This window comes from Gopherus flavomarginatus, chromosome 3, assembly GCF_025201925.1.
Source record: "Gopherus flavomarginatus isolate rGopFla2 chromosome 3, rGopFla2.mat.asm, whole genome shotgun sequence".
NCBI lineage: Eukaryota > Metazoa > Chordata > Testudines > Testudinidae > Gopherus > Gopherus flavomarginatus.
The window spans coordinates 200,060,767-201,009,424 of NC_066619.1; the positions used below are offsets into that span (position 1 = coordinate 200,060,767).

At 40.6% G+C, this 948,658-nt stretch overlaps 4 protein-coding genes and 1 non-coding gene across 12 annotated transcripts; 4 read left to right on the forward strand and 1 right to left on the reverse strand.

The window, feature by feature from the left end:
* Window positions 1–153,299: 153,299 nt before the first annotated feature.
* On the forward strand, window positions 153,300–295,922 carry DCLK2 (doublecortin like kinase 2). 4 transcript variants are annotated; one of them, XM_050946361.1, is made up of 18 exons: window positions 153,669–153,739; window positions 170,189–170,318; window positions 173,571–173,905; window positions 219,046–219,148; window positions 222,123–222,227; window positions 223,755–223,805; window positions 227,538–227,632; window positions 243,175–243,247; window positions 245,847–245,955; window positions 260,272–260,329; window positions 272,237–272,356; window positions 275,150–275,296; window positions 283,656–283,789; window positions 284,730–284,807; window positions 286,576–286,672; window positions 289,766–289,846; window positions 292,108–292,224; window positions 295,225–295,922. In XM_050946361.1, the coding sequence occupies exons 2-18, from the start codon at window positions 170,258–170,260 to the stop codon at window positions 295,444–295,446; spliced, it is 1,986 nt and encodes a 661-aa protein (XP_050802318.1). In that variant the 5' UTR covers window positions 153,669–153,739; window positions 170,189–170,257; the 3' UTR covers window positions 295,447–295,922. The 4 variants fall into 4 exon arrangements, with proteins under 4 accessions (XP_050802315.1, XP_050802316.1, XP_050802317.1 ...); XM_050946358.1 differs by lacking the exon at window positions 170,189–170,318 and having other exon boundaries at window positions 153,300–153,739; XM_050946359.1 differs by lacking the exons at window positions 170,189–170,318; window positions 223,755–223,805 and having other exon boundaries at window positions 153,301–153,739.
* A 10,056-nt stretch (window positions 295,923–305,978) lies between these two features.
* Window positions 305,979–896,732, reverse strand: LRBA (LPS responsive beige-like anchor protein). 5 transcript variants are annotated; one of them, XM_050946211.1, is made up of 57 exons: window positions 896,279–896,732; window positions 825,357–825,588; window positions 825,095–825,195; window positions 822,712–822,807; window positions 819,393–819,514; window positions 819,111–819,237; window positions 816,323–816,442; window positions 815,133–815,279; window positions 813,557–813,754; window positions 812,456–812,589; window positions 809,639–809,747; window positions 809,359–809,511; window positions 806,408–806,576; window positions 803,826–803,905; window positions 801,340–801,402; window positions 798,766–798,863; window positions 793,728–793,820; window positions 791,983–792,091; window positions 791,344–791,425; window positions 789,180–789,303; window positions 788,677–788,869; window positions 774,782–775,804; window positions 774,048–774,137; window positions 773,611–773,786; window positions 771,451–771,604; window positions 770,879–771,059; window positions 768,581–768,708; window positions 766,712–766,819; window positions 765,088–765,259; window positions 763,887–764,334; window positions 748,925–749,058; window positions 738,858–738,936; window positions 738,361–738,494; window positions 734,675–734,736; window positions 711,215–711,279; window positions 689,764–689,872; window positions 650,403–650,569; window positions 582,262–582,386; window positions 573,642–573,788; window positions 570,874–571,010; window positions 506,474–506,591; window positions 493,609–493,711; window positions 491,007–491,122; window positions 486,460–486,572; window positions 466,764–466,904; window positions 465,401–465,520; window positions 442,011–442,163; window positions 386,500–386,667; window positions 356,485–356,574; window positions 352,735–352,927; window positions 349,909–349,971; window positions 346,644–346,799; window positions 340,340–340,507; window positions 324,351–324,452; window positions 322,511–322,707; window positions 315,004–315,155; window positions 305,979–307,491 (listed from the first exon to the last, which is right to left on the reverse strand). In XM_050946211.1, exons 1-57 carry the CDS (start codon window positions 896,498–896,500, stop codon window positions 307,401–307,403), a joined length of 8,655 nt encoding a protein of 2,884 aa, XP_050802168.1. In that variant the 5' UTR covers window positions 896,501–896,732; the 3' UTR covers window positions 305,979–307,400. The 5 variants fall into 5 exon arrangements, with proteins under 5 accessions (XP_050802168.1, XP_050802165.1, XP_050802166.1 ...); XM_050946208.1 differs by lacking the exon at window positions 774,048–774,137 and having other exon boundaries at window positions 738,367–738,494; XM_050946209.1 differs by lacking the exon at window positions 774,048–774,137 and having other exon boundaries at window positions 352,735–352,912.
* Window positions 564,348–567,784, forward strand: MAB21L2 (mab-21 like 2). The gene has a single exon (XM_050946592.1). The coding sequence runs from the start codon at window positions 566,210–566,212 to the stop codon at window positions 567,287–567,289; it is 1,080 nt and encodes a 359-aa protein (XP_050802549.1). The 5' UTR covers window positions 564,348–566,209; the 3' UTR covers window positions 567,290–567,784.
* A 37,366-nt stretch (window positions 896,733–934,098) lies between the features above and the next one.
* On the forward strand, window positions 934,099–940,080 carry RPS3A (ribosomal protein S3A). The gene is made up of 6 exons (XM_050946655.1): window positions 934,099–934,216; window positions 934,980–935,083; window positions 937,018–937,205; window positions 938,409–938,617; window positions 939,257–939,366; window positions 939,913–940,080. Exons 1-6 carry the CDS (start codon window positions 934,155–934,157, stop codon window positions 940,032–940,034), a joined length of 795 nt encoding a protein of 264 aa, XP_050802612.1. The 5' UTR covers window positions 934,099–934,154; the 3' UTR covers window positions 940,035–940,080.
* On the forward strand, window positions 939,512–939,583 carry LOC127048556 (small nucleolar RNA SNORD73). The gene has a single exon (XR_007773731.1). It is a non-coding gene; the product is annotated as a small nucleolar RNA SNORD73 (small nucleolar RNA).
* Window positions 940,081–948,658: the final 8,578 nt, after the last annotated feature.

The window sequence follows — 948,658 nt, forward strand, 5'->3', positions numbered from 1 at the left end:
TTATAAAGTTTTGACCAAAAGTGTCCCCACTAGACCTTAAACAAATTCACCCGTATTTTGGGTATGTTGATTGGCTGCCAAGGAATGCCAGAAGTATCTGAAAATCATAGAGTATTCATATTTAGGAAGCAAGAGAAATTATAGCAAAGTTTTCCCCAGGATCTTCCAACTTAGGATACTCATCCATGGTGTGCTGCAGAGCATAAATACCATAATCAAAGCCAAAATCTTTGTGTACCTAAGAGGATTCTTTTTCAACCAGGCCTCTATTTGTCCTCTAATTGTGCACATACAGTTTGGTGGATACACCTATTTCACAAGCTCTTACGCATGTCCTTTGAATAACCAAATAATTGCACATGTGCAAGTGTCAGCATTTGCACATATTTTTATTAATAAAAAGCATTGAAGGGTTCAGATACAAGCACTTGCAGGTGTAGTGTATATACACGCATACACAGTTAGAAGATATTCACACATTTTCATCTGCAAAATCCTAGCACAAGAATGAATGTGACCTCAAGATAATCTAGAAGCCTGAAATTTTGGGTCAATGAAGCTCAAAGTGAAATAACCCACTTGGTAACAACCATTTTCTCTTTTACATTTAACTTCATTTTGGTGTTCTCTTTTCATTTGTCATGCTGCCTCAAAATTATTATTCTGAACCTCTTTTCTATCTAAATTTAAGTGAGACTGTGACAAGGCTACCTTCTCCATCCTTTTGACCACCACAAACAAGCTAGATGCTTTCCAGGTTTTATAGCAGATTTAATGACTGTACAGGCTTTCCAGAGCTTCATTCTGTTACATACTGGGTCCCCTTTGCCAGTTCATCAGAACAGCCTTGAGCAGCAACATTCAAATGGACATAAACTTCTCCCTTAGCCTACTCTCTGAGGAGGGAGAGGAAAAATTATCCTCATTCTAAGATCATGTATCCCCTGGCCCCTGCCATCCACATCCTTGCACCTCATTATGTCTTCTAACTGTTCCCAGCTGATGGGTTGGATTGATTGCTCTCATTAGCTAATTATGCCATTCAGCACCCGTCTCCCAGTTAAGTCCCCACTAGTGGGGAATAGCTAGTACATTAGTGACCAGAATACTGGGTCAGCTCTAGGATTCTAGCATTCAATCAATGGGACTGAAAAAATGAAGCTGTGAAAAGCCTATACAGTCATTAAAATCTATCTTGGACATTTTAAAGAGGAGATTGAGCTGTATGCTGTGAACTCAATAAAAACGTTTCCTTATAGGTCTTGTTTCTGGGTGTCAATATAACGTTTTGCTATATAGGTTCTGATCCTGGACCACTGAAGTGAATTAGAGTTTTGCCATTGATTTCAATGGGAGATGAATCAGGACCTTAAAAGTTATAAACAAACAGTGAAACACAATCCCCTCTTAAAAGAAGTCTGTAGAATATAACTTTGAAAAGAGAGTTTATCCTACATGTGCAGTGAGATCTTACTTAGTCTTAGATATAAACTACCAGTATGTCCTTGTGAAGTACTGATGACTCCATAAATGTAACACTGTCTATAGGCAAACAAAGCCTTGTTTCCCCTCTAGATTTGTTACAATTTAATTAATTCAAAAGCATTGATAGACCCATTAGTTTCTAAAATTTAAGTAATTTATAGTGAACATATGTTTTAAAAAAGTTATACCCTATCAGAAGACAAGGTCACTTTCATATATAACATTGAGAGGGGATGGGGAATAAATAGCAAAATGGAGTAGTAGATATTCATTGTCTTTCAGCCACTTATAATGAAGTTTTACCTGACAGATGCACAGTTTTTACTTTTCTTACGCTTCATAGCGCTATTCACTGATTCAATCCTGGTCAATAGATCACTTACGCTAATTGTTTCTATTAAAAACAAAAAAGAAAAACACTTAAAAGTATGCAGCTGTATATCTGTATATACACATTTAACAAACTAAATGGGACACCTGATGCTTTCCTACAACAAAAAGTTTGTGAAACTATTAATACTTGCACGCAGTGCCAACACAAGCATTTTCTCATTTGTTGCTCTACAATTAATTTTCACTCAACACTAAACAAGTGGACCACACACAATGCATAGCTCTGTTTTATATTTGTGAGCACAAAGAAAACCAGACCACTTTTAACTGTATAAATTGCTTCAGAAAAGGATCTTGCTAGTAATGTAGTTATGCAGTGCAACATTTCAAAGGTACAACAGGTAGCAAAAATATTTGGCAGATTTCAGCAAGGTGGCAAAGACTACTATTCCCTCCGCTTCTTTACCCTCACTCACCCAAAAATAAAGAATTATGGAAGAGAAATATCTATCTTTGTGTCTATTCCCCAAAATTAACATAGACTCACAGACTTTAAGGCCAGAAGGGATCATCTAGTCTGACCTCCTGCACATCACAGGCCACAGAACCTCACCCACCCAGTCCTGCAATAGACCCATAACCTCTGGCTGAATTACTGAAGTCCTCAAATCATGATTTAAAGATTCAAGTTACAGAGAATCCACCATTAACTCTAGTTTTGGCCAGCAAGTGATACATGCCCCATATGCTGCAGAGGAAAGCAAAAAGCCCTCATAGTCTCTGTCAATCTGACCTGGGGAAAAACTTCTCCCCAACCCCAAATATGGTGATCAGTTAGATCCTGAGCATGTTGGTAAGACCCACTACCCGGACATCTGGGAAAGAATTCTCAGTAGTAACTGAGAATCTTCCATATCTAATGTCATTTCTCTAGCCATTGAGGATAGTTGCTACTAACAGTCTCAGATAGGTCACATGCCATTGCAAGCAATCTAATCATACCATCCTCATCATAAACTGTATGCTTTTAGTTATACACTACATTCATTTGGAAACACATGATTTTTATTTATTTGAATACCCATGTAAACATATTATAAAACATTATAGACTAAGGCAAAAAGGTTAAGACTTGGTAGTCTGGTTTTCATCTTCTCTGCTCTCATTGATGCTAATTCAGCACCTCTGGAAATCATCTGATTTGAGTGCCTAGAGAGAGAGAGACAGACAGACAGACGCACACAAGTTTTGAAAGATAAATAAAACATAGAAACAAAGTTCAAAATAGATTCTATAATTAAAAATATATATATATAATGGAATCTTAAAAGTGCAAGAGTTCTAACCCACTAGTAGAAAAATACAGGAAGATTTAGCAAACTCATATTAATCTTATGAGCTATGCTTTTCTGATCTCAGTGGATGCAACCTGATCAGCATTTCAGATGAAGGCCCAAAACATTCTGACAGTTCGCCCAGGGAAAATCAGTCCCCAAATCCAAATATGGCAAAAAAAAAATTAGACAAAAACCCCATAATTTTGGGAATATAAGCAAGACTCATGATAGTTGTGCGATAAGGGGAAAATCTTTTGCCCAATACATAGTTTGGATCAAGCTATGGAGTAGCCTCCATAGTCCCTGCTCACAGCCAGCCTTCTATTCCCCCTCACCCACACGAGCACAAAGGCAAAGAAAAGCCATGGGATGCTTGTAGCTACAGATATCCTGGGCTGTTGCTGCCTATGAATGCCTTCTCTGAACTAACTTGTAGATATCCCTTGTACAGTTTATCTTGCCCTCACATGTCCATCAGAACCCCTACAAGAGGGACCCTGGCACCCTCAGAGAGGATGGCCAACTACTGATCTTCCTTTCTGTGGAAGTATGAGTTATATTAGCTCCTTATGCCTCCTTATAACAACCTAGTCTGGCCTGATTCGTTCTGAGGATAGTCAGGCCAGTGGAGGATGAGGTGTAGAGTGGCTACACATCAGCAGATACGTGATCTGGATCCCTAGAACTGCTTCAAGAGTCAGGAGTCTCATAAGCGAGCTCCCTCTCCTCTGACTTCCTTTCTGCATATCCAGCACTAGAGCTGCAGTAACTCCCGAATAGTTGCAGGGGGCAGAGGAGAGACTATTAATGATGGAAGAAAATTGTCTCTTATGTGGTTTAGAGCAGTGTTTCTCAAACTGGGGTCACTGCTTGTGTAGGGAAAGCCCCTGGCAGGTCTGGCTGGTTTGTTTACCTGCCCCGTCCGCAGGTCCGGCCAATTGCGGCTTCCACTGGCCTCGGTTCGCTGCTCCAGGCCAATGGGAGCTGCTGGAAGCGGCATGGGCCAAGGGACTTACTGACCGCTGCTTCCAGCAGCCCCCATTAGCCTGCATGGGCGAACCACTGCCAGTGGAAGCCGCAATCAGCCAGACCTGCAGACGGGACAGGTAAACAAACTGGCCCAGCCCGCCAGGGGCTTTCCCTACAGTTTGAGAAACACTGGTTTAGAGGATCTTGAGGAACTGGCTGCTGAGATTCAGAGCAACTACTGAGTGTTATTTTCTCCCATTAGATCTCCCCTCCACACTCTGGAGTGTGACCAGATCGGATTTGTCCTTATTTGTACCATGAAGGAGGCCTAAGCCAGACTTTTGCATTTAATCTATTTTACTATAAGGTATCTTTGTGGTTATGTAATTCCGATTTCTGTTTCTTTACCTAATTTATAGGCCAGCACAAATTAAGGCAATCCTTGGCTATAGGCACCACCTCCATGGTGCCCTCAGGCAGAGCCACCATGCCATGATCCTTGCCCTTCCACGGGGGTGACAACATGTTTCTGTTAAGATGAATAAGGTAGTTCATACTTCTTGGAACTATTGTTTGTTGTTTGCAGACTGAGACAGGAATCAGCTATACTCAGGTGTAATTTTCAAGCTTTTCTTTACATCTGTGAGAGCTAGAAACATTTATTTTTAAATGAAGCTAAAACTATCATCACATCATGACTCCTGGAAATGGGGCCTAGGCATGGGACCATCACGCCTGTGCCTTAATCCACCCCTTTTTATAGGTTTAATATGCCTTATGAATTTTTAATCCATGTTTCACTTTACATTTTTATAAATTAAAGAGTATCAGGCATTTCAGAGACCACACCTTTACTTGGTTTAAAAAAGGTATATAATCAATTTAACAAGATACAACAGTATTTTCAGTTTTGCTGTGATCAGCAAGTTTCCATACTCCACAGGGAGAGCCTTATGCTCACTGCATTGATAGCTTAAAGATCTTTAGCCTTCTCTTCTCCAAAAATCTGTACACTCAGTACCTAGGACAGGAAGACAGCAAGGGCTTTGGAGTGAACAGCTGTGCATTTTGGTTTCTTCAATTTTGCATTCAATAGATTCAAGTATTTTGCAAACTATCTTAAACAGCCTGACCACAAATCCTTCCCCTCCCAGTTGTTCAATTTTCAGTCTCTCAGTTCTTATGTTATCATTTCACCACCTCCCCAGTCACTAAAGAGCTTTCCAGAGTAGGAAGATTTGAATTCCTAATGTAAAAAACAAGCAGCAAAAGCCTCTTTGGCTTAAACTTTTCAAGTCTTTTTTGTACATAGTAAAGAACCAAAAAAGGCTTCACAGGTTACCTTGAACCTTACACAGGGAGAGGCACTACTGTTCCAGATCCTAGTTAGGCATATTCTTCAAAGAAGATGTTTTATTAGTAATGCCATTCCTCTTTGCCTGAAATACTTTGCAGTGTCTCTCCCTCATTCTGACACTTTCATTCATACTTCACCATTTTATTGGCACATTGAGCTTTGAAAGAGAGCACAGTTATTTACTATGTTCACATCCACCAAATTTTGAACACACTATATAAAGATGTTCGGTGACACTGATTGAGTAGGTTCAGGCATAGCTGATTATCCTGCTAATATTCTGGGACTGATTGAACATATTTGTCCTTTGATTAGACTACCAAAACAAGGAGTCCTGCCTGATAGCAATAGTTTGGAAAGGCACTGACAACCTGCACACCAGATTGTTGATTCAGATGTCAGCTATTCTGAAGTTCATGCATAAAAGACTACACCAATCCATAAAAATTTCTACTGGTCTATATTTGTTTTTCCCTTTCCATCAAGCAAGCATGATAGCCCAATGCCACCTTAAAATTCCTAAAACAACTGTAGACCAGAAGGTTGGGTTGTTGCTGCTGCACCAACAGCAGGCTCTCTCAGGCTCCTCCATCCAGGTTGCTTCTCTCTGATCCCACTGGGACCTTCTTCTGAGCTTTCTTTCCCCTTCTGGCTGTTGCCTCTTGGCTAGGGGTTATATTCCAGCTTTCCTTTCCCAGCCTTTTTACATTTCCACAAATGGGAAGTTCTTTAGGGGTTTCCCACCCACCCACCAGCTGCTGGTGGTGATTGCAGTCTCTTCCTTTCCATGTATTCCTGGCCCCAGCCAGCCTGCCCATTTTTATTTTTCTCCCCTGCCCCACCAGACTGCAATCTTTTATCATTTCTGTTGCTGTGAATAAATTGGAGAGAGAGCAGATATTTCCTTAAGTGTGATACCCAGATACAGCACTCCAACTGAGACCTCAACAGTAGATAGGACAATTGTCTCCTGTGTTTTACATACAACACTTCTGTTTGTGCATCCCAGAATTTTAGCCTTTTTCACAAATGCATCACATTGACTCACTCAATTTGTGATCCACTATACCCTCCCCACTCCCAAACCTTTTCTGCAGTACTACTGCCTAACCAGTTATTCTGCATTTTGTAGTTCTGCATTTCACTTTTTTCCCTAGGTGTAGTACTTTGTACTTGTCCTTATTGACTTTTATTTTGAATTCATACCAGTTCTCTAATTTGTCAAGGCTATTTAAAATTCTAATCTTGTCCTCCAAAGTGCTTGCGACTCCTCCCAGATTGGTGTCATCCACAAATTTTATTAGCGTACTCTCCACCCATTATCCAGGTCATTAATGAAAGTATTGAATTTTACTGGACCCAGGACTGACTCTTATAGCCCCCCACTAGATACGCCTCCAAGTTTGAAAGCAAACCATTGGTAACTATTCTCTGCATATAGTCTTTCAACCAGTTGTGTCCTCACCTTACAGTAATTTCATCTAGATCACATTTCCCTCATTTGCTTAAGAGTATGTCATGTGCGACTGTGTCAAAAGCTTTACTAAAGATCAAGATATATCATGTCTACCCTATCCACTAGGCCTGTAACCCTGACAAAAGAGGAAATTGTGTTAGTTTGGTGTGACTTGTTCCTGACAAATCCAAGTTAGCTATTCCTTATAACCCTATTATTCTCTAGATTCTTACAAGTTGATTGATTAATAATTTGTTCCAGTATCTTTCCAGTAATCAAAGTTAGTCCGACTGGTCTATAACTGCTCACATCCTCTTTGTTCCCCTTTTTAAAGGTAGGTATTATGTTCGCTCTTCTCCAGTCCTCTGGGTCCTCACCCACTCTCTCAACTCAATCTACACCAGTGGTACTCAAACTTTTCCAGTTGCACCCCACTCTGACTATTAACGGAATCTGTCTGCATCTCCTCCCCATTAATGCACAGCCAAGCTTTCCTCAGCGGTGGAGCTTAGGCTGAAGGTGGAGCAGGGAGCAGAACTGGGGATGGGGGCAGAGCAGGGACAGGGCTGGAGTGGGGGCTCTAAGTGTAATGCTCAATCCCTGCCCCCGATTAGGGGCTGGTCCGAGCTCCACCGCATGCTCCCCCAAATGTTCTCCATGATCCCCTTAGGGGGCACAGCCCACCACTTGGGAACCACTGATATGCACACTGTAGTTAGACCAAACTTTATCCCTCCCTTCCTAGGTTATGAGTGTACTGGTAACATAAGGACAACAGCAAAAATGTAAACTTCAGTCTAAACTTTTTTCTTAATTTTGGTTGTTCCTAGAGTTTCCCTGGAGAGACCTCTCTGTCCTAGACCCTAGTTCCATTTGTCCAGTGAGACAGTCCCATTTTCATTATATCCAGGATGGAGTTAATGAGGCAGACATGCCCGAATAAGCCAGCAGGAATCAGTCAGTCAGCTTCTCTTTTCAGGATTCCAACTTGTGCTAATGCAATGAGTCATGTAAGAATTCTGCTCCCCTGTTACAAAGAATAATATGTAGTGAGTGAGTGAATATATTTGTTTCAGTGTACTGAACCTATTCATATTAATTGTGGTTTGAGTTTTTGGATGCTTATATAGATATTTATGCAGGAGCCGTCTGATTCAGAGTATTTGAAATAAGGTTCCATCTGGCAAATCAAGGTGAATTCTTTCATGGCTGAGAAACAAGTAAATTTCCTCTCAGTAAATAACTGTGTTTGTAAAAATGGCCCTTTGTAGCCTCAGAATTTCCAGTTAGACCTTTTCTACAGACTACACTATCAAAATTCATAGGAGATCATCATTGCATCTCTCTTAGATCTTTCTCTGGCATTATGGGACTTTGGCCACCTGTTCAGAGAAAAAAATAAAAGTTCAATAGGGTAAAAAATTATTGGAAGTTGGATTTGGTTTATACCATATAACCTGTGGTGGTTTTGTTCCTTTTATGTCTGAACAAATGCTTGACCCAAATCACAAGAGCAAAGCCTCATGGCATTTTCCCAAAATTCTATCAACACGAAATAGCACTGACCTCACTTCCCCAGTAAAGGGGAAAAAATTAAGCTTCCAGATTCCTTCTCTGAGAGATAAAAAGTCCTCCCCATAATGGGGTTTGTTATATCTCAAGTGGCACTAGTAGCAGTTGTAATTTACCAGGCAAGGATGTGCACAGTGGTTAGGTTTGGCACTATTTCTGTGGATGCTCATCATTATAGTGTATGTATCTTTTTGAAGTAGTGGCTTTTTGCACTGCAACAGAACTTCACATACAACACTATAACATTCAAATACCCCATCTAAGAATCTGCCAAGCTCCAGGATAGATGATAAAGTGATAGGCAGAGGATATGATTTCTCTTCTGAGATGCCAGGTTGGAGGTCTTTGGAAGGAAGAAAAGTGGTTTCTGAGATTACAGTGAGAACAGCAGGGGATGAAATATGATGAGCTCAGGCCAAGGCTATGCAGGCAACATCAGTTCCATCTAGCTTTACTTCTTGATTACATGAGGGAGCAGAGAAGTCAGCATGAAGGCACACATGAGGTTCTGTTTAGGGCTGGTCAAAAACATTCCACAGAAATTTTTTTTGGTGGAAAATTTGGTTTTTGACAAGACAAATTTCCTGAAGGTGTCTCCTTTCTGTGGAAAATCTCAACTTTTCATCAAAAAAACAAAAACCCAAAACCAAAAGTTTGTCATCTAAAACTGAAGGCACATTTGAAACAAACAACATTTCTCACTTTTTGGTAACCCTTACTATTCGTCAGGGGCAGCTCCATGTATTTTGCCGCCCCAAGCACAGCAGTCAGGTGGCTTTCGGCAGCATGCCTACGGGACGTCCGCTGGTAACGCGGATTCGGTGGCATGCCTGTGGGAGATCCACCGGTCCCGCACCTTCAGCGTACTCTCCACTGAATTGCTGCCAAAACCGCGGGGCCAGCGGACCTCTCGCAGCATGGCAGGCTGCCCCGTGCGGCTTGCAGCCCCAGGCACGTGCTTGCTGCGCTGGTGCCTGGAGCCACCCGTGCTATTCATAAACCCAGTTGTGAAACACTTGCTCACACTGAGTCGTACACTGACTCCATGAGCATTCCCCTTGCAATTAATAAGCCAGATCTGCCATGAGACCTCCATAGAGTTATGCCCATTTATGACCGCTGAGAATCAGGCCACTATGAGAGAGGAAGGCAGAATTAAGCCCAAAGTAAGGAGTTATTTTCCACCTTTTTAAAAATTATATATAAATGAATGTGACTCTGGGGGAAAATTGGACAGAGGAGCCTGCCAAAGACCCCAGCCAGCAGGAACAGAAAGTGAGGGCGTAAAATGGGGCCCATACAAGGCCCCTTCCACTCCCAGCACCCTTTGGACCCAGAATTGTGCAAGGTAGACACCACACACACACTCTGGGGGCACAATGATCCAGGAGGGATCCCTCACCACATGGACTTGGTGGAAAATTAGATATAGCCAGAGATGCCAGGCAGAAGGAACAGAAGCAGCCAAAGCAGGGACCTCTTTACTGTCAAACAATCCAGTCAAAGCTATAGAAAGTTCTGATTTTCTCTGCCCTGGGTTGACTGGCTGTTTTCTCCATCCCTTCCCCACACTTTCCCTCGCAGTCTCTTTACTTCAGTTATACTGAACACCTAACCCTCACCTGTCCTGTCACTTCCCTTTTCTTTCCAACTGATCCCGTTCTAAACCAACCCCCCCAAACACACATTAAAAATATTGTGGAACATACATGTTTGCTGACATCACATTGTTCATTCATGCCTCTTCTCCCACCCTGTCTGATCTGTGGATTTAGACAATTTTTCTCATTTCCTAGTACTTCTCTGTGGCAGTATCCATCTGTCTTTTATCTTCTACTTAGATAATAAACTCATTGGGGGAAGGGACTGTCTCTGTCTTTTGTTTCTACAGTGCCTAGCACAATCAGGTCCTGGTCTGTGACTGGGGCCTTAGGCACTACGGTCATACAAATAACAATAAATTAAAAACATCTTTCTCACCTTCTTCTTTCAGGATACATTGTGGAGATGGTTGGACTAATAGCTTAGATTTCTCAGGATATGTTTTGAAGCACTTGGATGTGAAACTATTTACAGAGCTTAGTCTTTCAGGTGGCTGTTTTAATCCTTCTTCTAAAAAAGGGATTCTGAGAAAATTCTTTTTAAGATATGTTGTCTGAATAGGAATACAGTTATAAGTAGTGGTATTTTTTTCTAAAATAGGAGGGGCACTAGCAGAAGTCCTTGTTGGTTCCCATGAGGAAGACGGTACAGGTCTATCATATTCCTGTTGACAAAATAAATACATTATTAAACTGTCCACAACTAAAATCTGTCAACTGTTGTTTCTGCTGAGCTGAACCTAACTTCAGACCATGCTTCTACTATATTTTAAAAAATAAGAATCTGGGGTTAGTGAGCGATAATTGCATAGCTATGAATGTAACACAGTTATTTCAGAAGTTCCAGAAACCCTCGAGGATGTTATTCTTTTTATAAGATGAAACTTTTGGCATTTCCCAACTTTTGAGTACCTGACTACACAATGTTAATGCCCATTTAAGATAAGCAAATTTCATGCAATAAACTGTTTGTTTTTTAAAAATAAGAGGTGGGGGAATCACAGATGAGCAAGGTCTTCATGGCTTCAAAACTCTGCTGGCTCACAAAAACTTGCAAATAGGTTGTGCAAATCCCATAAAATTAAACTATTTGGCCAGATATCACCAGATCCTTGCCAGTCTTGACCAAGGTCTCAGTCAGAGCTTAGAATTTCATATTTAATAGCCAGATACTTACTACCAGTAAACTATTCTACACTTGCCTATTTTATGCTAATACTTTCCCTGTTAAGCCAAGTCATTTCCATTTACCATCATTAGACTCATTCAGTTCCCTCAGGACATACTAATAATATAGCTTTCTCAATATGCTAGCATATTATTTTATAAAAATATTTTAAAGGTATATGTTATTACTATGTACTATTTTATAGCATCCATGAGTCCGTTAGGTGGCTCACAACTAGCTGAGGAGAGACAGGTCCATTACCCAAAGAACTGGAAGAACCAATTCTTGCAATTGGATCTGTACTAGTATAGCTTGTGATGCCCATGCAGATCCAAGTACAGGGGCCATAAATTAAGAAAAGTTACAGACAAACTCCTCACTAAGTAATAAAATATTATTAAAAAATGATTTGACCCCATATTTAATTCACATTTTATTGAACCTTGACCCTATGCTAAGCATCCATCATTTGGCTGTATCCTTAAGACACCTTTACACATTGGGCCAAGTTTATCCCCTAGGTTGCTCAACTCAATATTAGCTTTGCACAGCTGTCAATTGCACTGTTTCTCAAACTGGGGTCGCCGCTTGTGTAGAGAAAGCCCCTGGTGGCCGGGCCGGTTTGTTTACCTGCCCTGTCTGCAGGTCCAGCCGATCGCAGCTCCCACTGGCTGCAGTTCACCACTGCAGGCCAATGGGGGCTGCGGGAAGCGGCAACCAGTATGTCCCTCAGCCCGTGCTGCCTCCCACAGCTCCCATTGGCCTGGAGCAATGAACCATGGCCAGTGGGAGCCGTGATCGGCTGGACCTGCAGACAGAGCAGGTAAACAAACTGGCCCGGCACGCCAGGGGCTTTCCCTACGCAAGCGGCGACCCCAGTTTGAGAAACACTGGTCTATTGGCTGCTCTACAACTCAGAACAGCTGCAGAACAAAGCACTCCAGTCACTTCCACAACCCACTCATTCCTGCACTCCTATCCTGGCACACTACCACCTCAACAACAGTGTAGGGCTACACCAGCTCTAAACTACTCCAGCACTGGGGCCATTCCCCAAGCGTTTATTACAGACCATTAGCCCTGCAAGAGCAGAGCAGTGTAAAGGGACTGCAGAGGTAACCAGAATCTAGCCCATGGAATAAATACAGCTTCATGGAACTGCAGCAGCCTTTAAGGAGGAAGGCAGCAGCCAACCAGCACAGATGAAAGGGAACAACAATAATGGGAAGAAACACTGGGAAGAAATGTACATGTCTCTCATGTTCTCTTTAGTGTTCACACAACTACCAAAGCACCAGAGTTTGATTCTGTTCTGAAAATAATCTACCTAGCAAACATTATGGTATTCACCATATCTATCTTGAGGAAGAAAACTTACGCCAAGCCTGACTAGAGTTGAACCCATGGCTAATAACATCAAACTCATCTTTAGACAATAATCCATCCCTGTTAGCAAAGCTCTCTAACGCCAGTGTTACTATCTCACTCTCATTTTCTTTAAAATCAAATTCTCTCTGCAAAAACACTCATATCAAACAATGCTTGACTCCAATGCCCTCTCTACTATGTCCTGAGAATCCCCCAGTGGGCTTTGTATAGGCCAGTAGACCTACAGATAGGAGTGTTTGTAATGCTCCCACAGTGCTTTATGCTCCTCCAAGCTGCAGGAAGCAGATGATGAGCTGTAGCTCTTCAAATAACTGAACAAAAACTCTGGATTAATATACACAGGATTCCCCTCCACCTCCATTCTCCAGCCTGGAAAGGTAGATAAATATTAATATTTATCAAAACTTAGGGGACAGATCATAATCTGGTATAAACTAACAAAGCTGCAAGACAGTCAATGGAGCTACAACAACTGACACCAACTGAGGGTCTGTCATAAACAGATAGCTAAGGGTTAATGCCTCTTTTACCTGTAAAGGGTTAAGAAGTTCACCTAGCCTAGGTGACACCTGACCAGAGGAACCAATGGGGGAACAAGATGTTTCAAAAGGAAGGAGGGAAGTTTCCTTTGTTTAGTCAGTTTTCAGTTTCAGCCGGAGTGAAAAAGATCAAGGAACCAGCCTCTTATCAGAGTAGTAAGTTTTAGAAAGGAATAAATAGGTTTGTGTTTATTTTCTTTTGTACTTGTCTTGGTGCAAATTAAGGGAATTAACAAATTTGGGTATTCTTGTGTGTATTAAGATTTTTGTCCAGGAGAACATCCTGTGTTTTCAAGTTATTGTCTGTGAGATTAGCTGATATGCTGTCTCCCAGAGTTTTTTTTCCTTTCTTTTACCTTTCTTTTCTTTAATTAAAAGCCATCTTTTTAAGAACCTGATTGATTTTTCCTTGTTTTAAGATCAGGGGGATTGGATCTGGACTCACCAGGAATTGGTGGGGGAAAGAAGGTGGGATGGTTAAATTCTCCTTGTTTTAAGATCCAGGGGGATTGGATCTGGACTCACCAGGAATTGGTGGGGGAAAGAAGGTGGGATGGTTATATTCTCCTTGTTTTAAGATCCAGGGGGATTGGATCTGGACTCACCAGAAATTGGTGGGGGAAAGAAGGTGGGATGGTTAAATTCTCCTTGTTTTAAGATCCAGGGGGATTGGATCTGGACTCACCAGGAATTGGTGGGGGAAAGAAGGTGGGATGGTTAAATTCTCCTTGTTTTAAGATCCAGGGGGATTGGATCTGGACTCACCAGAAATTGGTGGGGGAAAGAAGGTGGGATGGTTAAATTCTCCTTGTGTTAAGACCCAAGGGATTGGATCTGGACTCACCAGGAATTGGTGAAGGAGTCTCTCAAGGGTACCCAGGGAGGGAGGTTTTGAGGGGAAAGTAGTCACTTTCCTTTATCCTTCTCTTGTTCCTAACATATTTAAATAGCCTCTTTTTACTGTCTTTTTATGTCTTTTGCTAATTGTAACTAATTTTGTGCTTTAGCTATTTTGATTTTGTCACTACATGCTCGTGCTATTCTTTTGTATTTGTCTTTAGCAAATCTGTCCATGTTTCCATTTTTTGTAAGATTCCTTTTTAATATTCAGGTCATTAAAGAGTGCCTACTGCAGCCATAATGGCTTTTACTATTCTTTCTAGCTTTCCTTTGCACTGCGATAGTTTGCTTTGTGCCTTTAGTATTCTCTCTTGAGAAACTGCCAGTTCTCCTAAACAAATTTCGCCTTTGATTTTCTTCCCATGAGTCTCTTCCGACTAGTTCTCTGAGTTTGTTAAAGTTTGCTTTTTAAAGTCCATTTTCTTTCTTCTCTTGTTATCACTCCTTTTTTCCCCTTAGAAGCATAAAATCTATCATTTCATTATCACTTTCTTCCAAGTTGTCTTCCACCTTCACAGTCACAACCAATGACCCTGTTAGTCAGAATCAAGACCAAACTGGCTGCCCCCTGGTTACTTCCTTATCTTCTGAAACAAGAAGTTATCCTCAACACATTCTAAGAACTTACTGCATATTTTGCCATACTACTTTTCCAACAGATATCTCAGTAAACTCCTCCGTCACTACCAGATCTCACTAAAAAGTAAATAGTTGAAGTAATATGAATGGATGAGATCACTCAGGGAGAGGGTTTAAAGAGGGATGGGAAAAAAAAGAAGGGGGCTTAATGTGCTCGGGGAAACCAAAGGGAGTGGAAGAGAGCCCACTGAAAGAGGTGCTGAAGGCATAATCAGAAAAATAGCTAGAGAATCAGGAGAGTGTCAGAAAGGAGGTCTGATTTCAGATGTCTATAGCAGCAAGAAGGACAGGGATTAAAAAACAGAGGCTCTAAGATTTGGCAAGGTGAGAGCAGTTTCTGTGGAGTGCAGAGGATGGCAGCCCACCAGAGATTATACAGGATGGAGTTGTAGGAGAAGAACTGAAGGCAACATTTACAAATCTTACATTCCATGAGTTTAGAGGTAAAAAGATATGGAGCAGCAGAAAGTAGATGAGGACTTAGCACGTATGTCTACAAAGCTCGCAGAAGCAAGCTCACATTCCAAACCAGCAGGGCTCACATTAGTGCTCTTAAAAACAGCTGCATAGACACTTTGAAATTGCAGCTCAGGCTGCAGCTCAGGCTCTGAAGCCTAGGCTTCAGAGCTAGCATGCAAACTTTACTCCACTAAGTCTGTTGATCCAGGCTGGGAGGCTCACTTCCCCAGTATGTCTACATAGCCCACAACCATCTGAACGTGCTACAGGATAAAGTAATGTAAAGATAATTACAGGGGCCACAACATCACAGTTGTTTGTTCTGGTCTGAGTATCCTTTTCACAGCCTATTCACAGGGAAACCGGCTCTTAACTAAGTTTCAGTCATTTATCTTGATTAAGAATTCTCTCTAAATACCTGTCTCTATGCTCCATAAATACCTGAATGATATATTACACTTCTCTGCATGTTTATTTTATATCTTTATTCATGTAACAGTTTTGTAATTATATATATAAAAAAGGAATCACCACCTAATCAGGTACTACATGGTAAGAATGAACATATTGTAATGAAAGAACCATTCGTTTCTCTTTTTTCCCTTTGACTAAACAATTGGAATTATTTTTTTTAAATGAGCTCTACAGAGGCCATTATAATTCAGTAGAACTGATGTGTTTTAAACATTTTCTGGGAGAAAGCACTCTGGGCCAAATCCAACCTTGACAGGAGTACAACTCCAGCTGACTTCAGTGGAAACAGAGTTAGGCCAACGATAAGCACTTTTGAAGATCCCAGCCTTAAGAGTCAGCAAAATTCAGCTAAGTAACACATACCCCAAATCCCACTTCCAGAAAGACTGGGTGAATCTCCCTAAACACTATAACTGTTCTCAGGTCTTGCAAGTATTAAGATACAGGGAGCACAAAGATACCTTCAAATACCTGTTGTGATGGTCATGGGGCTGCTCTGAAATACTTTATGAATAATATATGCGAGTAGGTTTATTGGGATGTTTACTCTATGAATACGTTGGTTTAGTTTAATAACAGGCTGTAAGGAAAACAAAAAGAATAACTCAACATAAACCACCTCCCAGTAAACACTGCAGAGTTATTAAGAAACAAAGGCCTGAGCTATTAACTGTGAAGATTCTATTTCTGTGTGCCATCCAACTTACATAATGTATTTTGCCACCAAGGGGCCAATTCTGGGAGTCAGCAGAGTAAAAGATCCATAAACAGTTTAAAAGACTCTCTATCCAGAGGAAAGGCATTTACTACTGAGGACCTGTTAAGATTAAATACATTGATTTAAGAAGGCTGTCTGGTCACTATATTCAACACTTATCCCACACCCCTGAAGAGAAGAAATGGACGTGCTGAGCCCAATTGGACTTGCTGGGTAAGCATAGTTGTTAGACTGGGTACTGTAAGCCAGGGCCTGGTTTATGAGTGGGAAAACTGTATGATTCCACCCCAGTAGAGATAAAGCCACATCGCCTGACACCTGAGCTGATGGCTTCAGAGAGAACAGAGAGGGGACAGTGGAGTAGCTAGTCCTGCAACAGCAACACCTGTTCCCATCCTCCAGCATCAAGTCTCTGGCTTCCCACTGAGGACAGCAGGACTCAGCAACTCCCACCCCTCAACCCTACCAGCTCAGGCTGATGTGGTATTTTTAAATTTGAAAAGCACTTTGGAGCTTAAACCTGAGTACACGGTGGAATTGCAGAATACAACTTCCTTACCTTCCCCATCAGATTAGTTGATTTTGTGGAAATGGAAGGTTGGATTTTGAGCACTGACTGTAAGCTCCAGAGGTTATTTTCTGAAGAGGAGAAATTTGGTTAAGATAACCATGCTAACATAATATACTTACACTTCTGTAAAGTATTTGACTCATTACCACATAACAATTTGATTTTTAAAAATGTAGCATGTAATAAATTTATTAAAAAGCCAGCTAACTGAGACACCTCAAACTAATGATAAAATTGGGAAGTACCATCCAACAGAGTTGTTTCTAATAGGGTCATGTAAGGCTGCATTGTGGCCCAATACTATTCAAAGTTTGTCAGTGATATGGAAGAAAGTAAAGAATTATTGTTGGTAAAGTTTGCAGATAGCAAAAAAATTAGTGTAGTGGCAAATAATGAGGACATGTTGGTTCTACAGAGCAATGTGTAAGGTAGCTTCATTTGAACAAAATGAGTTTTAATACAGCTAAATGCAAGGTCAAATCTAGAAACAAAAAGTAGGTCACACAAGATGGACTATTCTTTAAAGTGATTCTGAAAATAACTGAGGAATCACAGTGGATAAACTGTAAATGAGCTCCTAGTGTGAAGCTGTGGCTAAGAGGACTAATGCAGTCCTTGCACATACAAGCTGGGGAATATAGAAGTATGATACGTTGTATTACCTCCATATGGAACACCAGTGAGACCATTATTGGAACACTATAAAGGATGCTAAAGAACTAAAGAGAGGGTTCAGAAGAGCAAACAGAATGATTCAAGGTCTGAGAAAATAGTATCTTATTGTAAGGTAGTTTTCAAAGAATGTCAATCTATTTGATTTATTCAAGAGAAGGTTAAAGTTGACTTAATCACAGTCTATAAGTACCTACATGGGGAGAAAATTTCAAATAGCAATGGTTTTTTAGTGTAGCAGAGAGAGGTATACTGAAATCCAATGGGTAGAAGCTGAAGTTATACTAATTCAAAATAGAAATAATGCTCAATTTATTTATTTTAACAGTGAGGGCAGTTATCATTGGAGCAACTTACTTAGGGAAGTGGCAAAGTCTTTAAGATTGGATGTCGTTCTAAAAATGTATGTTCTATCTAATCCAAACATTTGGAGCTTGATTCAAAAATGACATGAAATTCTCTAGCCTATGTTTTTGCAGGTCAGATATTCATAATAATCCCAGCTGACCATAAATGCTATGAAACTATGAAGCAACACATCTGTTGAGATGAGAGGTATTACTGGGCATTACAAGAGGGCAAGAGTAAGCTGCAGCAGATAATAAAACCAAATGCTAGAAGAGATCAAATGCCAACATAAGGGAGAAAACTGTCTGAATTAATCCTATTCTGGCAGAGAGGAGTGTGTTGCTCAGGTCTGTTGGGGAGGTAGCAGGCTATTGGGTCTCCTGAAAAAGACAACTAGTAGAGAGGAGATGGGAAAGGGAGGCTCACAGGGTGAATGAAGAGAGGCTCAGATTCAGAAAAACATTCCCATATCTGCATGTTTCTACAAACTGCATTTATGTACGATACAGGGATATGGCAGCTCATAGTGCTGTACACACATTAAGTAATAATCTAGAATTAATTCCCATCTGATAGGGTTTCAACATCATCTCCATTTCTGAAGGCTATGAAGCATGAATATTTTTTAAGTTTTAAAAGATAAAAAAGTCTGCTACTTATTAGTGTGAGAGAGAACCAAAAGATTTTTTTTTTCATTTACTAAGTGCCATTGCAATATATGGAACAGTATGCAAGGATATTTTGCGTCCTAGGCGAAACTTCCACCTTGTGCCACCCTCCCACTCCTCTCCTCCCCGAGCATCGCTTATTATAAACTTTCAAAAATGAATATTGCATAAAGTGGCATTGTTCATTAGAATTAATACAGAGAGGGCGAATTTGGCCCATGAAACAATAACTCTATTAAGATGTGGCCTGTGAAAAAGTTTGAGAAACCTTGACTTAAATTTCTTTGGTGACATGATGTAATATTCAGTATTGCCAGCCTCAAACATTCAGAGCTCATGATTTGAGCCCCCACAAAATCATTTGATATCTGATCTATCAGTCCTTTTCCTCAAAGGAAACCTGCAAAATACTTTTCAAAAGCCTGGGAGCTTGAAAGGGTCACCTAGAGGATTCAGGGAGCCTGGGGTCTTCGGTGGCAGGGGGCCTCCGCCGCTGAATTGCTGCCAAAGACCTGGCACTTTGGCGGCGGGTTCCGTGGCAGAAGGACCCCCCCGCCGCAGGTCTTCAGGGCACTTCAGCGGCGGGTCCTGGAACGGAAGGACCCCCCGCCACCAAAAACCTGGAGCAGAAGCAGCTCTGGGGGCCCCCGGAGCAAGTGAAGGACCCTGCTCCAGGGCCCCCAAAAAACTCTCATGGGGGCCCCTGCGGGGCCCAGGACCTGGAGCAAATTGCCCCACTTGTCCCCCCCTCTGGGCAGCCCTGAGCTTGAATTCAAAACGCTGCTAGATCTTCATAAAGATACTGGATTTATGGTTAATTACAGCAACTTGCAACCCATTAATCTCCCCTTTTGTCCTGGGATTACAAGGGAGTTAATGGGCTATTTTACCTTAAATCAGGCCTGCACAACTCGTAAAGCAGCGAGGGCCACATTACTCCAAAGAAAACAGCTGGGGGCCGAAACCCCTCAGCCCCGCGGAAACACCCCCGCCCCCAGGATCTCCCGGCCCATGGAAACATCCCACCCCAGCATGGTCCAGCCCTGCAGAAACAAACCCTTCTTCCCCAGCACAGCCCCACCAAAACAGCTGTGGGCCAAAAAGGAAGGTTGGGGGTGGGGAGGTGATACTTGATTTTAAATCAGTCAGGGGCTCCCAGCTGAAGAGGTGGCTGAGAGCTGTCAGAGGCAAATTAAAGGGCCAGGGGCTCCGGCAGCTGGGGGAAACCGGAGCTTTGCAGGGCCGGGCAGGGATTTAAAGGGTCCAGAGCTCCTGCTGCTGAGGGGAGCCCGAGCCCTTTAAATCCCAGCCCCAGCTCATCCGCTGGAGCCGCCGCCGGGATTCAAAGGGCTCTGGGCTGCCTGCAGCCGCTGGGGAGCCCTGAGTCCTTTAAATCTCAGCCACGGCTGGGAATCTCTGCGGGCAGTCCAGAGCCCTTTGAATCCCAGCTGTGGCTGAGATTTAAAGAGCTCTGAGCTCCCCGCCCCTGCAGACAGCTCAGAGCCTTTTGAATCCCTGCCGTGGCTGGGATTTAAAGGGCTCTGGGCTCCCTGCCGCAGCCGGCAGCCCAGGGCCTTTTGAATCTCCGTCACGAGCCGCACTGTGAGCCTCCGCGGGCCACATGTTGTGCAGGCCTGCCTTAAATGGTCCCTTTGAATATGTGCTCACTACTTGTTCTAAACTATCTGTTAGATCTAGTGTTTAGCTGTGACATTGTTAGTACTTTTTCAGATCTGAAGAACTCTGTGTAGCTCAAAAACTTGCCCCTCTCACTAACAGAACTTGGTCCAATAAAAGATATCACCTCATCCACTTTGTCTCTTTTAAATAATGTGACAGTACAAGGGATTGTGAAAAAATCATATGTCCCTGTAGCTAAACCCCATCACCCTGGTCTTTTTCAAATGTTCATAGCAGTAAGTTCAATAACAGATTTGCAGACCTTTGATATCTCTACTTAAAAATGACCTGACAACTTTCCAACAACTGATGAAAAGTGCTTTTTTGAAATGTTCTTTATAAAATAGGCCCCTCCCATTTGATTTCTTATTGTAAAGTTTGTCTTTAAGTTTAAACTAATATTTACAGAAACTTCTGTTTCTATTTGACATTGACTCCGCTTATGCATAATGTGTTTCTTACTTTACTGATCACTTCCTTTTCTGGGAAGCGTGAAACCAACTGTTTTGGCATGATTTTCCTAGTTTTGTGGCTGTGTTTTATAATCAGTTGAATTACTTTTTAAAATGTTAGCTACATTAATTTCTTTGTATGCTGTGGCTTTCTGAACAGTTTAAAGAGCAGGATACATCATTGCAACTGGAATTGTTTTCTTGATTTAAACACTGCAAATAAAAAAAGTTGGGGCATATTTTTGAAAGGTTAATGCAAATATCAAGTATTTAATCTTGTAACTTTTTAAATAGGTTGTTTTCTCATAGAAATCCCAGATTAATCCATACAGGGAAATACAACTAGAAAGTCCAGGGTTTTTTTTTTAACAGTGGGGGGAAGGAGACCCCGAGGGGCTGCAACTTACAACTCCCAGGTTCAGGTCGGCGCTGCCAAGGTTTCCTGCCAAGCCAGTCAGATGGTGATGGTCAGGAACATTTCCCGGAAACCCCCACTCTGCCAGGTGGCCACGGTCCACAGTAGCATCCCTCCTAGTCCTGCGCCGCCTCCCGCTGACGCTCCCAAGGCAGGAGCCAACACCAGGCTCCGGCGATCTGCAGGGGACAGAGGCGGCAGGCACCATCCGAGCGCGCAGCTGCCTCCTCCCTGGGCTCCAACTTTCCCGGCTCCCTAAGCAACTTCGCGCCCCACTCCGCCAACCCCCCAGCTCCGGCTGCTGCTGTGCTGGGGAAGTGCCTGGCCGGGGGCACACGGGCTGGAGAGCGGCAGGAGTTGGGAAAGTTGGAGCCTCTGTCCCCCGCAGATCGCCAGAGCCCTCCAGTAGGGGCAATGGCAGCAGCTCACATGCCAGGGAGCTGCAGAACGCGAGTGCGGTGAGGGGAGGAACTGGGGGGTGCGCCTGGCTGGGCTGCAGCCCGGCGCCCCCCTGGGGCGGCTCCTACAGGGGATGGATGTGAGTGGAAGCCCTGTGCGACCCCCCCCCCCCCGCTCCCGCGCGCCATGCTCAGACTCTGCGGCTCCCAGGAGCAGGCTCGGGGTCCTGTGCTCACATGCCCGGGAGCTGCAGAGCCTGAGCACGGCGAGGGAGGAGCCGAGGGGGCACTTGGGGGCTGTCGCCTACATGCATCTGCTGCAACCTGCAGGAGCGGCGGCGGGGGAAGCTGGGCTGCAGCCTGAGCAGGAGAAGCAGGGGAGTGCAGTTGCTTCCTGCTAGTGGCACCACTGCCTTTGCAGGGCTGCTGCCCACCCTGTGCTGCGCCAGCTTCTCCATGGCTGCAGTTTGCCGCTTTTTAGCGCCCCCAACGACTTAGTGCCCTAGGCCCCCGCCTATTTTGTTTGTGGTTGCACCAGCCCTGACAATATGAAGTATTAAGTTGTAATAAAAGATTATGCAGATTTGGAAAACACATTTTTCTCTAAGCAATGTTCTGTCAATAGTGTAACAGTGCATTAATGGAAATTACTTCGTATAAGTTTTATTGTAACAGTTCAAGACACTTGTTCCGCTGAATCCAGTAGCGGATTCTCAATTTTTGAACAGAATAATGTGTATGGAGAAGAAATCCTCAGCCTTGTAAAAGGAGATGTCTTTCACGTTTTCATCAAGGTGGTTACAGTGATGGATGGCTCAATGGTAGCCAGACTGAAGGGAGTCGAAGAAGAAATTGGAGGAGAAACTGTCAGGACACTTAAACTGTGCAAGCACTTCCTTATGAGTATGAACTACTATTTGTTTTTTCAAATACAATATTTGATTACTTTTTTCCTGAAACTTAAGCTTCCCAAGCATAAATGTTTTTTTCCTTAAAAAGTCATCTCAGAATTATAGCCCAAGTGAAAACATGAAAGAAATATGGAGTATTAAAAAGGGTTAGAGAGTTCACTTTTAACTCACCACACTATGTAAGGCTAGCCAAAACCAATACTGCATTATCTCAAGGTAAATTTTGCAGAGCCTTTATTTCTCCTTTCTCAAAGATGTCCAGAAATATAATTTATTCCTTTATCTAAACAAAAAAAGTAATCCTGTTTCCTTAAGACATCAATGTTTCACCTCTTTCATGATGATTTATAAGGTTGCAGGTTTCTTTTTATTCTATCAGAGGCTTCTGTATTCTCATTGCAGCTGACCTCTGAATGCACCATAGGAAGTAGAAAAGTTTGATACATCACTGCAGGGCTATTTCTTCTGATTGAAACAACGACTAGTGGAGCAGCAGGATACTCAGCAAGAAGCCTCTTAATTCTAATCATTGAAAAGATTTCTTCCTCATCAAAATGACACTGGAGCTCCTAATCCAATTCTTGAAAATGACTATGTTCAAGTAGCTACAGTCAGTCAGGGGAGCATTTTCATACTACACAAAATAGAGTCATTTTTCAGAGACAGTGTATGAAAACTATTTCTGTAATTCAACCAGACTTTCTCTGAACTGTTGTTTCTACCAGGAATGACCTCTGGGTAACTGCTTCCTATTGTGCCATTAACTTTTACTAAAAAGCAAGAAATAACCTTGCAGTGTTGACATCAAGAATATTACTTCAGAGTATGTTCAGAAGTCAGCTATTGTGAGGATCAACAACATTCCATGATGGAGGTAGAAGCAGATCTTTGAGCGGAGGAGTGAGTCCTTCCCTCTGAATAACAGTTCACATAAGACAGCTTTCATTTGGAAAAGTCATTTTACTTAATAAAGATATACAGTAGTTACAGTAAAATATATAAAAACGTCTGGGATGTAAATGGTGTATTTTCCTCTGCCACTTTTGGCTGATAACTTTCACCCCACTATAGCATCTTATGTTGCATAATATAAAGTGGTGTGGTCTGAGCACAGGACTACAAACCATTAACTTCTAGATTTCTCACTTCAGCTCTGACACAGCTTCCCCTTGCCTTTGGCAAATTGCTAAACCTCCCAGCCTTAGTTTTCTCATCTGTAAAATTGTTAAGAATAATAATCCACTATACAGAAGTGTTGGCAAAATTAGTTAGTATCTATAAAGCACTCTGTAGATGCTACAATGATAATGGTACTATAACTTCATTTTCCCCTTTATTAACTTGTTATATTTAAATATACAGGTGTGACACTATTGTTTATGTATGTGCACACTTACATTTTGTTTCAGTAGTGTCCATTAAATTCCGTAGTGGATAGCTCAATAACTATTAATGTGTTGCTGTCTTCTTTTCTGTGCAGTTCCAGTCCAAGGCAAACATTTGTTTCCCTAAATAAAAATATTTAAAGAGAATGTTGTGTCTTGTAAGTGAACGTACAAAATTGACCCATAAATGTGAAGTGAGCAGCCTGATGACTCTCTGGACTGTGTCATTGTCTCACGACTTTACTAAAAGACATGCTCGTGCGCGCACACACACTTCAGTTTGCAATATTCCATGAAGTGTGCTGTTAGTCTGCTACATTTACATGTGTTATTTTCTTCACAAATATAAGCTTTGTAGTTGAAAGACAAATTTCTTAACTGTTAATTCATGTTCTTGGAAGAGATCCATTCTCCAAGTGCTATTTACAGTGAGAGAAGAGAATGCCCTCCGGCTGCTGTAGCAAAGAAGTAGCTGTACAGAGCTGTGAGAGAAGATGACATCTGGAAAGGCCACCCCTTGGAAATCTTCAGAACAATCAATTCCAAAACTGTATGAGCTCCAACAGCCACTTGAGAGTTAAAGGTATCAGATTAATTCATAACCACAAAAATTAAGGGTTCAGAAATACAAGAAAATACAGGGTCAACTGCAAATATTTAATCTCCTGGAGGGGAAAAAGCAGCACGAAAAATATTGCATGACCAAACACTGCCAGTGAATATTAAATATTGTCCATCTCAGATTGGACATGGTTCCTTTCCAAGAATACAAATTAACAAGAAAGATATTTCATTGGCAAAGAGAAATTATCCTCTGGTCCTCATTTATTGGTTATAGCTAGCAGTAAGCAAAGGAAAAAATATATTTTTAGCTGAGAGAGTGTCAAAAAGGTGCACCCAGATATACCTTCTGCAGGTACCCTTCTTCAGGAAGAACTGATGCTCCTCCCTACGCTAGTAGCATTTAATAGCATAGGTAGCAGCTGAAGCCATGAAATGGACTGAAGTGAAAAAATCCAGTTGCTTGGTTCCAGTTCTTCCAAGGGACTATCTATACCTATTGTCCCTGAATGCTAATTCCAGTGAGACACAAGTGTGCACCTCCCATACGAAACACAATAGAGCCAAGCAAAAACTCCAGATACTGTGGGATGGTAAAGTCCTTAGCACTATGAGCATCCAGCATACCATGTGAGTGGTCACATTAAACTGAACACTAACATACAAAGAGCAAATAAGAAGTTGAAAGAGTAAACTCCAGGAACTGCGTATTCCAGAAGCTGTCCGATTCAAAATGGGGATTTGACTCCCAAAGCATTCTGAGCAATCAGTCTTGTCTTGTTTTACTTAATTGCCAAGTACAGTGCCACAGTATGGACACACTTGAGCCAGGCATACAGAATTGATACTGAACTCAATCAATCCGGTAGGATTATGACGGAGTTTGAAACCAACCCCTACAGTGCCATGGGGATTATATCATCATCAATGAGATGGGATGCCTTCCCTAGAAAGGAGGGAAAGAAACTGATGCATGATCAAGACACACATTCTATGGACACAGACCACCACCCAAGAAGCAGAAGTCCAGAAAGACTCTGAGAATCCCTTACCCCAAAATACCAGAAGACTACAAAGTAACAAAACAGAGAGAAATGCCAATGAGCCTGGAGAACCTGGCTCCTTCAGGGCTCCACTCTCCAGCATTGACCTCAAATGGGAAATACTGGTTTAGTTTAATTCCAGTGAGAGCTAGGGTGGCAAATACTGGTGACAATATGACCAAGTGGCAGTTGAGCAATGACCCCAAATGTGAAGAGACTACACAAACATTTGAACATTGCCTGATGCCCTCTTTCAACCCCGAGGAACTATTTGAGGTGTTGGTTTCAGTTTGGGAGTGATAAACTAGATGATGATGACCATAGGCGTCAAAGGAAGAGCCATGCCGTCATAATCCCATGTTAGCTTTCTCTGGCTGTGTTAAAAACAGATAGCTAAGGGTTAATGTCTCTTTCACGTGGAAAGGAGTAACCTGAAACACCTGACCAGAGGACCAATCAGGAAACAAGACTTTTTCAAATCTGGGTGGAGGGAAGTTTTGGGTGTGAGTTCTTTGTCTTGTGTCTGACCCTCTCGGCTCTGAGAGTGATCTTTCTGTCTCCTGGCTTTCTAATCTTCTGTTTCCAAGTTGTAAGGACAAAAATAGTAAGACAATTAGGTTTATATTGTTTTCTTTTGTATTTACATGTGTGTAGTTGCTGGAATGTTTTAAATTGTATTTTTTTTTAATAAGGCTGTTTATTTTTTTTTAAGCAATTGACCCTGTATTTGTTACCTTAATACAGAGAGATCATTTTTATGTCCTTTTTTTATATAAAGCCTTTTTTTTAAGACTTCTTGGAGTTTTTTTTTTAGTGGGGACTCCAGGGAATTGAGTCTGCAGCTCACCAGGGAATTGGTTGGAGGAAGAAGTCAGGGGGGGAAATCTCTTTGTGTTAGATTTACTAACCTGACTTTGCATATCCTCTGGGTGAGGGGGGAAGTATTTGTGTTTCCAGGACTGGAAACAGGGAGGGTGGAGTCCCTCTGTTTAGATTCACGGAGCTTGCTTCTGTATATTTCTTCAGGAACCCAGGGAGGGAACACCCGGAGGGGGGAAGGGAAATGGTTTATTCCCCTTTGTTGTGAGACTCAAGGAATCTAAGTCTGGGGGTCCCCCAGGGAAGGTTTTGGGGAGACCACAGTGCGCCAGGCACTGTATAGATTCCTGGCTGGTGGCAGCTTTACCAGGTCCAAGCTGGTAACTAAGCTTGGAGTTTTTCATGCTAACACCCATATTTTGGACGCTAAGGTCCAGATCTGGAAAAAATGTTATAACAGGCTGTTTCTGAGGAAGGTAAGGATTTCTTTGTTGTTTGATAGAATGACCACCTTATCAAGGAGTATACCAAAAATTACCACCTGCTAATTTGTAAGTGGATAGAAGCTTTTTCAAATGCCCATTCAACTGTGCCAAGCCACAGCTATCTACAACAACCTGAGTTCAACACTATAGACTTTTCTGGGAGATCCATCATTTCTAGAGAGGTGTCAGCAATCAAAGATTACTGAATATTTGAGAAAAGGCAAGAAGTGAGAGAACAGGGAGGAAACTATAGCAAATATAATAAAGATAGATGAAAAAGAGCAATGAAGCAACAATAAGCTGCTACCAGCATTCTCAAATAAAAACAAACTATCAAAGCCACTGAACACATTGTCAGGGGTTTTGTGCAGCTACCTCTATTCTGCTACAGAGAGAACTTCTGGGACTTTCCAGATGGTGAACCTGAAATGGCACAATTCTCACAAACAGATCAACTACCTCCATTCTGCAACAAGTAGAGAGCACATCCATGTATATTCAAGGACAGACAGATGGGTCCTTAATAAAGAAATATTATGGTGAACATTTTCAAAAAATACCACTGATATTTAGGTGCCCAACATAAGACTTCCTATTCCCATTTTCCAAAATGCTGAGTACCCACGACTATCTGAAGAGAATGGGAGTTGGGCTGCTGAGCACCCCTGAGAATGAGATCTGAGATCTCAATTTGGGTATACAAACACTAAGGCACATCACACCAGTTGTGAAAAAGGCTGGCCTTTGTATGCCTAGTTCATTTTAAGCCTCTGAAATTAGCTGTTTATCTGACTAGCCTGACTGACCATCAAACTATGAATTCAGTAAATGATTTAAGAACTATGAACAATGATATGGAGATAATTCCAAAAAGCAATACATGTGTACAGCTCTCTCTGTAGTGAGATCCCAGCAGTAACGTATTTTTATGATTACTGGGTAACAGGCAACTCTACCTGCAACAAAATGAGTTTCCCCAAATAATTTTGTTAATAGGATGAGGGAGTCCACTACCCTCAGCTGCTACAGCAGATCTGGAGCCCCACAGATGCTGCAAAATCTGCATGAATCACAGGTCACCTGCAAAGGCAGTCCCTGGGCTCCTAACTCCTATGTTAGCGAAACTCCCTCTGGAGCTGCACTGACACAGCCCCACTTCTCCCTTCCAGGACATCACCATGGAAATTAAAACTTCCCCTCACAGAGACAATTACTAATGGTTCAACTACAAATAACTCTTAAGCAGATTTCAGCTGCTTACCCAGCTTCTCCTCCAGGCCTGTACCTCTCAGAGTGAGTGATCATTTACTGCATAGAGGGGTTTACTCTAAAGTCTGGAAGTAGGGGCTGAATGCTGTGGAGCCTCTACTTTTCCCCAGTGTGCAGGTTTAGCTTCCCATTTTGCTGGATCCACCACAGCTGGATACAGCCCAATGGTTTAAAATCAAACCTCTTTACAACAATGAAAATATTACCTCTTCAGAGAGCATTATACTGAAGATAACGTACAGCAGCAGAGCATATTCCTTCATCTAGTTCTGGAAATGAGAAACAGATTAAAATACTTTCTTTCCCAACTCATCTTCTTAAGATTTAATCACTGTTTCCTTTCCAATTCGCATTCATTATACTAAAAAGATTGAAACATAATAACTGTACATGATAATCTATCAGTCCATGTTGGTGGTATGACTTCAGTAAACTATTCAAAGCTTTGCTCTTGTGGTTTATGATGTCATCAGAATTCAGTGAATCATCACTTATGTAAAGCTGGAAGTTTTGAGCTGAGGAAGATGGCATGGTTGTAGCTGCTTAATCAATAGTTTGATTTCTCATAATGAGCTATACATTCATAAAACAATTAAGTTCAGTCTTCTTCTAAATTGTAATCATGTATAAATAAAGCTTAAGATCCCCTTATGCTAAATTGCTTATTGTATAATTGCTATTATACAATGTGAAGTGGCATTTAGTTCAAAACTCAGAAATATATACAGTGCAGATATATTGTTCAACATTGCTTTTAATATAAGAAAAGAAAAGACATGAACACAGTATACTGCTTAGCTATCAAATCCTAAAATATACTATGCATCTTTCATACACATAATATTTAAATGAATATTTGACCTGTTGCAATAAATTCTTTTTTTCCCACTTAATAATAGGCGATTTATCAGAACAGATACATTGTTTTTGGAAAATGATATACATCATTGTAAGCCAGATCAATTCAACATAAGATGACTTCAAGTCAACACCTACCAAATCTAATACACCTTTTGAATCAGATGTATCATTTAGTAAATCATATCTTTATTATGTATAGTACGTGTAAAGTTGATGACTCACTAGATAAATTAGATAACAAATGCATGATAATATAGCATTTATTAAAATAGATCAGTGAGTCATTTAAGCTCAGCTCCTAGAACTTGACACATCAACTTCAGAAGAATTCTTTGGAGCTAGAGAAGATTTAGGAGAATGACTGCACCGCACATGAAGTGGGAGTGGGGAGGAAGGAACACTGTCCAGGCTTGCCAGAGGAAGGGTAGCAGTGCTTTACAAGGGGTGAGGAAGACATCAGAAACTGCTACAAAAGATGGGTGGAGGTCAGCTTTGGTTATGCTGACTCATCCCCAGGAATGTAAGGGTGGAAATTTTTAAAAAGTGCCAGACTGGGCCAAAGCAAAAAAAAAATAAAATAAAAATGGAGGAGGGTGGGGTTTATGGCTCCTGTGATGAGTATGACAGGGAGCCAATCCCCCTTTCTTATAGCCCACCTTAATCCTCCTATGAGGAGGGGAAGGGGCATGGTAAGGTCCAAGCCATGGGTTAGCTGGGGGAGCTGGATGGAAAATGAAGTGGGGGAGGGTGGAAGCCCTGAGTAGTTATTTGAATGAACATGGAGTTACCTGCACTGTACACACTTATCTGCTGGATAGTCCCAGACATCTAATAATAAAGTTGCGGCCTGGTTAAATTCATACTGTGTCTCCTGCCCTCTTTTCAATATAGCCAAACAAAGGTGAAAGTCAGATAATATATACTAGAAAAGAGCAGAATGTGGCTACAATATAACACTATCACCAGAAAAAGAAATCTTATATTGCATTGTGTTTTGGGGGGATGTATAAAATAAGAGAAGTAATTACTCCTCTGGTAGCTGGAGTTAGTCCTAACTGAATGAGTATTTCAATTCCAACACAGACAGCCAAATTTCTGAAAATTAAGAGACAATTAAAAGTTTGGAGAAATAAAACCTCTGATGAAAAGGGTGAACTGAGCATATTCATTCTATGACTGAGGTGAGGCATTGTGACTATCTACATAATCTAAAGAAATAAAAAGTGAGTAAGTGTTCATCAAGAGCTCTAGATTATGTGCACAAATTAAAAACATACCAAAAAAGTTACCAGTGGGTTCAAAATCTCTCTCATCTCCAATTCCTACATAAAACACTCACCTCAAAACCCTTTTTCCCACTACACCATTCAGCCTCCCCAACTCCCACTTCAGGAAAGCCTTGAGGACAGATGCGCTTGAAGACATATAATGAAGGCTAACAAATCTAGGCTCTGTCAGACCTGAGGTGAAAAGTAGATTCATGAGCTTTGAAGTTAAAGGTAAAACAAGGCTGTAAATAGAACAGGGACCAAATACTTTCACTAGTCCAGAAGGATAAGGAACAAATATTCATGAGTATTAGATGTAGCAGGGTAAATGCACATTAAATATTTAAAAAATATTTACAATGGAACAAGTTAGACAAGGTGGACAAGGTAATGTCTTTTACTGGACCAAGTTCTGTTGCTGAGACATAAGTTATCAGGACTGGTTCAACATTATCTTTAAGTCAACTATGAATTCCCTAGAAAAGTTCAAATCTTCACTAAAAACAAAGTCAAATGATTATGCTTCCAAAAATGACAAAAGGACAAAAAGTAAATTAATAAATTACCTTTCACAAAATCTACTTATCACCAACTTCTAAACGCACTGGCTGCCCCATTCCTCTCCTTAGATGGATGACATCTGAAGAAAAGTGGTTAAATACCCACCTGTTTCAATCTCTATTGCACTGGAACGCGTCAACACAGGAGAAATAGGAGGGAAAGAGTGTCTGAAAAGTCTAAACATTTTAAAAATTAAAGAAACTAGCAGATAATGAAATGCATTAGTGTTTGTGAGTATAGCATAAAAGAACTGCATTTGAGAATAGTAAATTAAATAAAGGGATCTAGAATTTTCAAGAATGTTTGGAAGATGAGTGGAATGTTAGCCCCCTTGGACCCCCAGAAGAGGAAATAATGGTGGAATTCCACTGAAGTATTATTGGTTCCATGTTCCTTACAGATTAGCTTGACTATAATTGAGCAGGAATTGATAAAGGATATCACTCCTCAGTGAGTGCTCTATTTATTGATTTTTGTGCCATTTTTGGGACTAATTGTGCCTTTAGGCACAGCTGGTGCATAAGCTGTACCATGCTACTCTCAAAGCAGGCCAGGAGGCACTATGCCTCTGAGCCACAATTCCTCTCTCATATATGGAGATATACCTATCTCATAGAGCTGGAAGGGACCCTGAAAGGTTATCAAGTCCAGCCCCCTGCCTTCACTAGCAGAACCAAGTACTGATTTTTGCCCCAGATCCCTAAGTGGCCTCCTCAAGGATTGAACTCACAACGCTGGGTTTAACAGGCCAATGCTCAAACCACTGAGCTATCCCTCCCCCTTTTTGCACTAATGGTAGGTAGGGGAAGTATTTTACTGCAAGCCCTTAAAAGGATGTAATTTACTTCCTCCCTAACATGTGGCACTCTGACCACAAGTGGGAAGGAACAGAGAGAAGGGGGCTCTGCTTGTTCCCCACACACTTGCAGGAAAAAAAGATATCCTGAGAGCAGGAGTTGTGCTCACAACAGATCCACACCCAAGATCTTGGTAGACAAAGCAGAGAGACTGGGCTTACTCCCCCTTACTTCCTTGCTTGGCTGAGTAAGACAAAGGCACAGCCTAGGAATGAGACCAAATACTGAAGTTAGCCAGAGGTAACCTTTATGCTCAGTATTTTTTCATGCAAAGAAAAACTTATGTCAGAGGACCAGATTGTGACACCCCTTACACACAGTAGTGAGCACTCACACAACGGAGCAGTCCTACTAAGTTACTGTAGCAAGGTCATTCAAAATTTAAGGGACTCTTCTCTCCAACTTCAAATCCCTTCCTGAAACCCATTTCTTCCAGGAAGTCTCTCTCTTCCCCCACTCTCCCTTTCATCTCTACCACTAATCTCTCTGCACTGTTTTTATACAGTCAAAAGGGAAACAAATCTCTTAAAAAAAAGTGTAAGCTCTTTAGAGAAAGAAATGTCTCTTTCCTTGTACTTTGTAACCTACTCAACATCTGCAGCATTATATAATTAATACAAATAATTTACTCTGTTTACAATTTTTTGCAATCCAATATAAAAGAGGCATTTAAAAGATGGTAGCGTCACACACTGTATGCAGAATTTCTGCAAAAGAAAATCATCATGAACAAAATACCAGAGCAACGGTGTGGTTCATATAGCTCTTTCTCCATATATAGATCCACTAAGCATGTAGGCTTAAAACCAATCATAAGGAGTCTAATGTTTAAAATCCATGTGATTGTAGCCAAGGAATGTATTTCAGCATGATAGTCACAATGCAGACTGCAATCAATATGACCTTATGTGAGGAGTAGCACCCATAAAAAAATCAGGCCATTTTACTAAAGTGCCTAAATATGGCTTTAGATGCTCAAATTAAGTTTGAAAAACATGGCTGGGCATTCTTACCATAAGCCATATTATCTCAGCTCTACTATATTAAAAGTCAATGGGACAGTTCACATGACTGAATTTAAGCACAGGCTGAAGAGTTTTGTTAGATTGACGAAAAATGGCTCAGCACCCTGCAAGATAGAATCTTTGATCTGTTAGAATATAAGATTTTTTTTAAAACAGTGGAAAATAACCTCTAAGAATCATAGAATTAAGGTCAGATAGGATCATTATGATCATCTAGTGTGACCTCCTGCACAACGTAGGCCACAGAATCTCACCCACCCACTCCTGTATCAAACCTGTATCTGAGCCACTGAAGTCTTCAAATCTCTTCTTCTACTCAAAATGGCCTGACCATTTTGGCTCCAACTTACTAACAAGCAACTTCACCTTTGGGCAGATACCACACCTGGGAAATTTTATCTTTAAAAGCAAATGTTTCAAAAAGTGAAAGAACTAAAACTGGCAGTTCAAAGAGAAATATGTAGGCAGACACAGGGATGGATTTAAGTGACAGGCTGCAATTTTTATCAACCGAACATTGGGTAAGGGTGCTATATACTCATCCCCTTACACAGACCAGGCATTTAACAGGGTCCAGTGCAGAGGTTGTATAACCCATATATAACCCATTACTCAGGATGAACCCTCTTCAGCTTGCTCCCTGCTCACTCCCAAATCCTCTTACCCTCCCCTCACAAGGAAGATAGAGGGTAGCAAAAGGGGAATTCAGTATGCAACAACTTCAGGTCTCCCCTTTCTCCACAAATTCCAGCAGCAAAATCCCAGGTCTCATTTACTTCGAGCAATTAAACCTTTTAGCCTTTATCTGCACTGGCTTCTGGAGGCACCAGCAGCTAGTGCTTAATAGCTATTCCCAACCTGACCCATTCTCTCCAGGTCTCATATCAAATTATAGCCCTAGTATCTGACAAGTGCACTCCATCACCCCTAAAAAGCCCTGTATCCACATAGCATATAGATGTGACTGGGATCAGAGGTTCATTTACCCTTTTCTCCAGGCTTCCAGTAATCTGTACCCCTTTTTAAGGGCTTCATACCATTTTTCCAGTGGTTGGTAGGGAAACCCAGTTCCACCCCCTATCTTGGGCTCCAGTCCAGAGACCCTAAGACAGGCAGTCAAGGTTCACTCCATCAGATTTCTTGATATCACCTCCCTGGACTTCTTACTACCTAGCCTTTCCATGGGTTTTCTCCTCATCCACAATAGCCATCTGATTCCTTACAGATCTCTTCGTTCTCTATTAGACGAGTAACTGCTGAGTTTCACCCTATAGTCCCTTTCTGCTCTAGACTTCCCCTGTTTATACCACCTAAATTCTCACCTGCTGAGTGTCATCATTAATTAGCGCTGACTCTGGCCCACCTGTCAGGTACAACCAGGTGGGTAAATTGGCCTCTCAGACTCACATTAACCTTTTCACCAGCTGTGTGGAATAGACACCCCATCCCAAAAAGTTTTTAAGTGAACTGTACTTCTATACACTAGAAAAATATTTAAATGATTATCTTGTTTGTTTGCAGAAAATAGACATATGTAAATAAAAGATATGTCCCTTTAATATCACCATTCCTCTTTTTCCCCCTTTGAGAATTGGGAGCAAAAGGTACTGTGCTGCCCAAAAAAAGGGGTAGAAAGTAAGTAAATATTGCAAAGGGCTCTGATAGCCTCTGATAGAAAGTATTTCTAAAAGTGCAAAGTATTTTATTGTTCTTGCTGCGGAGCATCAAGGCTTTTATAGGTTTGTTTGCTTTAAAACCCAGGTTTTCATCTTTCTCTGTGTGAACATGAATGACTGGGTAGAGATTTTTGCTGTACTAGGTAAGCAGACTCTGCCACATCTTACAGTATTATAAATAGGTGATAAGGGAGAACAATAGTTATCTCAATGGTTCCAACCTCTCCCAAATCTGGTATTTAACTTTCTGGAAACTACAGCACCAAGAATACAGTGAGAAGAAGCAGAAAGATGAAAGACAGGGCTCTAGCACTCTTTTTGACTGCCAATATGTCTCCCTATGTGTCTGAATTTCTCTCTCATTTTGCAATGTCTGTGTTATCTCTTGGAATGAAGCAGCTTCTATTAGAAAAGAATACATTCATTCTCATACTGTTGGAGTCACATTAGCCTTCCATATCACAGTGTATTTTTAGCTAGTAAGATGCTGAGATGACCCAAGGGATGTTTTCTTTTGACAACTCTTAAAGCCCAGTAACAGTGTTTAAGAGGCATAGGCTTTGTACAAGGCAGTTATACTGTAATATTCACTTTAGTCAATATCTTTTCCAGAAATGTATTGTTCAACCAGTTCCAGAATATACAGTAAATTGTCATCTCCAAACTGGTGAGAATTACATGAACAGGGTATTAGAATGGAGACATTTAGGCCAAATTAACGATAGCTAGTTACCAGAATCAATGTCCTTCAGAACAAATTATTTGAATAAACGACAGTATAGGTATCAATATTGCTGATTGTGATACCTTAATCTGGATAGAAGTTATGGTTTTATATTAGAGTTCATAATCAACTTTAATTTGTATCAATAACATTGTGCTGCTGGTCTTGGGTAATCACAGTTTTTCTTTAAGCTGAAATTGTTGCATAAATAATTGTGATGAGATTGCATATGATGAAATAAAGGAAGTGGCTATTTAATAAGAATATTAATTGAGTTCATGTAAGTTTGGGAACAGGAAAAAAATTCGCCTCAGGTAACATCTAAACCTGAAGGTGTTTCAATATGTTGATCAATAAGTAGAATTTCCATGGTGAAAACAGCCACTTTGAGGGATCAGTACAAAGTCTGAATCATCCAGACTGGATTCAAAGAGATTTTATGAACTCTGGTCTGGTTTCAGTGGTTATTGTGGCAGATAGAGCAATATCCTTGGAAAATGTTAATTAAGTCCAAGAAGCTTTGGAGTCCATTATTTTAAATGCAAAGGTTATATATTATTGTGGGGCTGGTTATGCTTAGTTCTGGTAGGAGTCAATCCTTCAAACCGCACCAAGGAGTCTTCCCGTGAAGGACGTTATGAGCTGATAATCACAGGAAAATCCCTTGGTGGAGACTGAAGGACTGACTTCTACCAGAGCCCTTGTTGGTTATGATCTCTGGTAAACTCATTAACATGCATTGTTTTCTCTGTACTGCTTTCACCTGAAGAATAAACATATTTGCTTAGAAAGCACTGTGTGGTAACTTGTGACTGCTGGCAATTACAGTTGTTCATAGCCCTCTGAGAGAAAGCAAAGCACAGATGCTGGCCTATTTCATCAGTCTGGATTGCTGGTAATATCACAGTGTAGGTAGGGAACTGTGCAGCCAGAAAAAATCCTGGTCAGGAGGGAGGGGGACACAAATCTCTGCCCAAAAGAGGAGACATCTGGGAGCCAGAAGCTTTGGTGGACTTTGAGCAGGGGAAACAGGTGCAGTTGCCCTGAATGGTGAGCATCATAATTATGGCAATTACCCTAATTTGGATTTGCATATGACAGCCAAGAGGAATGCTATAAAACAAAGACCCACTGTGGCATAGGGAGAGTCATTTCCTTGAGACACATGATATCCCAATTTGAGACACACATAGTTTGCTGCTGTCAAGCCAGACCAGAGACATTTCTGGTATCTTAAAACAATACTGTACGATTTAAGTTCAGAGATGACCATCTCCCCTCCGCCCATATGTTGAGAAGAACCTAGATCCTGCAAAGATTTACCTACATGCTTAATTTTATGCATTGCAAATAAAGTGAAGCACTTGTATAAGTTTTTGCAGGATCACAGCCTGGGCAAGGATATTTCCTCCCTCTTTTTGTTTTAGGACTTCACCTTTGTGTTTCTATAATTTGTCACCAATATCTGCTTTAATTTAAGACGTCCTGAAATGCCTTCTGAATCCTATTGGTTGGGATGAAAACTGATAATGGATGCCTTGTAAAGAAACTGAACTCTGGCTTCAGGAAAGGCAAAAATCAGAAGAAAGTAACAAGGTATTGGTAATTCCCTCTTCAGTATAATGTTGGAAAAGGGCTAGTGAGTCATATGTGCTATAATATCACCTATTACCACAGCAATCTGTTGATTTTAGCATAAGTTTTGTTCTAACAATGTAACTGCAAGGTCTTCTTCACATTTAGAATAGGTGTAACTTTCTCAAAAGTGTCTGAGGCACCTAAGTTCCATTTTCAAAATTGCTTTAGGAAGCATACTTTCAAAGAGATATAGGGGTCTAAATCATTTTTGAAAATGGGATTTAGGCTTCTACATCATTCTTGGTATATTTACAGTCTGACATTTATGGAAGTGAGAATATTTTCCATATTACTATTAATGCACTGTACACTTGGCGCTTAAGTAGTTTTAATTATTTAAATTAACAAATAATCATTTTACCATGTGGATATTAAGAGTGAATAGCATACTCAGAGGTGCCCCGAATACAGATGAAAATGAAGTTCTTGTCCACTGGGTCTTACCCTTCAAAGGGACTACTTAACAATACAGATGCAAATTGCTGAGGATGACTAAAGGAAGCTGATCAGTGAATTACAAGTTTTTATGTTCTTTTTTAATAAGTCCCCCCCCCCCATAATTCATTTTATTAAATTACTACAAGTGATTCAGCAGAATGTAGTTCTATAAGGGAGATTTGTCTCTCATTTATATTTTGCTTTTTAAAATAACTCTATACTACATATAGATTAAAACATAAATAATCATGATTTAGCTGAGATGAAATATCACAACAACAGAGTCCTTAACAATTTTCTAACTGGAATAACTGCAGTACTAGCTGATGAAGTGACCTTGCCAAGTTTACAGAGTGTGCCAATAACAGAGCTAGGATTAGAAAACTGATTAAAATTTTGCTCACTAGGATAAAACACTTGAAATGAATCATCTCATTTTCCAGCATGTCCTCGGATTGCTGCAGGCACAATAAATTGCTGTCATATAATGGCAAACAAGTATAAAAAATTAGAGTTAAACATTTCATCATATAGTGTAACACCATAGCCTAAATTTAAAAATCCTCAATCTAGTTAAAATTTGATGGTCATAGATAATAAAATCTATGACAAGCTGTTTTCAGGGTGAAATTTCAGAATTATAGGCCTGATCTGAGTGTACTGAAGTCAACTGGAGTCTGAATAGACTCTGAATCAGACCTTATGTGCACATTTCTCATTAACATTAACTGTTGTTCATTGTCCCAGGTATATCCACTGAGAACATACTTGCGGCATTGTTGAATGTTCTAGTTATAACCTTGCACTCCAGTGAAGTGAATGAAATATTAATGGACAACAGCAACAAACAGTTGAGTGGAAAGCTATCAGCAAATGGGATAGTAGAATTAGTGGGAGCTATGGCCTTGAGCATCATGCTAGAAATGCAATCTTTACAGACCAGTGTTTGTCACTCTAAGACTGTGTCTTCATTGTACAGTTAACCCAGGTGATTAGCACTCAGGGCTGAGCATTCAGGTTAGCCTAAGCCAGGAGCAAGCGTCCCCACTGCAAAGCCCTAACCACATTATTGTTTTTGTACTCACCAGTGTGGGCCGGGGTGGAGGGGAGGGAGGAAGGGAGGCATATCCCATAGATCTTTGTGCTGAGACACTCTAGGATTCTTTCATAGTCAATTGTGTCAATTGCAGAAGAACTTGTCTCAACTTCAAGGGAAATTGTGAAAAGGGCACCGGAGGATTGTCAACACTCAACTGATTTAGCCTTTATCTTCATTGAAGAGTGGGTGGTTCCAGCCTGAGTTAAAGAAGACACCAGGTTCTAACCCACACCCCCAGCCAGGTAAGCCAGCAGAGGCTTAAACCTCCTCAAAGTACCCTTGAGTAAACATAACGTTACTCGAGCAAATAGTCCCACTGAAATCAATCTACTTGCCTGTGCAAGTGTTGATGGTGTTGACTGTTGAGTCCTGATCTGGTCTGGGAGGATATATGGTTTTCAATAAAATATAATCTTTTGCTAACCATACATCTAGAAATAATAATACAAGTTATGGAAGTTTTAACTGCTAGAATAACCAAAATATATGCATTACAGATAGAGTTGGCTATAGATCTTAAGTATTAAACACTGAGGATTTAGAGTGAGACCCAGTAGAAGTTGGCAGTTGCATAAGCTAATATGAATATCAGGTGCTTGATCCAAGGTTATAAATTTTAGCAATACATATCTTTTGATGATTAGCTGATGTATTGTGTGTGATAAATAGGGAAATCACAAATGAATATATCGTGACATCTTAGGGTATATTTGCTATAAGGTAACCATGAAGGCTGACACATTGAAACTATTGGGACATTAATTGACACAAATGGTTTGCATCAGTAATCAGAATCTTAACTACAGTTAGCCAGAATACCACACATATTCAAGGGCCCAAACCTTATCAAATATGGCCCCAGATGTGTGTGAGTAGTATAGGAAAAGGTGAATAAAAGATTTGGCTATCCAACCTATTGTTGGGACACTGACAGATGACATGGGACAGCTGGCTAGGCAGCCTGGCCCAATGCTGCCCTCTTGGGATGACTTCCACTTTCTTTTCCTTTCATTTTTTTCTCTAATGGTCTCTTTCAAATTGTAAGTATGCACCATGTAAGACTAAGTATGAATAATGCAGAAAACCACTTTATTGTACTTGTCTTTTTCTTATACTTATGAATATTGATTTTTCCTATGATTTCAATTATATTTGTCTATATTAACTAAAGCTTAAAGTTTGTATGTGTTTTACCAATTTCATCTTCTAAATTAACTCTAAGTAATCACCTGAAAAGGAATCTAATGTATGCATTTTGCACCCCAATAAATAATTTTATAATTGATCAGGCTGCAATAGTTTAGATCCAAACTTAAGAACAGCTTTAAAACTTTTGTGGAAAATACTGGGTCACATACTCAGATGTTTTGCCAGTGATTCACTTAACTAAAGTGGTCTGCATGTACCACTCTTTATAGTTAGTTATGTGCGATTATAATAGGTTATTATGTAGAGCTGTGTGGGAACAGGAATTTCCATCCTTCAGTAAATTTAGCATTCCAAAATAAAATAATAATAATGAATTTATTCCAAGTGACAACAGAAAGACAGAATTTTTCTGATTTTTTTCATTTCTGGCAAAATTTGTTTCAAGATTGAAATGGAATTTTTGGAAAATTTCTGGGTACCAAGTAGGTCCCCAAGCTGACTAGTCAGCTTGCTGGACAGATAGGTGGGCTGGCTGGCTCCCAGCCTATCTGCTCAGCAGGTAGCTGAGAGAGTTGGCCAACCAGCCCATTCTCCAGGTGAGTGGCCCAGGGATTCCAAGAGCCCGGCACAGATCCACTCAGCCTAGTGGACTGGTTAGCAGGAAATCAGGCAGGTGAGCATGCCTGCTTTCCATCAAAATTTCTGACATAAAAGACGTACCTATGGAACATCAACTCCATGGAGTCAGCACTTTCCAATGCAAAACTGTTCTATCGGAAAATTTTCAGCCATCTCTATTATTAAGACCATTAGAGTTAAAAAACAGAATTCCTATGTATCAGTAGAATCAAAATATTCTTTACTACATTATCTATTATTAGTTGTTATTATTTCTCTTGAACTAGCCCCCAAAGGCCTCAATGATGATTGGGGTCCGATAGTGCTAGGTGCTGCACAAACACATTTCCCCTGAACCACCTTCCCTTTTCTCCACTAACACAGTGCCCCAGTCAACCTGCACCACACCATTGCTGATGCAAACACCATTCAGTATTGCATATTAAGCAGCTTTGAAACTATTTGAATATACATATGTGTCAAAATGCCAGGAACAGCCCAGCCATGAGACCAATGTGGGAAATTTTGTACCTTGTACAGTTAATACAATAATAAAAACGAGAGAACTTTTGCTGCAGTTCTAGAGGTGTCTAGTGTGTGTAACAAGTTTTTTTGACAACAGATTAATATTGGAGCCACTTATGAAGAGAAAAAAATTGTTCAGTAACCTTCTGAAATAGGAGTTGTGTCCTCCAGAAGAAAATCTCATCATACCATCTCCACATAGGCCTGGGTTTTTTAAGGCCCAATGTCTCTTATGGACTGCTGGCCTTGAAATATATCATAAAACAGTCCATCATCACTCCAGCAAATGGCTGTGAAGAAAGAAACCAGATTAAGGTAAGTAATTGTTCTGAAAACTGAAAATCCAAATTCTGATATAAACAGTCTGGCATAATATTCTGTGTTATATGTTCATCACAATCTGTGGTCCCAAGCCTTAAATTAATAGAGAAAATAAAAAGACAACAGTTTGTTTTTATTTTTCACTTTCTGTAGAGAATGTAAATTATTAATATTAATAATCCTCAGCTAATATCTCATATAAGCACAAACTGGAGCCTACTGCACTACTACTTCTCCTGAGTAGTACTATAGCTAGTGTACTCTCTAGTAATCATTAAGACAACCACACTAGAGTTTCTTTGCTGGTTTTAAGATATCCTAACTAATCAATTCTTACAGAGAGTATTACAATTTTTAAGGAACCGTTCCCACAGATTCTCACCTTGGGAACATAGGATATAAGACTGGAAGGGACCTCCAGGATCATTAAGTCCCATTCCCTACTATTTCAGGTAACCACTTTACATAATCCATTCATAAACTTATCAACTCTATCTTAAAACTGGTTAGGTTGCTTGCCTTCATTATTCCTATTAGAAACAAGATACTCAGAAATAATGGTTCTCAGACCACTGTCTGTAATTTCTTCTTAGTAAGAGGGAATTTAATTCACTTGTCTATTACAAGCTAATTTATAATGGAAATGCACTTTATGAAAAATAAATATTCATAATACAAAATATCATGCATATTTTTAACGTAATCTGTTTTTAGGAGATTGTTAGAATCCAGGTGTATTTTAAATGTTTTTGAATGCATAACTGATGTCACCTTTTTTCAAAATGTGGCAAGCTGTATCATCATAACATGGAACCAATATAGTGGTAATTTTTTAGAATGAAACTACCAGATTATTAGCCTTTTAAAATGTGTTGTTGGTCTTGCACAGGCTTGTTTATTCAGGAAGTTTCATTTATTTATTTTGCCTTTTAAAAAAGTCATCAGCCATTGTTATCATGCAAACAAACCTAGACCATCAATTCAATCCCAAATGGTCATTCAGCTAAGTACTAATCAGGCACAATCCTACTTAGCTTTGAAAATAGACAGAAAAAACAAGCCACCATTTGTTTGAGTTTGTTATTTATTAGCTTTACCGTATTATAAGTGGCTGTCAAGCTTTTCCTGGAAGTAACTGAAAGGGAGCAGTGTTTACCCTGAACAAAATATCTACATTTATAAATTTATAAACAAATGATGAGAAACTAGTTTGTTTAAAATAAAGAGTTATTTCTCCATTCCTTTGAAATTACTGTAATTCCAAACTGGAGATTTTCCTCATCAGTAATATAATCTGTTATAAGCTACCCAGAAAAAAAACACTGCTCAAAAATATAGTCAAGTCCATGTGACCCATCTCGTCTTCCAACACCTATAAGAAAGATAAATAAGTTAATAAAGAGTGTCACATTTTGTTACATGCTAGAATCAGTAGGGAGTGCAAGATATTGTTCACTGTTCACACTAAGTAAATAGACATATCAAGCATTCAAGTCTCAATACAGGAAACCATCCCTATTCAGGATAGCACTTAACTTCAAACACATTCTTAAGTCCCAGTGAAGTCAATGGGACTTTTGCACAACCATTTTTTCAAATATTACACACTCATTCTTGTACAAAAATTCACCTCAGAGATGATACCAAACATGAGAAATTGTCGCTCACACAAGTAATTTGTTCAGAAAGCTAGGAGAGACAAGGATTTCACTTGCAATTACCACCTCATCTTATTCTATCACCAAATACTGAACTTACTTCTCTTCAAACAAACAAGTTTATGAAAGATAGAGCATTTTCTAACTGGAATCTCCCCACTTTACTCTTTTCCCTCCTGTCTCTCATAATTTGTGAACTTCCAGGACAAAAAACTGTTTGTCTCTAACAAACCCAGTTTGCTTTTGGGGGAGGTGGGGCGTGGTTGTATTGTTTTGATTCTATGGAGAAGAATTAATTCCCTTTTCTGAATAGATGTGTTTACAGAGAAGAGACTGCTGTTGGCAGAAACACTGATTTTATATGAAATAGTTTTGAGGGCTGAGTCTTTCACGAGTCACAAACATTAGAAATGAGGTGAGTTGTTTTTTGTTTTTTAAAAAAAGAGGGAAGTTGATTAGCCATTAGAAAAAACTACCAAGGGATGAGGTAGATTCTCCATCTCATCAAAACAAGACTGGATGCCATTTTGGAAGATAGTGTTATTATAGTGCTTAGATGAAACCTTACTGAAGCTGGTGGTGTAATAATGCCTCTTCATTCAGGATAAATTTAAGCTCCTTTCTGGAATAAGATAGTGATCAATAAGAGCCACCACTCAAAACACGTGCCACAAGCAAGGCCGGTAAGAAGCTAGGGTATGTGAGCTGAGGGCTTTTGCTATGTGTCTGTCTGTGAGCAGAAGCATCCAGAAAACTAGGGGGACAACAAAAGAAGCACTTAGCGTGACCCTGAAAGAAAGCAAAGATAGGGGTTTTAGGAGGCAGAATGTTGGCTGGAAATAGGCTTAGAACTGCAAGCAAAGGAACTGCCTTCTGTTGGATTCCTACTGTGTTTAGGGAAACAGGACAATGTGTTCATTCTTTTCTAAATAAAAAGGATTGCATCAAATAAATACTCGATTCCACCACCAATTTCTCCTCCTACTGGAAATAGCCCCTAAGATTCTGAAAATTGGCTAACTGCTTGGCTACAATGGGATAATAATGTGCTTTCACCAAACACAAGTTATAGGGCTCAATCTAGGGAAAATGGGTGGACTTTGATGGCCTGTGTTATACAGAAGATCAGACCAGATGATCTAATGGTCCTGTCTGACCTTTGAATCTATGAAGACATAAAAATTGCAAATCTAAGCCCTTCCTCCAAACCAGAGAGCACTGAAGGGAGCAGAACTGCAGCATGGAGGAATGCGTAAAACGAAGAGTAAAAGGCATTTTTGGAAAGAGGAAAGGCAGAAGAGTAGAATCTACAGAGATCCTCCTACTTTCCTCTCCATGCGAGGAACCAAATGAGGTCTGAAGTAGCCTCTGTAGAGTAACTACAGCCATTCTGAGATCTGGCCAAGAGATTCCTCTTCCTATTATGCAATTGCCTCATGCCATGCCCAGCTATTCAAAGCACACATGGAATTCAGGATTAGGTCTTAGTGACCTTTCTTTAAATGCATTCCTCTGGGAAGCTCATGGTAATTCAGATTTTAAATAAATTATGCCATTAATTGTGCTTTAACACCACACAAAATAACCTGCATATGAACAAAGTCAAAGTCAAAAAACTAGTGGACTATATTGAAAAGGATAGCAAAATAAGGAGGAAGTTCTTATAAGTAATGTTTTCCCTCCGGTCTTTCCATCAAAACAAAAAGATCATCTCTTCACACTAATAGTCCTCTCTCTGAGAGCATAGATGAAAAGCTGATTCTGCAATCTACACCCATTTCAGCAAACTGGTAAGCTCCGCAAGAAAGGTCACTTACATTTTCACCGTCATAGAAGACTAAGTGAATCACATCTATTTTATTTGCAAAGCTCCTGAATGTAATCCCTGGTGACGGGTCAGGCTGCTGCCTTGCTTTGGATAAATCCGGCAGTCTTTGACTTACAGTCATTCTGAAATACAGAAATGTTTTTTATCACCTACAAAAAGCCATTGAGAATGTTAGGTTGCTCATGAGGAAGACCAGCTCACACATTTTACAGTAAAAATCCTCCCCTTTTTGAACATGCTGTTATATGGAGTTGTATTAAACCCACCAACAGATTTTAGGGTCAAATGAGGAGTGCAGAGGTTGGCTTGGTGTTGTTTTATAGGGTGTTAGGTGTGTAATATCCAGACTGTGAAAATATCTGTAAGATAAGGCAATTCCTTTTTCCCCCTTCTTATTTTTATTTATTTATAGTAAGGCCTAGATGACCGCCCATTATTGTGTGGCCATTGTATTAGGTGCTGTACATACACATAGTAAGAGAGAGTCCCTGCCTCCAAATTGCTCATATTCTAAATAGATATGACAGCAAATTATAGGAGAGGAAGTGATGGGATACCGAGGCAGAGAGCAATTAAGGGACTTCTCCACTGTCACACACAAAGTCACACACCCATGGAAGAAAATTTAGAATTACACCTCTGTAAAAAAAAAAAGAAAAGAAAAGAAAAAATAGTAAAGGGCCAGGAGAAGAAGCAAGAGCTGGAACGCTGGTGGGTGGGTCAGGTGGCAAGTTGGGACCAGAGCAAGGAAGCAGGGCACGTGAGGAATCACAGACAGAACAGGAATCCAACCAAAGAAGGAAAACCTGAGGAGTAGGCTGTGAGTGGCAAGCTTTGCAACAGGATACAGATCTGTGCAGCTGTATAGCAACAACTTATACAGCAATACAAACCCTATACAGAATTAACATTCTATGTTTTAAGTGGATTTCACCTTGATAAGTGTTAAAGTAACTTTTCTCTGTCAAGATGAAGATTCCAGAAAATAAGTGGTTTGATCTATAGTCCACTTCCAAAACAGAAATGAGGCATTTTGCAGTAATCTTTCTAATTAGAAAATGGAGATGAAGATATTGAACATAAATTTGAACTTATTTTTAATTTTTCTGATGAATCAATGTTGAGTTGCTGGTTTTGTTGTTAGGGTTTTTCCAATTAGCCATTTTCATATTCAACCTTCCATAAACTAGTGTGATAATGTCACCTTAAGACCCTTCACTAGATAAGACCCTGCCAGCTTCCTCAAAAGTGATATCATGTATTCTGTTTTATTGGGGTGGGGGGAGGAAGGAAGGGAGAACATGGCTGTGAGGTGCGTCACAGACTTGCAGTCACTCTCAAAGGTATACAGGACACCAACTATTTTTAAAGTTGATTCTAAGTAAAAGAGGATCAGATTCAAACCTGACTGGACCATGTTGCCTGGCTCCAAGGCAGGTCTAAGACCTGATTTCTCCAAAGACCTTGGAGGGAGATGCTGCAAGGTGAAATAACGCTGCTCTACAGCCAACATGCTTCTGAAATAAATGTAGTCAAAATTTACTAATTTTAGGTCACTGAGAACGAAAATGATGCTTAAAATTGTTGATTGGCTCTAGTTTCAAGATATGCTATTGGGTCAGTATATACGACCCTGGACTTGGGAATGGCGGAGGATAAGTGAATTATAAAGGGAAGGGATCTCAGTTTAAACCAGAAATGACTAAAATACATCTTTGACTGGATCTATGAATAAATCTATGACTGGGTTTGGACAGTACTTGCTTTTTAGGCAAAACAATGAATGATGCAATCTGAAGCTGGTATTGCATCATACATGATATGAATTGCATCATGTTATTCCTAGAAGTCATGGATGTTCCGTGACCGTCAAAAGGATCTTGTCCTATTCTTCTTCATGGAAGGTGATCTTGTAGCCTGCAACAACATTGATGGTGTGATGGCAGCCCTCAACATCGTTCACGATCCAGATGAGTGGAGACTGTTCATTGATTCATCGAAGATGAGTCTTAAAGCTGTTTTGCTGCATAATGGCAATGTTTTGCCATCAATTCCAGTTGGTTATGCAGTCCATATGAAGGAAACCTATGACAACATGAAACAACTTTTGAGGTGCATAAACTATGACCAACATCAGTGGCAGCTTTGTGGCGATTTGAAGGTTGTTGCTCTCTTGCTTGGTCTGCAGGCTGGATACACAAAGTACTGCTGTTTTCTCTGCGAATGGGATAGTCGTGCAAGAGATTCCCACTACATCAAGAAAGATTGGCCACTCCGACAGTCATTGGAGCCTGGGAGGAAAAAGTGTTCAGCATCCACCACTTGTTGAATCAAGGAAGATTTTGTTACCACCCTTACACATCAAGCTGGGTCTGATGAAGAACTTTGTCAAGGCCATTGACAAAACACAAGCAGCTTTCAAGTACCTCCGTGGAAAATTTCCAAGGTTAAGTGAAGCTAAGATAAAGGAAGGTGTCTTTGTTGGTCCTCAGATTTGTGAACTTCTTCGAGATGATGCATTTGACCATGCACTGCGTGGCAAGGAAAAGACGGCATGGAAAGCCTTCCAGTTAGTGGCAATAAATTTTCTCGGAAACAACGACGCAGACAACTACAGGTTGTTGGTGGAAAACCTCCTCAAGGCATACAAAAGCCTTGGTTGCAACACGTCACTAAAGATACACTTTTTGCACTCTCATCTAGATTTTTTTTTCCACCGAACTGCGGAGCAGTGAGCGACGAGCATGGCGAGCGATTTCACCAGGACATTGCAACAATGGAGAAACGCTATCAGGGCAAATGGAGCCCATCAATGCTTGCAGCAGACTATTGCTGGACAGTGACAAGAGATGCTCCATTTAACAAATACAAGAGACAAGCCAAGAAGCGCCGAGCAGACACTGAATAGGACTAAACTATATACGTAATAGTTTTTTGCCTTTTGTTTCATAATAAATTTTATTTATATAACCCTTTTGCTGATTTTTAAAGTGTTACATAAACAGGACAGGTGAAATATCATCATGTAAAGCAACCATAAACACATGAAAAGACCTAGGTTTACAATTTATGATTAAAACTCTACTATCTACACAATATACTTAGATATAAAATGTAAAAACTTAAATATCTTAGAAACAGTAGCCAATCAGTTGTTTTAATTGTCATATTTGAATTCAGCACATCAAAATACATAATAAATAGCACATTTTATCTCTGAAGCAGACGACTTCTCAAAAATTGTAGACCAGTGTAAACTAAATTCACAAACTATAAGAACCAAGCGTGAGACTAAGCCTCATTTTTCAAGCCACCTGAGGAAAGACTGATATTCCAAACAGGCTACATCAGCCTTTGACCAATCTTCCTGAACCTGAACATCTGCTAGCGAGAAGTGTTTTGCCAGCAGAACATCACCATCTGACTCCTTCTCCAGAGTCTAGAAAATTGCAAGAGATGAGAGTTTGTGAAACCTCTGTAATCTTATTTTTCCTTTTTCGTCTTGTGGGGAGGTTGAGGGGGGGGGGGGTTTAAGCTGGCAGATGTCCTACTGTCATTATATTTCAGCCTTATGTCTGAGTCCTAGAACCTAAGATCTAGCAGATGAAACACATTCAGCATTTGGCTTCAAGTCATAGTATACCTGGCACTGCTGTGTATCTTAAGAGGATTGGTGCATCACAGCACTAGCAGCCTACTAGTTTACCTTTCCATCTACCAACTTGGTTTTACTGACCTGCACAAATGAACCATGATTTTCCAAGTCCGTTATTTCTACAACTGTTCTGAATTTTAGGCTGGAATTCAATGTCAAAGGGGTGAGAACTAATCAAAGAATTTACAAAAACTCGGCACAGAACTTTTCCATCCCACACCGAGAATGTACTGCAGTAATTTATGACATTTAATTTGTATTATTTTCAGTTCAGCTCCACTACATTCTGCATGTCCTTAAACCTTAAAAAGGCAATGTTTAAGAAAACGGAACCTTGGAAGGTTCCTTCATTTCAGAAGAGCACTTAAAAAAAGTATTCTCTTCATAGCATGGATACAATATTCAGAAAGAATGAAGCTTTGCCGTACTCGTGTTCTTAGCCAAATTTTAAATCTCCCAACAAAGCACCAGCTGATTGTCAGTGGTGGTAAAGGCTATTTCAATTTTGCTGTTTATATGTATCGTTTATACAGTACTCTGGGATCTTTCAGGATGAGAAGTGCAAAACTTAATGCAGACCTTGAAGCCTGAAAATTTTATAGAACACCCAAGTCAAGCACAGAAGTATGGATAACCAGGGAAGCTAGCTCACCTGCACAGAATCCCCTGGACAGTTCCTCTGCAAAGAGATCCCTGTAAGCCAAGAATCAGGGAGTACCAAGACCACTTGGAAAGGAAGCAGTTTAGTTAAGACAGTCTCACTAAACAACTTTATGTGAGACTGGGCATTTAAGTATTATAATGCAGGTCTTGGCCAATTAAAAAATAGTTATGGCCTGATCACGTCATATTTACATGGGTGCTCCTTACTCTGGTGAGTACTGCCATCAAAGTCACTTATTCCTATGAGTAAGTGACACAGGGTTCAGCCCAAAGCCTATAATTTTCAAACCTGCCAAAGGGTATTGGTCACCCAGTTCCCATGAATTTTAAAAAGTAACAGTTATTTTAATGGTAAGAAGCGTGTCTAACTCATCTAAGTATTGAAGTATTGTTAAGACTTAAACACCAAATCAAGCCAAAACAAAGTGGCATTAGTTTCAAAAGGAAGTGTAACAAGTGTTTATCTTTAGTTAAAATGTTTTTCTCCATTTCCCTCTCACTGATTTTAACAGACTCTCTTTGTGAATAGAGAACAAAAATCAATGTCTATCTATAGCTGTACTACTGGATGTGAGGTATCATTTTAAAAGCTTCACTGGGCATCAGAAGCATATAGTCATACTTCAGATGATGTCCTTATTTTACACCACAGGAATGGCTGGATGAAGAGACTATAAAGCATAAGAAGCAAAACTCAAGATCCCCATGATATCGTTTAGAAACTGTCATCGTTGCACACAAGATTTTATACTATCGTACTGGATTCCAAATTTTACAATTCAATGAAACCTAAAATACCAGAACAAAAGATACAGATACATTATGCTTCAGAGCTTATTTACTTCCATTATATTGTCCTAGGAGAGGATCAAGGATGAGTTAGCTAATGTTAATAAAGTACTTTTGAAGTAGTCTTCTGAACCAACGTGTGTTCAATAGCCACCAAAGGGGGCTGACTAATCAGAGACTGAAGTGATGCAAATGAGATGCCAAGCAAAACTATGTTTCACTGCCAAAGGTTTTCCCCAAGAGGTGAATAACATTTTCCATAAGCCTGTGGAAATTACTGAATTAGTTTGGTAATGAAATACTCATAGCTACTTTCTATGTATGATTCAACATTTCAGTTCTCTACTGAATAATATGGGTTGCATTAATTACATAAGATGGAAATTCATATTTGTTATTCAATAAAAAGACTAACAGTCTAAAATACAATATTTTAATTCACTAGAGAATATTTATCTTCATGTTTAAAACATGAAATTTGCTTATTTTAACCTACTTTTATTCTGTAAGTCTATTTATATTACAGTGTAATTTTACAGAATTTCAGCTACATATAAAAAGTATTGGGTATATTTTGTATTAAGCAATGCTAATTACAGTGACTGCTTTGTAATTAAAATTGCTTCACTGTAATTTTCATACAGTTTCATACATGGCCAAACCAACAACAAAAAATTATCTACCCACTACTATTGGATTTAGGGACAGCATTTTCTTCTTAAATGTTGTTCTTTTCCCAGAAAGAATCTTTCAGGCAACCAACTGTGTAAAAAGTCTGACTCTTCATTTAGGGATCTCTGCTTTCCCCTTTGACCTCTTCATGCCTTACTGAGAGCTGCCCAGTCAAAACTTGAATTTATACTTCACCTGAAAGCCTATAATTAGAATAAAACTTAATTTGCCTTTTTCCTGAAACCCAGGAGTATTTAATAGGTTTGAAGGGTTACCAAAGTCCAAAATAACAGAGAAAAAATGGAGGTGGGGGAGATCTTAAAATGAAACTAGAAATGGTGCTGGCTCTAGGGGCTTTAATAAGCTGTTTCATTTCAGCTTTTTTGATCACTTTCATACTAACCTGCCTGCATATCTGAGCTTCACCTCTGAGGTTGACAATTCTACTGTTCCAGTGGAATATAGTGATCATAGGAGATTATGATCATGAAGGATAAAGCAGTTCCTCTGGTAGCTTGGGCCAGTCCCATGGAGAACTTTGAATATGAAGATCAAAACCTTGAATTTGACTCGGTATTCAACAGGGCATGAGTTAAGAGACAAGAGCGTTCAGATGATGTGCTCTCAGTGGACTCTGCTGTTAAGCAGATGAGCTGGGCTGCAGTGTTATGAATTGTAGTATTTTTATTTATTTAGGTCTGAGTTTGATTGCTACGGTAGACACATAGACAAACATAATCAAGCCTGTAGATTGCAATTGTGTGGATCATGATGGAAATCCAACAAAAGGGATCATTTTGTCAATCCCAGAATGTGGCATTTGTAACAGCTATGGATATCTGGATATCCAGAAGGGGCGAGGAGTCCAGATGAACACTAAGGCTAGGTCTTAGTGATCTAGGACAAATGACTTCAGTGGAGATAGATAGTATAGATCCAGCAAGTCCTTTGAAGAATCAAGACAACATTACCTCAGTCTTGCTCCTGATTAGCTTCAGCCAGTTGTGCCTCATCCAGCGGCTGATATCAGTTCTTGAATCGCTGGAAGATTATTAATTGTTTATATTATGATTTCGCCAAAGCTCTTGTAACAAGATATACTGGCTCTTTATGGTTCAGGAGGGGAACCATCTTCAGTCAGCCTAGAGATGCAGTGACTGTGGAAAAAGTTGTGGTCTTGAGGAAACCATTTGGGAAAACTCATAATGCTAACATTTTCAGGGGCCAAGCACAGAGTTCCATGAGCACAGTGAGCTGCAACTGCCCTCTTTATGCAGTGCGGAGAGACCAAGCTGGCTCATTGTGGTTTTGGCCAGCCGTCCTCTGCAGCACCAGGACAGCATGGCAGTTTGGGAGTTGTACTATCCAAGGCACCGAGGCCTATAGTCCAGGACTCAGACATAGCCTGCCAGGAAATGGGTTTGGTTATATAAAGAGTTTCTTTCCCAGAGAAGAGACCTGGAGGGAGCCAGAGAATCTTTGCAAGAAGTTCAGGAAAAGTTATTACTTTTGAGGCGTATCCCCCTCTATTTCGTTCTTTATACAACTATGTTTACTTTGAGGTAGATCTCTCTGGGAAGGGGCTGAGCCAACACCTTCTATAGTTAAGTTATGCCTGATCCAAAATCAACTGATGGCAGTGGTATCCTTGGTGTGATGACCCCCTTTTGGGAGTGGGTAGGGCACACTTTTTTCCTGACATCTTCCTTTGGCTACAGAGGTTGTTCTAGAGTTGGTCTGAAGAGGTGCTCTGTCTTTCCAGCTACAAATATCAGGGGCATAGTTTAGCCCTCCCCCAACAGTAGTCCACATAACACAGCAAAGTAGACCAATCCTGCAAATCCAAAGCATTCTGGGCCCACCCAGCTCGCCTTGCAAGACAAACAGGCCAGTAGTCTCTGACTTAGGGCTGGATTTCTCTAACCCTAGTCAGTCTGAGGGGCCTAGCAATCCTGGGATCTAACACAGGAAAAAAATTTAATAAAGACATAAGAGCATAAGAATGGCCATATTGGATCAGATCCAAGGTCCAGCTAGCCCAGTATCCTGTCTTCGAACGGTGACCAATGCCACGTGTTTCAGAGGGAATGAACAGAACAAGTAATCGTCAAGTGATCCATCCCCTGTCACCCATTTTCAGCTTCTGGCACCCAGCATCTAGGGATACTTCAGAACATGGGTTTGCATCCCTGCCATCTTGGTTAATTGCCATTAGTGGACCTATCCTCCATGAACATATCTAGTTCTTTTTTGAACACTGTGAAGGCCAAGACATTAACAACATCTTCTGGCAACGAGATCCACAGGTTGACAGTGTGTTGTGTGAAGAACTACTTCCTTTTGTTTGTTTTAAACCTGCTGCCTATTAATTTCATTAGGTGGCCCCTAATTCTTGTGTTATGAGAAGGAGTAAACAACACTTCCTTATTTACTTTCTCCACACCAATCATGATTTTATAGACCTCTATTATATCCACCCACTTAGTTGTCTCTTTTCCAAACGGAAAAGTCCTAGTTTTATTTTTCTGTCTTCATAGGGAAGCCGTTCCATACCTCTAATAATTTTTGTTGCCCTTTTCTACACCTTTTCCAATTCCCATGCATCTTTTTTGAGATGGGGCAACCAGCTCTTCACCCAGTGGCATACCATGGATTTATATAGAGGTTCCCCTACTTATCCAGAGGATTAAGGCAGCAGAGCATCTTCAGCAGCCTTTACAGTCAGCATTCCCCCTTCTGTGGATTTAGGGAGCTCTGGCTCTTTTTTCCCCCTCAGAGTACAACCCCTCTCTTTTAAGGAGCTGCCCTCCCCTAGTACTGCAGGCTTCCCAGGGGCATTGGGCTGGGGAGGAGCTCATTAAGCCCTTCTTGGCCAGCGTAGGCACTTGTCCCATATAAGTTTTTCAGCATGCTCCATGTACTTAATCATGTGCTTCCTTTCCCCTTTCAGACAAAATTAATCTGATTAATTTAGTTCATTAGTTATTTTGTTAATCCATAATTTAGTGAGTTATTATACATGTACACAGTGCCCTGAGGGTAACAAGTTGTATTATAAAGCATGTCATTCAAGATAAAGATAATTTTTACACTGGGATACTACTGCCTGGTATAAGATCTGGGCATGCGCCACCCTGAAGTACAAATTGAGGCATCTTCATGGCTTCATATTCATTTATAAAAAATAGACAATATCAAAATAGAAATATCAACAGCAGCACTCTTCAGCTATCTTCATGAAATATGAAAGAGCTAAAGTAACTTTGAGCAATATCTCGAATATATGTGCTGAAAGCTATTCAAATATAAAATAAGCACCAACAAGTGGGCAACCTTGTCAGGTGCAATGCTAATAAATCAAATTCACCAAGGTAAGTTAGCTGCATTTTCAGTACAAGTGGATCTATCAAAGAGCTGATAATGCTATAACCACCAGAAAAATAAATGTGCTTTCTCTGACCTTGACTATAATTCACTAGCAGCTTGCCTCACTGTTTTTCTAATATTGAGCCCCTCTTCAAATGTGATCTAAAAAGAGTTTATATTCCTGTAGGTGTGAACTTTCATTTGTGTCATCAGTACTCTATTTGATTTTGGAGCGTGAGTATTAAAGTAGTGTAACCCCTTTGGGGTTTAGAGAGCATGGCCCCTTTAAATCTTTTTCCTGGGAGGAGAGGGAGGGGCAGAAAAAGGGAGGGAAACACCAGGGGGTGGCTCTGGAGCTCGGAGGGAGGGAGAGGCAGCAGCCCACAGGCCCTTGCAAAGGAAGCAGCAGAGAACCTGCCTGAAGCCTGGGAAGGACAGGGCGGCCAGTCGGGGACACCCCAGGACAGGAGCCAGGAGGAGCACTGTGCCAGGGAGGAATTGCCTGAGAAGGACAGGCCGGAGCTGGACCCAGTATCACTGCTGCCCGGAGCTGCATGGGGCTGTGAGTATTGGGGCTTGTGACTCTGCATTGGGAACAAAGAGGGAGGCAGCGAGCTAGTTAAGTGGGGAGGTGGTCTCTCTGTGTGGCTTTGGAGAGAGCGGCAGAAGAGGGCACTGGAGGGATTTGTTGGGGAAAGTTCACTGGCGCTGAAGATGACCAGAACCACCCAAGACTCACCACTGGACTGGAACTTTGCTCAGGACTCCTGAACTCTGTGTGCAGACACATTACTCGGTGTCTGCCCTTCCAGACTGTGCGACCACTGGGTCCATGGGGCCTTGGTTTGGATGCAACCCTGTTTTACTGCCCCCCCCGTATTTGCCCTTGTTGTATTTCTCCTCTCATCCCTCTGTAAATAAATATTTCCCTTTCTAATATCCATTGTACTTTTCCTGTGCGTGGGTGCGTTCACCCTGGGGGTGTGGAACAGGTGCCTCTGGGGTGGAAGGGATTTTTCCTCCTGCATTCCTGTAGGCACCTTCTCTTGGCGTCAGCTGCCTGCAGAGCAGACTCCATCTTGGCTACAAGGGCACTAAAGTTACAGTAAATTTTACAAAATAATATTTCAGGGTACCATTCTGTGAAGCTGCTTAAGAGGATTTGTGGTTTAAAAAAAAAAAAGAGAGAGAGCGAAGGAAGGGTGACGACTGATCTGACAGTCTTTTGATAGTGTTCTGCATTGTACTGGTTTCCTGCTCCCTAGTCTGACAATGGTTGTGATTCCCACTGATCCTGGAAGAGGGGGAGTGCCCTGCAAATGTATTATTCTGTACTAAATCCGAGCTATATTCATTTGGAAGAATGGTGGCCTCAACATGACCTTCCGCATCAGGGGTGGAGGGTGAAAGAGTAAGGCAGTGCATTTCCAGCCTTCTTCAGAGTTTATCAGGGTTGAAAAGAGATTTCTTTTGTTCACTAAAATAGGCATTTTTCCTTAATTACTTTTCTTGTTGGTACATCAGTACAGGACAGATAAGCAGGCAGCAGCTCTTCATAGCTACATGGCAGAAACTACTACTATCACCAACAATCTCTGGCATCCTCCATTCATCCCTCTTTTTGGGACATCCTGTTGATAACTGATACTTCTAGAGTGGACTTCAATGACACAGTGGTTTGCAACCTTTCTGAATTCATGACCAGTTGTCAAGGTATTTTTCCCCCAGTTTGAACTTTAGTGTCCAAAAGTGGGGACCTGCACGGACACTTCTAAATTTAAATTCCTAGCTTAGATCTGATAGCACTGCCACCAGCCAAAATATAGTGTTTGGCACACTTTCTGTTCCCCCAAAACCTTCCCTGGGGAACCCAAGACCCAAACCTCTTGGGTCTTAAAACCAGGAGAAATAAACCATCCCCCCTCCTTTCCCTCTTCCAGACTTTCCCTTCCCTGGGCTACCCTAGAGGCTCCACTGATCCAAACTCCTTGGATTTTAAAACAAAGAGGAATTAACCTTCCCCCTCTCCTTTCCCCCCACTAATCCCTGGTGAGTTCAGACCCAATCCCCTTCGGTCTTAAACAAGGGGAAAAAAATCAATCAGGTTCTTAAAAAAGAAAGCTTTTAATTAAAGAAAGAAAGAGTAAAAATTATCTCTGTAAAATTAGGATGGAAAATGTTTACAGGGTAGTCAGATTTATATAGCCTAGAGGGACTCCCTCCCCCCTAGCCTGATATTCCAAGTTACAGCAAACAGAGGTAAAACTCCTTCCAGCAAAATACACATTTGCAAGTTAAGAAAACAAACATAAGACTAATCCGCCTTTTCTAGCTAGTACTTACTATTTTGAACATGAGAGACTATTTCAGAAAGATTGGAGAAACCTGGGTTGCACGTCTGGTCCCTCTTAGCCCCAAGAGCGATCAATGAACAAAACAAACAGCACAAACAAAGACTTCCCTCCACCAAGATTTGAAAGAATCTTGTCCTCCCATTGGTCCTCTGGTCAGGTGTCAGCCAGGTTTACTGAGCTTCTTAACCCTTTACAGATAAGAGAGACATTAACCCTTAACCATCTGTTTATGACACCAGTAAACAACACACACAAAATCCCACCACACCAAACCACCAAATAATCATTGACCATATATATCCCATAATCCTTTAGGGATTAGCATCAGAGACAGAAACAATGGGAAGGGGATTTGGATGCTAGGTGTAAGGCTAACGTGAATGTTAGCTCTGGCTGGAATGCTTGTGCTAGGGCACTCACTCCTCCTCTCACTCCCTTGTCTCCTACTCTCCTCCCACTCGCCCCCCAGAGCACTGTCCCTAAGACTGAAATTGGCTGCTCTTCCCCCTCCCCCAGAGCTGAACACTGTGTGGGAGAGCCCTATTGGGATTAGGTTTGGTATGTGAGATGGGGAAAAGCAACATCAGCGAAAGCAGGGAGGATGATGTGCCTTCCCTGCACTCCCCTAGCTCCTGCTGGATCCTCGCATCCACACAGATTTACAGATTTGCTCCCCACTCTAATCATAGAGTGCAACCTAGTAGGAAACCCCCTTTCCAGCCCACCTCAGGAGCATGCCCCATGAGTTGAGAAACACTGCTACAACGTATGCTCACATATACAGTAGCTTTGTGAAACTGCATTCACCTAGGGTGAATTTTTTTTTAAATAACTGAGTAAGATCATTGATATATTTATCATCATCCTTTGTGCCTGAGCCAGAAATATTTATAATCTTTTAGCAAATCTGTTATACACAAATCAAATATTTTTCCAAACCTGAATAACATCAATTACAGGTTTAACTATTTGATGGCAGAAAAGTAGGCTCAGATGCATGGGCGAGGCTATTAGAGACCTATCTTCTTATTCACAAGGTTTTTTAATTAACACTCCTCAATGTCAGACCTCAGCACCTTACAAATATTAGAGAATTTATCCTATCTTCACAACACTTTTTAGGCACAAGGAGGTAGGTAGTACCTTCCTTTTACTTACTTTCTCTGCCTCAGTTCCTGTCTGTAAACTCCAAATCATAGCAGGGAACCTAGCTCTGAGTCAGAGTCCCCAAGATACCACCCCCAAATTTACTCATTAAGAAGTGCCTTCAAACCATTTCCAGAATAACTTGTTCTAAACTGGTATACAGGTAGGCAGAAAGAGATCTATCTGTCTTGGGGTTCTATACTTCTGCCCATCACTGTATTATGCTAGCAATAGCAAAGTCCCCAGTGGACTTCATGGAGATCCTGGCACTTTTCCCTTTTGGGAACAAAATCTCTGCATGGGGTAGGGATTGTGGTTTTGATTTCTTAGCAATCACTGATTTACTGTTTTAGGTTGATATGTTTTATTTATATTATATTTTATATAAACAGAAAATATTTTTATTTCTGTACCCTCACAGCACTAGTTGGGAACAAATTAGATGTGTAGCAATCCCCAAAAACAGAGGGCAAAGACCTGAAGTCAGAAAATCCTAGGAGCAAATCCACTTTCTAAACCACCTCAGTGAAAAAAAAAATCCAAACAATTTCTCAATGAAGACTTAGAGGCTAATACGGAAAAGCGGGAGCCAGGGCAGAGATGCAAATGTGGGAAAACAGAAGAGAGACGGAAGGAGCTAAAGACCAGGGAACTCAGGAAAAGATGAGGTTAGCCAGAGGGGTGGAGATGGAGGAAAATTAAGAGATATGGCTATCATAGAATCCCTGTGGGATAAAACTAAGTACGCACTTTTGGAACTGATACCTTTTCCAATTTAATCTGTTGAGTACTGCACCGACCATCAAAAATAACCTACGTATAGTAGTGAGCTACTGCTGTTACAGTTGCTTCTACAAAACTAGAGCATCTGTACAGAAGTGAACCCACACCCTTCAGCGGCCATGCTGAGAGAAACAGCATTTCTCTGGCTTCATAGAGAGAATGATCTTTCCAAAAAGGCAGCTCTTTCTGACATATCTGGAAATAAATGAAATTGCAGAACTTACTTGGAGGAGGGGCTGGGTACTAAAATGGAGCTATAAAGGAAAGCTTGACCCACTTTACTTTGATTTTATGTTGCCTAAGAATCAAAAGTCAGGGGTGAGGCGGGAAAGGAAAGCATGCAAAGATCAGTAGTTCCACATGTGAAAGCAAACATCAATCCTCTGTTATTAGGGCTCCTGGAATCTGGTGAAGGATTTGATGCTAATTTTTTCTTTCAGTCACAGTTATATCAAAACTTAAAGCTCGTTTATGATCAGTTGGTGAGTTTTCCTACCGGATGGTCATGCTCACATTGCTAGGACTTTTAACTTGAAGTTGAGCAGCCACAATAAGAAAAAAAATCTTTAAAAGAACATTACTTTAAAAAACAAACAAACAATCTTTGTAAATATATATGTATTATAAGTAAAGTACTATAGATAAAGATTCAAATAGTCTTATAGGTCAAGCACTCATTACCACAGTGTACATGTTAGATAATGTAACACTGACCTTCATACTGAACCTCGAACATCATAGTACTTCAGTTTTTGAATTACAGAAAAAAAAATTAAAAAACCCTTGTTTCAACTCAAAGCGTTAAGTACCTACAGTAAAAACAACAACGAGTCTGGTATACCTTAAAGACTAACAGATTTATTTGGGCATAAGCTTTCATGGGTAAAAAAACATTTCTTCAGATGCATTCGCTCCATGCATCTGAAGAAGTGGTTTTTACCCATGAAAGCTTATGCCCAAATAAATCTGTTAGTCTTTAAGGTGCCACCAGACTCCTCATTGTTTTTGTGGATACAGCTTAATATGACTATCCCTCTGATACTTAATACCTACAGTAAACATTGCTCCAAGTTTTCTTGCACCAAAGTACATGGGCAATGTCCTTCAAGGGCTATTTCACACAACTGCTCAATACTGACATTTTCTTTATTGAATTATGTACACATTTACTATTTTTGTATGTAATATTAATGTGTAACTAAGACATCTTCCTACAGTATGCTTCCTGATACATACGCAATGCTTAGAACAGCGTAGTGCACTTGCATTATTTATCTTTTTCAACCAACTTTCTATGCCATACCATAGCTATTATCAAATTTAACAACTGTATTACCCACAGAAAGAGAAAAATGGTCACAATTAAGGTTGTAAGAATCTTTGCATATCTACATTACCTTAATTTATTTCCAGTTTAAAATTTTGATCATATGTTTGTTTTATTAAACTACACATTTTCATTAATGACTTGGATCATGGACTGGTGAGTATACTTACAAAATTTGAAGAGGACATCAAACTGGGTGTGGTTGCAAGCACTTTGGAGGAATGGATTAGAATTCAAAACAACTTTGACAATTGGAAAATTGGTCTGAATTCAAGAAGATGAAATTCAATAAAGATAAGTGCAAAGTACTTCACTTAGGAAGGAAAAACCAAACCCGAAACTACAAAATGGGGAATAACTGGGGAGGTGGTAGTACTACAGAAAAGGATCTGCTGGGTTTATAGTGGATCCAAAATTGAATGAATCAATGTGATGCAGCTGTGAAAAAAGGCTAATAATCTGGGTGCATCAACAGGAATGCCATATTAAAGCTGAGGAAGTAACTGTCCCACTCTACTCAGCACTAGTGAGGTCTCAGCTGGAGTACTATATCCAGTGTGGATGCCACACTTTTGTTAAGATATGCACAAATTGGAGAGAGTCCAGAGGAAAGCTACAAAAAACAACACACAACGATGAAAGGTTTAGTAAACTTGACCTATGAGAAAAGGTTTAAAAAACTGAGCTTGTTTAATCTGGAGGGGGAAAAAAAGACTGAAGGGTGGGGGAACCAGATAGCAGCCTTCAAATACATTAAGGACCATTATAAGGAGAACTGTGATCAATTGTTCTCCATGTCTACTGAAGATAGGATAAGAAGTAATGAGTTAATCTGCAGCAAGAGATTTATTTCAGAATATTACGGAAAAAATTATAATTATCAGGGTAGTTAAATTCTGGAATAGGTTTCCAAGGGAGGCTGTGAAATCCACATCACTGGATAAACACCTGCCAGCAATGGTCTAGGCTTACTTGATCCTGCCACTGCACGGTGGTCTGGACTTGACAACTTTGAGGTCCCTTCCAGCCCTACATCTCTGTGATTCTAAATTCCCTCACAAATGCAAGTTATTTACTGTACCAGCCTTAATTTTAATGAAGGATTTTGTTTAGGGAAATATTTTAGTTTAAAAAAGTATAAATAAGATACATTAACAGCATATGTTAGGTTCCCTCAGAACTTACAAGGTTTGAATGGATTCCTGAAAACTTTGGAGTGTAGCATATAAAACTTTATAAACTGAGAAGTCTCACTCCAAGCTCCCACTCCTACCCCCCAACATAAAATAAATCACGGATCTCCTTTCTGCAGTGCCTCTCAGAAGTACCAGTCCAGCTGAGGTTTGGCAGCTACACAAGGTTGGAGTATGGAAGGTCATCAGCACCAGTCCCTGGTATGAAGTGCAGAATTTGCAGTAAGGGCTGGGAAGTCAGTGGCAGGTGGAAGGACTGGACATTACTGAACTCCAGAAATCTTAAAATATTTTATACATAAATCTTCATAGGCTAGAGTCTTTATTTGTACAACTTATGTGAATTACACTGTCTATGGTAAGAGAGTTCAGTGGTAACAGTTTAGGTACATGAATTGAATGGTACCTAATCCTCCCTCCCAGCTGACACAAGCATGAAATCCTGGGTCCACATTCTCTCCCCACTGCTGCAATACACGTGAAGATGGAAAACTAACCGTTGACCAACACTGATCATATAACACAGCATTGATCAGTTCCACTAAGCTTTAAAGTACTGTAATTGTCCTTGTGAATCTGAGAAGCATTGGATGGGCTGGGTCTGGGGAGAAGAGGGAGGGACTAAGGATCAGCAGCCTAGACTTGGTTTTGTCTGAGTTGAGAAGTAGTGCTTTTTATCTGAGAGGTGACTTATAAACTGTTCAGCAAATGCATTGTGCAATGTGCGTAGGAGTCAACTCACGTAGAAAGTGGTTCCTTGATCATAACAGATGGCATGTTGGCAGGGTAAGTTTTAAATGGCAGAGTGTTAATGTCGAAAGATTTCAACAGCAGCTTCCATGACAGGGAGAGAAACATAAATGAAAAATATGAAGATATTTCAATAACTTACTGGAGCATGACTTCTTGTTTAATATTTCTATCTCATCTTCCAAACTGCTAGATGGAGTTTCTTGGCTGCGGGTAAAATATTAGGTTACAACTCAGCAAGCCTGAGCCTGTCAGAAAAGAACTAATGGGGGATCTATTTTTAGGGAAATCAAGAGTGAAAACCAGGATTTTATCAGCTCAGGGAAGAAATGAGTAGGATTTTTGAATGGCATACAATAAAACGCCTTGCAGAAACCACTGAGCAACCAAAGGAAACTCGTCTTGACTTGCTGGTCTTATGAAAAGTTCTCTTGGAAGAAGGTCAGAGCACAAGCCTCTCTCTCGCTCTCTGAGCTGCAATTAAGACTTTAGTCACATACTTCTCAGTTCCTTAACTAGCCAACATGTGTGACACTATATGCCTAAAAATCATCCAGACACTCATATACAACTTTTAATCTGTAATGATTTCATATTTTATAAACTGAGGAAACTAGATAAAAAAACAAATAATAATTTTGGCACCCAGCTTCCCATCTCTCCTGTTTTGTTCTCTTTTACTCCTTTCTCTTTCCTTATATACATTTTTGTTCAAAATTTCTTCTAAGTATTTTTAAGAAGTTCCTATTGGTGTGTGTTGTTCTCTAATCATTTTCTCACATTCTTGTGGTCATCCCATCTTTTCTCTATTCTTGCAATCTTTCCTTTCACTCATCTTTCTTCTTTCCCAGCCTCAGGTTCGGACCCCAGTTTCCCCTACTTTTACATTCAGGCTCAGATTTAGGCTCCTCTTTCATTCCAAATATTCACTCCTGTGCCACCTTGTTTCTTCAGACTGCTTATTGCAGGGTGGCTGCTGCTACCACCTGGCCTTTCTTCCCCTTGCCAGGATCTGTGCAGCATAGAGCTCTCCCTGCCGCAGCTGTTGTTAGCATGGGTATAGCTGGCAGCCTTGCAGAGAACTCTGTAGCTCTGGCTGAGAGTGGAAAAGGTAAACAGTCCCTACTGCAGCAGAGGACTACACGAGGTGGTGGCATCAATACATAAGCCAACCAACAGTATTATGGAAAACCTAGGAGATCCGAATGTTTGGGGAACACTCAGAGGCAATGAGTGTTAACGGGGAAGGCTTTGTAGTGAAAATATTTTCCTCAAAAGCCAATCTTAGCAGTGTCCTCTGTGAGTGCCTGATGGGAACAGGAAGGTTAGTGTCCCTTGGTAATTTCCATACAGAATGGGAGCGTGACAGGGAGTTTTGTTAAACTTATTCCCAGTCTTGAAAGCTGGTAAAGCACAAGGACCAAACCTGAATAGCAAGCAGATATGGAATCTCTGATGTTTTTGCTTTTATGGCTCCTATTCTCCATAGGTGATAAATGGCCTCTTTAGAGCCTGTCTTCCATGAAATAAGCCACAGCACTCTTCTTAAAAAAAACAAAAAAACAAAAACAAAAAAAAAAAACCCCACAACCATCAATTGTTAAGTCCAAAGCAGAATGTGAAGACTTACAAAGAGATCTCTGAAAACTGGGTGACTGGGCAACAAAATAGCAGATGAAATTCAGAGATGATAAATGCAAAGTAATGCACATTGGAAAACATAATCCCAATTATATATACAGAATGATGGGGTCTAAATTAGCTGTTACCACCAAAGAAAGATGTTGGAGTCGTGAATAGTTCTCTGAAAATGTACAGCATCAGTCAAAAAAGGTAACAGAATATTAGGAACCATTAGAAAAGGGATAGATGATAAAACAGAAAATATGATGATGATGATGCTATATAAATTTATGGTATGCCCCCACCTGGAATAATGGAATACTGCATGCAGTTCTGGTTTCCCCACCTCAAAAAAAGATGATAGAATTAGAGAACGAAAGAACAGAGAGGGGCAAACAAACATGATTAGGATATGGAACAGCTTCCATATGAGGAGAGTTTGATAAGACTAGGACTGTTTGAGCTTGGAAAAGATGACTAAGGGAGGATATGATAAAGAATTATAAAATCATGACTGGTGCGGAGAAAGTGAAAGTGTTATTTACCCCTTCACACAACACAAGAACCATGGGTCACCCTATTAAATTAATAGGCAGCAGGTTTAAAACAAAAGCAAGTATGTCTTCACACAATGCACAGTCAACCTGTGGAACGCATTACCAGGGGATGTAATGAAGGTCAAAAGAATAATTGTGCTAAAAAAGGAATATAAACTTCATGCAGGATAGGTCCATCAGTGGCTATTAGCCAAGGTGACCAGAGATGCAATCTCATGCTCTGGGTGTCCCTAAACCTCTGACTTCTAGAAACTAAGACTGGATGACAGAGGATGGATCTGTCTATAAATTGCCCTATTCTGTTCTCTCTCTCTAAAGCATCTGGCTCCTACCACAGTCAGAAGACAGGATACTGTGCTAGATGGACCATTGGCCTGACCCAGTATGGACATTTTTGTGTTCTTATGTTCTCTGCTTGCCTGATTAGCACCCTCTAATTTAAAATGGCTACCAAAGGCATATATAGGCTTGTTGTTTTAATTTTGATGGAAGACATGGAACCAAAGAGTCAAAGAGTTAACATGACCATGTCACTGTTTATCATTAAACACTTTTAAGCAAAGTTCAGGGTTTGCTTTCCAAATACCTCAGCCTGCTTAATATCATGGCACAAACATAATTAAACATATTTTACCCTTTTATTAAAGATATAGAAAAGGAGCTAAACCAGTTAAAGCATTTGAAGTGTAAGGTATTAAATTTTAATTTAATTTAATTAAGGTTTAATTTTAACAATATCCTTTATTTCTTCTTCGAGTGATTGCTCATATCCATTCCAGTTAGGTGTGTGCGCCGCGCGTGCACATTCGTCGGAAAACTTTTACCCTAGCAACTCGGTGGGCCGGCAGGTCGCCCCCTAGAGTGGCGCCATCATGGCGCTTGATATATATCCCTGCCGGCCCACCCGCTCCTCAGTTCCTTCTTACCGCCCGTGTCGGTCGTTGGAACAGTGGAGCGCGGCTTAGCTGACCTCCACTTCCCTAGCTACTCGTAGTTCTCGTATATAGTTATACAGTTATAATTCCTTTATATATATATTTGTATAGTTATACGTTTTTTCTCTGCTAACATAGTTAGATTGATAATTGTTAGCGGGGTTCAGGAAGTAGCCCCTTCCATGAACCCAGTGCCGGAGCCCATGCACGGCTCACCGGGTTTTAAAATGGGCTCGGCCTGCCAGAAGCCGATGCCGAAGGGAGATCCACACGACTCCTGTTTGAAGTGCCTCAGGGAATCACTTGACAGCTAAGTACCCCATTTGCAAGGCTTTTAAGCCGAGAACAAAAAGGAGCGGGACTTTCACTTACCCCTCCACCTTGGGCGCCGAGCGATGATCAAGCGGCTGGCAGAAGCGCCTCCTCGGCACCGGACTCCGCCGGTACTGCCAAGGCCTTTCGGCACCGGCCGTCGCCGGCACCGAAGTCGACTCGGCACCGCTCCCTTCCTCCGAGGTTGAGAGAGCCTACAATTCCTGCTGGTGCCTGACGGCTCCCCGGCACACGCCGTGGTAGAGCCCCCTGCTCCTGCTGCTTCCGTGCCACCTGCATCGCAGCCAGAGAGCTCGCCTAAGTCGGATGGCCCGGCACCGACACCTGCAGAGGCACCGATGACATCGGCACCGTCGATTCCAGTCCCTCAGGGCCATTGAATCCGGTGCCTAACAGCTCCCCGGCACGCGCCGTGGTAGAGCTTACTGCTCCTGCTGCTTCCGTGCCGACTGCACCGCAGCCAGAGAGCTCGTCTAAGTCGGATCGCCCGGCACCGACACCTGCTGAGGCACCAACGACGTCGGCACCGTCGATCCCGGTCCCACAAGGGCCGTAGAATCCGGTGCCTGACGGCTCCCCGGCACGCGCCGTGGTTGAGCTACTGCTCCTGCTGCTTCCGTGCCATCGGCACCGCAGCCAGAGAGCTCGTCTAAGTCGGATCGCCGGGCACCAACACCTGCTGCGGCACCGACGACGTCGGCACCGTCGATCCCGGTCCCACAAGGGCCGTAGAATCCGGTGCCTGACGGCTCCCCGGCACGCGCCGTGGTTGAGCTTCTGCTCCTGCTGCTTCCGTGCCAACGGCACCGCAGCCAGAGAGCTCGTCTAGTCGGATCGCCTGGCACCAGCACCTGCTGCGGCACCGACGACGTCGGCACCATCGATCCCGGTCCCACAAGGGCCGTAGAATCCGGTGCCTGACGGCTCCCCGGCACGCGCCGTGGTTGAGCTATTGCTCCTGCTGCTTCCGTGCCAACGGCACCGCAGCCAGAGAGCTCGTCTCAGTCGGATCGCCCTGCACCGACACTTGCTGCGACACCGACGACGTCGGCACCGTCGATCCCGGTCCCATAAAGGCCGTAGAATCCGGTGCCTGACGGCTCCCCGGCACGCGCCGTGGTTGAGCTACTGCTCCTGCTGCTTCCGCGCCAACGGCGCCGCAGCCAGCTCGTCTAAGTCGGATTGCCCGGCACCGACACCTCTGAGGCACCGACAACGTCGGCACCGTCGGTTCCAGTCCCACAAGGGCCGTGGAATCCGGTGCCTGACGGCTCCCCGGCGCGCGCCGTGGTTGAGCTTATTGCTCTTGCTGCTTCCGTGCCGACGGCACCGCAGCCACACAGCTCATCTAACTCGGATCGCCCGGCACCGACGCCCACCGGTGCCGAGTTGGGCAAGGTCCGATAGAGTCAGAGACTCTGCCTGTGCCTTCTTTTAGTACCTCCATGGCCATCCGGACACGCATGCGTGTCATCCCACATGCGCAGATCTTATGCTCAGGACCACAATTCTGATATGATGGCCAGCGGGCGCCAGCCCCGAAACCGGCCAAGAGTTCGCTGCCGTCTTGGAGGACGGGGGAAAAGAAAAAGGTACCCAGAGCATCCCTCCAGGCCTCGTTCGATGCAGCAGACTCTGCAGCCAGGACTCTGGCCTTTGGTGTCGCCATGAGGTGCATCTCATGGCTCCAGGTTTTAAACCTCCGGCCGGAGCTGCAGTATGCCATTCAGGATTTACCCTTTGTGGTAAAGGCCTTTCGCGGAAAAGACAGCCCCAGGCTGCCAAGCCTAATGGACGATAGGGTCCTAATGCGCTCTCTCAGCATGCATTTGCCAGCGACCAAACGCAGGCCTTTCTGCCCCCACCCGCCATACTCTGTGCCTAGCCAGAGACAGGACTTTGGCAAACGGCGAGGCCAAGGCGGTCGCAGACGAACCTTCCAAGGTGCGCCTGAGGGCGGTGTACCAGTCACAGACCGGGATCCCAATCCCGCTTTCTCCTGGCGTGGCCCTAGTTAATTTCAGATCGCTAGATCCTGCGCACGGTGGAGCATAGATACCACCTCTAATTTATTCCAGCCCTGTCCCCGTTCAGGGACCCCTCTCACGAGCAATTCCTCGTACAAGAGGTGCAGACGCCGATGGACGAAAGGGGCAAGGGGTTTTACTCCCGTTATGCCCTAGTTCCCCACTCGAACGCAGGTCTCAGACCTTCCTAGTCCTGCACGGACTCAACCGGTTTAGGATAAGGTTGAAGTTCTGCACGGTATCCCTGGGAACCATTATTCCATCCTTGCCTCCTGGGGGCTACTATGCCGCCCTGGATATGAAGGACGCGTACTTTCGCTACGCCATCTTCCCTCCGCACAGGAGATACCTCCGCCTTCTAGCTGACTGTCAGTACTTCTGGTTTACGGCCATAGTCGCCGCCTACCTTCGCTGATGTCGGATATGCGTTTTTCCGTATCTGGACGATTCGCTTATCCGAGGAGACTCTGAGACACAAACCACTCAGCGCGTGGGCATCGTCACGGTCTTATTCACAGGTCGAGGCCTGATGATCACTATAGAGCAATCCACTCTGGTTCCCACGCAGAGGTTGGACTTCCTAGGAGCTATCTTGGTCTCCTACCTAGCCGGAGCCTGCTTATCACAACTGCGGTTTTAGGCGATGGCAACAATCATCTGAGGTCTGCAGGCTTTCCCAACGACCTCGGCTCGTACTTGTCTCAGTCTCCTGGGTCCATGGTTGCCCGCAAGTTGGTAACCAAACATGCCAAGCTCCGCCTCCGTCCTTTCCAAGTCCGACTCACCTCGGCGTACCACCCGGACAGGGAGCCAATGGTCATGGTAGTCACCGTTCCCTCGAGCATCTTAGGCTCCCTAGAGTGGTGGCTAACTCCCTCCCTGGTGTGGGCAGGGAGGCGGTTTCCTCCGCCCCAGCCCTCACTGCCCCTGACGACGGACGCATCATCTCTCTGCTCAAGTGCTCACGGTCACCTCCGAGCTTAAGGCCTTTGGTCTTCTCGGGAGCTGGCATTCCACTTCAATGCCCCAAAAATGAGAGTAGTCCGCCTGGCGTACCAGGGGTTCCAGCGGCAGCTGCGAGGCCGTTGTATCTCGGTGTTTACAGCCAACACAGCGGCCATGTGCTTCATAAGTATCCAGGGAGGGACATGGTCCCCCCCCCCACACTTTTTTGTCAGGAGGCCATCCATTTCCGGGACTTTTGCATGGCCTACTCGATGGAGCTGGTGACGTCCCTTCTCCCAGGCGTTCGGAACGTCTTGGCGCTTGGACTCAGCAGGTCTTTCCTGTCTTACGAGTGATCACTCTGCCCCATGTGAGGCGTTCTGCTGTCCAGAAGCGGAGATGTTTCCTCACATAGACCTGTTCGCTCACCGAGAGAGCAGAAAATGCCAGATGTTCTGCTCCTTCCAAGGTCTCTCCTCAGGATCGGTCTTGGGCGCATTCCTGATGCCGTGGAAAGGCCAACTCCATTATGCCTTCCCACTGTTCCCACTGGTTCATTAGGTCCTGCTCAAACTCCGCAGGGGCAGAGCGCGCATCATCATGATCACTCCAGAGTGGTCCAGGCAGCACTGATATACCACGTTGCTCGGCCTGTCAATAACAGACCCAATTACCCTGCCACCCCACCCAGACCTCATCACTCAGGGCAACAACAGGCTTCGTCACTCGGACCTGCAGCCTCTTCGCCTCGCGGTGTGGCCGCTGCGTAACTGAGCCGGGGTGACAGGAAGCCTTCCACCTGGTCAACGTACCGGGCCAGGTGGAAGCATTTCTTCTACAGCTGCAATACGCTCGATCTTGCTCCTGCTGAGGTCTCGACCCCCTCTATTTGGCCTACCTCTGGCCTTCAGCGGCAGGTCCTGGCAGTATCATCGCTGAGGATACACTCAGCAACCATCTCTACCTTCCAGCCAGGCTAAGGTGGACGTTCCGTGTTCTCATGCTCTATGGGTTCGAGATCCCTCAAGGGCTTGGAGAGCTTGCACCCTCGGGTGCGCCGCCAGCCCCAACCTGGGACCTCAACCTAGTTTTAATCAGACTTATGTCTCCCCCAGTCGAGCCGTTCACGACTGGCCCTCTGATATACCCGTCTTGGACGACAAACTTTCCTCGTAGCTGTTACATCGGCCAGACGGGTCTCCGAGCTCAGAGCTCTTACGAGGGTTCCGCCGTACACTAGGTTTCACAAAGACAAGGTGCAGTTATGACCGCACCCGGCTTTCCTCCCTAAGGTGGTTTCGGCCTTTCATGTTACCCACAGCTCAACGCAATGGGCACAACCATTGCACTCCTTGGACATCTGTGGAGTGCTCGCATTTATATTGCGCTGCCAGAACCATTTCGTAAGGTGCCCCAGCTCTGTCACGGTAGCGGGCCAAAGGGAGGGCTTGCTTGTTTTCCTCTCAGAGGATCACATCTCGGGTGATGGCAGACTTCCGAACTTGTTATGATTTGGCTCATATTTTCCCCAAGCCACATCATCGTGCAGTTTACCAGGGCTCAGGCTTCATCTGCCGCCTTGCTGGCTCGTGTTCCTACCCACGAGATCTGTCGCGCAGCTCCATTGGTCCTCGGTCCATACCTTTGCTTCGCAGTATGCCCTGGTTCAACAGTCAGGAGATGCTGTAGCCTCTGGCTCAGCAGTTTTCATTCTGCCACATTTCACTCCGACCCCACCGCCTACATAAGGCTTGGGATTCACCTAACTGGAATGGATATGAGCAATCACTCGAAGAAGAAAAGACGGTTACTTACCTTTGTAACTGTTGTTCTTCGAGATGTGTTGCTCATATCCATTCCACACCCGCCCTCCTTCCCCACTGTCGGAGTAGCCGGCAAGAAGGAACTGAGGAGCGGGTGGGCCGGCAGGGATATATATCAAGCGCCATGATGGCGCCACTCTAGGGGGCGACCTGCCGGCCCACCGAGTTGCTAGGGTAAAAGTTTTCCGACGAATGTGCACGCGCGGCGCACACACCTAACTGGAATGGATATGAGCAACACATCTCGAAGAACAACAGTTACAAAGGTAAGTAACCGTCTTTTCCTTTCTTTTTAGCTGGAGAGAGTTTTTTAAAAGTAACCCAACTCCCTATTTGCTGGTCTCTTAAGTGGTACTAAAAATGGTAAAAACTGTCATTTTGGAGGGAAAGAGAAGTTAGCTGAGATGGGCTGAAGTTGTTTTAACTTTTGTTTTTAAAGTCCAGTCCTGTTTCCTAAAAGTCAAAATGAAAAAACACCCACAAAAGGGGAAGGAAAATAACAGCAAAGAGAGAAAATGCAACTTCCATCTCTTGCATTGACTCTCACTTGCAACCTCACTGTAAGAGCAACACAGGCACAGCACATAGTCTTATCATCTTATCATTATAGTCTTGGAGGCGGGGTGAATTTGTACCAGCATTGGGCTGTTTAGAGCACTGCTTTTAGCTGTCTTTTTACACCAGTGCCATGGGCATGGATGTAGGCGGTCAGAGCAGTGGTGGTCATGTCTAGGGGTCAGAGCAGGAGTCAGGCACCAGGATCCAGAGGTCAGCAATAGACACAACATCAGGCATTAAGCTAAGGCCTGGGCTACATTGAGGGAGAGAGGGAAGGGGTCTGAACTAAGATACGCAACTTCAGCTATGCTATTCACATAGTTGAAGTTGAAGTTGAAGTATCTTAGTTCAACTTAAACCTGGCTGTCCTCACAGCAGCAAGCTGACCGTCGCAGCTCTCCCATCAACTCTGCTTACTTCTGCCAAGGTGGAGTACGGGTGTCGATTCGGGGATCAATTTATCGCATCTAGACAAGACGCGATAAATCGATCCCCGATACATCGAACACTACCCAACATACCCTAAGGGTCAGAGCCAGAGTCAGGCACCAAGCTCAGGGTCAGAGTTGGAGTCAGTATCTGGGGTGAGGCATATAAGCTATGATCTGTACAAGGCAGGAGGGAAGGAACCAGGTACAGGACAAGACAGGAAGGCAGGAATCAGGAGGCACATCGGGCTCTGGAGGCAAGCAAGGCGGCAGGGATTCACTTAGTTGCTTGGACAATTTCTTTTGCCTCCTTTGGCTTAAATAGTGAGTCAGACAGAGAAAGGCTGGATGTCTCCTCCAATTGAGAGCTTCATGGGCGGTGACTATGATGAGCTAGGGTCCAGCAGCCCATGCTCCCTGCTGGTATCAGTGAGCTGCTGGATGGTGGCTGTTATCTGAGGACTGCCTAGAGACCTGCGTTTGAGACCTGCAATCCCTCAATGCCAGTAGTCTTAGCCAGCTAAGCCACAAGGCAAAAGAAGAAGGATGGAAAAGAAAGCAAGCACCAAAGGGGAGTGGAACTTGGGGGAGGAGGGCACATGTGTGACAAAGTCTCACATCCTCATTGGTGGATGTGTGATGTTTTCTGGGTCCCTCTTATGGAAGTAGAGCAAGAACTGACAGGGAGTTGAAAGGGATTTCAATGCAAACACTCTCCTCTGTGAGCAAGAGTCAGGCTAACTATAACCCTAATAATGCGAGATTTGTAGAAGCGAGGAGTGTGTGAGGCGAGTGGGAAAGAACTGTGTGAGAAGTTGTTGCGACCTTGTGTAGATAAATATGGAATGTAGACTAGAGTCTAAATAAATGAGGAAAATAAGATATCAAGATGACCTATTGTGACAGACCCAGGCCAGTGTGGTACAGGAGTTTGGTAGAGGGCAAATATACTAGTCACTGGCCCTGAGTGACTAGAGCAGGGGCTGCACTGGAGTAATCAGGAACCTGCTAGAACCAATTAAGGCAGACAGGATGATTAGAACACCTGCAGCCAATCAAGGCAGGCTAATCAGGGCACCTGGGTTTAAAAAGGAGCTCACTCCAGTCAGGGAGGGAGGAGTCAGAGGAGAGGAAGTGCGTGTGAGGAGCTGGCAGCAAGAGGCACAAGGAGCTAAGAGTGAGAGGCTGTGCTGCTGGAGGACTATGGAGTACAAGTGTTGTTAGACACCAGGAGGAAGGTCCTGTGGTGAGGATAAAGAAGGTGTTTGGAGGAGGCCATGGGGAAGTAGCCCAGGGAGTTGTAACTGTCATGCAGCTGTTACAAGAGGCACTATAGACAGCTGCAATCCACAGGGCCCTGGGCTGGAACCTAGAGTAGAGGGCGGGCCCGGGTTCCCCCAAAACCTCCCAACTTCTGATCAGACACAGGAGGAGTTGATCCAGACTGTGGGGAAGATCCCTGAGGTGAGCAAATCTGCCAATAAGCGCAGGACCCACTAAGGTAGAGGAGGAACTTTGTCACACTATGTATAAACAAAATGCAGCTGTTGCTTATTATTGTATGTAACAAAAGGTATAAATGCTTGCCGTAATTGTTTACCTGTAGAGAGACCTGCCTAGGAGGGGGAAACCCTGTGTCCTAGTGCAGTCTCTTCCTCTATGCAATTGCTTGCAGGAATAAAGTATCTGACTTTGCTGCACCCAACCAGAGAGTGAGAACTGTGTTTTTCTCCGACACTGTCTTTGGCCCAGTCTGGTCAACAACAATGACATAATGATGTTTGGATGGACCCCAGGGTCCCAGGAGATGGTGAGGGTGGCAGCCATGCTAAAGCAGCTCACTCTTCTTGTTCTCCTATCTTTCCATTGGGCAATTTTTCCCCCTCTTTTTGAAAGCCCTAGAAGGGGAAATAGTATCAGAGGGGTAGCTGTGTTAGTCCAAATCTGTAAAAAGCAACAAAGAGTCCTGTGGCACCTTATAGACTAACAGATGTATTAGAGCATAAGCTTTCCTGGGTGAATACGCATACGTCTGATGAAGTGGGTATTCACCCACGAAAGCTTATGCTCCAATACATCTGTTAGTCTATAAGATGCCACAGGACTCTTTGTTGCTAAAATGGGAAATGAGAGTGGAATAGCCCATCCCCTCATTATTTTGTCCACAAATTAGGCCTAATTTCTGACATACCAATCTTGATCCATTGATTTCTGGTCCCATACTTCTCATGTTTACCAGGCATGATCATACCACAATCCTTGAGTTATATCTGTAGGCTTTTTTGTTTAGATTAGGACTGGCAATTAATCACGAGTTAACTGTGATTAACTCTGATGAAGTGGGCTATAGCCCACGAAAGCTTATGCTCAAATAAATTTGTTAATCTCTAAGGTGCCACAAGTACTCCTGTTCTTTTTTCAAAAAAATTAATTGCTATTAACAAAAATTAAGCAGTTTTGATCACACTGAAATAGAACACTCATTGAAATTTATTAAATATTTTGGAATATTTTTCCACATTTTCAAATATATTGAGTTCAGTTACAACACAGAATACCAAGTGTACAGTGCTCACTATTTTTTACTGGAAATATTTGCTCTGTAAAATGATAAAAGAAATAGCATTTTTCAATTCACCTCGTACAAGTACAGTAGTGCAATCTCTTTATTGTGAAAGTGTCACTTATAAGTGTAGATTTTTGTTACATAACTGCACTCAAAAACAAAACAATGTAAAACTTTAGAGCCTACAAGTCTACTCCGTCCTACTTCTTGTTCAGCCAATTGCAAAGATGAAAAAGTTTGTTTACATTTACAGGTGATGATGCTACCTGCTTATTTACGATGTCATCTGAAAGTGAGACCTGTTTTAGAGTGCAGTTATGTAATAAAAATTTTTTTTTTAAATCTACCTTTATAAGATTAACTTTCATGATAAAGTAATTGCACTACAGAACTTGTGTGAGGTGAATGGAAAAATACTAATTTCTTATAATTTTACAGTGCAAATATTTGTAACAAAAATATAGAGTAAGAAATACACACTTGGTATTCTGTGTTGTAACTGAAATCAATATATTGGAAAATGTAGAAAACATCCAAAAATATTTAAATAGTATTCTATTATTGTTTAAGAATGTGATTGATCAATCACTTGATAGCTCTGGTTTAGATTAATGCAGCCTGACTCCCTTTTGCACCTTTTCCCATCAACATGTATTGTCGTAGGTTATCGTGACATTTTATGAATTTCTATCCACTTTCCCACAATTGAGTTCACAATTAGGATAAATTTGCTAGCCCAGTTATTACAACAGGAAACACCTTTAAAATGAATAAACTAGGAGATTGAGAGTCTACATCTTCTTGACAGGGCAAAATATGCAGTCTCTTCTAGGAGCCATCATTAGTAACATTCCATAAGTTAACCTAAGCACATGCATCTGAAGCACTATCTTCCCTACCACTCTGGAAACATAACACAAAGCTACATACTCGATGGCCTACCTCGATTTCTTTCTTTGTGGGTCAATTTGTCAATTGCTGTCAAGGCCTGATGTAGTTTCTTGAACACAAATGTCTGATTAATACATCAATGTATGTATTTAAACACCACTAATGCCTGATTTATACTTAACTTTAAGTCAAAATAGCTGTGTCAGTCAGAAGTTTGAGAAATCCACATCCCTGGCTGATGTAGCTATGCTGATCTAACCCCCAGTGTAGAAGTAGCTTCCCAGTGGAAGCTTGGAAGCCTTCTGTAAATGCAACTATCATCACTCGGAAAGGTGGCATTCCTACATTGACAGAAAAACCCTTCTGGCCAGTGAAGCCGTGCCTACACTATGGGGTTATGCTGGCATAGCTACTAAAACATAGCTATATCAGTATAGTCCCCACAGTGTAGACAAACCCTAAGTAATTAGAGGACATCATGCACAGAAGCACCTAAGCATAATAAATATCACACCACATATTTCGGTGCTTAACTGTGGATTTAATAGCCTATGGTTAGGCAGATATGAACATTTGGCCTTTGTTTTCATTTCACTGCTCAGCTATTCTGTTCTGGAAATGAAAGCCCAGATTTTCAAAATGCAGTCAGCTTCTTTTCAGGCACAATCTGAACCCACAAAAATTACACATATCAAGTAGCTGAAACCAGAATATGATTTCCTTAATGTTATGCACAAAAAGCATTTCCAGCTAGATTCATGTAGCTTGACAATATAGTTTTATTTTCACTAATACTTTGTTTTTATGTCAAATATAAAAACTGTTTTATTGAAGTTAAATGGGAATTAGTTATGATGCTCTGTCTTTACTACTACAAACTGTCCTGAAAAGAAGCAAATTTGCTGAGCAGCATTTAAAGGTAGAATGGTGGTGGTCGGGAAGGTGAGCGGAGGGGGGAAGAGAGAGAAATCAGCGATGCCAAATAACTGCAGTTTACCACAAGGCTCCACAGCTTATCATGTGTTCATCTAACAACAATCCAGTTTGGCAAGGACAGTCTTGGGTTCTGAACTTCCAATCCAAAGGCTGGTGTCCCAGTCAGTGTCCTGCTCTCGTTGCCAGATATGCTTCTCACTTGCTGCCAGAGTCAGGCCCCAAAAGCCATGAGACTTATTTTTTATGTTTTTTTTTAAAGCCACCACATCTCTTGGGAGTTCTTTTTATTTACCTTCAAGTTTCTAAACATGGGTGATCACTTGAAGAATTCACAATTACCAGTCTATAAGCATGCATGTTACAGGTAGCTTACAGGTAGCTGTACTCTTTGTAGCTTCACAGGCAGGGAGTGTCCATATCTACCTCATGTAGTGAAAGCACAAACCAAACTTCTTTCCCTGTAACCACTGTCTCAGACTTTTGCATTTTGCATGAAAGAATGTTTTCCTTATTCAGTCAAAAAAGCTAACAATGTTGGAAGTCATTAAAAAAAGGGATGTATAATAAGACAGAAATATCATAGTGCCGCTATATAAATTCATGTTACACCCACATCTTGAATACTGCGTGCAATTGGAAAAGGTACAGAAAAGGGCAACAGAAATTACTAGGGGTATGGAACAGTTTCCATGCGAGGAGAGATTAATAAGATGGGGACTTTTCAGCTTGGAAAAAGAGAGATGACAAGGGGTGATATGATATAAAAGCATGACTGGTGTGGAGAAAGTAAATAAGGAAGTATCATTTACTCCTTCACATAACAAAAGAACTAGAGGTCACCAAATAAAATTAATAGGCAGCAGGTTTAAAACAAACAAAAGGAAGTATTTCTTCACACAACACACAGTCAACCTGTGGACCTCCTTTCCAGAGGATGTTGTGAAGGCCAAGACTTTAATAGGGTTTCATGGAGGTTAGGTCCATCAATGGCTATTGGCCAGGATGATGTCCTGAGCTTCTGGGAATGGATGACAGAGAATGGATCACTTGATGATTATCTGTTCTGTTCATTCCCTTGGAAGCACCTGGCATTGGCCACTGTCAGAAGACAGGATACTGGGCTAGATGGATCTTTGGTCTGACCCAGTATGGCCATTCTAAAGTTCTCATTTGAACCTGGCCTTAGAGAGGCTGAGGTGTACACCATGCTTGGGGCAGCAGGTGGAATAGGGAGGAGGGGACATTTGCCGGGCAGGACAGCTGAGGGAAGGGAAAAGGAAAATGGGTACATGTGCATGGGCCTTCCACAATGTGGGCTTGGAAACAGTCAACAGCTGGAACTTTAGCATGAGACAGAGGTCAACTGTCCAGCTAGAGTAGCCACCATTTTGGAAAAGTGTACAGGGTTTGGGAGCAAATGGGCAGCATGGGCCAGTGGAGGGAGGAAAGGAGAGAGAGAGGCTGGCAAGGACCTTGGTCTCAGAAAGGCTTCTAGCTCACAATCACCTGCAATGGCTGCAGCCGGAACAGAAGCTAGTATGGCAGAATAGCATAACAAATTAAAAAGTTACAGTAATTTAAACAAACAAACAAAAGAACACCTTACATGCCAAGGTTCCCTCTGTAGGATCAGCCTCATTCCCAATCCAGGTTGCTGCCCGGCATCAATGAGGCTCACCTTCTGCCTGGGTGGCATCAGGGAGCTAAGAAAAAAAGAGCTCCTGGCTTTCTGCGGAGATCTCTTTGCTGGCCTTCTTGTTCTCATCCCCCAAAAAGTCTTGCTTCTCATCCTCGGCAGAGATGGGGGAGAGAAGGCAGCCAGCAGGCTCCACAAGGGTTGGGTTTTCATGTCATTATCTACAATCATCTCCAGTGCCCAAAAAAACAACTGTGGACAGGTTACATGTCCCCTCCTGGGTGTTTTTCCTGTTGTCTCTCATTTAAATGTAAGTGGTCCTGAGCTGTTTGCTCTTTCTCTGGTACTGTTCAGCGTTTATGGCTGTTCACAGATAACTGTTTAGTAATGTCCACAAAAAGGTCTTTATTCCAGTTGCTGGTCACAAGAGTTTCCTGCACTTATGTTTCTCCCCAGCTGGTGATGAGATGCAGGGTCTCAGCACAGCTCCAACAGGCTGCTCAAGGCATGTTGTAGGGTTTCTGGAGCAATCACAGCAGTTGGGGGACAGTGGTATGGGGGAAGGGGAGAAGGAATGAGGAGGGAAGAGAGGACACACAAAGCCCTTTGAATGGGGGGGATGATGACAAGTACGGGGGTTGCAGGGAGTCCCTGAAATAGAGAAGGATGGCAGGATGGCACACAGGGAGCTGTAGGTGGGGAAAATGGAGCAATGTAAAGAGACCCTGCTATCAGCAATGAGCTCAGCCTACAGAAGCAACAAAACATGCAAACTTCTACTTATAAATATACTTCCTTATCATGGATTTTACAGTTGCATGTGAGACTGAGCAATTCTTTGATTGTTTCATTTCTTATTGACCTAAGTGTCTATAAGCTGGTGGTCTGTCTGACCAGCCCAGGAAGGATCGATACCCTGGCAGGGTCTGTTTCAGGCCATTGCCTCCAGGCACAATTTTTTGGGTAAATCGAAAAATTAAGCATATCATCAAAATAAAACAACATGGACTACAGTTCCCAGAGACTTCTCTTTCCCTCTCTTAGCCCTTCTGGTTCCTTGCCTTGACCCAGGGACTCCTGCAGGAGTCCACCTTCTTCCTGCATTTCTTATTCCCCATGCTGTCTACTTGAGAGCTACCTAATAGCTGGGTTCTTTCACCTACCACAGTAACACTGGTAGCAGCTTTGGTGCCAGTGTTAGTGTACTCTGGGCAGAGGCATTTTTAAGACCATATCAGGTAGCCCTGCCCACAGTGGTAAACCACCACCCATACTCATCTAAAACTACTAGTGCTTTCCCCCAGTGGAGATGCATTTTTCTCAGTATAGCATCATGTTAGTGTAAACAAAAACAATGAGGAGTCCACTGGCACCGTAAAGACTAACGGATTTATTTGGGCATAAGCTTTTGTGGGTAGAAACCCCACTTCTTCAAATGCATGGAGTGAAAATTACAAATACAGGCATCAATTAGGTGCCACCGGACTCCTCGTTGTTTTTGTGGATACAGACTAACACGGCTACCCTTTTGATACTTAGTGTAAACAATGCTTTAGTGTAACATTGTGGGCTACATATTCCTTCTTCTTCCATAATAGTTTCCAAAGCACCACAGATTGTAAATAGTTTTACTATGAAATGGGCAATTTAAAAAAATGGGCTTTTTCATGTAAAAAAAAAAATTATTCCTCAGATATTACTATTCTGCAATCAATATTTTAAAAAGCTAATTTAATAAGCAAAAAACTGCAGCCTTGAGCTAGGTAAAGTGTGCATCAATTTCTACACATACTCTCCAGGCACGTAGTCTATTACAAAAGAAGCCTTGTTTGTGACTTATAGTACATAATAAGTACTTACAATGACACAATATATTGCTCTGATAAGATTATAAACACAATATCAGAAGGAAATCCATACAAATCTAATCAAGAACACACAACAGGGTTACAAAATAAAAAGCTAAAGTATTTAGACTGAAGGTTTAAAATCATAATTAATTTTAAACTTATAACACTAGTGGTGGACCTAATTCCTGCAGGAATTTAAATTTTAAAACTTTACTACTACATTCTGATTGTAATAGAGCTTCAAGGCCAAGAGGCTTTTAGTATTGCCTTGAATTTAATACAGATGTCTAGTGGAAGCCTAGTTCAAGTTAGCAGAAATAGAATGTTTAAGAGCTTATTGAAAGCTACATAAATGAACTACTATATGGAGTTGAGTCTGCAAAAAGCCTTACAGATACTACCCCTGAAAAATACATAACAGTTGAAGCAGAGAATATAGCTCACAATCAGAACTGAATTGTTTACAGCAGAAGACATGATAATAGAATGGATTTGTCACTCATGGAGGGACCAGGGCATGGGAGGTCAATCCTAATGGTTAGAGTGCAGAGCCTGGAACCAAAGTCAGAGCCAGAGCCAGAAATAAAGCCAAGGGTCAAAGCCAGAGTTAGCACCAGGGGTATGGCATAGGATCAGGGTCGCAGAACAAGGGAGGAACTGGGAACAGAGGGGGTCTGAAGTAAGGAGAGTAGGAGATAGGCAAATAGGCAGCGTTCATAGTAGCAGCCAGCTAACAATTCACCTAGTTGCTCAGACACAGTTACCTGTGCCTCTTTCTGGTTTAAGTAGATCTTATCAGTTAACCAGTGGGGCTAGACACTTCCTCCAAGCAATAGTTTTGTGGGCAGGATCCTTTGTGAGCTAGAGCTTCATCGGCTCCCTTCTTCACTAGTTCAGGTGAGTGTTTGGGTGGCAGCAATGGCCAGAGCACTATGTGAGGCTCTATAGCCTGGTTTTAGGCCTACAATCCCTCACATCATTCTGACAGAATCAAAGCTCTCTACATCAGTGAGATCTAGCCAGATTACTGTGATCACCAACTGATGCTCATTTTACATGAAGGAACCAAAATACAACATTAAAAATGAGAGCTAGATGGCTCAGGAGATTGGGGATGGGGGCAGGCCTTTCACCTCTAGGTCATGATTATGAACCCAGCCACTGGGATCCTCTCTCACTCCCAGCAGCAGCAAGGATAGGATAGCACAGCATGGCAGGGGAAGAGAAAAAAATATCCCTTCTCTCCAAGAAGTATTGCAATTAACAGGAAAGATTTGTTTGTTAACCTCAGGTGCTAAGGTGTCAATCCTCCTGAAGAGTTGGTGATAAAATTCTCATTGAAAAGATTGGGTCCTACAATTCCATTTAAACAGGACACAAGGTTGGAAGAAATCCAATTCCCTCTTCATTCTGTATGGGAGATACAGAAACGTAGTTTAAGGCCTTGAGGCTATACAGTCGCTGACAATAAGAAATGAAAGAGTCACATGGAAATCTCAAGAGAGGAGGCCAAGATCCGAACAGTGGTTAGAAAAAGCAAGCAAAGGAGATGAGGGTAGAGAAAAGGTGGAGCATGTCCATGGAGAATTTTGATAACAAGAATTGTAATTTGAATTGGATTCAGAGATTGAAAGAGAGCCAATAAAGTTGACGATATAAACTAAATCTGGCCATAATATTTCTAAATTTAGAGAGCTGGTTTAAAGGAATACTATTGAGAGAATGTGAGTTGTTAAGACAGAACTAATTAAAGCATGAAAAAGAATTTTAGCATAATTAGACTAACAGAAAGGCCAGGTTCTAACCAGATTCCACAACCATTGGTAGTAATAGGAAGAGCTGAAGAAAGAGAGGTGAGAGGAAAAAATGTTTGAGGTCAAGTGCGATACCATGATTTCTGGCCTTGCTGAAAAGTTTGAGGTCCTTCTAGGTAAAAAGTCCTCTCTGCTCCTTGCCAATGATCCTGCTTATCACTCTTCTGAACTCTGACCTTATAATTAAATAAATTTTAAAATATTTAAATATGAATTTAATAGGAAGTTTGGGTGTGTTCTGGCAATGAGAAGAGACAAGATATAACAGAGAGATATCAGCAAAAAGAACAAGGAGTACTTGTGGCACCTTAGAGATTAACAAATTTTTTTGGGCATAAGCTTTCATGGGCTAAAACTTCATTCCGCTGCATGCATCCGATTAAATAGGTTTTAGCCCACGAAAGATTATGTCCAAATAATTTTTTTAGTCTCTAAGGTGCCACAAGTATTCCTTGTTCTTTTTGCTGATACAGACTAACATGGCTACAACTCTGAAACCTGTCACCAAGAGAGATATCACGTAATTTGGTTAAGGGGCAGTACAACTGGGTGTCACAATAGAGATGAAATCTAATTCTCCTCGTATTAATAGGTCATTCCCCTCTTCAAGTCAATGAAATGCAGCAGCAGAAGAATATAGTCTGTAACCTTTGAGACTGAAGCTGACACTTTCCAAAGATCAGAGGGGTAGCCGTGTTAGTCTGGATCTGTAAAAAGCGACAAAGAGTCCCGTGGCACCTTCTAGACTAATAGATGTATTGGAGCATAAGCTTTCGTGGGTGGATGCACGTCAGATGCACATATTCACCCACGAAAGCTTATGCTCCAATATGTCCGTCAGTCTATAAGGTGCCACGCTTTTTTGTCACTTTTTACTTTCCAAAGAGAGGTCCAAATCCAGAAGAAGAGGACTGTGTTATACCATTCAGCCACTAGGTGGCACAGTGTGACACACACTGTATCTTATTTAAGCTAACCTAAACCAGACCTGGGAAAGTATTAAAGGATTTTAAGAAAGACATCTGGTGTCTGTTTTTGGGAAGGAACCTCTGTAGTTAGTCCATATCTGATAGAGAAGCCTGACCTGCTAATAGCTATATACAAGAAATACGTGACATGGTGTCTGGAGTAAACTATGATTAGAAGATGGTGATATATACGCTTCTATTCCACAGCAAATAAAATCAGAAAAACACTTTGGGGGAAAAAGTATGCACTCTCTCAATCACTTTTTGAGGCTAAACATCTCAGCAATTTCTCTCATCAAAATGACAAATGTTGGTAGACCACAAAATGGTGAATTGCCAAACTTTTTTTGGGGAAAAAAATCACCTGCCTAATGAATTTTTGCAAAATGTCTCAGCCCAGAGTGTCTAACTGAGGTACATCACCCTGAACAGAAGAGAATTTATCATGATGGTGATGTGATGATCGAGTAAGGAGTCTCCCCTATCTTGTGTAGCCCATGTAAGAGTAGAGAACAATCGCAGTCAGTGCTCTCTGGCAAGCACACAGACCATTCCGCAAACTGCTCTCTCCCTGGGCTCATGGCTCCCCAAAGGGGGTAGGGAGAAATATAGAATAGATAGAGCTATGGAGTCCCTCCCCCCACACACACCTGCCAGCCAGATCTGTGTGAAATATGCTGTACACTTGAAGCATAGCAGCTTGTGCACACCTCTGCATATTGAAGAGCTCCAGGAAACAAACTGCTTCTCTCATTTTCTGAAAAGTTTTGTACACTTGTGAGTGCCATAAAAGAATTAATAATCAGTATCTCCCCTATTCAGACACATGCATGCATTCACACCTTCTCACCTCCATCCATCCACTCTTCATAGATACTTCTTTTATGGTACAACAGCAAATGGACAGGAGATGTATCTTTGCAGACTGTGGAAGATAGTATTGCATCTTCTTACACGTAGGTCCCATTTAGGTTTTCCTCAGAACCACAAAAACATAATTAATGTTTCAGGCCTTAAGTAATAGCTTAGAGTTTTACAGAAGTTGATACTCACCCAGGAAAGATTCCTATTCACCATGGGCAAGTAGCTTTAATAATTATTCTTAATTCAAAATAAGTTCTGAGTTTGGCATAACTGCTACATTTATGTAGGATTTAGATGATTACTTTAGAGCCTGCCTGACTTCACAATGAAGCAATGTTACACAAACTGATTTGTTCAGTGTAAGAAAAAAAAATTAGTAGGAATAAGGTTTTCTTTTATATTTAATTAATGGTTTGTCATTAACTTGCTACAGCACTACTTTATCCAAGCAAAACAGCATTCATATCAATATTTACTATCATTCTAATTTTCTACTTGTTTTCTTCATCAATGCTGCCACCTTCTGGCAGCCAGACAAGATTCTGTTCAGCTTTCTCAGTCTAATACAAGTAGGATTACATCACTCTGGATGGTCTCAAAATTGTACTATTATTACTGTCTTAGGGCTCAGTCCTACAAACCCTTGCTCACTTCTATAGGCCCATCAACTTCAGTGGGACTGCTCACATGCAGGATCAGCTCCTAACATAGAAAATAGTTAAATATCTATATGAGACCAAAGCAACTAGATCTAGTGATGGCCATCTGTTTCTCTCTCTTGGTTCTTAAATGGGCCTGCATCATCAACAGAACCTTTCAGTGCTCTTTCTTCCTTCCTTGCTATAGGGGAAATGGCCTAGCTAATTGTGTGTGAGAGAGTGGCTATATTGTGTGTCCATACATGTGTGAAGGATTTACTGAGGCAAGGCTAAACTGAAGAAAAGCGTTTTAACCTGTGGTCATTATTCTCTATTGTGAGAGTTAGTTACCTAGTCTAGATACAGCTCCTGTGAAAGTTCTGTTGCCTGAGCCTTCCTGGTTTGGCCAACTCTTTAATTGTTCCATCTATCCTGTGAGATCAAGGTTGTAGAGGGAGAATTCTCTCAGGTGGTTAGAGCCAATCCCTTGAAGAGCTTAGAATATCAGGACAGGGACCTTGAACTAGACTCTCTTTAATGGGAGCCTACCAGTTTCAGATGCTCCCATGCTTTTCAACAAAAAAGGCTTAATTCTGCATATTCACTGGCACAGTCCTCAGCACAAAACAAGCAACACTGACAATTTAATGTAGTTCCAGTAACATGGTTTGATCTGTAAAAGCAGCAGAGTCCTGTGGCACCTTATAGACTAACAGACATATTGGAGCATGAGCTTTTGTGGGTGAAAATCCACTTTGTCGAATGCATGACGGTTTGATCTGAACTTTATAAACTAGTGTGTGCAGTGTAGTCCCATTTGGGGGCAATTAAAATAATATGAAGTTCAAAAATTAAGGAATTGATCACACTGCCTATAGACCATCATTAGCAAGAGCCCAACAGATAACCACAATAGTAGTAACTTCAAGTAGTCAGATTCCTCCCATTCTGCACATCAACGGACCTTTTCAACAGAATGAAAAGAGGTGGTTTTACCAGCACATAAAGTTAACAAATGAGTTCTGATTGACCAAGTGATCCACCACAGAGACACTTGTACTGCAACTCCCCATCTTTTATGGAAAGAATACATTCCTACATGCGGAGCAGGCACAGAGTTCAGGTGTAGCACTATGTACCACAGAGCAGGAGCACAGAGCAGACCAAGGGTTTTGGAAGACTGGAGGAAATCATAGCAACTCTTGATTTTACCCAGACTATTTACATAGATATTTACATTCATCATCAATTATGCTGGCTCTGGCCATTGACCACTGTAAAATTGTGCAGGTAATGCCCAGCCAGTGTGTTATGTGGCCTAGGAGAATTTAGGAATTTTTATGGCTATTAACATACTTTAACAGACAATTCTATGCAATGGAAGAAAGGTGCTCTGATGCACCTATCAATTGCATGGTATCTTACTAACACGCAATAAATTCTATAGATCTGACAAGATGTGCCCATCCAAAGGTTGGGCCATAAAAATGGAACAAAATTGAAAGGCTGTGTTCCCAAAAGGCTCACCAGTATATTAGGAACCACATTTTCAATTACTTGTGTTCGTGGTTATAACACATGACCATGTGATAGGATCATAACCTGTTGAGCATTGCTACTGTGATTAATTTTTTTAATGATCCATTAGGGTAGTGCATTGTATTAGCTTCAGAGCACCTTGCAAAATCACAGTTGTTTAGCAATAAGGTGCAATATTATGGTTATTTGCTCATCAAGGTCAAACATGCTGAGTACACTAGGACATCTGTCATACAAATTCACAAAGCGTTTAGCAAGCCAAAAATCTCACCGATAAGTCTTTGCTACCAGATATTCCAACTGGTTTATGACACAACAAATTATCATAGTTGATTAGAGCTGAATACTTAACTGATCTGTTCTTATAGGAAACTTTAACCAAGGGCCATGATGTAACAGGTAGGGCATGTCACTTGTGCCAGCTGCCTCATTACATTGAAAACGTAGAGACTCAGAGTTTCTACAAACTACCATTGATAACTGGGGTTGCAGGATCAGGGCCTATGGTACTTTCAAATAGTATTAGTAACATTACTTTTAAGAATTGTGCCACAGATTTTTAATCAGAACTTCCCGCTGAAATTATTGGCAAATTTGTTTAAAATCCAATGGCATAATATAGCTTCTGGGTATTTAAGCTCTCCCCAAATTCCTTTACCACCTGTATTTTAAATTTATTTACAAAGGACCAGATTCTGATATTGGGAAGAGACTGTCTCATCAAATAGTCCCAATAAAATAAATGAAATATTCACAAGAATAAGGTACTGTTCCACATGAATAATGGTTACAGAATCTAACCCAAAGGCAGTACAAAAGCAAATGTATTATCTTACTGGCCCAACACTACCATAGGTAGTCCAAAAGAAACACAGGAAGCATGTGCATTACTATGTACGTCACTGTATATCAAAAAGAGCCGGATCCATCAACATCCATCAGTACCAGATCATGCCCGAAATATATTAAAATGTATAATACTGGTAGGCAAACAAAGTGTGGCAGCCCTCAATAAGGAGAGCCAATTCTCATTCTCAAAGGATTGTTTTAAATATATGTAATTTTAGGATAGGTGACAGGGACAAAATTTAAACTGATGGAGTCCTCTAAACTATTTAAAGTTTATTTGTTTGGGGGATATTTAAATTTTTAGTAGTAAAAGGAAATAGCCTTGATAATGCAATGGGTGAAACCAACTGTAAAATGCTTTCATTTGCTTTTTAAAGTATTTCTTTTAAATGTACATTAATTTGTTTTATCCTTTAAAACATTTTGGGAGCACACTGCATTTTCTTTCCTTCAAGGAACATTGTTTTTTTCAAAAGATCCCTCTGAGAAACACAAAAAATTATACCAGACAAATAGCTTTGAGAAAGATGAACAAAAATTGACAGCTAGCAAGGAAGGTAAATCCTGCTACTGGAGGAAAAGGGGCTAAGGTCTGAGCCTGTGAGCCTTATTCATACAATTTATCTTTTCGCTACTAATCACATGTGGAAAGAGGAAGGATCTGCAGAAGCAGGATTAAATGTGAAAAAAAACACATGATAAAGGGAGATTGGGAAAAGAATGAAGAATGGGAAAATGAGATTAGCAGAGATGGAAAGGAGACAGAATGAACTAGAAAATGGAGGGGCTAGTGATTAAAATAAAGGTACAAGTTTCACACTACATCCGTATCAAGTAAAATCTCAGGGCTAGATTACTGGACCCCTTACTCACGTTGGTGATCAGTTACTTCCATAAGTAAACCCATCAGAGTCTATGAGAGTGCTAGTGTAAATAAACGAAGGTTTTCATATCTGGCTCTCTAAACAGATGAGCCCTTAGAACACGAAATACACACTCACAGGATCAAAATATTGTCGTAAATTGCACCTGTTACCAAAGAAATTACTAGTGTCTTAATATTCTACTCAGAGGGCAATCATGACCACTTCAACTCATGAGAAGTTAGAGTGAACAATCTGTCCCATACATGGCATGATTCAGTGAGAGAAAGGAGCCAGAACGGGATCGGATGAGATTCTAGCACTCTTCTGGCTGTCCCATACTTGCCAGTACAGACATAATCAAAGAAGCAGGGAAAAATCTAAGAGTTTGTACTCTGTTTCCTTCTAATTCTTTCACCAAAAGGCCCACCAAATTTGGATCTGCAAACGGCCAGAGCCTCATGCACAGATGCCCTAGTCCCCCAGAGCCCCCTTAGAAGAACATTTTGGGATTTCCTTCCACTGCTGCATCCTGAAACTCATCAGAAGGATTCCACAGCATGTAAGGGGAATCAGCACTAATTAATGTTGACTTGATAAGCATGAACTTGTGTTGATTTGCCATATGGACTGAAGGGGGTAATGGAAAGAACGGAGCTGAGCTCCCCAGCTGCACCTATAGAACACAAACTTCACAGAGCAGCTTCTACAAGAAGTATGACACAGAGATATCAGTCCCTCTTCTGTGCTCCCTGGACAAGGATGTACCACTTCAGGCTCCCCTCTGTTCTTGTAATAGGGGAACATTTGTCCCTATGCTTGTAGCCCTTATGATTGTTAAGAAAATCTTTCCAATATAGAACTGATGCAGTGCAGTCTGCCTGATTCTCCAGACAGGCTCAGCAAACTATAGCCTCATTCATTTCAATGGAGTGTTGTGTTGTCCTTTATTAAGTAGCAGTAGTGCACTAGCTTGGCGCAAAACACAGAAGAAACTTGCTCTCTGCCCCAAGGAGCTTATGGAGTTAATCGAGAACACAAAACACAATTGGGAGTGGACTACATCCACCCTGATCGAATTGGCCCTGTCAGTACTGGTTCTCCACTTGTGAGGTAACTCCCTTCTCTTCATGTGTCAGTCTATAATGCCTGCATCTGTAATTTTCACTCCATGCATCTGAAGAAGTGGGTTTTTTACCCATGAAAGCTGATGCCCAAATAAATCTGTTAGTCTTTAAGGTGCTACCAGAATCCTTGTTGTTTTTATGGATACAGACTAATACAGCTACCCGCTAATACAAAATACAATGCAAGCAAAGGTGGAGACCAAAGCAAGACAATATGCGTGGCTAGGAAAGGGAGTAAGGAAATGGAATAAAAGATTTATTTTCTGGATTGAATTTTTGCAAACCACGTGCTCTGTGCCCCTTAAGGGGTTGACTTTGATTTTAGTTCACTTGTTCCTCTTTTCATAGAATCATGGAGTATTAGGGTTGCAGAGATCTCTGCCTCTCTTTCTTTTCCCACCCTCTCCCTCTCACTTTGTTGACACTTGCTGTATTTAAGTACACTCTTCCTCTCACCTCCCTGAGCTGGTTCCTCAGACACTGCTACTTGTATTTCCCAAACCTTGCACTGCCCCCAGCATTGCTGTGGCAACTGCCAGCAAAATCTCTGGGAGGAGGAAAAGCAGCATTCCAGTTACCAAGGCAACAGCCAGCCTTTGTTATACAGGGTTCTGACAAGATGCAGCTTTGCTGCTGCTTCTACTCTTGTTCTATGGTGGAGTTCACTAAACAGCAGTTGCAGCTACCATAGGCAGCAATACAATGACTATTAATGTGGTAGGTGCTTTATAAATGAGTATTCAAATCCATCTCTAACCTCCTGATTTCTGAGCAAAGTTTACAGCAGGAGACAGCAATAGGATGGTCAAAGAATTAAAAAATGAATGAAGAAATGTTTTTAAATGGTTATTGGAATAACTATATGGTTGTGTGTAATGAACAAGTGTATCTGAAATAGGGTAAAAGCAAATCCCATGCTGTGCCATAGAAGCTGATCACCACAGGGGTCATGGAAGAATAATTTCCCCCTTAGCTCCAATACAGTATTGTTCAATTGACCATGCACATGATCACTTGTACTGTGCAAAATTCCACACTTCCAGTTCATGAGGGTGGAGATGGGTATGGTTGTGTAGACCTCATTTCACTTCATGTGGGTTTTCATCCTCTTTTAGTGTACAGGCTAAGACAAAACCTCAGTAAAACCCACTGGAGTTTCTGATGCTTTGCACTAGAAACCATATAATTCAGCCCAGTTTCACTCATTTAACCCTCTGCAAAATTTTGGTGAGTATATTTTAACAACATCCAAACCCAGGAGGCTCTTACAAGTCAAATCATAGAAATTTGTTACCTTCCTCTGAAGCTTTAGCTGTTAGCTATTTTATATCAGACTGAAGCAATGTAATCTGCTATTGCAAATCAGAAATTCTTATATAAGTAAACCAATGGACAGCGTGAGCTCTCTGCTGCCATCTATTGATGAACTGGAGGAAAAGACCTTATTTGCATAAACACACTTTTGCCAAGGTGATCAATTTTGGGTTAAAATTCACTTATGTCTTGGCTGCAGGGGTAATGAAATGTTATCCTTCTTGCTAATCGATAAAGCTGAAATCACTGATAAGATGGTCGATGGGGACAGTCTTAGACCTTGTTTGGAGACAGTGTTTGTGGTGAAAGACAAGACACAGGCAGTGGTGGTAGCAGTGAGGTTCCCTGTTACCCAGGTAAATCACTACAGCTGAAATCACAGAGAAATGAGCTAAGTGGTAGAACTGCCAAACACAGCATTGTGCCTAAAAGGTTGCATGGTGAGAGAGACAGCAACTTCAAAGGCACCCTCTCCCTATCAAGTCCTGTAGCTGTGATTACTAATAGCTGGGCTAAGTAGTCATGGTGCTGTAGGACGTTAAACCAAGGACAGGGTAACAGTAGAGACAGCAGAGGAACCACTCACCCCATCCAAGTGAACTTACCTGAATGTGCCCCTGGACTCTGGGACTTTGCTGACCTCAGACAATACACACAGCAGCAGAGGGAAAGGAGGAATGGAAGAGGGAAACCCACAGTTTGGAAACCACTGCTGTAAGGGATGAGACTTGAGTTTTTGTGCAGAATACTAAACCACTATGCTCTGCAATTTATAAAACACCTTTAAAATAATCTTCTCTGTGGCTTCCCTGCTATTTACATCACCCACTGCATTCAAAATGCAGCTGCTAAAATCTTTGCCTGCTGTTCTGAACACATTACTCTTAATATCCCTCCCACATACACAGACTCTCTCTCTCCTACTTTTCCAACACATCAAGTTCAAGCTTCTTGTTGTCATGTCCAAGACCCTTGACATCTCTGCTCCCTCTTGGCTACTCAACTGATCTAGTATCTTATCACATCAGCCGCCCCTGCCCTCTGCTCAGCCAGCACTGCCAGCTTTAAATGTCCACTTGTCCCACAAACATGCCTGTGCTTTCTTCCATGCTGCCACTTATGCACAGAACCTGACCAATACCAGTCTGACCTGTAAGCCTGCCTCCCTCTCCTTCAATCCGCTCAAGACCTATCATCAACCTGATTACTACTTGTAGGTCACCTGTGTTGTCTTTGTATTGTAAGCTCTTTTGGCAAGGACTCTCTTATTATGTGTAGGAGCAGCACCTAGCAGAATGGGACTCCCAAACCTGAATTGGGGCTCCGAGTTTTCCTTCTGTGTATAATACATTTCAATGTAGATATAAACTATACTTTAAAGAAAAAAAATTGTCCATGTCCAATGTGGAAACTGTGCTTATGTTCCTGAGAAGTCTGTAGTCCCTACGTAAAACAATACAATTCCATATACTGGACAAAGTACTGAACCTTTCACTAAGAAATCTACCCCCAAAAATGGCCAACCAGGCAAAAACACAGACATACATTTAGAGAACAGTACACTGGATTCTCCCCAATCTGTCTTGCTCAAGAGATATGAAAGGTGATTACAAAACCAATTTGATTGCATTTTCTAAAGGTGGCACTTTGGACCCAAAAGAAGATATCTATGTCCCCAGGTCTGCCCATGTATTTTTTCCTGACTGCTTAAGCAATGCGAATACATTATCTCCATAGTTTAGGTGCAAAATGCACTTCAAAACTTCCATGTTTAAGGAATTATTGGATAAATTATCAAGGAATGTATGTTATATGGAAGTGTATCCACGTACACACACAATTGTTTTCATTGTCACTAGGTGCTTCAAGAACATTTCTAAAAAATACAGCAACGTTTTCGCATGCTTAAATATGCATTCAATCCCAATGAGTCACCTGATGACAGCAAAGACATCATTTAGCAACTGTTTTCTGTAATCCCACAACACTCAAGTTACCATTCAAAATTGCAAGAAATGTCCATTACCATAATGCTTGAAAAGAAGGGCCCCTAACACATTACACTGAATACAGACTCTATATAGTCTCAAGGACCATTAAGATTCTGAGGAGTCTATGGAAAAAAGATACCTGCAAACATCCTGGGGCTGCCTCTCTGGTTACAACGATACCAAAAATCAGCTGTCCTGAAAGGTTCATAGCGAGACAGTCACTTCACAAAGTAAGCTGAGTCATTACTCCCAGACCAAGAAGTTTTAGAAGCCAGCACCTCACGTGGATAATATGTTGCACAATGGAAAAGGTTGGGATTTCTCTGAATTTTTAGTCCTAGGAGCTATCTGCAAAACATCATCCCATATAAGAACCACTAAAAAATGGTTATCAGATGCTGGAATTATATCTTTTCCTGTAACGGTTTTCTGGGTTATGTGAAAACAAAGAGTTGTTTCTAAAAGTGAAAAGTTGATCTCACCGAGAAAAAGATGTTTTATTGCTCCTATAAGCCATTTTGTTTATACCATGCAAAATTGAAAATATTACAGAAGAATAGGGGAAAGCTAGTGGATTTTACCTGCTTTTTGCTTTCTCTGTTAATGAGATGTGACAAACAGTTTGCTAGAGTTCACAGCCTGAGAAGCATTTTTGACCTCATACTGACTATTCCACATTTCATGAGATGTTACTCATTTTAGTCCTCATTCTATTGTTGAAAATTATTTACATCAGAAATAAAGAATTGTGAAGCTGAAGGCACAGAGTGTTATTTACACTAAAGGAAGAAATCCCACAATGATTAAATACTTCACCTCTGAAGCATTTGGCAGTTGCTGTCTATTTGTCTGGAGTGACCTCACTATGGTGACTCATGCCTTTGTGATTTCTAGGCTAATTTTCTGTAATGTACTTTATCTGAGGCTTTCCTGAAGACTCATTCCTAGGTTTACTATTGCAGGATGAGACAGCACAACTGTCTTTTCCTGTGAAAGTGGATGACATACACTCTGAATTTATTGGATGCTTAGTGCGTACACACTAAGGTTTACAGCCTTAAAACAAAATTCGTATTAATCTGATTCTCCATCAACACATTTTTCCAATTGAACCAACCTAACGGTGACAAACCCATCAAAAGGCCATGATCAATAGATGTTTAAAGTGGCCCTCATTTTTCCAAATTAGTCAACAGAGTAACTTGATGATGGTCCTACATACTGCTCAATGGAAGGGAAGTTTTTTTACTTTACAAAACTTTCCCAGGCCCCAGTTTGCTTAGAAAAAACTAAAGATGGCTGCAAGTGAAGTATATTATTGAGAGCCTCAGTCTGTTTCCTTTCTTTGGCAGAAACAGATGGAAATTTGATTTTCTCGCAATTTGTGAGAGCTCAGAATAACTAAATTGGTGCTATGGAAGTGGAAACGTACAACAAAATGCATAAAACTAACAAACAGTCTCACTGCTGAATTGTAGAAATATGGTTTCATATTCAGGCTCACCACAAATAGCACCTTACAGTAAATCACAGGATAATTCCAATGAGCCACATTATGGGCTTAGGCTAGCCTAGCCCTAATATTAAATTTGTGGTCTTTTGCTATTCCATTGTGCAACATAACACAGGTATAGCTTTGCATGACATATCACTCTGACCTGGTTTAAAACAGAGGCAACTTCTGTTAAGTGTTTTATTCAGTACCAGCCAAGTTGTTTCACCATCTTTTTAACTCCCCAAATCCTTCCTTTCAGCTACATATCTGTAAAACATTCAAGTCCTTCCCTGCTTTTTAAATCAGTTTTCCACTATCCATTCACAGACAATTACAAACTGTGCTTCTTGCTTTTGTCACATCAATTGTTCTACTTGATTAAAAAGTGAAACTGTATCTGTACTGGGCCTTTCTTTGACAATTAATTCCACCTGCAGCACCTAGTTAGATATCACAAATCACTCCAATCAGTTTGGATGCAGTGTTGTTGTAGCAGGGTTGGCCCCAGGAAATTAGAGAGACAAGGTGAGTGATGTAATGTCATCTATTGGACCAACTTCTGTTGGTCGGCAAGAGATGCTTTTGAGCTACATAGAGCTCTTCCTCTGAGGAGCCCAAAAGCTTCTCTCTTTCACCAACAGAAGTCTGTCCAATAAACAACATTACATCACTCACCTTGTCTCTCCAATCAGTTTATACTTTAACTGAATGCAGCTCCATACATGTTTATTTAACAAATAAATAGTGTCCCACTGGGGGAGTTTAATAATAGTTATTTTAAATACTGTTAGGATTATCTGACTGAAGGGAATAAAGACAAAGGGGAAAAGTAATTGAAAAATTGAGGGATTCGTTACTTTTAGAGAGGTCATATTAGCTAACCTCAAATTGCCCTACTATAGGCCTATATTAATGAAATCTTCAATAAGACATTAAGCCAAAATGCTGTGGATACACTAGAGTTTTTCTATACAGTCTCATCTTCTATAGTAGCAAGATCTTTCTGGATCAAGGGCCCTGAAAAGGTTCTCATTCTGGCAACCAGATTATTTGGAAATAGCTATTTCCAAACAGGACAAATATCAAGCTTGAGGTAACATCTAAATTGGCTAAAGTGGGGTTTAAGTTTTTGCAATAAAATGCAAGGAATCATATGGAAAGATTAATGCCATCCTAGAGTCCCCTTATTTTAATAACCTAAATTATATCTCATATACCATTTCCTAACTACAAGATTTCTCCATATAGAAATGGAGTTGGAAGTAGAAGAAATTAAACAAGACCGAATGGAAATTTTATTGGAAGGTTTTCCTCTTGAAACACCAGTCAGTAGCTTGCATTCCTGAGGTACCACGAGTTCCAATGCAAAATAAAATCTAGTACTGCAGGTGATATTCCTGAAAAGTATAATCAGATTTGTCAATATCTAGAAGCAGGGAGTCAAATTTTATTTGAGCCCAATTCCTTATATGCAAAGTGTAAGCACATAGTACAAAAAAAAATCTGCCCTTTTGGGGCTCCTGAGGGCAAAGAGGTTTCTCAGTAGCTGGTGTGTCTGAGAATTTTTCAACTCAAAACCACTTCTCTCTCTAAAGTATTTCTTCACTTTTATTCTTCAACCAGAGAAACAAAAATGATTAAATTCAAGGATTGGGATTAGGTGTATGGGCCCTCGCGTTCACTCTCGTCCCTGTAGTTCTGCACCCTATAGCATGCATCTTCTGTGGTCCTCCTACCAACCACTCCTAGCAGGTCTGTTTTAGCTAATTTTCAGCCATTGTCTTGCAGTATAATATAACCTGTTTGGTATCTCTAGATGCACCAGTATTTTTAGTATTCAATAACAGTCACACTTTTTTCTTATAAGATGCACTGACTTTAGTACTCAGAACTTATAATGAAAATGTCAAGACTATTAACTAGCTTCCTAATCATACTTTTATGGCTCTTTTTACAAATATGTGTTGAGTTCAGTGTTGGCTCAGTTGTAGCTCTTGGTTCCTCAGCCCAATTATAAAATCTCTAGTCAGAACAATATTAAACCCAGAGAGGATGACTATACCACAACAAGAATATTAACTTTAAATAGCCATAATCAAGAAGGTAGGAATCAGACATGAGTCATGTGAAAAATGTAAAGACTTTATGTGAATTATTTAATATACTGTATATTCTTTACGTTTACTTTACAAATAAACTAAACAGGATTCTTGTCAGAGATTTTCTGCCAGAACAATTTACACAGACCATCTGTCGTATGGGAGAAGCTTCCAGAATGTTCTGCCACCTCACCTAAATTCCTGAAGCTTCTCACATGCTTTTGCCAATTTTCATCCATATTATGTCTGTTTCAAACATCAGAAACCTACAAAAAAGTGATAAGTTTAGCAGAGGTACATGATTGTATACTGAGTCTCAATAATGGGACCAAAAATAGAAGTGTCACTGGGGATTAAAGGCCAAGAGCTGAATTCTTATTGCACATTATACTTTATAGCAAGAAGGCTACTGTATCAGCTGTTGGTTTACAGCACAAACTTGCTGTCATTTAATTTTAGTACAAATAAGAGATGCAAAACAGGGAGCCGGGCAACCTGGGCTCTATTCTTGCTCTGCCACAGCATTGTTTTGTGACCTTAGTCACTTAACCTTTCAGTGTTTGTTTCTGCATGTGTAAAATGGAAATGTTACTGCATGCAGAGAGACAAAATTGACTAGCCACATGTTGGGATCGTCATATGGAAGGTGCCATAGAAGTACAAAGAAAGTGGAAGCATTATATGAGTATTAGGAACTGAACACGCAGGCACAAATAATCACTGTCCGCCATTCCACAGGCACTATAAGCCATGATTCAGGAAAGGACTGAGTATATGCTTATGTCTAACTTAGCAGAGAAACAGACTAATCACATATATGAATAAGTGAGCGGGTCCTTAAAGGCTAACTTGTATTTACTGTGTCTACGAGAAATTTCTCAGAGATAAACCTGCCCAGCCCTTTCAATATTTAAAAATAAATCTCTCAGTTCTCAAAGAGATTCAGTTCAGCTGTTTCTATGCAATCTCATTTATGTTAGCCATCTGCTAAAATACACATATCTGAATCCAAATGAGTTTTTATTCAGTTGTATCTTCAACAATTTGTGAAACACTTTTCTGATAGTCCCAAAATATGTGCCTACATTTATCAATGTCTCTGGCATGTGTTTTGGTTGAATAATGCCAGAGGTACTGATACTGACAACTGTCCAGTAAAGATTATGGAAGTGTTTAAACCACATAAGATTTAAATCAGCATCTTTCATTAGCTTTTCCTCAGCATTCACTTTCTGAACATCCCTTGCAATACAATAAATAGAATGATAGGGAAATTTTCATATACCTCTAGATTTTTTTTTGCTTTGTCTAATTCTTTTAAATACAGATTCCACATATTTAACTTTGGAGTGCATCATTCTTGTCTAAAGATTGTTTTAGCTTTAAATATTCTGACTGTGCATGCTTATGCAACTCTGCAAAAAACTCATAAAATCTCTTAAAGATCTGAGAGCTTGCAAATAAAATTTTCCTTCCAGTTCTCCTCATACATCCTTTGACTTTTTATTATGAATGATGAATTGCCTCAGCCATTTCTTTGGATTAAGTTTTGATATTAGGAGCACCACCAGCTGTCACTCTTTGCCAGACACCAGGAAACATGCCAGACTTGCTTCACCCTTCCAAACACATTGTACAGATATGCCTGGGGAATGTAATAGTTAGTAGTCCCAGTTCTGAATCCTGTGTTGATCACTTCCACACCAACTGTTTAGTTGTCCCTCACCTTAACAGTATGTGTACTGGTTGATCTGTCCCTGTCTTCAGGTTGTTATCTCTTACTAATTTCCTTACTCCTATTCCTCAGTGTATCCTCATTACCTTCCCTCCCACTCAGTACTACAATTTCATCATGGTCTTCTTACACGTTGTCATCCGTCCTGCTGCTTCCTATTTTCTCTTTCCTCCCACATTCCCTCTTCTACCTTTCCCTACTAGTATCCCACTGTCCCATCTCTACTCCCACAAATTTTACCAGTCTGTGATGCCCTCCATTGTTGCTCCAGCTTCAGCCTACAGTTATTCTCCACTCACTCTTTTTTCCTTGCTGCTGGTGACTTCTCCCCTGAACCTTCTACCTCTTCTTATTCCTCCCACCTCTTTATAGTTAAACACTGTTGCCCTTTACACTGGTTGCCAACATGTCCTGGGCTAGTACAACAGCCAGAATTGTAGGAGTGCAAGAATACCTGAGTAATGCCCTTTTGTTCCAGCACCTATGCCAGCAGTCAGGACTGGAGATAGTGTAAAAGCCACCATAATGGCTCTTCCTTCTATATAATGGAGATATTGAGGGGCCAGGTCTGTAAGGTGTATTTTGGGAGGCAGGAGCTCCCAGAATAAAATGCCATAGGACATGACATAGGAACCTAATGTTTCCTCTTAATCAATGTATCTTCTTTCTCCATTATCATCAACATGTTTCCCAACTACACTAGATTGCAACCTTCTCATCTTTGAGACCTCTGTTTCCTCCCCTGACATCCAGGCCCAAATGCTACAGTAACTTTCATTATATATCCAAAATGCACCTCTGTCTACCAAGACATTAGTTCGTGCTTTCACAATCCCTTGTCTTGATTGTTGCAAATATTTTTCCTGGATATCCCTGCTTAAATTACTCTCTTGCGCCTTCCTACACCTGCTCCAGAACATTGATTCCACTCCAAGCTCCCCCACTGCCTCAAATTAAGAAGAGCTTAGAGTTAATCAATTATCCTTCTATAAAAAGGCATTTGTATGTCAAACTGATGCATACTTCATGTCGATAAATGAAATTAGAGACAAACCTCCAAACTTTTGTGTAACTATAAACAGTGACTGCAGCACCTTCTAAACTTTATGTAACTACCATCTGTACTTCAGAACACATCAAGTCAGTCACTTAATTAAGTACAACTGAAAAACTACAGTGATTTTTTTAAATTTAGCTTTGAAATTCACCAAAAATCACTTCTGAGAATAAATGGGAGTGCATGATATATTGTAACAGGTTGAAGCCAAAACTAACAAGATCTTTGCATGTCTTAAATAGTCCATTTTCAGGGAAGTCAGGAGTCTCCCTGACTTGTTACCTAGAAGAATCACTGAACAGTCAGCACTCATAAACAGATTGTGAGATCTGCAGTTTCCTAGGCAAATTTTTGTATTGCAATCTCTGCTGATTTTTTTCCTGTTGTCAGCTGCTCACTTCTCATACCAGCTGCTCCACCCACCTGTTTTAACTTAATTTCTTCATCTGATATAAACTAGAGCAGACTGAAGCAGTGTAAACTCTCTGTGTAAGATGATGGCATAGGGTGACTCTGGTGCAGCAGAACATCGGGGAGCAGAATGTCTGGTAGTAGTACAACCAGTACAAGAACTGGGATAAATCTGAAAAGATATGATGTTATGTGGAGACTGCTTCTGCAAGGTACTGAAGACTGTCAAATCCCATTGACTTGGTTGATTAGATGCGGGTCCTCAAGGGATCTCTCAGAATCAGGTCCAATATGATAGGCACCTTCCTAAGTCCATTTTCTGGAAAGACATCTCTAGGGTAGGAATCATTTTTAGTTAAAAAAAAATTAAAAAAAAAAATCTACACTCCCCCCACCACACACACAACTTGCTCCAAAGTCTTGTGATTTGTTTTTCCTTTGCCAGAATTTTGTATTATTTATTGGTTTTCACGCAGTAATATGACCTATTTGTCTAGTAGGAAAGACAAGTCAGTGCCTCAATCTGTCAACTGTAAGTTACTATTGCCATTATAAAGCATAAAATCTTCAAAAAATGAAGAAATAAGTGCACAGTATGTTCAAAGTTATCTTTGAATGATTTATTAGTTAAGTCAGAAGAGAAAATATTCATGATTTGGTGGTGAATTTCCTCCCCTCCCTCTCCACCCCCACAAGAAAAGCAGGAAGCATGGAATGTACCACCAATTAGTTCATTACTTTTAGATTTTGCATAGATTGATTTTACATTTAATTATGTATACGTTTTGCTTAGAATTTGGTGAAGATTCTAAATCTTGTACAAAAACTGGGAGGCATTGTTTAATTGTGCATTATCAGTCTAGCAAAATCCTGCTAAACTTATTCATGCAAGTAATCCCACTGCTTTGACTGGAAGTAAATAAGCAGGATTTGGCTGTGCCTCTATTGAGTGAAGAATCCATCTAAGCGTACATCTACACAGCAGCTAGGAGATGTGATTCCCAGCTCAGGTAGACATACATATACTAGCTCATCTTGAGCCAATGGGCTAAAAACAGTGGTGTAGCCACACCAAGTGGCCACCCGAGCACAATCCAGCCTAACCCCCTAGATCCTACTCCAACCACCTGAACCACTACTTGTGCTTCAGCAGCCACACTGCTATTTTTAGTATGCTAGCTCAAGGAGAGCTAGCACATGGATCTTGCCTGGTGCTGGGCACCACGCTCTCATTTACTTCTGTAGGAGTCAACGGTGTTCAGCACCTCCCAGCTCCAACTGTAAACATGATCTCAGCTGAATATTGGCCGCGGGGGGAAGGAGGGAAGAGACAGGAGAGTTTAGTACTAGTGGTTTGCAAACTACCTAAGTTAAGCATTGGGTTCTAAAAACAGAGTCAGGAAATGTATGCAAAGGCAGGATAAATAGAGCTCATTTTAGAATAGTGGAAGCACAGAAGCAGAGGTACAGACAAGATGAGCAGGTGGTGTTTTTTTGGTGATATTAGCATACATTTAAATTAGAAGGTAAAACATACGCTGTAAGGCAGAGTAGGAGCATCTCAAGTAAAAACAAACTCATTTCCCCAATAGTTGTGATGCACACAGAGCAGCATACTTACTTTACAAGCAAAGAAAAACTATTAACACTGTATATGGGATTAAAAGACATGCTAGCTCATTTCAGGCCTTTTCCTGTTCCTATTAAAGTCAGTGATGAGATTCCCATTTACTTCAGCTGGGAGCTGGCTTGTGCTCTGTGAGCAATATGTTTAACATACATCATAAAATCAAATTATGAATTAAAAATATTACCTCTCCATAAAAATTTAATCTTATATTAAAACAAACTTTAGGCAGGACTGAGGCATTTAGACATTCTAGCCAACATTCTCCAGATTTTTGTTTTACACCCATTTTCACACAGATGGGAATGGCTGCATTAGGTGCAAGAAAGGCCCCAAAACATTGACCTCCTACAGACTTTGGTTTGGTTTTGGTTTTTTTGAGTGGAGGGTGGGAAACCTCCCACTGTCTGGGTTTTCTTTATTATTTAAACTAGACTGCAACTTTATAAACATCACCTCATGAACAAGAATTTTTTTGCAGCAGGAGGACACTGATGTTATTGTATTCCTACATTTTTGTAGCAAGAGCAATTTAATTTCAGAAAAATCTTGTTTATTTTTTTGACTTAGTGCACAGTGCTGTGTTTTAGCATTGTTACACCAGATGGCAGACATGAGCTCTATTTAAAGTAACAAACCCAGAGAGAATTTTAGTTTTTGCAAGTGAGACAAAATGTAGTCCTAAAATCACAGCACTTCATTTAAGATAACCTGAAAAGATAAATTACAAATTCCAGACAGTTTCACCATACAGCATGCACTGAGTGGTCCCAGAAGCATCCACGACTTTACCCTGTTACAACATGGTTTTATCTATAGCACTAATTTGAAATATCAGTGATTTCACCATGGCAGTGACATCACAGCTACTATATCATACCAATGGAACAGGTCTACAGGGGCCTACTAAATGTAATTTCTTAAATATAAGGCATGGTTTTGGAGAGTATTTTTTCTGTTTTATACTCAAGTCCCCAGTCCTTTCAAACACCTATGCATATGCTTAACTTTACTACCCTGAGTAAACCTGCATGTGGATACAGGTTTGCAAGATTGGAACTTAAGGTTTCTCATGCAATAACTTTGAATAAGTATGCATTTAAAAAAAAATCAAATGGCACTTGCCACATCCAAGCTCTAGTGAAATTTCATGATGATTGGTATCACCACCATAGTAGATGAACATGGAACATGCAGAGTAGAAGCTGGCCAGCCAAAAGGGAGAAAAAGGTCCTAAGACTTAAAAGAGGAATAAAATCAGTTTAAAAGTAATATGGTTTTAGTTGCTGCAATTTTGTGATTTACTTTTGGATAGGGTGACCAGATGTCCTGATAAAATCAGGACCGTCCTGATATTCAGTCGTTTGTCCCACGTCCCAATGGATGTATGGTCGGGAAGCCATTTGTCCCATATTCTGGCTTATATATTTGCTTTGGCGGCGCTCCGGACCTGCCCCCCATGTGTCCCAATATTTTGTTCATGTAATCTGGTCACCTTACTTGTGGAGGCAAGCTTTTTTTTAAAAAGTGTCTTTTTTGGCAATACAGTCCTGCACACAAGCAGGGCAGTCATGCTGGACTGGAACTCAGTGCTAGACATATTTTAGCACACCTTTTTTGGAACCACAGTATCATCTTCTGAAATTGACACCTGACTTAGATACATGAAATAATTTCATAATGATCTAACAGCAAAAGCAGATGTTTAAGACTCTCTTTGCTGTCAGCTTGGCGGGAAAAATATGGGACAAAATATAGTTTAAAGCCTATTAACAGAGAATCTCACACTGCTCCTAATGACCAACATTGAGAAGGGAAAGGGGGGGGGAATCAGATATTTACCAGAATTATTTCAAATGTGGGTGAACATGGTGCAACTATGCCCCAAGTAGCTGGCCTTTTAGGGGCATTTGGCCCAGCTTCATCTGTGGCGGGTCAGCTGCTTTCCAGCTGAGAGGTTGGGGTTAGGTGATGGTTTGAAGATCACCTGGTCCTTATAAGAGTTGACAAGTGCTCAGATGCTTGAGATAGCACCTCAAGTGAACAAATCCAATCTGTATGCAATTCACAGAGTTGTGGTTATTTTTAAAAAAAACAGTAGGTGCTAAGTGACTTGGAAAAACAAAATTGGAGCAAGCTAAAAAAAAGCTTAGGTGAACTTAACAGAACAAATGGAAACATTTTCAAAATATGCCTTCCACATGCGTCTCTTTAAAAATGTATGTATTTCAAGTGTATGTAAGTGAAACCCCGAAGACAGATGCACAGGTTTCAATATATGCATGCACATTCAACAAGAGGATGAAAAATCCCATGGGCAGATGGGGTAGAAATTGTGTATAGTGCACATCAGTTCACTAAGGGCAGATACTTCAGTGTATGTTCTTATAAAAAATTAATGTTTCACTCACATTCAGTACAGCTGACCTGCTCCCCTTGTAATGGACCTAGATAGCTATGTAACCCTTCTGCTAGGTGGAGCCAGAAGCAACCAGGGCCATGTTCTATATCTAGGGGTTCTTTTCCATTGATATAACAAGGAACTGGCTTGAGCTCCCACCCAGTAACCTGGGAAAATTACACACCACCCCTGGGCACCTCTGAGAGGCAATACTTCCTCACCCGCAAGCACAGAGTCCAAGTATAGAAAATAAACTTTTATTAAATGGAAGGAAGTAACTCAGAGTTAATTTGGGAAACCACCACAAACAGGGTTCATAAACATAAACCATGGGTAAAAGACTCACCCTCAAGTAGATCGGGCAGTGCCCTTTTCCCTTCAGCAACTCAAAAGTCCCTTTCACGTGCCCAACCCTTCTCTGCACCCTATTCACAATTGCTGTCCTTGGTCAGTGCAGACCCAGAGTTCAGAGGTGCATCTCCAGAGTTCACCTCCCACCCTGGGTTGGGGGATAAAGAGGCATCTTACCTATGCCATGCCCCTCTGCCGGCCGCCCTGATACTGTCAGTCACCTTCTGCATCTCTGCAGTAACCTCTACACATCAGTCTCTGATTTTTAGCTCTTTTGCAGGCTGGGCAGAAACACTGCCCCATCTCAAGAGATTTCAACTCTCAGGCCTTGTCTACACTACAGAGTTGCAGCGCTGTTGAGGGGGTTACAGCGCTGCAACTTAGGATGTGTACACACCTGCAGGGCATTACCAGCCCTGCAACTCCCTGTTTGCAGCGCTGGCCGTACACCCGGTCATGCCTCGGGTGTAGAGGATCCAGCGCTGGATCACCAGCGCTGGTCATCAGGTGTAGACACTCACCAGCGTTTTTGTTGACCTCCGTGGAATAAGCAGGTATCCCAGCATACCTGAGGAAGCCTCTCCAGTAATCAAGCAAACTCCACTGCCCTCCAAGCAGGTCTCCTTCCCCGCGGTGTGCTCTGGCGTTCCCCGACCCCCCTTCCAAGCAGGTCTCCTTCCCCGCGGTGTGCTCTGGCGTTCCCCGACCCCCCCTCCAAGCAGTCTCCTTCCCCGCGGTGTGCAACAGCGCTGCAGCGTGGCCACATCTAACACCACTTGCAGCGCTGGTTGCTGTAAGTGTGGCCACTCTGCAGCACTGGCCCTATACAGCTGTACAGCTGTAACAACCAGCGCTGCAAAATTGTAGATGTAGACATACCCTTAGGCAGGGCAGAAACACAGACCTCCATTGATCTGATATTGCAGTGCCTCAAGGACCAGTGCCAAGAAGAAGAAGAAACTAGTTTCAACTCTGATTGAGCAATTAAAATAACAAGAGGCCCCTAATGAAGCCTATTTAGCTTATTCTTCTAACGGTGGGGAAGAATAGGTTAAGCCTGTCCAGAGAAGACCCCAGGGGTGGGGGCCAGGCTGTACAGCCTTCTGACCAGGACTCCTATCCCCATCTCTCTTTACTTTCACAAGGCTCTGACATCTGAGCCCCTGCTTAACAACATTTTTTCAACTGAGGGTGCTGGTCCCCCCCTTATTTGGGAAAGGTTAAGTACAGTCCTGCTTTCCTGTATTCCTACAATAATTGCAACATTGGTAACCATATTTCATTACCCATGCATTCAGTACTAAGGTCATTTGTACCCAACAGCAGCCAAAGTTGATCCTTTGACACAGCTGTAATTGATGAATATGTAAACAGAACAGGAGCAAACTGTATTCACATAAACACACCCATAGTCTCTTCCCCTCCCAGCTAGCTGTCAGGGAAGCATTCATTCAGACCCTGCTTCAAAACACAAATAGCTGTGACTAATCCAGTGCCCCATGCTCTGCAGCAACAATAATGTTTAGGTTGTCCTATGAGTCCTCTTAGAGCATGAATGATATCAGGTTTAAACCTGAAACCGTACCTTGAAATGTAGATTCATTCTGATCCTCTTGAACTTTGGCAATTACCTAGTGGAAAAGCACAGGATTTTGTTTTCCCTTGGTCTAAAGTACATGTAACCTTGAACTCTTGTTGTTAGATACACTATACAGATTATCGCCTCATAAGAGGACATTGAAAGCTTGGCTGCAATCTGTCCCTTGACATCAAGTCTTGTGCAGATATGGAAGGAGGGCCAGCTACAAGGTAAAAGTGATGCTGGCCATCTATCTACAAATAATGGACAAAAGCAACGCCATGTTTGCCCCATCATATTCTGTCCCTACCTGTCCATCCACCACATACTGGGGAAGGAAGGACACTGCAATTCCTTCAAATTGTTCCATGGGGTAGAATTTGGCCCCCTTCCTCTATGTAACTGGCAGGATGATCAGTCCCCCAAACCACCAAGTCCCCTAAATTAGAATTTTAAGGGGAATCCAGTTAAAATCCTCTTGCTAGACGGGCTAAAGTGAGGTAATTTCATAGCTAGTCAAGAAAAACTAAACCATTCACTGCTAAGTTCACCTTCCTCCTAGGTACACATCTTTGTCAGCTTTTGGGGTATGAACCCCATCTGAGGGGCAGACACTCAGTTGGCTCTTTTACTTAATTATTTTTAAATAAAGCATCTTTAGCAGGTGTGCGCTGGGGATTACCTACTGAAGAGAAAGAACTCTTACCAGAAAAATATGGACGTCAGTATTGCATTTTTTGTTGTATATATAAAATGTCAGTGATTTAGCGTACACTAGATAGACAGAAACTCAATTAAACATTATAGCCAAAGATAACCCTTCTTGCTGTAGCTAAAGCTCTGGCACGAACTAAAGGATTTTTTTTTTCTTAATTTGGAGTGTGCAGGGTTCAGATTCCAGCCACAGTGAAAAACACAACACAGAGCTCTCAGGCAAAAGTAATCCTCTTTATTTCACAACAGATGACTAGCTATTTGCTTGACTAAAAATACCAGAGTTTTCCTTGGGTAATCCACTAGCCTGTCTGGTCTACTTATTTCCTCACAACTCTAGGTCACTTAGATTAAAGATAGAAGCTGTACCCTGACTGAAATTCTGTGCTCTACGATCACACTGTTAAAAAAAAAAGTGGGGCCCCTAGAATATTCCAATTCATTTATTGTGTTTATCTTTCATTTGTTAGCATGTTTAAAGTTATGCTTTTATAGCCCATACTGTAAACTTGCTTCAGATGGTATTTTTACTCTCAGTTTCCTCACTTCTGAGCAAGTGTTGACATATTTCAATGCTATCTTCCAGAATAATTAGACTTGCTCCTGGCACAAACCTGGGGGACACCACGATGGCAGAATGTGCAATGTGGGGATTGTGAGAAACTGGCCACAGCCTCCCAACATTGAATGTTCTGTAGGGAGCCAGTGCTACCCAAAGTGGGTAGTCCTTGTTGCCAAGGAGGCATAGCAAGGGCAACCAGGTAGGTGCCCTGATTCATCACATCACCTTAGCACAGAGGTGGGCAAACTACGGCCCGCAGGCCACATCTGGCCCACAGAACCCTCCTGCCTGGCCCCTGAGCTCCCGGCCCAGGAGGCTAGCCCCAGGCCCCTGCTCTGCTGTTCACCCTCAGCTCACCCTGCCGCCGGCACAATGCTCTGGGCGGCGGGGCTGCAGATCCTGGCCTGACCCAGTGGTCTGTGCTGTGCAATGGCATGGCTGTAGACCACCAGTCACCAGTGCTCCAGGAAGCGTGGTAAGGGGGCAGGGAGCAGGGAGGTTAGATAGAGGGCAGGGGAGTTCGGGGTTGTGGTCAGGCGGTGGGGGTGGATAATGCTGTCAGAGAGTGGCAAACGGGGGGGTTGAATGGGGGCAGAGGTCAGGGGGGCAGTCAGGAAGGAGGGGATGGTTGGCTGGGGCGGCACAGGGCAGTCAGGGGACAGGGAGTGGGGCGGCTGGATGGGGCAGGGGTCCCGGGGTGCCATCAGGGAACGGGGGGGTTGGTTGGGACAGGAGTCCTGGGGGTAGGCCATCAGGGGGCGAGAAGTGGAGAGGGGGGCAGATGGGGAAGGGACCTAGGCCACGCCGCACTCCCCTAACTGGCCCTCTATACAATTTCCAAAACCCAATGCAGCCCTCAGGCCAAAAAGTTTGCCTGCTCCGCCTTAGCAACTTCTCTCAGCAGGACTCCTTTGGATCTCCAACTATAGTTAAAACTGCTGCACCCCAGCAGATGGTAGTACTGCCAGCAGCCTTCCTTTGTGGTTCACCTGGCCAAGCAATTTTAGGGAAGTGTAATTTACATTGTCACGTGAGAAATTATCCAAGGTGTGGCAACACATATTTTAGTAGGGACAGTTGGATCAGATCAAACAACTTTCACTTCCCTCAGAATTCACTAAAGCTCACACAGAATTCATTTTGAGGCTTAATAAAAGAGGAAGTTGTGTTTGCTTTTGGTTTTTTAACTTTTACTTTTAGCAAGCTACCACAGGAACTCCTCCTCATGATGGATCCAGCTGGACTAGAGCAAGAAGTCTCATCAGAAGTTCCAGTTTCACAGTTTTGCAGATTGAAGTTGTTCAGAAGGTGCCCATCCACATCCAAAAAACTGTTGTAATAATCCAGATTCAAAAATTACTCAATGTTGAGGTTTTCACATCACTAGAATCAATCCTCCCATCTTCCTTTGGATGTCTCATAGCTATAGCAATGTAGCTTTGTGTCAAAACAACAAATTATATTTAATAGAGGTTGTGTGGGGGAGGGAAGGAGGGAAGACCTCTGCCATCTAACTCTGCAATTTGCACACCACACAACATAATGGACTTACACAGGCATGAAGTTATCTTTATAGAAGATCACATCAGGAATTAATTTAACCTACAAGGTTTAAAATTTTCCATTATCTCAGGAGTCTTTCTGGTGTAGGTTAATGGGGATAGTAAATATCCAGAATCTGTTCATTTTAAAAATACTTCCTTCTACATTGTTGTGACATTATCTGATTAAACTATGACCACACAACTCATTGTTGCTATCACTGTTATATAACTGCAACAAATCTTATACAAAGTGTAATGTATGGCCAGACAGGGTTAAACATCTTGCAGGATAATTGATCCAGAATCAACCATTAGAGAGATGTTAGAACAGTATGTAAATGGTAATTAAGGCCATTCCATGGTAGATAGGCTAGAACTTTGAAGTGCAAACCTGCATTGTTAAAGAATTAGAGGGGATACTAATTGTATGAGTTTACTTATATCTTGTAGATGTTAACCATGTAAACAGACAGTTCCTGTCACTATAATTAATGAATCAAAAGGACATATTAACATTTAGATGAACTGTAAACATAGTAGCATCACTGTGTTTGTCTCTGACATTTACAGCAAATTACCTGAGAATGATGGAAAATGGGCAACTGCCTTATTTTAATCTGTGTGAAATAATTACCAGTGATGATTAGTGAATGGAACTACTTCAAAAGTCTCCATAATTGCCTATTGTTCACCAAAGGACTCTGAGCTGTCACAAGGCAGCCTGAAACTGTATAAAGATGCCTTAGATCCCAATCCTTTTAATCTCAGATCTGCTTGATGCTTCATGCAGGGGAAAGCTCAAACCCAAGACAGATCTCCAGTCTTAATCTGGAATCATCCTGAATATGAACATTGAATTATAATGTTATATCAATTATATTAGACCAGTAAAAACCAGCAGGATCTTATTAAAGGGGACAAGACAAAGATGCCACATTTATTATGATAACAATTTGATTTATGACTAATAACTAATATCTTAATTCTTATACACACACACTCACATTATACCTAGTACCTATACACACACATATTCACACCCACACCCACATTCATCAGGTGTTCTGCAGCTGCTGCATAGTTACCAGTCCAGAAGATAGCTTAAGTTCTTGGCTTGATTTTGCAGCTTGGGTTTGTAGCTTGTGGCGGCTAACTGGCCAGGAAAGCCGGGCACAAGGCCGAGCAGGATCTCTGTTGGGCAGGCACCGATGTTCTTCCATGTTGGCAGCAGAATGTTACCCAGAGTCTCTCATCTCACCCTTCTTTTTTATAGGCTTTTAGTTTGGATTCAAAGTCTATAGGTCTTGCTGTGTCACGCTGCCTCTGGGTTTAGACTGATCACCCATCAACTGCAGGCGTGACTTTCAGCCTTGAACCTGGCTTTGATCTTCCTTCTGTTGTTCTATTGTCCTTTTCTTTTTAGGGTGGATGCTTCTTACTTTGTTTAGGGCTGTTGTCTAGGTCTTCAGCCGCTGGTATTTGAACTTTATCTCATCAGGACAGGCTGGGGCTGGAGGTTGATTCAGTCATTCATACATACCTCATTCACACATCTAAGCTAAAACTAATAAGATCACAGCAGGGTTTGCAAAAATGAAGGTTGGAGGAAGCTTTTACAAAATGGAGTGAGTGTTTTAAAATGGGGTTTGAATTACAATATGGAACAGAAGTTACAGTGTAGGCAAGTGTAGTGAATGGTGAACAGAAGTTACATTAATAAAGTGAACAATTAAAAACAATTTCATTTATCAGTTCTACAATAATTTATGGACTATTTCTGAAAGAACTCTTTGCAGCTACAAAGATCGTCTCTACTATGAATCTTATCTCAAGAACTGTCTATATTTTTAATAAATTTTACTTTAGTTAATAAGAATTGGCTGTAAGCGTATATTTGGGTAAGATCTGAAATATTCATTAACCTGGGAGGTAATGTGTCTGATCTTTTGGGATTGGAAGAACTGTTTTATATGACAAATAAGATTTTCAGTAATCCTCATCATATTTGACTTGGTGTCTGGGTGGAGGCCTAAGGCTGTGTTACTTTAAGGGGACTGTGGTGTTGGCTTCTGGGTAACCAGTGAGGTATTACAGAAGCTGTTTTGTGCTGGTTTGGTAAATCTAAGTATTGGAATATCCACCAGCTTTGAGGATTGTCTTCCTCATTCTTTGCAGTTCACCCTAACTGAGTGACCTCAGTTTGTTCTCCCGGGACTCCCATCACAATTGTGTGTAATTTATTCTGAGTTTTTATAGATCATTTATACCTATACACTGAAGCCAACATTACAAAACTAAGTGTTTTGAATACCACACCACAGAGAGACAGTCTCAGAAATGAGATGAGAAGTCTCATACAGGTTCAGGGGAAAGAAGAAAACAGACACCAGTATTGTTTATCTCATAGTAAATAGATATTCAGAGGGTCATCTAGCAAGATGCCTTGCCTGTGTGTTTAGGATATGTTGTCCCTTTTTCTTCTCTCATACCTGATTACAGGTGATACTCAATGAGTAGTGAGTCTGACTTCACATTAACATGGCAAGCAGAACTTGGCTTAATATTTGGAGGCAGGCAGTAAAAAAAAAAAAAAAAAAAAAAACCACACAAACCAAACACACACAGGTTTAGTATCGCACTGGCCTAAATTGCCAGAGAGCAAGTAGAATCTTACTGTTATTCATACCACTTTAAACTGCAATGTGCCATTTGCAATGCACCTTATTTTCCTAAAATATATGGGCTAAACAACTCTAAAATTGATAGAACATAAAATTGCTGAATATACAATGTTTGGGGAAATGTTTTGTTTCTTAAATGTAGACAATATTAAACTTAAAATATCAAAAGTCTGCTTCTCTTATGCTACTTCTGAAATGGACCCAGGTGACATATGTTATGGTGTGTAGCTCTAGACTTTGTCAGTCACCAAACAGCATAATTTCTGAACCCCATAATCAAGTTATAATTCTCTCTAATAAAATGGTTTAGATGAAGTATTTTCTGCCCTCAAACGTTTTTATTTTAATTTGTTGCACCTAGTGCATTAGGGCTGCTTCTTTCTGCACAACATCTCCAATAACCAACCTTTCCTCTCTGCCTCCACTGACTATACTTTTCTCAAAGCCCTGACCGCCTGTCTGCCCTAAAGTGCCTTGCCCCTCTTAAATTTGTGCAGTAGTAATCCAGCATGTATGGTAATTGTGGTAATGACAGAATGTGCACATGTGGTTGGAGGAGTAGAGGGTTTATATTGGAAGGTGACTTAGGTATTCATTTCCTGGTTGGGGGCTTTCGGGGGGAGGGTATCAAACATGCTGTGTATGTTGCAAGCTTAAAGTACATGAAAAAGATCTTTTATGTAATAATTGTCTAGAGGTGGGGGGTTTAGAAGAAGATTTGGATGAGATGTATGTAGACTTGTGGGAGGTATAAGTGTAAGTGCTGACCAAGAATATTTTATCCTTTCCAGCTGGGCACTAACCTTTTTCTGTTGTAGGATAAAGTCTAACAGAGAAGCATAGTTCTTGACAGAAAAGGTTTTACATGCTTACAGGCTTCTATCAAATCAACCTTGCATGCACCCAGCCCCAAGCAACCAATCAGGCTAATGCGCTGTCCATAAACTTTCAGTTACAATATAAACAGCTAAAAATAGAACCTAAATCCAATTTCAAAAAATTAGTGCACCAGATCCACCTCTCTACCAAGGTGTGTAGACAGACTATATTTGTTTTTTTTAATGATTTAGTCAACAATGAAAGCATAGCTTGCCAAGGAAAAGCTTCAGCCAGAGCTTAAACATTTATGAAAAGAAACCAAACCAAAATTACACCGAAAATTCAAAACCAGATCAGAAAACAGCCTGAAAACTAACCTTGCATGAAGTTTCACAGTGATCAGCCATTGAGTTTGTAGAGAAAAAACAGGAATTTAAGCCTCATTTTAAAACACAACCCTGTCACAAGCAGGCCCCTCTAACTCTTAACTCTGGTAACAGCGGCAGTGATCCTCTACTGGAAGGAAGGAGCAAGAGGGACACCATGAGTGGCAACACAGGAAGGCTGAGCAGACTACAAAGTGCCCTTACCAAGAGGCCTGTGGCAGCAATATCATATCACAGGGAACGGAACCACCACAGAACACACAGGGAGCCAAAAATACAAATAAAATAACATGACCTGTAGGCTCCCTAGAGGGTGGACTGCAAGGATAGATTCAAAGCTGTGATATTTACATTGCTTATTTCTCCTCGTTACAAAATAACTATTGCAAGACTGCATGGCTATTTTTGCAAGCTGTTAACTCTAGCTTGTGTAATGGGTGACCTAGAGGAAAGCTAAATGACCCCTCTGGTAAATTAGCAGTTCGTAAGATTAAGAGACTGAAAGAGGAGGATGTTATATTGTTGGAGAACCAGTCATGGACCAGGCCTGCACTGTGCGAGGCGCTGTATAAACAGAACAAAGAGACAGTCCCTGTCCCAAAGAGCCTACAGTCTATGCATAAGACAAGAGACAGATGGATAAGAACATAAGAATGGCCATAGTGGGTCAGACCAAAGGTCCATCCAGCCTAGTATCTGTCTGCTGACAGTGGCCAATGCCAGGTGCCCCAGAGGGAGTGAACCTAACAGGTAATGATCAAGTGATCTTTCTCCTGCCATCCATCTCCACCCTCTGACAAAACAGAGGCTAGGGACGCCATTCCTTACCCGTCCTGGCTAATAGCCATTAATGGACTTAACCTCCATAAATTTATCTAGTTCTCTTTTAAACATTGTTATAGTCCTAGCCTTTCCAACCTCTTCAGGCAAGGAGTTCTACAGGTTAACTGCACTGTGTGAAGAACAACTTCCTTTTATTTGTTTTAAACCTGCTGCCCATTAATTTCATTTGGTGGCCCCTAGTTCTTATATTAAGGAAACAAGTAAATAACTTTTCCTCATTCACTTTCTCCACACTACTCATGATTTTATATACCTCTATCATATCCCCCCTTAGTCTCCTCTTTTCCAAGCTGAAAAGTCCTAGCCTCTTTAATCTCTCTTCATATGGGACCTATTCCAAATCCCTAATCATTTTAGTTGCCCTTTTCTGAACCTTTTCTAAGGCCAGTATATCTTTCTTGAGATGAGACCATACCTGTATGCAGGATTCAGGATGTAGGTGTACCATGGATTTATATAAGGGCAATAAGATATTCTCCATCTTATTCTCTCTTTTTTAATGATTCCTAACATCCTGTTTGCTTTTTTGACTGCCACTGCACACTGAGTGGATGTCTTCAGAGAACTATCCATGATGACGCCAAGATCTCTTTCCTGATTAGTTGTAGCCAAATTAGCCTCCCATCATATTGTATGTATAGTTGGGGTTATTTTTTCCAGTGTGCATTACTTTACATTTATCCACATTAAATTTAATTTGCCATTTTGTTGCCCAATCACTTAGTTTTGAGAGATCTTTTTGAAGTTCTTCACAATCTGCTTTGGTCTTAACTATCTTGAGCAGTTTAGTATCATCTGAAAACATTACCATCTCACTGTTTACCCTTTCTCCAGATCATTTATGAATAAGTTGAATAGGATTGGTCCTAGGACTGACCCTTGGGGAACACCACTAGTTACCCCTCTCCATTCTGAAAATTTACCATTTATTCCTACCCTTTGTTCTCTGTCTTTTAATCAGTTCTCAGTCCATGAAAGGATCTTCCCTCTTATCCCATGACAACTTAATTTATGTAAGAGCCTTTGGTGAGGGACCTTGTCAAAAGCTTTCTGGAAATCTAAGTACACTATGTCCACTGGATCCCCCTTGTCCACATGTTTCTTGACTCCTTCAAAGAACTCTAATAGATTAGTAAGGCATGATTTCCCTTTACAGAAACCATGTTGACTTTTGCCCAACAATTTATGTTCTTCTATGTGTATGACAATTTTATTCTTTACTATTGTTTCAACTAATTTGCCCAGTACTGACGTTAGACTTACCAGTCTGTAATTGCTGGGATCACCTTTAGAGCCCTTTTTAAATATTGGCGTTACATTAGCTATCTTCCAGTCATGGGGTACAGAAGCTGATTTAAAGGACAGGTTACAAACCATAGTTAATAGTGCCGCAATTTCATATTTGAGTTCTTTCAGAACTCTTGGGTGAATGCCATCTGGTCCCGGTGAGTTGTTACTGTTAAGTTTATCAATTAATTCCAAAACCACCTCTAACGACACTTCAATCTGTGCCAATTCCTCAGATTTGTCACCTACAAAGGATAGCTCAGGTTTGGGAATCTCCCTAACATCCTCAGGCACGAAGACTGAAGCAAAGAATTCATTTAGTTTCTCCGCAATTACTTTATCATCTTTAAGCGCTCCTTTTGTATCTCCATCGTCCAGGGCCTCACTGGTTGTTTAGCAGGCTTCCTGCTTCTGACATACTTAAAAAACAATTTGTTATTACAGACACAGGGGAGTAACAAGGAAATAATGAGACAACATTGGCTGATAGACATGACAGACAGATAGGGGAACGGACAGGACACAAGCAGAGTGAACAATATGATAGCAGCAAACGTATTAGTTTCATGTTTTTTCTTGATGGATTTATTTTACCCCCTTCTCCCTAGTGCAGCATTCCCTGCTTTGACTCCTGCTGTTCCCACTCCTGGCTGGTGTCTGCAGTTCTCCCCTAAGGCTACATGGTGAAAAGGCTACTGCTTGTGAATAAGACTGATTGACATCACTAAAGTCCCTCTCACCTTGCACAGAACAGGTTCAGTGAATGAAATTGCCAAAGGATCACAGTTAACTGCAACATTAATAGGTGCCCAGCGACCAAAAGTACTATCTGCTGAGAAGTGGACAGAGGCCGCAAACCCATCTCACATAATTAGCTGAAGAGCCATAATACATTAGTGACTTTACATAACTACCGAACTTGGCCAAACATGAAGTGTGTGATCTAATTCTTAACTGTTTATATGTAAAGTATCAGAGGGGTAGCCATGCTAGCCTGGATCTGACACCATCAGCTCAGGATTAAACAAAGACTGAATGGCTAGCCAACTACAAAAGCAGTTTTTACTCTCTTGGTGTTCACACCTCTATTGCGAGAAGAGGGCCTCATCCTCCCTGATAGAACTAGCCTCGTTATCTCTAGACTGATTCTCGCTTGCATATTTATACCTGCCTCTGGAAATTTCCACTACTTGCATCTGACACAGTGGGTATTCATCCACAAAAGCTTATGCTCCAATACGTCTATTAGTCTACAAGGTGCCACAGGACTGTTTATATGTAGGTTTTTTTTAATAGGGAAAATTTTCAAAGCCATTGACTTTCAACAGGAATTGGGTACCTACCTCCTCTTTGTGCCTTTGAAAAGCTCCCCTGTAATCTTCATAGTTTTAAGAGGCAAGGGAAAAAAATGTACAGTTATAAAGATGCAATGAACATAAGCAAGGTAGTATTTACAAGCTCATAACAAAGACAAAGACAATCTCATAACAGTAACACCCAATACCACCTTCTCAGCTTGATTGCTAGATTTGGCTCTTTAATGCCATTGACTAACTGCTAAGACAACATTTCTGAATGTAATATTTATTACATTATACACAAACTCACAAAGTGCCATAATTTTATCAATGCCAGCAAAATATTAAACCAGTTACACCTATATTTTAGATTATATAATAGCAGTTTGGGATTTGAGCTGCTCAGATCTCATAAGGTAAACAGAGTTGGGCCTGTACAGTATTTTACAGATCTCCAAGGAAACCAGTACAACAGGAAGCAGTTGTTAATGACATTCTTCTCCAGAGTCAAGGGGCACTGTTATGTTAGAGGTGCAGTGTTTTAGATTACCACTTGTGGTTGTGCAAACCAATGGTATTATATAAAGTTCTTACCAGAGTACAAGGCAATTTTTGAAAGCCTAGAGGTGTAAGCTTCTGCATACTTGCCTAATTACAAGATGTATAATTATTTTCTGCTAAAATGTCCCATATAGTTTCAATGAGTTAACTTGTTCTTCTCTAGACAGCATGTATTGCTGCAGGAGAATATAACCCTGTACAAATGGCTGTGAGATCCACATTTTATGTTACACACACAGCAGTGACATCCATGTAGTCAATTGCATATTTCACCACCTCATCTACACCCTGCCTACTAATCCATCTCTTCTATCAGTATTTGACATTCCAAACATGAAGAGTTTAAAACAGCCACTTAAAATCTTTACACTATTTTTGAAAAGAGGGATTTCATAGCTTTTTAATGGCATAAGCCTCTCACTTCTGTCCTGGCCTGCAAGATTGTAAGATCTTGAACTTCAAGCCTGTTACTGGTCTAGGTCAGGACTGCATATTGCCAGTTCAGCACCTCAAACAAGAATGAAGGACACCTGCCAGCCAAGTGTTTGTGTATGTGGTGGTGGGTTTTTTGCGTGTGTTTGTTTTGTTTCCAGCCCTAGTTGATTACAAGATATTGATATTTAAAATTGATTTGTGCATGTGTGTACAAGAGCTATATCAGAGGGTTTGTAGATTTGTTAAAAATCAGGGTACTAAAATAGGCTAGCTTTCCATGCAGGGGGTATGACAGAGCCCATGCAAGTTTTAGAAACTCAAACACATTACTAAAATGGTTACCCTTCAATAAATAGAGCAAGAATACACAAAAACAGAAAGGATGATTGTGGATTATTCAGGCAATAGCTAGATAATTAAACTAGTTTGATTCAGACTAATCAATCAGATTGAGTCTAAATTTAGAAAGAGCTTTGATTAAACAAAGCTATCCTGAAACATAAATTGTATGGAACTTGTCCATGGTTTAAATAGAAAACTTTTCTAGTGGCTTTTTTTGGACATGCCTAGGAAACTGAACAGAGAAATATACTTTTGCTATAGAACTCTATAGCATGGTTAAAAAAAAAAACCTACAGAAAGAATCTTTTTATTAAACTGTAAATTCTTAAATTGTAATATATATTTTCTGATTCTATAAGCTTCCTGCCTAGTAAATACAAAAAGCAAACAGTGTATGCAGTTAATTTAGTCTTGTGTTTGATGGAGGAGCAAGAGAGATGGTTATAAAAGAATAGATTATATAGAAGTATGTGTCTGCTCCCTGTCACCCAAAGCATTCATTCATACAGTTGTTGGTACTTCTGAGTGGTAAAGGCCTCTTCATAATTCTGTAGTAGAGGGGACAATGTTGTTTAATCTGTAAGCTAGTAAGTTAATAATTGAACATGTAAAGGGAAAAATCCCATGTGATGGAACTTAAACAGCAAGGATGGCCGCCCTGATAATAGCTGACAGCAGCACAGAGACTACAGAGCCTCCAGCAACTGCTTGGGGTGCACTCGCTAACTCCAGCCCGGGGAAAGTTACATAACAGTTAACTGCCTCCTCCAGTCCCCAGATTGCTAAACTGAAAGAGTGAGCAGAAAAACTTTATGGAGCAGCAATGTTAATAAAATTGTAAATCTATGTTGACAGTGTCCCTTTTAATCAGAGGTTTTGTGAAATAAGACAAAATTTAAACCTGGTTATTCAGCTGGAATCTGAAGTGAAGTGATCAGTTGGTCCATTTTGCTCATTTATTTCAGTGTTTTTGATGTCCCTCCCACTGGACACTATTTAATGAATAAATTTACTCTTAAAACATATGGAAATGTATTCAGTGTCTTCAATGAATTCCCTAACCCCAAAATCCAACCCCTTCCTCACTGAGCCTGACCGCTCAGACCCAGATGCCTATCCAGTTCCAGCAAAACAGCTCTCAAACTATAAATGCCTTTCCAGAGCAACCCTCAATAGAAAGCAAAAGATCTTCTCGGAGATGCTTAGGGTTTGCTTGCATCCTACTGTCCACATCCCAGTGAGGAGTTCCAGGTGTGGTACCCATTCCCACATCTTCACCACTGGCATAAATGCCCTAGCCACCAGCAGGCCTTCCTGAGCTGTTTTTGAAGCATCTTGTATGCCTGGGGACAGCCCTTCACCCCTCCACCAGCATTGCAGTGCTTTCCCTAAAGCAAAATGCACTATTTCCATGCACTCTGCTCTACGGATAAGTGCTACATATTTTAAATTGTAATCATATTTAATAATTCTTGGCCTACCATCATACACAGGTGCTCTCCCCTAACTTGCCCTCAGTAATACGTCACCTAGTGGTAGATTTAGCAGTTAGGACAACCAGTGACACCCACAGATTGTAGTGCCATGCTCGATTTGAAAACAACTGGAGCTAGTAGCACAAATAAATTGACCTAGATCCTCCAATCACTCCTCTGGTTGTGTGTTTATGCAGCTGCAGAGAGAGTCTCTCTTTACCTGAGCATGCTACTACCATCTGCAGCTGCCAGAAGAGAGAGATGAGGGAAGGAGATGGAGAAGGAAGGAAGCCAGGAAAAGATAGAGATGAAAAGAGAAATACTATGGGCCAGATTCACTAGAGTTCAACTAGTAGAAGCTGGACCATGGGAATCTGATTAGGGTTGCCTGGTGTCTGATTTTCAAATCAGAAAGTCTGGTCAAAAAAGGGGACCTGGCAATTTCCAGTCAGTACAAAAGTCTGGTTACCTCAGGGCAGAGGAAAGCACCAGGTAATTAATCCACACCAGCCCCTACTCAGCCAGCACTGCCTCCTACCTGCACGCAGGCTCCTTGTCAGGCTGCAGTAGCTCCCCTCCAAGCCCTAGAACAGAAGGAGACTGGCAGGGGAGGAGGAGGGGTGGGGAAAGAGAGGTGGAGATGATCCAGCATGACAGGGAGGGAGAAGATCAAGCAATATGGACAGGACCTTGTGGGGGGGAAAGAGGTGGAGAGGGCGGGCCCTCAGGGGTTTCCAATTACCAGTAATTAGAAAGGTGTTAACCTCACTCTGCCTGAACGTTTGCTTTGCTTTCACATTAATGGAAGCCACCCAGAATCTCCTTTCTGCTTGGGACCTGAAGCCAGCAGGTTCCATTTCCAAAAGTGAGCATGGCACACCCACGCTGGCCAGAGGATACAATGGTTCAGTGCATCTCTCAGAAAGCTGCTGGGAGCAGAGCCCCAAATGGAATTTAAAGAAAGTTAAAACTGTTTTCCTAAGGTAGGAAATCTGTGGGAGGAAGATGACACTACCAGCCCTTTGACCTCCCCTCCAGTGCAGCTGCCCATCTACATCCACAGGAGTGAATCTATAATTGTTTGTATTACTACAGTATCCAGAAGTATCAATCAGGATCAGAGACCCATTGTGCCAGGGACTGTAGATACACATAGTAAGAAACAATCCCCACCCCACTGTGAAGAGCTTACAACCTAATTTAATTTAAACATGAGATGCAACAAGTAGATTTAAACAGACAGTGTTGGTAGAGGGAGGACAGAAAAAAAGCACATGGTTACATAGATTAGTGATGGCATAATTAACAAGTTTCAAGCCATTTAAAGTCTTGTTAGTTTAGACTCAAAAACTGAAAAACAAGAAATACGGATATCAATAATCCCTACTGGCCACCTGCCTAGCCATTAGGGTTTCCTGATTCATAGGGCTCAAAATTTGAAGTCTCCACAATTTTTCATTGAAGTTTTGACAAAATTTTATCCTGCTTTTCAACCATCTCTATTTATTAGTATTGCAGATCATACTCATGAAAAAGGAGGAGTGCCAGTAACAAGAAGCAACAAGGGATTGCTCAGGGACTTGAGAGTAAGAGAAAAAAAAATGGAGAAAGTCTTATTTAGTTGCCTTCCTATACAATCTCAGTTAATACTGCAGGGGAAAGAAGGGCAGACAAAAATGCAGAATGAATTAATGCAGCCAGAGCAGTAAAAGAAAATGAGTTGAGCCTTAACAAAGGTATCGGGGGAAAGTAGTACTGGAGACAGAACATCTTTTAGTAAAAAAAAAAAAAAGGTGTTGAAGTCAATGAGGCACATCAAATGTGTGATACACTAAACTTCTTAAAAAAAATCTGATTTCAGCAAGCAAAGTTAAAAAACTGGCAAATTAAGAAGTTGTGAAGACCTTGTAAGGAATTGTATTGACTGCAGGTAAGGAAAGGCTTGAAAAATGTGAATATAAATATCTGAGCATGACAGACAGGTTGAGTTTTTTAAAAAAGAAATAGTTATGGGTAACTGGTGAGATATCAAATACAGGAAAAGGAGCAAAGGTAATACCATTTTCCAAAGAGAGACAGATAAGAAATCCTAGCATTTATTGCACAGTAAATTTAACTTCGATTTCTAGTAAAATAATGGAATCAAACATGAAGAACTTCATATATATAGGGATAAGTGAAGCATGAACAACAAACAGCATGGTTTATAACTATCTTAATTGTCTTTTTTTAAAGGGACTATTATAGGTTTGATAGAGAAATAGGTGGTAGATATATTTGGATTTTAATAAGGCACTTGATAGTGCCTCCTGACTCATTGCAAAATTAAATCAGATTGGCTTGGATATGCGCACCGCTTTGTGGATTGAAAACCAGCGATGGAAAGCAAACAGAAAGAGTAATCATAAATTAAGCTGCCATGTATTGAGCTGGGAATGTGTCTCAGAAGATACCATGGAGTTAGAGCCAAGCTTTAACATCTGATTGATCATTGGAGTTAGAAATGGAAGAAACCCATTGTATCCATCTTCATTAATGAGCCAGAAAAGCAGCAAAACAACATGATAATTAAATTAGCAGATGAAAATAAGTTAGATGTTACCAAGATCCATAAGGACAGAAATGTAATACAAAGGACAACAAAGGGTTAAAAAATAAGCAGGAAATAAAATGAGATTCAGTGTCAACCAGAGCCAGATGTTGTCAGGGAACATCATGGACAGAGTCACTGATTTCAACTCAACATACATGTATCAGTTATGGGTGTTCCCAATCCAAATCTTCTTGTGCAGTCTTGCCCTGACACCACTCCTCCTAGCTGTCACAATGAATGCCTGGCCTTCAGTCCTACGCTGCAACTTCCTCTGTTAGTCCAAGTGCCTACCCAAGCCCAGCTCTGCCAATGCATTTTGGGAACGTGATCTACAGGTTAGAAGATCTACTGGGAGTGAGAGGATCAGGGTTCTATTCTTGACAGTCACTGATTCACTTTATGACCCTTAGACAAGTGACATGCCCTCTTTTCAACAGGAAAGCAATACTGTATACAGTTTACATGTATTGTAGGAATTTAATGTAATGATTGCATTTCTATAGCACTCACTGCAAAGCTGAGTATTGTAATCATATAGCTAGTCCAAATGTCAATTTGGAGTGACTTCAGTTGGCCCTATTTCACTAAGACTGGATATTGCTTTTGCTTTATTATTATGCCATGTCCACTCATGTGCAACATCCATGTCTCCTTATTTGGCCATTTGTTTCCAGGGAAAAGAAAGCTGAAGTCAACATGACCAGAATATGACTGTTTTCGTTTATGTAAATAAAGTCATGACATCATATTCTTGCTTCCCCTTATGTGATCTAATTGCACAGTTTCAAGAAAGCAAATTGAAACAGAAGCTTTCAAAACCTCCAAGTCACTCTTGTCTACCATAAGAGGCAAAACAAGAAAATAAAGAGGGCAATACAATAGCCAAAGAACAAAAATCCCAGAAAGGTGAATCCAGCCATTTAATACCCTGAAAGGAACATCAGGATCAATTATCCTGGAGATACAATTATATCATTAATATTGAATAGAAATTTAAACATTTCTCCTTTACCTTCCCTCCTCATCTTAAAACAGCATGAGAGAAGAGCTCACTTTATCCTAGTACTGAAATGGGCCAGTAAGAATCCTGTTCTTTTAGACACTACTTTACTAAAGGTACAGATGAGCCATATTTTATATATGGAGAATGAGGCACAGACAAGTTTGAATGATTTGCTCAGTACCACAATATCAGACAAGTGATAGAATTCTCATCCTTACTGTACTCCTGATTCTGTGTGATGTGGGTCAAGACCATTTCATCTTCCTACTTCAGCTTCACAACTTGTACAAAATGGGAACACAACCACTTATTTCACAGGTGGTGCTAGGGTTAATTAATGTCTGTATAAGGCTTTGGATACAAAGTGCTATACAAATGATAAGCATGAGTGTCCTCAATAGCAGTCATTCTGAGGGGAGTAGCCTCCAGTGTTCCTCAAATGGGAGAAGACTGATTCATTTCAATGGGACCAGAATTTTCCCCTTGGTAATTTTTTTGGTAAATGCCCAGATTTGTTACAAGATGAAGATCACATATTAAAAATCTAGGCTTCTGCAGTAAAACCAGAATTCCAAAGCATCATTTCCAGTTCTGTTTTGCCTTCTGACTGTTGTATTTTACCATTACATATTTATGGTCTTTCCTCAGAGGAAAAACTAAAGTATAAAAACAAACCATTAGATAAAAACAGAGTGGATATGACAGATACTTTAAGCCGAAGAAACAGATGACCTTGCATTAGGCAGATACCTAAAACAGCTGAGCACCTTGTTAGGCATTTGGCCTTGCTATGAGACATTCTTTAAAAGTGCTTTTAATTCATATGCAATATGATTTTAAAAAGTTGACTTTGAAGACCAACACACAGAATGGCCAACACTAGCATCCTTATTATGTCACACAACATTGCTGCAATTAAGTGGTTTCCAATCCAGTTCTTTAACTGGATGTTTTTGCACTAATTCTGTACAGCTGTTTTCCAAGTGTTCCTATGCTAGCAGATGTGGCTCTATTTTCATAATTTTCGCTTTGCCTTTTAGCAAGGACACAACTTTGTGACAATATTTTACCTCCGGGTTTTTGCTGACAGTCCTCTAGCATCAACATTCTTGCTTCAGCATGAGTTGCGTTCTTTGTAATATTTGCTACCAAATCTTAAATCCTTGAAGATATTTGCAACACAGCAATTCTTTATTTGCTTCAGTTGTCCTCACTTTCCCCAAAGTCATTTTTTTAAAAAATTCTATCCAAAGTGTCATCTTGAAGCCTCTGAGGTTCCAATGGTCTCTAAGATTCTTTGGATCTATAGTCTGACCTTCTACCTCAGAAGTGTTTGGTTTTTTTTTCCCCCTTCCAGCCATGTTTTCTATTAGATGTTAAACAAAGGGTCAAAAATAAAATCATATTTCACTGAAGCCTAACTTTGCTTCTGTGCTGAGAAAGAGCAGATCTTTGAGATCTTGCAGGTGAATTCCCCATTTGAATCTAAAAATCAATGCCAGGTTTTTTGGTATCATTTGTTCATAGATAAAATGTATACCAGTCCTGTTTTCTTGAAAAGAGGTGGTAACAAAAGGCCCACAGACAGACAACCCCCTTCTCAGGTAAGGCACCTCTGGCCTGTCCCCAGGAGCAGCTGCCTTGTACCTCCATCTCTCTCCAGGGCCCTACTCAGGTCTAATTACTTTACATACACTGGTCCTCGTTTTCTCCTTCAGCTCCTGTACTTTTCATCTGAGAAACTCCTAGTCAAGGCTGCTTACAGAGACCCACTGTAAAGACTTGTCTACAGGGAACAGTTATTTCTGATGAAAACCATGTGATCTTATCCCAAAATAAACCATTAGTAGATTAAACTAATTCAGAAAAAGGCATTTGTATTCCAGAAGAAGAGCATCCACACATGGAGTTAACCAAGAATAACTAGTCCACTTTAAATTCACACCCCACTTTAATTTCAATTTAATTCCCAGTTTATATAAACCATTCTTTTTGTACTAGTTGCTGTTCAAACACGTATGATCTCACCTGGGGCCTCTAGAGGTTTGTCTACACTGCAGAAATAACCCCTGCAATGAGTTTCAGAGTCTGGGTCAACGGAGTTGGGCTTGTGCTATGGGGCTAAAAATAGCAGTATTGACAGTCCGACTTGGTCTGGAGGGCCACTTCTGAAACCCAGCAAGAGGAATGGTCTAGGAGCCTGAGCAGGGAACATCTTCATTGTTATTTTTAGCTCAAGCTCAAGTCAACTGAGCTTTGAGACTTGCTGCCATGGGTTTGGGGGAGGTGTTCTGTTTTGTTTTTTTTGCAGTGTAAACGTACCCTAAGTCAGGGGTCTGCAACCTTTCAGAAGTAGTGTGCTGAGTCTTCATTTATTCACTCTAATTTAAGATTTTGTGTGCCAGTAATACATTTAAACCTTTTTAGAAGGTCTTTTTCTATAAGACTATAATATATAATTAAACTATTGTTGTATGTAAAGTAAATAAGGTTTCAAAATATTTAAGAAGCTTCACTTAAAATTAAATTAAAATGCAGAGCCCCCCAGACCGGTGGCCAGGACCCGGGCAGTGTGAGTGTCACTGAAAATCAGCTCGCGCGCCAGAGGTTGCCTACCCTGGCCTAAGTGTTACTCTAATACAAATAGTAATAACACAAGATGCAAAGCTATTGTAGATAATTAAAGACATCTTCAGAGTAAAAATAAGCCACTCATATCTTCAGAGTGCTGTTTTCCTGCATTGTGCACAATACATACCTAATCAATCAGGAATCAGCATTAGTAAGTGACACCGATGTTTAGCAGTGCACTCAGCAAGTACCTTCATGGCATCCTTTTGTTTGACCTGTGCCACTGAGAATGAAAAAAGACAAAGGCCAGTTTCCGTTGGTACAGGTTGGCACACAGCCCCGGCTGAGGTTTTACGGATGCTAGAACACATTGGCCAGATCTTGCTCCATGTTCCAGCTGCTTTGAACAACTCTGGTTGTAGTGCAAGGATGGAACCGAACTGCTGCACTGGCTCCTGTGCCACCCTCTACCTGGACCCTGGTACAGGGGTTGTTCCCAGGAAGTGGGAGTAGACAGGGCATCACTATGCTGCAGTAACTTATGCTGGGGACTGCCCCAGTCTCCATTTAGCCCCAGACCTGGGGAAAGTATAAAGATCACACAACTCAGTGAAGAAGGAATAATGCACCATGCAGTCACTCCACTCTAGAAGGAAGTAACATTTTATATCCTTAGAGTGGTGTTGACAAAACCCATGAAGTTAGTGTAGTGGCAAGCCAAGGTGCAACTCTACAGCATACTAGCTTGCCACACAAACTCTCCCTGTAGATTAGCCATAAGTGCTGCAGGCTTTAGGAGTCCAGGAACCCGTTTTTTTGGTGGATGGCCAGACAAATAATTGGCCATTCTATGAATGTGAGAAAAAAAGCACCAGGAACACTGCAAGTTAAAGCCATAGTTCCGTAAATGAAAGAAACAGCAAATATGGAGAAACAATGTAGAAGCTGTATGTGGAAGCTTATTAACTCTGTATGAACATGGTATATAGATAATGGTTCCAAAACTGTGGTCTGTGAACCCCTGGGGATTCATAAAATGTTACAAGGGGTTCTGGAAAAAAATTCATAATGGTGGACAGAGCCATCCCGAGGGAATGCGGACATGGGGGGCAGCACCCAGGACATGGGCGGGGCCGGTGGCAGCCAGGGACCCTGCCCATGGTGGGTGGGAGAAGTTGGGTAGCATGAGGGGCAGAGGGGGAGCCACGCTGTACCTGAGGAGCCATCCAGACTAATTTGTCCCTGGCCCTGCAGGAGGAAGAAAAAAAAAGTCTGCACACTAAACCAGCCAGAACAAAGGTCATTGCAACCAATGTAGTGGCAGTAATGTCCCTCAATTAGTCAATACTCAGTCATTCTCTGTGGAGTGCTGTTTTGCTCCAGTGAGACATGCCTGAATCTTCTCATTTACTAGTTTGTTCATTTGTTAGTGTTCTCGATGTGTTTTTATTTGAATGTTGTACACCCAAAAATGGACAAGTGGCTAAAAACTCGAAGTATAAAGACACGAGAAAACAAACATTTGACTTCAGCTAGTGTTTTGTCAAGTCCAAAGTGTGGAAAATCTAAGTTAAATGATCATGATGGTCCTGGAAAGTCACTTCAGAAACAAAAAATGTGATGATTATATAAAATATGGCTTTACATGCATTGGTGGTCAAGAGTGTCCAAAACCACAGTGTGTAATTTGTGGTTACATTCTAGCAAACAGCAGCCTCAAACCTTCTCTACTTCAGCACCGTTAGAAAGTGGGCATCCCACACAACTCGACAAGCCTGTTGATTTTTTTCAAGCAAAACTGAGCTGAGTGGAAAAGTGACATTACCAGTTTTGTATCCAAAGCAAGTAGTGATAACGAAAATGCACTTGAAGCATTGTACTGAGTAAGCTACCAAGTAGCAAAAACATGAGAAGCTCATACTGTAGTAGAGAGTTTGATTGGTCCATGTATAAAAGGCATAGTTCATTGCATGTTCGGAGAAAAAGCTGCAAAAAAGATTGACACAGTATCTTTGTCCAATAATATGTTGTTGCAAAGAATTAATGACATGTCAAGTCATGTAGAGACCACAATTGTACACAATGAAAAATAGTCCTTATTATGCTATACAGTTGGATGAATCAACTGATGTTGCTACTGTCTGTACGTTATGTGAACGAAGGTATGGTTGATTACTTGTTTTGCAGACCATTGTACAACTGGAGAAGATCTCTTCAGTCTGACTAATGCATATTTTCACAAAAAGGAAATAGATTGGTCTCATTGCCTAGGCATTTGCATTGATGGGGCCATATCAATGTCAAGGAAGTATACCAGATTCGTAGCCCAAAAAAAAAAAAAAAGGCTGCATCAAACATCTCTTGGACTCATTGCTGTATCCATAGACAAGTCCTCGCAGCAAAACGCATGCCTGAGGGACTGAAGAAAGTGCTGGACAATGCAGTGAAAATGGTGAATTTCACAAAATCATAGCCAACAAAATCTAGAATATTTCACATGCTTTGTGAAGAAATGGATAGCGTACACAACTGTCTGTTGACCCATACCAAAGTTAGATGGCTGTCACGGGGCAAAATCCTTTTGCGCTTGTTTGAGCTTATAATGGTAATCCTAGGTTTCCCCTTGTCATAAACACATAAGTAAGAGTTAATAAAACAGAAGTACTTCATATCTCTTTTGCCTGTAAAGGGTTAACAAGATCAGTGAGCCTGGCTGTCACCTGACCAGAGGACTAATCAGGGGACAGGATACTTTCAAATCTTGAGGGAGGGAAGTTTGTGTGTGTGCTGTTAGTGTTTGGTTGTTGTTCTCTCTGGGTTCTGAGAGTGACCAGACATGCAACCAGGTTTCTCTCTAATCTCTCTGATACAGTCTCTTATATGTCCAGAATAGTAAGTACTAGGTAGATAAGGCAAGTTAGGCTTATGTTTGTTTTCTTTATTTGCAAATGTGTATTTGGCTGGAAGGAGTTCAAATTGGTATTTTGCTGAAAGGATTTTAATTTGTACTTGTATACTTAGGCTGGGAGGGTATTCCCAGCGTCTATAGCTGAAAGACCGTGTAACACATTCCACCTTAAATTTGCAAAGATAATTTTTACTGCTTTTTTCTTTCTTTAATTAAAAGCTTTTCTTGTTTAAGAACCTGATTTTTTTTTTATTCTGGTGAGACCCCAGGGGACTGGGTCTGGATTCACCAGGGAATTGGTGGGGAGAAAGGAGGGAAGCGGGAGAGAGAGGTTAATTTCTCTCTGTGTTAGGATTACTTTCTCTCTCAGGGAGAGTCTGGGAGGGGGAGAGAGAAGGAGTGGAGAAGGTGAATTTTCCTCTCTGTTTTAAGATTCAAGGAGTTTGAATCACAGTAATCTTCCAGGGTAACCCAGGGAGGGGAAGCCTGGGAGAGGCAACAGTGAGGGAAAGGGTTTACTTTCCTTGTGTTAAGATCCAGAGGGTCTGGGTCTTGGGGGTCCCCAGGCAAGGTTTTGGGGGGACCAGAGTGTACCAGGCACTGGAATTCCTGGTTGGTAGCAGCGCTACAAGTACTAAGCTGGTAATTGAGCTTAGAGGAACTCATGCTGGTACCCCATCTTTTGGACGCTAAGGTTCAGAGTAGGGAATAATACCATGACACCCCTCCTCCCCCCAACCACCACCATTTCTACCTCAGCAGCTATATGGAAGATCACGTCTGGCTCCAGAGCAGGGATCGGCAACCTTTGGCACATGGCATGCCAAGGTAAGCCCCCTGGCAGGCTGGGCCAGTTTGTTTACCTGCACTGTCTGCAGGTTTGGCCGATCGCAGCTCCCACTGGCTGTGGTTCACCGCTCCAGGCAATGGGAGCTGCCGAATCGGCGGCCAGCACATCCCCTGGCCCATGCCATTTTCTGCAGCCCCCATGGGCCTGGAGCAGCAAACCGCGGCCAGCAGGAGCCAGGTTTGACGGGCCACGGGCCAAAGGTTGCCGATCCCTGCTCCAGAGCCTGGCTTATCTAGCAGACATTTTCTCGAGGATTAATTACCTAAAATGTCTCTCTTCAAGGCCTCAATATAACTTTTCAGTGTGCAACACCAAGCTGAATCCATGATAAAGAAGTTGCAGTTCTGGGAAAGGTATTTGGAAAACAATCAAATTGAGTGTTTCAGTACTCTTCATGACTTCCTGGCAGAACATAAACTTCGGTTAGATCAGTGCACTAACACCAATATAATTGCACACCTAAAAAGGACTTTGTACAATGTTCAGGGAATACTTTCCAGCTATGTCAGGCCATAATGACAGGATTTGCAAGCCCTTTGATTATACCACTTTCTCAACGCGATACTGAGCACTGAGGAAAAAGAGAAATTGATTGAGATCTACTGAAAAGGAGTTTCAGAAATCTGTCACTGACCAACTTTTGGCCGAGTTTAACAAACAAGTACCCCTTTCTGCCAGAAAAAATGACTACAGTTTTGTTATTGTTTTCGACAATATACTTATGCGGGAAAGCATTTTCCTCATATGCACATCTGAAAACCAAATACAAAAGCAGACTCAGTGCTGACCCAGACCTGAGACTTTATCTTTCTCCAGTGGTTCCACACTTCCAAGAGCTATGCAGCTCAAAGCAAGTGCATCCATCACACTGAAGCAATTTAAATTTCAAGACTCGTTATGAAAAATGGAAAGGAGGTGAATATTTTTTGCTGTTTTTAAAATGAAATAGGCTGCTAGTGTTTTTTAAATTATTATGAAGAACCAGTTTAAGCTTTGTTGTAGTCACACTTTGTTTGCCTGGACTGCCCAAGACCCAAAAGCTAGTGTAGAAGGAACTCTGTTTGAGTTGTTTTTTTTTAATATACCTTCATGCTGTTTCACATCTGATACTCCTTGATGAAACATAAGCTTAATCACAGTGATACTAGCTACAAACGTGAAATCTTGGAAGAGTGTTGCTGTTTTCATAATGTAATAAAATTAATACTGTAATGACAAATAATAATTAATAAATGGTGTGTAATAAGTATGTCATAAAAACAAATTTTATATTTCCAAGATCACTGCTCAGGTAAGGGTGACAATCCTTGGAAATATTCATTTTTAGGAGAGGTTGTCAAGATTTGACATGTTTGTGAAAGGGGTTCGCGGTTTGTTAAAGTTTGGGAACCACTGGTATAGATATACATCATGTGATTTGATAGTTAAGTTGTTAAGCAGTGCTGTAAGCTATTTTTTCTTTTTACTTTTGATACTCCATGTTTACAACGGTACTTAAACCCTCTACTGTATAATCACATCTATAATGCCAATTTTTAAACAGATTTATATCTTAATTTTCCTTCTTCTGAGTTATAGATACAACCGTGGTTTAAAAAAAATTCTCCAAACTCTGTAATCATCCACCAGGTGGCAGTGCTTGCATCATATAATAGTCTCTATAGAAATTGCTACAATTTCTCTCCCTGAACAATAGGGATGACTGTTGGAAGATGGAATTTGTTCAATATGCAAACTCCTACCATTCAGCAATTGGCTGGTTATAATTTTGCATGCTGTGCTGTAATCCAGTCTTTAGTTTTGCAGCACAGTTGACTCCAAGCTCCTCAGCTTGGAGAGGCAGATTCTAGTTTGAGTGCATTGTGAACATACTGAGCAACAGAATTTAAAAAGTTATATATTATATATAATCCTAGCTTCCTGCTCATTGAATCCTCTCCCCAGTACACAAAGCAATCTAGAGGACTCGTAAGACGATCAGTTCAGCTCCGCCAACCTCATCAACCTAATACAGAATGAGGAAGAATACTAATACTCAGCACTCAGTGTTTTTAAACCATTCAGATCTACCCACAACTGATCCCTAAAAAGTGAATAAATGTTTTGCAGACAGGGAAATCAAAGCACAGAAGAGATTCCTGAGCCTATTGTCAAACTGGCACTGCTCTGCTGCTGCTCCCTATTCCTCCAGCCCTGATCTCTTCTACCTAATTTAAAGCTGGCACCACTCTGCTCTTCTTCTATCCCCTCATGGCTCAGATAAGTCAGAGCAAGATTGTTACTCTTACACTGTGTAGTAGGTTGAGGCCCTTAAACTGGCTTCTCCCAGCTGGCCCCTTTAAATTACCTTCACCTAGTTCCTCTCAGGTTGGCAGCAAAATCCTTCTGTTTATTTGAAACATAACTTCATCACCAAGTCTTTTTCTCTCAGGCATCTCTGCTGGAGTGCAGCCTTCTAATCTTCCTCCACCATTTGGAGGTCAGGTCAATCCACCTCAATACTTTCTCTCCTGGCTCAGGAAAGGTCATAAGGTAAGCAGTCCTTCTGCTATAACTTCTCACTCAGACTGAATCTCCTGACCTCCCAGTCTGCTTGGTTTCTGTAGTGACTTGGTCCTCTAGCTAAGTAGTTACAGAGAAAGTTCACCCCTCCCATGCTTGGTAACTCCAAAACCACCCACGCAGTCTCTTCTACCCCAGTCTCAAGCTGGACCCAGCCCCACCTTCCTGCAGATCTAGCTTCTCTTCTTAGGGTACGTCTACACTACCCGCTGGATAGCAATCGATCTATCAGGGATCGATTTATTGCGTGTACTGTAGATGTGATAAATCGATCCCCGACCGCTCTCCCATCAACTGCTGAACTCCAGCTCAGCGAGAGGTGGAAGCAAAGTCGACAGGGGAGTCACAGCACACGAAGACATGAAGTAATTTTAATTCGATCTAAGATATATCAACTTCAGCTACGCTATACTCATAGCTGAAGTTGCGTATCCCACACCCCACCTATGCCAATGTAGACCAGACCTTAGTGACCCCTACATTCCCTTGAGTCTCTTCATACTTTCTATTTACATCAATTCCCAAGGCTTTTCGTATCTGTTCCCCGATTCTCCACAGGCTTGTCTTATCTCTACACCCAGATGGTCTGATTTAGCTACACCGTTTGCCTGTCATGTGACCTTGCTCATTTTCTCACCAGAGGCGGCCAGCTAAGTGCGTAACTGGTGGGATTAGACCCATCACCCTTTCAACAGTCAATCACCATGTCACTGGGAAAAGTTCACACATAAGGTGTATTTTGATTTCCCATTCCCTTTAGCCTTTCTTGCAAAATGTTCTTATGATGGATATTCTAAAAGCAAAAGACAGAAATATTAACCTAAGTGTTTAAATAGGACAGGCAGAACTCTAAAAGAATCCCAGGTCTCCAGTAAGTAGGCAGAGTACAGGCAAAAATTCTGGATTATGCATAACAAGAAAAAAGTCAGAGGTCTTGTCATGGCATAATTCCCCACTCTGAACCTTAGCGTCCAAAAGATGGGGTACCAGCATGAATTCCTCTAAGCTCAGTTACCAGCTTAGTACTTGTAGCACTGCCACCAACCAGGAATTCCAGTGCTTGATACACTCTGGTCCCCCCAAAACCTTGCCCGGGGACCCCCAAGATCCAGACCTCTGGATCTTAACACAAGGAAAGTAAACCCTTTCCCTCACCGTTGCTTCTCCCAGGCTTCCCCTCCCTGGGTTACCCTGGAAGATTGTGGGAGACCTCGGCTACCGCTTAATGCCATGGCTTATGAAACCATACACGAGGAAATTTGAAAGCAGCAAGGAGTGGCTCAACAACAAGCCGAGCAAGTGCAGAATGACTGCTGAGTGTGCATTTGGTAATTTAAAAGCCCACTGGACTTTGCCGTTGACAATATTCCTGTGCTTATAGGCACGTGCTGTACGCTCCATAATATTTGTGAAGGGAAGGGTGAAAGCTTCTCTCAGGGCTGAACCTCAGAGGCTCAGTGCTTGGAGGCTGAGTTTGAACAGCCAGAGACCAGGGCTATTAGAGGTGCACAGCACGGGGCCATAAGGACCCGAGATGCTTTGAGGCAGCAATTTGAAGCTGAACGCCACTAATATTTGTTGTTATGATCAGGATTGCAGTGCTTGTAATGCTAGGAGGTGATTGGTGCACATGATGTAAGAAAGGGCCTTAACATAATTGTACGTTACTTTGCAGTGCTCTTTTTGCTTTCATTTAATAGAATAAAGATTGCTTTCAAACAAACAATTCTTTTACTGAAAAACAACCAGAGGAGAGAGTCAAACAAAAAAATTCATCAGCATGGATGGGGATGGGGAAAATGGAAGGTCTAAAGAGGAGGAGGGGTCCTGGGATGGCTACAGATTTCTGTATGTCCAGGGATCATACCCAACCTTCTCCTTTGGAGCACGATGCAGTGGGTGCTATACTTCAGCAGGGTCAAACTGCAGATGGATAGGTGTTGAGTGCAGCGGGTATTGGAGTCCACACTGCTGGACTGTGAGGAGGGAGGAGTGGAATGCTGTGGGTAAAGAACGGAGCAGGAGCTTGATAAGAGTGTGTTCGCGGGTGGGGGTGGGGGCGCGCATGGGAAAGAGTTTTGAGACAGCCACTGCAGGGGAGGGTGGGCATGGAGTTGCTTGGTTTGAAGAGCTAATATTGCCTGGAGCATGTCTGCTTGGGGCTCCATAACTGTTAAGAGTCGCTCCGTGGCTTCTTTCTGGTGTGCCATGTTCTCCTTTTGTTCCCTCTTCTCACTGTCCTGTCACTCCTTCAATTCCTTTTTCTCAGCAGCGGAGTGCATCATAACCTCATGCATAAAGTCCTCCTTAGTTCTTCTTGGATGCTTTCTAATTCTTTGCAACCATTCTGCACCCATAAAAAAGTGGGAGGCTATGCTCCCAAGGTCATCTCTGTAAAGGTTAAATGCAACATTTTACAGAAGCAGTATTGTTTGCAACACAGACAACACTGTTTCAGTGCTTTTAAAACACAGCCAGTACTCACACACCTGGTCACCAACTGGCTGACACCAGGCAAGCACACAAGCCAGAAGATGCCCAAAATGGTGACTGGCTACAGGGGCAGTGTAAATCACTATTCCCAGACCCTGCTGTACACTGGGCATGTGACTCTTCGGCACTTGGAGAGAGCCAGCATGGGGGGGGGGCACTGATAATCATGCCTGTCCCCACACTTTCACCAGGAGGTGATCATCGGGGAAGATCTCATTGCTGAGGGTGAGCAGGGAATCAAGAGAGGGTCTTCTCCAAGCCTGCGGCTTCTGCCCTGGCCCCTATGGGGCTAGCCTGTGTGCAGCAGTGGTGCCACCCCCCCGTGACAGAAAGTGGCACAGGAAAGTTACTGTTAATGGGGCAAGAAACAAATCAGCTCTGCCAAGGAACCTGCAGGTGTGGAGATACCAGGCAATCCGCAAGAGTTTCTTGGAGATCTCTGAGGGAGATTCCCATGAAGTGGTGGAGTATATCAGCTTGTTTTGCCACTCAAACTAGGCATGAGGTGGGAGACAAGCCTGCTTTCTGCAACCCTCCTGTCCCCAAACAATTCATTTCACAATTCCCAAAATTAAATCCACTTACCAGGCGCCTTCTCTCCTGTTTGTGTTTCACCAAGATCCGACTGCTGTTACTGGCTAGGCTCCTCCGGGATAGAAAAGAGCTCCTGACTGCATGCATCTCTGGCCTCTGAGCCATCCTCTGCCTCTGGTTCCCCCTTCCCCTCTTCATCCAAGATTGTCTCCTCCTGGCTCGGTCCACTCTCGACTGGCAATGAAGCCAACAAAGTATCCACAGGGGACTCTGCAGTGGAGGTGGGGTCACCACAGAGTATCATGTCCAGCTCTTTGGTGCTGCGCCCCCAAGCTGCTCATTCTTCAGAATGGCTGTTTGCCTCTTGCATCTTGTGGCAGGCATTCCACAGCTCCTTCACTTTGACCCTGCACTGCAATGTGTCCCAGTCATGGCCCTTTTATATCATGCATCTAGAAATCTGTCCACATATATAATTCGGACAGCTAGAACACAGCTGTGACTGTACTGCCTCTTCTTCCCAAATGCCGATGAGGTCCAGCAGCTCAGCATTGCTCCAAGCTGGGGATTGCCTGGTGCGTGGAGCAGGCATGGCCACCTGGAAAGATCCGCTGAGCCAACTGCACATATCACCGAGCAAACAGGAAAGGGACTGTCAAATTTGCAAAGGAATGTTTGGGGTGGGGCTGATAGTTGGTCAGCTGAGGACAGGGCAGTAGAGTTCAAACTGATGGCCAGAGGTGAGAACAGACATTGTGGGACACCTCCTGGAGGCCAATCACAGTGCTGTAATCACCACAGAGTCTACACTGGCACTGCAGTGCTGTAGCCATGGTGCAGAAAGCTCTACGCCTCTTGTCGAGGTGCTTTTTTAGAGCACTCCATCTGCGCAGTTTCTGCGCACTAAGCGGCTTGGCAATGTGTACACCTTGGAGTTACAGTGCTCAAAGCTGCTTTACTGTGCAGAAACTTGCCAATGTAGATGGGGCCTTACAATGAAATCCACAAAACCCAACATGCTAGGCTGGCAGCTGCCTAAATAATTTAGTGGGAGATGCTAAGGAGAAGGTTGTGTCCTAAGCCTTGCCTCTCTCATAAAGATAGGCACCTAAATCTGGGCTGAAGGGAGGCAATTATCTCTGCTAGCAATCCAAGAACCCCTCCTCTTGGGGTCAGGTGGCTTAGGAGCCTCAGTTGTTTGAGAGAAAGAAAGAATTAGACACCTGGCTCCACACAAACCAGCAGCAGGAGGATGTGGTGCCACCCACCTTATAATTTGTAATCCAGTGGTTAGAGCACCTACCTGGGATGTGAGAAATCATGGCTCAGTTTCCCCCTATGCCTAAAGGGGAGCGGGGGGGGGGAGGGGGGGGGCAGAAGGATTTGAACAGGCCTTTCCCACTTCTCAGGAGCATGATCTAACCACAGAGCAATGGGATAATCTGATGTGGTGCTCCCTTAGTCTCTCCTATTGAAGCTGTTCCACCATGTGTAAGTCATTGGATGAGAGAGAATAAAATAAATATGACTGTGCCCGGGTGGGTGTCCTAGCCACCAGGTTAGTGGGAGATCCCAGCTCCAGTCCCTGTCCATCAATGACTCACACACCCAGGTGAGTAGTCTAACTACTGGACTAAAAAGGCTTATAACAAAGGCAACTACCTTCTGTCAGATTCTGAATGGGCCCCAACCCACTAAACAGCCTCTGAACACACCTACTGGATCAGGCCTACTGCACATTAGGTGGGCAAATGCCTCTCTTCTCCCAGGTCATGGATCACCAACGGCGGCTCCAGGCACCAGCACTCCAAGCGCATGCCTGGGGCAGCAAGCCATGGGGGGCGTCCTGCTGGTCCCTGAGAGGGCAGCAGTCAGGCTGCCTTCGGCGGTTTGCCTGTGGGAGGTCCACTGGCCCCACAGCTTCGGCGGCAGGTACGCCGAAGATGCAAGACCAGCGGACCTCCCACAGGCAAGCCGCTGAAGCCGCAGGACCGGGGACCTCCCACAGGCAAGCCCTCAAGGCAGCCTGCCTGCCGTGCTTGGGATGGCAAAAAAGCTAGAGCCACCCCTGTGGATCACTGAGGCTTAGACAGGATATTGGACATGAGGACTGATGCCTGAGGCGGAAACTTAGCAGCAGTGGAAACTTGTAGGCACAGAGGGAGTTTAAGGACCCACAGCATTTGGCAGGAGTTTTGTAGCTCAGAGTGGAGTTTAAAACTGAAACTGCGGCACCCTAGGTCTGGGGTTTAGGCATCTAAATACATTTGTGGATCTGGGCTTGGCAGCTTACCAACCTACATGCAGAGTCAAGATGGGGCTTTCACCTGGAAACTCTTTAGAGCAGGGACGATGGCCCAGATCCCCAAAGCATTCCTCATTAACATTTAGATCACCACAGAATTCAGACTATGATCTTTAAGACTTGTGTGTCAAATTAAGCATGCATTTATGTGTTCACAGGATCAAGGCCTAAACTGGTCACTATTTCAACTTTGAAAAAACAAATGCAAGAGTCCTGTGCTGCTGCACATTGGTGCAAAGAGGTTTCCTTAACATTTGACTAAAGTAGGGTGTGTTTATATTAGCTTTTTACCAAGAATGCAAGTGGCCATGTGATTTTGCTGACTGAGGGGCCTGTATGCTGACCCACAACTAAGGCAGCTACAGGTAATCAGTGAAAGGCAGAGGGAACTGAAAATTATTTCCTAGTAAAAGATGTGCAATCTGAAAGACCCTTGTATTCAAAAGTTTGTTGTTGGAAGTTGTCAATGAGAATGTTTGGAAGAAAAGTAGTATTAGGAAGAGAAATAGGCACAGGCTTGGAGCCAGGGAATGACACCCTCTTACTTGCACAAGTTTCAAACTAGTGAAAAGCTGTTGACTTTTGTTTCCTCTAATTTCTCAAATAATAAGAAATAAAAAAAAACCTCAGTGAATTTGCAAAAAAATCATATTTCAGCAATTTCACCCAGCTCTACTCCAGGGCATTATTATTTGCATGCCAACACACACCCAGCTTCATAATATTGGTTTCCCTTTTCTGAACGGTCCACACTCCTTCCCCCATACTTTTTTAGGATAGGAAGAGTATACGCTTACAGTGGTGAATAGAATGCAGACATCTCATGCCCATCGAGCATGGATACAAATATCAGTGTATACAGTGAGGCACTGATTATGACACTCTATTCTACTTGCCTACACACAACTGAACCCTAGGATATATACCCTATATGGCTCTCTATACACCCAAGTACCATCCCTGTCTACAATGGTAGAAAAGAAGGAAGTTAATGTGCACGTTGGGGACCCCTGCCCTAAACGCATCCAGTATCATATTTAACAACAAAATAACTTTGATAACTTTAAGTAGAGGTTGTAATGTGTTACAAATGAGTAGTGCAATACAGTTAAAGAAAGGTTTCTGAATTTTCCAATTTTCTAGTTAATTCAGTTTAAGTAAAATATGACACTGCAAATTCCTAAAAAAGAACCCTACCGTTAGCATTGCATTACTGCAGTCCATCTAACAGGCAGACAAATAAAAATCCTGTACGTGTTATGCTATATCTGCACACAAGTTAAAATAGGATACATTCTACATGCACATTAACTTCCTTCTTTTCTTAATAATAATGTGCTAGCACGCTTTGATAAATTGGATACTCTGAAATCCATGGCATATTTGTTTCACATAGATTGGAAGAAGGTAGATAAATGTTCTGTATCTAACTCACAACAGTAAATATGGAAGGTATAACTTCCAGTCCATATAGCAAGGGTGGGGTAAATTGGGTTTTCTGCCTCGTGGGAAGGGAGGATGAGAAGTGATGTCTCTGGACCATAAAAGGAAAATAAAATGTGCTGCATATATTGTAGTCTCTGCTATACTGAGGAAGAGTCAAACATCTGGTATGTATGTGGAGGGTAAGGGATGCTGGGGTCTCTGAAAAAGAATTTGATTCATTATATTCATACTTGCGGGGGGGGGGCCAATTGAGTGCCATCCTGCAAGAAACAGGGCCGGCTCCGGGCACCAGCTTATCAAGCAGGTGCTTGGGGCGGCAACTCGGAAGCGGGGTGGCACTTTTAGGTATTCTGCGGCAATTCGGCGGAGGGTCCCTCACTCCCGCTCGGAGCGAAGGACCTCCCGCTGAATTGCTGCGGATCGCGACCATGGCTTTATTTTTTTTGGCTGCTTGGGGCATTAAAACCCCTGGAGCAAGGGCTTGTTCTGTTCCCACTGAAAACCTAAATACAATTACGAGCTAAACCATACAAAGCTAAGAGTTCAAACACAGATGCCTGGTCCCTAAGTACCAAAATCATATGTAGTTACCACCTCAGGTGAGAGGAAAAACTCCATTAAAAGAGTGAAGTGTTAAAGAACTTGTATTTTCACACTACACCAAACCCAGGCACCAGGGAAACAAACTGGTAGTGCACACCAGAATCACATCCACCCCCACCTCCAGATGAGTCCATGTTTCCCAGGCTGCTCTAGTTACACAAACTCAGCCTCACGCAGGAATAAAAGCTGTGAATTTTGTCAGGGGGTATTGAGTTCTGCAAGCAAAATGCCTTAGGAAATATAGTCTGAATGTACAACAGTGCAGTCACTAGTGTGCCCAGTTTCAAGATGCAGCTCGTGGTCCCTGCACCAGACTTGATCTGCTGCCCGGAGTGGAAGGGTATAGGGCCATGGCCGTGCTCCAGCACTGTAGTTTAAAATAAATAAAGTGGCAAACTAATCTAAATTCTCTATTCCCCAAAAAGAAATGGGTAAACACCATATTCCTGAAATAAGACACAAAAACTCAGTTTACTCTTGACTACACTACTGCCATACCCACTTTATAGAATCTAGAGTTGCTAATATCACCATAACCAGGGGCTGTCCCTGTATCCTGGGATGAAATTCAGCCCTGGGCAGATGATTAGTACAAAGCCTTTCATGGAAGGCCCCAAACATGGCCTTAAGTGGGGCATAAGTCTTATGCTGACCCTTTGTACAGAATAAATGTCACCCTCAAGTTCAAAAATTAAGGTTAGAGTTATGTTGCAGCAGTGTGACTACTTATTGAGCATCCCTTCATGGCCAGGAGTCACTTTACAGACACTTTAGCCCTGTTAGTCCCCTCTTGTAGACTCCTTACGCATACCAGAGTCTCTGTTATGTCTTACAGCACCCCTTTCTGGGGCTAGTTTAATATCAAAACAGTTCATACAGACCTCAAAATCCTTAACCAAAACAATCCTCATCATAAAGTCCAAAATCATAGCTCAACAGTTCATACTTAGCTCCATTTCTTCAGTCACATCTAGGGCACTTTGTCTTCCAGTCTGTTCCACCCAAAACCAGCAATCCCCAATGCTTTTTGGATAGCATTTAGCCTCGTGATCCTACTTCTTTCTCCTCACTGTTGAACTTCTCTCAATCAAACACACACATGCTTACGTCCTGATGTCTTTTATATTTGAATTAGCTGATTCCCCTCAGATGAGGTTCATATTGTAATCAAAGGCTTAGCCCCAAGCTCTCCAGCCCAAGGGCAAACCATCCTGTTATACCTTTGCATATCTGCTAAGAGAATCCTAGCCCAGTCACACAGTGTTGCCAACCCTTACAACTTTAGTGCAAGTCTTATAGCATTTGATTATTTTGCTTAAAGCCCCAGCTATCAGAGGTGATTATGCAAGAATTTCAGTTTTCATTTAAAAAACAAAGTAAGTTTCTAACCCTCGTGCTTGTGGATAAAAGCCTTAAAACATGAACTGGGCATATCCTAATGGCTCAGAAACCAGAAGGCAAATAAGAGTAATCTAAGACTTCTTATTTTTAAAATTTCATGCTTAAGTCAATTTTATTATGAGGATCTCACTCATGATTGTTTAACACTTGAGGTTAGCAATACTGCTCTCTCACTCCCATTTGCACAGCACTGGGCTAGTCACTATCTAAGAAAATAAAGCATATAAATATATTATCTGAAAAATGTTTACTAAAGTCTCTAAGCCCCTTCACATTCTGGTATCTTACAAGTGTCAATCTAGAATGTGTTACATATTTCCCCCTGCTGTCACACACACACTCATAACAGCTAAAATAGCACCCATAAGTCAGAGTGCAGGTAGTGAGCAATGTTTCCTGTTCACCTTCTTCTTGTGGGTACTTCCAGGGCATCTGAGCCGACAGCTAAAGCTTATTCTTCCCTTCTCTTGCTCCCACGTGCCTCTCAGTACAGTCCAGTGGAGAGGAATACAGGACTGTCGCTTTCTGGGCCAGAGCAGCAACATATTTCATTCCCCAGAAGCAGCCATGGTATAAGAGGAGACAGGATTGCAAAGAAAAAAGGAGAGAAAGAAATGAGGATTAGATTGAACCAATGTCGGAAGACTGCTAAGGGAAAGAGGGTGGGGGGAGAGAAGGGTCAGGAGGCAGGGAAAGAGAAAGACAATAATAATAAATTAATTTTAAAAAGACTGGCAGAGGTAAAAAGAAAATACTGCAGGGACAAACAGGGATTGGTTTGTAGACTGCAGAGGACTGGGATTCAGAACTCCTGGGTTCCATTCCCATTTCTGCCATTGACTTGCTGTAGATCTTTGGAAAAAGATCACATCACCTCGCTGAGCTCAATTTATCTCTCTGTAAAATGTGGTTATAATATTGGCCTTTTTTAGAAGTAGGTGAAAGCACTTTAATATCCTGGCATGGAAATGCAGTATCATCCTTAGAGCTCTGTGTCTGTCACAGAGGTTACAGAAGTCACAGATTCCGTGACTTTCCATGACCTCCGTGACTTCTGCAGCAACCAGTGTGGCTGACCCCAGTGCCACCCAAGCAGCTGGTTCCAGGACCAGCTGCTCAGGTGGCCCCAGGGCCAGCCACACCCACCACTGCTGGAGCAGCTCTGCAGTCAGCCACTCAGGCAGCCTCACAGCCAGCTGCTGCTCAGGCAGTCCCAGGAAGCTGGCCCCAGGGACCGCCTGAGCAGTGGCCAGTGTGACTGGCCCTGGGGACCGCCCAAGCAGCAGTCTCTGTGATAGCTGGAGCAGCCACTGCTCTGAAGGCCCCTGGTAGGAGTCCCCAGGCTGGGGGGAGTAGCCGCTGCTCTGGAGGCCCCTGGCAGCTGATGCCGCTGGCCCTGGACTCCCCCCTTCCCAGTAGCGCCCTCCCCCCCACAAGATTTAGTCAGGGGTATTTAGAGTATAAGTCATGGACAGACCAGGGGCTGTGAATTTTTGTTTATTGCCTGTGACTTGTCATGACTTTTACTAAAAATACCTGTGACTAAATCATAGCCTTAATCATCATTAATGTATTGTTATATAGAAGGGACAGGCTAAATTAAAGAGGTTGTCCATTTCATATACTCACAGCCACAAAAAGGTCACTCAAGAAGCTTCTTAGGTCTTGATGGCTATGCTGCATTATTAACAGAGTTGCCAACTCTTGCAATTTTATTATAGATCTTGTCTTTTACAGGGGTAAAGCCAAGTTTTTTTTATTTGTGAAGGCTAGAGTTAAAAAAAAATAAACAATATCACTTTGAGTAGTTGTGTACTATGACTAAATTGATTCACTTATCATAAAGTGAGATAATTGAGCTTTTGTTCTAAACTCAATGTTTTCTTTACTAATGCAATCCCTACATTTTTAGGCAAGAATAAGCCCAGTTGTCTTTGCCTGTGATTTAGTGTTTTTTGGAAGGTCCTGGAGTCACAGGATTCAGAGAGGATCTTAGCTTTTATTTTAAAAATAAAGGACATGTCTAGTCTTCATGGTTTCAGAGTAGAGCTTAAAATCATGAGCTCTAAAGGCCCAAGAATCCAATTTTGTTTTGTTTTTTTTAACAAACAAAATTGGATTCTTGGGCCTTTAGAGTTATTTTTTAAAACAAACAAACCATACTTTTAATCTAATCTCATGATTTTGGAGGCCTGACTCATTATTTTTGAACAACTGGTGTTGACAATACCACATTAAGCAAGACTAGAGAAATGGTATTTTTTTCCCAGGAGCACACTATAGGGAGGGAACTAGTAAAACTCTCACAAGTGCAGTAAATGTAATAATTCCACCTTACAGGACATTTCATGGCAGTTAATGCCTTGCCTGGAGGGCCTGAGAGCCTGCATAGTAGCCGAGAGGCCTTAAGCTTGTCATGATATTAAGTAACTGCCAGGAAATACCTGATTCAATGGCGATTATTGCCATTGTTTTGTCCCCAGAAACCTTTATAAGCTTATTATTGAGCTTTGATCATGCTACCTAAAAGACATTGCCATGGAGGTGTCTGTTTAATAATATCTGCTATGGTAACAATCAGAAAGCAGCATTCTGCTTTAGGTGCTCTGTTTATAATTATATTAAAATTGTTGTCAAACAGTGAACAAAAGGAACATTGCTATTTACTATTGGTATGGCAAAATACTTGTACAGGCTGCTTTGGAAAAAAATTAGGTAAGATCTCTTCCCTGGGGAGTTTACAGGCATCCTCAGACAAAATCAGAAACCTGTATATGGGACAGCAGTGCAAAAGCAACAAGACATGGATGTATAATTAGTGGGATGATCAATCTTATCTTTCTGATGTATCGAATTTATATATTATGACTTGGTTTTGGTACCATGTGCCCTTTAATAGGAAGAAGTCCTCCTGTGCTTGTAAAAAAAATTACAAAAAAGTCTGTATTAAAGTATTTTACACTCAGAAAGGAAGAGTTGATGGGAATCTGAAGAAATCAACCACGTAACTAAGTTAAACTACATGTTCAAATAGTACACACTGAATGTACAGTGTACATTCAAACGTACACACTGAATGTACACAACACTACCTAATATATATGACATGTGATTTAATACAGCAGTTATAACAACTACAGACTTTACAGCATTTTCTTCAGCAGGTCAGATTGCAACTTTACCTATTCTTAACTAAAACTTTGCAAAATTTTACCTGCCAGAGTGAGTAACGTTCCTTGACAGGAGAGTAAAAACTGATTTGTTTCTTTGTCATTAATCCTTATAGAAAAAGGCAAATGAATAGACTGTCTAAACTATTAAATTTTCAAAACAATTTCCCAACATTGTTTAATAACAGTTTTGTGAGCACCAACTCTGTGGTGGTTGTACATAAATTACGTACAGAAGGATCCTGCAGACAGCCCTTTAAGAGTTCAGGGACGGCTGTGCCTCCATGCTTTATAGATGTACCTAAGTTGCAGAAATTAATAATTTAAGTCTTTTGAAAGCTGTGAATTTTTATAGTGGTTCAGCAGAGATATTTAATACAGATGATTCTCTAATTGTGATACACTGAGGTAATTCCATGTTCAGCGAGCACAAACTCATATTTCCAGCTATGCAACAAGTGTTAACTAACATGCAACATGTAGAAAATAATGCTGGCTAACTACAGGCTAATGCTTATTTATTTACTAGCATTTTTCTGCCTGTCTATATGCACATATGCTTTTTTAAAGGCAATAGAGGGGAATATATTATATACACGAATTATAGAGAAAGTGATTTTAATGGTTGGAATAAGGGTCTTGGAGAGGAGTCAGGACTCTGGATTCTATTCTCAAGACAACAACTGACTGTGTGTTACTTGGCCAAGTCACTTAACCTCTCTGTGTCTCCTTTTACACATTTGTAAAATGACGATAAGAATATCTTTGCATAGCACCTCAGGGATGTCCTGAGGATTTGATGTATTCACATTTATAAGCATGATAGATGAAAGTAAGTAATTACAAGAAACCATTCAAATTTAGGGCATTTAGAGAATCCCAATTTAGGGCATTTAGAGAATCCCAGGGGCTCTCCCGGGAACTGCAACGGGGAAAGGAGCTGAACATGGGGCCACCGGGCAGCCTCACATCCGCAGCTCCTCTGGTGTAGCTGTACCGCCCCCTGCCCTGTCCTCCAGCAGGGATGCTGTACAGGCAGAGCAGACCCTGCATGGAAGGGCTAGGGGCAGTACAGCTGTGCTGAAGGAGTTACCAGCATGGGGCTGCCCAGCAGCCCCATGTTCTGCTCCTCCCGTGTCTTTCTGGTATGCCATACTACCAGCTATAAGTATCTTGCAGGTATGGCATACCGTACCACACTGCCCTACGTGCACTGCTGGTAAAGGGCATGCAGAGCTTATTTTAAAAAAGAAAAGTAGTGGAGAATGCTCTACAATCAGAATTCTGACCATGTAAGCTTCAGAGATTTAGAGCAGGTCCTGCATGGGGGCAAATCCTATTGCCCAGAAGAACTTAGGATCAACTGTGCAAGGACCTCATCAAGTTGCCCACACCCTCCACTCCTTCTACAGATTTTAACCACCAGAGAGGGCAATCCAGCTCCACATTTATCAGTTCCCTTTGCTTGCGGTGCTTTCCTTTTACCAGACATTGCTAGATTTTCTCTCTTCAGGGCAGAGTAGAGTTCACCTACATCCTCCTACGTCTTTCTTTGACATAGAGTACATCAAAGGTAGACCATATGAAACTTGGCAGTACATCCTCTTTTACACATTTACCTACCAGCAACAGTCTCTCTTGGTAACAAATCACTGACAGTTTTATTGCTATTTCAAAATATTAGTAAAGGAACAAACAACATATGCATGAAAATATGGGGAAACCAATTAAAAAAAAAAGAACTGTTGAAACATGAAGATATAGGCACATTCTTGACCCTTACCAAAATCCCTTCAACTTCCTGATATGTCAAAATAAATGGTTGGGTTCTGAGGACCCAGACATTTCAGAAATTACCTCTGCTGCAGAGTGGATCACTGGGCAGAGAAGGGAGTCTCCCAAAGAAGTGCAGTTGGAAGTTGTCAAGGTTCCTTCCCCACTCTGAACTTTAGGGTACAGATGTGAGGACTTGCATGGACACTTCTAAGCTTAATTACTAGCTTAGATCTGGTATCACTGCCACTCCCCCCCCCCCAAGGATCCCCTTTTTCCCTGTGTAGTCTTGAGGGACTTCACCAATTCCCTGGTGAACACAGATCCAAACCCCTTGAATCTTAAAACAAGGAGAAATTAACCATCCCTCTTCCTTTTACCCCCATCAATCCCTGGTGAGTCCAGATCCAATCCCTTTGGATCTAAAAAACAAGGAAAAATCAATCAGGTATTAAGAAAAAAGGCTTTTAATAATTAAAGAAAAGAAAGGTAAAAGAAAAGCCTCTGGGAGAGATTAGCATACCAGCTACTCTCAGACAACAGATTCAAAACACAGAGGATGTTCGCCTGGGCACAAATTTAGTTACACCAAAAAAAAAAAAAATACTCAAATACCCAATTTGATTCTACCTCAATTTGCATAAGACAGGCTACAAATAAATAAACAAGCCTATTTATTCCTTTCTAAAACTTACTACTCTGATCAGAGGCTGGTTCCTTGATCTTTTTCACTCTGGCTGAAACTGAAACTCTTGAACAAAGGAAAAAAACTTCCCTTCTTCCTTTTGAAACGTCTTGTTCCCCCATTGGTTCCTCTGGTCAGAAGTTAGTTAGGCTAGGTGAACTTTTTAACCCTTTACAGGTAAAAGAGGCATTAACCCTTAACCATCTGTTTATGACAGAAGTACTTCTACACTCCTTTGGGCATCTCTGCCAGTCAGCAGTTTAATTTCCATTTGCAGAAGCTGCATCAGGGTTGTGCTGAATCAGACTGAGTGTCCTAATCACACATCCCTCCAACCAACATTGATGAGCATTTGTTTTATTTCATCTAGAGTTGGTGCAAACAGTTCACAGGCATGCCTTTTGGCTTGGATATAACAATGTTACAACAATTGCCAATGGACCACACTGTAGAAAACATTGTACCTAAAGAATCAGTGCATCATTTATTTCTATATGTAAATATTTATTACAGTGTGTAACAGGGCAGGACTCACCCCTGCAGCCCTTCCTGCTAGTCTATAGGAATTAGCTCTGATTCCAGCTCCGCAATGCCCTCTGCAGGCCAGTGTCCTACTTGCCGCTGAGCCCAAGTCCCTCCAGAAACCTGGTACCCCTTTCAGGACAGGGTGCTGTCCCCTGGCAGTACCCCCCCATATCTATCCCCCCCTCACCTCAGTGGCTACTGCCAGTCACCATCTAGCCCCTGCTCACTGGGGCAGACTGTAATCTGTAAAGGCCACTCATCATTGGCAAGGGTTTTTTTGGACCTGTTGCTTCTGCCTGCCCTTGGGCTACCCTCTGCAAGCCTAGTACCTTCTTTGGCCTTTAACAAGGCCTGCAGCCTAGGGGATTTCTAGGTTGGAGCAGCCCAGTTCCTCTGGCCTTCCCCCAGTCCTGCTCCAGTCTTGGTTTCTGCTCAGCTTCCAAGCAGCCAGACCCTTCCCTCTCTACCACTAGAGAGAGACTCTGTGTGCTCCTGGCCCACTGCCCTCTTATAAGGGCCAGCTGGGAGCTGACTGGGGCATGACCACATCTGTGGCTGGTTCCCCAATCAGCTGAGGCTTTCTTCCTTGCCACAGCCCTCTCCCCAGGCTATTTTAACCCTTTTAAGGCAGGAGCTGGTAACCACCCTGCTATACAGTGTAAGAAATTAGTAAATTTTAGTGTACTTAGCTGTAAATACCTTTCAAAATACTAACAGTTATGTATTATATTTATAAAGTAGTAAGAGGGCAAATTATCTGCTAGTATGAAAGGGTGAATTTGCATTGAAGTCAATGTAACTGCATTCATTACAAGAGCAGAGAATTTAATGCATGGTGTTTGAAATATACTAGGCAAAGTCAACAGAGTATTTTCATACACACACACACAAAATCTGGGCAATTTTGAACTGGGTCCTAAAGTGCATGGGGACTAGAGCTAGCTGAGTTTTTAAGGATAAGAGTAATGTGGGTGTGCTTCTTTGCACATATGAGAAGGTGGGTAACATTGTACCTAGATACTACCGATGACCATATTTAAAAATGCAACAGATAAATTAGAAAAATATTGCATATTCTGTAATCTGGACATCTTGGATTTGGGGAGGTAAGAGATATGTTATTGTCAAAGCTAGAGGAGAGGATTTCAGCCTATGAAGAATCAAGGCAATGACATCAGAATTTGCCTCTTCTGCAGTGTGGACCACTGGACAAATGCACCACAGAATCAGTGATATTCTGAGATACATTGATGAATTTTCATCCTTTGGACAGATGACTTAAACTCCCTCATAGATTTCCACCACAATTTCAACAACCACCACCCGTCTATTAAACTACAATTTCCTGGACACCATGATCAGCCTCAACAATGGAACTCAATAGACAACTATATACAAGAAACCCATAGATCACCAGACTACCTTCATAGATCCATTAACCACCCCACACACACTAAGAAATCTGTTATCTACCACCGGGCACTCAGATACTACAGAATATGCTCAGAGGAGAAAGTCCAGATATACACCTGAACACACTCAAAAGTACCTTCACCAAACAAGACTCCACCAGAAAAGTAGATCAGATCATGGAATGAGCCACCCAAATACCCTGAGATAACCCACCTCAGTACAGAAATAAAACCATCTTCTGACTGCATGCCCATTGTTGTCACTTATCACTCAATATTGGAACCCGTACAGGGAAAATCACCAAATAACTATAACCCATATTAATGGGGACCCCTTAAAGAAGTCTTTGCTGTATCCCCTCTTCCAGCTTTCAACCTCTCCAAGCTCAACAACAGAAGCAAGCTCCCCACAGATCAGGACACACCAACTCAAAGCAGCACCAGACCTGCCAGAAAAACAGATGCAAAACTTGAAGACATATCTCCACTGCTACAAGGATCAACAACCAGGGGCAGCTCCAGGCCCCAGCATGCCAAGGTGGTATTCTCTTCGATTCTTCCTGTTGAAGGTAGGGGTCCGGGCAGAGATAGATGCATCGTGGAGGTGAATGCCTGGCTGCGAAGATGGTGTCACCAGGAGGGCTTTGGCTTCCTCGACCACGGAATGCTATTTGAGGAAGGACTGCTAGGAACAGATGGCGTTCACCTTTTGAAGAGGGGAAAGGCCTTATTTGCGCACAGACTGGCTAACCTAGTAAGGAGGGCTTTAAACTAGGTTCGACGGGGACAGGTGAGCAAAGCCCACAGGTAAGTGGGGAACAAGACCTGGGAGATGGGTTGGAAACAGGAGGGAGCACGGGCTATAATGGCAGAGAGGAAGGAGGGTCAGAGAAAAGCTGGGAGGCAAGATCAAATCAGTATCTTAGATGCCTATATACAAATGCAAGAAGTATGGGTAATAAGCAGGAAGAACTGGAAGTGCTAATAAATAAATACAATTATGACATTATTGGCATTACTGAAACTTGATGGGATAATACACACGACTGGAATGTTGGTGTGTATGGGTATAGTTTGCTCAGGAAGGATAGACAGGCGAAAAAGGGAGGAGGTGTTGCCTTATATATTAAAAATGTACACACTTGGACTGAGGTGGAGATGGACATAGGAGATGGAAGTGTGGAGAGTCTCTGGGTTAGGCTAAAAGGGGTAAAAAACACAGGTGATGTCGTGCTGGGAGTCTACTACAGGCCACTTAATCAGGCGGAAGAGGTGGATGAGGCTTTTTTCAAACAACTAACAAAATCATCCAAAGCCCAAGATTTGGTGGTGATGGGGGACTTCAACTATCCATATATATGTTGGGAAAATAACACCGCGGGGCACAGACTATCCAATAAGTTCTTGGACTGCACTGCAGACAACTTTTTATTTCAGAAAGTTGAAAAAGCTACTGGGGGGAAGCTGTTCTAGACTTGATTTTAACAAATAGGGAGGAACTTGTTGAGAATTTGAAAGTAGAAGGAAGTTTGGGTGAAAGTGATCATGAAATCATAGATTTTGCAATTCTAAGGAAGGGTAGAAGGGAGTACAGCAGAATAGAGACAATGGATTTCAGGAAGGCGGATTTTGGTAAGCTCAGAGAGCTGATAGGCAAGGTCCCATGGGAATTAAGACTGAGGGGAAAAACAACTGAGGAAAGTTGGCAGTTTTTTCAAAGGGACGCTATTAAGGGCCCAAAAGCAAGTTATTCCGATGGTTAGGAAAGATAGAAAATGTGGCAAAAGACCACCTTGGCTTACCCTTGAGATCTTGCGTGACCTACAAAATAAAAAGGCGTCATATAAAAAATGGAAACTAGCTCAGATCACGAAGGATGAATATAGGCAAATAACACAGGAATGCAGAGGCAAGATTAGAAAAGCAAAGGCACAAAATGAACTCAAACTAGCTATGGGAATAAAGGGAAACAAGAAGACTTTTTATCAATACATTAGAAGCAAGAGGAAGACTAAGGACAGGGTAGGCCCACTGCTCAATGAGGAGGGGGAAACAGTAACGGGAGACTTGGAAATGGCAGAGATGCTTAATGACTTCTTTGTTTCAGTCTTCACTGAGAAGTCTGAAGGAATGTCTAGTATAGTGAATGCTTACGGGAAGAGGGTAGGTTTAGAAGAGAAAATAAGGAAAGAGCAAGTAAAAAATCACTTAGAAAAGTTAGATGCCTGCAAGTCACCAGGGCCTGATGAAATGCATCCTAGAATACTCAAGGAGTTAATAGAAGAGGTATCTGAACCTCTAGCTATTATCTTTGGGAAATCATGGGAGACGGGGGAGATTCCAGAAGACTGGAAGGGGGCAAATATAGTGCCCATCTATAAAAAGGGAAATAAAAACAACCCAGGAAACCACAGACCAGTTAGTTTAACTTCTGTGCCAGGGAAGATAATGGAGCAGGTAATCAAAGAAATCATCTGCAAACACTTGCAAGGTGGTAAGGTGATAGGGAATAGCCAGCATGGATTTGTAAAGAACAAATCGTGTCAAACTAATCTGATAGCGTTCTTTGATAGGATAACGAGCCTTGTGGATAAGGGAGAAGCGGTGGATGTGATATACCTAGACTTTAGTAAGGCATTTGATACAGTCTCGCATGATATTCTTATAGATAAACTAGGAAAGTACAATTTAGATGGGGCTACTATAAGGTGGGTGCATAACTGGCTGGATAACCGTACTCAGAGAGTAGTTGTTAATGGCTCCCAATCCTGCTGGAAAGGTATAACAAGTGGGGTTCCGCAGGGGTCTGTTTTGGGACCGGTTCTGTTCAATATCTTCATCAACGATTTAGATGTTGGCATAGAAAGTACGCTTATTAAGTTTGCGGACGATACCAAACTGGGAGGGATTGCAACTGCTTTGGAGGACAGGGTCAAAATTCAAAATGATCTGGACAAATTGGAGAAATGGTCTGAGGTAAACAGGATGAAGTTCAATAAAGATAAATGCAAAGTGCTCCACTTAGGAAGGAACAATCAGTTTCACACATACAGAATGGGAAGAGACTGTCTAGGAAGGAGTATGGCAGAAAGAGATCTAGGGGTCATAGTAGACCACAAGCTTAATATGAGTCAACAGTGTGATACTGTTGCAAAAAAAGCAAACGTGATTCTGGGATGCATTAACAGGTGTGTTGTAAACAAGACATGAGAAGTCATTCTTCCGCTTTACTCTGCGCTGGTTAGGCCTCAACTGGAGTATTGTGTCCAGTTCTGGGCACCGCATTTCAAGAAAGATGTGGAGAAATTGGAGAGGGTCCAGAGAAGAGCAACAAGAATGATTAAAGGTCTTGAGAACATGACCTATGAAGGAAGGCTGAAGGAATTGGGTTTGTTTAGTTTGGAAAAGAGAAGACTGAGAGGGGACATGATAGCAGTTTTCAGGTATCTAAAAGGGTGTCATCAGGAGGAGAGAGAAAACTTGTTCACCTTAGCCTCCAATGATAGAACAAGAAGCAATGGGCTTAAACTGCAGCAAGGGAGATTTAGGTTGGACATTAGGAAAAAGTTCCTAACTGTCAGGGTAGTTAAACACTGGAATAGATTGCCTAGGGAAGTTGTGGAATCTCCATCTCTGGAGATATTTAAGAGTAGGTTAGATAAATGTCTATTAGGGATGGTCTAGACAGTATTTGGTCCTGCCATGAGGGCCGGGGACTGGACTCGATGACCTCTCGAGGTCCCTTCCAGTCCTAGAGTCTATGAGTCTATGCTTGGGGTGGCATGCCGCGGGAGGTGCTCTGCCGGCCGCCGGGAGGGCGGCAGGCAGGCAGCCTTCGGCGGTATGCCTGCGGAGGGTCCACTGGTCCCGTGGCTTTGGTGGAGCCGCAGGACCAACGGACCCTCCACCGGCATGCCTGCGGGAGGTCCAACGGAGCCGCAGGACTGGCGAATGGCAGAGCGCTCCCCACGGCATGCTGCCATGCTTGGGGCAGCGAAATGTCTAGAGCCGCCCCTGTCAACACCCCCCTCCCACACACAATATTCCTTTCATTCGTAAGTACTACACGTGCCTAACACAACATGTGATGTACCTCATCCAGTGCCCTAAAAGCCCCAGTAACAACTATATGGATGAAACCAGACACTCTTGAATGAACTCACATAGGAAAATGATAAAAGACAAAAACACCATATCAACTATGGATGAAAACTTTTCACAAAGGGATCACTCTGTATCTGACCTATCAGTTCACATCCTCAAACGAAACCTATGCAACACTTTCAAAAGATGATCTTGGGAGCTTAAATTCATAACTTTGTTAGACACTAAAAATCATGGTCTGAATAGAGACACTGGATTTATGGCTTATTACAACAATCTATAATTCACTAACAACCCCCACCGTCAGCTACCTTCCTCCCTCTCATCCCCCCCCCAAACACTTCCTTTTCCTCCTGTGATTGGAGGGGTATTAACAGGCCACTGCAGCTTGAATGGTCCCTTGAAATCTGTGTTAACTACTTATGCTAAACAATGTGTACCACCTTGTATTTAGCTGTGACACTCTGCGTACATTTCCCAGACCTGAAGAAAAGTTCTCTGTAAGTTCAAAAGCTTGTCTCTCTCACCAACAGAAGCGGGTCCAATAAAAAATATTACCTCACCCACTTTGTCTCTCTAATATTCTGGGACCAACACAGCTACAACAACACAGCATATATAGAAATTTTAGGTGAGTCATACAGAAGTATTAAGTTAAAAAACAATAACTTGCAGAGAAATATACTTCCTGACATATTTCTTAAGGTAATAACAGAAGAAAAGAATATATGTTTCTCTAAGATATTAACTTAGCTATCAGTTTAGACTTTATTACACATGATAATGGAAGAGTGAAGTCACTGAGAACTAAGCACTCCTGGGTTTGCTTGAAAAATTAAAGGACTGAAAGAAATTCCCTTTAATATTTTATCTTCACTAAATTTTATTTAAACTGGACCATAATGCATCCTACACATGTTAAATAAGTAAGTTAAATATAGATAAAAGCATCCCAGTCATATCTCTAATGCCATAGAGTTCAGTCAAAGATAGCAGTATGAATAACCACCAAAATGATAAAAGATACATAAAGTGAAGGTCTTATCTCAACAAGGACATAAGAAAGATTTTCATAATATACTTCACTTTATTTATAATTGCATTAGAATGTCCGTGTATTCTTAGGAGACTCTCGTATTGTTTAAATGCAAGTATTCAATAACAAAGAACATCTGATTTTTGAAAGATCAAAGTGAATGTTTCAGTTGCGAGCCTTACCAAAAAAGTAATATTAATGGAATAGTTTTGAGTATAGTGCTGTACATACGTGAAAATGCTACTTTAACAAAGACAGCTAAGAGGTGCAAGAGAATACAGAAATAAAAGAAACAGATTAACTGGTTTTGGATGACGTTCTAACAACTTTAAAATTCAGGAAACCTTAAAGCTGCCATAAATTGATCAAAATATGCTTTAAAAGTAACAATTTGACAAATGCAACACCTGGGGCATGATTTACTAAGTACCAAGCAACATTAAAAACACCTGCTTCTCTTCAAAATGTCTAATGTAAACAAGAAATGTTTTTATTCATTTGACTGTCTCAGTATGCGCAGCAATAGGCTGTTCTCATTTGTTGAATATCCTTCTTATCCATAAAAATATGGAATAAATTCAACACTCAACTTAAATTAGAAAATACTATTTACTGATTTGTAATTAATAAGCAGAGCAGATTCCCACACATATTTAGAGACCAGGGCAGGACTGGGTTGGATTGAGGCAATCTGCAGCCCTAAACACACCTGACAAGTCCTATCATTACTATATTCCTGTAACTCCACCCCATACTTGGAATAGTGGCAATGGGGGAGACCCTCAGCTCCTAGAGCCAGTAGCAGCAGTGGAGGGGGACACTTTTCTCTCTCCAGGAGTGGCACAGGGATCCTCTCTCCCTCCCAACAGGCAGCAGCAGGGCTCCGTAGTATTTGCCTCAGAAGTTAGAGTATATCTATTTGTGTGGTGGTGGGTTGAGTCCTCTGCACTGTTCTTCTCTGTCATATCATGAGTTCTCTGGTGGAGCTTTCCTGAGAGGTGGGATTTGGGGTTCTAATACCCCATTGAGATACATGGAGGAATTAACAAATCTTAAAGCTACTGTTTCAGACTGCACACTTTTAAGAAATATGTTGCTTTTTCAAGGTTGTTTTTTGACAACCGTAAGTATTAGAAACTCTTTTTAAAATGAAATCTTAGCTTGTTATGTAGTCACATGACTCCAGGAACTGGGGCTCTAGGTACTGGTTTATAACATAAATACAGACCTGATACTAAAATTAGTAACCTAGGTAAGGAAATGTTTAAAAAATATTAATATTTTATCCCCTCCTCAATGACAATATTTATTTCAAAACAGTAAAGAAACCAAGTAACCTGAAGCTAACTGGGCTGGTGACCTAAAACACAAATGCCAAATTTTAAGCTCAATTACACTAGTAAAAATCCCCAGAATAATTCCTTTGAGGTCAATGTTGTCACAATATTGTAACTAAAAGGAGAACTCAGACATAAATATTTAAGACAAATAAGTTCTGAGCAACAATATACTTTTTATCTAGATAGCTTGATTCTGATTTCACTTATACCACAGAAATACCATTAACTTACATAGATGTGAGAGCAGAATCTGGCCTCGTGTCCTTGTGACTTGAGAGGATGTTTTACCACAAGAAGGTAATGTATTTTCAACTATGTAATTTAATTTTCCTCCCGGACATACACTAGGTGCATCAGCAAAACAAAGGAACACAGCAAGTGGGAGTGTGATGAGATCCTCAGTTCTGTCCTTGATTTTCCCTGCTTTTGCCAGGTTTGAGTGGCAGGGCTTGTCCTCACTGAAGTTAACGAGCTCTTACCTGGGAGCTGCTCTAACCTCCCTCCCATCCACACACACAACTTTAATTCCCTGTGATGGTGCTTTACACACTAGCTGGCTAACCCCTACAAAATTCACAGTCAATTTTGGTCAATTTTATGGTAATAGGATTTTTAAAATTGTAATTTTATTTCAGCTATTTAAATCTGAAATTTCAGGGCATTGTAATTGTAGGGGCACTGACCCAAAACGGAGTTGTGGTACTGCTACCCTTACTTCTGCATTGCTGCTGGCGGTGATGCTGCCTTTAGAGCTAGGCAGTTAGAGAGCAGTGGCTGCTGGCCAGCCAGCTGCTGCCAGCAGCAGCACAGAAGTAAGGATGGCATGGTATGATATTGCCACCCTTACTTCTGCACTGCTGTTGGCAGGGCACCACCTTCAGAGCTGGGCACTTGGCCAACAGCTGCTGCTCTCCACCCACCCAGCTCTGAAGGCAGCACAGAAGTAAGGTTGGCAATACTATGACCCCTTAAAATAATCTTGCAACCCACATGCAACTGCCTTTTGGGTCAGGCCCCCCTCAGTTGGAGAAACATTGTGAAATCTGTATAGTGTAAGGTAAAAACACACAAAAGACCAGAATTCATGATCCCTAAGGCGTTTTTTATGGCTGTGAATTTGGTAGGGCTCTAGGTACAAGCTACTGCCTGAGTGCAGTTTACAATGGGGTTGGTAACAGGCAGCTCTTGCTCAAAGCCAGCTGGGTTTATTAGTCCGGGAGTTGGTGTTTGTCTAGGACCCGGGAGAAGCCCTCGCCTACCTCACACGCTGCATTGCCATTAACGCGGACTGGCGGGGTTGCAGTCGCAGCTCGCTCCTCCTGTTGGAACCTCAGCGCCCGGTTATAGAAGTCGCCGGCATAGAAAGGCGTAGGGGGGAGGGAAACGAGGGGGCCGGGCTTTAGCTTTTGCACAGGGCAGTTCCGCTAACAGTCTTCCCCAGCTGCTGCTCGTACACACTGGAGCTGTGCAGGGCGGGACCGCTGACTCGGGGGCTGTCTGCTCCCGGAGGACCCTGGATTTGTGCTTCTCCTCTGCGCCTTGGTGGCGAGCGGCAGCCGCATGAGACATCCCCCTGCCTGCAATCCGCCCATGTGATCCGAGCCCCGCTGGCTCCCGGCGCGCTGTGGGGGGCAATTGGAGCTGGGCATTCCGGATTGGAAGGCGCTGGGAGCGGGCGGGAGAGAGATGCCTTCCCCACCCCCACCTCCTCCGCAGAGAATGGCATGATTGGGGACATCATGGCTAGCAGCATCCTCTTTATTGTGTGAGACTGTGTGGCCACAGCGAGGAGCTAGCAGCCCCCGCCAGCAACTCCTCAGCCTCCCGAAGTTTGTGCCCTGTGTCCTAGCTGCTGCTGCTGCGTCCGGCCGCGAGGTGCTGAGTTAGGCTTTCCTTAGGCAGGCAGCAGGGATGCGTTTGTGAGTGGGTGCATGTGTGTCTTAAAAGGGGGCAAAGATCATCACACCGCAGGTCAGTTAGTCCCAAGGGCAACGTTGGCGCTTAGGAGTGTAAATACTGAGCAGGGGAGGTACAGCTCTCTCGCCAGATCCTTCCAGGCGGGGTGGTTCGGCGTGATGCTAAATTAGGTGTGCGCTGTATCTGCACGCCCTGAGCCAGGCTTAGTGGCAGGTTTCTGGGGACTCGGCGCCGGGGGGGTCTGAGGCAAAAGCAGGGGGACTAGCTGTTGGAAGGGGGGGAGGGTGCAATAAATGGCCAACAACAGGAGCATTGAGCTGGAGCACTTTGAGGAGCGGGACAAAAGGCAGCAGCGCCCAGGGGCCCGCAGAACGGGGACCGGCTCGAGTTGCAGCAGCAGCTCCGGGCCCAAGGGGAACGGGCTTATTCCAAGCCCCGCGCACAGCGCCCACTGCAGCTTCTACCGCACGCGGACGCTGCAGGCCCTCAGCTCGGAGAAGAAAGCAAAGAAAGCCCGGTTCTACCGCAATGGGGACAGGTACTTCAAGGGCTTGGTGTTTGCCGTTTCCAGCGACCGCTTTCGCTCCTTCGATGCTCTCCTGATCGAGCTCACCAGGTCGCTGTCGGACAATGTGAACCTGCCCCAGGGGGTCCGCACCATCTACACCATTGATGGCAGCAGGAAACTCACCAGCTTGGAGGAGCTAGTGGAAGGTAAGAGAGACACTTGCAGCTGCTGAGGAGTAAAATCTAGGCTGCACAGGAGGGTTGGCTCTTGAGAGGGGCATTGCTCAGGCTGGTCTGACCTGTTATTTTACCTCGTATTCCTGTAAGGTACCTTCTCTTGTTATTCCCCCAGTATGCTGTGCCTTCCCAGTCCCACCCTATCTACACAAGACATTCACCTTATCATGTTGTGTTTTCTCTGTCTAAATACACAAGGCACCTTAGCAAGAGAGTAGTTACTTAAGGCTGAATTCTGTAACTCGGTTGGCTTCAATCCAGAGTTAATCTGGATTTACACTGGTGTGGAATTTGGCTCCCTTGCATCTGTAGAGGTTTTTTTAAAAAACAAACCAACAAAAAAAACTAATGAATCTTTGGGAGGTAGGTAAGTATTAACTTTCTTTTAGAAGCACAAAGAGGACATAGGTGCAGAGAAGCTGCCCAGAAGCACAGGCCTAGTCAGTAAAAGAGCTGCATTTTTTGTTCTGTGCCTATTCCCCTACCTACACCATTCTGCTTCCTACCTATCCCCAGCCCCCTCTCACTGGTGTTTCCCTGTGGCTTACCCAGAGGTACCCTATGGTAGTGTTTATTTGATCTGATGTGATTAACTAATTGGCTGACATTTTGTTTCAACTATAGGATTAGTAATACATTTTCAGGATGTACATTTCCAGATATTTTTATTTGTTTGAGAAGGGAAATGTTATAATTTAACTCCCATAACATTGTTTTATATTAATATTACTGTTTCACCCATGGTAATTCAGACTTCTTCAGAACAAGAGAAAGCCCTTGCATTGTAAAATACTCTGAAAACAGTCATCCTGTAGGAGCCTTGATACTTATATTTTGGCATGTAATGGACCAAACTGGAGGCTGTGAACCGGGCTTCACTTTTTCAGAAATGACTTAGACTCATAGACTCTAGGACTGGAAGGGACCTCGAGAGGTCATCGAGTCCAGTCCCCTGCCCTCATGGCAGGACCAAATACTGTCTAGACCATCCCTGATAGACATTTATCTAACCTACTCTTAAATATCTCCAGAGATGGAGATTCCACAACTTCCCTAGGCAATCTATTCCAGTGTTTAACTACCCTGACAGTTAGGAACTTTTTCCTAATATCCAACCTAAATCTCCCTTGCTGCAGTTTAAGCCCATTGCTTCTTGTTCTATCATTGGAGGCTAAGGTGAACAAGTTTTCTCCCTTCTCCTGATGACACCCTTTTAGGATCCTAATGACGTTCGGTGACACTTAGGATCTGATGGGCCAAACTATTAAAGGTGTTTTGAAGATGGAGCTTGGCATCTAGTGGAATATTGAAAAGTGCCTAATTCCTATTAAAATTTATGGGATCCAGGTGCTGAGGCACTTTTGAAAATCTCAGTAGGCAGCTGTCTGCATTCTAGGTGCTGAAATACATATATGGGCAGTTGCTCTTATTGAAGAAGACTCCTTCTCTGATTTGTAAGGCAATGGTACTTGCCTGAAGCAGGGATAGGAGAATCTTGTGGAGTTCTTGCAGACTAATCCTGGTTTTTGCAAACCTTGTCTGTAACGTAACACCCATAATCCTCCTCCAATCTCCTTTTTTTAAAAAGGGACGATTCAATTAAAAATTCGACTTAAAAGATACCTGTGCTGCATGTTTGGGTATGCAGTAGGTAGGCTGGTATAAGTGGGTGCTCTGTGTATGATGTATAGATAGTTTCCATCAACATTTTCATTAGTTGCTTGCTCTCTACTTATTTTTTCCATTTTTTTAAATTGGACTTTATTCCCCCTGTGGTCTCTTTTCCATGGTCTTGCCTAAGCAGAATTTTCAGTATCATTTGAGTCACTCTTTCCAACACCAGGAGTGAAATCCTCACCCTGTTTAAGTCAATGAGACCAGAATGTCACCTCAGATGTTTAAGTGAATATGAAATTAGACAAAAGAAGTTTGCCTATCTCTAGTCTAAAAATGGATGCCTTGTAAAAGTGATCTTTTAAGTTGGAGTGGGAAAAGCCGGAAGCCACATCCTGGCCCTTCAGACACTTTAATCTGGCCCTTGAGCTCCTGCCACGGAGCAGGGTCCAGGGCTTGCCCTCCTCTACACATGCCGTGGCTCCACACAGTTCCCAGAAGCAGCGGCATTTCCCCCCTTCCAGCTCCTACACGTAGAGGCAGCCAAGGGGCTCCACACGCTGCCCTCACCCCAAGTGCCACCTCCACAACTCACATGGACTGAGAACTGTGGCCAATGGGAGATGCAAAGGCGGCACCTGTGAATGGGGCAGTGTGCAGAGCCACCTGGCCACACTTCCATGTAGGAGCCGGAGTGGGGGATATGCTGCTGCTTCTGGGAGCTGCTTGAGATAAGTGCCTCCCAGAGCCTGTACCCCTGACCCCATCCTGCACCTCAACCACCTGCCCTAGCCCAGATCCCATTTCTACCCTTTGAGCCCCTCAGTCCCAACCCAGAGAACCCTCCTGCACCCCCAACCCTTCGTCCTCAGCTCCAGCCCCATCCCAGAGCCCACACCCTCATCTGGAGCCCTCACCCTAACCCTCTGCGCCACTCCGGAGCCCCCTCCCACACTCTGAACTCCTACCTTCTGGCCCCACCCCAGAACCCTCACTCCATCCCACACCCAAACCCTCAATTTTATGAGCATTCATGTTCCGCCATACAATTTTCATACCCAGATGTGGCTCTTGGGCCAAAAAGTTTGCCCACCCCTGTTTTAAATAATAGTTAGATAAATTTAATGCCAAAAAAAATTTGCTTATTAAAGTGGTTTCATGAAGGAGGGATTGCCTGTTTTAGGTGGCTTTTAGTACAGTTATTGTTAAAACTGATTGATTCCTATCAGGGTCATTATAAACTTTCATCCATAGTATCTTTTTGTTTTTTTTTCATGTACTGGTTAGAATCATCAGGACAAATTCTGCTTCCATACCTCTGCAGTCTTATTAATTTAGGTGGGGTTTTAAGGGTGCAGTTGAGGCCAGTATTTGTCCCTTTTTTGTTATATGCTCATTGAGTGTGCCTTTTTGTTTTATTCATCAGATGCACAGCAACAGCAATAATACCGCTATTGAAAAATCACTTTCATGGTTCTCTAAGTAAAATAAAAGGGGAAAAAAGATTCCGAATAATTTGCTCATTTATCTATGATCAACACGGCTTACAGGAATATTCAAAAAGTCCTTCAGCATCATGATTGGATTAGCATATGCTCCAATTAGCACACCAAATTTCACCAACATTAGTTTCTGTTATAAAGCTGTTTACCATGCATATAGAGAAGAGAAAACCCTGAGGCAGGAAGCATGGCGGGGCAGGGAAAAGAGTACAGAAAATGGCTCTACCATCTATAAGAGCCCATAGAAACCCTCCTTTGCAGTCAGGACTCCATCAGTTTGGTGGAGAAAGACTTGTTCTTTACTTGCCCTTCCCTTCTGACCAAGCATACTTGAATGGAAATCCACAGTGGAATTAATCCTTCTAAAAGGACATTGGCAGTAGACTTGAATTGTCTCTGCACCATTAGTAGAGTTGCATATGTTGTAAATACAGTGGAAGGCTCTTGTGTATGGTAACTGATGGCCAGGTAGCAGAGCCAATGTAGCCACCTACCTCAGTCCTTCATGTCTCTGCTGGCAGGACAAGCTGTCTGTACATCCTGGCCATTTCTGCTGCTGATACTTGGAGCCACATTAGTTCTGATTTGTTGGCTGCAGCAGCAACTGTATCAGGTGAGCCTAAAGAGAGCCCCGAGCCTCTGTGAGCAAGCCAGTAGTCACTTTGTTAAGCTTGTCTCAGCTCAGAGTCACTCTTTACAGCTCTAGATAGATCCAGTGCAGATGAGCACTTTAAGGCAAATTTGCTTTTTGTCAGTTTGGCATATAAGAACTGGCTGATCAAACTCTGTGTCATGATATTCTATATCAGCTAAATTGAGATGCTGCATGCTTTGTTGTGGGCTTGGGCACATACAGTAAGAAATTTTATTGACATTTAAAAAAAAAATCAGGCACTACTGTTCTTGTTGTTTGTTTAATGTATATAGTGTGCCTATAACTTATCTATAGCCACAAACAAATTCAACAGCACACATCACAACAATAAATGTAACCTAACAACTGCCACTTAAAAATTTCACATCCTTCAGCAAGTCTGGTTAAACATGCTTCACATCATGTTCTGAAGGGTATGCAAACTCATAGTCTGCTGAACCAGAGATGCTGAGCACATTCCACAGAGACTGGTCTGTTCCCAGCTCCAAGAGATATAAATATCTCTGGATTGTCAATTTGACAACTCAGGTGCCTGCAGAGAACATGAGGAGAGAGGAATCTCTAAGGTTCTGATTCTGCTTATGTTGGAGTTAATGGAAGCAGGGCTGTGTCCTTTAATATACAGGGCCCAAGTGTGCTTGGCAAAATCATCAATAGGGTGAGCTGTTGGGAATAGGGAGAATAAGATTTTATTTGGGATACACCCTCTTGCTAAACCCATGTTTCTCACCTCTATAGTATATATCCTTGTTTGAGAACAGCAGGATATTGTGTGTGTAATTTCTCCTCATCCTTCTGCTGATGTGACGCACACACTTACTATATGTGTCACCAACAAAATATTCTTGGTTTGGGGTAACAGGATTCCCACGAGCATTTTTATATTTCACCTTTATATAGCCATAGTGGAACAACTTTTTTTTTTCTTCCTTCCCACTCCCAATGATTAATTGATTGAGTGTGGGACATAAGATCAGTTTGCAGAAATTGCGGTATATCTGAGATGTCTAGATAGGTGTCTAGTTTTTTAATTCTTGAAATGACTTTATATTACCACTATGTTGTCTAGGCACTAGGAATGGGGTGAAAACACACTATAATTCTTCAGTGGCAGGAACTGGTGCTCATGACTCTCTCTGTTTCGTTAGCATCTCCTGTTTTACTTTTTATTTTTTACTGACCATGCAGCCTCTCATTATCACATACTTAGGTTTTTCTGGAACTAGGAAAATATTGAAGCTCCTTGGCCGTTTTAACCAGAAGATTTTTTTTTTTTTTTGGACTTCTGGAAGAACCAGGAAAAAGTGGTCTTCATCACTGATGAAACAGGCATTCTGATGTGGCAAGTGATAGGATATCTTCAGTGCTCTGCCTAGCACAAATACTCTTAATAGCATTTGCTTTCCACAGCTATAGTTAAACCTCTTGTGGTATGTCAGCACCACTGGAAACATACTCAAAGTTGTCAGGGATGCTAGGCGCATGTACAGAAGCCCTTTGGAAGGATATAGAAAGATTCTCAATAAGGCTGTCATTATCCATGGCAGGGAGCAATGTCCCAGGATATTATTTTATCTGTCCTCAGAAGATGGCTATTTCATGTTAGCAGGGAGCAGAAGAAAACAAGCATTGGTGGGAACCAATTAGTGAGTGATCCAAGTACTTACTGCTTTTGAGTATTATTGTTGCATATCACAATATCGGGTTAATCCTGTTAAAGTACTCAAGATTATAGCTGATGTATGCTTTTATCAAGTAGGTCAAGAACATCTTTCCTTGTGCCAGAACAACCAGATGCTAGCACCAGCTGGCAATCTGTATCTTCACTGCTTGCAAAAGGCACAACAATTATCTTCTTGCATTGAAGCCAAAAGCCAGGGCACCTCAGAAATCATAAAAAAGGTAAAGGGCAGGGATGATTTGGCTGGTATAACACAGGAAGGTAGATACTTTTTTTAAAAACAATGCTTCTAAAATATTTGCACATCTCAAATATATGTTAACTATATTGGTGAGCTGCAGTGTTTTCAGTTTACATAGGAAATGTTAGTGCAATAAACTGTTGTGATATGAACAAAACCACCACTGGGAATCTCCTTAGTATGAAAAAATTGTAATTTTATGGGAGTGTTTCTCAGGGTAGGTGTCTACTTCTTGTGGGTAAGCCAAATGATAGAATCAGCAAGCTTGATAACCTGTGGCCGTAATCATGCTTTTCAGAAAATTCTCATCTGTACCCCCTTACAAAGTAGAAGGTGAGAGCAGAGGCAAGCAGAGAAAGGACTAGGTGAGAATGAGTAAGTGTGGCATCCTAGCTTCTCAAAGGATCTGTATCTGAGGAGTTTAAGTAGATTGAGGACAAGAACATGATCATTTGTAAGTTGTCCAAGGACCTAAGAATCAAGAAGGAAGGAAAATGAAGTTTACTAGTGCTTTGGAAATCTGGTCTCCTTTTGGTATGAAGTAGAGAAAGGATACTCTAATGATTCTTTAAATTGGAAGGTCAGAGGGAATAGTCCTCAGTAGCACTACGAAAGAGTCAGGCAGAAAGAGTTTGAACGGGGAACTGTCTGCATCCTTATTAGAAGTAATGGATGCTGTGAGAATGAGCTGAGGCTTACAAGACAGAAACATGAAGGGCAATCAGATGCCTGCTTTGACTTATGTGCTCAAAGTAGCACACTTGTGAAAAAAAAAATGGGGACTGATGGCTCTTTCTAGTGGCTCTTTCTCTGGGGACACTCATAACTGTCACCTATTCTATTCTGTTGTGTAGTTTCTCACTGAGAAGCAGGACACTTTATCTCAGCCTCAGGAGATAATAGAAGCCCATTAACATCTAACAAACGCAAACCAAGGGCCATATCTCACCCAAGATTCTTGTTCCAAAGCTACTGTTCAGAGATTGAGTAGAATACATTTGATACCCCTCTCATATTGTCGTCTCCCAGGAGTGCACATAGGTTCTTTTAACCTAATGCTATAGTTATAATTAAGAAGCATTTTCATTCTAAGCTGACATCTTAGGTGTCTGTACATTTGCAGAAAAAACTTACCTTTTGGGATGCTTTTCATATTTGTACTCTGCTTAAAGGCAGATTATTTAAAAATTTCAGTAACTTTAGTTTAGCCACTTTTGTTACCTGAACTTAGGCCTGAATCCACAAAGGGACTTGGTGCTGCATTACTTAACTTCTAAGTGCTTGGAAAATCACTGAATCAACAACTGGGATCCACAAAGCCTGTATTAGGTGCCTAGACTCCCTGGCCTATACAGTACTTGGAGGGAGAGAGGTGTCCTAAGGGTGGGAGGCACCAAAACAAGCATAGTAGGCAGGGTAGGGCTGAAATTCATGAATCTGAGATGAGAGAGAGGGGTGGAATCCTGAGCCCCTCCCCACAGTACTAGGTGCCTAAGTCTGTCTATCTCTGATCCACAGCCAGGGAACCCTTTTCCTGTAGCATGGGAGAGGGATAGCTCAGTGGTTTGAGCATTGGCCTGCTGAATCCAGGGTTGTGAGTTCAGTCCTTGAGGGGGCCACTTAAGAATCTGAGGCAAAATCAGTACTTGGTTTGTGCTAGTGAAGGCATGGGGCTGGACTTGATGACCTTTCAGTGTCCCTTCCAGTTCTGTGAGAGAGGAGTTAGGTGCCTGCCTTGCTCTGTGCAAACTGGTTGAAGGAAGTGGCAGAGATGGTTGTTAGAACTTTTAGCTCAGTGATTAAAGCACTCACCTGGGATGTGGGAAATCTAGGTTCAATTCCTCCCTCTGCTTGACAGAGAAGATTTGAACAAGGGGTCTCCCACACTTCTCAGAAGAATGCTCTGACTACTGAGCTATGGAACATTGAGGGAGACTCAGAGTTTCTCCTCTTAAAGCTAGTTCACTTTGTAATAATAAACAGTGATTGGAGTAAGGGTCTTGGACCTCTGAAGTGGATACCGTAACCACTGAACTCTACAGAGTCATTCACTCTCTGGCCCAATGACTTTTGAAGCTATTCCACTGTGTTTAAATATTTAAATAAGAGATTGAGACCATCTCCTGCTGACATAATTACCACTGCTTGTGAGAGGTGGTTTAATTATGCCAATGGGAGAACTCTCTCCTGCTAGCATAGAGCGGCTACATGGGAGAATTTATGGTGGCACAGCTGCAGCATTACAGTTTATGCTGCTGTAAGGTCTCTAGTGTAGACATAGCCGTAGATGCCCAAGGAACTTTTTACCCTGACAATTTAGGCACTGAGTCAGTTTAGGTGCCCGCAGGATAAAGCGGCAGCTGAGCAGTTTTGTGGATCACACTGGGACTGAAGTGCTTAAATCAGGGGTTTAAACACCTAAGGCCCTTTGTGAGGGCTTGTCTACATCAGAAAGTTGCAGCGCTGGTGAGGGAGTTACAGCGCTGCAACTTAGGAGGTGTACACATCTGCAGGGCACCACCAGCGCTGCAACTCCCTGTTTGCAGCGCTGGCCGTACTCCCGTTTTGTCTCGGGTGTAGAGGATCCAGCGCTGGTGATCCAGCGCTGGTAATCAAATATAGACACTTACCAGCGCTTTTCTTGACCTCCATGGAATAAGCAGGTATCCCAGCATACCTGAGGAAGCCTCTGGTAATCAAGCTGGTCTCCTTCCCCGGTTTGCTCTCGCGTTCCCCGAACCCCGAGCAAGCAGGTCTCCTTCCCTGAGGTTTGCTGGGTGGTTCCGGGAACGCGAGAGCAAACCGGGAAAGGAGACCAGCTTCGCCGCGGTTTGCTCTCGCGTTTCCCGGAACCACCCTGCAAACCGCAGGGAAGGAGACCTGCTTGTTCGGGGAACGCGAGAGCAAACCGCGGCGAAGCTGGTCTCCTTTCCCGGGTTTGCTCTCGCGTTCCCCGAACCTCCCTTGAAGCCGCCCAACAGCGCTGCAGTGTGGCCACATCTAACACCACTTGCAGCGCTGGTTGCTGTAAGTGTGGCCACTCTGCAGCGCTGGCCCTATACAGCTGTACTAATACAGCTGTAACAACCAGCGCTGCAAAATTTTAGATGTAGACATGGCCTCAATCTGAGACTCGGTGTTCTCTCTTTGTGTGTATTCACCCACGAAAGCTTATGCTCCAACACTTCTGGTAGTCTGTAAGGTGCCACAGGACTCTTTGTCGCTTTCTACAGATCCAGACTAACACGTCTACACCTCTGATACGCTTCTCCTTGTGTTGGCATTCTGAGAACTCAAGCTCTTTTGTTTTAAAAAAATTAGTATGTACTCAGTCCTCAGTCAGGAATGTGAACTTTATTGACTGAGGAAAAAAGAATACATATTGAAAAATGGTATAAGCATTTGAAAATAGTAGAGTGCACATGCCCAATGTATCTTATCAATTTAAAAATGGCTGTTCAGATACGCATATCTGATTTAAAAAATAAACACACACACAAGTTACCTATGTTTATTTGAATGCGTCTAATATTTGGTTAAATGGACTAGCCTTTGCTCTACATCTGGAGCAGTTCAGTCTTGCATCTCATGTGATGATGAAAAAAATCTCTTAATTTAAACCAAGAAAGAGAAGCATGAAAAGATCCATTATTGCAATATTCTGGTTGAAGTTTTAACTGCATTTAAAAAGGAAACTGAATTACCAGGGTTCTGGAAATTATGAAGAAGATTCTGATATGTTACCTTAATGTAAATCTGGTGTAAATGAGAACTGAATCTGGCCCTTTCATTTCTTGAATTCCCTAAACTTTGTGTAATTAAAATTCCCATCATAACTTTATTACTGTACTTGATAATTGTTTATACTGTAATTTGGGGGCTGGAAAGAGGAATGCTATTAAATATTAGTGTGTATAAAATTGGAGACAACTTATGGTATCTAGAAGAACTAGATGGAAGCATCTTGTGATAGTGGATGCTGATTCATACTTAGTTTCCCACTATATCATTATGCAGCTTCCAGCATATAGGAAGTATGGCAAAGCACTTACTGTAAACATTTTATAATGAGACCTCTAGGATAAACTCATTGACACTCCAGGAAGTACAGTGAACTGCATTACACCTATTCTGAACTGAGATAGCTGAATGGAATCATCATATTTTGTGAATACAGAGGGTCAGATTTTGCTGTTGTTACTTGGGTAAAACTCATATTGAGGTCTGGGGGAATCTAAAACTGTAAGGCTGTGTTCAGAATGGCGAGGTTTAAGTGGAATATCTGCAAATCTTCCTTTGGCAAGCTGTGTTTTTGATCATGAGACATCAGAACACTTTTGGCTTGCTTCTTAAATGTGTAGCCAGTTGGCTGTGATGTGTAATGTTCATGCTATGAAAGGCACTGAGATATTTGGCAACTACTTTCCTAATGACCATATATAATCACAGGTCCCATACAGTTTTATTGTGTGGTGCTGTTCAAGATTCTTTTTTTTTTTTTTTTTTTTCAATTTCATTATACATCACAGCCAACTGGCTACACATTTAAGAAGCAAGCCAGAAATGTTCTGATGTCTCATGATCAAAAACACAGCTTGCCAAAGGAAGATTTGCAGATATTCCACTTAAACCTCGCCATTCTGAACACAGCCTTACAGTTTTAGATTCCCCCAGACTTCAACACGAGTTTCATCTAAGTAACAGCAAAATATTAAATAAATGTATCTGCTTAAAATTGAGGAAGTAGTATATCCCAATTTTACATGAATCCAGAAAATAGTTGGTCTCAAGAACTCCCTTAATTATCATAAAAGGACAGGACCCAGCTCTCTCATTTTTTCTCTAATCTGTGCAATATCAGTTTTTACAGCTGCATAGCCAAGAGCCTGAGATTTTTGTAGGGTGTTCTGAAAACTATTCATTCAAAAGGATCCAAAAAGCCTTGGATTAGGGTGTGACAGGTTTTTCTGTGAAGAATAAAATATTGGGGAAATTTTGAGTTTCCCAACCCAAGGGCAAACTACTTAGGAACTTGGGTCTTATAGGCCAGTAACATTTATTCTTCATGTATAACACTCCAAACTCTGAGGCAGAGAGTACGAAACAAATTAAATTATTTGTTGATTGTATAATGGTCCAAAACGTCAACAGATGTTCGGTCTTTTTAAACAAGCATAGACCTTATTTGGAGATATCTTATTACCAGGAGGATTTCTGCACAGAAAAGATGTCACTTCTTGATTGTTGCAAACACTATTCTAATAAATCTTTGGATTTTACATATGCCCCATTGAAATTACAATGCCAACTTGTGAGGCGCTTTCATACTTCTGCCAAAATAGTTCTGCAGCCTGGCTGAGCTTCCTGCAAAATAGTTTGGCTGGATACAGACACTAGACTGTAACGTACTTCAGTAGCGCTCATATTATTTCCACCTAATAAGCCTCTTATTGCTTAACAAAATTTCCTTTTCATCAGCGTATAGTTTGCTTTTATATTTGTAATCAACCATGCAATATCTACGTAACAAACTTCATATTACCATCTAAAAACTGGAGAGTTGATGATTTATGTTGAATGCCAGTGTTGTGCATCAGAGGTTCCCAACTTTGGGGTTTTTTTTGGCTGTGCCCTGCTTCAGAGAGTCATGTCCTATGTGCACCACACTTTTTCTAAGAGAGAGTATTTCCTTGGATGCCTAGGGTCAGGGAGTCTATCCTGGCTAGATGCCCAACTGCTCCCTGGCCTGTGAGCATCTCCTGCCTGGGATATGGAAGGTGGCCTCAACTGGATGCAGAAATCCATGCTGTGCACCTCTCCTCATACTCCTGTCCCTAGGATCATTCACAGGCCACAGGCTCCTCTGGTCCTGGCTCAATCACCAGCTTGCAGGTGCAAGAGCCTGTGTTGGTAGGCAGGAACTACCTCCCAAAGGGGTACATCTGTATCTGCCCCTGCAGAGTAAGTGACTTGGTATAGAATCATAGAATGTCAGGGTTGGAAGGGACCTCAGGAGGTCATCTAGTTCAGCCCCCTACTCAAAGCAAGACCAGTCCCCAGACAGATTTTTTGCCCCAGATCCCTAAATGGCCCCCTCAAGGATTGAACTCACAACCCTGGGTCTGGTAGGCTAATGCTCAAACCACTGACCTATCCCTCCCCCTCCACCTCTGGCACAGGAAGAGGCCACCAGGTCCCCTTGCTCCTCATCCGTTCCCCATTCCTCCAGCCTGGCAGCAGGAGCTGGAGCAGGACACTCAGCTAGTGAGAGAAATTATGTTATCAACAATATTTTGAAGAAACTAGGGAAAAGTCTTACCCAGTTGCATGTCCCACAGTTTGAAAGCTACTTCTGTATACTAAAGACTCGTGCTTTGTATTTTCAGCAAGGCAATTGCTATATGTATATGCTATTTGTGGCTGTAATGCATTAGCTTAAAATATTTCAAACTGTAGATTAATGTAAAGTTCACTGAATATTAAAGTCAACAGCATATTTACATACTTGGAAACATAGCTATTATGTGTATGTGGAATCATGCTAATTCTCTAGGGATGATACATTTATGAGTGAATTGAAATTTAGGGTCTGATCCAAAGGATTCCCATGATTTCTGTGGCCTTCATATCTGGTCCATAGTCTCCAGTTTAGATAACAAATAACAAATCTGAAATGGGAAAACCTTCTATAGGAAAGTTGAAAAAGCAGCTAAACTTGCATTACGTTGGGTGGAATTGCCTTTTTATGCATTTGTTACATTGTATTCAATGATATTTAGAAACTATTTCATTAATATGGGTTTAAATATAGAATGTAACCCTGGGGGGAAATATTTCTACAGATCAATGTTTGTATTTAGGGGGAGATAATATTCACAGCATCAGAGGATTTTTTTGTTGTTCAGGAAATCAAAACTTTGAGTTCAAATGGATTTAAAATCCGTTGGTGTAATGGTAAATATAGCAACATATCACATTCACTGGATTAATATATACAGAATAATCAGTGTTCACATAATGTAAAATGCTTTCAGTTAAGTCCCACTCTTTTTGCAAAAGAAAGATACAGAGACAAGAACGTTCTTGACACAGGAGAGTCACCTTGCTAGAATACATGGTGTTTTGTAGAGTGGTGTTCAAACATTAATGCTTCCCTGTCTGGATGGTAGTGTTTTTTTTCTCATTTTACAGATGTGGGAAATGGGTGAAGAGTACCAGAATTTGTTATCTTTTAGAAACTCCACCTGTCCGCCCACTGAAGTGAATCCTATTTGCAGGGCAGTGCTCATTGCTGGAGTGAGGGGTTTCAATTTGCACTTACGTGTGCTAGCTGAAGTTAGTATAACCTGCCAGTTTCCCCAAGCAAATCCGTGGCAGATCCAAGATTATTGTTTGAGAGTTCCTGGCTCCCAGTTCCATGCGTAACCCATCAGAACATGTAAAATGATGTCTTAGTTGGTGTAATTAAATATCATTATCAGAACATTTAGCAAGGCCTCTGATGGTATTTAGGAATGTTGGTGGAAATCCGGGCCCCATGGAAGCCAATGGGAGTTTTGTCACTGAACTCTCAATGGAGCCAAGATTTCATCCCTTCTCTTAAATTACTAAACCAAGCGCACACTCATTTATTTTAAAGAGAGAATGTGAGTTTTTTCCATTTTTAAATAGTGTTCGTTCGTTCTCTCTCTTCTGTTCTTATCTTTGATCTTGCCAGATGTGTAGGCATGCAGGTGTGGTAGCCCAGTCTGACCCCACATGAAGAGAGAGCAGGCATAGAACTGAAAAACAATCTACAGTACACTAAGGTGACCAAATAATAAGCCTGTCAGGTATCAAACTGGCTGTTAGATCAGTGTTTGTGAACTATGCCAGTTTTTGCCTGTGTATATTGGCTATTCTTTCAAATTCAAGAACCTGCATGCAGCCTGTGTTTTGAAATGAAGTTTGGCAAAGTAGAGCTAAAATATTGAATTTTACACAGTCTGAAATGGACTTTGTAACTTTTAAAAAAAAATTTAATTAAAAAAACCTCCCTACCCCTTCCTATCAAAGGAAGAAAATTGTAACACCTCAACTTGACCCACCTCAGAAAAAATCCTAGTAAATAGACCCCATGACTTCCCCAGATGTTCAAGAGACTTGGCCTTATTCAAACCTTGGAAAATGGAACTGATTTAAAAAAAAAAGTTTTCACTGTTCTGGTAGATTAATATAGATTTAAAATATTATAGGAAGACTCTGTGTTGTGACGAGTGTTCCATTATAAATCTGATAAACTGTGTGTCATATTAACTAGTGTAGTGTAAATAAAATATCCTATCATGATGAGCATCTGTAATGGCAATGTTGAGGTAGCATTGGGAAAATCTATAATGGTAACATTCTAAGAACAGGAAGTCTTTCTGTTCTGTTGTCCTTTAATTTCATTATAAAAATTAATACATGTATTTCATCCGGAACCTGTTTCTGTCCAACATTCATTTTCTTTTCTCCAGACTCTTTAATTTAAGCCTTGGCCATCAGGCTTAACTTTGACTTTTGTTAATTTTTTAGCATTGGATACATGAATGTTTTTGAAAGGAAGCAAACATGCAGTGAATGTCACTTGAATTAGCATTTTGTAGCCAAAGGCCCTTACTCCATTCCTGTTGGTTTAACCCATGTTAATATTGAAACCTATATCTTTCTTCAAAGCATCTGTCACTCAAATTCCAAGTGATTTAGAAAATAAAAGCTTTTTGGGTGAAACTTAATCACTAAGGTACTGTCTGCTTTTGGTACATTTGTGAAGATCTCATGGTGCTACTTCTAATTTTCTCTCTTTGTCCACTGTAGTGCAAGAGTTACATAGCTGCCTGACATACTTTAATCCAGAGGTTGCTGATTTCAGTGGTTTTATGTAATATCTCTTCTTTTGGGATATTGGAAATATTAGTATTTTTACAACTGTTACAAGATATCTACTCTGTGATGTTATTCAGTTAAGGATAAGTTCCTTCATATAAAAAGTTGGTAGAATATTAAAAGATAGGTGAACTGAACCAAAATGTGGCTCATAAAATATTTTCAAACTTGAATGCCTAAAGTTAGGCACCTAAATAAATGGGAGATTATTTTTTCTTCTTCCACAGAAGCTGAACTGGAGGTAGTTCACTTTTGATAAACAAGCCACTTAAGTGCCCAAATAGTGATTTAAGTGACTAAAATTTGAAAATGCTGGCCCAAGTGACTTGCCCAAGGTCACCTAGTAAACAATTTGCTGAACTGTTTAGAGTAGAAAACTGGTAATTGGGAATCCTGGGTTCTGCTTTAATCATTCAAAACATTCCCTCTCACGCAAAGTACAAATATTTCCTTTTGTCCCACTGTACTGTGCCCATTCCTCAGCAATTTCACAAAGAAATCTGCTCCTTTTTAAAACAATTTCCAGAAAAAAAATTAGTCTGTGTAAAAAATAAAAAAAAAAAATAAAAAAAAATGTAATTTAACTTTTTTAAAAAAAAAAAACTCTCATAGTTATCTGCTAACATCTGTTTTTACAGCTCATTTAGAAGTGTGTTTTCCTTTAACTGTTTTGGCATCTATAGTAAGCCTGTTGGCACGGGTTAAGAAAGATCTCTCAAATCACTGGGTGTTTGGCAATCCAGTATTTAGAGACAGAGCAGCCAGATAGCTCAGTAGGGTTCTAGCAGAAAATAAGCATGTACCCCTGAATCTAATAGAGTAAGGACTTTTTCCATACTCTGTACTATCTTTCATTGTTTGATTATTGCTGTTAGTTTCTGCATTTTGTTTAAAACAACAAAGATATCGCAAACTTAATGTGAAAATATTGCTGGAAGAGAAGGATAATTCTTAAATAAGTTCACAGATTTCTTTATGATGGGTAAAACAGTGATCTGATCTTGCCAGAAAATTGATATGACCACTTATCAGAGCTCTTGTTATATCAGAGTCTGGATCTGCCCTCTGATATACCACACAGTGTTCTCATTAAAGTCATTGGAAGCTGCATGCGCTATTCAAATGATGAAATAATTACACGGAAAAATGGAGAATGGGCCAGATTCTTTCCTGCAACCAAGCTGTGCTTGGCGGACGGTGAGGCATGGGGTTTCAGGGAGCTGGTTTTGGCTCCCTGATTCATTTACGCTCTCAGACTTTAAGGCCAGAGGGGACCATTATGATCATCTAGCCTGACCTCCTGCACATTGCAGGCCACAGAACTTCACTGCAATGACAGATCTATAACCCCTGACTCAGTACTGAAACCCTCAAATTATGATTTAAAGACTTTGAGTTACAGAGAATACACCTTTTACTCTAATTCAAACCAGCAAGTGACCTATGTCCCATGCTGCAGAGGAAAATGAAGAACCCCCATGGTCTCTGCCAATCTGATTTGGGGGGAAAATTCCTGACCCCAAATATGGTGATCTGAGCATATCTGCAAGACCCACTGGACTGACACTGGGGAAAGAATTCACTGTAATAACTCAGAGCCCTCCCCATATAGTTTCCCATCTATGACCATTGGAAATGTTTGCAAGATATTCTGATGATTGGTCTGCATAAGTACCAATGATGAGGGCCCTCATCAAATTCACGGTCCATCTTGATCAATTTCATGGACAGAGGTTTTAAAATTGGTCAATTTCATGTTTTCAGACTTTTACATCTGAAATTTTGAGCATTGTGATCGTGGGGCTCCCTTTTCTGGCAGCGGGGACTCACAGCTGGGGCGCTCTCAGCAGCAGGAGGAGATTGGACCCACATCCGAAAACCTCCTGTAATGGCAGGAACCTTTGGGGCCCAGCACTGGAGCTTCCTGCAGCAGGGGGATGCACTCAGAGGTGGGTCTGATCTCCCCCTGAGAGTGACCGTGTAGGAGAAGGACAAGTCCTGTCCCTCCCCAGCCTGACAGGGACTTGCAGCTAGGAGCCGCCATCTGGGGTGCTCCCCACAGCCAGGGGAAGATCAGTTTCATGGGGAATGGCTTATTTCACGTCCGTGGCACATGTATGTGGGGGTATTGGGGCTCCTATGAATGATATGGCAAGGAACCAACCCCCCTTTCTTATAGCCCACTGTAACCCTCCTATGGGGTGGGGAGGAGGAGTGCATGATAAGGTCCCAGCAATGGGTTGGTTGGAAGACCTGGATGGAAAATGAAGGGAGGTGGGTGGAAGCCCCGGGTAGTTACTTGAATGATCATCGAGTTGCCCGCACTGCAGACTTTTATCTGCCAGGTAGTTCCAGACATCTAAAAATAAAGTTGTGGCCTGATTAAATCCATATCAAGAGTTGTCATAAACAGATGGTTAAGGGTTAATGTCTCTTTTTACCTGTAAAGGGTTAAAAAGTTCACCTAGCCTAGCTAACACCTGACCAGAGGAACCAATGGGGGAACAAGATGTTTCAAAAGGAAGGAGGGAAATTTTTCCTTTGTTTAGAGATTCAGTTTCAGCCGGAGTGAAAAAGATCAAGGAACCAGCCTCTTATCAGAGTAGTAAGTTTTTAGAAAGGAATAAATAGGTTTATGTTTATTTCTTTGTAACCTGTCTTATGCAATTAGAGGTAGAATCAAATTGGGTATATTTTTTGTGTAACTAAATTTGTGCCCAGGGGAACATCCTCTGTGTTTTGAATCTGTTGTCTGTGAGAGTAGCTGGTATGCTAATCTCTCTCAGAGGGTTTTCTTTTACTTTCTTTTCTTTAATTAAAAGCCTTTTTCTTAATACCTGATTGATTTTTCTTTGTTTTAAGATCCAAGGGATTGGATCTGGACTCACCAGGGAATTGGTGAAGGAGTCTCTCAAGGCTGCTCAGGGAGGGGAAGGTTTTGGGGGGAAAGGGAGTGATCCAGACACTGAAAATTCTGGATGGTGGCAGTGATACCAGATCTAAGCTAGTAATTAAGCTTAGAAATGTCCATGCAGGTCCCCCATATCTGTACCCTAAAGTTCAGAGTGGGGAAGGAAGTTTGACAAGAGTCTTCTGTCCTTCTTTCGTTATAGCCGGTTAATGGGGCTGGGTTAGATAATTATTTAATGACAATAGACATTGAGATTCAAAATGTTAAAGCTTTATAACCATTAAAACACAAATTGTCAACATCACTTATCAAAATATACAAAGTAAATATTTTTTAAACTCTGAGTTCTCAAGGAACAATTTTCTTTACCTATCTGTAAATTTTGATTATTATTGGTGTGTGTGTGTGTGTGTGTGTGTGTGTGTGTGTGTGTGTGTGAAATTCAAGCCTATGTATTAAATATTTCCTCCTGATACATTTCATAGACACGCTGCAGACATTGACTCTGACTTCTCCTCCTTTTAGTATGAGATATGGTATATGACACTTTTTGATATTAACAGAGATCTTCAAACTGTCAGCTATAAAAGGACTCTAAACTGCAATCTGCCAATGCATAGCGTCTGATATGTTCCTGTTGACCACAATGGGATCAGTTACCAATGACATCAAAGAGTAGAACTGGGTTTCAAATTATTAGTTATTTTTGTTCTGCATAACTTAATTACAACTTATTTCCTTCAAATATAGCAAGTTAAATAAGCTTCCTGGGAGTTTGTTTTCTAGTAAACTAGAAAGGGAAAAGTCACTTCAACTGGATTAAGAAAACGGACAAGTAAATTTCAAATCATAGTATCTCAAAGGCAATTTGTTTCTGCAACCTGTGAAGGAAATTTACAGTTTCTTTTGCTATTTGGGAAAACAATGCAACTTTCAGGCCAGGTCAGTTTTTTGAAGTCAAAGTTGTAGGGGAGCAAAGAAGAGGATTTTGTAATGGCAATTAGTTTACATAAGTGTGTTAGCATATCCATAGTTAAGTGTAACATCATGTATCTAATTTTCTGCACTTCTGAATTCTCTACATGTAGCATGATTCTCAGTCATCATTTATTAATAAAACTAGATTAAATATTTACAAACATTTTATTATAGCTTGCATGTTCATTTCAAATTAGAAAAAGGCCCATTGGGAGCAAATTTAAAACCTAGGTTTCAGCAGAATATTCTGAAACCTTTTGAATAGATTTATTGAAAACTGACTGTTCTGTATCCAGTGTTAATTTAGCATACTAATACAACCCCGGAGAATTACCATCATTTAGTCTAGAGTTCTATTACTGTTTCTTTATAACTCCCTCCAGCAGTTTTTCCATTTCTCTGGTGTGTGAAATGATCTAACAAAATTCTGTCAACCATGTGACACTGCAAAGTAACAATAAAGCATAAGAGTTGCATATATGGCCTATACTTATTTTTTAGTGTTTTTTTTCCCCATGAATGATTAAATTCTGGAAACTACTGGACTTCCTTTGACTTTATTATCTTAGAGTAGGGCATATATATTTTACAAGCCATATGCTGTCAATATTTTAACAGGAGACTGTTATAAAATCCCCCCCCCCCCCCTCGCCACCACAAAAAGCCTAGAGTGTTTGTTTGAGCTTCAAGAGAGGGAGGAAGGACTACGTAATCTATTATTGTTTTCCGATTTAAACAGGTTTCCAATAATCTGAGGTGTTAAGGAGGCAACATCACAAAGCAAGTTAACTAATATTGTTGTACACTTTTTCTGCAAATTCTTAGACTTTGTCTCCTGAAAATTAGTCAAGTATATTACTAGAATATCACAGTGTACAATTTGTGACTGTAGGGAAGCCCAGTTCCCCCTATTGGGTACATTCTACGGGGTGGCGTGAGTGGGTGTATGCAAGTTACTTTTATTTTACTTTATTTTTTGTGTGTCCCAGGAATGTAATATTCTGTAGAGATAATTCAGCAGTATTTAGAAAGGGAGCTCTGAGAGAGAGAGAGAAATCTCTCCAACTCTCCCTTCAGTTTGAATTAGCAGAATTTCTAACAAGGGACTCTTGAGGCCCCTACCTAGCATATCACTGTGGTTTACATTGGAGTCAAGTGGATAAGTAGATTATATTTGAAACTCAATGCATAGCACTGCTTCAGACAAGAAATTGTCAGTTTGGAGACTGTATGGAATAGTTGAACAATATGTTTAACATAAAACCCTAAATCACAATGTCTTTCTCTCTCCTTCTCCCCCCCCCCCCTTCAGGTGAAAGTTATGTATGTGCATCCAATGAACCATATCGCAAAGTTGATTATACCAAGAATGTCAATCCAAACTGGTCTGTGAATGTTAAGACTGGGTCTGCTCGATCCTTGACATCTCTGACATCGATGAAAAGTGAAGTGAAGGAGAATAAAGATTTCATTAAACCCAAACTGGTGACTGTTATTCGGAGTGGCGTGAAGCCACGGAAAGCTGTGAGAATTCTGTTGAATAAAAAGACTGCTCATTCCTTTGAACAGGTTTTGACTGACATCACAGAAGCCATTAAGTTAGATTCAGGCATTGTCAAGAGACTTGTAACACTAGATGGGAAGCAGGTAAGAGAACAAACCATCTTGGGTATTGACTATTGGGTACAAATTAAGCTGCCTCTACATTTATGTTCTGCTATCATTATTTTAAGTTTTTGTTAGCATCTAAGTTCTGCCCTGCTTATGAATATTATATTGTAACATTTATTAATTTTTCCAAAGTCCTCCTTTATCGTCCCAGACAAGTAGGTTTGCTATTCTTCAACCAGCAGATGTAATCACAATTTGGGAGCCTGGAATAGGGAAGAGGAAAAATTGAAGTGAGTGCACCCAATCCAGGGTTCCTGTCACCCTCAGCTCATTCATTTTCTGTCTCCAGTAAATTACTGCTTTCACTTATTGGATATTATAGTAGAAATTCACTAACTGATACTAGTGTGTGCATGTGGGAGGGGGAGCCCTCAGGGAAAATGAAAATATCTTCTTGTAGTCTTGTTACCTCCTTCCCCTGCTTATTTACTTCACCCACCTGTTACCTCTTGTCTTTCACTTTGCAGGGTCTTTGGGACAGGGACTAGTTTGTACAGTGTCAGAAGTCCTATTGCGCTAATCTATTTCAGGCTGTTAGCCATTTCTATAATATAGATTATTAAAACTCCAGGGCACATTAAACCTCAGCCTATTAGTGATAGGGATGGGGACATTATGGGTGGTGATATACTTACTGTGGACTGAGGAGAATCTTCAGTTCTTGGCCCTCTGTGGCACTGGGGAATGCTCTGAAACAGGGCAAAACACATTTGGCTGCTACAGTAAGTCTTCCTCATGCTCCTGGGAAGTGGGTATGGCCAGGCTATGATTGGAGTGGTAGTGAGGAGGAAGCAGTAAATGTTCTCAGGCAGGGTAGGCAAACTTCTTCTAGAAAAGCTTTCTCTTCAATCTTCTGCTTTATTCCTCAGCTGCAGGCCTGAGGGGAGCTGTCACTGTTACCTCTTCGTTATTGTGCAGTTTTTCAACTGTGGAGAAGAGTAAAGATGGCAACTGCTCTATTAAGGGAGGGAGATTCAGACTGTTACCCCAGCACAGACTGAGAACTGCCCTATGGGGCAGTAATGTATTTAGATTGCTGGGGACAGTGATATCAGTAACTTCATGCTGAAATTCTGCTTCTTTATATGCATCTCCCTTTCCAAAATGAAGCTGTGGAAGCAGATATTTCTACACAACCGGCTCATAAAAGCTCGCTCTCCTTCCCTGTTCCCACCCGCACAATATACATAAAGCATGGAGCAAACTAAGGTCTTGGCTAATATAATTGAATCTGAGTAGGCTTTGATCTATTGACAGAACTATCCTTCACAGTGCAGCGTTCGTTTTGTTTTGTTTTTCCATTTATACATAGGGACAAAGGCAGCACTGAGCCCAAATGCCACTTAACCAATTCCTGACTTCTTTGCAGGTGCTGCATTACATTGACCCATCATACATTTGAGGAAGAAATGAGAGGGAGAGGGAAGGAGTAAATTTAGAGTAATTTGCTGTTTCCCAACAGGCAATCGTTCCTTCATTTCATGCTGTAGCAGTGTTTCTGCAAGCCTCAATTATTCTTTCTAGTGAGGGAAATAGCAAGTTGCCTAGCTATACTTCCACCTTAGTCATATTCTTGCTGATTAGCTAATAGTGTGGGTGGCTGCACAGGTAACCCTATGGGGGCTCTGTCTTCAGGCATACTGATTAGCAGAAAGGCTCCTTTGCTTTGACAGGTAACTCTTTCACCTTCCTAGAGGGGAGAGATGCTTCTGCCTTTCCTGCAGTAATGGCCTGACTCTCACACATATAACACTGTGTGTGTGCGGGTTTTTTTTTTGTTTGTCCTTTGCTGGTATACGTAGAGGCTGGCACCAAGGGCATTTGTACGGTTTGGCAGATGGAAAGGCGCTTTGCTTGCAGTTAGCAGCTGATGGAGATTTCTGAGCCCATTTTCCGTAATGCAGTAATTACTTATTCTTCCAAATTTACTAGGAAGGCAATTCTTTTGTGTTGATGTCCTGCTGCTGGCAAAACTTGAAAGGCAACTTTAAAAAAAGTCATTTTGTAATTGTAAAATGTAACTGCTGTTGTGTGGTTGGTTGGTTGGGTTTTTTTTTGTTTTTTTTTTTTTAATCTTCTAGAAAATACTCTACTAACCCTTCTGGCCTCTCAAAAATTAAGAAGAGTATAAATTGTGCTCTGCTAATTTGGAATTGATATAGGATGTTTGTTTTAAGTAAAGGCATTCAGATATTATTTGCAAAATAATAATTTTCCCCACAACATTCCTCTTCATTTCAAAAGGAATCCTTAGTTCATTGTTTGTTTTATTTTCAGTTGAGAGAGTCACATTCTGAGGGGAGGAAAAGATCTTTAAATTAGTGATCTTTTGAGTAAACCTTCCTTTTAATTTCAAGCAGTACATTGGAAAGAAAACTCTCACAATAATTGTCTAATATTTTTCATCTACACATCAGACTGTTTATTCTTTTATGATAGCAACAACATGACTATAGTTATGTATTGAGAAACATTTTCTTGAGATTTTGTGTATTATGAGTTATTTATTTTACGCTATAATTTATAACATCCAATTAAACATTCTTCATTCCTTTAAACACCAATGACCTGTAGTTATAACAATAAGATCTGGACTTTTAGATTGTTGTCCAACTCTCAACAGAACCTAGTTCCTGTTTCCCAGATTCTGACAGGGCATGAGTGCAAGACAAAATGCTTTGGTAAAAGTACCATGGCCTAGACTTTCTTTTCCTTTATTCTGGAGGATTTGCTCGATGTCTTCCTACAAGCAGAGTGAGAGCTGTATCTTTTCTCTTCTTTCGTTTCTGGAATCCCTCCTTCCTACTCTGAAGTGAGGTGAGACAGACTAAACTTTGTTTAGAAAGTTAATCCTCTGTGCCCCAAATAAAGGATGGAGTGTTTAGATCTTGTTAAAGGAGCTCAAAGTAGTTTCCAGCACAGACTAGATGTTTCCCTACAGGTCAATAATGTAGTCAAATGACGGGGGACAGTAACCTTGTGCTGAAATTGTTTCCTTATGTTCAAGAAAGCACATTCTGTTGCCAGCTGTATGGTATAGAAATAGAAAGCATGTACTGGTCACATAATGGACATAAAATATTGTTTGTCCATCCTCATCTTGACTCACCTCTCTTCCTCCTTCATAACAACTGCTTGGTGGTTTTTATTAACAATTTTATTAGGAATTTCCATAACAATTCAACAAGACTAAAAAGTTGGGATCCTTCCCCAAAAGGTTGTCAATACAGTATAACAAATTGTACTGACTGAAAGAACATGCCTCAAACAATAGGTAATGCTTTTAGCTCTCGCTTGGTCCCTGAAAACCAGTGTTGTCTAGGTAGTTATCTCCATGCTGCTAAGTTGGAACAAATTCTCTTCAATGTTCTTTTAGGCCAGCTCCACATAAGGGTCCCATAATTTATTAAAGAGTGGTAAGTGACACTCTGTATGTAAGTAAATGTTTCTAGTGGGAGGCTTGTCTTGGGCCTTGTTGATGTGAGATTAGGCAGCATTTCCTAATATCAACAAGAAATGGATAGGCAACAGCAAGAGAAATAGGATTAACAGTATAATTGGTATCCAAGATCTGTTCCTTCATTTTTCATCATCTGGCTTCCCCAGAGAATCTGAGACCTCCAGTATAATTCCCATCTGACTTGGGATCAATGCTTTGGCACAGAACTTAATAAATAACCTTTCAGTGTACAGAATGTAGTGTAAAATTAATATTTTCTAGCTTTGTAAAAATAATGTTGCCTTATGAGAGGGGAAAAATGAGGATTTATAACTTTACGATGCAACTGTAATTTCAGCAAATACTGGTTACCTGTGGGTGAGGGGGGAACTGAACCAATGATAGTTCAGGGCTGTTTCTGTAAGACTACATTAATTTTTCAATTTAAAAATAAACCTTTATCATCAGTAATGCTTACATTGAAGAAACTAGGCATAAGTTAATATGCGTAGCACTGTTGTGACTCTTCATCCCCTCTGTATTTTAAGCATATTTTAATTGCACTGTTACATTGCTGTCAGATATTTTACTGCAGGTGTTAGAAATTACTGTAATAGAGATTTGCCTCCACATTAGCTGGTATTGTACATACTCAAAAGCTATTGAAAATTGGAATGCGCCCCCATAAAAAGAGTGTTTTATCTTTCCTCTTATGTTTCAGGCTCTAAGCCAATGTTGCCAACTCTCTAAGATTTATTGTGAATACTCTAGTACAGTTTTGGCCCCCTGCTTCAGGCAATCTCATGAAGATGCTATTTTGGAGGAATTGAGAAAGAGAGATGGAGAAACTCCCTCTCACATTGTCCTGTAGGCTAGGGCAGTTTCAGTAAACTGGAAGCCCAGAGACAAGAAGTTTTAGTCCTAGCTATTTCACTGATTGCTAAGAGTTGTGAAGGGCACAGAAACTGTGTGGTGGTGATGGACCCTCATGTGGCTACTGTGGTGTGGTAACTCACTCATCCATTTTGCAGATAGATGATTGCAAGCTTAGCTTTCATGTAAGAGGTGCTTCTGCTTGCCTGAGCAGCAAGGGAGACTCCCAGTCTGAATATGATCCAAGCAATCTTAATGCAGTTTCATCACCGTGAACCTGCCACAAGGGAAGCTGGGCACACAGTCACACTTGTGGCTTCTCTGGGTGATTGGTTGCTCGATGAGGAGACAAAGGTGTCTGAAGATAAGATAGTAATAGATGTATGTAAAGTAGTGTGGGAGTCAGCCTGCAGAAGAAACACTGTTGGACCAGGAGAAAAATCTTGAGACTTTGTGATTGGTTACTCTGCCTGATTGGTTCAAAGAGCAGAAAACATGGAGAGTGTGTTTTCCATTAAAAAAGTTAATCATTTTTGTCAGTGTTTTATTACTACAATAGCACATTTAAAAATTGAAGGAGAACGGGCCAAAGCTTTCTGTTGAAATTGTGCCACAGTAACTTGCGACAGTGTCTGCTATAGTGCATTTTTTTTCTTTTTTGTTGTTCACATTTGATTAAAATAATCCATTCTTTTACAAAAACTGACCAGAGCACCACCACTTATGTAGCATGGAGTTGCTATTTAAACAGTTCAGTTTGTACTTCAAATGGTGACATTTTATGGCTAATTTTTTGCTGAGCGGTGTTTAGTTTTATTAATATTCCAGACCTATCTTAATGACAATTGCTTTAATGACAGCAATTTTAAGTAGTGATTTGCAGAAATGGACTTAGTAGCTAGCATGCTAAATGAGAGGCATGTGTTTATGGTCTGCCACCTGCCATTCTAAGACAAAATCACAGAGCTGGGAATCTAAACCTTGGGAATTTGTTGAGTCCCAGTGAATTTGACCATTAACAGATAATTAGTCTGGTAAAACCTTTTGGAATTTATCCTGCAGCTGTCCAGTGTCGGATTAAGATTGGTTTCAACTGCTGTCAGATTCTTAAAGGTCCCTAATTAAAATTTTTCCACCAGTAGGAAAGCCTGCCCCTGACAAGGACTTGAACCTTGTGCTATCATCTCTTACTAAGCCTCCCTTTGAGCTGTTAGCCACCTGGACCATGTATCACTTGTCCATGAAAGGTGCATTATGGCCATACCTCAGCCAGGACAGTAGATAAATTGGGTGCCCTAATTGTGGATCCCCTGTGCACTGTATTCCAGAAGGACACAGTGTCATTACAGCTACATCCCCAGAATGGCTTCAGAGTTCTGCATAAACCAACCTGTGCAATTACCTGCCCTTCACCCCTTCATTCCCAACTGCATGAGTCGGAGAGGTGAGAAGGCTTCATTTCACTTGAGGTACAACATGTTCTCACCTTCTACGTGCAAAGGACAAGATTGATATGAAAATCTCTGACTTTGTTGCCATAGCTGGACCTCAGACTTTCTCCTATCTTCTCTGAGAGGATCTCAAAGTGGATCATGGGTTGTATCTTACTCTATCAATTGCCTCTCATTCCTTCCCAATAAGGGGCAAGTGCTCATGCTACAGGAGCACAAATGACATTGATAGCATCGCTTCAGGAAGGGCCTTCGTTTGACATTTCTAAGGCAGCTATGTAGACTTCTGTCCATATGTTCATGAGATGTTATACTCTAGGACTGAACTCCACTGCTGACACATCCTCTGGGACAGTAGTCCTTTATCTGGCTCTGCAACCTGCATCCTTGCACCCTCCACTACTTGAGTACTGCTTATCAGTCCCCAACAGTTCAATACACCTAGGGACCAGCACTCAAAGAGGAGGAGGAAGTTCTTACCCTGTAGTAAGTGGAGGTTCTTTGAAAAATGTGGTCCCTCTCTCTATTCCGCTACCCACCCTCCTTCCTCTCTGCTTCGGACCTTGCTTGGATTCACGGTAAAGAAGGAACTGGAGACGTGGTCAGTCCACACTGTCCTTTATCATGTTGTTTGGAGGCACAAGGAGATTCAGAGCACATGCAGGCAAACAGATACTGCTTTCAAAATGCTTTGATTCTGGGCACATGAAGCATATGCATATCCCACAGAGGCATTCAGATAGGGACTACACATCTCAAAAAGCTCCAGTTACTAAAAGGTAAGTAACTTCTCCCATCCCCCCTTTCTGTCACCAGCGCTACACACACAAACAAAAAGTTAGTGAGACATTATGGTGAGTGGGTGGTTGTGGGATTTTTGTTTGTGATGGGTTTTTAAGTTGTAAGCGTTCAAAATTCAGTTACTTTAGGAACCCTAACTGTAATATACCCTCTTTGAGAGTTTTACAGTAGACTGGTAATTTTATGAATTAATATTTATAATATGAGAACTGTGGTTGTGTAATGGTTGCTGCGGAAACTGTATCTTTGAATAGCCTGACTTTTGTGTATGATGCTCTTCTGGGAGGGAAGGAGGGAACAAATCTGCAAGATAAATTTATTTGAATTTGCAATTACTGTACTATACAGTGAAAGAGGCACATGTTGAGACTCAGAATCAGATGCATTGAGGAGTTTTTTTTTTGTTTGTAGATGTTTTTTAAATCTTCTTGAGTCATCCATCAGTCTTACAATTTATAGGAGAACATCAGCCGTCTACACTAGATTCTGCAGAGGGTACAAGGTGTATAGATTATGCCAATATGAATCTTGAGCTCTGCGCATCGGTGTGTTTTACATTGCTAGAAAATTTGTCACCCTCTTTTAATGCCTATATAAGAGAATAATTTGTACAGTCAACCATTCTATTTATGTTCGGTAAAAATAATGAGTAATGAAAATTAGTTGGAAAATGATTTCCTAACTATTTTTATCTTAGTGTATATCAAAAGCATTAGGTGGAAATTCTCCCAGGCAAAATTGAGAGTTTGCCATCAAACTCCTACTAAAAGGCAATGGGAGTTCAGTGAACAACTCTTACTTGTGCCTTTGAAAATGATCTACCTTGTGCTCATAAGGAATATGTCCAGGGCAAGTTTCTGAAGTTTTAAAGAAGCAATTTGTCATATTATGTGCAAAAAATTTAAGTGTCTGAAAATCTTTCTAACTGGTGGTTTTTAAAAAAACAACAAAAAAAAACAAAAAAACCCAATCGCTTATATTTGAATAGCTAAAAATATTAGTCGCTGCCAGTGCCGCAACATCCATGCGGATATTTTTAGCAAGCTGAGCTAATGTGAATGTGTCTACCCACATTGGGAATCTCATCTCCCAGCTGCAATGTAAGCCTACCCACAGGCTAAAACTGGAGATAGCTAGGCAAGGAAAGAACTTTTTCTTAAGGTGCCTCTTACAACTTTAAAAACACACTTGGGAGGGAACAGACTAGAATAACAACTCTTAGACCTACAATGACAATATAAGAATGGCCAAACTCGGTCAGACCAATGGTCCCTCTAGCCCAGCATCCTGTCTTTCAACAGTGGCTGATGCTAGATGCTTCAGAGGGAGTGAGCAGAACAGGGCAATTTATCAAGTGATTCATCCCTTGTCATTCAGTCAGAGGTTATGGGATACCCAGAGCATGGGGTTGTTTCCCTGACCATCTTGGATAATAGCCATTATGGGCCTATTATCTATGAATTTATCTAACTTTTTTTAAACCAGTTTATACTTCTGATCTTCACAGCATCCCTGGCAGTGAGTGACTGCTGATGAATATTGAGCCATGACAATTCCAAATTCTCTTTTGTTCAGGTATATCTCCTGAAAGGAGAAATGTTCAGAGGAGTTAGGGTGCCCTTAAGGGGACTCTGTTTCTCTAAAGGGAAGAATTGGGCTTCTGAAATTTTTTTTATTTATTTTTTTAGATTGCAGGGGGACTCAAACACCTAAAAGTGAAAAATCCGTTGAATGAGGCAAGGACTGAAAAGGATAGGGAAAATGCATTAGGTGCAAACTAGATTGTAAGCTCTTAGGAGCAGAGACTGCGGCTTTCAATCTCAGTTTTTACAATGATGCCCCGTTTCTGATTGGGACCTGTGTGTTACTACAGACAGTAAATGGGAAGAATAATCTTTTTCCTCCTCCTTCCTTACTTCCCCATCTGTAAGCATCATCATTTATTAATCTGGTTAGATTTTAAAAAAAATAAGCTCCAAGCGGGGCCGTATTTTTGTCATGGTGTGTTTAGGGAAAGATTGTCATAACAATGTCAAGTCATACAAACCATGGTAAAAATTAAACGTATCATAGTTTTCTATAAAATAACTGACTTATGCAGAATTTACTTGTATCTTGGAAGGTGGAGCATAGCAATTTTGTATACCTCTTACACGTTGAAGCCTCCCGTTTTGATTTATTCTCAATGCATCAGTGTTGCTCAGCTGTTGCTCTTGGTGGTTTTATCATGCATCAGTAAAAGCATCTGATGTCAGAGCCTATTTCTCTTGCTGGCAACGGTGAACAATACTTTTCAAAATACTGTGTGCTTTTGTTTGGATGTAATGTGGAAGAAAGTTAAACTGGGCTGTTTGTGTACAGGTGTGTATTACACAAGATTCATAAATGAATGTGCACATACTTGAATATTTATTTTGGGGGTGGTTAAAACATCAGAATTATGAGAATACTGCAGTTGTGATTTTTAATGCGGAAAGATTTATTGTTTTTAAATTGCAGTAGATTATGAAACTATTGTATTCCAGTTAGAGCAAATACATGCCATTACATTGTACTGCATGGGGAAAACTTCTTTTAGGCTTTTTTCCCACTGGAGTCAATGGGAGTTGCACTTCCCTCCTCCAGGGCTGAATTTGGCACATCATGTTTAATGTTAGTAACGCATGAAGTAATTGCATTTCCAGTAATTGTAAATCCTCTTTTCTTGATATAATGGAGACATGAGACAGGCAACATGAAATAGACTAAATGAACTGTTGGGATGTTTCTTTCATAGGACATCTATTGAACTGTTTTATCCAGAGCTGAAACAGTTTCACCAAGTACAGCATATTCTGCTTCACCTCCAAATATTGGGAAACAAATCTCAAAAATCACTTTCATCATCGTGTAGATAGGGGGATCGACTTTTTTTTTACAATCCAATCCTCTTATCTTTCTGTGTAAGGACTGTAGGATTGCAAATGCTAGTGACAAAGGGAACAAGGACTTTTTTTTTTCCTTTCTACAGTGATTCTACTTGAATGTGTCTCCCAGGGGCTCTCTTTGATTTTTTTTCACCTAGTTGCTCTGTTTATTATGATAGCCAAATAATCTAATTTTAGTCACATACCATTATTATTGACCAGCACAGTATTTCATACAGACATTCTTATTCTTATATTTCAAGTGCTAAAAATCATTAGATATTTAAAAACAGAATTGTATTGAATACTGGGTCATGCAGTATGTATATTCACATATGGATTACTGCAGAGCCTGCGTGTAATCCCAGAGTCTTGTTTTTCGCTAATTGTTTGGATAAAAGCATTTATACCATGTTTCCAAACACTACACACAATGAATCTGTTTCTGTAAATCATTGGCCTCTGCCCAAGAGTTCCACAAGATTTACAAGATACTTAGGTGACATTTGGTGACTTTATTTGCATTCTCCATTATGTGAGTAATGGTGAGTAAAGCCCTGAATGAATTAACTTGCCCTACTTTCTAGTTTCTTTTGAATTCAGTGCACTTTCCTGTGCCACTTCAGACCACTTCCCCCTCCCCCTTCCAGCTCTTGACCCTTCATTAGTAAGCTTTTGCAGTGTTTTGTGATGCGTAGCGCGGTGCTAGGCTTCCCAATGAATCCTGCCTTTGTAATGTGTTTCAGCTCTGCAAGACCATGGTCTGTCGTTTTGGTACAGGCACCTTTGCCATCAAAAAGACATGACCATCCTGTCTAGCTGAGGTTGCCAACTTTGTGTTCAGTTCGTTGTAGAATTTGTACAGCAGTCCCACTTTCCCTCTTTTTGATATTTTGTCATAATAAAGGACAATAAAAGTCCTGAAAAAAGAATTGCCTCATGGAAAGTTATTTATTAGCACCATTTTATTCATTCGTTTCCAACAGTGATATTGGAAGGGAAAAATTCATGTTCTCATATAGAAGCTGTTAGTGTGTATGCATATGTTTGGAACTGGTATGTTCATTTGAATGATTAGATGCTAAAATTGGCTGGATGCAAAATGGTGGGTGTCGTCTTCTCTCCCCTCACCCCCTCAAACATCATAATGGCCATACTAGGTCAGATCAATGGTCCACCTAGCCCAGGATTTTGTTTTCTGACTGAGGCATCTGACATTGGCCACTGAGGGAATGAACAGAACAGGGCAACTGTCATAACTATAAAGGGAAGGGTAACAACCCTCCTGTGTACAATACTATAAAATCCCTCCTGGCCAGAGACGCCAAAATCCTTTTACCTGTAAAAGGGTTAAGAAACTCAGGTAACCTGGCTGACACCTGACCCAAGGGACCAATGAGGGGACACGATACTTTCAAATCTTGGTGGGGGGAGGGGAGGCTTTTGTTTGTGTGCTCTGTTTTGGGGTTTGTTCGCTCTTGAGACTAAGGGGGACCGGACAACAATCCATGCTCTCCAAATCTTTCTGAACAAGTCTCTCATATTTCACACTTGCAACAGCCAGGCAAGGCGTGTTAGTTTTATTTTTGTTTTCTCAACTTGTAAATGTTCCTTTTGCTAGAGTGTTTACCTCTGTTTGCTGTAAGTTTGAACCTAAGGCTAGAGGGGGTTCCTCTGGGCTCTTTGAATCTGATTACCCTGTAAAGTTATTTTCCATCCTGATTTTACAGAGGTGTGTTTTACCTTTTTTCTTTAATTAAAATTCTTCTTTTAAGAACCTGATTGATTTTTCATTGTTTTAAGATCCAAGGGTTTTGGATCCTTGTTCACCAGGAATAATTGGTGAGCCTACCCAGGAAAAGGGGTATAAGGACTTGGGGGCGGGGGGGAAGGAATTATTCTCAAATCTGCCTAGGAAAGGAGGGGTTAGGGACTTGGAAAATTTTGGGGGGAAGGCAGAGTTCCAAGTGGCTCTCCCCTAAGATTTGAAACACTCTTGGTGGTGGTAGCTTACTGTTAACCTAAGCTGGTAAATAAGCTTGGGGGTCTTCAATGTGGGTCCCCACATCTGTACCCTAAAGTTCAGAGTGGGGAAGGAACCTTGACAGCAACCATCAAGTGATCCATCCTTTGTCGTCCAGTCAGCATCTGGTAGTCAGAGGCTTAGGGACGCCTAGAGCATGGGGTTGCATCCATGACCATCTTGGCTAATAGCCACTGATGAACCTATCCTTCATGAATTTATCTAGTTCTTTTTATGAACCCAATTATAGTTTTGATCTTTACAACATCCCTGGAAAGGAATTCCACAGGGTGATTGTGCATTGTGTAAAGTACTTCCTTTTGTTTGTTTTAAATCTGTCTATTAATTTCAGTGGGTGACCCCTGGATCTTGTGTTATGTGAAGGGGGAAATAACATTTCCTTATTCACTTTTTCCACACTTGCCATGATGTGTTAGACCTCTATCATAACCCCCCTCCCCTTAATCATCTCTTTTCCAGGCTGAATAGTCAGTCTCCTTAATCTCTCCTCATATGGAAGCTGTTCCAGACCCTTAATCATTTTGTTGCCCTTCTCTGTACCTTTTCCGTTTCTCATATTGTTTTTGAGATGAGGTGACCAGAACTGCATGCTGGATTCAAGGTGTGGGCATACCATAGATTTATATAGTGGCATTAAGATATTCACTGTCTTATCTATCCCTTTCCTAATGGATCCTACTGTTCTGTTAGCTTTTTTGACTGCTGCTGCACATTGGATAGATGTTTTCAGAGAACTATACACAATGACTCCAAGATCTTTCTTAATTGGTAACAGCCAATTTAGACCCCCATCATTTTGTATGTACAGTTGGAATTATATTTTTCCAATCTATATTAATTCACATTTATGAACATGGAATTTTATCTGCCATTTTGTTATCCAGTCATTGGTTTTTTTTTATCTCCTTTTAACGTAGTTAAATCTCAAGACAACTACAATCTTGGGTAATTTTGTTTCACTGTTTATCTCTCTTTCCTTTCTTCTTTCCTTTGCAATTGCATAAACAGATTTTTTTTGTGTGTGTTGGGGGTGCCCAGCCTGTGGGCTGTATACAGCACACAGATCATAAGGCCTGTGACCTGCTTCAACACAATATACTAATGGTCGATTCATTAGTATTTTGTCATGTTTACATCATTTTAGTTTAGTTATGTGTTCCTTACTGTTTCTTCCTTTTTTATAATTCTGATACATGTTATACACTATGATTTTTTTTAAAAGTAGACAAAACTGTACATAAGTTCTTTCTATCTAAATACATATGACACAGAATCTGTGCTTAGCTTTGTATCCTTCCTGTGTAATAAGGTTGAACACTTGTGCAAAAATGTTTTGCCGTGAACAGCGAAACCAAAATATGCTCTTCTCTTTGGCTCTGCATAACTTCCTGTTAAGGATTTGTAAAATAAAATGTGCAAACTGATACTATGTGCAGTGTAGTTTAGCTGTGTTGGTTCTAAAGAGCATGGTTTACCTTGCATTTTTCTGTGATGCTGAGAGTACCTTTCCCAGACCTGCCAACAAGCTTGTGTCTCTCACCAACAGAAACTGGTCCAATAAAAGATATTACCTCATCCAATACTGGACTTTCAGGAAACTTTTGGAAAATGTTCACCATAGTTGTTTGTTTTTTTTCATATAAAACAATGTATACAAATCTATATTACAAGAAAGTTAAGGTTGCAAAAATTAGGAAATGCCAGGATTAAGGTTTCCCTTGCAACCTTAATTTGGCTTTCTGAATTGAATAGATGCTTAATAAGTGAGCACCATCCATCCTGTATTGAATGGAATGAGTGTTCTGGAAAAAGTAGTGTGTGATTATGTAATTAAAGACTGTTGTCATGCGTACATGCAAGGGGCCAAATTAAGCTTGCAACTGAGCTGAGAGAGGCTTGAGGATGTTCAATGAAGACAGACTCTTTAGAGAGTTTGACTGATATAACTATAGCAACTCTGCTGAGCAGCTGAGCATGTGATTTTCCCCCCCACCCCAATAGTTTATAGCATGGCCAAATGTGGGCAGATTTTCACAGGGATGACAAAAGGCACATCCCTGACAACAAGGTTACTCCCTCTGCCAGATTTCAAGTCCCTGCTACAAAGCATGGGGATGCTGGAGCACTTCAAATGAAAGGTCTCAATCTTTAACATTGGAAAAACAATGTTTTTCATTAGACTTGTTCTCTGAAGCAAATGAAGTGTTTTGGCTGGAAATTAAATTAAAAAAAAAATCAGCTGGAGGCAAACATCCAGCATGGAAAATTTCAGACTGAATGGTTAAAGTTTGGCAAACTTATTGGAAAGTGAAAACAGGATTTTGTAAAGGGAAGTGGCAGCCAAACTTAATTATAGGTGGTGCTGCCTGTATATAGTGTGATATATGTTGCTGGATAATAACTGTTTCTTTCTTTCTCTTGCTCCATTCAAGATGTCATAAATTCTTGCCATGTCAGTTATATTCAGCTATTGACTAGGCAGCATCACTTTCTCACAGCATAAACTTTTCTTGTTTTCCTCTGTACTCCAGTTTTGAAACATGCTCTTTAAAGTAAAGCATGTTCACACCACAGGCAGCAGTTTTGGTTTCTGAAAGGATGTAATTAAGTGCATGACAATTCCATAGTGGGCAGACAAAGCTCTTGTGGGACACCTCACTAACCCATCCACCAGAGGGTTGTGATGGAGCTTTTAAGGGGCCTGATCCAACGCCCATTGAAATCAATATGAGTTTGGCCAGTGATCTCAGTGGAATTTGTATCAGGCCAGTGAAGACCCTGGAGCTATAAGGTCCCACAGAAATCATTGTTTTGTTTTGGGTGTGAGTTTCGCTTCACTTAGTTTATTTTCTGTGCTTAGTTAGGTTGGGCAAAGGGAGGATGCACAAATAAACTTCATAAAATAATATATTAGTTTAGCTTTTACTTTAATAGAAGTATTTTCATTTTTGCTTTCAAAGCAAACAGTTTGAAACTTCCAAAACTTAATGCTGGATATAAGCCAGGATTCATGGTAAAATCTTTGACTTGGGCAAATGATTGTGAGAATTCATTTGTGGAAGAGCTGAATGACAAAATATATTGATACGGGGACTCTGTGATGCATGCCTGAGGATCGATGCATTTGAATAGTGCTCTCATCGTATGCTAAAATTAGTCCAGTTTGCATTTATAATGTTGATCATTTGCTAACAGAAATAACTAACAGTCATGGATACATTTTTTTTTATTTTTATTTTTATTTTTTTTAGAAGAGGAGGAAAAAATTGAATAAAACAAGCTTCCAAGGGGAGATCACGTAGAGGGAAGATTAAATAGATATATTTTTTTAAATCGCACAATTTGATAACAGCAAGGGACTCCAAAATGTGTTACACCACTGCATCTGTAAGTAGATTGGAAATCTGGGTATATAACACAATAATTGTTAATCATACTCCCCTTTAACCTTTGCTGATGCACAAGCCGAGACTTTGATTTTTCAGAAAGCAATGTGCAAACTCAGGGCTGCTGTATTTATTTAAATCCTGAACTTTAAGGTGCACAGCCAAATTAAAAAAATGCACTTACTGTTACCAGTAACACCTCAGATTACTGTAAGTGAAATAGATCAGGGGAAACATGAACTTTCCTTCTGTTTTCAGTGTGTTTTACTTTCTGCATTTGCCAGCATTTTGTGTGATCATTTTCACTATTTCCCCTTTATAGTCAGTTGGGCCCTGATCCTGCAAGGGGAACCTATATAGGTCGGCCCTATTGAACTAATTGTGGCTCGGCACTGGCATAGGGATTTGCCCATGCAGTGTCACTTGCAGCACCTAGACCTTGGATTTTGTTTTGTTTGGGTCTTTCACACAGCAATAGGATTAAGATATAGTCACAAAAATTGCTATATTGACTTCATGTATGTACATGAAGCTACTTTTAACTGACTTCATGTAACTCATAACCAGATTTCAAGGTGACAATGGTCACTTTAAGTTTTATTTTCAACACTGCTGAAAATACTTAAATAATTTTAGAACAAAAACTATTACAGTGGTCACCCATTAGCAATTTCAAATATTGCCTTTGATAAAATTAATGAGGTATTCCCTACAGTTAGTGAACATCTAGGAAGTTCTGAGTAAGTGCAGAAGGGAGAATGGGGGCCCTAAATAGCCACACTTAACTTCTTCTGTAATACTATATAGCTTGGAAAAATATTTGTAATACAATTAAAGTTTTATAAAAACATGCTGACATCATTCCTTTAGTTGGGAATAAACAGGCCATGAATGTGCTGTGCCTCTGGGGCTTTCCAGATATAACTGCATTCAGAAAAACTATGATTATTAGCTTTATAAAATGGAAATCAATATCAATGTGGATCCATAGTTTTCTACTGTAATGTTGCTCATGGGATAGCCTCTTTTGGGGATGTGGGGTCCTCAGGAGTCATACAATTGTATTCTTAACCAGTTTAATACACTGCAGACAATAAGTGCAGGATACTCCAAAAGAAGAGCTAGCAGATAATTACTGTTGTGTACTCTGGAACTGGATAAGACCTAAGACTCTTGCAGTGGATCAGCTAAAAGAGTTAGTCTGGGGATTCTAAATGTAGAAAAAATAAATAGAGGGTCACTGATGGGGGGCCTCAAGGAAATCCACTTCACTTAGTGACACTGTACCTAGAGCTAGTAAAAACAACATATGTTCTCAAAAGCTGCTTAGAAAGCTTCATTTAGGAGCTGGGGCATATATAAACAGTAGCCTTAGACTTTGAGAGTAAAAATAAGTACAGTGGTAACCTCCTTAGGAAGGAATGGTTGTTGGACCTATACCTCTGATTAGGATAGTTACCAAATGAATTAAAGTTAATACTATATTAAACAAATACAAAACTTGCTGGAACTTAAAGAAATGGCAAGGGCTTTCTCTTTGGGAGAACCTGAGAAGGGGGGAGAGTATAGAAAGAATCTCTAGGTACAGTTGGCACTTAGATTTTGAGACAATTTGCTGACACTTCCCATATATACTATTTATTTTGGTACCCATTGGACTCTTTTTAATGTAATATAACTTAAGCAGTATTCCTGTGTCTGTGACGAAAACAGTAAGTTGCTCAAAGGCATCCTTTTTCTGCTACCAGAAAACATTGCGTACTTGTAGTCAGGACAACAGTCCTGGAATTTCTGTGTCTGATCCAAAGTCACTGCAAAATGTCATGTTTATCAATAATCAAAGTGCAAATGGATGAATTTTCACAATGTACAGTATTTATTTACACTGTAGTGGAGGGCTAAGTATGTGTTTGCCAAACGTTCTGCAACATCTAGAGTTTGGACTTAGTTGTAGAAGACTCTGCTATATCCATGTGGTGTTAAGGTTATTAGGGTACCCTTGTGGGCATACTGGGCTAACAGATTAGAAACTTCAATATGTTATATAGCAGCCCTTTCTAGTTGAAGCAAAGTGGTATTAACAAGCTCTGAGGAACCTTATTTAGCTTGTGCTGGAGTGGGTGTGCTGCCCTATACCTTTCTCCATGCACCGATTTCAGCATCCATGGAAGTCATTAGAAAGACACCCACTGACTTCCTTGGTAATTGGATGGGGGCTTAATATGAAGGCACTTTAAGATTCATTTGGGGAAGGAGAAGTTATCAACTATAATGTGTTGGCTTGGTTTTTTAACTTATTTTGGATTCCTTATGTTTTTGTTTCCATAAATTTTCATTTGGGTTGTGTTGGTCTAGCTGTACTCCCATTCTAATATCTTAAAGAACATAAGAACGTATAATAACGGCTGTACTGGGTCAGACCAAAGGTCCATCTAGCCCAGTATCTATCTACCGACAGTGGCCAATGCCAGGTGCCCCAGAGGGAGCGAAGCTAACGGGCAATGATCAAGTGATCTCTCTCCTGCCATCCATCTCCATCCTCTGATGAACAGAGGCTAGGGACACCTTTCCTTACCCATCCTGGCTAATAGCCATTTATGGACTTAGCCACCATGAATTTATCCAGTTCCCTTTTAAACATTGTTATAGTCTCATCCTTCACAACCTCCTCAGTTAAGGAGTTCCACAAGTTGACTGTGCACTGTGTGAAGAACTTCTTTTTATTTGTTCTAAAACTGGTACCCATTAATTTCATTTGGTGACCCCTAGTTCTTGTATTATGGGAATAAGTAAATAACTTTTCCTTATCCACTTTCTCTACATCACTCATGATTTTATATACCTCTATCATATCCCCCCTTAGTCTCCTCTTTTCCAAGCTGAAGAGGCCTAGCCTCTTTAATCTTTCCTCATATGGGACCCTCTCCAAACTCCTAATCATTTTAGTTGCCCTTTTCTGAACTTTTTCTAGTGCTAGAATATCTTTTTTGAGGTGAGGAGATCACATCTGTACACAGTATTTGAGTTGTGGGCGTACCATGGATTTATATAAGGGCAATAATATATTCTCAGTCTTATTCTCTATCCCCCTTTTAATGATTTGAAACATCCTGTTTGCTTTTTTGACCACCTCTGCGCACTGTGTGGACATCTTCAGAGAACTATCCATGATGACGCCAAGATCTCTTTCCTGACTCGTTGTAGCTAAATTAGCCCCCATCATATTGTATGTGTAGTTGGGGTTATTTTTTCCAATGTGCATTACTTTTACATTTATCCACATTAAATTTCATTTGCCATTTTGTTGCCCAATCACTTAGTTTTGTGAGATCTTTTTGAAGTTCTTCACAATCTGCTTTGGTTTTAACTATCTTGAGCAGTTTTGTATCATCTGCAAACTTTTACACCTCACTGTTTACCCCTTTCTTCAGATCATTTATGAATAAGTTGAATAGGATTGGACTAGGACTGACCCTTGGGGAACACCACTAGTTACCCCTCTCCATTCTGAGAATTTACCATTAATTCCTACCCTTTGTTCCCTGTCTTTTTTAACCAGTTCCCAATCCATGAAAGGACCTTCCCTTTTATCCCATGACAGCTTAATTTACATAAGAGCCTTTGGTGAGGGACCTTGTCAAAGGCTTTCTGGAAATCTAAGTACACTATGTCCACTGGATCCCCCTTGTCCACATGTTTGTTGACCCCTTCAAAGAACTCTAATAGATTAGTAAGACACGATTTCCCCTTACAGAAACCATGTTGACTATTGCTCAACAGTTTGTTTTTCTATGTATCTGACAATTTTATTCTTAACTATTGTTTCGACTAATTTGCCTGGTACTGACGTTAGACTTACCGGTCTGTAATTGCCGGGATCAGCTCTAGAGCCCTTTTTAAATATTGGCATTACATTAGCTAACTTCAAGTCCATTGGGTACCGAAACCGATTTAAAGGACAGGTTACAAACCTTAGTTAATAGTTCCACAACTTCACATTTGAGTTCTTTCAGAACTCTTGGAGTTTATCAATTAATTCCAAAACCTCCTCTAGTGACACTTCAATCTGTGACAGTTCCTCAGATTTTTCACCTACAAAAGCCAGTTCAGGTTTGGGAATCTCCCTAACATCCTCAGCCGTGAAGACTGAAGCAAAGAATCCATTTAGTTTTTCCGCAATGACTTTATCGTCTTTAAGCGCTCCTTTTGTATTTCGATCGTCAAAGGGCCCCACTGATTTTTTTTAGCAGGCTTCCTGCTTCTGATGTACTTAAAAAACATTTTATTACCACCTTGGGAATTTTTGGCTAGCCGTTCTTCAAACTCCTCTTTGGCTTTTCTTATTACACTCTTGCACTTAAGCTGGCAGTGTTTGTGCTCCTTTCTATTTGCCTTACTAGGATTTGACTTCCACTTTTTAAAGGAAGTCTTTTTATCTCTCACTGCTTCTTTTACATGGTTGTTAAGCCACAGTGGCTCTTTTTTAGTTTTTACTGTGTTTCTTAATTTGGGGTATACATTGAAGTTGGGCCTCTATTATGGTGTCTTTAAAAAGGGCTCATGCAACTTGCAGAGATTTCCCTTTAGTCACTGTACCTTTTAACTTTCGTTTAACTAACCCCCTCATTTTTGTATAGTTCCCTCTTTTGAAATTAAATGCCACAGTGTTGGGCTGTTGAGGTGTTCTTCCCCCCACAGGGATGTTGAATGCTATAGTATTATGGTCACTGTTTCCAAGCTGTCCTGCTATAGTTACCTCTTGGACCAGCTCCTGGGCTCTACTCAGGATTAAATCTAGACTTGCCTCTCCCCTTGTGGGTTCCCGTACCAGCTGCTCCATGAAGCAATCATTTGAAGTATCGAGAAATTTTATCTCTGTATTTCATCCTGAAGTGAAATGTTCCCGGTCAATATGGGGATAATTGAAATCCCCTACTATTACTGGGTTCTTAATTTTGATAGCCTCTCTAATTTCCCTTAGCATTTCATCATCACTATTACTGTCCTGGTCAGGTGGTCAATAATAGATCCCTAATGTTATATTTTTATTAGAGCATGAAACTTCTATCCATAGCGATTCTATGGAACATTTGGAGTCGCTTAAGATTTTTACTTCATTTGAATCTACATTTTCTTTCACATATAGTGCCACTCCTCCCCCAGCATGACCTGTTCTGTCCTTTCGATATATTTTGTACCTCGGAATGATTGTGTCCCATTGATTGCTCTCAGTCCACCAGGTTTCTGTGATGCCTATTATATCAATATCCTCCTTTATCACAAGGCACTCTAGTTCACCCATCTTATTATTTAGACTTCTAGCATTTGTGTACAAGCACTTTAAAAACTTGTCCCTGTTTATTTATCTGCCCTTTTCTGACATGCAAGATTCTTTGTGACTGTTTATCATCTGATCTTGCACTTACATTATCCTCTTCTGTTCTCTGCTCTTGACTATAACCTGGAGATTCTCTATCATCAGACTCTTCCCTAAGAGAAGTCTGTGTCTGATCCACATGCTCCTCTGCAGCAGTTGGCTTTCCCCCATCTCCTAGTTTAAAAACTGCTCTACAACCTTTTTAATGTTTAGCGCCAGCAGTGTGGTTCCACTTTGGTTTAGGTGGAGCCCATCTCTCCTATATAGGCTCCCTCCATCCCAAAAGTTTCCTCATTTCCTAATGAACATAAACCCCTCCTCTCTACACCATCGTCTCATCCATGCATTGAGACTCTGAAGCTCTGCCTGTCTATCTGGCCCTGTGCGTGGAACTTGGAGTATTTCTGAGAATGCCACCATAGAGGTCCTGGATTTCAGTCTCTTCCCTAGCAGCCTAAATTTGGCTTCCAGGACATCTCTGCTACCCTTCCCTGTGTCATTGGTACCTACACGTACCACAACCACCGGCTCCTCCCCAGCACTACACATAAGTCTGTCTAGATGCCTCGAGAGATCTGCAACCTTCGTACCAGGTAGGCAAGTCACCATACGGTTCTCCCGGTCATCACAAACCCAGCTATCTACGTTTCTAATGATTGACTCTCCCATTACTAACACCTGCCTTTTCCTAGCAACTGGAGTTCCCTCTCCCGGGGAGGTAACCTCAGTGTGAGAGGCAACCCCAGCACCATCTGGAAGGAGGGTCCCAGCTCTGGGAAGGTTTCCCTCTGCTCCCACTGACTGCTCTGCTTCCCTGGGCCTTTCTTCCTCCTCAACAGTGTACGGGGTGTCTGACCGGAGGTGGGACAATTCTACAGTATCCCGGAAAGCCTCATCAACATGCCTCTTAGCTCCTCCAGTTCCACCATCCTGGCCTCCAAAGTCCATACATGGTCTCTGAGGGCCAGGAGCTCCTTGCACTGACTGCACACATACGCCACCCGCCCACATGGCAGGTAATCATATATGCTACACTCAGTGAAATAAACTGGATAGCCCCCACTCTGCTGCTGGGCTTCTGCCTGCATTGTCTCCTAGTTAATGGAAGGGTGGTTTTAAGAAAGGGGTTTTGGAATATGGTTTGGATTATAAGTTTTAAGGGGACTACAGGGGAACAGGTAGGACTGACAAGGGACACCCACTCCCCTTGCAAAACTCCCTGTTAGCAGCCCCTGGTCGCTTGTGCACGGCTTTATAAAGCCCTGGCCTGAGTTATTGCCCTGCCCACTGATTAAGGCTTAGCCAATTACCAGAGGCTTCGAGCTTTCAAACCTTCCTTTGAAGCTCACGACCTCCAACTGCCAGCCACAGCACATGGTCCTTCAAACAACCAAAGAAAAATATTTGTCTTGCTTAGGTCTATCATTTATTTATTTAAATAGCTTGCATGCATCAAAATAGTTGGTTAGTTTTTTGTTTTCTCAAAAATACTAAAAACTGTAGCTTACCTTTGTAGACTACATGCTTTAAAAAAGTAAAAAACTAAAATTGACAAACTTGTAAGGGAAGCTGCCTACAATATTTTATTTCCCTAAAGCATTTGAAAACTACATCCACATATTTTTATTTGCCACTCTAACTGGAAAAAAAAAAAGCTTAAAACTCTTGTCTAAAGAGAACAAAATATTTAGGTAGACAATTTTATTTATCAAAATGCATTGATTTGGAACAGTCAGGCTATAAAACCTTAAAAATCCAGTGTTTATTCTGGCTGCTCAGATTTAAACTACACTGCCCACATCTTGGGGTTTCTGAAAAAAGTAAACTTAAGCCTACAGCCTTCTAAAAGGACCTAAAAACTTTCTGTGGGTATGTTGTAGTGGAAAGCAACATGTAGGGAAATGACAACAAAATCAATCACTTTAAAAAGCCATAGCATAGTTTTCAGATTGATATTCTAGTATGATCTCTTTTGGTTCACAATATTATATACAAAGTCAACATTCTGAAACTAAATTATTGGAAGTGTCCAAAATAAACCCCAAACAAAGCAAGAAAAATGACAAGTCAGTTGTCTCTCAGTTCAGAAACATGGCTTTGATTGGTTGTCAAGGCCATTGATATATTTGGTTGATTTGAGCCCTGAATTTGGAGTAGTTTTATTTTTTAAAGCTTGTTTAAATTGACTACTTCCCCCCCCACCCCTTTTATCATTTCTCTCTCCTCCGGGTGGTTAATGAAGATAAACTGTCAGGTCCCAGTTTTGTTGCTAGTCAGTTTCCTTTTGTGCTGCTTCTTCACTAGCACAATAGCGTTGTTGATTTGTATTTATAATTCTGCAGGTGAAAGCTGACTTAAAAAAAAACAACCCTTTTCATTCAAATCAACAATTTGCAATTCCATTCATATTTTAATATCTAGATATAGGGCTGAACACACACACTCAAGTGGTACTGTTCAGATGTGAGCAGTGACAAAAAATGATGACTTTACCAGCATTTTTACATATTCCAGTGCCATGTTCTATTCTTTATTTTAGCCTTAAGTAGTCAGCGTTCATGTTTCCAATTTTTGCCAGAGATGAGAATTCTCTAGTTTCTATCTGTAAAGTTTTTGCTTGTTGTGTATTGAGTACAAAAGGTGATGGTGGTTTTTTTCCCTTATTTCCGGATTTACTGATTCTCAGTCCGTAAATGTTTTATCGATGCACTGAAAATGGTGTAGATGTCTGATAAGATCTGGCATATAGTTCAGGCATGATGGAGATTAAGCATGATCAAGTGCTGGTGAACTGGTGAATTTTAACCTAAAAATTAACCAGTGTGTGAAAAGTGGTTGCTCCTCTTTTCCCCCCCACTCATAACCTTTTTTTTTATTAAGTTTAAATTGTTTAGAAGCCTCAAAATATGTTAGAGGTTAAAAAATGTTTATCTGAAACAACTGCCATTGGGTGAAAATATGCTTAGTGAACTTTGACTTCACTGTAGCATACACACAAACTCAGGAGATTGTCAGTAACAGTTATTGCCTCAAGTAGAATTTGGGGGAGAGTAGAATAAATACAATCATTAAGAAGACAGGATCAGTCAAAGAATGGGCAAATGTAGATGTCACATTGTTCCTCATGAAATGAAATTGTTTTAAAATTACATAGAATTTGAATGTTTAAGTCTGAAGGGCCTTGTATGACGGGAGTAACTGTTTTCCATTTGCTCTTCAGTGAGTGTAGTTTTTTTTTTTAAATAGATATTTCTGAATAGAAGATAGTGGAAGACAGTAACAAATCTTACTGATATCACTATCGGAGTGTGTGCTGTTTTTGTGTGTTCAGAGTATAGAACAATAAATAAACTACTTATTTTCTAGCACTTTTTTCACTTCAGTTCACATAATGATGTGAAACTGAGCAAACCCAACATGACACATCCTGGTTCACTGCCTAACAGAAACATCTGAAAAGAACTTTCTTTTCATATTGGAGTGGAGAGAAATTGTTTCTAAAATTTTCTCTTTTGTATACATCAACTGTTAGCTAGCTCTCTAGGTTTATTATCTTCAGATATTGATGGTTAATGAATTCTCCAGAGCAAGGATCATCATTCTTAAGTGTATGGAAAGCATCTAGTACATAGTAGGCACTTGTGGTTTTAGGAAAAAAAAAAGTAATTGCAGCCTGGTACCATATCTAAACACCTCTGAACTTCAGACAGATGTTTAGAATCAGATATTTAATGTGCTCGCAGCAACTGTATGTGGTGGGTTCTTTATCCAACTAGCTGTAAGGAGGCATTGTGGTTCTATGGGGGCTTCCTCTGCAATTGGTGGTAGAGAGGGAGGATGGAGAAAATTTTACTTGGACAGAGCAGGAAGTGGCTGAACCAGGTGTGGTGGGTGGAGGGGAGGGCACTGACCTTCTAGATGACTGAAGATGATGGGGGACGTACTGTGGACAGCTCTGGAGAAGCCCTATCTTGGTGCAGTCAGGCTAGCAATTCCCACCCTTGGAATCGGAGTAGGCTGGCTTTCTTCATGGTGCGCTATGGGCATTACACTAGTCGCCTTTATATTTGGGCGGCTGTGGGGGAGCCTGCTGCCAGATTGGGTGAGGCAGAATGCAGAGTTTTGCCTTTCAACAGCACATCAAGGACCCTTGGGGGAGTCAGGAAGCTTAGGTTAAAACATTGTAACTTAATTAAAAAAAGGTGCCGATTTCTAGTGCAGGCACTTGTTATAGATAGGATACAGTTATCAGATAACATGGGTTGGAGGGAGATTTAGAGGAAACCATCCCTGAAGGAAAGGAGGTTCTGGGCTCCTAACAGCTAGTATAGCAGGGAGCCAACCCCCTTCCTTTTATAGCCCTCTTAGCCCTCAAACAAAGGGAGGGTGATGGGGTCTGTGGCAAATTGCCAGTACTATTATGATGGGTCTTGTGCTTTCTCTTCTTTGAGGGGGGGGGTTTAGAGCGCTATTTCTTGCCCCTAAATTGGAATATTAATTGCCCCACTAGTGTCCTAGAGCAGGGGAGTGGAGAGGGAGAGACCTGGACCCGCCCTCTACTCCAGGTCCCAGCCCAGGGGCCCTGAGGATAGTGGTGAACCACTTGAACTGACGGTTCCTTCCCCTGGACTACTTCTCTCTCTTGCCTTTCAGCTTGTGGGGGGCCTCCTGCCCTCCCTCTGCACAAGCCAGGTGCCCCTTACCTAGGGTCTAGGACTTCTTAGCCCACCACAGCACTTCTCCAAACTGTCCTCTGCTTCAACACCAATCCTTTCTGCTCCTACTCCCACCCTGTCTGATTGAAGCAGGGGTTTTTATCATGTGACTGACTGCAGGTGCTCTAATTGGCGTCAGGTGCTCTAGTTAATCTATAGCAAACTTTCTTCCCCTTACAGGGAATAAGACTTCCCTTCTTAACCCTCTCCTGCTGCCCTCTGGCCATGCTGTATCACAGGTCCCAGCAAAGAGCTAGCTGTGACCAGCTTGGGAAGGGGATGGTTTGACGGCATCCCACCCAGGTAAGTGAAGAGGATTAAAGAAAGAGTGATGACGGGCACTATTGTTATTTATAAATTTTTGTTATCTTAAAAAGTTATTTTAAAGACCATATTTGATCATATATTCATGCATAACCTGCACTTTGTGAAAGACACACATCAGTGGATCCACATCTCAAGAAGAATTAATTACTGGGACAATAATTCCTTTGTAAGGCTATGACTGGATATCCGGCTATGCCTTGGTTGTACATAACAGCATACCACATACATGTATTAGGTATACCACAAATACTTTGGTTATATTATTGAGTTATCTAAGTCAAATGACAAGCACTGTATTTGTGCTTATGAGCAAACTGAGGTGAAAGCATCATGATGAGCAAAACGAGGAAGGTGATGCATTTAGAAAATACCTGCTGAATACTCTTAGATTAGCCACGCAAGACTGAAATGCATGGAGGGATTTTAGAGCAGAGAGCTGCAACTTTATCAACTTTAATGACGGGGACTAACGCTGATCCCCAAAATATCAGGTATGTACTTGGGTACTTGGTCCACTTTTCCCTATGGCCTAATAGCTCAACCAGCCATTTCCTTGGTTTCTTACTCTGAGAGCTGCTCCCTTTGAACATCTCCCCTGCATTAACTGCAAGTTGTGACAAAATTGTATTTTTACATGTTTAAAAAAAACAACCCTGAATTTTGTTCCAGGGTGCACAGCAAGCAAATGAAAGTCCCTGGCAGCAAATACCCAAACTACTGTTAATATTATGGTAATAAAAATGTAACACAGTTTAATTTAAAAATGACATTTGAAAAACCCAATCCAATTCTTAAAACAGAAGCAGAGAGATTGTTTGAGCAATGAGGTTTAGCATGCTCCTTTTTCCTAACTTGGCTCTTTTTTTGTAATTTGCAATACTTGTTCAAAGGAGGACTAGGGTTTCTAGGCATCATGGAAGAAGAAGTGTGTTTTAAAGAGGGGCTGGCAGAAGCATAGCAAACCACGCTAGGAAAGAAGTTCCAGGCATAGAGCTGACACTTTTGTTCCTGCATCAGAGTATGAAAAGATGTTACTTCTCCCCTATCTCTGTAAGTACATGCTGATTCATTTGTCTGCATGTGCAATCTTAAACATTCCTGAATCTTAAAATGATTTTACATGAGCTTTGCTTTCTCAGTAAAGCAGTTCAGAGAGTCCTAAAAGGCAGTAATTAGGATTGCTTAGTAGCTATGTTGCATGTCAAGGTGACAGAATGAGAAACTAATCAGAACAGAATTGCTGAAATCCGGTTTATCAGGTACAATGCTTATTTTCTATATTCCCAATTTAATTTTCCTGTTTTTAAAATGTGTTAATCTAATGAACTGTCTGCAGTATCCCCATTCATTATATGATATACAAATAGCTCAGTTTCAGTTATTTGGCTGCCATAGCGCATGTGGTGCGCAAGTATACCTAGGGTATGTTAATGAGTATAGATTCCTAGACTCTAGGACTGGAAGGGACCTCGAGAGGTCATCGAGTGCAGTCCCCTGCCCTCATGGCAGGACCAAATACTGTCTAGACCAGCCCTGATAGACATTTATCTAACCTGCTCTTAAATATCTCCAGAGATGGAGATTCCACAACCTCCCTAGGCAATTTATTCCAGTGTTTAACTACCCTGACAGTTAGGAACTTTTTCCTAATATCCAACCTAAATCTCCCTTGCTGCAGTTTAAGCCCATTGCTTCTTGTTCTATCATTAGAGGCTAAGGTGAACAAGTTTTCTCCCTCCTCCTGATGACACCCTTTTAGATACCTGAAAACTGCTATCATGTCTCCTCTCAGTCTTCTCTTTTCCAAACTAAACAAACCCAATTCTTTCAGCCTTCCTTCATAGGTCATGTTCTCAAGACGTTTAATCATTCTTGTTCCTCTTCTCTGGACCCTCTCCAATTTCTCCATCTTTCTTGAAATGCGGCGCCCAGAACTGGACACAATATTCCAGCTGAGGCCTAACCAGCGCAGAGTAAAGCGGAAGAATGACTTCTCGTGTCTTGTTTACAACACACCTGTTAATGCATCCCAGAATCACGTTTGCTTTTTTTGCAACAGTATCACACTGTTGACTCATATTAAGCTTGTGGTCCACTCTGACCCCTAGATCTTTCTGCCATACTCCTTCCTAGACAGTCTCTTCCCATTCTGTATGTGTGAAACTGATTGTTCTTTCCTAAGTGGAGCACTTTGCATTTGTCTTTATTGAACTTCATCCGGTTTACCTCAGACCATTTCTCCAATTTGTCCAGATCATTTTGAATTTTGACCCTGTCCTCCAAAGCAGTTGCAATCCCTCCCAGTTTACTCTTTGAGTAGTACAGCATTCATAATTCATGACAGCATTCCAGTGGTGATTTTCTTTTATGTTTATCACACTGCCATTAGGTAAGAAGGTGAAGGGAGCATCCCCAGGCTCCATTTTCCTCTTTCCATTCCTTACAACTCACATTTAAGAGAGCATCTTTAAATTTTTAATTACTTTGGAGGGGACTGCATACCACGTGAGTGGATATTTGGTAATTTCCATTTATTTGCATTGCAAAACTTTTAAGTGACTTATAAAAATAGAACTTCTTCCTGGGTTAAAAATGCAGCCATTGTGATGTTGGAATTTAAAGACAAAATACTGATAAAGGAAATATCTTAACATTTACTATCAGAAAATATTAAAACGCTGAATCCATAAAGGGCTCAGTTTTGCCACTTAGAGTAATATTACTCCATAAATAGTTCAATTGATTAGTCCACAAGAAATCTCAGTGAAAAGTACTACTCCCCATAGTTAAAAGTGGCAGAATCAGAATTACATGTAGGGCTGCCAGTTTTGGTTGGACGTATTCCTGGCAGTTTTATCACATGACTTCTTTAATTAAAGATAAATCTTTAATCTCTGGAGACTTCAGGACAATCCTGGCAACTCTGAGGGACAACATGGAGGAAAAAAATACATCCTGCAGCCTTTGCAGACCCAGCTTTCCCAATCAGGGGAATTCGAGGGGCAGTCTTGGGTGCGCAAGGACAACAGCTGTGACTTGTCATTCCATAGTCTTTATGAAAATATGCTTATGATATGAATGACACAACTGCAATACTTTATGCAAGATGGCTTATGTGAGATACCATTAGAAAGGTTATGATTTACTGAATGTGATTATCCAATGTGTATGCCTGTATCATTTCTGTATCTGAAGTTAGGAATATTGACTATGTATCAGTATTTCAACTATGCTGCTTTGGGTGATGCCTACTGCTAACACTTCAAGTACAACAATGGAAAAGCCAGACAAGGAGGATGGCCCATCAGCAAGGACAATAGACTGTGGAAAAACTTGGCCTTCCTGTGGACCCTCCATACTGCCACTGGCTCATGGATACAGTGATCTTGCAGGGTCAAGTGGTCTTGTCACCTGATACTAAAACATTACGTGGGAGGACTTGTAACATTCACTGTAAGGGAAAGGAGGGGGTCAAACTAGGAAACAAAGGACTCCTGCCTTATGCAAATGCTATTTAAGAGTGGGGAGTGAGTTAATCCAGGTCATCAGTTCTCCCTGCTACCTCACCCAAAATGACTGCTGGAAACAACTAAGACTGAATAGGGAGAAAGAATTCGGCCCACGTTGCAAGGATGTCTGGCCTGTGAAGATTGTTAAAACCACATTTAGAACTTGCATGTAACCGGTTTCTTTATTATATTAAGCTTAGTTTATGTGCTGTTTTATTTTCTTAGTAATCTTCCTTGTTCTGTCTGCTACCTCTTTAACTACTTAAAATAGACTTGTTAGAGGTAATTAATTTCTGGCTTACAATATAACCCTGTTAGTGACTTTTAACTGGGGGGAGGGGCAAAAAGTTGTGTACACCCTCCTTCACATAGAAGGAAGATGCAAATTTCATGATATATCTTTGGGTCTGCACTCCAAGGGAGGTGGACATCTGAGTGCTGGAACAAGTCCCTTAAGTGGAGTCTTCTCAGAGCTGATCTGCAGCTGAGTGTGGCCCTGCCTGTGCATGTGTTAGAGGAGGTTTTAAGAGCCTGGCTCAGCAAGACAGGTTAAAGGGGGCCCATGCCAGCAGTACAGGTAGACTCAGTGATACCTCAGCACATCGGGTGGCTTCCCAGAGCTTTGGCACAGCAACACCAATATCAGTATTTAAAGTATTACTTAACACCACGAAATCACCTTGGCTCCTGAACCTCCTGATAGAGCTAAAAAAATAATTGTAGCCTAATTTTTATTTCTTTATAGGAATCTGAATATCCATTTTCTTGTACTCATTTGAATTTAGCAGATCAAATTGAAAGCCATAAAAATTAAACTTCAAAAAAACTCCCAGTTAATTGTAAAAATGTTACATTAACTACCTTTAAATGACAAAGGGTCTCCCTGGGTTTCCACCTCCTTTTTTTTTTTTTTTTTTTTTTTTTTTCCTTTTGTTGCTAGTCTCATAGCTTATTCTCCTTTCTGTGCTGACCTGAACTAACCATTTCAAGGTTTGTATAACTGTATGGAGACGCAACCTTGCTTGGAAAACCACTGTTTGTGTAATGTCTCCAGGGAGCAGTGTACGTTTGCAAGCCTCAAGTACTTAGTATGCAGCAGATTGTAGTGATGTTACACGTGCCACCTAAAGGAACTTGAAAGGAAATCAAGTCAGCCAAGTTCATGCATACATGCTTTCATTCTTTTAAAAAAAAAAAAAAAAAAAAAAAAATCAGCTTTCACCCCCTGTTCTAAAGTACCTTGTTCTTGCTAAGGGTATAGGGATGATTATATGCTTTCCCTCCCCCCTCTTACTGTGTAGTATGTCGCAATGGTGTAGTTTAAGTTTGTCTTTTGGGGAAGAGAGATCTTAAATTTATATGACTCCACTGAACTGTATGATTTATCTTTCTGTATTTACACATGCTTCATCTTTTAATTTTCTTTCTTAGTGTAAATAACTTATTCTTAGACTAGCCACTCCTGTAGTAAGATGAAATGTAGCTGTGCAGAGTCAAACGCTGTTTCTTGGTCTGCATTGGGCTCTGCATTTACAGCACTTTTGGAAGGAATCTGTTGTGCTGTGAATTTTTTTTTCCAAATGTGCTGCTGTGACTGAAAGTACATATAGGGAAGAACAAACACAATGTCTTGGGAGCATCATGTTTTCTGTGACTTTTTTTTTTTTAATGGGAAATTAGATTATGATCATGAGCTACATTTTAATTCTCCACTTGTGCAGTCTGCACTTGTTTCTAGGTTTTGGTGTAATTTTCTGTTTCCTTTATGGAACACAAGCTACTGGAAAACATGGTGTTAACTTTTACTGGAGCTTTAAAAACTAATGACTAAAGAGAGGTGATTAATATTACCCACTACTCAAAAATAACCAGAGTTTAATTCTTTCCAGAGTATGATGATAAATTGGAGGGTTTATCCCAGATGATCAGTATTGCTTGAAAATGTGAAAAATTGCAGTCTTTCCTTTTAGAGCTGCAACTGGTGTAACTTCTAAACAGCTGCACATGTGTTCATATATAATAAGCATACTATAGCCTGGCGCATGCAGACAGATCACGATTGCTTGCAGGAGGATTGGTGAATTGACCTGTCCAGAAATTCCTGTAATGTTTGCAGAGTTTGAGAGCCAGATATGCATAGGGTCACGCTTAGAAATCTGTGTATTTTATTAGGGTTTGTTTTTCTTAATGCTACGCACAGCTAAAGTAAGAGATAGTGTGTCCAGTATACATCCTCCCATTTTCCACCCATGAGTGTTTGTGGTCTGGAGCAAGCTCAAAAATGCTTGCAAAATATATGTATAAAATCATCTGTTTTAAATTTGAAAGAAATATTGCAATGTGAAATGCACAGTGTTTTGGCATGTATTCCTATTACAGTGTAGCTCTCTGAGCAGTGATGACCAAACTATTCTGCTGATGAAATCCTTCTGCATTGTCATAATGTATTAGGAACTTTTCTGGGCTCATTACCAGGCTTTTCCTGATTATCAGACAGCAGGCAACAAAGATTCAGCGTTTGTTTAATTTCTTACTCATTTTATATTCCCTGCAAAACAGCAGGAGTTGTCTCCTCCCTTCCCCTGCTTTTCCTCCTCATGGGTATTAAAGGAAGGAGGTTCATTTTCTGATGACTGTAATAATGTGACACAACCATTGATTAAATAGTCACTCTGGAGACTTGCCTGGATGCATTATTCTCAATATACTCTTTGTTCCAGTATTCATCTTTTCTTTGCTTTTTTAAATTTTTTTTTACTTGAGAATGAGACAATGGGCTGCATTCATCCAAAGAAGTCAATGATTACTGATTTTTTTTTTACTTTTAAAATATCTATTCAAGAAATAACTTTTTTCAAAATTAAATAACTGCTGAAAATTCTATAGCAATAAGTCCATGAAAGTCCATTTTGACCATGGAAAATTTACAAGACTCCTTAAGACTGTTCCCTCAGTAAGTCTCACTCACCTTTACCATGATGATCACAAGATGTAAGTCAATTATATATTTTGTGTGTGCATGCATGTTTTCATTTAAAAAACAAACTCTTGTTCTGTCAGGAAGATCATGTGGGTGAACTGAGTAACTGTTGTTTCTGAATCGTCTGTCATGTTCCACTTCAGCTCCCGGAACCAGAGAAGTGGACCACTGGCCTGATCCAGTTGGTTGATTTTATAGTTTTTGGGTGTGGTGGTTTTTTTTTTTTTTTTTTTTTTTTTTTTTTTTTGCATTGTGCAGATAGATTTTTTTGTATCGTAATGCTGTCATGACCAAATTAGTTACATATAATATAAAATCTTCCTTTTTGTGCTTCATCCTTTCCCTGCCAGTGAGACAGCAAGAGACATTTTCTAAAAGTTAGTTTTTTTAACATAGTGCAAAATATTAAGCTATGATGACTTATCAAAATTACAACAGTGGTGCACATTTATCCAACATCTTCTTGAGCCAGCTCTGAGAGAAGACCACCATTTTTTAGGCCAGCATCCTGATTCGATATTATGTAACTATAACAGAATGCTCCATAGAAAAGCATCCTCATATCCACAATGTGATAGAATACAGCTTTAATGTAGTCCAGGAGGTTTCTCATCCTGTTCAGTGATCTTCTCCAAAACTTGAGAAGGGATACAAAGGAAATCTTAAATGTTAAGGGGGCAGTTACGAATTACCTTAATGAGAACTTGGCCAGATCAGCTATGTGATCATCATTAGTTTGTCTTTTTAAGGGCCCACAAGAAAGGATAAACAACCTTTGCATAATAGATTAAAATTATATACATTTCTGAAGTTCTGGTAGCTGTAGCCAAAAAGGTCCCCATGAGCTATTTAAGCCTATTTCATAGGGGCCTGACCAATTAAATGGCCAGAAAGAGAGACAATATTTTTTCTGGAAACATGTAAAGCCATCAGTTATTGTATCCTTTTGCTCATTGTCATGATTTGGTTACCCATTTTTGAAGGAAATTCTTTGACAGTTTCTTATTAGCAGTTAGATATTATGCTTAATCTAGGCCAGTGTAGAAGGATGTTTGGGGAAGAAACATGTTTGGTTAATTTGATTTCCCCATGTCCTGAAATACCAACCGAGACAGTATTTTCTTCCCCTGTCTTGTAGAAATTTTAACCTAATTCTGAGAGCTAGTCGGTAAATTTTGTTGATTGAGAAGTATCCAGAGGAGCTGAAAGAAGCCAGCAAGACTTCCTGTTGGCTTTGAGTGTTCTGTGTGTGTGTGTTCCTACTGACTTCACTGGAACTACTCACATACTTAAAGTTCAAATGCTTAAGTGCTTCGCTGGATTGGCACCATAAAACAATGATGTTGCAAAAGTTTGTTCGTTTCTCCTACTGGTGGTGAATGAAATAATCTCATTAATTCTAGGCTTTTTGAAAAGCAAACAACCTGATACAATATTGCCCCCCCCCTTTTTTTTTTTTTTTTGCACTCTTCTCTGTTCAAAAATCTAAGTGTTCTAAGAAACAGACATAAAGGACACTTGGGGTCATTCTTCTCTAAATCTAGAGTAACTCCACAGATTTTAGTGGAGTTACTTTGGATTTACAATGGTGAGCACAGAATTTGTCCCTGATTTATAGACATCAAGCTACAGATTTTGGCCACCCCAGAACATATCATTGATACTTTCATGTATTTTTCCCCATTTTCTTCCTGAAAACTGATTTTGTTTCTGTTACTGCAGTCTATCACCATATTATATATATATATGCAAAATTTGTATTTATACTCCAACATCACTGATAGAAGGGACATCAAATCTAATCTTAATATTTAAAAAAACTCAGAAAAATAAAGTATTCTATACCCTTTTGCTTAATAACGTTAAAAAGATGACCCTGACTGCAAGGGCATAAAGTTCATCACTGACTTTCCCAGATAGCATATGTTGTTTATTTCATCCATCTACAATCAACAGGGATAGCCTTTAATAGAGGGGTGGGCAAACTAAGCCCTGGGGGCTGCATCCAGCCCTATGGACATTTTAATCTGGCCCTCAAGCTCCCACCAGGGAGCAGGGTCTGGGGCTTGCCCTGCTCCGGAATTCCAGTTGGGGAGCGGGGTGAGGGGCTTGCCCTGCTCCTTACGTACCATGGCTCTGTGCAACTCCCGGAAGCAGTGACACGACTCCCCTTCGGCTCCTACACGTAGGGGCAGCCAAGGGACTCAGCACGCTGCCCCCGCTCCAAGTGCCACCCCTGCAGCTCCCATTGGCTGGTAATCAATGCCAGTAGGTGCTGCAGGGCTAGTGTCTGCGGATGGGACAGCATGCGGAGCTGCCTGGTTGTGCCTCTGTGTAGGAGTTGGAGTGGGGATGTGCCTCTGCTTCTGGGAGTTGCTTGAGGTAAGTGCCACCTGGATCCTGCACCCCTGACCCCCTCCCATGCCTCAACTACCTGCCTCAGCCCATATCCCCCTCTTGCCCTCCGAACTCCTTGAGCACCTTTCTGCACCCTCCAGGCTTCCCCCCCCTCCGTACCCCAACCACCTTCCCCAGCCCAGAGCCCCCTCCCGCACACTGAATTCCTCATTTCTGGATCCACCATAGAGCCCACACCACCCAGTCGGAGCCCTCTTCCCCTTCTGCACCCCAACCCCCAATTTTGTGAGCATTCATGACCCACCATACAATTTCCATACCCAGATGTGGCCCTCGGGCCAAAAATTTTGCCCACCCCTGCTTTAATGCCTGTGAAATACTTAGCTACAGTTCCTCAATTTTTAGGGGGTCCCCAAACTAGATGGTGGCAGTTGTGGGCATTGGTGCCCCGTCGGCGACCAGTGTTGTCTTTGGACTTTTTCAGGCTCCCTCTCAACCAGCCACTTGAAGCAGCTGGTGGCCAGAAAAATCTAGTTCTGGTTTTCATACTGCATACATCTGTTTTGCTAACATTTCCCCAGATCCTTAGGCTGACTCTCTTTAATGAAGTGATCGTGTTAGTTGAAGTTGGTTACTTTTGGGAGAGGCAGAGTTTTGCAGACCTACCCAAAAATTCTATGGCTGATTGTGTCTGTAGTCAAATGTCTGTTCTCTGTAGCATCAAAAAAACTAGTTACTCAAATGAGTTTGCAGATGACTGCATAGATATTCCTCCTCTTGCCCTTTTTTTGCAGGCTTCCAGACTTGTCTCCTGTTACACACTTTCTTTTTTACCTAGTAGTAAATGCAATGGTTTTATTTTAATAGTATGGAACACTTTAACCCTGTATGGTCTACAGAATCTACTAAATGAATGACTTGTTAATGAAAAAGAAATGTTAGCAACTTCACAGCCCTCTTCAGATAGGGATAGAGCGAATGTTCAGCCACTTCCTGGTATACTCTGGCTATCAGTTTGACTGGTCTCTCATTACTTACTGAATCAAATTTCTGGATAATATTTCTTTAGTAATTGTAGACCTGTTGGTTGCTTTTAAGCCGATACTGAATCTCTTTTGTTGTGGTCTCAGTTTTAGCTGTTAGAATCTGGAGGCTTAATGTTTAAGAACAATAATTAAACACACACACACCTCCTTTTCCAAGTCAGCTTGATTTATGAAAGTAGAGGCAACTGAATAAAGCTTTGAGGGTAAGCATAGCTGTCATGTGAGAGGGATACCATTGCTCAGCAGGAAACAGTTGAAATGTCCTTTTCACCTACTTTTTAATGCGCTAGAGGCTGCCCAGAGGAAATTTTCCTATTTGAAGGACAGGTCTGTCCCATTGGTGGTAGTTCTGTAATAGAAAACAGGAGGCTGACCTATTTCTGTAGGAGTGCTTATCTTGCATTTTGCTCTTTCAGGCATCAGGAAAACCCTTGAACTGTAAACCTGACAGCTACAGTCATGAATTTTAATGTGACTGTTGAGATTGTGTTGAGCAGGAGATGGCAATGTACTAGTTTACATGAAAAAAGAAACCAGGGATGATTAATGATATAACATATCCAGATAAATAGACAAAGAATTGTTGTTTCTCAAAAATGAAGGGCGATGTAAAGGGAAGGGTAATGAACAATGCAGCGGTGTAACTGCAATGTGTCTTGTTCAGAATGGAGTGGAATTGCCCAGCAGGATTGTAGACGCCCATCATGTTGGTTAGGGGGCAGCGGGAGGAGGATGGTCTAAATCAACACACTGAGCCCAACAGGTTATTGACATTTCTTTGCGGCAGTGCACGGAGAATGAATACTGCTTCACTGTGTTTCTGCTTCAACTGGTTGTCATTACTATTCAGTTTAAAAGACACACACACAATTCCAGTTATTACTGGGTGTGCTATACACCGAGGCTTCCTTTCTTTTGTCCCCTATGTCATGTACTTCCTCTTTAGAATATTTATACCATATCCTGTTTTTTTGTTTTTTATGCTGGCAGTGTTAAAGCTTGTTGGTATTGTTTAAAACCTGTGCAAACAGAATTTTGCTATATCCTTTCTAGCTTTGATGTTTCAATTCAGTTTGCAACTGAAGTAGAGGCTTTGTTTTCTTTTCCATAGAAGCTTTTTTCACAGTGAAGAGGAACTGCTATCCAGTACTTGTCTCTAAATAATGAAGTCCTGTTGCCCTTTATTTGAAGTGGGCCAGCCATGCTGAATTGAACCAAATTGTGTTTACAGATCTGAGAGACTGCACTTTGGAAGAAGTATAGCTCCAGAGCTGAAACAGACATAGTTTATCCACTGAGTCCCCAGCTGCAGGATGTTTATATGGTCCTACAAGTTGTTTTAGAATGCATTTACTGGAATAAAACAGTTGATCTGTTTAAGTTTGAATCATAAATGAGATTGACTGACTGTGGTATCTTGTCCAAATAAAACATAAATGTATTTGAAAATTTGAATTCTAAATCTTCAGTGTAGTTTAAAACGATAAATAAAACCTTTCTAGATGTCACAATTTCCAAGATTTATTTTTGCATGCTGCACTTTAGTGTACTGTACAGCTACTTCTGGGGTTAATTCACTATTTCAGTGCTTCTTGTGTGAGCTGTTCATCAGAAAATAAATAAGACTAAGATAAAAATTACCTTGACATTTACAATGCTGTGGAGTGGGAGATAAAATAGTGTTACAGATTTAGATGTACAGATTTGCCAAAGGGAGGGGGAGTGTTCATTTGGCGTCCTATTTTGTTCAGTTGTCACTTTCTGCCTGTGATCTTCCCTTTCTTAAATCGCTGAGTGTCACGTACAGAGCTACACTGGATATGTAAGTATGAGTCCATTGAGAGATTCTGGTAAAAACATAAGAGCAGCCTATTGGGACAGGCCAATGGTCCATCCTGCCCAGTATCCCGTCTTCCGACAGTGGCCAGTGCCAGGTGCTTCAGAGGGAATGAACAGAACAGGTAATCATCAAGTGATCCATCCCCTGTTGCCCATTCCCAGCTTCTGGCAAATAGGCTAGGGACACTTCAGAGCATGGTTTTAAATCACTGCCCATCCTGGCTAATAGCTATTGATGGACCTATGCTCCAGGAACTTATGTAATTCTTTTTTGAATCCCGTTATGACACACACTGTATGTGAAGACTATAAGTGGTCATAAGTGCATTCCTTAATGGAAAAAAGTCCTATAGAAATTTTTTGAAGCATCCTACAGAATAGTAGAAAACGAAACCCTTTTTAATAGCACACTTCAAAAAACCTGGAGAGGTTAAATTCTTAGGAAATCATTTTAGAAATTTCTACAAAACTTCATTACATTTCTGTAGAATCCTACTGATCTAATTCCTATTAAATGCTATAGGATTTTCCCAGGAGAGAGAGAGAGGGACACTGAAGTAATATCCTGTGACTAATGATGTCACTGGATGTTTCTCTGCAGCTCTAAGTTAATCACAAAGAATAGTTATTTGGCTCCTATTTTACAGACTAAACATCATTTTCTTGATCTTCTGGAAGAAAAGGCCAAGTCCTTTTGGTCTCAGGTTTAGCTCTAACACTATGATGTAGTTACAAATTATATTTTTCTCTTCCTGATGACACTGGGGGAAGGGATGTACTTAAAAGGCAACAAGTTATATGTGCTGGCACTATAGCTTGATGGTTGTCATGCTGACTGAAGAAACTTCCCTGTGGGAGGCGCAGAATTCCCTAGTTTGAATGTAAACGCTTGTCAGAAATATTTGTTTTGGTTAGATATTTAGGCAAATCTATTATATTTGGTTTCCTTTTCAAAATCTACACATTGGAGCATGTTACGTATATGTATTAAATGACTTGAGAGGCAATAGTGTCAGTGTGTCTGAGAACTAGAGCAGGCAGCAGATATGGAGGAGACCTGTTGTTGTTCTTCCAACTCTGCCACTGCCTAACTGATGTGGTTTTTTGCCCAGTTCCTTGCTTTCATTTCTCTATCTGTAAAATGATGATAGAAACTTTAGAGTGGTGGATAAGTAATATAAGTTGTTGTGCCAAGTGCAAATTATTATTATTGCCATTAATAGTGTTTCCAATTTTTATTATCCTGCATAGCATATATTACTAGTGCTAAAAGGGAGTTTTCTGTATAGTGTTTTTTTCGTGTCCTGAGAATTTTCAGAATTTCTAGCTCCTACTGTAATTAGTTCTGTCAGGGATCTGTTCAGCAAACAAGTCAGTTTTTGATTAGTTGGCTCATGGAGCCTCTTGCAAGCTTGTTTGGTTTAGCTGTAGTTAAATTGTATTTTAAGAAAATTAAATCTCTGGGTGCTGCTGTTGGGTCACGTCCTCTTCAATCTAGAGGAAAGCCATAGTCATGCCTTTCTTGTGGTCATCTGAAAGGTGTCCCCCACTTTGAAGTGATGAAATACTGATTCATTTTGAGCCTGCTCAGGGTAGGGATATAAATCTTGGTTAAAAAAGATAACCAGTTAAAGGATTAAAATTATATTGTTTAAGCATCTAACCATTAACCAAGGTAGCTCCAGCAGGCCTGGGGTTGGGGCCTGCTCTGGGCAGCGGGCTGCTTGATGTGGCCGAGATTGGGGTCCATGTGACCGGTGTGGGGCTGATGGGTTAATGATTAAGGGTAACCGGTTACATTCCTAGCTCAGGGACACCTGTGATAAAATAAGTGAAAAGGCTCTCTGAAACACTTGATAGTCTGCTTTTTTTTGTTTAAAAAAAAAAACAACAAACAAAACCATTGACTTTACTCTAACAGGATTTCCAGCACTGGATATTTTTGCTTCTTCACACCACCATATTGACCTATTATGGGCACCAGGCTGAAAAGTCCAGTCTGTAGCACACAGCCTCTAATTCACTCTTTGTGGGAATGCACGTTTTGAATAGAGGCAGTACAGTAACACAGCTCTAGTGCCGTTGTTAGCTGTTTCCTCTTGGCATATTCTCCTCGGGGAAAATGGCAGAGACAATAGCAGAACATGCACAGACAGTGTCTAGGCTAGGCAAATTGATTATATTTAAGCATGTAGACAGGGTTTTAAAATGTAGTTAAAATGTGAACATGACCCAACCAGCTAATGCGTTAAAAGATGTTAAATCCTGTCTGAACTAGCATTTAAAACCTGTTATCTAACACATTTTAAACACTTTATTTTCCTAAGCCTAGGCATGACCTGTGAGATAGACCATCCTTGAAACCTTTAAAGTGTATGTTTAAGTTCTTTTATGCACATCTCAATATTATTGGTTATGATGATGAGCTCCTGTGCAGTTTTATGCGTGTCATAGAAAATACTTTATAAAAGGTCACTTCTGTAGTCACAAAAAGAACCTGCATTTTATTAAAAGAGATTAATTCTATCTGCTATTGTCACAACCATACTGCAGCCGGAGAAACTTTCTAAGATGACTTTCTACAAGGTCCCCAATGGAAATGTATATTCCAAATACTTGTATAAAGCCCTTGCATGTGAACTAGAAAACAGCCAGGCCAAGACTTTCAAAACTGACTAGTGATTTGAAAACTCCAAATTTTGGCTGCCAATCTAAGATATCTTAAAAGGGGGCCTGATTTTCAGACAGTGCTGATTACTCTTTAGGTGTCTCAGCTTAGGCATCCAATATAACTAATTACTTTTGAAAAAGCTATTCCTTGGACAATATTTATAACAGGCTTAATGAAAGAATTGTTACTTAACCCATGGGAGTTTTCACAGTTTGCCAGCACATCACACATTGCTATGACTTGCTTATGTACAGCTCTGTTGATGCCATCTTCATTGCATTAAATGACTGCACACTGTCTGACTCTTCTGTTATGAAATTTTTTTTAATTGAAAACTTGTTTTGCAAACTTGGGTGTCGCTGAAAAACAGACATTTGCTCCCACAGCCAGACTATTATCCTAGTAACAGGTGTACATTTAACAAATGAAATGAGCTAATCTAATCATCATATTTTCCAGAGCCAATACCATGTTCACAGACCACATTTTGGTGCTTAAATAATGTGAATAGCTGACATGCTTTTCATATTGGATTACTCACCAACACATTTCATTCTAAGGATTTTCGGCATAGTAGATGCTGAGGAAACTGGGGAAAAGGGTACCTTTTAATAAAATCTCTAGGTTGAGGAATCTCTTTCGAAACAGCAAATGGTTGAGATATAATTTAAAAAAATTAAACAATATATTTGACTTTTGGACCTTGCAGCATTCAGAGTATACACAAACCATTTATTTGACTTATCTTTCCCTCAATAGCTCTTTTTAGTCGAAATCACCTACTTAAACTCCTTTGTATTAGAAAAGTAAAAAATTTCTTCTGCAGGTGATGAGTTTATTTTAGTATTTTTGGGGGGGCGTTGTCTGGATATTATGGTGACAAAGGCCATATAAATAACTAGGTAGACAGAAAAGAAATTAGCCCAATTTTCCAGGAAAACAGGAGCATTCCTGAATTTTTATTTTAAAATATTTAGCTTTTAACTCACTATTTGATCATGTGGACTGAACAAGTGATACGACTTTAAATTCTTGCTAAATAAATAGTTTGTGTCTTTTCACACTTTTTAAATTTTGTAAACAAGGTAGGGTTAGACCAGCCCCTTTGATGGGGGGGAGAGGGAAGTCATTATTCCAGAGAGATGTCTCAACCATATGCTAACACAACAGTTCTCAAACTGTGGGTCAGGACCCCCCAAAGTGGGTCATGACCACATTTTAATGGGGTTGCCAGGGCTGGCTTAGAGTTGCTGGAGCCGGCAGCCCAAGAGCTTCAACTCTGGGCAGCTGGGCTAGTTTATAGGCCCCCTGCCTGGGGATGAAGCCCATGGACTTTGGCATTGCCTGCCGTCTGGGGTGATGGGGCTTAGGCTTCAGTCCCCGCTTCTGGGGTTATATAGTAATTTTTGTTGTCAGAAGGGGGTTGCAGTGCAGTGAAGTTTGAAAACCCCTTTGCTAATAAATAATTGAAGCTTGTTACTTTGAATCTGTCACTGTTGGATTATAATATTCACCTGTGTAGCTGAATGAATATCTACTATATTTGTGTTTATGTATCCATGTTTGTAATTGTGACTTGATTGTGCACCTACCAGTGAATAAAAATAAATAATGTATATTAAAAGCAAAATTGCTGCAGTGCTTCATTCCCTTCTGTGACTTACAGTTGGAAGCCATATAAAAGAGGCAGGCATCTGCATCAGACTCTGGCTCAAGATCCATAGCTCCCTGACCAAATACACCAGGTGGAGTCTCTCTACCTAATTCCTGCATGACCCGGCCACCAGCAGTGTAGCTGGCTTATGGTGCCATGCACGCTGCCACTGTTGCTGATCATTCCTAATCCATTCAGAGATGAGGGAATTCTGTTTTAACAAGCGTTAACCATTACAGAATTTTAAGGCCTCCTTCCCATATAAAAAAATGGATCCCCCAACCTCTCTGATTTGTGCACAGAAGGGATCTTTCCATGAAGATCTTCCACTGTAAACAAGGAAGGAGATTGTCTTGTCTGTGTGGCACCAACACCCCACCCCACCCCACATACACACACACACATTTCCCATAATCCTACAGAAGTCCCTCCACAGGGTGCAGGATCCAGATTTGGGGAGCCTGGCCCCTGGGGTGGGAGCAGGAAGATATGTGGTGTTCTTCTAGCCACTAATGGTAAATTTTAATGAAAAGTTAATGCAGCCTAGACTGCAATACTAAGAAGGAACTCAGAATAGGGGGGGAGGAATAGGGCCTCAGTGTGGATGGCAAAGTATCTATATCTATGAAATGTGAGGTTTAGGGTGTAAACGTCTGTCCAATTGTGGGTGAGGGGCAGCTTGTCCCCCCAGGCCTGAACTGAAAACTCTGAAGGTTTTTCTTGCAGCTGCTCTTTCACCCAGTGCCACTTCCATATTTTTCTATGGAGGAATGATTCCCCCCCCAGTGGGAAGGCTTTATGTTAAAGATGGTGGTCTCCTTAAAAACATATTTTGTATCAAAAGTCTGGGCAAAGAAGCAACTTCTACCTTTTGGCATATGTATTTATTTAAAAAGAGATAAGAGGAAAATCAGTCCAATCTTAAAACTACTTTCTGAAATATTCAGTCATTGTGATTTCAGGTGTCATTGCCTTTTCATTTAAACTAAAAGCATCAATATTAAGTACTGGTCAAATAGTCTCCAGTCAACGACACTAGACATTTATTAGTGTGGTGATAAAGTAAAAATAAACAGGTTTTATCATTTGGTGAAGGGAGTGTTGTATGACTGAGCTTCATAATAGAATCAAACGAAGGTTCTAGACTGCATGTTTTAGTGTACTGAGAATCTTGCTGTAAGAGCAACATACCGTTATCACTGTTTTAGCTGCCATGACAACTGCACAGCTTGTGAATGCCTTGTTTAAATGATCTTGCAGGCAGCTGAGTCATTGATATTCGGAGTGGCTTTCTACTGCAGAAACCCTTCCTGTACATCATCCAATATTTACTATTATCACAGTGGCCAATATATGCAAACTTTATTGTTGGGCAGCTGGACCAGAAGGAAAAGTCTGTTCTTTAGTAACAGTAGTTTTTTGAGCTCTTTATTACCAGTACAAAATTATTTTGGTCTTGTTAAATGGTTACCGCTCTCCTAGCTGTTGCAGGGTTTGTAATGTTAAAGAAGGACTTACTCTTCAGAGCTCTTCCCACTTTTCCTTTCTGTGTTTGTAAATAAACATTGCTTGGAGTTTCCTTCTGTGTTTGTTTTTTAAGAGACCTTGTTCTCTGTCAAGCCATCCTCTCCTGATATTTGATTGTGTAATGAAGTCCTAATATTTGTATTCATAATACCATAGTCCTTTCCCTGCTAATAGATTGTGTTGCAATTAGTGCAATGATTTTATGTCCTGACTTCAGGATCAGGGTGAAGCTAAGCTGTGGAGGGTATGGGGAGAGACTTAAAGTGTTGAATTAATAACAGCATAAGGAATACAGAAAAATACTAGCCATGTAAACTTCATTTTGTATAAATGTTTGCTCTTAAATCTGTTTCAAAGGCTTTTCCCCCACCACTGTAATACTTAAGGTTGCTCAGGATAGGCCTAACTCAACTCACATTTAAGTCAGTGATTCCATTGATTTCAGTGGGAGCAGAGACAGACCAATGCTGAACACATCTGAAAATCCCTTCCTATATTTTCACTTGTTTACTAGATCTGATTATTAACCTCTGACATTAGGATTCAGGATGTGAGTGAAAGGACAGTATTTAAAATACACAGTAGCAACTTCTACAGTCCCAATGACACACATCTATATAATGATTATAAGATTATCTAAAGAGAATACTCTCACGTGGAGTTGCTCCCCACTATAGATAATGGTTCAGATCCTTCCCCCATTGATATCAACAAGATCTTTACTTTGATAGAAACAGAATTAGACCTAAGGCGCCTGCATCTGCAGAAGAGCCTGTTTTCCTGTACCTACTTTGTCCACATGTATTTCTTGCACTCAAAAGTCCTTTTTCTTTCCCTCTGCTTATCAGGATCTGAAAGGGGCACTGGCTGGATACATATTGCCATTTTCAATGCAATGGGCCATAGCTGAAGATTTGGCAATATTTACTTTATGGGCACACATGCTATTAGTTTTTTTTTGTACTCTGTACCTCTATTATTGTACTCTACAGAATGTTTTGAAATACAGTTTATTTAATACAACACCTTCCACGCAAACAGTATTTGTGTTTTGTGTGGGATTTTTCATACTAAATTGCATTGTTTAACAAATAGCTATTTATCTGAAATCTGAACAAGGAATAAAGTGTTTAGTACGAATACTGCTGAGAAATCTTAACTCCCTCAATACTTATCTACAACACTTTGTTGTTATAGTCAGTGCTTTTCATCTACAAATATCACACCGCTGATATTGAATTTTTTTAAGTACAAAGTTTCACTCGGTCTAACTTGTATTTATGATTTGCATATTATTGTACTAGTGAATAGATTTTAGTAAAAAGGAAACAATTTTTAATTTGTTATAACTATTTGATAAAAACATACTTCAATAATCTTTTATATTATTAAAATGCCACTCTGAAAACAAACAGAAATGTAGAGATACTTTGGTTATAATGGAAATAATAATGTGAGTAATTTTGGAAGAAGGATTTTCCTGTAAAGAATTAATTTGGAAATTTTAATATAAATGTCAGCTTTGACACTTCAATAATGTCTTGTAGTCATTTCCATCAAAGCCACAAATATTTACACCCAGTTTATAAATGATTATGTGTATGCTAGTGTCAGTGAAGGCTACTTGTTTAAAATTGGTGTAGTATTTTACATTTTTGCCATTTGAAGTTTTCTGGCTTGTTTACTTTAAAAATGACTCTACAGCAGTGCTTGTCAACTTTTCCAGACTACTGTACTCCTTTCAGGAGTTGGTTTTGTCTTGTGTATGCCCAAGTTTCAGCTCATTTAAAAACTACTTGCTTACAAAATCAGACATAAAAATACAAAAGTGTCACAGCACGCTATTACTGAAAAATTCCTTACTTTCTCATTTTGTCTGTATGAAATTTTAGTTTGTACTGACTTCGCTAGTGCTTTTTATGTAGCCTGTTGTGAAACTAGGCAAATATCTAGATGAGTGGATGTACCTCCTGGAATATCTCTGTGTACCCCCAGGGGGACACATACCACTAGCTGAAAACCACTGCTCTATAGTACTTGAAAACTGGTAAGTGTCTGTCACTGTGGGGAAAAAAACATATGATACTCAGTGTTGTTGTGAGTCACAGAACTGTGAAAAGAGCGCACAAATTTGTTGGATTTTGTTGGCTGTCTAGCTATTGACTTCATCTTGGAAATATTTTGCACACTTTCTTACTTATTTTGGCTTTTAGGTTACCTGCTTGCAGGACTTTTTTGGAGATGATGATGTTTTCATTGCCTGCGGACCTGAGAAATATCGTTATGCTCAAGATGACTTTGTACTGGATCATAGTGGTAAGACTGTACTTTAAACCTATTGAAATGTTCAATTCTCCTTGAACTCCCTCCTTTTTTCCCCTTCCTGATTCAAAAGTGATTTTGGAGAAACTTATTGAAATAATTTTTCCTATCAAACATGTTTCTTTAATAAAATAATTTTCCAAACAATAGTTTAGCACCAGTCCATTTGTCAGAGTGCGTTTTGTAAACCTGGTTTATTCTTCATGGGCAATGGACCTTGTACTTAGAAGGATATGGTGAATGGCAGTGAACTTTGAAAAGGGTGCTTTTAATCTGCTCCAAAGGCCTGATCACTGAAGTCAATAAGCATATTTCCACTGACTTTGATGGGTTCTAACTTGGTCCCCATGTTCCTGTTTTGAGTTTTTTTCTGCTGTTTGCAGACCTACAAGAATTATCCTATTCATTCCAAACGTCTATTAAAAACCTGCTGCTTAGCCAGTTTATATGAACAGAACTGATTTATTTTTTATTGTAAACTCATAGAGAAGAATGAACTTGTGCACTCATGCTTTCTTTACATCAGTAGATATTTATACCATGGCTCTGTATTAGCTGCTAGAAAGTTGTTTTCCAATAAAGAGAGAAATTCTATAATGTAAATTCAAAGGTAATTTTAGAATTTCTGCAAAGATTATTCAATTTGGAATCTCAAGTAATGTGAAATTATTTATGCTGAAATTTGAGGCAGATTTACACTATTTATTGCACAGTTTCTCTCACCAGCACATCTCATTATGCATCTTTAATATTAGAAATATTTCAAGTCTCATGGAAATGCGGTTATCAGAATTTAGGAGAGTACTGTAGCCAGATCCTGTGTCAGGCTGGCAAAGCTTAGTTTCTAATTATTTTTTCTCCTTCTTGTTGAGTGATCTGCCTCCTTGGTTCTTCCAGTGTATCGACACTGGTTCAGCTACTGAACCAAATAACCCTCCCTTGAATGAAAATACTTATGATGAGAGGATGCTTGGCATTGGTCTCCTTATGAAATGCCTACAGATCATTCAGGGAGTGTTTTAGGCTGTGTGAGAAACTTTTTTTCCCTCTCTCTCAATTTGTTTTTTCTATAAACACCTGAATTATTTTTGTCAAAAATGAAAATGTTATTGTTGCGGGGAAAAAATTGCAACCAACTCTAATCTGGTGGCCTTCCTCATCAGCTCTGCTCCCAGACCTATGTGAGACTGAGCAGCCTGCACTGGTAATACAAAAAGCTTGAAGACGATGTTTCAAGGGTTTCCTCATCTCCACCCCCCAACTATTAGTCTTACTTTATCTCAGTTTCATCTAATGCATTAATTCTGTTTCTCCTTGCTTTCCAATTCTATTTCTCCCTCTCATCTGAATCCATTAGGACTTGTCTGGACTTGGATTTGGGAAGTATTAGCTAACATGTATTAACAGCCTAGTGTAGACAGGGCTGCATGCCTTTAACGTGAATTGAACAGGTCGAGCTTGAAGCTTTAACTTCACACAGGCTGAGAGGAGAGCTGACATGTTAACTAATATCTTCCAATCATAGTCTAGACAAGGCCATGGTTTACCTTCCAGTCCCAGTCCATCAGTTCTCCCTCTCCCGAGTACCTCTGGGCTATCTGAGTTGGACTCTTTGCTTAGAAGCTGCAGTAATTCTGGGGGTCTCAATGGAAGAGAAGGGGTAGCTCAAGGTCAGCAATAGCACTGAAGAGTCTGGCGTGCGGGCTGGGGGGGGGGCAGTCACTAATCCTGTCCACTATTGGTAGCTGGTCAAATCCTGGAGATTTGGCAGGAATCTGAGAATAGACCCAAAAGATGGAGGTTAGTAGTCTGGTGTTAGAACTAAGTGACTGTGTCTTCCTTGAAGCAAGTGGTGGAAAGAATATAGGGATCCTAGTCTAAGCCCTGCCGCCCTTGCTTGGAGCATGTAAAGGGAAGCAGCTAAAGTCATGGAGAGGCCCTGTGAATTCGATCGATGCGGACAATCTTAGTTCGTTTGGAGAGAAGTAGAATAGCCTGAGGATGGTAAAATGGGGGCACGGAGAAATGAAGAGGGCAGGAAGGTTTGAATTGATTTGGTAATACAGGAGGAAGGTTGTTTGGCATAAGCAGGGTTGAATTTGTTTCATGGGGATTTGAATCATTTTGTATTTGATTTTTATAAATTGACCCAGTAGCATGTGTGAATTCATTTGTTGGTGGGTTGGGTTGAATTGATGGCATTGGTGGGGAATGGGGAGGAAAATTGGTCTAATTGAGAGAGATGGTGAAAGTTTTTAGTAATGAGTGTTAACTGCAGGAATGAAAAACTTCCCAAGAAGGCAATGTGTTTGTGAATATTAGTTCCTTTCATCTTTGGCTTCCCTTTATTAATAGATATATGTGATAGGTGGGAGGGAGAAGATAACTTTATTGGCTCTGCCCTTTGGTGCCCGCAGCATTTGTCACGTCCTCTGAAAATTGGTAGGAATGGCACTGCACTTCTGGCAAAAATAACCCAAAGATCTTAGAGTTAGGCTAAAATGAAATTGGCTTGAAGAGGCAGGAGGTCCAGTCCAGTTAACAAGATTTCCAGTGTGTCAACATGTGCTCCAGCATGTGTGATGCTGCATTATATAGAACTGTCATTACAAACTACAGAGGTTGGTGAGGCATCAGAAGAACCCGTGTACCACTTCATCCACTTCACTGTCTCACATCTGTCTAAATACAAATTTGAATTGTACTATGAATCCAACTTCAAGGCATGGAGAAATACTGCATTCAGGATAAATATTTCAGTATTTGGCCAGCTCAAAACAGAATTTATTCAGTATGTGGGTTAAAGTTTTTTTGGATTCTTCTATAAATTAGTTTTATTTAATTTGGCAGAAATGTTTGGAAAATGTCAGTTTGTTTCGTGGGCAATAAACAGCTACCGTAGGTGGTCTGATTTAGAATTGAATCCATACACTTAAATATTTTCCAAACTCCATCTGTTTCCTTCCAGAATGTCGCGTTATGAAGTCGTCATATTCCCGTTCACCTGGTACACCCAGACAATCTGGTTCCAAAAGCCCAGGACCCTCACGTCGAAGCAAGTCACCTGCTTCAGGTGCAATTATAAGGAAATAGCTGAATATTCAGAGCATATGAAACTTGTAATTTGTTGAATGGACTGATAAAGTGGAAATGTCATGTATTTCGTGATGAGGAACCTGAAATGCCAAGTTATGCCACATAGATTTTATACACTGAAATGCATTTATTCTGCACCCTGCAAAGAAGAGATTCTTTTTCATTACAAGCCAAAAAGGTTTGAATTTGTGAATGTTTACAGTTGCTTGTGCTAATTGTACATTTGAGGACAAATTTTCAGCATGGGGTTGGATTTGCTGAAGATCCCAATTAACTGAAATGGCATCGTCTGGTTAAATCCTCATTCATTACATTAAATATATACCCTTCTGTGTTTTGAATTTAGGGTTTTTCCCCTTTCATATGTTGAACACTGTCAAAATATAGCAGTTTGCTTCTTTGAGCTGTTGTAAGTTGCCCTATGAAATTGCATAAACACCTTTTCTTCTCATACTTCCTCTCATTTTATAGTAATGTCCAAATTGTTTCTTCACCTGCTGCTAGTCTGACTGAATAGCACATTTCCAAGCATTGGATATTTTTACTTGAAAATGAGAAAAATGGGAAAATTTTTGCTTTTACTCTTTACCTCACATGTTACTGTGGTTTTCCCTCATCCCCACCCCAAAATACAGCAAAACTCAAATGGTTTTTCTCTCCACTGGGGAAGAGTGACACTGACATTGAGCCATTGAATATTAAAATATAGTGCCATGTTCTGATTGTGGTTATATGTGCAGCTCCTGTGTGCGTATGAAAGCCAGAATATGATCCTATTTTATTTTCAAATCAATATTTACTGCCTTGCTAGAGTGATTTTCATTGTCCTTTTGTGTCTTCGTGTCACAAGTAAAAGTAGGATTTTTTTTAATTTCAGAGAACAACTGTAACCATAAGAAAAAAAGGGCAGTACATAAAAGGCTGATTTCACAACTGATATACACATACATCATGCAAGCCTGTCAACTTCATTGGGATTGTATGGGGTGTAAACTCTTCAATTAATTTAGTTCAAAATGTAGTGATTAGTACTAATGTTTTCATTTTATGATTTATTTATACTCTAGTAAAGCTCAGAGTGTGCTAAGCAATGTCCACATATCCAAGTAGACAGGTCATGCACCAGAGTTTTCAGTCTAAAACTTTATTCTGCTCAAACTTTCACATGAAAACAAAGAGGAGAAAATTTCAAAAGTGCTTTAAGTGGTTGAGGTGCCAAATGTCCTGTTTTCAAAAGTGACTTAGGAGCCTCAGTCCTATTGAATGTCTTTAATAGGACTCTAGGTTCTGAAATCATGATTTGGACTTGGGCACCTTGATCACTTAGGTGATTTGAGAATTTTACCCCAAATTGTTGGGTATTTATGCTTATACTTACCATACATTCTCTTTCAGTTTTTGGTGGTGGTTGTTGCTTGTGCATTTACCCTTCTTCCTTTGTGTGTATGCTGAGTAACTTCTCTCCTTAATGTCTTTCTCCTTTGTGTCGAATGAATGAGTGCAGTAAAGAGGGGTGGCCACTACTCCAGTGCTTATTCTACAGCAAAATCCCCAGGTGAGCCATTATTATTATGGCTTTATCTCACCATTGTGCCTCTTACCTTTCCATTTACACTTCTCTCCATTTCCATGAATGTATTACAGTTTGCCACACACATTTTGTGCTCTGGAAAACCAAAGCACGTTGACTCTATCTTACTTGTTACTGTAGGCCTTTGAGTGGGCAAGACATTGAGAGTGTGAGTGATTCTTGTAACTGCCAGACATCTGGTGCAGTAAAATTAGATTTATTAAGGTATAATTTGACTACATATAGAGAAGCAGCCTTCCAAGCCATGAATGTATATAGTCATTCTAGAGAGTGTGATGATGAGAAATTTTAACCAACACCATCAGACAAGATTAGGTGGAGCTGAGACTGAGAATTGCTGAAAATGTAGCTAAATTCAGAACAATGTGGGACTGATTTGCCACTAACTTACATCAGAACAAGTCAGGCCCTATATGTTTTCCAACTTTTTGTGAAGCAAATGAAATAAATATAGTTTTTCTTGTATCTCTGCTGTTTAAGTCCTAGATCTGCAATCTGACAATGTCTTTATGTGGAAAAATGGGTCAGCTGTGTCCTAAAAAAACAAAACAAAACAAAAAACCCAACCACTTCTATTTCCCACGTAAATATATGTATTCTTAATTGGCAAGTGGCTTACAATATTGGACCACACTGGAAATTCAAATTAAAAAAATCTTTTATATACTAATGAGTTGTGGCATTGTATATTCCATTTAAGGAACTGGGGAAAAGGAAATGTATTTATTTGTATTATAACTCATACTCAGAATGTGCTTGCTGCTGCCACACATCATATAGAAAGACACAAACCCTGCTCCTAAAGTGCCTACAAATGGAGAACTAATTTAGAAAGGAAAAGCTTTGTGTGTACACACAACAATCAACAGCAACCAATAAGTTAGAAATACATAAAAGAATGACTGACTCTTTTTATTGAGAATGTCAAAGGAAGGTATTGCAGTTTCAATTGGCAGCTGCTTTCCTCCTTTTCCTTTAAGTCCATCCATGTGACATCTCCACTTCTTGGGAGCTAAGGGGGCTCAGCCTATCCCAGGATTGGGCCCTACGGATCTGTTCTCACTACAGTAACAACTATGTTGTAGCACTCATCCAGAGTGGTTGCAGAAAACGTGGTTGAGATCTATCTGCAGGTCAGTCTCTTCTTGTGTTATCTCCAGCACAATACTGTGTAGCTACTAAACATCTCTGGGCACCTATCCTACACTGCCTCTGCAAGGGATTAGAGTTAGGGAAGAGCAGCATGCAGAACAACGCCAGCAGCCCAAGGGGCAGTGTATTCTGGGATGTCTTACTTCACAGGTTGCTGGGAGGAAGGAAAACCAGTTGGCCAAATCATTGCACAGATCTGGTTAAGGATCCTTTCCGTACCTAACCTGAGTTTTATGAATGAGTTAGAGGGAGACAGCCATGTCCCGGCCTAGACCTCTGACAATCGCAAAATATGGTCAGCTGTCACAGTGACTAAGTGTTTACCATGTTGTGCATGTAATGGTTGAGACACAAATATGGTACTAACTGGTTACAAACCTAGGTAAAAGTTATCACATAGGCAGGGCTACCCAAACATAACAAGGCAGGCACAAGATTGTGAGCTTCCTATGAACTATGTAAAAAAGTGACAATTTCTGCTCCTATAGCACTACTTAGCTGATTTCAGGCAGAATTCTTTAGACAGCCTTATTTTATGTTTACAGGCTGGTTTTTTTTTTTTGTTTTGTTTTACTGATAGAATTTTAAAATTGAAGTTCTGATATGGCTTTCCAGGAAGTACAATATAAAATAATAACTAATATTTAAGCCTTTTCATGCAATTTATGACGTTAAGGAAGCTTTATTATCCCCATTTTACTGAAGGGATGTCTGAGTAACCGAGAGAGAGGAGATCTTCCCAAGAGCCTAAGGGACATTCAGTGGGACTTGTGCTCCATGTAGATGTGTTTGAAAATCTTCAGAGTGACATGTCTGGGGTCATAAGGTGCTCGGTCCTACTCTTGTTAAAGCCAATGGTAAAACTTTCATTTATGTTAGCAATGTAGGATCAACCCTTCAGTGATTCGATAGCAGAGCCAGGAATAGAACTGGGATGGTCATCAGATTCCAGGAAGACTGATCCCCTAGATAAATGGTGCTTAATTTTTAACCTAGCATCATGCACGTTAGGGAGGATCATTTGTTAAGACTGTGGAGCTGCTGTGTAGTCACAGTAACCACTGAGATCACAACTGTTCAAGCATTACAAAATAAAGTAGAGCTGTGTAGGAAGACTACTCAGTTCCCAGAGAAGTTCAGTATTGTATGTTGGTTGGCATTTGCACAGCAAAAAACAATGGTGGTGCTTAAAAGAGTAGTGCATAACCCATTAGAGAAATTCTTCACACATCTGAAAAAGTGTAGGTGGTTACTTGTTTCCATGGAAACAAAATGTCTTGCTGGCAGGTTCTTGTTTTTCTTAAAGGAGAAACTTCCTCCCACTGTGAAGTCATGTTCTTTGAGGTTTTTTTTCTCTTTAGTTTCCTGATCAGTTTTTCCTCTCCTCGGGCAAACAAGGATTGGATGCAGAAGCAATACAGTGCATCATTTAGGCCACGTCCAGACTAGGGGAGGAAAATCGATCTTAGATACGCAACTTCAGCTACGTGAATAACGTAGCTGAAGTCGAATTTCTAAGATCGAGTTACTCACCCGTCCAGACGGCGCGGGATCGATATCCGCAGCTCTCCATGTCGATTCCGGAACTCCATTCGGGTTGATGGAGTTCCGGAATCGATGTAAGCGCGCTCGGGGATCGATACATCGCGTCCAGACTAGACGCGATGTATCGATCCCCGAGCAATCCATTTTAACCCGCCGATACAGCGGGTTAGTCTGGACGTGGGCTTAGTAGAGACTCCTTTGGTCAGTCTTATGAATGACACTGATTTAGCCCTTTTTTGGAAGAATGTAGGACTGAGCTAACTGCCCCTCAAGCCAATAAGAGTACAGTGGAGGCTTTATTAGGCCCTGAATAATTAAAGGGGTTAAAATGTGTAGGTTCTTGACATCAGGGGTTGTGGGGAGGGAGAATTTTTCTGTCCTCTGAGAATTTTTTCATTGATGCTTATAGTAACTTCTTGAAAGTTCAAAATTGAAATGTTAATTTTTTTGAAAATGTTTTTCCTACACACAATGCTGTATTATTAAGGGTTCAGTTGAGAACCTATAGTCTAGTACAGTTTGGTCCCCAAAAGACACACATTTTATTTTAAATGAAAACACACATCACCTATAAAGTATTAAGTTGACTTTGCAAATGGGGAAGAGGAAAAGGGAGGTCAAATTTTGTATCTCTTTAATATTTTGTTATGATATCGCAATAAATTATGCAACTTGGAGACCCAGTCCTCCTATCTTTGTGTACCCAAACCTCCCACTGGCAACAGGCAGACTGGCTCTCATGAAACTGGAATAGAAGTGCAGTGTTTTGTATGTGCAAAGGATGCAGCCAGTTTCCGGCCAATGGGAGTTTGAGTGAGCAAAGGATACAGTATTGGACTTCATGATTCTTTCTGAGACGTTGGGGTTGGCCTGTCTGGTCTTTATGTGAGTAAACTCAGATAATACCTCAGAGAGCCACATTATATTACAACAGGTATTTGCATTTTAATCTTTTAATAATCGTTTCTTCCTCTTGGTTGCCTTTGTTGCTCTGGACAGTCAGTGGAACACCCAGCAGCCAGATATCCACTCCAAAATCTACCAAGTCCTCCAGCTCTTCACCAACCAGCCCGGGGAGCTTTCGTGGACTCAAGGTAGGTATTGCATAGCTCGGTCTTTTGCAGCAGAAACTGAAACTTTCATGCTGAGGCCTGGTCCACACTACAGTGTTAAATCGATTTAAACAGTGTTAAATCGATTTAACGCTGTACCCGTCCACACTACAAGGCACTTTAAATCGATTTTAAGGGCTCTTAAAATCAATTTCTGTACTCCTCCCCAACGAGAGGAGTAACCCTAAAATCGATATTACTATATCGATTTAGGGTTAGTGTGGACGGAAATCGAAGTTATTGGTCTCATTCTTTTACTGAGTTACCCAGAGTGCACCACTCCAGAAATCGATGGTAGCCTAGGACCATGGACGCACACCACCGAATTAATGTGCCCTAGTGTGGACGCGTAAAATCGATTTTATAAAACCAGTTTTATAACATTGGTTTTAATAATTTCGATTTTATGCTGTAGTGTGGACGTGGCCTGATAACCAACCCCTTACTAATGGAACAAAGTTCTAGGTGGTGCTCAAGAATACAAATCAAAAGTATGTACATACCTACAAGAAATCAAAAACCGTTTCTAGTCCATAAGCCATTCTTGCTGGTTTAATTATTGATTTAAGTTAGTTGGCAGATTTGGGGTGAAATTCTGTGATGTGCCTTTCCAAGAGGTGCAGCACAGAACTCTGAGTCTATTGGGAGGGGGAGAGGGCGCTGGTGGCTTTGAACCATCTTTTTGCCTACTTCATCCCACCCTTCCCATGCAACTTAGAAAGCCTAAAGCTCCGGTAACCACCCAGGGCTACTCTATGGGCTGCAACACTGCAAGCTGCTGCCCCACCCCTGGCATGCCCCTCTCACCCCTGGCAGACTCTTCCTGCCCCTTACATCCCTTAGGGGATTCTCTGAGGGCAGCCTTACAGCTGTCGGGCTTCCGCAGTGCCTGCACCAAGAGAATCCTCTCCTAGTGAAACCATGGCTTTCCCTTTACCAGGGCTCTGGCCCTATTACCTTATCTGTGGGGCTAGAATGGTGGTGAGCCTTTTGCTACCTGTCTTTTGTAGGAGAATTTTCTAGTGACTACATAAATTGCAGCATTTCTGCAGGTGCACTAGAGGATTCACTCCCTTATCATTCTGTGTTGCAGTTCTCGTTGTTGAATGTAATGGTTGTAAAGAGGATGCATAATTTCATCAGACATAATTGTCTCAATTTAGAGAGCACAGAAAGGACAGATCGCAATTAGAGTGGTACTCAGGTTTGGGTTTTTTGACATACTAATTATTATTGAATCTTTGTCTATTTCGACTGCATATTGCACTGATTTCTGGCAGGCTTCCCCAGTGAGCCTGCTAGAAGGGAATTTTGATTGATGTGATGAGTTCCAGTATATTCTTAAATTACTTGGTTCTTGGTAGTAATTTTGTGCATCTCTTGCACTAAGGCCACAGTGCTGAGCTATACTAGTTCCTCTTCGCACACAGGCTTAGACTGATTTCTTGTTATGCACTCTGTCTTGAAAAAAATGACGTGTGTGTAGGAACAATAGCAGTTTTTACTTGTGAAAATGTGAACTGAGTATCTTAAATCAGAATTTGGCTCAAAAAATCTCCAGTATTGCATCCTGAAGTTGCTTATGGTATAAAACACCATTATTGGTGGAATTGGGGGTATCTTATTTACAAGATTTTTCGGCTCCTACATTTTAACAATTTCTTGTTTTTATCTCATTTATCTCAATGGAATTACTAATATAGAATTATAAATAATTACTATTCTGATTGCTTTTAATAGAGATAATTTCTGATAGTAATAAGCTATTTTTAATCAAGTGGAAAGTCCTCTCTCCCGTTCACTGTCAGTTTTACTCAAGTAGCTTCTGCAGTAATTTTCCGTTTTTGAATTCAGTCGATACTTGGTACTAATGGATTTTCGTGTCAAGTAAGCCATGCATGCATCAGCAGAGTTGAAAAATGGCAAAAACAAACTAATCATCCGAAAAACATAAAGTACCTACTGAAGTAGTAGCAACCTGTCATTTTTCCCCACTGGTATGCAGCTATTCAGAAGTAGACTCCAGCTGTGTTTTGGTCACTAGAGAGATGGGTATGCTTGGATGGTTCATCTTGGGGTCAAGGCCAAAAGGAGTTAATGTATTCTGTCATACTTGTTTCTGGGATGCATTCCCAACACTCATCTGTTTCTGGGAAGTATTCCAGCAAGCATGCATGAGGGTTAAAGAATTGATCTAAAAATAGTAAGAGAAATATTGTAACACAGTTATACCTGTGCTTTTTAGGGGGCCATTATATTTGTGATGTTTGGTTTGACGTATCCATCTATGAAAAAGAAAAATTCAATGTTATTATTTTGTAGCGCCTTTGCAGTCCTTGCCTTATCCCACTGGAGATGTCTCCTGTTGCACACTGTGTTCTTACATGCACAGGCTGGCTTCCTGCACTTGTATAAAGCTGCAAGGAATCGCTGTCCAGGAAGTGACAGGTTTCAAAATGGTAGCCGTGTTAGTCTGTATCAGCAAAACCAACGAGGAGTCCTTGTGATACCTTAATAATAAATAAATTTATTCGTCTCTAAGGTGCCAGAAGGACTCATCGCTGTTTTTGTCCAGGAAGTGACCATGACTGCAGCTGAGAAAAAATGCAATTGTTGAAACCATGGCAGAACATTTATCACATTGAAGGCACAAGATCATATGCAGAGGGTTGGTTTGTTTGAAAAGTTAATGTTTTGGCTGCTGATTTCATTGTAAACGTGTATTAATAGTAGAATATTAACAGACAAAATTAAGAAGGTATTTAAAAATTTGCTGGTGGTTTTATGTGTGTGCACGTGCAACAATTCATGCAGTAGCTCTCAGGAATTCAAAGGGCAGGGTTCTATGACACTTCCCTTCCTGTTTTTTTTAAGGTTTTTAAAAAATAGACCCAATTCTCATTCTACTCCACAGTTTTAAAGAAAAGAGAAGTTATGGTTATTTATGAATGCTGTACTGCTGATTGAGCTCCCTTTTTCAATGGCAATTGATATAGAAAATAAACTGTCATTTCTTTGATTAAAGTGGATAACAATTCTGGTAACAGTGTCTAGTGTCGCATAATCATTGGAGACAATTATGATGAGGTCTTTTTGTCTGGAAGAAGAGAACAAATCAGGGTTGATATTCAACTTATTGAAATGATCATGCAGGAACAGCAGCTGCAAACACAATACCCTTGCAACACCAATATCTTCTCGATCTCCAGAGAAAAGTATATGGCAAATTAAGTACATGGCATATTTCACCACACAATTGAAGCTGGATAATAAATGCTAAAGACGAGGGCAGAGCTTACGTGATAATTCCAACCATCAGGGCAGAAAAATAGCAAATCATAGTGACTTCAGTAGCAATTTTTCTTTCTTGATCACAGACTTTGACCCTTGCATCATATTCTCTTCATACCACTTTTCCTTCAAAGCAAAATGAAGAATTATTTCACTCTCCAAGGATTTCCCTCTCCTCAGTGTACTGGATCCATGGAAATGGTACCTTCAGGGGCAGGAAACCAATCACAGGAAACAAACTCTTGAAGGAAGAACAGCTTATCTTTTTATGGAGGGGCTTTTTTCTGCCCTGATAAACTTTCATCTCGAATGTCATTGTGCTGCTGATTCAGTGAGCTAACCGACCAGATCAGGATGCTGTGTTTGTTCAGGCAAAACTTGCTCTGGAATCTGGGGGTTGATATTGAAGTCAATGGTAATTTAACCTAAGTACAGATTGGAGGATCAGGGCCTTTCATAAATACACCTCTACCTCGATATAATGCTATTCTTGGAGCCAAAAAATCTTACCTCATTATAGGTGAAACCGCATTACATCAAACTTGCTTTGATCCACCGGAGTGCGCAGCCCTGCCCACCCGCAGCACTGCTTTACCGTGTTATATCCAAATTTATGTTATATCGGGTTGCGTTATATCGAGGTAGAGGTGTAGATGAATTTGTTCCTTGATGGAAGGAAAGTTACTGTGATGCAGTGCTTTTGTGAGGATGGGTTACTGAATGACTGGGGTACCCATGGAAACAACACATGCTATCACACACCACTGGATATTGGTATGAGTTTTAATTAGGACTGTCAAGTGATTGAAGAAAGTAATCGCACGATTAAAGAATAATAGAATACCATTTATTTAAATAGCTTTGGATTTTTTGACATTTTCAAATATATCATTGGTTTCAGTTACAATACAGTGCTCACTATATTTATTTTTGATAAATATTTGCTGTAAAAAAACAAAAGAAATAGTCTTTTTCAATTCACCTCATAGAAATACTGTAATGCAATCTGTTTATCACGAAAATTGAACTTACAAATGTAGAATTATGTACAAAAAAAACTGCATTCAAAACTAAAACAATGTAGAACTTTGGAACCTACAAGTCCATTCAGTCCTACTACAGCCTGATTTCCAGGCTGGAGCTCCCCAGCTCCTCTTGCCTTTCCCCAGCACTGTTCTACCTCTGGTACCCTGCTCCCAGGCAGCTAGGTGCTTCTCTCTCCACTGCTAGAGAGAGAGACTGCCCCAGCTCCTGGCCCCCAGCCCTTTTATAGGGCCAGCTGTCTCCTAATTGGGCATGGCCCCAGCTGTGGCTGCCTTCCTAATCAGCCTACCCTATTAGCTCCCCAAGGCAGCCCTTTCCCAGGGCTGTTTTAACCTCTTCAGGGCCAGAGCGGGGTGACTGCCCCACCACACACTGCTGTAACGTGAAATATATGACAGAATGTGGGTAAAACAGAGTAGGAGACATACTATTCTCTCTCAAGGAGTTCAGTCAAAATTTAATGAACACATTATTTTTTAATGAGCGTCATCAGCATGGAAGCATGTCCTCTGGAATGGTGGCCGAAGCATGAAGGAGTGTATGAATGTTTAGCATCTCTGGCATGTAAATGCTGGCTACAAAAGTGCCATGCAAACGCCTGTTCTCACTTTCAGGTGACATTGTAAATAAGAAGAGGGCAGCATTATCTCCTGTAAATGTAAACAAACTTGTTTGTCTTAGCAATTGGCTGAATAAGAAGTAGGACTTTTATGCGCATAAGTTTTACATTGTTTTGTTTTTGAGTATAGTTATGTAACAATCTGCATTTGTAAGTTGCACTTTCATGGTAAAGAGATTCCACTACAGTATTTGTATGATGTGAATTTAAAAAAAGGATTTACTTTATCATTTTTACAGTATAAATATTTATAATATAAACTGAGCATTGTACACTTTGTATTCTGTGTTGTAATTTAAATCAATATATTTGAAAATGTAGAACAACTTCCAAAAATATTTAATAAATTTCAATTGGTATTCTATTGTTTATCAGTGTGATTAAAACTGCAATTAATAGTGATTACATTTTAAAATCATGATTAGTTTTTTTGAGTTAATCGCATGAGTTAACTGCCCTAGTTTTAATCAAACCTCTGAACTATTTTCACATCAATTGGAAAATCATTGTGCATAATATGAGTGTTGGGGAGAGGCTTACTTTCATTTTTCAGTATAGATTCTGATGTGCTGAGTCATTCAGAAATTTGACAGTCAAACCATGATAGTGTCTTGGATAATGCAGGATGACTTAACAAGGAGGACTGTGTTCTTTTTATTCTTTGAAAAGTACAACCCTTCTGGTTGGCATCTCCAGTGACCCAGATATATAATGCTCTTAAAATACATGTTTTCTCCTTGGCTTCAGCAGATCCAACACATCTGCTGCTACTAGAGAGCACTGCACCATTTAAAAAAAAAAAAAAAAAAAAAAAAAAGCAAACTTCCAATTTGAAAGGGTTAATCAAATATGTCAGAAGCTTTCGTTTAGGGGGAAAGAGGAATAAAGTACTTAACATTATGAGATTTTTAAGCATGGTCTTAGACTTTCCAATGCTCTCTTGTGTGTGTTTGGTTATTAATAGATATCAGGATTTGTGAAGTGTTATTGAAACTCATCTCAGACTGGTTAATTCAGCTAAAATGGTTCATTTTCTGTCTGACATTTTAAAACTGTTTTTACAATCCATGTGGTGAAAACCATAGCAGCAAACCGGTTTAGGTGATTGGTGTATCCAGCAGATATTTTGTGTATCTCTTTTGAAATTAGGTTCCATAAAACCCAGCCTTGCTTTGTAAATTTCTGTAAATAAACAGGCTTTAACTTTGAGGCATAGTTTTGGAAACCTGATTAAGCAACTAAATAGCACTATGCTAGAGTGTGTGTTTCAATGTGTTGAGACCAAATGACTACGGTCAAATGGCATTATGGCCCTGATTCAGCAAATCACTTACGTGCATGCTTAACTCATTGACATCAGTAGGATTAGTCTCATCCTTAAAGTTAAGAATGCACTTAAGTGATTTGCTGGATCAGAGCCTATATTCTTGTGGGGTTAAATTTTTTTTTAAATTTCCCATTAATCATGTTAGCATGTTCAATTTTAAAAATATATACTTCCACAAAGTTGATCATTTTATTATCGTGAAATAAAAATAGAGCTTGTTAGAGGAGTCCTTTAGACACTGCCTTCAGATATTTATATTTAGATATCTTTACTGCTTATGTAATAGATTAGAAAGATTTAGCCTGTCTGTGCTGGAAAGGGAAACATGAGCATGATACTTAGTGTAAAGCCCATTTACAGCTATCATAGATGGGCTCGGAATTCTGAACACTCTTGCTGAAGAGATTTTGAGCTGTATGGCAGTAATGTCAGCGTAGTTCTTCAACATTTCTAATGCAGCGCAGTCAAGTACTTGATATTGCAGTGGAAAGTAAAGAATTTAATATATAGTGCACCAGCCAAACGTGGGACTGCTGGGTCCCATTTATATCAGGCTCTCTCCCATTGAGTTAATGAAGAGAATTTGAAATCAAGCAGAAGACCAACAAAAATAATGGAGTCTTTCACTGTAGCATGGGGTTCTGGGACAAGAACTGCAATGAGCAAGTAAATATAAAGCAATATGTCAGTGAGGACTTTGTCCAGGGACTGTCCTGGCTGAGAGCCTCAGTCTTTTGTCAGTTTTGTCTCAGGAATCAAATTGGATTAGAGCTTAAGTGTGTAATAAGCTTTATTATTTTTTTTAAAGTGGGAAAACCTAAAATAACACTGTGGTGGCTATTTCACTGCCCCTTCTTAGTACCACGCTTCCGTACGCAAATGCTCACTCATAGTGGTTATCTTGTTACCTTCTATAGCAATGAAGACATGCTTGTAATATTCAAACTCCCTCATAGCTTTTAGCAAATGAGCCTCCTAAAGTTCCATGCTACATATTATCTATTTCAATAATCTATTTCATACCTATCACATATATATTCCAAAAGTTAAAATAGTCAAATACAAATAGTTGGCCACCAACTAGAGACCATGCTTTCTGCTGACTGTAGGTGCATTCCAGCTGTTTTCTAGTCACTTCAGGTAGATATGTAGGAGAATTAAATATATGAATAACACTCCAGATCCTCAGCTGCATAGTTAAGACCTTATCACTCATTTCTATTCAAGACAGCATCCAATTTGCATGTCATCTTCAAGCTTAAAGTAAACACCTTAGTTTCTAACACCTTTAAAGAAAGTTGTTTTATCAGTGAGATGTGTATATAAAGTTGCGGTACTTTTCTCATAGCCTCTTCCAAGAAAATCTAAGCTTGGTTTTTGGGTGAGGGTGGGAGGAGAGAAAAGAAGGGTTTTTTGTTTTTTGTTTTTTTGTCTCATCAGCAGGCATCTGTTCATCTTATTCCACATATTGTCACGTTGGAGTGACTGACTGCATAAGAGACCTACAGTGCCACCCGAGGGGTGGGGGGGGGTGTGAAATGGGGCAATTTGCCTCGGGCCCCACAGGAGCCCCCACGAGAGTTTTTCGGGGCCCCTGGAGCGGGGTCCTTCACTCACTCCGGAGGCCCCGGAAAACTCTTGCAGAGCCCGGGCCCCCGGAGCTGCTTCTGCTCCGGGTCTTTGGTGGTAATTCGGCGCCGCTTTGGTGGAATCTCTGCTGCAGGTCTTTGGGGCACTTCGGCGACAGGTCCTGGAGCGGAAAGATCCCCCGCTGCTGAATTACCGCCAAAGCAGGGCCCCCCCCCACCGCCGACGATCCTAGGTCCCCTGAATCCTCTGGGCGACCCTGGAGACCTATACCAGAATTAGATAATTACTCATAACTGGGGATGGGGGCGGGCTAGGGGAGTAGTGATAGGTAATTTCATTGCAGCTGTCTGGCCCTCTTGTAATTCTGTAAGCCTTATTTTGGGTTATCTCAATGGTCCTTGGCCAGATTTGAAACAGCTTTATGAAGTACCACTGACTTGTTCATCACTCCCGTCTTGTTCTGTCCTTGTATTGCTGTGGTAGTCATGCAGCTGACTGTTTGAAGGAGTATGGGGAACACTTATGTCTTTGGAAAAGCTCTGCACTTGTCTTCACAAAGATGCTTCCTTTCCTTTTATAGAAATAATATAAATATTTAAACTCATTAAGAATCAGACTGGCGAATATCAAGAGCTGTGTAGTCTTGCAGACAACCTCAAAACAATATCAGCTTGTGGGAGTCAGAGGGTTCCTCTTAGGTCTTTTGGAAACATTCACCATTTCATCATAATAATTTTTATGGCATAGCTGCTGCCAGGGAAAAGAAAAGGATTTCTTGCATTTAAATATTAAATTAAATGTTGTTCTTTGTACAATTCCTATGAAATACTGTTAGCAGATTTATGATATTGTAATACAAATTATAAACTATAAAGATACAGACCACATCCAATTCCACGTGACTCACTTGTCTCCTGGCTACTGCAAATTATTATTTTAAATTCCTAGAGCCACTTCTTATGGACTTACAGTGGAAATATTCAATGTAGTATAATATGTAGAATGTAATCAAATGATTTCACTAGCATTAATTTGCCACAGACTATAACTGTCAGTATTAACTCAACTGCTAATGTAGTCATAATGTAATTATATAGTATAGTGGCTTACTAAACACTTTCTGTACAAGAAGATTTCCTTACGGATGAACTTAAAGAAACCTTAGTGGTGCAGAAATAGTACTGTACGCTGTGGGTCCTATCTCTCTCCAATAAATAATATTTTACTTTTATAAGCTTAATTTTTCTGAGTCTTCAGTTAATTTAAAATTTCAGGTGATGAGCTTCATGATGTGACCAAAACTGACAGGTTTTGGGAAGCCGCTGTATTAGAAAAGAAATTGGTTCCTTTAAGTTAGTTTTAAAATGAAGTTTCCCATGCTTTGTACCCAGTAGTAGTTTCTGTGGCATGGAGGTCTCTCTTGATATTAATGAATGACTGGGAATTGGGTTGATGGCAAGAATGGTTAGTCATGCCATACTCCTTAGGCTAAATTAATGTGTTCCTTGCATCTTGTCACACTGAGCACCAAAATACATGCTTTAAATTCATAGGCACATCTACTGTGAGTGTCCTTGTTGCAAGGCCTTATATCAGAATGTTACCCAACTTCTCCAGCTTTGTCAAACAGCTACTATAAAATAATTCCATATACAGAACAGTGTGTTGGATGTTTGTGAAGTTGTGGAAAATTAATACTCTTCCACAGAGGTTTTGGTTTTGCACATTTCTACCTGAGGAAGCTAAAACATTAGCTGGACAGGTTTGATTTTTAGAACAGATTTTGTGGGTTTTGTTTGTTTTTTGGCAGTGTAAGTGAGGCTTTGTAACACTATATTTGACTAGTTTTGTAAATCGTGTGTGTGTGTGTTGTAAAGTGTCTTCTGTGTGTCACTGAATGCTGTGTTGCTTTGGTTTAGTGTTGATTTTGCTCTGGATGTTATGTGAAAACATGAATTCAGGATGTGACTTGAGGGAAGGCAAAGGTGAAGATTGCTAAACTGCGCCCCCCCCCCCCCAAAAAAAAAAAAAGTGCTAGCTGCCACTGTGTGCCTCAGTGGAGCATAGCTGAGAATACTAGATTCAGGACAGACTGCTGAGAAATAGGGCAGACTCACCCCTCATCTGGTGGTTATTCTAAACTTCTGTCTTACTACACTGGTTTAACAAGAAGTCAAAAATGCTGTCTCCTTAGGCATTCCAACCTTTGCTTCACCACCCAGCCACTGGACTTTATAATGAGTAGTTACTGAGAACGAATTTAATCAAACAAAAGATTCTTCTAATCTCAAAAGATCAGCTACATACCCAGGTCAATATATAACTCACATCTTACTCAATCACTGTTGCCAGTTTTTTAGTATCAAGTATCTAAAAGTTTATTTATAAGAGAAAAGAAAGAGGAGAGAGTTAAAATAGTCGAAGAATTCATATACATACAATCATTACAAAGTTCTTGTATCAGGTTTGTAGCAGTGATGTTACAGACTGCTGGCTTGTAAAGTCTCTGGTGCCTTCCAGAAGATTGGAAGGTCCTCAGTCCATAGTCACTATGCTCCCTTAGTGTAAATCCATAGTCCAGAGATTAGAACATTGAAGAGGCAAAATGGAGATGTTGGTTCTTCTATACCTTCTCCCATGTGGATGGAATTTTTACTGTCTGAAACAAAGTCCCTTGCTCAGTGTGTGGAAAAAGTACAGACACAAGATGGAGTGCCGGGTCACATGAGCAAGTCACATGCCATTACCCATATTCTAGCTAAAGCATTCACAGGAAGGCTCACCAGGCAGGGACAAGCTTCTTCTGTGGCCTACTGTGAGAGTTAAGTGGTGTTTAATGGGCCATCAATTGAATAGTCCATTCGCAATGTGCATTCTGGCTCCAATGTAGATTTTATGTGGTGGGTGTTACTCAGGAATATAGCACATATGTAGGATGCCAGCACTAGGGTGACCATGTGTCTCAACTTCAACCGGAACACCTTGTCAAAAAGGGACACTTGCAGCTCCGGTCAGCATCGCTGGCTGAGCTGTTGACTGTCCTGTTGGTGGTACCACGCAGCAGGGCTGGCAGGCTCCCGGGACACAGCCAGTATTTCCCCCCTCCATCCCCTATGCGTAGGGGCAGCAAGGGGGCTCTGTATGCTGCTTCTGCCCCAAATGCCATCCCCACAAATCCCATTGGCCGGGAGCTGCGGGGGTGACACCTGCTGACAGGGAGACATGCAGAGCTACCTGGCCCATGCCTTTGTGTAGGAGCTGGAGGGGGAACATGCCACTACTTCTGAGAGCTGCTTGATGTAAGTGCCGCCCAGAGCTTGCACTCCTAACCCCCTCTCGGGCCCCAACCCCGTGGTCCAGCCCTGAACCCCATCCCGCCCTACAAACACCTCAGTACCAGCCTGCACCCCAAGCCCCTCATCTCCAGCTCCACCCTGAACTTGCATCCCAAGCCAAAGCCCTCACAACTCCCCAGCCCAGAGCCCCTTCTGCACACTGAACCCGTTATTTCTGGCCCCACCCCGGAACCCACACACCCAGCCCAAAGTCCATACCTCCTCCCACTCCCCTACTCCCTGCCTCAGCCCAGAGTCCCCTCCTATAGTTTGAACCCCTCGGCTCCACCCCCCAGCCCAGAGTCCCTCCTGCACCCCAACCCCTTCATCCCTGGCTCCACCCCAGAGCCCTCACCCCCTCTTGCATCCCAGCCCACTGCCTCAGCCTGGAGCTCCCTCCCTCACTCTGAACTCCCCATTTCTGGCCCCACTTTGGAGCCCTCACCCCCTCCTGCACCTCAGTCTCCTGAGCCAACCTGGTGAAAATGAGTGAGTGAGTGAAGGTGGGGAGAGTGAGCAACAGAGAGGGGGGAATGGAGTGAGAAGGGGCAGGACATGGGCAGGGTCACAGAGGAGGGGTGGAGCAGGGGGTGGGGCAAGGATGTTCAGTTTTGTGCAAGTAGAATGTTGACAGCCATAGCCAGCGCATAGCCAATATTTATAACTTCAGATACAAAAATGATTCATGCATATAAACAGGATAATCATATTTAGCATATCATAACTTTGCCGTTGACACCTTACAGGATATACTTTGTATATGATGTGTTGCAATTGTTTAAATGGCAATATCAATTATATAAATGATCATATCTCAATCATACAGCATCACACTAACGTACGGTACTTTTAATTCATAGCAGAAGTCCTAGCTAGATACAGAAATGGAGCTTAGATTCTAAAGTGATGGATGTATTCACAATTTTTAAGAGACAAGATAGTTCTACTCTTTTAGTTAGCAGCACAAGATTAAACTACTCCACTGTCACCCTAGGGCCAAATTCTGCCTTTCAGTATGAATTCTTTGACAGCTGTTGCAGAAATTGGAGAGCAGAATAGAGTTCTCTTGGCCAAATCCTTCTCCTCAGAGAGTATGGTCCCTGTGACTGTACTGTGTAAGAGGAACAGGAAATGGGGAGTTTGTGTGGGCTGGGAGTAGATGAGGATTTCTTCTCATTTTCAGGCTGCAAAATGATAGTATGTTCATTGTATTAACTAATATAATCTCTGAGTTTCTGAGGAACCTGCAGTAATTTTTGTGCCTGTTTTTTCCCTTATTACATAGGGAATGGCTGGTAGACTGGTGAGTCTGTTTGCAAGTCCAGTGCCTTGACTCTTTCCCCATCTCCGTGTGCATTGTGGTGCAGGGAGTCCTTATGGAGCTGTGCCTGCCAACTTAACTAGGGTAGCTGGCTGCTGGAATTGTCCCTTAGCTCTTCACAGAATAGAAAAATAACTTTCTAATCTGTGGCAGGTTTTAAAAAATAATCTCTTTAACAAGACTACCCACAGTATTGCTATTCTATCATGTTGTTGTATAAAAAGAAATTCAAGGGATATTGCAAATGCTGGTCATCTGAAAACATAAATATAGTTGCTCTGCTTTGTAAGTGTATGCACACAGACTATTTGCTTATATGTCCCTTCCCTTCCTCATCAATTTAGTGTCTGACCCCCTCACAGGCATTGAGGAATTATTTCCCTATCTCACCAGAATGCTGCAAGGATTATTACCCCAATTTTACTGCTGAGGAATTAAGGCACAGAGGATCTGATCCACAGCCCATTAACTCCCATTGATTTCAGTGGGTGGTGGATTAGACCTAAAGAGGTTATGACTTGCCCAAAGTCATGCAGTAAGTGTGGTAGAGCTGGGGCTAAAACCCTGAGTCCTAATCTAGTGCCTTAAATCTCACACACCACCATCCTTCCTCTTGCCTTTCTGCTATTCTTGCCTGCATTTTTCTATCCCAGCTCATTATACAGTAAGATTCTAGTACATTTTCACTATCCTGTATCTCACAAGGATAAAGCCATCTAGAAATGTGGATTGGATGATTTGCTATCTTAACCTATTATCACTTATTCAATGACATTTTTAAATCATAACCAAAAGAGAGATTAGATATTTTTGCTGATGACTCAGACTTTTTAGTTGTACAAAGATGGGTCAACATTATTATCCCCATTTTACATTTGGAGAAGCCGTAGCACTGAGTTGTTAAGTCACTGACTGACTGAATTACAATCTTCTGTTAATGTCGTAAACAGGACACCTGGATTCAGTTCCTAATCCTTTATAGCAACTAGATAATGCTGCTTTCGTTATGAATTAACTTATGCTGTTTAAAAGTTGTCAATAGGAAGTGGCAACTATCCAGTTGCTGCTGACACTAACTGACAAGCAGCATTTTTTCTGTGGCTTCATAAAATTAAGTTGCACCATAGCTAGTTACTGTACCTTTAGCTGTTTTGTCACTTTAGATGCCACTGGAAACTTGAGCACTCATTAGCATTATGTGAGACTTTAACAAAATCTTTCTGCCAGTTCAGTTACTTCACTGACAGTAGTGTTAATGACTTAAAATATTCAGTAACGCGACAATGTTAGCTGAAATTGAAAATGCTGCACTTGCATTCCCAGGTGTTGTGCAAAGCCTTGTTTCAGCAGATATTGTGCTTAAGGCAGAGAAGCATTTTAATCCTTTGTGTGGTGAATGGTGAGAACTGTATTAATCCATGAAATCAGTGAGAAAAAGAACCCTAGGGAACGGGTAGAAATATCTTGTAAAGGACGAAGGAGGGTGCTTTTAAATACCTATTAATTTAATAAAGCACCCATATGTTTTGAACTGAAATGGGAGCCTTGTAAAACTTAACATTCTAGTACATAAAACATTTTCACTGTTTGATTGCTTTCAGTTTATTCATTGCACAAGTCCCTGCCTCCTTTTACAATAACACTGCACTGCTTTATATATCACTGTGATGTATATAAAGGCAAGAACTTTTCTTAATTAGTTGTGAAGACCCTGTTAACATATAATACCTGTAAAATGGAATTACTGTGGGAAATGTCATCTTGTCTGAATTTCTCCTTAAAAAATTGTTTACTGTCTCTATTTTTATATATAATAGTTATTAAAATATGCATTGTACAGTTGGGATGTAGAACAGTTAGGTGAATTCAGTTTCTCTTAGTTCTAAGCATTCACTTCAGTAACAGTATAAAAAAAAACCCACTCAGGGTCGACTCTAGCTATTCCAGGGCCCTATGCAGCCCCCCTGCGGGGGGTGTGTGTGTGTGGGGGGCCCCAGGCTTCTGCGGGAGGGAGGGTGGGCTGTCTTGGGGGGCGGGGAGGAACCACCCCCCTGCACTCACTGGCAGCACAGCTGGGGCCAGCTTACTGCACTTCCCGCTGCTGGTGAGTGCAGGCCCGGCCCTCCTGCAGTCCTCAGGGGATGGGGGTGGGGCTAGGGTAGAGCAGGGGTGGAGTCTTTGGGGAAGGGGTGGAGTGGGGGTGGGAAGAGGCGGGACGGGGCTGGAGCAGCACGCAGCTGCGCAGGGCACCAGAAAATTTGGTGCCCCAAATTCTCTGGTGCCGTACGCAGCTGTGTACTTTGTGAATGGGTAGGGATGGCCCTGCCCCCACTAAATTTAAAGCTAATTTTAGTGCTCGTAGAGGTGCCAGCCTGCCAGCCCTAGATACTGAAATTCTCCTTTAAGATATAGAAATTAGTGGTGGCAATGCAAGCCTCCCTATACCACCCTCCCAGCATGCCTCAGTGCTAATCTAAAGAGACTATGCATCAGGGTGAGAGGGAAGTTCTGTTAATGAAACTACAAACAGTACCAGTTGTGATGGTGGACTTTAGGTTATGGACTGAGACCACCGATTCGTCGTATATTGGCCTCTGAACTACGTTTAGCAATGACTCTTGGCTACTACAGGTTTTGAATCCGGCTTAGATGTGAAAACTTTTGTAGTCTTTACTGGTCCTTTGGTTTAGGGGAGGACGGAATTTCCGTTCCCCACACTGACCCTATAAAGCCAAAGTATCACTTCACAAAAGTAGAGGGAATGTCATTTGCTGTGATTAATGCCAGTGAAATCAGTGGTGTGACTCCTTTCATAAACAGGGCCTCAGGACTGGGATCCCAGTCTTTATGGGCAGGCCTAGTGCAAGGTAACTATGTTGAATAAGTATAAAAAATTAATATGTATAAAAATTAAATTGGGGAAGATAACTTGTTTTCTTATTATTCATTTTAGTAACTTTATTATCAGAAATAATGGACTTATGCATATTTCCATAGATTCCTCCACACTGTGGCTCTTCTTCCATTGTGAATGGTGTGCCTGAACTATTCCATTGCATAAGTCCTGAAGGTAAGCATTTAAACCACTGTTTGCTACTAACCTTCACAAAATCCTTGTTCACCGTTAAGTGACTTTGTTAGCTCAGTGATACTAGACAACTGCTAGCAATCCATCAGATTTTAATCTTAGATCCTTGACATTCCTTAGTAGGTACTGACTGTTTGATAAACCGTTACTGCACTTGCTATATCAAGTCTGTACAGTGAGAGAGATGAATTCGATTCTAAATAATATTGCCCCTTTACCAAATGGTAGCAGATTTTTAGACCTTACAGGTCAGTTTCCCATTGGAAGAGAAATCACTGTCAGGCTATTATCAGTGTGTTATTTACAAAATGTACCTACACCTTGTTTCCTTTCAACAAAATGTCACAAGATGCACATAGGAAAATGCCTCTTTCAGAACCGTGAGCTGAAGCCACCACTGTCCTCCTATAAAGAGGCAGCTGTCTTGAGCCTCTTTCTCTTCTGAGTTCCCCTGGAATCTCACTGCTCAAAACATTATTGACTCAGCTCCCTGGAATTTACACCTGGGAAACCCTCTAACCCAAAGCTTGGTCACATGGTCTTGCAGTATGGCCCTTCTTTATGCAACCAACACACAAGAATTTCGGAAAAGGTTTCACTGTCCAGAACATGCTTTAATCCACACAATCCCATTAATGACTGCCTGGATACAGAGAGAGTTTCATCCTGAGTGCTTAACCTCAACAGCTCATAACGTGCATGCCATAGCAATATCTTCATTAATACACTCCTCTTATAACTTGATTTATATGTTACAAGCAGCAGCTCTGGTCTAAAATTTTTCTTGATGTATTGACTTCGGGACTGAGGCTCCCCTTACAAGAAGATTTCTTTGTTTCTAAAGATCTGACCTGAGGTATTCAGCCTGCCAGCATTCAAGGTTTTTCACCCAGTCCATCTTCATAGCATTATATTAGTCCATATTTATAATCATCTCCTTGCTCCCAAGCAACAGTATCCCCAGCTTCAACTTCACCAAGTCATTCTGGAAAAAGCTGTAGGATGCAGAATGAATAAAAAGCCCTGCTCTTCAGTCAAATCCCAGTGGGCACTTTAGAGTGATACAGTCAGCCCATTCATGGAAATTATGAACATTGTGTCTATGGTGACCCCGCAAAAGTAAGGTGTTTGCAGTTGGATTGGAACTGTAGTCTTCCTCATGGTAGCCCATTTTGCTGCAAGTGGAGTCATCAGACCAGCCAGCCCCTCATTCTAAATTTACCTTTTCAGTTCTGTAGGAGATCATCTTATGGATAAATCTCTGTGACCATTGTGGGAACTTTGTTAATCTATTTGTTTTTCATTACCAAATAAGTAATCTGTTGAGAATAGGGAGGCTAGTAAAGAATTTATGATCTTGTTCCTACAAAAATACTTGCAAATTGATGTCTCTTAATGTGTGTGAAAGAGTGGTGGTAGTCAGGGTGGGAGAGCAAGACAAGAAACTTAATAAAGAACAGGTTTTAAGGCCATGATCTACTTTACTTGACGTCTATTTCCAGTGTAGATAGAAGTGTTGCTATGATCTAAAACTAGTTCTTATCTCCTTTAATAAAGCGATTAAGTCTTTTTAAAATGGGATGACACTATTATACTGTAGAATTAACTGGTTTTAAGGAAAGATACAATGTTTTAAAAAAAAACCCTTAACATTAGCAGTTATAAAACTTATCTGTAGTTTGGCACTATGACAAGAAATTTGGTACATAGAATTTCAGTGCCAAATTTTCTAGACAACTATTAGCTCTGACTAGCTAACTTCTAGACCTGACTAGCTCTTTAATGAAACAAATCAAAGACGATGAGATCCATAGGCAATATTGTCAGTAAAATGTAATGTCTCTTGAATGTTTTTGGTTTAATTTTAATACACAAGCAAAATGTAATTGCAGTCTTCAACATTTAGTTGGATATGTTGTTGCACCTTAAAGAAAGTCTTGGATAGGTGGTTTAGCCAAGAGACTTGTATGATAGCTGCTGTCTGTGCTAAGCAAGGAGGAGTCAAGAGTTGTTACTTTTTTTATGGTATAAGAAGGGCCTCAAACAACATAAAATATGTTTAATTAGTCATCTGAAATTTTCCTCATTAGTTAAATGCATAAATAACTGTCTTTTTTTCATTACCAAATTTTTACTATTTTTCATGAATTTGTAATTCCGTTCCTTTTTTCCTTTTTTTTTTTTTTTTTTGTGCTCAAGGAAAACACCAATGAAAATTTGAAAAAGAAGGCCCTCTTAATAAAAAGCTAAATGTGTCAGGACACGGCTGGAGTTAAACATTTAACTAGAATTTCTGTCACCTTTGGGATTTGTCAACATAGAAATGACAATAATATAAGAAAATGTTTTTCTTATATGTTAACAAGGACAAGGAGGTCACACAGCTCTGATTAAGCTTTAATAGTTCTTGTTGCTGTTTTGAAATAAAAACAAAGGGACAGATTGTACTGAACATAGTTTATTTTTACATTTCTATTTTGTTTCTAGGAATATCTACATTGTACTCTTGAACTCTGTGGGGATATGCCATATTGCTGATGTCTCTCTCCACCTTACATTATTGTCCTTGCTTTTTGTGCAGGTGTGAATGGAAACAAGTGCTCAGGGTCATCCACTATTCTTGAGAAATACAGAGTGGGAAAGGTGATTGGTGATGGCAATTTTGCTGTAGTAAAGGAGTGCGTAGAACGGTAAGCAAGGAAGTTGTTTAGCTATTTTTCAGTTCTATATCTTTTAAGCTGTTGATTTAATTACATTGTCTATGTCTCAGACAGTGTGTATATACAGTATGTGGAAAATATACACATAGGTATACATAGTATAAATGTATGTCTATCAATAGTATGTATGACAAAACAAAAAAAATCACAAGAAGTCATGATAGTGCAATAATAAGAAATAAATATGGCTGCTGCTTCTTCGAGTGATTGCTCATGTCCATTCAATTTAGGTGTGTGCGCTCACCGCATGCACCGCTGCCAGAAGTTTTTTTCCCTCAGCAGTATCCAGGGAGGACCAGCTCTGGCACCCTGTGGAGTGGTGCGCGTATGCTGTGGCATATAGGGCACCGCCGGCCCCCTCCACTCTCAGTTCCTTCTTGCCAGCAGTGACTGTGCATGGAACTTATGCTTCTTCAGCTAGAACTGTTGCTTTTTGTTCCTTTGAACTTATTTGCCTCTTGCAAATATTACTGCGTATAGTTTCCCTCTAGGTTAGTTCAACCTATTTGTTAAGTTAGAGATTTAGTAGGTCACTAAAGGGACTTCACCTTAGGAGGGGCATGCCCCAGTCCCCAGGCTTTAAACCCCGTGATCACTGTAAAAGGTCCATGCCCATTAGCAATCCACATAATAGTTGTTTATGGTGCTTGGGTGAAGGTCACGTTAGTGATAAGTGCAAAATCTGCAAGTCCTTCAAGCCCAGGACAAAGAAAGAGCATGACATTAATTTGAAGCGCTTCTGATGGAGTCTGCCCTTACCCTGATGCTGGAGCAGTGCTCCGATTCAACACCAAGCACCGTGACCTTGGTGCACAGCGTCCCGCTGGTACCGTCTATGAGCTGGCACTGATCTCCTTCTGTGGCTCTAGCCAAGAAGCCCAGGAAGGAAAGAAGGTCTCCAGTTTCCCTCAAGGGAAAGGACAAGTCTGGGGTGGACCAAGCCCCTGTCTCTGGTGCCTCTTCGCACCCTTAGGGATTCCAGGCCGCAGCTCAGGTCGAGTGGTGTAGCCCAGCCTGTTCCCCGTTGGATAGCGGCAGAGGTCCTCATCAGCTCTGGGTGCCATCCATACCAGAGGCCCTCAAAGCAGCGCAAGACATTATGTCCCTCCTGGTGCCAGGGTAAGCCAGCATTGGGACCACCACAGTCTCCACCTTTCTGGCAGCGCGCGCTCCGTCACGGGGGATGTCCCACCAGCGGTCACCCTCTTGCAGCTGACACGCTTATGACTGTGATAGGCAGAAGTTTTGCAGCCCATTCTGGTCTCTGGACCTCTGATAAGGGCAGAGAGGCTTGAGGCGCAGCTCATGGTAACTGGGCGCAGACCTTTGGAGGCACGTACCCCCTGGCAGGAGTTTCGGTTTCGGTGCCTGAAATCTCCGTGGCATCAGTGCTGCTCCAGGGACAGGTGGCATCCCCCAGGGTGGCGTCACCATGTGCAGCTACATCTTCATGATGCCAAGCCCACTCTAGTTCCCGATCCTGCTCCACATCCCAGTACTGCTCATTAAATGTGAGGCATAGATCGCTGGCCCGGGGCTGTTGCGGATCCGCCAAGCACTGCTTGTCACTGAGGTCCCAATCCAGACACTCGTCAAGGTCAGCCAGATCCAACTCCGAGGGGGGCAACCAGTACTGATCAGGACAGAGGCACCAATCAGACCCATCTTGATCACAAAGAAGCAACTCTGGCTCAGGTTCGGAGCAAGGTTCCATAGTGGCAGGATAGGCTCCAGCATCTACGGTGCAGACTATGTCGGCTGCACTGCAGCTGGGCCTGTGACCTCAGACTCTATGGCCAGCACAGTGGTACCCATAGAACCCATGGGGGTTCACTCAGCCCCCTCTGGCCACCTGCTCGGTGTCCAGAGCTTCAGAGAGACTGGCTACTGCCCCCCTTCCAGTCCAAGAGGCCTCGGCTGCAGGCACCCCACAGGCACAGGAGAAAGTGGGTGAGCAAGCCGCCAGACCACCTATCATTGCAGAGGACCCCTTGGAACTGGCTTCTCCTCCTTATCGCCAGACAAGGCCATAGTGGGGCTCCCTCCACCAGTGCCCCAGGATGATCCTAGGGCTCATCAGGAGCTGTTAAAGAGGGTTGCTGCCAACTTGAGCCTCCAGGTGGAGGAGTTAGAGGAACTAACAGATTCCCTCCTAATGTTCTCTGGCCCATGGCCCCAGCTAGGGTAGCTTTCCCCCTACATGAGGTGGTCACTAAAATTACAAATGTCCTCTGGCAAACCTCCTCCTCCTTGCCTCTGATCTCCAAGAGGGTGGAGTGCAAGTACTTTGTGCCATCCAAGGGCCACGAGTACCTTTATACCCACCCTGCTCCCAATTCCCTAGTGGCAGAGTCGATCAACCACAGGGAGAGACAGGAGACTGGACTTGTTTGGACGTAAAGTTTATTCGTCCTCTAGTCTGCAGTTGCAGGTGGCCAACCATCAGGCCTTACTAGGCCGCTATGATTTTAATATGTGGCAGGCCATGACCAAGTTCAAGAGCGTCCTTCCTGAGGCTTGTAGGAAGGCATTCCGAGTGATCCTGGATGAGGGCTCAACTGCAGCCAGAGCAGCTCTCCAGGTGGCATCGGACACGGCGGACACCGCTGCCTGTACCAGGGCACTGGCCATCTTGTTGTGTAGGGCTTCGTGGCTGCTCCTCTCTAGTCTTTCCTCGGAGGCTCAGCAATCAATGTAAGACCTCCCTTTCGATAGGCACACCTTGTTCGCAGAACAGATGGACATTAAGCTCCATGGCCTGAAAGATTCCCTCACAAGACTGAAAACATTGGGCCTGTACATCTGTGGCCCTGCCTGCAAGCAGTTTTAAGCCACAGCAGCCTTAGAGCTAGGGGAACCACCCTCACCAGGAGCCTCCCCACAAAAGATCCAGGGGCTACAAGAAGCACCTTGGCCACCAACCCCCGTTTACATCCCAGGCGGGCTCAACTCGCTTTAAGCAGATGGGCTAGCAGCCATTTTGAGGGTACATCAGAGGGTGACCTACTGGACTGTTCCCCAGATCCTTCCTCCCCTCTGTTTTGCCAACTGCCTTTCTTTCTTCCTTCCTCCCTGCATGGGTGTCTATAACATCAGACCAATGGGTCCTCAATATGATGGTGCAGGGTTACAGTTTTCAATTACTTTCTACCCACCCTCCCTCCCCATTCCACTTCAGGGACCCCTCTAATGAGAATCTTCTCATACAGGAGGTAGAGGGTTTGCTACAGCTGGGCGCAGTAGAAGTAGTTCCTGTGGAGTACAGGAACAAGCAGACATGCCAAACCTGCAGAAAAAACGTAGAAATTAGGCTTGTATTTGTCTTAATTGGCATTTGGGTTGCTTGTGGGCTAGTTTTTGGCTTGTAGCTTGTTGCCTTTTTTTTTTTTTTTTTTTTTTTTTTTAAATAGGCTCCAGGCAAGCAGGGACAAGTGTGGGGGAGAGACACTGTGCACAGCAGGCCCACCACAGTCCCAGACTGCACATGGTGGGAGGATCTAGTCACATAAGAGTTTTGGGGTTCTTGGGGATTGTCTTGTTTTGGCCTTGTTTTGAAAGGGATTAGCTTGATGTTCAGCTTATTGTGAAAGTTGGCAACTGTGGGAACAAGGGGTTCTACTCTCGATACTTTTTAATCCCCAAAGCCAAGGGCAGTCTGCGGCCCATACTAGACCTGCGGAGCTTGAACCGCTACTTAGCGAAACTGACGCTCCGCATGATCTCCCTGGCTTCCATCATCCCCTCCTTAGATCCAGGAGACTGGTAAACTGCCCTAGATCTGAAAGATGCATACTTCCACATTGCCATCTTCAAAGGATGCAGACGCTTCCTCTGGTTCACAGTAGGTCCTGACCACTATCAGTTTGCAGTCCTCCCATTTGGCCAAGTGCATGTCAGTGGTGGCAGCTTACCTCAGATGTCGGGGTATCCAGGATCTATCTGTACCTTAACAACTGGCTCGTCAAGGGCAACTCCAGGTCCAAGGGAACATCGCAGTGCTGCTAGTCACGTGCCGTCGCCTCAGCCTGTTGGCAAATGACAAAAAATCCACAATCGTTCTGGTACAGAGGATAGAGTTCATCAGAGTGGTGCTCGACTCGACCTGCATCAGGGCATTCCTGCTGCTGGAGAGATTCAAGGCACTGACAGACCTCATTGTGGAAATCTCTGCATTTCCCCTGACTATGGCCAGGGTTTGCCTACGCATACTAGGTCACACGGTAGCATGTACATATGTGATGTGCCACACCAGGTCCTGGATGTGACCCCTGTAGCAATGGCTAGCAACTGTCTACTCCCAGTCCAGGGACCACCATCCCTGGAGAAGGTCATCACCATCCCTGCGTCGGTACTTATCTTGCTGCAATGGTGGACCAACCCTGGGAAAGTCCTGGAAAGAGTTCCCTTCATCAGCACTCCTCACTCAGTCGAGGTTGGTTTCGAATGCCTCAGACCTCAGAAGGGGCACGCACCTCAGCACCCTCCAGAACCAAGGTATGTGGTCCCCAGAGGAGTCAGTGCTACACATAAACATCAAAGAGCTCAGGGCGCTATGCAGAGCATGTGTGGGCTTCTTACCTCACCTGTTGGACAGAGTGGTCAGAGTCCTTACGGACAGCACAGCCTCGATCTTCTACATCAACAGACAAGATGGAGCATGATCTTTGGCCCTTTGCCAAGAGGCACTCATCTGTGGGACTTCTGCATCAATCATCTAGAAGCGTGTCACCCTTCAGGTGCCAGGAACATGCTAGCAGATCAGCTAAGCAGGGATTTCTCCTCTCACCACAAGTGGGTGCTCCACCCAGAGGTAGCCGGCATGATCTTCCTGAGGTGAGGAACTCCCCAAGTGGATTTGTTCACCAGCAGACAGAACCAGGAGGTGCCACAGGTTTTGCTCCAGACAGGGTATGGGCAAGGGCTCCCTCTCCGATGCCTTCCTCCTGCCGTGGGCAGGAAGCCTGATATATGCGTTCCCTCCAATTCTGCTCATCAGCAAAGTCCTAGCGAAAATCAAGAGACAAGGCTCAGCTTATCATGCTCGCCCCGGTGTGGCCTCGCCAGTGCTGGTTCAGGACACTATCAAGCTTATCTGCTGTCCCTCCCTGGCCCCTGCCAAACCGACCGGACCTGCTGTCACAGGATCACAGCTGACTCTTGCACCTCAAACTCGTGTCCCTCCACCTTACAGCGTGGATGTTGTGTAGTTGAACCCGGATGAACAGGCCTGTTCGGAAGGGGTCCAGAAGGTCCTCCTCCAGAGCAGAAAGCCCTCAACTAGGCAGACCTACCTGGCAAAGTGTATGAGGTTCTCCTGCTGGGCGGCTGCACAGGGTATCTCCCCTTCACATTCTCCGGTGCAGTCAATCTTAGATTACCTGCTTCATTTAAGAAGCAGGGCCTGGTGCATTCCTCTATTAGGGTGCAGCTGGTGGCTATTTCAGCCTTTCATCCGCCAATCCAGGGGCAGACAATGTTCTCCCATGACATGACTGTCAGGTTCCTTAGAGGCTTCAAGAGGCTCTTTCCTCAAGTTCAATTCCCGACCCCTCAGTGGGATCTCATCTTGGTTCTGTCCAGGCTCACGGGTCCGCCCTTTGAGCCTTTGGCCTTGTGCTCCCTGTCTCACGTATCATGGAAGGTAGCTTTCCTGGTGGCAGTGATGTCAGTGAGACGAGTCTCCGAGCCCTGACCTCAGAACTACCATACATGGTCTTCTATAAGGACAAGGTCCAGCTCCGGTCTCACTTGGCCTTCCTTCCCAAAGTGATGTATGCTTTCCACATGAGCTAGGACATCTTTCTTCCAGGTTTCTGCCCTAAGCCCCATGAGACTAATGAAGAGAGGCATCTTCACACTTTGGACATAAGAGAGGCCCTAGGTTCTACTTAAACTGGACAAAACCTTTCGGTAGGTTGACTCAGCTTTTCATCTCTATAGCTGATAAGATGAAGGGCCTCCCACTGTCCACGAAAAAGATTTTTAATTGGATCACATCTTGCATTTGGATCTGCTGCGAGTTAACAGGAGTCCCTCTGCTGCCGATCTTCAGAGTCCACTCAACTAGAGCGCAGGCATCCTCAGCGGCTTTCCTGGCACACGTTCCAATCCAGGACCTCTGTAAATCTGCGACGTGGTCCTCAGTATGCACGTTCACAGCCCACTATGCCTTCATGCAACAGGCCAGGGACGATGCCAGGTTTGGCAGAGCTGTATTGCAATCTACATATCTGTGAACTCTCTACCCACCTCTAAGGGTACTGCTGGGAGCCACCAGTTGAATGGACATGAGCAATCGCTTGAAGAAAAGGCCATTATCTTTTTCTGTAACTGGTGTTCTTCAAGATGTGTTGCTCATGTCCATTCCACAAACCGTCGTCCATTCCCCACTGTCAGAGTTTCCAGGAAAAAGGAACTGAGGGTGACGGGGGCCAGCAGCACCCTATGTGCCGCAGCATATGCATGCCACTCCAAGGGTGTCAGAGCTGGTCCCCTGTGGATACTGCTAAGGGAAAAACTTGTGGCACCAGTGCATGTGGCGAGCACACACACGTAAGTTGAATGGACATGAGCAACACATCTCGAAGAACACAGTTATGGAAAAAGGTAACTGTCTTTTATAATGTCTACAGCAAAGAATGTTTGTGGAGAGAAAAAAATGGAGAGTGAAAACAATTCAAATAAAAAATAAACTGAGATAGCCCTGAGATTGTTTGTTAGTTATCCATATACTGTAATAGTCTGTCTTCTGATCACATAGATATGTTTATACTGTATATAATGTATTGGAAGTAAATTTCTAAGCTTTAGTTTATGAACATGAGAGAGAGAGAGAGAGAGAGAGAGAGCATATCATCCAAAACAGAAGAAATTAGGTAAGCAAGAACTATTTAGCAAGTTTGTCACATGTAAAAAGTGTGTCTGCATCCATCCATCCATGATTGCTAGTGGAGGGGGCACTCTCTCAATTGCTAACAATATTTCTTAGAACCATCTGACACTGGCCACTGGCCAATGATAAAACAATTACGTGGGTTTCTTTGATTAGTATTATTTTGAAGAGTCTCCAGCTTTGTCCATAGCAATGGTTTTTGTTCCAGCAAATGCCTGTGAGAGCCTTGGGGCTCACGGAAACAATTTTCATTGTTTAATCCCTATTTATAGGCTTCTTTTTAAGAATTCATGGGAGGCTTTATATTCAGAAGCTCATGGAGCTACTGAGTCTTAATTATGAAATGTGTCTTCATAGTCTCATCAGCTAATGAGAGAACTTTCGAAGATACTTCTGCTGGCTAAGTCTGAGTCTGACTAATGTAGGGAAATGTCAGAACATGATGGCTACCACTGCTGAACTATTACTTGCATTCTTCTCTTCTTGGATTCAAGTGTGTTGATCTTAAAAAATGACCCATAACTCTGTTGCCACTGTTATGGTTTCCCAGGAGTCTTGTTTCTTGTTGCTATATCCCATTAATTCCTCTCCATTAACCAAACAAGTACTGGCAGCCAGTACACCAAAACCCTTAGGACCTTTTCAGCCTGATCTAGCCCCCAAAATAGGCAGTGACTACTTGCAAATCCTCCACACTCTTCCCAGTTAGCTTTCTCCGCTTTCCAAAAAAGCTTTTAATGCTTAAAATGCTTTAAAAGCTTTATTTGGAGTCTCAGGGCTTTTCTCTGCTTAAAACTTTCTCTGCAAATGCAGAAAACCCTCAGGCAATGAAAATAAAACCAAAAACTGGCAGACACTAGTAATAAATGAAGCTAAAAGGCAGAGCCAAAGCACACTTTTGCCATTGTGAATTTTTTCTCTGTCATGTGATGGGGTGATTCCCCTGAATGACAATTTCATGTTTAGTTTTAGTGCATAGTATTAAGTAACTTTCTGTTTTCTGTTTTTACTCATCAGGGAACTCTATTGTACAAATATCCAGGCTTGTGCGTTAAAGAATAAGAGTTAGAGGACTTCTGATGGAATTACTGGAATTACTTCCTAAACCAAGCCAGATAGCTAAATTTGACCCTCGTGTGTGTAGTTATTACTTTAAAGGAGCTTTTTGTAACGCACTGAAGCACATTAGGGTCAATGCTATCTCTCAACATTAACATCTCAATTCTTGAACACTTAAAGAACAATTTTTCCAAAAGCCTAGGTTTTTAATAAGCTTTATTAGCTCAGTGGGGAAATCTGTATGGTGCTGCTCAGAAAGCTTGAGGCAAATATACAATCCAAAGAACTTTTAAAATTTATAAAATGACATAGCCAATCTTCTAATGACTAGATTTCCATCCAGTTCACTTGGCAGGAACTACCCATGAAAGACTTGGGTCATAATAACTAGACACTGTTTTATGGTGTGAAGGCACAAAATTGCTGTACTTGATGTACCCTGAATGTGACACTTCAGTGTCTGCACATAGATTCAACAATACTTGAAAAATGTTTTGAGATCTCAGGATAAAGATTCCTGATATTTTTTTGCAAGTGTCTAAATTCCATTTTCAGAATCACCTACATCATGGTGCAAGTCACTTGGACTTGGGCTCCTAAGTGACTTAGTGCTTTTGAAAATGGGTCACAAGCTCCTAAGTGATGTAGACACTTTGCTAATTTTACCTGAATTCTTTAGAAAGCAAGGTTCAGATAAAAGAGAGAGCCCTCTGGTTATAAAGGAAATAGTAGCTAGAAATAAACTGTAAAAAAAAAAAAAAAAAAAAAAAAAAACCCTACATTTTTTGTATAAAACTCCTTCCCATCTAGTGTCTTCAGTCTAGTGATTAGAAATATTGAAATCATCTGCTGATCAAAAATATCCAATCTATAATACTAGTGGGAAAGGAAATGCTAGTTCATATCATATATATGGAGATATACCTATCTCCTAGAATTGGAAGAGACCCTGAAAGGTCATTGAGTCCAGCCCCCTGCCTTCACTAGCAGGACCAAATACTGATTTTGCTTAAGGTCTCTACATGGCCCCCTCAAGGATTGAACTCACAACCCTGGGTTTAGTAGGCCAAGGCTCAAACCACTGAGCTATTCCCCCCTCCCCAGGTTATAAACACTCATCTGTTTGCTGTTTTATTATTTGTATTACATAGCACCTAGAAGCCTTAGTCATGGACCAGGACCCCACTGTACGAGGTGCTGTACAGACAAAACAAAACAGTCCTTGCCCCCAAAGAACTTAGTCTCAGACAACTGATGGATACGGAGCGTGCAGTGCAAGGAAATAATGAAGCAATATGATCAGCATGATAAGCGGTGGTATGAGCACACCAGTGGGCTAGCCATTGTCAAGGTTATTACAGGTATCATGACAGAGGAGAATTTTAAGGAGGGATTTGAAGAAGGATAATGAGCTAGCTTTGTGAATCTCTACAAGGATCTACTCCGTTATATGACAAACTCTGAAAATTTTGCACATATCTTAACTGGATTTTCCAGTGTGTTTATCATCAGGCTTTTGGATAATTTACTTAATGTATCATCATACATAGATTGCAATTCTGAATTACATGCAGTGCCCATAATACAGTTTTACATGGCTTTATAGTGAATATAATAAGATAGTATTTAAATGTCAAATGCTGTTCAGATGGAATTTCTTCTTATGTGCTACACTGAATCAGGTTGTAACTATGACAACCTAGCAGACAAAGCTGAACTTTTAGAGCAAAGGTGCTCTTAATACACTGCTGTGTTTAGTTGGGAACAGGTTTAATGCATGAAATGTAATTCCTTTTGTGAGACATTAGTCTTTATTAGCTGTATCTGAAACAAATTTTTTTGTTGGCTATAGTTAACTATGAATTTAATTATCAGAGGGATAGCCGTGTTAGTCTGGATCTGTAAAAGCAGCAAAGAGTCCTGTGGCACCTTATAGACTAACAGACGTTTTGGAGAATGAGCTTTCGTGGGTGAATACCCACTTCGTTGGATGCATGTAGTGGAAATTTCCACGGGCAGGTGTATACATGCAAGCAAGAAGCAGGCTAGAGATAACTGTTGATTACAGATTGCTCTCGCCCCTTGCTCCACCGATATGGCCACCAGGTGCCCGTTATCTACCGGGTAATGAGCGTTGGAATAGGGCGGAGGTTCGATCACTGGATGCCCCGGGGGGGGGGTGACAAGTGCCCAAGGGCAGTGACGGGGATAACGCAAGCAATCAGGCGTAGTGTTAAAAATTAAGGATTTATTAAAGGAGTCACAGATAAGGATAAGGGATAACACAATTAGTTACAGCTTGGGCTTACAATATAATACTAGAACAAATAACACAAACACTACAATTACAAATAGAAGTTGGCCCTGGTATTTTTCTAAGTCCCAGTAATTATTCAGGTCGTCCCAGGGGTTAATAAAAGTGATATTGGTGCTGTTAGTACTCATAAATGCAGCAACTAATCTTAGTAGACACAAATTGCTAGGCTCAACTGGTCCCCCTTGCGTTCAAGGTTTCCTGGTCAACGGGTTTCCCCTAGCAGGAGCCTTGGGGCGGCTGGAACCAGTCTCTGCCTCTTATCTAACAATACAGATGTACAGATATCCTTAACAACTAATTATACTTACACATACAAACCACAAAAGTTTCATTACGGCCGGCAAGCAGTCAGGCTCTGGGGAATGCGTGAGCCAGGAGAGAGCCAGGTTGATCAATCCTGGATACGGTTCGACGGGAATTCGAGTTCTCTCTCCCCCCGTCCCCAGGAGGGGGTCAGGAATATATAGCGAATTTTTCGTCATAATTTGTGATAAGCCAATTGTGGGGTCGCGAGTGGCTTATGCCCATACAAGGGAGGCAGTCGGGCCCCTACATCCTTACCCAGGTAGCAACCGTCGTGAGGGGAACTTCGTCCCTTCAGACCGGCTGACCACAAGGCTGCTTTTCCTGTTACAAGTTCTGCTTTCCAAGCAGCTACATGATCAGTGGCAGCTATGGGGGCTGGGGGAAAAATCCGTTGGGGGTGGAGGCCGGGGCACTAGCTGCCTGGCCCTAGGGCCCAACTTGGGGGTCCAACAATAACGAGGTTAGTTCAATCAGGGAGGATGAGGCCCTCTTCTAGCAGCTGAGAAAATCAAGGGACGAGAAACTGGTTTTGTAGTTGGCAAACCATGAAGAAAAACTCCACATGGACTCCTCCTGAGGGTCGAAATGACAGTCTGGACCTATACATAGAATGCTTCCGCCAACGTGCACAGGCACAAATTGTGGAAAAACAACATCGCTTGCCTCATAACCTAAGTCATGCAGAACGCAATGCCATCCACAGCCTCAGAAACCCTGACATTATAATCACCCTGACATTATAATCAAAGAGGCTGATAAAGGAGGTGCTGTTGTCATCATGAACAGGTCTGACTACCAAAAGGAGGCCGCCAGACAACTCTCCAATACCAAATTCTACAAGCCACTTCCCTCAGATCCCACTGAGGAATACACTAAGAAACTGCACCATCTACTCAGGACACTCCCTACGCTAACACCGGAACAAATCAACATACCCTTAGAGCCCCGACCAGGGTTATTCTATCTACTACCCAAGATCCACAAACCCAGAAATCCTGGATGCCTCATCATCTCGGGCATTGGCACTCTCACTGAAGGACTGTCTGGATGTGTGGACTCTCTACTCAGACCCTATGCCACCAGCACTCCCAACTATCTCCGTGACACCACTGATTTCCTGAGGAAACTACAATGCATTGGTGACCTTCCAGAAAACACCATCCTAGCCACCATGGATGTAGAGGTTCTCTACACAAACATCCCACACACAGATGGAATACAAGCTGTCAGGAACAGTATCCCTGATGATGCCACAGCACAACTGGTTGCTGAGCTCTGTGCCTCTATCCTCACACCCAACTATTTCAAATTTGATGACAATATATATCTCCAGATCAGTGGCACCGCTATGGGCACCCGCATGGCCCCACAATATGCCAACATTTTTATGGCTGACCTGGAACAGCGCTTCCTCAGCTCTCGTCCACTCATGCCCCTTCTCTATCTACGCTACATTGATGACATCTTCATCATCTGGACCCATGGGAAGGAGACTCTCTGGAAAAATTCCACCACGATTTCAACAGCTTCCACCCCACCATCAACCTCAGCCTGGACTAATCTACATGGGAGGTCCACTTCCTAGACACCACGGTGCAAATAAGTGATGGTCACATTAACACCACCCTATGCCAAAAACCTACCAACCGCTATGCCTACCTTCATGCCTCCAACTTCCATCCCAGGCACACCACACGATCCATTGTCTATAGCCAAGCACTGAGGTACAACCTCATCTGCTCTAACCCCTCAGACAGAGATCAACACCTACAAAATCTCCACCGAGCATTCTCAAAACTACAATACCCGCATAAAGAAATGAGGAAACAGATCAACAGAGCCAGATGTGTACCCAGAAGCCTCCTACTGCAAGACAAACCCAAGAAAGAAACCAACAGGACTCCACTGGCCATCACATACAGTCCTCAGCTAAAACCCCTCCAACGCATCATCAGGGATCTACAACCCATCCTGGACAACGATCCCACACTTTCACAGGCCTTGAGTAGCAGGCCAGTCCTCGCCCACAGACAACCTGCCAACCTGAAGCATATTCTCACTAGTAACCGCACACTGCACCATAGTAACTCTAACTCAGGAACCAATCCATGCAACAAACCTTGATGCCAACTCTGCCCGCATATCTACACCAGCGACACCATCACAGGACCTAACCAGATCAGCCACACCATCACCAGTTCATTCACCTGCACGTCCACCAATGTAATATATGCCAGCAATGCCCCTCTATGTACAGCGGCCAAACTGGACAGTCTCTACGGAAAAGGATAAATGGACACAAATCAGATATCAGGAATGGCAATATACAAAAACCTGTAGGAGAACACTTCAACCTCTCTAGTCACACAGTAGCAGACCTTAAGGTGGCCATCCTGCAGCCAAAAAAACTTCAGTACCAGACTTCAAAGAGAAACTACTGAGCTTCAGTTCATCTGCAAATTTGACACCATCAGCTCAGGATTAAACAAAGACTGTGAATGGCTTGCCAACTACAAAACCAGTTTCTCCTCCCTTGGTGTTCACACCTCAACTGCTAGAAGAGGGCCTCATCCTCCCTGATTGAACTAAGCTTGTTATCTCTAAACTGATTCTTGCCTGCATATTTATACTTGCCCCTGGAAATTTCCACTGCATGCATCCGACGAAGTGGGTATTCACCCACGAAAGCTCATGCTCCAAAACGTCTGTTAGTCTGTAAAGTGCCACAGGACTCTTTGCTGCTTTTATGAATTTAATAAAACATACCTGGTAATTCTTATTGAGATACAAAAGCTTGTTACAAAGCAGAATTTGTATAGCACCCCTTACATTGGGTCGGATCTTGCCTGGGGCTTCCAGGTGCAATTGCAATACAAATAATTAATAATAGGAATGGGCTTATTGCATTTCCCTTGCTATTTTTAACGTGTTAACTGAAGGTCATTCGCAAGAATGAGAAGCAATATTTTCTTTATAGACACCAAAACAGTTTGTTTTTGTTGCTTTTTTCTATTTCCTGTGGAGAACATGTTTAGATCTGGATGTGGGTGACCAAGTGTAAAAGCTAGAGTAAGCTCCTACCTTATGGGAGGAAAAGTCCTCTCACATATACTAGAAAATGATCATCTTAGTCACTCTAGGTTTGCAGAACCATCCTGTAGAATTCTGTCAGGTAGTTCTAAAATCCTATAGAATTTAATAGCCACTGATGTCTGTTGTGTAGTAATTGCTATAGAACCCTATAGTTTTCTTCCCTACTAACTTCTATGGGACTTTTTCCAAAAAAGCCATCGATATTCCTGGCTGCCTTCTTGCTGGTCATCCTATACATGAGCTGACCAGCAAACCTGCAGTCTGATCTGTTTTCAAAGTGTGGTTACAGGCTGCCAGTTGAACAGAGCTACATGAAGGATTTAGGGGCAAATTTTGCATATGGAAGTAGAGTAATGGCAGAGTATAGTATTGGGTCACTGCTATGTTCTGGGATTAATGCACACAATAAGCAAGGTAATGGTAGTCAGGGAAACAGCAGGCAGGACTGTTACTTGGAGAGAGGAGAAACAAAATGAAATCATTTCTGCCATCTTTCTGTCAGCTGTTCCCCTGGGTGAAAAGATTATATTACGATTACATGTATTCTTACAGATAACCAGAAATTGGGCTGGAATTTCTGGCATTAATGAATGTTTGTTTCTCCAATTTTTCTTCTTAGAGCCACTGGAAAGGAGTTTGCACTGAAGATTATAGACAAGGCAAAATGCTGTGGAAAGGTAGTGTACACTCATTTACATGTGAAAGGAGTAAAAATAGCATTCACAGCAGTTCATTAGTCAAAGTGATGTGTGTTGGGGGGGTGCGGTTGGGTTTGATAGAACTGTGGCTGCTTTCAGAAATATCTGTTTAGTATTAGCAGGATTATTTTCTATACAAAATGCAAACAATAGAAGTAGTAACTGTGTTAATCTAGTAGATAATGGAACAAAAACAAACAAAGATTGTAATTTATTCTGTTGGATTAACAAAGAAAATGTGCAGTATTTCCACAATTGTTCTTCCTTCATTGGGCCAAAATGGAATAAAAAGAGAAATGCGGAAGTACAGCATAATGACTTTGATTGTAAAATCTTTGAAGGATGAAGTGTGTGTGTGTGTGTGTGTGTGTGTGTGTGTGTGTGTCCCTAGCATAATGGAACCCAATACTGATTATGAAAGCAATTCAAATTATAAAGGCTCCAAAGTATGTCATGACTCACATCAACAATAGTAACCATTGTAAGCAAAGTTAATATGGGATAAATTCCTACGGTCCTTATTCAGTCAAAATATCCTATTCTTTTTCAAGTGCTTGCTCATGTCGATTCCATTTTAGGTGTATGTGTGCCAACATGCACAGTTGTGTGAGATTTGTGCCTTAGCAGTATCCGTAGGGTTGGCTCTGGCACCTGCTTGAGTGCCGTGTCCATGTGCTGGTATATAGCCGTCGCTGACCCTATGCCCTCTCAGTTCCTTCTTACCGCCCATGATGGTTGGTCGGAGTGCCTTGTCTTGAAGTTGCAAGAGCGTTAGTGATTCTTCAACAGCCCATTGTCTGTCGTTTTTGTATATAGTTTAGGTACTTAGTTAGCTTTTAAGTTAAGAGTTAGTTCGTAGTTAGAGTCCAGGCTGGGACTTTGCCCCACAGTGGGGCATGCTCCGTTCTCCCAGATTCAAACCATGCTCATCATACAACAGGCTGATGCCTATTAGTGACCCCCATGACTTTTGTCTGAATTGCTAAAGAATAAGCAGGCCGACCGGCACTGTAGACACTGCACCAGGCACCAGACTGGCCCCAGTGCCTAAGGGCAAGCTAGTGATGGGACTGCTCCATAAGGCAGTGGAGCACTCTCGGTCCCTGGACTGCAGATGTAGATGCCCATCTCCGCAGACTAGGACCCTGGCACTATATTCCTGGTCTCCAGTCAAAAGGCCCAGGTCCCCGATGCCACGTTCTCCCACTACGAGACATGGAACACCGGGGTTGAGGCACTGGTCCCTGTATCACTGGTACTAGCGAGCTTCTCATCAAAGATCGCCATGGTGCAAAACATCCTTGCCCAGACGGTCTTTCAGTCATCCATTCCCACTGGGGCAGGATTGCTCCCGGTCATGGCACCAGTCTCCATCCTCCCGGTTCTGCTTACTGGGCAGGCACCGATCCTCGCCTTGTCGGTCGCCGACCAGGGTTAGCCGGCAGACTCATGCATCAATGGCTCTGTCCTGGTCACTGGAAGGACTGGACTGGAAGTTCAGCCCCTCGCCAGGAGGGGTGATTCGCCACCGACCTGCAAAGCCAGCACGGCACCGGCCACGATGGCATGGCAACAGGGACAGTGGCCTGCTCAATGGCTGTATGGGAACCCATGGGGTGTGGCCATAATATCAATCCTGTATTCCCACCAGTCCTCCCTAGCAGCCTTGGACAAACTGCCCCCTGGGGCCCGTGGCACCGGAGTCGGAACACGGTGCCAAATCCAACACCGGGCCAGCGCATCGGACTCCAGCACCTAAGGAGCCATCCCTTCCCCGACGGTGCACTTGTCCTTGTTGTCTCCGGACGAAGTGGTGGCAGGTCCCTCCCAAACGGGCAAACCCTCTTCTGTCCCCCTCGCCCCCCCAAATGACTTCAAGGAGCACCAGGCCCTTCTTAAGAGGGTGGCTACTAACTTGAACTTAAAAATTGAAGAGGTTGCAGAAGAGTGACTTCTCTAACATAACCTCCTCCAACAAGGCCCAGATTGTGCTGCCTGTCCACCCACAAGTCCTTAAGATTGCCAAATTGCTGTGACAGACCCCCTCTTCCATTCCGCCTACTTCTAAGAAGGTGGAAAATAAGTATTACATCCCTGCAAAAGGGTTCAAATACCTGTATACACACCCTTCAGCAGTGTCACTGGTCGTGTTCACTGTTAATGAAAGGGACAGGCAAGGCCAAGTCAGTGGCACACTGAAAAACAAAGATGCCTGGAGACTGGACTTATTTGGCAGAAAGATTTATTCAATGACAAAACTGCGATTTTGGGTATCTCACCACCAGGCCCTGTTAGGCAGATACAGTTTTAACCTGTGGGACTCCCTTAATAAATTCAAGGAGGCTCTCTTGCAGGACTGAGCCTAGGGGTTTGCTGCTTTGGTGGACGAAGGCACAGCATGGCAAGGGGCGCCCATCAGATGGCCTGGGATGCTACTGACTCAGCAGCCAGAGTGGTTGCCTCTACAGTGGCCGTGAGGCACAGCTCCTGCTTGCAGTCATCTGGGTTAGCCCAGGAGATGCAGGCCATTCTATAGGACCTCCTGTTTGAGGGATGGGACTCGTCTCCGAGCTCATGGACTTGAGACTCCATGGCCTTAAAGACTCCTGTGCCACCCACTGCTACTTGGGCAGCCATACTCTGCAGGCTAGGAAGCTGTTATGCCCCCACCACCTCCACTTCCGCAGTCCAGGTCTTGGGGAACTCCCCGGGTGGGCACCTACAGGAAAAAGGATAGAGACAAGGGGCCTAAGTGGAGACACCCGTCATCTTCCCATTCTTCTGCTCATCCTGGGCCTACCAGAAGCCAAGGAGGCCAGAAGCAGTCATTTTGAGGATGTGCTCGAGGGTGACACCCCAGTCACTTCCTGAGATCCACCCTCCCACTCTTTCCTCAACCACCTCCATCCCTTCCAGTCAGTCTGGTCTCAGGTGACCTCGGACCATTTGGTTTTCAAAGTAAAATCATCATGTTTCACCCTGCAGTTCGTGGTCCACCTCCCTTTCCTGTCCTCCTTCAGGGACTAGTCTCACAAGCAGCTCCTCATCCAAAAGGTCAAGAACCTCCTGTGCTTGCGGGCAGTGGAGGAGGTCTCTCGAGAATGAAAGGAAAGGAGTTCTTCTCCCATTACTTCCTGATCCCAAAAGCAAAAGGGGGCCTCAGACTCATCTTGGACTGCGTCGTCGCAACAAGGTCTCTCAAAAAGTTGAAGTTTTGCATGGTCTCCATCATCCTCTCCCTGGACTGGGGAGACTGGTACACTGCCCTTGACTTGTGCATATTTTCACATTTCCATTTTCCTGGGGCACAGGCGCTTCCTTCCTTTTATGCTGGACCAGCACCATTTCCAATTCATGGCATTGCCATTCAGTCTCTCGTTTCTCCACGAAGTTCATAGCACCAGTGGCCTCTTACCTGAGGCACCGAGGTGTTCAAATTTACCCTTACTCCAATTACTGGCTAATAAAGGGTCAGTCCTGGGATCAGGTGCAGCAGCATCTCAATCTGGTTTGTTCCACCTGTTGTGACCCAGGGCTGTTAATAAACAAGAAAAAGTTGACCTTAAGTCCAGTGCAATTCATAGAGTTTATTGGAGCAGTCCTCAACTCTACTCAGGCCAAAGCCATCCTACCTGAGACTTGGTTCCAAGCCATGGCAGACCTCATCTTGTGCATTCAAGCCCACCTCCTTACCACCGCTCACACGTGCCTGTGATTGTTGGGCCACATGGTGGCCTACATTTATGTGATCCGACATGCACGACTCCATCTGAGGCCCCTGCTGGTGTCAGTCTACATCCCCAACAGACACAGCATGGACTGGCTGGTCAGGGTCCCAGACCATGTACTGTCATCAGCCACCTGGTGGCAGAATCCAGCACTGATGTTGGAGAGGGTTCCCTTTGTAGCCCTATCACCATCGGTGACCCTCATCTCTGATGCTTTGGATCTGGGGTGGGGAGTCCACCGGAGCTATCTCAGCACACAAGGCCATTGGTCGAGTTATGATTGCTCCCTGCACATTGTCAGGGAGCTCAGAGCAGTTCACCTGGCCTGCCAAGCCTTCCTACTTCTCATAAAAAGCAGGCTGGTCCAGGACCTGATGAACAACACAACTACTATGCTCAAGCAAGGCAGAGCCAGATCATCTGCTCTTTGCGGGGAAGCTCTCAGGCTCTGGGACTTCTGTGTGTGTACAACACAGCATCCATCTCATAGCCACACATCTCCCTGGAGCCAGGAACACTTTGGCAGATTGCCTCAGCGGGGCCTTCTCGTCTTGCCACGAGTGGTCCTACCGTCCAGAAGTGGTCAGCATCATCTTCCAGAGGTGGGGGCCTCTCCAGGTGGACCTGTTCATGTCCAGGCAGAACAGGACATGCCCTATTTTCTGCTCAATTTGGGGGACTGAGCAAGGCTCCCTGTCAGACGCTCTTCTACTTCCGTGGTTGGGGGCTCTGTTGTATGCCTCTCCCTCCCATCCCCTCCCCCAGCACAGTGTCATTAATTCACAAGATCCTCATGAAGATCAAGCAGGACAGGTTGAAGATGATCATCATAGCGCCGGGCTAGCAGCACCAGCTCTGGTTCAGCACGCTTCTGGACCTCCTGGTGGCTGCTCCGTTACAGCTACTGCTCAGGCTGGTCCTGGTGGCCCAAACTATGGCAGTTTTCTGCATCTGAACCTGGTGGCACTGCATTTGACGACTTGGCTGTTGCATGGTTAAATGCAGAGGAGCAGGAGTGCTCAGCTGGTGTCCAACAGGTCCTGTTGGGCAGTAGAAAGCCTTTCACCAGAGCGACCTATCTGGCCAAATGGAAGTGGTTCACTTGTTGGACCTCGGATAAAGGCATTTGGCCCGAGCAGGTCTCACTGCAGTTAATCCTTGGCTACTTTCTGCATCTCAAGCTCCAAGGACTATCCCTTTCATCTATCAAGGTCCACTTGGTTGCTATCTCGGTATTCCATCCGTTGCTCAAGAGTAGGTCAGTTTTTGCCCAGGACATGACTGTCAGGTTCCTCATGGGCCTCAAGCGCCTCTACCTGCACATCAGGAGACCCATCCCTCCATGGGACCTGAATCTTGTGCTGTCATGGCTCATGGGACCCACTTCAAGCCTCTGGCTTCCTGCTCTCTTTTCCTCCTTTCCTGGAAGGTCGTGTTCTTGGTTGCAATAACATCTGCCCACCAGGTCTCTGAGATTACGGCACTTACCTCAGAGCTGCCCTATATGGTCGTTTACAAAGACAAGGTTCAGCCTCACCAGCTTTTCTGTCCAGGGTGGTCTCAGTTTCAGATGGGCCAGGACATTTACTTACCTGCCTTTTTTCCAAAGCCACATAAGTTGGAGGAGGAGCATAGATCACATTCCCTAGATGTCAGGAGGATGCTAGCCTTCTACATTGAAAGGATCAAGCCATTCTGCAAGTCAACGCAATTGTTCATCATGGTGGCTGACAGGAAGAAAAATCATCCAGTGTCTACTCAAAGAATTTCTTCTTGGATCACTGCCTGCATTCGCTGCTGCTATGACTGGACATAGGTGCCACCTCCAGCGATGGTTACTGCCCACTCCCCCAGGGAGCAAGCCTCTTCGGCAGCTTTCCTATTCAAGTGCCTATCTAGGACATCTGTAGGGTGGCCACCTGGTTGTCCATCCACACATTCATGTTCCATTCACACTTACCCAGCAGGCCCAGGACTATGCTGGCTTCAGTAGAGCAGTACTGCTAGCTGCTACCACGGGTTCTCAAACTGGATGTCGGGACCCCTCAGGGGATCACGAGGTAATTACATGGGGGGTCGTGAGCTGTCAGCCTCTACCCCAAACCCCACTTTTCATCCAGCATTTATAGTGGTGTTACATATATAAAAAAGTGTTTTTATTTTATAAGGGGGGATCACACTCCTAGGCTTGCTGTGTGAAAGGAGTTACCAGTACAAAAGTTTGAGAACCACTGCACTAGACTGTGAAATCTGAGCCCACCTCCATTGATACTGCTTGAGTCACCTAAAATAGAATCAACATGAGCAAGCACTCGAAGAAAAAACGGTTACCTACCTTTTCATAACTGTTCTTCAAGAGGTGTTGCTCATGTCCATTGCATTCCCCACCCTCCTATTCCTCTGTCAGAATTGCTGGCAAGAAGGAGCTGAGAGGGCATAGGGTCGGCAGCGCCCGATATACTGCCACATGGGCGCGGCACAAGGGGGCACCAGAGTCAACCCTACGGATACCGCTAAGATAGAAATCTCTGACTGTGCATATAGATGCACACACGCATAGAATGGAATGAACACGAGCAACACATTTAGAAGAACAACAGTTACGAAAGGTAGGTAACAGGTTTTTTTCTTCTTTGGGGTTAAAGACTATTGGAGTGGGCCCCCAGTGATTTGGCAAGCATGGAAGTTTTAAAATAAATAAGACATCTTCCTTATACTTCCTATTTTACCTAAAACTTCTGCCTTGTCCCTTATTTTTCCCTCTTGGTTGCAGCACCCCCTTCCTTAACCTATATACAGCTGGAGTTTTGAAAACAGCATTCTATTGACTAGTGACAACACCCGATCTCTTACAAATAACGTTTATTCTAAAATTGTTGTTTAAGCTTTAAGTGGTGAATTTAAAAGTTCAGATTCAGTCAGCTGGGAAACGCATCAAACCCCTTTCCTGTCTTATTCCCCGGTGTCACAAGCAAATATTATAGAATTGAGGCCAGTGTCTTTATGAGCATTGCAAGCACAAATTGGGAGGATTCTCTTGGCTGCTTTCTCTTCCCCACTAGGATGGGATACTTTTTTGGGAGTTTCTGCTGCTATACTGATGCTACCCAAGATCTTGCCATGTCTGGTTGTCTAGTGGGTAAAAAAGAATAGTACACAGGTGTTTCAGACTGAAGCATTATGAACACCAGCCTACTGGACTGATTGTGGGACAATTCCTAAGCAGGAAGGCCTGAAAGAAACAATCTGGATCTATAAAAAGTTATTGGACTGAATTTTCAAAAGCATAGGTAATAATTAACTATAAATAAAACATTTCTGGGGGAGCAAGGCTGGCCCAGTGGTTGCGGCACTGGCCTGGGATATGGGAGATCCAGGTTCAATTAACAGTTCCACCACAGACTTCCTGTGTGACTCTGGGCAAGTAACTTAGAAAATTAAGAAGCAACAAATATAAAACAGTAAAGAAGTTATTTTTCTAATGCAATATAATTAACCCCTGGAACTTGCTGTTGAAATCTATCAAGTTTCAAGAAAGTTTTAGACACGTTTATTCCAAATAGTGTACTTGCTATTCTTATCCACATAAAGATGTCAGTCTTCAAGCTACAGGCACTGATCATCAGTTGGAGTCAGGCAAGAATATACTTTAGACATAGTATTTTGGATAAATGACCAGATGCATGATGAAAGCTGCTTACCCTTCTCTGAAGGCTAGAAGTATAGGACCCTCTCACAGGCAGGAGCTGGGGCAGATAAAATGGTCTGTTCTGGTATGGCAGCTTTTCTGTTTCTGCAGTGTTTGCATAGGTAGCCCATTTTTTATGGATTGTTACACAAAACTCTTTTTTAATGCAACCCTATCTGAGACTGAAAAATCCAGGGATATTTGAAGAGATGAGCTATAGTACAATGTAATTATAAATTGCAAATGCTGCATATCATATTATGGTGTTCTGCGAGCGGTTTAGATAACATTCCTTCTGTTAGGCAGGAAGGTAGTAGCTATAACACTGTACATGTCAATGTGCATTACCTGCTTAATGCATTACCTAAACTGTCTGTCAGGAGCTAGGAGTTTAATCTTGTCCCTACCTCATTAAATAGACATAGAAAATATGAGGTAAGTTACCATCTAGTAAGGTGACTTAATGAATGACCATGAGGAAAACCATGCTCAAATTGCTTCTCTGTGCTGAATGTATCCGCACCCATTCCCACGTTACAAGCCTTAAAACCACCATCTGGCCCAAATATGCACAACTTTTGCATTGAGGATGGTCACTCCTGTCCAGCACAAATTTACTGTCCAGCAATGTGTATCTTGGGTTATCATAACCTTAGTCCCACATTTGGACCTTAGCGTCCAAAATATGGGGGTTAGCATGAAAACCTCCAAGCTTAGTTACCAGCTTGGACCTGGTACCTGCTGCCACCACCCAAAAAATTAGAGTGTTTTGGGGCACTCTGGTCCCCCTGAAAAACCTTCCCTGGAGACCCCAAGACCCAAATCCCTTGAGTCTCAAAACAGAGGGAAATAATCCTTTTTCCCTTCCCCCCTCCAGGTGCTCCTGGAGAGATACACAGACACAAGCTCTGTGAATCCAAACAGAGTGATTCCCCCTCTCTGTTCCCAATCCTGGAAACAAAAAGTACTTTCCTATTCCCCCAGAGGGAATGCAAAATCAGGCTAGCAATCCAACACACAGATCTCCCCTTGATTTCTTCCTCCCACCAATTCCCTGGTGAGTACAGACTCAATTTCCCTGAAGTAAAGAGAAACTCCAACCGGTCTTAAAAGAAAGCTTTATATAAAAAGAAAGAAAAATACATACAAATGGGCTCTCTGTATTAAGATGATACAACACAGGGTCAATTGCTTAAAAGAATATTGAATAAACAGCCTTATTCAAAAAGAATACAAATCAAAGCACTCCAGCACTTATATTCATGCAAATACCAAAGAAAAGAAACCATAGAACTTACTATCTGATCTCTTTGTCCTTACACTTAGAAACAGAAGACTAGAAAGTAGAAACTGCTTCTCCAAAGCTCAGAGAAAGCAGGCAGACAGACAAAGACCTCAGACACAAAATTCCCTCCACCCAAAGTTGAAAAAATCCGGTTTCCTGATTGGTCCTCTGGTCAGGTGCTTCAGGTGAAAGAGACATTAACCCTTAGCTATCTGTTTAGCTAGCTGGGTGTTACAACTTTTTAACCAAACTAGCTGACCTTTTCTCATCCATCAGTATACATATTAGTAGTACAATCATTTCTACTTAAATAAATCTTTTCAACTTAGGCTAAAATCTATTACAGCAATTTCTCTGAGGAAGAGGTTGAGGTAGCTGTGGAAACGGATATATTTGAAAAGTTTAATGGAATACAGCAAGGACAAGATGATTAAAAATTAATAATCATAAACAGGTCAGTATTTCACAGGACATGTATCAGGACAGTGATGCAAGAGCATTTTATAACCTTTGTATAAAAGGTTAATTGTTACTTAAACCTGTCTAAAGAGAACAATTTAATGGCTCAGATGAGGCCAAGATAGCATAGATGGTTCTGTGCTGCTAAGGTCAGAATTAAATAGTGTAATTAATTGATTATGTTGGCTATTTGCTCCTAAAGCTGAGATCTTGTTTATAGTAGGATTCCAGATTTCATTTGGTTCCTTGGCCCTGCTTTATTTAGTTTTTTTCATGAATCACAATAACCAGCATTTTACAATGGCTCCTTTCTGTGGGTAAAGGTCAACCTTTTTAAACAAAATTGTTTCGTTTGTTTTTCTTTTCTCCAGAGTACGTTTGCTTGGAGCAGACTTAAGTTAGTTGCTGAACGAAAAATTGATGTTCTTGCAAATTGGGTTTCAAAGGTGCAACCCGTTTAACTAATATATGCTGCACCATTCTCAGAGGATGAGATGCGTGCCTGGTATGTGGGTTCTGGGAAATAGACCCATTAATTCAAATTAATGAATTACACAGCCATGTGACTGAGCTTTGAGCAGAAAACAAGACATCTTTATATAGCCCTCCAGAAAAATGGTGAAATAGTGTGAGGTTTTCAGTCACTGCTCATGTACTGTCTGTCATAATATGTACATATCTACTTCCAGTAATTCTGTTCACAAATGCATGAGGTGCGTGTTACTAGTCAGTGTTATTAATGTGAGCAAGTTCAGACTCCCAGTGGGGTGACTTATTTCCCAAAGTACAAATAACCTCTTGTTTTACACAGAGATGGTTGTTAGATTTACAATGAACCAAAAGGTCCCTGTGGAATGTTTTCAGATATTTTAAAAAGGGAAAAAACAAAAACATACATGAATGAAAGGGAATGTGTGACTTCCTTTAATCTCCAGTATGCAGTTTAGTGGATGGGTGTCTTGAATTTAAAACAAAAAGGGGGGGGGGAACCCTAGAATTAACTTATTTTAAAGACTTTTAAACTCCATATGATTTTATGAAAATATGCTAATAAGTGTGAATATAATGTAACTGGAATATGCTTCACGCAAAAGATCTCTTGTAAGGTATCATTACAAAGCTTATAATCTACTGAGTGTGATCATCCTATTTGTATAAATGTACCACTCTTGTATCTGAAACTAGAAATATGAAATAACTCGGAGATCCTATTGTAATTATGCAAGCGTGGGCCATTAAGGGTGGTTTGGAATCTTGATGGCTCCCATCAACCAGGACAGTAGGTTGTAAATGGCCCTGTTTACTTGCAAGCCTTCCTGTGAGTCAGGCCAGGAAGAATGAAAGCTTGGGGTGTAACCTGGTACTGGAATCCATCTTAAACCTGGTGCTTTTCCATTTAGGAGCAGGGTGGGGACCCAGAGAGACAAAAGATTCCCGCTTTGTGCCAAAGCTATATAAGGGTATGGAACAGAACAAAGGGGCAGCAGTCATGAGAAATCCCTTAGCTACCACCTGAGCTGGAACAAGGACTGTATACCAGGGGGAAAGGATTGGGCCCAGACTAGAAAGGAGTCTAGTCTGTGAAAGAAGCTTATTCGAACATCTGAGGGTGACATTTCATCTGTAATCAGTTTCTTAATGTATTAGGCTTAGACTTGCGTGTTTTTGTTTTATTTTGCTTGGTAACTTACTTTGTTCTGTCTGTAATTATTTGGAACCACTTAAATCCTACTTTTTATATTTAATAAAATCACTTTTGCTTATAAATTAACCCAGAGTAAGAGGGAACAAACAGCTGTGCATATCTCTCTATCAATGTTAAGAGGGTGGACAATTTGAGTTTACCCTGTATAAGCTTTATACAGAGTAAAATGGATTGATTTGGGGTTTGGATCCCATTGGGAGCTGGGTATCTGGCTGCTAGAGACAGGAGTACTTCTTAAGCTGTGTTCAGTTAAGCCTGCAGCTTTTGGGGAACGTGGTTCAGACACGGGTCTGTGTTTCTAGCAGGCTAGCATGTCTGGCTCAACAAGACAGGATACTGAAGTCCCAAACTGGCAGGGAAAACGGGCTCAGAGGTAGTCTCAGCACATCAGGTGGTAGTCCCAAGGGGATCTCTGTGACTGAACCCATCATAGGAATGTTGTCAGATATTTTAAAAAGGAAAAAAGCAAAAACATTCATGAATGAAAGGGAATGTGCGCCTTTCTTTAATCCCCAGCATTTAGTTTAGTGGATGGGTGTCTTGAATTTAAAACAAAAAGAAAAGGAAAGAACCCTAGAATTAACTTATTCTAAAGCCATTGTACCTTCATGGAGGTGTGGGGGGGGGGGCAGGAGAAGGGAGAATAAAACCTAACCCTAGCACAATATCAAGCTGTTGGAGCCAAAATAATTTCCATACTTAAATGAGTAAGTAGTTTTCAGGTTCTAAATATAAATATCAAACCAAACAAAAAATAAAACCCATGAAGTTAGCAGCTATTTTGTAAGAGATCAGGTCTGGAAGGAAATACAGTGGTATTAAGTGAAGGTTAAAATGTGTCATTTCACCACAGCTCTGCAATTTAAATAATATAGTGAAAGGTGTGTGTGTGTGTGTGTGTGTGTGTGTGGGAGAGGGAGAGGGAGAGAATAAACAAAAACAGGAAAGCTATCACCTGGAAGTTTTACTGGTAGTTCATTGTCAATTAAAATAAACTTTCCTCTTTTTCCTGACTAAACAGGAGCATCTGATAGAGAATGAGGTATCCATACTGCGCCAAGTGAAACACCCCAATATTATCATGCTGATAGAGGAGATGGACACTCCAACAGAACTGTATCTGGTAATGGAGTTAGTTAAGGTAAGACTATTTCAAGGAATTTTCTTGTTCATTTATCTACACATAATGTGAAGTCTAGGAAGATTCCAATATCACACAGCTCTCAGAAGACATAATCAGATGAGCATTTTGATGAGAACTTCCAATTAATCATGCAAATACTGTTGTTAAATTCCATTAAAATGAACAATTGTTATCATAAAAACAACGACAAGTCCGGTGGCACCTTAAAGACTAACAGATTTATTTGGGCATAAGCTTTCGTGGGTAAAAAAACCCACTTCTTCAGATGGATGGATTGAAAAATTACTCCATGCATCTGAAGCTCCACTTTGCTGGCACTGGAGAGTGATACTGCTCTTTTGTGAATTACCAAGCCAAAGGCATTATGAAGCACCTCCATAGAAACGTGTTCATGCATAGCATGAACATGTTACACAAACCAGGGTTTTTTGGCATATTACTCTTGGCCAGTTTTGTGCCACTGCGCAAGTGCAGAATTAACGTCCCTGGCAGATTTTACTCTTTCCCCACAGGAAAAATTGATTCATGCCCCCATCCTGGGCAGGGGGCAGGAGGGAGTCTGGTTTGGCTGTCAGGAGCAGCAGGGGGAGATGTAAGTCACTGCCTTGGGGGCTGGTCTCTCTCTATCCCTCTCGCTATCAAGGAGCACCCAGAGCCAGGAGGGGCAGGAGTAGGGGAGCCTGGGTGAGTGGCACCTACCCTGTACTGGATTCCAGCTGCTAATCCCAGCTGAGCTGAGGGAATGGGACTTCCTCTGACTCTGCATGGGCCAGGGCCAGGGCCAGGTCAGACCCATCCCCAGGAACTTCCCTGGGCTTCAGGAAGCTCCTCCCTGCCTCCTGTCCTCATTGTTTTCCAGCCATGGGGGAGGGGGTCACTGTACAGAGAGCTGCTTCCCCAAATGCCCAACCCCCAGGCATCTGAATTCCTCCCCGCACCCAGACCAGTCCCTGCTGAGTTGCCTGCACTCAAATCCTCACTGTGCCAAGACTCAGCCCCCTGCGCTAAAATAATTGAAAATGGTGTGATTATAATGTTGTTTTGACAAAATATGCACTATTTTGCAGAATTTTTAATTTTTCGGTGCAGAACTCCCTCAGAAATAGCATATATAGCAGCAAAGAAGGCAGAATGACTTGCAGAATTGTTTAAAAGAAAACACCTGAAAAATATTATATAGAAGAAAAATAGATTCCCTGTTACAATACTTAGCATATTTTTCCCATCATAAAATAAGAAAATATACAAATATACTGAAACCATCCAGAAATTTCTATGTGACATAGGTCTGATATTTCTTAGTTGCCTGTTTTGTGACAAGATAATGAATAATTTGAGTGTCTAAGCCATCTGAGTTAGATTTATAAACCCGTATCAAATCTGAGGCTTCTCTCACACATGCTTGCACACAAATGTACATTCTTATCTCTCGTACAGGAACGATAGCAAACATGCAAACTAGTCGATATGTTAAAACAACAGCAGTAAACCCAGACTATATCAGCATATTGGATAAAAGTATAAATCAACATTTCAGAAGGTATTCCTATCTAAAAATTTCACTGTACTCAAGAACCTTTTCCGCAACATCTGTTTGCTTGAAACTCCCTGGTGAAGGTCTGTAGCTGCTGGCTCAGTACCACTGCTTCATTTCTGGCTCTCTCTAGAAACAGTTTTTATGTGGCAGATGGCTTTTTTGTTTTTAAGATGCAACTTAAAAAAAAGGGCAATCTTTGAATATATATATCCTGAATTGCTGCTGCTTTCACATGTGCTACAATGCTTGGAATTCCACCCCCCAACCCAGCCAAGTCACTCCCACACTTGTATCCAAGGTAACCATCATAATGGCACACAACTTACATTAACTGCAGCAAGTGGAAATGCCATATAAATTAACATATTTCTTTACTACTGTTTTTAAAAATGCTGTTACATACCCCTCAGCTATAATGGATGCTGGTAGGATATTGCACAACAAGTATGCTCAAAAAACACCAGGCAGACTCTGCCATATATTGCATGGGGCAAATATGCTGTAGAATGCAGGACTGTTATCATCCTGCCTCATCCTTATTTATTTTTACTTTTCATAATGTTTGCACTAAGTATTTCTAACATGTACTTTATTATGTAATTATTATTATTTGCATTACAGCATCATCTAGAGGCTCTAGCTGCTAGGCACTGTACAAACAAATAGGTCTGTAGTACCCTGACAAGTTTATAATGTAAATAGACAAGACAGTCAAAAGCAGGGAGAAAGGAAGTGGTGGTATCCTCCTCTTACTCCTGGGGAACTGAGGTGCAGAGCGGTGAAGTGACTTGCCCAATGACACACACAAGCCTGTCGAGTATTGAACCCAGATACCCTGAGTCCCAGTGCCTCAGACTACAAGTTCATCCTTCCCTACCATGATAGCTGTTTCCAAGGACTTGTCTACATGAGGAAAAAGGCTGCAGTAGCTGGTGCACTTCGGAAATGTACTAAGCTAAACCACGTGAGGTCACTCTTAGTACGCAGTAAGTGGGTCCACACAGAGAGTTAGTGAGGAGTTGCTAGTGTGCTTTAAACTCACACCCTAGCATACTGTGCACCAACTTCTCCATGTAGACAAGCCTCAAATTGTGCAGTGTATCTTTCCTGTATATTGACAGGTTTTTGTGCATGCCTCTGGTGCAAGGATGTTGAATTATGGCTTTCTCTGACATCTTTTCAGTAGTCTGACTAGAGTACTGACACCTGATGATTTTTCTTGTCATTGCCTTTAATGTTTTCCCTTACTTTAGGGAGGAGACCTATTTGATGCTATCACTTCTTCAACAAAGTATACGGAGAGAGATGGTAGCGCAATGGTCTACAATCTAGCCAGTGCACTGAAATACCTCCATGGTCTCAACATTGTGCACAGAGACATTAAGCCAGAGAATCTCCTGGTATGTCACTTGTTTTGTCATGCTTTCCATTGTTTCATCCCTCACAAATGTAAATGTTTGTATGTAAATGTTAAGATGCCAAGGAGCACAGACATAGAACATGAATTTAGAATGACTGCGTGCTTAAAATAAATCTCTTCCCATTAAATATTAATAGACATAGGGAAAGTGATCAGTGCTTAATGTGCACTAGACGCTAGACCTATCACTTACATTCTGATTCCTGGCTCTGACTTGGATAAGCACAAAACAGGGTTTAAAAATGTGTTAATGAGTTATTTACAATCCTAGTTTCAATTTAAAACAAGGGTTTTAATTGCTTTCTGAAGATCCCAGCGTTATTTGAAGTAAGATATTTCCTCTCCCATCGCCACATCTGGTAAAATCTTTTTGATGATTTCTCAGTATCCTAGCTGTAAACTCTGAGAGTACATTTATTTCCTCAGAAGGAAGTATATTTAATTTCCATTAGTTCCCATCAGGGACATAAATATCTGTGCCTGATAGCAACAAATATTGTGGATTCTGTTTTACAAACTCGAAATGGAAATTGGCAGTGGAGTGAGTGCATTATTCTCTGCTGCTTTGTAGCTTATATAGGCAGAGTATGCAAAAGATTACTAAGTCACTGACAGCAGAGGTAGTGTTTAACAACCACATTGCACACGTGTAAATAACTACCTACAATGCATGGCACTGGACAACCAAGTCCAGAATCCACATCACAGGCACGGGGTCATCAGTAACTGGAAGCCTTATGTTAGTTTATTTAAGCTCTGTTTGTTTGTCAGTCCTGTTAATGGTGTAATGAGATTGCACCAAAGGGAAGCTGATAGAAGGGATTTATGTCTCTTACTCCAGCAGCAGCATTTGAACAAGCACAGACAACAGGGCTGGAACTTGCAAACTCTTAAGGTATGGCTATACTATTCAGCTTTTAGCAATATGGCTGTGCTACTACAGCGCTGCCACTAAAAGCCGCACAGTGTAGCTGCTCTTTGTTGGCCGGAGAGAGCACTCCTTCCAACAAAGCGCTTTTCATCAGTAAAACTTTTGTTGTTTGGAATGGTAGTTTTTTCTTTAACGCCCCTGAATGACAGGTTTTGCCGACAAAGTTCCAGTGTGGACAAACCCTTACTAACTTAGTCCTTTCTTACCACAGCAGTCTCAATGACAACAGTGAGTAAGGATTTCCGGGACTTGGTCGTTCCTTTAGGAGTGAAATTTGAGGGAAAAAATATGTATTCAGACCTTACTTGATAAATTTTTAGTTGCAAGGTATGTGGACATTGGGTTGTTGAGCTGTGGAAACAGGGATTCTGACATGGGGTTTTTATTATTATTATTATTATTATTTATTTGATACCCTTTATTTTGGGCGAGTATTGTTATTCTTAATGGATGATACTGATTTAGTATAATTTTTTTTAAATGTTACTTTATGTGAAGTGGCTAGAATCTTATATAAACACTATGCAGTCTAAATGAATAGTGACCCTTTAACAATAGACCTGAAAATTTTCTGGCAAAAAAATACCTTGGCAACTTTGAGGTAAGAGAGAGAAAAACAGAGAAGACGGTGGTTTTATCTTCAAATGTATCTCAAAGCTTAGCCACTCTGAAGATTGCATGTTCATGCTGAATTAATTTCAATATAGTGTGCTGGTCCAGAAGCAAACAAGAGTGTGCACAGTTTTAGAGGCATCCCGTGGCATGCCATAGTTGATCTCATTCATTTTAAAATAATAATGTGGTGACATCAGGATCTTGGGTGGATTGGAGTTCTGAGGCTAATCTGACATTTTAAGCCTCCATTAGTAATCGAATCAGGTATAAATAGGCACAAACACCCTTTTTGCCTAGAAAGCTTATCGAGATTACTCAACAGTTGCACGTCTTATTCATTGTGATTGACATTGGCATTGATGTTAAGATAACATAATAGAAGTGCATGTAAATGTAAATGTGTCAATTGCTTTTATACTAACCAGTGTTTCAATTCTTTAACCTGAGATCATCCAGATGTCTGATTGGTAAAAAGAATGAAAGTCATACACTCATAAATACAAACTGTGTTGTCATTGACACGTGAAATTATATCAGGGAGCACAAGGGCTTCCATTAGAGCTGTGAATTATAACAGAGTGATGACTAAGGCTATGTTTTAGTCATGGGTATTTTTAGCAAAAGTAATGGATAGGTAATGGGCAGTGAACAAAAATTCACAGACCATGACCTAAATTCCTTGTGAACTGCATGACTATGCAGCAGCCTGTTTAGTGCTGCACAGACGCTCAGGGAACCTGCCAAGCTGGGACCTGCTGGAGCACCTCTCCCCTGTCCCCAACTCAGCCCCAGACCTGCTGCCGCCAGAGTAGGGGCAGCCCAAACCCAGCCCTGACTTGGACTGACTGGGGCAGGTGCTAATTGGTCCAAATCCTCTCAGCAACTTGGGCGCTGTTTGGTTTGTATTCTCATGCCTCATTGTGGAGAGGACTCTGATTGGTTTAGAGACGTGAAGGAATGCAGACTATCAGGCACCTCCTGCTGGTCCGGCCCGCCCACTCAAGGACGTAATTCACTAGGAGGGTAGTGAAGCACTGGAATGGGTTACCTGGGGAGGTGGAAACTCCATCCTTAGAGGTTTTTAAGGCTCAGCCTGACAAAGCCCTGGCTGGGATAGTTTAATTGGTGTTGGCCCTGCTTTGAGCAGGGGGTTGGACTAGCTGACCGCCAGAGGTCTCTTCCAACCCTAATCTTCTATGATTCTGTGATAATGGATACTGGGACTTGTAGTCTGTGCTGGCCCACACGCCCTGGCTCCAGAGAGAAGACTTTGTGATTGGTTCTCACTGGGCGATGAAAGGTTGTTGCTAAGGTAGAGGTGCCAGTGGGTGGAATGGCCTCCCCTCCCCCAACCCAAACTCAGCTCTGGCCTGGACCTGCTGTGACTGGGGGAGGGGCCCCTATCCTGCTGCCCCAGCCCTAGAGCTGCTGCGGCAGGGAGAGACACCTCTCCCTCCCAGGTGTTGCTGCAGGAAGAGAGAGCTGGGGGGGAGTCTTCTCTCTCTCCCCATAGTAGCCACAGGGCACCCTCCTGCACCCCAGACCCCTCATCCCCAGACCCACCCTGGAGTCCACACCCCCAGCCAGAACCCTCAAACCCCCCCACCCCCACACCAACCCTCTGCCTTGATACTAAATTCTTAAAAAAAAACAGGTATCACTATGAGAATTTTCAAACTACCACTTTTGTGAGAATTTTATAACTAATGTTTCTGGGCCTTTTGCTGGCTCTGCAAAAACAATTAACTAATGAATACTATTCTCAGACTTGTGCTGACAGTTGGTGATCCAGCTGTACAAAACTGGAAAGAAGCAAAATTTTTGCTCAGTTCTGAACATGGGTGGGAAAAACCCCTCCTCCATGCTTGTTAAACTGAAAAGGACAAAATGGAAAATATTTATCTTCAAATCTATAACAAGTAATTCCAAATCATGGGTAGCTGTGTTTTTTTTTAATAAAAATCCCTTGACAATATACTTAATAGGATCTTACTGATCTGCTTGCAAGTCTTCACTGAAAATTTGAAAATAAAATGTTCTCCCAGGGAATCTCTCTCTGTTTTGCAGAATTGTCCTCTTGCTACTTCCCCCCCCCTTTTTTTTTTTTTTTTTTTTTTACTGTCACAAATTGTCTTCATTTTGTTTGTTTCCTTCCTCCATGCACAGGTATAGCATGTGTCATTGTTGATGCTAGTAGGAATATGTACCCATCAGTTGCCATTATTAGAATCCTTAGATTATTTAGTCAACACTAATATAAGAAATTTAGTAATTTGTAATATATGTTAGGTGGAAAATATTATGTGAGGTTATTGGAAAATGAGTGGGTTTTAAAACACACTATGACTTTGCAAATAAAAACGTAGTTATATAAGAAAAGGTTGACTATGGCATGCTAATTTAACTTGCTCTCTTCCTCAATTGTTGACATTTTTGTTTTTGTTTTTTTTACTGTAATCGTATTCACTAGTGCAAGCAAACAGGAAGAAGTAGATCAGGCATAGTTATTACTTACAAACAATGAGCCCAGTTCTGGCCACTCTTGCATAGGTATGATTTCTCTTATGCTCCAGCCCTGCTAACACTCTCATGTAACTTTACCCACATGAGTTGTTCCATTGGTTTCAGTAAGAGTAGTTGCATAAGTAAAGATATGCACATGTGTAAGTATTTGCAAGATTAGGGTTTTAGTCAGACATTAGTCATTATTACTGCTTACATCAGTGAAGAGAGGGAAAAATTAGGCCCAGTTTTTAGGAAAAACCAATAGACGTTTTGTTAAAATACTAAAGCAATAGTTCACACTTCAGCTACATAAATATGGGGAGGGATGTTATCCCTAGCCTCTGTTTGCTAGAAGCTGGGAATGGATGATGGGATGGATCACTTTATGATTACCTGTTCTGTTCATTCCCTCTGGAGCACCTGGCATTGGCCACTTTTGGAAGACAGGATACTGGACTAGTATGGACACTCTTCCAACCCTAATCTTCTATGATTCTATGGTGATGGATGCTGGGACTTGTAGTCTGTGCTGGCCCACATGCCCTGGCTCCAGTGAGAAGACTTTGTGATTGGTTCTCATTGGGCGATGACACAGTATGGACACTCTATGTTCTTAACATCCTGTCATCTGTAACAATATTATCTGTGCTATAAATGGCAGCACAAGTTTCTAGGTAGAGACTTTTATGTCCTATCTGGATCAAGAATAGGGCTAAATTCTTTAACCTTTAGAAGATTTTTATGACTTTTGATAATTCAGGGATAAAGAAATGTACGTTCAGCTCTTGTTGTAGGGGCCATAGAAGCCAGCAGTGTATTTCATTAGTCCCAACCAGAGTAGCTCTTATATATATGATGAGCATCAATAGTTAGAAATGCTTTATTGCTGCTTAATTTTAGCCAAATCCCAAAAAGAACCCTTCAACATTATAAGGCTTATTATACATTCCAGAAATCTGTGTACAGAAATGATCAGAGGAACTACATGCAGGAATTTGCTCAGAGGCTGAATGTAATGAGTAGCTTTAAACACCAATACTTCTAAATCAGATTTAAGTGCAATTTATAAACACTATGGCCCAATCTCTGTTTGAATTTACTCTAGTAAATTTGTTATTTACAGTAACTGAAGACTTACTCCATTTAAATTAAAGTAGTTACTTGAGGTTTACGCTGGTATAAGTGAAAACAGCGTCTGGCCCAGATTATTCTCATCTGCAAGAATAATAAAGTGTCACGGTTGTGCCTGTATATTTATTCCAGTCACTTTGAGAAGTTATTGTGTATTACTGCCTGAGTGACTTGGAAGATTTACAACAAGCAGTAACAATCCCTGTTTTATAAATCAACTGTCAGCAATCCAGAGAGCAGTTCTAATAATGCTCCAGAGTGTCTGTATACAGTGTAATGTGTTTGGGGCCCCTCTTTTCAAGGAGTCTGGTAATAGGTTTTTCTTGTAATTTCGAGTAGTGATTTGAGTGTTGTGGATTACATAAAACAGTTACTAAATGATGTCTTTGATACTGTCTTCAGGTGACCCACTGGGATTCAATGCATATTAAGCATGCAAAGACTTTGCTATATTTTTAGAAACGTCCTTGAAGCATCTAGTGCAAATGAAAACATACGTGTGTGTGTGTGTGTACACATTTCCACATAACATACATTCCTTGATAATCTATCCAGTAAGTCCATAAACATGGAAGTTTAGACAGGCATTTTGCACCTAAACCATGAAGATAATGTATTTGCATGCTTTAGTAGTCAGCAAAAAATACATGGGCAAACCTGTGGACATAGATCTCTCTCATGTCCTCAGTAGGGCCTGCATTCCTAAGTGCCACCTTTAGAAAATGCAGTTAAATTGCTTTTGTAATTACCTTTGGTGTCCCCTGAGCAACAGAGAGGGGGGAGAGTACAGTGCATTGTTCTCTAAATCAGAGGTTCCCAAAGTGGGGGATGGGCCCCTTGGGAGGGCACAGAATGTATTGTAGCGGTGCGTGAAAAGCTTTAGGAAAAAGAAATGTACTGCACACATTTTACCCACAGCAATCACACAATTTTTTGTGGGTTAGTCATGGCATAAATAGCAAATGTGCTACACATCTGTGAAATATGCTGTTTATGCCATGACCAACCCATGAAAAATGTTAGGTATCTGTGCCGAGTTTCTCAAACTAGGGGACCAGACTTGAAAGGGGGTCAGAAGCCTATTAGAGTATTGTGATATTGCCACCCTTACTTTTGGGGTGCTGCCTTCAGAGCTGGGTGCCCAGCCAGCAGCCATGGCTTTCTGGCTGCCCAGCTGCAAGAGCAGAGCAGCAATACCATGCCACCCTTACTTCTGTGTTGCTGCTGGTGGGAGGCGCTGTCTTCAGAGCTGGTCCATAAAGACCAGAATTCACAGGGGAAAACGTATTTCACATGACATGATTTTCATGGTCACAAATTTGGTAGACCCCTACATATCGAGTCTTCATCTGGCACTATGCATTTGACTCTAGATGGCAAATTCTGACAGATTTCTGTTAAGCTTGCATAGCATTATACAAAGTTGTTGCCATCTGTAGTTTAATCCACTTATTACGACGTGGTGTGCACACTTAATTGAAGGTAGAAATGGATCTCTGGATAGCTGTCCCAAGCATCCAACCCAGGATGGAATTGCTCTGCTCCCAAAAAAGGCACACCCATCACACTAGTAACAGTATTATGCAAGTAAGCAGTATCTCACTTAAAATTTACATTACTATATATTTAAATGGCTCTGTTTGAATCACTGCATTAAAGTTTTTAATGTTTAGGGAGAGTTGCATCTTGGTTTTATCATCGGTATAGGTACTTGTTTGGCAGGGGAAGGGCATAAACTATTACCAACACAAAAAAGGGGGACATGATCAAATAAGTCTGATAACCACTGTTCTTAAATGTATCAGTTTGTGTTTATGGCTGCTTTTTGGGTAGGTTTCTTTTAGGGAGAGGTTCAGTACTTTGGCAAATATGTGAAGTTGTGTTGCTTGACATAGGGAATACAGACTTCTGAGAGAGATCAGCACAGAGTTTCCATATTGGATATGGACTCTTTAAAGAAAAAATATAGTTTAAATACCTACATTTAAATATATTATACACAAAAGGAAAACAGAGGCCCAGTTCAGGATTGGGAGTCAGCGTATGGTAGGCACTGTCCATATACATAATAAGAGACAGTACTTGCTCAAAGAGTTTACAATCTCAAGACAACACAGATGGCATACAAGTAAAGAGATCAGGTTGATGATAGGTCTTGAGTGGATTGAAGGAGAGGGAGGCAGTCTTACATGTCAGAGTGATTGGGAGAGGTTCTGTGTGTAAGTGGCAGCATGGAAAAAGCACAGACGTTTGTGGGACAAGTGGACATTTAAAGCTGGCAGTGTTGGCTGAGTAGAGGGCAGGGGCAGTTGATGTGATACTAGAACTGTTGAGTAGACAGGAAGGAGCAGAGATGTCAAGAGCCTTGAATGTGAGGACAGGAAGCTTGAATTTGGTGTGTTGGAAAAGTAGGGAGCAGTGTGTGTTGTGGGGGAGGGGAGACTGAGAGTAACATGGTCAGAACAGCAGGCAAAGATTCTAGCAGCTGCATTTTGAATGCAGTGGGTGATGTGAATGGCAGGGAGGCCACAGAGAAGATATTTGAAAGGCATTTTATAAAAGGCAGAGCATAGTGGTCTAGTATTCTGAGGAAGAACTCCAGAACTCTAGTCCTGTCCATTACACTAACTGTTGCTCTGGCCTTGGGCAATAAACACCTTGCAAGGGTGTTACGAACATTTTAATATTTAAACCTTCATTTACAGTGTAATCTTCTCCAGGCAGGACACTGTCCTCTACACTTGTCCTTCAGCATGAGCAATACATCATTCTAAAGCATGGAAAACACTATGTAAGTGAATACTATTACTAAAAGCAATAGGAAATGGGTTCTAGATTTTTAGGAGTAGGTGGGGACAAGATCTATCAAGAAACAGAGCAAAATCTCTTTTAAAAATCATTTAGATGTATTTCCTTTCTCAAATTGAGTCTAATCCCATCAAAACTTGCCAAGAGAGAATTAAAGCTCCTCAAGCACAAAGATGAATCACAGCACTGGAAGTCCAAGCCTTCAAGAATTCTGGAGCAAAACCAATGCAGTGGATAGCTTAAGAATCTCTCTTCTCATCACATTATATCATGTTCAGCTTTGCTGTTTTACTCCCTCATGTATTGGAAAAATATCCTTCAATCCCTGTTGTGTTTTTGCTAACCCCAGGTATGCGATTATTCAGATGGAACAAAGTCCTTGAAGCTTGGGGACTTTGGACTGGCCACAGTGGTTGAAGGACCCTTATATACAGTCTGTGGCACCCCTACATACGTGGCTCCAGAAATCATTGCAGAGACAGGGTGAGGATACAGCAGTTTTGTCTCCTAAGTTGGTGTGTGAAAGCATGTGTGCAAGGGCCAAATTTGACTCCAGTAAATATTTAATTTCACTGCTCTGTGGGTGTGGGTCATTTAAACTGGTCTTCAGCTGCTTGTCTAATGAGTGAATATATCAGCCTCTTCCATATATATTTCCTCTGATACCATTCTGCAAAATATTGTGTGCACATGTAACTTAGATAAGAGATGCTGCTACAGCTAAATGCTTAATTGGGAAGATGGCTCTGGATCCTGGAAGTAAATTACAGACCTCTTGGGTGAGGAGGAGGTGATAGTTGGCATGAATAATTTGGATTTTCTAATATCAGATTGTTTGATGCACTGCTGCTCTTGCACAGCGCAATTGTTGAAAAGTAATTTTGAGAGCTGTGAAAGACCGAGATGTCAAAGGGCATTTGATCCACCTGCAGAGCAAGAAAATGTGACATGTTTTGACCTACAGTATTTGTATTCATATGTTTAAAAAGAAACATCCTGGTTCTTCATCCTAGTGTTACTCATTCATACAGGAGACTCAAGACCTGGAAGCTTGCTCTCCAGTTTGGCAGTGTCTGGGGATGATGCAGAAGCAGTTTGTCCACTGTGGCAGGAGAGGGAAAGGATTATCCTCCTTTGATTATTATGGGCTGGTGCTGAAAAGAATCTGAATCAGACCAGAAAGCTATTGACTGTTCCATGGAGACGGGGGGATTGTGAACTAAAACTCTGGAGGAGGACAAGAAAAAGATTGACTAGATGCCCCTCTTGTTATACTCCTTGGTATTAATTGAAGGACAGACTCCACTTCTATGAAATGCTAATATATCTGCCTTTGGCAGACTCTCAGTATATATTAAAACAACTAACTAGAGGTGACACATTTTGCAAGCTTGCACAAGTAACACATTCTCTTATTTTACAGCTATGGCTTAAAGGTGGATATTTGGGCTGCAGGTGTGATCACATACATACTGCTTTGTGGATTCCCACCTTTTCGCAGGTGAGTTTTTAGTTCCAGGTCAAAGGGAAGATAGTAAAGAATTAATTACCCAAAGAATTGTTCAAATAAGGGGGAAATCTGATTCCCCCACCCTGCCCAAAGCAATAGTCAGCTCCAGCTGTTTCCAAACTGTTGTTTTTCCCCCAAGTTTTTCTCTCCTTTTCTAACTCGCTTAAGCTGCCCCTAGTTTAGATATCAACCTGCCCTTTTGCCAGCTGTCACTTTTTCAATATGGTTCTGTGCACGAGAGAGAAGTGCAGTCCTGCATTCCCTACACCACTGTGTAGGGGTGTATCACTGTGAGAAGCCAGCTTCCTCTGTCCCTTTGACCTCCAATCCTATACTCCACAGCAAGAGCTCAGTGCAGTGAGCATGTATTGTACACCCTCTAGTGTCTGCAGCTGGCAAGTTCAACTTACTGTTTTTATCCTGGAGAAGTGGTCACAGGTAAATGATTCCAGTTAGCAATGTTCATTTAAATATCTTATTTCTATTAGTTGAGCTCTGTAGATGATAACTGTTTTCAATCTCATTACAAACTTAGTGCCCATCATATGAAAGAGTTTGTAATCAGTGAAACAAAAATTTGTTATGGTTACTCTGCATGTCCAGCATATAATATCCATACTTAGATTGAATATCAACACACTTTTCTTTTCTGTGATAGTTTGGGATGGGAGTAAAATAAAATAAAGTAAGTGGAACTTTAGGAGAGAAGGAATCAGAAACCACATTTTAAATCAGGAAGTATCTAATTTTTATGATCAAGTGACAGAGTTATCCATTATATATCATTGTCTGTGTTTTTTCAAGGGCACATTTAGATTACCTTTACTAAAAGTTAAAATTCGCCACTCTCTGTGGCTATGTTGTTCCTCCCAGGTTATTTTTAAATAATTGTGGAAAGGCAGAGAAGTTGCCGTTTAGTTTTACAATTTGTTTTTCAGACATAGTTGACTGGTTAGCAATGTTTAGCTCATGCTTCAAAGATGTACCATCTCATTACAATTATTCTGCCATGCTTTTGACTGCAACAATCAGGTGTGAACAAATGTAAGAGAATCTGAGCAATATTGTTAGAGATTTAAACCACTAATCAGAAGTGAGTACAGTTGTAAAATTGGTCCCATCTTATTCAACAGATCTGCTGTGTGTGTGTGTATTCTGTTCCTGCCCACCACCCCTCTTTTTGGCACAATAGGGGCTATTTCTTTCATTGTTATGGATTATGCCAATGGTGCAGGTTGTTAACTTTAGCATGGGATTGAATTTATCCCAGGTTTTCCTAATCCTCTCTGTGTATTTAAAAACATTTGTCGGATTGGCTCACAGGAGAGGATCAAGTCAGTGCTGCTGGTGTGCCTACAGACATCACTTGCCTATTGTGGCGGGTCCTCTGGAGCCATGGGGATGCTCAGTCAAAAGAAAAGACTAACTTGATTTACTTTTCCTCCCCAGCACCAGCAGCAGATTGTACCTTGTCTGTTACTGCACAGATGATTGTCCTCATGTTACCAATGCAATCTCTACTTGAATGGAAGACTGACTGAGGCCTTTCTCCTGTGCATTGCCTCCCCACCCCACCACTACTGACAGGATAACTATGGTGTAAAACTGCCAGATGTACACTCCTAGAGTACAAGGTGGCAAACTGGGGCAAACTTCTGTAATAGTTGATGTGAATTTTGCTTCTTCACCACCTCAAAAATGTAACTTTAATGCCTTTGTGACAAAAATTACTTTCTCTTCCATTGTTGTTCATCCACAGTGAGAACAATCTTCAGGAAGATCTCTTTGATCAGATCCTCATTGGAAAGCTAGAGTTTCCCTCTCCGTACTGGGATAACATCACTGACTCAGCTAAGGTACTGAAATAAGTAAGGAGCCCAGGGCTTCAAGCTGTGAAATTGTTTGACAAGCCAGTGGGAGCATTGTGTCTTAAGAGAATCTGTACTATTGTTGACTATATTCCAAACCATAATACTCTTCAAAGCATGGCAGTGATGAAAATGCAGGTCTCACAACCCTACTTTCTGGGTGAATGATTGTAACAGAATGTTGATTACATTCAGTGAGCATTGCATAGTGTTTGGTTTATTTAATGATGAGGGTTATACTAGGTTCAGTGCTTCAGCTGCAGTGTAAGTATCTCTCCAGATTTTCCCCCTTCATAACCCTTTTGAGAGAGGGCTGCTTCCTACATGTACTGGACACTGTTCATTTCACCTTTGGACTAGAGGCATTAAACTGGCTAGAGCTCATTCAGATGCAATTAGCTGATTTGCCAGTTAAGTAAAAATGTATTACCCTTTGATTTCATAAATTCAGTCATTTAAAGGCAATGTTTGAAATTCTAACCCTAACTCCTGTAGAGGCTCAAATACTATAGTTAGCCCTACCAATTTCATGGCCATAGGGTTTTAAAAATTGTAAAGTTTATGATTTCAGCTATTTAAATCTGCAATTTCAGTGTTGTAATTGTAAGGATCCTTAACTAAAAAGAAGGTGTGTGTGGGGCCGGGGGGTTGTTGCAGTACTGGCGGTGGTGGTGCTGCCTTCAGAGCTGGGCAGCGAGCCTCTGACGGCCGAGCCATTGCCTGCGGCAGTGCAGAAGTGAGGATGGCATGGTGTGGTATATCAACCCTTACTTCTTTGTTGCTGCTGGTGAGACTCTGCCTTCAGAGCTGGGCACCTGGCTACCAGCTGCTGCTCTTTGGCCACCCAGCTCTGAAGGCAGTGCAGAAGGATGGCAATACCATGACACCCCTCAAATAACTTTGACCCTCCTGCAACTCCCTTTTTGGTCAGGACCCTCAATTTGAGAAACACTGACCTGGCCCCATAAAATCTGTATAGCAGAGGGTAAAAGCACAGAAAAGACCAGATTTCATGGTCCATGATGCGTTTGATATGCTCGGCCATGAATTTTTTAGGGTCCTAGCTATTGTAGTGTGCCTGTGAGTGATGTGTGAATGACTGACTGTTCATAGGATTCATCCAGAGTCCAGGGGCACATAGGTGCATTGCAGATGAAAATCACAGTTGTTATTGAAAGAAAGAAATTGGCTCCATTGCTCTCAATCTCCTAATGGTCAGTGGTTAGAGTGGCATTAATAGTAGCCTCATAAAAGACCATAGGTTTATCTTAAGGAAGAATTGGGACTGTCTTGCACTGCTCTGAGAGCCAAAGCAACCCTAAAGTCTAGCTCCAGCCTAGGAGCGCATTTACTCAGCTTACAGTTTTCAACCCTTTCCTGGCTGTTAGTATATGAAGTGTGGCCAGGGGTTCCCAGTTTTCAGCTGCCAAAATGGTTCCTTCCTCAAATCAATTGGCAGTTGACAGCTGCTCGTTTGTGCAAAATCAGCACCAAGCAGCCTCAGAGGTGGCCCTCCTGCTCCACACTTGAACTGAGTACAATGTGACTACCCTAAAGCATCCCACCCTCTATCCCTGGCTTGTATTCTTGCTGGGTAATTTGCTGAGCAAGTCATTTTCCAGAACTTGGAGGGTGAACAAAAGCCTCCTAATTGCACATGTATTGTTTCTCCAGAGAAGTTGCTGTCTACTAGAATAAGTCTCATTGGAATGTTCTTCATTAGGACATAAAGTAAGAGACAACCCTGAGGCTACAGAAACTTTCCAAAAACAAATGGGGCAGTTGAGTTTTAATAATGGAAATTATTTGACATTAATTAGTTTCTTCACAAGTGTTATTTTGTGTTTGGAACCTGCATCTGCACCAGTAAGTTAGTTGCCAGTTGCAAAGGAGAAACTTGAATTAATAAATTCAATAAAAGTTGGAGATGAAAAGTTACACCTAGGGTTCATAACTTCCTTCACTGGCCGTCTTTTGTGTGACTAGGCTCTTAAGATTTACCATGGCTACAGACCCACTTGTGACAGTACTAAACAGAAGTGCCATAGAAATATGCAGTGAACCTAAGGCCATCTATTGTATAGCCTCTGAACATTTCAAAGGCCTTGATTCAACAAAGCAGTTAAGCATATACTTACAGTTAAATGTATGGTGAAATCCCAGTGACTTCCAGGAAACATAAGCACATCAGCCCTCTAGACAATGCCCCCTTTTTTCCTGGCCTCTGTCTGGGGATTCCCTTTTCAGGGCGGGAGGGATCCTTAGAAGATTGGTCAGGCTGGCTAATGACCCCTTAGTGCTTCTGGAGCAACACAAAGTAGCCATACCAAAGCAAAGAATCTAGCCCATAGTATAGATGATTAAAATTAACTTAACTAACACTGGGTGCTGTCAGTCATTCCTTTTTAATAGAATTCTTAAGTGCTCTGTGCTGATGGGCAGCTTTCATTTTCCAGCTGTAAAGGAATGGTATCATCATCAGAAATGTTTACAGATGGTTCTAGTGATAGCGCTTAAAATAAAGAATTTATCTTTGTGTACTAGTTTATTCTCTATACAGTTAAATCATCCCTGCTAGTAATAGCTTTAAAATTCCAGCCTCATAAATGCACGTGGCTTTTGGTACAAGCTGGTGCTCTTGGCAGGTGCTTTCTGCTCTGCCATCCTCCTCATCCCTACTGAGCTGCCTTCAGCAGCTTTATCCTCTCTCTGTAAATTACTCAAACACTGTGCCCTATCACTTGATGGTTACAAAACATTATGGGAATTTCTTTTTGCATGAGGGTATCTGCATATGTGCTGTACTCAGAGGGTTTAGGGAGGATGCAATTCTATTCTGTCCATGCTGCCTGCATGAATGTACAGAAGAATACATTTTATATTACAGCTGCAATTTAGAGTGTGAGGGTGAAATCCTGTCCTCATGGGAGTCAAATAGGAGTTTTGCCATTGACTTCAGCAGGGCCAGGATTTCACCCAGGTAGTGGAAAAACACCACTTTGAATGCTGGGAAGAATTCAGTGCAAAAGCTGCTTCACGTTTTAATATTAATTTTCTCTCTCTTCACTCTTTTGTTTTCAGGAGTTAATTAGTCTGATGCTACAGGTAAACGTAGAAGCTCGATATACAGCAGCACAGATCCTAGGCCATCCCTGGGTGTCTGTGAGTAAATTCTGCATTGTACTTGTCCCTAATTAGATATTTAATATTAAACTCTAACTGTAATAGTGCTGTCAGAAGTAGTGACAGAACTCAGCTTGCCCAATTCTGTTTATCAAGCAACTTCGATGTACCCCCTCAACAAAGAATGAATTGCCTATAAATGACACTGCAGAGGGCAGTTGTACGCTGAAGTCTACCCTAACAGAGGTTATTGTGGGCTGTCTTTGAAGCAAATGAAACTGAATTTACAAAAAAGCTCACAAGAATAAGGGATGGAGAGCATTCAACTGGACAACTTCTTTTGCTAACATGATTCTTCAGTGAACATGAGGATGTTTTAGAGACACAGCTAGTATAGATAGCCAGTATGTTGGCGGTTTACTCAATAGCATAGAATTTTATTCTATATCGCTACATAAGGAGGTGGGCGTCAACTTTATATTCAAGTGGAGCAGGGTGAGGGTTTTTTCCTAACAGAAAATAGGTTGGAAGGCATTGGGTAGCTGCTCTGATCCCCCTCCGTAGCACCAAAAAGGCCCTCCATCCCAGACAGGCATGCTTGTGGCAGAGGGGTCTTATGGATAACTCAAGTACTTGTTTTTGAAATTTGGCCCATAACCTGGTGCTCACAAAATACATACATGGCAGCAGCAACACCTGCTTTGGTGTATAATCTGTAGACAATGACATACTTTCCATACACAGTTAATCTGTGTGTAAAATAGAGGCACACTGTGGGTCCCATTTTCAAAAATGTAACTTAACACTGTTTTTGTGTCCATATGGAGAGATTTCCCTGACATCCATCTTTTGTGATCCTAATGTAGGAGATTAGTAATAAATAATAAACTGATCTCACCTACCAACAGTAATAATCAAACGTTTATTTTCAAATTCATTTCACAGTTAAAGAACGAGGAGTACTTGTGGCACCTTAGAGTAACAAATTTATAAGCTTTCGTGGGCTAAAGCCCACTTCATCAGATGCATGCAGTAGAAAATACAGTAGGAAGATGTGTATATACACAGAACATGAAAAAATGGGTGTTGCCATACCAACTCTAACAAGACTAATCAATTAAGGTGGGCTATTATCAGCAGGGAAAAAAACCTCTTGTAGTGATAATCAGGATGGCCCATTTCAAATAGTTGACAAGGAGGTGTGAGTAACAGTAGGGGGAAAGTTAGCATGGGGAAATAGTTTTTACTTTGTGTAATGACCCTCCTAGTCCTTATTCAAGCCTAATTTATTGGTGTCCGGTTTGCAAATTAATTCCAGTTTCTCTAGTTGGAGTCTGTTTTTAAAGGTTTTTCTGTTGAAGAATTGTGACTTTTAGGTCTGTAATTGAGTGATCAGGGAGGTTGAAGTGTTCTCTGATGGGTTTTTGAGTGTTATAATTCTTGGCGTCTGATTTGGCCAATGTACATGGCAGAGGAGCATTGCTGGGTCATTACACAAAGTAAAAACTATTTCCCCATGCTAATTTCTCCCTACGAAAGCTTATGCCCAAATACATTTGTTAATCTCTAAGGTGCCACAAGTACTCCTGTTCTGTTTGCTGATACAGACTAACATGGCTGCTACTCTGAAACATTTCAGTGTCATTCTGTGAATTTTCAGGCTGCAGCACTAAGCAAAATTGGTGCAATTTACCTTGAAAGAGAAGAACTCCAATTAAATCCTGGTTTTCTGAGAATATAAGAGGGGAAAAAAAAGTGTGTTGCTGATGAATAACTGCCCCCATTTGTTTAGCCACTTAACGAATATTGTATGGATATGAATGTATGGAAATAAAGATCATCATTAGGCTTTATTTAAATACTCTTGGGTCATCAGCATTTTAATGGCTGTTACTTTTCCTTTGCAATGTTGCTATTGTGTAAAAACATACATGTTACATTTAATGCCAGGAGTTGTTAGCAGGTGTCCTGTCATGGCACACTCATACTATAGTATCCTCCTTTAACCTGAAAAACAAAATGCCACATTTTAAGCCAAAGTTTCTCCTTCCATATGCAGCTCACTTGAGCTCAGTGTAAACTGTTTCTCAGCAGCAGAGGCCTTTAAAAAGAAAAAAGGTTGAATCTCTCTCTATGCAGCCCAGCAGTTAAATTCTGTATCCTCCTTAGCATAAGCAGGGATCTCAGGATGAAGAAAAATTTCTTCTGTCAATTTTATTTGTAATTTTTCTATTTCCAAACCCTTTCTTTTTTTTAACCCCAAACCTGAGGAGTTGTGTGTGTATATCTTGTTTACACAGGATGATGCCTTGCAGGAGAATAATATGCAAGCTGAAGTAACAGGTAAACTGAGGCAGCACTTTAACAACATGCTACCCAAGCAGAACAATACAACTGCTGGGGTCTCTGTCATCATGGTAAGCAAATGCAGCATTTGTATATGTAGATATGACTTTATATATTTGTCTAAAATGTATAAAAAACCCTATCAGACAACAATGAGCTGTGTGGGTGAGCTCAGCCCAGCTCCATTTCCTAAGAAATACCGGCACACATCACAGTGCACCAGTAAACTTATTATTGACTAGTCATCACTGCCGTGCTCCAACAACTATGCAGACTGAATTATGAGTTACAAGTTCTCTCCCCTGCAAGTGGTTGCCGTTTTTTTCCAGTCCAGGGATGGATACTATGCACAAAATGTGTCTTCAGATACCTAAAAGACGTGATATTGCACAGCTATATATTTGCTATACTGAATATGCCACTCTGGCAACACAGCACTTACAGTTGACTCAGTTAATAGCCAGAGATGATGATTTTTTCCACTGAATCAATTATATATGATGGCATAGTAAGTGTAGTGTCACTGTCCCACTTTAATTAATATTGGTAGTTGTCTGCATGTGGAAAAATTAAATCTGCCCACTTACATTGTTCATTACGTATATATGAATTGGTGACAAGTTCAAAAGTAGGGATTGTAGTAACATCAAAATACTCACAAGAGTGAAGACCATATTGATTTCAGGCTGATGCTGTTATCTACATTTTGTTTGACAGTTTGACTTGACAGTTTGAGAGAGACTTCAGAGCTTCATTCTTTATACAGTTGAGACTGGATAAGCCTGAAGCTGAAAGCTGGTACAAAATTCAATAAGAGCAATTTTAATTCTAACTCTCAGCCCCTCTCCAATTTGCATGCCACTTAAGCTTGTCTCAAATCTCTGACACAGTACAGCATCTCGCTTCTTCTTGGTGTGGGTTTTTTCTGTTACCTATGTAGCCAATGAAAACTTATTTTTGCTTATCTCCCTTTAACAAGTAGTAAGGAAAATTCATATCTGCCTAGCTCTGTAACTGAATATGCAGGGAAGACTAGGGATAATGTCTGAGTCTTCTATTAAGATACTTAGTGGAAAAAAGATCCTTATAAGAATTTACTCCCAAACCTTTTTTCTGCCTCATCTTTGCGCTGGTTTATCTACAGTTCAGAGTTTGTGTTATCAAGTCCCTTAAAAGTAATGTAGCATCACAAAGCCATATCACTTTCTCTCTTATGTATGAGGAAACTGTTCAATGAAAACCCTCTCTAGCATGATGTAGCCACTTAGTTCTAATCCAGGTTCTTTAAAAACCTTACAGATGTTCAGCCACATTTAATGCAGATGACACCATGTGGTAGATAAGTGAAACTGCACAAGAAATCTGGTTCCTGCTACCTTCAACAGGGAAAGCACTATTTCTGCTGCTAAGAATGTGTTGCTGTAAAATCCTTTTATTTACAGACTTTTTTAAAGAATGTTTTATTTTTAAATCTAAATTTGTTTCAATGATGATAGTTCTGCTTAAAAGTAAGTGTAGTTTCTATCCCTTGCTTCCTTCCTTTTTCCTCCTTTCCCAATGCCTGCATTGCTTTCCTCTGAGTAGGTCCAAGGCAATGGTATGTACTAACTGCAATGTTTTGTTACGCTGCACAAACTACATGTTCTGAGTTTGACAAAGAAAAAAGGAGAAATAACAGCTATCCTGAAATGGGGAGAATTTTAGAACTGCATAAAAGTGAAAGAGCATCTTCCAATGATGTTCCAGCTAAATATTTGCCATTTTACTTGGTGACTTTGTATCACTGAAAATTTTCTGCAAATCTAGGCAGAGTGGTTATTTTTCACCTTGCAAAACATCAGCTTTTGTGAAAGGGAAGGTTGGAGGCAAGATGACCCATACTGCTGCCAAGTAAATGGTTATCTTTGAAAAATGTGTGTGCCTTCGAGCCTGTCTACAAATTAAAGCTAGTTCAGAATAAGATAAGTGTGACTTTAACTATTCCTGATTTATTCTGGACTAACTTTCACAAGAGGGCTTGTGAAATGAGCAGTGTTATCAAAACAACTCCCCAAGCCACCCAATTATAGCTTTGGGACTATATAGCAGAATGTAGGGCAGGACTGAAGTGGGCAAACATGAGAGTCAGCACCCAGTAAGCTTGATCCTGTCAGGCACCATTGATACTTATGGCCTCTGTGCTGCTCATAACCAGTCATTGGAGTGATCAACAGTATAGAATAATCTCCCTCAGGAAAAACAGCATTAAACCTGCTGAGTTGGGCCCCAGCCAGTTGCAAATAGGTAACCAAATACTAAGTCAGTATTGAAGCCTAACTGAGATGCTCTTTTCTCCAAGGACCTGCTTAGGGACAGGCCCTCCAGTTAACTTGAAGGTACTTCTGTACATTAAACTTTTAGTTAGTTTGATTTATCTTGCAGAGGTGTCAGGTACTTCACTTAAAAAAAAAAATCATCTCAGGGCAGATACTCTACAATTCCCCTAGTGCATCTTAATCCCCCATGCTTCCACTGCTACGTTGTTAATTATCCAACAACTATTTCCAGTAAAATGCACCTTCATGCAAATTTAACACTCATAACAAAGAATCAGAGGAAGAGTGTTATAGCTTAAATGAGGAAACAAATTCCCGAGACCTCCACTGCAAGCTCCTGCGGCTACCTGGGATTTGTCACAGGCTTATGAAACGTGTGCGCTCCTTGTTAAAATATTGGCAGCACAGTCATACACTGAATTTTGGTGAAAATGAATCCTTAGAACTTGCTCCCTATATGGTGGTGTAACTATGCTTGCCTGCTTGTCCACATCAGACTTAAAAAAAAAAAATTAAAACTTTGTATTACAAGTACTTCATCAAACTTGGTTCTATTAATGACCTGCTGTGGCATGTATAGGAGATAAGTTATCCCTCTGATCACCAAAACACCCTCCAATTCATTAAGATTTCTGATGTTTCTCCTTTTTCTGAGTCTAATGCATGCCCCAAATGTGTGTGTGGTGCAATGTTTTAATGGGGCAGGTAGTATGGGTCACTGATGTAACTCTTTTTGTCTTTTACCTTCCTTTTTAGAACACAGCTCTAGATAAGGAAAGTCAGATTTTCTGCAACAAGCACTCTCAGGACTCTAGTAGAGCGGGTATGCAGAAAACTTCTGTGATTATTGCTGCAACTCAAGATTCTCGTGTGGCTGGGTCCAAGAACCTCTCCCCTGCTGCTTCTGAGCCAATCAAATCCCCCACACAGCCTGACTCAGCATGTTATGAGAATGCTGGGGAACAGCTCGCTCTGTAGAAGTAACTTAAACCAAAGCCAACTTCTAGGCCAGTAGACTCCTTCAACTTAATGAACATCCATCACATGTGTGGTTTGCTCCCACTCTCTTGTGGCAACCCCTAGGCAGACTGTCAATAAGTGAGTGGATGAAGTGTGTGCTATAGCTTTGAGTGCTCTTCCAGCCTTTGGCTTCTGAACATTAAGAGAAGGGGAAGAAATTCTGAATGTTTAGATTCGTTTTTATCATTGGAGTTAGTTTAATGAAATGCATTTCTCACACCCTAGGAATCTGACTAGCTTAATCTAACTTGTAGTTAAACAAGAACATAATATGGATGAACAGTTACAAGGCCTCATGTATGCGTCAACAGAACTTGTTCCCAGAAAAGGCCTATGCCCACAAAAAGCTGTATTTTCTCTCGTGGCTACAGTGAGTTGAGCTAAAGAGGCATGTTTCCATGAAAAACTTGAGTGGATTAACTGTACAATATTGAAGGACAAATTTCTCAGAGAAGGGGTCATTTTTCTTCAATACCAGACTTGAAGTTCTTATCTAACCACTATTTTGAAGTGACTTTGGATATAACAACATGAACTCTGCAGTCTTCAGACCAATAAATACCAGTCAAGATAGATAGCTTTTTCATTCTAGCTATTGTGTATCCTCGCCTACCAACTATTAGAAACAATAAAACGTCTTTGAATGGAAAGCTTGCTGCATGTTACATAAGTTAGGATGGAGCAGTTCCTAGTTCTAGGGCAAGCTGACTAATAGAAGAACTACCACTACCGCCCATAAATAGCTACCAAGATTTTATTACAATCTCCCTCTTCATCTAGTGCAGGAACTGGAAACCATAATGGGGGAGACACTGATCTGCAGTCCAGTCAAGGGTAGTGTTTTATCTTTATCATTCTGATGGGTTCAATAGTGTATGTACTCTGCTTATTCATTTCCTCTGCTTGTTGATGAGAAAAATTGGTCCTAGTTCATTTTCTTTGTTAGCTTTTACTAGCATTGTAACAGACCTGGCAATAATAAACTTTCTTCATGAAAAGAATAATTAGTCATTTATTCCTGTGAGAACTCAATTTCTGAACAAGGCTGGCAGGGTGAGTGGATCAGTGAGGAACAACTGTCCCTCTTAAGGCCGCTAGCCCAAGAGCAACTCAAACCATTCACAAAAGAACCATTGGCACACCTACTGATTGGCTCCCAAGAAAACTAGTATATCTTGAGTCAGTCACCTGTGCAGCCCTCTGTTTTCAAAGGTAACTGAGTTTAGGACATAGTATGGGATTTGGGTGCTTACCGCTGGAAAGGATTAGTGCAATTTGGTCTAAGAAAAAGTGTTGACTGGTTAAGCTGTAGATCAGCAGCAAAGACCATACCTATATTTCATTAAAATGTACTTCTGCTAAACTTGTTTTGAGTCATTTTTGTTACTGGGATAAGGTGGCCTGGCCTCTGTGTTCTAACCTCATTTTTAAAAAAGGCCTGGATTAAAGCACTTCTACTAACATGATTTGACCCTGTCCAAACCCTTGTATTACACAAAGTATACATTGAAGATAACATCTCCACCTCAGAATATAGAAACTAGTCAAACACCATGCAGACAGTCATGTTTGGTATACATCTTGTAAATTTTACATGGGCTGGATATAATGCAATGTAGGGTGTCTCTAGCAGAGGGGGCAGTATGCTGAAAGTGACAGACAAGTAGGACAAAGAGAATGAATTGGGTGATTGTGCAGAGTAAGCCAATAAAGGGATCAGAAAAGGTCTAGACAATTGGAGTAGCAGGGTAAACCCAAAGTGGTAAGGACCTAGCCAGTTCACAGGTGTGGAGAGGACCCACAGATGGGTTCTGAAGATAGCAATAGTGTTGAAGTGGCAGAAGTTGTCTTCATAAAAAATGACATTAAGTTTTGAATGATAATTGAGCTGATCAGGGGTAAAAACTGTAATCATTACTGCTGAACTTTGATCAGGCTGAGCTTGAGTCAGTAGTGAAACATTCAGAAACCAATGTTAGGGAGACATATTGGAAAGGTAAATCGGTCTGTCATCATTGTAGTTGAAGCCATGCAACTAGATGGCATTGCCAAGGATAGAGTCCTGAAAGAGAGAGACAATGACCAGATGTGTAGTGTGCCTGAAATTCAGAGAGGATAAGAATAGAAAAGAGGATTGAGACTACAGCTGGTGCCAGGTTAAAATTGGTGGGTTTTGTAGTGTTGGCAAGGGCGATAAAAGAGGCGATATTCCTAAAGGATTCAAATTGAAACAAGACATACCATGAGAAAGCATAGGTCTGAGGTGAACTCTCCCCCTTAAACACTTATTTCTACAAAGAAATCACATAGGAAAAGAATATCAGTGGCAGGAAAAAGTATAGAATTTCATAGAACAAGCTTGTGTACAGTGTTGTAGATATATCGGTCGCAGGATATTAGAGACGTAAAGTGGCTGAGGTAATATATCTTTTTTTGAACCAGCTTCTGTTGGTGAGAGAGAGAAGTTTAAGCTTACACAGAGCTATTCTTCTGGCCTAGACCTTGTGTCTCTAATAGAACAAACCTGGCCTACATGCTGATTTGTCCTCTAAAAAAGGTATTGCAGTAGCATCTATAAAGTGCATACATTTGTGAGTTTATGGTTTCAACAGATGTAAGTCCTAATTATCATTTCCTAATTTATCAGCTGTGGATAGTTAGCATTCTTATTCAAGTACATTTAAAAGCAGAAAAATAATAATTCTGTAGCCTGACCTATAGATTCTGTATTATATTGAGTACTTAAGAATTCCCAATTGTCACTCAAGTTTAACAGATTCTTGTCCCAAGATCAGGCCCAGTATTTTAAAATTATTGTGTAGTTGGGAACCCTGATGTGCACAGTTGCCACACACACTATAGGAACTATATTTACAATAGTTTAACCCATAAGGTAGACAGAAATAATATACATTTGAAAATGATTGATATACTCACCATCCCTTGCAGAACAACCCAAAATGTTAGCCATTATCTTCCTCATCACCAGTGACAGCATTCTGGCACTTCCCAAGGGCTACCTCTCTCTCTCCTCCTGCACACAGGCTGGGATAACAACTTTTATATTTTGCTTATATAGTGCATATTTGGAGGGGTTTCTTATTTAAATTTCCTCCCCCTACTAATATGGGGGTGTCGTCCTTCTATAGGTTAATACATTAATGATTTCACCTATTATCATAGAGATCAATTAGTTGCCATGGCACTCTTGTGCTTAGACATTTGAGAATGTTCTAACCAAAAGCTAGTGGTGTTATACACAAAAATCCCCCTTACACACACTATTTTCAGTTCTCCCAAAACCTGGTGCTGTCCATCGGCCATTTATCTGTGCCAATGTTGATAGACCTCAAGCCGTATGCTGACTGCTGAAGTGAATACCTCACAGGTCTGTAGGTTCCTTACATTATTGCTGAATAAAATACATGCTAGAACTAGCTAGCTCTATGGACTACAACCCTTCAAACTTGAACAGGTGCACATATGAGTATCTATATGTAAAAACTCTTCGCCTCCAAAGTGAAACATTCAGGGGCCAAATTCTCAGCTGCTGTACATCATCATTACTCTGCCTCCAGTTGAAACCACACTGATTTAAACTTCCTGAGAATCTGGCTCCCATTCTTTAACATGAATGAAATTAATTACTGGTAATATATCATTAAGATACAAGATGATTTAGCTACCAGTCACGATTGACTCATGCCTATCACTATCCAGTAAGTATTTCAATAGCCTAGTAAACACACTTTTGACATCTTATTAAATGTACATATACACTTTTCCATTTCACTGAACCACTGATGAACAGAAAATGGGAAAAAGCAATTGCTAAAGTTAGGTATTCAAAATTAACAGATGCTTAAAGCATCTTATCCCTTTGCACCTTCCCTAGTTTGTTATAAATTATGCATTAGAAAAGTAACAACTTACCTATTTTTTTTAACTCCTGTTCCTCATTTAGATTCAGATGATACAAGGCTGTCAGCCCTGTTAGTTTCATGTTATTCACTGGATGTACACTTGAGACTGGAGGAAACTAGCATGATTATGCTGCTTCTAGAGATAAAAGCCAAATGACATATTGCAGAAGATTCTATAGCAAGTGTTCTGGTGACTAAACTGTATCCTCATGGTGAGGCCCTTGTGAAGCTCCCAGACATTTCTGAATTAATTATACATTCATTAAAAATCAGTGGAGAGGTAGCACGGGGTGAACTTCTTCTGTATACTAAGTTGCTATCAAAGACTAATTGTGATTTCATTGGGGTACTTTGCAGAATAAAGTGAGCTTACATATAGCCTTAGAATTTATTTCTCTTGACCTCTGGGGACTCAAAACAGTTGCAGAGTTCTGAAGTTAATACAAACTCATTGTAGAAGAAGTGAGACGAGCAAATTGCATCATACATTTTTTTTTTCTTGTGCCTGGCACGGAAGGGTAGGGCCTCGGGTGTTTCTGGGGCAGGCCCCGCCCAGCCCTGACTGTGTCAGGGTCAGGTGCAACCTCACTGCCAAGTCCCAGTACTAGGGGACATGGGGGCTTCAGGGTGATCTTCCACCTCACTGCAGCCAGTGGCCTGTGCTTCCCCCAGCCATGCTGGAGCCACATGTATTGGCAAATAAAAATTGCAGAATTTTAAAATATTGTGCACATAATTTTAAAATTTTTGGTGCAGAATTCCCTCAATACAGGCTCACAGCATGGGTCTCACCCAGAAACAGAAGGCTTTGACAGGGGCATCTATCTTTGATATGACTGACAGGCAGGAGGTGCATCTCTTGAAACTCTTATGAGGTTTGGGCCCTGATATTGGCCAAGTGAGGGTTCAAAGGCCTTTGGGACACAGCCAGGTTATGTATGCTAAGCTCTTTTTTAACTCTCTACACTATTTACAAGAAAATAATAAGCTAAAGTATGGAAGGTGTAGGCTGAAGACATGAAAGCGAGTTCCATTTGCTCTCTGTGCTGGTACAGAAGGAATGGAGGGCAATCATAGGGGTCTAGTCCTTTTATACAGAGTAGGTGATAATGTCACTCTCATTCACCCCCAAAAGATACAGCTTTTAAAGACATTTACACAGCCCTATGCCAGGGTTGCTTTAAGAACCAAGGTGGCATGCAATAACCAGTGGGGTAGGGTGGTGCTTCTACGCACAATTGTTTTTATTCTTAATTACAAAATCTGTTAGAACCTGGGGAGTTCTACTTGAGACAAAGGAGTGAGAATCCTGTAAGATATTACCTTCAGAAAAAGCAGAACAATGCAAATGATTCCCCCTTTCTTTTCAAGAGTTTTAGCTGAATGAGAAAAGAGGAAGCACACTGGTTTACATGCCATTTGGAAAGGTCACAGACTTTGTTTTTCACATAGCCCTATCCCTTTAGCTATCAGAACTACTACTTCACCTTAGGGCTTCTGCTCTCATAGGCTTCATGTGAACTGCAGGAGGTGATCAGAACTTTGCTGAATAAAGCCTTAATTTTCTTCCTCCCCTCATCCCAGTTCATTAGCTCACATCTTTTGCATAATAACCCCAAAGGTATGTTTCACATTAGGAGGGGTTATGGTTACCAGATGTCCCGATTTTATAGTCCTGATTTTGGGGTTTTTTCCTTATATAGGCTCCTATTACCCCCCACCCTGTCCTGATTTTTCACATTTGCTGTCTGGTCACCCTAGGTGGGGTGTGCAAGTCAAATTCAACTTGCAAAAGTTGGCCTTGATGTGAACTTTGCCCTCATGGCGCTCAGTCCTGCAAGGCACTGAGCCCTCTGCTCTGACCCAACCAAGCACTTAAGCACATGCTCAAACTTTAAACATTTGAGTAGTCTGTTAACTGTTTTGCAGGATGAGACCACAGAGCTCAGCACCTTGCAGAACTGTGCTCAGGATATACAATGCACACAGTCACAATGAGGAGGAGAGGGAAAACAGAAAATCCAGAAGAAAAAGGTGAATAACCTAACCCAAAACTTGTTCCCTTAGGCAAGCAGAAAATAACAGGAAACAAGCACATCTGTTCTTTTTACATTCCTGTATAATGCTCTGTTGTTGCCAGAGAAAACCATGTTGGAAAGTTTTTAATCTGCTGTGTTACCTGGGATGCCATCATCAATTAAACATGTATTTTCATATACTGCAAAATTTATAAGATGTAAAAACTTCTTTGTATTCCATGGGCATCAATTCTTGTGGAGAATGCTAAGTACAAAGGCTGGTACCTGGATAAACTCCTTTTACCAAAAAAATTTATTCCTAAATTTTCCCTATACATTTATATTTATTTATAAGGCTTATTAGTGCCATTAAAATATCTCTCTAAAATTTACACACATTTATAGTAATAAGTCTCATCTACAAATAAACTGCTTAGAACAGAGAATTTGTTCTTTTTGGATCAGCTTTTCAGTTTCCTATATTCTACCCCTTGCTTTTCCCACAGGACAAGCTGTACTTCTTAAATTACAGAGCCTTAGGCCATATGCAGTTAAATTTCAATCAGCATAAACAAAAATCAAGAACAATCTCCTATAGTTTTTGATCCAGGGCTTTTACAGATCAGCCGTAGATTATGACATATAAACAAACAATGATCTGAACCTTCAACTGTATCAGTTTCCCAAGTACACGCTAAATTAGGTACACCCCAAAATAAATGATTTTACATTCCATAGTAACACCATTACTATACAGGAATTGATGAGGGTATTCAGTTGAGGACTTACAAGATTTCTAACTAGACATGCCAAATCTGTGAAAAAAAAAATAAAACAAAAAACCCCCCCTTGAAATTGGGCTTGTTTTTTGGCTTAATTGGCTTGTGAGCTGCTTGTTGGCTAGTAGCTTGTTGCTTCATTTTTTTGATCAGCTCCCAGCAAGCAGACGCAAGCAGGGCAAAGGAGTCAGGGATGCACAGCAGGCTCACCACAGTCCCAGGCTGCACGTCGGGAGGTATTAGTCTCAGAGTGTTGGGGTTCTTAGAGATTGGCTTGTTTTGGCCTGTTTTGAAATGGGATTAGCTTGATTTTTGGCTTATTCTGAAAGCTGGGGTGCTTATTTACTCAGTGAAAGTTGGCAACTGTGGTTATAACCTGTCTTGGGAAGTCCTCACTGACCTACAGAAACAGCACACCGAGGAATCTTAAATACACACCCTTTATAAGTGTGATTTTATTCACCTAGAATGCAGCCACTTTCCTAGGCGTTGAAATAAACCATAATGTTAAATTATTTTTACGTTTCTTTTTAAATTAAGATAAAACAAAGCAAAGCAGATATGTCAGTAACAGAAGCACCCAAGGCATCATCACCATCTGGATCAGGGGTCTCAAACACATGGCCCGCATTTGCTGTGGCCCACCAAGCTCTTGATGGACCCCATGTTATTTCCTGCGGCCGCCAAGCTCCTCTCACCTGTCACCCCTCCTTCCTCCCAGTGCACCATGTCCCCACTCCTCTGCCGCCTCCAGGCACTTTCTGCTGCCAAACAGCTGTTTAGCGGTGCTTAGCGCTTTCCATGAGGGAGGAGACGCGCGCTCATGGGAGGAGGTGGAGAAGAGGCAGGGCAGGCATAGGGATTTGGAGAAAGGGTAGGAATAGAAGCAGAGAGGGGGTGGAGACTTTGGGGAAGGGGTTGGAAGAGTCGAGGCTGGGCCTTATGGAACGGGTGGAGTGGGAGCAGGGCCAAGGGCAGTGGGTGTCAGCGATGCAGCCCTCGGGCCAATGTACTAGTCCTCATGTGGCTCTCATAGTCGTTTGAGTTTGAGTTCCCTGGTCTAGATATTCACCATTTCTATCTCATTCTCAAACAATATGTCTAAATACAGAAATTAATAAGAGGTATGTCCCAGCCAAAGTCACAATGAACTACATTCCTTTCTGTATACCTGGTCTGGAATAACTCAATTTACTTTTTCTGCTAAGAAAGAAAAATTGATTATCAGTCTGCTGACACCAGCTGGTGCTTGGAAAAACAGCCTGCTTTGTGCACAGATGTAGAAGCAATGGAGCAGCCTCTGTTTGTTTGTTGGAAACCCTCAGCTTGAGCTGTGCTGAGAACACTACACCACACAGGAGGAAGGAATCTCCAGAATGTTTCCTAATAAAATACCAACCTGAACACTTTTAGAATTAGAATGCTGAACTCAACAATCATACTAATTTCCTACTGAGAAGAGCTCTAATAAGAATTTTCATGCTACTAAGACAACTTCAAGTTCCCTTTTCAAAGTAAACCATAGCTACTTTTAGTGGAACATAAAAATCACTGGTTAAACTTTTTTTTTTTTCTCCCAACAATAGCATTGATGGGCCCCAAGCAGGTTAGATCTGGGTGCTATACAGACTTAATAAAATTTCCTTCCCCAAAGAGACTGCAATCTTAGATTAAGACAAAGCACTATAGTAGGTGAGGCAGACAAACTGGAGGAACGGCAGGGACAGGGTAACTGCAATACAAACATATTTTTCATAGACTAGCTGAATGTGCAGTTTGTAGACAGAGAGGTTCTTTTAATTATATAATGGAATAGTTGCTGACTGCTCAGGAAAGGCTCTCAGATTGGCATTACATTAACTTACCTTTGAACATTGCTTCAGTACTCAAACTTCCTCTAACGAAAACAGAATTCTATCTAAAACATAATGGCTACTCAAATACTGTAACAGGGGCTTAAAGGAAACATAACTGATATGAAGCCACTGAAGATGAGTATTCTAAAATAAACTGAAAATCTCAAACTTATTTCTAATCATTCTCAGTGTTACTGGCCTTCCTTTCATCATTAGTTCATATAAGATATTGGTTGGGGTAAGTCAGAGATCACATCCATTTCTATGAGAAAATATGTTAATATGAGCTTACCAGAGTTTGAGAGAGTCTGTGAACCATGCTTGATCTTTCTGAATTTAAAAGTTGTCTCTCTTAGTAAAAATGGAAACTCCCTTTCCACCTTGCAACAGCTCCCTTGTCCCTCAGCTGTGTTCTGAAGAAAAAAAAATACAAAACAAACCACCACCTCAGAATTGTTTAATTGTAGTTTAATCTCTGGCACCTGTTTACTAAACTGTGTCTAATCAAGAGGGCTAACACATGCTTTTCATTGATTACACTAATGGATAAATAGTATTTTGGAATTTAACTGTTTGCACTCCATATCACATTGGAGGTTAAAGAAGAGTGTACAAGAACCTGTATTAGGCAGAATTAATTCAACCAAGCATAAAACTTTCTCCCCTAGCCCCCATCCCCCAGTGAAAACATTTGGTCTGGTCACACAATACAATGCCTGAGAATTAAATGTGTAATCTGGTACCCCCACAACTTTGACACAGCCTCCTCTGCCAGCTGGCCCATGAGAGGCAACGGGGAATGTGTCTAGAACTGACGTAACATGCTACAACACTGCAGATCTAGAATTAAAGTTTGTGGAAGCAGTTAGGAGAACAGTGGGTGGAGATTTCTTCTTATATAGGTGGGATGTGACAAACCTGTATTGTGCTCAAAACAGGGCTGTAATAAAGGGAGACATCCTGATTCCCCAGGAGGCTCCGTGTTACCACAGACCACCCAGTCTACATGCAGCAGCTTGGACTCAACCCCAAATGGCACTGAAACATGAGCAATAAATATCATATGAATGCTCAAGCTGGGGAAGGACTCTCCTGACCAACAAGGCCCCAGCAGCTACAGGTCTGACTGTGTTGTTTGAGATGGTTTAGGTGTTGGGACAGAACCCCAGCATGGTATCCCAATGTAAGGGCTTCTACTACACCAAAGCCTATTGCCTATGCTGAAACCATTTAAAAAACCCCACCAACCATTTTAAAATAAAGGCTGAAATCTTTACCATTTCAAGTGCCCATGAAATACTTTAAGATCAAAGAACATTATTTCAGTGAGTAATTCAGTGTTACTGAATTTAGTTCTAAATTAACTAATAAAACTAAAGTAGAAAATTTTAAATTCTGCATTTTGCACCTGGATAATATGATAGATGATAGAGATTCGCCTGACCCTCACTGCAAATATTAGTAACCAACTCATTACACAGCATTTATATATTCATTACAAACCTATACAGGGAATATTCCTCCTTATAAAAGAAGTTCAAGTTCATATCTCTGTCTACTAAAATCTATTTATAAAGAGATATGAATTTTGCAAATAGCAAAAGTTTGTCAAGTACATTTATTTTTATACAACCTCATTCTCAATTCAAGGCATTTATTAGTGAGTGACTGTTCCGCACTTTACCAGGCGGAGATAATGACTACCACATATCATTAACCAGATTCTACATTCTGTCACAGCTTATTGTGCAACTCCACTGACATCAATATAGATACACTGTACCAGCATAGAAATGGTATAACACATAGAAAAAGCAGGCCATTATTGTCTCAAACCCCCGTGTTTGCTTTGTATTTGCAAATGCATTGGGTGAGGGTGGCTGTATGTACATATTGAAAACACCACTGAAGGTCTCAATTACAAATGCCATTTTATTTAATTTCTTCACTCAAACTGGAGTTTCCTCCTTCCAAATCTTTGCTTAAAGAGAAAAATGGGAACTGCTCCAGTGGGCAGGTAGAGAAATTGATACAGATATGGAATGTAAGTTTTAACTCATATAGATCACAACACATGAAAAGTTATTTATGCAATACAGACTTACAAAACAATACAGTTCTTTTCACAAATATTTTCACAGAATTCTGCACAGCAATCTTGTAGAAAAGTAGAATTATGCAACACCAAAATAACTTATTGTTCCTTAGTATAAATTATTTTTCATTTCCTAAGGGAGGAGATAATTTATTAACATGATTGGACAAGATTGGATTGGATTTGGTAGCAGAAACTGATGGTTTTGTTGCCATACACAGCACAAGATATGGAATCTGCTACATAACTATGGTGGTTAGTCCTCTGAAGAAAAAAACTAAAAAAATGGGAAAGAAGTTTGCAAGTCTAGAGCTTCTGCAAAGATGTCAAAGCTATAAACATTTGAATGCCTGCCTCTTAGTGCTTTCATAGTCAAGCAGCAGAAGTGTGCTTTGGTACTTGCATCTAATTAAAAAGAAATATTGTGCAGGTTGCTAGTTTGAGGACATGTCCAAGTTGAAGTTTTGATTTTGAGGAACAACGCACATTTTGGTCTGCTCTGAAGGAAATACCAGGTAAAAACTAGTAGGATTCACATTTGACGTACCACAGACTCTGTTGCTGATTTCTCCCTCTTAACTGCACAACAAAAACATACAACTAAAAAAGAACTAAATTGTCTAGGTCTAGAAACATGCTTGAACAGTAATATTGATGGAAACAATTCCTTGTCATGTTTAAAATTACATTTATCATAATTTAAATATTATTATTGATTCCCAGAAACTTCAGTGCTGAAGAAGTATAATCATTTGGAAAAGTACATCAAGACAAAGTGTAGCACAAATTAAAATCCCCAGTATTATAACCCACTTTCAATTTGTTAAAATCATATATATTCCTCGAGGTTATAGATAAAGCTTTAGATGGGAAATGTATTTCTTCATAATATAGCTAGAATAAGAGTTTTAACTATCTTAATTTTAAGTTTCTTTCCATACATGAATCAAAATAGACTTCTCATTATGACTAAAAATATAGATTTTTAACTACAGAACCCAGCAGCCATTTTTCTGCTTCTTTGCCCTTTGCCCCCAAAAAATCATGCAAAGTCTACAAAAATAGCAATTAACTTTAAAAAATAGTTTGCGTCTTTGAGCAAATTTCAGTTACATTCAGGTGTAATATAGCTATTTATACAGAACAATGCTGCGGCAGGATACTGAAGAGAGGTTTGCTATGTTCAGTTTCATTCTGACAGCAGCTGTCCTTGTCAGTGCTAGTTCTGGTCTGTTGCAACATCAGTATCTGGTTTGATATTCATGATGCCATCGGTTGAAATCATTGTAGAAAAGCACTATGCTCCCAGAAGCCATGCCAGTCATTATACACCTATGAAAAGCACAACATTCAGTTAAAGAGTTAGCCACTTTACATTCAAACACAGCTGACTTACCTTTCTTGAACAGACTTCTTCCACCATATCCAGCATCACCTTTTAAATCAAATGTCTAAGGATACGTCTACACTTGTGCTTCCCAGCTCAGGTAGACATACTCGCACTAGCTCTCATTGAATTAGCATGCGGCATAGCTGTGCTAGCATGGGCAGCAGTGAACAGTGACATGGGTTATCTGCCCTGAGCATCAACCCATGGATCTGTACTTGGGGTGGCTAGCCCCTGCCACCACTCACCACTGCCTGTGCCACCACTGCTATTTTATGCTAGCATGAGAGCTAGCATACGTCTACATGAGCTAGAACTCATGCCCCTAGCTCACAGTGTAGATATTGCCTAAGAATGCCACCAACTCAAACATTAAGGACCTGATAAAGCGGCAAAGAATCCTGTGGCACCTTATAGACTAACAAACGTATTGGAGCATGAGCTTTCGTGGGTGAATACCCACTTTGTCACATGCATCTGACGAAGTGGGTATTCACTCATAAAAGCTCATGCCCCAATATGTCTGTTAGTCTATAAGGTGCCACAGGACTCTTTGCCGCTTTTACAGATCCAGACTAACACGGCTACCCCTCTGATAATTAAGGACCCGATGCGATTCCTACTGAAGTTAATGGAAAGACTCCCATTGACTTCAACAGGCTTTGGATTAGGTCTTAAAATTCCCACAGCAATTATGCAGTATATTTAAAGCTTTTTATTTCCTGTATGATTTTCCTCTACTGTATTTGATATGAACTGAATCAGACTTCAGGGAAAGAGTGAAGAATGTATTACTTGCCTTCCTTTCCAGATTGAAGTAATATGGGGGAAAAGAATAATTAAGGTCTAAATTTTTAATTTAGGGGTGTACAATTCTAACACTTATGGTCTCATTTCCAGAGGTGCTTAACACCCACAACTCCAGCAGGAGACAACTGGAGCTGCAGGTGCTTAGCACCAGTGAAAATCAAGTCCTAGGGGCTCCCATTTTGGGACCTCGAGAATTGAGGCACTCAGATTAGTGGACACATTTGAAAAAGTAGGACAAGTTGTTTTGTTACTGCTCTATTACATGGAAATACGGATCAGAGAGGATCAAGCTCAAATAAATTGTCCTGGCACATCTGGGCACCAAAAGGGGCTCAAGACTTAGATGATAAGAACAATTAACCTTGCATAAAACTAGGGTTACTACACACAGACCACTTCTGATTTTGTTTTCATAATGGCTTTAACTCTGCTGGTGAGAGTGCTAATGAAATAGCAAAATGTAGAGGATCCAGAATGGAGAAAACAGGTATGCAGATTTCAATTCATTCTTCCCCAGTTCAAGAGGGATTTAGCACAGGATCTTCATCAAAGAACCAGATGTGTGTACAGGACTGCAACATCTCTATTGTTGATACATATGTGCAGCTTTATTTCATGTACATGTAAACAATCAGAGTGCTGCTATTTGGTATTGAGCACTAAGCAGGCGTATTATTCATGCCATCCACCACAGAGATATTCTGTATTTTCACATCTTTACTACGAGCGAGCTGACTGTTGGAGATGTTTTAGCTCCCTCTGAACAGCTATGATCCCACTTGGGGCCATTTTAGAGCAATCATGGCTGATGAAGTGACATTTTGGCTTGTAATGTATCAGGAGTTGCCACCTCAGTCATGTCTATTGTCTCATCTTGTGACATTACTGTTAGAACTTGTTGGAAACTAAACTTTCTGTTGAGTGAGAAATTCTGACATTTTGTAGGAAAAAATTGTTCTGATTTGCTGTGAAAAGCCAAAATTTCTAATTTGAGACAATCAAAATATTTTGTCTGTGTCAAAACATTTTGAGAGTGGTGTTTCAATCAATTTCATTTAGATGTTTATATTATATTAAATATACCATAAATGCATACATAATATTAAATCAAATCTATAAATACTAAAACTTAATTTGATTATAAAAGTCAAAACAAAATGAATCATGACACTACAGAAATGACACATTTCAGAAACCTTTTCCTGTCTAAAATGTTCACCAAAATCAACACGTCCCCACTATTGTTTGATTGTGATTAAATGGCACTTTTTATGAAAAACTGTTGTCAAAAATTTTGACCAGCTCTAGTCATTGTTATTAACACACGAATTCATCATATAGCAAAGTGATGCAACAGGTACATCAGAATGCTATCTGAGTAGGGCCTCAAAGGTAGAATTTGGCTCCAGCCAAAAATGACGGTGCCAGTCATTTTAATATAGACTCATAGACTCATAGGTCAGAAGGGACCAATATGATCATCTAGTCTGACCTCCTGCACAAGGCAGGCCACAGAACCCTACCCATCCACTTTTATAACAACCCCTAACCCAGGACTGAGTTATTAAAATCCTCAAAATTGGTTTGAAGACCTCAAGCTGCAGAGAATCCACCAGCAAGCGACCCATGCCCCACGCTGCAGGGGAAGGCGAAAAACCTCCAGGGCCCCTGCCAATCCGCCCTGGAGGAAAATTCCTTCCTGACCCCAAATATGGCGATCAGCTAAACCCTGAGCATGTGGGCAAGACTCAACAGCCAGCACCCAAGAAGGAATTCTCTGCAGTAACTCAGTTCCCATCCCATCCAACATCTCCCTGCAGACCACTGAGCAGACTTATCTGGTGATAATCCAAGATCAATTGCCCAAATTAAACTATCCTATCATAACATCCCCTCCATATACTTATCAAGCTTAGTCTTAAAGCCAGATAAGTCTTTTGCCCCCACTACTTCCCTCGGAAGGCTGTTCCAGAACTTCACTCCCCTAATGGTTAGAAACCTTCATCTAATTTCAAGTCTAAACTTCCTAATATCCAGTTTGTACCCGTTCATCCTCGTGCCTACATTAGTACTAAACTTAAATAATTCCTCTCCCTCCCTAACGTTAACCCCCCTGATATATTTATATAGAGCAAGCATATCCCCCCGCAGCCTTCTTTTGGCCAGGCTAAACAAGCCAAGCTCTTTGAGTCTCCTTTCATAAGGCAGGTTTTCCATTCCTCGGATCATCCTAGTAGCCCGTCTCTGGACCTGTTCCAGTTTGAATTCATCCTTCTTGAACATGGGACACCAGAACTGCACACAATATTCCAGATGGGGTCTCACCAGTGCCTTATATAACGGTACTAACTCCTCCTTATCTTTGCTGGAAATACCTCGCCTGATGCATCCTAAAATCGCATTTGCTTTTTTAACAGCCGTATCACATTGGCGGCTCATAGTCATCCTGCTATCAACCAATACCCCAAGGTCCTTCTCCTCCTCTGTCGCTTCCAACTGATGCGTCCCCAACGTATATCTAAAATTCTTATTATTAATCCCTAAGTGCATGACCTTGCACTTTTCACTATTGTATTTCATCCTATTACTATTACTCCAGTTTACAAGGTGGTCCAGATCTTCCTGAATAGTATCCCTGTCCTTCTCCGTGTTAGCAATACCCCCCAGCTTTGTGTCATCCGCAAACTTTATTAGCACATTCCCGTCTTTGTGCCAAGGTCAGTAATAAAAAGGTTAAATAAGATCGGTCCCAAAACCGATCCTTGAGGGACTCCACTAGTGACCTCCTTCCAGCCTGACAGTTCACCCTTCAATATGACCCGCTGGAGTCTCCCCTTTAACCAGTTCCTTATCCACCTTACAACTTTCATATTCATCCCCATCTTTTCCAATTTAACTAACAGTTCCCCATGTGGAACCGTGTCAAACGCCTTACTGAAATCGAGGTAAATTAGATCTACCGCATTTCCTTTATCTAAGTAATCCGTCACCTTCTCAAAGAAGGAGATCAGATTGGTTTGGCATGATCTGCCTTTAGTAAATCCATGTTGCAATTCGTCCCAATTACCATTGACCTCTATGTCCTTAACTACTTTCTCCCTTAAAATTTTTTCCAAGACCTTACATACTACAGACGTCAAGCTAACAGGCCTATAATTACCCGGATCACTTTTGTTCCCTTTCTTAAAAATAGGAACTACGTTAGCAATTCTCCAGTCGTACGGCACAACCCCCGAGTTTATCGATTGCTTAAAAATTCTCGCTAACGGGCTCGCAATTTCACGCGCCAGTTCCTTTAATATCCTCGGATGGAGATTGTCCAGGCCCTCCGATTTTGTCCCATTAAGCTATTCAAGTTTGGCCTCTACCTCAGTTGCGGTAATATCCACCTCCATATCCACATTCCCGTTTATCATCCCTCCATCAATGCTAAACTCCTCACTAGTCTTATAAAAACTGAGGCAAAGTACTTATTTAGATATTGGGCCATGCCTATGTTATCCTTAACCTCCATTCCATCCTCAGTGTATAGCGGCCCCACTTATTCTTTCTTTGTTTTCTTCTTATTTATGTGGCTGTAGAACCTTTTACTATTGGTTTTGATTCCCTCTGCAAGGTCCAGGTCAATGCGGCCTTTAGCCTTCCTCACTTTATCCCTACATGTTCTGACCTCACCAAGGTAGCTTCCCTTGCTAATCCCGCCCTTCTTCCACTCCCTGTAAGCTTTCTGCTTTTTCCTAATCCCCGCTCTGAGTTGCTTGCTCATCCAGCTTGGCCTACAACTCCTGCCCATGGTTTTTTTCCCCTTTCTTGGGATGCAGGCTTCCGACAATTTCCGCAGCTGCGACTTAAAGTAATTCCAGGCCTCCTCCGCATTTAAATCCACAAGTTCCTCCGTCCAATCCACTTCCCTAACTAATTTCCTTAACTCCTTAAAATTAGCCCTCGAGAAGTCGAAAACCCTAATCCCAGATCTACATTCGTTTATCCTTCCATCTAGTTTGAACTGAATCAGTTCATGATCACTCGAACCAAGGTTGTCCCCAACCACCATTTCTTCTACGAGGTCCTCACTGCTCACCAAAACCAAATCTAAAATGGCATCCCCTCTCGTAGGTACTTCAACTACTTGATGAAGAGATCCATCCGCTATCACATCCAGAAAAATCTGACCCCTATTATTCTTGCAAGCACTCGTCCTCCAGTCTATATCCGGGAAGTTGAAGTCTCCCATAATCACACATTTCCTCTTTGTGTTTACTTCATTAAAGACATTAAAGAGGTCTCTATCCATATCCAAATCAGATCCCGGTGGTCTATAGCACACCCCAAGCACTATCTCAGGGGAAGCTCTAGTTGCTTTTTTACCCAGTGTGATTTTTGCCCAGACAGACTCTGTCTTATCCATTCCATCGCTTCTTATTTCCTTACAGTTAATCTCATCATTGATGTACAAGGCTACTCCACCACCTTTGCCTTTCTTCCTGTCTTTTCTAAACAGCACATAGCCTTCAATACCTATACTCCAGTCATGAGTACTATTCCACCAGGTTTCTGTTATCCCTATAATATCCGGTTTCACTTCCTGCACCAGTAGCTCCAGTTCCTCCATCTTGTTACCTAGGCTCCTCGCATTAGTGTATAGACATTTTAATTTTTGGCGTTTGGCGTCAGTGACATTCTTTCCCCCGCTGCCATTTTCCAGAATGAGTGCTTGTGAGAACACGTACAGGATGAAGAGGACATGATTCAAGGAGACTGAAGGTTTGCAGAAGTTGAGATGGGCGGGGTTTCAGATTGGTAAGAAGTAGTGGGTTAAAATCTTGATTAAAATCCATAGATGTCACTGTTTTTGTTTTAAAGAGTATATGATGTGACATTCTGAAATGTGGATTGTGTTACGACTGACATAATGAACATATGACAGGAAAATATCTATCTGAAAACACAAAGATTTTATAAAATGGATGCCTAAATTTTGGCTCTTGTATCCATATTTAGGCACTTCTATAAGCTGTCTGATTCTTAAAGGCATTGAGGGATTTCATATTTCATTTTTAATGATTATCATTAGTGTAATAAACTCTGCTTCCTGTTTAATCAAGATTTAAAATTGAGCTTTACCTTTGGCTTTTGGGGTTCCTACTGAATGGTTGACTAGCCACAGGGCATGACTGGCCTCTGCCTGTCTTTGGCACTCTTGAGATATCAGTGCAATTTTGTGTGACAGCTAAAAACACTTAGTCTAGTTTCTTTATTTCCCACTTGGATGCTCATTTGTTTAGAAAAATTTTGTTTGTCCCAGTGGGAAACTAAGAGGACTTGCCTCATTTCATGAACATTCAATTTAACAGTCATCTCTCTTTTTTATTATTTATCCCCAACATCCCAGACAAGCTGGAGATTTTTTGCCCTATTTTGGATGAGCACAAATATTCATTTTTTTTAATAATTAGTCATTTGGCCAAATTCTCTACTGGTGAAAATGTGTAAAACTCCATTGACAATAATGAAGCTGAGGCATTTACATCAGCAGAGAATTTGGCCCCTTATTATTAATAAGTAATTAATTAATTATTATTATTAGGGTAGCATATAGAGGGCTGAGTCACAATCTGGCTCTACTGTGCAAGGCACATAGTAGGAGAAAGTTTCTGCTCCAAAGATTATTGATGACAAATACAATTAGATAGGAGTCAAAATATCCAAAGGTGACCAAGTGACTTAGGAGCCTGAAGGTATGTCTACACTACATGTGTTATAGCTACGCTGCTATACTGTCGACAAGTGACGGAAGGGTTTTTCCTGTTACTGTAGTTAATCTAGCCCAGTGAGAAGTGGTAGCTAGATCAATGAAAGAATGCTTCCATCAACCTACCTTCATCTACAGGGGAGGTTGGGTCAACCTAACTATGTTAACGAGGTGCGAAATTTCATAGCCTGTCTCAATGTACCTAGGTTGACCTGTGTTTTAGGTGTATCCAAGGCTGAGTTCCATTTTAAAAGTGCCTAGGATCCTAAATGACTTTCAATAAGATTTAGTGACTTAGATGCTTTTGTAATTTTATCTGGGGTAAACAAAAGTCTAGATAGTAGTCTGTAAGCTAAGGACAAGCTGGATGCAACTATAAACATCCAAGTTATAAACTGGACAGAGATGTGTGCCAAAAATGCATAAAGACCTTTAACCATAGTGACATTGGCAGGTGTAATATAGACAGTAGTAAATATGTTTACTGTTTTATCCTTTATAAGAGAAAACAACATGTAAAAGATTGATGGGAATCTTAGTGAGTGTCTATTTTCTTTCTGTTAATGGCTTTGAAGACCTATAGTTAGGAATATTCTTTTCCTTTGAGGAAAGACAAAACAGTACATATTAAAAGTCTGTCAGAGTGAGATTTCCTGGAATGAGTGTTAACTTACCGACTAAGAGCTGCAACTCTGAAAAAGATTATCAGACCTAAACCATGACCTTTCAACACTAAAACAGTGCACAGAATTCTCCATATTATCACTGGCACCTGAGATTAAAGTAAATATTGAAAGGGAAAAAAAATGTTTACACCCTAATGATGTCCCTTTTGCTGTTTCTTTATAATAGTACATTCTATGGAATACTTCTGACCCCCAAACTTTAATCTCACCTTTGGTCATATGACAGGGCCATGGAACGGATTCCAGCATCACAGCCTGGGTAAGCAAAAAGCTGCTTGAGGTCACACACCTGCCATACCACGATGACCCCGTTGTCTCCGCCTGTAAGCAGATACTGTCCATCACGGCTCAGCTGGATTGCCTAAAGTGAAATTACATTAATATTTCCGTTAAAACAACTTGCATTGCTTTTATTTCCCTCTCTTACCTCCAGAACACTCCCTCTGCACCATGATAGCTGCTGTGATAGCTTTATCTCTGAAGATACTTCATATCAGTAGATACAGCTTTTGAGAAGCAAAAAAGTCAATTACAACTTAAACGTAGGGTAAACATTGCAATCTACAGAATACACTGGTTTCTTTTCAAGAAATACAATAGAAAGGATGGTCAAGTGGCTTAAGTTTATTTCACCTATCAACTATTCCACACACCAAAAATCAAGGATGAGGGCAAATAAGGAGATTTGATTTTCTAATCAGGCACATTCATAGCAGGCTGCGGAACTTGCACCTCACATTCACCCAAACAGCTTTAACCTCAGAGAGTCGCCCTCATTTTTTATATAGGCCATATTTGGAGGTCTGTTTATCTGCTTTTGTTTTTCTTTCCCCCTGAGCCCTGCACAGTTGGACACACAGAACTAAGTCGCCTGGCCTTATAGTTGGAGGGATACAAAAAATAGTCTGAATGAAATGAAAATTTTTAATACTCTTTTAATACTTCTAAAAAGGTACGTTTAGCTAATGTGTCAGACACAGAATAAATGATAGTGTGCTCTAAAGGCTGGCCTCCATTTGGGATGAACTGGGGAATTTACTCATACTTTCACTACTTGTGAGAAATGGGCCATCCCAAACTCATATTTACATAACAGAGAATATATATTGATATTACATAAAAAATACATTAAAGGAACATTTAGTTTGCAAAATGAAGCATTCAAACATTAGGAATTGACAGAATGAAGGCTGTTTGCGCACAGGCAACTTTAATTGTGGCATTTCCTAAACTTGAGTGTTGACTTGGCAGCCTTAATGTTCTTTAATATAGGAGGGAGGGATGGGTTAATATAATTTCCTACCTTTTTTAAAAAGCAAAGTGAAAAAAACAGCAATTGTATCATGTGGCTTCATAGTGACCCTCACACTGGTAGGCCATCAGCAAGTTTGGGACCTTTGGATCTAAAGCACAGATCTTTACCGCTAATTGCTGCACCCCTGACCTTAGATCTGTCCCCCTTCCCCTCTGCCCTCCCCTGGGTTGGGTAATCCCCTCCCTGCTCCTCTGCATTCTAGTTAGGCTGCTGCTTCTCCTCCTCCTCCAATAGCAAGCTGTTATCTTCTACTGGGTCCAGCCAGTAGGCTATGAGAAACACTTTTCTAATGAGTTCCACAGTTATTTTCCCACAGCTTCCTGGCTGGAATGCTGGCTTCTATTCCAGTTTCTGAAAGGTAGTATGTTCTAGTACTTGTAAACCCTTCTGCCCCATTCTCCGTTGGGGGCCCCATCCCCCTCTGCTCCTATTCACTCTTCCCCATCACTCTGACTCTTGCCCCAACCCTCATCCTCATCTACTATCCATCCCGGCTCCTACTTTCCTCCCTCTCTTCATCTATCTCCTCTCTTCATTCCCACACCTCCTGGCTTCTTCCCCTCTTCCTCTCTGTTTCCTGGCTCCTACTGTTCTCCCACAAGCTCCTGCAAAATTTAGCTGCCAAGCTCTGACAAGCCTAAGAAGTCTCCGTCATACATGTATGACTTGAGATTTTTCCAGAGGCTTCCAAAATTCAACAAATTTGGGGAGATTTTCACAAAGACAACAAAAAGCACATCCCTGACAGTAGAATGACACCTTGCCAAATTTAGAATGTCTGATCCAAAGCATAGAGATGCTAAAGTTTTTCAACAAAACAGCTGTAAGAATTTAACATGGTCAAAACAATACTTCCCCCCAAAACACCTGTGTTTTGAGACAGCTAAATCATTTAAAAAACAACTTCAAATAAATAAATAAACAAACACATACAACAGCCTGAAGCTGACACTCAGCATTGGAAGTGTCAGCGAAAGGGTTAAAGTAAGGCAAAGTTATAAGTAAATGAAAACAGAGTCTTATAATGAAAAATATTAGGCAACCTTTCCTACAGGGAAGTGCTGCTTAGAATAATGAAGTCCTAACTATTTTAAAATGTGTATGCATAATACTAGAAACTCAAGGTGGGTGAGGCAATATCTTTTATTTGAAAAACTTCTGTTCATGAAAGATATAAGCTTTCCAGCTTACACAGAGCTCTCCTTCAAGTCTGTGTAATCTTGAGAGTTTGTCTCTTTCACCAACAGAAGTTGGTCCAAAAAAAGATATTATCTCACCCATCTTGTGTCTCTAATATCCTAGAACCAACATAGCTACAACAACTATGCATAATATAATTTTATTGTTTAGTTCTACAATTCCACCACAATATCTTAGAAAATTTTCTTTATGAACAGTTTTGAAAACAGAAATAGTTTCTTTTGCACTTAAAGATTTCATCAACAGTTTATAACATAGAAAACTATAGGTGAGGTCTTCACACATCAGAGTTTTCAAAAACTATTACACAGAAAGCTTTATGCTATGGTGCCTTTAAGATCTTGTGGCAATCATAAGTATTGTGCACCATACTCTATGTTTCTGAGGCACTCCTAATTTGCAGAATTTTTAACATATGCAGCACATGCTCACAAAAACAGGGGGAATTAAAATACTAAATATACCATTAATGCAATACTCAAATGGTTACATTGAACACTGACAAGTGTAAAAACTAAAATATTATGGTCTTCATAATAATTAGTCAACCATATTGAATATATGCAATATTATCAATTTTTGTGCCTTATTACTGTTATGATGATGCTAAAAATACTCTCTAAAAAGGTCAGGAAGTGCAGCAGGGCTGAGTAGGGTTCTTATAAAGTAGCTAACTTTTCATAACCTTAGTTTTGAGTGTTTATTATGACGACTTCTTGTTGTTATGGGAACAAACCCTTTAGTTTAACATTTTATTTAACAAAATAGTTTCAGCACTAATGCTTTAAGATAATCAACATTTTGTATTTACAAGCAATGAAGGAATTGGTGATCAACCGATTCCAGGCAACTGTATTTTCAACTAGAATTGCGACAAATGTACCCAACGCTTAAAAAAGGTAGTGGGCATGGTAAATCCTTTCCAAGACACACATAATTATGGCATAATTAAATGCTCAAACATTCTGAACTGAAACTTGTTCCGAATGGTATAAATGTTCCAACTATCAATTATTTTTGTCATTTCTTATTTCCCTCAGAACACAAAGATGTGTGATGCACCTCCCAAACCAGAAAGAAGACATGTTTGCTGCCCAAGCAGCTTAGAATCTAAATTACACACAATATAACCAGGGTGCAACAAGGCAATAAGCTAGCGATGGAGAGAAGAATGAGGTAAGATAATAAAATCTGTAGAAAAGAAAATTGCGTATACCAAGATAGCTCATCATGAGCTCTTGCAAACCAAATAAAATTATTAAAAAGATTATTCATTAGAAGTAAAATCAATATCCATTTTTTTTCATTCCACAAATGGCAATCTCCTGAGGGTATTTTGAAATTGCAATGAAGGCATGACAAATAATTATTTGCTACACTTATAAAATTCAGCTGATGAAAATCCATTAACCTTATGGTCATGGTTCACTTGTGTTTTATACTTGAGGCTTTTTACTGGAGAAATGCTATATTACAAGGCAAATTAAAACCATTAATCTTTAACTCTTCCACTTCCTGCAAATTTCAGTGATTTCTGTGATCTCTTGATTAAATAAAGAACAGTCTTTGAGGTTTTGCCAATATCTATGTCATTTTCCTAAGTCACCTGCTTTTCAAGAAGACAAGTAGTAGATATATATATATGAGACAAAGGTCACTTGTCAAAATTTCAGTTTAATGACATGCCTCATAGGAGTTAACAAACTAAAGGATGCATTTACTCTCAAGTACTCCAACTATTATGGGGAAGGCATGAATCAATTTTACTGTTCAGTTTTTCTCCCAGTGAAAGTTATCCAGGATTCTAATAAGAATAAGCTCAAGCAGTTCTGCCATCTAATCATTCTCACAACGTAAGATTTAGACATGCAAACAATTCAAGCAATTCATAGCACTGAATTCAAGCAATGTTCTAAAAGCTTCATTTCTGACTTGCGCTTCCTTGAAAAGTCTCAAAAGTTTGTGCAAACCCTTTAACCTCTCAGATTCTTGAAAGGCAGTGTGTCTTAAAAAGCAGAGCTGTCGCCACGACAGAACTGGCTTATGGCAGCAAGAGGCTGTTGGGCACTTCCACATTTCAGGATTCAGGGAAGGAAAATAAATTGGTTCCTTGGGGTGAATTAGTGCACTGTCTTTGTTTAGGATAAAATAACTTTACTTCTCTGAACTGGCTGCCCACTTAGATTTAAATTATTCATTAAGACAATTAAACATTACATGGTAGATGTGCTAGGATATGCTGTTATCCGTGAGGCAGTATTTTAAACAAAAACTGGTGGAAAGTGTTGATTATACCCCGAGTTTCGCCAGACAGTCAAATTTTTCTGGTAGTTGTAGAACGTTGTTCTGAAGATAACTGTAAACTGTTATTTTCGTCAACTACATCTTGCAGTCTAAGTCCACAATGACACGGGAAAACACATCCAAATTTTACTTTACATAAGCAACTGCATTTCTGACCCACTATTCCTCCATTTTCTCCTGGCAACAAATAGTGATATCATCAGTCTGCACAGCCTGTAGGCAAGTCCTACTCATTTTAAATGTCCCTACTTTAATCACACAGTTGCCACTTGCCTTCTAGTATGATAAAGTGCAGAAGCCCTGGGAAGAAGGTTGTGGATTATTTAAACCTAAAATCCTCGTGGGACTGCTGGGGAAAAAACAGTATGTACCAGTGGCCTATAGAGAGTGGAACATTCACTGCCTCAAGCAACGTTCTCCAAGCCGTGAGTACTGACTGAAACACTACAGAAATTGTTTTACCCAGCAAGGGATTTCTAGATATTTTACAGATTTACTAGCCTAGCTGACAATATAATCAACTGAAGTGACATATTATCAACATTATTATTGTAAAAAGAAAAGCAAAAGAAAACATTCTGACGTGTACTTGCTTTAAATGAAATATTGGGGAAGAGGCTAGGGTGGGAAACTCACAAGCATGTGTGCAAGGATAGCAAAAGCTGAAACTTGATCGATTTGAAGAAAGACTAAAAATGAAGCAAGAATCTATATCAGTTTTGAAAAAAGCCTGGGATAGGGGCATGCAAATTCTCATGACATATCCCCTACTTCAAACAAATCTGCATTTACAGTGTATTAAGTAATAAATGTGCGTAATTCAGCACTTTGTGACTACTAATCCACTGTAGAACACCACTGGCTATGGAAAACACATCAAATAATAATATAACCTTTTTAAATTGCATACTCAACAACCTATATATCCAACATTTCAAGAAAGAGAGGATAGTGGATTAACAGAATTTAATTTACACTAGAATTTGATGTCAACTTTTACAAAAAGGAGAAAGGCATAGCTGAAGCATTTAAGTGTGTGTTTTGGGAGCTCCACTGTTAACATTAAAACATTTTGTACCAGCTGCATATGAAATCATGAAAAGAGTTAAGGCTAGTAACATCCTTTTAAAATATATTTCAATATTTTTTACCTGTTTGGAAGCTAATTTCCTTGATTTTGCTCTCTTTTGCAACATAAGTCTTAAGAAAATTATGTATCTGTGGGAGTCAGGTAAGGACAAGGGGTGCAAATTTAAGACTGCTCACAGTTGGATGAAAAACACAGGTAAAGAATTCTTGTAAGACTGTAGGACAGTCTTGTAGGACAGTCTTGTGAGGGTAAGAAGAGTTCAAAATGGATATCATAAATATTGTACAAGTCACGTGATCAGACCTTGTAAGGAAAAGAAATGGTGCACAGCTAAAAATAATAGTTTTTTTAAAAGCAGCAAAGAATCCTGTGGCACCTTATAGACTAACAGACGTTTTGGAGTTTGAGCTTTCGTGGGTGCATACCCACTTCGTCAGATGACATGCACCCACGAAAGCTCATGCTCCAAAACGTCTGTTAGTCTATAAGGTGCCACAGGATTCTTTGCTGCTTTTACAGATCCAGACTAACATGGCTACCCCTCTGATGTTTTTTTAAAAATATCCTTGTCTGCATTAATAACACTTCAGAATTGTTATTATTATCCACAGATTTTGGTAATTAACTCTTCACGACTTAGGCTGTTACTTTTTTCCATTGCGTTCATTTTGGAAAATGAAACTACAATGGGCAGTTATATTGTGGTCAATTTCAACTGCTCTACAAACAAGAAGGAAGACAGAGCTCCTCCTCCTTTAAAGAGTTTGTAATCTAAATAGACAACAGAGTAGGATGGGCTGCTGACTGAGCACTGCAAATTAACACCTGTCCTGTTAGCGCTTCAAGTTTTGTTCAGTGGTGGGTTTTTTTTGTTTTGTTTTGTTTTTTAGTTTATTTCAGCTCTTTTGTTTACAGTCCTTTTGTGGCTGCTACAAGGTTTTAGGCCTTTTGGAAGAAGAGTATTTTAGGGAGGGAGATGAGAACCACTTTCTGGTTCTCATGTATTAGCATAATGCTGTTGTGTTTGGATTTTAGAACTGTAGGAGAATATTTATATTGACATTAAAATAAGTCCATAAAGTTATTTTATTAAGCATTGTCTTCACTCCCATTTTTCTTTTAATACAAAAAATCCACTATATTTTGGATTTAACTAAGGCAGCAGTGTTCTGCTTCATCTTTTAACTTTCTATTTAATTTGTTCTCTCTTTTTAAGTAGTTAAATTAAAAATATTCTCCCTTTTTCTTGTTTTGGCTTAGCTCTACCACAGCTGGCAAATTTTGTTCTGTCCATATCACATTTTATGAACATTTTTGAACCAAAGATTTTGCATATTAGCAAAAAGCCTTCCTGAAACTCAGCCTTTGAATAATATTTCAACTGAGATGCAGGAATATGGACAGGGCTAATGACACACAGCAGCCCTCCTGCTGCTGGAGTGACTGGTCATCTTGACTCTTTAGAGGCTGACAAAAATGTAATATCTTGAATTCTCCTGTGTCTGCACACCAGATATTATTTGTATGTCCTTTTATTCAGAGGGAAAAACCCCACAATATATTGCTGGCTACCTAGGCAGAGTCACTGTAAAGTTAAAGATGATTCCATGAGCAATGTTTGATCCCCCAAATACATACTTTTTGGAGCCCTTCTAAATTTAGCAGTCATTAGTAAAATTGCACAGATTTCAGTCACCACCATTTGCATGGAAAGAAACCCTGAGCAATTCCAAAATCTCAGAATTCTCCTAAGTTTATTTTAAATATTGACATATTTAACACTTAGAATATATTTCTCCACACTCACCCTTATTTTGTCATCCGTTTCCATAGTGGCCTGAAGTTTCCCATTCACGCTGAATACACAGAAAAGGCCATTTTCATAGTATATGATACAGTGGCCCTCTCTTGAAGCCTGGATAAGTTTTGGTCTCAAGCAGTTTTCAGGACCTTCTAATGTCCTCAGTAGGTCTCCATTCATAGAATGTATGAGACATGGCCCTTCTGATGAAACAGAAATAAAAGCACTGTTTATTTTCATATCAAATCCATCCAAAGACATTAAAGGACAACGAGTAATGGCTTTTATTGAATTAACTAAAAATGTGTTATAAATGGAAAATTTAAGGTACAACCCTGTAATACTAAAGTTCTTCACATTGGTAGTCTCATCTCCTAAAAGTCTAGAGTTGCATTAGGGTAATTAAAGCAATCACCTATTTTAAGGCAATGTCCATACTACCACTTATGTCATTATAACCTAAGTGCTCGTGTGGACAGTGTTATGTGGACAGAGCTTCTCTCACTGACATAGCTGCCACCCCTCATTGGGGGTGGCTTAATTAAGTCAAAGGCCACGTCTACACTACTCGTCGGACCGGTAGGTAGTAATAGATCTATCAGGGATCAATTTATCGCGTCTCATCTAGACGCGATAAATCGCTCCCCGAATTGACGCCTGTACTCCATCTCGGCAGGAGGAGTAAGCGTAGTCGACAGGGGAGCCACGGCGGTCGACTTGCCACTGTAAGGATGGCCAGGTAAGTCGAACTAAGATACATATTCGCGTAGCTGAAGTTGTGTGTCTTAGATCAACACCCCTCCCCCCCAGTGTAGACCAGCCCAAAGGGAGAGCTCTCTCCTGTCAGTTTAGAGCAGCTCCACTAGAGAGTTTACAGCAGCATGGCTGCACCAATCTCATTAGCCTCTTTAGATTTTCACAGTAAGATGCACTTATTTGCATGCTTACAATTCCAGCACCTAACTGAGGTGCACAAATTCCTGATACGCATTCACAAATCAGATGTGTACCCATATACAATTAGCTACATTCTTCATTAGTAATGAACATGGACAAAAACTTTATTAGTATACACACATCAGGTATTCCCTTGTGTAAAAAGTATGCGCAGTTTTGAGTGCCAAACTTTGAAAATGCAGCCTATAATAGGAACTTTTGAAACACTGAAGAAGGAAGGTCTCTGTTCCAAGGAGCTTCCAAGGAGGACAGCTAAATAGACAAAGGTAGGGATGAGGGACAACTACAGGCAATTTATGTACAAGTGAACACAATTCATTGTAAGCAGCACAGCAGAAATGGGTCTTTAAGAAAGATTTAAAGTAGGGGCCTTGTAGATGGGCTCAGAGAAGCTGAACCTAACCACTGCAAATTTTAGTTGGGAATGCAAATATATCTTTAAACAACAACAACAAAAATCATTGCTGTTGCCACTGAGGAGTTATCCACAACAAAAACAAAGCACATAATTACATTGCATTCTTGATAGTCTCAGCAGAGAGCCAGGAATACATAGAGGATAGTTCACTCTGTATTGTCGAACAATTAAAGGTAGTTAGTCTGAATAAACAAAAACAAGGTAACTGGAAGACCAGCATGGGAAAGCTGTCTGTGCTGGACTTCTACAGATACACATGAATGGGCTTCAATTTTAACGTGTTATGGTCAAAAGATGTTTTTCAAATTGACTTAAAAGGAAAACCTGTGCCAATTAAAACAAGGTTTTTTTTATATGAATCAATCATAATTAAAATGATCTCCATCATCCTAGACTGTATTCATCTTTAAACTAGGACAATAATTTTATGACCAAAATATAGTTTTAAAAAGATAACAGAAATACTTTTACCTTTAGCACCACTTATTACCAGACCAAGTTCAGCACAAACCGTAGCACAAACAATCTCATAGTCATGTCCTGTCAAGACAGCTCGGGGAGTGGCAAAATCACCTTCAAGGAAACAAGAAAAAAAGGAATCCTCAGTTATGATTCATCTCTAAAAGCAGTGTTTAAGGTAATTCAGATATATATTTTCTTTACCCTTGGAGTTTACACTTCGGAGAACAGATGCTCATGGTATGGACTATAGTCTTTCAGTTACACTTGAGAATGACTTCTTCCATACTGCTGATCAACAGTACACTAGTAGCACAGCCTTTCAGAAATTCAACCTGGCCATTTATTAATGAAGAGACACACAACACACCTCTATATAGACAACAACTAGTTTGAACATATAGGATTCTACTACCTCTCAGTGGACAAAGATCACCACATCAATAAATATTCCGGAAATAAGTGTGTCACTATGATAAGTAACAAGGGGGAACATTTATGATGTCCAGGTTGAAGCCCCTGAAGTCAGATGCCCCTGAAGAAGTGGGTTTTTTACCCAGAAAGCTTACTCCCAAATAAATCTGTTAGTCTTTAAGGTGCCACCAGACTCCTTGTTGTTTTTTTAGGGCAATAGAGAAAGATGATGGTAAAAATCAAATATTATTTTGAGTTTAAAAAATAGTACATGGATTTGCAAAGACATAGAAAAAGGTAGTAGTGTCAAGTGATTCCAGCAAGGATAAAGCAGCACATTTGTTGTTTAGATAGCATGATTCAAAAAGTTTTGAAGCAGAATTTTTTAAAAAAATGAATATTAGTAAGCACAATCTAATTAATGTGTCCATTCACTTATACTGCACTCTACAAAGTAGCATCTGCATAATTTGTAATAAGGCACTCAGATTGTTAAAACAGACCCTGCAAACAAAAAATGTTTTCACAGGCACAATGAGTTTTCTCTGTGCAGCATGGATGCAGGACTGGACATGTGAAAGTAAAGTTAAAGAGACTTTACTTGCTCTCACCAGTGTGCGTTTTAACTCTGACCATTTGCAACAATTGCCAGAATGTCCATGTAGCTGTCATGTTCAAACGGTCTTTTTAAAAAGGTCATAATCTATGACCCTATTCAAAACATGATTTATTCTGCAATTACTGCTACAATACATAATTTATATTATTGTAACATACAATTTTTGTAAAGTAAACAGTATTTTTTCTTAATAAATCAGGACAATATTTTATACATATATACACACACACACACACACTAAGCAGCTCCAAAGTGTGTATATATATGTGTGTGTGTGTGTGTGTGTGTGTATGTATACGCACACACGCACGCATACATACTTTGGAGCAGCTTAGTAAGTGATCCCTAATCCCCAAATACATAACCATGAAATGCTACAGCTTTTGTTTCATATGGAGTTTGGCAAAACACACTCAAATTCAGGAAGCATGGCAGACAGTTCAGAAAAAAAATTAAAAGCATAAGGGATAGACTTATGATCAGTAGGTACTTCTCAGCTGACTGATTTCACAGAAAGATGGCTATACTGAACTTTCCTCACCTAAACATAGAAGAAGCCCTTTTAAAAGTGAATGAAACAATGAAGACAATCCATGACTTTGCACAAACAAATTGAAAAAAGTTCTATAAACTTTAATGGTTACACTGGAATCTACTGTAACAGCCTCATTACCCAGTATCAAATTCTACTTTTTAGATCCCATGCTCTGTCCTTTTGTCCCCAAATGAAAAGTAAGGCAGTTTTGCACAGTTCCTGGTTTGCGGTACTTTTAAATTGAGATGCACACATTAGCAACATTAAATAGTCAATAATGGTTATTATTTACCACTATCTTCAGAACTTGCATTTAAAACAAAACTGCACAGATCATAAAAAATTACTTTAATTAAGTTATTAAATATTTTCATAAAACAATAGTTTAAACACTGAAATCATGGGAGTTTGAAATGAGCAGCACCGACTCGGTGTTAATGGGTTTACACTGTTTGAGTTCAAAAGGACATTTAAGGAACTATTTTAAATGCAGTTATTAGAGGATTGAAGCAAAAACCCAACTGCCACAACATGCTTACTTTAAATGCTTGTAGTAGTGGTATTATTGTTGTCTCTATGAATTAAATGTTACGCATTTCCACAGTACCTATCCCAATAGTATCTAGGAGTCAGGCTTCTCCTACAACACAACATGGACTGATTACACGTTTATCATAGTACACAGTAAAAATTCTATCTATAATACTTACGTTGTTTTTAATTTAGTAATATTATATTAATATATTATATAAACTAGAATATAAACCCATGTTACCTAGATTATAAGCAGCGTTTCTCAAATCCATTCTTCCAACTGTTTACCAAATGGCTTTAGTATTAAATAATCACACATCAATTAAAAGAAAGAGAGCAACAATCAGAAAAGTAAATTTACAAAGAAACCTCCAGTCAGGCTATTTCTCTCACTACTGAAAAACAAGATTCCTGTGAAAAGTCAGGCTGGCTCCTTTTATAAAAATGTTAAATATTTAGGGATTTTTAAGACACTGATTTCCCAAATAATGGGTCATTTAAAAGCTGATTGTTGAGCAGAACAAATTTCTTTAAAAGCTTTTAAACTGTTACTGCTTCAGAAGATTGTCATGGTTTTCAATAATGCAGAGAAAATTTTATTTTGTCACTGGTTTAAGGGGCACCTCTTCAAACTTTTCTAAATTGTTTTAAGGAAACCAGATTCTAGACCCCTTTGAAAAGCTGTGGAAATGACTTCAAAGGAAAAAAGAGTCTTTGTCCCTTAAGCAGGTTTACGACCACTGAGGCAAACCCTAACTAAGGGGTGAAAAGAATACTCAGGCATCTTTATGGAGATCCTTAAGGAAGATGAACAAGTCAAATGAGATTAAAGATAGCCCAAATCCTGGCATTAATAACCAAGACACAGCAGTCTTACAGATGTGCTTTTCTCAGCATAGTATATAATAACATCCTTAACCAATACCACTGTTGGAGCACTACTTAAATTTGAATGGTGTAGAAATCTTAACGGCACATTCACATTGTAACAAATGTAGCTACGACTTATTAAAATCATAATATATATAAAACTCTTTTCCCAGAAATAAGAAGGATCTTTTACCTTTACAGTAACTATTCAAATTATGTCAGAGAACTCTCTTGCATTACAATAAATAATTGCTGCAAAGTTGTTTTCCCATAGAAAATTGCATAAAATATCACTCTTGCTTAAGTGACTAAAGTACACTTTAAATCATAAAACTCAAACTTCAGATGATAAAAGAACACCACATGATATCCTGTGTGCAATATTTCACTGAAAGAGTGCTAGATGCTTGGAAACTACATTTAAAGGAATAGTGAAATTATAACAAAGTCAAAACTTTCTTCTAGTTTTACAACATCCAGAAGAAGTCACTCCTTACAGCTAACGAATAACTGTTTAGTGTTTCTGGGATTTCCTCCTCCTAGTTTTCCAGGCTTGGTGTTGTTAAACAAAACAGAATCATGACATCTTAAATCCAGAAACGAATTCCTTGTTTAACCGCTTGCTATGTTACGACTGACTGAAATAATTGACAAATACAGCGAACTCTGAACATTTCCCTCTAACCTGTACTCAATCTAGAAGCAAAAACATATCCCACATTAAAATGTGACATGCCCTTTCCTAAAGCTAGCACTTGATAAGAGAACATTATGCAACTTATTAAAATGTAAGTATTTTGACTATGGCTCCTTTCATATTCCAGTCTGTGAAGGCAGTTAATTACGATAAGTCACTGACAGATGAACAGTAATTCTCAAGTTATGATTCCATGATTGTAGAGGCTGTAGGGCACTTTTTTAAGTGCAAATTAATTATGCAATTTTATGTCTTAATATAAAATTCTAATTAAATGAAACATCAATTAACCCAACTACCTTTTTACTTACTGCTTGCTAAAATAACTGAGTGCTTTCCCATAAGGATAGGCAAAACCAAACACTTTTTACAAATTTCACAATTTTTATAATTAGTGTTTCTAATAAAAACTGACAAAAATAATAAAACCTTTAAAATAAGGTTACATAACTGTAAAACCCTAATTATAAAATCCGGGAACTATGAGCACAAGCCATATTCCATCCAAACGTAAATAAGCAAAACAACCTCAAGGACTCCAATATGCCATTAGACTTCCACGTTTGTTTTACAACATATTTCAGAGTTTATTTGCCTCAAACTGATTCCTGTTAAATATCTACACAAATACTATATTCATGGAATTCTGCCCAGTGGCTGCCAATATTATAAAAAAATTTCACTGCTACACAAATGAGACTAATTCTTTCATGTACAACAGATCTTACTGAATGACGAGCTATACATATGTTATGAAAGTATCACTGCAATTTTAGTCCGAAGGCTGATTTCTTTTTAAACATACAATTTTTATACTATTCTTTAGTTACAAGGTACATAAGAATTGTGCCTTTATGTCATTCTCCACTTTAGAGACATAGGAGTTTTTCCTCCCAAGTCCAATCTTTTTTTCCTTCTACTGTTGCATGCCATCTGTTCAAACTTTTTATAATCTCACAGTATGCACAACCTTAAATCTAGAGGCTAGTTTTGTCTTTGCATGTGTTTCTTAAAAGTCTATAGTTTGCCCAAAGGAAACAATTTCTTTGAGTAAACTCACATTTGAAACCTGAAACAAAATCCAGAAATTTAAATGCAATTGATGCTAGTAACATTTCCAACTGTGGCTAGTAAAGTGCTAAACATATATTTACTTTATCATGTGGCTCTAGATTACTAATAAGCTTATTACCACTGAGGATACCGAGAGGGCTTATTTCATTCCATCCCTTAGTTACCCCATGCAAACATTTGACTGACATGGAGTACTGAGTAAGCAGATGCTACTAGTTGTAACATTTTTTTGTTCATCTCCCTTCAGAGTGGTTAATTAGAAACATGAATTTGAATGATTTTCTTGTGTTTAGACACACTCTCTTCAGGATAGGGTTCCTTCTATCTCGAAAATGGCACAATATAAAGAGCAAAAAAAAATTACAACCTGTATCAATGGAATATTACAATTCAGACTTTACACGCGCAAAGTCTGGACTCCCATGCCTCACAATTCTCACCCTATGTGCAATGTGATGTCTTCTGGAACTTCCTCGCCCTCATTCAGAGTTTGTCAGTTGAAAGTCCTGGGAAGTCTCTTACTCCTCCCACTGAATATGAACTCCTCTCAGTGCCACTATTCATGCCCCCACTGTACATAATATTTTAACATATGTTCCATACCCAGTTAATTAAGTTGTTACTGTAATACCAGCTTTGAATTTTAAAACATAGTCTGAACAATTCAGGAGCACATTTTTTTAAACCATAAAACTAGATACAGATTTTATAAAGTATAAAGTATCCATCCAAAAAGGAAAATTATTAGGACCATTATAAAGCAACTATTTCAATAAAAATTATAGCAATGGTAGGACAAGGTGCTAACATGTGTCTATTTTTAGCAGTATTCTTTGTGGTGTTATACCTAAAGATCAAATCCATCACAAAACAAATACTTTTGAGTTTCTCTCTTAATCAAAAAATAATCTCAGATGAACAATTTCATACAATGGTTTGGCTCACTTTAATCTACCAGTTTCTGCTGTTTTTACTATTTTCTGCTTATTAGAAGTAAAATTTTATTCCAATTAAGAAAACTTTAAAATCATTTAAAACCTTTTAAAATATACTTCCCAACAACAGTATTAAATAATGAGAGCATATACTGTGCCTATTTACAATCAAGATCATATTGCTAATTAATTTTAAAACAACTTGTTTTATATATAGTATTAGATACATGTTTTGAGACTTTTCATATTGCAATGACTAGGAATGTTGTAGCATTTTAAAAAAAACAAAAACAAAACCACCACCACCAATGAATGATCAGGCCTTAAAAGAAACAGTTGTGTTTCTTCTTTTAAAAAGCAAACAGTATTTTTCCACAAATTTAGTCTTCCAGCTAAGTGGAGCTCCTAATGTATATAATTCTGACTATACAAAGTGTTCTTGTGTGTACCATAGTGAATTTACATCCTGCAATTCCTGTGTTACGGAAATTAATTCCAGAAACGCTTTGAAATGTTTCCTAGCTGAGCCTAAAGTATAGTACTTACCAAACACTTTTTTTATAGCACTAAAGTCTGGTTTTGAAGATACTCAAAGTATCAATTCTAGACCATAAATCATTACTTCTTCTGTTTTACTCTACTCTCATATCTACGTGGTACAGCCTTAGAATTTAATATAGTCATTTTTCTCAGTAATCAAACAATTTAAATAAATGTGATATATTAGTACCAGTACATTAGTACAACACCATGCATATGGTGCACATTAAGGTTGTATTCATTTACCATATGAATACAATTCCTTTTACCACCAATCTATTATTAGTTACAAGTTGTAAATATAGCATTGTTTTGCCTGGAACCTGAAGGCCTGCATTACATCATGGAGCACTAAACATCCTGATCAGTCTGGAGAATTTCACGTATATAATTTATTGACACCTGAAGCTGGATACTGCCAACATACCAGCATCAAAAACCTTCTCTCTAAATTTTTCCCTTCAGGAAAAAGACAATGCCTTTGTTTGTGTTTGTATAGTGCCTAAAACATTACAGGTACCAAAATATACCACCACCAATTTGATTCAAGAAGAAAACATGAATCTCTAATAGCCAGTTGGAAATAATTATATTACAGATGCAGTACTTAATACTGGAGGACATATTTTTAGTCTACAAAATTTAAAAAAGAACCTGCTGCATTTGAAAATGATTTCTGAAACAGCGACTATTAGGATTGCAGGTTCTTTAGAGACTCCGTAGAGAGACTAATACTTTATTGGCATTATATAAACACAAAATTATAAAATTTAGTATTTATAAAATATTATAGGTTTGAATGGAGTTACTAGACATACAACATCACAAGGTTCTTTCATCTATTATGTCTTGTCTTTATGACAAAGTTATTTGGGGCAGAGGCTGTCATTTACTGTGTTTATATAGTGCTTAGAACAGGGCCCTAATCGAAGTTAGACCTCCATGCACGACATTTTAAAATCACCCTCAATACCCCTGCACCCTTACAGCAGTATAATCTAGGGTCCCATTCTGGAGGTCAGATACATGCAGGCTGTGCCTCTGCAAAACCCCACCAACTTCAATGGTGCTTTGGAGAAGTGTGTGTGTGTGGCGGGGGGTGGGGTCTACCCCTGCAGTTCTAATAGGCCTATGATCAAGGCCTGTTTCTTAAACTTCCATGGGATTGGGGGTGACCTAGGAATGCAGGAACAGACTCTAAATGTCAGATAGAAATTTAAGTGGTTACTGTCCCTTAAATATATTATTTTGTAGTTACTTTTATGTACCCTGTTGCACTTTCTTTTCTGTGAAACACACACTCCTGAGCATGAATTCCAAATACAGAAAAAATTATTATTGAACTTGCTAACATTCTAGTAAAAAAGAAGAAAATATTCCATTTTTCTTACAATTACAATTAAAACACTACCAACATACTCCGGTATCAGGTTGTACAACATTACATGCAGTTTGTGCCTTCTTATTAGAATGAGACAAATTATATTACAAATAAAATCCACGAGTTTCACAGCAAATTTGTCGAAGTGTGTGTGTGTGTGTGTGTGTGTGTGTGTGTATTTAATATTTTAAGCAGTAGTATTTTGTGGAGGATCAGTCCCTACATCATTTTCACATCAGTCCCAGCAGATGGCAGTGCAGAATGCTTGGTTATATACAGTAAAAGGCTACTTTGCCCAGCCATTTTTGAGAGACAAAGAGTATTTACTAATGGCTGCATTGAAACAGTGCTAAAATAATACTGGTTGGGTTTTTTAAAAGAAATAATACAAATCATTCCGTGTGTGTCAAAGTAAATTTATGTACTTTTATAAAATACATGGGATTGCATATATCAAATATATAAAGGTACACAGACACTGTTTTTAATTCTCAACATGGTACTCTACTTCTCTCACAGCAACACTAGGTTTTCTTAACAGAAGGAACATAGCGTAAGTCCTCCTTGGAGATATCAACTACAATCATTCTAAACTAATTTAAAATATTTGGAGATATTATAATTTTCTACATGGGCACATATTAATAAAATCAATAGCAGGTTTTGCATTACTGATGTGGTTGATGATTTATGGGTGCCTAGATACCACAGTGACTGACACTAAACATACCATGGATAACATGAGTTGACAGACTAAAAAAATTCATAGTACACAATGACTTTTTAGTAAAGAGAAACAGTGTAGCTACATTATAAAATAGTTTTTAAAGAGCCCTGTTCTTACAATTATAGCTACAATTCCAAAATAAATATTTATGTTGCAAAAAGACTTTTAAAATTGGATATATTTTTTATAATGGCCATAGTTCTCAAAACTGCAGAGACTTAAGTGCATGCTTAATTTTACACACGGTGAGCAGTTCCACTGACTTCAAATTATAGAAATATGATTTGCCTTAAATCAAGAAATATACAGTGTATAAAATTATGCATGGGTGTAAGTCTTTGCAGGATTGGGGCCTATGAGATTAGGGTGTCCGACTGCAAATAAATGATCTACAATGCTATATTTTAATCAAAAGCAGGGTATTAATGTGATATTTCTGGATTTTAATCATCAGCAAAACCAGCCATACCTAAATTTTTTAAATTATTTGAATGAAACATTTAATCAGTTTTAATTTCCAGACTGAAGAGTACTTATAATAGTAGTGACAGAAAATTTTTGTACCTTGCTAAGCACAATAATTAATATAATAAAAAGTACACAGTAAGATACAAAACTTTAGACAGGATGGCCTTTCCGTGTTTAAAATTGTTTAAAAATGTAAATCTGAATAGGAGACCATATGATGCTTGTGCACATTAGCTGCAGTTGTACTGTTCACATAAACTCTTGGTTAAATCCATTTGTCTGGTTTAAATATTAAACCTCCAACGTTATAGCCTGCAATATTGCTACAACAACCAGTCACAATGAAAAAGAGCTTGAGTTTATTTCTCTAATGTGCCTCAGAAAACTGTAGTTTTAAAAGGGCACTACGTTACGATACAAAACTATTCACTGAATGCATTGCTGTGTATTGATGATCTTCACAATATATTTGTGATACATACAGAGTAACCTTTTCAAATTTTACGTTATAACATTAAAAGAGGTAATGTAGTTTGCTTTATTCACATATGTGTAGAAGACTGATCCAATAATTCATAGGATACAAAATGTTAGTTTAGTGGCAGCAATATAGCTACCAACTTTATATATTTCATTACTATTGGATGTTTCTGTGAGCAAACCTTTAATTTTATTAAAGCAAATCAAATTTCCAAAGTAGACATGCTTTCATGTCTTTTACAATAGGAAAGCTTCAAAATAATTGTAAATATATCCACAGGAAATTTGAAAGCAACAGCAGAAGGTTCTCTCCATCTACAAGAGGGCTGCAAAGGATGACAGAAAAGCCCTCTGTTGAGAGTTCAACAATACAAACTTTTTTTATAAGCACATTAAATAAATAAGGCAATAAAATTCACACTCTATACCTAACTGAAACATATGGAACCTCAGACAGAATACTTATAATGCAGAAATTACAACTGTTCAAGGCACAGAGGGTGAAATTCACTTCACTACCTTAATTGGCCTCTGTGTGAGTTAAGAATATGGTGGATGGAAGAATTGTAAAGGTAACAGGCAATCCCTCAATCTAAGACTGGGTGTGGGCTGTAACCAACCTCTCCCAACACCATGGCTGCTGCCACTCCAGTGTACAAGTTGGAGCAGTATTTGGTGTAATCTTTGCACACCATTTGTAAATGAATCCTGTCATCCCTTTTGTTGATGCACTTCAACTGTCACACTCTGCGCTAATGTGCACAGAAACCCCACCCCCATCCTCCCCTTTCTGCAGTTCACCAGCATCTTTGCAACATCACTACATCCAGTGCCACTCCACACAGCCTCAAGACCAGGCTAAAGTGGTGTAGAAGGCCTTAGGCTGGCCCTGTATGTCAGAATGAATTTCACCCATATGAGGTGTAATTTTTAAAAACACCTGCATAGCTATTTACTATTAGCAGCTTGTGTAAAAACAACAACAACAAAAAAAACAAAACGAGAGCCCTGACTGCAATGGCTATATGGTATCAACATCACCACTGGCCTTTTTCCAAAAAGTTTAAACGATGTTCACAAATGTTTTCTTGTTTTTAGATAAGAGTCTCTAAATACATTGAAAGCTAACCTCACATAAGTAAATAACTTGTCTTTTCCTCCCCTTAACTTTGCCGCAAGCGACAGTTGTTTCTGTCACACATCTACTAGTTACTCAAGAGAATGTGATAAGTCTCAGGACTTTCCTAAAAGATGCAATAGTTACTTCAGATCTGTTTCCACTATTAGTCATTTTTAGTGCTTGCTGGAAATTTTTCCATTAGAAGATGCCAATTCATCAAAAGCAAGACAGCTAGCAGAAGCATGTCAATTTTGACAAAATTTCATTTAAAAAATAGCCTGACACACAGCACTTGTACAAATGACTTCTAATTTTCAAATATCTTATTTTAGATTATAAAAATATTTCTATTTAAAAAATGTCAAAATCAGAATGAAACATTTTTTATTTTATTGTAATGAAATGTTCTGATTGACTTGGGAAATTTTTAAATTTCTTTAAATTTGCCAGACTTGCCAGAAATATTTTTTTAAAATGTTTTCATTCCATTTAGAGCAGAAAAAAAAAGTGAACTTGCAGAATTTCCCATGAAACAGAAAATCCAATTCCCATCCAACTCATTTTTATTTTTATTTTTTTGCTGTTTATTAACTAGTCAGCAAGAAAGGCTAATTTATTAAATTTTTATTGAATTACCTACAAATAAAGAGGCTGAATGAACTGCAGCCCTCTGTATATTGTTACTTGTAGTCTTTTCCCAATGACTTAAGTTGTTGACAATTGTCTATGCTCTTTTCCTATAGTACTGCATTCATAATGTAGGAGTATAATACATTTCATCAGTGATTAGTTCAAGTTAAGTTTTATACAGTAACCTTTTTCAGCACTAACATAGGGAATATGACAGCTAGGCAAAATTTTGCATTAAAAACCTAAGTAAATACAGTTTCAGACTAACATCCATCCATCTTCACCAATGTCTCTCAAATTGCTGTATATTCCCACATATAACAACTTTAGTACAAGAAAGAAAGAAAGAAAGAAAGATAGTTGATGATTCAGCCAAAACAAGCAGACACAGGAACAGGACTTAACATAACATTTAAAAAAGAAAATATATAAATAAGTTTAAATAATATTTATTTTGGTAACACATTTCTTCTGTAAAACAAAAAGATGAAGAATTTTCCCATACCGTAGATTTATGGCTGAGCAGTTACTGATGGAAAATTATTCTTTATAAATATTTTGATATAAATAATCAAATGGAACATTTATTTATTAACTATGCCACAAGCATAATGGCTTGTCACCTTGGGTTAAGTACTATTTTAAAACATTAACAAAGGCAGCCAGAGCTCAATGCTTCCTGAAGTAATGAAACAAAATCTTAGGTGAAATGTCACTGGTGGAGGGCTGATGTAGTTGCTATCTGGTGGGAATGTGTGAAGGAAGAATTAAGTCATATTGGTCCACTGAGAGGCAGTTAGAGGAGGAGTAGGTTAGTGGGGAGGAAGGGAAGCAGTGCTGCTGTTTCAGATGATTGTTGTTGCAACTTTTAATACTATGGTGTGTAAAGGGGGCCCCTTGAGTGCCCTTTGGTGTGTAGCTGTTATTAAGATTGAATTCACAATAAATAAATACATTTACATTTTAAAAACTAGAAAAATGCCAACGATAAAAAATGTAAAATTATATGATGGATGTATTGTCAAAATCATACATCAATTTATATTATTAAAAACTACTTTGTGGTAACAGATCAGAAGCTTTCAATACAAAAGACCAAGGAATAACAGATGAAACGATTAATATGTATAGCACCAATCCTGCATGTGACTATGTGGGTGGAACCCACTAACTTCAGTGGTGCTCCATAACCATGCAGGTGTTTGTCTGTGCAGAGTCACTTACAGGATCAGTGTCTATAAATCTCTGACACAAAAAAATAGACAGTCATATACTTGTTGCTCTTTTCTTTCAGTGACCAGGCTGGAGTTCTCACATTTCTGATAGAATCAGAACTGGACACAAACACGTCTTTTGAGTTTCCCTTACAGATGGTTTTGACTAGACACGGAAGTCAATAAAGTTACACCTACAATGAATTTAGACCACTATATTGTAAGCTTGTTGGTGCTATCTTTTCATTGTATAAGGCCTAGCAACAAGGGGCTCCAATTGCTGATAGGGCTTCCAGGCACAACTACAATATAAATATTAAGAAATAACCATTAACAAGTCTAAATAGAAATTATTGTTGTTGGAAATCACCACTCGGCCAACCTCCAAAAAGACGGGACGATTTTATCGTGAAAAGACATGGCTGCACATGGAGACGGAAGGCCAGGATACAAGAAGAACGGAAGACGAGTTGTGATCAGCGCAATCTATATGAAGGCTGAAGGACCAATCAATCGAGGTGTCAAACAGAAATATCTAGCAGCTATTATGCCCACCTATCAGGGAAAGGAAGAGACACCATGAGATGGTTCTTGATAAAGTGGATAGCAATGTGATGGGAACCCTCTCCTTCCTTACGCAGCTGGTTGGGAGAGGTGAAATTGAGGAAACCTTCCCCACCACCAGAATTAATTAAGGCTGATCCTCTGACTTTCCTGTTGGCCCACACTCATTTGGTTTAGATATGCATCAGGGCTGCTTGCTCCGGTCATCCCTGGATGGGCATTTGAGCCACAAGGTCTTGTACAGAACAAGGCATTTTTCATCTACATCCATCTCACTGGAAGCAAGGATGGATTGGAATTTTCTGATAATTTCTTCCTTTTTTGCCTTCAAGCAATTACAATTTGAAATGGATACACTTTTTGTTGTTTTCATGTTTCAGTATACATCCGTAATTACATCTTTAAGGGATATTTAGTCTTAATTCTATCTTAACAGATGTGGAGCGTGTTGTTTCAGCTGCACAAACTTTTTTCCTGAAATATGATTTAGGTTTTTTCATTTTTAAGAGGCCACATGAAAGTTTAAATCAATTCTGGCTACATCAGTGGAATAGATACCACAATGATGAGCACAGCATAAATGTCTATATACACAGTTTTTAACTTCATTCTTTGCAACATTTGACAGCACTATAGTAGACATCTTTTTCAAATGTTATTTGCATAGGGTCAAATTCTGCCCTCAGTTACATCCGTGTAATCTCTATTGAATGAAACAGGCGATTCTCAGGTGTAACACTGGGTAGCACTGTAGCAAGATATAGATTAGTTTTATTCTATACCTGCCTGCCATGTAGTACATTTTATAGTTAATTTGATCTGGGGGGGGTGCCAAGTGTCTCCCTATTCCTCACCCATCTGGCCCTTTTAAACATAGCTGGGATGGAGAAGAGACAAGCACTAATCTCACAGAGTAATATAGGAGTGTCTGAGAATTTTGGGGAATCGTCGAATCCTGCTCAGAGAATCCTGCTTAGCCCCTTATTGGAAATCAGCTCTGAGAATTGATTTGTGACTAAGGTCAAGGGTAAGCAGAGGCCTTATGCCCTAAATAGGAGATGGATCCTCAGGAGCTTATTGTAATTTACAAGAAACACCTCAGGTGAGTAAACACACTTCCAGTTTACCTGCAGACCTTGTAAATGCTCAGTCCTAAAATTAACTATTTTCTGAGATTAGGAGGTTTGTGAACACTAAAAGGAATAGGTCATGAAGATTGCTATCTACATCAGCTTCTCTTCTAAGTTTCTAAACACTGAGCCTTTAAATGCATGAAGTCCATCAGTTTACTGGAGTAGCATGTAAACGTTACAAATCCTGGAATAAGGAACTCTGAGAATGTACTTAACATTAAAAGAGATATCTAATGGATTTACAAAATCCAAGGACATAGACTGGCCGTTAGAGGTGCTAAGTCCCACTGTAGTAAGTGGTTTGTAATTATCAGAATGGAGCCTACAGCCTGAAGATCTTGAAAACACTGTAGGCAAGACCTGTGTGCATTGAAGCAAAGTAATTAGCATAGAGTTCATAAATTCCACAGGATGGGGTTGCAGATCTGTAAAGAATGGGCTGCACTTGTTGATCCTGTAAACATAGAAGTCAACTCTTGCAAATCTTGAATGCTTCAAAGCAGTAAATTACTAAAGTGTTTTCTGAAGAGGACTGTTTTGCTTCCTAGAATTTAAAGTTCTACCTGATGGGCCTGTAAAACTTTTAAGTTCCTTGAACAAGACTATTTGGGGTTTCCTAAATTTATAAGTACTGCAAGAACAGTGCAGTGTTTGCCGTTTCCCTGACCATCAGATTGTAATCTATGCATATTGTGCCCACAAAGATTCTGTCCTCCTTCAACCAAAGCTATTTATTTTAAGGAACTTATAAAACTATGCTGGGTGCATCCATGAAGCTTTTCTGTTCCTTGAATCAACCTATTTAAAATACGTTGGTAGCCTATTCATGCTATGCCTGCAGATTTTGTAATCTACCTGGGCCACAATCTAAGCAGTTTGTGGACTTTATGAACTTATTTCACAAACACTCAGATACATCACTGAGCTCTCAGAAAGTCAAATACTGAGAGTAAATAATTCCAAAATCAACCAATCTTAGAGGGGAAAAAATAGTTCTAGATTTGTTAGTTGAACCACAAATCTTGCAAATAACTGAAAAAAGACATGTGATTCTTATTTAATTATACTTCAGATTGATGATTTAGAACCAATTGTGTATTGTTTCCATGCAGGGCTGGCTCTAGCAATTTCGCCGCCCCAAGCACGCAGCCACGCCTGCGGCAGGTCCACCGGAGCTGCCTGCCGCCCTCCCAGCACCCAGCAGAGCGCCCCCCGCAGCGTGCCGCCCCAAGCACGTGCTTGGCACGCTGTGGCCTAGAGCCGGCCCTGTTTCCATTTGAACAAGTATAAATCATACTAGATAGAAAAAAGTCTTTTTTTTTGACACCTAATAATTAAAAATTTGTGGCCTGCTTTGTGCAGGGGGTCAGACTAGATGATCACATTGGTCCCTTCTGACCCTAGAATCTATGAGAAAAAAAACAAACAAACCAATCAAACAAACAAAAAAAAAAAACCACCTGGGTGTCTTAAGCCTATTATCTTTTGAGGACCCCAAGTAATTATCATTATTATTATTTTGCACAAGTCATTGTGTATCAGATTCTGACATCCTTACCCCCACTAACTAGTAGCTAACTCCATGAGTATTTTGATTGGAAGGTAAGATACTACTCAGTGGGAGTAAAGGTGTCTGAATCTACACATGTATGCGTATTTTTGAACTTATTATACAAGAACTTATAAAGAACAATCTTCACTGAACAGGTAATGTTAAAGTGTTTATTTAAAAAAAAATAACATTTCAAAACTGAATGTCCAGTTGATCTATTTTAAAAAAATAATTCTCTGCAGATCTAACAGTAAAGCCTGCAAAATATCAAGTCAAAAGGATGAGAGGCAAAATTGTACTTGTAATGTTAAGTATCTCACAAACTAATTGTAAGGAGCCAGTATTGTGGCTCCACAATATATTTATGTGGTCAAAGCAAGCATTGTTTAAACTTCCATATAAATACTAAAAACTTTGTACTTTGATTTTAGTTTTACGAAAAGCACTGAGTACTTCTGTAATGACTGTTATCTCATGTCACATGCAGTTTACGCATAATATAGGTTTTACTTACCACTTGAGTTATCACCAATGCTATTGGTTTTGCCATTCCAGTACCAGAGCAACAGTGTTGCATCACGTGATCCAGAGAGAATGTAACAATTTCCTCCAATGTAGGATTCAGAGCGGGCAAGACAGGTGACAACATCCCAGTGCCCAAACACTACTTGTATTAGTTTACCTGAAACATATAAATCTAAGTTTAAAACATCCTCTTAATAATTTTTTGTAGACTTTACTAAACATATTACAATATGTGTTAGTGGTACTTTCATGAGCAATGTTCATAAAAGAAAGTCTAGATACAAAACTTCAATTGCTGTTGGTTGTGAAAGACAAATTCATGTGTCAATTTTTTATATCCTGATGGGATGGAAACTATTTAAGAATGCAGCAGTCTGTATAAGGCATAGAGTGAATAAGAATCGAATATTTGTATCTTACTCTAAATCCTGCCAAGCCAGTATGTTTCATTATTCTATATATTTAAACTCATGTTGCAGTCATGAGTTTAAATATACAGAATAAAGAAACACAATAACATAAATGTGCAATGATGAAATTTATTTTAATGCAGTTTACTGGTGAAGATAGCAGTTAAAAATGTATATCTGATGACAGTGCATAGAGGCTCCAGAACAGTTAGGACATAGGGAATTGAGAATGTGACATGGAAAATAAAACAATCAGCTCTTTGAGCATTTATTTAATTACAAAACATGCATACAATTCAGAAAATCTGTATAAAATTGAACTTCTGCTTTAGTTCCTCCATCACATTTAATATACTAGCCAACCATTTCTACCAGCTTTCTTACCTTTGAGAAGACTTGCAATGCCCATAAAAGCTCAAAAGACATACCTGACAAGCAAAGTTTCTGTCTGTTGTGTAAGTATTCAAGCCATCAATAGATATGTAAAAATGAACATGAAAGGAAAACCTAGATAAACTCAACTTTACTTAGACAGTGAAAAATGTGCAATTAATGGATCTTTATGTCGCAGCCCTAAGGGCTCTGTTCTAACATGGTGTCTGTATGGCCAATTGTCGGTCATCTAAAGATCACACTTGTACCGTGTGCAACACCATGGTGCTGTGTGCAATCTTAAGGTGCGGGTGTGCAACATTAAAGTGCTGTGTGCAGTTTCCCGCTCTTTTTGCCTGGTCACCTAGGGGTCAGGCTAGTGCTGTGTCCATAACACCAGCGTGCGTGAGCAAAGGGATCCAATCTGACCAATCGTAGTTCAGTTCAAACGGTCAGACTAGGGTTGTGTGCAAAATATTGCTAGTGTGCTGGGTGCAGCTTCTAGTAGCTTCTAGTGTGCCATGTGCAGATTCTACCTACGTAGAGGGCGCCAGCTCGGAGCCTGGAAGGTGAAGGAGCTAGGGATCAATCAGATTTTGACAAGTGTAAAAGAGCCTTTGAATAAAACCATGCCTCGTGCCAAAATCTGCAGGAGTATCCACATACTGACTGAAGGACCTGATCAACCCTTCAGCCAGGGGTCTCCTCCGGATATAGCCGGCTCGGGACATGACATTTATTTTTCAAAGTTATCTTCCACGGATTATGGATTCGGTATGCTTCTGGTGTCTGTACTGCTGGTCAGCTGCGCCTGGAATACGGTACTTGCTTTCTAATTTTCTGTGAATACTCTGTGCTTTGCTTAGTCTCTTCTGCAGAACTGTATATTGTTGTTATTCGGTATAAAGTGTGTGTATATAGCATATGAAAAGTTGAATTGTTGTATTAATAGCTATTGTTGGTGTATTTTATAATATTTGGTTAATGTGCGCACAGTTCGTTTAATTTGGTGTATTTACCTTGATTTTTAAAGAGCAGATAATTTTGAATTATTTGGTTCCTTGTTAAGGAATGTATATAGATTGCTTCTCCTCCCCAGCCCAAGTTGTGATTTTCTCCCTGTTAATAAATGGCCACGTGGTGTTTTGAAGTTTCAATTCGTCTGGTTTTAATTTTCCTCTCTCAATTAAAAAATTCACCGAACCCGCATTAGGGATGGACACTTTAAAAATATGAATATGCTTATTACTTTTTAACCTTAACTTAACAGCCACATTTTCATAAGTGTGCGTATGTGTATGTTCATGTGGGTTGGGTTTGTATGTGTGAGCGAACACTGATAAGGCCAACTACAATGGCCCTCTGAAGACCTCCACATAGAGGGAGGGAGATTGGGTAAGAGAAAAAGCTCCTTAAAGTGAGGGTGTACGCACCAGCATCCACCTTGCTGGGGCTACTGGAACCTGTTAATAGCAGACCATATAGAGATGGGATATATTTAATACCCTCATCAATGATAATGTAGAAAAACTAATGATCAAGCAGAAACTGGATATTAATTAAACTTACAAATGATGATAAATTGGGAGTTAAAAAAACAAAACTATCCTGAAACATAGTATATCAATACAAGGAGAAATGTGGGAAGCTGCAACACTGAATTGACCTAGGGATGATAGTAGGGGGAGACATGACTTTGTACCATGATAAAGTGTTGGGGAGGGGAGGGGAGAGGATAAGAAAGAGAGAGAGTGTACAGTTTAGGACTGCATAAATAAAAGATTAAGTCATGCAGGTGGAAGATAACAGTTCATAGTTCTTACCTATACTGTTTCTGCTGTGACTGCACCTGGATTATTGCATTCAGTTTTGCACAAAAAAATTAAAACAAAAATAATGACACACTAGAGAGAGAGAGAGTTCAGAAAAAAGGGCTGGAAGGACAGATTTATAATAAAAAATTTAAGGTAGGAAGCAATAACTACAGTGGAGAAAACCTAACAAAAAAATCAGAAGGGTGCAAACACCTGTGAGGGAGGGATATATATATAAACACCTTGGGATATATCAGGGGTCGGCAACCTCTGGCACACGGCTTTCCAGGGTAAGCACCCTGGCGGGTTGGGCCTGTTTGTTTACCTGCCCCATTGGCAGGTTCGGCGGACTACGGCTCCCACTGGTTGCAGTTCGCCGTTCCAGGCCAATGGGGGTGCCGGGAAGTGGCGCGGGTGAGGGATGTGCTGGCCACAGCTTCCCGCCACCCCATTGGCCTTGGATAGTGAACCATGGCCAGTGGGAGCTGCAGTCCGCCAAACCTGACGACGTGGCAGGTAAACAAACTGGCTCGGCCCGCCAGGGTACTTACCCTGGTGAGCCACGTGCCAGAGGTTGCCGACCCCTGGGATATATATATAGTGTGGTATATAGGGGTGAGGTAATGGGATGAAATTAAGAAAAGGAAAATTTAAGCTATCAAAAAATTGCCAGCAAGATGCATTTGGCTCGAAAAATCTCCCATGGACTGTGGTGGGAGGAAACCCTGTCAACTTGAGACTTTTAAAACTACTGTAGAATAGACAAAGCACTAGAAAGTTTACTTTCTATAGGAAACAATCTTGTTTTAAGAAGGAAAAACTCTGATCTAATACATCTTTCTATCTCTAACATGTATGATTCCATCAAGGAGGCAAAGTTATACAATGGATATATGAATGGGGAATTGATGTTTATAATGAAAAATTATTTCTTCATGAGGTTGAAAAGTGACTGAATGTGATAGTGGGACATAATACTGTTGCAGGCTCACAGCAGGTTATACTTTTTATCCAAGCAGCAAAAATTTTCCTATAACGTGGTGACTCCAGTCCATATTATGTTTTATTATACCATTTAAAACTGTCTTTTGGTTCTAAATGTGCTGCGACATCAGAAGTTACCCATGTGCTGAGGGTTCTTCACTAGGTTCGCAGGTCAGGTATTTGTCTCAGCCAAATTGCTGGATAGTCAATCATTTTAGCCAGCAAAAGCTATTGATCTGCAGAGCTTGGAAGGCAGCAGTGAAAAACTTTCAGAGCATACAACTTTATCTCAGGCAATATATTTAATCTCATAGAATAGACAGCTTTTCCTGAACCTTCTATTTATTTATCAATTATTTGTTTTAAATTTTGTTGTGATTAAATTATACCATCTATTTTCCAGTTATATCCCCTCAGTAATTCAACTACGTGGGGTGATTTATATTTTGAAACAATAAGTTTATTCTTAAAGAGCTATGAGTTTAATAGATTCCGCCCCCCCCACCCCGATAGTCTATGTTTTTAGTTTCTGTTATAGAAAACAAACATTCTTCAAGACTTACTTGTTTGACAGTTGCTCTTATGTTTGCACTGCCCTACAAGTTTTACTACATTATTGTCATGGGGTTAAGCTTCACTCAATATAACTGAACCATCAAAACAGAAATTCGCTGCTTCTTTTTATCTTTGTTAAATTACTTACTGAATCTCATGAGTTCAACTTTTTTTTTATTTCCCTTAATACCAATCCTCCTCTCCACACAGCAATTTCAAATATTACCATATGCACTAGGATATCCTTTTTTTGACAGAACAAATTTTCTAGTTAATGTTTTATTTGACAGCTGTGCTACAAATAAAAAAATTCAGACTCAAGCCTCAGCACTACTGCATCTAAAAGACTGTCTGAAAATAATTCCCACCACTGGAGGAAAGTTTTATTGTGCCTCCGCTGTACTAGCTGTAACCAGAAAGCATGATTTATGTTAAAAGTATTTCCTGTTACAAAACCCCCTGAAATCTAATAAGAAAAAGGTTCTTTTTTTGTTTAAGTGCTAAAATATAATTGAATTCAACACTTGTGATAGCTTGCCATTATACATTACTGATCACATCTTTTTCCCTTGCTGCTCCGCCAAGCTCAGAAAAGGTATTAGATGCTATACTTTGGTTTTAATATTTAAAAAAACCCTGTAACTGAATTTATTTAAATTAAACTACAGCCAGATTTTGTTTGTGTGCTGGACATTAACACATTGAAGAAATACAGATAAAAGCTTTCTGGTGTTTTACAACTTTCTTGGCAAGCATAAGTAATTTGCTTTTAATCATATCAGAATCAGTTATGTCAGAATTAAGTTAACTAGTAATCTCTGATTATGACTTAAATACAGTTGCAACGACTTAATCAACAAGCCATTTGGAAATAAATTCTCAAAATAATATTAGTTTCTCATCATGACACTGAAGTCAGCTAGACTTAAAAGTAAACGTGCTCACTTTTCAAAAAAGGAAAAAATTAAGAACACATTAGTCAATATATTTTGAATGTAAGGCAAGAAATTGTGTGGAATATTTACCATACCTAGTTATTTTCTCTAAAGATCTCTTTAAAACCATGTTTCTGACTTTCATTAAACTTAGAGAACGTTTAAAAACATAGGACTGAACTGTTAAACTGAAGGTTCTCTGTAAAGGATTGACGTCAACCAACATACAGTAAACGTCTCATTTACACTAGTAGTCGTATATTAAATTGCATAATGACAAATGCTCCACCTCCAAAGTATGCTGGGGGTCCAGTCCAACTGTTGTTTTATAAAATATTTTGGTTTGGTAAGTGTGAAACACATTATTAACAAATCTATTTAAGTAACGATGAAGAACATATAGGATAATAACCTGCTGGAAGGGTTGATGTCCCAGTTATATTAACCTCAACTGGGGCATTAATCCAAAGGAAGTACCCTTCAATGAGATTGCTATTCCTATTATAAGGCAATGAATGGGAAGAAAAACATACATATTTTTTCTGTACCTCTATGATTCTTACCCTCCATGATTGTCTTCAACATAGCAAGACGTGGATGTAACTGTCAGTTTGCAGGGATCACACATTTCCACAGAACTGAGGTCCTGCATATTGGCCAATTTACATTGTGTGAGAGGATTTATTCTTCATTCTTTTTAATGGGTCAATTTCTATCCTTGTATTGCACCTTTTGAGACCCTCAGAATTTTTCAAACAACTTCACTCTGTTACTGCACTTATACACTTAGGTATTATTTCAAATGGGCTCTGCTGTGTTTCTTAAAATATTTTTCTCAATTATATAAAAAGCAGAACAGAATTTCATTCAGGTAAGCACTCAAGAAACAATTGATTCCCCTAGTATGCAAAGCTTTAAACAAACTCAGTAGATTGGTTTTCTTGTGAACCTGTAGAATTAAGCTCAGTGTGTCCCGTAGGTGTTCAGAAACAAATGAATATGCACAAAGCAATAGTCAGCTACTTCTGCTCCTGATAGCATTCTATGCAGAATGGAGTGGGAGGAATTTAATAATAATTCCTGCCATTCTTTGAAGAAGAAATATAATCTCATTCCCCTCAAATATGTTTCAGGATAATAGCGAATGGAAAACAGTACCATGTTTCCCACCTCAAACACATCCGTACTTTCTAGGTTTTTCCATTGGTTAAGATTCCACTAACCTGTATCAGTAGAATAGACCCGGAAACTCTTGTCCCAAAAGCCACAAACCAGGATATAACGATTGTCAGAGGTGATAACAAAACACTGGGAGTGGACCTGAATGCTTTGGTCTAACAGGTCAGTGATTTGTCTCCTGTGCATACTTGTATTGCTGGCTAAAGAGAAGAATGTGCAAGAAGAGAGATGGAGCATCATTGTTAGCATCTATGTTTGTTGAATTCTAACACCTTTGCAAATTGATATGCATGTATCTAAACTAATTTTATTGCTGCCCCTCCCCGACCTCACTCCATCTCATTTTGTTACCCACACTCCTTGCATCTTGTTTGATATCTAATTGTACAAGGTCAGAAGACAGCAAGGTAATCATCTAGTCCAACCTCCTGTACAACATTGGCCACAGAATTGCCCCCAAAATAATTCCTAGAGCACCTCTTTAGAAAAACCACCCAATCTTGATTTAAAAATTCCAGCTTCTCATCCTGTCTGTGTCTCTCTCCCACCCTGACCTCCTACTGCCCTTTCCCTCATGTACATTCCCATCCACACAGGACCCCAGTCCCAGTTTCTCTCCATAGGATCTTTGTCCAAACTCAGTGCTCCCACCCCCCAACGCCACATCCCAATCTACTCCATCTCCTGCATCCACCTGCAAGTCTGGCTCTTGCTCCCTCTGCATTTCAATTGGCGGCTTCCTCCTTCATATTGCATGAAACCAGCAGGGCAGCTACTGAAAGCACAGGAAAGACAGGCTCCCTGTTCTCAGTTCAGGTGCCTGAACCTAGCTTCGGCTTGGCCTGCAGCAGCCCAAAGCTGCGAATGCAGGGAAAATCCTGCATACTACATCTAGTGCTGAAGCTCACTGCAGACAGATTTTGGGGTGGGAGGATTTAGCTGCTAAAATCTAAGGCAGCTCTACTGAGCATGTACAATCTGTGATTTTTCAAAGGCTTATAACTTGGCCAAATTTGGGCAGATATTCATGTGGATAGCAAATGGCACATTGATGGCAAAAAGGCCACCCCCTTGCCAAATTTCCAGCTCCTGTTCCAAAGCATTAAGTAATAGAGCTTTTCAAAGGAAAGCTCATTAGAATTTTTTAACCCGGGCAAAATAATGTATTTTTCACTAGCCTCCTCATTGGAAACGGCTGACCTGTTTTGGCTGAAGTCATCTTAAAATAATTCAACTTTAGACAGGCACCTGGGACAGAAAGTTTCAGCCCAAGTGATTAAAGTTGTAAATTATAATCCACTACTACAAGTCCTGCCAAAAGTGAAGTATAAGAGATTATACATTGGAGTATAGGACACTGCAGGTATTACAAATTCACAAGTCTGAGGATTTGTAGAAGATCCATTTGAGAAGACACAAAGCATGGTTTTGTAGTTTAGGCACAAAACAGATTCAGGAGATCTGGGTTCATTTCTGCCACAGACTACAGCAAGTCATTTAAAGGCTCCCATTGACTTCACAAGGATTTGGATCAGGCTTTTAATCTCTTTGTGCCTTGGCTCCCCATCTGTAAAATGATGATAACACTTCCTAACCTTTGAGGTCCTGTATGCTCTTATTGCAGGGGTCAGCAACCTCTGGCACGCGGCTCGCCAGGATAAGCACCCTGGTGGGCCAGGCCAGTTTGTTTATGTGCCGCGTTGGTAGGTTCAGCCAATTGCAGCTCCCACTGCGGTTTGCCATCCCAGGGCAATGGGGGAGGCTGAAAGTGGCGTGGGCAAGGGATGTGCTGGCCACAGCTTCCTTCCTCCCCCGTTGGCCTTGGACAGTGAACCGTGGCCAGTAGGAGCCCGCCAGGGTGCTTACCTTGAAAAGACACGTGCCAGAGGTTGCCGACCCCTGCTCTTATTGTATGCAATTCAGAGCAGGGACTGTTGCTTAATGTTTGTTTGGACAGTACCTAACACAATGGGGCCTTGATCTCAGCTGGATCCACTAAGTAATAACAAACCAACCTCTAGAAATGCTCTGTGAAGACCACTATATTACTTTGAGAAACAATGGCATTTATAAATAAATAAATATAAATGTATAAATAAAAACTAGGTGATGGTCAACGTGTACTTCCTGTGAACCATTTACTGTGCATATTAATTTTTAAAAGTAGTTAACTATTTGATAGACAAATCATACTCTACCATGCACATGATAGTGGAGAGTCAGGGAAAAAAATAATTTAAAAATAAGCAAATAGTGTTGGTTTTTAAATGCAGTTATAATTGGTCAGTTCATGTTTTCATTCAATAAACTATCAGCCTGAAATTGTCAGTTTAAAAAACAGAAAAATTATGAGGCTAAAAGAAAGAAAAAGAAAAAATTATTTATTTATTAGCCTCTCAAATTAAAAATGAGGGAATATTTCTTTTCAAATTTGTTTTGTTTTTAAAGTGCCTCCAAGGCAGAATCATCATGTGTCAAGTTACAAATCATGCTGAATTAGAGCCAAATTTTAATTCTCCCACCCAAAAATAAGGGTTTATAGTATAAACAACTGAACCAACTATGCTAATATGAAAAGCACCACTATAATAAACCACTCATTTATTATAAAGATTCATTCAAATGAAAGTGAGATTCTTTTCTCTCCCCTTAAAAACACGGACACACACACTTAACAAGTGATGGTGATCCAAAAGACTGTAATGCCCTAGAAAAATGAATACTAATATCTTAACACTAAAACTGGCGGAGCAATAGATTTCAACTTTGGAACCGCTTTGCAATTACGCATTAATCCCCTCAGCGTGAACAGCAGGTCTATGAAGAAAGGATTGATCTCCTTTAATGATGAAACCCTGGCACCACAGTTTTATTTTTCACAACACAGTGCTGTTAAGAACCCCACTGGTATTATGAAAATTTCCTCGGCAAAGGAGCTCCATCACATTACCAGTGCACCAATTCATCATAACGTGCCTCGCTCCTGCTCATCAACAAGTCTGAGTGATGAAAAGATCCAATATTATCCTGACAGTACTTCATGCACATTCTCAATCACACATTATTACAGCATCCATATTAATTTTCACTGACACACGTCCTAGGCCTGTTCAAATTAGGCAAACCAACGAGGGGGAGTTGATGAAATACCAGCATAGCCACAGCTCATTGCATTCCAATTTGCATGCAAATGGTTTATCAGGAAAATTCCATTCCCAGCAACCAGCAAGTGAAAAACAACCGTAATCTACACTTCAGGGCCACCATACAGAGCTTAATGAATCGCAAAAAGAGAAGAAAGTGACAGACCTATGAGAGGATCGATTTCCACTGGCAGCTGGTATGGCTGGTCCTGTACAGCACCTTGATGAGCTGAAATTCAGGAAGGAAGATTTTAAAAGTCAGCATTATTTTCATATGTTGAGCCACATAAAAATGATAAATCAAACCCTATATGCAACTGTTTAACCATTCAAGTTTCTTTCTTGACTGAATAAAAAAAATTCTAGACGCTTTCATGGGCTGCTTATTAAACATTTATTTTAGATTAGTGCTATCCTGAATGTGTGCCTTCATCAACGGCTCAGATCCTGAGCCATAAGCGATAGCAGATGCTTTACTGGCAACCTCTCATGTCGCAACAAAACAAAATTAAGTGGTAAAGAGCACTGAAAACAAAATGTGACAACCATCTGCCGACTGTAGCAAATACTATTTTCCCCCCTTTTCAAAGGGCTGCTTTGAACAGCAAAGCATAATGGATCTTTCAGAAAATTTCAGTTTGTGATGGAGACAGAAATCTCCAAGTGACACAATATTTAATGTTTCAGCTATCATTGAAAAACACTTATTTGTAAGTTTTAATAAAACTAAATAAATAATTCTGCAGACCAATATTTTGTCTAAATGTACAAGCACCTGGCATGTCTACTGGATTTTACTTCAACATTAGTTTTCCACAGCTCAGTTAAAACCCCCCCAAACCCTCTTGGAAGTAGAAGCTAATATAATAGATAAATCATAGGTGCAACATCTCTCATTTCTCCAATTACCTCACAAAGCATACTTTTATTATAAAACTTAATATCATCAGATTGATTTCATAGTTAAATGCAACTCAACAGCAGTGCTGCAATGAAACATTAATATTTTATGAAACAGTGCCAGTTCCAGCCCTGTATAGACGTGCTTTGTTGGACACTGATGTCATAAACTGGTTGATAAAGCCAACAGATTGGTTGAGTGAGGCAGGTGTGGGATTTTAAATAGTAGTCAGTGACAAGTGATTACTTGCCAACTAAACACTCTTTGTCATGACAACTCATAGTGCAAGCATTCCCTGTGGATAGTGCTATGATCACAGTGGGAGATATGGAATAGTTGTAGTACTGGCCTCCTACACCTATGCAAAACCCAATCTTACTGCTGAATTTGAAGGTTACGACAGCCAAGGCTAACTTCAGCTCCTTCCCATTCCAGGAAGACACATCCAGCTCCCTCAAATGTGGCATTCCATGACAGCCTGGCAGTAGTGGTCAGTCTACTAGCTCTCAAAAGAGTTTTTGAAGTGTAGAGTTTTCTCCGGCTCTCTGCACAGAGAACACTTCTGAAGTGCCTGACGGTGTATACAATGACAGTGGCTCAGAAACCTGTCTTACTGTGCTGCTGTGCCGTGTCTGGAGAACAGAATATGGAGGTAGCTATCTGCTGGCATTTGTTGCTGGTAAATAGATCACCAACTAGCACGCATATGGAAAAGACAAAGCAACTTCTATAATTTTAGAACATCCACCAGATATTTTTTCCTGAATATGACTGTTGAATTTATGCCTTCTTGTAGAGATTTTTAATCCATTGACTATTGAAAGTATGTTGAAGATCATATAGGGAGGCTGTTGTCATATTCTTTCCATCCAAATTCTGAGAGTATTATCCACAGTTTTCAGTCATGTCTTTGTCAGCTATTTAGACAACATATTTTTTTTTTAGAGCTTCTTAGGTGGATGAAATGGTGCTGGAATAAGGTCAAGAGTTTTCCATTTGGACACTGTTGGTCAGTGATTTACAACAGCTGGAAAAGAGCATTGGGGTCATCTGGCTTTTTTCAAAATGCCATCAAAGAGATGTGGATCCAAATTTCTTTGCAGAAAATCAGTGATGTAGACATTAGCCTAGTCCAAACATTAAAAGATTGTCCTTTATTTAAACTATTTGGCAAGAAACTATATTTTTCTTCACAGAAACCCTCTGACCAGCTAACAATTTACTGCGGTGCCATCAGAAACGAATTGCCTTTTGTGGTTGTGGCTTGAGGCTGCTGTAATTATGGACTGAGGATGGGTCCCCTCAAGGATTAGAAAACACACAAATTCAAAACAGAACTGGCTATATGTTAATGTCCAACAAACTACAAACAGGATCATTAAGATAAGTGGTTATGTTTATGGATATGTTGTTTATTTTTTTATTGACTAAGTCTTTCAAGTGTCTAGTATTTTGGATTTTTTGGGTGTCCAAGTTGCAGGGGATGTGGGCATTCTAAATATTTTCAGTTTTGATTTCTGGTTATGGTTTCCATAACCAACTCAGGAAAGTTTAGAATGCTTCTGTGGAAGCAATACCTTCCAGACATTAGAGAGGTTCCTACTTCCATAATCTGGGCACAGGGCTGAAAAGGAGGTCCAATATGGACAAAAATCTCATCAGGAACAAATGAGGGCTGGCCCAAAGTCATGTTCCTTAGGTACTGACAGCACTACCGTGTGCTTTACAGGTCCTTTGGCCTGAGTAACTGTTAGGAATATATTTAGCCTACTGGATGCTTGCAAATGTTTATGATGATAATGAAGTGGTGACTTGTTGCTTATGTTTTCTTGGATATTGCCCGATGCCTTTGGTAAATAACTCTTTCTCCTGAATAACTTGTTGCTTAGCAAAACTTGAATTGTAGTGTTCAGTTGTACTTTAGAAAGGTCATCTTTGTCTAACTGCATGAGTACAATGTACCAATGGACTGGGTTAGCATTTGCAAACAGAAATTTAAAATATTTCTACTGCCCATTTTGAAACAAAGCCAACTGAAAAATACCACTTGGTGGTGGTGGAAGTTTCTAATGCTAAAATTTATTTACTTACCAGGAAGGTTATGCCACTTGTTCACAGCAAATAGCCTGTTAGCAGTGACTGTGATCACAGCAGGAGTTGCCAGACCAGACTGGGTGTTGGCTGCTACATGAGTGACAGGGGAGTTGGATGGGAACTTCAGGACCATGATAACATCCTGTTGAGCTTGGTCTGTGAACATCAATGGACTCTGCAGGAGGAGATACTGTTGAGTGGGCAAACAAGAACCCAAACACATGGAAAAAGAAAAGATAGGGAGAGGGAAAGAAAGACAGGACAGAACAACAGAAGTAAGACTGAATTAAAATAAGTAAGAACCAATAGCAGCTGCAAGTAAAAGTAAATGGAGTAGCAGTAAACAGGCTAGTGGAAACAACTATTTTGAGAGGACATCCTTCATGTATGCTATTAAGGTAGCAGCACTGCAGAAAAGGGAAAGATCTAAAGTCAATGTTTGCTGCAGGTTCCATTAAAAAGTTTCCAATTGCCTGTCTCTGGCAAATGCATTATCTTCCATATCTACAGAGGTAGCACATCAAGGAAAGCAATTTCAGAGAAGGCCATAACCAAGAAAGTGAGCAATTCTTGCTCCCAGAGACCATCAGAGGCTCCATTTAGCTGGCAGACTAAGATTTTGACAAGCCAAATGGAAAAATAAAAAAGCAAACAAATAAAATATATGGGCATACAGTAAATGCATGCACTGTGTGTATTATGTTGCACAGAAATAAAACTTAAGCAATACACAGACAATTATAACTGTGTTTTTAAGCAAAACATAATTAAATGTAATAATAAAGGAAACATTTATAAAGTGAACAGAATCACACAGACATCACCCTATTATGTTGCAAATACCTTTGCTTCCTACAAAAGCCAAAGAGAGGAAATAAATCTAGATTCTCCGTAGCCCAATCAATATCATAGTTTTGTTTCCAATGTAATTAATTAGAAAGTTTATAACTAAGACCTCCAAGATCACTGAAAATGTTAAAATCAAATATTGATTTTCATAGGTTTGGTAAATCCATGTGATTTGCATGTTAAACAGTTACAGAACTGAGAAAGTAACAGAAGAGGGCCTCATCCTCCCTGATTGAACTAACCTCGTTATCTCTAGACTGATTCTTGCCTGCATATTTATACCTGCCTCTGGAAATTTCCACTACATACGTCTGACGAAGTGGGTATTCACCCACGAAAGCTTATGCTTCAATACGTCTGTTAGTCTATAAGGTGCCACAGGACTCTGTCGCTTTTTACAGAACTTAACAAGTTTGTTTTCACTAATATATGGTGCACCAAAATAAGTAAAAGCTATGATGACAGAGTTATTACTGTACTGTCCACTCTCATCCATATTCCTTTAGTATTTCTTCTTCCCAATAACTAAATTAATATCTTTATAAAAATATACTGATCAGTACACTTGGCTGTTTTCTACCTGCAATGTTCCAGTACATATATGCATATATAAATTTGTATGTAAGTGCATACATTTAATATATATTTATACAGAACTAATAAAAGAAATTAAATACATTTGCATTTTTATTATCACACCTTTTAAAAAAGTTATTAAGAGTACTTAGAAAAACATATTGCACTCTGAATTCCTATTTAGTCTTTGCATAAAGGTGTAAATAAAAGCAACTAATAAGCTACCCAGACACCCTTCTGAACAAGTGGCTAAAAGCCAATCAATATTATGAGTTAATCCTCCCTGGATGCTCATTCAATTAAAGGTGTCAGTAATGCCTCATCTGATGTGGCCTCAATTAAATCCAGCTATCTGATGGTGTGAAAACACAGGGGGATACAGCAACAGCAGCAAAACCAGACATATAGGCAGCCTTCGTGTGACTGCTAATTACTACACCTGGTGTATATTATGGCTTGTGCACTTAACAGCACATGGTGGCTTTAATTTCTGCTGTATTCACACAGACAGAAAAAAAACCAATGAAACTTTAGTGAATAGTACAATGATTACAATGATAAAGCATTCTTACGTGTGATGGAAAAAAGCTCCTCTTCCCCATATAATACACTATAATCCCAATTCCCCCCCCCCCCCCCCATGGAAGACTTACACTGTTTTTTAAATTATTAGAATAACACTTTGTAAAATTATATGTTAATAACCAAAGGAGATCGTAAAGTAAGAATGTGAACCAAAACTTAGTTTCTGTATGTAAAGCTACAGAAGTTAGATATAATTAACTTCATGAAATGTAACTCCTTTCATTAGATGCCCAATATTTACTAGGGACATCATCACATACTATACTCTGATGAAACTGTACAGTCCTTATTACACAAACTGCTTGGTACCACATCAAATTTATTCAGCTAAACCTGTGAGTCAGTGAGAAGGAAGTCAATAGACACAGGCTGGTAGTTCATGGATAAGAAGTTTTAGGTCTGCTAGGCTTCTATTGTACATGGTATGTAAGTAATGATATATTAATTTTAGGGGGGGTTGTGTATTTCATCTAAAAACTCTTTCCACCCAGTGACATTTTTAACCCTAACAACATAAGTTTCAAAGACCCTAAAAGATAGAATTCCCTTGTTTACACTTGTTTTTAAAAACCGTCGACCATCTCTGACCATTAAGAAAATGTAACATATTGCGACTCATGAATTAATAGAATGTTTGGTTCATTCTGTCACAATATAATTTAACACACTTAGTTCTCAATTCTGTGATGATACAGATGAAGTTATTTTAGACCCTGGGGCTCCATATGGCATAAAATGGAAAATAATCAGTCATAAAAAATAATTGTGTTAATAAAATTATATTTACAAATAAGTAGAGGTAAAATAGAAAGCATGTTAATACTCAGTGCCTGGATGTTATCATCCTAGTGTTACTGCAAAACACATTAAAACAAATTCTTCACTATGCAAGTTTCATCTCAAGAATTTCTACTTTTTAGGGGAAAGGTTATGCCTGGGGGAAAGATTAGGGATTCCACCTCCTAAATCCAGAACTCTTAGGGGATCTTCCTAAGGCTGGGTATATTCCCTTGTTTCCAGCTTAACTAGCTCCCACCAGCACAAATACCCAAGGAGATATATATTTCCAGGTACCTCCTTCCCCAAGTACCAGCACCTGGCATTCACCTCAGGAGTTGGTCTACATGATAGCACATAATGGCTCTCAGTCCTTCCCGCTCTCCACCTATAAATCTTCTACACATGGTTCAACTTCTGGAGGCTCTTGTCTTCCTCATAACATTTAGCCTGACTCCACTGGTACAAGCTCCCTTCCATTCAGAGAAAAGAAAAGCAGCATAGGGGCCGTAGATTCTAAGAGCCAGATCCTATAAGGTGCTGAATGCAGTCTGAGAGGTACTGAGACCCCTCATCTCCACTGATATTCAAAGGGAGTTGTGGATGCTTGGCACCTCAGTATAATCTCAGAGGATTGGGCTTGAAATACTGAAACGTTTGGATCTACGAGTTCTAAGACATTAGCAAATTACACTGACAAAGTGTTTTTAGGTAACACTGATAAGTGTCTATATTGTGAATTGGCATAACCTTTCTAGCAATCAATGAATTAATAATAGTCAAGTATTGAGTACAGTAGCAATGACTAACAGTTGTGCTTATAATTCAATGCACAGACTCTTAAATTCCTACACACACACACACATCCCAAAAAGGAAAAAAAAAAATCTCAACATTTAAAGCAACAGTGCAGAAATAAACAAAAGTGAATGGGTCACAAAGAGTTAACATGATACATACCACCTGCATGGCAGAACTTCTTGGAGGATGTGGCTCTATGAGTAGTTGGGAAGGGGTCTGTCCAAAACTTCGTATTTGAGCTTCAACAGCCTGGAAAAGGCACAGGCAGGTTTGCATGTTAAGAGGTGCTAATTACAGGCAATAGAACCATAACTGTCACCTGAAAATGTCATTCCACACTTCTGGCTTTTTTCATGTTGAAAATCAACCCCGTGTGTTCACTGTGGGGCTAAGTGCTTGGCACTGGTACTGAGAATGAGGTAATCATTTTAGGACTGTGGATGCTATTTCCATGAGAAACTGCAAAACCTCTTCCTGCTCAGTGATATTAAACAGAAACTGGCTATTATAATCAGTAACCCTCCTTATTGGCTCCATTTCTCCTTTCTAACACTGGCTTATCCTTCTTACGTCATACTTCAGGAACAAAAGCTAATCTTTTACAGGTACTAAGAAAGCCTCCAACTTTTTGTTTAACTTCAAGCATCCAGTTTCATGTCAATAATTAAGACAACAAAAAGGGTAACATAGCATGTATTTTTTCAGTACATTTTTACAAAAAAGGAAGAAATTAATTGTAGGGTGCATTATACTACTAACAACCAATAAGAATGTAGAGGAGATAGAACTGGAATGCAAAAAAACAGCACAAACTTTAAATAAATTCTACCATATACATTCACCATGAAATATGTTATTTAAATTGCCAGAATCTCTCTCTAGACACCTAATCACATAAACAATCAAAGGAAATGCAACCTCATACTCTGCTATTCTTGTAAGTTAACATTTTGAGATGTAAGAACCCTCTACCACCTGCCTACATCTGTCCATCTAGATTTTCTGTGTTTGTACTACAGGTCTAAAAGAGATTAAGAGATTATGAAAAACCTTAAAGCCTGATTTTCAGAAGCATCCATCCTCTGAAACATCAGGCCCCTTAAAGTGATCCAACAGAGTGCCCCAAAATCGAAGCACCCATAACAATAGTCACCTTTGAATGTTTAGACCATTATGTTTATCCACTTCAATGCCTCTATTTTCTAGTTGCTTCACACAAAGAACCCTGACTGACTTTCACATAAAAGGCTCTTCATGCTTCTACAACTTACCTGGCACTTTGTATTTTTAACCACTGGTTAATATTTCTGTGGTGTGGTAACACCTCCAGTGAATTTTCACTAGCTCATTCATTTCAGATGAGAATAAATTACTACTCAGAGATGACATTGCTCAATGCAGAAACGACAAAAGCAAAAAACAAACGCTATCTGAAGTTCTCGCTGAAGATTTGAGGTTTAATTAGACAGCCATCCTTATAGATAAGAAATGTGCCATTCCAAAAGCATTTGACTTTTCTGATAAGGTAAATTTTTTTTTGATATATTTGAATAAGCTAAAACAAATGTTGCAAATATGATGGGGACAGATTCTGATACCCTTTCTCATTGAGCGCTCCCACTGCAATGATTTCATCTGGACTGCCCAAGGAGTGTCTCAGAATCTGATCCTAAGCGTATTAAAGCTCAATAGCCTAAAAACCTGACTTTTTAAAATACACACACACACACACACACTCTTATGCCAAAAGCCAATGGGCACTATCAAGCCACAACATAATCACAGTCCAAAACCAAATTGACCTATCTGCCAACTGGTGATCAAACACTGCAACATACTAAGCCAGTTAGAGTCTCTACTCTCTAGTGGTTGGATGTGCTACGTTCAAATGTACTCACAAATGCAATGAAAAGTTGGCCCTTTATGGATAGCAGCTCTCTTAGGTGAACCAGAAAGGAAGTGGTAGGGACAGTGCTAAGTAATTCTTGGCTGCAGTTTATTATTTGCATATGAAACTATGTAGGACAAAGCTGTAGAACCTATATGAATAATAATCTCCTTGTAAAAGATAAGGGTCTCAGATATAATGCAAAACAAGTAATTTGTTCTTGAGCCAAAACTTTGTACTCTAACTCTTAGCCAGAAGTGAGCACTAGTTACAGTACAGGCTTCCTAATGGATAAGATGCTTCTGGCCTGTCACTTTCCTATTACATTGTTCCACAACAGACCTACACAAGTTCCGCCCTTTCCCACATCACAGTCCACATGCAAAGAGTGTTGTCACGCCCAACGTTCCTGGTGCATTCTTTAACAACTATCCTCATTATAGGATGGCACCACTACATACCACCCTCCCTGCACAGCATCAAGACTCACAAAACCCCCCAAAGTACTGCAAACAGAAACTAACAAGAAAGAAAATAAAATATCTACTACTAATGCAGCACACTCCACCTACAGCCACCACACACAAGAACACACTGAACAAAACTGCACTAATTCACACCTTTAAAATGTGCTGATCAATGAAAGATCAGTGGTCAAGCACATATTCTCCAGTCAAGACCACATAGCAGTTAAGACTCCCACCTTCACTCAGCAACACGGAAACTCTGTTAGACAACACTGTATATCCACTGTTGACCCACACAATCCTCTCAGGATACTTAGGATATCACACTCCCATAATACAAAAGAGCACTGGCAGGGCAGCCATCCTCTTCCCATCCAGCCTTAAAATACAGAAGAAGATCTCCAGGAGCTGAAAAAATTATTTGAATATATCCACTCAACCTGCATGTCAACAAACAAAAGTCAGACTTACATCCTTCTAATCTACAGACCTCCAAACAAAAGGTTTCCTGTTGAAATGGACAGAGATGCTGATCATTATGATGGTGACCTTGCCAAGGATCATTGCCTAGAAGACCTCAAAAACTACATGCAGCCACACACACACACTTCCCTGAGGCTATGGCCCAAAATCTATCAAACTCCAGGCAATGTCTGGATCATGCATACAACCTGGTACACACTAGACCTGATCTATGGATTAGGAGTTCACAAAGGGATAGCTTTCCTATCCTGAGATAGGCACATTTCCTTCTCCAACCAAAGACAAAATTCCAAATACCCAGAAAGTGCGACAGCCCTGTTAGTTAGATTATGGAGCCACTTAAATCAGGGGTTCTCAAACTGGGGGTTGGGACCCCTCAGGGGGTTGTGAAGCTACTACATGGGGGGTCGTGAGCTGTCAGCCTCCACCCCAAACCCTGCTTTGCCTCCAGCATTTAGAATGGTGTTAAATACATTAAAAAGTGTATTTAATTGATAAGGGGGGGGGTCACATTCAGAGGCTTGCTATGTGAAAGAGGTCACCAGTACAAAAGTTTGAGAAATCCTGACCTAAATTAATATTAAAAAGTCATTCCCTACCAAATAGCCAAGGAGAAAAAGATCTGTTGAAATACTATAACCATACACACAGTACAACAGCCACAGACACACTGACAGCACAAATGAGCTCTTTTCTCCTATTTCTATGTTCTCTGAAGATCTGTGACAAATGAAAAAGGAGGAAAGAAAATTTGGGCACTGATGTGTAAATTGAAGGCAGTAGCAGACAGACTTCAATACAAGAAATGTTTGCACTCCTTTTCCACAATTGTGAGGGAAGGCAAAGAAATGTTTTCTTTTCAAACACCTGCAGCCTTTTAACGACAACTAGGAGAGCTCTTCAGCACAGTGATTCACTTCATAATCCCCGGTTGCCTCCAAAAATCACTCCAGACGCCAGCATCACATGGTCTGAAGAACTGTAAGCTATTGCATAGCATAGATCAACTGAATCCAGGAGGACCTCCCCAAACAACAGGAAATGTATGATGTCAGGACTGGAATCAGTCTTTACTTTTTCCATTCACATAGCAAAAGAGACACTTAAAGTAGTAAAGGGCATTTTAGCCATGAGTTGTAACTCAGACTTCTGCTCCTCGTGGTAAGAGAAGATCATCCAGGATCACATGTAGCCTCTACTGACAGATAATTAATATCTCTTTTGAAGTGGAAAACTTACTACTCATCTTAGAGCATGCAACTGTTTGGACAGTAATGAAGAAGTCATCACCTGACCTTCTGGATCTAGCAAATTACAGCTCAGCATATAACCTCACTTTCCTGGGCAATTTTGATAATGGCTTTAGTCATGCTGATGGATGACTTCCTCTTCTCCACTGACAGTGGGAGGATATGTGTTCTTGCTAAATCTCTCCATGGCATACAGTACTGTGGACAATTAACTATTGTAAATAGAATTTAAGGAAATGATGATAGATAATTTAAAATATTTTCACAGTTATCATTTTAGGATGCTTTAGGACAAAGCTTTCATTGTGAGATATTAGTTATCAAGCTCCCATAATTTATTCATTAAGTAAGATGGAATTTGTGTAGCTAACATGGTGAAACTTTCTCCAAGGCGTCATGTAACTGGAAAGGAACAATCTCTGTTTCAACAATATCTGTTAGTACCACACATTTTTATCTCTGAAGACATGTTGCGTACAACAAAGTAAAAGATAGCATTGTCCAACATTCTGTTTCACTGCTTCTCAAATATCTTAGTAAAATAGTCTTCTGCCCATTAATCTTTTACAACAAATAACTTAGGTATGGTCATAATTGTTCCAGATGCTGTAAATAGTAATAAAGTGAAACAAGTGATACAAATCCTTTACAACAATCCACATGATATGTCTCTCAAACCACTTATTTATATCACAAAGGATTTTTCACATTAATTAGAAAACTATCAATTAATTTATAAACACAAGTATTATGAGCAAATTTTCACCAGTCGGCGGATTCCATTTGTTTATAATGGTAACCATTTGCTATATATGCCCTATCTTTTCTTTTCTCCTCCACCTCTTTCTTTGGCAAAATTGAGAGGAAGAGAGAAGACAAAAACAAATGATGATTTAGCTTGGTTAAAATATAGTTTTTGGCTACTGTTTAACACCAATATTTCCAGTCTCTGGACACATTCCCTAATCTAACTGTGAAAAAAGTTAATTTAATAGTATGCAGTACCCACCAAGTATGGCTGTAAATTATTTTGGGAAGCGGGTGAGGGTTGAACACATGGATATAGTTAAGGTAAAAACAGATGTTTGTTACTTTTCTTTGCAGAAACACTCAGAATCTAAGTCAAAATTGCTTTTTCATGTTTATGTCTGAAAACTATAAAACTGAATATGAGAGAAGGAGGGTGGAGGGGGAAATGGAGGGATACAGAGAAAAAGAGGAAGAATGCAAGAAGCTCTAAAGTTTTAAACTGAAATTATGAAAACGATGAAGGCCCTTCAAATGAAAAGGCAAGTTATAACATTAGATGATCTTCAGATTTAAAGTCCCTAATGGAAACAAGTTAAGAGTTGGGTTTTATCAGTTATAGAGTGCGCACTCAGTTACATAGCAACAAATTGTCTATGAGTCTGACAGCAGAGCATGTCCATGTGAAAATGTGCACCGCATTTTGCATGCACAATTACAATAGTTACACTCCTATTAGTCTTATTATATAATAATGTACTGACAGGCAGAATTGGAGCCCACTTTCTGAAAGTGTGCTTTTATATAGCTAAATGCAAGCATTTTCAGTTACTGCTATGCCAGTAGGATTTAAATGCTGAACGTTTGAAAGAGTAGGTGATATAACATCAAGCATGTGTTAAGTCCAGGAAAAGCTTTGGGTTCATCCTTTCTCTTTCCACCCAGCATTTATGCCCAGGATACAACAGTGCTTGCAAAAGTAATTACTTCGGCTTTTTGCCTCCCTTACCTCATCATTGGATATTCAAAAAGATTTACGCACATGTTCCTCAGTGATTTCTACTGGCTTGAGCAATATGCAACTATGATTGCTTGCTTTTCCTTTTTTCCACCCAAATGTTGCTTAACAGCACTAGAGAACACTGAATATTGGAAAGGTTTCCAATCAGACAGTGAAACTGAGTGCCTAATGGCTGACTGACTAGCTTTGCTCCCCTCTGGGATCATGATTAAAATCAAGCTTTGATAACAGTGATTGAAAAACTATTCTGATCAGATAGTTACTTAAAGGTTCTAAGTTAAGGGTCTCAGTTAAATTCCTCATGTACTACAATCTAGATAATATTAACCACGGTGAACAAGCATGGTTCACAACAATTTGATAAATGTGCTGGAAACAGGCTGAAGATTAAAGAGGAGAATGTCCTTTCCCTTATTAGATCTTAAATCTACCAGATCACAACTGTCAATAATTGGCAGAAATAAGCAGTATATTTGCTGTGTACTGGCCCTGGTGATACACTACACTTGGTCTTTAGTAAAAAATGGATACCTACCTTTTTGTAACTGTTGTTCTTCGAGATGTGTTGTTCACGTCCATTACACATTAGGAGTGCGTGTGCCACATGCACAGACGTCGGAAACTTTTTCCCTTAGCGACTCCTGTAGGGCCAGCAGGGGGGTCCCGCCAGAGTGGTGCCCCGCTCTGGTGCATATATATCCCTGCTGGCCCGACCCTCCCTCAGTTCCTTCTTGCCGGAGACTCTGACAGATGGGAAGGAGGGTGGGAAGTGCAATGGACGTGAAAAACAGTTACGAAAAGGTAGGTAACTGGTTTTTCTTCTTTGAGTGATTGTTCACATCCATTACACATTAGGTGACTCACAAGCTTACCATACAAGGAGGGTAGGAGTCAAGGAACAATTGATTTAAGCACAGCCCTGCCAACTGCTGCATTCTCTCTGGCCTGATGATGGACTGCGTAGTGGGCTGTGAAAGTGTGTACTGACAACCAGGTGGCTGCTTTACAGATCTCCTGGAGCGGAACCTGTGCCAGGAAGGCTGTCGAGGACGCCTAAGCCCTAGTCGAGTGAGCCGTGATAGCCGGGGCTGGCACTTTGGCAAGCTCATAGCATGCGCGGATGCAGTGCACGATCCACGATGATATTCGCTGCACAGAGATAGGGCGGCCCTTCATTCTCTCCACAATGGCAATGAACAACTGTGTTGACTTGCAGAAAGGTTCATTCCAGGTAGAACACCAGGGCCCTACGGACATCTAGGGTATGCAGGCTGCAGTGACTCGGGTCCGTGTGTGGTTCGGGAAAGAATATTGGTAAACAAATGACCTGACCCATGTGGTACTGAGAGACCACTTTAGGGAGGAACTTAGGGTGTGGCCTCAGCTGCAGCTTGTCCTTATAAAAACTGTATATGGAGGTTCCTAAGTGAGGGCCCTCAGCTTTGACACTCTCCTCGCTGACATAATGCACACCAAAAACACCACCTTCCATGAGAGATGCATGAGAAAGCAAGAGGCTAGGGGTTCAAAAGGTGGTCCCATGAGCTTAGTTAAGATCAGGTTAAGGTTTCAAGGGGGAATCGGTGGGCACGAGTAGGGAAACACCCTCTCCAGCCCCTTGGGAAATCGGACTACTGTGGGGTTGGAAAACACGGAATGCCCAGACTCCCCCAGGAGGAATACTGATATGGCGGCCAGATGTACTCTGATTGAAGAGGAGGCGAGACCCTGATGTTTGAGGTGCAGAAGGTATTCTAGTATAGATGGGAGGCCTGAAGAGGCTGTATGAGCTTAGGTTCGCACCAGTAAGAGAATCTCTTCCATTTGGCGAGGTATGCCGCCCTTGTGGAAGGTCTTCTGCTACCGAGGAGAATTTGTTGAACCCCATGGGAGCACCTATTCTCCTTAGCGTTTAGCCACAGCAATTCCACGCCATAAGATGTAGAGACTGCAGGTTCGAGTGGAGCAGGCGACCCCTGTCCTGCGTGATTAGATCTCGGTGCAGGGCAGGGCAATCGGGGCAGTCACTGACAACTCCAGCAAGGTTGTAAACCAATGCTAGCGTGGCCAGGCTGGTGCGATGAGAATCACCATCGCTTTGTCCCTGTGGACCTTGAGCAGAACTCTGTGGATGAGTGGGAGTGGCGGGAAGGTGTATTTCAGACTCCCACCCCATGGAAAAGCGAAGGCATCTGCAACCGAGCCTGGGCTGAGGTTTTGGAAGGAACAAAACCGAGGGTATTGGCTGCTGTCCTTGGTGGCAAAGAGATCTATTTGGGGAAATCCCCACCTCTGGAAGATTGATCTCAGGACGTGCACTCTTAACGTCCATTCGTGCACTTGGTACGATCTGGTGAGGCAGTCCGCCAGCTTGTTTTGCACCCTCGGAAGGTATGACACCACTAGTTGGACTGAGTGGGCTATACAAAAGTCCCACAGGAGAAGCACCTCGTGGCAGAGGGGAGAGGAACAGGCACCATCTTGCTTGTTTATGTAGAACATGGTGATAGCGTTGTCCATCAGAACTGTCACACTGTGGCCTTCTGTGGTACCGTGAAAGGTCTGGCAGGCGAGGCGAACTGCCCTTAGCTCCTTCGCATTGATGTGGAGTGACAATTCCTCCCTGGATCACAACCCCTGCATTTGCATATCCCTCAGATGAGCTCCCCAGCCTAAGTCTGATGTGTCTCGGTGGGCTGTGTGTAGTGAAGGGGATCCCTTCGCAAACTACCTGCTAATGGAGCCACCAGTGGAGGGAGTCCAAGACTCAAGCCGGGATTGTCACTACAAGGTCCAAGGGGTCTCTGCTGGGGCGGTATGTTTGGGCTAGCCACAGTTGCATAGATCTGAGTCTCAGCCAAGCATATTTGACTACATGGGAGCACGCTGCCATGTGCCCCAAAAGCTGCATGCAGCATCTGACTGTAGTTGTGGGGAACCGTTGCACAGGGATTACAGTTCGCTGGATGGCTAGGAACCTGGAAACCGGTAGGCTTGCTCGTGCCTGTATCGAGTCCAGGACTGCCCCTATGAAGTGTAGTCTTTGCGTAGGTATCAGTGAGGACTTGGGCACATTGACTAGGAGACCTAGCTTGTGGAACAAGTCTAGTGCCAACATCACGTGGGAACGGACTGCGTCCTCGGACCTGCCCACGAGAAGCCAATCGTCCAAGTACAGATATACCTGCCTTTTTCTTTTTCAAAGAAATGCTGCTACCACTGACATGCATTTCGTGAATACTCGTGGGGCCATCGCCAGGCTGATGGGTAGGACCGTAAACTGGCAATAGTGCTGGCTTATGGTGAACCACAGGAACTGCCAGAGAGCAGGGTGAATGGTAACGTGAAAGTACGCATCCTTCATATCGAGGGCAGCGTACCAATCCCCCAGATCCAGGGAAGGGATAATAGAACCAAGGGAGACCATGCGGAAGTGGACCTTGACTAGGAATTTGTTGAGACTACGTAGGTCCAGAATGGGTGGAAGAGCCTCCTTTGTCTTGAGGATCAGGAAGTACCTGGAATAGAACCCTTTCCCTCTTAGGTCTGGAGGGACCTTCTCCATTGCCCCTGCCCTGAGAAGGGCCTGAATCTCCTGCATCAGGAGTTGCTCGTGTGAAGGGTTCCTGAAGAGGGACGGGGATGGGGGGTGGGAGGGAGGGGATGAGGACAAATGAGTGTATCCCACCTTCACCGTGCGCAGGACTCAACGGTCTGATGTTATATGGGACCATGCACGATAGAAATGGTACAAATGGTTCATGAAACAGAGGGGAGGATCCAGTGAGGGGCTTGGTGTGCTGTCCTTGAGCGCACCTTCAAAATCCCTGCTTGTTGCCGGGTTATGGCTTGCCCTGGCCCTGGCCCTGGCCCTGGCTAGGCGTGTTGTTCCACCTACGCCTATTATCTCTGCCCCTTCTGCGGTAAGGTTCCTGCCTGGGGTGAGGATGGTACTGTCTTTGTGGTGGTGGTTGGGGTTTAAAAGGTTTCCTCTGTGTCGCCGGGGGGGGGGGGGGGGCATTCCCAACAACTTGAGGGTTGCCCGGGAGTCTTTAAGGCTATGCAGCTTTGTGTCCATTTGGTCTGAGAACAAGCCAGACCTTTCAAACGGGAGATCTTGGAGGGTGTTTTGGACCTCTGCTGGAAGGCCTGAAGCCTGCAGCCACGCCAAGCGTCTCATCACCACTCCCAACACTATTGTCTAGCAGCCGCCGAATCAAGCAAGGCCTGCAGGGAGGTTTTGGCTACCGCCTTCCCTGCGTCCATGATGGTTGTGAACTCAGGCTGTGAGCCCTGGGGCAAAGAGTCCTTGAACTTGGAGACTGCTGCCCAAGAATTAAAATTGTGTCTGTTTAGGATCACTTGCTGATTTGCGATCCTCAATTGTAGCCCCCCCCCGATGAATAGCTCTTTCTGCCAAAAAAGTCCAACCGCTTCGCCTCCTTGGCCTTAGCGGCCGGGGCTTGTTGTCCATGCCGTTGCCATTCGTTGACTGCAGACACAACCAGCGAACAGGGTGGTGGGTGACAGAAGAGGAAGTCAAACCTCTTGGAAGAGGGGAAGTACTTCCTCTCTATGCCCTCTGCTTTTGCTGCACTGGAGGCTGGTGTTTGCCATACTGTCTTATAATTGGACTGTATTGCTTTTATGGGCGGGAGCGTGATTCTGGATGGGCATTCAGGGCTTAGGATGTCCACTATGGGATCCTCCTGCTCTACCATCTGCTCTGCCTGCAAGTCCAAATTTTGGGCCACCCTGCGGATCAGCTCTTGGTGTGCCCTGTGATCAATTGGGGGAGGCCCTGAAACCGCTCACGGCCTCATCCGGGGAGAACAAAGAAGTTAAAGCCTTTTGTGCCTCATCCTCTAGCCCTTCCTGCGCCTCTTCACAGGCTAAGGCCTCCTCTGGGGTTTGCCCAGCCGAGCGTGTCTAAGACAGCACCGGGCTCAGTGCTGTCCCGGCCTGTGATGCATCCGGCGGTCTGGAAACCATGGCCTCCTTGTGAGAGGAGGGGTGCCCATGCGGGGAGCGGGAACAATGTCCTGAAAAGCCGGACCTCGATGTTCTGGAGAGGGACCCTTGCTGCTGGTGGTAGGCCCATGGAGTCCAGAAAGGCCACTGCCCTGGCGGGCCCCACTGTGGGTACCATGAGGCTTGGTGTTCTCTGCTGGCTGGTGCTCTGTGGGCACAGCCAGAGCGGCCCGATTCCACCCCAGAGTCCACGGACGGTGACCTCGAGGGCCACGGCAGTGCCAAGGAATGGTGCCAGTCAGGGACTGGGGAGTAATCTCGTATTGACCAGGAACAGGATCGGGAGTGGCGTCTTGCTGACTGGGACCCTGGATCGATACCAGTACCCCAGAGACTGGGAATGATGGCCAGCGGTCGGGCCCGGCCTTGAAATATCCTGGTGTTCGCTTGGAGGCGGAGCCAGGGAACTCTGGAGTGGCGGGGCTAGTGCCGAGCGTGGGGTGGGACGAGACACCTTCGAGGCCCGCTGAGTCAAGGGCAGCTGGGAGTCTACTGAGGCAGAGCTCGTCCGGGACCAATGCCAGTAACGGTGCCAGGATGGTGACCTCGGTGGGTGCACCAGAGCTGGTTTGCCTCTGGACGGCAGTCTCAGTGCTGGAGGCTTCTCCTTGGCCGGGAGGGGGCTCGCTGCGGACAATTCAATGAGGTCCTTTGCTGCCTCAAATGTGTCTGGCATGGAAGGCTGTTCTGGGAGCTTTTCCAGCCCTTCCTCTTCAAACGAGACGCTTACCCCGGGGCTCGACAGACCTTTCGGTGCCGGAGCCACTAATACAGGGGTCTGTTCCAGGGCAGCACTGCCCTTTCGCGCACTTGAGTCCTTCATGGGCACTGCTCTCTTATGTGAGGAGAGCCCTCGGGCCTTGGGTAGGCCCTTCGACCGGGCCTGTAAAGTTGACTGGTGCCGGGGCCAGACGTGTTGTCTCGGTGCCGTAGGCTTGGGGCCCCACCAGTGCCAGGTCACAAATCAATGCTGGGGCACTCCGCACAGAGGCCGCCAGAACCGTGGGATGGTCCGAAGTTGAGGCCTGTAACGCAGCCTTCGTGAACATCTGCTTCAATCGAAAGTTTCTTTCTTTTTTAGTTCTTGGCTTGAAGGCCTTACAGATTTTGCAGCGCTCTGTCTGATGCAATTCCCCAAGGCAACAGAGACACACTGCCCAGGGCCAGTGCCGGAATTTATCCATACCTAGAACAAAGAAAGCTTAACTATCTACTAAGAAACTGTTAACTATAACAAACAACACTGATAACTGCTAACGATGCTAAGGGACACTCTCAATGGAGAGAAAGGAGTTGTTCCAAGGCTGACAGGGACTGTAAGAAGGAACTGAGGGAGGGTCGGGCTGGCAGGGATATATATGCACCAGAGTGGGGTGCCGGTCTAGCAGGGAGCCCCTGCTGGCCCGATGGGAGCCGCTAAGGGAAAAAGTTTCCGACGTCCATGCATGCGGCGCATGCACACCTAATGTGTAATGGACATGAACAATCACTCAAAGAAGAACTTTAGGAACTCAGTCCTTTTAATAATCACAATTCCTTTACCTGGAACAGCTCAACTATTCACCTAATTTTGCTGTTTTAAAAAGAATGCAGAATTTACATATTTTTGAGTAGAACTCTAACAAGCATAAAAAAGAAAGAGGTGGGGAAAGAAGTGATGACAGATCAAGAGTTACACTGTATTCTCCATAGCTTTGTGACATTCTTATAAAGCATGTGTTATGTCCTCCCTCCAGTATCTAGTCAACATAGAGGATAACAGCCTGCTACTGATGCCAGGTAATTGAGTTACTATTTCAGTTCAAATAATAGAGGTCTGTGCTTGGATGTGGAAACCATGTTCAAACCCTCCTGATAACCTCTACTAGTTCATTAGTAATAACACTCATCAAACACCTATACATTTATTTAAAATATTACAAATGCCCAAAGTCTATGGCTGACATTCTGCATTGGGGATAAAATGCTTTAAAAAAAACAAAACTGTGCAAGTACATATGAAAGCACTATCAAAAGGCAGAAATGAGAACTGACTAATGTCAAATGGACCACAATGATTGGAGCATAAATTCCTTACATTCTAAAAACAAAAACTAAACTTAACTAAACTAAACCAAACCCCAACCAAATCACACCACATACTTGGTGTTGCCTTAGATAAAGATTTTATAGAAACTCCAATTATTTATCTTAGCTCAGAAAAGTTTCTATACTTGCCTCTTGGGAAACTACTAACTTTATTAGTTGTGTATTATTTTTCAACCCTTAAATATTAAGTCCTAAATATTTTTTTCAAAAAGATTTGCATTGTTGGGTACTTTTGTTATACCTGGTATTGTTAGTATCAAAGAGCTGTACATAAGCATGAATGTTGTAGCTGAAGGGGAAAGAAAAGTATTATGATGTACTCAGCAGTTTATAAAAAAAACACTCTAAGCATATTTTAAAATACATTTAAAGTCTGCTATGAAAAAGCAACCATATATGAAAAAGTTATGTATTTTTAGCTAGACAAATTATGAGTAGACTGTTGTATCTAATTACATGGCAGTCATTTAGGTAAAACAGGAAATAATCACAGTTTGTGAAAATATGAATAGATTTCCCCATCAGGGTCACATAAATTGCTCCAATCTGAGTTTATACATTCCAGGCATATTAAATTGAGGCCTAGCACAGCCTCACTGCAATCTCCAGTTCATGCAGCTGTCCATCTACTACAGTGTAATCCCAGCTGCCAATCTGAAAGAAACCAGTTAGTCAGAGCAGACACAACCAAGAGAAACAAATGTCACTCAATAATGTTCAGAGGCACTGGTTCATGGATAATTTCAAACAGTATCTCTGTCTGGAACACTGATGTGCTCATTCAAAACACCTAAATCTCTGGCTACTGGAAATAAGCAGATAAAAAAGTAGAACTAGAAAAATGAGTCTGGTAGTACTTCAAAGAGACTGACAAAAAAAATGGCACAAGAAACCAAAAGAAACTCAGTAAAAACCAATAGATGGGGCAAGAGTGACGAGATTTAGTGCACACAAAAATGTAAATATTTGTGGGAGTGGAGCAGACTGCATCAGGAGATTAGTGATCACCATATCTCTATATATAAAACAGTCACACCTTTTGCTCTTCTTAAAAAATGTACACCATCATCCATAACATAGTCGGTGCAGGTAAGAAACCCCAAGACCTTACTAATTTCTAGTATTAATCACTCAGTTTAATGAAAACCATTCTTTTACATGGTTCAAGAAATTTTTTTAAAAAATGCTTCTTAAATACAATACATCTATGTGACCCTAAGAATCCCTCAAAGCCAACTGGCAATGGAGTCACAAGAATATCCTGATATGTAAATTCTGGTTCACCAAAGAATATTATGTGAGGACTTAAATAAAAGCTAGGATCTCACTGGTTGTCATGAAAATATTGTCATGAAATTGTTGTGAAATGCACGTACAAACACTGTACAAGGAGTTATGTATGTATACTAAAAATACGTTCCTAAAGTCCATATCATTGCAGCATTGACAAACAGGTTTCTGCCATACAAAAGATGTTTATCACCTGTCTCCATCAGTCCACATATAAATCAAGCTTTGCAAGTTAACACAATAGGGAATCAATTACAAAATTACAAATACAAAATCAGTGGGGGGTTGTGAAGTCACTAGGAAAGCAGCACACCAGAGAATAATCTAGGGGGTTGGGAGAGTGCTATCCTGACTCTTAGGAACAATGAACTTTGGAGAACATAAGGTGAAGGCAAAGACGACACCCTTTTATCCTGCACCTAAGTAGTAAATGAACAGCGTATTTACATTCATGAAAACAGAATATCAGCCAGGCTTGTTTGAAATGCTGCAAAGGATAATGGGTTGTGATAAAGTTCTTCAGACAGATTAGCCTCTTAGTTTAGTCTCTAGTTTTTGTATTATGATTTTGCTTTATAGGTAACCTTGTTGATTCTTTATCCTTTTTCACTATCTCTTGAATCTTGAACCTTTGACAATAAACGTCTTGTTGTTTTCACTGTAAATATATCTCAATGCTGTGGTATTGTACAAGGAGATGATCCTGAACCGAATCATTCAAACTCATGCATGCACTGTTCCCTTGGAGTCAGCCAACCTAGTATTACTGTGAGTGTTCAGTGGATAAAGGTCTGAATACTACAGCAGAATGTTTCAAAGGGGTTTAGGGACTCCAATACACCTACTGTTAACTTGCAAGGGCAATATAGGGGTTGGCATAGCCCAGAGGAGATTGTTTGGGTGGCTATCAGGCTGGTGGTATCAGGGAGCTGACACTCACTTAAGCACCAGCAAGTCTCCCTATGGCTGGGAGTGGAGGGATGACTCTCAGTCCTGGGCATTCCAAGAACTGTCAGTCTAGTTACAACTAGAGTTGGTTGAAATTTTTCCGAGAGAAAAAGTTTTCAGCAGAAGATGATGATTTGTTAAAATTGAAACATTAAATATTCTTTCGAAAAAACTGAACTGAAAGATTTCAATAAGGTCAAAACATTCTGTCAAAAACAGAAGGTCAAAAACATTTGACCTTATCAGAATGGAACATTTTGATTTTTTGTTTTGAAATGACTTCGTTCTGAAATTTTATTTTAGAAGGTATAAAATAAAAAGTCAAAATAAGATCATTAATCTCACAATGTAGTTTGCAACATTCCCACAAATATTTACATTTACTGTGCACTAAATCTCATCACCATTGCCCCATCGATGGATTATTTTAATTATTTGAGCTTCTTTTGGCTTCTGTTCCATTTTTAATTCTGATTCGGACAAAAACAAAGGTTGAAATAGCAGAATTTTCTACAAACTGGAAATTCCAGTTCCTACACAACTGTAGGTACAAATACTAGCCATTAACGTGCAGCTTCAGACTTTTCGGAATCTGTCAAAGCTAAAGACGACAAACTAAGAAAAGTCAAATATTTTGGTAAATAGAGAAATACAATTATTTAATTTCACATGTGCATTACTGGATAGTTTAACATCTTGACTGCAAACATTTGGATAGCTGTATTTTTTTTTTTTTTTATAATATTGGACAGAGTTTTCACCTGCCCTGAATTAACTGTTTTTATCATCTGATAAAATACATCTAACTGTGATTCCATCCAGTATGATTTCCAGTATGGAAACTGCATGGGGACGAACATCTTCAGTATAAGTGACTTCCTCACGCAAGAAACAGGTTCTTCCCTGATGCACTAAAAAATTATTGCTTTTGTAAATAAAATAATGAATACTGGGTATATGCATACAACCAGAGTCTTCATCAGTCTGGTTTTTTCATTCATAATGAACAGTTTAAAAGGAAAATATACCAGACAAAGGTAATGTAATGTCACGATTATTTCTTAAAGTTTTATTATTTATATTATTTTAATATCATTTTATTGTTTATATTATTATTTTTGAAATTTACACCAATTTTGATTAGGTCACATTTTAAACTGAATGAAAATAACCCCATTATGCTGGCATAACAAGAAATCAGTCTAATGTTACATAGAACTCTCCCGGAGTGTTTGATTTTAGGGATAGAGGTGGTGTGCGGCTATGATATTCCCATATTCATCACTCTTGCCAGCTGAAAAAAGTGGGGGAAATTAGAATATATTCATCATTTTTGGACAGGCAGGGAACATTCTGAGTTATTGCCTTATTTAAAACTGGCAAAAAAATATATTGTGAATATCTAAAATTCACCAGCCAGGCAGGAATGAAAATATGAAGAGCCTATGGGGTCTGATGCCCTCTCCTGTACTGATAGCTCCACAAGCCAGATCAAGCAGGAAGAAGTGAGAAGTGGTTGGGCTGAAGATTTCTATCCCTGTTGAATTTTACACAGGGCTGAGAAAACAAGCACTCAGAGTTGAAGAGCTAATTTACATGAGCTCCATACTTTTTGAAAGCTTTGCGACTGCCAAGCATAAAGCAGTGGTGTTGGGATTTTTTTTTTAAATCTTTGTACATCAGACCTCTTAGGCTGGCTTTAAAAGGACACCCTTCTTTTCTGCTGGATGATGACAATAATAGAAGAACAGAACCAAGGTAAAATGCACTACAGAATGAAGAATAATGCAAATATTCAGAGTCCAAAGGGTTGTTGTTGTTATTGAAGTTAAGTCAAAGGCAACTACAACTCATTCTTTATGACATAACAATGTTGCCTGCAGAAAGCAAGTCAATTATTAAAGACCAATGTTAGCACAAGAAAAAAATGGATATAAACTGCCCATCAACAACTTTAGGCTTGAAATTATACGGAGGTTTCTAACCATCGGAGGAATAAAGTTCTGGAACAGGGTCCCAAGGGGAGCAGCGGGTGCAAAAAAACTAACTTGTTTCAAGATTGAGCTTGATAAGTTTATGGAGGGGTGGTATGATGATGTTTCTTCCAGTGGTGTATGGCCCATCTGCAACTACTGTTAGCAAACATCTCCAATGGCCAGAGAGGAGACTCTAGATAGGGAGGGCTCCGAGTTACTGAATTCTTTCCCAGGTGTCTGGCTGGCAGGTCTTGCCGAATCTTCAGGGCCAGGAAGGAATTTTCCCCAGGTCAGATGGCAGAGACCCTGGAGGTTTTTTGCCTTCCTTTGCAGCATGGATATGGGCTACTTGCTAGCTTGAATTACAGTAAATGGTGAATTCTCTATAAATTGAAGTTTTTAAATCAACATTTGTGGACTTCAGTACCTCATCCAGCGGTTATGGGCCTACTACTGTACTGGGTGGGTGAGGTTCTGTGGCCTGTGACATGCAGGAGGTCAGATGATGATCATGATGGTCCCTTCTGGCCTTAAAGTCACAGTCACAACTGCCAGACACAGGTGTACACTCTTACCTAAGTTAATTAGGTCTGCTTACTCAGAAGCACCACATATTGGCCACGGACTGAGCCAGGATACTCGAATTGATGGAAAAATGTCCAAATCATGGGGCATATCTTATGTTCTTACATTAGCAATGCTCCCTTTATTAGAGTAAAAATGTTTATAGTTCAATTAAATATAAAAGTTTTACATTTAAAACTAAATTTCCCAAGCTCCAAAGAAAATGTTTTTCAATTGCCACAACTGAAAGTTGACCTGGAAGATTCCCCACTCCTAGTACTTTTCAGTCCTGACTTGATATCACAATAGCATTTACCCACCAAGCATGACTAATAATCTTTTCCTTTGTGGCCTGGCCAGCAGGAGGGACTTGTACGGCAAATCATTCATCTCCCTCCTCCCCATGAAATCATTACCTCTGCAACAGGACCCCTCTCCACAAGGCTTCAGAGGAAGAGATCAGAGTCCAGCACACAGCACTGTTGACAAGTCAGTCTCTGGCTGGTCATGAAAACAATGTGTTTGGTTTTGATTATATTCTTTTTAAATCTGGCACCATTTTATGGTATTTTTTTAATGCTGGTTTTCAATTAAAACTAGACTAATCCTTAACATTTATTTGGCTTTTCACGCACAGTTCCTGTGCTGCACTGTGTCAAATATACCATCTGGGCAGCACACTTCTGGCCAGTGATGCTTCAAAGATTGTTTCTACAATACTTTGAACTGTGTCTGCATGAATTCTTCACTTATTGTATTCACCACTTCTAAATTTACTATTCCATTACAATGTTGTGTAATCACTTTATTCCATTTTTTAAAACCCACTGCAGCCACAACAAAGATTGTGCCCCACCTGCTGAAAACAGACATGCAGATAATTTTCCCAACTATTTAGCAAACATTAACTATGCTATAAATACAAATTGTGTTTATACTTTGTGAAAGATTCACTGCTGTCTGTGTTCTCCAGCTGAGTTAGAGCTGAAATATGCTATTAACTCCCACCATGAATGTAACTGAAAGGGAGGCCAACAATGCTTTCCCTGGGATAAGATATCAAGATCTGCTACTGCTGTCATGAAACTGGGGTCATGTAAACTAAACACTGCTGCTGCTCCTTTTGGAAAGCACAGAAGGCTCTCAAACTGTAAATATTTAAAAATAAAAATTACACTTATGAGAGGAAGATTTAAGATGCATAAAACCTACCCACAGATCATACTAAACTCTAAGCTAGGACTAAATTTCAGTGCCACCGCTCATTATGGATGTGGCACAAGTTTCTTTCTTTTTAAGATGGAAAAAAAACAATGATTTTCTCTATATGTTCATTTACAATAGGCACATTCAAAAAACATGTAAAATAGTCAGTCCACATTGATTCCCTCTGATGATTATAATTAATGATTTTTGAAACTTCTGAGTTTGTAAGGAAATCAATACCAATAATCAAAGGAATGGAGAAAGCTGGATCTCTTATTATTATCCAGATACCTTTCATATATAAAGTGTTGCTGTCTCAATCAAGGGAGGAAATGCAATCAATAGAGCCACCATAGTCTAAAGAGGAAAACTTTTTTTTACTGAAAAGAATTTGAGTTATTCATTTTAAGTTTTTAATCATTTTGATTCAGTTTTTCAGTCCACTTTGCTTGTATTTACTATGATTTACATGTGAGATTTTGATAATGATAAAGATTTATATCGTCTTAGTTATGTATAGAATAGGACTTGTAACCAAACCTCCCCTGCCCCCCCCCGAGTGTGGCTTACACGTAGATTCACACTCTGTTAGATATCCTCTGAGAAGAAGGATAATTTTACCTCTCTCCCTGGGATGAACTGTAGTGGAATATCCCTGAAACAGTCTAAGATTCAAAATAGCTTAAATAAAACAATGTGTGTTCAAAAACCAAGAGGAGATGGAATTAACTCAAAAAGAAACCGTACCAATACATTAGGACTAAAACTCCCTAGTCCACAGGCGCAGGAACTAGGGATGCAAGGGTGTTGCAGCACCACCGGGTTCCTGGCTGCCAGCCCTGTGCCTGAGACTTTACTCCCGAGCTCAACTCAGGAGGGAAAGAGTGGACAGGGAGCTGGCTTTCAGCACTCCCACTATTAAAAATGTTCCAGCGCCACTGCCTAGTCTTGTCCAAATGGGCCCAAACCCTTGACGCTTCAGAAGAGACATCAAAAACAAGGACACCCACATTTCTCTAGTTCAAGGTCTGCAAGCTGTTAGCTCTCTCATCCTGCTCTCCATAATACACTATCACACCATTATCCCTTCTTGTTAAGCCACTGGGGGTTGAAAGTAAAAGTGTGACCTAGCATTATCATATTAGTCAGAGTCCTACGTTGCATTTGTAAAGTTATCATTAATGTTTGTATTAGTACTCTAACTCGGGAAGGGAAAGGAATCAATCTTTGTTACTTCCCCTCTCTAATAACTGCTGTATCATATTTAATAAAACCCCTTTGATCTTGCATCAGTCTCAAATAACATATTACCTATGTTGGACAGATGGGGTTAGTTTGGGTGTTAATAGTCCAATTCCACAACTTTTGGGGTGTTTTTAGCTGATTTCCCCCCAGAAATATCAGATGTGATAACACTATTTCAGTCATACTCTTAAAGGTGACTTAGGGTATGTCTACACTGCAATTAGATATCTGTGACCAGCCCATGCCACCTATCCAGGCGTTGGGATAAGGGACTGTTTAATTGTGATGTAGACATTTGGACCCAGGCCACAGCCTCAGCTCTGGAACTCTCCCATCTTGCAGGGTCCTAGAGCCCAAGTCTGAATGCTTGCACTGCAATTAAACAGATTCTTAGCCTGAGCCCATGAGCCTGGGTCAGCTGGCACGGGCCAACTACAGGTTTTTAATTGCAGTGTAAACATACCCTCTGAGGTAATATTTCATGATCATCTCATACTTCTTGGTACAAATCAGCAAATATCGAAACTCCGCTGATCAGTTGCCTGATTGCAAAGACTCAATCACTTATAATTTTTCATTCTTGTACAAACATTATGGGCACAGAATAGCACTTGTGATAGGAAGCAAGGAAATAGTGCAGAAAACTCACCAAATCAGTGGAAGGAGGCTAGCTGCACCACAGCGGCAAACTGCTTCTTGCATCCAGGCATTAAGGAAGCCCTTTCTCAACAAATATCTGGATCTGGGGCTCTACAGATCTACACAGGGTTCTCAAGACAGGGCCAACAGCAGGCACTAAATGCAACATACCCTCACTAGCAGATTATAGATTTCCCAGTGAACATCTATCTGGTGGTTACTGCTGGTTGACTGAGTAGTAATTTCCCTGTGCACCTGTATCCTCTGATGTGCCAGCACAGGGATGAGTCAATGGCAATGCTGATACAAAGAGTTAGGTGAGTGGAACCTGGTGCCCTAGAAGGACAGGTTAGGGTGTGCAATGATATGCCAGAAGATTCATTTGGTGTTCCTGGCTATGGCCCCTTTCCTCCCTGCACTGGCTCAAATTCTCCCTCTTGTCCAATCCCAACCAGAGATTTGCCTTGAAATTATGCATGTTTTTCATTCTCTTGTCTCTATCTGCCAGAAGGTAACATGTGGCCCATAGTTTGCATTTTAGTTTAAGAATTTCTATTACAGCAGTCAGAGCCTTTCAAAATACTTCACTTCCCTTATTCCCATAGGCAGAAAGAATGGCAAGAAAAATTGTTCACAGCAGTATGAAGAGATGTAAAAGTTCTACATTTTTAATTATAAACAAGAATGTTAAAATATGGTTTTAATCAGATAGGTTTTCCTCCTAGACCAATGCTTCCTTCTCGTAATAGATGTAACCTGACTGGCTGTAAAAATAATGGTCAGTTGGAGCAGCTTAGGAGTTCTAAAGAAATTTTATATTAATCTAAACTCCTCTCCTGCTCAGTTCCTCCCCCTATTATTGTGTGTGGCCTCATGATGAGCCAGGTCACCAATACACAGACTGCATACAAGTGAGGATACACCATAAGGCTTACATTTTAGTTACTGATGAGGCATAGATGTTGGTATGTATATTCTGACACACAATATATCTAGAGATATTTCCATGGATTAAATACACATCTACTATTTCCATGAGATCATTAACTCTTAGTAAGTTGTACGTTTCTGAGTATGCATAAGTTTCTAGTTCTTTTAAGTCTATGACCTAAAATACCGTTTGTACCTACATTTGTCATGATTTAAAGTTCAATATCTTGAACCCCTTCAAAACTACAAGGGAGCAGTATGCCCATCAGGAAGCTGGGAATTTCCCTGCTTTAATGGTATAAAACTCTTGAGTCTAGATCTGCAGGGTAATGAAAAATTGGATTATGTTTATGGCATTTTTTATATTTACAAAATCCAATAATGGTCCAGACTGGATATCTGCCTGTCTTGGTCATCTGGCTGTGGTAACTTTGGAGAAAAAAGGAAAAAAAAGTTTCTCAGACAGGATGATTAAAGGGAAAAAAAACCAACAGCTGACTGAAGAAGCTCAGAGGCTGGGCATATAATAAATTAAAATATATATATATATATATATATATATGGAGATATATCTCATAGAACTGGAAGGGACTTGAGTCCAGTCCCCTGCCTTCAGTAGCAGGACCAAGTACTATCCCTGACAGGTTTTTTTTGTTTTTGTGTTTGGCTTCAGATCCCTAAATGGCCCCTTGAAGGATTGAACTCATAACCCTGGGTTTAGCAGACCAATGCTCAAACCACTGAGCTATCTCTCCCCTCAACATGTTAGTGTAAGTCCTCAGGGAGAAATATTACTGGGGAGGCAGAAGGTGTGGTTGTCAAAGGTACATGATAAATTTATTTAACACATGATATAGAATGATTATGCACATAGATACACTATCTGATTTCTCATCACTTTAATATTCATTCATGAGTAGACAGAATAACTTACCATCGGCAATGACTCTAGACTTCACTTTCACATCTATTGATAACACATACCAGAAATGAACAATCTGGACCTATTTTTTATTATAAAATATACACCTATATATAATGTAGTGTAATACAGAGATTATATATTACACAAAATAAATATATATCAGAAGAAATATCTTGTGCTCAGCTGAAAAATATTAAAGGAAAATGCTGCAGTGGCGGAAACCTCAAATAGCAATGAAACTTGGAACAAATACTGCTAGATAATACTCGCTTTGCACTGTCCCCTACATAAAAAGTCTCAGAAGTCTCTTCATCAATCTGGTTCTGATCAAATTCCTCTTTTCCTTCCTTTTATTTTTTTTCCACTCAGTTCTATCTTGCAGACAGTATGGTGTAACTCAAAAACAAGAGGAGCAGGCTCAGGAGAATGAGAACAGATAAGAATAGTACAAATTCAACAGAGTTAATCAAAGAGCAACATCTTTAGAAATGTATTAAGTAAAGTGGATGTCACTGTTTAAGCTGAGATAAGTTTTTCACTTCTTTACTCTGACATGATTTTTCCAGGCCACAATGTAAGTGAACATAGATCACGGTTATATTGATAAGGCAGCTGTTCTTGAAAAATTAAAAACTACATAAAAGTTTAATGTGTTGTAGGCTGTTACGCTGATTACTCCTACTTCAGTTATTATTTCCATTGTTTAATGTCCTTCTACAGAGAGATTATTTTATGCTTTCTGTGCCACATGTATTAACCATTCAGGACATTAGCTTTGTGGGGTGGGGGAATATCTTGGTAGACAAAAATACATGGTAAAAAGTTAGATTTATAGCATATTACATGTACCAAAAATACAAAACAAAACAAAAATCTTAGCACAATCTGTATTTTCTTTTTCAAGAAAAAAAATCCAAAGACCCATTTATACTGGAAGCTATATTGCACAGGTTCAGTATAATACAAAACTAGCCACAATAAACACTCAGTAAAAATTCAATACAAATCGTTCCAAGCATTTGTGGCTGTTTTCCACCTCACATTTAAATCTTTCTAGTATTTCAAGTATGATAAACAGTCTTCCCATGGGGGTGTTTCCTAGACAATGTAGAGTGAAGATAATACTGTCCATTACCTCACGTAAAAAAATGGTTACTTACCTGAAACTGTTGTTCTTTGAGATGTGATGCAGATGTATATTCCATATAGGTGCGTGCATGCTCAGCTCACCGGAGCCAGAGAACGTTGCTTAGCAGTACCCACAGGGGTGGCACTCATACCCTGGAGACACAGGTCCTCCCCTGGCCATATAAATTCAGTAGTGCCCTGACCTTCTCAGTTCCTTCACGCAGAACATCACAAGTACAGACTCCAATGCGGATGAGATGGAGGGAGGGTCGTGGAATACATGTCTGCATGCCATTTGGAAGAACCAATGCCTTACCAGAGTTTGCATCTGAACTGGACACAGCCGTAATGGTATAGTGGTTTGCAAGAGTATGCACAGAAGAACAAGTGGCATCCCTGCAAATGTCCAATATAGGCATATCACGTAGCAATGCCGTCGATGTCATGGAATGAGCTCATACCCATTGTGGAGGCATAGGCTAGACCACTTTATATGCTGTCAGGAAGTTGCTCACCTGGAGGCTGTCTGTGAAGAGACTGCTTGACCCTTCATTTGGTTTGCATATGAAACAAATAGATGAAGTGAAGAATGGAAAAGTTTACTTCTATCCAGACAAAAAGCTAATCATTGCCTGACATCTAATGTGTGAAGATGCTGCTTCTCTGGGGTTGAATGCAACTTAGGGAAGGACACTGGTAGACACATAACTGTGAAATCACTTCAAACAAGCAGTTAGGGTGCAGCTGCAGAGTTACTTTGTCTTTGGAAAATTGTGCATAAGGAGGCTCCACCATCCAAGCCTGTGACTCGCACATTCTCCACACAGACACAAAGAAGGCAGTTTTCAGAAGGCAGACACAAAGAAGGCACCGCCACAAAGAAGGCAGTTTTCTAACACAGAAGGGAGAAAGAAGAAGTTGCCAGAGGTTTGAATGGAAGTCCTATAATAGCGGCTAATACGCTATTAAAGCCCCTTAAAGGAAATGGCTCTTTTACCGGTGGATGCAGATGAGTGACTCCTTTCAAGAAGCTCACTGCCATGTAGTCTGAAAACGCTGATTTCCTTTGGATGGGTCGATGAATTGCCAAAATCACCAGCAGGTGGACGCTCAATGAACTAAGTACAAGATCAGAAGATTGAAGAAGCAGCAAAGGGTCCTGTGGCACCTTATAGACTAACAGATGTTTTGGGGTATGAGCTTTCGTGGGTGAATACCCACTTGGTCAGATGCATGTGTGGTTGCATCTGATGAAGTGGGTATTCACCCACGAAAGCTCATGCCCCAAAATGTCGGTTAGTCTATAAGGTGCCACAGGACCCTTTGCTGCTTTTACAGATCCAGACTAACATGGCTACCCCTCTGATACAGAAGACTGAATGCGTAACAGGAACTCCAAGATGTCCTGGATACAAGCCAGAGTTGGCTGAACTCCTCATGCTAATAACCATACCAAGCATCACTTTCATTTGGGTGAATAGACTGCCCTGGTGATGGAGTTCTTACTATTAAGCAAGACCTGCTGGACCACCACCAAACATTGTTCCTCCTCCTCATCTATCCATGCAGCATCCACAGGCAGCTGAGCGCAAAAACCTGATTGTGATGCTGAGTCAGGAGTTTGGGATGAAGGAAGGGATAAGAGAGACTGAACTGATAACACAAGAAGGTTGGAAAACCAACACTGTTTTGACCACTCTGGAGAAATGAGAATGAGGTTGGCATAGTCCAATGTCAGTTTGAGAACGACCTGCAGGATGATTGGAATTGGAGAAAAAGCATACAGGAATGCTGACTCCCACTTCAGGTGGAAAGTATAGGTCAAGAAGTGTGTACACTCCAAAGTCAGGATGTGATCAGGCTCTAGCAGTTTTGCATTAGGGAAAACATTACCCCTGTGGCTAATCCCTTACTTGGGATACAGAATCACCTGGCAGATCACCCCAGCAGAAATTTCTCTGTGAATCACAAGTGGTGTCTGAAGTGCAGAGTCTTATGGCCCATTTCTGGAGTTTGGGCCATTTCAACAATCAACCTGTTCTCCATGAGCGGCAACAAGAAATAGTGGTTGTTTTGCTCCCAGTGGGGTCTCAGTCCAGACTCAAAGGCGCAACCTGGCATTTAGAAACACCTGTGTCCATGCAACCATATGGCCTAGTAACCTCAACCATACTTGGGCTGCGGCTAAGGGTTCAGACTGTTGCTCCAGACATGAGTGATGAATCACTCTCAAACTCACAGAATCTATCTGGGCCCCAATTAATTGCTTTTTTGAGTTGGAACCAAAGTTGATTCTGTGCTATTTATGATGAGACCTAGATGATTAAGTAGGCATAGTGTGAAGTGAACATGAGGTAGGACTGTGTCTCGGGACTTGACCCTCAGTAACCCAGAGTCCAGATATGGAAAGATATAAATTCCCTTCTTTCTGAGGTGCACTGTTACTGCAGAGCAGAAGCTGAGAAGGAGAAGACAGGCTGAAAGGCAGTACAATATACTGGTACTGCTGGCCAGCTATGACAAATGTGAGGAACCACCTGTGGCTCGGGAGGATTGCTAAATGGAAATAAGCATCCTGCAGGTCCACGGCAGCAAACTATTCATTGTGATTCAAAGCGGAGAGTTGGTAGGGTAACCATATGGTATTTCACATATCTGATATATTTGTTGAAATTGAAAAAGTGGAGGACAGGTCATATAACTCCCTTGGGCTTGGGGACCAGGAAATACTGATGCTGCAGGGAAACCTCCTCTATGGCCCCCACGTCAGTAGAGACAAACTGCTCTAGGAGCAGTGTCTTGTGAGAGAGGTCCTTGAAAAGGGACATGGTGGGGGGGGGGGGATGAGATGAGAAATGGAGAGGAACTATATGGCAAAACCTGACCATCAAACAGTACATCCTCAATGATCTGCTGCACATTGGACACAATGCCTGAGTCCTGCAGCCACGAGGCTTTTCTCAGGGTCACAGCCTATGCCATAAATCTGCCTGAGGCATCCACCTCATCCAGAGCTGCCTGCAAGGAAGTCTTGGCCATCACACAGACTTCTGCAATGATTGCCAAAACTCTTAACTCGAGGGTTTTGGCAACTTCTCTGTGAACTTAGACAAGACTGTCCAATTGACAAAGTCATATTTAGAGAGCAACACCTGCTGGTTCATGATGTGAATTTGCAGGGAAGAAGAGGTATACATTTTTCTCCGTACCAAGTCCATCCTCTTGGACTCTTTTTTCTGGGATGTGAATTTACGCCTGCCCTGTCCAACCCTGTCATTTGCTGCAGTTACCACCAGCGAGTTAGAACCAGGTATGAGTCGAAACCCTCATACCCTTGCATGGGAATGAAGTACCATTTCTCTGAACACTTTGCCATAGGGTACAATGAAGCTAAGGTGTTCCAGACGGCCGTTGCAGGCTTCAATGGAGCCTCATTTATCAACAGGGCTACTCTTCCTACAGCTGATGATTGGAGAATATCCAGCAGCTATGTGTATTTTCCTGTAGGAGTTATGCCTGCATACCTAAGAAAGCAGTCATATGTCTCAGAAGGTCCTGATATGCCTTAAAAGGCATCGAGGGGAAAAAGGGGATTCCCACATGGTAGAGTTGTCTGAAGAGTATGAGGAGGTGGTTCTTTTGCGCTAATGATTGGTCCTGTTCTTGCATCACAGGACCCTGTTGGAACAACCCTCCAAGTCCAGAGGGAATGGGCTCAGTGGTTGCATGCAGTGAAGATGGTTTGGGAAGGGGAGCCACCACCAGGACTGGTGGATCTCATTCTAGAGCAGGTCAAAAAGCATCCCAGGGAGGCCACTGGGCACACAGATAAGTCATTGGTGGCCGAAAGATACTAGGCCGAGATCCCTTGTCCTGACTGCAGGACAGATGTCGTTCTTGGTACCGATGGTGATCCGAGGGCACTTCCTAGTGTTTATCTGATGAGAAGGGAAAGGATAATCCTGACCTGGATCTTGAGAAGTCCCAGAGGTTCTTTGGTGACAATGAGGGAACTTGCCCCGATGGGACAAACAATTTGTGGCCTCGATGCTGAAGAGGAATGGGAATCAGCACAAGTGGTACCAAATTAGATGTACTTCCACCTGGCACCGGAAGAGGCATTGGCTTGGGAACTGTCAGCGCCAGTGCCAATGTCGTTAGTACCAGATTCAACACATGCACTGTGCTCAGAATCAGAACTGATGGCAGAGGCTGACACTGTGTTTGGCGTGGTAGAGGGAGTAGATGGACAGACATGCTCCATCCCAGGAGTCGCAGGGAGTACTATGCCGGTCAACCTTTTAGAAGGTGAGGACGAGTTTCTCTGAGCCCTGAAATGGTCCCGACTCATGTTCTGGGTCCTTTTCCTCACTGCACCAGAAGATGATGAATAACCAGTCTTCCTCTTAGGGGAAACACCAGAACACGAGCATAAAACTGTGTCCCTTGCTGGATCTGAAAGTGACCACCGATCAGACAAGGGCCTCTGTGCCCAAGCAGGCCCCACAGCCTGTTTTAGAAGATGCTGCTTCAACCACAAGTTTCTTGCCCCCGAGTCCTCTTTGGGGATGACTTGCAGATGGAGCACCACTCTTTAAGGTGTCCCTTGCTGAGGCTCAACAAGAACCCTTGCCTCTCCGCAACATACAGTGCTTGAACCCAAGTGAGGGCACCACATAGGGCAGCCAACTACTCTAACACTAAGCTAAGCCTAAGGTATTACTACTACTACCATATACAGGATAAGGTCTCAGAAAACAGACTGAAAGTGTGAGGTGAAGGCACCACACAAAGCTCTGACTCTAGCCACTGGCAATGAGAAGGAACTGAGGGGGTCAGGGAGACAATGCCCTTATCTGGCTCTAGGGCCACAGGGCGAGTGCCACCCCTATAGGTACTAGGCAAAGTTCCCTGGCTCTGGTACGCTGGATGCACACACATCTACATGAAATACATGGCTGCATCTACTCAAAGACTGCTTCAAATGCAGGTGCTAATACATTTTTCCTATAGGTCAAACGCTCCAGTCTCTACTTTACTAGACCATACTGTGTCCTTCCCTAAGATGTCTGTATTTTAGCTCAAAGACATAGCACAGAAAAATCTTTTTATGTTTGCATCAGCTTTCACACCTATATAAGTCAGTGTCATAATCCTCTTACACAAAAATTCATGCTGGAGCTCAGACTGTATGTGCAGCTTGAGGGGGCAATAGGGCTATGTGGAAGAATATTTACTGATTGAAATGACTATCAGTCTCCACTCTAGTATCCTTTTCAACAAACAGAAAGAGACAAAAATTGGAAGCCTAATGTAAGTCTACAATTATACAGTGACCATCAAACGTCACATTTGTGAAGTGAAAATTTCATAGTTTAAATGTTTCTTCATTTGCTTCTTTGTGGTATATATTGAGCCATGATTTCAAATAAAACTATTTTAACTGTATATTGATGATAATCTTATCTCATGATAAATATTTTATTTTAAAACATGATAAACTGTCACATTTATTCTATAATTAAAATAATTATAACTAAATTTGGTTCTAGCTTACAGCTCTGAATAGAGGAAGCAAAACCTATCATGAACCACTTTATACTTTTTAACAAAAGCCATACTCTTTCTTTCCTGAGAGCCCACAAAGTAATATTTGGCAGGAGTTCTAAGAAATATTTTAGAAAATAGCTTTTTCCTAATGGAGCCATTGTCCCTGGATACAAGACTTCTACTACACTGATATATGGTAGCATTACCAATTATTGTAAGGATTTAGTATTTCGCCTATTTCTATCAACAAATGCACTACATTTTAATTTTAATTTGACATCCTGACAACGCCAAATAAAAATAATGGTGAATATAACTACACTGTTCTGTATATATGCAATAGTATATTCAGATATGTTAAAAGAAAGTTTTTAAAGTTGCAAAGTTGAACACTAAAAAGTTAGGGACAGAATTAAGATTATTCATATTACTTTTTTCACAAGACTCTTGCCTTACTCAGTACCCAGCCAATGAATGGACAGTAGGATGGACAGTACTCAGCAAATTAAACAATTGTTAGCATTTACTTTTACCTCATCACTCAATGTGTGTGAAACTTAGACACAGAGAAATTAAGGCCAACATTTGCAGAAAATTCCACTAATTTTGTATGTCTCAGTGACAGAGTCATCAGATTTGAGTCACTCTGTGTTCCCAACTGGCCTGTGTCAACCAAACTCACAAAGCTAGAGCGATGAAGATTTATTGCTGCACTTAGGCAGAACAGAATCCATTACATTCTGAGTATGACAGTGTTTAACAAAGGTTTTTTCTTTCCACATTTGAAAGCAAGCTTACCTCTCTCAATACAGGATCCGTTATTAAACTCAGATTGACTGCTCCTTCATAGGTTAAGTAGTAGAATACATTCAGGGATCGGACAGCCTCTGGCCCTTGCTGTTTGTAGCCAAAAATTAGATCAATCCATTGGTGAAGCTGGCACGAAACAAACTCACTCTCCAAGGCCTGCAACAAAATGCAAAAACTTCTGCTATAATTCTTTCTTAAGAAACTTGAATATTCATAAATAGGACATGAAATCATCTTCAGTAGTTCCCCTGCATCAATGCTACTAATATTCTAACATGTACAAAAGCATACTAGGGTGGAAAGGACCAGCCATGTGGACCATCTGCGCCACTCCTCAAAGTCCAGATAGGAGAATTGCTCCTCATCCTATCAATGAAGAGGGCAGGGATAAGACAAACAACCAGAATAAGCCTGCCCCTCTTTCTGTGGGATGGGGAGGGTGAATGTATGGTATCTTAGACCAGTTGTGACATGTGGACAGAGGGCTTAGAGGTTTGGGGATTTTAAAGTAACCGGGGGTGATCAGGTGAAATGCAACTAAGTAGTTCTGTATACCACACATGTTGCATATATGTCAGTTTGCTATTACTTTTGTCTGTATATTTATTCTTGTCCAAGATTGTAATTTTAGGGTAGATTTATGCTGCAATTAAACCCATGGTTGGCTTGTGTCAGCTGGCTCAGGCTGCAGGGTATACAATCGCACTGTAGACATTTAGACTTGGGTTGGAGCCCAAGCTCTGGGACCATTACACTTTGCAGGGTTGCAGAGCCTGGAGTTTCAGCCCAAATGTCTACAGCACAGTTTTACAGCCCCGAAGCCAGAGCTCTGTGAGCTCAAGTCAGCTGAGACAAGCCAGCCACAGGTGTTTAACTTCAGCATAGAAATACCCTTATTGAACCAGGACCTGTTTTTTACTATGTGCATGTATGGTACCAGGCACACAAGGTAAGCAATTTTGACTGGGACCTCCAGGAGCTACAGTAAGACAAATAATAAATAAATTAATAACAAAATATTCTTCCATAGAACCCAGTTAATATTTAACATACTACTTTAGAACCATATGTTCCCTAAGGCATCAGTTATCAAGTTAATTTTGAAAACCAACGACAGAGAAAGCAATTCAGATAACTCTAAAAAGTAGAAATTAGAGAAAATGTTCAAATGAATTTCCTTTTCTCAAGTTGTGACATGCAGAAAATACTTTGCCCAAATAGTAAGAAAAATGTTAAAAGATTAAGAAAAATGCATAGTAAGTATTAAATACACAAATGAAATCAACATATCTGATTAAAATACAGCTTAAAGAAAGCTGCCATTGGGACAGCATCTAGACACTAGATTACCTGGGATTGTTCAGATACCAAGGTAACTGGCTTGCAGGTCCCAGTTTTGAAGTAAGGTAAGGGGAGATAAGTCTGTTGGTGATTTCACCTCAGGACATGTGCCTACAGATTTACCCATGAGTGCACAGGGTAAGTAAGCAGCAACTTCTAAGAAGTTAAGGAAGGTCCATTCACATAATGGTACTAGCAGATTATCATCACACTTCTTTGCTTACTGAAAGGATTTCGGGACTGTTTCACAATTTCTTATGCTGATCAGAAGATATATTTGTAACAGACCGAACCAGTGTGTTGCAAATTTACGGATGGGAACCTGTACTCTATGGTCTCTATGCCTCAAATTTATCACAAAAAGCTCCAACAGAAGTGCAAGACTGGTTATATTAGCATCTCCTTCCCATTTCTGCCTATGGTTAACCTCCACCTGCTCTCCTTCAGTCTCATACCCAATAAAGTCCCTGGTGAATATAAAGCTATTCACCCCACCCCTAGCATTTCTCAGTTAGAAGTCAATTAATTTATAAGATTTCTTCATGCACTACTCATCTTTCAGACACACAGGCAAGCCAGACCTCATTAACATGGAGGCAGTACAAAAATGGAAAAATCTACTGCTAGTTGAAGTCATGTGGGTACATTGGCAGCAAGATATTTGGCTTCTCATTCAAAGGCCAATATTACTCAAACTGGGTCTTGCCTACTTTTTTATGTGCAATCTTTGGAACATTCAGTTCTTTCCTCAAATGGGCAAAGGGTTCACAACAATGCTTAGAACTTAAAAGATTTTTGTTCAGGGCTGTAGGTCCTCCAAATTTCACTTGCTAATTAAAAAAAGAAAAATCCTACCTAGCTAACCTACTAAGGGACAATCTAGATGGAGCGGCCAGAAAGTTTTGCTTCACACAAGATAAAGTTGGTAGACTTAGAGAGCTGTTTTCTACACCATTTAGGGTGACCAGACAGCAAATGTGAAAAATCAGCATGAGGGGTAATAGGAGCCTATATAAGGAAAAGACCCAAAGATCAGGACTGGCCCTGTACAATTGGGACATCTGGTCACCCTAACACCATTATATGTCATCTGTGAGATCAGGGAAAATATGAATGCATGGGAAAAGTCAGTTAGGTCCCTCCAGTTTATGACACTACACAAGACTTACAGTTTGGCATCTGTTTCAGGACTCAGTGCCTGATAGAGATGAGTAATACAAATTCTCTCTCTGTTTCAGGTGGAGTGGTTTCAGAAACTAGCCAGTGGCTGAGAGAGCGCGCCAAGCTGATGCCAGAATATTCCAATGGCAATTTGGCAAGAAAGATTTGATGCCTAAGATGGTTTGTTGCTCCAAGTATTCTGCATAGTTACAGGGAAAGTTTCGATAAATTTCTGCATTTCACCTAGATAAAGAGAGAATTTTTCCATTGCCTGTCCTATAGCACTGGTATACATTGAGCAGTTCATTTTGGCCTCTAGGTGACAAAATTTGTTCATTCCATCACTGACTTTCACTTGGTGGACACATAATTCTGTGCCCAAAGGACTCCACATCCAGACCATCTCATGGTTATCTGGTGCACACCACACAAAGGACCTAAATATGTTCAAAAGAGCAAGTTGCTTAATTATCACTGTAGCATCACGTGGATACACAGGGATATGGAGCTGCTCCCAACTTGCAGCAAGTGGGATATAGGCAGATAGCTCTGTCTCCTGTAGAGACAAACTCTCTCTTGAGGGATGGAGGCTAGCCTATAAGGGTTGGGCACAGGTATTTCTCTAAGGGAGATCAGATATGGTACGAATAGCAAGTACCAGCTAGATGGCTGCTGTTTCTGCTCTAGGACTGTATAAGACCATAAACTGGGTGGGTGGGTCTCTCTGGAAGGGTTAGCAGTACCTGATTTGGGTATAAGAAATCTAAGAATCTCACCCTCCACCCCTCTTCACAGCTGCCAGGACTTCCAGCTTCTAATTCAGTTAAGTTTAGTAGTAGTATAGTTCAATACTTAAAAATAATGACATTATTTGGTTTCAATAACCATTGTGCCATTAAAATTTGGACATTTACTGCTCATGATAGTTAAGTTTATCATCATATTCCCTATTCTAAATTTAGGGAATACTGAAATATCATGATAAAAGAAAACATTGCAGTGAAGCACACAAAGATTTTACCATTGCTCACTGAACACATACACTTTGTATATACACACATACAGAAGCATTTTCTGCAGCATACTGGAAGATTAAAACACTGTTCTGAAAATACATGGCTAATACACAGAAAGCATACAATTAAATTAATAAAAATGAATCCTTGACCAAGTGAATTAGGTTCAATACATGTTCAAAGGTATTATCTAGAATGAATCTACTATATTTCTAAATATTTAATACAACTACTTTAAATTACTGGCAGGATTTGCTTTATCAATCTTGTGTAGAATTCAATTCAGTTCTATTTTTAATAAGTACAGATAAAACAATACAGAGAAGTATAATATTATTCTATGTGACCTACAGAAACTAAGAGCATTTTTCTTTTAAAGGAAATGCCTAATTTTGAACAGCAGAAGTTAAAATTAATCTGAAAACCTAAGAAACCACTCTGGCATTTGTACACAAAATGATGGGTTTGTTTCATTAACCGATGTCTGAAAACAACATTTAAATTGACACATAAAAACAGCCATTGTCTTAATTTGTGTGGTGTACTCCACACAAAAGCCCTAAATATGTTCAAATTAGAGCAAGCTGCTTGATTGTCACTGCAGTCTCATGTCACATTAATGCATGACAAACATTAAACCATACACTTAAATGGCAATTTATATCATTTAAATGTTTACTGTCAGACCAGCTCATCACTCATTTAAATGCGACTTTCTGACAGCTAATTTCAGTTAATTTTCCTCGATTCACTTAATTAGAACTTTCAATCAAGAAAAGACCTGTACATATTTTCCAGTTGTTTTTTTAATTTGAATTCTCAGCTATTGACATGCTGAAAATATCCTCTAAAATGGATTACCAGATAGTATGTCATGTCCTACCAAAAAACAAACAAACAAAAAAACAAAAATGACCACATGGAAAAAACCTTACAATACATATGGCTTTGACAAGACTTATTTATGTAAAAGTACTTTTATTCACACACACACTTCCACAATTAAATCTATAAATAACAGCAACCAAGCAAATTAAAAATTAACGACTTCAAAATTGTTTAATAAGATAAAAATAGTCAGGAGTCTCATGAGTGACCATAGAGCTACAATGTGAGGCTATAAAATTCTACAAGGCTCAGCAAAAGAAAACGATTTGAATTAATTTTCTTGCTATCCTGCCAAAACCTTTTAACATTAGACCATATTTAGTTTCTCTTTTATGTATTTCATCTTAGACAATTTTTGTTTTAAGGGCATATGATTTTATATGTTCACTATGCAAACTGTGTTTCGCTATTTTTCATGAGCAAAAATTCCTAAAGGGAAGGCAAAGTGAAACATACTATAATGGTCATATTACACCCATAAAACACATGGGCATGGATAACTACTGTAATATTGTTCTGCAATCTCTTCAGGTTACCAAACATATAAATCTAAGAATCTCTTAAAAATTGCAGTCTCACTACTTATTCATGGAACTGCTCATGGACATCCTGAATTTGCTTCCCTTTTGCAATGTTAAGATAAAAATGTTCTTTGAAGTTGCATAGATTTAGAATTATAAGTATAGGAAATCAACAATGGAAAGACAATGGAGACTATTTGTATCATTTACACTATATTAGGGCATTTTTAACATCTTTGTCCACTTGTCAGAACACAAATATGAGGAATAAAAGAAAAGTGAGTAAGATGAACATCAGTACTCAGGACACTGCAGGAAAGGCCGAGTATAACATACAATTTCAAAAAGATAAATAAGGTTCTCTCTCATTCTAGATTAACAGTTATGGCATTTGGGTGATTATGAATTAGACTTAGAAGAGTGGGATATGATTGAACTTCAAAATGATTAAAAACAAACTAAATTTTCAAGGAAAACACCACAGTACAATACTAAAAATCCAATTTGACTATATCTAAAATGGAAACCACCTTAAAAATCCCAAAAATGTGAAGTACAACATTCATAATCCTAAAATAAATCTACTATATTCATAGCAAATTCTCTCCTTTTAAAAGGGTTTTTTTAAATTATTCTCTCAATATTTACCCATTTAAAAAATAAAATTGAGGCCATGGATTGCTAAATATTTTGGATTACTCAGACCACTAGGACAGATAGTCCTCATTAAGGCCAGAGTTAAATACGGTGTGCAGCTATGGGATACTAATATTCTTCCCATGCTGCTCTTAAAACTAGCCAATCAATTGTTAGTACTCCCATAGCCGTATGGATATGGTACATCATTTACATCCAATGTGTACTCTGAGTAAAATTTGTACAAAAAGAAAAAAAAGAAAATCTGCTACAATGTCCAACACAATACAGTAATGTTCAACTCTTTTGAGTTATTATAAAATAAATCAGTGATTAATGTCCAATTGTTAAGGATCAAATAAGACCATGAAAGGATTGTCATGTGAAGCTACACACAAATTGTCAGTTCAGTCCAGTGGGACTCATATTAGCTTTGACAAACTGTCTTGGGGCTGATAGCTGTTTTTTTAATGAGATCTATTAGGCAGAGACTAAAACACTTGAGATATGCTAAAAAGTACAGTATACAGATGTCAAACACAAACACCTATTAGTAACTTTCATTTGTCCATTCCCAAGGCAGAAATGCATCAGAATCGTTAACCAAGTGAGGCTATGATATTACATGGGAAATTTCAAATTATTCAAAAATATATTTCAAATGCAAAATGCAATGTTATTAAATAAAATTCAGTTTAAACTCTCTTCAAATATAATTCTGAAATTTGTGATTTACTATGCACCTTTTTATTGCCTATTTTATAAAAGGAATTAATAGAAAAAAGTATTGAGGACTGTATTTTATAGATCTTAAAGGTGCAATAGAAAAAGCATTAGGCAAAATGTGGTCAAAATGCAACAAAAATGCTAAATTAACATGGCTAGATACAATTTTTTTCTATAGTTAAGTGGCTAACTATACCACATTTACTAAATACCATTATATTTTAAGACTCTGACACTCTTAACATAACCACCTCAAGGGTTTTTCCCCTATAAAATACATATTTTTCTATTTTAGTCTAGATAACAGTGCATAGCATGTGAAATTTTTTAAAAACAAATACATATTAAAATACATATTTTAAAAACAAATATTAGCAATTAGGATTATTCTGATTTTTCATTTAGACAAATACATTAAGTATACATCGTTTCAACAGTATATGCACTATTTAGACAAACTTATTTACAGTGAAATTATTCAGAAATATAAGGCCACATTACTGCTCTCCTTACTTTCCCCAATGAGTATTAAGTAGCTTTTAATATAATCAAAATAAAAAGACAGTAAAACTATTTTTTGAACATGCACTTGAACTTGGGTCTATATGTTTTACTTCTGTACATTTTTCTAGGAATACATTAATCTGGCATGTAAAATAACTAAATCATTTCAAACCTTTTAGAACATTGGTGTTTACCAGATGTACAACTGCAAATAAATGTCCATAGTCTCCAAAGGGTTAACACATTTTGCCACCACTTTGAAACAAGGGATGCCATTACAATGAGTCAAAATAAAACTGAGTCATTATGAAATTCATTATAAATCTCTAACTCCCAATCAAAGAAAAAGTCTACATATGAATAGGAAAGCTCTAATTAGGTAGTCTAGAGATTGGAAACACAAATAAGATATTTTGATTTATAATTTATAAAAATGTGCCTATACAAAGTATTGCAAAGGTAACAACCACACTACTCAAGTGCCAGACAACTAATTTAAATATGTTAAGCATATTTTAGGTTACACACACACAAAATAAAAATAAAAAACCAACTGGTCTGTTATGTTTGCATGTGCCAGATTTCAAACACTAGCGGTAATGTTTCCTTAACATTGATATATGACCTTTGTAATTTACAATGAAGACTGCTGTTTTTTTCAGGCTAATTAGAACTGTTTCAAATTTTCCTGCTAAATATATGATAGAAAATCCTTTCAACTTTTTTTTTTTTATTATTCTAGAGTTTCTTTCCATGTCAACTTTATTCCAATCAAAATATGCTTTGAATTAAATGATTTTGATTGAATATGTGGATCACATTTCACTTCTAAGATTTAAAGTCCAAAAAGGAAAAGTTTAGCTTGGTCAAACAAAGCAAGAGCAGCCACTTTGCGGAAAGCTACTCACATTTACGAAGACTGACAAATTGTTTGTGTGCACCATTAGGTCTAGGTTTTGCAATAGTTGCCAGATTTCCTGTCCTTCTAATAAGATATTAACTCTTTAAATGCTGACCTATAAGTAACCAACTGTATTTCAATTTTAAATGTAACTTTTCCCATATATAATCTTCTGAGCACAAGAGAAAATAGAAATCTAAAAAAATCTAACCTGTTATTAAACATGTATCAAGCTAAAGCTTGCCCTGCAGGACTGCAGGAAGGAAGAAGACAGCAGACCTGCTATTAATGACAAAACTCAACATTCCGTATGGAGTGATACAAATTTCACAAATATGAAACTGACATTAAAATTTTGCATACAATTGGTGGTCTCTAACTTGCTCTTAAGTAATTTAATTTCCATACCAGTAAATTATTGGATTTTTATTAATTTATTGTACTTTGTAATTTATTATAGATATCAAACATTGCAGGCACTATGAGTGACTACTGTACTTTTCAGACTATACAGATTAGATTACTCAGTTTTCATTCTCATTTTTTGCAATCATGTTTAGAAATGCATTGACAATTTATTCATATTTCTGTCTATGTACCTAAAGTTTGTATTTTATTTCACATCTCTAAACACTACCACTTTGCCTCTCTGTACCTCAGTTTCTGCGTGTGAAACAGAGATACAGATACTAACCTCTTTTGTAAAGTACTTGGAAATCTATTGATGAAAAGCACTGTAAAAGAGGTAGTTACCACCAAAAGACAAGGAAACAACACAAAAACGATATAAGAAATGGGCAGCTGAAGGAATACATGCATGGGTATGTTTGGCTTTCTTAAAAAAAAAAAATCAAGTTAACTCAAGAGATAAATAGAAAGGTAGCTTTTCTAGAAAGAATAATATAATATGGTGGACTGTGGAAAATAATCACACTAAAAGATCTTTATAACAGAATTTTTTTTAAATCACCTATAAAACATTAAGCTAGGTTCAGAGTTCTTTGGAATAGCATAGCATAATGAAAAGTGATTTCATGGCAAAGAGATTTTGGTGCAAGCAGTTCTACACTGAAAAGACACTTTGGAATTTAGTACCTCAAAGATCCTTTCTAAATTTATATAACCTATTACCCAAATGTTAATTAGTACCAAGTTTTGATAAAAATCTCAAGGACTTGTTCACTTTTTGTCAAGGCAAGCATTCTTTCCGCAATTGTTATTTTATAGTTTTAAATGGACTAGTCAACCAGCTGTTATGTATTTTATACACTTAAGGCTGCATTTCCTTTGAAATTCATAGTTTTAATATTAACTGAAGCTTGTGTTGTTACATGCCAAAATCAAAACTTGCAAAACTGTCTGCAGTCTGTATTCATAGCGACTGCACTACTAGGTACAGTAGTCACCTTCAAAAACTCGCCAATTGCCTTATTTAATTATTTTCTAGTATACTAGGTTCTATTTAGGCAGCATACTAAGTAATCACAGGGAGGAGCAGGCAATCCTGAAAATATTGAAGTAATTTTCTAAGGCACAAATAGCATGTTTTTAAGCATGAGCACTGTACACAATCATATATGCAGACATATATTACAATTTTACATTTTTTAACACGGAAAATTTCAGTTAACTAACACCACTTCACCTAAGCACCTAAAATCATGAAGTCTATAATGTTCAAACTTACACACTGATCCTGCAAACATTTACACAGATATTTAACTTTACTCATGTGGACAGTTTCATTGGCTTCAATGGGACATCTCACATGAGTGAAGTAAAACACCTATTATGTTTCCAGGATCAAGGCCATACACTTAAGATATCTGCTGTAAGAATATATACAGCACATGGATATTAGATTTCTTTTTGTTTAGTGGGAGACAGGTAGTTGGACTCATAGGGTATGTCTACACAGCAATAAAAGACCTGCAGCACCAAGTCAATTGACTCATACTTGCAGGGGCTAAAAACAGCAGTGTAGATGTTTGGACTCCAGCTAGAGCTAGGGCTCTGAGACCTCCACCCTTGCAGGATTTAATAGCCTAGGCTTCAGCCCATGCCCAGACAGCTACACTTCTATTTTCAGCCCCATGAGCCCAAGTCAGTTGACCCGGGCTCTGAAACTTGATATCAGGAATTTTTCTTTGCAGTGTAGACATACCCGTACAAACACAAAATACTGAAGGCCCCACTCGAAAATCCAAATATTTGGATAATTTTCTTCGGAAAGAAGAGCCTTTCACTCCATATAGCCAATAAAACATTAAATCAGAACAGAGTGAAGAATGTGTCTGATGAGTTTGTGGAACATCAATTTTCTTTCTTTTGTTAGTTATTCAAAATTATTAAAAATTCTTCATGAATTTGTTTATAGTTAGCCAATTAAAATACAGAATTTGAGCAGTGTTTATCTGTATTTGACAAATCACATGATACTGTTTTTGCTCCTTGACTGAATGACTGAAACTCAGTCAGAATTCTGATGCAAATATTTCCAGAAAGCAATTTTAAAATTTGCTAAAGCAAATATTCAAAGTGTGCGATCTTAAAATTCTTTCTGTAAATATTCATGCAAATAAACCTAATTCATCGATGTCTGTTGTAAGAGTACACATAGCAGGTGTTCCAGAAGGTCACACACCTTGCTACTCACACAGGTGCAGTGCTGTGTGTCATCCAACTTTTTCAGTGCAAATGGCTTTGCAGGTTTAAGGATTATCTGAGAAGTTATCCAAGGGACAGAGTCTGAACATGACTCCTCCTAGAAACTGAGAATGTAGCTGTGGAAGCTGAAGCTGAAAGAATTTTGACAGTAAAGAATTCCTCACTGGCACAGCATAATACAGTGAGCAGGTGTCCGGTTTTCACCGACCAGGCTGTTGAAGTCTGGGCAACGGTGCTGCAATGCTAAGGCACACTAGTAGCTACCTGTCCCAGCTCCGCGCTGTGCCCTGGAAGTGGCCAGCAGGTCTGAGTCCTAGGCGGCTGGGGGGGAGGGGGGGGAACCCACAGGGCTCCGCGCACTGCCCCTGCTGCTCCCCATTGGCCGGTTGGCAGCATGTGGAGCCTCCTGGCCCCCCCAACTAGGACCCAGACCTGCAGGCTGTTTCCAGGGCATGCGCAGCATGGTGCCAGGACAGGCAGGCAACCTGTCTTAGCCCTGTGCTGTGCCATCGTCCAAGAGCCACCTGAGGTAAGCCCATACCTCAACCCAGGGCCCAACTCCCCTCTCTGCCATCAGCACCCCCAAACCTAGAGCCCTCTCCTGCACCCCAAACCCTTCATCCCTGGCCCCACCCCAGAGCCAGCACTCCCAGCCCAGAGCCCTCATTCCCTTCCACACCCAAACAACCTGTCTCAACTCGTAGCCCCCTCCTGCACTCCAAATCCCTCAGACTCACTCCCCAGCCTGGAGCTCCCTCCTGCACCCCAAACCCATCACCCTCACCCCAGAGTCCACACCCCCAGCCAGAACCCTCACCCCATCTGCATCCCTAACTCCCTGTCCCAGCCCAGAGCCCTCTCCCATACCCTGAACACATTTCTGGCCCCACCCTGGAGCCCACACCCTCAGTTAGAGCCCTCACCCTCACCCCAACCCCCTGCCCCAGCCCAGTGAAAGTGAATGAGAGTGAGCCACCAAGGGAAGGGAAATGTAGTGAGCAGGGCATCAAGGAAGGTGCAGGGCCTCCGGGGAGAGCAAGGGCTAGAGTGTTCGGTTTTGTGCCACTAAAAAGTTGCCAACACTACAGAAAAAGTGCAGTCCAGGAAACAGCTTCCACAGAAACAGAAAATCCTCAGGAGTCAACTGAAAGGGGCCTCATGCAGTTGGCTCGACAGAAATTGGGCAGGGAGAGGAAAGCTCCAAGATGATGAAAGCAGGAGTAAAATTGATTGGGATGAGTTCGTGAAAGTGTCCTGACAGGAAAAAAAAATACTGTGTGAATAATAAAGCTTGTGTTGTAACGCTGCAAGGTATTATTGGCAACCATCAATCACAGATCCCATAGACATTCAGAGTGTGTGTCCACAATGCAGCTGGCAGCATGCCTCCCAGCCCAAGTAGGCTGACGTACTAGCTCTGCTCAAGCTAATGTACTAAAAATAGCAGTGTGGACTTTGCAGCTTAGGTGGCAGTGTGGGCTAGCCTCCCAAGTATGGACTCAAGAGTTCAGGTGAGCTTGTACTCAGGTTGCTAGCCAGTGCCGCCATGTGCTGACATGTCCATGCTACTTTTTCTACATTAGCTCCAGCAAAACTAGTACATGTCTGTCTAGCTGGGCTAGGAGGCACGGTGCCAGCTGCAGCACAGACATACCCACAAAGAAATGTCATTGAGCACAGGGCCTTGCTTGGTTTAACTAAAACTAAAACTAGTGTAAAAACTGGAACAAAAAATGGAAGGGTTTCTGTGCAACACTTGGACATCTCTAATTTAAAACCGTTTCCATTTTGTTGTCAGAAGACTTCTGATCTCAAGAGGAGGTGACTACATGCCATCCCTGGCCACCGAAGGCTGGATGGAAATTCCTTTAAGCATATCATTTGCTATTTCTATTTTTGATGCACAAAATATTGGACAGAGGCCAGGAGCTCCCTCCCCTCTAAGATTCAGCAGGCTGTTTTCTCAGTGCACTTCGTACATGCTTGCATGAAGAGTGCCAGACTTAGAGCGTGTCTACACTTAACCATTGCTGTATTGCTTCAGTGTAGACCTACTTACGCTGATGGGAGGGGTTTTCTTCTCAGTGTAGGTAACCCACCTCCCTGAGAGGCAGTAGCTAGGTCGATGGAAGAAGTCCTCCATTGATCTTGCACTGTCTATGCTGAGGCAGGAAGAGTGGGGAGAGATGTCAGCAAAGCTACGTCCATGCAGGGATTTACTACGGAAAAAATCACTAAAAAGCTTCAAAAAATAAACACAGATGTAAGATATGGCGTAAACTACTAGGTAAAAATATTTTTAAATAAATGTATTACAATTGCATCTGTTGTAGCAAAAACAACCCTGATCAAACAAAACCCCAAACCAAAAAAACCCACCAAAGTTACAAATAGTACAGTATAGAGTTGCTTTCACTAACACTGAGGCTGTTCTAAACCTTCTGTTCAAAATACAACAGACACCAAAAACATGGTATCCAATGAAAAACCTCAAAGAGACAGAATCCAATGAAAAACTCAAATCTTTACCATGCAAATAACCAGCCAGCTCATCCAAATCATTAAAATGAAATTTTTAAAGCCCTCCTTCACACCATTTTAATTGACAGCAGAATTACAAGATTTTAACCTCACTTTCCAGCTGAATTTGGAATAAAAGCTAAACAACAATTATTATGATGAATGGTAACTGAATTAGTATCCAGGAATACCAACATTCTAACTCCTTGAAATTAAATGTACCAACTTTGGCATACACGCTTTAACCTCCAAACTCCAGAGGTAAACATGAGGATAATATGAATTCTCTGTCTGAAGTTCAGTATTATTAAGAACCCAAACTAACTGAAATATTTAGCTCCGAAAGGCTGGAGGTCCCCACTATTGTAACCAACGATAATAAACAAGGAGTAAAATAGTTAACCTAGGTGTTATTGATTCCTGGCCGATCTCTAAAACCTCCTATAAGTAAATCTTAAATAAGTTCAAATGTCATTATTTAATTAGAATACTCAAATGATTAGGGAAATTAACACAATTTTTTTTCAAAATGAAAAACTACTTATTCTAACCTGGTATAAATTGATACATTAATACGGTTAGCCACCCTTCATCTTGGAGCAGGGCTCCAGTGTTAAACCAGGTTTAAAAGCTGAATTCAATATTTTTGTGTTTGCGTAAAAGAGCCTCTTCAAATATGGAAAGTGGACGTGTGTAGGTGTATACAAATTATATTGACCTTTAGATTCAGAATTTAAGCTATACAGGTTTAAGTAAGGGCAGGACCTGCCAGCCCCAGGAGACTAAATCACAACTTCCCTGTCATCTTTTGGAGGAACAGTCTGACTTGGTAGTTAGGCCTAACCATGTATGCTTCTCAGTAGCTTAGCTGAACAAGGAAAATTGTTACACTACCCACAACAAGCTGATGTTATGCAGAGGAGTGGAGAAAATTTCTGCTCTAGTCACTGACTCTCTCCTGTACAGACTATAACATTACCTTTTCACATGTAGGAACCAGTTTGTAAAACAGAAAAGCAACAATGAATATAACTGGCACAGAAATACAAGGTTACCATCTCTTTGAAAATAAAAGTAGACTCCTAAAGGCATATCTGCATGCCTCTCTTTTCCTGTGTGAGTAAAAGGCAAGCAGGGCAGCAAGGCAAGAGTTAATTGAAACTAAAGTGTGTGCTGGGGGAGGAGGGAGAACTGAGAGTTAATCAGGGACCATATCCAGAGCCAGGCATGGATAGGCCTCACTAATGAGCCTCAAGTACCCTGCAGTGGCTTTCAAACCTAACTGGCTTCAAACGATGCCACCCCATGACAGAATGTGGCTAGCCAAAAGAGGAAGGTGATTAGAATAAATGACTGGAGTAATTAACTCTGATTTGAAACCACCTGACTGGAAAGAGACGCTAGGAGCTGTTTAGCTGATGGTCTTCTGGTTAAAAAAAGGAAGCTTTCCTTTGCTCTTGTGTTTGTGTGTGTTAGAAGAGCTCTTCCTTTCAAATAGGTATTTGGTGGCACTAATGAAAAGCAGCTTTCATTCAAGGGCCTCCCCATTCATTTCAGAAGGAGAAGAAAATAAAAGCTTCAAAGTAGAACTAATTTACTTCACCCAAAAACCCCTTGGTGAGTTTGCATTATCAGCAACAGAAAAAAAAAATCTCTAACATATGCTTTAAAATATAATATTCTCTTTTAAGAAAACAGCAATTTAAAAATTTTACTAATATCTATCATCATCTTTACATATAAATATTAAGGCTTTAAAGAAATTCAGCCCTCTTGTTTTCTTGGACTATTTTCAGGTAAGTCCTGCCAACATTCCTCCCCCCACCCCCCATGTTAATGAAGTTTATTCCCTCCAGTGGTAGGACCTTTATTTTTTTGAACTGTGGAAAAAAAACAAACATTCTACATATTTCTGAAATAGGATAAGCAATCATCAACAGCTCTTAGGCAGCATACACAGTCACTTAATCTACCACAGTATCTTACCACTGTATTTTACAAAGAAGAATTACAAAGAGTGGGGGCATTACTACCTGCTGTTTTACAAGCAATCAGCAATTCATTGTATTAGTGTTGTCCTGTACCTGCTGAGTAAATGCTTTAAAAAAAAGTTTCACTAACTGCCCAGTAATAACTACAGTATGGTAGCAAAAGCAATTCACCAAATGTTTATGCTGAGATTCTGATTTATTTGACAGCTTTAAACCTTCAAGCCATGATAGAATTAAATGTTTTGACAACTAAACAAAAACTGTATAAATTTGAAAGCTGTTAAAAAAAACTTCTGTATCAAATATGAAAATGCAATATACAGTCTAAACCACATTTTTAAAATGCCCCTATAAAATGGATGCAATTTTTATATCTCAAATATTTTTCCTCTCACCTATTCTAGAATTGTATTTAAAATATTCCATGTCTTTTAATCATGGTTTTAACCTTCAAATCTCACTTTAGGTAAGATAACATTACAATAAAAGTAATCAGAACACTCCTATTACTTAAAGAGAAATGAAACCTGTGAAACAGTAGTAGAACATTTTCAAAGTAAAACCCAAACACTACTAAGTTATATTTTGTTAGGTAATTTTTGATATTTCAGTTGTTTAAAAATACAGATCTACAGCTGTCATGACGGCTTAGCAGACCAATAATGCACTATGATGTTAATCCTGTTTCTCCAAAGGACCCTGGTTCAAGTCTCAGACAAGCCTTTATGTTGATGTGGACCAGCAAGATTCAATCTGGCATTTCTTATGGATGAGAAGGGGGCACACAATGCACAAAGAATGTTGAAGATTGAGTTTAGAATCAGAAAAACTTGAAGTTTATCATTTGTATCCTCACAAATCATCTAAGTGGGACTCACCACTCATAATTAAAATTAAAATGAGAATAGTTCATATAAAGAAAAACAAAAACAAATGGTCCTTAAACTATGATTTTTCACTGTGAGGTCAGTTTATATCTTCAAAATGCAGTTTTGTTATAATTTTTGGTAGTATGTGTATAACATGTGGGCTTATTGCTGAACCGAAAAGTTAATTGTTTAAACAATGTATAATTATATAACCATTATTTAAACATTAAAGCCTTTAAGCAAATATGTTAAAACATTTAGAATCAACTCTGTAAAGCAGCTGAAGAGCACTGTTGCTCTGAAGGAAACTGTAATCCAGCTAAAGGTAACAATGACCAGCTGTTTATAAAACTACTGAAATGTTTGGGAACCAGTTCACATTCTCATGCTATGTTTATGTTTCCATTTATCATCCTTCTCCTTGAGAAGATAGCTCAAAAGGAAGAAAGACTAGAGAACAAAATCTTGTTTAAAGTTCACATGCAGACATCAGGTAATTTAACAAATTGAGACAAAAACGGGGTTGCCTGTATACATCTAAAAACATTATTGCATTAAATCATTCCACCCCACCCCCCGAGGAACTCATACTTGCAGTGTAGTTTATATTTATTTTGTATATTTGGCCATGCCAAGGATTTCTAGCTTATAAGATAGAGAGGATGATCCAAAAACCAAATCAAAACGCTAAAATATGCAGTAAGTGCAATTTTGATGCAATTGTTATTAATCAAAGATCAGAACTAACCTGTGTTTACAGCAGGCTATTAATTAAACTTATTTCTTAAATATGATATATAGGGATATTTTTCAGTGTATTGAGTTCTGTTAGAAATGTATGAGTCTATGGGACAAATTCAGGCTGAGTATAGGCAGGCACAACTCCACTGAAGTAAATGGAAAAATAGCTATACATCAAATTGCAGATGTCATCCTGATTTCTGAAATGATGCATGTGATCACTGACTTCAGTGGAATAGCTTTTGCTTATACTCAGGCTGAATATGGTTCTATAAATTACCATTTTGTTTAATCAAAGGATTTGGGTGTACATTCTGGATACAGTTAGGTACCTCTTTTCCACTTCCTCCCCCAGTGTTTTTTTGAAGCAAACGAATAGGGAAGCTTTAAAGATCAAAGTTAAAGGGGCACTTGCAATTCAGAAGTCACTCGTTTGAATTTTTTTTAAACTTAATTTTTGTTACAATTTAGGATTATCAGAACAGAGACTGGATAAAAAAATCTACATCATCATTCTGCATATAGTCAGTTTCTTTTTCTGTTTGTGTAGATCTCACACAGACACGATGGGCAGAGCAAATATTTTAAAAAATTAGGAGAATGTAATTGTAAAGCTACAGATTTTTCCAGTGGGCATGAAGCAGTTTTAAGTACCTAAAGCTACTTTCAGCGCATTTGGTGAAACTGACTAGAATTTAAGTTGACAGTTTCCCTTTAATATTGTGATAAACTGACAGGAGAACCCTCATCAGAAAAATATGGATGTTTGTGAATTAGAAAATGAAGTAGTGAAAAATCAATTACATTATTTATTTTCATCTAAAGGAAACCAAAGTTGATGTTAAGACTATACTTCACTCATGAGGTTGTAGAAAAAAAATGGTGTTAGTGTGTCAACCTTAATTTTGAATATCCTGACTTTTGTTACTTTATGTTACAACCATTTAATACGAAAATCTCTTTTTTAACTACTCAGTTATAAAAGATTTATTTTCATTAGGTTTTCTCTAGTAAGAATATTAAGTCTATGTAAATACATAGAAACTTGTAATTTTTTAAAATTAATTAACAGACAACAGATTAAAGGAAATATATATGTAGCCACTTTTGTACAAGTGGATTTTTTATAAGATTGATATTTTATATAATTGATCCTTGAGAAGCAGTATGGTCTATCATGTTAATTCTCATAGCATGCAAGTCTACAAGATAAAGATCCTTTTAGTATTTGGTATGGAAATTAAGTAAAATCATTCTGGAATTTTGCCTCTAGAATATATCAAGGTTCTATAAATCACAGTTTGAAGTTATGATTTGCAAATTTTCTTTTAGGTAAAAATCTATCTGTGGTCTAAAAGAATAAGAAAAAAGTGTCAAAATCACTTTTTTTTTTTACACTCCCTACCTAAAAGTTAACCAAACAAATTTTAATCAAAGTAAAAGAAAAAAAATTGAAAAATCAACTTTTAGCTAGGTTACTGTTTAGCAGTTAGGAACCATTTAAGAATACTGAAGCTTGCTAGAGAAAGCTGGTTAACTTATGAGATACAAACAGCACCTTACAATGAAATTATTGAATATTTACAAATAGTATAGCATCTGCAATGATCCTATACACACAGAGAAAATGTCACTGGGATAAGATACTTGGTAGAACTATTTTCAATTTAAGTGAATGACACTTAAAATTTACCACTATCTGTGCAAATACACACGGCCAAAATATTCTAGGATCACCAAGAGACTATCTGGAAAATATGCTGGATTCCCAGATCCATCTGTACATGCAACTACTGTGTGTGTGTGTAAATACACACATACACATATACACACTTGTTTTAAATTCTATTATGGACTGCTCCAAACAAAACACACACACAATTAATTTCTACTACAACAGTACTCTGAGGTCCTACTCAGGACAGGGACCCCAATCTGCTAAGCCATAAACAGACATACATCGAGAAATTACAGCACATTCAGCTATTTACTAGACAAAAGCAGAATGCTCTATGTGACTTAATATGTGCACTCAGTGAGAAAGTAACCCATGATTCATTCCATACACAGTCTGCTTTAAATATATAAATGGAAGAAGACAAGACCAGATTCACAGACTATTTTCCAGAATCGCTTTCCTAACATAAAAAAACTAAAAATTTGCTCTATTTTGTTATGCATATCCCATGAAGTCTTGAAACATTATATAGTCAATGGAAGTTTCCACTGAGAAACTGGAAGTTTACTAGTCCTACTATGAAACATAGGCCAGTGCATACACTAAGTACATTTTTTATATCCTAGTCACTATTGAAATCAAACCTGATTTCGACTGAACCAACAAAAGGCACACAGGCCAATTTTCAAGTTTCCATCGCCTTTCCATGAGGCACTAGCATTGTTCACAAAAGAGGCTGAAAAACGTTTTTCCTTGTAGAGGAAGTTCTCTCTATCACTCCTTCCATGGTTGAAAATGGCTTAACTATTTTTGATTAAATGTTCAGAAAATAATTGTTCCCTTACTGACCGCAGGCATACCAAATTGCAGCTAAATAGAGAATCTAAGAAACACCTATGGAAATGAAAACAGTGTTATAATGAAAGTACCTAAGTATCCTTAAATATGGTTGTTATAGGTGACATGTAGTGATTCCTCTACCCAAAGATGATTTTTTTAAAATTGTGCAAGAACAGATCCACTATTCTTGAATAGGAAGAACAGGAAAAATGCACTTTTTCCTTATTTAAAAAAAGGGGAAAAATACAGAATTAGCACTAAAATGGTAGAGTCCACAATGTTTAAATTTGGCAGGAAAACAGCCCTCCCTGCATAGGGCTTGAGTGTTCTGATGAAAATTGGTGTCAATTTGACCAGTTATAATGGTTTAAAACTGGTGTCAATTTGACCAGGCACATTTTATATACAAAGTACTATGTCCATGACTTTTTAGCACTTTTAATACACAACTTTTAACTCTAAAGTGGCATGAAATAACCTTAACTTTTCCCTTTGTGTGCATACACATTACACAATAGTCCTTAATTACATCTTAAAAAATGTAATGCAATATCACATAATGTTTTTTATACTTTTGGATACACGTGTGGCCTCTGTGCTATTCTCTACATGCTAACAGAGTCAATTTTATATTCAATTACACAATAAACAATTCTTGTACAACATAATAAAAGATTAAGTATAACTACACAGACAATATTGAAAGTTTGCTTGCATTAATTAGCTTCAGATTTATTTGGCCAATTGACTTCTCTCTCAAATTGCACATAAGGAAGTTGTGTTGGTGGTTAAAATAATATTTTTTTTTTGGTAGTACATGGTTGCTGGTTAAATTAAAATACATATCTTAGAACAAAATTTATCAAAATAAAATGTGCGAGACACTATAGATACACAATTTTTACTGTTTTCCAGTGTAAGTATACAAGAATAAAAGTAAATTACAAGATACATTTTCATAACCTTAGATTACAGTTTGTAGTGTGTTTTTAGAGGCATGGTAGTAACTCCGTGCTACATATACAGTAGTTGTGTTTTCTACATCCCTCTAACGTCTGCTTTTTGCCAGAAAATTGGTGTGGTTAAAATAGGTTAGTAAAATAATTTTCCTGATAATTTGGTAACCAAAGAATAAAAAAAATTAAATAGCTTTTAGTCACAACTTAGTTATGTCTTCAATTTTACATAAGTCATGATTTCCTGGCCACCTTTATCTCAGAGCAGGGGAAATATTTAAGCACGAAAAATTTCACATTGTATAGCTCTCTATGCAGAGAAGCATACAGTAATTCTGTGCAAAAAGGCTAATGTAAAAAATTTTTTAAGAAAGCTTAGTTACGGACTGGTACTTCACCAGGCTCTTAGTGTATCAGTGTTTAATTCATGAAGATTCAATTTTTAAATTACTAACCAGTCAGCATTTAACAATTTTACTCCTAAACCCTTAACCCTGTTCCACAATGGAGCTGATCATGAATAAGTACAGAGCAGAGTATGGGGGGATCTGGAGAGGGACTTGGAGTGGGCTCTGAACTCTGCGAGGCAGGAATCTATAGCAGGTAGTAGACATGCTAGGGTCCAATAAATCAGGGTATCGGCTTCTGGATATAGGCAAAGAAGGAAAGCAGATTACGCCAACCCCAACAGTAAAAAAAAGAAAAAAAATCATAAGTCAGACCCAAAAATATTAAATAGCTTTAAAAGCATGATATTTATAAAAGCACATTAGGGTTCTCTATATTGACCTTTTGAATTTTGAGCCTCTAGGGGGGATTAACATTTTCATGCTTTTATGTACAATCATGAGGATTAGTAACTATTTTTTTAAAAAGGAGCCTCTTCCGGAATCACATGACTCCAGAGGCTGGGGTTTTAAGAAAAACACTAAATTATTGCAAGACATGCAGTAAATATTGCATGGTAGGCAACACTGGGTTTGGAATATGGAAAAAGCCAAGGAGAGAGTCTCTTAGAAGCTGGAAACACACAGCAGCTGTGGATTCAAACTTTCACTAATCAGCTCAAACTTTCACTATCCAACATGAAAAGCCTTTCACAGAAAGCTGCAAGAGCCTAGCATCATATTAAATCAGAGATTTACTAAAAACAAAAGAAATGTATCATTGTTACATGCTATACAACAGAAGATGAATCATTAAGCATCTCTATTAGAAGTATGGAAACAGGCTACTACGGTTACATAAACAATTCTAAAAGCCATCTTAACATCCATTTCACACACAGACACATTAAATAACATTCTTAATCATCAATACTAAAACAACCTTAACTCTGCCTAGGTAGTAATAGCGCTAACCACAACACGTAAATTAATCATATCCATTTGTTATATAGGATAGCTTTCTGTCAGTGTTGTACCTAAATCTTCAGTATCTTTCTCTTAGTCAAACATAGCTTGTAAAATTTTGTAAAATTTCATAAAACTAATAAAAAAAATTTCAGACAGCAATTTATTCCAACTGAGCAAAATAATCCCATGTACCCCTAATTACATGAGTAATAGTGGCACAGCTATTATAAGAATATGGGCTGAGTATAATGTATGCCAGATCATAAAAATATGCTTATTAGATGAAACCAGGAGCTAATCACGTTGTAACAAATCTCAGACTTGAACTACACAGCAAATGAAATAAACATACTCAAACATCCAAATGTATAATAATAAGAAACCATATGAGATGAAGGTCTACCTCCCATTAGAGTTAAAAAATAAAAAAAAATAAAAAAAATAAAAAAAGACTGTCACTGACAACAATAGAAGTTTGGATCAAGCTTTAAATAATAACATAAACCCAGGGGTAAAGTTAAAGATGACTGTTGTGTTAGTAATCCAGAATATTTTTTGCTTTATGGACTGTGAGAGAGATTTACTACTTTAGTTAGTCTATAAGGTGCCACAAGACTCTTTGCTGCTTTTACAGATCCAGACTAACATGGCTACCCCTCTGATACTAGTTTAAACGTTAATGCTACAGACCTACCAATTTAGGCAGGGAATACCACATTTGTTTGATTTTTATTTTTTTCCAGACATTTTTAAAGATATACCTTCCATATATGGAGTAACATACAGAATTTCTTACGTTAAATAAAATTGTCGTGTCTTAACTGTAATTATAGTTTTTGAGAAACCATACGAGAAAAAATTGTTGCATAATAGCGTATCCAAAAAAGGGGCCGAGTTAAGGTTGCATGTGAAACCTGAACTTTATTATTTCCTTAGCATTTACTTACTTTTGAGTGCTTCATCTTGTAAAAACAAGGTCTCTACTGTAATTTTTGATCCAACATATATGCATGCTAATTAAATTTATTATTCTGAACAATGGAAAACAATATAAATGTAGCTCAACACTGGGTATATGTAAATAGCAGTACTAGAGTTAATAAAAATATACTGACATTCTATGCTCTTTACCATTTATCACAGGTTTCATATTTTAAGTGCTTCTGAAAAAAATGAGAGTGAACTGTACCTTAAGTTACAGAAAAAACTGCAAACAGAAATCAGTGAATAAATAGGGATACAATGCTCTGAGTGTTTTTGCTCAGCAGTAACTAGACCAGGGATAGGGGTGGGGGCTGTTACAAGGTTATTTTAAATATGCAGAAAAAATAACCAAAATGCTTTAGCTTCCCTTTTTCCCCATCCCCCCATGTGTCACTTCAAATACTAAATTTGGTTTTTGTATAAAACATGAATGAGAGGCAGCTACAGTATGCTATGCTTGCTACTGTTCATACATTATACTTAATATGAACCATTCCATGAAACACTAACAACGTAAATTAGCATTTTTGTCATGAATTTTATATCATTCTTGAACCACCACTATTGAGAACACTGGTGGTGCAAAGTAGAAATTTACTATATTTTCTGTAAATTTTTATATTAGTTAATGAAATTTGGTGTTTAGTGTCATATAAAACACTTTTAAAAGCAGCATTTCCAATTTTAATACAAATATTTAAAACAGTTCAGCATAAAGTTTATGTCCAAATACAATCTATTAACATCCAGCAAGTAGTGGTGCAGCTGCATTAGCTCATGTAATGTTTCACACATGGAAACCAAGATGCAAGATTACCTCATTTATGGTAACACTCATAAACTACACAGTACACAGTAAACATGTCTACCCAGCAAATTAAAATATCACTGCACTATGCAGCAGCTGAAAGTATCCAGAACCTATTTATAATCCAATAGAAACAGAAATTTGTCTTCAGTTCTAGAAGGGAGAAAACAAAAAATTAAATTCCTCAAGTAAAATAAACTTCACTGCAAGTGTCACTTGCCCCAAGACTTCCTGTTTCCCACAAAAGACGTGCAACCCATTCTGGAGATCAAAGGTCACAGCTTTACAATAAATACGTTGTAACTAGCTTTAAAATAATTGAATACAACTGCAAACCAAATAACCTGTTTATATTGACTAGAAAAAAGTTGTAGCTGTTTTAAGTCATTCTACTATTCCAATTTAAACCCGCATTAAAAAACTATCTGCCCCAAAACAACCAGATCCCCACAAGTGTACCAGGTGGATTTGGTTACTCCTCAGCCATCTAAGTAATGAAATACCTCCAAGTAAATTACATTCCCTCCACAAGGTCTCCACTGTTTTGACTATCTTCTTCATCCCCGCCCATAAAGGGGAAAGGAGGTGTTCCAGAAGCATTAAAAATGGTAGTACTTTTCAATATCAGACTGATCAACAGTTTGCTGACTCTTGGAAACTAATTCCTGGATCACCAATAAACCTCCCAAACTTTCTATACCAACAAACATTGACATGATCACCGTGTATAATCAGCCATGTGGCAGATTCCCCTTCTTTGCTGTACCACGCAAGATCAATTGATTTCATACCCGAACGCCTAGTGTGTCAGTGCCTTTTAGGTTGGCAATCTGACTATGCATGAAGATACCATACTATAAGGTTTCTTTCAACTCAAGTACTCTTTCCATTTCGTAATTCTGTAAGATAGCCATCTAAATGTCTCTCTTTGTTTCTGAGCTTGCCATAATATAGCCACTTAATTGATATCCACTCAATTTTTTGGCTCAAATGGGATCAAACAGTTGCTCTAAACATTTCTCTGGTCAAGAGCTGTGCAAATATGCTACAAGCCCAACAGGAGATTCCATAATAAGAATGTAGTTATTGATTTACATGAATCTGCTCTTCTGCGTCCTTTCCTTGCTCTGTGCCCCCTCCCCGCCCCCAGGCAACATGACCACTTGCTAAAGAAGGAGAAGGACAGCAAAATAGATTCCAATCATACTTTGCACAAATTCTTCCCTATTTGATTAACGATAAACTAATGTATTTAGTCCTCAAGAACAGAAAAACCTATGTATACACACAAAACTCTTGTAATTGCCTGCAACATGCATATTTTTAAAATATTTTCACACACAGTATATTCTTACTGTCCTGTGGTCAATAGACGTATCCATAGTTCACACTTTGCAGCACTCTGCAATGAAATGGGAGTGGGTATGTAATCCAAGTCTAACTTCAGTGTCAACAAGTAAATCCTAGAAAATTACTATGGCAAATACTTGGTACCTTACATGTTCCAAACACTGTACAAACATTCATGGCCTAATCTTCTGACAAATTCTCACCCATAAGATATGGTTCATTTTACCTGGAGAATATCTGGCATGGAATCTGTCCCACATTAATTAACAAAGCTTAGATATCTTCCTTAAGGACATAATTGATTTTGAGCTTTGCTGAGTTTTCTTAATATATCATTTCTGTCATCAGGATAAAAAAAAAATTAACTGACTCTAAAGTAATGGCTACACAGCCAAGATTGGAAATAATTCCAGAAAATTTAATTATATTGTTAACCTCAGTAACCTCCACTAGACTCGCAATTACCGCCCTAATAGAGATCCCCAAAAAACAAATCACCAGGCACATCAGAAAACAGTTAAAGGACTGAAATGATACTGATTTTTACAATGACACATCCACTCAATGAACAACTAACATGCTATTTCCCTAGATAATTTGTATGTCTTCTCCCAGCAAAACCATAGCTCAGAATTCTACATAATTTTTCAACTCACAGCTGCTCAAACTCTAGGTGATATACAATTCCCTCAACTCAGCTAAATAAAAGTTTGAAAGCTTCATACAACTATATATACTGAAGAGATTTCAATACAGGTTGCTTTCTGATGGAACCCCTCTGTAGCAAAGGTCTGACATACTCATTATCTTTTAATTCATTTGTTCTGACAAGTGTTTGTGGCTGCTAAAACAGGTCTACACAATTATCATCTAGTAAGACAGATAAGTTGACAGCATAAGCCTCAGAGTAACCTCCATAGCACACTTCCTACACTGGCTGACAGATTTTCCAGCTTTTCCTTGGACTGCCAAAATTCCTTTACATGAAGAATTTAGAGATGTAGGAAGATATGCTAAAAGATATGCTGTTATTCTCAGCTGAAAGGAATCCTAGCTCCCTGTTCAACCTTCTGAAAATGTATACCTTCCTCCCAAACACTCTTCAGCCAAGGCATACAAAGAAGAATTCATCTAAGTAATATGTCTGTAAACATCTTACAACTAGTACTACCTATTCTAGAAAAATCCTATGGTATAAACTGAATGTAGGTTCTATACAAAGCAAAACCTGTTGTTTATATTTAACACCCCCCCCCCCCCGAAAAAAAGGATAGGTTGTGAACTAATGGCTCACAGAATGGAATGCTAAATGGCAATAGCAGGCTTAGGGTATATATATATTTACATATCATCTTCATTAGCAATAAAGTAGTTGTTCTACAAGAGGGGTAGGCAACCTATGGCACGTGTGCCCAAGGTGGCATGTGAGCTGATATTCAGTGGCACTCACACTGCTGGGTCCTGGCCACTGGTCCGGGGAGCTCTGCATTTTAATTTAATTTTAAATGAAGCTTCTTAAACATTTTAAAAACCTTATTTACTTTACATACAACAATAGTTTAGTTATATATTATAGACTTATAGAAAGAGACCTTCTAAAAACATTAACATGTATTACTGGCACATGAAACCTTAAATCAGAGTGAATAAATGAAGACTTGGCACACCACGTTTGAAAGGTTCTACAGTGTGTAACCCACTTGCAGTATGGCAAGATAATTCAAAATGCTGTAGTGAAAACTCATTTGTCACAATTTTCAAAAGTGTCTAGTGACTTTAGGTGCTGAGTTGCAGAGCTAACAATAGCAGTGTAGATGTTTGGGCCCAGGCTGGAACCAGGTTCAGAGCCTAGGCTCCAGCCTCAGCCCGAACATCTACACTGTTCTTTTCAGCCCTGGAGCCTGAGTCCCACAAGTCCAAGTCAACTAACCTGGGCACTGAGACTCCACACCAGGGGGTTTTGTTTGCAGTGTAGACATAGCCTCAATCTATGGGTGCCCATCTTGAGACATCTTGAAGAAGCCTACTTTTGGAAGCACTCAAATCACAAGCCACTTTTGAAAGTCTTAGCTCCTATATCAGGACATCATCTAGTTCAGGGGTCAGCAACCTTTCAGAAGTGGTGTGCCTAGTCTTCATTTATTCACTCTAATTTAAGATTTCATGTGCCAGTAATACATGTTAATGTTTTTAGAAGATCTCTTTCTATAAATCTATAATATATAACTAAACTATTGTTGTATGTAAAGTAAATAAGGTTTTTAAAATGTTTAAGAAGCTTCATTTAAAATTAAATTAAAATGCAGAGCCCTCTGGACCGGTGGCCAGGACCCGGGAAGTGTGATTGCCACTGAAAATCAGCTCGCGTGCTGCCATCCGCACGCGTGCCATAGGTTGCCTACCCCGATCTAGTTTATTGTGAATTTGAATAGAGTCCAAATTATTCTCCCTGGGACACACATGATGGTCCTCACCAATGTTCAAGGGCCTTCTGAACTTGTCCCCTTAAGTACAGCAACACATTTCTTTTTGGAAGCATTCACAGAAAACGCTTGCATAAATGGAAATTGCAAGCATCCAGAGAGTTATCTTTACTCAAACCACACTTCTGTTTTTTTTCTTCATATTCTCTTTTTTGATTCTCCTGTGTTATAAAGCAAATAGATGACTTAATTACCCTCTCTCACACACACAAGCTACATTAAAACAACGTTATTATGGTTGCAAATTAAAGCACTCAAGAGTTAAGAAATACCAGAATTAAGGATACCTGTGCAACCATCATTTGGTCCTTTTGTGCTAATGCACTCTGATACAGTTTTCAATTACATGATCACTTACTAATTTCTTCCACAGAGCCCTACGTCTAGTAGTGATGCTCACTTAATGAGCAGCTATTCAGTAATTTTTCTCCTTATTGGTCAATGTCTGGCTTACACCATATTTATTGCACATTATTCAAACCCAGCTCTGAAGACAGAATTACTAGTTTCCTCGTGGGTTTTTCTATGAATGACTATTAATTTCCCCTGTGAATGGCAATGAAGAGCCAGTGAGTGAGAATGACTCTACTGCCTGGTAGGTCCTGCTCCAATGAGTATTTATTTATAGCATTTTAGCACTGTTGGTCCTAGGATATTAGAGAGACAAAGTGAGTGAGGCAATATCTTTTATTAAACCACTTCTGTTAGCGAAAGAGACAAATTTTTGATCTTACACTGAGCTGTTCTTCAGGTCTGGGAAAGGTACTCAATGTCACATCTAAATACAAGGTGGAACAGATTACTGGTCCAATAAAAGATATTACCAATATATCACTCACTTTGTCTATTTAATTATACACAGTGGAACAGTTTCGACAGAAGAGATCATCCCATAGCCCAGTGACTAGAACACTCTCCTACAAAGTGGGAGGTTGAAGTTCAAATTCCTTCTCCACATCAGGCAGAGGGAGGGATTGAACACAGGTCTCCTACATCCTGAGTGAGTGTTCTAACGACTGGGCTAAAGGCTATATGGGAGTTGGCTGCCTCTTCAATATTCTGTTTTGAATGAAACAATTTGGCAAATTTGTGTCAAATTTGTAAACAGTTTAGGGGTCACCAAAACTCTATTTTTCAATGAATGAACTGTTTGTCAAAAATAGTTTACCCAGTTCTAGCCACTACACATCTTCCAGCTTCTGCAACAAATGAAGCAGGGGTTCTAAAGACAACTATGTTCTTCACTAAACAACCCTGGTTCATCCCCAGAACAGCTCCATCCTGTGCACTCAATGAGAAAAACTTGTATGTGATCATGTAAGTAAAAACTGTCCAAATGAATACAGACAAGGAGCTGAATTAAGGTTGAACAGGCAACCTTAAGTCTTGCATTTCCTAACTTCTGAATGCGTCACTTTGCAACCTTAATCATGTTTTTCTAATGTTATTTTTGTATGTAATTTCCTAGGTTTTTTTAAAAAGTACACTGAAAAAACAAATTTCATTATGTGGCATCATACTGACACACATGGGCCATCAGCAACTGTCCACCACACAGACCTCTGTCATTTGAGTAACTGATAGCATATGTGCACCAGTTTTGGAGAGCGAGGGGATGCTCACTTTGCCACTGTGTTTTGCCAGATATTTGCTGACAGCAGAGGAATGGAGAGACTCAAGTATCTTGGGTTCCATTCCAGGTTCTCAATGGGAGCGGTGCACAGCCCAGTCACATGTAAGAACTAAGAGAGGCTGGTGCACACAGAGTCTGGTCAGCACTAACCTGTGAGAGGTTTGATCATGCTCTAATGAGCACAGGCTCTTCTGTCCATTCCCCCCCAAGCTTGAGCCCCTTTTATCCCATCTTCCTTAACCTGTCTCTGTCCCACTCTGTCTCCAACCCACTACTTGCTCCTTATTTTACAAAGTTTTGGGATTTTTTTTTTTAAATTAGACTGTGGATAGACCAACTGTCTGCTCTTGCAACCTTACCACTGACCGAGGCCATAGTACACAAATACATTCATATACAGGTATACATGCATATGTATTTTATTGACACATACTGTACAACAGAGACTGCAGGAAAGTCAGAAGTTCTGGAAGCAGTAGTTTCTGTTTAGTGAATTTCAAATAATCAGATTTCTATTATGTATTTACCTTTCTCATTGCCTTCTAAACAAAATGTTGAAGAAATGATAAGGTCAGTTTTCTCAAATCAAGGAATTGTTTTAAAAAGGTTTTTTTTGTAATTAAATGAATAATTTAAGTCACAAAATTAAAACCCATTGTAGTGCCAAAGAGGAGAACGATTGGTCTATCCATAGTCTAATTAAAAAAAGATAAATACATCCCAAAACTTTGTAATACAAGGAGCAAAAAAAGACAAGCACAGTACACTAATATCATCGAATGTGTCCCTACTCAGTCCATAACCAGAAGAGTAAATAGGAAATGTAACTGATTTCTAAACTCAATCAAAAAGAATATAAAGCAAAAGATGAACTATAAGTATGGTTTTAAAATGACTCATAGCTGCTACAACCAGGTCTCCTCCTTCTCAGAACAGTATTCCATGTTAGAGAAGTGTTTCATGTTTTTCTATTACAGACTTTTGGGAATTGTCTTTCAAGACACCAGTGCAAGCAACTGAATGTCACGAATTAGAGGCCTAATGACTGTAAGGTCAGCACATGACTGTTAAGCATTCATGACCCCAAATTAAGAGGTATTACCCTTTATCTACTAATCCTTGGGTCACAAATGTGCAGCCCACTCCAAAAACATTCAGAATTCCTGAAGTTTGTTTACACATCACTGCTTCAAAAATAGAAAGCTAACATGCATGAAATGATCAGATAAGTGAAAAAGCAGTTATCGGGTCTCAAACTGCTTACTGAAAATGTCTCCTTTTTCAGAATAACTTTTCATTTTATAACATTTCATTTTATAAATAGTTTTTTTTACATCTCAGAGCAAATATTAAAGCTAATCTAAAATCATCTATAACTCTAAATACACATTTGTATTTCAAAGATCCTAACATTTCAAATCTGAAACAGAATTCTGAAGGACAGTGAAATTAAAGATTTACATAGAATCCTCTTGCTAATAAATGTGACATTATTGTATTATTAGCACAAACTACACAAGAACTACCAGTACTAACTTACAACATTTTTTGGCAGTTGTTTTAAAATATATTATGTGGCTAAAAGCTAGACCTACTTTTAATACCTATATGTCATACTAAGTAGCTGCTCACAGTTAACTCCACTGTGAAGATTAGACTTAGAGTAGTAAAATCCCTTTATTTTACACCTTAATGACTGATACAGGCCACTTCACAATTTTTGCACATAAAAATAAATGATTTTCCTTATTTATTGAATTTAGTGATGCAAAAAGCGTCAATAGAACTGCCCAGATCCTGCAGCTATTTATATTCTTCAGTGTTGCTTCTCTGCCTTATTAGCCACTATCTCCCTCTTTTGATCATGCCTGCAATTTACACCAGTTCTTTATCCTACCTACCACTGTATCTTCCACCACCAGCATTCATGTGCCATGCTCTCTAAGCCCCCTTCAACAAAATGGTCTTTGATAGTAGGAATCCCAGTATGAAAGACCTGCAAAGCTCCAGTAGAGCACTGTGCTCTGGCTAACTACAAGACGTTTGAAGCTGGCTTTATAGCACAGCTGTAAGCTCAGTTCTTCAAGATACTTTGTCTGCAGTTCTCCCCTTCTCCCTGCCCCCTCTCACATCACCATGTCTGAGACCATACACTACTGGGGCAGGGGAATGAGGAGACTTTCAGCCAAAATTACCTAAGGGGCAAAGTTGTCCTCTGGCAAACCCTTCTTGTTCACCTGAGGAAATATCTGTTTAGAAGGACCCTAGCAGGTATGTTGTACTGGGACTGCGCTGTTAAAGAAAATGGAGGGCATAGATGAGAATAAAGAGACGTTGCTATTGGGACTGATGACCATGGCAGGTCAGTGGAGCTCCCCACTAACCCACTAGCCCTCTCTGCATGTTTGTCTTTAGCCCTCCTACCTAGACCAATTTTCTTGTCACAATGCCCAGCCAGCTACCTAGCTTCATAGCTCTAACCCGCTCTTCCTCTTTCCAATCCCCTTCGATTTCCCTTAGCCACATTCTAGCAAAAATAAAAAATAAACATTTATTTTACAATTTTTCATGTTTATATTAACAAAGAAGTTTACAAGATGAAAGTATCTCTGAAAAAACAAGCAAAAACATTTGGTGTAGAATGAGGTGACAGACCTGGTGAGTCTCCTCCTCTGGCCAGGAGACTCTTGGTTTTAGCTACTTTCAGCACTGCTCTTGCCTAGGAACTTAGATCTTCTGATTGGAAGACATGAGGAAACATTTTAGGCCACCTCTTTATGGTATGGCCACTCTATATGGGATTCCTATGTTCCAGCAGGACATAGAGACATAGTATAGAGCATAGTCCCCAAACTCATATATGGCCATAGACTCAGAGATATGAGGCATCTGGGAGTGCTGTACCATCTCTCCTGGACACAGGAGAGCACTAATCAGGGAGTAAGAGAGAGTGTCAGGGGCAGGGAGGAGCCAAATCCAGTAGTACAACCACAACATAGTACCCCAGCTAATCTCCTACATACTTGTTTCATTCGCAAAGAGATGCTGAATGCAGGTTAAGTTGAACAAGTGGAACTTTATTAAACCGTGTGCACTACTGTATCCATGGAGCTGAATTTTTTCCAGCTCAGCTCTCCGTGTTCCCTGTTCCCCTGGTGTCACATCCATAAAAGTCTCTCCAGGGAACATGTGCCCTTTGACTCCAGTTCCACTGATCATGATACAACTTCTCTATTTTACAAACATTGGAAAACAAACATTAAAAACAAATAATTGACACCCAAGCCCCCACTCCTTATCCCATCAGCCAGAGGTGGCAACACAAAGCCAAGCTCGAATCTCATCGTTACCACAGACTCAGCAAGCTACGTAGTCCTTGAGATAGTTTGTCCTCAACAGATGAGCACACCAGAAATGATCTCTCTCTGCCTCCAAAATGAGTCACCAAGCACATGTCGTACAGGATATTTTTCCATAAAGAACAACATGGAAGGTATCTACAGAAAGCTCACAACTTGTCAAGATTCATAATCATTATGTACAGGTAATATTTAAGAAACAACATATTTATATTAAAAGTACATTTTATGGACTTGGAGTAGAAAATAGTCACCAGGGAATAAAGTGTCGTGGTCATGATTCATTTTGGCAGGGGGGAGTTGCCATCTCAACATTTTCAATCGGTGATGCAATGCAAGGCTCAATTGTTTAGCTTTGTGCAATGCTAAGACTTTCAACTGCAAATAACTGAAACCACTTAAATGGAAAAAAGGAACTTTACAACAAGACAGACGTTCACTCTATTTGTGAATAGAGACAAAAGGCTGTTTTCAGTATAACAGAGGGTGGAGAAGCACTTTTTATCCATTCACCAAGGAAAACCCCTGTGGAATGGTGGTGTTTCCAAGAACTTTTGCATCCTGGTTCTGGAAAAAACAGCCAGCTCTGCAACAGATTGAACTTTGGGGGGAAAACCTACTTTGTTAGATAAGAAAGGTAACTATTGATAAGTTTAGACCCAAGTTTGTGTTTTGTGATTTTGTTTTGTATAGCAACCATTTGTTTCCATCACTTTCTCTCATTTCTAGTTAAATCATTACCTTTTCTTAAATAAACCTCCATTTGTTTTATTATAAGTGCTCACAAGTGCTGAGAGTGGAGGTTTAAGGTAAAACTGGTAACCTGGGGTACACCACACTTTTGGGGGCAGAGGATCTGGGGTTTCTGTGAATAGCCAGTGTCAGGGGCTGGATATCACGGGGGAACAATTCAAAGAGACTGGGGCATAACTATTGCTAACCTGAAAGGTGAAAACAGGGCGGTCATAACCCAGAGGACACTGCTTGAGTGGCTGAAAGGCTGCTGGTGTTAGGGAGCTGACACCCTGCTACCACAAGAAAGACTCCCTCTGACTGGGGTAAAGGGGCAACAAGGTGACACTCAGTCCTGGATGCCCTGAGAACTGTCACAGTAGATCCTTGGCTGATCTGTCACACTCTAGTACCTGCTTTCTCTGCTTCTTGGCCATCTCCTCTTGATGGTGTACCCTTCCTTTGGCTGCCACAGGTCTCTCCTAATTGTTAGTAGTGTTTTGGTCCTTTGTCCCATCAGTGCCTATGCTGGACTATTTTGGCACCCCTGCGATGGGGTATTCCTTTGTGCAAGAAATGCTAACAAGGTCTCTGAACTAAAATAAACAGCCTTGCACAACAGTCTCTCAGCTATTTTCACAGCTAATTCCACTTCCCCATTACTCTGTGGGTATGCTGGGGCAGAAGTGTTGTGGTCAAACACCAATGTGTATGCAAATTTCTTGAATTCTTCCTAGACAAACTGGGATCCATTGTCAGTGAATACCATGTCCAGAATGCCATATCTCACAAAGTGGGCCTTCTGTTTGCTAGTCACTGATTTGCTTCTTCTAATAGTCCACTGTAATCAAGTATTGCTTGTTCCTTAAGGCAAATAAGTCCACTCCCACCTTTTCCCAGGGTTGGGTGAGCAGCTCATGTGGTAACAGAGTCTCTTTCTGCTGATGGTTATCACATAACCAGCAGGTATCACACCCTTCTACTAAGGAATGCCCAGGTATGAGGCATGTATTTTTTTAACGATATCCATCGTGGACACTCAGCTCAGTTTTAATTTGAAGATATGGTTTTGCTCCTAGCAGTACTTGGCTTTTGTCTTCTGGCCATCCTGCTAATATTGTTCTCTTGACTGCCCATAGTTGGATGTCCTTTACTATAGCCTCTAATTTCTAGTAGCTTTGCAGTTGAAACTGGGAGACAGCACAGCATCTTTATGTCCTGATCCCCTTCCTCCAACTAGCTGATTCTGGGTACATATCCTGCTCAGGATGTCAGTTAACACCAGTAATTGCCCTGGACAACCCCCGGTAGTATGAAGGCATATCAAGTTGCACTGCAATCTCTTTGAAGCACTGAGGAGGAGCTTTTCCATGACTGTCTCTATAGCAATGGTTCTCAACCTTTCCAGACTACTGTACCCCTTTCAAGAGTCTGATTTGTCTTTCATACCTCCAAGTTTCACTTCACTTAAAAATGACTTGCTTAAAAAATCAGACCTAAAAATACAAAAGTGTCACATATATACAAAAATACAAAAGTGTCACAGCACATTATTACTGAAATATTGTGTACTTTCTCATTTTTACCACATAATTATAAAATAAATCAATTGGGATATAAATATTGTACTTACATTTTGGTGTATAGTATGTAGAGCAGTATAAACCAGTCATTGTCTATATTAAATTTTAGTTTGTACTGACTTTATGAGGGTTTTTCATGTAGCCTGTTGTAAAACTAGGCAAATATCAAGATGAGTTGATGTATCCCCTGGAAGACCTCTGCGTACCCCCAGAGGTACACACATCCCTGGTTGAGAACCACTGCTCTATAGGTTTGTGGTCTCATTGCACTAATACTGGATGGCAATCACTCTACTCCAAATATCACAGTCAGAAGCTCTTTATCTATTTGAGCATACCCCTGTTCAGTCTCCGACATTCTGTGGAATAAGCGACCAACTGTCTGCAAAAGAGCTACATCCAATCCTTTCTCCTGAAGCTTCTGCTGCACATCCCATGCCTAAGTTTCTGTCTAGCATGAGCCTGCCTTCCCTGATCAGCCACTCAAGCAAGCGGTGATCCGAAGTGCCACAATATCCTGTCCCAAACTAAGGAGTCTGTCAAGTCCTCAGAATTGCATATAGAAGCAGGTGTGTAAGACAGCAACACAGAGTTCTATGCTCTCTAGTGAAAAACCTGTGTTGCTCCAGTTTCACTCTGCTTTGGGGAGCAAAAGGTTGCTAAGACTGCTGTGATGCGGGTCTCTCCGATTTGTGTAGAGCTAGAACTCATCCTTCCACTGGTTCCATCACTGGGCTAGGTTGGTGCCTGCAAAATCCAGGGCTCCAAGGGCCTTCAGACCAATTGCCATGGCTCACATTGCCAGCTGCTGCACTTCAGAAAACTCACAGCTGAGATACTGCCACCATGTTTCATTTGCAAAGACTGAAGATGGATGCAGGTTAAGCTGAACAAGTGGAACTTTACTAAACCCTGTGGGAATGAGTTGTTTCCAGCCTAACTTCCTATATATCCTGTTCTCTTGGTGTCCTCTAAGGAACATGGTCCTTCCGACTCCAGTTCCACTGATCATGATACTAAGCCCAGGACAAATAACACTCAGCAAACATTTTATTGGCTAAAATATGTAGTCCCCATGATGCCAGGTCGCATGTTAGCAATCTGAGTTCAAAAATAAACTACAGACTGCTGGTCCTGTAGAGCTGGGCTCCATAAGAACTAGAAGCAGAAAGAAGAATCTCACCTTTCCTTTTTTTTTAAAAAGTTTCTAAATCTTTTCCTTGTGAAGACTGTCTTGGAAACAAACGTTTCACTAGGGCTGAAAGGATAAAGCAGATGGGAGAAGAAAACTAAAAATGTTCCCTACTCTCTCACTATACCAGACACACTTATTGGACAAAATGAGTCAGTGGGATGTATCCTGTGATCTTGGTAGACAAAAATTGGTTACATTTTGGTGACAAAAGTTTTGTTTTGTAGGCCTGCCCAAAAAACTGCGGTCTCAACTGATTTCTAATGTGCCCAACATCATAGTGCTTAGGCACGAACTGGGGCCACAGACCTATCTACACTTGCAAGAGATTAATTTTAAAACATTTTTTAACGAATAAATTCAAACTCAGCTCTCTTCTAAGCTGACTCCATGTACCGTTTAGCTGTCAGTGTACACAGGCCAAACTCTATTTAGAAGAGATTTCAGTAAACATGGTCAAAGCCAGGTCTGAACACAATTTGTGCTAAGTATTGAGCCTGGCCACACTAACAGCCAAAGCTGAAAAAATGTTTAAATACGAGGTTTGTTTGAACACGGTTTTGGAATGGATTTTAAACACGGTACTCTCCTTTCTCCTATAGATAGGGCCCCAGGATATTCCTCAAGTGATGTGACTGGCATCTGTCTGAAAAGAGGACTTAGAGAGTGCAGACATCAGGTCCATTGTTGTATGATTAATACAAGCAGCCAAGTTCTTTTAAGTCATTAAAACATGGGTTAACAAAAACAACTCTAATTATCTTCCATATTGGTATATCAGAGAGTTAATGAACTCCTAGTCTTATTTTAATACTTTCAGTACAAGGTATTTACATCCTATTATTTTAAAATTTTAATTGTTCCTACAAAGTAAAATGAAAACAGAACACCCTAATAACTCTTGGAGCATCATTATATTCCATCTTCCATTCCTAATCCTCATTACAAAATTTTTAGTCTCCTCAGAAAGCAGACAGTAAGAGATAATGTCAGTTGTGATTAGAAGGTGCCACTGCCTGCTGCCTTAAGGACTCCTCTAATTTATACTTCAAATATTTTCCATAAAGATTTAGAAGAATCGTTTGCCTGGTTTTTCTTAAACATACATATATACACACACACACACACACACACACACACACACACAATTACAATATATATTATTGCGCATAACATATTGAACATTTTAAAATGTGTTCTAAAAATGTTTATTAAAATAAGAATTTTGTTTAATTGCGCAGAACATTGTTTCTAAAATCACACAGAAAAATACTAAAAGCATAAATTTCAGCATTGAAAATAACGTACAATTTGGGAAGCCAAAAAACTTGTCATTATCTTTAAGTTGGGACTGCCTAATATTTTAAATGACTTTCTTCCTCTTCAATTACCTTCATATACAGTGACTTGCAAGCTACTGAACCCTTTAAGTTTTTATCAGCCTAGTCCAACTCCTATCAAAGACAACAGCAGTTGGATTGAACTATATATTCTTCTGAAACACTGGTTCAGAGACAGAGAACACATCATATCCCTGGGAGCTGAAGAATCTCATAAGTATACATTTTATGTCTACTTATCTACAGAAGACAAATTCTGCTCAGTCTTTCATCTGTTAATGACCAGTTTAGATACTGGTTACACTGCCTCCATCGTTCCTGTCTCTAGCCATGCCTTAATTTTTTTTTTTAAAGTAACAAGAGTACTCCAGCCAAGAAAGACCCAAATGTGGGACCAAGATTCAAATACAAGAAAAATACAGGATTAACATATTTAATATAATATTAATGTAGACGCAATTTCAAGAGTCAGTATTTCTGAAGTAAATAGTTTGCCAAAACCAAACGCTCCTCTAACTTCTCCCTTCTAGATGGGAGAAACGAAAAATTGAGTCCAAAATAAAATAAGGAACCTGTTCTGTGAATACAAGTTGGCCTTGACACTAAATTTCAATAATTGTTGTACTAGATTAGACCTATGGTCTGTCTAGTTAAGAATCCTGCCTCTCACAAGGGCGAGCACCATATATTTCAGTGGAAGGTGCAAGAAACCTTGCACTAAGGAAATGTGAAATAGTCTGTCATTTATAAAAGTCTCATCCTAGTCAATAATAGTTAGAGCTTGCCTTAAATCCTGAACATATCCCTGCTAAAACTTTTGTTAGGCTTGGCTATAACAATCCTGGATAGTCTTGAAACACATATAAATGTCCAATCTCTTTTTGAATCTTGTTAAGTTATTTGCTTTCAGTGACATTCTGTGGAAATGTGTTCTAATTAAAAAAAAAAAATTAGTTTCACACAATGTGTAATCAATCCCCTTGGTCTTATGAGAAAAGGGGAACAGAAGTTCCTGATCTACCTTTTCCACATCCCTTCTTCTTCCTTCCAGGATAAACAATCCAAATCTCTCTGCATATGAGAGTTATCCCAACCCCTTAGTCATTCTCATCATTCTTCTCTGAACTTCAGATGGTTTTAGCAACACTGCTGTTTTTCATCTTGGACTTTCACAAAACAGAAAGTTGCCAGGGAAAAGCACTTAAAGCAAAGTCTCAGCTGACTTTTTTTCGATCTTTCCATATAGGGCACAGATGGCCAGGTTTTTGCTTCCCCTCCTCTAGTTCAGTTGAAGGCCACAAATTCTCAGTTTATTTCTCCTTAGCTCCATATATATATATATAAACCCTACAAAAAGGTTTCATTTTCTTAACCAACAGTTATGACACAGATTTTTTATGCCATTATTAGATTATGAACATAACATTTATAAACAAAACCCACCTCTTAAATACAAAATTGGCAGAGTACTTTCCCTGACCAATAAATAACTTCAAGTGACCTTGCAAGAAATACAACAGTAAACGTAGCCGATTAAGTCTTTCTCACCACTATATTTATACTAGTTGAAAGTGCTGCCCCATCACTTTATATTATAGGATAAACCAAGTTTCAGTATTCTTCTTTCTGCAAAGCAACTTGTTCTTCGCAGTCCGCACCTTTCACTAAATGAAGAAAGAAGCTGCAACAGCATTTTCAAACAGTCTCCTCCATCACCTGAACCCAGTTTACTGCAATTTTTCATATATTTTCAATCTCACGCAACACTGTTTAACAGGAAGTGTCCAGTCACAGACATTAGGGGATCAGGCAAATATGTGAGACAGGCAGATTTAGTGAACACCTATTAAATGTGGCAATAGCTCAAATAACATTGTTTCCCATTTCATTTCACACAGCAATATTTTTTGTCCTCCCTGTTTTTGCTCTCAGACACCAATTTTAAAACATCTAATAACACAATAGCTGAAACCAAATTTAGTTGTCTAGATTGGTCCTAATCAACCATGTGGATTAAAGTACATTTATCTGCCTTTTATCTTCCTTTCAACATTTGTCCTTTAAAAAAAATTAATATGCTCACACTTTGTTGTCATTCAACTTTTTACAACATTCTTTCCCAACTGCATATCATCATCCTCCGCTTTCTAATATTCTTCTTGGCTGCATTACATGAATCACCCTTCATTTCAGAATTGGGCTCTCGCCTCATCCCTTTGAACCACTAGCGGATTTTCTTTTCTTTTCTAAAAACTCTTCCATTCGCAACCTGGTTCTTTTCACCATTTAACCAGACTCTGGCTTTTTGTTTTGTTTTGTTTCATCTTCCCCACACTTCCACATCTGTTCTACTCTTCCTTTTTTCCTCCAGTTCACCTTGTTTTGTATTACAAAAGGCAGGCTAATTTTACAACACTGACCTCCTATTTTCTATTTTAACTGTGCATTTTGATTGTAAAATCCATGTATTTTTCAGTAATGTTGCTTATCCGCAAGCTTACCAGGAATTTTCCAAACCAAGAGCCGATTCATCATCATTCTGCAACCTCCCTACAGCAGTTAGGCTGATGCAACAGGGCCACAGTGGAAAATACCCTGCACATAAGAAACTTCTATGCCTTGGTGCAGAGACAATTTCAATAGCTTCATGCTGCCTCCATAGCAACCTCAGGTGCAGGGGATGTTCTGGGGAGCAGCAGAGGAAGTAGGCCAAGCTTTCTTATCTCCCAAGTAGTTCTGTATCCCCACAAAGCTCCATAGTAGCCAGTGCAACAGTGGCACTACTTAGCAGGGCTGACCTGGTCTATGTTGCAGGCAAAATGACTAGAGGGGGCACAGATTGCCTATCCTCTGTACTTGGGCTGGCACCTGTGACAGGATGAATCTGCCCCCAGTGACCAGTCTGTAACCTCTACCCAGTTTATCATAACATGTGTGGGTAGTCAAGTGAAATCAACAGGACTTTCAAGAGTGCAGGATCAGGACCTAGGCTTGAGTGTTTTTAAGTTTTCCAATAAAAGACATTAAATAATTTAAAATACTTCAGATCAAACTTTACCCAAAATAGTATGTGCCACACTGAATAAATAAGAACAAAAGCAATTTTACATAAAGTAATTTTTAAATTTGTACTAGCTTTTACTCCTACATTTTAAAATGCATTCTAAACTATTGCTACCAAGTTTTATACTTACAGGTGAAGTGATTTTAATTTCAAATCACCAATTAATCCTCACAACACCCTTTTGGATAAGTATTTTCTTTTTACAGGTGGAGGAAACTGAAGCAAAGGGGTTAAATGATTTACCCATGCTCACAAAGGTATTTGTTTCAGAAATGTCATAGTTAGAAGTCTGCTCCTGACTCCCGGTCCTGGGATCACGCCAATGGAGTATGCTTCCCACAAGTGAAAGTTGTACAACTTTCTATATTCTTTAACCTTTTCTAATATTTTATGGTTAAAAGAAACAATATAGTTCTATAATATATGGTTAAGGATCATAGCACTGATGCATTAGATTTGGGGAGGAGGGCACTAACGGAACAGAAGGTGTAAGAAAATGCAACACAGGAAAAAAAATTCCCCATTTCTCCTTCTCATCTAATAGATCTTAAATAAGTGGGAACAAACAAAACAACGTATTACAGTATTTCCTGGAGACGCTGTCCTCCAGGAAATTAATCTTCAGCAGCATCCCATTCCTTGAGTAGGAAGGTGTAAGAAAATGAAAAGAACAGCTGCAAGTAAACTTAAGAACAAGTATACTGAATGAAAGATTTTGTTTAAAAGAAAAAAAAAAGCACAAATATGTTATATGGAAAATAAGTCCTGGACTAAGGGAAATGCATTAGAACACTCATGGAAAATGCTATTAAACTTGGAACAAAATAAGCCAATCACAAAGATACATTTGATGAGTCCATAAAAGAGAAAAAATTGACTACTCCAGCAGAAACAGCAGTCTTCACGGTGACTATTGATCGATATAGTAAATCACTAGGCAGCACTGGCTTATTTAATTTACATTAGCATTATTTTTACTGAAGGCATTATTGGTTTGTTTTTAAAAATTTACTGAGACACTTAATTTTGTTGAATCTTGTTCACAGTATTTTGTTTTTGAGAATGACTATTACGATTTCACATTTTGAGGCTGACTACTTTGACTTTAACTTCTTCTACCAAGAGAAGACAGAGATACTTCCCAGGAAATTGCCTTCCAAAATTTCATTAATCTTATACAGCATAGGCAATTTTGTGACTTAGCAGGACTTTATAACAGTATTAACCTGAACTCATTCATATTTTGTTGTATTTTACTTAAAACACTTACATTCCTAGTTTTGTTGAACACTTTTCAGAGGGTAATCCTTTAACTTGGGTTTAAGATGAAGGTAACATTTGGTAGTATGATATAATAGAGAGATATCAAGAGAGTACATTTGAAAATCCTTTAAAAAATCTTATTGCTTTTATACTTAGAATTTCAATAAAAAGACAGAGAGCTATCATCCTCCCTAGTAAATGATCTAACCTGTACAGTGACCCCTTAACTTATCATGCTCTTTAAAAGGGAAAAAAGATTAAGAGAAATTTACTTACTTTATATAGTAACCAGACTTATTTGACATGTGTGGTCCCTACTATATTCCATGGTGGATGTGCATGCATGCCATGCATGTGAAACTAGAAGATTTTTGATAGCAGTGTCCATTGATCCACATCTTTCTCCTCTTCATGCTCTGAGCTGAATGTATAAGGGATGACACAGACCAATCAGTTCTTTCTCTTGGATATGTCTACACTGCAATTAAACACCCACAGCTGTCCCATGTCAGCTGACTCAGGCTCATAGAGTTTGGGCTGTGGGGCTATAAAATTGCAGTGCAGACATCTGGGGTTGGGCTTGAATAAATCCCTTGCCACCGCCCCCCGCAGCTTGAAGGGGTATCAGCTCTGTGACTCCTGTTGATGTAGGGAGTTTACCTCTTGAATGAGTATCGTCTCATGAGAGCAGTCCCTAAAGAGGTTTTGGAGGGGTAGGGGAGATGAATCTATTAGATAGCCAGAATTGATGATGTCAAGAACCCATTTGTCTGCTGTCATCTGCCAAGTGTTGGGGAAACAGGTTAGGTGGCCACCAATTTTTTTTAAATCAGGCTTCTTGTTTGAAGGATATGGCATCTGGGATGATTTTACGCTCTCAGAATTTCGTACTGGGAGGCTATGGCTGGAAGGATGTAGAGCATTATATTTGCCCTGCTGCATCATTTGTTTCTGTGGTGGTGAATATTCCCTTTGATGGTAAACAGGTTGTGCTGGTCTGGGTTTGTAGTCTATCCCCAGGGACCAGAGGGTTGCCCTTGAGTCTTTCAAAGAGTGTAATGACTCATCCATTTTTTTCACTAAATAGTTTGCTCCTGTCAAAGGGCAAGTTGTCTACTGTAGACTGCACTTCCCTAGACAGCCTGGAAGAATGAAGCTGAGACTCTGAACACATGACAACAGCCATCGCCATCAACTGGGAGGCTGTCAGCTGCATCAAATGCAACTTAGAAGGAGGATCTGACAACCACCTACATTGCTTAATAAAGAGCTTGAAACTGTGCTCTATTCTCCTGTGGGGGACTGTCTGTACATTCAGCAAATTTTGAGTAACTGACAAAATTAACACCTGGTAATCAGCTACCTGGAATTTCTGGCTGGTTGAGGTAAAGAATGGACTTCTACATGCCTGATCATTTTATACACCGCTATGGCTACATCACAGCCACATGAATACGCTGCTACTTATACTGAAGTAAAGACCTTCCCCCCAAGGATGTTCAAATGTTTCGTCTCTTTCCAGGAGGGCCCATGACTGATGTTGCCTTATCCTTTCAATGGCAGTTTGTAAAACTAAACAGTTTGGGGCAGGATGTGAAAACAAAAAAAATCATCTTCCTTAGCTGGTATGAAGTATTTGTTTTCTGTCCTTTTAGGAATGGGGGCATGTGTTGCTGGCATGTGCCAGATGGTTTTCGGGGCTCCAAAATAGCTTCATTAATAGGAAGTGCTACCTTATTAGGCCCAGTGCTCTGTACAATGTTAAGGAGCTTGTGACTTGTCTCTTGGACTTCCTCCAGGGGGATCTGGAGTACGGCAGAAACCCTCCTTAAGAGGTCCTGAAAATGCCTGTAGTTGTCAAGCAGAAAAATTGATGCCAGGGCACTGCTTCATCAGGATATGAAAATATTTCTATTGGGACCATTGGGACCACTGCTTCTGGTTCTTCTTCCTCCTCTTCCATGGTCTCCTGAGGAGTTCAGGTTCCTCTCTGGGAGGGGAGGGATGTTGTGACTTTTGATGGGAATGTACGGATTTGATGTAGCATCTGTATGGATCCCACTGCCCCCAATAAAACCTGTGAAAGGGCTCAAACATTGTTTGACATGGTTTCCATGACATATGGTACTACTGATCCTGAGAGTACCCTGCCTGGTAAGATCTCCAGGGCCCAGGAGATTCTAGAAAATCAGTCTGGACTAACATCCTGTCTCTGTGGTGAGGTCCCTCACCAATGTCCAAATCCATTGAGAAGTAAAACATACGCTCTAATTCTTCAGGGAGTCCCACTGGTATTGTAAGAACATAAGAATGGCTATACTGGGTCAGACCAAAGGTCCATCCAGCCCAGTATCCTGTCTGCCAACGGTGACCAATGCCAGGTGCCCCAGAAGGAGTGAACCTAACCTGTAATGATCAAGTGATCTCTCTCCTGCCATCCATCTCCACCCTCTGACAAAGACGCTAGGGACACCATTCCTTACCCATCCTGGCTAATAGCCATTAATGGACTTAACCTCCAGGAATGTATCTAGTTCTCTTTTAAACCCTGTTCTAGTCCCAGCCTTCTTAACCTCCTCAGGCAAGGAGTTCCACAGGTTGACTGTGCGCTGTGTGAAGAACAACTTCCTTTTATTTGTTTTAAACCTGCTGCCCATTAATTTCATTTGCTGGCCCCTAGTTCTTACATTATGGGAACAAGTAAAAAACTTTTCCTTATTCACTTTCTCCACACCTCTCATGATTTTATATACCTCTATCTATCATACCCCCCCATCCCCCCGGTCTCCTCTTTTCCAAGCTGAAAAGTCCTAACCTCTTTAATCTCTCCTCATATGGGACCGGTTCCAACCCCCTAATCATTTTAGTTGCCCTTCTCTGAACTTTTTCTAATGCCAGTACATCTTTTTTAACATGAGATCACATCTGTACACAGTATTCAAAATGTGGGCATACTATGGATTTATATAAGGCCAATAAGATATTCTCCATCTTAATCTCTATCCCTTTTTTAATGATTCCTAACATCCTGTTTGATTTTTTGACCGCCGGTCCACTGCATGGACGTCTTCAAAGAACTATCCATGATGACTCCAAGATCTCTTTAGTTGTAGCTAAATTAGCCCCCATCATATTGTATGTATAGTTGGGGTTATTTTTTCCAATGTGCATTACTTTACATTTATCAACATTAAACTTCATTTGCCATTTTGTTGCCCAATCACTTAGTTTTGTGAGACCTTTTTGAAGTTCTTCACAGTCTGCTTTGGTCTTAACTATCTTGAGTAGTTTAGTAGTATCTGCAAACTTTACCCCTTTCTCCAGATCATTTATGAATAAGTTGAATAGGAGAGAGAGAGGCTTCACCCCTTATACCCTCAGTTTGGAGCACAAGGAAAAGGGCTCAGGTGCAGAAAAACAGACGCTGCTAGTAAAAATCTTCCAGTCTTCGGCACATGGAGAACATGCATATCCACAGTAGAATACACAAAGAAACCAGCAGGCAAAGAATAAGTTTTCCCTTTTATATTGTGATTAATTTTGCCCCATTAAAAAAATATCAGCAGTGTTTTTCATTTTAAAATACCGAAAGAACACTACTTCTGTCTGTATTTGCAAATGAAAACCAAGGAGGTGGGGATGGGAGGGGGCTTGAACACACTTTTTAAAAAGTTATATTCTTATGATACTTTGTTTTAAAGATTAAAACAATAAAAATGAAACAGTAAAGTTTATCCAGATTCCTGACTGGAACCAACACAATATTACTATCCTCATTAATCCGATGGGAGAGGATAGAAACAATTAAATTTAGTCAATAATAATAAAAATAATAATAATTTCATCTGAACATTAAAAAAGGAATATTTAACTGGATGAGATCTGAACAGAGGTAAACTTCTGGCCTGATTTCTTAGCTATGGTGCTAAGAGAAAAATCAGAAAAATAAAAGTAAACAATTCATATGCACACAGAATATAATATAAAAATACAAACATTAAATAAACAGAAAAATTAAACTACTTTTATTTATACCAATACTTCCAAAAGATCTTTTCACTAATGGACTGAATATCAAATTACTCAGGGAAACATTTCTATTCTGCTTTTCTTTTGCTTATGTTGATGCACCTTTCTACCTCAATGCCTTTAAAATACATATAAACTATACAGCAGGATTCTACTCTCACTTGCAAACATTTCATACAAGCATAATTCTACTGCTTCAATAACATTACTCTACATTTATATCAGAGTGAGATATGAAACATACTCAAGGTATTTAAATGAGACTACATTTTCCTTCCTTTTTCATGCTAATCCCCAAATCTTTTATTTCATACTAACTTCTCCATGAATTCCTTGTATAGGCAAGCCTATTGGCAAAGATGTAAGGATGGGATAATACAAGGGACTGGTCTATACTGAAAACTCACAGCAGCATGAAAAATCCACACCCCTGAGAGATGTAGCTATGCTGACCTAACTGGGTGTAGACAGCGCTAGGTCAACGGAAGAATTCTTGTGTCAAACTAGTTACTGTCTCTTGGGGAGGTTTATTAACTACAGCAAGGGGAGAACCCCTTCCGTCTCTGTAGTGTCTACACTGAAGCGATATAGTGAGATAGCTACAGTGCTGCAGCTGTGCCACTTTATCAAATTTTAAGTGTAGACATAGCCTCAGGGTTTCCTGTGATTGGTCATCAGACTTGGACTAAAGAGCAGTTTAAAGCTCTAACTCCTGGGAAGGTGGAAGAACACACAGTTCTGTGAAGTTTAAAATGTTTTATACCTTCTCTAAATCTCCCTTTCAGAATGTACAATCTCTTCACAGTACTGCCAAGATTTCCCAGATGTACACAACATTGTATGAGAAAGATTACGGAATGGATGCAAAATTTGAATGTGAACTTTTTATCGATACATTAATTTAGAAACATGCAAAAACACAAGATTCATGGAGAGTATGGGCTCAATAGTGAAAGATGCTCAGGTCTTCCACTCTTATTGATTTTCATAGAGTACAAGATGCTCAGCACCTTGCATGTTTGGGCTGTAAGACTTTCCTTCAGCTGCAATGAGCACACAATACCTTTTTTCCCTTGGATTAATGAACACAGCTCTTGTATGATCTATTTCTGTTAAAAATCACAGCCTCACTGCAAAGTCAAATAAATGTAGTTTACTATTTTAAGATACCTCATCAATCAGTGTGCTAAAACTTTAAGTATGTGTTTTGTGACAGTGTACACTATATATGCAAACATACTCATTTGTTTATAGACCACACACTATCTATATGTTGTCTAGAAAAACAAAGTGATTTTTGATACCATTATAACACTTATGGAGTTTACAGACATTCTCCCCCCTCCGCCCTCATGTTGCATGTAGATAACAGTTCCAAAACAAAAAAACCACATGAAATCACCTAGCTTCAGAAATACAAATGGATGTAACACCTAAACAATGCACCCCTACTGTCCACTTCATCAAATTTAAGAACTGGTAATGAAACTGCTCCCTATTTTCACCATGATCTGTTACCTTTCTTCTGGCTGACCAGCTGTCTCAATTGTCAATAGAACTGATGGGGGGCGGAGGGAGGGAAGCGAGGGGGGGGGATGCACGCAGAAAAGTTGTTTCTGTTTTTTTACTGAATTCTATTTTTGTCAAAAATTTCAGACTCTCTCTAACTGCCAGTAGCAAACACCCCCACCCCCCCCACCCCTTAATGTAAACAGTATTAAGTGTACTCTGGTTCCTTAAGGCTAAATCTAAATTACCTCAAACTATGTATGTGCTACAAAATATAGCACTGTCACTAAAATCCATTCCCTTAACAAATTTGCACGTAATACTAATAATCTGCATGGATTGTTTTGCTGCGTCACTCACCACTTTAGAACCTTAGTACATTTGTGAGATAGAGATATCTTTACAGATAAATAGGTAAGGTACAGAAAGTCACAAAGTCTGTGAACAAGGCTCTTGCGTTGACTTATTCGTGCATATGTCTACCCTCAGATTTGTCTCCCACTGACCCTGTTATACGACTCAGTAAAACCACTTCTCTGAATGATGTTTAGTGCTGGATGCCTGCGGCAAGCTTGGCAAACAGATGCAGGAAAGCGGACTTTCTCATTTGAAAGTTCTGCAGCCACTGCTCATCGCCCCAAACCTCCATTACGACACAATCCCATCAATCAGTGCTCATTCTTAGGCCCAGAAGCAGAGTTCCACCACCTGCAGCTGCTCTATGAACACCAACAACTACCCTGAATTGGCTTTTGCCAGTCCCTCAGTAATCTATACTCCAAGGAATCATCATGTCCCCCTTTGTTGTGTTTCTTCCTGCAGGCTGCAAATACTGGAAGATCTTGCATCCTGTATTTGCAGTCTTCCTGTGTCTAGTGCAGAGCTCTGCAGGCTCCATGCTTCTGCCAGAGATAGAGGACAGCAAAAAGTGCAGAGTGGGTTTGTGGAATTTTTTTTTTTTTTAAAAAGGCTTGAAAATAGTGTGACAGTGATGTCATTAAAAGGGATGGAGAAAGTTACATGCTGGGAACTTGACCTCTAGCTCCAGGAGATCCCTGAGTGACTCATTTCTACTCCACAACACATCACGAACATTTCCCAAAAGGCACTGCACTGGACAGTGGTGCAGAGTACATTGGCATACCCTACCTGTGGATTCACTTCACTTTGCATTGACATAACCACTCCATATAATATGTGAAGCACTGACGAAAGTAGCTAAGCAATATACTAACTTCAGCGGATGTGCGCTGATGTAATTTGCGTCAACCAAAGTTTGTAGTGTAGACCTGGTCTAAGTCAGGAATAGAATACAGCGACTGAGTCAGTAACAGAACCCAGACGTCCAGAGTTCCAGTCTAGCACCTTAACCTTAAGGTTACCCTGTATCTCCATTCTGTAACTCGACAATACCAAGAATTTTAATAGGCTGCAAGTAGCATAATGGCCTTGAAAATGTTTGTCAGTTCTCTAACAAATTGACTTCCTATGGATAGGGAGAGTGAAGACAAAAAAACAAATAGGTTTTGTGGTTGGCAGCACTAAGTATTGTTGCCATGGCAGTTGGCAAGGACTGTTGTCTGTTTAATGTTTTCTGGAATAAAGCACAGTAGCCTGCACTAAGGAACAATGCACCACATTGACCAATAATTATTCTCTAATTTTTACCAAACAGTGCTCTATAATACTGATTTTTTTTCCTCCACTAAGATTTGTGTTTGGGCAGGTGAAAGGTCTATTTTGTTCTTCTCACCAGCTTTCTAACTCCAAATGATTGCATTATTGCACCAGCATTTTTATAACTTGCTTGACATTTTAACAAAATTGAACAAGATGGTTAAACTACTAATTTATGAAAGGGATAATTCTGTAATAACAAACTAAAAATACTTAAATTGAGACATATTATGGAAAGCTACCATGATTGATTCTGACAATACTTTTATTTCTAAAATATTCTAATTACCAAAAAGCTGAAGGTGCTATATAATTTTTTGGATTTATGGATATTACCAGTTGATCAATAGTTTTATTAATGCAGCAAGATCTAAAATTCAGCTAACACACAAAGGTGTACAAGTCGAACTTGGACTTATCGGAGCCAGCCAGTTTGTTTTTTTAAAACTCTTCAGAAGTTATAAAATACACCCAAATTAAATCTTGCCTTTTTGGACATAAGCTCCTAGTTGAAAGATTACATACATCCTCTCCATTTTGGAGCAAGGTGACCTACGTTTATAATAATGGTAGTTATAACTGTTCCCAAAGTATCACCGGAAGTATATTATTTTAATGAAGAAGGCATTTGCAAAGCATTTGGCCTGTTTTAAGTTACTCTTAATGTACAATAATGATAAAATCAATTCCTTGCTATAATGGTTTCTGGTTTCCTTATGCAAATCATGACTAATCAAGTATGGTATCTGATCAGTAGGCAGGGCCTTGAAAAATTCTACATTAGTGTGGTAGTGTAATCAGTTATTTCAACAAGAGAAACATGATTGTTTACATATTTGTAAGGCTCTGAAACAAACAAAAACCAGGAAATTGGTAGTTAAAAGGATACCTTCAATTTAAATATATCACAGTTTTGTTCGAGAATATTTACACACTATTATTATTAGGGGATTACCATAACTGAAAGATCTGTCTCTCTTTCCTGATTATTTTGTACTTCTCTTGTTTACAAAAGTCTTTCACTCAACAAGAGGAGTGGGAAAAACAGAAGACCTTAAAAAAACTGTAGGGGGACGCAGGAGTAGGTTTAATACATTAAAATACCCTTAAATTATTTTTTGACATTCATTAGATTTCAAACTAGTGCCTATTTAAATGTAACATTATTTCCTTTACTTGTATGGTTGCGCCCATATACTTCAATGTTGTGAAGATGTTAAGTGAATGATGAAATAACAGCCTTCATTTTGTATTTCCTGGCTTTTGTTGATTTGAATGATAACCCTGAGTATTGTTTAAAAATCTGTTGGTATTTTTATTACTGTTGCACTCTTTGCATCAGTTACATGTGTGTATCTTGAAGAAATTCATTATCTTCCATTGTTGTCTGGAGTATTGTTGTAGCTTTGTTAGTCCCAGGATATGAGAAAGACAAGGGTGGGTGAGGTAATATCTTTTATTAGACCAACTTCTGTTGATGAATGAGACAAGCTTTTGAACCTCACAGGGCTCTTCTTCAGGCCTAAAAGAGGTAACCAGAGTGTCAGCTAAAAAGTCTATAAGGTGCCACAGAACTCTTTGCTGCCTTTACAGATCCAGACTAACACGGCTACCCCTCTGATACTAGCTAAATACAAGGTGGGACTGATTGTTAAGCATAAGGGGTTAACATGTGTTGCAAGGGAACCAATGAAAATGAAGTGGGCAATTAACAGCTCTGCACTGATAGGACAAAGGAAGGTTAGTATGTTACAAATGGTTATAATGAGCTATAAAACCAGTGTCTCTGTTGAGATCGTGATTTTTAGGACAGGTCTAAACTAAAAGTTAGGTCAACCCATCTACGCTGCTTAGGGATGTGGAAAAAAAACCACACTCTTGAATGGCATAGTTAAACTGACCTAACCTCCAGCGTAGACAGCGTTAGGTCAACAGAAAAATTCTTCCATGGACCTAGCTACTTTCTCCTGCGGAGATGGAATACCTATGCTGATGAGAGAACCACTCTTTGCCACAAGTGACAGGGTATTTTTGTCTTTTATCATTTTTCTCTGAGAGTTCATTCTAGAGCGTAGTGATTATCTGGTTTCACCCACATAGTTGTTCTTGGGGCGCTGATGCACTGGCTGATTTACACCACATATTGTGATAGGAATGTGTAGAAACCATGTATTTTGAAAGTGTGCTGTGGAAGTGTTGATCATTGTAGCAGTAGAAATATGTCTGCAGATCTTGCTAGGACAACAAATGCAAAACCTTATGTTTAATAATCTGTCCCATCTTGTATTTAACTGTGACACTAGTTACTTTTTTTAGATTTGAAGAAGAGCTCCGTGAAGCTCAAAAGCTTCTCTCTCTCTCTCTCTCTCTCTCTCACCAATAGAAGTTGGTTTAATAAAAGATATCTCACCTACCTCGAAGAAAACATTTTCAAATATTTTAGACGCTAATATATGGCTTTAAGTACTGCTAATGTTTGATTAACTATTATAAGTAATTTATTCCTAAGAATATGCAACAAGTTTTGAATCAGTTTGAATATTTGAATAATATTTTGCACAGTACACATTAGGTTCATAATTTTACTAATAATTACTCTTTTAGCTTTACAGAGGGACAAATACAAGGGACAACTTTGAATGATGTCTGATTAAAACTAGAATCCATTTAACTTTCAGATGTGTCTCCTAATTTTTTTGGTCCTGATCCTTCACAGCTCATCTAATACATCTATGTTGCATCAATGAAGTCATAATTCTGAATTTCTGATGTGATACAATATTACAATAGCAGTACACTGTTGTCAGACACAAATTTGTGACTACTCCACAAGATCAAGGAAAACTAGAACATATTTAAAACACTGTTAAATTCAATAAATGATCTAAAACCCCTGAAAAATACTGACCAGATACATTTGTATTCCATCTACGGGGGTAGAAGACTGAACAAAAACAATTTATTTCACAGCTTGATGAACGACTATTATTTTGATCAAATAAAGTCTTCTTTACCAAAAAATATTGATTCATGCTTTCTGTTGTCAAACTATACAAGATATGAAGAGGAAATAAATTTGCAAGTAAAAACTGTATTTTACAATGCTAAAATGTAGTTTATATTACATTATTAGACTCATTTAGCTGACTGTATGACACTGCTTCCATCAAAATGTAGTATTATCCATCCAGCATTCTCGTCTTTCTCCCATCACTACACACAAAAGAAAGCCAGATATGCAAATCTATTCTATTTAAAATATATCCTATATACTGTTTTTAAAAACAGATTGGGAATCAGTTTTAAGTAAGTTTGTCAGTCAATTAACGTTCTGAACCCCTGCTATTGACCCAGTAGTGTACAATCTGTTATTATGCACTGACCTACATATCATCTGTTCCTCGTACTGGTCTGTTCCAGGAAGACAGACAGCTGCAACACTATATCCTTGTTCAACCTGAGGACCATCTGACTTTAATTGTAGCACACAGCTTGATGTGGGTCTGCTTATGAGAAGCCAAAGTATCACACTGTAATAATCTGGAAAAGCAGAAACCTGCCAACACAGGACTGAAAACAGGGGCCTGGGCTGTCTGGCTGGCTGACGGGCTGCAGGAAATATGATTAATGAGCAAGGTATAATGATATCAGGAACCTGATTAGCACCACAAAAAGGTCACAGATCAAAGCAGTATGCATTTCATGAGCTCCAATCATTGCATAAAATCTGTGGTCTTGAAAAGGTAAACTGAAATGCAAGAGGAAAAAAATCTGTGTGTGATAGCTTACAAAAAAGAGCACTTACAATAGTATAATCATAATTTAGTCTGATACAGGAAGTTGTAAGGAAATATTAAATGATTCAGTGCTGTTTTGTAACAACCATTTTTAATAATATTTCTGAGGCACTGACTTTCAGGTGACTGCTAGTAAATATGCTTATTCTAATAAAAAATAGTCATTTTGTTCATTATGCTAAACCCACAAATATTTCAAAGAAAATTATTAGTATTTTTGCATACAATTTGATAGTTTTTATTCAACTGTAAGACAGGAGATCACTAATGGCACTGCCCATAAAAATATTCACAATGGAACCAAGCCTTACTAGCACAATAAATTTACTTGTTATACACACCCAGCTTAAATTAGTTTGTTAACTAGTTAGTTAAAGGCTTTAATTTAACACTGCAGGGCTGTTCAAAACTTTCTTTGTTTATGAATTACACTAATATTAACAGGGATTTGTGGTATGGCCAGAAGGGCTATTATCAGAAGCAAAGCTCTCAAAGAAATTTTATATGGTGCAGCTTTTCAAGTCCCTATTTTCTCCCTCCCCAAAATGAGTTTATGCCACCAAAAATGTTCTACTGCATCAAATTATATAATACTTTCAAAATTATACCTTCAGGTAAAAAAGTCTTATTGAGCAAAACATTTTTATTTTTAATAATCATTTTGCATTTTCTCTCTTGATGAAAGAACCATTTTAGGACAAAAACGTAGAATGAAAACCTTCATTATTAATACTGCAAGTTTTACCTACATGCCAGATATTAAGATGAGCAGCATAATAATTAACATAAAACCTTTCTAAACTAAATAACTTTAATAAGTCACTTTCATTAATGAACATTTACTTGAAAACTAAACCAAGTGAGAAACAAAAATTAGATATTTACATCTGAACAATAATCTAGAGTTGTAAGAACATATTTAACTAATTTTTAAGATCTGAAAAATATTTAAACTGTGAATTAAAGTAAATTAAAATTTGAAATTGCAAATGATCCAAGGTTAGAAAAGTGCTGCCCCTTTCAGACCTGAAATAACGTTACCGCATATAATACAACTAATGTTACAGTTAGTTATATAATAAAAAACACAGTTTTCACTCTATTTCTTTTTTTCTGAAATGATCTTTCAGGGAGTACCAAAATAAAGCAGGATTTACTATATAGATCCTAAGTAGATAAAGAAAAAGACTACTAAAGTCTTTTTAAGAATACAAACTGAGTGTATTACCATATAAAAGATATAGCTCTAAGGGGATACTATATTTAGTGCCCAAGAATTTAACAGTAATAATTAAAAAGCATCTGCTTCCCACTGATCAGGCACTTCATCTGAAAATATAGCACAAGGGAGAGATATCAAGTAGAGCTGCAAAAAGGCAGAGATTATTAGCAAAGGCCTTGGGAAATGAGAGGAGGAGGAAAAGTCAGTCCTGAAGGCAGAAAGAAAAAATGGATGCTGGGGTCAGAAAGAAAGAGAAAAAGAAAGAGCGGGTACTGGAATATTGGAAAGGAGTTGGGGAATATTGTTCATGTCCCCAGTAGGAAAATTAGGATTTATAATTATCACTGATGCAACCCTATTAGTGGTGGACAAGGCAGATCTGTTGGCACAAGTGCAGCTAGGAGTGTTGGATTGTGGTTCTTAATTTTGCCAGCGGAGAGACAGCTTCTATTGAGCAAGATTAGATTATGAGGTGGTAAAAACACCTATCACTACTACAGCCTCCACTGATGGCCCTAACTTCCCTAGTGTGGACAATGACAGAAAGATGGACATACGCAAGAATAAAAAATACTGTTGTGAGCAAATCAAGATGCTAAATTACACTGAACAAGTCTGCAGTGGTGTTTTCTGTTCTTAGAATCGTACTGAATCATCAACGCATGTTGAACTCAGAGTTTGAGTATCATATTCATAATACATCAAACTTCATCAAGCCCTGTAACACCCAAAGTTGCACTCGAACCTGCATTGTTTAAGAGGTAGCAGCCTTGCTATCTGAAGTCTGTGCATGTTTTAATCTTAATTTGACATGTACTTTTTCCCTTAAAACAATACACCTGAATTGTTCCAGATAACTTTATGTTTTAAAATCTTTATAGCTTGTCCTATAACTATTTCAAGCATTAATATTCCTGATTTTCATGACCCTAACATACACAGACCCAAGCATACACTCAATAGTATTTCCAAGGCCATGAATAAATGTATTCTTTCTGGCTTGTTTGTAAACCTAAGAAATATTAGGAAGGTCAAGTCTGGTGTTTCCTGGTCTTCTTGGAAGACATTTTAGCATTTCTGAAGTGTACAGTGGGATTTCATATCTTAATTAAATATTTTCTATAAGGGTTGCAAAACAGTAACTGAGTGGGCCATGGACAGGCTATCAATTGTTATCTCGATTCTCAGCTTTAATTTTTTTAAAACTCTCTATACGTTATGGTTGGCAAGAAAGTATGTCCTGAGTGTCGCTGATGGAGAGACCTTTGAGTCTGCAGAGAGCCTGAAGCGATAGCTCTGACGTGTGAACTGCCCCATTCATTTCAGTGGGTGCTAACTCAGATGACAGTGATATTACTTTCAAAATAGCCCAGTTCCTTATTTCACTGTTCCAAACATATAAGAAACAGAGGACATGCTATATTATGAAGACCAACACCAGGGCTTCTCAACATTTAGGAGGGAAAGACTCCCTGGGAGGGATTAGGGGGAAGAGGTGGGACATAGAAGATGTATAAATTAAGATGTGTAGGCCTTTAAAACCACATGGCACAAATACAAGAGAGTGGGGGGGGTTATTGTTTTTATTTTCCTGAATGGCAGCTCAGCTTTCAAATGTCTGAAAAAACACTCCCTTAATGGAAAGGGTGGGGGCACTGACTCTTTAAGAAAGACACCACTTCTCCCAAATGTTCATTAGACACTGGAGTTAAATAAGTGTTAAAAAAAAAGCAAATAAAAATAGACATTTTAAGCAGCCTGGCTGACTGAAAATCAATCAATTTTCAGTCTCTTGTGATAGGATAATTATATTAGTCCTTCAATCATCAAGTCTTTTAATGGTAGACAAGATCTGAATATAAAAAACAATTATGTAGCGCCCCTTGCTCTACTTTTTCTTTACAATATCCCCCCCAATGCATTACTTATCTTTACAAGGTACAAAGAAAGTTTAAAGCAAAAAGAGTGAGGGGCCAAGCCTCCCCTGTCCCCACTCTGTAAGAAACCTTTACTCCCTTAGATTGCATCAGATTATCATTTTCAGTAATAGTTTAATGTAAATTCTAGCTACACACAGAAGAAAGGACAAATGACGATAAGCTATTTTAATAGAGAAGTTGTGAGAACTGGCCCTTAACTGACAAAAGATGATAGCCATCTTACCAGCCTGTTTATGCGAACAAATTCTTCTGGGGTTTTGGCCCATGGTGGAAGTTCAACATCAGATACTACTGTTCCATCATCCATCACACCTAGATTGTAATTGTTGAGGTTGACAAACATCTCTGGGAGATAATAAAATTCAGGAATCAGCTCCTGTATGCAAAGGAAAAACAATATTATGTTACAAATTCTAACATACAACACAGTTACTTAAAGCATTAATGATGGGGGAGGGGGGCAGAGTGCAATAAGAGGAACATTAAACACTCACAGATAGAAATCCTCTCTCATTACTTCACAAACATTTAAAGCCTCTTCAGATTTGGAAAGCCCTGATCGTGCTCTTAACACAGTGGAAGGGAGCATTTTTCAGGAAATATTTTACAATATATTTTGTTGATTAAAAAACATATGTAAAATGTTTTTGGTTACAGGTTTATCTGACAAATATTCATAGACAATCTTTTAAAACCATTTAGGTGAGAAACAAATTAAGACCTCATGGTGCAAATTTTGGCTGAAACCTGAGGCAAAACTGCTCCTTTCAAGTTTCATACCAATTCCTACATTTAAAAGAATAACTACCAAGTGTACAAAGGGTAATCATAACACTGCACACAAGCAGTGCCTGCTACAATAGTTATAATGATGCAAAACAGTAATAATTAAGGCTACGATTCTGTCATGGGTATTTTTAAATAAAAGTCGTGGACAGATCGTGGGCAATAAACAAAAATTCATGGAAACCTGTGACCTGTACCTGACTTTTACTAAAAAATTCCCTGGGGAGGAGGCAGACGGGGGACAAAGAGAGCTGCTGGGGCTTGCAGCTGCTCAGCCCCACCAGCTGCTCCTGCAGCAGGGGCTGACTACTACTCCTCCAGCCCCAGAGGAGCTGAACCAACACTGGTGGCAGCCCCAGGGCTGGCCGCTGGCCAGCTGTTCCGGCAGCCGCTGCTCTGAGGCTGACAGCTGCTCCAGACCTGCCCCAAAAGAAGTCCCAGAAAGTCACGGAATCCATGACCTCTGTGACAGAATCTTAGCCTTGGTAATAATTCCAATGTGGTCATACATACTGTCTGAAGTATTCACCATTTGGTCTGAAATTATCCATGTTTGGTCCCTGCTCAAAGTAAATTTTCTGTAAAGTTTGAAATCTATGGAGTATACCAGATTAAAACTAGAGTAATGCAGTGGTGAATCAGGCCCTCTATTTTTTTTTATTTCAAAATCCTACTAACTCAGTTCTGCGAAAAACAGTCTCCAACCAAACAAAGGTGACAAGTCAAAAAGTCTGTTGTTGTTGTTGTTGTTGTTAAGTATTCCACCACTCCAGTACAACTCAGCTGGTGGTGGCAACATCTGGAACTTTCAAGACAGATCCTGCAATGCCCTCCATGCAGACAGATCCCTGCACCCATGTGGAGCGCCACTGACGTCAAAGGGTCTCCTGTGGGAGTGAAGGGGTCTACCTGCATGGAGCTTGTTACAAGATTGAAACTAGCAGTTTTATCATTGTCTATATCTGCGCTGAGTGAGATTAGGACCCAGTGATTAACACAGCAGTGGCCTGTCTTCACTAAAGCTCTCACTGGCAGAGCTGCAACAGTGGTTACAACAGCAGGAATTTTTCAGAAAAACAATCATGCACACACAGCTAATGAAATTTGAATTTCTAAGTTTAATTGGAATAATTTAAATATTAAGAGGCACTTCTTTAAAAAAAAAACAACAACGGAAATTTAAAGCAGACAATGGAACATTAAGGGGCCAGTCAAACACATAATGTCAGGAAAAGTAAAGTTTCAATAGTATGGTTACCTTATCGCAAATGTTAGAGTTTACGCCAGTAAAAAATATTACCTCACCCACTTTGTCTCTCCAATAACCTGGGAGTAACATGGCTACAACAACAATGCAAACTACCATATATATGTAATATATATTTTCCCTTTTTAATTAATTATATAACTTAATATATTGCAGTCTATTCTGTAATACATATTTATCACATAATATGAAGGATGTATACAATGTGGTCTAGTTAATGTTGCTATTAGAACCATAACTATTTTTTTATTTCCAGATTTTTGTAATTTTAACTGGGCAATCCAAACATTATATTTATTTAGAAAATGCCTATGTAGAAATTATGGGATTTTTTTGCCTTTGGTGTATTTCAAAGGCATTTTTTTAAAATGAGACATTAATATTCAGTCTTAGGAAACACAGCAAGTAAAGGTGATAATTTGATAGATTTAGAAAAAAAATTATGCTGCTAAATTGGAGAATTCCCTCCTCTGAATGGAATGGATCAATATTTGTAATTGCTTCAGGAAATTAATTTCATAGCAAGCGACTAGTTTAAAATTGGTATTCCGTTTAACAAGTGGAAACTGCATGCCACTTAACAAGCAGAAAAATACAGGCTGTTCTGTTGGTTTTTATGTGCCGTGGACCTGTGTGTAGCTATGTCAGAGGTCCAAGTAGATCAGATTTGAAATCCACTCTTGACATGGGTCAATGGATCAGTGGTCTCCCAGATACCCCCTCAGGGCTAGCTATGGCAGAGCAGCTTTCCAAACAGCTGAGTGCAATTGGCAGGTCATCAGATTGTGGACAAGGTCAGTCTGAAGTAGCCAGAGCAAAGACAGGAAAGATCTAGCAGGAATTAAGCTATTATCACCTCCATCCTTGTGTGAAACACTGCATGACTTTGAATTGTACATCTTTTTGTTTACAGTCACCTTAATTAACTAAGCAGGGTAAAAATGAGCTTGTATACCAAATGCTTGCCAAGTACCTGATAATAAGTTTGAAACCACTTAATTGGACAAATAAGGAAAGGGGTTGTAGCAAGGTTAAATGAAAGAAGTCTAATACCAAAGTTTCAGCAATTTCATCATTTTACATCTCACATAAAGAAAGGCAGGCTACTATTAATTCAACAGCAGAGAAATACATCAACTTACACCACAAATATTAGCACATAGTATGATGCTGAATATTTTAAACATAAGCTCATCACATATGTTACTGATGACTTTTTAAATATATAAAAACACAACTACTCATTTGGTTCTGCAAGATCAGAAAACATTTGGCTCTGTAGAATACACGTGGCTTTTATTAGGATATGCAGAAATGCTATGCTGAAAGGTAACAACTTAAAAACAATCAATTACTTCTGTTAATTTCCCGAACTAAAAAACATTTTATAGAAATGATTTCATAACTTTAATAACTAGTTTTCAGGAAGATATCTAGTGGTACCATAGTAAAGCTGTTTTTCTTTCTAACAAGCAAATGCCTCTCTTAAATATCAAGGGCCTGATTCTGTTGCCCTGGCCTAGTGTTGTCATTTACACAGAGGCAAAGTGAGTGCAAATTAGCTGTAAACTACCATTCTGATTTCCTAGTACTTTACACCCACTTTAGAGTCACTTTGCACTGGTGTAAAAGACTACACACAAAGCAGGGCAACAGAGACTCTGGCATCTTTGCATCTACAGAAAATTTCAACTGACTCACGTTAAAGGACAATACTCAAAGATTACATCCTCATCACACTTACAAACCTTTACACTTCTGATGATGGCCTCCTTAGCAAGCACAATATTTTAAAATAACGTCATTGTTTGTGCTGCTACTAGAAGCCTATTCTGGGGGACTTCTTACTTTGCCATGAATGTTTACTTCTGACAAAATAAGTTCAAAAACATTGTTTATGCTACATTTATTTTTTCTTAAAAGGATCATAGCATGTGAACAGTATTGCCCTGATCCTGAAATCACTTACTCATGTGATAGTTCTGCTGGTAACAATGGGACTACTTATGGGATCAAAGTTAGCACACACCTACGTGTGATAGGGACCGAAATTTGGTTCACCTCTCCCCCAAAGTCTCATACCATATGGGAAACTTCCACACTAAACTGTAATAGCATTTTATTTATCTATTGAATGAAAATTACTATAGAGTTGTTTGATGCTTCTTTTGTTTGTAAGATTTCACAGGGGACTGCGAAATTGTCTGATTATTTTCATGTGGTAGTCCTAAACATTCATCTTGAAAATCACTTCAAGCATTTTCTTTATTAAAATACTTTCATGGATTAGAAACACAGGAATAAAATAGTGAAATCATTGTTAATGAAAATCAATCCTATAGGGTAAATTTTGCCACTCTTACATTCTGTAGTATCTCATTCTTTTTGTAGTGCTATTGACATCACTTAACTACTGAGAGTGTCAGGTGTTACTCAATATGAGTAAGGTGATGGAATCTAGCACATAGTATTTAAATAGGCCTTTCCATGATAGACTTCAGATGTTAGGGCTTACTGTGTCAGGAATATTCATTTCAATGCAAGTTATTTTAACAACTGTCTTTTCCCAAATGGACAACACTGATGTTTAAGGAAACTTGCTTTTTTAATATTGTTATTACAAAGCAGCATCGATGAGGATTATCAGCTGATCACTGGGAATTGTTTTTAACATATAACACAGAGCACAGAAATACACACAGAATGCAATCTGTCACATCTTATAGAAGCTCTGTTTTATTTTGTCCTTGATTTCTAGATGATAAAGTAGCATATTTTGAAAGAGAAACAGATGAACTGTAGAAGTATTAAGAATCAGTGAGTCAAATCCCCAGCCAGAAAACATTTTAGAAGAGACCAAATTTGGGGCCTAAACTATTTCAAAAGTCCCTTTAAGCAATATTAAAGGTTTTACTATCACCAGCCAAAAATGCACTAATAAAAGCTACAAAACGCACACTAGAAGTCCAGTCTGGCACTCTTATTGCCATGATTTGTTTCCTTTGCTACAGGACCTAAATGGTGCAGTTGGTACCATTTAAAATACCACTTTAGAAGCATTACACATAATGTCTGTTTCTTCCATATCAATTGGCACACTAGCCTCTAAGTATCCACAGTATCATATCTTTTCTATTACATATCATAGAAACGTAGAGCTGGAAGGGATCTCGAGAGGTCATCTAGTTCATCCCTTCACACAGAGTCAGGAACAAGTACGCCTAAATGAGTGGTTCTCAATCTTTCCAGGCTGATTTATCTTGCTTTCCTCAAGTTTCACCTCACTTAAAAACTACTTGCTTACAAAATCAGACCTAAAAATAGAAAAAAGTGTCACAGCACAGTATTACTGAAAATTGCTTACTTTCTCATTTTTACCATATAATTGCCAAATAAATCGATTGAAACAGAAATATTGTACTTACATTTCAGTGTGATACTTGGGCCTATTTTTCACTTGTGAGCATTGTCTGAAGCCCGAGCCCCAGGCGGCAGGATTGAAGCATGTAGCTTAGCTTTGTGGGGCCCCAGGCAGTTGCCCTGCTTGCCACCCCTTAATGCCGGCCCTGCACTTGCAATCCCCCTAAACCCCTCCTGTGTTGCCCATGGGGGTTGCAACCCCCCCTAGTTGAGAAACACTGATCTAGATGAGTTGAGTAGTCGTGGAAGACCTTTGCGTATACCCCTGGTTGAGAACCTCTGGCCTAGACCCTCCTTGACAAATGTTTGTCTAACCTGTTCTTAAAATCCTCTAGGGATGGGGATTCCACAACCTCCCTTGGAAGCCTGTTCCAGAGCTTTAACTATCCTTATAGTTAAAAATTTTTTTTTTGTACTATCTAACCTAATTATCCCTTGCAGCAGATTAAAGTCATTACTTTTTGTCCTACCTTGTCCTGAACATGGAGATCAATTATTGATCATTGTTTTCTTTACAGCCGCTCTTAAAATATTTGAACACTTATCGGGTCACCCTTTAAGTCTTCTTTCCTCAGGACTAAATATACCAATTTTTTTTTAAACCTTTTCTTCGTAGCTCAAGTGTCCTAAACTTTTCTCATTACTGTGACTCTCCTCTACATGCTCTCCAATTTCTTCATGTGTGGCACCTAGACCTGGACAAGGCACTCCAGTTGAAGCCTCACCAGTGCTGAGTGCAGCAGAACAATTATTTCCTGTATCATATACGATACTTCTGTTAATATAACCCAAAATTATATGTCTTTTTCATAACTGCGTCCCGCTGTTGACTCATATTCAGTTTTTGATCCAGTATAATCCCCAGATCCTTTATAGCAGTACTACTGCTACCCAGTTATTTCCCATTCTGTAGTTGTGCATTTGATGTTTTTCTTCCAAAGCTTATTACTTTGCACTTGTCTTTATTGAATTTCATTTTGTTGATTTCAGACCGATTCTCCAATTTGCCAAAGATGTTTTGAATTCTAATCCTTTCCTTCAAAATGTTTGGGACGCCTCCCAAATTTGGTATCATTTTCAAATTTTATAAAAACATTCTGCTCAGCAGTTTGAGCACTGGCCTGCTAAATCTAGGGTTGTGAGTTCAATCCTTGAGGGGGCCACTTGCAGAACTGGGGTAAAAATCTGTCTGGGGTTTGGTCCTGCTTTGAGCAGAGGGTTGGACTAGATGACCTCCAGAGGTCCCTTCCAACTTTAATATTTTATTATTCTAGTTCATTATCCAAGTCATTACTGAAAATATTCATTAGGACAAGACCCAGGACAGACTCTTGCAGAATCCAACTAGGTATGTCATCCCAGTTCAACAGCAAACCATTAACAACTACTTTTTGAGTATGGTTTTCCAACCAGTTGTGCATTGAAGTTATTGTAATTTAATCTAAACCATATTTCCCTACTTTGCTTATAAGAATGTTATGTTTCATTGTGTTAAAAGCTTTACAAAAATCAAGATATAGTGTATCTTGCCCCATCTCCTAGGCAGTAAACCTGTCCATAAAGGAAATTAGGTTGGTCTGGCATGATTTGTTCTTGACAAATTCATGTTGGCTGTTATTTATTATCCTATTATCTCTTAGGTGCTTATAAACTGATTATTAAATAATTTGTTCCTGTACCTTTCCAGGTATCAAAGTTAGGCTGACTGTTCTATAATTCTCGTTCCCCTTTTCAAAAACAAGTATTATGTTTGCCCTGCTTCAATACTCTCGGACCTTACCCATCCTCCATGACTTCTCAAAGATAACCACTAATGGTTTTGAGATTGCTTCAGCTAGTTCCTTAAGCATCCTATTGAGCATTTCATCAGGTCCTGATGATCTGAATATATCTAACTTATCTAAATATTAATTAACCTCTTCTTTCTCTATTCTGGCTTGTGTTTCTTCCCCCTTTTTATTAATATTATGTTAAATATTTGGTCATAATTTATCTTTTTAGAGAAGACTGGAGCAAAACAGGCATAAAATAACTCAGCCTTCTAGATGCTATCCGTTATTAGTTCTCCTTCCCCTGCTAAGTAGTGGACCTACACTTTCCTTCATCTTTCTCTTGCTCCTAATGTATTTAGAGAACCTCTTTGTACTGCTTTTTATTTCCCTTGCTAGGTGCAACTCATTTTGTGTCTTAGCCTTTTTCGTTTTGTCCACATATGGTTGTGCTATTCTTTTGTCTTCAGCTATCTGTCCATGTTTCCACTTTCTATAGGATTCCTTTTTGATTTTCAGACCATTAAAGAGCTCCTGAAGGAGCCATATCGGCCTCTTACTATTCTTCTTATCTTTCATTTGCATTGAGATAGTTTGCTGTTTTTCCCTTAACATATGTTATTTCTCTCAACAAATTGCATTAAATTCTGTCTCCTTCCCCCACCCCCACCCCGCCCAAAGTCTCGGCAGGTTTCCATTCAAGTTCTTAATTTAATTAACAAAGTAATGAACTTTATCACTGGATTGTCATCCTGTTGGAATTCTCTTTCATGTAATGTGATTCTTCTTCTGAATATTTGTTAGTTTAAACAAACGATATATTAACATATTAATTATATTAATGAAAATTATACAAAGCCAAAATGTATACAAAGGTACTACATGTATTTTGATAAATGGCTTGCTATGCTTTTAATAAGAACTGGATGAAAATTTCCATTCAACACTGATGTACTTAAGAGGTGATTACTCAGCAGTTTAACATTGCTAGCCAACACCAATTACATGTGTATGCAAATATTTTACTAAACTCTGTAGGATATACTGAGGATGCATGGGAAAATTATGTAATGCTAATCTCTTACTAGGAAAAGAGAGGCAAAAATAAAAAACAGGGCTGAAATTATATATTCAGTTTTCCCCCCATGATATTTAAAAAATGGACTAAATTACATTTTGAAAATAATTAGTGATGGGGAAATAAAATTTGGTAGCCCTTGTAACTTCTAGACTATGAAGCTTCTTATTCACAGAGAATCCAAAGAATATCAAAAGGGTAATTTACATGAACGTGAACATTTTAGGGGTTAATATCCATGGACAAACTGCATATAAGATGATTAAACTACAAGCGAAATCAGATTTTTGTGTGCTTAATATGGAAGAGGGAAGATTAAATGGTGAATCTTGCTAAAGGAGTTGCCTCTCCCAGTGGCTTGAAGTGCAGCTGATATCACATATGAATGTATAACTAGCAGTCAATTGTACCCTAACAGCTTTATCTGACCCAAATAAAAAAATGAAAGAACTGTTACAAATAATATGTGAGTGACAGGATCTCTTTTGGAAAGTATAATTTAGCAACAAGTATCTACACAGAAGTGACTTAAATGCAATATTTCCTGGTACTCCCATTTCCTCATGCATCCTCTGAGGCCTCAGCAATCAGACCAACCTCGGACCAGTTGAAAGGACTTGGAACTTGCATGAGGAAATCCAGATGAACATAGGCTATCATATCCAGAAATCTAGGATAAGGGAAATGAGGCACTATAATGATGTCTTAAGTTCTGCATGGCCTAATTTTTCATGCGCATATGGGATCAAGCAAAGGGAGGCAGCAGATCTTGGAGAATCATCCAGTCTCAACACAACACATTAATGTAGAAGTCAAAGATCCAAGTGCAAAACCAAGGACACTTCATTGATAGTGTCTGTGTGCATTGAGTATAAACTAATTAATTTACTGTTCATATCTAACACCTCCTGACTGAAATTCCACTCCCTAAAAAATGGGGTTTTCTGGCTGAGACTGTAGGTTGTTTTTACCTCTGAGGCATATCACCAAGACATTGGCAGAGCTTCTGGGGGCTGAGCAAAAGCCAAGATGAGACAACAAGAGAACTTAACTTTCGTCTGGGTCTACATTTTCAGAATGCATAGTATGCTACCTCAGTACTGCTAATACTGTGGGCTAGACAGGTTTCTCCAAGTTTTCAGAGCAAGTAACCTCTTTCCAAGCTATGACATGAACTCCAAGATTAACCTTAACCATGAATGAGAAAAAAATTGTAATCATAATCATACCAGAATAGCATCTAATTATGAAGTTTTGAAAAGTAAATTTTGATGAGAAAGGAAGCTCAAAATTATTAAATACAAACAATTCATTGTAATGGATAAGGTTGTTTTGCTACTGGAAGATGTTCCCCATGATTCTGAAAGCACAAAATACACAACCTACAATTATCAGCAGCAGGTTGTGATGCAAAGATATGATTATAAAGGTAGAATAAGAACTTTAAAGACTTTTGCAACTAAAGATGAGTGGCATTCCTTTAGAGACAGAAACTAAGCAGACGTTGGCCATCTAAAGAAATTAAGTTGCAGGATCTTGTTCCAGGACAGGTTTGTTTTTCAATTGCCCAGTCAGTGTTGCCAAGTGAACAGCATGTTGGATGAAAGGGTTATTAATCCATCTCTTTCCCCTTTGTTAGTTATCTAAAGATAATCCTACACCAGGTAAATCCTAATGGCTCCCAAATGGTTCTTCAACTCCCTCACAGCACAAAACAAGAACAAACAAAGCGAAGTTTCGTTCCTGCACATGGAAAGACCAACTTCTACATTTTCTGATAGATGTGTCTCCCTGTTGTGCATAAACAGAAAATATTTTATTCAGCCTCTAGAGAAGAGTTCAGCTCATTTAGGTGCCCAAAGATGTCAGTAAATTAGGTTAAGCCTGCCACCCAAGATGAATTATTAAAGGTCTCAGCAAGTAGAGATTTGATTGTGATGCGGAAGGCTTCATATGTTCAGCAGAGAGCATTTCAGACACACTAGATAATATGGTTTTGAATCTGTGTAAAACCATTCTGTATTTTTTTCCCCTTTCCGAGCCATCATTGAAAAAATGTTCCATTGCCCTTTTCATGAAAAAACAACACCGCCACCACAGTAGTTTTATACAGCCTTTTGCTAAGCACTCTAAAGGAAGTATCACTATCCTCATTGTAAAATTGGGGAAACTAAGGCAGTGTGCGATTAAAAGCAGTTTGCTCAATGATAACACAGATGTCAAAACATAGTAATAGCAGAGTTGTGAATAATAAACCTTAGTCTTCTGGCTTCCCATGTAGTATCCAGCAGAACCAAGCATAATGCTATTATCTTGGTCATTATCAGGGAATGAACCGATCACCTCCAAAGCTAAGCCATGAGCCTCTACAGCTTAAGATAAAGGATTATGTCCCTAGTTGGCAGCTGTAATGGACTGACAGCTTGTCCACACTTCCAACGCTGCAGTGGCCCAGTTGCACTGCTGCAGTGCTTAGTGAAGACGCTACCTATGCTGATGGGAGAGCTTCTCCCATTGACATAGCCTTGTCTACACTGGGGGTTAGGTGGATATAACTATTGTTGCTCAGGATTTTCTAACCCCTGAGTGACATCAGTTGGTAGTGTAAACCAAGTCTTATTCTCTGTAGAACAAGCACAGACAGGAGGGAAGCAGGTGCTTGGAGGGGCCAATGGAAAGGGGTGGCATGTCTGGGTCTTCGGCGGCAATTCGGCAGTGAGTCCCTCAGTCCCTCTTGAAGGGAAGGACCGGCCGCTGAATTACCACCGAAGAATGAAGCGCTGTGGTAGAGCTGCCGCCAAAGTGCTGCCGATTGTGGCTTTATCTTTTTTTGGTTTTTCCCCATCGCTTGGAGTGGCAAATAAGCTGGAGCCAGTCCTGACAGGCAGAGAGATGCATAACACACACTGAATAGAGGGTTATACAAATTCTAGCAATTAGTGAACTTCTTATGCATTGCCATCATGGAAGTCCCGGTAGTGCCCATGAAGCTTCATTATTATAACCAACACATCCAGTGTTTTAGTTTGGTGACATGTTTTTTGTGTGTTTTGCTACTCGCACTTTGTCTACCACAATAATGATTTTTGACCTGTGCTGCCAGGCACACCTAGGCACATATGCAGGTGCCAGTTTCATACTACTATTTGCAGAGGTTCTAGCAGCTTGTTGAGCACGCACACATCTTCTACCAGCTGTGGTCCTCAAGTTACAGCAATATGGTTGTCTTGAAGGGATGTGCTATTACAGGACTACTGTACAGACATCTCCCATCCACTTAATGTACATTTTTTCACAGTCTCCAAAGACCTACAGTTTAAGAAACCCTGCTCTGGAGGTCTATTTGCAGGAGCCTTATTTCATTTCACTCCATTATTTCAAGTATGAATATACACTTCTACCCCAACATAACACGAATTTGGATATAACGCGGTAAAGCAGTGCTCCAGACGGTGGGGCTGTGCACTCCGGCGGATCAAAGTAAGTTCGATATAATGCAGTTTCACCTATAACACGGTAACATTTTTTGGCTCCCGAGGACAGCGTTATATCAGGGTAGACGTGTAATTATAAAACTTCATCTGCTCATGGTCAGAGTCAGAGGTTTTGAGAGAAAGAGTAACAAATTTTTTTTTAGTCTGGACAGGGGTCCCCAGCTTTGAAAGTTTGACAAACCCTGCCATAAGGTACCACAACAGACTCAGTGTGACAAATTGCAGATTTGATGGTGTCATTTGAACAAACATGACACTTTCACTTGCGGAGAGGCTGATGAACGGGAGGTCAGAAGCAAAAAGATGTCTTTGCACACTAGGCACTTTTTCTATTTGGCTAATAAACCTTGCAGGATCTTAGGATTCTTCAGCAACTTAGGGCAGGTTCAAGTTTCTTTCCTATGTTGAACGCTCACATCAAAGTTGGGGATTCAAGTATGCACTCTTTCTCCTCCTTCCCCAAATTTTGTATTAGAGAGAAATTTTAACAGAAAAACTGAGTGGAGGACTAAGGCCTGGGGCCATACTGTATATTTCCAATGGTTATACCTTGAATAATTTTATTTTTAATGCCAAAATCTTATTTATACTAAAATCATATTAATTTTCAGCCTCCTCCTATGCTTCCTGACCTGTTGAAAGTCTGTTGCCCACCAGGGACACTACTCACCAGATGAAAAATTGATATAAGATTGGCTTCCATTTCAAACAACCCTCCCACCAGGGACATTGGAGTAGGAGAAGCAGTTCAATCTGCCCACAGAAATGTTAGATTTCCCAAATTTTATACATGAACATAAAATACATGGTGTTTTTATACATTTTCCCTCTAGTACTCCACAACATGCATGCTGGTCACAAAAGCTTAGGGGTCAGCTAACAGAATGTCTCATAACTCCATGATTCTATGCAGTAAATCAAATACTCATCCAGGAAACCAATTTAAAGAAAGTGCATTTTGAGATGTAGTTGTTTGAGCTAAATTTCAGATATATTTTTTTAATTCATTTCTTCTGGTTTATCAGGGAGGTAGTGGGAGAGAGGTATAAAGGGAAAAAAGGTGGAAGCTCCTTGATGCTAGTTATTTCCAAGTGACACTGGAGTCTCTCTCTCACACACACACACACACAAAATCCAGGAGAAATACTATTTTTAAAATATCAGGAAAATCAAAGAAGAGTATCTCTTTTGAAATGCCACAAAGCACTATGCAGTATTTATGGTGCATAACAATTAATTACTAGAAGCCCCAGTCATGGATCAGGATTCCATTTCGCCAGGTGCTGTACAAAAACAGAACAAAAAGACTGCCCCTGCTCCAAAGAGCTTACAGTCTAATCCCTGTTGTGGAGTATCAGTAAAACCAAATTTGGGTGTGTTTTATAAATACATATAAAGCAATGCGGTTTAGAAAGTAATCAATAAAGATTCATATTATCTTGCAGGAATAGCTCAGTGGTTTGAGTATTGCCTGTTAAACCCAAAGTTGTGAGTTCAATCCTTAAGGGAGCCATCTAGGGCAAAAATCTGTCTGGGGATTGGTCCTGCTTTGAACAGGGGGTTGGACTAGATGACCTCCTGAGGTCCCTTCCAACCCTGATATTCTATGATTCTATATGACATAATGTGTTAGTCTTCAACTATTAGAATTCAGTGTTGTATAATAAAACTGAGGAAGATTGGTCAGTCTAAATATCCCTTTCATTCTTCACAGGTAACAGCAGACCAAGCACTGATTATCAAACAGACTGAAGTCATGCTATATTATGAATTTTCAAGATATATCGATTTATAACTATAGTGTAGCTACACGAACAAAAGATGACAAATCTTTTCATACACAAGGGTGTGTATTCATTCACTGGCTGGTAGAAGAAACATGGTTACAGGCATGCCTCAAAAAAGGTAACCTGAGCATTCACAAGCCTGCTGTATTTGACATTGCATTGTGCAACTTAATGCAATCCCAGATCAAGAGCATTTTCCTTCTTAAAGATTGAAGAACTATCCTTATTTGCTATTTTATACAGCAGCTCAAAATTATCTGCACTGACAGTCTAATTGTAGTTAAAGTCAAAGTTCATGGCTGTTCAATATTTTAAAGGTAGTTCTATAAAATTAAATATGTTTTTTATTCATCAGAACAGAATACTCAGCTCTGGATAAAAAACATATGTTCTGCATTTTTAAAAGCATCAGTGCTGATCTGATAAATAAATAAAAATGACAAAGCAGCTTGGCATTTGCAATTTGCACTAAGTATTAATTTGCATTGCTTAAAGATATAGGTAAGGAAGAGCTAGGTAACAAGGTTTAATGCAATGCATCACCTCTTGAAATCAAAATGTGAAAGGTTCAACAAAAGGTTATACTGCAATTCAAGATTAGTTGGATGCTTTGATCACAAATCTCAAGGCTTTCATGGCATAATGACAAGGATTTGTTGTAACCAATGCTTTAGTTTTCTTTATTGAAGTGTGACACCAACTGACACAAATTGCACCAAAACTAGCCCATGTGAATCTTTCGTGTAACTTCCAATGCCTACAAACAAGATACTATGGCTACCAAATTACATAAGGGCAACAGATAAAAATAGTTCAATGCCAATTAATTATTTGTATTTATTTTCATAAGGAAGCCAACATAATTCCCTCTCTCAACTTTCTATTCAATGGCTCTAAATGTTCAGTAACTTCTCAACCAGGAAGAAGAGTAAACCTCTTTTATATTTTTGTTCTCTATCTCAGTATCTCCTGTTGTAGCTGTTCCACTTTGTATAAATGCTTACATATTCAACGGAACAAGGTCTTGCGGTTTGGGGTCTCACATCCCATGTGAGTGTCCCAACCAGAGGGCTATAGAATCAGTCACTCACTCACTCTCTCTCAATGAGTGATTATTCATTCAAAGTGGAAAACTTTTAACAGCAAAGAAGAGACACTCCACCTTCCTTCCTGAGAATCTCATTGCCCAATGATTAAAGCACTGTCCTGGAAGGCAGAAGAACTGGGTTTGAGTCCATGCTCTATATCAGTCAGAATAGGGACTTGAACCTATCTCCCCCAAATCCTGGGTGAGTGCTCGAACCACTAGGTTATTGTGTAAGAGAGCTCCCTGACCTTCACAGGTTTTTGTGTGAAATGACAGACCTGGTTTACATGTCTATCTATAGGAGAGGAGTCCCCAGGGGAGGGAAATGCATCTGCAACTAACTTCCTCCCATTAGGCCGCACCCCTACCTATTGGCTAGGTTAGGTAGCTCCCTACTCATCATGTTGGCTTTTGTGAATCCCATTCTTGGACACTTAACTCTTCCCATGCATTGTATAGGGAACTTGGGTGCCTACCTCCAGATTGTGGATTCCATTAGGCAGCAGATCACCTAAAAGTCTGGCGTTGCAATGATCAGTCTGAATCTCTTTTATGGATCCAGTCTTTGGCAGCTGTTCCCACACCAGGGCCTACTACAGAGACTAGCTGCTTTCCTGAAATTCATCTGTTCAAAGGAGCTCTAGCTGGCCTTTGTAAGGACTTTTCAGGTTACCACCTGACCTCTTGCCCCACAGCCTCAGAAGAAAGGCAATTTACTCATCCCAGGTGGGGCTATGCCCATCTCACAATAAAGGAGCCAGATACCTTGTGACAAGTGCACAAGAAATTTTTAAATCTAAAGGGGAAATATGATGAATATTCCAGATGAAGTCTGGGCTTAGCCTTTGACTTTGATTACAATCTCACATAAAAAGTAGTGAAAGTAATGACTGTCTGGAAAATATATATATATATTTTTAATAATGAAGTGATATAAAATATTCCTCTTAATTGCAGAGACTCTTTTGCTCCATCCCAATCCTGTATCATTTTCTGTGACCACAGTCACAGTAATAATACTTAAAACACTTTTACAAGTATTTCCTTTTAAATGTGTTTCAAATAATTTACATCTGCCTTGTGAATAAGGTATCATTCCTGCTTTATATATGTAGAAACTGAGGCAGAACGGGTGAAGAATTTTTGTTGGACTGAATATAGTTAAAAAACAAGCTTCACAAAACAATGTTACCCACAGTAAAATAGCCTTCATAAAGGAAGAGCACTTAAATTACTGTAATATATTTAAATGTGCACAAGCCAGTCATATTAAGTGCCTGGGGCATCATTTATAAATTGTGAAAAAGTTTTTTGTATGCTGTCTCCAGAAAGCACACAGCACACTAGAGAAATAAACATTTTGGAGCTATTCAGAAGTTTATTAAACATTGCCAAACATTTTCCACAGGAGCTGAGACTAGAACACAATGGAGGCTGCTATATGAAGAAATATGGGGAAATTTCTGCAAGGGCAATATCACCAATTTACTTTGTTGCTCTTGGTTTAAATTATTTAAAATTAAATTATTCATGACTTCAGTTTTGTATAATTTGCACACACAGGTATAATAATGGAAATAGTTCCTAAGAGAATATGGCATTTTCAATATGCCATTTACACTCAAATACTATGTTACCATGGGACTGTTATAAGAACACAGATGTAAAATTATTTGGCACCTACATTATGGCACATGACAATGTCTCTTTACTAAAAGCACTGTAGTTTTAGATTCTTTTTAAAAATATTGAAAAAAGGTGGAACTGATCCTTCAAGTAAATTGTTTTGTTAAACATCCCAGCTTAAGAAAAAAAAAAATCTCAACACTTCCAGCAGCTAAGGATGTCAGAGGGGGTTCAGAGAACAATAACTCATTAGACCCACTTACGAGGAAAAATTAAGAAAGCTAAAAATGCATAGCTTGGCTAAAAGATAACAAAGGAGGAACCTAATCACCTATAAACATATGAAGATTACTACTATTTGAATTACATTAGCACCACGGGCCCCACCACGATCAGATCCCCACTGTTCTGGACACTGCAGCCTGTAAGTATACAGAGTTGCTTCCTTCAAGTATAAAGATAAGCTATACGTATAAGGCAGTAATGCAAAGGACCTACAGGCATTTATGCCCAGTGGTCTGTGATGGGATGTTAGATGAGGTGGGATCTAAGTTACTACAGAGAATTCTTTCCTGGGTGCTGGCTGGTGAGTCTTGCCCACATACTCAGGGTTTAACTGATCGCCATATTTGGGGTTGAGAAGGAATTTTCCTCCAGGACAGATTGGCAGAGGCCCTGAAGGTTTTTCGCCTTCCTCTGCAGCCTGGGGCACAGGTCACTTGCTGGAGGATTCTCTGCAGCTTGAGGTCTTCAAACCACAATTTGAGGACATCAATAACTCAGACATAGGTTAGGGGTTTGTTACAGGAGTGGGTGGGTGAGATTCTGTGGCCTGCATTGTGCAGGAGGTCAGACTAGATGATCATAATGGTCCCTTCTGACCTTAAGTCTATGAGTCTATGAGCATAAGAATATGAAGCCTATAAGCCTTAGCGTAAGTTAGTTAACCAGAAGTAGGGTTGCCAACTCTCCAAGATTGGCCCGGAGTCTCTCGGAATCGGCACTGATTTTCCAGTGACTATTGAAAGCAATCCAGGAGATTTTAATAGGACGTTTTAAGAAAATGACATTACATCATGTTGGGGAAAAAAATCTCCCGGAATAGCTTCAGTCAATTGACAACCCTAACCAGAAATGAGCTTAGGTCAAAAGCTATCATAAAACATAATGCTGTGATAAACAAGTATGCTTAAAATGTTGACAGATAGCTGCAAGAAATTAGTTGATTACATTTTGTGTATTTGTAACAGAAACATCAGCAGATGTTCAAATGCAGGATTGCTATAGTAACCAACTGACATACTGTATATACGCAATCATAAGCCAGTTCATTTATAAGTTGACCACTCCCAAGATGGATAAGTAAAAATGGAAACACTTTTATAAGCCGTTCATAAGCCAACCCTATAATTCAGAGGTCAGCAAACTTTGGCTTCCGGGCCATCAGGATAAGCCGCTGGTGGGCCGAGATGGTTTGTTTACCTCGAGTGTCCGCAGGCATGGCGGTAAACCTAAGTAAACAAAGCGTCCCGGCGCGCCAGCTGCTTACCCTGACAGGCTGAGACAGCAACTGGTGGAGAAATTTTTTCGTCGGGGAGAAGCTGGGAGTCAGGGAAGTAACCCCTGTGATCATCCCCCAAATGACCCCACCCCTAGCCCAAGACCCCCACACTCTCCCAGCCTGCCAGCCCTAGAGCTGCAGCTGCTTTGGAGGCAGGGTGGAGAGCGGTGTGGCCAGAAGCAAAGAGACTCTGGCCCCACCTCTTCCCTTCTGGCTCTGCTGCCTCTCCTTGCTCCCTCTGTTGGGGGGAAGGGCTGTGTTCCACCTCTCCCTTTCTATACCTGTTCATCAGCCAACCCCCTTCTCTGGTGCTTCCCTTTTTTACTAAAAAAAATTCGGCTTATGAACGAGAATATATGGTATATACTAATAAATTTAATAAGTTACCAGAGTTACAAATTTTAGATAGGTTTCAGAGCAGCAGCCGTGTTAGTCTGCCTCCGCAAAAAGAACAGGAGTACTTGTGGCACCTTAGAGACTAACATTTATTTCAGCATGAGCTTTCGTGAGCTACTGCCCACTTCTTCGGATGCACAGAATGGAACACACAGACAGGAGGAAATATGCATACCAACAGGAAGAGTCTAATCAATTGAGATGAGCTATTATCAGTAGGAGAAGAAAAACTTTTGAAGTGATAATTAAGATGATCCATAGAAGGCGTGAGAAGAACTTAACATAGGGAAATAGATTCAATTAGTCTAATGACCCAACCATTCCCTGTCTCTGTTCAGGCTTGAGTTAACTGTATCTATTGACAGATAAGGCCAGACATCCTTAAGAATATTTGTGGAGGCTATAAAACTATAGAACAGGATTAACCACGGCCTAGACTGTATAGATCTTTCGGAATGCCAGAGTTAGGACATAACCTTTGCGGACCACCACTTATCTCACCATAAGGATGGTGTGCGTATACTGTTGTTATGACGCTGCATTATTGCTGCCAACTTGTTTGAGTTGGAGTGTTTGTATCTTTAACAATTGTGTTAACAGAACTATTGCAAAGACAGAAGGTTTTTCCTAAATTTGAGTGTTGCCACTGTGCACATTGGGGTTCCCAACTTAACAGTAATTCTAACAACACTGGGCCTGATTTTAGGACTAGATCCTACCAAATCTCAGTGTTAAATAGGAATTTTTATATAATCAATTATAATTAAATCATAATAATTAAAACATAATCAATAGAGAAAGCTACAAGAGACAGTCCTTGTCTCAAAGAGTTTACAATCCAAATAGACAAGACAAACAGTAGATGGGGAAACAGAAGCAGAGAAGTCAAGTGACTTGCTCAAGGTCATGCAGTAGGTCATTGACAGAGCACGGGGATAGAACTCAGGTTTTCTGAATTCCATTTCAGTGTCTTATCCATCGGACCACACTGCATCAAATATAGATAAGATATATTTGCTGTGGTACAAAGAGATATAAATAGGAGATAATATTACAAATGGAACATGCGGCCTACAAGAAAAAGCTTCCAGACTGAGCTACGTAAGATTGCGAAATCGTGTCCCATGGAATGTGGTGAAAGACCACAACTTTGAAACATTTGAAATTAAACTGGATACTACACAACAAGATGTACTTCAGGAAACTTGCCTGCATTCGTAAGCAAATTGCCTGAATAAATTTGGCTATATTTTGAGCACCATCACCATCATACATAGATGATGAATACATGATTTAAGAGACTCAGCGTGGCAGTCACAGTATGGAACATCTTCACTGTTCCTCCTTGGATAGAACTTTTATGTTTTTAAGGGTCGTCCTAGCTGTGTATATGTGTTGGGGAAGTCTAGGGAGAGACTAAGGAAGAATCAGACACACTTTACGTTCTTCCCTATTAAGAATGCATCTCTTTGTAAAGCATTTCCATCACTGGAACTTACATCCTCATCTTCAGCTGAGGAAATGTCCTGTCCTGACAAATGAAAGCTTATCCCTGGGCTCTGTCAGGCAGAAAGTCCCCAAATGACTTAAGCATTCTCAGTGGATTGTGAAAGGAAATGTAGTGTCTAATGGGAGGAAGACGGAGGTTACAGAAAGCAAGGCCTACAACCCTAATGTGCATTTGATGTTGGTTGGGAAGCACATATAGAGTCCAGTGTACCAATGTGATGAGCTCTTCTTGACTTGTCCAAGTCAGGAAGGAGGTACAGCAAGCGGGACTAGTCTGAGCTTCTGTGTGACCTCATCATTCAGCATCATGTACAAAGAATTGAAGTAGTCCAGTACAGAGATGACGAAGACTAGGAAAACTGACTGTCTTCATCCAAAAGGAAGAACTGCAGTCTCCTAGCTAACTAAAGATGTAAAAAAGCATTTCTCATCACTTGTATGGGCACACCAGTGAGTTCAGCAGAGCTAAGACTGCTCAAACATCTTGAAAATGAGAAGCCAGATACCCTTGCTAGAGAAGCCATCATCGTTTCTGCCATTTCTTCTACGTACGTCTCTCTTGGTATCAGCATAATCTCTGCCTTTCTTGGATAAAAGATGGGTCAGCTATTTTTCATACACAGATTCACTAAGTGTCATGGTGACATTGTTACCTCCTTCAGAGAATAAAATAAAAACTGGGTGTCATGACATATTGATGGTATTTAAATTCATGATTTCCCTAATATAGATGCTGAAAACTAGAGGAATAAGTTCAACTCTCATGGGACTACAAGTGTGAACATTTATGTGGAAGAACAGATGCCATCACAACTCTGTGGGAATCTAGCCAAAAAGGACACAGAGCAAGCTCAACCTCACACACCAACAGGTCTGTAGTGTACTGTGACAAACATTATCTAAGGCTTTTTCTAGATTTAACAGTAGTAGAATGGATAATTGTCCATTGTCTGGATGAGATAGTCTAGTTTAATAAACAGCATGATTTCCACATCATATGAAGTCTGATTTGGGTAGGCCAAGAATACTGATGGAGTTCAGCTGCTAAAACTGGCTTGCCACGACTTTCTCAACAACTGGACCTGGAACAGATCATGTAGGAGTCTCTCTCTTTTTTAATTTCTGCATTTCTATGAAGCGTAGAGCCAAGGGCTGAATATACACCTATAGGTACTTTATCCTTTGACACTGCAAGGGCTGATCCCTCCAAAAGAAGGTGAGGATGGAACTTGATTGGACAATGTGAGGAAATCTCTACAGTTTCTGGGAAGAGATGACTTCAGTTCCCATTGTTCTTAAATCAGATACCTCTCAACCTTTTTTCTACACAAAGTTAAAGATAATAAATACATTTTCAGAGACAGTCAGAGCTGATGAGAAGGGCCCTACCAAATTCATGGCCATGAAAAAAACCTCATGGACTATGAAATCTAGTCTCTGACCGTGAAAACTGGTCTTTTGTGTGCTCTTACCCTATACTATACAGATTTCATGGGCGAGACCAGCATTTCTCAAATTGGGGGTCCTGACCCAAAAGGGAGTTGCAAGGAGGTCGCAAGGTTATTTTATGGGGGGGTCGCAGTGTTACCACCCCTACTTCTGCGCTACCTTAAGAACATAGGAACGACCATACCGGGTCAGACCCAAGGTCCTTCTAGCCCAGTATCTGTCTACTGACAGTGGCCAATGCCAGGTACCCCAGAGGGAGTGAACCTAACAGGCAATGATCAAGTGATCTCTCTCCTGCCATCCATCTCCATCCTCTGACAAACAGAGGCTAGGGACACCATTCTGGTTCCACCTTCAAGCTCGGTGTCCAGACAGTGGGGGCTGTTGGTCACGTGCCCAGCTATGAAGGCAGCACCCTGCTAGCAGTAGCACAGAAGAGTGGCAATACCATACAATGCCACCCTTACTTTTATGTTGCTGCTGATGGCAGTTCTGCCTTCAGAGCTGGGATCCCGGTCAGCAGCCACTGCTCTCCAGCTGCCCAGCTCTGAAGGCAATGCCACCACCAGCAGTAGCGCATAAGTAAGGGTAGCAGTACTGCAATCCCCCCTACAACAACCTCATGACCCACGCTCAACGCCTTTTTGGGTCAAGACTCCTACAATTACAACTCAGTGAAATTTCAGATTTAAATAGCTGAAATCGTGAAATTTATTACTTTTTAAATCCTATGACCATGAAATTGACCAAAATGGGCCATGAATTTGGTAGGGCTCTACTGACGAGGTATATAAACTTCAAAATATCCTACTTCTCATTAGTTGGGCACCCTCCTCTCAGAAAACTCTGAGAATTATGGAGGTGCCTAGGAACAACTTCATAATCAAAACTGTATCCTAAAATCAGCTTAAAACTGGGCATGAATTCCTGTTTTTCTCTAAAAGCGATAGCCAACTGGTGTGAAATTTCATGAGGTAGTTTTATGCCCTTTGAATTTTCTGTGTCATTTTTGTTTGTTTTCTCTTCATACATTTTTAATAGGAAGACTTTGCATTTGGAATCTGGCTGAAATATTTCCACGTCAGTCCTACTTTTCAATGCTGAAAGATTTATTTTAAAAACATTATCTACACAAAAATTTATAGAGGTGTGAATTGGGAGTAGTACTAGAGTAGCAGGTAGTTTAAAAAATTGGACGTAGGATCAGCTCTAGCTATTATTCATATTATCATTGAAAATGTATGGATTGTGCACCTAAATCTGACTGACAGCAAAAAAACAAATACACACAAAGTGTCAGGAGCTACACTTTTCTGACAGATTGTATCTTACAATGGCAAAGGGTTCATACACAGCAGCTCACACAAAATCTCCAGCTGGTTGCATTTCTAATCCCACGCAGATCCACTCTCAGTCACCATGACTCATCTCCACTTAACCATTTAGTAGTACAAACCAAGAAATTAATACACAAAAAGAGCATCACTGTGAAGCAGTTAGATTTGTTCCATATATAAACATATCTCACACAGAGTTACCTAAGAAAGTGAACAGTGAAACCACCTAACAATACACTCTACTCCTCCATCCAGAAAGTACAAACTTCACTATTACTACTACCACCACTACCAGGCACCTTGTCCCAATCTGTGCCCCTCCTTCACCTTACCCCTTCCCCTCCTATTCCCTGCCCTCCACAAGTCCAGCTCTTGTATCCTCTGCATTTGAATTAGGCAGTGAGCCCCAGGCTGGAGCATGTTCAGTGCAGACAATCTTTGGGGAATTTAAATGATAAAATCTAAGGTGTGAAAGGTGATTTTTCAGAGGCTTATAATTAAGCCAAATTTGGTGGATTTTCCTGGGGATGGCAAAAGGTCCCTGACAGAAAGTCCCTGTTCCAAAGGAAAGGGGCATTAAAATATTTCGAGAAAAGGTCACCACATTTTTTTAACATGGACAAAACAACATTTTTTTCCTTGCCCTGTTCTTTGAAATGGCTCTATTTTGGCTTCAATTTTTCAAAAAAATTCAACCAGCGGCAGACACCTAGCATGGAAAATTTCAGCCCAAAGGATTCAAATTTGGCAAAGTTATAAGGAACAGAAAACAGACTAATAACGGGAATTGTGAGGCAACCTTAGCAAGTGATATTACCAGCCTTGCCTAAAAAAAAAAAGTTTGCAGGATTGTTGGAGCTGTGGTGGTCCCAGGAGATCAGAGAAACAAGGTGGGTGAGGTAAATTATTTTATTGGACCAACTTCTGTTGGTGAGAGACACAAGCTTTGGGGCTATACAGAGCGTTTCTTCAAGTTTGCTCTTATAATATATAATACAGTGCAGTATGTGTTAACAGCTTTCACAAAAGCTAAAAACAGTATTTTACCTTTATATCAGAAGTGTCACGCTGGCTGTTGCGCCATGCTCTTGAAACTGATGAAAAAGTTCTATCTGCATGGTCAAACTTCCCGCCTTGTACATGTAGGAAAAATGTTGTAAAGGGCTCCTATTAAAGAAAGAAAGAAAAACAAAGTGATAGTTTTTGAAAGAAATGTGATAAAAATGGCACCTGCCATGTCCGAAGTTTATGGTTACTATTATTTCATTTCCTGGTGCATCAGTGGTTAATTGAGACAGGTTATTTCTGCTACCCACCTGATGAATAATTGAGGCATAGCTGTTTTTGTGCATGAGTAACCCTTAATTCTACTCTGCTGTGCTCATTGTAAATTAAGACAAATAAAAGCTTGTAAAAATGGAAGGGAAACATTTACAGATCAGTTGTGACATGAATTGCTTTTAAACACATTAAGAAGAAAAAGCTGAATTTTTTTTGATCTAAGGGTTTGTGTGGGTTTTTTTGTTTATTTTTAAATAAAGTGTTTCCAAAAATAATTGCATGGCTTAATCAGCTCAGATTTTTTCTTTTGTTCAAGTTTATCTATTACTGCAAATAAATATTTTAATACTCAATGTAACTTTACCATTGTTATGGCTTAATATGTAATTTATGATTTAGAAAAGAAAAATGTTTGAAAGATTTAAAAGCCTCCTCTTAGTTAAAGAACACTTAAGCACATATTAGTGGGTAATTGCTTGAAATTAGCTAAGCACTATAAATTACTTCAAGGATTTATGTATGCTTGCACCGTTCTAACAAGCTTTAATTAATGGTGTGCTGCTAATGCTTTCCCAAAGAAATTACTTTCTAGAAGATAAATCACCTCTCAATTTTACAGAAACATGCACTGTTTAACCAATATAGTATCAATACGTTGCATCCACAATGTTACCTGCATATATATTGCAACATCATTTAAAACAAATACGACAATGTACAATCTTATGAGCATATTAAGACATCTCATTTTAACTTTTAGGGATGAAAATCAAATACATTCATAAGAATTTACAATTTTTCAGAGTACACGCCAATGAAAAAATCATCTGAGGAAGAGAAGTTAAGCCTATTTAATGTAATACAATGTGGTCTACTTGAAAAGCCTATTTTAAAGAAAAAAGAGCTTTTATATTGATTTGAGAAGGCTACTCCATAAAAATTAAAACACAATGTTCAGAGTTTGGAACAGATTTTATCCTTGGAAACTGAAACAAGTTGCTGATAATCAATTACTTCAAAATCTCAGTTGCCTTATATTCTGTTGGGTTTTAATTTGCTCATGGTTTCTGATTATTTGTTGCTTTCATTATTATTTAAAAGTAAATGTATTTTTAACGACTGTACTTACAATTCTCAACAACCAAGTGAGTGCAAAACTTGCAGTTGAGTAATGAGTGCCATAGTGAAACTTTGGAACCTGATCATCTTCCCATGATTCATATCGCTCTGCGAAGAATGCTGCTCTCTTTGGGTTTAGAGCACCAATAGGCTAAAACAAAGGAGACAATCACTACATTATAATCATTACCAGTTTTCAGTGTTTTTGCAAAGAGAATTATTAGCATGCATGCAAATACGTTGTCTAGGTTTTTTGTTTTTTTCTTGTTTGTTTTTTGCAAAAGCAGACAGAGATGGTATATGGATGAAGACAGATGTGGATCTCAGACTTGGATAACATATATACACAGGTGATGGAAGAAGCTGTTACGTTCCACCAGTACAGTCTAATTTCAATTGAACACTGATCATCACTAACAAGCATTTCACAGCAGAAAATATTACATGAAGTGGGTCCTAGCTGTGTGATGTTTGTGACTGTTGAATGAATTGTGAGCAACAGTTAAAAACATGGGTTTGGACGTTCATGTTTTAGGAAAGGTGTCAGGTTGATCAACAGTGAGAGGGAATGGCAACAGTGTAGCTGGAATGTTGATATTAGTACTAGTGTTTGATTTTTTTGTTTGGTTTCTTGCTGTTGGCGCTGTTTTATTTTGCTTTTTTTTATGATAACCAATCCCAAGATAAATTATGCCTAAAGAATAAAATATGTCTGCATGTAATGCAGGAAAATGAGAAAGAATTAATGAGAGAAATTAGTGAATCAGACAAATTATATCAGAAAGTATTGATACCAAAAATCAAACTAAATTAATTAAACATGCAAAATTATCAAAAGACTTATCACATTTTTATAAACGATGCTAAACTGGGATTAAATTAATGTAAAATACAAAGTTTTGGTATACATGCCATCTGTTTCTTCAATGGGATTATTCCTATATCAGGATTCAGTGGTCTTTTAATAGTTTCATATGTATAATACTTTAAAAGGTCTGAAATATTTTGGTACATATGGGCAATATTTGATACATTTCTATAATTGATATAGAATAGTGTTTTCTTATACCACTAGATTAAACGGTGCACATATAAACAGATATGCCTTGTTATAACTATAGAATACACCTGCAGAAAAAATATTTTCACATTTATCATCTTACTAAAATAAAATTAACAGATATACTTAACAATACACACAAGATGAGACAAACATTCAAGGTAAAGCTTCTAGGCAAAAGTGACAATCAATAATCCAGCTCTGAGTCAATGAAAACAGAGGTTTCCTTTGGTCATATGTAAAAAAATAATTTATAATCTAAGTAAAAAAAAAAGAATATCCATTGCTGTATTTATAACTTTGGAAATATTTGTATTATCTGATTACTTACTATCAAAGTATGTTTACTTGCAGATGGCATCTGATACACTATATCAACTGCAAGTAGTTTCTCTTCTAGATAACAGATCAAACAAGGATTTAAGATCTAATCTTACTTAAAGCAGTTTTCACTTTGCAATTGGATAAAGAAAACATCTTAGGTTGATTACCATTTTTGCAGTTCACTAATTTGAAATGTAACCCCTTTAAAGGAGTGATTGTGATAGAAAAGGATTTTATCTGATTTAGCAAATGTATTCCAGGGAAGAATGAAACTGACTCCAAGAACTACCTTTTTTGTTACAGAACCATTTTGGAATCTCCATCTGTACAGATTTTCCCTAAAGACTCAGCTATGCTGGAGGGGGAAAAAAGGAGAACTAAGATCATTTGTAAAAAAACCGGTATGAATTAAAAATAGAATCAGAGCTGTATCTGTATAGTACTGTAGCATTTTAAGTATTCACTTAAATTGCTCCTATTTTTATTACCCTGCAAATGAGTATACCTCAAATCAATAGTTATAGAATTACATTCCTTGAATATAAAGCTAAAACCAATTAGGATTGATTTCATTCTCTTTTGAAAAAATGGTATCATGCAGAGATCCATACAGCTAAAATCCACAGTATTGACTCTCACTATTATTGTTACAGTTGGTTTCTTAAGTCTGCAACAGGACAACCATCAAGACATGCCACATTTATTTTCAAGCAAATAAAAAAAAGTCCCCAAACGACAGAAAGCTTAGGAGGAAAAAAACAAACAAAAAAAAAACCCCAACGAACCACAGAGCTGCGCACTGACAATGATACACTATCAGCTTACTCAGAGAAGTTACAGTGGGAATACACACATTGAATTATACATTACACGAATGCACTGATTTATTGTGGTAATAACATCCACCTCATTAAAAGATTCTGCTTTGCTGCAGTCGGAGAGCTACATATTGTTTACTGCTATAAATTAATGGCAGTGCACAAAACACTGTGGAACCCCTCTAACAATAGATCTGTAATGACAGTGCTGTATATCACAGCTTCCTCAGCAGCTTCATAATAAAATGGAGACAATGTATTGGTCTAATACATTCTACCATGCTGGCCCATATTTTTCTGACAACTGATTTAGCAGAAGAGATGATTCAACAATGCTATAAAGTGCTGTAAACCGTTAACTAAGCTTGAGCCATACTGGAAATCATTGTATAGTGGCTATTCAAAAATCCTTCCCAAAGCTGAATTTGATTAAAAATGTTAATCCAAATTTCTTAGTAATGCATATATTTGGAAATTAATAGGTAACCATTGTTAACTACTGAGGTTGGGGATGAGGGCTGATTCTTCTTCCTGATGGCAAAAAGAGGTAATCCACACAAAGCTATGTAAATGTATTTATAGAAAAGATGGGAGCAGAGTTGCTCACTAGCCAACATGGTTTCTTTCCGGCTACAAAATCGGAGAAAAATGACAAACTGAAAGCTATCGCCTTCATCCTCAGTAATTCCATTCTTTGTTGCTGCAGATGGAATGGAAGAAGTAGATCTTAGTCTGTAGATTAAATGATCAGATACTCCTATTAGTGTATGAAGAGAAACAAAAATATGGTAAGTTTGTTTTTGTTCTGCTTATTTTAAAAGAGCTAACGATCTTGTGCTCAGTCAGAGGTACATAAAAAAGCTACAGATGAGAGAACATGGAGATTCCAATCTTTCCAGGAATATTAAACTTTTAAAGTGTTCTTGGTGTAGCAGTATTTTTTTAAACATACTTTTTAGTCTAGAATTGACTATAGCAAATCCCAGTCTTTGGACCACTTTAAATGTCCTTCCTTTAAAAGGGACTAAAGCAGATTTGGACTGTTGAAAAACAATCAATTACAATGTGCTGATATTTGGTGATTTTGCTAATTTAAAATATGCCTTGGCACTATGGTGTGTTGCTCTATTCATTAGTTATGAATCTTCTGTTGATTTTACTGCTTTACATGCTGTACTTATGAGAGCAGTTGCACATCTTGCCTGCATTTTCAGGTACAGAAGCCCTGTCTCAGAGTCAAAGCCCATTGTCAGAATGCCATTTGTACACTTCTCTCATCTAGACAAATATGACTTTTCACAGTGTCTATCACATAAGCACCCATCAGGTGCACCCTCTTCCTGGCCCTCTGAATTGGAGCTTTTTTCTGATCTATTCCATTAATAGTTTTTCTAGTTCTTCTATTATTTGGTTCACAACATGTTATTCATGTTGAAACTATCTTTTTCATTTATTTCTGCTCTTGATGTCTCCATCTGTTATGTCAGAACCCTCTAACAAGAACTATCTGTCTTATTTTATATATTTTGGATGGTTGTGAAGATTTTATTTTTTGTAATACATTTCTGTAGTACCAGCTGGAAAACTTTTTGGTCTCCTCATAATGCTTTCTCTGTCTGTAAGCACTATCATTGTCCTTGAAGCTAAACATTTGTCACCCCTTTACAACTGTGTCCTCAAAGTCTTGTAACTCCTGTTTTCCTTAAGAGTATTCTGAAGAACATTTTCTTGTCTTCCTGTTTTTCTTAATCTCAACGTCTGATTTTCATTAATAAATGTTCAGTCACTGCTTACTTGTTTGTTACTTCCTACATTGGTTCCATGGGCGTACTCAATGTCATAACCTATTAGGTTTTCATTTTCTTTATTGAAGATTTTAGCATCACTCCTACAGATTACACAACTTCTAATGAATAAGCTTTTTTCTAAGAATATTTGACCTATATTCTTACTGGTCAGTTAGAGCCTCTCTCCCATTTCACACTTATTCTGAGTTTGCAAAATGGCATGAAACATCATGAATGGTAGGGGGGCAAGGACAACGGAGACAGAAAGGGCCATAACTTTATCAACATACTCAAAAACGTAACAAAGGATAATTCTTGAAAGGAAAAGACTCATTTCTGCTTTGCAGACCTCTTTGGTCCCAGATAGACCCGCTACAGAACTTGTCATAGGTGATGGGCGTTAAATAATGATAGCCCTTCCTTATGGCATCCCCACTACTAAAGGATCATTGTCTCTACCCATTCAAACCTCTGACCCACAATGTGCTCCTGCTATAATGGCTAGGATGTTTTAGCCTCTAAGTGTTGTGTTTCTCAGGATATAACCTACCAAAGTTGTATCTGAATTGAAGAGGCAGGAAAAAAAATATGAAGACAGTAAGCACAACAACATACGTTTCTTTTAAAGTTACATACTTAGGCTAGAAATACTTTGGCAGTAATAAAATATATACAGTAATAAAAAATTAAACAGCATTATTTAAAACAACAAAATCTGATCCTGAACTTGCTTATCCTCTTGATTTTTTCATCTTTTTCTGCCTGATCTTACCCACTAGCTGAAGTTTTGTAAATCTAATTGTTTGCTCTGTTGAGTCATGCTTCTCAGCATATTTGCTAAGTATGATCTTTGTTCTTCCTAGGATTTATTTTCAAGAACACTTATCTGGTTTTCATTATTGAGGTTTTTCAATAACTTGTGTTTGATCAAATGCAAATCTTCAGGAAAGGTATCCAGTCTTGATTTGAAGACATCATAGAATCATAGAGGATATGGGTTGGAAGAGACCTTAGGAGGTCGTCTAGTCCAATCCCCTGCTCAAAGCAGGACCAACACCAACTAAATCATCCCAGCCAGGGCGTGGTCAAGACGGGCCTTAAAAACCTCTAAGGATGGAGATTTCACCACCTACCTAGGTAACCCATTCCAGTGCTTCCCTATCCTCCTAGTGTTTCCTAATATCCAACCTAGTCTTCCCCCACTGCAACTTGAGACCATTGCTCCATGTTCTGTCATCGGCCACCACTGGCAACAGCCAAGCTCCATCCTCTTCGGAATCCCTCTTCAGGTAGTTGAAGGCTGCTATTAAATCCCCGCTCACTCTTCTCTTCTCCAGACTAAACAAGCCCAGTTCCCTCAGCCTCTCCTCGTAAGTCATGTGCCCCAGCCCCCTAATCAATTTCATGCCCTTGGCTGGACTCTCTCCAATTTGCCCACATCCTTTCTGTAGTGGGGGAGGGGCCCAAAACTGGATGCAATACTCCAGATGTGGCCTCTCCAGTGCCGAATAGAGGGGAATAATCACTTTCCTCGATCTGCATCAAGAGACGAAGAATTCACACTTCCTTTGGTAGTTTGTTCCAGTGGTTAATCATCCTTCCTGTTAAAAATGTGTGCCTCATTTCCCATTTGAACTTGACAGGCTTCAGCTTCCAGCCATTGGTTCTTGTTATGCCTTTCTCTGTTAAATTAAGTAGTACCCAATATTTTCTCTCATTATGGTATTTATACACTGTGATCAAGTCACCTCTCAGTCTTCTTTTTCATAAACTAAACAGATTGAGCACTACATCTCTCACTGTAAGGCACGTTCTCTAGCCCTTGAGTCACTTTTGTGGTTCTGTTCTGCATTTATCCTAATTTTTCAACATATTTTTTTAAATGTAGATGCCAGAAGTGTGCACAGTATTCTAGTATTTGCCTCACCAGTGTGGTATACAAAGGTAAGATCACCTCTATTCCTATTCACTACTCCCCTATTTACGCATTGAAGGATTGCATTAGCCCTTTTTGTCACAGCATCACACTGGAAGCTCATCTTGAGTTGCTTGTCCCCTACAGCCAAATGCATTTTGTTTGAATGGGCCAGCTTACCAATCACTCCAGACTAGTCTCTGACTGCCCTGTTTTCATCCTTATTTACCATTCTGCCAATCGTGGTCATCCACAAATTTTATCAGCAGTGATTTCCTATTTAGTTCTTAACATTATTCTATACAGTCTGAGTCACAATGGCTGTGAATACTCCCAATTTATACTTTAAGCCCTAGAGCAGGCTGGCAGTGCTTAATAGCATTATTAGTTCCATCAGCTGTTAGGGAGCTAGTAAGGATGTTGGGTTTGAATAACTCTAGGATTCTCTGTTGGAATTGTCCCATGATTAGCATAACAAGTGAGTGTACTCAAATTATTTTATCTTAGAGTGTGGCTCTCTTGTAATTGTGCTGCCTCCTTTGCCAATCACTGGAGATGTACCTTTAACATCTGACACCAATCAAGTGAGTATCCATTTGACATTTGTTCACATTCCATCTACTTAAACTTCTTCCCCTGTGACAAAGGCATACCATTATGCACATGATCACAGATATAACAGATGGTTTTGAATAAAGGTATCTCAAAGAATTATCTGGTATCTAGCACTGCAGTCCAACAGTGTGTGTGTGTGTGTGTGTGTGTGTGTGTGTGTGTGTGTGTGTGTGTGTGTGTGTGTGTGTGTGTGTGTGTGTGTGTGTGTGTGTGTGTGACATAGACAATAATGAAAGTAATTCTTGAAGGTAACAGTTAAACATTAAGTACAGCTGATATTACAATCATTTCCAAAATATAAACAGGTTTCATATGCAAGTGAGAATAAGTATCATCTACAAAATATATATATCAAAGCTCACCATACTAAAACAGTTCACAAAGAGAATGAAGAAAAAAATACCATATCACATAAATGGTCACTGAAACCACACAGGATCTTCCTGTATATGCAAGAATGTGTGTATGCCCAGACATAAAAGCCAGTCAAGGATATTCCTCTACATCAAACTTGCTGTTACTTTGAGATGCAAATTAATTTTTCACTCAAACATTTTTTATTTTACCCTGGCGAAGAGAGACAGATAAATGGCCTCCAGTGGGCTCATTTAAAACTTGTATGCACTGTTTAGGGTGCAGACAACTATTTCTCATCAGCTCCTTCATCTAACTGACAAGAATAACCAACAGACTGATCAGCATTTTTCTCAAATCCAGTCTCTTTGGATATTTTTTCATGTACTGCATATGGATGAAATGGCATAGCACTGTTATCTCAACGTATTCTAAAATTAAATGTAATATAATCTAAAAAATACCAAAGCCACTGAGTTTTAGATCTATCAATATGATTCCTTCAATGAGCTTTGTATCTCTTACAAATACATGTTTGAAGTGACCCTAGGTAGTCCTCAAAATGCATTGGACCATATTATGCCATCAATATTTAAGAAAAACTTGCTTTTCAAATCAATGGGGAAATTTGTTTCACCAATTATGGCACAATATGACCCACTGAGAACATAAAAAGCAACTCAAATGGCAAAGGCAAAATAAGTAAATTATCCTGGACCAACTAAATAAAAAGGTAAATGTAACTGTTTACATATCAGTGACATTATCATTCGCCCACATTGTGTATGTAAACTAATATTAATTGAGATTTTTACTTAAAAGCTAACATATGTTGTTTAGCCAGGTAAAACTATCCACTAATAAAAATGCTCTAAGGGTTGTCTCAAGGTTAAAAAGCTTGAATGTGTCCACATAAAAGTGTTTTTAATTATGCAAAAATACAGATGGTTTAATAAGTCTGAAGTTGATAACTGATCAATAACCTCCAGCTCAAAACAGCAAAATAACCTTTCGTTTAGTGATAGCTAAATTTGCAGTAGGACACTTCTTATCCACCCAGAATATTAAAAGAATGAAAAGAAGAAATCAAGGGGAAAGACTTGTGCATTTTTTCCATCTTCATATTGCCTACAACACTATCGATAATGCACTCCAACATCCTGTAAGGCTTTCACTTCCATCTCCAACAGATACCCAAACGTAATGCATAGCCCAGCTTCAAACTTAGAGTCTAAAATAAAACATTAGCAGTGATCTTGTATACTTTATGTAACTTATATCAACCAAACAGCATGACTGTCTGTCACACATGGCATGCATTTGGGAAATCATTCAGTCTTAATACTGCTGAAGTCACTGCTAAGGTTTGGTTTACCTCAGTGGATCTCTCTCAGAGTAAAGGGAGAAAGGGCGTTACACGTGCCTGGGAATCAGAGGGAGAAATGGTGCTGTTGAAGCCGATCTTGCCTATGTCAAAGTGCTGGAAAAGAGTGTAGAGGCTGTGCTGTGCCTCAATAAATTATTTGATTACATTTTTTCCCTATTTAAAAGTTACTGAAAGTAAATACACCAAGAGTAATCCTCCATGATTAGCAGTGACAACATAACCTGTCAGCCTGAAGGAACCTCCCTGAAGCAACCTTTGTTACCACTCACTTTCCAAAACAGTCCATAGGCCCTCATGGCCTTCCAGAAATTGGATAGAGCCAGGAGCAGTGGAAGGAACACGGAATGTGTACCTTAATTATACCAGCAGATCTGCTTATTGCTCTCCCCGTTTCTTGACAGGATGAAGCATACCTCTCAGCCTTCAAACACGTCAAGGTGGCGTGGCTGTAAATGTGACAGCCACCATCTTGGCCAACACCAGGAATTGAACTAATGACCTCCAGAGCTCCAAGCATGAGTTTTTACACCTTGTGCTAAAAAGCCCATTTTCTCAAGCTGAGAGCTGTAACAGACTTACATCCTCTATGCATGATTAGGCATAGAGTCAAGGGACACAAAGCACACACTGGCCTGTGGGTTACACAAGCAAAATGTGTGACAAATGACTGAAATGTGAAACATGTATTTTGGTTATTCATACCATAATTTAGATCATCACAGTTTTTCAGTACAAAACCTATTTTAAAGTGATGTTCTCACTGTGCTAATCATATCGAAAACTTGGGTACTGATTAGATGCTATGAATCTTAGATACTTCCTGTGGGCCAGATGGATGGTTAAATGGCCATATGCATCCTGCAAGTCAAGAGACATGAACCAGTCTTGAGTCTGAAGAGATGGAATGACAGAGGCAACCATTAGCAGCCTGAATCTGAGGCAGTGTATATATTTTTCAGTTTCCTCAGGTCGAGGACAAACATCCCCTTTCTTATTTGGGATGTGTAAATAACAAATATATATCTCTTCCCCAGGACTCCTGTGGTACCTCTTCTACAGCCCCTAGATGAAGCAATCAGGCCATTTCTCTTCATTATAGTGAGTCCCTGAAGAGAATGGGGAAGGACAGTGGGTGGAGATCATATTTGGAAATAGATAGGGTAGCTGTAGTTGATGATATCTATCGCTCATTTGTCATCTGAAAAGGCCACCCAGGCCTGATGGAAAAGGACAAGGTAATTCTTAAAGGTGGACAAAGGCTCCAAACTGATGGGAGCATTGAATCAAACTGGAGTCAAATCTGCTGCTTCTTAGAGGGAACCAGGTTAGCTGAGGCAGTGGAAGACAGGTACCCCTTTGAATACCTGAGCTTCTTTCTTTGTGGGTATTCTGGTTGTCAGTCTCAGGAGCAGGATGATGTCTCTGCTCTACTGGAGGTGGTACTTGTCAGGTTTCCTATAAGGGGCCAAGGTGTAAATCCTTAAGGACTTCAGCACTTCCCTTGAGTCCTGAAGAAACAGAGTGCTTTCATTTGCTTTCTGGTGGGACAGGTCCTATATGGTGGTATGTACCTCACGTGGTATGCAGATGCCTGCCACATAAATGACTGCCATATCTATTAAGTGAGGAAACAGTATTTGGGAACCAGGACCTAGGAGTTCACCCCCAGGATAAAGTGAAGTTGATAAATATGCTTTGTGCCCTGAAGGGTCCAAATTTATTTTTATCTTTACATGCATCTTTCATAAACTTCAATTTTTCGTGTATTACCAAAACCACCAGAGATCCTGAGTCTCGACTGGCATAAGAGTGTTCAAAGCCCTTTGGGGGGCACCTGATATCTCTTCTCCACTCTTTTCACAGTGGGAGGAAGAGCGGCCAGTGTCTGCCACAATCCTTTAGCCAGTTTCAGGATCCCCTCTTTAATAGAGAAGTCAATACTAGCCAGCATTGTCATGCTCAAGGTAACAAAGAGTTGGCTGAACTTCTCTTTCCAGTGTCTCCACAATGTGCGACAGGAAATCCTGAAATGCTTTAAAGCTACTTATCACCAGTCCCGGGACTGGTGTCGTGTCATATGGCGATAAGGACAATTTCTTGAGTGAAGAGAGACAGATCTCTCTTGCTCCCAGAGGGCCTCTTTGGCTCAACAGTGGCTGGCTTGGTTAATGATGCCACTGTGGAATGGAATCTCCTCCTCTTTATGGAAACGTGGGAGGGAGATCTGCTCCTGGATGTGCACGATGATGGTCCCCAGTAAGGCCTTTATGTCCAAAGTGGCATGACGTATGGATGTTGGCCTGGTTGAGATTAGTGGCACTCATGCCCAATCTGGGACTGAGTTCTGAACGACAGCTACCTGGTGCCCTCCGTGGTGTCACTCTCTGAAGGGATCTCTACTCAATGCTGGCAACTACTTTTTCTCTCTGAATGGTGATGCTGTCAGATGGTGTGACACTGGGGCCATGTCTTCAGCACAGGAAACAATTCTGGAGGTCCCTTGTATCTTTTCTTCTAGAATCCTCTAGTATGTATCCTGGGCCTTTGGTGGGATCCATCATGGTCAGTACCAAGTCCTCCATTCACTGTGCCATTGCTGGGCTGGGCGAGGACTCAGATGATCTGTCCTTCAAGGACTGATGTGTGTCTTCCTTCTGGGATTCCCTTCACATTTGGCTATATTGGGGCTCTATCTCACTCCATGAGTGAGTAAAATCTTTATTTATAGGGACAGGTACTGATTTTACTGCCTGAGATGCTGGCACCACAGCAGTCAGTGCAGGTTCCAGAGCTGAAGCTGTCAATACTAAGGTTTCTGATGCTGCAGACTTCGCAGATGTTGACGTGGTCAGTGTTGAAGTCTTCTTCTTTTCACTGCCCAATCTCAGGTTGTGATGTATGCTCAAAGGAGCACTGGCTGAAGTTGGTTTATTAGGCTTGCCTGAGTAGCGACAGCCATCTCTGTGTCTGAAGTGACCTATATGGAATGCTCTAGCAAATATTGCTTGAGCCAAGCATCCCTGGATTTGCAGAACCTGACAGAGAAGGACTTGCACATGGAGCATCTTCTGGGACGTTGCTCTCCCCTAGGCAGAAGAGAACTTTAAGGGTTTGACATTTGCCATTAGATGTGGTAGTTGTCATGGAGCCCCTTGCACTGCTATACACAAGTGTTCAGTGGAGTAGGAGTCTCAGGTAACTTTTCTTCCCTTTTTCAGGGATGGGAATTGTTCAAATAAATGAACTGTGAAGATGAAGATTTCTTCACAAGTCTCCAAGAAAAGAAGTGGGTTAGGCATTTGCTAGATGTCGAATCTCAATGCCACTGGTTTTAAGAGGGAACGAAGGGAGGGTCACAACCTCTATGCCCTCACTTAGGAACATGAGGAGGCACAGGGCACATGTGCAGCGCTGACTGACACTGATGTTCAAAAGAGTCTGATCTTATGCACATGAGACACAGGTACACCTACAGTGGGATTGACACTAAGAAGCATCAAAGGAGAAATGCCCATTATTGAAGTTTATGCTAGGACAATGGGACAGGTACATTATCCTAGCATAACTCACCAAAAAATCTATTACTTCTAGTCCAAGTATATTTTTCTATCCATTGCTCCCACATACCAATTAAACACCTCAGTTCACTGAATGTGCAAGCTATTTGTTGCTTTTGTACAGTTAGATGGAACAGACGTTATTGTACCCACTGTAAAATACAAACATTGCAGATATCTAAATACGATGATTTATCCCATACTGCATGAAAATGATAAAAAAAAGAGTAAAACATTATGAGGTACACATGCAGCTGAAGTGAAGACAGATGAAGATTCAAGAGAGTTTTAATAATCTTCCTCTAATGAGGTAAATTTATAGTCTTACAAAAGTGGTGTAAAGAAGTTATCAACAGCCCAGCTTACTTGTGTGTTAAGGGTCTTAAACACACTTAGGGTGGATTTTCAACCATAAAAAGTCCTCCTTTCGTATCTCAGAATTTTCCAAGTAGTAGTTATTTCTATATTCTTTCTCTACCCCAAGCCCAGAGGCACATCACAATTTATTGCCTGAATTGAAGGAGGAAAAGGAAAAAATGTACTTTTGGATGATGGAAGTAGTATAGAAGATGGGAATTATTCTGGTATAAAACACTATATGCTACATAAATAAAATATGTACTGCTTATAAGTAAAACATGTAATGTTAATTCCTAACCATAATCACCTCTTAAGGAATAAACACTCCAGTTGGAGCAGGATAACTGACAGGTGGTATGTTGCTGGTATTTGTCAGGAGTATTTGGAACACTGACAGTAATATTAACCACAATCCATTTCAGTTGCTTTGGTTTATCATTGTGTGACTGATGTTAAAAACAATGTCATCAGAAGCTGCTTATATAAAGTGTGGGTTTAACCTATACATTGCAGTTATTTAAATCTGTACTAACTGTGCAGAACTAGTTAATATATAAACAAGGCCGCCACTTAGGTTTGTCGATCAAAGTGATAAACATTTAAAGTTATAATATTTAGGCATGGATATAATAGGTAATAAATATAAACAGTGTACTATACATATTTTAGTGCCAAAAAATCAAACTGTTTTGAACATAAATTCACTGACCGATATATTATTTCACATTTTAAATTACAATTAATTATTTCAATGCATTACTTGATCAGACTAACGCTGTACATTTAATACTGTGGAGGTATAAAACAAAAAAAAGGTAATTAATAACTTGCTGTGGACCAATAAATTTTTTACCATGTACAAGAGGTCCAAAATATTCCTTCATCGGGTAACCTTTGCCCAAAGCTTGCATTTTTATTTGTTTTGATGTTTTAACAAAAATTTCCCTTGTTTATTCTTTTTTTCTGTATCAAAATAACTACAAACATTCTGAAGTTGTATTTGTTAATATCATGTGAATGTTAAATGAAAAGTGTTACCAGAGCCTCATAACTTGAAATATTTTCAAAAGTCTTTTACAGTTTAAAAGTTCATAATAGTAAAAAATAATTTATGCTTTGATTTTTAATCTTCCTTCCCAAAATTAAAAGAATGACATGCAGTGTAAGATCCATAATGTACTGTCTTTACATATTATCTTCCATTACAGCAGTGGTTATTAACAATATGCTGCTGGCTAATGCTGTTCGATCAAGTACTGTGAACCTACCACCAGCGAGAAAGAAAAGGTTCAAAATATAACCTATATGTGGGCCATGCAGCTAGAAAGATCTATACAGCAACCAAGATCTGAATTACTGCATCTGTAACATATAGACGGCATATTCATTCTTGTATCTGTTGCAGAGCACATCAAAAGCACTGGCATTCATCAGAAACAGCACTTAAAATTTAACAGATAAAGAAGTGTTGTCTGATCAACAGCAGTTAAACACTGATAGGTAAGGGAAGATGCATGTTAGGTATATACATACATACACTATCCAAATAGTGAATAGGAGACAACGGCAATAAATCACCACTCAATGGTAAAATGTTACTAAGAATTTAATATGTTGTCTGAAAGTGGACTTGCAACATGAACAAGATTACTTTTACTTTTTCTTTTTTAATTAACACATTACTATCTTCCCTAGATAGCATGTCTATCTGTTTTATTATCCTTTGGGATTATTTTTTTTAAATATTCTCAAATGCTTATGCCAAGGACAGTTAAGAGGTATCTCTCGTACACAAGACCACCATTCCCTTTGGACTTGTATTATTTGGCCATCCAACCAGGAAGAGAATTCTTTGCTTTACCCATGGCTAAAAAAATATTTAGCAATCTTCAACATCACTGTCATCAAAAGTAAACAGACTATACCATCACTCAATGCATAAACAAGAGTGATCCCTAAGAGTGATGGGGGCTAGTATAGTGCCCAGCATAAGTTAGAGCAGCTTTAGGGTTGCTTTAAGCTGCAATGGCAGGTAATAGCCTCCACAGGGACACTAGCTGTGTATTCTCAGAATACGCTTTCCTCGGATACAACTCCTGTATCTTGGAGGTATAGTGAGTGACTGTGCTGACTTTATACTCCTTAAGGATTTTTCCATACTTGAGAAGTCCTCAGCTACCCAGTTTGGGGAGCTTTACAATACTTTTGTGCTGGAAAAGTAAAAAAAAAGTTTCTCAGGAGGCACAACCTTGCTCAATAGGTCAATGCTGAAATGGAAAACATGGACTCACTGTATTTTAAGTAAGCATGACGGACACAAGACAATAAAATGAAATCTTTCAGTTCTCTGACCACAGTTACAGAAGCACTAGTCATGATACCATACTTAAGGATAAGTTCCATTTTGCACTTAAATGCAGGGATTCAACTTCTATTTTATTAAGAAAAACACACTCTACCCTTCCCAAACTAACAGAACTTTAAGTACAAAATGAATTTTCAGAGAATTTACAAGTAAATCTGTTAGGTTATGAATAAAAGATTGATTAAAAACCAAGTCCTTTAAAAATTTTAGTATCTTTGCCAGCCTTTTTTTGGTGCCAAAGTATCGTAATAATAGAAAAACAAACATTTCACATTTTCCAGATAGTTAAAATTAATTGAAATATTGAGAATGTGTTATATTTGAAGAAATTAGGTTATAATTAAGAAATTAATAATGACTGGTATCAATTTGTATCATTATATAAGCTACAGAGAGGCTCATGTAATTCTTGCATTTGCCTTTCTAGCATCAGAGGTAACTCAACGAATCACCGCCCTTTCCTCTGCAATTAATTTGCATGAAAATAATCTATTGGTTGTAACAACTCAGGGGTATGAGAGAGACTGATCACATGCACCCAGAGTTCTGAGTGATAGATTAGTGTCCAACTGTCACTTCTCAGTGCTTGAAAAGTTTCCCATGGCACTTTTATCTTGGCTTCGCTGCAGACTGAGGTGACACTTGTAACACTTGCTTCATGGAACCCAGAATAAGTCACCATGTCATTTCTCCACCTTAGCAAGAGAAGGTATTGCTGAAGCTTAAACTATACGACAGCTCCCTACTACACCAGTCTGTCTACCTTACCAGCAAACTCATCAAGATTCTGGCTATCTAAACTTTACCTTGCAGGTAACATTCAGTGAACTCTAGTTCTCAAGCTTCCCTGAGACGTCCCTCTGTACTATCCAGTCCCTCTCACTGGACACTCACGGAAACAGTACTGAGATGCTTTATAGTAAAACTAAGAATAAGTATATTAATAAAGAACATAGATTTAAGTGATACTAAGCAAAAGAAAAATAGAAACAGGTATAGTTACCAAAAAAAACAAAAAACCAAAACCCACACACTTTCTAGTGTCTAAAACCTAACTTCAGCGAGTGCAATCTTTCCCTAAGCAGCTTTCTCATTTACATCAAGCTATGAGCATGTCCAGCCCTCCAGGCTAGGGGTGGCTCCAGGCCTCAGCACACCAAGCACGTGCTTGGGGCGGCACGCCGCGGGAGGCGCTCTGCCGGTCGCCGGGAGGGCGGCAGGCAGCTCCAGTGGACTTCCCGCAGGCGTGCCTGCGGAGGGTCCGCTGGTCCTGCGGCTCCGGTGGACCTCCCATAGGCGTCTCTGCGGAGGGTCTGCTGGTCCCGCGGCTTCGGTGGAGCATCCGGAAGCACGCCTGCGGGACATCCACCAGAGCCGCGGGACCAGCGACTGGCAGAGCGCCCCCCGCGGCATGCCACCGTGCTTGGAGCGGCGAAATGGCTAGAGCCGCCCCTGCTTCAGGCAGTAGGATCCACCATTCACAGAATCAGAAGGTGCTTATTTCTTTGTCCTTTGTGACAGATAACAGGAGAGTCCTTTTTCTTCAAAGTCCAGAAACCCCTTGAAATGTATTCTTTGAAAAGTAACGCTAGACAAAATTAAACAATCTGCTTGAAAATCTCAAGAAAAGTCAGGCTTTGCCCACAGCTTATTTGTTGTAAATTTAGGGAAGATGCACTCTGTTCTTTGTACAAAACAGAAAGTGAGGACTCCCCTGCTGCTTGTTCAGGCACCAAGTCCCTTCCTCATCCTCAGGTCAGTTTGTTTTTTTTTCAATTGACTTAACCACTTTGTTTACAGTAGATGTAAATGTTCTTTCATTGTCCTTCGCTTGTAATCAAGTCAGGCAGCCAGAAATATACATTCCTTTGTCAAGGACAGGCTTGCTTATCAACTTCTTCCAAAACATATCTCCAGCAAACATACATAACTTTATTCACAACATGTACGTACATTGTACAATGATATTTATGATGCCATCAGTTTTTACATGACACCTTACAAGTCACTGTATGGCTAAATATTTTGACAACCTTGTGTTGAGTGTGCCCTTTGCCAGTTCACATAAGTGGCTCTTAGGTTCACAACACTGGCAGGGAAAACTGAGGAAAGAGCACTACAGTGACATAATTAAGGGAAAATATGATAAAAATCGAATGCATCTTTAAAAGTCAATTTATTTTGATCAGGAATCTAAAATATTTAAAATGGCTTAATTGCATGATTATTGCCTGGCATCACTACAGTACAGAATTAAGCTTGTTTCAGTGCTTTAACTGTGCATTTCTTACCTTGATATGTTTGGATTTCTTTTAATTGTACCCTTAACTCTCAATTTTTGGGGTTTATGCAGGTTGGTTCTGAACTAATTTTAACATCCCTGTAATATTTTTTAGCCTTCGATTAATATGCACTCATATTCAATTCCATAATAAGGTAGTTTTTCATCTAGAAATCAACAATAAAGTGTTCATTACATTGCAGATGGATTTTTTCTACAACTAAAATTCCTTCAAAATATTGATACTTTAACTTCAAAAGGGTTGTCAAATATAAAAATCTATGTGAGATTATTTGTCAAACGTGTCAAGAAAGAATATTGTGAGCCAAATCAAGTTAGCTAGTCAAATTTATCAATTCTGTTGATTAGTATTATTATAGCACAATATGGTTTAGTTTTGCACTTGAAAGATTCCTCCCTTTCAGTTTTGTACAAAGAACAGAGTGCATCTTCCCTAAATTTACAACACATAAGCTGTGGGCAAAGCCTGACTTTTCTTGAGATTTTCAAGCAGATTGTTTAATAATTAAACAAATAAAAACAGTACAACATAGGATAAAAGGAAAAATAAGATGTTTGAAAATGTTTTCTCCTGTGTCTCTCACCTTTTTTAGATTCTTTTTGCTAGCAACTGGCTGGTTCCTTTTCCTGTACACTTTCCATATAATTAAAACTCATCGTGATTAATATACATTTGAAGACATCAGGTTGCAATTAACTACCATTTTTTCCTCCAGCTTTCTGACTAAGTTAACCAGTTTCTTCTACCCAACATGGCTGCCTTTTGCTCCACAACACCAATTTTGGGGATCTGGAAGCAATTTTTCCCTCCAAGAAAGATTGGGAAGATGTCGGTGGGTTGCTTTGCCTTCACTGCAGTTCCCTGGTGGCCCAGTTTTAGACTAATAAAGAATAAAAATTTCAAAGTACTAAGTTCAATAAATTGAGTTCATAATAGTAACTTCTGACTATTATCCAGTGTAGGTCAGAGGCTCAAAGGCACCAGATCCCAGGGTAAACATGAGTAAGAATCTATGTGGTAACTCATGGACCCTATTAGCTTCTAGGAACAAAAAGGAGACCTTAATTGGGAGCAGTACACTTCTTATATGTACTGTTATCCCCAGTACAAAGGACAGAGGATTAGGAGGTAGGCAAATCCTAGCAGTTATGGGCCTACTCTGAATAATGCTAATATGGTATTGTTATTAATAATAATTTGTATTGCATATGGGCTTTTAATACCACACTAAACCCAAGTAAATATCTGATATTTAAGATCATGAAAAGCTGGGGGAGGAGCTGGCTTAAAGTTAAAGTGTTAATAAAGTTGTGGAATGTCATTTTAAATCCATCCCTGAGTCTGCATTTTATTCTCCTGAGTGTCATAACTGAACACCATTTTTTCCCATTGGTATTTTTCCAAATTGGCAGTAGTGTATGATTTTGGCATTGTAGGTGGGAGTAATATAAGAAATATTTCCCAAGAAATTTTACTGTAAAATATCTATAAACATTCACATTTAAGAAAATGTTACAGAATAGAAACATCAGCAAGCTAATGTTAGAATCTAGACACACATACATCTCACCAGTTAGAACTCCAGCAATGCTCATGCGTGCACACGAAATCACAAGGGAAGACCTCACAGAATCCCTCAATACTTACCTCTCAATGTAAATTTCTAAATATAATAATGGGAGCAAACCATTCTAACTGTTCTACAAGTAAATTAAGTGATATCCAGCAGTGGTTATGATCAGAATTATCTGACAGAATTATTTTGATGACATGACAAAACTTTATTGAAAGAAGGACAGTGGATAATGGGGTGATTTTTACCTAGATCTCACCAAGACATTCAATAAACTAATGCAATAGAAATTTAAATAAAATTAGCATTTCTTGAGTCAGTCCTATAAAACGAAGACACACAGAAACCAGTTTAGAATACTATACTACCATATGGAAGTTAAGGTCTAGTATATTGAAGTTGCAAATAAATCATACAGTCCATGAGGCTGAATAAATGGAGAGAGCAAATATAAAACAAGAGATAATGACTCCATTGTATAAAGCTTAATGAGTCCACATTTGCAAATGCAATAAGGTACCCACATTTGTTCACTTAAGAAAGAATACCTTAACAGTTTGAATCAAGTACAAAAAAAGCAGCAAGACTAAATTTATGGGTATGGAGGAAGAGTTGTATGAAGAAAGGCATATCGAACTCTGGAGAGAAAAAAAGGGTACCTTCATTATAGTAGGTACTTACGGTACCTAAAGGGGACATCCAAAGGGACAGAGAAAATAGTCTTTTTTACACACTGGGAATAAGGACATGACCCAGGAAATACTTAAGGCATAACACCATCACAGGATCTACCTACTAAGAAGAAAGGATTTTCATCAAAAACCCAATGAATGGACTTGGCTGATCTTTAGTCCTTACCAGACATGCTTTTCTCTGTTAGTGTTTCTAACTTAAAAAGAAATGTTCAAACTAACTGCATGTATGTTCTACAACCGAAGGCATCTTCTATTAAAAATAGTCTTAAAATGATATCAGTGGAAATAATATGCATATCAATAACTCGTTTTCCCATAAAATACAGTTGGTCCTCTACCTATTAGCAGTACCTGTGTGTAAATATGATATTCTGCTAATGGTTGCACATTTAACAATATTAATATATCTCACAAGCAGGACCAATCCCCAGACAGATTTTTGCCCCAGATCCCTAAACGGCCCCCTCAAGGATTGAACTCACAGCCCTTGGTTTAGCAGGCCAATGCTCAAACCACTGAGCTATCCCTCCCTTCAAAACAATTTAAGCTAGTGTGACAGTTACTGAAAACATATCATCTCTGATGACACATACCTTTGACAAATCCCTGAAGTTGCTAGGAAGTGTAAGGTCCAACTCTTCTGATTCATAGTTAGTGATAACCCAGGGGAATACAGGATACTGATTTAAGTCATTGTAAGTACGTCCTGGTGAAAACAAAAACAACACTTTATTTAAAGGCAATAAAACAAAATACTGACCTTGGAGATATGATTTATTATATCATTTGATAACCACCAAAAGAAATGCTTTTTTATTATAAATCTTTTACAATTGTAATGTCTGAATTTTCTTTGTTGAAAAGGATATGAAAAAGTTTTATTGGATTGCCAGTATTCCATTTTAAATATTGTGGTCCATTCAACTTTAATTGTCAACTCTCTTGCACGCTATAAAAAGTGACAGTTAAATGCATTCATTTATATATATATATATATCTTTTTATTTTTTGTTTTTTGTACAGATCTATAATCTAATCTTCTAGCCTACTCTAAATTGAACTGACTATAAGAATAGAAAAGGCCAATGACCTTCGGGCATAGAAATAAAGTGGCAGATTCTCCATCCCAGTTGTGCAACACTTGGATGCACTGGAGAAGGGAGAGATACAGATATTAGATTTTGAGCTGCATGACACTGGCACAAGTCACATCCACCAGCTGTCTGCCATCAGAAATTCACATGCATAAAGGGAATTCTCCACTAACCTTATGAACACTTAAAAACTTAGACTGAAAAATGTGGCCTGAAGTATTTAAATTTCATTTCTACATTTGTGCTTAATTTAGTCTATCAGTTGGACTAAACTGGTGAAAACAAAATATGCTACCAAAATTGTTTCTAGTTCTCATCTTGATGGATACATTGCAATGTTATTATGTTTATATATCGTGAAATTATAGTCTTTGCTTTTCATTGAATCCTAAAAGTTAGATAATTCAAACCATCTTCCTGCCAATGCAGGATTATTTCCAACACCACAGTTTCTAGTGTTTTGTCCAGTTTTCTTTTAAAAGTCTCAAGTGACAACTTCCACAACCGTCCCAGGGTGACTATTTCACAGCCTAATCTATCTCATTGCCAGGAAATGGTTTCTAATACTCTGCCTAAATTTTCTTTTCTTGGTTTCATCCCATTACCCCTAACAATGGCACAAACACACCACATTACATATTTTTCCTAAGGAAATTTACATTTATAGATTTATATAGCCCTTACTATTTCCTTATTAATCATTCCCTTCAAAGTCCCCTGAAAATTCTTTTTGTTCTTCTATGAACTCTCTCAGCTTCGTTAATCTCTGTCTTGCACAGTGGGATGCTTCACACAGTACCACCTCCTGGCTGCCTCAGGAAGGAGTAGTAAAAGCAGCAAAGAATCCTGTGGCACCTTATAGACTAACAGACGTTTTGGAGCATGAGCTTTTGTGGGTGAATACCCACTTCTTCAGATGCATGTGGTGGAAATATTCAGGGGCAGGTATATATATGCTAGAGATAACGAGGTCAGTTCAATCAGGGAGGATGAGGCCCTGTTCTAGCAGTTGAGGTGTGAAAACCATGAGAGGAGAAACTGTTTCTGTAGTTGGCAAGCCATTCACAGTCTTTGTTCAATCCTGAGCTGATGGTGTCAAATTTGCAGATGAACTGAAGCTCAGCAGTTTCTCTTTGAAGTCTGGTCCTGAAGTTTTTTTGCTGCAGGATGGCCACCTTAAGGTCTGCTATAGTGTGGCCAGGGAGGTTGAAGTGCTCTCCTACAGGTTTTTGTATATTGCCATTCCTAATGTCTGATTTGTGTCCATTTATCCTTTTCCGTAGAGACTGTCCAGTTTGGCCGATGTACATAGCAGAGGGGCCTTGCTGGCATATGATGGCGTATATTACATTGGTGGATGTGCAGGTGAATGAACCAGTGATGGTGTGGCTGATCTGGTTAGGTCCTGTGATGGTGTCGCTGGTGTAGATATGTGGGCAGAGTTGGCATGGAGGTTTGTTGCATGGATTGGTTCCTGAGCTAGAGTTATTATGGTGCGGTGTGCAGTTACTGGTGAGAATATGTTTCAGGTTGGCAGGTTGTCTGTGGGCAAGGACTGGCCTGCCACCCAAGGCCTGTGAAAGTGTGGGATCATTGTCCAGGATGGGTTGTAGATCCTTGATGATGCGTTGGAGGGGTTTTAGCTGGGGGCTGTATGTGATGGCCAGTGGAGTCCTGTTGGTTTCTTTCTTGGGTTTGTCTTGCAGTAGGAGGCTTCTGGGTACACGTCTGGCTCTGTTGATCTGTTTCCTTATTTCCTCGTGCGGGTATTGTAGTTTTGAGAATGCTTGGTGGAGATTTTGTAGGTGTTGGTCTCTGTCTGAGGGGTTAGAGCAGATGCGGTTGTACCTCAGTGCTTGGCTGTAGACAATGGATCTTGTGATGTGTCCAGGATGGAAGCTGGAGGCATGAAGGTAGGCATAGCGGTTGGTAGGTTTTCGATATAGGGTGGTGTTAATGTGACCATCACTTATTTGCACCGTGGTGTCAAGAAAGTGGACCTCCCGTGTAGATTGGTTCAGGCTGAGGTTGATGGTGGGGTGGAAGCTGTTGAAATCATGGTGGAATTTTTCCAGAGTCTCCTTCCCATGGGTCCAGATGATGAAGATGTCATCAATGTAGCATAGGTAGAGAAGGGGCATGAGTGGACGAGAGCTGAGGAAGCGTTGTTCCAGGTCGGCCATAAAGATATTGGCATATTGTGGGACCATGCGGGTGCCCATAGCAGTGCCACTGATCTGGAGATATATAATGTCATCAAATTTGAAATAGTTGTGTGTAAGTATAAAGGCACAGAGCTCAGCAGCCAGTTGTGCTGTGGCATCATCAGCGATAGTGTTCCTGACAGCTTGTATTCCATCTGTGTGTGGGATGTTTGTGTAGAGAGCCTCTACATCCATGGTGGCTAGGATGGTGTTTTCTGGGAGGTGACCAATGCATTGTAGTTTCCTCAGGAAATCAGTGGTGTCACGGAGATAGCTGGGAGTGCTGATGGCATAAGGTCTGAGTAGAGAGTCCATATATCCAGACAGTCCTTCAGTGAGAGTGCCAATGCCCGAGATGATGGGGCGTCCAGGATTTCCGGGTTTGTGGATCTTGGGTAGTTTTAGGAGTAGGTTTACATTGGTCGGGATATTGGAGCTTCCAGAGCCCATTCTTATAGACAAGCATAGCCTGGTCCATAGCCAAGCTCCAGAGTCAGGCCTTTTGAAATGCCACCTTGCCTGATGGGTGTAGGTGTGTGTTTAATAAAGGTAAAGGGAGCCTTGCTACCCCAAACATGAATAATTTAGCCTTCCCTTTGTTCCATAACATTATCTTTTTTACTCCTTCTAGTTTAAACAACAGGTACCACTACCTCACTTTGCTCTCTCGATACTGCATTACAAACCCTTTCCTCGGCAGTAAGGATTTTGGCCCATGAAATCATTCACTGGATGCACAAAATTTGTGTCATGGATCCCAAGCTAGTTTGCCCCAGGAAAGAGTTCAACTCATCTCATTTGGATGGCAAGCTTGCAATGAAATCACCTCAATCTTCTTATTTATAAAAGCTGCCAGCATCTTGGCATCTGTGAGGCAACGATTAATTAAGGACAGATTGATTTATGAATCGTGCTTTGTAGGTGTTGAGGTGTTTATTCCTAGCCATCATTTCCATATTATCTAGGTCTGGAGCTATGCTAACAGGTCTTTCAGTGTAGTCTAAGCCACAAATAATGTAGAGGGAATTGAGGGGTTTCATAATGCTTTGAGAGCAAGATATTTGGAAAATAATATTCCACATAGCTGTCCCAGCCTGTGTTCTTTTAATGATGTGCTGTTCTTTTATCCTTGACAACTTACTTCAGCATAGTGTCTTATATTAAGGCCTGGCTGGAATCTACTGGAATGGTATATACTAAATGAAGCATACACTAAGCATAGCTAAGCAGGATTTCAGACACTAGAGCAGGGGTTAGATCAGTTCCCTGATTGAGGAATAAATTAGCTGCGGGAGGAGATGGTTGGCCTTCCAGCACTGCAGTGGTTGTGAACTTGGAAAACCCTTTCCATATAACAATGACATTTGTTGCCCATGGGAGCATTCAGTCTCTCCAACTGAGTGTTCATGATTCATCAGCAAATATGAGATTGCAATCATGTTTAGACCTTGGGATTAGGTGAACCTGTTTTGTCATAGGGAGATAGTTTTGTGAGTATTGAAAAGAGAATGGTAATAGCAAAGAGGCCACTATCTCCTCTCTGCCTTTCCACTACTGCCAGGACCTTCTGCACTTTGGGCTACCCTGTTCAAGTTCAGTTCAATGTAAACTCTTCTTCCTCTGATTATGAAGGGAAACCTGGATTATCATTGAAATGTTTTAATTTGAAAAAAGTATTATCTATAAGTTGCATGGGAAAAGGCCTATTTTTAGAAAGTTTACATGAAGGAGTGAATCTAACACTGAGTCATCATCCTCATGTCCTGAAGAAACTGTGCTACCAGTAACTGGTCCACTAATATTTTCCTTTCTGAAGCAGATCACTGAAGGAGTTTACATTACCTGCTATGGTGTTTAGAAACATCAGATATTCAAAGTTTGAAATTTCTCTGTGCTGCCACCGCTGGGTCATATTGGAAGCTTTGAAAATCTGACGTGGACTGGCCAAAGAAATGCGTCTGGAAAACAAAATCATTACAGTGAGAAAATTATACGAAACCTTTTAAAAAGACCTGAAGCCTTTCTTCTGTACCTATCTACTTTTACTGCAAAACAGAGGAACACTCTTTTTACTTCTGGATTTCATAGCAGTGGAACTTTGGAGAGGGATCACATAGAAATATGAATATTTAAGTGCCTAAAATCTTCTTATGGGAAGAATAATTACACTTAAATTGTTATATCATATATAGCACATAGACTATTGTTAATATTTTAGTTTATGATTACTAAATAAGAACAGGCTTGGGGTTTGTCTACATGGCATGTTAAAGGGCGCCAGAAGGATATGATTTGTAAAACATTCTAATGTTAACATGAACTAGGTACCTTTTGGAGTATGCCAGCAGGTTCTACACGGCAATCACAGCACATATTAGAGCGCTTTACAAATCAGACTCTTCTAATGAACTTTGCAAGGCAATTCTCCCTATACCTAGACCTTAAATCAGATGTAATTTACATCGAAAAATGCAGTAACATGTAACTGTAGGCATGTTTTATCTTAATGGTTAAAGTGCTATGCTAGATTTGTCTGGTGAAGTCCAGCTGCTATTTTGGAGATTTCTAAAGTTTATTTTCATGGTTTTATAACCTAATGAGAACAAAGGACTAAAAATCATTTGACGGCTGGATATTTTCATGTGCCATGATCTGAATTCTTGTGAACATTCAACACAAATCTCTATAGTTGTGCAAGCTCAACTAATCCAAGAGGTTGAAATGTGTTACTTCTACATGATTTATAGAGATGGTAGATTATTAAAGAAGAAAATTATTATATGGCATTTAAAATTTTCACCTTAGAATAAAGCCATCTTTTGGTGTCTGTTTCTAAGTCTCTTGAGAATAAAAGACAACAATCAGATGAAGAAGGACTTTTATTATAAAATCCACTCTCAAGATTTAAATGCTAAGCAACTTTGGGGATTTAGCCATAAATAACTCAAGCAATTAAACGATTGGAGTTTGATGCCAGATTTCTTGAAGTTTGAGAAAGACTATAAAACTATCCCCTGGAAATTATAAATCAGGCAGAAAAGGGTTGATCCCAAAATTCCATAAGACTATTCTATTCATAATAAAAACATCTATAAACTCCAGCAGTACATTATTTAAGAGGAATCTAGAATAAGCCTTTACCAGTACCTATTAAACAGAATAACCATGGCTCACGTATTTATTTGTGCTACTGATAAAATATTGATAAACTATTAACAATTTATATATAATTTTTATAGTACAAGTATTATATTAAATTACAACTGCATATGCACTAATTGTACCTTTAAAGTGTATACATTAAATTCAATTTTTCAAGCAGTAAACACCAAATTCTTAATGAAATGTCACAGTTTAGTTCTTTATTTCCCTTAAAGCATGATTGTATAATAGTTGTTTCTGTTACAGATCAGGTTTAAGATATAGAGGACTTTTTCTGATCACTGTGAAAACCATGTCCAAAATATTTAACATCACTTCATTTCTTCCTATTGATACACAAAATAAAACAAAACCACAGCTTTCACAAATTTGAAGAAAGAACAGTGATAAAATTAACTCAATATTGCCATTTCTTAAGGAAATTCTTAGAAATCCTTTTTTTTTTTATTTTCTTAAAGTTTACTCATTGAAAGCGAGCAGGTAAAATAATTGATTATGACTAAATACACCTGTAAGCAGACAATGGAACCACGTACATGGGACCTAATTCAATTCCATGTACGTGAATGTAGTTGAATGGACATGGGATTGGGCCCCTTTGTTTCATTCAGAACGTTCTTGATAATCTAGGCCTATCCTCTTCTAAAAAGACTCAGTCAATTGGGCCAGATTCTGGAGCAGTTTTAGGATGCAGACAAATAGCCTGAGATTGTCAAATTCACTTCACCTGTAACCCAAGGTCAAGTTTGAACTTTGGCCTCCAGAGTTGAAAGGCAAATGCATCAAATGACTACCTCAGTCTTTCTTCAACTTATACACTTCTAAACAGGTGTACAGTTTCCTATTGATGAGAAACTGCCATTTTCAGATAGGCTGAAGTGTTGTGGAGAGTTGAAAGATGTCTCAGTCAACCTAATATAATTGAAAACTGCCACAAAAGCTAATCAATCCTCCATCCAGACTCCTACATTTCACAGAGCTGACAAGCATAAAGGAACTTAACCTCCTTAAACAGGGAAAGTGACTGTGTCTTAACCAGTAAGAGGGCAACTTTCTCCATAACATGACAGAAATCCAAAACCCTCAAAACTCAATCTTTCTGTTCATATGATTATGTAATAAAGATAAGCTCTGCTCTGCCTTTGAAATTTTGCAGTACAACTAAACTGAAAGAATTGTGTGCAGCGGGTGGGTTGTTTTGTGTTTTTAAACCATTTAGTTTAAAAAAGGAAGATAATTAAGAAAAATCAAACTGTAGCTTATATCTTTCATAGTAAAATACCTGGTCTGTGGTAGCCCAAAGCTAGTGCCAATGCCAACACGTGGTAGACAGTTAACCACTTTTTTTACTGTTGCTGGGTCTGGGAAGTTGAACATGATAGCAACTGTGAACAAACAGAACAGTTAGAACATGACATTATTTCCTGTCATTTATAGTAGGCTTCCTATACTAGGCTTCCTACTTGAATTCAGGTCTATCAGATATAGCATTAAATATCTTTTCCCATAATATACTATAAGTCAAATGTTTTATACATCATTAGTTATTTCTTTTTAAAACTGCATTTTTAGAGCTACTTCTAGTTGTAAACACTAGCAGAAGTTTCAGCAAATGTCTTATTAGCATTAACTGAGCACACATTACCTATAGCAATTTTTTATTTGAATATAATAAAATTTAAAGTTATGTTTATTCATCTTTATTTCCAGATTCAGCTTGGCAAAAGAAAAAGCATACACAGTTTGTATAGTAAGTGCATCATACACAACTGTGACTTCTGCTGGGAATTTTTATTTTTTTAAGCTATTTTCCACTTAAGTGGAATTAGAAGAGAAATATTTAAAGATTTTCAACAGACATGAATTCTTTTTTTTAAAAAAATACCTCTGTGACGTTGCACTTTATGTGATTTTATGAAAATATGCTAATAAGTGTGAATATAATGTAACTGGAATATGCTTCATGCAAAAGGTCTCTTGTAAGGTATCGTTAAAAAGCTTATAATCTACTGACTGTGGTCATCCTATCTGTCTGTATGTATCATTCTTGTATCAAACTAGAAATATGAAATCTAACTCTGCAAGCCTATTGTAATTATGCAAAGTGTGAGCCATTAATTGTGGTTTGGAATAAGACGGTTACTCACCTTTGTAACTGTTGTTCTTCAAGATGTGTTGCTCATATCCATTCCAGTTAGGTGTTCGTGCGCCGCGTGCACATTCGTCGGAGACTTTTTTACCCTAGCAACACTCGGTGGGTCGGCAGGTCGCCCCCTGGAGTGGCGCCGCGATGGCGCCTGATATATACTCCTGCCGGCCCCTCCGCTCCTCAGTTCCTTCTTGCCGGCTACTCCAACAGTGGGAAAGGAGGGCGGGTGTGGAATGGATATGAGCAACACATCTCGAAGAAGAACAGTTACAAAGGTGAGTAACCGTCTTTTCTTCTTCGAGTGCTTGCTCATATCCATTCCAGTTAGGTGATTCCCAAGCCTTACCTAGGCGGTGGGGTTGGAGCGAGACGTTGCGGAATGTAAGACCGCTGAGCCGAAGGCGGAATCGTCTCTAGACTGTTGGACCAATGCGTAGTGTGATGCAAAGGTGTGGATGGAAGACCAGGCGGCCACGCGGCAGATGTCCTGTATGGGAACATGGGCCAAGAACGCGGCAGATGAAGCTTGAGCCCGAGTAGAGTAGGCAGTGAGATGGCCCGCCTGAGCATGAGCCAAGTCATAGCAAGCCCGAATACACGATGTAACCCAAGATGCAATACGTTGGGAGGAGATTGCCATGCCCTTCATATGTTCCGCCACCGCCACGAATAGCTGAGGTGAGCGCTGGAAGGGCTTGGTCCTCTTGATGTAGAAGGCGAGAGCCCTTCAGACATCCAAAGTATGGAGCTGTTGCTCTCGTCGCGATGAATGCGGCTTTGGACAAAAGACTGGCAGGAAGATGTCCTGGTTAACATGAAAGGTGGAGACGACCTTAGGGAGGAATGCCAGGTGCGGTCGCAGCTGCACCTTGTCCTTATGGAACACAGTATATGGAGGATCCACAGTCAATGCACAAAGCTCTGAGACTCGTCTAGCCGAGGTGACAAGGACTAGGAAAGCTGTTTTCCAGGACAGGTACAGCAGCGAGCATGTGACCAAAGGTTCAAAAGGGGGCCCCATGAGCCTAGTTAAGACGAGGTTCAGGTCCCAGGTAGGGGTAGGGCGTTTGACCTGTGGGTATAGTCGCTCCAAGCCTTTGAGGAATCTGGAAACTATAGGTGGGAAAAAACAGAACTGCCAGCTTCCCCCGGATGGAAGGTGGATATAGCCGCAAGATGTACTCGCAAAGAGGAGATCGCCAACCCCTGCTCTTTGAGAGACCACACGTAGTCCAGGATAGTGGGGACTAATACAGAATGCGGAGAATGGCCGTGCTGGTCACACCAGTGGCAGAAGTGCTTCCATTTTGCGAGGTATGTCGAGCGCGTGGAGGGCTTCCTGCTTCCCAGCAACACCTGCTGTACTGCGGCGGAACAGCATAACTCCGACTGGTTTAACCAGACAGGAGCCATGCAGTCAGATGAAGGGACTGCAGGTCCGGATGGTGCATCCTGCTGAAGCCTTGTGTGATCAGGTCCGGCAAGAGCGGCAGGGGAATTGGGTCTGCCAGGGACAGCTCGAGCAGCATGGTGTACCAGTGCTGCCTCGGCCAAGCCGGAGCGATCAGGATAATGCGGGCTCTGTCCCTGCAGAGTTTGAGCAGGACTCGGTGGACAGGAGGGAACGGTGGGAAGGCGTAACAGAGGTGGCCCGTCCACGGAATCAGGAACGCGTCCAACAGGGAGCCCGGGGAGCGACCCTGTAGGGAGCAGAACACCTGGCATTTCCTGTTCATTCTGGATGCAAACAGGTCTATGTGGGGAAAGCCCACCTCCGGAAAATCGAATGGAGAACGTCTGGATGGATGGACCATTCGTGTGACAGGAAGGACCTGCTCAGGTGATCTGCGAGAGTGTTCCATACCCCCGGGAGAAAGGAAGCCACTAGATGTATGGAGTGGGCTATGCAGAAGTCCCACAGCCGTATCGAGAACCGTGTCCCACCCTGCTTGTTGATGTAATACATGGCCGTTGTGTTGCAGTGTTCACGGACAACACAACGGCCATGTAGATGGCGCTGAAAGGCTTGGCATGCCAGCTGGACCGCTCTCAGCTCTCGTACATTGATGTGGAGCGTCAACTCCCGGGGTGACCAAAGGCCTTCGGTGCGCAGGAGCCCTAGGTGGGCGCCCCAGCCCAGCGAAGACGCGTCCGTTGTTAGGGACATGGAGGGCTGGGGAGGATGAAACGGCAGGCCCGCACACACTCGGGATGACGTCTTCCACCAGTCGAGGGAGCCTAGAACATCCGGGGGAACTGTCAGAATAATGTCTATGGCGTCCCTGCCCGGCCGATAGACCGAAGCGAGCCAGGTTTGCAGAGGGCGCACTTGCAGTCTGGCATGCCTTGTGACAAAAGTGCATGAGCCATGTGCCCCAGCAGAGCAAGGCAAGTATGAGCAGAAGTGGTTGGAAAGCTCTGAAGACTTTTGACAAGGGAGACTATGGCCTGACACCGGTGTAGGGGCAAACTGGCCGTTGCAAGGTTGGAGTCCAGCATTGCCCCGATAAATTCTATCCTCTGCGTAGGCACCAGGGTGGACTTGTCCAAATTGATGATCAAGCCTAGACGCATAAACAGCTCCCTGATGATGGTGACATGACTGATGACTTGTGCCTCTGAAGCCCCTCGAATAAGCCAGTCGTCGAGGTAAGGGAAGATCTGTATTCGATGACGGCGCAGGGAAGCAGCGACGACCACCATACACTTCGTGAAGACCCGAGGGGCCGAGGAAAGACCAAAGGGAAGGACAGTAAACTGGTAGTGACCCTGATTTACCACAAAGCGCAGATACCTCCTGTGCGGGGGATAAACTGCAATATGGAAATATGCGTCCTTCATGTCGAGAGCGGCGTACCAATCTTCGGGATCCAGGGAAGGAATGATGGTTCCTAGGGATACCATGCGGAACTTGAACTTTTTGATGAATTTGTTCAGTCCTCGCAGGTCCAGGATGGGCCAGAGGCCCCCTTTTGTCTTGGGGATTAAGAAATATCGGGAATAAAACCCCTTGCCCCTTAACTCCTCCGGTACCTCCTCTATAGCTCCGATTGAGAGGAGCTTGTGAATCTCCTGAATGAGAAGTTGCTCGTGAGAGGGGTCCCTGAAGAGGGACGAGGAGGGGGGGTGAGAGAGAGGGGAAGAAATAAACTGAAGACGGTATCCAAGCTCCACCATACGTAGGACCCAACAATCTGAGGTCAACTGGGACCACGCCGGAAGGAACAGGGAAAGGCGGTTGTAAAAGTGAAGAGGATCCAGGGAGGGAATTGGTACACTGCTCTCGGGCGCACCCTCAAAAGTTTGCTTTGGGTCCTGGTGGAGGTTTGGCGGGACCGGAATTGTTGCCCCCTTGAGGTCCAGACTGACGTCTGCGGGTAGTACGACCTCGTCTTCGGGCAAGATCCTGTCTTGGCCGAGGAGGGGGCTAAGTGCGCTGAGATTGGGAGCGGAAGGACCGTCTCTGAGTCTGGGGTGTATGCATTCCCACAGAATGCAAAATAACTTGGTTGTCCCTCAGACTCTGTAGTCTGGGGTCTGTCTTTTGTGAGAATAAACCTTGTCCATCAAATGGTAAGTCTTGTATGGTGTATTGTAGCTCAGGCGGTAGGCCGGACACTTGCAACCAAGATATGCGGCGCATGGCTATACCAGAGGCGACTGTTCTGGCTGCAGAGTCGGCGGCATCTAACGAGGCTTGTAGCAAGGTTCTCGCGACCCTCTTTCCTTCTTCTAGGAGAGCTGTAACTCCTGACGGGAGTCCTGGGGAACCAACTCGGTAAACTTGCCGACAGCCTCCCAGGTGATGTAGCTGTAGCGGCTTAAGAGGGCCTGTTGGTTCGCCACACGGAGCTGAAGGCCTCCAGCAGAGTATATTTTCCAGCCCAATAAATCCATGCACCTGGCCTCCCTAGATTTTGGCACGGGGGCTTGTTGGCCGTGGCGCTACCGTTCGTTGACTGATTGTACCACCAACGAGCAGGGGACGGGGTGAATGTAGAGGTACTCATACCCCTTAGAAGGCACCATGTATTTTCGTTCTACTCCCCTGGCTGTGGGTGGGATGGAAGCCAGGGACTGACAGATGGTGTCTGCTCTGGCTTGGATCGATCTGATGAAGGCGAGGGCCACCCTGGTTGGTACTTCCGCCGATAATATACTAACCACCGGGTCCTCCACCTCAGGAACTTTCTCTACGGGAAGACTGATATTCTGGGCAACACGCCGCAGAAGATCCTGGTGTGCTCGGAGATCAATTGGCGGGGGCCCCGATGATGATGTGCCCGCTACCGCCTCATCCGGGGAAGAGGAGAATGACAACCCTGGGATGAGTGGGTCCTGACTGACGCCTCATCCTGGGGGACCTCCGTCTCTGGAACATCATGCTGCTCAGGTGCATGTGTAGAGTCTTCCTTTGTATCAGCGGGGGGAGGCCTGCTGGCTGTGGCCTCTAGTGCATGGTGCTCCGAGTGGCCAGAGCGTGCTGGGCCCATTGGTTCGCTTTGGGCTTGGTGATAGGCCCAAGGTGTCCAAAAAGACCATTGAGGTGGTCCATGGTCCGGGTGGGCCTGCGCATCTGAACCCCCGTAGGAGGCGCTGTCCGCGTGTGAGGAGGCGGACAGGTGACGCGACGGCCACAGAGGAGCTGAAGTTGATTGGGCCAGGTCTCTGCGCCCACAGAGTTCATCTCTGCACGGTACCGGCGAACGGTACCGGGAACCGTGGCGGTATCAGGAGCAGGACCGGGACCTGCTACCAGCGCGGTGCCGGGAGGTCGACCGGTGCCTTATGTCGTCGTGCCAGGATCAGCTGCGAGAAGTACGTCGGTGCCGGGATCTGAACTGATGCCGAGAGTACCAAGGCGGCGACCGGGATCTCGAGCGGTGCCGCGAGTACGACCGGTACCGTGGAGAACGGTACCAGGACTGCGAGCGGCGCCGGGATCGGGAGCGATGTAGAGGCTGAGAGTGATCGCGGGATCTAGATCGGGACCAACGGTGTTCAGTGGTGCGCGGTGAAGGTGGTCGCATCATGGTGGGCTTGCCCAGCGACTGAATAACCCGCACCGGTAGTGCCGGGGGTTGGGGCAGTTCAGGCTCTGTTAGAGCGATTAGGTCCCGCACCGCGGAGAAGGTCTCCGGTGTGGACGGCACGACAAGCTCAACCACAGCGCGCACTGGGGAGCTGGTAGGCACCGGACTCAACGGCTCCTGTGAAACCGGAATCAACGGTGCCACGGCAGTTGACGGTGCCGGGCGGTCCATCTTGGGGATACGCTCCGACTGCGGTGTAGCTGTAGGTGCCGCAGGAGCCTTGTGCTTCTTGCTCTTCGGGGAAGGGAGTGGTGCCAGCCGGAGGGTTGGGCCGGTGAAGGGTGGTGATGAGGAGCTTTTATCGGTGCCAGGCGGTCCGGTGCGGAAGAGGTACTTGTTCCCGGTGCCGGAGTCGGTGCCGAGGATGGAGGAGTTAAAGCTGCCTCCATCAAAAGTTGTTTCAGGCGAATGTCCCACTCTCTCTTTGTCCGGGGCTTGAACGCCTTGCAGATTCGGCACTTGTCCGCAAGGTGGGATTCGCCTAGGCACTTTAAACAGGAGTCGTTCGGGTCTCCTGTGGGCATCGGCCGATGATAGGCCGCGCAAGGCTTGAAGCCCGGTGAACCGGGCATGGGCCCCGGTACCGGGGGAGGAGAAGGGGCAAGCCCCTGATCCTCTTTAACTATATACACACAACTATAAGAACTATTCACTTAAATACTAACTAGAACTACAGAAAAGAACTATATACACGATACTATACAAACGAGCGAATCGCTAGGGAGGTGGAGATCAGCTAAGCCGCGCTCCACTGTTCCAACGACCGACACGGGCGGTAAGAAGGAACTGAGGAGCGGAGGGGCCGGCAGGGGTATATATCAGGTGCCACAGCGGCACCACTCCAGGGGGCGACCTGCCGACCCACCGAGTGTTGCTAGGGTAAAAAAGTCTCCGACGAACGTGCACGCGGCGCGCGCACACCTAACTGGAATGGATATGAGCAAGCACTCAAAGAAGAACTTGATGGCTCCCATCAACCAGGACAATTGACTGTGGATGACTCTGTTTGCTTGCACGGCTTCCTGTGAGTCAGGCTGGGAGGAATGAAGGTTTAGAGTCTTACAGTAACATGTGATCATGTCACCTGAATTGGAATCCATCTTTAACCTCGTGCTTTTCCATTTAGAAGGAGAGGTGGGAACCCAGAGAGGGACAAAGGACCCCTGCATTTTGCAGAGCTAAATAAGGAGGTGGAACAGAACAAAGAGGGCTGAAATCATGAGAAATCCCATAGCTACCACCTGAGCTGGAACAAGGGTTGTACCAGGGGAAAGGATTGGGCCCAGACTAGGAAGGCATCCAGTCTGTGATAGAAGCTTATTGAAACATCTGAGGGTGAGATTTTATCTGTAAATCAGTTTTCTTACTGTATTACGTTTAGACTTGTGTGTTTTATTTTATTTTGCTTGGTAATTTGTTCTGTCTGTTATTACTTGGAACCACTTAAATGCTACTTTTTGTATTTAATAAAATCACTTTTTACTTATTAATTAACACAGAGTATGTATTAATACTGGAGGTGGGGGGGACAAAAAGCTGTGCATCTCTCTCTATCAGTGTTATAGAGGGCAAACAATTTATGAGCTTCATACAGGGTAAAACAGATTTATTTGGGGTTTGGACCCAACTGGGAACTGGGCATCTGGGTGTTGGAGACAGGAACACTTCTTAAGCTGTTTTCAGTTAAGCCAGCAGCTCTTAGGAGATGTAGTTTGGACCTGGGTCTGGGTTTGTAGCAGGCAAGCATGTCTAGTTCAAACCAGGCAGGACACTGATGTCCTAAGATGGCAGGGAAAACAGACTCAGAGGTAATCAAAGCATATGAGGTGGTAGTTCCCAAGTGGGTTTCTGTGATGCAACCCATCACAACTTCCATATTTCATCAGGAAACTGAATTCTTCTTTTCTGAGAAATCACATGGAAATAATTAAAAACTAAGTGATCTTGTAATGAGATCAGAAGAGGTGGACATTTATGCCCATGTGGAGTTCCATTTAAGGCCCCAATTCAGCAAAGCATTTTGCATATGCTTAATTTAGATCCAAAGGGACTACTTGAGTGCTTAAAATTTAAGCATGAGCCTCAATGCTTTGTTGGATTTGGGTCTTAACCCACACCGATCCCATGGTAAGATTAAGGCCAATTTTAAGCTATGATAAAAATTCTAACAACTGCTCTTCCACTTTTAAATAACATACACATTTCAGAAAAGTAATTTCACCTACAAAAAGTTAACCAGCTCGAGAATATTTGACATGATCTTTATTCCATGATTTATTTTTTAAAAAATCCGTTTTCTTTAAGAAAATGTGTAACTCTTTAGATGTACTTTTTGATATCTCAGTATAAATTACAATATTTAATGCACTGTTTGCAAAAGACTGGCACAGGTACAAAACCACTAGAAAGTAAATATTTAGAAGGCCTTGCATACTGGTGAGTTGGAGCCGGTTCCCACCAGTTCACAAGAACCGGTTGTTAAATTTAGATACTGGTGTAGAACCGGCTGTTAAAGGGGCAGGTGGGTGGACAAACAACTCGGGTCCGTGGGCCATATTCAGCCCGCGGGACCATCCTGTCTCCAGCCTGCCTGAGCTCTCAGCTGGGGAGGCTCCCCCGGCCCCTCCCCTACTTCCCCCGCTTCCCTCCCCCCTCGCAGAGCTGCAGCACGCCGAGCTGCTGGCACCAGTGCTCTGGGCAGCTCTGCAGCTCCTGCCGCCTTGAGCAGCAAGGTAAAGGGGGGGTGAGCTCCAGCGGGCCATGTGGCATCCTTACACGCAGCCCTGAGCAGCATGGTACAGGGGCCGGGCCGGGGCTGGGAGGAAGAGTTAGATAAGGCAGGGGCTGGGCAGGGAGCAGCTGGAGGGGGCGGAGGTTCTGGGGAGGGCAGTCAGGGGACAGCGGGGTTGAGTAGGTGGTGGGGAGAGGTCCTAGAGGCCAGTTAGGGTGGGGGGGATCTCGGGCGGGGCTGATCAGGGGACAAGGAGCAGGGGGGTTGATGGGTTGCTTGCAGCGCTTGTGGGATCTGAGGGGGGCAGGAGATGGGTGGGGGTCAGATGGGTAGGGGACAGGCTGTTTTGGGAGGTACAGCCTTCCCTACTGGCCCCGATACAATTTTTCAACCCCGATGTGCAGGGCCAACTTTAGGAAGTGTGGGGTCCGATTTGAATAGTTTTGACGGGATCCCAGCAGGTATAACTAAAAAAAAAACCCACACGTAAAAGAACACATGGGGCTTTTACTCACCGGGTGGCACGCCGAGTCTTCGGCGGTGGGTCCTTCGCTCGCTCCAGGTCTTCACTGGAACTGAAGGACCCGCCGTCGAAGTGCCGCCAAAGACCCGGTAGGGAAACAGTTGTTAAGATTTTGGCAGCTCATCACTGCTTACATTGCTCATCAAAAGAACTCACATATAGGTTGGTTTAAATTGAAATTTAGGAAGGGAAAATACCAGAACAAAGAACTTTCCTAAAGACATACAAGAGCAGTGTTCAACCACTGAGATTTTGAGTCCATTACGATACACATGCATGCTCAAAAAAGGACTTGGAGGGAAAAAAGCAGCTCTGGCCCAAACCAAGTACATGAACAAGGCAGCAATCCATACTAATGTATTATTATATCTTAAGGTAGCGCCAAGAGGCCACGCGAAAGCAGGTTCCATTGTGCTAGGCACCTTTTACACACTGAATCAGATAGAGTCTCTGTTTCATAAAACTTAATCTAATCTTAATCTAAATAAACAAATCAGACAGAGGGTAGGGGAAATTGATATAGCGTAGAAAAAGAGACATGATTTGCAAACATCATGTTAGTGCCACGAATATTTTTTGTTATTTAAATAATTTAGGTGGGTTTCTGTTAGGATGGGACTAGCCAAACAGAAAGATGAAAGAAGGGAGGGAGGACATGAGGAGTAAGTGGATGGGAGGAGCTGGAGTAAGCAGCCAAACAGCATAGGGGAGAGACTGTCTAGAGCAGGGGTCAGCAACTTTTCAGAAGTGGTGTGCCGAGTCTTCATTTATTCACTCTAATTTAAGGTTTCGCATGCCAGTAATACATTTTAACATTTTTAGAAGGTCTCTTTCTATAAGTCTATAATATATAACTAAACTATTGTTGTATGTAAAGTAAATAAGGTTTTTAAAATGTTTAAGAAGCTTCATTTAAAATTAAATTAAAATGCAGAGCTCCCCAGACTGGTGGCCAGGACCCGGGCAGTATGAGCGCCACTGAAAATCAGCTTGTGTGCTGCCTTTGGCACACGTGCCATAGGTTGCCTATCCCTGGTCTAGAGTGAAAACTACAGAAAGCAGTTGGTTGACATCATCAGTGTCCCATGGTCCCTGCTTAAAATGTTTCTGTGGTTGTTCTATCAATTTCAGTCTCTGGCTGACTCCTCCCTGAAGTTTCTTTCTAAGGCCACATGGCTAGGGGATAGGAAAGTGCCTCATAGGTCCTAGATCCTCATTATCTGACCTTAAGGAACTACACCTCTAGGTGGCAGACAATATAGATCATTCTCCAAAAATTTTTTTTTGCCTATCTGCTTAGAATACCAAAAATGTTTCCACCTGCGTGATGGGTGATTTTTGTGAGGCGAACGCACGTTTGCTAGGAATTGGACAGACCAAATTATTTCACATAGATCAAATTGCCATCATATGGTGTGGCACGTGGATGGGCTCATACTGCTGACTTTGAGATGTAAAGCTCCATATTCTAGTACTAAATCCTTGAACTATGCAGGACCCACAAAGTGTTAAGATTTCTGAAAGTCAGCTGTACAATTTATAGCTGATACTACAGATACTGTAAAAATTATTGTGAAACAGCTTTCAGAAAGGGATTCTCAGGCTGGAGGTTGTGACTCCTCATTAGGTGTTGGGGTTGTGACTGACTATCTACCTTACCCTTCCTATATTGCTAAGCAGGATCAGGATCATGGCTATGTGAGTAACCAATTTTTTGGTTTGGTGGCCAAAATAAACAAACAAAAGTTTGGTTTGGGCTGACCAAAAAGAAAAAAAAAAAAACAAAAAAAAAAAAACAAAAACCTTTTCCAGAAAAACATGAAAGCTAAAAATAATTTCCTTTGGGATAAACAAAACCTTTAGTCTGACTAAATGTTTTCGTTCATTTTTGATGGTTTCTAAACTTTTTTTGTTTTTGAAAAATACAAAATTAATCACAAACAAAAACAGGGCTTTCAAATAAAACAATGAAATTCTAAAACAGAAAGGGTCAAACCATTTTCATATCAGAAAGGCAAAATAAACCATTCTGACGTTTCCAATTTCTTTTTTAAATTCGACCTAAACAATTCATTGAAATGCATCAAAATTAGCAAATTGTTTTAGTTGAACTGAGTCTGCATTTTTTGGCTAATAATTAATAAATAATAATAATAATAATAATAGATTTCACAAAAAGTTTCACCCAACTCTAGTCATGGCTAGACTGGTGGGGAGGAGCATAGAGGAATAAGGGGGAATGGAAAGGTGGAGTATTGGCATGGAAAAAATTGAGTACTTCTGGTATAAGGCATCAGAAATGGCAGTACAAATGGCAGAAGTCTTGAGGAAATCTTACTCGTCTTCTAAAGTACTGTTTCTGTGCACTTTACACAGGAAGGTATGACTATCCCTTTATAAGAACAAAACCAGATTTGAAATCAGAATTCAAATGCAGCATATGAAAATCAAATGGGTCACTCACGTGACTAGGTTTGGTCACACACTAAGAGGTGATTTTTCTTTGGTTGAATATTGCTGAATTCAAAATTACTAAGGATAAAGATCTGGGTATCACTGTGGACAATTCAGTGAAGCCCTGTGCTCAATGCACAGTGACAGTTTCAAGATAGAAAAATGTTAAGACATGAAGAATCAATTATATATTTCATCTGTATTCAGTTCTGGTCTCCCCATCTCTAAAAAGGGAGCTGAAAATGGAGAGATGGTGTCAGAGATCGGGAATGAAAATGATTAGAAGAATCAAGAGTTCTCTTCATGAAAAGAGGCTGAAAAGCTAGAACTATTGACTTCAGAGAGGGGGATGAATTAAACAGACATAAAAGAGGCATACTAAATAATGACTAGCTCAGAAAAATTCAATCAAGCACTCCTGTTTACCCTCCCTCATAATAGAAGAATAAGGAGACATGCAAAAAACAAATTTAAAACTGATAAAAGGAGTTGGGTTTTTACACAAATAATTAACCTGTGAATCTGACTGATACAACTGTCACTGAGGCCAGGAGCTTGGTAGGATTTAGTCAAGAATTAGATATTAGATATTTTTATATACATGAGAAGAATATCCAGAGTTTCACTGAAAATATTTGTTTTCCTTTAAGACATTTAAATCCTGTAGATTATTCCATGATTGTCTATTCTGGGATTTCTTTGAAATCACCTGGAATTGGCCACTGACAAAGACAGGATGTCGGAATATATTGGCCACTGGTCTCATTTAGTACTGCAGTTCTTATGTTCCATTGTCCTTAATACTGCATAACCAGCAACTGTTTTCCTACCACAGGAAAATAATACTCTGTGTAAGTATAACAGATGAGAACACAGACATGCTTTAAGCAAAGTAAGTGTACAGAAAGTGCCAATTCAGCATTTGGACTGTAAATAGAAGCAAAAAACTTAATTGAAAATAAGTGAGTTATGATGTTTTACCCACAAGACTTCTCTCTGGAAAGCTTTATATAGGAAAAAGTTATCCTTGAAATCTGAAATATTTTTGTACATATAATTTCATTTTTTTTAAATCAAAGACACAGCCTATATCCATTAAACAAAAACAGCAGTAATTTCTAGCCAACAAAAAGTGAAATAGCAAACACATATTGTCAAACCAAAATTCTCCATCCCTCCATTCCAATCCCTCGCTACCTCTGTTTGCCATGAAGATCTCTAATGCTGTATTTTGCAGGAGATAGCGTCGGGAAAAAATTGACCGAATCTCTGTGAACAGCCATTTTCCATGGAGTCCCTCTGTATAAGCCAGAATCTAATAAAATAAAAAGGGCTAATAAGTATTTAGGAGCAGACAGGACATTACGTTATAAACAAACTATCAGTGTAGGCACCATCACATTTTTTTTCTCCAAAGGTACTTTTGATCCAGGAAACGGGGAATAAAATAGTTAAATCTGCAACTCCAGTAATATTTAAAAGAAAACAAAAACAAAACCTTAATTCAATCACTACATCAATAATGCACTTTCAAATTTGGAAAATATGAGAACTATATTTATGCAACTGATTTCAAAGGCTACACAATCAGATTTATGGCAGTAAGTATTTTAGAGGCCAGCCTTTCAAAAGTGCTCTGTAACTAACAGCGCCCAGTGAAAATCTGGTCACTTTATTTAAGGGCCTAAATGGGAGCCATGCTCTTTGAAAAGTCTGGCACCAATTGTTGGTGCCGAGCACTTCTGAAAATCTGCCCTTATTGTTTTTCACGATCAATTTTTTGGTGTGTTTTTTCCTAGTCAAGCAATTGTTAGAAACTGTATGAAATATGTTACATTTCAGGATTAAATGACAAAAATAGTATTTTTTTAATGGAGGGCAATTCACTTTTGACATTAGATTGATCTACATTTTATTTTAGTGTTGTAACATATAAGCAAGAAAAATAGCTTTTTTTAAAAAAATGACCTTAAAAATTGTTCCTTAAGTTTATCGTTAAGGCAATATTCATTCATTCTGGAAGTATAAAGGTTGACGGTATAAGAGGTTAAGTATCATTTTGTCAGCTAAGGTTAAACACAAACCTGCAAATGAACTCGGCATAATCTCTCTATGGAGTAAGCGGTTGTCAAAGTAACTTGTTACAATTCCTGTCATCCAGCTGACAGACATAGATGCTTAGTCTGCCTTCACAATTCAAACTAATCCTATCTTTAGTCGTCAATTGTTTCCTTGCTGCACCAGTTTTGCCTTTTTATTTCAAAAAGCTTAATTATGAAGGTGTTCAGGGACAACCAGACTGGCACTTCTCTGCCCCAGTTTAACAAAGCATAAGCAACAAGAAAAACTGAACTTAGATTTGTCAAAATAATTTAAATTAATACAATTATGTCTGACTTAAATCCAGTAAAGCAAAGAAGGTAAATTTAAGGCTGGTAGTTGATGCCACCACAATTCTGCTTAAGCAATACAATACATTATGTTAAAAATCACTTAAGACCCTCTGCAACTATTTAAAAGTGTTAAGCTAAATTCAATGCAGAACATGAGCAAGACTTCTAATGAAATTAGCGGTCTTCAATGAGCATGTAAGGACAGATTTTGGCCACCTACCTGGATACATATGTATGTGTGCAAGTATTATTATTATTATTATTATTTATATTCCAGCAGTGTTTAGAGGCCCCAACCATTGTATACAAACATAGCATATAACACAATATCTGCCCTGAAGAGTTTACAACTGAACAAAATACAAGACAGGCAATCAAAAAACAAACAAATAAGCAACAGCTCAGAAGCACAGAACTTGCAAGGTACAATGCCTCCTCATGTTTCCTCTTCAACACCACCAGTGTCCCCTCAGCTCACAATGAAAAAAATCCCCCCCAATTGCTATTTTTAAATCAAATTCTTCAGAGGCACATGAAAGGTAACAGTGATCGGTAATGGTTCCAAAACATTTCTGAAATAGGAAATATAGTAGACTTGGGACCATGTTAACCTTTTTCTTCACCTCTCCCAGCTAACTGAGAATGCTGTGTATCCAGGAAACACCATGTAAGGCTTGGTCCATTACATGTATAACAAGTACCAATGAGAAAGTATGACAAAAAAGTAGCATTGGTTGAGGATACAAAGCAGTCAATCCTGAAAACCTTGTGAAGACAAAGTTCTCATTTACTTTACTCAGATGAAACTTCCAACATAATATTTTCAAATTGAGACCTATGTCTTCAGAGATCATATTTCGGAGGGGCCAAAGGAAGTAGATAGATCCAAGTGTGCAATTCACAAAATCTCTTAAGCAAGCAAAGTGAAAAATAATTATGACAAGCAGCATTGCTGTATGCACACACATTTTAGAGTCAAACTTCAATTACTCAGATATTATGAGTTAAAACAGAAACCTAAACAATTCAATCACATTAAAAGGCTAAATACTCTTCTCTCTCCCAACTGGAGTCACTTATGACAATTTGTGTACAATTAAATCATCAAATGGGAAAATTTCCAATACACCTAACAAATGGATTTTTAAAACTAACTTAGAAGCCTCAGAGATACTTTATATTAATGTCTTTCACAGTCATGACAAAGTTATTGAATCCTATGCCAGAAAGTTTATAATAAAAACTCAGACTCAACTACAGAAACATTACCAGGCACCTCTATAACAATTCTTTATTCATTGCAAATAGTTATCAGAAGTGAGAAGCAGCTGAGGCCTAGCTGAGCAAGACCTTCATTTCTTGTTGGAATACTATCTGCCATGTCTGCAGCTTCACTTCAAAGTCTCTGGAGTTCAATTAAAACTGGATTAGGTGGAAGCAGACCTTCTTTGGGACTTTCTGTTCTCTGAAACTCCACACATACTGATAGCACCCTAGACAAAGGTCTAGCCCTCCAATGAACCAGTTGCTATGGAAACTGCATCATTACCATTGCTCTGCAGTCATCACACCAACTACAGTAGTTTGAAAGATACAGAACACACACTCTTCTTCAATGTTTTTTTACTATATATTTCTTATAAAAACCTTCCTTTCTTCTATTATTTCCAGATTCAGAACATTTGATTTTACCAATAGCTCACATTTCAGAAACATGAAGTATTTACAGAAATCGTTAAAGCAAATATAAAAAAAAAGTCAGAATTTGTATTCTATTAAAAAGGGAGCAAAATGTTTCATCTGTCTTACTTCCTTTGAAATTTTGAATTTTATAATTACTACTTTTGAAAATTAAAGATAGTTTCCCTTAAAAAACCCAACAAATCTCTTTCATTCATATGCCAGATAATATAGGATTTTGTTAATGTAAAGAAAGCTTCTTTATTGTTGCACAATAACCTAAGTTTAAAAGGTGACTATTATGGTTCTAAGCAGGGCCAGCGCTTCCATCAGGCGACCCTAGGCAGTCGCCTAGGGCGCCAGGATTCGGGGGGTGGCATTTTGTGTGCTCCCCAAGGGCGCACAGGAAATTCCAGTTCCGCTCCCATTGCGCCGCCGAAGAAGGACCTTCTGCCAACGTGCCGTGGAAAACAGCATCAGGCAATTGAGCAGCTCAATGACTGCTGCTGTCGCCCATGGCGTTTCGGCGGAAGGTCCTTCTTCGGCAGCGCAATGGGAGTGGAACCAGAAGCTCCCGCGCGCACCATGGGGAGCGCACAAAATGCGGCCCCCCGAATTCTGCCTAGGGCACCAGAAACCCTGGCGCCGCCCCTGGTTCTAAGGCTTTTTCCTTCATTGCCAATCATTTTGGAGTAACACTTCTAAAACAAAGAGAGGCTAATGTGACTGCATATTCTAATTTAATCTTCACAAATAATATAACCTCCCATCTCAAGAAAAGAAATGGAGAACTATTTCCAGGATTTTAATGGCTTTAACACAGAGTTTCAAGACTGAATAGGCAATAAAGATATTTTTCTCAGACTTTAAAGAAAGAGTACACAGCTTAATAGAAGAGTTCAAAACACTTATGCTAAATGATGGGTTACTCTAAAATTCCACAGTTACCAAAACATTCTGTGCAAGCTAATACCTATATAGGCTTTAGAGATACAAAACAAAAAGCATAACAATGAGAAACACCATCAGCTTATGTTCACCTCAGTACAATACCCTCAAGTCATCTCAAACAATACAGACTAAGGCCCAATCCTGCAATCATATCAATTTGGGTGGACCTTTGCACAGCCCTACTGAAGTCAATGACATTCCTCCAGGGTGCAGGATGCTACTGGAGAAACTGAAGACAGAAGAATGAGGGGCAATTAGCCTCTGACTTGAGCTTACATTTTAGGCCCTGATTTTGTAAATAGAGTTAACTGTACATTCAGTGTTGGCCTCCAGTTAAGACCATATGTAGACAAACAGTTCACTTAATGATGCATGGTAACTATGAATCTATATGTGCTAGTTTCACAGCAGTTAAGTGCCTGCCCCTACATTGTTCTGCCATCTTGCAACGTGAACAAAAAAGCCCTAAAACTAACTTCCGACTCCCCCCAAAAAATAACTGCTTGAAAGATTAAGAACATAAGAATGGCCATACTAGGTCAGACCAAAGGTCAATCTAGACTAGTATCCTGTCTTCCAACAGTGGCCAATGCCAGGTGCCTGTCCAAGACCAATGCAGGGTCGAGTAAATTTTTTGATCGAGTGAGGAAAATCAAAACATGTCAGATTGAAAGTTCAAAACCACGTGGCCGTTTATTGATGGGGAAGGAGTTGCAACTTGGGCTGGGGAGCAGCGCTTTTACTAACTAACAATACTGTTAGAACAAGAATATTTACACAACTTGAAACAATCTATTTACAACCAACAACAGGAAACCAAATGATCTGTGATTAACTGCTCATCAGAAATTAGAGCAGATACACCAAACTGAGTAAACTATATACATTAACCAAATATTGTAAAGTACACCAATTAATCACATTAGCAATTAATACAACAATTTAACTCTCATATACTATATACATTGCTTGGTACCAAGTAACAACAATACATACAGTTCTGTATCAAATAAGGGAAGGAAAAAGAGAAGAGGCTAAGCAAACAAAATATTACAGAAATTAGAATACAAATACCACACTCCAGGCGCAGCTGACCAGCAGTACAGAAACCGAGAGCATAACAAATTGATGGGAATTAATCCCACCCATCGCGAGCCAGCTAAATCTGCAGGAGACTCTTCTAGCTGGAAGGAGGATCCAAGTCTTCCAGCTAACATGCCAATACGCCTCCAGATCTTGGCGTGAGACATGGTTTTATTCGAAAGCTCTCTTACTCGTGTCAGCATCTGATTGGTCCTTAGCTCCTTCACCTTCCAGGTTCCGAGTTGGAACTCTCCACGTAAACAGGATCTGCACACGGCACACTGTCCTCATGCACACGGCACGCTGGTATTTTTGAACAAGGCACTAGCCTGACCCTTAGGTGACCAGGGAAAAAGAGTGGGAAAATGCACATGGCACTATAATGTTGCACACCGCACTACAGTGTTGCACACGGTACCAATGTGACCTTTTGACTGACAATTGGCCATAGAGACACCATGTTTGAGCATAGGCTTAGGGCTGCAACAGTGTCTCAAGAGGGAATGAACAGAACAGTTAATCATCAAGTGATCCATCCCCTGTCACCCATTCCACTTCCTGCAAACAGAGGCTAGGGACAGCATCCCTGTCCATGCTGATGAATAGCCATTGATGGACCTATCCTCCATGAATTTATTGAAGGGTTAAAATCCATGTGCATTTTATATAACAACCTGGTATATGGATTGTGCCAGCTCTTTCTCAGACCCAAAGTCCAGAGTTTGGTCTGGAGACCAGAGGGCCAGCAAATAGTGATTAGCTAAGAGAAAGCTGGGGTAAACAGATAATCCTGTTTTACTAAAATAGGCCTGGTCAGCAAATTGCCAGGTGTTCGAGCTAGGAACTAAATAATTGTGTCTTATTCGAAGTTGCAAATTGAACAAAGGATGCCTGTTCCTATTGTGTCAGTCTCTTCTGTAGAGAACGTTCTTCCCACAGATCCAACCTTGAGTTTATGAAAAGTTGGCACATGTCAGTATAAGAAATGGCATCCTTCCACCTCCCTTCCCAGGGACCAATGCCTGCCTTAAGACATAAAGGGAACAATCTTTATTGTTATATACTTTCACTGTTTCTTTGCTTTAACCCCTAGGAAGGAGTTGCTCCATTCCTATGGACCCCAAATCAGAATTCAACATATATATTTTATATTAATAACATTTCATCAAAGTATTAATTAAATGTTAACTTGCTAACTTGAGACCATGGGCAGAGACATTATGTAATCTTTTAACCATTGGCTAACGAGCTATCTTGTCTTGCTGCAAAAACTATCCCAGGGTGTGGAACTGCCTATCCCGTCACTTTCCCCTGCCCATGGAAAGTCTATATATTCTATTGTAATCAACTGATTGGTAGTGTCCCTGAGCCTAGTAAGTCAGGTGACACTCCACCAGCTCTGTGTGTAATAAACTCCTATGCTTGACCTCCAGTGGTGATTCTAGACATTATGCCATCCCAAGCACGGAGGGTCCACTGGTCCCGCGGCTTCGGTGGACCTCCCACAGGTGTGCGGGACCAGCAGATCTTCCGCAGGCATGCCGCCAAAGGCACCCTGCCTGCCGCCCTAGCAGCGACAGGCAGAGTGCCCCCTGCAGCTTGCCACCCCAGGCACGCGGGTGCCTGGAGCTGCCCCTGTTGACCTCTACACAGTATGGATTTATGTCCTTCATTTATCTAGTTGGTTTTTTTTAATCTTGTTATAGTCTTGGTCTTCACAACATCCTCTAGCAAGGAGTTCCACAGGTTGACTATGCGTTGTGCAAAGAAATACTTCCTTTTGTTTGTTTTAAACCTGATGCCTATTAATTTATTCGTTGACCCTTAGTTCTTGTGTTATGAGAAGGACTAAATAACACTTCCTTATTTACTTTCTCCACACCAGTCATTATAGTATAGATTATCGTCATCATAGCAGTCCAACAACAGTATCTCTCCATGTTGTATTAAAACATGGGGTCATATCAATTAAATTGTTACAATTTTAAAGATGTACTATTATACTCCATAATAAAAAATCTTTTATTAAAGGTTAAAAGAACATTATATTTTAAATTTTAAGCAAACCAATCAAATATTGTATACTCAGTTTTAGAATAAAGTATTATTGATCTTGAAAATGTGACTACTCTAGAGATAATTAAGTCTGCAAATGGGTTATAGAACTGAACAGTAATTGAATAATTACATCATTTTTATGTGCCAGACAGCTTAAGTATCACAAGAAAAATAAAAACCAAATAACTGAATTCAACAGCTGCCTCATATTTTTACATTTTGTACTCCAAAATGAAATGTCTGTTTGAAACCCATTCCTAAAATAGCCATATATATAGTGTGCATTCAGAATAATAATACATTTGCATTTCTGTTTGTCTGCAATCAAAAGACAACCTACAGTAAATAATTGCTCTGACAAATCAAAGTCTGATGGTTATAGTAACCTTAATCTTTTTATGTCAAGTTTATATAGAAAGTCATGAGCTTACAAGGAGCTAGATTTTTTTACAAAAACTGACATATGATCTTCTGTGTAACTGGCTCTCGATCACAGTATTTAAGCCATATAATTGTATCTTATAGTTACATAGGATTTGTTACTAAAACAAAGTCTTACTGTGCTTCTTGCTTAATAAAGTCCAAACACAACTTACCTAGTACCAAAAAAATTATGTTAATGATAATTTAAGAATGCATAACTGCTCTTAATCACCACAGGGCTCATTGGCATCATTTTAGATTTTTCATTTGACACACTGCCAGAACAAAACAGAAAACAAACCATATGGGGGGTAGAGTAGTAAGAAAATGGTTTATTTTATTCAATTGTCAAATATTTACTCAAGCAGCTGCTGAATTCTGCATTCTAGCAGTCTCCCCTCCACCCCCACTACAGTGTGATATACCATTCTATTCCACATTTTCATGGGTGACAAATTCAATTAAACATATTCATTACTTTAATGTTCCACTTGGCAGTTTTAGCCAGTATAAAGAATTAAAAATAAATAAATAAATGCTATGTGACCTTTGTATCGATCAGACTAAAATGGTTTAAGCCTAGTTGTGGGTGGTGGAGGGTTTGGGGAAAAAAAATCTCTTATGTTTTCTCTTCCAATTACTGGAGGAGATGATAAAACCACAGCAAATGATGTATCAGCTCATTTTATCTTATCGCTTTGGGGCTAGGTGACAATGAAGTTCATATTTCACTGGTTCCCATTGAAGATTGTGAAAATTACTTGCCCTTATGACCTGAAATTTCACTAGAAGACAGAAATTTCTCTTCTGCAAAGTAATGCAATTTTTCAGATGTCAACCTTTAGCCCAGCTTTAAAAATTAATTTCATTTATATTAACCACTGATATTGATATTTTCACAGAACACACTTTGATACATGAAGCACTGACTGGCAAATTGATGTTGTTTTAGATGTGTAGAACTATTTGATTTTAAGCTGCTGTTACAGATTTACAGCAAACTGAAATTCCTATATAATATATATTTGTTCTGGCCTGATGCACCTCAAAGCCCCTGGCCTGTAACTAAATCAGAGTCCTTAGTTAGGACTTTATTCCTAATCCTGCTCATATTTAGAATAATTTGCATAGTAGAGGATATACAAATAAAACCCTTTCTTTAAAAATAAATAAGTCATATGCTGCCAGAGGCTGACATGTGCTTGATGAGGTGCAAAACACCTTTAAGCCTTTAAAAATGGTAGAGAAATACTCAGCTGTGTTTACTGAGATTGAATCCCACTCAAAAAGAAAAATTAATGCAGGTCCAAGTGTCTAAGGAGGCTCATTCATTAAGAGCAGAAAGGAATCCAATGAACAGGACCTACGCATAGGTCTGCTTGTTTGTTTTTAAATTAGAATAGGAAAATTTTATTCATAACCTTTTCTTAAAAGTCAGTGGGGTGCTCCTGGCCTGACACACCTCACAATGGCTCCTCAATAGGCCTGCAAGTTTAGTACAGATGTCAGCACCCATGTCCTATCTCCTTCTCTGCACCCAATAGCTGAAGTGACCCATGCCCTAGCTGGTCTGTAGTGAGGAGGACCAGTGGGTAAAATTCCTTGCCATTGGTAGAAGAGGTTGATATGAAAAAACAAAACAGGGATTGGCTGCTTCATGTGACTGATAATGGGACACAGAGCCTTCAGTTACTACATCACCAGTTCAAACTTTTCTCAGCAGAGCACTGGCGGTTACCAAGACAAAGGATACAGACTGGTAAATGAAGACTTTACTTTTCAGCTGGGACAAGAGAATGAAGAACAAGGTAATTATCTATGAGTGCCATGATCTCTTCATCTTAATCAAGATGGCGTACACCTTTTGGATATGGGAAGACAATATGCTCAACATATATATCTTAATATAGAATGAGGTCTGGTTGTTAGTGGGGTACAACAGTTAAGACAATTTGTCCTGGGAAAAACATGTTTGATTTCTCTCAGCAATGACAAAATTAATCAAGTTCTGGTTGGTTCTCCCAACTGTGCCAGGTCAGGATTTGGAGTAACATCTCTTTGCTGCAGATTAGACATTAGGCTCCTTCAAGAAGAAAGGGAGCTGGATTTTCAGGGAGCCCTAAATTCTTATAAAACCAGCCTGAGGTCTTGGTTTAGAAAGCCTCAGTCGATGTGCCTGAGTGGGCACTTAGGCATTAGTAGGATCTGCACACTGAAGGGTAGAGAAGGTCAATAACTACTTGGGATGGCTACAGCCTACCACCTTTTATTGCTGCCAGACAAAGTTGCCTTTAGGAATTAACAGTACCAAATTTTAAATAAAAGGCTTAATATAATAGCAGCTACTTAGCCAAAAGATACTAATTTCTGTCTCCATTTTCATTTGCTTCCTGCCACTCAGTGTCTACATCACCAATTCAAAGACAGCCCAGATTGGTAGTGACCAAACTTGCTGCTATCCAACAGCTGTTCAGTGGCATACGTGAAACAAATTGGTAGTCTCAATCTGCTTCTGGTGAACATGTGTGAAAGTTACAACAACCACTTGGCTCAGACTCAGAGGTCAAAAACTTTGAAGCTACAAAGTACTAACTAAGAATTACTACTACTGAGACAACTAAGTGCATCCCTTAAAAGGTGGTCTCTCTTCAACATCTGAGGTATATTAGCAGGAGGTGTGGAAAAACAGGTGCTGCTGCTACCCAACCCATGGATAGAAGCCTTCAGTCTCTAGAGCTGTCAATGCAGCACTTACCACAAGCACTAAATTCCCTTTTTACTAAATAAAAAAAAAAATCAGAAATTCTTGCCTGCTCTCTAGGATTTCTGTTGGACAAATAGTTCTCTAGGCAACTTCTGTCTTTGCCTCAGACACAATGATATTTGTCTTATCTAGAACACATTTCTGTACGTAACCAGCAAAAAAAAATTGCAGCAATGCTTTCAGGCCATCAGGAAAAAAAACACTACACCAACTATGATATTTCCAACCGGAATGTCTGTCTGTCCACTCAGACTGTATCTGCAGCCTACATACACAAGGAAGAAGAATGGTGATTATATGCAGCTTTTCCCTTCAGTACTTGTCACAGCATTCACAATATTAGTTACACCACCTTCACATATCCAATCAACTAAAAGGACTGCAAAAAGACTAACTAAAACACATCTCTTAATGCACAAACAATAGTTAATGGGAATAAACTGCATTTAAATGAATGTATTGGGTGATCTCTGTTGAGAATTCCACATTAAAATGAGAACTATTGTTTCTTTAGGGAAAAAACATGTTTAAAACCAAAGCTAAACAAATGTATGATCATGTATGGATTCAGATACACAGAAAAACATTTGCTTGAATGATCAAGAGTAGTTTGTTTACAGATCTACATACATACTAGGTGAAGGCCTATGCTGTCGTACCGGTGTAATCTGTAAAATGTAAAAAAGTCAAAAATGGCTGAGAATTTAAAAATCTGCCAGTAACAGACTAAATCCCAGTGATGACTGAACCTGGTGATATGCTGAAACAAGAGCTCTCAACCCTGCCTGTAGCTGTCTCCATACTTCACACTGATTCAATAAATATTCTAGGCTTCCAAGTGAGGCATAGAGAGTGATATACTGTAATCTTATAGTATAGACAAAAGAGGAAGAAAGGTAGGAGAGAGAGAGCGTGCTCACGCACATGAACAAACAAGATTATGTTAATGTAGGAGGAACATGGGAATTCCCTTACTGGCCCAGATCCAAGATATAGCCAGACCAGTATCCTTTCTCCAACAGTGGCTAGTACCAGTTGCTTCAGAGGAAGGTATAAGATCCCTGCAGTTGCAAATGTGGGATAATCTGCCTCTCACATTAAATCTCAACTTGGTCTCTCCACTAGTAACAGTTAGAGACTGGCTTAAGCCCTGAAGTATTATAGCCCTTCCAAAATCGTTACATTTGATAACAACAACTCTGGATAATCTTGCAATACATATAAATGTCCAATTCTTTTTTGAATCTTATTAAGTTCTTGGCCTCAGTAATTTCACATGACAATTAGTTCCAGGCTAGTTACACTTTTTGTGGAAAAAGTATTTCCGTTTATCAGTTCTGAAAGTACCAAATTTCATTTCCACTGAATGTCCCCTTTTTCTTGGGTTATGAAACAGAATGTATCTGTCAAGGCTCTTCAGGTCCAGTTTATCCCTAGATAATAATAATTCCTTAAATTCTTTGCATCAAATGCTTGAACCAGAGAAGTAGGACAATGCAGATGGTACAGGTGATGTCTCACCATATATGGTTCATCACTCACTGTATGGATGTGGTTGGTGGGGCGGGGTGGGCAGGGGACAAAGAATGCTTATGCCATGACTTCTCTGCTTGGATTCTGTGCTTTATCTTGTCTGGGTTGGCTGTGAGTTGCTCTGTAGCCCAGAATCTCTGTAGCATCAAGAACTACAAGTAATTCCACTCCTCCTACCTCTGCTCCTGTTCCCAGGACTTGTGGAGACTGGGAGAGAACACAGTGCTATCTATGTTGCCTTACACTGCTCAGGCATTTGAAGGGGTTCTCCCCAAACACTGGTGGCTTGTTTATTGCACCACCAAAGCAGCATATAGAGACCAGAGCAGGAGCCAGATACAGTGCCTACGGTCACCAAAGAAACACAGCCACCAAACATACATAAACTGAGTAAATATCACATGTCCTGCAAGAGTAGATACATTTCCTGGAGCAAGAGAAATGACCACATCTATCAACCTTAAGGGTTTTTACTATAGCCCATCATTATAGGAGCTCAGCAGCTTTTAGGATCATTCATTTAAATAATTTGCTATATTAAAAATAAACATACTACAGAATCATGAGAATTGAGGGCAATATGGAGCAGTGGATTAATATTACAGCTGCTGGCTTTCACCTTTTCAGGATGTAAAATAAATGTAATAGGCCTTGATTTTTCAAGCAGATGTGCTAATGCAGACACCTTTCTCCCAGGGCTTTTTAATGCCCAGACACTATAGGCTTGTGACTAGAGCTTCTGGAGTTATGTGGTGAGGTGATAATCACGTCTTTCAATCTTCCAAGCGACTGGGGAAAAAAAGAGTCTGAAAATGTGACTCAAGCATAACAAGGTCTGCTTCGGACTGCAGACAGCCTTAAAGAACAGCTCTGAAGTTATGAACTGCCCTATCAATCTCAATGGGAGGTTAAGTTAGCGACTGAGTGCTTGAAAAGGGGGAGAGCAATAGAAGCCATCTACATGGCCCCAACAAAGGATTCTATATGACACAAGGAGAGAGGGTAGTAGGGTCAGCCCACCAACCCAAGAAGATACAGCCTGGCTGCCAAGGTACCTCCTTGTTATCACTCCTGTCTCTTAGAAGCCAAGAAGGGGCTGCTACCAATGTAACCCCCAAAAGAAAGTGCGACCAGTTGCAACTCTTGAGAGAGACAAGGAGGCCTCATGTTGCCCCTGCATCTCTGAGAAAGGAGTAACCTTTCTGCCACTGCCATTCCAGGTAAGGAACAGGGCCATAGCATCAGAATTGGGGCTATCGGATACAGACAATCTCATGGTGTAGCAAGGGCCTCAGATTATTTTAATCTGGCCTTGCCTGCAACAACACAGAATACCATGTAATTAATTGCAATTCTGCACAAGGAGTACTTTTGCATGTACCAGTACTGCAGATCTGGGACCTTGGCTCCTTGTGTGTATTTCTCCACATCACAAAACTGCTGTACAATTTTGCACAATTGGCACGGGGGTCCAGTGGCAAACTGGGAAGATATAGGGTGTACGTGAGAGTGTGAATCACACTTCAAATTGGAGACTCAAATATACAGGGGGAGGCTGGGATAGAAGTATGAGTGAAATTCCACAAGGTGCCTAAGTACCTGTGATCTCTTGTCATTTCAAATAAGGACATTTGCTTTCATGACAAGTTGACTGGGCAACTGACAAAATGTTAGATGAAATTCAGTGTTGACAAATGCAAAGTAATGCACATTGGAAAACGTAATCCCAACTATATATACAAAATGATGGGTTCTAAATTAGCTGTTACCTCTCAAAAGAGAGATCTTGGAGTCATCAGGGAGACACCTCTGAAAACATCTGTACACTAAGTGTCAGGAACCATTAGGAAAGTGCAAGATAATAAGACAAAAAAATATCACAATGCCACTAGCTAAATCCATACCTTGAATCCTGCATGCAATTCTGGTCACCCCATCACAAAATAAATAAATAAATAAATAAATAAGAATTGCAAAATGCACAGAGAACGGTAACAAAAATGATTAGGTGTACAGGAAAATTTTCATATGAGGAGTGATTAAAAAGACTGGGAATGCTCAGTTTAGGGAAACAGACAACTAAGGGGAGATATGATAGAGGTCTATAAAATTGTGACTAGGGTGGAGGAAATGAATAGGAAAGTGTTTCACATAATACAAGAACCCAAGGGTCACTCAATTAAATTAACAGGCAGCAGATTCAAAACAAACATAAGGAACACATAGTCAACCTGTGGAACTTGTTGTCAGGGGGTGTAATGAAGGCCAGAAGTATAATTGGGATCAAAAAAGAATAAAAAAAGTTCATAAAGGATAGCCAAAATGGTCAGGGATACAACCCCATGCTCTGGATGTCTCTAAGCCTCTGACTGCCAGAGGCTGGGCCTGGAAGACAGGGGATGGATCACTTGGTAATTGTTCTATTCTGTTCATTCCGTCTGAAGCACCTGGTACTGGCAACTGTCAGAAGATGATCTGTCCTAGAATGGTCATTCTTGTGTTCTTAAGTTTGAAGTACAGGATATACAGTTAGTTTATATATTTCTGGCACCTGGAAGATGAGTGAAACACTATCTCATTTCTGGGAGAGGAGTGTATCATTCCCCACATGGGTTAGGAACAAATTCACAGCTATAAACTTTTTGTACTTCACCCATGAAGATCTCAATATCTCTGCACAAGATGCTGTGGAGTAGGCATGGGGCCTCACAAAGGGATAGGTATATCTGTGAGGGCAGTCAGTTTGGTGGCTGTCGCAGAAACCCTCATTGTTGAGGACTCAAAGATTAAGAGACAAAGAGATTAGTCCCTTCTTCCAGCAGTATTCAAGGACTACCTGTTTTGATGCTTGGGATTTTTCAGTGTGGTAAATTAATACAACTTCAGTGTCTAGCACAAATAGTATCATTAACATGTGTTCAGGCACTTCTTTCTAGGTTCTGCAGCCATTGATTGACCGATTGATATAACATTATCTCTGGTTGGCAAATTTTGCATTTCCGATTGATTGTTTTTTCACCATTTAATTATATTGTATTTTAAAATCCATAAATATCATTAAATCAATTTCAGAAAGTATGAATGTGAGCTTTTGGAACTCAAACACTGATATAGACTGTTGTAGCTAAGGAACCCACTGACAGCAGTAAAACATCTAAAAATGGCAACTATCTGCTTTTCAGTGTTCCACCCAAACAGAATGCCCATGTTGATAGAGTCCACTTTGTTTTAAACATGTGTTTGCAAATCTTAAGTACTGTCATCTCATCTCCTTGTTGGAGTTTGATTGATTACCCCTCTTCCTTATGTTCATTAATCTCATCACCTTATCTTTTATACCACTTCATTTTAGCAGAAAGGCAATAATAGAACCCTCATCCATTATCCTTTTACTCATCTAGTCATGCAGAAATGGTTAATAACATTCTACAAATTGAACTTCAATCATCTCATTTTTTCCTTTGTCGAATGCACATTAAAGTATATTCCAAAAGTGCAATTTGTTTTACCAGGGAATTTGTGTTATATTGCTACAGACAACTAAAATTAAGTGTTTCTCAGTTTGGTTATTAAATATATCCAACTGTCCTTTTATCTCTGATACTAAAACATTAACTCATTTTATTAGGGTATAATAATACAAGAGCCTTATCTCCCAGAACACGGAGACATCTAGTCTGCCTAATAGTAAGTGTTATACAATGGGTCATTTATCTTTTTTTTTTTTTTTTAAATTATGCTTGTGGTAGTTTATGAATTGGTACATTATTGCAGATGAAATTGCTCTCCATTTAAGAAAAGTTAATTTGTTTACATGCAGGCTTATCTTCAAATGCAAGCCCCATTAGAGAAGCGGTCTGTAACTGTCAGAGCAAGTGAAAAGGGGGAATAGATGGATACTGTAAAATTCAGCAGCACAATAATTTAATACTTCAATCACCAGTTTGTAGTTTGAAGTAATTAACAGTGTGCTAGATCCACTTTGCAAAAAACCCGTGATCCTAAAAATGATCTGGCAATTATGTAACTTCCAGTAACAGTCTGGAAACATTCTTCATAAACTTTTTTTTCTCATCTTTACGAACAATGATTCATCTTTATCTAACTAAACTGGACTACGGGGCCTCAAAAATAACCACATTCTAAAGATATATGCTGGAAAGACATTGTTAATTACTGATTGTTTCTTACAGTAAAAAAATGAGAGCGCAATCCCAGCACCATTTAAGTCAATGGCAAAACTCCAATTGACTTAGGTGGGGCAGGATTTCACCCTGCGTTTACTCATGCTTTGGCCATTAACTCAATGAACTGTGAAAAGCATAGGAGTTCAGGTAAGGCCATGAAAACTTCTGTACTTTTACACAAATATAGCCACAATAATTTAAGAAGGCTATTACTGCTACTATTCTGTAAAGATATGTTCCCCAGTATCATTTTCCTTTCTCAATTATCTTAAGGGTTCTAACTACACATCATCTGTGTGGCTTTGAGTGATCAAATTCTGCCCATAATTCTCCCTTCAATGAAGGAGGGAGTTAGGTATAGTTTACTACCATAATAAATGCTTGTACTAAATTCATGCTTGTAATACTGATGATTACTATAGATTTTATACGTGGACATAGAATACCAGCTACTTTTCATGTTGAATACAGGTATGTATGAAATTTAAGTAAATCTTCCTTGTAAAAATGTACCGATTCCATAAATGTTAAGTATAGAGCATCTTGACACTGCTCTGTATGTACCACGTAACCACATTCAACCCTGTCAGAAGCAAGTTCTACTCCCTGTGAAGTCTATAATTCTGCCACTCAAGCATTATGGGACAACATCATCTTGATGTACATACCTGAAAGTGTCAACAGCTACATTTTCACTTTCTTGTGCAATATGAGATCCTGATGTAAAAACAAACCAACCAGCTCCAAACTCAGTACATGCAATTGCCATATATTCATTGCAAAGCTACTGAATTTAACAGAACATTAATAGCTACCAAAGCCAAAATTTTCAAATATAGGGGCTTAAGGTTAGGTTTCTAAATCCATATTCATGCACCTAAGTGAAAGTGTCCCAATTATCACAGGATGTGATCTGAGGATTATGGTAACTAAGAGAGATCCTAAGCATCACCTGAAATGATGTAATTTTTCAGTCTGCTCACTTTCTAGAATGGTACAAGTTAAATCACTTCATTTAGGCATCTTCTGTTTTGAAAGGTTTCACACCTCTTTTTACATGAGTGACATAACAGCGATCTTCAAGATGCTTTCTATTTCTTGAACATCTAACTTAATAAGATATAAATAAAAGAGCCATTTACATTCCTCATGACAGAGTCTAGTTTTGTGAAAATTGTACAAATCTGATATAAATTGGGAATAAGAGAAAGGAGGATACAATCTTAAGGATCCCTTAAATTGCTGGCTACAGTTTCCTAGTAAAAATTTAAGTTTATACTAAACAAATTTAACTCATTTGGCTCATTTTATGCTTTTTCAAAGTAAACTAGTGATGATACAGTACTCTGATATGACAATATCTCACATGAATATATGAATAAGAGTAGTAAGCAAGTCTATATAAGTCTTGATTCTAATCTCTAACCACATCCCTGTACAATATAACCTGTCATCACCCATAAGTAAATGAGTTCATCAATTTAATGAGGATTCAGACAAATCGGCTGTCTAATGAGCACTCAAACTGATATGGCAAGGGTTCTGCTCCAGTGCTGACAAAATTACTTTGATGAAACTGTGACAAAAGCACCAAAGCACATTTACCTGCAACTAATCAACACGAAATGATAATCAGTATTTGCAAACTATATAGTGAAATGCATTTTTGTGTCAGTGATTTTTGGCACTTCGGTGCTTCTGCTTGCAGCAATCACTCCATTATTCCACCCCACCCCCTTTCAGGAAACCCTGTGCATATTATTGGAATTCATTTTGTTAAAACTTTAAACAATTTTCTTGTATTCTTTTAGAAGGCTATATTTTGGGGGTGGAGGGGAGAGTGGGTAATGGTCTTAAATTCATTTACTTTTGAGTATGCCAAGAAAATTTCCAAAAGCAGATAGCCATGCTTCCCAATTTTACAAACATGCCATGTTCTAGTGTAAATACAAAGTAAATTAAAATATGTTCCAGCCCTGGGAGCGAGTCAGGAAAGTAACACTGGTCTCTTGTTAAAAATAAATAGTAAAGATTTAACTCTAATTTTCAAGTGAACAATAATGGCCCCACACTTGTTTCCCAATCCTGTGTTCCTGAGCAGCAAAAACGCAGGGGCAGGAAAGAGGAAATGGACCTAACAAGTATGTTACCAATCACTGCTGTTATGCATAAATCCTTAAATCTTTGCCCACAACCACTCAGAGGAATTTCTGATGACCAACACTAGCCAATTATTGTGCAGTCTAGTTTCAAAGGGCAGGGGCCATGATTGGCTAGACAAGTGGAGTGAAGGGTTAAAAAAACTGGTGGGTTAAAAATGCTACACCATATGAGTAAAAAATGCTATCAGCTTGCCATTATTTACTATAAAAAATAGGGCTAAAACATAGCCTGTCTCTGAGTCTCCCAGTGTGGTTTGTGTCAGACTTACATCATCTGTTTAGACTAAATTCCATAGGGCAACAAGAGCATCTTGTACAATGCTAAGCACAGGGATGTTATTTAAATAAGTGACACAGAGGTAGCACAGCAATGTCTTTTACCTGCCATATCCCTAATTACACAGTTACCCCAAAATGGCATTGACACAGTCACGGTCATATACATCATACAGCCAAGCACTAACTCATTTACCAGAATGCATCTCTCAATCTTTTTTTCTTGTATTCTATAGCGATTTTGTGCTTTAAATGATAATGATATTTCTTTTTCATATTAAACAGTTCTATCTTTTAATAGCTGATTGCTATTGTACAGGTATTACTACACAGATGGTTAGGAAATTTATCAGCAGTGTCCATCTGGGTACTTGGGAAGAAGCAGTTCTTAGGTCTTGAAGGTCTAGACACAGACTTAGGAAACAGTAGAAAATACTGACTTCTGCTGAAGGGCACTGAGAGCTCATCCTAGTTCTTGTGCAGCAGATTAACGGAACTGCTGGGCGCAGGGATGTGACTCAAAGCACGGGAATTTGAGGCTTGGATCCTTGAAATGGTAATCCTAAAAAGCCATCCAGAGACTGTGCAAAGGCAACATTCTAGGGTAAGACTAGAGAGCATTCAGAAGGCAAATAACTTACCACTTGTTTAGGTATAATGGACAATATTCTCCAAGTTACAAAGAAAAATTACCATATATACTCAATCATAAGCCAGTTCATTTATAAGCTGACCCTCCGAAGATGGATAAATAAAAACGGAAAATTTTTATGACCTGTTCATAAGACAACCCTGTAATTCATGGGTCAGCAAACTTTGGCTCCTGGGCCATCAGGATAAGCCACTGGTGGGCCAAGATGGTTTGTTTACCTCACGTCCGCAGGCATGGAGGTAAACCTAAGTAAACAAAGTATCCTGGAGCACCAGCTGCTTACCCTGACAGGCCAGGACAGCAACTGGTGGAGAGACTCCGGCCCCGCCTCTTCCCTTCTGGCTCTGCTGCCTTTTCTTGCTCCCTCTGTGTCCCACCTCTCCCTTTCTATACCCATTCATAAGCCGACCCCCTTCTCTAGTGCTTCCCTTTTTTACTAAAAAATGTCAGCTTATGAACGAGTATATATGGCAAATGCCCAACTCACACTGAAACTGAATGGAACTGGGTACCTCTCATATGTTCCCAGTTGTGATTCTTAATGAAGTTCTGGCATGCTTGCCTTCATCTTAAAACCATATCTTATTGTTCAAAGGGAGACTGCAAGTTAAAGTTAGAAATATTTTAATACTTTGGCTACTTTTTTCATATATCAAGTTTACACATTCAGAGTTCTTTCTGCCAAACATGTTATATACCATCACAGCCAAATTGTAGTTGCGGAATATAAGTGCTATTTTACGTATATTTTTTCAATACAGAACCAAAAATACTGTAATTTCAATGTTCCTTGCTGAACCATAGTATACCTACAGTACATAGTGTTTTTGATAATTCAGTGACTTAAGCTTGAAAGAGCAAAACTTGTACTTCTTTTCATTCACCTATTCTTATTCATTTCAATTGACTGCACATATTTTGAAGACTGATTTAAAGATTTATACTAACAACCATATTTCACAGACCTGTACATATTTCAAAACACTATGATTGTTTGTACAAGTGTACAGTAGATCTATGTGCTGGAGTGATTTTGAACGTGTTCCTTCATAATTAAGTACCAATGCATTCTGTACATGTTTTTATTGATTATGTAAAAGTTAATCTATCTGTAATGAATACCATACACAAACACTGATCACACTGCAGAAAATTAAAAAAGGTACCAGTAGAGAACCCAAAAAAAAAAAAAAAAAGTAGTGTGTCTGTGTGTGCTGTAGACTGAAGAAAAGTATGATTAGCTTTAAAGAGGGATGCTCTCATTAAGGAAAACTAATATTCAATTTAATCTTAAATCCATTTACACATTTCCCCTAATATGATTTTCCAGTTTAGAAGATAACAAATATATGTGTTATACAGCTCTGTGTAATGGGGAATATTAAAGTCCAACACATTGCAGAAGACCCCACTGTCTAGAAATTGCACTAGGTGCTTCCCTATTAACACTGCTGCATTCATGGAGTTTAATATTGTCCCCTGTTTCTTTCCTGTCCCAACAGCCTGAACTTGATTCACTCTGGGACTCAAGAAGACAGTCATGATATCATCATGGCTGTCTGATGTGCCCTCCCACTCTTGTACAATGCTGACCGAATCTTTCTGGGACCTTCTCCATATCTTTCACACACTTCCAGGGCCAGCTCCAGGCACTAGTGCACCAAGCAGGGGCGGCCAACAGGAAGAGGTGGCACATCCAGATCTTTAGCAGCAATTTGGCAGTGGGTCCCTTAGTCCCTCTCGGAAGGAAGGACCTGCCGCCAAATTGCCACCGAATAATGAAATGGCGGCAGTACAGCTGCCGCCTAAGTGCCGATCGCTGCCTTTTTTTTTTTTTTTTTTTTGCCCCGCTTGGGGTGGGAAAAACGCTGGATCCGGCCCTGCACACTGCTAAAATGGTTCAACTTTCCACATTTCTTGCAATGCTGTCCTAGTGCGGGCCACTTCTCATTTACCCACTCATGCTGTCTCCTGTAGTAAATGTGTCTATCTCAGAGTCTGGAACCCTGGCTACGGCTCTCCTTTGTTATTGTGTCATTGCATGTACTTCTGGGGGCTAGGACCCCTTCTGCATTCTAGGGCTTTCATCATTTCTCTTGAGCCTTTTACTGCACACCATGTCTAAGCATGTCTAATGTGAGATTGCCTTCCTGGAGTAGCCGTTCCCCACAGGTGGTGATCTCAAGTGCCACAGACTATCCTGTCCTGAATCAGGGAGTCTGCAAAGTCCCCCAAATGCCTTAAACATACCAGCACGTAGCAGCCGGTATATATAAGGCAGTAACACAGAGGTCAAGTCCTGCCCCTTCAAACGGTCTCTAGTAAAAAACCTGTGTCACATGACAGTTTTGTTCTGCTTTGAGGAGTAATACCTTCCCAAAGCTTCTAGGGCTGCTGTGAGGCTTGAGGCACTGGTGAGCTTCAGAGTGCTGCAGATCTTTCTGCCATGCTCTCCAACCAGGTAAAATACTAGTTAAACTTTCCTGCTATAGTCATGTCCCTATACAGTCAGGTCTGCGTACACTTGAACTCCTTCCTAGGTCAATTGCTGGGCTAGGTTTGTATCTACAAAATCCAGGTTTCGAGGGGCTGAGTTCCATGGCTCACATTGCCAGTTTCTGCGCTGCAGAAAGCTTATAGCTCAGATGCTGCCACCATGTTTCATCCGTAAAGAGTGAAGCTGAATGCAAATGAAACTGAACAAGTATAAATTTATTAAATCCTGTCCACTGCTCTTTCTATGTGGCTGAGTTGCTTCCAGTCATTTCCCGTTCACCCTGTTTTGTTCCTAACAGCCCCTCCAAGGGACATGGGCTCTCAGACTCCAGTGATACAGCTATTAATATCCCACGCTGCAGTTACAGACTTTGTATGGAAGCTAAATTTAATTACAGTTTATCTGAAATAATATAAGATTATGTATAATCTAGATGATATTACAGATATTTTTATGTCTGACCTTGGGGGCGGGGGGTATTTTATTACTAAACAAGTGAGACTACTGGTCTATTTCCATGAGGATTCATGTAAATATTTAAATAAAAACAATTTTGCATTCTCAGCTCAGATAAAAATGTTACCCCAACCCCCAACAGAATGTGTTCTTAATTACATGCATTCACTTCTTTTCCCAATTAACTACTCTGAGCCAAAGATTTGTAAAGGCTGAAGCTTTATGTACAATTAACAGTCAAACTGTAACACAAATTACATGTCATCCTTATCACAGTTTACACATTGAACTCCTGTATCTTGTTGCCAGCAGACAGCCCTTTCTATCTAGGGAATATTGTAATGAATTTGTTCAGTGTCTGAGTACAACATCTCACACCAAAAAAGGGTTTGCTACACACTCCATGTCATGAGTGCAGAGAGCCCTATCACACCATTTTTTCATTCCGTTAATAAGCAGGTTGTATGCATATTGCACAGCACAAGGCCAGTTCAGTATTTCTACAGGCCTATCTTAATACAGATTTCCATATAGTACACAACATGGGATAATATCACAAGCATAAATACTCATAATCAGTTAAGAGAGATCTCCCTCTCTTGTCTGAAAATACTTCCAAGGAGTTTAAGGATACCAATATGCTATTCCAGGCAAAATTATCCAACTCTAATTGAAGTCCAATGATCTGCATTTCATATTCAAGCATATATGTACATCTAAATATATTTGGTTTTCTGCTTGCATTACTGTCCCAAACATTCTCCTTTCCTATCTGTGACTGAGCAGTAATAATTAAAAAAAACCCAAACACACACATAGCTGCTATTTAGGTACGAATAACCACGCTCAAGAGAAATACTTCAAAGTTATAATAACTGAAGCACATTAAAAAGTTAACTAAAATTTTTTTTTCTAAAAAAAAAAAATCACCTAATTACTAGCATTAAGAGAATACCTGGCTATAATTAAAATAGCTAAGTACATCTTGAAGCAAAGTAGCTGAAAAAATATTCCTTTTCTTCTTACCTGCCATTAGCAGAGGTCAGGATTCTGTATTTTACCTGCTACAGTTGAAGACTTCAACACTCAAAACAGTGTCAAGAATGTTGCTCTCTATTATTCTTTAGGTGCTTGGGATGTCATTCACTTTGTATGGGAACTCTAGTTTTAGCAGTTAAAATCCTTTCAGTTTACCTTTGCATTTAAATATGTATTTATCAGTTTTATTGATTTTAAAATTTTATTTCCTTTGTACAAACATTTTACAATTTGCCATAACCTAATGTATGCTTTACAAGGTTTTCAAAATATTATTTGGGGTCTGTAACCCATTCCACTATTTTATATTTGGATTTTAAATAATATAGTTCATAAATACCTCTTTCTTGAGTAAGATTTCCGCAACATGAGATTGCCTGTTCTTAATAATTTTTCTTAGGTAAGAAGCAGCTAAATGTAAATCCCTTAGCATTTCATTATGTTTTTTTCTAAATTCCTCCCTACAAGCTATTCTCTCATATATATAAATATCTGTCTAGGTTTATCTGCGTAGAGACAAGCACTAATGAACTAACACTAATGTTATACATCATTTTTTCTTCTGAATTATTTACCAATTGGCAAATATTTCAGATTTAAATTCTGGTACTCATCTGACCAATTTCCTTGAATATTCAAGCCAATTCAAGCTTCTGTGTTGCTTTAGGCTTCTTTATGTACAACAAACAGTATTCAATTCGTGAACAATTACAATGTTTAGTATCATATTTAAAACCATCATTCAAACCTTTTCTTAATGCTATTATCAGTTTTTCTTCTGAAACAATTTTGTGTATAAATATAAAAGCACTGGATTTTTATTGATGCTGCCCTCTTTGTTTTGTTCCCCTCTGCAAAGCCCTTTTGGGACACTAAGCCTGCATTTACCATAATACGGATTAAACTCTTTGTCCTATTGCACAGAGTTTGTTAGCAGGTTAGTCTTTTTACATTCTTCACAGCCTGCCTGCAGCTTACCCTTTAGGCCTCACAAAATACTTCTGTGGATTTACAAAAATGCCAGAGTGGTCTCAGGGTTAATTGGAAGAAAAGTGTAGCCTTTAACGCATTGACTCATTAAACATTTAGCCCACTACAATCCACTATCCTAGGCAAAGAAAAAGGCTCTGTAGAGACCTCAGCAATAATAAGGTAGCAAAGTAGCTGAAAATAATGACTACGGGTTGTTCTACAAAATGGAGAAGGCTTAATTTATCTGGCCAAAACAAAACAAAAAAAAGAGGTTTGACGACACAAAGAAACATTCCCTGCTCAACTACCTAGCTCAGTACACTGAAAAAGGAGGATAGCTTTAACACTTTGTTAACTGGAGACACTGATCAAAATGGCCAAAGGGTCCTTCTAAAGTCAGTGAAAGGACAGATTTCAAATTTAATTTTGAGGTATTTGCATCTTTTGAATTGCACCATACTACTGTTGCTCAACAGTCAACTTGTAGAGGTAGGTGACAAAGATGAAGTGTGGTAATGAGGCAAACAAAACAAATAGTGTTCTAATACTGTTTTGATTTTAGCCAAGTTAATTTATTTATTACCCAGCAAACTAGTTTTTAATGGGTTTTCTATTCAGTAATCTCTGCAGAAGAAACATTCCAATCCATGTATCCGACGAAGTGGGGGTTCACCCACGAAAGCTCATGCTCCAAAACGTCTGTTAGTCTATAAGGTGCCACAGGACTCTTTGCTGCTTTTATTCTAATTCTTGTTTTCAAAGTCTGTTCACTTCATTCATATTTATTATTGCAAAGTCATGCTTATTATTGGCTACACTCAGAATCTTAAATGACATTTCTTTTCTGACAAAAAACAGAATTGAAATATATTTAGCAAACTTTGATATTTATCTGCTTTTATAACATAGTATGAGTTGATTGTTCTGCAGATTAACTTTTTTACCACCTCACCCCTTTCCCTCATTCCCTCCTTCAGAAAAAGAAAATGCCACAAAAATCAAACCAGCCTGGGACTTGAAATAAAGGATTAGGTGGCATTTGTGCAAAATGCAGATAACAAAAGCAAGAGTGAAGAAAATTGAAGAGACAGTCAAACTCCAGCAACAAAATGGTTAAAGAATCTGAATCATTGTTCTCCTTATTCTGAGAGTTTGCTATATTGTGAACAGCGCAAACATCAGACAAGTTAAGATTACTGACTATTATCTCCTTAATTTTCTCCGCTTTCCCTCACATTCCCTCTTGCTATCAACATACTATTTTTCCAAAGCTTCTTTTTTGCTAAGAAGTAAACTTTCCCTAATCCATCTATTATTGAGCCTTTAATTGGATTGGGAGCAGGGTGGTATATAAAATGGCCCCTATTCAGTCAGAAAGACTGTAGTTTTAGGGACTTAAAGGAGAAAGGTATTGTGAAAGAAAACCCACAGGGAATCAAGGATTAAGAGGTGGCTCTACTGAACTCATCAGCTCCAGGACACATAATGAATTGTTTCCTTAAACAGGTAACTTTCTAAATAAATAGACTCTGCAGTGTAACTGGTCCTTCAAAACACAAAGTAAATTGAAAATAAAAATTGGTTTAGCAGAGAATAAAGAAGCACATGATGTTGCTGCTTCTACTTAGCACCTTTACATTAATAACCATTTACATTCTCTCACCTTCAGGGAAATAGCTGCATAACAGTTACAAGAACATAGAAACATAATGCAAAGTGATAAAATACACATTATGCTCAACTAAGACACTAAATTTATACACTGACATTTCTTTGGAGTAAATTATAATTTCCAAATCCAGTGGAACCTTCCTCTAAAACACCCTTCCCTCTTCTCACCTTCCAAAAAGGTAACAAAGTACTTCAAAGTGAAGTTTTGCTATACAGTAGGACTGCCACTAAAGTTGCCTGACAGTTGCCACCCAGTTAGATCTGAAATTGTCATTTCCCCCTATATTTAGAACAGGAAAAGTCTGTGTTCCTTTTGTGGCAAATGCTGACTTTTAAATGCATTCTGCCATAAGAGAAGATGATGTAGCTGGCCAAAAAGATCTCTCTTTACTTTAGAGAGTGGTGACAGGGCCTCGTTACCTCGTACAGTTGCTGTAGACACAGAAAGGACATATATTCATTCCCAACAGGGAATAACTGTAGCAAACACATCCTACTCCACCTTACTCCATGCTGGAAACAACTACAAAATGTTCAGAAGCCAAGTAACTTCTTATCATTCCCCATAAGGGTAGTGACAATTTCTTCTTTGTTCCTCTTTCACTGGGCATTTAGAGCAGAGGAGGAGGAGGAACGGGTGATAATCCTTTTCAGAACAGAGCAATATCTTGATGAAACCGCCGTGAAGCAAAACCATGGTGGTTTCACCAATGGTGTGCATGGGTAAACACAGAGTGTGTGTGGAGGAGGGTGCCAAAAAGATGCCATGCAAACAGATACCATGTTGCAGTGCCTCACCATAGCTCATGTAATGTGCATGGGGATTTGGGAAGATGACAAGTGTGCTTTAGGAAAGTGCAAAGGGCTCTTGATTATATGAATATACCAGCCAACACCTCCCAGGAATGACCAAGTACAGGGCAGGAGTCAATATTAAATATTACAGCCTATAAGTTTAAGTAGGTATGGGACCGCTGCACTACTGCCCTGTGGCCTAGCAAGGAGATAGAAAATACCGTTGACTCTGAAATGAGAGTGATTCCTATGCACAACCAGTTTACTCAGGCATTGTGCAAGGGACTAACCAAACAGAACGCAAGATTATATTAGTGATCAGGCAATCAGATAATAATCTTGTTTGCATCAGATAAGAGGTTATTACATAGTAAAAAACAACTTTGCTTTCAAGATGTATATTCAGACACTTGATTCCCAAGAATATTAGCACATGAATTATGTTAGTAGATCATATTATCATTCTTTAACATAACACTTGTCAGAGATTTTGCTATACAGGAAATGTGAGTTCTACCTGACATTATACTAACACATATTGTATTAGAGATCCAAATGGACAGAAATACCACAGGTCCCTATAGAAAGCAGGCCAACTAGTTCACAAAATACATTAATTGATGTTTGATACCTTAACTTTGCTACCTGTAAAAATATCTAAAAACAGTGGCCTGATTTTTCAGAAATGCTGAGCAACTACATCTCCCTTTTCAGCCAATGGGAGTTAAGAGTGACCAGCACTTCTGGAAATCAGGCTTTTTAAGGCACTAAAATTTGAAAATGCTTGTCTATGTACATGCAGCACTTCACAACCAAAACAGAACCTTTTTCAAGGTGTTGGGTGTTGCTGGGTACACAGTAGTGCACTGGGAAAGGGGTAATAGTATATAAGTGCTCCAGGGAAAACCATTACTTTTATGAAAAGTGCTACCAGATCTCTACTAAACATACAGGGAAGATAGGATCCATGTTTAAAATTTCTCTTTTTGGAAGACACTCATAGTAAAATGTATGGAACTCAAGTTATGTAGCATAGAAAAACAAAGGACCGTGTTACTATTACTGAGATTCAACTCTGTGCTTCTCAGGACTCTAGATATTATTAATCTGATTTTAAATTACCTTCTGGCTTACTTCACCCTCTAGCTTGCTAATATAAAGTGATACTTCCCTTATAAAAGGTTTTCGGTGGTGAACAGAAGGGAAGAAGGAACATGCTACAGCCCACCTGCCAAAAAAATGTTTTTTTATTCTACAGCTGAGGTCACTTATCTATCTGAGATAAACACAAGACATGGCACAGGACAAAAATCTCTAAGACTACAGATTAAGAAAGCATTAACTATGTAAAAGTGCATCTAATGATGAATATTTTATGGATGTAGACCTTTCACACCCTTCACAATTACATCTGTAATTGCTTTCATCGTGTGTTTCTGAAGTTAATGCTTTTGTTTCTACAGATGGAACTTAATGTTCCCTGGTAAAATGGACACGGGCTCTTTTTAATATGGGCATTATATAAACACAAATTAACAACTAGATGAAGAAGCACAAACAGTGTATGGAAAACTGTTAGTAGGTCTTGAATCCTTCACAATTCCTCTATGTTTTAGACTGATGCCTAATATTTTGACCACAAAGTGGATGAGCAAGTTTGAGGGCCACAGAATAGGGTCTAAGTGTGGTACACTAACTATAGTTTTTTCCCTGAGGTGCCTACAATGCTCCAGTAAAGAGGCACTACATGAATAAACAAGTATTATATTTTCTCAAAAAAACACCTGCCACCTTAACATTATACGAAAGTAGATTTTAAATGGGCAGCCCCACTACTGAAGGAAATCACGTAAGTGCAATACTGTCCAAGCATTCTGTTGGAATACTGTAAAGCCTTTTCCTCGGAAGTATAAAAAGGGAAAATATGAGAGGCTTTCCCAATGAAGAGGAAAACCATCCCTGTAAGCAGGTGATGACTTGTCTTCAATTTTCTTGACCCATCCCAGGTCACACTGTGCCAATGATTATTGTACATTATTTGTTTTTGATGAATGTTAGCACTGTCATGTTTAGAAGAAGGTGGAAACCACTGCACTGCAAGGGAATTCAGCTGGAGTTAGGCCAAAGGCTGATAGAAAAGACAAGATGGGCCTGATTTTAAGAAAAACACTCCTTCCATGCACAAAGCAAGAATTGCCCAGGGTTAGGGGTGCTGGAACAATGTTTATAGTGAGCAGGGCCGTCTCCAGGCACCAGCAAAGGAAGCAGGTGCATGGGGCGGCCAATGGAAAGGGGTGGCATGTCTGGATCTTAAGCAGCGGGTCCCTCACTCCCTCTCAGAGGGAAGAACCTGCTGCCGAATTGCTGCCAAAGAATGAAGCGGTACAGTAGAGTTGCCGCTGAAGTGACGACGATTGCAGCTTCTTTCCCCCCCCCCCAACTTCGTTGCCTGGGGCTACAAAAAAGCTGGAGCTGGCCCTGATAGCGGGGGTGCTGAAAGCCAAACTGTAAACCCTGTATGTAAAGGAAACCACTTCAAGCCAATGCTGTCACACCCTCATCATCCCTAGTTACAACACCTATGCACAGAGTTGGAGAAGACCAGTGTCTTCAATAAAGCTCTGTCCCTGCGCTGGGGAAGGCACCATTTTAAAATGGGTGTAAAAACCCATCTCAGAGATGTGTATGTATTATATACAAGCACAAGCACAATACTCTAACCCTCATGCTAATAAAAAACAGTTATTTTATATACATGCATATAAAAGTGAAAGTAACTTGTTGGAATTGGTCTTAGAACACATCTCATTTAGTCTCAACAGAAATTTACACTCTGAGGTGTGTTTTTTTTTTAAACAAACAATTGTCAGATTAGAATAAATGTTCAAGATCCACCCTTGTATTTTTTTTACTCAGCCTACCTCCTTCAGCATTGAGGTGTAAATTTTCTTTCAAATATATTGCCCTGTAGTAAACACTGCTTGTGAATATAAGATTTACAGCACATTAATAAAACCATGTAGGCTTACTGGCCTTAAAAATATGAGGCACAGTTTAAAGTTTTCATGTCTATCTAGAAAAAGATCTACTGATAGCAATGTTTCAGGTTTAAATCTATAGAATGTTTATACTCACACATCAATTCACCCCTCATCAACCTTTAATTATTTATTTTCATGAATGCAGCATCAAATCCTGAAAAGTTGAAAATTATTTGCTGGGAAATCTAGTTATATTCTTCCTCTTCTCATCCAAAACCAATTCATTACAGTAATGTTTATTTGCAAGTAATAAAAAACAGTTAGTAACCTTTCATAACTCTTGTTCTTTGAGATGTGTTGCTCATGTCCACCCCATGTTAGGTGTGCGCATGCCAAGTATGTGGAGATTTTTTTGTCAGTGGTAACCGTAGGATTGGCCCTAGTGGCCCCTGGAACCATGTGCCATATGCGCCGGTATAAGGGGCACCACTCGCTCTGCACCCTCTCAGTTTCTTCTTGCCGGTAACTCCGACAGAAGGGTAAGGAGGGTGGATCAGGGAATGGACATGAGCAACACATCTCGAAGAACAGCAATTACAAAAGGTTAGTAATCATTTTTATTTCTTCAAGTGCTTGCTCATGTCCATTCCAAGGTAGGTGACTCATAAACAGTACCATCAGAGGTGGGCTCAGAGTTTATGGATGTGCTGACTGCACCATCGCTCTTCTGAAACTGGCATCATCACAGGCCTGCTGGGTGATGGCATAATAGAACGCAAAGGTATAAACTGATGACAACGTTTTGGCTCCTGACTTGGTATTTGTGAAAGAAACACTGCTGGCGAGGCTCTCATAGAATGAGCAGTCACGATGGCTGGAGGCAGAACATTCACCTGTTCATAGCAAGCATGGATACAGGCAGTTATCCAGGACGAGATTCTCTGGGATGACACCGGCAGCCCAATCATCCTCACCACTGCTGCTACAAATAGTTGTGTAGATTTGCAGAAGGGCTTAGTCCTCTCAGTATAGAAGGCAAGGGCCCACTTAACATTTAATGTCTGGAGCCAATGCTCCTCAGCAGTTTGGTGAGGTTTCAGAAAGAAAACTGGAGGATATAACCAACTGTTATAGTGCTGAGCACTCAAGTGTCCAATGTTATATATGACCATGCTGGGCTGAAGGGCAATGGCAGTCCAAAAACAAAAGGGGGGATAGATCTGGAGTCGAGACTGGTATACCACCCTCAGGTGTACCTTAGAAAGGCCTTTCTGGCCCCATCGGGATATCTATACGAGCCAAGGGAGCGAAGTGTGACCTTGAGTCTTTGAGGCTGTGAAGCTTAGAATCCATCTGTTCAGAGAACAGGCAGACACTCTCAAAGGGGAGGTCCTGCATGGACTGCTGCACTTTTCAAGAGAAGCCCAATGATTGGAGCCACAAACAGTACCTCATGGTGACCACTGAAACCACAGTCCTGACTACAGAGTCCGCCACATCCAGAGCTGCCTGGAGGGAGATTCTAGCCACCCTTTTGCCCTCCTCCAGGATAGCAAGAACTCCTGCCTTGATTCCTGTGGCAGGAACTCCTTAAATTTGGCCATTAAGTCCCACAGGTTAAAATCTTACCTCCCCAGCAGAGCCTGCTGGTTAGAAATACATAACTGGAGGCTGCCTGTCAAATAAACCTTGTGTCTGAACATGTCCAGTCTCTTAGCCTCTCTATTTTTGGAGATAGCACTTGAGTGCCCCATCTGTCCCGCTCATTTGCAGCTGACACCACCAGGGACCCGGGAGGGGAGACAAATATGAGTATAGGTACTCAAACCTCCAAAACTCTGCAAAGAGACCTTTACATGCCTTAACTGTGCAACTGAGGACTTCTTGTGCACAGGGAATCCTCAGCTAACAAAGCTACTATGACCACTTCTAGCCAGCTCATCTTGCCTATCCATAGCAAAGGAGTTCTTAAGGGGGCATACTGGGGCGGGGAGGGGGGGCAGGGACAGAACACACTGTACTGATGACATTTGCTGGTGTAATGCCAGACCAAGTTAGAGCAGTCCTGAAGCTTCCACAGATTGTGCTGGAAATTAACTTAGCCTCCAGGCATCTTTCTAACTCATCCCTCAGCTATATGGAGAAGGAGCCTTTAAAAAGCACTCCTCACCTAATGGAGGGAAGGAGATAGAACCATTCATCATTGTACAAACACTGGTGCTCTTTATTGACTTCAGTTCCTTATTTCATATGAAAATATGGGCAAAATCTGTGATTTAACACACAGGAAAAAGTTAAAAAAATTCTACTGTACCCCTAATATGCAGAAGGCAAAAAACCTAAGTTATCTGATATTGTAAACTGGGAGCAATCCTAACCAAAGGCTGACATACTTTCTTTATCCCACAAGTGACTGAGATAGAGAGCAGCTCAAAGAGAAATCACGATTCAAGGTTGAGTCCCAATGAGGGAACATCAAATCAAACTAAAACAGAACAAAGACCAATCCTAGCACAGGATGGGGAAGCCAAGAGATTCCATACTACTTACTTTATAATAAATCTCAGTGAAAGATGCCTCCAGCCAGATAACTAATCTTTTGCCCTGAATGAGCTAGATAAGAGAAAGAAAATAGTCACCGAGAAAGCAATATTTGATCAATGAGAAAACTCTTAAGCTGAAGCACTGCTAGAAAGCGAGGGCCTGGCAACTGGGCTCTTCTTTAGAAAAGTACTCCTTTAAACCAGTTCCCAAGGCAGTATCTCCTCTCGGTTCTGGGATTATTATACATTTGGATTGAAAAAAAAGTCTAGGAATGTGTCTTTTATTAGGAGAGTAGCAAACTACTACTAATCTATTAGAGTTCTTTGAAGGGGTCAACAAACATGTGGACAGGAGGATCCAGTGGACATAGTGTACTTAGATTTCCAGAAAGCCTTTGACAAGGTCCCTCACCAAAGGCTCTTACGTAAATTAAGCTGTCATGGGATAAAAGGGAAGGTCCTTTCATGGACTGAGAACTGGTTAAAAGACAAGGAACAAAGGGTAGGAATTAATGGTAAATTCTCAGAATGGAGAGGGGTAACTAGTGGTGTTCCCCAAGGGTCAGTCCTAGGACCAATTCCATTCCATTTGGAGAAAGGGGTAAACAGTGAGGTGGCAAAGTTTGCAGATGATACTAAACTACTCAAGATAGTTAAGACCAAAGCAGATTGTGAAGAACTTCAAAAAGATCTCACAAAACTAAGTGATTGGGCAACAAAATGGCAAATGAAATTTAATGTGGATAAATGTAAAGTAATGCACATTGGAAAAAATAACCCCAACTATACATACAATATGCTGGGGGCTAATTTGGCTACAAGAAGTCAGGAAAAAGATCTTGGCGTCATCGTGGATAGTTCTCTGAAGATGTCCATGCAGTGCGCAGAGGCGGTCAAAAAAGCAAACAGGATGTTAGGAATCATTAAAAAGGGGATAGAGAATAAGACTGAGAATATATTATTGCCCTTATATAAATCCATGGTACGCCACATCTCGAATACTGTGTACAGATGTGGTCTCCTCACCTCAAAAAAGATATTCTAGCACTAAAAAAGGTTCAGAAAAGGGCAACTAAAATGATTAGGGGTTTGGAGAGGGTCCCATACGAGGAAAGATTAAAGAGGCTAGGCCTCTTCAGCTTGGAAAAGAGGAGACTAAGGGGGGATATGATAGAGGTATATAAAATCATGAGTGATGTGGAGAAAGTGGTTAAGGAAAAGTTATTTACTTATTCCCATAATGCAAGAACTAGGGGTCACCAAATGAAATTAATAGGTTGCAGGTTTAAAACAAATAAAAGGAAGTTCTTCTTCACACAGTGCACAATCAACTTGTGGAACTCCTTACCTGAAGAGGTTGTGAAGGCTGGGACTATAACAATGTTTAAAAGAGAACTGGATAAATTCATGGTGGCTAAGTCCATAAATGGCTATCAGCCAGAAAGGGTAAAGAATGGTGTCTCTAGCCTCTGTTCATCAGAGGATGGAGATGGATGGCAGGAGAGAGATCACTTGATCATTGCCTGTTAGCTTCACTTCCTCTGGGGCACCTGGCATTGGCCACTGTCGGTAGACAGATACTGGGTTAGATGGACCTTTGGTCTGACCCGGTAGGGCCGTTCTTATGTCCTTATGTTATGTAAACAGGTAGCAAAGGAATACCAAACAGTGAAATATGTTCAACTCAGTATAAAATCTCATAACAGCACAGTTGACTACTATATCAAAGGCCACACTGTGGATGTAATCCAATGTAACTGAACAGACCCCAATAAGCCTGTCAGTCAGCAAATGCTCTATTTATGTAAAGAATTAGAGCACACACCAGGCCATTCTCTGGGTTTTGCTGCCCCGTGGTATAATTTTTCCTCATCTCCAAATTACACAAATTAAAAGTCAATGCACAATCCTCTGGCACTACGTACTAAATATATCATTTGACCTACTCTAAGAACTTCCGGCTATTTCAAAGAATTGTAAAGTTATAAACATACATAAAGGAGGTGTAAGCCGCCTCCACATAAAGAAAGGTAACTAGAAGTCTCCCACTCAGAAAGAAATAGAAAAAGCTTATAGATTTGACAATATGTAAAAATTGCTTAATTGTCAACATTCTGACAAAAAGTTAAACTCCTGTTTTTCGGTATTCCCTGCTTTTGTTTCTTTTATTACATAAAATGTACACACCTATTGAATAGTTGCTAGTCCCTGTGGTATTTTACTTTTTTTATGTACTAACACTGGGTATAGGGAACAAAATGAAGACAATCTGGGTCCCTATGAATATACAGTCTAAAAGTCAAAAGAAAGATGAGGACACGCTAGGACAACCAGAGAAAGGATTATTATAGAAAATCCAGCTCCACTCTGAAAAGTGACTGTAAAACGTAAAAAGTGATATCTTCCTGGGTGTATCAAGTATCTGATCTGCTCACCATAGTAACGAGAAACACTAGTCCATTTAAACGGCTGCAGCAAGGGATTTACTTCCCAGACCAGAAAATAATCATTGGGGATGTTGAAATGCCTATAGTTATCCTTGGGTACCAAGCCCACCCCTTAATGCCATGGCTCATGAAGCCATACACAGGCACCCTGGACAGTAGTCAGAAGCTGTTCAACTATGGGCTGAGCAAGTGAAGAATGGTGGTAGAATGTGCATTTGGACATTTAAAGGGTCGCTGGCGCACTTTAATGACTCGCTCAGACCTCAGCCAAACCAATATTCCCATTGTTATTGCTGCTTGCTGTGTGCTCCACAATCTCTGTGAGAGTAAGGGGGAGACGTTTATGGCGGGGTGGGAGGTTGAGGCAAATCGCTTGGCCGCTGACTACATGCAGTCAGACACCAGGATGGTTAGAAGAGCACACCAGGAAGCGCTGCGCATCAGAGAAGCTTTGAAAACCAGTTTCATGACTGGCCATGCTACGGTATGACAGTTCTGTTTGTTTCTCCTTGATGAAACTCATTTCCTTCCCCCTTCCATCACAGCTTGCTTGCAAAAGAAATAAAGTCATTATTGTTTAAAAACCATGTATTCTTTATTAATTGATTATAAAAATAGGGAGAGAACTGACAAGGTAGCCCGGGTGGGGTGTGGGAGGAGCGAAGGAAAAATTCACTTCAAAACTTGTTGAATGACAGCCTTTTGCTTGGGCTGTCCACTGGGGTGGAGTGGGCGGGTGCAGATCCCTGCTAGCCAAACGCAAACAGCTCAGCACCATTACCCTGCCCGCCCCCCCCCACCGCTTCACTAACTGCGGGGAAGATTTCTTTTCAGCCACAGGCAAACAGCTCAGTAGGAACGGCCACCTCTTAATGTCCCCTTAATTAAATTCCCGTATTTCAACCAGGTTACCATGAACGATATCACTCTCCTGAGGATAACACAGCAAGATAAAGAACAGATGTTGCTTGAATGCCAGCAAACACCAGGACCATAGACTGCCAGGCTTTGTCATGCAATGATACCAGATTACTTGCTACTAGCATGGCGTGGTAAAGTGTCCTATCATGGAGGATGGAATAAGGCTGCCCTCCCCAGAAACCTTCTGCTAAGGCTTTTGAAGCACCTCCACGAGAGCTTCATGAAGATATCCCTGGAGGACTTCTGCTCCATCCCCAGACACGTTAACAGACTTTTCCAGTAGCTGTACTGGCTGTGAATGCATCCCAAGTCCTCAAGGAAAATTAATCATTAAGAAACACTTGCTTTTAAACCATGTTTTATATTTACAAAGGTACACTCACCAGAGGTCCCTTCTCCAGCTTCATGATCCAGAATACCGCCTTGGGAGGGTTGGGAGGCTATTTCAGTCAGGCTGAGAAAAAGATCCTGGCAGTTGGGGAGAACATTGTGCCGTGTGCTCTCCACAAGCTCATTGTCCTCCTCCTCCTCATCTTCCCTGCCTGCAAAATCCTCAGGGAATCCACAGTCAGGGGTGGGGTAGTGGTGGCGACCCCTCTTAGAATTACATGCAGCTCAGCATAGAAGCGGCATGTCTGCGACTCTGTCCGTTTGCTTCTTTGGCTTTCTGGTACACTTGTCGATTTCCTTAACTTTCACGTGGCACTGTAGTGAGTCCCTATTGTGGCCTCTCTCCATCATGCCCTTGGAGATTTTTTCCAAATGTTTTGGCATTTCGTCTTTTGGAACGTAGTTCTGCTAGAACGGAATTCTCTCCCTATAAAGCAATCAGATCTAGTACTTCCCATACAGTCCATGCTGGAGCTCTTTTTTCATTCTCGGACTGCATGGTTACCTGTGCTGATGAGCTGTGCATGGTCACCTGTGCTGATCAGCTCTCCATGCTTGACAAACAGAAAATGAAATTCAAAAGTTCCCAGGGCTTTTCCTGTTTACCTGGCCAGTGCATCCAAGTTCAGATTGCTGTCCAGAGTGGTCACAATGGTGCACTGTGAGAGAGCTCCTGGAGGCCAATACCATCGAATTGCATCCACACTAACCCTAATTTGAACCAGCAACGTCAATTTCAGCGCTACTCCCCTCATCGGGGAGGAGTACAGAAATTGATTTTAAGAGCCCTTTATGTCGAAGTAAATGGTTTTGTTGTGTGGACAGATGCAGGGTTAATTCAATTTAACGCTGTTAAATTCAACCTAAACTTGTAGTGTAGACCAGGCCATAGAATCATAGGACTGGAAGGGACCTTGTGAGGTCATCTAGTCCAGTCCCCTGCACTCATGTCAAGAGTAGGTATTATCTAGACCATCCCTGACAGATGTTTGTCTAATCTGCCCGTAAAAATCTCCAGTGATGGAGATTCCACAACCTCCCTAGGCATTTTATTCTAGTGCTTAACCACTCTGACAGTTAGGAAGTTTTTCCTAATATCCAGCCTAAACCTCCCTTGTTGCAATTTAAGCCCATTGGTTCTTGTCCTATCCTCAGAGGTTAAGAACAATAATTATTCTCCCTCCTCCCTGTAACAACCTTTTATGTACTTGAAAATTTATGTCCCCTCTCAGTCTTCTCTTTTCAAGACTAAACAAACTTAATTTTTTCAATCTTCCCTCATAGGTCACATTTTCTAGGCCTTTAATCATTTTTGCTGCTCTTCTCTGGACTTTCTCCAATTTGTCCACATCTTTCCTGAAATGTGGCACCCAGAACTGGACACAATACTCCAGCTGAGGCCTAATAAGCGAGGAGTAGAGAGGAAGAATACTTTTCATGTCTTGCTTACAACTCTCCTTCTAATACATCCCAGAATGATGTTTGCTTTTTTTGCAACAGTGATACACTGTTGACTCATATTTAGCTTGTGGCCCACTATGACCCCTAGATCACTTTCCGCAGTACTCCTTTTTAGTCAGTCATTTCCCATTTTGTATGTGTGCAATGGATATTTCCTTCCTAAGTGGAGTACTTTGCATTTGTCCTTATTGAATTTCATCCTAACTCCTGTACAAACATGGTCTTATTGAAGTCAATGGCAAAAGTCCCATTGATTTAAAGGGGCCAAGATTTCACCCTGTTAGTGTAAGACAGGAGGGAAAAGGAAAAAGAACAGAAACAAATTGAAACCATAATCTCTAATAGGTCTGAAACACTATGAAATTATTAAAATAAATTACTAGTCGTCTTATTCTTTCTAGAGGCTATCATTAAATGGGTATTTATGTATCTGGAGTCGAGGTACTGCAATCTATCAAGGGAAGGAGTCTACAGTGAATTTTAACAGTAAAGTCTCTCATACTAAAGTCTCATATTCCAAGCAGCAAACCAAAAATGGTATATTTTAAGATCTTAGACAGAAATCATGTTTTATATGTTTTCATAGGAGTTAGCACAGAGGAGCCTTAATCCTGAATGGGACTTCTGTATACTGACAATAGAACTAATATAAACTAATAATTGTGCAGTTTTGAGGATTTCCATACTAACTTTCCAAAATGACTGTTTATTGATTAATCAAGATGTCTTAAAGAAGCTGGATTAACTACAGAGAAATTCTTGATTTAAGAGCTATTTGAAACCAATCTTCTACCCAACAGCACTTGAAGGCCTGTTTAGAACCAATGTGATGTGCAAAAAATGGAGGAGTGAGTCTGTGATTTGCTCACTTTCATAAAAAAATTAAATATACAGGAAAAAACAGGGGTAGCTTTTAATTTTTTTACTATGAAACATTACTCAAAACAGTATTGCTTTTGAAAAAAGTTTATGTAATATTAATTTTGGGAAAGGCACAGGTTGACATATCAAAGGCAGTACACACCTTTCAATTAGGTATATAACCAAAAAAACCCAAATACATAGTAGTTCAGTTTTGAAGTCTATCCACTTTGCTTCTTCTAGAGCACTGTAATGATTTCAGCTTTGTCTGGAAGATCACGGTATGCTAAGGAGCCACAGCATTTCCTCAATACAAAAAATGCTTGTCCTAAATTTAAACAGCATTTCAGTCCAAAAGCTCTTATCAAATTGTTACACTGAACTTTGTTCAATTTCCAGCAAATACTTTAAACTTTTCTATGTTTTTATTTGTAATGCACTAAGATTCAAAGTTTCTTGCTTTTTTTAAAATAACTTTTACTTATTCAATTATTAAAGAGTGCATAAGAGATATTAAATGAGTATAGCTAAGGGTACGTCTACACTACGGGATTATTCCGATTTTACATAAACCTGTTTTGTAAAACAGATTGTATAAAGTCGAGTGCACGCGGCCACACTAAGCACATGAATTTGAAGGTGTGCGTCCATGGTCCGAGGCTAGCGTCGATTTCCGGAGCGTTGCACTGTGGGTAGCTATCCCGTAGCTATCCCATAGTTCCCGCAGTCTCCCCAGCCCCTTGGAATACTGGGTTGAGAGCCCAGTGCCTGATGGGGCAAAAACAGTGTCGCAGGTGGTTCTGGGTACAGCCTCACCCCTCCCTTCGTGAAAGCAGCAGACAACCATTTCACGCCTTTTTTCCTGGGTGAACTGTGCAAACGCCATAGCACAGCAAGCATGGACCCTGCTCACATCAATACCGCAATCGTGGACGTTGTAAACACCTCGCGCATTCTCGTGCAGTCTATGCTGAACCAGGACCTGCAAAGCCAGGCGAGGAGGAGGCCGCAGCTACGGCAGTGCGGCAACGAGAATGAGGAGGACATGGACACAGAATTCTCTCAAACCACGGGCCCCTGCGCTTTGGAGATCCTGCTGGTAATGGGGCATGTTCTAGCCATTGAACGCCGATTTTGGGCCCAGGAAACAAGCACAGACTGGTGGGACCCAGGGCCGGTGCAACCATTTAGGCGGACTAGGCGGTTGCCTAGGGCGCTGAGATTTGGGGGCACCAAAAAGCACCCCCAAATTTTTAAATGGTTGAGCAGCCACTGCTGCTGGGATAGAGAGGGAGTCTGAGCTGCGGGCGGTAGCCGGCAGCCCAGGGTGTCTCCTGGGTCAGGGCACCTCCGCAGCAGCCAGCAGTCCAGGGTGTCCTCTGGGTCAGGGCGCCACCGGAGGGTGCGGCAGGCAGCTCCCGCGGAGCTGCTGTAGTGGTGTCTGCGGGCGGTCCGGTGGTCCGCGGCTCGGGTGGAGCTGCCACAGTCGTGCCTGCGGACGGTCAGCTGCTCGCGCGGCTCAAGTGGACCACCCGCAGACACCACTGCGGCAGCTCCACCAGAGCCACGGGACCAGCACGCAGGGCGGTGAAACTGCCGTGCGCCTAGGGTGCTCAAAACCCTAGGGCCGGTCCTGGTGGGACCGCATAGTTTTGCAGGTGTGGGACAATTACCAGTAGCTGCGAAACTTTCGCATGCGTAAGAGCACTTTCATGGAACATTGTGACTTGCTTTCCCCTGCCCTGAAACGCCATAATACCAAGAAGAGAGCAGCCCTCACAGTGGAGAAGCGAGTGGCAATAGCCCTCTGGAAGCTTGCAACGCCAGACAGCTACCGGTCAGTCGGGAATCAATTTGGAATGGGAAAATCTACTGTGGGGGCTGCTGTGATGCAAGTAGCCAAAGCAATCATTAAGCTGCTGCTACAAAAGGTTGTGACTCTGGGACATGTGCAGGTCATAGTGGATGGCTTTGCTGCAATGGGATTCCCTAACTGGGGGGGGGGGGGGGCGATAGATGGAACCCATATCCCTATCTTGGCACCTGGGCACCCAGTACATAAACCGCAAGGGGTACTTTTCAATGGTGCTGCAAGCACTGGTGGATCACAAGGAACGTTTCACCAACATCCATGTGGGATGGCCAGGAAGGGTTCATGACGCTCGCGTCTTCAGAAGCACTGCTCTGTTTAAACTGCTGAAGCAAGGGACTTACTTCCCAGACCAGAAAATAACAGTTGGGGATGTTGAAATGCCTGTAGTTATCCTGGGTGACCCAGCCTACCCCTTGATGCCATGGCTCATGAAGCCATACACAGGCACCCTGGACAGTGGTCAGGAGCTGTTCAACTACAGGCTGAGGAAGTGCAGGATGGTGGTAGAATGTGCATTTGGCCGTTTAAAGGCGCGCTGGCGCACATTACTGCCTCGCTCAGACCTCAGCCAAACCAATGTCCCCATTGTTACTGCTGCTTGCTGTGTGCTCCACAATCTCTGTGAGAGTAAGGGGGAGACGTTTATGGCGGGGTGGGAGGCTGAGGCAAATCACCTGGCCGCTGATTACGTGCAGCCAGACACCAGGGCGATTAGAAGAGCGCACCACGAAGCGCGAGCGCAGGAGAAGCTTTGAAAACGAGTTTCATCACGGGCCAGCGTACGGTGTGACGTCTGTGTTTGTTTCCCCTTCATGAACCTGCCCCCCGCTTTATTGACTCCTTCCCTGTAAGCAACCCACTCTCCCCATTCGATTACAGCTTGCTTAAGGAAATAAAATCAATATCGTTGAAAAATCATGTATTCATCATTAAAAAGTAATTATAAAAAGAGGCAGAGAACTGACAAGGTATCCCGGGTGTGGTTTGGTAGGAGGATAGGAGGGAAGGAAAAGACCATTAAACACATTTCAATGTAATGACAGCCTTTTGGTTGGACTGTCCAGGGGGGTGCAGTGGGCAGGTGCACGAAGCCTTCCCCCACGCGTTCTTACACGTCTGGGTGAGGAAGATATGGAACATGGTGAGTGGTGTGGGTGGTTACACAGGGGCTGCAGCGGCACTCTGTGACCCCGCTGCTCTTCCTGAAGATCTACCAGACGTTGGAGGATATCAGTTTGATCACGCAGCAGCTCCAGCGTTGCATCCCGCCACCGCTGATCTTCCTGCCTACACCTCTGATCATCCTGCCGCCACCTCTGATCTCAAGCGTCCCTCTTGTCCTCACGTTCACTGGCATCTTTCCTGTAATTTGATACCACATTCTTCCACTCATTCAGATGAGCTCTTTCATTGCAGGTTACTTCCATGATTTCCGAGAACATTTCGTCTCGTGTCTTCTTTTTCCTCCGCCTTATCAGAGATAGCCTTCGGGATGGAGTAGGGAGGCTTGAAAAATGTGCAGCTGCATGAGGGAGGGAAAAAAGGGAGAGAAGTATTTAAAAAGATACATTTTACAGAACAATGGTTATACTCTTTCACAGTGAACAACACTATTCACTTTACATAGCACGTGATTTCACTACAAGGTCGCATTTTGCATCTTAATATTGAGTGCCTGCGGCTCTGGTGTTACAGATCTCACAGACGCAGGTCCGGGCATCAGAATTCAGCTTGCATGTGGCCATGGTAAGCCACTGTCTTTTGGCTTCTTCAGCCTTCATATACACAGTGCCCTCTGATGCGTCTTTCCTGTTAACATGCAGCAGCAGCAGCGAACCCCCCCCCATCCAATTATCTAGGATGATTGCTTTACCCCTCCCCCCACTGCATGGCTGGTATCATGGAAGATAACTGCTAATCACCCCCTTTTGCCCCCTCACCGCGTGGCCAGTAGCTGGGAAGATTCCTGCTACCCAAACGCAAAAAAGCTCAGCGCTATCCCTCCTCCCCTTCCCCCGCTTGGCTACGTGCAAGGAAGGATTTCTTTTAAGCAACAGCCAAGGAGGAAAATGGTCATCTCTGTCCCCTTAATTAAATTCCTGAATTTCAACCAGGTTACCATGAACGATATCACTCTGCTGAGGATAACAGAGCGAGATAAAGAAAGGAAGTTTCTTGAATGCCAGCAATCACCGGGACCATACGTAGCCAGGCTTTGTCATGCAACGATACCCGATTACTTGCTACATGCATGGCATGGTAAAGTGTCCTACCATGGTGGACGGAACAAGGCTGCCTTGCCCAGAAACCTTCTGCAAAGGCTTTTGGAGTAGCTCCAGGAGCGCTTCATGGAGATGTCCCTGGAGGATTTCCGCTCCATCCCCTGACATGTTAACAAACATTTCCAGTAACTTTACTAGCCGCGAATGCATCCCAAGCCCTCGTGGCAAATCAATCATTAAAAAACGCTTGCTTTTAAACCATGTTTTATATTTACAAAGGTACACTCACCAGAGGTCGCTTCCATGGCTTCACTGTCTGGGCTAGTGGCTTGGGAGGGCTGGGAGGGTAATTCCGTCTGGGTCACAAAAAGCTCCTGTTGGGGCTAACGGAGTGCTGTGTGCTCGCTGCAAGGTCGTCCTCCTCTTCCTCCTCCTCCTCATCTTCCCCCTCCGCAGAATCCTCAGCCATGGTTGAGATTACAACCCCCACCTCGGAATCCACAGACAGGGGTGGGGTAGCGGTGGCACAGCCTCCTAAAATTGCATGCAGCTCAGCGTAGAAGCGGCATGTTTTCAGACCTGACCCAGACTTACCATTTGCTGCTTTGGTTTTCTGGTAGGCTTGTCTGAGCGCCTTAACTTTCACTCTGCACTGCACTGAGTCCCTGGTGTGGCCTTTTTCCATCATAGCCTTGGAAATTTTTTCAAATATTTTTTCATTTCATCTTTCGGAACAGAGTTCTGTTAGCACTGAATCCTCTGCCCATACAGCGATCAGATCCAGTACCTCCCATGCGGTCCATGCTGGAGCTCTTTTTTGATTCTCAGGAGACTGCATTGCTACCTGTGCTGATGAGCTCTGTGTGGTCACCTGTGCTGATAAGAGCTCCACGCTGGCCAAACAGGAAATGAAATTCAAAAGTTTGCGGGGCTTTTCCTGTATACCTGGCCAGTGCATCCGAGTTCAGATTGCTGTCCAGAGCAGTTACAGTGGTGCACTGTGGGATACTACCCGGAGGCCAATACCGTCGATTTGCGGCCACACTAACCCTAATCCAATATGGTAATACCGATTTTAGTGCTACTCTTCTCGACGGGGAGGAGTACAGAAACCGATTTAAAGAGCCCTTTATATTGATATAAAGGGCCTCGTAGTGTGGACGGGTACAGCGTTAAATCGGTTTAACGCTGCTAAAATCGGTTTAAACGCGTAGTGTAGACCAGGCCTAAAACTTACTGCAAACTTTAGTCCCAATCCTGCAAACATTTGCACATGTAATTTTATTTACATGAGCAAAGTTACAAATGCACAAGAGTTTGTACGATTTGGGCCTAAATGACTTATTACAAGCTTAGTTTTAGGGCAGCATTTCTTGTACTGTTTCATTTCTCCATAACAAATTCAAGCAAGTTTCAACACAACCTGTATTCCACCTTCGGTATTTACTGTTTACCAACAGCATGAATCTCCATGTCCAGATAATGATTTCTCAGAAAGGTAAAAACTATGCAGCTTGTCTCTCTTATAAAAATGTGCAGTTTTAAAATATATTAAACGTTTAAATATTGCTATGCTAAGCCTATCAATTGTCAAATACCATTTCATTCCCACTTTACTCAGCACCACACTCAGACATCTAAATTATCTAACAATCCCTCTGCCGTAAGAAATTCTTCTTCGTGTGCTAATGCTATAAAGTATATGTCTTCTTACATGTGCAAAATGTCAGGTTGTTTCAAAATGAGACCAAGAGGTGGCATGAGTTACCAGGTTTCACGGAAATGTGTTAAAATATAAATTGCTGCAGCATGTTTAACTGGATATTTGATATGATTGATATGGTTTATTTATTTATTTATATGTTTTGTTTTGGCTTTCACTATATTAAAGGTTCTGTAAGATAATGTGTATTTCTATGACAGATGACCAAGCTTATGTGATAGACCACCAGAAGCATTTGCCAATAATACATTTTACACAGATTTCAGATACTTGAATAAGAAATGCAACTCCATATATAAATTTAATAAAACATCTAATTCTCGACACTATTATTTACTAACACTGGTTATTCCTAAATTGCATGAAAATAACCTGACACAACTGATGTTACAAACAAACAGTACACTTCCTGTTATAATATTGAATCTGGAACACCATCAATGTTTTGTTCAGCTTGCATAAGTCACAACTGATTGGACACAGTCCCTGTGGGCATGCCATTTCATCCAGACTGGACGGTTCATTAGTCATAATTACTATAACTGTACAGCAGAGACTGCAGTTTTATCTCATCATACATCTTTGATAAAGCTGCTTCTATTTCTGCTTCATCAGCATGTGAAGTTACATTAACAGAGCTTTTATTTTCCAATATGTGATTAACACAGATTGTGTTTCTTACAAAATATATACATAAACTCACACAAAACTAAGGCCCTGGTGTAATCATCATTTGAACTTTGTGTTAGAATAATGCACCACTAATTGTAACTGTAATAACCTTAGTCCCAGATTTGGACCTTAGCGTCCAAAATATGGGGGTTAGCATGAAAACCTCCAAGCTTAGTTACCAGCTTGGACCTGGTACCTGCTGCCACCACCCAAAAAATTAGAGTGTTTTGGGGCACTCTGGTCCCCCTGAAAAACCTTCCCTGGGGACCCCAAGACCCAAATCCCTTGAGTCTCACAACAAAGGGAAATAATCCTTTTTCCCTTCCCCCCTCCAGGTGCTCCTGGAGAGATACACAGACACAAGCTCTGTGAACCCAAACAGAGTGAATCTCCCTCTCTGTTCCCAATCCTGGAAACAAAAAGTACTTTCCTATTCCCCCAGAGGGAATGCAAGGTCAGGCTAGCAATCCAACACACAAATCTCCCCTTGATTTCTTCCTCCCACCAATTCCCTGGTGAGTACAGACTCAATTTCCCTGAAGTAAAGAAAAACTCCAACAGGTCTTAAAAGAAAGCTTTATATAAAAAGAAAGAAAAATAAGTACAAATGTTCTCTCTGTATATAGATGATACAACACAGGGTCAATTGCTTAAAAGAATATTGAATAAACAGCCTTATTTAAAAAGAATACAAATCAAAGCACTCCAGCACTTATATTCATGCAAATACCAAAGAAAAGAAACCATATAACTTACTAGCTGATCTCTTTGTCCTTACACTTAGAAACAGAAGACTAGAAAGTAGAACTACTTCTCCAAAGCTCAGAGAAAGCAGGCAGCCAGAAAACAAAGACCTTAGACACTCAATTCCCTCCACCCAAAGTTGAAAAAATCCGGTTTCCTGATTGGTCCTCTGGTCAGGTGCTTCAGGTGAAAGAGACATTAACCCTTAGCTATCTGTTTATGACACGCCCCCCAAATTGCAGACAGTGGGGAAGCTCACTGGCGGCGATTTCCTTCTAGAACTTGAAAATAAACAGATTAATACAACACATACACCTTTACATATACTCCTAAGTATATAACTAACAGACTTTTACATTTTAAGAACACTTTTTAACTACTGAATTCTGGGAAACTTTCACGGGAGAGTGCATCAGCTACTTTGTTAGAAGCTCCTGTGATGTGTTGAATTTCAAAATCAAAATCTTGGAGAGCTAAACTCCAACGAAGAAGTTTCTTGTTGTTCCCCTTGGCAGTATGAAGCCACTTTAGTGCAGCATGGTCAGTTTGTAGTTGGAACCGCCGTCCCCAAACATATGGGCGTAGCTTTTCCAGGGCGTACACAATGGCATAGCATTTATTTTCACTGACTGACCAGTGACTTTCCCTCTCAGACAGTTTCTTGCTGAGAAACACGACAGGATGGAAGTTGTGATCTGTTGCTTCCTGCATGAGCACTGCTTCTATACCACGCTCAGATGCATCTGTTGTTACTAGGAATGGCTTGTCAAAGTCCGGGGCCCTGAGCACAGGGTCAGACATGAGCGTTGCCTTAAGTTGGGTAAAGGCCTTTTGACACTCATCAGTCCACTTAACGGCATTTGGCTGGGTCTTTTTGGTCAGGTCGGTCAATGGGGCAGCGATTTGGCTGTAGTGTGGTACAAATCGCCTGTAGTATCCGGCCAAGCCTAAGAAGGATTGGACCTGCTTCTTTGACTTTGGGACAGGCCACTTTTGGATAGCATCCACCTTGGCCTGTAGGGGGTTTATGGTTCCTCGACCCACCTGGTGCCCCAGGTAAGTCACTCTGTTTTGGCCTATTTGACACTTTTTGGCCTTAACAGTTAGTCCTGCCTGCCTGATGCGCTCAAAGACCTTTTCCAGGTGTAGTAGGTGTTCGGGCCAGGAGTCTGAAAAAATGGCCACATCATCGAGGTAGGCAACTGCAAATTGTCCCAGTCCAGCTAGTAGACCATCTACCAGCCTCTGGAAGGTGGCGGGTGCATTTCGAAGGCCGAAAGGAAGGACATTGAATTCATACACCCCCGCATGGGTGACGAATGCTGACCTGTCCTTGGCAGGTTCATCTAGCGGTACTTGCCAGTACCCCTTGGTTAAGTCTATTGTAGAGATGAACTGGGCACTCAGGTGAAAGAGACATTAACCCTTAGCTATCTGTTTATGACAGTAACCGAACAAGAAGTTCTGAAAAAATTGCATTGCTAAGGAAAATTTAACAAAGTATTAACAGTATGTTTTATAAAGCAATCATAAGATTGTTGGTTTTTAATCTGAACTGTGACACTAGTTCGCAAAAATCTATCAGTTCCATTTGAAGCTTAAACATAGGTCATTTTTCAAGGTAAGTAGGACAATTAGTGATCCTAAGAGTTTCAAATTTCAAACAAAAGACTACTACAAAATGTAAAGTGTACTGTATAAAGGAATCTTGTGAAAACTGGAAGCCCAAGTACTACAAGAGGGTTGGAAGACAGATACCAGTAGATTTTATCAAACAAAAGGGCAGAATGCATAGAAATACAAAGGATATTTTGCCAAAACGTACATTAAATGTGTAACACTGAAGGGAAAATGACACAGGGATTTTTTTGTTACTGTTTTTCAAAGCCTATTGTGTGACAATAGGAAACAAGGCGGCCAGTGGCACCACTTGAGTGTGCAATGTGTGCCCATGATAGACCACATAAACAGTCATAATCAACGCTTACACGCAGGCACTGAAGCTGCAAAAATCCCAGAGTAATTAGTGTTGTCTGAATGCAATGACATCTGTGTTCTCATGGTCCTCCAGACTTGTCATGCCAATAAGATGTATATGAAAAAATATGACAAGCATTGCAAATGCCCTTCTGAACGGTCTCACTCTGGGAAAAGCTTCAAAAAAAATGACACATGCCACCTCTTTTTTGCCAATATATTTAACAGCCAAAGCCTCAAAATTTGCAAAGGTCTTTTGAGACATTTTGTATTTGATTACGAAGGATTTATCCAGATTGTAGCATGATGATTTGAAAAGAAAATTGCTGCAGGTTTACCTCATTTTTATATTTATATTTATTTTATTAACATGAGAAATAAAACATGACTTTTTATTGCATTTTACTTCTGATTAGTGTACTTATGTGTCAGCATTATTTATATATTTTAATTAAAGCAGTTGACTAGAGAGCATTTATGTAAACAGAGTTTTTATTTTTACTTCCCCAGAAAACCTTTTTTCAACAGTGGAACTAGAATAGTTTTAAAAACTATATGGCATTAGGAAATCTCTCTCTCTTTTCTACCAGAAGACTTAGGTAATTCAGTTTGACAGCCTTTGTTTTAGGATGCACAACCTTTTTACTTACTAGTGCCTATCCCTCAGATCCTTCTCTGGACTGTAGCAGTATGTCTGAGCATGTGTTTGCTCCAAGAAAGACATTAGTCATCATTAACAGGAGCACTGACACCAAATGTAAGTGTCTCTATACAATGACCAAATGGCAATCATCTTTCTCTTACACTGTCACTGCTGATTAGAGTTTTCGTTCATGAAAATTTAATTTGTTGCCTTTCTGCAGCTCTTTTTTACATTTCTGCAATTACATAGCATGCCATCAAAACACTGCAAATGCAGCAAAAGATGCTATACCTGTTCATAAGAAAAAAATTATTATTCAGCTGTACTTTTCACCTGGCTTAACAGACGAAAACTACAAAGATATAGTGAATGACTAGTTGCTGACAAAAGGAAAAATACATATGGAATACTTGAATCAGGCCTCAAGTAACACATGTATCTTCTCCTTGAATAATTCCAACTAACTGAAGAAATTTTCCCCCTTGAAGATGATAAACATTTTGCATTTTCCAAAGCTTTGTTAGGCAACACTACTAGTCACAAATATGTATTTACAAAAATTTGCAGTTTCTATTCAATTTTTTTTAAAAAGAACATTTCATAACTCCGAAAATTTCTACCTTCATTTCTTCAATCTATGTCAACATTGCTTTTTGTAGTTAAAAGCCAAAGAAAATAATTTTAGCAGCTGCAGACATGAAAGTTTCATATTTGATACTCAGCAGCTATTCAATATACATAGTCTCAGACTTCTGCTCTGTGTAACATTACAAACATTGTTGAATAAGATACCATAGCAATGAGTTATTTTAAGTAAGATTTTCAAAACATTTACTCTTCTGTTTTATTTCAGTTTGTTTAAAGATTTAATTATAAGCATATGCTATTTTGTTAACATCTGTGCACAACATACAACCTGACTGAATTCCAACTTCTGAAAGCAAGCAGGATAATTTACATCCCTCAAGTAAAGCAACAATATTAGAGAATTACATACTACGATTAAATTAAGAAGTTCAATTTCATCTAAGGGTTATCTGATTTTCTTCTATAAACATTAAAAAATAAACCTTTTATTACAAGTATACAGTTTTTCAAATGTCTTTCAGAATACATTTATTCTATCTTAAGTGTAAACCTAAATTCACTTCCATTTCTAGTAAATTCAGAAACTACAACCATTAAAATTGAAATAGTAAAAGCTTCCCTCCCCTGTTTGTGTAGTACACTACAGTAATGAACCTGAACAGCAATGCTGTTCAGAACAGAAAGTGCTGTTACTGCTAGCAGTTCAGATTTACAAGCAAGTTTAGATATCTTTAAATAGTCTCAACATACAAAACGTAAGAAAAGGAAACTTGGAATTAAAAGTGGATTGTGAATGGCAATCTATGATTGCTGTACTGCTATGGCAATATACCCTGATTAAATGCAGAGCAAAGCTAAAGTAAAAACAAAACCATACCATGGTAACCTAACCTAACTGTCCTTGCAGACTGTGTTTATGTAGGTGCTGACCCTTTTAAGCTATTCTTGATTTAAAGAAAAACTTCGAAATTTTCTGAAGCATAAAATAATGCTTTTTGATCCCCCCTCCCCCCGCGCACACACATCAAAAGTCTATAAATTTGCCACCAGTTTTGTTCTGCATGTTCTCCACAGAGCTTAGCTTAACAAGCCATAGGTGCAAATGTTGAGATCTTTTCCCAGCATCCATATCAAGTTCAAGTACAGAAGTTTAGCTCTTTGACTCCCACCTCCAAGTCACTTGTCAGTAAAAGGTTGGGTGATTTATTGACCACCTCTGGATGCATACTGTCAGTGCTGAAGGAAATATGAGGGAGGGTTGTCGCTACTGTTCTGGAGCTCATTGATAATGACATACCTGCCTCTGTCACCCATTACCCATACTACAAACTACTTAGACCTAACTGAAAAATCAATAGCCTACTTGCACTGGTTCCTGTGGCTGCCTCCTTTGATTGTCAGCTCCTGTCTAGGGTCAGCACTTACATGAAAGGGGCTGTGACTGCCTGATGCTTTCAGGACAACCTAACGATATGAAACTAGCCAACAGAACAGTAAATTCTGTCTCCCTGCCCTCCTCATCAATTAGGCTTTGACTAGGCTTGCCTGTAGAAACCTGACCTTTTAAGTTTAGGTGAATATGGACTAGCTGAACACACCATTGCCCTCAGCACTGAGCCAGGAAATCCACTGACAGGTTAAACAAAACAGAAGGTTGTAACTGTCATAATTTGCATTGCACTTTCACGCCAACAAGGGTGTTATCAGTAGGGGCAAGCCCTGAAACACACAACTCAAGCACCCCTAAGTCACCCTCCTCATAAATTTTCAAGTGAAGTGAGATAAAACATAAATTCACAAATGACCATGCAGTTCAAGTCCCACTTTCTTTCAAGTTAGCACTTAGGAAACCCACCAAGTGCATATAAACAATTTCCTGGATAGTCACATTGATACTAAAATGCCACTAATGATGAACTTCCACATATGAGTAAGTTATGCAACCACAACAGTTAAAAACTCTAGGTTTTTAGTTTTTCTTACTTATATATGTATATGCACCTATACAATTTAGTTATACACAAGTATATACGCATATATAATTTTAAAATCCCCAAAGAGCTCTTTAACTGTTATGGTTGAGTAATTTTTGCTCATATGTTGGAAGTCCATCATTAGTGGTATTTGAATACCAATGTGACTAACACAGGATACAGTTTACATTTTAATACATTCTCTTTTCCTCCAAAAAATATTAAATATGAAGCAGAGAAATAAAAATTATGTAATCTTAGATCTGAACTGAAGATCTGAACTATTTCCAGTAAAGTTACATTATGTATCTTTAATAATTGCTTGTATGTAAATTAGAAAAATGTTAATACCTGAATGCCTGCTAAAACAATTGATTAAAAGTAAATGAAAATATTTGTAAACATTTTCTCTTAGGTATTCCCTGATTACCATCAGTTTTCATGTGGTGGCCACGGTGTGTTCATTCTCAGTTATTCCTTCTTTAACTGTTATGGTTGAGTAATTTTTGCTCATATGTTGGAAGTCCATCATTAGTGGTATTTGAATACCAATGTGACTAACACAGGATACAGTTTACATTTTAATACATTCTCTTTTCCTCCAAAAAATATTAAATATGAAGCAGAGAAATAAAAATTATGTAATCTTAGATCTGAACTGAAGATCTGAACTATTTCCAGTAAAGTTACATTATGTATCTTTAATAATTGCTTGTATGTAAATTAGAAAAATGTTAATACCTGAATGCCTGCTAAAACAATTGATTAAAAGTAAATGAAAATATTTGTAAACATTTTCTCTTAGGTATTCCCTGATTACCATCAGTTTTCATGTGGTGGCCACGGTGTGTTCATTCTCAGTTATTCCTTCCACTGACACTACTCATCTTTATATAAACACCAATAGGCCACGAAAAGGCCATATATGTATGTTAGGGTCCATTTACGGAAGTGGAAAACTGGAACTTCTTCATGCAACAAAAGGATGAGTCAGTTCTGCACACTCCTTTTATTTTAACTCCTGTGAATTCTAAAACTTATAGATGCACTCTGCTGAACAGCTCTGACAAACACCTTTTAATGTAAAAACAAAACAAAACCTGAACATCTCCAAGGTCTACATTAAGATTGCAAGACTGTACTTGCTGCTTCTAACCCCTGTAACTTCTGCACCACCCTTTTTCTCCCCCAATAAAAGATTCAACACCGCAAGTTGAAATGATTCCTTATTTAAATAAATGTTACTAATCCTGCTGACTGTTTGGCTTTCCAACGTTAAGATCTAGTTGGTAACAGTTAAATATTTTTGTAAATTTTCTTCTGATCATTTTAATACAGATCAGTCACCAGATGTAAGTTATATGATATGAGCTTTATTGAGGTTAATTTATAATAAAAAGGAAAACAGCTGAACAGATGTTTCATTAAGTCATTCAAACAACTACATAATTTTAATGCTTGAATATTTTTAAAGCTTAATATCTCTCAAAGATTCTAATACATAAGAAAGCACTGCTCTTTGCAACTATGTACACAGTTCTGTTAACTACAGTTAAACAAACAGTTACAATTAATACTGCATTCCAAACAAACTACAGAGCAAACACTGTTTAAAAATGGTAGACCTAATTGTGTCTGGATGGATCCCTTTAGAGACTTAATGTGATGATTAACTATGCATCTGGTAGCATGTCAAGTCCTTTTTGTGTGCCTATCTGATAGTGAAGTGAAAGGGCATGGACAGTGTCCAGTCCCAGCAAGCAAATCATTTGAAAGCAGTCATAGACATAGATCAAAGATTTTTCACTCTATCCAGAGTCGATTTAAACCCACCACCCCAGCCCTGTGCTGCAGACAAAACCAGTTAGAAAATAAGAAAGGCTCCTTAGGATCCAAAGATAATAAAGGAAGATAGAAGTGAAAAATGCAGAAAAGAAACAGACGGGCAGAACCTTGATATTCATAGGCCAAGACAGATGTTTTACATCCTAGTTTTACTTCAGATGGTTAAAGAAAAGGAAAACTTTCCATCCTTTAGATCACCAAATATTATTTCAATTAGGCTATGCAGATGGCTTTTATACATTATTTGAGCCAATATAGTTTCCCCTTCCCCTGCTATAAGAAATGGCACATAACACTCTGCATATCAATTTTATCTCATTCATAAAGTTAAAAAGAGAGCATTCTCTGTATTATCATACTCCAGTTCTTTTGAAACAAAATATGTATCTCAACAGGAAGTGCTACAACTTAATGCTCTCATTAGAAATAGCATGAAACAAAAACGATGTGATTATTTTATAAACAGCAATATTTTATATTAAAATAATTCTTTGGAAGGGCTGAGAAGCCAATATTTTGAGGTAAAATAAGCAAAAACTAAAGTAACTTTTCACTTTCTAACATTAAAACTATGTGATATCTGAACAGGGATGTTTTGTTTTGCTTTTGTAGTATTCCAGTTATTAGACTGCTCAAGCCAGAAGCTTATAAAAAAATAGAATTTTTAGTCAAAGTTATATGTCTTCTATATTGTATGCTGATTTACGACATCTTAAAAATAGCTGCTTGAATAGTAAAAAACAGTACGACACAAATGGGCAATGGTATTACAGGGAAGAATTGGGCCCCCTAAAAACTATATTATGGAAAATTATTTCATTATTTTAATCACAAGAATAGCTTTAGTCTATGTAGTAGTTTGGGAGGGAAGTACTTCATGCTATCTGTATTAATTGACCCAATATTTTCAAAATGTTCAACACATGTACATAAATTAGAAGCTTTTACTTTAAAAGGATCTGGAAATTGAAGCTGACAAATAGTTAAAGCTTTAGATCCAGAATTCTAGGTTGATTCAGAAGTAAAGAATGCTGCATCTCAGCCAGCTACATGAAGGTTCTGATCATAGAAATAAATCAAAGTCCTACCATAAACCAAGCTGGGCTACTGTCTGTGGGTGTGAGCATCTGCATATACATATGTACCTTTCCGTATGCATCGGAGATGCAATCATCATCATACACAAATTGATAACAAGGAAAGCTAAGTCAAGAAACACTCTAGTTGAAACAACATTCTACTTGTGCCATCCTCATTTTACTCAGAAAACCTGTAAGTTACTTCCATGTTGAATTTTTTTTTAAATGATTCACTTTCATTTAATGGCATTTTAAGAACTATGACCTAGAATATTTCTATATACCATGTACTTCAACAATCTTTTTACAACTAAATTTTAATTACATACAATTCTAGTTCAAGTTGACAAAATCTTGGCATCATTCATGCTCTCATACTTCTATACTTAAGTGGACATTATGATTAGTCAGTTATTTTAAGAAAAAACAGCCAGAACTCCAAATATGGTTAATCCAATCAGATACGCGTGTGCACACACTCAAACATCCAAAGAAAATAAGGCCCACAGGATGTTCTAACAAGACTAAAATGTTATGAAAGTATTAGAAATGTTATTCTATAGTATATTTGTTTGACTTCTGGCCACCAAACTTTTGATTCTTACCTGATAGTGAGATAAACCAAAGTTTAAACAAAAAAAGAACCTAGTTGCCAAAACAATCTTTTAAAACTTAAAAAAACACATCACTACTACTCATCAGAAATAATAAGCTACATTTAAAAGTAGGCAGAAGTTATTGGGAACTATTAGAGGTATGACTCAATGTATGGTTATTTGATGAACACCAGATTATGCAAAGTATTCTGTTTACATTTTAAGATGTGACAGTTAAGAACATATACTCAAAAAAGTTACTTAAAAAATATTTGGAAGCCACACCATCCACAAGTGTACCCTAATTAAGTTTTTATAGCCATTTATACATTATTTAACAACCATATCTTCCAGTCTGTTTACAAAATAAGATTTATATATGTTCATTATATAAATCTTATTTTGTAAACAGATTGGAAGATATGTTCATTAAAGGTTGATGAGCTACATACATGATATCTGCAGTAATTAAACACCTTTTGTTCTTCCACATAAAGAGGTGCACTACAGTTAACTTAGTAAACACATCCTTACAAAAGATCAGCAGATAATGAAACCAATCCACAATTGTAAAGGGGAGATGCACACTGTATTCTCTAGAATGTAAACAGGATTATAGCTGTCAGATCCATAGAAGTATTTACTATAACCATTAGCTTGGTTTTGCTGTTGAGAAACACAATATGCACTACTGAATCATTTTTTTTTAAATCCATACATTCCCTGCAGCAGTTCAAGCTCCATCAGCAGTGCAGGAATGTATGAAAATGACAGGCAAAGGGCATTAGTTCTTTTCCCATACAGTTCTTCTATAAATGGAAGCACAGAGTTCTTCTGCAAAGCACTTTTATCGGAGAACGTTTGGAGCCAGATCTTCAGCAAAATATAAAATGCATCAGAAAATTTAAGTTCTACGAGCAAGTCAATTATAGTATTTTCCCCAAAACTGGTTTCTTGACACCAAAGGATAGACAGGAAATCCAAAGCCAATACCTATTAAAGAACTGGAATATATTCACAGAGCATTATCTAGTGAAATCCCAGTTGGTCGTGTGTGTGTGTGTGTTTTCACACTCCACACACAAAACACATACTTCTCATCCCTCTTGTGAGCACCTGTTTCTACCTCTTTGTTTTTCACATCAGAAACAGTTTCATAGTACCATGTCAATGTCTTTCTTCACTTAAAATTAAACACTCCATTAGTTTTGTATTAAGTAAACTTGTAAATAAATTGTTTAGAAATAGAAAGCCTTTTAAAATATGCAAGCTATGCTATTTTAATGAACTGACTAGTCGAACAAAAATAAGCACATTAAATCATAATCCAGTAAAAAGTTGGAAGTGTTACCGGTTCTGCGTTCTAGTTATTTTTCTCTACTGTAAGAATGATTTCTCTCAGTTTCTTCTGCTCTATAAAAAAAGCAACTTCACATTTGTAAATAATGCATATCCTCCCACACAATATGTTTAGACAAATATATTTAAATACACAAAGGTTTTGTTTGTGCTTAAATTTAAGAACATTAACAACATATGGTTATTAAAAATGTTAAAACTGTATATACTATTTACATGTCTCTGGGGAGGGAGAGCAAAGAAAAGAGCAATATCCCCAGACAAAGTCCCCTTTCCAATATCCTTCACAGAAGCTCCTGCTAGCCAAATACTATTGCTCCAGGCAGCAGCATGCTGATGTTGGCACTGCCTAAACCAAACAAACACGATGTTTAACAGTCAAATAAAATGTCCCGCAGCCTCCCTAATGAATTTGTCAAGGACCATCAGATCACCCCCTCCCCTGCCTCATTAACTCAAGTATGATGAGACGGATTATAACGAGAGAATACAGATCAATCCGTCTGAAGACTTCAAGTGGCTTTTAGCCTCGAGAGTTTCTCTCTCAGGCACATACACTCAGTCCTTTTAATAGAATACAGTATCTCCTGCTCTTCAAGGGGCTGCCACTTCGTTTTATACATCATCAAGGAGCTGCTGATGGACTTCTATACTAACATACATAAAAGCAGAGGTGACAAGGGCTCTTCAATTACAGCCTCCTCGGATACTGTTTCCCCCTTCAATTATTCATTCCCGGGAAGAGCAAATTCCGCCATAGATAAAGCGGCTCTTAATGCAATGCGGCCGCAAAAGCAAAGACACAGGAGAAAGGGATTTCACGTGCATTATTTGCTGGAAGTGTTTAAGTTTATTGCTCAAATGATGTTTCTAATTAGTGCTCGAGCAATAAATTAGAGTCGGCTTTTGTTTAACTGATTTATTATTTACTAGAGCTTCGACCCCCAGACAGGGAAATTGGTAATGAATTGTTTTTAAATCAAAACAGTAGTAACCTTTTATCATCAGTCACCTTAAAAAGTAAAGGGAGAAGAGGGGAATCGCTGGCTTCTTTTAACCTTAAAATCTAGAAGTGCCTTTCCCTCCCGCAGCCGCGGGGCGACCTGATGGCAGTCACTTCTCCCGTACACACGGCACATGAACCATTAATTTCTGGGCTACACAGTCCCTGCAAGAGGTCAGGGCTGGAATTCTGAGGCGCCTACCCAAGCAGCCAAAGTTTATGGAATCAGGATGCAAAGCTGTGCGGCGGAATGAGTCGGAAAAGGAACATGAGAACCGGCTACTGGAAAACCCGGTGTGATAACTAAGAAATCGACAAAGTGCTTAGGAAAGACATTTGTTTGTTAAATGGATTTCTTAACACTCTTTTCATTTATTGGGAATAGGAGCAGAAGCTCACGGGGTGCAGCCGAACTATGTGTGGGGTCCTCTAAAATTCACCCCACTAATAAAAAAAGCCACGAGATAAACTGAGAAACAAAGCGACATCCTCATATTCTTCCCTCCCGCTCACACCTCCCGCCCTGCCCTACAATTACTCACTGCTAGGTAATTAACATGATATGCCTTACGTCAGGATGAGTTAAAGAAAAAATGTACTGATTTGTAAAGTCCTTTATTATTTTTATTAATAAACTACATTTTCCATCAGGACTACGGACTCCAAATCGTGGATTTGGCTCTTTGGTGTCAACTACCTAAGCTTCAGAGTGGAGAATTACTTTCTCATACGTAAACACACAACTACTACCGGGAGTCCTTGAAAACGCCAAAGACATTTCTTCATCCGAGTTCTAGGACTTGTTTTCTATAACCTGCCCAACCTTTCTTTCCCCTTCCTCTCTTCCTGAAAGTTACACTGCTTGACGCCTTTACTGGGTTTGTTTCAGATCCAAAAATCTTTAATCCGTGCAAGTGTGAGGAAGATCGGGTGGAGAAGGGGAGGAACACATGATTGAAGCATCTGGTAAGCTCTCCCGTAGCCAAAAGCATCTCCGTGCCCGAATCACATTTATCCAGTCACCAGCATGAAAGGACAGAGATTCCGCACCCAAAAACTTCCTAAAATACGTTGAATTGGTGGTGATGGAGAAGGTGCCAACAACTACCACAAGCAGCATGATCCTGCTGCTTTCGGGCAATAAAAAGATGATTTATCCCGAAAGAAGAGGTTGTAACCAGTACCAGAGCAGGGTACACTATACATATTTTATACAATAGGTTTATTATCGCTCACAGACATGTTCTTAATTTAAATACACGCGAAAAACAGACGGCTGATATTTTACTTTATTAAATCTCAGTCTCTGTATTCTAACCAAGAAACAGATAAACCAAAACAACCAAAGAACGACAAATCTTCCACGTTTAAGAATTTTTAAACTGAGAATCCTAAGTGACCAGGTTCAATATTTATAGTCTATCTAGGTTTCCAGAAATATAGGAAGAATAAGGCAACGAATTTTGACGTAACCTTTAAAATATTTGAGAAACGTCTGGAGATAAACAGAATCTACTTTTCTCACATAACAAACGTTAAAGTTCAAAGCAAAGACTCGGTTTGCCAGCTGATTATTTATAGGTTCAATGTAAACTGCAGATCAGCAGTGTAAGGGATCTTGATTTGCACAGTACGAAGCAGAATATATAAAGTAGGAGCTCGTTAAGAAAATATACCTAAATATCACCCAAAGAACACATAATATTAAACAGAACTATTGTACTTCAAAAATAAAATTAAAGGAATAGAAATATTTTTATTTTAGCTACTTCTCCATTAATTATATTGATATTAGTTGGCGTTGTTTCTGTACTCTAATATAAACTGCATATACATAACTGCGTAACTATAAACAAAATACAAACTTTCGCAAAAATATAGTAAGTTTCAATTTCAGATAGTTCAATGCTGCTATTTAGAAGGGGGCAGAGCTTTATTGCACAAGATTTATCTAAATTAATCTGACGAGGAGTAGTAAAACAAGGTGTACTGTTCTGTTCCAGTGACACACTCACTTTCACTGCTGCAGACCAACGTTAGTGGAAGAAGATTTATGTTTGCAGCAAAGTACCACAAGTCGCCCTCGCCCCTTCCTCAAAAGACACCAGTATTACTGCTACTTCTCCTTGCAACAACCGGGAGGAAAAAGCAAACTTAATTTCCCCCCATCAGGCTTCCAAGTAAAAGTGATTCAGCTCATAGGCAGTTCGTTGCATCTTTTTCTTGCACGACGTTGTAGGATGCATACACAGACTGCACACCTTTCTGAATCAATGCCACTCTCCCCCCACTATTTAATTCCCGCCAACTCCAACACCGAGTTACTCATATAGACCATACTCTTTTTCCTCTATCCGTCTATTGATGGGGAGGCGGGTGTGTGTTTGTTTGTGCGCGCGCTTCTGTGCATGTTCCTTAATATCTCCTCTTCCCTCTCCCCTCCCCATATGCAGTAGCGGCGGCTTCCCTGCACCCAACATACACATATACTGCTCGGTGATTGGCTGCCCCTCTGACAGCTCAGAAGGCGATTGTAGGATCTGGAACTCCACCCCTTCGGCAGGGCCCTGGGACCATTCATAAACTAAACAACACTCCCGCAAATCCAGAGACACACACACACACACACCGAGGAAGAGAGGCGCAGAAAGTGAGAATCTCTACGTGCAGTTTCAAGGGTCGGGGGGGGGGGGAGGAGGAGAAATCCTGGGCACCCCTCCCTGCTCAGTCAGTCTATGCAAAAAAAAAAATTATATATATATATAAACTAAAGAACAGGAATGAATGATCACAGACCAATGGCAGCAGTCTACGCCTGAAGACAGAGAAAGCCAGAACTGGGTTCAGTCAACGCCTCCAGCAGGAAGAAGGAAATCAACAACATCCCTTGACAGTCGCCGAGAGACGCAGCCAAACTCATGCACATCTCTCGTGGTGCCATGGTCTGAGTTTTCCCTCTTCCGCTCTTGGCATTTCTCGCATTCTTCTTTTATTGCGTGCGGTTTTCAACTTCGCCACTGCTCGGCTGTGCTGTGGAGATCCGCTCCGAGTCCCGGAGAGAAGTTTTTAAATGAACTGTTGAACTATTTGCGTGTGGGAGGGTGGGTGGCTGTGCGCAGAGGCTGCTGCATACAACACGCTCCCCCCCCTGCACACCGAAAAGGCGGCACATCAAACTTTGCACTTCAAAGGTTTCCCCTCCGTCACCCGCATCGCCCCATTCCCGTCGGCTGCTAGCTGCATGGTTCTTGTTTTTTAAAACCACCACCATCACCCACTATTTTCTTAACTTGTCTTAGGGGCGGAGTGCGTGCGTGTGGCGGGGGCTGGGGGGGCTGCAACTTGGCGGGTGCCTTGTTCAAAGCTGCAGTCACCGCTAAAGCATTGGATCCCTCAACGTACTGCGAGAGCCCGGTCTACAGCCCGGACCTGTGCCCCAACATGATCGCTGCCCAGGCTAAGCTGGTGTACCAGCTCAACAAATACTACACGGAGCGCTGCCAGGCCCGCAAGGCGGCCATCGCCAAGACCATCCGGGAGGTGTGCAAGGTGGTGTCGGACGTGCTGAAGGAGGTGGAGGTGCAGGAGCCCCGCTTCATCAGCTCGCTGAGCGAGATCGATGCCCGCTACGAGGGGCTGGAGGTGATCTCGCCCACCGAGTTCGAGGTGGTGCTCTATCTCAACCAGATGGGCGTCTTCAACTTCGTGGACGACGGCTCCCTGCCCGGCTGCGCGGTGCTCAAGCTGAGCGACGGCCGCAAGCGCAGCATGTCGCTCTGGGTGGAGTTCATCACCGCCTCAGGCTACCTGTCTGCCCGCAAGATCCGCTCCCGCTTCCAGACCCTAGTGGCCCAAGCCGTGGACAAGTGCAGCTACCGGGACGTGGTGAAGATGATCGCGGACACCAGCGAGGTGAAGCTCCGCATCCGGGAGCGCTACGTGGTGCAAATCACGCCCGCCTTCAAGTGCACCGGGATCTGGCCGCGCAGCGCGGCGCAGTGGCCCATGCCCCACATCCCCTGGCCCGGCCCCAACAGGGTGGCCGAGGTGAAGGCGGAAGGCTTCAACCTGCTCTCCAAGGAGTGCTACTCGCTGACCGGCAAGCAAAGCTCCGCCGAGAGCGACGCCTGGGTGCTGCAGTTCGGCGAGGCCGAGAATCGGTTGCTGATGGGCGGCTGCAGGAACAAGTGCCTCTCGGTGCTGAAGACCCTCCGGGACCGGCACTTGGAGCTGCCAGGCCAGCCGCTCAACAACTACCACATGAAGACGCTGCTGCTGTACGAGTGCGAGAAACACCCCCGGGAGACCGACTGGGACGAGGCGTGCCTGGGAGACCGGCTGAACGGGATCCTGCTGCAGCTCATCTCCTGCCTGCAATGCCGGCGCTGCCCCCACTACTTCCTGCCCAACCTAGACCTCTTTCAGGGCAAACCGCACTCAGCCCTGGAAAGCGCTGCCAAACAGACCTGGAGGCTAGCCAGGGAGATCCTCACTAATCCCAAAAGCCTGGACAAACTATAGGGTTAACAACGCAGTGATAAACCCATTTAAAAACTTTTATTTAAACAAATCAGCTACAACAAAAGAGGCGGCGAAACAAACATCCAAAACCCCACCTGCAATTAAGCATTTAAAAACTCTCAGACATTTACAAAGCCAAAACGATCATCTCGTTGCACGAGAAAAGACTCCCCTTCCCCCTTTTTTTCTTCCAATGTGAATTTTTTAAAAGTCACACAAAGAAGCGATCGGACTTTCCATCATCCAAACGAAGCGCAAGGTACATTTTCAAATAAATGTATAGTCATTCTTTTCTTATTCTTTTTATTTGCCTAAATGTTGTCACCAAGTGAAAAAATTATTTAACTATATGTAAAAAATTCTCTTTAAAAAAGTTTTACTGATGTTAAATGTATTTCAGTGCCAAGGTCAGACTGTGCCCCATACTGAGTTGTTGAAAACAGTAATAAAAATATTACTTAACTTTACATTGACTTTTTTTGTGAATTGTTCTTAAATTCAGGCAAGTAGAGAGATTTTTCTTGGCTTTCAGATAAAAAGGATTAAACAAAAATAAAAGGCAGATTAATCACAATATTGAACTGGTGCTTTATCTATAAATTCATCAGCGTTTTCTAAAGTTTATTTCAGTTGTTTTCGATTAAAATAGAAATAGACTGTATTTAATGAAAAAATAATTCCCATTCATTCTTTGGTTGCTTTGCTTTCTGTCACTTGAAACTTACTCTCTAAGAGTTTTAGGAATATATGCACCATCACATAGCATTTCGGCACAATTTTGACAGGAGTAGGGCGGAGTTTTTCTATAATATAATCCTTAAAATATCTTTATTGTTTTTAATTTAGTTGGTGAAATATCACAGTCCGTTCCTATTTTGTCCTTTAAAAATACATTAGATATTTGCTTTATTAAACAAGGGTCATTCAACGATCAGTTTTACTTTGAAATGAAAAAAGTATAAATCTTCTCTGAATAATAAACAAGCTTAAATGCAACTATTACATTTTTTCTAACAAAAATTTGTTTCCTCTGGTTTTTAAGTATAGCATAGAACTGCAACACAGCAGCACTGCGCACAGGGGCATACACCGGAAAGGGGGAAACATGCGGTTTTAAAAGAAGCCAACCAATTTTATGTTCAAACAACTCGACCTCTTTATACCTGGGTTGGTTTTTGTTTGTGTTGTTTTTGTTTTTTCAAACGAACGCTAGCTGATTTGCCCCTAATTTTCGGCCATAGTGTTTTGCTGCAAGTTTTCCAAAGAAGGTTTACATTTCTAAAACTTTACTGGGAGATTTTTTTATTAACTTTTATTATTTGCTTTAACGTCTCGAAATATTTTGAAGCTGGTTTGGAGCATTTCAAATTGCTTTTCATGCCCTTTCAGGCCGATGCAAAATCTTGATCCAAAGAACTACTTCCGCTTCTCTGTGGGCGATCCGGAAAGAAACAGCCTTTAAAGTTTGAGTTGGCTTTGTTTTTAAATAAAAAGAATTTTAAAACAACTTAAAAGGTAACTATAAAGTAAAACTGAAGCCACTTCGAAAACAATTGTCTAGCTTACGTCGTGATCACAGCGGAATACACATAATAACGCTATAAAATGCTTATGTAAAATAGTCTTTAATTTCTACCTGCAAATTTACGCCTGCATACTCTCACCAGCTCAAATTATGAAAAAGCTAAACTTCTGGGATTGTAAAGTCTTAAAATGTTTCATTGCCTTTTTTTTTCTTTTTCTTTTTAAATCCAACAGAAGCAGACAGCTTTTCTGAGCACTGAACCTGGCTCACCTGACAAAATGGGTTTAACTCAGTACTTGTAGGACTACCGTGTCCTTGTACAAACAATTCTGGAGTAACAATATAAACTCTGATCTTATCACTACTGATATTATCTCCATTGCAGGTTTTGCTACAAAAACTTGTCACAATGTTTTCTTTCCCAGTAGGTCAGACAAATATACAAGGAAGCTGAATTTATCAAACAGATGAAGATTCCTTAATTAAACAGGCATTCTAAGAAAATGCAGAATTGGGATTTTTAAGGGCATATTCTACAAAACTCTGGCTACAGATATCAACCTATGATAATTGAGGTGGGGGCAGGGAAAGTGTAAATGACTAAAGGACAGTTAAATTGTATCTGTGTTTGTCTTTAAAACAAAAGCATTATAGGATTAGTATTTAGACCATTACACAATGGGAAATCAAGGAGCTGTCTTTAAAAAACAAAACTGAATTCCACCCCCTAACTCCCTCCCCACCCCCACCCAGGCTAACTCAAAACACCAATAGACTGACTGCCTTTCTTATAGGAATCCAAGAACAATCTCCCTGTTACAGATTTAGAAGTACAATTGGTCTAGAATGCCCATTTACACTTTGTGAGAACAACCACACATCCAGAGAGAGAAAGCTGGTTAACTAAGGGTAGTCCCTGTAAGTGAAACAGGGTGCAGTGGTGAACGTTCCAAACTGTACTAAATTATCCTACATGCTAAACATGGAACAATAAAAAACAGTGGAGCCACATGATTTTTTTTCCCCCACATACAAAGATAGAATCAGTACTTCTCTTTTTAAGACTCTGAAGATGTTAGATTGACATTGCAAGGACACTAACACATGAATGCTAACTATGTGGTTTTGCACTGAATATTGATTTTTTTTGCCAAACAAAAGAGTATATTTTAAAAGATAATTACTCACAAAATAGGCAAAGATTTCAAAGGTTTACAAATCTCCTCATAATACTGTAAACTGTTTCAAAGATATTTTGGCAAAACCCAAGGTCTGAAAAGTTAATTTACTGTACCCATATAAATTCATAGTTCCAGTTATCTGCACTCCACCCCACGTAAATGTTTTAATACATAAATATAGTAAAATCCATTAACTCTTTCCATGTTTATAATACAATAAGAGCATGTGTCTTGCAAGAAGCCCACACATCTGTTACTATTTTTTAACATTATGAGAATCATTCAAGTGCAATCTTAATAGTTCTAATTTCATACTGTGTGAGAAAGTTAAGCCCTCAAACTGAATTTTACAGCAAAGTGAATCTAATTTTAAACAAAAAATTGCTAATCAGGTAATTAACTCAGGTAACTCAAGTTATATTAACAAGGCTAGTCAAATACATTTTAAAGGGGAAATAACATTTTCTGATTGATTATAATACAATGCACTGTAAAATCTGCTTATAATAACGGAAAACAGAAGCACTGCAAAAGAGTGCAGCGAGCAGAGTATTATGTTATATTGGTATTACATAAAAAAAACAGGAAAGTAAAACAAAGGATTCAGCTAGCAGTTTTGTTGAACTTTCTAAGTATTCACACAGGCCTTGTGATCCAAGATGTCTTTATTTAGAATGCCTCCCTGGAGCTTTATTCCAACAAGCTAATTAACATCCGAGCTGGATTTGTCCCCTCCACTTAAATGAACTTTGCTAATGCACATAGTCACAAACTTAGAAAAACAGGAATATTTGTGACCTATGGGGTAATGGAGGTTGGATGGAGAATTAATGGTCATGTAATCTGTCACCAGAGGGTGAAGGTCAACAATCTCTTACCTTGGGGTCGATTTTCTTAAAACTGGGATCTTCTTCATCTACCTCAAAGCAGAGTTCAGAAGAGGTGATGGAAAGAGTGCCCTTCACTACTACAGAGGGGGCCACAAGCTGAGCTGGTGTGCACAGGCTAACTGGACCTGCCAAAGGAGCAAAATATCAATAATCAAAACATCCAAACAGATTACACAACCTTGCACAGAAACAAGCATAGGTTATTTGTTTTCTAACCTCAAAATACAAGGTAAAAAGCACCAGAGATCTTAGTTTAAAAAAGCAAACTGTTACTCCAGAAAGTACATGTCACAGACTTGCAACCTCTCTTCACTGCCAAACACTAAAGCAGCTACAGCTGCAACTGATGCATAAGCCACATAGGGGGGTTTATTGTTAGATCATCTAGTTTTATTCTGACACATTTCAGTTTTGAAACCATAGCCATATACCTCCTGGTATAAATAATACAGTAAGTGAAGACTTGAAATCTTAATTTCAAATGTGTGCAATAAGAACTTAACGGGTTTCAATAAAATTCTAAAAAGATGAACACAGCAGTCTGGGTTCAAAATTGTCTGACTTAACCTTGTAAATGTGTTCCCTCCCATGCATGCTGGAAATCTATTGTTAAAATTAAACAGTCAATACTAGGAATTGTAAAGTATAATGTTTTTAACATGCTTTCTATTCCATTGTTAAATACTGTTCAAGGATTCCAGATAGTGTTAGTGTAGCTTGGGGACTGTGGGAGTAAACAGCTGGAGGATTGGTTTCCAACTGAATGAATTCTTACTGGAATAATCACATCTCCACTGGGCTTATCACAGAGACAAATCAGACTACTAGTAAAACAATAGGCTTGGCACAGATCTGACAACACACAACCTATTATATAAGAGAACACATACAAGGGGAAAACAGGTTAGATTTGTTATCCAATTGATTAAAAGAGAGAGGGAAATTAAGTTACTTTGTGGCAGCACTGTCATAAATCTTTGTAAAAAAACTGAAAGTATGAGAGTGACACATACAATTTTGAATTAATAAAGTGTCTATAAATGAGGTACACACGTTCAGGTAATCTATGGGTGAATAACTGCCAAAAAACTCAGATGAATTGTCATTTCCATCGATTGTTAGGAGGATGATGGTCTTTAATCTCGCATCAATCTTAATGTGTGCCAGTAGGACAATAGCAGAGATGCTCTTGCGAGATCAGTGCAGCTTTGCCCTCTATTCCCAATGTACAAATACATTGTGTTTGCAGATGGGCATCAGATAGTTGCAGAACTGCCATGATTTCCCAAAGCTCATCCCCACAAATGGTTGAAATAAGCAGCTATGTGTTCTTTTGCTGTCTCCCTTTGCCCTCTGTACATTAGCATGTAATCCAGAGGAGAAATAACATTTTTTCAATCACTCTCAGACATTCAATTACAGGGCGAGCAGACAGCTGCAGAAGCGGGGGCAACCCAGGTCCCGTAGAAGACCCCTGACAATTTCCACTTCATTTCTAACCCACACCACTTTATTAGTGAGGATTACTTCTTAATCCTATTGCCATTGTCAAGATTAAATAATTAAACTCCCCTTTCACCTCTATTACAGTATGAATGTATTACTAGAAGCAACCAATGCATAATAAAAGAGAAAGAAGTGGGCAGAAGGCTGTTGAGGAGGAGGCCAGCAATAGACAGGAACCGATTCTATTAAAAAAATTGCATTATGCTCCAATTACTTCTATTTTATTTCACTGATTAGTATATGGCCTTAACATGAGGCTATATTTTCAATGTTCTAAAAAATAAAAGTGGCATGTAGTTCAGACAATGGGTAAATGAATTGCCATCAAATACAATTTCCAATTACTTCACATAGTATCGTCTTCCATTTTGATAACTTATTCACTTCCTGTGAGTCAGAATTTAACTGGGGGACATTCTTCTGTAAATTTAATGGATGTGGATTATGAGCATACATAGAAATCCACATGTAAAGTGGAATGGTGCAAAGGACTTTGAGTTTTCACCTAAGCCTCTGTTACTTTTAAAAATGGAGCTAAATTAGAAGTTATAGTCCCTGAATATGGAGCTATTGTTTACCATTTAAACATGACAGGTAAAAAAAGCAGGTTTATTCCATTTTGACTGCAAACTCTAACAAAGAGGCTTGCATCCAACACAGTAAAAGTAATCAAGTTAACAGAACTGACCATTTTCAGGGGGGAAAAAAACATCAGCTATGAAGATACTTTTGGGGGAAAGGGACTGAGGAGAAAGATTAGAAGAGTTCAACTATTAATACAGTAAAGAGACCCTTCAACAAAAGAGAAGTGACTGATAGCTATATTTTTATGACTCAAAAATATAGCTATCTAAAGCCTCCAATTATAAATAACATGAAATTGCCAATTAGCCCCAGTGTTTTGAGCACTTGGACTAGACAGAAGTAGAAAAGGGGAGCTCTTGTTAATGAAAAAAGGCTACTTTTCTACATATGCTTTCTTAGGAAAAACAAAACAAAACAAAACAAACACTCCGGTGGTGAAAACAATAGGGTTATAAAAGCTGAAGAAGGAAAATTCACTAGTGTGCTAAAGCTGAGTCTCAAACCTTGAGGTACATAGAAAATTATCTTTCATTAACTCAATTATGGGAAAGAACCATCTATCACTGTCTATCCCAAAAGATTACTCACTGCAGAAAAGCATGAAAATAGATCTAAATGGGTACAGAAACTGAGGAGCTGGGGAGCAAAGAGACAGCTGAAGTTACCAATTAAGTTCTCCAAATCTTTCTCCTCAATGGATGACAAGGTATCATCGTCGCCTTCCAAGAGAATCTCACTCTCCGAGTTCTGATTTCCTAAAACCTGACTCTTGATGGACTGCTTTCCTTTAAGAAGCACGTCTTCGTCTGGAGCTGAAATGAAAGAGAAACATTGCTGTCTATCAGCTCTCAGAGGCAACAGTGATTGGAAAATAGCCTTTTGCAATGAAGACCAGAGAGGAGAAAACTGGCTGGGAGTAAGTATGCGAGGTAATCTTTCGTTAAACCTCTAACATTAGGGGGACAAGTGGCTAGCAGAGCTAGTTTTAATCCTATTAAACCTGCCTTGAAATACACGGGGCTATCTCTGCAGTATTTAGCACTGTTTCAGTCCTCCCAAAATTTGGGATGAGAAAACCACCAGAAGTTAAGAGGATCTCTCTGCTGGAGATGGGTCTAGATTCTGCAGAGTAACTTGTCTTTAAATGCTACATGTTAAGCGCCGATTCAGGAAAGGCCAACAGGAAAGGGGCACAATTCCCTTGCCCATTACAGGGCCACGTCGAGCCATCAAGTTTAAGAAAAATTCCCCATTAGCACCAATGGAGTCTCCGTTAAAAACTCAGGGGCTCGATTTGACCCGGAGTGTCGAGGCGACAACAGCAACCCCTCCCGGGGCTGCTTCGGGAGCAGGTTGCAATTGTGAACTCGCGAGCCGCGATCGAGCCTGCTGCGCCCTGTTCCCAGCCCCCCAGCGCTGCTGACTGGAAGCAAGAGCAGCAGCAGCCGCCGCAGCCAGTGAACTAAAGCTTTGGGTAAACGCAACAGGGAAACTGCTGCGAGTCGACCAGGGTTGGCCTTGCTGTCTCCACGCTGCAAAAAGCAGCAAGTGAAGAAACCAGGCAGAGAAGAGAGGCAGCGGGAGACCCGGAGACAGGCCGGCAGGGGGAAGCTGAACTAGGGACTGGCTCCCGTAGGCTCCCAGTGTGCGCGCGTGCGCGTGCGTCTGCTCACACTACACAAGAGCAAATCTATTCTAGACAGTGACAACAGCAATACACGAGTTCGTTTTACAGATACAAACTTGCTCAAGACAAAAGCCAATACACAGTTTACAGCGTACGTTCGCCTTATCTTCCTGTTAAACGTAACCCGATTCAGCGCCTCCTTGATCTTGTATTCTTTACACAGGAGTGGATTGTTTGGTTATTTATTTGCATTTCTTTACATCTCTCCTTTTCTCTTCCCCCAAAACCAACACACACACTTTTGCTAGCCCGCCATGCATCTGATCTTCGCGTGTGCACAATGCTGGGGCCAGCAAGTCAATAAACTTCAGAAATCTCTCGGTGTTGCCAGAGGCTTTCAATGCACAGTTACATCTGATGGCGTCCCAAGAAAGAATTAATGGAAATAATTTCTCTACACTAGAAATTAGCTTCCAAAACAGCTGCGACTTACTAACGTTTAAAATATTCAAATCTAACTAGTAACAGCAAGAGACACATGGCTATTCCAGAGATTCACTTGGAAGGGGTCACTGTGGTGGAGAGTTTATTTTAGATCTTCTTGCAAACTAATCCTTGTGAATAGTATTCTTATAATTTCATATTTTATTATGACTAAACTCGAACTTAATATACAACATATAAAACCGTTTGCCAATTCAGTGCAGAACTAGAGGCCAGGTTCCTATATTTTCCATTAGTAATAGGATGAGTGGAAATAAGGAGTTGAAAAACTAAGTTATATGCGAATGTTACTAACTAGACAGACACACCCAGCCCTACAGACACGGAGATGAGTGAGACGTTAATAAAAAAAATCACTTTTAGAATTCTACCGAAGTGTGCACTCACTTGCTTTCAAAAGGGGCTATAAAGAGAAGACGCAAATTCTGAAAGTCTAGAGGATGTTAATAGGTTCGTGCCTGGATTACTAAATATGCCGAATAAAAACCAAAAATGAAAACTCAGCCTCATCTTTAACATCACCAACAGAAAGCATATTTCAAGCTATACTTCTAATTAAATATTTTATGTCATAGTTAAGCAAACATTAAATCAGTGTGATAATACATGTAATTGTAACATGCCTTAAACAGTTTTCTTCCCCCCTCTCTATTTGGAATGGACAGAATATACACCAAGGAAATGCCAATTTTATGGGGGAAACATTTGCACTATTTTTCATCTCTACACTACCATGATTAAATATATTTATTTACATTTCAAGCTCAACAGAGGCAACAGATAGGAGGCAAGGGTTCATTATACATCAAAGGTATTCTGTGCTGTAGATACAGATACTAAGGTAGGAAATAGTGGTGCAATCATACAATTGTTTTTTACTATGAAAATTCACATAATTGTATATAATCTTAAAAATAAATTATTAAATGAGAGAATACCTGGCCACACGTCTTAAGAAACATATGCCTAACATCATGATCAACTTACTTCAGCACATTGCTCATTGCGTTCTCTGATTACTGCCAGAGAGGATTTGAGGGTCCACTGGCTTATTTTAAAAAAACTTTAATCTGCAAACATTTACAGAAGAACGCAATCCCTAGTGGCAATATACCAAGGCTTAAAGTGTTTAAGTAAATATATACACGTACATTGCAAATAATAAACTATCCAATTGAGTGAAAAGTAAAAAGACCTACTTTATGTTTAGGCCTTCAGTTTAAAAAAAATGGAAATTCAATTTAGAAATTATTTCTCTTTTGTATGACAATTTCTTCCAGACCAAATTGCTTTGGCATATTATGCATAGGATTTCGTTTACTTGGAAAACACTGAGTGTATTGCACCTCATGAAACAACATTTTGTATTAAAATATATCAGTTCATATAACTAAAGAAAACTCAGACTCTGGAATTGTTCAACCTGAGTTGAAAACAGTCCTGTCACAGAAAATATGCAGCTGATATTTAGAAAGGTTTTCCTGTAATTAACTCCCCCTGGAGGATTTTAAGTTAGCAGCAGTAAAATTACCAACAGTATTCTAATGCACACCACATGCACTTGCATTCAATTCTCAATGGCGTAATAGTACTCTGTTGACGATTTTATTTTTTAATTAGAAAAAAATTATCTCAAGTACAAAATAAAAGAAACATTTTTTTTAAATGCTGCTAAATTTTATCTGTTATTTTATAAATCATGTCTGGATTGTACTTTTTAAATCGCCATTCACAAGTAAATGTCAAATATTTTCACTCTCTTTGGCATATTCTGCCTTAATTACACTGAAGGTCTCATTTCAAACTAAAACTGTACCTGTTGTCCATTTAAGAGTTAATCTGAAATTCAAGATCTGTATGTACAACTTTTAGACACAAATCAGGTAATTTCTGGCCAAGTTACTAAAGTTTTCTCCACTCTCTCTCACTATCATTACAAAAAATAAAGTAAACAAGGGGCTTTCCATATCAAAGTGACTGGGGAATTCTAAATGTAGATCAGATAAGTAGAAATTAACTCTTCCTTCCATCATCTCTTTTCCAATCATTGGATTTAATTTTTCCACCTAAGCTAATTATAATTATTTAAAATATATCACTATGGATACTCCAAAAGAAAACTATTGAAGCGAATTGCATTAATTGAAGATTTGAGACTATTTGTTGTTTTAGTCCTTGTGGGCATTTTAACATTTGTCATCTCTCCTTACCGCTCTCGCTCGCTCTCTCTTTCTATATCTATCTATCTATACACATAGACACACACACACATACACGTGCATACGTATAAATATAAAAGAAATGCTTGTTGCTGGAAGGCAGAAAATCAGAATATAATAAAGCATCGTCTGTTAGCACCCTGCTAACCTGAACACAGAAATACACATACACAATGTACACATACGTGTATGTATTTATGTAATTGTGCACAGACAAGATATATTACACAGATGAAATCTATACACGCAGCATTCTAGTTCTCTCTCTACAGGTATAAATCAGACTTGTGTGTGCAAGACAGAGCATGATATATATATATTCTATCTATGCATACATGCGCACATACACACACACGTCCACATGCATATATATGTGCATGCAAATTTGTGTTTTCACAGTTTAGTCAAATGCTAACAAATGACACTTCAAAGTATTATGATGGTCTACCTTCAGCAGCTAACATTCTCGATCATGCAAAAAAAAGTGTTTGGGGAGGATGTGATCTCTAACAGTACATCTTTTTAGAAGTATGAATGAAAAACATTCCCCAAAGTAAAAATTTAATAAGTTGTATCATGCTACATTTGATTTCATATTTAGGTCCCCAATCCTGCTTTGGTATCTGCAAATGCAAATCCCTGTAACCCACTGGCAGTTCCCTGGCAGAACTTGAACCTTAGGCCTCTCTCCTGCAGATCTAAACACATGCTTACATCTTTTCAGAATGAGGCCACCCATGCAAGGTAGGAGGGTCCCAGAGGTCAGGCTGCAGCCCGAGCCCAGAAATCTACACTGCAATGAAACAGCCCTGGAACCCAAGTCCCATCAGCCTGTGTAAGCTGGCGTGGGCCAGCCACAGCTTTTTCTTTGTAGTGTAGACATACCTCAAGAGGCATAGTCTCTATGTCTTGTACAGCAAACAACAGACCACTGGCATAATACTTATCTGGCACAGTAATTATTCCATTATTTAAAATCAATTTTCTTTCCTCTCCCACTCCATACTACGGCCCTGATCCGGCAAGGAGCTCTATGGAGGGAGATTTCTGAAGCAAGCAGGGAGCCTTATTGACTTCAATGAAGCAGAGCTCCTTAAAGGATAGGGGTCTTAAATCTTGATTTATCTTATGTTGCTGGCCAAATTTCAAGTTTTCATAAAACTAGGCTTGGGGTTTTTGGAACTATTTGTTTATCACTCATTTATATCCATGCTTTAAAGTTAGCAGCTACTTAATTTAAAAATCAGTTTGATAAACCATCAGAAAGTATTATACAGCAGATAATGTCAAGTTGTTGATTTCTGACAAATTGAAAAAAAAAAGAATTTTTAAAAGTTTAGCCTGGTAGTACCCATTTAAAATAATTTAATGTAAAAAATAGTAATTTAAAAGCAATTTCTCCCTCTTTCACTACCACCACCACTTAGCTAAAGGAAAATATTGAAAATATAATGCTCTTTTGCACCATTTTATTTTTAAGTTTTTTATTCTTTTTCACTTGAGCTTAGATAACGAAATTTGACTAGTCAGCTTTGTTTTAATTCATGGTCAGTTTCACGTCAGTTTCACAATTATGGTGTGATAAACATTGCAGACTGTTCCAGTGTAAATTAATAGTACTGCAGCAGTCTATTTTAATCCAAAGTATTTTTTTTTTATTGACATACTTGAACAAATTTCATAAAAGTATTTTCCACCAATTAGATTTTGTCAGACTTCTTTAACAACAGATGATTTTTGACTTAAATTTATTTCATAATGTTCATCTTTGCCTGATGCTGCCAATTGCCATAAGGCAAGTTCGGTTTCTATGCCTGTTATTTTATTTTAAAATACTTAGGGTTCAATTTCTAGAGGAAGAACAAATTACATCCGCCTCCCCCCCAATGTGCAGGGACACAGTGCCAGACTGACTTTTATAAATATCCATTTTGGAGGTTCTTTCCCCCCATCCTCCTTTGAAAAATTACCTGAAGCCCTTTTCCCCAAGCAAGTTAATGTGAACTTGGGTAAGGGCAATTAAATTGTCAGAATTAAAAATTTGTTTTTAACTAGAAGGTAGCCAGAAGTATAGTCATGGGGCTGGTATTGATTGCCTGAACAGAGAACATTAGTCTTCAGGTATTTACTCTGCCACCTGCACACCAGAGGCTTTCCTTCAAATCAAATCAATCCATGGAAAAGATGAATTCTTGCTACGAAAACATATAACTAGGCTACAACAGGGCTGATTTTTGTTGCTGTTGTTATTTGTATGTTTACTGTACTCTGTATGATTGCTTTTGGATCTTTTTTGCCATTTCACAGTGAGAGTTTTCTTTGACTGTGAGATCTCTGGGGCAGGGACTACACCTAAAACTACTGTAATACAAACAACAGTAGATACAGCCTATCTTAACAGTGATAAGTTAGCTGAAAAATAAAATGCTTTTAAAAATGTGTTCAGTTCAACATTCTTTTTTCATTGTTTATACTTAAATATTTATCTTAACTTTCCTATCCATTGGCAAAATCCATATATTTGATTTCAGAGTAAGTTCATGCTGTTAAAAAACAAGGCTAAAGGGGGGGCGTTCATTATATCAAAAGTTTATTTGCTTTAGAGAAGTGCATATTTAATTGATATAGAATGATTCATGATAATTATTAATGAGAAACTATAGACCATAAGGACAATTCCATTGAGAATTCTGGCATCATCCTAACTCATGAGAGCATAGCCTGAAAGTCTTATAACCAGAATCTCCAAGGGATAGAATTTTCTGCTTTGAAATTGTTTATTAATTATTGTTGTTATAATAATGAAAAGGTTTTGATGTCTATATTTATAATGCTGTTTTCTTTCATTACTTCAGAAGTTTGTATTAATACTGATAGATGACTGGTTAGCCTCTTTCTAGCTAAATTACTACTAAGTTGACTCACCTATCTGGCATTTGTGTTTATGTTTAACTATGCAATGAATATTTTAACTTAAGAACCTGAAAAACTAACGTAATAAATGAAAATGGCAATAAGTAATTATAGCATTAAATTAAAACTTCACAATTAAAACACCATCAAAAATGAAACATAACAGAAGTTTGTCAAAGATTTTAAAAAATGTTAAACAGAGGCAATAGCTGATGGAAAATTTAATCATCTTTATTTTCATTAGCTAGCAATAATATATTATCAAAAAGGGTTATTTGGATTTAGTTTACTTTTGTATTGAAAAGAGTCTCTCTCCTATGTGAATCAGCTATTAGAAACAGACATTAAAAAATGGAGTTTGGTTATTGAAAAATGTTACAATTCCACCAATTGGAGAGATGGGTATTAGACTGTGTTTAATTACATAGAAAAAATTGTTTGTCTAAATAAAGATTGGCTCTAAAGGATTAACAATCAAAATATAGATGTGTATGTATATGTATTTTTATACATCTGATAAGCAACAGAATATAAAGATTGGAGAATGAGATATTCATATTAAACCACAAGATTGTAAATATGAACTCAAAATGTGTGACAATCTATTTTATTGAAGCTGAACATGGTTTTAAAGGAGGCAGTTCTTTCTAATGTAAGGATCATTAACTAAAAGATACCTTATGCCCTTGAAACTCATGGTGTAGAAAAAACACACAAAATTAAAAACAAGCCTCAAAAGCAGAAGTGGCCTAATTAATTCTACATCTTGTTTCTCCTTCTCCTATAGTCAAAGATGTAGGGCTCTGGATCATTATTGCTTTTAGATCACTTTATTGACTATTCTCTGTACGGTCATTTATTTTAAAGGACCAATGTCACATTTGGCATTATATCTGCTGACATATTGTACACATTTTCCTTCAGAAATGGCTCTTTAAGGCTGAGTGCAAGAGGTTAAGATGCTAGGCTGAGGCCAACCTTTAAGATGATGCTCTTCTGGAGCCATACAATAGTCTTAATGATTTAAAATTGGTATTAATTGACAGCAAGAAACAACATATTCATACTTTAGAAAACAAAAAGAACAGGGTTGCTAAATATTTTAAAAAATAATTCTGGTTCATGAAAACATATACTTTTGTGATTTAGAGTATTCAGCTTTAATCATAACCAATTAATTTTAAATGTGGGGAATTTTTTTCCACTAATGAATCTTAACTAGCTCTCAACATCATAAAATGATAAATTTAAGTACATGATCAAACTAAATACATTTTAAACCCAAAGGAACAATCAATGGCTCTGCCTATTTATTCCCATTAGTTTATCAGGGCTTTCAAAACAGTTACAAAATTAAAATTTTAGAGATACACATTATAATGGAAATAGAAACATGTAGAGCTTTCTCCAGTAAAAAGATGCAAATATGAACACATGAAAACATTAAAATGCTATCTCCCCTCTCACTCACCACTATGTTACCCCCTAGCAATCACTGCTTGGACTCTACCTTGCACTCTAGTATTTGTTAGCATCTCTGGCTGGATTCTCATGCTAAAATTTAGGAGATAGAAATACACAAGCGTCTCTGGAAATCCATATTGCTTTATAACTGCTTTTCTTTTTACACTAGAGCTAACTGAAACAATTGGTTGGGATTTTCATAGGGAAATATTTACTACTCAACTTGCTGAAATATAAATAGGTAATTTACCACAAATAATACATCCAGGGAGTAGTGGAAAAACTGTATCCACATTTGCTTCCAAGTAATGAGAACTGTGTATACAAACATTACGTGTAAAACATTTGCACACAGAGATTCTCTTAAGATATACTTAAGAAGAGGTTTAACAGAGGTTTATAATGAATAGTCATCAATTTACCTTCTTGTTAAACATGTTTGAAATTAAGTGACAAGCCTTTGGAATGTGGAACAGTGTCTTGTAGGAATGAAGGTCTAGTCTTCATTGCCGTGTACTGTACCTGCTACTACTGGCAAGAAGCAGTTTTTACACTGACCATGTTCTACAGCTGCTTTTAGTGTCGCTTCAGGATGTGTCGATCCAAGGGGGTTACGCACAAATCGTCGCCGGCGCCGCAAGTCATCTTCCCAGTAGTCAAGGCGCCAGAACTCACGAGGACGACTACAATGAAACAGAGGAGTCACATATGTTAGCAATTATCAAACAGCATGGTAGCGCTGAATTTCTGCATAAAGCTCTCCTTGTTTGCTCTGCCTTTTTTTTTTTTACCTCTCCCGTTTCTGCAATCTTTTACTTAGGTATGTCCTTGAAAATAACAATATCACCTTCCAGTCTAAGGAACTCCTTTCCTTTTTTTCTTGGAAGGTGAAATGAGCACTAAATATATCATTTTGAAATGAATTGCTGACAGTGTGATCAGTTTCCCCACACTCTAGTGGCATGTGCTCCGATTTCAGCCTCATTTCAGCCTCAGCAGGGCACCTTTCTCAGTGACTGCATTTATAAACCAGAATAGGGAAAAGGCTATTATAAATATGGTATAGCATTACCTATATTAATCAAAGTCTGTCCCCCTTCATTTTTCTTCCTAATTTGTGCCTTTTCACACAAGGTCAGTAAATCATACCATGAATTCTTGGTCCAGAAAGTGTTAACTTTAATGAATACCTCAGTTACATGGTTATGTATGTGATAATAAAATATTACTCTGTTTAGATGTGCAGGAATTTAATTAAAATAATCTCTTAAAATATTCATTACATTTAGCCCCAGAGGCTTAGAACAACACAAGAAAATGCATTTCTTTTCCATTTACTGTTTTTAAATAAACCATTCCAGGAGAGTGAAATAGCAATCTATTTTCAAGCAAATCAGATTGGATTTCTGTTTTATGTAGTTGTATTTTTACATTTAATTAAAAACTATGTTATGATGTGAAATAATTGCTATATTGAAGGCATACTTTTAAAAATTTCCATCTAGAAGAAGTTATATCAAATTCATTATTTTCCATTGTATGCTTCAAATATACATAGATCTTTTTAATATGGTCATATATAAATGCCAGTTACTATCTTGTTAGATGAATGAGAACCACTGTAAAAATATTTTAACCATGAGAATGTGCAAAAGCACCTATTTCAGGTACAGCAGTACAGCACATGAAAAAAGTCTACTGCACAGCACAATCATTAAAGGTCTTCAGCTAGGAAACCCATATGCTTCAATTACAGAACTCTAATTTTAGTAACATAACTTCTGATGGAATAATAGAAAAATACAGAGTAAAGTCCTACTTTTGTTTCACAAGCTAATAAGAAACTGTGTGTACCTGTCAAGGTGACAAATGGATAGCCTTGACTAATTTACAGATCAAAATGTTAAATATACAAGACATTTATACACCCTTAGTTTTGTAAATTAAATCTGAACAAAGAAAAGATAAATATTTAAAGGTAAATCCAGCTTTCCAACAAAAATAAATCAGTGCCACAATACACTGTACAATGATATGCTTGAACTTAATTTTTAAAATTTGAGATTTTGATTATCAGCTACTAAGGTACATGAAAAGGAAGTATATCCTGTATTTAATTGCATGGAATTATTATACCTAATTCTATTATTTAAAAAAAGAACATTGGTGTCTTAGATCTTGCCACTTCTTGAAAAATATACTAATATATTAGCATTTATTTTTATTGAAATGAAGTCTTATTTTTGCTATCCATAGCTACATCATAGTACATTTCAGTCATGTCTAGACTTGAACTATTTGATTATAAAATCAAATGAGTTTAGAGAAATGAAAGCACAGCCCAGAATTATTAAAAACATGGGAAGAGCTACATTTACTCAAAGCTCGATTAATAACGTAAAATTCTCCATTAGCGATTATAAAAAAAAGGCAGAACACAGCTGGCTACGTGTATGCCTTTGATAGTCGTAGAGCATGGATGGGCACTTCATCATTCTGCCTACATTTATCTGCTAAAATTATTATCAAATATCAGCCAGGATGCAGTCGTGAATCACGGAGTGCTCCTCGTCTTCAGGGGAATGATACAATGAAGGTCTATTCATCAGTATGGCAATCGGCACAAGTAATTAGTTCCCTAGACTGAGATCTCCTACAAAGCTTATTTCAGTCAGTACCACAAACATATGACAATGAAAAGCTAATGGAAGCTGCTAAAATTTGTTAACCTGTTCTGCCATCAATCCTTCTGATGCTCTGTGCCACTGTATTATGCAAATATGGTAAATTATTAATTTGTCATCCATCTATCTTTCTGTACTTTTGATGGAATTAAGCGATTCTGTTCTTATTGATAATTAAAATATGACATGTTAAGCAACTATACTAAAATTCTTAGAAAAATTAGATATAATAGTAGGCTCAGGCACAACATATAATTCTGTAACATAATTCAATATATCTTTAGCATCTATTCTTATTTTTGATTAAGTATAAAAAATTTGTATAGAATATCATGTCCCTTAGGCACTTGTCAATTATTCACAAACAACAGCCAGTAAACTATTAGGTTTGTTTATTTTGGGACTAATCCTCAAGGCAAGCAAAGGGAAAACCTATACCCTTTCACACAGAAACTAACCTACTGAGCAGTTTCACAGCAATAGACCTTCAGGTAATATTTAATTGTGACCCTGTTCTAAAAGAGTAGATCCCCTGGTCATTAATACACACTGGTATCAATTTAAGCCACATTTAATAGTGTAACAGTCACGGAATTAATCAAGTAACTATTGAAATCTGTTCAAAATTCAAACCAAAGCAATAATACATTGCCTAACCTTCATACCCTTATGTTAGAGTTGAGACTGCAGAGAGGAGGAGAAAGACAAGAAAATCACTTTGCCAGAATCTGAGTGATAGAATTAGGCCCGGGCTACACTAGATGGAGGGGTTTCGAACTAAGATACACTATTAGCCGTAGCTGAAGTCGAAGTATCTTAGTTCGACTTACCTGGCCTTCCTCACAGCTGCAAGTCGACTGCCACAGTTCCCTTGTCGACTCCGCTTACTTCTCCTGCCAAGGTTGAGTACGGGTGTCGATTAGCAGATCAATTTATCGCGTCCAGACGAGACGTGATAAATCAATCCCTGATACATCAAACACTACCCGCCGATCCGGGGGGGAGTATAGACGTACCCATAGACTGCTAAAGGAGTGAAGCTTTATAGAAGTAAACTGCTAAGATCTTGGATTGCTAGAGAATTGATGACGACTTCTATAACTGGATGTCTGACTGGAAAACTCTCTGGCCCTGCTGTAGAGGTTGCTATACGGAGTGAAGGTGCTGTATGGACTGGAGTAGTCAATTAGCAAAAATACACGTGCATACGCATGACAATCTACTTTTCATGGATCTGAAGGCTTATGAATTGCCAGTTATATGATTCACATAGGTTGGCTAGGGACCAGAGTAATTAGTAGTTCCTCAGTAACAGTATTAAATGAGCATATAAAACTACTTCAAATTAAACATTTCCTTCAAAAAATATTTCATTAATTTTTTTCCCAAGAATTACTAAGATTCAAGATGACTGCCTGCCTGTCTCCCTCTTCCTTAAGATGTCCTCCTTATTCCTATGCAACTACTGCTAAATAGAAAATTAGTTATTCATGGATTACATGAAATGTACAACCACTGACATAAAATACAGCACAAGATAATGAACATACTGTTTCCAGAAAAATTAAAAAGGTGCATTCACTTCACTGTGGTCTATAGGAAATGTTCTTCAAGCTTAGTATGCCACAAATGGTCATCTCAAGAACAAGAATTTCAAAAAAATCTATTTGCTATCAACTAGTTACAAGAAATAACTACAAATAAAACAAGGCATACTAACTAGGCTAATGATTTTGTTTCAGTGCTGCAAAACTGGAGTCCTAGGTCTGAGTTGCCTTGAAACTCTCACACCTGAAAGAATTAAACAGAACGTAAGTGACAACTGGATAATGCTATGAGTCTGTAATGCTATTGCAGAAGAACCACTTCTTGCTTCATTATCCCTGGTATAGTTGAAGCTGTTCTTGCACCATTACAAAACACAGGGAGGAGTCAGCGACTACAGCTGCGGAGATAGAAAGGGATTCATGGAGGGGGAGAGGAATGTAATCCTCCAAATGAAAGGGTAGGAGAGTTTTAGGACTATATCTAGGCCAGCATTTATTTCAAGCCAGATGTAGCACAGAAGAGGGGAAGGTTACTCACTCTGCAGTAACTGAGGTTCTTCGAGATGTGTCCCCTTCTGGGTGCTCTGCTGTAGAAGTGATAACGCCTCCTGTGCCTGGGATCAGAGATCTTTGGTAGCAGTGCCTGTTTCCAGTCTTGTGCCATGAGCAGCATCTATATAGCGCTGTGTGGTCCAACTGGTCTCAATCTCTTTTCTACCACAGTGTCTACTTTTGAACTCCGAAGAGAGGGAAGAAGGGTCGGTAGCAGAGCACCCATAGGGACACACATCTCAAAGAACCTTAGTTACTGCACACGAGTAACCTTCTCTTCTTCTTCAAGTAGCGTCCCCATGGGTGCTCCACTGTAGGTGACTGTAGAGCAGTGCCTTAGATAGATGTCACTTGAAGTTCCAGACTTCTACCAGGATGATAGGATAGTGCATTCTAATAGGGAATCTTATGCTCATGCGTAATGGTATAGTGTTGGCTAAAAGTGTTTATGGCTGTCTTGTTGGCCACTTTGCAAAGGTCAGTAACCATCATGCTATTTAGAAAGGCAATTGAGGTGGACAGCAAGCAAATGAAATGTGTCTGAGTTCCAGGTGGGCACTGCAATTTGTATCATTGGTAGCAAAGGAGGATACACTCCAAAATCTATTTGGAAAGACATTGTTTGGATACAGCTGATCTCTTTGGTCTTTCAGCAATAAAGAGGAATAAGCATGATGAGTGCCTGAAAGGTTTAGTTCTGGCAAGATAAAAGACTGTTTGTCTGACATCCAAGGTTTGAAGCATGGTTTCATGTTGGTTGCCATGTGGCTTTGGGAAGGAGAAGGGAAGGTAGATATGTTTGTTTAGATGGAAAGAGGATGGCTGGGCTCAAATGGGGGGCCAGTCAGAAAGCATAAAACTAATCTGGTATCCCAAGATGGGGTGGAGTCTCATACTTGAAGGTTCAGGTTTTGAAGGCCCTTAAGGAATCTTTTTGTTAGTGTGTAGGTAAATATGGAATGACCTTCTATCTTGGGGTGGAATGCAGTGATGGCAGCCAGGTGTATGCAAATAGAGCTTGTGGACAGTCCTGATTTTTAAATTCTAGAATGGAGTCTAGAATGAATGGCAGAAGAACATTCATTGCGGGGATATGTTTGGTGTTATATCAAGTCCGGAATCTTTGTCATTTATAGGAAAATATGGTGAGTTCTATCACATCTTTTACCCCTTCTGAACAAGTCATCTCCAAATCCCGGATCTATGACGGAGCCATGCCTTCAGATGGAGGAGTTCTAGACTGGGATGGAGGATTTGGCCTGCATCCTGCAAGAGAAGGTGTGGAGCCAACTGTAGGGTGATTGATGGACAGGCTACCATGCACATGAGGTAAGAATACCAAATCTGTCATGGTCCTGTTGGGGCTAAGAGAATGACTGTGGCTTATTCCACCTGTATCTTGTGGAGCATTTTGAACAATAGGGGAAAAGGTGGAAAGGTGCAGAGTAGACGTGCATCCCATGTAATGAGGAAGGTGGCCCCCAGACAGGGGCGGCTCTAGATATTTCACCGCCCCAAGCAGGGCGGCATGACGCGGGGGGCGCTCTGCTGGATGCCCGGAGGGCAGCAGGCGGCTCCGGTGGACCTCCAGCAGGCGTTCCTGTGGAGGGTCCGCTGGTCCCGCGGTTTTGGTGGACCACCAGAACCATGGGACCAGCGGACCCTCTGCAGGCGTGCCTGCGGGAGGTCCATCGGAGCCGTGGGACCAGCGGACGCTCCACAGGCACCCCTACGGGAGGTCCATCAGAGCCGTGGGACCAGCGGATGCTCCACAGGCACCCCTATGGGAGGTCCACCAGAGCCGCCTGCCACCCTCCCGGCAACCGGCAGAGCGCCCCCCACGGCATGACGCTCTAAGCACGTGCTTGGCGTGCTTGGGCCTGGAGCCTCCGCTGCTCCCAGAGACCAGAAACCCAGACCTACTCTTGAGCAGAATTGTGGACATTTGGCATTTTTGGCAAAGAGATATATGCTTGGGAATCCCCAGTGGTTGAATATGTGCCGCGAGGCTTTTGTCTAACTTCCACTTATGGTCTTCTGAGGATCTTCTGCTCAGAGAGTCTGTGATGGTGTTCTGACATCCAGGTACTTATGAGGCAGAGATATTCATGTCGTGGTGGATACACTGGTTCCACAATTTTAGTGGTTCTGAGCACAGGCATTGTGGTTTTGCTCGCTCTTATCTGTTGATGTAGAACATGCGGGCGATGTTGTCTGTCATTACTGTTATGGTTCTTTGTCCGATGAATGGCACAAAGTGTTGGCATGTGTTGTGGATTGCACTTAGCTCTAGGAAGTTGATTTGCAATGTGGATTTCAAGGGGGACCACCTGCACTGCATAGTATGGGTCTGTATATGTGCTCCCCAACTGATTAGGGAGGCATTGGTTGTCAGTATTAAGGGCGGTGTGGACTGGAGAAAGGGGACACCCATGCAGACATTTTGAGGCTGTGGACATCAGTCTAATGAGTCCTTGATCTTGAGTGATATCGATAAGAGTTTGTTTAGGCTATGTCTGTAGAGTATGTACACTATCCGTAGCCATGCCTGGAGACAGCGCATGTGTAATCAGGCATGTTTTACCACAAATGTGTCCCCTGCCAAATGACCAAGTAGCTGCGGGCATGTCCTGGCAGAGATCTATGGGTTGGTTCTCATGGTGGAGATGAGACTGACTACTGCCAAAAATCTGTGACTTGGGAGGAAGCCTCTGGCTTGTATAGGATACAGTTGGGCCCCAAAAAACTCCAGATGCCATACTGACTTTTGTATGTTCAGCTGGAGGTCAAAGTGTGCGAAAAGGTTCATCATTTTACTTATGGCTTCGACAGTATCGACTCTGGATGACATGTTGAGGAGGCAGTCATCTAGGTATGGAAATATTAAAATTCTTTGTTTGTGTAGGTGTGCTGCCACCACTACGAGAACTTTGGAAAATACACTTGGAGCTGTAGAAAGGCCAAAGGGCGGTACCTTGTATGGTCATTGTTGGAGCCCAGGATGAATCTGAGGAATCTCCTATAGGAAGGACATATGGTGATATGGAAATATGCATCTTGGAAGTCAAGGGCAAAGAACCAGTTCCCCTGTTCCAGTGTGGGATAATTATTGATAGTTTGATAATCTTGATACGTTGTAGTTTGACAAACTTGTTGAGGTTCCTCAAGTCTTGGATAAGTCTCCACCCACTGGATTTCTTTTGGACCAGAAAATAAAATAATTAATAAGTACAGGAATAAAAACCTTTTATTCTGTGTTGGAATGGAACCAGTTCTATGGCTCCCAGTCACAGAAAGCGGTTTATTTCTTTTTGTAGAAGGTGTTCATGGAAAGGGTCCCTGAAGAGGGCTGGGAGTGGGAGAGAGAGGAACGAAATGGAGTGCCCTTTGCTGATGATTTCCAAAGATCCATTTTTCCAAGGTGATTTGTCACCATGCTGGGTAGAAGGGAACCAAGCAGTCACCAAAATGAAGGGGAAGTAAAGATGGTTCCAACAACTGGATCAGAGGGAGGCATCTCTGGGCCTCAACCAAAGCATCAAAATTGCTGTTTGGAGGTGGAAGTATGAGGTGTAGCCCCTTGTGCTGGTATCTGCGTGTGCTTTGGAGGAGGCCTCTGTCATCTGGAGGGTGACATGTGGTGGTCAAGGCTTTGGGCATCTTCTCTTTGGTACTGGTGTATATCTGAAAAGTGAATGGAGTGTTGTTCTAGAGTTCTTTAAGGTATGTCAGGACTCATCCACACGGTCTGCAAAGAATTTAGAATCTTCAACAACGATATCTTCAACAGTGGTCTGCACCAGAAGATACCTTTCGAACTCTCAGTGTTATGTAACGTAAAAGGTGCTGAAGCTGAGACCTTTGATGTAGCCATCCAACAAGACAAATTTTGGAAAGGATTGATTTGTAATTCTATACTGTTCAATTCCTCAGGATCAGAAGAATTTACAAATACAGTTGTAGACCCTTAAGCGGTGGACTGTTTTTTGGAACATCACCCACAAGTTGATTTGAAGATCCCACCTTCTCAAAGTTCACCTTCTCAAGTTCCAAGCTATCAGTAGGAATTTAACTGGGTCTTAGCATTTCATTGGACTCTCAATCAGAAGATCTTCCACGAGGTTTAATTTGCAAGGTGGGCAAATAGGCATTTCCCATTGATGAGAAAGCCAGAACCTGCAAAGAATTATCAGAATTTCCTTGGCTCTGTCTCACTGTCTCACCAGAGCTTCCTTTCCACTCTGGCAAAGCAAGGAAAGCTTAAATCCTGCAGACTAATTTCTATCAGTGCCTGGAGCAGAAGAGGTTCTTTTTTTGGCTGGAGGCATAACAAATAGATCTTTGGGGCAGTGCCTCACCAGATGAACACCATGTGAAGAGAATGAAAGCTGACAGGGGTTTGAATATCCTCCCTAAAGCTAGGGTTACCAGATGTTAAGGGGAAAATATCAGGACCACCGTGGGAGGGGGGCAGGGAGAGTGTTTGTTTTTGTTTGTTTGGTTGGTTGGTTTTTTTACACTAACCCATCCAGGAGTTCGGCAGCAATTGGCGGAGAGCCCTTCAGTCGCAGACAGTCTTCAAAGGTATTTTGGCAGCAGGTAACAAACCTTGCCACCAAAGACAGAAGCACCCACCGCTGAAATACCGTCCACGACTGATGGACTCTCCACTGAATTGCTGCTGAAGACCAGGAAACAAAATATCGTGACAAATGGTGTCCCAACTGTACTCTGGTCAGAACACAGGACAAACTCCTCAAAATCGGGACTTTCCAGATTTTATCGGGACATCTGGTCACTTTACCTAAAGCTTCTTCATCTCTAACAATGCCTGGGGCAGGAAGGTTCTGGACATTGTCGTCTCCTCCCAGGAATGAAAAATATCTACATCACCTTGCTATAGAAATGCAAAGGAAGAAAGGTAGAAAACAGCTATGTTAAAGTAATGAACAGAATTATACACAGAAGGTAACTACTCAGTGAGCAGTTAACCCCGCAAAATTACAGGATTAGTTCACAGATTTAATCCAAGGCAGGGAAGCCTGAGGGATGCAATATAAAAATGGCTATTTGATGAGCAGCAGTGTCTTTTTCATAGTTCCCATTAAAGAAGGGCTCTAACAAGAGACAAACTTGTAACAAATAGTGGGACTGAACAAAATGGAAACACTGATGTGTTCAATGAAGGATACTTTGTTCAAGTGCTGGCACTGAAATTTATACATTAAATCTAACTTTACAGGATAGGCTCAGGAAGAAAAGCCACAACAGGGAAGCATAAATGCAGTACATCAAGAAAGGATTCCCAGTTATCTTTAGTGACTTCATTGAGCACAAGCTCCAGAATTCTCCAAAGATTTCAGCAGTGAAAAGGTAGTGTATTATTTTGCTTTGATCCCTCGGGCAAACCTTATCAATGAAGTCAAGTAGATAAGCTTTCCTTTCTTGGATGGCCAACATCTTATTTAACAGAAAGGATAAATTGATCAATAACCCATGTCAAAAGTTCTGGGTTTTGAGCCTGACTCTCCAAGACAGAAGTTAGAGAAGGAAAATAATTCACTCTTCACAGAGGCAAGAAAGACCTCTTGGGAGGTTTTCTTAGAAGCTGTCATAGAGAATTTTTGAACAATTATGGAAGCCTTCTACCCAACAAGGACTGGGAAGAACTGATGGGATCATTCATATTGTGCTTGGAAGCTTATCTCCAGGAACCACCAATGTGGCTGGAAAAAGAGGCGGTTGGGTTGGCAGAACCATGGATGTGGACTCCCTCCACACATAATCCCCCTAACACTAGTAAGGAGTTTACCGTGGATTGTAATGTGACCCCATAAGGTCCATGTCATTAAGATGTAGGAACATCATCAGCAACCCTGTGGGCAGAGGGGTTACCTGCACAGAGTATGGTGTTGCCAGATTCAGGGAGCCAGAGTGGAGGCAGCGCAAATCACAGGTGCACAATGGATCCCCTTCAGAGTCTGGCCATATTCCCTACAAACTCTACTTTTGTATATGTCTGCACCAGACATCACTTCATCCTCTGAAGGTATCTTGTCATTCATTTCTGACAATAAGAACCATATACAATGAGGAGCCAACTTCAGCAAGTCACTCAGCACCCTGATAGACTCTCCTTGGTGAATAGTGACATCTGTCAGAGGAAGTGTAGAATGGGGGCAGCCACTACCATTTTTGGGTAGTGTACAATGCCTGCATCCAGGCTTCAAGGTAGTGGCAGCACCACTAAGCCTTGTAGGCCACAGTCCCAGTACAGATAATCAGGAAGAGTGGAAAGAATAGAGATGGGAAGATGTTTGACAAAACCCAAAAATCAGTGGCCTAAATCCTCAAGTTCAGAGCAGAGCTGCTGAGAAGAGCTGTTCTGTGGTCATAAGTAGCAGGCTTAGGTTATGTCTACACTATGGACCTTATAGCAGCACTGCTGTAGTATAGCCACTCTTTGATAGCAGCAGAGAGATCTCCTGCCAGCATAATTAAACCACCCCCCATGAGCAGCACTAGCTACATCGGCAGGAGAGGCTCTCCTATGGACATAGTGTTGTCCACCTGCATTTTTGCCAATTAAACTTATGTTGGTAAGGGGGGTGGTTTTTTTTTTCAGACCCCTGACTGACAAAAGTGTTAATGTAAACAAAGCATTAGGCTGTGATGCAATTCCAGTGTTTATAGGAGAGTAGCATTTTAAGTGCCAAAATAAAAAGTTTTAGCAACTTGTTTAGCCTCAGTTTGATCTCCAGACTGCAGGATTCTTTCTGTGTGCTCAAAAATCAGATATATGCATATTTATTATGCAGCAGTTAATCATTACAAAACAAAATGATAGGGGCACAGAAAAGGTGGAAGAGGAGATATCTTCAGGGATTCACCTAGGAAACACCTAGTACCTGGGTTACCTACTTAACTCCATAAGTATGAATGAGAGAACAAAACATTTTCTCTGTGACAACGATACCTCCCTTGTATTTCCCCATATGCAATATTAGTTCTTACTGTATGTAATTTCTTGATGCTGTCACTTTTTGAAGACATTGTCACTTGTAATTTATTAGGCTCATCTTTATGTAGTAATTTAGGTATATTTCATCACAACCTATACTGTCATACCCCCAAATGGGTCATTATGGTGACCTGAATATAAGTTTTTCTTGTTAGGTCATAACATTAAGTACCTGTTTGCAGATTACCACATTCAAATTGAAAAAAAGATGAGATTTTAAAATGTGTATTTTCCAATGTAAATAAACAAAATTCCTGTCTTTTGAGACTAACTGAACACTAGTTAATAAGATACATAAAAGTAACTCAGTGACTTCAAAGCTCTATTATAACACACTTTATCAAGCTATTATGTCCCCCTAAACTGCATCAACTTCACTAATATTTATCTTAATTGTAGCAGGAAATTGGTTTTAATAATCCACGTTATTTTATCACAAAAATGATTATGTTTGATATCTATTGTGAAAAAGTTCCTCCTCTACCTTGGTGGGTCCTGCGCTTATTGGCAGATTTGCTCACCTCAGTGATCTTCCCCACAGTCTGGATCAACTCCTCCTGTGTCTGATCAGGAGTTGGGAGGTTTAGGGGGAACCCGGGCCCGCCCTCTACTCTGGGTTCCAGCCCAGGGCCCTGTGGACTGCAGCTGTCTATAGCGCCTCCTGTAACAGCTGCATGACAGCTACAACTCCCTGGGGTACTTCTCCATGGCCTCCTCCAAACACCTTCTTTATCCTCACCACAGGACCTTCCTCCTGGTGTCTGATAACACTTGTACTCCTTAGTCCTCCAGCAGCACACCCTCTCACTCTCAGCTCCTTGAGCCTCTTGGTCCCAGCTCCTTACACGCACACCACACACTGAAGTGAGCTCCTTCCAAACTCAGGTGCCCTGATTAGCCTGCCTTCATTGGCTGCAGGTGTTCTAATCAGCCTGTCTGCCTTAACTGGTTCTAGCAGGTTCCTGATTACTCTAGTGCAGCCCCTGCTCTGGTCACTCAGGGAACAGAAAACTACTCATCCAGTGACCAGTATATTTGCCCTCTACCAGACTCCTGTACCCCACTGGTCTGGGTCTGTCATACTATGAACATTCACACCTACGAGCAAATGCACAGTACAGGAGAAAACTTCAACACTGTACATATACACAGTACAGTGTTATAACTAATACAAAATTGAACAGAGCCGCATAAGTGCAGTCTCTAAGTAAGGGAAAATAAAATCTCACAAGCTGAAATTTAAAACACTTAGTATGTAAGGAAAACAGCTATATTTTTTAATGAATGGAATGTTGCCTTCCCTAGATTTGGTCACAAAGTTTTTTGTTCCCATGAAAATTTTTGATGAAAATGAGAACTTTTTTCATTTTTGTCAACATTCTTCTTCAAAAGTTAATGAGTTTGCAACAAAAATAATTGTTTGTGGGGATGGCATTTCAATAATGGAAAATTTGGGGCTCTCATTCTGTGACAAACCTGATAACTTTGGTGAAAATTGGATATTTCCCATTCTTTAATCAAAAACAAATTTAAAATATAAAACCAGCTCTAGTGTTTGTGTGTATAATCATTTACATGTTATGATTATATATAAGGCCCCATATCTTCCGTAACTACTCAGCTGAAGAAACAATCATGAATGTTCCCTCTACCCCACCACTCAAGATACTGGAGGCCCTGTGGAACACTTTTTCCTGCTCAGCACCTAAAATATGGGGCTTAAAAGAAACAAGATGGAGCCACGCAGCCAGGTTGGCACAAGTGTAAGCAAATGGCATGTCAGTAATCCTCCTTCCATTGGAAGAAATAAAAGGGCTAGGAATACCTTTGCAGAAAAACTCAAGTCAATTTTACCATAAAATATTGGCTCTTTATTTAGACTCTCCAATACTATACAAAAATTACTAACAATATTTTTTTCTCATTTCTAAATAAGCTGCTAAAGATTCAGTAATGCTCTTAACACTGCTATAAGATCAGACATATTTCATCCTCAGTTTAGTTCTTTAAATATGGAAAATATTTTTTCATGGACATATTTGAAAGTAAGGTAATTCTAGTCAAGCATATATAAGTACCTTGCATATATGCTAGACTTACAAATAAACCTTAGTTTAGGTGAAGAGAATACTGAAGTAGAATATGAAGAGAATGGTGCTTCTGGGGTTTATGGCTAGATAAATAGCCATATAAACAGCCAGTTGGTAACCAAAGTCAGAACCTACAAGAGAGGACTGGTAGATAGCATGACTGGAGGAGATACCCCAGAAGAAAATGATTTTTTTTTTTAAACTAATCAACAATTTTGATTCCCCATCATACCAAGTAAGAGAGGGCAAGTCATCATCTTCACACTGAATTAACTCCTAGCAAGCATCTATGTTTATGCAACAAAGAGAGAGACCCACTAAGCCATCGGACAACTGATCAAGACTTGCACAGGCATTATCTTCTTATTCTTGTTTGTGTACATAATGTAAATCTTGTGTCTTTGAAAATGAACATATATACAAAGACTACTTCTGGCAGCTATGTTTAACTTGTCAACTTCCACCCATCAGCAGACTTGAGCCACAAAAATAATTGAAGAAATATTGCTTTGCTATTTTAAGAAAATTCAAGTTTCAGTGTGTATTTCATACAGGTTTGTTCAATACAGCATGACCTCAAAATCCCAGAGATGGAGGATGCCGAAAACCTTTAGAAAGGCAGGGTTCAGTAAGGCAGAGGAGTTGCCCATGCATTCTGAAAAGCCTACACTGAGGATTTCCCAAGACTTAGGTAATAGTGAAGAGATAATGATTGATTGGCTGTAGAATAGCCTGTTCTCCAATCAGCACTGACCCTTTAAAGCTAGCTAATCTACAACACTGGCCAACATTTTCTTCAGTATGAAAGGGTGGAAGCACAGACTTTTTGAGTACTACTCCTGAGGACTTTGATTAACCTGAGTTTGGTAAATCTGAATTGTAGAGTATATTATTTTTAAGGTAAACATTTACCTTAAGAGAAGAGAGTGAAACATGACTTAATTCAGTTGTTTATTTTCATGAATTATTTTATTCTTAATCTTTAGTTAAAATATGAAGGGTTAGTGGCTGCATACATGTACTATGCCAACTCAACCCCAATCAAAATGCAGAAGTCACTTTAAACACCAATGACAAAATTACTGGTATGAAATCGGATATTCTGTTATAAACTTTTAAGATCAGTATTCATTTTCAGTATCATGCACCACTAAGATTTATTCTTTGTTGTACTAGTCACTAAGAGGGATTAGAGACCACGGTTTTCACAAGAAGGATGTCTTTCATCTAAACTGGTACCCAATTTATAGGGAATCATGTTGCTGGACTTTGGAAATGAAATATGTGTGTGAATCTGTAAGGGAGAGCAACAAATACATAAGGATGACTTACCAAAACATTTGGTATTGCCCAATAAAATTTTGCTTAAAAAAAAAAACAATGATCAACATATGTATTTGATGTAATATAATTTGACTTGGTGCTTCATGATATTTTGATTAAAAACTGGAATGATATAAAATTAACATGGCACACAGTAAATGGATTAAAAGCCGGCTAAATGATAGGTCTAAAAAATGTAACTGTAAATGAAGAATCATCATTGAGTGGGTGTTTTTCTAGTGGAGTCCCACAGATTCTTGATCCTACACTAACTTTTTGTCAATGACCTGGAAAAAAACAAAATCATCACTGATTGGAGGACACAAAAATTGGGGGAGCCATAAATAATGAAGACAGGTCCTGACACAGAGCAATATGGATTGCTTGGAAAGCAGTCGGCAAGCAAACATCATGCTTTTTAATATGGCTAAATGAAAACATATACATCTAGGAACAAAGAATGTAGGCCACACTTAGAGGATGGAGGACTCTACCCTGGGAAGCAGTGACTGGAAAAAAAAACCTGGGCTTGTGGTGAATAATCAGCTGAACATGAGCCTTCCCAGTGTCACACTGTGGCCAAAAGGTGGCTAATGTAACACTGGGATGCATAAGCAGGGGAATCTCAAGGAGGAGTAGAGAGGTTACTTTACCGCCGTATATGGCACGTATGTGACTGCTGCTGTAATACTATGTCCCATTCTGGCATTCACAAATAAAGAACGATGTCGATAAATTAGAGAGGGTTCAGAGAAGAGTCACAAGAATGATTAAAGGATTAGAAAACATGCTTTATAGTGAGAGGCTCAAGGAGCTTAATGTATTAGCTTAAAGAAAATGTTAAGTGGTGACTTGATTACAGTTTACAAATACCCACATGGGAAACAAATATTTGATAATGGGAACTTCAGTCTAGCAGAGAAAGGTGTAACTCAACCCAATGGCTGAAAGTTGACGCTAAACATTTTCAGACTTGAAATAAGGTGTACATTTTTAACAGTGAATGTAATTAACCACTGAAACAATTGAATGAAGGTTGTGGTGAATTCTCCATCACTGGCCATTTTAAAATCAAGATTGGATGTTCTTCTAAAAGATATGGTCGGGAATTATTCTGGGAAATTTCTATGGCCTGTGTTATGTACAAGGTCAGACTAGATGATCACAATGGTGGTTCCGCGTGGCCCTGAAATGAATGAATCTATGAAACACAGTGGTTTATAGTACTCACTCCTGCTAGAGAAATATTTATTTCCCCAATATGCATCATACATGGAGTGACTATAACATGTACCAGCTGTTACAATTAATTCCTGAAGAACCATCTAACGTGCTATCATGTCCCACTGTGTGGCATACACTGATAGAGAACCTTACAGTGTATGAGTTTGAATGCTTGACACCTTAAGCAGCAGGATTAAAATCTATGTGAAAATCTTAACTCAAAATCTCCTTGCTTCCTCTCTCTAGGTTTGTATATCACAGTGGTATCTAGTTTTTTTATGTTCTATTCACTTTTCTGGGCTTCATCTGCAGTAGACATCGCAATAATCATTTTTCAGTTATTATGTTGTATACAGAGGCAATATTAGCCTGGAGGAATGAATCAATAAGTGGGAGCCAGGATACTGAGGGTTAGAGGCCTTGTCTACACTAGCATTTACTATTAAAAAAAAACAACCCACCCAGAACTGTATCATCATCTGTGCAGCTCCACCAGGAATAGCAACAGTCTGAGTATTAGCATAGGTAGCCACCAGAAGTTACTGGCATTTTAACAACGTCACCAAGAGTTTTTCTGAACAGGAACAGGCAATATGGTGTTAAAGCAAGTGGCATAAAGTAGCGTTCTCAATTACACCACTGGAGGAGTTGCACTGTTGATAGCACAAAGCCAGGACTTTTTTTTTTTTTTAAACAAAGATGTTTGTGTAGAAAGACTTACTCAAGGACACAGAGGATGTTAGCGTAATAACTAGTATTAGAACCAGGGCCAGCTCCAGGCACCAGCATTCCAAGCAGGTGCTTGGGGCAGCAATCTGCAAGGGGCGGCAGTCCGGGTGTTTTTGCCGCTCCAAGCAGCTGGCCAAATGGCTGCCGTGGACGGCGGGGACAGTCCGAGTGCAGTTAGGGCAGCACTTGCGTTTCCACGGTGGTGGCAATTCGGCGGCAGCTTCTGTGTTCAGCTGCCCATGGGGGTAATTCGGTGGCTTCTGTCTTCCAGCTGAAGACAGACGCTGCCGCCGAATTGCTGCCGCCGTGGAAACGTGTGTGCCACCCTAACAGCACACGGACTGCCCCCGCTGTCCACGGCAGCAATTCGGCACGCTGCTTGGGGCAGCAAGAACAATAGAGCCAGCCCTGATTAGAACTCTCTAGTTCCAGATTCCCAATTTTGTTGAACCCACTAGACTGTGCCTCTCTTTCAGCTGTCTTTTACACTAAAATCTCTCAGCCATTTAATTTTAAAAGTTTATCAATGAAATAGTAAACACTAAACAATGAATAAACATTTATTTTTCAACTATACTGCTTAAAAATTTAGAAACAACATAGCAGTAATGTTACTAGACTGAAGTAGTGGTATTTACTGAGCTAAGTATGTTATGTTCATAATTTTGGAACTTTAGTATTTTAGTAATTAGACCTCTACTTTGCTATTTACTTTAAAAGAGCTAGATCTGATAACAGCCGTATAATAAAATTCCATAGAACATATGTGATATGGCAAACCAAGTAATTACTGGAAGTCTTTCCTTTCATTATATGTAGGAAAAAATATTCTACTACTCCCAGCACCGTTTTGTCATATTCCACACTTTATTTAAAAAAAAACAAACCACAACACAACTACCCAAAACTACATGCTTTTTATTTCTAGATGTTTAAGCTTAATTAATGAGGAAGTTGACTTGAAGTCCCTTTAAAAGTAGTAGGTCAGTATTCTTAGGTTTGACATAAAAAAGGATTTCCATTACTAAGTTTGCCAATTTTTGTTTATTTTATATCTTTTTCTTTGGTTCTTGTTCAGCCTTCTTTGAAGTTAGTCTTCAAAGCTCCAATATCAAAAGGAATGCAGCATTAAGGATTTTACGACACTACGCTACTTAAACTTTTATTGTTTTGTGGAGAAATCAAAATCAGAAGGATTAAGCTATCCTATTAGGCTTTTTATTTCTCTTTTCTATTTTTTCTAATTTACTCTTTTTTTTTTTTACTTCCAATTCCAGCATGTTATAAATCTGAAGTATTGCCACTTTTAGTCTTACCACGTAGACAAAATAATGCATTTTACACTTAAACATGCTGCAGAAAAAAATTAACATTCTTTATCATTTCCCAACAGAGACAGTTAATACTCTGAGGCCACATTAATAGAATCTTTCTGCCATTGTAGAAAGTTTGATAGCACTCTTATTTCAATGTCTGAATTTTTCTCCTTTTTTTGACAAAGATAAATGATTGCCATCAATCAAGATCCAATCGGGTATACAGAGAGTCAGGCAAATGCATCACTCTTTACTGGTTTTCCTGCTATTTGTGCAGGCTTTGCTCCATATTATTTTATAGAATGATCAAAAAAGCAGCCATAAGATAGATCATTCACACCCACTGTAAAATTAACTTTCATGAATAATGAGAGTTTTAAACCTCAATGTATATGTTATACAGAAGATATTGCTAGAGTTCATTTCTGGCTGGAGATTATGTAAATGATACTATATGACCTTTATCATTACAAACAGGACATGCAAAACACATATTATTTCATACATCATTCTAAAGCAAGTCAGTTCCTAAAGGAGAAAGTGTCATTTATAATGTTCATGGTGAAGCGTTCAGGTTGAAAGAAAATGATATGAAATACTTGTTATATTTTTGACTTCTCCTCCCCCTTAACCTGTTACTTATGCTCTCTAAACATACTGAAAGTAACAAATACTATTTTATAAGCCTTTACTTCACCACAAAATAGAATGTTACTGATAGCAAAATTTTCTGTCCCTTGATTTCAGGTTATGCTAACCCTAACCATTTAAAATTGATGGTGATCACAGTATTTTTTTCATAAAAATTCATATTAATACATTGAACAGTATTAGTTAACCACACAAACACTAGTTCTTTAATCTTTTTGCTTTAGTTATTAAGTCTAACCTTAAAAAGTTTACCTTCCTTTGTTTATTCCTCATTATTGAACAATAGCTATTCTAAGCACATTTTAAAAACCGCAAAAAGATTTTCATAATGATAAAATCTATCACCAAGTCATTAACTCACTCTTATAGAAAGTAGGCTTATATGGAACGTATGACAAACTGTAGCAAAGACCTCCTCACCCAAACTCAACTCAACAGCACTGTTGCAGTCTTGTCCTACTTGCACCAACAAGGAAACAAAAACCAAAAATATATTAAAGAATCTGATTTACATCAATTTAGAGAACTAAACAACACTGAAGGATGCAAGGACCCTCATTTACATGTTTAAAATTAAGACCTCCATAAAAACACTATCCTGTTCCAAAACAGCAAGACTTTATACAAAGTTATGAAGGTGAGAAATCTAATTAAGAATGATTGTACTTTTCTCTATTACATGAAAAAAACAACACTAGTTGAAAACAATCAGCCCACAATCAACTTACCTTTTCTGAGCAACATACTAGGAAAGTAAATTGGTCTCAAAACACCTCACTAAATCCTTTATCCATCCCAGCTGCCATACCATCCAGACCTCCCCACTCATGGTGGCTCAATAACTTCTGCTATTCTACTGACCATGGCTTCTCTAAACTACTAATCTTACTTGACCTTGCTGCAACATTTGACACTGACCACACAATCCTCTGAACACTACCCCCTCATTAGCTATGCTGTCTCAGTGGTCCAATTGCACTTCAAATACTACAGCAGGTTGCAGAGGTTTGGGTTACTTTATTGCCTCTTCTCTTATTTACATGGACACCTCTCCCGCTCCCAAAGTTCACAATCACACAACCTCTTTGTGCAACAATAGCAATTGCTTATGTAATAAAGTTACAAAATTATGTCATGTTTAATTGTTCTTCTACTGGCAGCTTATATTTCTTCTATGTAGCAACAGTTATATCAAACCTCTTAAATACTACATAATTGTGCGTGCAGGCCCACGCCCACACCCACCTGCCTCAAGTATATCAATAGCGGGGTATGTTTTAACTGTCTTTCATTGACCAAGAAATATTACTTATTTTGATAGTGAAGTACCCTTTTGTTGTGTATCTAGTTCATCCATTTCCCTCCTGCTTTTCAGATCCAGAATCTTGGACTCTGACTTCTGAACTTTCCTTTTCTCCATGCATTGCTGCAACCTGAAGATCTGCCTACTATCACCTCACTCTGAAATATCATGTCCATGCTTATTAACTGGTAATTTATCAAATGAATTCAATACAAAGGTTTTGGAGGGCACTTATATAATTTAAAACACTGAAGAAATCATTGACAAGTGTCAGAGCCCACAGTGCAAATCTGAACACCAAAACATCCCTGCCCACTTGATAGAACACTGAAACGCTCACTGAATAGTAGGCTTCTCAAAATTGTTCTTATACATACAAACATTAGTCTAGTCAACACCATTTTTTCCCACACACGTGTACAAACAGGACCACTTTATTCAAGTCCTGAAAGGCCACTATTGGCTCTCCATCCACCACAGAAAATTTCCTCTTTTTCTTCAGTTCCTTTAGATACCTGCTTGTGTATTTCTTTCAGTTCATCCGGTTTCCTCTGCTTCACCAATTTCAGACTCGTCTTCAGTTTTTCATTCCCTCTTTTGTTGTAGATTGAGCCTGGTAGTTGATACACTAACTCCCTGAAGCTGTTTATTAAACCTCCTTCCACTGCTTCTCCAAATCAGAAAAGAAGGGAATCGCTTCGTAGGCAGTGCTATAAGTTTTATACTCCCATATATACAGGAGAACCGCTCCCAGTCATACCTCCAAATCTGTCCATTGGCAGCCCGCTCCCCAAGAACAGATTAAAGAATATTTAGATAAATTAGATGTATACAAATTGGCAGGACTTGACAAAATTCATTCTCAGGTACTTAAGGAATTGCTGAAGCAATCTTGGAACCATTAGCAATTATCTGCCTCCCAAACAGGCCACACATTCCCACTTAGCAACTTAAAAAAAAAAAAAAAAGACTACATTAAAAAGCTGGGTGCCTACTGGCTTGTCTACTCTTGAAATTTTTTACAGGTTACATTGAGTTATTTCACATTAAAATGATTTACATTAGAAATGGGATCCTAAATCCATATTTAACCATTTAAATAAAAACAGCTTGATTTTCAAAGGTGCTGAGTTCTTGCAGCTTCCTGTTATTTATTTTTTTATGATGATAGCACCATATGTCCCAATCAGGATTGGAGCTCCATTGTGATGATTGCTGTACAGGGTGGAAAAAGATACTCTCTGCCCAGAAGAACTTGCTGGCTAAACAGACGGAAGGTGGGAAATGGAGATACAAAGAACTAGCAAAGTTTTGTCACATAACATATATATAAAAAAGGTTAGTTATATGCACTATATTATAGGTAGGGTTAGTAGCACTTTATATTGTTACGGTTGCATGACACTTCCCATCTATAAAACCTGTTTTCAATTGCTTATAACTCTACCCTACTTTAACCATTTGGGCTGAAATTTCCATGCGGGGTGTCTGCCTCAGGCTGAATTTTCTGGGCTATTTCTGAGAAAAAGTCTGGGGAAAAACACACTTATGCCCATGTTAAAAAATTCTGGAGACCTTTTATTTGAAAAATTCTAGTGCATTCATGGACTTGAACTTTGGCAAGCAGTGGCTCTTGTCAGGGATGTGCCTTTTATGGTCTCTGTGAAAATCTGCCCCAATATAGCCAAATCATAAACCTTTGAAAAATCTCAGTCCGCACACACTCAATAGGAACTTCTTGTATTTTTAGCAGCTGAATTCCTAGAAAATTCCATCTTGCTAAGCATGCTCCAACTCAGGACTGAGCAGAACTTTCTGTGCAATTATAACTCTGAGCTGCTCATGGCTGTGCCAGATCTGGACACTGAACTGAACATAGGGAAGTCATCTCTCGTCAGCTTTCCGCTGGGACCAGTCATCATGGGGGAGGAGACTGCCTGATTCAAATGAAGAGGGAACAGGAGTAGACCTGTAGGATGGATGGGGGGGAATAGGCTGGAAAAAGGAACCTCTAGGGAAGGGGAAGAAGCAATTAACACTGGAGATGTTAGAAATTGGGGCTGGGAAGGCAAGGAGCCTTGAACTGGGAGCCAGGAGGAAAGTCACACCTCGTGGGCTGAGAAACATTGCTCTAGGGGGACTTACAATATCATCAATACAAGTACACAATCATGAAGTACTTAGTCAACATTTAAACAACAATTTGCCAAACACTTTAACATAATTAAACAATACTGTGGTCTTCTCTCACTATAGTTAATATTGCTTTTAGGGCTGTTCAACACACAGAATTTGTACTGGTGTAACTATTTTAGTTAGGAGTCGATTTTCTACCAAATAGGACCAAGTGGTTGGTTCTTTAATCTAAAGACAATTACAGAGCGGATTATACTTATGTGGGATTCTATATGTCCCCCATTTCCCTTCTTTCGATTTTCCAATTTTCATCAAAATCAACAGGGTTCTGCTCACTGATGTCTACAACGTTCTGCGAAATTTTGGAATTGATCAGATACAACATTCAAAAGTTAAGTATCAGAGGGGTAGCCGTGTTAGTCTGGATCTGTAAAAGCAGCAAAGAGTCCTGTGGCACCTTATAGACTACAGACATATTGGAGCATCTGACGAAGTGGGTATTCACCCATGAAAACTCATGTTCCAATACATTTGTTAGTCTATAAGGTGCCACAGGATTTAAAAGTTACTGTGTTACGGACAAACAGAGAAATGCCATCAAGTTAAACATAAAGCCTTGCTTTGCTCAGCCAATGAAACAAATAGCCCACTTCATAAACTCCTACAGCAATTTCACATGTGCTGAAACAAAGGTGGATAGTTCGGGCACTGCGGAACACCATAAACGAGATCCCTAACAGCAAGAGCAATTGCCCAACACAAACTTCTGGAATTGCTCCATGAGAAAACAGAAAAGCTACTATAAAGCAATTCTGGCCACTCCTGCCACATCCACAGTTAAATCAGCAAGTTGTTTCCAACAGTATCAAAGATCCCAAAAGAGCTTTTATCAGTTATGTAAAACAAAAATCTCTGCATTATAATCTAGTTACTAGTGCTGAAGAAGCACATCAGAGTATTGAGGCTTATAAAATAAGTCACAGATAAACATTCAATATAATGTAGTACGGTATACTTCACAGCTTGTGTAGACCAAATTTACTGCACATCACGGGGCTCCATTCCCCCTCCACCCCTGCCGCCTCACACAAGCTCCTTGCCACTCTCCCACCCACCTCTATTTCAGGGACTCCTCCTAATTCCTCCCAATCTGCCCCCTGCCAGGGAATCTGTTTGCCCTCTTCTCTCCCCATGGCACGGGCTCTGTGTGCACCCCTATTTCCCCCAAACACCTTTCTCTATTACTGGATCTCAAAATCTCCCTCCACCAGGGATTCTGTGTACCCTCCATTCCCCACTTCCTCCATTCTCATCCCTGTGTGAACTGATTATTCCTTTCTCCCCATTTCCTCCTCCTCCCAATGCCAGGTGCTCTGTCTCCTCTCCACGCTACCATTTTCACCTGCCCTCCCATGATAGGGGCTGTGTGCCTCCTCTTCCCTCCCCATACCATAGTCCCCCCACTCTTCTCCCCAACCAGCAGTTCTGTGTGCCCCATTTCCCCCATGCCAGGATCTCTATGCATGCTTTCATTTCCTTCTCCCAGCACCCAATGTCCTGTTCCCTGCAACATCATTTTTCTTCTCTCCTTCTGGGTGAAAAGTCATTCCAAGTGTCAACATATTAAACTATTGGAAGGCTGAGATCAGTGGGATATTTTTATGCTCGAAGGCATTAACGGGTGCCATTAAGTAGTGGTTTGATCTATAGACAATTGCAGGGGATGCTTGAAGCAATGGCTATGATTTCATAATTCTAGGAAAAGAAGGAGTGAAAGCTGCAGAATAAGGACAATGGACTTAAAAACAGACTGTAACAAACTTTGGGCTTCTACACACTACCATATGCATCTGACGAAGTGAGCATTCACCCACGAAAGCTTATGCTCCAATACTTCTGTTAGTCTATAAGGTGCTACAGGACTCTGTTGCTTTTTACAAATCCAGATTAACACGGCTACCCCTCTGATAATTGACTACCACTTACGTCATTATAACTTATGTCACTCGGGAGTGGAGTGGGGTCTGAATAAGCCACTCTCCAAGCGACATAAGCTACACTGACCTAAGCGCCAGTATGGACAGCACTATGTTAGCAGGAGAGCTTCTTCCGCCAACATAGCCGCTCGCGGAGGTGGTTTTATTATGCCAATGGGATAGCTCTCTCCCATTGGCCTAGAGTGTCTTCACCAATGCTGTAGCACTTCCAGTGTAGACCAGCCCTTACAGAAATAGCAGGTAAGGTCCCATGGGAAGAAAACCTAAAGGGATAAAAGGTGTACAGGAGAGCTGGCAGCTTCTCAAAGAGACAATATTAAATGCACATCTGCCAACTGATGCAAAGAAAAGATAGGAAGAATAGTATGAGGCCAAAATGGCTGCATCAGGAGCTCTTTAATTATCTGAATATCAAAAAAGAATCCTAAAAAAAATGGAAACACTGATGAATTGCTAAGGAGGAGTACAACAGAGCAGCACAACTACACAGGGACAAAATCAGAAAGGCTAAGGCACAAAATGAGTTACACCTAGCAAGGGACATAAAGGCAATAAGAAGAGATTCTTTAAATATATTAGGAGCAAGAGAAAGATGATGGAAAGCATACGTACACTACTTTACAGGAAGGAGAGCTAGTAACAGATGACAAAGTGGAGGTGTTCAATGCCTATTTTGCTTCAGCTTTCACTAAAAAGACTGGTGATCAGATACTCAACATAATTAATATTTACGAGAGTCAAAGAGGGAAATAACAGATTAAAGAATATTTAGATAAAGTAGGCAGAAATTGGCAGAACCTGATGAAATGTATCCTAGGGTACTGCTAAAGCAAACTTGGAATCTTTAGCAATTATCTTTGAGAATTTATGGAGGACAAGTGATGTCCCAGGGGACAGGAAAAGGGCAAACAGTACCTACTTTTAAAAAGAGGAACAAAGAGGACCCAGGAATTGTGGACCAGTCAGACTAACTTCAACACCCGGAAAGACACGACAAAGTTCTTAAACAATCATTCTGTAAGTACCTAGAGGATAATAGGGTTATAAGGAATAGCCAGCATGGTTTTGTCCAGAACAAAATCATGCCAAATAAACCTAATTTCCTTCTTTGGACTGGGTTAATGGTCTGGTTGATGCAGGAAAGCAGTAGCTGTGATATATCTTGATTTGAGTAAGGCTTTTGACACACATGACATTCTCCTAAGCAAACAACATGGTCTAGCTGAAATTACTATAAGGTGGGTGCAAAACTGGTTGAAAGATGGTACTCAGACAGCAGTTATCAATGGTTCATTGTCAAACAGAGGATGTATATAGTGGGTCCCACAGGAGTCAGTCCTGTGACCAGCTCTAGTCGATTAATTACTTGGATAATGGAGCAGACAGCATGCTTATGAAATCTGCAGATAACACCAAGCTGATAAGGACTGCAAGCACTTTGGAGACCAGGCTTAAAATTCAGAATGAGCATGACAAATTGGGGAATTGATTTGAAATCAACAACATGAAATTCAAGCACAACAAGTGCAAAGTATTTAATTTAGAAAGGAAAAATCAAATCCACAGCCACAAAATGGGGAATAACTGGCTAGGTGGTAGGCCTGGTGAAAAGGATCTGGGGGATTTATCATTATCATCAACTTCCCATTATGTCTCGGGTATTTAGGGCAGCAATGAAGCTCTTCCACTCCTGTCTGTTTCTGGGAAGTCTTTCAATGTTTCCTCAACCGTGCCCTAGGATTTTCAGCTCAGCTTCCACAGCTTTTCGCCATGTTGCTTTTAGGCAGCCTCATTTTTGCTTGCCTTCCAGGGTCCATCTTATTGCTATTCTGCTGATGGAATCAGTTTTCATCTGAAGCATATGGCCATTTATACATGGGGGATTTATAGTGAATCATTAATTGAATATGTCTCAACCGTGAGATGCAATTGCAAAAAAGATGAGTATCATTCTGGAATATATTAACAGCAGTGTCCTATATAAGACATGGAAAATAATTGTCCCTCTCTGCTCAGCACTGGTGAGGCCTCAGCTGTAGTACTCTGTCCAATTCTGGGCACCACACTTTAGGAAAGATGCAAGTAAACTGCCAAGAGTACAGAGTACAGCAACAAAAATGACAAATGGTTTAGAAAACCAGTCATATCAGGAAAAGGTTAAAAAACTGGGCATGTTTAGTCTTGAAGAAAGATGGCAGAGCAGGGATCTGATGATAACCTTCAAATATGTTAATAGTTGTTATAAAGAGGACAGTGATCAATTGTTCTCCATGTCCATTGAAGGTAGGACAAGAATAGTCTTATTTCTGCAGCAAGGCCAATTTAGGTTAAATATTACTAAAAGCCTTGTAACTACAAGGGTAGTTAAACTCTGGAACAGGTTTTCAAGGGGGGCTGTGGAATCCCCTGAAGTTTTTAAGAATTGGTTGGACTAACACCTATCACGAATGGTCTAGTCTTACTTGGTCCCGCCTCAGCACGGGCAGCTGAACTTGATGACCCCCCAAGGTCCCTTCAAGCCCTACATTTCTGTTTCTATAAATTCAAAGGCACTCATGACAGCAGATGTCATTTTGACCACTAGCTTACAACACTCCCCACCCCAAAATTTAGTTTACAGTTCTATTTTTCTTGTGCACCTGAATACCCCCATCCCTTCAAATAGACACTCTGGAATAGCCCTGCAGACATTCCAATACAACAGCAGTTTTTTACATTAAAAAGTAAGTATTTGAGTTAAAATTGACCATGTGGGATGAACTGATTAAAAATAAATCACTGATATAATCTAATAATGGTATTTGCATATACTGCAACTAGTAATTTATACTGTTGCAGTTCTGTTCCATTCCCTTTCCTGGTACTCTCCCTTTTACTGTTTATGTAATAAAGCAACTTATACTATCATCAGTTCTGTTCATCTTTAACAAAAAGTTAGTAATAAACTAAGTCTGGACACTTTTCGATGCACTCTCACAATACAAAAATTATTTTCTTCACAAAAGTCATAATGTACTTTCAAGATTGCCTTTTCGGGTGTAAGTTACCTTCGTCTGGGCTCTAGGTACAATTGCTGAGCTTCAATGTGTGGTTTTTTGACTGAAACAACCCCCTGGCTAAACACTTGATGGTATTATTTTAGCTTACAATAAAAAGAAGGATTTTATTTGCCAGTACTTACTTACTCCCTTCTTTACAGATTTTACATTTTTTCCTTTTTTTGATCAACAGAATAGGAGTAACAACCTAATCCCTAAAATACTTTTCAAATGGTACTGTCTTCACATCTCATAATTAAATCAATAAATTTTCACATCCCATTGTTTACTTTCCCTGTGGAAAGAATTATAGCACAAGAACTGGGTACAGTCATTATACTCCTAATGTGGCAAATACTATGGAGTCAGTTAGAGTAAACTCTACAGGGTTACAAGGTCAAAATGAAAGACTGCATAATTTATCAGATCAAGCAAATCATTTTGAAAGTACAGAGTTAAGTGAGGCATTAGCCTAAGATTACTGCCTTTCATGAATAAAGGTTAATATCAGTGTTTATTCAGTTACACAGTACATGGCATGTACTATATAAACTTCATTCGTTTAAAGAAATCCCTCCTGACATGGTCACATTTAAAATACTGGAACTAAGCTAATGCACAATGTTGTCTTAGGATAATATCTTAAAGCAATCTAATATTGTTATTTTAAAATATCAAGTCCTACATTATCAAAATTGCATCAGATGACACCATCTCAGTCAGTCAAGAGAAAAAACGGTTACTAACCTTCCATAACTCCTGTTCTTTGAGATGTGTTGCTCATGTCCATTCCATGCTATGTGTGTGCACGCTGTGTGCACTGTTGCGGAAGATTTTTCCCTTAGTGGTATCTGTACGGTCAGCTCTAGCACGCTCTGGAGTTGCTTGCCTATGTGCCAGCATAAGGGGGTGCCGCAAGCCCTGCATCCTCTCAGTTCCTTCTTGCTGGTAACTCCAACACAGAGGTAGGAGGGTTGGTCATGGAATGGACATGAGCAACACATCTCAAAGAACAAGTTACAAAAGATTGGTAACCATTTTTTCTTCTTCGAGTGCTTGCTCATGTCCATTCCATGGTAGGTGACTCACAAGCAGTACCCTCAAATGTGGTGTGACAGGGTGTTGGGAAACAACTGCTGACTCAGCCCTCTGTCATGCCAGCCCCCATTATGGGAAGAAAATTGAAGCTGGATAGAAAATCCTGCGTCTAATTGTTGAATAGGAGACACCTGCCTGTCTTAGCCTGGAGCTATATAAAGGCTGCAGGCAAGGAAACGGGGGATGAGGGGAGGAGAGGAGGGGAGAAGGGAGGGAGAAGAGGAAGCAGAGCAATAGCCCTTCTCTCCAGGGAGCAGACACTAGAAGCAAGCGGCATATGGTGAAGAGGTGGTGGGAGCACAACCTTTAAAGAAAAAGCACCAGTGGTTACTGAACCCCAGGGTCTACAAGTGACTTTACCAGCACAGCAGGGGCAGGAGCCAAGAGGGCCCTCCCGTGAACTGCTACAGGTGGGCTTGGAGTTCATGGATGTGCTGACTGCAACACTACTCTTCAAAAACTGGCATCACCATGGGCCTGTTGGGTGATGGGGTAGTGGGACATGAAGGCATGCACAGATGACCAGGTTGCAGGCCTGCAGATGTCCTGGATCTGTACCAGCACAAGGAATGCTGCTGACGAAGCTTGGGCTCTTGTGGAGTGAGCGGTCACGATAGCTGGAAGCAGAACATTTGTCTGCTCGTAGCAAGCTTGGATATAGGCAGTTATCCAGGACAAGATTCTTTGTGATAACATAGGTAGCCCTTTCATCCTTCCCGCTACTGCTACAAAGAGTTGCGTGGACTCGCAGAAGGGCTTAGTTCTTTCAATATAAAAGACAAGGGCCCACCTAACATCCATCATATGAAGCTGATGTTCTTCAGAAGTCTTTCGGGGTTTGGGGAAGAAGACAGGTAGAAGAATGAACTGGTTGTTGTGAAATTGCAACACTCCTTCTGGTAAGAAGACTGAATGGAGGCACACTTGGACCCTGTCCTTGAAGAATACTGTGTAGGGTGGTTCCAAGATAAGGGCTTTGATCTCAGAGACCCTACTGGCTGAACTGATCACCAGCAGAAAGTCGACTTTCCAGGAGAGGTGAAGTGAACACGATGCTAATGGCTCAAATTGGGGTGGGGGTGGGGGACATGAGCCTTGACAGGACCAGGTTCAAGTCCCATGTTGGGGTCAGTTCCCAAACCTGAGGATAAAGCCTTTCCATCCCTTTAAGAAACTGGATCATCATCTTGTGGGAGAACACTGACCTGCCATTCACTGAAGGGTGGAAAGTTGAGATGGCTGCCAGATAAACTTTAGTAGATGAGAGAGCCAGACCTTGCTGCTTTAGGTGGAGTAGATACTCCAAGGTAGAGCGCAGAGAAGACCGAGATGGGGAGAGGTTCCATTCAGAGGCCAAATAAGTGACACGTTTCCACTTAGCCAAGTAGCTAGCCCTGGTGGAAGGCTGTCTACTACTTAGCAAGACCTGTCTAACCTGATCAAGCACGCCTGTTCCTCAGAGTTTAGCCACACAGCATCCATGCCATCAGGTGTGGGAAGGCAAGTTTTGGGTGGAGTAACCAGTTGTGGTCTTGTGAAATCAAGCCCGGGAAGAGTGGGAGCATGAGTGGAGCTGCCACCAAAACATCTAGACTCTAGAAGCACGACAAACCAATACTTACATGACCACTCCAATGCTATCCTGATGATCCTTGCCTTGTTCCATTAAATTTTTATGAGAACCTTGTGAACCAAGGGAATCGGAGGAAAGTAGATAGTCTGCCCACGAGAGCAGGAAGGCATCGGAGAGGGAGCCCATGCTGTGCCCTCACAGTGAACAGAACTGAAGGCACTTCCTGTTATGCCTGGCGGTGAACAGGTCCACCTGGGGAGGCCCCTACCTCTGGAAGATGACTCTGATGACCTAGGGCAGTGGTTCCCAAACTGGGGTTTGTGAACCCCTGGGGGTTTGTGAAATGTTACAGGGGGTTCTCAGGGAAAAATTCCCTAATGGCGGACAGAGTTGTCTCTAGGGACCCCGTGCAGCATGGGGCCAGCAGCCTGGAGCACCTGGACTTCCAAGAGCTAAGGAGATCAAAGCAAGCATATCTATCACACTGAGGAGATTTAAACTTCAAGACTCCTTATAAGTAATGGAAAGGGAGGTGGATTTTTTTTTGCTGTTTTTAAAATTAAATAGGCAGCTAGCACTGTTTTTAAAATTATTATGAAGAACAAGTTTAAGCTTTGTTGTAACAGGCATTGTTTGCCTGGACTGCTCAAGACCTGAATGCTTGTGTAGGAGGAACTCTTTGAGTTGGCTTCTTAAATACCTTCATGCCGTTTCACATCTGATACTCCTTGATGAAACATAGGAGCCTTGTCTTACAACAGGCTTATTCAAAGTGATACAAGCTACAAAAGTGAGATCTTGGAAGAGTGGTTCCGTTTTCATAGTGTAATAAAAATATTGTAATGATAAATAATTAATAATAAATAGTGTATAATAAGCATGTCATAAAAACAAATTTAATATTTCCAAGATCATTCCTTTTATAACTTATACTCAGGTAAAGGAGAAAATTCCTTGAAATATTTATTTTTAGGAGGGGGTTCGTGAGACTTGACATTTTAGTGAAAGGGGTTCACACATTGTTAAAGTTTGGGAACCACTGACCTAGTGTGAAGAGACCACGGAAAAGGCTCAGTTGAGGTGATCCACCAGAGAATGGTCAGTTCCAAAAAGCTTTCTGATGCCCTTCAAAGCCAGTGAAGGAAGGAAGGGATGTAAAGGGAATATAATAAAAAAACAGTGTTGACAAAAGTTTCAGAGTTGGAGCAGACAGATATACCAAAGACTCAGAAATAACCCAAGTTCAAAAGAAATCCAATGGGATTAAGGATCCAGGTCAAAGAGGGAAGAAGGGATTAAAGAAGAAACATGCCAGAAAGAAAGCATTTGCAAGGAGCAGCAACAGAATGAAGGAAAGAAATACATGCCCCTGAGCCTCATTTCTTAGCTGCCTGAAAAGAAAACCAGCCTCATTCGTGTTGGATTTCCTCTCATCAGATAAAAGTGACAGTAGCAGCACAACCTGATTTTTGTATATAAAGGCACTCTAAGATAACTATGCAAAAGAGCAACATCTGCTCAGCATGCAGCAGATCACCACCACTGTTGCAGTGAAAAGATACAGTAAATGGGGAGAGGACAAGTGTCAGTAACAGCCATCGACACTGAGGGTATGTCTACACTATGGGATTATTCCGATTTTACATAAACCGGTTTTGTAAAACAGACTGTATAAAGTTGAGTGCACGCGGCCACACTAAGCACATTAATTCGGTGGTGTGCGTCCATGTACCGAGGCTAGCGTCGATTTCTGGAACCTTGCACTGTGGGTAGCTATCCCGTAGCTATCCCATAGCTCCCGCAGTCTCCCCCGCCCATGGGAATTCTGGGTTGAGATCCCAATGCATGATGGTGCAAAAATAGTATCGCAGGTGATTCTGGGTAAATGTCGTCACTCATTCCTTCCTCCGTGAAAGCAACGGCAGACAATCATTTCGCACCCTTTTTCCCTGGATTGCCCTGGCAGATGCCATAACATGGCAACCATGGAGCCCGTTTTGCCTTTTGTCACTGTCACCGTATGTGTACTGGATGCCGCTGACAGAGGTGGTACTGCAGCGCTACACAGTAGCATTCATTTGCTTTTGCAAGACAGCAGAGATGGTTATCAGTCATTCTGTACCATCTGCCATGCCATTGTAAATTGGTGATGAGATGACGGTTCTCAGTCGTTCTGTACCATCTGCTGCTGTCATGGGTGCTCCTGGCTGGCCTTCGCTGAGGTCGGCCAGGGGCGCAAAGACAAAAATGGGAATGACTCCCCGGATCATTCCCTCCTTTATGTTGTATCCAAAAATAGAGTCAGTCCTGCATAGAATATGGAGCAACTGTACTAGAGAACCAGTGTACCAGAGACCACAGCCGCTCCATGTCAATCCTGCAGAAATGATGAGCTGCATGCCATTCTAGGGGGTGCCCCTGCAACAACCCCACCCATTGCTTCTCTTCTCCCCCAACCCTCCTGGGCTACCGTTGCAGTGTCCCCCCATTTGTGTGATGAAGTAATAAAGAATGCAGGAATAAGAAACTGACTTTTTAGTGAGATAAAATGAGGGGGAGGCAGCCTCCAGCTGCTATGATAGTCCAGGCAGGACATTAAACGGTGGGGGGGAGAGGAGACCAGCATCCCACTGCTATGATAGTCCAGGCAGTACAGAATCTTTTCTTTAGACATGAAAGGTGGAGGGAGCTGAGGAGCTCATCCCCCAGTTGCTATGATGAAGACGGTTACCAGCCGTTCTGTACCATCTGCCGGGAATGACCAGGAGTTATTCCTATTTTTACCCAGGCGCCCCCAGCCGACCTTACTTGAGGCCAGCCAGGAGCACTCATGGGATGATGACGAGGACAGCTACCAGTCCTTCTGCACTGTACCGTCTGCCACCAGGGAAGGGAGGGGAGAGGATGCTGCTGTTCAGTGCCGCAGCATCGCGTCTACCAGGAGCATGCAGTAGACATTCAGTGACATTGAAAAAAGTCAAGAAATGATTTTTTTCCCTTTTCTTTCATGGGGGGAGAAGGGGGGGTAAATTGACGAGATATACCCTGAACCACCCCGGACAATGTGTTTGACCCTACAGGCACTGGGAGCTCAGCCAAGAATGCAAATGCGTTTCGAAGACTGCAAGGACTGTGGGATAGCTGGAGTCCTCGGTACTCCCTCCCTCTCTCCATGAGCATCCATTTGATTCTTTGGCTTTCCGTTATGCTTGTGTCACAGCACTGTGCTGTGGACTCTGTATCATAGCCTGGAGATTTTTTTCAAATGCTTTGGCATTTCGTCTTCTGTAACGGAGCTCAGATAGAACAGATTTGTCTCCCCATACAGCGATCAGATCCAGTATCTCCCGTATGGTTCATGCTGGAGGTCTTTTCGGATTTGGGACTGTATGGCCACCCGTGATGATCAGAGATCCACGCTGGGCAAACAGGAAATGAAATTCAAAAGTTTGCGGGTCTTTTCCTGTCTACCCGGCCAGTGCATCCGAGCTCAGATTGCTTTCCAGAGCAGTCACAATGGTGCACTGTGGGATACCACTCGGAGGCCAATACCGTCAATTTGCAGCCACACTAACCCTAATCCGACATGGCAATACCAATTTCAGAGCTACTCCTCTCGTCGGGGAGGAGTACAGAAACCGGTTTAAAGAGCCCTGTATATTGATATAAAGGGCCTCGTTGTGTGGATGGGTGCAGGGTTAAATCAGTTTAACACTGCTAAATTCAGTTTAAACGCCTAGTGTAGACCAGGCCTGAGTGGCTAGTCTGAATTTTCTCTTTCGTAATCATTACCTCACCTGATACAAGAGACCTGGTCTGAAAAGTAAGAGGCCTGTAAGTAAATTGCATGTCAAAACCTTTGCAGATCTTATTTAATAGGATAGCAAACTACAGTAGTAATAATCCTACAGTCTACATTCTAAATGTAACAGAGATCTTAATATTTGCTCTGGAACATATGCAATGTACAGTTTCAAAGAGGAGGAAATAATTGAAGATCCTGCTTTTCCAGCAAAGAGGTCCTGGACAGAGTACAAACAATGCAGGTGTTTGAGTTTCTCAGAGACGAAAGGTTCAAGTTGAAAATCATATTTTTAATAAAATTCTTCACAACTGTTACAATATGTACCTTAGGGTATTACTGCAAACCTTAACACATTTTGGAAAGGTAATTTATTGTTCACTGTTTACTTTCTACATTTCTCTCCATTTTAACAACTGGCACTTTTGTAGCTGGTGTTCCAAGGTATTTACGTTCCAGATATCCCAAACATTCATATGCTACTTCATGCTTTGGCCACCATTCCAGAGGACATGCTACCATGCTGATGATACTCGTTAAAAAAAATAAAGCATTAATTAAATTTGTGACTGACCTCTTTTGGGGAGAATTGTACGTCTCCTGTTCTTTTATCTACATTCTGCCATATATTTCATGTTATAGCAGTATCAGATGATGACCCAGCACATGTTCGTTTTAAGAACATTTTCACAGCAGATTTGACAAAATGCAAAGATGGTACCAATGTGAGATTTCTAAAATTAGCTACAACACTCAACCCAAGGTTGTTGAACTTGTTACAGCACTCAACCTGAAGTGCTGTCCAAAATCTGAGAGGGATGAGTGTGAAGCATGCTTTCAGAAGTCTTAAAAAAGCAACACTCAGATGCAGAAACTACAGAATGCGAAACACCAAAAAAGAAAAAATCAACCTTCTGATGGTGGCATTTGACTCATGATGATGATGAAAGTAAACATGCGTCGGTCCTCTCTGCTTTGTATCGTTATCGAGCAGAATTGGTCATCAGCATGGATGCATATCCTCTGGAATGGTGTGGAAGCATGAAGGGACATGAATCTTTAGTGCATCTGGCATGTAAATATCTTGCAATGCTGGCTACAACAATGCCACGCAAATGCCTGTTCTGACTTTCAGGTGACATTGTAAACAAGAAGTGGATAGCATTATCTCCTGCAAATGTAACCAAACTTCTTTGTCTGAGTGATTGGCTGAAGTAGGACTGAATGGACTTGTAGGCTCTAAAGTTTTACGTTGTTTTATTTTTGAATGCAGTTATTTTTTGTTATAATTCTACATTTGTAAAGTCAACTTTCATGATAAAGAGATTGCACTACAGTATTTGTAATGGGGGAACTGAAAAATACGATTTCTTTTGGTTTTTTTACAGTGTAATAAATAAATCTAAAGTGAGCACTGTACACTTTCTATTCTGTGTTGTAATTGAAATCAATATATTTGAAAATGTAGAAAACATCCAAAATATTTAAATAAATGGTATTCTATTGTTTGTGTGATTAATCATGATTAGTCTTTTCAATCCTGCAATTAATCGCGATTAATTTTTTAAATTGCTTGACAGCCCTAATTTATTTATATCCATTTATTGACTACAGCTGGGCAGGAACTGGATTTTTCCATTTCTTGGGAAATTCATCAGTTCAAAAAAATTTCCATTCCAGAATGCAACAAAATCCAAAATTTCCACATTTCCTACAAAGCAAAATTCTTAAAGTTAGTTTCAGGTTAATCAAAATATTTAGTTCTGATATTTTTTATATATATAACATGAAATAAATTTTGAAACAAAAATTTTTGAAATCATCTTCTTTGTATGGCTGATGTAAATGTAGCGCAACAACTATAATTTTACATTCAGATGGCTAAGCCTGGAGTCTGGAGTAGCTGAGTGTATCACTGTAGATGCCTCCATTGTATTTGTGAATTGGGCATTGAGTTGTTTCATGTTCTATAGTCTATTCTGGATGACCAGAGTCACACACTGGAGAGTCTTTAATTTTCCATTTGCGCAGCAACTATCTGCATCTGCCATAGTTTGAGCAGATGCAGTTTAGGGTTGCCCATGAGCCTTGTGGGAGACTGAAGCTAGGGATCTTCTATGTCAGGTCTTTTATGGGGTGTTTATTTGTAACTTCTTGTAAACTCCATTTGGCTTTCCAAGTTTCATCAGGGTTGAAGTTGTATTGTTGAAGGTTAAATGTGTGGGTCTAAAAGGGCTTATGTGACTTCAAGCCGTGGTGAGGAAAGGTTATTAAGGTCCTAGTGAATGGGAAGATGTTCATTTTCCACAATCCTCTGATATTTCCAAATAATTGTGGCATCGTGGGAAATGGATGGGGGAATGATGTGCAACAGCACTGGCAGCCAAGGTATTGGGGTTGACTTGAGGCGTCCAATGATGCACCATATTGCAGTGTTCAGTCGGACATTAACAAATCAAGTATGGCTACTTTTGGTCAATACTGGTGCAGAGTATTCCACTATGGAATACGTTTGAAAATGTAATGTAATGAAAAATCAAAACATTACATTCCAAAAATGTCACACCAAGATGTTTCATTATTGACACACTTTGTGTCTTTTCTTCCAAAATGAAAATTTGTCAAAATCAATATGCTTCCACCCAACAATTAGATTTCAACAAAATCAGTTTCCAATGGAAAAATGTTCCATCAGAAAATATCTGACCAGTTCAGTTATCTAGTGTCATGTTCCTTACAATCTGCATTAACAAAACAGAGGCAGCTAGACTTGTCACCTATGGAACCATGTCCTTTCAGAATTTTATGAATGTGAAAAGCTGTATGACAAAATCATTGTTCAATGAATGGCTTAATCCTGATTTTTCTCCTCCCCACATTTCCCAGTTTGTGACCCTCAATACTGAGACAAATGCCATTCCTGGTTTTCAACCATATGCCATGTTTTGCAATGATCACCATTTCAAAAGTCAATAGTTACTAATAGATCTATTATATGCATAGAGGAATCCCTGGATACCACACTGTGGTTCTTTTTTTTAGATTTCTTAAAACATAGGTCATGAAAAAAATGAATTTAGGTAAACTTTACAGCTAATTTCAGTTCAATTCAATAACACTTTATTGCCATAACACGATATACGAGTGATGCCAAACTGTAAAAAGAAGTAAAACATCTCTGGTATCTATGGAAACATATTGCCCCAGAGGAGGCTTCACACTCAGAGTTTAATCTGTGTGTCCAGTGATTCTTTCCAAATCACCATACTTTGCAAAAGCTGCACATGAAAAATATTCTGAGATTGCAGCCTCTCAAGTAGAGCATAATTGCATGCTCTATATGCTCAAATGACTATGAAATAGAAAGCTATTAATGACTTCCAAGACAAGATGGATGAGGTACATCTTTCCTCGGACCAATTTCTATTGATGAAAAAGACAAGCTTTCGAGCTACACAGAGCTGTTCTTATGGTTGGGAAAGGTACTTAGAGTGTCACACCTAAATACAAGCTGAAATGGATTGTTAAAGAAGCTAGGTAACGTGGGGCAGGAAGGGGTCACTGGACAGAGGAGACACATGGGACAGCCATGTGTCCTCCCCTTTAGACTGTGTCCTCCCCGTATGGGGAGGCACACGCCATCTATGTCTGAACCTGACTAGTTAAATTTAGATCTTTTAAAAATTCTTTGGTCCATTCTGAACCCTTTAAATTATCTATTCAAAAGTATAATGATGCTGATCTCCATTAGAAAATAATTCTTCTTTTCCTTTTGTAGTAAATTCTGTTGCTAGAAGGGCACTTTGAAGCAAGTTTTAATATTGTTGCTGTACATTTAAGAGCCCTTGTGCAACATATTATTAAGTAACCAGATTAGTGCAATCACCATATATTGTAATTATGAGATCCATTGCTATCCTCTCAAGGGTGAAGACAACATAGAATTCTGCAGACAGATTCTCACAAATAAAATGAACTTAGTGATTACTGGAAAGGAGAAGAACCTCCTCCACTGACATTGGGGGACAGATGAAGGAGAACGTAAGAAAACCTCAAAAAGTCTTAATCCAGTCAGGACAAACTGTTCTCAACAACTTAAAAAAAAATTCCCCACTTGTCACAGTCTTCTTTACATTTTATAGAGCGCCTTGAGACTGCCTCTAAATTTGGTTTTATAAATATGAAAAACATGGCATACATATACCAGTTCAAAATATAATTGTCCTAATAGCAGGAGTGATGATATCTCATGAAAAAATAACAGACTTTTGTTTTCACTGGCAGAAAGAATGTAGGAAGCCCTTACCAGATTTGTAGTGTGGGTGCAGAGAGGGGTTGTTACATGTCTAACCCACTTGTTTACTCACTGTTTTTAGTGTTGCTGAAGCTACTATAACTATAAACTTCTCTATGTACCATCACCACCACAAAGTGGTAGACACTTTATGAAAAAGTTACTCAAATTCTTTTTCTCAAAGAGATGAGCCATAACAGACTAGAGAGAAAGGGATGGAAATCAAATTGTTTTTTTGTAGAAGCCCTAATGTAGCATTTCAGTATATCTAGTGCCATCAGCCATTCATTTTTTTTTCCACTTCACTTATGTGACACTTACAAGGATATGCCCTATTGCATTAATTGCCATTATATTTAATTACTTTGTTCTTGGTTTCAAGAGCTCTTGGCATAAAGAAGGTTATGAGTTTTTTAAATTTTTGTTTTCACTGTAACAGCTACATTTTTATCAACTGACCTTCTTATCTTGTTTACAGTTCTGTTTGTAGGTGTACTGTCTGGTAAAGAGAACAAAACCAAAAGAGTAGCTACCCACAGTCTGATCTCCCTCTGTCATTGGACTCGCACGCCTGCATTTTTACTGATTTGAATGCAGGACAAATTAATGAGGTACATTAAAGATGTGTACCAGATATTCTTGTTCCCTGTGTACATTGGACTCACGCTCATGCATTTTTACTGCTTTGCATGCACCAATCTTCAGAAATTATCAAGCTTCACTTATTCAGGCTGTAAGATCGCTTTTCCATAATTTCTTTACATAGTTTAATAAAAGAAAGAAACAAACTCAAACAAGACAAGAGGTGGTTTCTGAACTACCCAGTGTTTTATACAGCTTAGGGGCTACTATGGTTGTTACTAGCCTTTGCCCTGTTCCATTACATTTCTTTACCCTACTGAAGTACACAGTAAACTATTACACATACACCTATTTGCCTTAACTGCACCAACTTTCTGTTCTACAGTGGATGTAATTTTACACCATCATCTAGCTCCATGAATTTGGACAGATTTTATTAATATGATTTTTATGAGGAACATTTTCATACTGACACCATTAGTGAAACCGTCTGCAATTTAAAATATCTTCAATGATTCTTCATTTCAATTATGCAGAACCAGAGAAGGATTTTGTATGTCTATTTACCACAAACACGACAATGGATGAGGTAGCCTGATTTACTGGGAATGCATAGGAAAATATATACTGCTTCATGAATATGTTGAAAATAGAATCTTGCTAAATACATTACTAATTGTTACAGTTTTGTCCAAACTCAGATCAAGACCCAGCTGAGATAAAAACAGACCTGCAGTACCCAACGCTACTATTGTTGCTTCTAAGGCAGTTTATTGGAAGCCAAAAGGAAAATATATCTCTCACTAATATAGCTAACTAATCAATGCTATAATCCTTCCAAAAAATCATTAGGACTGAAGGAAAAGCTAAAGGAAAAAATGGCATGTCTATTATTACTGTGACTAAATAGGATTATCCAATCCTCATGAGAAAAAGTTATTAATTAAATGAGGGTCTGAATACTAAGAAAATTCATAGGAAGAGAAATGCAAATGGTTTCCTAATTATCTACAGTCTATTAACATGCAATCCTGATTACTAGCAATTAAAATCCCCTTAAATTTTATGACAAAAGTTCAGCGCAATGTTGAAAATTATATGCTAATTATTGCACTTTAATGCACATGCTTAGTGTGTATCCTGACTACAAACTCAGTAAATAACCAAATATTACACACACTGTAACCTGAAACCCAACTCAAAATGCAACATTCTGATTTCATATTGCAAGACTTCTCATAATATTCATTACATATTATATATTTCTATAAGAGATAGGGTCCGTCAATGTTTGCCTAATACAAGGTTATCAGCACACGTTAAAAACAGGCAAAGCAAGTCTAAATAGTACTAAATGCATCAGTATTTAAATTGTAAATATTTTAAAATATTTACTGAATAGCTGAAAGGTGTATTTTTAAAATAACACCTACAAGTTTATAAATGCCCACTCTTGGACAAAATAACCTCCTATCATCAAGTTAATATATTTTTGTCGAAAGGAATCAAAGGAATTTGTGAACACTTATTTTAAATAGGACAGTATTAATTTTATCTCTGCCTACATTTTGAGCCAATCACATAAAAGGAGCATGGGCTAGTGGTTTGAGCATCAGATTAGGAATCAGAATTCTATTCTCAACTCTGTCACCGAATACTGCAAACTTGGACAAGACATTTAAGCCTGTTGCCTTGTTTCTCATCTGTAAAACAGGGTTAATGTTTATATCATTGGATATTACCAGGACTAAATAATGTTTGTAAAACATTTATGATCTTCAAGATGAAATATACTAAGTACAAAGTTTCATCATTGTTTCAAATTAATAGACTACCTATTCAAGGGCATATTGCCTCAAGAAAGGCTGGCTAGTTATCTGAAGGGGAAATGCCAGTATGGATCACAAGGAAGATAGCAGCACTGTTTGTTGTCATGTCTTTCCTCCACCTGGAGTGCCACACCTGAGCACATGGAGGGTGCGGGGGGAGAGAAGGAAACATTAGGTAGTCACTGCTGACCACCTGCTTCCTCTAATATTGATGTTTTTGTTTTCTTAGTAATGTGATGGCAGCTCTTGAGGGAGCTGCACTCAGCAGCACAGAAGACAGAAATTATGGGTAGAGCAGCGGCTTAATATTTTACAAGGCTGAAACTTTAGGAGAAGAGGCAGATGCACACACAGAAGGACATGGGACTATGGGAAAGAAAAGAAAACCACAGAAAGAGTAAGGGAAGTGGGGGAGGTGGAGAAAAATGAGGAAGAACAATGCAGTGAAAGACTGAAAAGTCAAGTAAAGAGGATAGCTTGAAACAGGGAGAATAGAAATAGAGGAGGTACACTCAGGACCTGGGAGGACATACCTGCATGCATTAGGAAACAGAAATGCTTGAGATTTCCAGTTTGGCTATTAGTGCCATCCCCCACCCGCTTTGTGGGTGTTGATTACAGATTGCTCTCACCCCTCGCTCCACCGATATGGCCACCAGGTGCCCGTTATCTACCGGGTAATGAGCGTTGGGGTAGGGAGGAGGTTCGATCACTGGATGCCCTGGGGGGGGGTGACAAGTGCCCAAGGGTAGTGACGGGGATAACGCAAACAATCAGTCGTAGTGTTAAAGATTGAGGATTTATTAAATGAGTCACAGATAAGGATAAGGGACCACACGATTAGTTACAACTTGGGCTTACAATATAATACTAGAACAAATAACACAAACACTACAATTACAAATAGAAGCTGGCCCTGGTATTTTTCTAAGTCCCAGTAATTATTCAGGTCGTCCCAGGGGTTAGTAAAAGTGATATTGGTACTATTAGTAACCATAAATGCAGCAGCTAATCTTACTAAACACAGGTCGTGAGGCTTGACTGGCCCCCCTTGCTTTCAAGGCTTCCTGGTCAACGGGTTTCCCCTAGCAGGAGCCTTGGGGTGGCTGGAACCAGTCTTTGCCTCTTATCTAACAGCACAGTTATACTTAACAGCTAATTCTACTTACACACACAAACCACGAAAGTTTCATTACGGCCGGCAAGCAGTCAGGCTTCAGGAAACGCGTGAGCCTGGAGAGAGAGAGCTTCAGGGTGATCAGGCCTGGATACGGGTCGACGGAAATTCGTGTTCTCTCCCCACCCGTCCCCGGGAGGGGGCCGACAATATATAACGAATTTTTCGTCATAATTTATGATAAGCCAATTGCGGGGTCGCGAGTGGCTCATGCCCATACAAGGGAGGCAATCGGGCCCCAGCATCTCTATCCAGGAAGCGACTGTCGTGGGGGAACTTCCCCTCCTCAGGTCGGCCGACCGCAAGGTGCTGTTTCCTGTTACAAGTTCTGCTTTCTGAGCAGCTACGTGATCAGTGGCAGTTCTGGGGGCTGGGGGAAAATTCCGTTGGGGGGTGGAGGCCGGAGCACCTGTTGTCTGGCCCTGGGGCCCAACTTGGGGGTCTAACAGTGGGTCTCTCCCATTTGAAAGTGGCGGCACCAAAAAAATAATGCTTTTACAAATAAAGAAGATAATATATGCCTTACTTTAGATTAGTTACAATAACATGAGGTCCAAAAAATGTGTTTTGGAGTTTTCGTAGATAGGACTCATCTCTCCATTTCTCCTGCCCTCAATCTACTACTCATTCTCATAATTGCTAGCTGTAACTGGCCAGCCTTTGTTGGGGGCAGTCTGCATGTGAATTGATGGACCATGTTTGCAGTATCACCACCAAAATTACTGAGATATTGGATGCAGTACTGTAGGCCCAAAAACTCTTATCAGCTTGTGTCTCAGGCCAAAATTCTGAAACATATATGGGGCCACTAGATAGGTTGAGAACAGGGGAGAGAAGGACTGAGAAGAGGAGAGGGAACATGTAATAGTACATCACTTGACTAACAAACCTGGGTTCTTTTATGAAGACCATGTATGTTTGTTTTTTTATTGAAACCCATGATATTTATGTGCTCTACTGGAGATGCGTGGGGCAGAGGAAGAAGTGGGAAGGAAACAAAGAAACAACTTGAGGTTAAGTTACACAAACCTTTTAAGACTGAAGAGACCCCTGTAACAACAATACTATATAGAGCTGTATCAAGTAACCTAATATTTGAGATTTAATATATGTAGCGCTCTCAGAATATTCTTCTGTGATTAATCAAAAAGTGATCCTAAACTAGACCCCAATCTCAGATGCATGTTATGAATTAAAAAATAGCAAATATGTTTGATTTTGAGATGTGAGTCATACATCTGAAATTAGAATCAGGATGTAGGTCACAAAGCTGTCTAAGCCCAAGGATTCAAATATAAACATACATAAACTGACTTATGTGTCAGAGTGAGAAAGATTTAGGATCCTGACACGCTGCCACAGTCTTAAAAATATGTAGGGATACTGTAAAGTAATAAATACAAACCAAAAAGTAACAATTTAATATTAAAAAAACTCAAATCTCCAAATACATTTGTTCTTCAATACAAAATCTAGATTCCAGTATGTTGAAATAAGAGAAGTTTTATAAAAATGAATATAACAAAAACAAATTTATTTTTTCCTGGCTTGTGGCAAATTATTTTTGGTTACATAGTGAAATGTGATGCTCAAGAAACTGACAGTTGCACTGGGAAGAGCTGTGCACAGGTATGTTTGAGACTGGAAATGAATAAATGCAGTGCCTTAATCCTGACCAGCAACTTTCCTGCTATTCTGAACCTAGGCCTCCAAGCAGAAAACTTCCAAACTACATGATAATTTGCGATATGACCAAAGTCAGAGGTCCTTCATTTGGAACCTAACCTTAACAGGAATCCACGTCTCAACTATGAGATGACATGAGAAAGTGCTAGTACACGGATCTATTGAGCTTCAGTCTTATTTAACAATATGCATTGGACATCATGTTAAGAGACTTTTTACACAATCAGGAAGATAAACTTAGAATTTCAAATAAATCGATATTATACACTTTTTCCTGCAAAACATAACCAACACCATGGAAGAGAAATTAAGTAGGACAGGCAACTGAAAGGGAAAAAAAAAGACAGTGTGTAAATGAAAGTACCTGCTGTTAACAGACAAAATATAAAACAAAAACCACCCAGAAATAAAAATTAGCATTTATCAGGCACATGAAAAACGGTGGACTGTGTTTATGTATTTTGTTCTCTAGGACACTGAAAAAATGGATTTTAAACGATATTTGGTGTTCCTAAAAGGTAAAACAGTTTTTTAAAGTTATTCTTTTAGTGATTTTTCAAGCCCTTAGTTCTAGACTCTAATGTTTTATGTGCCTTATTTTGCTTTTACTGCAAAAGGAAGAGCTGGCTTCCAAAGATAAAGGAGATTTTTGGTAAATGGTGAAGGTACAGAAATAAATGACCCACTTGGCTAGTGTGTAATTACACTGGCTGAGATTGTAACAATCTATCACATGAAGGAGGATGACACCATGCTAAGGGGTTAGTCAAAGGAGATAGCCTTTGACTAACTACTGGACACAGACGATCGATACTCCACAGATATTGTTCTCTCAAAAGACAATTGAGTTCTAAAAAAGTTTGAAAATAGATTCCCCCCCTCCTTCCCAGATACTGATCAGAGACTCATCTCGACCTTATTTTGGAAAAGCAATACTTTCTTTAAAAGGTATATGGAACACATAAATCCTCTTTCATACAATAGAGGAGTAGTAGCTCATGCACAGGATTTGTTTTGAGGCTTTTGGTTTCATTTGTATTTTCTATGCTATTTCAATCTAGGAAAAACAGCTACTGAAATGTATATTAAAAAAATTCTCTTCATTACACCTTGCCATTTCATCTCATTAACAGTGATGTACAAAGTCTATAAAAACATGTTTTTGGGTGACACAGCCAGAATGTGAGCAAAAGAGGTATACTACTTGATAATTTATTGTGCTAAATGTATTGTTGCATGGTAGGTTTATGCTGAACCCATTTTGCAGTTTTATAGTAGTATAGGACAATTTCCTTATTTTTAGTTAAGGAATAAACTTTTAAAATATGGATAAAATGAAAGTATTTTATATTGCAAGAGACAAGACATGCTACATGCCAAATTAGATTAGAAAATACCTGTTAGACATTTTCTAAAAATAAAAAACAAGGTTGGAGTTTTGGGGGAGAGGGAGAGATAACTAGAGAAATTAGGAAATTTTTTATTTTCCAAACTGTATTTTTTCCAAATACAGTAGAACCTCAGAATTACAAATGCACTGTGCGTTATTCTGAAATGTCCATAACTCTGAACAAAATGTTATGGTTGTTCTTTCAAAAGTTTACAACTGAACATTGTCTTAATACAGCCTTAAAAACTTTGCTACGCAGAAGGAAAACGTTGCTTTTAATCATCTTAATTTAAATGAAACAAGTACAGAAAGATTCCTTTTCTTGTCAAAAAAATTAACTTTCCCTTTTTTTTTAGTAGTTTACATTCACAGTACTGCAGTATCTCCCGTCTTTTGTCTCTGTACTTCTGATTTCAAATGAGGTTGTGGCTGACCAATCAGTTTGTAACTCTGGTGTTCGTAACTCGGAGGTTCTACTGTATAGTAAATTATCAGAATACTAAGAAATACTATGAAGAATTCGTATATCTAAACAGTATTCAGGCTTTCAGAAGCTGTATGCACAGGTGATGTGTCGGTCAGACACAGTATTTTGTACTATGTAAAAGACGGTTACTCACCTTTGTAACTGTTGTTCTTCAAGATGTGTTGCTCACATCCATTCCAGTTAGGTGTGCGCGCCGCGCGTGCACGTTCGTCGGAAACTTTTTACCCTAGCAACTCCAGTGGGCCGGCAGGTCGCCCCCTGGAGTGGCGCCGCCATGGCGCTCGATATATACCCTTGCCGGCCCACCCGCTCCTCAGTTCCTTCTTGCCGGCTACTCCGACAGTGGGGAAGGAGGGCGGGTGTGGAATGGATGTGAGCAACACATCTCGAAGAACAACAGTTACAAAGGTGAGTAACCGTCTTTTCTTCTTCGAGTGATTGCTCACATCCATTCCAGTTAGGTGAATCCCAAGCCATACCTAGGCGGTGGGGTCGGAGTGAGAAGTCGCGGCATGGAGCACTGCAGATCCGAAGGCCGCATCCTCTCTTGACTGCTGGACCAGGGCGTAGTGGGAAGCAAAGGTGTGGACCGATGACCAGGTCGCTGCCCTACAGATTTCCTGGATGGGCACACGGGCGAGGAAAGCCAGCGACGAGGCCTGCGCCCTGGTAGAATGCGCAGTCACACGGCCCGTAGGAACGTGGGCCAGCTCATAGCAGGTCCTGATACAGGACGTTACCCATGAGGATAACCTCTGCGAGGAGATAGGAAGCCCCTTCATGCGGTCCGCTACTGCCACGAAAAGTTGGGGGGATTTGCGGAACGGTTTGGTCCTCTCCACATAGAACGCGAGAGCCCTACGGACATCAAGCGAGTGGAGCTGTTGCTCCCTGCCTGAAGAGTGAGGTTTCGGGAAAAAAACCGGGAGGAATATCTCTTGGTTGATGTGGAACGTCGAGACCACCTTGGGGAGAAAGGCAGGGTGTGGCCTCAGCTGCACCTTATCTTTGTGGAAGACTGTATACGGGGGGTCTACCACAAGAGCCCGGAGTTCCGACACCCGCCTAGCTGAGGTGATAGCTACTAGAAAGGCAGTCTTCCAAGAGAGATAGAGTAGGGAGCAAGTAGCTAACGGCTCAAAGGGGGGCCCCATGAGCCGAGACAACACCAGGTTAAGATCCCAGGTTGGAGCAGGGAGTCGGACGTTAGGGTATAAACGTTCCAGCCCCTTCAGGAATCTAGACACCGTCGGGTGAGAAAAAACGGAGCGGCCATCCCCACCGGGGTGAAAGGTGGAGATAGCTGCCAGGTGGACCTGCAACGACGATATCGCCAGACCCTGTTGTTTGAGGGACCAAACATAGTCTAAGATATTGGCCACCGAAACTTCCATAGGGCGGAGACCTTTCTCCACGCACCAACAGGAGAAACGCTTCCACTTGGCCGAGTATGTCGCTCTAGTGGAAGGCTTCCTGCTGCCCAAAAGAACCTCCCGTACCGGGGTGGAACAGCGCAGTTCAGAACCGGTCAGCCACGCAGGAACCACGCCGCTAGGTGCAGCGACTGCAGGTCCGGGTGACAGAGAGTCCCGTGTTCCTGGGTGATCAGGTCCGGGTGAAGGGGCAGGGGAACTGGGTCGGCTATGGCCAGGTCCAGCAGCATGGGGTACCAATGTTGCCTGGGCCATGCCGGGGCTACCATGATCACGCGAGCCCTGTCCCTGCGCACCTTCAGAAGGACCCTGTGGACCAGTGGGAACGGGGGAAATGCGTAGTACAAGTGGGTCGTCCACGGAATAAGGAAGGCATCCGCTAGAGACCCGGGCTCCCTGCCCTGAAAGGAGCAGAACGCCTGGCACTTCTTGTTCCCCCCAGACGCGAAGAGGTCCACACGGGGATAACCCCACCTCTGGAAGATTGAGAGGGCGACGTCCGGGCGAAGGGACCACTCGTGTGATAGAAAGGATCTGCTCAGGCGATCTGCCAGCGTGTTCCGTACTCCGGGGAGGAAGGAAGCCGTGAGGTGAATGGAGTGGGCTACACAAAAGTCCCAGAGTTGCATCGCCTCGTGACATAGGGAAAGGATCTGGTGCCGCCCTGCTTGTTGATATAGTACATGGTCGTCGTGTTGTCGGTAAACACCGCGACACAACGACCTTGAAGCTGGTGACAGAACGTTTGACAAGCAAGGCGGACCGCTCTCAACTCCCACATGTTGATGTGCATCCTCACCTCCTGCGGGGACCACAGGCCCTGTGTTCTCAGGGTTCCTAGGTGGGCCCCCCAGCCGAGATCTGAGGCATCCGTTGTTAGGGATACCGAGGGCTGAGGTGGGTGGAAAGGGAGCCCCGCACACACTACGGACTGGTCTAGCCACCAGCCGAGAGAATCTAACACCCCCTGGGGGATTGTGATCAGCATGTCTAGCGGTTGCCTTGCCGGTCGGTAATGTGCGATGAGCCACAACTGGAGGGGCCTCATGCGGAGCCGAGCGTAACCGGTCACAAATGTGCATGCTGCCATGTGGCCTAACAGGGTTAGACATGTCCGTACTGATGTCAAGGGGGCTGCCCGCAATCGCTGAACGATTGCCGATAATGCCTGGAACCTCGGTAACGGCAGAAGAGCCCTGGCCACGGTGGAGTCCAGGACGGCCCCGATGAACTCCACCCTCTGCGTGGGGAGCAGGGTGGACTTGTCTATGTTGATCATGAGGCCCAAGGTAGCAAACAGGCTGGTGATCACGCGGACGTGGCTGCAAACCTGTAGTTCCGACGTGCCCCGAATTAACCAATCATCTAGGTAAGGGAACACGTGGATACGACTGCGCCGAAGATGTGCCACAACGACTGCCATGCATTTTGTAAATACCCTCGGGGCCGTAGAAAGGCCAAATGGGAGGACTGCAAATTGGTAGTGAAGGGGGCCCACCACGAATCGAAGGAAACGTCTGTGGTGTGGCCAAATGGCGATGTGAAAATAAGCGTCCTGCATGTCGAGGGCGGCGTACCAGTCTCCCAGATCCAGGGATGGGATAATGGTCCCCAGGGATACCATGCGGAACTTCAACTTCACTAGGTATTTGTTGAGCTCTCGCAGGTCGAGGATAGGCCTGAGGCCTCCCTTGGCCTTGGGGATCAGAAAGTAGCGGGAATAAAACCCCTTGCCTTTCTCGTTTTCCGGAACCGCCTCTATAGCTCCTTTGTTGAGGAGCGTCTGTACCTCCTGTCGAAGGAATTGCTCGTGAGAGGGGTCCCTGAAGAGGGACGAGGAAGGGGGGCGGGAAGGAGGAAACGATATAAACTGCAGGCGGTATCCCGTCTGCACCGTGCGCAAGACCCAGCGGTCCGATGTTATTTGGGTCCACGCCGGAAGGAAAAACGAAAGGCGGTTGGAAAACGGGGGGAAACTGTTACTGCGCCCTCGGGCGCACCTTCAAAACGAAGGCTTGGGTCCAGGCGGGGGCTTAGAGGAGCTTTGATTCTGCCCCCCTTGGTTCCCCGAATGCCTACGCCTTCCATTCCTGCCACGGCGCCTATTGAGGTCCTGCCGTTGGCGGAACTGGGGGTATGGCCTGCGCTGCTGCTGCTGCTGTGGCCGGAAGGGTCTGCGCTGCGTTCCCGGCGTGTGCATCCCTAGGGAGCGCATAATGACCAGATTGTCTTTGAGACTCTTAAGTCTGGGGTCTGTCTTTTCCGAAAACAGGCCCTGGCCTTCGAACGGGAGGTCCTGGATGGTATATTGGAGCTCCGGTGGAAGGCCAGAGACCTGCAGCCAGGAGATACGGCGCATCGTTACCCCCGAGGCGAGGGTGCGGGCAGCCGAGTCTGCAGTGTCTAAAGAAGCTTGCAACGAGGTTCGTGCAACCTTCTTGCCCTCGTCCAGAATGGCCGCAAATTCTTGGCGGGCGACTTGTGGCAGCAGCTCTTTGAATTTGTCCGCTGCCACCCACGAGTTAAACACGTATCTGCTGAGCAGGGCTTGTTGGTTTGAAACCCTGAGCTGAAGGGCCCCAGCTGAGTAGACTTTGCGTCCAAGGAGGTCCATACGTCTGGCCTCCTTGGATTTGGGGGCTGGAGCTTCCTGACCATGACGCTCCCTCTCATTCACCGACTGCACCACCAGGGAACACGGTGTCAGGTGGACGTGGAGGTACTCGTAGCCCTTGGAGGGGGCCATGTACTTCCTCTCGACGCCCCTCGCCGTAGGGGGGATGGAGGCCGGTGACTGCCAGATTGTATTGGCGTTGGCCTGGATCGTCCTAATGAAGGGAAGGGCGACCCTGGTGGGAGCATCAGACGAGAGGATGGTGACGATCGGGTCCTCGATCTCAGAGACCTCCTCGGCTTGCAGGCTCAGATTCTGAGCTACTCGCCTAAGGAGGTCTTGGTGCGCCCTGAGATCCAGCGGGGGAGGGCTACTGGAGGAGGTGCCAGCCACCGCTTCATCAGGGGAGGAGGATGAGGAGACCCCCGGCAAGAAAGTGTCCAATGGGGGGTCTCCCTCGGCCCTCGCCTCTGTCTCAGGAGCCAGAGCAGAGCCTTGCTGCTTGGATCCTTCCTCTCCATCCGGGGAGGGAGGGGGGCGAGACAACGAAGCTTCCGGCACCCTGTGCTCCGCCGTCGCAGGCCTAGCAGGAAGCTGTTGGGGGCCCTGGGCTTGATGGTATGCCCAGGGGGTCCAAAACCCCCACTGCTGCGGACCTTGGTCCTGTTGCGGAGGGTCTTGAAATAGTGCCGCCTGCCTGTCGGTGCCCAGCGCATACACGCTGTCTGTCTGTGAAGACACCGACGGCTGCCTAGAAGGCCATGGCGGGGCCGACCCCGGCTGGTAAGGGTCTGCACAGGTCGGCACCGAAGATCTTCTCGGTGCCGGGAGTCATAGCGGTGCCGGGATCGGGACCGGGTTCTGTCTCGGTGCCGGGATCTGGACCGGTACCGGCCGCTGCTTCGGTGCCGGGATCGGGACCGGGACCTGACACCGACGCGGTGCCGGGAGGTCGACCGGGACCGGGACCTGCCACCAGCTCGATGCCGGGAGGTCGACCGGCGCGGTGAGTGACGGCGGGACTGGCTCCTGGAGTCACGGTGCCGGTATCGGCGGCTGGAGTCAGACCGCGACCGTCTGGAGGTCGATCGGTGCCGCGAGTGCGACCGGTACCGCCGAGGGGAGCGGTGCCGGGACTGCGAGCGACGGTGGGATCTTGATCGACCGTGGCGTCGGGACCTGGATCACGAGCGCGAGTCCCGAGACGGTGCCGACATCATGGGCTTGCCTCTAGATGCGACCCGCACCGGAGGTACCGGGGGTGGCAGCTGAGTAGACTCCGTTAGGGCGATAAGGTCCCGTGCCGAGGCGAAGGTCGGTGCCGGCGCCGGCGCCGAGATCACGGCCTGCGAAGCTGCCGGGTCAAGTGCCGCCTCCATGAGGAGAGTCCTGAGTCTTTGGTCTCTCTCCTTCTTTGTCCTGGGCTTAAAAGCCTTGCAAATGCGGCACTTGTCCGATCTGTGCGATTCCCCCAGGCACTTCAGACACGTGTCGTGGGGGTCGCTGGTAGGCATAGGCTTCTTACAGGCCGCACACTGCTTAAAGCCCGGCGAATCAGGCATGAGCCCGGTGCCGGGTGCCGGGAAGGGCTACAGCCCCCGGCGAACAACTATCTACAATACTATTTACACCTAATTACTTAACTAACTACACTTAACGATCTAACTAACAACTGTAACAATAACGATAGTTAACAAGGAGAGCTAGGGACGTGGAGGACAGCTATGCCGCGCTCCACAGTTCCAACGACCGACACGGCGGTAAGAAGGAACTGAGGAGCGGGTGGGCCGGCAAGGGTATATATCGAGCGCCATGGCGGCGCCACTCCAGGGGGCGACCTGCCAGCCCACTGGAGTTGCTAGGGTAAAAAGTTTCCGACGAACGTGCACGCGCGGCACACACACCTAACTGGAATGGATGTGAGCAATCACTCGAAGAAGAACTATATTATTACTGACTTAAATCATCTTGCATATAGGCAGGACCGGCGCTACAGTTTTTCGCACCTTAGGCGCACGGCCATTTCGTCACTCCGCATGCCACTCCCGCGGCTCCAGTGGAGCTGCCGCAGCCATTTCTGCGGAGGGTCTGTTGGTCTGCGGCTCCAGTGGAGCTGCCGCAGCCGTGCCTGACCAGACGGACCGCAGACCAACGGACCCTCCGCAGGCAGGACCCTCAGACCGGAACCGCAGACCAACGGACATTCCACAGGTCCACCGGAGCCGCCTGCTGCCCCCCGCCCCCCCGGCAAAATGCCACCCCCCCGAAAATCCTGGCACCCTAGGTGATTGCCGAGTTCGCCTCAATGGAAGCGCTGGCCCTGCATATAGGTAAATTCTGAGAGCAATCATGCACCCAAATAAATCAAGAGGCACTTTGGCACTGACTTTCATAGGAACACAGACCTTTCATACAATAATGGGAATAGTAAGTGTAGTGGCCTTGCCAAGGGTAAGTTAAAAATAGAAATATCAGCCTTTAGAGTGATTTGGTAGCGTTTACTTCATTCTCTGCTCCCCCCGCTCTAAAAATACCTCCAGAGGCAAAGAATACAAAGAACAGGGAAAACAGCCTCAGCGTAGTTACAGCTATTCTAATTCCACATGACCCTAAAATGCAGAATAGGAAATAAAGAATATTACATTTGCTGGGTATTCCATCTACAAATCCCCCTTCTCTGATGGATGACATGATTACTCTTGACAACATCCAGGACCATCATTAAATTTTTACATATTTTACTGCTTAATCTAAAAAAGCAGAGTGGAATAAAGAAAAAATAGCATTCCCTTTGTCTGTTTGTAAGAAACTCTTTAAAGAACTTGGTCTCCATAATAACCCAGAAGAAGACTTGTCTTATTGGAGGTCACAAAACGAATGACCCATTGCTTAACATGTATGTTTATATTATTCCATCTCCAACAATACTAGACTATAAAATAAGGCATCTTAATGTTACATCACAACTGGATAGAGTTTATTTAGCAGAGTTTTAACTACATACACTACCTATTTTTAGGTGTCTGTAACTAGGCATACAAAGGAAAAGCATAGACACTCAGCCTGTGGGGAAGCAACATTTGTATCCATCCATTCACACTGAAAGGAGACAAGCAAGGGGCGGGGGAAGACTCAGGAGAGAAGAACAAGTGGACTACATAATTGCAGTCTGCTGGAAGGGGCACATTGCGGAAAGGAGAGTGAATACTGTATCACTGGCACATAAAAGCAGCTGCTGCTTGGGAAAAGCCATTTGCAGGGTTGGAGGCAGTGTCTGTTCACCAGCACCTCCCTTTCTTTGGTGTTGGTGGCTGCCCTCAGATCAGACACCCGCTTCTAACCCTTGCAGCTACAGCAGCTGCTAGAGAGTAGCTAGGGAAATCGTAGGGTGCTGTAGTTGCTGTGAGTGGAATGAACAAACCCAGTGAAGAGAAGGCACTAGTTTTACCATGAGGTAAACTAGATCAGGTCAATCATAAGCCATGGGTATAGTGTTGACATCACCTAGATACCTTGCGGTAAAAGCTACTGGTGCTTTATCTTCATTTACAGTAAAAAACAAAACAAAAACAATTACCTCTCTGTGCAGTGAGGACTTGGCCTAAGACACCCCACACCAGACAGGCACTTCTCCCAGGTCAGCTCTTTACCAGAAACTGTTTGTTAGCAGCCCAGGTACCCTCTTTCCATGATTCTGCCAAAAGCTACCGCTCCTTTCACTTCACACAGTGAACTCCAGAATTCCAGAGCCTCCTTTCACTACAGCTCTGTAGCTCTGTCCCACCTTCCCAAAATGACTTCTGAAGATAAGAGTGGGGATTACTTATGCATGAACAGATGGAACTCTGCCTTGGCTGATTGGTACTTCTAAAGACTTCTGCATACGATGGCAAAGCAGCCCATTCAATACCACAATCCAACCAGCAGTCTGAGGAGGAGGGGGGGATACAATCTTTACTTTAGCTGGCACTAAAGTGTGTCTGTATTTTTTAAAATTGGTGTTTATTATAGATACATTTCAAATGTGAAGTGTGTATCGAAAGCAAGAACCATACTTTAAGATAAGATTGATTAAGCTAACACGAGAGAGTTGAGAGGCAGCATGAAGTCAATGTATACTAGCATAAATATCATTCACACCTGTATATTATAGTGAATCAACTGTCAGACAACAACAGACATGCTGTGTAAAGTGATTCAGTGTACTACCCAGTCACTGAAAAACATACATTGAATGCTCCCCATCAGGCATCTCTAATTAACTGGGTAGGTATGTGATTTATCAGAGTGTGGATTAAAGAGAATGTTACTGTATGTTACCTCTGCATACCCAGTTAACAGAGACACTGTTGTATATTTAATGACATTAAACATAACTGAATTACCAAGATTGAGTGGCCCTCTATTCTTCTTATGCTGCCTTTACACTCTATTAGGAAGATGTCAGCTAAATTTAATCTAAAGCCATACACTGAAAGCAAAATGAGTATAGGACTTGTGTGGTCATATTGAAAATCATGGATTTATCAACTGCTCTTTGCAATTTGTGCTAGCTGTAATTGACAGGTAGTAACAAATCCAAAAATTTTAGGTTAGGCAAAGTAGTAATAGTGTAGCAGCTCTGGTACAGTGTGAAATATAGAGGGCCTGATTCTTCACCGCCTGGCACTCTGAGTAGTTATTTACACCTGCACAAGGTGAATGTAAACTGCTACCCAATCAGAATTCTCCACTTACACACATCAGTGTTTTACACTTAGGTCTGGTCTATACTACAGACTTACATCAGTATAACTACATAACTCGGGGTGTGAAAAATCCACACCCCTGAGCAACCAACTTAACACCTGGTGGAGACACTGCTATGTCACCAGGAGAGCTTCTCCCATTGATATAGCTACCGCCTCTTGGGCGTGTGCATTAACTATGCTGACAGGAGAGCTCTCTCCTATCAGTGTAAGAGCATCTTCATTAAAGTGTTACAGTGGTGCCGCTGCACTGACACGTTTTAAGCGTAGACCTGGCCTTACTTTGCACCAGTGCAAGATGCAAGGCAGTGGAGCATTAGGCTCATGCACTATAAAAGTGGTCTATTTCTTTGTTTTAAAAGTGATGCATTGATCAAGACATACAATACTCTATAGTCTAATTAGAATTCTGTGCATTCTTTAATACAGGTAAAATGGCAAAAGCAAAGCTTGCCTCACAGCTCATACGTAGCCTACTATTTTCACATCCCCAGCAATAGCTCTGTGTTCAAGTTCTTCAGATAGAGTTTGTCTGCTTTTTCAACTGCTGTGTGACCACATGTAATTTATCACACCTACAAAGCCATTTATTCTTTTGTGCTATCTCTGGGTTGAGGGTTTCGGGCACATAAACCTGGTCGTACTATAAATGTGTCAATCAAAATAAAAAGCCACAAAACCCACTGCCAATCCATCTGGTGTCTTACAGCTATCAGGACCTATTTCCAGTTCAAAATAAGAGGTCTCATTTTAATTCATAACATGTCAAAAGCCTCTCTTCCCTTTTGAGTAAATAGGGGCAGCTAACACCCTGTTAGGAAGTAATGATTGTCTAGATTCAGCATGTATATTAATTAATTTTGAATGCCCAAAAGCATGCGAAATGTTTCACAAATAAAGAATACTTGTTCCCTGCCATGAAGAGTTTGCATTCCAGTCATAAAGACAAGATTAGACACTACAAGTGAAAGAAATGTGAGGGGATGGAGGAATTAGAGAGGACAAAGTTATAACAAGGTCAGGTAGTTAATCAGTTTAGTACTATGCACCTCTTGGCAGAGTAACAGTATATGCATGTGGATTTTTTTCCTCTTCCTTTAAAGATATTTTCCTTTCCTTTCCTTTTTTAAAGGTGTATTTTATACCAGCTAGAGTTTTTGTCAAGGTGTGGCTTCATTCTTAGGAATAATTAATTGCAATTATCAAGCCTAGATGTCACAGATGTGCAGATTACTATGGTCAGGTCTGATATGGAATCTTTTGGCCAGCTGCAGATGGACGTGGGAAATTTTTTCTATTATATCTATTTAGGCATTAATTATTAGAAGCGACATTGTGAAAAATTATGGGTTTTTTAAAGTAGCCTTACAATTTATTTCCCCACCAGAGGCCTGTTTTTCCCCTGCTCTCTCTCTCACACAAACTCCTTCCCAAAAAGTTTGATTTAAGAAAATGAAGATTTCTCAGGCAAATTAGTTCTTAGTATAGTCTGATACCTCTTGATATCCTTAGCAGTATTTTTATGACTGCATAATACATAAAAGTAGGTAATGTGTATTTCCTTGCTTAAGCCAAAGAAACTGAACAGATTTTTCTCGAGTTCCATAAGAAAATTTTCTGGCTTAAATCCTTTGTATCAAGTTTCAGCCACAAGGGGTTTTCAATTGGTTATGAAATATCTGAAAATAGGGGTTTTTGCAAAATCCTGACAACTTCAACACTAGCAATACTACGAGGATTCTAACACGAAATAGTAACACACCAGATGGAAAACTTTATAAACTCTGTAGTACATTCAGCTATTCATATGCTTGTCATATTATTGTTATTCTTGGTAATCTCAGCGACAATGTTTATACTATGAAAGGTAAATGTTATCATAAAATGATTTTCTAACAATTCCTCCCACTCCTGTTTTGTGCAACATGTCCATTTTCTTTAGATCCATCAACTCTCAGTCTCTCTGCAGTGTTAATCTTAACCTTTCTACAGCAAGTGATACGCCTGTATGGATACAGTCAAAGAACATTTTAGCAATTTTACAGCTTTAAAATGTTGAAAGAGAAAAACTAGATTAGAAAAACCTCAGATATAATCTATCATTTTTCTCAAGGACTAAATATATTTATAAAATTTATATATTTTTTAAAATTAAACAAATAACTAGCTATAAAATTAAGACAAACATATGCCAAAAATCCAAGTAAATCACAGAACATCATTTTTTCTAAATGGTCATTCTAGAACATAAAGCAATGCAAAATGAAGGAAAAAAATGTCAAGTATCTACTCACTCCTCCTTCCTCCTCCTCTGCTGCTTTTGACCTTATTCATCGCTTTCTCCTTGACATCTTATCCTCACTGAGCTTTCAATAGTCTATCCCTGGTTCTCTCTCCTGCATCTGACCGTTCTTTCAAGTCTGGTCTACACTTGAAACTCACAGCAGTATAGCTATCTCAGTTATGGGTGTGATTATTACTATTATTATTACTGATACAGCTATACCAGTATAAACCCTAATATGGATGCAGTTATACTGGTGTAACATCCATATATCAGTATAGCTTATGCCAGTTTCAGGTCTACACTGGAAACTTTTGCCAGAGTAATAATGCCAATTAGGGGTGTGGATTTTTATTTAACAGCAGCTTTGTAGTGGCAAAAAGCCCTAGTATAGATGCAGTTACACTAGAAAAAAAGTGCATTTGCCAGTACATTTTATTTCATTTGGAGAATCAGAATAGCTAGAGCAGCAAACCTTCTCTAGTTTACAAAAGGATTCATTACCTCTTTTGGTGTGTATTCTTCCACTCTCACATTTTTTGTTGTGGCCTCAGATCTCTGTCAATGGTTCTTTGCTCCTCTCACTTCACACTTTGCATCTGGGGGATCTCATTTGCTCACACAGCTTTAGCTATTGTCTCTATGCTGACTGCTTTCCGATCTCTCCCCTCTTTCCACTTAATCCCACATCTCGGCCTCCTTCTCTCTCAGATAACTCTTGGAGGTCTTGTTAAACTGAATATGGCCAAAACCAAAGCACATATTTTCTATTCCAAACACTAGGATTCAATTCCTATCACTGCCTATACCAGCATCCTCCCCATCACTCAGGGTTGCAACTTTGGGGTTAATTTTGATTTCTGTCACATACACCATTCAGGCAGTATCTAAATCTGGCTTTCAAAATCTCCAGGATCCATCCTCTTCCTTCCATTCCCACAGAAACATTTTTCATTCAGTCCTTTGCTGTAACCTATCTTAGGGTATGTCTACACTGAAATTAAATACCTTTGGCAGGCCTGTGCCAGTTGACTCTGGCTTGCAGGCTGGAATCCGGGCTCCAGGATCCTGCAAGGTAGGATGGTTCCAGAGCTTGGGCTGCAGCCTGAGCCTGAAGGTCTACATCACAATTAAACAGCCCATTAGCCTGGCACAGGCCACCTAGGTTATTAATCGCTCTGTAGACATACCCTGATTGGTAATAACAACCTACTCTCTGGCCTCCCAAAAAACACATTGATCCTCTTTAGTGGATACATTTTGTTTAAACTGAAGTAATCTTTCTTCCCCTCACTTTTTGTTATTTAATCCACGTCACTCTCCTCTCTAACTCTCTCGTGTCTCTGTCTGCTAGCAAATAAACCTTACATTTCTTACCACCACCTTTTAAAAATCTATATTAACTCTGCTCCTTCTGATTTAGAATAATAGAATTACAGAAATGTAGGCCCACAAGAGATGCCTAGAGATCATCTAATACAACCCCCTACACTGTGGCAGGACCAAGTATACCTAGACCATCCACAGCAGGTGTGTGTCTAACCTGTTCTTAAAAACAAACAATGACAGGGATTCTACAACCTCCTTTGCAAGCCTATTCCAGTATTTAACTATCCGTATAGTTAGAAAGTTTTTCCTAATATCTAACTTAAATCTCCCTTGTGGAAGATTACTTCTTGTCCTACCTTAGGAGGACATGGTGAACAATTGCCATCTTCTTTAAAACAATCCTTACATATTTGAAAACGATTAGGCTATACCGAAAGGAGGACAAGAAACATGTGACATGGGTTTAATCAGGCCGCACTTGATTATTAGATGTCTGGAACTACTCCGCAGATAAAAGTGTACAGTGCAGATAACCGCACGTTTATTCTGTAATTACCCAGGGACTTTTACCAGCTCTACCTCCTTTTCCATCCAGGTCCCTCCAGCAAATCTATCACCAGGACCTCACCATCCATCCCACCTCATAGGAGAATTTAAGGTGGGCTACAAGAATATGGGGTTGGCTCCAGTGTTCCCTCTAATTTTTTACATCCATGTGTGGAATGAATTTTGTTATGTGCACCAATATGGAGGTGATGTGTGACACATCACCTCCATATTGGTGCACATAAAATTCATGTGCTGGGGGTGGGGCCAAAGGGTTCAGGATGTGGGAAGGGGGCTCAGGGCTGGAGCAGAGGGTTGGAGTGTGGGGGAATAAGGGCTCTGGCTTGGGGTGCAGGTTCTGGGGTGGGGCCGGGAATGAGGGATTTGGGGTGCACACTGCTCAGGGGCTGCGGTGGGGAGAGAGGACTCCCCCCAGCCCTCTCTCATCGCAGCAGCTCGGGGCTGAGGGAGAGGTATTTCTCCCCAGTTGCAGCAGCTCCGGCGGGGCTGGACTGGGCTGAGGAAAGGGCTCCTCTCCCTCGGCCCGCAGCAAGTGCAGGGCAGGTCTGCTCTGGGACCGGCGGGGAGGGGTTCCTCTCCCTCAGCTGCAGCAAGTGCAGGGCAGGTCTGCGCTGGGACCGCTGGGGAGGGGGGCGCCTTTTCCCCAGCCATGGCAAGTCTTTCCCCCACCCCACTCCAGCCATAAAGCACTGTTTCCCTTCATTCCACCAGCCAGCCAAATACCCACCCGCTTAAAGATGCAGGGCGTTCATTATCAGGTTCCCTTTCAGTATCTTTTCTCAATACTAAACATACACAGATCTTTTTAACTTTTCCTCACAGGTCCAGTTTTCTAAATCTTTTGTCATTTTTGTTGCTTTCCTCTGAACCCTTTCCAGTTGGTTCACATTTTTATTGAAGTGTGGCACCCAGAATTGGACAGAGTACTCCAGTTGAGGCCTCACCAGTGCTCAGTAGATAAGGACAATTAACTTCCATAGTCTTATATATACATGACATCCCTATTAATACACTCCAGAATGATATTAGCCTTTTATACAACTGCATCTCATTGTTGGTTCATATTCAATTTGTGATCCGCTATAACCCCGAGATCATTTTCTGCAGTATTATTGTCTAGCCAGTAATTCTCCATTTTGTAGGTGTTCATTTGATTTTTTTTCTCTTCTAAAGTTTACTACTTTTCATTTGTCTTTATGTAATTCAGGAATGTGTAAACGTTTTGACCTGAGGGCCACATCTGGGTGTGAAATTGTATGGCTGGCCATGAATGCTCACAAAATTGGGGGCTGGGGTGTGATGAGAGGCGAGGGTTCCGACTGGGGGTGGGCTGGGGATGCGGGGTTGGGGGTGCAGGGTGCTCCAAGCTGGGACCAAGAGGTTTGGAGGGCAGGAGGGAGATCAGGGCTGGGACAAGGGGTTGGGGCATGGGAGGGGGTCAGAGGTGCAAGCTCTGGGTGGCGCTTACCTCATGCAGCTCCCAGTAGCAGTGGCATGTCCCCTTTCCGGCTCCTACACAAAGACACAGCCAGGCAGCTCTGTGAGCTGCCCCGTCCACAGGCACCACCTCTGCAGCTCCTATTAGCCATGGTTCCCAGCCAATGTGAGCTGCAGGGATGATGCTTGGGGCAGAGCCCCCTGACTGCCCCATTCGAAGGAGCTGGAGGAGCAATATGCTGCTGTTTCCAGGAGCCATGCAGAGCGAGACAAGCCTCCAACCCCATTCCCGGCTGGAGCAGGGGAAAGCCCCAGACCCCACTCCCCAGCAGGAGTTCAAGGGTTGGATTAAAACATCTGGAGGGCTGGATGCAGCCCCTGGGCCATAGTTTGCCCACCTCTGATTTAATTCCATCCTGTTGATTTCAGACCAATTCTCCAGTTTGTCAAAGTTGTTCTGCATTTTAATCTTGCCCTCCAAACCGCTCCACTCCCCCCAGCTTGGTATCACCCACAAACATTTAAAAGCATACTCTTCAGTCTATTATCCAAGTCATGACATTATAAACAGTACCGGACACAGAACAGACCCTATTTACCCTCTCTTGCCAAGTTTTGCAGTCTCACATCCCCTCCAACTCTGCTCCTAGTGTTCCCAGTCTTATCCACCTGTTTGCCAGCTTCTCACTGCTTCCTTTCGTGAAGGAGTCTACGCCTAGTACAGCCTGCATGAGTTCATTCACATGACCACTATGCCACCACACTTATGCTTCTTTCAAAAGGCTAATTTATGCCATGCTGCTTACAGTGAATCAAGCTGATGTACTTCAAATTGTTCTGTTTTCCCTAATCTCTGTTTACGTTGTAAACTTCTTGGAAAAGGCACCGTAATCCACTGGTATCTGGAAAGTACTAGCATATAGTGAGGGCGACCATAAATAAAAATGCTAGTAGCCAAAATTAAATATTAAATTTGCATTAAAAGAGACACACCGTAAGGAAAACCACTGATTAATGCACAAATCATTTAAAATATTGTGTACTGAATAAAGTGCTCTCAGTTTTTCATCCCAGATCATTAAATCAAGCAGACAGAGACTTGAAGATCCTAGACCAGTGCCCTAATAAACATGTTAGAGTGTGAGTCTCTTTCTCTCCTACTTCCCCGCTCCCCCTAAACCTTTTAAACGAAGTCTTGGTCAAAATCAAATTGTCTCCACAAAATGTTTTTTTGGCTTTGATGCAACAGCATATTTCAATAACCTCTCTTTTACTCCAAAGTGTTCTAGCCAGCTAAAGCTTAAATCCCAAACCTGCAACACAGACTTCTACCACTTGAGCTACAGAACTAATTACATTTGCTGGCAGCCGGAAACAGTTGTTATCCTATATAAACTGGCTCTCCGAGAAGGATACAATGAAACAGAGTGCATGTACCTCATGCATAGCTGGTAATTGAACAAGCTGGGGGCAGTTGGGGACTCCCCTGATTGGTAGAGCAGGGAGCCAATTCTCCATCACTATAGTCCAGCTTAACCCCTCCTATGAGTGGAGATGGTTGGTAAGGTCCTGGCAAAGGAATTGCTGGAGGGACCTGGATGAAAAAAAAAGCAGGGAGAGGGGAGCTGGTGGAAGCCCTCCTCCCCCCCTACCCGGAATTAGCTGGAATTGGTAAGGTCCAGGCAAGGGAATTGCTGGAGGGACCTGGATGAAAAAAAAGGGGGAGAGCTGGTGGAAGCCCTCCCTCCTCCCAGTGAAGGGGGCGGCCTGAAAAAAAGCACTCCCCTCCTCCCCTCCGGTGAAATATGGGGGGTTTCCCCGGCACTGCATATTTTATCCATCGGGTTAGTCCCAGACATCTAACAATAAAGTTGCGACCTGATTAAACCCATATCTAATGTCTACTGTCATTCTTTCGGCATCGCCAGACAATTAGCCTGAGGTCAGACCTCAGTTTCTGTCAGCACTATGGGCCTGTTCAGATTGTCTGCACTCTTGGAAACCAGTGGACTCTCAATGAGTCCTAAACGCAACTGAAAGATAACGCTGTTCACCATTAGGCCATTGAACTGATGGCCTAGTTAGATGTCTTATGACCACACCCATCAATCCATCAGTCACAGACACCTCTGCTTAACTGACTTTGCAAGCCACTACAGTGCACAGTGAATCTGCAACAGATGGAGTAACAGGGAATGACAAACAGTGACAAAAAAATAGTCTGAAACCAGAGATATACAGGGCAGGAAGAGACTTCAAAATGTCATCTAGTCAATTCTCTTCCATTGAGGCAGGATTACGTACACCTAGACCATTCCTGACAGGTGGTTGCGTAACCTGTTTTTAAAAGCTTCAGTGATGGGGATTCCACCTCTGTAGGTAACTTGTTCCAGTGCTTAACTATTCTTATAGTTAGAAAATTTTCCTAACATATAATCTAAATCTCCCTTGCTGCAAACTAAGCTGATTACTTCAACTGATAACCATCTTTGTTACAATAGCCTTTTATATGTTTTGTGTCACCCCATCATCCTCCTCTTCTCTGCACTAAACATGCCCAGTTGTTTCGAACTTGCCTGATAGGTCATGTTTTTTAAACCTCTATTTTTGTCACTTTCCTTTGGGCTGTCTCTGATTTGTGCACATCTTTCTTAAAGTGTGGTGCCCAAAACTGGACACAAGCACTCCAACTGAGAGCTCATGAATGCTGAGCAGAACGACTACCTCCCATCACGTCTTGTGTACGATACCCCTGTTAATACTTCACAGAAAAATATCTGCCTTTTTTGTAATAGCCTCACTCTATTACCTCATAGATCCTTTTCAGCAGTACCACTGCCTAGCCAGTTATTCTCCATTTTGTATTTGTGAATTGCAGCTGATTTGATTTTTTTTTTTAAAACAATATTTTGTACTGAGGTGGAAACTTAGAAGCTAAGAAATTATTCCTTTTCCTCTACTACGAGATTTAGACAAGTAACACTGTTCTGAGTAATGGAATAAAGAATCTCTTATAGTGACCATTCTCTTCCCTGCCTCACCGACATCTACTTTTCAGATAAGATGAATTGTTTCACTGACAGTTTAACTCACTATAGACAGTTTCAGAGCAGGAAGGGAAAAACTCCCCCTCTTCTCCAGTGGTATTTCATTCAGTTTCACATATGGTGGCTCTGGATCCACTAGGTAAGTTTTATTCAGCCTCTCAACCACCACTAAGAAGACCGCTTCTCAGATGACTAGTGAAAGCTAAGGTGGTGGGACTGGGTCTGTTTGTTATAGAAACAGTCAAAGTCTCCCTTTGTGAAAGCAAACTGCCAATAGCCCTAAAGCAAGTTATAATTAGGTCCCTGTTCAAGAAAACTTTTCCTGGCACTGAAAAACTCTTGAGATGGGGCTGAAGTTGAATTGTTCCCTTTTTGGGAAAAGTTATTGAGAAGGAGATAGTGAAAACTCCAAACTTGAATCCCTTCACAGTCTCAGTAGATCTCAGCATGACATGGAGATTGTACTTACTGTATAATCGTTCAGTAGCCCGTTCGTTTATAAGCCGACCCCCCAAAATGGATAAGTAAAATAGCAAAACCTGTACGACCCTTTCATAAGCCAACCCTATATTTCAAAGGTTGGAAAATTTTGGCTCCCAGCCCATCAGGGTAAGCCATTAGCAGGTTGGGACGTTTTGTTTACCTGGAGCATCCGCAGGCATGGAGCCCCTCAGCTCCCTGTGGCCGCGGTTCGCCAATCCCAGCCAATGGGAGCTGCGGGAAGTGGCGCCACAGGTAAACAAAATGACCATGTATTAGATATTCAATTCAATGATTCCATAGAGTTGAAAATCAAATTTTGGTGTAGACTCGTTTATAAGCCAACCCTCGCTCTTCGATGCGTCACTTTTTTACCAAAAATATTCAGCTTATGAACAAGTATTTACAGTACTTCTACAGTTTACACTTTTCTTCTGGTGAGAGACAGAGATCAGGTGTCCATTAGATCTTTCAGCAGCCTCTTACACATTTAGCTTATTTATCAAAAAGGTATTGTGTAAGCAGAAATCTGACTGGCTGTGTAAAAATCCCAGTCTCTTGGTATCCATTGTAACCCAAACATTGTTTGGAACTAATTATTACAAAATTATATTAAAATATTTTATAAAGGCATTTTAACATGATAGAATGTGATCGTATAGGAACTTTCACTTATAATGGCTGAAGGTACTTGGCCTCAGGCCTCTATACAAATATAAAACATTGTACCCACAACTCACTGGGAGTTACTGCATATGTATTGATGTAACGTACAAAAATACAACATTTAAACACTAACTTCTGTACACCTACTTATTTCATAAAAGCACTTCAAAAAACCTTATTTCTTTAACTGACATTTACATTAGTCATCCCCCTACCCCATCTTCACTTAATTTGCTAATGATTTGCATTTTTTGGAGGGGGACACAGGGCAAGAGACAAATAGGAAAAATGTTAGGTTTATTAAGCCGTTTCACTATGTTATTGTCACTGTAGGCTATAAAGAATTTCCTAGCATCATCAAAGCTCCAGAGAAAGCAATGAATGTTGCCTTACACTGATGTCAAATGCAAGATCCTCAGGGTCAGGTAGGAGTCAGAATGAAAAGCATGTGAATCAGTAAGAAAGGGGAAAATTTATACATCATCATGACGTGTTTTATGGGGACATTGTTAAAATTCTGTGCATTGATGCCTATTTAGGAAGAGTACTTGGTATAAATCTATGATGAACATCTTGAAACTGTGTAATTTTTATTAATAAACTCAGTCATAAAATTTACTACAGATGGGGGAAAAGGTGCATCATATTCTCAATGTTTAGACTAATAAAACTACATTTGCCCTGATAAGCAAAGCTCTTGGTGCTATTTTGTTTGGAGTTTTTTCTTGTTTTTTTTTTATTTAAAAAGCAAATATTTTGAAATGCATTTTATAGCAAATGCCAAAGGGAACATGTTAAAAATAATCATTGCTCTTTAAAGTAATACTGTTCTGTTTTAAAACAGAACAAGTACATATGTCACTTATCTACAAACAACTATACAGAGAAAGAACGTGGTTACTTCTTACAAGTAACATTAAAAATTCAGTTCAACCCTTCTCCTTCCTTGGACTCTGGATTCTAAAATGACATACTACAAGATAAAATAGTAATGCTAATATTGATAGTTTATCCATTACAGGTCAGCTAACTGTCCACTGGAACAGTTACAAAGCTGTTAGTTTCGATTTCACAAGGCCAATCAATACAGAGGCATACTGTTTCAATTTTGCCTGCATTGATTTTTTTTTATAACACCCCAACCTTACAGCATTCATCTTTTTGAAAGAAGGAAGATTTGATTTACTGAAGAAAAATTGGAGAGAGCATCACAAAGATTTTTACCAGCAAGCCTGTAACACAGAAAAAAGATGAATGTCTCTAAGGCAGAGACGCCTCTTGCTTGAGGGCATCCATTAGAACACAGTCAACCAATCTGAAACAGAGTTTCTTAAGCAACCGAAACCTGAGCCTAAACTCACTCTCTTAAACTAATCAAAAGCATTCAGAGATCTTGATATACAGAGGTTCTCTTAAAAATTCCTAAACCTTATTGCTTCTAAAATAATTTATGTCTGCAGTTCTACCTTTGCATTTTTCTGAGAGGAGTACCACCCTTTTCCCCTCTAATACCAAGAATGAATTTCCATGGTACATTAGTCAGCCTATTAGAATGCAATGAAGGACGATATGAGAAAAGGGTAGTATGTCCTCTGAGACTTTCATCCAGTGTTCTCCATCATCTCTCCTCATCCTTCTTATATTCAGCCACTTTACCAGGGTGTCATCTACATGAAAGATGATTTGTCTCCTGACCCAAATAAACACAATGCCTGCTCTATGCACCAGAAAAAAATTACTTCTGCCAGTCTGTTCATTTGTGTCCTCTTTCTTGCTTATTCCACCATTCTTATCAGGTTCTCTCAGTTTTCACCTGAGCCTCACTCCAGGTGACAGTAATGTATGGATGAACAGGTACTTGTCTGTCCCATTATTTCCTGAAATCTCTAAGCATTTGAAAAAAATGCAGTGACAGTAAAGGGCACACAGATATCAGAGTTCTGTCAGAGGAATACTTTCTTTGCATGCCAAGGCAATAGCCAGAACTTCAAATCCAGTGGAGGAAAAAGAGCTTGCTTACTCTCTCTCATGTGGCAAAAGCTGGTAAAATCTGGATATTAAGACACAAATTGCATTCAGGCAGGTCACTATGTGTCAAAAGATATTAGATGCCTGCTGTGAGGAAACAACAATTCACATCTGCTTCTGAGGAAATAATATTTTCATTTTCAGTTTTTATTGAATGGAAACTTTAGGGAATATGTCTGTATAAAGAGTATTAAGTCTAGCAAGTATAACATGTTCAAAATGGCTATAATCATCATTGTGTTATCCATAAAGCAGCAGATTTCATTTGGTCTCTTTAGATGGGATAAATTGGATTCTTTTTTCCCCGGCTTGCAGTTTTGTTGCAGTACCAGATGTTTCTCAAATGCCACATGCTGGGGCTCCTATACCGAATGTAGCACCTGACCTTCTCTATAATTGACTAAAAATATTGATGTAATGGCATGAGTCTGATTGTGATTTATTAAAACCACTGCCGATCCCAGGCCAGCTGCCAGCACTGCAGCCCACTGATCGTATGGCATTAGAAAAGCCATCAATATTGAAACAAAATAAATGACATTAATGGGAAAGTATTAGGCCTTCAGAGCCATGGCTACAAGCAATTATATGGATTCCAAAGGAGGATGAAAAACAAAATACCACAAACCAAATATTGAAAACTACTACTAAGATTGATTTTATGTGACAAAAAACTAGTACAATTCTTTAAGGGAAAGTAAAATATTCCTGTAAAACATTAATTTAACCCCTTTAATATAGCTTTTCATTAGGATGAGAATCATTGTGTGGGGGTTTTTTGTGTTTTTTTTTTAAACAGGTTTATGGTGGGTAAATGTATTCTGCCTTCCCGATAAAGATTTTTTTTTCCCTCTCTAATGCCATTTAAGTTTCTTAGAATTATGTTAAGTGTATTGCAAAGTGCATTATGTGATATTTCCATTTCACTGTAGATCATTATTTATTATGAAATAGAAATAATCATGTCCATATTTTCTACACTACATAATTTACAAGCTGATTATGCAAGCCTCATAAGAAGAAAATCAGAGAATAGTTAACCCACTCTAGAAGCAGTACATTTTATCAATTACAGCTCCACCTATCTCACTATACCAGTATTATCATGATGAGCAAAACACATTTAAATGGCAAAGAGTTCTTCATATGCCTTATTTAAAAGCCATTGAGGACAGAAAGTGTTTTAAACTAAGAAACACAAACAATTGAACAAAACACTAATGGAACACTCTCTGAAAACTGAAGAGCCACTGACGTATGAGGTGCTTTACAAAGTTGTTTGAAGAGACCCTGTTACAATCTTAAAATAATATGTTCATAGAAAGCGATTAACTAACCAACCTTTGCAGGAAATATTTAATTGTGTAATTATTTTTTATTTTCCTGCAGAGCATTTTCATAAAGGCTTTCCATATTTAACACAGTTTGAGCTCCACATTTTGGGTTTGTGGCTAACCTGTAATTCTAACACGCTATAAATAAAAACCTCAATATTAATAATACTTAATATCTAATATCCTTCAAAAATTATGAAATGAGAAATTGTTGAACATGATAAAATTGTTTGTAATACAATAGAGCTAATTGAGATTATTGGCAAAATATATATATTCAATTTTTCACTCTCATTTCCACCTTTCATTGCATTGCATACAAATGACAGCATTTCAAGAGGCAAATGGATCCAGCGTGGTATGTTCTAGCCAAGACACGTTTAGTTTATTTTTAAATCCTAATCAGACATGCAGTTCTAGGATTTGAACTTTCATTTTAAATATTCAGCTGAAACTATCAGCTTGACTTGCGCAGAAACAATGAAACAGGTGTCAATGTAATGACTATTCCATTTGTGTAGAATTTCCCAAATGAAAGCAATGTAATTTTCATTTGGTTGTGTTTTGCTCTAATGTATGAGTAGACAACGCAACATAATAAAAAAACATTTTCCTCTTTCCTGGGGACAAGGGGTGCAACATTACTTCTCTTCATAAATTTCCATTGGTCAGGTGTTAAATATTCCATTCCATGCTTCAATAACAGAACATATTTATTCATGTATTTTCTGTTTTTTAAAATAAATGATGCAGTTATACTGGAATTTGAAAAAATCTGGAGCTCTACATAGTGATAAAGTTTAAATCCAACTGGGGAAGAATTTTTTTTCTATTTTGTTGTTGCTTTCACATATGTTGCACTGATTCTCTACATTCAGGAAAACAAAATGTATTTTTACTATTTCAGATATGACTCAGTACTGGTATTTAGAGAAGTTACTAAACTACAATAATTTCTTTGTGAGTAAACAAGACTGTTGAAAAAAGAAAAATGGATTAATCCCCAATTGTAGATAGCACATTGCTGAAGTAAAATCCTCTGTATCTTCCAATTTTTTTCTTTAAATATATATATATACAGTTTTACACTAAACAAAATTGTAATATGCCAGTTTTCCATTAGGTTTGACCTCATCTGAAGACATAATCCAAATCATCCCATCATATCTGAACAAAAGCCAAATCTTAAAGATCTGTCTTTACCTTGATGCAGAATTTCCCCAGGCTCCATGCTTGTCTGTCAGAATGTTGATAATTTTCTGTATTAGTTGGGATGCAGTCACATGATCTCGGAACTTGGCTGCTCTTATCAAATGATCACACATCTTTTCATCCTCTCGTTTATCTGCAGAATACTGGGCACATAGTGACTAAGAAAAAAAATAAATACTTTAATATTTTGCAGTTCAACACCTTCCAACCAAGAATCTTGAAGACTTTTACAAACAAATAATTAGTTTTACTAAGCCTTCAGAAATAAGAATTATCCCTATTTTACAGATGTGCAAACTTTATTTTTTATTTAGGAAAACTTTATTTTCCTGTTAGTTACTTATGGTTACAGTACATTTATAGCAGAGGTAAATACAGAACTCAGTTATTACTTAATACTTAGTTATGTATTTTAACCACTACACCATGTTCCCTCAAGATATTTTTAAAACATTACTAACCTGACAACACAGTAGAACATTTCAGAATAACCGATTCTATCACACTGCAAGAGTGTAGATTTTATAGTGCCAGTCTCAAAGGGGAGATCTTCAAAAGACACAGATAGCAGTTAGACATGCAACTTGCATTCAAAGTGAATGGGGGTTGGGCACTTAACTGCTATATGTATCTTTGAAGATCCTTCTCCTAAATAAAATCAAAACCTTATACACACTATTACATATAGTTCTCTTGCTGGAAGTTTCAAAGAAGAAAAACACTGAATGGATATGAAGACTGAACTAGCTTTTTACCAGGGGCGATTCCTCTAGCCAGAAGGCTGGGATACACTAGAAGGCCAGCGTGGGAAAGCTAACACTAACTTTATGTACGATAACTGTTGGTAAAAATATTCCATTTTTCAAGGTTGTTAAAATGTAACACCATTAACAAAGACTAATTACATAAAAACTAAATGGTGAAAAACTAAAAACATAAAAACTAAAACCTTTGCTTTCCTGGGTGGTTTTTTTCTTCTTCTTTATTTTCCTGTTAATTTGGTGTCATGAAAGTCCTGCACCCCCAACTTTAAGACTTCCTGTTCCTCAGATTTCAACCTGACAGTTCTACAGATTGCATATGCTAGGGAGACAAAGAACTTCAGCCTTTGTCAATGATTGGATTATTCTATGATCTAGTTAGTAGAAAGGACACAAATGCTTATCCAAACAAACAAGAAACATTTCCTTTTTTGTGGGGGAAAGGGAAGTGAGAGCAACCAGAGCAGACTTTAGAACAATTCTTCCAAGTTTAGGTATTAAACAAGATATTAAAAACAAACAAAACCTATATATGTAAAACAATTAGTTATGCCTTAAGACACACATGAAGTAAAGTACTTTTTAATCAGTCACTCTCTTTAATTGCAACAATTATGCAGAAAATGACTAAAATACATCCAATATATATAATGTAAATGTCTATGAAAATCTAAACCAGTGGTTAAGAAGCATTTAATTTTACAGAGATCCTTAAATGGTAAAAACCGTAAGAATACGCTGGTTACAAAGTATCAGAGGGGTAGCCGTGTTAGTCTGGATCTGTAAAAGCAGCAAAGAATCCTGTGGCACCTTATAGACTAACAGACGTTTTGGAGCATGAGCTTTCGTGGGTGAATACCCACTTCGTCAAATTTCCACTACATGCATCTGACGAAGTGGGTATTCACCCACGAAAGCTCATGCTCCAAAACGTCTGTTAGTCTATAAGGTGCCACAGGATTCTTTGCTGATTACAAATTAACTTGTAAATTCTCCATCTAGATTTTGCCTTTCACTCGTTCCCTAACTCTCCTACACCCTTACAATGCTCACCTGATGAACAGAAATCCAGAAAGTGTGAACCATAAGCAGTAGAATTTCCAGTTCAATTTAACATGTATCAGGAATCATCTTTTGTATGCCTAAACCCAGCATCCTGTCAACACCTCCCCGCCAAATAAATAAAATAAATAAATAAATAAATAAATAAAGTTGGCTAAGTTATGACCGCCTCTCAACAAGATTTTTATAGCTCCTTTTAAACACTGTTGTCTTTTCCAGTATATTAACCTATCCTGTACCCATGACAATTTTGAATTCTCTTCACCAGCACTTAGTAAATGTTTGATAAGCTGTTATATTTAAGTTGCTTGAAAGGGCAGAATTCTAAAAACAAGCGTCCAAGGTAAGCTAAGTAGTAAAGTGTTTTAAAGTGCTTTTTAATGGATCCTCCTTTACAATTTGAACAGCAACTTTTCATATCTGACATAAAATCCATACATATAAATCACATTAGAGGGTTACTCTTTCCAGATTATCAATCTCTGTCTCTTTATGGAACATTAAAGTCACATTTGACCTTAAAAACATGATAAAATGGAAATCAAATGAGAACTTTTTGTAAAAGATATAATGAACTTGTACCTCTAAAAAAATCTTTCTGATGCAATTTTGAACACATTCTTTATTAAATACCAATAATGAATTTAAGTGTGTAGACATGACGTTCAAAAGAAGAGAGAGACAAGCGGCATTTCCTCCTTCTAAAACTTGCATGTACATAGGACAAAATAGCATTAGTATGTCACTAGCTTAAAAGTAGTAAGATCTCTCTTTCAGCAAACCACCATGATGAATGTTTTTAAATTAAAAGTTTACTATTTCCCCCATAACCTGTTTGAAAATTGACAGACTTTAACATGCAGAAACATCACAATTACAACATCACACTATGCAGGAATCTTAATTGCAACAAGCTCATTAACATTTTACGTTATTACAATAAGATGCAGAAGCTGCTGCAGGTCTCTCAGATGTTTAGCACCTGCTCATGCATAATTATTAACATCTGAAAAGTTTTGTCAGGGAAAATTCTCCAAATAAACCAATAATTAGTGGGCTGTCAGGTCCTCAGCTGCCAGATTTGTGTTCACATTCTACTGTTTGTTCGATAATTTTAGTTTTAGAAATGTTGTGGAGAGGAGGAGGAGGAGAGGGAGAACAAAGAAAAACAAAATGTCATCAGAATATACATTAAATCTCCATTGGTCTCTGAAATCTTACATGAAAAATCATCATTGGGAAAAGAATTGATCCTTCCTACCATGGTTCCTCCTTCTCCTCATGGCTTTCCACACCCCTATTTCCCCAAACTTTCATGGCTACCTTCATCTCCCACAATGGCTTCTCCCTCATTACCTACCACCCTGTATCTGATTTCTCTCTTTGCTCATTTGCAGGTTTACTCTCTCAGCTGTTTAGTGTCCACAGTCCCTCAGTGCCTGCCAAATGCCTCTATCCCTTATCAATCTAAGCAAAGTTCTACAGAAGCAGCTTTAAGACAGTAGAGAGCTGACTCCATGCATGAGACACAGGCAGACAGCAGGGGCTTTGGTGATGGGGCTGCTAAGTAGGTGGGAGAGATGCTCAGTTTTTAGAAAATGTCTCTCCCACTACCACGCAGCCCTGGGACAGCAGCCAGGACAACAGTTACAGATATATTTTCAAAACCTGGTAGTATCCTGGCTAAAATTACTATTGACAAGTATCTACACTCAATGCCAGGGTCTCAGTTTGGAACAGCCTGATGTGTTGCAGAGTCTGGTAAAAACAACTCAACACTTTAAATCTCAGTGTTGATTCCCATCAATTCCACCAGAAGCAGTTTGTCCCACCAAACTAGCTAAACGTTTACAAGTAAATCAGTTTTAAGTTTTGCTTCTAACCATTCTCAGTGAGGTAGATGCTACATAATTTCTACTCCTATTTAGAGAGTTTAAGAATAGAAAGTAGAATATCAATCATATACTCTTTGCTGCTATGAGACCAATCTTTGAAATGTAACGGTAGGGTCATCTGAGATGGTTTAAGCCTTAGGAATTGGCTGAGGAAATGATTCACTTGGTGCTGTTTCAAAGTTCGGGTTAGTTTTGAATTTTGAATGAAAGATTGTGCATCTGGAAGATACATTAATCTGAAGATGGACATCTGCCGGGGCTCATGCTTTATATCTGAAGGGCTTCTGCCAGTTTCAAATTTCATATTACCCTGCATATGGTACCACAGAGAAAATCTGAACAAGAATCTACATGGCCTATAAGCAAATGATCATATTTTCACGTTGAACATTAGGATTGGATTGATCAGCAACTTCACTGGGATCATTTGGATCATGGAGGGTGCATTTTCTAAGGTCCCCAGATGTCAGCATCCAAAGATGGGGGAAACTGATGCTATAGTGAAAAGTGTGGAGAGGTCTTGCCAAGCCACTTATTGAGATGTAAATGCAGCAAACTTCAATGCAGGCTTGCACCATCAGTTTAACTTAAGGGAGTTTTATTTTTCCAATGCAAGCTTCTTTACTTTCATGGAAGGACAATGAGTCTAGGAGTCAGCTATCAGATGATTAGTGTACACAATAAAATTGAAGGGTTGTAATGCCTGTTAGGTTAATACTGTCTTCCTTCTAATTATCTAAAAGACTTAAGCTCAAGTATGTCATGCCTTCCGAGACCCAATGAAATTGCCATTCTGGTGGTAGAGGAATAGTACTAAGTACCTCACCTCTTATTCCCATTCACCTTGCAACTGGAAAATGGAGAATTGATCTGTCAGGGATATGAGTGGTTTAGAAGAACTGCCAGGTTACAACATGAACCATGTGTCGATCACATCCACATATCGATATTTGATAAATTATTTTTTGTACTTGTACCAATACAGTTAAAATTCAATTACCTGAACCCCTCCTGACCAAAAGTATAGGTTACCTGAAGATCAGCTACATCAAAGGTTTGAAATCAGAGATCATGAACAACGCATATTTTGTCTGTATATAAACGAGCACATTTTGCAAATGTTCATCTTGAGTAAGCTGGTTAAAGATTTTGTTTGCATGTAACCTGTTCTACAGTTCTACAAATTATTACACATTTACTTCCTCTGCTTTCTATTGTATAACCATTATGGTTGAAAACTATACTACCAATACATGCCCTGCAGACTTCTACATGGTTGTATGTAATTAGACTGATAAATACCTATGAATAAATTAAACCAAGATTTCTACTTCCATGAGCACTTCGGTGCTTGAAATATGTATTAAATGGTGTTCTGGGAGCAGCTCCAATGTATAAACACAACAGCAATGGTCAGAGATATTAGGGGAGGATTTCATAGCCATTGGTACTACCCATGGTGGAGCAGGAAATATGAAAGGAGAAAACCACCCTACGTAGCTAGCTGTAGAAAGGTTGTGTGGAGAGGGGAACAAATGTATATTCTGTCATCAGGGTGATTCCAGATATGCTGTTACAAACAAATGGTATGGTGAATTAGAAGATCCTCCCTGTCTCTAGTTCTATCTAGGGGATTATCTGGTATTTTAAAGATAATTTTGTTTTTGGTTTACAGAAAAACATATCAAATAAAGCTGACTGTTAAAGATTTCCTATGAATGGTAATATTTGCACATGTATCACTACAATCCCTAAAATTACAAAGTTATGTTTTACCAAGGCTACATCTAACTTTAGCAGCATTTACTTTAGCAGCAAAGATTTTTAAAAAGACTACATTATCTTACAGTCCATTTTCTGTACTTCAACTTGCCACAAAGTTCTCACTAACCATTTTGAAGTATTCCAATTTCTTCACCTAATTTGGCTAAAAATTACTAGCATCATGAACAACTTGTCCTAGAAAATGTCATTTAAGAGAAAAAAAAATACTCCAGAAGACAAGAGATAGTCCCCTGCCAATGCAAATTCCCTTTAAATAAGGACACTGTAGTAAATGAAGGCACTCTTCAATCTTCCACTTTCAAAGATCTTTGCACTTGATCCCTGACCTCAGGCTACAAGTCTGGACTAAAAAAAACGCTACCCAGGGAAATCTTACGAAGACTGCTGAATAAGACTTAGAAAAATGAAAGCTTAAAAACTCAATAGTGAACAAAAGTCAACCAATGACAATGTCTGACAGCCACCTTCAATTCTGAAGTGATGCCTCTGTCATCCAGCAACTCAAAGTATTGATTTCTCTCAGCATGAAAAAAAGCCTAAGCCAATGAAACAGACATAGCATCATCCCCCCGATAATAGCCATCAAGGTTAACACAGGCAGAACACTTATCAAAGTATCTGTTCTATTTCTTCTTGTTTTAATCGACTGGGTACAATGTGATGGCTTCTCATCTCTGCAACCTATAATTTCCAAACCTCATTTATCCAGCCTTTTAATTGATTTGGAGATTAAGAAAAAAATCTGCATCTAATTTAATTATGTCACACGATTATTGCAAAATACATGTTCATATTCAGGCATTTCTAGAAGAAAATATGCCCAACCTGCTCTGAAAATGACAAATTAATTTTAAGAAGGAAAGACCCGAAGAAGAGCTCCGTGTTGCTTGAAAGCTTGTCTCTTTCACCAACAGAAGTTGATCCAATAAAAAAAGAAAATATTACCTCACCCACCTTATCTCTCTAAGAGGGGGAAAAAAGGCAGTCTATTGATGACAAAATTCTAAGAGTCAGAAATATCAAGCCAGATGGGTATTAGTAAAATTATGGTCAAAACTAAAAAGACCCTATCAGAGGCAGTTATTTGGGTGAGTGGTTAGACTGAACAGTTGTGATTAAGAGATTTCACATTTTAATCTGGGCTGAGCCAATTGCTTTCTCTGTGATCTTGGGTAAGTCAGCCAATATTCTGCTTTAGTAAACCCAGCCAAAATCTGGGCAAAGAGTAGGCATTTACCAAAAATGTATGGCTGCAAATGAACAGAATGTTCTAGAATTAATAAACCAGAAAAACGAATGAGTCAAACCAGATACTAAAATATGGCAGCCCACTTTTGAGTAGTCAAGTAGTGGTGCCAGAACAGGGGGCAGGGCCAGGGGACCATTGCCTTCCCATTTTTTGCCACCAGCCCTGCCCCTCAGCTTCCCACTTAGCCCCACCCCAGGCAGGCTGGCAGCGGGAGCCTGGGGAAGCTATGGGGAGCCTCCACCTGTCTGGAGGGGTGGGGGGGGTGAGAACAGCCACCAGGCTATGTCCCTGCCTTCTGCCCATGGCAGGTTGAGAGTCCGAGGGTCCCCAAAGCTGCCCAGGAGACTCTTATTACGGCCTGGCTGGAGCTCTGAGACCCCCGCTCCCCTGCCAGAGCTGGGTCAGGGTAAGAACTGTGAGGGGCCTGGGACATGGGTGAGGGGCTGTCCTGGGCTGGGGGCCCAGGATACAGGCCAGGGGCTACTCTCAGGCCCCTCCACCCCATTCAGGTGGAGGAGCCAAGTGTCACTGGCCCCACTCCAGCTTTTGGATTGGCCAAGGGTCGGGGCTCCAGGGGAAGAGGAGGGGCAGGAGTGGGGCCACAGAGGAAGCAAGGGCTCCTGCCTGCCCCCACAATTCTGGAAAGGCTCCGCTGCCCCCGGTGGGAAGAAAGAAATCAATATATCAGTAGTGGTTGTAGGAAGCTGTGATGTGATGACCTGGATTAATTTTTTGTGAACATCTTAATACACATTTATCATGGCATGTGCAACCTCCTCCTCTGGTCTTTTCTGACACTCACCTCATTACAGTAGCACCTTCAGACCCACTCAGGGCCTATATATCCATGTAATAAGAGGACAGTTTTGTTCCATCCATCCTTCCAAAACTCTGACGCTAATGGTTGGATCACTTCAAGTCCCTTCACTGGCTCCCTGAATACAATTCAATTCCTTGTTCTCACCTTCAAGGTCTTCTGCAAGTTAGCTCCTATTTACCAGGCCTTTTGTTCCCAGCCCCAAATCACCTTCCCTCAGCCCAAGATGTTCCTCTGACTATTCCCTTTGTGTAGTCCCCCATCCATGCCCACCTCTGCACTCTCTCTCACGTTGGCCTTTACACACAGAATCTCCCTCCTGCACCACATACCATGCCTACACACTAAATCCATTCTCAAACCACTTGCAGGTAGATCATCCTCAATACTTTTCTGTTACAAGACCATGTCTCTTCATGTTGTTCTTGCCTTAAAATAGGCCACTATCCTGACTCAGTGGCCCTATGGATGCACTCCAGCATATGTTATGGGAGGATCAGGATTATCCCCAGTAATCGTCTAACTTGAGACTCTGCATCTGAATTTGCAGAGTACTTAGCATTTTTCTAGCACTTTATATATTGAAAGCACAGCACCAATAGATTTTAATTTCAGTTGTGAGCACTCAGCACTTATATAAATCTGGTTTTGCAATTTAGGTACCCAGAAAATAAGGAACACACAATTAGTGACAGAGTCAGCTCTAGGTTTTTTGCAGCCCCCAAGCAAAAAAAACAAAAAAAAACAACTACCCTCTGAGAGCGCAACTGCTGAAGCAAAACAAAAAACAAAACACCTCCGAGAGCACCTGGAAAGCTGCCCCTGAAATTGTGCCGCCCCAAGCACGTGCTTGGTTTACTGGTGCCTAGAGACAGTCCTGATTAGTGACAACTTGTCTAAAGTTTGGTTTAAGAGGCTGTGTCAATATCACACAGTAACTTTATGATAGAGATAGGGATAGAATCCAGTTCTCCAGGGTAGCGTTCAACCACCACAGCCACTTTCTCTTCCTTCACTTTCCTGACTCATTCACTAAATCCCGCCAAACTTCTGCAACAAACAAGGCAGGGGTCATACAGACGACAGCCTCCTTCAGTACAACCCCTTCTGGACTATCTTTAAGCCTCTCCACTTTGGGACACAACATTGTCTCCCAGCTACTTCCCTGGACTCCTCTGCTTTTTCCAGACTACTTCAGCACCTTTCACAAGAGCCCAGTTGCTCTCTGTGGTTCTCCTCTACTCCCCATTTCTATTCAGGAATACTGGCCCCAGAACCACCTCCCTGGAGCCTGGCACTTTTTCCAAGGTTCACCTATGGGAGACAGGACTACTATAGGAGCTAGCTCCACTCCTGTAGCTCTCTTTCCCTCACCTTACTCCCTCTCCTAGGCTTCCTCCCTTTTGAACTCCTACTCTCAAGCACAGATAAGGCAAGGGAGGACTAACTTATAGGACTGACTAGCCCCAGGCCTCCTGGCACTTACAGTTATGTCTACACAGCCCGCAGCAGTGTGCCTCTGAGCCCAGTCAACAGATTCAGGTTGTAGACACTGCAGCTCAGGTTGGAGCTTAGGGTCTGAAGCCTAGGGAATGGGCTTCAGATCGAGGTCCAGCCCAAGCTGCAATGTCTACAAACCAATTTTAGCACAATAGCATGAGTCCTACGAGCCCAAATCCGTCGACCCAGGCTCAGAGCCACACTGATGCTATGTGTAGATGTACAACCCTAATGGCCAGGCCACCCTGTTACAGTGATCGTGTAGTAAAAGACCATATCATAATGCACAAGGGTTGCACAGATAATCTTGCTTCTCATATATCCTAAATTTTGTGTGTTTGACTTTGCAACCATCATGATTTTCTTTCAATGTAGTCTTTTGTAAATTTCTTCATGAGTTTTGAAATCACAAATTGAAAATACCGTCCATTACTGACCCCAAATCAGTACAGACCTCTGTCACATAAGGAGCTGGTAGGAAATAACAGACTACTGTTGCTATGTGAACAACAGTGTATGAGACGTGCACTTTGCCTATGAATTTCACCATTATTTGCTGACGGAATGGGAATTTTGGGACTCAGGAATCCTATGTTCAATTCTAGGCTCTAGAGGGGAGTATTCTCTAGTGGTTAGAAACTTTTGCTCCTACCTCCCCCTACTCTCCAGCTCATGTCCCTCTCTGCTCCATCCATGCCCATCCACCAGTTCCTTTACCTGTCCCCTAACCGTTCCTGCCTCTATCCTTGCTCCTCAGCATTTGAGTCAGGATGCTCTCTTTTTCTCTTTCATGTTGCCTGGGCACAAGCAGAAGGATCAGAGAGTATATGAGGGGCAGTTATCCTGCTCTCAGTTCCAGTGTCTGGTGTCACTGTGGCCCAAGCAGCCATGAGGAACCATTATACAGAAAGTCTTCCTCTGCCCCTGTGGAATGGAACATGCTCACTCTATGGGGATGATGGATGTACACTCTGGTCAGCATATAGAAGCTCTATAGGGAGGGATCATGCTCAGTGTGGTCAGAATCTTTGGAGAATTCAGCTGCAAATTCTAACAAGCCTTACATGAGCACACACAGACTATGTTTTTTTCAATGTTCATATTGCTGCCCTCGTACCAGGACAACACCTCTACTGCAAAGCACTGCCCTACCTTCAGTGGACAGAAGACCTAGTGCTTCTCAAGTAAACAGTAGTAAGGTTTTTTCCCCTTAAACTTGGACCTACTTTTCCCCAATCTTGTTCTACAAAACAGCTGGAGAATTTTTGCTGAAAAACTTTCAAAAAAATATTTAGACTGAGGCAGACATTTGACATGGAAAATTTATAAGCAAGTAATAATGGAGTATTATAATGGAAAAAGCATTAGGCAGCTTTAACTATAAGTCTCATTACCAGCTCTCCCTATAATTAATTGAAAGGTATTTGCAGGAGAAGTATTTATTCAGCTTCTGTACACATCATAAATATATAACCACAAATGTACACATCATAAATATACAGCCACAAATACTTTAAACTCTACAATAATATCAAATCAAATTATATGAATAACTAAAGTTTTATATTAACCACAATAAAATGGAAGAAACCAAATAATATAGTTCTGGTTAACAGTCATCTTACATACATGCAGAAATCTGCCTAAATATTATATCTGTGAACCAATGAAAAAAATCATTGAATATATTTTAACTACTTACCATTTGCTACCGTTGCTGTATGATGCATGTTCAGTAACCATTTACTTAGAAATCGTCAAAACACAGAATCATCGAAATGTAGGATTGCAAGGAATCTTAAGAAGTCATCTAATGCTTAGGTAGGACCAAGTAAACCTAGACCATCTCCAACAGGTGTTTCTCTCATCTGTTCTTAAAAAGCACCAGTGACAGGGATTCTCTTGTAGGCCCATTCCATTCCCTAACTATCCTTATAATTAGAACACTTTTACTAATATTTCACCTAAATATCCTTTGCTGCAGATTTAGCGCTTTACTTCTTGCCCTACCTTCAGTGGACATGGAGAACAACTGACCACAGTCCTCTTTATAACAGCCCTTAATTTATTTGAAGACTTATCAGATCTCCGGGTCCCCGTCAGTCTCCTTTTCTCAATACTAAAAATGCCCAGCTTTTTCAACCTTTCCTAAGTCATGTTTTCTAAACCTTTTATCATTTTTGTTGCTCTTCTCTGCACTCTCTCCAATTTGCCCACATCTTTCTTAAAACATGGTACCCACAACTGGACACAATACTCAAGCTGAGGCCTCACTGAGTAGAGTGGAACAATTACCTCACATCTTACATATGCCAGGATCATAGAAGCACAGAACCATAGGGTTAGTAGGGTCTGCAGGGTCATCTAGTGTAACCCCCTGCCAAGATGCAGCATTTGTTCCGTCTAAGAGAGATGGCTATCCAGCCTCTTTTTGAATGATATTTGCCTATTTTGTAACTCCATGATATTGTAAGTTCATATTCAATTTCTGATCCATTATAACCCTTAAATCCTTTTCTGTAGTATTACTGCCTAACCTGTTATTTCCCCCACGTGAAAAAGTAATTCATGCGTTGCTAAGAGATCTATGCAAATAGTTTCCAAAGGGTAATTATGAAAAATTATTTTCAAAGGTTCTGTAATGCAGCTAACAGTGAACAAAAAACCAAGTCAAACGTAATACTTGCTAACCATTTATCTAATTTAACCACCCCACTCAAAAAAACAAAAAAAGACATTGCTTTGCAGTTTGTTCTGTGAAACTTAGCCTAGCCAACTGCTAGCATATGTCAGGTGGGATCCTGCAGCTTGCATATCCATTCATTTTAGATAGGTAAAGCTACATCTGCTACCTTAATTGTTCTGCTGGACCAAGAGGTCCTGGCCTTGAGCACCTAGTGTTCCATTTTGCTTTCAGGACTACAGTATATTCAAAGGAACCTTTCCACCCTCTATCCCCTCAAAGATGGGCAGGTTAGTCCCTTCTCCCCCTTTTCAATAATCCATCTTGTTTGTTTTTTTCTTCCCAGTATAATCTAAAACACAAGTACCTACTTCTACCTCTGTTTTCTACATAGTTCCAGTCAGAAACCCTAAAAAGCCTTCAGGTCTCTCTACACATGGTCTTAATTTTGGACCACAGTGTCAATCACTGGGTGAACAAATGAGACTCTGGAAGCCTCATTTCCAATAATACTAGCCTGGTTTGTTCACTCACTTGCTTTTGAAACTGGAGCATAATGGGATGAAATTTATACTCGTTATTTCTCTCCAACACAGTACTCTCACTTATCCTAGTTGATAAGACGTGATTACTGGCATCCGCACTGATACAACCCTCCTGGTAAAAACACAGTTGAGATATATATATACCCAACTGCCAAGTTAATGTGGTCCAACCATTTAGCACAAAGAATTTGGAGGTGAACTAACATAGTGAACAGATAACCAAGAATGGAGAAGCCACGTTAGTTCAGGGGCAAGACACCTTATGCACAAGGACTTCATATTATGACCTCTTTTGACCTGAGCAGTTAATCGTAACTCCAGGGTCCTGCAGGTTATTTCAGTTAAGAGGAGAAAGTGGAGTCTGGTACCTTTGATGAAATCTTATTTTTAAGGAATGTACAAAGTCCCGCTTCTCTGAATGCAGAAGGGACTGACACCGAAAGGAACAGTTTTCCCACTTATAGGCCTAAGCTTTGTTCAGCCAGCATCTTGACCCTGATGTCTCTCTAGGCTTCTCCACACCATATTATGCTTAAAGACCACTGCTTGGCTTCTTGATCTGGTCCCGAGTCTCTCTCACTCTGTGTGTTCTGCCTTCCCTTCTCTTACCCAACAAACACACACAGTCCAAAACTCCAGGGCAGGCTCACTACACATTTTGTCTTAGGTGGGAACTTGTGATTAACTGGTCCTGACAGTTATGTTAACTGAAGGGTGTGTCCACACACCCAATCTCAAAGAGGTTTGTGATCGATGTAGTCACCAGCACCTACCAGCATAATATGTAATTCTGGCCTGTCTTATGCCAATGACAGGTACATCTATAAAACAAGCTTCAGTACCTTTAATACTGACTTGGCTTGAGGCTTGACTGGGTTGTACCAGAAATGGGGCACCTTAGTTAAAATCAAAGTTGATAGTATTTGTGGAGGTAATCTTTGCAAAAAATTTCCTTTGTGCTTTGATGGTATAATCCAGGGGTTGGCAACCTTTCAGAAGTGGTGTGCTGAGTCTTCATTTATTCACTCTAATTTAAGGTTTCACGTGCCAGTAATACATGTTAACGTTTTAAGAAGGTCTCTTTCTATTAAGTCTCTAATATATAACTAAACTCTTGTTGATGTAAAGTAAGTAAGGTTTTTAAAATGTTTAAGAAACTTGATTTAAAATTAAATTAAAATGCACAGCTCCCTGGACCGGTGGCCAGGACCCAGGCAGTGTGAGTGCCACTGAAAATCAGCTCGCGTACTGCCTTCGGCACCTGTGCCCTAGGTTGCATACCCCTGGTATAATCAAAGGTAAGTCAGGTCTTTTGTAAGCACTCCTGTTCTGAACAGCCCATCAGACTGTGGGATAAATGAGGAAAGTGATAAAGCTTTTAAAACTCAATGAAGTTAGGGTATACCCAGGAATCAACCCACTATCCTGTACCAACGGAAAATGGAGCCATATAAGTATTCTATTTTTGTGTGATACTTGATAATATCCCTGCATAGTACTTTGCATGGGACAACAATTCTATTTACAATTGGACAGACATTAATAATGGGGTAACCCACGAAACTGAATGCTATAAATATCAGAATGGCTATAAATGGTACAAAGAATAATTGTCATCTGCCCTTCACCAACTCATTACAGTCTGTTACATTGTCTTAAATGTTTCATTTTAGGCCTGGTCTACACTACGCTGTTAAACCAATTTTAACAGCGTTAAATTGATTTAACGCTGCACCCGTCCACACTACATTGCTCTTTATATCGATTTAAAGGGCTCTTTAAATCGATTTCTGTACTCCTACAAAACGAGAGGAGTAACACTAAAATCGATATTACTATATCGGATTAGGGTTAGTGTGGGCGCAAATCGACGTTATTGGCCTCAGTATTTTACAGTAGCTATCCACAGTGCACCGCTCCAGAAATCGACGCTAGCCTCGGACCATGGACGCACACCACTGAATTAATGTGCCTAGTGTGGACGCCCACAATCGACTTTATAATATCTGTTTTATAAAATCGGTTTAAGCTAATTCAAATTTATCCTGTAGTGTAGACATAGCCTTAGTTGGTTTTACCTTAGTTTGTGGCCTTTTAAGCCCTCTCTAACTTGAAGCTCTGACTGGCCTCACTGGTACTTGCAATGCAAAGTTACTAATGTTGCAGAGAGCTAAACAGGACAAACATTGTATTTGCTGTCATCACTACATTTAGAAACACTGCCTCACAATTTCCACTACGATGAGTCCATGTGTCTAGCAGCATCTGGGCAAAGGTTGCAATTAGTTACAACACTTTTATATTTGAAATAGCATTAGGGGCTTTGATTTTCTGTCAGAGGAACTTTCAAATGACTGTCAGGAACCTCTGAGGGGAATAAGAAAAAGATAAAGGATTATATAAGATTTTATTCAAAGGTCCATCTAAAATTTAAGATTCTCAGCTGTGTTGATCCGTAAATGTCTGACTCTCACTTCTTGCTTGCTTTGAATCTTATGATAAACAGAAATACTGGAGATATTTAATGTTTGTATGAACAAAGTATTAAAAAAAGTAATGGTTTTGATTTCAGAGGAGATAGGAGAAAACATGACTGAAAAGGGGAAAAAACCCAAGCAGCAAATGGAGAGGAAGGTTATAGAAGGACAGAACTGTTAGTTTTCAGTAAGAGAGTCTTCAATGATGTTCCCAGCCACGTATTTTAAAACTTAAATGTCACAATCAAGATATAACCTATAATATAACTTAAAAGCCTTCCAGCTAAATTTGCTATCATCTCAAACTATTAAAAGTGAAATGCTTGAGCATTCTAATATACATTTCACTATTTGCAGTAATAGTCTATCTTTTACATTTCATTCTAGCTAGAGAGTGAATCTTAACTATTCAGTTTCCCTTTTGTTTCTAGTTAATATTGTTTATGGGTCTCATACACTTGCACAATATTGTTTTTGGTTTTCAGACTGCAGAGAAATAGTTAAGCAATTAAAAAAAATAATACATTTTCATTCATATAAGGTCTTCTAAAATCCTTTAAAAATCTATTTTTTGGCCTAAAACTTGTTGATAGGTTTTTTTAATTTAAAATATCAATGTAATAAATATTGCCAGTATACACCCTTAACATACACATTGTGTGAAACATTTTCATTACTCTAAGGGCCAAAAAGCAACAGGTTCTGTAGGTGAAGTGAGAATGGTTCAGATTTAAAATACTATTTCAAACCACCATAAACAGATCCTTTATCTGGGAGTGTGGAAAAAAGGGGTCAAACGCTATGGAATGTGAATAGCCCCACAGTTTAAGCTTTAAACCACCTGGTTTAGCCAATATAACTACATTATTGTCAAACTATTTAACTGCCTTAAATGTTTTATTCAGACATAGGTAGCACTATATGTAGCCATAACTATAGCAACCAGAATTGCTTTGCAAATCCTATTTTCAAAATCTGTAAACTCTTTTAAAGTGTAATCATTTGCATGAGGATGGGAACAGATGTATATTAAATCTACTTCATGAGCTTTCTAAAATGGGAAGTTGCTAATACTGAGTATCAGAGCTACTGATAACTGCATTAAAATTAAAACTCAGATTCTTGTCAGTGGAATGTTTTTTGTTTTTAGTGGAAATGTTATTTCACACTTCCACTGGCTAGGAACTTCATTGTTAGCAGGTGTTCAGCTGCTCTTATGAATTTCTGAACAAAGGTATGGGAAGAAGAATTACCTACATAAAACTGTATAATTCTGCACAATTAGATTTGAGTAATTGTCCCTAAATTTAAAAGAAATGAATTTAAAACATCATTAAGATCCAGTTTTCAAATGTTAGAATCAACAGCCAAGCAGGATGGGAATTCTCTGTATATCTCACAAAGCTGAGGTTATTGTTACTAGAAAGTACTGTGAACAGCCTCGATTACCATCTTCTGGCATGCATGTGGGAAATGGATGTAAAATGTTTTGTTTAGAATACGAATACTCGCACACACACACAAGTGATATCTCTGCGATCTACCACAGTGCTTTACAATAAATGCAATTTATCATGGTACTTTTAACAGTTACATCTACACACTGCACAATAAGCAGGCGCTGGCTACTTCTAGTATTCCAAACCTTGAGATGGTCCAAACAGCTATGATTTAAAAACAATCTGCCTGAGAAATGTTCCTCTCTCCATCTCACTGAAAATACAGAATTTCTCTGAAAAATTAGGTTGGTCCAATGCCCAGTAATGTTCAGCCCTGCAACTGGTTTATCTCTTGTATCTTGTAACCAAAAAAGAGTCAGGATCTCCAGCCCCCCAATGTTCATTGCTAGGCTGATAAATCACAAGATACTGGACTACAGAAGGTATGTAAATGCTATTTTTAGACGTTTCTAAAGTGTATTAAGTTTCATGTTTTCCTCTCTTGAATGCCTCTGCCGTTGGACTCAGATTACTGAGGAAACCTGACATCAAAGGTATATAGATATGACAAACAACAACATTTTAAAAACAGTAATTTTGGAAAATTTCTGTAAAGTATGTGTCAGGGACAATGGTGTGGTATGAAAATTTTAGTGGTATTTATCTGGGATGATTAACTTTCCAACAGTGTGTCATGCATGATTAATGTGGCCAGCCTAAATTTATGACAATAAAATCTTCTTATCACATTGTCATATATAATCTCTGTAATAATATATTATAACCTCTACAATCTAGCATATTGTTTGTTTTCTATATTATTTTAATTTGTCTCCCCAGGACCGGCGCTAGGTGTTTGAGTGCCCTAGGCGGCTGGCAATTTCGGCGCCCGCGCACTGGTCCCGCAGCTCCGGTGGAGCTGCCGCAGTGGTGCCTGCAGAGGGTCCGGTGCTCTGCGGCTCCGGTGGAGCTGCCGCAGTCGTGCCTGCGAGGAGCCGACCATCCGCAGGCAGGACTGCGGCGGCTCCACCGGAGCCACGGACCAATGGACCCTCTGCAGGAACCACTGCAGCAGCTCCACCAAAGCTGCCTGCTGCCCCCTCCGGCAAAATGCCGCCCACCAATTATTCTGGCGCCCTAGGCGATTGCCTAGGCTGCCTAAATGGTAGCGCCAGCCCCATGTCTCCCTAAAGCAGGGACTTGTAATACTCAATGTCAGAGACAGGATACCTGACCAGATGGACCCTTGGACTGTGGTAGCCAACTTCTATATGGAGTCCACTGACTTTTAGAATGACAGAGACCATCTTCATCACCTTGAAAAATTTAATATTAACTCCACTGGAGCTTTTCTGACCCCTGACCACACCCAGCACCACTGCTTGGCCCTCTGAAAGCGCTCACTGTGGCACCCCTATTAATTCCATGCAGGAAATATCCAGTATCATTAGGGTGAAGCAGGATTCTCTCATATATGTGTTTACCTCTACTCCAATAAATTAAGTCAGATTAAAAGCTTTATTTTCTGGAAGCGATAAGAGGTTTCCACCTGACTCTGTCTCTGCAGATTTTTATCTTCTGTGAAATAGCCACAGATTGTGCTGGGGATCAAAGAGAAATAGAATACTGGGACAACCTGTCCAAAAGAAGGGACAAACAGACCTCTCCTAGACAAAGTGAGTAGGTCTGGACACCCGACCCTGCACAACCAATCTAGGGCTGTTAAAACAATCCCCACCCACCCTCCCTCTACCCTAGTTTTCCAGAGGCCAGGTGCATAGAGTGAAAAAAAACCAAGAGTGTTTTCCTGAAGTAGCTGGTTCTATTAAAGTAAATCTTGGCAGATCTCTTCTCTTCCAGAATGTGCCATGCTCCACTTTTTGAATGCCTGGGTTTGGGGCAAAATGGATGAAGAAACAAACAGTCTCCTATCATGTACTGAAGGAAGAGCTTATAATTCCAACAAATGTTTCTGGAGTACAAGTCATGAAATAAGATCAGATATAACCTGGAAACTCTGACCCACACCACATTCCTTGTGCATTGTGGTATTTCGGGTGAGGAAATAACCCTGGTCTCACATCGGCTTCTTATTTTCATGAAGGGACCCAATCACTCTTGATGATTTCTGCACATTGTTTTGCATTTCTGGAGGAGTAATTACAGATTTTTAAGAGAAGTTCCTAAAACTCTCTCTCATGTGCTCTTCCTCATGTTATAATCTCCGTGCATGAGACCAAAGGACACAGGAGCTGCCGATAAACAGAAGACATTCTGGTTCTGAGGTTCTGAAACCTTGGAATTAAATGCCTGGTCTCACTGAGTCTTTTCTGCATTGATTGGAGGCTGGCTTTGTGCCTATCTTGAATCATAGAATCATAGACTATTAGGGTTGGAAGGGACCTCAGGAGGTCATCTAGTCCAACCCCCTGCTCCAAGCAGGACCAATCCCCAGATTTTTACCCCAGTTCCCTTAATGGCCCCCTTAGGGATTGAACTCACAACCCTGGGTTTAGTAGGCCAATGCTCAAACCCCTGAGCTATCCCTCCCCCCCATATGTACATTATGAACATATAGCATTATGAATACACTGGGGAGAAAGGACGGACAACAAGAAGATTGAAGAGAACATTTTGTACTGGCACAGACAATTACCAGGTCCACCAGTCTTAAGTCTCCAAGAGAGGTTGAAGCAACAGTGGAAGCTTGAATCTCCATCCTGAATTTCAGTTTGTTCAGCCTCATGAGGACTAACACGCTCCACAACCCATTATACATATTTCCGATAAGCAAATGAAATAAAGCCCTGCGCAATTTTAGCTTTCAGGGACAGGCCTGATTGCCCCTGTCCTTTGCAGATAAAATTCTGTGATCCTTAATTTTGTATTCAATGCCCAGGTACTGTGTTAATAGGTTCTAAGCTACAGTGTCTTAACATGAACTATGCTTTTTCTGCCTCTAAATTTTATTTCTGAGTTCTCCCTGCTATGTCTCCATGAAAATTAATTTGATTTACAAAAACAGCCTCCATAAGCATTGGTAATAGCCTGGATGAATCAAGCTTTGTTACGCTTAAGTAACGGAACATCTGGAAGAAGACTGCATTAGTTGTAAGATCAAACAATCTATGCTCATGATAATTTGATTACAGTGAAGTTGATAAAAAATGTATCTGTTCCTTCACACAGGCAAGTCTCAGTAGAACAAGGCAAAATTTCTAAGTGAATATTAGCTTTTGCATACCATATTCCATATTTTCAATGCTGTCTTGGACAGATCAGGCACTTTAGGGCTACAGGAGTCTCGTTCGTGTGGTTTTGGAGTGGAGTTCAATCTCTGATTCTGAGGGAGTTTACTCCCTCTTCCATCCAATGAGTCACAGAGAGGGCATGGAATATAAGTGCTCAAGTGCTTGTAATGAGTTTGCCAAATAAAGGATGAGGACATGGAGAGGACAGTTGGCAAGGCTGAACGTTTTAAACATAAAATCCACACATATATTGCTTATATGTTTATTTTACATAGTATCTTGTTAGGACATGGGAAGTATTCAAACACGATTATCTACTTCATGTGACCAACTGTTAAAACACACACACACACACACACACACACACACACACACACACACAGAGATGTTTATTTAGCAGCTATTTGTACCCTAGAAAGGAGAAGAGTTGAAAAACCCTTACACTGAATTAAGGAGTTTAAGGATGCTAAAATCCCAGCTAGCAAGTAGCTTAACATTTGGGAGAATGTTCATACACACCACAGAGCTGATGAGTATTATAGGAAATTTAACTACAGCTGAACAGGGTGCCCAGGCCCCAACAGCATTAAGTCAGCTGATCACACTGTCATAAGCAGCATTTGCAGTTGAAGAATGTTAATTAGCTAGGAAAATTAAAACAAGATAATGATTAAATGCACAGAAGGAAGCAAAGAGGAAAAGATACAACTACTGATAGAAAAAATACTTTCTATTTGTGTGTCAACTTTCTTTAATAAGCCTTTAATGTAAAAACACTTTCAAAAAAGAAAATTGTATTGCCATAAATAGATAAAGCTCCTCAGTGGCTGCCAAATGCATCTGGACCAGATGTGACAATATGCTGGATCAAAACCTCTCAATCTAACACCACATTTAACAAACAGCTGCATATTTCATCCCAAATGAAGGCCTGGAAAGGAGAGTTCACTTTATTCTGGATGCAGGTATCATAGCAGATCTCACAAAGCAACAGAGGCGCATCATCTAAGGATCTTTTTCACATTAAGAATCCTATTAGAAGGAAAACACTAAAAGGTAATTGAATTTCCCTCAGTTATCTTCATCTCTGTCAGCTCCTGCTACAATAACTTACTCTCCAGAGCAGAGATAACTCAATTCTGTCCAGCAAGCATATGTTATGAATCTCCAAAGCAAACCTGTCTAAATCATTCTGGTCTTCTATCAAGGTTGGCTGTGGATATGAACTCTGACAGAAAGCAAACAAATTTATTTTTATCTTTTCAATAATTCACTTCCTCATGCTTTGATGGAAGAATCTAAAGACATATATGTTTCCACTAATTCTGGAATTATAAAGACTAGTTGAAAATGTTGCATCTACAAACTAAGCTATTAAAAATTGCTTAACCAACCATATTATTTTTAGCAAAACTGATAGTGAAATCTTGCCATAGCAATGTTTAACCTTTCTACAGATTTGCATGAACAAAACTGTCCTTTCGTGTTTTATTTCCAAAGTTTGTTTCAAAATGGTTTTGATGTTTGCACTTTCACATTCAAAGAAAGTAAATATTATTTATACAGATTAATGTCAACAGACAAAAAATTCTATTCTTATTTAGCATTATTCCTTGCTTCAGTTCTCTTTTTATGTCTCAAAGTGATTTTTAAGAGTACAAAATATATTGATGATCAGCTAAAACAGCAAATGACTTTTATAAAAATATACTTAATCATTTTGGAAAGGGATGTCTGGCTTTTATATTTTTTAAAATTACACATCTGTATTACAAAACTCTACTCTAATATCAAACATGGAAAGAAGAAAAGCATTCCCCAAAATGTAATGAGAATCCAGTGAAAAAAATGAAATCCTTTAGATCAGAATACTATTTACTGTTAAAATTTAAATGTATTAGCAGCAGTGCCAAATACTGTTAAACTTTAGTGAATAACAATAGACATCATATTTTTGGGACCTTAAATTCCTATTATAAACAGTGAGTGAAGTAAGCTTTATAAACACCTCAAAATTCACTTCTTCAATGTGACAAACTATATTCTCTACATTTAAAAAAGCCTTGTTCTTAAGATATATGCATTTGCTTCCCAAACATACTACCCTCATCCTCGCCTTTCCCTTCTCCTGCCCCACTCGGTTTTAATCTCCTCCTGCTCTTCTCGCCTTAATTGTAAACCTCTTTGGGGAAGGGAATCCATCTTTTTCTGCATTGTAAAGCACTATGTATGTCTGTGGCCCTATGTATGTCCTCATCCTAACAAGTTCTCAACATGCTTGGACACTTTTTTCTTATTTTACATTGCAATATCCTGTGTCACCCTTGTGGCCCTATGTTGAGAAATTCAACTTTCCAACAGTGGAAGGGATGAGATCCCCTCTGGAGCCCATCAATGAACTCTCCTTAATTGGTCTCAGAAGTTTGTTGAGAGGCTCTATGGGAATTCCATTCCCCGTGTTCTGAGACCAAGTACACTTCACTCGAGCAAGACTCTGCGTGTAAAGACCTGTTTATCAAACTTAAATCATTACAATGGCACAGGGGAGCATTATAAGCTACCAAGAATACAACATAAAGGAGTCATAGCAGGGGTTAGGACATCTCCCCAGGTTCATATCCCTATTGCACAATGAAGTTTATGATCACTGGCTCTGCCAACTAGCCAGGTTAAGAGCAGACATGTTAGCTGGCAATCCTGCAGGTGTGTGTGTGTGTTATCTGTCCACAGTTGAGACACATACTTTGGTTAGCCAGGAGTTTCAGTTAACTGTTGTTAGGCAAACAAGTGTTGTACTGTTGATTAGATTGAATTATACCCCCCATTTCTTTTCTTTGTTATTCTTCCACACAATACTGTCCCCCAAAGTGATCCAGTTCTAGCTGATCTATCCTTATATAATAGCCTGGGCATGGCTCCCACTACAAATGGGCAACAATGATCACTACCTCGATAGAGAGAGTCGCTCAAAGAAAATATAAAACATTTCTCCTTCCTTCCTAGACAAGCAGGACCCAGGGATTAAAATTCAGATCTCTTCTGTTGTCATTAAACTGCCTGGCCAATACCAGTCATGATTTTTTATTTATCATGCAAGTAATTTAATGTACCTGCCTTGTTCAGGTCAAAGCAATCTATACTTAAACTATTTAGCTATCCATAAAGGATTTCTACTCTTTACAGTGACTTGTCTTCATGGCTCATGTACCAAAAAAGCCTCATTAAAGAGGGAAATAAGTACTGCCCACCATTGTCCAAATGATTTTTCAGATTCAAAACGCCAAATCAAGTACAGTAAGATATTCAATACATTAAAACTATAAATATGCAATATATGTATAAAAGCCAGTTATTTTAGTCAGAACGTGTGATCCTAAATGACCCTTTCATGTATAAATTACCACAAACACTCATACACACATTATAAAAAAGGTAAATACTAATTATTTGTTTTGCATAAACAGGTAAGATTACCAAGATTTCTGCTGGGAACATCTATTTTTTAAGCAAGCATTCTTTCAGAGCAACTGACAGTTTTCATATGATGAGGTCACTAAATATTTATGGAAGATAACAGCAGCTTGTTTAATTATTTTCCCCATCTCACAAAGAATCAACTGAAAAATTAAGAGGCTCTCTCAATCCTCTGAGTGGATTTTGTTACAATCAGTACCGAGAGAGTTTCTGTTGCCCTAGACAAAATGAAAGTATACACACCATTGACAGTTCAGTCAAACTTTCCCTATATCCAGCAACAAAAACTCTGTCTCAGATACCGCAAGCTAAGTGATACACATTTTGACTATTTGAGGGTCTACACTACCCCCAACACAAAAGTCAGAGTTCATGAAAGAAATGACTCTTGACTTTAGCAAGACCTAAATCCTCCACACAGTAACGTAAACTTTCAATTCTTAGATCCTTGTAGTAGTTATACTTCTAATATTTTCACTCACAAAGATAACTCACATTAACACACAGAAGATGTTGTTCTAAATAAAAGGACTCTGAAAATTGATCGTTTACCAACACAACCAATACTGATACCAATGGCAAGAGAACTTCAGGATACTCTAAAAGGACATTAAATAAAATAATTCAGGCATTCAACTTTTGTTTTATCTGTGAGGCAAGCCCACGCTTCTTTAAAACAATATTCGTCAGCTACCTGATTTGTCATTTTACCCTTTATTTACTTCTTAATGAAAATTCTAATGAGAATGAAGGGTTTTAAATGGTGACAATGAAACAAAGTTATACAAACCACAATTTGGAATAAAAACAAAGAAACGATTAAAAAAACAAATGTCAACAGCATTGCTTTTCTATTTGATAACAGGATGAACCTAGATCAGTACATAAAATGTACTATTTAGATTGTATTAACCTATTCATATTGTAAAATCTTCTGGACAAGCATCAAGCCTTATTCTGTGTCTTGTATAGTAGCTAGTACACTTCTGTGGGTTGAAATAACTAAATAATAATTAGCCTTCTGATTATGGATTCTGTTCTGGACGCAGAGGCACAAGGGAGATTAGAGTTCAAAGTCCCAAGATTGTTGCTTATTCCCTGGTCCAGCAGAGAGGCTGAAAGCACTGAAGAGGAATGGGACACTTTCATCCCTTGGGTAAGTACCTCATATCAACCTCAGGAAAATTCCTTTATCTACAAAGTTCCTGTATCTAACACCATCTCAATTTGAGTGTTATTGAAACACAGAGACAACATTTAAAGGACTAAGGATTACAGAATTTTGATTTCTTCCTTCTTCCAGCACAGATTTTTAAGGTCTTCTAGCTCACACTATCCTAAATGACAAAGGGTCATCATTAATTACTGCAGAGAACTTCTTTGACCATAACCTGCAAGTCTTCATCTTCTCATTAAGCAAGGTAGAAAGAGCTCTGTCATAAACAGATAGTTAAGCGTTAATGTCTCTTTTACCTGTAAAGGATTAAGAAGCTCAGTAAACCTGGCTGACACCTGACCAGAGGACCAACAGGGGGACAAGATACTTTCTTCAAATCTTGGTGGAGTGAAGTCTTTGTTTGTGCTCTTTGTTTTGGGTGTTGGTCGCTCTTGGGACTAAGAGGGACCAGACGTCAATCCAGGCTCTCCAAATCTTTCTGAAGCAGTCTCTCATGTTTCAAAAATTGTAAGTAACAGCCAGGCAAGGTGGAGTAGTTTTATTTTTGTTTTCTCAACTTGTAAATGTCCCTTTTCTGCTGAGAGGATTTTACCTCTGCTTGCTGTAACTTTGAACCTAAGGCTAGAGGGGGTTTCTCTGGGCTACAGGAATCTGATTACCCTGTAAAGTTATTTCCACCCTGATTTTACAGAGATGATTTTTTTTTTTACTTTTCTTTCTTTAATTAAAAGCTTTTTTAAGAACCTGATTGATTTTTCCTTGTTTTAAGATCCAAGGGGATTGGATCTGGACTCACCAGGGATTGGTGGGGGGAAAAGGAGGAGGGATGGTTAATTTCTCCTTGTTTTAAGATCCAAGGGGTTTGGATCTTTGTTCACCAGGGATTGGTGAAGTCCCTCAAGGCAACCCATGGAGGGGAAAGTTTTGGGGGGACAAAAGTGCTCCAGACACTGAAATTTCTGGATGGTGGCAGAGTTACCAGATCTAAGCTAGTAATTAAGCTTAGAAGTGTCCATGCAGGTCCCCACATTTGTACCGTAAAGTTCAGAGTGGGGAAGGAACCTTGACAAGCTCTTTTTAGCTTACCAATAATATTTGTTGAAAATCACTAGTAGTTAATACCTCAGTGTGGAAAAGGTTAGAAAAACTGTAGACTGTGATTATTCATGGAGACTTCATACGACTGGGAGCAAAAAGAGATGCAGACATATCGTATCTGTGTGTAAAAGATACAGCAATCAAATAAAACAAATCTCCTCCCCAATAGTTTACGATAGGGGTCCCCCAACGTGGTGCCCGTGGGCGTGTGCCGATGTCCTGGCTGGCGGTCAAGCATCAGCCGAAATGACGCTGAATTTCAGCAGCATTTCGGCAGCGATGCCTGTCGATGACGCCACTTGCCGCTGACAAGCGGCGTCATCGAGAGGTGTTGCCACCGAAATGCCGCTGAAATTCAGCGGCATTTCAGCAGATGCTCGACCATCGCCACGGTCCTTCGTCTGGCACCCACCAGACAAAAAGGTTGGGGACCACTGCTGTAAGAGGTGTTTTTTAAAACACTGGAAATAAAGCGTAATCATGTAATAATTTTTGCCTGTTTAAACAGGCATTCTAAAACCTAGTCATTCTGACAGAAATATTTGTTTGGTGTTTTACAATGACTGTTGAATGTCTACCAGAACTTTACTCAGCAGCCTGCCACATTTTTATCATCCACAGCATGCTTCATTTACATATGCAATGTCATTTGGAGGGGCAGGGGGTGGTTTTTGGCTCGTATGTATTACAGTATGTTTTTATATCTTTTTAGAAGGGGAAATGCATACATGTAGTAGTAGGATTTTATGTTTGTATTTTGTATAATTTAGAATAAAAAATAATAAGATAATGTAGCATGTATTAAACGTACTAATGAATGATTTGACCATATCCTGCCATAATTTAAAAAAAAAAAAAAAAAGCAAGCACTCAAACAATTAATTACACCATGATGGTGCAAAACTCATTGGTCCCAAAGAAAAAAAATCACTAAATAAACAGAGTGCCTTGCCATGAAACTTTGGGTTCAGCCTGCCAAGACTTCCCCGGAGATTGTGTCGTGACCGACAGAACCTGGCTCCTACCTACCTGTGATCAACCTAGCTGGCCACTAGTTTGACCCAGACTCTTCACTGGTAACTATAACATCGACTGGCGGGACAGTGTCTGTGTGATTAAATGCATATGATAATTGTATCTTCAATAAATGCGGAGCATCGCCTTTTCCCCTGAAGATTCCATGTGCTTCTTATAAGCATAATGTACAAACTACATTTTATTTACGTGATCACTTCCGTCCACTCTTCAAAGTGTTTATCTAATTTTTCTTTGAAAATGTCCATATTTGCCACTCCTGAAATCTAACTGGCAATGGCTGAATGTCCTAAATGTTTCACAATAAATTCAAGCAAGTCTGAATTGTACACGTTTCTAACTAAATAAATATGCAGATTGTATTCATTTCAAGCAATAACACAACATGATTAAGTTTCACCTTTCAAAAAAAAGAAATGTGGGAACATCTTTTCATATAATTCAGATAACCCTTTTTCATGGTTTGCCAGATAATAGTAACCACAAATTATTAGGGAGATCATCATTACTGTTCTTTCCAAAGGGGCTCATACAGCAGGAGAAGGTAGTTCCAAGAAAAAGTTCCTGCTGTAGTATCATGCTGCACTTGAAGCCATGTCACAACTTTAATTACTCTTAGAAACGCAGCTCTGAGAAATTTTACAAAGTAAGGAAAACTAGGGGGGAAAAACAGAGGAAGGAAAGTCCCTCATCCAAAGCAGCCCTGTGTGAGCTTTTCCCCCCTTCTCCTCCCTCTCTTCCTGGCCACTAAAAGAGTAATGGCAGGCTCATCACAGGCATCCACTCTTTCATATCAAGATACTATTTTTATGCCTCTGACATCATGACCTCCCAGTGCACAGGTACAGCTATGGCACCTTTCTAGCTGTGAACACCAACTAAAAATATTTTTCAACATGCAACAGGATCTCTCACTTTGAGATTGTTTTTTTTACTGTCAGATGAGTCTTAGAATAAACCTCTGTTATCTTGAGAAAACAGTAAACCCAAATCTTCAATCTGGAGCTCTCCAACATACTGCAGCAGCACAATACTTAGCATGTTGAATCTCCAGAAGAGAATGCTCCCAAACTGAGAATGTTATCAGAATGGTTTCTACTTTATTTTAATGTAACATCTAAAATAAAACATTAAGAAACAGGGTCAAAATACTTTATTCCACATCCTTCTGAGAGATTGAGCTATAATGCTTAAGCTACCCAGTGCAAAACATATCCTTTATTTATTTATTTAAAGCTGTAAATTTGAGATGGAATTAAGCTGATTCCCAGTGAAAGGTGTGATGTCATACTTTTGGGTGTGACAACATGTCCTATTGCCAGCAAACTACATTCTGCAATAACACAATGTGGCAACATAAAGGAGTATGACAGTTTTGTGACAAGTACTACAAAATCTTTATTCAAACTGGACCTGCAAATAGATAAGAGCCCACACTACTGTTCAGAATATCTAGTTAGTTAAAAGTATTACTGTCATAAACAGATAGCTAAGGGTTAATGTCTCTTTCACCTGGAAAGAAGTAACCTGAAACACCTGACCAGAGGACCAATCAGGAAACAAGACTTTTTCAAATCTGGGTGGAGGGAAGTTTGTGTTTGAGTCCTTTGTCTTGTATCTGTCCCTCTCGGCTATGGGAAGGATTTTTCTATTTCCTGCTTTCTAATCTTCTGTTTCCCAGTTGTAAGTACAAAAAGATAAGTTTGTTTTTTTGTAGTTACATGTGTGTAGTTGCTGGAGTGCTTTGAATTGTATTCTTTTTGAATAAGGCTGTTTATTTATATTTCTTTTAAGCAATTGACCCTGTATTTGTCACCTTAATACAGAGAGACCATTTTTATGTACTTTTTCTTTCTTTTATATAAAGCTTTCTTTTTAAGACCTGTTGGAGTTTTTCTTTAGTGGGGGACTCCAGGGAATTGAGTCTGTGCTCACCAGGGAATTGGTAGGAGGAAGAAGTCAGGGGGAAATCTGTGTGTGTTAGATTTACTAGCCTGACTTTGCATTCCCTCTGGGTGAAGGAGGGGGGTGGGGGAGAGATTGGCTCTCTTTCCTTGTGTTTCCAGGACTGGAAATAGAGAGGGTGGAGTCCCTCTGTTTAGATTCACGGAGCTTGCTTCTGTGTATCTCTCCAGGAACCCGGGGGGGGGAACACCTGGAAGGGAGAAGGGAAGGGAAATGGTTTATTCCCCTTTGTTGTGAGACTCAAGGAATTTGGGTCTTGGGGTCCCCAGGGAAGGTTTTTGGGGGGACCAGAGTGCCCCAAAACACTCTAATTTTTTGGGTGGTGGCAGCTTTACCAGGTCCAAGCTGGTAACTAAGCTTGGAGGTTTTCATGCTAACCCCCATATTTTGGATGCTAAAGTCCAAATCTGGGACTAGGTTATGACAATTACTAAATACTTTATTTCTACAAATCTGGTCACTATCATTTAGTGCACTCAAGACCCTTGCACACCAGGAAGCTGCAAAGACATGCAAACCTTCACTTCAAAGTGTCAGCTTGATATAAAAATTCTATAATAAAGCAGCTTTCATTTTAAAAATTAACCTTGGATATTATATGGAGAATATAAACTATATAATTAGGATAAACTTCCCTTCTCCCAATCCAAAGAAGATGAATGCTGTGTATGTAGATCACCAATTGCTATAAATACTTGCCAGATGTACCAAGACACCAAAAAATGAAACTTGAATCAAGTGAAAAAGATTCACAAATATCCTTCTAGGGCTCCTTGATACCCATTGAATTAAGGCTATTCTGCTTGGCTTCCAATTCCCTTTGGTTATTTCCCTTGTTACAAAAGAACATCCTTTATTACATTTCATGCTTAGCTACATGAATAGGGCAAAGGGTGGTGCATACTTAAGATGGTGAATCACAGAACTACTAAATTTAGTTTTCTGCCAAAAGTAAAACAAAATATCAAAATTACCAAAAGAAAGTCAAACAAGCTAGCTTTGCATCTTACTTCAGCCAAGATACTGTTCATATTAACATTAAGGTTCATATTTCAGCATGAACCGTAAAGTAAAACATTCACCGTTTATTACAGCTAAACTATGTCCTATAAATTGGTACAGAAGAAGAATTAAAACTGCGAGGAAGTCCACGTTTTATGCCTGAGGAACATAACTGAACAGAAAAGGGCAACAAATTTTACAGCAGCTAGAAATACTAGCTTTAATTACTGAAGGGAAATCATGCAGGGAAGTTAGCTGCCTAACATGATTTATAAGAAATGCAAAATCTGAATGTGAAATTCTCAATCAACAGAAACATTGGGAAAACCGAGACCACTTTGCCAAGTAAACTCGGTGCGTGGAGGGCCACCTGCTTTCCAAGAGGACACGCTAAACTCCTTCAGAGCACGTTCTTTCCTCCCGGAATAACCATTGAGTAGCCACGCCATAAGGTGGAGTGCTGCTAGATTGGGGTGGAGGCAAAGGCCCTGGTCCTGGGAGACCAGGGCCGGATGGGATGGTAACTGCCATGGCGGGGCAATCGCCAGGCTCATGAGGGTCCCACACCAATGCTGCCTGGGCCACACCAGGGAAATAAGGAGGACCCGGGCCCTGTCTGTCTTTATCTTTTCTAGGACCTTGCCAATCAGCAGGCACGGGGGGAAGGCATAGAGCAACTGGCCTGACCAGGATAGGGGGAAGGCATTGGAGATAGCGCCCCATCTCAGCCCTCCACCCCCGCCCCCACAGAGCAGAACCAGTACAGCAACGGTGCTGTCAAGTCACCAACAGGTCCACCTGGGGAGTTCCCCACTCTTGGAAAAGTCTGTGCACCACCTCTGGGTGAAGAGACCCCTTGTGATGAGAGGAGAAGTCACTGTTCAAGCGATTCGCCCTCGAGTTCCAGATATCTGGTAGGTGGTAGGCCTGTAGGCAAATGTCGTGGGCTATACAGAAGTCCCATAGCTTGAAGGTTTCCAGGCAGAGGGCAGAGGATCAGGCCTGCTTTGCCTGTTGATGTAAAACATCGAGGCCGTGTTATCTGTGAGAACTCTGACCACCCTGCCCTCCAAGTGCAAGCAGAAGGCCATGCACGCCAGCCGGACTGCCCTGAGCTCCTTGACATTTATGCGGCGGGCCAGGTCCTGTGCCGACCACAGACCTTGGGTCTGAACGTCTCCCACATGGGCTCCCCACCCCAGGTCCAATGTGTCGGACACCAGTTCCATCAATGGGGGCCTGCCTCTGAAGGGGACTCCTCAGAGCATGTTCCTCGGGGAGGACCACCATCGAAGGGAGGCCATCACCAGTTCAGGCAGTGAGGACCTTGTTCATCCTGTCTCTGGCCTGGGAGAACACCAAGGCCAACCAGAACTGGAGGGGCCTCATCCTGAGTCTGGTATGATGAACCACATATGTGCACACTGACGTGACCCAAGAGCTGAAGACATGCTCTGGCTGTTGTCATTGGAAACCTTGTGACTATGTCGATGAGCCCTTTTAGGGTCTCAAACCTGTCCTGTGGGAGGGCGGCTCTGGCATCCAGGACTGCCCTGATAAACTCTATGCATTTGAACCAGGACTAATGTGGACTTGGTGTCATTTACCAACAGGTCCAGAGTGGCGCACGGTGACAGAAGAAGTGCTACATGATCCCACACCTGCAACTGGGAGCTGCCCTTGACCAACCAGTCACCCAGATAGGGGAAAATCTGGACCCCACGGCGCCTGAAGTAGGCTGCCACCACTGACATACACTTTGTAAATATCCTGGGGGCAGTGGACAGGCCAAACAGGAGGACCATAAATTGGTAGTGTTCCTGTCCAACCATGAAACGGAGGAAGCACCTGTGCCCCTTGAATATATGGATCTGGAAGTACGTGTCCTGCAGATCGAGGGCAGCATACCAGTCCCTGGGATCCAGTAAGGGAATGATGGAGGCCAGGGAGACCATACGGAATGTGAGCTTCACCATGTACTGGTTCAGGCCTCGCAGGTCCAACATGTGCCTGAGCCCCAGTTTGGCCTTCGGGATAAGAAAACAGCAGGAGTAATACCCCTTGCATTTGAACGCTGCTGGCACCACTTCCACTGCTCCTGTGCCCAGGAGCCGCTCCACCTTCTCGAGCAGGGCCTTGTGCCAGGGGTCCCCCAGGGGAGACAAGGGCGGAGGGTGGTTGGGTAGGGTAGAGGTATACTGGAGGATGTAGCCCTGGCAGACTGTGCTGAGGACCCATTGGTATGAGGTCAGCCGCGACCACTCCGGGGGAAAAGCACACAACCGGTTGAAGAGGGGAAGCTTTACTGAGGGTGGATCCCTGATGTGAACTGGTAGGTAGCCCCTGGATGTACCATCAAAACTGCCATTTTCCTGCCTGTTTGCCCTTTGAAGACCCAGACTGGGGGGGCAGACCAGGACTGCCTCTGCGGGCATCTCTTCCAGTCCCACAACTTTTTATGGGGGCTCATATTTAGAGTGGGTGGCCTGGGCAGGAGCCTGCTGCAGCTTAAACTTAGGTCTAGCAGAAGCTAGAAGATAGAGGCCAAGAGTCTTAAGCATAGTGCGGGAGTCTTTCAGGCCATGCAGTTTTATGTCCGTCTGTTCTGCAAACGGCGCCTCGCCATCAAATGGGAGGTCCTGCAAGGAGGTCTGCGCCTCGTTGGACAGCCCAGACAGCAGTAGCCACGACACCCTTCTCATGGACACTGTGGAGGCAGTGGACTGTGTGGCATCCAATGCTGCCTGCAGGGTTGCCCTAGCAGCCACTGTGCCCTCCTCCACCGGAGCTCTGAACTCCTTTCTGTCATGCTCCTAGAGGGAGTCCTCAAACTTGGGCAGAGAGCCCCACAGATTGAACTCATACCAGCCCAAGAGAGCCTGATGTTCACCACCTGTAACTGGAAGCTTGAGGATGAACAAATTTTTCTGCCAAATGAATCCAGCCTCCTTGAATCTTTATTTTTCAGAGTGCGGGCTGGTTGGCCCTGCCTCTTCCTGTGGTTGACCAACTTGACGAACCGGGAGTTAGGGGCAGGATGGGTGTATAGATATCCATACACCTTGGTGGGCACAAAATACTTGTCCGCTCTCTTAGAGATGAGGGGCTATGAGGCCAAGGTTTGCCACAAGGCGCTTGAAATTTTTGCCACCCCTTCATGGAGTGGCCTGCCTGGTATCAAGGTGGACATGACATTAAACAGGAAGTCCGAGGGCTCCTCCACCTCCTCTGCCTGAAGGTTGAGGTTTGACACCACCCTTTTCAGTAGTCCCTGGTGGGCTTTAGAGTCTTCCTGAGGGATGAAGGGAGAAGGTGCAGCAATCGCCTCATCTGGCGAAGGGGTGGAGGTGGGTGTGGTACTTTGCGTGCCCACTGGCACCGGAGGATCCAACACCTGGTTGCTCTCTGGGCACGGTGCCGAAGATGCACGTCCCACCGACTCCTTCCTTGGAGGCCGGGAGAAGGAAGCTGACGGCTGTTCCAAGGCACTGGCCACTGAGCAAGCCCCACCGAGGGAATGCGTCGGGGGCCACGGTACCCACTGGCACCACTGTGCCGGCCACGGGGCCCAGTGCCACTCCTGTGGCACCGGCGGAGGCTGGCTGGCCTGACCCATCAATGGACAACTATGAAGGCCGGGCTGACATACGACCTGCCGCTGTCCCTGGACAGGGAGGAGCGGCGGAGACAGGAGCAGTGCCGACCATGAGACCGTTATCCCAATGTGGAGGAACGGTACCACCAGTAGCAGCTGCTCCACAATTGGCTCCGGCAGGCAGATTCACAACTGCGAGGCGCCGGCGATCGATGCCCAGGGCTGCAGGAGTGGTACTGTGATTGAGTCCTGGAGCGAGATGACGAACCGGAACAGTGTTGACGTTTATGTTATGACTGGCTATGATGGCCGCACCGAGATGACCACCTTCGGTGGTGTCTGCCTCGGTCCTATAGGTGTTCGCTCTTCGAGGTGGAGCAGTGCCTGGAGTCTGTCAGTCGGAATCCAGCCAGACAACCTGGAGGGGGTCAATAGCAACCTGCATGAACTACAAAAGGATAGTCGATGAGCAGTGAACAGCGTCGGGAACATTCCCTCGATCGTGACTGGTACTGAGATGGGGGCGACTATAGCGATCCCAGCGGTGGCTTGCCCCTGGGCCACGGGGCCAGCATTGGCAGTGCTCCTGGTACCGGCATGGACATAATGTCCTGGGCTGCTTGCAGGGCATCCAGATATCCGGGGAAGCCTGCTCCGAATGGGCCAGGCTACTCCACTCAACCTGAGTTGGAGGCCTAGAGGTCGATGGGGACTGAGGACTGCCCAACATGGGTCTAGCCTCTCCCCGTCTTGCTCTGGTGCTGCGGCAGCGAAGGCCTCTTCTTAGCTTCCATGGTATGCCCCATGGACGAGGAGCAGTGCTGACTGGTTGATGGCGCTGTGGGGTTGCCATGCACTGACACTGGCGACTTGGAGTGGTGCTCCAGAGTCAACACCGACTCCATCAGGATGGCCTGGAGCCTTAAAAACTTGCAAATCTTGCAGTGATTGCTGAGATGGGTTTCATCCAAACAGCATAAACAGTCCATGTGCAGAACACTCATGGGCATCGGTCACCTACAAGTGGCACACAACTTAAAACCCCAGGGCACAGGGCATGCCCTGGCTTGGGCGCACTAACTAAACTAAACTACAGGTACCATACACTGAACGAACAAGAGTTCTGGGGAAGAACTGCAGCAAAGCTGGAGCAAAGAAGTTCTGAAGCACCTTCACTGGCAGCAAGAAGGAACTCAGCGTGGGGGGAGCACACAGTGCCCCTTATACCGTGCCATGGAGGTGCCACTCCAGGGGTCACTAGGGGCGCTCCCCTACAGATACTGCTAGGGGAAAAACTTCCGGCACCAGTGCACGTGGTGAGCACACACACCTATTGTGGAATGCACATGAGCAACCGCCCGAAAAACCATGTATTCAGTGTTTGTTTTATTACTATTACTTCAAGCCCCAACCCCAGCACCAGCACCACTTTCAGCTGCAAAATGAGGATGATGATAATGATAATATCACCTCACTGGTCATGTCTGAGTCTGTGTATCCCCATGCAGATCTACATAGCCATAGATGTATCATCTTCTCAGAGCAAAACAGAACATCGTTGGTAAAGGAGGAAGACCCAGAAAGAGCACATGAAAATGAGCTCATCTTTGTTGACTTCCTACAGTCAAAGTCAGTCTTATCCCACCCCACTCCCCCTCATCTCCAGTATCTTCCTTCTCCCTATGTCTCCTTCACAACTCCTATTTGTTTAGGAGCAGACCCAGACCTAAGAGAGGCCAGAACAGATTCTTATATGGCCAAGAGCAGATGAACCCAGTCACCAAAGAGAGGAATGAGTGCTGGATTCTTTAGCTTCTCCTGATCTTGAGGGCAAAATTGTTCACATACCTCATTCTGTAACCTCTGTCCCCACTTCCTTCTGCAATGTTCACTTGCTGCTTCATAGGCAAAAAATTTCTTTCTGTGCTTGTAATGGAGAAAGGACCACATACTAGGATCTCCATCCCTCTACACATCTGGAACTTGACATCTACAGAGATGATGCATGCTCCATTACACTCCACCTCTGAATCATGAAATAATAGACTGGTAGGACTGGAAGAGACCTTGAGAAGTCATCTAGTCCAGTCCCCTGAACTCATGGCAGAACTAAGTATTATCTAGACCCGGGGTAGGCAACCTATGGCATGTGTGCCGAAGGTGGCACGCGAGCTCATTTTCAGTGGCACTCACACTGCCCGGGTCCTGGCCACCGGCTCTACATTTTAATTTAATTTTAAATGAAGCTTCTTAAACATTTTAAAACCCTTATTTACTTTACATACAACAATAGTTTAGTTATATATTACAGATTTATAGAAAGAGACCTTCTGAAAACCTTAAAATGTATGACTGATACACAAACCCTTAAATCAGAGTGAATAAATGAAGACGCGGCACACCACTTTTGAAAGGTTGCCAACCCCTGATCTAGACCATCCCTGATAGGTGTTTGTCTAACCTACTCCTAAAAATTTTTAATGATGGAGATTCCACAACCTCTCTAGGCAATTTATTCCAGTGCTTAACCAACCAGACAGTTAGAAAAAACTTCCTAAGGTCGAACCTAGACCGCCCTTGCTGCAATTTAAGCCCATTGCTTCTTGTCCTATTCTCAGAGGTTAACAACAAGTTTTCTCCCTCCTCCTTGTAACAACTTCTTATGTAGTTGAAAACCTATATCCCCCTCAGACTTCTCTTCTCCAGACTAAACAAATCCAATGTTTCCAATTTTCCCTCGTAGGTCATGTTTTCTAGACATTTAATCATTTTTGTTGATCTTCTCTGGACTTTCTCCAATATGTCCATACTTTTCCTGAAATGTAGTGCCCAGAATTGGACACAATATTCCAGTCAAGGCGTAATCAGCACAGAGTAGAGTGGAAGAAGATATTCGTTCATAAGATGAATTTTTCATTTTTACTTATCCATCTTGGGTGGGGGGGGGTGTCGGCTTATAAACAAACTGGCTTATGATCGAGTGTATACTGTACTTCTCTTGTCTTGCTTACAACACTCCTGCTCATACACCCCAGAATGATGTTTGCTTTTTTTGCAACAGTGTTACACGTTGACTCATATTTAGCTTGTGATCCACTATGACCCCCAGATCTGTTTCTGCAGTACTCCTCCCTAGGCAATTGTTTCCCATTTTGTATGTGTGCAGTTGATTGTTCCTTCCTATTGGAGTTCTTTGCATTTGTCCTTGTTGAATTTCATCCTATTTATTTCAGACTATTTCTCCAGTTTGTCCAGATCATTTTGAATTTTAATCCTATCCTCCAAAGTACTTGCAACCTCTCCCAGCTTGGCATCATCCGCAAACTTTGTAAGTGGACTCTCTATGCCGTTATCTAAATCATTGATGAAGATATTGAATAGAACCAGACCCAGAACTGATTCCTACAGGATCCCACTTAATATGCGCATGCAGCTTGACTGTGAACCGCTAATCACTACTGTCTGGGAACAGTTTTCCAACCAGTTGTGCATCCACCTTATAGGAGCTCCACTTAGGTTGTATTTCCCTAGTTTGTTTATGAAAAGATGATGCGAGACAGTATCAAAAGCCTTACTAAAGTCAAAATACCCCACATCCACAAGGTTTGTTACCCTGTCAAATAAAGCTATTATGCTGGTTTGACACAGTTTGTTCTTGACAAATTCAAGCAGACTGTTCAACTTATTATCTTCTACGTGTTTTCAAACTGATTGCTTAATTATTACGCCATTATTGGACTCACACAGCAAAACAATATCTCCTCTCATACCCTGGTGCCTGTGTTTTCCCCCTGCTTCTGCTCCTTGCCGGGCATCTTCTCACTGTTGCCTCCAGTGACTATCTAATACTATATACTTTACTTAATTATCAATCTCCTCTCACAATCCCTCTCTTTCCTTCCTCAAGACACTAAACTCTCCCGGAATTAGACCATAAAGTTTTAAATGGTGGGAGTGATATTCTGGCTTCCACTGAAACTGTAAGCCTTCATTTTTTCAAATGAAACCTTCTATTTCTGAAAATAATTCCATAGGAAAGCCCAAATCTGATGACCTTCAGAGCAAATTTCAATGCCCATCTCTTTTTCCTGGCTTTGGAAAGTATAGTGGAGGAACATAGCAGAAAGCCTTAAAAGCTGTTTTTGTGGTGGCCTATTGATGACTAAAAGTTACTGTAAGTTGTTTCAAAGCATGCTCAGAAGAACTAAGAACAAAAGTAGGAATGTTCTTTCTATTGTTTATCAATCTAAATAACAAATTGACAGCAAATCCTTTCAAAGTTGTCAACATTTTGTGAATTCCTCTCCCTCATTATGATACATTGAGCATTCTTCCCCATTTAGGTCTGCCACTACATCTCAGTCCTGACCAGAAACACTTGCCCTATTCCAGTGCTAAGCATTTTCTGAACAAAGACTGCCAATCACACCAAATTCTGTGGCAGTTTTGTGATAAGTGACTATAGTGGAATCTCGCCAAACAATTTCACTTTTGATTAAAATCAGACTTGAGTCCATCTTTCTTCAAGTGAAAATACTGTTGGACTAACCTACTTTGCCACAACATTCCTTAGTCTTTCCATTTCTTCGAGTTTTTATTATACATATCTGCTTATTTTCCTGGCCTGTTAAAGCAAGAGCACAGTGTACTACACAAATAAAAAGTCTAAAGATCAACCCACGACACGAATGTGACAAGCCATTCTGGGATTTCTGAACTTTGATGGGTGTTCTAAGAGGAGTATATTTGTGTGTGGCTACTTATTTCCCTTCCATAGAAAGCCTACAAAGCTGATTGAAGTTTGCCACAGAATTCATCTATGTTTGATGCTAAATTTGGCATTTAAGTGTTATGGAATCCCAAAAGTTATAATAGTTGTATTATTTTTATGCATGTACAGAAATGATCCTATACAGTTAGATTTTTCTAATACATCTTTCAGCAGCAGATGCCCAGCAACAAAATTAACTCTGATAAACAAAACAAGACTGCTTTAATGTAATTCCTGGTTAAGTTCAAGATGATATGAGTTAAGCCGTCATACTGAGATAGCACAGATTTAAAGCAACATCAACAAAGTGTCAGCCAACTGCTGTCCTAGAGAGATCAGGCATAAGCAATACACAAAGCTATACTAAAAATAAAGTTCTTGCTCAGCATACATTCCCGACAGACACCATAAAAAAGGTTTTTTTTGTGACAGAAATAAGGTTAATGGGGATGTTGCCATTGAATAAGTGTATTCATTCATATCCCATATTTGCATGACAAGGCCCAATGCTTTTCACATAGCTTCCCCCACACCCTCACTCTTTTCTTACAGTTTGCAGCTGTAGAAAAAAAGTGAGCTGTTCTTCTAAGCAATGACACCATGTCATGCATGGAGCTTCTGCATAAATCCAGAGCACAAAATGTCAAGCATGTCCCACTCCAATGATTATCAGTCACTGAACTAAAAAGATGCAGTTTTCATCTCCACAGGACTGTCGCCAAACCCTGGATTGCCTTGATGTAAAAAATGAAACATGCCTACTATTTCACCACCACAGAAGGGCCCTATAGATATCTTACATCATCTTTGTTTGCAGGAAGAGGTATCTAGGTCCAGATGAAGTGCAGATACATTACTAAACAATGCACAGCTTGAATTCTGGGGCCAACACAGATGACCTTTAGACATAAGCACGGTCTAAAACAAATATGCTTTCATCTTTGGGAGTATTTTGTTCAAATAACCATTTAAGAGACATACAGCTTAGAAATACATTAAACACAAGCATGCCTTCATACACTTATGTTTCATTTTAACAACCAAACCACAAGCAATATGGTATGCCAGAAGAAAGGCTAAGTTCCCTTTAAGTAAAACTGAAACTATATATGAGATATCACTAGCTTGGGGGTTGGTTGGTTGTTTTTAAACAATGACACAAAATAACTCTTAATTATGCATTTTTTTTAAGAAGTGGAGCTCCAAAACAGCAGATATGCTTAAATAGAAGTTATAAATAGGTTTGCATTTTTATTATAATTCTATGAATATATATGTTCATATTTCATTTTAAAATTCTCCTGGAGTGACAAAAAGGGCAATGCAACAAAACTGTATTGAGTCACACAAAAAAGTTAAATTGTTTAAAAACTGTCCCAGATGAGTTAAATAAGCAAACTACATAATTTGCTGATATAAGTTAACACAGGTAAGGAATTTTTAAATGTGAATTTTATCTTGATTTATGACCCTTTATTAAAATAGCTTTGATGCTACAAAGCTTCATTAACATAAAACACTACAGTATTATTTACCTGATGTAAGTGACTTAAGAACTGGTATGCTAGAGACTCTCTTTTTGCCCACCTTCCTCCTCCCAAAAGCCAATACTATTTGTATTGCTGCAAGATGCTGAGCACTCCTCAGGCTTCTGAGCATTCTGTACTTCCACTGAAGTCAGTGGGAGCTGAGGACACTTAATACCTCCCAAACATTTTGCAGGATTGAAGTGCCTTAAGGCATTTGCTGGCACACAAGGTTTTTTACTTACCTCAAATTCAGCATGTCTGTGAATATCCTCTGCTCTCTGTCTACTTAGGATAAATTCTGCTTCATTCGCCACTCTCACTAAATGATCCTTCATCGTTTGGCTCAGCAATCTGTGGGCATAAAATATTTAAAAAGATTAACCAGGGATTATGAATTCCAAAAACTAATATCTGAAGAGGATATTTATAAACAAAACGTTTGAGCTTTGTTCCAAAATACCAACCTTATTTTAACAAAACATTTAACAAAATTATTTTGTAAACAACTGATCTGCAGTTTTCTGGCTGCCTACTAAAAACAGGTTTCAAAAAGTTAACGACATGCAGTACTGGAAAACACTCCATTCACAATACAAGGTGCAAGTTAGTTTAGTTTCAAATATATACATATATATGTACAATGTAAGAAAACATCCAAATACGTCCATTTACAGGGCCGTGAAAAACGTGTTATGGACTGTGAAATCTGGTCTTCTGTGTGCTTTTACCCTATACTATATAGATTTCATGGGGGAAACCAGTGCCTCTCAAACTGGGGGTCCTGACCCCAAAGAGGTTTCAAGGTTATTTTAGGGGGGGTCATGGTATTATCACCCTTATTTCTGCATTGCCTTCAGAGTTGTGCGGCTGGAGAGCAGCAGCTGTTGACCAGGCGCCCAACTCTGAAGGCAGCGCCCCGCCAGCAGCAGAGCAGAAGTAAGGGTGGCAGTACCATACCATACCACCTTTACTTCTCCACTGCTGCCTTGAGAGCTGGGCGACCAGAGAGCCCAGCCCTCTGACCAAGGGCCCAGCTCCGCAGGCAGCAGCGCAGAAGTAAGAGTGGCAATATCATACCATGCCATCCTTACTTCTGCCTTCAGAGCTGAGATCCCATCCAGCAGCCACCACTCTCTGGTGCCCAGTTCTGAAGATAGCACCACCCTCACTAACAGCACAGAAGTAAGGGCAGCAGTACTGCAACCCCCCTACAGTAACCTTGCGACCCCCCCCCATACCTTTTTGGGGTAAGAACCCCACAATTAAAAAACCAAGAAAATAAAGATTTAAATACCTGAAATCATGAAATGTATTATTTTAAAAATCCTATGACCGTGAAATTGACCAAAATGGACCGTGAATTTGGTAAGGCCCTATCTATAAAGAATGTCTATAAAATGGAAGTTTTACATTAAATGATACAAAACATCCTCAGACTCATGAACTAAATGCCACAACATCTAGCCGTTCTAGTTTATATAGCAAATAAAGCTATGATTCAATCTAGCATTTCTGAGGCCTTCATAAACTTTAAGAGCACAGCTTCAGCAGTTTATGAAGGGCAGCAAAGCTCATAGTTGAATTACAGCCCAATTATCCAGGGAGTTCATATATTGTTACTAAAAACATTCATACAGATCCTATTTTTAAATTAGTTAAGAGGAATTTATCAAGTTAAAATTGGCTATACAATGATGTACAATGGGACAGGAGATGACCGTTACTATAAATTCTTTCAAGCATGCACCATATGAACCAGCAGAGAATATAGGTAAATTTTGTCAAAAGTACAGTACACTATGATAAATACATTTTGTGACTTTTTTGTTTACAATATAGAAAACATCAATGCAATATGACACTTGTAAGATAAATGGTGCCTTTGTGAGAGAGAAAATGTGAACTTGAATAAGTTATTTTATCTAAATTCTAACTCACTATCCCCTTTTCAATATTCAAACCTCGCATACATATTTATATGCATTTGGCTTGATCACATTTTCAGTGAGCAAAGCAATGGTGCTCATACTCATCAATACATATAAGGCTATGGAGTGGGGCACTGATCAAACAGACTGGAGCAACTAAAGATACTTTCTTCTGCCTTACTACCATCAGAATCAACAGCAGAAGAAATACGGAGGAGAAATATCTTGGTCTTTCAACAGCCAAGGAAGAGAAGCTGATATATTCTTTTTTTAAAAAAGATGAAAAAAGTTGATGTATTCCTGGTCATCTGACACTGGCTGCTAAGTGGCAATGAGGCTGTCTGGGTTGCTCTGAATTATTCAAAATCACTATTGCCATGTTAAATAGAAAAAACCCTGCGAAAAAAAATTGAAAATATGCAGCTGTTTGGAGCACGGTTTCACCTTCCCAGCTGGGGTACAATAGTGATTCCCCACATATATATCCCAGCTGGGAAGATCAGACCTATATTTCAATTTCTCTTACCTTCTCTTGTTTCTGAATATCAATTTTACTCCAATAATGACTGTTAAAATAGCTTTTTATTCAACAAATTTGCCACTGTGTGAATTCTTCTGCTTATATTAACGACAAAAATTAAGTTTTTACGGCTTTTTAATCCCAATAGCATTGCAGAGCCAATACACCCATAGCTATGTAATCCACATTTTATCCCTTTTAATGCTTCAAAAAAATTAACAAAATTCCAATTTCAAGGCATTGAGGTTAGAGGGGGTAAAAGTGAGCACATAATTTTGCCCTGCTATTGAAAATGCATAAATAGTTCTGTTCATGCTTTAGCAGGAATAAACATACACCCTATTTTTGACAACGGTGCTACAAAAATATAATAACTAACTGGTGATAGAATTTGCTCCCACCCCCTGAATCTTTATTACTGGTCATGCAATAGCCAGAAATAATCCATCTGGACTTTTAGATCAAAGATGGAAGTCTGTAGGATTTGCTGTTGGAAAGACATCTGTACATTTATGATTAAGCTGCTGGCCACAGTGGTATTTTTGCAAGTTTGCTCCAGAAGTCACTGAAGCACAAACAGAACACTATGATACAATTTTAAGTCATTTTTCAGAGGAGACTCACACTTTATTTTCAAACAAGAACATTACATTCTGAAGTTATTTGGTATATTGGATAAAGCTGTATAAAGCACAAAAACATTTTCATGGTATATATATTTTTATAATATTCAAAATCAGTTCCTAGTGTTCGTCATATCCAGATCTCCCCATTCAAGTCAAATAACCTTTGTTACTGTATTGAAGTACACTGGAGATTTAAAACTGGAATCTCAGGAAAATATGCTGCTTTTCTCTAAAGAAGTCTTGATGGTACTGAAATGTTCTGGGCATGTGAAGCCTAGTTAATCTGGTGAGAAATGGGGCTGGTGGTAATCCAGAACTACATGCCACTCAAAGCAAAAGGCAACATTATTATAGATATTTTCACCTCTTGTATACTAAACAATATTTTGAGGCTTTTTTGCACTTGCATCACTCAAAAACTTGAGTTACTCTCTCCTTCCTCCTTTACACGCATGTCTCCTCTCTACCCCCACCGTCCTTCAGCTTCTACAGGCCCAATTCCATAGGGCAAGAGGAAAGTAAGGAGATGAATGAATGGTTGCATGCAGTAAAGGATGAGGGCAAGAAAGAGGGAGAAAAAGAATGAGATAAAGAACAAAAGAGTGAGTGAAAGAGTGATAACTGAAATGGGGGGAGATGGGAAAAGAAGTTGAGGAAAAATGAAGAAAACAGAGGCTAAGAGATGAAAAATAATGGAAACAGTAGAAAGAGAAAGAAGAACTGGAAATAAAGGAAGGACTTGAAGAAAATGTTAAATTAAAAACAAGGCAGTAAAAAAAAGGAAAGGAGCTGGAATGGGAAGAAAACAGTAGAGGGGACACTGATAAGCAAGTATAGTCTTCTACCACTTTTCTCTATAATTTGTCCTGATTTCCACAGTAGGAGAATGGCAAGAAGGGGGTGGGGAGGAGAAAGAAAACCCTTTTCTCCTCATTCCAGTACCCTTCTTTCTATATCCATTGTCCCGACCTTGCCCACGAGCACCCCCATGTTTTTCATTACAGAATCTGGTCATCCAGTTTTCATTAACGGCATGTCAGTGTTTGTCAGACTTAAAGTCTTAACATTAATGTCTTTAAAGCAGTTTCTTATAATAGCGGCTGAAGGGAAGTATTACCAGGCCTTACGAGTGATACACATTTATTTTCTTCACTGTAACACCTTTTTGGCCTGCATCAGTGGAACATCATTTTCTGAAATCTATTCTCAGCTGGTAGTTGATCCATCTTCTCTCCTCTGCTTCTTCAGTTCTCACTAAGTACATTCTTTGCTTTGCTTTGTTAGCAGCTGGTCTTAAGGAATCTCAAGATTGTATAGTGATTTGTGGTTTGGATCTCTCTCTAGTATTACATGCTGAACTAACTGAGGTCAAGCCAGTTTCCACTCTGATGGATGCAGCTGGATTAGAATTACCTCTCCAGTACAATAGCACTTCTAAAAGAAGATTTCAAACAACTGACTTTAAATGTTATTTTTATATTGACCTTTTAAAAAAAAAACACAATTTGAGACTCTAAGCAATCTTACAATCTGAAAAATATTCATTCATCACTAACTCAAATGGCTGAACAGATTAAGAAATTTAGAATTAAAAAACTTCTGGACTGAGACCATAATGGAAACATTTCAATGCAAGTTTTTACTTTTACATAAAAGTAAAAAAAACCAACAGAAAATCAGAGTTTAGAATAAGTGCTTATCAACATGAACTTTAAGCCTAGTAAATATTGTCCTAGGGATATGAAAGCAAAGATTTTATAGAATTTTTGTGGGGTGAGAGAAGGGTTAAATACATCGCTAACGTTTTTCAAATATCCATTTTGTAAATATTTCCTTTGAACTATTCTTCAGTCAGGGAACTAGCCTTATAGGTTTTTTAAATTGATACCATTGGCATACATGGGACAAATACTTGGTTCTTTCCCATTTCAGTAACTACTGATACTGATCATGAGCATCACATGGAGATGGAAGTTAAAAATATTTGTCTGAAGGAATATTTTTAGACTACCAGATTCATAGTTTTACCTAACTATTATCTTCCACCAATATTATGTTCAAAAATATTGCCTCTGCATATTCCCACTTTCATCTGTCCCACAAGCCTTGAGAATCTTCTGGTATGCAGTGTCCTTTGGGGCCTCTCCCTCACCCCTCACAGAGGATGCCCAGAAAGTATAAAAGAAAGTGTACCTCAATTCCTTCTCTATTTCAGGAATTCTTGACCTAAGACTGAATAAATGAAAAAAAGTAGGTAGGAATGTGAATATGCAGAGGCAACACTCTCAAAGGACAAGAGTTACTGATATGCAACTTCTCATATTTGAGTTCTCTCTCTCTGTTCCCTCTACCAGGGGTTCAGTAAACCATACAACTCCCAGGAAGTGGGCTAAGAAGTTCTAGGTGAACATGACAAACATCAATTCCGGATGCTGAGTCAAAAAAGTATTAGAAGTTACAGCAACTTCACCCTGGCTCTTTACTCAGTGATGGACAAAACTGCTTAAAAAGTGCCTATAGAAGAAAAAGTGGACTGTGCATTATCCAAACATTCCATCAGCTATACGCCCAGTACCCCACGGAGAAGGACTGCCGGTTCCTGATTCATCAGAATCATTCTCGCCTGAGTCAGACGAGGAAGAGGAAGAGGATGAAACTTCTGGTCCTGAACCATCAATGTCACAGGACCCACATTTTCTCCCATCCTCCTCCTCTGAACCACACATAACATAAGGTGAACTGAATGACCTTGTCAGGGATTTTGAACTACCCAAGAGTAAGGCAGAGCTGTTGGGCTCCAGACTACAGCAGTGGAATCTCCAGGCAAGCTATCAGGGCAAATGGAGCCCATCAATGCTTGCAGACTATTGCTGGACAGTGACAAGAGATGCTCCATTTAATGAATACAAGAGACAAGCCAAGAAGCACCGAGTAGACACTGAACAGGATTGAACTATGTACATAATAGTTTTTTGCCTTTTGTTTCATAAAAAATTTTATTTATATAACCCTTTTGCTGATTTTTAAAGTGTTACATAAACAGGACAGGTGAAATATTATCATGGAAAGCAACCATAAACACATGAAAAGACCTAGGTTTACAATTTATGATTAAACTCTACTATCTACACAATATACATAGACATAAAATGTAAAAACTTAAATATCTTAGAAACAGTAGCCAATCAGTTGTTTTAATTGTCATATTTGAATTCAGCACATCAAAATACATAATAAATATCACATTTTATCTCTGAAGCAGACGACTTCTAAAAAATTTTAGACCAGTGTTTTCCAGTCTATAGACAAAACCACATTCTCTTTATGGAATAGAGACCCAACTTAAATGTATACCCCAAATTAAAAAATACAGTAAAAGAACTTAAAAAGAGCAACCGTGGCTTAACAACCATGTAAAAGAAACAGTGGGAGATGGCTTGATTAGAGACTGGGAATGGCTGAATCATTACACTACTTGAATCTATTTCCTTAAGATAACTATCCTTACGCTTCTTGTCAACTGTCTGTAATTGACCATCTTGATTATCATTACAAAAAAGGTTTTTCCTGCTGATAACAGGTCATCTTAATTAATGAGCTTCTTAGAGCTGGTATGGCATCTTCTCTGTAGGTATGTATATATATACACTCTTCTTATATGTTCCATTCTATGCATCCGATGAAGTGGGCTGTAGCCCATGAAAGCTTACGCTCAAATAAATTTGTTAGTCTCTAAGGTGCCACAAGTACTCCTGTTCTTTTTAAGGATATAGACTAAGACGGCTGCTACTCCGAAACCTGTTACTATGCAAGGCACTGCATTTAGCTGCATGGAGTGGAAATCCATCAACTTCATAAAAAAACTCATACAGATACAGACAGACATCTTCCTTTCCAAATGCAAACAGATGGACATCATACCAAAAGGACTAAAAGGTAAAAAATCCATTACAATCTACATATCACACAGACTATGCTGAGAGGTTGTGCCCGCCATAAACAGATAGTTAAGGGTTAATGTCTCTTTTACCTGTAAAGGGTTAACAAACAGGGAACCAAACACCTGACCAAGGGACCAATCAGGAGACAAGATACTTTCAAATCTCGGTGGAGGGAAGCCTTTGTTTGTGTTTTTTGGGTTTTGCTTTGTTCTCTCTGGGCTCTGAGAGTGACCATACGTACCTACAGGCTCTCTAATCTTCTATTCCAATTTTGTAAGTACAAAGGTAGAAAAGCGGTATAGTCTTTTTATTTGTTTTTTCTTTATTTGCAAATGTGTATTTGGCTGAAAGTATTTTAAATTGTATTTCTGCTGGAGGAGGCTGTTTCTCCAATTTCTATAAGCTAACAGACCCTGTACTTTTACCATCTAAATTACAGAGATAAAAAGGTAAAAGTTATTAAAAGCTTTGCTTTAAGACCTGTCTGATTTTTTCCCCTTATTGAGGCTCAAGGGAACTGAGTCTGTACTCACCAGGGACTTGGTGGGGAGAAGGGAAAGGTGAATTTCCTCTTTGTTTTAGATTCACAGAGTTTGAATCTGTATTGCCTCTGGGTGAAGGGAAAAGAGTAGGGGGGGGATGTATCATTCCTCTCCGTGTGGTGATTCAAGGAGTTTGAATCACGGTGATCTCCTAGTGTTCCCAGGGCGGAAAGGAGCTGGGAGGAAGGGAGGAGGGGGAAAGAAAATGGTTTATTCCCCTTTGTTGTGAGACTCAAGGAATTTGGGTCTTGGGGGTCCCCAGGGAAGGTTTGGGGGAGACTAGAGTTTATCAGGCACTCTACTCTAAGTCCTGATTGGTGGCAGCACTACAGGATCTAAGCTGGTAATTGAGCTTAGGGGAATTCATGCTAGTACCCATATTTTGGACGCTAAGGTTCAGAATTGGGAATTATACTACGACAGTGCCACACACACTCAAAGAAACTGCAAAACCACCTGATCAACATCCTATACAGCAAACAGGGAAAGATCAAGAATGAGCTCTCAAAGCTGGATACTGTCATGAAAAACCAATTTTCCACACAAACTTCCTCATGGACAAACTTCACAAAAACTAGACAAGCTATTTACAACACAAACTTTGCTTCTCTACAAAGGAAAAAGGATACTAAACTATCTAAACTACTACATGCCACAAGGAGCCATAACAAGTTCCCGTAACCCACCCAACAATATCATGAATCTTTCCAGCTATACTCTCAACCTGGTAGAAGAGTCCATCCTATCCCAGGGCCTCTCCTTTTGTCCCTCTAGACCTACATACATAGTGCAGTTCTCCGGTGACCTAGAATCCTACTTTCGATGTCTCCAACTCAAAGAATAGGGTAGGGATAAATGGTAAATTTTCAGAATGGAGAGGGGTAACTGGTGGTGTTCCCCAAGGGTCAGTCCTAGGACCAATCCTATTCAACTTATTCATAAATGATCTGGAAAAAGGGGTAAAAAGTGAAATGGCAAAGTTTGCAGATGATACTAAACTACTCAAGATAGTTAGGACCAAAACAGACTGTGAAGAACTTCAAAAAGATCTCACAAAACTAAGTGACTGGACAACAAAATGGCAAATGAAATGTAATGCGGATAAATGTAAAGTAATGCGCATTGGGAAAAATAACCCCAACTATACATATAATATGATGGGGGCTAATTTAGCTATAACTAATCTGGAAATAGATCTTGGAGTCACTGTGAATAGTACTCTGAAGACGTCCATGCAGTGTTTAGCGGCAGTCAAAAAAGCAAACAGGATGTTAGGAATTATTAAAAAGGGGATAGAGAATAAGACGGAGAATATCTTATTGCTCACATATAAATCCATGGTACGCCCACATCTTGAATACTGTGTACGATGTGGTCTCCTCATCTCAAAAAAGATATACTGGCATTAGAAAACATTCAGAGAAAGGCAACTAAAATTATTAGGGGTTTGGAACGGGTCCCATATGAGGAGAGATTAAAGAGGCTAGGACTTTTCAGCTTGGAAAAGAGGAGACTAAGGGGGTGGTGTGGAGAAAGTGAATAAGGAAAAGTTATTTATTTGTTTCCATAATATAAGAACTAGGGGCCACCAAATGAAATTAATGGGCAGAGGGTTTAAAACAAATAAAAGGAAGTTCTTCACACAGCGCACAGTCAACTTGTGGAACTCCTTGCCTGAGGATGTTGTTAATGGTAGAACTCTAATAGGATTTAAAAGAGAACTAGATACATTCATGGAGGTTAAGTCCATTAATGGCTATTAGCCAGGATAGGTAAGGAATGGTGTCCCTAGCCTGTGTCTGTCAGATGGTGGTGATGGACGGCAGGAGAGAGAGATCACTTGATCATTACCAGTTCGGTTCACTCCCTCTGGGGCACCTGGTATTGGCCACTGTCAGTAGACAGGATACTGGGCTGGATGGACCTTTGGTCCGACCTAGTACAGCCATTCTTATGTTCTTAATACCTCTACTGGAAAATTAGCTGTATGGCCTGCATCCCCGTAGTTATGGCTATGATGAATGCTCTCTTCACAGAGGTACAGTACAAAATAATAGACAAGAGATCCTACAAATTTTATGAGAACAAGATTCCAATCCTATGGCAAAGGAGATTCCTGGAAAGAATACCTTCAAGGTAGGTCAAATCAATGTATCCCTCCGTGGTACCTATGGCACAGCCAAATCCATTGCAATGGAGAAGTCAGTATCCTTTGCCACAGCTATAGCAAAACAATTATCCCAAGCAGTTTTAATGGTATACATAGCAAGTCTTCTATAAGTTAGTGTGCTGCAGGATGAGGGAAGACTACTGTGCTGTGCACTGGAGAATGGAAACTGAAATTGCAGCCCTATGCAGCCCAATAAAACACACAGTTTTAACTCTTCCAAGTGCAATAGATAGCCACATTAAAAGCAAGAGAGGAGCTTCTTTTTGAGCTGCCGAAATAAGGACTCTTTTCCAACTCATTGAAGTAGAGTTGTCTGGTCAAAAGCCTTACGCTTTCCAACAGCAGCCCCTGGAATTCAGACGATCCTTCTCCTTGATCATCCCAGGAATCTAAAAGTCAGGCTGCCAACCTGAGAAGCTTCAATCTCAGGCAAAGATTCTCCCCACAACCCAGAGACAAAAATCCAGTAGACAGGAAAGTAAAACTTGTGTGTTGCCAACATCAGACCTAGGATGTCAGAAGACAAAACCACCAAGACCTGACCAGAGCTGTTGGCAGCACCTTAACATCATCCTACTGACCTAAAGAAAGATCTTCCAAATCAGTAAACAGCCTCCCGGAATTCCAGGAAAGACAACTGTGGACAATTGGTATTTCTCTTAAAAGTAAATCATCATATCACAAAGCTTATCCCATTTCCAGCGCAGATAATGAGACCTTGATCAGCCATATGCACTGTTGTACATACCTGGTATGTTTTAGCAAAGAACAATCTCCTAGAACATCAGGTCTCAGTCAACCAAAGCCCAAGCAGCCTCCACCACCTCTTTGAACAATGTCCCATGACTGAAATTTGTAGGGTGGCAACTTGACAATCCGTTGACCCCTCATCCATTCCACCACACAGCAAATCGTCTGAGGCTCTGAATAATCTAGTTCTCTCTAAAAGGACAATGCTCTAACCACATCAAGCATATTAAGTTTTGCTTTGGCTGGTGAAGAATGAAGTTTGAAGAAAAAGATCAGCAGATGACTTAGCTGATCTATTTGAAAGTCTCATACAACATTGGCAACAATTTTGGATGAGACTTCAGGGTGACTTCATCCTTGTGAAAGAGAGTGTAAGGAGGATCTGCCATGAGACCCTGGATCTCCCTAGTCCTGGCTGACGTAGTGGCCTACAGGAAGTCTGCCTTCGAAGAGGTGCTGGAATGAGCAGATGGGGAACCTATTAAGTCAGACAACAGTACGTTGATGTCCCAAGAAGAAGGGGGTTCTCTGATTGGTTGAAAGACATGAGTCAGTCTTTAAGTAACTCATAATTTGCGAGAGTACCATGTACCCTCTATAAGGGGTTGACTAGTCAAGATTGTGGCACATCAAAGAGGTTTGTCTTCAGGTAGCCCCATCTGTGGATGACTGTGTGGACAGAAGGTTTGAGGGACCACTAGTCCCTCAGTTATATGCAGAGCTGGTTTGCTGGCAGATGGAGAGCTACCAGGGTGATATAATGCCATATATTCCATGTCCACAAGCATAAGGCTTTCCAACAAAGGGAGGAATGATTACGGTCCTCCTTGCCTGTTGATTCAACGCAGACAATGCTATGTCCCACCATGTGTTCCAGAAGATTCAGACAAGTGAACTGTTCTTGGAACTTCTATACATCTGTCATTGTGTGGCATCTCTGTGGAGGGATGTCTTTGCCAGCTTGTGAACTCAATGCTTATTTTTGGGTCACTGTGGATTTCTGTGGTAACTCTGAGGCCCAGGGAGGCAAAGAGGTCTAGAGTCTTTCATAGAGTGTTTGTGGCTTGCTGAGGGGATGAACCACATATTAGCCAGTCACCTATTGTAATGGTACATGTGGATTTCATGTCTCCTTAGGTGGGCTGCCACTACAGCAAGAACCTTGGTAAACAGACTGAGGGCTCTAGACAGGCCACAGGTCAAGACTCCGTATTTTGTAGTGTGATGTTCCTACCAGGAATCATAGGTATTTTCTGATGGCTGGAAGTATCAAAATATGAAAGCAAGTGTCTTGCAGGTCAAAAGCTGTCAACCTGTCCATTGGATCCAAGGAACCGATGAACAAAGCTAACCATCCTGAATGTGGAACAGCAAATGAAGACATCCGATGTCAAAGACCCAGGATGGGTCTCCAACCTTTCTTTTTTGTGATTTAGCATAGTGGGAAAAGAAACCTTTCCCACTGAACTCCTGAGGCATTTATTCCACTGTTGCAAGAGGGAATCTACTTCTTGTATTAGAACTGTTTCACAAGAAGAGTCAGTAAAGAGGGTCAAGGAGGGATTGGAGGGTGATGGAACAGTTTGTAACTAGACAGGTAACCCTTTGTTCACAATCTCAAGGGCCCACTGGTCCAGCCAAAGATTCTCCAAAATATAGAAGAGGATGCCAAACTGAATAGAGAGGACTCTCTTCAAAATTGGTAGTCCAAACAGGCTTGATGGTCCCATGGACATTGTTTTCTGGGTACCCTTTCCATTGGCAGGGCTGTTGAGGAGCTACACGAACATCTTTGGTAGAAGCACTGCCTCTTCCTCCGTGACTCTGAAGGACGCTCTGCAGGATGAAATTGCAGATGAAGTCTGTATCCAAATGATGGTTGTTTCTGTCTCAGAGCTGGAACATGTAACTCCAGAAAGCGAAGGATCACTCTGGAATCTTAATGAGTGTAATGCCTTATCTGTGCTACTACTGAATAGCTCATTTCCCTGAAAAGGTAAGTCCTTTATAGTTGCGTGGACCTCTCAAGGGATGCTAGACACCTGGAGCTGAGTTCATCTCCTCACTGTTATGGCCATAGCCATGGTTCTGGCCGCCATATCTGAGGAATCAAGTGCTGCCTGAAGCACAGTTCAATCAATCAATGAGCAGTCCCTCTACCCCAAAGGTTGATTTCAGCTCCTCTTGGTATTCAGATGTGAACATGTGTGTCACTGAGGATAGTCCAGACCCCAATGAAAAGTCATACATTGCAAGAAGAACTCAATAATTAATAACTCTTAGCTGAAGGCACACCAACGAATTAACAAAAACTTTCCAACAAAAAACAACACAAAACAAGTTTTTTGGATCTTTTTTCCCTGCTAGTCTGTTTTTCCTGGACTGCCCAAATGACCAGGGATCTACGGGTGGCATGCTGAAAGAAAAACCTGTATCTTTTCACCAGCACCTGGTATCTCCTGCCTGTGCATCTTGAGGTTGCAGACGCAGACACAGCAGTGTGTCATATTAGCTTTAAAAGTTCTAAGAGTCTTTCATTAAATGGATAGGGCCATTCTCCCAGACAGTAAGGACTGAAGAATGTCCAATCACTTTTACTGTTTTTCTTGGATTATCTCCAGGAGGATACTCAAAGTATCCACTAACCTTCTAATTGGATATTGAAATACCTTCAGCTCGACCAAGGAGGCAGTAGAGGGAGGATTAGTCATCTCATCAGGAGATGAGGAAGAAATGGCCAAAGAATGCTGGACAGTGTCCCCACTAAGCTCTTGTTCTACCTCCAGTAGATGTTGGTGTGCTGGGATCTGGGCAGGAACTAATTGCAATAGCTGTTGTGGGGAAGAGAATCCTGTTCTGGAGACTGTTGATGAAGCTGGTTTCCTGATGTATGGGTTGATACCCCAAGGGAACCAATAAGGCCCAGGTCAGTAGGCATATTCTGGGGAATCAGGACACATAGGAGAATATCAGCTTGATGATTTTCTTCTGGATTTTGAAGTTTTACAGGTTATTCTCTTAGGGATTCCTCCCCTTTACTGTGTCCCACTGGATTGTCCACATAGGTGATGGGTCATACTCTGGTGGGGATGGTCTGCTGTACTTCCTTGAGGAGATAAAATCTTCCTCAATAGGTGGGCCACAGACCTTCCTGGGCAAGGAATGCTGGAATGTGATGTCTAATACCAATTGGTGTTAAGAGTGACGTGGTCTATTAATTGTCTCTCTCAGTCTGTCCAGGAGTGGAGACTCTGGGTATGAGTCCAACAGCAAAGTCCACCAGTACCGAGAACAGGCTCAGTCCCAGTGAGACTTTTGCAAGGAGTCCGTTCGTGCTGAATGCACTGCCTGAACCTCAGTGATTGGTGCCAAAAGTTTCCTTTGACACCACTGTAAGTCCTGACAATATATTAACAATTTATGTATAACACAGTTGCTCATTGGACTATTACCTTTGCCTATCTTGTCACTAGCCCTTCAATTTGTTAGCCTGATCAGACTAAGAAAGATGTGAGCCATTCTTTAAAAGGCCTACCTGTATTCTGTTCCAGAAAACACTCTATAGAGTGAATAATTGTTTTACCAATTTCCCATATAGGATTTTCCTTTTTTGTTACCAAATGAAACACTTAAGTGACCAAGTATGTAATTCTGTACAACAAAGAACTGACATTTACAGAGTTAATGGACTTGATCTAAGGAAATGTCAGCCATATACTTTCATACAAAAATGACATCCTCAAACAGACAAGAACAAGAAACAACATGTTAAGACAATAAACACGATTGTATAGGTAACAATATTGTATTTATTTAATTGCATTTGTTACAAAATGGTATTTTATTAACTAAAAACATGTAAAGTTAACTTAGAAACAGTCTGTTTATCATGACAGAGACTGAAAATGGCATTGATGACTGTTTTAAACTGAGTTTGTCAAGTTAGCCTGATAGAAAGTTTATAAATAAGCTATTCAATACAATTTCCCTAACTTCAGAATCTAAAACATGTCCTAAGGAAATTGACTATATAAATACTCTGTGCTTCAGTGAATTGTTTTCTAGTGGGCTGAAATAACATAGTGGGATGCACCACATGATAATAGCATTTTTTATTTTCTCCAGATAAAGGAATCTAGGCATCAATTGTTAAAGTTTTGTTTTAGTTTCAAATAGCCTTTTTTTGGCACTGCAGATGCTAAGATTTTTTTTTAAACTCAAAACAATGTTCATATTGTTTCTAAAACCAACATAAAAAACTTTATCATGACCTAATCTTTTCTGTGGTTATTCTCTGACAAGAAGGTATTCCCAAGCAGCTGTCTGAGTCTTTAAATGGTTAGGCTAAACTTTTAGAAAGTAAATGTGTAAGCTAGACACCTAAATAGATATATGTTCATGGAAATAAAGGTGGCATTATTTTCCACAGGTGCTGAGGAGCTACAGTTATCATTAATGTCAAAGACTGCTGCAAGTCCATAGCATCTCTGCAACTCAAGGAACTTATTTAGATGCCTAAAATAAGATTTAAGTGTCTACTTTTCAGTACTTAATGTTGAAAATTTTGGCTTTAATTTTTCTTTTCCATTTGATGTAACGGTATTAACATTATTGGAATGCAACACTTATCTCCAAGAATAGCCTACCACTTTCCAAAAAAAGTCACTGCTTTACCTGTGTCAGCTACATAGACCATTATTAAAGCACCAACTCTCATTCTTTTAATATTAGTTTAACCCCTAAGTAGAATATTTTTTCATCTCAGAGTGTGAAAATTGACAAACTAAACCAAGGAACCACACAGCAGAGTGATTGTTCAAGTATTTGCATGAGAGCAAAGGTTTTCTGCTAAGCTAACTCAACAGTAAATTTACCAATAGGAAAACAGATTTTCTTATTAGACACAGTCCATATATTTAACAAATTTTAAGACCAGAAGGACCATTGTGATCATCTAGTCTGACCTTCTGCATAACATAGGCCAAAGAACCTCAACCAGTAGTTTCTGCATCAAGCCCATAACTTCTGTTTGAGCTATAGCATATCATTTAGAAGGATATCTAATCATGTTGAAAGACTTCAACTGCAGCCAGGGTCGTGTGCAATGGGAGGCAAGCAGGGGCACGGGGCCCCCCCAATAACCATTGGGAGGCACAAAACTTCTCCTGCTCCTGCACTGCAGCGGGGAGAGTGGAACTCCTTCAGCCCAGGGGCTGAGGCAAGGAAACGCTCTCCCTCATGCAGCCCTGGAGCAAGAGGAGTTCTGCAGAGGAGTTAGCTCTCCTCACCCCCACCTCCCGCCAGAGGAGTTCTGCCTTCCCCCAAAAGCAGTAACATTTAAATTCTGTGCATGCCCCTGACTGCGCCTCTGTAGCACTTTAGGGAAGACGCTACCACACCAATGGTGGTGGGGGGCTCCCCTGAGGGTAGTTAGTCCACCTCCCCAAGAGGTGGTAGCTATGTCATTGAGTTCTCAAGTTTGTCTCTGAAACAATAAGGTTTAGCCTTTTTTTTTTTTTAAATAATGAAAACAGATTCTCAGGTAACATGTTGATTCCAATAGTTGAGGCTAAAAAAAAAACAACACAAAAATTGGGAAAGAATAAAATCATAAGAGTTGGTAACACTATTTGTTCAATTACTTCTCTTTCCTGGGGGATTTTTCTTTTTAACTTTGCTTACCTCTATAGCTGCCATTGTGCTGCTTTTTCTTGGTTGCAAGTTTACTGTTAAATTTATTTCAGTGACAGATATTGCCCTGACAACCACTGCATGAGATGCTCAGCCAGTATGTGAAGTGGAGGGGGACTGAGGCATTATGGGCTTCCTACTTTTCTACCCTCAGCTATGCCAGATTCAAGGTCCCAGACAGGTACTTTTCCCTGCAAGGTGCTGACCACACTATCCAGCAAAGCTCTTGAGGCCCTGCTTAACTTTGAGCGGGTGAGAAGTCCCATTCAAGTCAATGGGACTACCCAGGAACTCAAAATTAATCACATGCATAAGAGCTTTGTTGGAACAAGGTCGGATTGTCCAGCACAGGATCAAGGCACAAGTGAGCAGGTTAGGAACTTAGATTCTCCTGTAGCCAGGGTGAAAGGTGCCCAGCCATCTGGAGCAGAGCTAGGAATTTCCTTGCTCTGCACATTGCTGCTGATTGCAAAGATAATCAGGTACAAGTTCAGGCACTTTCCAAGGTGGGAAAAGCAAAAAAAAGAGAAACAGCAGAACAAGAGAGAGAGCGCGAGTTAGGCACAAGTAGAAAAGTTAGAGACAGGAAGATTTTCGAAGAATATCGCCAACTTAAGGTCAACAAATTATTAACTTTAGTCCAAATTCAATATAAGACCTAAAGGTGATATGCACAGCAGCTGTGCGGACAGGCATTTCTGATGAAATATTAGAGGGAGAGGTTTATGAATACTCTAGACTATGCCATAGCAAAGAAAGGACCCAATCCACATGAGAGGCTCAGCAAACATGAGCGATCTGAGACTAATGCAAATATTCCTCTCTGTGTGTGTGTGTGTGTGTGTGTGTGTGTGTGTGTGTGTGTGTGTGTGTGAAGGAGATTCTCTTTTCATTGAGCAGAGGCATAAGTTTTACAGTCAGAAGTATTATTTACGTCTTTAATGAGGTCTGGTTATATACTGTGATATAAGTTTTAAATACTGCTACAAAAAAGTCTTTAGAACCATTCCAATGGAATAAAAACTTTACAGATACAGACACACTGTTCCCTCACCAATAAAAGACCTACAAGTCACTAAATTCCTAAAGGCAGTACCTTGAACACAACAGAACCTCATTTTTCTCCATTTAACTAAAAATAAAACAGCTAAAAATAGGTGACTTTCAAACCAAATATTGTCATCTGATATATACATTAGCTACTATTTAAACTAGATGAAAGCGTAGTTTGTGAAAGCCAAGCGAAGACTTTGTGAATTTCCCATCTTCTCTCTATTGCACATTCCAGTAAGGAAGACTTGACTGTCAGAAGATTTTTAAAAAATTTAAGAACATAAGACATGAGCAGAAGCCTTTACATGTTTATTGTCTGGTGAAATAGCTTCATGTTGTTCTAGTTTATTTTTAAAAAGCAGCTATTACTATAACCATCTTACATAAAAACAATTAAGAATTCTCAACCGACATTCAAAAAAGTGTTTTATGACATCACTTTCAGAAAGCCAGTGAATGAAAGACATATCCCTTCCACCAAAGTTCACTCCTCTGACCTATACACATTTTTTTTTAAAAAGGTTACTGGCATCCCCAAGCCCACTACCAAGGAGGATGACTTTTGAAAAGGTTTATGAAAGCTTCAAACTTTTTGAAATATTTATATTCCATCATGTGCAAAAAGGGTATTAGAGAATGCGTTGCCATAGATGCAAATGCTATGGTGGGTGTTTCTTCATTTACTTGCAACATACCTCATATGTTTTCAATTTACATAAAGATGATGAAACTTTAGTCTCTACATAGACAAACAAAATAAATAAACTAAAAGCCAGAGTTTGTAAAATGCTCATTTGTGTTGCACATGGTTTTTTGAGAGTTTTAAAATATTCATTATGTGGTCTCCAGAGCTTCAAACAAATTCTCTTCTATCCCTCCCTCCAACATACTGTAAGTTATAATTTTTAAATTTCAACACCTCTCCAATATTGTTTGGTGTCTATGCCTTGATGGTTTATTGTGGTTCTAATTCATACTTTTAACAAAACAGCTACTACTATGAAAATCAAATCTGTTCACTGTAAAGGTAAAAATTGCATATTACAAACCTACAATTTAAAATGGAAAGATATAGTAAGCAGAGACATATAAACACGATAGTCTTGATTTTGCAAGAGAAAGACCAGGATGAATCAGATGCAGATCCCATAATATCAGAATTCCCATAGTTTGGGGTTGGAGGCTGGGATAAAAGTGGCAGACTAGATAAATTGTTCTAGTCTGGACTTAGTTATACTAACTACTGTATGATGAATGAGTAATTTCTTCTTCCTCAGCCCTTTCTGGTAAAACTGGCATAAGTGTGCCTGTTATCCTCCATTTCTTCATTAATTATCAATATTAACTATATTTTGCTACCTTTTCTTTTTCCCACCATAGCATTTGCATCTACGGCAACACATTCTCTAATACCCTTTTTTCCTGTTTGAGCCAACAGACCATTGCAAGTGAAAAGCAATTGAAGGGTTGGGCAGTCTACAGCTATTCTCTGTTTTCCGATAGATCAGTGTCACAGTAGCTGTCTAACCAGTTTCAGGCCCACATATTTTAATTTTCACATTAACAAACATGTCTATGAATAGTCAGGGTAAAATAGACATATATCCTTTAGAAGAAAATACAGAGTGTTATATGTTGAGAATCTGTAAGTACAATGCATCTTGTTGATCTAAGTTAAGATTGTTATGTTAATACATAGGAACAAAAACCTTAATAATGTTTGTAAGTTAATATATGGACTGTAAGAGCAAATCAATTTACCTCAACTAGTTATTTTTATAATTTGTAATTCTTAATTTTTTAAAAAGGGTTTGATTAATGTAGTTTTCAGAAGACAAACTTGGTTTGTTTTTTGGCAAACTGAAGTTAAAAAATTGTTTCAGGTCAAAGTGTTTCATTTGAGGAGTTTTATTTAATATTTATTAATTTTTTTAAATAAAATTGAAGTGAAATTCAAATTGAAAATTAAAACATTTCATTTAGAACACAGCAAATTTGCCACAGATCACAAAATGTTTCCCTCAACCTGAATCTACATATTTTCTGCAAAAAAAATTTTTCATTTGAAATATTTTTTCCAGCTCTAGTTGTTAGCTGATCTATACTGAGGGAAGACTCAAATTATTTGAGAGATCAACCATTTTTGTCTAATATCTAGTCTAAAATACTATTTGAAATTAGAGACAGATCAAATTTTCTTAATTTACAAGAGAAGTTTTTCTTAACTAACCTCCAGCCTTTAGAACTCAACCAGGAATCTAAAAATCAATCTAGATTCTTTTCCTCAAACACACTCCATCACCAGTAATAAAAGTCTTTTGGCCAAATTCTGTCCTTAACTATATCTCTGAGACCACACAGTACTCAAATTATGCTACACTTGTACAGCTGCACAGTAACTGTCTTCTGTGGAGTTAGGTAGTCACATAATTGGTCCCATAATTTCTCTATTTAGTTGAACAACCACTGTCCAGAATCTAAACCTTTTTTTATTAAGGTGATGCTCTTAGGTTGCTAAAAATAAGGTTGTTGGAAAAATACATAATCTACCTAGAGACGGGAGATTTAGTGTGTAAATGACAGTGGGAAGAAAGAGGAGTTCTAGAATACAATCATATGGTTTATAATAGTATCAATTTAATAATTATTTAAAACCACAAAGCATTAACAAGGGGCAATTCAGCAATAGCTTTAAAGGATTCTCTAAGTAGGAACTGAGGGAAGACCCATTTAGAAGAGAATACAGGGAACATTTTTAGGAATTTCTTTCCCTCCTCTGCGAAAGTTGCATTCCAGCTTATAAAGCAGCTCTATCATCTGAGTCAGCCACAGAACAAAGTGACAATAAGACATTCTCTGCTAAAGAGAAACACACTTACTGGTCTTCAAAGAATCATTTGTCCCTGAGTGTGACGTGACTATTTTGCTAAGTCTAAGCCATAAATTATTAACGGAATGTACTTGGGAGGGTAGAGTGGAGGGAGGGTCCATCTGTTTACACGGTTTTATAGTTTTTAAAAAGAAAATGGTCGAATTAACACCTTTACAGCAAGAATAGCTTCTGAAAACCTAATTTAGATGAGGTGACTATCTACTAGGTAAATGCTCCTTAGAGCACAGCCTTAGTAATTGATTTGTTAATGACATCCATCCTGCCCAGATGAACCTTACCTTGTTGCTTACAGGCGTGAAGGATCTCGATGTTATCTATACTAAGAAAACATTAAACAAGGGCCATATTTATAGTAGGCACTCTATAAATCAGGTTAAGGCAGGTCAGAGCTGCATAATAAGAAAACTACAGGCTAGATCTTACTACTGTAACAGAACACTCTTGTTACTTTTCTTTGGCCCTTGGGATCAACACTAGTAGTGTGTTCCTATCCACCTCAGAATGGTGTTTCTCTTGACATAAACCCAAGTAAACTCATTCATTACGACAGTCATTACTTTTGCACATCTTGAGAATCTCTATAAATTTTAAAAGAAACATCTTAAATAGCCATTTCCCCTACTCCTAAGAAGTTGAAGGATTACTTTCCATTGTATTAGGTTTGACACATCTGATAAATTTCACATGACATACTAAAAGAAAAAATTTTCAGCTGTTTTTCATTCAGTTTGTTTCATCACATCTCAGTATCTGCCCTGCTACTGCAAAGTTCATTTTCTACTATGATTGATTCTCATTCTCTTTAGTTACCAAGTAACAGGAATCTTTTTTATTTAAATAAAAAATTGCCTTTGTCACATTGTTCCACAGTTAACTAGCTAAAGTTTTTTAGCAAAAAGGAAATATTGCTCTTGGTCGGCTTTAACAATCAATTCCTGATGAAGGAAATATTGATAATTCTCATGAGTGTCACTGCAAGTCAAAGATCATGCCCCTGTCAACTGCTCTGTCATTTTCCATAAATCTCAGCAATATTATATAGATATTGATAGAGCATTAAACATCATTGGTAATATTAGAGGGTTTTTTATATATATTTAAAGTAATACATTATATTATGCACTTCTGTCCTACTTGGGTTATAAAAGGACTAAGCACTAAATAATTAAACAAAAGTTAGTGTTACAATTCTCAGTTACAACTCCCCCACCCCTCAAACACAAAAGATTAGCTAATAAAAAATTATAGTATCAGTGATATGAGTCCACAGAAAGAGGAAGAAAGAAAATCCATAAGACACTGATGAGATAGAATGCTTATTAAAAAACTACAGGAAGAAACTTAAGATTCCGTAAAGTGCCATATTTTAATATTACAACTATCAGGAGTATTAAGGAATGCGAAGTCATGTTTGTAAAACTCAAAATGATTGATTGAAAAGAGAACTGAACTACTGATTTGCATCATAAACTAGAGAAAAATACTAGTATTTACAGATCAAAAGTCTCAAACGTCACAATGTGCTGAAAGCTATGACCAGGGAGCCATCAAATACTGTGACATAAAACACAGAAGTTACCTTCCTTCGTTGACAAGTTCAATAAATGCTAGGCCTGCATTCTTCTGTATTGAGTTCTGCCACTCCTGTAAAGTAAAAGAAAGAAGCAGAAGCACTTAGTTTTATAAATATAGGTGACAAAACAACTTACATATTCTAAGCAGAATTATCAGACTATAATTATTTGAGGAGAAAGCCATGGCATCAAGTCAAAGTAAGCTAAGAGATCCCTGAAAAAAACATGGACGATTACATATTTCTTTTGACTCCAGTTTATCTTCCTATTTAACATCATGTGATGTCACAACCTAATTTCAAACAGGTTTCCTAATTCCTCTAGTTCACTGATGTACTAGTCTCTGCTTCAGTGAATCTTGGTAATGTAGCCCATGTGTTGATTACACTTCTTTCAGTTTCATTTTGAGTGCTATCATTTCAAATACATTAGGATTTTCCTTGTTGTCCAAAGGATTACTTTACATACATATTGCTCATATACTGGGAACACTGATGTCATCTTTTCACAAAGGTATAACACCACTCCCTCTCTTCCAAAATCAGTCCTATATTTTCATGTTATCAAATATTAGATCATGAAGACCTGCTATCTTTCCAGATTTTTGTACATATTAACATTTTTTAAGGGCACGGCTACACTAGAGAATTTACCGCGGTGCTGTAAGCTGTCTAATGAAGCCACTTTAAGCCGACTGGAGAGAGCTCTCCCATTGGCTTAGCTACTCCAGCCCCCACAATTGACAGAAACTATGCTGGCGGGAGAAGTTCTCCCACCAACATAGCGCTATGCACACCAGTGCTTATGTCAGCATAACTTACGTCACTCGGGGGGGTGATTTACTCACATTCCGCCAAGTGACATAAATTATGCCAACATAAGCTGTAGTGTAGACATAGCCTAAGTAGCAGCAGTCGCAGGAATGTTACATATACTATATATTCACATTATGTTTAATGGGGCCCTACCATATAATAGCACACCTCCCAATACACATTGTTTTCTCATGAAAGTCCTGCAGTCCAGTAACTCATTTGCTAATTCATGCTCCTATTCATGGAGATCAAGAGTTCATCTCCCCTGCAATAACTTATGCCCCTTTCTTGACAATGCCCTATAAAGGAACAATTCTTCAATGGCAGTGGGATGGCCAGATCTCATGCGTTTTTTTCCATATCTAACTTCTATGATTTTTTTGCAGTTTGGTCTGGTTAGGCTTATGTCCACAATGTTCTTTAAAAAACAAAATCACACTTATCACTCCAGCACTGTCATCATTATCCTTTTAACCTCATCAGCCCTCACACGATAAACAGAAAACATGAAAATACAAACGTTTCTTGAAAGAAATGGAATATTTCAAAGCATAGGACTTATTTTCTGATCTCGAGTGAGCAGGTGAAAAAGTCACATTCCTTCTCTCTTTCATTTATTAAAATGGCATGTATAGTTTTAAATTCTCTCTCACAATCATTGGCACAAAGATTAGATCACACAACAAAATCAATAGCACAGTATTGTCTCTTTGTGTCTCCAATCCTAAGCACAACAAAACTCAAGATCTTTTAAAATTCAAGCTATCAAAGAAAGGGAGGATATGGGAAATGTGAACTCTCAGTTTTGATTCCTTGAGATTTTAGATGCTCTTACATACTTCTGTAAATTGTATTAACATACTACAGTTTTGAAGAGCTCAAGGATAAAGCTATCTTCAGTGAAATGAGTGGGATTAGCATACATTATTTCTCATGAAGTGCAATGAATTTTTACTACCATAGCTCAGTCCCTTACATCCATTATCAAGCTATTTATAATCTTACCAATTAAGTCCTCTATTTACTCACTGTATTAGAATTATTATTTTTTGCTCCACCTTGCTGTGCACTAGCTTTCAATGTTATGTAAATCCTGCTGATGTTGCTCCTACTTCCCTTAGCCCTCCCTACTATCTTATTACCCTCACTGCATTGTTTTAAAATAGTTTGTAAGCATCTTGAGCTAAGTATTGCTCCTCTTTACTAGGAAACACCTAGCATGCTTTTGGGTGCTGTTAATATTATCAACAAAACTCCCACCATAATGAATTAATATACAAAAGCTTTTTTCATCTTAAATCAACCTGTAAATAATTAACGTTGTCTAATAAAGATAATGTAGTATATATGGTTCTCCACAAACTTTACAGAAGGAAAAGCAAATTAAGAATTATTTTTCTGTTTATGACTTGGTCCATCTGTTTCTTCATGCTAATAATGGCTTTCTTCTTGAATAGCATTGCAATGCTTTAAAACTTAATTGGTGAAGATGGAAGTTGCCAAAAGTGAAGAGAAAGTGCATTTATCATTGTATCTTTCAGCATTTTTCTCCACATCAGAAACAATTATCAAAGGAGGCGTTAGTCTAAGCAATTTCATAAACCACAGCTGAACACGCCCTAAAGCGAGCTTTAATAGTTGAAATTGAAGCTTAATGGTCATCATCTTTCATGATCAATTCAATATTTCACCACAGCATATACACCCTCCACAACAATTATACTCACTATGCATCCTGCATTGTTATACCAAGATCTTAGTTATTCATCTCCCAAAGGTACTGATGAAAAACATGTTAAAAGGCTCATACTCAACCACTAATGCAACTAAATAACTACACAACACATTTAAGCACTTTGAAAAGGAAGGACTACAAGAAGAGATCAACAAAGTCAATAATTTCATACTTGTTCTAAACTGTACTTAATTGACTATCATTTCCTATGGCAGACATAAGCTACTTCTAATGCTCTTGGTCAGTGTACAATGTACAGTGAAGCAGAAATGAACAGAAGCATTGAACACCATCATACACATTGGCTTCAATGAAAATATTAATAAGCATGGGCAAGAGCCCATGGGTTTGAAACTACATTTTATTCAAATACTCTGACTAATGAGGGAATTTCTTACTTCATAATTAATATTTCACCAGCCTTTTAATAGGGTATGTAATCACTTTAATAAGTATACTAAAAGTGATCTAAATACACTGTATTTTTTTTAAATACTATCGCTTTTCTTGAAATGCTGTTTTATGACTTCTCTGAACAATGTCAGTTTCATTAAGAATATAGATACTGGTACACCTCCCGCAGCAACATTACAATAAGGGAACTATTTCTCTCTCAATGTAAATAACATCATCAGCTGTTAGATAAGCAGCAAGTTGTATTTCTTTTAAAATGTATACCTAAAATTAATTCAAAACCAGTAGTGCAGAGACAAGTAATCTTGACAGCACAGCAGAAGCACATAAAGGCGTACTGCTCTTTGAAATATTTTGTTCTTACTAAAATACTGTTTAAGGGTCAAGACTGACTTTATTCACAACACATTCTCCTTAGTACTATTCTTCAAAACAAATAACAAAGGTATAGGGTGAAATCCTGGCCCTAATTTCATCCATAGCGTTTGTGAGCAAACAATCAGGGCCAGTGCTTCCATTTAGGCGGCCTAGGCAATCGCCTAGGGTGCCAGGATTATTGGTGGGTGGCATTTTGCCGGGGGGCGGGGGGAGGCAGGCGGCTCCAGTGGACCTGCCGCAGTCGTGCCTGCGGAGGGTCCCCTGGTCCCGCGGCTCCAGTGGAGCTGCCACAGGCATTTCTGCGGACGGTCCGCTGCTCCAGTGGAGCTGCCACAGGCATTTCTGTGGACGGTCCACTGCTCCCGCGGCTCCAGTGGACCTCCCACAGGCACGATTGCGGCAGCTCCACCGGAGCCACGGACCAGCGGACCCTCTCCGCAGGAATGCCTGCGGCAGCTCCACTGGAGCCGCGGACCAGCAGATCCTCTCTGCAAGCCAGCGCGCGGGGCAGCAAAATGGCTGTGCGCCTAGGGCACTAAAAACACTAGCGCCGGTCCTGCAAAAAATCTAAAATTAATTAAAAATTTCTTGTAACAACTTGGTTAAAATAACCCTGGAAAGTATCAGGGGGCTGGGGATAGCAGGGGGGAATCTTAGAAACAGAAACAAAGAAAAAAGATGAAGACAAGGGAAAACAGAACATTTCAGTAACTTTGAAAATAACATTACTACAGGACACTCACACAATTCAAATTTAATTTTAATGTCTGACATTATGAAACTTTCCATTTTAATAAAAAAGGGCAAACTCATAAATCAAAATTCAGAGTATTTAATAGCAAGACAGACAAATGAGTAACTCATGCAATATAGACAAGGGGGCTTGCAAATTTAAGAGTACCACTCTGTACCTCTCACTTGATGTAAATAAACTTGCAAAATAAGTTCTCATACAGAACTAAATGGAATAATGAATTTATGATTTCTTCGCGAATTTACTATTAGTCTCAAATTAATGTCACTAACTAAAAGGTGGCTAACTTCATATTTTCATCAGGTACTTAGAATATGACCAATCTAATAATAAACACATATTGATAGTATAATATACTACATGCAAAAGCAGATTTGTTGAAGCCACAAACATGTAACTAAGAATAAGTGACCCAATGACAATCAAAATTTTATATCACTGCAATTTTTGGTACAGCTAATTGGAAGGGCACCAAAATGCTCTCTTTCACACTCTCTTCTGGATCTGATTCTAGCTGTCATATCATGCTCATGAATTCTATCCAAAGAAGAGCGTAAGAAAGAAAACGTTTTGGTGCCCTTCTCACTAGTTATAAGAAAAATTGCAGTGATGTTTACATCAGAAAGCGTGCTGTCCTGAATGCTATCATATAACACAGGAAGCACATATAACTGGAGCCCACTGTTAGCCTTGACCAACTAACTTGCTAAAATACAAGTTGTCCTGCCAACACAAAGGTTTTTAAATGTGTTTGCTCATGCTTACAAAAATTATCCTATTTAGACAAGGCCTAAAAGTAGGCTATCCTAGCTTCTCTTCCAACCTCACCAATTGTTACTGGTGGAATTAAATGTCAGAATCCCCCTGACACACCATTTCTTTGTTCAAGAGGTCAGTGCCGTCTAATTGAGATTTCAACTTTCAGCATTGGGAGCCAGAGCTCTGGAACCCTCCCCCGTCATGGGGTCCATTCCCCTCACTACTCCCACCAAAGCTCCCACCTGGTGAACAGGAGATGCCTTTAAACATTTGTACAAACCTTTTCTTTCAAAGGTACACCAGTAGCCATTTGATAGCTTCAATACCATTGTAAAGGAGATGAATGCTCTTTAACACTTATATTTCCGTACTTTCAGTAAGCACAATAAAAGGATGTCTATGAAAAAGGAGAATTCAGAAAAATGCCTCTTGGACTAGCAGTATCCAACATTTTTGGCCTGATGGCTGAAATATCTTTTTAAACGGTCAATACTCAAAAGCAGATTCTCTGCTCCCTTTTGCTACTTAGGCAGTAAAAGAATCGGAAGCCACCCATGAGCCCATGGCATGGGGATACGTGTGGCATGGAGTGCCCTGTAGCAGACAAAGCTGACACTGCTATGTCCTGCACTGCTTTCTCTGCAGCTCATGATGTAGTGCGCACACCAAAGGTGAGGTGGAAGTAGCTGCACTGCGGTGCCCTGAGGTCGTCCCCAGCTGTTGTGTGGTCCCTAGAGGACCTTTGCCAGCCCTTAAGGCTGCTGAAATCTAAACTAGAACTGAGGCAGAGAATCAGGGAAATGCAACTAGTTGCTGGTTCTCAACTTCTCTTTTCACCTTTCTGAGGCTCCAAAGCAGTTGTGTAGAGAGAGGAGCCATCCTTTGCTAAGTGCTCCACCAGGCTCAGATCCAGCCAGCCAAGCTCCATTCTGCTTTCCCTGGGGCTTCAGCAGATTGGCAATAGAGCAAGCACAACTACTCTCCTCCTCCCTCTTCTCTGGTGCAACAGGTAGCCAAGCAGGGAAGTTGCTAAGCAGTTACAGTACAGAGGAGATAGCAATTGCTTAGAGTGCTTCTCCTAATAATGGGGCTGATTTGAATAGTTCAGCTAAAAAGATGGAGGCTATAGTTTAGGACACATTTTCAAGTAATAATCAAGCACACATTTTCTTAAAACATGGGCCACAGACTGGACAAAAATATGAGTAGGTTATATGGGAAAACTTACACAGATGAGATGCTGCCATCCCTCACTTTTCAGTCAATATCAAGAATACACAACTTTTTTTGTATGCGTACGTGTGTGTACATGTGTATCTATGTATATTATACATAGACCTCTCTTTAATCTGACATCTCTCTTTAATCTGGTAACTTCATCACTGACAAAGTCCAAGGAATCTCCTTTATGATAGTGATGAAACAGGTTAAAAAAATTAAATATTGCTTGAAACGGAGACAAAGAACATTTGTATATAATCACAATTTTCATCTTCACACTTTCAGGAAGCAGTTATTCCAAGTGTATTTCAAATAAGAAGCCCAATATTTGTATGTTATACTATTAATTGTATCAAAATTCTGTACATCTAATTAAACAATTTCATTACTAAGCAAATGTGTACATCTTCAGCCAGATATCCATAAATACAATATAGGGGAACTGATTTATTTTACATTTGCAAAATGCACTACCGATTGCTTTTGGACAATCCCCCCTCACACCATCAGTTTTTTTAAGAAGTTATATGATTATCTCCACTGCTCCATATTCATATTTTTAAAGCATTTTCCAGTGTGCCTGAAATTTAAATCCAAAAGTGAGAAAAAAAGGTGGCAAATCAGTAGATTCTCCATCCTTTGCTATACAAATTAAAACTTCCCATAATCATTTATTTCAATAACCAAAAAAGTGAAAAGGATGACTTCAACCCTGACAAATATGAATGAGCCAAGAAAGGAACAGGGTGAGAAAATGTGTTAACATATGGCTAAGACACATATTATACACTAGACTGAAGGTCAAATCTGCACAAAAAACTTGCTCATGGAGAGATACAGTAATCTGTAAGTGCCTAAAGTAAACTATCAACAACTTTTCAACAGTGTTTGCACTTGATGTCAGCACTCTCTCAGCACTGCATCTACTACAAGCTTTGGTAAACTCTGCAATAAAGAACACAGAGTGAAAAATAGCAGACTATCTTAGCTGATTCTTCATAATGTAGAAGAGAAAACTACACAGTAAACTGAACAATTGTCAACCTAGACAAATCTATGTAGAGTCCAAGTAAAGTAAATTGTTTGGCACATGTTGCTGCAACTCCATCAAGGGTGAAATCCTGGCCTCATGGGAGGTAGGACCAGGATTTCATCCTTTTTAAGTAAAATAAAGCTGAAGAGACAAACCCTATTTAGAATTTCAACGCTAAAAGTAAATATATGTATTGGTGTAAGCTGATGTTAAGCACTATAAAAGAACTGCAAAGCTACAAAAGCATGGGAGGTCTTTCAAAACAAAAGTACTGAAGAAATAAATCTTCAGATTCACTCACTCTGTGTAGATCATGTATAGACCTGCATATGATACGAAAATAATCTAGCACTGACAAACTATCATAAAAGGAATTAGACAACACAGAAATAGATCTGAATTTTGACAATTACACAACACAAAGTACCTTGCAAGAAATATTTACTGCTATTCCAAGCATGTAGAAAGTTGGTGAATTATTAAAAGAAATTTGACCAGAAAATGTCAGTAGTTTTTTTTTTAATTTAAAGATTTACTCATTATGATATCATTACATACTGAACAACGGCCCCTTTATGACAGCCTTAACTTCGCATCAACCTACCCAAGTTAAGTTCTCTCACTAATCAGTAAAGAGGATTTGATTTCAACAAGGGTGATAAAAGTTGCTCTAACCCTACCCAGCTACAAGCTCTCAACAGATGATCATCATTAAGCCTCTATCAAGGGTCCACGTACTGAGGCTCTAAAAATGTGTCCTATTAGTACACAGTCCGTCTGTTTGGCAACTCCAGTCTTCAAGAGAAATGGCAGCTGTTGCCCTCCAAGGTCTGAAGTCATGTCTTTAGGGAATCTGAAAGCCCAACTGGAAAAAGCAAGGCCTGTTCATTAGAGACTGCTCCAGGGGAAACTTGCAGGTCTGCCATTAGAACTATATAAAATAGCTAATTATTTTTATAAGACTTTAAAACTATCAAATGCACTCAGATACAATAAAAGGTATTTATTGCTTGCATTCCATTAAAAATATTTTTATTATTTTTTTTACAAAAAGCAAAGCAGCTAGTCAGTGCACAACTAAAGCTTTTGTATTAAGCAATTTTAATAAGGTGGAAGAAAAGTGATTATGTCACTGGGTAAAAAATTATGTAAAACAGATGAAATCAGAATTTTAAAAATATTTGGATTTGGTATGAAATTAACTTGATTCTATTAAGTACATTTGAAATAAGAACATCCAGAGAGAGAGAGAGTGAGAGCGAGAGAGTATACATAGTCCCTTGAAAAATGCAAGAACTGGAAAAAAAAAATTAAGGTACTGAGAACTGACTTGACTAATATTCTTCTCAATTCCGCTGATGTTTTTAAACCAACAGCAATATGAGTAGTTGGAAATGTCAAGGATGTACCCAAAAAAATATCAACACATTCGTTTTAAAAAATGTATTTGGCCCAATAAGTATCAAATTAACACTGAGCAAAGGACAGAGAAAAGAGGAGGAAGAAAATATTAAAACCACAATGAAACACTTGTGGAAGAGTTAGAAGACACTTTATCTTAAGAAAGCAACTATCCTTGCTTTCTGTGCATTCAAAAATGTTTTCTGTGCGTTTTTGACAAGTAGATATATTTTATTTGCATTAGAAAGGTATTTTTTTAATATTTTAATCATGCTATGGAATCAATGTTTCATATACTGAAATATTTTGCCAGCTATATACCCCAGTAACACTGTATGTATTGAATTCTAAGGAAGTAAAAACAGATCACTACTACAGAATATTTATTACACAGTAACAAATCTTTTAAAAGTGTTATATGAAATTCATTAGAGTTCCTTAATCAATTCTTGGATCAACATGCACATTAGCTTCTGACAACCTAATTCAAAAAAGCAATTACAACCCTAGTCCTTATGTAAAAAGACGACAGAAAGCAACTATGTTAAACCAGTTAAAGAGAATGAAAATGTAAAGAAAACAGATTAAGAATGATTTATATCAATGCCTAGTGCTGAAGTTAATTACAACTAACCCAATAAAATAGTGCCTTTATTATTGTACAGCAAGTAATAGCCTTAGACACAGAAAACAGAACTCTTTTTGCTGACTTTTGCATGCTCAATTCCACAGCACACTACATTAAGAATTAAACAAGTAGTAAATAAGCCATACAATAAGCAGTTTTTAACTAAAAGCAGAAGACTCCCCTGCTGTTTAACCATTTGGTGTATTCCATTGTGAACAGTGCTTCCTCTAAACTGGCATTATGTTGTGTGGTAAATGCCTAAGATTACCTTATAATGAGAATTTAATTTCAACCCCTAAAATTAGAGTTCAACTCACAAGCTTTTATAGATTCTGAAAATAAACTTCATGCATTTAAAACTGTGTTAACCTGCTTACTGAAGTACTAGATTACTGAGTAAAATACTAAGTACAATTTCATCCTGCAAAACAATACACATCAGTTATACAAAGAGAATTTTAAAGAGTAACAGCTAATTGACTTTTTCCTTGCTCTGCACAAAGAATGTTCATATAAAATTACCAAAAAAGGTAACCATGTAATAGAAGGCTCATTCAGCAGGGTCTGGTGACAATCACTATAGCTTCAGGTCTGTGTCACCAGAACTCCCTGATAAAATCCTCTCTATTACAGCAATTTTAAAACCTGATTTTAAAAGTTGGAATATTTATACAAAAGGTGTTTGTAGTTTAACTTGTATACAATAATCTAAATCATTACTTGAGAAGCGCCATTACATCCATAAAAACAAGACAACATTAAGAAATGACAGATTGTTCTGTGCTAAATACCAATCCCTCTGCCATCCAGAGCCAGCCACAGACTATAGATCTGGATAAAACTGAATCCATGGATCACTGGTTTTAGATCCATTGCCTGTGAGGGAAGAGGTAGTGAGCAAGCTACCTGGTCTCCCTTTCTCTCTAGCTAGCTGTTGCCATGACTCCTCAGGCAATGTCATCAGGGGTCAGGATTGAGTTCAACTAGCAGCAAAGCTTCCCGACTGCAAAGGTTCCTCCCCAGGTTCTTTCTTCACCAGCTATTGTTCATGCTGAAAGAGGAGGCAGGAGCATGAGAAGAAGAATAGCTAGGCTATTAGCTAAACCTAATTGTAATCCTCAATATCAGTGCAGGACTCCAGGTATCAAACAGTTCTACGGGAGATAAAGGTGCAACATAATTAAGGGAAAAAATTAGGGAAGGAAAAGTAGTTAGGAAAACCAATGAGGAAAAAGGACAGGTTGAGTGAACAACCCAGCAAAGAAAAAAGAAAAGTTTCTACATGAAGAAGTTGTGAGTGAAACACAGTAAATGTACAATTTTTAATTTTTTAGAAAGGGAAGCAAATCCAGGGCTGGCTAAATTACGTTAAGACAATTACTGCTTGTTGATCTCAGTGTTCATTTGCTGGGCAACCCATTTTAATTCTTGAGATTTTGTAAAATTAGTCCAGTCTGCCTTGCAAATGGCAGATTGTTAATTAAGAGGCTTGGCAAACCATAACACACTTATATCTGTACAGTTGCATTGGTGGTGACAGATTGATATGGCCCAGAACAACTTCCAGAGACAACAGAGCAGCAGCAATTGTCCTGCCCAATGTTAAATACAGTTTAACTAAGTAAGGCAGCATTCAAGACAGTACCTGGTGAATAGCTTAGAAAGCATAAAAGTTCTTCCCTATTACCAATCAAATTTTTGTCTGAATATAAATCCTTATAAACAAATTCATTAAAAAAAACCATGCACAAGACTGGCTGGAACACATTCATATCTGTCACCAGGTATCAGTACTACCCATATATTTGAATGAATAGCTCTTTAGGACATACTGGTATGTAACCCTTCCCTGAATCACTACCCTCATGGTCTCCAGCCCTCACCCTTTCTTTTGTCTTTCAATCTACAAAACTGCAATGAAAGAATTTAAACACAACCAAGCAAAAAAAAAAAAAAGGTTGTACAACTAACATGAGATTTGCCATCATCATACTGTTGATTCTGCCTGTGTTCTATTCCCTTCTCCTATCCTTTGTCTGTCTTGTCCATTTATACTAAGCTCTTCCATACAACAACAGTCTCTTATTCCATGTTTGTACAGTGCCTAGCACAACAGAGACCCATTCTTGGTTAGCCTCTACACACTGCCACAGTAAACATGATAAATAATCACTCTAGGCTGCACTAGCAAGCAAGTCTCTCTTAGACTTATCTGGTACAGAGTTTAAGAAAACAAAAATTTCCCTTACATATGAGGAGATAAATATAAGCAATTCCCTACATAAAAACAAAGGGCTCTGGAAGAAGTAAAACTGATTTCCTCCTCCCTAATTTTGCATCATTTTTATGAACAGTGGGGATCTAATATGTGACAGAGATGCACCCCAGTTTCCTACTTGTGGCAACACCATGTGTGAATTATAAGATTATGCTGCTTTCATGAAGGGTCTCAGAGCATTTTATGAAGATTAATTAACCTCACAAACATTCCTTGAGTGAATTAGATGTTATCCCTGTTTCACAGATATGAAAACTGACACACAGAAGGTTTGAGTGACATGACCAAGGGTTAAACAGCAAGTCTGGTTTAACCACTAGATCAGTGCTTCCTCTAGCATAACATTCAGGTTGGAGACCATTTTCCAGTCAATCTTGAATTTTTTTTATTTTTAACAACTGTATTGAAAACATCAAGAATGAATGTGGTCAGATAACATGTAAGCAAAATAGCTCTTTTAATCAGTGTAAAGCCAGAGACAAGTGTTTCTATACTCTGGACTTTTCATAATCTTGGACTAGTCCCTTCACTAGCCTCTCTCTCCATAGTCTCAAATTTAACAGACTAGCTGTAAAACAGCAGGGTGTCAAATTAAAGCACACTTTATTTTCAGAGGTCTCCACACTTATAGGCTGACTTCCTCTCAGGAAGAGTTCCATTTCACTGCATAGCCCAATCAGCAGGGAGCTCACAGAATTAAGTGCCAGTTGATATTACTTTGTTTTACATTTACCACCCATGAGAATATTGTTCAAAGTTTAGTTAGAAAGCCAGCATGATATCATCCTTCTGACTAGACTGCCAAGCCACAGGGTGTGCTCTCACTGCACAAAATTCACCTTAAATGGTGGTGTTTTTTTAAGTCCTAGTGAGCTGGTGAAGCAACAGGATGCCTTTTACTTCAGAGAAGTCTTGCTTCTATAGCTAAATTATGATCCTCCTGTTCTGAACATGTGCAGCAATGTACTTTCATTTCAAATTAAGCAGTTTTTCCCCAAGCTTCTCATTTATATGAGAGTCTATTCTCCTCCTTAAACATATAAAAATATATTGATTCATGAATCATATACGTATAGGGCAGCATAATTTTACGTTTTATGGGCTATAATTTCAAGTTGAATAGACATTTTAAGGTAAGAAAACCTAAACAAGCTTTTTCTGACTCTATGCATGTGATTTTCACTAAATAACAACTTTCTTCTCTCTTAAATGAGCCTATCATACCTAGAGAACCTAAAACTGAAATAAGAGAACTGTATTTAATTAGAATCATAACTAAACAAAAACTCAAATCATAATCACTATGTTCACTTGAAAATGTACTGTAGGGAACAAGTGTGCTTTGGTAATATGACCTCATAAAAGTCTCATCCATCTCTAATTTCTGTGACAAATTATTTCAAGCAGGGGAATTTTTTTTGGTACTGTACTTGAGACATTCTAAGCATATAATCCATATTTCAAAAGCACTATTCAATTCTTAAAGCATATAGTCTCTTTTGCAGAAACAAAGCTCCAAATATAAAACCAATTCCAAAACAAAAATGGAGCACTTCTGGTATTACTGTGCATGCTGGTTAAAATTGCATTTGCTACAGTTACAAATGTATCTTCATTTTATCCATTTTTGATACAATTTAAGTACATGTATGACCTGAAAAAATAAAATACAGTTATATGTAAAAACGTATCTCCTTGTAATAGGTTTTTTTTAATAAAACTGTGTCGTTAATTACTTTTCATCCAGTATTTTTCCTAATGTACAATTCATGTAAGCAGACCACAAAATTAACTATGGTGACCTGTGTGTGCCAGCAAGTTTTCCTCATTACCATCATAGTCACTGTGTCCCATGCTGCATAAGAACGGTTTAGTAAGTACACTTCATATATATGACACTAATAGATATGTCAAATACGCATACCTGGCTATAGTTGGAGAAATGCATATGCTAGTATATTGCTTTAAGACTGAATGCTTAAATGTAACTTATGGTAGATTTTTCACTAACATGGCATTCTAACAGAATTTTTAAGAGTAGTTTCATAAGTTACTGAATGATGAAAATAATTCCATTGTGGAACAATTTGCTTAAAATCTGAAATGCCCTATCCCACCACTCACCTTATCAAAACATCATGACTGAGCCCCCTCTCCTGCATATTTTAGGTAGCCCACATGAAAGAGGCTCTTTACTGTTAATATTAGAAGCTGTATGGCTTTTACCTTTAAAAGAGATGGCAAACAAAGCACGGAACTCTTCCTCTTTCCCTGTGCATCTCCTCTATTTTTTCAGTTTGTAACTGTAACCAGAGTGGCCTTCCTTAGCTGAGCACAATCACCCAGCCACCACCTCAATGCAAAATGCACAGCGTGATTTTTGGTATGTCAGAACTATGTCAAATTTCAACAAGTTTTCATTAGTAAGCCAGTTCTCTCCTCACTGAGGACTATTTCCTTGTCAAATTTAAACTTTCTACCCCAAGTCATTTAAACAACAAAAGTATGAAAAATTTTACAATATTTTCCCTTCATTTTCATATTCATATTCCTTCATTTCATTTTTTGTTCATCTTAAACTTTCATTTGTATACATTCCCCATTTGGGCTGAGAGTAAGCCTGGAAAATTTCACCCTACAGATAAAAAGTTATGGAAAGATATAATCAACTATAAACGGAATGGTAGAATGAAAACATTCATTCAATTTTCACCGCAGTGGTCAGTACCAGGCATAATGTTATGTCACAGACTCAATGCATCACTAGGTCAAGAACTAGACAATTACTATTCATGAAGTATTGGCCGATCAAGCTCCACACATTTTAACCTATATCCACAAGTGTTGTAATAGCAAGGGTTAAACTATATGCCTTCATTTATTTCTGACCAAAATGCCATGGGCTCTAAATAGAAAGTCAAAACTGTGTTTGCTACATTTCTTCCGAAAAGGTGACTGCACATCCAATCCATGTACTACAAGTTATGTCCATTTATATTAGGTGTCTATACACCTTTATACACTAAACAGAGTTGAATAATAAAGCTAAAATGTTGAAAAACTACAGTGTTTTAAGTGCATTCTTTGATGGCCACACCGATAGTGAACAACTCCATATTTTCCTCTAACCACCCACTCCGCAAGTGTCTGAAAAAAATAAAGATTGACTAGAAAGTGAACAGATCCTGGCTCTGGTCAGAGCAAAGTGAGAGCGCACCTGACTGTTCTACAGCTGAGGGCCCTCCATGGAAAATGCCCTGACAGAAACCCCTTCATTTAAACTGGGAAGGGAAACTCTATTTCAAGCATCTCCACTGAAACCAACTGCAGAAGTACTGCACCATGAGAAAGGTGGTTTTTCAGATAACTGGGCCAAAACATTGAGAGAACCAGAAAAACCAATTCAGAAATGAAACTCCATCCAAAAAGCAGGCAAAATACATTTTACACTAGCTTCGGTTTCCAAGTGATCTTAGAATGCATTACAGTAATGTAGTTTTGAGGTGACAGAAATGGGTGAAATTTTTCAAATAGTTTATTCACTGAAAAAACGCAATTTTGGTTGACATGAATTTGTAAATTTGAGAAGAATTTGACAAATAATTTCAGTCCCCATAAAATTTTTGGCCTACATTCACAAGCAGATGTACGCACCATTCACAGAATGGCTGGCAGCATCTTGTCCCCTTTATAATCTTTAGCTCAGTGGTTTGGGTATTCAGCTGGGATGTGAGAGACCCAGATTAGACTCTCCCACTGTGGAACAGGAGGATTTGAAGCTAGGTCTCTGGCCAGGTGCTCTAAAGGTTATGGGGGTGGGGCACGTGACATGCCACTACCTCAGCCCTCTCCCCACTTTATGATTCTAGCCCTTTAAAAATGCCTGGAAACAAAATACTACATATGACCTACAATCAACTTCTCTACATTTTTGATTTGACCATTCCAAAAAAGTTTGGATTCAGTCTGACCCAAACCAATTTTATTTTATTTTCCCCCCCAACTTTTTAAGCTGTCAGCAAACAAACCAAAATCCCCAGTAATTCTCTCTGCTCTAATGACAGATGATTGACTTGCTGTAGCAAGGTCTACATCTCATCTTAGTCACAGAAAAGAAAATAAACTCAGGCCTGGTTTACACATAAAAGTTATATCAGTTTAGCGACATCAGTTAGAGGTGTGGAAAAAAAAACCAGACAGACATAGCCATGCTGATAAAATCCTGAGTATATATTCAGTATGTCATTCAGGTAGGTGCTCTTCCTATACCAACAGAAAATCTCCTTTTGTCAGTGTAGTTTGCGTCTATACTAGGGGGCTATGCAGGCACAGTTATGCCAACACAAGCTCCATGGCTAAGGCTAACAGAGCATCTGGTAGAAGACATTACAAATGGAAGCCACAATCCAAGACCGAGGTATGGGAAACAACTCAGAGAGCTTCTAGTGGTTTTCAGTCTTCTCAGAACAGAGCTTCAGACAGCTGTTAACCAAGCTCCACTGTCAGACAGACACTGGGCAACTGACATAGTTGAATCAAGTGAGTTGCCTTCTTCTCTCAGCTACACAAACAGCTAGCTCATAAGCTACTTCTAAAATAACCTCTGCAAGAGTACAAAACTATACACAGATAATACAGGACCCTAGGAAATTTGTAAATCATGTAAAGTACTTTTTTGCCTATCTCAATATAATGTCATGGTATGACACAAAATCTTGAAGCCTCAATATGTATAATCTAAAAAGAAAGTGAACAGTGTAGGAAACATCTGTAAGCACAAGTTCTCCAATACCACTTCTTGTTCTGACAGAATTCAGATAGATACTTGAGGGATACACTTTTCTTCTGATTTGTCCCTTAAATTCTCACATTTTCCTCCCTTTTGTCCAATAAAGCTGTGTTTCTTCTGTCCATTTTATTAACAAAGCAATTAGAGAAATTTTCCTTTTTCTGCTACAAAACAGGTATATCTGATGAAAGCAAAGCTTCTATTGGCAGATGATCACCACAATTTAAATGGTAAAACCTCCAAATACTCAATTTTTTTGATCTGCAGTAACTCCTCACTTAATGTCCTCCCGCTTAATGTTGTTTCAAAGTTACGTCGCTGCTCAGTTAGGGAGCATGCTTGTTTAAAGTTGTGTAATGCTTCCTTATAACGTTGTTTGGCTGCCTGCTCTGTCCACTGCTTGTAAGATTCTGTGGAAGAGCAGCAACTTTACAAGGGAGCATTGCACAAGTTCCTCTTCTCCGCCTCCTCCCTTTTGCAGTGCTTAGGACTTTCTGGGAGGGAGGGGGAAGAGTGAGGAAGCACTGCATCTCCACTCCTCCTCTCCTTCCCAGAAAGTCGTAAGTGCAAAGCACTGGGAGGAAGGGAGAGCAGCGAGGAAGTGCTGCTTCTCTGCTCCTCCCCCTCCCTCCCAGAAAGTCCTACATGCCGACAAACAGCTGTCTGGCAGCACTTAGGGATGAGGGGGGGAAGGAGCGAGGATGCAGCGTGCTCAAGAGAGGAGGTGGAGTAGGGGTGGGAAGAGGTGGGCCTGGAGGGAAGAGGAGACAGGAAGAGGTGGGCCTGGAGCATTCTCAGCAAGGTCAATGCCTGTTCTTCTCCGGGAAAGCTGCCGCTACAAAGGTGCTTCCTACCGTCCTTGCCTGCAGCGGGCTATGTCTGTGTGGGGTAAGCCAGGTGCACTTCCCAACCACAGTACAGTACTGTACAGTATATAATGCCTTTTGTCTGTCCCAAAACAATTTCCTTGGAACCTAACCCCCCACATTTACATTAAATCTTATGGGAAAATTGTATTCATTTAACATCATTTCACTTAAAGTTGCATTTTTCAGGAACATAACTAAAACGTTAAGTGAGGAGTTACTATATAAGGAGCTTTGATATTTGAAATGTTAATTATTGACAAAATTACACTTTTCAGACTGCAAGCTTCAACAAAAATAATAGCTTGTTTTTGTATAGTTTCAAAAGTAATAGTTTTAAAGGATAATTAGGATATGCATTGAAATAACTTTCTGCCTATTTCACAGCAAAGATCCTACAAAATCTGTCCTCAATATCAAGACTTGTGCACCGTGATGCTCATTTTCAAACTCATTTAGAATTTTTTGAATATTCAGACACAAAGGAATTACATGGAAAATATCTTGATTAAAATGTGCCCATCTAACATCAAATAAACAAACAAATTGGAGCAACATCCAAAACCACCCCACAAGACCAACACTGACATTGCTGTGCATCTAATCCTTTAATATCTAACCCAGAGAGCTGCTAGGTTGGGCTCTCCTGGTGATCTTAACTGCTAACAGAACATGAAAAAATGGCTTTTGAGATAACCTAGACCCAATTAAACTAAAACTTTATAGTTAGTCATCACATTCCATTTCACTTGACAGTAAATTAGAAATATGAGTGCAGATCACCAAGCATGTGTGTTGTCTGCAAGAAACACCATTCAACCACCAGCAAGTAGCCACATTCTGCACCAGCTGATGTTTCAAAGTAATTTGAGGATTTCTCCAGTGTAAAAGGACACTGTAGAAATCAAAGTGCAAAATGGATCACTGTTGCAAAATTTACCTCTGAAAGAAAAGGCCTGGGACACAGGATATCCAGAAAAAGATGAAAATGCAACAAGACTTTAGGATCACGTAATTTCCAGTTTGTAGGGGAAGGGGCGTTATGTCAAATAATAATGCAAAACTAACTCTGACCACATAACTCCCGTGGGAAAACACCACATCACACTGCTCACTGGTGCATAATTAGAGATATTAAGGAATATCTGGATTATAGATATTAAGGAATATGGTGGTGTTATTGTACATGTTGGAGATGTGAGAGACTTATTTATAGGGCAGTGGAGTCTGTCACTGAAAGTGGTGATTAAATGATGTATGGGTTAAGTTAAAGAAAGACACTGGCTAGCTTTGGAAGGTTTCCCTCTTAAGCGACCTTACCTGATTACAGGAATTTAACTATATGGTAAGATAACATGATCATGGAAAAAGCAACAGAGAGAGTCCTGTGGTACCTTAAAGACGAACAGATGTATTGGAGCATAAGCTTTCGTGGGTGAATACCCACTTCGTCAAATGCACAAAGTGAGTATTCACCCACGAAAGCTTATGCTCCAATACATCTGTTCATCTTAAAGGTGCCACAGGAGACTCTGTTGCTTTTTATAGATCCAGACTAACATGGCTACCCCTCTGATACATGATCACGGACACCTGGATTCTAACCTCCATAGTTAGTAAGGTTCACTTTTTGAATATAAATAGTTGCTGCTTTAAATGCTTCTAAGGTTTCTATTTTATTTTTGGTTTGCTCCATGTATAATGTACATTAACATATGTGCTCTATCTGCACTCACTCACTACCACCAAATTAAAAATGTATCGTAAGTCTAAAGTGTGTGACATTTAGTGCATTTTCCTTCTCAGCTATGGCCCCTATTCTGAAAGATGGTCCACATGGGCAAAGCTCTTGCTTACACACAAGACAACTGGAAGAATCATGGGATATGTTAATTCCCCTCTCCCACCTACCATATGAAACATGCATTTTATCCATGTTTTACTAAAAATCTAATGGCTATAGATATGTGATTATATTGAGGCAAAGGAAAACTATGTTAATTTTCTGAAAAAGAAAATACCAAGATAGAGTTAATGTTTTAAAATATTGGTCTTATTTTAAAAATACCTCAAGAATGTGTCCTTTACTATTAGAGTTACAAGAGGGAAGAGGAACAAGCAAGCACCTAGAGAATTTAACCATTAACAATGAACCATACTATAGCTTTTGTCTTCTTTCTAAATGGGAGTTGCCGTCATTTGAAGGAGCTTTGTGTAGTCTTTTTGGCCAGTTCTGGTAAGTGATGCAATACCCGCACACAGTATTTGAGTCTGTCAGAAAAGACTAATTCTTTATCAAGTCAAAGGAAATTAGATCCACTACAACAAAGCTTTTAAGTCAGCGATGAACCTGTCAAACAAAGGCTAATTACTTTTCTTGTTTATATCCTGTGACAATTTGGTTGATTTGCTGCAAAAATAATACTTCTAGATTTTTTAAATATTGCAAATATTAACAATCTACCATTTTAGAGGCATCAGAAAATTAAGAGAATATATTCTACCTAATTCTCTGCTTTACACCAGATTACTGTACACTTCTCACCCCATTGCTACAGTAGCTAAGAAGAAAGCTTATAAACATACAGAGACAAAAGGACAAACATTTTAGATAGCTTTATTAAAGACTGGAGTTTTTCCAGATCAGTATAGTTATTTCAAGGAAGTAACTCAATTACTGGATCTGACAAAAGAGTTGTGGCACACAGTGGCATATTTACTTGTGTATATATACATACACATTCATGTAGACCCCTTCAAGGGTTTAGTGATACATTCAGAGCAATTTTAGGAGAAAATGTTTATCCAATGAAGATTATGTCAGACCTTTAACATGAAGAAACTTTGTCCCAAAATAGCATACACAGGCACCTAATACATTCTGATGTCATCCATTTAAAAGGAATATCAGACTATCTTAGGACTTCACTCTTTTTGCTGGTTTAATTACTCAGACAGGATGGCGGGCCAGACTACATGGTGCTTCTAGTTTCAGCGTACTCTATGCATTTCTGATAAATGGGAAAAGAATAGATGACCTGGCAGAAGGCTCAGACAATAACATGTGATTTACAGGACATGAATGCAGCTACTATAAGATTTATCTGACAGCCCTCTCCGATAGTGGACTGTTGAGTATCCGATGGAATGATTTCTAGTCTGGAAAGTCTACTACTGAGTAGCCATACACATTATTTATTTATTAGATGTTTTGGGTTGAAACCATTTTTAAATGATGCACTTCACAATGCTTAGCCATAAATTTGGCTTTAAACCCTAGAAGGGAGGTAGTGTTATTGGAATGTATGTCAGACTGAATTAGGACGAGCAACGCAATGCTTTTATAAAGTGGCCCTGAATGTAACGTCGATTCTTTCAAAAATGATATTAATGTCAAATAAGCAGAAACACTTTGCAGTAATATTAAATGAAGGATTCCTTTTTCTCTTGATAGATTTATATAAATGTAAGTAGACTCACACAAAGTCTCAAATTTAGTATGTCAGTCAAAAAACTACTTTTTGATGATTGTATGGAGAATAAGCCTTACTCTGGTAAATCAATTTGGTATTAAAGAAGTAGTTTGGGTAGTGTACTACATTGAATTATTTAATATTTCATAAACCAAGGAAGATGAGTACATTTAAATAAGGATGATAACAAAACGACAACATTTTTACACTTAGAAGCAAGGAGGATGTCTAAATAGCCGACTTGAAAAACTTGAACAAAAAAATAGCCGAAATAACTACACAGAAAGATTTCTTTTCAGACAGTTGTAGTTGCTCTTAAAAATTACTTTACCTAGGAAAATGATTGATTCTCTCCATTTTCCTGGATAAATAATAATAAAATCTCAAACCTTTTTTGCTGCAACGACATATGATTTTATCACTGTATTGTTTGCTTCTTGGAAAAGTAGTAATATCCCAGTCTTATACACTGAAGTTTTGTTTATTTGTTTAAGGTATTGGTATATAATTGGTATTGGCATAATACTTTAATTAGGCAAATATTGAGAAAGAAATTAGGTACAAAATACTGATGATATTAATCAGAACAGCCCTCCACTTTCATAAAATGTCTGACAAATTTTTGAAGTTTTAAATCAAAAATTGTACATGCTTAATTTGTAACTGCTGAATTATTTATGTGATTAAAAACTAGTTTTTGACCTGATCTTTCGATCTTTGGCACTCCATCCTCTCCATCTCCTCTTAAAAATTAATTATAATTTTAGCAAGAGGATACCACTTCACTTCCCACCCCATCTTGGGCCAAAATATATATAAATATATATCAATCAAACTCAACCCCATCTCCTCCCGGTATCTGTAAAATGTCTAGTTGAAATTCAATTTCATATCTCTCATGCTTTCATGCAGCAAAAGACAGTTCACTTTTTAACAAAATAAATCACTTTTGTGATTGCCATGCTGACCTCTTTGAATTAGGAAAATTCAAAGTGAAAAATGTAATTATCACCCCCAGAACAATCTGTACACATCTGGAGCTAATTTTGGCTTCATTTCTCCCATCATTTTTCATATTCTGCCAAATATTACAACTGCTATGTAACTTTTAAGAGTTAAGAGTGACCTTATTGGTTTATTTCAACTCTTACTCAAAACAAGCTCATCCTTCGCTACTAACATTACTAAGCAATCACCATATCCTCTATTTGATTAGATTAGCATTAAATAGCACTGTGACATGTATGACAAATAGGTGCATTAGAGTGGGTCATTTATTTCTTATGCTTTCCACTTCCAACAACCAAGTATGTGACATACTGTACAAAAGACTCTATTGTTCTTTGCAATTTTCAAAAAATAAAAAATAAAGAGATTTTTAAAAAAAATAAAGAGATTACCTTACCAAAAAAAATAAACAGCAATTATAACATAACAGGCTAATCAGATCATCTTAAAAAGAAATGTTTTTAGCATCTCAAATCACTAGTTTTCTAAAAGAAAAATAGAAGAGTATAACAAGTTTTTTGTAGGTTTCCAAGTAACATCTATTTCAGTTTTTAAATAATCAATGGTAAATTTGTATCCTAAGAATGTAGACTGGCTAGGTATACTTTCAGAAAATAACAGCAACATTTATGATAAGCAATTATTTCCAAGTTCCCATAGTTCCATAAAAGATATTAAGTAAAACTTTCAAAAAACAAATATACTCGCTTGATATTTTCTGCAGAAGATGGGGAAATTATGTAAACAAAATTCTGATTACATCCATGAATAATAAGCCCACTAGAAACATAACTACTCTTCAGTAGTTCATTGTAAAATCCATTAGGTGTAATCTCCAGAAGTAATTGTTCTTATTGCACTTTATTGACAATGAAGACTATTGATTTTTCACACCTTCTATGATTCTTTCATTTGTATTCATGAAATGTCCATCAGCACAGTCTGAATAAATTTGGCAATATAGGCACTAAAACGAATAAATCGATGTGAAGAAACATTAATTTTGCATTATCCTTATTCGTCAGGCAAGTAAACCATAAGGGTTGTAAATGAAGGTCAAAGGTTTTTAAATGGGTCAGAACCCTTGACCTCTAGACCAATACCCTTCCCATTAAAAAAGGCTATTTTAAAGTTTTAAGTAGGGGAATTTACTACCAGGTATCATTTTTAAAGCACTAAAAAATAAAAAGTTCAATAAAAACATTCTTCTATTTAATTACAACTGAGAAAGCAAGAGGACACCAAAAGTACATCCATCTGATGAAGTGCATATAATTCTTTAACCACAATTGGAAGAAGGTTATCCAGATTCTTATCAAAACTAACCAAAGAGCTAGGGCAATAATAAGATTTTTAGAGCATCTAAGGTGATTTTGTCTTCAAGAATGTAGAACATCTTGACATGTTGACCATCACAGCCACTTTCACATTTTTTTCCCTCTCAGATTCAAAGTACATGCCAAAAACAATTAACAGTAACAAGGATTTCAAAAGTATGCATCAATCATTTCATAAACTCTACACAAAAGAAAAATGCTCACTCATCCCAGAGGATTTCATGTACCACTATACAAGGTGCAGAAATCAATCTGTTTCCCTAATCTTAATATTTTATTTTCTCTTCTGAAAACAGAGCAAGGAATTAGACTTTAAGACTGAGCTTATGTAAATGCTAGACATTTTTAATGGGACACAAAAACCTCAGTGTCTTCACTCACCTGAGACTGCACAATTAGTATAATGTCATAATCCATTTGCAATCTAAGTGTCTAAAATGTAGTCCTTCTAGACTACAGTTAAAATATATTCTAACTGTAAGCATGTTTACCATAACTTCAGCTATTTATCAAAGGCAGCAATTGCAGCCATACAACTTTTCTTCAGTATTAATACTACTATCAATTAAAACTCACCTGAGAACAAAGTAACATGACCAACTCCACCACTGAACTGCTAGATTTCATGCAGACCAGACCTTCAAAAAGGAAAAAGATTTAATTATACTTAGGTTTGTATTTATCTGGTATTGGGTATTAAACTTATTAAAATTTAGTACATTTGTTTTAATATATAAAAGTAACTATGTCTTAAACAGCATCTTAGTAATCAATTAAAGCTGAATTTTTACACTTACATTTAAATGTATATTAGCTCCAAGCTATATTATCTTATAATTCATATGCTTAAATGGGTGATCATAATTCAATTACTGTTTTGAAAAATTATCTTATGCTATAAAATGCTACCTCAGATTTATTTAACTGCAACTGTATAAATATCTGTGTTTCAAAATACTAGAATAAGTGTGCAAAGCACATGCTATATTGATCCATAATATCTACGCTTTGCTGTTTTGGAGAGGATTGGTCACTATCTATGCAGAGAGGGGAAATGGCTCTATGACCTTTGCTTTCTACATTGCACTCTCTCCCTTCAACCCCCTAGCTATCAATCAAGTTTCCATTTTGTTTCATGGCAGCAGACATCCCAAACACTCTTATTAGTACTTTGACCCGTGACCCCACACTAAACCTTAGCAGAAGTGCAAGCAGTTACCTATTTTATATATATATTGTTTATAAACTAATTTGATTATTATTTACAATTCACATTTCATTTTGGTTTGTCTATAGAATATCAAAACAGCTTTTAAGGCCTAAAAGTTGTGTTTTTCTGTATTTATTTTTGTGTAAACAATGCACATGCTATGATTGTTTTTCTTGTAATCCCCTGGTGATTAAATATCTGAAATACATAAAAGAAAAACCCACGGGCTTGAAATCTTTCAGACTACTTCGAAAGGAGAACATCTTTTATCCACTTGTGTACACAAAAAGCCCATTGCCAGTCTGAATAAAAGTTTTAAGAATCATTTTTGCTTGCTTGTTGTTGTTCTGACTGTGATGATACAAATTTTGTTTGAGAGTCAAGTGCTAAAGTGAGAGAGACATATATATCCAAAAGCAGAATCTGGTTCTGCACAGTTTCAGAGAAGATACATTCATTGTGAATGTTCAAGCAATTTTCCATGGTTACACATCTAAGAGCAGAAATAGGTATGCAAAGTTACGTTTATACAATATGTAACTGTAAATTCAACAGGGCTCTCAACATCTCTCTCAACTTTTATTTTCATCTATTGTAGAGAATGTTCTCTTATGCTTTTGGGTATTATGGAGGCATTGGTTGCAACCTCATAGTTAAGGCTGCATTCTGAACTGGGCTGAAAATAAGGCATACATTTCTCCACTTGTAAATGGTTTTTCAGTACGAAATTTCAATGTTGGAAAATGTGAAGGACAAAGACTATTTAGTAAAGGTTGAACCTCTCTAGTCTGGCACCCTTGAGACCTGACCAGTGCCAAACCAGAGAATTTGCTGAACCACAGGAGGTCAATATGTAGTGAGCAGGTCACTTTATTTTTTATCTCGCCGAGGAGAATAAATGAAACAACGCTTGCAACGCTGCTTAACCAAGGCTTACCAGCTCTCTTCTTAAAGTGTTAGTGTTGTTACACAATGTTACTGTATTACACAGGAAAATAAGTAGATAAAGCATAAAAAACAAAATAAAATCATGCCGGACCACAGATGTTGCCGGACCAGAGTGTACTGGACTAGAGAGGTTCAACCTATAGCTCTGTTTTGTGTAATAAGACTCAATAGGAAATGTTTGTAATTAATTTGTGGTAGTCAGGTCTGTCTATGTACACATATACAACAAAAACTGGTAGGGGCAAATTATCTAGATCTGGTACAACAGGTAGTTCTTAAGAAGATATTTGAGATTAAGGATTTTTTTTTTTGGTGTTATACTTCAGAACTAAAAGTTTATCACCAGAACCAAGCTCAAAATATTTGAAGAAGCTCAAAAAGTGCCTTCTTTCAAAATGACTACAGGTATCTAGTGTTCCCAATACAACTGAGACCTCAAGCTGCTCTCTGAGACCCATTCCTTCTTATCTAACTTCCAACAGACCCTCTCTCTCCAGAAAGAAGAGAGCCACAGCAGATTCATCACAATTGCTACCCCTCCCATTATTCCTAACAGTTGTGAAGTCAAGACAACCCTGAAGACAGCAAACCCTATCTTGTCAGGTTTCAGAGTAGCAGCCGTGTTAGTCTGTATCCGCAAAAAGAACAGGAGTATTTGTGGCACCTTAGAGACTAACAAATGAGCTATTACCAGCAGGAGAGAAAAATAAACTTTTTGTAGTGGTAACCAAAATGGCCCATTTCCAGCAGTTGACAAGAAGGTGTGAGGAACCGTACGGGTGGGGGGAAATAAACATAGAGAAATAGTTTTACTTTGTGTAATGACTCATGTTATAATTCTTGATGTCTGATTTGTGTTCATTTATTCATTTACATAGACACTGTCCGGTCTGGCCAATGTACATGGCAGAGGGGCATTGCTAGCACATGATGGCATATATCACATTGGTAGATGTGCAGGTGAACGACCCTCTGATAGTGTGGCTGATGTGATTAGGTCCTATGATGGTGTCCCCTGAACAGATATATGGACAGAGTTGGCAATGGGCTTTGTTGCAAGGATAGGTTCCCTAGGTCAGTGTTTTTGTTGTGTGGTTGCTGGTGAGTATTTGCTTCAGGTTTGGGGGCTGTCTGTAAGCAAGGACTGGCCTGTCTCCCAAGATCTGAGAGAGTGATGGATCGTCCTTCAGGATAGGTTGTAGATCCTTGATGAGAGGGGCACTGTGAAAAGCAAGTGAGCATGCAGTGCAGGAGAACATGATGAGCTGGAGGGGAAAAACTTTTTGTGATTTCCAGGGGAATATGGAGGGCAGGAAGAGTAAGTGGCAATGTGAGAGCACCTGTGCAAAGACGACAAGGCAAGGCTTCCCTCACACCGAACGAACTGGGGATGAGCTGGAAGAAGCGGACTAGCATAAATGCTACATCATCCCTCGTGGCAGGATAGACAATGGAAGGAGAAGCCTGCCAAACCCTCTGAGAACTAAGTGGAGCCAACTGAGCAATAAGTTAGCTAAGGCCCTACAGTGGGCTGAGTTGCAACCCAGCTCCACTAGAAGAGCTGGCTCCTGCCAAAAGGAGAAGAGACAGATTCAGAGATAACCCTGGGGGGAATGGGAATGGGAATCAAGTTCAAAGAATAGACTTCTCTGAAAGCCAGAGATAACGTGAGTATTTGGGACTTTTTTGTTATGGACCCTTTTGTATGAGGTTTTATAATAAACCAGCATCAAAGAGGGTATTATTGAGTTAAGCATCAAGAATGCCTGAAGTGGAGACACTGGCTTCCTGAGAAGGAAAACTGAGGCAGGGAGTACATGCTCCACCACACTAACTCAGCAGGGGGAGCATTTCAGAGCAGACAGGCCCTATAGGAGTTTGCATATTGCTTCAATATTTCCACCGAGCTGAAATACAAATAAAATAAGACCTAACATATAAATAGACAAAAACTACATGTAGCTACAGTTCCAAATTAAGTTTTGAATTGTGAAGAGGTTGAGTTTGTAAAACTAGGTTATTTTAACAGTTTAAATTAGTTTGTGTTGAGTTTTCTTTAGTGCCTTCATGTTCGGCAAAAAAAAAATTAAAAATGGAAACTTACTTGTACCTTCTATCAGCAGCTCCTGCCCATGGCTACCCAAAAGAGTGCGAGAAAGAAAGGGAGCAAAATCCACAAAAATCTCTCTCAGAAGAGGGGCAGCCTTTTCCAAAGCATGTTCAAGCCTCTCTGTAATGCTGATTAGAAGATGTGTAAGATTAATGAGAGAACAAGGAAAGAAGTTAAATTTCCATAGGAAGAGAAATTATTTTTGACATGATATCATTTGCATTATACAAAATTTATTAACAGGAATCAGCTCCCAACCAATGCCTTTTCACAAAATTACATTTTAATATAGTCTGTTTAAGGACATGATACAGCATCCATTGAAATCAATGGAAAGATTACCCAGTTCAACAGTTCTCAAGTTCACTGAATCTGGCCTTAAATTATTAACCATGTCTTAGTAAACAGTTCATAGGAACATGCCAAGAAATTACATCATCAAAAAAATAAGCAGCAGCAACATTATCCAAACATTCAATTAAAGTAGTTACCTCATATTTGAAGCAGAATCCTCTGGCACAGAGGAAACTGAAGGCACAGGTGGCAATTTTGAATTAGATGATCCACTGCCTACGAAAGAAAGTTAGAGAGAACTCGTCAGATGGGAAGCATGGGTAAGAAGGACAGACCATAGGAAAAGAAGTAAAACACTCAAGTTTCGACCCTACCATACCAATTACTTGCAAACATGTGTGACCTTGGGGCCAGGGCTGGCCCTAGGCATTTTATGGAGGCGGAGGTGGCAGCAGCAGGGGGTGTGGGGAGGAATGACACAGCAATGTGGGCACAAACACCCCTGAAGTTGACAACTATGACATCTGCCCTGCTCGCCTTCCTCTAAAACTGGCTCTTCTTGGGCAAATCACTTTACCTCTTTGCACCTTTGTTTTCTTATCTGTAAAAAAGGAATACCACCAATGTACGTTCCTACTTCATAGGTGTGTTTCAACAATCAGTCTTTAATAATTCTATAGTTCAAACATGAATTAATTTGGAGGGTTCCTATGGCCAGGTTACACAGGAGATAAAACCAGATGACCATTTCTCTTATAATCTATGAATTCTTGTGAAAGTTTGAAAAAAGTAAAATGGTAAGTATTATTTAGAGGGTCCACTTCATTAAGTCCTGGTATCTTACCTAATTTTCATATATACATAAATCTTCATGTAAAGTCAAATAGGTGAGTTTTAAGTATATCATATATTTTTTCTTTTCATTGCTAAAGAGCTCTCCCACCCTCTCTGAGCACCTTGAACTGAGAATCCTGCTAATTTTCCCCCTTAAAGTTCTCTATCAACTCAATATATAATACTAAAGCCACCTTCCTTAAAGTTAAAAAACATGGGAGATATAACAGATATAATTTACCATATTTAGTCTAGCATCCAGCTTTTGGTAGCTTCTCAACAAATTTGCCTGATGCACATGCCCAGCATGGAAAATTTCAGCCCAAATTGGACAATTGCAGCTGAATGTGGGTCTTACAAAAGGAAGTGTCAAGCAACCTTAATAATAGACAGGACTACCAGCCCTACCTATACTCAAAAAATAAAACCTCACCCTCTTAAAATACAAAACAAAAAAAGTAAGTAATAGGTCCAGTTCACTAAAGGGAAGATAGGGAAGGTAATCAGAGGGCCAACAGTGATCATTCTGAAAGCAACACTGAAAAAAACTGTAAGGGACGAAATCAGATTTCAGCACAAAGGCTATGCCTACACAGCAATTAAACACATGCAGCTGTCCCATGTCAGCTGACTTAGGCTCATGGGGCTGTTTAACTGTGGTGTAAACCATCGGAGTGTCCCAGAGGCCAGGCTCCAGACCAGGCCTGTCCTTCTACACCAAATTAAACAGTCCTGTAGCCCAAGCTCCATGAGCCCAAGTCAGCTGACATGAGCCAGCCACAAGTGTTTAATTGCAGTGCAGACATACCCAATAGTTCAATATCATCAGGTTCAACATAGGAATGTTGATGCTGCCTTCAGATGCAAAATGGAAATCCTAAAGAGCAGGCTCTGTGAGCACAGATACTGACAGTACAAGTCTGAAGGAACTGTTCTTAAACACGGCCAGGACAAACACCAGTATGTGATTAAAAAATAAAGTTCCAATTTAGGGCCTTATTTTCAAATATGGGCTTCTATTTTTTTGTGAGCAAAATTTTATGGCTGAAATTAATGTAAGCTTTAACTGTAATTTATGGTATAATTTATTATTTGCACCTTTGTGCATAATTTTGGAAATTTTTAAGGACAGAGTGAAAGTTGGGTGGGCAGACAAATTGTGCAATGTGGAAGTGAGTGATGAAAGTTTATATGACAGCAAGAAAATGCTGGATCCCTTAACTGCTCATTTCCAGCCACTATAATCTAGGAGCTGTTAAGAATACTTTTAAAAAGTATAATGCTTTTGGATGTTAGCTGGATTTTACTGAAACATGTTTTCAACATAAACACTTCTTAAATTATTTTGTGAATAAGCAATAGTTCATAACCACATAATTATCTTTTTTTAAATCCAGTTTCTTTGAACACTATTACTTTTACATATTCAAAAATAAATTAAAAGTGACATTAAGTACAAAAAATCAGTCAGATGTTGTAGTAAGAATTAAGAGATTCAACTGTTAGATACAACCTTCTGTATAAAGAAAACACACAGACAATGATGAACTTCTTGTGACACTGAATTCCACAGATTGACTCAAATGCTCTGTAAAAGACTATATATTTACTGTTTTTTCTTTCATTGAATGACCTCTGTTCTTGGAATATGTGGCAGGATTAAAAAAGACAGCCTAATCAGTTTTCATTATATCCTTTATAATAAAATACCTCTTAACTTTTTGCCTTTCCAAGAAAAGCAGCCCATCTATGCATTTCCCCTTGGAGCCCAGCAATAGCCATCCAAGTACTTATGCAGCAAACTTTCAACCAGTCTGTAAGTGCTCCCTTCCTACTCACACCTCCAAGACTGAATACACCTTCTCTATAGCATACCCAAATCTTGCTGCTCTAGGATGCCAGGCTGAACACAAGAATTCACGCACACAGAAAGTATTCTCGACATACAAAATGTATTTTGTATCAGTATTCCCTTCAGACAAGCCCTCAGAATATATTTAAAATCTATGATGAGGTCATTGTTAGAAGGTTGCCACAAATACAAGGTGCTATTATGACTTAGATGGTAACGTTAAAACCTTACTATCAAAGATGTGACGGTTTCAAGTATCACAGCAGCACCCAGTTAAGGGCTTATATAATTTAATACTAAGGTGGGATGCATGTTATAAAACATAAGAGATAGGAGACATTCCAATGAAAAAATCTCTGAAGAAAACACAGAAGAACCCAAAGAATCATCTTTCAGGTTAGTGAAATGGTGTAATAAAATACCACGAGGTTACCCTTGGTTCTGGTTAACTTTCACTATTTTATACTGCTGTGCACTAGCATTAGTATAAATGATGATGGATGCAGAAAGGCCATTACTCATGACACAACTGCTGTTTTTCCCTGTAGTAACTAAAACTAATTGTGCACTATAGAGACAGACTAAATGGAATAGCGAAACTGTACTATATACTGCATATGTTCTTAAATTACTAGAATTATTGAAGTTAAAATGCAGCCTAAAATGGGGAAACGGCACTAAGCAATTTATGCTTGAGAAATAGTGTAGGGCAGGCCACTGTAAAAACTGAAAATCTATTTTAACAATGTATGGTATGTCTGGCCTAAGCGCCTCCATCTTTAAGAGATCACACTCCAAATTCAGACATGTTTCATTATAAGAACTAGCTTAGATTTGTCAGAGCAGATTTCCATTTATGTGAGATGTAAATGAATGTGCACAGTGGTTTTTCCAAATGCTCGTGTCATGTAAGTTTTTTGGATAAATTTATTAACTTTATAAGCAAATTGAGCTTTCAGTTTTTTAAAAATGGCTTTTTGTGCAATTAGCCAAAAATGAAGCATTTCAGAAGTATGATTTCATCTACAGCACACATGTGGGTAAATTCAGTAGCTACTTCAAACATGTGGAATTAAACTGTCTTATCTCTTCCTTATCCTTTCACTGATAAACTGGCTCCTTCAAACTGACAGTTTTACAGACATTTGCAAGAACATAAAAGAAAATGCAAACAGATCATCTGTCTAACACCCTTCTGGTGAAAGCTTATTGTTTATTCAGGGTCCCAAGGGTCTAAACAAATAATGTCTCCAACAATAATGTTATTGAAGAAACGCCTTCTCCACCAAACTCCTTATATCCTTGTATTGTATATACACAAAAAGCAATACATACACGTTGCATGCTGTACAGTATTTAGTAAGATACCGGACAGGGGTAGAAAATAGGAAGAAGACAATTAAATGAATAGATCTGCTTAATTTTCCCCAACAGACGAAACATTTTAAATGATTATCTAGTAAACTAATGAGCCAGTTCAAAAAATAAACTTCCTATGAATACAAAGAAACTACTGTATAACGAAAGGTTTTACAAGCTAGAAGGATCTGTTACATAAACATATCTTCTGTATCCTAAGCCAAAACAAATTTCATGAAAATGGTGCACTCTTATGTGAACTGCTTGTAAGAATGTTTTTTGACCCAATTAATATGTTTAAACACTTTCTATTGGGGATGTTTCTATGACAGTAATTGTCAGCGACAGATGAAGTAAAACAGACTGACAATATTAACTCTGTTATTAATCTTCAGCTACTGTCTCCTCAGTTTAGCTGCCACACTCCAAGTGTGAGTGAGTCCTTGAGTCATTTTTACTCTGATGTCAATGTAAAGAGAGCAAAACTGTTTCTGGTTCTATTTGTTTCCAATACTTAGCCCTGGTCTATACTACGAGCTTATGGCAGTGTAACTCAGTCACTTAGGGGTGTGGAAAATCCAGCTCTCCTGTTGGCATAAATAACTTCTTCACAAAGCATTACAGTGGCGCAGCTGCACCATTGCAGTACCACAAGTGTAGACAAGCCCTTAGTCAATACTTTCATCTTAAGATCTTAAGGTGCTTTCACTTACAAGTCACGTAGGTCAGCATTATTCCCATTTTAGAGATGGGTAAACTGAGGCACAATGTAATTATTTTCTCATACCTGGAAATGGAATCCTGAAGCCCAGACTACCGGTTTGTGCATTAGCCACAAGACCATCTCATTTGTCACTGCAATCTTTCCTCCCTTTCCCTCCTAGTCTCTTCACCAGTCTCCACACCTCAGTGCCTTCTCTGGTCCTGTCCCCTTCACACTATGGTTGCTTCCTGGGGTGGAAAATGTTACTACTCAGGGTTGGAAGCTGTAGTGCTGAATGCCTATTCTTCCCCACTGTTTCTACACTGAGAGGCAAAGTAAGGTGAGAATGCAATTGAGGGGAAAAGACCCAAAGGAAGCCTCTGGCAGGGCTGTGGGTGGAAAAGTTTGAGGAGAATTGTATGCATGAGTGAATGACAGCAGGGGCAAATGCATGACTGTCACTTCAGATAAATAGCATTTGCCAATGTAAATTTCTTTAACCTATACAGCATCCTCACTTTTTAAAAATAATGCTTGAAAATAGAATATGGAAATGGATAGCACTAAAAAGAAGCTAAAAGTCTCAACATTGCATACCCTACCGTGAAAAATTGGTAACAAGTACTGTGGGTGCAGTACCATAAAGACAGGATTATCCACAGGAAACAGGGCAGGAAATGCAAGTTTTAGTGCCCCCACCCCCCAAAAAAAAAAAACAAAAGTCAGTGAAATTTACATCAGCACATAACAACTAAAAAACATTTACAGGGAAGACTAAGTGCCCCCCAAACACAACACACAAATATCCCATCAGAATACACAAAAATAGCTTTGCTGCCTTTGACTAGTCTCACCTACCATGACAAAACAACTAGCTGTACCAGCGGTCCCCAACGCGGTGCCTGCGGTGGCATCTAAATGCACCCGCATCCTGGCCAGCGGTCAAGCATCCGCCAAAATGCCGCAATAATTTGGCAGCAATGCCTCTTGATGATGCCGCTTGCCGCCAACAAGCGGTGTCATCGAGAGGTGTCTCCCCGAAATGCCGCCGAAATTTGGCAGCATTTTGGCGGATGCTCGACCGCCGCCACGGTCTTTCGGCTGGCGCCCGCCAAACAAAATGGCTGGTGACCGCTGAGCTGTACCTGCTAATGACCAGCTTCCTAGATCATATTCTTCAACTCCACCTAGATCAAGGAGCTTATAATTTTTTATCACTTCCCCACCCAAGGACTCTCCAGTACTGTTCCAAGCATTTCCTCCTTCCAGAAGTGTTTTCAGTAAGTCCTTCTGGTTTCTTACCCTATTACTTTATAACAAGGGTGGGCAAACTATGGCCCATGAGCCGCATCTGGCCCACTAGTCGTTTGAATCCGGCCCTCGAGCTCCTGCTGGGGTGCAGGGTTTGAGGCTTGCCCCGCTCTGTTGCTCCAGCCAGGGAGCAGGATCAGGGACCAGCCCGCTTAGTTCCTGGAAGCAGCAGCATGTCCCCACTCCAGTTCCTAAGCATAGGGGCAGGCAGGGGGCTCTGCTCCGCATGCTGTCCCCGCCCCACACACCGCCCCCACCACTCCCATTGGCCAGGAACCGTAGCCAATGGTAGCTGAAGGGGTGGCACCTACAGATGGGGCAGTGCGCAGAAGAGCTGCCTGGCTGCCCCTATGCATAGGAGCCAGAAGGGGAACATGCCGCTGCTTCCAGGAGCTGCTTGAGATAAACACCCTCCAGAACCTGCACACCTGAGCCACCCCCACATGCCCCAGCCTTGATCCTCCTGGTCTCAGCCTAGAGCATCCTTCTGCACCCCAGACCTCTCATCCCCAGCCCCACCACCAGAGCCTGCACCCCCAGCCAGAACCCTCCATCCCCCGGTGCCCCAAACCCCTAACCCAGCCCTAATCCCCCTCCCACCCTCTGAATCCCTCGGTCCAAGCCCAGAGTACCCTCCTGCACTCCAAACCCCTTATCCCCAGTCCCACTCCAGAGCCTGCATCCCTCTCCGGAGCCCTCACACTCCCCACTACCAGTGCCCCAGCCCAGAGCCCCCTCCTGCTGCGTGAACTCTCATTTCTGGCCCCACCCTGGAGCGCACACACCCCCAGCCACAGTCTTCATCCCCTCCCACACCCCAAACCCAATTTCATGAGCATTCATGGCCCGTAATACAATTTCTATACCCAGATGTGGCCCTCAGGCCAAAAAGTTTGCCCACCCGCTTTATAAGGAATGGGTGCCAGACTCAAATCTCTTGTAGCAGTCATGAGTTCAAAATAATCTCTTGTAGCAGTCATGAGATAAGCAAATTGATGTTTGTCTTCTGAAGTCATATCACAATTTTGTTTTCAGTCCTTTTTTTTTTTTTTTAATAACAGTATAACTATTACTCATTTTTGGCCACTTTTTTTCCTCTCATACCACAAGCTTAAAGCCCTCATACAAGAGTATTTAAAATTGAAGTGTAGGCAATTTACAGAAACAACACAAATTACTTAGACTTGAAATATTTTACATCAGTGGGAACTAGTGTTCCCATTTAATCTTTATTTTTATTAAAAATAATTTCCGATCAATAGTCATGTTTTAATCAGTTTTAGGCATGATTTCATGTACCCCTTAGGTTTTTCCTTTTAACGAATTAGATTGCCAGTCCAAACAAGTCTGGATTTTTAATCCTACTTTGTTTCTTTTTATGCATATCGATTTAGATTAGAAGTCTCAGTTTTTGCCAACACTTCCAGACGTTCTGGAGGTTGTACTGGTACAAGGTTACATCATTACTATTCATTGTCTGGATTTCTTATACATTTTACAGTACAGCAGCATTCAATATATTCCAAAATCATTTCTACTAAAAAAAAAAAAAAAAAAGTAGAGGGCCGCCTGGGGGGGGGGGGGCAAGAGGGGCAATTTGCCCCAGGCCCCGGGCTCTGCAAGGGCCCCCACGAGAGTTTTTCGGGGCCCCTGGAGCGGGGTCCTTCACTCGCTCGGGGGCCCCAGAAAATTCTTGCGGGGCCGGGCCCTGGAGCTTCTTCCGCTCCCGGTCTTCGCTGACGGGGGAGTGCCATCGCATTACTGCCAAAGCGAGACCTGCCGCCGAAGTGCAACCCGGTCTTCGGCGGTAATTCGGCGGTGGGGGGCCCTTCCATTCAGGGACCCGCCACCGAAGTGCCCCGAAGACCCGCGGCGGGGGCCCCTTGCCACCAAATTACCGCCGAAGAGTGGGTTGCACTTCGGCAGCGGGTCCTGCTTCGGCGGTAATTCGCCGGCGGGGGGCCCCCGCCGCGGGTCTTCAAGGCACATCAGCGGCGGGTCGCAGAACGGAAGGGCCCCCCCGCCGCCGAACAGGGCTGGCTCTAGACATTTAGCTGCGCGGGGGGCCCCCTGCAGCTTGCCGGTCCCACGGCTCCGGTGGACCTCCCGCAGGCATGGCTGCGGAGGGTCCGCTGGTCCCGCGGCTCCGTTGGACCTCCCGCAGGCGTGCCTGCAGATGCTCCACCGGAGCCGCGGGACCAGCGGATCCTCCGCAGGCACGCCTGTGGGAGGTCCACCGGAGCCGCCTGCCGCCGATGGCCCCAGGCCCCCGGAATCCTCTGGGCAGCCCTGAAAAAGTATATACCATTTAGAGAGCCTGCAAGTTAAATTCCACTGATGTGCTTCTAGTCAAAGTGATTTAAATCATTGCAGCAGTTTCTCAATAATCTAGGCCCTATCGAACTGAGGAAAATAGGCCATGATTTACCATGTTGGCTAACAGATTTTAACTAATGTGTGCTTTTATTATATACAGAGTGTAAAGCCTTCAAAAATATGCTACTTACTCCTAGTCAACCCTAGGCTCCCTCTTGAACTGTGATGTGTTTTTAAAACAGTTTATTTTCCTAGACTAGACCTGCCGCCTAGACTAGCAGACTACTATCTCATGCAAATTTGAGTGATGAACTCAATCTTCCTTTCTGTATCAGGAAGCAAGGAAATATTGGATCACAAAAGTGTTTCCTTTCATGTAGCATGGTTGCAATTAAATCTACATGACTCCCACAAGTACTTTTGCAGAGAGCTGGAGAGAATAAAGATGACAATAAATGTGCCCACTAGGGCACTTGGGAAGGGGACTGTACTTGTTTCTAGGTCTTCTGTTTCTGATACATCATTAGCAACAACTAGTACAAAGAAATGCCAGGTTAACAGACACGGATGGAAGCTTCCTTGACATAGAGCTTCAATTCTATTCAAAGCTTTAGCATGAAAATTGGTGGTTTTGCTGGGCATAGATACTTGTGAGAACACACACAGCCTTGGGACTACAAAATGGCTGACCAAAAAGAGCAGGCCTTATGCATTATATCAGAGTGTTAGACCTGTTGTACAGAAAGAAAAGGAGAGCCTCGGGACTCAAAGTACGACATGATTGTATGTTTAAAAACAACCTATACTAAGTCTGTCCTCAATTAAGAGTACCACAGCAATTACTCAGATTTCATGACTGCAAATCTATCAGGATAAAACTTTGTTGCCTTTGTAGGGAATATATTCAGACCTACTTTCTGTTAGCATAAATATTCTACATTGCAATATTCAAGTTTCAAGATCATACTTAAGTGGAGGAAGGCTTAAAAATAAAAAGTACCCTCAAGAAAAAACATTACCTGTTAGTAGAAAAAGTGCAACGTATCCCTACGCTAATTAAAATTACTTCCTATTGTATTACTTCTGCTTATCAAAAATATTCTCATCTTTTTTTGGAATTATGGGAAGTATTGTTAAAAGCAACCAAATTCTTATATTTGCTCTGTCCGATAATGAGACAAAAACGAACAAAATGAAAATAACAGCAGGAAACTTAGAACAGAAGAAATTACTACACATAGTAAGCTTATGCAGATCAACATCACTGGTGGTCAATAAAAATACTTTAGCAGGATTCTTTTGTTTAAAAGGAGATTAGCTTTATAAGCATTTCCAGCTATGGCATGCAAGCTAAGAATCACATGAGTAGTCAAATGTTGTGCTTTAAGGTGTAAGCTGATCACTGGTGAGGGTCAGAAAGGAATTCTCATGGTCACAAATCCAAGCAACACCACTGCATGATTGGCCAGATTTAACATACAGGTATTTTATCTTTTTCTGAAGTATCTGGTACTGGCCATAGTTAGAGATAGGTTATCAAGCACATGCTCCCAACCCTGCAAGCTGTCGCATGTGTGCATCAGCAGACATATGCAGAACAGCTTGCAGGACCCAGGGCCTCAGAATTTCCTCGCTCTGATCTGATATAAGAAGTCCTATATTACCTAATATACCCAGTTAGGGGAAAAAAGCAACTACAGAAAAAAGCTTCTTTCTAATATAGATTCAGATAAGCTTTCCAACAGAAAACAACAAATAAATAATTGTTAATATTCTGCAATGTTTTGATGGTTAAAATTTTGATAGGGAATCTCATTACAGATGATTCCACTTTATTATATTTCTCTGTTTCTTTTCTATTAAGCTGTCTTCCATTCACCTTTACTCACCAGGAGATTCTCCTGTCAGATCTGGGGCCTGCGTTGAATCTAATGAAGAAACCACGCTGACAGCATTTGTGGGTACACTCATGGTAGCTGTAGAAGGGGAAATAGTTGATTTCTTTGGAGCTACAACAACACTCCTAGAGGGAGAAATAAACAAAGTTAGAAAATAATATTATATATTTATTTATTTATTTTGAAGAGTTCACATACAGTGGACCTTTTTTGAAAGCAAAGAAATACAATACATACAGAATTCTGTTTTCTGCAAACCATGTTAGCTAGCAAGTTCAATACTTCCTTCCACATTCTCTTAGGTTGGCAAAAGAGGTGACCAATCTAAAGATATGCACTGACACTTTATCTATTTTCTCCCTCTCCTCCTTCCAATTGTTTATAGCAAGGCTTTAACATTCATTTCAATCTCCCAGAAACATGGTCAGCTAAAACTGTACGGATATACAACTACTAGGATAGGTTACTGGAACTGGGATAGATCCCAAAGTAAAAACACTTTTTGCCTTTGTATTACTCATATTGAGTTCTGCTTTAAGAGCAACACCATGCTTTAATGATCTAACATAGCTGAACACAGAAAGGCAGAAAGGGGCTAGGATGTCAATATACTGTACTCAGAATGAAAGATACTGAGATCTGACAATATACACCTTGAAAACTGTCTAGATGTGATAGGGTCCTTTAATTCTCTGTTTTACAATACTGGACCACTTCTCAATGGAGACAACTACAGTATAAAAATAACTAAACCCACCCTGAAATGCTAATGAATAGTACATACATTAAATGTCTTCACTACATTTCAAATTCATCTTATATGGAAATAAATCTATGGAGATATCTGAACTTAAAGATATACTTATTAAACAAATCAGAAGATTCTTAGACCTGAAGACAGTGTCACCAGTCTTTACATAAGCTCAACTTCAGGCATTACATTCAACAACAAAACATAAAAGGAGAAGAAAACATGCAAAATGTCAAGTTAGGCATGGAGATTTATCTTGTATGTTACCAAGAAATCTATTTATGATACACTAATTTCAATTAAATTGTAATACTTTATTCCAAATACCTAAAAGACCTTGTTAAGCATACGTTTTAAGGCATTTTTAATTGCAAGTTAGCTCCATAGACATGCAAAAACCCAACTAATGAGGTAAAGAGTGCGGCTGATATATAATGCACTCCCACAGCAGCGCTTACTTTTAATTACCTGGTGTTAACAGTAAGTTGAAAGTCTTCAACCATTCAATTTATTTAACCATATCTTCTGTTGACAGTAGTATAACTACACACTGAAATTATTCCCTTAATAACTTTAAAGAATTCAGTTTCTAAATAAAGTTACTTAGAAACTTGAACCAAATTCAGGCATGGTAACAAGAGGTTTTTGTTAAATACTTTAAAAATAATTTTAATTAGAAGGAGAAAATGGATCACAGTTGTCTTTCTCCTTCACACCAATGTATGTCACATAAACTAGTCTGTGTTACCAATTAAATCAACCTTCCTATTGCTAGGAGTAGGCAGCCACCATACTTGGAGATAGTGCATGTCACATCATTATAAGGTTGACTGCTAATGTTAACTATACACTAAAAAACAGACGTAACAACCACCTGAGCCCCAAGCCAAGACAATGTGCTTGAGCCATGAATTTCTATCACATGTACATATCAGTTTCCACCAAACCTGTACATTGTATTAGAAAAATAATTTATATAAATATATACACTGTCTGCTAAATTACACATACATTGCCATTAATATACAATAGGGCCTTGCATTTCCTCATGCCTTACATTACAGAGCATAAAACAGACAATATCTCTTTAGACATGCGATACCAAGACGCTATTATTGCTCTTCTTTAGGACAAGTTCAAGGTAGTTATTGTGTATGCATAAATAGCTTGTTGTTGAATAGCTCTCTCCTACATCAATGCAATTATTTTTAATACTGAAAGTACCAAAATTAACAAACACGTGCTACATTTCCTTTTTTCATTTATAGTGTCATATGTTTTCAGGATTTTTCTATATCAGTCTGTTCTCAGGAATCATGAAAACAAGAGGCCCTCCACCTTTTACTCCTGGGGGGAATTCTGTGCCAAAAAATAAAAAATTCTGTGCACAATATTTTAAAATTCAACAAAATTCTGCTAATTTTATTTGTCAAAATAACACTATATAATCACAGCAGTTTCAGTTATTTTGGTATCTTATTTCAAAATACCTGTCAGCAAGTATGTCTGTAATAATACAGAGACACAAAAATTCCCACAGGAGTTGAGTTAGAGAAACCCCCATGACAACCCAGTTCCTGTTTCTCTACCCCCTTTCCCCGCCTAAGCCCACCCAAGGGGCCAGATACCCACACCCCTTCCCCACCAGAGCCCAGCCAGGCTCCCCTAGCCCAGACACTCATACCTGCTGCCCTTCAGAGGCCAGCTGCAGGTCCCCATCTCCCACCCAGCCCAGACATTCTCACACTCTACCTCCCCAGAGCCCATCCACATCCCCCCCAGCCCAGACACTCATATCCCCTAACCCCCCCTCCCACTGAGACCAGGGATCCGGAGCGATAAACAGCCTGATACTGGGTCCCGGGTTTCCACTGAGTTTCCCACATGCCACCACCTTCTTCCTTCAGGCTGTGTGGGGGACTGTAGCTGCCAGGAACCCTCTAAACTCCCTTCCCCTCCTCCTGGCCTTGTCTTCTATTTGCAAGCTGGACTCTGCCAGGTCCAGCAGCCCCTAGTGACAGCCAACATCTCTGCAGCCCTTTTCTGTGGGGAAAAGAATATTCTGTGTACACAACATTAATTTGTGCACAATTCTGCATTGCACAGTGGTAGATGATTCCCCCAGGAGTAACCTTTAAGAGGGCTATGAAAACTACACTGATAGGCCCCTAGCAATTATGAAGCCATTGTGGCTTCTAAATCTCTAGGGTAGGAAAAGCCTGGCTTCTCAGAAAGTATTACACATAAATGGTTGATCAGAATCTTTTAATTTTAGATTTTAGGATTTCCTTCTCTAGCTTAAGAACATATGCACTAAGTTTTGAGATAGAAGGAATTTTGGAAGACTTCATAAACCTTCTGTAATTGTCTATAAGAAATGTGCTCATTAGGGTTGCCAGGTGCCCAGTTTTCGACCATAAAGTCCAGTCAAAAAAGGGACCTGATTGGTTCGGTCAAATGTACTGACCAGACATCAAAAGTCTAGTTACTGCGGGCACAGAGAGAAGGGCTGCCTCCTACCTGCATCTCTTGGGCAGGCGGACAGGCTCCATGTCAGGCTATAGCTCCAGAGCAGAGGAAGCCCAGCGAGTGGGGCAGGGTGGAGAAGATCCAGCTACGAGGATGAGGGAGGGCAGTGAGCAGTACGGGGAGGGTGGAAGAGGAGCGAATGGGGGGCAGAGCTTCAGGGAAGAGGCAGGGCAGGGGCAAGGCAGTAGGGATCAGTTGTCAGCCGTTAGAAAGTTGGCAACCCTAGGGCTAATATGAGTCACAGCACCAGAACTGGACACAATTCACTGCACAAAACTATGATCATGCCAAGTTAAGGTTGACCAACAGTAATAAATTCCCTTCCATCAAATCCACCTATACTTAATCCTCTGAAAACCAAGGGGGGAAATTTGAAGATTTCTCCAAAACCACACCCTACAACCTCAATTCTCCCAACCTAGAACTGGCAGTAAGCACTGGGACAAAATCAGGAATGACCAATCAGAAATACGAGCTGTTATTTTCTGTGTTGTGGCTAACACAATGTTACACCACAGTTGTTCTTCATACCCTGATACTAACACTGCTACTACTGTGCTAAGTGTAGCTGAACTTATCAAGGAATTAGTTACACCAAGTTTCTAGAGCTCGCACTGCCATTTGAAGAGAGGTGCAGCTACAGCTAAAGCAATCTGGGATCCCTTTTTTTCCTGCGTTGTAATATGCAGCAGTTCAAAGCAGATGATCAAAACGGGCCCTCTGGCCTCTAAAATCATCTGTAGAGAGTATTAGGACAACTATAACAGTTGTTATTCACATTCACTAGGTATATGAAGATAGTAGGATATGCATACATCATCCCTAATATTCTCTTACACATTCTCAGAGCTCAGCAGACAGCAAAGGAAACAATGAGTAACTGCACCACAAACGTGACTATAACACACACACACACACACAATTACCATTAGGTAACTTCACAGGCTTTTTTTAATTACAATCTCATTATTTCTTATTAGAATGGAAACTTGCAACTGAAAACAGAAAAGAAAATTGAGCTTTAACTAAGCATGGGATAATGGCTCAGCACCACAAGTGATCTACTTGAATTCAAGTGGTAAGAAGCAGAGTCATTAAACATCCCAAAGTTGAGTATACAGAAGAGCCTATGTTGCAGTTCAGTAAGAGGATTTATATATACCCACCCTGGAGGATGTTAGAAAAACTGCCTCTCAGTTAAGGCTGGTCAAAAATTATCCATAAAAGTTATTTCAATTAATTGTTTTTCACAAGAACTACCTGCTTTCCACAGAAATTTTTGTCAAAATAAACCCCAAATATCTGAAACAGGAAAATGTTTCAGTTAAAGCAAAACAATTCAATTTAGAAACATGTTGGTGTCCCATGGAAGTTGTATTTTGAGTGTCCCCATTCTCCTCTATAAATCCGGTTCTCCAGCAAGATTATATCTACCATGATGCACTGCAATCAGGGACTTCCATAATGCACCACAGTAGCTCAGCAAGAGGGAAGACTGTAGTGCATCATAAGAGATGGAATCCAAGTGGAAAACATTTTCCCTGACCAGCTGTAATTTAAGTGTAAACTGTATCCAGCACATAAAGGAGTGAGAGGAGTTCACAATGCTAAACTGGCACCTAGAGAAAATATCAGCCAGTCATTACTCACAGACTTTAAGGTCAGAAGGGATCATTATGACCATCTAGTCTGACCTCCTGCACAATGCAGGCCACAGAATCTCACCCACCTACTCCTGTATCAAACCTGTGTCTGAGCCACTGAAGTCCTCAAATCATGGTTTAAAGAATTCAAGGTGTAGAGAATCTTCCAGCAAGTGACCTGTGCTCCACGCTGCAGAGGAAGGCGAAAAAAACCCAGGGCTTCTGCCAATCTGCTCTGGAGGAAAATTCCTTCCCTACTCCAAATATGACAATCAGCTAAACCCTGAGCATGTGGGCAAAACTCACCAGCCAGACACCCAGGAAAGAATTCTCTGTAGTAACTCTGACCCCACCCCATCTAACATCCTATCACAAGCCACTGGGCATATTTACCGCTAGTAGTCAAAGACGAATTAATTGCCAAAATTAGGCTATCCCATTATACCATCCCCTCCATAAACTTATCAAGCTTAGTCTCGAAGACAGATCTGTCTTCTGCCCCCCCACTGAGATGATCTGGGATGGGCCCAAAAGTTTTATGTAGTAAATCTTTGAACTTGCTCTCTTCTCAGTTACCCGCAATTGCCATGGTCTCCAGAATCTGGAGATTAGATGAGAACTCAAAAAGAATGAACTGTAATCTTTAAGTGCCGTAACATCTTCTTTTTGCAACTCAAGTTTGGCATATTATCCATTTATTTTAATCTGGTATTTAATGTATTTTTTATGTAATCCATTTATACTCTGCATCTTTCCCTTATTTTTTATGCACAGTTTAAAGAAACTAATCAAATAAGATTATAGCCACAGGATTTATTTTTTAGAGGTTCAACTCAAGGGCCTCTTGAAGGCATGTTACCAAGGCATGTTTATTATAAGTAGATTTGTTTGCTTTCTATTAGCTGGGATGCACAAGAGTACATTTGAATCACAGATCCAGTACCTTAAAGTCCTCTGTTTAAACTTTGATACTGTGATAAATTCTAATACTGTTCCTTAGAAAGTGATACTGATATTTTCTCACCCTCAGTAGCTAAGTAGAAATGTAACAACTTTCAGATAAAGAAATATGTGTTACTTAACAGCTCCATAACTAGCGCAAATGGTTCTGGTGTTGGTCTCAAAAAAAAGGGTTATTTCACAGCTAAAATACTCGGAGTTAAAGAAGTGCCAACTGACAGACCAATTCATAAGCCACTAGAAAACCCATTATTTTAAGATAAATGTCTATATAAAATAGAAATTATGTAGAAACTATGGAATATGCATCATATTAAATCTAATGTTAAACAAAATTATCTTAAATATCCAAATATTCAAACACCTTCTAGCCCACTAAAAAGTTGAGCACTTGCTTTATCTTTAAGCAGGTTACCACACAAACAAGATGTTTTCCTTTCCCTTAGTAAATTAATTGATTGGTGAATTATGTTTTTAAAAGTGAGAAACTCTTGGATCTACAGAAATAATATATTTATAAGCCTCCATAGTTCCTATTTTACATGTTACCATGTTTATAAGGAATGTTGGGTTATTTTCAAATTCATGTCCTAGGTTCAAAGATGACCATCATCTTGAGTACCTTGATCACACGCAAGATGACCCATCAATTCATTTTATTCCTTTAATATCTAAATCATTCAGCCACCTCATTTAATTCTATATTTCTTCATCACCTAACATTTGCAAATTATAATACTAACCGTTTCAGATATGGGAAAGTTAACATAAATTAGAAAAATACCATAAACAAAATATTCTCACACATTTTCTGAGCAAAGCTCTGCCTCAACACATCTGTAAACATTAGAAGGTCTTTAGTAGATTGTCTCATTAACAGGACTACTTCAGGTGTTTTTCTTCTTTAATTTAAAACCAAATCTTTAATGTTTAAAGCAAGAATTTATAGCACAAGAATTGATAAACGTAGGTCAGATACAGTGTAGACCAGCCGCCATAAATACATCTTACCCAGAAGGTCAATGTGTTATTAGTCCCAATTATGCTGAAGTGTAGGAAGGCTTCGTGTTGCAGACAATTATTCACTGCTGAATGAGCACAGATCACCAAACTGAGCAGTGGCTTCTATCAGAGACAAAAGGCTTACAGAAAAATAATCCAGCCAAATTCTTTAAACAATCATCTATTCCTCAATTTTTAGAATGCTTATTTTTGTTTCTTTTGATAAGATGCAAAATATCTATAAATATAAAAAAAATTCTAAGTACCTTTTCCCCTGCTTATTTATTAGTAAAATGATAAGCTTACATTTAATTTTAAAAATGTATTGCAAGTTGCACAGGTTGCTTGGGCTTGACTCAAAGTAAAAAATGTGAATCAAGCCTACCTGATGGCTTCTTAACAATTTAGAAATCAATACATTAATTTTAACTCCCACTGGCATGTGGAAATTTACTAGGATTTGATTTCTAGTGTCTCACTTTTCACATTGGATACCAATGAAGTAGCTTGTTTGTTCTCCGAAAGAAACAGAAGGTCCCGAGGTCCCAGACCCCAGGCTCCAGCCCGAGCATAAATGTCTACACTGCAATTTTAGAGCCCCACAGCCTGAGCCTCACAAGCCTAAGTCAGCTGACATAGGCAGGTGTTTTACTGCAGTGTAGACATACCCACATTGTCACCTTACTGGCTCAGTTATCAGTAAAGTTACCTTTCCCTCCTTCTCTGCACACCCTGGGAGAAAGGTAAAAAATGAGAGCTCCTCACAGCCCCATCAGGGATCATATGGGCAAAACACTACAGTCTGCAGTCGGGAAGAAGTGGGAGGGAAAGAGTAGGGGCTGAGAGAGAACCTGCCATGACCTATCAATTTTTTTCTACGGCAGAATTTAAGTTTTCAGTTTGTAAATAATTACATCACATCGTCCAGCTTTAAAAGAAATCCTATACGTTGCAATAAAAAAAACAAAGCCACGTCAATTTCATGCTGCTACTCAGGAAAGCTATGGTCAGAGGCAAATACTGAAGTTACTCCCAAGAAAAAATTATCCTGAATATTGGAGGCTGAAGGAGAGAAACAGTGCAATCCCATCCTACAGCCAGGCTGCAGTCATCACCATAGATCTGAGCATTTTCACAGCATCCAGAAGACTCTGGTGGAGGGAGAAAAGAAAAGTTCCCTTCACATGAACAGATGCTAAATAGAGTGGACTTTCACGTATGTTTGAGCTCCTAACTAAGGAACTACTCCCGGCCTTTGTTTGTAGAGCTCTCCTATGATCATCTTTTGTCCATACTTCCAACTTGCAGATGTAGTCTTTTCCAACCTTTTCAAATTTTACCAGGCAATATTTACATGTGTTTATTCTGTACATAAATTATGTTAAATCCACAAAACTCATCATCTAAAATACAGCCACTGAAAAAGGGCACACATGACAGTGGGAAATGCATAAATAGACTGACCCAAACTAAGCAGCTTACATGCGTGACATTCCAAGAAGTAAATAAGCTTATAAAAATATCTGTTTTGCGAGTTAAAGCTTAGCCTCAGATTTAAGTGCCACACTGTAGAGCCATGATTTACACATCTGTTTCTCTTATACCCTCAATGTTTGCTTCCCCAAACTCCGTGATCACTGAATTTGTCCACAAAAAGTAGCAGGAGTCAGGAGAGAGTCACATAGTAAAAGTGGCAAGTAATAGGTTATTAGGTTATTAGACTAGCCAAGAGAGAATTCAGTTTTGGGGTTTGTTTTTTTTTACTCTGAAAAGAAGTGTTGCTTTTATTTTTCCATCAGTCGTCTTTTCTTGAGACACTAGTAACATTTGCTTGTCTACAAAAAACAGTCTCAGGACATATTACAATTGGACTGTGTTAATTCACTGTCTTTGTGGATCTAGTGAAAAAGTCAGCCCAGCCCTTGAACTTTATCGAGATAAACCCCTGGCACAGACTAATCACCATATTGGATCTTCACATAAGATAAGAGGAAGATTTTTGGCATGGGAATGAACACACACACCTTGTTGTTTGCAAAAGCCTTCAACCTGGCAGCCTTTCAGCAAGGTTTCACTCACATAGCTGTTACTGTATACTCTCCAGCTACGGCTGGGAAGTTGATAATCCTTAAGATATGAGGAGAGTTTTGATTTCTGACACAGCATTCCTGAGATAAATGCAGGATCAGAGAGATGCTTTGAAATTTCCAGAGATACTCCGCTGGTAAACTGCTACATGGGAACAACTTTTAACAAGGTGTCTCAAAAAAAAAGTTAACTTACCAAGCTTTGTGTTTGCCACCAGACAATACATTAAATGCAAACCAGACCCAGTAAGTTGCATAGAGCATCCTGAAATCTGCCCTTCCAAAGTTTCCCACTGTACTGTTAGTATTTTGGTGATCCCTCAGAGATAAAAGCTATTCCTTCTAACTCTGCTACAGCTTCCTGTAAAAAGGTCATAACCTATTCCACCCACTCCAACCAGAAAAATCCCAGTAGATGTGGATATCATTTCAGAGCCAAAACTTACTTTTTAAAAGTTTTGCACTAAATAAAGTTATCCTCAAGTGTTCGTGAAACTGCCGATTTTCCTCTTTCCACATTTTTAATGTAGAAAATACATACTTTATCTAGTATTATTTACTATGTTAAAAATCAATTTTTAACACTCTTGATTTATGAGCTAGTTACCTACGTGTCACATTACAAATGAACAGATTTACCCTAGATGTGAGATTGTGCACGTCACTACTAGGTTGACATGAGTAAAGCTTTCACTTATACATTATGCACTTCTGACTACTTGACACCACAAAAGTAAGGAAATGAAGAGTTACACAACCTAGCAGTACACAGATGCTGACACAAGGGTTTACGTGCCGCTGCTGATGGATAAAATATGCTATATCAGCTGTTACATTTCAACCCTCCACTGGCTCCTGACCTTTTCCTCACACCAGCACCCCCCTCAATTAAGCATAAAAAAACCACAGGAAATCAATACCCTAGAAATGTCATTGTGAAGCAGTCAGCATCACTACGCACACAACACATCAGACGCAAATCTACAAAAGTAAGGAAATGAAAAAGTTGTGTCAACTAATTGTACACACCTTCTGCTCTTCCATTCAACAGCACACAACTTGCCATCACCGCAACCTCAACATGATAGACTGTCCATCACAACCTTAACTCAGCCACCCTTTTTTCTGCACACACTCTATTACTGGAATATTCCCTCTCTCTCCCTCCGCCAACACTAACACTTGTAGGTTTTAGTGCAGTAGTGAGTTGTATTAGGTCAGTCATTTAATGAAGGGGTCTGGGCAAAATAATGGTTAAAGAAGGCTCATCTTCTTGAGGAGAGAGTGGCAGTTAAGGTTACAGAGTGTGGTAGTTGTGGAAATTTAAAGGTGTGTGCTTGTGGGTGGAGGAGTAGAGGGTATGTCTTGTTAGGTGCCTTATCTCTCCATTGTCTTGCTTTTTTGGGTTTGTCTCAGACATGTGTGCATGTAACCACTATAACTGCTTCACAGAAAAGTTTGTGTATTGATTTTCTAATTTTTTTTTTGAATACTTGATTGGATTTCAGAGTTGTACAAGATAGAGGGCACAGACCTGCAGGGGATAGAAGTACAGCAGCTGATGTAAAATATTTTGTCAGCAGCTGTGCACAAACCCTTCTCTGTCGGATAAAATTTAATAAGACCATAGCTCCTAACTGAGAAGGTTGCAGGCATCTGTTCCATCCCCAATATATCAATCAACCAAGCTTGCATGTGCCCAGCATCTTTCCAGATAACCAATCAGGTTTGTTGGAAACAGCTAAAAATGACCCTAAATCCAACATCACTCACTCTCTCTCTCTCTCACACACACACACACCACGGCACCAGCCCTCTACCAATTTTTGTGCCAATGGACCATTTTTTCAAGAGATATCAGTCAACAATGAAAAATAAGACTGCCCAGGAAAAAAAAAATCAGATAGAGCCCAAATTTAAACACCACCTATTAAAAAGTAGATAGAAAAAAAAAATCCAGAAAATTCAAGAGCATAAAAACTAACACTGTGTGAAATGTCACACGAGTTAGCCACTTGCTTTTAGAAAAAAAACAGGAACATATGTCCTGTTTTAAGAGCATCTTAAAGTTCAATTATGAGTATTGAGTAGCTACCATTTTCATCTAAAATACCCTCTAGCTGTTATAGTTGTGAGTAAAACCTTCAAAATATGAACAATGTATCCACTTCAGAGACTTCTGCTGAGTTTACACAGAGCCTCAAACAATAGATACTAATTCAAATGACAATGATTATTTATATGTCTGCTTTGTTATCTGTGTCACTGCACAAAGCATGTAGGAAAGGAGAGGAAACATATAATGAAGACCTACAGCAAATGCTTTCCAAAGCCGATGCGAAGAGCCACAGAAGATGTAAATTGAGGTGCAGGGCACAGTTAGTTTTGTTTTCCTGAAGAGAAGGAAAGTTTGAGAAACACGGCTTTAATTGGTTATTCCCTCGCTTTTATCAGTTTGTGTGAGCTTTTAACCAAGGTATTTTGGGTTGGTTCTGTTTTGTTTTTATGGAAATAAATAAGTCGCTAGCTCTGCCCATTCAGCTGTATGATAATGTATTAGCATATAAGCAATTTGACATAACTGAACTTACTGTCAAACAGATTTTTTTGTTCAGTTTTATTTCTTACAGCTAATTATTAAATATTCAGATTATGGTATCATCCAAGAGCTCCAGTTATAATCAGGTCCTGATTCTGCTAGGCAACCTACAAAAATAAGGTCCAGACTTTGAAAAGCTTTCAAATTAAGAAAGAGACAGAGTAAATGGCGTTATCACTTTCTTCCAGTCATGAAACTAGTGGGCAGAAGTACCTCACCCTGAGCACATGACCCCAGTGACCCAAGAATTGCATTTATTTGCTCAATGGCCGCTAGGACAAGTTCCAAGTGGCAACTGGATCTGGCTCATCCCTATCTCAGACACTATTTCTCTCCTACGCTGTACTGCCACAACTGAGATAAGTAAAGGCAGGCAGCCCCTGGAAACCAACAGAGCTTATTCCCCAAGAGCTCCTTTACATGTAATTCAGTCTCCCTTACCTGACACCAATTTTCCTTCTGGGCATGCTGTAAAACCCATTTGCTAGATAGAAAAAATGAATATAGTCATGGCAAGATAAATTTTCTTTGAACTTTGTTTCAGTTAAATGTTAAAAATGTGGGCTAAAATTGTCAAAGAAAACCCTCTCCTCGACACACTCTTATCCTATATTAGATATCTTCACTTTCTTGATGCAGGGTATATTCAACTGATTTGGCCAATTTATAATTTGGATAAGTAGACCAGATTCTGCAAGAACTGTCATGTGCAGGGAAAAAGCCAAAGTTAAAGAAAGAATGGTTCAGCTTAACCACAAGGAATTTAGCAGCAGAAATTTTCACCCAGACAACATAACAGAAAAATGTAATGAAAACAAGAGGTTGGAGCATTAGAGTTTTACAATGTATCTCAAGATAACTATCAATTTGGTATTTTTCTCAGAGAAGAAAAGACTTCATCAAGACCCAGTAGATGTATCAATGGAATAGAATAGCACTTCAACTAGTGCAGCATGATGATCCTGGGGGTCATGAGGGGACATCTGGTGGGTTGCCTGGCAACAGCTGAGGGGAAAAAGGGAGCAAAATCCTGGACACATTAAGACTCATTGGAAACTAGGGCAGGAAAAGGAGTGACTTGCTCCCCTCTCCTGTTCTTACGTTACCCTTCCTATCACCTCCCCCAAATCTCAGCAATTTTGGCCCTCCTGTCGTCTTGCTACTAAAATGCACAACTTCCAGAGACTGTTAAGTCAGTTCTATAGCCTTTTGAAACAGCACATCACTAAATTAATGAGATCCAGCACCAGTCAGTCCTCCATTTCACACCAGCACTTCCCCCCCTCCATTATATCCACAGCTCCCAACACCAAGCCAAGAATCACCATCCCTACTACCATCTATTCCTCCAACAAAAGCCCCTCTGGTAACCAAATACCATGCAGTGTTCTTGCTGTGTCCTAATTCCTCTAATTCTTTGCAGCCATAGAGAACTGGTGTCTCACAGGATTTGTGGTTTTTTTAAACCATTTTACAAGTCACTGACCAAACAAGGCTGTGAACAGTAAAGTATGGAGAACAATAAACTTGAAAAGAAACGCAAGGGACTGCTGTACTTTCACTTCAAGGGAGTGAAAGTGTGGATGAAAGGTAAGGGTGTTACTCTGAGAGGGGGATTTGCCCCATAGAATAAAAGATAGGCAGGCCAGCAATCATTACGTGAGTAAGCATTTTATTTCCACCATTAATGAACACATTTTCTTTTAGTATAGAGCAATGTTTCTCAATTTTTTTTGCTACCAGGGACCGGCTTGCTGTCTTCCTGAACTGTGTCAGAGATATCAGCTAACAGCGCTGGTCCATGGACCCGTCATTGAGAAACACTGGTATAGAGTATAGACTGAAGTTCCCAGTATTGTTTTGTTGGTGGTCCATGCTCTTTCTGCAGACTCTACAGCAGTGAGCAGGCAGCAATCAGGCGAGAGTAAAAAGAGAAAGGGGAGAAGGAATAGGCCTAAGCCAATTCTTTGGCAACACTTTAACCCTTTCCAACAGAAGCACGAAAACCCCCTTTAAAAATATTCCATTTAAAATAGCCTATCAGGACATTCTATTTAAAGTGTGAAAATTATATTTGCCAAGTCAAATTTTTGAAAACTTTTCAGTGTCTATAGTGAAAATAATCAAATTTACCATCCTTGCTGGTTTATACAAATCATTACTTCTTAAATTATTGCAGACATACCCCACTCAGATAATTTATTATTGCTATGTCAATGACGAACATGCGCAAGAGGCCTCCAATGTTTTGGAGTGTTTTAGGAATTCTATAATCTGACAAACATCAAATAAGTTTAGCAGCCCCAGTTTTTGCTAATAGCTGATTCTTTCAAGTTCAGGTGATTCGATATTTAATTTTAGTTCCAAGTGATTTTTGTTTTATACCTTTAGCCAACAAATCTAGCAAGTATTCCATCTTATTTTCATTTTTAATAGCTACCAACACAAATTATATTCATACTACCTAATCCTATCTGGTTCCGCAATAATGGAGAATCCAAAGAATCTCAACCAGTGCTATTAGTGAAAGAAACTGACTATCCTTGTTAATGGCAGTTGTAACTCATGGGCCTGAAGACGACTTTCACCTGTTTGACACTTTTTGAAGTCATTTAATATGCTGTCAGTTATCTTGTTCAAACTTCCCTCATTATGTGTTTGCACAGGGTTTCCAAAGTCCAGAACTAAACCAAAGTTTTGTAGGTCACACTCCAAGAGCTTCATGCTGTATACCTCATTTTGCTGCAGTTTTAACACACATCTCAGGTAATGGCAATGTCACAGCCACAGTCACACAAATAAAATAATAAAATACTTATCAGTTAATTAGGTCCAGATTTTTAAAAGGTATTTAGGTTGACTTTTGAAAATGAGACTTAGGCTATGTCCACACTTAAAAACTACAATGACTGTAGCAATTCAGCATAGATACTCACTATAGTGATGGGAAGGGTTCTCCCATCACTGTAATTAATCCACTCCCCAAGGCAGTAGGTAGGTCAGTGGAAGAATTTTGCCACTGACCTACCCCTGTCTACACCAGGAGGCAGGATAGCCTAGCTATGTGGCTCAGGCTGTGGATTTTTTACACCCCTGAGAGCTGCAGCTATGCCAATGTATGTTTTCAGTGTAGACCAGCTCTGAGACTCCTTAGTTAGACGTTCCAATGCTGAGTGGAGCAACACCTAAATACCTTTAAAAATCTGGGCCTTAATTTCATTATATTACTACCATGTGAGATTATGCAGGTTGTTCACCAGATACATAACTAGGAATGTGTCAAATTGCTATGCAGCATAACTTTTCTGTACCCTACATTATACATTTAAGCAAAGAATACAAAATGGTGCTCTTTATACAAAATATAAAGAAAATATATTACCTGTCAAAGGAACGGAATTGCACATGCTGCTCAGCAGCAGTATCACCAAGAGTTCCAAGGAAGGTTGGTGGCAGAAGGGTAGGATCCACTGTGGCACCATCTGCTGGGGTGCTAACCAAGCTTCTGAGAATGTCCTTTACGTTGACATTTTTTGCAGATGGTACAGAAGACGCAGTCTTCTCAGTCAACTCATTTTCTGCCTCACTCCTGTTTTCCTGAGATTTATTGACTTCTAAAGAAAGTGTGCATAATACTTCACTGATAGCATCTGGACCTGAACTGGCACTCTGAGGTCCTGCTTCAGCAACAGCATCTGAATTGTTTGCTTGACCAGAAGTTGATTCCTCTCCAATGCCCGAGTCTCTTCTTCGTACAGGTGCTGAACTTCCAGTATCAACAGAAGATTCTGAAGTTGAAGCACCAATAGTAGCAGATGGGTTTTCTACATCTTGTTACCCCCAAATAAAGAAGGAAAAAATATTTTAAGTTAATTGTTAACAGAAGAACTTCAACCACATTACTTCTAAGATCTATCAATAAGTGATAAAGACATTGCTAGTATATTTTATATATACTTGAAGAACGTTGTATTTATCTTCAGGTTTGTCTCTAGTTTGTTCATGGGTTTACACTGAAAATTCACAGAAAAAAATCACATCTACAAGTTTCTGACAAGTCCTCAAAAACTGTCTATGAGAATAAAATTTAAGACAAAGAAAAGAAGTTGGAGTCAGACTCAATAGTAAAAGATGAAAAAAATCAGACTAATTGCTTTTTGGAAGAATAGAAAGAAAGAAACACACTACTACAATTTAAACTAAGAAAATGAGGCCTTGACTCTGTAAATACTTATACACATGCTTAGCTTAAGTTAATGATCACTATTACTTATGTGCTTCAATGAGACTAATTGTGCACTAAACAGGACCACACACTATGGGTCCTGGTCCTTGACTATGGCACCTAGGCCCTACAGAGGTAACAACAACAACAAATAGACAGCAGCAGCAATTTGCAAGCTAGGTTTTTCTCAGTGCTGTCAGATAAAACATAAATTAAATGGCACATTCAAAAGTCTGCAGCTTCAAAGTGTTTATAATACATATATTTATGTACATCCATAAGCAGAATTCTATATAGTCCTATAAAACATAATAAGTGATATTTGATGTATAACCATGTATCCACTTGTGTCACCAACCTGTAGATGTTGCCTCACTACTTCCATTCTCTGTTCCCTTGAATGACTGGCTAAGATGAGGTTGCCTCCATTCATTCTGGGGCTCCAGTATATCTCTGTATTTTGACACCATAAGGACTGAGATAAAATATACTACAGCCAAGGCCAAGAACTGAGCCTGTTTACTATCCTCCTGTGAAGAACAACATTTATTCTTCCATTACAATTTAAACAGTGGGATATTCCCTTCATATGGTAGCCCATGGTCTACCAGAAATAGAAATGAGTAAACAAAGGTTATACTGAAACGTCATGGACGAAACTGACTTACAAGAATGTATACCTACAAACCACTGTTGCAGAATCAATCCATTAATCAATCATGCTTATACCAAGGATATAAACCATCTCAAAGAATCTATTGCTCTAGTTCAGGTTTCCTAAATTTTGACAAAGTTGCATCTTAGTTTAGATAATAAAATATCAAGTAACATGTAGCACTGGAAGAACAATGTTTTCTAGTCACTATTCACCCAGTCTATAAAATTGGGGGAGATACAATTGTGACCAAATCCCTTTGTTTTTTTCTATGAATGTTTAAGCCTCAGCTTGACTAGATCTAATATTGCATAAATGCTCAAGTTGATCATGTCAAATTATACTATACCAAGTATATATTATACATGCACACACAGCACTTTCTCACATACTTACAAAGCTATTAATGTTTGCTATGTTGATCCCAGGGTATGAGACATACAAGGTGAGTGAGGTAACCTTTTACTGGACCAACTTGCTGGTGGAAAAGACAAGCTTTCAAGCTACATAGAGCTCTTCTGCAATTCCAGACGTTCCGCCAACAGAAGTTGGCCCAGAAAAAGATATTACCTTACCCATCTTGTCTCAAAGATATTAATACCACTTACTGTAAACTGCAGCCAAGTTGTGTTTATTTAGCAAAGGAGGAAAATGTTTACAAATTATTTCCAAGTTTTGGAACTTAATACAGTAGGCCAAATATCCCAGTTTAACTCCACAACTGGAGCTCCAGCACAAGTGAATATGGTTTTCTAATTTAAAGCCCTATTGTCATAACAGAAACACAGATTCGATTGTGCCAGATTTTAAAAAGAAATGAGACTCGTTTTTATTTTTAGTTTCCAGTAACACTTTACAAGAAATGCATGTGTTTTAATGTATTTGCTTGTATTTAATAATTTCTATAAATATGCACCTAGAAGGGAGTGTGCGCACCCACAGGTACACATAGCGTGCGAGTGTGTGTGTGTGTGTGTGAGTGTGTGTCTACACACACATACACCTCTACACACTAATGTAAATGAACACAACATTTATAAGGAAAGCAGAATTCCAGAGTTTCATGCTCCTGAAGATTTCACTAAGTTCATGCCCCACAGGAACAGAGATTGTACCACACATACATCTGCACATGCCCCTTCATCTGACCTCAAAACCTTGTTCTGTAATTCTCCCAGACAAGCCACAGAGTTTCATGAGTCATTTATGACCCCATTAGATAACAGAACAATAGGCAGCTGCCTAGCACGTAGCAGCAGTGTAGCATTCAGAAAAATACAAAGAAAAACTTAAAAATAAAACAACTATAAGGTTTTTCATAACTCACTATATCTCTGAACACTACTGCTCGAAGCCGGTTAATATCCATATCCTGCAGAAGTCTGTCAAGGTCTCGTATTGGAGAAATTCCGCCAGTCACGATGTCAACTGGACTCTATTCAAGAGAAACCCAATTCTGTCACTTGTTTATAAAAGTACCACCCCAGGAAACACTAACTGTATGATATTTAGTACTACAATACCAGTTTCATAGTTTTTATTTTAAAGAAACAAAACAAATGTAAGAATAACATACAAATTAGGGAAACGTAACCTAGATGGAGCTACTATAAGATAGATGCAAAACTGGTTGGAAAACCGTTCCCAGAGAGTAGTTATAAATGGTTCACAGCCATGCTGGAAAGGCATAACAAGTAGGGTCCTGCATGGTCTGGGCCTGGATCTGTTCAATATCTTCATCAATGATTTAGATAATGGCATAGAGAGTACACTTATAAAGTTTGTGGACGATACCAAGTTGGGAGAGGTTGCAAGTGCTTTGGGGGATAGAATTAAAATTCAAAATGATCTGGATAAACTGGAGAAATGGTCTGAACTAAATAGATGAAATTTAATAAGAACAAATGCAAAGTACTCTATTTAGGAAGGAACAATCAGTTGCACACTGCAAAATGGGAAATGACTGCCTAGGAAGGAGTACTGCGGAAAGGAATCTGGGGGTCATAGTGGATGACAAGCTAAATATGAGTCAACAGTGTAACGCTGTTGAAAAAAAAGCAATCATCATTCTGGGAAGTATAAGCAGAAGTGTTGTAAGAAAGACACAACAAGTCATTCTTCTGCTCTACTCCACACTCATTAGGCCTCAACTGGAGTACTGTATCCAGTTCTGGGCACCACATTTAGGAAAGATGTGGACGAATTGGAGAAAGTCCAGAGAAGAGCAACAAAAATGATTAAAGGTCTAGAAAACATGAACTATGAGGGAAGACTGAAAAAACTGGGTTTATTTAGTCTGGAAAAGAGAAGATAGAGGGGATATGATAATAATTTGAGTACATAAAAGATTGTTACAAGGAGGAGAGAGAAGAATTATTTTTCTGAACCTCTGAGGATAGGACAAGAAGCAATGGGCTTAAATTTCAGCAAGGGAGGTCTAGGTTGAACATTAGGAAAAACTTCCTAACTCTCAGGGTGGTTAAGCACTGGAATAAATTGCTTAGGGAGGTTGTGGAGTCTCCATCATTGGAGATTTTTAAGAGCAGGTTAGACAAACACCTGTCAGGAATGGTCTAGATAATACTTAGCCCTGCGATGAGTGTAGGGGACTGGACTAGATGACCTCTTGAAGTTCCGTCCTGTCCTATGATTCTATAAACATGATTCTCCTGAAGGCTATTCTTCAACACACGTCAAACTTATGGTACATAGGGCACAGTGATCAATACAGATTCCATATTAAAAGAAATATAGAGAGGGGAACCTGAGAAAATAAGACAGATTTGGACTTTTTTCAATTGGGGAAGAATCCAATGTTTATACACCTCTACCCCAATATAATCCTGTCCTCAGGAGCCAAAAAAAATATCTTACCCCGTTATAGGTGAAACCACGTTATATTGAACTTGCTTTGATCTGCCGGAGCGTGCAGCCCCGCCCCACCAGAGCGCGGCATTACTACGTTATATCTGAATTCGTGTTTTATCGGGTCGTGTTATAACAGGGCAGAGGTGGATATTTAAATGTTATATTTACAGTTTGGAACAATTACATTAAGATTTAATATTCACATTAGTTGATCCTACATTTCTTTTCTGCTACATGTTAATGGAACAAAAAACATGGGGACTTAGCCATTGATACACATTAATTGCAGTATTAATGTTTGCCTTACTTAACGGTGTCATATACTTGCCTTTGCTGCAGACTTCCCTGTTCCTATCAGGCTCTGCATTGTTTTCTGACTCTTTACAGTTTCTCCAATAGGTTTCATTTGTGCATGCTGCTGGCACTCCAAACAATTTCTTACTGCCACTGCACACACTTAAAGGAAAGAATATGTTATGTGTTAAAATGGGAAATAATAATTGTATATTATTGGTGCATCACTGCAAGGAATACAGCAAAGAATCCTGTGGCACCTTATAGACTAACAGACGTTTTGGAGCATGAGCTTTCGTGGGTGAATACCCACTTTGTCAGGTGCCACAGGATTCTTGGCTGCTTTTACAGATCCAGACTAACATGGCTACCCCTCTGATACTTGCAAGGAATACAACATGTTTGAGTTTACAGTAAAAATTAAAAGAATAAGTAAACAAATGAGAAAAATATTTTCTATGTTTTAAGTTGCCCAAAAACAAGGCTTAAGAGATATTTAAATCAGAGTAAAAATCAGAGTAATTAGTTATCAGAATTCATATTTCACATATAAATATTTATACATCCAAGAGGATTTGTTAGCATTGCTGAGTCCTCACATCCTGATTTTCTCTATGAAACATTTTCATTAGCACAACTGGATACATAAATGAGCTAAAATTTCTTTTGCATACTGACACTGAAGAAAAATTAAAATGATACATTAGTGTGACATACAAAAGGACAAACTAATATTTACTACTTTGTTGCTCAGTTGCTCTCAGACTAAGCCTATTCCTCCTCTAGTTTTTTTTTAACTGATTTTTTTGTTTTATCCTCTCACTATTTTCAAAAAAGGAAATACACAGATCTAATAATTTACTTCTCTGTTTGCCCTGTTGCACTTGTCTCATGATTTAATTGTTTGGAAAGGGAGAAGCTGACAGTCATGAACTACGGCATGGACAGTCAGGCCTAGTAGTTGAGGCAGTGGCAGTCGTCATGCTTAGCAGTTGGAGCAGGAGTCAGGAACCTGCAGTAAAGCCAAGGGTCAGAGCCAGAGTCAGGAAGCAGGCAAAGGAGGAAGGCTGGAGCAGGACAGGAACAAGGCAGGAAAGAAGGCAGACACAGGAGTGATCATTACTGAGGGCATAAACCTTGAGCAGCCACTGACTCTGTATTGCTAGGCTTAAGAGCAGGTCTGGTGATGCTTCTCAGCGGCAAGCAGGGCACCTGGCTGATCAGGAAATTCAGACTGTGTGTTCAATTCACCTCTACACAAATATTGTATAATGAGAGCCCTGAAAATCTGCAGATATCTGCTTTATATCCACGAACCATGATTGCAGATCGTAGATTGGATGCGGATGCAAATTTTCTATCTGCACAGGACTCTACGTATAGTACTGGATGCACCAGGGCTAGTATACAATGATGCAAGAGTTTGAATCACACTCATTTTAAATTAGCATTTCTAGTTATTTCAGTCTACACCATGGATTGGCAACCTTTGGCACATGGCTCACCAGGGAAAGCCCCTGATGGGCTAAGATGGTTTGTTTACCTGCCACGTCTGCAGGTTTGGCCGATCACGGCTCCCACTGGCCGTGGGTCGCTGCTCCAGGCCAATGGGGCTGCGGGAAGTAGTGCGGGCGGAGGGATGTGCTGGCCGCCACTTACCGCCGCCATCATTGGCCTGGAGCAGTAAACCGCAGCCAGTGGAAGCCGTGATCGGCCGAAAGTGCGGACATGGCAGGTAAACAAACCGGCTCAGCCCACCAGGGGGCTTACCCTGGCAAGCCACATGCCAAAGGTTGCCCATCCCTGGTCTACATCATCTCCCAAATCACTTTTAATAAAATGTTAAACCTCCTTAAAGCTTCCTTCCTCTCAGAGTTTTATATATGCTAAAGATGACATTTTCCTGAAACCTGGTATTTTTAATCCCAGTTATTTGGGGTGCATTTTCAATATACGGAAGTCTTTATAGACAAAATGAAAATATGCACCAAATATGGATTTCAGCTCACTGTGCTTACCAATACTTAATCACATTCATAGCAATTTTACTCAAATACAGAATAATAAAGGCTTGTATATATTATTTGAGTAGGAAAGAGAAGTCTATTATGGGACAAAGTGCAAGTAAATAAACACAACATATGAAAAAGTCACTGAAAGGTTAGAAAACTTCAGATCTAATAGCCAAAAGGTGAAACATATTTGGTTAAAGTGAAGTATAACAAACATCTAAAGCTATTCTCCTTAAATATACAAAAACAAAAGTTAAGTGGTAGTTAACATTATTTTGAAGAAATCCATTTTCCTTCATTAAGCACTTTTACTTGCTTACCCAGTCGAAGGCATTGTCTCAGAATTCCTCCAGATGACATATTTTTCTCAGACTCAATTTCAGTGAAGCCAAGAGAGCTTGCAAAAATTAACACATCCACAAGGCTGATTAATCTCTGGAGAAATGTTACTGAAGCGTCTATTGAAAGTCCTTGAGTTGGCTCTATATTCTCTAATTCATGCTATGAGAGGGAAAAATTGAACACATGTATTTCTATATAAAAGATCATTCTTATAACTAAAAATTCCATGAAGAAACTAGGTTTGTAAAAAGTCCATTATTGCTCATTGCCAAAGTAATTAGACATACTTCAAGCTGAAGAATTTAACTGGAAGAATGCAGACAGAATAACCACATCATATTCCAGGCTACACTGAGGCCCCAAGCCCTCTAGATGGCTCTTCCTCCTCTTCACGTAATGACAGCAGGAGCCTAAATTCCTCCTAAGGGAACAGCCCATATAGATCCATGCTCTCTCAAGTGGACAGATATTCCTATTAATGTACTATATGAAGAAAGGCCTGCCCATGCCCACAAGTAATCACTTATGCAACAGAAAATGAATTTCTTACTGTAGCAGATGTAGCAGCAGAAAGCAATGGCAATATACCACCGCAAGCCATGATCATGTTGTCCATAACTTGAGAGATGAGGTGAATTGTGTTGTGTACAAAGATGACATTGTCACTGCTGTTCACAAAGTCCATCACAGTCTTTGTAGAATGGCTGTCCAAAAAAAGTAAGATGTCGGGGGGGGAGCATTCAGAATAGATGTCTATTTTATTGTGTTTTTAGCAACTTTATTAAGTTCCTTCAAAAGCAAATAAACTGGTATCAACCAGAGATAGCTGTGATGCAGCCAAAAACATCATGTAAGCATCCTCACAAGGCTCAATCAACGGAACCTAAATCTTGGCCTCAAATTGCCCTTCCTTCACATTTCTAATCCTCTCCAAGAGCATAACCTAGTAACTGGGTCCAAGTGTGTTGTGAATAGTCATGTGGATAATTATTCATTATAGATTAATCTGTCATCATCTGGTACAGCAAAAAGCACTGTATAAATCAATAAAATACAGTTTCTCTGGGGATATTAACTAGATTTTAACTCAAGGCTTTGGAAGAACAAAGTTAATATTAACCAAGTCCACCACATGACAATTTTAAAGCAAAGAAATTAATATAATACCACAAAAACCTAAATACTGTTAAAACACAGAAAACAGATTTTCAACACAGTCCTAAATTATCCACAGTATCTTGAGTAAACCTGGTGCTGTACTAAACACATACACCTCTACCCCAATATAACGTGAACCGATATAAGGTGGGTTCACATACAAGGCGGTAAAGCAGTGGCGGAAGTGGAGCAGCCCAGCCCCAGCCCCAGCCCGCTCCACTCCGCCAGCTCCCAGCCACAGCACTCCGCTTCCCGCCACAGGTGAGTATGGGGGAGCATCCTTTCCCCAACCTCCCTGTACTCGCTGTGGCGGGAAGTGGAGCGCTGCGGCTGGGAGGTGGCAGAGTGGAGCAGGCTGGGGCCACGTCACTCCACTTCCCACTGCAGGTGAGTGTGGAGGGTGTCCTTTCCCCAGCCTCCCTGCACTCACTGGCAGTGGGAAGCGGAGCGCCGCAGCTGGGAGGTGGCAGAGTGAGTGGGCTGGGGCCGGGCTGCTCCACTTCCCACCCCGGTTGGTGAGTGCCTGTCAGGGGGCGGCGGGGCGGGTGGATAGGAGTCAGAGCAGTCAGGGGACAGGGGACCTGGGTAGGGGGTGGCGTTCTAGGAGTGATTAGGGACGGGTGTCTCTGGAGGGGGCGGTCAGAGAAAAGGAACGGGGGGGCCAAAGCAAGTTTGATATAACGCGGTCGCACCTATAACGTGGTGAGATTGTGCGTCTCCCAAGGACCATGTTATATCAGGGTAGAGGTGTACTTTAGTCATGTCTTAAAACTTCAGTTCTAAAGGCAAACAAAAGTTTCATCTAAATCTCAAGGTAAATTTTATGCACCTGTAAATTGCTTTTGTTTTTTTCTTTTTTTTAAATAGTTCCTTCGTATCTTATCAGGTGAGCATAGCTCCGTGGTAGTGAGAACCAATTTTTACCTTCACTATTTCATACTGATAAAAAATAGCACTATAAACACACGCAAATACCAGAGGCACAACTAGGTCCAATTTTTCCTTCATTGCTACAACTGATTGATATTTTGCAGATTTTGGTTACAAAATTTTGTTTTTAACACACGTAGGACAACATAATTTCTTCAGCTCCATAGAAACATACATAGCAGCACCTGTTTGCTTATGTCAAAGTAATTTAATTTTAGGGGAAGTTTCTTTAAAGAAATAATATATTCCTGGCTTTCACATTGTGAATGCTCTTAAGATGATGCATATTGCTATCTGTCTATTCAGAGAGTGGGACCATGGTTCCATTGAAGTTAATAGCAAAACTCCCATTGACTTTAATGGGGCCAACATTTAATCCAGAATGTGTATGTAACCCTTCAACCAATACACGCATCTTTAAACATTCCTGAAGACTGGTAGTCAATTCTGAGAAGACCCTGATATAGACCCCAAAATAACTAATTCATACATTAATAATAGCTTTAAAATATATAAAGAAATATAAACAATTTAAGCAGTGGCATTAGGTTTCAATAACATCTTAGATTTCTGTTACAGTGCAATGCTAGCAAATATGATTTCCTACAAAGCACAGACTTACCTTCTCCACATTTGTATATCTGTTTCTATTGAAAAAAGTAAGTCTGTGAGCAAACGCTGATGCATCTGGGACCAGTTAAATTCAGGAATACGAAACATAGTCGACCTGGAATCTCTTCTCTGCCCATCAGAAGCAGCAGCCAAGTCTTGTCCTGATGAATCTTCCTGCCTTGATATCTGTTTGCATAAAATATAGGCAGGATCCAAAGTAACAAAAATTCAATTTCAGCAGTGTTTACTGGAAAAGTTTCACTTTGGATTTAATAGGTCTGTAAGCCTAGACATTATATAAAATTACAAATGCACATAAATCTAAGAATTAAACCAATACAATTGCAGGGCCACTACTGATGGATTATACCAAACCTACAAACTACAATACAACTGCACCACCATCTCTGCCAGTCTAGACAAAAATAAGCAGCAACTAGACCTTACCACATGGGGAGCATATGTTGCTGCTGACAGTGATCTTCCTCCTTTGAGGAAGAATGTTGTAGGATGAAGGGCATCGGCTGGCAGGTGTCTCTGCAGGAGGGAAGTACTCATCTACATCAATGTTTAACCATGATCAGTATCACTGAACTGGAAGCAGAAGTCTCAAGGAGCATTGCAGTAAGGGCAAAAACGTAAGCCCAATTCTGAGTTAAAATTTACTAAAAACACATCCTTATGTTGGTACTTTAAAGTGATAATGAATGAGTTCTCAACTGATGTACATTAGCAGAAATTAGCTAAAAAATAGCTTCTAAAATTTTTATTAGGGAATTCAGGCCAGCTCTTTTCTGACTGATGGATTGCAACTACAAGAGATCTCTGAGGATTCAGAGAGATAGAAGGCTTAAGGGGATGGAAGAAATAAGAAGGAAGTTCAGTTGAAAAATAGAGGGAATTCGAGGTGAAACCTCAGAATCCACAATGCTACTTTTTATTCTTCAATTTAGAGACTACAGATGACACAAATCTATTAACGTTTTAGCTATTTGATTCCTGGGGCCAGCAAAGTGCTTCTTCAGGAGCCTACAAAAATCCTATGAACTGTACAGAATTTCACTAATTTCTCAAACTGTACTGTTGGAAAAGAGTTTTGTTTTTCTTATAAATATCAAACTGATCAGTCTAGTTTTTTAGGTACAGTTTTAATTTGGCATAGGGAGGTATATAAAAGTTACCTCAGGTAGGGGTCTAAGAGGCTGAATTGCTTCCCGGCTTGTGCTGGGTTTTAGTTCCAGTCTCTGTGTGTCTGATGCAACACTGGAAACATCAAGCTTGGCAATTTTTCTCTCTGAAGTATGTGTGTTTGCATTTTCTCCAGTTGCTTTGGTTTCACTACGATCAGTTTTTAATTCCTCTAACTTCTCACTCACTTCTGAATTTAGTTGACTTGTCTCCACTTGGATTTCAGCGGTCACTGTTTCTGATAAGGAAGCCAATTCTTCTCTTGTCTCATTCAAGCTTTCAGCACTTTTGGATTCTAAAAGTATTGACTCAGGTTCCTCCTCAACAATAGTTTCCTCTTTCGTTGCTATTGTTACTTCGCTTTCACTTTCAAGTGAGCTAGTCTCTTCACTGGGTTTTAGTACCAACTCTTCTGAAGGTAAAGGCAGACTGCTTTCCTCTTTTAAATCAACAAAGTCATCTTCCACCTCTGGTGTAAATTCCTCCAGCATTTCTGGGCTTTCAGGTGTCTCCCCTTCTAAAACAGTTTGTACAGTTAGAGAAGCCCCATCAATAGCTGCTGTTTCTTCCACAAGTTCGTTAGCTTTACTCAGAGAATCTACAATTGCTTCGGCAATTCCAGAAGTGATTTCTGAATCCCCTGGTTTTACTGCTTCTGTCTGTGAAGGAAATTCTAAGCAAGCTTCTCTGTTTAAGTCAGGTGATCTCTGACCATTTTCTCCCTCAGATTTCTTCCCTTCATTAGATGGTGAATGACTTTGTAGCTCACATTCAGATGAGGCTTTTATCTCATTTTTCTGAGCACTGTGCTCCGCACTATCAGCCCCAACATATGCAGAAGCAGCAGCTTCTTTCACCTCCACATGCTGTTGCCTCCTTGAGAATTCAGCTTCTCTGTTAACTCCTGAGATGGTTCTAACAGGAGTGGAAGGAACTGTTCCACTTCCTTCACCACCTTTCCTTTGGTAATCTTGATACATTTGGGAAAGGCTCTCTTTATGCATTTCAAACGTTACCTAAAACCAAAGGATTATCAAGAATATTAGAAATCAAAATTAGAAGACAGATTCTTCTACAAAAGTAGATTCACAGGCAACTGAACAACAGTAGTATCCAAACTGCAAGGTTGCAATTCAACCTTAACTGTGCTGCTGCTACCACTCCACCATAATGTACAAGTTAAAAAAGCAGCTCTTTAAAGGACTCTTGGATGCTTGTTGAAAAAATTTCATCCCTAGTACTTGTTTAACATCTTCCTTAGTTACTAATGGACTAGAAAAAGTACTTCATCGTCCTTATATGATATGACATCATCTTATTTCTTTGCAAATACAGACCAGAAATATTTATTGAACACTTCTTTCTTTTCTCCAGCATTAACAATTTTACCATCTCCATATAGTATACCATTGGGCCTATACCACTGCTAGGATTTAACTCTTTCTTAAACTCTTTCTTATTGTCTCTCTCTCTTATGGATTTTTTACCTCACGTCTTTAGCCTCTCCATCACTTTTCAACACTTATTAATATCTAATTTCCATTACCAATTCCTATTTTAAGAGTTTAATTCTGCTGTAAAACTTCATTTCAGGTTAAAACTTAGATCCAGTGCCCTCCCAGGAAAAATCCACAACTTGCTAAAAAAAATAAAATTAAATAATCCTAAAATGAAAGAACATCTAAAAAATTCATGACAGTAATTTAAGATGTTCCTTCATATCTCTGACTCCAAAATGGTACATAAATATTGTGGGAGGCTGTGGTTTGAGTAAATAATTTGTAATACAAAATCGGCTCCTTAAGTTTAAAGAAAGACTTTTTAGACGAAAGTGAGCAAGGGTGGGAGAGAGCAAGTGATGGAGGGAGGGGGACAGGAGTGAGCAGAGGGGTGGGGCCTCAAGAGGGGGCATGGCAGGGCCTTGCAGAAGGGGGCAGGACAAAAGTGTTTGGGTTTGTGCGACTAGACAGTTGGCAACTTTATTAATACACGTGTTGTGTACTGATGTCAGGTGTTAATTTGTATGTGTTTGATGCACATCAGTTACAAAATCAGTAAGAATAAGCTTAAGTACATTTCTTCACCTACCTAAGATTGTTGTGAAATAGGGACATTACAAGTACTGAGCTGTTTGACTTACAGAGGTATTACACAGCAGCTGCACCTTATTCGTTACCTCATTAAGGGTGATTTTTAAATATATGCTCTATAGTAAAAATAATGCAGTACAGTTTAGCAGTTGTGGTTTTCTTATCCAAAACAGCAGACACACAATGGTTTTGGAAGCCAATATAAAGTGATTTGCTAAAATATTTTGGAAATTAAACTAATGAAATTGCTTTCCAGATTTCTATTACGTGCTGCAAAAAGTGGGGGAAGGAAGGTCAATACAGACAATTGCCATCTTTAGATGCTGGTCATGTAATCCTATGGGAAGATAAATCCAGATATTATATGGTGACATACACAGACCCAAGACACAGAAAAATGCAAGGTGAGTCATATTGTAAAAGCAAGCTAGAAAGCATACACATACAGTAACAGGGAGGGTAAAGGCGGCTTTTAAAAATAAATTGATGCAATTTAAGCAGCCTTATTTCTATCATAAAAATCTCAAATCAAGATTAAATTTTTTAAATAAATTTCACAGATTCTAGGACTGGAAGGGACCTCGAGAGGTCATCGAGTCCAGTTCCCTGCCCTCATGGCAGGACCAAATACTGTCTAGACCATCCCTAATAGACATTTATCTAACCTACTCTTAAATATCTCCAGTGATGGAGATTCCACAACCTCCCTAGGCAATTTATTCCAGTGTTTAACCACCCTGACAGTTAGGAACTTTTTCCTAATGTCCAACCTAAACCTCCCTTGCTGCAGTTTAAGCCCATTGCTTCTTGTTCGATCATTAGAGGCTAAGGTGACAAGTTTTCTCCCTCCTCCTGATGACACCCTTTTAGATACCTGAAAACTGCTATCATGTCCCCTCTCGGTCTTCTCTTTTCCAAACTAAACAAACCCAATTCTTTCAGCCTTCCTTCATCGGTCATGTTCTCTAAACCTTTAATCATTCTTGTTGCTCTTCTCCGGACTGTCTCCAATTTCTCCAAATCTTTCTTGAAATGTGGTGCCCAGAACTGGACACAGTACTCCAGCTAAGGCCTAACCAGCACAGAGTAGAGTGGAAGAATGACTTCTCATGTCTTGCTCATAACACATCTGTTAATGCATCCCAGAATCATGTTTGCTTTTTTTGCAACAGCATCACATGTTGACTCATATTTAGCTTGTGGTCTACTATAACCCCTAGATCCCTTTCTGCCGTACTGCTTCCTAGACAGTCTCTTCTCATTGTTTGTGTGTCAAACTGATTGTTCCTTCTTAAGTGGAGCACTTTGCATTTGTCTTTGTTAAACGTCATCCTGTTTACCTCAGACCATTTCTCCAATTTGTCCAGATCATTTTGAATTATGTTGCAATCTCTCCCAGTTTGGTATCATCTGCAAACTTAATAAGCATACTTTCTGTGCCAATATCTAAGTCATTGAACAGAGCCGATCTCAAAAACAGACCCCTGCAGAACCCCACTTGTTATACCTTTCCAGCAGGATTAGGAACCATTAATAACTACTCTCTGAGTACGGTTATCCAGCCAGTTATGCACCCACCTTATCGTAGCCCCATCTAAGTTGTATTTGCCTAGTTTATTGATAAGAATATCATGTGAGACCGTATCAAATGCCTTACTAAAGTCTAGGTATACCACATCCACCGCTTCTCTCTTATCCACAAGACTTGTTACCCTATCAAAGGAAGCTATAAGATTTGTTTGACATGATTTGTTCTTTACAAATCCATGCTGGCTATTCCCTATCACCTTACCACCCTCCAAGTGTTTGCAGATGATTTCCTTAATTTCTTGCTCCATTATCTTCCCTGGCACAGAAGTTAAACTAACTGGTCTGTAGTTTCCTGGGTTGGTTTTATTTCCCTTTTTATAGATGGGCACTATATTTGCCCTTTTCCAGTCTTCTGGAATCTCTCCCGTCTCCCATGATTTTCCAAAGATAATAGTTAGAGGCTCAGATACCTCCTCTATTAGCTCCTTGAGTATTCTAGGATGCATTTCATCAGGCCCTGGTGACTTGCAGGCATCTAACTTTTCTAAGTCATTTTTAACTTGTTCTTTTTTTATTTTATCTTCTAAACCTACCCCCTTGCCATTATCATTCACTATGTTAGGCATTCCTTCAGACTTCTTGGTGAAGACCGAAACAAAGAAGTTATTAAGCATCTCTGCCATTTCCTGTTACTGTTTCTCCCTCCTCAGTGAGCAGTGGGCCTACCCTGTCCTTGGTCTTCCTCTTGCTTCTAATCTATTGATAAAACATCTTCTTGTTTCCCTTTATTCCTGTAGCTAGTTTGAGCTCATTTTGTGCCTTTACCTTTCAAAACTTACACCTGCATCCCTGTGTCGTTTGCCTATATTCATCCTTTGTAATCTGTCCTAGTTTCCACTTTTATATGACTCCTTTTTATTTTTTAGATCATGCAAGATCTCGTGGTTAAGCCAAGGTGGTCTTTTGCCACATTTTCTATCTTTTCTACCCAGCGGAATAGCTTGCTTTTGGGCCCTTAATAGTGTCCTTTTGAAAAACTGCTAACTCTCCTCAGTTGTTTTTCCCCTCAGTTTTGATTCCCATGGGACCTTACTTATCAGCTCTCTAAGCTTACCAAAATCCGCCTTCCTGAAATCCATTGTCTCTATTTTGCTGTACTCCCTTCTACCCTTCCTCAGAATTGTGAACGCTACGATTTCATGATCACTTTCACCCAAGCTGCCTTCTACTTTCAAATTCTCAACGAGTTCCCCTCCCTATTCGTTAAAATCAAGTCTAAAGCAGCATCCCCCCAGTAGCTTTTTCAACCCTCTGAAATAAAAAGTTGTCTGCAATGCAGTCCAAGAACTTATTAGATGGTCTGTGCCCCACTGTGTTATTTTCCCCAACATATATCTGGATAGTTGAAGTCCCCCATCACCACCAAATTTTGGGCTTTGGATATTTTGTTAATTGTTTAAAAAAGCTTCATCCACCTCTTCCACCTGGTTAAGTGCAAATTTGCAAATTAAAGTAACAAAAACACAAATTTAAGCAAGCTTACTATAATGTGGGACTTTACAAAGCAGTATTTCAAATTAAGGGTTTTCCTCGTATATAAAAAAATATAAAATGCTACTGCGCAAAGACCAACACTGTAGCAAGCCTACCTAAATTTGTGGCTTTGTGACTTTAATTTGCAAATTAGCTTAATTAACATGGACTCTATATATGGCACAATCCTGTTAAATGTGAAAGGCAAGAACAACTATTTTCTAAACAAATATTCCATGACATTGAATTTATGAAACGCTTCTCACAAAGCGGACTGAGAGTGTTTTAAAACATAACATTAAAAAGCCAGGGTTAGGATTAATGAAGGCAACAATTAACAAAATGTATACTTGAACAGAAGTCACTAGATTCTTTTTTAAATATGAATAGCACAGAGCTAACTTAACTTTAAGATATAAATACTTGTTCATGTAAACTTGTAACAACATGAAAACTAAATGACAGCTGAAAAACTTAAATTCACCTATCTTCGATCATTTTTAAATTTTTCTTAAAGCATCTGCAACTGTAAAGCTGATAATTCACAATTAATTACCAGAAATTGTTCTAAATTAGTGAGCTAAAAGGCCAGTCATTAATCTTCACAATCATGTGATGGTTAATCCATAGCCATTTGAAAACCACATCCATGCACTACTAGTTAAAGACACTTGTAAGCTAATAACTACAACATTCTCCTCTGCCATTAATTTTAACTTAATTTGACATTCAGCATTCACTGATTGCCAGACAAGAAGATTAGCATGCAATATGCAAAAAGGTTAAGACGACTAACATTTGTATTAAAACTAACATGCAAAAGAGGCATTTTAGCTGTGTGTTAAGATTTAGTCTAGGTTCCACGCCCCCTCATCTCCCCCCCCCGCCCAAGATTATATATATATATATATATATATATATATATATGCATTTTTGTGGAGCAGAGTGAGGTGGCATGGGTAACTGGTTGGCCGGCCAGCCAGCCAGTGACAGTACTGCTGTCCATAGCAAGGTTTATTGTAAACTAGTTCCTATGCTCCTAAGCTCATCAATAAACTGTTCATAATTCTAGTATTTGTTACTATTTTTACTCTGAGAGCTTTATTGACCTGTTTTTCCTCCCTCCTAGGAGCAATGCTAACAGCTGAGGCCTGGAAACTCTCCACTCCAAGCAAGAAACAAATTAACTTTGACTGGAGGCACCAATACCTGCCAATACCAATCCCACTTCATGAATCTGTCAGAGAAAAGGGACAGAGGTACTATATACATTAATCCCGCCACACAACCTTCCTCAAAGGAACATATTTTGCCATATCCCCAGCAAGCTTCTTACAGAGGGAAAAACTAAATTCTAAACTAATTTTCTCTTATGTTTACTATCAAAATGCAAATGAATTATAAGACAAAGTTATTCTGAATGGCAAATATCAGTCACTATTGACTAATAAAAGTCTTCATTTAAATAGAAGTTAAATGTGTATCTGGGCTATTCTGGTGATTTGGGGAATATATCTACGTACAATTTATGAATTCTGTTTTGGATTAGGAACTCTGTTTAAACTCTTATGATGATCTTCACTGTTCTTTTGTCTCATTCTGCTTGTGCTACGCAGATGGAGTGGTGCCTGAGAGTCTGTCTCTGAACAGGATGGTCAATAAAAATCACCACCACCAGAATAGGTCTTACCAGAACAGAACAAAACGTCTACATCCTAGGTGAAACCAGTTCTCCTCCAGCTTTTCCCCACACAGTTAAGTTTTAAATGAGTGAAAAGGAGGAAACCGAGAGAGAAGTGACAGAGCAGGGTTATACAAAACAAACAAAAGAAAGAGGCTTGGTCTACACTCAGAAATTACACTGGCATTATGATGTTGGTCAGGGGTACAAAAAAAACCTCACTTCCAACATATAGACAAGGCTGACAAAACGCCAAGTGAAGACACAGCTATGTCCATGTAGCTAATGTTATTTGGGGAGGTGGTGAAAAACTGCTCTCAGTTATAGTGCATATACAGTATTGGGCTTTACCAACATAGCTATATCAGCACAGACATACCCTGAGAAGCTGAAGGGATATAGAGGACCTTAAAAGGGTCAGTTTTCTAGAGTGAGTGGAAACCTTTCTGACTGCTGGACCAGTCAGAGCAGAAAGGCACTGACTGCCTGGTCAGAGAGAGGGAGATGCTACAATTCCAGAGTATCAGAGGGTAGCCATGTTAGTCTGTATTCACAAAAAACAATGAGGAGTCTGGTGGCACCTTAAAGACTAACAGATTTATTTGGGCATAAGCTTTTGTGGGTAAAAAACTCACTTCTTCAGATGTATGGAGTGAAAATTACAGATGCAAGCATAAATATACTGACACGTGAAGAGAAGGGAGTTACCTTACAAGTGGAGAACCAGTGCTGACAGGAGAAAAAGCCCTGAGCTGGAGAAATACAGCCCAGCAGAGGGGCCCTCCCTTCCCTTTTCGATCTAACTTTCTACATCCAAAAATCTTTTCCTGTGACTTTGACCATGACATCCCTTTTCCCCAAATGCAGTGGTTAGAATATAGGCAATGAGGCACAGAGTTTCCCACCCACCATGGATGCTGCTTGTCAAAGAGCTCTCCCGAGTGGTTTGTACTCCTGCTTCCCACTCCCTCCTGCTGAGGCTGGAGGTCACACCACACTTAGAAGTCAGTAGTAAGCAGGCTCCTCCATCTACACCCAGGAATAGCAGGGGACTCACCTGAGAAAGAGGGGGAGGAAGGTGCCAAAAGCCATACTTTTTGAACATACATTACTTTCAGGGAGGCCCCATATTTTAATCCCAGAGTAACCTGCATTCCACACAAATCTGGCAATCCCTTAATTTTTCTTGTTGAAAATTATTTACATCAGAAACTGAAGTTTTAAAAAGAGAGAGTTACACTCAATTAATAGCACATTTTAAATTTGCTGCATTAATAATTAGTCTTCCTCCGCTCATTTTTGGCCTTTGTGACACATTGTGGCCCATTTGTGGGCCCTGGCAGATTGAGAGGTATGCCAGTGGTGCTACGTAGATAGCAGCGGTTCTCCTTCATGAAGCAGTCTGCAGAACAGAAGAGCTGAAGAACCATTTACCTAACAGATATTAATAGTATTAAAATATCAAATAATCCTGACACACCTTTCTAAGGAGAGTTGAAGTATCTTACGTTTATGGAGTCTTTATAGACTCATTCCCCTACTTCAATATTCAGCCTAAACACATTGTTTTTTTAAATTTCATACCATTGTTCCTATTTAGCCTCACATATACCCTTAGCATTACCCTAAAAAATCCTCATCCTCCATTTTACAGATTACAATGTTTGTAAACAGTTATCATTAATCACTGAGTCCTTGCTGAGGTGTTAAGAAGTATTTTAGATCAAGATATTGTATAAGCTAACTATTCCTCAGTACATTTGTCAGGTAGCTAAATATTATTCTCATTTTAGAGATGGAAAACATTAAGCAATTCGTATTTTAAGCAACTAGCCGAAGACCTCATAGTAACTCAGGGTCAGTACTGGAATTGGAATTTAGGAGGTCCTGGCATCCAGACCTCTGCTCATTCCACTAGACAATGCTTCCTCCCCTACATATTAAGCTTTTTTAATCTTCCTACATAGATCTATTACTCCAGTGATCTAATCATTTTTGCTGATCTGTGTCTCCAGTTTTTCTGTACCTGCCAGCTACAAAGTTCAGCTTAATTCTATGCACATCAAATTCACTATGTGATACAATCAGTTTTTCCTCCTCTTGAAAGGGATTATCCATTTTTTAGGGCACAAAAAGAGGAAATATCCAAATGATTTATTCAGCTTCTTATCTATGCCAATTAAAATTATTTGGGTAGAGAATAATCACTTAGAAATTAAAAAAAACCAAACAGTATTTTAAAACATGTTCATTTTGTTTAGGATTATCAAATCCCTTTTTATTCAGATTAGTAAACAATATTCTGAAACATTTCCACATACAGATCAAAACTGATACAACTTCAGTCTGCAAATGGAAATATTTTTGAACACTTATTGATTCATAACATTAATGCAAATTTCATTAATTTTATTAAAATATTCCAAGATGTTTCCTTATCCAAATGATTTATCTTTAATTTCGTTACTTGATAATATGACAACTTTTTTTAATTAAAAGATATTTCAAAGGACCTGAAATACTTAAATGTTCACACTTTTCAATGTTTTAAAACATTCAAGTACATGGTATATTATATTGTATAAATCATTATTTTCTTTAAATCTTGGGGAAATTGAAAGGTCAAGAAGGCAACTTGTCCACCATTCTTTATTGTTTCCTATTATTAATCATGAAACCATTGGTCCTCTTTGCACACTAACAGATCTAGACAGATGTAAGTTCAGGATATAGTTAACATGTCTATTATGCTAGAAAAAATAAAGAAGGTGGGTGGTTTCATACATTCAATGTACTTTGAGAAGAAACAAAATTGGGTTTTGATCTAAATTTTTCCTGAATATTTTCATCAAACAGTTTAAACCTTAATTTTTGGTAAATCATGTTCAGCTTTGAAGAAACAGCACAAAGATATAATATGAAAATCAAGGCAGTGCATGAGCAAGACAGAGAAATTTAGCCAAAAAGAGGTTACCCACACCTTTTAAATTCTGGAAGCAAAGAAACCAGTGTAGTGCAATTATGCTAGAAAAACCATTGCTGCTTATAAGGCATAGTGCAGCTGTTGAAAGAGAGGGTTACAGTGACAAACAGCTTCCCTGCTACAAAGGTGGCAGGAAATCTATCAAACTGGACAATAAAATTGCAATTGAGTTTCTTTGGCTTTTTATAGCAGCTGCATGTATCTTGATGTGTAGCTCTGCAAAACCTATCCAATTCTGCAACACTAGTCCGTTATACACTAGTTCTTTATCAAAGAATGGCGTTATAAATTGAGGGGGAGGGGATTTAAAGGGCTGTAAAGGGGAAAAATAAGCATTACTTCCCTACAATTAGAGATTAAATAAAAAAACTGGTTATTTCCTCAACAATATTAAGGAAAAAAAGATTTGGGTCTCTAAGATTGCTGGTTCCATAGTAGTTTGGAAAGCATGCTAGAAATCAAACAAATCATTGACGCACTTCACATCTAGCAATATACCAACTGAATTATTTCTACACAGTATTATAAAGTCATACAATATAAAGAGTCTGGGTAATTTACAACTTTTTAAAGTAAGTATATACTACAGTATTCAAAATGTACGTTAATTAGGAAAAACAATTTTAAGAATTCATAACCAAATGAATATTAGTATCAATGCTTAAGGCGCACACCCCCCACATACGTCATCATCTCTATCCTTATATCACTAGTTGCAGTGTAAAATGTAACCATTACCTTTACCAACATTTAATTTAATCTGAAAATACACAGAATAAGGTATTAACAGTCCTATTTATTTAAAAAAAAATCTTAATTCTTGCAGCAGGAAACTATGAAGAGAAATTTTTTGGACCAGTATTCAGCAGACTGAACTATTCCAGATCTTGCTTAACTACTTCAAACCCAGAACACATTCTGCAACCAACCCCACTTATTCACCCGCTCATCTCTCTTCTCCCCCACCACTACCTCCCCTGCAATGCAAAAAAACCCAGGGGAACAAATGTTGGACACTTAACGCAACAGATCTGGGCTTTGGAAAATTGAAGTTAGACGTGTATTCCACAGCTAAGGATCCCTCACAATAGGAATTTCTTGGCTGCAAGCCTGCTTCTTGTTCGAACCTGGGCAACAGGAGGGCAGGGTGGAGGCTCAAGCACCTCAGATCCCATTTGGTATAGTATTGCATGGTCCTATTCAACATATTCATAAATGGTCTGGAAAAAGGGGTAAATAGGGAGGTGGCAAAATTTGCAGCTGATACAAAACTACTCAAGATAGGTAAGTCCCAGGCAGACTGCAAAGACTATAAAAGCATATCACAAAACTGGGTGACTCGGCAACAAAATGGCAGATGAAATTCAACGTTGATAAATGCAAAGTAATGCACATTGGAAAACAATCCCAACTATACATATAAAATGATGGGGTCTGAATTAGCTGATACCACTCAAGAAAGAGATCTTGGAGTCATTGTGGATAGTTCTCTGAAATATCCACTTAGTGTGCAGCAGCAGTCAAAAAAGCAAACAGAATGTTGGCATCATTAAGATAGGGTTAGAGAGTAAGACAGAAAATATCATATTGCCTCTATATAAATCCTTGGTACTTTCACATCTTGAATATTGCCTGCAGATGCGGTTGCCCCATCTCAAAAAAGATGTATTGGAATTGGAAAAGATTCAGAAAAAGGCAACAAAAATGATTAGGGGCATGGAATGGCTGCCAAATGAGGAGAGATTAATAAAACTGGGACTTTTCAGCTTGGAAAAGAGACTACTAAGGCGGATATGATAGAAGTCTATAAAATCATGACTGGTGTGGAGAAAGTAAATAAGGAAATGTTACTTATGCCTTCTCATAACACAAGAACTACGGGTCACCAAATGAAATTAATAGGCAGCAGATTGAAAAACAGAAGGAAGTATTTTTTTCACACAACGCACAGTCAACCTGTGCAACTCCTTGCCAGAGGATGTTTTGAAGGCCATGATTATAACAGGGTTCAAAAAAGAACTAGATAAGTTCATGGATGATAGGTCCATCAGTGGTATTAGACAGGATGGGCAGGGATGGTGTCCCTATCCTCTGTTTGCCAGAAACTGTGAATGTGCGATAGGGGATGGATCACTTGATGATTACTTCTTCTGTTCATTCTCTCAGGGGCAGCTGGCATTGGCCACTGTCAGAAGACAGGATACTGGGCTAGATGAACCTTTGGTGTGACCCAGCAGGGCCATTCTATGTTCTTAACTAAGGTCCTTTCAGATAACTAGAACCAAATCTATTTTAAGAATGTAGCAGTATTTGCATCATCAAGTTCTTGTTTTCAGGGATTTTATAACTCATCCAGAATTTCTTTTTGACTATTTAACCCCAATAAGGTCTCCTACAAACATCTAGGTTTTCTCTACATATTCTAGAATAGCTGGGTTAGCCATTTTGAGTTTTAGGTATGAAATAATATAAAATTAGTGACCACAAGTCCATTTCAGTGTTTGGATTTTAACACAGTATTTTATGTTTAATTTTACCAACTATTAGTTCTCATTGCAGACTGCTGCCTTCTTTCTCCACACACATCTCACAAACAAGAACTTCAAAACAACCATGAGTTAATTTTTACAGGTATTGTTTAGAAACTAGGGGCATACTCCTCAGGTATGCCAAAGCTGCATGGGCAAACTTCAGGCAAAGGGGTGGCTTTATGCCACATTTCTGCTTACCCCGATCCTGGGGGCAGCCAATGGCTGGTTCAATTCCCAGAAATTTAGAGCAGCCCCAGAGCTGCTTAAAATTATGCTAACTTGTAACAAAACTTCAGTGGCCTTTACCCTGGTCACAGTTTGCAGCCCACTCCACCTACACACCACTATGCTGATGGGAATACTTCAGGTTTGATATGGAGCTGGCATAGCAAAGGATTAATGCACCATTATGTCACTGCAGACACATTTTGACATGGATTAAGATGTGGCCCCAGATCCTTTGCACCTATAATCATGAAATGTTCATTGACTAAACATTTGCAAGCATTTTTAGTATATGGACATTTATTCTTCTCTCTCACACATAACCACACACAATAGATTACAGAGCTGTTTATTGGATCAATAATTAGTGATCTACAAGATAAACCAGTAGTGCTGTAGTGGTCTAAATAAACTGACACTTTCTGAGAGGAAGTTAACCCATGTAAGGACAGTAATGTGGGATTAAGATGTGCAGCTTTGAATGCTCTCTATATGTGGGTAAAAGACACAATTTTAAAAGTATGTAATTTACAATTTACCTGTCTGAAAACCCAGAAGACAAGTTGCACAGCTTTTTATGTTAGACTTTTTTCTTTTCTTGGTGCAGGGAAAGAGAAATGAAGAGGTGGCTTTTTCTAGTTCTATAACTCAATTTGGAAGAAAAAGTTAATAATAAGATGTGTTTTGCAGTGTTGTTCAGGTTGTAACAAGCCAACAAAAGCCATGAAAGGAGGAAGACTGGCATCTGTATTCGTACAATGGGATTCTCCTTCAGCCTCCTTACCTTCCTGTCTCCCTTCATGGCTTTATACAGATGGAATGTCAGCCTCTACTCTGATTTCCTTAATTTCATGGGTTTGTTTCACTGCCTTTTGATGTTACTAAAAGGTATTTTTTGTCTATGAATAGATAAGGTGCGCCACCTTGTGTTTAAAAACTTCATGCTATTATTAATGCACAGAAATCCAGCACTAAAACACCACTGAAACGCTGATTAACCTGCCCTAGGAAATGTTTAAATGCCATTTTTACTACAAGTGAACACTATCATGCCATGAGCAACTGAAAGAATTTTGTGATTAAAGTATTCTGACAATAAAAAGTCATTTAATTTTCAAATGTGACAAGCCATATACTGAACTTGAAGTATATGCTATTATAGACTATTCAAGCCACCAAATTTCTACTTATTTTAATAGCTTATTTCTACCAGAAGACTTTTTTATTTGACTCAGTACTTAAAGGCTCCAAATTTCATTAGAGAATACAAAAAAAGTTATTGCAATTTCAGAACATTTTTCCAAGAAACACTCACCTTTGAATGTGTGATTGACAGCGTATCCACCCAAACTCGCCAGCCACCCCACTCATATTTGACTGCATGATAAAGCAAGATTCTAAAAATGGCATACACCATTTCAGTTATCTTCTGCTCTTCAGAGTTCTTGGGGTTGAAATAGCAAAGAGAAAGCATCCACTCCTGCCACACTGAGCACTGCAACAAGCTCCTGCAAAACACATACTCCTGCTGCTAAATCACATCTCAAAATGGACAAAGCATATTAAAACATACAAAGATCATTAAACTTTGAGACCACATATAGCCGGTGATGAAGTTAGCATAGTAAAAATACTACTGCATGGAAGCTTCTTCAGCATTACACGTATAAGCCTAAAAGAATACAACATTTGTTAAATAACATGGCCTAGACATGGTAGCCTAATGAAACTATTTTGGCTTAGTCCAAACAGAGGACAGATTTGTAAGACATTGTTATTTACATACGGTCTTTGTATGCACACAATGAGTCCTCTTACCTCCTATTTTCTCTGCTGTTATTAAAAAGTTTAATCATGTCTGAGAGAAAAGCTCGACGAACCTCCAGAGCTTCCGGGCAGTGGGGAGAGTTACGTAGTAGGGTCGCAATTACTTTCAATACCTCTGTAAAACAGTTCACAAGTACATTTTAAAAACTAGAAATCAAGCACATCAAATATTGGAGCTTATTAGACTACATTCACTAACAGGAAACATTTTGGTAAGATAGTTACTTAATGAAAAACTAACTTGTAAAAATGTATTTGTTTATACAAAGAAAGAAAAGCATCTCCACCAGGGTCAAAGATGCATCTAAGTAAAGAAGAAATATATTGCTTCCTCCCTCCAAAGACTTCCAGTGGGATTTTCAGACAGGGTACTCCCAGAAAATTTTCACATGGTACACACATTTAATTTAGGCACCCGTATGTGGCTCAGCTTACCCTCCATCATGATTGCACGGGTGGACAGGCCAAATTTCAGAGAGTAGCATTGCAAGCCGGCACGTGGGGTTGTGTGCCACTCAGTTTGGGGGCCCTGGAGCAAACTGCCCCTTTTGCCCCTGCCAATGATATGCACCATGCAGACGGCTGCCAGCACCAGTGTTTACAAATGCATTCAGTGTTGGCTTAGTTCACAGTGGGAGTGGAGTTAGGCCATTATCTATAATGCTGGAATTAAGGATGATCAAGGTTTAATAATCTAATGCCTACTAAGTCACAAATGACTCGTTTAAAAGGAAATATCGGTATTTACTGACTATCTTTAAGAAATATGTTCTCTGGAAGACTAGGAACATACCAGCTAATGAATCATGTTATAAAATAAACAAGAAAGCCAGGTGTACTCTAAGTTTCTCTCTCTGAATATTGATTATACTGACTCAATAGAATGTTACGGGTTTATTTTCAATCTTAAAAATAGTTTCAGTTGTAAAAACAATAGAAGTTTGAAAAAAATTGTGTCTTTGGTGAATTTTTCACCCTCTATGTACACACATTGGTTTATACAGTACTTTTTGGGGGAGGGCAGAATACAGACACTCATTCTGATTTTTGGGAAGTGGAGTTGGAAAGAAACCCATTGTTTTTGTTACTTTAAGAAAAACAGAATGAACTTTGAAAACAGACGAACAAGGTGAGAATTTATGTCTACCTACTTTCACAGTTTCAATTCAGCTTCTAATTTAAAGTTTCAAAAACATTTTCCCTATTTAATAAAATATAAGCACTGACCTTATGAGTGCATTCAGGAAAAAGTTACTGTTCCTTACAGCCTGAGTGAGTCCAGACTCCTAGGTAACAGTTCTAGGAAGTCTGTGTTAATCTAACAGGGACTCTGTCAACTTGAATGAACTGAGCATATGGGATTTAGAAACGGACAACTCAACCCATCTCTATCCCATCAAGAAGACACCATTAATTCTCACTCCCTACATTGACTACATCTACCAGGAAGTTTACAACACAGGTCATTTTCCTCCAATGTTATTTTCCTTCCCCAGACTCTGAAGATAAAGATATCTCCATCTTTATACTACATATTAAATGACAATGCAACTTTAAAAGTGAAAATTTACATTTCTCTATGAATAATGGAATACCATAACTTCCTTATATCACAAACAGATGATATCAAAACACATCTCAAGAACAGCAATTTGTCCTTCATGGAAGTTCTTAAGAAATCTAAAGTCTCAAATCAGGATTTTTTTTTCTACAAAAGAAAGTTACCCTAAGCAATATAGTAAGCAGATACATTTCTTCCACTCCAAATCCGGAGTTTCTGCATTGAACGTAATTTAAGATGAATGTTACTTCCATGCTTCATGTAATTTAGTCTGACATCACTAAATAATGCAATCAGAATTGTGATGAAACCTGAAAATGTATTAAATCAAAATACTCTGTGCATAAAAGGGTCAGTACTAAATTACGTATACATTTAGACACACAAAACGTCTTTCAAAAAGCCGGAGACAGGCATGTTTCCCAATTAACTCCAACTAAACATGCATTATCTCTCCTCTTGCATGAATGATTCTGTAAAACTAATTCAGACTGCTGGATATAATTAATAAGCTTTTTTTGGTTTGTTTTTTTTTAAATGACAAACATTTTTAGCTTAACCGTGACGTAATTTAAAAAGATATATAATGCTTACGAGGATTTTGTATCTTCACTGTCGAATCTGGGTCAGGATGCTGTTTATGTATCACTTGAGTGCAAATTTGTTCAATAAGAATCTGGGGGAAGGAGGAAGAAACACAGTGTAAGAACAGCTATTTAATGTTCACTAAAAAGCTTGCTGGAGAATGGTTGATCCCCTTGCTTATCATAAGATTTTCTACAGTACCCATCCTCATATCATCTTAGGGCTAAAGCAGTACTGAAGTTTCCTTGTCATAAGTTTTAGTAATTGAATCAATCTGATTTTTAACACCAATTTTTGCATTTTCTGAGACACACAATTGGTATTTTAATTATAGTGGAAGAGCTCCCCTAAATTTAATCAAAGTTACAATAACCTTAAGCCATGATATCAAGTGGAATGAAGCACTCAGATTAAAAATATCTACTTCAATTATTTAATTTAACAGTTATTTTAAAAGGATTCACACTGAGCTACTTCTATATCTAAATTAAGCAGAACTTCCAAAGTAATAAGCATCAGAAAACTTTACTGCATCCATAGTTAAGTTTCTAGCGGCATCTGGAAAATATTAGCACAAACATGCAAGCAATTTTATAATACCTTCTAAGTAATTAGGAAGATTGGATTCTAACTACAGTCTATTACTACCTCAAACAGGACATTGTACGTGGTCATGGTGATTAAGCCTGTATGAAGCATCAGCCTTTCAGCCAGCAAAGAGAATAATCCATGTCCAAGCATGACTTCAGCTTTTCTCCTAAAATAACACAGAAAGGCGGATAAAGTAAATTAGGGCATCTCTAACTTGTTAGGTATGTGTACACCAGAGCAGTGCTAAATTGGTGAAAGTGTTTCAGCATTTTATTTTGTAGCCCCTTGGTTCTGGGGAAGTTGGGATACAGAAACCCTTATCTGCCAAAAGTAACAATCAAACCGCCCACTGGGACCTGCTGAAAGTGTGACTACCGCATGGTTGAGTCTCTGAGCCTCTGGGTATGTCTACACTGCAATCAGAACTGTGGCTGCAGCACATGTAGGCTTATCCAAGCTAGTTAGCTTGAACAACAATTGCACTGAAGCCACAGCAGCACAGGGCAGCCACTCAAATACATGCCCAGAGTCCTGGGTATCCAGCCTGTGCTGCCGTGCTCTCACTATTACTGGCATTTAAACTAGCTAGACCAAAGCTAGTGCAGGTATGTCTACACATGCTGCAGTCACACCTCTGACTGCAATGCTGACACAGCCTGTGACAGGGGCTACTCACACATTATGTGCCAACATACTACCACCAGCAGCCCAAAAAGCTGGACCCAGACCTTGTGGGACCCTTGATAATGATATAGGGAAGAGCATAACCCTCTCCATTCAGCTCACAAAGATTACCTGACCATGAGCATTAGCTGGTAATTATGTTAACTACAGTTGCAGCAAAGTCCACTCTTTAAATAAATTGGTGGAAACTAGTGTTGTACTTTCTGCTGTAATTGGACAACTATATAACTTCCATGATCAACAATTATTGTTGAGGGTCAGTGTTTCAAGACAAAAAAATGAAAGATCTATGTAAAGTTCATTCTCCTTGCCATGGTGGATGTCCTAATTACAGACAGAAGTCTGTAGGTTAACAGAGACCAGGTGGCTACATATCTGTGTTCTGGATGGCTGAGGGATAAGAAAAGTGGAGCAGCAAAAATAAGTTAGGATGGATTTTAAAGATAAACTAGAGTTACCAACCCAGTTTAGGTGGCTTAAGAGTCTCTTACTTTATTCATCTTCACTATAAAGTTGGCAAGAACATCAAAGTGAATATTTACAGAAATGTTTCTGCTGTATACCCAACAACAAATCCTAAATACCTATGTGTTTTGGATCTGAGTTCTGGCAAGATTAACTCATTAAATTAAGTTTTAAATCACATAACCAGTCAGAAGTACTTTTGTTAGGCATATAGCAAAAGTGCTGAATTACAAATACTCACTTTAATGTTTTTGTCAATTTTAAAATAAAGATAAAATAAGACACTTTTAAGATACCTTAAATTGAGTCCAGAGTTGGTAATATTTGTTGCTAATCTCACTATTCTAATTGTTACTAAATATTTAGCTGGAACTATGCAAGCAGGTTGTGTTAAAAACAAACCTATACACTGACATGTCACAAATCACTAGGTAAGCTTGATGGAAGAGCCTTTTATGATGCTATGACACAATTGTGAGTAATTCCACTAGAGAGGAAACCGATTATGAAAAAACAAATTGCATGACAGTGAAGAAAACAGTACACACTATGGGCTGAAGTGGGTATCCTGGTTGCATGTCAACAGAACACTTTATATATGTATAACATATACAGAAACGGTACCTTTTCTTCAGATTTAAATCAGTACTTACTTAGGTGCTAGATGTTTTAAGAAGTAGCCCATCACTTTTAGAGCTTGTACCCTGATCCCTTCACTTTTTGATGCTAGAAGTTTGTAGACAACCCTAAATGAAAACAAACAAAACACCAAGATGGCTTGAAATAGCAACTAAAAGAGAGAGTTTCCACACTGACAAATTAACTGAAGCACACTGCAAACAAGTTTGTACCTTGGTTCAAATTAAAGTGACAGATATTGATAAGCCTTACAAATGTGATATGATATTTTCCTAAATTATATAGTACTTTGTACTAGAATTTTAAAGCTATATTTGGGAATTTTGAAATCCAAATTCTGTTAGAGTCCCTAAAAGTGTCAGTTGGTATGAAAACAGTATCTGTGAAAAGGTCATTGTAATTTCAGTACTCAAATTTGTCTTTAGCTGATATCTCACTTAGGCTACAGTACAGAAAAACAAACAAATTATGTTTGTTGTACTGTCAAGACAGCTGGCTACAGAATAGCTGCAAAAAGCTTAAGTTTCATATTTGGGTGGACATTTGCTAACAGTATTAGTATTTGACATTTGTATCCCATGCTAATCCTTTATGACAGTTTTCAGAAGGACGGCAAAAAACAATGTCAGCTGGCACTCTTTTCATTACACTTATACTGGTTTCTGCTCCTCAGATTATTTAATAAAAAACACAGTTAATGAAAGAACACATTAGAATCTTAGCAAAGGTGTCTTATATACAAAATTGCATATGCACATATACTCCCCCTTCTTACTGGAAGATAGAAGGTATTATTCCTCTGTCATTGATCTTTCTTCAGATCATACTGGCACTTAACATAAGGAAATCCCTATTAGCTCTAGAACATGCATTGTATCTTACATTGGGTGACCATATTTTCCTATGCTGAATACAGGACACCTGGTAACATTACGTGTATTCAAGTGAGTTCAACGGCAATCAGAACTATGCAGTACAAACATTCAAATTATCATCAAGTTGACTGAACCACTGTTAAGAAGAAACACTGTGTAGGTGAATTAATTTTATTTACCTTCCTATCTTTAAGGCTTTAGGGTTCACATAGGGAGAGGTGACACACACACACCCCTACCCCCCCACACACACACAAACACAGGGAGAGGTGACACACATACACTCCCATACACCTCTCTCACACAGGGGGGTGAGCAACTGACCCAACCCTCCCTGTCCAGTGCTCTCCGCCATCCATGCCTGGCTGGGCCCCTGGGACGGACCCACTTCTCCTGATACCTGGTGCCGCAAATTTCTATGGCAATATGAGGGCAAGTCTGGGGTGTGAACAGGCTGGAAAAGCAATTTCCAGTTTTCCCTCCCCCACCGTGACACTCCAGAGCTTAGCTGAGGGGCAGAGAGGCTTCCCCATGCCAGGGCTTTGGCACATGCAGGGCTCAACTCCTCCTGGCCAGTGCCCTGGACCGGAGGATCTTGAGCCTTCCCAGGGCGCCTCCCCAGCCAGAGGCAGTGGGGAAAGGAAGAAGCCTGCCAGCCAGGCTATTGGTGAGCTTAGCGCTCTCTGACCAGGGACTGGTTCTCTGAACAGTGCTGGGAATGGGATGCACCCTGCTGGGGGGCATATGAAAGAGCGGGGCCAAGGGGCAAAGTAGGGACAGGACAGTGAGAGGGGGAGAACATAAAGGGCCAATGGGTGGTCAGCAGAGGTGATAAGTAGCTGGCCACTGCCTGGCACCTGCCACACTCACCAGCCACCGCAGCTCACAGCCAGCACCGGCCAGAAATGGAACGGTGACTGTGCTGACAGACCAGCAGGGGGAGCAGCCAGCCCTGCATGTTGCATCTTTACCCCGCCATGAGCCTTGCACATCCATCCTTATCATTGGCCACTAGACCTTGCCCTTCACCACTGGTGGGCAGGAGGCTGATGAACAGGGATCCAGCCAGGCGAGCAGGGTTCATGTCAGAATATGGCTAGCAGCAGCCAGCAGTGATTGGGGCAGAAAATATGGGACAATTTGCCCATTTTTAAGAAAAAGTCAGAACACCTTCGGGAGGGCTAAAATACAAGACTGTCCCTTTAAAAACGGGATGTCTGGTCATCCTAACCTTACAATACCTGCTCAAGGGAGAAAAAAGGCTGGTTAGCACTGAACAATCCATTTTTGTTAGAATCTCACATAATTAAAAGTGACAACATGCAAATATACTGATGAGAAATCTATGTGCAAAATTTCCAAGTATTACTTCAGAGCATATATCTATATTTGAAATTCTCACTCAAAATTTTCACTGGAAAACAAGCAACATTCACACTTCCATCTCAGCTAGCAATCAATTAATGCCCCAGTATATTGCTAAAGGGCAATATGCAGAATCCTTCATATGAGATACAAATTGACACACTGAGCACTTTGCTTATTCCTTTCTTAAGTATTAAAAAATGTCAAACTTTTAGGTCCCACTGAGAAAGTAACATATCAAAAACATCTATATGAAAATATATACAAAAGAAATAAATGCCGGAACTAGTAAATGCCCGAATTAAGACTGTCCATGCAACCATGATCTTTAGATGATCACTTACTATTTTTCCCTACAGGACCTATACCTCACTCAGTGCACAATAAGGATAGGGGCTAAAGGGATGGGTATATATTATTTTTTTTTATCCTCATCAGGCATACAGCTCCTGCCACCTTCTCAGAAATGGCTAAATCTTTCCAAATAAAACAATTCAGCCTGAGGCAGACACTTGACATAAAAAACTGTGGCCCATATAATTAAAACTTAGCTATGCTATAAGTAACTGAAAGTAGTCTCATAGCGGAAAATGTTGAGTATAGGCACTCTGCCAGCTGATAAGACTGGTCTCTAGTAGACATGCTCTCTGGACACTACCATACTACAATAAATAAATTTAAACTGTGTCCTGAGGGGATAAATTCTGTCCCTGACTGTACACTTAATATCAATATAAGACTGGTCCAATGTCATCATCACCATTGTGATGTACCTACAACCCACGTGATTTTATAGTTTGGTTGTCTATGATATTCACTAGATCTCCTGAATTTGCATGAACCACACTTGGCTTCTGTCCAGATAAGATAAGCTCTTATATTGTTTTTATGGATTATGTAATTCCTTAATGTTCCATGAAATTGTATTGATTATGAGAATGCAGATGATAAAGTCTCCCACAGTCTGTACAGTGAACATTTTGGGCGGTGTGCCTCTTTTTATGAAAATACATTTTTAGAACTTTAAGAAAAAAATCATAATCATTTCTACTAGTATCAAAACTAATGAAAAGGATGATATTACTTAACATAGAAATACCTGGCTGTTGATACTTTTAAGAACAGAACAAAGTAGACTTCCTTGTTTACACACCCAAACCTTCCCAATAAATTTATTTCATAACCTCAGCTGCCCACAACACACCAAAACAAAAGAAAAGAAGTCTCCCCTTCTCTTCAGTACCAGAATCAGAGGGTGAATAGTCAGCAGCGATTCAAATCCAAGCAACATGAAAAACGATTTTAACCTGGGTGAAGCAGCTGTGAATGTAACTAGCTAGGCAGGTGGGATACCATCAGCAGAGTACAAAAGATGGAGGAAGATAACACAGCCCCATTTTCTCTGTCCCTACAAGATGGCAGCTTACAAGACATTAATCAGGACTATCCAGTATCATGGAAAAGATTAAATTTCCATATAGGTTATTTTTGAATTTTAAGAAAAGACACCCAAATATTTATACAGCCTGTGTGAGGAAAAAAATCATTTTATTTTAAACATGGATAGAAAGTATCACTTAACTCAGCTTTTTAAATTTTCAGATCAATTGCACTAGACATAATCAGCCAGTAAAATGGCTGGAGACCATACAGGAGTAAGGAATATAACAAATGAGACAGAACAACAGATTTCTCACTGTCGACTCGCTATTCATACTGAGCTGCCCCTATGCTACTTAATAAAAAGAAAAAAGTTTATTGCCAGTAGTTAAGTAAAAACGAATACAATACGTTAGAGACCTGACATGACATTCGAATACTTTATTATTTAGAGTTTTTATTAGTTTCCCATTTTATTAGTTTACTAGTTACCATACAAATGAAGTCAAAGTTGAACAAATCAGATGAAATAACTAGCACTGAGAAGAGGGTGGAAACAATTATGAATATGACTGCATGATTCTTGACATAGGGGAACCGGGGGAAAAAAGTAAAACCCAGGATTAATCAGTAGTTGCAACAAAATGTATGAATTGAGAATACACCTTTATATCACAAGTGAATTACTGCTGTAAGTACCCTTCTAGGAACAGTTCTTATATTTGGTTGTATGCTCACACTTTCCCCTGATATCCACACAGGATTCATTTTAAATTAGAAAAGTTCAGTTATCAGGCCACCCATTGAAAGCCACAAAATAAAATCAAAACCGTAATTTAATGCCATTTTCCTAACAACAATTCTTCTACTGGGCTTGTCATAGCATGCCATAGCTCCTTTCCTCAACTACTACTGTCCACTCAGCATACCATGAAACAGCATTTCTCAACATATTGAGCATGGCCTACAGGTAGACAGAAGTTGCCAACAGTAGGTTACACACCATAAGGTGGGGGAAGAAAAAAGAAAAAAATCTTCTCAGTAGTGAAAAAACTAACAAGGATCAGAAGAAATCTGTTAGCTAGTTTAGCTGGAATTGTCCCATTACTAAATTCTCAATGAATTGACATGGAAAGGAAGGTTTCAGGCTGGCTGTTAATGGACGATGATTAACATACGAGTATAGACTAACAAACTGACTACTACTTGCCTGAGCATGACTGACAGTTTGGAGGCATTAACAATTCATAAGTAATAAAACCAGTGTTAACTCTGGCCAAGAGAACACCTGGACACAAAAAATCACCCAAAAGAAGGAGTTTACAGCTGTAGTACTAGGACTGAAATGACTCAAGGTGGTGTGGGAATTCCAGTGAACAGCAATATCATCAAAATATTGTTCTCTTTTGCCTACGCATGAAATTTAACTTACCATAATCCATTCCTCTGATCAAAAGCAGGAATCATAGAACTGGGATGCTCTGATGTCAGAGCAACAAGCAACTGCAAGACATCCATTAGATTGTCATCCTGTTAAAAAATAAATCACAGAATTCGAATTTAAAAATTAAGTAGCTAAATTGCTATATTAGCACATTACTCTAAATTTTAAAAGTCATTGCAAATGATTCAGTATGATCCAGGCCCTGGTTTTGGACAAAGGAAGTTCTTTAGGTAGCAGCTGTAAACTGTAGAGCAGTGCCAGGGAGTCAGACCAGAATCCAAATAACTAGGGCCACGCTCAAAGGAGCCAGGAGACAGTACTAAGGAACAGGAAAGGTACAGGGAAATTAAATGGTCAACAAAAGTGAGACTGGATTAGGTAATAGAATTAGTTGATCTGTGCATAGTGGTGGTGAAGTTGCATTGTTTTGTATGTAGTGGGAAGTTTGAGCATGTGTGATAGGAGCCTGGTCTACACTGCCGGGGGGGGGGGAAGGTGGTGTTTACCTAAGATACGCAACTTCAGCTATGAGAATAGTATAGATGAAGTCAACGTATCTTAATTTGATTTACCTCATGTCCTCACAGCACGCAGTCAATTGCCGCGGCTCCCCCGTCGACTTTGCTTCCGCCTCTCACCAAGCTGGAGTTCAGCAGTCGATGGGAGAGTGATCGGGGCTCGACTTATCATGTCTACACTATACGCAATAAATCGATCCCCAGTAGATCGATTGCTACCCGCCGATCCGGCGGGTAGTTTAGACGTACCCAGGGAATGGGCTATCCGGCGATTCCTCCCATGCCCATTTATGTAAGTTCACACATGTACACACACTCCACCCATTCAGTGAATTAAAACAAAACCAAACAAACAAAGCAAATTTTCCGAAGGGTGGAGGTCATTGAGATTTTTTTTTTTTTTTTAATAAAGAAGTGGCCTATACAATGAAAAACTTTGAGAACTCATAGGCAATACTAAGAGTGGATAATTTAGGCATATCACCTGTCTAACGAAGTTTTTTTTTAGCAGTTTGTCTGAGGCACATATATTTAATAACAGCTTACAAATTTGATCCAAGTAAATTGCTTTTATTTAAAGGTGACTTACAAAGAAATAAAATGCAACTTTTGTGCCCATTTCTTATTCTTTGTGATGTATAAAAAGCTACCTTCACAAATTTTTCAACAAAAATGTCCTGCTCATTTTATACATTAGACACTTGAGTCTTGTATATCCTGGAAGACTATGCCCTTCTAAGGTATGGCAATATTATGACCTCACAGATCTCATGGCTGATTAGCCTGATGAAGAGAGTAGGGCTATTTTTCTATGGCATGTTTAGAATATTTTGTTTTGTTTTGATTAACACCCATGTACCTAAATCACTTGAGAGAAAAGATTGCTTCATTAAGGATTCAACAACCCTGGCTCTCAGTTTAGGCCACACAGGCTCATCTGGTTAAAAAAAAAAAAAAAAGAAGGAAGAGTGGAAGGCTAACTCCTCCTTTCCATTTACAAAATTTGAATGAAGGCTCTGTGATTTCTTTCATTTTCAGGGTTTTCCCATGCATAGCAAGTCAGGATGTGAATGTACAGCAGACTAACTTGCAGTACTTGGTCATGTGGACTCTACTACCATGCACAGAAGTTCCATAACATGCTTTGACTACAGAACTTTTAGTGAATGGTGGCAGAGTCCACACGGTCAGCTACTGCATAGCAAACTAGCATGGTGTAGATTCACATCCCAGCTTGCCACACATTAAGTCTTCATGTAGATAAGTCCTTAGCTGCTACCTAGATTGTCATTTCTGCATAAAGGACAAGGATTGGATTGCTTATTTCATGCTGCAGCCAAGTACACTCAATCCAGTACCGGAGCAGAAACTAGAGGATAAGTATAGGTGTAAACACAAAGAAAAAATAAATCTGTACTGCTTCAAGTGAACTCAATTAATTCCTTATTTTGCCCATTTCAAGCACCCTTACAGAGATTAGTTCAGTTAGATTTATGGTCCCATTTTCCTTGTCTTTGATGTTACATCTGGCATAAAGTGCCTTTTCCTGGTGCTAAAATATGAAGATGGATATATCAATGGCAACCAATATTCTTTCCCAATTAAGTTTACAAGCTTCTCTTGGACTTCATTAACATTCTTATTTTTAATTCACATTTTCAATGTATTGTTTTATTTAAGAAGCATAATAAAAACAGTGAAAAATAAAAACAAAAATATTACTTATGTAGCATAAAATAAGGATTTTTTTAAGTCACTCTTGCCATCTGTTTTTCTGATTGATAGATCAGGCTGTTGAACAGCATAGGAAACTACTTTGACTTACTACCTTAATGAACCTCAATCTACTATTAAACCTAGTGTTTAAATCACTACAGGATATTGGAAATTCAACACACTGCACTCTAGGTTTAGACTATATTTGTTATATCTTACTGCAGAGCCATCTTGTGGCAGGAGAGGGATATTTTTATTTGAAAAAATTGTGAATAAATTTTGCTTCTTACCAGGAATAGCAAAAAAAAATAATAATACAAAAATATACCTCATGAATTGTGAGCAGATAATTGAGGATAGCCTGCAGTTCATCTTCTTTCACTCCGTAATCCTCAAAAAATAAAATTTAAATGGTATCTAGCATCTTTCTTTCAAGGCATAACAAAATAATTATTGAAGAGCACTATACAAGACAGTGTCATATAAAGCAGAACAGCTACACAAGATAGATTTATCTTTATCCAAGGTGCCATGACAGCTTCTAAGGCAGAGGTGGGTAAACTACAGCCCGCGGGACCCTCCTGCCCGGCCCCTCAGCTCCTGGCCCGGGAGGCTAGCCTATGGCCTCTCCCCTGCTGTTTCCCCTCCCCCGCAGCCTCAGCGCATTGCACTGCTGGCACAATGCTCTAGACAGCAGGGCTCCGAGCTCTTGCCTGGCAGCACAGCTCCAGAGCTGCGGCTCTGTGCTGCACGGCGGCATGGCTGGCTCCAGTCAGGTGGCACGGCTGCCTGCCCTGGTGCTCTGGGCAGTGCTGCTGTAGCAGCACCAGCCAATGGTGCTCCAGGCAGCGCAGTAAGGGGGCAGGAAGTGGGGGGGGGGTTGGATAGAGGGCAGAGGAGTTTGGGGGGGTGGGTCAGGGGGTAGGGGTGTGGATAGGGTTCGGGGTGGTCAGAGGGCAGGGAATAGGGGGTTGAATGGGGGCAGGGGTTCTGGGCATGGTCAGGGAGAAGGGGTGGTTGAATGGTCCTGGGGGAGGGGGGAGCAGTCAGGAATGAGAGGATGGATTGGATGGGGAAATAGGGGTCAGTTGGGAGCAGTCAGGGGACAAGGAGGGGTGGATGGGGCAGGAGTCCCAGAGCAGCCATCAAGGGCGAGAAGCGGGGGCGGGGGGAGGTCAGATAGGGTGTAGGGCTGGGCCACGCCTGGCTGTTTTGGGAGGCACAACCTCGCCTACTCGGCCCTCCATACAATTTCGGAAACCCAATGTGGCCCTCAGGCCAAAAAGTTTGCCCCCTACCTGTTCTAAGGTAACAAGTTCTCGCCTTAAAGGATTCCTAACCGAAGGATCTAAGCTACAAAAGTTGCCACCAAAAGTGGAAAGTAACTTACAAAAATACAGGCTAAGAGGTGACAATAGATGTATATGAAACAATAAGTGATCTACAGGAGGAGAACAGCATTTCTTATTATTTTCCCTCATAATAGCAGAGCAAATGGACATCCAATGAAGTTAAAAGGCAAATTTAAAGTAGTAAATACTTCTTTGTACAATGCAAAATTAACCTGCAGAACTCACTTCCACAAGATATTGAGGCAAAGAGCTTAGTAAGATCCAAAACCAATATTAGACATTTATTATAGTTATCACTACTAGATCTCTCTGAGGCCTCATTTGTTTGTTTTAGTTTTTTAAGTTTCAGCAAAAACTGTTCACTTGTTTCCATGAAAACTAAGTTGTTTTGCCCATGCTAAAACAGAAGTCTTACAACCATTTAACTGAGACACACTTGTACCTTAATGTTTTGGAGCAGAGTCTAGACATTTGGCAGGCGGTCACTCTGACATCAGTACTTTTTTCTGACCCTGCAAAAATCTGCCCAAGTTTGACCTACTTATAAGCTAGTGCAGGGGAAAAACACAGCTTGCAAATGCTTAGTAAAGGCTCTTTAGAATTTGGTGGCTAAACCACCCAGAGGTTTCATCTGCTATTAGCATGCTCCAGCCAAGGCGCTGAGCAGGACTTTTGCTGCAATTGGTCCTCCAGCTCCAGGGGACCACAATTGAGAGCAGGGAATCTGTCTCCTTGGCTCTCAGTACTTCTCCTCTGGTACCGAAGGAGCATGGAGGAGAAAGATTAAGTATGATTCAAAAGTACAGAGGTGATAAACGTGGTGGAAAGTGAAGAGAAACAGACAGAGAACCTTTGGCTCAGGGGAGAGCATAGCGCACGGATACAAGCAGAAGGATTTATAACCACTAGAGAATGTTCCCCTCCACAACCTAGAACTGAACCTAGGATTCCTGAATCTCAACAGTCCTCTGTTGTCTGGCAAATATTTGTGAAGCCGACTGGCAAACTGTGTTATCATCCTCTAGTGGCTTGTCTGCATAAAGGATAACAGCCTACTACAGCTAGTTATTCTGTCCACACTAATGCTTCTTCTGAAGCATCTGGTTCTGCCACTATTAGATTTAGGAGATTGAATCTCATCAAATAGAGAGTTCTTATGCTCCCCTTGGTGGAGGGCACTTCATAAATTAACTACATACCAACAGTTCTACTTTTGGCAAGAAATAGTTTAAACAAACATTTATCAATTCGTGCTACTTACATTAGCAGGCCAAATGGGAGGATCACCCTCAGTGTTGTTTCAAGTACCTTACTTGCTTATAAAAATCGCCAAAATTTCAACACACTTTAAAGACTGCTAAGGTGATATACGGCAGTAGTACACAGCAGAGATTGAGTCAGTGTTACACATTTCATGGGAAAGGCAGCATGGACAGAGAATCTCCATCTATAGTCGCCTTACCTTCATCACTAGTTGTTTAATGAACATCAGTAAGAATGCTCGCAGAGATAAAATCTCCTTCTGATTAGGGCGTGGTCCATCTTTAAAAACATACAAAAAGATGGATATATTATACTATCTATCTACTGGATGTGAATTACTGATGGTTGTCTTGTTACTAAAGCATACAATATCTTTTTAATTTTAATAAGTTTTGAAAAAATGTAAGAATTTATATTTTTATATGTGAGAGCACAATTTCAAATACACTGATCTTCTTTGCTTCCCACAGGAAACATGTTGTTTTAACGTTTAATAGTGTAGTAAACTGATCACTAATTAAGGCTACACAGTAAGGCTATGTCAAAGCTTTATAAAACCTTATATTAAAAATTCTTTTAATGCTTTTTCATTTAAATTAAAACTTTTGCAGTCTCTAAATCAAGCACTGAAACATCATGGATGGGGGTAAAAGAATGAGTTTAAGTTGATACTATAACTTTAAATTAGTATTTTCAGACTTTGATATTTAGTTATTTTATGTATGTTTGTTTTTTAAAAATAGAATTTCTACTTCAGCTCCTTAATATTTTCAGGAGATGATTACACTATAGTATTGATCAATATAAAATGGCTTCTGCTTGGACTAGTACTAGCATATACTGGATAAATACATGACATTGTGAGGTATTCCTACACCTCTTGAATACAAACATTATCTTGCAAGTTAGAGAAATCCAATTTAGAAACCCAAGACTCTCAGAGAAGACTCTCTCCTTTCCCTTCCCAAATAATCTGTCACTAAAATATTTTAAAGAGCCAAATATCATAGCTCTTTAGGCTATTCATTGTGTTAGCTATGCCCAGGGAGGGGGCAAATACAACCCCAATTTTAACAGAAGAATATACAAATTCAAACAGCTCCATGAGGCCTTGTGTTGCACAAGTTTAACTACAGATGTGATTTTAAACTAATTTAGTTAAACTGGTGCAAGTTTGTGTAGATGCACTTTGGTCAAGTTTAAGAGTGCTTTATTTCAATTTAGCTCAAATCAAAAATAAGCCATTCACCTGAAATAAGAGCATTCTACACAAACTTGCCCCAGTTTCACTAAATCGGCAAAGAAACATACCTTTAGGTAAGCCAGTTCAATTTTATGAGTAGACGAGTTCCTACTAACAAAAAATCTTCATTCCTTCCAGGGTTCAACACACTACCAAGCAAATATAATTTCCCTTTCACAAATTTTGTTAGAGAATTTCCCTTGTTTGAGTAGTTGGTGGTAGTGAGAGGAACAGGATTAAGGGGCCCCTGCAGGAGGACTGGCATGAGAGAACTTCTTGGGTACACCTATATGCCCTTCAGCTACCAGATCTCCCCAATCCTCATTCCCAACCCTGGGCTGGTAACAAGGTAACTGAGGAACTATGAGGAGCTCCAGAATTCCTTCCTCCAGTCTAAAAAGCTTCAGGATAGCTTGCAAAGGCAGGAGTAGCCACATTCATCTCTATGTGGTGGTCTCAGCTCAATGGAGATTAATACAGCCCAAAACACCTCTTCTGAGAGGAGTTAATTTCATAATTCATCTCAATTGGAAGTTCTCTTCCCTCTCCCAATCTCAGTGATGTGTTTACCTTCTGCCAGACCCACTTTTCAGAAGTGGGTGCCTGTATTAAGCATCAAGTCTCTATGTTCTGAGCTCATAAGAACATAGAATGGCCATACTGGGTCAGACCAAAGATCCATCCAGCCCAGTATCCTATCTACCAACAGTGACCAATGCTAGGTGTACCAGAGGGAGTGCACCTAACAGGTAATGCTCAAGTGATCTCTCTCCTGCCATCCATCTCTATCCTCTGACAAACAGAGGCTAGGGACACCATTCCTTACCCATCCAGGCTAATAGCTATTAATGGACTTAACCTCCATGAATTTATCTAGTTCTCTTTTAAACCCTATTATAGTCCCAGCCTTCACAACCGCCTCAGGCAAGGAGTTCCACAGATTGCCTGTGTGCTGTGTGAAAAAGAACTTCCTTTGGTCTTAGTGCTAAATGTCAAAATGCCTATTTTCAGCACCTCATTCCAGCTCAGCACTGTACATCTGTGGCATGGACTGAGCATGCTCATTCTCATCTCCCATCAACCTCTGAGTTCTATGCCTATGACGTGGGCTCATGATGCCTGTTCTCAACTCTCCCATTCTCATCATTGTGTCTTAATGATGTTCTTGAAGCTTCAGGAGACCCAGTACCCGAATGAGCTCTATAAACAGATCATGTCTTTGAGCATGTGAAATGCTGATAAGAAGCCTAGCTCTGCAATTTTAACATCGTCCCCAGTAAGATATATTTTAATAATGTACATAGATCCTTGGGGCTGAGGAAACATTTATTCTCTTCAGGGTCAGGAAGTGAGAGGGGGCAAAAAAGAAAGCACCTTATGGACAAAGCTGCTTGTTAGAACTAGTATGATGAAACCTTCCACCAAACGAAACACTGCCTGGATCCCATCCATTCCACACACCACACAAAACCGTGCACTTCAAGTGAAGTAGTTCAGAATGCTCATGTGTTGATGAAGGGTGAACAATGTATACATACCTACACCTTTTGGAGTAATACCACTGCGATCCTGAGGGTTCACAGCCCAGTAGTAATATTTTAAGGAGTGCATTACCAGAAGAACTGTCCCAACACGCCGAACTGCATTGTATATGTTAACAGTGCCAATAAACTCAGTAGACAGGTAAGTGTACAGGATCAGCTGAACCTACAACACCCAGTTAAGAACAAACTGAAAATATCAGCTAGGATTTCACATACACAACAGGGAGGTAAGTCAAAATGGTAGTAGATTAGGAATTACATTCTTAATTTTATCCAATTAAAAAAAATTCTAATGTAAAAAAGAGCAGAGTAAATGGAGATACTCACTAGGATAGCTTCACCAAATAGTTACTAAACTCTCTTGATTTTTCCACAAGTCTCATGATACTTGGTGTAATTCTAAATGTCCAAGCTTCTGGAGTCATGTGAATATGAGAGAATCTCATTTTGGCCTTCATGGTTGTTATGAAAAGAAGTTTGAATGTGTGAATCCCCCTTTTTTTTTTCCATCTCATCATTTCTGGGGGGCTTTTTTTTTTTTTAAATGCTTAGGGCTGGCAATATTGATGGCTACATCTAACTGCCAGAATAAAAATTCTCTGTCACTGTCCTTCTCTGGAGCACAATGAAAGGGCAATAAAAAAGATTTCAGGTGCTACTGTTCTCTAGCTGAAAAGTTCCTCTTTTGTGAAGAATCTGTTATATAGTTCTATAGACGTTAGTGCGTGTCTAAATCATACAAGGGACAGTGAAATTTTTAATGTTTTATTGCAGTGACATTTTAACAATTCCCATTTCAGAAAGAGCATCCAAAACATAACACGGTCTAATTTTGTGATTTTTAGAAGAGAGTCTTTAAAAATGGGTAAGGGTCCAAGCAGCTCACTTTCCAAAATACAGCCTCTGACGCACTGTACAAAACTCACTCTCTTACTGGAGTTTGTCTCTATTTACAAAAAACAGTAACAAATTCCAGTCCAATATTTTTCCTATAGTTTCTTATAGTGGCTGTTCCTATAATTTTTTCTTAAGAGAGGATCAGTCCACACCAATCTCAGACACAATTACTGTGCACTAAAAATGCCTGCATGTGCTTTAGCTTAATAGCTTAGTTCGCTTTAAAGTCTACTATGCTAAGATGCCCAAGTGCACCTGCAGTGTGCAGTAAGTGTCCACACAGGGAGTTAGTGCAGAATGTGCCGTAAACTCACCCCCTATCTTGTACTAACCTCCTTGTAGACAAGCCCTTACTCTGTCTATATAGCCACTCCCACTCCCTTACATCCAGGATAGGGTTAATGAACACCATGTGTTCCAAAAGAAGTTATCAGGAATCAATCAGCAGCTCTGCAAGCTCCAACATGATCAAAACAAGGTGAAGCAACAGCAGAAATCTGTCACCATCTTGGAAAGTGTTTACTTGTTCTCCTGTTTATGTCTGGCTAGAAAAAATTGACATACAGGGTGAACACTGAAAATGGCAATACACAAAGAGCTGTCAAATGCATAAATCAAACTAAACAGGAAGAAAGACATTCTCTCTACTAGCTATTCAATTATAGTTATCTTGAGTGTTACTAGAGTTTCTAGAAGTGGGATTTTCAAGTGGAAAGTATGCCCTTAATATGAAACAGTTTGTAAAGTTCATATAAACAGTTCATTATAAAGTTATGATCTTATAGATTTGTATTGCTTATTTCCCCGTCTGCAAACATAAAAGATGCTGCCAATGCTTTTATAAAGGTTTAATTTAGCTGTACCCATATTACATCATTCATTCATGATGCCTCAAAACCTATTTGTATCTAACTTTGGCTCCATTTATGGAATTCACCACAGAATGTCAAGTTTTTCAGCCTTGTGATGATGAAGGAGCTTTTAAGTGAATTTCATGCTCTTGAAATATGTCAGATTAAAAGCCATGAAAAATAAATTTTCCTATGTAGTTACAAAACAGGTGCAGCACTGCCTGCAGCATCTTTAAACAACCCTATACTATTTCCGTACTTCTCCCTGAGTGCTAAATTACTTGTCTTTTGTTCCATTAAGAGTTTAAAATAATCTTTACAAGTGTTCTGGCTTCAATTTTGGCAGACTGTTATACCAATATGGATTGGAGATTAGTACAGGCAAATATTTTTATGCCTTAATATACTTTATGTATATAATAATTCTATAGTATCACTGGGATGATATATGTTTGGTTTACATTATAGTTAAATCTGGAATCATTTGGCACCACTCCACTAAACTCCATATTCACACCATAGCAGAAGTGTAAATGGAACTGAAGTTGGACAATATTATTTTAAAGGGCTACTTAGTCAGTGGAATGCAAATAGTCTCATGCTACTGATCCAGATCTTCAATTAGAACATTAGCTATTCAGGCAGGGACTGTGTCAGCCTATGTACATACAGCATTTAGAACAATTGGATCCTGATTGAAACCTTTCTCTGGAGGGTGGCTGGGCCTACTCTGAGGGAGACGATCTCGGCTATCCAGGAGGGCCTCGGACTAGAGCTGCTACTGTCCTCTGGATCGAGAGGAGGCAGTTGGGGTGGTTTGGGCACTTTATAAGGATGACCCCAGGACACTTCCATTAGAACTCTACCGGGCACGTCCCACTGGGTTGAGGGTCCGAGGCTGACCCAGGACACACTGGAGGGATTATAGCTCCCAGCTGGCCTGGGAATGCTGAGGAATCCCACAGGAGGAACTGGAACCTGTAGCAGAGGAAAAGGAGGTCTGGTCCTCCCTACTTTCCATGCTGCCGCTGCGACCCTCACCAGGAAAAGCAGCATAAAGGAAAAAGAAGGAGGGGTCCTGATTGGTCCTTTGTTCTTAATCAAGTGGCATCCAAACAGTATCATCATCATCACCACCACCACCATGTATGTTCTAACCTGAACTGATATATGATTAACAAAACCAAAATATTTTACCTTCGCTGGTGTATGAATCCAGATTGCCGGGTTAAGGAGAATGTGATCACACAGCTGTTTAAGCAAGGGAATCCCATTGTGCAAATTACTCAGGTATTTAGCAAAGGCAAGGCATAGTTCTAGCACAACTCTGGTAACATGGACTTTGGAAGACTGTTAAAAAAAAAAGGCTTCTTTAGACTCATGTTTACAGAACTGTTTTTAAACTTTGACAATACAGAAAAATATTAGCAAAAGGATTCTGATAAGCTAATCTTAGATCAGTGTGATTTTGCTTTACCTTTTCAAGACTGTGTCCTATCACAAGGAAGCCCTTACAGGAAAGCATCTGCTCTTGCATAGCAATGGAGTTCTTCAGCAACTCCATGATGAAAGCTAGCAAAGTAGAACTGAAAAATACAGTGTATTGAAATCATTCAGTTTCTTAAAGAAATATCAGGTGTTTCAGAGAGTCATAGAAATGAGGTATTCAATTCCCTCACAGGAATATGTTCCCAGCTAAGCTCTTTCATCTTCCAATGTAAGTACATTTAACACAACACTTAAATAGCTAAACTAAGATTTGGAATAAAGTTAAGATTAGAATTTGAAAACATTTAAGACTGCAAAGTTACAAGGTGGTCAGTCTCCTAGTTTCAACTGGACTTTCTCTACCACAAAACTTTGAACTTTGTGATACTTTTCCAATAGCAAAACACTCCTGAAACAATTTTTCACTGATTACTTCCAATTTTGAACCAGTTCTGCCATACAATAAGATCTATGTTCCATTCCAACTGCCATTCTCTTGCTTTCAGACAGGCCAAAGGATGCTGGCAGCACTTCTGTTTAAAGCAGGACTAACTGCTTTGAACAACCCCTCTGCAGTCAGTGCCACGCCTTAACTGCTATGAAGTCTCATCAATTTCTGTGGCTGGAAGATCAGAGGTTGCAAAACAGAGCTGGAGCAAAGGAAAACTCGAAGATCCTCACTTTTTTTTAGGTTTGAAGGTAACTGAGGGGTGGAGGAAGAAATGCACAAGAAGATTTTAGAACAGCAAAGATTTCTGCATTCAATGCAAAAATATTAACACAACATTAAGATTATCCGGTTAAGCACTCAAAAATCATGAACTGAGAAGCGAACCATTTGTCTTTTCTTTTTACTGTTCCACTGTGAAGATGAGCTCCAACTCCACCCCTAACCCCCTCCACCCCTCCCCACACACACACAAAGTTTTTTGGTTTGTTTTCCCCCTACCCCATCACAGAGAGACACTCATTTCTCTTGTAAGACCATGGTAAAAAACCTTATTATGTTAGGTTGCAAACTGATATGCATTCTCTCCTCACTGCTCCCACTAACTCTCAACCTAGGAATCAGCATATGTATTTAAAGAGGTGAAAAAGTTACACTTCATTTATCATTGATTAGTACATGAGCATATAATTAAAAACCATCCTAAGGCCTAAATGCAAGAAGGTCATATAGTCAAACTTCGCTTTTGTATTTCCTGATTTTAGAGAACTTGACTGTGTACACTTGATATTCCATTAGAGGAGTTTTGTACATAATTTTAGCATTATTTTTCTGTCTCTTTAAAAGAAAAACATTCCATAGTTCTTTAACAGAATCACATAAAGGCCAATTAGTGCTTTGGTGTCAGTAAAATACACACCATTAGACTTAAGTCCCTAGTTGGCTCAGGACTGGCTATCGCCTGTTAGTGCTGTGGCTTACATACATATTTTTGTACATATACATTAATTGGTATAAACCTTTATCACTGTACACATGGTTATGGAGTACTATAAACTGCACATTTATAAGTGTATAACTTATTACTACTGAATTTATTTCTTTTAGACATGATTTTATAGGTCTTAACACAAGAGCCAAGTGGGAGAAAATCAGTTTAGCAGTTGTGAAGTTACTAGCTTTTGAAGCTGAAAAAAACAGCTTTGTGAGTTCATATTTAAATTAGGAATTAAGAATATTTTTTTAAATGCCGAAAGGATTTAGGAGCAGAAATCAATGGGATTAAATCCTTTAGGCACTTCTGAAAAATCACATCCCAAATATGGATTTTTCTTCAAATACATGTCTATATCTTTATCAGTTTTCTAATGATCATGCCCAGAACATAACTTACAAATAGTATTAACTTTACTAAATGAAAGCCACTTTTAATCCAGGCAAAGGTACTAGCCCTCAGTAAAAGCTACATGTATGCCTACTGCTATGAAAAGATATTGCTTCAGTTTCCCCTATACTCACCCCATAAAAATAAATTAGCCAAAAAGGTAAACATGTTTTGGAAAGTTTTGAGTTTGTAAAACAAGTGGTTCTAAAGGAAACTTTTTTGCAATGTTAACTACAGAGTGTATTATGAGTCCCTTACAATTTTAACATCCTTGACAACCCATACAAAGCTTGAGTTAGCCTAGGCACATAACACATCTTTCTGTCATCATGCACTATAGGTCAGGATCATCAACTTATCTTCCTTGGAGCTTCAAGAAGGTTTTCTCCCCCACGCTGACAGGAAAGAGATCATGCAGATTTTTCATATTTCTAGTACCCCATAAATACATCACATAACTATAGCATGATGTGTATATTTGTTTTCATTTGTGCAAGTTTACATAGAAAACATGGTGCCAATAATCTTGACCTCAGCTCAAGGTTCTGTTCACATGAGGCTTAACAACTTAACTTCTGAGAATAGAAAAGAAGCATCCAAATAATAATGCTACAATTCCATTAGTTGAAGTTAATTCTTTGCCTAATAGCTAAACAGACATGGTTTCCAGTTTAACCTTCAGTTATTTTATTAACTGTATTTAACAGAAGCTGTGCATTTCTGTCACTTAAGGCAGATGTAATCTTCAATTTATTGTGTTTATGTAGAGAAGCCTGACATAAGAAGTTTTCCCTTTACTTGCCGCTCTATCTTACTGGTGAAAAAAAAGAATTGTGAACTACAAGAATTCTTTACAACATAAGGTAGCTAGCTTGCTCTGTGGCCATTTAAATTAAACAAAAACACATTTCACTTAAATTAAAATGGGTTGAAGTTAAAATGGAAGATGAAATGAGGTAGCCATACATACTCACCAAACAGTTGTGTCAACTTGGTCCAAAGAATATTGCCTATGGTCTAACTGTGCAAACAGAGGAAAAAGTACCTGCACTCCTCCAATTGAATGCATAGCACTTTGGATAGAATGTGTTAGGACTGCTTTCACATCCTGACAAAGAAGAATTAAAAGAAGAAGATTAAAACCTTTTCTAAAACCACTTTAAAACAGTTATCGTTTGACTTAAATACTTAAGAGTATCTTTAATATAAAATCAGATTATTACCACGCAAAGAAATTATTACAAGTAACAGCTACTACTGTTGAGGAGACAACCACAAAAAAGATGTCCCAGTTCCAGCTTGACCCAGAGCCTGGGATGCCTGTCTACTGTGCTGGTCCTCAAAGATGACTTTAGATGGGCACATAGGTAACCGAGCAGCTCCATAGCTTGCTGGTCTTTCCTTAAGTGCCCCTTGCTCTCCTAAAGTTGAGGAGAGCAAGGTTTTAGATGGGATGGAAGAAGCAAGAGTTACAATAGAATGTCCCCAAGAAAAAAAACAGGTGGGGGAGGGGCTGGACTTTGGGGGGGGGCAGGGACAAAGGAGGAGGAAGAAGACTGTTTTTAAAGTTATTTTCTAAACTTTTGCTGTGTTTCAAAAAAAATTTCTGATGTAACCTTCCTGAAGACAAATTTAATTGGGACTCTAAGAATGGAAAAGTGAGTAAGTTCACTTAGCGAAGGGAAGGGTGACATGGCTGTACACTGATGGGGGTTCAGTGCACAGCTTTGATGCAATGAGAAGCAGCAAAATCGGTTAGGAGAGGTTGGAAATCCCTCCCTCTTGGGGTGCCTGACCAGAAGTGATAGGAAAGGGGAGCCTGATGTAAGGCAGTAGCAGTGGGGAGAAGTCTGGAGGCTTGATGACAAAGGGAGGAGAGTTACTTTACAGAGCTGGGAACAATTCTCCATACCTCCAACTAAAAGGTTGAGGAAGGAGAGCAGTGCAGTTCTAATAGCTTCTCCCGATTAGTCTGTTATGTGGGGCCCTCTCACCTGGCACTAAAATCCTGGTTACAGACTTCACAAGTACAAGCCATTTTTCTCCTCAGAAGGTCTACTAAAGTGCCAAAGTACCTGAAGCATGAGAGCATGTGGTGAATGAACAAAGATAGAAGGGTTATCCTTGGGGGATGATTCTAGACAGAGCTGTGCATCAGTAGCCCTTGGATTGTACATGAAAGCAATAGCACTGGACAATTTGCCATCATACAGTAACAGTTTGTGATGCTCAGCAAGGAAGAGATCACTTTCTGTCTTGAATTTAAACGTTCCCTAGAATGATGGACGAAAGAAAAAAAATTAAGGTGACTTGCACTGAAAATACAATAGGAAACAAAATAATTACAACAGCATTACTCCTCTATTCTAGCAATGCATCAGAACAGTCCCACTACAACACCGTTAGCTCAGGACTATTTTTGCAGAGTTAGTATTATATAGCATTTACATTCTGGAAGCTAAGAAAAACATAAGAAAATATAGTGCCTATTACTCAGTGTTCACTTAGAAACTCTTTGGGCAGAGGTAAAGACAAAAAAAATGTTGCGTTGGTACAGCACGTAAGGGCCACAACCCCTAATTGAGGCCCATCAGGGTTACCACAATACAAACAATAAATAAGTAATAGCATAACAGAACTAAAACTCAGTGCTCATCACTTTTAATGTGTTAAATTAGGTATCAAGATACTTTTCTGGCATGAAGAAAGAAAATTTGGTAGCAAGCCTCAATGAAAAAAAAAAAAGATCTAGCCACAGTTAATAGTTAGTGTTCTATCCACTTAGACAGCATGGCCCTCCCCATCACCCAAAAATCCAAAGCAGAACTCCTGAGAAGTGAACAAGACGAGACAGTAAACAGAGTTTATTATTTGCATCAGCCTTGTTTTAATACCAAGTTGGTATTAAATTTGTGCAACTTGGGTGGTGGGGGAGAGGTTGTGTTTTGTTTAATACACGTACAATCTATTTCATTTCATAGAGTAGGACTGGAGTTTTATAGAACAGAAGAGATGGAAAAAACAAAAACACCAGCAAACAAGTCTACTGCTGTGCTGCAACTCCCACTCTGACCGTGAATTTATATCAAGAATGGTTTTTAATTACATCATCAAATGCTCTCTTCTCATGCAGATGGGCCTGCAGCATTTTTATAAATCAGGGATGCAAGGCAGGTTATGCATCATGGCAAAAATAGGAAACATTAAATATACAGAAAGTCACAGAGTCACATTACTGAGCAAATTATTTTTTGTAATGAAATTATGCAAAAAACTGTTTAAAACCATTTAAAAACCCCGATGACTATAGAGAGTTATATTTATATAAAGTTCATGCTCACTAGCAGCTGGATAAGGTTACAAAGCCCAAAAAACCCTCAACTGTCACATTTTTCTCAAGAAAATAATGCGATATGTTTGTCATGGACATGATCTATACATTCATTTTTCTCCTCTTTACACTTTTATAAAATTGAATAGATTAATTTAAACTTTGTGATATTAGATATTTTATTTCTATAAGCCTATGTAAAATAAAAATAGGCTGGTAAGAACACTGTATACATCATTGTCATTGACATCCTAAAATACTCCAGAAATTGTCTTATTAGAATTAATCTTTCGTGTACTATTGAGTCAATTCCAAAATACCTTGTATCCCAGGCCAAGCTGATAAATGGCAAAAATCTGAGCAGCATTGAGAGCGTCACTAAAAAGGTAAACAGCTGTCATCTGCCCACAAAACACTCGATTAGCATCTGCTGTTTCTGAAGAACCCAGGAAACATTTATCAAACGTCTGAAAAGGACAACACAGGATAGTTGTACACAATAAAAGACAAGAAAGGATTCAATGTGAAGCACACAAATATTAATCATGTGGATTATGTATTTGTTGTTCTTAAGAAAAGCAATACATTTATTTTACACCCAAAACAGCCTTTCAATATTATAATTGATCAAGGTGAAAAAATATTTTTCAACAGACAAAAAGCAAAATTTCCCTCTCCCAACTCAAATCATTTATCGTAGCCAAGGCATGTAAACTGCATGTCCAAGCTGGTAACGCTTTCATTCTAATTTTGAAAGGCTGCATTAATAAATAAAGTAAATGTTTTCCAAACCTGCAGTTTAAAACAGAGTTTGTTTTATAAGCAAAACAGTTATTTTTCATTTTATTTAGCTGTCAATGTCTAGAATTTGTAAAATACATAATATACAATATTAATTAAAAATAAACTATGTTCTCTGCAATTTTTACTCTACTCAAATACTGATAGGACAGATCTGCAAATATATACACGGCGAGAGAGTTAAGAAGCTAAGTTCTAGAACTGTCATACATCATCAGAAAGTCAGCTATTTCTGTAGTATTAGGGTAACACTAATTGTATTGGTGTCTCAATACATGTTGGAGATCAGTATTATCAGACTGCCTTCCACATATTAGGAGAGTAGAAAGTGAAACTGCAGGAGAGGAAATTAAGTTTTTAAAGAGACATGACAGTGTTCATCTATAGGACCCAATCGTGCAAAGTTAAGCATACACATAACTTTACTCCAGTGACTAGTCAATGGACTGTTCATTTAACTAATAATGGATGTGCTTAGGTGTTTGCAGAACTGGGCCCATAACTTTTACTGACCATCTAGCACACTGACTACATTTGCATTCTATTAGTTGAAATGCAAAGTGTGTCACCAGGTACATTTTTTTTAATTAATTTATTCAAAATTCTGTTAGAAAACCTACTTTTTTCCTCTCAAGCCAGGTTATCGAAACTTAAAAATATAAATCAAGTATCAAATTAAGTAACATAAAATTAAATAAAAGATACTTACATCACTGGTATTGACAAACCACGTTATCTCTCCATACGATGCTAGTTCCCCATTCACATAGCACCGAAGTTCACTGTTCTTCCAGCGGTTATAGATATGCACTATAGTAACCATATACCACTGAATAATAAGAGAATAATTATTGACACTTTAAGCCTGTAAGTATTTTTTAAAAGTTACTCAAAATAGCTGGTCCCAGAAGATCAAAACTATTGATATGAGTTATGAAAAGGCAGAAAACTTTTTGAAGATGACTTAGGGATTTCTTTAAAATTAATGTGAAAGAAATGCAAAGTTCATTGCTGGCCTAGGCTAGTTCACTGTACCCAAACAGTGTGCTCAGTAACCCTGTTTACTGACAAATAGGTGTATGATCTTAAAGGAGATACATGGTCACGGTACACAACTTTTTCTTGACAACACTAAGGGCACTATTTATGCCAAAATAACTGACAAAAGAAATATTGTATCTTGCTTTGTTAATTTTGTTGGGCTTAGCGCAATGAATTTTTTGCAATCATTCCAAAAGAGCAGCAAGGGTGACACCAAAGCTTAATGATTCTCCAAGGACTGTGTGTCAAACGGCAAACCAGAATCCATATGAACAGCAAGGGATTACTGATCAGAATTACCAAAATGTGTTTGGAGACCTGCTCTCCCACAGATGTTTACTACTTTTTTTCCTTCAGAAACACCAGACAAATGCTCCATTTGAGAAAGCAAACATTTTCAAGTCTACTAAATATTCAAGGAAGCCTTGAACAATAGGGCTGGTTCCAGGCACCAGCATTCCAAGCTGGTACTTGGGGCAGCAATCTGCAAAGGCCAGCAGTCTCTGTGTTTTCACTGTCCCAAGCAGCGCACCAAATTGCCGCTGCAGACAGTGGGGGCAGTCCGTGTGCCTTTAGGGTGGCAGGCACATTTCCGTGGTGGCGGCAATTCGGCGGCAGTTTCTATGTTTAGCTGTCCGCGGCAGCTTCAGCTAAACATAGAAGCTGCCACTGAATTGCCGCAACCGCGGAAATGCGCCTGCTGCCCTAGGGCAACGGACTGCCCCCGCCGCCAGGGCGGCAATTAGGCATGCTGCTTGGGGCGGCAAAAAATGTAGAGCTGGCCCTGTTGAACAATGCCATTTAAATCAAGTCATGCCATGCTGCTAAATATGATTATTCAATAATGTGGAATAACTCATCATAGTTGAGAAGAACATACTTTCTGGATACACTGAATAATTACAAAGTATGATTCATTTAGTGTATTCTCTTACACATGATTCTGTGTTCTTGAAACTGCATGAGAACAACATTAAGCCTTTGACTAGATCAGGACAACAAAGTGTTTGTTTCATAACCACGTTAGCCAACACATGTTAATACATATTTTTTTAAACAAACAACACTATCTGTCTATCGCCAGTGCTAAGCGGTGTTTAAAAACCATACTAGTTGGTTGTGATCGCACTAGGTAGAATAGTTATAAACAGTTATTCCTGGGGTCATTCCAGATAATGAGCGAGGAAGAGTAAACTGTGTTTTTTGTCAAAGTTGGTGTATTGACTGCTTTGAGTCCTGTCTGTTCTCATCTACACACACTCTTCCCTCCTGGGAAGTCCCCAGCAGATTCTTCAACTCTCCATCAGCCCAGGAATTATCAGGGAAGAGGTAACATGTATAATAATGCAGGGCCGCACGGGGGGGCCCAAGAGGGGCAATTTGCCCCAGGCTCCGCAGGAGGCCCCCACGAGAGTTTTTCAGGGCCCCTGTAGCAGGGTCCTTCACTCACTCCGGGGGCCCCGGAAAATTCTCGCGGGGCCCAGGCTCCCGGAGCTTCTTTCGCTCCAGGTCTTCGGTAGCAATTTGGTAGCGGAGGCCCCCCGCCGAAGACCCCAGGCCCCCTGAATCCTCTGGGCGGCCCTGTAATAATGATAATACCTAGCTGTAATATAGCACTTCTGTTAATAGCTTTCAAAGCACTTTACAAAAGAGGTAAGCATCATCATCTCCATTTCACAGATGAAGAAACTAAGACATAGAGGGGAAGTGACTTGCCCAAGATCACTCAGCTGGCTATAATAAATACATTTTAGTACACCTATAAGTTCCTACTTTGCTAATTTTTAAAGGGTTAAAAACAATAACATTGTGGTGTATGTTATTTAGTTTAATCATATCAGGAGTCAGCCCTAACAAGTGAAGTCTTCTATTTATTCACTAAACAGGACATGAATTCCATAAGCCGTAACAGTGAAAGTTCTCCTACACTTTTCCAGTCATTTCCCAGATCCTGATATCTATTCAATCTTTACCATTTCTGCTGCACAAATACCAACTGATGTGGACACTTGTCCAGCAAGAAACAGACAAAGACCATCAATTCATTACACTGAATTAAGCCAACAGCCAGTAGATCTAACTTTCGGTCACTATTCACCTAGGCCACATGTGATTTACTCTTTAGTAAACTGTATTTTTTTCTTTACACTTGGGAACGTATTAAAACACAATCTTAAAAAATGGCAGGTTACTACGTACATTTGTTTAAGTTTTACTTGTAAAAGTTGGTATTATTTACTTCTCTAAATAATGCCAACTGATACTATTGGTAATATGTTTGCAGGTATTTTTCTCGGTCCATATGAAGTTAGTGATTAGCAAACAAAACAGAACACTCCCCTGAGCTTACTAGGACACTGGTCTAAATAAAAAATAAATACAATTAATGGCTAATTATACACATGTACTGAGGTAATTTATGGCACTTCTTTGAATTATTTACTTGCTTAACCCACCTTCTGTGGCTTGAAATCAAATTTCACACAGTGCTGGAATCCTTTTCCCTTTGACTTTATTGATGTCACAATCAAACAGCCTCCAACAAAGTGAGCAGAATAACCAAGTCCTTTGTTTGTTCGAAAACTACAAAAAAGTTTTTTTTAAAGAAATGAAACTAAAATTTGCATGTAAACAAAAAAGTTATTAGGTTATTGTTTTTTTCAGTGTAAGTAGGGACCATTGAAAAATGAATATAAATGAAAAAAAACATTAGAAATCTAGGTTTTCATAATACATACCAATATAAGTAAGGCTTATCCTTATCCACATTGATATTATTTACAGGATCCATTCTTAACCAAGTGTGAAAGGTAAATCCATTCTGGTAGGGCCACTTGGCTATAGGAGGTAAGGCAATAGCCTAAAAAGGAAGTAATATAGATATTTAATATAGGAAGATTTAACATAAAATCATTTATTAAGACAGAACACGGTACAAGTTACAGTCTTCTAATGTCTTACTGCAATAATAACATGGCCCAAGGTTTGTTTCTTTTTTTTAAAAAGAATCTTTAGATTATGAAGATTTCATGACAAAAATATTTATACCTCAATAAAAATAACTTATAATGAAACTAAACTTTTTTGCAGAAATATTTGGTCCAAAATTGCTTTAAGCTCATTTTGTTCTGTTGTGTACTCACAGAAAAGTGAAATTTACAGACTCATGATCGCTACAATGCTGGCACACCAGACTGCATCTCAAAGGGGAGAAAAGTAACTGACTATGGAAAGAAGTTAGGCATAAAAATGGAAGTCTCTAGATTTTGCCTGAAACAAACAGTCTTATCTGCAGAAAATTCATGCCTATCTTAGCCCTGCAGAAAAATATAGACACAAGAACGTGAGACTTATAACTGTTTTCAAAAGAAAACATTACGCAATCTTTCCAGCCAAAATTTTCCCATAAAAACATAGTACCTACATTAACTAGAAAGTCTGTACATTGCTAACTATATGCTCAACAATTTTAATAGTATTTGATTCTTTGTTTTGAACAGTTTTTAAGCATTACCATTCACCTTTCATCATTTTGCTTCACAGACTTGCAATGTAAATTTCAACTCAGATTTCCATAACCCTCTGATCAAAGATGCTGTCCAGATGATCAATACCAATGAACAAAAACATCAAAGAACGTAAGTGTTGCCAGACTCCTCATTATGCTCCCCAACTCTGTGTAGCTATCTCTGTCCAAACACAATGCTATAAACAGGCCCGGCTCTACTGTTTTTGCTGCCCCAAGCAGCGTGCCAAATTGCCGCTGCAGACAGCGGTGGCAGTCCATGTGCCACTAGGGCAGCACACACATTTCCACAGAAGACAGAAGCTGCTCCTGAATTGCCGCCGCAGGCAGCTGAATATAGAAGCTGCTGCCGAATTGCCGCCACCGCGGAAACGCGCGTGCCACCCTAGCAGCACATGCTTGGGGCCCCAAAAACATACCCGGACTGCCACCCCTTGCACATTGCTGCCTCAAGCACCTGCTTGGAATGCTGGTGCCTGGAGCTGGCCCTGGCTATAAATCCTTCTGTAAAGCTGTAATTCACTAATAAGTCTACATGTCTGAGACTGACTCAACTTTTTTGGGCTGATATCACAACAATTGGTTTAACTCACAGAGCTTTTTAGGATGGCTTGTGCTAATTATCTAAAATATTAAGATTCCTATAATATTAAGTTTCTCATTGTCTTGAGGCACTTAAATACTAATCTAATACAACCAGTAACCAAAATAACGTTAATATGCCCATTATAATTATCATATAGTGAAGGTTTCAGAAATATTTCTATTCTTATCTTTATTTTTCAGTCCCTTAAATTTTCATTTACATACAATTTATTTTGGGCTTAAGTATGTTATGTTTAATTTCAAGACAGAAGGTGGTTTGTGTGTGATCTTGAGTGCGGAGAATATATATGAAAGGAGAGATTGTGAGATGATCCAATGACTCTCTTGAGTTATGTGTGAGGTTGTGAAATCATACATTTTAATCTTTTAACAACTAAAAGATTTCAGTTATAGGAGACAAATTTTTGATGAATTTGATCCTTAGTGGGGACAACTGCATGATGTTTTTGAACATATTTGGTTTAAAAATAAAAATTGTTTTTAGTGTACAAATTATTTACCATCAATGAATGCCACAAAATTTATACTGAATTCAAGTATTTACTGTGCCATAGTTAGGATCCTACCAAATTCACAGTCCATTTTGGTCAATTTCACAGTCATAGGATTTTAAAAATTGTAAATTTCATGATGTCAGCTATTTAAATCTGAAATTTCACTGTGTTGTAATTGTAGAGGCCTAACCAAAAAAGCAGTTGGGGGGGGTGGGTCACAAGGTTATTGCAGGGCAGGTTGCAGTACTGCTACCCCTACTTCTGTGCTGCTGCTGATGGCAGTGCTACTTTCAGAGCTGGGCAGCTGGAGAGCAGCAGCTGCTGGCGAGGATAACCAGCTCTGAAAGCAGAGACACCGCCAGCAGCAGTGCAGACAAAGGATGGCATGGTATGGTATTGCCACACTTACTTCTGCACTGCTGCCTGCAAAGCTGGGCCCTCAGTCAGCCGCCGCTGCTCTCCGGCCACCCAGCTCTGAAGGCAGAGCAAAGGTAAGGGTGGCAATACCGCAACCCCACTAAAATAACCTTGCAGCCCCCCTGCAACTCCCTTTTGGATCAGGACCCCGAATTTGAGAAACTCTGGTCTCCCCCCATGAAATCTGTATAGCATAGGATAAAATCAGACAAAAAGACCAGATTTCACAGGAGGCGGCCAGATTTCACGGTCCTTGATGCATTTTTCATGGCCGCGAATTTGGGAGGGCCCTAGCCATAGCGTTAGCTTGATCCTGGTGTTTCTCAGCAATATTTTGGTAGTATTTCTTATGTGTAACAGAAATGCAATAAAACAGTGCAGTAAATGCTGATTTTTTTCCATATGGTCAGCGTATAAATGAGTCAGCTCATAAAGATAGCATGTGCTATTATATTCACATGTATGATGGCTGATCATTTGAGGCAGGGGGGAGGGAGTCTCTGGGGAGACTCCATGTCTCTTGCCATAAAAAGGAATAGACAGTGGAATTGAGCCAACTGTCAATTTGGTGCATTCTGGGGCTTCCGCAGGAGTGCCTCCCAAATGTGTATAATATTAAGGGATTCCGTTGTGCGCTGCACACTAAGGCAGACATCACTGCTAAGGAATATTGAGAGAAGAAATAAAGACAGGCAAAGATTCTGCTTGCAACAAATAAGAGTGAGTTAACTGAACCACTCTCACAAAATGGGCTACAGGCTATTACTTGTACCTGATCTTTCTTTAGCTAAAATGGTTTGTCCTTCCATAAAGGTAGTGCATATTTAATAGCAACATATTTCAGTTAATGTAGTTACCACCCTCAAAAAATAATTCTCTCTAGGAACAATGTCAGATTGGTGAATATAACCGTATACATGAAACAAGAAAGCCAAATGAGAATAGGCAAGAAAAGAGCCAGCAGTAAGAGGAGAACAACAAATAAAGGTATAGAAAATGTATATAACCACTTACTGCAGCACTTTTTCCTGGAAAGTTGAAGAAGGCATCAGGACCATATTTATGAGGCATGTGTTTTAATACAGACAATAATTTTCCAGCATGTGGTGGCTATTAAAAGAAATTATCACAAATATCAAACATTTTTATATTCTTCTGATACATATTATAAGAAAGGATGCAATTTGACACCTTTCTCATCCTTCCACAGACAAACACTAGGCCACCACATGACTCAGGAGAGTAATCGTCAAGGAAAATTCAACCCCAAATTCATCTTAGACACCAACAGCCCAGTTCTGCTCCAGCTAACTTTTCCTATTGAATTCAGTGGCAGTAATCTCAAAATAAAACTTGAGAGCTTGCATCAATTTATTATATCAAGTGTTATAGTTATGGTTGCAGGCCAACAGTTTTCAGACTGTTTTTTCACTTGCCTATAACTTCCAGAGGTGTGAAACTTTTAATGACTGGTCCTTCTCTGAGGTGAGAAGTAAAAAAATTCCTTTAAACTCCCTCAGAGTTACAGGGAGTGCAGAGGAATAGAGGAAGAATGAAAATCACGTTTTTCTGGCTTTCAGAAGAAACTTCAAACTGTTTGAGCCTAGGAAACAAAAAATAATAAACTTAAAACTTCATATGAAGCCACTCACTGAAGACTAATCACTGTGCCATCTTAAAAAGGTACACCTCTACCTTGATATAATGCTGTCTTTGGGAGCCAAAAAAAGCTTACCACTTATAGGTGAAACCATGTTACATTGAACTTGCTTTGATCCACCGGAGTGTGCAGCCCCCACCCCCGAGCACTGCTTTACTGCGTTATATCGGGTGGCGTTATATAGAGGTAGCGGTCTATTTAAAAAATAAACGCTCAAAGCAAATCAAAATGGTTCACACATGCAGAAAATAATGGGGGAACGGAGATCACAGTTTAAGTTGACAGTCTGCAGCACTGTGGCACAGCACAAAAAGTTGGATAACTAGTGCTGCAGATAGTTAAGTTTAAGATTTAGGGAGCTGTCCAATTTCCTAGCAATGCAGTTATGTTTTTCTCCTCTTTCTCTCCTCTGTATTTGTTCTTTAAGAAGAAAATTAAATGCAAACAAGAGAGTCAGGAAATAAAAACATTAACATTACAAAGAGAACCTTAGCTCACTCACACTGAACATATGCAATATTTTTAACTACATTCGTCTTAAATTTAAACCTTCATGCACAATATTTTCTATGTGAGCAATTTGGAGTTTTGTTTAAAAATTTCAATTTTAATTGAGTATTAGCATAGGTTTTTATATTTAATAGTTATTTGTTTTTACTCAGGAAGAAACCAGATCTGAGAAGCCTTTTCTCTATATTAGGGTGACCAGACATCCCGATAAAATTGGGACCGTCCCAATATTTAGGTATTTGTCCCACGCCTCGACCGATCTTCGCAAATTTCGCTCCACCGACAGCACTCTGCTATTTCCCCCCCCCCCCTCCGGTCTGCTGGCGGACCCCCCCACATGTGTCCCGATATTTTCTTCCTCTCATCTGGTCACCCTACTCTATATTGAACAGATTATTTTAGGGGCCACCAAAGCAGGATTACAAATATTTTTCAAAGAGCTTAGAACAATTCTTAGAGCAATTTCTATTTCCATCGAAGTAGCAATTCTGATGTTTAGATTCCACCTGGAGGAGAAAGTACATTTGGTAGCATCAGTATCATATGAGAAAAAAAGCTAACTTTTGAGAGGGAGGTTGTCAGGGGTGTTCTGTTCTCCTATTCCACTCCAGGTGTAAACAGTAAAAAATTTATACTAGGCCTTTTCACTTGGAGTTTGCTTTGGAATCAAGCGGCAAGCGATATTACAAGACTGCCTTAAATTCAGATCTTTCTACAAATTCCTACTTCGCTAACTAAATCAGTTTTGCAATATTTACCTAAAAGGAAAAAAAGTGATAAGAAAGAGACACTTTTTGGGTTGTGTATGTGTAATCTACCTTTTTAAAATGTCTACACTTTTTTTTAATCCTCTGCTTTTTTTTTCCTCCCTTCGTTTCATGTAACTGAATTATAAAAAGAAAAACAGGTACCTACTCCCATCAAATTATCTGCAGGTATATAAAGAAGACAAGTGCGACCTGTTTGTCAGGAGGATACTGAAGGCACCAAGTATCAATATTCCTAGAGCGATCAAACTTAAATCTAATTGGTAACTTACTCACACTTCTATACCATATATTTTATTACTAATATGCAAGAAGACATCTATTGATAATACTATTGGGGGGATCCCTACATCTTTGATAGCTTTCATATTTGGTTATTAAAAATGTTTGCAAATAGACCTTTTTGTTTGGAAAGGTTAGGAGACAGTATAACCAACATTAAGACAACAAAGTTGTTTACCCATTTTCCTTTTTCTCCTTGGAGTTTGCTGAAGAACAATTTTAGCTCCCGGACCGTCAAATTATAGCTAGCCAGCACTCCCAACATATCAACTAAGAGATCTGAAGGAAAAAATATTAAAATGATATACATGCAGCTCTGTACATAATGACCAAATGCGTATTCTTTTATTTTGTCAATAAAAGTGCTGTGTTAAGGTTTTATATAAACACAATCATATTTAGTTCAAATAAACATATTCTGTTACCATCTAAAGTCATACCTGCAATCATACTGTCAGCTTTATCAATTCTCTGTAGCACTTGTTCAACAAGCCCCACTTCTGTGCAGACTTGTAGATTCCGTATACTCTTCTTCAGGATTGCTGTAAACATGCTCCATACCTCAGCCTGGCAAGTGATGTCACATTTATCCAACAAGTCTACCATGCAGATGATACTCTCCCCTTCTTGGATAATAAAGTTCATTTCCAGATCAAAATGTCCCCCTACAAGCTTTAAGGAAAAAAAGGCAAAGCATTAGTAACAATCACTTCCATACATCATTTTACATTTAGGACTAGCTGTGCAAGTTCCCAAGGATGTGTGTTGAAACATTTACAGAGGTTGTGGGGTTGGATTTGGATTAGGATTAGATTAGGGAAGAGGGATTGGATGATGACAGCCCATGAGCCCAATTGCTACTTCTGTTATGGATTCACTGTGTAGCTTTGATGAAGTCACTTGACCTTTCTGTGTTTCAGTTTGCCCGTCTGTAAAAGCACTTCCCAGATAGGTAAGAGAACAGCTGCTGCAAAGAGCTAACCTACCTCACCAAAAAGTGTTGCTCTTTACAAACGTTAAGCTGCACTTCATGTATATTAGATGAAAAGTGGATTGAAGTACACCTCTACCCCGATATAATGCTGTCCTTGAGAGCCAAAAAAGTCTTACCGTGTTATAGGTGAAACCGTGTTATATCGAACTTGCTTTGATCCACAGGAGTATGCAGCCCCGCCCCCCTCGGAGCGCTGCTTTACCATGTTATATCCAAAATCATGTTATAACCGGTCACATTATATCAGAGTAGAGGTGCATCAACTGCAATTTTACTTCGTAAGCAAAGGTACTATGAGGTTTGGGGGTTTTATTTATTCATTTTCAAATTATAAAACAAAACAGTTGTATCTGAGTGAATGTTAATGATAATTTAAAAAGTGAAGGAACAGCAGCACTGGTTGGAGCCCAAGACTAATGATTATGCTTCCTCCTACAGATCTGCTAATGCACTTAAATCTAGAAAAGCAACACTTCAGAACTTTTTGTCATGGACCTTTCTTGAGCAGAAACTGGTGAGTTTGCCATATTAGGTGGTTTCTGATATGCACAGGCAAACAGCTACAAAGAAATCAAAACTCATCTTCATTTGTGACCTGAACTAGAATTAGAATTTAATTCTCTTGAGGTTAACATACTAACCTACCAGTTTCACCAGGCTATTTCTAGACTTTTCTAGCAAGTTAGATGAATATGAATACAGTACTATGACATCTTAGATATAAATTCAAGTTTGTGTTACATTTCCTTCCATTTACAGAAAGACTTTCTAAAAACAAAAATAAATAATTTTTTGGTGAATTCCGTCTCTTTAGATCTTTCAAGTGTTTAGGTGGATGTCACAAAGCACTTTTCTCCTTCCTTCCTCCTCCCCTCATCTGCCTTCCTAAGAAAATAACATCATGATTTCAATTTGGGGGACACATGAGAAAGTCAAATATCTTGATACATTTGTGGAAGGGGATGAGTAAATCTCCAGAGTTAGATGCGGATATTTTCAAAACTAACTAAACAAGTGAATTATATTATTTGGACAGGTTTGATCAGTTACTTAAAATGACAGCTTAACAGTATCCGACTAGAAATCTAGTTGATTTCCTTCTTAAAGTTACACTGTGACAGAAGTCACCTCCAACAATACTTATTCTCTCTTGCCTTCCCATAAGCCCCTACAGCTCCATTCACTTGGTCAATTATGTCTAACAGAAGAGAACTGTTGCCCTTAAATATGGTAAGTCCAACACTCAAATCACTGTAGAATATCCAAAAGGTCCTAAATTTTGTTTCCAGGTTGGAAGCAGCACCTTTCAACATTCTGAACATAAAGCAATGATGTCAAATACCATAAGAAATTGAGAAAGCTAGCAAAGGTGATTGAGGTTGTATAAAGAAAGGGAGAGTTTCTGAATGACCATTTAAAAAAGTTATTTATATTTCCCTTTCATTTTCACTTTTCCTGAATTGCAATAATTTAAGTAAATAATTAAAGAAACATCTAACAGAGTATTATCTAGTAAAGTCACAGGACTGGGAGTCAGGAGATATGAATTCTATTCTCAGCTTTGCCCCCAACTTGCTCTCATCTTTATCTAGTCACTCAGTTTCCCCCTTCAGTAAAATTAGGTTCAGGTCTATCTTAATTCACACGTGGTTGCCAAGTGCTTGAGATCCTTGGGTAGAATGGGCTAAAGTAGTAACATCACAAAACACACTTAAAACAAAAAAAAGAGTCAGAGAAAAAAGCTGAAGACAATCGGATCAAAAACAAGGAAGCGACTCTCAAATTATTATTTTACACTGAATGCAAGCATATCACCCACCCTAACAGATGGATTGCAGCCTTCCTCAAAAGTACAGTCTCCCAAATGAAACTTGACTAAGAAACCAAAAAGTAAAAGTAATCTTTGGTGCAAATACAATGGCTATATGATTGCCGTCAGCTAAGAGTCACACCATAGTTATTTATTTAATTATGTATTTAGTTTAACTAACCAGTCAAAAGCTATCACATCAGAACTGTACAGGTCAACATTTAGTTGCAAATAAGATGACCTCACCTTCACCCTATCATTTCTACTATCAACCCTTCATTTTTGGCTACAAACACCATTAACAGTAAAAACCCACCCAGGAAGCTATCAAATTAATTTTCCAATCTAACCAGTAAAAAACAAATATTTCAGCAGGTATTATATTAAAAGTATATATCTAGTGCAGTCACTACATTTTAAACATTTCTCCTTTAAGTGTTTTAAGTAATATCTTTTGACAAAAAAAATGACAGGAAAAGCAGTATACACAATGTGGACTATATTTTATATACTCTATGCATGCATACCCATTAGATACACATAAGCACACACACTCTACAGTATGTCATATTAACCCTTTCTAATGGTGATTTGGAACTTATCAACCTTCAAAACACAAATTTGTTTCCAACGACAGCGATCACAATCCAGGCCCATGCACTGGCTAGTTATTATCTGAGCTGCAGTAATGGCTGTGCACAGCAAAATGTAATCTTCCCAAATGTCACAGTAAGTTATGAATATCTGAGCAGCTTAATGCACCTTACTAGCCATGAAGTGTGAGAATGTAATCTTATTACTTTTTTATGGTTGTATTTTTTTGAATAATGTAGCCTTTGAACTGATGTATAGTCTTTCCCTGCACTTTAGCATGATTTGGTCTCCTGTGTCATACAGTACATTTTTCAAAACTCTCCAATTCAACGTATTTTAAGTCTTAGACTGAACTTCATAAACATTCTTTATAGCAACCCACAGGGTGGCATAACATTTTCTTTCTATAGGGTGTAGTATAATGTGTAAGCATACAGCAGTGATTTTAAAGCATAGTGTTCTAAGTATTCCAATACATCTTCACAAATTTTACATTATGTCTTTAACATCTGCCAGTTATATTTACTTTCAGAAAAGAAAGTCATAACATCAATAGCTGGAGCTCTTCAGTAACCACAAGGAATTTCTGCATTTGATACTTTGAGACTAGGAAGAATATATACACCCTTCAATTTCAACCCAATCCAAACAGTCAAGCCTTAAGTATGTTTCTCTCTTTCCTAACCTTTCTAGAAATCAGCAGATTAGGAGTAAACTGTGCATATTGAGGTTTCCCTGTGTTAGCAAAACCTAGAAATGGAGAGACAATAAAACAAATTTAAAGATGGGAATGAAATGACTGCTAGGAATTTTCCATCTGACTTAAGACGGAAGGAGGATTCACAAGACATAGGAAGAGCTGCTGGGGCTTGTTTATTTGGTGCAGCTACTGCCCCTAGATACAGAAATTTTCAGATTTAACACATAATTAGGAGGTTGCTTTGAATATAAAGTAGCTACCAAACTCTGCCCTACTGGAAGATTTAAGGATCTGCAATTATAATTACAGGGCAGCTGTATATGCCACTAATGAAAACATTTAAGAATCTTCAGATAAATGGGGAACTAATTTTTACTACACCGTGCAGGGAAAGAACTAAATTAAGTCTGAGACCACAATTAACTTTTGTTTAGGAACAGTCCAAATCCACAGCAGTGAAAAAGCCACAGAATTGACCAGTTTCCAGTTTTGACTCAAATCACCAGGAACTAAGATTTTACTTGCATAAGAACTTTCCTGCCCTTTGAGATATTAAAATAATCCTGATGTGTAGGTTAATGCACTTGTCTTGCTCACTTTGACATTAGGAAGACTGAAAGATTACCATCGCAAGCAATCTTTCCTTCTACATAAAAAGTTCACTTTGAAGCCTATACATTGCTTCATTAATGACTATGTAGAGTACATCCAACAAACATGCTTGTCCAGTGCACAAAGACATACCTGATACTCACCTCATCATTCCTTTTGAATGGAAATTTTCAAAGGCTATTTAATTTGCCAGCAAAACGACACATGCAAGATTATGAATGCTTGTGTCTTCATAAAGAAAATGTGTTCTTACCTCACATTAGCTAATATGTTGCAACTAACATGCGGATATTCTATTGAAGAGAACGCAATTGTAGTTTTAGCATGAATTCACAGGTTGAAGTAACATGAGGTAGGAAGACATTTTCTTCCTAGTGAAGATGCAATCTGAATGTGTGGTGAAACTTTGGCACATGCAGATCCAAGTATGTTGGGTTCACTTCAGCCATCAACTTTCAAAATATGACCCTATATACATATTTGCTCTAAGTTTTTTGGGGTAGGGACTATGGACACCTTTGTGTCTGTATAGTGCATAGCACAAGGAATCCCCAATCCTGTCCAGACCCCTACATGCTACAGAATAAACATTAAAATCAACTCCTACTACCACCACCGCCACCATTCACGCATACATTCATGAAGGTCAAGAATGTAAGAGGAGCTTGGACAGACGGGTCTGACTTTAGAATGAACTCTGCAGATAAAGGAAGGTGGGGTAGAGGAAGAGGAAAAAGAAAAAAAAAAAGTATTGATTGTGAAAACTCCCTTTTCCTAACTTCTCCAGGGACACCTCCCTATCCCACCCCTCAGAGGATTTTTATATAGATTCCTTTTCACATAGGATAGATATTAGAGGAATCTGTCATGAATGCAGGTATTGGTATGAAAGAATCACATTTTGAGATATTACAAGTCAGTGCAGTCATGATAAAAATACTTATGAGCAGGAAGGGTTTAGGGGTCAAGTCTCACTGAGAATGCCCTGCTGGGAGGCCCCTCGCCCCCAATACACACACACATCCCTCTTATAATGTGGCAGATCCAGCCAGTGTATTTCCTCTGATGGCAACTGTGTCACAAGTAGAGAGATGATCTCTTAGAGCATTTCTCAAATGGGAATTCCCCATATTCCAGGAGGTCCGCTGATCAACTCTTCCCCATCTCTCCCAGTGCTTCCTGCATGCCAGGGAACAGCTGTTCAGCAGCATGCAGGAGGCATTGGGAGGGGGAGGTGCAGGGATGGGGCAGAATGAGACAGGGAAGGGGCGGGGCCTTGAGGGGGAAGGAGTGGAGTGGGGCCAGGGCCTGGGGCTGAGTAGGGGTCAGCAAAAAATTTTAAATCAAAATGGGGGTCCTCAGGTTGCTAAATCTGGAGAATCGCTATCGTAGTGTACATACCTACACTCTGAGCAGGAGCCTTAGTTCTCAGCTTAAAGAGTCATACCAGCACTAGTTTGATGGCGCTAGTATGCTAAAAATACAGTGTATACTCCCGAGATTCTGTGAAAAAAAAAAACAAACAAAAAACACAATTCTGCACACAATATTTTAAAATTCTGCTAATTATATTTGTCAAATAAATGTGGAGGCTCCAGCACGGCATTGGGAAGGCCACTGGCTGCAGGGTGCACACAGGTGGGAGATCACTGTGCAGCTCCCCCCTGGGAGACAGACTCAGCAGTGAGGCTGCATCCAACCCTGACACAGTGCAAGGATCAGACCCAGAAACACCCCAGAGCCCTGCCAGGTGTGGGCAGGCAGGCTCAGCAAGGCAGGATCCAAGTGTGGAGGGGCTTAATGTGAGGGGATCCAGGTGTGGGTTGAGAGGGTCCTGTGTGGGCCAATCTGAGCGTGGGCAGCTCGAGGGGGATCCAGATGCAGAGGGGGCGGGGGGGACACGGGGAGAGGAAATCTGGATACACAGGGATTTGTTACAGGGTTCTGGATGCAACAGCAATGGGACTCTGCAGGGGGATCCAGGTGAAGGTAGTTGGGGCTCAGCAGGAGGAATATCTGGAGTGGGGGGAGAACGGAGCTTGGCAGGGGGTTCTGGGTGTGAGGGCTCAGTGGTGGGGTCTAGATGCTGGAGTGAGGCTCAGTCAGATAGGGATCCAGGTGCATCTAGCTGGGGCTTGGTATGGATCTGGGTAACTTGTTGGGGTGGTGCAGGGGGAGTGGGGCTCATTGGGGGGGGTTCTGAGTGCAGCGGGATGAGGCTCAGAAGGAGGGTCTGGGTATGAGGGAGTCTGGATACATGACATGGGGGTTGGGCAGATGGAGGAGCAGCTCCCTGTACAGTGATCCCTCCCACAGCAGCTGAGAAGCGTTGGGTGCAGGAAGCACAGGGGGGAGAGTTTTTGCAGAGCTTCCCATAGCCAGCAGGGAAATCTGGGGGAGGGGGTCTGATACAGCTCCGGATCCCAAGCAGGGGAAGAGGAAGTCCTGTCCTCCCCAGCCCAGCCAGGACTAGCAGCAGATCCTGGCACAGGTAGGAGCCACCACCCAGGTCTTCCCCAGTCCTGCCTCCTTCCCCACAGTGGTTTACCTCTTTACTGGCTGCCCTGGGTACCTGAAAAATACTGTGGGGGTGGGGGGAATCACATGACCATTCTTGTGGCTTCCTTTTGCTTCTCCATCAGAAAGTCATTTTTCTGCAGGGAAGCAAAGAAATCTGCAGGGGACATAAATTCTGCATATGTACAGTGATGCAGAATTCCCCCAGGAGTCAGTGTAACAACATACATCCTGAATATTGCCTGTCCAAGCTGCTAGCTATGTACTCAGGCAGCTAGACAGTGCTGAAACTTGCACCTTCCCAGCTACACTATCTTTAGTGCGCTAACTGGATCAAAACCTCTTCTCATTCTGAGTGCCTCAATTGAGTTAAGCTAGCTCAACTGACAATTTCACAATTTTAAAAAAGCATCCTTTTTGCTCCTGTAAAAACAGGACCCTAGAGATAAGAATCCTCCTCAAACTGGTGATATGACCTACACCAAGAGAAGAGAATTAAGAAGTAACACCCTACCCCTGTTGGTTCCCCCTCTCTATCCAGGTACCAGTTGTGCCTTATCCACTCTGATCAGGTTAGTTTGTGTTTTAGCAGTGCTTGCACGATTTTTACATGTTGCACATTTTTAAAACAGTCCACTACCATGTTTTAAAGCAAAGAGGAACTGATTTTACATTAAGTTAAAAACAACTTAAAATTGTTTTGGTTTTACATTGACTCACTTTAATAATTGGTTTAGTATTTGGATCTGCATTTACTTATGTGTTTATAAATCACAAAGAACGCTCTTCTAGAAAGGGACATTTGAGGCCTTTTATCATTGGGCACAACTCCCACTGAAATTTAAATGGTTCCCAAGGCTAAATCTGACCCAATGAAAAAAAATTTGAAAAATTAAAAGTAACTATACATGTTTTTATGTTATCAGTTTGGTATCTTAACAGCATCATTTTACAAGTTTTATTAGTTCAAAGCACAAGATTATAGCAAAGCCCTCATGAAAAAAAGCACATGAACAAACTAACACAGAATTCAAACTCAAAATACTAAATCATTCCACATCTTATGATGAATTTAGCCAGGGTGACCAGACGTCCCGATAAAATTGGGACTGTCCTGATTTTGAGGAGTTTGTCCCACGTCCTGACCAGAGTACGGTCAGGATGCTATTTGTCCTGATATTTTGTTTCTTGGTCTTCAGCAGCAATTCGGTGGAGAGTCCTTCAGTCACGGACGGTCTTTAGCAGTATTTCGGCAGCAGGTGCTTCTGTCTTTGGCGGCAGGATTTATTACCCGCAGCCGAAATGCTGCCAAAGACCATCCGCGACTGAAAGGCTCTCTGCCGATTTGCCACTGAACGCCCGGACAAGTAAGTGTTAAAAAAAGATAAAATAAAGAAAAAAGTTCCCTGCGGCGGTCCCAATATTTTCCCCTTACCATCTGGTCACCCTAAATTTAGCATTTGTGAAAGGTAACAGCTTGACAGCATGGAAAATGAAGATTTCTGTGTCAGTTCTGGCAATCACTTAATTCAAAGTTAAAAAATATAAATATTGTAGACAAACTCTGTGGCTAAAAGTATGGCCACGGATTACTCCCAGGTATTAGGAGAGTTTAGTCCCTCTTCCACAATATTTTGGGCCACAACAAGCAACGAAAATTGCCCAGAATGCACTGTACTAGATAGCAATGTCAGGAGCCGTCATAAATATATATACACAAAAATCAACAACTCCAGTGTGCATGCACAGCACAACAGCACATCAGATTATACAGGTGCAGCACTGACATATTAGATTCACTCCAGGATTCAACTAGGATGATTCCATCAATTGATTTTATGCAACATAGACAAAGCCTTTTTCCCCATTCAATTATTTTCCTCGATCATGACTGCACTGCTGTCATCCTCACATCTGAAACTAGGAAAACGAATGAAACTACCAACTGATTTCTCATAAACCAAACAACTTCTGGTCACTGCTAACTTAGACAGTGCTCAGAAACACTGACCCATGAATAGACATGCTATCCTAGTTTTAAAAAGTTGTGTAACATTTTGTTATGTCTAAATCTAGATAAAATGTATGCCCTTTTTCCTCCAAAACCTTTTCCAGTTTCTGTATTAATAGCCTTAAATAAGGCCTTTATTTTAAAAATGAATTTATTTCAGCACATTTTAATCTGAGACACCGTTTAAATATATACAAGTAAGATATGACTCCAGGTTATGGTCTAATAACATGCAAATTTGTGCCTCCATACAGGAGATGAAATTTCGTAAATCCATTACATCAGATTCATATATGTGCTCTGAAAGCCACTAAATCATTTAAACCATGATACAGAGAACCTTTTTAAATTTGCATTTATCTACAGTAAATACTGCCATGTTCTTTAATAGCTTGCTACTGCAATCTTGGAAAACTAGTGATTTATGGTTGTGACATATTTTAAAAATCAGAAATCCGTCATTGTATGACAGCCAGTAGAAAGTCAGTTCAAGTTACATTACTCTGAATTTAAACTCACTAGGATGTGAAAAGCACTATGCCATGTTACTATTTTAGTTACCCCGCTATTTACCTCCCTAGTTTATAGAATTGTATTATCTGTAATATTTTTAAGTTTTACACAATATTTTCATTTCAATTTTTAATATTATTATATATAGATTATTTCAGGGTCTAGGCACCTTGATGTTTTATTAAAACCACTTAATCCCACAAAGACAAATCCAGAAACAAACTCACCAGCTAACAAATATAAAAAAGCCATATCCTTAGAACAGAAGATTGAGGCGTGGTCTGCCCTTAAAAGTTAGGTTGACATAGCTATGTTGGTCAGGAGTCTCAAAAATCCACACCCCTGTCCAACACAGCTATGTTGACAGAAGAATGCTTCCATCTATATAGCTACCAACATTCGAGGACGTGGTTATCCTACACAAGTGGTTATCAAATTTTTTTTTTTTTTGTGGACCACTTAAATTGCTAAGGGTCTTGGTGGACCAATTAATGATCTTTCCAAATGTTGTTTGTACCATTAGCTAACTATTGTAAAGTGCTTTGGATAAAAGCACTATATAAAACACACACACTTAATAAACTTTTTTTGTTCTACAAATAAAAGCAAACAACTCATATTATAATATCAGTAGTCTTACCTTTCTAATGTAATCAATGTGCCCTCTCTCCCCTGCCACAACAGCTCCTGACCCGGGGCTAGGAAGGAGGGAGGTTTCTCCCTGGCAGCCGCAGCCCTGGAGCTGGGGAAAGTCGCCTCTTTCTCTGGCCGCCACAGTCCTGCACATGCCAAACTCCCCATCACCCTCTCTTCTCACCCCACTGCCCCCTCCCACCTACCCCTTATTCCCCCCAAGGCCACCACCTCACCTTACATGTGCATCTTGTCCAGGCACCTAATTAGTGGAACCACTCCTGCGTGGTTCCACTAATTAGATGAATGGACCTTCATTCTCTCATGTGTGGCTGCCCAGGTGCACACGTAGAGGGAACTATCTGTGGACCACCTGAATGAAGCTTGCAGACCATTGATGATCCATGGACCACAGTTTGAGAATCTGTCCTACACCAAAAGAAAAACCCCTTCACTTAGCATAGGCTGCATCTGTAATATGAGGGGGTTATGCCAGCATAGCTATGGAAACCTCGCTATAACGGTACAGTCTCCATAGCGTAGATATTCCTCGAATGCTTCACTCAGGGCCCAACCATGGGTGGTTGGTGTGCCCTGGTCAGCTGCTAAATTGTGATCAGGAGATGAGTAGCGGGGTCAAGAGCAAGCCAGGTCAAAATGCTGGAAAGTTAGGGTCAGACACCAAGTTGTAGGCAGCAGGCAACAGCAGCACTGGAGTTGAGCCAGATTAGGATACCAGGAAGTCAAGGTTTGGTGCCAGGTTACAGACAGCAATTGAATAGTGAAGTCAAGGACAAACCAGGGTCAGAAGACAGAGTCTATGGTCCACCACAAACAGGGTCTGATGCAGAAGCAGGCAGGCAGTCTGTGTTGTTGTTCAGTCGGCTTCTTATGATGGCTTTCTGGTTTAAATATCAGTACTGGTCAATCAGTGGGCTAAGAGGGTCCATCACACAGGCCCTATTGGGCACTACCTCCTGCTGAGTTTAGCTTCATAGGGCTCTCCTATGGGAGCCAAACCTAAGCCTCCAGAGGCGATGCAAAGGTGTCAGCAGCCCAGAATCCCCATGAGCCCAGGTTCTAGATTTGCAGGTTGTTAAACTCAGTGCCCCACATACCAATCCTCAGAAGACTGCCTCTCCTTCCCCCTGGGTTTTTCACCCCACAAAACAGCTAAAAGGATGGTTTTTGCAACATGCTACAAAAATAAGTGCACAATCTGCAGTTTTTTTAATTTCCCCAAACAAAGCATAGCCCCACCCTGGCATGCATTTCACTAACCTAGGGGTTGGCAATCTGCAGCTCCAGAGCCACATGCGGCTCTTTAACTGCCCCCTTGCAGGCAGCTGTTTTTTTCAGTGAGTGTGAGGTGGAAGCTCTAGCTGGGAGGTGCTTACCACAGGTGACTCCCGGCCAGCAACACAGAAGGGCTCAGCAGGCTGCCTGCTTCCCCTAGCCCCATGCCGCTCCTGGAAGCGACTGGCTGCTGGCACATCTCTGTGCACCGGCTGGGGGGGAGGGGAGCAGTGAGTCTTCATGCACTGCCCGCACCTGCAAGCACCACCCCGGCAGGAGCCACCTCCCCTCCACCAGGGATTCGGAGTCTGATACAAAGCCAGGGTGAGGTTCTCATAAGCACATAATCCACTGCAGCACAGGTGTAATTATTACGTTGTTGCGGGTACGCAATGCTCCTGGCACCCTGTGATTCAGAAGGGCAGAGAACACTCAGCCCCCCAGAGAGCACACATATTGTACAGTGACACTGCATTACTGTGACCCCCTGCCAGGATACTAGCCTTATTCTGAGCCTTACTTGAGGGACTGTTACATCACTACAGGCCCTGTGGCAAATGCATTTTAACAAACCCAAATCTGAATGCATGTATTTGCAGGAGAGATGGGTCCTAACTTATTTGTAAGTCAGTAACATCAATAGGCCCCAAATGAGATCAGGTCCCCGTTGTGCTAGGTACTGTACAAGGTGGGGTGCCTACATTGCAAACAGAAGCATGAGTGTAGCTCTGCTAGCTTTAATCTAGCTACCTTGGCTAAAGATATCAGTGAAGATGCAGTGGCATGGACCCAGCATGATTCAACACCATGACTACCTACCCAGACTGTGGGCAGTCTGGTACAGTCCTTGCTGAAGCACCTAGATTCTAGTCGCATTAAAAGCATTGGTGAGTAGTAATAACTTTAGTATGTTCAATTATTATTAGTTTATAAATTCTAACTTTACAAGTAGCTTTGCATGTGATGCGGCTCTAGAAATATTTTGGTCTTCTTTGAAAGGTTGCCAACCCCTGCACTAACCTAATATTCAGGTGACTAAATCCCTCTAGGGAGCACAGATAGGCTCAGACAGCACATGTTTAAAGGTGTTAACCCTATCTATAGTAGATGCCAGCACATTTTTAAATACCACTTAAGTAATATACATTAGCTAACTTTAAAATTGAAAATCACACCTTTTTTCTAGTCTAACATACCAGTTCTGCTGAACAATAAGCAATAAGTAACATAAGGTGAGTTAACACCAACTTTTGCATGTTTCTTTTTTTTTTCTTTCAAGTGGCCCATCTTTATCCTATCAGAATGTGTGCATACAAACATGAACAAAATGAATGAATATTAGAGCTGGAAACTATTTAGCTAGAGAAGCACAAAGTAATATGAGGAAGGCACATTTTTTTTAAAGGACAGATTTACAAAGTTTAAAAAAAATTTTTAATCTTTCCTCTGCAAAACTTAGTAAATATTTTTCTAAGAATTATCTTATGAAGTTGTGCCCTTAGAACTAAAATTCTTCTAACTATGGAGTAGCTATAAATGATTCCATAATTTTTAAAAATACAAACACCGACAACACTGTAACTAATATTGAATTGTATGTATGCACACGTCTGTCCATATAGATAGATGTACTCATACATAGCATATTAATGTGTCACATTCGGCTGTGAATTCCAATTTTAGGCTAAGACAACTCATAACATGTTTTTATTTAAGGTAAACATATTCCTACAAGTCTCTCAGTGCATCTTGCCTCTATGTCTGTCTTCTAGATCGTAAGCTCTTTGGGACGTAGTATCATGGATTTCTGTGTATTGTACAACACCAATTACATTATCCACGCTTAAAAAGTAAATAAGTAAAAAATAGTAACTGTAAAGCAGCTGTTCTTCTAATACATTGCTAATGAGAACTTCAGTAATCCATTTCTTCACTGTGACTCCCTGTCCTTCATTTTCATCCCATCACAACAGTGAAATCTTAATTTTACTTAAGCTTAAAAAGTTAGATCTTGAAATAAAATGTTGCCACTGGTTTCTTTTGATGAGTTGCCAGATGTTTTTATCTCTGTTCTTCATGATCCTACATCCCTCTCTGTAAAGCCAAAACAGCACTGACTAGAGACTAGTTTAGGTAGATGTAATTTAGATTTTCCCAAGCAGCTCTACCAATCCAGTTGTAATTCCAGTACTGAGTCTCTCTATGAGGGAGCGACATTTCTCAGTTGTGCCACATTGTGTGGTAGTTACACAATATGTAATATGCACTGATGGGGATTATAAGGAAACCAAACTCACTTATGAACTGATCAGGCTATAAAACCAGGTCTCAGAATACAAAAATCCCTGAATCACATAATGTACATTATGAAAAATGCAATTTTACTCTATTCTTGTGCCACCAACAGACGAGAGAGCTATTCTTCAGTCTGCTCTCTTATGTCCAACTAAAATCTTTCTATCAGATTCTTTAAAATCAGGAAACCAACAACTGTTAGACTAGAGGGGTTTGAAATAAAAGCCTGACATAAGCAAACAATTAGCTAGCAAAATGGTAATTTTCTGTATCTGTAATTACCACTAAAGTAGACTTCTGGGCTTCTAAGAGAAGTACAATGAAGAACAAGACAGCAGAGATCAGGTTAATTAACTGATCTGAACAGACTGCAGATCTCCGCAGCCAAAAGCAGCATCTGCTGAGGCTTGACCATTTGTTGAAGCTTTATGCAACTTAATCAGCAGGTTTAATTCCAAAACTCAGACACAAACCCAGATAATCCTGGAAATAATGTGGTTCCCAATATTGCAAGCTATTTCATTTTATTTAGTTATATTTGCAAAGAAAAAGCTTGTTCTGGAATGACAACCAGCACTAGAATTTAGAAGGATGTTTTAATATTACTCACTTGCTTCTCACTTGAATCAAAATGAAACACAATCCCCTGGACGAAGCTACAATAGATACCCTGAAGAAGGCTGTAGCCAAACATAAAATGGTAATATGCAAGGTGGTGTTTCTTAGAATATGCTTTTCTTCTGAAAAGTGAGATTAACAGATGACAATAAATCTTTTTCCTCATCCACCCTTTCACTGAAATATCTGGCCGAAAAAAACCTGCTAGAATTGAACACTAAGAAAGTATCATCTTAAAAGGGAGAGAATAATGCCACCAAAACAAAAAAAAGAAAGGACTATCTCCTTAGTAATAAATTTAGACTCTGATGTCATTTTTTGATTTAGATAGGAAATTCTTTTTAAAATTTTGTGCAGAAGTTGCATGCCTACAAAATGTCTTTCACCTCTCTGGGCATTCAGGCAACTTTACATTTAATCCATCCTGGTGAAATTCTACACTTTTATTTACTGATAGCAAAAGGAATGTCAATTTCAAAGAAGAAAAATCACTCCATCATATATCATCTCTTACAAGCAAGATATCAGGACTCAAAAGTGTAGCTGCATTGTGGAAAAGTAACTAAAAATGGCAACGGGTTTTGATATTTACCATATTAATGTATCAACTCAAAGCAAATATGTTTACAAGTAAAGCAATGTTTCATTCAACTGCCCATCCCAAAAATTCAACCTGGGATCTAACAGCCACACTAGGTTCTTTCCTTTTCCAAGCCAAATTCAGAACTGAGTGCATCATCATCTTTGCAAATCCCAAATGCTTTCAAATTAGGCTCTTGGCAACATCATTATCTTCAACTGGTTTCCACTTAGGTAACTGCTTGCTTACAGTGGAAACAGACTGAGTAAGGCGCCACTGATGCTAGCCTCAGTAGAGCAACATTTTAAGGGAAGAGTTGAAGAAAAATCTGGAATGAGCAGCACTAAAATGAGGTATGACAAAGTGGTCTAATGCTGAGAATGACACAAATAGTGTCATTATTAGATCATTGCATATAGTGGAGTATCTTGAGATTCATAAATATTAGTTTCTAAAGAAAAATAGTACAAAAAATATTTTTTATTTTAGACCTGGTCTACTGGTATAGCTGTTTTGCTTAGATGTGTGATTTATTTTTACTGAAATAATTATATTGGTACAATTAGTGTGGTTATACCAGTATAGCTCATTACCATTCCCATACAGAAGGACGCCATACCAAGATCAACACTGTTATACCAATATATTTACATCCACACTAGGGTGATTTAAGTGGTACAATTTATGCATGTAGACAAGGCCTTACTTGATTTATTTTTATTTTACCAATTAAGATCCAAAAATCTAGATGCATTATATTTTGCAAATTTCTGTAAAAGGCACGTACAAAAAGAGCTGAATTAAATGACTGATTTTTCAGTTCACCGGCAGCATTAAAAAAAAATCTGATTTGGGCTGAACATTCCAAAGTTCGTGAAAAATTTAAGCGTATTAAAAAAAAATCTGTTTAAGGTATTTTTAAAGAGCTAGCTTCATACAACAGGAAGAGGGATGGTTGTGGCAGCAGCACCACCTCCGTTATAGCCATTAGGCCAGTGCTTACGGCATACACCTGGGACATAAAGAGAACCAGCTTCCATTTCCCCCACTACCTGATGTGGGCACAAGATTAGAACTTGGGTCTCCCTCATTGCAGGAAAGCATCTTAATCCACTGGACTATGGAATATTCTGGTGTGGGTTTCAATCTCTGTTGAGGCTACTGAATTGTGTATAAGTATTTTAATAGTCATTGGAGCAGGAACTGGAATGTGTATGAACCACATCTCACTCTCTGTGACCAAATGATTATTCATTTCCATTCATACTCAGATTCTAAGGCCAGAAAGGACCATTGTGCTCAACTACTCTGACCATCTGTGCAACACAGGTCATAGAACTTCCCCCAAAATAATTCCTAAATTTAAATTAAAAAAACCATCAACGTAAACAAAAGAGACTGATACCCACAGCAGAATATTTCAGCCTAGAGAACAGGGCACTCTCCTGGAGTGCAGGAGACTCAAGTTCAAATCCCATCTCCAAATGGGAGATGGTAGAGGGGGAATTGAACCAGGTGTACCACATTCCAGTGCTCTAACCACTCGGCTAAAGATTACAAGAAGGATGGCAGCGGCACCACCTCTTCCTCCTTCCATTTTGTGAATGGTGCCTAAGCTGCGAAAACACATTTTGGTTTAAACTATTTGGTGAATTTGCATCAAATTTATATGCAAAATAGTTTTGGGTCAATTAAAGCTGCATTTATGGCAAATAAACTACTAATCAGAAAAATTTCATCCTGCTCTTTGGACAAATCTTGTAGCTTATTCACATTCCTTCACATTGCAAAATAACCCAACTTTAAAAAAAGCACTCTGCCCTCCCCAAGAAAAAGAGTGCCATTTTTCCAATCCCCCAAATCTTGGGGAAAACAGATGACTTAACTTTCAAGTTGTATTTTACCTTGCTAAATGATGAATTTTAGGATTATTTATCAACTTCGTTCCTGCATTTCACTATCTGTTCATGTAGTTAAAAAAGCCTGCCATTTCTACAAGATGATATTTAGTTAGTTCAATCCACAGTTGAGGGGCCATGGGGGGGGTGTTACTTAGGTGGGATAAGCTACATGGAAAGAAAAAAGGGAGAGGAAGAGGGCCAAGGGGGAAAGGACAGGGGAGGAGAGAATAAGGGCAGGTGTGGAGTAAAGTAAGGTGACAAGACTAAGGGAGGAGGGGATTGGCACAAAACAGCCAATCAGCACAGAGCAGAGAAAGTCCAGTCAAAACTGTAGAAAATTCACTGAATAATGGTCATGGAAACAATTCCAGACTGTCCCGTAAAAAAACACTTAAATATTGCTCCCACTTAGAACATCTCAAGTTGCATCTATATAGCCTCATGTCTACTAACAGTGCATACTCCAAACAGTCAGAAAATATTCCCACCCAGGCTTCAGGTTTTAAACCAGAGATCGGTAACCTTTGGCACGCAGCCCGCCAGGGTAAGCACCCTGGTGGGCCAGGCCGGTTAGTTTACCGGCCGTGTCCGCAGGTTTGGCTGATCGCGGATCCCATTGGCCGCCGTTCACCGCTCCAAGCCAACGGGAGCGGCGGGAAGCAGCAGCCAGCACATCCCTCTACCCGCGCTGCTTCCTGCCACCCCTATTGGCCTGGAGCGGCGAACCACGGCCAGTGGGAGCCGAGATCAGCTGAACCTGCAGACACAGTAGGTAAACAAACCAGCCCAGCCCACCAGGGTGCTTACCCTGGCGGCCTGCAGGCCAAAGGTTGCCGATCCCTGTTTTAAACAGTATTCACAGGCAGGCTACTTTTTTGTAAGAAGACAGTAATTCATTACAAAGGTTAACAGTTTTGAAACTACTAGTTGAGTTTTCCTAGAATAATAATTTGCTGTTTCTAGGAAGGAGAAAAAAAAACTTGCTTCACAAGAAGCCTAATGGAGGGAATGTTTTCTTCATAAACCCAGTTTAATATTACTGCTCAACTTATGTTATTAGTATTAAGGGGTTACAGTAGAACCTCAGAATTATGCACACCAGAGTTACAAACTGCCCAGTCCACCACACACTACATTTGGAACTGGAAATAGTATTCTGGCTAGCCACAAAACACCGGACATTAAACATGAGCACTACTTTAGTTAATAAATATTTATTGTTTTTTTCACTAACCCACCTTCTGTAGAGCTCGTTCATTTGTTCACAGAGAACCAGGATGGATTTGATTTAAATCAAATTGATGTAAATGATTATTTAAATCACTAGTCAGGAAGACTCGATTTAATCATGGGTTTCTACATAAAAGTGCATTCTTGTTGGTTGTTACCAACCTGAAGATCCTGCGTGTTCAGACATGTTCCTTTCATCATCATCATCAACGCAGCTTCCTCCTGAGAAGGAATACTTCTCATGGTGTTGTTTCCTTTGGGCAACCAGCCCCGCATTTCTTTATTACACTGTTTGCATTTTGCACACATGCTTGTCTTACCCACAAGTAGAGGAACTTCATTAAAATATTCCCAAACTGGGTCTCTTTTATGGCCTACTGCCATTATAGGTTTTCCCTTCTAGTGAGAGAATGCTAAGGTAGAGCTCAAATCAATTAAGGCTACACTTAGAAAGACCTCAAGATTTCTGGAATATGCTGCTCAAACAGTTTCACTTTTGTTTCTACTGCCTGTCCCTCCCTGCTCACATTTATCTCCAGACTTCTTCTCCTTGTCCAGATCTATTCCACTCCCTTCAATCTTCTATTTGTTGAACTTTTTGAAACTTTGTACTTTTAGAGAGAGGTAAGGGACTGACTCCATCCACACAGATTTGCAGAGGGACAATAGGGTTGAGGTCTGTCATTTCTCACCTCTATATAGTATTTATTTTAAAACATTTTTGCTGTCAACGAACATGTTATCTCTGGAGCCACAAATTCACAGTTTGAGAATTGCAAAACTATGCATCTCTGATGGTATCTTCTGGACTGAGCACTGAGTCCCATAGGATAGATAGAAAGATTAACCTAAATAATCTATACAGAAGCCCCTGGAACTCCATAAAATTGGGTTCCTAATCCATGAACTATTGGAACTCATTTACAAAACTTTTCTTAAACATTACATGAATATATTGCCTCATACTATAAATTAGAATTTATAATCTCTATTCCATGATGAGATATCTTTGAGCTATAATGTATCTTAATTAAAACTCTTTTCTCAAAAAGCATTTTATCAAAAAAATTTGATTTAAATAAAAAAAATCTGATTTCTTTTATTTAAAAAAATCATTGATTTTTATCTGCTCTGCAGAGAACTATCAGGCTGAGCCCATAGACATTTGTGACCAGAACAAAACATGATCAATACCAGAACCATTTTCTAAGGAGGAAAATTTTGATGTTGAAGTAGGCATAGCAGAGGAGCTGCTTGAAGCAAATAGCAATAAAGGAAAAGAAAACAGCAAAAGGCAAAGATCAGACTAAATAAAATAACTTGTTTTACACCTAATGTGGAATATTTACTTTTCATTTTAAGGTCAGAAAGGTTACGTGGTCATTTACCATCTTTGTCAATCAGCATCAGGTAATTTGAATGACACACAGTCTTTCCTAAAAGTAGCAAAGCTAGCATATGATTGGAGCCTGTCCTTAAAGCACTCTCCAAAATAGCATATTAATTTATATATTCTATATCAGCACACAATACTATGAGTATATATAATTTTAAATAATCCAGAGCAATACGTCTGCACACTCAGTCATAATAGGATCGTATACATCTTTAGATTCTTATGACAGGTCTACCCACACACAAAATCACAACTGATGAGCACCACCTTATGGGCATTTGAGGTAACAGATTCTGAAGGCCAAGAGACTATTACTGTAAATGTCTAATATTCAAATGTGTGAAAGATAACCACACAGAGTTTTCTCCACCTCTCCCCAAACACATCCAAATGAAGTGATACATGAACTATGGTAAGAAAAATATAGTTTAAATGTTTGAAGATACTTATATTTGAAAATATTGCACAACTTTATCTGAAACTTAATCTTAAACTGCTCCTATTGCTAATCTGTGAATTTATTTGATATGCCTAACACTTTGGAATCCGGGTTAAGAAACACTGTCCTAGTCAGTGAAGCCAGATTTTTAAAGTTATTCAGGCACCTAAAGATTAAGAGAGGTGCTTAATCAGATATTCACAAGTGCCTAAGCACCTATCTGCATCTTCAGGCACCTAAATACCTTTAAAAATCTGGCCCTATGTGAATTAGAATTTTATTACGTGAGAATGAAGGGCAAAATTAATGTGTTGAAGTACACTGTGAGGACAGCAACATTGATATAATTGTTAATATTACATTTTAGCATCCATTTAAGGAGGTTTACAATAAAGTTGAACAAGGCACATACATGGAAAAATCATTCTGAAATAGTTTTTAAATGTTACTATTTATTTTCCTTTACAATTCAGTGAAGGAAAATCAACCATAATGTGTTTCAATACTGAATGAAACCGTAAAGACTGCTTTTTTAGGTTAGTTCCCTTAAAAGCTGGCAGGCTACAAATGTTACTTTCCTTTAGGCAGTAGTATGGGCTATACTAGTTTGAGTACTTGATGCCTGACAATACAATTATTCTCTGACTTGAACTTTTACCCAGTAAGAGCAATACCTCAGAGAGAACCTCGGTGTCAGCTTCTTCATCAGTTTAGGTTACAAAAGACGCATGTGCTGAAGCTCACAGTATTCTAATCAAATGTGTCTCTCTAATGAAGAGGAAGACAAATTTAGTAATCATAAAGAGTAGTAAATGTAGGCTAAGTAAAACGAACACACCATGCAGACAGAATAAGAGAAGCCAACCAACTTGCTACTGTCATCAGAGTTTCTAATACTTATTATGACATAAAAGAGCCCCCAAAATGAAGAGGTGCTAATCTCTGTTTTGGTGGGATGGCATTGAGAGCTGAGTGGACAGTTAGGGCAAAGCAATTCTTGTAGACCAGGGGTTCTCAAGCTAGGGGTCAGGACCCCTCAGGGGGTCATGAGGTTATTACATGGGGGGTCAAGAGCTGTCAGTTTCCACCTCAAGCCCCACTTTGCATTCAGCATTTATAATTGTGTTAAATACATAAAGTATTTTTAATTTATTGGGGGAGGTCTCACTTAAAGGCTTGCTATGTGAAAGGGGTCACCAGTACAAAGGTTTGAGAACCACGGTTGTAGACCCTTACATTCTCAAAGTACAAAGAGGAGATTTTAAATTGTCAATGTATTTAAAAAGCAATAATTCCTAAACAAACAAGATTTGCAATTCCTTTAAAAAAGGAACCATGCTTACACACTTTACAAAGTTAATCCATGAATTTATTGACAAGGGTAATAGTAATGCCATTTCTCTCTCTGTGTCCCTGAAAGAAAGATGATCTGTTCGTGAGCATGTGGACCAAACACCTTTGTCTCAGTTTCATCTTGCAAGTTTGAAGAGAGGTTTGATAAATGATATGACCTGGAAGATTAAGACAAGCATTCATTTAGGATTAGAGAATTTACCTCACTTGCGCAGCTAGGTTTCCACCCTTAGGAGAAACACTAGGCCGAACACTGAGTATAAGAGGGACAAGTGTTGAAGTCACTAACTTTCACTTATGTTAAGAGGAAAGAGTGGAAAAGCACAGAAGCAGGTAAAGAACGTGCATTTAGAGAAGATGAGTAACTACTCTGGAATATACATATGTAGCTGTGGTTTCAGTTTAGAAAGAGCAGGTTGCACTAGTTAGAAAGCCAAAGAATGAGAAAGCCAGTTAAGACCCCTGCCATTTTATACGGCAGCATATCATCTCAGTAAGGGGACCCTGGAAGATATGGATTTGTGAATAATTAAATTGGTTCTTGATACCTACAATTTTGTTCATTATACTTTGATGTACAACTTTTTGACAAAGTGTCTTGTTGTAGTGTTAAACTGTAAACAGATAGCATGAAAGTTGCTTTAAAGTAATTAAGAGAGATCCACTGTGAAACTGATAATTGAGAGCTGATGCTTATGATACAATACAGCAGTCATATCCACTTTAATAGGACTTTGTACACTCATTGTTTAATAATAATTCCCTGTTCATTTTTTAACACTTAAAACACATTTGAATTTAAAAGTAAAAAGCATTCACAGGCAGGACACCTTGTTACAGGAAGCAGAATTAGGAGTTGGTGCATTCAGAACTATTGCTTTCAATTCTTACCTCTGATCACTGAGTATTTTAATTTTAAAAGAGTTAAAACTTCTTAGTACTGAAAAGCAGAACTCCTTGTGTATTAAATAAAAAGGGATAAAAATTACTGCCATGGCCAAATGTTACAGCAATGGTTAAACTGTTGGATGTGGTTGCATTTAATGTCTCACCACAGCTGTCTCTTTCCCCCACCCTGCTCATCTAATTAGCACTCTGCTTACTGCTAATTGTTATTAGTGCTATCCAATAAACCTAAAAGGCTCATTCAGGGATTTATAGGCCAGCGGAACCCTGCCCTTCTGTTCAAGGCTTATTCCAAACAGCCTGTGTTTCTACCAATCCCCCCAAAATTTGGCCTGCCATTTGAATTCCATGTGAACTCTCACAACTTCTCTTCCACTATAGGACACTTCATTTTTTAAATGCAAAAAGAAGGCATGAAACTCACAAATATATAGTCTCAGCACAACAACAACAGTATTTTGAAATATTAAATTTCTGTATGAAAATCTATAGGCATTTTCTCAATCAAGCAATGGCAGTAAGCATTACAGACTAGAGCCCAGCATAGCCTCACTCTTGAATATCTTGGCTCATACATACCAAATCAAAAGCAAAGTATTGCAAACAGCAAAGGATTGCTATCCCTGTATAGAATTAAAATCTTTCACTACAGGAGCTGTGATCTGTTGAATAATGTTATTCTTTATATATGTGTATTGTCATAACATGTGAAGTTATGAATCTTTGCTGTATGTTTGTATCTCAAACATGTTGTGTTTCTCGGTAATACCCACAAGACAGATTTACATCAAGACCAGCCAGCCATGGTTGATGGTTCATTAAAAAGAATCAACTCTTCCAAAGGGGCCCTCCTAAAGATGCCTCAGACAGCATGCAGACAAAGGATGCCTCATAACTCAGCAAGGGCATGAAGAACATGTGATCCCTGACTCCATGTTTGAGACAGTAATTTTCCATGCACGTAAGCCAGGAGTGGGCAAACTACAACCTGCAGGCCAGATCCGGCCCATCAGAGCTTTGGATCCAGCCTGTGGGATTGCCACCCCAGAAGCGGCTGGCACCATGTCCCTGTGGCCTCTGGGGGACGAAGCAGCAGAGGGCTCCGCACACTGTTCTCACCTGTAGGCACCACCCCCGCACCTCCCATTAGCTGGGAACAGGGAACTGCAGCCAATGGGAATTTCAGGGGAGGTACCCGCAGACCAAGGTAGCACACAGAGCCCTCTACCCCCTCTCCCCCAGAAGCTGCAGAGACATGGTGCCGGCCACTTCCGGGAGCAGCACAGATCAAGGCCAAGGCGGGCACAGTGCCTGTCCTAGCCCCGCAGCATGCCGCTGCCACTCCGGAGCCGCTCTAGGTAAGCGGCACAGGGCCACGCCCGCACCCCAACCGCCTGCCCTGAGCCCCTGCCGCACCCTCCTGCACCTGAACCCCTGCCGCACCCTGCACCCCAAACCCCTGCCGAGCCTCCCCATACACCCTGCACACCTCCTGCACCCCAACCTCTTGCCCTGAGCCCCCTTCTGGCACCCCACACTCCCTTCCACATCCCAATGCCCTGCCCCAGTCCTACATTCGTGGCCCTGCACGCAATTTCCCCACCCAGATGTGGCCCTTGGGCCAAAAAGTTTGCCCACCCTTGACATAGGCTGAGGATATAAATGGAGGAGACTTTCCTGCTCCACATCTCTGGACTATGATTTCAAACAAAGGGAAGATTTGAACAATGGACTGAGGATCCAATATTCGAGATGAACTACAGCGACTTATTGCAAACTGGCAGATTTAACATCACTGCTATTATCCTGATCTACAAACTCTGAAATAAACTGTAATGTAAATGATCTATTTTAATCATTTAATAACTCTTGTTTTCTATTAATAAATCTTTAACTGACCGCAGGGTGATATTTAGTAAGATTCTGAAGTACATATATATTTACCTGCAGTGAGTGTCTGGTTCTTTGGAACTGGAAGAACCTAATATATGTGACTTCTGGTTTTAATAATCATTTATCACAGAAGTCTGATTTGTCTGGGTGATGCATGAAGGGCTAACGGACCTCAAGGAGACGGTCTGTGGCTCCTTAGTAAATAAAACAGTATTTTGGAAGCATAAATGTGTTACTGGACTGGTAAAGTCTTATGACAGAATACACCACCAGTCTGCGATGTATGACCTGTATTCTGGCAATCTGACCTGAGACTGGCACTCCTACTCCCTCTTCCTACCACTCTTAGCTGTGTCCTGTACTAGGCAGAGTTACAGTTACAAGCAGGGACTCTTTTCCCCTGACCAGAGGATTACCGTTTGCAGTGTTGAAACACCAATAGTGATCCTGGGGGACTTAGCCTACTCCTTGCTGATGAAGTCATACACCAGCTACCCTGACAGCAGCAAGGGATGATTCAACTACCAGTTGAATGTGCTTTTGGTAGACTGAAGGGGACACTGGTCTTGTTTACTCACAAGATTGGATCTCAGTGAGGAAAATATCCCAATGGTTATAGCTGCCTGCTGTGTCCTGCATAATATCTGTGAAGCAAAGAGGTAAAAAGTTGCCACGAGGGTGGAGATAGAGCGTCTGTCTGCGGAGTTTGAACAGTCAGACATAAGGGCTAGAAGAAGCTCAACACAGAGCTATATGTTTCAGGGAGGCTTTGAAGGAGTACTTAACCAGTGAGCCACAGTAATGTGTTGAAGTACACAATGCTCTATCTGGCCCTGCTGTCTCAGGGCCTGTTAGGAATTGCGTGATGGTTGGTGCACATCTATAAATATAACACTGACAATGCACCGATTAATTTTGCAGGGGTTGTTGTACATTTATGATTATTGCAGTGTATGTGTTTGTCACTGATCCTGCGTTGTGTTAAACTGTACAGTAACAAGTGGGTGCTTTCAGAATGGTTAGGCACACTGCAGATATTTTGTGAACTAATAAAGATGAATTATGTTCCAAATAATTGAATTTTATTCAATACCAAAATTAGTGAAAACAAGAGGGAGCAATTTAAAAGCAAATTCATTAAAAACTTAATATATTAACAGAACAGAACTTATCAAGTGGAAAGAACATTCATGTCCATTTTAGCAACACACAGAGCTACCAGTTTTCACAGGTCAGTTATGTGAAGCTGTGGTTGTCCTTTATGTCCCCCTGTATGGAGTGGTAGGAATAGGAGTAAGGAAATGCTGGGGGGAGGAAGGTGCTGCAATGGAGTTCTCCATGGCCTGCAAAGGTGAGGTGAGCCTCCCAACCTGACGCAGCACTAGCTTGCAGGATCTCATGGAACAGGTCTTCCCAAGCCCTCTTCTTCCTCCTCCTTATCTGGCTCAACCTCTCAAGGCCACAATGGCAACAGATGCAGCTAACACAGACAGAGGTATTGTTGGCAGTATAGTCACAACAGAAACCAAAACTTAAGATTCTGAACTCCTTTCCCTTGCGCTCCCCTAAAGTTTTAAAACAGGACATGCTTATGGACACTTGTGCTTCAGAATGTTTGCCACTCACGGGACCAGCCATGGTGAGTATGGCCAGACACGGGTGAGGGAAATGCGGAGGGAATTGCTTTGTTGCATGACATTGAGTATAGTGCAATGATACTGAACACTAGCACCATTTTCCACAGGGTGGTGTTTTTAGCGGATCTCTCACTCCTGAGGGTAAAAAAAAAAAAAAAAAATTTAAAAAAAAATGGGAAAAGGCAAGCTGCTGCTGACGTTCATAAGCTGCCCAAGCCCGTATGCGGCTAACCTGCGTACTGCAACAGTACCTGCCAAAGTTATCGCTGACTGGTGTGAGAAACTGTCCTATGAGAGAAATAAATAAGGCAGCCCTCTCTAGAAATCTCTGGGAGAGGACTGCAGAATATCTCCATGAAAGTTCCATTGAGAAGTTGCAGGCGGATTCAAGGGACATCCCCGTTTACATAAACTTGTCTGCATAGCCCTTGCCTAACTACAGGGGAACAGAAAGCATATCATGTTCTTTGCTGTACCACTACCTCTTCCAGTATGAGTAAATTAATGAAAAGTCAATAGCTGTATCCATGTCCGAGAATCCTTCCCCTGCATCAGACTTGCCCGTGGTCAACTGCTGGGGACTGACTACACGGCAGTGGAGTCTCAAACAGGTCCTGGCTTGTGTTCTAGCCAGATCCCCCAGTCACATGTCTCCCATCCTCCACCCCTTTCTTCTCATTCTCACTGTTCAGGCCAGGAGCTGATAGCTTGGGCACCTCAGAAGCATCCACAATGGTGTGCAGGATGGTGGTGGGGTTTCCGCCAAGCATAGCATGCGGCTGTTTGTAAAACCAGTATATCTGTGGCTTGGCATCAGAGCGATCATTGGCTTCCCTGGTATGCCTGCCTCAGCTCCTTCACTTTCATGCAGCACTGTTTGATTGCTAGTCCCCCACAAGATTGCTAGTCCCTGTCATACACCTTCTCAGCATCTATAAGCAGGTTGCAGGGAGAATGTCAACATTTCTAGAGCTGGCCCATAGCTGTTCTTGCACAGCCTCTTCTCCCTACAGACAAAGGAGATCCACTTAGTTGCTATCTACTCTTGTCATAAACACATAGTTAAGGGTTAATGTCTCTTACCTGTTAAGGGTTAACAAACAGGGAACCAAAAACACCTGACCAGAGGACCAATCAGGAAACAAGATACTTTCAAATCTCGGTGGAGAGAAGCCTTTGTTTGTGTTTTTTGTGTTTTGTGTTGTTCTCTCTGGATTCTGAGAGGGACCAGATATGTAAGCAGATTCCTCCAATCTTTCTGAAAAAAATCTCTTCTGTTCTAATTTTAATAAGTACCAGGAAAAGGCGAGTTTAGTCTTTTGATTGTTTTCTGTATTTGCAAATGTGTATTGTGCTGGAAGTATTTTAAATTGTATTTTGCTGGGGGGATGCTTCTCTCTAGTGTCTATAAGCTGAAAGACCCTGTACTTTTACCATCTAAATTACAGAAACAACTTTTACCTTTTTTCTTTTTATTAAAAGTTTTGCTTTTTAAGACCTGTTTGATTTTTTCCCCTTGTTGAGGCTCAAGGGAATTGAGTCTGTACTTACCGGGAAATTGGTGGAAGACAGGGAGAAAGAAGGGAAGTGGGGAAAGGGGGAATCCCTTTGTTTAGATTCATGGAGCTTGAATCTGTCTCTCTCTCCAGGATAGCCCAGGGAGGGAACGCCTGGGAGGGGGAGAGAAGTGGGGGAAAAACCTGATTTCTCTGTGTTGTGATTCAAGGAGTTTGAATCACGGTGATCTCCTAGTGTACCCAGGGTGGGAAAGATCTGGGAGAAAGAAAAGAGAAGGAGGGGAAATGGTTTATTCCCCTTTGTTGTAAGACTCAAGGAATTTGGGTCTTGGGGTCCCCAGGGAAGGTTTTTGGGGGGACCAGAGTGCCCCAAAACACTATTTTTTTTGGGTGGTGGCAGCGTATCAGATCTAAGCAGGTAATTAAGCTTAGAGGAATTCATGCTGGTACCCCAACTTTTGGACTCTAAGGTTCAGATTGGGGAATTATACTATGACAACTCTAAACCAGAGCGTACCTGGGCATGCAACAGAGAGTTGCAAGGTGTACTCACCAAGACAGACAATCAGGAAAAGACATTTCCAAAATTTTGGGGTCTTTTTTTGGGGAGCAGGCAGGTGGGCGTTTTCAATCTACCTGACCCCTGGGCAGTGGAGTTCACAACTGAGACCAGAGCAGTCAGTATCTGCTGGAGGACTGTTAGGGTTGACATAAGTAACGCAGTATCTATACATGAGCTGTATCAACCTCAGTACATTGACCATGGCGCAATGCCATTTGAGGAGTTGCTGTTACTATGTTGGCATAATAGGGTGTTTGCATCAGTGGGAAACAAATATAAGTGTCAACACATGAACACATATGTAGCTTATATTGACCTAACTTTGCAGTGTGTAACAGGCCTTAAGACCTTGATCCCTTGAGGCAGCCCCGGCAACCACATGGAAGGCAATGGGGCTCTGCTTAGATGAAAGGGTAAGCCTACATAGGTCAAACTTCAGGATCACAGTCTTATTTTGTACATTATGTCAGCAGAGCAGCAGGGAACACGACCTTACAAATGTGAAAATGTATTTTAATCTTGGGACTGCAATACTACTTGTTTATATCAGTGGCATAAAGCCATTATCTTGACGACTGTCCACCCCAATATTTATAAGCTAAAAATACATAAAAAAATCCATTAACAAGCCATGCTTAAACAAACTGTCAAACAGGCTGAAGACAGGGAACTGAGAAACTGTTGCTTATTCCTAAACTATTATTCTACTTCAAATTTACTGTTTTATGGCCTGTCGAGATCTCTCTTTTTTATTAAAGATTTTTCAAATTAACCATTTTTAATTGAAAGCTTTGTTTGAATTTGTCCACTTTTCACCAAAAAAATCTAAACAAAAATAAAAAGTTGTTTGTTTCATCAGACTCTCAACCCTCAGAAGCTGCAGTGGTTCTTGAAGAGTGGGTTCAGGTTTGAAGGTGGATCTAGAACTTCTGCTTTGAACCCTGATTTTATCCAATGTATAACAGTGCATTTGGCAGTCTTTTTATCCCACATTGTTTGATGGGTGACAGACGTGGACCTTTCATGGGTTCCTTTAAGGTAAATCATGAGTCCATTCCCAACATGTAATGATACCTTCCATGGGAGGTAGAAAAGGTTTGGGACAAAAAGAAAGGAAAGATTCTCCTGGGATTTATGGATTATGGTAAGAGGTCAGTGGCGGTCTGCAGTATCACCTAGCCCTCATGAAAAATGCAACACTGTAGAAAAGGTAAACGTAAAGAAAGAAATGAAAGAGAATTGACTGACTGTTATAATTGAAGACATTACTCAATTAACAATACATACCTATATTATGCCTTCAACATGCAGGGAATACAGTGGCATAGGTATTTTCCACTCTGGGGAATTGGTGTCATGTAAGTTTTTCAAATGTTAGTGATGCTGCACTCCATATGATTTTATAAAAATATGCTAATGAGTGAATATAATGTAACTGGAATACGCTTCATGCAAAAGGTCTCTTGTAAGGTATCATTACAAAGCTTAAAATCTACTGAGTGTGGTCGTCCGAATTGTGTAAATGTATCATTCTTGTATCTGAAACTAGAAATATGAAATATAACTGAGGTCCTATTGTAATTATGCAAAGCATGGGCCATTAAGGGTGGTTTGGGAACTTGATTGCTCCCATCAACTGGGACAACTGGTTGTAAATAGCTCTCTTTACTTGCAAGCCTTCCTGTAAGTCAGGCCAGGAAGAATGAAGGCTTGGGGTCTCCCAGGACGTGTGTCCAGGTCACCTGGTACTGGAATCCATCTTAAACCTGGTGCTTTTCCATGTACCCACTCTGGGTAGGGACTCAGAGAGACAGAAGATTACTGCCTTGTGCCAAAGCTATACAAGGGGGTGGAATAGAACAAAGGGGCTACAGACATGAGAAATCCCCTATCACCTGAACTGGAACAAGGATTGTACCGGGGAAAGGATTGAGCACAGAATAGAAAGGAGTCTAGTCTGTGAAAGGAGCTTATTGGAACATCTCTGAGGGTGAGATTTATCTGTAAGTTTCTTAATGTATCAGGCTTAGGCGTTTTTATTTTATTTTGCTTGGTAACTTACTTTGTTCTGTCTGTTATTACTTGGAACCACTTAAATCCTACTTGTTATACTTAATAAAATCACTTGTTTACTAACCCAGAGTAAGCAATTAATACCTGGGAGAGCAAACAGCTGTGCATCTCTATCAGTGTTATAGAGAACAGACAATTTATGAGTTTACCCTGTATAAGTTTTATACAGAGTCAAATGGATTTATTTGGGGTTTGGACTCCATTGGGAACTGGGTATCTGGGTGCTGGAGACAGGAGCACTTCTTAAGCTGTTTTCAGTTAAGTCTGCGGCTTTGGGGCACGTGGTTCAGACCTGGGTCAGTGTGGGAGCAGACCAGCATGTCTGGCTCAACAAGGCAGGGTTCTGGATGCCCAAGCTGGCAGAGAAAACGGGCTCAGAGGTAGTCTCAGCACATCAGGTGACAGTCCCAAGGGGTTCTCTGTGACCCAACCCATCACAGTTATATAAAAAACTAAGTAATAGATACAATTCAGAGCAGGACATACTGCTTTCAGCTCCAGGAATAGCGATAGCCAGTTTTAATGGAAGTGCTAGCAAGGTTCCTTTGTTAATATAGGGAAGAGGAAATGCTGTAATGTTACTGTTCACTCATGCTTTGTTAAATACATGAAAAATAAGACAAACTAAAAAATTACAAACTTCAAGCTTAATTACCAAAAACCTATTCAGTGACTGGCGTCTGTCATCAAAAGTTTCCCCCCTTGAAGTTAAGAGTATTACTGAACAAGATTTCTTTATCATGCAGATGGAGAACTAGAGAGTTAACTCCCACATTTAGGGTATGTCTAGATTGCTTTTTAACAGGTGTGTTCTTAACTCGTGTTATGTAGCCTACATTAGCTATCTCAGGATAAAATAGAAGACAAAAGGGAAAGTTAGCGCCCGTAATAACATCCTCCGAAAGTTGGTCACCCCAAAGTGGGAAGCCAATCCAGGTACTTTGCAAACCACCGCTATCATCTTGTGCTACTCCATAGCAGAATACGTATGTCCAGTAGGAACGATCCATCCATGCTAAGAAATTAGACCCGATTCTACACAACAGTTGTCATGGCATAACAGGATGTATAAAGCCAACACCACAGGATGATAGCTTGTACTTACTGGCTGACATTGTACCACTTGACATGAGGAGGAAGGTAGCAAGCCAAAAAGGGAAAGATCACAGCAGACGGAAGATCCAAGGCATCCATTATATGGTCACACAGGAATAATTAAACACCTTAAATGGCAAAAGACTTTTATACCCAATGTTGTGCCTTTGGATATGACAACTGGCAAGGCACAAGGTTATGGAATGAAAGACTATGCACAGTAGGATGCACTGAAATAGATCTGGAACCTGAGGAGTACCCTTCCCAGACGGACGATACAGACTGGTCAACGTGGCGATGCCTGAACTGCCTGCGTGCACAAACTGGCAGAGCAAAAGAATAATATAATCAAATGGGGCTATTCTGACAAATATATGCAAGCGTGGTGAGGTGCAGACCATGGAGCACCTGCGTATTTTCCAACTCTGTGGGCATACCTGTACAAAGGAAGGCCTTGCTGCAGCGACGGAAAGAACCATTGCTGTATATGGAAAAACATCGAGTTTGTGACAAGGACAAGAAAAGAAAGATGACGAAGAAGGAGGAGAAGGTTAAAATAGAAGTGAAAACATGGCAACTCAGTTGTTAACTTGGGTTAGCAGATAAAGTTCAAGGTTGTAAAATTGGATTGCTGAGTCATTGCTATTTCAGTTAATCTGAGATAAGAACATGCTCTTTTTTTGCAGTGAGCATTCACGCTTAGCCTTGGTCTACACTACGAGAATAGGTCGAATTTAGCTGCGCTACATCGATTTTTTAAGCACAACCAACTCCGTTCCGTCGACCTAACGGGCTCTTAAAATCAACTTCTGTACTCCTCCCTGGCGAGGAAAATAGCACTAAAATCAACCGTCTTGGGTCAAATTTGGGGTAGTGCAGACACAATTGGATGGTATTGGCCTCCGGGAGCTACCCCAAAGTGCTCCAATGTGACCGCTCTGGACAGCACTTTCAACTCCGATGCACTAGCCAGGTACACAGGAAAAGCCCCGGGAAATTTTGAATTTCATTTTCTGTTTGGTCAGCGTGGCGAGCTCAGCAGCACAGGTGATCATGCAATCCCCCAAGAATAGCAAACGAGTTCCAGCATGGACCGAACAGGAGACACTGGATCTGATTGACGTATGGGGAGTACAATCTGTGCAGGCCAAACTCCAATCAAAAAGAAGAAATGCTAATATATATGCCAAAATTGCACAGGGCATGGTGGACAGAGGCTACAACGGGGAAACGCAGCAGTGCCGCATGGAAGTTAAGAAGCTCAGGCAAGCCTACCAAAAGACAAAGGAGGCAAATGGTTGCGCCAGGTCAGAGCCCCATACGTGCCGCTTCTATGATCAGCTGCATTACATTCTAGGGGGGGAGACCATACCACTACCCCACCACTGTCCGTGGACACCTGCAAGGGGGGAGTCTCACGCAACAGGGAGAAGAATTTTGTGGAGGAGGAGGAGGAGGAGAAGAATGTGCAGCAGGCAAGCAGTGAATCCATTCTCCCTGGCAGCCAGGACCTTTTCGTCACCCTGGAGCCAATACCCTCCTAAGGCGGGGTCCTGGACCCTGACACAGGAGAAGGCAGCTCCAGTGAGCGCACATTTGTAACTGCAGTACAGAGTTTTAAAAGCAATTGTGTTTAATATTTGATTTACTCTGAAGAATTGGGATGCATTCACGCCCAGTACAGCTACTGGAAAAGTCTGTTAACGTGTCTGGGGATGGAGCAGGAATCCTCCAGGCATATCTCCATGAAGCTCTCCTGGAGGTACTCTGAAAGGCTTTTCAGAAGGTTTCTGGGAAAGGCTACCTTATTTCATCCTCTACAGTCGGACACTTTACCACGCCAAGCCAGTAGCAAGTAGTCTGGAATCATTGCAGCACAAAGCATAGCAGCGAATGTTCCTGGGTTTTGGTCACATTCAAGCAACATTCGGTCTATCTTTCTGTGTTAGCCTCAAGAAAGTGATATCATTCATGGTCACCTGGTTGAAATAAGGGAATTTTTGTAAAGGAACAGTAAAAGGACCCTGTTGACGCTGGACTGTTTGCGCTTGGCTAAAAGAGATCATCACAGAGAATAGTCATGCAGTGGGGTGAGGGGAGGGGTATGCTGCACATCCACCCAAGAACTGCAGCCCCTCCTTTTGAATGGAAAACCCAACCGGCATTGCTTGCTATGGGAAATCATTCCCACACGTTATGAAGGAGGAAGAAGCCAACCCCGCATATCCTTTGGCTTACCATGGCTGCCTGGAATTCTGTTGCCCAGTCTTGTATGATGTGTCCCCATACTGGCAGGCACTCAATATAAAAGGTAAAATGCGACCTTGTACCTAAAGCACATGTTCTGTCTGCTGCGAATTGTTTGACTGTGAAAGAGTCTCCCTTTTGTTCTCAGAAATGTATCATCTTAAATTTTACTCTCTCTTTATTCCCCCGCAGGTGCAAATGTTTCTATGCTCCCACATCATCTCCATCCCTGAGGTTATCGCAGATTAGAAGGCAAAAAAACCACACTCGAGATGACATGTTTTCCGAGCTCATGCAGTCCTACCGCACTGATAGGGCACAGTTGAATGCGTGGAAGCATTCAGTGGCAGAGGCCAGGAAAGCATTAAGTGAGTGTGATGAGAAGAGGCAGGAGGTGATGCTGAGGCTAATGGAGGAGCAAACAGATATTAAGAGGCAAATGGTGGAGCTGCAGGAAAGTGAACAAGAGCACAGATCACCACTGCATCCATTGTAGAACCGCCTGCCCTCCACCCCAAGTTCCCCCAGATGCCCAAGAATGCAGGGCGGGGGAAAGCTCCGGGCACCCAACCACGCCGCTCCAGAGGATGGCCCAAGCCACAGAAGGTGGCCATTCAAACAGTTTTGATTTGCAGTGTGGCTGCAATAAGCAACGTGGCCTTACCCTCCCCTACCCCACCCAGGCTACCTTGTCAGTTATCTCACCTTTTAAAAAAAAAGAATAAAGAATGAACACGTGGTTTCAAAACAATAGTGACTTTATATCCTTTGCCAGCTGTGATCGAAGAGGGGAGAGTGGTGGGCTTAAAGGGAATTAAGATCAACAAAGTGGGGCGGGTTTGCGTCAAGGAGAAACACACACAACTATCACACCATAGCCTGGCCAGTCATGAAACTGGTTCTCAAAGCCTCTCTGACACGCAGCGTGCCCAGCTGTATTCTTCTCATCGTCCTGGTATCTGGCTGCTCAAAATCAGCCAGCAGGCGATTTGCCTCAACGTCCCACCCCAGCATAAACATCTCCTCCTTACTCTCACAGATATTATCGAGCACACAGCAAGCAGCAATACCCATGGGAATATTGGTTCTGTTCAGATCTAACCTAGTCAGCAAACAGTGCCAGCGAGCTTTTAAATGTCCAAAGGCACATTCTACCACCATTCTGCACTTGCTCAGCCTAGAGTTGAACTACTCTTTACTACTGTCCAGGCTGCCTGTGTATGGCTTAATGAGCCATGGGAGCAAGCAGTAGGCAGGGTCCCCAAAGATAACTATTGGCATTTTAACATCCCCAACAGTAATTTTCTGGTCTGGGAAGTAAGTCCCTTCTTGCAGATGCTCGAACAGCCCGGAGTTCCTAAAGATGCGAGCGTCATGCACCTTTCCTGGCCATCCCACATTGATGTTGGTGAAACGTTCCTTGGGATCCACCAGTGCTTGCAGCACCATTGAGAAGTACCCCCTGCGGTTTATGTACTGGTTGGCAAGGTGGTCCAGTGCCAAGATAGGGACGTGTGTTCCGTCTATCACCTCACCACAGTTGGGAACCCCATTGCAGCAAAGCTATCCACTGACTTACACATTTCCCAGAGTCACTACCCTTGCTAGCAGAAGATCAGTGATTGCATTGGCTACTTGGATCACAGCAGCCACCACAGTAGATTTGCCCACTCCAAACTGATTCCCAACTGACGGGTAGCAGTCAGGCATTGTAAGCTTTCACAGGGCTATCGCCACTCGCTTCTCAACTGTCAAGGCAGCTCTTATCTTCGTATTCCTGCACTTCAGGGCAGGGGAAAAGCAACTCAAAGTCCCAAGAAATTGGCCTTACGCATGCAAAAGTTTTGCAGCCACTGAGAATCATCCCATACCTGCAACACTATGTGGTCTCAGTCTGTGCTTGTTTTCCAGGCCCAGAATCAGCATTCCACTGTATCAACCTGCCCCACTGCCACCATGTCATCCCAATTGCCACATCCCGTGCTCTCAGGAACCTCTGTGTCCATGTCCTCCTCACAATCATCCTTGTGCTGGCAGCTGCTAGCTAAGTTCTGCACATACTGCAGGATAATGCGTGAGGTGTTGACAATGCTCACAACAGCAGCGGTGAGCTGAGTGGGCTCCATGCTTGCTGTGCTATGGCATCTGCACAGGTAACCCAGGAAAAAAGGCACAAAACGATTGTCTACTGTTGCTTTCACAGAGGGAGGGAGTAACAGATGGAGGGAAGGGAGACTGATGACAAGTACCCAAAACCACCCACGACAATGTTTTTGCCTCATCAGGCATTGGGAGCTTAACCCAGAATTCCAATGGGAAGCGGAGACTGCGGGGACTATAGGATAGCTACCCACAGTGCACTGCGCCATGAGTCGATGCTAGCCACGGTATTGAGGATGCACTCCACCGACTTAATGCGCTTAGTGGTGACATACACAATCAACTGTATAAAATCATTTTTTAAAGATAGAAGTCTATAAAATCAACCTACTTTCGCAGTAAAGGCATACCCTTAGTTACTCAAACAATCATACTGTCTTCACAGCATTGCTGCTAACATTCTGAATGCAAGGCCAAGTTTTGGACTCATACAGCTGTTTTACTCGAGAGTGGTATAACTTTTGGAGCCACTAGAGTAAAGGATAATTCTTTCTTTCAGCATCTGAGCACACCAGATAAGAGGAAGGGACTGCTACAAAAGACAATTAAAGAAACAGCACAACTCTCTGCTTAGCACAAGCTGTGGAATGAAGCAACTAGTAACAAGGTTCTACAGGAGACAAGTTTGTCACAGGGTAATTGATAGTAGAGATCCCATCATGATCACCCTACACGAGGGGGGAGAAGAAAAAAAGAAGAGGTTATAAAAAACAGAAGTATATCTTTATATGACAGACAGACATGCTTCTACATAATTTCAGTCCTGTGTCCTCTAATGTTTATGAAAAATCTTGGGACTTCTGCAACAGAAAATTTCAGGAATCCAAGAACATGTAAAAACTCAATGCCATACCAGACAGCAGTGCTTGAAAAGCTTTACATTAATAAGTTTAGAGATGCCTCAGTTTCAGTGAGAATTTAAAATACAACCATTTCTGAAGGGAAAAAACAGGTAGATTTCTTCACTCATGCTTTCTACTACTACAAACACAGGACAACTTTGTTGCAATTAATATCAATTTTATATGTTACATACACACCCCTCAGATGTAGGGTGGCAAAATACCTGTTTAAATGTAAACAAATGGCTTCACCATTTAGATACATCTTTTATCACTTCACATGCCCTCTGCCCACAAACTGTCTCCCCAACACTACCATTCTAAATCCTTGAGTAGCTTCTCACAAACTTAAGAGCAGAGCTACCAGAAAATTGTCTAGCATCCACTACTGTGTCTTGCTTTAAAAAAAACAAAAAAATCAAGTATGCATTACATATTTAAATCATTAGTATCAGTTGCATTATAATGCAAGCATCAAGCTTTAGTGTAGAGTATGCCCCAAACTGTAATCTATCTACTCTGGTATCTTCTGCAACCTAGCAGCCAGGTCATGAGTCAGAACATAAAGCCCAGAAGGGGCCATCATACCATCTAGTCCGACTTCCTGTGCATCACTGACCATCAGCACCTCCACACTAAACGCAACAAATGCAATTAGACCAAAGCACCATGGCTGCATTTCCTCCCCAAGCCTGTGAACTTTTTGCAAAACCGAGTAAATCAATTCTAGTGACAGAGCTCAGCAGCTCAACACTGTGAGATACCTGCTGTGCAAAAGATTCAGTGATTTGCATATTTTTGCGGTATAGAGTACTGTTATGAGACAGAACATGAAGCTTTCCTCAAATAAGCATGGAAACCATGACAAGAGTTAAAACCAACAGCTTCATACTCTGTAGAGTCTTAATCTAGATGTCTCAAGAATCTGTATCCCCCTAGGTCATGTTTTAATTTCTGAAACCTAATTTCAGTTTTTAGGTCACTGCATGTTCAGTTGTCAGTTTCAAAAAACTGATTACTTTTCTATGACAAATCAAGACCTCAGGCACAATTTGAATTTCTTATATATTGTAGCTAAAAATGTCCCTATATAAGTTTGTCACTTGTGGTGTGATATGACTTGGCATACACAAACCTAGCTACATGCTGATCTAGTTAGATCTGCATGATCTAGTTAGATCTGCTTTTCAGGCCTAGTGTTCCATATTATCGCTCATTGAGCTGTGGAATACAGTACTGCTAGAGGAAGTGTCTTGGAAAACAAAGTTTAAACCAGTTATCAAACTAGGGCCGCTGCTTGTTCAAGGAAAGCCCCTGGCAGGCCGGGCCGGGCCAGTTTGTTTACCTGCTGCACCCGCAGGTTCGGCCAATCACAGCTCCCAATGGCCACAGTTCATCGCTCCAGGCCAATGAGGACTGCAGGAAGGGCAGCCAGCACATCCCTCAGCCTGCACCACTTCCTGGGTGCTAACAGAAACTCAATTCCCAAAGGTTGAGATGCGTGAAATAAGCTAGGTCTACAGATAAGGGACATACGGGTAGATCATTTATTTTGTTTAAAACTCCTTCTCATGATTTGTACCTGCTATTGTGATTAAACAATATTTTGTTTTGAAAAGGCTATTTCAGATCATTGTATTCACTACTGGTCACACCACATGAAGAGAAGACTTGCAAGTAGCTGAACCCAGTCAACTAGCTGAGTAATTACGAATAGTACACAGGGTACCGTAGCCCTGAGCCTGGTACAAGAGTAGGAGAATCATAGGAATTCACTCTAAGGGAGATGAAGGTGCAGGGTCCATCACTTGTGAGGGTACACTTAGAGAGACCATGGAGGGGTTAAAAAATGCAGCTAGCCCTGAACCATGACAGAGAAAACTAACACAAAGGTTTCAGCTTAAACTTTTATCTATATAAGTTAAGACAAAAAAAGTACAGAACTCAACCAGTAGGACTGAGGATTCCTGGAAACAGGAATAAAGGATATGTACTCCCTTCCTAATATGCCTAGAAAACTGAAGCCTCAAGGTCAGTCCCAAACCCACTTGCCATGCAGGACAAAACAACATGTTACTGACTACCTTGGTGACACGTTAGCAAGTGTTTTACAAACTATGGGAGCTAATGCAAAGAAAAAAATGTTGTATTTGCCAGAAAGACATCACTAAGCTCATGTCTCATCAGTGCTTCTGTACTGAACTGTCAGCTAAGCCACGACAATGTCACAAAAGTTGAGATGTGTCAAAGCATTCTGTCCAAGATTATTCTGACCTCAAATAAGGAAACAGTAACTCACATGGAAATGAAAATCAAGCAGGTCCTATTTAAATCTAAAAAGCATGCCATAGAATGATGATACTAAATCTCGTATGTGTGGTTATGCAACAGCCAATGCAATGGGCAGGTGATGGGACAAGAAAACTTAAGAGGCAATAGGAAAACTGCACAAGGTAAGACAGCCAGAGGTGGTCAAAAATGAAGGTGTTTTTTTTTAAACTACAAATAAATGAACAAACAAAAGCCACCACAAACAAGAACTCATTCAAGAAAACACAAAATAAAAACTAGTGATTGCTTCAGCAATACGGTTTAAACTTCTGCAGGCTCAGAGTAACTACTCCATCTTCAAAAAAAGTGCTAAAGAGTTTACAAACTGTCGGCATTTTTCAAATTTTCAGACAAGAACTTCATTAAGGTAGAGATGTAAATGCATAGAAGTTACTTGGAGGAAAAGGTTGGAGAACATTGAGAGGCTTTGCGAGTTTCTCTAAAGCCATTAATAGACATTTTATTTAATGTAAAACTTTTTGGCACCAGTTATGGTGTCCCAGACAACTTTACCTCCATTCTCCAATATACAGCATTTAAGACTCAGATATTTTGTTTTAAACAGTTGAATACTGATGTTATTCTTTTCTGCTTGGCTACCACTTAAAACTTCCAATACCCTCCACCACACTGGGGATCACAGTCATGTTTTCACATAGTTAACTCCTACAGGGGCAGGATACTTAAATACATACTTGGATATTTTCAATTAGGGCTTCACATTAATAGACAAATTGACAGGAATTTTTAACTAGCTAGTTTAGAGAATGCAATCTATGATGGACATATCCAATTTAAATGGTCAAAATGGTGGTAAGGGTGACCAAGTTAAGTTAAAGATACCTGGAGGCGTTTCCACATTTGATTAATTTTTTCTATAACTGAATTTCCAATCTTCCCTCCCCCATGTTTTTTATTTTACCTCATTAAGTAGCATATAAAGACAAAACACTCTTAGCTATTTTAAAAATTTGTCTGACAAATTCATTAAGGTTTTTTATACACTAATAGGTAGGGACCTACCAAATTCAGGGTCCATTATGCTCTATTTCGTGGCCATAGGATTTCAAAATTGGTAACTTTCACATTTTCAAATGTTTAAATCTGAAATTTCAGGGGGCTCCTGACCCAAAGGGGGATTGTTGGGGAGGTTGCAAATCTGTTGTAGGGTGGTCATGGGATTGCCACTCTCACTTCTCTGCTGCCTTCAGAGCTGAACACAGTGGGGAGGAAGGAGTGCAGACCTATCTGCAGCCAGGAGAGATACCCAAGAGCAGCCATGCAAGGAAAAAGCAAGTTCTGTCATGCCCCAGCTCTTCCCAGACTAGCGCTCCCAGCAGCACAGGGAAGATCATATCCAATTGAACAAGCCTCCTCCACCTGCAGGAATCTCTAGGGCTGCTGCACCATTCCAGAGTGTCCTGCAGCAGAGGGAGGCACCCAGAGGTGGGTCTGGTCTCCCCCAGCCCCCTTCCCAGAGCAGCTGTGCAGGGGATGGACAAGTCCTGTCCCTCCCCACCCCAGCCCAAGCTAGGAGCCCCCTTTGCTGGGGTGCTCCTAGGAACCTCTGGGGTTGTTGCACAGTCCCAAAGTGTCCTGCTGCAGGGGGAGGCACCTGGAGGTGGATCTGGTCTCTCCCCCACCAGAAGCTGTGCAGGAGCTTGGACAAATCCTGTCCCTCCCCAGCCCAGTTGCAGCTAGAACCTCCTTTGCTGGGGCACTCTTAGGAACCAGGGGAATCAGATTTCACAGGGAAAGGCTTATTTCACAGTCCCTGGCGGTGAAATTGGTATGCCCCTATTAATAAGCATCATTGGAGATAGATTGGAGTAGGTGTAGATTCTATCTCCTGCTTATTATACCTGCATTAATATTTCTTTTAACATCCACCCGTTGACATCTTATGCAGCAGCTAGATTATAGGATGCTAACAGCTCTGCACGCATCCTTCAAGTGGGGTTTAGGAACTCTACTTCAGTGAGAGCCAGCATGGATAAAAATCAATTTTTTTTTAATAAAAAAAAATGTGATTTTTTGATAAAATGCTTTTTGAGGAAAGATCATTTTAAATTGAGATATCCTTGAGCTATAATGTATCTTATCATGGAATAGGGATTATAAATTCTAATTATATAGTATGAGACAGTATACTCATGTAATGTTTACGAAAAGTTTTGTAAATGAGTTCCAATAGTTCATGGATTAGTGACCCAATCTTATGGGGTTCCAGGGGCTTCTGTATAGATTATTTAGGTTAATCTTTCTATCTACCCAGTGGGACTCAGTGCTCAGTCTAGAAGATACCATCAGAGATGCTTAGTTTTGCAGTTCTCAAACTCTGGGTTTGCGTCTCCAGAGATAACATGCTTGTTAACAGCAAAAATGTTTTTAAATAAATAAATATACAGAGGTGAGAAATAACAGACCTCAACCCTCTTGTCCCTCTGCAAATTTGTGTACACAGAATCAATCCCTTACCTCTCTCTAAAAGTGCCAAGTTTCAGAAGTTCAACAAATAGAAGATTGGTGGGGGCGCAATAGATCTGGACAAGGAGAAGTCTGGAGATAAATGTGAGAAGGGAGGGACAGGCAGCAGAAACAAAAGTGAAACTGTTTGACTAGCCGATTCCAGAATGCACTTTTATGTAGAAATCCACGATTAAATTGAGTCTCTCCTAACTAGTGATTTAAATCAATTTGATTTAAATTAAATCCACCCTGGTAAGAGCTCAGTATTTCTGAAAGTCAGGCAACGTATTTAGATGGCTAAGACTCAGATATCTAACTTTAAGCTCCTATTTTGTTTTCTGCTGAGTCCACATACTAATGTAAGCCATTAAGTTACAGGCTACCCAGTAAACAATCTTTAAAAAGTATTAGGGATGATGCAACAAAACATGCCTGCAATGAAATACTGCAGAACACATTGCAAGGAATTAGGTCTTTTGTACCAACATACAAAACAGCACCAACATTAGCTAAGAATTTGTACCAGCCTCTCAGTGTTATCTAAGAGTTAGTGGTACATGGCAATTAAATATATTTATGTTCCAAATAAATTTCCAATCATGTCACTAGTGTCAGCTGAAGCATTGGCAAGAATGTGAAGATGATGACATTGTTAGACTTCTCCATTTATTTATCCAATACTGATCCAAGAATGGGCCTCCTAGTGGCTAGATCTTTTTCTTGAGAATGCTTTGCTAAGGCCATGGCTACACTGGCACTTTACAGCGCTGCAACTTTCGTGCTCAGGAGTGTGAAAAAACACCCCCCTGAGCGCTGCAAGATACAGCGCTGTAAAGCCTCAGTGTAATCAGTGCTGTAGCGCTGGGAGCGTGGCTCCCAGCGCTGCAAGCTACACCCGTAGAGGATGTGGTTTACGTGCAGCACTGGGAGATCACTCTCCCAGCGCTAGCACTCCGACCACACTCACACTTCAAAGCGCTGTCGCGGCAGCGCTTTGAAATTTCAAGTGTAGCCATACCCTAAGAATTGTATCAGCAGCCATTGTAACCCTGCCTCATTGTTAAAAAGGGGCCATATTTGGAACAAGGCGCTTATTTCTTTAAGCCTACTGTAATGCAAGTTGACATTTTCTATTTAATCATCAATTAAAGGCCATTTTCAGCATTATTTGCTTACAGGATCCTACTGAACCAATTAACATTCCTGATTAAAACAGCAAGCACTATATTTAACTATAGAGTTTTATACCTACAAATGCTACTGTAGTCTTTTAATGTGTGTTTTGTTCTACTCTTTTGTCCAATAATGGATTATGAAAAAGTCTGGAAATAAGGCATAAAGAGGAACACCCACATTATAAGGCGGCCAATCCAAATATTCAGTGATTCTGCAACCATAAATTTCACCCCTTTTCCCAGAATTTTGCTACCATCTCTTACGGCTGTGGTCACAACCTAAAAAAAACATGAAACAGTTTCCTGAGAGTCTGCAGATGGCCTGAAACCATAGCTCTTGCTGGTGAGGGGTTCCCCACTCAGGGAAATCAGGGTCCCAGGCAGTGGTGAGCTGGAGCCAGTTCTCACAGGTTCCCAAGAACTGGTTGCTAAAATTAGACCTCCATGGAGAACCGGTTGTTAAAGGGCCAAAGAGCGGCCAAATAACTCCGGTCCGCGGGCCGGATCATCCTGTTGCTCCCAGGATTCCCAGCTGGGGAGGCTGAGGCTCCCCTGGCCCTTTGCCCGCTTCCCCCCAGCTGCAGCATGGCCAGCCACCGGCATCAGATGAGCAGCTCAGTTGAGCTGTGGAGTCGTCCTGCTGCTGCTTTTTGAGAGGCTCGGCGAGGTGTGGGGAGGTCCTGCTGCAAGCTCCAGGGCCGGCCAGAGGGGAGGAGCAAATAGGGCAATTGGTCTGGGCCCTGCAGGGGCCCCTGGCCCCACAAGAATATCTCCCCCGGGCCCTCCCCAACTTCCCCCAGCCCAAAGAGCTGCAGCATGGCCAGCAGCTGGGCAGCTCAGCTGAGCTCTGGGCTGCTGGCAAGCTAAGGAGGCTGCAGGCTCCGGGGCTGGAGGGGAAGCAAGTGGGGCAATTTGCCCCAGGCCCCTGGCCCCATGAGGATGTCTCCCTCTCACCCCGCCCCCCCCCCCCCCCACACACACACAGAGCTGCAGCATGGCCAGCAGCTGGACAGCTCAGCTGAGCTCTTGAGTCATCCTGTTGCTTTGAGCTGCCGGCAAAGTAAGGGGAGAGGGGGCTGCAAGTTCTAGGGTTGCCGGGGGGCAAGTGGGGCAATTTGCCCCAGGCTCTGCAGGGGCCCCTGACTCCATGGGTATGTCTCCTCCCTCCCGGCCCCTCCTCCGCTCCCCCCGCTCCCTTAAATCAGAACTTTTTATAAGGAACTGGTTGTTAAGATTTTGGCAGCTCATTACTGGTCCCAGGAATTGTGCAGCAGCAAAATCTCTACTTTTACAGCATCCCACGATCAAAGTTTCAGGGTAACCGCACCTCCATTCTTTTCCATGGTCCCTCAATGCCCCCGATTTAAAGGTTTCCAGCTCCCAGCTCTCACATCTCTTGGGCAGAGACCTGCACTTTAGTCCCTCTTGAGAGGCAGTTTTAATGAAACACGGCATCCTGGATTTACATTGTGATACCTCCAGCCAGACCGCCTGTGCTTTACTTTTTCTCCTAAGGCTATGACTGGGTTTCTGCTAGGGCTGCCAACTTTCAACTCACACAAAACCAAACACCCTTGCCCCACCCACCTGTCCCAACCCTCTTTGAGGCCCCACCCCTGCTCACTCCATCCCCTTCTCCCTCTGTCACTGGGTCTCCTGACCCGCACACTCTCTCTCATTTTCATGGGGCTGGCTCAGGAGGCTGCGGTGCGGGCTCTGGAGTGGGGCCAGAAACGAGGAGTTCAGTGTGGGGGAAGGGGCTCCAGGCTGAGGCAGTAGGTTGGAATGCGGCCGGGGGTGGAGCCAAGGGGTTTAGAATATAGAGTGGGATACAGGCAGGGGGGTTAGGTTCTAGGGTGGGGCCAGAAATGAGGGGTTCAGAGTGCAGGAGGGGGCTCTGGACTGGGGCAGGGAGTTGGGGTACTGGTGGGTGAGGACTCCAGCTGGGGATGTGGGCTCTGGTATGGGGCCACAGATTTAGGGTGCAGGAGAGGGCTCCAGGCTGGGGGAAATGGTTGGGGTGTAGGGGTGTGAAGACTCTGGATGGGGGTGTGGGCACTGGGGTGGGGCCAGGGGGTTGAAATGCAGGGGGGTGCTCCGAGCTGAGACAGAGGGGTTCAGAGGGCAGGAGGGGGATCAGGGCTGGGGAAGGGGTGCGGGCTCTGGGATGGGGCTGGGGATGAAGGGCTTCAGGTGCAGGAGGGTGCTCCAGGCTGGGATTGAAGGGTTCAAGAGGATAGGAGTGGGATCAGATCTGGGGAAAGGGGTTTGGGCATAGGAGGGGGGGGTCAAGGGTGCAGGTTCTGGGTGGCACTTACCTCACGCAGCTCCTGGAAACAGTGGCATGTCCCCCCTCCAGCTCCGATGCAGAGCTGTGGCCAGGCAGCTCTGCATGCTGCCCTGTCTGCAGGCGTCACCCGCGCAGCTCCTGTGGGCCATGGTTCCCGGACAATGGGAGCTGCAGAGCTGTGCTGACTGGAAACACCAGGGTCCCTTTTGACCAGGTGTTCCGGTCAAAACTGGATGACTGGCAACCCTAGGTACTGCCTACAGTAATAAGTTACCACACAGTTCCTTTTAAGCAAGCACATTTATTCTTAAGGTAAAACCATTACAGAGCAAACAATGAATCCAAGAACCCACATGCATACTAGAAAGTAGAAATCACCCCCAACTCCAACCTAGGACCATGGTGGGTTTCAGTTCTACAGAACACCCAATTAGGTTTTCTCCATGGTTACCAGTTCATCCCTCTGTGATCCAGAACTAGCATACGCTAACCTCCTCCAGGAGGAGCTACTTCTCAGGTAGATTTTAACCTAGCTGAACTGCCTTAATCACCATTCACAGTTATTAGTTCTGGTCATGTGCCACCTGAGGTACGTTGCACATACATTAAGAAGTTGTTCTTGAAAGAACAGTACTAGCCCTCCCCCACACAGAAGAACACATACATAAGCTATTCATTTAAAACAATGCACCCCAAAGATGCAACCTCATACAATATTTGTCAAACATGGAATTTGTTGTTTTGCTGTAGCCAGGTGCCTGACAGTTTGCCTCCTGATGTCTCTTGCTCTCCAGTTTTCGTCACACGGTTGAGTTACAATGTTGCCCTACTCCATAAGTGCTGGAACTAGGGGTGATGGGGGTGCTGCTGCACCCTCCTGCTTGAACTAGTTTCCATCACATACAGGGTTTACAGTTTGGTTCAATGGCTCTCAGCACCCTTGCCCTACTCACTGTTATAGTCACTGTTCACAAAGAAGAGTCCAGCTTGCAGTCAGGAACCAGGGAGGCCCAAAAAGCCTAGACAAGCAAGCTGGTTGCCTGGAGAACTACACAACAGCTGAAGCTCAATCAGGGTTTGTCTACACTACAAAATTAAGTCGCCTTAAATCAAGTTGATGTAAAGCAGTAATTGAAAAGGTGGTTCACATCCACATTACGCTCCTGTTGGCAGTGTGCATCCTCACCAAGAGCGCTTCCGCCAATTGAAGTAGGGAACTAACAACTGGAGCCAGGTAGCCCGGCAACCAACAGCCTCAGTTGTAGGCTCACAGCTGCCCCTCACAGCTGACAGGTGGACGCCTCTCACAACCAGGGTCCCCCACCCCAACCGCCTGAGCTGTCAACTATGAAACCCACCACAGCTCCCACACAGATACCCTGACCTGTGAGCCCATACAGGGCTAAATTTAACAGCAGGGAGCCTACCATCAGTGAAACTGAAGTTCTCGTCAGTTTCATAGCTACTATTATTTCACATTTTGGCTTCAGCTCCACTTTCAGTCTGCAAAGGGGGGGGGGTGCCTCAGCTGGAGGCTCCTCCCCCTACTCCTGGGATGACAGTTTGAGCTGTCATGCAGGGCTCCCAGCTCCAGAGCTGACAGCCAGAAGCTGGAGACCAAATATAAAATAATAGCAGCCATGAAACTGACAAGAACTTCAGTTTCACTGCTGGTAGCCTTCCTGCTGTGAAACTGAGCCCAGTGCAGACTCACAGCTGGAGCTGTCAGCCCTGAAGCAGGTGGGGGGCTCATAGCTCAGGTTGCCAGCCCTGAGACAGGGCAGGTGGAGAGCTCTTGCTGTGAGCCCTGCTGCCACTTCCCGGTGAAGGATTTTTGGGGGGGTGGGGGACAGGGAGACCAAGCCCGGGCATCAGTCAGGATTGGGCTCTCCTCTCCCCCCCCCCGCTCCCAAACCCTCACCAGGTGGCGGCAGCAGGGCTTCGGTGTGTCAGTGCCCGGGCAGCTCACAGCTGCAAACCAGCTGAGCGGCCAACAGTGGAGAGGCAAACAGACGAAGTTTGACTGGGATCTGTCCGAGAGAAGATATGCTAAGTGCTGCATTGGGAGGCTGTGCTGGTGAGTATTTGAGTGTCTGTTGTGGGGACAGTTTGACTGTGTGCTTGACTGTTTGAAAAGTGTGAATTGGGAGTGCTTTGCTCCAAGTGGGCCTCACTGTTATAAAAAGGCAGTCAGCTGCGAACAGCGGAGAGGCTAACAGAGGGAGTTTGACTGGGAGTTCGCCTGAGGAGAGCCCACTGAGTCTTTCATCTTGCAGGCTTCTCTGAGTAGTTCCTGCAACAGCTGAGGAAGCTCTCAGAAGGAAGGTATTATGGATGGTGAGCGATCGTTGTGTGACCTGCACAGGATGTGCCATATTTGTCTTTCTTCCACAGGACAGAAGCAACTTTGTCCGTACAAAATGCAAGCTGGTCTCCATATTGGAAGAGAAAGTTCAAGGTCTGGAGAAATAAGTATTAACCCTGCGTTGCATAAGAGAAAATAAAGATTTCCTGGACAGACGTCAAGATATGCTCCTCTGGGCACGACATTCTTCAGACTCAGAGCAGGCCACGCAGCAGGGACAGAAGGATGGTGAAATAATTTGGCAGCACATGACCTACAGAAGAAGAAAGAGGAGTGTCCATGTACCAGCAATGCAGATACAGGTAAGCAACCATTTTCATGTTCTCTCCACAGATACTAATGCAGACAGTGGACCAGATGATACATCTGAGAGCAGAAGCAGACTCCACCAATTGGAAGGCATGAGATGCACTGTCTTAGGGATGGGGGTTCCACGACCACCACTCCCAAGAGAAAGAGGCACGCGGTGGTGGTCAGGGACTCCCTCCTCAGGGGGACTGAGTCATCTATCTGCTTTCCTGATCAGGAAAACTGAGAACTCCGCTGCTTGCCAGGAGCTAGGATTCACAATGTGACAGAGAGACTGCCGAGACTCATCAAGCCCTCAGATCGCTACCCCTTCCTGCTTCTCCACATTGGCACCAATGATACTGCCAAGAATGACCTTGAGCAGATCACTGCAAGCTACATGAATCTATGAAGAAGGATAAAGGAGTTTGAGGCGCAAGCGGTGTTCTCGTCTATCCTCCCTGTGGAAGGAAAAGACCCAGGTAGAGACCATCAAATCATGAAGTCAACAAATGGCTACGCAGGTGGTGTCGGAGAGAAGGCTTTGGATTCGTTCACCATGGGATGGTGTTCCGAGGAGGAGGAGTGCTAGGCAAACATGGGCTCCACCTAACCAAGAGAGGGAAGAGCATCTTCACAAGCAGGCTGGCTAGCCTAGTGAAGAGGGCTTTAAACTAGGTTCACCGGTAAGGAGACCAAAGCCCTGAGGTAAGTGGGGAAGTGGGATACTAGGAGGAAGCATGAGCTGGAGAGCACAAGATGGGAGGACTCCCTCCTCATACTGAGAAAGCAGGATGATCAGCGAGTTACCTTAAGTGCCTATACACAAATGCAAGAAGCCTGGGAAACAAGCAGTGAGAACTGGAAGTCCTGGCACAATCAAGGAACTATGATGTGATTGGAACAACAGAGACTTGGTGGGATAATTCACGTAACTGGAGGATGGTCATGGATGGATATAAACTGTTCAGGAAGGACAGGCAAGGAAGAAAGGGTGAGGGAGTTGCATCGTATGCAAGTCCAGTATGAAACTGTAGAAAAACCTGAGAGTCTCTGGATTAAGTTTAGAAGTGTGAGCAACAAGGGGGATGTCGTGGTGGGAGTCTGCTATAGACCTCCAGACCAGGGGGATGAGGTGAACAGGGCTCTCTTCCAGCAACTAACACAAGTTACTAGATCACAGGCCCTGGTTTTCACAGGAGACTTCAATCACCCTGATATCTGCTGGGAGAGCCACACAGTGGTGCACAGATAATCCAGGAAGTTTTTGGAAAGTGTAGGGGACAATTTCCCCATGCAAGTGCTAGAGGAACCAACTAGGGACAGAGCTCCTCTTGATCAGCTGCTCAGAAACCGGGAAGAATTAATAGGGGAAGCAAAAGTGGATGGGAACCTGGGAGGCAGTGACCATGAGATGGTCACATTCAAGATCCTGACACAAGGAAGTAAGGAGAGCAGCAGAATAAGGACCCTGGACTTCAGAAAAGCAGACTTTGACTCCCTCGGGGAACTGATGGGCAGGATCCCCTGGGAGAATAACATGAGAGGGAAAGGAGTCTATGACAGCTGGCTGTATTTTAAAGAATCCTTATTGAAGTTGTAGGAACAAACGATCCCGATGTGTAGAAAGAATAGTAAATATGGCAGATGACCAGATTGGCTTAACAGTGAAATCCTTGCTGAAAAAAGAAGCTTACAAGAAGTGGAAGATTGGACAAATGACCAGACAGGAGTATAAAAATATTGCTCAGGCATGCAGGAGTGAAATCAGGAAGGCCAAATCACACTTGAGTTGCAGCTAGCAAGAGATGTTAAGAGTAACAAGAAGGGTTTCTTCAGGTATGTTAGCAACAAAAAGAAAGTCAAGGAAAGTGTGGACCCTTACTGAATGAGGGAGGCAACCTAGTGACAGAAGATGCGGAAAAAGCTAATGTACTCAATGCTTTTTTTTGCCTCTCTGTCTTCACAAACAAAGTCAGGTCCCAGACTACTGCACTGGGCAGCACAGCATGGGGAGGAGGTGACCATCCCTCTGTGGAGAAAGAAGTGGTTCAGGACTATTTAGAAAAGCTGAACGAGCACAAGTCCATGGGGCCAGATGGACTGCATCTGAGGGTGCGAAAGGAGTTGACGGATGTGATTGCAGAGCCATTGGCCATTATCTTTAAAAACTCATGGTGATTGGGGGAGGTCCCGGATGACTGGAAAAAAGCTAATGTAGTGCCCATCTTTAAAAAAGGGAGGGAGGAGGATCCAGGGAACTACAGACCAGTCAGCCTTGTTGATTACTGATTACTCTCGCCCCTCGCTCCACCGATATGGTCACAAGGTGCCCGTTATCTACCGGGTAATGAGCGTTGGGATAGGGCGGAGGTTCGATCACTTGTCACCCGTCCCGAGGGCATCCAGTGATCGAACCTCCGCCCTATCCCAACGCTCATTACCCGGTAGATAACGGGCACCTTGTGACCATATGGGTGGAGCGAGGGGCGAGAGTAATCAGTAATCAACATGGCGTCACGAACAGGATGCCTTCAGGAGGGTCAGTGCCCGTGGCGTAGTGGGGACCGTGAACAGTCTGAGCTCAAGCAATTTCAACACCTACAATTTCACCAAGTGGCCAGCAGACAATCTGAGAGGCCCACCCTAGATTGGGTTTGTGTTATAGAGTCAGGGTCAGGGTCAAAAAGCTATACGACCTCGTTAACCCTGACCGCCGTAGGGTGTCTCCTCCATTGCCATCCCACGTTTAAATGTCAGCCGGCCGATAGTTCCCTGCAACCCCAGTGCACGGGGGTTGCGGATACTAGTCGGACCGAGACACCATCTGGCATTTGGAAGGAATGTAGCCGTATCATTAAAAAATCCGGGGCCACCGTTTCTAAACTCATACCTCCGCCCCGGGTACAGCCGGGTGACCCAGCCCACGGGTTGCTAACCCAATTAATAGAGGAATTAGAACAGACCAAGCGGTCAAAGAAACTTAGACCGGACGAGTATAAGTCAGAAGACGTGTCCACGGTCTTGTTCAGCGCACTAAACAAAGCGCTGGACCTCTGTGCGGTCCTTCATGGAAGCACTATGTTTGCCGCTAAACAGGCCACCGCGAATGGCACCGATAGCGCAGAAAGCGAGATGAGTGACAAGGAGGAGGAGGACGGGAGTCAGGCCGGCAGAAACCCACCCCCCTATGAAGCCCCCCCTCCCCCTTCGATCTATCCTGCTCTCCCCTCAGCCCCACCTGCGCCTGAGAAGGAGATGTGGATGGAGGCAATGCCGGTTGCTATTACAAAAAGCAAGGTGGACTCTAATACAGGCCAAATTACTACTACCACCGAATATCGTGCCCGCACTAAGGCAGAACTGAAGGAGTTTATGGTAGATACTAGGCGTGGGGAGAGCGAGCCCGCCCTCGTTTGGCTGGGCCGTCTGGCCCTGGATTACGGGGCAGAGATAGTGAACAGGGTGGAGGCTAGTCTCTTGGCCAAAACATCCAACTGGTCGGGAGGATTTTCAGGCCATAACCTCTTAAGAAATGGGGTCTGGCCACTTACTACACCAGCCGCAGCCTCTTTAGCCATGAAGGGCAGTTTTAAGGGCATTTATATACCTCCCGGCAGCATAAATACACCCCATGAAATCATATGGGCTATTGCCGGGGCATCCATCGTAATGTGGGACCCACAGACGGTGCCCTTGAACTTGAATCCGCAGCAAGTCCAATCGAACACACCGCTCATTTATGTCGGGGACCCCACTCAGATCCCAGTCAACAGGGATGCAGTGGACTTAGCCATAGATGGCGCCCCACCGATTGACACAGGGGGAACCCTGCTGCTGCATGGTTGGATTGGGCGACCTCTTATTACTTTATATGAGGCTATGTCCCGTCTTCGAATGCCACAAGCCCCCAAGAGCCCCATCTCAGCCCTTCCAGCTGAGAACCCTGTTAATAAGGGTCAACCTAAGCACCCTGAACGTACCAAGGCTGAAAGGGTGCTTTTTGGGTTCCTATTACATAAGGGGATCCCCAAGGAAGCACTGCGGAAGATGTCTAACTCTCAACAACAAGACCTGGGGAAACAGTTAGGATGGAAGGACTGGGACGATTATTTGAGAACAAAAAACAAGTAGAGGCCAGGTGTGCCCCGGCCTCCACAGAGACTTGCGATGAGCGACCATATTACACCCTATTGGTAGCCGGTCCCAAACCCCTTCACACCCCTGTATCCTTTCTGTTGGACACCGGAGCTCAAATCTCCGTTATTAAACCCGATGTACCGCATGTACCCACAAGTTCTACTATGTTTATTCAGGGTCTTAACAGCATTGAAGAAAAACCTGTAGTCTGCTTTACTCTGATTCACAAAGGGTATAAGCGGAAAGTTAAGGCTTTGTTGGGAGGAACAAGTTTGTTGGGGGTTGGGGATATAAAACGACTACGATTACAAAAACAGGTCTGTCAGGCCCTGCCTGTCACCCTGTCGCCCGATGCCCCCCCCCCCCCCCGCTTATAGCCCCGAGCTTGTTAATAACAGTTCATGGAAATTTTCCCCTATTCCCACGAAGCCTGAAGGCATTCCCCTCATTAAGCAACTGCTCAACCAATTATTAAAGGAGGGACGGATAGCGCAGGCAACCGCGTCAAACTATCTATCGCCCGGCTGGGGTATCCCCAAGCCCGGCAACCCCTCTGAATTTCGATTGGTCATTGACTATAGACAAGCAAACAGTCGAGTCCGACACCTTCCACTTGCGGGCCCGGCCACCATTCCAGAAATACGGCAGCAGCTAAGCGATGCCAGTGGGAGGTGGGCCTGCACCCTGGATTTAAAGGATATGTTCTATCAAATCCCGTTAGAGGACAAACCCCAAATCCTAAACTTCGCGTTCCAGGGCGCACAGTACCAGTGGAAGGTGTGCCCTCAAGGGTTCTGTAATTCCCCCGCCTTGGCCACGTCCGCTCTTGCAAAAACCTTAAAAGGGGTAGAAGCCACTGGGGGCACCACCATTTTAGCCTATGTGGACGACATAATCATAATTGGGCCCAACGAACACATAGTCCAACACGTAACTAACACCGTGGTAGCCGAACTAAAGGCCAATGGGTGGCGAATTAATGAGACAAAAAGCCACCTCGTGCCCTCTCAAAGCTTTTCCTTCTTAGGCCAACATTATGACCCCTACAACTGTGGCCAACCCACCTCGGGAATTCTAGACCCTTGGGTAAAAGACCCGCCCGAGAATAAAAAGCAACTACAGAGACTTTTAGGCCTAATTAATTATCACCGACACTTCATCCCAGATAAACACCTTGTAGACCTGGAAACGATCCAGGAACCCCTCTCGTCCAAACGGAAACGGGAAATATGGAGTCCTGAGGCCCAAAAAAGCCTGGAACGAATAGCCACCTGGTTTGCCTCTAACCCACGGCTAGCGCGATATAAAAGGGACTCACCTTTTACCATTACCCTTTTCTTTACACAACATCACTATGGGTACTCAGTATCACAAGACGGGCAACCGGTCTATAACTGGGCCTGACGGCTCAAGGGCCCTTAGTATCGATATGGACCCATAGGACTTATGTTGCTAGCCGCAGGCGAGGCCCGCATTTGGGCTCCGCTATCTAGTAAAGGAACCCTGATCGGCCCAGAGGTACACCTCATTCCTTGGCTCACGCGGCTGCCCCCCCCCCCCCCAGTTTTCACGGGACCAGCCTAACTTGGCAACAGCTGTGTTATTTGGGGGAAATCACGTGGCGGGAATGGACGCTTAAATCGCTGCCAAACGATGTCCGATTCCCAGCAGCCTCGGAGCCCTTGTGTATAGAAACAAAATATGACCCCTGGATTGTGTCCGACGGGGGCACTTCCTCGACCCCCCGGGCAGGAGTCCTCTGTGCTAAATGCGACCACTTCCAGGTTGATCTCCTTCCCCCGGGTTCATCGGCCCAGCATAGCGAAGTCCATGGGGTCCTTCTCGCTGCCCAGCACGTTACCCAGGCCCATTCCGTTTCTATTCAAGTCGTGTTGGGCATAGACTCACAATTTTGTCTCAGCATTCTCACGGGAGAGGCTAACCCCACAGCATTTACGCCCCTGTGGGACACTATTTTTAACCTTGTACGTAAGTTCTCCCGGCCCTGGTTTATAACCCATTGCCCGTCGCATCGTCCTGATTCTAACCCCCTCCACTCCAAATTGGACCAAAAAATAAGGGAAATTCAAGCGCCCCAAGTGTGCCTGGGGCAACAGCTCCAGCTCAAAACCGATCCATTCCTCCGATGGCTTCATGAGGATTGGGGGCATTTGCCTAGCGGCCGCCTATACAATCAGTTAGCCCTAGGTGCTCAGGGAAAACCCGAGGTACGGCAGCAGGACTGCGAAAGAATAGTACAGTCCTGCCCTTAAGTGTGCACAAATCAAGTCCCAAAACCGCCCGCGTTACGAGCGGTGGGCGTACGCTGCAGAGTCCTTTCCTCCCGGCGCGGTGTGGCAAATAGATTTAATGGGACCCCTACCCGGAGCCCGTCGCCACCCAAAGGCTCTCGTAGTGGTGGATTTGGGCTCCCGTCAAACCCACTGCATCCCCCTGAATACCACCACGGCTGCGGCCGTGGCTGGGGTGCTGCAACAGGTGGCCACGGCATGGGGTGTGCCCTCCGAAGTTCAAGCAGATGGGGGACCCCCTTTTACCCGCAAGCGTTTCGAAGCATTGGTGTTGGGATGGGGGGCCTCCCTCCATATTCACTTAAAATATCACCCCGAAAGTAATGGCGTTGTAGAGCGGAAAATCGGGGTTCTGAAAACCATGATACGTTCAGTCAATCCCAACGTTGACTATAAGGGTTGGAGTGCACTATTACCACAGGTTCTTATTTCCCTCAATGCAAACTATTCTCGTTGGCCTGAAATCAGCCCCAGGCCTAGAGGCCCCTGGACTCCCGTACATCACCCTGACCAACTTGTTGGGTGGCTGAGCCACAGGCCTCAGGTCACCGAGAACCCTACGCTGCACAAATTGTAACTGCAGGTAAATATCCCAATACCTATACGGTTGTAGATGTCCAGGGCAACCACACCTTGGTCCACCATAACTGGATAAGCAAACGTTCTGAATCAGGAGCGAACTAACGGGGGCCAATAAGGCCGCCTTCTGCTTTGTCTTGCAGCTCGCCATAGCGGCGGGAAGCCGGGATGACAACCAGGAGGGCCCAGATTTGCTGAACCTAAGACATCCGTACCCTGTGGGCGAAAATACCCATCAGCTTATGTTCGCAGCCTATTGGATCCAGGAAGCCCTGGGACGAAACATTGACTTATCCTCACTGACCCCTGATAACTGCCTTGCATGTTCCAATAGGCTGTCTGTAAATAGGCCTTTGTTTGATTTATTGCCTTTACTGTTTAATTTTAGTAGCATTAATGGTCCCCTTAATTGCTCTTCCCCCTTTGCTCAGTGGCTCCCCACCGTACAATGGACAGGTTGCACAAACGATCTTTTTGACCCCATTTCCCCCCTTGTTTTTTCTATTTTTAATGAAACTAGGGTACGTCGTATGGGCCCACTCCCCTTGTCACCTGGGGAAAGGCCCATGGCATCCCACTGTTGGGCCTTTTTGGGAAATAATCGAACAGAAACCATTTGGGTTGGGGCCTACCCCAATTGTTCCCAGTGGCAGCTTGTAGACGGAAATGAGATGGCCAGCAGCCCTATTTTCAATCGTACATCCCCACCCCCCGTTTTATGCGGTAGCCGCGGCCGGAAAATTGGGTCCGGCGGTATCACTTATAGCAGCAAAAAATTCTATCAGCCCCTTAAACACACATATCTATCCCACAGCCACATTAAGAAGTTAGTTTTTAAGGGAGGCTCGGCATGCCAGAACTCTGCCTTTTCCCTTTGGTCCCCCAGACCCGGTCACTTTTGGCTGTGTGGCGAGGCAGCCTATACGGCGCTCCCCCCTAACCCTAGAGGTATATGTACCATTGGCTCTATCCTGATAAAAGGGGGTGGTATTTATGTTAAGACCTGGCATCCCAACTCAGCCGGACGGGTTCGACGTTCCTGGGGTTGGTGGGAGAAGGCAAAGGGTGCGCTGTCCTCTGTAGTGTCTTCAGTGGTCTCGTTTAACCCCGTTGGATATATGTTATTACGTGAGCAAGTATTATTCCAATCACTGGCTATTGAAACGCTGGCAAATACCACCGCAAAAAGGTTTTAATTTAGTTAATCAGCAGCTAACGGAATTATCAGATTATTCTTTTCAGAACCGATTAATGATACAATTTCTGTTGCAATCACGGGATTTTTGTGAGACCCTCATATCCATATACCCACAGTTTAAGGATAAGTGTTGTGTCTCTGTTTCTTCTGTATCTGGAAATTTAACGGAAGTAATTAATAACCTCAGGGCTTTAGGAACCGCCGTGCGTGAGTCCAGGGAGACCTTCCGATTTTGGTCCTGGCTCGATTGGTTGGGTCTCGGAGCCTACAAGGCTTATTTCCAATCTTTCCTTATCTCCCTCCTGGACGGGTGTATCCTGCTGTGCCTGCTTAAAAGCCTGCGTCCATCGTGTTATCGGGTCGGCCTACATTGCCTCTTCCCCCGACACACGCCCTCTTGTAGAAGGGGACGGCGAGTCGGATGAGGAATCTGAGGTATAGGCATAACGTTCACATGGAGCCCAGGGCACGGGGGCATGTTAGTGCCTGTGTTAGTGCTGCAGCTTTAAGAAGCTTTTGCCCTGGCCTCCACGTTCAGGAAACGAGCAAGCACACACTCTCAAGCGAGAAACATTTCCTGTAAGTAACCATTGGGGCTAGGCAAATTTTGTGGTCAGCCATTTCCAGGAAACACCTCCCTCCCTGAGGGTGGTAACGAGGCACCTGCAAATCTCCTAATTAGGAGAAACCTGGCCAAAAAATTGAACACGTCATTACCCTTATAAATTGCCCAGTGTGTATGGAGTGGACAGGGAGAAAACGAAAAAAGCTGGACCTTGTAACCGAGCCTGATCAACTCGAGGTCTCCCTCGGCCGCGTGTTTTAAGAAGCCTACCCGATTGCCGGTGATGATGAAACTTTCGTGGTTTGTGTGTGTGAGTATGCCTAGGTGCTGATTTTGCTATTTTTGTTAGCTAACTGAGTCTGTATCGTGTTGTAAGCCGGAGTCTCACAGCAAGCTTTAGTTGTCTTATTGCATTTTGCTTTTATTTAGACGAGTAATTGCATTTATGCTTAATAATAGCACCAACAGCACCCTTACTAACCCTTGGAAGGACCTGAATAACTACTGGGACCTAGAGAGGTACCAGGGTCAGCTTCTGTTTGTAATTGCAGTATTTTTATTATTTGTTCTGGTTTTATATTGTAAGCCCAAGTTGTAACTAGTATTGAGTTGTTCCTTATCCTCACCTGTGACCCATTCAATAAACCCTCAATTTTTAACCCCACGACTGATTGTTTGCGTTATCCCCCTTGCTACCTTCGGGGCACTTGTCACCCCTCCCGAGGGCATCCAGTGATCAAACCTCCGCCCTATCCCAACGCTCATTACCCGGTAGATAACGGGCACCTTGTGACCATATCGGTGGAGCGAGGGGCAAGAGTAATCAGTAATCAACAAGCCTCACCTCAGTCCCTGGAAAAATCAAGGAGCACGTCCTCAAGGAATCATTTCTGAAACACTTCAAGGAGTGGAAAGTGATCAGGAACAGTCGGCATGGATTCACAAAGGGCAAGTCATGCCTGACTAACTTAATTGCCTTCTATGATGAGAAAACTGGCTCTTTGGATGAGGGGAAAGCAGTGGACATGTTATTCCTTGACTTTAGCAAAACTTTTGATATGGGCTGGATGAATGGGCTATAAAGGTGGATAGAAAGCTGGCTAGATCGTCGGGCTCAATGGGTAGTGATCAGTGGCTCCATGTTTAGTTGGCAGCCAGTATCATGCAGAGTGCCCCAAGGGTCGGTCCAGAGGCCAATTTTGTTCAATATCTTCATTAATGATCTGGAGGATGGCGTGGACTGCACCCTCAGCAAGTTTGCAGATGACACTAAACTGGGAGGAGTGGTAGATACACTGGAGAATAGGGATAGGATACAGAGGGACCTAGACAAATTAGAGGATGAGGCCAAAAGAAATTGGATGAGGTTCAACAAGGACAAAGGCAAAGTCCTGCACTTAGAAGAATCCCATGCACTGCTACAGACTAGGGACCAGCAATTCTGCAGAAAAGGACCTGGGGTTACAGTAGAAGACGAGAAGCTGGATAGGAGTCGACAGTGTGCCCTTGTTGCCAAGAAAGCTAACAGCATTTTGGGCTGTATAAATAGGGGCATTGCCAGCAGATGTAGGGATGTGATCATTCCCCTCTATTTGGCATTGGTGAGGCCTCATCTGGAGTACTGTGTCCAGTTTTGGGCCCCACACAACAAGAAGGATGTGGAAAAACTGGAGGGGGGGGAAGAGTCCAGCAGAGGGCAAGAAAATGATTAGAGGGCTGGAGCACATGACTTGGAGAGGCTGAGGGAACTTGGATTGTTTAGTCTGAAGAAGAGAAGAATGAAGGGGGAGTCAATAGCTGCTTTGAACTACCTGAAAGGGGGTTCCAAAGAGGATGGATCTAGACTGTTCAGTGGTAGCAGATGTCAGAACAAGGAGTAATGGTCTTGAGTTGCAGTGGGGGAGGTTTAGGTTGGATATTAGGAAAAACTTTTTCACTAGGAGGGTGGTGAAGCAGTGGAATAGGTTACCTAGGGAGGTGGTGGAATCTCCTTCCTTAGAAGTTTTTAAGGTCAGGCTTGACAAAGCCCTGGCTGGGATGTTTTAGTTGAGGATTGGTCCTGCACTGAGCAGGGGGTTGGCCTAGATGATCTCCTGAGGTCCCTTCCAACCTTGATAATCTATGATTCCTCACCCCACTGACAACTCAGGCTGTCAGTGCTCCCTGGGGGGGGGGGGAAGAGCTCCAGCTGTCAGTCCCAAAGGGCTGAGCACTTCTAGGAGAGACAGAGCACTCCCAGATCCCACTGGCTGTTCCCAATCACCTACCACCTATAACAGCTCTAAAAAACTGTAGATTTCTCCAGGTACATATTGAAAAAACATGCCTACAAGAACACTCATCCCTCATTCGAATATATTGCAGTGGAAGATATTACTGTTTCCCCTCACAAATTGTTTCTCAATTGAAACTATATGCCGATGTCTTAACCGTTTGTGAAGGTTTGGAACTTTACAGCACTATATAAATGCTAGCTTTTGGGAAAGCTTTGTAAGATTATGATGCCAGCATTGAAACTGCAGTGAAATGGAAAGAGTAGTAACTATAACTGTTCATATGGCATCACCAGTTGGCAGGTTTGGGCTTATGGTGGTGGTTGTAGAGAGGAAGTTTGAGAACTATCTGCCCTAAATATGGAGTACTGCAGGTTAAAAACCATAGTGTCCACTAGCGATACTTTGTACTAAAAAAAAAAATAAAATAAAATAAAAATAAAAAAGATAGCAAGTGTCTTCTGCTTTATGCACATGAAGTAGGACCCTCAGACTCCTGGCCAATCTCCTACAGGGTTCCCAGCTAGATGAAGGCTGGATGTCTATCATAATAGAAAAGACTGACCACTGAACAAGTTTTAAAAGGCAACAATACGGTCATGTAATTGGAGACAGTAGTACAATAGTGGATCTGCAGTATAAAATTAAGAATTAGTTAAAGCAAAATAAATCTAAATTAAGAAGTTAATAATTAGGTCACGTTAATACCCAAAACCGTCATACAAACTAATATGAGCAGGCCAAAAAGGCATCGAGGAGTTTAGGGAGATACTTGAATGGTAGAAAGTTAGGCAACTGTGTAACTGTAATTAGGAATTATGAACAAGGTGTTTTTTTTTTCCCCCACAGATTGACCCACTTGAAATAAATAGAAACTTTTTTAAAAGATACATGCATTAAATTCAATGCATGCAAGGTGCAGTTTGCCAGAATATAATCTTAAATCATCTCATACACAGAAACACTGAAGAGTAGCAAGCAGCTATTTCACATCTAATGACAAATCTGTAGAGATTGATTAATGCAACAATATCATGCAGCTGTCCCATTAAATCATCATAAAGAATGTTTGGACAGTATAAAAAAATAAACTAGAAATGCCATTTCCAAATTATATTTCTTAACAATCAGGTTAGAATGCCGTATTAAATGAGGATTTATTTTTTTTTAGGAAGGGATTACTGCATTTACCTTTAATATGGAAAAATTGAGTGTATGTGGGGATAGTGCAAGATACGCTATGGACATTTTGGTTTATCTGACATATAACTTCAAATCAAGACACCAAAACATATTTGGTAGTCTTCAAAAACTGGCAGCTTTGACAGTCCATATAAAACAGCTGTCAAAAATCTCATTAGCTATCAATCTGATCTGACCTCACAGGTTTTAAACCTGCCTACTTCCACTTTACCAAGTGGAAACTTTCTGGTTCTCTCCTTCAAACACCCTGCACAATTCTGCCCTTTCCTAATAACCTAATCTTTAGCTCTTTCTGTATCTCCCCATATTTCCCAGCCTTGATGCCAATCTTGACACTGTTCATCCATTTCAATAGTTATCACTGTGCCTTCTTCCATGCCTCCCCCTAAGTATGGAATGCCCTTCTTGGTCCACAAAACCACTACTTTCTTCATATTCAAATCCCCAACTATCTCTTAAAACATTTCTTGGTACTATGCAATGAGAAAGACCGACATATTGAAGTCCCACTCCTGTCAAAACCTGCAAGAAAGTAGCTGACTGATAGTGGCTGACTAAGGGCTTGTCTACACTGAAACTTTACAGCGCTGCAACTTTCTCACTCAGGAGTGTGAAAAAAACACACCTCTGAGCGCAGCAAGTTTCAGCACTGTAAAGCACCAGCGCTGGTAGCTATGCCCCTCACGGAGGTGGTTTTTTAGAGCACTGCGAGAGCACTCTCCTAGCGCTCTACATGACTACACAAGCCACGTTAAAGTGCCGTTGCAGCAGCGCTTTAACATTGCCAGTGTAGACTAGCCCTAAGAAACTTGGTAAGTCACAACGTTAGTTTATTAGGTCACATTATTGTTTTATTGTGTACAATCTTCACCTCACACATGATGCATCCTTTCCCTCTATTCTGTCTTTTTTATACTCATACTAGCACTGAAAGTACCTTATTTTAGGTTTGTACAACAGACTGTGGATGCTAACAGAAAAAGCTACATGAATAATACAGTGCAGACAAAAGTCCACAGGCTATACATACTTATATTAGAAGCTTTGGGCCAGTTCTGAGACGGTAAACAGTACAAGAAAAATTTCATCTAGCAGATTGAGGAGGAGGGCAGAGTACCAGAAACTCCCGAAATCTGTTTCCAGTATGTTGGCTTAACATTTTGCATTCTACAGTATTGTAGGCTACTGGCCTGTCTCCCCAGATCAGAAACAAATTGACATCGCATTCCTAGTCCTTTGCTTCAGTGTTTCTGCTTTATTTTTTCCAAACACCATAAATTCAGCACTTCAATTGTCCCTTTCCTGGTAATCTGAGGTCTTCTGCAGTTGCATCTATTCCCTACAGGTTCCCTGCTCTGCTGCCTGCCACAGGAGCCAACCTGCTTCCTGTAGCTTTCCTCCCTCAATTAACACCTTTAAGCCTTTATTAGGAATCAAGTACTTGTGAGGCAAACTACAAGGCCCCAACCTGTTCTTAACAGGGCTCAACCTCAGAACAGGGTTGACTGCCCCAGGTCCCATGGTATAAAAAGGGGCAGACTATCCTGCTTCACCCTTTTACCCTAGGATCTCAGAATGCCTTAATTATGCCTTACAAGTCATCTGTCTGGTAAAAAAGCATTATCCACATTTTAAATATGGAAAAACTAAGTATCAGAGCAGTTAAATGACCTTCTCAAGGCCTCAGAAGTCTTGTTACAATCAGAATTAGCAGCCAGCTCTACTTTCTCCTTGCTCGGTACGTACTCTGCTAGATTGCATTGCCTCCCATGAAAGGCACAACCTTTCAATGCCCAAATTCCTATTTGCAAAATGAGGAAGCTTACCTACCTCATTAGGAGAGTTGGAAGGCAAGTGTTAAGCACTTCGAGACCCTTTGATAAAGAACATTATTTGAGTGCTTAGTGTTACTATTTTGAAAATCCAGAAATAGGGAATTCAACATTCAGATAAATACAAAAAAAACCACACATAAAAATACTGGAACGTATGGAAAAGCAAGTAATATCCCTAAGAACCTTAACTCTGCTCTTGTATACGTGTGTACCCCTCCTTGTAAATTAGATATCTACCAAGTATCTCACCTGTCTTAGATGTTAAAAATCTATCGATACTTTGGTGGTTAAGAAAGTGTTAAAGATCTCTACGTTATGGGTCTTCAACCCAGACCACTGCTTTACACAGGTGATGAATACAGAGTTTAGGGTGTCAACAGCTTCAGAGAACTGACCTCTGAAGACAGTGAAGGGTTAAACCAGTAAAGTTTCCAATGAACGACTGCCATGAGAAAATCATATCAGGAAGGTAAACTTGGAGCTAAGTACGACTATGGTATATCTGAAGGAGAAGAGAAGAGAAATTGATTTTGCTGCTTTGTCAATAGAAGTTAACCTACGGAAGTCTCTGGTTAAACAGCCGGGATTTACATGGGTGATTGTGACACATCAGCCATAACAGTCATGTATGGAAACAGCACTCCTTGAAGTTCCATTACACTTGTCAATATGTTTAGTAGTTTTGTAGAAACAAAAAACAAAACAAAAAAAAGTCTTCCCACAGAGTTTTAAACCATGTGTTCAAAAGCTTTCCAACAAACTCATTCCTAATTAACTTAAAGGGGATGGCTTTTTAGAAGCCAAAGTTTTAGTTGGTCAAGAAGTTTTCTTCAACTGTATTTCCTTTGTCCCACAAGGTGAGGCTAGCTCCATAAGACAGATAGCTAAAGATTATATGTACATCCCATTTAATGTATGCTGTAGTATTAATAAGAGCCAGGCCTAGCCCTTTTCTTCACAGACAAATTCTCTGAATTACTGCCCATGCAAATGTAGCTGTCGTATTTCCTTTAAAGGAAGGAGGTGTAACACTCTCCCCCAACACCTGGATAAGCCATATACACCATCATAATGGTACACGCATTTGTAGTTGTGTAAGGTATTTCAATGGGGTAATGTATGTGACTCAATGTCAGTGTTGAAAATCAATTATGCAAATGTGTATGAATGATTTTGACCCAGCCTGTGCCATGGTTCATGGCACAATTAGGTCTCATTTACACTACAAGATAGACACTGTTAAACTAAAGTTATGAGATAATCATGTTCTGTTACTGGATTCTCATCATCCCTGGATTTGGAGCATAAACATGCGGCTCAAGTACACAGGGGAACAGAACTGAGGAGTGAAAAGGAGAAGCACAACACTTCCAAGCACGCTCAAATTCATTTTCGGCATGACTAAGGAAGGAGAGGAGAAAGGAGATGGTCTTCCTTGGCACAAACACGTCCACCATGATTAAGAGTTAGTGGGTTCATATTATGCTAAATTCAACAGAAAGAACAGTAAGGGAAATATTTTGCAAGTACTGAATTGAGTTTTAGCTCTATGCCTCACATTGACTGGTGGGAAATCAAGGCAGGTCATACAGCTGAAGTTATGCATAACCATATAAATGTAGTGAGTTGACTAGTTTACTGAGATTCTTAGACTGCAAACCTAACTTGGCTAAAAACCTGTTACCTTATCATGCATGCTGTAGTTAGGCTGAAGTGACAGAACAGGGATAACTATAGCTAGAGGGTAAATCACCACTGACCGAGAGGAGATTATGCTTTGGTTGCAATACACACTTTCATTGAATCTGAAATGCTGCTTTTGAAACTAGATTAGCACAGTAAAACATTAACAAGCTACAAAAATTCATTAGGCCAAACAATGCACACCTACTGAGGAACTAGTGGTCTACTTTGACAGCTGTGGTAAATGTAAAGGTGCTCATTTTATTTTAATCTGCTCTAGCTTTTCCTTTTTCACAATTGGATGCAAATTAAAAAGAAACAGTTTCTATAAGGAAAAACCCTGATTTTTCCTTCATAAACTCATTGTGCATGTGTCCCAGTGGAGTAAGAATTTGACAAGAAAAAGAAGCCCCCGGAATTAATTTCAGAAGGAGATGGTCTGACAAGTGTTGTGCGTTTTTTTTGTTTGTTTTCATTAAGTTATGGGAACTAGCCTTCCCATAGCCTTCTTCCTCAATACAAAGCCAATATATTACCATACATACTTGTTCATAAGCCAAATATTTTTGGTAAAAAAGTAATGCATCAAAAAGCGAGGTCAGCTTAGAAACGGGTCTACACCAAAATCTGATGATTTTAAAAACTAATCCACTGTCATTTCGTTTACCTGGAGCATCTGCAGGTGTGGAGCCCCTCAGCTCCCTGTGGCCACGGTTCACCATTCCTAGCCAATAGGAGCTTTCCCACAGCTTCCATTGGCTGGGAACAGTGAACCGGGGCCACAGGGAGCTGAGGGCTCCATGCCTGCAGATGCTCCAGGTAAACAAGACATCCCAACCTGCCAGAGGCTTACCCTGACAGGCTGGGAGCCAAAGTTTGTCAACACTTGAAATATAGGGTCAGCTTATGAAAGGGTCATACAGTTTTTGCTATTTTTACCCAACTATCTTGAGGGGGGTGGTCGGCTTATAAATGAACCGGCTAATGAACAAATATAGAAGGTATATCACATTCTTGAGATACTGATACATTTCCTTACCAAAAAAAAAAAAAGCAATTTTTTCTGCCATCACATTTGTCCATTGGCTTGCCTTCATAGGCTTGCTCTTAACTGTGATAGAAACTATGGTCAAGATCCTGAAATCTCTTGGGGAAGACCTTTACATGTATGAAAGAATTAGGACCAACAGTTTATCTGCCTCTTGGGAAAAAAAGACAGGCCTTTCAAAGAAAGCCCACCAGAGATCACAACCTTTGCATACAGACTGGGAAAAGGGGAGAGAAGCAAGCCAAATAACTGTCCGTCTATCAGCTTTGACAGTGTTATGTCCAAGTGATTAAGGAGTGCCAAAAAGTGGTCCTCTTCCTTTACACATGGGCAAACCAGTTCTTGTCCTCTTCTTTTTTATAACTTACATATGGTAAGGTGATGCAGCAGATCAGAGCAACAAAGACAGACCAGAGTGTTTGACCTGCTTGCGTTTGCTGAAGAAATGCTTAGTCAACTTGAACCCTGAGCAAAACCCTGGCACAAATTCCCAGTCCCCGATTACACACACCACATTCATCCCATCAGAAGGGATGACCGCAAGTATGCAATGCTAGTTGCTTAAGACAGTCAGGGATCTTGCCATATAGATGTCTATTTCTCAACACAAGTTAATGTAGCATAGCTTCGTAACACGCTTTGAGATCTACTGAAAAGTGATATCATAACTAGGGACTATTAACAAATATTGACCAATGAGTAAGATTTCAGGCAGTCTGTTACTATGGTTGCAGAAAAAGATACCCAAAATAGCAGCTATATCTAATACTGCCCCATGATAGAAAGGAGGCATCGCTACACAGGAGTGTGACTGATATTGCAAGATGCACATCTCTATAGGTGCCCCTCTGCCATGTACATTGGCCAAACTGGACAGTTTCTACGCATAAGAATAAATGGACACAAATCTGACATCAGAAATCATAACGTTCAAAAACCCGTGGGAGAACACTTCAACCTCTCTAACCACTCAGTGACAGACTGGAAGGTGGCAATTTTGCAACAAAAAAAAACTTCAAAAACAGACTCTAAAGAGATTGCTGAACACGAATTAATATGCAAATTAGATACAATTAACTCAGGCCTAAACAGAGACTGGGAATGGTTGGGTCATTACACTAATTGAATCTATTTCCCTATGTTAAGTTCTCCTCAAACCTTCTATGGGTCATCTTAATTATCACTTCAGAAGTTTTTTTCTCCTGTTGATGATAGTTCTTCTTAATTGATTAGACTCTTCCTGTTGGTATGCATACTTCTACCTTTTCATGTTCTCTGTATGTATCAATCTCCTGTCTGAGTGTTCCATTCTATGCATCCGAAGAAGTGAGCTGTAGCTCCCAAAAGCTCATGCTGAAATAAATGTTTTAGTCACTAAGGCCATGGCTACACTGGCGCTTTACAACGCTGCAACTTTCGCGCTCAGGGGTGTGAAAACATACCCCTCTGAGCGCTGCAAGATACAGCGTTGTAAAGCCTCAGTGTAGTAAGTGCCGCAGCGCTGGAAGCGTGGCTCCCAGCGCTGCAAGCAACACTCGTAGAGGATGTGGTTTATGTGCAGCGCTGGAAGAGCTCTCTCCCAGCGCTGGCGCTGCGACCACACTCACACTTCAAAGCGCTGCCACGGCAGCGCTTTAAAGTTTCAAGTGTAGCCATACCCTAAGGTTCAACAAGTACTCCTGTTCTTTTTAAGAGTGTAGCAGTGTCCCAGTGGTGGTCAAGGGATGAACAACTCTTTTGACAAGCATGCTGGAAGTATAACTCAGTAGATATTGGAATCTTCCAATACATTAATGTGCAAAGCTTAAAGATTTTGTCCTCAGCACACTTGGAGTTACTGCATAACTAGACTGAACTATTGTTACTTATGCCAGCATTATCACTTGACCGGATTTCTATTTTCTTTATAAGTGACCTTCAAAGGATATTTAAAAATTGGGCTTATGAATTTTTTATACTTCTTTATAATGTATACTGAAAGCCTCAAAAGTTGTCTTTAAAACCATGATTTCTTCTTTTTTTTTTAAAAATCTTAATCAGCAGGAATGTCAAGTCTTTGCTCATTTGTTTTTGCTGGGGCAGATGAACCTCACAGGATTCTCCCTTAACCAGCTAGCACATGGTAAAATACAAATTGCCCTGGCTACATGAAAGTCTGAGAATGTGTTTAAAAATCCACATTTCATCCTAGTTTAGGCATTCCTTTAGAGTGTAGTTCTGCTATGGACAGTGACTATGTAATGACACATTCCTATTCAGTTCTGCTCCCTGTGCATGTTCAAAGTCTGCTTGCTTTGGTAACAAAAATATGGTTCCCCTGGTTTTTTTATTCCTATCATCACTGCTGAACTAATACAGCTATGAGTTAGTGAAATGAATGAAACCCAGTTCAGGGGGGAAATATTTGTCCTCATTTACTTATGTACAACCCACTACTGAAGGCTAAAATTTAACCTGAAGAATCTATTACTAGTTACAGAACACAGTAGGACATTCAGATCCCAAGCTGAATTTGCAGGACTGACAGAAGGGCAGACTTCTTTTTACAAGTTATTAGATAATTTGCTCTGGAAGTAAGTGAGACACAGAGCACATCACAACATTCTTAAAAGTCACTTTTCAAATTCGATCAGCACGAGAGTGTAAGTATAAGAACGGCCATACTGGGTCAGACCAAAGGTCCACCTAGCCCAGTACCCTCTCTTCCAACAGTGGCCAATGCCAGGTGCCCCAGAGGGAATGAACAGAACAGGTAACCATCAAGTCATCGCCTATTCCCAGCTTTTGGCAAACAGAGGCTAGGAAAATGATCCTTGCCAATAGCCATTAATGAACCAATCCTTCATGAACCTATCTAGTTATTTTTTGAACCCTGTTATAGTCTTGGCCTTCACAACATCCTCTGGCAAGGAGTTCCACAGGTCAACTGTGCATTTTGTGTGAAGAAATACTTCCTTTTGTTTGTTTTAAATCTGCTACCTATTAATTTCATTTAGTGACCCCTAGGTCTTGTTATTTACTCCATCTCATAACACACGTCCTTATTTACTTTCTCCACACCAGTTATGATTTTATGGACCTCTATCACATCCCACCCCCTTGTCATCACTCTCTTCCAAGCTGAAAAGTCCCAGTCTTATTAATCTCTCCTCATATGGCAGCCATTCCATACCCCTAATCATGTTTCTTGCCTTTTTCTGAACCTTTTCTAATTCCAATATATCTTTTTTGAGATGGCACACAGTATTCAAGATGTGGCCACACCATGGATTTAGATACGGGCAATGACATTTTCTCTTATTATCTATCCCTTTTCTTAGTGATGCTCAACATTCTGTTTGCTGTTTTGATTGCCACTGCACACTGAGTGACTGTTTTCAGAGCACTATCCACAATGACTCCAATATCTCTTTCTTGAGTGGTAACAGCTAAATTTAGACCCCTATCGTTTTATATGCATAGTTGGGATTATGTTTTCCAATGACTGGAAGACAGCTAATGTGACATCAATATTTTTAAAAAGCCTCTACAGGTGATCCTGGCAATTACAGGCCAGTAAATCTAAGTTCAGTACCAGGAAAATAGGTTGAAACTACAGTAAAGAACAGAATTATCATAAACACAGATGAACGTGATATGTTGGAGAACAATTCTTTGAGGAAGTCAACAAGCATGTGGACAAGAAGGATCCAGTGGATACACTGTACTTTGACATTCAGAAAGCCTTTGACACGGTCCTTTGCCCAAGGCTCTTAAGCGAAATAGACACTCATAGATTAGTAACTAGTTAGAAGACAGGAGACAAAAAGGGTAGAAATAGACAGACCATTTTTACAGTGGAGAGCAGAAAACGGCACAGTCCCAAGGATTTGTAGTGGTACCAGTGCTGTTCGACATATTCATAAATGATCTGGAAATGGGGGTAAACAGTGAGATGGCGAAATTTGCAGAGGATACAAAATTACTCAAGATTGCAGTCTGCTTTTGACTTAACTAAGAGTTACAAAGGGATCTCACAAAACTGGGTAACAAAATGGCAGGTGAAATTCAGTACTGATAAATGCAAAGTAATGCATATTGAAAAACAATCCCAACTATACAGACGAAATGATGCAGTCTAAATTAGCTGTTACCACTCAAAAAAGATCTTGGAGTCATTGTGAATAGGTCTCTGAAAACATCCACTCAATGTGCCTCAGCAATCAAAAAAGCTAACAGTCAGGAACCACCAGGAAAGGGATAAGACGGAAAATATAATGCCGCCATATAAATCCATGGTATGTCCATACCTTGACTATTTCATTCAGTTCTGGTTGCCCGGTCTCAAAAAAAGATATTAGAATTGGAAACACCACAGAGAATGGCAATACAAATGATTAGGGGGTATGGAACAACTTCAGTATCAGGAGAGATTAAAAAGACTGGGACCTCTCAGCTGGAAGAGAGATGACAGAAGGATGTGATAAAAGTCTATAAAATCAGCAATGGTGTAGAGAAAGCAAATAGGGAAGTGTTATTTATTCCTTCATCTTCAAGAACCAGATGTCACCCAATGAAATTAATAGGCAGCAGGTTTAAAACAGACAAAGGAAGTACTACTTCACACAATGCATCCTTCGGAACTCATTGCCAGTGGATGTTGTATGGCCAAAAGTAGAACTGGGTTCAAAAAAGAACAAGATAAATTCATGGAGAATAGGTACAGCAACGGCTATTAGCCAAGATGGTCAGGGATGATGCAACCTCATGCTTTGGGTGTCCCTAAACATCTGATCACTAGAAGCTGGGACTGGATGATAGGGGATGGATCACTTGACAAATTGGCCTGTTCATTCCCTCTGAAGCACCTGACACTGGCCACTGTCAGAAGGCAGGATGGGCTAGCTGGAACATTGGTCTGACCCAGTATGGCTGTTCTTAAATTCTTAAGAAATTATGGCTTTGGACAAGTGAAGCTGTTAAAGGGAAGAAGGTGTGGTGCTTGGATGCAGCTTCTCAGTGGGGATTAACAGTGGTTTAGCTTCTCATCTTCCCCTGAACTGCACTCTGATCATGAAAGAGTGTTAGAAGCCATCTAAGTTCTGTGAGCAGTAGGGACCCTGGGTTCCAATGCCACTGGCTCTCCACTACCTTTAAATGATGCTTCCCTGTGGTAGAGTGGGCAGGGGAGGACTGAGGAACTCAAATGGAGCAGTAGGAGGGAATAGTAGCCTCTGCATTCCTGCAATTTTGCTCAAACTCTCCCAGCTACTCCCTGACAACTCACCTTTGGCTAAGGATCCTCAAAGTATGAAAAGCAATGTGCCAGAATATGGTGGAACTTCACATTTGCCCTTGAGAGCCCTAAATAAAGAGGACTCCACCAGCCATTCCCTATGAGCCTTCCCCTCCATGTGCTTTAAAGCTGAGTTTACTTTAGAATATGCATTTGCAAAGTATACTTTTAAGAACTGAATTCAGTGTCTCCTAGATGAGGCATTTATGGAAACTCACTAATTATGGCTTGCCCCTACTCCTCTCTAAAGTTTAGGAGGTGTACATTAAACTCACAAATATTCTGGTGCTCATTTGTTTTCTCTCCTTGATCCTGTAACTTTTTAATACTAAAATAACATGTCAACAGGAAATATTTTATTAATCTGAAAACCCAGACAAATTTATTGAAAACTATACATTAAAGAACAGCTAATCAAATTAAGATACTGTCAAAAGCCATTAGACAGACCTAACAAATGTAGATGTTAAGATTAGCTCCGAAGTACAGACAAAAGCATATTGCTAACAAAATAACTGAAGTACAGATAGTAATTAACACCTAATATACTTTCTGCAGTAACAGTGACCTTTTCTTGTTACAAGTTTTACACTTGTTGCATGTGCTCCCACTTCCTGGTTTGTCAGAACTGAAGCCTCATTCAATCTCAGACATCTATCTAAAGCAAGCACAAAAAACTAAAACTACCACCAATATATTCATTATCCATATTCAAGCAGTTCCTAGAGGCCACAAGTAAAAGTAGAGCTCCATTGTAAAAATGTAATAAGAAAAACAGTTACACGCACATCCAACACTTGGGCACCCTGTATAGTGCGAGTTAAACATTCGGGCAAAACTGGCCCAACTGCTCTCTTAACATGGTACTGAGAGTTCATTACAACATTGTGCTGTAGATTACTCAGAACAAGAAATACATTCAGTTTTCATTTTTGCTTGTTATGAACTATTAAAAACATCTATGGTAAAACCACGTCATGGTAGTGTAAAGATGCTCACTCTAAGATGGTAACCCCCTGTAACAGAGAGAGATCTGATTATTAATATTACTGTTTTACTATATTGTTTCTCTAAACAAAAGCTCAGTTTTCATAATTGTTTTCTCTCTAATGTTTGCATGGCAAGAATTTGTAAACTTGTTAAAACTTCCTAAATAAATACTTTAAAAAAAAAAAACACACCTGTATTCTTAATTCAAGCTACTGCTGTTTTGAGGTGCAGAATCAATATGGCATGCATCTGGTTACTTTGTAAACTGAAAGGCCATGTGAACAACAACTTTTGCTAATAATCAAAGTAAGTAAGTGTGACTGACACCTATATTTAAATAAAATAGCTTTCCCACCACCTTAGAATATGAAAATTCCATGCATAAATGGAAAGAAAAAGGATTATTCACTCACAGCCTTTAGTGACAGGCCCATAAACATTATATCTTCATGGAAAAGTTTTTTAAAAGACTTAACACAGTTTGCCATACTTTTTCAATTAAAAATTAAACATTTTGAGCAACAATGTATACTAGATTACACTGATGTGTTTCTCAATTACTACTGGGAAAAGCTACAGCTTCCCTCAAGGCAAATGAGATAGACATCTGTGTAGATTTTTTTAAAAGCTTAATTTATAATGCATAGAGGTAATATGTCTATGCATTATAAATTAAGCTTTTTAAAAAATTACCATATTACCTTTAACATCTGCAAAAGTTGTAAGCAGCAAAAAAAAAGAATCTAGCCAGAATATATTAGTAAGTATTTCATAAGAATGTAAATAAGTGAAAAAAAGAGTTTTCAGAAAAGGAAATAATGTAAGTGTGCCCAGAGTTTTTACTTGCTTCTCTTGCTTGCGTATTTTGTTACTTTCACTTTCACCTCCAGAAGGAGCATTAGAAAAATGATCTGCTTACCAAGTTGAACACAGTTTCTACAATATCCCTGTTGGATACTTCGCCAACTTCCACCAGTCCCGTCAGCACTGCAAATTTCATCCTGATGCCTCGGATAGGGATTCCTGGGTTCAAGGGCTGCAGGGTACTCCCCACTTCAGCAGCACTTCCTCCTTTCCCTCCACCTCCTCCTCCTCCACCATCACCTGTTGGCTGAAGAACCTGTTTGCCTTCGCTAGCCATAGCTAGCTCAATTCAGATTACCACTAGCTGAGATGCCAGAGGCACAGCCGCCACAGCCAATGAGAAGCGATTTCAGGGGCAGGGAAAGGGGTCTCTTGCTCACTCTCTCTTCAGGTCCAATTTGCGAAACACCCCAAGTACACGGGGTGTGGAGAAAGCTCGCCCAAGCTTGGCTTTTCCTCCACAGCAGGGTTGGGTCAGCTGCCCCACGGCAGGTACGTAAAGCCCTGAAAGGCAACATATCCAGTCGTTTGAAAGCCCCTGCAAGGCAGACGTCCCCCCAAGAGTTACCAATGGTCCACCTCCTCCTCCTCCTCCTCCTCCCCCGCCCCACAAAACAGGGACTGTAGCAGCCAGAGAGCAACCACCTCTCCCCGCCCCCTAGAACTTGCCCCACAGACAGCGCTGGGTTTCTCAAGGGGAGTCAAGGCGACGCGCCCAGTGCCCGGCTCTATTCCCTCCGTGTTTCCAGCTCCCGGGCTCGGACCTCCGCCACAGCTGAGCGTGCAGAGCCCGCTGCCCCTTCGCCCGCTTGTGCACGCACAGGTGCAACGACAAACCACTCAGGAAGGAAGTTCAGGCTCACCCAATTCTCCTCCTCGCGTCTCGTGCGCCGCGCGGCGGGGCGAGGGGGGTGCTTTAATGCCCGGCTGAGGGGCGAGGAGCGGGCTGCTTTGCTGCCCCACTCGCGAGCCCTTTCGCCGTTAGCCCCCCTGGCGGAGAAGCACCCGCCGCTCCTAGAGCGGGAAGGAGCCGAAAATTTCAGCCGCCGCTGCCTCACCCCGCGGTCTCAATTAGCCCCATGTCTTCCTGCCTAGGCTGCAAACGCGGCTGCTCTCTGCCGCCATGACAGCACTGAGCCCCGGGAGAGCTGCCGGGCGAGAAGCCGTGCGCCTGCGCGGCCAGGCACCAGCAGGCGGGCGGGGCGCAGAGCAAAGCACGGGGGCCGGAGGCCGCGCACACCCAGGTGAGCCCAGGTGTGCGCAGGGCGGGAGCTCTGGGTGTAGGGAGAGGTGGTCGCCGGGCCAGAAGCTGCTGCGCAACAGCCACCTAATCCTGCCTCCCGGCCCGGGATTAGCGGCTGGCGGAGCGGCCGGGGAAGTTTCTTCGTGGGGGATTCATTTTCAGTGCTCGTTTATTGGTCGCCCAGACGCTTGTGAGGCGCCCTACGGCCCCCGCAGCGTTGATTGACTTGATTTCCAGAGGTGATGCTGCGCTGCTCCCACGGGACCGGGAGGCGCCCGCACCTGTGGAAAGCAGGCTGCTGCAGTGTCCCGATGAGCAGAGGGAAAGGGAGTAGTGAGTCAGGAGAGGTGTGAAACCTGGCGAGCGAGTATTGCTCCTTTCCCCTTTCTCGCCTTCTGTAATGCGCTCCTTCTTCTCAGCTGTTTCTCTTTCCGATACCCATCCCCAATTCCCTTCTCTGTCTTCCTTTCCCACCCCCTGGACTGAGGCTGCAATCCTGAAAAGAATCACCTAGCTTCAGTCGGGTTATTCATATGTTTTAAGTTGAATGTGTGGGAAAATCTTTAGTGGCTGTGGGCCTACCTATGGGTCAGGTTACTTGTGGTCCAAATGTATGTCAGGTATAGGAACTTTTGCAAAACCTTAGCCCTGGTGTAGGAGGATTTTGTGATTAGAGTTAAAACAATGGATACACTTCTGAAGAATTAAAAAAACTAAATAATTTGCCTGCCCTGTGCAAGTTGTGAAACTAACTAGAAAGAAAAGTGAAATCAACTGGTCTGTGTTCTCTAGCCAATCTGAGAGAAATGCTACTAGTAAGCAGCATATTAAATAGTAAATTTAGATGATCTTTAATAATTTCATCTCTCAATCACCTAATTTAGTAGCATATATCATTTAAAAATATCTATATGTCTTAATTCAACTCTGGATTACACTGACATCTAATGTTTTTAAAATCAGCCTGAAGGGCAGTAATACAAGGCACCTGCAGCCACCATTTCAGCAGGATGGCCACAGCATGTCAGTGCAGTCCCAAACGCAGTAGAGTGACAGGGGAGAGGACATGGTGAAGGCAACCAGGGGATACACAGGTTGAACCGCATGCCCCAGAAAGACTTTGTAAAGCACCTGCATGGGAGTTCACCTGGGAATCCAAAGTACTAGCGAGGCCTGGGACTGTTTAATTTCTGACATCAGACAAGATTGGGTGCATTCAATGTAATGAACACATGCCCCAGCCTCTGATGGTGGCTGCAGTTTAAATCGCAATAATAAATTAGGAAAAATTGAGTAAAAAATGCTTAAAATGAAATAAATTAAAGTACCGTGCCTCATAATGTGCATATTTGTATACCTCCGTTTCATTTTATTCCATGCATTTTATTTACAGTTGCCAGGCCAGTATGTTTATCTTAAACTGGGAGAAAATGTTTACTATAGTCCTAGATGGGGCCCAAACAGATAAGGCAAAATTTTGTAAATAGCACTTCTGTATCTGTATTACCTCTGAATTATTTAGTAACATATAACTTCGGGTAATCTTGTATATTGTGTTCTATTTTTTATATTGTATTTTATATTTGAAAGACTTCAGCCCAGTTACCTGAGGTTAAAATCTGTTTTATATCTGAAAGGAAATAAATTTGTGGGTGAGACCTTGGTACAACTCTTTATATTCTGGCAGTATGATAGGTAAGATTTAAAATGTAGTAATCTAAACCCCTGCCTTTTATCACCTGAAAATATTTTTTTTTCTAAATGACACATTTATTGAAATATACTCTTTTCACAGCCAATATCACGTTTGGACTGTTGCTCTAAAGACTAACATGTAGGGTTCAGTATAGGGACACAAAATTGCACATCAATTAATTAGACATTCCTATAACTTTTGAGGAGACCGGTTGTTTTAGCACCCTCTAGCTGCTTTTTCCCCCTATGTTTTCCTGGCTTCTTTCATTATAATTAACTTCTGAACATGCTTATGTCAAAGTAAATTATTTTAAGATTAGTGCAGGATTTCTAGCAACAGAATGTGGTGTATATTTATTAAATGGTAGCTAAACAACTCTTAATGAGTTGTATCAAGGGTCTAAATGCACTAATATTTTAAATATCAATTGATTCTGTACAGTTTTGTAAAGAATAAAAGCAGAGCCTCATGGAGTTTATATATATATAAAACAAAATAAGAAATTCCTAAAAAATAAAATGAAAAGTTGTGTATATATATATATATATATATATATATATATATACACAACTTTTCATTTTATTTTTTAGGAATTTCTTATTTTGTTTTATCCATTATCCAGTCACCCTCTCTCACTGAACCTCACCCCCCAATCCCACATTACTACCCAGAAATCTCTCCCTTTAAACATTTCTCCTCTCCCATTGATTCCCAGTCCCCCATTCATCCCAGGAACCCTTCTCTATCCCCCCACTGAACCCCAATAACTCCTTTTCCCTAAGGGCTGGAAGGCCCTGGGCAGGTGATTGGGTCTTGCCCCTAGATGGATGGAAGGCTCTGGGAGGGGGCATCAAGGTCTGTGCCTGGTGTGGGAGGCCTTGGGGCAGAGCTTTAAGGGGCATGGGTGTCACAGAGCAACCTCGCATTTCAGCAGCAGCTCTAGCATCTTCTGTTTCGTGGAACTGGGCCCAGCTCCAAGTATTGTGACTTTGTCCATGGAGTTGCAGTAGTGTTGAGGTTTGGCCCAGGCTCCTCTCCTTCATCATGAATGAGGGGCAGCTGGGCCAAATTTGAGTGAACAGCACTGCAACCCCATATGCCAGATTGCAGCACTGAGCACTCCAATTTGGCCTGGCTGCTCTGCCTCCATCAAGGAGCATTGTGACCCTGTGCACACTAGATTACAATACCCAGAGAGAGATCCAGTCCCAGTCCCAGTCACACAAGATAGAAGCTATGACTGTGAGGTGAATTTTTCATTTTATGTCTTTTTTTTAATGTTCTTTTTCATTCTGTGTTTTTGCACATTTGTGAAAAACACAGGGCTCTACCAATAGCATTGCTTCCATGGAGCAGGAAAGAGACTGAAGCCCGGATCCTCAAAGTATTTATGCTCCTAACTTCCACTGAAATTAATCGAAGTTAGGAGCCTACATATCTTTGAGGATCTGGGTCTGAGCTGCTTATCCTATCCCAATCATTAGTTTGATCATGTGTGGAATGAAAGACACCACCTCTCCAGTAGCATCACTTCCTCAAGTAATCTGAATACAAATATAAGTTGTATGATTTGTAGGTTGTATGATTTTTCAGATATAATTATTACATTCAGGTAAAAATTAGCTGAAATAATGTAAAAGTTATTTGTTTTGTTTTTTCCTTCAGGTTACTTCTATAAAATAGTTTTGGGGTATTCCAGGTAAAATCTGATCATTTTACATAGAGGTTGAAAAGATGCATTTCTAACACCTTCAAGTTGAAGTTGTATCATCATCTGAATGTTCCACCATGGTGCTTTGTTCAGGTTATGGATTATAGTGATTTTTAAGCAACATTATTTATATGTGACATGCAAGAAGGAGAGCTGCTCAGTCCCTCCATTCCACTCCCACTGAAATCAGTGGCAAAACAAGGACTAGGACTGAGCCCTAGCAGTTGGGGCAGGAACAAAGAAACTCCTTTTAGTGTGCAATTTGTCTGACAGCTAGCATTAAAAATGTGAACCCCGGTCCTTCTGACAGTCCTGAGATGCAATGGCACCAACACACAGCCAGTTTTTAAGAATCTCCTTTTCAATGTAATTCTACAGTTGTCATATGGATTTTGGAGTTTGAAATAAGGGAGAGAAAGGGATTTAACTAAAAAACCAGAGAACCTAGTGCTCTTCAATCTATTTACACAGGTGGTGATGAGCAAAGCTCAGTGGAAACCTTTCTGTGATGCAGAAATAGTGGAGCAGTAGCTCCTACATGTTTCTTTCCTCTCCTTGGGAGCCCACAGAGCCTTTCCAGGGGCATTCTATGGGGTTGCAGCTCTGTGGGTTGCAAAGAGCAAGAAAGGAGTGGGGCAGAACAGGAGAGCAGCCAGTGAATTTCTGCTGCAAAAATTAATGCTGGTGTAAGCTTTACAGCTTCTATTCCCCCTGGGAGATGAGGGTAGTACAGTTACAGATGGGAGTCAGATTCAGCCAATAGCAGCAGACATCACTCACTACTTAAAGGGAGCCATTTCTTGGGTGGGACAAGATAACTATTATAATAGCAGCATTGTACAACAGTCTTGAACAGGAAATGAAGAAACCCATGTACAATTGGTGTGACAAAGCAATTTATTCTGAAAAACGCTATTTATCCAAAGTGGAATTTGATCAGTCTTACCACTGGAAAAAAGCAAGGTAGGATCTTTAATAAAGGTGATTGATCAGGAGGACCTCAGTTTCAGCCTTCTGAAAGTTAGCCTTGTATCTTTTCTTCATATGATTCTTTTATTTCTGAGGCAATGAGTGGAGAAGATTTGCTCCTCCCTTATGATTGTGCTAAATAATAAACTGTCAATAGAAATGCTAAGTAATTGCATCTGTGTTAGGGTTATAATATTGCCCATTACCATAGTATCTGAGCACCTTTCATGTAACATTCATAGCAATAGTATAGTCCCTAATGGATTTAAAGTAGTATCTGTCATGTCTCCTTTTTAGGGCTAAAAACTCTGCTTCAGGAAGGGATTTTGGTTTTGAATCTGTTTTGTTTGTTGTTTTTTGTTTGTTTTTGTTTTAGGTTGATTAGTTTCAGAGTTTTGGGGTGTTTTTTTTTTTGTTTGCTTGGTTGTGGTTTATTTGGTAGGAAGAGGTATCAATGTTGCCTCATTCTTATGGTGAAAAGAAGAGGAAGGTTTTTAAATTTTATCCTAAAAGCTGTCAGATTCTGGATTTTCCTAATCTTCTCTGAATATATAATTGTTAGTGTAGATGTTGAAGGAAAACAAAAACAGTCCAAGGCCTTGTCTACATGGAGCAGCAGTGTGCACTACAGTGGTGTGATTTCTGAAGCACATTAATGAGTTGCTGTCATAACTATAAAGAGAAGGGTAACAACCCTCCTGTGTACAGTACTATAAAATCCCTCCTGGCCAGAGACACCAAAATCCTTTTACCTGTAAAGGGTTAAGAAGCTCAGGTAACCTGGCTGACACCTGATCCAAGGGACCAGTGAGGGTACAAGATACTTTAAAATCTTGAGGAGTGGGGGGAAGGTTTTTGTTCGTGTGCTCTTTGTTTTGGGGGTTGTTTGCTCTTGGGACTAAGAGGGACCGGACATCAATCCATGCTCTCCAAATCTTTCTGAACCAGTCTCTCATATTTCAAATTTGTAAGTAACAGCCAGGCAGGGTGTGTTTATTTTATCTTCCTTTTCTCAACTTGTAAATGTTTCTCTTGCTAGAGTGTTTACCTCTGTTTGCTGTAACTTTGAACCTAAGGCTAGAGGGGGGTCCTCTGGGCTCTCTGAATCTGATTACCCTGTAAAGTTATTTTTCATCCTGATTTTACAGAGGTGATATTTATCTTTTTCTTTAATTAAAATTCTTCTTTTAAGAACTTTGATTCTTCATTGTTTTCAGATCCAAGGGTTTTGGATCTGTGCTCACCAGGGCTAATTGGTGAGGGTATACTCTTAAGCCTACCCAGGAAAGGGGTGTAAGGACTTGTGGGAAAAGGAATTAGTTTCAAATCTGCCCAGGAAAGAGGGGGAATCTTTGAGGAAAGGCAGAGTTCCAAGTGGCTCTCCCTTAAGATTTGGAACACATTTGGTGGTGGCAGCTTCCTGTTAACCTAAGCTGGTAAATAAGCTTAGGGGGCTTTCATGCGGGTCCCCACATCTGTACCCTAGAGTTCAGAGTGGGGAAGGAACCTTGACAGTTGCAAATTAGTTGTTTTGTGTAGACTCTGCTGATGTTCCCTAAAGGTTCCTTACTGTATTACATTAGCCTGCCCTACGGCCCTTTAGTGTGCACCAGCAATGACTGTATGGACCAATTAATCCACAACACATCAGAGCACTTTAGAAATCACACCTCTGTGGTACACATTGCTGCTCCATGTACACAAGCCCCCAGTGAGTAATGACAATCCATGTGTAGTTATTATTTACTCAGAACAATAGTTATAATCAGATAAGTTTATTTTGTATTGCACCATCAATAAGGATCACAGTATCTTTTTTCCTCTCTTCTGCTTCAGAGTTCAGTTCTGGCTACCTGCTAGGAGAAGAGAAGTTCATTACATTTTGGAAGCATTTTTATATTATTTGTCTTTGTTGTTATATACATAAATATATACCCAACATTAATATACATGAAAATGGCAAACAAAATTAGCTATGTTGGCTGGAGTAAGGACTTCTACATGTTAATAATATTCAGAAAAACATGTATTAGAAGTAACTTTGTTTAAGATATTCGTCATGTATATAGCAGTATGATGTTCGCTTTATCCAACAGGTGTCCCCACCTAAGGGTGGGTAAGTACTAGAGCTCTGAGCTATTTCTGAAACAATCTGGGGAGGAGTTATTTCTAATTGTATTCTTACTACCAAGCAGCATGGAGATAGATGTATCCTTTTGGACTAATAATAACCTCTTAGTAAGTGTTATGTCTGACTACTTATTAATACTTGTGATTTCATTTGGAATAATACTAGAGAAATAGGAGTACTTGTGGCACCTTAGAGACTAACAAATTTATTTCAGCATGAGCTGAATGAAATACATTCCATTCTATGCATCCGAAGAAGTGAGCTGTAGCTAACGAAAGCTCATGCTGAAATAAATTTATTAGTCTCTAAGGTGCCACAAGTACTCCTGTTCTTTTTGCAGATACAGACTAACACGGCTGCTACTCTGAAACCAGAGAATAATATTTTCTTTGCTCTTTAATGGTAGTTTTTAAAGGCGGTCTCCCTATGTAGCTGTTTGGCAGCAGTTTCTGCTTTTGTTACCTAACCTACATTGTGCTTCATTTTCTTTCCATGATCTTAATGTGTTTTTTCTTTCAACTTATATATGTAATTTTTATTGGTTTTACATAATGAATAAAGTGTATATCTGCATTCATCAGAATTACAATTTAACATCTTTAAGAGTGTTGCAGTTTGTGGAGGTTATTGTTAGACTTACTAATGCTGCCTCACCAGTAATCAAATATCTACAAGAAAGCATGTAACATAATATCTCTATGTTTTAACATTAAGTATGTGAGGTGGCCACTCCTGCTCATTAGCACTGAGGCTGATTAAGCCAAGGTAGCTAAAGAATTGTTCAGTAAAAAGTGCAGAGTGTAGACAGGAGTAAAGATAGAGTGAGGTGCTAACAAAACTGGGACTGAGAAAAGAGAAAGTTGTGTAATTGGACTTATGTATGAAATTTAGGAACTCTCCCTCTCCCTCTCCCTCCTCTTCCCATCTCTTTAATGATTTTAGGGCTCAATCCTGCTCTGGTTGATGATGGTCACAGAACTCCAACTGGCTCCAGTGGGAGCAGGATAAACCCTTAATCATAATGAAACTGTTACATTCACAGTCACAAAATATTCTCTTATCATGAGACAGTTGTTCATGTTGCTCATCTTGTTGTTGTTGCTCTTGTTAATCCCTGGTCTGCCGGGACCACAGGTTCTCTTTTGGATGTATGTTTTTAATAATGGAGAAAACATACTGCATAAAGTATTAAAAAGTAAAATAACTTTTGCATAAGACTTTTTAGAAATTATTTTTGAGAAATCTGGCAGTGTTGCAGTGAATGGAGCTAGGAAGTAGTAAGTACAGATTTGTCATTTGCAAAGGAAGTTCTCATAAAGCTGAGGGAAAAAGCAAATTGTGGTTCTCAAGTTCTGTCTGGAAATAAATGTTCAGTCTGAGTCATAGAAGTAGTATGCCAGGAGTAATTTGACACATGATCATATTAATTTTTTAAAGCTGCCTATTTGGATTTGCCATGCAGTTTTCCATAAAGTATGGTGAGAAGAGTCCTAATAAACAGGCATGAGTTCAGTGTATTCATAATGTTTCCTCTTTTTACTCCTCTATGCTGTGATGCATACAAAAAACACGACTGATTAGGCAGCTGATGTGCTGAGACCACTGCTTATACAGTTCAGAATCATATTGTTGTTACCATGTGCTTTCCATCTGTTTTTTGTATCCACTTGTTGTCCATCATCTTATACTTAGATTGTAAGCTCTTCAGGGGAAGGGCTAGCTATGTGTTTGTAGTGTCTCACACAAGGGAGTCTTGATCCCTGATTGAGGACCCCAGGTCTTACCACAATACAAATAATAATAATTCTTCTTTGTCAGAAGAGCAGCTGTGTGCAGATTGATGATGTTTGTTCTTTCCACAGGTTTGTTTTTTCGTACTGTTGGCTGCCAGTAAAATCATCACAGATGAAACTGATACACTTGTATTTTGGGGGGAGAGGTAAAGCTTTAAGCTCTGATCCCATGATGAGCACTGTGCTGGAGTCCTCCAACATGAAGTTTATTACAGGATTGGACCCTCACTTAGGATGTCTATGAGTATATATAGATAAAAATTGTACACACAGTTTAAGTGTTATTGGAACCCGTAATAACTAATCAAACTAACAAATCATGTGGTATGTTCGAGATCAGATCGGGAGGAGAGCATCTGTTTACAGACTGTAGGTTTCAGGCCTTTTTTATACAGACAAAACTACCACTGACTTCAGTAGGAGTTTGCCTGACCAGGGAGCATTAGTGAACATGGTGGCCAAAACTACTGATGGCCTGTCTGCACTTGTCCTACCATCAATAGTAGCATTAGAGGAGCTGCACCAGCACTAGTGCAATAGTGGGTGATTTGGTCCCCAAAAAAAATCTGCCAGTGTAGACTCCGCAATGGAATATCAACCAGAACCATGATTATAAATGGCTATTGCTAGATGGTGTTAAAATAGTTTATAATTCCAGTCTGGATAAAACATAACCATATTTCAAACCAATTATAAAATTACATTATTAGCAGCTTTCTTGAGGAAACAATTTTGAACATGACTAATGTGTTTTGAATTATAGTTCACAGGGTATAAAGTTAACTTTGTATAGTTGTGACAAACACCAAAGTTAATTGATATTATGTTGTATTTACTACTTTATATGTGTACAATGCAGCATAGCAAAATAACAGCATCAAAGTCTTTCAAAGGAAAGATCATTTCAGAAATGTAGGTGTGGTCTGTCCGTATAGATTTTTTTAAAAATCCCAAAATATGTTTCATAACCTCCTCCATTCAGAGGGGAGTGATTTTATTTTGTTTTTCTAAGAAGCAGGGTAACAAATGTTCAAGTCTGTTTCCAATCTTGAAGTCCTGACTCAAGCAAAACTCCAACAGGGCCAATGAGAGTTTTACCTGAGCAATGAGATGGTCTTAAAATAACTGACATTTCATTGGTTTGATTGGTTATTTTCACCTCCAATGGAGACACAAACTTTTGGCCATTTTAGCTTCAAGGACAATTGACTAGATTGTTGTGTTGGGTCAGTCTGGTGAATTGCTTCAGTGGATGGCCAGTCTAGATGGGCAAGAAGCAGCAAGCAATTGGTCTGGTTACTAATGCAGTCAAAATGAAGACCCTCATCATTACCATCAAGCAGCCTTCAGGCTCCAGATTACAACTGCTCAGTATTAACCTGTCCAGATGGGATATCAAGCAGGTGGAAGCTGTCAAACACTTTGGAAGCTCGATAGTGTTGGTGGATGAAGTTTTTGAAAGATGTGAATGCTTATATAGAAGCAGCCACTGCCATGGTCCAAGCCCTTCAGCAGCCTCTGTGAAGATGTCCGGACATAATGTTTGTTTCAAAGCTGTGGCTCTAGAAATTCAGTAGAAAGGTTATAATTCTCTATTAAATTCTTGAAGACTTTCTGTGAGAGGCATCAGCAGTGATACAAATCTCACAAATTATCCCAATTTTTGTCTGTAACATTGACCGTATTGCAATCCATCATTCCACTCTTATTGAACAGAAAAGGGACAGCAAAGGAAATATACCAATAAATAAGCAGTGTGAAAAATGATGTAAATACGTGTGTATTTTGGTTCATGAGGCGTTCATCAACTATTCCCTAAAGTGATTTTGGCTGCCACTTGAAGCTGTGGTAGTCTGAGACTCTTAAAATTGCACCAAGATAAAATTCAACCCCTTGGATGTGAGCATGGGAAGTTTCCATTAAAATCAATGAGCAGACCTTCATCCTTTCTTTGGCTATTTCTGGGAACAGGAAACCACACAAGACCGCACAGATCTCTGACTAACCCAGTGTGCAATATTCAATTTAAACTCAGTCTGCAAGACGAGCTAGAGAAAACTGAATGTAGTGCACACAGAATAATGCTGTTCTGCAAACAGAGTTGAGAAAACAAATGTTCATAATCCTCCACAGATCATATGCTCTTTCCATGGGCAAAGTCCAAGTAAATGGATGTGTGTGGTTGTGACGCTTCTCAAGACACCCAAGGCTGTGAGTCACTTTGTTGCCTCCTGCTTACAGCATGAGTATTGACTGTGCTAGCTAATTTGTGTCAGCTCCCTAACATAACCACCCTACCAGCACTCAAGCACTCTAGTCTTGACTATGCCTCTTGTCTTTGCCTCTGCAGGTTGATGTAATTTGAGTCCTCGGAGGGCCAGATCACCTAGACGGTAGCACACCCAGTTTCCTGCCTTGCCTTCCAGAAGGAAGCTTTTCAGTCCAGTTCCTAACCCTTGTATAGGGTTTAGCTTCACGTTAGGGTTTTCAATGTCCTTGCCCTCTCCTTTCTATTGGGAAAGTGGAATGGAAATGAGGCTTAGGCCCTTCCAGTTGACAATAGATGCATCCCAACCCCTGAGTCCCTTGAAAGTGTCCCTGGATGGTATCCAGCCCCTGAGCACTGGGTACCCACAGATATCCCAGATCCTCCATTTTCAAAGGAACTGTGCACCCCAATTTACTAGATTTCACTTTACACATCACTACACTAGAGTTCAATTATAGTTAAAAATATATAAGAAAGAAAAGAGATTCAAAGAGGTGGTGTGTGAGTGTTGGAAACAAATGGTTACGTGCAAAAATGTACAAAACAAGAAAACAAAACATGAACTAGAGCCTACACAGATTACTTTATTATATAGGAAAGGTAACTATTAGATTCTTACCCCAAAGTTCAGTCTCTTGCAGGGATTGCTAGCCCTAAGGAGCCAGTCTTTCATGAAGCACTTCGCTCTTTCAAGGTACCTCGGTGAATGGATGCAGTCTTTCTCCATGCTGTGATATAGCCAATTAGTCTTTTGTCTTTATTTATAGATTCATAGATTTCAAGGCCAGAAGGGAACACTGTGATAATCTGTTCTGATATTCTGTATGATACAGGCCATAGAACTGCCCCCAAAATAATTCCTAGCTCATATCTTTTAGAAAAAACATCCAATCTTGATTTTAAAATTATCAGTAATGGAGAATCCACCACAACCCTTGGTAAATTGTTCCAGTGGGTAATTACTCTGACCACTAAAAAAATTATGCTTTATTTTATGTCTGAATTTGCCTAACTTCAGCTTCCAGCCATTGAATCATATTATACCTTCTCTACTAGATTGAAGAGACTTTTATTAAATATTTACTCCCATGTAGGTACTTATAGACTGTAATCAAGTCATTCCTTAACCTTCTGTTGGGTAAACTAAATAGATTGAGCTCCTTATGTCTTTCACTATAAGGCATGTTTTCTAATCCTTTAATCATTCTCGTGGCTCTTCTCTGAACCCTCTCCAATTTATCAATATCCTTGAATTATGGACATCAGATCTGAGTACAGTATTCCAGCAACGGTCACACCAGTGTCAAATACACAGGTAAAATAACTTCTCTACTCCTACCTGAGATTGCTCTTTTTATGCATCCCAGGATTTCATTAGTTCTTTTGACCACAGTGTCACATTGGGAGCTCATGTTCAGCTGATTACCCATTGTGACCCCCATATCTTTTTCAGAGTCATTGCTTCCTAGGATAGAGTCCCAATCCTGTAAGTATGGCCTACATTGATTGTTCCTAGATACATACATTTATATTTAGCCATATTAAAATGCATATTGTTCATTTGCGCACAATTTGCCAAGCTATCCAGAGTGCTTTGTATCAGTGATCTATCCTCTTCATTATATACCAATCCCTTAATTTTTGTGTCATATGCAAAGTTTATCAGTGATGATTTTATGTTTTCTTCGAAGTCATTGATTAAAAATGTTAAATAGCATCGGGCCAAACACTTATCCCTGTGGGACCTCTCTTTAAATGCACCCACTCATTGACGATTCCTCATTTACAATTACATTGAGTCTTATCAGTTCTCCAGTTTTTAATCCCTTTGATGTGTGACATGTTAATTTTATATCATTCTAGTTTTTTAATCAAAGTGCCATGCAGTAGCAAGTCAGACACCTTATACAAGTGCAAGTATATTACATCAGCACTATTACCTTTGTCAACCAAACTTCTAATCTCATCAAAAGGAGATATCGTTAGTTTGACAGGATCTATTTTCCATAAACTCAGGCTGATTTGCATTAATTGTATTACCTCCCTTTAATTCTTTATTAATCAAGTCCCTTATCAACCTCTCCATTATCATGCCTGGAACTGATATCAGGCTGATAGGCCTATAATTACCCAGGTCATTCGGTTTACCTGTTTTAAAAATTGACCCAACCTTAGCTTTCTTCTAGAACTTCCCCAGTACCCCAAAGACTTATTCAAAATCAGTGTTAATCATCCAGCAAGTTTCTGAGCCAGCTCTTTTAAAACTCTTGGATGCAAGTTATCTGGACCTGCTCATTTAAAAATGTCTAACTTTAGTAGCTTCTGTTTAACATCATCCAGATATATTAGTGGAATAGGAAGAGTTTTATCATCACCATAAGATGAGACTGTATCATCTGTTTTCCCCCAAAAATACAACCGAAATATTTATTGTACACTTCTACCTTTTCTACATTATTATTGATAATTCTACCATTTCAAACCTAGTAATGGACCAATACCATTGTCAGGATTCTTTTTTTCCTAATATATTTTAAAAAACTCCTTCTTCTTGTCCTTAACTCTGCTGGCCATAGATTTATCCTTGTGTTCATTTACTTCACAGATAGAGTGATCCCTTCACTGTCATATCATTCCTTTTCACTTTCAGGTGGTTTAGATGTTTATAGTTTTGTCTTTGATGATTTTTCTGGATTGCTGAAATGGTTGACAATTAAGCAATATATTATATAACCAGCTAGCTAGGGTGGGTGACAACTCCTTTCTCCTTGATTGGGCTTTCACCAAGACACATAATTTCCTGGTGACTAACTTTTATTCCAAGACCATAAGGGCATAATTTTAAACATAGTTATGTTATTCCTTGACTATTATCTACACACACACACCTTCCAATAATTAGGAGTATTGATAAGTTACAAGCTTTCAGTAGAAACCTCACATGCCTTTATGAATAAATACTATGAAAGAAATGTATTAGGTGTAGTGAGTTTGTCAGGTCTGAGACAGGTGTTGATTGTGAACCCTTTGCCAGCTGGCACCAAGGGGCCTCTGTGTTACACTAATTGTGGTTTTTTTGAGGTCACTGTGCCTGCAGGGAGATAGGGAAAGATTTGGACCTCAGTGAATAACTATAGAATATTAGCCCTTTAGGCAAAGAAAAAAGATTTATCACAGCAAAATATTTTTATATCTCTGATATGAGAAACTGCTGTGGAAGCACTTAGCTAGAAGTTAAAATCCAAAGAAAGCAGCTTATAAAAACTGTTGAACTCTGATATGACAGTGCATCTCTGTTTTTACTAAGATAATACTCCAAGAGGACAACTTAATTTTGAAATAGATGTCTTTGTCAGAAGGAGACTCTTGATTATGTGAGAAAATTTCTGCAGCATGTGTTAAATGGTAGTTTGATTTTGGTTCATATTTTGTAATGCTCTCATTTAAATGAGCATTTGTTATTTTTCATCAACTTAAATGAAAGTAAACAGAATGCTTTATAACTGAAATCTGAGTGAGTTTGTTTTTCATGTTCCTGTATCACAGATTTGCTGTTCATGATTAGTGGCTTATTGATATTTTTAAACATCTGTGCATTTAATAAATGAATTTACAATGAGAGCCTCTCATTGGTGGTACTAGAATTTGAATCTTCAGTCTGTCAGGAAATTATGCTGATATTAAGTTAAACAAGCTGATTTAGCTCAACTTTTCTTTAGCTTAAGCTTTAGATATCACCCCTAATTCCTTGCAAACTCCAAGGCATGTCAGGAGATACCTTGTCTGCATCAGAAAGAGGAAATTTCAGCTGCCTTTTGCCAAAATGTATTCTAAGCAAAGTTACTGCATAACCAATTTTGTCTTAATCAGTATTATCAGTTATGCCTAGTTATTTTCTCCTCATTTGAGTTATACACCAGTGGCTCATTAACCCATCTCTATACCCTCACTTGTACTGACATATCCATTGGTTCTTCCAGCAATTTTCATAAGAATCTGCTTTCCTGTAGTGCACAACCTGTAGACAGCGTGTGGCCCCTCAAGTTGTTTTTTCTAGCATGCTGGTGGCTCCTCAGTGTGGTTGGTTTGGACAAAATGGAGACATAAAACATCAGAGTACAGAAGACAATACAGAACATATCCCCTCACTAAGGCCCTGGCTAAGCAGTTCATCCCTATTCAGCAACACAATTAATTAAGCATGTGCTTAAGTTCCATATTCAGCAAAGCACTTAAGTACATGCTTGCTTAATTCTTTTGCTGAATATTATTTATATTGCAACTGAAAAGTATTTTGAAATACTTGTCAGAAGCTCTAGTAGAAACTTCTCTTTCTGAGCAAGCAGCAAGTATTAAACATGCATCCTGGAGTCCATTCTGAAAACAAGAATTAGAAATGATGTGAGCTCCTACATTTTTAGGGGATTTTGTGAGGAGCTAGGGAAATTAGACTTGAGGCTTTTCTACTACAGGTCACAGAAAGCCTTTTGAAATCTCCTTCAGGGAGATGTACTGGGTCTGTGGGATAAGTGTCCAAAGGGCAGTGGAACTATAATAGTGTGGGACATCAAAAAATTAATGTGGGATAAAATGCAATGGAAACAACATGGCTAGTGTGGAAACACTGCACTGATGTTCTTACTGTGGTGCTCCTGCATCAATTCACTTACTAATGGTTCAATTTGTTAGTATAGATACAGCTGGAGACTATTGGTGCCTCTGAAAAGCATACATAGCCCATTTGATCTCCCCTTAGCCCTCCTTTGACTGAGTAGCAGCAGCTGAGTAACTTCAAGCAAATCCCTGCCCAGATAAGACACAAGAAAATAAGAAAAAGGTAAGGTTTGGAGATTGTTGTTGGGATAAAGTATTTTTCGGAAACATAAGGGGTGGGGAAGTGAAGAGAGACACAAGACCTGGAGGAAATGAGAGTGGATCAAGCGGGGAATAAAAACCAAGGCAAGAGAAGAGCAAGTGATGCTTGGCTCTGCCCAAATTATAGTGTCTTTTGTTTGAGTTCTATAATCATCGCATGTATTTCCTACTCTGCCTGTGATTACATCTGCTGAGGAACATTCTTTTTCCACACTTCCATGATTATACCTGGGAGGGAAAAACCATAGTCAAACTAAAGTGACTAAGGATCATCTGAATGGAGCAGGTTTGGTGTTTTGTTTTATTGAGCAGTTACTCAATCCATTAATAAATAGATAGGAAAATTACAATTGGCCACTTTGCAAGGCAGCCAATATTCTAAAGGTGGTTGCTTGTATAAAACATGAGATATCATGCAATTCACTGTCTTTCATGAAGATGGAACTTATTTGCATAATTGTTTACATACTGGTCCACCCTTGTTGTGAAATCATAAATCCACTGGTGATCTGGTAAACTGAGTTGGCATTAACTCAAAAAAGAAAACTATGTTCTGGGAGCCTAGCCAACTATGAAGGAGGTGTAAGATTTTAGGGAGCCCATGAGAAACAAAAAATGAGAGATCTCTGGAGAGATGTTAGAATAGAACCAGGAGCAGGTCAAGGCTGAGCCTAATGGCATGAGGTGAGGGAGTGTCAAATTCTGTTGTGCCATTGCCTTTGTACTTCTTGTTGATACTGCCAAGCACTCTCAATAATTATCAAAGTCAATATTGTATGTACAGTTTGTGTCATACATATGAAAGTAGAGATGTTCCAGTCTCCAATTTCTTTGGGGTAATTTAACTGAATGCCCTACAATGACTCAAATGGCATGTTGGCATATTGTCACCCAAAGCAATTAATTATAATGCTATTACCAGAAATTAAAACAGTAAATAACTGAGACCTTTGTAAGGCTGCCACTCACCAACCTACAGACTTATGGGTTCAGCTGAACCAGTTCTGTTCGTGAATATCAGAAAGAGCTATTGAACAGAATTTTTGGAAAATGTACTTGGAAGGAAAATTAGGCTTCTGAGAGCCTAGGCCAGTTTACACTGAAGAAATCTGGTGTTTACAGTACTGTGTGAACACCTGGGAGGCTTAAAAAATGCAGTGGACCAGACTCTTCAATCTATTGCAGTCACTTTGCACTGTCTCAAAATGGCCCTATTCTAGCCAGAGCTGGCCAGTGGAGAGGGCATATTCTGCAGGGGGATTCTCTGCTATCACAAAGGTGCCTCCTTCCCCAGACAACCCTTCACCCTGATGTATAGGTAAGAAGCTATGAGGGGCATGGCAGATCAGAGCTCATTTATGCCTGATCAGCTATTGGTATGAGATCACTTGGAGACTATATGCTGACGGTGTAAGTCAGAAATGCTCCTCAGCAGCTCTAACTGGTGGCTAGTTACATAGGTTCAGGAAACTGCAGCTGACTCCTTGATGACCTCCAACATACCAGCACTCAAGCTCAGGAGTGCTGGAACAATTTTTATAGTGGGAATGCTGAGAGCCAAACTGTAAACCCTGTATATAGTGGAATCCACTTCAAGCCAGGGTGTGTAGAAGCACCTCCAGTTCCAGCATCTAGGCTCAATCTCTTCTTGTGCATAGCTCAGAATCCAGCCTACTGTATCTATGTATGAAAGTGCTCTAAACATTTTACAAGAACTGTTACAATTGCATAAGCTCCAGACATCATCTTTTTTGCTGCTAATAGTGATGAGACAAGGACAGATGGCTATGGTAAAGTAGTGAGGAACAGGTATGTTAGCCCCATGCTAAACAAATCCCTGGTACCATGGTAACCAAATGGCAGTTGCTCCAGGTTAATCAAGACACCTGGGGCCAATTAAGATCCTTCTAGAAGGCAGTGGAGATAGCTGCATTGATTGGGACACCTGAAGTCAATCAAGGGCTGGCTGGAACTAGTTAAAAGCCTCCCAGTTAGTCAGTGGGGTGCATGTGTGAGGAGCTGGGAGCAAGAGGTGTGCTGCAGGAGGATTGAGGAGTACAAGCATTATCAGACACCAGGAGGAAGGTCCTGTAGTGAGGATAAAGAAGATGTTTGGAGGAGGCTATGGGAAGTACCCCAGGGAGTTGTAGCTGTCATGCAGCTGTTACAGGAAGCACTGTAGACAGCTGCAATCCACAGGGCCCTGGACTGGAACCTGGAGTAGAGGGCGGGCCTGGGTTCCGCTGCAAACCTCCCAACTCCTGATCAGACCTGGGAAGAGTTGACCCAGACTGTGGGTTCCACCAGAGGGGAAGATCACTGAGGTGAGCAAATCTGCCAATAAATGCAGGACCCACCAAGGTAGAGGAGGAACTTTGCCTGTACTTTTTGTCTATATTATGTGACAATGGACATGGACCTGCACCTGCTAATGTGGTCGTTCCAGAACAGTCCCACAATGCTCCTCTATGCCCCTCAGCAACCACTTAGACAAAAATCTAAGCTGTGCTCTGGGGCAACTCCCCATAAAGTCCCATACCATCCAGAATGGCCTGTACTCACCTTAGGCCACAGTAGCTTATAATCAGAATCACTTTTGTGAGACTGTTGTGTTTTGGGGCATGTTACTTGCTACTATTGAATCCAAAGTTCTCTTGTGGGCCTGGAGCAATTAAGAGATCCAGAATGAACTGAACTCCACCAACCAGAATGGCATGGTATATAGCAAGGAATCCCAGTAGCGGGCTGAACTCTGTATCAATCACAACCCTTAATCAAGCAAGGACAAGATCAAGAGTCTTAAAATGAGATGTATTAAGTCTTGGCAAAATAACTAGAGTTCTCGGTCAGTAAGGCATTCCTACCACTTCTTTAATGAGCTAGAACATATTCTCAGCCTCAAAACATTGACTTTGGACAGCAAAGATGCCCCCAATAGCAAAGGCATAGTTTGACTTCTGTATATCGGGTGACAGCACCAGTTAGGCCAATGCGTGGGGGGGGCAAATTCTGCACCTGCCTGAGATTTGCAGGGGGGTTTTTTTGGGGGGTGCAAAAGGGTAAGTCTTCGCCATTTCCTACATTTTTGGAATATCAGGTGAATAATCTAGCTTCCCAAATATCCTTCTGCTTCCACAGAATCTTGCACATTCTTTCACAAACCCCAGGTCCAAGGAGCTCTGTCAGGTGCTGTAGGTTAGGTTGGTCTGGATACTCTCAGTTCATTGATACTTCAACGCTGCTAATTACAACAAGACCATGCAGGTTCAGGGTTTCTCCAGGCCTGTCAATCTAGTAGCCTTCATAAATGCTACATTCCTACAACAGATTTTGAGAAAAAATGTTTTTGGTGGACTCTGGTCCTAACTTGTATTTTCTTGGGTTCCCAGCTCTCCGATGGGCCAGTGAGGTGTTCTGTGACTTCCTTTTAGCCAATGGTCTGCATCAGATAGAGATGTACTGCACTTCAGACGATTGGACAGACAGATGCCAAGGGAAACCACAATAAGAAATCAGGGCATTCCAAAAGAAGAAGATAAATGAGGGATTAGTAGAGCACAATTCTTTTCTTTAAATCTAGTCCTATAAGGTATTCTGGAGTAACAGTTTTTCATTGAGTGTAGAAAAGTGAGTGCAAATATAATACAGCTTTGGTTATCTAAAGGTCTTGGTGGGCACTAGAAATCTTTACATAAAGGGGTTCAGGTAGTCGGGGTGCTGGTCTGTCTCAAAAGGACACAGCATGATTTCTGCTACAGCTTCACTCTTGTGTCTTCTGGGCCTGATAGCTAGTGGTCCTTGCACATCTTCATTTATCTTATTGTCCATTAGAATAAGGGACATGATTCCAATCTGGATAACAAGATTTATTTTAAGTGAGATACAGAGGAGTGAAAAATTTGGTATCAATATCATTTATATAAATCTGAGAGGAGAGAAGTATCTACCAAGGAGGTTATTTTTCTAAACACAGCTACCATTGTAATATAACAATAGATTTTGTTAGGCAAGAGTTGTAATTAGCACTCTTAACTTTTTAATTCCTCTGTCAAATTTAAGCACTAAAGGGCTCTCTAAATAATAAAACAAAGCTTGCTGCCTTCTGTATATTTCAGTTTTTGTTTTTATGACCTTGCAAATCAGTAAGCACTTTGTGCTATTTGCAACCCAACATGAGCAGGTCAGGATGTTTATAAGGGAGCCCCAGTTCCAAAAACTTCAGTTTGTATTTTAATTATTATTTCCACTTAGTCATAATGTAAAAATCCAGCCAATTAAAACTTCAGTTTCAGTGGATATTGCTTCTATGTTTTAGTAAAATACTGCTAATCAAATTACTATGAGTAATGCTTCTATAAATAAAACATTAAAAAATTAGGTGAGCAACTTTTCTGTTCTAACATGGCCATGTGTCATATGTAAAGACATCACCCCATTAACTTGTCTAATCAACTCCATTCTCCTTTCAAAGTTGGTTAGGCAAGATTATGAGGAGGCCTAGATGTTCTTGTTTAAATCTGTTGTAAAACCTCCTCCCCTGTGTTCTGCTTTCTGTGCATTTACATGCGTAAAGGTGAAGTGATTATAAACAGACATCACTGCTGTAAAATCCATGACCCTGTTATATTACCGTATGTGACATTTTCATTTCCTCCTGGCAAAAATGAAATCTGATGTTTTTCTTTTCAAGGAATCATGACTAATATAGATTGTTATATTGATGACTGCCTTAAATACTCCAATTCCTGTTTTGGTGGTTTTTTTCATTTTTTCCAAGAATGTAGTTGTTTGTTTTTTTTTCCAGTGTGACAAAGGTGGTGTGACAGGTTGGATCACAGAAACCCTCTTGGGATCTGCCACCCGATGTGCCAAGACTTTTTTTGCCCGTTTTCCCTGCCAGCTTGGGACCCCAGCACCCTGTCTTGCTGAGCCAGACACACCCATCTGCTCCAGCAAAAACCTAGGGTCTGAATTACTTGCCCCAAAGCTGCAGGCTTGACTGAAAGCAGCTTACAGAAGTGTTCCTGTCTTTAAAACTCAGGTGCCCAACTGCCAATGGGGTCTAAACCCAAATAAATCCGTTTTACCCTTGTGGAACTAGAGCAAGAACTGACAGGTGTTTGAAGGGGATTTCAATGAAAACAGTCTCTTTTGTGAGCAAAAGTCAGGCTAGCTGTAACTCTAATAACACGAGACTTGTAGAAGCAAGGATTGTGTGAGGGGAGTGGGAAAGAACTGTGTGAGAAGTTGTTGCAACCTTGTGTAGATAAATATGGAATGTAGACTGGAGTCTAAATAGATGTGAAAATAAGATATCAGGATGACCTATGTATAAACAAAATGCAGCTGTTGCTCATTATTGTATGTAACAAAAAGTATAAATGCTTGCTGTAATTGTTTACCTGTAGAGAGACCTGTTTTAGCTCTCTCCCTCCATGCAATTGCTAGAGATAAAGTATCTGATTTTCTGCACCCAACCAGAGAGTGAGAATATGTTTTTCTCCAGCACCCTGTATGAAGCTTATACAAGGTAAATTCATAAATTGTTTGTCCTCTATAACACTGATAGAGAGAGATGCACAGCCGTTTGCCTCCCTCAGGTATTAATACATACTGTGTTAATTTAATAAGTAAAATGATTTTATAAATTACAGAAAGTAGGATTTAAGTGGTTCCAAGTAGTAACAGGCAGAACAAAGTAAGTCACCAAGCAACATAAAATAAAGCATGCAAATCTATGTCATCAAACTGAATACAGATAAGATCCTCACCAGTTCCAGAATGCTTCCTTCTACAGACTAATCTCCTAATCTCACACCCCTTGCAATCACTGTCCTTTGTTCCAGGTTCTTTCAGGTATCCTGGGGGGTGGAGAGGCTCTCTTTAGCCAGCTGAAAACAAAATGGAGGGGATCTCCCCTGGGGTTAAATAGACAGTTGTGGGTGGAGACTCCCTCTTCTTTTCTGTGCAAAGCCCTGCTCCAAGATGGAATTTTGAAGTCACCTGGGCAAGTCACATATCCATGCATGACTCAGTTTCTTACCAGGTAGTAGCATGGGTCACATGCTCCTTGAATGTTCTCAAGTAGACTTCTTGTGTGGATTGGAGCATTCCAAGATTTATTGTCCTTTAAAAGCAGCAAAGAATCCTGTGGCACCTTATAGACTAACAGACGTTTTGGAGCATGAGCTTTCGTGGGTGAATACCCACTTCCTCAGATGCATGTAATGGAAATTTCCAGGGGCAGGTATATATATGCTAGCAAGCAAGCTAGAGATAACGAGGTCAGTTCAATCAGGGAGGATGAGGCCCTGTTCTAGCAGTTGAGGTGTGAAAACCAAGAGAGGAGAAACTGGTTCTGTAATTGGCAAGCCATTGCCAATTACAGAACCAGTTTCTCCTCTCTTGGTTTTCACACCTCAACTGCTAGAACAGGGCCTCATCCTCCCTGATTGAACTGACCTCGTTATCTCTAGCTTGCTTGCTAGCATATATATACCTGCCCCTGGAAATTTCCATTACATGCATCTGAGGAAGTGGGTATTCACCCACGAAAGCTCATGCTCCAAAACGTCTGTTAGTCTATAAGGTGCCACAGGATTCTTTGCTGCTTTTACAGATCCCGACTAACACGCCTACCCCTCTGATGATTGTCCTTTAAGTGTTTCTTCATTAGGTACTTAACTTCAACATTCCTTTCTCCAGGAACTGACCAAATGCTCTATTAAGGTTATTTAGAAATCAAGCTAGTACATAACTAGTATTCATAACTTTGAATACAAAAATGATACATGCATACAAATACGATTAATAGATTCAGTAGATCATAACCTTTAGAGAGATGTTACATGGCATATGTAGCATAAAATACATTCTAAGCATATTTCCATAAAGCCTTATGGGAGATACCGTCACATAACACCACCTGCAGGCATGCTACTTCAGACCTGGTTATTGCTGGGGGATCTCTAAAGAGAACACAAGGTGCTGTATGAACTGGTGTTGACAGGAACATAGCTGTGTTTAGATTTTAAAGGGCAGGGAGATGACGAGTTCAGCACTGCAAACTCCCAGCAATTCCAGATACCTGCCTCTGATCTTTCCACTGTTCCCTCCTTACAGTCTAGTTTTAACCCAAAGACAAAAGGTCAAAAATTAGCCCTGATGTAAGTGAACATAATTCCACTGAAGTTGCATCAGTTTACAATGGTCTGATGCCTTCAACAAGGAGTCTGCTATGTGGGTTCCACCAGTAACAGAATACCTGGAGCTTAGCATGATCCAAAGGGTAAAATAAAGGCAATTTCTAGCTTATTGAATTGTGGTGTTAGCATTTTCTCATTGAGGAAATACCCTTCTGTGCCTTCACTTAGCACATGCATTTAACTAGTTCCACTGGCAAGAGAGAGTGTGCCATTATTGACCACGGAGAAGAAAATATCCTTTATACAACACTTTATTTTGAAATATTTATTCCTAAATGAAAAAAGCAATTACTGTCATAGAAATGTGTTAATGTTAATTGTGGTGACTAATCTATTCCTGTCCAGTGTTTATATTATAGCTGAACAGAACAATCTGCAATTAGGCAAATTGGTACAATCTATACATGCCTCTTTAAAAATGAAAAGGGGGAAGGGCGGCCCAAACTACATTTCCTCCTCTCAGTTTGAAGGGGATGAAGGAGGATAAGTATAAAAAAGTATCTTTTGTGTGTGTGTGTGTGTGTTGGAAACCATTCCCATATAGTGATAGGAATAAATGCTACTGCAGAGCTATTTAAGATGTGATTCTACTGTCAAAAGTGACAGTAAAAATAGCACGGGGGGGGCTCCATATCATGATGGCTTAGTGATTTCCATATCAAATTTGCTGAATTAATAGTAAAAACATCTTTTTACTAACTGCCAACCCACAAATTCACTATGGGCTCAGACAGCCAAGGTGGGTTCTTTTCATCTTGTGCAGCGTTACTAGTAATAAAGCATCCTGAGGCAAAATTATACCCTTAGCTCCGCTTGGGCAGGCCATTAGGAAAAACAAACACCCCTCTCCCCGGTTCTTAGCTTGTAAAGTCAACAAATATATGACATCAGTGAGAAATAATAATCAGGTGCACGGCAGTACTATTTTCATAGTCATCCTTTGGAGTACTATGAGGCTTTAAGGAAAATGTAGAACATAACTTTCACAGACGTAGGAGAGTTCTGTTAAAGAGGTATGTGATCAGCAAAACGTGTTCTGGTCAGTGCAATGGTAGTCTTACAGAGAAAAATCACACACTGTATTTCCTTCAGTGAAATCACTAGATAAAATACATACATGTTAATTATTTGGTCAAAACAAAAGCAAAATCCTGCAAGTATTTTTTTAAAGTGTGGGTTGGGGGTAACATTTCTAGTGGAAAATACTGTACATTTAAAAAAAAAAACCTAGAGGAACAAAAAAGAGAAATCTGCATCTTAGCGGGCACTGAAGTAGAATTTATAATTAGTACAAGATTTTCCATCACTGGAACCAATCATGCCAACCCCCTGTTGAATCTGCATATCAATGAACAAGTTGAAAGTAACAATTAAGAGACACAATGTACCCATTCCCTGTGGAGCATTATTTAAAACACACTTTTTTTTCCAAGTACAATTAAAAATCAGAGTAAGAACATGCAAGGAGACAATGCATTGCAATTAAAGTGATAAACACTGTGCCAGCTCATACCAAAACACTTCTACTCCTGTAAAAGGGCAGAAACGGAATGAGTATTTAAATTGACTGTATTTAGAACAATGCCAGAACATTGTGTGGAGTTCCAAATTCATAATATGTAGCTCAACTTTATTTTAGAATTGATTATAAACAAAAAATATTTTTCCATCATAATTGGGAATGCTGTTTTCTTGAACAAAACTGGAATAAATCCATGTCTTAGGCCCCCATTACCAGAATGCCTCACAAACTTTAACATATTTATCCTCATCTCACCCCTGGGACTGACGCACAGAGAGGTTAACTGGCTTGCCTGTGGTCACACAGGAAGTCAGGAGCAGAGTAGTGACTTGAGGCCTTTAAAATCCTAAACTACTGCCCTAACCACCTAAGAATCCTTCCTCTCAATATATATGCATATGCTGTAACTATTGCATACAGATAAAATACAGAGAAGTTGTTGATCCTACAACTGCTTCAGTGAGGTGGACACCTATACCACTTCAGACCACCTACTGTAGGGTGACCAGGTGTCCAGTTTTTGATCAGAACACCCAGTCGAAAAGGGACCCTAGTGGCTCCAGTCAGCACCGCCGACCGGACTGTTAAAAGTCCAGTTGGCGGTGCTGTGGAGCCAAGGCAGGCTAGACCCTATTTGTTCTGGGGCACCGTGCTGCACCCCAGAAGCAACCAGCAAGTCCAGCTCCTAGGCAGCAGGGCCACAGGGCTCCACATGCTGCCCCTGCCCTGAGCACTGGCTCTGCACTCCCACTGGCCAGTTCCTGGCCAATGGGAGCTGGTGGGGAGGGGCACTGTCTATGGGTGAAAGCACTGAGCACTGCTGAGCTTCCTGCCACGCCCCCTGAATCCTCAGCCTCATTCCCCGGCCTGGAGCCCCCTCCTCTGCCCCAAACCGCTCATCCCCAGCTCCATCCCAGAGCCTTCACCCTCTCCTGCACCCCAACCCCTGCCTCAACCCACAGCCCCCTCCTGCACTCCAAATCCCTCAGTCCTACCCCCCACCCTGGAGCCCCTCCTGTACCACAAACCTCTCATCCCTGACCCCCCCCAGAGCCAGCACCCCTACTCCAGAGCCCTCATCCTCCCACACTCACACTCCCTGCCCCAGCCCAGAACCCCCTTCCAAACCCTGAACCCCTAATTTCTGGCCCCACCCCAGAGCCTGCAGCCCCGTTTAGAGCCTTCACCCTCTCCTGCACCCCTGTCCTAGCCCAGTGAAAGTGACTGAGGATGGGGGAAAGCGAGCCACTGAGGGAGGGGGGAATGTAGTGAGTGGGGTGTGTGGCCTCAGAGAAGGTGCAGGGCAGGGGCAGGGCCTCAGGGAAGGGACGAGGCTAGGTGTTTGGTTTTGTGCCAATAGAAAGTTGGCAACCCTACCCTACTGTTGTAAGTGTGACTCCAACTGGCTGTAGCGAGTAAGCTCATTTAAAGGCAGTTTCAAGAGCAGTGTCTTACAGCTGACTCTCAATAACGTGGAGTTTAAGGCCAGAAGGGACCATTATATCATCTAGTCTGTCCTCCAGTACATCATGGGCTACTAACACCACCCATACACTAAACCCAGCAACTGAAATTAAACCAAAATATTACAATCCACAGGAGACTAGACTATTCTGTGTCATAGGCAAATAATAGAAGGGACTGAAGTGCACCTGTGCCTGAAGCCCCTGCAATAGCAGGGAAGTGAGATATACACAGATATTACTGGCAAGTGACCTGTAACTGAACACTGCAGACTCATGTCCAAGTACCGTTGGAAACTCTGTATAAAAAAGGAGATGTGAAAACATGTGTTCTGTATCACAAACATTTGCTCCACTGGAAGATTCCTGTTTAAGTAGTTGAATCATATAAGCAAAATACTTAAAATGAAACCACACAGAACACTTATGCAGCTCTTGGGATGTGAAATATTCACATAGGTTAGCACTATAGAGAGGATGTGTTTCATTGATGGGATTTAGGAGTCATGTTTATTAATATTGTGCATCCCTAATCCTGATGGATTAAAAATCATCATATATGACTAATTAAGAAACACTGCATTTGTAATCGGTATGAACATTACAGGGGATATTGGGTAAAAGGAATCCTGACATAGCAGTGCACTTGAACCAATACTTGGTGTTTACATTCTCTTAGTATTCTATCACTGCAGAATTCATCAGACTACAGTAAATTCTCATAGTCAATTAAATAAATCAGGGTTTGGAATGAAGACTATGATGACAGAACCTTAAACAATTTATGGCAGTGACAGAAGGATCCTTTATAATGGTCTCAAATTACTTGTGGAGCTTTCCTGAACATTTATTTTTTGATGGTTGTAGTTATATCTGAGATGTTGCTTTCCATCTAGATCAGTCTTTCTCAATGACCAGTCCATGAACCAGCACCAATCCCTGAGATATCCCTAGCCCAGTTTTGGAAGGCAGCAAGCTGGTCCCTGGTATCAAAAAGGTTGAGAAATACTTATCTAGATTACAGATGCACAATACCAATACATCTGACTCCTAAATCCTATCAATATTAATACCTGCCACATATAATACTAACACGAGTGAATGTGCCATGTACCCATTATTTAAAGTATACAGAATGTCGAGTTTTGGAACCCTGTGCAGAGGTCTTCTGCACTTGAGGTAGTTTATTTCTGTTGACTCACCCTGACAGTCAGTCAGACCAGGTGAGTCTCATTCGCACCTTTGTTTGAGGTACTGGGACTGAATTATCAGAGAGGAGGCTTTAGAAACAACCAGATGAGATTTATATTCAATAGTTCTTAAGGTCAGAATAAAGGGAAACCAGAGGAAGTTGTATGTGTTTATGCATATATACATGTGCTGTGTTGAGAGAGGGGTAGGGACCCTGAGCTGTTCACATTAGTAAGAAATTTCTTACTATTTTTCAGTGAATAAGCAAGATACAAACAGATACAAAGGAAAGCCCACCATTGCAGTTAGGTATGCATCCAGGGGGCTGAAAAGTGTATGTTAAACCAGGAACTGGCAACTTTTCAGAAGTGGTGTGCCGAGTCTTCATTTATTCACTCTGATTTAAGGTTTTGTGTGCCAGTAATACATTTTAACGTTTTTAGAAGGTCTCTTTCTATAAGTCTATAATATATAACTAAACTATTGTTGTATGTAAAGTAAATAAGGTTTTTAAAATGTTTAAGAAGCTTCATTTAAAATTAAATTAAAATGCAGAGCCCCCTGGACCGGTGGTCAGGACCCGAGCATGAGTGCCACTGAAAATCAGCTTGTGTGTCGCCTTTGGCACGCATGCCATAGTTTGCCTACCCCTGTGTTAAACAAATCAGGGTTTCTACTGGTTAGTGTGCTAATCAAAAAAACTTAGAAAAGGTTTGTGTATATTTATACACCACTCCCACCACTCTAGCTCAGATTCTGCAAGTACTTCCATTAAGAACCTTATTTTCATAGATTCATATCTTGTCTATAATTAAAAATTCACCATGGACTGAAACTTATTAGACAAGGTTTCTGAACAATGTTACTTTATTTTTAAAAAGCAACATTTAACTGCTGTAGCAGGAATGAACTTCAGAGGTTAGGGAGTCAACACAAACTATGGGAGAGGAAGATTTCTATGCAAGAATGAGATTCTGAGAACGAATAATACTAGGCCCAAGAAGAGATCAGGGTATGGAGAAAAGGAGTCAGATACTGTCCTGTAGAGAGACATTGGCAAATTATCAGGGAAGGAAAGTTAAATATGAAATAACTATGTTTAAAAAAGAATTCCAACCATTTTATTCAGGCTGGAAATCCAAAATGACAAGAATGACCAATTGTGGAAGTGTATTTGAAAAGAAAATATCTGCTGATTAAATGCTGTACACAAGGGCAAGATTGTGCATACAAATATGAGCAGATAGGAGCGAGCAGCAGGCAGGGGGGCCTCAGGAGGGGGTGGGAAGAGGTGGAGCAAGGGAAGGGCCTTGGGTGGGGGAAGAGGCAGAGCAGGGGTAGGTCCTTGGAGGTAGGGCCACACCTCAGATGCTGGAGGGTGCCCCCCTCCCCCCATACTTCTAGGTTGCTTCCAGAACTCACAGGTGAGTCTCCTCAAATGAAGGACTCTCACCACCTATACAAGCACCTGAAACTATGTGAGAACTGTGTGATGCCCTAAAGCACACAGCTGGTATCAGGTATTTCCTAGAAATGGACAATTATTTTGGGGGGAGGGGATACTAACCATAAAAAAACCACAACAACCAAACAAGACCCTGTGAGCTCTGCTTACCAATAAGAACTGCTTGCATCTTGTGCAAAGTGGGAATAAAAAGCTAACCAAGGTGCAAAGCAGTAGAGAATCAGGCCCTTTAATTTAGAAAGGTCCTCCATAGGTTTTGACTGGGGAGAATCAAAGAAGCAGAGTTCACCTGTAGTATTTTTATAGTACCATTTTGCTTGAAAGACTAATATAGTAGCTCATGGGCTAGGTGCATTGTTACCTACTAACTCAATTGCAGCCGGAGGAACTGTGGATACCAATTGCTTATGTTTCTAAAACACTAGGGGCTTGTCTACATCACAAAGTTGCAGCGCTGGTGAGGGGGTTACAGCGCTGCAACTTAGGAGGTGTACACATCTGCAGGGCATCACCAGCGCTGCAACTCCCTGTTTGCAGCGCTGGCCGTACTCCAGTTTTGTCTCGGGTGTAGAGGATCCAGCGCTGGTGATCCAGCACTGGTAATCAAGTGTAGACACTTACCAGCGTTTTTCTTGACCTCCGTGGAATAAGCAGGTATCCCAGCATACCTGAGGAAGCCTCTCTGGTAATCAAGCAGGTCTCCTTCCCCGCGGTTTGCTCCGGTGTTCTCCGAATCCCCCCCCAAGCGGGTCTCCTTCCCCGCGGTTTGCAGGGGGGTTCGGGGAACGCGAGAGCACACCGCGGGGAAGGAGACCTGCTTGCACGGGGGTTCGGGGAACGCGAGAGCAAACCGCGGGGAAGGAGACCTGCTTGCACGGGGGTTCAGGGAACGCGAGAGCAAACCGCGGGGAAGGAGACCTGCTTGCTCGGGGGTTCTGGGAACGCGAGAGCACACCGCGGGGAAGGAGACCTGCTTGCACGGAGGGGGTTCGGGGAACGCGAGAGCACACCGCGGGGAAGGAGACCTGCTTGCGGGGAGGGGGTTCGGGAAACGCGAGAGCAAACCACGGGGAAGGAGACCTGCTTGCACGGGGGTTCGGGGAATGCGAGAGCACACCGCGGGGAAGGAGACCTGCTTGCTTGGGGGTTCTGGGAACACGAGAGCACACCGCAGGGAAGGAGACCTGCTTGCACGGAGGGGGTTCGGGGAACGCGAGAGCACACCGCGGGGAAGGAGACCTGCTTGCGGGGAGGGGGTTCGGGGAACGCGAGAGCAAACCGCGGGGAAGGAGACCTGCTTGCACGGGGGTTCGGGGAACGCGAGAGCACACCGCGGGGAAGGAGACCTGCTTGCATGGGGGTTCGGGGAACGCAAGAGCAAACCGCGGGGAAGGAGATCTGCTTGCAGGGGGGTTCGGGGAAGACTGGAGCAAACCGGGGAAGGAGACCTGCTTCCCCGCGGTTTACTCTCGCTTTCCCCGAGCCCCCCTTGAAGCCGCCCAACAGCGCTGCAGTGTGGCCACATCTAACACCACTTGCAGCGCTGGTTGCTGTAAGTGTGGCCACTCTGCAGCGCTGGCCCTATACAGCTGTACTAATACAGCTGTAACAACCAGCGCTGCAAAATTGTAGATGTAGACATACCCTAGGTCTCAACTCCAGAAACACTTGAACTATAGTAATAGAATCACTTTAAAGTAACTCCTGCTGTTTAAATACATTTTGTCTGGCCAACGCAAGCAAAGTATAACTGTTTTTAAATAATTATATTTAAACCTGCCAACCTGTGGCCCCAAGAAGCCATTCCAGAATCAGGGCATTGCTAGGATGTAGGGCTATCCTGGCCACATTCTCTTTCCCAAGAAATTTTCCTTGCGCTTGATGCTGAGAGGGGAGGGTCACTGAGCTGCTTTGCTGGATCTGTCACTTGGGGACACTCATTATACAAGGATAATCTTCTTAGGGCCTGATTCACTGGCTTTACAGCTGCTTTGTTCCCTGGAGCGATTAGCAGCATAGCCATAGCAGAGCCAAGAATCAGGATCTAGGTGTTGGGAAGTTGGCTTGAGGGGAGTGAAAGGGCTCACTAGAAGATCTTGGAAGAGGAAAGGCAGTATGGCAATATGTAAACAGTCCACTAAAAATGGTCCTGGATTCAAATATGGGCTCTTGTCAACTTCTTGTTAATTTCAGTTGGCAAAACCTGGAAACAAACTTAGTTTTACCAAAAAAAAACAAAACCACCAAGATGTGTGTTCAAAACCAGGAAATGTCTAAACATTCAAGAATATACACACACTCTAGATCTCTAGTTTGAGAGGGAGGGCAAGGCACAGCAGGGCAGATGAAATCATTCCAACAAATCACCATTTTCATGTATGGGCCCTTCAATATTAAGTTATATATTGCTGACCTTGCTTACTCTTCCCTGTGGTGCTATGTAGACTGCATAAGTTAAAGCAGAACACAGGACTTACTGCAACTGTATATCTAACACCTGAGAGCATGAATTTTCATGGATTAGATGAAAGTATAATAAAGAAAAGAAGGGAGAGTTTTTGAATTATAGAAGCCCCATCAATAATAGATTTCCTATGAGTTGACTACTGAAATACTGGCAAGGAGGCAATGTATTCAGTCCTGGATAGGAACACTGAGAATAGTTATAACAGGTAAACCTCTTGTACGTAGTGCCTATTATTAAATATCATTTAATTCTATATTGGTTGGTTTCTATTAATGATTGAGAATTTAGAGTTTAAAGAAGTTTATTAATTAGTGGCTGATAAGTATTAATTTCTGCTCCAAGAAAATCCCACTTGTCTATCTGCCTGCAGTTTCTGGTTGACACCTGCAAATGGGATATGTTTCATCTAGCTTCCCATGAAGTTCCCTTTGTTGAGCTACTTGCCAGTGTTAAAATAATTAAATTAAATTAAATGGACTTTCCCCCCAAAAAAGTTGGGGGTGGGTGGAGAGGTAGCAGGCTCTTAGCTGTCAAAAACGAGGTATACAATGTGGTTGTCCATCCAATTCTTCCTTCCTGCCACAGGGTTCAACCAGTACTTCTTTGAAATTCCAACTCCTGTCGTGGTCTATACTACAGACTTATGTTGGTATCTACTTCACTCCGGGTGGAAACTCCACACCCCTGAGTGTAATATTTATACCAACCTAACCCCTGGTGTAAATAGTGCTGTCAATGGGAGAGCTTCTCCCATTGACATAGCTTCTGTCTTTCAGGGAGGTGGAAAACCTCCTACACCAATGAGAGAAGCTCTCCTGTTGGCTTAGGTAACCTCTTCACTAAGTCCTACTATGGCTCAGCTGAACCAGTGCAGTGTAGACAAGCCTACATTAATGACAGTGTGAGGCTGACAGCATCAGGCCGACTGGGACTTCCTTTTCTAGATGGCCTGCTCAGGGCTCCCACTGCCTCTTCATTCCTGTGAGTCACTTGTTTGTCTGCAGAGCCCCTTTCTTTAAAAATTGATTCCAATCCCATTTGGGGAAGGAGTTGCAAGGCAGACAGCCTTAAGATATATGGAGGAGTCTTGCCAAGACTGGGATGCTGGCCTCTTACAGATACTGGGCGGGCAGGAGAGAGCAGGAAGTTTTTGATAGGTGAATATAATCTTTGGAACTTGATGCAGAAAGCTGCCAACAGTCTCAGGATGGTGGCCAGGACTGAAATTTATTTTGGCTAGGAGTTGTGCATTGTTCTTTATTTGAGTGAGTGGGAGTTTGATGCTTCCCTAGTGCAGCCTGAGGTAACTTTAATCAGTAACGTATGAACAGAAAAGAATCACTGAGCTGGAGCTCTAGCTAGCTTTTCTGCTGGGAACAAGAAAAAAGATCCTTGCTGTATGGCTTCCCAGGTACCTTCCTTTCCCCGCTCCTCCCCCAGGGCCATCCTTAGCCATAGGCAGAACAGGCAGCCGCCCAGGATGCCACTAGGTCTGAGGGCACCGCTCTGCCAGGAGCTGGGACAGAGGGGAAGCAGTGGAGAATGTAAGAGCTGGGCTGCTGGGTCCTAGAGAGAGCCGAATGCAGCACAGTCTGAGGGAGGGGATTGGCTGCTGGGGTCCCTGAGAAGGGGTGGGGGAAGAAACTCACCTGTGAGTGTGACTCTTTCCCCCAGCGTGAGGTGAGGCAGGCTTGGCGGCTCTGGCAGTATCCTTTGTTGTCCCCCATAACATCCATTCTTCTCTTCCCCTGCCCCACAGAGCACCCCCTCTTTTCTCCCCCACCCCTACGGAGCACCCCTCTCTCTCCCCTTCCCTCCATCAGGGCTGGGTTGGGTGGGAGGGGAGGCTGGCTGCCTGCCTGCTGAGGAATGACAGTGAAAGTAACTCACTTCCTCACAGGCAGCCAGGATTGGAATGGTCACACACGGCTGGGCTGGGGATAGCCAGATAGCATGTGTGAAAAATCAGGACAGGGGGTTGGGGTAGGGTGAGCAGATGTCCCACTTTTATAGGGACAGTCCCAATTTTGGGGTCTTTTTCTTATATAGGCTCCTATTTCCCCCCACCTCCCATCCTGATTTTTCACACTTGCTGTCTGGTCACCCTAGGTGGGGGTAATTGGTGCCTATATAAGACACAGCCCCAAATATTGGGACTGGCCCTATAAAATCAGGACATCTGGATCTGGTCACCCTAGCTGGGGAGCACATCTCTCCCCCGAGCTCGCAGTGATCCATCTCATCTGGGAGGAGCTGCACAGGGCAGGATGAGGTGCTGTGGCTCCATGGGTGCCCCGTCCCTGAGATCAGATGCTGTGCTAACTTCACCATGGTCCGTTGGGCTGGCGGTGGTGCCCATTGGCATGTAATCAGACCTGAGGGTTTGCTGCTGCTGTTGCCACTCTGCACCCCAAGAGGTGGATTTTGGGGTCCTGCAGTCTTCCGCCTATCCCCTCCTCTACTGCAGCTGTTGGACCAGCAGCCTGGGGGGTGAGCCAAGCATGAAAGCAGTACTGTGTTGCCATTTAGATTGTCATTTAACAAATTTGTTCATCAAAAATGCTTGCTAACAATACTGAATTCAATTTCAATATTTTTTTAAATCAATATCTTAGCCAAAAACAGAAAATTAAGTTGTTGACAATTATTTGTGACAAGTTTGATATGGGTAAGGGAGTGGGCCAGTTTTCATTAGAGAAACAAAAAATGTTGACTGACTTTCCTATAGCCCTGTTACTGCCAAATAGAGCCCTCCAATAACTGTAATATGCTCATCTCCTTACTAATGTACAGAGCAGGGGTCGGCAACCTACAGCACACGTGCCAAAGGTGGCACGCAAGCTGATTTTTGATGGTACACAGCGGCAGGCTGAGCGGCTCAGCCTGCCGCTGCTCTGGGGTTCGTCTGCTGCCCCATTGCCGTCCAGGGTCCTGGCCGCCGGCCCCACTCAGCACCCACTGCTGGCCTGGGGACCCCCAAGGAACCCCAGGCTGGCAGCAGGCTGAGCAGCCCGGCTGTTGATACCCTGACTGAGCCACTCAACCCACTGTCAGCCTGGGGTTCCATTCACTCAGCTGGTAGCAGGCTGAGCAGGACTAAATTCAACGAAATAGGAAAACAAGAGCATCTAATGACAAAGTGCAAGAACCTAGAGCAGTGCTCCCCAACCTTACCGTGACGGCAGATGAGCAGCGTCATCCAGAGGCGTCACTGCCGAAATGCCACCGAATTTCGGCAGCATTTCAGCGGATGCTCGTCCACTGGCCAGTACACAGGCGTACTGAGGCCCCTGCGGGCGCCATGGCACCCACAGGCACCGCGTTGGGGCCCCTGACCTAGAGAGCCTCCTGAAGGACAGCAATCATTTTTATTTAAATGGACTTGAACTGTATGAAGAATTGAGTACACTGTCATCAATGTTGCCACATGCAAAATTGATGATGGGCATTGTACAGTTTATTCATACCAGCAAACTTCTTGATATATCCTAATGTGTACATTACCACTCGTATTCTACTGACAATTCCTGTAACAGTAGCATCAGGAGAACAGAGTTTCTCAAAACTAAAGCTCATTATAAACTATCTCCGCTCTAGAAGGAGTCAGGAACACTTGACTGGTCTTGCTATTCTTGCAATCAAACAAGACATCACTTTGACATACAATGACATTATTACTGATTTTGCAGCCAAAAAAGCCATAAAGATTGCTTTTAATTAAAAACAAATACTTGTTTCAGTACCTTTTTCATATAAATTTCCAATAAAATGTTGACAAATTAAAAAAATTATATTATTTGCATCATTCTGTCAAACAGAATTTTTTCTATAGTGCTACTTCTTTAGTGCTAGTCCATTAGCATTACAATGTGCTTTAATTAAGTTAAACTGGTTTTAATAACATGCATGTGGCAAGTTTTTCAATAGTGTAAGCTTATGTTTGTGTTGCTAAGAGCAAGACAGGCACAGGGGCACCAGTTTAATAATCCCGCCTAGGGCACCATAAATTCTAAGGATGGCCCTGCCCTCCCCCCCTCACCTGGAGGAAGAGTGCAGATTCCCTTGTTGGACACTGGTGCCATCCTTCAGGGGAGAAAAATGAAGATTTCCCTCATTCTAGACTGATCCCTGAGGGAAATGAAGATGAGAGCTCCCTGCCTCTCTTGTCTGACTACATTCTCTGGCCTTCTGGGTGGGGTGGTGGTGAAATTCAGTGACTTTTTTTTTTTTTTTTTTGTTTAGGTGTGTGTGTGTGAGATTCCTGGTGGGGGTGGAAATAAGTGGTGAAGCAATAAAAACATGCTGTTGTCCTAATATAGTTACTAAATTAGAAAGTAAATTACTGAGAAATACAGCTTGAACATCTTGCTCATGGCAGTTGAAACTGTACTTGTTTGCAACAACTGTATTTAACAAGGCTTTCTGTGTCTCTGTGGACTGGAGTAGTGGGGTGCTCAGATCCGGGAGCTTGATTTGGGTCTCATTAGGCTAGCATAGATGGAGATGATCCTTTCTGAAACCATCATATATACTACCTACCATGACAACTGGCGATTTCAAAGTCTGTCCTTTATTTGGTGGCCAAAGATGAGTATCAACTCAATATTGGGTTTTCTTTGTCCTACATTACAGCAACAATAATTTTTATACTATGAAAAAAATATGCTGAAGTTTTGCCCAGGTTAGACTAAGGCAAGACTTCAGGGCTCATGTGATCTAATCTTTCATTTTTAAATGTTTCTAGCTGTCATGGTTGTGAAGAAAAATTTGGACGTATGAACTGAGTGTACTGTATACAGCAGCAGTTGTAGAAACCCTGATAAAATGCCCTGGAGAGGTGTGAAGTGCTCTTTGCATCTCCATGGGTTCTTAACTCTGAAACCTAATGTGCAAGGTGGCCAACACAGCTCCCACCCCCACCAATGTAAATAAAGAATTTGGGGGGTCAGGGGGCTCTTTTCATCTGCCACTTCAGAGGAATGGCAGCAGTGGGGAGCCCCACTGCTGCCATTCCTCTGCCTCCCGCATCTTTTTTTTAGGTTGGTGGCATCTGAGTCCACTTTACTGGGGCAGCCCCACCTGCATGAAAGACCCCTGCCAGCAATGGCTGTTGTGTGGCCCCTGCCTGGGGTCCAATATGGGGATGTGCCTAGGGGCCCAAGGAGTCTTAATCTGGCCCCAATAATGTGTTAAACATGAATATCTTGTCCTGTACAGTGAGTACAGATTCACTATAGCTGGTGTCTAACCTCCCTCCCACCTCTCCCAATCATAGGTACCTTGTCTGTCTCTGTCACCTCCCTCCCACGATTTTTGTGACCTTTGCTGCTTTAACAGGGAGGCGGGGGCACAGAACTAAGTGGGACGCAGCTGTGGACTGAGAAATGCTGGAGGAGGGGATGGGGTCGGGCTCTGAATTAATTCCTGGGCGGCGGCCAGGCCAACGTGGGGCTGAGCGCTCCAGCGGGGGGGGGGGAATCACCCCAAAAATAACAGCACTGGCAGCGCCCACGGCGGGGGGGCGCAGCCGCAGCGCAAAAATCAAGGCACCCTGAAACCTCGCTGTGCGGCTTTACATCTGTAGGGCACGTGCACTGGCGGGGCAGTGCAGGGACCGCATCCCAGAGCGCTGGGCTGTAGCCACGACGCCAAGGGCGATGGACGCGGGATCCAGCGGATAGCCACGGCGCCCACATGTAAGCAATCACTAGGGTGAGCCCATTCTGTTCCTCACCTTCCCCTCCCCCGCCGCCGCGCTATTTGGTTCAGTCCAGGAACTTGAGGCAGCTGATCTCGTCCCTGTTGCCTCCGCCCCTTCCGCTCTGGTTTCTCGCGAGAGTTCGGTAGGTTGAGTTCTCGCGTGAGACTCACTTTCTCGTATAATCTCGCGTTGCTGGCGGGCTTTGGCCTCTTTGGCTCCAGGGCGGTATCATGGCGGTTGGCAAGAACAAGCGCCTCACCAAGGGCGGCAAGAAAGGCGCAAAGAAAAAAGTGTAAGTGGGGGCGAGGGGTGCCGGGGGCCCCGCCGGGGGCGCTGCTGGGCTGCGGCCCGGCAGGATGCGCCGGATGCCGGGCGGATTGGGGCGGCCGGCGCAAGGAGCGGCGGTGGCAGTGTTGACATGGCGGCTGCTAGACCCAGGGTTGGAGTAGGGGTTGTACAGCGCGCAGGCCCTCGCTGCACGGGAAGGGCGGGGCTGGCTCTGCTGTGAATCCCCCTGTCCGAGGTGGGGGGCCAGGGCCCGGCCGCACGGAGTCCCCCAGCACTAGGCTGCGGCTCTCGGGGGAAGACGGGAGTTAGGGGGCTGAACTGCCTCTGCCCCACGTGCTGTGCGGAGCTGTCTTTAGTTATCCCTGCAGCTCGGCCGCCGATTTACCCCTAGTTCTGGCGCGATCCCAGTGCAGCCGGGACAGAGCCGCAATGTGCGCTGGCTCCGGGTTCCGGTCTTTGACTCTGTCCGTGAACGTGAAGGGCCTAGAGGGCTAACACTGAGCCCCACATTGGGATGGGTCGGTTACTTATCTGTTGATCCAGTGTCTGTGTCACGTATTGGTATTTGTAAACTTCTGCTGATAAGGAAACAAGTTTGCCTTAATTTGGAAATACATAAATTGCGGCAGCCTATGGTATTTGAAGTATTTTAGCTCTACAACAGTTCTGTTGTACATGATAAATATGGAGGAAGTAAACCAAATTTTAGGCCAGATTTAATCTGAAGAATGAGTGGAAATATTTATTTATTTATTTATTAAACTAAGGGTCGATCCCTTCTCAAAGAAGGATTGGTACGATGTCAAGGCACCTGCAATGTTTAATATCCGAAACATTGGGAAGACACTCGTCACCAGGACCCAAGGAACCAGTGAGTATCTAAATCTAAAGTGTTGAGGTAACAGATATCAAGTGTTATGTCCTGTCTTTTAAGACCATGCAATGCAGTATCAGTTGTAAGAAGTTCCTGCTTAAATGAATGTGATTTGCAATATTATAGGATAACTAGACTTAAAAAATGTGTTTTGACCTCACTGTTTGTTGGGTAGCAATAAGGTTTATGTCTTCAGTAGACAAAGAATCAAGTTTTACATACAGAATATGGTTTGATTCTTGTCCATGCAAGATGAACTAACTGATCTCTGTCGAAAGCTATTGGATAATCTGTGGGACTGAAATGCAGAGGAAGACCCAATAAAGTTTAGAATTCTACGGTGTAAATTACTTAAAGGTATTTAAAAGCATCTGGGGGAAATGACGACAAAAAATGATCAATATCTTTTATAGGAGAGGAAGATCTGGAAAGCAGCGATGCAGAAAGATCTTAGAAAGGACATAATGGGCAGATCTTTATATGTGGGGTTTCATTGTAATAGGGTAGCAAAACCACTAATTTTTTGGGCACTGTATGTGCAGAGGCATCACTTAGTAGAGAGTGCTGTGGTTTTCAAACTAGGGGTGGACCCCTTAGGGGGTCACGAGGTTATTACATGGAGGGTCACGAGCTGTCAGCCCCGCTTTCCTTCCAGCATTTATAATGGTCTTAAATATGTAAAGAAGTGTTTTTAATTTAAAAGGAGAGGTCACACACAGAGGCTTGCTAGGTGAAAAGGATCACTAGTACAAAAGTTTGAGAATCACTGGAGTAGAAGGAGGTGGTTATCTTTCACATGATCAGGTGTGACCACACTTGGAATACTATATTCAGGTACGGCAGTGGTTCTCAGACTTTTCTGTTGGTGACCCCTTTCAAATAGGATGCTTCTGAGTGTGACCCTCCCTCCCGCCCTTATAAATGAAAAACACTTTTTAATATATTTAATACCATTATAAATGCTGGCGGCAAAGTGGGGTTTGGGGTGGAGGCTGACTTATCATGACCCCCTGAGGGGTCCTGACCCCAGTTTGAGAACCCCTGAGATAAGGGAACCTCAGTCTCTACTATTCAGAGATCAACAATGGAATCTGGATAAGCGCAACAATTATGTAAACATAGGTGTACAGTTTGGCCAAAGTGATTAGGAGGGAGTTATGTTTACATGTGTTTCTGGGTTTAAATATCAAAGGATACAAATTATTTAGCATGGTGCATGGGTGTAATTAGGAGCGATGGGATAAAATTAAGGAAAGGGAAACTTTGGTCTGATTACGATTCATAAAAGTAAAATCTAGTAATGTCTCATGATAACTGGACATAGAGAACCTACTGCAAGGACAGGCCTGCATTGGCAGAGGTATAGTTGTTAAGTGACGAAATTAGACTTGTCATGTGCACTGCTCCCTAATTTCAGTTCTTAATCATTTATATCTTTAGCTCTTATTTTGCACATGCATATGGTTTTTTTGTATTAAAAAAAGTACACCTAGTTCTTACATTTTTATACATATACTGTCCCCAAAATGTTGACCCACATTTCTAAAGGTATTGCAACATTGAGCGCACCAACAACCTAAATGTCTTTTTTTTAAATGTTTGACTGAATTGAGACTGAATATTCAGGCCTGAACATAGAATTTGTTTTTCGAATTTTAAATATGGGGCACAGCATGATGTCTTTCACCGCTTTGTACTGATGCCTGACTAGTTCATTGACTAACTTTAACTTCAACATCAACTGTTGCAGAGTTTTGTTTAATAAAGTAACCAGCTAAATTTTTGTAGATCCAAACTTAAGTGAATTTATGTTCAAGTCTGAGTCTAATGTGGACTCTAATATTATAAATAAATATCAAATGAGGGTTCAGAATCTGACTTAGCTAGTCCTTCTAATTTTTAACAAAAAATATTATTTCATATGCATATAGAAATTGCTTCTGATGGACTTAAGGGCCGTGTGTTTGAAGTGAGTCTTGCTGATCTGCAGAATGATGAAGTCGCCTTCCGTAAATTCAAACTGATTACAGAGGATGTTCAGGGCAAAAACTGTCTGACCAATTTCCATGGAATGGACCTCACCCGTGACAAGATGTGCTCCATGGTCAAAAAATGGCAGGTAAGTGGTAATGATATGTATCTGTGAAGCTGCAAAAATACTACCTTGATAGTAAACTGCCTCTAAAAATTGAGATGAAATAACTTGATCTTTGATACTGCTTGCAGGCTGATCTTTTCCTTGTTCAGGCCAACCAATATTATATTTGTTTATTGGTTGGTGTTTGCTTCTTTTTTTTATATTTTTAAACCAATAAGATAAAGCTTACAGGTCATATGTTTAAAGATCAGCATCTGCAGCAATTGCTGTTGCCCGCAAAGCCACACAGTTGCAGAAATTATACACAATACTTCTAGCACATGGACTTCAAGCTTCGCTTAAAAAAAAAAAAAAAAAGCAAAACCTGTTTCTGAGGCCTTATTTACATTTGTTGTAGTTAATCATTGGCTCCACTGAGGCAGCTACAACCTGGTTATTTGGAGCAAATCACTGAGACCTCTTATAGTGAGAAGGGCAGGGTTTGGGAGGGCACCTTAAGAGAACAGAACACCTTGCTGCATGTATCATAGTTACTACTTTCAGCTTACACTTAAATACAAACTTTCAATATATAGGATGTAGACATCATCCTTATCTCAAATTTAAGACATCACAGAATGTCTTTATTCTAATTGTTGGATGTTCATGTGCTTGTAAAACTAAATTAATTGATGTTGACTACAGGCAAGCTATGATTTTACTGGCTCCAAGTTGCTCCTGCTTATGAGGCAGGGAGTTGGGATGTTCAGTAGAAGTGCCTGCACAAGAAGAGGGGGGTTGGAAGGGAAAGTTACTTGGCGAGGAGAGACTTCCCACTAATAGCAAGGATGGCATATAAAATCCCAACCTGGGATGGAGGAGGTGCATTACAAGAATCAACACCTTTGTGCTCCCTGTTAGTATTAGTGTTACTGAATTCTCTCTCCACTCAATCTGCTCATTATTAGGGTGCCAGATGTAAGAAGTGCTGCTGGTGTCATCAGTTAGTGCCCTCCCAAACCCTGTTTAGGAATTGGAAGTGTCAATAGCAGTTTAATATTAGGTAGAATTTATAATAATTTACGGGCTAACTGTTCTGACCTTCAATGTTGGGGTTAAGTAACAGCAATACTAGAGTATTGTTTAGGAAGGTCTGACTGGAAATGCTTAGAAGCTGTGACTTGCATTGTGGTGTCTTTCTGTGCTGATAGAAGAGACAAATGTATTCTATAACTTCTTTTCTAGACAATGATTGAAGCCCATGTTGATGTCAAAACTACCGATGGCTATCTACTGCGCCTCTTTTGTGTGGGTTTTACCAAGAAGCGCAATAATCAGATTCGCAAGACCTCATATGCCCAGCATCAGCAGGTCCGCCAAATTCGCAAGAAGATGATGGAAATCATGACACGGGAGGTGCAGACTAATGACCTGAAAGAAGTTGTCAATAAGCTGTACGTCTTGGTTGTCATTAATCAAGCTTTAACTTGGGAAACAGTTGCCATTCTACTCTGGTTTAATTGAGTTTAAATGTTGGTTTACACAGTCAGATAGGTTTAATAGCAATTCATGTATTAACCTAGTTTAAATTTCTGTGGGGACAGTACTATTGTGGTTAGCTGTTTTTTTTAAGCACCTCTGTGAGCAGTAAGGTGAAGAAACTGATTGCTAGAGTATCTGGATGTACTAATTTAATTAATATTTGCTAATTAAATAACTTACTATCTTGTAAAACAACTAGCCTTAGTTATTTTCATTCCTGGTTGAGGGCTCAACAACTACTTTTGTTGGGGAACAAAATATTTAACAAAATTATGGAAAGCTTAAGATACTGTTCCGCCCCACACATACTCTCTTACCACCTGCACCACATCTGACATCCACCAAACTGTTCTGATTATGTAAATCTAAAAACAGAGTTTGGGAAAAGACTGCATGACACACACATCTTTCTGCAGAATTCAGCAATGTCTGTGTTTTTATAAGGACTCCAGTTCTTAACTGACGGGAGGGAAGGTGGGATGGACTGCTGTTGATAATATTAAATACTGAATAATTTGAACTCTTATATATAAATTTGATTTTTTTTTCAGGATCCCAGACAGCATTGGCAAAGACATAGAAAAAGCCTGTCAGTCCATCTACCCTCTTCATGATGTGTATGTCCGCAAAGTGAAGATGCTTAAGAAGCCCAAGTTTGAATGTAAGTTGATTTCTACTTAAATGTGGAAGCAAATCTGAATTTCTGTAAATGGTATTTCATTTTGAAATATTATTGTTCTTGCTTGAAGAACCCAAATAAAAGTGCTGGAAAGAGCCAACTAAATGTTTGACTGGTTTGGGTTGGGAATGAATGATGACAACATGTTTCGGTCCCATATGACTCCAAATGATTATACTCTTTCCCACTTTCTGACATTCCCATATAATGCAGGACTGAGTTACTAATGGCATGTTTGAAAGACTTTATTTATTCAGTTACACAAAACTCTCATACATGTCACTATTTGCTCTTATGTCTTTGTCTAAATACAAAAGTTAACTAAATCAGTGCAGCCTCCTTGTGTGGGCACTCTTAAATGGGCATGTCTTACTGATTTAGCTGTGGTACAATTTTGAGGTATAGAAAAGGCCTATTTAAATGATTTGGATGTTTAACTTATCTTGCAGTGTATAGATTACAGGGAATTTAATACAAAGAATACTCAATCCTTAACAATTGCAATATTGTGTGGTTGTTTTTTTTTAGTGGGCAAGCTGATGGAACTGCATGGTGAAGGTGGTGGCACTGGAAAACCTTCGGGGGATGAGGCAGGCGCTAAAGTAGAGCGAGCCGATGGATATGAGCCCCCTGTGCAAGAGTCTGTCTAGAATCAAAAATGGATGGAAAAAATAAAAAAAGAATATACAGCAGTAATAGTATTTGGTTTCATGCAGTGATACTAGACACTTACACCATATGTGGTATAAGATGCTGGACACTTATAGCTATTACCCTTATCAGGTATGCCACTTACTGCTATTGTTTCACATGCTAAAGATGTGAGCTGGTATGGAGTCTACCTCTTAATTGATCACAGTTAGGAGAAAGCAGGTTGTCAGGGTTCTCTCCCCACTTTAAACTTTAGGGTACAGATGTAGGCACCTGCATGAAAGACCCCCCTAAGCTTATTTCTATCAGCTTAGGTTAAAAACTACCCCCAGGCACAAATTCCTTCCTTGCCCTTGGTATCGCTGCCACCACCAAGTGATTTAAACAAATATTCAGGGAGGGCCATTTGGAGCCCTACCTCCCCAAAATATCATCCCAAGCCGCTACACCCCCTTTCCTGGTTACAAATTGAGCACAGATTAACCCCTCTGGGTCTTCAGGACTCTGAAAAACAACGAGGTTTTTCAAAGAAGTTTATTTAAAAAAAAAAAAATTAAATACCTCTGTAACAGATTTGAAAGAATCTTCTCCCCTTATTGGTCCTTTTGGTCAGGTGCCAACCAGGTTATCTGAGCTTCTTAACCCTTTACGGGTAAAGGGGGAATTAACCCTTTACAGGGTAAGTAGGGATTTTATGCTACCTTTAGCTGTATGTTTGACACACACACTCCAAATCACAGACTGTGCTGGACAGCCAGCTCCACACTGGCTGTGATTTCTTCTTGGAGCCTTAGGATAAAATAGAATTAATAAGACACATGCACCTCTAGATATGCTACTGATTATATAAAAACTAACAATATTTTCCACATTTCAAGGATGATTTTAACCAGTTGATTCTGGGAAACTTTCATGGGAGAGTGCATCAGCCTCTTTGTTAGAAGTTCCTGAAATGTGTTGTATTTCAAAATGAAAATTTTGGACTGCTAAACTCCATCAAAGTTTTTTGTTGTTGTCCTTGATGGTATGAAGCCACTTCAGCACAGCATGCTCTGTTTGCAGGTGGAAACGCCGTTCCCAGACATAGGGGCGTAGCTTTTTCAGCGCATATACAGTGGTGTAACATTTCTTTTTGCTGATTGACCAGTGGCTTTCCCTCTTAGACAGTTTTTTGCTGAGAAACATGGAATTCTTGATCTGGTCCTTTTTGCATTAAAACTGCTCCCGTACCACGGTTGAATGCATTGTTGGTTACTAGGAAAGGTTTGTTAAAGTCTGGGGCCCTTAGCACAGGGTCAGACATGAGTGTCACTTTAAGCTGGTTAAAGGCCTTGTAACACTTTTTTTCATCCACTGAACTGCATTTGGCTGGCTCTTTCTGGTTAGGTCTGTCAGTGGGTGGCAATTTGACTGTAGTGCAGTACAAATCGCCTGTAATATCTGGCCAGGCCTAAGAAGGCTTGGACCTGTTTCTTTGACTTTAGGACAGGCCACTTTTGGATAGCATTTACTTTGGCCTGTAGGGGGTTAATAGTTCCTTGACCCACCTGGTGTCCAAGGTAAGTCACTCTGTTTAGGCCTATTGGACACTTTTTAGCCTTCAGTTAGTCCTACCTCCCTTATGTGCTAAAAGACTTTGCAGATGCTTCAGGTGTTCTGCCCATGAATTAGAAAAGATGGTCACATCATCAAGGTAGGCCACTGCCGATTCTCCCAGTCCTGCTAGAGGACTATTTACAAGTTTTTGGAAAGTGGCAGGTGCATTTCGCAGCCCGAAAGGGAGTACATTAAATTCATACAGCCTATATGAGTGGTGAAGGCTGACCTTTCCTTGGCGGATTCATTCAGTGGTACTTGCCAGTACCCCTTGGTTAAGTCTAAGGTAGAGATGAACTGGACACATCCCAGTTTCTCCTGTAGCTCATCTGTGTGTGGCATTGGATAGTTGTCTGGGCGAGTTACAGCATTTAGCTTGTGGTAGTTCACATAAAAGCATATCTTCCCTTCTGGCTTGGGAACTAGAACCACTGGAAATGCCAATGAACAGAGGGGCGGATTACGCCCATCTATAACATGTCCTGGATTTTCCTTTCTATAGCAGTTTTGGCTTGAGGAGACACCTGGTAAGGTTGGGCTCTAAATGGGCGAGCATTGCCTGTGTTAATGGAGTGGTATGCCCATTCGGTCCGTCCTGGAGTGGCTGAGAACACTGGCATGAAGCTAGTGCACAGCTCCTTGATCTGCTGTCGCTGCATACACCCAAGGGTCATGGAGAGGTTCACCTTTTCCACACCTCCATCACTTTTTTTCTTCATAGTAGATCTAGTAAGATGAGGCCCTGAAACATAAACCCTTGCCTCAGAGACCCAGTCTGAGGCCTGAAGCCTGAACCGAAGTACTTCCAGGCATTGCTTAGCAAAAGCTGGGCTGTGAGCCAGAGGCAGGCCCTGCTCACAGAAATTGACAAGAAGAGGGTTGCTAAAAGCAGGTGCATTCACATGTAATAATAAGAGGAACTTGTGCTAAGATGACATCAGGACACTCCACAGACATAACAAGGAACAGGTAGGTGCATCTTAAAGACAGGGTCAAAAGGACAGCATGATGGATAGATCTATCTGTTTGAAACAACATGATCAAAGGAGGAGACAGCACCCTAATGAGTCAAGGGGCTGTACTTCAGTATGTCAGTAGTGGTGAGTAATCTGTGCTGTAACTGTATAAAAGTAGGTCCCAGAGTGCATCTTTCCCAGCCTAGGGGCAGTGTCGTGTCCCGCCACTGGCTGAGCTGTGTCCATTGCCAGGGGGCACATATTCATAGTATGTCCTGTAGAGGCAATCGGAAACTATTACTGTGCTTCATTTGACAATAAACCTGGCTCGGGTTCCTTCATACCTTACGAGAATCTGGCCTTTGGGAAAAAGAACAAGAGTACTTGTGGCACCTTAGAGACTAACAAATTTATTTCAGCATGAACTTTCGTGAGCTACAGCTCACTTCTTCAGATGCACAGAATGGAACACACAGGAGATATTTATACGTAAAGAGAATGTGAAAAGATGGAAGTATGCATACCAACAGGAAGAGTCTACTCAATTGAGATGAACTATCGTCAGCAGGGGAAAAAAAACTTTTGAAGTGATAATTAAGATGACCCATAGAAAGTGTGAGGAGAACTTGGTCTTTGGGGATTCTCTCTGGGTTTGTTTTGTCAGCTATCTGCACAGAGCCAGAGCAGCACACAGGGAACATGCACACATCTGACTGTTATCATCATTGAACGAGCAGAGCACCACACTGGTAGCTACTGACAACAGTAGACACTTTCAGGCCACTCAGCATCATCTCCCTGGGCTGTAAACTGAAAAACCTTTAATTCTCTGGAATAAAAGGGCTTTAGAGAATTAACATGGTGTATATTTAAACCTTAGGCTTTAGGTTTGAGTTCAGGGATGCTGTGAGAGAGCTAACAGTTCCCAGGCACTTCTCAACCGTGAATGGCCCTTCCCATGATTCTTCCATCTTTATAGGCCTGAAGCGCCTCCAAGACCATGACTTGGTCCCCTACTTTTGAAGAAACTCTTTTTGCTGTTCCTGAGCATCTTAAGTTTTTTCTAGCAAGGGCTAAAGAGTTTCGGAGAGTGTTTTGTAGGTTGCTTACAAAGTCTAGAATGTTAGTTTCTGGAGAAGGCGTAAACCCCTTCCATTGCTGCTTCACCAACTGTAATGGCCCCTTAACCTCGTGGCCATACACAAGTTCAAATGGTGAAAACCTTAAACTGAGATGTGGTACAGCCAAGAGTATCTGCTGCAACGCTAAGTCCTAATCATTGGAGTGCTTATTTACGAATTTACATATCATGGCCCCCAAAGAACCATTAAACTCCACCAGGCCATTTGTTTGGTGGTGGTAAGGAGTGGCAACCAAGTGGTTCACCCCATGAGCTTCCCAAAGGCTTTTCATGGTCCCTGCCAGGAAATTAGTTCCCAAATCTGTAAAGATGTCAGAGGGTCAACCTACCCTGGCAAAAATATTTGTTAGTGACTGACACAAACTTATCTCTGGTGTTGCTGAGAGTTACTCCTTCCGGCCACTGACTGGCAAAATCCATGGAAGTCAGTATGTACTGCTTTCCTCTGTGTGTGTGTGTGTGTGTGTGTGTGTGTGTGTGTGTGTGTGTGTTTTTGTTTTCCTTTTTTTGGAGAAGGACTCAATATCCACAGCTACTTGCTGAAATGGAACCTCAGTTATGGGGAGTGGCTGGAGAGGGGCCTTGAACTGGTCTTGGGGTTTTCCCACTTTTTGGCGCACACCACAAGACCGGACGTAGGTAGAAACATCCTTGCCCATTTCCTCCCAGTGGAAGGACTTCCCCAAATGGTGTTTGGTCCTGTTCACCCGAGCATGGCCACTAGGATGATCATGGGCTAAGCTGAAGAGCTTTACCCGGTACTTAGTTGAAACTACCAACTGTCTTTGAGGATGCCTGTCCTGCTGATGCCCACAAGAAAGAGTTTCCTTCTAGAAAAGTCTTTCTACAACAAACCAGGACGGATTAGAAGAGCTGGGAGGCGGTGGGTTGCTGCATGCCGCCGTCCAAGCTCCCTGGAGGCTTTCATCTGCTTCCTGTTTGGCCTGGAACTGTTCCCTTGCTGCAGTCCAGTGAGGAACGGGGACTTACTTGGGCTTGGTCCCTCTGGAAGCGATGTAGGTGATTGAGCTGTTTCTGTTGACTGTTAACTGCTCTCCACTGGTACACTATGTTGTATTTCAGGCTCTGGCTGAGCCTCTTGCTTAGGTTTATTTGCTGCTGCCAGTGCAGGCTCAGTGGTGCTCTCTGGCATTGGAACTGTAGATGGGGTTGCCAGCGCTAGATTCAGTGCTGGCAATGGTTCAGGTGCTGATTGCTTCGCCAGTTGCGGTTCTGGGACTGGCTTTGTCTGGGTTTCTGCGACTGGACCCACTACTGCTGTTGCAGACGTTGGCATGGGGTTTGGTTCTATCATCTCCATCTGGGTCTCTGGTAACGCAGACGGAGCCCAGGAGTAGAGCTAGGCTTGCTTAGCCTGGCTGCAGGTGACAATTCCTGCCCTCTTGGCTAGCTTTACATGGTTGGCCAAGTCTTCCCCCAGCATCATGGGAATGGGATAATCATCATAGACTGCGAAAGTTCACATTCCTAACCAGCCCTTGTACTGGATAGGTAACTTGGCTGTAGGCAAGTCAGAAGAGGTTGATTTGAAGGATTGAATCGCTGCTTGGACTTCTGGGTTGATTAAGTTGGGGTCCACTAAGGATCGGTGGATAGCTGACACTTGCACTCCAGTGTCCCTCCGCGCTGTAACCTGCTCACCCACATTCATAGTTTTCATTTGCTTTGAGGGTATTTGGAAGGCATATGGGCCTGAGGACCTTTGGTGGGACCCCGGTGCAATGAACTGTACTCTACTGGGGGTCTTGGGACAGTTGGCCTTTACATGCACCAGCTTGTTACATTTAAAACACTGCCCAGCTGACTGGTCAGTAGGGCGAGGTGGGTTGCTGAAGAATTGTGTGGTGGGATGGTAAGATGTCTGGGTTTTTTGGTGGGGTATAGGTGGAGCCTTGGGCTGCCCTCGGTGGAATGGTGTGGTCTTGGGGTGTTCCTTCTGGTATCCGCCCAAACTGCGACCAGGGTTGTTTCTGATACCTCCACCCATTTTGTTCCAATTTTCCCCGCCTATCTGACCGTCTGGGACTGCTCATATTGATCAGCATAAGAAGCAAGACTTCCTGCTGAGTCCATTTTCTTATCCCATAACCACTGTTTTACATTATCACTAGTCATAGTCAGGAACTGCTCCTGTACAACCAAATCACACATTTCTTCAAAGCTAAGTACATCCTTTCCTTTAACCCATTTATTTAACAGATCCTTTATCTGGTTTACATAAGCCACATTACTTAATCCAGCCCCTCTCTTAAGGGCTCTAAATTTTACTCTTTAAGTTTCAGGGGTAATTTTGAAATTGTTTAAAAACCAAATCCTTATATTTACCATAGAAGCATCAATAGGCATTTTATTGAATATGTCCAGACCTCTTCCAGTCAATTTTGCTACTAATGTGGTCATTATGTGACCGTCAGAGACTGCATGGAGGGTGCACAGTCTTTCAAAGGTGATGAAATATATATTCAGCAATATCACTGGATTTATCATACTGTGGACATAGTCACTCCCATTTGTGGATTTTTGGGGAAATGGAGCCAGCTGCTGAAGGGTTCTGTCTTTCCAGCTCCATAACAGCGAGGTAATACTTCCTTTGTCTTTCCCTCTCCTGTTCATGCTTCCGGTCCTTCATAGCTCTCTTGAGGGCAGCCTCCTCTCTGGCTGTTTGTGCCTCCAACTCCAAGAGCCTTAAGGCTGTCTATTATATTCTTTTCATCTCTCTTCAGCTTTGAATTTGGCTAATTCTAATTTCTTTTGAACTTTACTGTCCATCATCCTAGCTTTCCTGTGCTTAACCTAGCCTAACCTGAGAGCTAGACAGAAAAAAAAAAACACCACACTTGTGAATTCCCCTGCAGGAAGTTAAGTACCCTGCCCTCAGGCAGAGAAAAAAAACTTCAGGTGCTCTCAGCTTTATTTAAAAAACAAAAACAAAAACAAAACCTTCCTGCTTTTCAAACAGCCAAAAGGAGGAAGAAAAATCCTTTTAAATCCTCTGTGCTTCTGGTTTAAAATGATCCCACCATGTGGCCACCATGTCAGGGTTCTGTCCCCACTCTAAACTTTAGGGTACAGATGTGGGGACCCGCATGAAAGACCCCCCTAAGCTTATTTCTATCAGCATAAGTTAAAAACTTCCCCCAGGCATAAATTCCTTCCTTGCCCTTGGTATTTCTGCCACCAACAAGTGATTTAAACAAACATTCAGGAGCCCTACCTCCCCAAAATATTCCCCGAAGCTGCTTCACCCCCTTTCCTGGGGAAGTTTAAGAATAATATCGTAACCAAGTGGTTACGAAATGAGCACAGATCAACCCCCCTGGGTCTTTAGGACACTGGAAAACAATTAGGTTCATAAAAGTTTATTTACAAAAAAATCACCTTGTATCTCTGGGTTTCTGGGAAGTGGGCTTCTGCCCGCCCACTGCTAAAGGATCTCTCCCAGCCTAAGGGGAGGAGCCACAGGACCTCAAACCCCACTGATTCCAGGGGACAACTAATAAAAACGGACAGGAGTGAGGTCAAAGGGTCATAAGAAGGGAACCTGATGGGGACACCGAGCAGAGAACCCCAGATGGCGTCCACTGCTCCTCGAAGGCGTCAAAGGAGCCAGTGGACGCTGCCCAGAGGAATTCGGCCCTGATACGTGAACGGACCCACAGTCACCGGAGTCTCCATCGGCCAACCTCCTCTCCCTGGTTGCGTAGATGGCCATTTTAGCCAAGGCGAGGAGGAGGTTGACCAGGAGGTCCCAGGACTTTGTGGGGCCACGGATAGGGAGTGTCGAGAAGGAGGTGAGGGGAAAAGTGCAGCCAGAAACGTAACAGGATATTAGTGAGGAGCTGGTATAGGGGCTGCAACCTGGCGCACTCTAAGTAAATGTGCGCCAGGGTCTCCCTCATGCTGCAGAAGGGGCAGGTGTCTGGGACGGGTACACCACGCCAAATACACGCCCATGCTGACGGCCCCATGAAGGAGCAGCTAACTGATATCCCCAGTGGGCTTCGGGAGTAGAGTAGAGGCTGGCCCACCGGGGCTCCTCACCCTCCAGCGGTGGCAGGAGGTCCTGCCACTTTGTGTCGGGGCGGGACACGAGGGTGAGGAAGTGAAGGGTGTGGAGAACGAGCATGTAGAGATGCTTCCTTGGCACGGTTTGGAGGCGGACTGGCTGCAGGTCGTGCAGCCGGCTTGCGGAGAAGGGGCGGGGGGGTCGGTCTGGTCCACGGAGCAGGGACCCGATGAAAAGGTCCGGAGGGCTTGTGGTGGGTGAGTGGGGCATGCTCTCTTGTAGGACCCAGTCGAGGTAGGCCCGAGCAGCGGGTGGCAAAGCGGCCTCCACCTCCTGTAGTACGCGCCAGGGAGTACAAGGTCTGGAGAGCCCCATGCACTGAGCGAGTGTCAGGGGATCCAGCCAGTCTCCCCGGTTGTAGTCCAGGAGGTCTCCAACCGCCTTGTAGCGGGCTGGTTACCCGTTCCTGCCCAGAAGGGCTTAAAACAGCCCTTCGAGAGGGCTGTAGCAGGGGAAAAGCTTGACTGATGGGGGGGAAAAGAGCCTCAACTGTGGCCGTGCCCCAAACAGACCCAGCTGGCCCTATAAAGGCCAGGGAAGCCAGAAGTAAATAATCTCTCCCTTCATTTAGAGAGAGAAGAGCCTGGCTGCTAGGGAGCATACTTGGGCTCTCCCTAATTTCATTCTTCCAGATATATATCTCATCCTGATTATCATTGTTTTAGGTAGACATAACTAATTTATTTTACTTGGGGCTACTCATTAAATCTAGGACAGCATGCATCTTCCCCAAGTTGTCCTTCAGGCAGAGTGATTAAAAGTTTTGAAGCTGTTTAACATGCTTCTTAGTCACTGCTGCTAGTTCATTTTTCGGCTCAATTCAAGCTATTCTCTAGAAAAGCC

Excerpts from the sequence above, each read along its gene's own strand:
- DCLK2 (XM_050946358.1), top strand. The coding sequence starts at position 153,319 with ATGGCCAACAACAGGAGCATTGAGCTGGAGCACTTTGAGGAGCGGGAC. Across the intron at positions 173,906-219,045 it reads TAACACTAGATGGGAAGCAG|GTTACCTGCTTGCAGGACTT; the intron begins GTAAGAGAACAA and ends TTTGGCTTTTAG. Across the intron at positions 245,956-260,271 it reads GTAAAGGAGTGCGTAGAACG|AGCCACTGGAAAGGAGTTTG; the intron begins GTAAGCAAGGAA and ends TTTTCTTCTTAG.
- MAB21L2 (XM_050946592.1), top strand. The coding sequence starts at position 566,210 with ATGATCGCTGCCCAGGCTAAGCTGGTGTACCAGCTCAACAAATACTAC.
- LRBA (XM_050946211.1), bottom strand. The coding sequence starts at position 896,500 with ATGGCTAGCGAAGGCAAACAGGTTCTTCAGCCAACAGGTGATGGTGGA. Across the intron at positions 765,260-766,711 it reads CAGTAGTGTTCAGAGATATA|GAGGATAGTAAACAGGCTCA; the intron begins GTGAGTTATGAA and ends TGTTCTTCACAG. Across the intron at positions 466,905-486,459 it reads ACTTCAGGGATTTGTCAAAG|CCTATTGGTGCTCTAAACCC; the intron begins GTATGTGTCATC and ends CCTTTGTTTTAG.
- RPS3A (XM_050946655.1), top strand. The coding sequence starts at position 934,155 with ATGGCGGTTGGCAAGAACAAGCGCCTCACCAAGGGCGGCAAGAAAGGC. Across the intron at positions 935,084-937,017 it reads CACCAGGACCCAAGGAACCA|AAATTGCTTCTGATGGACTT; the intron begins GTGAGTATCTAA and ends ATATGCATATAG. Across the intron at positions 937,206-938,408 it reads CCATGGTCAAAAAATGGCAG|ACAATGATTGAAGCCCATGT; the intron begins GTAAGTGGTAAT and ends CTTCTTTTCTAG.